This window comes from Penicillium waksmanii (genome assembly GCF_028829765.1).
Source record: "Penicillium waksmanii strain IBT 27052 chromosome Unknown utg000009l:1.0-4314994.0:1.0-4318279.0, whole genome shotgun sequence".
Classification (NCBI taxonomy): domain Eukaryota; kingdom Fungi; phylum Ascomycota; class Eurotiomycetes; order Eurotiales; family Aspergillaceae; genus Penicillium; species Penicillium waksmanii.
This window is the reverse complement of record NW_026643255.1, coordinates 154624-1131713: the sequence shown is the minus strand read 5'-3', so window position 1 is coordinate 1131713 and position 977090 is coordinate 154624. Positions and strand designations below refer to the sequence as shown.

The 977090-nt window shown below is 49.7% G+C and overlaps 368 protein-coding genes across 368 annotated transcripts; 188 read left to right on the top strand and 180 right to left on the bottom strand.

Moving 5' to 3' along the window:
- Positions 1–529: 529 nt before the first annotated feature.
- N7481_010786 (putative zinc metalloprotease) lies at positions 530–3797 on the bottom strand (the record flags this gene model as incomplete). Its single annotated transcript, XM_057270005.1, has 3 exons — positions 530–721; positions 793–2864; positions 2918–3797. The coding sequence occupies 3 exons, from the start codon at positions 3795–3797 to the stop codon at positions 530–532; spliced, it is 3144 nt and encodes a 1047-aa protein (XP_057117179.1).
- A 690-nt stretch (positions 3798–4487) lies between these two features.
- Positions 4488–9068, top strand: N7481_010785 (uncharacterized protein; the record flags this gene model as incomplete). Its single annotated transcript, XM_057270004.1, has 6 exons — positions 4488–4571; positions 4619–4804; positions 4891–6416; positions 6479–7275; positions 7553–7657; positions 7723–9068. Coding segments are annotated over 6 exons (4044 nt in total), but the record flags the coding sequence as incomplete, so codon positions are not given.
- Positions 9069–9427: 359 nt separating this feature from the next.
- N7481_010784 (mitochondrial 37S ribosomal protein uS13m) lies at positions 9428–10031 on the bottom strand (the record flags this gene model as incomplete). The annotated part of the gene is made up of 3 exons (XM_057270003.1): positions 9428–9472; positions 9631–9897; positions 9945–10031. Coding segments are annotated over 3 exons (399 nt in total), but the record flags the coding sequence as incomplete, so codon positions are not given.
- A 246-nt stretch (positions 10032–10277) lies between these two features.
- Positions 10278–11486, top strand: N7481_010783 (uncharacterized protein; the record flags this gene model as incomplete). The annotated part of the gene is made up of 7 exons (XM_057270002.1): positions 10278–10391; positions 10446–10523; positions 10584–10600; positions 10662–10765; positions 10821–10901; positions 10964–11206; positions 11299–11486. 7 exons carry the CDS (start codon positions 10278–10280, stop codon positions 11484–11486), a joined length of 825 nt encoding a protein of 274 aa, XP_057117176.1.
- A 915-nt stretch (positions 11487–12401) lies between these two features.
- N7481_010782 (DEAD/DEAH box helicase) lies at positions 12402–14483 on the top strand (the record flags this gene model as incomplete). Its single annotated transcript, XM_057270001.1, has 4 exons — positions 12402–12568; positions 12627–12691; positions 12762–12994; positions 13050–14483. The coding sequence occupies 4 exons, from the start codon at positions 12402–12404 to the stop codon at positions 14481–14483; spliced, it is 1899 nt and encodes a 632-aa protein (XP_057117175.1).
- Positions 14484–15342: 859 nt separating this feature from the next.
- N7481_010781 (uncharacterized protein) lies at positions 15343–15543 on the top strand (the record flags this gene model as incomplete). The annotated part of the gene is made up of 1 exon (XM_057270000.1): positions 15343–15543. The coding sequence occupies one exon, from the start codon at positions 15343–15345 to the stop codon at positions 15541–15543; it is 201 nt and encodes a 66-aa protein (XP_057117174.1).
- Positions 15544–16163: 620 nt separating this feature from the next.
- Positions 16164–18496, top strand: N7481_010780 (uncharacterized protein; the record flags this gene model as incomplete). The annotated part of the gene is made up of 3 exons (XM_057269999.1): positions 16164–16596; positions 16662–17255; positions 17316–18496. The coding sequence occupies 3 exons, from the start codon at positions 16164–16166 to the stop codon at positions 18494–18496; spliced, it is 2208 nt and encodes a 735-aa protein (XP_057117173.1).
- A 1841-nt stretch (positions 18497–20337) lies between these two features.
- Positions 20338–21538, top strand: N7481_010779 (INSIG family protein; the record flags this gene model as incomplete). The annotated part of the gene is made up of 3 exons (XM_057269998.1): positions 20338–20645; positions 20668–21102; positions 21170–21538. Exons 1-3 carry the CDS (start codon positions 20364–20366, stop codon positions 21536–21538), a joined length of 1086 nt encoding a protein of 361 aa, XP_057117172.1. The 5' UTR covers positions 20338–20363.
- A 727-nt stretch (positions 21539–22265) lies between these two features.
- N7481_010778 (phosphoribosylaminoimidazolecarboxamide formyltransferase/IMP cyclohydrolase) lies at positions 22266–24350 on the top strand (the record flags this gene model as incomplete). Its single annotated transcript, XM_057269997.1, has 5 exons — positions 22266–22281; positions 22389–22515; positions 22633–24016; positions 24060–24119; positions 24195–24350. 5 exons carry the CDS (start codon positions 22266–22268, stop codon positions 24348–24350), a joined length of 1743 nt encoding a protein of 580 aa, XP_057117171.1.
- A 1067-nt stretch (positions 24351–25417) lies between these two features.
- Positions 25418–27301, top strand: N7481_010777 (serine hydrolase domain-containing protein; the record flags this gene model as incomplete). The annotated part of the gene is made up of 4 exons (XM_057269996.1): positions 25418–25937; positions 26010–26120; positions 26181–26442; positions 26500–27301. The coding sequence occupies 4 exons, from the start codon at positions 25418–25420 to the stop codon at positions 27299–27301; spliced, it is 1695 nt and encodes a 564-aa protein (XP_057117170.1).
- An 8988-nt stretch (positions 27302–36289) lies between these two features.
- On the top strand, positions 36290–37111 carry N7481_010776 (uncharacterized protein; the record flags this gene model as incomplete). Its single annotated transcript, XM_057269995.1, has 1 exon — positions 36290–37111. The coding sequence occupies one exon, from the start codon at positions 36290–36292 to the stop codon at positions 37109–37111; it is 822 nt and encodes a 273-aa protein (XP_057117169.1).
- Positions 37112–40027: 2916 nt separating this feature from the next.
- On the bottom strand, positions 40028–40419 carry N7481_010775 (uncharacterized protein; the record flags this gene model as incomplete). Its single annotated transcript, XM_057269994.1, has 2 exons — positions 40028–40144; positions 40192–40419. The coding sequence occupies 2 exons, from the start codon at positions 40417–40419 to the stop codon at positions 40028–40030; spliced, it is 345 nt and encodes a 114-aa protein (XP_057117168.1).
- Positions 40420–41861: 1442 nt separating this feature from the next.
- On the top strand, positions 41862–43408 carry N7481_010774 (universal stress protein; the record flags this gene model as incomplete). The annotated part of the gene is made up of 3 exons (XM_057269993.1): positions 41862–42187; positions 42243–42633; positions 42683–43408. The coding sequence occupies 3 exons, from the start codon at positions 41862–41864 to the stop codon at positions 43406–43408; spliced, it is 1443 nt and encodes a 480-aa protein (XP_057117167.1).
- Positions 43409–44769: 1361 nt separating this feature from the next.
- Positions 44770–49665, bottom strand: N7481_010773 (putative eukaryotic translation initiation factor subunit eIF-4F; the record flags this gene model as incomplete). Its single annotated transcript, XM_057269992.1, is given in 6 exon segments — positions 44770–44917; positions 44983–45359; positions 45425–45508; positions 45570–48010; positions 48030–48807; positions 48991–49665. The coding sequence occupies 6 exon segments, from the start codon at positions 49663–49665 to the stop codon at positions 44770–44772; spliced, it is 4503 nt and encodes a 1500-aa protein (XP_057117166.1).
- A 1385-nt stretch (positions 49666–51050) lies between these two features.
- N7481_010772 (HVA22/TB2/DP1 family protein) lies at positions 51051–52157 on the bottom strand (the record flags this gene model as incomplete). Its single annotated transcript, XM_057269991.1, has 3 exons — positions 51051–51834; positions 51904–52053; positions 52129–52157. 3 exons carry the CDS (start codon positions 52155–52157, stop codon positions 51051–51053), a joined length of 963 nt encoding a protein of 320 aa, XP_057117165.1.
- A 739-nt stretch (positions 52158–52896) lies between these two features.
- Positions 52897–53883, top strand: N7481_010771 (NRDE family protein; the record flags this gene model as incomplete). The annotated part of the gene is made up of 2 exons (XM_057269990.1): positions 52897–52962; positions 53017–53883. 2 exons carry the CDS (start codon positions 52897–52899, stop codon positions 53881–53883), a joined length of 933 nt encoding a protein of 310 aa, XP_057117164.1.
- A 1274-nt stretch (positions 53884–55157) lies between these two features.
- Positions 55158–56896, top strand: egl3 (putative extracellular endoglucanase/cellulase; the record flags this gene model as incomplete). Its single annotated transcript, XM_057269989.1, has 5 exons — positions 55158–55278; positions 55337–55548; positions 55614–55678; positions 55741–55838; positions 55893–56896. 5 exons carry the CDS (start codon positions 55158–55160, stop codon positions 56894–56896), a joined length of 1500 nt encoding a protein of 499 aa, XP_057117163.1.
- Positions 56897–57918: 1022 nt separating this feature from the next.
- Positions 57919–58520, bottom strand: N7481_010769 (uncharacterized protein; the record flags this gene model as incomplete). Its single annotated transcript, XM_057269988.1, has 2 exons — positions 57919–58132; positions 58198–58520. 2 exons carry the CDS (start codon positions 58518–58520, stop codon positions 57919–57921), a joined length of 537 nt encoding a protein of 178 aa, XP_057117162.1.
- Positions 58521–59494: 974 nt separating this feature from the next.
- N7481_010768 (cytochrome P450) lies at positions 59495–61185 on the bottom strand (the record flags this gene model as incomplete). Its single annotated transcript, XM_057269987.1, has 2 exons — positions 59495–60664; positions 60781–61185. 2 exons carry the CDS (start codon positions 61183–61185, stop codon positions 59495–59497), a joined length of 1575 nt encoding a protein of 524 aa, XP_057117161.1.
- An 838-nt stretch (positions 61186–62023) lies between these two features.
- Positions 62024–63724, top strand: N7481_010767 (uncharacterized protein; the record flags this gene model as incomplete). Its single annotated transcript, XM_057269986.1, has 4 exons — positions 62024–62227; positions 62263–62352; positions 62405–63548; positions 63621–63724. 4 exons carry the CDS (start codon positions 62024–62026, stop codon positions 63722–63724), a joined length of 1542 nt encoding a protein of 513 aa, XP_057117160.1.
- A 306-nt stretch (positions 63725–64030) lies between these two features.
- On the bottom strand, positions 64031–64419 carry N7481_010766 (uncharacterized protein; the record flags this gene model as incomplete). The annotated part of the gene is made up of 3 exons (XM_057269985.1): positions 64031–64076; positions 64141–64205; positions 64273–64419. The coding sequence occupies 3 exons, from the start codon at positions 64417–64419 to the stop codon at positions 64031–64033; spliced, it is 258 nt and encodes an 85-aa protein (XP_057117159.1).
- An 816-nt stretch (positions 64420–65235) lies between these two features.
- N7481_010765 (alpha-hydroxy acid oxidase) lies at positions 65236–66810 on the bottom strand (the record flags this gene model as incomplete). Its single annotated transcript, XM_057269984.1, has 9 exons — positions 65236–65311; positions 65374–65450; positions 65515–65771; positions 65831–65905; positions 65954–66106; positions 66162–66396; positions 66474–66576; positions 66633–66666; positions 66717–66810. The coding sequence occupies 9 exons, from the start codon at positions 66808–66810 to the stop codon at positions 65236–65238; spliced, it is 1104 nt and encodes a 367-aa protein (XP_057117158.1).
- A 382-nt stretch (positions 66811–67192) lies between these two features.
- Positions 67193–67513, top strand: N7481_010764 (NAD(P)-binding protein; the record flags this gene model as incomplete). Its single annotated transcript, XM_057269983.1, has 2 exons — positions 67193–67209; positions 67267–67513. 2 exons carry the CDS (start codon positions 67193–67195, stop codon positions 67511–67513), a joined length of 264 nt encoding a protein of 87 aa, XP_057117157.1.
- A 30-nt stretch (positions 67514–67543) lies between these two features.
- Positions 67544–68421, top strand: N7481_010763 (uncharacterized protein; the record flags this gene model as incomplete). Its single annotated transcript, XM_057269982.1, has 3 exons — positions 67544–67601; positions 67696–68111; positions 68164–68421. 3 exons carry the CDS (start codon positions 67544–67546, stop codon positions 68419–68421), a joined length of 732 nt encoding a protein of 243 aa, XP_057117156.1.
- Positions 68422–69002: 581 nt separating this feature from the next.
- N7481_010762 (uncharacterized protein) lies at positions 69003–71026 on the top strand (the record flags this gene model as incomplete). The annotated part of the gene is made up of 2 exons (XM_057269981.1): positions 69003–69924; positions 70026–71026. 2 exons carry the CDS (start codon positions 69003–69005, stop codon positions 71024–71026), a joined length of 1923 nt encoding a protein of 640 aa, XP_057117155.1.
- Positions 71027–71208: 182 nt separating this feature from the next.
- On the bottom strand, positions 71209–72102 carry N7481_010761 (dihydrodipicolinate synthase family protein; the record flags this gene model as incomplete). The annotated part of the gene is made up of 1 exon (XM_057269980.1): positions 71209–72102. The coding sequence occupies one exon, from the start codon at positions 72100–72102 to the stop codon at positions 71209–71211; it is 894 nt and encodes a 297-aa protein (XP_057117154.1).
- Positions 72103–72576: 474 nt separating this feature from the next.
- On the bottom strand, positions 72577–74194 carry N7481_010760 (uncharacterized protein; the record flags this gene model as incomplete). The annotated part of the gene is made up of 3 exons (XM_057269979.1): positions 72577–73760; positions 73820–74019; positions 74073–74194. The coding sequence occupies 3 exons, from the start codon at positions 74192–74194 to the stop codon at positions 72577–72579; spliced, it is 1506 nt and encodes a 501-aa protein (XP_057117153.1).
- A 1335-nt stretch (positions 74195–75529) lies between these two features.
- On the top strand, positions 75530–77129 carry N7481_010759 (MATE family efflux transporter; the record flags this gene model as incomplete). The annotated part of the gene is made up of 2 exons (XM_057269978.1): positions 75530–76139; positions 76198–77129. The coding sequence occupies 2 exons, from the start codon at positions 75530–75532 to the stop codon at positions 77127–77129; spliced, it is 1542 nt and encodes a 513-aa protein (XP_057117152.1).
- Positions 77130–77703: 574 nt separating this feature from the next.
- On the bottom strand, positions 77704–78852 carry N7481_010758 (CRAL/TRIO domain protein; the record flags this gene model as incomplete). The annotated part of the gene is made up of 2 exons (XM_057269977.1): positions 77704–78023; positions 78081–78852. The coding sequence occupies 2 exons, from the start codon at positions 78850–78852 to the stop codon at positions 77704–77706; spliced, it is 1092 nt and encodes a 363-aa protein (XP_057117151.1).
- Positions 78853–79108: 256 nt separating this feature from the next.
- On the top strand, positions 79109–81293 carry N7481_010757 (DNA-directed DNA polymerase alpha subunit POL12; the record flags this gene model as incomplete). Its single annotated transcript, XM_057269976.1, has 4 exons — positions 79109–79431; positions 79490–79669; positions 79745–81047; positions 81120–81293. The coding sequence occupies 4 exons, from the start codon at positions 79109–79111 to the stop codon at positions 81291–81293; spliced, it is 1980 nt and encodes a 659-aa protein (XP_057117150.1).
- Positions 81294–81576: 283 nt separating this feature from the next.
- N7481_010756 (uncharacterized protein) lies at positions 81577–82197 on the bottom strand (the record flags this gene model as incomplete). Its single annotated transcript, XM_057269975.1, has 1 exon — positions 81577–82197. The coding sequence occupies one exon, from the start codon at positions 82195–82197 to the stop codon at positions 81577–81579; it is 621 nt and encodes a 206-aa protein (XP_057117149.1).
- Positions 82198–82899: 702 nt separating this feature from the next.
- On the bottom strand, positions 82900–84556 carry N7481_010755 (translation initiation factor eIF2B subunit delta; the record flags this gene model as incomplete). The annotated part of the gene is made up of 2 exons (XM_057269974.1): positions 82900–83673; positions 83744–84556. 2 exons carry the CDS (start codon positions 84554–84556, stop codon positions 82900–82902), a joined length of 1587 nt encoding a protein of 528 aa, XP_057117148.1.
- Positions 84557–84933: 377 nt separating this feature from the next.
- On the bottom strand, positions 84934–87073 carry N7481_010754 (kinesin-3 family protein uncB; the record flags this gene model as incomplete). Its single annotated transcript, XM_057269973.1, has 3 exons — positions 84934–85178; positions 85244–86614; positions 86713–87073. The coding sequence occupies 3 exons, from the start codon at positions 87071–87073 to the stop codon at positions 84934–84936; spliced, it is 1977 nt and encodes a 658-aa protein (XP_057117147.1).
- A 587-nt stretch (positions 87074–87660) lies between these two features.
- On the bottom strand, positions 87661–87951 carry N7481_010753 (uncharacterized protein; the record flags this gene model as incomplete). The annotated part of the gene is made up of 1 exon (XM_057269972.1): positions 87661–87951. One exon carries the CDS (start codon positions 87949–87951, stop codon positions 87661–87663), a length of 291 nt encoding a protein of 96 aa, XP_057117146.1.
- A 1585-nt stretch (positions 87952–89536) lies between these two features.
- N7481_010752 (dienelactone hydrolase family protein) lies at positions 89537–90334 on the top strand (the record flags this gene model as incomplete). Its single annotated transcript, XM_057269971.1, has 2 exons — positions 89537–89751; positions 89812–90334. The coding sequence occupies 2 exons, from the start codon at positions 89537–89539 to the stop codon at positions 90332–90334; spliced, it is 738 nt and encodes a 245-aa protein (XP_057117145.1).
- Positions 90335–91226: 892 nt separating this feature from the next.
- On the top strand, positions 91227–91785 carry N7481_010751 (uncharacterized protein; the record flags this gene model as incomplete). The annotated part of the gene is made up of 2 exons (XM_057269970.1): positions 91227–91556; positions 91621–91785. The coding sequence occupies 2 exons, from the start codon at positions 91227–91229 to the stop codon at positions 91783–91785; spliced, it is 495 nt and encodes a 164-aa protein (XP_057117144.1).
- A 120-nt stretch (positions 91786–91905) lies between these two features.
- N7481_010750 (uncharacterized protein) lies at positions 91906–92616 on the bottom strand (the record flags this gene model as incomplete). Its single annotated transcript, XM_057269969.1, has 1 exon — positions 91906–92616. One exon carries the CDS (start codon positions 92614–92616, stop codon positions 91906–91908), a length of 711 nt encoding a protein of 236 aa, XP_057117143.1.
- Positions 92617–93001: 385 nt separating this feature from the next.
- On the bottom strand, positions 93002–95266 carry N7481_010749 (potassium channel family protein; the record flags this gene model as incomplete). The annotated part of the gene is made up of 3 exons (XM_057269968.1): positions 93002–94723; positions 94783–94921; positions 94983–95266. The coding sequence occupies 3 exons, from the start codon at positions 95264–95266 to the stop codon at positions 93002–93004; spliced, it is 2145 nt and encodes a 714-aa protein (XP_057117142.1).
- A 2115-nt stretch (positions 95267–97381) lies between these two features.
- On the bottom strand, positions 97382–98659 carry N7481_010748 (uncharacterized protein; the record flags this gene model as incomplete). Its single annotated transcript, XM_057269967.1, has 1 exon — positions 97382–98659. One exon carries the CDS (start codon positions 98657–98659, stop codon positions 97382–97384), a length of 1278 nt encoding a protein of 425 aa, XP_057117141.1.
- Positions 98660–103261: 4602 nt separating this feature from the next.
- On the bottom strand, positions 103262–105751 carry N7481_010747 (uncharacterized protein; the record flags this gene model as incomplete). Its single annotated transcript, XM_057269966.1, has 2 exons — positions 103262–103757; positions 103944–105751. The coding sequence occupies 2 exons, from the start codon at positions 105749–105751 to the stop codon at positions 103262–103264; spliced, it is 2304 nt and encodes a 767-aa protein (XP_057117140.1).
- Positions 105752–106862: 1111 nt separating this feature from the next.
- Positions 106863–108353, top strand: N7481_010746 (alpha-mannosyltransferase; the record flags this gene model as incomplete). Its single annotated transcript, XM_057269965.1, has 1 exon — positions 106863–108353. The coding sequence occupies one exon, from the start codon at positions 106863–106865 to the stop codon at positions 108351–108353; it is 1491 nt and encodes a 496-aa protein (XP_057117139.1).
- A 443-nt stretch (positions 108354–108796) lies between these two features.
- N7481_010745 (uncharacterized protein) lies at positions 108797–109229 on the bottom strand (the record flags this gene model as incomplete). Its single annotated transcript, XM_057269964.1, has 2 exons — positions 108797–108898; positions 108960–109229. 2 exons carry the CDS (start codon positions 109227–109229, stop codon positions 108797–108799), a joined length of 372 nt encoding a protein of 123 aa, XP_057117138.1.
- Positions 109230–110220: 991 nt separating this feature from the next.
- Positions 110221–110955, top strand: N7481_010744 (uncharacterized protein; the record flags this gene model as incomplete). The annotated part of the gene is made up of 1 exon (XM_057269963.1): positions 110221–110955. One exon carries the CDS (start codon positions 110221–110223, stop codon positions 110953–110955), a length of 735 nt encoding a protein of 244 aa, XP_057117137.1.
- A 528-nt stretch (positions 110956–111483) lies between these two features.
- N7481_010743 (protein-transporting protein BCP1) lies at positions 111484–112456 on the top strand (the record flags this gene model as incomplete). The annotated part of the gene is made up of 3 exons (XM_057269962.1): positions 111484–111558; positions 111618–111854; positions 111911–112456. 3 exons carry the CDS (start codon positions 111484–111486, stop codon positions 112454–112456), a joined length of 858 nt encoding a protein of 285 aa, XP_057117136.1.
- Positions 112457–112663: 207 nt separating this feature from the next.
- Positions 112664–113705, bottom strand: N7481_010742 (chorismate mutase ARO7; the record flags this gene model as incomplete). Its single annotated transcript, XM_057269961.1, has 3 exons — positions 112664–112741; positions 112828–113479; positions 113635–113705. The coding sequence occupies 3 exons, from the start codon at positions 113703–113705 to the stop codon at positions 112664–112666; spliced, it is 801 nt and encodes a 266-aa protein (XP_057117135.1).
- Positions 113706–114320: 615 nt separating this feature from the next.
- mdv1 (uncharacterized protein) lies at positions 114321–116600 on the top strand (the record flags this gene model as incomplete). The annotated part of the gene is made up of 5 exons (XM_057269960.1): positions 114321–114407; positions 114518–115118; positions 115179–115403; positions 115459–116270; positions 116325–116600. 5 exons carry the CDS (start codon positions 114321–114323, stop codon positions 116598–116600), a joined length of 2001 nt encoding a protein of 666 aa, XP_057117134.1.
- A 1290-nt stretch (positions 116601–117890) lies between these two features.
- N7481_010740 (uncharacterized protein) lies at positions 117891–119948 on the top strand (the record flags this gene model as incomplete). The annotated part of the gene is made up of 1 exon (XM_057269959.1): positions 117891–119948. The coding sequence occupies one exon, from the start codon at positions 117891–117893 to the stop codon at positions 119946–119948; it is 2058 nt and encodes a 685-aa protein (XP_057117133.1).
- A 522-nt stretch (positions 119949–120470) lies between these two features.
- Positions 120471–122236, top strand: snf4 (AMP-activated serine/threonine-protein kinase regulatory subunit SNF4; the record flags this gene model as incomplete). Its single annotated transcript, XM_057269958.1, has 6 exons — positions 120471–120617; positions 120947–121142; positions 121207–121356; positions 121445–121801; positions 121889–121998; positions 122054–122236. The coding sequence occupies 6 exons, from the start codon at positions 120471–120473 to the stop codon at positions 122234–122236; spliced, it is 1143 nt and encodes a 380-aa protein (XP_057117132.1).
- A 526-nt stretch (positions 122237–122762) lies between these two features.
- On the top strand, positions 122763–124760 carry N7481_010738 (uncharacterized protein; the record flags this gene model as incomplete). Its single annotated transcript, XM_057269957.1, has 2 exons — positions 122763–123759; positions 123811–124760. 2 exons carry the CDS (start codon positions 122763–122765, stop codon positions 124758–124760), a joined length of 1947 nt encoding a protein of 648 aa, XP_057117131.1.
- A 1058-nt stretch (positions 124761–125818) lies between these two features.
- Positions 125819–126806, top strand: atfB (bZIP transcription factor atfB; the record flags this gene model as incomplete). The annotated part of the gene is made up of 2 exons (XM_057269956.1): positions 125819–126270; positions 126317–126806. The coding sequence occupies 2 exons, from the start codon at positions 125819–125821 to the stop codon at positions 126804–126806; spliced, it is 942 nt and encodes a 313-aa protein (XP_057117130.1).
- A 586-nt stretch (positions 126807–127392) lies between these two features.
- N7481_010736 (sugar porter family MFS transporter) lies at positions 127393–129247 on the bottom strand (the record flags this gene model as incomplete). Its single annotated transcript, XM_057269955.1, has 2 exons — positions 127393–128888; positions 128944–129247. 2 exons carry the CDS (start codon positions 129245–129247, stop codon positions 127393–127395), a joined length of 1800 nt encoding a protein of 599 aa, XP_057117129.1.
- Positions 129248–130203: 956 nt separating this feature from the next.
- Positions 130204–132124, top strand: N7481_010735 (arylsulfatase; the record flags this gene model as incomplete). Its single annotated transcript, XM_057269954.1, has 2 exons — positions 130204–130358; positions 130429–132124. The coding sequence occupies 2 exons, from the start codon at positions 130204–130206 to the stop codon at positions 132122–132124; spliced, it is 1851 nt and encodes a 616-aa protein (XP_057117128.1).
- Positions 132125–134752: 2628 nt separating this feature from the next.
- Positions 134753–137412, top strand: tyr1 (uncharacterized protein; the record flags this gene model as incomplete). Its single annotated transcript, XM_057269953.1, has 5 exons — positions 134753–135106; positions 135156–135455; positions 135504–135768; positions 135822–135921; positions 135987–137412. 5 exons carry the CDS (start codon positions 134753–134755, stop codon positions 137410–137412), a joined length of 2445 nt encoding a protein of 814 aa, XP_057117127.1.
- A 558-nt stretch (positions 137413–137970) lies between these two features.
- N7481_010733 (Zn(II)2Cys6 transcription factor) lies at positions 137971–140119 on the bottom strand (the record flags this gene model as incomplete). The annotated part of the gene is made up of 2 exons (XM_057269952.1): positions 137971–138978; positions 139040–140119. The coding sequence occupies 2 exons, from the start codon at positions 140117–140119 to the stop codon at positions 137971–137973; spliced, it is 2088 nt and encodes a 695-aa protein (XP_057117126.1).
- A 347-nt stretch (positions 140120–140466) lies between these two features.
- On the bottom strand, positions 140467–142245 carry N7481_010732 (putative iron-regulated transporter; the record flags this gene model as incomplete). Its single annotated transcript, XM_057269951.1, has 5 exons — positions 140467–140769; positions 140856–141520; positions 141583–141622; positions 141691–141857; positions 141927–142245. 5 exons carry the CDS (start codon positions 142243–142245, stop codon positions 140467–140469), a joined length of 1494 nt encoding a protein of 497 aa, XP_057117125.1.
- Positions 142246–142747: 502 nt separating this feature from the next.
- Positions 142748–144274, bottom strand: N7481_010731 (mitochondrial 37S ribosomal protein mS47; the record flags this gene model as incomplete). Its single annotated transcript, XM_057269950.1, has 3 exons — positions 142748–143950; positions 144006–144167; positions 144224–144274. The coding sequence occupies 3 exons, from the start codon at positions 144272–144274 to the stop codon at positions 142748–142750; spliced, it is 1416 nt and encodes a 471-aa protein (XP_057117124.1).
- Positions 144275–144807: 533 nt separating this feature from the next.
- On the bottom strand, positions 144808–145782 carry N7481_010730 (mitochondrial 54S ribosomal protein uL4m; the record flags this gene model as incomplete). Its single annotated transcript, XM_057269949.1, has 2 exons — positions 144808–145596; positions 145699–145782. The coding sequence occupies 2 exons, from the start codon at positions 145780–145782 to the stop codon at positions 144808–144810; spliced, it is 873 nt and encodes a 290-aa protein (XP_057117123.1).
- Positions 145783–145988: 206 nt separating this feature from the next.
- On the top strand, positions 145989–147308 carry N7481_010729 (mitochondrial 54S ribosomal protein mL38; the record flags this gene model as incomplete). The annotated part of the gene is made up of 2 exons (XM_057269948.1): positions 145989–146517; positions 146584–147308. 2 exons carry the CDS (start codon positions 145989–145991, stop codon positions 147306–147308), a joined length of 1254 nt encoding a protein of 417 aa, XP_057117122.1.
- A 154-nt stretch (positions 147309–147462) lies between these two features.
- N7481_010728 (Peptidase S26A signal peptidase I) lies at positions 147463–149685 on the bottom strand (the record flags this gene model as incomplete). The annotated part of the gene is made up of 4 exons (XM_057269947.1): positions 147463–147639; positions 147710–148105; positions 148904–149376; positions 149469–149685. The coding sequence occupies 4 exons, from the start codon at positions 149683–149685 to the stop codon at positions 147463–147465; spliced, it is 1263 nt and encodes a 420-aa protein (XP_057117121.1).
- A 1615-nt stretch (positions 149686–151300) lies between these two features.
- On the bottom strand, positions 151301–151480 carry N7481_010727 (uncharacterized protein; the record flags this gene model as incomplete). The annotated part of the gene is made up of 1 exon (XM_057269946.1): positions 151301–151480. The coding sequence occupies one exon, from the start codon at positions 151478–151480 to the stop codon at positions 151301–151303; it is 180 nt and encodes a 59-aa protein (XP_057117120.1).
- A 5762-nt stretch (positions 151481–157242) lies between these two features.
- On the top strand, positions 157243–158352 carry N7481_010726 (uncharacterized protein; the record flags this gene model as incomplete). The annotated part of the gene is made up of 1 exon (XM_057269945.1): positions 157243–158352. One exon carries the CDS (start codon positions 157243–157245, stop codon positions 158350–158352), a length of 1110 nt encoding a protein of 369 aa, XP_057117119.1.
- Positions 158353–159259: 907 nt separating this feature from the next.
- On the top strand, positions 159260–160642 carry N7481_010725 (rRNA-processing protein LAS1; the record flags this gene model as incomplete). Its single annotated transcript, XM_057269944.1, has 5 exons — positions 159260–159379; positions 159441–159580; positions 159643–160086; positions 160158–160352; positions 160393–160642. The coding sequence occupies 5 exons, from the start codon at positions 159260–159262 to the stop codon at positions 160640–160642; spliced, it is 1149 nt and encodes a 382-aa protein (XP_057117118.1).
- A 346-nt stretch (positions 160643–160988) lies between these two features.
- Positions 160989–162222, top strand: N7481_010724 (hydroxyacylglutathione hydrolase; the record flags this gene model as incomplete). The annotated part of the gene is made up of 9 exons (XM_057269943.1): positions 160989–161013; positions 161088–161175; positions 161236–161307; positions 161368–161401; positions 161452–161662; positions 161729–161820; positions 161873–162007; positions 162059–162085; positions 162139–162222. The coding sequence occupies 9 exons, from the start codon at positions 160989–160991 to the stop codon at positions 162220–162222; spliced, it is 768 nt and encodes a 255-aa protein (XP_057117117.1).
- Positions 162223–162634: 412 nt separating this feature from the next.
- On the top strand, positions 162635–164427 carry N7481_010723 (putative NAD+ kinase; the record flags this gene model as incomplete). The annotated part of the gene is made up of 5 exons (XM_057269942.1): positions 162635–162676; positions 162733–162777; positions 162846–163866; positions 163927–164203; positions 164271–164427. The coding sequence occupies 5 exons, from the start codon at positions 162635–162637 to the stop codon at positions 164425–164427; spliced, it is 1542 nt and encodes a 513-aa protein (XP_057117116.1).
- Positions 164428–165834: 1407 nt separating this feature from the next.
- Positions 165835–166740, top strand: N7481_010722 (trafficking protein particle complex subunit 5; the record flags this gene model as incomplete). Its single annotated transcript, XM_057269941.1, has 3 exons — positions 165835–166118; positions 166157–166465; positions 166533–166740. The coding sequence occupies 3 exons, from the start codon at positions 165835–165837 to the stop codon at positions 166738–166740; spliced, it is 801 nt and encodes a 266-aa protein (XP_057117115.1).
- A 505-nt stretch (positions 166741–167245) lies between these two features.
- N7481_010721 (microfibrillar-associated 1 family protein) lies at positions 167246–168664 on the bottom strand (the record flags this gene model as incomplete). Its single annotated transcript, XM_057269940.1, has 1 exon — positions 167246–168664. The coding sequence occupies one exon, from the start codon at positions 168662–168664 to the stop codon at positions 167246–167248; it is 1419 nt and encodes a 472-aa protein (XP_057117114.1).
- Positions 168665–169296: 632 nt separating this feature from the next.
- On the top strand, positions 169297–169842 carry N7481_010720 (putative ssDNA binding protein Ssb3; the record flags this gene model as incomplete). The annotated part of the gene is made up of 3 exons (XM_057269939.1): positions 169297–169542; positions 169643–169697; positions 169772–169842. 3 exons carry the CDS (start codon positions 169297–169299, stop codon positions 169840–169842), a joined length of 372 nt encoding a protein of 123 aa, XP_057117113.1.
- Positions 169843–170189: 347 nt separating this feature from the next.
- N7481_010719 (uncharacterized protein) lies at positions 170190–171527 on the bottom strand (the record flags this gene model as incomplete). The annotated part of the gene is made up of 1 exon (XM_057269938.1): positions 170190–171527. The coding sequence occupies one exon, from the start codon at positions 171525–171527 to the stop codon at positions 170190–170192; it is 1338 nt and encodes a 445-aa protein (XP_057117112.1).
- A 463-nt stretch (positions 171528–171990) lies between these two features.
- N7481_010718 (putative GATA transcription factor (Ams2)) lies at positions 171991–175661 on the bottom strand (the record flags this gene model as incomplete). The annotated part of the gene is made up of 4 exons (XM_057269937.1): positions 171991–173917; positions 174006–175343; positions 175406–175559; positions 175622–175661. The coding sequence occupies 4 exons, from the start codon at positions 175659–175661 to the stop codon at positions 171991–171993; spliced, it is 3459 nt and encodes a 1152-aa protein (XP_057117111.1).
- A 791-nt stretch (positions 175662–176452) lies between these two features.
- N7481_010717 (mRNA splicing protein SMD2) lies at positions 176453–177194 on the top strand (the record flags this gene model as incomplete). The annotated part of the gene is made up of 4 exons (XM_057269936.1): positions 176453–176481; positions 176538–176570; positions 176785–177033; positions 177152–177194. 4 exons carry the CDS (start codon positions 176453–176455, stop codon positions 177192–177194), a joined length of 354 nt encoding a protein of 117 aa, XP_057117110.1.
- Positions 177195–177868: 674 nt separating this feature from the next.
- N7481_010716 (uncharacterized protein) lies at positions 177869–179611 on the bottom strand (the record flags this gene model as incomplete). Its single annotated transcript, XM_057269935.1, has 3 exons — positions 177869–178372; positions 178434–179250; positions 179322–179611. 3 exons carry the CDS (start codon positions 179609–179611, stop codon positions 177869–177871), a joined length of 1611 nt encoding a protein of 536 aa, XP_057117109.1.
- Positions 179612–180398: 787 nt separating this feature from the next.
- N7481_010715 (uncharacterized protein) lies at positions 180399–182453 on the bottom strand (the record flags this gene model as incomplete). The annotated part of the gene is made up of 4 exons (XM_057269934.1): positions 180399–181021; positions 181094–181719; positions 181771–182281; positions 182447–182453. The coding sequence occupies 4 exons, from the start codon at positions 182451–182453 to the stop codon at positions 180399–180401; spliced, it is 1767 nt and encodes a 588-aa protein (XP_057117108.1).
- A 1593-nt stretch (positions 182454–184046) lies between these two features.
- Positions 184047–186905, bottom strand: N7481_010714 (cullin family protein; the record flags this gene model as incomplete). Its single annotated transcript, XM_057269933.1, has 5 exons — positions 184047–184107; positions 184164–184524; positions 184577–185005; positions 185064–186138; positions 186192–186905. The coding sequence occupies 5 exons, from the start codon at positions 186903–186905 to the stop codon at positions 184047–184049; spliced, it is 2640 nt and encodes an 879-aa protein (XP_057117107.1).
- A 512-nt stretch (positions 186906–187417) lies between these two features.
- On the bottom strand, positions 187418–192673 carry N7481_010713 (nuclear pore complex Nup192/Nup205 family protein; the record flags this gene model as incomplete). The annotated part of the gene is made up of 5 exons (XM_057269932.1): positions 187418–187468; positions 187530–187801; positions 187853–188008; positions 188067–192413; positions 192487–192673. 5 exons carry the CDS (start codon positions 192671–192673, stop codon positions 187418–187420), a joined length of 5013 nt encoding a protein of 1670 aa, XP_057117106.1.
- A 446-nt stretch (positions 192674–193119) lies between these two features.
- On the top strand, positions 193120–202188 carry atmA (DNA-binding protein kinase TEL1; the record flags this gene model as incomplete). Its single annotated transcript, XM_057269931.1, has 8 exons — positions 193120–193198; positions 193269–193311; positions 193382–194235; positions 194261–194735; positions 194790–195130; positions 195187–201080; positions 201154–202117; positions 202169–202188. 8 exons carry the CDS (start codon positions 193120–193122, stop codon positions 202186–202188), a joined length of 8670 nt encoding a protein of 2889 aa, XP_057117105.1.
- A 451-nt stretch (positions 202189–202639) lies between these two features.
- N7481_010711 (uncharacterized protein) lies at positions 202640–203414 on the bottom strand (the record flags this gene model as incomplete). Its single annotated transcript, XM_057269930.1, has 2 exons — positions 202640–202848; positions 202937–203414. 2 exons carry the CDS (start codon positions 203412–203414, stop codon positions 202640–202642), a joined length of 687 nt encoding a protein of 228 aa, XP_057117104.1.
- A 674-nt stretch (positions 203415–204088) lies between these two features.
- N7481_010710 (DNA-directed DNA polymerase gamma MIP1) lies at positions 204089–207494 on the top strand (the record flags this gene model as incomplete). Its single annotated transcript, XM_057269929.1, has 2 exons — positions 204089–204171; positions 204230–207494. The coding sequence occupies 2 exons, from the start codon at positions 204089–204091 to the stop codon at positions 207492–207494; spliced, it is 3348 nt and encodes a 1115-aa protein (XP_057117103.1).
- Positions 207495–208229: 735 nt separating this feature from the next.
- N7481_010709 (uncharacterized protein) lies at positions 208230–210717 on the bottom strand (the record flags this gene model as incomplete). The annotated part of the gene is made up of 13 exons (XM_057269928.1): positions 208230–208257; positions 208317–208479; positions 208545–208717; positions 208767–208867; positions 208920–209227; positions 209279–209329; positions 209380–209664; positions 209722–209791; positions 209844–210027; positions 210087–210232; positions 210286–210380; positions 210432–210479; positions 210627–210717. 13 exons carry the CDS (start codon positions 210715–210717, stop codon positions 208230–208232), a joined length of 1743 nt encoding a protein of 580 aa, XP_057117102.1.
- A 1027-nt stretch (positions 210718–211744) lies between these two features.
- On the bottom strand, positions 211745–213364 carry N7481_010708 (putative MFS alpha-glucoside transporter; the record flags this gene model as incomplete). The annotated part of the gene is given in 2 exon segments (XM_057269927.1): positions 211745–213032; positions 213045–213364. The coding sequence occupies 2 exon segments, from the start codon at positions 213362–213364 to the stop codon at positions 211745–211747; spliced, it is 1608 nt and encodes a 535-aa protein (XP_057117101.1).
- A 604-nt stretch (positions 213365–213968) lies between these two features.
- Positions 213969–216615, top strand: N7481_010707 (polysaccharide lyase family 26 protein; the record flags this gene model as incomplete). Its single annotated transcript, XM_057269926.1, has 2 exons — positions 213969–216185; positions 216262–216615. The coding sequence occupies 2 exons, from the start codon at positions 213969–213971 to the stop codon at positions 216613–216615; spliced, it is 2571 nt and encodes an 856-aa protein (XP_057117100.1).
- A 509-nt stretch (positions 216616–217124) lies between these two features.
- Positions 217125–218408, top strand: N7481_010706 (Gfo/Idh/MocA family oxidoreductase; the record flags this gene model as incomplete). The annotated part of the gene is made up of 1 exon (XM_057269925.1): positions 217125–218408. One exon carries the CDS (start codon positions 217125–217127, stop codon positions 218406–218408), a length of 1284 nt encoding a protein of 427 aa, XP_057117099.1.
- Positions 218409–220810: 2402 nt separating this feature from the next.
- On the top strand, positions 220811–222794 carry N7481_010705 (uncharacterized protein; the record flags this gene model as incomplete). Its single annotated transcript, XM_057269924.1, has 6 exons — positions 220811–220992; positions 221049–221055; positions 221118–221278; positions 221346–221734; positions 221809–222297; positions 222355–222794. The coding sequence occupies 6 exons, from the start codon at positions 220811–220813 to the stop codon at positions 222792–222794; spliced, it is 1668 nt and encodes a 555-aa protein (XP_057117098.1).
- A 1949-nt stretch (positions 222795–224743) lies between these two features.
- N7481_010704 (fungal specific transcription factor domain-containing protein) lies at positions 224744–225558 on the top strand (the record flags this gene model as incomplete). The annotated part of the gene is given in 3 exon segments (XM_057269923.1): positions 224744–224930; positions 224944–225332; positions 225370–225558. The coding sequence occupies 3 exon segments, from the start codon at positions 224744–224746 to the stop codon at positions 225556–225558; spliced, it is 765 nt and encodes a 254-aa protein (XP_057117097.1).
- A 519-nt stretch (positions 225559–226077) lies between these two features.
- On the top strand, positions 226078–228207 carry N7481_010703 (putative CorA family metal ion transporter; the record flags this gene model as incomplete). The annotated part of the gene is made up of 4 exons (XM_057269922.1): positions 226078–227826; positions 227886–227938; positions 228000–228053; positions 228111–228207. The coding sequence occupies 4 exons, from the start codon at positions 226078–226080 to the stop codon at positions 228205–228207; spliced, it is 1953 nt and encodes a 650-aa protein (XP_057117096.1).
- Positions 228208–228363: 156 nt separating this feature from the next.
- On the bottom strand, positions 228364–229635 carry N7481_010702 (uncharacterized protein; the record flags this gene model as incomplete). Its single annotated transcript, XM_057269921.1, has 2 exons — positions 228364–229369; positions 229466–229635. 2 exons carry the CDS (start codon positions 229633–229635, stop codon positions 228364–228366), a joined length of 1176 nt encoding a protein of 391 aa, XP_057117095.1.
- Positions 229636–230013: 378 nt separating this feature from the next.
- Positions 230014–233688, top strand: N7481_010701 (DNA repair protein rad5; the record flags this gene model as incomplete). The annotated part of the gene is made up of 1 exon (XM_057269920.1): positions 230014–233688. One exon carries the CDS (start codon positions 230014–230016, stop codon positions 233686–233688), a length of 3675 nt encoding a protein of 1224 aa, XP_057117094.1.
- Positions 233689–234136: 448 nt separating this feature from the next.
- Positions 234137–235160, bottom strand: N7481_010700 (uncharacterized protein; the record flags this gene model as incomplete). The annotated part of the gene is made up of 3 exons (XM_057269919.1): positions 234137–234321; positions 234390–234809; positions 235004–235160. 3 exons carry the CDS (start codon positions 235158–235160, stop codon positions 234137–234139), a joined length of 762 nt encoding a protein of 253 aa, XP_057117093.1.
- A 533-nt stretch (positions 235161–235693) lies between these two features.
- N7481_010699 (putative GTP binding protein (GTPBP1)) lies at positions 235694–237739 on the bottom strand (the record flags this gene model as incomplete). The annotated part of the gene is made up of 5 exons (XM_057269918.1): positions 235694–236025; positions 236097–236471; positions 236519–237128; positions 237181–237621; positions 237683–237739. 5 exons carry the CDS (start codon positions 237737–237739, stop codon positions 235694–235696), a joined length of 1815 nt encoding a protein of 604 aa, XP_057117092.1.
- A 686-nt stretch (positions 237740–238425) lies between these two features.
- On the bottom strand, positions 238426–239282 carry N7481_010698 (U4/U6-U5 snRNP complex subunit LSM3; the record flags this gene model as incomplete). Its single annotated transcript, XM_057269917.1, has 5 exons — positions 238426–238460; positions 238523–238559; positions 238624–238716; positions 238781–238999; positions 239052–239282. 5 exons carry the CDS (start codon positions 239280–239282, stop codon positions 238426–238428), a joined length of 615 nt encoding a protein of 204 aa, XP_057117091.1.
- Positions 239283–239409: 127 nt separating this feature from the next.
- Positions 239410–241698, top strand: N7481_010697 (uncharacterized protein; the record flags this gene model as incomplete). The annotated part of the gene is made up of 1 exon (XM_057269916.1): positions 239410–241698. The coding sequence occupies one exon, from the start codon at positions 239410–239412 to the stop codon at positions 241696–241698; it is 2289 nt and encodes a 762-aa protein (XP_057117090.1).
- A 467-nt stretch (positions 241699–242165) lies between these two features.
- Positions 242166–243171, bottom strand: N7481_010696 (PIG-L family deacetylase; the record flags this gene model as incomplete). Its single annotated transcript, XM_057269915.1, has 2 exons — positions 242166–242836; positions 242931–243171. The coding sequence occupies 2 exons, from the start codon at positions 243169–243171 to the stop codon at positions 242166–242168; spliced, it is 912 nt and encodes a 303-aa protein (XP_057117089.1).
- A 4904-nt stretch (positions 243172–248075) lies between these two features.
- On the top strand, positions 248076–249716 carry N7481_010695 (alpha-arrestin; the record flags this gene model as incomplete). Its single annotated transcript, XM_057269914.1, has 1 exon — positions 248076–249716. One exon carries the CDS (start codon positions 248076–248078, stop codon positions 249714–249716), a length of 1641 nt encoding a protein of 546 aa, XP_057117088.1.
- A 1464-nt stretch (positions 249717–251180) lies between these two features.
- N7481_010694 (FAD-dependent oxidoreductase) lies at positions 251181–252500 on the bottom strand (the record flags this gene model as incomplete). The annotated part of the gene is made up of 2 exons (XM_057269913.1): positions 251181–252425; positions 252483–252500. 2 exons carry the CDS (start codon positions 252498–252500, stop codon positions 251181–251183), a joined length of 1263 nt encoding a protein of 420 aa, XP_057117087.1.
- Positions 252501–253219: 719 nt separating this feature from the next.
- Positions 253220–254196, bottom strand: N7481_010693 (uncharacterized protein; the record flags this gene model as incomplete). Its single annotated transcript, XM_057269912.1, has 3 exons — positions 253220–253532; positions 253587–254076; positions 254139–254196. 3 exons carry the CDS (start codon positions 254194–254196, stop codon positions 253220–253222), a joined length of 861 nt encoding a protein of 286 aa, XP_057117086.1.
- Positions 254197–255722: 1526 nt separating this feature from the next.
- Positions 255723–256184, top strand: N7481_010692 (RICIN domain-containing protein; the record flags this gene model as incomplete). The annotated part of the gene is made up of 1 exon (XM_057269911.1): positions 255723–256184. One exon carries the CDS (start codon positions 255723–255725, stop codon positions 256182–256184), a length of 462 nt encoding a protein of 153 aa, XP_057117085.1.
- Positions 256185–256543: 359 nt separating this feature from the next.
- N7481_010691 (SMP-30/gluconolactonase/LRE family protein) lies at positions 256544–257332 on the bottom strand (the record flags this gene model as incomplete). Its single annotated transcript, XM_057269910.1, has 1 exon — positions 256544–257332. One exon carries the CDS (start codon positions 257330–257332, stop codon positions 256544–256546), a length of 789 nt encoding a protein of 262 aa, XP_057117084.1.
- A 1865-nt stretch (positions 257333–259197) lies between these two features.
- N7481_010690 (integral membrane protein TmpA) lies at positions 259198–260712 on the bottom strand (the record flags this gene model as incomplete). The annotated part of the gene is made up of 1 exon (XM_057269909.1): positions 259198–260712. One exon carries the CDS (start codon positions 260710–260712, stop codon positions 259198–259200), a length of 1515 nt encoding a protein of 504 aa, XP_057117083.1.
- A 2935-nt stretch (positions 260713–263647) lies between these two features.
- On the top strand, positions 263648–265586 carry afeA (adenylate-forming enzyme AfeA; the record flags this gene model as incomplete). Its single annotated transcript, XM_057269908.1, has 3 exons — positions 263648–263911; positions 263975–265092; positions 265157–265586. 3 exons carry the CDS (start codon positions 263648–263650, stop codon positions 265584–265586), a joined length of 1812 nt encoding a protein of 603 aa, XP_057117082.1.
- Positions 265587–266794: 1208 nt separating this feature from the next.
- N7481_010688 (fungal specific transcription factor domain-containing protein) lies at positions 266795–269338 on the top strand (the record flags this gene model as incomplete). The annotated part of the gene is made up of 7 exons (XM_057269907.1): positions 266795–266876; positions 266898–266970; positions 267129–267786; positions 267840–267902; positions 267936–268283; positions 268334–268783; positions 268841–269338. The coding sequence occupies 7 exons, from the start codon at positions 266795–266797 to the stop codon at positions 269336–269338; spliced, it is 2172 nt and encodes a 723-aa protein (XP_057117081.1).
- A 320-nt stretch (positions 269339–269658) lies between these two features.
- On the top strand, positions 269659–270863 carry N7481_010687 (carbon-nitrogen hydrolase family protein; the record flags this gene model as incomplete). Its single annotated transcript, XM_057269906.1, has 3 exons — positions 269659–270135; positions 270198–270522; positions 270592–270863. 3 exons carry the CDS (start codon positions 269659–269661, stop codon positions 270861–270863), a joined length of 1074 nt encoding a protein of 357 aa, XP_057117080.1.
- Positions 270864–271305: 442 nt separating this feature from the next.
- N7481_010686 (uncharacterized protein) lies at positions 271306–275674 on the top strand (the record flags this gene model as incomplete). The annotated part of the gene is made up of 7 exons (XM_057269905.1): positions 271306–271761; positions 271851–272177; positions 272779–272976; positions 273030–273088; positions 273681–274918; positions 274977–275285; positions 275340–275674. 7 exons carry the CDS (start codon positions 271306–271308, stop codon positions 275672–275674), a joined length of 2922 nt encoding a protein of 973 aa, XP_057117079.1.
- Positions 275675–276451: 777 nt separating this feature from the next.
- N7481_010685 (uncharacterized protein) lies at positions 276452–276785 on the top strand (the record flags this gene model as incomplete). Its single annotated transcript, XM_057269904.1, has 2 exons — positions 276452–276708; positions 276755–276785. The coding sequence occupies 2 exons, from the start codon at positions 276452–276454 to the stop codon at positions 276783–276785; spliced, it is 288 nt and encodes a 95-aa protein (XP_057117078.1).
- Positions 276786–277375: 590 nt separating this feature from the next.
- N7481_010684 (uncharacterized protein) lies at positions 277376–278460 on the top strand (the record flags this gene model as incomplete). The annotated part of the gene is made up of 2 exons (XM_057269903.1): positions 277376–278286; positions 278340–278460. 2 exons carry the CDS (start codon positions 277376–277378, stop codon positions 278458–278460), a joined length of 1032 nt encoding a protein of 343 aa, XP_057117077.1.
- Positions 278461–278555: 95 nt separating this feature from the next.
- Positions 278556–279515, bottom strand: N7481_010683 (uncharacterized protein; the record flags this gene model as incomplete). Its single annotated transcript, XM_057269902.1, has 1 exon — positions 278556–279515. One exon carries the CDS (start codon positions 279513–279515, stop codon positions 278556–278558), a length of 960 nt encoding a protein of 319 aa, XP_057117076.1.
- A 712-nt stretch (positions 279516–280227) lies between these two features.
- N7481_010682 (isopenicillin N synthase family dioxygenase) lies at positions 280228–281362 on the top strand (the record flags this gene model as incomplete). The annotated part of the gene is made up of 2 exons (XM_057269901.1): positions 280228–280287; positions 280376–281362. The coding sequence occupies 2 exons, from the start codon at positions 280228–280230 to the stop codon at positions 281360–281362; spliced, it is 1047 nt and encodes a 348-aa protein (XP_057117075.1).
- Positions 281363–281592: 230 nt separating this feature from the next.
- N7481_010681 (SDR family NAD(P)-dependent oxidoreductase) lies at positions 281593–282574 on the bottom strand (the record flags this gene model as incomplete). Its single annotated transcript, XM_057269900.1, has 2 exons — positions 281593–282431; positions 282502–282574. 2 exons carry the CDS (start codon positions 282572–282574, stop codon positions 281593–281595), a joined length of 912 nt encoding a protein of 303 aa, XP_057117074.1.
- A 1288-nt stretch (positions 282575–283862) lies between these two features.
- N7481_010680 (ferritin-like domain-containing protein) lies at positions 283863–285285 on the top strand (the record flags this gene model as incomplete). The annotated part of the gene is made up of 2 exons (XM_057269899.1): positions 283863–284246; positions 284308–285285. The coding sequence occupies 2 exons, from the start codon at positions 283863–283865 to the stop codon at positions 285283–285285; spliced, it is 1362 nt and encodes a 453-aa protein (XP_057117073.1).
- Positions 285286–285535: 250 nt separating this feature from the next.
- Positions 285536–286765, bottom strand: N7481_010679 (uncharacterized protein; the record flags this gene model as incomplete). Its single annotated transcript, XM_057269898.1, has 1 exon — positions 285536–286765. The coding sequence occupies one exon, from the start codon at positions 286763–286765 to the stop codon at positions 285536–285538; it is 1230 nt and encodes a 409-aa protein (XP_057117072.1).
- Positions 286766–287316: 551 nt separating this feature from the next.
- On the top strand, positions 287317–287634 carry N7481_010678 (uncharacterized protein; the record flags this gene model as incomplete). The annotated part of the gene is made up of 1 exon (XM_057269897.1): positions 287317–287634. One exon carries the CDS (start codon positions 287317–287319, stop codon positions 287632–287634), a length of 318 nt encoding a protein of 105 aa, XP_057117071.1.
- A 567-nt stretch (positions 287635–288201) lies between these two features.
- N7481_010677 (amidohydrolase family protein) lies at positions 288202–289416 on the top strand (the record flags this gene model as incomplete). The annotated part of the gene is made up of 3 exons (XM_057269896.1): positions 288202–288985; positions 289008–289193; positions 289256–289416. 3 exons carry the CDS (start codon positions 288202–288204, stop codon positions 289414–289416), a joined length of 1131 nt encoding a protein of 376 aa, XP_057117070.1.
- A 143-nt stretch (positions 289417–289559) lies between these two features.
- Positions 289560–291213, bottom strand: N7481_010676 (uncharacterized protein; the record flags this gene model as incomplete). The annotated part of the gene is made up of 3 exons (XM_057269895.1): positions 289560–290614; positions 290664–291044; positions 291108–291213. The coding sequence occupies 3 exons, from the start codon at positions 291211–291213 to the stop codon at positions 289560–289562; spliced, it is 1542 nt and encodes a 513-aa protein (XP_057117069.1).
- Positions 291214–291784: 571 nt separating this feature from the next.
- On the top strand, positions 291785–293045 carry N7481_010675 (putative cell cycle control protein (Cwf23); the record flags this gene model as incomplete). The annotated part of the gene is made up of 2 exons (XM_057269894.1): positions 291785–292702; positions 292767–293045. 2 exons carry the CDS (start codon positions 291785–291787, stop codon positions 293043–293045), a joined length of 1197 nt encoding a protein of 398 aa, XP_057117068.1.
- Positions 293046–293223: 178 nt separating this feature from the next.
- N7481_010674 (YgfZ/GcvT domain-containing protein) lies at positions 293224–294522 on the bottom strand (the record flags this gene model as incomplete). The annotated part of the gene is made up of 1 exon (XM_057269893.1): positions 293224–294522. The coding sequence occupies one exon, from the start codon at positions 294520–294522 to the stop codon at positions 293224–293226; it is 1299 nt and encodes a 432-aa protein (XP_057117067.1).
- A 430-nt stretch (positions 294523–294952) lies between these two features.
- On the bottom strand, positions 294953–297617 carry N7481_010673 (decapping enzyme complex catalytic subunit DCP2; the record flags this gene model as incomplete). The annotated part of the gene is made up of 3 exons (XM_057269892.1): positions 294953–296225; positions 296314–297517; positions 297587–297617. The coding sequence occupies 3 exons, from the start codon at positions 297615–297617 to the stop codon at positions 294953–294955; spliced, it is 2508 nt and encodes an 835-aa protein (XP_057117066.1).
- A 715-nt stretch (positions 297618–298332) lies between these two features.
- N7481_010672 (DUF4112 domain-containing protein) lies at positions 298333–299289 on the top strand (the record flags this gene model as incomplete). Its single annotated transcript, XM_057269891.1, has 3 exons — positions 298333–298407; positions 298473–298687; positions 298746–299289. 3 exons carry the CDS (start codon positions 298333–298335, stop codon positions 299287–299289), a joined length of 834 nt encoding a protein of 277 aa, XP_057117065.1.
- A 135-nt stretch (positions 299290–299424) lies between these two features.
- On the bottom strand, positions 299425–300589 carry N7481_010671 (uncharacterized protein; the record flags this gene model as incomplete). Its single annotated transcript, XM_057269890.1, has 2 exons — positions 299425–300451; positions 300504–300589. 2 exons carry the CDS (start codon positions 300587–300589, stop codon positions 299425–299427), a joined length of 1113 nt encoding a protein of 370 aa, XP_057117064.1.
- Positions 300590–300868: 279 nt separating this feature from the next.
- N7481_010670 (uncharacterized protein) lies at positions 300869–302826 on the top strand (the record flags this gene model as incomplete). The annotated part of the gene is made up of 7 exons (XM_057269889.1): positions 300869–300943; positions 301011–301205; positions 301235–301596; positions 301659–301699; positions 301747–301821; positions 301876–302486; positions 302548–302826. 7 exons carry the CDS (start codon positions 300869–300871, stop codon positions 302824–302826), a joined length of 1638 nt encoding a protein of 545 aa, XP_057117063.1.
- An 820-nt stretch (positions 302827–303646) lies between these two features.
- On the top strand, positions 303647–305257 carry N7481_010669 (uncharacterized protein; the record flags this gene model as incomplete). The annotated part of the gene is made up of 1 exon (XM_057269888.1): positions 303647–305257. The coding sequence occupies one exon, from the start codon at positions 303647–303649 to the stop codon at positions 305255–305257; it is 1611 nt and encodes a 536-aa protein (XP_057117062.1).
- A 156-nt stretch (positions 305258–305413) lies between these two features.
- On the bottom strand, positions 305414–306649 carry N7481_010668 (WD-repeat containing protein SWD2; the record flags this gene model as incomplete). The annotated part of the gene is made up of 3 exons (XM_057269887.1): positions 305414–306192; positions 306257–306482; positions 306623–306649. 3 exons carry the CDS (start codon positions 306647–306649, stop codon positions 305414–305416), a joined length of 1032 nt encoding a protein of 343 aa, XP_057117061.1.
- A 674-nt stretch (positions 306650–307323) lies between these two features.
- On the top strand, positions 307324–308563 carry N7481_010667 (putative mitochondrial oxaloacetate transporter (Oac); the record flags this gene model as incomplete). Its single annotated transcript, XM_057269886.1, has 6 exons — positions 307324–307340; positions 307409–307483; positions 307539–307668; positions 307738–308209; positions 308267–308412; positions 308471–308563. 6 exons carry the CDS (start codon positions 307324–307326, stop codon positions 308561–308563), a joined length of 933 nt encoding a protein of 310 aa, XP_057117060.1.
- Positions 308564–310511: 1948 nt separating this feature from the next.
- On the top strand, positions 310512–312569 carry N7481_010666 (uncharacterized protein; the record flags this gene model as incomplete). Its single annotated transcript, XM_057269885.1, has 1 exon — positions 310512–312569. The coding sequence occupies one exon, from the start codon at positions 310512–310514 to the stop codon at positions 312567–312569; it is 2058 nt and encodes a 685-aa protein (XP_057117059.1).
- Positions 312570–314400: 1831 nt separating this feature from the next.
- N7481_010665 (ribonucleotide-diphosphate reductase subunit RNR2) lies at positions 314401–315800 on the top strand (the record flags this gene model as incomplete). Its single annotated transcript, XM_057269884.1, has 3 exons — positions 314401–314430; positions 314513–314749; positions 314859–315800. The coding sequence occupies 3 exons, from the start codon at positions 314401–314403 to the stop codon at positions 315798–315800; spliced, it is 1209 nt and encodes a 402-aa protein (XP_057117058.1).
- A 549-nt stretch (positions 315801–316349) lies between these two features.
- Positions 316350–317012, bottom strand: N7481_010664 (SRP9/SRP21 family protein; the record flags this gene model as incomplete). Its single annotated transcript, XM_057269883.1, has 2 exons — positions 316350–316718; positions 316941–317012. 2 exons carry the CDS (start codon positions 317010–317012, stop codon positions 316350–316352), a joined length of 441 nt encoding a protein of 146 aa, XP_057117057.1.
- Positions 317013–317670: 658 nt separating this feature from the next.
- On the bottom strand, positions 317671–320052 carry N7481_010663 (uncharacterized protein; the record flags this gene model as incomplete). Its single annotated transcript, XM_057269882.1, has 2 exons — positions 317671–319350; positions 319489–320052. 2 exons carry the CDS (start codon positions 320050–320052, stop codon positions 317671–317673), a joined length of 2244 nt encoding a protein of 747 aa, XP_057117056.1.
- A 1363-nt stretch (positions 320053–321415) lies between these two features.
- On the bottom strand, positions 321416–321939 carry N7481_010662 (2-oxo-4-hydroxy-4-carboxy-5-ureidoimidazoline decarboxylase; the record flags this gene model as incomplete). The annotated part of the gene is made up of 3 exons (XM_057269881.1): positions 321416–321469; positions 321521–321620; positions 321698–321939. 3 exons carry the CDS (start codon positions 321937–321939, stop codon positions 321416–321418), a joined length of 396 nt encoding a protein of 131 aa, XP_057117055.1.
- Positions 321940–322932: 993 nt separating this feature from the next.
- On the top strand, positions 322933–326926 carry N7481_010661 (uncharacterized protein; the record flags this gene model as incomplete). The annotated part of the gene is made up of 3 exons (XM_057269880.1): positions 322933–323006; positions 323124–323311; positions 323388–326926. The coding sequence occupies 3 exons, from the start codon at positions 322933–322935 to the stop codon at positions 326924–326926; spliced, it is 3801 nt and encodes a 1266-aa protein (XP_057117054.1).
- Positions 326927–328062: 1136 nt separating this feature from the next.
- N7481_010660 (uncharacterized protein) lies at positions 328063–330173 on the bottom strand (the record flags this gene model as incomplete). Its single annotated transcript, XM_057269879.1, has 4 exons — positions 328063–329292; positions 329364–329528; positions 329591–329847; positions 329972–330173. 4 exons carry the CDS (start codon positions 330171–330173, stop codon positions 328063–328065), a joined length of 1854 nt encoding a protein of 617 aa, XP_057117053.1.
- A 330-nt stretch (positions 330174–330503) lies between these two features.
- On the top strand, positions 330504–331750 carry N7481_010659 (pseudouridine synthase PUS4; the record flags this gene model as incomplete). Its single annotated transcript, XM_057269878.1, has 2 exons — positions 330504–330537; positions 330603–331750. The coding sequence occupies 2 exons, from the start codon at positions 330504–330506 to the stop codon at positions 331748–331750; spliced, it is 1182 nt and encodes a 393-aa protein (XP_057117052.1).
- Positions 331751–331937: 187 nt separating this feature from the next.
- On the bottom strand, positions 331938–332856 carry N7481_010658 (alpha/beta hydrolase; the record flags this gene model as incomplete). The annotated part of the gene is made up of 2 exons (XM_057269877.1): positions 331938–332489; positions 332551–332856. 2 exons carry the CDS (start codon positions 332854–332856, stop codon positions 331938–331940), a joined length of 858 nt encoding a protein of 285 aa, XP_057117051.1.
- A 663-nt stretch (positions 332857–333519) lies between these two features.
- N7481_010657 (EBP2 family rRNA-processing protein) lies at positions 333520–334691 on the bottom strand (the record flags this gene model as incomplete). Its single annotated transcript, XM_057269876.1, has 2 exons — positions 333520–333800; positions 333893–334691. 2 exons carry the CDS (start codon positions 334689–334691, stop codon positions 333520–333522), a joined length of 1080 nt encoding a protein of 359 aa, XP_057117050.1.
- Positions 334692–334938: 247 nt separating this feature from the next.
- N7481_010656 (heat shock factor-binding 1 family protein) lies at positions 334939–335330 on the top strand (the record flags this gene model as incomplete). Its single annotated transcript, XM_057269875.1, has 3 exons — positions 334939–334998; positions 335052–335151; positions 335242–335330. The coding sequence occupies 3 exons, from the start codon at positions 334939–334941 to the stop codon at positions 335328–335330; spliced, it is 249 nt and encodes an 82-aa protein (XP_057117049.1).
- A 456-nt stretch (positions 335331–335786) lies between these two features.
- On the bottom strand, positions 335787–336975 carry N7481_010655 (protein disulfide isomerase family protein; the record flags this gene model as incomplete). Its single annotated transcript, XM_057269874.1, has 2 exons — positions 335787–336370; positions 336453–336975. The coding sequence occupies 2 exons, from the start codon at positions 336973–336975 to the stop codon at positions 335787–335789; spliced, it is 1107 nt and encodes a 368-aa protein (XP_057117048.1).
- Positions 336976–337639: 664 nt separating this feature from the next.
- N7481_010654 (MKT1 family protein) lies at positions 337640–340245 on the bottom strand (the record flags this gene model as incomplete). Its single annotated transcript, XM_057269873.1, has 6 exons — positions 337640–337922; positions 337981–338212; positions 338277–338523; positions 338580–339509; positions 339586–340178; positions 340239–340245. 6 exons carry the CDS (start codon positions 340243–340245, stop codon positions 337640–337642), a joined length of 2292 nt encoding a protein of 763 aa, XP_057117047.1.
- Positions 340246–341516: 1271 nt separating this feature from the next.
- On the top strand, positions 341517–342962 carry N7481_010653 (uncharacterized protein; the record flags this gene model as incomplete). Its single annotated transcript, XM_057269872.1, has 6 exons — positions 341517–341693; positions 341755–341814; positions 341875–341928; positions 342004–342020; positions 342083–342233; positions 342351–342962. The coding sequence occupies 6 exons, from the start codon at positions 341517–341519 to the stop codon at positions 342960–342962; spliced, it is 1071 nt and encodes a 356-aa protein (XP_057117046.1).
- Positions 342963–343735: 773 nt separating this feature from the next.
- Positions 343736–345587, bottom strand: samB (MYND-type zinc finger protein MUB1; the record flags this gene model as incomplete). Its single annotated transcript, XM_057269871.1, has 2 exons — positions 343736–344856; positions 344900–345587. 2 exons carry the CDS (start codon positions 345585–345587, stop codon positions 343736–343738), a joined length of 1809 nt encoding a protein of 602 aa, XP_057117045.1.
- A 3862-nt stretch (positions 345588–349449) lies between these two features.
- N7481_010651 (WD40 repeat domain-containing protein) lies at positions 349450–350941 on the top strand (the record flags this gene model as incomplete). The annotated part of the gene is made up of 5 exons (XM_057269870.1): positions 349450–349567; positions 349784–350496; positions 350583–350672; positions 350733–350852; positions 350921–350941. The coding sequence occupies 5 exons, from the start codon at positions 349450–349452 to the stop codon at positions 350939–350941; spliced, it is 1062 nt and encodes a 353-aa protein (XP_057117044.1).
- Positions 350942–352987: 2046 nt separating this feature from the next.
- Positions 352988–353191, bottom strand: N7481_010650 (uncharacterized protein; the record flags this gene model as incomplete). Its single annotated transcript, XM_057269869.1, has 1 exon — positions 352988–353191. One exon carries the CDS (start codon positions 353189–353191, stop codon positions 352988–352990), a length of 204 nt encoding a protein of 67 aa, XP_057117043.1.
- A 180-nt stretch (positions 353192–353371) lies between these two features.
- Positions 353372–354360, top strand: N7481_010649 (phosducin family protein; the record flags this gene model as incomplete). The annotated part of the gene is made up of 3 exons (XM_057269868.1): positions 353372–353977; positions 354050–354279; positions 354345–354360. The coding sequence occupies 3 exons, from the start codon at positions 353372–353374 to the stop codon at positions 354358–354360; spliced, it is 852 nt and encodes a 283-aa protein (XP_057117042.1).
- Positions 354361–355528: 1168 nt separating this feature from the next.
- N7481_010648 (putative transcription initiation factor subunit (TAF30)) lies at positions 355529–357034 on the bottom strand (the record flags this gene model as incomplete). The annotated part of the gene is made up of 7 exons (XM_057269867.1): positions 355529–355617; positions 355698–355818; positions 355882–356025; positions 356102–356244; positions 356354–356505; positions 356759–356799; positions 357026–357034. The coding sequence occupies 7 exons, from the start codon at positions 357032–357034 to the stop codon at positions 355529–355531; spliced, it is 699 nt and encodes a 232-aa protein (XP_057117041.1).
- Positions 357035–358039: 1005 nt separating this feature from the next.
- Positions 358040–359131, bottom strand: N7481_010647 (Ran GTPase-binding protein YRB1; the record flags this gene model as incomplete). Its single annotated transcript, XM_057269866.1, has 4 exons — positions 358040–358113; positions 358173–358301; positions 358366–358633; positions 358736–359131. The coding sequence occupies 4 exons, from the start codon at positions 359129–359131 to the stop codon at positions 358040–358042; spliced, it is 867 nt and encodes a 288-aa protein (XP_057117040.1).
- Positions 359132–359808: 677 nt separating this feature from the next.
- Positions 359809–361668, bottom strand: N7481_010646 (uncharacterized protein; the record flags this gene model as incomplete). The annotated part of the gene is made up of 1 exon (XM_057269865.1): positions 359809–361668. The coding sequence occupies one exon, from the start codon at positions 361666–361668 to the stop codon at positions 359809–359811; it is 1860 nt and encodes a 619-aa protein (XP_057117039.1).
- Positions 361669–361696: 28 nt separating this feature from the next.
- Positions 361697–362191, bottom strand: N7481_010645 (uncharacterized protein; the record flags this gene model as incomplete). Its single annotated transcript, XM_057269864.1, has 1 exon — positions 361697–362191. The coding sequence occupies one exon, from the start codon at positions 362189–362191 to the stop codon at positions 361697–361699; it is 495 nt and encodes a 164-aa protein (XP_057117038.1).
- A 916-nt stretch (positions 362192–363107) lies between these two features.
- N7481_010644 (uncharacterized protein) lies at positions 363108–363560 on the bottom strand (the record flags this gene model as incomplete). Its single annotated transcript, XM_057269863.1, is given in 2 exon segments — positions 363108–363470; positions 363483–363560. The coding sequence occupies 2 exon segments, from the start codon at positions 363558–363560 to the stop codon at positions 363108–363110; spliced, it is 441 nt and encodes a 146-aa protein (XP_057117037.1).
- Positions 363561–365828: 2268 nt separating this feature from the next.
- Positions 365829–367612, bottom strand: N7481_010643 (glycosyltransferase family 15 protein; the record flags this gene model as incomplete). Its single annotated transcript, XM_057269862.1, has 5 exons — positions 365829–366170; positions 366230–366635; positions 366691–366777; positions 366841–367235; positions 367340–367612. The coding sequence occupies 5 exons, from the start codon at positions 367610–367612 to the stop codon at positions 365829–365831; spliced, it is 1503 nt and encodes a 500-aa protein (XP_057117036.1).
- A 1876-nt stretch (positions 367613–369488) lies between these two features.
- Positions 369489–370712, top strand: N7481_010642 (PH domain-containing protein; the record flags this gene model as incomplete). The annotated part of the gene is made up of 1 exon (XM_057269861.1): positions 369489–370712. One exon carries the CDS (start codon positions 369489–369491, stop codon positions 370710–370712), a length of 1224 nt encoding a protein of 407 aa, XP_057117035.1.
- Positions 370713–371356: 644 nt separating this feature from the next.
- Positions 371357–372295, bottom strand: N7481_010641 (uncharacterized protein; the record flags this gene model as incomplete). The annotated part of the gene is made up of 1 exon (XM_057269860.1): positions 371357–372295. The coding sequence occupies one exon, from the start codon at positions 372293–372295 to the stop codon at positions 371357–371359; it is 939 nt and encodes a 312-aa protein (XP_057117034.1).
- Positions 372296–373139: 844 nt separating this feature from the next.
- On the bottom strand, positions 373140–374769 carry N7481_010640 (DMT family transporter; the record flags this gene model as incomplete). Its single annotated transcript, XM_057269859.1, has 6 exons — positions 373140–373436; positions 373527–373951; positions 374013–374085; positions 374155–374160; positions 374213–374560; positions 374650–374769. 6 exons carry the CDS (start codon positions 374767–374769, stop codon positions 373140–373142), a joined length of 1269 nt encoding a protein of 422 aa, XP_057117033.1.
- Positions 374770–375629: 860 nt separating this feature from the next.
- Positions 375630–376663, bottom strand: rab7 (Rab family GTPase YPT7; the record flags this gene model as incomplete). The annotated part of the gene is made up of 6 exons (XM_057269858.1): positions 375630–375739; positions 375802–375949; positions 376047–376226; positions 376297–376392; positions 376504–376557; positions 376634–376663. The coding sequence occupies 6 exons, from the start codon at positions 376661–376663 to the stop codon at positions 375630–375632; spliced, it is 618 nt and encodes a 205-aa protein (XP_057117032.1).
- A 275-nt stretch (positions 376664–376938) lies between these two features.
- Positions 376939–377739, top strand: N7481_010638 (ATG16 family protein; the record flags this gene model as incomplete). The annotated part of the gene is made up of 3 exons (XM_057269857.1): positions 376939–377023; positions 377091–377479; positions 377581–377739. The coding sequence occupies 3 exons, from the start codon at positions 376939–376941 to the stop codon at positions 377737–377739; spliced, it is 633 nt and encodes a 210-aa protein (XP_057117031.1).
- Positions 377740–378020: 281 nt separating this feature from the next.
- On the bottom strand, positions 378021–379588 carry dot1 (histone methyltransferase DOT1; the record flags this gene model as incomplete). Its single annotated transcript, XM_057269856.1, has 2 exons — positions 378021–378984; positions 379038–379588. 2 exons carry the CDS (start codon positions 379586–379588, stop codon positions 378021–378023), a joined length of 1515 nt encoding a protein of 504 aa, XP_057117030.1.
- A 359-nt stretch (positions 379589–379947) lies between these two features.
- Positions 379948–382577, bottom strand: spb1 (rRNA methyltransferase spb1; the record flags this gene model as incomplete). The annotated part of the gene is made up of 4 exons (XM_057269855.1): positions 379948–380510; positions 380567–382286; positions 382354–382503; positions 382560–382577. 4 exons carry the CDS (start codon positions 382575–382577, stop codon positions 379948–379950), a joined length of 2451 nt encoding a protein of 816 aa, XP_057117029.1.
- Positions 382578–382882: 305 nt separating this feature from the next.
- Positions 382883–385615, top strand: N7481_010635 (uncharacterized protein; the record flags this gene model as incomplete). Its single annotated transcript, XM_057269854.1, is given in 7 exon segments — positions 382883–383005; positions 383072–383479; positions 383496–384254; positions 384319–384951; positions 385006–385085; positions 385142–385291; positions 385357–385615. 7 exon segments carry the CDS (start codon positions 382883–382885, stop codon positions 385613–385615), a joined length of 2412 nt encoding a protein of 803 aa, XP_057117028.1.
- Positions 385616–386073: 458 nt separating this feature from the next.
- Positions 386074–388904, bottom strand: N7481_010634 (uncharacterized protein; the record flags this gene model as incomplete). The annotated part of the gene is made up of 10 exons (XM_057269853.1): positions 386074–386147; positions 386192–386844; positions 386900–387159; positions 387226–387294; positions 387351–387389; positions 387454–388024; positions 388078–388279; positions 388332–388485; positions 388683–388731; positions 388801–388904. 10 exons carry the CDS (start codon positions 388902–388904, stop codon positions 386074–386076), a joined length of 2175 nt encoding a protein of 724 aa, XP_057117027.1.
- Positions 388905–390029: 1125 nt separating this feature from the next.
- On the bottom strand, positions 390030–391619 carry irs4 (the record flags this gene model as incomplete). The annotated part of the gene is made up of 1 exon (XM_057269852.1): positions 390030–391619. The coding sequence occupies one exon, from the start codon at positions 391617–391619 to the stop codon at positions 390030–390032; it is 1590 nt and encodes a 529-aa protein (XP_057117026.1).
- A 601-nt stretch (positions 391620–392220) lies between these two features.
- On the top strand, positions 392221–395668 carry N7481_010632 (uncharacterized protein; the record flags this gene model as incomplete). Its single annotated transcript, XM_057269851.1, is given in 7 exon segments — positions 392221–392248; positions 392329–392500; positions 392564–393587; positions 393598–394134; positions 394192–394458; positions 394514–394658; positions 394707–395668. The coding sequence occupies 7 exon segments, from the start codon at positions 392221–392223 to the stop codon at positions 395666–395668; spliced, it is 3135 nt and encodes a 1044-aa protein (XP_057117025.1).
- Positions 395669–395949: 281 nt separating this feature from the next.
- On the top strand, positions 395950–399232 carry N7481_010631 (DNA ligase (ATP) DNL4; the record flags this gene model as incomplete). The annotated part of the gene is made up of 6 exons (XM_057269850.1): positions 395950–396011; positions 396066–398173; positions 398229–398360; positions 398427–398559; positions 398614–398719; positions 398783–399232. The coding sequence occupies 6 exons, from the start codon at positions 395950–395952 to the stop codon at positions 399230–399232; spliced, it is 2991 nt and encodes a 996-aa protein (XP_057117024.1).
- Positions 399233–400298: 1066 nt separating this feature from the next.
- Positions 400299–401699, bottom strand: N7481_010630 (uncharacterized protein; the record flags this gene model as incomplete). Its single annotated transcript, XM_057269849.1, has 1 exon — positions 400299–401699. One exon carries the CDS (start codon positions 401697–401699, stop codon positions 400299–400301), a length of 1401 nt encoding a protein of 466 aa, XP_057117023.1.
- Positions 401700–404063: 2364 nt separating this feature from the next.
- Positions 404064–406973, top strand: N7481_010629 (putative C6 transcription factor (NirA); the record flags this gene model as incomplete). Its single annotated transcript, XM_057269848.1, has 5 exons — positions 404064–404141; positions 404209–404263; positions 404319–405285; positions 405393–405761; positions 405815–406973. 5 exons carry the CDS (start codon positions 404064–404066, stop codon positions 406971–406973), a joined length of 2628 nt encoding a protein of 875 aa, XP_057117022.1.
- A 409-nt stretch (positions 406974–407382) lies between these two features.
- Positions 407383–408825, bottom strand: N7481_010628 (serine/threonine-protein phosphatase; the record flags this gene model as incomplete). The annotated part of the gene is made up of 3 exons (XM_057269847.1): positions 407383–407385; positions 407455–408742; positions 408809–408825. 3 exons carry the CDS (start codon positions 408823–408825, stop codon positions 407383–407385), a joined length of 1308 nt encoding a protein of 435 aa, XP_057117021.1.
- Positions 408826–409433: 608 nt separating this feature from the next.
- On the top strand, positions 409434–409865 carry N7481_010627 (uncharacterized protein; the record flags this gene model as incomplete). The annotated part of the gene is made up of 1 exon (XM_057269846.1): positions 409434–409865. The coding sequence occupies one exon, from the start codon at positions 409434–409436 to the stop codon at positions 409863–409865; it is 432 nt and encodes a 143-aa protein (XP_057117020.1).
- Positions 409866–412006: 2141 nt separating this feature from the next.
- alg3 (dolichyl-P-Man:Man(5)GlcNAc(2)-PP-dolichol alpha-1,3-mannosyltransferase) lies at positions 412007–413370 on the top strand (the record flags this gene model as incomplete). The annotated part of the gene is made up of 3 exons (XM_057269845.1): positions 412007–412130; positions 412198–412721; positions 412783–413370. 3 exons carry the CDS (start codon positions 412007–412009, stop codon positions 413368–413370), a joined length of 1236 nt encoding a protein of 411 aa, XP_057117019.1.
- Positions 413371–413412: 42 nt separating this feature from the next.
- Positions 413413–413918, bottom strand: N7481_010625 (putative eukaryotic translation initiation factor eIF1a-like protein; the record flags this gene model as incomplete). The annotated part of the gene is made up of 2 exons (XM_057269844.1): positions 413413–413530; positions 413608–413918. The coding sequence occupies 2 exons, from the start codon at positions 413916–413918 to the stop codon at positions 413413–413415; spliced, it is 429 nt and encodes a 142-aa protein (XP_057117018.1).
- A 430-nt stretch (positions 413919–414348) lies between these two features.
- On the top strand, positions 414349–415860 carry N7481_010624 (putative MFS efflux transporter; the record flags this gene model as incomplete). Its single annotated transcript, XM_057269843.1, has 1 exon — positions 414349–415860. The coding sequence occupies one exon, from the start codon at positions 414349–414351 to the stop codon at positions 415858–415860; it is 1512 nt and encodes a 503-aa protein (XP_057117017.1).
- Positions 415861–417154: 1294 nt separating this feature from the next.
- Positions 417155–419573, top strand: pkcA (protein kinase c; the record flags this gene model as incomplete). Its single annotated transcript, XM_057269842.1, has 6 exons — positions 417155–417536; positions 417659–417925; positions 417989–418441; positions 418509–418571; positions 418629–419024; positions 419080–419573. 6 exons carry the CDS (start codon positions 417155–417157, stop codon positions 419571–419573), a joined length of 2055 nt encoding a protein of 684 aa, XP_057117016.1.
- Positions 419574–422114: 2541 nt separating this feature from the next.
- N7481_010622 (uncharacterized protein) lies at positions 422115–423626 on the top strand (the record flags this gene model as incomplete). The annotated part of the gene is made up of 1 exon (XM_057269841.1): positions 422115–423626. The coding sequence occupies one exon, from the start codon at positions 422115–422117 to the stop codon at positions 423624–423626; it is 1512 nt and encodes a 503-aa protein (XP_057117015.1).
- A 593-nt stretch (positions 423627–424219) lies between these two features.
- N7481_010621 (uncharacterized protein) lies at positions 424220–429420 on the top strand (the record flags this gene model as incomplete). Its single annotated transcript, XM_057269840.1, has 9 exons — positions 424220–424390; positions 424448–426953; positions 427011–427290; positions 427345–427855; positions 427916–428044; positions 428410–428483; positions 428541–428547; positions 428635–428941; positions 429023–429420. 9 exons carry the CDS (start codon positions 424220–424222, stop codon positions 429418–429420), a joined length of 4383 nt encoding a protein of 1460 aa, XP_057117014.1.
- A 316-nt stretch (positions 429421–429736) lies between these two features.
- Positions 429737–430939, bottom strand: N7481_010620 (H(+)-transporting V1 sector ATPase subunit D; the record flags this gene model as incomplete). The annotated part of the gene is made up of 7 exons (XM_057269839.1): positions 429737–430058; positions 430122–430131; positions 430189–430237; positions 430287–430612; positions 430681–430691; positions 430753–430865; positions 430925–430939. The coding sequence occupies 7 exons, from the start codon at positions 430937–430939 to the stop codon at positions 429737–429739; spliced, it is 846 nt and encodes a 281-aa protein (XP_057117013.1).
- Positions 430940–431184: 245 nt separating this feature from the next.
- On the top strand, positions 431185–433968 carry N7481_010619 (mRNA splicing protein SYF1; the record flags this gene model as incomplete). The annotated part of the gene is made up of 5 exons (XM_057269838.1): positions 431185–431274; positions 431335–431451; positions 431513–431566; positions 431637–433648; positions 433704–433968. Coding segments are annotated over 5 exons (2538 nt in total), but the record flags the coding sequence as incomplete, so codon positions are not given.
- A 1411-nt stretch (positions 433969–435379) lies between these two features.
- Positions 435380–435640, top strand: N7481_010618 (uncharacterized protein; the record flags this gene model as incomplete). The annotated part of the gene is made up of 1 exon (XM_057269837.1): positions 435380–435640. One exon carries the CDS (start codon positions 435380–435382, stop codon positions 435638–435640), a length of 261 nt encoding a protein of 86 aa, XP_057117011.1.
- A 24-nt stretch (positions 435641–435664) lies between these two features.
- Positions 435665–435928, top strand: N7481_010617 (PaaI family thioesterase; the record flags this gene model as incomplete). The annotated part of the gene is made up of 1 exon (XM_057269836.1): positions 435665–435928. One exon carries the CDS (start codon positions 435665–435667, stop codon positions 435926–435928), a length of 264 nt encoding a protein of 87 aa, XP_057117010.1.
- A 599-nt stretch (positions 435929–436527) lies between these two features.
- On the bottom strand, positions 436528–441510 carry N7481_010616 (uncharacterized protein; the record flags this gene model as incomplete). The annotated part of the gene is made up of 5 exons (XM_057269835.1): positions 436528–437273; positions 437338–437444; positions 437499–437887; positions 437944–438289; positions 438341–441510. The coding sequence occupies 5 exons, from the start codon at positions 441508–441510 to the stop codon at positions 436528–436530; spliced, it is 4758 nt and encodes a 1585-aa protein (XP_057117009.1).
- Positions 441511–442920: 1410 nt separating this feature from the next.
- Positions 442921–447637, top strand: N7481_010615 (putative Rho guanyl nucleotide exchange factor; the record flags this gene model as incomplete). The annotated part of the gene is made up of 2 exons (XM_057269834.1): positions 442921–445168; positions 445221–447637. The coding sequence occupies 2 exons, from the start codon at positions 442921–442923 to the stop codon at positions 447635–447637; spliced, it is 4665 nt and encodes a 1554-aa protein (XP_057117008.1).
- Positions 447638–447950: 313 nt separating this feature from the next.
- N7481_010614 (tRNA lysidine(34) synthetase) lies at positions 447951–450107 on the bottom strand (the record flags this gene model as incomplete). Its single annotated transcript, XM_057269833.1, is given in 4 exon segments — positions 447951–448602; positions 448614–449646; positions 449742–449915; positions 449981–450107. The coding sequence occupies 4 exon segments, from the start codon at positions 450105–450107 to the stop codon at positions 447951–447953; spliced, it is 1986 nt and encodes a 661-aa protein (XP_057117007.1).
- Positions 450108–451043: 936 nt separating this feature from the next.
- N7481_010613 (dihydrodipicolinate synthase family protein) lies at positions 451044–452059 on the top strand (the record flags this gene model as incomplete). Its single annotated transcript, XM_057269832.1, has 2 exons — positions 451044–451742; positions 451799–452059. 2 exons carry the CDS (start codon positions 451044–451046, stop codon positions 452057–452059), a joined length of 960 nt encoding a protein of 319 aa, XP_057117006.1.
- Positions 452060–452122: 63 nt separating this feature from the next.
- On the bottom strand, positions 452123–454147 carry N7481_010612 (Zn(II)2Cys6 transcription factor; the record flags this gene model as incomplete). Its single annotated transcript, XM_057269831.1, has 3 exons — positions 452123–453045; positions 453104–454011; positions 454068–454147. The coding sequence occupies 3 exons, from the start codon at positions 454145–454147 to the stop codon at positions 452123–452125; spliced, it is 1911 nt and encodes a 636-aa protein (XP_057117005.1).
- A 433-nt stretch (positions 454148–454580) lies between these two features.
- On the top strand, positions 454581–455862 carry N7481_010611 (D-mandelate dehydrogenase-like dehydrogenase; the record flags this gene model as incomplete). The annotated part of the gene is made up of 5 exons (XM_057269830.1): positions 454581–454899; positions 454962–455014; positions 455082–455248; positions 455301–455666; positions 455727–455862. The coding sequence occupies 5 exons, from the start codon at positions 454581–454583 to the stop codon at positions 455860–455862; spliced, it is 1041 nt and encodes a 346-aa protein (XP_057117004.1).
- A 93-nt stretch (positions 455863–455955) lies between these two features.
- Positions 455956–458376, bottom strand: N7481_010610 (fungal specific transcription factor domain-containing protein; the record flags this gene model as incomplete). Its single annotated transcript, XM_057269829.1, has 8 exons — positions 455956–456538; positions 456597–456841; positions 456893–456961; positions 457023–457061; positions 457110–457674; positions 457736–457940; positions 458021–458142; positions 458231–458376. 8 exons carry the CDS (start codon positions 458374–458376, stop codon positions 455956–455958), a joined length of 1974 nt encoding a protein of 657 aa, XP_057117003.1.
- Positions 458377–459455: 1079 nt separating this feature from the next.
- Positions 459456–461171, bottom strand: N7481_010609 (tetratricopeptide repeat protein; the record flags this gene model as incomplete). Its single annotated transcript, XM_057269828.1, has 1 exon — positions 459456–461171. The coding sequence occupies one exon, from the start codon at positions 461169–461171 to the stop codon at positions 459456–459458; it is 1716 nt and encodes a 571-aa protein (XP_057117002.1).
- An 813-nt stretch (positions 461172–461984) lies between these two features.
- On the bottom strand, positions 461985–465561 carry N7481_010608 (WD repeat protein; the record flags this gene model as incomplete). The annotated part of the gene is given in 9 exon segments (XM_057269827.1): positions 461985–462239; positions 462308–462497; positions 462559–462647; positions 462699–463245; positions 463262–463649; positions 463712–463928; positions 463982–465224; positions 465378–465456; positions 465525–465561. The coding sequence occupies 9 exon segments, from the start codon at positions 465559–465561 to the stop codon at positions 461985–461987; spliced, it is 3045 nt and encodes a 1014-aa protein (XP_057117001.1).
- A 1062-nt stretch (positions 465562–466623) lies between these two features.
- On the bottom strand, positions 466624–467762 carry N7481_010607 (putative mitochondrial carrier protein (Pet8); the record flags this gene model as incomplete). Its single annotated transcript, XM_057269826.1, has 2 exons — positions 466624–467640; positions 467706–467762. The coding sequence occupies 2 exons, from the start codon at positions 467760–467762 to the stop codon at positions 466624–466626; spliced, it is 1074 nt and encodes a 357-aa protein (XP_057117000.1).
- Positions 467763–468651: 889 nt separating this feature from the next.
- Positions 468652–471467, bottom strand: N7481_010606 (uncharacterized protein; the record flags this gene model as incomplete). The annotated part of the gene is made up of 4 exons (XM_057269825.1): positions 468652–470697; positions 470741–470794; positions 470991–471286; positions 471404–471467. The coding sequence occupies 4 exons, from the start codon at positions 471465–471467 to the stop codon at positions 468652–468654; spliced, it is 2460 nt and encodes an 819-aa protein (XP_057116999.1).
- A 2211-nt stretch (positions 471468–473678) lies between these two features.
- Positions 473679–474230, bottom strand: N7481_010605 (mitochondrial 54S ribosomal protein uL11m; the record flags this gene model as incomplete). The annotated part of the gene is made up of 2 exons (XM_057269824.1): positions 473679–474011; positions 474102–474230. 2 exons carry the CDS (start codon positions 474228–474230, stop codon positions 473679–473681), a joined length of 462 nt encoding a protein of 153 aa, XP_057116998.1.
- A 476-nt stretch (positions 474231–474706) lies between these two features.
- N7481_010604 (survival factor 1 family protein) lies at positions 474707–476131 on the top strand (the record flags this gene model as incomplete). Its single annotated transcript, XM_057269823.1, has 5 exons — positions 474707–474726; positions 474791–475006; positions 475111–475535; positions 475592–475968; positions 476033–476131. 5 exons carry the CDS (start codon positions 474707–474709, stop codon positions 476129–476131), a joined length of 1137 nt encoding a protein of 378 aa, XP_057116997.1.
- A 616-nt stretch (positions 476132–476747) lies between these two features.
- On the bottom strand, positions 476748–489925 carry N7481_010603 (uncharacterized protein; the record flags this gene model as incomplete). The annotated part of the gene is made up of 3 exons (XM_057269822.1): positions 476748–477194; positions 477270–489577; positions 489643–489925. 3 exons carry the CDS (start codon positions 489923–489925, stop codon positions 476748–476750), a joined length of 13038 nt encoding a protein of 4345 aa, XP_057116996.1.
- Positions 489926–490414: 489 nt separating this feature from the next.
- N7481_010602 (uncharacterized protein) lies at positions 490415–495807 on the bottom strand (the record flags this gene model as incomplete). The annotated part of the gene is made up of 16 exons (XM_057269821.1): positions 490415–490720; positions 490790–490942; positions 491015–491200; positions 491258–491771; positions 491830–492230; positions 492292–493365; positions 493424–493606; positions 493674–493742; positions 493792–493861; positions 493920–493978; positions 494027–494699; positions 494754–494861; positions 494931–495199; positions 495248–495340; positions 495404–495617; positions 495677–495807. The coding sequence occupies 16 exons, from the start codon at positions 495805–495807 to the stop codon at positions 490415–490417; spliced, it is 4503 nt and encodes a 1500-aa protein (XP_057116995.1).
- A 551-nt stretch (positions 495808–496358) lies between these two features.
- Positions 496359–497531, top strand: N7481_010601 (IGBP1/TAP42 family protein; the record flags this gene model as incomplete). The annotated part of the gene is made up of 3 exons (XM_057269820.1): positions 496359–496570; positions 496624–496900; positions 496956–497531. 3 exons carry the CDS (start codon positions 496359–496361, stop codon positions 497529–497531), a joined length of 1065 nt encoding a protein of 354 aa, XP_057116994.1.
- Positions 497532–497833: 302 nt separating this feature from the next.
- N7481_010600 (Porphobilinogen deaminase) lies at positions 497834–498922 on the bottom strand (the record flags this gene model as incomplete). Its single annotated transcript, XM_057269819.1, has 2 exons — positions 497834–498582; positions 498661–498922. 2 exons carry the CDS (start codon positions 498920–498922, stop codon positions 497834–497836), a joined length of 1011 nt encoding a protein of 336 aa, XP_057116993.1.
- Positions 498923–499547: 625 nt separating this feature from the next.
- On the top strand, positions 499548–502458 carry N7481_010599 (putative LON domain serine protease; the record flags this gene model as incomplete). The annotated part of the gene is made up of 3 exons (XM_057269818.1): positions 499548–500010; positions 500074–502315; positions 502371–502458. The coding sequence occupies 3 exons, from the start codon at positions 499548–499550 to the stop codon at positions 502456–502458; spliced, it is 2793 nt and encodes a 930-aa protein (XP_057116992.1).
- A 670-nt stretch (positions 502459–503128) lies between these two features.
- N7481_010598 (mitochondrial 54S ribosomal protein uL23m) lies at positions 503129–503993 on the bottom strand (the record flags this gene model as incomplete). The annotated part of the gene is made up of 3 exons (XM_057269817.1): positions 503129–503384; positions 503486–503773; positions 503914–503993. The coding sequence occupies 3 exons, from the start codon at positions 503991–503993 to the stop codon at positions 503129–503131; spliced, it is 624 nt and encodes a 207-aa protein (XP_057116991.1).
- A 433-nt stretch (positions 503994–504426) lies between these two features.
- N7481_010597 (protein kinase RIO2) lies at positions 504427–505816 on the bottom strand (the record flags this gene model as incomplete). The annotated part of the gene is made up of 3 exons (XM_057269816.1): positions 504427–505454; positions 505526–505670; positions 505754–505816. The coding sequence occupies 3 exons, from the start codon at positions 505814–505816 to the stop codon at positions 504427–504429; spliced, it is 1236 nt and encodes a 411-aa protein (XP_057116990.1).
- A 2355-nt stretch (positions 505817–508171) lies between these two features.
- Positions 508172–508462, bottom strand: N7481_010596 (uncharacterized protein; the record flags this gene model as incomplete). Its single annotated transcript, XM_057269815.1, has 1 exon — positions 508172–508462. The coding sequence occupies one exon, from the start codon at positions 508460–508462 to the stop codon at positions 508172–508174; it is 291 nt and encodes a 96-aa protein (XP_057116989.1).
- Positions 508463–510072: 1610 nt separating this feature from the next.
- N7481_010595 (uncharacterized protein) lies at positions 510073–511448 on the top strand (the record flags this gene model as incomplete). Its single annotated transcript, XM_057269814.1, has 3 exons — positions 510073–510130; positions 510180–510467; positions 510826–511448. The coding sequence occupies 3 exons, from the start codon at positions 510073–510075 to the stop codon at positions 511446–511448; spliced, it is 969 nt and encodes a 322-aa protein (XP_057116988.1).
- Positions 511449–511884: 436 nt separating this feature from the next.
- N7481_010594 (proteasome regulatory particle base subunit RPN1) lies at positions 511885–514900 on the bottom strand (the record flags this gene model as incomplete). Its single annotated transcript, XM_057269813.1, is given in 5 exon segments — positions 511885–511911; positions 511967–513964; positions 513978–514280; positions 514355–514519; positions 514592–514900. The coding sequence occupies 5 exon segments, from the start codon at positions 514898–514900 to the stop codon at positions 511885–511887; spliced, it is 2802 nt and encodes a 933-aa protein (XP_057116987.1).
- Positions 514901–515342: 442 nt separating this feature from the next.
- Positions 515343–517424, bottom strand: N7481_010593 (uncharacterized protein; the record flags this gene model as incomplete). Its single annotated transcript, XM_057269812.1, has 3 exons — positions 515343–516427; positions 516502–516753; positions 516812–517424. 3 exons carry the CDS (start codon positions 517422–517424, stop codon positions 515343–515345), a joined length of 1950 nt encoding a protein of 649 aa, XP_057116986.1.
- Positions 517425–517663: 239 nt separating this feature from the next.
- On the top strand, positions 517664–520127 carry N7481_010592 (mismatch repair ATPase MLH1; the record flags this gene model as incomplete). Its single annotated transcript, XM_057269811.1, has 4 exons — positions 517664–517765; positions 517843–518022; positions 518087–518353; positions 518415–520127. 4 exons carry the CDS (start codon positions 517664–517666, stop codon positions 520125–520127), a joined length of 2262 nt encoding a protein of 753 aa, XP_057116985.1.
- Positions 520128–520892: 765 nt separating this feature from the next.
- pps1 (tyrosine/serine/threonine protein phosphatase PPS1) lies at positions 520893–523269 on the bottom strand (the record flags this gene model as incomplete). The annotated part of the gene is made up of 6 exons (XM_057269810.1): positions 520893–521019; positions 521078–521134; positions 521186–521306; positions 521402–522304; positions 522365–522451; positions 522513–523269. The coding sequence occupies 6 exons, from the start codon at positions 523267–523269 to the stop codon at positions 520893–520895; spliced, it is 2052 nt and encodes a 683-aa protein (XP_057116984.1).
- Positions 523270–526304: 3035 nt separating this feature from the next.
- Positions 526305–528683, bottom strand: N7481_010590 (tRNA methyltransferase PPM2; the record flags this gene model as incomplete). Its single annotated transcript, XM_057269809.1, has 4 exons — positions 526305–527797; positions 527884–528257; positions 528316–528536; positions 528603–528683. 4 exons carry the CDS (start codon positions 528681–528683, stop codon positions 526305–526307), a joined length of 2169 nt encoding a protein of 722 aa, XP_057116983.1.
- Positions 528684–529060: 377 nt separating this feature from the next.
- N7481_010589 (phosphoinositide binding protein ATG18) lies at positions 529061–530618 on the top strand (the record flags this gene model as incomplete). Its single annotated transcript, XM_057269808.1, has 5 exons — positions 529061–529112; positions 529189–529343; positions 529425–529584; positions 529643–530516; positions 530570–530618. The coding sequence occupies 5 exons, from the start codon at positions 529061–529063 to the stop codon at positions 530616–530618; spliced, it is 1290 nt and encodes a 429-aa protein (XP_057116982.1).
- A 1086-nt stretch (positions 530619–531704) lies between these two features.
- N7481_010588 (MIP transporter) lies at positions 531705–532949 on the bottom strand (the record flags this gene model as incomplete). Its single annotated transcript, XM_057269807.1, has 4 exons — positions 531705–531788; positions 531879–531949; positions 532029–532583; positions 532700–532949. The coding sequence occupies 4 exons, from the start codon at positions 532947–532949 to the stop codon at positions 531705–531707; spliced, it is 960 nt and encodes a 319-aa protein (XP_057116981.1).
- A 1757-nt stretch (positions 532950–534706) lies between these two features.
- Positions 534707–536053, top strand: N7481_010587 (tRNA(Phe) (4-demethylwyosine(37)-C(7)) aminocarboxypropyltransferase; the record flags this gene model as incomplete). Its single annotated transcript, XM_057269806.1, has 1 exon — positions 534707–536053. The coding sequence occupies one exon, from the start codon at positions 534707–534709 to the stop codon at positions 536051–536053; it is 1347 nt and encodes a 448-aa protein (XP_057116980.1).
- A 335-nt stretch (positions 536054–536388) lies between these two features.
- On the bottom strand, positions 536389–537058 carry N7481_010586 (nucleobindin SSP120; the record flags this gene model as incomplete). Its single annotated transcript, XM_057269805.1, has 2 exons — positions 536389–536873; positions 536932–537058. The coding sequence occupies 2 exons, from the start codon at positions 537056–537058 to the stop codon at positions 536389–536391; spliced, it is 612 nt and encodes a 203-aa protein (XP_057116979.1).
- A 299-nt stretch (positions 537059–537357) lies between these two features.
- Positions 537358–539586, top strand: N7481_010585 (uncharacterized protein; the record flags this gene model as incomplete). Its single annotated transcript, XM_057269804.1, has 1 exon — positions 537358–539586. The coding sequence occupies one exon, from the start codon at positions 537358–537360 to the stop codon at positions 539584–539586; it is 2229 nt and encodes a 742-aa protein (XP_057116978.1).
- A 486-nt stretch (positions 539587–540072) lies between these two features.
- N7481_010584 (DEAH-box ATP-dependent RNA helicase PRP43) lies at positions 540073–542479 on the bottom strand (the record flags this gene model as incomplete). The annotated part of the gene is made up of 3 exons (XM_057269803.1): positions 540073–540192; positions 540251–542117; positions 542193–542479. 3 exons carry the CDS (start codon positions 542477–542479, stop codon positions 540073–540075), a joined length of 2274 nt encoding a protein of 757 aa, XP_057116977.1.
- A 221-nt stretch (positions 542480–542700) lies between these two features.
- N7481_010583 (protein arginine N-methyltransferase) lies at positions 542701–545533 on the top strand (the record flags this gene model as incomplete). Its single annotated transcript, XM_057269802.1, has 4 exons — positions 542701–542814; positions 542884–543508; positions 543579–545137; positions 545225–545533. The coding sequence occupies 4 exons, from the start codon at positions 542701–542703 to the stop codon at positions 545531–545533; spliced, it is 2607 nt and encodes an 868-aa protein (XP_057116976.1).
- Positions 545534–545867: 334 nt separating this feature from the next.
- Positions 545868–546416, bottom strand: N7481_010582 (uncharacterized protein; the record flags this gene model as incomplete). Its single annotated transcript, XM_057269801.1, has 2 exons — positions 545868–546251; positions 546315–546416. The coding sequence occupies 2 exons, from the start codon at positions 546414–546416 to the stop codon at positions 545868–545870; spliced, it is 486 nt and encodes a 161-aa protein (XP_057116975.1).
- Positions 546417–549062: 2646 nt separating this feature from the next.
- Positions 549063–550080, top strand: N7481_010581 (lipase family protein; the record flags this gene model as incomplete). The annotated part of the gene is made up of 3 exons (XM_057269800.1): positions 549063–549141; positions 549194–549362; positions 549417–550080. The coding sequence occupies 3 exons, from the start codon at positions 549063–549065 to the stop codon at positions 550078–550080; spliced, it is 912 nt and encodes a 303-aa protein (XP_057116974.1).
- A 415-nt stretch (positions 550081–550495) lies between these two features.
- Positions 550496–551711, bottom strand: N7481_010580 (zinc-binding alcohol dehydrogenase family protein; the record flags this gene model as incomplete). The annotated part of the gene is made up of 4 exons (XM_057269799.1): positions 550496–550707; positions 550756–551300; positions 551369–551490; positions 551565–551711. The coding sequence occupies 4 exons, from the start codon at positions 551709–551711 to the stop codon at positions 550496–550498; spliced, it is 1026 nt and encodes a 341-aa protein (XP_057116973.1).
- Positions 551712–554153: 2442 nt separating this feature from the next.
- N7481_010579 (glycoside hydrolase family 16 protein) lies at positions 554154–555310 on the top strand (the record flags this gene model as incomplete). Its single annotated transcript, XM_057269798.1, has 4 exons — positions 554154–554250; positions 554320–554600; positions 554665–554865; positions 554891–555310. The coding sequence occupies 4 exons, from the start codon at positions 554154–554156 to the stop codon at positions 555308–555310; spliced, it is 999 nt and encodes a 332-aa protein (XP_057116972.1).
- A 631-nt stretch (positions 555311–555941) lies between these two features.
- On the top strand, positions 555942–557782 carry N7481_010578 (uncharacterized protein; the record flags this gene model as incomplete). Its single annotated transcript, XM_057269797.1, has 6 exons — positions 555942–556140; positions 556205–556306; positions 556363–556442; positions 556502–556597; positions 556672–556843; positions 556911–557782. 6 exons carry the CDS (start codon positions 555942–555944, stop codon positions 557780–557782), a joined length of 1521 nt encoding a protein of 506 aa, XP_057116971.1.
- A 944-nt stretch (positions 557783–558726) lies between these two features.
- On the top strand, positions 558727–560752 carry N7481_010577 (choline transport protein; the record flags this gene model as incomplete). The annotated part of the gene is made up of 7 exons (XM_057269796.1): positions 558727–558843; positions 558900–558970; positions 559036–559059; positions 559117–559298; positions 559406–559803; positions 559870–560199; positions 560273–560752. The coding sequence occupies 7 exons, from the start codon at positions 558727–558729 to the stop codon at positions 560750–560752; spliced, it is 1602 nt and encodes a 533-aa protein (XP_057116970.1).
- A 1196-nt stretch (positions 560753–561948) lies between these two features.
- On the bottom strand, positions 561949–562992 carry N7481_010576 (uncharacterized protein; the record flags this gene model as incomplete). Its single annotated transcript, XM_057269795.1, has 2 exons — positions 561949–562386; positions 562756–562992. The coding sequence occupies 2 exons, from the start codon at positions 562990–562992 to the stop codon at positions 561949–561951; spliced, it is 675 nt and encodes a 224-aa protein (XP_057116969.1).
- Positions 562993–567556: 4564 nt separating this feature from the next.
- Positions 567557–568710, top strand: N7481_010575 (RNA polymerase II mediator complex subunit MED27 domain-containing protein; the record flags this gene model as incomplete). Its single annotated transcript, XM_057269794.1, has 3 exons — positions 567557–567751; positions 567794–568486; positions 568540–568710. The coding sequence occupies 3 exons, from the start codon at positions 567557–567559 to the stop codon at positions 568708–568710; spliced, it is 1059 nt and encodes a 352-aa protein (XP_057116968.1).
- Positions 568711–568803: 93 nt separating this feature from the next.
- N7481_010574 (uncharacterized protein) lies at positions 568804–569313 on the bottom strand (the record flags this gene model as incomplete). Its single annotated transcript, XM_057269793.1, has 1 exon — positions 568804–569313. One exon carries the CDS (start codon positions 569311–569313, stop codon positions 568804–568806), a length of 510 nt encoding a protein of 169 aa, XP_057116967.1.
- Positions 569314–570477: 1164 nt separating this feature from the next.
- On the bottom strand, positions 570478–571455 carry N7481_010573 (uncharacterized protein; the record flags this gene model as incomplete). The annotated part of the gene is made up of 3 exons (XM_057269792.1): positions 570478–570611; positions 570694–571284; positions 571341–571455. The coding sequence occupies 3 exons, from the start codon at positions 571453–571455 to the stop codon at positions 570478–570480; spliced, it is 840 nt and encodes a 279-aa protein (XP_057116966.1).
- Positions 571456–573066: 1611 nt separating this feature from the next.
- On the top strand, positions 573067–573416 carry N7481_010572 (uncharacterized protein; the record flags this gene model as incomplete). The annotated part of the gene is made up of 2 exons (XM_057269791.1): positions 573067–573164; positions 573233–573416. 2 exons carry the CDS (start codon positions 573067–573069, stop codon positions 573414–573416), a joined length of 282 nt encoding a protein of 93 aa, XP_057116965.1.
- An 802-nt stretch (positions 573417–574218) lies between these two features.
- Positions 574219–576057, top strand: N7481_010571 (general substrate transporter; the record flags this gene model as incomplete). Its single annotated transcript, XM_057269790.1, has 5 exons — positions 574219–574292; positions 574427–574563; positions 574614–574785; positions 574842–575320; positions 575393–576057. The coding sequence occupies 5 exons, from the start codon at positions 574219–574221 to the stop codon at positions 576055–576057; spliced, it is 1527 nt and encodes a 508-aa protein (XP_057116964.1).
- A 1297-nt stretch (positions 576058–577354) lies between these two features.
- On the top strand, positions 577355–578498 carry N7481_010570 (uncharacterized protein; the record flags this gene model as incomplete). The annotated part of the gene is made up of 4 exons (XM_057269789.1): positions 577355–577459; positions 577510–577751; positions 577812–578158; positions 578236–578498. 4 exons carry the CDS (start codon positions 577355–577357, stop codon positions 578496–578498), a joined length of 957 nt encoding a protein of 318 aa, XP_057116963.1.
- A 174-nt stretch (positions 578499–578672) lies between these two features.
- On the bottom strand, positions 578673–579037 carry N7481_010569 (LysM peptidoglycan-binding domain-containing protein; the record flags this gene model as incomplete). Its single annotated transcript, XM_057269788.1, has 2 exons — positions 578673–578851; positions 578905–579037. 2 exons carry the CDS (start codon positions 579035–579037, stop codon positions 578673–578675), a joined length of 312 nt encoding a protein of 103 aa, XP_057116962.1.
- A 2867-nt stretch (positions 579038–581904) lies between these two features.
- Positions 581905–583981, top strand: N7481_010568 (alpha-L-arabinofuranosidase A; the record flags this gene model as incomplete). The annotated part of the gene is made up of 4 exons (XM_057269787.1): positions 581905–582060; positions 582117–582132; positions 582189–583528; positions 583592–583981. 4 exons carry the CDS (start codon positions 581905–581907, stop codon positions 583979–583981), a joined length of 1902 nt encoding a protein of 633 aa, XP_057116961.1.
- Positions 583982–584442: 461 nt separating this feature from the next.
- On the top strand, positions 584443–586173 carry N7481_010567 (glycylpeptide N-tetradecanoyltransferase swoF; the record flags this gene model as incomplete). Its single annotated transcript, XM_057269786.1, has 4 exons — positions 584443–584498; positions 584558–585043; positions 585124–585907; positions 585976–586173. The coding sequence occupies 4 exons, from the start codon at positions 584443–584445 to the stop codon at positions 586171–586173; spliced, it is 1524 nt and encodes a 507-aa protein (XP_057116960.1).
- Positions 586174–586620: 447 nt separating this feature from the next.
- On the top strand, positions 586621–588683 carry N7481_010566 (TLD domain-containing protein; the record flags this gene model as incomplete). The annotated part of the gene is made up of 2 exons (XM_057269785.1): positions 586621–586663; positions 586807–588683. The coding sequence occupies 2 exons, from the start codon at positions 586621–586623 to the stop codon at positions 588681–588683; spliced, it is 1920 nt and encodes a 639-aa protein (XP_057116959.1).
- A 300-nt stretch (positions 588684–588983) lies between these two features.
- N7481_010565 (uncharacterized protein) lies at positions 588984–591495 on the bottom strand (the record flags this gene model as incomplete). The annotated part of the gene is made up of 2 exons (XM_057269784.1): positions 588984–591165; positions 591233–591495. 2 exons carry the CDS (start codon positions 591493–591495, stop codon positions 588984–588986), a joined length of 2445 nt encoding a protein of 814 aa, XP_057116958.1.
- Positions 591496–591745: 250 nt separating this feature from the next.
- Positions 591746–593228, top strand: N7481_010564 (alpha/beta hydrolase; the record flags this gene model as incomplete). Its single annotated transcript, XM_057269783.1, has 5 exons — positions 591746–591855; positions 591911–591984; positions 592036–592236; positions 592300–593109; positions 593164–593228. 5 exons carry the CDS (start codon positions 591746–591748, stop codon positions 593226–593228), a joined length of 1260 nt encoding a protein of 419 aa, XP_057116957.1.
- A 188-nt stretch (positions 593229–593416) lies between these two features.
- Positions 593417–595096, bottom strand: N7481_010563 (uncharacterized protein; the record flags this gene model as incomplete). The annotated part of the gene is made up of 3 exons (XM_057269782.1): positions 593417–594075; positions 594138–594851; positions 594925–595096. The coding sequence occupies 3 exons, from the start codon at positions 595094–595096 to the stop codon at positions 593417–593419; spliced, it is 1545 nt and encodes a 514-aa protein (XP_057116956.1).
- A 614-nt stretch (positions 595097–595710) lies between these two features.
- On the top strand, positions 595711–597633 carry N7481_010562 (glycoside hydrolase family 13 protein; the record flags this gene model as incomplete). Its single annotated transcript, XM_057269781.1, has 3 exons — positions 595711–596082; positions 596141–596270; positions 596342–597633. 3 exons carry the CDS (start codon positions 595711–595713, stop codon positions 597631–597633), a joined length of 1794 nt encoding a protein of 597 aa, XP_057116955.1.
- Positions 597634–597659: 26 nt separating this feature from the next.
- Positions 597660–599314, bottom strand: N7481_010561 (Zn(II)2Cys6 transcription factor; the record flags this gene model as incomplete). The annotated part of the gene is made up of 2 exons (XM_057269780.1): positions 597660–597833; positions 598028–599314. 2 exons carry the CDS (start codon positions 599312–599314, stop codon positions 597660–597662), a joined length of 1461 nt encoding a protein of 486 aa, XP_057116954.1.
- A 2251-nt stretch (positions 599315–601565) lies between these two features.
- N7481_010560 (tetrahydrofolate synthase) lies at positions 601566–603298 on the bottom strand (the record flags this gene model as incomplete). Its single annotated transcript, XM_057269779.1, has 3 exons — positions 601566–602957; positions 603041–603178; positions 603281–603298. 3 exons carry the CDS (start codon positions 603296–603298, stop codon positions 601566–601568), a joined length of 1548 nt encoding a protein of 515 aa, XP_057116953.1.
- A 654-nt stretch (positions 603299–603952) lies between these two features.
- N7481_010559 (putative phosphoinositide phosphatase (Sac1)) lies at positions 603953–606138 on the bottom strand (the record flags this gene model as incomplete). Its single annotated transcript, XM_057269778.1, has 2 exons — positions 603953–605856; positions 605931–606138. The coding sequence occupies 2 exons, from the start codon at positions 606136–606138 to the stop codon at positions 603953–603955; spliced, it is 2112 nt and encodes a 703-aa protein (XP_057116952.1).
- A 573-nt stretch (positions 606139–606711) lies between these two features.
- N7481_010558 (Rab family GTPase) lies at positions 606712–607661 on the top strand (the record flags this gene model as incomplete). Its single annotated transcript, XM_057269777.1, has 5 exons — positions 606712–606781; positions 606854–606873; positions 606930–606956; positions 607054–607245; positions 607314–607661. The coding sequence occupies 5 exons, from the start codon at positions 606712–606714 to the stop codon at positions 607659–607661; spliced, it is 657 nt and encodes a 218-aa protein (XP_057116951.1).
- A 2004-nt stretch (positions 607662–609665) lies between these two features.
- N7481_010557 (MICOS complex subunit MIC60) lies at positions 609666–611713 on the top strand (the record flags this gene model as incomplete). The annotated part of the gene is made up of 4 exons (XM_057269776.1): positions 609666–609779; positions 609851–609944; positions 610008–611611; positions 611669–611713. 4 exons carry the CDS (start codon positions 609666–609668, stop codon positions 611711–611713), a joined length of 1857 nt encoding a protein of 618 aa, XP_057116950.1.
- A 588-nt stretch (positions 611714–612301) lies between these two features.
- On the top strand, positions 612302–615928 carry N7481_010556 (uncharacterized protein; the record flags this gene model as incomplete). Its single annotated transcript, XM_057269775.1, has 1 exon — positions 612302–615928. The coding sequence occupies one exon, from the start codon at positions 612302–612304 to the stop codon at positions 615926–615928; it is 3627 nt and encodes a 1208-aa protein (XP_057116949.1).
- Positions 615929–618093: 2165 nt separating this feature from the next.
- On the top strand, positions 618094–619024 carry N7481_010555 (uncharacterized protein; the record flags this gene model as incomplete). Its single annotated transcript, XM_057269774.1, has 2 exons — positions 618094–618528; positions 618590–619024. 2 exons carry the CDS (start codon positions 618094–618096, stop codon positions 619022–619024), a joined length of 870 nt encoding a protein of 289 aa, XP_057116948.1.
- A 1946-nt stretch (positions 619025–620970) lies between these two features.
- On the top strand, positions 620971–621430 carry N7481_010554 (uncharacterized protein; the record flags this gene model as incomplete). The annotated part of the gene is made up of 2 exons (XM_057269773.1): positions 620971–621168; positions 621296–621430. 2 exons carry the CDS (start codon positions 620971–620973, stop codon positions 621428–621430), a joined length of 333 nt encoding a protein of 110 aa, XP_057116947.1.
- Positions 621431–621582: 152 nt separating this feature from the next.
- N7481_010553 (uncharacterized protein) lies at positions 621583–622955 on the bottom strand (the record flags this gene model as incomplete). The annotated part of the gene is made up of 3 exons (XM_057269772.1): positions 621583–622045; positions 622221–622561; positions 622953–622955. The coding sequence occupies 3 exons, from the start codon at positions 622953–622955 to the stop codon at positions 621583–621585; spliced, it is 807 nt and encodes a 268-aa protein (XP_057116946.1).
- A 3397-nt stretch (positions 622956–626352) lies between these two features.
- Positions 626353–627090, top strand: N7481_010552 (uncharacterized protein; the record flags this gene model as incomplete). The annotated part of the gene is made up of 1 exon (XM_057269771.1): positions 626353–627090. One exon carries the CDS (start codon positions 626353–626355, stop codon positions 627088–627090), a length of 738 nt encoding a protein of 245 aa, XP_057116945.1.
- Positions 627091–627325: 235 nt separating this feature from the next.
- N7481_010551 (NAD(P)/FAD-dependent oxidoreductase) lies at positions 627326–629054 on the bottom strand (the record flags this gene model as incomplete). The annotated part of the gene is made up of 7 exons (XM_057269770.1): positions 627326–627527; positions 627585–627893; positions 627956–628083; positions 628158–628317; positions 628386–628495; positions 628551–628709; positions 628773–629054. The coding sequence occupies 7 exons, from the start codon at positions 629052–629054 to the stop codon at positions 627326–627328; spliced, it is 1350 nt and encodes a 449-aa protein (XP_057116944.1).
- A 1054-nt stretch (positions 629055–630108) lies between these two features.
- N7481_010550 (major facilitator superfamily domain-containing protein) lies at positions 630109–632156 on the top strand (the record flags this gene model as incomplete). Its single annotated transcript, XM_057269769.1, has 10 exons — positions 630109–630331; positions 630390–630467; positions 630509–630660; positions 630731–630894; positions 630975–631058; positions 631111–631287; positions 631354–631437; positions 631493–631776; positions 631833–631935; positions 632021–632156. 10 exons carry the CDS (start codon positions 630109–630111, stop codon positions 632154–632156), a joined length of 1485 nt encoding a protein of 494 aa, XP_057116943.1.
- A 530-nt stretch (positions 632157–632686) lies between these two features.
- Positions 632687–635285, bottom strand: N7481_010549 (elongation factor G; the record flags this gene model as incomplete). Its single annotated transcript, XM_057269768.1, has 4 exons — positions 632687–632741; positions 632821–634847; positions 634911–635022; positions 635086–635285. 4 exons carry the CDS (start codon positions 635283–635285, stop codon positions 632687–632689), a joined length of 2394 nt encoding a protein of 797 aa, XP_057116942.1.
- A 465-nt stretch (positions 635286–635750) lies between these two features.
- On the bottom strand, positions 635751–636273 carry N7481_010548 (50S ribosomal protein L36; the record flags this gene model as incomplete). Its single annotated transcript, XM_057269767.1, has 3 exons — positions 635751–635790; positions 635885–635919; positions 636013–636273. The coding sequence occupies 3 exons, from the start codon at positions 636271–636273 to the stop codon at positions 635751–635753; spliced, it is 336 nt and encodes a 111-aa protein (XP_057116941.1).
- A 581-nt stretch (positions 636274–636854) lies between these two features.
- On the bottom strand, positions 636855–638537 carry N7481_010547 (threonine dehydratase, biosynthetic; the record flags this gene model as incomplete). Its single annotated transcript, XM_057269766.1, has 2 exons — positions 636855–638288; positions 638355–638537. 2 exons carry the CDS (start codon positions 638535–638537, stop codon positions 636855–636857), a joined length of 1617 nt encoding a protein of 538 aa, XP_057116940.1.
- A 783-nt stretch (positions 638538–639320) lies between these two features.
- rcf1 (respiratory supercomplex assembly factor RCF1) lies at positions 639321–640056 on the top strand (the record flags this gene model as incomplete). The annotated part of the gene is made up of 3 exons (XM_057269765.1): positions 639321–639361; positions 639499–639569; positions 639638–640056. The coding sequence occupies 3 exons, from the start codon at positions 639321–639323 to the stop codon at positions 640054–640056; spliced, it is 531 nt and encodes a 176-aa protein (XP_057116939.1).
- Positions 640057–641265: 1209 nt separating this feature from the next.
- N7481_010545 (MARVEL domain-containing protein) lies at positions 641266–641931 on the top strand (the record flags this gene model as incomplete). Its single annotated transcript, XM_057269764.1, has 3 exons — positions 641266–641341; positions 641410–641695; positions 641790–641931. 3 exons carry the CDS (start codon positions 641266–641268, stop codon positions 641929–641931), a joined length of 504 nt encoding a protein of 167 aa, XP_057116938.1.
- A 700-nt stretch (positions 641932–642631) lies between these two features.
- On the bottom strand, positions 642632–644278 carry N7481_010544 (uncharacterized protein; the record flags this gene model as incomplete). Its single annotated transcript, XM_057269763.1, has 8 exons — positions 642632–642969; positions 643055–643133; positions 643216–643572; positions 643625–643724; positions 643789–643832; positions 643891–644020; positions 644113–644160; positions 644223–644278. The coding sequence occupies 8 exons, from the start codon at positions 644276–644278 to the stop codon at positions 642632–642634; spliced, it is 1152 nt and encodes a 383-aa protein (XP_057116937.1).
- Positions 644279–645273: 995 nt separating this feature from the next.
- On the bottom strand, positions 645274–645798 carry N7481_010543 (bZIP transcription factor; the record flags this gene model as incomplete). The annotated part of the gene is made up of 1 exon (XM_057269762.1): positions 645274–645798. The coding sequence occupies one exon, from the start codon at positions 645796–645798 to the stop codon at positions 645274–645276; it is 525 nt and encodes a 174-aa protein (XP_057116936.1).
- A 1314-nt stretch (positions 645799–647112) lies between these two features.
- Positions 647113–647809, bottom strand: N7481_010542 (uncharacterized protein; the record flags this gene model as incomplete). Its single annotated transcript, XM_057269761.1, has 3 exons — positions 647113–647168; positions 647243–647432; positions 647726–647809. 3 exons carry the CDS (start codon positions 647807–647809, stop codon positions 647113–647115), a joined length of 330 nt encoding a protein of 109 aa, XP_057116935.1.
- Positions 647810–648319: 510 nt separating this feature from the next.
- Positions 648320–650006, bottom strand: N7481_010541 (NAD-dependent succinate-semialdehyde dehydrogenase; the record flags this gene model as incomplete). Its single annotated transcript, XM_057269760.1, has 5 exons — positions 648320–648437; positions 648501–649506; positions 649571–649771; positions 649840–649927; positions 649986–650006. The coding sequence occupies 5 exons, from the start codon at positions 650004–650006 to the stop codon at positions 648320–648322; spliced, it is 1434 nt and encodes a 477-aa protein (XP_057116934.1).
- A 275-nt stretch (positions 650007–650281) lies between these two features.
- On the top strand, positions 650282–650722 carry N7481_010540 (uncharacterized protein; the record flags this gene model as incomplete). Its single annotated transcript, XM_057269759.1, has 2 exons — positions 650282–650478; positions 650530–650722. 2 exons carry the CDS (start codon positions 650282–650284, stop codon positions 650720–650722), a joined length of 390 nt encoding a protein of 129 aa, XP_057116933.1.
- A 315-nt stretch (positions 650723–651037) lies between these two features.
- Positions 651038–652867, bottom strand: N7481_010539 (uncharacterized protein; the record flags this gene model as incomplete). Its single annotated transcript, XM_057269758.1, has 1 exon — positions 651038–652867. The coding sequence occupies one exon, from the start codon at positions 652865–652867 to the stop codon at positions 651038–651040; it is 1830 nt and encodes a 609-aa protein (XP_057116932.1).
- Positions 652868–653337: 470 nt separating this feature from the next.
- nop7 (mRNA-binding ribosome synthesis protein NOP7) lies at positions 653338–655469 on the bottom strand (the record flags this gene model as incomplete). Its single annotated transcript, XM_057269757.1, has 3 exons — positions 653338–655226; positions 655292–655390; positions 655448–655469. 3 exons carry the CDS (start codon positions 655467–655469, stop codon positions 653338–653340), a joined length of 2010 nt encoding a protein of 669 aa, XP_057116931.1.
- A 219-nt stretch (positions 655470–655688) lies between these two features.
- On the top strand, positions 655689–657205 carry N7481_010537 (GPI-anchored transamidase subunit GAB1; the record flags this gene model as incomplete). Its single annotated transcript, XM_057269756.1, has 5 exons — positions 655689–655830; positions 655901–655965; positions 656023–656225; positions 656285–656907; positions 656967–657205. The coding sequence occupies 5 exons, from the start codon at positions 655689–655691 to the stop codon at positions 657203–657205; spliced, it is 1272 nt and encodes a 423-aa protein (XP_057116930.1).
- A 124-nt stretch (positions 657206–657329) lies between these two features.
- On the bottom strand, positions 657330–658417 carry N7481_010536 (N-terminal L-serine N(alpha)-acetyltransferase NAT4; the record flags this gene model as incomplete). Its single annotated transcript, XM_057269755.1, has 2 exons — positions 657330–658300; positions 658342–658417. 2 exons carry the CDS (start codon positions 658415–658417, stop codon positions 657330–657332), a joined length of 1047 nt encoding a protein of 348 aa, XP_057116929.1.
- A 364-nt stretch (positions 658418–658781) lies between these two features.
- N7481_010535 (uncharacterized protein) lies at positions 658782–660225 on the bottom strand (the record flags this gene model as incomplete). The annotated part of the gene is made up of 7 exons (XM_057269754.1): positions 658782–658948; positions 659035–659180; positions 659251–659306; positions 659404–659685; positions 659750–659854; positions 659931–660077; positions 660157–660225. 7 exons carry the CDS (start codon positions 660223–660225, stop codon positions 658782–658784), a joined length of 972 nt encoding a protein of 323 aa, XP_057116928.1.
- Positions 660226–660723: 498 nt separating this feature from the next.
- Positions 660724–663644, bottom strand: N7481_010534 (putative raffinose synthase protein Sip1; the record flags this gene model as incomplete). Its single annotated transcript, XM_057269753.1, has 2 exons — positions 660724–663369; positions 663441–663644. 2 exons carry the CDS (start codon positions 663642–663644, stop codon positions 660724–660726), a joined length of 2850 nt encoding a protein of 949 aa, XP_057116927.1.
- Positions 663645–664003: 359 nt separating this feature from the next.
- Positions 664004–665257, bottom strand: N7481_010533 (zinc-dependent alcohol dehydrogenase family protein; the record flags this gene model as incomplete). The annotated part of the gene is made up of 4 exons (XM_057269752.1): positions 664004–664048; positions 664111–664557; positions 664638–665027; positions 665096–665257. The coding sequence occupies 4 exons, from the start codon at positions 665255–665257 to the stop codon at positions 664004–664006; spliced, it is 1044 nt and encodes a 347-aa protein (XP_057116926.1).
- Positions 665258–666505: 1248 nt separating this feature from the next.
- On the top strand, positions 666506–668605 carry N7481_010532 (tyrosine--tRNA ligase MSY1; the record flags this gene model as incomplete). Its single annotated transcript, XM_057269751.1, has 6 exons — positions 666506–666825; positions 666916–667069; positions 667124–667410; positions 667465–667810; positions 667867–667893; positions 667940–668605. 6 exons carry the CDS (start codon positions 666506–666508, stop codon positions 668603–668605), a joined length of 1800 nt encoding a protein of 599 aa, XP_057116925.1.
- A 674-nt stretch (positions 668606–669279) lies between these two features.
- On the top strand, positions 669280–669721 carry N7481_010531 (cytochrome P450 oxidoreductase; the record flags this gene model as incomplete). Its single annotated transcript, XM_057269750.1, has 2 exons — positions 669280–669511; positions 669534–669721. The coding sequence occupies 2 exons, from the start codon at positions 669280–669282 to the stop codon at positions 669719–669721; spliced, it is 420 nt and encodes a 139-aa protein (XP_057116924.1).
- Positions 669722–670302: 581 nt separating this feature from the next.
- Positions 670303–671576, top strand: N7481_010530 (uncharacterized protein; the record flags this gene model as incomplete). The annotated part of the gene is made up of 5 exons (XM_057269749.1): positions 670303–670477; positions 670535–670640; positions 670701–670761; positions 670818–671087; positions 671247–671576. The coding sequence occupies 5 exons, from the start codon at positions 670303–670305 to the stop codon at positions 671574–671576; spliced, it is 942 nt and encodes a 313-aa protein (XP_057116923.1).
- Positions 671577–672174: 598 nt separating this feature from the next.
- Positions 672175–672495, top strand: N7481_010529 (uncharacterized protein; the record flags this gene model as incomplete). The annotated part of the gene is made up of 3 exons (XM_057269748.1): positions 672175–672309; positions 672351–672442; positions 672465–672495. The coding sequence occupies 3 exons, from the start codon at positions 672175–672177 to the stop codon at positions 672493–672495; spliced, it is 258 nt and encodes an 85-aa protein (XP_057116922.1).
- A 1547-nt stretch (positions 672496–674042) lies between these two features.
- On the top strand, positions 674043–676489 carry N7481_010528 (uncharacterized protein; the record flags this gene model as incomplete). The annotated part of the gene is made up of 7 exons (XM_057269747.1): positions 674043–674071; positions 674123–674150; positions 674209–674272; positions 674385–674426; positions 674558–674580; positions 675174–675829; positions 675883–676489. 7 exons carry the CDS (start codon positions 674043–674045, stop codon positions 676487–676489), a joined length of 1449 nt encoding a protein of 482 aa, XP_057116921.1.
- A 220-nt stretch (positions 676490–676709) lies between these two features.
- N7481_010527 (NAD(P)-dependent oxidoreductase) lies at positions 676710–677824 on the top strand (the record flags this gene model as incomplete). The annotated part of the gene is made up of 4 exons (XM_057269746.1): positions 676710–676739; positions 676787–676975; positions 677032–677363; positions 677425–677824. 4 exons carry the CDS (start codon positions 676710–676712, stop codon positions 677822–677824), a joined length of 951 nt encoding a protein of 316 aa, XP_057116920.1.
- Positions 677825–678262: 438 nt separating this feature from the next.
- N7481_010526 (dihydrodipicolinate synthase family protein) lies at positions 678263–679280 on the bottom strand (the record flags this gene model as incomplete). Its single annotated transcript, XM_057269745.1, has 2 exons — positions 678263–678811; positions 678888–679280. 2 exons carry the CDS (start codon positions 679278–679280, stop codon positions 678263–678265), a joined length of 942 nt encoding a protein of 313 aa, XP_057116919.1.
- A 278-nt stretch (positions 679281–679558) lies between these two features.
- On the top strand, positions 679559–681037 carry N7481_010525 (uncharacterized protein; the record flags this gene model as incomplete). Its single annotated transcript, XM_057269744.1, has 7 exons — positions 679559–679722; positions 679781–679854; positions 679948–680308; positions 680379–680456; positions 680522–680697; positions 680764–680853; positions 680928–681037. The coding sequence occupies 7 exons, from the start codon at positions 679559–679561 to the stop codon at positions 681035–681037; spliced, it is 1053 nt and encodes a 350-aa protein (XP_057116918.1).
- Positions 681038–681559: 522 nt separating this feature from the next.
- N7481_010524 (Major facilitator superfamily domain general substrate transporter) lies at positions 681560–683170 on the top strand (the record flags this gene model as incomplete). Its single annotated transcript, XM_057269743.1, has 2 exons — positions 681560–681927; positions 681982–683170. 2 exons carry the CDS (start codon positions 681560–681562, stop codon positions 683168–683170), a joined length of 1557 nt encoding a protein of 518 aa, XP_057116917.1.
- A 751-nt stretch (positions 683171–683921) lies between these two features.
- N7481_010523 (uncharacterized protein) lies at positions 683922–688234 on the bottom strand (the record flags this gene model as incomplete). The annotated part of the gene is made up of 8 exons (XM_057269742.1): positions 683922–684742; positions 684798–684999; positions 685055–685333; positions 685389–685495; positions 685558–686654; positions 686712–687879; positions 687930–688115; positions 688192–688234. 8 exons carry the CDS (start codon positions 688232–688234, stop codon positions 683922–683924), a joined length of 3903 nt encoding a protein of 1300 aa, XP_057116916.1.
- Positions 688235–688730: 496 nt separating this feature from the next.
- Positions 688731–690840, top strand: N7481_010522 (flavin-containing monooxygenase; the record flags this gene model as incomplete). Its single annotated transcript, XM_057269741.1, has 7 exons — positions 688731–689047; positions 689114–689326; positions 689380–689537; positions 689591–689686; positions 689746–689882; positions 689952–690318; positions 690377–690840. 7 exons carry the CDS (start codon positions 688731–688733, stop codon positions 690838–690840), a joined length of 1752 nt encoding a protein of 583 aa, XP_057116915.1.
- Positions 690841–691860: 1020 nt separating this feature from the next.
- On the bottom strand, positions 691861–693326 carry N7481_010521 (uncharacterized protein; the record flags this gene model as incomplete). Its single annotated transcript, XM_057269740.1, has 3 exons — positions 691861–692030; positions 692083–692500; positions 692577–693326. 3 exons carry the CDS (start codon positions 693324–693326, stop codon positions 691861–691863), a joined length of 1338 nt encoding a protein of 445 aa, XP_057116914.1.
- A 4111-nt stretch (positions 693327–697437) lies between these two features.
- On the top strand, positions 697438–698664 carry N7481_010520 (uncharacterized protein; the record flags this gene model as incomplete). Its single annotated transcript, XM_057269739.1, has 1 exon — positions 697438–698664. One exon carries the CDS (start codon positions 697438–697440, stop codon positions 698662–698664), a length of 1227 nt encoding a protein of 408 aa, XP_057116913.1.
- A 581-nt stretch (positions 698665–699245) lies between these two features.
- N7481_010519 (mismatch repair ATPase MSH6) lies at positions 699246–703135 on the top strand (the record flags this gene model as incomplete). The annotated part of the gene is made up of 5 exons (XM_057269738.1): positions 699246–699578; positions 699645–699692; positions 699756–699939; positions 699994–702383; positions 702446–703135. The coding sequence occupies 5 exons, from the start codon at positions 699246–699248 to the stop codon at positions 703133–703135; spliced, it is 3645 nt and encodes a 1214-aa protein (XP_057116912.1).
- A 1160-nt stretch (positions 703136–704295) lies between these two features.
- N7481_010518 (uncharacterized protein) lies at positions 704296–705170 on the bottom strand (the record flags this gene model as incomplete). Its single annotated transcript, XM_057269737.1, has 4 exons — positions 704296–704341; positions 704415–704655; positions 704733–704891; positions 704954–705170. 4 exons carry the CDS (start codon positions 705168–705170, stop codon positions 704296–704298), a joined length of 663 nt encoding a protein of 220 aa, XP_057116911.1.
- Positions 705171–705478: 308 nt separating this feature from the next.
- N7481_010517 (glutaminyl-peptide cyclotransferase family protein) lies at positions 705479–706689 on the top strand (the record flags this gene model as incomplete). The annotated part of the gene is made up of 2 exons (XM_057269736.1): positions 705479–705531; positions 705552–706689. The coding sequence occupies 2 exons, from the start codon at positions 705479–705481 to the stop codon at positions 706687–706689; spliced, it is 1191 nt and encodes a 396-aa protein (XP_057116910.1).
- A 323-nt stretch (positions 706690–707012) lies between these two features.
- Positions 707013–708143, bottom strand: N7481_010516 (uncharacterized protein; the record flags this gene model as incomplete). Its single annotated transcript, XM_057269735.1, has 2 exons — positions 707013–707597; positions 707856–708143. 2 exons carry the CDS (start codon positions 708141–708143, stop codon positions 707013–707015), a joined length of 873 nt encoding a protein of 290 aa, XP_057116909.1.
- An 846-nt stretch (positions 708144–708989) lies between these two features.
- Positions 708990–710479, top strand: N7481_010515 (FAD-binding oxidoreductase; the record flags this gene model as incomplete). Its single annotated transcript, XM_057269734.1, has 2 exons — positions 708990–709236; positions 709302–710479. 2 exons carry the CDS (start codon positions 708990–708992, stop codon positions 710477–710479), a joined length of 1425 nt encoding a protein of 474 aa, XP_057116908.1.
- A 312-nt stretch (positions 710480–710791) lies between these two features.
- N7481_010514 (dynamin family protein) lies at positions 710792–711814 on the bottom strand (the record flags this gene model as incomplete). Its single annotated transcript, XM_057269733.1, is given in 4 exon segments — positions 710792–710992; positions 711127–711256; positions 711292–711647; positions 711659–711814. 4 exon segments carry the CDS (start codon positions 711812–711814, stop codon positions 710792–710794), a joined length of 843 nt encoding a protein of 280 aa, XP_057116907.1.
- Positions 711815–713982: 2168 nt separating this feature from the next.
- Positions 713983–715371, top strand: N7481_010513 (uncharacterized protein; the record flags this gene model as incomplete). Its single annotated transcript, XM_057269732.1, has 1 exon — positions 713983–715371. One exon carries the CDS (start codon positions 713983–713985, stop codon positions 715369–715371), a length of 1389 nt encoding a protein of 462 aa, XP_057116906.1.
- A 372-nt stretch (positions 715372–715743) lies between these two features.
- On the top strand, positions 715744–716136 carry N7481_010512 (CVNH domain-containing protein; the record flags this gene model as incomplete). Its single annotated transcript, XM_057269731.1, has 2 exons — positions 715744–715885; positions 715943–716136. The coding sequence occupies 2 exons, from the start codon at positions 715744–715746 to the stop codon at positions 716134–716136; spliced, it is 336 nt and encodes a 111-aa protein (XP_057116905.1).
- Positions 716137–718427: 2291 nt separating this feature from the next.
- Positions 718428–723331, top strand: N7481_010511 (putative ABC bile acid transporter; the record flags this gene model as incomplete). Its single annotated transcript, XM_057269730.1, has 3 exons — positions 718428–718763; positions 718845–721445; positions 721526–723331. The coding sequence occupies 3 exons, from the start codon at positions 718428–718430 to the stop codon at positions 723329–723331; spliced, it is 4743 nt and encodes a 1580-aa protein (XP_057116904.1).
- Positions 723332–724097: 766 nt separating this feature from the next.
- On the top strand, positions 724098–726175 carry N7481_010510 (aspartate--tRNA ligase MSD1; the record flags this gene model as incomplete). The annotated part of the gene is made up of 2 exons (XM_057269729.1): positions 724098–724281; positions 724341–726175. 2 exons carry the CDS (start codon positions 724098–724100, stop codon positions 726173–726175), a joined length of 2019 nt encoding a protein of 672 aa, XP_057116903.1.
- Positions 726176–726866: 691 nt separating this feature from the next.
- Positions 726867–728992, top strand: N7481_010509 (fungal specific transcription factor domain-containing protein; the record flags this gene model as incomplete). The annotated part of the gene is made up of 5 exons (XM_057269728.1): positions 726867–726922; positions 726953–727323; positions 727378–727896; positions 727951–728335; positions 728389–728992. The coding sequence occupies 5 exons, from the start codon at positions 726867–726869 to the stop codon at positions 728990–728992; spliced, it is 1935 nt and encodes a 644-aa protein (XP_057116902.1).
- A 127-nt stretch (positions 728993–729119) lies between these two features.
- N7481_010508 (NAD-dependent epimerase/dehydratase family protein) lies at positions 729120–730031 on the bottom strand (the record flags this gene model as incomplete). Its single annotated transcript, XM_057269727.1, has 1 exon — positions 729120–730031. One exon carries the CDS (start codon positions 730029–730031, stop codon positions 729120–729122), a length of 912 nt encoding a protein of 303 aa, XP_057116901.1.
- A 562-nt stretch (positions 730032–730593) lies between these two features.
- Positions 730594–732633, bottom strand: N7481_010507 (IlvD/Edd family dehydratase; the record flags this gene model as incomplete). The annotated part of the gene is made up of 3 exons (XM_057269726.1): positions 730594–731800; positions 731877–732031; positions 732085–732633. 3 exons carry the CDS (start codon positions 732631–732633, stop codon positions 730594–730596), a joined length of 1911 nt encoding a protein of 636 aa, XP_057116900.1.
- A 676-nt stretch (positions 732634–733309) lies between these two features.
- Positions 733310–734077, top strand: N7481_010506 (uncharacterized protein; the record flags this gene model as incomplete). Its single annotated transcript, XM_057269725.1, has 1 exon — positions 733310–734077. One exon carries the CDS (start codon positions 733310–733312, stop codon positions 734075–734077), a length of 768 nt encoding a protein of 255 aa, XP_057116899.1.
- Positions 734078–734381: 304 nt separating this feature from the next.
- N7481_010505 (putative GABA permease) lies at positions 734382–735359 on the bottom strand (the record flags this gene model as incomplete). Its single annotated transcript, XM_057269724.1, has 2 exons — positions 734382–735163; positions 735227–735359. The coding sequence occupies 2 exons, from the start codon at positions 735357–735359 to the stop codon at positions 734382–734384; spliced, it is 915 nt and encodes a 304-aa protein (XP_057116898.1).
- Positions 735360–737213: 1854 nt separating this feature from the next.
- On the top strand, positions 737214–738861 carry N7481_010504 (putative exo-polygalacturonase; the record flags this gene model as incomplete). The annotated part of the gene is made up of 5 exons (XM_057269723.1): positions 737214–737474; positions 737573–737838; positions 737911–737990; positions 738047–738412; positions 738500–738861. 5 exons carry the CDS (start codon positions 737214–737216, stop codon positions 738859–738861), a joined length of 1335 nt encoding a protein of 444 aa, XP_057116897.1.
- A 536-nt stretch (positions 738862–739397) lies between these two features.
- Positions 739398–740384, bottom strand: N7481_010503 (class III chitinase ChiA2; the record flags this gene model as incomplete). The annotated part of the gene is made up of 1 exon (XM_057269722.1): positions 739398–740384. One exon carries the CDS (start codon positions 740382–740384, stop codon positions 739398–739400), a length of 987 nt encoding a protein of 328 aa, XP_057116896.1.
- Positions 740385–741788: 1404 nt separating this feature from the next.
- On the bottom strand, positions 741789–742493 carry N7481_010502 (uncharacterized protein; the record flags this gene model as incomplete). The annotated part of the gene is made up of 1 exon (XM_057269721.1): positions 741789–742493. The coding sequence occupies one exon, from the start codon at positions 742491–742493 to the stop codon at positions 741789–741791; it is 705 nt and encodes a 234-aa protein (XP_057116895.1).
- A 634-nt stretch (positions 742494–743127) lies between these two features.
- On the bottom strand, positions 743128–744663 carry cox10 (protoheme IX farnesyltransferase; the record flags this gene model as incomplete). Its single annotated transcript, XM_057269720.1, has 2 exons — positions 743128–744441; positions 744532–744663. 2 exons carry the CDS (start codon positions 744661–744663, stop codon positions 743128–743130), a joined length of 1446 nt encoding a protein of 481 aa, XP_057116894.1.
- A 256-nt stretch (positions 744664–744919) lies between these two features.
- On the top strand, positions 744920–745883 carry N7481_010500 (putative monosaccharide-P-dolichol utilization protein; the record flags this gene model as incomplete). Its single annotated transcript, XM_057269719.1, has 2 exons — positions 744920–745546; positions 745617–745883. The coding sequence occupies 2 exons, from the start codon at positions 744920–744922 to the stop codon at positions 745881–745883; spliced, it is 894 nt and encodes a 297-aa protein (XP_057116893.1).
- A 248-nt stretch (positions 745884–746131) lies between these two features.
- Positions 746132–746960, bottom strand: med8 (RNA polymerase II mediator complex subunit MED8; the record flags this gene model as incomplete). Its single annotated transcript, XM_057269718.1, has 2 exons — positions 746132–746762; positions 746836–746960. 2 exons carry the CDS (start codon positions 746958–746960, stop codon positions 746132–746134), a joined length of 756 nt encoding a protein of 251 aa, XP_057116892.1.
- Positions 746961–748101: 1141 nt separating this feature from the next.
- On the bottom strand, positions 748102–749448 carry N7481_010498 (uncharacterized protein; the record flags this gene model as incomplete). Its single annotated transcript, XM_057269717.1, has 3 exons — positions 748102–748760; positions 748839–749090; positions 749157–749448. 3 exons carry the CDS (start codon positions 749446–749448, stop codon positions 748102–748104), a joined length of 1203 nt encoding a protein of 400 aa, XP_057116891.1.
- A 1282-nt stretch (positions 749449–750730) lies between these two features.
- On the bottom strand, positions 750731–751600 carry N7481_010497 (uncharacterized protein; the record flags this gene model as incomplete). The annotated part of the gene is made up of 1 exon (XM_057269716.1): positions 750731–751600. The coding sequence occupies one exon, from the start codon at positions 751598–751600 to the stop codon at positions 750731–750733; it is 870 nt and encodes a 289-aa protein (XP_057116890.1).
- A 312-nt stretch (positions 751601–751912) lies between these two features.
- N7481_010496 (uncharacterized protein) lies at positions 751913–752416 on the top strand (the record flags this gene model as incomplete). The annotated part of the gene is made up of 1 exon (XM_057269715.1): positions 751913–752416. One exon carries the CDS (start codon positions 751913–751915, stop codon positions 752414–752416), a length of 504 nt encoding a protein of 167 aa, XP_057116889.1.
- Positions 752417–753758: 1342 nt separating this feature from the next.
- Positions 753759–753950, bottom strand: N7481_010495 (uncharacterized protein; the record flags this gene model as incomplete). Its single annotated transcript, XM_057269714.1, has 1 exon — positions 753759–753950. One exon carries the CDS (start codon positions 753948–753950, stop codon positions 753759–753761), a length of 192 nt encoding a protein of 63 aa, XP_057116888.1.
- Positions 753951–755284: 1334 nt separating this feature from the next.
- Positions 755285–756658, bottom strand: N7481_010494 (uncharacterized protein; the record flags this gene model as incomplete). The annotated part of the gene is made up of 4 exons (XM_057269713.1): positions 755285–756208; positions 756260–756403; positions 756455–756556; positions 756620–756658. The coding sequence occupies 4 exons, from the start codon at positions 756656–756658 to the stop codon at positions 755285–755287; spliced, it is 1209 nt and encodes a 402-aa protein (XP_057116887.1).
- Positions 756659–757264: 606 nt separating this feature from the next.
- N7481_010493 (uncharacterized protein) lies at positions 757265–758119 on the bottom strand (the record flags this gene model as incomplete). The annotated part of the gene is made up of 1 exon (XM_057269712.1): positions 757265–758119. One exon carries the CDS (start codon positions 758117–758119, stop codon positions 757265–757267), a length of 855 nt encoding a protein of 284 aa, XP_057116886.1.
- Positions 758120–759654: 1535 nt separating this feature from the next.
- Positions 759655–761122, top strand: N7481_010492 (uncharacterized protein; the record flags this gene model as incomplete). Its single annotated transcript, XM_057269711.1, has 2 exons — positions 759655–759946; positions 760059–761122. 2 exons carry the CDS (start codon positions 759655–759657, stop codon positions 761120–761122), a joined length of 1356 nt encoding a protein of 451 aa, XP_057116885.1.
- Positions 761123–762860: 1738 nt separating this feature from the next.
- Positions 762861–763503, bottom strand: N7481_010491 (uncharacterized protein; the record flags this gene model as incomplete). The annotated part of the gene is made up of 2 exons (XM_057269710.1): positions 762861–763144; positions 763215–763503. 2 exons carry the CDS (start codon positions 763501–763503, stop codon positions 762861–762863), a joined length of 573 nt encoding a protein of 190 aa, XP_057116884.1.
- A 2488-nt stretch (positions 763504–765991) lies between these two features.
- Positions 765992–766342, top strand: N7481_010490 (uncharacterized protein; the record flags this gene model as incomplete). Its single annotated transcript, XM_057269709.1, has 1 exon — positions 765992–766342. One exon carries the CDS (start codon positions 765992–765994, stop codon positions 766340–766342), a length of 351 nt encoding a protein of 116 aa, XP_057116883.1.
- A 52-nt stretch (positions 766343–766394) lies between these two features.
- N7481_010489 (putative Patatin family phospholipase) lies at positions 766395–768956 on the bottom strand (the record flags this gene model as incomplete). Its single annotated transcript, XM_057269708.1, is given in 4 exon segments — positions 766395–767670; positions 767735–768195; positions 768212–768580; positions 768675–768956. 4 exon segments carry the CDS (start codon positions 768954–768956, stop codon positions 766395–766397), a joined length of 2388 nt encoding a protein of 795 aa, XP_057116882.1.
- Positions 768957–769609: 653 nt separating this feature from the next.
- On the bottom strand, positions 769610–770763 carry N7481_010488 (uncharacterized protein; the record flags this gene model as incomplete). The annotated part of the gene is made up of 2 exons (XM_057269707.1): positions 769610–770429; positions 770489–770763. 2 exons carry the CDS (start codon positions 770761–770763, stop codon positions 769610–769612), a joined length of 1095 nt encoding a protein of 364 aa, XP_057116881.1.
- A 330-nt stretch (positions 770764–771093) lies between these two features.
- Positions 771094–772467, bottom strand: N7481_010487 (uncharacterized protein; the record flags this gene model as incomplete). Its single annotated transcript, XM_057269706.1, has 1 exon — positions 771094–772467. The coding sequence occupies one exon, from the start codon at positions 772465–772467 to the stop codon at positions 771094–771096; it is 1374 nt and encodes a 457-aa protein (XP_057116880.1).
- Positions 772468–772957: 490 nt separating this feature from the next.
- N7481_010486 (proteasome regulatory particle base subunit RPN2) lies at positions 772958–776664 on the top strand (the record flags this gene model as incomplete). The annotated part of the gene is made up of 5 exons (XM_057269705.1): positions 772958–773097; positions 773221–773390; positions 773464–773987; positions 774046–776286; positions 776344–776664. 5 exons carry the CDS (start codon positions 772958–772960, stop codon positions 776662–776664), a joined length of 3396 nt encoding a protein of 1131 aa, XP_057116879.1.
- A 397-nt stretch (positions 776665–777061) lies between these two features.
- On the bottom strand, positions 777062–778070 carry N7481_010485 (DUF3632 domain-containing protein; the record flags this gene model as incomplete). Its single annotated transcript, XM_057269704.1, has 3 exons — positions 777062–777489; positions 777574–777637; positions 777729–778070. The coding sequence occupies 3 exons, from the start codon at positions 778068–778070 to the stop codon at positions 777062–777064; spliced, it is 834 nt and encodes a 277-aa protein (XP_057116878.1).
- A 1602-nt stretch (positions 778071–779672) lies between these two features.
- Positions 779673–782615, top strand: N7481_010484 (ankyrin repeat domain-containing protein; the record flags this gene model as incomplete). The annotated part of the gene is made up of 6 exons (XM_057269703.1): positions 779673–779763; positions 779834–779869; positions 779922–780496; positions 780561–780773; positions 780943–781118; positions 781259–782615. 6 exons carry the CDS (start codon positions 779673–779675, stop codon positions 782613–782615), a joined length of 2448 nt encoding a protein of 815 aa, XP_057116877.1.
- A 263-nt stretch (positions 782616–782878) lies between these two features.
- Positions 782879–783842, top strand: N7481_010483 (uncharacterized protein; the record flags this gene model as incomplete). Its single annotated transcript, XM_057269702.1, has 2 exons — positions 782879–782913; positions 782969–783842. 2 exons carry the CDS (start codon positions 782879–782881, stop codon positions 783840–783842), a joined length of 909 nt encoding a protein of 302 aa, XP_057116876.1.
- A 573-nt stretch (positions 783843–784415) lies between these two features.
- On the top strand, positions 784416–784929 carry N7481_010482 (uncharacterized protein; the record flags this gene model as incomplete). The annotated part of the gene is made up of 2 exons (XM_057269701.1): positions 784416–784427; positions 784477–784929. 2 exons carry the CDS (start codon positions 784416–784418, stop codon positions 784927–784929), a joined length of 465 nt encoding a protein of 154 aa, XP_057116875.1.
- A 519-nt stretch (positions 784930–785448) lies between these two features.
- N7481_010481 (putative serine/threonine protein kinase) lies at positions 785449–787556 on the bottom strand (the record flags this gene model as incomplete). The annotated part of the gene is made up of 3 exons (XM_057269700.1): positions 785449–785542; positions 785618–786902; positions 787001–787556. 3 exons carry the CDS (start codon positions 787554–787556, stop codon positions 785449–785451), a joined length of 1935 nt encoding a protein of 644 aa, XP_057116874.1.
- An 834-nt stretch (positions 787557–788390) lies between these two features.
- On the bottom strand, positions 788391–788889 carry N7481_010480 (cupin domain-containing protein; the record flags this gene model as incomplete). The annotated part of the gene is made up of 3 exons (XM_057269699.1): positions 788391–788420; positions 788493–788724; positions 788795–788889. The coding sequence occupies 3 exons, from the start codon at positions 788887–788889 to the stop codon at positions 788391–788393; spliced, it is 357 nt and encodes a 118-aa protein (XP_057116873.1).
- Positions 788890–791264: 2375 nt separating this feature from the next.
- On the top strand, positions 791265–793754 carry N7481_010479 (Zn(II)2Cys6 transcription factor; the record flags this gene model as incomplete). Its single annotated transcript, XM_057269698.1, has 2 exons — positions 791265–791394; positions 791527–793754. 2 exons carry the CDS (start codon positions 791265–791267, stop codon positions 793752–793754), a joined length of 2358 nt encoding a protein of 785 aa, XP_057116872.1.
- A 1744-nt stretch (positions 793755–795498) lies between these two features.
- On the top strand, positions 795499–796857 carry N7481_010478 (fungal specific transcription factor domain-containing protein; the record flags this gene model as incomplete). Its single annotated transcript, XM_057269697.1, has 1 exon — positions 795499–796857. One exon carries the CDS (start codon positions 795499–795501, stop codon positions 796855–796857), a length of 1359 nt encoding a protein of 452 aa, XP_057116871.1.
- A 43-nt stretch (positions 796858–796900) lies between these two features.
- On the bottom strand, positions 796901–798713 carry N7481_010477 (MFS allantoate transporter; the record flags this gene model as incomplete). Its single annotated transcript, XM_057269696.1, has 7 exons — positions 796901–797011; positions 797090–797185; positions 797256–797588; positions 797652–797915; positions 797976–798231; positions 798298–798516; positions 798577–798713. The coding sequence occupies 7 exons, from the start codon at positions 798711–798713 to the stop codon at positions 796901–796903; spliced, it is 1416 nt and encodes a 471-aa protein (XP_057116870.1).
- Positions 798714–799136: 423 nt separating this feature from the next.
- N7481_010476 (peptidase C45 acyl-coenzyme A:6-aminopenicillanic acid acyl-transferase) lies at positions 799137–800395 on the top strand (the record flags this gene model as incomplete). Its single annotated transcript, XM_057269695.1, has 4 exons — positions 799137–799172; positions 799233–799407; positions 799489–799634; positions 799688–800395. 4 exons carry the CDS (start codon positions 799137–799139, stop codon positions 800393–800395), a joined length of 1065 nt encoding a protein of 354 aa, XP_057116869.1.
- Positions 800396–801250: 855 nt separating this feature from the next.
- On the top strand, positions 801251–802070 carry N7481_010475 (uncharacterized protein; the record flags this gene model as incomplete). The annotated part of the gene is made up of 2 exons (XM_057269694.1): positions 801251–801608; positions 801682–802070. 2 exons carry the CDS (start codon positions 801251–801253, stop codon positions 802068–802070), a joined length of 747 nt encoding a protein of 248 aa, XP_057116868.1.
- Positions 802071–802272: 202 nt separating this feature from the next.
- On the bottom strand, positions 802273–803967 carry N7481_010474 (putative extracellular exo-polygalacturonase; the record flags this gene model as incomplete). The annotated part of the gene is made up of 7 exons (XM_057269693.1): positions 802273–802311; positions 802371–802445; positions 802495–802785; positions 802851–803011; positions 803074–803132; positions 803192–803558; positions 803643–803967. 7 exons carry the CDS (start codon positions 803965–803967, stop codon positions 802273–802275), a joined length of 1317 nt encoding a protein of 438 aa, XP_057116867.1.
- Positions 803968–804832: 865 nt separating this feature from the next.
- Positions 804833–805694, bottom strand: N7481_010473 (mitochondrial pyruvate carrier family protein; the record flags this gene model as incomplete). The annotated part of the gene is made up of 4 exons (XM_057269692.1): positions 804833–805025; positions 805100–805236; positions 805379–805394; positions 805498–805694. 4 exons carry the CDS (start codon positions 805692–805694, stop codon positions 804833–804835), a joined length of 543 nt encoding a protein of 180 aa, XP_057116866.1.
- Positions 805695–806181: 487 nt separating this feature from the next.
- N7481_010472 (L51/S25/CI-B8 domain-containing protein) lies at positions 806182–806711 on the top strand (the record flags this gene model as incomplete). The annotated part of the gene is made up of 4 exons (XM_057269691.1): positions 806182–806267; positions 806382–806488; positions 806549–806581; positions 806656–806711. The coding sequence occupies 4 exons, from the start codon at positions 806182–806184 to the stop codon at positions 806709–806711; spliced, it is 282 nt and encodes a 93-aa protein (XP_057116865.1).
- A 221-nt stretch (positions 806712–806932) lies between these two features.
- N7481_010471 (DODA-type extradiol aromatic ring-opening family dioxygenase) lies at positions 806933–808385 on the bottom strand (the record flags this gene model as incomplete). Its single annotated transcript, XM_057269690.1, has 4 exons — positions 806933–807420; positions 807492–807652; positions 807760–807932; positions 808077–808385. Coding segments are annotated over 4 exons (1131 nt in total), but the record flags the coding sequence as incomplete, so codon positions are not given.
- Positions 808386–809121: 736 nt separating this feature from the next.
- Positions 809122–811369, bottom strand: N7481_010470 (uncharacterized protein; the record flags this gene model as incomplete). Its single annotated transcript, XM_057269689.1, has 2 exons — positions 809122–809249; positions 809317–811369. 2 exons carry the CDS (start codon positions 811367–811369, stop codon positions 809122–809124), a joined length of 2181 nt encoding a protein of 726 aa, XP_057116863.1.
- Positions 811370–815196: 3827 nt separating this feature from the next.
- On the top strand, positions 815197–816566 carry N7481_010469 (phosphatase PAP2 family protein; the record flags this gene model as incomplete). Its single annotated transcript, XM_057269688.1, has 3 exons — positions 815197–815262; positions 815366–815877; positions 815951–816566. 3 exons carry the CDS (start codon positions 815197–815199, stop codon positions 816564–816566), a joined length of 1194 nt encoding a protein of 397 aa, XP_057116862.1.
- A 501-nt stretch (positions 816567–817067) lies between these two features.
- Positions 817068–817681, top strand: N7481_010468 (uncharacterized protein; the record flags this gene model as incomplete). Its single annotated transcript, XM_057269687.1, has 3 exons — positions 817068–817105; positions 817274–817458; positions 817554–817681. The coding sequence occupies 3 exons, from the start codon at positions 817068–817070 to the stop codon at positions 817679–817681; spliced, it is 351 nt and encodes a 116-aa protein (XP_057116861.1).
- Positions 817682–818298: 617 nt separating this feature from the next.
- Positions 818299–819725, bottom strand: N7481_010467 (glycoside hydrolase family 76 protein; the record flags this gene model as incomplete). Its single annotated transcript, XM_057269686.1, has 2 exons — positions 818299–818862; positions 818991–819725. Coding segments are annotated over 2 exons (1299 nt in total), but the record flags the coding sequence as incomplete, so codon positions are not given.
- Positions 819726–821927: 2202 nt separating this feature from the next.
- N7481_010466 (SNAP receptor SNC2) lies at positions 821928–822554 on the top strand (the record flags this gene model as incomplete). The annotated part of the gene is made up of 3 exons (XM_057269685.1): positions 821928–822038; positions 822239–822467; positions 822535–822554. 3 exons carry the CDS (start codon positions 821928–821930, stop codon positions 822552–822554), a joined length of 360 nt encoding a protein of 119 aa, XP_057116859.1.
- Positions 822555–824319: 1765 nt separating this feature from the next.
- Positions 824320–827071, top strand: argEF (bifunctional acetylglutamate kinase/N-acetyl-gamma-glutamyl-phosphate reductase; the record flags this gene model as incomplete). The annotated part of the gene is made up of 3 exons (XM_057269684.1): positions 824320–825966; positions 826040–826958; positions 827016–827071. 3 exons carry the CDS (start codon positions 824320–824322, stop codon positions 827069–827071), a joined length of 2622 nt encoding a protein of 873 aa, XP_057116858.1.
- Positions 827072–827866: 795 nt separating this feature from the next.
- N7481_010464 (Rad21/Rec8 N terminal domain protein) lies at positions 827867–830412 on the top strand (the record flags this gene model as incomplete). The annotated part of the gene is made up of 7 exons (XM_057269683.1): positions 827867–827885; positions 827961–827997; positions 828066–828206; positions 828278–828412; positions 828512–828977; positions 829026–829437; positions 829496–830412. 7 exons carry the CDS (start codon positions 827867–827869, stop codon positions 830410–830412), a joined length of 2127 nt encoding a protein of 708 aa, XP_057116857.1.
- A 1428-nt stretch (positions 830413–831840) lies between these two features.
- N7481_010463 (DUF3237 domain-containing protein) lies at positions 831841–833329 on the top strand (the record flags this gene model as incomplete). Its single annotated transcript, XM_057269682.1, has 5 exons — positions 831841–831929; positions 831998–832484; positions 832559–832879; positions 832945–833239; positions 833301–833329. The coding sequence occupies 5 exons, from the start codon at positions 831841–831843 to the stop codon at positions 833327–833329; spliced, it is 1221 nt and encodes a 406-aa protein (XP_057116856.1).
- Positions 833330–835252: 1923 nt separating this feature from the next.
- N7481_010462 (uncharacterized protein) lies at positions 835253–836535 on the bottom strand (the record flags this gene model as incomplete). Its single annotated transcript, XM_057269681.1, has 4 exons — positions 835253–835638; positions 835686–835753; positions 835810–836309; positions 836368–836535. The coding sequence occupies 4 exons, from the start codon at positions 836533–836535 to the stop codon at positions 835253–835255; spliced, it is 1122 nt and encodes a 373-aa protein (XP_057116855.1).
- Positions 836536–836934: 399 nt separating this feature from the next.
- N7481_010461 (uncharacterized protein) lies at positions 836935–837337 on the bottom strand (the record flags this gene model as incomplete). Its single annotated transcript, XM_057269680.1, has 2 exons — positions 836935–837062; positions 837208–837337. The coding sequence occupies 2 exons, from the start codon at positions 837335–837337 to the stop codon at positions 836935–836937; spliced, it is 258 nt and encodes an 85-aa protein (XP_057116854.1).
- A 2711-nt stretch (positions 837338–840048) lies between these two features.
- On the top strand, positions 840049–844274 carry N7481_010460 (NACHT and WD40 repeat domain-containing protein; the record flags this gene model as incomplete). Its single annotated transcript, XM_057269679.1, has 2 exons — positions 840049–841540; positions 841762–844274. The coding sequence occupies 2 exons, from the start codon at positions 840049–840051 to the stop codon at positions 844272–844274; spliced, it is 4005 nt and encodes a 1334-aa protein (XP_057116853.1).
- A 2534-nt stretch (positions 844275–846808) lies between these two features.
- Positions 846809–848329, top strand: N7481_010459 (M20 family metallopeptidase; the record flags this gene model as incomplete). Its single annotated transcript, XM_057269678.1, has 5 exons — positions 846809–846940; positions 846992–847169; positions 847244–847820; positions 847879–848019; positions 848086–848329. The coding sequence occupies 5 exons, from the start codon at positions 846809–846811 to the stop codon at positions 848327–848329; spliced, it is 1272 nt and encodes a 423-aa protein (XP_057116852.1).
- Positions 848330–849047: 718 nt separating this feature from the next.
- Positions 849048–850586, bottom strand: glkA (glucokinase glkA; the record flags this gene model as incomplete). The annotated part of the gene is made up of 2 exons (XM_057269677.1): positions 849048–850352; positions 850410–850586. 2 exons carry the CDS (start codon positions 850584–850586, stop codon positions 849048–849050), a joined length of 1482 nt encoding a protein of 493 aa, XP_057116851.1.
- Positions 850587–853203: 2617 nt separating this feature from the next.
- N7481_010457 (sugar porter family MFS transporter) lies at positions 853204–855226 on the bottom strand (the record flags this gene model as incomplete). Its single annotated transcript, XM_057269676.1, has 8 exons — positions 853204–853447; positions 853511–853603; positions 853670–853878; positions 853944–854093; positions 854151–854512; positions 854575–854682; positions 854742–855091; positions 855144–855226. 8 exons carry the CDS (start codon positions 855224–855226, stop codon positions 853204–853206), a joined length of 1599 nt encoding a protein of 532 aa, XP_057116850.1.
- A 939-nt stretch (positions 855227–856165) lies between these two features.
- On the top strand, positions 856166–857062 carry N7481_010456 (alpha/beta fold hydrolase; the record flags this gene model as incomplete). Its single annotated transcript, XM_057269675.1, has 1 exon — positions 856166–857062. The coding sequence occupies one exon, from the start codon at positions 856166–856168 to the stop codon at positions 857060–857062; it is 897 nt and encodes a 298-aa protein (XP_057116849.1).
- A 2224-nt stretch (positions 857063–859286) lies between these two features.
- Positions 859287–860201, top strand: N7481_010455 (uncharacterized protein; the record flags this gene model as incomplete). The annotated part of the gene is made up of 1 exon (XM_057269674.1): positions 859287–860201. The coding sequence occupies one exon, from the start codon at positions 859287–859289 to the stop codon at positions 860199–860201; it is 915 nt and encodes a 304-aa protein (XP_057116848.1).
- A 2084-nt stretch (positions 860202–862285) lies between these two features.
- On the bottom strand, positions 862286–865991 carry N7481_010454 (uncharacterized protein; the record flags this gene model as incomplete). The annotated part of the gene is made up of 7 exons (XM_057269673.1): positions 862286–862517; positions 862583–862739; positions 862796–862998; positions 863058–863146; positions 864115–864741; positions 864864–865787; positions 865842–865991. The coding sequence occupies 7 exons, from the start codon at positions 865989–865991 to the stop codon at positions 862286–862288; spliced, it is 2382 nt and encodes a 793-aa protein (XP_057116847.1).
- A 1310-nt stretch (positions 865992–867301) lies between these two features.
- On the top strand, positions 867302–869913 carry N7481_010453 (uncharacterized protein; the record flags this gene model as incomplete). The annotated part of the gene is made up of 2 exons (XM_057269672.1): positions 867302–868918; positions 868966–869913. The coding sequence occupies 2 exons, from the start codon at positions 867302–867304 to the stop codon at positions 869911–869913; spliced, it is 2565 nt and encodes an 854-aa protein (XP_057116846.1).
- Positions 869914–870998: 1085 nt separating this feature from the next.
- On the bottom strand, positions 870999–871471 carry N7481_010452 (uncharacterized protein; the record flags this gene model as incomplete). The annotated part of the gene is made up of 2 exons (XM_057269671.1): positions 870999–871053; positions 871143–871471. 2 exons carry the CDS (start codon positions 871469–871471, stop codon positions 870999–871001), a joined length of 384 nt encoding a protein of 127 aa, XP_057116845.1.
- A 1423-nt stretch (positions 871472–872894) lies between these two features.
- N7481_010451 (zincin) lies at positions 872895–874378 on the top strand (the record flags this gene model as incomplete). The annotated part of the gene is made up of 3 exons (XM_057269670.1): positions 872895–873471; positions 873544–874066; positions 874261–874378. The coding sequence occupies 3 exons, from the start codon at positions 872895–872897 to the stop codon at positions 874376–874378; spliced, it is 1218 nt and encodes a 405-aa protein (XP_057116844.1).
- Positions 874379–875072: 694 nt separating this feature from the next.
- Positions 875073–875723, top strand: N7481_010450 (uncharacterized protein; the record flags this gene model as incomplete). Its single annotated transcript, XM_057269669.1, has 1 exon — positions 875073–875723. One exon carries the CDS (start codon positions 875073–875075, stop codon positions 875721–875723), a length of 651 nt encoding a protein of 216 aa, XP_057116843.1.
- A 2991-nt stretch (positions 875724–878714) lies between these two features.
- N7481_010449 (Aryl-alcohol dehydrogenase (AAD)) lies at positions 878715–879878 on the bottom strand (the record flags this gene model as incomplete). Its single annotated transcript, XM_057269668.1, has 1 exon — positions 878715–879878. The coding sequence occupies one exon, from the start codon at positions 879876–879878 to the stop codon at positions 878715–878717; it is 1164 nt and encodes a 387-aa protein (XP_057116842.1).
- Positions 879879–886768: 6890 nt separating this feature from the next.
- On the top strand, positions 886769–887404 carry N7481_010448 (uncharacterized protein; the record flags this gene model as incomplete). Its single annotated transcript, XM_057269667.1, has 1 exon — positions 886769–887404. One exon carries the CDS (start codon positions 886769–886771, stop codon positions 887402–887404), a length of 636 nt encoding a protein of 211 aa, XP_057116841.1.
- Positions 887405–890536: 3132 nt separating this feature from the next.
- Positions 890537–892617, top strand: N7481_010447 (MDR family MFS transporter; the record flags this gene model as incomplete). The annotated part of the gene is made up of 5 exons (XM_057269666.1): positions 890537–890986; positions 891045–891424; positions 891476–891671; positions 891692–891901; positions 891970–892617. 5 exons carry the CDS (start codon positions 890537–890539, stop codon positions 892615–892617), a joined length of 1884 nt encoding a protein of 627 aa, XP_057116840.1.
- A 305-nt stretch (positions 892618–892922) lies between these two features.
- On the bottom strand, positions 892923–893834 carry N7481_010446 (Mpv17/PMP22 family protein; the record flags this gene model as incomplete). The annotated part of the gene is made up of 3 exons (XM_057269665.1): positions 892923–893096; positions 893166–893645; positions 893739–893834. 3 exons carry the CDS (start codon positions 893832–893834, stop codon positions 892923–892925), a joined length of 750 nt encoding a protein of 249 aa, XP_057116839.1.
- Positions 893835–894670: 836 nt separating this feature from the next.
- On the bottom strand, positions 894671–896467 carry N7481_010445 (cytochrome P450; the record flags this gene model as incomplete). The annotated part of the gene is made up of 3 exons (XM_057269664.1): positions 894671–895591; positions 895652–896266; positions 896390–896467. The coding sequence occupies 3 exons, from the start codon at positions 896465–896467 to the stop codon at positions 894671–894673; spliced, it is 1614 nt and encodes a 537-aa protein (XP_057116838.1).
- Positions 896468–897363: 896 nt separating this feature from the next.
- Positions 897364–898884, bottom strand: N7481_010444 (C2HC5-type zinc finger protein; the record flags this gene model as incomplete). The annotated part of the gene is given in 4 exon segments (XM_057269663.1): positions 897364–897776; positions 897791–898789; positions 898802–898808; positions 898873–898884. The coding sequence occupies 4 exon segments, from the start codon at positions 898882–898884 to the stop codon at positions 897364–897366; spliced, it is 1431 nt and encodes a 476-aa protein (XP_057116837.1).
- Positions 898885–899502: 618 nt separating this feature from the next.
- N7481_010443 (uncharacterized protein) lies at positions 899503–900490 on the bottom strand (the record flags this gene model as incomplete). Its single annotated transcript, XM_057269662.1, has 2 exons — positions 899503–900345; positions 900428–900490. 2 exons carry the CDS (start codon positions 900488–900490, stop codon positions 899503–899505), a joined length of 906 nt encoding a protein of 301 aa, XP_057116836.1.
- Positions 900491–901179: 689 nt separating this feature from the next.
- N7481_010442 (GNAT family N-acetyltransferase) lies at positions 901180–902199 on the top strand (the record flags this gene model as incomplete). Its single annotated transcript, XM_057269661.1, has 1 exon — positions 901180–902199. The coding sequence occupies one exon, from the start codon at positions 901180–901182 to the stop codon at positions 902197–902199; it is 1020 nt and encodes a 339-aa protein (XP_057116835.1).
- A 328-nt stretch (positions 902200–902527) lies between these two features.
- On the bottom strand, positions 902528–904762 carry N7481_010441 (putative metalloreductase transmembrane component; the record flags this gene model as incomplete). The annotated part of the gene is made up of 1 exon (XM_057269660.1): positions 902528–904762. The coding sequence occupies one exon, from the start codon at positions 904760–904762 to the stop codon at positions 902528–902530; it is 2235 nt and encodes a 744-aa protein (XP_057116834.1).
- A 1305-nt stretch (positions 904763–906067) lies between these two features.
- Positions 906068–907264, bottom strand: N7481_010440 (3' exoribonuclease family protein; the record flags this gene model as incomplete). Its single annotated transcript, XM_057269659.1, has 1 exon — positions 906068–907264. The coding sequence occupies one exon, from the start codon at positions 907262–907264 to the stop codon at positions 906068–906070; it is 1197 nt and encodes a 398-aa protein (XP_057116833.1).
- Positions 907265–907575: 311 nt separating this feature from the next.
- On the bottom strand, positions 907576–909462 carry N7481_010439 (aspartic endopeptidase; the record flags this gene model as incomplete). Its single annotated transcript, XM_057269658.1, has 1 exon — positions 907576–909462. The coding sequence occupies one exon, from the start codon at positions 909460–909462 to the stop codon at positions 907576–907578; it is 1887 nt and encodes a 628-aa protein (XP_057116832.1).
- A 345-nt stretch (positions 909463–909807) lies between these two features.
- On the top strand, positions 909808–910417 carry cyp1 (putative peptidyl prolyl cis-trans isomerase (CypC); the record flags this gene model as incomplete). The annotated part of the gene is made up of 3 exons (XM_057269657.1): positions 909808–909840; positions 909901–909942; positions 910007–910417. The coding sequence occupies 3 exons, from the start codon at positions 909808–909810 to the stop codon at positions 910415–910417; spliced, it is 486 nt and encodes a 161-aa protein (XP_057116831.1).
- Positions 910418–911196: 779 nt separating this feature from the next.
- On the bottom strand, positions 911197–912920 carry N7481_010437 (Mitogen-activated protein kinase hog1; the record flags this gene model as incomplete). The annotated part of the gene is made up of 9 exons (XM_057269656.1): positions 911197–911440; positions 911506–911689; positions 911741–911819; positions 911884–912240; positions 912296–912395; positions 912447–912490; positions 912550–912679; positions 912754–912801; positions 912865–912920. The coding sequence occupies 9 exons, from the start codon at positions 912918–912920 to the stop codon at positions 911197–911199; spliced, it is 1242 nt and encodes a 413-aa protein (XP_057116830.1).
- Positions 912921–914743: 1823 nt separating this feature from the next.
- Positions 914744–918575, top strand: N7481_010436 (GAF domain-containing hybrid sensor histidine kinase/response regulator; the record flags this gene model as incomplete). The annotated part of the gene is made up of 6 exons (XM_057269655.1): positions 914744–915072; positions 915136–915274; positions 915345–916630; positions 916683–916936; positions 916968–918230; positions 918304–918575. The coding sequence occupies 6 exons, from the start codon at positions 914744–914746 to the stop codon at positions 918573–918575; spliced, it is 3543 nt and encodes a 1180-aa protein (XP_057116829.1).
- A 540-nt stretch (positions 918576–919115) lies between these two features.
- Positions 919116–921048, top strand: N7481_010435 (putative Rab geranylgeranyl transferase escort protein; the record flags this gene model as incomplete). The annotated part of the gene is made up of 4 exons (XM_057269654.1): positions 919116–919189; positions 919255–919373; positions 919435–920511; positions 920711–921048. 4 exons carry the CDS (start codon positions 919116–919118, stop codon positions 921046–921048), a joined length of 1608 nt encoding a protein of 535 aa, XP_057116828.1.
- Positions 921049–921873: 825 nt separating this feature from the next.
- Positions 921874–923225, top strand: N7481_010434 (uncharacterized protein; the record flags this gene model as incomplete). Its single annotated transcript, XM_057269653.1, has 3 exons — positions 921874–922407; positions 922468–922851; positions 922887–923225. The coding sequence occupies 3 exons, from the start codon at positions 921874–921876 to the stop codon at positions 923223–923225; spliced, it is 1257 nt and encodes a 418-aa protein (XP_057116827.1).
- Positions 923226–923416: 191 nt separating this feature from the next.
- Positions 923417–923764, top strand: N7481_010433 (uncharacterized protein; the record flags this gene model as incomplete). The annotated part of the gene is made up of 1 exon (XM_057269652.1): positions 923417–923764. The coding sequence occupies one exon, from the start codon at positions 923417–923419 to the stop codon at positions 923762–923764; it is 348 nt and encodes a 115-aa protein (XP_057116826.1).
- Positions 923765–927414: 3650 nt separating this feature from the next.
- gfsA (glycosyltransferase family 31 protein) lies at positions 927415–929041 on the top strand (the record flags this gene model as incomplete). The annotated part of the gene is made up of 2 exons (XM_057269651.1): positions 927415–928733; positions 928789–929041. 2 exons carry the CDS (start codon positions 927415–927417, stop codon positions 929039–929041), a joined length of 1572 nt encoding a protein of 523 aa, XP_057116825.1.
- A 2295-nt stretch (positions 929042–931336) lies between these two features.
- Positions 931337–932204, top strand: N7481_010431 (Transcription factor of morphogenesis MCM1; the record flags this gene model as incomplete). The annotated part of the gene is made up of 3 exons (XM_057269650.1): positions 931337–931573; positions 931734–931868; positions 931926–932204. The coding sequence occupies 3 exons, from the start codon at positions 931337–931339 to the stop codon at positions 932202–932204; spliced, it is 651 nt and encodes a 216-aa protein (XP_057116824.1).
- Positions 932205–934177: 1973 nt separating this feature from the next.
- Positions 934178–936215, bottom strand: N7481_010430 (uncharacterized protein; the record flags this gene model as incomplete). The annotated part of the gene is made up of 3 exons (XM_057269649.1): positions 934178–935791; positions 935863–936093; positions 936174–936215. 3 exons carry the CDS (start codon positions 936213–936215, stop codon positions 934178–934180), a joined length of 1887 nt encoding a protein of 628 aa, XP_057116823.1.
- Positions 936216–936585: 370 nt separating this feature from the next.
- Positions 936586–937413, top strand: N7481_010429 (H(+)-transporting V1 sector ATPase subunit E; the record flags this gene model as incomplete). The annotated part of the gene is made up of 3 exons (XM_057269648.1): positions 936586–936618; positions 936690–937201; positions 937263–937413. 3 exons carry the CDS (start codon positions 936586–936588, stop codon positions 937411–937413), a joined length of 696 nt encoding a protein of 231 aa, XP_057116822.1.
- Positions 937414–937806: 393 nt separating this feature from the next.
- Positions 937807–939972, bottom strand: N7481_010428 (uncharacterized protein; the record flags this gene model as incomplete). Its single annotated transcript, XM_057269647.1, has 6 exons — positions 937807–938460; positions 938516–938699; positions 938721–938989; positions 939039–939091; positions 939141–939242; positions 939291–939972. The coding sequence occupies 6 exons, from the start codon at positions 939970–939972 to the stop codon at positions 937807–937809; spliced, it is 1944 nt and encodes a 647-aa protein (XP_057116821.1).
- A 3097-nt stretch (positions 939973–943069) lies between these two features.
- Positions 943070–947703, top strand: N7481_010427 (uncharacterized protein; the record flags this gene model as incomplete). The annotated part of the gene is given in 3 exon segments (XM_057269646.1): positions 943070–943534; positions 943629–944569; positions 944589–947703. 3 exon segments carry the CDS (start codon positions 943070–943072, stop codon positions 947701–947703), a joined length of 4521 nt encoding a protein of 1506 aa, XP_057116820.1.
- Positions 947704–948852: 1149 nt separating this feature from the next.
- N7481_010426 (putative tRNA-splicing endonuclease) lies at positions 948853–955547 on the top strand (the record flags this gene model as incomplete). Its single annotated transcript, XM_057269645.1, has 5 exons — positions 948853–948875; positions 948939–952889; positions 952930–955222; positions 955285–955389; positions 955464–955547. 5 exons carry the CDS (start codon positions 948853–948855, stop codon positions 955545–955547), a joined length of 6456 nt encoding a protein of 2151 aa, XP_057116819.1.
- A 2030-nt stretch (positions 955548–957577) lies between these two features.
- On the top strand, positions 957578–960508 carry N7481_010425 (uncharacterized protein; the record flags this gene model as incomplete). The annotated part of the gene is made up of 1 exon (XM_057269644.1): positions 957578–960508. One exon carries the CDS (start codon positions 957578–957580, stop codon positions 960506–960508), a length of 2931 nt encoding a protein of 976 aa, XP_057116818.1.
- Positions 960509–963665: 3157 nt separating this feature from the next.
- Positions 963666–964148, top strand: N7481_010424 (uncharacterized protein; the record flags this gene model as incomplete). The annotated part of the gene is made up of 1 exon (XM_057269643.1): positions 963666–964148. One exon carries the CDS (start codon positions 963666–963668, stop codon positions 964146–964148), a length of 483 nt encoding a protein of 160 aa, XP_057116817.1.
- A 397-nt stretch (positions 964149–964545) lies between these two features.
- Positions 964546–965268, bottom strand: N7481_010423 (GNAT family N-acetyltransferase; the record flags this gene model as incomplete). Its single annotated transcript, XM_057269642.1, has 1 exon — positions 964546–965268. One exon carries the CDS (start codon positions 965266–965268, stop codon positions 964546–964548), a length of 723 nt encoding a protein of 240 aa, XP_057116816.1.
- Positions 965269–966613: 1345 nt separating this feature from the next.
- Positions 966614–967288, top strand: N7481_010422 (uncharacterized protein; the record flags this gene model as incomplete). Its single annotated transcript, XM_057269641.1, has 2 exons — positions 966614–966631; positions 966683–967288. The coding sequence occupies 2 exons, from the start codon at positions 966614–966616 to the stop codon at positions 967286–967288; spliced, it is 624 nt and encodes a 207-aa protein (XP_057116815.1).
- A 903-nt stretch (positions 967289–968191) lies between these two features.
- On the top strand, positions 968192–969935 carry N7481_010421 (putative aminotransferase; the record flags this gene model as incomplete). Its single annotated transcript, XM_057269640.1, has 7 exons — positions 968192–968273; positions 968364–968397; positions 968457–968586; positions 968666–968986; positions 969078–969155; positions 969270–969777; positions 969886–969935. The coding sequence occupies 7 exons, from the start codon at positions 968192–968194 to the stop codon at positions 969933–969935; spliced, it is 1203 nt and encodes a 400-aa protein (XP_057116814.1).
- Positions 969936–971420: 1485 nt separating this feature from the next.
- On the top strand, positions 971421–973524 carry N7481_010420 (putative G1/S-specific cyclin Pcl5; the record flags this gene model as incomplete). The annotated part of the gene is made up of 3 exons (XM_057269639.1): positions 971421–971847; positions 971919–972646; positions 972703–973524. The coding sequence occupies 3 exons, from the start codon at positions 971421–971423 to the stop codon at positions 973522–973524; spliced, it is 1977 nt and encodes a 658-aa protein (XP_057116813.1).
- Positions 973525–975017: 1493 nt separating this feature from the next.
- Positions 975018–975247, top strand: N7481_010419 (uncharacterized protein; the record flags this gene model as incomplete). The annotated part of the gene is made up of 2 exons (XM_057269638.1): positions 975018–975039; positions 975102–975247. 2 exons carry the CDS (start codon positions 975018–975020, stop codon positions 975245–975247), a joined length of 168 nt encoding a protein of 55 aa, XP_057116812.1.
- Between the last annotated feature and the right edge of the window lie 1843 nt (positions 975248–977090).

The window sequence follows — 977090 nt, the reverse complement described above, 5'->3', positions numbered from 1 at the left end:
GTAGTCTTTTTGATATTTCTCCTCCTTATTTTGGTATTTCTCTCGCCGAGGAGGCTGGGGCTTCACATAGGGTTTGCCGATGGCAAAGCACATTATGGAGGTCGGTGATGCAGTGTCGGATATCTTGCTTTAGATAGATTTGTCCTGATAGAAGGGCAATTTGGTTCGTCTCAAGGAATGAAAAATTAAGACCAATCGTAGTATTGAATGGTTAGACAGCGCCGGGCTTTTCTTACATGGCAAGCCAGGTGCGAAGATCAACTGCCACGCCTTGCACAGCCGCCCTGCGCGGACTTGGCTGCTATCATTATTGCCCCATCTCCCGATCCCGTGGGGGCCATCGAGGTTTACGTATTAGAATATTAGATAAACTGGAGAATTCATAAAAGCTTCAAGCGTGGGAACCGCCTTGGACAGCAGAAGTAGGCTGGTAAATACTACCCTGCATGCGATATATGCGTATCTCCGTGGGAATTGTATCAACGTGTCTAACTACTACCAGTTCAATGCGTCTAAACGTTCAAGACATTTACTTCTCATCTTCATCACTCTCGTCCGAGCCAGATTCAGAATCTTCCTCGTCATCTTCGTCTTCGTCTTCGTCATCTTCCTCTTCCTCTTCCTCATCGTCACCGGCCTTGAAACCATAATCGTCCTCGAATTCCTTCAAAGCCTGGACCTTTGGTGTGAAGCCAAATGTCTCAAAGCCTTGCTTGAGAGTCTATTCACAGATATTAGTACAGGTACACCGAGGGAATAAAGAACTCTGGTGTCAGAAACAACCGAACTTACCTCTTCCAGAACAGTGCCGCAAGTGACAACAAGGTTGGTGGTCTTCGGCTCAAAAAGCGGAAGGATAATCTCACGAAGAGCACCCTTTACCTCATCGACACTGATACCACGGACCTTCTTCAGCATCTTCTCCTTGTAATCGCTAGGCAGGTTGCGCACAACCTGGCGGATGAAACTGCCTTGGGCGGCAGTGCCAGCAGTCATCTGTTCGTTGGCGTAGCCCACAACGATGCTGCTGATAGCGCCCTCCAACATCAGGGGGTCGAAAGGCGAGGCACCAGATAGATGATCCTCAACAATCTGCTTGCTGGACTCAAATGCCTTGTGCGCATTCGGAGATCGGTACACATCGAAGTTCACGAAGCCAGTGTCAATGTTGTGGGCGAAGTTGGTACCGTAGGCCAAACCCTTACCACGGACTGCAACCCAGAGGGGACCCTCAACAGCGTTCATGTAGGCGATGGCAACGAGCAAAGCCGGCAGGTTGGGGTCGTCATAGGAGTCGAGACCCCGGCTAGTGGCGTAGGCATAGGAAGAATCGACTGTCGGCATAGGAACAATGTAGGAAGAACCACCAATGGTCTTTCCTGCATCACTTAGCAGAGCCCGGCGGTTCGTGATGGGCTTCAATTCGGTGCTGGTTCCAAGACGCTCAGCAAATGGCTTCCAGGATGAAACGGGCCGGGGGAGCTTCTCCAAGTCGGCAACGACAACGACACGGATATTGTCAGGCTGGAAGAGCGACTTGCGGATTTCTTCCATGCGGCTCACAATCTCCTCGGGCTTGTTGGCAAGAAGACGCTTGACACGCTTGAGGTAACGGGCCTTCACTAGGGTGCTACGAGCCCGAGAGATGGACTCCTCCGCGAAATGGACCATAATGTGCACCGCCGCGAGCATGTCGTCACCACTGCGCTTGGAGTCGGGCACATCGGCCAGTAGCCTTGTGTTAATTGCTTGAAGTCTCTCGACATCGAAGATAGAGTTCCAGCACAGCTCTTGAATCCACGCAATGGCAGTCTCATACTTCTCAAGTTCGACCTGGAAGGAAACACGCAACATCTCGGAGTTACCGAGGCTTCGAGCAGTTTCCATGGCATAGCCGACGGTGTCCTTCTCAAGCTCCACCACAACCTGTTCAAAGTTGATCGTCTTGCCATCTCGCTGGACAGGTATGTTGAAGAACGCCTCAGTATAGATTGAAAGCAGGGGGCGTAGTTGAACGGGGACGGACTGCGCGGAGATGAGGACTGCCATCTGCACGAAGCTACTTTCGATGTGCTCGAAGTGGATGAAAAGAGGTTGATCCGAATGATCAGCATCCACGATCTTTTGGATTTTGTGGTCTGGTCGTCCAGCCTTCAGGGCAGCGCCAGATCGAGCCGTGGTGGTGTCCATGAAGTGAATAGACTCGGTTCCGGGTATAGCGAACTGGGCCAGAATCTCCTGGGGGATCTCCTTGTCGTTCTCTGCCTTGGCCTTCTCAAGCTTGTCGGCAAGCTGCTTGAGTCCTTTCTCGCCGAGACGCTCCTTCTGCGCAGTAACGCGGGCCTCTTCATCGGTCTTGAGCTTGTCAGAAAGTTTTTGGGACGGGACGCCCAGAATCGTAATGTGATGAGCATCGGCAATCCACTTGTTGATGAACTCCCGCCACTGGTCCTCGGTCCACTTTCTAATCACGTCGTACTCCTGAAGAGTTGCTACATCTCTCAAAGTCGAGCCATCGCGCTTTCCATACAGGAAATCAGTGATGACATACTCGGCCAGAGAAGAAGCATTGCTCTCGGTGTTAAATTTCCATGTACGGCACTGGCGGTCAATGCACTCGTTCATATATTTCATATCCAGGGCCTTCGTCATTGCCTCCTTCAGGATCTCGAAGAACCTCTTGTGAACCGAGGCAAGCTTGTCTGTCTCAACGCTCGTCATGGTGAACCTGATCTCCATACTAGGGTGATCATCGGTTGCATAGTAGACTGCGCTAGCAATTTGCTCTTTCTCAACAATGATGTTCTCCAGCAGAGAAGCAGATGATCCAGCCAGATATAACAGAGCGACGTTGAGTGCACCAGCTGTGAAATAATTAGTTTCTCTCTGGAACTTCCAACTATAACTCGGTACATACACTGGATAGGGTCATTGCAATCCGGACCCAAGAATCGAATCTCAACTTCACCGAAATCCTCATCCTCTTCAGGGAATTCAACAGTCTGAATGGTAGACTTGGTCAATGCAGGCGCCTGCTTGGAATCCGTCCAGGGTCTCTTGAAGGGGGCGTCAGGGCGCGGGATAACGTCCAAAATCGTATCTTCAAACTTGTCCAAAATTTGCAGCATATTGTTCTGGTCCACCTCACCAGTAATGACCAGACAAAGGTTCTTGGGCTGGTACATCTCACGGTGGAATTCCCTAATCCGCTCAGCTGAGAGGACACGAAGTTGTTCCATCATTCCGCCGGTCTCATAACGGAAACCGACACCTTCGGGGTAAGTGGCACGACGGGCCGCCAGGTCAATCAGCTCGGCTGCGTTGTTTTGAACACCTTGCATCTCGGAGTACACCACGCCAGCATCATTTCCAGCGCCGTCAATGTGGTGAACTTCGGTATAGCATCCCTCATCAGTCAGGGTAGGAGCAATGACATGCTCGAGGTAGATAGGCAGGATGCGGGCGAAGCCCTCCCAACCTGCTGTATCCAAGGTGTACGCTGTGTGGTCTGGGGCAGTCCAAGCATTTGTGCTGGAGTAAACTCGGGTGGCCAGCTTGTCCAGAAAGCCCTTGTACTGGTAGTTTCGAGATCCCATAAAGCAAAGATGCTCCAGTGTATGAGGGGCACCAGAATCATCGTGAATCTCGGTAGCCAGTACAAAATAACCATTTACCTTGGGACCTTTCTGGCCAATGACCACCACCCGCATACCAGTGCGTTGAGATTCATACTCGACGAATTCACTGGGCGAGTAGTCGGGCTTAAACTGCTGAAGCAGTTTAAAATGGCTCGACATCTTGAACGAATTCACCCCAGTGAAAATATTTCGCTGGAGATTGTAAATCCTATCTTATAGTTAGCATTTATGATCTACCATGAGATACAATCGAATATGTCAGAATTGCGGTGGTCCTCATGGTCAACATCATGATATTTTCAATGCTAGTGCTGAGCAAGGCGCTCAAACTACTATGCGTCGTACGCCCAATCCTAGAAGAAAATCTTGGAGGATACAAAAAGCAGCAGGATTGGGGACCTTCCTAGCCAACAAGGAACGTTGCAGTGAGCCATCCAGAAAATCGCCGACCACATAGCACATAGCATTAGGTGTGACGTGAGAATCGGCGGGGCACGAGATTGAGAAGTGGGGGAAGGAGATTGGGGAGCTGGGTAGTAGCTAGGCAGTTAACCAGATAGGAACTTGAAACTTACAGGAACCGAGTAGATGTCACTCGACTCAGACCTCGACAAAACCAAGACACGGTGGGTTTGGGAGAGTCTGAGCTTGTGTGCTGGACCCAGGCGGAGTCCTTTGCAAAGTTCCAAAGTTGGGTCCCGTCTCTTACAAAGCGAACGAGTGACCGGGACTGACTTACTACTTAGCTAGATAATACGGGGATCCGTGCTCTTATACCCTACCAGCCATCTTCTGGCTATTTTCTGCTTTTTGGAGACTTTTAATATTTATTTCATTTTTTTTTCAGCCAGCCCTGAGCCTGAATCTGAACTTGAACTGTTCTCATTCCCCTCCATCGACTCAGGGTGGGGCGGTGACGCCCAAAAGTCACGGGTTGTTGACACGCTGAAGTGCTTCAACACTCTTCACCCTCAACACAGAGCTTCCAAAGTCGTGTCCGCGCGCATCGCTTTACCATGTCATCTGAGAACGAAGTCTGCCAGGCTGTCCTGGCCTTCGTTACGGAAGGGGCTTATCCCGAGGAAAATATTGTCGCAGCCGAATTCCCAGCGACAGCTCTTGCCAAAGAGCTGGAGCTCATCGCGCAAGCTCGTGAACAGGTCGAGGTAAGTGGATGCGATTGTGACTTGGTCTCCAGTCGCCCGATTTCTCGATTTTGTAATAATTGCTAACCTCGCCCTTTCTGAGATAGAATGAAATCAGCTCCTTAAGTCGCGAGAACACCTTCGATGCCGACGAATGGATCGTCCAAGCAAAGCAACTACATGCGGATATCGAGCGCTCCCGACTGACGGCGCGGGAAATTGTCGAGCAACATGAGCAGACAGACCCCATCCGGTCCAAGGTCGAGGATGCGAGCGCGAAAGTAGGATTGATCGAGACCGAGATAGCCTTCAACGAGGCAGTGGCAGGCACATTAGAGGTGGTACAGCGACTATGCCAGCAATTGGAAGCTGCAAGAGCTTCTCTGGCCAGCGGTAATATCACAGTTTCTATCGAACAGCTGGAGGCTATCCAGGCGGCTCTCGGGGACAACACTTTCTTTGCCAATACCAACGTAATGAGCATCCTCACCATCGAGGGTTCTCGTCTAAGGCAAGAGATTGAAGAAGCAGTCCGCCTGCGCTGGTCTCAACAACTTAATGTGGACCGTCAAAAAGGCGAGCTTCGGATCGAGAAGGCTCAGGGTCCAGACTCTCTGGAAAGCACCATTTCGTCACTTGAACAGCTAGGTACCTTCACGGCCGTCAATGAGAAGTTCCAGCAAGACCTAATTACAGCAATCATTGATCCCATTCTACAACCTCGCCGTGACGGCAACAGTCACGCTGTCACAATCACGGAAGTTGGTATTCACCTTGATTCAGAATCATCAAAGGCAGCTGTTGCTGAAACCTTGGATCGCATTACTCGAGTTCTGGATTACCTGCGACAGAACCTACCGTCGTCGATTTTAGTTTCCATTCCTCATTCCTTTCTCCCAGCTGTTGCTTCAAAAACAATTTCAGGGTGGCTGTCTCCTGCCATCCCAACCGATCTCATTGGTCTCGATAAATTTGAAGAAACACTGGAACTTGTCCTACAGCTTACAAAAACCATCGAATCATGGGGCTGGTCCGGACACGAAGAGCTGAGTGGTTGGGTTAACCAGGCTGCTCGTTTGTGGCTTGCCCGGCGCCGGGTTGACTCGCTTGATCGTGTGCGCAAAGTCCTTGCGGCAAGCACAGGCAGCACTAAGCAGGTTGAGCGAGTGGAGAAAGAAACTGTTACCCAGGCCGATGAAGCGCTCTTGGAGAATGCCACCACTGACGACTGGGATGCAGAATGGGATGATGAGAAGGAAGAACCTACTACCGGAGAAAGTGCTATTCATGCCGAGGAAGATGAAGAAGATGTTAGTGCCTGGGGCTTGGACGACGATACTCAGGATGACGCCAAGCCCCAAGCAACGGCTTCGACTAATGATGACGATGGCGCCGACGATGCCGACGATGCCTGGGGGTGGGGTGAAGACGAAGAAGACGGTAAAGATGAGCAGAACGATCAATCGCATACTACTCCCTTATCAAAGCCGACCAAGGAAAAGAACAATGTGCAGCCGCTCGCAGAAAAAGAGGTGGTTCTGAGAGAGGTTTACACCGTGACCGACATACCAGAGTCGGTTCTAAGGATCGTTCAGCAGCAGATTACGGACTCCAAGGACATTTCTCTGCCACCGTAAGGATCCGAAAGCTCTATAATAACTTCCATTGTTGCATTGGGCTAACTGAAAACGCTAGACATTCCGCCTCCCGTGTTGCTTCCTCTGGCCCTGGTCTGCTTGCATTGCCCACGTTGATCCTGGCAATGTTCAAGGCCACATCCTCTTCGTTCTATTCACTCAAACTCAACTCTGGGCAGATGTATCTCTACAACGACAGCTTGTACCTTGCAGGTCAAGTTCGTGAGTTGATAGAGGAACATGACCTCTCCAGACTCAGCTCCGATGTGGAATCCCTGGAAAAATTTGGTAAACTTGCATATAGTAAGGAAATGCAAACGCAGAGTACTATTGTCACAGACCTTCTCGATGGGGCTCAAGGATTTGGACAATGCTCTGAGCAGCCATACAGATCAGAGTGTCAGAATGCTGTGAGCGCCGCTGTTGACAGGATCCGTGATGTCTACAAGGAATGGCAACCGATTCTATCTCACTCCGCCTTGCTTCAGTCCATTGGCTCTCTGATATCTACCATGACCAGCAAAGTCATCATTGATGTTGAGGATCTCGGTGATATCAGTGAAGACCAGTCGAAACAACTCGTCCAGTTCTGTAACCAAGTCTCCAAACTCGAGGATCTTTTTACGCCCGAGACAACGAGCGATGCCAATGCAGTACCAGTCACTGCCGTATATGTTCCAAACTGGCTTCGATTCCAGTACCTGATCAATATCCTTGAAAGCTCTCTCGCCGATATCAAATTTCTTTGGTTGGAAGGTGAATTGGGTCTGGAGTTCTCTATAGAGGAGGTGGTCGATCTCATTGAGGCTCTGTTTGCCGAGTCCGATTATCGACGTCGGGCTATTTCAGAGATTCGTCGAGCTCCGAGAGGATGAGATGCATCAGCGAGATAGTTCATTTCATAGCAAATATTCACAAAGTCATATTTTCCATCAACTTCAACTCGCTAAAAGTACCTCAGTAGAAGCGTAGTGGGCGGGGCGATCTCCGCGCTTTGCACTAGTGTGCCGCACCGGTCACCGTATTTTTTCCTCATCGACCCGCACAGGCTTGTCCATTTTGCGACAGCCATCTGCAGCGACTACCGATCGCATTTTGCACGAATTCTCGCCCATAATGAGTGACGATCAAGGATCTGCTACCGAGCCTGTGCAGAGACAGGTTCGTGTGCAGCTCACGAGCAAACAGGAGGACATTGCCCTTCCTGAATCCACCGGTCCAATTCTCGTGCCTACTGGTAAGAACAATTTGAAACCTGTATGTGCTGAAGATGAAAATGTGCTGATACCCTGTTTTTCACAGGCCTGCGACGTTATGCGCTGTCGACATTGGTGAACAACCTTCTGAGCAGCGAGAAGCCGATCCCATTCGAATTTTTGATCAACGGAACTTTTTTGCGTACCTCGATCGATGAATACCTGAGTGCCAATGGCATCTCCTCTGAGACGACTCTTGAGATTGAATATGTTCGCGCTTTGATTCCCCCGCTTCACATTGCCTCGTTCCAGCACGATGACTGGGTCAGCGCAACCGATGTGCTCTCTGCAACTGCACCCGCCGCAACCTGGGCCTCTGGCGCTACTTTCTCCAAGGGCCAAGAGAGAATTCTTTCCGGTTCTTATGATGGATTCCTTCGTGTTTGGAACATGTCCTCTGAGACTATTGCCACTTCCCCTGCTGCCACCGAGGGTGGGCACACGGCCTCTATCAAGGCTGCCAAATTCGTGTCTCCCAACCAGATCGCTTCGGCTTCCCTGGACCGCACCGTTAGACTGTGGAAGTACACCGAGGAGGCTGATGGCTTCTCTGGAAAGATTGCTCCTCAGCTCGAGCTCTATGGCCACAAATCCGGAATCGAGTCTTTGGCCGTGAATGCGCCATCTAACCGTCTCCTGACTGGCTCGTCCGATAACAACGTTGGATTCTGGAGCACCAAGAAGGCTGATGCTCCTGCTGCTCCGGAAAACTTGCTTCCTTCTAACGCTGCTCGCAACTCCAAGCGACGCAAGCTGAACTCCTCTGTCAGCACAGCGCAACGCGGTCCTCTGGCCCTTCTTTCGGCTCACACCGGCCCCGTTTCGGCTGCCATCTTCGACGCTAGAGATTCCACCGTTGGATACTCTGCGTCTTGGGACCACTCCCTCCGCACTTGGGATCTGGTTACCGCTTCCCTGGTTGACACTCGTACTACTGCACACTCACTTCTCTCTCTGGAGCACCTTCCCGACCACAACCTTCTCGCAGCTGGTACCTCTGCTCGCCACATCACTATGATTGATCCCCGTGCCTCTGCTACAACCGTTGCTGCTATGACTCTCCGTGGCCACACCAACGCTGTTGTCAGCTTGGCCCGTGACCCACACAGCTCCCACGGTCTAATTTCTGGTTCCCACGATGGGACTGTGCGCCTGTGGGACTTGCGGAGCACCAAGACCGACAAGGAAGGCATTGTCGGTGAGAGTGTGTACTCCATTCCCCGCAAGAGTCTCGAGGATGAAGGCAAGGCGGACTCCAAGCGTGTCGGAGGAGAAGGCGTCAAGGTGTTCAGTGTGTGCTGGGACGAAACCGTGGGCATTGTGAGCGCGGGTGAAGACAAGCGGATCCAGATCAACCGCGGTGAGGGTGTTCTGTCCTCGGCAAAGGAGTAGACTTGCGCATACGGGCAACGGCGTTTTTAGATTGTGGTTTTGTGTCAAAAAGTTTCCGTCTCGTTTCCAAGGTTCCCTTTGTTTGCAGCTTAATTTAGCCTATGGATGTGGATATATAGTACTATTTCAGATGTAAATCTACTGTTACTATTACTACATCAAACACAGATGTGAAGGGAGTTTTCCAATTCGTATTTTGAACGAGATATAATACATTGATAGAGGGTAAATTCACACATAAGCTGGCATGTAACCGTATGCCAGCAATCAAGAAAAACGCCATTTCCATGCCTCTCACAACACTGTGAGATTATCCGATAACGTTTTAAAGAACAAAGTCAAGGCCTGGAACTCTTGACTTACATACGACGCTCCATGCGGTTCAGCTTGACAGGAGTTTTGATCTGAATTGAATTGTTAGCTTTGCATTTCCACGCAGACTCTTCGGCCAATCCATGAGGTTTTGGGTTATTTGCCGGCTGGTATGAGGTATTCCAGTCGATTTCAAGCCCAAATTTGCCATGCCATAGCCACCAGAGCAAAATATCGGAAGTAAACCTACCTGGGTGCGGGTACGCTGTCCGCGAACAGGAAGACCCAAAGCATGACGACGGCCACGGTATGTTCCGGTCTCCTTCAGACGCTTGATATCGTTCACAACCTCTCTGCGCAGATCATTCTCAATCTTCATGTCCGACAAGACGGCGGTCATGTCAAGAACCTGCTTGTTGGCCAGCTCGCCGACTCGGCAGGTCGGGTGGATGTTGAAGCGGGCTAGGAGGCGGGAGGAGGTATGGTTGCCGATACCGAAGAAGGACTCAAGAGACTTCTATAAAGTGCAGATTTAAGTTAGTTTGCGGGCCAATTGGTCGAGACCCGGGGGTCGTGTTGGGGGGTGAGGGCAGAAGTGTTGCTTGCCTTGAGCAGGTTCCGCTCGGGGAAGTTGACGCCGAGGATGAAGACCTTGAAGCTTGTTAGGAAGATGTTAAATCGAGAGGGACTTTGGAAAAGACTGTACCATCTTGCCGGGTAATAGATTGTCTGATTGATTGATACTCGGTTCAATTGACGCTTGTCCGCGATGCGCGGGAGAAATCATCCGGCAAGAACGTTTCTCCGACGAGTGGCCCTCTCCGCATGCCATTGCAAGCTGGCCTCCACTTCTCGCTCCTTCACCACATCTACCCAGAGTAGTGGCAATTCGCAATCATGAATTTCCGCAACCTCTTTCTCTCCCTTTTCCTGGTCCTTGCGGTCAGCTTCGCGCTGGTCCAGGCCGAAGATGCTCAGAAGGAACCTCGTGGTCCCAAGATCACCAACAAGGTATCTCACAATAGTCTCCATCGCTCTGCTACCAATGCTAATTAATTGCTGCAGGTCTACTTCGATGTTAACCATGGAGACGAGTCCATGGGCCGAATTGTTATGGGTCTTTACGGCAAGACTGTCCCAGAGGTTAGTTACACTCCGGAGTCATGCATGAGAATGCCATTAACACTACTCGTTTGCCCTTAGACCGCTGAGAACTTCCGGTAAGACGATTGCGACGAAACCATTTGGCTTCTCCATGGATCAATTCTAATACTTCTTCAGCGCTCTGGCTACCGGTGAGAAGGGCTTTGGTTACGAGGGCTCCTCTTTCCACCGTGTGATTAAGGACTTCATGATCCAGGGTGGTGACTTCACCAACGGTGACGGTTTGTATCCTTCCTGCCCATGGACAACTACGGAGAGTACTGATGCATAATGCAGGCACTGGTGGCAAGTCTATCTATGGTAACAAGTTCAAGGACGAGAACTTCAAGCTTCGCCACACCAAGAAGGGCCAACTGAGTATGCAATCCCTCTTGGTGATTACATTGTTTGAAAGATCGTGAAAACTGACGATATCTTAGGCATGGCCAACGCTGGCAAGGACACCAACGGCTCCCAGTTTTTTATTACCACCATCATCACCTCGTGGCTCGATGGCCGCCACGTTGTATTTGGTGAGGTCCTTGAGGGCTACGACATTGTCGACAAGATCCAGAATGTCGACAAGGCTCGTGGTGACAAGCCCTCGACCCCCGTCACGATCGTGAAGAGTGGCGAGCTGGAGTTTGAGGCTGAAGCCGAGGATGTCAAGGCCGATGATAAAGGTAGCCGCGATGAGCTGTAAATCAGCAGTTGGGCCCTCGCTCTGCTCTTCTGCTCCTGGTTGAAGGTGGCTGATGATACTTGCTCCCCTAAGAATCCAACCCCGCCCCGACGCCAGCTCCCGAAATTCTTTCCTCGTTGGAGGCGTCGCCCTCTTACCCAATGCAGCCTGTCTGGATCCTGTTCGGACTGATTGTCTTGGTGGGTATCTATGTTTGCCGCCGCAACATCCGCCAGCAGCAGCAACAACAGAACAGTGAGAAAAAGGAATTTGATGCTTAAGTGAAGTGCAGATAACCGATAGCCTAAGAATATAGCACATTTGGAAGAATCCATTACATTTTGAACATGCAAGATTGGAGGATCAACATGACATCAGCGATGGTCGCACTCCCACATAAGCCTCCGTACATGTACATGTATGTACTTTGTTTCAAGCTGCGTAGATCACAGTCATCGGGTCCGCTTTTGGGTGAGCCAATCATCATCTTGGCCACCTTACTTAGTCAATCCCCCCTATGGGGCTAGACTACCAGTGGTTACTTTAGTACGAAAAAAAAACTCTGAGGTACGGTGTATTACCGGTTTCGGTACTTGCCTTTGGCCTGACCATTGGTCACTATAAAAGTTCCTATGCAGCCCTGATACAAACACCATACGAACAGTACCTGGCTCTACCACCGGACACACAGGCCACAGCACGGTGACCCCGTAACCCGTGAAGTACATGATTTGCCTCCTTCCCACAGACCGCAGAAAACCTCCCTCTTCATCATCCCTTTCTCACCACTCCACTCATCTTTCTCTTCTTTCTTCTCGGTGCTCATAGAGTATTTAGAACTGGGAGGATTTGCATTTTCGTCCTTCTCTTACCCCTCTCTTGTTAATTTTTGTCTCTCACTTTTCTCTAAGTGGGAAAAAAAAACGAGAGCACTCTTCATTCCGCCTTCTCTCGTCTCTTGAAGGTATTACATTCTCTTCTTTGCAAGTGTCGCTTTTATTCGATCGCTTGCATCTTATCGACTCTGAGAATCTCAGTTCAGTGATTTTTTTACCAAAAAAACTGTTCGCATTCCCAAACCTTGATTCCTTTTCTCTCACCCCTCGAAAAAAAAAAAAATCCCACAGCCCACCCAACGACCTGTTACTGATCAACCATCTTCTTCGGTGATAGAAATCCTCCAACCACACGCAAATATGGCCGACGGACTTCAAATGGGCAACTTGTCCATCAACGACTCCCAGCACGCCCCCCAGGGTAACGGACCCCCTGGCCGTGCCGCTTATATCCCTCCTCACCTTCGTGGCCGCCCTAACATGGATGGTGCCGCTCCTCCTCCTGGCCCCGGTGCCGGTGCTCCTCGGTACGATACCTCAAACCCCCCCATGCCTGCAGACAGCCACTAATTCTTCGGTTTTCAGCGGCGGTCCTCGCGGCAACTGGGCTAATGCTAACGCTCCTGACTTCAGCCCTCGTCCCGCCAACGGTAATTCAACCTGGAACCCAGATGGTCGAGCCCCCCCGGCCCTTCGATCCCCATGCTTACGGACATCCAGGAAGTGCAGGTGGCAGTGGTGGTGGTGGCTACGCTGGTGCTGGTGCCTCTGCCCGCGGTTCGGGAGATGGCCAGTGGCGCGACGGAAAGCACGTCGCCGGTCCCGCCAACGCTCGTGTCGAGCGCGAACTTTTCGGTGTCCCCAACGACCCTACCAAGCAGCAAACCGGTATCAACTTCTCCAACTACGACGATATCCCCGTTGAGGCTTCCGGCCAAGATGTTCCCGAGCCCGTTAACGCTTTCACCAACCCCCCCTCTTGATGACCACCTGATCACCAACATCAAGCTCGCCAGCTATGTTGTCCCCACTCCCGTCCAGAAGTACTCGATCCCCATTGTCATGAACGGTCGCGATCTGATGGCTTGTGCCCAGACCGGTTCCGGAAAGACCGGTGGTTTCCTTTTCCCCATTCTCTCCCAGGCTTTCCAGACCGGTCCCTCTGCTGCCCCCCAACAGGCTTCTGGTCAGTTCAGCTACGGCCGTCAGCGCAAGGCCTACCCCACCTCCCTTATCCTCGCTCCCACTCGTGAGCTGGTCTCCCAGATCTTTGACGAATCACGCAAGTTCGCCTACCGTTCGTGGGTCCGCCCCTGTGTCGTCTACGGTGGTGCCGACATTGGCTCCCAGCTGCGCCAGATCGAGCGTGGTTGCGATCTGCTCGTTGCCACCCCCGGTCGTCTGGTCGATCTGATTGAGCGTGGCCGTATCTCCCTTATTAACATCAAGTACTTGGTTCTTGATGAGGCTGATCGCATGCTGGACATGGGTTTCGAGCCCCAAATTCGCCGCATTGTCGAGGGTGAGGATATGCCTCGCGTAGAGGACCGCCAGACTCTCATGTTCTCGGCCACCTTCCCCCGTGATATCCAGATGCTGGCCCGTGACTTCCTGAAGGACTACATTTTCCTGTCGGTTGGCCGTGTCGGTTCTACCTCCGAGAACATTACCCAGAAGGTCGAGTACGTCGAGGATCACGACAAGCGCTCCGTTCTGCTGGATATCCTCCACACTCACGGCACGACTGGCCTGACCCTGATCTTCGTCGAGACCAAGCGCATGGCCGACTCCCTCTCCGACTTCCTGATCAACCAGCGCTTCCCTGCCACTGCCATTCACGGTGACCGCACCCAGCGTGAGCGTGAGCGTGCTCTGGAGTTCTTCCGTAACGGTCGCTGCCCCATCCTGGTCGCCACTGCCGTTGCTGCTCGTGGTCTTGATATTCCTAACGTCACTCACGTCATCAACTACGATTTGCCCACTGACATCGATGACTACGTTCACCGTATCGGTCGTACCGGTCGTGCTGGTAACACTGGTATTGCCACCGCTTTCTTCAACCGTGGCAACCGTGGTGTCGTTCGTGACCTTCTTGATCTCCTTAAGGAAGCTCACCAGGAGGTTCCCGCTTTCCTTGAGAGCATTGCTCGTGAGGGCAGCAGCTTTGGCGGTCGTGGTGGCCGTGGCGGTCGTGGCCGTGGTGGCTCCACCGCCACTCGCGATGTTCGTCGCCTACCTCCCTCCGCTGGCGGCTTCGGCAGCGGCTACAGCTCTACCCCCTCTTACGGCGGCAGTGGTGGTAGCTACGGCGGCGGAGCCCCGTCTTACGGCGGTAGCGGTGGCGGCTATGGCGGTAGCGGCGGTGGCTACGGCGGCGGCGGCGGCGGCGGCGGCAGCTACGGCAACCCCTCTGGCGCTGGTGGCCCCTCTTCCTGGTGGTAAACCAGTCGTGGTCTGATGATATGGCCGTCGGGTCTGATTGGCTCCCATTTCTTATTTCCTTATTGTCTTTCATTGACGGATACGATCAGAACGAACCCCTGAGCTCTTTTCTCCTCGCTATATCTCGGGGACGGCTTTGTCATGACTGCGACGACTTTCCTATGCTTTTCTAGATTTTACGCTGTTTCTGTCTCCTTATTGCTCGCATTTGTTTGGCTTTTCCTTTTATCTTTTCCTGTACTTGCTTTTTTTCATTTCGCACGTTTTCCACGGCTCTCAATCGGCCTTGTTTAAACACGGGGCGTTCGAGCAGTTCTGATCTCCTTTTTGTTGCTCATGGTCATCTATGATGACGATTTCTTTCCTCTTCGAGCAACCGGCGATTGGCACTGCATGAACATCATAGAATGCGTTGTCTTTTCTGTGTCCGCTCTCATCAGATACCCCTTTTTTCGAGCTATCCCAATGGGGATAATATTCGAATGACGCGCGCGCCGAGCAGGAGAATGCCGGCTTTTCATCTCCCTCGAAAAGTGATCTTTTATATCTGCATCCATCTTCTCGGTGCTGTCATGGCTGACAGCGTCGGTATCTCGTGGCGGACCTTTTCTTTAATGCGTTGCTGCAACCCTCGTGTGTGTCGCGTTTCTTCTCGCAAACCAAAAACCGCGCTTTCTTTCTCCGGGCTTTGCTTTTTTTTTAGAATTTTTACAGGTGTGCAACCGTCGGCGATGGGGTGCTTATCATGACTCTTTCTGGTTCGGATATCTATTTACTTCGTCGTTGAGGTCGCCTGGTGGAGGGGTTTCGAACGGGAATTCTTTTGCATTCTGTATGGCGTTGGCTTGACTGCATCCACATGTCCTCTGGGTCCCCGCGGAGGCTTAATGGTTTCCTCATGGGTTCTCTTCATATCTCCTTGACTTTTTTACGGATCCGGGAGGATGGGACGCTGTCACCGGCGCTGAATGACTCGCTCACCGGTATCATGGTTTCCATCCGCGCATGGAATGGCCTGGTAGGAAGAGCGAGCGAGGCCGCGAGTTTGAAAGCCGTCTGATTTCAATTTCAACGTTATTTGAAAAGTTGTTCCTATTTGATTCTCGTAGATTTTCTCTTATAGTAGGTTTGAATGCCCTTGCGTAGAGTTCAACCAATATACACATGACGGTGTAAGCATGACTTTACTTCACCCATCTCATTTAGTATTGATACTACGTTATTTTTAAAAACTCGGAACAGGAACCATTTATATAATTTAATTTTATTTAAAAAGGAACAAGAACCAATAAATACAACAGGAGAATGCAAGCTTGAAATATCAAAGTTGCATTGTACTACTTACTATACTCGTAGTGCACCCTCTGCTCACTGTGGTACTCCGCCTCCCAGATGCGGGTAGCTATCACTCCCGCAGGCTAAAGTTCACAATTGCGGCTTCGTCCCTTCCGGCTTTTCCTCTTCCTCTTCACCCTATCCAATCCTCTCCTCGCTTATCCTTTCCCCTCCTTCACCCTTCACTCTTCGACCCCCGACCCGTCCATCTTCCTCATCCATCCTTTCTTGGTCGCCTTCCATTTAGGGGCGCCGTCACTGCCCCCGACATCGTTTTCCCCCGGATCTCAGGAGCTTTCACAACCACACACAAAGCGACTCCCTTGATTGTCATCCACACTCAATATGGCCGAGGTCGAAACCCCGGCAATGGATGAATCCTTTGCTGCTTCCGAAGTAGCAGACGACCATGCACACGGCTCAACGGCCAGCGCGACGGTCGGTACAAGACGCCAGGCAAATGGTACGATTGGTTCCGTCTACTCTGGAAACAAGATTCGACATTTGAAAAAGGAGGATGGTATCCCCCTCTGGCGAAAAGATATCCAATACCAATTCCTCAAACTCGTCTTCGAAGACAAGACCCCCGTCTTCACGCGATACCCCGACGGAGAGAAGAAGATGGACTTTGCCGACATCTACATCGACGCGATGGCGAGGAGCAGCAAGACAAGTAAGATCTTGAAGGACAAACTACAAAATGATAAGCCCGCGGCTATCAGCATGGCGATGGTGTGCCTGCTGGTGAATTTTGGTCGCATGAACACAACTCTTAACTGTGAATTCCTCCATTCTCCCTGGATTTGTCGCACTACTAACCACTTCGTCTTTTCTACATTACAGTTTTCCCCGAAATGCGTGCTCAATTACGAACCTACCACTCCATCCCTTCCCTCCAGGCTCACCAGGACTCCAATGCCTATAAGCAACTGCAGGATGCTCCGCGTTTAAAATCCATCCTTAAGGGCGCCTCCGAGGATGTCGATCAGCCAAACACTTTGGAAAAGATCAAGCAGCTGAATGGGCCCCGAACGAACCCTGTCAACCTTATCTTTGTCCTGGCACAATATGCCCCTAAAGTCTCGGAAACGCATTTCTTCCCTCCGCGCGATTTCTTCGATTTGGTCATGCGATCCACACTGAGTAGCGAAAGCCGTGCTAGGGCTTTCCTGTGGTTGATGTGGTGGTATCTGGAGAGCGATTTCAGCCGTGAAGCCGCTTTGAACAATCCGTTTGGTCCCGGTCTAGAAGGAGACGGTGCTGACGGCTTGCCTCTGAAGGTTCCCGCTTTCGAGAGCTTAACAGAGGAGCAGGCGAATGAGGAAAACATTGACACTCCAGAGGAACTGGAGTATGGGGAATCTAAAAGGCTCGAACGAAAGCGTATTTTGGAGGATGAAGAACCACTTCCCCGAGTACCAAAACGTCAGAAGAAGGGTACGATATTATGCATGCATTGCGTTTGGTACCTTTACTAACTCGCTTTTTCCGCAATAGATTTCGGTCTGGATGAAGACTCTTTTGCGGGAGACTACTCTGGTTTAGGAGGTCGAGGCTCTGCCATGTCTACACCTCTCCATCCTTCTGCGAAGCGCAGTCTGGATGACGAGGATGATGAGTTGACCCCCGGAAACTCCTCTCGGCCACGCAACAAGCAGGCAAAGCGGGAATCATCTCTCAACCGAGCTGTCGGCCAGCAACGACTAATTTTGAAGACAAGAATGGATCACACCCCTGATGCTTCGCCTGCTCCTCCGGGTTCTAACCATCCGGTATTGAACCGTTTCATTGCCGAGCCTTCACTTTCACAGGCTCCAGGCCGTCGGCCACGTCCCCTTACACAGCACCAAATTGCGGTTGAGCAAAACCGTCGTCAACGCATTGAATATCTATTGGCTAAGCGGAGGGCTACCTCATACCGCATGCTTCGTTCTAAGCGCAATGCCGAAACCCCTTTTGTCCGATACGGACGCCTGGTGCAGGGGCTACCGGAGGGTTACGACACCGAAGATGAAGAGACCTCCTGGGGCAAAGGTGGTCTTCTTCCCAATCCCAATGAAGAAGACGACTACGGCGAGTGCGCTAGTTTCTTCCTCTCCGTGGTTCGAAAAGCAGCTCGGCGACTTGATCGTTGGGACTACGAGGATGCCAACGGTCCGAGGAAAGACCGCCTGAAAGAGCGCGAGGAGCGGCAGATAGCTAAAGCTGCCATGGAGGCAGATGTCCGAGCTGCAAGCAACCGAGCTCGCGCACGCCCTGCGCGTGGTGGTGCTGCTTCCAAGCGAAAGTCTACTGGAACTGGGGCCGCGCCCGGAACAGGCAAAAAGACGGCCACAGGACGCTTGAAGGGTGGTCGCAGCCGCCCCTCTGGCGTGGCTGGTGCTGCCTCCGCTGCGGACACGCCGTCTTGGTACCCCGACAACGGAGAGGTGGAAGGAGAGTTGGATGATTTGGACCGTGAACTTCTAGGTGAGGGTTCTGCCGATGAAGACGGTGCCCCTCGTGCTGGAGACGATGGCGATTCTTCTGATGAATCTGCAGATGATGATGGGGACGAGGATGAGAACCTGTCCACCTATGACGGGCCTAACGGCTACGCACGCCACGAGAGTTCGTCCCCTGTGCCGTCAGGGGCAGCTGAACGACGCGAAGACGGAGACGAGGCGATGGAGGAATAAATCCACTCGGAAATTGGCGTTTTCTTTTTCTATTTGTTTCATGAGATAATATTGCTGGACGAACCCATGGATTGTGAATTTCTAGGTAACTGGGGGCTTTCGATATTTGTGCTGGACTGTACACTCTTTGGGCGATGATGGTGCCCTTGATATGTATTCTCCTATGTTTTTTTTTTCTCTATCTTGTGCTTTCATCTATGAATGACAGCATCTGTGAATTCACCGACAGCTTGTCACTTTTCTCCCAATACCTCAAAGCTAGTATCTTTTTATCTGATACAGAATCGAGAGACCGAGGATGGAGCATTCAGTCGGGCTTGTTATTACCTCAGATATAACCAGGGTCTGGCCAGGGCACATGTCGAAGTTGTAGCGTATTTATAAATCGGAAGCCATCATGGATTATTTGTTTAGGAGAATTGACCGAATTAGCCCCGCACTAGTATGTTTTGAGGATTTTATAATTACTATAATTTGATACGACTTGATAACTATTAAGATAAATACGAGAGTATTTGTATATCACCACAATCTGCTAGCAATCCCATCTCTACACAACACTATTGTAAAGAAATGGTCGCTGTTCACTTTCTATTGTTGATAGCATAGGGTTGAAATCGGCCGAAATCTAAATTCGAACGAGTTCACGTCGGATATCAAATGAACTACAGTACTACGATGGCCGAGCTGCTAGTCTCAATCGAAGCTCATCTGACTGAAAGGTATTCTTGTAGCAGTGTAAGGATTTATTTTCAAGTCGAAGCTCTAGTTGATCTTTTTCTCTCAGTGTTAAAACGATAGGGCCTACCATTACATGGGATACGGAACTCTCCTAGCCGACATCATATGTCCACAACTTTGGTACGATTCAAGACCGTACTAGTAGCTTGGGCAGCGTTGAAACATTTTTATGTCGCAGAGCTCCTTCCAAACCGAATTGTTTGTTCGATATGCTCTTTTAAACTGGTCAAGGTGGTGGTGAAGCTGGAATTAGCAACCGGCCACAGCCCACTCACACTCCTGGTGATGGAGACAAAAGTCCCGCGCATATCTGATGGATGCTTTTGTTTCCCTCCCCCCAGAGACCTGCGGGGTTCTCAATTATATCCACTGCAGCAAAGGACACGTATGATGCCACTGGGCCGTGTCTTGTCTCCCCCACAGTGACATCGTATAGCTGCAGCTGCATGACTGACCTTCATTGCATGTGACGGCCCCTCATCTTCGCCTCTTATTTCCCCGTCATTCATGTCCTGATGACCTCTGTTCTGTGTATTGCCCCCTCCAATCTCCAGTATGTGGGAGATGTACATACCGAGAATTGGAGGGGGTTGGCTAAGGGTCTCTGGGGATCATCCACCGATTCACCGATAGCTCTGTGGATTCAGTGAAGTCATGAAATGTAGTAGCCCCACAGCCTTCGGGATCAGCCAGTCTCAAGTGCAAGCGCCCAGGCTACTCGTCAAGGGGAGGTCCAAACTAAAAAAGGCAAAGAGCCCCTAAAGAGGTACGTGAGGAGTGGCCAACGGCAGCGGGGGCATTCATAAGGAGTTTGTCAGAGTCAAAAGTTCGCCGCGGACCACTTTCCTCCCGCTCTGACGTCTTCTCTCCTCCCCAACACTTTTTCTCTGGCGCCATCTTTGCAGCTTTCTGCCCAACACTCAATCGATCACCTTGCAAGTCTTCTTACCTCTGGATCCTTTCTCCTTCAAGTTCCACCTGTGTAAGACATCTCATGCCTCTTCCCTCATCCCTCCGATAGAATCCCATTTCTCGCTGTGCCTCCTATCAGTCTGGCTATCGACTTGTCGAGAATTCTTGACCAACAATCCATTCTCTAGGACGCGACTATATTCACCAGTACACGATGGTGGATTCACCTCGCATCTTGCGGCCACGTCCCCGCCGCATGTTTGACGTGACCCCTGCATCCAATGAGTCCTCCGAGCCCGCAACACCCGCCGAAGCATCCAACTCGGACTTGCTGAGCCCCAACCTCCAAGATGGCGAATCGAACTCGACCAGCGTTAGCCGTACCGGCTCAATCCTGAATCTGACCTCCTCGACCCTCTACGGCATTTATAAGCCCACCGCATTCGATAGCTATCGGGATGAGTCCAGCCCTTGGGGCACAGAAGCCCACACACCTGTCTCCGAATATCCCCCCCGAGCCCTCGCAACAGGCGGCTGTGAAAACCGCCACAGAGCCCCGTGAGTTTGCACTGCGACGTACGCGTTCGCGACTCAGCCATGGGATGTTTCGCGGAGTGATTCTGCCCCAGGCGCTGAGCAGTGCGCTACTGTTTGGATTCGGTATTGTTTACGGGGTGATCACCATTAATCTGCATGACAATCACTGGATCACACCCGTGAAGCTGGAGAATGTCCACTACTACGACTCATGGCAATATCTCGGATTCTGGGGGTTGGCAGGCATCGCTTTGGGCAATGTTTTGCCTTGGCTGGACAGCTGGCGTGAACGCGAGCTCGAAGATGCCGACAAGTCCAAGCGTGCGCGCAATGAGGATAATGACCAAGAGCGTACCCCGTCTTGGGTAACTGTGGCACGAAGTGTTGGAGCCTTCGTCGGTATCGCCTTTGCCATGGTATGTCCGAACTTTTCCTGAATGTCTCCAGTAGCTCTTTGCTAATGTTTTTGGTTTTTTTTCAAAGCGACGACTTCCCTGGGAATCCACTACACAAGCTTCGATGACCCTCGCCCTGGCAAACCCTGTCCTCTGGTACCTCATCGACCGAACTTCCACTGGCTTCCTCCTGTCGACATTTGTTGGTGTGACCGGGATGAGTGCTGTTTTGGGCCTCAAGCCTGAACTGATCCCTGCCTCTACTGGGCCCTCGGTGGGCTCTTCGCTACTGAATGGGACTGGATGGGAGAACACCCTCGGAGCTGGAGTCACGCAGGAGAGCATTGCGGTTCGCACCTGGGTTGCCAGCGTCATTTTCTGCGCATGCGTCTGCTTCGGAAACATTGGTCGCCAGCTGGCAATCGGAGCTGGAAGCAAAGATACCCTGAAGCCTTGAAGCAAACAGTGCACAAGGGAATGTATCGATCACATCAAAGTCCAGGACAATATTTTGGAATAAGGAGGAACATTATTATCAGAACTTGTAATTTGAAATCAAATCTTTATACAGAGATTTCTTCATTGAATAGAATTGTAATAAAATAAAATAGGAGGCTACGGGTCTTTAAAATTCTGATTTGTTCCACTCCCAACATTAAAGAGCATTTTGTGTTTCCAAAAAGGATTGTAGTGTCAATCATTGCAGTTCCTGCCATTTGACACGATGGTCAGGCAGATACTGCACCCAAGATCGACTCTGTGTGACTTGCACACTCGGTCTCCATTCTCTATGACGATTTCCTGGCTTCCTAGGACGGATCCTCAGCGGAACGCTTTTTGAGAAGAATGTGATTATTTTGCGTTGTTCATGAAGAAAAAAAAAGAAAAGAGGAAATGCGCGCGCCCGCGAAAACCTTTTGAACCGCTGTGTCATGTGACTGCTGAGTCATCGTTTACTAGCTTGAGTAACTTGCCTGAAATTCGTGGCGGCTAGCAACCCACCACCCCCGCGCCGATTGCGGCCAAAAGCCCCTCCAGCGGGACAGAATTATTTCTTTTCTTCACTTCAGCTGTACCCCCGTTGCTATTTGGATTCAGGTATGTGCACCCCAACTTCAATTGTATCATCAATTGAAACCCCCGCTTGATATTTCTGTATGCTAATTACCCTCAGTGTCGACATCATGTCTCAGAAGTCCGGTAAGGCACCTCTTAGCCTCGATGTCACTTCCCCAAACTACTGCACAATAGTCTGGGGTTCCCGCTCAAACACGATGCTGATGCTCTCTTGTTTCCCTCCCCAACAGCTATCATCTCCGTCTATGACAAGACTGGACTGCTCGACCTGGCCAAGGGCCTGGTCCAGCAGAAGGTCCGTCTTCTTGCCTCTGGCGGTACCGCCAAGATGATCCGTGAGGCCGGCTTCCCTGTCGAGTAAGTCCCTCTAAAGACGTCATTACCATTCAAATATGGGAAGAGGCATTTTCATAAGCACCAAAGTGGCTTTTGATAGTCTGTGGTCGGCATTAAATGCTAACAATTGCTTTGCAGGGACGTCTCTGCCATCACCCACGCCCCCGAGATGCTAGGTGGCCGCGTCAAGACCCTCCACCCCGCCGTCCACGGCGGTATCCTCGCCCGTGACATCGAATCCGATGAGAAGGACCTTGCTGAGCAGAACATCTCCAAGGTAGACTTCGTCGTTTGCAACCTGTACCCCTTCAAGGAGACCGTCGCCAAGGTCAACGTCACCATCGATGAGGCTGTCGAAGAGGTTGATATTGGCGGTGTCACTCTGCTGCGTGCCGCGGCCAAGAACCACAAGCGTGTCACCATTCTGTCCGATCCCAACGACTACCCTGAGTTCCTCAAGGAGCTTGAGGCTGGTGAGATCACCGAGCCCAGCCGCAAGCTGTATGCCCTCAAGGCCTTCGAGCAGACTGCCGACTACGACTCGGCCATCTCAGGCTTCTTCCGCAAGGAGTACGCCGGCAACGGTGTTTCGCAGCTCTCCCTCCGCTACGGCACCAACCCCCACCAGAAGCCCGCCTCCGCCTTCATGCCCCAAGGCAAGCTGCCTTTCAAGGTCCTGAACGGCTCACCTGGCTACGTTAACCTGCTCGATGCTCTCAACGCCTGGCCCTTGGTCAAGGAGCTCAAGCAGGCTCTTGGCTTCCCCGCCGCTGCCAGCTTCAAGCACGTCTCTCCCGCCGGTGCTGCAATTGGTGTTCCTCTGAACGAGAAGGAGCGCAAGGTCTACATGGTTGATGACATCAAGGACATTGAGTCCTCCGGTCTTGCTCAGGCCTATGCCCGTGCCCGCGGTGCTGACCGCATGTCCAGCTTCGGTGATATTCTCGCCCTGAGCGACATCGTCGATACCCCCACTGCCAAGATCATCTCTCGTGAGGTCTCCGACGGTGTCATCGCTGCCGGATATGAGCCCGAGGCTCTCGCTATCCTGTCCAAGAAGAAGGGCGGCAAGTACCTTGTTCTGCAGATGGATGAGGACTACACTCCCGCTCCTGAGGAGAACCGCACTCTGTACGGTGTGCAGCTCACTCAGCACCGCAACGATGTTGTCATCTCCCCCAGCAAGACCTTTGGCAACATCATCACCCCTAAGGGCTCCGCTGCCCTTCCCGAGGCTGCTCTGCGTGACCTGACTGTGGCTACTATCGCCCTGAAGTACACTCAGTCCAACTCGGTCTGCTACGCCCTGAACGGTCAAATCGTCGGTCTGGGTGCTGGCCAGCAAAGCCGTATCCACTGCACCCGTCTGGCCGGTGACAAGGCCGACAACTGGTGGATGCGCTTCCACGACCGTGTCATCAACATCAAGTGGAAGCAGGGTACCAAGCGTGCCGACAAGAGCAACGCCATCGACCTGCTCTGCTCTGGCCAGACCCCCCCGCAGCGAGGCCGAGACCGTCGAGTACGAGCGTGTCTTTGAGGAGGTCCCCGCTCCCTTCACCCAGGAGGAGCGCGAGGCCTGGCTCCAGAAGCTCAGTGAGGTTGCTGTTTCGTCTGATGCTTTCGTAAGTTCTCCCATCGCCGTTTCAGGCTTTTATGCATTTTTTTTAGATATGCAGTGCTAACCGTGATATCTTCAGTTCCCCTTCATCGACAACGTCTTCCGCGCTGCCCGCTCTGGTGTTAAGTACATTGCTGCCCCTACTGGTAGCCAAAACGATACCCCTGTCTTCGAGACTGCTGAGAAGCTTGGCATCACTTTCGTGGAACAGGGTGTCCGCCTTTTCCACCACTAAATGTTCATTGCGGATTTGGAATAATAATTCGAACGCATTTCGGTTCAAAAAAAAAGATACTTAGTTTATGATGATGATAGCTTTCTTGTTTATTAAATAGAAATTCACATATGTTCTTGATAATTTCTGGCCAATCTTATTTATCCCTTCCCTTTTTTCAACCTCTACCCTTGGCTCTCTCAGCACTTCCCCCTCCGTTCTTCGTTAAACTGACTCGGAAGACAACGTTAAAACACTTTTTGCGAAGCTAATATAACGGGATCCACCACAGGTCTCTTAATTTAACACGAATCGGACGTGGTTTTTGTTATCATGAGGACAATTAAGGTTTTTAAGTCCCAACTGACCCTTGTTGCACAAATTACTAGGACCAGAATAATGATTGAACCATGGCCGCACAAAGCCTTGGACTTCGGGTAAACGTCCTCTGTGATACGGAGAATGGCATGCGCAGTGCACAAGAAACAATGGTGAGAAAAGACTGAGTAGGGTAGTATTCAGGGCCAAGTATTCAGCAAAATCCGGAAGGGCAAATCCCTTGCCTCTTATAATACGGAATGAAGGGAGGGTAAACAAGTTAGACCTTGGATAGTTGCGATACAAATGCTCAAGTCAATTTCAATTTGACTTAGATTCCTATGTTTCAAATGAAAATGATGCTTTTCGTATGTTAACTTGTGTTGGAATTCTTACAGGTCAATGGGTATAGGTCTATTGGCTCGGCGCAAATGAAGCCCATTCTTTACTTGCCAACTTTAATGTTTAGACCAATCATACTATCCCTCTCCACACCTATAGCCCCAAATAAAGCCAATTTATATGCATACAGACTCACGCTAGCCATATAAATACTAGCCGAGACTTACTACATTCCTAGTAGTCCAGGTAATACACGAATGGTTTAGTAACCCCCAAAGCCTCACACACCGGAAGAATAAAGCCACAACGAATACCATGGTAGGAGCGATCAAAAGGCCAGAGAGTTTATTTAATTATGAGTGACCACGGCACTCTTAAATAGCAACCCAAAAGTCTATCCACCTGTTCAAGGCTGGATGCATATTATAATGAAGCTATTTTCACCACTATTGATACTTGGGGCTGTCTTCTTCGCCGATGTATTAGCAGCCCCAAGTCCCTGTCCTCTAGTTGGGCCCGCCTTTCCATGGCCTACGCCAAGCTCAACAAACAAACGTCTTGATACGGCGGGAAAGAAGCTTTCTGCTCTTCTCGAGCCAATTTTCAAAGCTGCTAATGGATCTACAAACTCCATCGCTGTTCAGGCCTTCGATACATTCAATGACAGCCCATTATTTCAATGGTCATATACAGCTGACAATCTCGATACCAACTTGGGTGTTAGTCATGTTGATCAAAACTCCGTGTTTCGCGTTGGAAGCGTTTCTAAGCTATGGGCTATGTATCTGTTCCTTGCGGAGGCGGGCATGGATACACTTTCGGATCCAATTGTGAAATACGTCCCTGAGTTGCAATCAGCCGTCTCGGGTGATGCAATTAATTCCGTGCAATGGGCGAATGTGACGGTTGGGGAGTTGGCGAGTCACTTAGCTGGCGTTGGGAGAGACTGTAGGTGCCTTTTTCTTTCCAAATTGAGACATCCTTCGAGAAATTCTGCTGCTAATCGTCGGTCTCTTTCAGATGGCGTCCTTGATCTTGCAGGGAACCCGTCAATGACCCAAATGGGATTTCCGGTGCTACAACCGGATGAAGTACCACCTTGCGGAAATCCTGTACCTTGTAATAGGACACGTATGTTATCGATGTCCTGGATCGTTTCGTTTTATCCATGCTAACAATCTTCCATAACAGAGTTCTTTACCGGACTTCTCCAAAGGCATCCTACGTTTCCCATATCTGCGACCCCGGTATATTCGAATGCTGCATTTCAGATTCTCGGATATGCTCTAGAGACAATAAAAAATGATACTTTTGAGAACCTTTTTGAGAGTCAGATCGTGGGAGCCCTAAACCTCAGTCACACTTTCTACACCGCACCGAGCCCGTCACTTGGAGTCATTCCACAAGGCCAAGGTTCAAATTTCTGGAATATGGATTTGGGTGATGAGAACCCGTAAGTGGGCTTATATCCATAACTATCTAGAAGATCTTCAAATCTAACACTCCATAGAGCTGGTGGAATTTACTCCTCTGCCAATGACATGGCAGCTCTTGGCCGTGCAATTCTGAACAGCACCCTTACAGATCCTCTCACAACAAGACGATGGATGAAACCTCATTCTCACACATCTTCCCTCGCCTACGCAGTCGGAGCCCCGTGGGAAATTATATCTTTTCCCGCGCCCCGCTTAATTGACCTCTACACAAAGTCCGGAGATATCGGGACCTATTCTTCAATCCTTGCATTATCTCCAGACCATGGTGTTGGCTTCACAATTCTTGTCGCAGGTACCGGCGGCCACGCTGTCGTTGCAATGGTTGCCGACCTAGTGGCACAAACCATACTGCCTGCACTAGAGTACATCGCCAAGGATCAAGCGCGCGTCCGATTCGCAGGGGCTTACTCGGCGCCTAACGGGGTGGTCAATTCTTCCATTTCAATTATCACGGACGGCGGGCCCGGTCTGAGAGTCACCAATTGGACCAGTAACTCGACGGATATGTTTCAATCACTTGCGACATTACGCGGCGCGAATGATACTTCTCAAATCACCATTCGGTTATACCCCACCGGTCTCGAGACTCCTGGGAATATCTCGTTCCGGGCGTTGATTCCGCCAGATCTGGGTTTGGCGCCTATTGGACCTTTTACTGGTTCCTGCATTACCTGGGTCACTGTTGACTCGTACATATATGGGGGTGTTGGTCTGGATGAATTTGTCTTTACGTTGGATGAAAATCTGAGTGCTACTAGTGTATCGCCTCGGGTGTTACGTATCGACTTGCAGAGACAATATAGGACTAGTGCATGAGCTGTCGAAATTCAAAGCGAAGCTGAATTTCCTTTATATTGGTTCGACGACGTGAGGCTCGGGAGAGATGTGCCAATTTGACAGAGAGATTGTATGTCAGTCTTTAATTAGTTATTTAAATGCAGTGCATACGCGAGTAAATGAATGAAAATGAAAATGAAAATTGCGATATCTCTGCCATCCCACTTATTCTCCGGGAAACGACTAATGAAGACGAGATTGTACTACTACTACTACTACTACGACGACGACGACGTGTAGTAGTAGTAGACAGATCCCTAGATACTACTAGTATATATCCAGATACCGCTGCGAGTACCACACTAGCTGCCGAGGCCCCAGGGCCTCGGGCCTGCGGCTTTGTGGCTTTCATGTTGCGTTTGTCCTTTGATAGTAGTATTTAGTGGTAGCTATTGCTCTGGGGGATTTTCCCTCCATCATCATCGATTTAATCCTCTTTGATCCGCTCCCGTCACTACTAATATAATCCTGGTTGATAGCAGAAGAGACAGCTTAGTTATTACTAAGCATACATTACTCCTCCGACGATTTCCGCTCGGGCTTCCAAGTTCCACAACAGATAGATCCACCACAGATATCCACCACACACTCCTTGATTCTCCAGTTTTATTAGACAAATCGGAGGCCACCATTCATCTTCCATCCAGCATGTTAGCTCAGGGGAAGAGCGCCGGGCTCATAACCCGGAGGACCCTGGATCGAAACCAGGACATGCTATCATACCAGATCGAGCGAGAGTATCTCGGTTGCTTTTTTTTGCTTATGGTCCGGAGGATGATAAATGGTGCTGAGGCCTGAGAGGCCTTAGGCCTACGGCTTTGTTAGCCCACACTGTTTTGTGGCCTTGATGGTCTTTTTGTGTTTGTTCTTTGATAGTAGCAGTATTTGGTGGAAGCTATTGCTATGAGGGTTTTTCCCTCCATCATCATCATTATCGATTTCATCCCATTTGGTCTGCTCCCGCCACTAAATGGCTAAATCAATGGATATGCTGTTATTTATTTATTCTTAGGGCCCACATGTCCCTAGGTTAACCAGGATATGCTATCATTTTTTTTCTTTTGTCTCCTCTACGCGCGTTGCAGAATTGAAACCCCTTGTTGGCCGCCCTCATCTCCGCCTTCTAAGGGCTGACTAGTAGCTACCTAAGATGGAACAGATAGGCCAATTTATTCCTCTTGGGTAGATACTAGTCTCGGTCAATAATGGTGGGCAATAGGAGATTTCAAACTTTTACGACGCCGCTGTAAGAGGTACGATATTTTGAATTAATTGATCACATGACCAATAAATGACAGTAACTTAGGCGCGCTGCATCAAAGTATGTAGAACAAACTACGGAATCTGCGCCAATTATGATCACATAATTTCTGATCTCCTCCTCATAACCCAGAGGACCTCTACTACCAGTGCTTCCACTGCCTCTCCCATCTCCACTTTAAATACTCACTTTCATTCTCTACCCTTCAAAAAGGCCATAGTCAAGCCAAGGAGTACTCACTCGACGTATCTCGTTGTAGATAATCCTGGCCGTAGAGCCGTCGAGACCCCACAGGCACCATGTTAAGTCATCTGTTCCTCACCTATACGCTACTCACACAGTCTCTGATCCCTAATATAGTATTTATTGCTTCTATCTGAGTGTCGTCATATATTTCTCTGTCTATCACTGGTTATAATTTCAGATCTACTCAACCCAGTATCGCCAAAATTACCTATAGCCAGCGTCCTGCTTCGTCTTTTGCACTCATAATTCCCTTTGATTATGAGGGCTGCAGATGCCGAATCGGAAATACGAGGAATTTCTCTGCAGATTATGCTGGACCTGTGGTGATTTCGGGCAAAACCTTGAGGTATTGCAGGAGGCAAAGCAACCATCTGTTCGCAAAATGCCGACGTCGTACCTCAGAGCCCATTCCAAATGAGGCGGAGATGAAGGAGGCTATGATCTTGAAATAGGTACCACTTGACATTTTGAACCAGATCCATGTTGATTAGCGTATTGATGGAAAGACATGGGTCTATACTATGCAGTGCGGGAACCCTGATACCAAGTCATCTTTTGTGATACTGCTAACTATTATTACTCTCTTATGCCCCCAAACACAACTTGTTCTAAACCTTGTAGAGATTTTGATGTGCCTGATTTTTCAGACACTAACCCCTCCACTTGAGCCCTTGGCTTCCGGGAACGCTAGCCTTATGTGGTCAGAAAATCATCTCAATGTTTTTCTTACGTCATGGCAAGGATTCGCAGACACAAAGGGAAACCAAGCTATAATGGAGGCAATCGGCGGCAGATTGATCTTTCAACAGTACCTTGCATCTCAGGACTTAACAATTTTAGGTTTTGCTTTTGCAGAAGCAACAGGATTATTTGCTTTAATGATTCGTAAATGGACGGAGCACGCTAGAGATGCATTTAACAACATACGAAACTCACTTGACCCAGTAATCAGAAATACTGGTGGGATTTTCATAAGAAGCGCATCTCAAACCCGCAGCAAACCCATAGTATAAAAAAAGTCTAAGGCCGCTGAGGAATATCTCGACGGGGTCAAAGTAGCTGTCACAGTTTACCCCGGAAAGCATGGAGATTACCAAACAAAAGTCCGGGCCGGGGGGGTTTAGATTCACCATCGCACTCCAGTTTGGGCTCAACCTTGAAGATGGCGACGAGGTCGTTCTCAAATATCACTTAGTCCCGACAACGCATCCGTATCCCTATGTTGCTTGGGCCGTACCAAATAATCCTGTTAGTCGGCTAGGTATTTCCATTGTTGGCTTATTACATTAGGGGAATGTAATGTTAAAAATTTGAATTCTCTTGTGGATGTTCTGGAACGCTATTTATTCCGTCAAGAGTTTCAAGACGACAATTTACCATAAGGGCTTCTGACAGAAAGAGGAAAAGGAATGTTTACATTTTATTTGATCTGGTAGACCAAATGTTTAGACTGACTAACCTCAAGAGGCTGTCTGTAATCAGAAAGCTATTCTCTCAATGGTAGTCAGTTAGTTGGTTGGTTTACGCTGCAAATTGATAGAGGCCCTAAAGAGAGAGAAAAAATGATAGTATTTCCTGGCTTCGGGATTTTCGATCCAGAGACCTGGTTGTTGTTTATTATGGATCATATAATTCATTAGATCGAGATACGTGTGGTACACATTTGGTCATGTGACATAAAGGCCCTCCGGTGATGACTCAGTTTGTTCCAAGATCAACGAAAAAAAAAAGATCTGTCCTGGTTTATGCAGGGACGTCTTATAGGAAAACAATAGCATATCAATCGAGTCAGCTCGTTCAGATCCAAAAGAAAAAAAAAAAAAAAGATAGTATATCCGTTCAGGGTCCTTCAGGAGGTCAAAAAAAGGAACCGAGATACTCGAAAAAATAGAACCGAGACAAGCTCGGTCAATCTGGTATTATAGCATGTCCTGGTTTCGATCCAGGGTCCTCCGGGTTATGAGCCCGGCGCTCTTCCCCTGAGCTAACATGCTGGATGGAAGATGAATGATCGCCTCCGATTTGTCTGATAAAACTGGAGAATCAAGGAGTGTGTGGTGGATACCTGCGGTGGATCTGCTGTGGAACTTGGAAGCCCGAGCGGAAACTGTCGGAGGCAGTAATGTATGCTTAGTAATACCTAAGCCGTTAACGTAGTTAATTCCCGCATGATCGGGTCACCCTGTTGAGCGGGTCACCCCAAAACGCCATACTAAATACAATTTTTCAAGTTATGATATATCAACAACCCGAAGATAATTTTGCTTGATTCTTAATATACTATGGTATCCTTATACAAGAACTAGTATAGAGTAGCTTGTATATTTCGAATATAACTATTTACCAGTGTTACCAAAAATACGCTCCGATCGAGCGATATATATAAATATATCTATACAATCTCACCCTAAAATATTCCTCAAGCTTACGAAAATATCTAATAGGATATGTTTAATACCAAGGTACCATGAGATTATATAATTAGTCTTCAACGTTGAAATTTGAATCTCTGAAATATTGCATTTAGTATGATGTTTTGGAGTGACCCGCTCAACAGGGTGACCCGGTCATGTGGGAATTACGTTATTTTCTGCTAGTATCAACCAGGATTACATTACTAGTGACGGGAGCGGATCAAAAAGGATGAAATCGATAATAATGGAGGGAAAAACCCTCAGAGTAATAGCTACTATCAAATACTGCTATTATCAAAGGACAAACATAAAAAAGACCATCAAGGCCACAAAGCAGTGTAGGCTAATAAAACCGCAGTCCTGAGCACTATTTATCATCCTCCGGGTCATGAGCAAAAAAGGGAACCGAGACAATCTCGGTCAATCTGATACGATAGCATGTCCTGGTTTCGATCCAGGGTCCTCCGGGTTATGAGCCCGGCGCTCTTCCCCTGAGCTAACATGCTGGATGGAAGATGAATGATGGCCTCCGATTTGTCTCATAAAACTGGAGAATCAAGGAGTGTGTGGTGGATACCTGCGGTGGATCTGTTGTGGAACTTGGAAGCCCGAGCGGAAGTTGTGTAGTGCGCTAATTGGTGGTTTTCTTCGGAGTAACTATTCTCCGGATTAATAGAAATCTCTTTGGCCTCTGTCTGTACATCCAGTGTTCTGAGTATAGTTAGGGCTAAATCGATCTTACATCCGAGCCGAACAGCGCTACGAACAACTACAAATACGGATTCGGTATACTATGTCTCTACCAGATTCCCTCAGATTATGCAGGTATGTTATTTATTTCCCCTTCAAATGTCAAAAAACTATTCGTACAATGGGTCAAAATCGTGATAGCAGAAAGCCCCGGATCGACTTTTTTCCCATCGGACAAATTACTTGGGAGCAATTGAAATTATCATGGTAGATTCATGTACAAGAGCCAAATGTAAAAAATCTTATTAGTATTATATAGGTATACACCATGGATAATTTATTGATCGAACGCCCAGACTCATGGTTCATGATTGAGAGTGATAAACGTTGAACAGACGGCTGAAACGAGACATACCAAGCACGTTATCATCGCAAAGTAGGAAAAAGCAAATAAATTCAAAGTCATGACTCGGGGATCCCCCTTTCTCTGAAGTTTCATATTTTATTCAGAGGATTACTGAACTTCTTCTTGAACGGTCAATATAGTATGAAAGCAAGCAAACACAATATCTTACACATGGACCTGATACCTACAGTAGCGTTGCAAAAGTTTGAAACCCCATCTTGCCCACCAGTATTGACCGCCCTCTAATGGGAAACTAGTAGCTACCTAAGATGGAATAGATAGGCCAAACTATTCCGTCTTAAGTAACTACTAGTCTGCGATTAGAAAGCAGAGACAAGAACAGTCAACAAGGGATTTCAAACTTTTGCAACGCCACTGTACAATCCAACTAATCTACCTCGATCACTCCGAATCATAAGAACATATGGCAATGCCCAGCTACTGTCTCAAAAAGCAAAGTGAAAATTTAGTCTACAGACTATCTGAACTATTTATCCTCTAGTACTTATCGTAGAGTCCGTGCTTGAATAAAAGCACCCATTTCCCTTACAAATCCATCTAGAGCCTCATATCCCAGAAAGGATTAGCTCTTCGCAATAAAGTCGTTACTGGGGCCACCCATAAAAATCAGATAGGACCCTCACCGTAAATTTCCGGGTGTCGGCCGGGGTAAGCCGGGATGGGCCAGTCCGATCACAAAGATGTGTATCCATTCGGATACGGACGGGGGAGACAGGGCGCGCCGCGCTTCACACTAAGCTTTTCAGGGTATCAGCTGACGACATTCCGACGGGGCTGAGATCTTGCAGGATTTTATCTCGAAGCGCATGACCTTCTATCCGGCACCGCGGATGCTATAGGCGTGGGTACCCATAGGTGCGATACCCCATACAGGTACAGGTACAAGCACAAGCACAAGCACAAGCACGGACAGAAGCACAAACACAAGCACAGTGCACGGTGCAGAGGCAATTGATCACCGAGCTCCAGTCAGGTGGACCAGTAGTTCCGATACTGGTAGCACAACACCCTAGCCTTCGAGATAATCTTCGCATAGTAGGTGTCTAGTACTAGTATGTACTCTTCTTATCACCAGGGGTGCGCCGAGATCGACGAGGATCGATGATCACCCGAGGGCGGCATAAAGTTGTGCATGGGCGGGTACTCCACGCGGATCCACGAAGTCCGCGTCGGCATCGGAGCTGTCGGCCGCCGACCGTGAGCGAAAGGGAAATCGCGAAAATGCCGATGTTCCGGTCGCGCCTTTTTTTTGTGCAGGGCGTGAGTCAGACTTGTCCTGTACATTTTATCTCCGATCTAGCGGGGTCGGAGAAATAGTTTAACGCCAGTCCATGGTAGGTTTCTAGATTTTAAATAATGAACTTAGTAAGATAGGCCCGCTGGCACATGTTGGCAGGTTCCGTGAACCGGAACGCTGGTGTCCCCAGATATATTCACGTGGCTGGGTACACAGGGAGTCAACGACTACTCACCACCTCCCAGGGCCATACTGATCTCCAGGGCTTATTGAACATGCTAGCTCTCACAAGCACTTACCTCATAGAGAACAATTTCAAATTTGGGTAAAAATAATAGTATAATGCCTTGAGCACAAACATATATTTTCATCCTACTATATCCTGGTACACCTGTGGGCTCTCCGTCCCAAAGATGCAGAGAACCTTGGAAGCCTTGGAGATCATTAAATTACTAGCTCGCCAATCAACTGCTCCAGAGGCGTCTCATGCAGTCATCATCATACCCAGCAGTAGGTATTTATGTTTACCAATCATAAACACCCAGAGCATGCTCCGTACTCTTTGGCGAACAACGCCATGGTCTTGACATCATCGAGCTGTCAGAGTGGATCGGCTCGGGGGTTGGTACGTCCACGCCGAGCGACGATATCTGGATCGCACTCTCTAACGTTCTTCAAAGGCGCTAGTCGTCGGTCCTCACTGGTTAAACCTTAGCTAGCTATCGTCGGCGCGCTGGCTCCGACTTGATCGTTGATTCCTAATCATTCTGGCCCCGGCTGGCCGCACGATACCCAGGGATTCTTCTGCAAGGGTTCTCTACGGTCGCGATCGCGATCGCGAACCATAACTCGCCCAGCTGGTAATTCCGGAGCGTTGAATGATGTCGTTTACTCTATCTACAGTTTGAAGGTCCACTGTTTCATGTTCGTGAAAAATGAGACGAGTGGAGCGGCATTCGGTATCGCCGAGGACCCTGGCCCACTCCTTTACGAGATTATCGCCGGAAGAGGAGATTCGTATTCTTTCCTTTTTCTCTCTCTCTTCTTTTTTAGTTTACCTTCGTAGGGCTGGTGCGAATTTGGGTCAAGTGGGGAAGCTAGGCGCGAAGAAATGATAAGTTTAGCAGTGTCAGGCTGAAATGGGGATTCAGTGCGAGACATGTCCACTTCGAACCGTCTTTTGCAGTGCTGACAATGGAGTGCGAGTGTCAGTGCCTAATCGTAACCAGGGAGACAACACTTGATGAAGATGGCGCAGCAGGGATGCTAATGGGATTGGCTTGGCGGCCATGGAGATAGTGTGCCTCATGGCCTCATCATACACCGCTGGAAAGGGAAGAGAGTACGAGCATTCCTAAATGAGACACCGCCCCCATCCGCGAATGGGAAGAGGCTGATCTCAGCTCAGCTGCACCTACCCAGGGTTGTCCCCTGCAAGGATGAGATGGAAGCGGGCTTATCGTGAAGCCTAGCGATCCGAGCCAGGCAGAGATGAAGGAGGGAATTGGGTTGCCTCCGCATTCGCAATTGCATTGGCATTTTACCTTGGACATTGGCATTTCCACGCGTTGGAGCGTGGGCCGTCTCAGGTATGTCGCAGCCTGGGTGAATCCGGGGAAATGCAGCGACTTGCCAAGCTGTCCCATATTTACAGCCGCACTCTACCTTACGCACGGATAGACTAAAGCCCGAATGTCCGGAGACGGTGAGTGGCTGTGGTAAACGGAGTTTGTAGATCACGACACGATCCTAGGATTGGAAATCAGCGGCTGACTGAGAGGAATTGGAAATCATTGTACGAGGATGAGTTATCCGTAAAGCCTAAAACCATAAAGCATACACAAGTGACCAGTTGAATAATCGGAGAAAAGAGCAAACAGCGGCCGGTTCGGTCGTAAAATTTCTTTGCTCCGCGGAGCGGCATTGGTCATCCGAGGAAAGTGGGGGGGGATTTCAAAGGGTCCGGTCCGGGTGACTCATGACTATGGATTAGTTAATGGATTACTCGGAATTATCTAGAATCTTGGAGATGGGAGTGGGAATTAAGGGCAATTGTGATTGTGATGAGTGCCAGAGTATTTTGTACTCTCTGCACTCTGTACAGACTGTCTTAACTAGTCGTAAGTAATGAAGCGGTGTACACGCATATCCCTGGGGTAGACCTTGGCAACATAATTGGACGAAAAGGGGAAAATGAAGTTGAACCAAAGAGAGGGAAAAATAAATAATTAAAAATCAAAAAATGAGAAATCCAAAAATCACCAATATTATTCAGCGGGCTCGGGCTCGGATCCACGCATAAATCCATAAATCGGTGGGGATCTTCGTCCGATCGGGTCCCGGACTTAGCACGGCTACGCGGGCGAAAATAATTATCTGCGTTTTATTTCCTGGCTTATAACCATCCTGTCCCTCCGCTGCTTCGTGGATCTTACTACTTACTACTTACTACCTACACAACATCTGCTATACTATAACCTTTCTATATTTGAAGCTTGACCTTCCCCAGCAGACCTCAACAATACTACGATACTACGAGTATCACATTGATTGATCTTCGCTACCCAGCCAACCTGCATTATCCACACCGCCTCCCCCAACCGCGTCGTGACTGGATGATCGCAGTATTGAGTCACCAGCTTGGCAGAACGAGTCATTTCCATCTGAGCTCATAAGCACCTCAACTGCCGCCATGGACGTCTCTTCCGTGTCCACTCCTACTACCCTCCCCAAGGATTCGTCCTTCTCCTCCGCCGCCTCCCCATACTTCGCCTCCCTCCAGCGGAAGCGTCAACAGAAGAAGATGAGCATCACACAAACATACTACCTCGCTCATACCGCCCGCAAGAAGCTCACTCGTGAGGCTTCGCGGGCTGACCACGATCTCCGCCTACTGGTTGGCCATGCCAACCTCCTCGACAGCCTGATGCTCGATCTCGCCGATGCCGAGCGTGACCAAGAACGCTGGTTTAACCAGACCGTTCGCGGCGCCACCAAGGAGGAACCCCGACACATCCAATGGGCCTCGACCGTCGTCGAAGAGCCCGAGGAGGACTGGGATGCGGAGGATGCCTCCGACCTGGAGTCGGAAGTCAGTGACAGTGATAGCGAAGACGATTCTGACTTTGATGAGAACGACTTCGTCATTAACACCCCAATTCGCCGCCGGGCTCCTTCGCCCCCGGCTCCCCTCTCCATCCCCGAGTTGGAAGAGGAGGACGACGAGACCGATTCCGACTTTGAATATGATGACGAGGAGGACCTGGATGATCTCAGCCTAACCCGATCTCCCTCGCGCCAGTCGCCGCCCGAGCTGCTGGCCGACGTGGACGACTCCTCCGAGGACGAGGCCACCCCTCCCTCCCCACCGCAACCCACTCTCGAAGTCTTTGACGAGAAGGAGCCCTCTACTATGGCCATTCCTCTCGCCCCCGCCGACCAGGATTCACCTCATCTGTTTGAGCCAGGGTACTACGTTTCACAAGAACAGAGCACCATCATCGAGGCGTACTGATCTCGCCCGACTATGACGCATCTTGTTTCTGCTCTTGTATACCACGAACTCTTGCTTTTGATTTGAAACTATTTATGATACCCTGATGGCTTGAACGACGAAGCGAATCCTTTTCAGCAACACCTCTTATTATTTATTACACCATCTCCTCTTTCTTCTACCACGGCGTTTTGGAATGGCCGCATTAATGGACCATCATACATACATTCGACTCCAGTGGAGTCAGAACATCTCATCTCACGACTACACCGATAGTCCCATCTGTTGCTATCTTTTCTTTATCTCATATTTTTTTGGACTACCCACTGGAAATTGGGAACCAGATCTCCCTCCCCCTCCCAAGTGCAGCGCACGAACAGAAGAGGGGTATGGTTTTGAGACGGTTTACAGGGACATGGAATTTGAATCCCGACCGGGCACATCTGATCTGTGCGAAGTACATAGAAACAAAAAATACAAAGATTATACTACAGAACACACTCTCTCCTAGTAAAACACCAGTTTAAATCGGGGCCTGTCTTGCATTCCACCGACATTCGTAGTTCGTTCAAGAGTTCCTCCTTTTCCAACTCATTGGCCCCAACTGCCCTCAATGCCCCAACTGCCAACCACACCGGTTCAACGGTGCATGTGACCCATCGATGTCGATCGGACTGCATTGCCCTAGTGGATCTAGTGTAGGTTGCTGGCTGTTGGCTCCTGCTGGTCTGCCCAACCAGATAACGCGGTGTTGGCGCATTCCTCACCGCTGGTGGATAGATCCACGTCAAGGGGGGGGTCAATAGTCTCCGATCATCGCGGCTAAGTCGGCATAGTCGGTCCGCTACGGATGCTAGTGTCGTGAAGAGTTTGTTTAGGGGGAAATGAATTAGTGGGGCGGGTCAGGGTCAGGCCAAGGTCAAGGTCAAGGTCAAGGTCAGGTGGTCGCGGACATGATGTGAGGAGGAATGCGGAGGACAGAACAGGATAGATAGGACACAAAGAGGCTGGGAATTGGTTACGGAGAATAGTTATGTGTAGCGACCTGCGAAGTACGGTGTACCGATGCATGCAGACCATGTTGGGATGAGCGCATGTCGGCACTCAATTATTGTCAATGCCAAGGTGATTGACGAGGGACGGGGTCATAGTCATAGTAGTCACAGTGCTTGCACGGAGTACTAGTACTAGTAACATCTACTCCGTACAGACGGTTCTCCGCTGGGGCGCCGTAAGGCCGACAGATCCTCACTGCCACAAGGTGCACGGAGGCTATTGGTTACATGCGAGTAGATACGGCGTGGTATATCCAAGCCGTAAGAGAAGGTCCGTGTTTCTGCGATAGGGGCAGTTAGGAAACCTGACAGTGCTCCCCGAAAGAAGAGAACACAAAGAATAAGCCCTGGAGGATAAGGGAAAAGTCGGGATTTGTGATCGGCGATCTGCAAACTTATTCTCCCTTTGACTCGGACGTTGATGGCGTGCTACCATGGTACTCGCTGCTTTGACATGTGTGCAGGTACTCTGTCCTCCGTACTCCGTACGTAGTACAGAATAGCTCTGTACATCTGCAGCTTGAAGAACTACTTTTTGAGTCGTTCTACTGGATTTAATTTCCGGATCTGGTTGAGGAGGCCTATGCTCATTGGCGAGTGCGAGAACTTCAGGTTGAAACCGAACTTAATTGCGCTCTTGTAACTATTTTGCTGGGTACTACAGTGGTGCAAAAGTTTGAAACCTCCGATTGCCCTTCTTTATCGACCGCCTTCTAATGGCAGACTAGTACTCCGTAGCTACCTAAGATAGAATGGATTGGCCAATCTATTTCATCCCAGGTAGCTACTTGTTCCCTTGGGAAGGCAGAGATCAGGTGATCCCTGTACCCTACATATGTTGTACAAATGAATCCCTCACATCAAACACTCACAAAAGACTAAACAAGCACCGTACAGAATTATAATCCAAGAAACCGAGAGTTTACAGTTCAGGATGTAGGTTTGTTGGGTCTGGGGCTGTCAGGTCATCCCCGGCATCTGGATACATACAGGGGTGTTATCCGTTGACATTATACGCCTTTCAAAAATTTATCTAGCGTGCTGCTCCAAAGAGTTATGCACCGCGTACTTCAAGCTGTCTGATTTGCTGGAGACAGCTGTCAGAAGAATTCTGCATAGTCTCGCGATGCCAATGGATCGAGGCACGAAGAAATCCATACTGCCCGAGAATGCAGCCCCAGGCATATCGCCCCGCGAATGCAAACCAAGCCCATTCGCATAAAGAAATACATAGTTGCCAAGACGGGGAGGAAGAGGAAGAAAAGAAAGAAAGAATAGAAGGAGGACGAGGAGAAGGAGGGAGGGGTAAGGCCCCGGCTCTGTTGAGCCATTGTTGGTGGTATCTGCGGTGGTGCCCATCATGGCCAGTGCGAGTAATATCGACAGAGAAACTGTTAAACTCGGGTCAGCATTGACGCGCACATGAACTGTCAAATTGCGTCTAGTGGATACTTACTCAGAGTGGGCAAGGTGTATGACTTAAGAGAAAAGGCAAGTATTTTGTCGCGATTGTACACTGCGCTCATTGCAGGTCCCTTCGAGCATATGCGCTTTATAGTCTCCCTTACTGAGAAAGAAACATTTCAAAGGGACGAACTCTGAATACCGGTGTTGAGAGTGCTCGCGGCGCGTTGTAAAGCCATGGCATTTCTGGTTTGCGTCTTGTATTTTCTCGGACGCGGTTCTTGCTCATGAAACTAGTTGGTCATTGTCTGAATCTGTGACTTCCTACATTTGCTGTCTTAACCATGCCAAAGGCATCGAACATGTCTTTCTCTGTATAAATATAAAAGCAAACAGGCCCTTCATCGGTCAATGGGCCATATATTTTCGCCAGCTTCGCCAGCTTCGCTATCAGGAGCACCCTGGCCTTCAGCGCGAGCTACAAAAGCCCCTGGTCATGGTCTGCTTGAAGAGCCTCGGATAGCCTCCCGCTGTGGAAGGTGTAATTGTAAACGTGGGCTTCGATATAGTGCATTCGAAGTTTTGCGGGTGCACTCTATACCGTTCGGACATCACATCCTTTCCATCGGCAGACAACCTTACCCTTAAAGGGATGTCCTTGGCTGGCGAATAGCGCACCAGTGTTTCCGGATCGGTTATAATAGCGGGCATTCTTTGAACCAGCACTTCATCCTTGACCACACGCTCATAAGTCAAATGATCGCCATACGAAACATCGAGGGCCCCCTTAGCCTCCCATGCGCCACTAGGGATACGCTTGCGCGGACGGCCAGGTCGGTTCGTGTGAAGTTTTGTCCGCAATACTTGCATGCGGGCTTCGTGACAGGATGTCGGTTCTAATGGCTGTCTCGAGCATAAGTGGTCGGGAACTCTTGTCGGCAGTTCTCATTTCCGCATCGTCCATCACAGATATATTTCCAGAGATTCCTGCTCGTTGGGTGTGTGTTTCGGTCAAGCAACCGCCTGGCTATGATTCTGTCAGACATACATCCATCGTGTATTCATAAGTGAGATGACTTGCCAGGTGTGCCAGAGAACCAACTAAAATGTTGTAGGTTTTACCTACAACAGGGGCACCACCCCCATTGGCAATCACGGGCCCACCGTGACTCTGGCCTGTGACATGTTTTGAGATACCGCCATAATCACGATGACGGTATGAGCCAGGACAAGGGCTACGTGCCCATGCTTAGGATCATTCTCCTTTTCCGCGGCGGTCCAGGCGGCTTACTGCTCCGCAGTTAATTTGGCCAATTTGTCCTTCCGGTGCTGGTTTCTTGACAGCTTCTTTGATGCTACAGGTAAATACATCAGCCTTTGATGAATGAGATCAAAGGGAAATCAGATGTACTTACAATAGGCGGGAATATGATTTCCCTTTGGTTTCCGAAGAACTCTTTCAAGTTGGATTTCAGAGGCAGAGGCAGAGGCCCAGTATTGGAGGACAAGAATGTTTACAAATTTTTCTCGGACCAAAGAAAAGTTGTTTTTTTACTAGTATCGTGCTCAAGAGCGCGCTTTCCCTACACAGGAGGTGTTGTCTTGGCTACGCTGGTAAGTACGAGGTAGGTACGACCCCCCGGGCAACCTGAAAAAGGCAGACTCGGCAATACAATTGGATACAGCATGGGAATGTCTAGTAGCAAGATCATTTTCTGATTTGCGTCTTCCCTACATTGATATTCGCTTCCCAAATTGTTGTACATTGTACGAGGAGTATGCAATGACATACTCTGATTTAATTGGTCAGACCACAAATTGTACATGATGGCCCCGAATGAGCCAGCATCCTATCGATAACCCCTTACCGCCTGCGGAATTAGGCGACCCCTCGCTGCAAGCGTCACCATCGCCAGTTCTCCGTCCCTTCCATCCCCAGCAAAACCTTGGAATCTACTGTGAAACATGGAGTCACGCATTTGCAAGAGTGGAATCGACAGCGAAATTCCCGTGGCTGAGGTGCATGACTGAGCATATCACTCAAAGCTGCCTTCCAGTGTTGACATTCGCATCGTGTGGGACCATCTCCATCCATCTCCACAAACCACAGGACCCCAGAGCACAGACAAAGCACAGCACCGAGCAGTCTCCTGATCAACACCTCCTGATCCCCGGTCAATCGGCTCCCACCAGATCGGCGCAGCAATCCAAGTTTCAACAAGAGAGCTACGTAGAGCGCTCTTCTCCAAGAACAACAGACATCCGGACCCCATCTCGCAGTCGGCCGGATCTCATCTACCCCTCGCTGCATGATGTCAGCTCCGCCTTCCCCTAAACCTTCGGTCGAGTCCGACGACCGTCCCAGTACAAGCGAAAGCGTACGACAGTCGAAGAAAACCGGTCACACTCGCAGCATTTCATTTGAAGATACAAAGGCACGCGATCACAGCCCACGTCGGCGCTCGATTCAGTTCAATGTGGGCGCCGCGGAAGCCCAACTCCCTACCCGCTCGCTGAGCTTCAAGGAAAAACGGCTATCTTTCGGAGGGGAACACTTGATTAAAGAGGAAGAAGACGAGGTAGACCGGGAACAACGTCACCAATCCATTCCGCGCGGGTTGTCACCCCCACCGCCAAAGTACGTTCTGCTTTGATGATCAAGGTCCCCTTGTCAATACTGACCCCTGGCATAGAACATACGAACGGGGTGTTTCATTCGATACATTTGACAATCGCGATGCTCCCAACTTTTCCCTGACTCTAAACTACAAGCATAAAGGATATCAAAGTACCCGTCGAAGTCGGACCTTTTTGTGCGGCACAGACCAGAACGACTACTCCGACTTTGCGCTAGAATGGCTGATCGATGAACTGGTCGACGATGGTGACGAGATTGTCTGCCTTCGAGCAGTAGAGAAAGACTCGCGCATGGCGAGCGAAGCGGCGATTGAAGAAGGCAAATACCGCGAGGAGGCTAAGAAGCTGTTTGAGCAGGTCATGCAGAAGAATAGCCAAAACGAAAAGGCAATCAGTCTAGTTTTGGAATTGGCTGTCGGAAAAGTAGAGGAAATCATACAGCGCATGGTATGTCTATTCAGTATGCCTACCATCCACCATGTCTAACACAATGCAGATTCGTATATATGAGCCTGCCATGCTGGTTGTCGGAACACGAGGTCGCAATCTCAAAGGCGTGCAGAGTCTCTTGCCGGGATCCGTCTCCAAATACTGTCTGCAGCAGTCGCCCATTCCTGTGATTGTCGTCCGTCCATCACCGAAACGGGAGAAAAAGAAAAAGAAGCGACGCGCAGACCCGACCCGACGGAGCTACAACCATATCCTCGAGCTGAGCGAAAAGCGTGGTAGTGGCCTTTTCAACCCCAATGCCAGTACAGAAAGCGAGGTCTCCAAGCTACCCGATGAAGAAGCTGCTGTCGCCAAAGCGCTGGGCCTCCCAGCCTCCTATTCCCGCGCGAACTCCCGCAGCTCTCTGTCTGTATCAGACCGCAGTAGTATCAGCCAAGACGACTCTGATTCTCCGTCTCCCGTTCCATACTCGCTCGATTCAGTGGTGATGAAGAGCCCATTGAATGGCAGCCCTGCTAGCTCGGAAGAAAGCGTGAATGTCAGCGAAGATACGCAAAGGGCAATGTCGCCAGGGCCACCGGCTCGATCGCGTTCACCACCACCTGAATATGACTCGGCAGATGACACATCTTCGATAACACGGACTTCCACCGCAGAGAAGACCGATGGAGAAGATTCAGACCCCGAGACATCCTTGCCTCAGACTCGCGTTTCCATCCCCGTGATCGAGGTTTCCAACGACCAGGAGAAAACAGAACCACAGGAACAATAATGTGGCCCCATACATCATCACCTTTGGCTCACACCTGATAAAACCCATCACCACACACTCCACTCAACTAACAGTCATGCCTTATGCATTCTTCGTACACATCCAGATCCACCTTGCATGGCCTGGCCCATATACCCTCATGAGCGCACACAATACCCCGCCGAGCCAATGACTCCTATTCTATCATTCTATTCCCAGCTCAAGTCCTCTCTCTGCTCTGCCTTTAGAGAATCAATAAATTTTTTTTTCCATGGGACTTTGGAAAAGCTATCATTCGATATGGCCATTCCACAAGTGTACGCCTTTCATAACTAGATCCCCAAACATACAAGTTGGAAGCTGGGACAAATTCTGAACCTAGTTCCCAAGTATGGTGAAAGACTACTACTACTACTACTACTAAGAATAGAAATCAAAGAAAATGCCAGATCTGGGTTTATGATTTAAACAGGAATTATCATTGCCGACTGTTTTAGCCTACCCTCTTGCTACTAGTACGTACCCTAACCTAACAGCAAGAGGAAGGATTATACTATAACTTCAAGTTGAACCAACCAAGCTTTTGCGCTGGCTCCTACCACACCTACCACTAACTACCACCCATCGATCGATGGTAGGATCAACCAAGCCCATTTTCAATCTCAACCAACCAAAACTCAGCAAAGTAGCCAAGAAAAGGGATCATCATGATAGTAGTAATAAAAAGCTAGAATCAGAGGAAAATAAGGGGAAAAGAAGAGAAGAGAATAGGAAGAGAATAGGAAGAGAAGAGAAGAGAAGAGAAGAGGAAGAGTGAGAAAAAAAAGATGTGAAAATTGTACACTATGAAGGTTTCGAGATGAACATTCAAGTCCTTCCGAGATCCGGTCGAATTTCGAAAGATAGTAGATCCCCCCCCCCTTTCCCTTTTCCTTCACGCCCCCTTTCCCTCCCATACCATACCATAGGGAGAAGATTGATTGGAGATGAAGAGCAAAATGGAGAGGGAAAGAGAGAACCCAGAATGAACTCTCCGATAAAAGAATCTCGAAGAGATAAGAGAGGAAAAGGGGCGAACACACAAATGCCATAGTCTCGGGGGAAATGACCGACCCTGTTGGAAAATGCAAACGGGGGAGGGGGAGAGGGAGGGTTGTCGAGACTTGATTGAGAGTGTGCAGTGCATTGAGGAAATAGAGCTGAGGCACGGGTCTCAAGAGCATGGGTGCGCAGGGATGGAGCAAGGCAAATGAACATACAATGGAGAAGGAGAAATGGGAGGGGAAAAGGAAAAGAGGAAGAAAACAGAAAAGGGAAATCTTTTGGGGAAACCGAGGAAAAAGAGAAAAATGGAAAAGCGTTGATCATTACTCCTAACGAATCTATGCTGCGTTCTCGCCGTCCTTGGACGGTGTTTTGGATGGCCGGCGCTCAGCGGTGGCGGGCTGGGACTTGGTGAGCATGGGGGAGGTAGGGTTGGAGGGAGGTGATGTGGCCATGTTGTCCTTGTCTTCCAGGGCAGCGAGGGCACTGCGGAGGGTGAAGTTAGTATTGGGACATTAACAAAGTGAGGTTTGATATCTGGCTGAACATACCTGAAAGCGTTCATGGATGAAGAGGCCTCCTTGTCCTCCTTCTTTCCGGCTTGGCTGGCGCTGCGGCTCGAAGCAGCACTGTCATCGCTGGCGCGGACCAGGTTGCCACCAGGGCCCAGGTTCTTGCGGCCGCTGTTGCTACGGGATCCAAGCAGGCTGGAGGGACCGAAAGACATGGGCTGGTTGGGATTGCGAGTAGCGCGCAGACGGCGGAGATCGTCACTACCGACCTTGCTGGAAGCATAGTCGGGGGGCGGGGCTTGTTGACCGTAGCGAACATCTCCACGACCCATGGCCATTCGTCCACCACCACCACCGCCACGGTTAGACTGCTGGCGCTGACGCTCCATCTCCTGCTCTTGTTGAGCACGGGCAGCCTATCAAAAGGGTTAGAAATTTGCAACTTCAATAGAAATATGGGGGTTTTTTTGCTAGAACATACCTCCTCGCGAATCTGTTGAATAGTCTTGGGACCCTTGTCGGAGTCCTTGGACATCCAGCGCTTGGAACGCAGATCAATGATATCCTGGAAAACAGCAAGTTAATACATCATCATCGGTTAAGAGAAGCAAGGGGAAGAAACATACCAAAAGCATGAACCTAAGACGGCTAGGCAGACCGACAGTCTCCATCATCATGGTGATGCGAGCGAAGTAAGCATCCATCATGGCGTGTCCCTTCTCAGAGACATCCAGGCTGGCACCAATGGTACGCAGAAGGCTGGTCAGAGACTCAACCTCGGCCTCATCGGGAATACCATCGTAATCGACCAGCTTCTTCACACACTCGTGCATGATACGCTCCGTCAACATACCAAGTTTGTAGAGCTCACCAATGAACTTGACGAGACCAAGACCACGACGCTTGGCGGCAGCAGCAACGTAGTACTCATCGGACAGCATGGCGACCTCCTCGCTGGTACCCTCGGGCTTCTCGGGCAGGTTGACCTTCCAGCCACGCTCGAACTCCTCTTGACAACGGTTGAGCAGGTACTTGCGGAACAGGTTACCACCAGCAACGACGTTGCCGTTCTTATCACGGATATTCTCATCCTTGATTTCCAAACTCATGCTCTCAAGCATAGCCTTGCAGAACTTGGCGTACATGGGGGCCCAGTGAGCCTCGTCAGTAGCCTTCTCGAAGGTGAGTTGGATGACTTGACGGAGAGTGCGGCCGTCAGACTCATCCTTGGATTGGGAGACAATGACCAAAATTTGCTCAGCGATACGGTCAAACTTCTCGGGAGTCATCTTATTGAGAGCAGCCTTAACCTTACGCTGCACAACATCCGGAGCCATGTAGCCCTCACTGCCACCAGGAGTAGGACCGGAAGGAGCCTGACCGACGCTACGAGGCTTCCAACCAGTGGAAGAAGTCTGGATAGCCTTGAGATCCATACCGGCAGTCAAAGGCATAGACTTGTTCTGATCTTCCTCCTTCTTTCCGGAGTGCTTCTTGCTGGCATTGCGACCACCCTTGCTGGAAGCGACACGGGGAGACATGGGCATGCCAGAAGAGTTGTTGCGGCTCATGCCAGGAGCGCCCATACCCACGGGACGGGGGAAACCGCCAAAGGCACCGTTGCGGCTGATAGAGGGGTTGACGGGGGGCATGCTGTTACGGCTGCCGGGGGCACCGAACTGGCCCATGGTATTGGTATTTGGGAATCCACCGATTGCACCACGCGAGGTAACGCGGGGACCCATACCGCCAGCACCGGGGCGGGCAGACTGAGGACGAGAGGAGTCGGAGGGGTCTCCAAGAGTTTCCCGAATACGGTTATCCCAATCAATGGACGGCTTGTCCTTGTATGCGGCCTGGAATTGAAGTAGGAAGTCACGGTCATAATGGAATTGACGACCAACCGGGGAGCTGGCGTTCAGGGCAAGGTTAGGGGCAGTGACGGAGGAGGGATAGGTGATCTTGCTGAGATCCTTCAAGAACTGGGCATTCTGTAGAGACTTCATAGCAGCGCTTGGTTGAGCAGGCTCGGTGGGCTTGGGAGTATCAAGCTTCAGCCCAGCGGGCTTCTTAGCGGTAGCGCTCGCAGGTTTTCCGGGGGGTCCCATGGACATATCCGACGAAACAGGTGTAGCGGCGCCGCTATCACCAGGGGTGGATGTCTCGGTGGCAGCGAGGCCACCCTTCTTGAGAGACGCGAAAAGGTCCTCACTCTCCTTGCGGGCGGACTCATCCTCGGTGGTGGCAGTCTCGCCCTTGGCACGAGCGGCTTCACGAGCGAGCTCGCGCTCCTCAGCCTCGCGCTCGGCCTTCTTCATGTTCTTCTCGTAGTTCTCAAGGTCCTCGCGCTCCTTGCGCTCGGCAGCCTCCTTCTTCTCCTGCTTCTTGCGGTTGTAGTCCTCCTCAGCAGCACGTTCCTTAGCCTCAATCTCGGCCATCTCACGCTCGATGGCATCGAAATCAATCTCATCGTCATCGGCAGGAGCAGCAGGGGCGGGAGCGGCAGCGGGAGCGGGAGCAGGGGCGGGAGCAGGGGCAGGAGCAGGGGCAGGGGCCTTCTTGGGCTCTTCAGCCGGGGCAGACTTGTCGTTCAAGCTCAGCTTCTCCAGAGCAGCAGAGGGATCAGTGCTCTCCTCCTTGGGCTTCGCAGGCTCAGCTTCCTTGGTATCCTTGCGAGCGGCCTCCTCGGCCTCACGCTTCTGCGCGGCCTCATCTTCTTGAATCTTCTGACGGACAGCATCTTTCAATTCCTGCTTCTTCTCCTCATCGGTCTTGGCGGTGCTGGCCTTGCTCTCAGTTCGGCTGTGATCCGACGCGCTGGCGGTGCGTGGGGGAGGGGTCGAGGTGGGAGTAGCAATCTTCACCGGGGAGGGAGTGGCACGGGCAGGGGAGGCGGGGTTCTTGTCGAACGTCTTGACGGCACCGCTGCCAGGATCCTTGATAACAATCGCGCTCTTCTTGGAGGGAAGAACAAAGTGTGACTTCGCAGGGGCGGGGCTGTTGGAGGATCTGCTGCCAGTGTGAGCGTGACCGGAGCCAGCCTGAGCTGGCTGGCCAAGGCTCGAGCCTGGACGGTCAGTAGAAACTTGGGAGGAGAGTGCGGGAAAGAGGGGTGGCCTGCGGCGGCTGAACGGGATATTGACCAGGCAAGAAGCCAGCCTGAGGGTTGAAAGGCATGCCGGGACGGGGTTGGGGCGAGGGCGGCATGTATTGCTGTTGCATGCCATATCCGGGGTTGTAGTAGCCGTAGTTGGGATCGTAGGGAGGGTAGGGAGCCTGATGTGATTTGACCAATGTTAGATAGTGTTCCCAATTGCCGGCTTCAGGCCGGAGGTCTGGGGGAATGAAATTGGTCGAGAAGACACGGGGTTGTCCTCGTTTTTGATAACTGCCACGCCGGGCGGGTTTATGGGTGTTTGAAGAACGGGAGGGGTTCTGGGATCTCACTGTTTGGGGACCCATGTGCTGGCCATAGGCGCCATACGGCTGGGGAGGCATCTGGCCGGCCATGGGCACTGGGTTCATCTGGGGGGTGGTTGGGTGCGCGTTGGCGAGGGCCGGGCTGCGGTTTGCTTGATGAGGCGAGTTCGGGAAAGGGGCCAACGGACGTCCCTGGTTGGGACCGTGGAACTGAGGACCCATGTTGGGGCCACCGCGAGGCTGGTTGGGAGTCTGGCGGAAGTTGGGACCAGGTGAGTATGGCATCTGGCCTTGGTAACCCGACTGAGAGTATCCGCGACCGCGTCCGCCTTGGTGAGGGTATCCGCCACGCCCGGGGCCGCTGCCCATGTGGTTGCTCATATCGCTGTGGGTAGACTGGGAGGATTCGCGTCGGAGGTGCTGAGGACCGGGGCCGAGAGGTGCCTGTAAGGATGGGCGCATCTATGTGAGCAGCAAGTTAAAATGTGGGGACTCGGAGAGAGAGAGGAGCATTTTTTTTTTTTTCTGCGCGGTCGCGTCCCGCGTCTCCATGCGACATTGCGCACAACCACATTTCAACCGAACAATAGTGTAAAAGTCAAATAAACGAGGGACGATGCAACTTACGTTGTTATCACCAGACTCGCCGAAGCTGCCAAAGTTGGGAACGTTTCCTTGTCCCTGGTAGGTGGATGGGGGACGGCCGCCGCTGGAGGCGGGCTGAGGAATGGGCGAAGGAGAAGTCTGAGGCGAGGTCACACGCGGGTTTGTCGAAGGAGCACCCAGACCAGACTGCGACTGGTTGTTGGCGAGAACGGCGGGATTTCCCATGTTAGGCGAGCTTTGAGGGTTGGCGAAGCCGAACTGAAGACTCTGTGGGCGGCTGGCAGAGCCACCGTTGGGCATGTAGCCGGAGGTACCAGCAGATGTGATGGTTACGGAGGGCTTGCGAGAGTGATCACCCTGGGAAGCAGTTGTAGCAGCAGCCGGAGCGGTTGGGGCGCCATTGACAATGGTCACACCCGAGGCGGGCTGCTGGGGTTGTTGGGTTTGCATAGGGTTGCCGTTCACAGGAGATGCTGAAGTCGACTTCCCATGTTGCGCCGAGCCACCCACGGTGACGGGAGCGGCGGTTGAGTCCGTCGCGGACTTCTTCGTTGCGTTGGCGTAGGACCTGGCCGGTGCCGAAGCAGTGGCAGCCAGGGGGGTGTTGGAAGAGGTGGTGGTGGTGGGCGGGTTTGAAGCAGAGGTAGCGGTGCTTTGTCCTTGTTGAACGCCCGACTGAGGAGGGTTCGAGGTCATTAGACAGGTGGTATCCACGTCTGGTGCGTAGAGGGGGGGGGGGGGGGAGTGGTTGCAGAAGTGAGAGTGAAAGTGAGGTCAAGATACGGAAGAGGCTCTCTTTCGTCAAGGCCACATCCAAACCTAAGAAATCTGCACACACAGACCGATTAGGTTAGAACCGGTTTTGATGGGGAAGTTGTTAAAAATGATCGGTCAAATCAAATCAAATCAAAAAGAAAAGAAAAGAAAAAAGAAATGACCCCGAGAGAAACGCAGATAGTAGCGCGTTTGAACCCCGATGTTTGGTTGAAACAAAAGTGTGTGGGTGGGTTTGGGGAAGGGCAAAAAAAATCCGAGGGAAAAAAAAGTTGGGTTTCGGTGGGAAAAAATGGGGCGAGGGTTTTGTGGATGTGACGAGGCAGCGACAACGACAACACTCAGGATCAAGGAGAAGGCGATGGGGGATCAGAACTCACTCAAATTCACTGAAGAGGAGACACGCTACTCTAGAGTCCTCAGAGGGTGAGGAAGGGGGAAAAGATCAGGAAAGATTGAAGGGGGGTAATAAGTGTTAGTATTGTTCGTACGAAGTACGAAGTACTGCGATACTCTGGTACTCTGGTACTCGAGTATTCTAGTCTTCACTATGTGTATTCTCTCCGCCACCATATGACATCGACTTGGCTGGATTAAGTCTAGTAGTCGTCGGCGCAACTATTGACACTCCTCCTTTCCTAAAAAGATACCATCACCTCCCTTTTGACTCATTCATGACACCGTGCTGACTCTGATATTGACTCGATTCACCTGATTCATTCAATACATCCGTCACTTCATTGTTCCTCCGAGTGGAGTCTCTCCATTTCCGCCTCCCACACCAGCCCAAGCCCACACTTTGCCACAGCCCCGGATCTAGCCTTTCCACCGTTTCTTGTACAATGTGTATTCTCGTTGTTATAGTTGATTCTTTTTTAGGATAAATATAGTAGTATATTGGAATTTGGGGCCCCTCTCGGATCCATCTAATCTTCATTTACTCCGTACCCCTGTGATACCTGCCATCTCACAGGGATACATACCCACATGCATTCCTAGGATCGACTGCCCGCCTTCCGCCTTACCTTGCATCTGCGCGATCTTTCCATATGCAGGCCTGATTCTTCCGACCGGATTGATTCGGGCTGCTACTAGTCCTCCACCCTCGCCTGTCAATTCGCTGGCCCTGTCTTTGTTTACTTGTAGTCTCCAGTAGGTAGTACTAGTATCTAGAGCAAGCTTGATGATGCTGATAGTCCATCTCATTCTGAACACTTGAAAAACATACGAGCAAGGTTTCTATTTATTTTGTCTTCTGCCAACGGCACGAGCAATACCTTTCCTGCATCCATGGCTTCTGCCGAATACTAATACCGATCATAACCGGTGCTCCGCCCCCCGTTGTCTGGATTCGACGAACCCGAGGAATCATGGTCATTTCCAAGCCAACCGCCCCATCGTTCGCTGGTTCGTCGTGTCGCACGGTTCCCCAGATCCTCATCATTCACCACATCAAACGAGTTGTCGCTGGCATCCTTCCTCAGCGGTCCTCCGTACGCCAGATCATCCGTCTCGCGATCACCTCGCCCCATCGTCTGCTCCTCCCGCATCAACGTCGACCGCAGATGATCCAGTACCTCGCGCTGCGCAGAGATATATTCGGCCTTTTGCGTGCTCGACATGCTCTGTAGTTGCCGCTGTAGAAGCGTTCCGCTGGCCGACAGCTCCTCCTCTCGTGCCTCCCGGGACTTACCCGTCGAGGTAATCGAGCCTAGGGTCGAGCTGAGGACCGAATACCAATCGTTCGAAGCGGCAGAGGTGGATGCAGCAGCGGCGGCGGCGGCGGGGAGATTGAATCGTGATAACAAAGATTGCGCATACGAAGCAGGTCCCGACGGGGGTGGGGGTGGTTGACGCTGGGGAGGGAGACCCATCACTTTCTCCCGAATCAGGTCGATGGCCATGTAGAAGTATTGCAGGCCCAGTACCTTGGCGCGCTCATGGGCATGACCGATCAGGTCCTCAATCTCCCGTTCGTGATGTGTCAGGAACGGATCCACATAGTCTTGGTAAAGGAGGCGGGCGCCTTGGGTTTGTGGGAGGACGAGATAGCACATGAAGAAAAGGCGAATCCAGCTATAGAATGGGAACCTGTGTGTGAAGAATGACCTTTTAGCTTGACGAGCTCTTGGTCGAAGAAATCCTTGAAAAAAACCATACCACCCAATGATGAACACGGTCCATGATTCAGCCAACAGAATGACAGATAGAACCACCCAGTACATCAGCCATGGTGCCAGCTGGGAGGGATCGGCGGAGCGGAGAGCCTTGTAGGATGCGAAGATAGGGAAGAGGATAGTGATGACGGAGCTGCAAGGAGGGGGAGTAGGTATTAGAAGGCACAATTCCAATATATCGAGGTGGGAATCAGGGGAAACTACTTACGACATCAAGTCCGCAATGATTCCGAACATGATGGGCGTTGTGGGAGAGGTGTCTTATTCGCAAAGATTTTAGAGGGGTCGGTGAAGCGGTGGAGGATCGAAAACAAAGCTTCCCCTCCACGCCCTTTTTTAAGCCGGTGGGTTGAAGGGAACAGATCGGATGGAAAATCTCTGAACTGATGAGGCCGAGAGAAAGGAAAAGGAAAATTCCAACAGAGGAGTCAAGCGGAAGGGTTAGTTCAAAAAGATGAAGGGAGAGGAGAAAGAAAGAGCAAGGCCCACCGCAGGCTTCCATCTCAGCTGAGCATTTCTTACTACTGAGTACTCCCCGCACGGGATCAACGGCTCTTCTTGACGTCACGCCATGAACCTGGGGAACAACAACACTTTGGTTTAGTCTATAGACCTCAAAAGATGTAACATTTCTTGTGTTGATCCCGCATTAATTTCCTTGTCTTTATCTTCAATCGACCTGGAGAGACCCAGACACTGCGATCTACCGACTGTGGAGCTCCCAAATCGGCCCAATCACCCGATGCCCAAGCTTCTTTCTTGTATGACCCCGGGCCCTTTCTTTCCTTCTTCAAGTCTCCGGTTCCGCTTCCCCTGGTCCTGTTGAACTATTTTGTTTCCAATCTACAACCAACAATCTCTGATCTTGCGAGACTCATCTGGCGTGCTTGCAATATCCCCCCTTCTCCCCCTTCTCCCCCGCATTCCATCCTGGTTTCCCCGCAGCCATCGAACCTGTGGCGCTTCGGGATTAACAATGTGCATCGCCTTGATCTCAACTCTCCACCCGACCTATTCCCTCATCGTCATTGACAATCGAGATGTATGGCTCCTAGTCTGCGTTGGAAGATCTGACCCGACTGCTAACAACATCCAGGAATTCCTTCACCGTCCGACTTCGTCTCCCGACTGGTGGCCGGAGCCATCCTCGTTTGTCCTCGGCTCACGCGACCTAGCACGGGCTACCCACGGCACTTGGATGGGGGTCACCAAACAAGGGAAAGTAGCAGTTCTTACCAACTACCGCGAAGACACAGCGATCGAGGCTATTGGGCAATACAGTCGGGGCAGAATCGTCAACAGCTGGTTGACCAGCCCCCCCAAGGAGCATCAGACGACCCACGACTTTGTACAATCTATGGTGGCCAGCCCAGAGGCGAAACAAGTCGGCGGATTTAGTCTGATCTGTGGTCACATCAATGAACCACTGGCCATTGTCTCTAACCGGTCTTCCAATATGGATCACATCACTTGGGTCGCTAGTGAGAGGAATCAAACCCGAGGTCTCAGTAATACTAGCGTGGATGACCGATCATGGCCAAAGATTATCAATGGGGAGAGACTTATGCAAGAAGCCATTGAAGGCCATATACAGGCCCAAGAAGACGAAGAAGCCTTATTGGAGCGCCTTCTCGCGGTACTGAGTACCGACACCATGCCCCAGCTCCCTGGCGTGAAGAAAACACTCGACAATTACGTCAATGTTCTCCGAGATAGTATTTTCGTCCCTGTGATTAGGTCGGACGAAACCCCAGATCAGACTGCAGAACAAGAGGCTGCCGCCCGCGGACCCCTTGATCAAAACTATTCTTCGGGTCCATATGGAACACAGAAACAAACGATCCTCTTGGCGCGGCCCGATGGCCGTGTGAGATACTTCGAGCGAACTCTCTACGATGACAAGGTGAATGCCGTACCTATCGGACAGGGCGACCGGTCCTTCGAATTTCACGTGGAACCATAGCAATTAGCCGGCCACGACAGAGATGTGCGTGGCTACCGTGACTCTAGACTTTGATGTGCTATGAAGTGATGAATTGCATGAAAGTGTCGACAGACATGAAACACGAGAAAGAGGGGATGGTCTTCGCCTACTGTATACGGGGCCGTTACTGTACCTAGTATTAATCCTACAGCCTGAATCCATAGAAGAGTACAATTGTGGTTCTTACAGCAATATCACCTCTGGCTTATGATAATTTGCCGTTACAGTCATGCCATGGCGAGTCCTTTTAATGAGTACTCTGAGGGTGTAACTGTGATGTGCCACATCGCAGGTACTAATCCAAAACTGCAGATCGAACTTGAAGAATGGAGTGGAAGTCGCAAATGATTTTTTCTGACACTCATCACTCTTCAAAACCCGAATACATCCAGGTCATCGACAGTACTGACTTTGCCCCCCCGAAACAAGTTGGGCCACGAGTGTTGTTAGCGCATTCGCCTGCTGTCATGCTAAGCGCCCCGCCGGGTTTCACCTTAAGGATCGCTCATCTACCCGGGGCTTCAACTCGTCGGCCACAACCCCAACTGGGAATGGCCGAGTCCACAAACATACCGGAACAATTTCCTTCGGTTATCCCACCTACAAAGTGTCTTTCCAGAACACACTTGAAATGACCCTGAGGCCCTGTGGGCCTCACTTTGAATCCCCACTCTACGCCAATCTCATCACGGACCGGGTACCTTATGAGCCTTAGTCACTGAGGCAATGTCTTTAATAACAGGTATGCTAATAAAACTAGATTGCACTAGAGTCAGATAATGACCGTTCCAGACCGTTCGTGCCATAACTAGTGGCTCCCAAACAATTAGGCTCCCTGTTTGACCCCTGACCCTGGGTTGACTATCGAACTCCATCACGGAGAAACTATGGCAATACTGTGTTCCAGATTGGCCGTCTCCACAGAAATCCTTTTCACAATGAGCTAAGGACCTGTATAGTCGTCCTGCCTGGTGGGCCCTTGAACGGTGAACCCACTCCAAGTATCAGATGCTTGTTAGACATCGCTAAGCCTAATGGAAGACGCTGTTCGACGCCCCCTCCAAAGCGAGGACAGGGTATATAAAGTCAGAGGATGGCTGCAGTTTCGATCTTTCCTTGGCAGTCGTTTCATCGCATACATTCTTTTCCTTCGCTATCAAGAACTGGTTTCTTGATTTCCTTCTTTTGGATCCCATTCTTTCAATCTTTTTTCTCGACAAGCTCGACATACATTCTCTTATCTATCAATCAAGATGAAGTTCTCCAATGTTGTTCTCGCAGCCAGTGCTGCCACCATGGCCTACGCTTACCCCCGTGGCCGTGATGTTATCCCTAACAAGCGTAGCGTGTCCAAGCGCGCCAACGGCTTTACCTGTATGCTTTTTCAACTATCATGCCCGATATCTAGATATACGGTACTAACTTTACTTAGGGGTCGGTGTCAGCGAGTCTGGCGCTGAATTTGGCGAGGGCAACATCCCCGGTACCCTCGGCACCGACTACACCTGGCCCGAGACTTCCAAGATCCAGGTCTTGCGCGAGGCTGGCATGAACATCTTCCGTGTTCCCTTCCTTATGGAGCGTCTGGTTCCTTCCAGTATGACTGGAACCCTGGATTCCACCTACCTGAGTGACTTGAAGTCTGTAAGTAAATGGCCCATCAAATGGGAGAGGTTCAAGTGCAGATGCTAATATAGTATTCCTCATAGACCGTCAAGTTCATCACCGACAGCGGTGCCTATGCCGTCCTTGATCCTCACAACTACGGAAGATAGTATGTTTCTCTATTCGCCCTACACTTGAAAACAATGAAGAAGAATGCTCACAATTCCCCAGCTCTGGAAGTGTCATTTCCTCCACCGACAACTTTAAGGCCTGGTGGAAGACCGTGGCTACTGAGTTTGCCTCCAACGAGAAGGTTATCTTCGACACCAGTATGTTGAACAAACTTTTGATCTAGAAGCTCCAAACACTGACCATGAATCCAGACAACGAGTACCACGATATGGACCAGACCCTGGTTCTCAACCTGAACCAGGCCGCCATCGACGGTATCCGTGCTGCCGGTGCTACCACCCAATACATTTTCGTTGAGGGCAATGCCTGGACCGGTGCTTGGTCCTGGACTGACAACAACGACAACATGAAGGGCCTGACTGACACCGAAGACAAGATTGTCTACGAGATGCACCAGTACCTCGACTCCGACAGCTCCGGTACCTCGGAGACCTGCGTCAGCTCTACCATTGGCAAGGAGCGCATCACTGCGGCCACTGAGTGGCTGAAGACTAACAACAAGAAGGGTTTCATCGGCGAGTTCGCTGGTGGTGTTAACTCCGACTGCGAGACTGCCGTCAAGGGCATGCTCTCTTACATGTCTGACAACAGTGATGTCTGGATGGGCGCTGAATGGTGGGCAGCTGGCCCCTGGTGGGGCAGCTACATGTACAGCATGGAGCCAACTGATGGCCCTGCTTACTCGACCTACCTGCCCATTCTGAAGGAGTACTTCGTGAGTAGCTCTGGCTCTTCAGCCTCAACCTCCACCACCACTACTGCTGCCGCCACCGCCGCGGCCAGCACCAGCACTTCATCATCTACTTCATCCACTACTTCATCCACCACATCTTCTGCCGCAGAGGCTATCAGCACTCCCAGCACCCAGGCCCAAGTTTCTAGCCCAGCAACTGAATCTTCCAGCTCTCTTGATAGCTCCGCTGAGTCGGATGCCTCCACCGCCACCGCAACCTCCTCCCCGTCCTCTGTCCCCGTCGTCGTTCCCACCGCCGGCCCGACCACCTTCGCCAGCGCGCCTTCCTCTATCCAATCCTCCACAAGCTCGCCCGCTAGCACTAGCACCAGCACAGCCAGTGTTGGTGGCACTGTTGCTCACTACTATCAGTGTGGCGGAGCCAACTGGACCGGTGCTACTACTTGCGCCAGTGGCCTCACTTGTGTCAAGCAAAATGAGTTCTACCACCAGTGCATTTAGAGCATGGATTATTATAATTGGGGGTCGATTGTAGGATATAGAACAGGAGATTGTTCCGTTGGGTCCGGTATTACTTTCTTTTCAATTTTGAGGATTATTCCCTCATCTGTATATTTTTTCTCTTCTGCCGCTGGGAGTATTTACTACTAGTAGTACCTACTTCTCGGTGTGCTTCAATTCAACCATTTTGCACCCATTATTTCTGGCGTAATACTAGTAGTATTTCAAGTTCGACACACTCCAATCCCACCTGGCATTTTGAATCCGATTTTCATCACTAGTTGCAGGCAAGCCTAGTGAGTTACCTCTTTCAATCTACAATTCTGCTGTCTCACGATCTCAGGCTTGGCCAATATTGTTCATCACAGCTAGGAGTCTCCGAGAAACTGACGTCACCGCCAATTCTCATATACTATCCAGGAACCGAAGTACTCTAGGAACTCCACGTAAAGTTAAATTTGAATCTAGAAGAGTTCTGGTATAGTGGCTTTCTTAAATCGCTTGAATATTAGTTTGGGGATTTCTGTTCAAACTAGTCCCTGATTCGATTCTGTACCCTGGTCTGGGGACAGCGCTCCAGGCCGCAATCGACCCAGTGTTTCAGCGTCCAAATTATAGTATTGTTCCATATACAGCTGGGGCGTAGACCATTCATTGTATTTTTTAAGTAGTATTAGAACACCTACTATTATAATCAAGAGTAGAAATTACTTAGCTGGCGCTAGTATATCGGTAGCCTAGGTATCCAATGTTGGAGATATCTGGAAGACCTTTTCACATGCGAGGACCAACGAGATCAGAACACAGATGGAGAAGACAATGATATTCCTCCGGGCCTAACGCCCGAACTAACTAAAATGTGGGCAATCCGATGGCCGACGGCCAAGACACCTGCCACCGCCATAAAAGTGGCGTCCTCGCCATGAACATGACAGCAATGAAAGAAAAGACAAAAACAGAACCTTCTCCTCCTCCTTAACCCTCCATTGCCTCAGACTTATCTTCCTTCTTCTCCTCCCCCCCTAATCCTCCATCGCCTCAGACTGGTCCTCCTCCATCTTCTTATTTTGCCAGGCAACGGCGGCTTGTACGCGGTTTTTCGTTTCCGTGATCTGTCTCAGATACCCACTTTCAAAATTGGAGGTTAGGCTGGGGTCTTCCTTCATCATATTCTCTATCATTGCATTGGTAGCGATGGCCTCCGGAGCTCGAGCGGGTATTGTTGTGCCTCCCTTGCTAGATTGTCCATTGATAGATCGTATGTACGCATAATATTCTGGAGGAATGCTCTGTCTGCCGACATGGAGTGAATGGTGGCCAGGTATTCATCGAGAGCTGATAGCTTATCCCGTATTTTGAAGTCGCCGTTGTCGTCGCGATCGCGGAGGCCAAGGTAGGGGACGTCCGGGGCGGCTTGGTCATGGGCGTCGTCAGGAAGTTTGCCAGCGTCCTCTTGGAAGTGCTTTGCCACAAGAATATCAAGCCTGTCAGCCGCTTTATCGAGCATATCAGCCGTCAAGGGTTGAGGGTTGTCTTCCCTTTCGGGAGCGTTGCCAGCTGCACTGTCGTTGTTGCTCGAAGTGACATTGCCAGCAGCAGAACCCGGGGTAGCGTTGTCAGCCATAGCGATGTTGGACGTAATCCTAGAGTTCCAAGTCTCGTTTAGCTGTCAAAAGGCCTTTTCTGGTGTGTTCTAACGATTTCGAGATCTCACAATTGGGGGTTCGTTTCTCTTCTGAAACGCGTTGCTGTTCTTGTAGAGTATGTTCAGACTCTCTGGGAAGGCGAAAACCACACAAGTTGAGGAAGTTGATCATCCAGGAATCGATTTTCCGATCGAAAATGAGTGTAGCTGAAGACTTTAGGTGACTTTAGTATCACAGTTGAGGCCTCAGGTCATTGTTGAGCGAAAGTGAGAGACGTACCTAGAGGGGGAAATGAAACTGCTAGTAGACTGGACTCATAGCCCACCAGCAGAGGACAACTGATATCATGAAATAGTACGAAATGAGAACGGACTGAGTAACTGATGGTGGTGATGAGACTACTACCCTTGAAGCTATCCAGACTCCTACTATACATAGACAAGGTGAGTCCGAGTTGACTAACTAGTTAACTAGTTAGTTAGACACTGCTGCCCGGGGCCTAAGGCTTCGACAGTCATTCACGTCCAGACCGAAACGAACCCCACTTCAACCTGGTTCGATTCCAGGAGTATTGTTGATCTGTGGCATTGCAGAGGGGCCATTGGTGAGGCTTATACACTGGTGGTTTCTAGTGCGTGCTGGAGGAATGTGGACCTTGTTACCATAAGATAGAAATGCTTCAAAAACCGAATTATAGAAGAGTGCACTCTATTTCCACCAATAATGTCAAGGATGGTAAGAAGCTAAAGTTCATTTCCAGAATAAAAGCGAGTAAAGTACATTCATCACAGAAAGAATATCGTAAGGGTCGTTTAATGAGTGGTACCAAGGTAAAGCACCATGCAAAATCCAAAACAAATTAGGCCCACCCCTCTCCCTCCTCACACAGATGCAAAAGACCACCAAGAAAAGAGGAGAATCTTAAATTATAATCTTATTGGCTTCAAGTAAGCTATCGCGCGTCAGCTGCCTCGTGCATGCGGACAGTGACCAGGTCGGCCGGGGCGGCAGTCAGAGTCATAGACCAACGGGGCTTCTGATCAGGGTTGACATCCTCAATCTGGTCAAAGCGCTGGAGTAACCGAGCAATGACATAGCCTGCCTCGGTGAGAGCGAATTGCTGACCGATGCAGATACGAGGACCACCGTTGAAGGGAATATACTCCCACCCAGCCTTGCGGTTGGACCAGCGTTCCGGCTTGAACTCCTCGGCATCTTCGCCCCAGAGGTCCTTGCGGCGATGCATAACGTGGACGCTGTAGACGACGGCATTGCCCTTCTTCATGTAGACGGGGGACTCGCCGTCCGGACCACCACCACGGGGCAGAGTCGTATCGCGAGCAGCCTGGCGGCGGTTGAACGGGACAACCGGGTACAGGCGCAGAGACTCGTTCATAACGTATTGCAGATATTGGCAGTTCTTCAGCGCGGAGAAGGTAAGGTTCTGGGGGTTGGAGTAGGTGCCGAAAGTTTCGATGATGGTCTCGCGCAGCTTGCGGAAGATCTCCGGGTTGCGGGCGAGCATTAGGAAGGTCCAGCTGAGTAACGAGGCGGTGGTGTCTCGGCCGGCCAGCAGAATATTCAGGAGCTGGGAGCGCAGTTCGATCGGGTCTTGGGTTACCTCGACCAAAGCGTTCAGGAAGACGTAGTGGCCGGACTTTTCGGCATCGGCGGGGGCGGTTTTCTCAGTTTTGGCGGCCTTGAGGGCTCGGTCAACGACCTTGTCCACAAACGCGTGGACCTGCTGGTCAGAGTGACGGGTTTCCTTGTTGTTGACGATGAAAGCGAGCCTCTCGAATCGAGATCGTTGGGCGCAGACCCACTGGGAGTTGTCGAAGTAGCCAGCGAACGAGTCCTCGATTCGCTGGAGTCCTTGAATCGCACCAAGCTGACTCTCTACGCTCTCGCCGAAGAGGAATTCCGTTGCGCTGTCAATAGTCAAGCGGAAGAAAATAGATTGGATATCAGTTGCCGCAGTCCATCCATTGGCTGCGACAGGCAGAGCCTGCATAGCCTTCTGGACATGGGATTCCTCGAGCTCTAGCTGGCTAACCTGCTCACGGGTGAATTGTGGTCGCAGCAACCCACGGGACCGGGACCATTCTTCTCCGTCAGCAGTGAACTAAATAGGAATATGAAGATTAGTATAAAAACGGATATTCCCCACTTGGGGTTGATGGGGCGAGGCTTATGCCTTGCGCCTCCACCGTTAAGGTGGTAACCATGGTTATGACGTACAATTCCGGTACCCAATAGAGGGTGGACACTTCGACGACGAATTTCACCGAGCTCAAAGTCCTTGAATTGGGTTGCGAGCACTGCCTGGATGTTCTTGGGATCGACGGTGAAGTAAAGATCGCGACCGAGATTGCGAATAATGAAGGTGGTTACGTTGCGGTTCTCGATGTCACTGATGGTTTGCACACGCTGCTCCGCGAGCGCCGGCAAGGCCTTAGCCTTGTCGGCGGCGAGCGAAGCTTTCAAGTTCCCGATCCCAAAGGGGTCGGAGCATGGATACATTGGCACATTGGCACAACCAAGCTCTCGAGCTTTGCGCGCGTGTTGCCAGGAGTTGACCAGGGAACGGACGATATGTAGGATCACGGCTGCGGCCGCGAAACCAAGTATAAAGGTTGGGGTCATGATGGCGACGCGCTGGGAAAGCTGATCGACGATCAGGTAGAAGATGATCTAAGGGGGACGGCAATATATATCAATTTTTTTCATTCATTCCTTCGTACGTCCGTACAGAGGGCCAGAGCCTCGGTTGAGAGCATCATAGGGTGGGGGATGCAACACACAGACAGGATGATCCCACATGTCGATAGAACCAATGAGGGCTAGTACGGAGGTCAGATACAATGGGTCGTCGGACTTCGCACTCATTTCAATGTGGACTCCGATCAGATCGGTCGCTCGTGCTCGGGGTGGGAGTCGAGCCCGTGCCGGTTAGCCCGTCGCACCGTCTTTGTTCTCAGAGCTCCCCACAGAAGCTGAACTTGAGTTTGCGTGTTTCACACCGAACCCATCCAAAAAAAACAGCGTAGCTTTCCACATTCCAGCTGTTCGCAGAAGGGCGTGCATATCCCTGATAGGGTATGTGTAAGAGCACAGTCAGATATGGACCACGGTTCCCCCTTCGCCATCGTCTCTCTCCCTTGTTCGAGAACAGGGGAATCCGGGGAAGATTGAAGATCGGAAATTATGCGACAAAACAGCTGCAGCTAGGCAGCTAGGCCGCCTGGAAGGTCTGCAGAACAAAAGTGGTTCCCTTTTGTGGTGGATTGCATTGCAGGGGTTGCGGTTGGGTTGCAGGGGAGCGGAGACTGCCGAGGTCTTCCCTATTTGCGATTATTCAACATCAAAAGGCAACTCAGTTTGCCATGACCTTGCGGACCGATATTATGTTCTAATGTAATCCATATCATCATCTCGAAATATCCGTCAGAATCCTTGGACCACGTAGCACTTGCACTTGTTCATGTCTGAGTGGGAAGATTCGCGACCGGAGCCACCGGAGTTGCCGGACATGTTATCAGCCAGATCGTACCTTGAACTAGGAGGAGGATTGCAACCCTCTCAACAGTCCTATCATCATCATCATCCACTGGGAGTCGACACGCCAGATAGTTCCCCTGCGACCGAGAAGCTCGAGATCAATGCTTCTGCTTCGACTTCTCCCCGGGCAAGTCGGGCCCGCGCTCTGCCAAACCGTCCAAGTCCAACTCGGAGAAGACCGTGACTGTGGGTCATCCACGCAAACGAGGTCGCCCGAGACTTGAGACGACGAAGGATGCGGCTGCCATCGAGGTATCCAATCCATGTGAATCGCGGACATCCCTCATCACTAACTCCGCTGCAGGAGCGGCGACTTCAAATCCGTCGGGCGCAACGAACATACAGACAGAAGAAAGAGGCAACCATCCAGGGTCTTAAAACCCGCGTAGAAGTGCTTGAACAGACTCTGCAGAATGTATCCGATCTGATAGGCTCGGAGCCCGAGGTTGAGACCTCGAACAGTCTGGCCACTGGTCATTTGTCGACGATCGCACGTACAAGACAGTTGGTCCTTGCGGAGATTGACAGAGTACAACATCCATCGGAGGAAAGTGCAAATGGCGACGACCGTGACCATCACCCTCACAACACTCCACGGGAGACTTTCGGATATCATGTCTCCCCTCACTCCAATACAGAAGATCACTCGATCACAATCTATCCCCAAGAACAAGCCCACCCCCACCCCCATCCTCATCCCAGATCCCCATCCCCTCTTATCAATCGCCTCTTCCCAACAACCACCATCTACACTTATAGTCACCAGGAATCAAATCTTTCCCGTCGTCTCCAGCGCTTCTGTCTAGAGCATACATACCGATGGCTCTCAGATGGACGCTCAGAGCCCGACCAGATGGCCCGAGTCTTCGGCCTCATCCCCTGCATCCATGATATGCCAGGCATCCGACGTAGCTACCGGCGCATACTACGAGCCGAGATCGGCGACCCGCTAGAAGTGGTGGATAAGTTGCCCTTCTACAAGCTCGGCGGCGCAGGTACTCACTACCCACGCATCGGACCAGATGGACAGCCCATTTACCCCAACCAATTGCGCCGGCCAGGGAAAATCCTGCGCCGGATGACTAGGATCTTGCAGCGGGGTGGGATCCAGGATTGGGATGAAGATTGGAGTGGGAATTTCGAGCCTCCGAATAATGGCGACGATGGAATTTTGGCCATGAGCGATGCTGATTATCTGCGCCTGCTCGATCTCGATGGCGAGTGGTTCGATTGTCATGATGTTCAGGGGTACCTGGCAGATCGGGGGGTGACACTCGGCGGTTCGTCGACGATGTGGATGGAGGTTCCGGCCTCGACGGTTGGGTTGCTTTATGGTCTATCGCCGGATCTTTCTGCATCGCAGTATTACGTTTCGCCGGTCGAGATGGGTGCGACGCAGTATCTAGGCTCGTCTCACTATGTGCTGGATGTGGAGTCTTTCTTTGAATGTGAGTTCTTATTCTGGCGTATTCTGGCGTCATCTGTTGAGCCTCAGGATAAGCTAACGCCATCATCGCTAGTGCTGCTCGCCAATCTTCGCATCCTGGGCCGAGCGCCGGGGTTTCGACAAGGGGATGTTGATGCGGCTCTGCGGACAGCCATTCATCGGCGATCGTCGACTTGATGGAACTTACAGATTATTTATTTTTGGTAATGAGCATTACGAGAGACGAGGAAACGAGGAAACGAGGAAACGAGTAGAATCATAGAATCAGAGATAATATGGGAAATCAATTTGTGATTCGCATTGTTTGGCATTGGGTATAGTAATCGCATAGACATCTGGTCTTAAGGTCTTGAAATGACGCAGGAAACATGAGAAGAGTCCGGGGAAATAAGCAAGGCCAAGCCCAGGGGGGATTATTCATCGTGGATCGTCAAGGGCGTGTGGCTCTTCGATTCCGATCTCCTCTCGGTGGGAAATTCTGCTTTAGCAGCAGATCTCGCAGCACTCGAAGCAGGCCAGACCGGCGCAGCTGGAACCAGTTAGTGTCATGAAGATCTATCTATGGAAAGCAAAGGCTTTTTTTTGCGACTCACATTCCGCAGCAGAGACCACCGCCACCACCACCGCGCAGTTGCATAGACATACCCTCCTGGTTGGCCTGAAAAAAATAATATTGATTAGTTGAAGATCGCATGGTGGTGAGTGTTCGAAATATGAGGACATACGGGCTGCTCAGAGACGACCTGCTGGTTGGTAGAGGGGGCAGCAGGGCTGGCGGGCTGCTGCATGGCGACGGTGTTGGAGTTCCAGGTGTTCTCGGGCGCAGAGTCGGACTCGGCCGGGGCAGACTTGAAGAGGTTGAAGTTGAACATTGTAGTGGGTAGATGAAGAAGGAAAGATTTTCTGTGGAGAGAGGATATGGTGAAGAGGAAAAGGAAGAAGTAGAAGGGTGGACACGGAAAAGGTGTTTGAGAAGGTGTTTGAGGTTAATTGAGGGAATGAGAGAAACGGCCTGGCGGAAGGGAGGGGGAAAGTAACAATTTAAATAAATTTAGCCGGGGATCAGCAGGGCTGTAAGAAGAGAATCAAAAAAGGTACTTTTAATTAGAACAAACATTGTACTCCGTAATACGGTTCAACGTGGAGGATCGGCTTTTCATTATTTCTCTAGTTTCGGTTTAGTGGCCCCATTGCTTAAAGGGGGGGTCAGGGCCATGGATTCACAGCCTTTTCCCAAGGTTCCGTTGAAATGAACTCCCGCTAGGATGGCCATGCAGTTTTTGGTGCTAAGTATAGCGTGAGACTAAGCGGAATGGTGCTGCCTATCCCCATACTGCTGCGGCATCTTCTTACGAAACATACACAAACCACACCGCCACGCTGTGGCTCAGATGGCCGTCTAGATGGGTCGTTACGTATTCCATTGGACTATTTGGATTCCGCGGCACGGAGAAAGCAACGGAGAACAAAATAGAGTGGATATCGATATACATTCAGGTGATTTTCTGCACTATTGACATCGAACCAGAGAGGGAGAGAAGGCTCAGCCCTTCAGCCCTAACCGATTTGATCAGCTGAGTGCCAAGACTCTTGGCACTGGGCCGTGTCACCGGATACTCGGCATAACATAACTTCAATGTTATGAACACGAACACGAATAGCCTGTCTCTGCCTCTGCCTTTGCCTCTTTATAACTTGGCCAAAATGCCATCAGGTTGGAGCACCGACAAATAACTCTTTTGGATCTCGCCGATATTGCGGCACCTGAAGATGTTAGCGACACCGATCACAAATGCCACGAGGGGAACACCACGGGGAGATCTCACCCGGCCAACGCCATGGTAATCTTTAATTCTTGGCGCAGAATCTTGATCCCGAGCTCCACTCCTTCTTGTCCATCATACTACGTGTGATCAGCAAGGGCCGCATAAAAGAATGTGCACATGAACTGGCAGGAGAGAACATACGGCCAAACCCCAGATGGGAACTCGTCCCAAGAAACAAAAGCTGGCACCCAGAGCCAGTGCCTTGAAAATGTCCGAGCCCCGACGGATTCCACCATCAACCGCAATTGGAATCCCACCTCCTGCGGCGACAGGGGCGCAGATGCGCAGCGCATCCAGGGTGGACGGGGTACCGTCTAACTGGCGCCCGCCGTGATTGGAAACGATCACTCCGTCAACCCCATACTTGATAGCCAGTTCCACGTCCTCGGGAGAACAAACTGCAGGGGTCCACTCATTAAAAAAAAAGATCGTTGCCAAGGAGTGTCATGTTTCTTACCTCCTTTCAGCCAGATTGGCAACGAAGTATGCTCCCGCAGCCAGGGGATAGTGCTCTCCCAGTCCAAACTGGGGTCTGTCAAAGTAAGCTCAGGTCATATCCACTTGAGACGGGCGAACCAACCGTAGTCGGTGCGGTCTGAGTGGTCGCTTCCACTGCTGAGAATATTGGGCCATTGCATGCTCTCCGGCAATGTGTAGTCATTTCGGTACTCATTCAACCGCTTTCCCAGTACAGGCACGTCTACCGACAAGAACAATGCCTTGTACCCTGCCTCTATAGATATTATCAGCATAAAATGGATATCAGTACCATTGGGAATAGCACCTACTCTCCGCTCGCTCCAGCAACTGTATCGTAAGTGATCGGTCCTTCAGCACGCACATTTGCATCGCATATGGGTTTCCAAGACCTTGTGCAGCAACGTCTTCCAACGCGTAATTAGAGTAGGAAGATAATCCCATTGCGATTCCATAGTTGGCGGCTGCGCGGGATGTTGCTAGCTCGCCCTTTGGGTGTGCAAGCTGGTGGGAGGCACTGGGGCTGAAGCCGAAGGGAAGAGAGACCTATATGACCGGCGGGAATGAGCGCTGTTTTTTCAACCATTTTTTTTGTTTCCCATTTCACTTCAGAAGCAACCAACCTTGGAACCAAGAATCTCGGTACTGGTATCGATTTCCGCGACGTTGACTAGGATTCGTGGTCTGATTCGGTAGCGATCGTAGGCAGACTCATTCTCGCGCAGACTGGCGGTTGAGATGGTTAGCAGACTCTCAATTCGATATCTTTAGATAGTTCATACGTGATCAGATCCATAGCTCCCTCATTGTAATAGTCTACTGACTTTAGTCCTCGTTTTAGACTTGATAAACCCAGAGTAGCCTACCTCGGACCATAGGGGGTAACCGCTTGCTGCCCAGCTCTTTAAGGTCTGCAATACAGCATACATCTTTGTGGAGGGTCTCGCCGCGATGCGCCATGATTAATTGAGTTGTAATATGTGTAGGAGGGAGGAAAAGGGAATCGGAGAAAGTTACGAAGACGATCACAATAAGTAAGTTACCTCTACACCCGCGAAGCTACAAAAGATTGCAAGTGGTATCCTAATTCGAACACATGCTCGCATGACCTTCCAAGTGTATACAGTTACTAACACACTTCAGGAACTGGCTTCCTATCGCAGAATCCCCGCCAGGTGACCGTCGGGTGGCCGTCGGGATCACCTTCCTGCAACAGAGGCACCCCCGCAGGGCCGCGGCGACATAGTATTAAAAGCAACATTCGAACACGCCAAACCCACAATTCTGCATAACTATTTCCTTCCAAACTAGAACAGCTCACAAGAAGCTTCTCTCAATCAACATGGCTCGCATTTTGCTGTGAGTTGTGGCCCGTCCGTCTTGAATTGGTGGCTTGCTTACACTTTACCCCTACAGGACTGGCGCCTCCGGCTACATTGGCGGGGATGTTCTCCACCTCCTTAAGACCAGTCACCCAGAATATGAGTGCAGTATCTTACTGCGTGATAGTGGCAAGGCAGCTGCTATCTCTAAGGTATTCCCCGATGTTCGTGTCGTACTGGGGGACCTTGATGCCGCCGCTTTGATTGAAGAAGAGGCTGCCAAGGCGGACGTGGTTATCAGTAAGACTATCTTTATTGGTGAAACAGGGACAGGAGGCTGATAGTGTAAAGATGCTGCTAGCAATAAGAACATGACTTGTGTGGAAGCCATTGCCCGTGGCCTCAATAAGCGCAGCGGGTCTAAGCCTGGTAAGTCAAGAGTGGTTGTTCTAAAGTGCAACCCTAGTTAATAAAGGTGCGACAGGCCACTGGATCCAGGTCTCTGGTGCCAGTGTTATCTCAGTCCCCGATATTCTGGCCGGCACCTTTGGCGAGGGCTCCAGCAAGAACTACAACGATGTCGACAATGCCGAAGAAGTCCGCGATATCATCCGTAAGAATGCAGGCATGAGGGTTGTAGACAACCACCTGCTGAACAACGTGACCGGCCCTAAGACTGCCATCATCTTCCCACCTATTATCTACGGCGAGGGCCGAGGTGTCACCAAGCAGCGAAGTGTACAGATACCCGAGCTTTCACGGGTCGCGATTGAGACGCGGCAAGTCGTTCAGGTGGGCAAGGGAGAGAGCACATGGAGCAACATTCACATTGCCGATCTCAGTGATTTGTTTGTCAAGCTGGTTGAGAAGGCCGTCCAGGGTTCGGAGGAGGCGTTGTGGAATCAGAACGGACTTTATTTTATGGGAAACAGCATGCTGGTAGGCTAGCTCGACCATTCCAGAACCGTCCAGAGGGCTAATTTGTGTTCAGTCCTTCGGCAAGATCTCACAACTCGTCGCGGAGGCCACGCACGATCTTGGCTTGACTGACACAGAGACTGTCAAGAGTCTCAGTGCTGACGAGGCGGACAAGTTGTGGGCGCCTGCCAGAATATTCTGGGGCACCAACGCACGCATGGAAGGCCAACGAGCCTCGCGCCTGTTGGGATGGTCTCCACAGAAACACTCAGTCGAGCAGGAGATTCCGACAACCGTCAAGGTGGAGGCGACTCGACTAGGCAAGTTGTGAGGGATCCAATTGGATAAACCGTAATGATTTAGATAGTAAACCTACCCTACCCTGGTCATGGGATCCATTCTATGGTCGTGGCGGGGAGGGGCAAATGTGAAGATAGAAAAATGATAAGCAAAAATGAAATTGGCAAGTCATTCCGACCGTGGGTTTGCGGGGCTCCAAGCTTCCACTGGCATCACCCCGGATTTTCATTCCTCGCCATGGACTTCATTGATTTGAATTAATACAATCAATTCCGATTTCTAAGTCAATTTGTATCAACAGGCTTAGCGCTATGGCGAGCTCGAAGCGAGCGCGCGCTCGCCGATCACATGTACTGGGTGGCTGCAGTACTTGCAGACGGCGACACGTCAAATGCGATCAGAAACGTCCGGCATGCCGGACTTGCCGAGCCCTTGGAGTCACCTGTGAAGGGTTCCCCAACCAAGTCCTTTGGATGCGTGATGATGAGCCCGGCGATATCGATGGGAGCCACCGTGGCACTCGCCGACATCTCTACACAGGTATGAGGCGCTTGATACGTACCTGCTCATATAACCAAGCTAAACAGGTGAATAGAGGAATCCAGGCTAGCGATGAGCACAGCCCTCGGAAGCAATCTGATTTCGGGTTCTATTGATGCATCGTTGGCTGAAGTCGACACAAGGTCGCGAGACCCGGATCGGCATCTCAATCATGACATTGTCATCGGTCCCTTTGCAGTTCTCGACTTTGCTGGATCGGCCTCGGAGCCTCCAGCAGAAGAAGATTCCACGACAATACAAGAGAATGAACCAGCTCCCATCGACCCATTACCTGTTGGAGACTCGATAGATGCCATCATACCTCCGGAAATTCTGGATTCCAGCCCCGTGTCAATGATCGACTCTCTGTCTCAAATGGACGATTTCTTACATTGGTCCGACCTACTTAGCTTCAGCCCTGATCAAGCTGGATTTGCGACTCATCCAACTCTAACTATGCCTAATGATTTATCATTCGATCTTACGAATGATGCCCTGCTTCTTCAGAATTTTGCACACGGCCCAGAAGAGCCCATGCAACGGATGACTCCTCAGCAAACCCCAATGGAGATGGCCCCCATGGAGGCAGACGTTCTCAAGGATGCTCAATTTCTACTGAAACATTTTCAAGATATCGTCATTCCTCAAATAATGGCTATTCCATTTGGTCAGAAATCTCCGTGGAAAATCTTGAACCTACCAGCGGCGGTCGTGGCATTTGGCGACACAACTTTCCTCGGAACAGAAGGAATAAGCCATGCTCGACTTGCGAATCTTTATGGCCTGCTTGCATGTGCGGCTGTTGATCTAGCTCTGAAGCCACCGTCAGACCCGACACAATCTACCGAGCACTGGTTTCAGATTGCAAACCAAACATATCAAAAAGCAAAAGATCATATCCAGACTTCTTTGCAGCACGAGACACAAGGTCCAAAGAAGGCAAAATACAAGGACCAGCTCATGGCTGCCAACATTCTCACACAATATGCAGTAAGTCTATTCGCTTCTTGCTGTAGATTTTCGCGGGCCGTTATTGATGAATGCAGATTCTATCCGGGCAACAACAACACGCTCGCTGCTTTTTGATCGATGCAGAAAGGCTTCTACGTCTTCGAGGACTGTCAAAGCGAAGAATATCCAAAAAGGCGCGTCTCTTACACCACGTCTACACTTGGCTGCGAATAGTAGGCGAAAGCACCTTCGTCCTTCACGATTACAGCCTCTCTTATCCATGCCTCGCTTCGCTTGGCTCTTCATCACGCTCCCATGCCTCTAGCCTGGCGGAGAGCAACAATACGATAGTTCCACACGAGCCCAATTCCAAGCTCGATGACTTTCTGCGCCTCGAAAACCAAAATTCAGATAGCGACCTTAACATTGACGAACCCAAGGATCGAGCCTCTGGGTTCCACGACATTCATCTTCACGACTCTCGCAGCTTCCCCGAGACCTTATACAAACAAATCTATGGCATCCCAGAGACATGGCTTAGTCTAGTATCCCAGACGACAAGATTGGCAAATGTTTTGACGACATTTCTGGTTGCCCGAAACCTGGGTAGAAATGTCAGCCTCGAGGCCTGGGAATGCATACAACGCCGCGCCACGCGGCTGGAAAACCTCATCTGTTCTTTCAACCTCGGTCTGGCGAGGGGCAAAGTCACCGATCTCCAGGCTACATCCAAGCCACACGCGCACATGTTGGAAGCTCTGAACAGCGCACTTGTTATCTTTTTCTATCGTCGAATCCGCGAAGCCCACCCGGCTGTACTACAAGGGCATGTTGATAGCGTCATTTATGCGCTTGAAGAATGCAAAGCCTCACTGTTAGAAGACGGTCCGACGGGGCCCGGAACAGCCTGGCCAGCTTTTATTGCTGGATGTGAAGCCCTCACCATGTCACGGCGTAATGCAATTATGCAATGGCTCAATGATGCCAGCTCAACATGCGGATATGCATCATTTGCCACAGCCCGCGATATAATGGTCAAGTCATGGCAGAGACAGGATGAGCACTTGGCAGCAAACCGAGGTCATTCGATGCCATGTTGGATTGATATTGTGAGAGAGGAGCAAATTTGGCCTCTGTTTTGTTGAAAATTGAACTCTTTTCTAGATTTGTCTTTATACTAACACCTTTTTATGTATTTAATGACTCCGACTAATAGCGCATACTACTACTCTGCATAATTATACTCCATGAAGAAACGATGAATTACCCCATTACCGTGGCATAAAATTCTCTCTATAGTAAATTTTCACATCAAATGTTAATATATCTAGATCGTCTTCACACCAGCATTCTGAAGCAGCTGCTTCAGCTCGGCCTGCAGCTCGGGCTTCAGAAGGGAGAAAGGCTTCCGCAGGCCGCCAGTAGGCTGGCCAATCAACTCAACGCCAGTCTTGACTGCACTGCAGTAGTTGTGTGTCTCGAGGAACTTGCAAATAGGGAAAGCCTTAGTCCAGAGCTCACGTCCACGCTTGAGATCACCCTTCACAGCAACGGCATCCCAAAGCTCAACAGCCAGCTCAGGAATGAAGTTGGCAGCTCCCCACACACCACCGGGGCATCCAGCGGCAAGACCGTAGAAGGTAAGGGTATCCCAACCATTGAAGGCTGTGATCTTATCCGAGAGACCGAAGATCAACTCCGTAAGGGCTGGCGCGTTGCCGGAGGTATCCTTAAGGTACTTGACGCCAACCTTGGACAGACCGGCAATCTCTGAGGGGGAAAGAGTCAACCCAGAAGCACTGGGGATATTATAGAACATAATAGGAAGCTTTGACTTGGTGTGGATCTCGCTCAGCAGCTCCTCCAATTGCTCCAGGCTAACTGGGTCGTAGAAAGGAGGGACGACCATGACGGCGGTGGCTCCGGCTTGCCCAGCGTGGATGGAGAGCTCGACGGCCTCATCGTGTGAGCAACTACCAGTACCAATAACGACGGGAACGCGTCCGGCAGCGTACTTCACGCACAGCTCGGTGAGTTGCTTGCGTTCGGCTGTGGACAGCACGGTGAATTCACCAGTGCTACCGCCGGGCACAAGACCATGGACACCGGCCTTGATGAGGTGCTCAATGTGTGCCTGTAGACGGCCTTCGTCGATCTTGGTCTTATCGTCGTTGAAGGGGGTGATCAGCGCCACCATGATACCGGTAAGTTCTGAAGACATTTTGAAGGTTGTTGTTGATGTTATTGTTTTAGAAGGACGAGTTTAGATTCAGAGGTTTGGAGGGGTAAAAGATGGAGGTATTGTATGAGTCGATATAGTCAGTGCGGACGTCACTTGTAAATATACTTGCATAGAACGGAGTTGCTTTCTTCTTGTGTTCAACTTGTTCCGTGAGCCATCCCACCTTGGCTGGTATAGATAGGTGGAGTGGATTTCTATAGACCGGAATGACTTGCCTCGATTCGGTGGATCCACTTCACTTTGGGGAATGAGACTCCGACCTGCGGGGTACGCTCACTTTGTTCATGTCTTCAATGGTATACAATTAAAATCATTAGGTAAAATGAGGGGATCGATATTTTGCTTCGTTACTACTTGTACTGATATTCAAAGTTTTAAAGCCCGACAAAGGCAATTGGTAATTCTAAATTCTATCATAAAAATGTTTATCTCTATACATTGCTTTGGTCATCTTCATAGCTTATTGCCCATGTTCACATGAACAGCCTTGATCTGGCTATAAGCTTCTAGACCAGCCTCGCCAAGCTCACGACCAATACCACTCTGCTTGACACCTCCGAATGGAACTCGGGGATCACAGTCCTGGCTGCTGTTGATCCAAACCATACCGGACTCAATCTCGGAAGCAACGCGATGGGCTCGCTCAAGATCAGTGGTGAATACTGCGGCGCCCAGGCCATATTGACTGTTGTTGGCACGCTTGATAGCCTCCTCCTCGCTATCGAAAGGCAAGATGACAACAACAGGTCCAAACACCTCCTCTTGAACAATGCGCATGGAGTCGGTGACATCCGTGATGACTGTGGGCTGAACGAAGTATCCATCCTTGTTCTTAGAATCAGCCAGAGTATGAGGAGCACCACCAGTCACAATAGTGGCGCCCTCATTCTTAGCAATCTCGAAATAAGACAGAATGCGCTCATATTGTGCACGAGTGACCTGAGGACCTTGGAAGGTATTCGCATCCCACTGATCGCCAATCTTCACCTCTTCCACGGCCTTCTTGAAGTTCTCCAGAAAGGTGGGCAGAATGTCACGGTGCACGAGGATTCGCGAGGTGGCAGTGCAGATTTGGCCCTGGTTGGACATGATACCAAAGTGCGACCACTTGACTGCTTGGTCCATGTCTGCATCAGGGAACACCAGCAATGGCGACTTGCCTCCAGTCTCAAGAGTAATATTCTTTAATGAACCCGCTGCCATCTTCATAATTTCCCGGGCAGTGCCTGTGGATCCAGTGAAGGCCACCTTATCGACGAGTGGGTGAGATGCCAGCGCAGCACCTGCATCCCGACCGTAGCCATTGACGATGTTGATCACACCTGGGGGGAAGCCAGCTTCCTTGATCAGCTTGCCAAGAATGAGGGCGCTAAGAGGGGTTTGCTCGGCAGGCTTCAGAACAACAGTGTTGCCGCAGGCCAGAGCAGGTCCCAGCTTCCAGGTTGCCATGGAGAGAGGGTAATTCCAGGGAATAATCTGGGCAACAACTCCGATCGGCTGACGGATGGTATAGGCGAACTTCTGAGGGGTAGTGTTGATGGTCTGTCCAAAGGTCTTATCGGCCCAGCCGCTATAATACCGGATAGTGGTGATGGCTTCAGTAAGATCTTCCTCAAAGGCGACATGGTAGGGTTTTCCTAGGATTATAGTTAGCCTATGCATGAAGAATCGGTGATGATACAGAACGAAAGCCTACCGTTATCCCATGCGTCAATTGTAGCTAGGAGCTCCCTGTTTTGTTCGAGAAGATCGGCGAGACGAGCCATCAGCTGGCCTCGCTCGGTTGCGGGGAGGAGCTTCCAGGATGGATGGGCCAGGGCGGCTTTGGCGGCTTGCACTGCGCGATCGACATCCTCGGGGCTGGCAGCATCGACGGTGGCAATTGGTTTATCTGTGCTGTTCAGAGTTAGTCAATTGCACGGGAGAGAAAGAGTTCTGGGGGAACTAACGCGGGGTCCAAGGAGGTGATGGTTTGGCCGCCGGTCGCCGGAACAAACTCGTTGTTGATAAACAGACCGGTGGGCTGCTGGTAGCGCTGCCCATTAGGGGCGACAATCTCTACTGATGCCATTTTAGAAAAAATGCTAGAGGTAAAGGAATTAAAATGGGAATGGGAATGGGAATGACATTGGAGGCGCGGGGTGTATATAGTAGTACCCTCCAGGGCTGTAGTAGTACTAGAGAGAAAGGGCAATCAATTCCGACGGTGGAGCCCTCTGGAGGGAAACTAGTCTGTCTCCGTTAGGTCCACGCGGAGAAGCTCCGATGAGGGTTTCATTTCATCGCTTATTCCAGGATCGACAATATTATACAGTACTAGTAGCTGTTATTGTTGTTCATTTCCATTCGGTAGCTTACCTAGTAGCTAACTTAGTATGGAACCTCACAAGATTTCAAGGTTTGAGGGGACCTCTTATATACGCGTAGCCACCATATTGATCATAAACAAAAGTCCGTATGATGCACGCATTTTACTACGTTACCACCTTTTGAGCCATGTACTAAGATGACTGGATCTGCAACTGTTGTGTAATGAGGTTGCTGGTCGTGATTGGTCGATTACCCGGTTCGTTGCATCAAAGTTTATATGGACACGAGAGTTCTGCCTCGCATGAACCACGCAATATGATGTATCGAACCAAACAACCTACAGTACAGTACATACAGTACATACGGAAGCAGTACTTATGTGCATAAATACGAAGTAAAGATGCAAGTGGTTTCTATTTGAGTTTGCCATATGGATATTACTGGTAAAGTACGTGCTTCCTGCCACGTTCCAACCAGGTTAACCTTTACAGATGACAGGCAATAACTGGGAAAACTGGGGAGAGGATGTAGGAATGATGGGACTCTGATCTCTCACCCCGTTCACTCCTGTATTCGAATATCTACCCCGCCCCCTCGCTTATGAGACAATGCATTCTCATACGCTTTTGATATTTGGTAGTAACGAGGGGGGCCATCAATTGCTCAATCTGGCAGCAATATGACACTAGCAAGCATCAACTCAAAAGAAATTAACTCACAGAGGATCCAGTCACATAACAAGTCACAACATGTATGTCAAGTGGAAATATCCATGCACGAAAGACCCACAATATTGCCCATTTCCGGCGTTGATCCCTGCAGTAAATCATGGAGGTGTTTGTTGCATGAATGGAAAACTTTGTCAATCCTTCAGCTCCGAATAAAAGCCCTCCCGGTCGCCCACAGTCTCAAATTGCACTGCCTTCAAACACAACCAGTAACCCTTACTTGGGACTTGAGAGCTCAAGTGCATGAGTACCCCACGATCCGAAGTCCCTTGCCAAGTCCACCAGCAAGCGCTCTTCATCTTGTATTCCCCCATCTCAGCTTCGGGGACTTCAAACCTATTTTCTCTCCTCCCGAAAATTCCACCGATATGACACATGTAAATGGAAATGGCAGGCCAAGCTCTGGTGATCGCCCGAACGAGTACTCTTCACTCATCCCCAGGCCCGTCGATTATGAGACAACACGGCGGCGCAATGACGATGGCATAAATAAAATCAGCCGCTCAGCCCAGGCAAAAGGAGTTTTTCTCGAATTTTGGATACTGTTCAAAGGCGCCGCCCCGGTCATTCTGGCTTATATGCTTCAGATGAGCCTACAAACAGTCACTGTCATTGTGGTTGGCCAGTCATCGCCGGAAAACCTTGCTGTTGCGGCATTTTCTATGATGTTTGCCGCGGTCACTGGATGGATGATTGCTCTCGGAGGAACAACAGCCCTGGATACCCTCGCCTCATCGGCATTCACTGGTAGCGAGAGTAAGCAGGATCTAGGAATTCTGTTGCAGCGTGCATTCCTGGTGCTTGGGATCTTTTATATCCCAATCGCAATTATTTGGGCGTGTTCGGAAGCTATTTTCTTGGCTTTGGGGCAGGATCCTCAGATTTCCTACCAAAGCTCTCGGTTTCTGACGGCTCTCATCCCCGGTGGACTTGGTTATATCTACTTCGAGACCATGAAGAAGTATCTTCAAGCGCAAGGTAGATGCAAGTCGACGCTTCCATACTTTCCGTTTCCGCTAATAAATTGTTTTACTAGGAATCATGCGCGCTGGGACTTACGTCCTTATGATCACATCTCCTCTCAACGCCGGATTATGCTACTTATTCTGCTACACCCTAAAAATTGGACTTCTCGGCGCCCCAATTGCGGCTAATATATCATATTGGTCTTCATTCTTATTGCTTGTTCTATACGCACGCTTTGTTGGTGGATCCGAATGCTGGGGAGGATGGTCACGGACAGCCTTCCAAAACCTATGGACTTTCACAAGACTGGTACTCCTTGGAATCATGCATATCGGTACAGAATGGTGGGCATTTGAGATCGTCGCCCTGGTGGCAGGCCGCTTGGGAAACGTCGCTCTAGCTTCCCAAAGCGTTATTATGACCACTGACCTTATTTTGAACACGATTCCATTCGGGCTCGGCGTCACCACTTCATCTCGAGTGGGCAATAAACTGGGGCAGCGGGACGGAAAGGGTGCTTATCGAACCGCCCATTTATCTACGATGCTTTCAATATTCTTCGGTACGGTCATCCTGGTAGTGCTCATGTCTACCCGAAACCAGTTCGCCAAACTCTTTAATAATGATCCACAAGTGGTTGGATTGACAGCAGAGGTTATGCCTTTTGTAGCTCTGTTCCAGATTGCCGATGGTATCAATGGGAGCTGCGGTGGCACCTTACGAGGGATTGGACGGCAACATTTGGGAGCTGCTATCAACATTGTTTCCTACTACTGCTTTGGTATTCCTCTGGGAATTTATCTTGCATTCCATGGCTGGGGCCTTAAAGGCCTATGGATGAGCAACTGTTCGGCACTTTGGTGTGCAGCAATTCTGGAATGGGTTTTTGTTTCAATCACGGACTGGGAGAAAGAAGTGCACCAAGCATTCAAGCGTATGGATGGACATGATGGCGTGGAGGCGGGTTATGGTGTTGGGACTGACATATTTGCCCATAATTGATTATGGTAGGGGATCGGAAATCTGTGGCTTGGTTTCTCCTCCGACAATACGTGTTCAGATTGAAACAAAATACTAGTAGATCATGCCAGAGGCTATGGACGAGTAGAGAGATACGACAATTTTGTGATCAGATGAGAGGGGAGACAAGAGAGTGAAGCTAGTATCCAGACACTGAAGGCACAAAACAGAAGGCATGATGTCTGAAAAGTAGTAAGGTTCCTGTACCTTGAAATATCCCTATAAATACTAATTATTCACAAAAACTACAAAGAGACTGTCTGCAAACTTGAATTCCAAGGTGCTAAGGCATGTTTGCAAACAACTTGCAACCCGTCACACTTCTATTTAATTCTAGTTTTTGAATAAGATAGATCTATCAGTGTATTATCTGCAAATTCTAAGATGATGTCTATGACCAAAGGCTAATATGTAACCAAGTGCAAAATAAACGATGTGAACAGATGCAGATAAGGGTATGTATCAGGCCAAAGTGCGAGAACAAGGACGCAGTATACACCAATGGGTATTATTCAGAAAGAGCATGCATTTTGGACCAAAACTTTCACCAGGCAGATCACTCTGCCTGTCCGTTGGTAGCCTGAGAGGCAGAGGGTATGTTCTCGCCCTTCAGGTAGTTCTCGATCTCACCAACCTGCTTGCCACCCTGGATCCACCGTTCGCGGTAAGCCTCACGGCGCTGATCAGCTAGCTTGTTCAAGGTGGGCCAGTAGGTCGCATGATCATATTTGAACTCAACATCACCTCCAACAGACTTCAACAGTTGACCGGGAGGAACATGCTGTCGCAGATCCTCGTTGAACTTGAGCTTTTCACGAGTCAATGGGTCGATAAAAGGTGTGATCACTTTGAAGAAACCCCAGATCAAGAAAGGAACTATGTGATGTCGGAATCAGCATTGGGCAAATAGAGTAAAAGAGGGTTTATACATACCATTGATCACGAGCGCACGGCCTAGACGCTCAGGGTAGTGATTCTGGAGAATGCTGAGGGTTTCTCTCGCCTGGCCAACACTGGCACTCTGTCCGGACTTAGTGTCGCTAAAGTTGACAAGCAGGGCCAGGGTCTCCTGGTCCGGTCCCATGAGATCAATCACACGCTCAAGCATGAAAACCAAGTGCTGGACTTGGCGCTCGCTCTTCTCGGTGTTTTGGTTGGAGGGCAACAGATAAAGACACGGCCGGCCGTGAATATCATAACCCAGGAGCACCTGCTTGCCAGTCTCATTCTCAATGGAGATATAGTCCGGAGTCAATTTCTCCATGCCGTATTCTCGGCGCCAGGTAAGGGTAGCCTTGATCCGAGTCTCAGCTTCCGCAACATTCCATTTGGTAGCGCGCAAGTAACGCAGCAGACATTCACGAGTCAACCACATCCGCTCATCGTCGGTAATTGGAGCGGATGAGGCATCCTTTGCGGCCGTGTTGGGAATAGTGGTCCAGGAAGATACTGTCTTGAGGAAGGTATCGTACTTCGTCTGCTGGTCCGCAGTCAGCTTTGCGGGAGGCTGGGGCTTGCTGGACTCGAGCGGCTTGCCGAATGGCTTCTGGATGAGACCATCGGCGGCAGAGGTCGGGAGATCGAGATTAGCAGCAGCTGGTGTGCTCGGTTGTTCCACAGATGTTGGGGCGGTCTCTGGGGTAATGGAACCATTGTTGGTGGGCGTCACGATTGCTGCCACTTCGGCAGATTCATTGGTGGCCATGATGATCTGAGGATAGTTGTGAATGTGTCAATGCGTGCCACCAGGGAGTCTCTTAAGTGTTTCGGTCAAGGATCGAAGCTAATTGGTATTTGGGGGACCCATGGCCCACTGCGATCTGCCGGTTCGCATCTTGCCTTTTTGGGCCAGCTGACTAACCGACACGCCTGGCGCGTCGCGTGTCGCGGAGTTGAGAGCTGAATACTAGTTGGATATTTGACATCCTCGACGACCTCGTTACACCACACCCGCGCACACGATGGCTGACGCTTCAGCGGAGCTCAATGAGCTCTTTGCGGCCTCCTTCCCAGAAGGTCTGCCTAAAGATGTTCTCGCGGAGCTTCAATCCATCCTACGAGTACACTCGATCTCCGCGGAAGAGCTCTTCTACAAATGGGAGTCCTACAGTATGAAGATGGGAGAAGATACAAAGTTGAATCTTGATACCGTTCGGGGGTTCAAGAAGGATGTTCAAGAGGCTCTCGAGCGTGAGAGTCGCGCCAAATCTGGTCGACAGGCAGACAGGAGGACCGCAGCTGTTGGAACCCCGCGTGCGGCAGCAGGCACTGATATGTTCGGAATGTATGTGACTGGCCATGTGGAGTGATCTCAAGAGCGGAGATAAACTAACTTCCTCTAGGCTGGACGGATTAACACCCGGTTCTGCGAATGGCCGGCCCTTGAACGGAGGCTCTGTGAAGCGCAAGTCCAACTTTTCATCACCCGCTGCGCCAAAATTCGGACGAGTCGAGAGCAATGGATCGCCAATGGGAGCCAAAACAACCAGTTCTACGATCAATGGCGCTACCAGCGGCACACAGTATGCGATATCCCTCTGGAAGTGATGGGTAGAAGGATATAAGTGATTCATTGGATATACTAACACAGAAGACAGATCCGTCGCATTCGCTGACCGTTCAAACGCCGGCCAAACAATAGAAACGCTGAATTCGCATCTTTCGGCACCAGTTACGCCAATGGCCCCGTTCTCCGAGGCGCGGATCAAACCTACCGCCAATACAGATTTGAAGAAGTTCGGATACAAGCCTATGGGAATGCGCCTCTCCGAGGCATCGGAGATCTTGGATGACCGGATTGACGAATTTGCCGCCATTTATCAAAAACACTACGACTCTGAGGAGCTCACATTTGGCAGTGCGGCCACCCAAAGTACATCCGAAATCATTGCTGTAGGTCGGATTGCATCGGACTCCCTTGAGGGGAAACTGAACCCGGCGTCTTTGGTGCTTGAAACTTCGCGCAGGACTGGAGCTGGCAGGCGTGTTCCCCTCAAAGTCGATTCCGTACCTGGATTAAATTTCATCCCGGGCCAGATTGTTGCTCTTCGTGGAATCAACCCTTCTGGAGATTACTTCACGGTGAAAGAGATTCTTCCGATTCCTCTCTTGCCACCTGCCGCATCTCCAGCAGTTGCTCTCGAAAATATTAACGAGCGCCTCGAGAACGGAGATGCCAATCCTCCCCTCAATGTTATGGTAGCGGCTGGTCCGTACACAGCAGACGATAATCTGGATTTCGAACCGCTACAAGAACTCTGTCAAAAGGCCGCTGACGGTTACGCTGACAGTCTCGTCCTAATGGGTCCATTTCTGGATATCGAACACCCTCTAATTGCCTCCGGGGACATTGAGTTGCCCGAAATCAAGGGTCTTGACCCCGACACTGCTACGCTCACTACGGTCTTCCGGCATCTCATTTCAGCGCCCCTGGCACGCCTTGCGGCTGCAGTACCCAGCATTACCATTGTACTGGTTCCGTCCGTTCGGGATGCACTGAGCCGACACGTTTCATGGCCTCAGGAACAACTCCTAAAAAAGGAACTCGGTCTGCCAAAGCAAGTCCGAATGGTCTCCAACCCTGTCACACTATCATTCAACGAGACTGTCTTCGGCATGTGCTCACATGATGTCCTCTCTGATTTGCGCCGCGAGGAGGTTCTCCATGGCCGACCCGCTGAGGGCAACCTACTGACTCGATTGCCCAAGTACCTTGTTGAACAACGACACTTCTCCCCTCTGTTCCCACCATCCGGCCGTGCAAGTCTTTCAAAGCCAAGTACCGAGGGTGCCCTTGCCACAGGTGCTATGCTGGATTTGCCCTATATGAAGCTTGGAGAGTGGTGGAATGTCCGGCCTGACATCCTGCTTGTTCCCAGCATGCTGCCGCCCTTTGTCAAGGTTTGTGTTTCCTTTATCTGACCCCCCGCAATACCACTATCCATAACTTATACTAATTTCACTTTTCTCTAGGTGGTGGATAGTGTCCTCGTCATAAACCCTGGCACTTTGTCCAAGCGCCGCGGCGCCGGCTCCTACGCCCAGCTAGCAGTCCACCCACGAGTGATATCCGACGAAGAGCGTGAGCAGAAGCAACTCGATCACAAGCTATACGAGCGAGCTCGAGTAGACATCAACAGAATTTAACCAGGGGGCGTTATACACATACTGCATGACAACAGGCGTCGGGGCGTGAAGTGAAACCGTAGCGAGAACGCAGAAGCTACGCGAAATAAGATTATAGCGAATATTCGAAGTGATATTTCTTCCCATCAGCAATACCAATGAAACGAAATCAATGTCACAAAACAAAAAGAATACAACCTCCGTAAGGCGGAATGGGTATCAGAGACTCCCGCAATGCAAAGTAAAAAAAAGGAAAGACAAGGGAATAGAATAGAACAGAGCAAGACCCAACGGTCTCCCCCCCTCATCGCAGCCCAACCGTCCTCCGCCCACCCATCTTTCTACCCGCACTCCTCACCCGAACAGCGGCACTAGCAGCCGACGCCGCACCACCACCACTCCCCCTCAACGTCGCGCCAGGTCCAGAACCAACCGTCCCACCACCCGCCCCCGTAGTCGCCGCAACAGCACCACCTCCATGCCCCTGCCCACTAACAAGCGCCTGCAAGCCCAGATCCCTCCAAACAGCCTCGCGTCTGCGCTCCATGGCGCGCGCGATCCCGAACGCAGCATGCTGGTCTGGTACGACGTCGTCCTCGTCTTCGGGGTTCGGCGGCTGGTGCTGCGGCGCGACGTAGATGTCCTCGATTGGTAGGAAGGAGGGGATGCTGGATTGGGTTGTGGAGCCGTATGTTATTGCGTTGCTGGCGCCGGCTGGTTGGGTGCTTGTTGCGGATGGGTTTAGTGTGTGTGGATTTGAGGAGGAGGATGTGTGGGGTCGCGTGAATTCCTCGAAGAAGTCTGCTAATCGCGCTTGGTGCATGTGGATGTGTGTTGCGGAGGAGTCTTTGCTCTGGTGGGTTGTTAGTGGCGGTTTGCTGATTTGTTTGGGAGAGTGCAGTTGAGGTTGGTTGATACGCACCATTTTGGCAGATTTGAAAGGCTCGCGGCTTTTGCGTGTTGATATTCAGTGGATTTCACGGTTTTGATTTGAGAATTGTTGAATTGCGCAATGCGTCGCTGAGCTCTTCGTTGACAAGAAAGGTTGTTGACATACACTCCGGAGCCGGCAGAATAGATTCACTCCGCACGCCGCTTTAAAGGCGGTGAATAGCATATCAGCCATGCCAATCCAAGCCAGATATATAGATACGAAAGTCATTCGATCAAGGTTCAGGACATATTCATTCATTTCGTATTCAGATCTAAAAGTTCTTCCCGGAAACCCAGAACAAAGACAATGCTGAGGGTCATTACAAAAAGAGAACCCCACTACTGCGCAGACAAGCTAACATATAGGATCTCTCCTCAAAAAGAGCCTTGATAAGAAAGAAGTCAAGGCCATCTCAACTTTTCGCGGTATGGTAGCATATAGCATGGGAATAAAAGAGTCTTATCAGATATTCGTAGACATCCGGTGGACAATCGGCACCGCGCTGGGAGGCAAGCTGCCCATCTCTGTGATCACCATGTCCACGTACTCCGCTGGAGTCACATCATACATGATGTTTAACAGCTGCAGGTGGGGGGTGTCTTTCCAGTTGGCAAGGGGGGGGAGGGGGAGGGGGTACGAGTTGAGGCAGATGAATCTTGGGTGGGAGCTGCAGAAGCACCCTTGCCACCCTTCTTAGGCTCGACTGGAGGAGCGGTAAACGCAGCAGGGTCGGGGAGGCCAGTCACTTGCTGTGGGGGGGTTTGCGGGAACCAGCTCGTCGGCATCGGCGATTTCGTTGACTACGATGCTGTCGAGAGCGACGCGGTCGGAAAACTTGATTGTCTCGCAACAGACAATAACGGGGACTTCAACGCCACCGGCGCGCTCTTTAGCAGACATGGCGACCAAAGCGGTACCGACGCGAGAGTAAAGACGACCATTACTGGTCATGCCGTGTGCGCCAAGGAAAACCTTAGTGGCGTCCTTGATAGCATGGCTGATAGCATGTACGAGCGAATATTGAACGTCCAGACCAGCGTTGGCCAGAGCTCGAGCAAGACTCTTGCCTTCGAAGAGAGGGCGAGAATCAATGATCGATACGCGGAATCGCTTTCCTTCCTTGTGTGCTTGTAGAAGAGTTTGTTTGACGATATTGCTGCCGGCAAATGTCACAATCACATCGCCGTTCTCAATCTTTTCCACCGCGCTTCCTGCGATAACTTGATCCGCCACGGTAATCTTTTCGCGGATAAAGTTGTCAATAAAGTCGCACAGGGTCGCCTTGGCAGAAGACTCCGGGGTGGACGGGTCGATTCCGGCGATAGCCAGCTTCAACGCGCGAATCGCGTTACCCTGGCTGACGGCGAGTGGTCGACATGTCGAAAGGTAGCTGATCTGGTGGCTGAGATGGGTCGTCAAATGGCGTGCCAGCGAAGTACCCAGAGGGGTGGTGTAAGATTCAATCACCTAACACATGAATAAAGTCAGAATAAACAGCACCACAAGTTAGATTGGCGAAAGGCTGGAAACAACTCACCCGCTTGAAGGCAAGCAGGGTCGCAACGCATCGCGCACTGCTACCGCAGACCACATAGTCTCGCAGTTGGAGACCGAGCGCCAGAACAGCAGGGTGCACCTCCTTCGCAGCGCCATTGACAGTAGTTCTTCGCTGTTGACCGTATAAATGACTGAACACGGACACGCTCTTGTCTTCTTTTTTCTTCTTCGGCTCAACGGCGGTACTAGCCTGAGTGACAGGGCCAGATCCACGGCGCGGCGGCGCGCCCTTTGGTCCCTTCTGAGAAGCGCCTCCGCTGACAACGTCCTTCTTTGGTGTATTTGGAGGACGAGACTGGCCTGCATCGGGAGCTGAACCGCCCGCAGCAACAGCTCCGCCGTCTCTGTCGGCCTTCTCCTTCGCGCGCCGGGCGGCCTTCTCGGCCTTGGCTTTAGCCTTCAGTTGCGCAGGGGTCAGGGGCTTGTCACTGGCGCCATCGCCACCTGTAGAAGGAGCTGCGGGGGCATCCTTGGGCTTTGAGGGTCCTTTCTCAGGTTGTGCGGGCTGCTTTGCGCTCTTCGAGTCGCGGATGGGGAGGGATTGAGAGGGAGAATTTTCGGCGACGGGGTTGGGGGACGCTTGGGAAGGCGCAGTGATTGACGGAGAGGTCAAAGCCGGGTCAACAGAGTCCGCCATCTTTATTGACTCAATCGCGGTAGTTGAGGGGCGTCTAGCGGGACCTTGAGTTGCTTGGTGGGGAGAGAGGATTGACTCACGGAAAAAGAAGTGATGCCATAAGCGGCCCACCGAACGCCGCAGCCCTAATCTCCGGCGTCGTTGTTGCCGCTTCATTTTGCTCAACCAAGATGATATTATGATTTAAAAGTCAAGTACGAGAGATATAAATGAACTTTAAGCTGTTCAGAGTATTTCCCCTCGGGTTGAGATTATTTCGGCCTCAAGAAGAAGCAGTCTACTACTGTAATATGGGTCGGAGCAACACCGGGCGGTCGCCTTTGAAATTTGCATAACTCGTTATTCGTCAAAGGGGACTCTTGCTGCTGTTCAAAGAATAAAAAGAAGACAGAATGGCCCAAACGCTGCCTAACGATTGCTGGTCACGTCCCGAGGGCGTGGCTTCAGCCCAAACAAAAGATCGAAACAAAGACTGCGCCCGCTAACACCAATTCTATACAAAAGCCTCAAAGGCTGCCAGGAACTCGCCAGAGCTAACGATTATTGGCAGCTATTTGCCTTAGAGCTCGACGTTTGCGAGTCGCAGTCTGCTCGTCATGATGCCAGCGCTCATGGTCGGTGGCTAGCTTCCGTTTGAAAACACTCAAATCGCCAAGGAGATCCTGCATGTGATTTTGCATCAGGTATGCCTCCTGCTCGTTCATATCCGTCGAGTCATCCTCCTCCTCATCCTCCCAGACATCAGTCTCACTCTCGGTGTCTGAATAAGCGGGAGAGCCTTCTCGTGAACGGTTTTCTTTTGTTGCAGGGGAGACGGGGATTCCTCCGCCAATGATGCGAGACTAGGTTGTCGTTGAGGGATATTAACTGGTGGGATTGGGTTCTTGAGACTTTCCAGTGCAAGTTTCAGGTGCAGGCGCAGTGCCTCATTTTCTGTCTGCAACTGTTGGATTTTGGACTTGCTGACCATCTGGCTTTCCTCCATTAGACGCTGCATCTTCTCAACCTTCTGCTGGTATTCATCCAACTTCTCGTCCTGAAGCTGAGTTGCGCGCTGGTTTTCATTTGCTTGGCTCACGCTTAGCTGAAGGTTGCGAATAATTTCAGTCATCTCCGCAATCTGCTGGTCGCGCTCGGCAGCCGATAGATGGTCCTGGTTAACCCGTGCACGAGTGCGAATATTTTTGGCCTGGTCGGCGTATCGTAGTGTGGAAAGTGTCTCCTCATAATCTGCAGGGGCAATACATGCAATCATTGCCGTCTTCGAGTTTCCGCCCAGACTATCCTTCAACAGCCATGTGAGAATGGAGTCACGATAAGGCACCAGATCTTTGGCCTTTCTGCCACCTCGGGTTTTCTTAGGATCTGCCAACGCAGCTATCACTCTGCCAAGAGTTGTAAGAGACTTGTTGATATTCGAACCTTCACGGAGTCGTGCGCCGGTTGCTTCAGTCGACTTGGCTCTCTCAGAACCTGCGAGATCGACAAGGCGAATGCGAGCCGTACGTTCCGTCGTTTCGTCCGTAGAGAGATCGTGATGTATTTGCTTCAAAGTTATCGTGAAAACGGCGTGTGATCGAGAAGAAGTATCGTTCATTTTGGTGCTTGCCGTGGTTCGTGAGACATCACCCTTGCGCATAAACTTCATCAACTCTGTGTAGTTCCTTGCTGTCACCTCCGTGAGGTCCTTGACGTATGGGCCTTCTGATGGAGACTCGCGGATTCGAAGGTAATGCGGGGGATCTGTCCGTGGTACCAAAAGGTCCCGCACATGCTCATTATAGACTTCAAAGTAGGATACCCGGACGTTATAACTGATGTCGGGCGAGGGCGATGATTCGATACGCTGAAAAAGATCCTCGCAGGTACGAGGAATCAATCCTGGCTGCTCGGGCGTTCCCATCATTGTATAACTCTTGCCGGAACCCGTTTGTCCGTAGGCGAAGATGCAAGTGTGGTAACCTTCGAAATTATGATCCAGAAATTCTTCACCAAGCGAGTTATATACCTCCTCTTGGTGCGCATAATGCTCATCCTCCTCTTCGTGGGACCAGAATGAATTATCGAATGTGAAAGACTTGTCTTCGAGGACCTTGCCGCGGGCTTGAAACTTTGGTTTTGCTTGATCGGCTGCGCTGCGCTTCGGGGCGTGTAGGAGCGTCATCTGGGTGTGAGGGTCCATGGAGATAAGACATTCCGCCTGGCGTTGGATTTCTGTCAGAAAATGGTTAGAAATCGTGGAGTCCAGCGTATCATATGCGGCCCATGACCTCCTCCGGGCGCACTGCGACTTGTAGGAAATGTCATCATACCTCTAGGGAGAAACTTCCGAACTCGCACCACGACGCGCACATTTCCTCCCGGCGACGGACTGCCAGGTCCATCCTGGCGCGCGACATGGACTGGGATGCCTTCTCGGGCGCGTAATGACGGGCTGGACGCGGTCGATCTAAGCGTGGCGGCGGAGGCGGAGGTGGACAGGATGCTAGGCGACGTGATGCCCGTGGCAGCCGAAAACTCGGAGGAAGAAGCGGAGGAGATCGAGCCAGGCCCCGCCTGGTCGATATGGTTGAAGAAGCGCGGATCTAGCGCCATTTCCCTGCTGCGATCCCTTAATAATTGAACACAAGCGTCGACGGCCTCGCGTCGTCGGTCGATGAGATGATTGTACATGCAATGAATCGTATACACATGGAATGAGGGGGAATGAGAGTATATTGGTAGGGATGAGGAATCAAAGGGGAGAAAAGAGTGACGTGAAGTGAAATGAAATGAGAGATGGAAAGGGGAGGGGGTCGGTACTGTTGTGAGGCGCGTTGGTTCGCGGTTCCTTGTGGGAGTTTCAAGTTCCAAGTCCAAATTGAACCTTGGGAACTTCCTGCGGTTCGCTCCGTTGGGCCCCCGCGATGTAAACAATCGATCTGGTTTAGGCTCGGTTTCGGTTTCAGACAAGCCGCATGCTGTCACGGTCGATTTGAATAGACAAGTTCAATAAATGATGATGGACTGAATGATATTTTGCAATGCAATTGAATCAAGAAAGACTATTGCGGTGCATGGGGTGCGCTGTGGTCGGTGTTACCCGTTGCCACGGCAATGACTATCATACACTACTAGTACTCGTACTAACAAGAAGTATATCCCACTATCCAAGGTACTAGTACACTACACTGCTCCACATTAATCCATTGCATTGAATCAATTCAATTTCAACCGTACTGCGAAATATTATTCTTCAATATACATATCCACGTGTTCACTTAATCAAAGTCCGCGGTCTCCGCATTCATAGCATCAAATAGATCGCTATTTTCATCGATATGGCCCTTCTTCTGGCCTTTCATGGGGCCATCTTCACCACCGATAGGATCGGCCACTGGATGGCCCTGGTTGTCCATGTGGCTACTGAAGGACTGAATAGGACTCCATTTGGAACTGTCCTGCTCGCTCCAACCGGACTGCGACTGCGACTGAGTTTGCGAGGGCTTTGCGGCAAACTTCGGGTCGGTACTGCCAGGGAAGCGCAGGATATTCTCCTTATTGGACGACATGGTAAAGTGTGCCTGATTCTTCCTCGTGGAATTTAGACATTAGTACATTATAATCTTGATAATGATTGGAGGTATGATTATCTTCAGCAGGCAGGTAGAAGGGATGGAAAGGGGCATGCATACCAAGTAGTTGTGTTTGCTGATTATTGACTGATTTACTGGATAGTAATTCACTTCATAAAAAAAAAAGAAAAACAAATAATCTGCAATTACAAGGCCTCGATATTTATGAGAGAATGCCCGTGGAGAAAGGTGGCGGATGGCCATTCGATGATATACTGATGACGATGGCATTTACCACCACTCCATGGTCGCTTCCCCGCATTCGCCATTGGTGATTTACTCGTCGGTGCCACTGATTCTACGCTATTCTCGAACTCATTATCGAGCTGGCCAGTGAATGCCGAAATTCAATGAGTCCTGAGCGGGGCTTCGGTCGAGGCAATTCCATGGCTGAGGATCCACCCACATCACGGGGATTATTCTCGCCACAAAGCTCTCACCTATGCTCCAGATTTGGAGAAAACAAACATTATGATTGGACCTGAGGTGGCTAAGGAAGTTAGTTCTGTGAGAGCAAGACCTCGACCCATTGAAATCCAGCCAGTGAATAGGTGGAGGTATATCTGGTTCAGCTTATCTCATTTGGTCACAAGCTCAGAGGCATTTTTGTCCCATCCGGCCTTCTAGGATTGGATCATTGTTGGGTTAATAATAAGCTCTTTGCCGCATGTCACTCGAGCTCTCTAGCTCACCTCCATCGTCATACCTGGGCAGCATCCGGACAGCCAGTGATTCCAATTGGTATGCTAGGGTGTGAGAAATAAGAGTAGTGACAAGAACCTCGATATCTTGGAGTAAGCTATGTCACAACACAATATTGCCCTTTTTGATCTTCTAAAACTCTACTACGTATTATCCAATTGGAGCTTGAGGTAGTATGCAACAGTCAAGCCTCGATATCACCTACTGTTAACACCATATGGTAAACGATTGCAATAGCGGCAACCAGCCCAGTAGTAGTAATTACTGATTTCAAGAAAGGCTTTTGTAGCCTAAGGCACTATCTAGGAACATCCATTCCTTTTTAAATTTTTCCTCTGAGGTTCGTAAGATCAGGTTTGCTTACAGTACCACTACTTTGGGTATTATTATTAAGCCCTATCATTAATTTATTTAAGACGTCCCTCGAAGGTTGGTTATACCAGTATTATCATTGTCTTTTATATACAAACCTTAGAAGTCTAGAGGTGCGGGTGGCTGCTGGGACAGTCAGTCTAATTGCTGACAGACTGAACTAGTCGTCGCTATGGAGCGCCGCACTTCGGAGATAATGCAAGGCCACCACAGAGTAAGCCCGAAGGATTATATTCCTTCAGCCAAGTGAGTCACGCTCTAACTTGAAGTGGATATTTAATTGCGACCGTCTCGTATCAATGAAGTGGGGAAACCTCAGCTGGAGCTAGTAGTAGTACCTCGCGGCAACGATTGAAGACATAGAACTACCACCACCTCACTCAGATGGTGTAACTTGAAGTACCCCCCAAATCCAACAACCCGACACAATTATAATAATCACTACAATATGAGTGACTGCTGCATTAAAGGCTTCCAGTGGGACGGCGAACCCAAAGGCCATGTGACAAATCTCGCAGGAAATGCGACCTATGTGACAGGTTCGAACCGAAAAGTCGCGATCCTGATAATCCACGACCTGTTTGGATGGACGTTCCCCAACATCCGGCTTTTGGCAGATTCCTATGCTGAGGAAGTAGACGCTACAGTCTACGTTCCAGACTTGTAAGCAAAATGCATATTCTATCTCTACTATCTATTCGCACCAACACGATATTCCCCCAGCTTCGGCGGCGAAGTACTGCCATCCGAGATTATATCGAAGGGTCCCTCCGAATGGGGACCACTGGACCTACCAGCTTTCATAGCCCGTAACACTAAGGACATTCGAGAGCCCGAGATTATCGCATTCGCGAAGGCATTGCGCGAGCAGCATCAGAGCATCGGGGCAATCGGATTTTGTTTTGGTGGTTGGGCAGTCTTTCGTCTGGGTGCCAAATCACACAACAATCTTGTCGATTGCATCTCTACTGCGCACCCATCTTGGCTCACGGAGAACGAGATTGAAAATATTGGCGTCCCAGTACAGATTCTAGCGCCCGAGATCGATCCCGTGTTTACCCCCGAGTTGAAAGAGTTTAGCAACCGGGTGATTCCCTTGCTGGGTCTGGACTATGATTATCAACACTTCCCCGGCTTAGAGCATGCCTTTGCCGTGCGAGGGAACCGCGCCAACAAGGCTGAAATGAAAGGTCTAGAGAGGGCGAAGAATGCGGCTGTATACTGGTTCAGGCAGTGGCTACACTGATGGTCTAGCGGTATAATCTTTTGTGAATATACTAATAGTTCCTCTATTGCAAAAGAATAGAGCAGAGCCAGCAAGCTCGTCGGAGGAAGGATGATCAGAGGATATGCCAATCGGCATAGTTATGTCAAGTAGCCTATGGCGAGACAGTAATTGAAAATCGTATCCGCACGCCAAATGCCAGACCAAGTGAAACCGGCAGTTCGCCCGAGAATTCCATAGGCTCCAGGTCTCACAATTGGAGTGGTGCATATGTAGCCCAATCCATCAATAGCCACTGTTTATCGATCGTGGGTCGCCCGCAGGAAACGTCCCTCGAGAACGGGGCGGACCGGCAACTGGAATGTGGCAATCGGCCAGGAGGGCAGAGGGGGGCCTGTTGCCTTCGTCAGGGCCATCAGATAATAATGTCCCTCGCCATTTTAGGTATGGGGCCGGGTGTCTACACGGTCCCATTGGGGATTTTTAAGGTATGCGCGATTAGCGAAGTGTAGACTCGGTGGCATTTTTGCAAGGAGGTGATCCCTGCCCGTCGAAGGAGGGCTAGAATGAATGGTCTGTTCCTGTGATGCCCTGGAATTTGAGGAAACACTATATTCCTCTTTGAGGTCTGGGGAAATGGAGGGGGATTCTCTCTCTCACATATTTGCCTTGCCTCGCGACTCGTGTCAATAGTATCTACCCCGATCTGCCAATGCCATGGAGACGTACTTATAAGCCGAATTGTACCTCGGATGTAGATAAAATTTGATCCACATCGCGTTTGCTACTGCCTGGGTATGGAGGTCTAGATATTGAGCCCTTCTCCTGCTTTCCTTTACTGGTAGTCAAAAGCAGACAAAAGCATCCTTTCCTGATCTTTTTTCTTCTTTTACGACTGCGAGGCCTCCCGGTCATGGATCTACATTTCCCTATTGTCCCATCGTTCCGAGTCGACCGCTTCCAGCCGAGCCCTGCCAAACGATTTATTGCCTTGACGCAGCGTCCTGGCTCTCTTGGCCCTGCATATATCGATAATATCTTCCGTGGTCTCAAGCCCGTACATCCTGACCAATTAATGGGAGAATGGGACGGATTCATTCTATCCACAAGTCATCCGTTCGAGAAAGACTTGGACGAGTTGAATTGGTTCGGCAACACATTTGATTCTACCGAAGATGTCGCTCCACTCATAGTGGCGAGAAATGGGGAAAGAGTACGATTTGAAGATTGGGGAAGTGCTTCGGTGAGAGTGCATAGACAAGTAACCTTTCGTTCTCAAGCTGACATACTACCTTCTCTTTGGATAGTTACGTGAGGTGAAATACCAAGGCGTGGTCTCCGCTTCTCTGGTCTACGACGAACGGCCAGTCATTGTATACTATCGAGCTGTGCGTTCAAATATGATTGCCGGCGTCATGGAAAGTAAAAGTTTTGGCAGAGCAGGAATGTTCTATTTCTATCTTACGAAGTAATGCATGTAAATTAAGAGTGGTTGAAACTACGCACATTTGTTATCGAAGTGAATTTCGATTTAGAACTGTCAGGTAAACGACGAATACCATGATAAAAAGAAGTTAACAAAAGCAAGACCATTACGACCCTTCAGTGCCCTTCCAAGTACTAGTTATGTCATTGCCAATCCTCTCAATCTTGTCCCACTGCAGACTACTCCACTGCTGAGGTCTCTCAATCGACTCGACAAATTGCCTCAATGCAAGGACGGTCTGAGACGCCCAGCGCTCCTTGCTGACCCTCCCAACACCTGCGGCAAAAGGCGTCATGAGGATCGATCTGATCTTCTTCGAGTGGCGACGATTATGACCTTCAACTTGACACATCAGACTCCAGGTACATTCGTAAACAAGCTCCCGGTCCCAGTTGATATTCTGAGGCTCTCTCATAGTCGGACAGACCGCGAGCCAGCGACAGCCACGCGAGTTGCTAGCCAAGGTCAGTCCCCACTCAACGAGGGTGCAAGATCCTGGCGGGGCAAACCCCCGCCATTTGTCGTAGAGAACGGTTTGAGCAGAGCGTGTCACGGCGTGGAAGTCGTCAAGTGGACTGAATGTTTTTGAAATGGCCTGGTCGAATGCACCATCAAGGCGACCGTATGAATTGGACGGGGAAACAATCAGGTCGAACTTAAATGACTCTGGGAGAGAATTGAGGCGCTCGTTAATCATGGTGATCTTCACTTTATCGGGGGTGTATTTGGGCCAGCGGGTCCGTAGTGCCTCTTTGAAGGCATCGATGAAATCTACATCCTGGCAAAGGAGCAGGATCTCAGGTATGTTTGAAGTCATTTTGTGAAAGTTTTGAGAGATTTGGGAAAGAGTGAAGATGCGGCCTATTTGGAGGGAAACGGGTGCCTTGGCATACTAGTAACTAATTATCGCTGACAGGTAGACTTGGAATGGAGTCACGCTGCACAGCCTCATATCCACTATAAGCCGGCTCTCATCAAGAATTACCTCTATCGGAAGAAATAGGAAGGCATCCAATGTGAAGCCAAGGATTATTCAATTTGCTTCACCATCCGCTACTAGTATGCACATTGAATCTAGCAATAATGTACAACGAAATATAGCAAAAGGTACTAGTAGCACTCTAGTATCCGGCGGTCTCCTCCAGGTGCACTCACGGTCTCGAAACGGCAAAATGTTACCAGACAGTTGTTCATTATTCAATTCAAGATTGCTCAAGTCCGAGGTCCTGCTCCTTTCTCAAGGTAGGCTCATCGGCCGTATCATCTCCTTGGCCCTGTGACTCGGCCCTAGCCTGTTCCTGGGTCGACACATAACGGACCAAGCTCTCACACAATCGATCCAGCACCCATTCTGGCTCCGTCTGATGGGCTAACATGGGACTACTCTCGCCGATCCAATCCCAGTTGAGTACACCGAATTCGTCTTCGTCCATGGATACACCTCGGTGTTGCTGCTTGCTCCCGGACGAAGAGGGACCAGACCGTGGATCTGTAAATTGGATCAAGCGGGTGTACTCAACCCACTCCTCGTACGAATAACGCTTTCGTTTTCCTACTCGTACATCTTGAGAGGTAAGACGAATAGCAAAGGCCAATTGCTGGGCCAGTTCAAACGGGGAGGGGTTCGGCTCGCGAGCGAGTTCCTCGATTGTTCGATGTGGGCGGTCTTGAGGTCGACGGCCGATGGGCGCTTCTTCGACATCCTTTTCAGTCTGAGCTGTTGACGGCCGATCATCGGTTTGATCAGGGCCCGTATCTGCCCCAACTGGAAATCCTCGCTTGAGTCGCTTTTTCTCTTCGCGTTTTTGGATGAATTTCATGATGAAGGGGAAATGATTAATGCAGGACCGGTATGCGCCAGAACGGGGCATCAGGGTGTAGTCACCAAGCTTTCCCGTGGATTTTTTGTAAGCCGCGACGACGGTATCACTCATTTGCGAGATAAGCATGGTCATAGTTGGAATTGCGATGAGTGACCACATCACAAAAAAGGGTCTGCCCGCATTCGACTTGGGCGTGACGTCGCCGTATCCGATGGTAATGAGAGAACAGAAGCAAAAGTATAAGCCATCGAAGTATGAGATCTCCTCTAGTCTCCAGAAGACAACGGCTCCGCCTGTCCACACGATCGCGAAGACGATGATGCTTATGAACAAATCATTCCACCGACGGAAGCGTATGGTATCGTACTGGATCGCCCGCATCGCATCAAATCTATCCTTTTCTTCTCTCATAACAAGGAGTCGAGGTCTACGACCGGCTGCCAAAGTGTGAATAGTGTTGCGAATTGGTTGGTGGCGGTGCTTCCGATGTAATGAGATATGGGACAGCTGGCGGGTTAGGGTAAGTGCCACAGGTACTCCATTTCCTTGCACAGATAAACCTGCTCTAGCCATGTTGGGATCATCAATAGCAATAGACCGCTCAAAGGTGGCCTGCCGTCGTTGCTCGATGTGCTTGCGCACCACGTTATCGTAGTGGACTTCTCGAGCAAACCGATGAATACTTCCGATCACAAGACCTAGCATGATAATTCCAATCACCGCATACGGCCATATTAAGCCTTTCCCAACAGGCGTTTGAGCAATCACATCGCCAAACCCTAAGGTGAGGACCGTGATATCGCTGAAGTAGAGTCCGTCTGCAAAAGATATGCCTAGCACGCGCTGGAAGATGGCAGCACCGATAAGGAGCCAAGCCACAAATCCAGTCATTTGCAGAATAAGGGTGCGTTGATCGTCTGTGAGGGAGAAATGTTGAGGATAGCGCCCAAGAAAGTAGCCCAGCATATTGACCACCAAGATGACGCTGAGAATGAAATAAAGAATCGCTGCAATGACAGCACTCCAATAGGCTTGTGAATACACATTATTCGGGCCGGTTGGAGGAGCGTAAATCGAAAGAGCTGCAGTGAGCCCGCACAACTATGGCAGGTCCGAGTAAGCATAAAAAACGACTCGAGGGGTGACTGTGATATACTCACCATTCCTGTAGCTAAAAACCATGTAATTATCGTCACAGGCAATGCAATAATGTACCGAACCGTCTGTGTAAAGTTCAAAAGCAAGAAAATATTGCCCACGAGTCCGCAAACCAGCGACGTCGCATTGAAGGCTGTGACCCTATGAGATACAGTCAGCCGTCAGTGTTCGAATGAACATCTTAATTCGAGTCTAATATTACCAATGAGGATCATCATAGCCGACTTGAGGCAAGTTCCCGGCCGGTCCAGGCACTGTGGAGGTGACATGGCTTCGCCAGGGCATGACTAGCGCAACAATCGACATGACATTTGCCAATGGTCCCGCTGCAGCTGCCACCAACGGGATGGCCGTCGATGCAACCCACCATGACTGAGGTTCATCGTCCTCTGGGGGTCTCATATGAAATTGGCTAGTAAATCGGTCCCATAGAGACGGCCGGGTATCCCGATGGTCGGTCTGACGCGTCGGATATCCATTCTGCATTGTTCATTCGCCCCGTCCATGAACCGTTGAGCTCGCCGTCGGTAGAGGTACAAGAACAGACGGAAAGAAAAGGAAAAGGGACAAGGGAAAAGAAAAAGAAAAATCTCCAATCCAGGAACCAAAATTTCGGCAGTTGATCTTGGTGGGGTTCTTTGCTTGAATGCTTAGCTCCGAGCCGGTAGACCGGCAGATCGCAATATTACTCGGGGTGGGCGGCCGCGGTGGTGTTTGGTTTGTCTGATTTGTACTTGGATTTACTATCTCGAAAGATCGCGATGCTAGCAGGATATTGGAAAAGAGGCCAAGCAGCAGGTGTATCCCATGCTCTACGCCGGTGATGTCAACTCGCGCGGACTTTCGCCGCTTTGGATCTGAGCCCAGTCCCGTGACTCTCCTTCTTTTGGTTCCGTCGCCTCAACGGGCAACACGTCAACATCGCAGGTGATGGAGGAGGGATGATATCCAGTCCGAATAGAGGACTTATGTATTCGAGTATAGAGAAGATCCGAGGTTAACAACAGGACTAGGCCGATATTCTAGCGGCTTAAGGTTTGACCGGTTTCCTGGACGACTCCACTGTATGGATCCGATGGAGTTTCTCATGGAGCAAGAGGAGGAGAGATGAGAGAATGATACCATACTATTGAGTACGAGGTACGAGTACAGTATCTAGGGACTCGCCAAACCCTGTACTCGAGTGCTTGCCAGAGTACAGAAGGAAACAAGGCAGCCTGGGTACGAAGATCATCATCGGACCAGTCAGAAGCCGCCCTGTCACATTTATCTGATTGGCAAGGAAGAGAGGAATTTCCAGATGGTTGGAGGAATCAGGTGTGGATGGCCAACAAAAGCATGCATTCAACAACTCACTAGCCAATGTATGTACAAGCACTGTACATTGGCCTGTGCAACCTCTCTCACACCATCCATGTGGCACCTTCGCACTCCCGAGATAACCTCGCATCCCCTCCACATCAACCTATCAAAACCGTCCAAACCTCAGTAACAGACCTTGGAACCCCTCTTCACCCCGCACCAAGATGGCTCCGCCTAACACGACATCCCCTCCCCTCCCAATAGGATCGCCACGACCCGCTGCAGCCCACCACTTTGTACATCCCACCACGCCCAGCTGGGACCCTAGATGCCGACGAACCAGTAACAAGCGCCATCACCCGCTGCAGCTGCACGTCCCTGGAGGCTGCACGGCGGGTGACATCAGCCATTGCCGTCATTGGTACCTGCTTCCCACAACCGGTCGCCCCCAAAGTATATTCTAGAACGTACGTAGAGGTACACCGGCCACGCAGGACTGATGCACCGTGCAGCGGCTTTGCAGCGCTTGCCGCCGGGAGCTCATCACATCACTGCCATTTTGGGGGCTCAAGGCGGGGATGGAGGTGACTACGTGGAAATAATGTGATCCGATTACATGAGAAGGTGAAGGCCAAGGATAGTTGAAAAATAACGTAACGAGTGTTTTTAAAGGTCTATCAGATGTTGGGATCGTGGTTCTATATACAACCAGGTTCCTCCTCGGACCCAACATAGCCAGGCAAACGACCGACAAGGACGTTGAGAACAAACAAACAGAAACAGAAAAAAGCAAAATAAGTAATTAGCAGTCAAGGAATCGCAGGATGGTATCATCAAAGCAGAATGACACGAACATCGACGACAACAAAGAACAGAAATGCAAAAGCCAAACGCAAAGAGAGCGCCGGGAATCAAAACAAGAAACAAATTGACGCCGCCCCAAGAAGGAAACGCAACAGAAATAGAGGCGCCGAAACCATGGATTCTTTTGGGGGCTCCTCCCGTAGGATGAGAGCAAAAACCGAGCAAAGGTAGAACGAGTAAAAGCCAGCCGAAGCCAAACCCAACGCGCTGCAAATGCGATTCAACAGAAATGTCAAATGCTCCCAGTGTAAAGAAATAGAAAACAAAAATAGCCAGAGCAGTGACAAAGGAAAAGTGAACATAGGAGAAGACAAAAGAAATGTCTGTATCAAAAAGGTATAACTGGATATCTCTGTCAGGTCGCTCCTGGGATATCTCCGTGTATTTTCTCTCGGTGTTGTCTTTCGTTGTAAGTTGCAGATTGGTTGGTTGGGTCTATTTGGCCGACGGACGGCGCAAGATTTCCTCACAGTTGGCGTCGAATCGCATGTTCCAAAGTCGAATACTATTCATCAGCTTCTCGGTATTCTCCAGCTCGCGATCGCGGCCGAAGATCGACTCGACAAATTCACAGCCTGAATTGCGGCCCATCGATACGGGCGCACCTTTGCCACCACTTTCCCTTTTAGCGGCTTTCCACATGTATAGCTCACATGCCTTGAGCAGCTTCTTGAATCGGTTCCAGAGGCGGTCGCCACTTTCTAAAAAGTCCTCGACGACCTCCTGCGCCTCGACGCGCTGGATGCGCGGGAGACACTCGTCCGCTCGCTTCACCTTTCCCGCCAACTTGATCAGCAATAGCCACAGGTCGCCTGCCACGTCAGCCATGGGTGTCGATGCGCCATGGTGAAAAACCGTCCAGTCGTAGATCCACTTGCCGAGGGAGTTGGCGTCGAATACACTGCCTAGAAGAATGATAGGAGCCTCCGTTGGGTCCCAGTTCTTGATCGAATAGCCGGGTGGGATGCCTGCGTTCTCGGCATCCTCCTCGGTGGCGACGGGTGGCGGCTTAGAGGCGGGCGCAGGCTTGGGCTTGTTGGGAGTGCGGGTTGAAGTGGACTGGCGACGGTGACGAGTGCGACGGGCCGCTGATTCGTAATCCTCGTTGTTAGGAACCTGGTTGAAGTAAAAGTGAGAATCAGCGGCTGGGTTTGATTTGCGGTGCGAAGCCGATGTGGTGCGACGATGCTTGGCCGGACCCTCACGGGTCTGGTCTGCATGTTTGAAGGTCGAGGCCGGGGGGCGGCCAGAGCGAGCCGGACGGGCTTCGCGAAAGGCGCAGCGTGGGAGATGAACATCGAATGCATCTCCGCCCACATCAACAAAGATGGGTCGTTGCTGCGATTGCGAGTCGAATCCAAATGCGAACCCGGAACCAAAGCCACCCCCCGTCGGATAGTCGGTTGTGTGGGTGCGACGGTGTTTCGGCATTGCCGCAAAGGAAGCACTTACATGATCGTGCTTTCGCGACGGGATGCCGTAGTCGGGCGTGGGTTCGTAGTAACTTTGCGGGTAGCCCGAGTACCAGCCCGGTTCTTTGGTGGCCGTGTAGCTGGCCTTGCGGGTGTGTCGTCGCGATGTTCCTGTTCCTCGGGGTGAAGCATAGGTGTTGGCATATTGCGAGGCATATTGAGCGTAGTAAGGCGAGGTGGGTGGCGACTGGGTGTAGTCGTAGGCAGTCCACCCGGGTGGTGGGCTGGAGTAATGATACATTATCGAGGGAGCATGGGCAGAGACCAAAGACCGGTCACGGTGTGGTGTGATGAAAGTATGCGCGCGCGCGGGATTCGAAGTGGTGTGAGGTTGGTCGGATATCGCAACCGTGGTTCTCTGCAAGGGCTCCAAAATAAACCGAGACAAACAATAAGAAACACGAACAAGAAAAAGCACCCGAGTATATTATACAGGATATCGCAAATGAGCAAAATGGACGCCGAGGGAGAGTTTCCAAGAACAAATAAGGTCGAGTAGGACCGTCACCGTGGTACGGTTTCCGATCGGAGAGAGGAGGGTTGAAGTTGAATGTGCTGAGAGTGCATTTGAACGATATATACGAGCTGATAAAAGGCTCGAGTGGCGCTGGGTTAAGGATCCTGGTGAAACTGGACCCAAAATGACTCTTAACGAAAAGAGTCCCAAGAGATGAGGAGTGAAAGAGAGGGCTCCGTGTTTTTGATCAGCCGAAGCAGGGTGGAGATGGGAAATTTTCAACCCAAGGGAGAGAGAAAGGTGGTACTTTAGGGAGTGGAGCGTGTGGGAGTTGGCGAGGTGTGTGGCGTTTGTGGGTAAGCGGATTACGTGCCCTAGTGTGTACTACGAGTATGCTCTGGTATTTTACGCATGATACGGTATATTAATTTATTAATTAATATCATATTCTACCATCTATCATAGGGTTATCTACCATTTATTGATTCCAGTGGGTGAAAGGTAATAGGTCAAGGGTTGATCTCCTCCTCTGTACCCAGGTGGTACTATACTCACTCATCATGAAAGTACCAATGACTCCATTCAAATCACAGCTACCCACTCATTCGCCAACTCGCAGAATGAGAGGGTGAGGGTCTCCATCCGGGCTAGTTTGAGGGGTAGCAGGCTCTTCCACTACAGTATGCAACCACTAACCACTGCTGACGCCCTCTCCCCTCCTTCCCCTCCTCGGGCACCGGACAACTGCAGCGAGAGCTTCCTGTTGGGCAAAACCGGATGATCCTGTGCAAACAGCCAGCAACGCAAAACGAGTCATGGAAGAGTCATTGCAATTTGCCATCGTATAAGTTCCAACATGGTGGGATGACATATCTCGCCACTGGCTGGATGGGATAGCCACTCGGAGGAATTCTATTTTAAAGCGTCCAGCTACCGGCATTCTTGCGGCGTGTCAGGCCTCCGTTGGACTGTCGCCATGTGTAAGGCTTCCAGAATCGGTGCAATGCCATGCTTTTCTAGGTCGTAGTAGATGTACAGTTCATCTGCATGAACCCTGAGTGCCTTAGTTGCAGCATGTCGTCGCCAGATCAGGTTTAACTCTTGCGATATGGACTTGACCCAGTCGCAGAGCAATCAAATAGGACTCCATACATACATATACATCGATAGGTAGATACGATCATAGGGCAAATCTTCCATACTAGACAGATACTACGATAGTAGTATATCTGTACATACTACACACCACATACCACCTACCACATACTGTAGGTCGTTCTTCAACATCCGGTTCCATGGTTGGCCAGCGGCTGTTCGATCATAAACCGGAGTTCAGGACGGCCGATCCCGTCTTATCCAGCGGTTCCAACTCCACAGACCCATCTTCAAACTACCCAAGAAACCCACCTGCCCACCCATGTTGCCATGGCAAGGCCTTGATACAAAGCCCCCATCAGTATAATACAACCATTCAACTCTCCTTATTTACACACACATACACACATATACGGACTCGATCCGGCTCGTTGGGCACTCCACGGACCACGCATGGGCTTTACCGCCGCCGTCGCTGGGCAGCAACCGCACAGCTTTGGGCGAAAATGGGGTTGGTTGAGAAAGGGCTCGCAGACCGCAACTTGCATGTCCACCCTTCAAACGCACCAGTGGGAGGTAAGGAATCATCAATTTCTATCTGTGTGCCCTCAATTCAGCCCGTTAGCGAGGCATCCCAGGGTATATCGCAGGAATGGCGCGGCTGTGTCGCCCGTTTCTAATTCTATCAAGGCGCAGGCGGCATAGAACCCCACGCAGGCAGCAGGGAGAAAAATGTCTTATCTTCGCACGAGACCATCTCGGCGATACCAATCATTGACCGTAACTACGGTTTCTGAAATGAATCGATATTGCCCATGTGGGGGGGGGGGATGGTAGTGCGACCGCTGCGAAAGCCCTAAACTCAAGATGCGTTTTTGATCGAGGATTGGCTGCCAAGCGTTGGATTCACGACCAATGTAATCTAGTGAGGACGAGACTGGATACAAAAGTACCATACCTACAGACTTAGGTAAAGCAACTCACATGAGTAAACCTCCAGTCATCGATGAACCATAACTTTCAGCCTCTTCACATTCATAGTTATTGGGCGTCAAGTAACCAACGACCCAGGTCCGCTGACCTGACCCTCAAATACGGCGCTCTGTTAAGCTCACGCACCAACCGCAGGGATAAAGTCCACCCAACCCCGTCCTTACAGGGAATTCCAGGACTCATCCTTGATTCCAGGGATTGAATCACAGCCGCGATGAGTCAACGTGCCCTTGAGATTGAGAAAATATTACCCCCTTAGTTCCAGAGTTCCAGAGTTCCAGCAAGCCGGCGTTTCGTAGGCAGCCAAGCGGAGCGCAATCCTGCGCCACTGGAAGGCACCGCCGATCCTCCAGTGTTGCACATGGCGTTGGGGCGATTTGCCCTGCAATAAAAAAGAGATTTCATCAAAAATTATCTAATACTGAAAGATTAATAATACATAGAAATGCGAAGCAACCAGAAGCTGCTCGCATCCGAGTCGACCCCTACTTCCAGCTCTACCGGTACAGTACATACTGTACATACATACACATGCAAAACTTGAATGATCGACCAGTGACAGTCGAGAATACTCTTGCCACCATCTTCACTTCAGCTAAGGCGATTCCCCGAGCTGGGGTACAGCGAGAGGGGCGAAACTGACGTCGAGGTTCGCCTTCGCTTCTGGAACAGGGTTTAGGGCCAGGACCCAGAAGACCCAGAAGACCCAGCCGGGCCCAGTCAAACTTCCAGATCCTACGATACGGCCAGTCGTAGCCCGCACCGCGGCCCGGCACAGGGGCAGTGGGGCCAACGGGTCTTGGTGTCCGGGATGCAGTGCAGCTCTGTAGGAACCAGATGCGGTGCACAGACGTAAGATTCTTACATATTACATGCGCATCTCGCAGGAGGCCGTAGTTGGTGTGACCGGCTTCCTAGTAGTAGTAAGCTTACTGTAGTGTGCAGCTGATATATCTGTCTGCATGTACACAGCAGTGCAGTACAAAGTACCTACCCTGATCTACTGGCAGTTTTTCGATGTTGGATGTTGGATGTTGGGTGTTGGATTGCTGTGGCGGGTACACCGCTACGCTAGTCTTATCTCAAAGAAGAAAAGGAAGTCTGATCCAAAAGAACCAAAAAGAAAAATCGCTCAGGGGCAAGCGCGTGCGCATAATCGTTGACGGATGGGGCCCACGGAGAAAGCAGAACGGAGAACGGAGTACATGGAACTTGAAATTAAATCGATTCACCAAATGGCCCGCCTCCATTTCAAATGTCTTGAAGACCCCGCCCAATGAGCTGCGGCTCTGCGGCGGATCTGATGAATCACGAATCATGCGTCTCCTCCCCCTTACTTTGGATCGAGTGCATCAGAAACAACATGCGCGAGCGATTCTACACTGCACGCCTGATTGGTTCGACCCTGTCTTATTTTTGTTATGTATGGAGTACATACGGATATACCGTACCTCGGCAGATATTTTGTTTTGTTTTTTCAGGCTGGCCGAGCACAGATTCCTCGGGATCTGGACTGGTCGGAATTTTCAGCAGGTTTTACAGTATGTATTTTTTATTTTTACATTTTGAAAAGTTTCGTAAAAGTATGTTGTATGTTGTGCGTAATGTAAGTGCACTGATCACGCAGAGGTCAAGGAATGCCCTTGCCCTGAGCCCTAGTTCCTTTGCTTACGCTTGAAGGAATGTATGATTTCACGGGGGCCAATGGACCGAGGTCAGGAATAGGGGGACCGTGGAAGGAAGGAAAGATACTTTCCGCGTCGGGCCCCGAGGTCAGGGGTATATGGGTTTTTGGTCCTTCTAGATTGATTGTCGGAGATTAAGTGGCGTGGCTTGGTTTCTCTAGTCGGCTCTTAGTCTTCCCGACGACGGGCCATTATTGATCGCAGATCTTGGGGGTTTAACTTCATAAATCCTTCGGGGCTAGAAGAGTCGAATTATTGATTAATCTGGTAGAAAATAAGGCACTGCCTGTGTCTATTGCCTGGGGTATAGTATAGTCTCATATAGAGAACTATGGTCTGGACAAGCGTCTCCAGGAAGTATAAGCGGTTGGACCGAGGTATGTACAGGAACCCGTTCTCGACATAGATGGAATCAAAACGATAGCGGTATCAAATCGTCAACTGTGCAAGGCTCCCGGTCGCTCAGAAACAAGAAAACACCACCCAGTCTCAACAAGGAGACAAAAGAGATCCCAAGAAGTTGTGCCGCTAGCAAGTGCCAGCGGCTGTATACCATATGTTCCAATGAAGATAGAGAGAGAGAGAGAGAGAAAGAAAGGAAAAGCCGTAAAAATTATGCCACCATGTACTCTCCGCCGCCTCGTTTGGCCTGCATAACGCGAGACCAGCGGAAAGCTTGAGAGCTAGGAGGTCCACCAGCATTTAGCGTCGGGGGGGGGCCCAGCCCAGAGGGATAGACTGGGAAGGATGACTCCTCAGAGTGATCCGCCCAGATCCGTTCCAGCAGTTCCAGGCAAGAAATATTATTCACAAATCCCGAGTCTTTAGATATGTCTTTGCAGCGGCGGCGGATTGCATCGCGATGATCTTCTTGGATACACTCTGACCCAACGATGAATAGAGGCCAGAGAAGGTATACATCGGACTGGACGGCACAGAGACAGTGCATTGCAAGATAGACGAGATGCTGGATGCGCGGATGACTGGATGGAAGACTGGGCTCCGCTAGGCGTTCACAGTAGAGAAGCGCCGCATGGCGGAAACACTCAGATATTTGGTATACATCCTGAAGGTTTTCATTGGCCACATAGAATGACCCCGAGGAGGAGCTGGCGTAAAGGTAGGGGTGAAATTGGGAGAAAAATTAGGAGGGAAGTTATCGGAGGCGGATGGGGGTGGTGATGGGAATGAGGTCTCTGCTGGCGGGTCGAATCGCCAGGATTCGAGTCGCTGTCGCAATGAGAACCATTCGGTCCAGAAGGCTGGCGATGAAGGCTTTCGGGCCTGATCGCTACTTTGTGGCGGGGTTGGCATGGAGAATCCGAAGTCGGGCCCCCCCCACCATTGATCCTGGGATAGTGTTGGCGGCGGTGGCAGTAGGAACAACCGTATCCCAGCCAGGGAAGAGCATATTAGGTGGGAGAGATGTAGTGGGGACATTCATGTCGGCCGGTTGAGCGAGATTAGGCTCTTGATCCTGGCTAAGGAGATTCAGTCGGCCAAGCTGGGAGATGAGCTTGAACAGTCGGCCGTCACAGCCTGCCAGATTTTCTAAACCCCACTCCCCATCGGTCGTAGAGCTGATCTCCAAGCATTTACCGCGAAGCTGGACATCTCGGTCGTTGGTGGTGGCGGTGAGGGTATCAAACCATGAGAACATGCGAATAAACCATTTGAGGTCGTCCGTCACGACACGAGAATGTCGCATGCGAATCGCAAGTAACCTTGTCACACCGGCGAACTGAGTCCGGAATTCAGCAACACCGGTATCACAGCCGTGAAACAGACAGAGAATAAGCAATGTTGCTAGCACCGAGTCTGATAGCCTGCGGCGTGGATCGGCAAGGTCGGCATTCAATGCCTTCACTGCCATTCCACGATGGTAGTTCTCCTCTCGCGCATAACCCTCTGACATTGAGATACCATATGTATCTTGAAACAGTTCATCTGTGAGAGCGCGGTGGGCCAGTCCTGACATACGCGCTGGCAGAGTTCTCTCTGTGGAGTGATGGTTTTTCTCCCGGCGCTGGCGGAGGTTACTGGTTGCCAAGGTCGCAATAGCCTCTTGGAGAGCCTCACTTCCCAGAGCCAGGCGAAGAATATGGGTTTTGAATGGATTCGTGGGTGTGTCAAAGGCAACAATCATGGGAGCGATGACCTCGGTATAGTAGCTGATTAGATACCGAAGGCGAGGGGTACGACCTATAGACCGCGCCAAAAGTAATTGAGAGTATGAGGGCGAATGACCGGCATTCCACACAAATTGGTCGCGCTCGTATCTTTCCAGCTCCTCATCTGCATCTTGTGAGGGTGGCGTGGCATTGTTGACGGCCCAGTTCCTCGCAACGGGCCAAGCAGGTGTGGTAAAAGAGGCCCCGGGGCTTAGTGTAGGGGCATAGTGCATGGAAGCTTCCGATATACTTGGACTCAGTCGATGAGAATTAGAAACCATTGGTCGACTAGGTAGCGGTAGTCCTGATATTTGCGGCGGCGCAGTTGTCATGTTGGTCCATGAGTGCGGATCTGGCATATCCATCGTCCAGGCCATGGTCCGCGACATATCAGGCATATTCTGCATATTCGACATATTTGACGAGTTTGGCATCTCTGATGCGCGCTGGGTATCTGATTCAACTGCTTTCAAGCCTCCAACATCGATGAGCGGGGTTGGTGTCTCGGATAGAGGTAGCTGCGTCGGGGCCGGTGCGGAGGATGGGTTGGCCGGTAATGATTGCGACGGCGGCTGGCTCTGACTATTGGAAGGTAGCGGTTCTTGTTCCTTTGCGGTGCTCGCTCTAGCATCCTCCTTTGATTCCATCACGGGTAGTTTCTGACCCCGAAGCTTCCCTCGACTTGCGACTCCGACTCCCCATGTCAACGTAGTTTTGTATCCGGAGCATTCGCGGCCAAGCTCGAGGCACTGGGAACAATAGGGTCGGCGTCGGTCGCATCGGGCGCCTCGTTTTGAGCAGGTGAAGCAGTCATCTGGGGCACCGCTTACCACCGTTCTCTTTCGTCGCTTCCGGATCGGAGCATTCGGATCGGTCTTGCGGGATTTTGCTTTCGTGGGCTCTCGGGCCGCCTGGCCTGTGTTCTCGGACATTATGATCTATAGGCGCAAAATAGATTGAGAACTCCCATTCGGAGGTAGGGGAGAGGAGTGGGAAGGGTAGGTGAGAGATTCGTCGTTCATTCTCCCCAGGAACAGTCGGCGTTATGTTTACTGGAGGATCTGAGCACCCCCGAGGGTAGTCGGTGTGGGTCCTGAAAAGGATGAGGACGAGACCATGTAAGATGAAGGCGAATTTCAATGGAACATAGTTTCTAGTCGCGTGCTGGGGGAAGAGGGGGAAGAGGGGGAAGCGGAGGGTTTCCAAAATTGTTGGGGAGAGAGAGCAGATTTAAAGTGGGAGGCGACGGAGGTTGGTGGATATGAGATCTGCCCGGTGGAGGATGATCCGCGCTCTAGTCGAAAAGAGATACTCGTGCACCGTAGAAGGGAGAGTGTAGGAAATTGGTCTCGCTTGCGTACGAACCCTTTTAAAGAAGTAATGTACCCACCAGGATCGCCGGTAATCAGCATGCCACCTCATGGAGGATCTACTGTAACTTTGGGCGCAATTTTAAGAAGGCCCCGGGGATTTCGGACACTTTACCGGTTTGAAGTTGGCACTAGAAGCCCATCAGAAGCCATCAGAAGCCACTAGACGGCCGTTTCACTCTTTTGCCCCAGTTCAACTAGTACTCGAATGAAGTACGGAGTAGTTACTGTTAGAACAGTTTCATGATCTACCGTTGGACTTCCCTTTTCCCTTCCCAATGGTCCCAAACCTTGTTCCCTGATGATCGTGGGGGGGGTTGAGTGAATTTTGGGACTCCCCAGTGGGACTGGCAGTGGTGACTATCGACTATCGACTACACTTTCTCCCCTTTCCCGCGTTTAACACGACATACATCCACCATCCACCTCGCCCCCTCCTTCCTGACACCTCGACACCTTGACACCTGGTTACCCGGACACACTCTCTTTCTCTCCCTCAATCGCTGATCGCCTAAACTCTTACGACTGCATCGATCGGCGCGCGCCCGTGCGCCATCGGCTCGCTCGAACCCTTCCCCTGTACCTGTACCGACCCTCCTCCAACACAAAGCGCAAAAGCCACCAACCACCTCCTCCTCGGGCCCAGGATTCACATCGCTCAGATTCACACACAATGGGCGTTTTCAGACCGGGCCGAGCGAGGTCCCTGGTCCTCGCTATGCTCGCTCTGGTCTTGGTGTGCACGGTCTATCTCTATTGGAGTCCAACCAGCGCGTCCTCAACCGTCTCCGTTGTCCCGAGCACAGCCTTCGAGGTACCCTTGGCAGAACGTCAAAAAGATTTCTGGAAAGCCCTTCAACCCATTATCGAGCGACACAACCCGAATTGTCCATCACCGGAGAAACTGGATGATGCCGGCGGCCTCCACTTTGACCCTACGAAAGACCAGCCTCGGCCTGATCTGACCCGGATGAGCGAGGAAAATGTGAAATCAATGGAGCTCGCCCATGCCGCTTTCCTCGAGGATATAAAGCGTGCCGACAAAGACCTCAAACCTGTCCATACCCCCGGGAAGCGGGGCTTGGTGTCAACAGCTGGTGCGACCTACCTTCCAGTCTTCGTCTCCTCACTCCGCATGCTCCGCCGAGCGGGGTCAACATTACCGGTGGAAGTATTTATGAAAGATGCTGGGGAATACGAGAAGCGTGTGTGCAGTGAAGTGCTTCCCATGCTCAATGCGCAATGTTTAGTATTGGGTGACGTCGTGGGCAAGAGCGTCATCGAGCATTATCAGCTCAAAATATTTGCCGTGCTTTTCTCCTCCTTCGAGGAAATCGTTTGGATGGATGCGGACTGCTTCCCACTGGGCAAACCGGAGGATCTACTCGACTCGGATCCCTTCAAATCTAATGGGCTAGTGACCTGGCCAGACTTCTGGGCATCCTCCGCGTCTCCTCTGTACTACAAAATCTCGCGTCAAGAAGCGACACCCATGACGGCGCGCCAATCTTCAGAAACTGGGATCTTCTTGGTCTCGAAAAAGACGCACATGCTTTCGCTTCTGCTCGCTGCTTATTATAATTATTATGGCCCATCGCACTACTTCCGACTCTTAAGCCAGGGTGGTCCGGGAGAAGGTGACAAGGAGACGTTTCTACAGGCTGCAGTCGCAGCCGGTGCCTCATTTTATGCTGTCAGTGAGAGAGTGCAGGCGATTGGGCATTCGATCAAAGACGGTCTGTCTGGTTCTGCAATGGCCCAGTCAGACCCACGCGAAGACTTTGCGCTCACTACGAAAGACACATGGCGAACCAAAGACCCAGCGGCTGCCCCGCCTCCGCCTATCTTCTTCGTTCATGCCAATTATCCGAAATTCAATCCGGGAGACAACGTCTTCGGTTCGAATTGGGAAACATCGCCTACCCTAAAGCAAGACGGGTCTGATGGGCGGGCATGGACAGCCCCTCCAGAAACACTCAAGCGGTTCGGTCACGATGTGGAGAGAGCCTACTGGGAAGAAATTAAGTGGGTGACCTGCCATCTTGAAGGCTCTTTCAAGTCGTGGGAGCACAAGGCTGGTCTTTGCGCGAGGGTTGAGGAATACTGGCATAACGTCTTTGTCGAAACGCACAATGATGACCCGAAGTTCACCCAAGACGGTTAATTGGATCGAGGCTTTCTATAGTGTCCGTGGATATTAGCTGTTTCGGACATGTTCTTCCACCGCTCCGCCAGTCATCACTCTGCCGGTTTCTAATTCCCTTCGTTGCATGGTGCATACTTCGCACTACATCTGTACTAACTTGATTGAGCGTTATCTCACTGTACAATAGCCACATCGCCCTGGTCTTTTTATTTGGGCCCTACTGCACATAAAAGCATTAATACAAGGAATGATTTATGATAGAACTACGCTTGAACAACTATTTTTGATCACAACTTTTGGTACTGAAACGCTTCATTTAAAATTTTTTCTCGCCGTCAAGGCAAGATTTAAGTGGTGTTTCGTCATATCGTACATAAGTTATATCCCCCAAAATCGCGCTCCATCACATCGCATCAATGCCAGGGGTATTCTGATAATTCATAACAGCATGATGGAATAATTTATTTCTTGATGCCCTTCTCGCGCAGGCGCTGCTCATCCTCGGCCTGGAGCTCGGCATCGATCTTGGCGCCCTTGGATGGGTTGTTGCCGTGTAGCTTGGCCTGGACAAAGCGTTAGAATGGAACTTGCTTCTCATGTGAAGATGCATCTTTTATCTCTTACCGGCTTGGTAGGATCTTGCTTGCTGAGCTCGGCCTCCTCGTTTTGGACGCTGTTGTGGTGGTGAGAAGGGTCCTTCTTGCCCTCCTGCGAGGCAAGCTTGTTGGCAATAGAACGCTGGTCCTTGGAGTCCAGGTTCTTATGGCTGCCCTTCTGGCCCTCGTTGTGGCGCTCAGGCTGGTTGGCGGACATGGGCGCGTTGCGCTGGTCGCCAGCTTCATAGAAAGCGGCGCCGCCGACGTTGGATTGACCAGCTCCGTGCATACCAGACATATTGATATTGTTGATGAGGAAAGTGGTAAATTGAAAATTGAAAATTTCAAGCGAGAAGAGAAGAGAAGGGTAAAATCGGATGTTCTTAGGCAGAAGAAGAAAAGCTTTTTGAGTTGATACTTCATCGAAAGGGATCAGAACCAGGCTGGTCTTATATCTTGACCGGGCATCTGGTGTGATGTCATGCTGGAATCGCTGAGATCATAGTTGTGGGGCGAGGTCACAAATTGTTGGAAGAACCAGCATAGTTGTGGGCAATGGGTCGTGTGAGTATCTGCTGGACCCTTCTTCGATGTTCAGAGCCCTTACATCAGAGGAGAGAAGACCAAGGAAGAGTCTGGTGGGTTGCACTGACGATGTGCAACAAAATGTAGACTTTGATGCTTCATCGGACTAGCTCCCGCCCCACTGGGCCTCCCGCCGACCTTATATGATACATCTTACCTTACCAATTGCTCAATGGCAGGGATTTTGTGCTTATACATCCCATCAACAGCTCTGCCATATTCTTTATGATACAAAGCATTCTGCATCTTCTCAAAATTTATGCTCTTAGGATCTACAATGTATCATATCGTTCTGGCTGTGTTTGCGGCTCAAGCGGGCCTTGAGAGTCGCAGCCCACCGCTTCCGAATTGAGGCGCGACACCTTCAAGCTGGTCATAACCTCTTCGAAAATCTTGTATGCGCCTCGTTAAAGCCCTTCCCAGTGTCGTACCCACGGCATTGTGGTCCAGGTCTAGTCCCCCAGTCAGACCTCAATGCTGCACAGAATTACAGTGGTCGCCGCGACCCACTCCGGCCATCGGAGTCGATTCTGCACACTGCAGCTGTAAGCTCGCCATCTCCCCCCAATACCGTCCGGTTCAAGTTCTTCTCTTGACAACGGTTTCCCTGAATAAAGTATCCATATCTAATCTCACACAACAGCCCATCTCTTGTTCACCAGATATTCTCGCCATTCCACCGGCAATTCACTACCTACCGCACAATGAGCTCATCCGCCCCCGCATCAACAGAAGTGCAACCCCGCTTCCAGCAGCTCTTTGCCGAGCTAGAGAAGCGATTCCAATCAACCACCCTGGGCGACGATAAATGGTACATTCTCGCTACCTCTACACTGGCAGCCAGTCCGGACCCGGAACGTGCAGACCAGTTGTATCAATACATCTGTTCTCAGCCGGGCTACTCAACCTCCCCCGCACGACAAGCCTTAGTCCGCCGTCTGCGGGAGGCCCTCATTAAGTCCGTTCCAATCGTGGGTGTCTGTAAACCCATTGAAGCAATTCTATCCATCAGCAAAGTCGAGCGGGAAGAGGACAAGGATTACACCTTTACCCGCGAGGGATGGCAATGTGACCAGGCAAACCACGACCGCGGCGCGGAATGGATGCAGAAGTTATATTCGCGCAACACGACAGGCACGTTGAACCTGTTTAGCGCGCATAAGGATTTCTCCTGGTTGTCGGAGGAAATCACCTACGGTCTCTTCCTTTCTGATCGTCAGGTTCTGGATGATGTTGATACTCAGCTGGTTGTGCTGCCGGGCATTATGAGCCAGAATCTGCCGAATGAGACTCATTGGCATATTCGTGGCACGAGGCGCTTAGGACTGCCTAAGGAAGAGGTTCAGGTTATCTGGGACTGTGTGCAGCTGGTTGCGCAGTTCTTTGAGATCAAGTTGAGCAAGGTGCCCACTGTCGAACAGGTGGAATATGATGTTTAGATAGTTCAGGGATTATATAGACAAATTTTGACGAGACTAAAACTTCCTTGGAAGCGATTCGGAACTTGAAAATTGCGACTTCAGCTCCAGGTGAAGTTGCCAGTGGAATATTAGTACCTAGGTGTTACTATAAACCTACTACTACATACTAGTAGTAGTATAATATATATTTCCGAGTTCCAACCACGGAAGTTCATGCCATCCGAATTTCTGGCCAATCCATTATGCCTAGATAGAAGGAGATGGATTCTGCTTGAAACTGGGAGTTGACACTCAGGTTTGAAATACAAGTATTGCCGAAAAATCGTAGTAATTTCCATAGATACAGTGGTAATTCCTAAAATACCAGGATGGCTCGCCGCCTCAATGGCCGCCCCGGGGCCGGTTGACCTCACTGATAACACGATAAGAAAAAAACTTTCGAAAGCGGCCGAGAGCAACAGGGCCGGGCAGTTGGGAGTGGAGTGACTTCACTCCAACTTCTCTCCGCTTCGACATCTATTTATTCACTTGAAATACCAGAACACAATGGTTAAGCGCAAGCAAGATCTCGGCGATGTGCCCATGGGCGGCACCAATGCTCACGACTCTGACTCTGACTCTGTGCGAACCCCCCCCCACCTTGGACAGCTCCGCTGCGAACAGCGTCTAACTTCCTATAGGACATTGACATGGTCAATGTTGATTTCGAGTGGTTTGACCCGCAACCTGCCGTCGACTTTCACGGTCTTAAGAACCTTCTCCGCCAACTATTCGATAATGACGCCCAGATCTTCGACCTGTCCGCACTGGCCGACCTGATTCTGTCGCAGCCAACGCTGGGCTCGACTGTCAAGACGGATGGCAATGAGTCGGACCCATATGCGTTTTTGTCAATTATCAATTTACAGGAGCACAAGGTAAACTTTCGATATGCATTGCTCCGGTGCCAAGCATGGGCTAACAAGCGACACAGGACAAGCCCGTTGTCCAGGACCTGACCAAATACATCAAAACCAAGGCCGCCGCCAACCCCTCCCTCGCCGCCCTCAATGAGCTCCTCTCCCAGAAAACCGTCCCATCTATCGGCCTGGTTCTCACCGAGCGTGTGATCAACATGCCAGGACAAATTGTTCCGCCCATGTACAATATGCTTCTGGAAGAAATGGCCTGGGCGATCCAGGACAAAGAGCCTTACTCCTTCACTCACTACTTGATCATCTCGAGGGGATACGAGGAGGTTGAGTCGAAGCTTGATATCCAGGAATCACGCCCGCAGAAGAAATCAAAGAAGGGATCCAAAGAGAACCCGCATTATTTCTTCCACCCGGAGGACAAGGTGCTGCAGCGCCACGCACTATGCTCGGGCACGCTCGAGTTTACGCATCAGCAGGATGACGGCCACTCCGACTCCAAGCGCGCATTCCAGGAACTTGGTATCCGGACCAACGGTAGCTTGATTCTCATCGACGGTGCTCAGTTCGAGCCGGCCGTTAAGGCAGTGGAAGAGTATCTGTCTTAAGAGTCTGGGTTGGTTAAAAAATGCACTAAATGAGAGATCATTCATTTCAATTCATGTCCGATTTACGAACTATTCTATGCGCTGGATTCTTCTTTTTTGGATTCTTCAGTCCCTTTCCCCTGTGTATGCTAGCAGCATGAACATTATAGAAATCACCAAAAGAACCAAAAGTTCATAATTTCATGTCGATAAGCCTCCTTTCTACTTCTACTCCCATTGGGTACCCTTGAGACGTTGCATCAGGTATTCGACCTCAACCACCTTTGTGAGAGGAATCACGCATTCCTATCGAGAATAAGTCAGCAATGGCTACTCCGAAGAAGAGCCCGGGGGGGAGGGGAGAGGGATTTTTCTTCTCTCGCTTTCCTCACCTTATACATGGCCACCACCGCCTCAGCGTTGATCTTCTGGCCCTTCTCATCCGGGAAAGCAGGATCAGTACCATAGGTCTTGGCCTTGAGCCCCAAGCGCTCCAGCACCTTCTGCTCAACCTTGGAATCGGTAATGGCAGCATCAATACCAGCCCGATCCTCAGCCTTGATCAAACGGACAAAAGTCTCCGGATCCTTCTGAAACTTGGACTCGGCGACGAATTTGCCAAAGTGGATGCGGCGCGAGAGCGCCTGCAGACAGGCGACATCGCACGTGGCTGCAGAGCCGTAGTTCTCCTGTGTCTCGCCGCGGTCCTCGCGTCCAAACTGAGTACACACGGCCGGCAGGACCTCGCGCACGTAGCGCTCTTTGATGACATCGTTGACGTTCACGTCATTGTCGTGGAGGATGCGGGGGTATTGGAGCGGCTGCAGGATTGGTTCCTCCAGCACATCGGGAAAGAAGGGGTATTCATCGGGTGATTGGAAACGGCGAAAGCGTGACTGTATGCGTTCCTGCTCGCTGAGCATGTAGTCCATCAGGCTCAGGTTGCTGTTTGGGATCTTCACACCGCCGGAGACATAGACGGTTTTGTTGAGAGGGAACTGGACCCGTTCGATAAAGTGGAAGGTGATGGTGTCCTCGAGCCGACTGGAGGCCTGGAATGTTAATAGCGGTTCTCATGGTGTTGCGGTTTGCTGAATGGTTTATGTGCTTGTAGCTCATGGCGGGGGCGCGGAGGGGAATTGGGCTGGGATGGGGGGGGGGTTTTGGTATGGAGAATTGAAGGGGTTGGAAAGACTCACATCAGCTGGAAGCGGATATTTGCGAGGTCCAATGCCTTGGAGGCATCGGATAAGTCAATGGCGGTATCCATGGCTTGAGGAGTGGTGAGTTGAGGAGAAGAAGAGCTGCCGAAGTCGGAGTCGATTAGTTTTCTCAAATAGAATGGCGGGCCTCCAATATTTATTGGAGGGGGAGGTTGGCTACGGGGGAGAGATGGGTTGTGCGACCTACGCAGAGGAATGCTTTTCGCTTTTGGATCCCGGTCTGGGGTAGTGGCAGCTTATTTCATGCAAACATAATATAATCTAGTTTTATATGTGATGTAGCGTTTGCTGGTAAGTACGCCTCCTGCGGGTCGTCGGTACATGATGAGTACCGAGGCCAGTGCATGAGGGAGAGAAACAGCTACTCGTACCGGTCAGGTATAGGGAACCCTAGTCACAAACACCTTGCAGCCCAGTCGCTAGTCTCCGGTAGGGGTAGGCGAACGCATTGATTGACTCGTCAATTTAGCGGACAGGGTGCTGCGTGAAGCTGAAACCGAAAGTGAAACCAAAGGAAAGGTGTGAAAAGGAAGTGTCCGGGCGCCCGTAGCCGGGGAACGCGGTAAAGCCTGCGCGTGACGATTATCTCTCCTGCAACCTCCGAATCTCCCACCTTTCCAACCGCGCATGGGCCTTGGTTGAACCCAAGAATATCTCCGGCTATGGAGAATAACCACCGCCGTGATGACTCGCCCACTGGGTTGTCCGATATCGAAGAGGGCGAAGGCCTCTTGGGCACCGGCCTCACGGTATGCTGTCTCTCTCTTTTGCTTTTTCTGGTTTCCTCTTTTGGCGGTCTCTGCGAGTAGACCCCTCCATTCGATCCTGCAAGCTGACCTTGATGCGCTATTTGGAATAGACCCGCCATATTGAAGCATTTGGGCGAAAAGTCACGTCGACCGCTGGCCATTTGATGGGTCCCGCGGAGCAAGCTCACGGCACCCATTTTCATAATGCTATGACAGACATCCACCGCGAGCTGCGCCGGCCAGCAGCGCAACGTAAAGTCTTCACGCTGACCCAGACGACCCCGACCGACCTCGTGCGATCCAAGCTCTCGACCTCGGAAATCCAATCGCGAGCCGTTTCCTCGCTCCCGGACGACCTTCTCGATAACCTCCCCGAAGATCAAAGTTCCTACTCCCTATTCCAGGGCTTCCAGGCCTCCCTCCCCGAAGATGAACGTACGAATAAGAAACATCGAAGACGCACCTCCAAGGGGGGCAAGTTGTTGAAGGACAGCGAGAAAGGCGGGCTTTTGACAGCTGGTCCGGCCGGGTTGAAGGAAGAGCGAAAAGTGCTTAATCGTCGTCTGGAGCTGATGGGCGTGCGCAAGAACATGTGCAGCGCTGAGATTCACGAGATCGATAACAAGATTGCCAACTTGCACAAAATGCGTCAGATCGTTCTTGATCGATTAGCCGGCCTAGAGATGGACGAGGCGTCATTAGAACACGAAGGTGGGTTTCTTCTCTCTGACGCTTTGTCGACGGGAATTTGCTCTGAACTAATGAATGCAGTTACGGAAATCGATAACAAACTAGAGGACATGCAAGAAGGAGAAGGAGAAGAAGAAGAAACTGCCGAAGACTCTACCGCAGCTGAGACGCCAAAGTCATCGGAGGCCCAGGATGATACCATCGGATCTTCTGGTGACCCGGCCATGGATGCTTCATTTATGTCCGAATCGATCTACGAGAAACTCCCCACTCCATCACCGAGGAGCTTGCGACATCGCTCGATACGTATGGACTCCAATACCTAATTGCGGACCTTTTTGTGACTAACACGGGCTCTTAGGTAAACGATCGATGCCGATTCTTCACGAGCATTTCTCTCCGGGCTCTTTAATTAAAGAAATAGAAGCTCACACAGATATGGTCACAGCAATTGACTTTGACTATCCTTTCGGAACAATGGTCAGTGCAGCGTTAGACGATACAGTGCGAGTTTGGGATATGAACGTCGGCCGATGCTCAGGTTTGTTGGAAGGCCACAACGCCTCGGTTCGGTGCTTGCAAGTGGAAGATAATATTGTTGCCACGGGATCTATGGATGCATCAGTCCGATTGTGGGACTTGAGCCGCGCTCGGCCCGCGACGCGAGATGGTCGTCTTAACAAGCATGAGCGTGATGCTGAAGATACCGAAACACATACTACACCGGTACCACCTTCATCAAACCTCGAAGACTGCCATGTCTTTACGCTCGATGCACACGTCGATGAGGTGACCGCTCTTCACTTCAAAGGCAACACTCTCATTTCTGGCTCCGCGGACAAGACTTTGCGGCAATGGGATCTGGTCAAGGGACGTTGTGTTCAGACTTTGGATGTCATGTGGGCAGCTGCCCAGGCATCTTCGTCCTCCATGACTAATGACGGCAGCTGGCGCCCGACCGGTCGCATGCCCGATGCATCTGCAGACTTTGTTGGAGCAGTGCAATGCTTTGATGCAGCTCTGGCCTGCGGTACTGCCGACGGCATGGTTCGCCTGTGGGACCTTCGTAGCGGCCAAGTTCACAGGAGCCTTGTGGGCCATACTGGTCCGGTCACATGTCTGCAATTTGACGATATGCATCTGGTGACAGGAAGTTTGGATCGCAGTATTCGGGTAAGTCCTTTTTTGTCTCATTCGAAAACATTGAATGATGCTAACCTTGGATAGATTTGGGATCTGCGAATGGGCTCGATCTACGACGCCTATGCCTATGATAAACCCATCACCAGCATGATGTTTGACTCGAAGCGCATTGTTGCTGCTGCCGGTGAAAATGTTGTCAAGGTTTACGACAAGGCTGACGCTCACCATTGGGATTGTGGACCTGGTGTCGGTCTTGACGACGAAGGACCTCTTCCCGCAACCGTTGAACGTGTTCGACTCAAGGATGGGTATCTTGTTGAGGGCCGCAAAGATGGTACATTGGCCGCTTGGACCTGCTGAACAAATAAACCCAAACCCAAATCCTAACCACCCTTACCACTATCACCGATATAACCCTCCTCATCACCTCTCCCATTATTTCTTTGTCTGGGGATCCCCCACCAACCCCTCACTTACTACTCGCTTTGTACAGTATTGCAACCTATGTCTAGAATTGGATGCAGCGTCCGACACATCTGGTGTGGCAGGACCATGATATCATTTCTTTCTCTGTACGTACAGTAGCATTGCGCCATCCAATTCAGGTTCATTCTTTGGCATTGTGAGACCAAACCAGTCGTAATAGTTGTAAATACAAAAGAATCAAGATCACTTTGAAACTGGCTTTCAAGGTAGCAGTCTGAAGTAGAGGTGATCGAAGTAGACCTTGAAAGACATCAAAGCGACAAAGAAACCTGAAGACGTGCGGAGTCACGGTCAAAGTCACTCGAGAACCTTCACCAGAGCCAACCTTGGAACTTCCACTGTTTCTTGCTTTGTTTCAAAGTTTGAACTCTTCTCACCTCCATTTTTTTGCTCAACCCATCTGCGACACCAAGACTAGTAGTGGTCTCATTCTACCTCAACGGGCCGCTAATCGATCGTCGTCCAATTGTTGCGGCTCCACCCCTTCCCCTTCCCAGCTCAACCCGCAGTCACGTTCCGGCGCGCGTCTGCGCGTCTCAACTCTGCAAAGTTCGGGGTCGCGATCGACAATTGAGACCAGCAACGCCGCAGATTACTTGAAAACTTGCTTGATTTCACAGTCGGCGGATTCTTGTCACTTTCAGCCCCCGCGATCCGGGGATCCTTTGCTTGCGACGCCCTTGATCGTGTGCGCTGCCCCGTCCCTGGGCTGGCTATACCTCCCCACCACAACCACCTGATTCACGCCTAGACTGGTGTTTGATTTCCCGGGATTCCGAGTTCTTGACTGACAGTCGGAGTCTAACTTAAAAAAAAAAGGACTGGTCCTGGCGTCCGTTTATCCCAGACCTGCTCACTCTGGAACCGCCTAGTGTAAGTTTTTCTTTTTGTTTCTGTTTCTAATTCTGTTCCTTTGTCCTTCTCACTGCCTTTGAAATTTGTCGCATTCATTGTTTTCATTATTTGCCTGCGAAACCATGTCTTGATATCTCCCGGACATGATCCTTCAAAGCCTACTTTTCCACCCCTAGCATCTACCCCATCTGCAGGTATCCACCTATCTGCTTTCCCGGACTCAACCTGATACTCTGCGATTCACCTGTTTTTTGGCAAATTGCTCTTTTCATTCCATTTTTGTCTCAGTGCTGAAAGAATAGGTGTAGCATGTCTAAACGCGCTACGGCGGGCCGGGGTGCCGGGTCTCCTCAACGGCCGTTCGAAACACTGCTTGACTTTTCCAATGGTCCTGTTTTACCGCCAGTGGCTGTTGGAACATCACACAATTATGGCGCCACAGGGCCGACGGCATTGCCAAAAGAAGCAGCACATGATCCAATTCAGGATGTCATGGGCATGGTTAAAAGGATCAACACTGGCCTTGACGACAGCGAGCAGCGAATATCCCTCTCAAGAACTGGCTCTGTGGTGCCTTCCAGAAGCGGTTCGATTCATACCAGTCGGCGAACTAAGCGAGAACCTACGCCGGACGATCAACTTTTCCGTGCGCTACGAGAAGCAACCGAGTCGCCTACCAGAGAAGTGCATTCTGATAGGACACCGACTCCGCCTATCCCACGAGCAGTATCTACGGATTCAAGCCCCGATATACCACCGCCTAGACGCAAGAACAGCTTGATATCAGAGATTACGAACTCCCCGATGTATCCGAAGCCGCTGCGACAGTTGTCAAACTTCTTTTCCCGTGAGGAGCCTGATGACGGTACTCCGCATCGTCACAGCTCGGTCGACAATGCCTCTGAAGTATCATTTGAGCTGGAGCGCACAATCCATGATGGCGAGCTGCAACGTACGCGACCAAGTGACCATGGGTCGAATCTTTCCAAGGCCCCTCGACGACCCTCTGGTGTGCAGCTTCAACCGACGATTGAGGAAGAGGATGAACCGAGTTCCGTGCTGGCTGATCAGTCCGACTTTGTCAACCCTGCCGATCAGACATGGACCGCCGAAGCAAGGACTGTTTTTCCATCTCGTTTCCAATCACTTCCTCGCTCGGAGTCACGTTCGGATGAACCTGTTCTGCAAGAACCCCAGCAATGGGATTCATCCTCAAGTTCCGAGAGCCGCATAAGAGACTACATGCGCGATATTTCTGGGGCTGCACTGAAAGGCGTCGACTGGATTGCCATCAATTGGTTCAAAACCGCAGGCATTCTGCTGTTTTCTATGCTTCTTGTCGGCGCCTACCAGACAAATATTTGTGACGGCCTTGGCCTATTTGCCCCCTCTGGTGAATATTCGAACTTCCCTTCAAATGGAACAGACCCAGCTGTCCGCGAGATCCGAAGTCGATTGTCAGACATGAGTAGCCAAATATCGTCATTATCGAAGGAGCTGAAGTCTTCTCGATCAGAGCAAAAGGGCCTGACGACAGGGCATCCCACCAATATGCCATATAACGCTCAATTACGTTCTATGGACCTCCAGATCAACTTTCTTTCCCCGTCAAACGGAGCCATGGTCGATCCTCACGCGACTTCACCTTCGGCTAGCGAAAGCACTGTCAAGCCAGTCTCCCGCTTAAGGAAGTTCCTAAGGGGCCTTAACATATTTTCTTCAGGCGATACAATGAAAGCAGTTCACGAGCAGCTAGCTGCACTGTTACCCTGGGAGGAGGCTGGTGATTGCTGGTGCAGCGTGAAGGAAGCCCAGCTCGCGGTTTTTCTTGGTCGTGCTATCGTGCCGGAAGAACTGGTCATCGAGCATATCCCAATGACAGCAACTTTAGATCCCACATCAGCACCAAAAATCGTCGAGATGTGGGCACAGTTTGTTGTCGTTGACTCAGGTGCAAATGATGGAGAAGAATACGAGTCTGACTTTGACTGGAAGTCCCCTTACGGCGGTGGAAAGAACCAACGTCAATCCAAAAAGCCCCGACCAGCAAAAAAGCAAGGACTTGGGAATTTTAACCTGCCCGGGGCAAACTCGCTTTCTGAGGTCCTCATGAGTGCCTTGAAGAGATCGAACCCGCATTCTGACCCGGAGGACTATTCAGACGATCCTCTCCTCGGACCGAACTTCTACCGAATCGGGCGATTTTTCTACGATATCAAGGAACTCAACTATAGACAGGCCTTCGCCCTATCACCGATCATCGATATTCCTACAATCCGTGTGGACAAGGTCGTCTTGCGCGTTAAGGAAAACTGGGGCTCGAATCAAACCTGCCTTTATCGATTCAAGCTCCACGGGCATGCCTGAGTTAAGGTGTAACCAAGCTTCCTACCTCTGGCGGTTCTAATTACGACATCTTGTTGCTCATTTTAATCCTTTTCTTCTTGATTTGTTGGAATGGCCAATCGGAGTCAGATGAAACACGGATTTTTCCGCTTTCCTTTTTTTCTGCGGCGCGATGATACCTTGCATTTGGCGAGTAGCAGGAGGCGTTCAAGGGGTCAATTTCTATAGTCTAAATGCAAATATGAACTTACAAATTATTCTGTCATGCAGCGGGGGTCTACATCTATCCCAATACTCCGGTGTACCGTTGTAGCTCATGTATACACGCCACCCGCCTGAGGCATCAGTCCCAAGCCCCGAGCGGGGGACGAGCAGAGGCGCATTTCTATTTTCTGCGCCTCGCATTGCCCCCATGATTATTATTCGCAGTAGAAAGAAAAGAAAAATCGAGCAGAAGAGTTGTAGATACCAAATGCTTCTGGAGCGATCCTTTATCCTCGTTCCATTTTCCCTTCCCCAAGCACTCCACCCCCACTTCCGGTCATGACGAAGGCGGACACTCGGCCTCACCTCTCCGGGCCCTTCACCTCCCTCGGTCACGCGCCTTTCGTGCAGCCATCCTCGTACCTTCGGCCTCCAATGACCTCCCAATCCGAGAGACCTGTAGATCGGGAAGAGCGACAGGGCCTGGTAAGTTGGTGACTTTCTTTTTTCCCCTTCGATTCCCCCGCGCCATCGGTCGACCCCTCCACATTCGGCGGACCAGAGAGACACAGAGTGCGAGAGACCGAGATCGAGATCGAGAGAGATCCAGAGACCAAGGAGAGAGAAGCAACCCTCTTGCCCCTACCTCGTCGCTCGCTTCCTTTTCAATAAGGATCTGACCGGGGAACGAGACAAGCCGGGGAAGAGGGCCCAGGTTGTGTGATCGAACGGGGTTCCGGAATTGCAAACCTCGCCCCCGTTCGTGGCGGGTGACCAGCTCGCATCCAGATCTTGACTAACGCGGCATCAAACAGCGTGCCATTCGCAACTTCCTGAAGGTTCGCACCAGTTACGATGTCCTCCCCTTAAGCTTTCGCCTCATCATATTCGACACCTCCCTTTCCGTGAAGGAGAGCTTGAATATTCTCATCCAAAATGGCAAGTCACTTTCGGGCCCTTCCCCCTCCCCTCTCCTCCGCGATGGCTCTGCGACAGCTGAGGAAGGCGTGTGTGCGCAAGCAAAAGCAAAAAGAAAAGAGACACTGGCTGACTGAAGCGCAATCGGGAAGTACAGGCATCGTTTCAGCCCCGCTGTGGGACTCCAAGGCCTCGAAGTTCGCAGGTCTCCTGACCACCTCCGACTACATCAATGTCATCCAATACTATTTCCAAAATCCCGCTGCACTGGGAGAAATCGACCAGTTCCGACTTGATAGCCTTCGCGGTATGTAGCGCCATTCCCGCGCTCCTACGCTCCCCTTTCCTTTTCGGCCCATTATCAATTCAAGCTGACCAAATCTGGGCGGGCACAGAGGTTGAGAAAGCATTGGGCGTTGCGCCTCCCGAGACCGTCTCTATCGACCCCGAGCGTCCTCTTTACGAAGCATGCCGGCGCATGCTTGAGTCACGCGCGCGTCGTATTCCCCTCGTCACCAACGACAGTCAAACCGATAGATCCCATGTGCTCAGTGTTATAACGCAGTATCGCATCTTGAAGTTCGTCGCCGTCAATGTCAGCGATACACAGAAATTGCGCCGCCCGCTGGGAGAACTGCTATTGGGTACCTATGATAATATAGCGACGGCGTCAATGGACACCCCCGTCATCGACGTGATTCATATCCTGGTCGAACGGAGTATATCCAGCGTGCCAATCCTGAATTCTGAAGGTATGCTCACGAATCCTATGTCCCTTCCGCAGTTTTCCTTTCCTGAGCAGACTTAATGAATGGATTGATTGATATTTCTTCTACTAGGTGTCGTATACAACGTTTTCGAGTCGGTCGATGTGATTGCGCTGATTCGAGGTGGTGTTTACGACGATTTGAGTTTGACTGTTGGAGAGGTGCTGAAGAAGCGATCACCGGTATGTTGGAGCCTATCATTGTTTAGCAAGCGGTGATACTAATGTGCGGATATAGGAATTCCCGGGCATTTACACGTGCTCACTCAATGACGGACTGGATACGATCTTCGATACGATCCGTAAATCCCGTGTCCACCGGCTGGTAGTTGTGGATGAGTATTTCAAGCTCAAGGGAGTCATCACACTGAGTGATATCCTCCATTACATTCTCCTGGAGGGAGAAAATGACGAAGCATGATTGGGACCGGGACTGGGACGGGGAGCGAGTTCACGTCCTCAGCCCATTTTATACATACTCTTTGAATTGCATGAAACCGGCGTTCTCTGTTTTGCGTGATCTTGGACAATCGGATATCCTTGGCATTTGGGGCTGAATGTACAAAGGTAATATGTTCTCTTAAAAAGGCTCGTTGAGAAGAATCGAGCCGGCGCAATGGGGACAGAATAATAGATTTCCTTCCAATGCTTCCCAGGTACCCTAGGATATACTAACAGTACCTACCTAGGCAGGTACTAGTACTGTCAGTACTACTGTCAGTACTGTATTTGTAGTCCAAGTCCTTCTGCGCTCCTGCCAGTTCACGCAGCACGCACCTTCCTGAACTACTAGTACTAGTGCTAGTAGCCCTGGAGGATCCTCTCTTGACTGCGTCTCATTCCTCTCTACATCTACACATATTGCCACTTCTATTTCTTACCTTTTCATGCTTGAGCTCAACCTCTGCATCGCTACAACTTGAGCTTTGGATACAGTCTCGCATCAAATGGCATCACTTCGACAGATCTTGGCTTTGTCCAGATCGGACGAAAATCCCCCGCGGTCTCGTCTCACCTGGCATCGTCGGCGTCGTACAACAACCATACCTCCGCCGTATCAGACAGAATCGGACATTGTACCAGATATTCCCGACTCGGAGTTTCATCGTACTGACCCGGAGCGCACGAGCGAGACCGTGACCGCGGCAGAGAGCCCTGCTACTGTTCAGCACGACGAAGACGCACCGGCAGATGACGATGGCAGCCAGCCTTCTGGGCATGCATCCACTATCCAAGAGACTGCTCGGAGTCTCTCTCGACCTCGTGGCTCTAATCCTCTAAAAAGCATCATTACCCGCTTCCGCCACAACAAATCCAACAAATCCAGTGAACAAAGCGAAAGCTCGGAGACAGCCCAACCACTCCATGATCAAGCAGAAAGTGAGGGATCAGAAGCACCTGTCAGGATTGGCCTTTCAGGCCCTTTTTCTCCTCTATCTCGGAACCCACCTTCTGCCGGGTCGGAGGCGACAGAGCAACAGCGAACTGTTAGCACTCAAACGGCGGAAACACAGGACTCCCAAAATACGAGCGCAACAGTGCATCGGCACTCTTCTCAGCTCGGCCTTCAGACACCAGTTTTAGAATTGCAGCAAGATTGCTTCTCGCCAGCTTTCTTCGCAGACTATGTGCCAGAGACCAGTCACTTTGCCGAAGGATCAGATCCCTTTGCGGACAGAATCACCGTGGAAACTACGGCACCTCCGACGCTTGCCCATGCACCTTCAAAGCGCTCTTCGAGTATTGGATCCACCCTGATGCCCACTTCACAGCTTCCTCCCAGTGGCCAGACCTTTTTCAGCTCCCGCCATACATCTAATGCCAGCTACGCGAGTCGAACTTGTCGACTTGATCCAGTGAGGGCTGCTAATGGATTCAATTCGCTTTCGGAACAGTACAATCTCCAAATTAGACTCGACGACGAAATTATCGCAAATATTGAATGTAAGCAGATCTGAAATTTGAAGTATGGACTAGCTAACGACTTTTATGAAGCCACATCGGCGGCAAATAAGGTAGACCAGGACCACGTTCATACCCGAGATCGGGTACTCCGTCGAATTCGCCCAGTGCAATCCAATATGGAGATTGTCACTCAAGCACCAGTTCCTGGACCATCGATGCCAAAACTGCGACGAACGAAGACATTTGCAAATCTGACTCGTCAAAAGAAGCCTATGACTGCCCTACAGGGAAGGTCTCTGGAATCTATGTCTCGTCTTGGTGGACCTAGCTATCTCGTCTGGGGGTCGAGATTAATTCCTGGACCGTTGCAATTACCGACATGTTTTGTGGCGATGATTTTGTACCTCCGGAAATATGGTCCCAACACAAACGGTCTATTTAATGAGGGCGGCGACACCCGAGCTGCCAATCGTCTGTACGACTACTTTGCCAGTGACGTATTGGACGCAGAGAAGGAAGATTCCAAGATTGCGATAAGGCTGCGGACGATCGTGATACCACATTGGGAGGGCGAGTCAAACTTGGAACAAACATTGATTGTAGGTGTTACATTCCAGGCACTTTTGACGGGGCTGCCAGACGGGCTCCTCGGCTCTGCCCACCTGTTCGAGGTTCTCCAGACCATCTACGCTGCCAACATAGCTGCGCCTATCCCAACCACTCCAAGAATCCAGCTCATCACTTTTGCCATTATTGCATTGGCCAGTGAAATGCAGCGTTCTTTGCTCTGCGCTACTTTTGGGTTATTGATCTGGCTTCAAGGGCCCCAGTCCGGGACACCAATCCGACGAGTGGCGTGTCTGCAAAATCTAGATTATCTTGCACGGGCTTTTGCACCGACTCTGCTTGGATATCGGCACCTGCGAGATAACCCCGAGGAGGCCGGGTACTTCGCTATCGCGCGGCTACTGATGGAAGACTGGCAAGGCGTGAACCGGCAGTTGCGGGATTGGGTTGCAGGGGTAAAGCAGCAGGAGTGAAGGGGTGTTTTCTTTTCTTCTCTTTCTTTCAAGTTCAAGTTTTTAGTACAACTAAAACAAACATGGAGGTGTACGAAGTGCATGTATAAATTAGCTCTCTTGTTTTCTTTTTTTGGTTGTATACATTATACAGGGCCCACTTTGATGATGGGGTCCACGTACCGATGGGCTGTTGCTATTGGACGGCCTGAGTTCCCGAATTAACTTATTCTTCCTTGAATTGAGAGCTTCTTTGTATTTGAAGAAGTTCCAATTCAATCCAGAAGTTATTCAACGTGAGTAGGAGAGTGGGTAGGAGACTGGGATCGACTCAAGTAGCTAACCACCTGGGTAGCCTGGGCCATAGGGTATCAGTTTAGAGATTCTACAGTAGTAACAGTAGTAACTTAATTGCTCGGCAGTAGATACTCTCTTTATTTGTTTCCAAGTTCCCAACTGCAACACCCCTCCCCCTTCCCCTGGTCTTGTCGTAGTCAGCTCCGGGGTGATGTCAAAGACTGCAGAGAGTTCATTGTGCCAGGGCTGACCATGGCACTGCATTTGTCTTCCCTCCCCTCTCCGCTGCTCTGGCACGGCTCTTGCTCTATTTTGACTCCTATCCTGGTCTGTCCCACAAACACCTCATCTCACCCTGCACGCGCATTCGCCCGGATCTGCTGGACCGCTGGAAGTTCTGTCCGACCGTGGCTCCAATCGGTCGACCGACACCTGGGCCTCTTCTCTTCAGGCACCGGCCGGCCTCGCATCCGTGGTTCTTGACGGTTGAACCCCAGCATCGCACCTTTGCTGGTTTTGACGCCCGAAACTCTGGTGTTGTGGTCAGTGTTTCCATGTCTGCAAGCTGCGCCTAGTCCATTTACTTCGACAGAAACAGAAGATCCAGAGCCAGAGGCCGAACCAGCAGTGGAAGGAGAAACAGAATCGACATCAGAAACACAAAACACAAATTCAAAACAGAAACGCAAGCTCCTCCGACGCCCAAAACAGCACACCTTCACACGAATTGAGCTGCGGCACCTTCCTCGCACCTGCAATTCTCTTTCAATTGAACCGCAGCAATGTCTACCAGCAACCTCAACCCCTCCGTCGCCCACCACGGTCTCCCTCACGTTGGCCCGTCAGCTTTCCCGACTGCCAACACTTTCACCGGCGAGTTTCTAGGGCTTCCCATCCCCGACGACGATCAGCTTTGGGGCCTTAGCCCAGTATCTCCCACCATGGGTACCGGATGGGATGCTAAAATGGAGGCCGCAGCCTTTGCCAGCTCGGTTTTGGAACGAGACCTGAAGAACGCCCAGGTCCGAAACGGCCAGCCTACACCTCCACCTTACGATGATCAACACGCGCGCGATTCTTCCAGTTTGGATATCGAAAGTGCCAGTCGCCGACGTCGAGCCCGCGATTGCAATACGGCAATGGATAGTCTGAGCCCAGAGCTGGAAGACAACCCATACCAGGAGCGCGCGAAGAGGGCGAAATTCCTCGAGCGCAACCGTTTGGCGGCAAGCAAGTGTCGACAGAAAAAAAAAGGAACACACACAGCAGCTCGAGTTCAGGTTCAAAGAACAGTCTGAGAAGAAAGACGGCCTAGTGGCGGAAATTGCCCGGCTACGCTCCGACCTCCTCCATCTGAAGAACGAAGTCCTAAAACATGCCCAGTGCGGCGATGAACCCATCAAGCTGCACCTCGCGCAAATGGTCAAGAAAATTACCGACACCGACAGCCGTCTTTCAGTGCCCCCGGAGCCCATGGCTGAGATTGTTGAGAATATCCCCACTTCCTCGTCCGACGGCCCTCCTACCCCGACTGCGACGCTTCCAACTGCGACTCCTGCTTCTATTGCGGTCCAGACTGCTTCGGCATTGTCCTTTGGTTTTGATGACCCGATGCAATTAGAGCCCGTTGCAGCTTCAGTCGCTCCGGTTTACCCTGCAGATGCCTTGGAGCAGCAATTGCGTCGGGACTCAGAGGTGACTCTGATGTCGGAATCGTCGTACGCCTTTTCGACAGATGATACATTCGAGGACCTTATCAACGTACCTTGATATGATATGATGGATGTTTCAAGAACCTCTCGCATGTTACAAGGGTTGCTCTTCGTTGATGGTGGGTAATTAATTGAGGCTGGGAAGCAGCAGTCCTGCTAGGACTTGAGCTATGGTCTTTTCTTCTTCTTCTTCTTCTTCTCCTCCTCCTCCTCCTCCTCCTCCTCCTATTCTCTTTTCTTTCTTTGTGCTTTTCTTCAAAAACAAAATTTCCTTGTGTCTCTGTATTTCAGCTGGAGGGTGTTGGGCGTTGATGTGTCTATTGGGATGGAACTATGGAGCATGTTTCTTACCCATGCTACTAGTATACCTGTTCTTTCCTCTCGTTTGCTTCGAATGCCATGCTGTTATATTATTTAGCATTGGCAAGGCTTTGCTGGTTTGGAGTTGGCTCGGAGGCTCGTTGTTTTTACTCAGTGGATAGGACCCCGTGTGACTTGGTCAGTGAATGACACAGATGCAATGCATCCAATAGTATGCTTTAAATATGTCCATATGTAACTGTATACCCCCATACCGAGATATAGTAAAATGTTTATACATACCCCACTTAGACAGCTTTGTACTTTGATGTCACGGCTGTATGTCAATACCGTCTAGCGGTCAACTCAACATGTGCATGGCCATGCTTGGACTGGTCCGATTTGGCCGTGGTCACGGAATTGTTGCGATCCAGGAACTGTTCTGGACCGATTTCACGGCCGCCCGGGCCGTGCGAGCCACCCGCTTCGTCGATAACATCGCCTTTCCAACCATGTTCCGCATCGGGGTCCACCCCGTCGAACATTTCATTTATCTCCTCCAGTGTCTTTCCCGCAGTCTCCTTGAGACAGAAGAACGTAAATGCAACGATGAAGATATCCAGCACGCCAAAAAGTAAGAACGTGCCCCACCCAATCCCTTCCATGATGTATGGCGTGGAGAAGCTCCACACAAAATTAAAGAGCCACTGCGAACCCACGCCAAACGCCACACCCGGCTCGCGGATGCGTGTGGGGAAGATCTCGCTTGTACACGGCCAGGGCAGAGGACCCCAGCTGAAGTTATATGCGATGATATCGAGGTATATCAAAGCCAAGGTGGCGATGCCCGCGGAAGAGATGACCCCGTCTTGCGGTGGGTAGTTCTTGACCACTCCTGCCGTAGCAAGCATACACACCGCCATGAACGACGCCCCCATTGCCAGCACGGGACGCCGTCCGAAGCGATCGGACATGAAAAGCACGAAGATCAGACAAGCAACAACTTTGATAGCCCCGAAGATACCAGTCAAAAGCAGATTTTTATCACCTGGCCCAACGAGCAGGGAGAAGAATTGTGGACCGAAATACGCCAGCGCTGTCGAACCAGTCGACTGCTGTGCGAGGAAGATTCCTGCACCAATAAGCAAGCGATGCATATTCGGGCCCTCGAGGAGTTCGCGCAAACGGAAACCAGCCGTGGCGTGCCGCTCTTCTTCAAGACCGCGACACATCTCGTTGAACTCCTCATTCACGGCTTCGCTGTCACCCGCCCGGATCCAGACGAGACTGCGCCATGCATCGTCTGTTTTCCCGTGCGCCAGTAACCAGCGTACGCTCTCGTCAAGCGAGAGCATCCCCACCCCCATCAGGAAACCTGGGACGAGTTGTAAACCGATGGGTAGCTGCCACTGCCTGGCGGTAGCTGGCATGGCCTTGACGCCATAATCTATCCAATATGAGGCCAAGATGCCGATCGTATAGGTAAGTTGATAGCAGGAGCCGAGTTGGCCTCGGATTTCCTTGGGACTCATCTCAGACATATAGATCGGGATGACGGTTGCCGAGCCACCGACACCAAGACCACAGATGACACGCCCGACGTAGAAGATTGGCAGCGAGTGCGTGTCGATGACTTCTAGTATGACGCCGAGGCAGAAAACGACTGAGCAAGCCATCATTGCTATCCTCCTTCCAAACTGGTTCGTCACGGGCCATATCAGGAAACATCCCGCTAATGCGCCGGCTTGTTGGATGCCCACGGCGATGGCGCTAACGCGGGTTTCTTGTTCGGAGGTGATGTTAAAGGAGTTCTGGAACGAAGCGAAGGTTAGAACCCCACCTGGGAGAGTTAGTTATAGCTTCAATGGCAGCTGTTTATGCTCCGTAAGACATACCAATGACGCCCGAGTCATATCCGAACAAAGCTCCGCCGCAACAGAGAACAGCAGCCAGCCAGTATGTGCGCCATCGGGCTTTGGACAGCCGCAAAGCTTCCATCGCGTGGAGTTGGTCCTCCGACTGTAATTGAGTGGAATCGAGGTCTGATTGCTGGGGTAATTGGGTGTACGAGGCGAAGGTATTATTGGATAAATTGTTCCACCAGCTGGACAAACGAGTCCGGGCAGCACCGAGTACGGATTCAGGGGACGGGGTGGCGGTGGGAGGTCTTGATATAGAAGGGATTACATGGCTGGACATATTGCGGAGAAGAAGGAAAAGAAGAAGAGGTCATGGAGGCGATCGTCGAGAAGAGTGAAGCGGGCAATTCATGGAGAGTCTGGCTGTTTCGGGGAGTTGGTTGTTTCCGGATCGGCGTGTCTTATGTCATGGACTGCCGACGGCCGACACTACAACATATCAACACATCAACACGCAAGCATCACGCCATGCAGTCGATCAGGTACAGATCATGTAGAGCTGATACGCGTACATCTGGCCTCTTGGGTTTGCCTTGCATTTACTACACCGCTGTCGACCAGAGTTATTCTGGATTGGTAGCCCCGACTTTGAGGATTACAGTAGATATCATCCTGTAATCAGTTTAGAACTCTACTTTAAGATGCTCAAAGCACCTGAAAGGTCATCTCATTTCCGTATTAAATTCATTCAAAGATACTCTTCCCTTCTACTGTGTCTATGGATAGTTTTTGCACAACACAGTCGATCTACATAAACACCATTGACCAAGTTATCGGACAAGTAATCAATACGCCGTGTGACCGAAGTGACCGGTCCAAATTGCGGGGGATAAGCTTCCCCCGCATGTAACAAAACAGCCGATTACCACAATTCTGTGAAAAGATGGACTCGCTCCACTCTGGAGAGAATCCACTGGAGCCGATGGCCGATTAGCGATTGATCGCAGCCAAGCACGAAATGTGGATCCACGATGGCGAGGGGCGAGGGGCAATCAAGATTCAAGGGGCATGACTATGCTACTGTATGCCCATGGAACAGAGATCGGCCTCAAGGCCGAGTGCTGCTGGGAGTGCTTGTTCCGACGCTATAAGACTGCATATGCAGGCGTACCCCTCCTCACTTTTCCCCTCTCCATTGCTTCCGTCCTCTGTTGAATCCCATTCCATGCCAGTGACCGGAGAATAAAGTCAACACTGCCTCTTTGGACTCCACTGCTTGCTTCTTCGACCCTCGTGATGGCTAAACGCCCTAACTTCCTCGTTGTCGTCGCCGACGATCTCGGCTTCTCCGACGTGGGCTGTTTTGGGGGCGAGATTCGCACCCCCAATATCGATCAGATCGCAAAGGAAGGTCTGCGATTCACCGATTTCCACGCCGCTGCAGCATGCTCGTAAGTCCGCACAGCAGCTCAGGCCTGTTCTGAAATTACCCTCCGAAACTTACCATGGCCAACTTTTTAGTCCCACGCGAGCAATGATCATGACTGGCACCGACCATCACATTGCCGGCCTCGGTAATCTTATTGAATGGACCAACATCTCTGGTCAAAATGGTCCCAAGGGATCTGCTATGAGTACAGCCCCTCAGCGTGGCATGCCCGGATACGAGGGGTACCTAAACGAACGGGTCGTTGCACTGCCGGAGTTGCTCCGTGACGGCGGATATCACACAATTATGTCTGGAAAATGGCATCTAGGTCTAACCCCGGAGCGATCCCCTCACAAGCGTGGTTTCGTTCGATCATTCGCCCATCTCCCCGCCTGCTCCAACCACTATGCCTACGAACCCGAGTTGCGAGATAAGGACCAGATCCCGACTTTTATCGAAGCCTCGTATATTGCTCTGCATATGGAAGATGGCGAGTACGTGCGCAAGCTGCCAGAGGACTGGTATTCGTCCGATGGTTACGGTGATAAGATGGTCGACTACATACGCGAGTGGAAGGAGAGTGGTGGCAGCGCAGGTCCAGATGGTGATGGTGATCGTCCTTTCTTTGGATATCTACCTTTCACAGCCCCTCATTGGCCTCTACAAGCTCCCCGGGAGTACATTGACCACTACCGTGGTGTGTATGACGAAGGTCCTGATGTGCTGCGCCAGAAGCGTCTCCAGCGCCTGAAGGAACTGGGTATGATCCGGGACGATGTTGAAGCACACCCTGTCAACGCCGAGGAAGTTAAGCCTTGGGATGAGTTCACGCCTGACGAGAAGAAGAAGTCCGCGACTGCTATGGAAGTTTTTGCTGGAATGGTGGAGTGCATTGATAGCAACGTGGGCAAGGTGGTCGAGTATCTGCGCTCGATCGACGAGTTAGACAATACCTTTGTCTGCTTTATGTCCGACAATGGTGCCGAGGGAGCCGCGTACGAAGCCTACCCGATGGTGCAGAACGGTGTGATGCCTCACCTACAAAAATACTACGATAACAGTCTCGAGAACTTGGGCAACGGTAACTCTTTCATCTGGTATGGTCCGCGTTGGGCGCAGGCTGCTACAGCCCCCTCCCGACTCTACAAAGCCTACACAACTGAAGGTGGCGTTCGCGTCCCTTTTACATGCCGCTTCCCCAAGGATATCAATCTCAATCCACAAGGTGTAACGGCTGGTGGTATCACCGACCAGTTCGCTACCGTTATGGATCTTGCACCCTCCATTCTGGAAATGGCCGGTCTCAAACACCCGGCCCCAAGCTACCAGGGCCGTGAAGTCGTCTCCATGCGTGGCCGTAGCTTCCACCCCTGGGCCATCGGCGAGTCCGAGCGTATTCACCCGAAGGATTTCATCCAAGGCTGGGAGACCTGCGGTCGGGCCGCACTGCGTTGTGCAGACTGGAAGATCGTCTTCATCCCCAAGCCAAAGGGCCCCGAAAAGTGGCAACTATACAACCTCGCCAAGGACCCCGGCGAGATACATGATCTGGCAGATCAAGAGCCCGAGAAGCTGAAAACACTCCTCAAAATGTGGGATCAGTATGTTTTGGAGACCGGTATCATTCCTCTCTGCCCCGATTTGGGAGATTTCTTGGAAGCGACTGAGGCACAAATGCCTGAGAATGCATGGATGGAGTTTGATTACTGGAAGGAAGGTGCACGCGACACACCTGAGAAGTTCTCTCGTGAACCTCCCCGATTCCAGCGAACGGTGAAGCCGTTCTAGGGACTGCATTGGCGATTTGATTGTAATGATACCTCGCTTGATGAATATATGAAAATAGAATTGATTTTGTAATCATGCTGTGGAGCCTCGGGGAAGTGGACAATTAAGGTTTCTAGATCAGAAGAAGTAGATTTGTTCTCAATCTATTCGTGCAGCCTCGCCTTGGGATCGGCACCACTGACTCCTGAGCATGAAAATTGGCCATGCTGAATGGCGGCAAGACCGAACGATTAAGAAAAACTCGGGGCAAGATGAGGGCATTAAGTGCTCAAGGGGTGAACTTGAAGTGAGTTGAATGAAGTAAGCCTGTGGGAATTTGTTATGGGGTGTGGTACGCCTTAGTATTCAAGTTGGTGCCCAATGGGCCAATACTATGACGCTCTCTGAACGGTATTTTATGAACTATGCACCGTGGCCCACGTTCTATAGTATATGCATATATTTCATTTTCAACTACACGCCTTTTTCGCAGAGACAGCCTTCGAGTCTCTTACTTGGAATGTCCTACTATCTACATGTCCTGTTCTCTTCGGACAAGTTCCTAGGGCTTCTTGGAAATCGAAATTTACTAGCTCTGATCACAATGGCACATTGGCTTGTTCCCGTCTTCGAAAATTGGAGCATTGGCTACTATACCGCTGGGCAACTCAAATTAACGACGGCATTCAAGTTGCAAACCTTCAAGTTGGAAGGTTGTTGGCCCGAAGTGGAATGTCACTTTGGAGGGTCGCTCAAAACCCAAGACTATATGTTTTCCAAGTTGAAGGTTTAGAATTAGTGGTTGCTGGAGTTGAGGTCTGGGGAGAGGGCTACCTTCAAGTTACCTAGGTAGTTTAGCAGTCAAGGATGCTCAGCGATATAACGTCCACGGATAGTACATTTAAAAGTTCAAGTTAGTAATCACCTGGGCATTGATTTGGTTGATTTGTGCCGGGCGTTCAATGCTCAGATCAGTATAGTCGGAACAGCTCTATTCTCAATAGTAGTATGATATGTTTCGGGTGGTGGTAATCGCCTTTTCAAACCTTCACATGGTCGACAAATTTGAACTCCCGCTTAAAGCCTCAATAAACCTCTTATACGGTAGTTTAATTCATTCTGTGCCTAATTAGGATTATTCTATCCTACTATCAGTGGATTTTAAGGCAATGCCATATTATGGGGCATCTAACCTTGATAATTAGTACGAGTATGTCTTCAGGTTGTGATAATCATAAGGACTCGGAATAAATGGCGAACCCCTCGCGGCCCATTCGGAAAGGTATTGTATGTATATTATTGGCCGCTTCCTCGTATTATGAAAGACAACACAGTTTCTGGCCTTTGATGGAACTGAGCCGATACTGCTAGTCGTAAATTTCAAGCCCTCTCTAATGCATTTCTTTGACATCGCCCATGGCGACATATTATCTGCCGTTCACTTGGGCTGACCAGTACGAGTATGATTCGAATGCAAGACATGGCCTCTTTTAACCCTGATCGTTGCGTCCCCGTGGAGGCCCCTTGACTGCTAAACGCCAGATGACGTTGGAAGGTTGAATTATTTTAAGCTGCGATACGTAATCAAAAGGAAGCATATGGCACTATGCGTAATAAAGTCCGGATTTTAGGAATAGAGCTGGGGTTGCGCAGTGGTAAGTAAAATGCCATGCTACGGCCTAACTTCACAGGCAAGGGATACCTGAGCTACCAGCATCAGCTGCGTCAGCCTAGCTACATTTCGAGTCTTGCGCGGCGAATATTTCACGAAATACTGTATGGCGCAGCTTTGTGCATGAGTGTCAAAGGCTCACATTGGCTGAGGGGGTCGAACAGAAGCTGGACTATCGAGCTATACGGAGTATCCCGCTGGTCCTTTTTTTGCTTTTTTTACAAGGGTAAAACATGCACGCTAATTAACCATGGTAACACAGCTAACCCACTGTTGATTGGGTGTACGTATGCGGGTTCATGCATTGCGAATCATGCAGCATGCAGGATGAACGCACCCTACTTGCTATGCACAGCTCCTCGTGTAACACGCCTCTCAGCCATAGTCGTAGTGGCGAGCTGAGCTCCCAGACATTGATCGGCAGCTGCCACCGAAGGCAAACTATCGACCCCATCAAATCCATGCATATAATCACAGTTTTATCGCTCTATTCCCGTTCAAGCCGGTAAATGCCTTCACTAAAAGCTGACAGACACGTGTGCTCGGATTATTCCGCTACAGACCTTCGGCTATTTGTCTCTCAATATATCTTGTGGCTTAAATTTATATCTTAGTTGTCTTTTCTTCTCCACTATAGGTACTTAGCTGGGATATGCTGTGATACAAGTGCTCCTGCATATATTTTTTTGTTTTTCTGCAGGCTGTGGGTGTATACTCCTCAACTGAGAGGGGTATGCTTTTTCCCAGCTAGCCCCTGCATCCCCACAGCTGCAGCTCTGACCTAGCTGATGTCAATCGAGGTGGAATATGATACTTAATTCTTGCTCGGTCTTGGATTCCTGAATATAAATAATACGCCACCTGGACACGTTAATTCCCAGATGTTTCTTCTCAAGCCCTTCATCCATCCTAATCAAGACCCGAGAAGATCACGAAGGTCGTTGAGGAATTCTGCTTCATCGTCACGACTCAGTAAGATGTCCAAGTCCGACCACAAGTACTATCCCATCACCGGTGTCCCGGTCGGAGATCTCGACCTTCCAAACATCGGATTCGACACCCCGGTCCCCATTCGTCAGAACATCGACACATGGAGCAAAGACCCCGAAAATGAGAAGCAGGTCCAATTGTTTGTGCTGGGCTTAGATCGCTACCAGAAGATCGACCCCTTGGATCGGGACTCATACTTTCAGGCTGCCGGAATTCATGGACAACCTAATGTACCATGGGATGAGCCCATTGACAAAGAGGAGGCGGAGGGTAAGGGATACTGTACTCATAACAACATTCTGTTTCCAATCTGGCATCGTGCCTACTTGGCTCTCTATGAGGTGATACTTCCCATCTGCAGCCAGATTGATCTTGACTGACATCTATTAGCAACGTATCTACGAGTGCATGCTTGAAGTTATCCCCAATTTCCCCGAGGAGGATCGCGAGGAGTGGACCGAACTTGCCCACTCATGGCGTCTCCCTTTCTGGGACTTCGGTGCTCAGGTCTCAGTCCCTGAGCTGTGCAAGTATCCCACAATTGCTGTCCCAACCTTCGATGGCAAGGATTTGTACAATATCCCCAACCCGCTCTTCCAGTTCCGCATGCCAACCCACAAGCCTATGGGCACCGCTGGTGTAAAGGACTTTGTGACTGAGTGGGACGGGGATGCCAAGCAGGAGCTCTTTGTATGTTTCCGACTCTGAATACTCCGGAACTTAGCTAACTGAAAATAGTTTAGCGAATGTATTGGAACCAGCCGCTGGCCTGAAGAGGGCGATAATGCCTCAGGTACATCGACATGGAAATATGGTGTGGTCAACAACTCCAAGGTCCGGGACGCTTTGACGGCCCCTAAGTGGGATGAAGGAGGAGAATACGGCCAGGCCTCTGAGATGGTGCACCGTCTACTCAATGTTGACATGGACTATCTCACCTTTGCCACAACTGGTCTGCAGGATGGCGACCACCCCGTCGAAAAGGATCTGAATCTGGAGTACAGTATGTGTTCTTTCTTTTGATATATGAGTTACAGAACTGACAAATTTCAATAGTTCACAACAACATTCACGGTTGGGTTGGAGGTGAACATATGGGTCATATGTCTCAGATCCCCATGGCGGCTTTCGATCCCTCATTCTGGCTCCTCCATTGGTTAGTTGATAAACAATCCTCTCGCGAGACCAATGTTTTTAGTTTCTAGCTAACCAAATATATAGTAACGCTGATCGCATCTTTGCCTTGTGGCAAGCCAAAAATCCGGACAAGTGGTTCACCGAGTCCAAGGTCAATGCATTCCTACAAGATGCTATCGGTCTACCCCCGGGCTCTGTAATTACCCCCGAGACTGGTCTGCGACCGTTTCACAAAGATGTTGGGGGAACTCTAATGGTTTCCGCCGATGTTCGTTATCCTCATAAGATTGGTCACACATATCCGGAGCTGCAGACGTGGAAGTACAAGCAGCCAGGCTACCAAAACAAGGAATTCCAAGCAGATCTCCAAACTGCCATCAATGATCTGTATGGAACCTCAAGAAAGACCTTGCTCGATGCCGGCTCTAAGTTGAAGGGTGTCGAGGTCTCGGAGGACAGCTTCAAAGCTCTCGACTTCTCATTCAGTGTTCGCTTCCGCAAGTACGCCTTTGGTGGTGATCCTTTCTGGGTTCGGATTTACTTGTCCCAGGATGGAGTTAAACAAAATCCTTCTTCGGACAAACTAACTGAAGTTTACAACTTCAGTCAGAAGCCGCAAGATGCGGCAGGAAAGCTTGCATGTGCCAACTGCAAGGGTAACGAGAAGAATGGCCTTAAGGTGAACGCCAATATCTCCATTACGCCGGTGCTTCTGAATCTTCTCAAGCTTGGCAAGGACCTGCTCAGTCTTGACAAAGACGAGGTTCTCAAGTTCCTCCAGGACAGAATTTACTGGAGAGTGACCAGGGGAGGCAAGGAAGTACCTCTGTACGAACTTGACCCTCTTGATCTCGAGATCATCGGAGCCACGAACGACACGACCGTTTTCCAAGATGCGAGCAAGCCGCCTCTCTTGTCAAACTTCGTGAAGGAGCCCACGATCTCTGGAGGAAAGGACGGTGCGCTTAGCCCACACCTGAAACAGCCTGTCACTATTCCTCCTCCCGCCGTGCCTAAGATCCCCAAGGCGGCTCTCAAGATCAACACCAACAGGAAATTCAAGGAGTCTCTCAAGGCCGATGCTGTCGTCCTGATTGACTCGACTACCTTGAATCTGACCCCGGCTAAGACCAAGGGCATTGATAATACCCAGTTCTACTTCACCGATGGCAATAGCGATGAAGGCAACATTCTGTTCCTGCTTTCCATCCGTCGTGCTGAGAACGCTATCGTCTTCAACACCAGGATCGACAATAACTGGGGCAAGGAAGTCCGTGTTAGTCTTCAAGGCCGATTCCGGACTGATAAGCCATCTATCCTTGTCCACGATCAAGGCGATGGTTACGAAGTGTTCATCGATTGGAAGCACGTTCTGTGGTTCGAGAAGCGGGCCAAGGACAAGATTGCCACAACCATTTCGTACACTGTCAACGATGGCCAGAAGTCTGTCTTGTCTGCTGGTCTGAATGTCAAGGTCTATTCTTCCATGGCGTCCCTTTTCAACCACTAGGTTGCAAAAGACTGAGTTTCCAGAAAATTCTGACTCTCCCTTGTAAACTGTGGGATGAACGAACTTGCCCGGGTTGGCACAAGTTGTTTTGCACATTCAACCAAATTTGTCTCAATATGATATTATATTGGTCTTTTCTTTATCGAGATGCTTATTTTAGTATTCAAATGAATACTTTCGTTAAAGCTGTTTCCATTTATCTATTGTAGTTTTAGAGTAACTTCAATCTGAACATCACCGAAGTTGTACTGAGTCAAGGGCAATACAGATGATGTGATAACCTCCTGAAGGATGATTCAGCTAGGCACCTGCATTCATGCGGAAACCTTGGAATGCATACTACTCGGTGCCGGTGACATACTACACAAATGGCTTGTAGAATAGCTGCCAAAGATTCTCTTCGGTTTTAGCGACGTTACATGATCGCCAAGTCCGAGGACCAAAAGCTAGTAACTGTAACACTTTCACATTGAAACGGTTCTAATATGTTGGTCGTTGCATGATATATGCTTTCTTCTAGAGGGTATATTATGGACATTAAGTTGAGCAGAGCGGAATTCAAATGATGACGAACGGATTCGAGAATAGTTCTCGTCGCACGCACCGCGAATCCGCCCAGGATCGTGAGACATCTTGCCTACGGGTCATCTCTTCCAGTAACAAGAGAATCTTATCGGCCGAGGGATGTCGTGAAATCGAAGTGGCTGGCTCATTCTCGCGTGCGGCTGCCATTCGTTGCATCTCTTGGACAATCCACTGACGTTGGTCCTGCGAGCCTTCCAGACCTGCGATGAAGATTGGCCACATGAAGCTGACTGGTAGATGACCAGGTAAAGATCCTGCTGACTCGATCGTAGCTAGCTGGATAATCTTGTCGACGGCGCCGTTGACACGGTCTGTCCGAGGATAGATTGCAAAGGCGACTCGGTGGAGGTAGATGAAGTTTGCCAAAAAGTTTGCCACATATTGTCTGAAGGTACGGCAGACTTCAAGAGCAACTGGGGCACAGAGTGTTTCATGCAGGGCTTCCGGTTGCCCATACACGTCGATCACGGAGGGTCTGCGGTGCCAAAGGGTCTCGAGGTCGGCGCCAACTTTGTGTGCGATCTGTAGCACCTCGAATTCGTCGCTCAGTGTTCCACGACTGCGGTGATGTAAATCAATACATATGATGCGTCGAACAACTTGCTGTGCCTGTACGAAGAACTCAAATGCCGGACCCACAATCGCCTGGTAGACCAGATAGCTAGGGCTGTGGAAGAGGTCATCTTTCATTTCTTCTTCTTTGTGTTCTTCGGGCGACTCGATGATCCGGGGCTCCGACGTGCTTTGTACTTCCAGTGGCTTGCTTTTTGGTCTATCCTCTGGAAGATTTCCCATCTCGATCAATAAGTCACCGTCACGGCCAGCAATGAGGGATTTGACATCGAGAAGTGAAACCCACGAGACCAGGAGGCGTCCGAGTCCAGTCCATTCTCGGGTACGATCACTAAATCGTTGCAAGATAAGATATGAAGAATGAAGGTAAGAAGTATCCGCTGCACAAATGTCGGGAGATGAGAACAACTGGTCAGATATTAGTATTCTCCTCAAAAATTGAACACCTCCCATCACCGAGAGCACGAACCTCAGATAGCATCAAGAAAAACACCGAGGCGAACACCTTGAGCAATGTTGCTTCGGAAACATCCCCCAATAAAGATGCATGGATCTCCGAGCTAGCTACTCGGAAATACGTCGGCGCCCAGCGCCATTGCTTGCCTTCCGTTACAGCTTTATGGACATCCGAATAGCAGTATATCGCATTCAGAAGGGGGCTAAATTCCCGGGCATGATCCAGCACGGACGGGCGTACATATTTCCACTCCATATTGATCGGACCAAAGATGACGGCTGGTGGGTCAATAGACAAGAAGTGCTGAAGCAGCTGGTCTTCATACGAAGTGGTGCCCGGGTCGGACCAACTACGCCGTGTTGTCGCGGCATCGGATGCATCCCCAATCGAAACTCCATCCGTCAAGGAGGAGGAGCCGTCGGGACTGAACGACGATCGTTGTTCGGTTTCAAACTGACCTTCTTCTGCTCCGTTCATCGCGAACTCAGCGGTCATTGCCTGCGAGGGGCTCCCAGTGAACGCCTCCAGGCCACTCGTCAAATCGAGGTGTTTTTGCTCCAGCTCCGATGTGATTCCTCCCATGAATCCAAGCATGTCGAAAGGTCCCAGCTGTGCAGCGGGGTATGGTTCGGTATCGGCGGGGGCTGCCATCGCGGGGATTGTTCGATGGTGATCATCCGAGCGCAACACGGTATTGAAGAAATTCAGGTCTGGTGATCTTTGTGAGACATTTGCTGCTGCCGCGATTGCTGCCGCTGCAGACGCAGGTCCCAGGGCCGGGGTGGGAGCGCCTTGAGAGGAGACGCCGTGCAGGCCGGTGATCGAGTTGCGAGACCGACGGGGCGAAGAACTCAACGAGTTGCTGTATGCGATCGGGGGCTTAAAGACACATCGAAGACGCAAGCGGTCACAGTTTGCACAACTCGGTTTGGCCTCGTCACAGCGCACTTTGCGAGCTCTACATGTCAAGCAACCAGTGCGGCGGCGCGGGCCTGATCTACCAGCTCCCCGGGCTTTCGGTACCTGTGAACCGAAGACTGGCGTTAGTCGAGAAAGGCGATCGGAATGTGTATCGAAGAACGGTACCTCCATGATGGAACGAACAGTCCCAGGTTTGAGGCCAGAGGCATTGTTGTTGTGTCAGGAACGGCGGTGGCCGGTTTCCCCGCAATTTTGGTCCCACGGTTGCGCGATGGTGCGAGGATGACGAGCTCGATGGCGCCACGGGTGAGATTTGATGGTCATTCGTGATGTCCAGGGTTACCAGTAAGAAGTATCATGGGATTCACTAGGTAACCTAGGTTCACTGGGCTCACTGGGTTCACTCCATACTGCCAAAATGAGGAATGATCCGACAGCGATCGCAGCAATGATATGCACGGCTCTCAGACTCCACGTGGTCGAGCGGGCGTCATGGCAAAGGTGTTGGTACTTGATATTTACGAAAAGTATCTCAATGTGATGCAAATATTGACTATGCCGCCGATTCTACAGCTCGGTAATGCACTTTGTCCCCCCCCAATACACTTGGATCGATGCAGCAGATGTCCCCGCTCCTTGCGCACATAGGCCGCAAAGCAGATCGCCGCGACTGCCACTGCCCCCGAACTGATGATTACCGGATATTCAAACTGCTCCGGACGAGAAAACAGAATAGTAGACGCGAAAGACAACATCTCGAAGATGTTCTGTAGTGCCATCTCGGTGGCCGAGAACCGCGCTCGGGCATGCTCTTCGACATTCTATAGTTTCAAGTCAGCATAAGCAACAGGAAGCTCGAATATAGACACTATTACTACTCACCTCTTGCACAAGGAACTGAACAGACAGGTCGAACCCCCCAGAGCCCTATCCGACTCAAAGCGACTCCAATAACGAGACATCCCGCAACTAATCGGGAATTCGAATCCCAGGGCACATATGCTACGGCAGCACCGGCCACACAACAAAACTGCCAGTTCAGGAACCAAAGTCCAGATCGGATTGGGCCAATGCGATTCATAACAATGGGCGCGATCCACGTTCCAGATAACTCCGCTGCGACTGAACCAATGCGCATGTAGCTAACCTCCAGCGGGCTAAATCCACTGTGGAGCAGATATGTGACCATTGTAGCGCCGAATGATAAAACTGTCAAATACAACAAGCTCAAGGCAAACGAGGCCATGAATACCCGGCTTGTCGCGAATTCTTGCCATGGTGCTAAGGTGTCTCGCAGTCGGCTCATGATATTCTGTAGCGAGTGATGTTGGGCTTGTGTTGCGATTTCATCTAAAGTCTCGGTTTGCAGAATAGCTGCAGAGGTCCTTTTCAGGTTGGGAACTGCTCGGTATACCTGAGCAATGGCCACATATTCGACCAATACGGAAGCCGTGTTCAGCCCAAGGACTGTCCATATAGCCACTCGGGTCGAAAAGCTGTCGACGAGGGAAATAAAAACAGGAGCGACCAACTTGCAGAAAAGATCAATTCGTCTCATTGAAGCATTCAGGTCTGTATTAGTCATAGTATTGTTAGAAAACCTAATAGCGAAGACCAATTTGGGGGAAACTTACCCTGTCGGGGAACATCAATGCTTTCTGATATGACAATAGCCTATTAAAGGTTGTAAAATAATCAGCAATGACTTGATGAAGCAATGGTCGATGAGCCCTTGAACATACCCAATCTCGTTCGACGGCCACTGTATTGGCGGCGGCCGCCAACTTCTCTACACAGGCCAAGAGGCTAACAAAGACAAATAGAATCGAGGATAAATCCCGCGATTCAGCAATTGTGAATAGTGCTATGAAGCACAAACAAGACACCGCGACAGGGATCCTTTGCCAGACTAGATTGAGGAGATCAATTAGCGAGACCAACCTAAGCCTCATCCACATGAATACATAATATAACCTACCAATCGAATGTCTCAAAGCAACCAAGCGGTCCGAACTGTCAACTTTTGCACCTAGCCACGACGAAAGCGCAACGGCAGCGAGCGATCTAACAAGGGCATAGATTGAGGCATAAAGCAAAGTTCCGGGGAAGATAGAAGCCAGAAAGAGGACTGCGCCGAACTCAAACATTCGCGAATTCCATGCCGAAAGACTGTGGGACACATAGAGTCGCCTCAGAACCGAGCGAGCCTCCAGTGCAGGGCCATTGAGTTCTGTTTGAGATGCATTCCTGTCCGGATGGGGAGTGGGAGGGGGAATGTCGAAGTCGCCTTCGCCCATTGAGGAGTAACTGGTCACTAAACAGCTTTGTTCGTCCCTCATGATAATATCTGAGCGCTCATTGGAGCCCTAGATATTATTGAATATTGTGGACTGTGTACTCCTTGAAGATTGTGAAAGTGGACGTTAAGATCAAGACGAACATGTTGGGAGGGACGGGAACCTTGGCAGTGCGATGCCGGGTGGGCTGATAACGCCATTGGTTCAAGCCTAATTTGGCCAGCCTTACACTTTGAAAGCTTCTTTTTTCTATGTTTATTCGTACGTACTACGATTCGTAGCTAACTTTAGGTCTTCTCAGCGATGAGGGCTTTATAGGCCATACACATGGCCATAAATTGGAACCGGATGTGGAATCGGATGTGGTGCACAAATATCATTGATTGAATGCAACATGATACCTTTAACAGAAAATTGGGGTAGATTCTAATACATACGGGCGGCGGAAAAGCTCTCGCCATCGAAATAAAAATTACATGCTGCAATATAAGACTCTCGCTCTTCAAACCCACTCAATGCCCTTCTCAGTTCGCTTCGTCCGGCGAGCCAGGACCTCGGAGACCTTTTCGCGGACACCCTCCTTCTGGTTCCATCGTTGAGCGAACTCGCTGGTGACCTGAGAAACTGATGTACCGTGGGTACGGACAAATTTCTCAATCTCGCTCTCGGAGGGCAGGGCGAGCTGTTCGTGAGGGTAACTTGTGTAGTCACCCTCGCTCAACAGCTGCAGGCGGCTTTCGCCTTCGGGGATGGCGAAGAAAGACTCAACAGTCTCGTTTGAGACTTCAGCCAGGGTGGCCGGTTGCCACTCCGCTTGACGGGGGGGCTTAGACATTAGACGAGCCTTGACTCCCTCAACGAAATCGGGGTGACGCATGAAGTTGGCGGCAACCTGGTATTCACGCTGGAAGGTCTCTGAGATACTCCACTTCTTTCCGAGGCGCATTTGGCGGAGGGTAACCTTCAAGGAGGTGGGGGAACGGCTTGAGAGAGTCTTGAGGGTCTTCTCGGCCCAGTCCTTCTGCTCGGTCTCGTTCTCCAGCGCCGCGAATATCTCCTCAACGGTGTTGAAGCTGAAGCAACGGTCAATCGCCTTGCGCAGCTCGCCAGCCAAAAGCATTGGCTCCTCCTGCAGAGACGGGAGACCAAGCGAGTACTCAGCCATGGTCTTGTTCACGGTTTGCAGTCGCTCGGGCAGACCAACATGGTCGGGGAAAACCAGCTCGGACAGACGCTGGGTGACGTTGCTGAGAACACTAGAGTGCAAGTAGTGGGTCGCAATGCCAGAGTACAGGGCCTGGACACCGTTCAGGCGCTCAGAAGTCAGAGCCAGGTAGGTACCAGTCTCGCCATCCAGGCGCGGAAGGAAGAAAGAACCACCGACGTCGGGGAAGTAACCGATAGTTGTCTCGGGCATGGCGAAAACTGTGCGCTCGGTAGCAATTCTGAACGGGGCGTGCATGCTGAGGCCGACACCGCCGCCCATGGTGATACCGTCCATGAATGAGATAACCGGCTTGGAGTATGTGGCAATGGTGTGGTCGAGGCGAAATTCGAGTCCAAAGAAGTCTGTCGAAGCCTTTTGTCCCTCCGGTCCCTGCTCATTTTGAAGTGCCAGAGCAGCGACATCGCCGCCAGCACAAAGCGCCTTCGATCCTGCTCCCGAGATGAGGACGATGTTCGCGATTTGAGACTTTTCCCATTCCTGTATCCCCCATCATTAGCATACCCGCTAACCTGTGTATCAAAGGCCGACTCACCTTCAAACGGGGGAAGATTTTTCGGGCCATGGAGCCATTAAGGGAGTTGAGCTTCTTGGGTCGGTTGAGCTCGACGCTGCGGAGGCCGTAGATAGAGTTGAACAGGACATCGTCAGGCTCGTCGCCGGGGAGTTCCTTGGGAAGTTCGGGGGAGGTTGACAGCTTGCAGCAATTAGCATCTCTCACAGGATCACTACAGGTACTTCTCGTAGACTCACCGAAGCTGTTGCCCTGAAGGCAGGGTTGGTCACCTTGGCGCGTAGAGGCATTGCTGGCGATGAGACCCGCGAGATCCAGCTCGGCGGCGAGGGTAATCGTGAGAATGAGTGTCGCAGCAGCATGAAGAAGACTGGTGCCGAAGAAACGACGGAGAGGGGGTAGAATTATAATGGACGATCAGATGTTTCTCCGCTTTACCGTCGACCTCGGGAGTTTTTTGGACTGGATTTTCTCCGGTCCGAGGGCCACTTCTCCGCCTGCGCGACAGTGGCCGCGTCCGCAGATAGCCGCAACGTAGCCACTGGTATCTACATAGTAGTAATGGTAGGTAATGTTTAGTATTATCATTAGAGATAGATAGGGTCAATAATATTGTAATAATGGCAGTGATTCGATGGATCTTCATCTATTTACAGTCATTGTTCCCCGGTAAAGGACTCGTACTAGTTAGCAGGTCTCGTGTTACTAATAGTTGTAAAAGTGGTAATTGTAGTAGATCATACTCTATTTGTACATATTGGCCAGAATACAGAAACGAAAGAAAAAGATATAAATGCACATGTCCGCTCCTAGATCAAGCCCTTCACAGGTCAAGGTAACGTGCCTTGGAGGGCTTACTCTTCAAATCCCGCGAGTGCCACTGGAAGAACCGGTCCAGCGCCCTTTTCTCGATGATTAACCGCTCAGTCTCCAAGAGGTTCTTCACATCCACCTCACTGCTATCCCTAAGTGTCGCGAATCTCTTCAATTTGTCCATCGCATCAAACAATTCCTCGTCAAAGTCCGCGGTGATCAGAGTTGAACGGCCCTTCTTGGTGTTCCATCCATGCTCCTTCAGAATACGCTCCATCAGGAAAGGTGTAGACTTCGAAGGGATGGCAATGTTGTTGTCGATAACAATCATTTCGCCGCGCGCAAATCGATAACTGAGGGCAATGCGCCAAGCTTGGTCGTAGAGCTTAGCAGGTAGCCCGGTCGAAAAATCGCGAGGATGAGGACCATGGGCAACACCACCACCCACCCGAATTGGCGACTGCTTGTGACCCACACGAGCACGGCCAGAGCCCTTCTGTGCCATGAGCTTGCGGTGGCTACCATGAACGTCTCCCCTCCACTTCGTGCTGGCCGTTCCTTGCCGGGTCATGTCACCTTCGTAGATAACTGCGCGGTGAAGAATATCTTTCCGAATGGGCATCTGTAATTGTTTCTGGGAGTATTCCACGAGACGAGTGGGTTCCATAGAAGGAAAGTTGTAAGTCATGACTTGGACTGGGGCGTCCCACGGAGCCAACGGCGAAGTTTTCGAGAGATCAGGTGCGGATGAAGCGTTGGCCTGGGCCTCGGTGGCCATTGAACGAGTGAGGCATTGCCGCTGTTGTGAGTATGGGGTTAGCAAGCTGTATTCCTGCCACTTATTCCACTCATTCAAGCGATCCGCATCGCGCGGACAAAAATGAAGGTTCAATGATCATACCGTGACGGCCTCTGACCCCGACAAAAGTCCACCTGATGTGCGTGAGAGCAGCCTAAGCGCCCGAAAAGCCTCGCTGCCAGGCATTATGAAGAACCACGACAGTGATTGAGTTGTGTGGTCTGATTGATGTGCTGCTTCGAGCGTTTGGATGAGTTAGGGAGCAAAAGTTGACTAGGCGGTGACGACTAGCAGAAGTCTTGGCGGCGACGAGAAAATGTTCCCCCGGGTCAAACAACTTGCCAACACTCGACCTGCACCCCCAAACAATCCAACCACGGGACTCTCACACCATGGCCCATTGCGAGCGGGCATCTAGACCGCTGCTTCAATGTCTTCGCAGCTCTTACGCTAGAAGCCTGACCGGCCTCCAGGTCCAGGCACGTGGCTTCCAGTCAACAGCCAGTGTTGCAGAGGCTCAATCCGAAGAGACCCAACCTTTCCACAAGAACCTCGATCCTGAGCTTGTCTCAAGCCCTCGCCTAGAGAGACGTCTTATGCGACAGGGCACCACTCCAATTGGCTCCCGTCGTCGACGTGCCGCGCTGCAGGGCTCCCCCAACATTCCCTTCGAGCAGCTCCCCTACCAATGCTTCCAAGAAGCGCGAAATGTTCTGCTTGCCGATCGTACAGAGAAACTGGAGGAAATTGAGAAGATGAGACAAAGAATCGCGAGAGTTGAGGCTCTTTCGACCGAAGAGGTTGGAGGAGAGCAATCACGAAAGTCTCGCTTGGGCGCGATGCAATTGCACTTGGAGCAACTTAAGATCCATGCCGATATTAATGACCCTCAGGTCAAGCGCAAATTCGAAGATGGCCAAGGTACGTTCGATAAGGCTTCAAATTTTGAGCATTCTAGAGAATTGGTTCTAATTTGCTTCCCCATAGGCGATATGAGCAAGCCCATCTACCGTTTTCTGGCCGACCGGAAATGGCGGGAGTACCGCCGCAAGATCCTCGTTCAGCGTATCACACAAATGAAGGTCATCCCCGACGTCCTTCCTCACTGCGACCCCGTTGTCGACACGAAGCTGTACTTCGGCAAGCGGCAGGTTCAGGCTGGTGACTACGTCCTCGCGAACGTGAGCACGAGCGCCCCCAAGCTAGACGTGCAGATGTTCGAGCGTGGCGAGAAACTCGTTACCATCGCCGTTGTCGACTCCGATGTCCCTAATGTGGAGGCCGATAGCTTCGACTATAAGACGCACTATCTTGCCGTAAACGTGCCCATCTCGGCCGTCAACACCAAGGTCGATCTCGCCCAGCTTTCTGAAGACTCCCAAGTCGTTCTCCCCTGGCTACCTCCTGTTGCTCAGAAGGGTAGCCCTTATCACCGCCTTTCCGTCCTCATCATGGAGCAAAAGGATGCGCAGGCCCTCGACTTTGCGGCTGTCAAAGCCAAGGAGGCTGACCGGGACAACACCCTCCTCCGCACTATCCAGGCCCGCTACCATCTCAAGGCTATCGGCGCACACCTGTTCCGCAGCCAATTCGACGAGACCACTCTGGAGGTGATGAACCAGATCGGTTTCAAGGGAGTGGAGCTGGAGCTTCGCCGGAAGAAGGTCGAACCTCTTCCCTACAAGCGCAGAAACCCTTCCTCGTTCAGGTAATTTTTGTTCCTGTTCACTATATCTCCTATCAAGGCGCCATTTGAGTATAGATTTGTATTGTACAAGTGAATATGTATGAATATGCACAGCAGACCAATTCCCTCTGAAAACAAAACACCAAACTCCATGTAAATGCTCAGCCCATCGGTAAGGCCTAGTCGTCCAGTTCGGCCGGCTGCATAGTGTTCTTGACCCATTCCATCTTCGACGGTGGCCAGACACGAGCCACGATTTTTCCATTGATCAGGCCCAACGGGACGGGGCCGTAGTTTCTCGAATCTCTTGACCAGGGTAGGTTATCGCCAACGAGGAATACATGTCCTTCGGGGACCTATCTCGACACAAACTCAGTTAGTTCTGACTCAATAAGCATATTTCGGTAGTCATGAAGAGCAAAATACCTGTATCATATCCGGTTGCTTCCCAGCTTCTGTACTGAGTGGCTGATCACGACAAACAAAATCCCCCGGCATGCCAATAACTCTTTTTGCCGCATGTACACCCAAGAACGTTGGGTGATTGAATCGCACAACATCGCCAACCTGGATTCCCTTTCCATTGCTATGCAGTCGTGAAACAAGGAGCCAATCGCCGCGTGGGTTGAATGTCGGGTACATCGAGGGTCCCTCGCTGGATTGTACGGTCACTAGGTGCTCCCAGACCAGGGTGCAGGCGCAGAATGTGCCGGCGCCATTGAGCGCAAGGCGAGCAAACCTGCCCGGTTTGACTGTCAATGCGTATCGAAGTAGCTTCTCCATTGAGTGGACGGCAAGCACATGCCTCGATTTTTTGCAGAGCTCCAGACGTGTTGCTAATCTGACTCCGAATTGGTTATCGGCCATTGCGGAGACCGAGTCACGTGGTAACGGCTCTCTTTAAATTTTGATTTTTCCCACGGCTCCTCTTCCTCCCCGTCACTGCGCGCTCTTCACAATGATGAGCCCAGCAATGTCAGAGAGCTGTCTCAATTGCTGTCGCCATCTTGGGTGATTGACAATCTGCCATCTCGGTGTTTCATTGATGTGTGAAATACTTAGTTGACTCGGTCTATTTCTCCATATGGTTGCCTTGATTTCTTGAGCAGGGGTACCTTGATCATGTCTATTGGGGACTCGGTCATATCACCCTGTTTCTCGGGATCAAACTATACACCGTCTCTCAGCTTATCGCTGTTGGGATCCACCGCTTCTCCAATGCTAGAGCTTGCCGTCGCCGAAATACAGCACCAGGACGAGCAAGTGTGGAAAACGAAGCAAGATTGACACGACCGGTCCGTCTATATGACAGGCCATCCCCCTAACTTGTCTCATCTCGACCCCATTTAACTATGGGACTGGGTCTATGAGGCTTGTGTAGCGGGGAGACAATCTCCTAAACACTTACAATTGTTATGACTTAAAATCAAATATCAAGTTTTAGAATTCCCTCTCTATCCATGTTTCCAATCAGCTTGTGACTTTGGTTCCATATCCAAACGGCAAATCTTTATTTATCTTTCTAATTCATAGTCGCCCACATCGAGTCGGCATCTATGGAAAAACGAAAACATCGTTAGTGGAACGAGCGCTCGCGAAGTTGGAATTATGAAATAATACAACAATCAGCGACATACCTGGATGCTTATCAACCTCCGCAATATTCTCCCTCTTTTTCGCCTTCTGTCGATGATCTACACCAAATCTCTCGTCTCTTTCCTTCAGCAGCGCTTCTAGTCCTCCCTTCCGAGCCTTTTCCACACTCTCGGGAGACGTGAAACTCCCCATCAACTGCGGCGGTCCCATTGGCACTACATCACCACGATCAACTTGCCACATATGATAGGTTTTACCGTAGATGGGAACAATATCCTCCATCTCCGCCGTCTCCGCCGCATCCCAAGCTGGGGCAGCAATGCCTACTGGCGCAGGCATAATGAGCATCCCGCTCTTGACCTCGAACTCGTGCGTGTGCCATAGCTTGCGCTCCTCTTCCGGAAGTGTTCTGAAGATGCGTGGGCTGACCATATACTCAACGCCAATGAGCCGGGCATTAGTATTGGGTGAGTCGTAGATCAGACATTGACGGACATCTAGATGCAAGAATAGATTCTGTGTTAGTTCCTTCGCTCCGGGTTGTACTAGCACTAGTAGTACGGCGAGTTTTGTCCGGAGCTAGGCTTACCTTCTGTGAGATGTGTGCAATAGTGATTCGCCTCGACGCAGCGGGTTGGGTCGTTGGCGTAAACGTGGAATGCATTTAAATGGGCGCATATTTGCTGTATTGGCTTGAAATCCTGCACCATTGCCGCGCCTGTTTCGAGTATCTTGCTTTTCACAGTTCGAGGATCGCCTGGAATACCGCTGAGCTCTGGGCCGGAGCTTCCTGCGCATGCTGACATGTTGTGTACTACTGATACTAAGTAGTATATATTCCCAAGTTCAGACCGACTTCCAACTTGGAAGGTTATCGATTGAGCAATTTTCGTAGTTAATAATTGGAATGAGATAAGTTGAGTGTGGCAAACTTGAAGCACTTCGAGAAGCACAAATTGAATTCGCAGGCAAACATAGAAAAAGACAAGACATCGATGCTAGCCTATGGTTTTGTCCTATCCTGTGTCTCGTGGATTTTGGTTAGTTTGACGTCACAATGACTGTAGATTTACCGCTACTCGGGCATGACATAAAATAATAAATAAACTCCGGCTATTGACCAAGCAAATCCATTGCCTTCAACGATAAACCTGATGTTCAAGTTTACCAAGCCATCCATGCAACTTGAAAATTCCAGAAGAAGTCTTGCTTGAAACCTCTGATAATCCAGGCCCCACCCCACCAATCAATTTCCCTCAATTTATTGCTCTAGATTCCATTCTTGCAACCTCAATATTTGCTTGTGCTTCAAGTTAGACACTGAATATTCATGTAACGCTGCAGGTATTTGTGTTGCCGGGGATGCTGAAGTTATCTGCAACGCAGGTAAATGATGCCCGATGAGACGATACATCCTATGTTGTAAATAAACTCAGACATAACAGAACCACGTAAGGGGCATTGAAGATAGCTCTGAAGAGAGTATACAAGGCTATCCTCTGATTCATCGCATATGTGATGTTGTCAATGCGAATGTTGTGCTACATTTGATCAGTACCCGACATGATTTACTGGGATGATTGCAAATCGCGAATTGAGAGGAACTCAAAAATGATGCGGTTTTCCATCTGCCGAAAATGAGCACGCACAGGTCTATTGAAATCAGATCCTTGACCACATTCATGGCGGGCGGATGGTTTGCTGATTCTACGTGTCATATCTGGCTTGGCATCCTTGCTGGTCTTGCTGCATTATTGGGCTTGGACATATGTACATCGGGGTGTAGGGTGCTAGTAGACATGAACTGTGATCGATAACAACGAGTGTTTGTTGTCCAGACATGCAGACATCGTTGTCAGGGTTGGTTATTTTGCTCAAAGTAAACTTAGTATGCGATGCTCCGTATCTGAAGAGTGGAAAACTTGAATTAAACACCCCCTCCCCAATACGAGCCCCAACAGAAAAATTCTTCACCTCAGAGATTACGAGTAGACTTTCCTCTCACAACCTTACCGTTTGAATACCCAAAAACGGCAAGTCTTCAGCTCACTCCAACTCCACGGAGGAGTCGGAAGAACGAGCCCAACGGTGGGGAGCACATGACCCAGCGATCGGCCGGTAGACCTGCACCAGAAATCAACTATTTTCCCCAATGCAGCCAATCTTGCACTGGTAACGAACCCGGAAGCCACTAAGGACATACAAGGCTATGGTACTCCGTACTCTGTCCCCGTCGATAGGCGAAAAAGCCGAAACTTGCAATGCAGGACGGGCTGAAAAGTTAGAGCGAGATCATATGGATACAGCGGTCTCTCTAGCCTTGAGGCATAGACTCCATAATATGGCCACAGACTCCACCCGATCTACACAAATGAAGAAAATGGGAGATTGGAAGTTTTTAGACGAGAGAACCCAGTGTTTCTAATTGCTGGGAGTGGCTTGACGGACTCCATTCGCGGGCCCAAAGTCAATAAGGGGATCCAGCTGTGGCACGCTAACCTCTGCGCTAGCCATGCGACTGGGGTTACTGTGCACATCGCGGGAAAATGGCACGAGGGCCCCTTCACCTCCACGATGGCGGAACGAGACGGGAGTCCCCATTGTGATGGGCAGTTTGGGAAAGGATGCGCGGTGGAGTCGAGGGTTAGGACTTTGGGAGGGCGTGTTTCCACCCTGAATTGCTGCAGATGCAGATCCCTCTCGGCCGTGATTGACAGTGATTAACTAGGTGGGTACGATCACGAAGTATAGGAGTCATTGCACAGGATGCACGGAGTACGAGTACGGAGAATGGAGTTGTAAGTCGTCACGGAGTGCACCCCTGAGGGTGCTCAGTCAAGGTGGGATGGAGATACACAGCCTAGGAGGCGCTGAGGGGGCCCTCGGGGGCGTCGATTCGATAAAATAGTGATCACGGACATACGTACACCGTTCCCCAGTGGGACGGGCGCATGGCTGGGGGGGGGGGGGGAGCATATATCCAACGCTCGTAAGCAGTAGACGAAACACACCCAGGCATCCGAATTCGCCAGCTGACTCGAGTTCCAAGCCTCGAGCCTCGAGCCTCGCTCGTCAGCGCAGGATGAGAAGGGGAATGAGTATGGATCACGGATCACGGCGTGTGCAGGACGGAGACACTCACCGACCCAATGCCGCTAGAGATAGCCCCCTCCGTTAGCCCATCAGTACTAGGGGCTGCTGATGGAGACCATGAGAAGCCCCAGATTCCTATCACTTGTCTAGCACCCATCACCCGCAGGTCGATAATCGGCGCCATGCCTTGCGGCTGGGCATGTGTGGCCATCTCACTGCATCACTGCGGACTCACCCTTGCCCGCTGCACCGATCGGCCCCTTGGGAGTGGAGGAGGTATGTCTGAGTGCCACCAAGTAGTTACCAACGAGGAACGAGGCGCAGAGAGGGTTCAGGATCGGCCCCTGCAGCTGGACCTATCGTAGGCCAGGAGAACTGAAAATTGGAGCTGGATAAGCATACCGCCAGGTCCCATCCGAGAGTGCATGGACCACACCCCAAACCCGGGGGTTCACAGATTCAATATTAGAAACAGACTTTTTATTAGAGTAAATGGCGGGACTAGTATGTTTGTAGCAAGTAAATTGGGGGCCAAGAAGGTTGAAAGTGAAAATGCCAACCATCTATTGGCCCAACCCCCTGGTCCAGTTGGATCCTTTGAACACACCTTTGAACAGGTATGTACACTACGTAGAGTGTACTCCTGATGGAGTGAGTCGGGAATAGTGACTACGGATACTCCGTACGCCGTACTTTCTGAAAATAACATACCGTACCAACAGAAGTCTTTGACCGCTGCCTCGTACTCTCGAACCTGCTCTAGTCAGGCTCCGATCCAAAAATGTTGATCGGCCTCGACCCACTAGAACCTGGGCCTTGTGTGGCGTCGCGCCTCAGGCGTCAGGACCTCCTGACTGAGAAAGCTGGCCTGCATGCCGGACTCTGCCCGACGGATAGGCGCCCTGCGATGCATGACGAAACGTCGAAGCTCCTTATCTGAAAGAAACATACGGGATAGATGTGGATGTACATATATGCGTGGTCAAAGACCCCTCTCCAGCTGGGCGATGCGCCCTGTCACAGACAGGGACGAGAGTCTGGTAATGGTTCGATTCTGAAGCACAGCCGTCTCGCTGCGTTGCAGCCTACCGGAGAACGGCAGGCTCGGTTTCAGCTGATTTGTGCAAATCGCACATTGAGACAACGGGCCAGCTGCATACCGTTGAGTCCATTATCCATTTAGGAGACGACGGCGGGGTGGGAGGACAACGCTCGGAGGATAATGGGTCCAATCTACCCACACACCATTTACATACAGATTCCAACACCCCTACTCCGTAGGAGATCGTCCAAATCATCAGGGCAACCACCTGGGCAACAAGAAGGGGGGGCCAAGCTAAGCCATACCAAGTGACCGGATCAGATACTAGTATTAGAAGGAATCCAACCGAGAAAGAGAGCACATTTTTGCCCCCCCCTCACAGGCCTCGCGCTGGGAGTTTGTTTTATATCGTCGTGGAGCACATCATCGCAAGGGCCCCCATGCCTTGGTCCCCGAAGGCGGTGCTACACCGTAAGAAGTTGATGACATGCCACTAAGGCAAGCCAAATTGATTTGCCCGCAGTTGTTTCCGACTGAGGCTACGCCGTAAAGGGGAGGGAGGGGAGACGAGGGGAAAGTGGATAGAGAACCCACTGACAAAAGGAGCAATCAGAAGGGCCAGATAGAACGTCTGGAAGACGAAGGAAGGCTGGATCGGCTCCGCCCGTGAGAGTGGAATGGAGTTCGCCCAGGAACTAGCACGCGTCACAGGTCAGAGAGGGAAGTGGGGATAGGAGGGTAAAAAAGAGGCTCGCAAGAAAGAGCTGATCAAAGCCCGATCTGGCATCGGGTCTCGGAGAGTGACCGCCATTCAATCTCGGGCCTTCAATGGATATTGGGGTCATGGATGATGAACTTTTGACTATTTGGTCGTGGATCCTGGATCAGCTGGATCAAAGAAATGCAAGGCAATCACCGCAACAAGGAGTTGACGACGACGTACTTCTGATCTCGTACTAATACCTAAGACGGAGTACCGTTCGTGTTACCAAGGTCTAGAACTGGAAACCCGAACCTGACTAAAGGTAGGAAGTACAGGACAGGACAAGGCTATCAATATCTCTTGAAGGTATGCTACGAGTATGTACTCCGTACATACCGACCCATGCCCACTTTTTTTTCTTCTATACTACAGTAGTTGCATGTACATAGCTACCGTAGCATGTACATATTTACACACTGGCGCAATATCCTTGCTCCATGTACTCCGAACTGCGTACCCAGTACACTCGGCACTTAACAGGATGCCGCCGAAAGCTGACGGCCACCTGCTGCGGTGTGCTCAAGGCGGCATACTCCAGAGATCGGCGAGTTGGGATTGTGTCAGGGCCCACCTCAAGGGGGAATATTGGCCCCTGAGCTTCTGGAAATGGACCGTGGGCGCATTCTCCAATTTTTCACTTTGTAAATGTGGCCCCTGCAGTGCAGGAAGTGGAGCCCTGCAAATGCGTTCCGAGGCGGGCTTGGATCGCTTGCGGTGGGTGTTTTGCATTTTGGCATTGGTCCCCTGAGCGCCGCATCCTGTCCCCCATGACATCGTTTGCGTTGGAAGTGGAGTCAATTGGCCAGAGGGGTAAAACAAGCAGAGGGGGACAGAGATCTAGGGTGAACTATGTATATGTGGTGTACATTAATGGGTGAGACCACCTGAAGAACATCTATAGAGTGAGTACGAGTACCATTATAGTCCCAAAGGGTTAGCGGCACTAACCTGAAAGCCCGAACCTCTCCTCAATGAAGAATAATCAATAAAAAAGAGCCCTAAACGGAAGCAAACCGGTTCCCGGCGGGCCCGAACAGGGCTGGTTTGGCAGTTCAGCGCTAAACACGATGAGATCCGCCCGGCCACGTTGTGAATGGTGGCTCTACCGCCAGAGTAGAGTGGATTTCCTTTTTAGGCTTTTTCACCGAATTTTCGTCGGGGTTTTCGCTCCTAAAAGTTGCTCACAGACCACGCGGGCCAGAATTAGCATTAGTATGTATCTATTGATCCCAACCCCGTTGACTAGTGCCACGTTAGTGACCATCCCAACTGGAAATTGGCCTTGAAGGCACCTATCGGAGTCCAAGTGCCAGGATTCATTGGGCCCATGAATCAGGATTCAGGAATGAGGAGATCAGGAATTATGATCTCCTACTCCGTACTCCGTACTTCGTAGAAAGCATGGCGCAGGGGACTGATCACATTCAAATCAGATCCTGGTCACTATGTGCATCCCCCTCCCCAGGAATACTAGGCCCCGGCCACACGGTCGGAAACTCTCGATATGCTATGTAATTTGGCTGGACTCGACCCTGGCTGACTTGGAAAGATGGGTGTACTCGAATAGGATAACCTAAAAAAACAAAAATAATACATAGAAAATAAAAAAAAACTTTGACCAACAACTCCACGTTCATTGGAATTGCCGAGCTTCCCGCCCAGCGTTGAACACGGGCGAACGCTGGTGCCGGTACGACTTCCACTCTTTTACCTTAATGAAACAGTTCCACTAGCCCGTACAACGCCTCCTCGGGTAATGCATGTTGTGTGTGCCCCATGCAACTCAGGTGACGCTTGAGGATGACTACCGTACGGCGCCGCGCCGTACATATTATATTACTTGACGATGGTGATCCTAAATGCAGCCCGCCTACGGAGCATAGTTCCAGGTGTCTCATTGGCCCAATCAAGAGCCGAGAGGGGCAGGATCGGAAGAAAAGATAGTGAAGATCGCGGTGGCGATGATGCATCTCCTGCATCATGTACTCCGGATGGAAGAGGACGCATGCCGGAGAAAAGAAACCAAGTTGCAAGTCAGATAATCTAGGCTGCGACGAAGCAGGCGAGAAGCCGTGGTGATTGGAGAGAATCCAATACACCAAGGGTGCCAGAAAGCCAGCAGCCAGCAGCCAGCAACCAGGAAAGTTGGGACGTGGCTTTGCCCCTCCGTCAAGTGAGAAAGACCTGACTCTAGCGTATGTACTAATCTAGACCACTTGGGAAAAGCCCCGTGAACAACCAAGCATCTGGTAGAGACATGACTCCGTCATGTTCTCTCATCGACATTAGGGTGACTCCACTTGGCCCCCTTGTCCATATCCCGGCAGGAACACGAAGGATGTGCGAGGCGATCTTGAATGGAGCTCATCACATTGTAACCCTTGCGTAACGGAGTCCGGTGCATGTACGGGAGGTGTGGTATAATGGTTAGTATGTACTCCATTACAGGATGGTTTTTGGTTTTTGGACTAGGGAGCGCCATGTTCCATGAAGAGAACAAAGGAAATGCCAACCACTACGGAGTACCACATCGTCGGTATGTATTGACATTCTCTTATTGCATGGCTGATCATCTCCGTGAAACGGAAGAAAAATCAGTCCTTAAGCGACTGAGGAGGGGAATATTGGCTGTCGATCTGGATGGATCGCGGGCCAAGCAGCATTCCATGGGCGGTTAAGAGGGCCAAGGTTCCTGACTCTTGGGTTGGAAAGTAAAAAATATTAAGCCAAAAAAAAGTCGATAAAAATTAAAAAAATTAATTTGGAAAAAAAAGAGGAAAACGGGAGTTGTGTCGCCCCAGAATGGGTCCGTGTGAAGGTCCACCTTGAAGCCAGTGGAGATGTGACTGGATTCTGACTCTGCTTTTTTCCCCACGCAGACGCGCGCGACGTATAGGAAATCCCCACCGTGCATTTTGTACCTGTACCTCCGGAAGATTCCCTGTCTCCTTCCTATGGGTCCCTGCCCGAAACGGTGGAACTTTGATTCATCATGGACCCGGCCCTTTATTTGGTTCTGGGACTAGGCTCGTTTCGTTAGTGTCAACGTCGTGTCATCTTAGCATGTGCGGTGGGATCGTGGAGCTGGGGCGGGTGGTAGATCGCAGCCTCCCTGGATTCCCTTTATAATAAAGATAATCTGCTCGCCCTGGCGCCGCCCGCCTTCAATCCTAGATACATACACTGTGACTATCCCACGCTCCCGTGCTGCGGTTCCTTCACAGGGACAACGGCCTTGCAATATTCACCTTCCCCCAACATCCCGTCCTTTCTCAACCAGCGAATTTTCCTTATAACTACTTTGGTCATCCTCTCACTGGACAGCCTGGGCATCATATAATTGACGCTCAGCTGCCTCAGTCAACTCACACATCTCCTTCTATGGCCAACTACTGCTATCAACAACCAGCCTCTTCGCCAGGCTCGCAATGGTTCCCGCAAAATGTCTCTAACCAACCCTCCAACATGCAAGATTGGACTCATGTTTTCCCTCGTCCTCGGCACACTAGGGTCATAAAGCCTCGTAGTGCGGGCAACAGTCCCTCGTCTGTCAGCCGAAGGAGAACAACCGTTGCCCAGAGTGCCATGCAAGGGATGCCGACCCAGTATCAATCGTCCCTTGAAGCTGCTTTACTTGCCTCTGCAGCTCGGAACTCTCGCCCGATCAGCTGGCATCCATCTTCAAACAGGGCCCGTGGCCTTTCGCACTCGTCATATGTCCCTGACTTCTCCTCGGAGATGTACCCCGGCATGGGTGGCATCTCAGATCAAATCAACGCCTTCCCCGTCTATGGCAGCGACAACATGATGCCCTATACCATGTCAGCCGGCCCTGCCTATTCACCTGGCTATCTTCCTGTGTATTCGGATCCAATGCAAGAGGCCATTCCCATGCCTCATCCGACTCCAGCACTATCGATGCCTGGCTCGCAGGTCGAGCAAATGGCCTGGGATGTCGCAGCAACCAACGCTGACTTCCCGAACGTGGCTCAAACGACTTCTGATGGCTGGTCCTTAGATATGCTTTCGATGGCCAACGTTCCCCCTGCGGAAACAGCTTGCCCTAGCTATGCTAGTGTGCCATCACCCGGTGAACTCAGCGGGCCCTCAACACCTGACTTTTTGCCAATTCAACAACTCGACGATTTTCCGATCCCAACTCAAACTAAGAAAGATGGTAAAGCCGAGGAGGAGTTAGTTGGCATGGGTCTCTACAACCAACCCGACCGATCTCTCACCCAGACTCAGCCGGGATCCCTGGGCAAGGGTCTCAAACTCGAGGAAACATTTTCGCCATCCGACGACGAGAACGACGAGAGTGTTCAAGACGTGGATGAAGGAAATGGCTTCCAACCTGTTCAGCAAATCCCAACCGAGCAGCCTGCGATCATGATCCAGCCGCAACAACCACAGACGACAATTTCCAAGCAACCATCTAAATCTGGAATGAACCTACTTCACAAATCCTTTTTCTTCGATCATGATGATCTTGATCAGCAGCCGATGCACATGGCACAGCCATTTGCGAACTTGAACCAGTCTTGCATGAACTACGGGTATGGTGGATGGATTTGAAGGCTATCCTGTGATTCCATTTTCTTTTTTTATCTCCTGCATTTTCCCCGACAATTTTATTTGATTGCGTGGTACGACAGCGGCATAGCAAGGAGTTTTATGTTTTTTTTTTTTTTTGGGATTGACGGAGTTAGAATGCATGGTCGGATACCCTGGGAATAGCATAGCGATCAAGCCGTGGCTTAACCATGTTGCTTTTGAGACATTAGCGAGAAGCGACTAGTCTCACAAATACAATCAAATTACCTCACCAAATATCACCTTTGTATATTCTTGTGGAGACATTTCGTAGTACTACTACTATGTAGTAGTATTACTCTTTTGGAGAGCTCAGCCGATCGGACCGCTGATTGGTTGCAGACCAGCTCCGTTCGGTAAAATAATCTCACTCTGAGGCGGCTTTGATCGCAAGCCCGCCAAACCAAGTTTTGCAGAATTCACCGTCATTTTAGTTTGTCATTGATCAATTTGAAATGACTTGGGGTACTGCAGTATCGCCGGTATTCAGAACAAAGGATATCTCAACACATGTACCACTGGTACTATCTAGATACACACTTGCAGTAGATGCGGCGGAAATGACCGAGCTTTCAATGAGACGTATTCTCGTAGCTGGTCCTATTTGAAAGACAGGGCGGGGCCTATTTGAACGTGTAATGTACCAGCACTGTACATTGCATCCAGCAGCTTTCCGGAAAAGAGGAGTCCTCTCTGGGGTAATAATGCGATCCAAGCTGAAGTGCATTTCCACTTGGCTGGCGAGTAAGACCGCCTCGGCAAAACATTCCCGATGGAACAACCTCCTTCCGAAAATATCTCATCGCCGAGAAAAGATATCACCAATCGGATATCGGGCTCGACAAAAATTCAGTGAGAATTCAACCGGTGAATTTACTAGCTCATCAAAATGGCCAAGGTCATCTTCACCGCTTGGAAAGACCAATCGCAATTACTTGACGTGCGAAGCAAGTTCTACCCGTCAGCTTCATATGAAGGCCCTGACTTGCGCTCACACGCCTGTGCCACAGTATGTGAATCCTGCCATATAGAGTATTTTTTCTTTGCTTTGTGCTGACTATTTTGTTTAGGTTGAGGCATGGAAGCTGCGTGGCAATGTTCCGCATCATGTTGAAGCAACTGCGCTGCTGACAGACGCGATTCTTCACGACGATGCCCAGCACAACTCGATTTTCTCCATTCGGGCCACTTACTCGGCGGCCTTTTGTCGGTATGCTACCTCGCAATTATTCATTTCCCCTCTCCATTTAATAAATACTAAGTACATCATAGATTCGTGACCGGTCTTGTGGACTCGAAAATCCAGGGCCCGCGCAAGACCATGTTTCAACGTGCTGTTGACCTGGGGTTGCCTGCCTCATTTGTGGAATTACGCCATGAGGCAACTCACCGGGAACCCCCGTCACTAGTTGTGCTGCGTAAGGCCTCACAGCGGTCCCTCGAATGGCTTTGGGACAACTACTGGGCCGGAATCGACGAGCTGGGTGACGTGCCAATGATTGAACGCAACGATATTGCTTCCATCGGGTCTGCCCTGGGTGATATCCTGCGGAAATATTCAACTGAATCGGAGCAATCGCAAAAGAAGCGGAAGCGGGATGAGGATGATGCACTTGCAAGCCAACTCATTTCGACATGCGCTGCGTCTGATGAAGGGGTGAAATTGCTGCCTGCTGTTCTGTTGGAAGAGTCTGTGTTGATTGATTCTGAACGACAGTGAGTTTTGTGCCCGAAACCGCGCATATGGGGTCGAATTACACCGGAGTATATGCTAACAACACTGATAGACTCGGAGAGTCCTTAAATAAGGCATTCAAGCATTGGGATCCCGTCCTTTTGAAAATAACTGAAAGCAGTTCTTCTTTCTTCACTCATTTTGCCGAAGCGCTGGTAAACAGACTGGCCTTCGATCCCGCAATTGAATCACCGCAGAATGCATACGCAGAAGCACTATACTTATGGCTAGACCATATATCGACCTCGTCTACCTGGGGGGGTTCATCGACCATTTTTCCCGCGCAGTTATGTTCTGAGTGCCTGTGAACAATGCTCTAGCCACTGGACTCAGACGCTTAGCAAGGAACTGGAGAAGAAGGGCAAGGCTACCAAAGTTGCTCCGGTCACAATCGGCAACTCTTCCAAGTTGAAGAGAACATCATCCAAGAGCTCCATGCATGTCGAGACTAACATATCATCGAAGCTCAGCGGGCATGGATGGGAACCTCTTCAAAAGTGGGACAGTCGGCCTTTGGGGATATCTTCAATCAACTAGTTCTATCTAATGTAATTGACCATAGAGTTATTATCACCTTGCTGCAGGCAGCCAAGGCCAAATAAAAAAATCATTTATCCGCCAATTATCATTTGCTCGATTTTCTATATTTTTCGATTAAAGTAGACCAATCAGATCGTATGCAATTACTAAGGCATAGTCCGACGGTCCTCGGGACAAAGTCGGTCCGCATGACGTTGCTGTGTAATCCGCTTTCTAGCTTGAACGAACGCGATAATATTCAATCCAAGAGCTTCCCCCGCACTTCCCGTTGTTGGTAATGAGTTTCACAAGAGCTGCACGATTTATAACTTCTCGTCCGTATCGCTTTCACTCAGCCAGAAACATGCATATCCAGTCGATTCCTATGTGTACGTTCGTTGCTCGACCCGCATTACATCTACGCGGCTAGCAATTGCCGATAGCTTACCATTCTTTTCTCTAGGGACGGGGAAGGGCAACAACTATGCCTATCTGGTGACAGATGAGCCCACGAAGCATTCCGTTATCATTGACCCTGCCAATCCTCCTGAGTGAGCCTCTTTCTCTCTCCATGCGAATTATGTGAAGAACTAACCGGTGCTCTGCGATAGGGTGGCTCCAGAGCTGAAGTCCCAGATCGACTCTGGAAAGATTGATCTAACTGCCATCGTCAACACACACCAGTATGTTTTTCGTTTCATCTGTTTTGAGTAGAAGTACCCCAGACTGACCGATCTACTTAGCCACTGGGATCATGCCGGAGGTAACGATGACATGGTAAGATGTTTAGGATTTATCTACACATTCTTCCAACTAACACCGCTTAGCTGAACCAATTTGGCAAGCTGCCTGTCATTGGTGGCAAGAACTGCCAGTCTGTCACACAGTCCCCGGCTCACGGAGAAACATTTAAGATTGGAGAGCGGATTACAGTGAAGGCACTGCACACCCCGTGCCACACACAAGATAGCATCTGCTATTTCATGCAAGATGGAGACCAGCGCGTTGTCTTCACCGGTGACACTCTTTTCATTGGCGGTATGCTTCCTGCTGATTTATTCTAGTGTCGCGTTGGTTTGATTTGCTCGAAACTAACTTGCTTAGGCTGCGGTCGTTTCTTTGAAGGAAATGCCGAAGAGATGCACAAGGCGTTGAACGAGACGCTGGCATCCCTACCTGATGACACCAAGGTCTACGTATGTTCATGACCTAGACCCGTCTATGGAATATTTTACTTACCCTTTCCAGCCCGGCCATGAGTACACCAAGGCGAACGTCAAGTTCTGCGTTCATGTGTCTCAGTCTGAGCCGATCCTGAAACTCCAGGCATTTGCCGAGGCAAACCAGCAAACACAAGGCAAATTTACCATTGGCGACGAGAAGGTATGTGCCATGACGTTCTCGTGCCTTTGATTAATACTGACAGAGATATAGCTTCACAATGTGTTCATGCGTGTCAATGTAGGCAAATCCCCCCTTTGCTAGGCATATCGATATGCTAATTTCAAATGCAGGACCCCGAGATCCAAAAAGTCACCGGAAAAACCAACCCAGTCGATGTTATGGCAGCTTTGAGAGAGATGAAGAATTCCATGTAGTTATAGCAAAACAAAGCAAATGTGGAGGGCCTAGACTCCAGGGCCCATTCTATTCCGGGGGATCTTCGTATTCCAGCGCGAGTTTATCCGAAGTCAATACTAGTAGCTCCATTGGTCAAACTAGGATAGGATAGGCGTGGGTAATCTTTAGAACAAAGAAATCCTCAAAAGCGTCTGTAGACTAAGAGTTTGATTCGATTTCACCCAGTTCCCCCTCCCTCAAGGGATCAAAAATGCGCCGACCGGCGGGCGAGTCGCGAGGGATGAGCGGATCGACGTCATGCCCACTTTCTTTCTAATCCGCGCTGATTGCCTTTCATTGCATCCCACCACACCCCGACCAGGAAACTATCTAAGCCACGCAAAATGACAATCTGATCAACAAGCAAACAAAGCTTACATACTTTGAACGATGGACTCTGACCGAAAGTCGTCCTCGCCCGCCGTAGACGAGGTATGTGGGCTGCGGACACGCGGGGCATCGCAAACAAACTGACCCACGCATGATAGAGCTACGGAGGGGCCAATGACCCCGATGCGCAAAACCGGCTGGAGGTATGTGATACCTCATAGGCTTCTTATTACCGTGCTAAGTTGTGCGTTTGTTCTCTTTCTCTCTCTAGGTCGTCTTCTACCCCGACTCGAGCCACCGCCGCAAATCCTCTCTGGTGACCATGGAGAAACCTAGATTCCGGCACCACTTCGACCAGCATGATAGGACAACCGCCTGCTATGTGCATTCTCTTATCGCAGGGGAATGGGCATCGCCTCTCAAGAATCCGGACGGGGCTGCGGAAGATGAAGAGGCTCAAGAGGTGATCCGTACACTCAATGAGGAGGAACCAACGATCGATACGAGCGCCCTCGACGACGACCATGTTGTCTCGATGGTTGATGGTGATGGTAGCAATATGAAACCATTTCCTACGGTCATTCAATCACGACATTTGACCAAGCGCCAGCTGTCGGACATGGCTTGGAATGTTCGCAAGCTATCAAAGAAGCTCGGTAGCATTAAGCTTAAGCTTACGGTGAAGAATGTCTTCGTGGTGAGCAAGGCATACGACGAATCTCTTGTTAGCTTAACGCGCAAGGTAACAAGGTGGCTTCTCTCGAAGGACCGTGATACTCTTTATAATGTGTATGTGGAAAAGCGGATGGAGACACACCCAGATTTTGGGACTCTCCAGCTCATTCAGGAGAACTCGTCGGCCAAGGGCCGGCTGATGTTTTGGGATCCAAAGCTCGCCCAGGATCAGCCACATCTCTTTGATTTTGTCGTCACGTTGGGTGGGGATGGAACGGTGCTTTACACCAGCTGGCTATTCCAGCGTATTGTGCCGCCGGTTCTGTCTTTTGCACTCGGCTCATTAGGGTTCTTGACAAACTTCGACTTTGCCGATTACCAGCATATTCTGGAGAATGCTTTTCGGGACGGCGTTGTCGTCAGTCTCCGGTTACGTTTCGAGTGCACTATTATGAGAAGCAAAGCACGATTGAAGGATCCTCATGCCATGGGACTGACAAGCCGAGATTTGGTGGAGGAGCTTATCGGCGAAGAAGGAGAAGACACACTGACACACACTCCTGATAGAGTGTATGAGATTCTAAACGACGTGGTGCTTGACCGTGGGCCAAATCCAAGTATGTCTCTACTTTCCCATCTGCCTGCGACGACTCATGCCCGTATCTAACCATTGCCAGCCATGTCCCAAATCGAATTATTTGGCGACGACGAGCACTTTACCACGCTCCTTGCCGATGGGATATGTATTGCGACCCCGACAGGTTCGACAGCCTACAACCTCGCTGCTGGTGGATCTCTATCACACCCCGAGAACCCAGTAATCCTCGTCACTGCCATTTGCGCGCACACCCTATCCTTCCGTCCAATTATTCTACCAGATACCATAGTACTCCGGATGGGTGTGCCTTACGATGCTCGGACAAGTTCCTGGGCCAGTTTTGATGGCCGCGAGAGGTGAGCTCTTTGCATGCATATATCTAATGAATGTCACGGCTGGCAGCCAGCTAACAAAGGATTGTAGGGTTGAACTGCATCCCGGAGACTACGTTACAGTATCAGCTTCGAGATATCCATTTGCTAATGTCCTTCCCCAAGGGCGACGAGGCGAGGACTGGGTGCATAGCATCTCGAAAACTCTCAACTGGAATTCGCGCCAGAAACAGAAGAGCTTCAAGTAGCGGACCCACTTCATGATATGCAATTTTTTTTTTCTTTCGGCGATATGTTTCAATTTGCTTTTGTTGGGCTAGCAACGACCACTGGATGGTCTAAGCTAGGAGTACATACGGGTCGAATAGGTGAGAGTTCCTAGATAACCAGAGGTATTATTCAAACTTAAAGACGTATGTATTTAGATAGAACCCAACGTATGGGGGCTTTTGCTAGTAGTCGGAGCTGGTCGACTTGGTTCAATGTCGCTGTTGGAAAATTTCGTATAGTGGATCATGCTTCCACATTTCAAGACTTTGCCGAAAAGAATTCTTTATTGTTTATTATTACTCGTACCTAGGTAGTACCTAATTTGAATGCAAATTTTCTCGAGTGGATAACGACCTCTAGAAGCTTCCCACTCTGATGGGTCTCGGTCTCGGTTTCGGTGTGGTGTGGTGTGTGGTTTCCGGGGCAGCTGGACCGCCCTATAAAAAGGGCCGTTCCCTCCCGAAATTTTTTTTCCTCCTCACAATCTTCTTCCACTCAACTTTCGGGCACAAGAAGCTTCATGTTGCTTTCTTGCTGCCTGGCTGAGCATGGAATCAAATCGCCTTATTTCTCCAACAAACTAACTTGGTAAGTTGCAGACTTTTTTCTTCGTTATTCGCATATGCATCTGCATTTGCAACACCACCGTTCCAGCTGGGCCTTTTGGCCCTTCTATGATGAAAACTTTTCCTACATTCGCAGTTTCCACGCTAGCCGTCGCTCGAACCTAAAGTTAGACGGCAATGGGCGCTGAATCTTCCTTGGATGTCTGATTGAATGCTGGTCAACGGATTTTTGATTTTTTTCTTACTTGACTATTGGGTCGAACCTCGCTAACATTGCTGGTTCTTCAGAATAGGAATTCTCTCTCACATACTCGTGTGCAATGCACTCTTCGGTCTGGATTAGACCAAATATGAATATACCTGGGGACTGTCACTACCGCCACCCATCTCCATCTGTGCTTGCTTGGCTGGTGAAAATCTTCATTGGCTCTGGAACGCATTTGTGGGAGGAAGTGCCTGGTTGTCAGTCACGCCAACATTTTATAGACCAAATGAATTACATCTTCTTGAAAACTGATGGATTTATCTCTTACCATTGTAAATATTGTAAACCAAATAAAATTTAAGCAGGATGCTGAGCCTGGACCTGGACTTGCTCTTCGACAAAAATTCCCCCTCTGGCTGCACCCGAGGGCGATGTGCTCCACCGTAGATCGCATCCACGTCGAACCTCCGACACTCCCCCTGGTCTATGTTGAACCAAATATCATAACCCTTGATCTGGACCAGCCACCTCACCACCCACAGCTACTACCTCGATCCTCGTTACCGATATCTATTCCCGTCTGAAGATCGCGCTCGTCGCATTTCCTCCACATCATGGCGGCACCGCCCAGGCACGTCTCCATGCTTTCCATCAGCAACAACAACGCCGGCACCCCCCAGTCCGCAGCAAGCGATAAACCACAAAGTCCGCAGCCACCTTCAACTCCGCAGCAGGCCTCGGGTCTTCGTGTGCCTTCCAATCGCAAAACCATCTACGACAGGCATCTCAACCGCAGCCGCAATGCAGAGCTCAGCCGGGCGAGCTTCGCCTACCTTTTTGCAGAGATGGTCACATATGCCCAGCGGAGGGTAACAGGTATCCAAGACTTGGAAAAAAGGTACGTCGGCCTGGCAATTTTGGTCAATCAGAACACAGTCTGCAGGTTCACTGGAGTATTGTGCCCACGCTCGTTCACGGCGATGCTCTGATTGGTACCTCCATTTACAAGTCCATGAACACTGACAAATCCAGATTAAATGAACAAGGATACCCTCTTGGTCTTCGCCTCCTTGACCTCCTCTTTTATCGATCTACCTCTACCTCCTCCTCTGCTCTCTCCAGCTCATCGACATCATCATCCCCACCAAACCGTCCTCTCCGGATCCTTCCCCTCCTCCATCTCATCCACGGCCCACTATGGAGACTCCTCTTCCAGCGCTCTGCCGATGCCCTCGAACATTCCGTGTCACCAGATACCCCCAATGAATACATGATCACCGATAATGACCCCCCTAGTCAATACTTATATCAGTGTTCCACGTGAGATGAACATGCTCAACTGCGCGGCATACATTGCCGGTGTCATTGAGGGGGTCTGCGATGGGTGCGGCTTCGAGGCCAAGGTTTCGGCTCATAACCAACCTACGGAGATGTGGCCTAGCCGCACGGTTTTCTTGCTACGTTTTGGCGATAGCGTGATGGAAAGGGAGAAGGTGCTTGAGCGCGCAGGTATCAAATAAGCGATCTAATGCTGCTATTGGAATGCTTCTTTCACACGGGTATAACCGACCAATACCAAAGTCACTCTGCTGTTTTACCACTGGGTCGAAATGGCACATGATTTTTGCACAAAGCCTGCTTGGTGATACCTACGCGTTATCTGTGTCGAGGGGATATGGCTCTACTAGATGCCAGGTGTGGTTGCTTGACGAAGTTATGCATGCATAGAACGGCGACACCTGATTGAACAAGGCTAGCCCTAGGTGTCACCTGTGAAATTTAATGTACAAAGTCTTCATTGGCACTAGGCCGATGCACTACAATACCAACAATACAGGCCCTCCCGGCGAGGGAACATATTTCTGTACCCAGTCCAGACATGGGTAAGTAAAGTATGTTTTGCTCAAGATGCTAGTATATCACAAACGAGGCCACCACCTATGCAATTTTTATCGTAGGTTCCGCCAAAACGCCAAAAAAAGAAAATTAGGAAGGAGGGATTCGTCGCTCCAGTCATAAAGCTGCTCATGAAGAACTCTCCACGCGCCGGCGCTTGTCCCGATCTTCATATGGCGAGGGGCTGCGTTTCCGCCGCTCTCTAGACCGATCTCGTCGTGGAGAGCGTGATCTAGATCTGGACATGCGCCTCGAGCGGACCGCACTGGCATTGGCTCCTGTCGGTCCCTGAGGCCCACGGGAATCGCCCTGATCAGGCATGAATCGCTCGTCTGTAACGCCAATCGGTGGAGCATTATCTCGTCGTCGATTCTGGTAACCCTCGCCAAAGTTACCTGTATCCTCAGACTTGAGATCACGGTAACGAGTCCGACCTTTCTTTCCAAGCTTGGTCATATCGCGAATCTGCATGTACTGAGGAAGCGTTTCGCGGTTGACGTCGTCTGCAAATCGCCGACCCATCACGTTCTGCTGATCAATTCCCTCGCGCTCCAAATCGTCGCGGAAGAAAGCACCCTTGTGGAAATATTTTTGCATGAATCCAGTCTCGCCGCGCGTGGCATCTCGTTCCTCCTTCTGCTTCGCTATGAACTCGCGGTCCTCGGCATCTCGCTCCTCTGCGGTGAGGTTGCGGCGTCGCTCGATTTCTTCGCGTTCCTTCTCGGCTTCTTCGATTGATTCGCGCTCACGTTTGACGCGCTTCAATTCTCGTAATTTCCATGCCGCGTATTCTGCTTCTGGGTCGAGGCCGTCGCGATCATCAATTGCTTCCTCCTCGTCGGCCTCCACGAGTTCATCGTCATCCCAGGCCCGGTTTCCAGCAGAGCGCGCAATGGCTTCCTTCTCGAGTTGATCCCGTACTAGTTGATCTGCTTTCTCCTGACGCTGTGCTCGACGCTTCTCGTCATCTGCTGCGGGGTCTGTCGCACCGGGAGCTGGTTGTGATTGTGCGCCGGCATCTTGTCCGGCAGCATTGCCTCTCTTGTCTTTCTTAATGAACGTAGGTCGAATGAGCATCCTCCGTGGCGCCTCATCCTCTGAGCTACTTTCCTCTTCCGAGCTCTCCTCTTCTTCCTCTGATTCTTCTTCGCTTTCCTGTGCCTTGGCTACAGGTGTGATCTTAGGCGCTGAAACTTCTGGGGTGTCGGGTTGTACTGCTGGTGCAGCTTTTTGCGGAGCTTTTGCGGGCGCGGGCTCGTCGTCCTCTTCATCCTCAGTGACGAATCCTTCTTCGTCATCTTCTTGTTCTTCGAGCTTGGGTACCGCCGCTGCAGGGAATGAGCTGGCCTTGGGAGCTTGCTGTCGTCGGAGTCGCGCTTCGGCCTGTCGTCTTATTTCTGCTTCTTGTTGCGCCTCAACATCGTCCTCCTCCTCTTCTTCGGAAGATGAGTCCTCCTCGGCGACCGCCTTTCCTGGTCGGTACCGACCGACAGGCTTAAGCGGGTTTGCGGTCATCCCGCGGTGGTGGGAGGGAAGCGGAGGAGGCATGGCTGAGATATGGAGGTGAAATGAGGTGCGAGGAGAGGCCGAGTGTCGCAATAGTGTGGTCGTATTATAGAAGCCAGATATCCATTGGAGTTTCTATCCAGACTGCTCTTGTGTCGTGAGGTTCAGAGTTGCTGGTTTGAACCAGCGTAGGAAGCAGAGCTTCAGATTGAAATTGATAGTCACGTGATGGGGTACTATAGCGACAAATCGCATTAGGTTCTCAAAGGATGATTTTGATATATTCGGTCTTTTAGCGGCTCAAAAGGGTGCTAGCTTTCAATTTCACCCCTGATATTTTAGGGTAGTATTATGAACACTTTGTACGAGAGATCCTCATGACCTTACGTTCCCACCTGTCTTTTTCTACAGCTTGAAGCTGCAAAGTAGCGTTGCTGAAACCCTTTGCCCTAGTTTCTTTTTTAGAAAAGAAAGAAGAAAGAAAAAAGAAAATTCCGAACATTCAAAATAGTATCTCTAACAGAATAAATACTTACACAGGCCTGCTAAAAATGCCAATGTCTATACTTTCTAGATGGGCACACGTGACCACGCGTCCCGCGCACCGCGTCGAGAGTTCCTACGAATCCTACGAAGCCAAAGTGTTTTTTGGACGTACACACCCACCCGCCAAAATGTCCCTCCAAACTCCCCGCATCCTCCCCTCCCACCTCAACGCCTTTCACCCCTCCAGCGCCGGGCGGCATTCAACTCACACCATCCGTATTCTCGGTACGGTGAGCTCCCTCCGCGGCGACACCGCAACCATCACATGCGGTAACAACGGCGATGTCACTCTCATCCTGAAGCCCGATTCGCACCTGCAGATGGGGAAGATGATTGAGGTTGTGGGCAAGGTTGCTGATCTAGAGGGCGGACAGGTATGTTTGGATTGATATATGGAATTCTGCGATATGGACATGCGAGCCAGGGAACGTCCAGTGTTTCAGTTGATAGCTGACATATACATTTATTTGTCAGGGTCTTGGTGTTCGCGTTTTGGGAACGACGGACTGGGGTAACCCTGCCGATTCTGGTGAGTGCCCTCGATTTCGAGAGACTTGAATCGGGAACATTAACTAACGTTTTTCGTGTCCTTCTTCCCCATAGACTACCGAACCTATGAGCAGGTCGTTGAAGCTACCCACCGCTTCAAGTCGATCTTTTACGATGGCGAGTGAATGATGCCTACGGATGGTGAATGAATGCATATGCGACAAGTTTGACCAACCCAGGTCCCCTTCAGCCGGATGGGCGTCCTTTGAGATGCACGAGTTCTTAGCCCATATTTGGACTTTTTACGGATTAAAGTAGCGTTGCTTTACCTCGGAGGTGTATCCGAGTCTTTCCTTTTCATCGATACTCTATGCAGAAAAGACGTTTCTCTCTCTCTTCAACTCCATGGCTGCCATTGTGAAACCCACCAAGACATACTCCAGTAGGCTTGACGAGCCCAATTTCAAATAATGGCGAATAACAGCTTGAACAAACTCAACCCTATCCTGTGGCCGATAGTACGAACATGCCCCTACCTAGTAGGTATCAAGCACCTCATATCTTTGCAGGTTGTCGTCCTAGAAATCCACCAAAGACCGTCTACCCCGGAGGAATCCTCCAATCCTTTATAAAATGGATCCCATGTTCTCAGCTGCCCTCCATATGAATCCCACTTATCCAAATTAATTACAGTTTCTGCATTCGAAAGCCTGCTTCGATCAAATCTCAACTCGTTCGACAGAACAAGTGACCATTGTGAAGGGTGCCCACCCTTGATTTCAAGTCTTTTCAACGTTGGCCAGCCGTCCAGCAAAATCGGAATCAGATCGTTCTGATGTATTTGAGGATCCGTACCCCCAAGACAGCTGCGCTGTCGATAGCGCGAATAGATATCCTCCCGAGGAAGAGGACCAAGGGCTCCATACATCAGCTTAATCTCTCGCGGGTGAACAGCCTTGAAGAATGCGGCAAGCTCCTTGTGAAGCTCGCGCCAGCGCCAGCGCCATCCGGGTGGCGTATGGAAAGGGAGGTGAATGGGGCTACCGATGGTGCGTAATTGGAAGGTCTGCAGATTCTCACAGCGAGCCTGCAGAGCTGTGGTGAAGAGGCCGATCATGTCGCCGGGAAGTAGTTGCTCAGGGGGATCATCAGCATCTGTGTCCCAGGTTTCTTCTTGTTGGCCACTTGTCTCGCAACAGGGACGTCCTCTACGTGTACCCTGTATGTTTTTTCCGTCACGGGTATGTCCTCTTTCGTGGAGATAGTTAATCTCCAGGGATTGGAGCGGCGCTTTATCGGAACCATGGAGTATTACTTTTGCAAGTGCATAATGCATTTGCCCGCTCAGTTGAATGGATCTAGCTCGTGGAAACAAAGACGGTAACTCGCGGCTAGGGTAAGCGTGGCTGTAGCCTCCGAATATGTCGACCGAGGTTACACATTCCAGGTGCTCGAAGAGAGTGTATGAGTTTTCGAGGTTGTAAATTGCTGGCTTGTCATATTCCTCTCTATTGGATGGACCGCGGGATGCCCATTGTGGAAGCGAACAAGTGCTGTGCAGACTCATACTCCAGACGAAGGATCGAACAAGCTTTGCGAGGCTCGGTTGATAGAATATCGTGTCCATGAACAGGCTCTGTCGACCAAATATGGACTCATCTTTTGGCCAGCGGATTATTATGCCCTGGACATCATGTTCACTGTAGGGCTCAGCATGGTGGATACTGAGATCGACTTTCGAATATAGGATGGGCACACAAGTTGCATATAGCGCCTTCGACGTTTGCGCAAGTCGTTTCACTGAAGTCGTGTCCAGAAGATCGCCAATCATGAGCCATAGGTCCAGGCTTAAGTTTGGGAGTGGAGTCATCTCTATGGCTCTTTCAATATTGGGAGAGAGGAAGAACCTTCTTTAAATGCCAGTGGCTAACCCCGCTTCGGCAGAGCCTGACGTTTCTGAATGCGAGAATGTCGAACAACGCTCTGACCTCGGGACTACGTGATTCACTGTATACGTTTCAAAGTGGTGAAGTTCAGAAGCTAATTTGGTTTGAATTTTTCTTTTTTGAATTTCTTTCATTGATCATAAAATTTGTTGGGGGTTGCCTAATCTACAGGCAAGGGTATGAGTGCTAAGCAACAAGTCACTATCCGCATAGTGAGCGGCATCGAAGTCCGCTGCAGGCACATCTGTCATCATTCAAAGCATGTCAAAGGAAAATGGTGTACTAGACAAATATGCAAAGCGTATTAAAACGAACGTGGTATGCAATCAAATCAACCTCCCAACCGGAACGCCATCGCTAGAAAAAGCATCAAAGTAAAAGAGCAAGTTAAAGTGGTGTTGAGGCATTAGGAGAGTTTGCCTGTCCACTGGAGTTCTCATGGATAGACTGGACCTTGGACGGGCCGTCTCCATGGAGGGCATCAGAGCTGAAGAAGCCGGAGTCAGGGATATCGGTATCATCGAAGTTGAAGATGTTGAAGTCGGAAGGGTGTATGTTCTCCTTCATGGCGCTGGGATCAGAGAGGATAACATTGATCAAATCTTCTGAAGGAGCGGGACCATCTTCAGATCCAGTGGGGGAAACATAGTCTGAGGGAAGCCAGTCCGCCCAGTCGTTGCCAGATAGCTTCACTCCGTCCAAATTAAGGGTGCCACGGTTGGCCTCGTCAAAGATGTCGAGCATCATGCCATCAAGAGCGTTGAAGGCATCCGTGTAAAGGTCCCCATCGGAGAGTGTCGTGGAACCATTTTTATTGGGTGAACGACTCTGGCGAGGAGTAGACTGAGGGCCCTCTTGGACACGCTGAAGACGCTCCGCAGTGAGTCGGGCTGCAGTTGCGGCCGCGCCAGCTTCTCTTTTTCTGTTGGCGGTGGGGGAGTTTGTAGGCAAAGAATGGCGTCTCTCATGCATTACATTGACACAGGTATTGCGTCGACGGGGAGTGGGGCTGACCGGAAGGTCGAAATCCAGGGAGGGACTTTCAAAGAGATCGTCAATGTTAGCATGTCCCTGGTTTGCCTTTTCCTGTTGGCGCTTATCGTCGTGGGAGGTAGAAGCGATGCGAGGGCTGCGTCGAGGAGAACAGCTGTTGACGAATGAGGCACCTAGCTCTCTCAAAGGGCCGTCTTGCTGGCCCGCTTGAAACAACGCCCGGCGTACAGGCTTTGGAGTAAGCTTAGTAGCGTCTGCCGTAGGAATTTTTCGTGATTCCATATTTCTTGCTGGGCTGGATTGAATTGCAAGCTTGAGGGCCTCAACGGCATCTTGCCCTTCCCAGCGGCCCCTAACAGAGTCAGCAGAGCGAGGTGGTTCAGCGCTGTTCGCTCGGCGACGCTTGCTAGCAGATCCTTCACAATCCTCGGCCTCGGTATGAGTTTCGTCATGTGCATTTTCCACTTGAGGAGTAGTCCCCCGAGGAGTAGTCCCCTGAGGAGTAGGGCCATCCTCGGGGTGTACAGACGATGCCTCTGTCGGGGCTGGCGATGAGGCAGCAACCTCGCTCGTGGCAACCTTGCTGCGAGTGCGGGGTTTAGAAAGAGGGCCTCCGCTCTGTTTGCGTGTTCTAGAGGGTCGCTTTCTCTTTTCGCCAATTTTTTCGGCGGGTTGTTTGTTCCACTTGTTCTCCGGGCGCATACTTTTAGCCTTGAAGAGCCACAAGCCACATGGATTGCAGAGGAGGACTTGGATATAGTCATTATCTTCTTCAAGAAGAGTCTTCTTATAGATCTTGAACTTCGTGACCTGATCATTGTCGTCCTTATCCACTACTTCCCAAAGCAAGTGATGCTCGCTAACCATCATGCTCTTCGCGAGGTTTTCGTCTCCGTCAAACTCCCTGGACCACGCCCGTCGCCATGTCGGCGTTTCAATGGAGCCGCAGTTCTCGCAGTAAGGAGGCATCTGACCTTCCCTTACTGCACACTCTAGACGTGTTTGGATTCTCTTGGCCTGCTTTGACGAGTCACCTTTGCGGTTTTTCCCACTCTTAGGAGGTTGAGGTGGAGCTGATGCATCCGGTGTCTGGGCATAGCAGTCACTCATAGGTCCAGCCCATGTTTGGGCGTGGACGAGAGGGGGATGAGAAGGACCGACTGGGTCACTGGCGGGGAGTGTAGCTATCATCTGCTCGAGTTCATTCTGGGACATCGGGGCTGGGGCGAGTTGTTTCGGGGTATATTGAGCGCCAGCTCGTGAGCTAGGTCTGGAAGAAGCGCATGACTGCGTCCGTGGAAGCGGCCGTCGAGCGTTGGCACTCGTCGGGTGTTGAGACGCCGAATCGTTGGTTTTCGGGGGGGATAATGTCAGTAGTGCTGGCCGGAGAGGTGGCCTGAACAGCGGACCGGACAGAGCGAGATCGGTTCTGGTCATCAGCATTCGGCTCGGTCCTTTGAACTTCCTCGACAGGTGTCGTTGCATCGTCCATCATGTCATCCAAACCACCACTCATGAACCCAGAGTCAGTATCCAAAGAGATTGGAGGCAAGTTGGGACTCGACTTGGACGGGAAGCGGTACTCCACAACAGGAGGCGACGATGGCATGCTGAATGACGTCTCAAAGAGACCTTGATAGCGCGAGTCATCAGGTGAAGTTTGGTCCGTAGTGAGCAGGTCATCACTATGGGCGTAGGGTGACATGTAAGAGGATGAACTTTGAACAGAGTACTCACGGAGCAAGCTCGAAGAGGGTCTTGCTCGTCGGGCATGGTCACCAGGGCGTGAAATGGGGGTAGGCGGACGAACAGGCTCTTCGTTGGAGTGTTCAGCGACAAGAAGAGGGTTAACCGGAGTTGGGCGATGGATTCGGACCGAAGCAGCTGTGCTGGCTTGCACTCTAAGGGAGCTTGGCTGTCGTTCAATGTTCATGTCGGATTTACCAGGCCAAGTTGCTTGGTAGACCTTCGCCCTTTTCCGAGGCTGAGGATCCGTGGACTCTTCTCCTCCACTGCCGTAGCCAGACATGATAGATCCTCTTCGTTGGTGATAACTTGAAGGTTGAATGTCACTATCGCGCATAGAGGCACTTGATGACGGGCGAATCATGTCGTTAGATGTGAAGCCTTTCGATTGAGAAGGCTGTTGTTGTGTTGAAGATCGTGTTCCGCCGGGAGTAGATATCCGGCTTGGGGCACAGTACGAATGGGTGGGCGATACAGAGCGAATTGATTCATTGCCAGGGTAGTTTGAGAATTCGCGCGGGGTAGCTCCATCGCTGAGTAGTTGATGCAAGCGTTCAATGCCCGAGCCGTTCATCGGGGAGGAGGCAGATTCAAGTTGTTGGCTGCTTCGGGAACGCTCCAGCAGACCCGGATTTTGACGCACAAAGTTCGTCCAGGATTGGGCGTCGAAGTCGTGAGGGATAACATTGCTGAGCTGCCGATATGTTTGCATGCTGTCGACAAATTGACTTTGCATGACGGTGGGGACCGGGACTAATCGTAGTTTGACCTCCAGGGTCTCCTGGGCCGACCCCGATCCTTTCGTAAAAAGACCGAGGGGATTTTTGCACACACGACCCGTTACCATAGTTTTCGATTGATGGGCTGGAGCTTCGGGTGTTGGCGAAGCAGACGCTAGAACCCAGGAGAGCATTCCCTGACCGACCAGGGGGGTTTCGTATTCCGAGTAATCATAAGCGTAAACGGTGTAGTCCTTGCCCAGCTGAGCCACCAACTCGGGACTAAACAGTTGCATATAAGTATTCAATTGGAATTCAATATAGGGGAGAGAGAGAATTCGAACCTGGCGGACACAATTGCCTGAATGCATGTTTTCAACTCAATCACTCCGATCTGGGTTTGTTCGTCCAGATAGGCAGTCTGAATATCGAGCACGTGAGGCCACCGAGCGAGACAGTTGGTTTTATTGTCGTTGTCGAATGTGTAGAGAACCTTCACTGTTTGATTTTCTTGTTTAGCTTCCATTCCAAACACTCATGGCAAGAATAAGGATCCATACGCCTCATGGGGCGGACGGTGATTCCGTCCTGAGATTCCATCTCACAAAACTCTGGTAGTTCACCATGCACGAGAAAATTGGAGAATCGGCGACAGTGTTGGCGGAGGAATAAATGAGAAGGGAGAAAAGAGGGGATCCGAGATAGGTATAAGGAGACAGGGGACAATGCAAGTCGTTGCAGGGGAGGTGGGGATTCGAGGTAGGGCCGGTAGGAGGAATAGGATCGATAATCGATAATCGATAATCAATGCACTTCAGGTAGCATTCGGGAAAAGGACCGATCGAAATGAGCCAATGCCCCGCGTGGAATACTGGGAAATATCTCGTCGTCCGGGAGAAAAGGTCGGTTATGCAGCAGGGTAGTGGAGCAGTCTCTGCAGGACTGGAATGTTAGTCGGTGATTGACAGGTAAGAATTCTCAAATAGGATAGATGAGAATAGACCGCTCTTACCAAAAGTGACTAAGTGAGAGGAAGGGGGGGTGAAGGAGGAAAGGGCAAAATCAAAAGGGAGCTGCAGCACCTGCAGACGGTGAGTGAAAGGATGGCTGGGGGAGGTTTAAATGAGAAGCCTTGCATGCGCGGTTGAAGCTATCCGACGATCTCGCAAACAAGCGTGTACGCGACGTGACAGCCAATCGCGTGCGGCTTACACGCTAGTAGTTCTGCTAGTAGTTCCCTGGGTTAATGGCCTGATCCACTAGGCAGACATCAGGCACTCAGGCAGAAACAGTCGTGGCTCCTCTCACGTGACGTTAAACCTCAAGTCGCGGGAATCATCGACCACCAGCCAGACCTCTAGGCCCTTTTATATCCCCCATCCCTACACACCATGTCGACAGCTCCGGACCCCAAGATTCAGTTCGTTCTCTATGACTCACCCCCGCTTTTTCAATTGGCTGACCAAACCCCTACAGAGATCTGCTCAACAAGCCGAAGAGCGAGCTCACGTATGTTCCATCCATCCCGGTTTCTCCAATATGATGACTATCAATTCCACGACACGTTTTTTCTCTCTTCCCTTCTCCCTGGTTTCTGCCTAGTCCGACAAGTGCGGGGTTTGAATCTTCAAACCCTAGAAAGACCCAGACCCCCTCCCCTGCCACATTCCGATGCATGCGTGAAACATACAGAAAACTAATCGTGCATCGCGCATCTCAACAGCGAATATGAGGTTGCCCTCGTCGAAGAGCACGAGCTCACCGCCGGCCCGCTCTCTCTCCTGCAGACCGCCACCCGCTCACACACTCAGGTCCTGATCTCCTGCCGCAACAACCGCAAGCTCCTGGCCCGTGTTAAGGCCTTTGACCGACACTGCAACATGGTTCTCGAGAACGTGAAGGAGATGTGGACTGAGAAGCCCAAGGGCAGCAAGAGCAAGGGTGTGAACAAGGACCGTTTCGTCAGCAAGATGTGAGTGATCTGCCCCCAATGGACCTCCCAGAAAGCTCTCCACTTGCAATTTGCTTTCGCAACCTGCTTCTATGGCAGTCTCAACAACTATTCTTGCGCCCTGCTAATACTCTTCTAGGTTCCTGCGTGGTGATTCCGTCATCCTGGTTTTGCTCAGCTGAGTACTTTATCTCATCGCCTACTATGCGCACCTGTTCCGCCCCTCCTCGTCGCATATCCCTCTCTATTAAATCGGATCTGCGGGGCGGTTGAATCTCCTACTTGCATCGCATCATCCAAGAAAAGTCTGTGCCCTGCGGAAGAAAAAAAAGGACCCCAATCATGTAATCGATCTCGATACCCTCTATTTTACTTTAACCCTACGAATCTTTTTTTTCTCCCTCTCGCCCTTGCTTCTCTGCTCGTCATCGCTAGGCAACTCGCACAAACCAGCATATTTGTCTCATGAGGTGACATTCGTATGTAACTTTGATTGAGCCATTTTTTTTCGCTCTGCTTTTCACGTCTCGGTCCGCATGCACCTCACTCCTTGGAAAACGGATGAGTGATCAAGAGAAAACTCCGGCGTTCATTGGTTTGGATTCTTTTACCTTGTTCTTGGGCTGTTGTTTCGGGTGGCGTCTTAGCTTGGAGCAGAGGTGGTTAGCAATGGATTATTGAATGATCGTAGAGATCGTCTCTTGCATTTTTCATCACCTGCGAATTACTCAATTTTCTAGTCATGTATACTATCGTAATACTGAAACCCCCAGTGAGTCTGATGCGAGTGCTCTGATTTGATTTTGTCAAATTATTACTCGCAGCTATATACATAGGTTTTTCTATTTACACTTGACTAGACGACGCTTGGAAACCTCGACGCCTGAAGTACTCGGGGAGCCCTGCTGAGTCGTGAAGGCTTCTCTACCCAACGATTTGAGCGCATAGATATCATCGTCTTCATGAAACGGGCAGAATCACTCATTAGCTCCTCGAGGCGTGGCTCATCGCCCTGGTGGAGGGGCGGATAAGCTTCAAATATCTTAGCATAGTGTTTCTCTGCATCGGCGTACCGAGGAGCCCATTGCGGAAACCAGCGCAGATCTTCGCCTGTCTGTAGCGTGATTTTCTTCAAGTTTGACGGACCTCTGCATTCAAAAAATCGTTTTGCAAAAGCCTGTGCTTTTTCATCCGTCAATACGGACTTGAAAGCCTGATTGTTCCTAATACCGAGTACATCATTCAATTTTCTGTCAGCATTACATATGGTTATCAGGTGCGAGAGTCTCAGTCCGACATGAATGGACAGCTGTCGAATATCCTTGAAACTCGTTGCTAGAGCCTTGACTATATCGTCGGGCTGAACAATAGTAACAGATTAGCTTAATGACTCGAAATAACACATCCTGCCCAAAGCTTACCCATTCGCCATCATGTGGGTCTATATCGAGCTCTAAGCTCTTGAGGTGAGGGTGTTGCCGATCCAAAGCTTTCATTTCCTTTGCACTCAGGGATATCCTTTCCTCGTCAGGCTTCTCAATTGAGTGAAGACAAAGATGCTCCAGGTCGGAATGATGAGCCATAGCAACCAAGGACGGAACCGTCCCTTTAGCAGTGAGACTTTCCAGAGTATGGAAGGACAACAAGAACGCGTCGAGGTCCTTACAAGAGCTGGGATTCCCGTAGCTAGTTATCTTGAACCGTTTCAAATGGTGTACTTTGCCAGTAGCTGCCTTGAAAAACCCCGGGTTTAATTGGTGACCGAGAGTGAGTGATCGCAACTTATCCCAGGGAAACTTTTCAGTCCAAAGGGGCTGGTCTTCTTCATCCTGAGCTATATTGTAGCCGCTCAGTGAAAGGCTTCGCAGCGGCGGGAACGTGGTCTCTAGGGTGGGCCCAGATATCCGCGTAGAAAGAGCCGAGCCCATCATACAACCCCCTCGCAATCGATTGATCGATACCGAAAGACTTTCAATGTTTGGGTAAGCAGAAAATAGCGCGTGCATGTCGAGTCTTTGCGGCTCGAAGGGTTCGGCATCCGGGTCGTCAAGGGCACGCATTCTGGGTTCAGAAGCTCTAGCATCGACCGAGGTACGAATCTCCTGTACAAATGGCATAGTAATACTTATTGGTGTATGCCCACGTTCTCCATGCAGGAATAGCTTCGGAGATCTCTCGTGGTTGAGAAATACCTCCACCAACTCTTCTGACATTGGAAGAGACCGTGACCCTTCGAAGCTGAGTACAGAGATGAGGTCAGTTGCCTGAAAAATTCGACGTCCCGGCCCTGGAAAAATCGGCTTACTTACTAAAGAGCTTCAAGGTTTGGCAGTTTCTTCACCAGCTCAGCCAGAAGATTTTGAGGACCCTGTAATTTGTGACGAGCAAGCTTTTCACCAGATGAGTGAGGGAAGTCTTCCACTGTGATTTGGTGCACAAATGCCCTCAGTACCTCATTTCTATCGTCGAGCAGCCGATAAAATATACCAAATGAAAGATCATCTGCTTCATCTTGATCCGCAACATCTTCATCGTTGGGGAATTTCAACCAATCGCGTCTACTAGACGTCGCCCTGTGGAAAATAACGGACCGGTACATGATCGGGGTCGCGAGTCTATCGAACGACTTTGATACACTGCACACTTTTCCGAGATCATCCCGAGAGGGGAGCTAGATGGTTTGTCTATGATTAGGGCAGGGCACTTGTTGTCAACCTGGGCGTGGGTGAAACCGACAGATTTGAAGATGTGACACAATATCTCCGGTGGCAACTCAGACAGACTCATCTGGTTATTGCTCATCTCGACGCAGCTTCGATAATTAGTTCAACGCTGGCAGGCGGTCATCGAGAGAAATACCAGATGGAGGGTAGTTTTTGAGGGATTGTTCCAAGGTTTTCAAGTTCCAAGGTTGTTTTTGGGGTCCGTTTTTAAGCCGCAATCTGCCGCCGAGACCTCAGAAGTGGGGAATTCAAGTTCATACTAGTACTAACATTCCCAGATTGGAATAGTCCCGGTACAGGTAGTGCTACTAGTACTACTGACTACTACTTGTACTCAAGGGCTTGTCTAAATATTTTGCTACTACCGGCGTGACCCCGCCTGGCGCCTGGGCAGAGGATCTAGTGATTTGGTTATTCTCCCTACTAATGTATCCAATATTGTGAAAGTTTTCAAGCAGACACCTGGGCACCTATCTGTTCTTAGTAGAATCAAACTTGAAGGGTACTAGTATTATAACCATGGGGCCTAAAGTCTACTTGAGACCTTAAACCTTGGAACTTGAAGCTTTCATTGTCATCACCGTCATGAAATTATATTAGAACAAAACCCCACAGAGGGCCGAGGAATCAGGTATATGGCTATTTATACGAGGAGAAAGGCATTTAAGCCGAGTCCGCAAGTCCAGACAAGAACTCACTGAGACCATAGGCACCGGGATCAGGCACCTTGCCAACCCATTCCTCCTCACCACCGACATACACCGAGCGGCCCAGACTAGCCTTCATGCTCTTAGTAGACTCGGTACCCTTCTCAGCCGCAGCAGCCGCGCCACGGATATCCTTGGTATCGAAGAGAGTATCGCAGAACGGCACCAGGGAGTCAATGAGAGTACGGTCACCCGGTTTGGCGGGGGTGTACTTGGCCAGGGCGTTGACGGAGTGCTTCAATGCCTTGGCCCAGACTTCGGTTGAGGCCGGGAGTGCGGAGCCCTTGTCCTGGTCGCGGAGGCCATGGGCCAAGGCATTCAGGAAAATGGCGTAGATGGCACCAGAGGTACCGTCCATGACGTTTTCGACGACGTTGACGATCTGGTTGACCGTGTTGACGATGTCGTCGGTCAGCGGAGCGGTGTCGAGGAGCTTCTGGATGGCTTCGGCGCCTCGCTTCAGGCCGATACCGCAGTCGCCGTCGCCAACGATTGTGTCGAAGCGGGTGACCTCAGGCTCGGCGGCGATGACGCGTTTCAGACCGGCGCTGAGGACCTTCTTCACGACGGCGGGGTCCACTGGTATTTGAGTTAGCTGATTGTTGATTGCGAGATGGTGGGGAGGGAGTTGGGGTTGCGGTTATTGCTTACGCTTCAGGTTGCTGGGGTTCTCATGGCCCAAGTTGGAGTTCTTCAGCTGAACTGGGCTGTCGTTGCGGTTCTCCCAAGTAGGGGTGGGGATTGGGTTGGACCATCCCGTGGCCTCAGCAGGAGCATCCAAGAGCTCGAGCATCGATTTTCCGGCGCCGAGGCCAGTGTCTTCGAGCTTAAGCAGCGAAATACTGAATCCCAGTCCGTTAAGACTTGTTAGGAAGGAGCCCTGGATGACACGGACAGGCTTGATGTTGTAGCTGCCAGTAAGCTGGCGGTGGACCTCATCAAGAATGCCAGAAAGCTCAATAGGGCTGACACCACCCAGGTTGTTGATCAAAAGGACAAACTTATCCTTGGGGGTGTATTTGATGTATGCGCGGTCTGAGTCGTTAGGGTCGAGCAGCTGGCGGAGCATGGTTGTGACCAGTCCAACCAACTCGAACTTGGTACGGTGAGATCCGGGCTCGTTGTGAATACCCATGCCGACTTCGACTTCGTCGCTGGCGATGGAATCTTCGGGGACACCGCGGCCAGGGACGTGGACATGTTGCAGAGAGGAACCAATGGACACGAGGTTGTCGTTGGTCTGCTGGACAAGACGATAGACTTGGTCCAAATTACCACTTTAAAGCATGTTAGCATTTGCTTTCTACCAGCAATTGGTAGTGACTTACCCAGCTTCGGCCAAAGCGCCGGCCAACTTCAAGATCAGGATACCACCGCCAATACCACGACGACCAACCTTGCCACTCTTAGTTCGGCCAACACCAACATCGTCGGCCATGGCAAAGAACTCAGTCTTAATACCGGCCGCCCGCGACTTCTCAGTCGCCATACCAAAGTTGAGGACATCGCCGGTGTAGTTGTTGGGGATGATCAGCACGCCCTGGTCAGTAGGGACGCGATCAATGGCAGTTCTGCGGATCTGCTCGGCGGAAGGAGAAGCAAAGATGGTACCGGCTACGGCAGCATCACAAAGACCCTGGCCGACAAAGCCAGCAAAGGCAGGTTCGTGGCCGGAACCACCACCAGTGACGATGGAAACCTTGTTTGGCTTGCGGGGCGCATCCGGCCGGCGGAAGACAATCTTGTTCTCAACATCCAATGCAAGGGACGGGTTGGTCAGGGTCAGGGAATTCAGTGCGGTCAAAACCAGGTGGTTTGGGTCGGTAAAGAAGTGCTTGGCTAGAAAGACGGTTAGTCCGCTGCATTCAAGTACGGTCTTGGCCACGGGGAAGTTGAACTTGAAGTTGTGCGGGAGAAAATATAGTACTACTAGGAGTAACCTTGGTAGACTCCCCCAGGTACTGGTGGGACAACCCCCTCACATTGGAGTGAACTTGAACTTACTCTGCATTTTGTTGGATCTCGCAAGTCTCAAGTTTCAAGTTTAGCCCGTGTTATTCGTCTGGTCGTGAATTGGTTTTTCTTGTTCAAGATCAAGTTCTCCAGGCTGGAATTTGCAATATGTAACGGGCCGTCGAATATGTAATGTCGGTTCAATATACTGGTTGCACAACCTTTGAAACTGTAGCGATTGGCACAACCAAGGGTGTTAAGTCAAAGCTCAAACTATTCTCGTCACGAGCTGGAACAGAATAGTATGGGGGCGTGCTGGACTTTGAGCGAAGCGGGGAAAAAAGTGGGGGGTGACGCAGGCGAAGCTGCCAGGATGGTTAGTTGCCAACACAGCGATCGGGGGCAGATGGGGAGATAAATGTGAAGTGTCAAGCTGTAGGGATGACAATAAAAGACTTACAGGAGAAATTGGGTATTTTGAGAGGGGGGGATGGTGCAATGGTTTACACTAGATGCGGAGTATGTATATGGGAGAGGAAGCAAGAAGAAAAGGAAAAAAAGAAGTCAAAGCTGTCAACGAGGGCAGTCCCAGCTCTTTATGTCTGGCCCAGCTTCGCCAATGATCCGATTTTTCTTTTCCTTCTTCTATTTGCTCACATGGACAAGCAGATCGGCCACGATGACTGCATCCACATCCACCTCTTCATCCACATCCATCCACATGCCGGTCTGGCTCGGACATCTCGGATTACCCTGTGCGGACATCCCGCCATCCACCAGGTACCCTAAGTTCTGGTGGCAACTTGTCGTCCGAGACTCACCGCTGCACCCGGTTGCAGTTCCTACTGAGGTCTCGCCCGAGTACTCAGTACTCGTAGTGCTCCCAGTGCTTGCAATGCCTGCAATGGTTGGCCACTGACCCTGGGTTGGTCGTTGAGCTGCTGCTGTCCCGAGAGAAGCTTCCCCGAAAGGTCCGCGCACCGACCAGTACTCTATTTCCCTTCAGTTTTTTTTTGTTCTGGGAATATTCGATTCAATTGATACAAAATACTCCAGGAATTTGCCCAGCATTAATTCCTTTGTACTTCAATGTCCTCCGTAGCTGATTTGAGTCGAAATATTCCACCACCAGTACTCCGTACTATGCGCGGATTTGCAATTTTAGCTGGGGATCACCACAGTGAACCCTCTTGCATTGTACTACTACTCTCATTACGCACGTTCTTCTGCGATCTTTCTAGAATCCCTTCTACCGCGGTCGGAACACTCCAGGGCTCCAATTGATGGGGTCGGCGAGTGGCCGGGGATATCGGCAACGGCCGAGCCTGGATCTTTGCGACTCGGCGGATCGGAGCTACTCCGACTTTACACTTGTCTGGTCCGGAAAACAACAAGTCACAAGATCATGAAAAGAAATATCATGTTAAATACTAAGTAGGTTTGATGGCCATGAAACGCCATCATTATCCATCGGACATCGTGAAAAGACTACCCGGTGTGTACTCCCACACGCCACAAATTACTCCCTCCAGGGATCCGAGATCCTTGAGCCCGCTATCAGGTCAATTGAACAGATCCTCCATTCGAAAAGCGTGGCCCCACACATTTCGTGTTCCGGTGGGCTGCTTGGGGCTTAACTTTCTGACTTTCTCTATGCGAGATAGACGTAGGTGTTGTTATCGCTTCGTTCAATGTAGTCCTTCTCGATCAACCTGCTCATAGTTAGTATATCGACAAGGGAAATCAGAACAGGGGAGTGATAACGTACTTCTCAATGTTGGTTTTGATCTCAGCCGGTTGTAGCATGCCTCGGCTGCGGGTAGCCTCCGTCACCTCCACAATCAATTCTTGATGCTTGATCGTCTTGCGGCTCTTCATAATCCGCACAATGGCGGCCTGAGTCTCGAAGTGTCGATCCGCCGCCACGCGCTCGTGTGTGGATTTGTTCTCCTCCTTGGTTTCCTTGAGCTGGATTTGGTTGATCTTGATCCGCATCTTGGGGTCGCTGAATCCTGTGTTGTACGAGAACTCATCCGTCTTGTTCACATCCTTGCCCTTCGGATTCTTGACAAGGACGCGATATTTGGCACAAGCAAGTGATTGTAGCGTTCGCTTTAGTTCCGGGTCCGCTGCGGATAATGTTAGTTGGATTTGGGACCTTCTAAACCAATCTCCACTTACAAAGTCCAGTCGCTTCCTGGATGGCTGCATAGTTCAATGTTTCACCGTCGGTGACGTCATTGAACAAGATCAGTACGATCGCTTGGAATGAGCTGACTACCAGTTCCTTCACTCCTTTGGGGAAATGTGCCCGTAATTGACAGTGAGCAAGCTGGTGCTTCCAGGTCAACTTGCGACCTGTGTGCTTATTGTGATAAAAGCTTTCGAAGTTGCTGATGGATGTCGCAACACTGGGCGGGATCCGGACTGGGACATCGGAGTATGTCGGCCACGAGGCAGCTGAGAGTACACTAACATCAAGATCGATGGGGGCGCGATTTTTACGAGGAAGCTCTCGTTGCAGATTCTTGTAAGCAGCCATCTCATCGCGCGCCACCTCCATATCTTTAAACATGGACTCAAGGTTGTGCGTAAAATTGGGTCCACATTCTAAAAAAAGATAACATTGTTAGTTCAATTTGGAAAGAAGATTTTGGATCGTACAGACCTTTCTTCAACCGAACAAGCATGCTCTTCTCAGCCTCATTACTGGCACTGCGTCCCATAAGAAGACGACGGGCGAGATCATTCTTATAGAATGCCTCGAAAACGGCCTTACCCTGCACAAACCGGAAGAGGTCCAGTGCCTGGTCAAGCTGTCGATCAATCTCCGCATCTTCGTCTGCCATTGTTGCGCCTTGTTGACCGGATGGTAATTTCCAACCGCCCTTCAGCAAACGATCGACATGCTTCGCGATCATCTCCCCCGTTTTCGGGTTGTCCGTACCACCTGTGGCATCGCTTGGCTTACTCATATTCATGAACTTGCCGAAGGCTTCTCGCAAGGTGTCTCCTAACTCAGTGGTTCGATCAAAAGACTTGATCCAGGTCTCGTCGAGTTCTTGCTTGAATTGCAATAAACGAGTCACCATCTCGGCCTCCTTGCCTTCATCGAACACAATACTTGATCCTTCTTCGATTATGTATGCGCTGAAGGCTGGTTTGAGCTTGTTGGCAAGACCTTCTCGGTTAAGAAGGCTGTATAATTGTTTGAGAGCTTTTCTATTGCTCGATCGCAGTAGGCCGAGGATCTCCGTCTGGCCAAGGAGGATATCTTCATGCCTGAGGACCAATATCTCGTCGAGTAGTTCGGACAATTTCTGTTTCGTACTTCGGTTGAGAGAGAACAGCTCACACCGTTCCACTTCCCGTTCGATCAAACGATGACTATTATCAACATAAGAGGCCAAATACCCTCCCGCTTCCCGTTGAGCCCACGATGCGACGAACTTTTCTGTCTCATTGATGAACAAAGGCTCGAATTCGCTGCTGTAGACATCGAGATTGTGAAAAAGTTCGACGGCAGCCCGGAGAAGGGTGGGATCCGGTAGAACGGTGGTTTCTGTGCCCCTGTCAGCCGCAATGAGGTCACAGGCGCCTTGTGAGATCTTGGGCTTGAGGCTTGGATCGGTAAAAATATGAGAGCGAAATAAGATATGTCCCATCTCCTGTATCACCGGGAACTCCTTGGAGTGTAAAAGGAATGACTGGTCAAGGTAATAGAAGATCCATCGGACAGTAATCTAGAGTTGTCAGTATAATGGTGTGGCCTACGCTCATGGGTCGGGAAACATACGAGTCTTGAATGCCATGCCGACCATGCCTCAATCACTGCCCGCAATGTATCGACATCAGTTCCACCACCTGCTCTGGATACCAGGTTATCCCGTAGTTTCCCAGCCACATATTCTTTGCATTTGTCATGGACCTTCTTGGCCAGCAAGGACGCCCGTTCGTGTCGGCAAATATTCTCCGCACCCTTGTAAAGCTCCTCCAGAGATACCTCAGGTTTCCTGCCTTCGAAGATCGCCGCTAATGCCGTGTTGAGCTGGGCCCATGTCTTGGTGAAATAAGGCTCATGGTTGGCCCGAGACCCGGTCCGAAGGTTCTTAACAACCAGCTTCTTGGCCCCGCCATGAGGACTAAAGGCATTCTGGCGGTTGTTCGCGGTGAATGCTTGCGCCTTGACGGGAGGGACATTACTCGCGCCCGGGTTCGCTCGAAGAAAAGCGGCGCCATTCTTGGGTGGTGAGCCGGAGAAGTTGTACATCTTGTTCGGCGAGGCCGGGCGCCCTGATGCCGGACGGGAGGGGGAGTGAGATAGACGGGAGCGTTTCGTAGAGGGAGAGGCGCCCGGAGATAAGTGGTCGCGCGAATTATGGGAGAGGAGCTGAGAGATGGTCTTTTGCGTCTGCGGCGGCGTTTGCTCTCCCTGCTCAGGAAGCTTCCTCTTGCCGATCGATGTGCGCTTACCGCTCCTCTGGTCGGTCTCGCTCGAGTTCTGCTGCATCTACCCGGTTCGACCAGTCTCTTTTGGGGAACTCTTAGCCTGCGATAGGTCGTGGGGGTGTATCGTACATGTCAAGCGCGAGAGTTTGAGCGAAAGCGGACCTCGGGAGTGGGTGTTGTTGAGGGGAATTGACTGCTCCTTGCAAGACTAAAGATGCCCCGGCTCCACACGGCGATAAGATATGGAGCTCCGACCACCTCCACATAGGGTAGAGTAGAGTAGTTGTCTACGATGGCGTTGGCATTGAACTCAGACAGAGTACTAGGGGACTTTTACTCAGTAGAGGTGACAAGACTCCCAAGGAGTGAATTGAAATTTATTGGCAACTAAAACCTTGGAAGCCAGTATAAGAATGTGAAAGTTGTATGTCAAAATGCATTTATGAATCGTAACTCTTAAATCGCTCAGCCACCAGAAAGAAACACCCACTCCGCACTATATGGTACACGCCATGCCCTCCTGAGCGCCCCGATCCATCCACGGTGAGAAGCAAACCGGATCATTTGACAGTATCATGAGAACGACATGAAACTAGTGGGTTGCTGCACCTCTTGTTCCTCATACTAAAGAGAAAAGTTAGTTAGAAGATCATGTAATTAATGATTGTAGATGAATCGGTCTTACCTGGAGAAATTCGGCGGCTGTCACGAGAGCCATGAAAGATTTGACCAATTCACAGAGGGTCTCTTGATGGTCGGCGTTGCCGCTGCCCCCAATCTTTGCAAATCGCTTGAAGATACCGACCATGCACGACCGGTTCTCCGCAATGAAGACGCGAGTTTGCTCTTTGATTTGCTCGTTGTGGACGCCTCTGGAAAACGCGGCTGACACGATAACACGGATGACGGATAGAAGAAGGTCATAGTACTTTTGGAGAGCATCGGAGTTGTCAATGTCTGTGAGAGTTAGTAAATTATTCTTGTGTTTCACTCAGGAACATAACTGACCAATGCCAATATCGGGATCAGCGGCAAATAGTTGTGATTCGCGAACCGAATCGAACAGGCCAGACTTCAGAACATAGGTAGCACCGTTCTTGGACTGAGCAAGCTGCTGGAGAAGCGCTAGTAATGATTCGTAGTATGCTAGCAGGGCAGGGGTATCTGAGAAAAAAAATTAGAAAAACGAAATCAACCAAATGATTTGGGATATTGAACCTACCAACTGCTTGAGCATTCCGCAACTCGACTGGTAGTGACCTGATGGCATCCATGAAAAGACTCAGGTAGTTCGATTGGGAGACAAGTTCGGCTAGGACACCATCTGTCTTGTTGTCCAGAGCCCCGAGGCAATTCAAGAGCAGAAGAGCTGCAGTCCGACAACTTTCCTGGCCAGTGTATGCATCGTCACAGATAGTCTCGACAAAACTTGGACCAGCAGTCCTGACAACTCGCTGGGTATGACGCCTCAGGTTATCGTGTGTTGAATCGGAGGATGTAATACGGGATAGATACTGGGCCGAAATGCTGTACAGGACCTCTCGCAAACCCACATTGTCCGAAGCCACCAAAATTCCTCGGACCGAAACTTGGAAAAGTTGGAGTAGTTTTTCGTCAATGATGTCTCCACTCTGCGAGGCGGGACCAACAGACATGTCGGACGTCAGCTTGCTGATCAGTGTCTCTGCCAACCGTGCCAGCTCAGCGGCCTCGGACGAATCTCCCTCAATAGCGGCCTCGAGCTTGGGAAGGACCAATTGGATGGCATGCAGAACAAATGTCGGCCTGCTCGCCTCATCAATGATGGAACACGTGGTGATTGTGGTGATAAGTTCTGTCCATGAGCGGAGGGCGAGGTAGTGGTTGCGTTGAATCTGACGGTTTTGGTTCGTCGCAAGAACAAACAACTTCAGTTCCTCTGCCTCTAATTGGAATTGCTCCTCGTCATGAGGACGAGGTGGACCGCTGCCAAATATGTCTAACTTATGAGCATAAATCAGCTCTTCTAACTCCGCGACGTTGCAAAGAACCGGCGAGTCCTCCTCCTGCTTAGAGCAAACTTCGGCAACAACATTGGCAAGCATGGGCAGCGGAGGTAGCTCCCTCTTCCAGCCGATATCCAAGTCGGCAAAGTCAAATAGGTCAAAGACCGAAGGATGAGAAAATGGCTGACCATCCTCCTGAACTGAAGTTCCAAGCAACGTCGATAAGATCTCTGTCTGAAGTGTTGGTGATCCAATCTTGGCCGCCGAGCGAATCTCAGTTGCAGCATATGCGAATAGGTGGCTTCGATACAGCAAGAACTCTGCCAATGCCGAGGTGGCATCTGTAAGCCAAAACTGATCTGAGGATATCGGGTGGCCATTCCAGGGTGTGTTGATTCCAACGATAGGCTGACCAGCGAACATGTTGGCCAAGAATCCGTGCGCTCGCATTTCGCCCAGAGTGAAATAGCTCGCAAGTTTCGAAGACCACAGATGCTTCAGGACCTCAAAAGCCATGCGTTTGAGGTGAATAGTCCATGAGATCAAGCTATCACCGACCGTGTCCGGATAAGTTTGAAGGAAGCCAATGATGGAATGTAGCAGGGAAATCCGATTTGCAAACAAACCCTCTGCAGACACATCCAGGATATTACTGATGCAACTGAAACCCAACAGGAGATGGGCCACGGTGGGTCGGTCCGTGATCATGCTCAGACAGCTATTCAGGAGCGCCAGCAAACTTTCTCGAATGACATAGCCAGCAGCCTCAGTGCCATACTCCAGCTCTCTTGAGTCGGGGTCCATCATAGAAACAAGAGAGCGAGATACACTGTCGACATCGACCTCGCCAGCCAGCACCTCGACGATTTTGTTCGAAGATTGCCACTTTGCAAGTTCCGGGGAAGACATTTTGTTCAGCTTACGGGAGCTTGTAAGTTTCTCCAGCAAAGCCATTGAAGTGACCGTAAGTTGCTGGTGCCCAGTACCACAATAAAGACAGAGAGCGGGCACCAGGGTCAAATTGTTCAGCACGCTATCCTCGAAGGAAGCTAGCGTCGAGTTTGCAACACTGGTTCGGTTGGCTGTAGGGTGAGATCGGAGTAAAGGTCTGACGATATTGAAATAAGTAGACTGAAGATCGACGACCAGATTCATGACTTCGACACTGCGGAGGAGAGTCAAAACCAAGACAGAGTCAGAAGATGCACGTGCAATCTCAGAAACATCCTGCTGACTGGTCGCGAACAAGGCTTTGAGTACATCCTCATTAAAAAGCCATTCCATAACACGGGAAAATGGGTGAAGTCGAACATAGTCGGTGACTGTAGTTGTTCCAGGAGGGGTGAGATTCGGTTGACTGAATACGGTGACGAATTCTTCATTGAAGGACCTTAAGCTCGCCACAATGAATTCCAAGCAATTATGGTTCAGTAGACGAGACTGGTACTCATTAAGATCTTGGGGCTTTCGGGTCATAGCATGTCCTAGAACGAAGTCGACATATGGTTCGATTCCAGCCATGCGATATGTTGATCCGAGATTGTCGGTGAAAGACACTGCCAGGGATTTTTCGATGGTAGAGGCGGGCGCAACAAGGGAATTGAGCAGAAGAACAAATGTGTTAGTTTGATCGAAGCTCTCACCAATCTTCTGCAAGGATTGCTGCTGATTGAAAGCAGAAATTTCGGAGGCAGCGGGGACTTTGCCAATGGCCGACGCAGCCAAGGAGCCAGAGGATAACCAGTTGTCGATAGAAATCCACATTGATTCCCCATAAGCGGGTGTCTTTTCAACCATCAATGCCGTGAGCGTGGCAAAAGTAGTTGCCCTCAGATGGGTTGGTATCGGGCCACTGCAGAGACGCAGAAGAGTTTCAATAACTTTAAATGTTTGATTCTGCAGCATCCAGTCTCTGACAGCTGCACTGTTCTTGCACAAGTGTCCCATGAGGCGAAGGTAGCAGGTAAGCATAACTGGACTTTCAGGCTCGCTCATATCGACCGGATCTGGCTTGCGGGAACGAAGCTGGCCCTGCTGGGTATTGCCACCACTAGAAGGCTTTTCGTTGACGCGAGTGGCATATAGATTGAGCTCGGCGAACATTTGTGTCCAGTTCATGCTCGATGAGCGTTTCATCTTAGAGCCCATAAACTTGTCTTCCTCGGACAGAAACCTATGCGCAGCCAATGCGTTCTCATCACCGCCGGAAATGGAGCAAAGCATTTCACAGAAGGCGCTGACACGAGGAACTGTCTGGCGCTTGGAAGCCCATTGAAGGAAACCGTAAAGGTTGCTATCGGGGTCACTCCAAAATTCCTGGGCGGCTTCTTCTCGGTTTTCGAAAGCGAAAGAGATGATCATCAGCAGAGACTCCAAATGTGTTCGAGCCTCTACCAGCCCACGATGAAGGCTAGATGTCAGACCATCCCTTAAGGCAGTAAGCTGGTCTAAGCGCTGGTTATCCTCCTCTGTCTTGAGTTTGCGGATTGCATCAGGCATGTTGGCAATGCACGATTCGACAAACCCTTGGAAATTTTCCATCAGAAGCTCCTTCATGAAGTTACTGCAACGATCGGATTCCGGGAGGGGGATGTCGCTTTCCCTAAGAAGCAGTGCTACCAACTCACTGCGGGCTGGATCAGCCCATTCTTCGCTGTTGACATTGGAGCAAATCGCGAGCATGAAGTCGAGGGCGCCTTCGTCAAGACTGGTGATGAATTGTTTCTGCCATCCTTTTGATTCCGCTTCAATATCGACGCCTGTTGGGTGGGAAGTCGGACTGTCGTCATAGTACCACCCACTATACACTGCAAGCCACAGGGAAATGATAGCGGCATGGAAGTTCGGTAGTTTCCACGCCTGGCCATCTTTGGCCGTGGTAATGGCCGTGTGCAAGCTGCGCGCTTGCTCGCGAGATACACTAGTGTTCTCAGGTGTCCCATACCGCGCAAATGACTCGATTGCAACAGGCATGTAATGGATCAGCAGTCCATCGAAACGATCGATCTTTTTCAAAATATTGACAAGAACGCGAAGATCTTCAGAGCTCAGGTAGGTGGACTTAAAGAGGTAGAAAAGGATTGCGCTCAGTGACTCGTGCTGCTGTTGCAGGCTACGCCGCTGGTATTCAATAGCTTCCATGATATCTGCATCCCCCTCTTGGCCGACGATCGATGCCTTCTGGAGCTGGTCCCCAAGCAATGACAGCCATTTCTCAATGCTTCCCATAGAGTCCATGGCTTTCCTTGCGAACAATGACGCATTGTGCATGGGGGCCCCGTTTTTGATATCCAGCACGAAGGAAACGGTTTCTTGCATCATTATGTGGGTTGACTCGTGTTCCACCTCGAAGGATTCGCGGAGGACAAGGCGTAAACATTCTAAGATGTAGTGTCGGCGCTCGTGGAATCGCATGATCGCAGCAATCAGAGGGGGTCGATCGAGGCGCTGTGAATCTTCCTGAGCGGCCAGGAACAGTACTGCAGCCTCCAGTTCGTCCAGGTCCAGGGCATCGGCCAGCAAGAGCGCGCCTTGCTGGAAGTCTCCATTGATCGAATACTCCACATCGGCAACTGTGATTTTCCCTATGTTTGCAAGTAACGAGTCAGCGAGAGCGCTACAACAAGAAAGAGAATATGATAAACGGATGGTACTCACCTGTCAGAACCTTTTGGCGACTGGCATTGTTTTTGGCAGGTTTGTCTAGGAGTTTTCGGAAGTCTTCAATATGGGTCTCCAATTCAAAACACAGCCGCTCGATATTTGTCAAAGATGATTCCGAGACGGCCGAAAGATCCTGATAAAGGCCACGCAGACCTGCCAGGTTATCGTGAAGCTCTGCCATGGCGGCGCGGGGTGAAGGAGGTGGAAAAGGCAGCTTAGAGAGCTCAGCAATTGTTGTTACCAAAATTCCGGGCGGTGAGTAGCAAGCAACTTCCCACTGGTTGCGACAATCTTCAAATTAGTAGTTAGTTGGTTCATGCTAACTATTGTGGAGAATTTCTGATTATTTGGGATAAGACATACCAGATCAATGAAATCAATGCTAATTATATGATATATTTCAGGTTTTTCTAAACTGCCAACTTGTCCCTGCGCCGAAGGCTATGCTGCGTTTTCTGCACCGGGCGGTGATCCTCTTTCTGCCGCTCCGCAGTTGACTTGATCAACAAACACCGCGACATCGATCAGACAACTACAGGATCGCAAAATGGCGGACTGAATAACCCCTCGTGGTAGCGGATTGTCATTTTTACGACTGAAATTACCTCCGTAGCTCACTCACTCGCGATGGGGGAGTTGTTGATAGAAAAGGCGCTTGGGCAGCTATCTTCGGACAAGCAGAAAGAGCGCATCGACGGTCTAACAGGTCTGTTGCTGTTCAAATACATGAATTTTACACAAAAGAGCTTATACTGATCAGAATACATATGAAAAAGACCTCAAATATATATTACAGCAAAACAAAGGAAGCTCAAGACTGTAAGCCTTTGTCAAAACTCGCACAAGTGCCAGTTTCCCCGACCCTGACATGCGGCTGAACTTTATCTAGCTCGGACCTCAATGACAAGGCCTGTCATAAGATTTTTGAGTCTTTATTTCGGTTTATTGCATCGGAAAGACCTGCTTTCATTCGAGCGCAACGGTCAAGTTCCAGAAGCCCCGTTGTCTCCCGCCTATCCACATGTGCCTCTGTCATTCGAACGGCTGTGGACGTCTTCCTGCGCAACCTGAGAACCAAGACGGTCCGCGCGATTATTGACCACATCACGGACACCATACCCGTCCCCGGAGAAGGCCTATGGGACGTTCTTAGCGTGGATTATACCAAATGCCTGACTTCATTACTTCGCTACGCGCCTCACAATGAGCATTTGGGCGATGCGGAATGGGAAAAGCTTATCGAATTTTGCTTAGCAGTCATCAAGACCCAGGAGGGTAATGAAAGCCAACTCGGTATCAGAAGTGGCAATAGATCTGCTCCGGAAGACCTGCTAGATGCCAGCGACAGTCGTTCAACACCGGTCAGACTGACGACACCCGTGCCTGCAAATAGGGGAAAGTCTACGAGCAATATCAATGCCATAGGCGAAGTGGTAGAATGTGTCCAACTTCTGACAGTAAGCCCCTGTGCTCCTGTTCAGGCTGCTGCTGAGACTATCCTGCAAGCCCTGGTTGAGTTTGTCATAACTTCCCCCGCGATTGCTGGGAACACGCAACAATTGGCATTCAGCAGCATAAATGCAGTGGCCCTGAAAGTGTTATTTGACCAATCAGATCTCGTTAGATCATCTACGCTAGGGCTTATTCCCGTGGTTCGACGCCTTTGGCCCACAAAACTCATGAAACTGAAGGATGAGTTGTTGATTACGTTAATGGTTTGGATGGTGGTTTTGTTTGGGGGGGGTCCAAGGAGATCCATCCGAGACAGTCACACGATCGATTGAGGACCTGATAGATACTTTACATTCCGAGTATTTGAAACGACCGGAGAAAGATCTGCTCCAGATTGACGATATTACCTTGGACAGTACACCAGTGGAAAACAACCGTCCTGTTTACGGACCGTGTCTCGGGAGTTCCCGATCGGAACACAACTGGACGGTTATTTGGTCCATCGCAAATCTTTCAAAGCTGTCAGGAAATTCCCAAGTTCACTCCCCTGATCACGATGTTGCAGACGACAAGTCAAGCAAAAGGCGACGTTTCAATTCTGTAGTCGATGACATTTTTCGGGATGCAGTATCGGCAACAGGCACACGGCGGGTTTGCGCACTGCAACTAGTTCCGTTCCTTGCGAACGAGCGGAGTATCGGGCAAAAAGAGGATCTAATCCAACGGCTTGTCCCGAATATTCTTGACGACAATAGTGCTATCTCTTCGTGGACTATGGTGGCACTAGCCAGGTCAGTGCACCAATATTCGAGATTCTATTTCTGTCTAACCGATTTTTAAAACAGCCTTGTCAATGGCCCTGACGCTCAGCTACCAGTATTGAAAAGCTCGTGGGTGCGCGTTATGGATCTTTCATCTCGTGTGATATCGTCATTTCCCACTTCGAGGGCCGCCTGCAATCTAATGGGCCTGATCCTCGAGGCAGACTTGTTGGAAAATCCTGTCGTGACAGATCATATACGTTCAATGTTGATATCTGCAAACTTGAATGGGCCCTCTTCAATTTCGGACGCCTCTTTAAGCCTATGGGTCTCCATAGCGCGGCGAAAAACACAATTGAATTTGGCCTCTGTTCAAAGTGCGTCAAAGCAGATATGTAGTTGGCTGAGGGAAGTTTGGACAATTGGTAAGCTACACAGCAGTCTCCTCTGATAGTTCTACTTTGCTCACTGTGCTACTCAGGCACCGTTACCGATCGAGTTCAAACTGCCCAAGTTTCGATGTTTGCACGCCCACTCAGCTTGCTCCACCTTTTCATGGCATGTACTGGCAGACCATGTAATTTACCCCTTGACCAAGTGCCAGGGCCAACGGGACCTATAGCTGGGACATGGCTTTTGTTTCACGAAAACAGGGAGCTTCTAGAATATCTCTTCAGCGTCGACAAGGCTTTCCAAAATGCCAACCCCTGGGGTAGACAAGGTTCATGGGATCTGAGCCCATCGACCCGACAAGATGCCGATGACCTGGTAATACTAGAGCTGTTGAGATCAAAAGGGGAATTCTTCGTTCAGGCCTGGCAGACAATCGCCGAAGATAAATCCGTCCATCTTACTACAGATATCCTGCAAATCTTGACATCGTTTTGCACCACAACATCTCTTTTTCTGGCTTGCCTGCCAGAAAAGCTTGGATCTCAGAGCGAAGAGATTCTTCAAAATTGCCAATTCCTCTGGAAATGCATATGTGATTCCTTTGCAGTTTCTGGTCCGATGTCCACCCTTCCATGTCTCGAAATCTTGTCACCGATCCTTCCGTCATCCCTACCCGCTGTTGACGATATCCGCTGGAAGGCTCTTCATCCGCTGATGATCCCACTCTCAGACCTACTTGAGACCTTTCGCGAGAGGAAGAAGGTAGAGCAATCCTTTCCCAGTGATCTTATGGACCTGGACGAGCACATGTCAGGTCGAGAAGATGAAGCATCCGCAGATCAAACAATAATTTCTCAGAACCGACAATATGGCAGATTGATTACGGACGCATCTACATTCCAACGCCTCCTGACTATCCAAGTATCTGTTCTTAGGCGATTTCATGACAAGACTAGTGAATCGGGGCTGTCGACTTTGGTCGAATATCTGGTTGGCTTGGATGAGGCAGACCTGCTCTCCGCATCCCGGTTTTTATCTGATCTCTATCATGGTATATCAGCGGCAGAAAGAGAAGACCTTCTGCAAGTCCTCGAGCACGTTGGAGAGAAATGCCTCCAGTCGTATGAAATGGAACGCTGTGAGGCCTCTCACGGTATCTGTATTAACATGATGTCTGGCTTTGTTTCATCTTGGGCAAGCAATCAGAATGACACGCTCAATGAATCGGCTATGGATCTCTACGATTGGTTCATTCAGGTTCTACTGACCAAAAAGCGAGCATCGCCAAGAGTTTATATCCTGCTGCTCGAACTTTTGCACGCCATGCTCAATGCTTGTCCCTCATACGGCTCTGATCAACTTCTTCCGTCACCGCGCACAAGCCTTTTTCAAATCTTGCAAGAAGGAGATATTGTTGTCAAGTTCACCGCCGCAAGACTAATTCCAACTTTCTTCGAGCGATTCCCTTTCAAGGATCACGATGCCATGTTCGATGACGTGCTAGAGAATTTGCCCAGAGATCCAGACTGGATTGAAGGAATTGCGCTTCGTCTTTTTGTTTTGTCTCGACTGGCCTCAAAATGGCACACTTTGCTGCGCCGAAGTATATATCACATGTTTGAAACCCCAGCTCAGGTCCCTCTTTCTCTGGATTATGCCCGAAAATGTGTGAAGTCTGTTTCGAACGCGCTTGGTCTAGACAACCCTCAGGAACTATTTCGTCTATTTGCCTCTCAAATTCTCTATACCTGGACAGAAACCCAAAGTGTCATGTCTATGCCGTTTAGTATGTTCGCATATGCAAGTCTCCAAGAAATGTTGGCAGATGTCAAGGAGGAGATTATTGGACAAATGATGATGCGAGCCAAGGAGTCTGAAACTCATGAGCTCGCAGCTTACTTAAATATAGCTCACGAAGAGCTCATCAGGAGTTCATTCTCAAAAGCAGAAGCTTACAGCATTGCCCGGGACATCAGCATCCCCCCAGAACAGGGAAGTCAACCCAAAGGCGTGGAGGTTCTACTGAGAAAATTACTCGGTGCTGATGGGTTTATGAAAGAAGTCGAATCTCACTTTCCAAATATTATTGTCACTTTCTTCAAATCACTTGACCGCTATGATCAGATCGAGCGAGCTTTTTCAAAACGACCAAGCTTTCGCTATGCACTTGAAATTCAGACGTCCATTCTCCAAAAGTGTGCAACAGAGAGCACTTTGCCTCCCGGCCAACAACCCTCCTTTCGGGCCCGTTATCTTCTTGATGAACTAGACTTTCTTTGCAAACGCACGGGGTTTGAGGTCGAGTCAATCTGGACGCCTACGCTTGCTACCTTTGTGTGTCGATCTCTTCTGGAATCAATACACCCTGCCCTTGGATCTCTTCACATGTGCTCTGTGATTCGAAAAATCAGAATCCTTGTTTCTTTATCAGGACCAATAGTTCTTCAGGACTATCCTTTCGAGATGCTACTTCACTCAATTCGCCCACTTTTGGCGGAGATCCAGTGTTCCGAAGATGCGCTGGGAATCTTTTGGTACCTCCTTGAAGCTGGAAAGCCATATTTGGCTGCAAACCCCGGATTTACGGCTGGGATAATCCTTACCACGTTCGTGACCCTGCGCAAATTATTCTCCCTGGAGATGGGAGATAATACCGAGGAAGGTCAATTCAAGGCAGCTTTGAAGAGCGCCCAAAGATTCCACGAATGGCTTTGCGGGCTGGTGAGAGAATACAGCTCCCCAGGATGGGAGCCTCATGGCCAGGAAACCTTCCCAAGGCTTTTAGCTTTGGCTGAAGAGATATCAGCACCAGATGGCTCACCAAGCATGGAGAATGAAAAGAAGTTAGTTCTCGAAGTTCTCACAGATCGTGATTCACTACACCCCCTCATGGGCGAAGCGATTGCGGATGTTGTTCTCTCCCTTCTGTGCCCTGAATTCAATTGGTCGTTTAATGTCGGTGTCGAACGTGCCGAAGACAAATTTGATTCCACCTCTCAAGTTATTTCACTGTGGCATACTCTTAACAAGTTTGATGGTGGATCGGAGTACCGGCTCTGGGCCGCCTCAGTCATCGGGCGCTCATTTGCGAGAACGGGAAAAGTTGATGAGAACCTATTACGAGAGCAGGATCTCACTTTGTTCAAAATTGTCGAGCTGAGTGACCAGTCAAATATCTTCTGCTACTCCAAAGCTCGAGTAATCCAAGCCCTGTGTGAGAAGTTACAGATCCAAGACAACAGAGAAGCCGGATTGATCGAACACACATTACAACTGATCTTGAGCAAGATCACCCAATCCCCAAACCTCCAAGGCTGCGCCGAGGTCATTCCAGAATCACTGATGAAAGCCCTCATTTGGAGTCCTTACACCTGTCCTACAATACCCCTTTCGCCGTCGGAGCTAGAGCGATGCAACAGAACAGACATATCAGCTGATGGGCTCACAGTCGCCGAGTGGGCCCGTACAATTTCGCTCTTCCTTTCCAATGCTTCATTAGAAGATCCTGTAATTGGGCCATTGTGCAAGATTCTCAACGTTATTCCCGATCTAGCTGTTCAGATCTTACCATACATCATTCATGATGTGTTGCTGGCAGAAGGGGGTGACACACCGACAAGACAAGTCATTTCAGAATCTTTCAAGCAAATCTTGAGCGATGTGCGCGAGGAGAGCGTTTTGCATGCACGACTCGTCATCACATGTGTCTTGTATCTTCGGAATCAGCCGGTGCCAGACGAAGTCACGATCGTCCAGCGTGACAGATGGCTTGACATAGATTTCGGCGAGGCATCCTCCGCGGCACACTACTGTGGCCTTCAGAAAACATCTCTTCTATTCCTTGAGATTGAGGCATCCAGAGCAATTGGGGCTTCTCGTCGGGCTTCTGTTGCCAAGTTCGAACCGCCAGTTGGTTTGTTGCACAATGTCTTCAAAAACATTGATGATCCAGATCTTTTTTACGGAATCCAGCAGAGCTCGTCGCTAAGTACAGTCATGGAGCGACTGGAGTATGAGAGCTCGGGCTTCAAGAATCTGCTCTTCCAGAGTGCTCAGTATGACAGCGAAATCCAGATGTTGGGCCACGGCAATGCTTACGGAGTTTTGAAAGCTCTTAACTCCACTAATCTTCAAGGTATTGCGAACACGATGGTGAATGCCTCAGGAAGTGCGAAGGAAATGTCGATCTCTTTTGATAGTACCCTCAAAGCCGCAACGAACCTTCAGCAATGGGACATTCCTATCTCGCCCTTTGAATCATCCCCACAAAGCATGACCTTCCGCGCATTTCAGAGCTTGAACGCATCTTCGTCCTTGTCAGAGATTAATATTTCTATCGACAGCTCTCTTCTGACAACCCTTGATGCTGCTATCGAGAACGGCCAATCAACCATGCAACTACGAGCTGCGATGCGCAGCCTGGGAGTTCTGACAGAAATGCGTGATATCCTCCGGTCATCATCTTCTGATGACATGCGGAATGAATGGAATGAGATCATCGGTCGGAGCAGCTGGCTAAAAACTGAAAGTTACCATGAAGTTGGTGAGATATTGAGCTGGCACGAGGGCCTTTGCTCCTCGATAAGAAAGAACGATGCCTTGCAATCAAAGCTGAATTTGACCCCCGGAGACTCGCGTCTTCTTGAGGCCAAAGTCTTTCGCCAATCGCTAGAAATCACAAGGAGTCACGGAATCTCACAGGCGTCTCTGAAATCCGCAATCAGTCTTTCCAAGCTCTCTGAGCCCTGTGCTGAACTGGGAATCAACATTGACGGTGCAGCGCAATTCGATCTTGCAAATGTTTTGTGGGACCAGGGCGAAATGACAGCTTCGATTAGAATGCTTCAACAACTCAGGGGTTACAACGATCTGTATAAGCAAGCAATCCCTCTTAGTCGTGCTGAGTTGCTCGTGACTTTGGGTCACCATGTCGCTGAGGCTCGATTAGAGAAACCAGAAGCGATTCTTCAAGATTACTTGTACCCGGCAGTGAAAGAACTAAAAGGAGCATCCGATGGGGAAGCAGCTGGGCGGGTCTATCACGGATTTGCTGCGTTCTGCGACCAACAGCTCCTGAACCAGGATGGCCTAGAAGACTTCAGACGAGTGCAGCAGCTTCGTGATCGCAAAGAGAAGGAGCTTCAGAGCCTTGAAGAGATGATGAAAATTTCCACAGGCCGCGAAAGGGAGTCCATGAAAATCTTCCGAGCCAAAACGAAGCAATGGTTCGATCTCGATGATCGCGAATTTCAGCGTCTATCACGAAGTCGAGAAGCGTTCCTACAGCAGTGTCTCGAAAACTATCTCCTTGCCTTAAGGGAGAGCGACGCATACAACAACGATGCTCTACGGTTTTGTGCGCTTTGGTTCGATAAATCAGACAGCAAGATCGCAAACACCGCAGTCTCCCGCTATCTGAACGATGTCCCAAGCCGGAAGTTCGCACCGCTCATGAATCAATTGTCTTCTCGACTGCTCGACGTGTCCGATGACTTCCAGAAATTATTGACGGGATTAGTATTCCAAGTTTGTGCTCAACATCCATTCCACGGCATGTATCAAATATTTGCTAGTAGCAAATCTAAGGGAGGCAAAGACCAATCCTCACACTCCCGTTTCCTCGCCGCCAACAAACTTGTGGATCGCTTGAAGAATGATAAGACCATCGGTCCAACCTGGATTGCTGTTCATAATATGAACATCACATACGTACGGTTTGCCGTTGATCGAATGGACAACAAGTACAAAAGCGGAGCCAAGATTGCCTTGAAAAAGCTGCCTACAGGTGAGCGTCTTGGGCAAGACGTGACAACGTACAGGCTTCCTCCGCCCACCATGAAAATTGAACTTCGAGAGGACTGTGACTACAGCAATGTCCCTACAACGGCTAAGTTCCAGTCGGAGTTCACACTTGCGTCAGGCGTTAGTGCACCCAAAATTGTGACTGCGATCGCGAGTGATGGTGTCCGCTACAAGCAGCTGGTAAGTCACCCCCAAGGAGATACTCATAAGTTTCTGAAGCGTAAATCCATGGCCCATGCTAACTGATACATAGTACAAAGGAGGAAACGACGACCTTCGCCAGGACACGATCATGGAGCAAGTCTTTGAGCAAGTTAGCAGTCTGCTCAAAGACCATCAGCCTACTCGGCAACGAAACCTCGGGATCAGAACCTATAAGGTTCTTCCTCTCACTCTCAATGCAGGAATCATTGAATTTGTTCCTAACACTATTCCTTTGAATGACTTTCTAATGCCTGCGCACCAGCGGTATTTCCCGAAGGATATGAAGCCCAACTCCTGCCGGAAGCATATCGCCGATGTGCAGACCAAGTCATTCGAGCAACGCGTCAGAACTTATCGTCAAGTCACAGAACATTTCCACCCAGTCATGAAATACTTCTTCATGGAGAGGTTCAACAACCCAGACGATTGGTTCAGCAAGCGAATTTCGTACACGAGGAGCACAGCTGCGATCTCGATCCTCGGACATGTTCTTGGACTTGGCGACCGACATGGCCACAATATTTTGCTTGATGAGAAGACTGGAGAGGTGATTCACATCGATCTGGGCGTGGCATTTGAACAAGGCCGTATCTTGCCAGTCCCTGAAGTCGTGCCTTTCCGCTTGACTAGAGATTTGGTTGATGGATTCGGCATTACCAAAACCGAAGGGATCTTCAGGAGGTGTTGTGAATTCACACTGGAGGCCCTCCGACAAGAGTCCTACAGTATCATGACAATTTTGGACGTTCTTCGTTATGATCCACTTTACAGCTGGACTGTGTCACCTCTGCGAATGAAGAAAATGCAGGATAATCAAGAGGGAGGCGATGAGCCACCAGTAATTACCGGGGCCACTGACAAAGGCTCGAGCCCGACCAATGAGCCTAGCGAAGCTGATAGAGCTTTGACAGTGGTCGCTAAGAAATTGAGCAAGACGCTGAGCGTTACTGCTACGGTCAATGAGCTTATCCAACAGTCAACCGACGAGAAAAATCTTGCTGTTCTATACTGCGGTAGGTTTCCCCAAAATCCTGATACTCAATTAGAACTAACTAGGCTTTTAGGTTGGGCCGCTTATGCTTAGCACTTCTAGTTGTTAATCGATTCTGTGGATGTTTGTACATATTGCAGCGCTCATTCATGAAACAGCCCTGTATGCATATCCAGGTATTTTATGGGACTTTTTTGAGATTCACTTATTTATTAAGTACTAGCAGCTTCGAACTGGCTAGATTAGAAGTTCTCTGAAGGGTTAATGACAAAAGTACTAACCTTGGAACTGAGGTCTACGGAGAATATAAAAATGGGCATGGCGCTCAAGTCTACAATGGAAATGCGTTCACTTTTTCGTTTCTTCCAAATGGACTTCAGAACACTTGCTTTGGATGCTCGCGTTCAAGGCCAATTCAATTCTTTCCCAGGAAAGTTTATTCGACCCGTAAAATTCTAGGAACAATTGCCTCCAAATGCAAACTAAACGCCATTACCATGCTCCATATCGCAATGTTTTGAAAAATAACAAATGAAGAGCCAATTCATGCTTCAGTTGGTGGGGCCATGTTGCGCTTTTTGGTTGTCAACTTCAGCTGCAAAGGGATAAGACTCCGCCGAGGCCCCGCCGTATCATTCTTAGTTATTGATTTTCGGCACACAGGACATGTGCCTTTATTTTTATTTGAGTCGGAATTCCTAGCATCCGCAGTCGCCAGGCATTCAAGGATACAACGATGGCAGAATAAATGGCCTATTTACAGGAAAGGTCAGTATAAGACGGAAGAACATTGGCTCGGAAATGTCCAAAGCATTGCCGGCCAGATCGTTAATAAACGTACCGCAAGCCGTGCTTGTCGCATCTTCTGGTGTATCCATGCAGATCGGACATTTATATGATCCAAGTACAGAACGTGCACTATTCGCCTCGTCTCCATGCGGTTGCTGGGATTTGACTGCGTCCTCTCTTAGGCTGGAGAGTGTCTTGGCGAGCTCGGAAGAGCTATCAACCTCGGTCAGATCGATAGATTGAATGGGCCCTTCTATTCGAGGATCTATTGGATGATCTAGTCGAGGACGAGACGATGGTCCTGCATGTCCGAGCTCCTCCCCCTCTCGCCTTCGTTTAGCGCCCCGTGGTATCGTGCGGTTCGTTAAGTTTGGAGTTGGCTGCTCCTCCAAGGAGTCCGAGAAGGAGTCCACAGAAGTTATATCGGATGAAAGTTGGCGATGAGTGGACGTAGATGATAATGTGGGCGCGGGCGCGGGCGCGGGCACGGATGCCGATGTCAAGTCGATTACCGATAACCTGCGGCTCATGATGTAGTTTCTTTCAGAATGTCCTTTTCAAACGGAAGGGGCCTTGTTTATCATCGGGTGCATTGTTTTTGAGAGGGTTGTGGCAAAGTAAGCGTGTGACGGTTTATGAAAGGAGTCTGAGATCGAGAGAAGCAGTCCGGTGAGCCAGATCATAGGAGGGATGATTGTAGACGTAATGAGTGATCATAAATCATAGAAAAAAAAAACTCGCAGCCGTTAAACTTCAGGGAAGAAGACGAAGGCGACGCCGACCCAAGCATTAAAATTGGCGACGATCCTAGGCTATCATGAGGAGAGGGGAGATTGGAATGGGGAATGGGGGATGGCTATCGCTGCGCCGATAAGCCAAAGAGGCAGGCGGTCACCCGATTAGGTTAGTACCACCGGGGTCGGCGACAGGGTTCCTCCGTTCCGGCATGACGCCTCAGATACCGCGATAGGCAGTGGTGATATACGCTCACAAAATCGCAATCTGCATCATCTCGCGACTTCGTCCTTAATCACCAACACAACCTTGCAAGGGTTGTAGTCGCTTACATTATGACCTGATATGATCGAAATACTGATCCCCATACGATGTTATCTTGGAAATTCGCCTGCACGCCTCATTCCAGGGGTGTTGTGAGCTCCGTGCGACCACGGCTGTGTTCAGCATTTATTCTTCCTCGATACCCATGGAAACCAACTACGACAGGATGTGGAAGACAATATTCAACCCCGCCAGACGTAGAGTCTCGAGGGAAACGACCTTTATCGGGTAGGCCCATTGCGATTTTTACCCCTCGGTTGATACGAAATCGCAAATGCTAACCTAGCTCAGTGCCCGCCTCGCCTAGATTCAATGAGATTGGAGTGCAACAACTGAGCGATTATGTCCATCCTCAGGTTTTCCCGAACAAGGGTCGCATACCGGACCCGGAATTGGTTGCGTTAGCAAAGGACCATCTCGCAAGACATGAGCTCCTGGGCAAATCGCAAAAAGGCGCCGAGCCGATCGCATTCGATCTACCGAAACTACATGGCCAGACACTAGACGAACACTTTTATAAGCTTGGTATGGATGCGTCGGAGCCCTACTTATCTTACGCGAAATCCTTCGTCGCCGTGAATTGCCCGGACAAACCGCGCAAGTGGGTGAATCGCAGCGGATGGACCAAATACAACAATGATGGCTCTGCGGAACCAGTAGATGCACCAAATGAATCAATGATTACATTCGACACGGAGGTTATGTACAAGGAGCATCCTTTCGCCGTCATGGCCTGTGCTGCGAGCCCTACAGCATGGTATGCTTGGATATCCCCGTGGCTGCTCGGCGAATCGACAAAAAAAGAGCACCTTATTCCCCTCGGAGATCCAACTCAACCACGGATCGTGGTTGGCCACAACATTGGCTATGACCGTGCTCGCGTTTTGGAAGAATACGATATGAAGCAAACACAGAATTTCTTCCTAGACACGATGTCCCTCCATGTTGCTGTCAATGGAATGTGCTCCCAACAGAGGCCGACGTGGATGCGACATAAGAAGAATAAAGCTCTGCGGGACAAGATCGCAAGCGAGCATGATTCGGCTGAGTTGGCTTCATTGCTTGAAAACAATATGTTGAGAGAGGAGGAAGAAGAGTTGTGGGTGGGGAGGAGCTCAGTCAACTCCCTGCGAGATGTGGCCAAGTTCCATTGTGATGTGACAATCGACAAGGCACAGAGAGACTTCTTTGGTGAACTTGACAGAGAATCTCTTCTAGCAAAATTGGAGGAACTCCTTGATTATTGTGCTGCCGATGTCGCTATCACCCATCGTGTCTACCGCAAAGTCTTTCCCAACTTCCTAGAGACATGCCCCCACCCGGTTAGTTTCGGTGCCCTCCGACATCTGTCTTCGGTCATACTTCCTGTCAACCAGACCTGGCAGGAGTATATCAAAAATGCTGAAGAAACCTACCACAAACGACTTAATGACGTGCAGCGAAAATTGAATGAACTGTGCAATGAAGCTCTGAGCGTCAAAGATCAGCCAGATGTTTATGATAACGATCCTTGGCTTGGCCAGCTGGACTGGTCCGGCCAGGAGATCAAAATGGTTAAAGGGAAGAAAAAGGGTGATCCTCCTCGCCCTGCCGCGCGCCAGAAGAAACCGGGAATGCCCAAGTGGTACAAAGATCTTTTCCCTTCAAGCCACGCGGAAATCAATCTCACGGTTCGAACTCGCATTGCTCCCGTTCTCTTGAAATTGGCATGGGATGGCTACCCTCTCATTTGGTCTGACAAATATGGGTGGACCTTCCGAGTTCCCCATAGTCAGGTAAAGCAATATGAAAATCAGCCAGTTGTTCGGTGCGATATGACCGCTGAGGATAAGACTGCACAACTTCGAGAGGACCGGAAGAACGTCTATTTCAAAATACCGCATAAAGACGGCCCACAAGCGAGATGTACCAATCCTCTTGGCAAAGGATATATGCAATACTTTGAGCGCGGAATTCTTTCATCTCAATTTGAGCTCGCAAAGGAAGCTTTGGACATGAACGCTTCCTGCTCTTATTGGATTAGTGCTAGAGACCGTATCATGAGCCAAATGGTTGTCTACGAGGATCAAGTACAGAACAGTGGCTCTTCAAGTGGGGATTCCAGTCACAGAGTGGGGTTCATATTGCCTCAAATCATCCCCATGGGTACCATAACTCGTCGTGCTGTGGAAAATACATGGCTCACGGCGAGCAACGCCAAGTCCAATCGGGTCGGATCTGAATTGAAGGCGATGATTAAAGCACCCCCGGGTTATGCTTTTGTCGGCGCAGACGTCGACTCCCAGGAGCTCTGGATTGCTAGTCTCGTCGGAGATGCTTCTTTCCAACTGCATGGTGGAAATGCGATCGGTTTCATGACTTTGGAGGGTTCCAAGGCGGAAGGTACAGACTTGCATTCAAGAAGTGCATCCATTCTCGGAATTTCTCGAAATGACGCGAAGGTATTTAATTACGGCCGAATCTATGGAGCCGGTGTGAAGTTCGCTGCAACTCTCCTTCGCCAATTCAATCCATCCTTGACCGAAAGGGAAACGCAGGCAACTGCAGCCAACCTTTACAAGGAGACCAAGGGAACACGGACATCCCGACGAATTCTAAGTGAGACTCCGTTCTGGCGAGGTGGCACCGAATCTTTCGTGTTCAATAAGCTCGAAGAATTCGCAGACCAGGAAAGACCTCGAACCCCCGCCTTGGGTGCTGGCATAACGGAAGCCCTGATGCGACGATTTATTAACAAAGGAAGCTTCATGACTTCCCGAATCAATTGGGCCATTCAGTCATCAGGTGTTGATTACTTGCATCTATTGATCGTCGGTATGGACTTTTTGATCCGGCGATTTAATATCCATGCGCGTCTAGCCATCACCGTCCACGATGAAATACGATATATGGTCAAGGATGAGGACAAATACCGTGCAGCTATGGCTCTTCAGATTGCAAATCTCTGGACGCGCGCCATATTCTCGCAGCAAGTTGGTATTGACGATCTTCCACAGTCCTGTGCCTATTTCTCAGCTGTCGACATCGATCATGTGCTCCGGAAAGAGGTTGACATGGACTGTATTACACCTTCACATCCGAACAAGATTCCTCACGGTGAAACTCTGGATATTTCTCAGCTGCTGTCCAAAGATGAAGCCGCTTTCCTGGACCCATCGATCACCCCCGCGTCTGCTCCAAACCCAGAGCAATACAAATATACGCCACGAGACTCGGTCATGTCCGCCCTGCAAGCCTCCAATGACTTAGCTCTCATCAAAGCTCAGATCACGAAAGATGACGCAGAACTTCGTGATATCATCAAACAAAAAACTCAACTCTCCGCGTCTAGTCCCAAATCCACCACCTCACGTTCTTCCCCAAGCAAGAGCCGAGTTAAAACGTCAGGCTGGGCATCTGCGGAACCTCAACGTGCTGTTCTGATGGACGTTGAATCAGGGCTTTATCCGGATTTCCGCGACTCCCCTCGCACCTCTTCCCACACTGGCAAACAGCCTCAAGTGGGTCTATACCGTTCTCAATGGAAGCCACGGCCAAGTGCTCGAGCATAACTCTCCACAGTCCACCCTCCTTACCCTCTACCCTCCTAGCACCTACCCCTTTTCTTTTATCTCTACCATTCTTGTACCCAATTCCCCTTTATATTGTTCGAATATCCTCACGGATGTATGGCTTACGTGGTGTGATTGGAAGTAGCATTGGGATGGCGTCGAAGTGCTTACATTTAAAGTGATACTGTACAAAAATAACAAACCTAATACAATTTCAGGCCCCTACCTACTAGATATTGTGGAATAGACACTATTTCAAGTTATTTCGTGAACACATCGGCATAATGAGTTTTACTCCAGGGCTGAAAGGTCTTCGTGACTCGTCTCCCAAAGAGATGCGGGTAAATTGCACCTGGCAGCTTTGCTAACTTCTTGCTCAAGCTCGAGATTAAAAACAATGTTTCCCGGTTGTGTGACATTGCCGGTTCGAATAAAACAGCATCGGGGCTAATTACAGCTTGGATGGGTGTGTCGATGTGTACTAAGTGATCTACCAACCCCTTTAAAGAGAACTCTGTAGTTTGCTAATACTACTCGCATATTAATCAGATGGAGACCGAGTGACTGATAAGGTCGAACCAGATGCTCTGTTGAATATCCATGGATATTAGTCATGATCCATTCCTTGTCAACTGGCAAGTCTCATGAGCAGCTTCGAGAAGCCTGGGAATGGGTCGTTATGTAGCGAATCTCATCATTCAATTGAAATATTCGGCCGCTACCCTCATGATTTGTCTAGGTCTCTTTCCAAATGGATGGTACACTTGAAGATGTTAGCCTACGCTCCTTGGATAATCCTTTCAACAGTTGGAATACACTCACGCAACTTCAATAACAGCACACTTCCCAGCTTGCACAATCTCTGTTGCTTGCTGGATGGCAGGGTCCAACTCATTCTGTGTTTTGACCGTGGCCCCCCAGGCATTCCCTGCGGCAGAGGCAATCCCTGGGTAGTCAGGCGACGGCTCAAATGATATGTTCAAATCTAGTTCGTTGTTTATTATCAGCTTTGACTCTTCTTCGCAGGATGAATGACCCGGTTTTAGTCACCTTTTCTATTGGACTTTGATGATAATCCATCCTCGTGGACTAGCAAAGCGGAGACCTTCGGTGCATTCCATCCGCCATTGTTCAGGACAATAAGCAAGAATGGCACATCGTAACGCCTAGCAATCCAATACACGCTCTCCATTTGCGAGAAGAGGTAGGTTCCATCGCCAACTCTAAGATTTTGTTAGAGGTGTCCATATATCCTTGAGCCAATATACTCACATTCCACAGACAAAAGAATTTGGCTTGGCCATCTTAGCGCCCAGAGTGGCGCCGCCTCCCCAGCCCAACCCACCTGCACCACTGCCAAGTAAGCTTCCTGGCTGATTGGTGACGTTAGAATATGATTTTCACACTATGCACTGGCTGGATTACCTTGGTCAAGTTCAAATGATGAATCAAATGGCCTGCGTTAGTGACGGCTTCCATGACGAAAGTCGTGTCTTGTGGAAGTTGCTCCCGCAGTCGCGATGCGAGATAGGGTACTGTAACAATGCCCTCAGATGAGGGTGATTCTAGAGATTTGAGGTTCGCTCGCCACTTTGTATAGCGCGCCCGGCGAGATTCAAATTCCGCAGAGTATTGTTTGTTGTCCAGGATTTGGCGATCTATAAAGCCATTCAATTGCTTCAAGGCAAGTTCGCCGCTCACCTTGAGCCTTCGAATGGCGCCAATGGAAAATACTAAAGAATTCAGTCTTGGACGGTCAATGAAAACACATAGTGGTTACATACGGGGCATTTGTTGCTTCAGTGGATCGACATCGAGGTGAATGATTTTGGTGCCTATGCTGTCAGCGAATGCTCGTTGGGTGTTCGGAAGTGTTAATTCCAACCTTTCTTTGGTTTTCCAGCAGTTGGAATCCAGGGAACATCACAGTCCATAATCAGGATGACGTCGGCTTCTAAAACTGCCGGATGTGTAGTAACTGTCACACCAAGATAGGCCTCGTGGTCACTGCGGATGCAGACATCAGAACCGACCATTTCAACCACACTAATTGGTAGCTTGTCACAAAGCACCTCGAGCAGAGCAGGCGTGTTATGGTTGCGCCCCAGATAGCCCGTGATCACAAGAGGCTTCTTTGCACCCATGAGAGTTTTTGCGATGAATTCAACCTCTTATGAGCGAGTAAAAAGTCAGATTGTATTAAGCATCGTTATCGAGGAAGTATTACCTGAATCCGGCAATGCACTGGCAACGATAGGGCTGAGCAATTCTTCCTCAAGAAATACTCTATCAACTTTCTGCAGATGAGGGTTAGCAGTCGTGTTTGGTTAAAGATACCACCATACTTACCTCTTCTAGGACTTCCCTTGCTGCCATGAGGTAGGCTGGGCCCTTGGGGTCCGATAAGGTGAATTGCAATGCTCTGTTCACCAGTTCTTTGATATTACGCCCGGATTTGATTTCTGCCGAGTACCTGCAATACTGCCGAACGATTGCCGCTTGATCGGGCACATCTTGTAACCAATGAATAAACCTTCCAGTATCCAATTGTTAGCATTGACAGGAATGAGAATAGAGCCGGGTGGTCCATACTCGGTGCGGGAGCCAAGAAGTTCCCCTCTTTGGGTGAAGGGGCTCAGGCCAGCAAAACAGAGGACGGGGACTCGGCCGACCGAGGCATTATGGACCGACTGTCCCAAGGCTAAAGTCCCGCAATCAACGTGAACAAGGACGCATTGCTAATGGGAAATGAGCAAAAAATCTTGAAGAGAAAGACCGATGGAGCTCATACCGGAATGCCTGTGACCTGGGCGTATCCAAGTGCTGCCGACAGGGCCACCAATTCTGAAGGACAGGTGATTATGTTGGGGAATTTGGCCAATTTCTCTGAGTGATTGTTAGTCTCGTGGTTCTCCATTCATCTTGGCATTGTCGCACCTTGTTTGGCTTTAATCATGGCTTCAAGCATGGCAGGGTGATCGCTCCCTCTAATGAACAGGTCAGATCACCAGGTGTTCAGTTTATTGAACCAATTGGGTGGACGTACAGATTGACGAAACAGTGGGTGACTCCGGCCTCGGCTTTTCAAGCATTCGGTCAGTTGAGAAAATTCAGGGGAGGCATCAATCATACCAAGAGCTTCAAAGAAGCCTTCCGCGGCCGATGTCAACTCCCCATCCTGGACCACGTCATCATCATACCGAGCACGTTTGTTGGAAGTCATTTTCAAGTTTGTAATTTGCCCTTTTTTTTGGTTCAATCAGTTGAGGGGTATTGGGGGGGTTGATATACTCGTACAAGCTGGATTGTCGAAGCTCCTAGGGTTGGGGGGAAGAAGAGAGGAGAAGACCTCGGGATGTCCGCGAGCCAATCGATGGCGGCCCACAACCCCCAAGGGCCCCCGGAATCCCTGCCCCCGCTTGTCCAGGCGTTTGTACCCTTTTCGGGTGCCGAAGAGTCTGCCGTGCTGATATGCGGTGATATCTCAATGGACACTACAGAACAAATCAGAGGTTTTCTCCTTGTTGGTTACAAGACATAAGGAACAGCGGGAAATGGTCCTGAAGGCCATTTTTCTAATGGATCTATTGTCTATACGAGATCCAATTTAGGGCATGGAGTTGGAATCATCAACCCAAGCGGGTCCGATTAATTTCGTCGCGCTCGTATAGGGTGGATTCCAAACAAAGACGAATTTCTGGGGCTCATCGATCGGATTAGACAGATCTCTGGGAGAAAGAACCTTGCATCAACTTCACGTAAAGTCGGAGATCAATTGATGGGAAGGTTTCAATAGATCTTTAGCTTAAATCCCACATATTTTATGATGCATAACTAAAAGGGTAACCTGGCACCCACTAAATTGTACCTACATGGGTGTCATATGGCAATTCGGAAGGTCGAGGAGTCCTAGTAGTATAATAACAGGTAGTATTGGATCCAGAGGTCGTCGATGTCAACTTGAGGGCAAAATACCCATTACCTGCAGGCAAGTCACAAGTCCTACTGGCAGAATATACTAGGATTTACTAGTAATACTCTAGTATATAGTACGTAGTATGGTAAGACTCCGAATGGGAACTTGAATCAAGTATAGTTGGAACGGAGTGTGAAACTACTTTGACCATGAATTTACGTTATTTCTGTGCCGAATACTCTGAAAGTAGTATAAACTGAAACCCCGTACAACTTATCAAGCTGCACCCCGAGCCTAATATTAGCGTTGTTAGGTATAGACTAACCCAGACGCTTCAATCTTGAGATACTGTCTCAGTAGCAATATCTACTTTCGTCTTTTCGAAATCTCGTGCCTTTACTTGATTCTTGAACAGAATGTCCATTTCCGCAAATGTTCGGTTCTTCGTCTCCGGGAGTCGGAAATACGCCCATATCAAGCCAAGTCCCATGATAGACCCGTAGAAGAAGCCGGATTTGGCTCCCCAGTTCCAAGATGCCTTTTGCATCATGTGGGGTACAAGCTGTCCATAGACCAAGACTGCGACATTGTACACAGCACGGGCAAGAACAACGCTCTTGTTGCGGAGATAGTTGGAAGGAATCTCAGTCACAATCGTGTAGATGATCGGGCCGATAGTAATGAAAAAGACAAAGTACTCAATCAATAAAATGCTGCCAATCCCGTAGCCTATGTTGGGATGGGTGCTGATGCTGGGGATTCCCATAAAGCCGATCACGAAGGTTGTGGCGGCCATGAAAGCAGTTCCGGTCAGGACTAAGGTACGTCGGCCCACCTTTGGGACTAGATACCAAGCAATAAACACGCCTACTATGGCTAGAGCATATTCACCCATGCCGAAGTCAAATGAAGAGGTGGCAGGAAGACCTGCTTGCTCCAGAAAATAAACGATATAAGCGACGAGTGGCGCGCAGAGCTCTTGTATGAGATAAGTCCCAACCGTGACCTCAGTGCGACGTAGATTGACGCCTTTGAATAGATCCCAGTAGCTGCTTGTAGTCTTCATTTCGTTCTCAATTTTGACTGTTTGCTCCATCATTGCCAGAGTGTCCGCAATTTCGTCTTCTGAGCTATCCTTCGATCGTAATTTATGTAGTACCTTCCCCGCCTCTTGGACACGACCCTTTCGAATGAGCCACCAAGGTGACTCTGGTGCCAGGAAGATTCCGATGGCCAGAGGAATTGGCAATATCCACTGCAATGCAAAGGGAATCCGGTAAGCCCATTGGCCGTGTGAAGAAAGGAATGCGCGGAGAACACCGGTGCCAAGAAGGTAGCCTATGCTCCAACAAAGAGACACCAACATCGTGAGATAAGGTCGCAGGACATTGGGGCAGACCTCAGCAGCGTATGTTGTTGTGAGTGTTTGAAAAACACCCCATGGAACTCCCAGTAGAATTTCGGCTCCGAGGTACATGTAAATGCTCGTTGCAAAGAACTGCAGAAATATGAAAGCTGTCATGAGGATGAGACAGCCGATCATGACCCATCGGTAACCAATCCAATCTGCAAGCAAGCCGTTTATCAACAGACCAACAATTTCCCCAGCATTGACACCATTACTGACAGCTGACTACAAGTTTGCGGGGACCTGGTAAGATCCATCGCTCTGCAGGGTGCCATATCGCTCTTGGAAGGCAGGGAAGGCAAAGAAGCCACTGACAAATGCGTGGTCGAAGCCTTCCATGATCAACGCTGAGGAGAACAAGATTGACCAGAAAACTGCTTTGGGGTATTTCCGAATACCCTCGCGTAGTCCCATGGCGTGTTCATCTTCAGTAGCTCTCTGGGCGCTTTTTAGGGTCTCCATGGCCGAGGCATAATTCTCCTCGTCCTTATCGTGAACGACCGTGGTGGTAGTCCGATCACGAATATCTTCTTGGTGCTCTGACATATTGAATCAGAGAGCCGACCTCAACGATGGAAAACGTAGTGAGACTTAGTTCGCAGTGGTGGTGATGATTTGCATCTCACCCTGTGTCAGCGCATTCGGCCCTCTTTGTACCGCAGAATGCGGCGCCATCCCTGGCAACAACTCCGCACCCCCAGGCAGGCAAAGGTGGGGGAATAGCTTTCCCCAGAAAACCCAAATACCCCAGATGGGGGAATCTCCGTGCTTTGATCAACATCTGCGGGCTATCGATCGACCGAGATTAAACGGTTTTGGACAAACCGGGTAAACAGGGGCCGAGCCCTATGTGATTACACTTTGGTGGGTATGGAAATGGGAGCTTTCTTTGGTGGAATTTGAAATGAACTTGGGATCAAAGTGTGTGCTAGTGAATTGTTAATTCAAAGCCAATCCTCGAACGGTGGCGTGATGTGTCGTTTACAACCGAACCCCGCTGGGGAAACCGTCAAAGACTCACGGTCGTCCCAGTAGCGTGCTGGAGTTCCTTTCACCCCTGCCACGCTTTTCTTGGCCTCTTGTCCCGCATTGCTTGTGACGCTTGTTTCTCGGACGGTCCGAGCGCAATATTGACTCTTACTTCGCTAACATGTCGACTCCTAATCTTCGCTGGCTGACCGGTGATGGTCCCCAGGCCCTGGAAGATGGAGTGTCATTTGGAATGCCATGGCCCAAGGGTATGTACCCTCCTGGCCAAAACTTTGTTATTGAGGCAAATGGGAACCAATGGCCGCTTGATTCGCGTGAACTTGCTTATTGGCCAGACGATTCGCTTAAATGGAGCGCCCACTCCGTCAGCGGCGACATTGGGTACAGCACAGAGTACACAATCAAAGGTGCGCCATGGTCAGCTGAGGGGAGAAACGAAATTCAAATAGTTCAGAATGAGAATTATCTCTCTGTGACTACACCGCGGGGCCTTCAAGTCAATTTTTCTCCAAAAGGTGGCTCATCGATCTTGAAAGACGTTGCGATCGATGGGCGACTGGTGTGCTCTGGAGCTACCGTGATCGCATCAATCGATGACAAGCCATACACCACCCTCGTCAGATCGGTCAAAGTTGAAAATACATCATTCAGCAGAGCTCTAATCAAAGTCTCCGGGGTTGTCTTGGACAAAAATAAAGATGGCCAACTTCCATTCGATGTGCGATTCTATATCCACTCTAATGCATCATCCGTCAAGATAATCCACTCTTTCATCCATGACCTAGACCCCGATCAGCTGCTCACTTCTCTCGGGCTGCGCTTTTTTGTGCCATTGAACGATAGCGACCTTTACAATCGTCACATTCGTTACGGGGGCTCTGGCGGTGGCGTCTTGAAAGAAGAGGTCAAGGGCCTATCTGGTCTACGACACGGACCTACGATACAGAATCGAGTGGATCAGACATCGGGTCACCATGTTTCTCTAAACAAAACAGACTGGACCAGAACTGAACTGGCCAAGGGTCTTTCATATATCCCTTCTTGGGATTCGTATTCACTCAGCCAACTTTCACCTGACGGTTTCATCATCAAGAAACGGACGAATCCAGAATGTTCTTGGGTCAAAGTTACTGCAGGTGGACGGTCTGACGGAACTACTTTTGTAGGATCCACTGAGTATGGAGGCCTCGCCATTGGCATGTCTGACTTTTGGGAACGCTATCCAACCCAGCTGGACCTGGATGACTTAACATCCCATCAAGCATCTATTACTGCTTGGCTATACTCTCCTCTTGCAGAGCCGCTGGAAACGGCACCATTCCATGATGGGCTTGGCCTAGACAGCTATGACCAACAACTTGAAGCTCTCAATGTGACTTACGAAGATTTCGAACCTGGATTTGCTACTGCGAACGGCATTGCAAGGACTAGTCAAATAATTCTCAAGCCATTCCGCGATGTGCCTTCGAATCCCTCTTTCAGTGCCTTCTCATCCCTCGTGCGCAGTCCCCCTCGCCTGATGGCTACTGCAACGCATATGTATGATGCCCATGCTTTCCACGGGTGTTGGGCTCCCGATTTCCGCATATCGGGAATAGCGCCAGCCCCTAAAGAAATCAAGATTGAAGAAAACCTCAATTTATTATTCAACTATTATCATCAGCAAGTTGAGCAAAACCGATGGTATGGATTTTGGGATTACGGTGATGTCCAGCATACCTACGATGCGTATCGGCATGCTTGGCGCTACGATGTTGGAGGCTTTGCTTGGGACAACTCGGAGCTCTCCACCGATTCATGGCTTTGGCTGTACTTCCTACACACGGGAAGAGCTGATGTTTTCAAAATGGCGGAGGCTATGACAAGACACACAGGGGAGGTTGATGTCTACCACTCTGGAAAATTCAAGGGGTTCGGAACGCGACACGGGGTACAGCACTTCAGCGACAGCTCTAAGCAACTGAGAATATCCAACGTACTATATCGTCGCATATATTACTACCTCACAGGAGATGAACGTACTGGCGATCTGATTTCGGAGCTCCAAGAGTGCCAAAATACATTGTTGGTGTTGGACTCTCATCGCAAAGTTCAGAAACACGCTGGCATTCCAGATGGCTTTGCAATGACAAATATTGGCCTAGATTGCGGTCCCCTTCTTGCTACATGGTTAACGGCATGGGAGAGACGAGCAGATGGATGGTCTCAGTTTCGCGAACTTCTGTTTCGACTATTGGAGGGAATCTCCAGTCTCAAGCATGGGATTGGAAACAACTCGATTTTGCTAAATCCCTCAAATGGAGAAGTACGCGAATGTCCACCCCCAACGCCAGAATACGCCATATCCCACCTATCTATGCTTTTTGGCTTTCCAGAGGTGATTGCAGAGCTATTCTACTTTACTCGAGAAGAAGACTCATCTTCCATGGAAGGCTTTATGCAAGTTTGGCTAGCATATTGTCGAGCATATAATGGGGGGGCCTGATGTTCAACGCAAAGAATTCGGATTTGAATTCCCCGACCATGCGACCTGGAGGCAAAGTCACTCCACCCTCACAGCGTTTGCAGCCGTGGAACAAAGCAGTGACTTTCTTGCAAATGCGGCCTGGGATCAATTTTTTGATTCAGATGGATACACAGATCATCTAGATTGGACCATTCTCAAAACTTCACCTCCTGAATATTTCAGTGAAGGCGAGGAGGCTCCTTGGGTCAGTACGAATGAGACGGCTCGCTATGGCGTCTCCGCTATCTCCAACCTGGCGAATATTGGGCAATATTTGAAACATAGGCAAATTATGAGATAAAGTAGTACCTACCAATTCATTACTTCATTACCTGCACGTGGATGAAGAATATTGATTTAACCCTAGAAGAGAATAATATCCTTCGACGAAGCTTCCGCTCTAATTAGATGCGTGTTATCACCAGTAGCTACGATGAAGTGACACTTGCTTTTCTTTGCTATCACCTCGGCTTATTTATACCCGGTGCCCCCACTGCAGTTGATGAGCAGGACCGACGAGATCGAACGGAATAGAACTAAATGTATCTTTTCTGGGGAAGCTATTGGATAGCGTGGGGTATAAAATTATTTGGTACTGTTTGCAACCATTCTATTGATGGAAAAACTCGATGAATCGGGGGTCCTTGCGGGGTGATCCTTTGGTTGTGAGGGGTAGTTGTACGACTCGGAAAACAACATGACTGAAAACCGAGAAGCAAAGATATGCTTTCCTGCTCACTGCGTTCGGAAATAACCCTTTCTTTTAATCCTTGGAACTTCGTCTTATATTCACTATCATCAAGGTACAATATGGCTCCTACCAAGTATGCCGTGGTCGGCACTGGAGGCCGAGCAGCGTTCTTCTATAATGCTATTGTCAAAGATTTCAAGCAAACCGCAACCCTTGTGGCATTTTGCGATAGCAACCAGACTCGAATGAATGTTGCGAATAGTCGAGTACAAGAGCTCGGATCTGAGGCTCTACCAACTTACAAGGCCACGGAGTTTGACCGCATGATCGAAGAAACCAAGCCAGATTCCGTGATAGTGACAACTATCGACCGGACACATCACTGGTATATCATCCGGGCAATGGAGTTAGGCTGCAACGTCCTCAGCGAAAAGCCCATGACAGTGGACGAAAATAAATGTCAGGAAATTCTTGATGCAGTGAAAGCCACCAAACAGCAGCTACGTGTCACATTCAACTATCGATACGCACCCCATAATACCAAAATTCGCGAACTGCTGCTAAATGGCTCTATTGGTCAAGTCACTTCAGTTCATTTTGAATGGATGCTTAATACTCGACATGGCGCTGACTATTTTCGCCGTTGGCACCGGGACAAACGCAATAGTGGAGGGTTGCTCGTGCATAAATCAACCCACCACTTTGACTTGGTTAACTTCTGGCTTGGAAGTCAGCCCAAAACGGTTTTTGCCCAGGGAGACTTGAAATTTTATGGCAAGGAGAATGCCGAGCTACGAGGCGAGACGAACTTTTATTCTCGCGCCCATGGCAGCTCTGTCGCTGTTGATGACCCTTTTGCGCTTCAGATGAAAGACCACCCACAGTTGAAAGAAATGTATCTCGATGCAGAGCATGAAGATGGATATTATCGCGACCAAAGTGTATTCGGCGACGGGATCAACATCGAAGACACAATGGGTGTGTTGGTGAGCTACAAGTCCGGGGCCATCCTAACCTACAGCCTGGTCGCATATTGCCCATGGGAGGGCTTCCGGGTCTCTTTTAATGGAACTCGAGGTCGCCTTGAGATGGACGTTCTCGAGCAGTCTTACGTCAATTCTGGCGGTGATCAAAGCAAAGAGGGAGCCGTGGCCCATACGAAAATTACATTACATCCCATGTTTGCTCCACCAACTGTAATACCCATTATCGAGGGAGAGGGAGGTCACGGTGGCGGAGATCCAAAACTTCTCAATGATCTATTTGGAACTCCGGCGCCAGACAATTTCAATCGCGCCGCTTCTCATGTTGATGGGGCTATGTCAATTTTAACGGGGATTGCCGCTAACAAGGCTATCCGAACCGGGCAGGTGGTGCAAGTGAAAGATCTTGTGAAGTTCTGAAAGATTCTAGATAACATATGGTAGATTATATTTCAAAACTTGGTCCCCAACTCCATTACTCGCATCTATAGTATGTCTAATTATCTACTTTTGGTAACAAAGGTGAGAAAACAAATCACGAACAACATGGCGTGCTTGGCGTATTCCATGGCGATTGTCAGCGTTGCTGCGATTGACGCCTAGAATGATGTGCTCCACTCGAAATACGTAACTCAATTCCGAAACTACTCTGTTTATAAACTACTATTGTTCCTCGGTGAGTATCTAGTTTTCCAATATTCTTTTTCTCTCCTACGCGTTCTTCATGGGTGACTTCGTCCAACTTGAAGGTGAGAACTGAGCAGTATGTAGGAGCACGAAAGACGCCCGACGAATGTTGAGACAAACCTTATCGGAACGTGTTACCCGGTGAAAACAATTCATTTACGCTCAGGCTCCGGCTGTTGTTTAACAATTCTTCCTGCCCAGGTGGCCTGAACTTGGTAGTACTAGTAGCCTGGGCCGTGCTTGATATATATACTGCCTGGCCCTAGCCGACTATTGTACAAATGGGACAAAGACGTATTTTCTGACAATAAATTTAGGCTCAATGATGTCAGAATTTATATAGCAACTGTCTTTCCTGTATGTAGAAGGGCCTGACTTTATGTATTGTGCCCTGGGTTTACCTGGAATCCACATATCGCCACTCGCTCACCAACCAATTTTTTTTTCCTTTTGCGAGAAAGCTAGCCTGGCAGAGCTTGAATGGCTCAAAACTTTCAAATTAATATTGTAAGTTGGAAGATTGGGATTTTTATAATCAAGTATCGAACCTCGGTCGGATACTACATAATACTAGTAATGGAATCAGGCAAATCGGTGGTGCGATCATTCAACCTTGGAAGTTTAAGTTTCAGTAGACTCCAGGGCTCTTTTGTAATATAACTTGAATATATTGTGGGGGAGTGGCCGGGGAAGGGCAGCCCACCTCGAGGGCTAGACACGCCTGGGGCTAGTGCTAGGGCGGCAGTCATCCCAACACGATATTTTAAACTTCCTGCCATCATGATCTAAGATAGTGTATGACAGCATTTCTATCTTCTTCTAAATGAGAAAGGATATTAATATCAGCCCCGCTAGCTGATTTTAGCAGATGCCGTGTTGGCGCGGCGCGGCGCAGATTTTGGAGAATTGGAGGCAGAAAGACAGGCCAATACCATATGAGCGGAGGACGAGTCTTAATTATCTGGTGTCATACATTCAATTCTGTGGAGGAAATAATGCGGGGTTTACGATTTGGAGAAACCATAACTCTAATGCGATCCCTTCTGTACGTCGAAGGGGCCGAAGAAGCCGAAGAATCCCGGGACCTGTACACATATATTGGGTTTAAGTTGTCTAATACTCCGGACTAGGTGTAAACATGGCTCCACCGCCCCTGGGCACACTCTGGGGAAAAAGTTAGAAAGAGTTACGTGAAATAAGTACCCAATCACAACCCATAACAAACCATGGTACCCCCCGCCCATCGGCTTATCTGGCCATGGGTCCTCCAGCCATTCTGCCAAGACGAGGCAACATGGAAAATCTCGAGAAAAACGCCGAGCCAAGATATTGCCAAGAAGCTATCGAGCCGCAATCAGTTGGAAGGTGACCTGTTCGGGCGAAGCGTGCCGACTGAAGGGGTCCGGCTTCGAAAAATCCCTTCCCGTGAGCGGCTAGTCAGGGCTACATTCGGGGTTGCCTTCCAATCGCATCGGAGGCTGGGCATCCCCCGGTCTCCCCGTTAAGGATGGCGAGAATTCATACCTGGCATATGAAGGATTTCTGGGGAGGGGGCAAATCATCGCAGTTTCTGTTTGTCATAACCCCGGAAACCTGTCCCCAGAGGTGACCGGTGTGGGCCTTGCTTATCTGGTTAACCATATCTCCAGGAACTTATCTGATATCTCATGAGATACCAGATGACTTCTCGGGCTTCATTTTCGGCACGAAAAATCTAAGCAATTCGGATGATTGACTGATTTGCTCACCGTCGACTCTAGATGCGCCTCACCCGGTGCAGGAGGAGATAGGCAGCGAGAGGGAATGGCCGGTAAGCCACTGCCAAGCACTGCCAAGTGCCCAGACTATCCGAGCACAGTCAAACGTGGTAGTTAGTCCAGTACAATCTTAGTTCCGAGGTCCTCCAGGAATTTGTCTCCACTGTTCGAAGGGGGCGAAGGAGGAGAGAGATAATGATAATGGTAATGGTAACGTAGTAGAGTTTGACCCCGGGTTTCGCTTATGAACGGTGCGATGGGCTAATTTATTTATCTTCAGCTCCCCCTCCCACTGCTGCTCTGGCCTCTGTTCATTTCCTCTCAGACTCGTCTGCTGCTTATTAAATTTTGAGTCGATCTGATTCAGCTTGAAGCAAGATGGGCCACCCCGACGAGATCAGCGCTCTCGAAGCGCAGCCCGATTACATTGACACTAAGGAAGGCGAGCAAGATGAGCCGGTTCAGCTGCACCGAGATCTCAAGGCTCGTCATATTTCCATGATTGCAATTGGTGGTGCCATCGGTACTGGATTGATTGTTGGCACTGGTAGTGCCTTGACGTGAGTTTTGCCCCATTCAAAAATCCGTATAAATCCTTGCTGACCCGAGAATTTAGCGCTGGGGTATGTGAATTTTCGCCAATTTATCATAAACGGTTGCGAAATAGACTAACCATTTTTAATAGCCTGGCTCTTTGTTGATCGCGTACTGCTTCATGGGTCTTGTTGTTTGGACAGTCATGTGCGGTCTCGGTGAAATGGCCGCCTGGTTGCCCCTTTCATCTGGTTTCACGGGATACGCTGGTCGTTTCTGTGATCCTGCCCTCGGGTTTACCCTCGGATGGTGGTAAGTAAACACTTGATCCCACCGCAGCAGAAAGAAGAACAAAAATGCTGATATAGAACCTGGGCAGCTACTACCTCAAATATATTATTCTCCCACCTACGCAACTTACGGCTGCAGCCCTCGTGATCACCTATTGGCCCAAAACCTCAGCAGAAAACGTCAGTCCGGGCGTATGGATTGCCATCTTTATGGTGACAATCATCGTGATCAACTACTTTGGTGTGAAGTTCTTCGGCGAGCTGGAGTTTTGGCTTTCCTCCTTCAAAGTGATCATCATCCTGGGTATAATTCTTTGCACTTTCATCTTCGCCATGGGCGGTGGTCCCGATCATGATAGGCGAGGTTTTCGGTATTGGCAAGAACCTGGTGCTTTTGCCACCAAATATACCGACGGCAATCTTGGAAAGTTCCTTGCTTTTTGGTCCACTATGGTTCAAGCCACTTTTGCGTTCCTTGGTAAGAATATTCCAGAAACATGCTAAATTTGTCGCGTCTTCGCTTTTGGATTTTCTAACTCTGTTGTTTTCCAGGTACCGAGCTTATTGGTGTTACCGTCGGAGAGGCCCAAAACCCTCGCAAGACCATTCCCAAGGCCATCAAGCTTACCTTCTGGCGAATCATCGTCTTCTACATTCTCAGTGTTCTTTTCGTTGGCATGCTGGTCCCGTACAACTCCCAGGATCTGGCCTTCGCCACCAAGGCCAAGAGCTCTGCCGCTGCCTCTCCCTTCGTCGTCGCAATGAAGCAAGTTGCTGCTCTTCCTCATATCATCAATGCCTGTATCCTTGTTTTCGTGCTCTCCGCCGCAAACTCGGATCTTTACATTGCGACTCGAACACTATATGGTCTCTCGCGTGAAAAAAAGGCCCCCAAGATCTTTTCTCGCACCAACGCGGCCGGTGTGCCCATCTATGCCCTGGGCCTCTCGGCTTGCTTCTGTCTACTCGCATTCATGAGTGTTTCCAGTGGCTCCAAGGCAGTTTTTGGATATTTCACTGACATGGTGTCAATCTTCGGACGTATGTTATATTTCCCCCGTTCCTAAAGTACGACTCGGTTCTAACTTTCTACCACAGTGCTAACCTGGATCTCCCTTCTGATCACTCACATCTTCTTCATCCGTGCTCGCCGCGCACAGGGTGTCGACGAGTCAACCTTGGCATACAAGGCTCCCCTGGGAATCATTGGTTCCTCCATCGCCCTATTTTTCTGTGTCCTGGTGGCATTCACCCGCAGCTTTGGCGTGTTCATCCACAACCCTGAGAAATACGGAAACTTTGACTACAAGACCTTCATCACCTCGTATCTCGGAATTCCTCTCTATGTGATGGCTTTCACTGGCTGGAAGTTCTTCAAGAAGACCGAGCTCATCAAGCCTCACAATGCCGATCTCTTCACTGGAAAAGCCGAGATTGATCGCGAGGAGGCCGAATTCGAGGCTATCCAGGCAATTGAAAATGCAAACCTCTCTGGCTGGAAGAAAGTTTATAAGAAAGGTTTCGCGTGGCTTTTCTAGTCACGTTCATACACATGTTAAGATAGAATTTTGGCATCTATATCTACAAGATACTAGATAGATATCTTTCTCTAAAGAGCGATAACTGCATTTAGAAATGAATTAAGGACTTATGATGAATTATACTACGGGCGCATATAATGATCTACTAGTAGTGCTTATGGAAGACGCAGATCCGGGGATCAGGGCAGGTGCAAGTCTGTTCTGAACAGGCAGCTCAACACAGTCAAATGATAGGCTCGGGGGAATCCCGGCCCCCAAAATCTGCGTGACATAATCAATAGTGGGGGCAATAGTTATAATATAGCCAGGCCCTCCTCATGATTAATCCAGATAAGAAGCCCATAAACTTGAATCCGTCATCCAATGTCTATACCAGGCCGCAGGTTAACCACATCAATCGGTGCCCGGAGAAAGACGACAGAGGCTTGCGATCCTTGCCGAACTCGGAAGCTGAAGGTGGGTCCTCGAGATTCTGGGTATTTCATACCACCCCGGGACTGATACTTCGTAGTGTGACGGCCTGCTTCCTTGCAAGTCATGTGAGAAGGGTAAAATCGAGTGCCTCTATGATCCGTCTTCAGGAGCCAACAAAATTACCGGGTATGTTTGTCCCAATTAATTATAGTATGGTCAGATCCTGACAATAGAACTAGGGGGCTTGACATTATCAATGCACGCGTAGTGGAACTAGAGCGAGCGGTATTTGGCGAGAGAACCTTGCAGCCTAGAAATACTGCGAGTATATCAGGTACGTATGACTTGTTTCCTAGGCATGGATATACACCTGACTCTTCTGAAGACAGTGGTCAACTATCGGACCAGAATCTACCGGGAGTGACCATGTATTCTGAGGACAATGGCTCTCTGTCATTTTATGGAACCACTTCTACACTGAACCTGTTTATCCCAGTAGAGAGACTTTTGAATGGCCCCCAATGCGATAGCGAGCGACCAAACAAAAAGCAGAAGCGCTCAGATCGGGGGTCTGAGGCAACCTCCACTGTTCTGAATGGAGCGCTTCAAGATCAGATATATACGACGAACAGCATACAAAAAATAGGGGGGTTGATAATACGGGAGCGAATAGCCGATGCACATTTCGATTGCTTCTTGGGGGCTGTCAGTGATACCATACCGGTTCTGGCACCGAGAACTCTCAGGGCTGCATACCAACAATTTTGGTCAAGTTCGCCCTCTGAGTCGGAAACGTCTCTATCCCGACAAAGGCAGTGTTTGATATACTCTGTTCTGACATTAGGCTCCTTGTACTCAAATAAAGGATCGGAGGATTCTGAATGGGCGTCTTACTACTTCACCGAGGCCCAGGGACTAATTGGAAACTTGTTCAACACGAATAGCTTAGAGACTGTCCAAGCTGCGATGATGATGGTGATTAATCCTCCTCGCGATTCCGCATATCTATGCTCACAAGTGAATAGGCAATTTATGCACATCATATAGCACAGCCTAGTTGTATGTTTCCACTGAACTCATTTCTTCTGTCTCGACTAATATTTTCTCACAGTGGCATATAACTACTTGGGCACCGCTATCCGAATGGCCTATTCTATAGGCATCAACGGCAGTCCGAGTCATATGATAACGGAAGTAATAGATTCACAGTCTGCACTCCGGACTTGGTGGACGCTTTATAGTCTGGAATCTGACATTTGTCTCGAGTATGGCAAGCCGCTATGCATACGCGAAACTGATGCCAAAGCGCCATACCCACAACACACTTCTGTGAGAATTCATTGTTCGCCTTGGCTTATGTGACCACTAACCTCAGTGGCAGGATGTTGTCTCCGACATGAGCAGGTTTAACTTCATCGTCGCCAACGCAAAGTTTAGCCGGATTGTTCGCAAGATTCTTGATTTGGTGGGTTCCTAGACATATGAATCCAGAGGAACAAGCATACTCATACTTCTGGGAATAGGTTTCGAACATGAGTGAGAAGCGGCATCCTTTGGAGTCTTTTGTTGGTCGTATGATGAACCACCAGGCTGAACTAATGACCTGGCGTGGAGAACTCGCATCACATCTCGCACCTACGTACGCGGCGACGAGTGAAGACAGGCGAGCATGGAGCAATATGTCCTGGGTACAACGGCAATACTTTGATATTGAACTACGTAAGCTCTCTAGATCTGTGTCAATGGGCCAAGCCTTACATTCTACTAGGCTTCAACCATGTCATGCTGGTACTACATCGGCCATTCTTCGCCGATACAACCTTTTTGACGCCGTTCTATTCTTCTTTGATGGCCAGAAGTGTTTGTCTGGGTGCGGCACGCGAAACAATTCTGCTCTCAAACAAGGTACTGATCGATAGCCCTGGTGTTCAGCATTGGTCGTGTTATTACCACCGAGTCCTGGCGGCCACATTGTTGACATTAGAGTGTGGTCTCGAAAGCGCTCTGGAGGAAAGACACAGCTTCGTGGATCTTTGGACCAAGAGTGTGGACATTTTCAAAAGTATGCCGCCTGGGTGCTCCCAAAAAGGCATTGCTTTGGTTGAGGGCGCATTGGCTCAGGTCCGAGATCAAGTATTGAGGTCAAATATAGTTCCAGAGAGCTCAGCTAATGTTGCAGGAAGATAAAGCTTCTTCCATTTTGACACGAGCTAAGTGGATCGTCAGGTGTGGTGACCTTTGGTTCGCGCATCGCAAGGCAAATCAGAGAGAGGCGGACGCAGAGAATGTTGCTGCCTTGGGGTCCCCGTCAATGCACAGTGGGGACGTTGAACATCTGCAGGCCTAGCGTGTTGTTTAAAACTTGGAAGCAGATAAACGAAATCGAGCTTGTTCAGGTACTCCGTATACAGAGTACAGTATGTACCAAGGGAAATTGTACTCCGTAGGAGAGTTCAAGTTCCACTCTGGAGGCTGTGCAGTCAAGTCTTAGTCTTGTCCGGACCGCGGCTGCCCTGTGCGCGTCGCCCCTTCTCTTTTCTCTGGGGGAACTTTTTCAGGTTATCATCCCGTCTTGTTTCATCCCACTCGTCTTTTTCTTGGATTCTGTCAAATCTGGGATTGCGAGCGATTTTCTTTCGAAGGCCATACAAAGCTTTTTTTTTTTGGTCTCTTGCGTCGCCTAGTGCGTGTCCATTAACTTCAAACGTCATTTCCCCGCAGGCATGCCGATGATCTCCTTTGTCGCGATTGTTGCGTCTCCGTGAAGACCACTTTCGCCCTCGTTTCTTATTCATTAGGGCCGATGAAGAGACACTATTTCACAAGTGGAACAGGGCTCTCGCAGCCTGTCTAATTACTCATAGCCATGAGCGTCCACTCCTTCGACTATGCCCAGCAACCTCCTACCCGTCACGAGCCCCTTCATACGATAGATATCGAAGCCGGACGTGCCTCGCCCTCCTCTCAGATATCCCCCACTGGAAGAGAAGGATCTATTGTGGACTCGTTCGTGCCGGCAGCGAGGGTCAACACATCTGAAACAGCCAAGAGACGAACCCGAAGGTCGAATACCGCACGATCATACCATCCGGAGGGATTCGCACAAGACCCATCCTGGCAACCTGGAACAGAACCGGGTATTGACCCGACAAAACCACTCCCCGCCTACAGCTCGGAATGGTACTCCAATCTACCTGCAGATCTGCAACGGCAATGCGAAATCACGGTCGTTGACTTCTCGCAGAATGAGATGAGACAGTACGAGCTCGATAATGAGACGCTTGGGCCATTCCTAGCACGCGAAAGAGAATCCTGGGTTCAATGCCGTTGGATCAACGTGAACGGGCTAAGCTGGGATGTAATCCAGATGCTTGGAAATCACAAGGGGCTGCATCGTCTGGCAATCGAAGATCTTGTTCATACGACCAATCGCACCAAGGCCGATTGGTACTCAGACCATGCCTTTGTTGTCCTGACTTTACAGAAACTCGTCAAGCTCCACGACGAGAAAAGCGACTCGGACTCGGAAGATGAAGGACCGAATGGATGGGACAATAAGCAAAGGAGGAAGAGCTCCGTCTCAAGCAGTAAGAGCTCTGTCACAATGAGACGACCAACCAAGAGACATCTTATATGGGAGGCGTTAAAGGATCTCTTCCGGTCTCAACGACCCTCAAGCCGGCATGGCAAAGAAAAAACGACAGTTGGGTCGAGTGTCCGCCCTGGCCCAGGGATACAAAATTCGAAATTCGCATCTCAGTTCGGCGATGTGGCGGACGGGTCAAGGGCGACGGCTCGAACCATCCAGCGTTATCGTGGTGGACCGAACGAGGACCGAATCGAATTCATGGAACGCCATGCTTCACTTGCTTCGAAAGGGCTGTGCGTCACGTTAGAGCAAGTCTCCGTGTTCCTTCACGCAGATAACACAGTGACGTCCTTCTTCGAAACGAGTGCCGACGATATTGAAGCTCCGATCGTTCGACGTCTTAGCTCACCCGAAACAATTCTCCGTCAGTCCTGTGACGCTAGTATGCTGCTTCAGGCAATCTTGGACGCCGTGATTGATCTTGCCATCCCGGTCACTATGGCCTATCAAGACGCTATTGGAGACCTGGAGCTGGAGGTTTTGACTGACCCGAATATTGACCAGTCAAAGAATCTCTATATTTTGACTTCTGAAATTGCTATTCTTCGTAATTCAATGCAGCCATTGATGACTGTCATCAATGCTCTTCGTGATCATCGATCGGTACCTGTTGGCACGCCCGGCATTGGGATACTACGCGGCGGCCCATTCAGTCCGACTGGGGCAGCTACTCCAGCCGACCCCTCTGAGCTTCGACCACCCACCGAAACACCGCATATTGGAACCATTACTCCCAACCTAAAGAGCCTTGGAGGCACGACTATCACCATCAGTTCCATGTGTCACACATATCTTGGAGATGCGCTGGATCATTGTATTACTATAGTTGAAGGATACGATCAGATGAGGCGCGCCGCTGACAACATGATCGATCTTATCTTCAATACGATTGGTGCCTATCAAAACGAGAGTATGAAGCAACTGACCATTGTCACCTGTTTGTACCTACCAATGACCTTTTTGACGGTATGTCAAGTCCCACTCTCGATCGCTTTGAAGATGCAGTCTGCTAATCTCACGTTCAGGGATATTTTGGAATGAATTTCGTGCGCTTTCAAGGCATCGAAAACAGTGATTCGTGAGTTTTGGACTTGAGCATGATAACGATCGCTTGAATTACCTACTAATTGGTCTTCTAGGTACTTTTGGAAGATTGCAATCCCTTTTATCTTCGTCACGACCCTTCTATTGATGTAAGTTCTAAGATAGTCATGCTATGTCGCTCGTAAATGCTAACAAACTCTCCTTAGGCGCGACAAAATCCAGCGCTATGCCGTCATGCTCGCACAGAGACGACTCATTGTCAGTTCGAGGGAGCAGCGACGACAGAGAAAAAAGAAGAGCTAGTATTGGCAAAGCTTCTGCGACGTATACGGAAGTCGTATCGGGGAGTGGGAAGTATTCGCTGTATTGTACATTTGCCTCTTGGGCGGGCCGTCATGAGGCCTTGTATCTACTTATAGTACAGGTATATTATTGTACAAGGGCTTGCCTGTTCACCAATTAAATATTTTTCCGTCGGAAAGCCATGTAGGACTTCCAAGGAAGTCTCCAATCTGACCGAAGGAGCTCAGGTTGAAAGACGTCGAAATCGTGCTGCTGCAGGCGATCAAGCCACAACCGCGTAGACACCGCTGGCATAAAAATGCCAAAGGCACGATTCACCTCATCAAGCGGCGATTCCTTGGGGCCACCCGAGAGGTCCACAGAATCATACTCATGGCCCTCTTCACCTTCATGCTCGAATTCATGCCCGACATCCTCTCCAGCTCGGAGGTTGTTCAGCATCTGCTCCACCGTAATCAAATGGTCGCTCGCCCGTGTCGCGACGGTGAAAACAGCATCACGTAGACCTTCCGCCTCTGCACCCCGTCGCAAAACATCTTCCTCTCTTACCCCCGCTTGCGCCATGATATCCAACGGCAACATAACGGCACCCTGTTTCCCACCAGCATTCATCCCAATACCACCCGTACTCCCACTAGGCGATTGGCTCGGCGGCGGCGGGAACGCAACGAGCGGTAATCCGCGCAGCACGGCCGCGATTCCGACAGCTTTCCCGATATGTGAGGCGACATGGTCCGCCGTGACGGACGTCATGGGCAGCGCGGCCAGAGTCAAATACATGAGTGTTGAGTAGGTATTTTCGGAGTAGGATTCCAGGGCGGCGATATTCGGGTACGGGTCGTTGGTGAGGGTTTGTTCGCGCGCATTGATTAGACGGGTGAGCCAGCCCTTTGTGATTCTTGCGCGACCGTTCGTGCGCTGGTTCAGGTCTGAAATGGCCGAGGCGAGCAGGATGGCGACGGGTTCCTTTGGTGGGGCGCCGGCGAGAATTTTGGCCACGGCGTCGCGCCAGAATTGCAGGCGCATCAGGCCTATTGTTGGGGAGGAGGTGGTGTCTGGGATGAGGGACAGGGAGACGTTTAATGCGCGGAGGGCGATATAGAAGGTTCGGGCTTCGGATGGGACGAATGTGCTCATTGTATAAGAAGGTCGGTCGTATTTTCTGAGTGGTTTGGAGAGTCAGTTGTGTTTGTCTTACGATCGCGCAGCTTCAAAAGCGAAGTGGAATCGATAATTCAAGAGCAGGAGGCGAACATACGAGAGTAGGCCTACACAATACTTGTGTGCGCCGGTGACTTCTTCAGCGGTGATGGGCGAAGCAACTGCCCGAGACTGGCTGAATAGCCTCTTCTGAGGACGTCCAGAGCGCAATGAGCATTGCCATGGTATATAGGCCCGGCATGGCCGAGCGACATTTAAGAAGGACATGAGGTGAGAGGTGGAGAGAAGCAAAGCAAAGTTGAGATGCGGCGGAGGATGGTAATGCACGGCACAGCATTGGTCCACTCCCACACAGTCCAGGTCCACGGCCTTTGTCAGCGCATGCTGTAAGCCTACAAAGACTAGAGTCTAGAGAGATCAAAAGAATATCAATACTAGTAGTAATAATGTATTCTATGCAGTAGTAAATAAGCAGATATATACGCCAACACTGGTTTTCATTGATGTGAAATGTCTTGGCTTGGATTTCTTTAATCGCTGATGTCGATCAGCTGATTTCGCGTTCTTACGGCGCGTCTCCCCAACTTTCGCCTCACTTCATCTTCAATCTATGGCTCTAATGCCGCCATTCATTCTACCATCACTATGAGTGGGGACTTGGATCAGCCGCCTCTCAAGAAACAGCGCTTCTTCACCGAAGATCCGTCTGTGCCCCATGCTTCATCGTCTCCAACCCTCGACGCGTCTTTACCTCGTCACTGCCCCGACATCGAGAATTCCGACCCCGAGCACAACGACCAGCAGCGCATCCCCGAGACACCAAATCGTGATCCCTTGAACCGTTCCGATCGAGAAACGGCGGCATTAATCGATTCCCCAGTAACTATTGTGACAACTGAGGCTAGCCCGACCCCGAATGAAACCATTAAAGCAGACTCGGAGTCTGTGCCTCCGACTCCGATCGTCATCAAAGGCTTTGATGTCGGTTTGTTCACCAGCATTATCGGCGAACAGCTCCCCTATGAGTCAATAAAAGCCATCCAGACCGCCGCATTAAGCAATGTCGAACGAGCCGTGAACATCTATTTCGATGGTTCTTGGAAGAAACCCACGAAATCAGCCTCTATAACCAACGGGGGTTTGAAATCGAAGACAATCCGAGCAGCCCTTCCCCTCCAACAAAACTCAGCCGCTGAATCCTCCGGATCGTCGCCTTCGATTAAAGACAATAATATCTACGATGCTTCACCCGTTCTGCGTCAGCAACCCGCGACAAGATATATCGGTGCTTTTGGAGTAGGTGGATGGGCAACAAGGAGTGGACTAGCACTGCTGAAGCATGGCGATCCGGTCAATATCGAGCGTGCAAGATCCCAGCCAGTCACCAAGCGGGCCCGCAATGGGAAAATGATTGTAAATCAAAAGGGCGACGTCTTGACTCGTTTCACGAATACCCAAGGACAAGAAATCGGCAGACTGCCTCATGAGACTGCGGAATGGGTTTCAACCCTTCTAGACCAGAAAATATGCCACTTCGAGGCTGTATGTGTATACATGCCGGACAGAGTGCGCGTCAATGATACGGTCTACCTCCAGCTTCGATGTTTCTTACGCAAAGAAGCCTTCCAGCATGGCCTTTTTGTTGGTACTAGTGACGACAATCGTGCCGTTAGTATGTTTGAAGAGAAGGAAAGCACCGAGGAGAAGAACCTTCGACTTCGTCAAGTTTCCCTTGTCAAGCTTTTCCACGAGATCAATCTTCAGCCGACTTCAATCAACCCGACAACCGAAAAGCACAAAAGAGAAGGACTGCTTCAGGCTGCTGAAATGGCAGAGAAGTATGATGGGGTCAAGAAGGAGAAATCGAAGACGAATAAAGATGACGATGAGTCTTCTTCCGAGGACGAAACCCAAGAATTAGAAGAAGATCAACTGGACAGTCTCTATCGCAAGGCTCAATCTTTTGACTTCAACATGCCCGAGGCTGAACCTGGCCCGGACTTCGTTCTCGACCTTCGCAAATACCAAAAGCAAGCGCTTCATTGGATGTTATCGAAGGAAAAGGACAAGCAAGAGGGTCGCGACCGCTCGATGCACCCCCTTTGGGAAGAATATATCTGGCCGACCAAGGACGTGGATGACAAAGACCTGCCGGCGGTTGAAGGCATTGACCACTTTTATGTGAATCCCTACTCAGGCGACTTGAGTGTGGATTTCCCTGCGCAAGAACAACGTTGTCTGGGCGGGGTTCTAGCCGATGAAATGGGACTAGGAAAAACCATTGAGATGCTCAGTTTGGTCCATACCAATAAGACCGAACCTCGTACTGAGACGTCGAATGGAATATCCTCCGTCAATGACCTTGCCAGAGTTCCAAATTCATCTACAGCCGTGGTCCCCGCGCCTTATACAACATTGGTAGTTGCTCCCACGTCATTGCTCGCCCAGTGGGAAAGCGAAGCGCTCAAAGCCTCCACTCCCGGATCTATGCGTGTTCTTATGTATTACGGTGCGGAGAAAGCAGTAAGTCTTCGAGACATTTGTTGCGAAGCAAAACATGCATCTGCTCCTCACGTTATTGTCACCAGTTACGGTGTTGTGTTGTCTGAATTCCGCCAACTTGGTTTACAATCAACGCTGGCTGCCGGGGCCCACAATGGGTTGTTCTCGGTCGACTTTTTCCGTGTAATTCTTGATGAAGCGCATCTGATAAAAAATCGACGTTCAAAATCCGCCAGAGCATGCTATGAGCTCAAATCACTTCACCGATGGGTCCTGACTGGTACCCCTATTGTCAATCGCCTGGAGGATCTATTCAGCTTGGTCCGATTCTTAAAGGTCGAGCCGTGGAGCAACTTCTCTTTCTGGAAAACCTTCATCACGGTACCATTTGAATCTAAGGAGTATGTCCGTGCCTTGAATGTGGTACAAAGTGTGCTGGAACCTCTTGTTCTCCGGCGAACCAAGACCATGAAAACGCCCGAGGGTGAGCCATTGGTTCCCTTACCTCGACGTGTAATCAACATCGAGGAAGTAGAGCTCTCGCAACAGGAACGAGAAATCTACGACTGTATTTACACCCGTGCCAGGCGCACGTACAACGAGAATGTCGCGGCCGGCACTCTCATGTCATCTTACTCGACAATCTTTGCCCAGATTCTTCGGCTTCGACAAACATGCTGCCATCCAATCCTCACTCGCAAAAAAGACATTGTTGCCGACGAGGAAACTCTAGCAGCCGCACTCGATGCGACCAGTGAGTTGAAGGATGATATGGACCTTCAAGAACTAATCAATCAATTCTCGACTTCGACTGAGAACGCCGAAACTGAGACCGCTGAAGCCGAGGACCGATCGATGAAAAAGTTCACAGCTCATGCCCTTCGACAGATACAGACCGACTCTAGTGGAGAATGTCCAATCTGCTGCGAGGATGAGATGATAGAACCGGCTGTCACTGCCTGCTGGCATAGTGCTTGTAAGAAGTGTCTGCAGGACTTTCTCCGGCATCAAATGAATAAGGGAGAGCAGGCACGCTGCTTCTCATGTCGTGTGCCGGTCGACGCCAAGGATATCTTCGAAGTAGTCAAGCATCCGGCCATGCCCGTGGAAAATTTCCCTGGGGTCGAAGATCTGCCCGGCATCACCGAGCCTGTTCCTCGCATATCACTACGACGTATCAACCCACTCTCTCCCTCCGCACACACATCAGCCAAAATCCACGCCCTGATTAGCCACCTTGGTCGAATTCCACCTAATACAAAATCCATCGTGGTTTCACAGTTTACATCCTTTTTGGATCTTATCGGCGATCAGCTTTCTCGCGTCGGGGTATCACATCTTCGTCTTGACGGCTCGATGCACCAGAAGGCTCGCGCTGCTGTCCTGGCAGAGTTCACCAAAACAGACACATACGTCGACGAAATAATCGATACTGAAGATGATACCCCTACAAATAAAAGGGCATCAACATCCAAGACGAAACCATCCTCGCCGCCGGCCACCGTCCTCCTCCTTTCTCTCAAGGCCGGCGGTGTCGGGCTCAACCTCACGGTTGCGAGTAATGTGTTCATGATGGATCCATGGTGGAGTTTCGCTATCGAAGCGCAAGCCATCGATCGCGTCCACCGAATGGGTCAAACGCGAGACGTCGCCGTAACACGATTCGTTGTCAAGGATTCTATCGAGGGCCGCATACTAAGTGTGCAAGAGCGCAAGATGAATATCGCCGGTACACTTGGATTACGCGTTGGCGACGACGATTCCGACGACGATAAAAAGAAGGACAAGCTCGCCGATCTAAGGTTGCTCTTCGAGTAACCATGTCTCGGGTTGAAAATTGGTTGTTTGCATATTGGTTGGGTTTTTGAGACAAGATACCCAGGTCTGGCGTCATGTGAGAAAAAGCAAATCGGATCTGTGTTTGGGCAATCTGGCGCTATCATGTATATTTTGAAGTAGCATTTATTGTCCTTTATAATTTATATCCCAAAAAGAAATAGATCAAGGCTTTTTTTTTCTCTCTGGGTGACCGATTCCGCTTAAGTACAACTAGTAGTAGAGCAAGGAATATAATCAAACCAGTAATTAAGACAAGGGGTTGGAAGTAATATGCACAAAGGAAATCCATTGGGTACTAATACATCCTTAAAATCCAAATACAAGTCATCGACACAACCAGGCGAGAGGGGAAATAAAAACATGGCAATCAACCAACAAGTGACGTCAATATCCATCAAGTAGAGTACTAGTATATTACTCAAACCCATTAAGAAGAGGACGAGGACTTGCTTCCATGTCGCGGGTGGGCAACCTTCTTCAATCCTTCCTTTACCTTGGCCATGGTGCTATGCTTGCCATTACCATTACCATCACCACTAGAGGCTTTACTTGGGCTCTTAGCGGAAGGATCACTCTTTGCAGAGCTAGAGCTGGGTGGAGATTCGGACTCGGCTTGACGTCCACGTTAGCACCAGTTAGGCACAACAATAAGTATGGTTCATATAAGATAATTTGCTTACCTGGCTTGGCCGCCTTGGCGGCAGGCTTCTTTCCCTTGGCCTCGTCCTCGAATTCCGACGCGGGGTGGGGTGCAGGACCTTGTGGTCCCTCTAATGCTTCCTTGCTCACACCCTGTTTCGCCGACCCTGAGGTATCGGAATTGCTGCTGCCAGCGCCGCTGCTTCCCGCTGTTGTGTTTTCTGTGGGTTCGGATTTCTCGGTACTTTCTGTGCTGCGCTGCTCTGATGCCCCGGTCTGGGTTGGCGCATTGCTGCTAGTAGTTTCGGTAGGCTTGGGAAGAGTAACAGCTGTAGTGCTATTGATATCAGGCACTTCGGTGCCCGTGGCATCTGTCTTTGCATCCATCGTTTGCGGCTTATAGTCTAGCTTAGGCTCCTGGGCCAATGGATCGATCTCTGTGGTGGGAGCTGAGGGTTGTTCTGATAAGGCATTTATTAGTTGGAAGTGTTCGGGCAACGAATGGTGTGTCAGGTGTGGATATGCTCGATGTGCAGCCGGCCACTTGTATAGATCCAAGGGCTGCGAGGAAGTGGTTTTGAAATGCCAAGTAATAGGTATAACTGTGTATCTCCAGAGGTAACAGGATCAATTCCTCCAGCTGATTATCACTTACCATCACGATTTCCCGCGTCATAAGGGTCATTGGCAGCACCTTTGCCCTGCACGCCTGAGATGGGCTCTTCGCCGTGTGGCTGGGTCGACTGGTTGTCATTGCTCTCGCCCCATATAGCAGTCGAAGCTGCGTGGACGGCCTTGGTGACGGTTTCCATTCTCGTTGGTGTTGGTGATATGGCGATATGGCGGAGCTATAGACGGTCGGTGACGAGGTGTGTGACACACGAGAGAAACTTGATGTTTGAGTAGGTGTAGTCGATGAGGTCGATTCCGGGGAATATGGAAGTTAAAATAGGAATTGAATGGGAGGGGAAGAGGGAGACCCAAGGATCGGTCAATCAGGTCAATACGTCAGGTATCACTCTCTGGTAGAATACCCTGAAAGGGAACTGTCTCCTCCGTGGATGGTCGCAAGCTCTTAAGGGGGCCCATGTTGTTAGTTACGTCAGTGGAGACTGGGGGACAGCTGGCGACAGCAATCTTGTGTAGCATTGGCCCAGGCGCACCTCGTGGGCTGCCACTAGAGCCATTCGATCCATCGCAACACGACAGATCGTGCTGATCTCCATGTCATCATATGATGTCATGTCACGTGTACACTATAAATTGGGTGGGGGCTGTAATTAAAGGAAGGATGAGTGGCTGGGTTATAATTCTGAAATAGATTAGGCTACTGGAGCTAACTGCTTTATTTAGTTACTTCACTCCCTCGTATTGGCTCCGGCTGCGTGGCGGTGTTCCTATCTTCGCCGTTCCTTGGGCTGAGGGGATGTTCGGGATCATACCCAATGCCCTTCACAATGCCAAGTCCTTTGGTTTTCCCTTCACGGAATAACACTCGGTCGCCCGGCGCAAGAAACTCGGGGCGCTGCATGAAACGAAATGCAACAAGGGCCCGGTCTCCGGTTCGAATGAAGGGGCGGTCAATGTCAATCACTGAGCAGGTTTGGCTGACCGCTCCAACGTGCAGCATGGCTTGGTACTTGGGTTTAATAGTGGTGGCGTGTGACAAAATTAGCACTGCATAGGTGGCCGGGGTTAGTCGAATGGGTAATGGTAGATACATCATAGCAATGGAGGGAAAAGCTTACCTTCTGCAGTAAATTCACGGTAAACCTTGGGAGGATCCTCCGACTTCTTCAGCACAACCATTCCTTTACGCACTTCCTTTCGACGCACACGCTTGAGCGCGAAGGATCCAGACTGACCAGCAAAGCAAGCGTTCACCTGTATTCGCTTGCGCTCAATAGTCTTGATCGTAGTGGTGGTGAACTGACCCAGCGAGTCGGGACCAACCACCACCTGGTCACCCGCATGGATCACCCCGGATTTGACGACCCCAGAGACGACTGTTCCCACGTGCGGCACGGAGAAAGTATCATTAATGAGGAATTCAAATGGACCATCCGGGTTGTAATTGCCCCGATGGGGAGAATGTTCAGAAACGTTCGGACCAGGTCCAGATTCTTGCCAGTAACATTCGATACTTGGAAAATAGGACAGATACGCTGACTGACGAATTGATGTGCGGTATTAATGGTCTCTTCCATGTCCTTAACAAAGATCGGGATCTTCCGCGCACCAGGCGACTTGAGAATCTTCGCGAGCTGAGACAGGGTCTCCTGGAGAATCTGTGGCGGGCAAATGTCAATTTTCGTGACGATCACCATAACAGGGACATTGAGAGCCAGCGCAATGCCCAGGTGTTCACGACTCATTCCAATCAGACCATTGTTGGCAGCAACCATTAGTAGACAGTAATTGGGGCTGCTGCTTAGCATGCCGAAGACGGTAGTGCGAAGGTATCTCTCATGGCCAGCTAAGTCGGAGAAAGAGATCACCTTGGCCGAGCGTTTTCCGATTTCTTCCCAGGAGAGCTTTCGACCTTGCGAGTTACTGACAATTTCACCCCGGCTGTCGAACCCCATAATCTCCAATCCCACGGAGCTGGTCCTGCCGCTCTCGATTTCATGCTTGTGGCGGAAAAGGTTAACTCGAGCACGACCTCGACCGTCATCGAGGCTGCCTTTTACAAGTACACCAAGCATAGTACTCTTACCGGCGTCAACATTGCCGACCACAGCGATGCGGATCTCTGCCATCTCCTCAATATTAGGTGCATCCTGGCGGATGAGGACTTTGCCCCAAGCCCCCCTTGACACGTTCATTCATCACTGGAGATTCCTCGGGGCCGCCAACATTGTAGGTAAGAAGTATCCTACAGTGTGCGGGAATGGTTTCCGCCGCCTCGCGCAGGCGCTGGAGTGCAGTCTCCCACTGAGGGAGGTCGAAGCCCATTGAATCACCGCCGTCTTCAAGGCCAAGGTCGAAGAGAGTCTCTCCCTGGCCCACATCAACGCGAGTTTGTATCGTACTAGCCAGAACTTGTATACTTTCTTCGGTGGCGTCTCCGGTTCCAAGTAGGAGATCCTTGAGCTTGATGGCGCGCGGGGTATCGGTCAAGCCGAGCTGGTCCAAGATCTCCAGCTCGGCATGGTCTTCGAAGTCGCGCGACACGCTGGCAGTACCGGTGGAATAGCCGCTATCGCTCGGAGCGGCAATCGCGGAACGGTGAGCTTGCTGCTTTTCGGCATACTCGGCGAACTCGCTGAGAGCCTGTAGAATGATGTGAGTAACGGCCGCTCGTATTATAATGCTGGAAAGGCATAGATCGTACAATCTCGCCTCGTTTCCGTTCCTCCGGGTTCAAGGCTCTGGAGCCCTTTGTAGTCATGTTTGTTGTTGCAGTTGTAGTTGTGAGTGTTTCCAGCGTCAAATGACGGTAGATCGCTTCAATTGGGGGGATCGGTGACGTTGCGGTCGGATGGGGGTGGATCGCCGAGAGCTCAGGCGTAGCGTATTCAGACGTGTATTCGGGGGATCATCGCTCGGATCTATTCTGAGGTGGAAATTATAGTTGAGTTGGATTGAAGGATGTTTTGAAAAAGAAAAAAAGAGAGAGAGAAAGTAATTCAAATGGGGGGTGGCGCCAGCTTTATCGCGCCGAGTCATCTATTCCCCTCTCCCCCTCCAATTCCTTCGGTCGTCGGTTCCCCAATTGGGATGGCTCTTGTTTGAGTCATCACTCCAGCCTCCACAGTCAGATGTGCCGCTGAGCCACGGATGACTCGATCATGCCCAAGTTTTGGAAACAAATAGAACTGAGAAGCACAGATGTGACACATAAACAGCCGGGGGGGGGAAGCTACAGGAAGCCCAGCCTTGCGGCTCTGCTGAGGGTCTGCTACTCGTACGTGCTTGGAGCTCTCTACATTCAAACCATCAAACAGAAAGGGAAATTTCATGGGCGCGTATCTATACGACTGGATTGTATGCGGATGGTATCTCGTTTTTGGTTCCTCCCATGGTCTCGCCAGACGCCTTTTCCTCTATCAATTCGTGTCGATGGGGCTTGGTTGTTCAAGCTTGGGGAGAGATCAAAACGACGGAATCACCTGGGAAGGAAGCGTTAGTGCATGAAGGGGAGGAACAAAGTAGGTGGCTGGTCCTGACTCACCTCGGACGAACAGCATCTCTTCTTGCTTCTTGATTGTCTGTAAACCCCCACGGACCTCGAGTTAGCGTTTCTAGTGCTCCGCATATTGTAGGTCGGCCTACCCTTGTGGTTTCCTCTTCATTATCATCTTCCTCCACCACGTAGATGGTCTCTTCCACATCACCCAGAACTAAGTTGCAGTGGCTGTCATATGCCTAGGGAAGTCATTGGGGTCAGTCGTCACGTTCGCGCGTTCCGGCCTGGTGGGATTGAACTCACGTGGAGGCGGCCCTTCAGCTCGCGGTCACCGCGCAGCTTCACGAAAACAATCTCATCGAGAGAGAGACGAACGAGATCGAGGGGCTCGGAAGGGGCACCTGCATCTTCGTTGTCGGCCATGGTGGAATTGCGGACTTGGAGAGTAAGGTTGGAGTCGAGGGGCACAGCTGGAGCCGACAGATTCAGCTTACTGCCAAGACCAGGCGTTCCATATCGGGACTAGTCTGGTGTCTGATGACTCAGCGAAGGTTTACCCCAGACTTTTGCACACTTTCGACACCTCGACACCTGAACCGTCCTGGATGACACCTGGGGAGGGAGAGCTTTGTTTGAGTGGGGTGGGCCATTGAGGTCCGAGAGTAAAGTCAGCCACGTATGTTATGTGAAGGTCAAAGGTCACTGCTACCTTGCCCTGCATGTCTCGCCCGTATCCGACCGCGTAACGCAATGCAGGAGCACAAGTACCCTGTACTCCCTCCATTCCCCATTCACCCAGTCGCATGTCGCATGTCTGCAGACTGGGGTCGATGCGCCAATGCGCACCCCCTCTTCTCTTTGTCCCCCTTCTGCCTCCTCTCCTCATTTGACCTTCTTTTCCTCCTTCATTCCCTTCTGTTCTGATTTCCCTCATGAAAAGAATTGTTTCTACTCGTGAGAGGCTGTCCTCGGCCTGGCTTAATCACCCACGATGGAGCTCTATAGAGTCAACTACACTCTACACGACCCAAAGATCCTCGGTCCTCCGTCACCCTGGGTACTCGCGACACATTTCCTCCCAGCGTGTATCCAGAGCTCGGCATTGGGGGGCGGAAATACCACCAGACCACGCTCGATATGACCCATTGCTCAAATATGAAGATGGCACCCTCGCGCCTACTACGACCGCCCAAGCGTCCACCAACGGTGCACTGGCCGTACCCCAGATGAATTACGAAGAAGAGCATACATCCCCAGCCTTTTATTCTCCACAGGAAGAGGCAGAATATGCCGCGAGATTCTATCGCATTGTTGAGGAGGGACAACCAGACTGTTTGATGACAGCAATGACAGACCCACGGTCGGCGGGGCTGGTTGGATCCCTACCCCAGACAACCTTCCTCGAGGCGCTCCACCGACTCTCCCCGACCCATTTTGTGGAGCCCTTCCGCGACCTCCACCACCCCTTACATTCTTGGACGATCGTCCTCGAAGGCCTCAAGCGATTAGAAGTGCATTTCGATGATTTTACGGCCAATTTGCTCACAATTGTCGGCTATCGAGCTCCCGCGCAGCCCTTGCAGCTGGCAGAGTACACCCACCTTTTAGACTGTGCTCGGTCAATGGGGAATGCGCCCTTTGCGAAAGAGATCTGGGAGTCAATGCAGAGGCGGGAAGTCGCCCCAAATACAGCATGCTACAACCACTACATGGAGGCACTGGTCTGGGACCACTGCTACTCTGGACGTGAAGCATATAACCTCCGAGTCACTCCACACTCTTATCGTAAACGTCGCAAGGGGGCCGCCAGCTCAGTTGGCTGGCGAGGGTTTGGTACCGGGAATCCAAATAGTGTTCGCCAAGCTGTTCTGGAAATCTTTCACACCATGCTACGAGAAGGACACTTGCCGGATGAGCGCACCTACATCAACATTCTTATTGCAGGCGCCCGGGTCGGTCACAACAAAGGGATGCGTCTTGTTCTCAAAACAGTATGGAACATCGACATGAAAGCAATGAGAGCCCATGAAGACTCGTCAAAGCTACCACCTCTCACTCCGTACGACCCATGGTCCGCACTGCATCCGACTGAGAATCTTCTCTTTGCGATCGCCCACGCCTTCGGCACCAACAACGATATCCCTAGTGCGATACGGGTAATACAACATATCTCGTCCACCTACAATGTTCCCATTACAGAAAGAGTGTGGACGGAGCTTCTTAAGCGCGCATATATCTTGTGCAGAGCAAAGATGACAGATAACGACTCCGAAAATGCCAAATTTGCAGGCACAGTTGGGCGCGTACCTATGGATCTGGTTCAGTCTCTGTTCGGCGTCTTAACCTCCGCGCCATACAACTTCACTCCGAGTCTTCAGGCGTGTCGATACATGTTGAACATCAGCATGCACAATGGCAATCTGGAAGAATGCAAGATGATTCTTCGGGGCGCGTACAGGGTCCTACAGGAGGCGAGGAAAAAGCAAGTAGAGGCCCGAAAGGCCGTGTTGAGGCTTTTGCTGCCACTGATGGAAGCTGCGGAAGAACGAGTAACTTTTGGTCATCCCATTGAGGAGGACCTCTTTGCGTGTCCTACGCTCGCCGATGCGATTCAGGCCTACGATCTTCTCCGGCTAGAAGAATTCCAAAAGGGTTACCAGCTCAGGCGTTGCTGTTGGGCGGTATTAAAGGCCAGAGGCTGGAATGACACCCCAGACCACGTATGGCGAACACAGGAGATACCGAAGATTCTGGAAGAGTGGGAAGATTTTCTACCGGACATGAAGCATCTCTATCTGGGCGAAGATTCCGGAATGCTCACTATTGAAGGCAGAACGAGGTTAAGTTGGCGCGACTGGCATACCGACTCTAGAAGAATACCGGTACGACGACTAGCCAACAAGAAGAAGCTGTTCGTCCCAGCGGAGCCACGTCGTCTAGCGGAGAACAGGATCTGGTACCATGTTCGCCAGCGGTATCCGTCTGCTGATAGAAAATCGGACCTTCTCAAGAGGCTCTTCTGGTGGCAGGTGCCTCAATCCCCGGAGCTACAGGAGACAATCCAGAAGCTCCGCAATACTTGGACAGAATACCCCGATGACTCGCCGTGGGGACCTAAGAACCGTCCTGGCGCCGGATTCTATGGTCGTCTTGCAGCGTTAGGTATGCTGAAGACTGAAAACCGGGGCATTTACTATCTCAGCGAAGGGAGCTTGGTTTGAGCATCCAACTGTACTCGTGGCCTTGAGCGTCTGTTCTACTAGCGTCGATACCCTATCTGTTCCAACCATCGAAAGAAGATTAGCTTAAAGTGTAAACCACAAAATAAAACCTAGGTCTACCCGAAGTTTCATTCATGTCTTCTGTGTCGGGTCATATTCATTAAATTTTTACTTATATTTGAAGAGTAGTCACTAAAGTAACATAACATTTTGTACAAATCTTCCGGGATCCCACCTGTGGGAGGGTTGTCGCCTTCTTTTCTCGAGAAGAATCGAAATCAAAGTGATGCAGAGGTTGTGAGCAACGGAGGACAATCTCGATCATCATCCCAGGTTTGTTCAGGACCATCCCAGAGAATCATTCAGGCATGTGGCATATAAAGGCCGTGCAATCTATCTGGAGGTATAAAACACTACACACAGGCAGGAAAGAGAGTCTGCAGCAAAGGACCACTAGCCAATCCAAGCTAGACCTTCTCGCGCTGCAAGTCGTTGACAGTCATATATCGACCGATAGTAATCCAGCCCCAGCGGAACCAAACCATCTGACTCTTATGACCCTTTACCATAGCCGACTGCGCCGTCATCCATTCCCGAATAGAGCTTACAAAGAGCAGTCGCTTCGGTCCCACTGCCGAACCATTTTTCTTCGACCCAAAAGAAGAAAAAATGTTACTCAGCGCACCCTGGACCATCGTCACCGGCGCATCAAGCACACCGGCATATTTGCGGATCATCGGAAGCGATGTAAGCGTATAGAGCGTAACAGGCGAAGCGAAGCCTTCCTTGCCCTTCATCAGGACCTGGATGAAGCTCACCGCACCATGGTAGAGCGAGCGGTGGTTGGGGTGGTTGCTAACGCCGTGACGGTCGAAGGTGAGGAGGATGTCGATGGTGGCTGTGGGCGCTTTCTTGGGATTTTTCTTCGTGGTGCCGTTTAGGGTCGCTGCTAGGTCGGGCGAGAATGCGGAGGCTAGGAGAGAGGTTATGTCGTCTTCGGCCCAGTTCGCACTCATGCTATCGGGGAATCGGGCCGGGTCGTCGACGACGAAAACATCTGCTGGATCGCGGACGCCGAGTTGGAGGGCGGATTTCTTGAGTTCCTCTTTGCGAACGTCCCCGAGGCCATCTGCGTCGCCTATAGTGAGGGTCCATGTCAGTATTTATTTCCTAGGTGCTAGCGTTGAATCGCGGATGGGGAGGATTTGTGGAGAGGGGGAACGGGTCCGTACCGGTGCTAAAGCACAGGATCTTCAGGTGGTTTCCTAGCTCTGGCTTGGTGAGGGCCAAGACCGCTGGCGCAAAGAACATGGCTTCGTCATCGGGATGCGCGATGAGCAGACAGATCCGCTTGTTTTGTAGTCGTGGGAAGGACCGCATGAATGGGGAGGAGCTTGTGGATGAGAGGGTCCAGAAAAGGAAGACCGCGGCAATGGCCACTGCAATTGCGGGCCAATTGAAGGAAGGCGTCATGTCGGCTTGCGGTATAAAGAGGCGGAGAATAGAATTGGTCGGCAGTCGAGAGAGCTGATCTCTTCTCTGTCGCTTGGTCTAGATTGACGCTGTGCTCTCAGCTTCGCGTCGAGGTCCCGGATACTGTAACAATTCTGAGGCCTGGCGAAGGCAATGCAACCGAATATGGGAGAGGAGGATCGTGGAGTTGCGGATCAAGACCTGCAAAAAGTCAAGAGCTTTGATAGTGGGGAATGCGTAGCGGACATCCCTCCCCCTCGGTGGGCTCGATTTCAAGCAAGCTCGACAGCGGGGCGAAAGCTTTAATTGCGGAGGTACCGGTTAGTTCAGTTGGGGGATCAGTAAGACAGACGACAGCGAGCCCATGGCTTGATGCTGGATCTAGCGGCAAATCACTCCATTCAGGAAAGAGAACACGGTGGCAGATCTGGTCCGGAATAGGGGGGGACACAGCTCTGGCGTCCATCACGCTGGCGATCCCCCGGAGTTGGTCACGTGTCAGGGGTTCATGCAAGCAAATTGGGGAAGCAATGCGATTGTCGATTTTAGCTACCACCTCGAAATCCGACACAGGCGAATCTGCATGCTAGATATTCTCGTCGTCGTCTTAATGGATGGCTTGGCTTGTGGCCAAGCAGGTCCCTGATAACGAGCGGGGCTTCCGTTACTCTGATTTCCGTGATCTGCATGCCGAGCAGTGGTGGCGGCTCATATATAAATCTGTGCAGTTTGACCACGATTGACTTCACGTTGACTTCACGTTAACTCATGCATGATTCACATAAACGTCGGCCATTGGCAATATTGCTTGTGATGCTAGACTTGAGGCTATCCTACCACTACTAGTACTGTATCCTACTGTCGTCTTTCATCTTTCACTTGGCATCCTCTTAAGGTCGATTTATTAGGAACTGCTACCTCTACTTCCCTAGATAATGGTCACCGTGGAAGCATAGGATAGACTTAAGGTTCTGACCTCTTGTACCTTTAGAATCTTGAAATCTTATCAATCATGATCATCGCTGCCCAAGTGTCACCGGGAAAACCCAGATGACTAACTACAAGTCATGCTGTGGTACTTAACATAAATAGTAACCATCCAAAACATCAGATGTCTCGGGATGATCCATCTCAGCTGCAAGATCCTCACACACCCGGTCTAGACTCCATGAGTGAATTAAAACTGCAGCAAATCCCAGCACCGCTCTGCAGTATGGAGTAGAGATCTACTATTTTACATCTAGTGTAATAAAAACAGAGAGAAACTTGGGATATAAAAAACCTGAAACCTTAAAAGCAAACGAATATTCCGCCGACTAGTCATCGGAACCCCACCGACGGCCGGCAACTCGTAAAATCTCCAATTCGGCCCGGTCTTTGACTCCAACGCCCGTACCTAGAGTCATTGGCGACTTTCCCGACGGACAGTCACGACATACCGGGGACCCGCCCTATGGAGTTCCCTTGGTTCGAGGTGGATGGGCGGTCAACGCCCACCCGCGTGGGTATAAAACTACAAAAAGATCAAGGGAAAAAGAACAAAGAGAAAAAGTGAAAAAAAAAATATAAAAAGGGGTGGATATACAAAGAGGAAGTTGGAGTAATGGGTAAGCAAGTTGGTTTCAATTTTTTTTGACCTCCCTTTTTGTTCCTTCGATCAAAGAGTCAAAGACCGATCAACCACTGGTGTTGAGTCAGAGCATCACGTTGCGCCGGGCCGAGTCGAGAGGCTTTGAAGGTGGAGAGGGCAGAAAATTTCTACCGGACCGCTTTGGCGGGGCGGGAGTTTTCCGTCGCAAAACAATGGTGCCATCGGCCATTAAGCAGATTTAGTGGGCTTAGTAGGATTAGCGTGAGGGCTAAGGCTAAGGCTAGTACTGAGTCTGAGGCTGAGGCAAAGACCAAAGAAACAGGGCAATTGGGAAAAAGATGAGACAAATGGCGTGTTGGATGAGTCGGTATGTAGTAATAGTTTCAAAGCATGGTGGAAATGGAGAATTGGAAAAACAAAAAGGCGCAACCAGTGATTCCAAAGTACGAATAGTAAAGGACCTTGGGCCAAAACTATAGCCAACAAGGCCCTCACGCGGTTGCTCCTCATCTCCTCCTGCCTTCCTCCTCGGAGATGGGGCCCGAGATCGTCCCGAAACAGGAAGTTGGCTGGAAGGCGCCGACCATTTTGATCGTCACGGCAAGCCATGGGATGTGATTGGTCGGAGACTCCGATGGAGATTCGCGGTGATTCACACTACCCGACACATTAGAGATGCCGTGCTCAGATGATGGATTGTGATATGATGTGATGCTGGTGGTGGTGGTTCTCTGGCGGCCTCCTTGAACCGGCTACTCGACGCGGTGGGTGGTGGGGACTAGATTGGATGGGGATCGACAAGCGGCCTTGAAAGGCGTAAGCCAAGGAGGGGGCCACGCGGGCGACGCCGCCAATGGATGTGGTGTTCTAACTAGAAGGGCATCTCTGGGCAAGCTTGAGATGTGGTCATGGCGTGATCGGAGTTGCTTGTACAACACAGAAAACGTGCAACAGTCAGAACATCGTGTCATTATCACCGGAAGCTAACATTGGTCTCCGAGGGCGCGGGTTTCCGAGGGGAAACCAGTCACGTCAACGCCTGAGCTCGGACTCGGACTTTCTTCAGGGCTTTTGATCCCATGCAGGGATGCGTATGCGTATGAGCATGGACGTCAGACGGTGAGCGATACTGCAAGTCAGAAAGGTTGTACCTGATACATGTTGGCCCATGCGCCGCGGACAGGATGTGGTGTCAAGGTCAAGGACGATCGAGAATACTGTTAGGTAATTAGTGCGGGCAGGCGAATTGATGATTCGCCCAATACAGCCTGGGGGGCCAAGCGGATTGACAGCTGCGGGCTAGGCCATGGTGATCTCGATCTTGAAGCTTTTTAGATCCCTTTTCGGACCCCTCTGTCACTGTCTTCTGATGCTGTACCACCACCGCTGTTGCTCCCCCCAGTTGCAATTGCGCATGGCTTTTCCCATGTGAATACTATGCAAGCGAGAACTCTGCGCCCCGCAAATTGCGCCATGCGGGGTTATAGATCGGTGAGGCTAACCTCGAAATGGGCAATCGGCTGGACGAAGCCGGCGCAAAAGAAAAATTCGAAGAAGTGGGTCCTTCCAGGGTCTGTTCTTTCTTTTATTTTTTCACTCTTTTGCCTCGCACGCGTTTTCTTCTCCAAAAGCGGTCGAGCGGGAGGACCGAATCGATCTGCCACTAACTGAAAGCCGCGGAAATGTATTGTCAGATGCCCGTATTAGGGTCACTGCTTCAAAAGGTACTCGTACTGTGTAAAATACAACTGCCTTTTACTTTTTACTCTTTACACCTACGTAGGAAAGTAGTTCCTCAACATTTAGATTTGGTTCTTCTGGTTCTTGCTGGTGGGCCACGTGATACAGGCAGCTGACCGAACAACACATACTTTTAAGTCTACAGCTTAAAGTACATACTCATAGTTATTAGTTCCATACTAACTATGCCGACGTAACCCGTAGTCTTAGGCTGAGGTCCTAACGCCTCCCGGCCTATTTTCAGCATGTTTGTCTCGGCACCGGTCGCCGCTCAACACCGTCTTGCAAAGTGGCACCCGTAGACGTAGACGGAGACGGCAGACGGTACGGTAGATTGACTGTATTTTGTAAACAACGCAGGCCATCGCTCACCGGCACCAGGATCCGGGGAGGGGAATTGGATTGGGGAAACCATGCTCAGGTGATCGGACATCGCTCCGTGGCTTGCTAATCATCCGGGGTTGCGATGCAGCAACTTTCTCCCCCCTCTCTCCTTTCTGCCCTCTCGAAGCCGATTAGGAATACCCCGCCGCACCGAGAGGCACATGCACTGGGCCGAGTAGAGACGATCGCAACCCCGAACAACCGGGGTGCGTAGCCGACCGTGAGTCATTGTCAATCCTGGCGCACGGTCGCAACCAAAAGGTGCAAGCCCGTCCAGAGCTGGCGGGGGATGGCATCAGCTGGCCTCGTTAGAATGCCTGAGATGGGGGCTAGCTGTTCTGATCGCAAGATGATGCCCACACCCTGAGATGTGGGGTATCAACCAACCGTGTTGCTCTAAAATTGTAGTCAGGCGATCCCCGGTCGGCGTATGAGTCGAGATCCTTCGATGGGGATGGATGGTGGTAGTGGTTTCGGCACCGAACCGAATCGCCGAGGAGGGGGGAAAATGAGGTGAGAAGGACTGGGCTGAGGTGAGGTGAGGTGAGTTGATGTGAGGCGCTCAATGGTGCAAGAGCTGATGTTGTCAGTGTAGGATACCGGTACAATTGAACTGCACTGAGTGTGTGCTGTGTGCTGTGTGCTGTATGCTGTATGCTGTGCTGTATAATACAGTAACTGGACTGTCACAACGGCGTCTCGTCCGGTACGGATCCACTGAATGACGATGTTCTTTGCCCCACTACTCCTTTCGGCCTTTTCTTCTTCTTTTTTTCCCATTCATTTTTCCGCTTTTACTATTTTTTACCATTTTTTACTACTTTTTTTAGGTGGCCAGACCTCAATGCAACGAATGACACGCCGGTACCTGACCGGCCGCATGGTAGAATAAGTGGGAACTAGAAAATTTAGATCAAAATTTCTTGAGCTTTTCCACGGATTCGGTGGATTTTAGACTCAGCGCACATGATCGTGCTCGGAATTCAAAAGCAGACAACCTCCCGCCGTATCGTGACTCTTTGGTTCTGCTTCTGTCATTCAATCTTTTCTCCAGATTATGTTGCTGCTTCCTACCTTTGCTCCTCCACTCGACCGTCACCGCACTGCTTCCTAAGACTCAGGAATCTATACTACTTCCAACCCCCACTATTACTATATACTACATCATCTCTCCCAAACATCAACCACCATGCCGGGCCGACTGATCCCCAACTTTGTTCGGGGCTCTGGCTCCCTGCACTCCTCGGTCTCTTCGACCCCAATTCACTCCAATGCCTCCTCAACTACCTCCGTCAATGAAATCATCACCCATGCCACCGGGCCCAAGAAGCCCTTCTCCGGTCATGGCACCCCAGACCGTGCTCGTTCCCCCGAACGCCGCCTGTCCTTCTCCATGGACCACCTCATCCACCCGCACCGTGATCACAGCAAGGACAAGGAGAAGCGCAAGAGTCTCGCTCGCGCCGGACGATCCAAGGAGCGCCTCACCCGCGAGGAACTCGCCGTGCCGCCCATCAAGCTAGATGTCCTCGTGGAATCGCCTCCGCTTGTCTGCTACGGGAATCCCTCCAACTCAACCGGTGCCTTGTTCTCTGGCCGCCTGCGTGTGAATGTCACTGAGCTGGCCGGCGAGGTCATTCTCAACCACTTCGACGTCCGCCTGGTTTCCAGAACCACCACCAAGAAGCCCGTCTCCAGCCACTGCCCCAACTGCCAGACCCGCACCGAAGAACTCACCCGTTGGAACTTCCTCACAGAGTCTCTCCACCTTAAGCGCGGCCAACACGACTTCCCTTTCAGCTACCTCTTCCCCGGTCACCTCCCGGCCACTTGCAATGGCGCCCTCGGACAGGTGGAATACTTCCTGCTGGCACAGGCCCAGAGCATTGTGGGTGAGGAGTTTACCCTGAAGATGCCTCTGAATTTGCGCCGTGCTATACTCCCCGGCAACGACAAGTCCTCGATCCGCATCTTCCCTCCCACCAACCTGACTGGCCGCATCGTTCTCCCCTCCGTTGTTCACCCCATCGGAAACTTCCCTGTCGAGATGACCCTGAGTGGTGTCGTGGATAAGGGCGACGAAACACAGACTCGCTGGCGTCTGCGCAAGATGATGTGGCGCATTGAGGAACACCAGAAGATTGTCTCCACTGCCTGCCAGAAGCACTCTCACAAGATCGGTGGTGAAGGCAAGGGTGTCCTCCACCAAGAAACCCGCATCATTGGCCACAACGAGGAGAAGACCGGCTGGAAGACCGATTTCGATACTGCTGGCGGTGAAATCTCTATGCAATTCGATGCCAGCATCAACCCAACTACGAACCCCGTTTGCGATATAGAGGCTCCTGCTGGCCTCGAGGTTAAGCACAACTTGGTTATTGAGTTGATTGTCGCTGAGGAGTTCTGCCCTAACCGCAACACCCGACTTATTACCCCAACCGGCGCAGCCCGTGTACTGCGTATGCAATTTAACCTCAATGTCACTGAGCGCAGTGGTCTCGGCATCAGCTGGGACGAGGAAATGCCTCCCGTCTATGAGGATGTTCCCGCCAGCCCTCCTGCCTACCCCAAGGCCGATGATGCTCGCAGCGTTATGGAGGACTATGTTGGTTCCCCACTTCCATTGCCCGATTACGAGGATTTGGAGCGCATGGAATCTCTGCGCTTGGACAGTGACTCAACTCACTCCTCCAACCAATCCATTCCTTCCATTCGCGGCCGCAGGGGTTTCACTTCCGACGACCTGTTGACCGAACAAACACCTCCTCCCTCCGAGCCTGTCTCACGGGTCGCCTCTCGCGCCCCGTCGGTCGATTCCACCCGCCAATAAACCATCGCAATCCTGCCTTTCATCTTATCTTTTTTTATTCTATTTTTCTTTACTTCTACGCCACGACGTCACGATCTCAACGACACAAAAAAGATTCCCCAAATACAGTCTACATTATTCTCCTTGTCTCAACCCATTTACGATAATCCTCCTTAGAGGATGGCTCATGAACCTTTCTCATTTCCATCGGTTACTCGGTCCAGCGGCGTTGATGATTTCCTTCAACGGAAAAGACAAAATGGCCTTTTTAGGCAAAAAAAGAAACAACTGGCTCTTTGCATGACTCTTTACTTTCGGACGGACGATCATTCGATCCACCTTTTTTGCATTATACCCAAAAGATAATAATTGTCTTCTTTTTTTTCACACACATCACATTCTCCCTTTGTTAGACATGTTGCCATCCATAGCTGATTGGTTTTTATTTTATTTTTCACTCTAATAATGACAACGAGCTTCGCTACTCAAACCATCTAATACATTGACTAAATACGTCCCCACTTGCATCATCGTAAATAACTGTTTTCGTAAATGTCTAAATTCAATCCTATAGCCCCATACAAATCTCCGATTGCCCCCCCTCAGACCCCTACAGCCCCACCACCAAGCTACTAGCCCGAATCCTGGTGATCGCCGCATTATGCGGCTAGATAATTAGGCGGTGGCCTGATCACACATCACGGTCTGTGCCCGCCCTTTTTGCCCGGGTTTACTTGACAAATTCGGAACGCCGGTTCAAACGGCATGTCCTCCCGGGCGAGTCTGTCCCTCAATTCTAGAATCGAGTACGGAGTAGCGGTCAACTTTTCCATCTACATTTGCCATAGTTTTACTTCATACTGTGTCTTTGCTGTTCACTTGGGCTTGCGCAATACTTCCTTCCCAGATTCCCCCATCAGATCGAGTCGTAAGATGAGATGTCTGCCAGGAGCGGAATTTTTTCCAAGTCACTTCGGAAGGTGGACGCGATGACCAACTTTCTGATAATTTCCTGCAACGTTGAAATCGGATCTGGTTTTCTGCTCGTCTAGTAGGTAGGTCTCGGTTAAATTTGGACTTGTTTTCGGACCTTATGTTAGGGTAAATTGCCAATAGTTAGCGGATACCTTGACATTAGTCTGGTGACATTGAAGTTTTATTTCTCGCACCTGCATGTAGTATTTTTTAGAATAGAAGCCAATGAAGTAGATAACTTCCTCTAGACAAAAGATATCTAGATATCCAGAAGAACAGTCAAAAGAATGCATGCATAAGCCGGGCAATTGCCCAACTTTATCAAGGTGAAATAAGAGCTGCTTCAACTCCAATCTACAAGAGAGTGAACCAGACCCAGATCGGTAGAATGGATGGACGTTGATATTTGCATGTACATTCTCTAAATTACAGCTATGGATTATGACAATATGATATTGATTAAACAAGACGGGAATAATTCGCTCTTTCTTTCACGGTGCCCAACCCCTTTCACAGCTCAACTTCATCAATGTCGTAGACCAAGTGCTTCTGTTTAAAGCCGAGCCGCTCTACTCCCAGAGCCCATGACATACTCAAAGCAATCGAAGCAACCGACTCCTTGAGCCACAACCCCCAAGGTCCCGTTTTCTTTCGTGATTTCCCATTATCGGCCGCCATCTCGAAGATCTCATCGATTCTTGGACGGCGAATCTCGTCATACTTGTCCCGCACCTGGTCTAAGGGTCGAGAATGGTCTTTCAGTAAACGTGACAGAAGAAAGACATCCTCCAGAGCCATTGAAACGCCCTGCCCAGCATGCGGTGACATCGCATGAGCAGCATCACCGACAAGGATACACCGGCCCTTGGACCAAGTGCCACCAGGAGGAAGGCGATGGATGGGGTAAAACTTGACAACAGAGGTCTTGCTGACAATTTCCCTCAAAGCATCTCCCCATTCACCTTGGGCTTTTTCCAGGATCTTAAGAAGAGGCGCCTTGAACCCTTCCACCTCGTCTTTGCCCTGCACTTCCCACCCATCCCGATCTCCCGAGGCAGGAATGGGGACTTCCTTGGTGAAGAACCAGTACAAGTCACCCGTAGACTGCGTACACCTCGTAACAGCAATCATTCCTTCCTGAGTCATCGTAACCTCAAGGCCTAACGTTTGTGCCCTCGTTTCAGGGCTTAAATCCGAATCCGCAATGACCGATCCCAAACCAGAAAGGCCAGAATATTCGGAAGTCTGAGCAGGATCAACCCAGGAACGTCGAACAAATGAGTGAATCCCATCACAGCCAAGTAGTACATCCGCCGTATCAGTCGAACCATCTTTAAAAGTGACAGTCACGCCGTCTGCACCATCATCGATCTGCGTGACCCGCTTATCGAAACGGATATCGATCCCAGCCTCATTAACCGCCTCTAGGAGGACGTCCACGAGATCAGACCGTTTGATACGCACGTAGCTGAAGCCGATTTGTTCACGCGCCCAGCCGACGTGGTCTTGCGAGCCGATGGTACGGCCTTGTAAGGAGTGCAGAGTGACATTGGAGCCACCGAAGCCTCGGGCAAGGACCTTTTCGTAGATGCCAAGACGGGAAAGAAGGCGTAGGCCATTGGGCTGAATTCCAACTGCACCGCCTAGTGTTGTGGGCTCAGAGCGTAGCTCGTACACGGTGCATTTTATGTCTGTTTGTTGATGCAGGCGCAATGCGGCTGCAAGTCCGGCCGGACCGGCCCCGATGATGATCGCCTGGTGGTGTGTTAGACATGGGGAGCTATCAAGGCATGTGGAAGGGATGGATAATACCTTTCGTTGCAGAGCCATTTGTTTAGAGGTAAATGTTGATAGATTTTTTACTGGGATGAGTGAGATCTGGAATTGAATGATGATTTGATTTATACTCTTCTCAGCCCCGCGGGGGTCCGCGGACGCTAACCTTATTGGGAATATCTACCTGTGGGCCAGCCTGGAAACCACTTCGTCGACGATGATCTTAGGGGGGGGCTTTGAAAATCTTTTCTGGGTTCAATTATGGTGACTATTATTATCAGAGATGTGATTTGACCACGAGGCCAGGGTGCTAAATCGACCGCCGCAGGGCATACCACATTTGAAAGTGGCCCCTGCGTCGGCTGAGGCTGACAGGGAGGCTTAGTCTTGATAATCGTCATAGCTTATCAGGCAGGCTCGCAAAACATGCTATATTTCTATAGCCTGGCTCCAATTCATCACTCAGTAATTCTTCTCTGACAAATCCTGGAACAAAGCACGTTGACGGCGATATTGTCGATAAGGTCATGCAGACTCTACTCGGATATAACATTGGGCTGCCAAGCGTATTGAATATCAACTATTGCTCAAGTTGTTGCAATTGTGGGAATAATTCAATACTCCGAGACTAATTTAAACTTGATTCCACCGCGAGTAAAAAACAGATTTTGTAAATGTCCATTAAAATAACCATGGCTGTTGTTTCTATCGCCCCAGCTGGCTTTAGGAACAGAATGATATTTTTTTTGACAGATTGGTGGGACATTGGTAATCTAGTTCTTGTTGCGCCAGTTGTTGGATTCTTGGGCCCTACTTTCAGAAGAAGAGTTGCTGGGACGATAGAAGACTTTTTCATCGCACCCCGGATGATCCTCTCTCGTCACCGTATGTCTATTCACTAATTTTTTCGGTATCGACCTTGCAATTGATACCTTCAAATTTTCTTCTCCAAAGGGCTGACCATTTAGTGCGTTTTTCGCGTTGGCTGCCTGTTCCCTAGTAGCGAAATCAACGAAGCAGTAGTGATGATGGCCTGGTAGAGATCTTTGACTCTCATGTGGTGTGATTCTTTTGCCAATCGCAGTTCTGGGGAGTCGGTGAGTTAAAATGTCTTGCAGGAAAGAAAGCTCTATCACATACGGGCAGAATTCAGCAAACAGCTCGGTCATCTCTGTGTTATGTAAAGCCTGGTTGACCATCATGTCCAACCCGCCGACATATAGTCTTCGTCCCCCGAGGTGGTCTACCATATCATCGAAGTGATCCAGCGCCCAGTGAGGACCTTGACCGTTCTGAGTCCGATCCATGCTTCTGGGGTTGCCATTTTGGGAATTCCAATCACCCCAACGTTTGTTAACGGGGTCATCTTCGCTGGCCCAACGGGACTTGTTCTGCTTCTTGGGCTGACAGGGACCAACTTTGACATGTCGCCCGTTGATGGAAGCCTTCAAGTCGGAAAGAGCTCGGTCGGCAGTTTGCCGGTCAAGAAAGTCGACAAAGCAGTATCCCGGGTTTCGCGCGCTGACTGGGTCAATCGAGATGTGGACGTTTTCCAAATGGTTGAATCCGCTGCCCCCGAGAAGGGTTTCAATATCATAAGGTTTGGCGTTGTAAGGTAGGTTGCCTTGAGCTAAGCCTCAGATTTGTCGAAAAAAAGCAATGTTCATTACTAATGGGAAAAGATGATCGCACCTAAATAGATTCGCCTGCCCGTAGACAAAGCATCTTGCTCGCCATGAGGTTGCTCCATGACTAGCACTTGGTGAATATGACGATTCGTGCTGAGACTCCGGTTTTTCTTTGAGTGGTTTTCTAGATCATTTTCAGTCAATCCCCGTGAGGACGTGAGTTTAAAAGGCTGGAAGTCAAACTCTGCCCATTGGATTATTGCCCAAACAAACAGGGGATGCGGGGTAGGTCGAAAGGCCAGGATTCTCATTTGACAACTTGAAGATATCCAACTGCCGGTGGATTTCAAGACTCACCAGGCTGTTATGACGTCTTCCCAATCAATCTTCAACCATCAACTCGAACACTAGTACACTCTGTCTTTGTCCATTCTGTATACAGTTCACAGTTCCGTGAGGATGTAGGGATGATTTCCTTATATGACGTCAGCTCGCCGTCACGACTTAACTGTCTGGGTCCTAGTAGGCATGAGGATATTTGTAAGATAAAAGATACAGTGGTTCAAGTTGTACTTGATTAAAACCACAAAGGAATATATTGAGACAGCTGAGATGGCGAGAGCTGCAGCCAAATAGCAACTCATTTAAAGGACAAGAATTCCCAGGTTTCAACACTAGAGAATGAACTTGAACTGCCAAACCGAACTTTGGGAGTGGTCGCCGTTAAGGTAACCATAAGCTATAAAAGTGACAGTAATCTTGCACAGAAGTGCAAAATCTTATTAATCCGACCGTATTGTGTGGTTTTAATTCTGACATACCTTTCTAGTAGGATACCGTGTAACTATGGGTAGATGTTCTCCGTACATACTTACCAGTTCACTAATCTATCGGCGTATACCGAGTCAGTTACTTGGCATTGCATAATTATCCAATAAAGTGTGGCTTGATATTTCGCTCACTATTTCCAAGTTGATCGGCAAGCTGATTCTCTTTGCATATTCTATTGGAATTGGGTGGCTGGACTGATGTAGATCCTATGCCATTTCTCGAGGGCGGACTTGCATAACACGAGAACGGAAACTTGGAGCAGCACGCGCCCAAAAATTTACAGTCAGGCAAAAGTATGCAAATGCCCGACGACCTTTGAAGGACTTGATTGGATGTCCCATTCCATCCTGATCCCTCATGTCTTGCTTGATCACCAACGATATTCAGGTCCAAAAGTCGATCGCAATTCGTTCAAAAATTATTGACCAGGATTGACGATACTCCAGATTTTTGTTAATACGCAACAGTACCAATATAGAAGCTGCCAGCCACCACCGACTGCTGTCTGTCATCGGCGTGCTCTCGGTTGTTGTGAAATCTGTAGATCTATCCCCTGCATGAAGGGGTAGAGCTGTGTAACACTTACATCCAATAGAATATCGGAATGCAGCCACTAAAATGTGCAGATCAATAGTCTATGCACGTTTCAATGATTGCCACGAGATCCTCGATCAAAATAGTCACCCTGTACATAAACATAGCAAAGTTATAAATGAGAAGGAAATCCCCAAATTGTGGCTGCCATATCACAGCATTTTAAGCAACTCCAAAATTGTCAATCCACATATTCCTTTCTCCAAATTAATATTTTCTCAACATGAAGACATTCGTTGCTCTTGGGGCCCTGGCAGCTCTGTGCCACTCCGTTTTCGGTCTTGACCAGGGGTTTTATACGATCGGGTCCGCAAGTCTTCAAAGCAACAAGTTTCTGAATGTAAACGAAGAGGATGGGACATCCCTGATATTTTCTCTCAACAACGACGAATATGGAAGCCAAGCCTGGTACTTCAATCTCCTTGAATCCGGCAATGGGCGTGAATTCTTCATCAACAGTACTCTTAGTGCTGGTTATATCAACTGTGGAGAACAAATTAAATCTCCTTGTTTCTTGGGAGACGAGCCACAGATTTTCGTCGCTGAGCTAGCTGGTGAAAAAAGTTATGAGCTTGTTTCAAAGGAAAGCGGATACTTCTTGCGCGCTGATGTTGAGAATCTCCAAACCGCTGAATGGGACCAGAGCCCCAATGAGCTATTTGTGTTGACTCCAGTTGATACTTAGGAGTAAGTCGCAAGAATGCCACTAGTCTATTCAAGAAGCGAAGCTAATTGATCCTTTGTGGAATAGGTATTCTGTTTGCTTAAATTATATGGAACTAGCTATCGGACAGCAAGAAAAGATAGCAATTTGGACATTCCCCGGAAGCCGTAGATCAATGCGGAATTGGATACGTTTATCGATACCTCTTACTCATCTGCACTTTGCTCAGATACCTCTGGAGCCGTGGCAGACAAGCGTTTCTAAACTTGAAGAGTCCCAGTGCAAAATTTAAGGAAACGAAGATAGATAATTTTATGCTGACCAGTCGAGGCCAGTTCTAATCTAACGATCAATGAAGTAAGCAAGATCAGGATGTCAAGTTAGCGACCCATAGTCGCCAGCTCAACCCGGTAGATCTTATTCCGACCAAATATATAGAGCCAGTTGCCAGCCCATGCCATGCTCACTGCCACATCGCCATCGGCTACCTTGATCCGCCCAAGGAATGTGCCGTGAGAATTGTACACGTCGACTGATCCGACCACGGCACCATAGACTCGACCGTCTTTGTCAGTCCTGATACCATCTGGGAATCCAGTGTCAGAATATGAGAACATAGTTCTATTTGTCAGACTGTCAGAGGTGACATTGTTGATATAGATTGTGCGAGCACCATCGGGATCCGAGCTAGAATTCCCACGGTTGGAAATAAAGAGCTTGGACTCATCGTGATTGAATGCGAGGCCGTTGGGATTAAAGAACGCACCCTCGACCGCGCCAGCAACCATTTTGATATTCCCCGTGTGCATGTCCCACCTGTAGATACGATTGGCAAGTTCAGGAAAAAGTGTGTCATTGAAATTGTCCCAGCCATAGTATCCGTCTGTGAAGTATGCAACACCCTCTTCAGAGATAACGATATCATTCATAGAATTGAATCGATGGCCGTAGAAGTTGTTCTTGACAACTTTGGTCTCCAGGGTGTGAGGATCCATCCGGACAATGGAGCTAGGAGTGGTCATGTTTCCCTCCTGGGCCCAGTACACGGATCCATTGAAGTGATACGCTCCGTTGGCAATTGTCAAGGGTGGGTTTGGATACACTTTGCTTATGTTTGGCAATACCAGATCTGTGATGTCCACCTTCCAAATGTAGGGGATCGCCTCCATAGAGTATCCTTCTTTGGGAGAAAACAACTCGGCCACAAATAGAATATTTTCTTCTGGTACGTAAACCGATCCATCGTGTATCTGACGTTGTGCATACAATGGGGGATCAGGGAAGGTAAAAATATCCTCGACCTGCTTTTCCTCCAAGGGCCCAGAAATACCGAGGAGCTAATGCTTCCATGTTAGCAGAAGAATATGTCTAGGGGTGAAGAGGGGCTGAATTCAAACCTCATAGAACTCCAAATAGGCGCATTTGCCAGAATAAGAGTAGGGGCTCCCTCTGAGGCTAGATCAGCTCATATTTCTCAAGTGAAATTTTCCAGACACCGGACTTCACAAGCACCAACGATATCCCAGAGGAATATTTGGAGACCCGTGAAACATGCCTTGGAAAGATGACTGCCATTCGACATTCTGCTTCGATCCAAGGTGTTGAAGTTGGTTGGGATATAATGCCTAAGCCTCTGGGTGCGGATGAGACTAAGTGGCTGTAGAATGATAGATCAAAGGTCTGGATAAACGGCCTCGGCCTTCAGAATATGAATATATGTAAATATATTCTCATAGAAATATCATGTTGTGTACTAGTATTTCACAGAGTTTTCTTTTACCTAACTCGACTTGGAGTTTTCGGATAGAACATCCCACCATAGACTTTTAAGTACGATTCATCGAATGACCCCATTTGAATACTAGCATTAAGTTTGATCATCCAACATCTTTTCGGGACAGGATACTCACTACAATATGTACTACTAGGACATTAACCGAAATAATATTGTTTGTATAGACCCGGAGGTGAATACCAGTAGGTAGCATATCTAAACTTCCTTCCAAACGACCTTAATTTTAAAGGAAACGCTCGTACGTAAAATTATTTTCCAGGTTTATAAACATAGTATTTTTCCACTCAGAGTCATTGCAGGGTTCCGAACCTCGGGATTTAACTCCAACATATCCGTAGGCCTTGGAATGCTATGCCCAATTTGTTCAAGTTTGAGACAAAAGCCAACATTACGATACAGCATCACAGCACAGTTCCCACTTAACCCCTCAAGGAAACTTGAACGTGGGAGATATCAGCACTAAGCAAAAGAAGCTTGCCATAGGACAGTGTGATTTGATTTTCGTACATGAGTAGCTTCTAATTGATGCATTAGCGGGGGTCTTACCGCAGCATCTATATGCCATGCCATCTACCCACGGCCGAAACAAGAGTCCTTTTAATCTAGAGAACTTCAAGACTGGTGAAACAAAACTTGCTGGCCTCGACAAATAAGTAGAGTTTGATACCAACGTTCATGAAATAGCCCGACCCTTGATTTCCGGCGAATTTGAGGGGCCAATCATGCGCGGCCCCCACATTTGTGTGGAGCCGGACGATTTGGAATTGTTCAAGTACGGATATCACGTATCACACGAGTTGCCACAAAATTCTGTTCTTTGTTTGCATGGTTGCCTTATGTACGTACATCATACACCCGATTAGTGGGGTGTGATGTGCCCCCTCTCTGCCCTACCGACCGTGATTCCAAATCATAACGAGGAGACTTCTTATGGGGAGGCAACCCACCTTTTGGGGCCCCCGAACTCATTATGACAAAAACCCATCCCACTCAACGAGGAGACAAAGCCAACGTCTGAATATGAACCTGAGATGAACTTATAATATTATTGGGAGCAAAAAAAAACCTAGCGCCAAAAATAATGTGGTATCAAGGTAAAACAAACCAAATCCGAAAATTACCCAAACTCAACACACCGACACCCAACATCCTGGATTGCAAAGGATATCTGGCTGAAACAAAATCACCGATGAAAATCACGCAGACCAAAACTGATCAGAAAACAAATCAAAAGGAATTTCATGAATCGAAAATCGGCCCAAACGCTGGGACCCCGCGCGCCTCGAGCTCATACACAATTCGGCGTGTCAGCATGGGGTTACTGATCACGCACACCGCTTCGGCGTCGAATTCTTGGACTTGACGCTGTACAATGGGAACCATGTCGATGCGTCCACAAACATTCGTGTCCATGACGATCGGACTGGGATCCATTCGGCGTACAAGGTCCATTACTCCCTCACCGTATGTCCTGAGTGGCGCTCGAGTCTGCCAAACCACACGCAGAGCTGGTCGATTTTCGTCTCCAAGGAAAGATAAACAGGGGCCAATGCCAGATCCCGTCGTCACGACGATGATTCGCCGGAAGACACGCATGGCATATGCAAAGCCAGTGATGCGCACCCCACGCTTCCATAGATGGGTTGGCGGGCTCTGGATGCAGTCGGTAGTCCAGTCCCCTGCCTTCGAAACTAGACAAGAGAAGCCCGGAGTTTCGTCCTTGTCCGTTGGTGTGGGGTCGGGAAACGTTGCAAAGCCATGCCAGTCACGCAAAGGGTGTCTTGAGAGCGAGATACCTTTGCCGAACGAGGTGGGTCGATAGTTGAAATGCAGCCTCACGGCGTGTGTGGAAAGGACCTCGGCCCGTACCGGCACCTTACGCAGCAACAACCATGGATGAACTATGGCGATCACGGTGACCACCAGGAACCAAAAGGCGGGCAATCTGAGAAGGAAATAACCCAATGCAAGACCCTCGGCTTGCGTGATCTCATGCGCAAACACCATCAGGAGCGCAACAAACAATGCAATGACCAGCCACCCCGAGAAACGGTGGGTGAGTTCGAAATAATCATGCCGCTTCATCCGCAACGTGGGGTGTGCCACAACGGGAATCGCCACCAACAGCGTGAGGATGATGTAAGCCAGCGTGATGGGAGCGGCTGAAAAGTTGACAATTGATGCATCAGCTGCGGGTGCAGATAGCCCCCAATACTGCTGCGAGATCAGGCTAACGAAGCCCAGATACCAGACCAAAGCTGCTATCCCACAGCCGCTATGCACGCCACCATAGTGGTAGGCTTTGGCCGCCCAACGGCGCAAGACAAACGGTGCCGACCGAGGAATGCAACACACCACCCAAAAAATAGCATTGACGACTAGTGGCTGGCGTGCAAGCCCACATGCGAGAAGGTTGGCAGCCGTTGCATTGACCAGGGTAACAAGCTTGTGGTCCGAGATCATGACCCAGACAAAGACTCCCACATTTGCGAAGAAAACCAGTGTGAACAGTCGACGATATATACTCATAACTGCATATCGTATATTGGCGAATCGTTTAGGCTGACCTTGAATGGCCTGAGCCTCGAGATCCCTTGGTTCAACATCGATAGTCCGTCCTGGGGTCGGGATATCGGAACCTGAGCCCATCGAGTCACGGATGTCTCGGCCGTGATATTTCTTCTCGTCAAAGCTGCCATCAGTGAGAGTCTCTTCACTATGGCTAGGTGATTCCCTGACGAGTGCCTTCGCCATGGGCGAAGGCAAGGAATGATGAGTTTTCTCCGAGACTGACATGGCTAGGAAAGCCTGGCAGAGTCGGTTCAAAAGATGACTAAATAAGGAGAGCAAGAGGAGATGAAGTTGGTAACTCGACCGATATAAACCCAACTTGAAGGGGAAGATTGATGGAAATAAAGTCTTTTCCCAGTTGGGCTTGTCTGCCTCGGCTTCGGACTTGGGGAAGGCACGAACCACGACTGTCCCAAATCAGATGCAAATGCAAAATGCAAAGCAGAGGTAGCCACAATGACTACTTTCCTTCTTTCCCTCTTTCCTACCCTCCACACCCCCCACTCTCTCTCTAGCTTTTGCCATATTCCCAATTATTGATATTGGATTGGCACTTTGTGCTAGCTCAGCCTTTCCCCTCGCCTTCGTCTTTCCCTGATTTTGCAACATAGTTCGTCTTCGCCTTCGTCTTAGTCCCAAGCAGGAAAGACCCAGGGACGCTCATATCTTAGCGGCTTCCCTTTTTTTCTCACCTGCATTGGTCACGTCACAAGCCTCGTTCGCTTTTTTTTTTATTCTCGCCAATTCTTCCCTCAAGGTTTCACTATGCGGTGTGTATGACACTATCATCACCGGGGCTCCATCCGGTCTGAGTCCAGTACTTTTTTTGTCACCAATGACGGTTCATCGCCGACCACCTCCACCCTTGCATTCAGCTCTATCGGAGCAGATCGAACAATTATGGATCAAGTCATGATGGGTTCTTGTCTGAGAGTTATTACCCACTCCGTGTGGGACTGTGACAATTACTTGTCGGGGAACGGGGTGGACCGGAAAGGGAACGATGGATGCCAGCACAGGGCTCCATTGTCCCCGCTGTGGAATGTAACCCAATCAAAGACGGCTTTCCTTTGCGATCATCAATCCGAGTCTTGCACCAGGATGGACTTGCTCGCAATCATTCTGCACGTTGCCACTGGAGTGCGAGACCTACCGGGCAACAGTTGCATGCAAGCGAGGGCCCAGTCAATATGAGTGCATGGCAAGCTTCCAATCATATTCACCGGAGGCAAGAACACTCCATCGCCGGGCAATCGGAGAACGAGGGATATCTAGCGTTAGCCACGCATCCTTCAGAAGCAACATTAGTCTCAAAGAGGGAACATTATTCCCCCCTGCAAAATGAGACAATAGAGCGGGTTCCTGGAACGTGGCGGCTATCTTTCCCGTGCATTGCATCGCTGCCGAGTGTCTGTTTTTCTTTTTCTTTGAGACCTGTGCAGTCGATCATATCAGGCAGTGGGGGTATCAGCCCCGCGGCAACCTCCATGCATTGGGAGGAACAGTGCTTCCCGATAACCGGAGTGGATCATGATCCTCCTGCAACCCGCGGTCCTGGACGGGAGGGTTGTGCACACTGCGTCTTGGTGGCGCACAGTTATCACTAGTTGCGAGCGGAGCGAGGTTCCTTCAATCCAGCGATCTCTCTTCTCCTCACGGAAATCCTGATCTTCTCCACCGATGAGAGCTCACAGATTGACCGTCACATGGGAGGAGAGGAAATGGGTTTCAATAGTGTTCATTCCAGCTGGGCTTTTTTCCCCGCTCGAGATGGTGGGATCAGCTCAGCTTGCAATCAATCTGCCACCTCTGGAAGGCGGGGCTCACTTTGCGAATCGGCCCTGCGGAGCCATGGCAGGAGAGGGGAAAGAACTCTAGCTCTACGATCGCGCATCGACGGCGGGACGTCAGGCTGACATGACGCCGGGTGGAGACGGATTAGAACCACTGGAAGGTTGATGCAAAACAGAGCCAGGGTCTCGATTGGCAAGAGACGGCCCAGCTGGCCCGTGGCCACATCACTGCGGTAGTGGGCGAGGGCCGCTCCGGGCCCACGCTCTGATCCCTGTTTCCCAGATCTGAACCGGATTTCATCTCGTGGAGAAGCATTGATTAGACCAAAAGTGATCGGCAATCGCCATTGGGGGAGCAGATCTTGACAGGAAGAGATCCAAAGGTAAATTTTTTCTAAAAAATAATAATAAAAATGAATTTATGGGTTGTGGGGTGATGGAGGAAGCAGGTAAGGCGATCATGGCAGATCCCGATTCCTGGGCAAAGCACCAATTAGTTCAACTTACTCCGTACTCCGTGCGCACACGCGCCGCAATTTTGTAAGAAGGAACCCGAGGGTGTGGCTCAGCTGGAGCAAGTAGCATGAAAGGGGTTGGCCGTCAATACAAAACTAGTGGCACCCGCATGAGTTGCGCCACTAGTTGTTAGCGTCGAACAGGTGGAGCCACGAACCGATGCGGTGGCTATGGGTTCGATCACAACTTTTTTCCTGCGTACTCCGTAGTACTAGCCGAACAGCTGGGGCTGGCATTGGGGTTGGGTTTGATGGGTCTGGAGATACTCGGACCCCAAACAGGGTAGCTTCGTCGGACAACTCCGGAAAGAGGATGAGCTCAGATAAGAATTCAATCCATATGAGTGGTTTTTAGTTTGAGGCATACTGTGTGTACTCGTACTAGTACTCCGTAGTACTTTTGGAATTCCAGAAGTAAAGTTGAAGAACTGCGGGCGCTGAACCAAGGAACGAGGGAACCAATGAACCGGTAGAACCAGAGATCCGGGTGGAGTCTATCGTGACTAAGCGAAGTATTCCAAATATTCCAAATCAGTCGTGCCTGCCTCCACACCTCGCAGGAATCGCGCTTGCTTCAGGAAATCAAATCATTTTGTATTGAGTAGAAACATGCCAGTGCGTATTCGTAGTGAATGGAATATCTTACTTATTACTCATTACTTATTCTACCTAATCCCCCACTTCACCCCATCCCATCTTCCGTCTTTCTCATATTGTCACCACCTCCTTAGTCTCTCCCTCCCAAGGGTTATTTTATACTGTCCCTTAATCTCTCCGAGTCACCCTGGTGCATTCCAGTCCATCGTCACGATGGGTTCTTGGACTTCCCAGGCCCCCGTACCTGTGGTCGCAGATCCTTTTCTCCAACAAACGACCTATACAGATCTTTTGACTTTCACTTTTTGTGGCCCAACTCCATATAATCAGAACCAACCACTCTTCATCGACGCTGAGGATCCCTCACGCTCATTCACAGCCGCCCAATTTCGCCAGCTAGTTCGGACGTTGATTGCCGGCTTCAAGGCATATGGCGTGCAGCCGGGTGACTGCGTGCTGCTGCACTTGGGGAACAGCGTGAGTGGTAGCCCGAATCATGAATTATCTAGCCATATGCTGACGCAGTCCGATTTCCATTAGATCCTCTACCCTGCCCTATTTTTCGGTATTATCGGTGCCGGTGGTGTATACATGGGATCAAATCCCCGCAGCCAACCGCAAGAACTGGACCATATCATAAGTCTGGCTGAGCCCAAGCTTATCCTCACCACGGCAGATGCCCTGCCCATGGTCGTCAGTGCTGCTGTTGAGCGAGGAATACACCCAAGCCGCGTGTGTTTGGTGGATGATCGAGCAGTCGATCACTGTGCGCGGCTGTTTTTGCAATTCGAGCTGGGATTTCAGATACGAGACTCGATTGCTGTTGGGAATGCGCCACACTCGAACCTGGCCCATCTCCTGGGTTTTGGTGAAAGTGGTTGGATAATGTTCAATGACCCGGTGGTTGCGCAGAATACCCCCGCCGCCATGTTCTCGACTAGTGGCACCGGTGGTCTTCCCAAAGCGGCTATCCTGTCACATCATGCGATCGTGTCTCATCATCGCTCTATACAATATGAGGTGCCTTATTTGGCAAGTCGGCTCATGTCACTGCCTATGTTCCATCTATTTGGTGCGTTGTGGACTCATCTGTTTCCCGTCCGATATGGCCACCCACTCTTTGTCTTGCCACGCTTTGAGCCAAAGCAGTTCCTCAAGACCATTCATCAATACCAGATCTCGGAGACTTACCTGGTACCGGCCATCGTTCACTCCTTGAATCGTTGCTCACACCCCGTCGCGGAGTATCTGCAGTCGCTACGCTATGTTGGCGTCGCGGGAGCCCCTATAGATGCGGCTTCGATGCTTGAATTCCGCAATCATCTTCATCCCATGGCCTTCGCTTGTCAACTTTGGGGAATGACAGAGGTTGGAGTAACCTTCCAAACTCGCTACGGTCAGTATGGTGATCCAGGTAGTATCGGCACTCGGCTCTCGGGATACGAGGTGCGACTGGTTGACGACGATGGCTCCCTCGTGCAAAATGATGAGCAGAAGGGTGAACTACAACTCCGGGGTCCCGGGTTACTTCTGGCTTACAAAGGCCGAACTGATGCGAAGGATCCCCAGGGCTGGTTCCATACTGGAGATATTGCCTATAAAAAGAATGGTTTCTATACTATCGTTGGCCGAAGTAAGGAACTCATCAAAGTTCGAGGGTAAGTACAAAGATCCAGCATGGCACATAACATAAGAGCAAGAAATCTTAACGTTTGGCAACAGATGGCAAGTCGCCCCCGCTGAGATTGAAGCGGTTCTTCTGCAACACCCTGGGATCAGCGATGCCGCTGTGACAGGTATACACTTGAAAGATCGCAGCAGTGAAGTACCTCGTGCTTTTATTGTGCGATCACGAGACCCATCTGTCAGTCGACTGTCAGCTGAGGAGATCTACAACTTTACAAGGCAGCGTCTAGCAAGCTATAAAGCGCTGGACGGTGGTGTCATTTTCGTCGAGGAGATCCCACGCACGCCTAGCGGCAAGATCCAGCGCTTCAAACTGTCCCAGATGAACGTCTATCGTAACATGATTGCATCCCTCCTATCACGTTTGCCAAGCGGTGGTGGCTCCACGTCTGTGTTACGCCCGCTACCCTCTAGTGCCGATATGCCACAAGTTGGCATTGTTCCCGAGGGACCCGTAGCTGTCTAGGCAGTCATGAACCCAGAAGAGCAACCCGTTTGGACTCTTTTTTTGGTGAATTTTGGGTTTGGAATTTTGGGGTTGGAATTTTCGGGCTATCTAATTTGAGAAAGGCTACTGTTTGGATTTTTTCTTTACTCTGAAGTAATGGTTATGGCTTTCACATTTGGCGGTCGCATGCGATTTACGATTTAATGATTTTTTTCTATTATTATTACACAACCACACGGAAGACGGGACTGGGAGGATTTGCGATTTACTTTTTTTGATTTTGATACCACATGCACATGCACATCTACTCAGAATAAGCGTTCACCGATCGCCAATTCATCTCGGAATCATGAAAGCATAATGATTTGAAAAAGCAACCTTCTTACCTGTAATATGCATGGCGTAGAGGGGTACTTAGCAAGCATATGCAGCCCCACTGCAGGATAGATCTCCCTGCCGCTGTCATGACACAACCAGAATCAGAGGTGGATTCGCAAAAAAAAAAGCAATTCTCAGCACACCGCCGCAGACTCCGTGCGCCCACGCGGGATCTCTTAGTCCTGCCGGGTCAAGATTGAATTTGTGTAACATAGCCGGTTTCCTGGTTCCTGGAACCTTGCTGCTTGAGTTAATGTATCTCCGAAGGGGTCTAAGCTCGAAACAATTTGGTGCGAGGTAGGTTTCAGCTTGAGAGGACCTATGTATGTGCATACTCCGCAGAGGGTCGTACAGATGAAATCACAGCCCCTGGCACTTTGGGATAGGGTCTAGATCTACGAAGTACGGAGTACAGTGCTCGTGTCCAAAACCTTCGCAGTTTCCAAGGTTGTTCGCCCAGCCCAGCCTTGTCCGATAGTTCTCGCTGACTCGGCTATACTTCCCGCAGTTGAAAAGTCCACCAATCGCAGCCTTGTTTTGGCCCTGTTAATATCAACCGGTCAGTACCTTTTGAGGTGGCATGCATGATTGGTCTCAGAAATTTGTAAATCCTTACCTGGAAAGTTTTGGCCCCAATCCTACAACATCCATCACAAATGTACTCCGTACTCCGTAAATGGTTTGCTATAGTGTCTAGGTTTAGTATACAAAAGTACGACGAGAGAACCACGTGATGTATCCCGATCGGAGGGGAATTTGTCATCGGTAGATTTTGACCCGACGGCCCTTTTCACCCCGATCGTCGGAGCCGACAGTCCGACAAGTGATGAAATTAGCGTGAGAGTATCATGCCAGCGCAAGAGTATGGAATCACCAGCAAAGAGACAGAAAAAATTGTCTTGTCGAAGGTGTCGATCACGAAAACAAAAAGTAGCTTTTGATAATCATCAGCGATGGGCGAGGCTGACATTCCACTAGTGCAGCGAGACGCGGCCGTGCGAGAATTGCACCCAAGCGAACAAAGGTATGTGGGCGTACTTTTGGGTTTAGTTCATCATGAGATCCTGTCTGAGTTTCAATAGAGTGTGTTTCCAGCGATCCTGTTGATCGGAGACACCGGTTCAGTCTCGAGTAAGTAAATACGTCATCCTTTTGCGTTATCCATTAATGCGTTTCTGGTAGGTATACTCGATCTCTCCAGGAAAGAGTTTCACAGCTTGAAGCTCAATCGCTGGATACAGCACAGGGTGACTCTCCAGTTGTACGACATGGTGCTGCAAGGGGCTCATGGATTGGTGGCGAAGGCCTCGAACTGCAAACCAATTCAGACTCAATCCGCCACACACCCAGGATATGCACGCCTTCCCAACAGTCAGCTGAAGGTTTATCCAGGCCAGAAACAGAAATTACTCGCAATCTCATTCTCCCGACATGTCCGACCTCCAATGTTCCTTTTTCCTCCCTTCTCCGTCCCGAAGCATCAGGTCAGCAACTGGTAGCTGGCGATCAATGCGGCCATTCATCCCTATTGGTTAGCATACTGGCTGCTCTTTCAAGCGGAAATCCTTGTGGGATAAAATCACCTCAGAACGATAGTCTTCGCGATATACGAATTCATTCATCTGAGGCAGCTCAATTAAACTCCCCGAGGCATTCAATCTGCCTTTCTGATTCTGCGAGCAATGCGCTCATCGAGGTTTATCTTCAAAGAGTCAATCCACGATATCCCTTTCTTCATGTTGATACATTTTTGGAATGGTATCAGTCATGGAAAGCATCCAGGAAAGCCGAGCCTACTGCATATCAGAGAGACCGATGGAAAGACTTTTTCGTGGTGATGGTATAGGTCCTTGTTCCCGTGCTATGCTTCAATGGTGATTAACCGCAAAATAGGTGCAAGCCGTCAGTATACTTCTGACTCCGCAAGTATCTCAGAGTGATATTGCCGTTTCCCAAGTAAGTTTATTCTACCAGTTTATAGAGCAATAGCTGAAGACATGCCAGGCATTGTACAACACGGCGATCAATTTTCTACCATTTGTTTTCGCATATTCTAGTCCAGTTTTGCATGTGCAGGCTTATCTAGTCTTGACTTTGCATGCTCTTCATTCTCCCTCGTCACAGATGATTGTGTCGATGGTGTCAGCAACAATGCGCCACTGTGCCATCAATCAGCTTCATCTGGCCGAAACTGAGCCTAATGTGCCGTTTCCAGCTTTCTCGCTCGAAATACAGATCCGCCGCAGGGTTTTCTGGTCTGCATACGCGTTAGATCGATTGATTAGCTGGATCTATCACATTCCGAACAATCTCATTGATGAGCATATCACTGTTGAGGTAGAGTACAAGCAGCTACATCAGATCCACATGAGAACTAATGCAACCAGATGTTCTCGAATGTCGAAGACACCCATCTGTATTCAGATACGACAATAATTGGCCAAGCTCAGGCATCTGACTTGCCTCAAAGAACGCATATATCCCCAGCTCTACATCTTATACGATGCAGATGTATTCAATCGCGAATTATTAGCACAATGATGCGATCTGACTTCAACAAGATCGATGCCTCCCCCACATGGAGACAGCATATGCTGCAAGAGCTAGAGTCTTGGAGAACCCAGATACAATTGCTTAGCCACAGATCATCCAGGGGTTATTTGAGTGATCGATGGGTTGGCATGGCATACAATTACACAATTCTCTTGTTGCATCAACCCACAAAAGAGAACGCGTCTGGCATTTTCGGCGAGCGGTCGGTAAAAGCTAGTGTCCAAATAATGTTGACTTTCAGAGAGTTCCAGAAGGATCGACAGACTGCCCAATTGTGGCCTGGGGTAAGACATTCCATACTAGTAAGATGACCAGGCGAATCTGACTAAAATATGTTGCAGCTTCTCAGTCAGTTTAATGTTGGTGTCACTTTTCTATATTGCTTCTGGGCGACTCCGATCTCCCATCGATCAACCGAATACAGCTCTCCAGAGGTATCTGAAGCATTACGCGCCTGCTCAACGAGCCTAGCAATTCTATCTGAGCGTTGGGTTCAAGCCGAGCCCCTTCGCGACATATTCGACATATTGACCAAGGAAATTCCTCTACACAGCGTGGAATTGATCCCACGGTGTCTATCTGCGAATGCAGTTACTCGTATCAAATCCCAAATGGATTGGTTAAGAGTCGTTGTCAAGAATCGTGGAGTTTTGCGGATGCTAGATGAGATGATCAACGAAGATTTTCCCTCCAGTCCTGTCGGAATTTCCGACCAAGCGGTTGATCAAGAAAGTGGGATTCAGGAAAGTACCGAGCATTTTTGTTCCGAGCATTGCTCTTTGTTTCCGGGGACTGTGTTCCATGATCCGATAACAAGCATGGGGGGGATTGGAAGGTGAATATGAGTCGTTCAATGACTCGTTGATATTCCCTTCTTTATTTGGCTCGGCTGAATTCTAGCAGCATTGTTTGCTTAATTAAATACTTCAAGCCTTCTTGTAATCCTTGTATCCCATGGAACCTGGGGACGTCGATAGCATCGACGCTGTCGGACGTTTGGCCCCGAAGACCCCACATCGGAGTCCCCGCACCGATGATGACTCGTGTGGACTACTTCAACTGCCGAAGTTCAAGCCCCAGAGATTTTGAGCTATTTTAGATATTGTTCCTGCGAGGTATCTTCTTCTTTAACTTACTCACTAAATTCCAAACCACCAAAATGCCTCAAAAGCTGACCGTCGCGGTGGCGCAGACCCGGACTCTTTCATCCCTCGGAGCTACACTTGCCGCTCTAAAAAGCATTACCGAGCATGCCGCATCTCGAGGAGTGAAGCTCTTGCTCTTCCCCGAGGCTTATCTGGGAGGATATCCTCGAACTTGCGATTTTGGCACCGCATTTGGTGCGCGGGCTCCTCACGGCCGGGAGCAATTTCTCCAATATTTCAAGGCCGCCGTGGACCTCGGCGATACCCCCGCCGGAGCAGGCGATGACTGGGTCGAGCGCAAGCTCCCTGTAGCCAAGGGATCTGACCGCCGTGGAGATGGGACACGAGAGTTCCTCGAACAGGTCTCTAGAGAGACCGGTGTCTTCATTGCAACTGGATTGATCGAAAAGTCCGGTGGTACTTTGTACTGCTCTGCTGTGTTTGTGGATCCGACCTCTGGAGTCATCGGGAAAAGGCGAAAGGTTATGCCTGTAAGTACCTTTCTACCCCATATACCCAATTTATCAAGAAGGCCAACGCTAAGATCTTTCAGACCGGCTCCGAACGTCTTGTCTGGGGTCAAGGCTCAGCCTCCAGCCTGAAGGCCGTTACTACCGAGCTTAACGGTGTCAAGCTGACTCTCGGCCTCGCAATTTGCTGGGAAAACTTCATGCCTTTGCTTCGTCAGAGCCTCTATTCGCAGAATGTGAATATTTATCTTGCGCCGACAGCTGACAGCCGTGACACATGGTTGCCGCTCATGCGAACCATTGGAGGCGAGGGCCGTACGTTTGTCCTTTCCGCCAACCAGTGTGTGCGATACAATGAGCTTCCTTCTTGGATAACCGACCATGCGAAGCCCGAAGATAAAGCCGACGGTAAGATTTCTCCTCATCAACGACTCCTTCATGAAGTACCACAATATTCTAACAAACTGCCGAACACAGGAGAGAGATATATTTGTCGCGGCGGATCTTGCATCGTCGGACCACTCGGTGAAGTTATTGCCGACCCGACTTGGGAGACTTGCGTTGATGACAAGCTCCAATCGGCGGACTCAAGCAATGTTTCCAGCAAGGATGGCCTACTGATCCATGAAATCGACCTTGAAGATTGCGAGCGTGGCAGACTCGACATGGATGTTGCCGGTAGCTATTCTAGAAATGATGCGTTTAAGCTGACTGTGGAAGGACTGGATCTGAACCCGCCACCATTTTGAGAAAGGAGTACTAGTACTAGTAGTATATAAACACCAGACACCGGAATGATCAAAATACAATTTGGCGCGGTAGATGCTTGTCGCATTTCTTTCAACCCTGCATAATTGTATCGTAGAAAAAAAAGTCTGTATCGCACTACAATAACTCAGCAAAAATCTCTCTGCGCAAAAGGAGCAAGACTTGTTCATTCTTACCCTCCGGAGTGGAGTCAGCATGGCGGAGCCGATGTATATCGGTTCCGTTCCAAATTCCAGCCAATGAGAGCGGTTAAACTGTAAGATTTAACGGACCTACCCACCTTCAGGCGCAAAACAGTAGCGGGTTGGACAGCCTGGTGATGAACAAATTGGAAATATTTAAGCTCTTGCATCTCCTGAATCCAATTTAATCAACTCAACTTCCCTTCTACAACTTCCCATCTACTATTTTACCGGCCTTGAAATGACCAAACCAGCTATCGTCATTGTGCCTGGCGCATGGCACAGACCTCAGCACTATCACTATGTCATCGATGGACTCAAGAAGCTGGGATATGAAGTGGAAGGCGTGGACCTTCCTTCTATCGACTCGAGTCCGCCCCATTCGACCTGGGAGAAGGATGCCGAAGAAGCCCGTCGTGTCATCTTGAAGTATCTTGATGCTGGCAAGGACGTCATTACGGTCGCTCATTCATTTGGCGGGATTGCCATGGCTGAAGCCGTGAAAGGGCTTGGGAAGGACGACCGGGAGAAGCAAGGCCTCGAATCTTCAGTTCGTCAACTGATCTATATGTGTGCGATGGCTTTGCCAAAAGGACAAAGCTATGCAAGTCAAATGGTGCCAGCAACCCCCGAAGAAGAGGAGTTGGACAAACAGCGAAATGAGCTGCAAGAAAAACTTGGCGGGATTCAAATTGTGGTATGATGATTGTCACTTTGCTTTGAACCGGATTAATTCCAAGAGTCAAATTGAATCTAGTATTGAAAATGACTGATCGTTTTTCTTAGGATGGATCTATGGTACTCGATGGAGATGTCTGCAGCCTTGCCCTGTACAATGACTGTGACCCTGGAGATGTGAAAGAAGCAATTTCTCTGTTGGGATCATTTCCACTTGCCCCATTAGCTGTTCCAGTCACTTACACGGCTTATCTTGAGATTCCGAGCACGTACATTGTGTGTCAAAAGGACCAGGCTTTGCCGGCTTGTGTGCAAGAGAGAATTGTAGCACAGGGAAACGGTGCATTTCATGTTGAGCGATGCGATGAAGGTCATTCACCATTCCTGAGCAACCCAAGCTATATTGTGGATTGCGTTCGAAGAGCGGCGGGCGAGGTGATTTAGCTATAACAATGTGTGGTGCAGCGACTGGTTGAGTCGCGCTCTCCAGTTCTTACCAAGTTGTTTAGTCATATAGTCCTATCAGCAGAAACTTGAATATCCATCATGGTGATCGAAAGAGTAAGGGTTGTCTAAACAGGAGCCCTTGATTGAGTGCTCAGAGGAGGGTGCCATGTATTCAATAAAGTCTGTGGTATATACTATCCATCAATAGATAAAACTTCATTTACTACCTAGGTTGGCTGCATGAATCGTGGTAACTTTAATGGATTTAAGTGATATTTACTACTAAATGAGGGGTAGAATCTAGGCCGCAGCCGAATTCAAGACACGCAAGGCTGCGTATCCGGAAGTGGAAAAAGCAAGAACACCGCATACTCGGCCTTAAATAGCCCCTGAGAATCCAATTTGAGTACCTTGTAAAAAAAAGTTCGAGAATCTGATCATCATCATGCCTTTCCCACCAGCCCCAACCTCCGAATCCTCCTCTCACACTGGCCAGTGCCATTGTGGCACAGTGCGCTTCAAGTTCAATATATCTCCCCCTCTTTTCCAGTATCCCGTGAATGCATGTAACTGCTCAATTTGCACCAAGAATGGGTATCTACTTGTTTACCCCTTTCGCAAGGACTTTACTTTCGAAAAAGGTCAAGATTCGCTGAAGGAGTATCAATTCGCCACGAAAAATGTTTGGCACCAATTTTGTGGAGAGTGTGGGAGTAGCTGCTTCATTCGCCTCCCAGAGAACTTTCCTCTTCTTTCGGAGGGCGCGGATCCTGTTATTGTCGTGAATGTAGGTTTTCCCAACTCCGATCGCATGAGCACTTTAATTCTAATGAAATCTAGGTACGGATGTTGGATGACTTTAACTACGAAAAGTTACAGCTCAATAAGGTTGATGGAAGGTCGATCTGATCAGAACGGGACTAATTGTTTCTTGAGATAAAAAATTACATCCAGGAAAAATTTCCTATGATCTCTGCGACATTGTAGTCTTTCCACTTGAAATTCGGTCTTTCTGGTGGGGAATAGCTGAACCTCTTGAGGCGATGCGTCATGATTCAGGCATCAAGGCATCGCTTAGTGAACTCGGACCTGCTTGGATCCGCGCGAATAGCCGTAATCGAAGTAGCTTCTGACCATATCATGCGAAGTTGTCGGTCTTAGGGCTGGTAACAGTCTCATCTTAATAATTACGCTTATATGCCCCGCCGAGGGGTGAAGGCTGCTCTACATTCGACTTGCTCTGTCCGACATGTCGATTCAAGGGGCTGGTATCCCATCGGAGCCGCAGCGTCGACAGAATTCTAGCTGCGATCCATGTAGGCGCTCCAAACGCCGCTGCTTTTTCTCCTCCCATACATTCACCGACGCAAATTCCTCCTGCACGCATTGCACACGGCTCGGGCATACATGTACATTTAATTTCGCCTCGTCCCGGGTGAACTCTCGACCAAAAAGACGACAACGCCAACTTGAAAATAACTTGAATTCAAGGCCCAACCAAATTCCAGCTGATAACGACCAAGTACCCTTCGATGACTCGGTGGATACTCCTCGAAGATCCCCGAACAGTACATCTCAATTCACTTCTACAGACACCCATGATGATTTCGTTGCGTGGCTCAATTTTGACATCGACGATTACTTGGCGAGTGATTTACACTCTACCTCTACACCCGAGCCAGCGTTGTCAGGCCCCCAAATCCCATCTGAGTCGCAAAATGATAGTATATCTTCTGTTTTGCCGATTGGATTGCAGGCAGTACAGCGTCTCCCCTTGAGGAGAGAAATTTTACCGGGAAGCTCGCCCCGAAGCCCCATTCATTTATTAAATTCAAAATTAGACGCCAGTATCCTCGACGAGCGACTGATCAGCATATACGAAGCGATTCTAACTGGATCTGCGGAACGGTTCCTGGACTGCGACACTAATCTATATGCAACGGGAATTCGTTACGAGATAGAGAGCAGCAGGCCTGGAAGCTCGAATGGGCCAACACCAGCCACGAATCTATCCCCCTCGGATAAAGATGAAACTAGCTCTCCTTCGCACTACTTCAATACGTCGGACCAATTACAGGCTCGGATGAAACCAGGCTTCTCGGGGGGTCAGACGCACAGAGAAGGCAACGGCATGACGATTGTGGGATGTGCAAAGTTCCTGGACCATTTTGGGGATCTTTATGGAAATAGACTGAGCCAAGCTTCGAAACGAAGATCTGACACGGCCCTCAGAGCTGCACTGCGACTGTTCGCTCTGCAGTGGCTACCTAGCACTGGGTCTGAAGTCGATCGTTGGGCTTCTCCAAGTGACGCCACCGTTGCCAGACTTCACGAGAAAAGGCCACCACGGAGTTCGCCATGTGAGTTCTATGCCGATGCATGGAATCAAGCCCGGATGGCCATTGATGAGGCAAGATCTGTTCGGTCTTTTAGAGCTGTTTTTGCAGCCTTTATCTTCGACGGAACCGCCATCCCAATCAGCGCTCGCAATACTTCGAGTGAGACAAGTAGAGAACATGAAATTCTCGCTATTGGTCTGCAGAAGTTACATGAACTAGATAAGCTTGTTCAGGATTACTGCACTGCCCTAGGACCATTCTCTCAATACGCTGCTCTTGCAGAAGCCAGCCTCACTCTAGTGCGTTGGAGTGGATACATTCGTGACACCGGAGCTGCTTTGACGTCAAATCATCAATGCCGACTTCCAGATCCTCTTCGCAATACCAATAGTGAGCTCAAGATCAAACCGAAGAAATTCGACTACAGAACAGTGCTAAGACCTCCCAGCGTTTAATCGTGACAACTCAGTCCCATCAACATTTTTCTCGGAGAGTCCGGGAGAATTCGATCGCAAAATCCCTGAAATATGTCGAATGATGGCAGCGGAGGCTTTCTTTATTTGGAGGCGGATTGCGGATTTAAAGAATGACCTTCAGCGTTCCTACAAGAACCCCCAGGGTCTTGGTTCCGAAATTCTCGATTCTGTCAATTCTGTGGTAAATCTGATTGGAACTTTCAATGAGAAGGTCCGACCTTTCATCGAGCGCTGCAGAGGAGCTTTCTATGATCTTTCTATGCCATCAAGAGTATCCTGCGGTATGATCCTAACACCTCGCCATCCATGTCCCCTTCACTGATAAGTGGTAACAGTCTCCCTTGTTGTACCATGGGATATGGGGATCCTTGTCCTCGCAGACTCTTTGAGACCTCATATTAATTCCGTGTTCAACGACTATGCGCAAGACTTCGGTGAAATCATACGACGATATCAGCGCGAAGCGGCTTTCTCCGTCGCACAAACAGCTAGACGGGTGCTTGATTTGCCCATTGAAGAGGCGTTCAATCTTCAAAATGGACTTGCGTCTGAAGCTCCAATCACCGCCTATCATGTTACTCCAAGGATCATGACAACGAGTATCGAGAAAGCCGTGGTATACTTTGCCCGACTCCAACTTTCGAGGGGGGGCTGGAATTGGGGATTTTGATAATGACCCCGATTGTCTCCCAGGTGATCTATGGCATGACCAAATCGATTGTCTCATCAAGGGTCTTCTATCTCTCGAGGTAACTATTGGAGGATCTCAAGAAGCTGGACAGGTTTTGAAGTCCTTATTGTATGAGTATGGGGATATCATATCGGAATGCTGGTCTAATGATTTTGACACGTAGATGGGACAGCTGTATAACGAATCAACTTCACTCTCAATGGAATACTCAATTCTTTTAATATCTAATTGTTGTTTTTAAACAGAAAACAATATCAATCTTATTTCTATCCGCTGTACTGTCTTATGCAGTCAAGGTCGCCGAGTCCGATGGAGCCCCGAAGCGGGGACTCCACTTGTCTCCGAACTCCACCTTTCCACCCGTAAACGTTCCGAATCAAACATCTACAACTCCCATCACCAAAGTAATAGTCTTACCGACTGACATTATGGTCGCCGAATGTTTGGGAAACCGTCGATCAGCATGCGACCGGTGTAGGCGTCACAAGCTCCGCTGTGAGCGTGGCTATGCGGTGCAGTGCCGCCGATGCGAAAAGATCAACGCCGAATGCCTCACAAGCCCTGCTCTCAGATCCGGCCGCCCTCAACACTTGAGCGATGCGGAGAATTCCCATATTCAATCCCCCAATAACCATAGAGAGCTCTCTTCTGTGGCTTCAACGCTAGGTGCGAACTTGCTGCCGTTGGCTACTCCCCCCTGAAATCAATACCTCCGAGTCCGACTCGGCCCTGCCGCAACTCATCTCTCCCACCAATATGGACGACTTCAATCACTTCTGGTCGCAAAACTATGGCCAATACCTTACTTCAACCGCGCTACCTGATCCCGTGCCTATGACTCCATCGTCCGAGGCCCGGGATGATTGCCTGAGAAAATTAGGCATTCTTCAAGCCGGTGTTGTTGCCGATCTTGAGACTGTCAAGTGCTGCATTACTGCCGATAAGTGCCCCGAGGCACTTAATTCATCGGGATTAAACCCTGTCACGAGTCAAAATGTCATGATCGGGCGGATGTTAGACTATTCTACGTCTTTGATTGATATACTGAATCAATTTCAGCCTTGTGCCAGCTCTGCGCCGTTTGAATTGACTTGCGATACACCGACCATGTTCGTGCTGCTTTCATGTTACATTGGCTTGGTACGGATCTATCGAACGATTCTATCTTGCGTACTGGACTGTCTCCCGATTCTTCTGGGGATACAACATCCGATACCCCAATTGTTCCCTGGTATGAACCTCGGGGGCTTCAAATTGGAGGCTCGACTTGATATTCAAGTAAAGATTCTAGTACAAATAAGCGACGACATGCTCGGAAAGATTGAATCAAGATTTGGCCTTGCTGGCAATATTCTTCAGCCCACGGGGGAGATGCTGACCCAGGGCAAGGCAGCTCGAATATTATCAACTATGTTGGAAGAAGAAGCCAATGAGCAACCTCCACTATACCAGCCTAGGGGACACTGTGATTCGCTCAAATCTATTCTCAATCGGCTACAGAACTCTGTCTAAGAGCATTATTTGATGTCATGTGTCCGGTGTGACTTCGGAACGTTTTTCGGATTTGCCGAGTCAACCAGTCAACCCTATAAAGGGCATTTCCACCACCGTCAGCATCAAGTGATTTTCCAGAAATCATATGCGTCGACGATTATATTCCTCTATTCAGACAAATTCACAATGGTCTCATCACCACCAGACGGAGACGCAGCGATGATATGGTGGTCCGGCCGCCATCCTCCAGCAAACCCCACCGAGTCCTTTGCCGGCAAGACAGTTCTCATTACCGGGGCCAATGCTGGACTTGGATTTGAAGCATCTCTTAAATTCGCGACACTGGGCGCCTCTCGTCTTATATTCGGCGTCCGGTCTCTCCTGAGAGGCGATGTCGCTCGTGCTAAAATATGCCGGCAGACCGGCTTTGATAAGAACAACATTCAATTATATGAGCTTGACATGAGCACATTTGATTCTGTTAAACGGTTTGCTGCGGCGATCGCCAAGGAAGAGAGAATAGACATTGCCATTTTAAACGCAGGAGTGGCATCTCCCTCATTTCGCCTTGGTCCGGAAGGTCACGAGATAACAGTTCAGATCATGGTTCTCTCTACGGCGCTACTGGCGGTCTTGATTATTCCACAGCTTCGAAAATGGGCCAAAATGTCCAAAACTCCAGCCCATCTCGAGATAGTAGCAAGCATTGCTTGCCGCTCCGCTAGGATCGACTGTTTCTCGCAAAGCAATGACGCAATCTTGGACCAAGTTAGTCAAGCCAAATTCTTTAGTCTACAACGACAATACCAGATTGCGAAACTGTTCCAAATGTACATTTTGGAGGGTCTCGTACAAGGAACAACAAGCTCCATTGAATTTAACCAGGGTGATCCTGGTATTATCATCAATGCGGTCTGTCCTGGCCCTTGCAAAACAACACTGGGTCGCGATTTCCCTACCATCCTTCAGCTTCCGATGATCGTGCTCCAGTCGGTCTTCTTCCGTACAGCCGAACAGGGAGCAAGGAGTTACGTGAGCGGCGCAATTCTGGGCCCTGAGGGCCATGGCAAGTTGTGGAACTCCGACATGTTTCTCGAGTACGTTCAACACCAAGCCGTCTATTGATTAATTTCGCTAACCGGAGGTCTAGCATGGGTGAATCATGTACAAGCGTACAGGGAAAGGCTATGCAGAAGAAGGTATGGCAGGAGATCGTCGAGGTGTTACGACCACACACCCCAGAGGAAATATTGAAACCTTATATGCTTTGAGATGTTACAAGAAGAGAAATTTCCCGAAACCAGAGGCAATGCAATGTACAAAATTGAACAGGCTCATACATACTCCACCACCAAATGCGAACGGCTCAAACAATGCCATATCCTTTCCACCAAACGCCCCAAATTAAGGGACCCAGTGCACCCAGTACTGCTGGACCAAAAGACAACTCCAGAACGAACCAAATCCAAACCGTTCCATATGCGGGTGCCTTTTTCATAACAGCGTAGTAGGGTTCTCCGTTTGTTACGGTAATCAGATGGACTCCAACCATAATAGAGATTGGCAGAAACACGAGAGTGCGAATGGAAGGTGGAAAGAGTAGTCGTCGCAAGAAGGAGAATGTGAGTTTGTCTCGAGTAATCGGTATGAGCGAAATGGGCTGCGCACTGTCGGCCAGAAGGTTGGAAGTGCTCCGTAGTCGGAAGGAAAAGATGTGGCCGTGAACAAGATGCACCAGGAATGTCAAGAGAGGGAATGTGAACATCATAGAATCCTTCATTATTCGAACGGCATCCGTTGATTCGGCGTATTGGTATGCGGCTAGGTAGGAGAGTGTGCCGTGGAGTGTTGTGAGGGGCATCGAAAGGAGGACGGTATCGATGAAGGGCGGGAGGGGATTGTCGACGTCGCTATCCTCATCATTGGCATCGCCTTTGATCGACGATTGGACCTTGCGGCCAGCTTTATGTTTCTGTGAATCCTCACCCACCAGTTCATCATTGTCGATGTTGCCGTCTGTCTCGACAATGTTCCCAGACGCGTCGACAGTTACGAACCGCGTTCCCTTCCCCATGGGCGGCAATTCTTGTCCAAGCGGTATTCCCGGCATTCCTCTCGCCTTGTTTGCCTTGTCTGCTTTTGCCTGAAGCTCGTTTTGGCGCTCTGCGATGATGTCATATAGTGTTCGCTCGCTAGCTTTCTGGGGTGGATTATCGCGTGGGGGATGAGCAAGAGGGATATCGATATCGGGGACTGGCGAGGTTGATGATGGTGAAGAGGTTGCCGCTGCAGCACGGCGCTGCTTTCTATTCCTGGGTGTGTCCATGATGGGTGGATTTGGGTGGTGTGGGGGAAGAATTAAAGATTGAAGATTGGAGATCAGGGTGAGTTGGCCGGAGAGCAAAGGTCGAGGATCGGCGGATCGGCGTTTAGCCGGAGTTGAGCGATGCTTGCACTATACTCCGTACATAATACAGCTATGGAAGAACCATCAAGGAATCCCCCAATTCCTAAATGGTTTCTTTAGCTTCTGTCTCTGTATACTTCTTCTCAAATCGAAAATAAGTCAATTTTCATTTCTAAGTTTCATCTGCAACTTGGAATTGCCTGGTTTTACATCTTGCCAAGAAGAATCAGTACTAACCAGCTTCAACACAGTCTCTTTACAGTGACCGTCGACGTATATAGCCATTATGCAGTGGTAATGCAATTCCAGCCCCTCATTTCATACCGATAGAGCCTAGGTGTTCATTCAGGCAAATCTTCTAGCACGTACATGCCCAGATAGTAGATCATCTGCATCTCCCAATGCGGGCGGGGAAGCGGTGGCATATTCGCCTCCGTGCAGCTTATCAGTGCAGCACGGGACCAGTACTGGCAATCAACCAGACGAGGTAAATGCGTGCATACCATAGGTTATTTAGTAGGAAGTGATCCCCTTATCTTCATCCCCTCTCACTCCCCCCCCTCCCTGCATGTCCCCTCTCCAATACTCTCCTCAACCACTCCGGTCCCCCATCGCCTACGCATACGATATCATGGCCAACAGTCCTCAACAGCTCCACCCTACATATATGGCCGTGAACAAGGATGATTTGGTGATTCCTGTAAATCCACCCTTGAGATTGTCGGTCGGTGGAGTTGAGATGTTAGGATACTGAAAAGGCTCACTCGAGACACCTCTAGCTGATAGACTTCGGTCCCTTTTTTTCGGGAACTCCGTCTGACAAGCATGCCGTCGCCTTATCCATCACCGAGGCGCTCAAAAACTCTGGCTTTCTCTACTTAAAAAATCACGGAATACCACCATCGATTGTGTCTCAGGTGTTCTCTTCATCTGCTCGATTCTTCGATCGCCCCCAGGACCAGAAGAACGATTTAGGATGGACAACCCCACAATCAAATCGTGGATACGTTGCCATCGGCCGAGAAAAGCTTGCTACCCTTGATGAAACAGGTGAGATAGATACTCGCCGGAAATCTGTACCCGACATCAAGGAGACTATGGAGATTGGCCGGGAGGACGTAGATAGCTTGCCGAACCGCTGGCCCGACCATCTCGATGACGAAGGCAAAAGGTTCAAGGAAACAATGCTTGGGTTTTTTGAGATGTGCAAAAATCTACACAAGCAGGTCATGAACTCGATCGCCCTTGGTATGAACCTGCCCGGGCACTTTTTCGACGAATTTGTAAGTGATGGTGATAATAACCTTCGCCTTTTGCATTATCCGCCCGTCCACAAAGATGTCTTCAAGAAGAACCCTGAGCAAGTTCGCGCCGGTGAACATAGTGATTATGGCTCTGTTACACTGCTCTTCCAAGATCGACATGGGGGCTTGCAAGTGCGCAGCCCCAGGGGGTCGTTTGTTGACGCCACTCCAATCGCCGATACAATCGTGATCAATGCCGGCGACCTGCTCGCGCGCTGGTCAAATGATACTATTAAGAGTACCCGCCATCGAGTAATACAACCACCCCAGCCCGAGGGCGAGGATAGCTCGCTCGACATCTACCCTTCACGTTACAGCATTGCATACTTCTGCAACCCCAACAACAATAAGGTCATCAAGGCCCTACCGGGAACGTACGGTGAAGATATCCATGTCGCAAAAAAGTACACAGACGTTACCGCGGGCGACTATCTAGTCCAACGACTAACAGAGACATATTGATCATCAACCTTGGAACTCTATTCTTCGCCAGTACCCTTGCAGCCGGTACCCGATGGGACACCAAATGTCGGTGAAACTCCATGTCGACCCATCTCGATCAGTCTGTTCAAACAGTACAGCACATTTATTCATTTATTTATCAAAAGTGTCTATACAAAATCATTCACTTTCAACGGCTCCAATTCAGCTTGTAAACTCAACTCTAGATGATGCAGGGCAGTCAGAGGTCCCTAATATGTGTTTGGGACTACACTGACGCGACCACCATCGGTAAGCATGATGGCGCCATTCAAGTAACCACCCGAGGCACTTGCCATCCACACTATTAGACCAGCAAAGTCTTCCTCACTTCCACTGCGTCTAATAGGGATCATCTCTCGTGGGAACGAGCCTTCGTTGACCCCGCTGCCTTCGATGCCCTTGTCTTCGAAAATATGGTTGGCCATATCGGACTGGTATAGACCAGGTGCGATGCCGTTCACCCGAATATCGTAATCGGCGAGAGTAGTAGCGAGCATCTTGACCAGATGTGTGGTGGCAGATTTAGACGCATTGTACGCAAAGCTAAACGGCACTTTGCGAATAAACCCTGCGATCGAACTAGTAATGACGACCTGTGCAGTTGGAGGGCTCAACACCCCCGCTTGAGGTGCTGGTCGCCGCTTGTTTGATGCTTCCAGCAATGGCAAAAACGCCAGCACGGTGTAATAAGATCCAGTGACATTGACATTCAACACATCGGTAAATGCCTCCATTGGTTTACTAAACAACTCCTCGCGTAGCTCGCTGAGAGAAGGAGGGGTTCCATCTGGTTTCTGAGACGGCCGCATCAATGGTCCTAGGACTCCACCATTGGCAAAGAGAATATCAACGTGGGTGGTCTGCTCAGCGACGGTCTTGTATGCGGCCTCGAGTGACTCTTTCGAGGTGACATCACACTGAACGGGGATAACCACGCCGGGAGTAGATTGAGTGGCCGTCTCCTCCAGGGCATTGACACGACGCCCAAGGACAAACACCTTCGCAGCACCATTGACCGCTAGAGCGCGGGCCATAGTCCGACCGAGACCTATTGAAGAAGGGAATTGCATTATTAGCATCAACCCCCAACCGCGGAGTACCGTTAGGTGATGCCTTACCACTACCTCCACCGGTAATGACGACCACGCGGTCCTGGACCGAGAAAAGATTGGAAGCGAGCAGATTGGACATATTGCAGGTGGTATATTTGCAAGAAAAGAAGGGATGGATGATGGATTACGAAGGAGGGGAAGATTTGGGGTGCACTTCCTATCGGTGTAGCACAATCCGGGAACTTGAACTGTAAGGGTTGCCCTTCCCCGCGATCGCCTTCCCCCCCACCGGTCCCCGAGGTCGGCGCACCGCCGATCCGAACTCATGTGCAATACAAAATAAATACACCTGGGCCGATGGGATATCATTTTCACTTCGGAGTTCTTGCCGATCAGTCAATTCTAGCCCATCGAGGAACCCGTTTTCAGAACATCGATTCTTCAAGCAGTGCAAATATCACCGTCTGGTGTCTGCCCTTTCGTATTTCACGAAGCAGCAGGAGTTATCAAGAAGGAAAGGATAATACGAACGTGAAGACGAACATGTCAAAGCACAAATATAATAATCATATAGTCCGGTTGCTCTGAGTCCTAAATTAACACGGCCTTCTTGACGTCAGGCGTGATGACCTCCTCGGCCTCAACTGGCCGTAGGGCAGGCAGGTACAGGTACAAAATATTAACCAGTTGACTAGAATATCCGCAATTTCCCATTTTTTGTCCCTGGTCCATGATCCGAAACATCCGGGGTCGGATTTGATTTCCATCACCAACAGGTGCCCACTCGGCGAAACCACGTACGTATGCAGGTCGACGTCATTACCGCGGTCATCCGTCGTTCTAAAAGGCATTCGAAAATTGAAGCTTAGGTTCAAGGAGTGAGTTTCCATATCCATGGTACCTGGATTTGGTATCCAATCATGCAGAAAAGCTGCTTGCAGGGCTATGGACAACACATACCTTCACACGATGCGGTATATTCCTAGACATTGGGCACAGTGATTGTTCCAGGACGATCACTGCAGAAGCATTCTCAGCTCGATAATCATGAGCTGGCTAAGTTTCATGGGTGGAATAGGACGCATTTGGATTGTGATACCGTAAGTTAAGCTTATCGGCTTCGAGTCTACAACTCTCCGACTTGGTGGCATCGATACTTGAGGTCAACATCCGGCTTAACCTTACTATCTGGTAGGCTTGTCACTTACGTCAACTCTATCTCACGAGATACATAGGTAATAATGCATTTTATTCCTAGTTACCTACTAGTATATATTTATCCTCGAAGGTCTCCGGTGCCGTCCGGTGAGCCATTCACCTGCAGCACACCCACCTTTGCAGTTGAGCATCCTGAGACGCAAGAAGATTCTATTACCGTGAGATACTACATAACACTACTAGTATATCATCGTTTATGTGCAGCTAAAATGCTGGGTCCCTTGCTTCTACTGAGCCTAGTAGGCTCACTTCCCTTCACATTTGCATCCTCACACAAGAACTCGCATCATACAACTACGGATTTGGATTCGGTATCTGAGGCTTTGATTACCGGTCCATCGACTCGATCCCATCCTAGCTCTCAACCTCACACTCCTTTCAGCGGCACTCCATCAACCACCGGTGCTCTGACTGCCACCTCTGTTGGACAGGGCATTTCAAGCGAAGAGGTTCTCCCGGCGGCTACTACTTACCCCAGCGATGGAAAACTTCACAATGCTGAGCCCGCCCCCTATGTTCCTGCCGGAGGGGTCGGGACAAATGGATCTATTCCAGTCTACAATGTCAAAAGTGACTTTGACTATGAATCCCTTGTACGTACTCATCCTGTCCAGGGTCGTGGAGCGCAACGCTGTTATTGATAAAGTACAACAGGCACTTGCATTGTATCAGGAATGGATTGAGCTTGATCTTTTCCTGGACGGGCTACGACGTTTCTCGGTAGAGGATTTCAAATCTGCCGGTCTAACCTCTACAGATCGGGATCTAATTGCCTTCATGGCGCAGCAAGAGGTTGGACACGCAACAATGCTGAGCAATATTCTCGGTGCCCAGGCCCCACAGCAATGCACCTACCATTATCCCTACCGCAACGTTACAGAGTTTCTCGATCTCTGTCAGGAAATCACTCGCTTTGGCGAAGCTGGGGTTTACGGGTTTTTGGCACATCTGGATTCTCGAGAGGCGGCCACACTACTAACTCAGTCGATCACAACCGAAGCACGACAACAATTGATCTTCCGCCAGTTCTTAGGGCTCTTCCCTATGCCCGAGTGGTTTGAGACTGGTATTCCCCAATCCTGGGCATGGTCACTTCTGGCACCCTATATAAGCTCGTGCCCATTTAACCAGACCCGTCTGGTCTGGCAAAACTTCCCGGAACTCAGGATAATCAACCAACCCACCATCTTGAATGGAAGCTCAAACAACTGGAACAGTACGGTCAGCGCAATGTCGAGCCGCTACTGGTATCGCCGTAACTGGAAATGCAGATATGCACCAGAGAGCTATCCAGCTCTCTCTTTCCCTGGTCGTCAAGTTACATTGCAATGGGACAGCCCGGGCTCAGAAATTGGCCCCAACAACAGCTATATCACCACATCACAGGCAACCAGACCCAAGTATGTTGTCTGGGTTTCTCAACTCAATGTGACATATACGCCGCTACGTGTTGGCCATGGATCTCGTGGTTACACTCATCAGCCCAATCTGGAAACCTACCAAGGTGACCCCGCGATCAATGGTACTATGTTCATTGCCATTACCGACCACGATCCATATTTGACGCCCTTCAACCTGAGCCTGATCAATCCTCACGTCATCGCTGGGCCTGCTATCTACCAAGCAGGCTAGGTAATATCAGAGTGGGGAAGCAGGCCTGGAGGGTAGGAAATTTTCGGCGACAGGTGCCTGGGAGTAGGATTTTTGTGTTGTAATTTCCAAGATTGTGCTTTAGATTTGATGACCGAATTCAAAAGTAGCATGGTTTCCTTTGCTAAGAACTGCTTGAAGTCTACTTCGCCTTTCTTAATGCACGTCACAGTAATTGCGTGACATACGCGACTTTTCCGTTGCCGTAAATTTCTCTGCTGGGGCTTGCTATTCATTTCATTGCTCGTTGTGTACAGATATTGATGCCACGCGAAAATATTCCTGTCAGAAACAGGCGATCCGTCTTGACATCATGCACAGCGATAGTAGTGGAGGGCATGAGCTCGCCATCTTCATCTGTGATCAAAAAGTAGGCTTGATACCCCTGCTCCTCTGACTGCTCTGGATTAATAGTTTCCCTTTTGGCTAAAAGCAAAGTTGCTCCAGGCACTGGATCCAGCGGGTTTGTCGACGCTTTTATCAGCTCCAACGAATCTGGAAACGCAGTAATGACGATGCTATCTTCTGCATTGACGGAGATCCGATCGATTCCCAACGACGTTCTGAATGAATTCAAGAGTTTGAGTTCTCCGTACTCCATCTCATAGACAAGCACTACCCCGGAGACGCCAGGCACGTATATGTGTTCCTGGCTATCGATTACGATGCCATTGGCATACCCAAAGCCCTTGGTAGTAATCAGACGACATTCACCCGAATCTGTTTGGCATTCCGCGAGATTCGCATCGCCCACTACCTCTTTCCCGCCTCGGAAGGGTCCGACTTTTGTGACGTGATCGTTAATCACGAGGATCCCGTCTCCTGTGGTGTCCACGGCTAGATTGTTTGGTGAGTCCAAGAGCTCGCTTGATATTGTTTTGACGGGTACAAGAGCACCAGCGTCCTCGTCCAAGTCAAACACTTCCACGGTATAGTTCTTTTTCTCTTCTATGATTTCTCCTGTGTCTGCATTGACGAATGGCCTGTGGTTGATCAGCCAGAAACGAAGCTGATCTCCGATGCGGCGTGCGTCTAGCCCGTGAAGGTCCAGTTCTCCTTTGAAGCCATCTGCGACCTCTAATCGGTGCAGGTTGTAGGCATTATCTTGCCCTGGCGGCGAGTCAATCTCCATCACACTGACATGATCTCTGCGTGCCATGGTTGGATAATCGGATTCGACGGAAGTATCCGTGTGCGTTGAAAAGTTGGAGCACGTCCCGTAGAGCTTTCGATTCTTATGATCCAACCACAGGTGCTCGCATCCCTCCATGAGAGGATGTTCGAGGCGTGTACATCTCCAGGAGAAGCCACCGACATTCCGGTCGGTTGGGATGGGGGTTGGTTTTTCGAAAACAATATCATGGATAAATAGTTTGTAGAAAATGGCGAGAATCAACACGAGGCCCGTCCCGTGAACCAGACGAAAGCTTCGCCTGCTTGGCTGCAGGCTGGCTGGAGCCATGATGGAGTAAGGTTCACATGTAGGAATTGGGATTGATGAGAATGTGTGGTGTGAAACATCCTTGTGAGTCTGCCTTCCGGGGCCCCCTACGACTTGGGCAAGTCGAATGGTAGATCGTTAGGACCAGACTTGTCTGGCCCCTTTTCTGGTGGACCCTGTAGCTCCCCGCATGGGGAATGCAATGGACCCTGAATTGCCGTATCCATCTGACAGGCAAACGGACCGGTAGTAGCAGCAGTAGCAGCAGTATCAGTCGCAGTAGCAGCAGTAGACCATAATTTGGTCGCAATGAAGCAAGCGTTCGAGTACGGAACTCGGAGTGATTATATTATGGACAAGGCCCCACTGCATTTTGTTCCACGAGGGGCTCCACGTTCCCCATTAATAAGCAATGAGCTCCCGCGATCCTCGGCTTGTTTGCGAAACATGCCCCTCTTTACTCTTGACTCTTTACTCCTTCTTCTTCTTCTTCTTCTTCTTCTCCTCCCCTTCACTTCAATCAATTCTTCCATTCTTTTCTCAATTTCAAAATCTTCAACTCTTTGCCCACCATGCCTTACCACGCCTCTGTCATGTACCCCAACGATGATGATATCACGTTTGATGAGTCCTACTACCTCCAGACTCACATGCCTCTAGTGGAGTCAATCTGGAAGAAGTACGGCCTCGTCAGCTGGAAGATCATCAAGTACACCACTGCCCTCGATGGCTCTCCCTCTAAGTTCTTGATTGCCGCCAATTTGGAATGGAAGAGCGAGGAGGATATCAAGTCTGCTCTGCAAGACCCCAAGACTCCCAAGATCTTTGCCGACATTTCCAACTTCACCAACAAGCAGCCCATCACTCTGGGCGGTCCCGCTCTGTCCTAAATTTGGGATTTATTGGTGTGAGTTTGGAGCTTCATGATGTTGTGAATTTTGAATGGTGCTGATTTGAAATTAAGGGGTCAATGCTTCCTTCGCCTGTGAAGCAATGCCGCATGATACCAATGCCGTGATGAGACAACTGTTATGTTAGATAGATAGAACTATTTGTTCGGATGATTGTTCTATTCTGCCATTTCCAATGCCGCATTGACTTAAGTTAGGAAATGCTTCAATCCAATATTGTACAGAGCTGTCTAGATTGACAGCATGGCTACAATGCCCTATTCCTAAGGTAGTTCTTGCGTTGAGAGTTGTATACTTCCGGAAGAAAAGGTATGAACGTAAAACATGACCTTGGAACAAGAAGTCTTCCATACTTCAATCCACGATAAGGGACAGCCCTCGCCCAGCCTAATAACCAAAAATGCAACCATGGGATACCCCTCTCCTACCTCTCCCCGCATGCCATCTGCATGTCTTATCTACGACCGCAGCCTAACCACGACAACCCGCCATTTCCTTCTTCTCAGACTGACTTTACCCTCACTACCCATCTTACCTATCATCACCATGGCACGACCCTTCGTCGTAGACATCCACACCCATGTCTACCCTCCTTCGTACATGGCGATGCTTCGCGATCGCAAGACGGTGCCATATATTCATGACCCCAGCGACAAGGGCACGCCGCGGTTGATAATCCTCTCCTCCGACGATGACCCCGCAATCCCCATCGATCAACGCGGTCGGCCCGTGGACTCATCCTACTCGGATATCAATGTCAAGCTGGACTTCATGAAAAAGCACGACATCGACTGCAGCGTGATCTCCCTCGCAAATCCCTGGCTGGATTTCCTGTCTCCGGACGAGGCCCAAACATGGGCCCGGCTCATCAACGATGATCTTAACTCCACTTGTGCAAATGTAAATCGCACTGCTGATCCAGATAATACCATTCCATTCCAGCAAAAGAGATCGCTCTTTGCATTTGGCGCTTTACCTTTAAGCGCGCCGACTCCAGATATCATCGTGGAGGAAATCCACCGACTCTCGAGTTTGCCGCATATCCGGGGCGTCATTATGGGGACATCAGGGTTGGGCTCTGGCCTCGACGATGCGAATCTTGATCCGGTATGGGCAGCACTGGAAGAGTCTCAGCAAGTTTTGTTCCTACACCCACACTATGGTCTTCCCGATGAAGCATTTGGAGGCCCCGAGATAACGGCTCGTTACGGTCATGTCCTCCCACTCGCCCTGGGTTTCCCCCTAGAGACGACTATCTCTGTGACTCGGATGCTTTTGAGCAGGGTTTTTGATCGCTTTCCCCGACTGCGGATCTTGCTAGCTCATTCGGGTGGAACGCTCCCTTTTTCTAGCTGGAAGGATTGAGAGCTGCATTGCGCATGAGCGGAAATTCAAGGAGAATGGTGGGGACGTTCCTGGGCCCCAGAGGAGTATCTGGGAGGTTCTCAAGACAAATATTTATCTTGATGCTGTCGTTTATGGCAAAGCTGGGCTTCAGGCAGCTATCGCGGCTGGTAGTACCGATCGTTTGCTTTTCGGTGAGTTTGTGAGAATGGTATCTTCGCTTCAAGTTGCAGCTTCTAATATAATTGATCGCTAGGAACTGATCATCCCTTCTTTCCACCCCTCGGAGACGAGAATGAGAAGTGGTTGAGTGTTACTACCAATTACACGGCTATCGATGATACACTCAAGGAAGATCCGGCTTCAGTTACCGCAGTACTTGGAGGCAACGCGGTACGCATTCTCGATCTTAAATAAGGAAGTAGCAAGTGCAATGATCTATCTAGCTATAGGCGTATTTTATATCTATCATGGGATATAAGCGTAAATAATGTCACACCATTCCCACGCACTTCGTCTCAAACAATCCAGACTTTTGGTTAAATATGAAATCAGGTAGCTCAACGACAATCCACAATGCTGTTCAACATATCCCAGCCTACTAGGGACCATAATTCCTGTGTAAACCATTCTGAAAACGAGAAATTTTCACCCCCATTGCCATCACAATCTTGAGGCGGTGGCGTGGCTGGACGTTTCAAGCCACCCTGGAATAGCGGTTCATCCATCCCAAAAACTGCTTGCAGAAGAGTTTCCTGAAATTGATCTTTCATGCCACGGACAAACTGTGCTTTTGTGGCGGAGTACTCTGGTGTAGAAGATGCCTCGTTCGTAAATAGGCCCTTGAGAAGTTTGACAAGATAGCTCGCTTCGCATTTTCCAATGTCCGGTGATAACCCTTCCTGGTGCATTGAGGCGAGTCCTTCGGGAAGTTTCAGTTCCGGACAAGCTTCGAGTGGCAGCTGGATATCTTTAAAGACGAAAAGAGCCAGCATCTTGCCGACTCGACCGAGAACGATGAAAAGAAATCCCTCCATGATCTTCTGGTCATCCTCTTTGGTCAGATCCAGTGACGTCGCCATTTTGCATAGGAGCTTGGTCAATTCTTGAGCAACTTCATCTTTCCCTTTTGTTGGAATATGAGATTGAGTGATTGTCTGGGCTCTCTTCTCTGTCTTGGACCTTCGGACTTGGGTAGTCGCTGATTTTTGAAGCTGGTCGGTCTTTTCGGTTTCAATTCTGGGATTTGATATGGCCGTGCAATACTGAGTAAGACCAACCGTAATCGACTCAAAAAGACATACAATGTAGTAGATGATTTGACCTTTACCCTGGCCAGGGGTATCGCCTGCGTTGTTAATTTTGTGGAGCGCTCGGTATGCAAGATGAAAAGCGAGCTCCACACCTCCAAAGATGGCACTAGTGCTTTGCTCCGTAGTGACGAGGTCTGAGCTGTTAGTTTGGCATTTTGAGTTGACTTCGAGTTGTATGAGATCAAGAAAAGAATGCTCTGCTTCTTTACACAGTATCACAGCGTTGGTTGCCAAGTTCTTTTCATTCCGTCTCTTTTGCAGGGCTCGCTGCATATTATAAATTTGTCTCATAAAGGAAGTTGCTGATGAGAATTAGCAGATATAGAAATCGATTTCGATATGTGGCCTTACTTCGTTTCTCGTCATGTGTAAACTCTGCATCCTGTCGTTCGGCACCGGGGTCCTTGCGTGAAGGGTTCTTGGAGAGGTTTGACCGTGCTCGTTTGCTGTTGATCTGGGACGGAGCGACAGGCACAAGTACGCCGGATGCCTTGCGTTTGGTTGACGAGGGAACAGAGGTATTTTCGCCAGAGGTAGTCAATTTTGTTTTCGTAAGAAGATTCAAGTTGCGCTGTTCCAAGTCGTACATGGCGTTGAGCAGCTTAGCATGCTCGGCCTCCGACTTCTCGTAAGCGGATTTCCAGAAGTTGACACTGTCAAAGAACTTTTCTGGGCGAGACATATCCAATTCCTTTTGAGATTTAATGAAATTTCTGATCCGGGAGATGTAATCTGCAGTGCCAGTGGGAGGTTTGTTAGTCTGCTGCAAGGTGAAGCACCAATCGGATCACTGACCTTTGACTTCGGTGTCGGGAGGTTTGTCTTTGACAATGGCTAGTGCCAGTGCCAAGTGAGCCCGGTCCAGTCGAATCGTTGCCCGTGGGCCTGTTGAGGGAGCCATCCGTAAGGTCCACAGGTGTGCAGGGTGTAGAAGGAAAATGAAACCCGGCTGTAGGACTCCAGGGCTGGCAGGAGAGCACGTGCCGGGTCAGGCTTAGTAGTACTCGTAGTAGATAATTTACTTGATGGAGGTTTCTATTTGGTATAAAACTGATCGAATCATGTTCGAATCGAATTTGAATACTAACTTGAATGTTGTATACTCGATATTGTACTTGACTTATAATACCATTGTTTCATTATTTAGCAGGAATATATAGTTCGAGCCAAACGTGTGCATTTCGGAGTTATCCACTGGCAACCTTGGAACCAGGCAACAAATGGCCCAATAGCAACCAAATATAAAGGCATTCACCTAGGCACTCTTAAGTATTCGAACGAATCGGATCAACTTCAAGTTGTTTCTTTAAGAAATTATTTCAAGTAAGAGAAAGAAACTCGTATCAACTCTAAATGCGCCAGTGGAGACAACTGCGCTTTTAGTGCCTAAATCCCACCGTAAAAATTCAATCAAGTCACCCAGTCCAATCTAAGCCTTCCCAAGCTCCGATTCATCACATAAATCCGCCAAGATGTCTACAGACGACCTCAAGGCGCACGCTGCGTCCAACCAGGATTTCTATGCTTTGTTAGATCTCTCGCCGTCCGCAACAGATTCCGAGATCCGCCGCGGTTACCGCAAAACAGCACTGAAATACCACCCCGATAAAATCGCAAACCCAACACCAGCAGATATCGACAAGTTCCACCTGCTCCAAATCGCGAACGATGTTCTTTCAGATGCCTCAATCCGGCAACTCTATGATAATGCGCGTGAGGCACGACTGCGCAAGCAGCGCGAGCGCGAGCAAATGGGCGCCGCGAAGCGTAAGATGCGCGAGGACCTTGAAGCTGCCGAACGGGCTGGCGCTGCTGCTGCTGCGGGTCAAAGGGGTGTGAAGAGATCATGGGCATCTGCTGATGATGACGCCGAGGTCAAACTACAACGGGAAATTGAGCGGATTGCGGAGGATGGGCGACGGCGTCGTCGTGAGGCTGGGGATAAACTGAAGCGTGAGCTTGAGGAGGAGGAGCAGATGGCACAGGCGGAGGAGGAAGAGGCTCGCAAGGTAGCGGACCGTGGCTCTCAGCGCGTCGATCGCTCCCAGGATGGTGGCGCCAATGTTCCTGAGCTCGATCGTACAATCAAGGTGCGCTGGGAGCGCGAAGCGCTCGATCTCGATTCGGACCGGTTGAAAGCCCTTTTTGGATCATTTGGAAAGGTGGAGGGAACTTTCATGCTCAAGGACAAGAGGAAGCGTGTTGAAGGGAAACGTGAGAAAGTTACTCTTGCAACCGGCGCGGTCGTTTTTGAATCCATCGTGGGCGCGCACGCAGCTGTCGTGGACAGCGAAAAGAAGCTTCGCCAATCTGGCGTCCCAGATGGGGATTGGGCTCATATCGAGTCTGTCGAGTGGGCTTCTGGTACCCCTCCAGATTTTAACCCCGGCGTCACCAGCCAAAAGGCTGCCGAAACTGCACCTTCCAAACAAGATACTCCCCCCGAAACAACAGGACCCTGCTCCGTCTGCCACGCAAGATACCAAGGCATCCGAGCGGCCAGCAAAGCCTTCTTTCAGCTTCCCTGGCGTCAATTCAGGAGCCCCTAAGTCTGGCAAGACTCCCTCATTTGGCTCCTTCGCGTCTGCGGCGACATCTGGTAAAGGAATGCCCAGCTTCCAAGAAACTGTGATGATGCGCCTGAAGAATGCACAGCGTGAGAAGGAGCGCAAATCTCTTGAAGAAGATCTCGTCAAAGAAGATGAGGCAGCAGATGCCAATGGATCTAAGTAGAATAGTTTTTATTGATATTAAATTAAGATACCCCAGCCGACAAGTGGCTATGTTGATGAAACTCTTGACTTGTTACTTCTTTTATAGCTATAGATGGACAGGACCGGGATGATAAGTTTTTTATGTACATTATATCGCTACAGGTTGTCATGTTTTACATAGTGGCATAGAACTAAATCTAGTCCCGTCGTTGAACTGCTTCCTCCTCTTCCTCAAGCTGTTCCATAAATTCGCGTGCCCGCTCACTAAGATCAACTGTTGGGGTAGTGGGCTTGCGAATGCTTCCAAGAATAAATTCCCTCGTCCAAGCGGGAACAAAAGCTTGCAATTTGACTTCAGCGGGTTGTTCTGTCTCAGCCACCCAGGAGACCTTGAATTCACTTCCAGGTGTGAATTGTGTCCCCTCTCCCGTCAACGCGAGATCAGTCATCATTTCGAGACGACACAGTGCAAGGCCAATATTACCGACACCACTGAGGAATTTTCCAGCACTGCGGCCCCGGCGGCCGCCAGCCTTGTTGATATTTGTGCCGGCGGGAGGCAGGGCAAGTTCAGTCGAGGGGTCATAAACTGGACTATCTCCCGTGGGTGCATCACCCGTATATAGCTGGACCGGTAGAATACGCTTGCGTACAACACCTGTATGGTGTGTGCGAATCGTCAGCTCCTGACCAACATAACAGCCCTTGCGGAAATCGATAGCCCGGCCCATATCCATGTTCGATTCCATAGGGAGTGACGACTCTCGGAGAATCTCTGACTGTCCTTCCGGGACACCATGGAGTATCCGACGAATGGTGTAGGCATCTAATCCGACCTCGTCCCCGGAGACCTGCGCTTCGTCGGGAAGATAGGTGCGGAGCGCCTCCGGGCCTGGAGTCACGATTCGAGACCCGAAGCCCGGAGCTCGTAGATCGATACATCCGACAACGTTCGAAGAGGGCGCGAAAGGCGACGCGGTCTCGGATTCAAGGTTGTATGCAGCCCACCGGGGCTCGGCGTGATTCTTCCACGACGACCACACGGTTCGCTCGCCGTCCTCGAGGGCTCGGAGCTTCAACTTGGCCCGGAGCTTGTGTTTCTTTAGATGCTTCAATAACGTTGGAACTTCATTCTTGTCCACCTCCACCAACCATTCTCGGTCGAGATCATTGCCTTCGGCGTTGGGGACCGGGTAGATAAATGCGTCGTTCAATATGCGCCCTTGGGAGTTGAGGAAAGCTGTATACAAGCTTGTGCGTCGGATGCTTCTGCTAGGATCATTTGCAACCAGCATATTTTGTGTGATCAGGCCTTGGAGGAAGGTAGCGCTGTCGACTCCGGTGATCGAAATGAGGCCGCGGTTCGTGAGGCGGGCATATCCGGTTTGGGGAACGAGGGACGCATTTTGGCACTGCTCGGACTGAGCTGATGTTGTCGTAAAGAGTCTACTGCGCGCGATACAGCGGCCACATATCGAGACGCGAGGGCGCATCATGATTGAGGGCGAGCGCAGAAAGTACTTAACTTCTGTACATGACGCACCGCGGAGCGCCGTCGGGGAAAGCTCCAACCGAATCTCAAGGCGGTGGAGGGAGCCGCAGCGACCAACCAGATCAACGACGTATCCAATCGAACTCAAATCGCCAATTTCAAGTAATCGGCTGTCAAACGAAGATCATAATATTTCCCTGGCAATGACCCTGTTATTGATCAAGAGTATCTTGTGGCTTCGATGAGGGGTAATCCCTGGATACGTTAAACGAGGTGATTCTTATCGACCAGTTATTGATGTACAAAAAACAAACTACTTTACTGGATCATTCATGAAGAGTTATGCAAAGTTATGTGAGTTTCAATTATCATGGGCTATCATCATAGCCGAATCCCGGCCTACGTATTATACAAAGCCGATCGGGTGCCAAGGTTCATTTGTTGCCTTTGGCAACTCCTTGTAAATATCCAAGCAAGAACGCCTTGTTGCTCGGTGACGAAACGTTGTTTGCGCCAGAGGGGCCCGTATCACCCTCAGAAGGAGTACCGCGTCGAGAAATAGAACCACCGCTGCTAGGATTGAGATGAAGAGATGAAAGAGGGCTGACCAAACCAGAAGCATGGGGAAGATGCTGGTTCACCGCTTGTGAGTCTAGTTGCGTCGTGGATGGAGGGGTGGGAGAAGCTGCAGGCTTTCCAAAAAGTGATAAGAGTGCCTCCTTCTGCGAAGCGTTCTGACTAGGTCGGCGGTCGAAACTGGTCTGGGGAGAAAGTTCAGCCGTGTCCGTTTGGATGCCAGGTAGGCTTGGTTTTCGGTCCAGGTTATCCGTTTTCTGCGGAGCGGCCATCGATTGATCGTAATCTGTCTTCTCAGAGCGTCGAAGAATTTGGGGTTGGAAAGGCTTGACTGGCGCGGGTGCTCCAATCTGAGCTGGTTGAGGGGGTTGAGATGGAGAGGGGCCCGGTGCAGCCTGTTTGTATGATCCGGACATAGGTGCATCGCGCTTGGCCGACTGGGGACGGGGGAGAATTGTGATGGGCGAGGAGAGCTGTTGTGGCTGCGACTGCGGCTGCTCTCGGCGATTTCCCTGGTTCTTGCGGCTCGGTCCACTAGCCATCTTCTTGGGTGCTGTTTTCCCAACTGCTTCAAATTTGGGCATATTCAAGGGGCCTGACACAGTAGCAGATGTTCGACCGGGGCCCGATTGGGCCTTGAGACCCGCATCCCCTCGTTGGAGATCATGCACCGGGTGTTGATGTGCCCGCTGGATGATGTGCTTTTCATACTGGGACTGAACTTGAGGTACAGGCTGGCCTGGCAGTTCAACGGGGCGAGGAGATGCAACGGGCTTGGGACCCTTGAAGAGATCCAACAGGCTATCCTGATGATGAGAGGTCTTGCGAGGTTGCTGAGGAACCTGTGGTGGAGCCAGTCCAGGAGCTACAGACGCTGGTGTTGCGTGAGATCCAACCGGTGTCTTGGAAGAATCATCCTTGAAAAAGTTCAGAAGCGAAAGTGAATGGCTAGTGAGCTTCGGAGGAGGCAGCTTGCTCGCATGTGGAGCAGCTACGCCCTGGCCTGGAGCTGGCTGGGCTGACCGGGACATCAGAGGGTCACCAGTCTGTTGGAAAGGAGCCATAGCGTGTCTGGGAGGTGTAATATTGGAGGGCATAGGGGGGTTGACTTGGGTAGTTCGATGCGGGCCCCTGTGGGTATTGCACTGCAGGTGCTTCAGACAACTCGGGTCGCCCCATTGGTGGAAATTGAGGCTGTTGGTGAGGATTTATCTGAGACTCAGCAAACGGAGGACCGGGGTGTGATGGGAGATGTGATGGCATGATTTGCTGTTGCGGAGGGAATCCAGGAAAGAAGTTGGGTGGCCGCTGAGATGGTTGCTCAAAAGGTGGCAGAGCATGGTGGGGAGCATTCGGTGGGGGAACGGGTTGGTTCTGAAACTGAGGGACGTTGTCTTGAGATCCTTGTCTTAAAAGCGCTAGCAGTGCGCTTGACTTGTGCTGGTCAACAGGAGGGGGCTGATCAGGGCCGGGGGGTTGCATGTAACTAGAAGCTGTAGGGCCGCCAATCTGTAACAGATGCTTGATATGAGATGACGCATCTTGTCCCAAATTCACTTCAGGAAGATCGCTCGGGATGGGCAAATCGGTAGTTCGTGGCAGGTGGATGTTGCCATTGGAGTAATAAGGTGCATTCTCGTCCATCGAGGAATATCCTTCGATTTGAGAGGGGTGTTTCGCACTAACTTGGACCCTTGAGCTGATCTTCTTCTGCTGTGCTATCCACTTCTTTAGCGGGTGTAGGAATGGAGCAACCATGTAGAACTTGTTTGCGTTTGCCACTGCGAGTCCCTCGTCATGCTGCTTGTTCTTTTTCAAAGTCGGAAGCTCTGTCAACTTGTACCACTCGATCTTGCTGATTTCCTTGCGGGTCCGCGGCTCAAAGTATGTGTCCTGAGGAACACCAGGAAAGACGTAGAGTCGCATATGCTGTTCACGCATTGTGATCTCAATGTGTTTCACCGAATCTTCATCCTTGACCAAGTTGGCCTCACGAACATCGAATCCAGTTTCCTCGTAGACCTCACGAATAGCACAGTCCAAGTCCTTCTCGCCCTTGTTGATCTTGCCTCGCGGGAAACTCCAGTTGGCACCTTTCTTCCAACCCTTTACCAAGACCACCTCATCCATATCTTCATTCAGTAGGATCGCCCCGCGAACAGGAACGCGTGTCTTGTAGGCGAGGAACTCGGAGAAGGCTGCTTGGTGATGATAGGTAGACCATTGCGACATCAAAGGACAGTGCTGGAATATGCGCATGGCAAATGTCTTCAGAGTGAGTGATGGCAGTGCAGGATCGAGCGGGCGAATAAAATCCTCGTAGAACCATTGTGCTTCTTCTACCTGAAAGCAGATTCGTTCCACAGACTCGAGTTCCTCGCGCGGGAGGTTAATGATGAAGCGGACGCACAAGTCATCCAGCCCTGTTACGGCCCAAAGGCCTCAGTCAGTACTTCCTATCCTCACTTGTCAAGAAACCTTGAGTAGCTCACAGTCTTCTAATTGCATCTTTGTTTCGGTCATGTTGGGAGACGGAGCTTAGCATTTCAGCACGGACAACCAACCGAAACCAGGTGCTCGGAGAAGCTACAGGCGCGACAGATCGCAACACAGAGCAGCTTCCACAGGTTATGAGATGGCTTAGCGTAGGTCGAATAGAAAAGTTGACAGCCAGTAAGGTTTCGTATGTGCAGTGCTGGGGGAACGATCTGAGATCGGAGTCGGGCGAACAGCTGGGCAGTCAGACAGCTGGGGCAGGTCCGGGCGCGAGTTGGGTTGGTATCAGCTGACTTGGATGTGGCGTGTGCTGTTGATCCCAGCCCCACCGCCACATTTGTGGCTTGTGGCTGTGCGTGTCCCTGGGTACACAACAAGAGATCAGCACGCGGTGACGTTGCTGGCGGATTGCCCATCCAGGATTGTGGTTTGATTGATCTCTCTCAACCTCCAGTGGCTTCCCGCCCTTTCTTTTCTCTCTCTTTTCTTCCTACCTGTGGAGCAACTGTTTCTTTCCCTCCTTTCATCCCTGACTCGTTCTCGGTGTTTTATATTGAAACGATTCCCGGCGCTACTCGAAACGGCTTCCGCCAACTGCAGACCAAGCAAAGCTAAGGCTTGTTTTCTATTTTTGGCCCCCTGGGCGATCAGTATATCATAAGCATCACCCCGCGCAATCCTTCGATCATATCACTTAGAATCACTCTATTACTGAGTACCGCCATATTTCGATCTATCCAACATGTCAGGCGTACTATGGTCCCTTGTTGGGAAAAGGGTTCTAGCGGAGTCCGCCAGAAACCACTTTGGAACAGAGGTGAGTGCGGTATATGGACTATTTGCATTGAAAGAGATAGAACTGATCACAGATATTATCCCCAGGATCCTTATTTTGAAGAAATTCCGGCGTCACGGCTCGGGCGCGCCATGGGAAAGAAAACCCAGAAGCGTCGCAAAGCCATCCCTCCAGGTTTATCAGAGAAGGACACCAAAATCCTTACACAAGTCAAGCGCCGAGCCTACCGATTGGATTATGCTCTTTTCAATCTCTGTGGTATTCGCTTTGGTTGGGGTAGTGTCATCGGTCTCGTTCCATTGTATGTCAAACCACGCTGTGCTCCTTTGTTTACCCAACCTAACAACTCTTTCTTATAGCATTGGTGATGCCGCTGACGCTGGACTTGCCATGATGGTTGTGAGGAATTGCGAAGAAATCGATGGCGGCCTTCCATCGCGCTTGCGCATGATGATGTTGATGAATGTACTGGTCGACTTCGTCATCGGCCTGGTGCCTTTCATTGGCGATCTGGCAGATGCAGTTTACAAGTGCAATACTCGGAATGCGGTCATACTTGAGAAACACTTGCGTGAAAAGGGTCATAAGGTGACCAGGAGGCAATCCAAAGAACGACGCAGACGACCCAGCGGTCATGATCAGTTGACCAACGATCCTCTCGATGCGGTTGATACGGTCGATCACAGCCTCCCAGAGGAATGGGACAAACAAGAGAGCGGGGTGGCAAACAATTCACCACCAGAATACCGAGAGCATAGAAGATCGCGCTCGCAGCGCTCGCACAATGACAGTCGGGCTCCGACCAGGCCAGAACCTGCCAGGCAGGCCAAAAGCAGTCGCGGCTTCGGCCGTTGGTTCGGAGGAGCAAGCCACCCCGAGGAGGACCTCGAGCGAGGGCGCTGAACTTATTCAGATTGGGGTTTCCGTGGTTTTTTTCGATCGTGCAATCTGCAAGCCATTTTCTTCGTTTATCGCATGACGCCGACCGGGGGACCGACCTCTTTATTTATCTCTCCTGCGTTTCCATAATAATTTAATTTAGCATTTGAGATCGGGACGTGACCTCATACATCCGTAGCAAAATCGAGAGCCTTCCGAATCACCAGATTGAGTAGTGGCCGTGACGCCTGTGTTGCCCTTGACATTTCCCCGTGGGCCACCACACAGGGCACATGATGCACCACCTTCAAGACAGGAAGATTCGAGTTTGTTGGCTGTTCTTGCAACGTTCGACATGATGCCGGGATACTTTGCACCCTGGTTTTGGACGTATCGTATCATCAATTCATCAATGGACAAGTTCTTGGTAAGAACATTGTCTGATAACGGTACGTCAGGAATCACGATATCAGAAAGTTCTGGACACACACTCGCGTACTGAAGGAGCTCGGTTTTATACAAGTCTCGTAACGGAAACTCGAACCGCACACCCCACGGAGACATGCCATCAGACACCTGCCAAGTCATCGAGGCTCCACGACCCTTTGAAACTCCTGCAAGTGCTCTTGCCGCAAGACGGCTGTCCGAATCGCCCCAGAAGACAGACTGGCAGCCGTGTTTCTGCGCAACCGCAGCAACGAGTCGTGTCAGCAAAACATAGTCCAGGTCAGCTGCGGAAGTTGCTGTGGATATCGAAGCACGGAAAGCAGACAGGCGATCCTCATTAGACAGCGAACTGTCATCTGCAAATTGAGACCCCGCATATTCGTGAATGATTTCTTTCATATCTGGAACATAATCAAATATGTCGTGGATTGAGAGCCTGGTATGGGCGGGCGATTGAAATGTCTCCAGTAAAGCTTTATAGTTGCCGTCGATGGAAGCGCTTGAAGGATTGATTGACGAGGGGTCGATCACAAGGACATGCAGGTCGAAGAATACCTTGCCATAGGGCTTGGCGAGTTGATGTTGAATTTGGGCTTCGACAATGCTCAATAGAACGGAGGAGGAAACACCGAGGGATAATGGGAGGAGTATTTTGGGTCGAACTTCTTGAGTTTTGCCGGGTCGATATATTTCCATTCGTCTGTGCACTTTGAATGCGATGAAGTGCTTGTAGCAATCACTAGTTGAAGGTTAGTGGGGGTCTGCCAACTATACCTTTGGTCATTACATACCTGCACAGCTGCCTCTTTCGAACCGTAAAGACAGTCTCTGCATCCTTGCAGTCCATGCAAGGACGAGAAAGCTCTTTAGCAGGCATTTTCGCGTGTTTGGTTCGAAGCGGGGATCCTCAACATGGTAGAGAGAAAAAAAGGTCGGCATCCCGCAATGGTTGTACCGCCCGCTTAGTAATGCCCCGGGTTCCCCGGTCTGAACTGGGAAGGCCACGCAAGTTGAGCTCGACGATTCCGGTCGAGCTATCGTGGATCCGCGCGAACTTTCTCCTTGCGCCTTTTTCGCCATTACATGCCGCGTGGTTTTCAAAGGCGATTCCTTCACAATCTACTGGAGCCTTTATTACCCCTGATCCACGATCGTGATGAAGGGCTGGCTCCAAACTCTCGGCCTAACGGCCTTATTAGCCAGCTCGGTACTTGCGAATGAGGTCGAACTGGTAAGCCATCGCGCGTCGGGTCGGGCCTGGTAGACTATTGCACAACGCTAATGGAATCCATCTTTAGAAATCCGACGAGGCGCACCGACAACGATGCTCAGGGATGTACAGTCGGAAGGCTTGGGGAGGGAATGTGGACCCCTTTATCCTGGTCAAGTTTTCCAAGGCGCAAACTGAGGAAGGCGATCCTCTTGCCAGCTTGGTGATCTTTGAATGGAACGACGAGGAATTGATTGGGGAGTACCGGTCTGGCGACTCCGACGTAGGTGTACCCATGCATACAAACTGCAGCCTGGTACCGTCTCAAGGCTAACAGATGGACGACAGACAAAGGACACTATTTGTGAACAAGGAAGCGTCGATGCAGGACTCTGCTCGAAGGAAGATATCGGGGCATTTATTCTCACCAAAAACGCCACTGATGTCTCCAAAAATCCCATCCTTTCCAAGGCAGTTCATCTCAACGACCCGGAACCTATCAAGTACCCTGTCAAAAAGACCGGTTTCTACTGTGTTAGCACCTACGCCTACTCCGATGAGGACTATTACTCGGTGGTTGAGTTCCGCAATGCATATGGCGAGCTCCCCGCTGCCCAAATCGCCAAGCTTCCTTTCTACGGAGCTATGACAATCGTTTACGCTGTTATTGGCGTGTAAGTATTGACTGTTCACGTCCCGGTCCACTTTGAAAACGGAGAGACTAATCTTCTACCAGTTTCTGGGCATTCCTCTACGTGCAAAACCGCTTTGACATCTGTAAGTTGGCTGTTCTGAAATCATATACATCGCTAACCATTTTATAGTGCCCGTTCAAAACTATATCACAGCTATAGTCGTTTTCTTGATTGTCGAGCAGCTTATGACTTGGGGCTTCTATGGTATGATGCACATGTAAACGTGTGCCGCAGTTACTCAAGCTAACTTCTCTCCAGACTATCAGAATCGACACGGATTGAATGCCATGGGAAAGGCATTGATGGTTATTGTCGCAATTCTCAATGCCGCTCGAAACGCCTTTTCATTCTTCCTTCTACTCATTGTCTGCATGGGCTACGGTGTCGTCAAGCCTTCACTGGGTAAAACGATGGTCTATGTGCGCATCTTGGCTATCGCTCACTTCATCTTCGCCCTTGTCTACTCAATTGCCACTCTGTCGATCACTCCAGACAGTGCAGGTCCATTGGTGCTTCTTATTGTCCTCCCTCTGGCGGGTACTTTGACTGCCTTCTATGTCTGGACGCTGAATTCTCTCAATGCTACGATGAAGGATCTTATCGACAGAAAGCAAAAAGTCAAGGCAATGATGTACAAGAGACTCTGGTGGTGTATTCTTGGTAGCATCATCGTCATCTTTGGCTTCTTCTTCCTTAATTCCTTTGCCATGGCTGGCCACAGTGATGCCAGCTTTGTGCCAGAACATTGGAAGGCGCGGTGGTTTGTGCTCGATGGATGGCTCAACATCGTATATCTGTTCGATATTGCTTTCGTGGCTTACCTGTGGCGTCCAACTGCCAACAACCGACGATTCGCAATGAGTGATGAGGTAAATATGCCTTTCCCAAAGACGATTGTAACAATGAAACCCATGCTAATCATATCTACAGCTTGCGCAAGATGATGATGGATTTGAGATCCGCTCATTCGGAAGCGGTCTTGACGAAGAGGACGCTTTTGATGCACCTCCCGAGTATCCAGGTAGCTCGGCTGCCGGTGGTCACCGCGATCTATCTCCCATCCCCCCTAAACCCGTGTCTTCGGCACCCCGACAACGCGAGTCCCTTGAGGACGAGACGATCTTCGCGGTGGGCGAGGAAGATGGGGACAAGTGGTCTGATGACGAGTCTCCTCGTAGCTCTGGCGAGAGACAACGTCTCACCCACTAAGACAATGATAAAAATCTGGCTCCTCTGGCGTGCCTAACAATGTGCCCTTCTAATTGGGGAATGATGTATTTCTGTTAGCAGCGCGACACCTCTAGTTCCGTCTGCAAATTGGCTTGATGATCACAGGCATCTTACGGCGTTGGCTTTTGTTTTGTTTTTTTCTGTCTCCATTATTTTGTTGGTGATTATCCGGTTAAATTAGGTTTCTCTTTTTGTAGTATCTTACTTCCTGGATATACTCAGAATACTAGCTGGCACCTCATTTGTTATGAAATTCGCCGAATTCACTAAGCATACAAACATCATTATTAGAGAAAATTCGAAACCAACCTTAGGCAAGTAGACTTTCAGTACTTAATCAAACGAAGGCAGAATTCCTAAAAAAAAGTCTCTGGCCGAACCCGGTGGAAGACGGCCCCAATCAACTTGAGTCATCTCCGAAAGCCACAGCGAGGGCCCCGCCATTGCTTTTCAAGTTTAAAAATCCACTCGAACAAACGCATAACCCGAGAATCTGGAGGCTTTTCTATATCCAGAGCTTGAACCAAGTTTTTGACCTTACGGGCCTCAATTGAACCTGCTCCAAGGGTTTGTCCAGGTCAAACAATTGAAAATATAGAGGCGACACCCCGCTCAACCAAAACAACAGCCAACATATTCCATCGCCAGTAATTGAGCGAGACGGAGAACTTTCCAAGGTTGGAGAGGTACGACACTTTGCTTTCACAAAGCAATCGGCTTTCGTGTAGTCGCAGATACTGGAAAATTCAAATCAAATCCATCGACACTTCTTGCGCTCTCAACCTCCTCACTTTCCACAATGACGCCCGACGTCGACCCCCCACTATCTCATAACGAGACACGCGACTCCCAACAGACAAGCGCACAAGCCTCTAAAGAGCTACGCCAACAATGCGTCGATCTTCTTGGAGAAATAGACGAGTTTCAATCCATGCTCAACAGCACCCTCCGCAATCCACAAATCGTGGAGCTGCGCCAGTTCCGATCAAATGTGAATTCGGAATTCAAGATGCTGCAAAGACTGGAAGAGCAGATGGAAGCTTCTAATGGACCTGATAGAGGCCAGCGGGATCCTGATACCGAGATGCGATTTTTGCACGCATTGCGCTCGTCCAATTTGCCTTTCTACCAGGCCGTGTGGAGCATAGCTCGCGGGTCCTGTGCCGGGCTTTTTGCGCTGGGGAAGCGGTTTTACTGGGACCGGAAGGCGTGGCCGCTTGAAGAGAAGAAGGCGCAGAAGGGGGATGGGTCGTGGGAGAAGAACAAGCAGCCCAATAAAGATAAGCGCAAGAGTGTGTTTGTTGATATTGTGGCGGATGACGGCGAATCGTGGGTGAAGGTTTCAACTATCTCGGAGAGCCGACTGCTTTTTGACATGGCGAAGAAAGGCTGGGAGAGAGATAGTGATTCTGATACATTCTCTGATGAAGACGGTGAGGGGTCGCCGAAGAGAACTGTCCTACGCAACTTCGATGGAGAGGACTCGGGAGAAGACTCGGATGATGATGAGCTGGAGCTCATTAAACTGGCACGCGATCTAAGGAAAGCGGCCGATGCTACACGAGTGAGGTACAGACATCCTCGGCTACGCATTGTTCTACCAAAAATTGAGGAGGGAAATGTTCCTGAAATCGACGATGTTCTGAAGGAAATGCGGAGCTATGGAATTAAGGTGGAGTGCCAGGACAGCATTTCTGCGAATGCCAGCCAGGAAAAGCTCAGTTCTCTCCTTCCCCAGCCGTTCAGAAACTTCACCACGGCCGTGAATATCGACTGCACCCTGCTACTCGCCATAGTGTCCGATCTATCCCACGTAAAAGACATCGTCATCTTGCCAAGTTTTCATAAAGCCATCGTGCGGCAGATCGAGGTCGAGAAGGAACAACCACTCCTTCCAACAGAGCTTTGGCCAGCGATGGGTGCCCGTGAGCTTCTTTGCACCAAGGAAGCCGCAAAGCGAATGTGCGAGATCGTTGAGACTATTGGCACAGCAACGGAGAAAGAACGAATGTACCTCGTATTGGGAAATGCTCCAAACGATCGGCTTGATCGCGAGTCACTTATTCGAAAATTCCAGAGCTTGTCTGACTGGCAGGTTCCGGCGGATTGGGCACTACCTATTAGGATAGTCGATGCGCAACCAGCGATCGAGGCAGCAAAAGCTGAGGGAAAGCTTCCCCCAGTATCCGACGAAGTCGCGCAAGTCTTGTCGGATATAAATCATAGCGTGTTCATGTATGGATGGGCAGCTAGCCTGACAACAATTTCTAGTAATCGGACGATCGATAAACAGATCGAGGTCACGATTGAGAATAGCAGGCAGGTGGATGAGGATGATGTCGAAGGTCCCCAGGTTTGGATTTGCGATACTGCTCGCAGTTTGGTGGGGAAAGATAAAGGCCGCAAATGATAGCTTGGAGATACTCAACGGGTGCTAAATGTTGGTGGGTATGTGCACGAAACAGATGGATGGAGGGATGTGGTTAGATTTTGGAATCATAGATCACTTTCACTATCATGACTGAAATCAAAGGCCCTCTTATTCATTGAGCTGGTCCATCACAATTTACTTCTCTGACGGTTTAGCGGGGTCATCTGGCTGCCAGAAGAAAGTCTCCTTATCAGCGGTAGCAATCATGTTGTAGCGTGGGTTATGTTCGATGAGGGCTGTCCTGTTTCGGTGGGGCAGTTTGACCATAGGAAAAAGCATGCCATTAGATTCTCGCTCCTGCTGCAAATCCCAGACAAGTACATCTTGCTGGTCTCCATTGCCGCCAAGCACATATCGACCATCCGGGGTGAAGCATGCGTCACCTTGCCCTAGTGGCTTTCCAGTTGAAGAAATTGGGGCAGCACGACCCGGCGAACCGCCCTTTCCTGTCAGAAATGCCTTGATGGAACCGTCAAATGCATCTAGCACGAAGTGCCCGTGGTAATCTGTGCCGACCATCAAGTATTTTCCATCGTTGGAGAACTCTAGCCGAGTCCAGGCACGACCTCTAGTTGAGGGGGTGTATGTCTCCTCATAGGGAGTGAGGTCAAATGTGGCGAATGGAGGCTTATCAAAATTGCGGAAATCATAGAGAAGGACGGATGAAGTGGATTGCGAGGCGATTGCGATGACGGAGGCAGATGGGTCGAATGCCACGAGGTATGGGGTCGCGAGCTTAAGCTTTCCCTGGGGGTTGCGCGAACCAATATCCCAGAGAGTCACAGTATCATCCTTGGAGCAAGAAATGAAGGAATCACTGCCTGGGGACATGGCTAGGCAAGTCACTTTGTCTGTATGGCCGGAGAAATAGCGAATGTACCCTTCATTGTGAAGGTCGAGCAATCGCAATGAGTCTACCTCGTTGTCAGCGACCACATAGTTTTGGATTTGCTTGTTTGATTTCTATCAGAAACGTACGGTCGACCTTGGTACTCGCATGTAAAACTTGACGGGGATGGTGGGTGAATCTGGCTAGATGAACACCGTATTTCTTGCTAGGAACCGTTTTGGTGGATTTTCCTTCCTTCACGTCGAATATCTGAATGGTTTCATCATCGCAGGCGGCGACCATATGCTCACCCTGGTCGTTAAAATCTAACGACGTCACGAAGTTGGAGGATTCTGGTTTCGAGTTCCGGAAGCACTGGAGTTGAGAGTTAGTCTGTTGGTCGATGAAGATATGGACTCATCAGATTCAAGCTCACCTTGCAAGGCCTGTGACTGCGAATGATGTCTGGAAGCTTCTGAAATTGGGGGGGCAGCTCCCGTCGAGGTCTGGGGCACCGGGGTGTGCTGCTGGCTGTCTGCCATGGCGAGTGTGAGTGTGACCGAGGGTGAGGGTGAGGGTGAGGAGTGTAGGTGTGGGAATGTGGAAAGTAAGAAGAAAGAAGCCTTAGGAGAAGTGAGGCAAGGGAAAAAAAACCCTGGTATTGAGGAGAGCAAACAATTCTGAGGGGACCTTAAGGTAGCGCCCGCCAGTCCAAATCGCAATCACAATCGCAAGCACAATCAATCACCCTCGTCCCTTCCTCTTTCGGGGAATCAGCTCCCCCCCACGCGCCTTCCCTTTTTTTCGCGTTTGTTTCGGATGAACTATGCTCCGCTTCACCGCCCCCGAGTACCGGAGCTGATACCGATGGGAAGGTTGAAAGTCCCCCATTATTGGCCAATCACCGCCCGCGGGATTCTGTCAGATTCGGCCAGCATTAGCCGTATGTAAGCTTTTAGTCGGTCATTGCCGCCCTCGGCCCCGATCATCTTACTTACGACTCGCAGAACAATTACATCGTCACCCTCGAGACTTTACGAAGCCATCCGCTCTTGAGCAGCACGGGCATTCCCTTCATTTGGCCTCTTTTTGACCTCGAGGGACCGCCTCGATCCCTGGCATTGTCGCCACTCCACTCCACTCTACTCCGATCTCCCTCCGATCTCCAACAAACTCCATCATCAAGTGCCGGCGTGAACGATCCGAACCAGTCGCAATGTCTACCACAATCGGGTATGACCCTTGTTTCATATATATATTGGAAGTGAATGCCTTCACTAACCATTCTCTCATTCGAATAGCTCATTCCTTGCCGGAGGTATTGCAGCGTGCGGTGCTGTGACTGTCACCCACAGTTTCGAGACCGTCAAGATCCGGTAAGCACGGAATTTAGGCGCATTGGTGTGTCGCATGGCACTAACTCCATGGCAGACTACAATTGCAGGGTGAACTGCAGGCGAAGGGCGATGCGGCGAAGAAGTACAATGGTGTCTTACATGGTATCAAGACTATCCTGCAGAATGAGGGCCCCAAGGGCCTGTTCCGGGGTATCGGATCTGCGGTATGTCGCCCCACGACCTTGAAATTCAATTTCTGCCCGGGATCATGCTGATTCAAAATGAACTTGTAGTACGTCTACCAGGTCTTGCTCAACGGCTGCCGTCTGGGATTCTACGAGCCCATTCGTTCCAACGTCACCTCTGTTTTCTACAACGACCCCACGGTCCAGTCACTCGGTGCCAACGTCTTTGCCGGCGCTGCCTCCGGTGTCATCGGTGCTGCTGCCGGCTCACCATTCTTTTTAGTGAAGACCCGTCTCCAATCCTATTCACCTTTCCTTCCCGTCGGTACACAGCATAACTATAAGAACTCCATCGACGGCCTCAGCAAGATTTACCGCGGTGAGGGTATCAAGGGTATATATCGCGGTGTTGGGGCTGCGATGATCCGTACGAGCTTTGGCAGTTCGGTTCAGCTTCCCACATACTTCTTTGCCAAGCGTCGCCTCAGCAAGCATTTGGGTATTGAAGAGGGGCCCGCCCTTCATTTAGCCAGTAGCGCGGCATCCGGTTTTGTTGTCTGCTGCGTCATGCATCCGCCTGGTATGTATCGCTCATTAATTGGAGGCGAAGTTGACCGACTGACAAATCATCTTTTAGACACCATCATGGCTCGCATGTACAACCAGACTGGTAACCTATACCAAGGTGTGTTTGACTGTCTGTACAAGACCATCCGTACAGAGGGCATGTTGGCAATTTACAAGGGGTTCTTCGCCCATTTGGCCCGTATCTTACCCCATACTGTAAGTTTGCACACACTTAACGCACCTTAATATGGAAGCGCTGACTTTAAACTTCCAGATCATCACTCTGAGTCTGGCTGAGCAGACAAACAAGCTGATGCGTCGGGCCGAGGACCGATTCCTCTCTGATTCCCTCCGCGAAAAAATATAAGGAATAGAGTGTTTGGATAGATTCACTATATACATTTTCGTCTCATTTAGTCTAGAATCTTCGCAGCATTGCCATCATGTCTTTCTATATATGCCGCCTAGCATTCAGCTGCGGCGTCAAGGCCTTTTGTGATACCGGGTTTGACCATAGAGTTGGGCGTTTGTTTTTTTGGGATTTGTTCAGCCGAAAATTACATCTGTATATAGGGAGACAAATCGTTGATGTTAATACAGTCTTCATTTACTACATACGGAAATTCTAAAGATGGTCTCATTGTATTATCGAGAGTCACACTATAGGGGTCTTTCATTCAAGTTCTATTTAGGTATAAACCCAGCCGAGTGGCTCCAGTGCCTACTAGTCTGGCACTACTTATCAAGCCAGTAATTTTTGTTCCATCGCTGGTATCTTCTTTTTACTACTCAAAGGGTTCGGAGCAGCTACCAGAGAGCAGCTTTTAAAACAGATGTAATAGGCTAAAATGGCTTTTGAGAATCAATATTGTTCTGGGTCTCGTGATTTTACCAAAGGCTAAGAGAGAGGAAGGTGAAAATCTTGGGTAAAACACATGAATGCCCTGCCAGGGCTCTACCATATTGCTCTACTCATATACTATAAGCCAGGGCTATATGTATAAAACAGTATAGCGCGTACAAGAGATACCTATATTACTGAGCCCTTTGGTTTTTTCTAAGCTGGTCCATCGGTGTTGAAGGTGTCATCCTGAACACAGCTGTAAGCAAATAACTACATGTTTGAAGTCTGATACTGGCATTCCGAAACAAGGGACGAGAAATTTTTTTAACCCAGTTCCCGAAACGTAGGCGAGGGGTTTGAGAAGGCATATGATGTTCCAAGGATGACAATTACCTCCATTACCTCCATGGTGAAGATGGATGTATTCGGATTAGTTCGATTTTTCTGCCTTTCATTAACTTATTTACAATCGTGTATATCTTGCAAGATATAGCATGCGTTATAGTCGGAAGAGTTATCACACTGAGAATGATAAAGTCAGATTCTTATTCCAAGGTCATTTTCGAGATCGATCCATCTGTTAGTCTTCGACACCAAAGCTGATCGTATCAGCCACAAAACCTACTACTTTTGCTCCAAGCTGCCTAGTTTTGTCTATTTTCAGCAAGGTCTTTGGGTAAAATAGCCAGTCCAGACGATGGAATTTCACTCTGCTCCACCGAGAAGGAAGCCAATGGGGCCATTCAAGCAGCTGTCAATTTCCGCTCGGTGGCCCCGCAAGCATCAGATAAGATAATCATATGTGCCCTGAGGTAACCATGAAATTGAATCTTCATGCCTCATAGCCGTCCACTTTGCAGCCTTTGGAGAATCATCCAATACATCTACCGATTTCATATCGAAGAAACCTCATTCGATGTAACCTCAACTACTCGCGTAATTATGATTTCGATCAAGACTTGATTTACGCAAGACACAGGCCTGAAGAAATGTTTCATAACGACCTGCCCCACGTTAAGAGGTCTTGGCTCATTAAATCCGACTCCGAGCATTCGCTTACGGTCTAATCTGCCCCAATCGGCCATTTCCTTGAAGATCACAACGTTCTACCAGCTTGGCACAGCCATACAAAGCCACGCTTTTAAGAATTGCTCCTTCACCATGCCCTCTATCAGATGAGATAAAAGGTTTTGGTTCTTGGCACTTGCCAAGTCTCCGAAACATTCCCACTTTCTCGGCCTGAGATGCTAGGATGGGCAAAGTGTGTTGCATGTTAGGGCAGAATCCTCTCTCTTGCAGAATGGAAATTAACTGTCACCAACCGGAAGGAGAAATGATCGATCATGCCGGATAAAGATTTTCTAGAACGAGCAATAATCTTCTGTATAAGACATGTCTGGTGCCGCTCAAGGCGAGCCATTGACCTTGGCGTCGAGTTTCAGCGTCTTCTTTTGCCTAAGCCCTACCCGCCATGCGTCTTCTTTATGGGGCCTCCGCCCTACTGTGCTTCACCTTGACGCCAGCTTTGGCTCTGTGCCCATATGCCGCACAGTTGGGTATCGACAAGAGACAAGCACCTCCACCGCATCCTCATGTAGCCCGTGATATACCCACATCGGACAAAAAGGGCGTTTTCTATATGAACCGCATTGCGCCGGGAACATCTAAGTTATACATTTCAAACATCGATGGCACGAATGAACGCCCCCTTCTCTCCAACCCCGTCTTCGAATATCACGCCGATTTCTCCCCGGATGGAGAATGGGTTACTTTCACCAGCGAGCGCAACGGAGACGGCAATTCGGATATTTATCGAGTTCGAACCAATGGCTCTGATCTCGAGGAACTGGTTGCAACCTCGTCAATCGAAGACTCAGTTGTCATGTCGCCGAACGGAAAATACGTTTCTTATGTATCAACGGCGAATGGATACAAGGCCAATATCTGGGTGATGGAAATCGATAGTGGCAAGAAGTGGAACCTCACCGATACTGCTTCGACTACGGCCAACAATTCTCTACCAGATGGGTATTTCCGTCCTTCTTGGTCACCAGATGGCGAATGGATTGCTTTCTCCTCGGATCGAAACTCGGGTTGGTATGGACACGGTGATCCCGTCTTCATGGGCGTGAGCGGCTGGGAACATACTCAAGAACTCTCGATCTATGCCATCCGACCCAACGGCTCTGATTTCCGACAAGTCGCCTCCAGGAGCGGTTGGTCCCAGGGCTCACCCAAGTGGTCGCCCGATGGCAAACGAATTATTTTCTATGAGATGACACGAGAGAACACTTGGAACTCCCATCGTCCCGAATCAATCGACTCGGCCAATTCGACAATTATTTCCGTGGACTTTGAGACAGGATCTCGTCGCGTTGAAGTACAGGGAGCCGGTGTCAAGATCTTTCCTCAATACCTCTCCAGTGACAATATTGCCTACTTCACCAAAGCTACCGGCAAGGAGGGCTTTTACACTACCGGTGGTAGCTTCTTCAACACTTCCAGCGCCACAGTGCGTTCTCCGTCATGGTCCCCCGACGGAAAGAAGGTTATTTATGAAAAGACCGAATGGGACATCCGCCCCATGGACAAGAAGCTCTACAGCTGGGATCCAGAATGGGAATACCGCTTCACAGATGTTTTCCCTCAACTATCCAATCAGAACATGTTTGCCATGACTGAAAAGCAACTCGGAAACTCCTCCATCGTGTCAATGAATGCCAACGGAACCAACGAGCACCTAGTCTTTAACGACATGACAACTGATTTCCTCGAGACAGCAGAAGTCTCACAAGGTCTGGCTGGAGCCTTCCAGCCTTCATGGTCTCCCGATGGGAAATGGCTTACCTTTGGCGTTGGTTTCTGGTTCCAAACTCGCGCTGAGAGTGGCGGCTGGTTGGTGCGCGCTACAGCCAATGGGTCATACTATGAAGTTCTTACCGAAAGCACCACCACTCTCAGTGCGAACAGCAGCATTATAAACTCCGGGTTCCCCAGTTTCTCGCATGACGGCAAGAAGATCGTCTTCCGGGTGTGGGGTTATAACTCCACCCAGGGTGATAAGTCGCAGCTCGGTCTACGCATGCTGGATCTAGAGACGCGAAAGATCTCCGTCCTAACTACCGAATGGGATAACCTGCCTTTCTTCTCTCCCGATGGCGAGCGCATTGTGTTCACCCGCAAAGTCAGCGATACCAACTACGACGTTTGCACTATGCGGTCCGATGGCACCGACATCAAGGTTCTGACTAGTAGCGGTGCAAACGATGCTCATGCAGTATGGACGCACGACGGCCGCATTGCGTATTCCACTGGCATGTTTGGCTTCCAGTATGAGTGCGCTCTATACGATCAAACTTTCCAGCCATATGGTCAGGTGGTGGTCATGGATGCAGATGGTTCAAACAAGCAAGTATTGACGGACTCTCTCTGGGAGGACTCAATGCCACTTTACGTCCCCAATGCTGCACTTCAAAATAGCCCTAAAATGGCTCGCCGTAGCTGGCATTGGTTGCTTCAGGGATGTTGATATTGCGAAAGAGAGGGAGCAGGGCTCTCTTAACTGGTATCATCTTACTTATATGCTGTGAGAATCGTGATCTCATACATGCTTTGCAGCTGTGCCAGTAGTAAAGTTATGATAAATTTCCAAAATTGCACCCTATTCTATACGCAGAAGATTGATTGAAATTCAATTCGTACATGGAAGGAACAGAGTTGACGAACTTGTGATTTGGGCGCAAATGCTACCGATTCACGCCAATATCCGGCTCTCTGCTGTTGCAGCCAAAACGCGTCATGTTCCAAGGCCTGGAAGGATTTGCACCCCGCGTTTGCAATTGGAGGACTACTGCGGACTAAAATAGTTGCCGTTTGAAAAATCAAGGAAAATCGGAGCTAGCTGCCAAGCTATATGGATAGGCAGGGTCGCGAAATCCAGAGGCCAAGTCGCGTGCAGCTCCGCGCGTCGGAAATCCAATTCAAAATACGCCAGAACGGAAGGGCAAGTTCCGAGGGGGGAGGCGGCCGAGAGCCGCCAAATTAAAAGGCTGAATTGCCACTGTTTGGGGCGCGAATGATGGTCAATGCAGACCGAAAGTTCACCGCATATGCAGGGTTGCTAGAGCATCGCGTTGGCAGGTGGAGACGCGTTCACGCCGAGGCGGAAGGGATCAAACACGGATTGGTGCAGAGCTAGGCTGAAACCCTTGTCAATGTTGTTTCCCCAGCAAGCAATGGAGCTGCAGGTACGAGTACATACCCACACTCCGTACGCGCCCCAGCTCCACGCGAGCTGGGTGCATCGGCACATTGCCCGACGCGCGAGATTTTATCGACTCCACTGCACGAAGTTTCTGTATTGGGTGAACGCTCCTTCATTCTTTCTATGTAGAGCTTGGGATCTGTGGCCTGGATCGGAGGATTAACAGTGCATTTGCATATTGACATTTCAAGTGACAGCTGGAATTGGGAGAGTTAGATATTTGTACAGCTGACTTACGCCGTATCTAATAATTGTAAGCATGTACATCAATAGCCCCCTTCGGATGATCGCTCCAGATTATGTATACATAGCTCAAGGGGCTGACTGGGGTTATATGGATCTTGGGCTGGCCAGTGATCAGGCAGCTAGCAGGAGCTTCCTTCTGGTTTACTCCGTACATTAGTCTCAGTTGATGGATCCCTGCTCCGTATATCCGGTGTCGCGTCGGTCAAGCGCGTGGTGATCGTCTGCCTGGGCTTATCTGATCGTGATTCAGCCAAGGTGGAGCCCGAGGCACATATTACGTTGAGCTGAAAAACTTGATGAGACGCGTCGCTGGGGCCATGTTGTTTGCGAGAATCCTGAGGTCTTGGCTCCATAATTCCTCAAAACATGTGTTTATTTGAATATTGTTTGAATATTGTAGTGTGTAGATACCATAGATCCGCATGGAGAGTTCAATTGGCAGATGAAATCTAGGGACCATCAAGAATGGAACAGGAACAGGCAGCGAACCTCTGTAATATGCAGCGTCGAGGGGGCTACCGCCGGCACGGCCATGGATCGACTTGCCCTAGCGTCGGAAGTTACTGGAAAGGAAGTGGTGTGAGTTTGCCCCATTTGGCCATTTGCCCCATATTCCATCGTTCCTTCCCTGGACGCGACTTGCCTTGCTTCCCGCGGCGCGCGGTCACGTGCGACGTGACGGGCTAAGTCACGCTAAAAGATTCACGTCGCCAAACTACTTAACCGATCTTTTCCCTCCCAGCTTGCACCTCACTCTCTTCCCCTCCATTCCTCAGACTTTGACCATTCCTGTGTTTGACCTGCATCTGTTTTATCTCTCACCTTCATTCACATTTAAACACAAGTCTCAATGGCCGCCCAACTCACCCCTTCGAAGCAGGTACGTGATGTCACGACTCTCGCCTCTCGCGACAAGACGCGTCTCAAGATAACCATTTTCACTAACTCGCGTCCTTTCTTAGGCTGCTTCCTCCCTCGAGAACCTCAAGATGAGCGACTCCCCTATCAAGAAGCTCGACTTCGAGTCCGTCGGCAAGGAGAACTTCAAGCCCGTCGACGCCGCCACCACCGACAAGATCGCCGAGAAGCCCCTCGAGGTTACCAAGGCTGCTCCTACTTGGAAGGAGCTTGAGGCCACTGAGCCCCTCCTGCAGGAGAACCCCAACCGCTTCGTTATGTTCCCCATTAAGTACCACGAGGTAAGTCACGTCGCCGACGCGTCCACGCGTAAAGTGGTTCGGACGTGAAAGCATTCTGCACCACCCCCGCCCCAGAAACACATGGCTGATAACGCGTCTTTTTCTATAGATCTGGCAAATGTACAAGAAGGCCGAGGCCTCTTTCTGGACTGCTGAGGAGATCGATCTCTCCAAGGATCTCCACGACTGGCACAACCGCCTGAATGATGACGAGCGCTACTTCGTTTCTCACGTTCTTGCTTTCTTCGCTGCCTCTGACGGCATTGTCAACGAGAACCTTGTCGAGCGTTTCAGCGCTGAGGTCCAGGTCACCGAGGCTCGCTGCTTCTACGGTTTCCAAATCATGATGGAGAACATCCACTCCGAGACCTACTCCCTCCTCATTGATACCTACATCAAGGAGCCCAAGCAACGCACCTACCTCTTCGATGCTATCGAGACTATCCCCTGCATCAAGAAGAAGGCTGACTGGGCCATCCGCTGGATCAATGACCGTGAGACCACTTTCGCCTCCCGTCTGGTTGCCTTTGCCGCTGTCGAGGGTATCTTCTTCTCCGGCTCCTTCGCCTCTATTTTTTGGCTCAAGAAGCGTGGTCTGATGCCCGGTCTGACCTTCTCCAACGAGCTGATCTCCCGCGATGAGGGCCTCCACACTGACTTCGCCTGCCTCCTGTTCTCTCACCTGAACAACCGTCCCGAGAAGAAGGTTGTCGAGGACATCATCGTTGAGGCCGTCGGCATCGAGCAAGAGTTCCTGACTGATGCTCTCCCTTGTGGTCTGCTCGGCATGAACGCCAAGCTGATGTGCCAATACATTGAGTTCGTCGCTGACCGTCTCCTGCTCGCTCTCGGAAACCAGAAGTACTACAACTCCGCCAACCCCTTCGACTTCATGGAGTCCATTTCCCTGGCTGGCAAGACCAACTTCTTCGAGAAGCGTGTCGGTGACTACCAAAAGGCCGGTGTCATGGCATCCACCAAGAAGGAGACCAACGCCGATGGCGAGCAGACCACTGCCAGCGATGGCCTGAACTTTGACGAGGACTTCTAAACGATGTCCACCGTTGATTTTTCATCTCCCCCTCTCCCCGTTTTGTTTTATACCCTCACGCTATGGGCTTGTCCCGTGGTGTTTTTTTCCACACGATTTGACGCTACTTTCTATTTTCGTTCTTGATTGACGGGATTTCTTCCCAAGGTTACGCATCGGCATGGCGTTTATTCTCTTTCTCTCTTCTCTCTTCTTGGTCTGTCCTAGACTTCCCCGCAATGTCTAATATGGGATGGATGGTGGATATGTGTATCTAAAACGTTCGAATCACTTCTTTATGTGTATCTCCTGCAACAGCATCGTACCAGTAGTCTCTGGTAGTAGTTTTTCACTGTTTAATAAATTATCGCATTGGGCATAGATCGCTCGGCATCTCAAATGGATCCTAAATAATACTTCTCTCTGTACATAGCCCAGCCAGTTCATAATTGCAACATGTCATTATGTCTAAAAAGATAAAGATCTGACAGATTCGACATAATCTATCTGCAGGCATAATCTAAAGCCCTATCCGGCTTCATACTATCCCATCATGCATAATAATCGTCATCACTTCTTACCACCCTTCTTCTTCTTCCCCTTCCCACCTTGCGCCTGACCCTTCGTAGCCGCCGGCACAGGCGCAGAACTAGCCCCCTCCTCCGGCGCATCCGTCATCTCAATATCAGCCCCGGCCGGCGCTGAAAGTCCAAGGCTAGCAACGTCCGCGCCCGCAGCCAGCTTTCCCAGACCTGTCATCAAGCGCCCGACTTCTTGAAGCTTGTTCGTGCGGTATTGAATGGTGATTCCGGATTCGGGGTTGTAGGTTTTCAGCGTAAGGGAGGCGATGGGTGCGGCGGGGGGGTTCTGTGGAGGCTGAGGCGGGCTTGTTGGATTTGGCTTGTGATTTTGTGCGTTTGAGGACTTGTGCGGGGCGTTCTGTGGGGAAGTTGTATTTTGTTGTTATGCGGGTCTGGATTCTTTGTTAGTGAAAATTTATATTTGCAGCGTCTTTGGCATGAGGCGGGTTGGGTTCGAATATATGAGGGTTAGGTTAGGTTAGGGTGGGGCGTGGGAAGGTGTGATGTTGTTCATTGCGAGCTTTATGCGGGCAACTTGATTGTCGCCGGTTCTGGCTGAGTTCGATGGGCTTGGTCTTACCGTCTCAGGGTATGCCTCTAGAAGCTGGGCCGATTGCTCCAGGTAGGCCTGGGAGGTCTCAAGGTAGGTCATTGTGGTGGGCGAGAGCCGGTCTCGCTTTTGCTGCGCTGTTCAGATCGAGACTGCGCAATTGTAGGGGATTTTGGGGAGATTCGGTATAAATGGATGGATCTGTCGTTTGAGGGGGGGGTGTTTCCTGTGGAACGGAACGGAAACTGCTACCGAAATGAAAGATGTTGGGGGAAAGGTGGTGGTTGAGAGGAGATCCGGGGTGGAAAGGCCGCAGGTATCAGCGCCGGACTTTTTCCAGTCTTGGCATCGACTCCGCACCAAAGTACTAGATCAGATCAGATCAGGGAGTCTGTGATAAATCACTCGCATTTTCTTCTTATCCATACATGATTGCAGAAAAAGGGGAAATATTATTGTCATAAAGTATTCATTCTCATTCTTTTCTACTTTCATTTTTTTCCGTGTCTTCAATTTCGTAACATGTCCTTCTCATAACTATCATACACGCTGGTAAGAAACCAAAGCTCCACCATTGAAGCCCAGATACTACTCGGCCCAACAACACAGCGAATTATTTTTGTGCAAATGACCCCAAATAAGTGAAAGCACGCTGATATGTAAGCAAATATGTCCAAAGAATCCCCAACCCCTCCGCAAAATATCAAACCATTAAACGTGAACGGAATTATTCATAACTTAACTAATACAGATTTGAAGCTCAAGGAACAGACCGGTTGCATTGAACGCATATCAGCTTCTGCTTACCGTCCCGGTCCTTGACTCCACGGAAGTTTGAACCACGGCAGTGGTCGCATTTGAGATTATCTTCATCTTTTTCACTAGTCGACGAGGCGTAATCGCTGCTGAGTATGCTGCTGGTCGTGCTCAGCTTGCGTTCATCGGATCGGATCGAGTTGGGGCTCAGCAAGTCTTTTGACTTCCGAGACCGCATCGCCATCGCATCATGTGTTATCTTGTTCCAGTACGCATAGCTATGATCGCCTTGGAGCCAGAGCGGATTGTCATTTCCCTTGCCACTGGCTATGATTCCGGCCGACGAAGACGGTAGCGCTCGCAGATCTGAGCCAACGACAGGGCCATGCCCGTTCAGGCCGGATCTCTTCTCGATTGGTTGTCTCGTATGAGCACCAGATGGACGTGGGGATGACGGTGGGGACGTGGCGGCTGCTGAAAGGGATTCGTGAGGGCCCATACTTGACGGGCGTGATGAGGTGAGACGAAACGCCGCGGCTCGGTGATGGTGGGGCGATGGACTGCGGGTTCTAAGGCCGGAACGTGAACCTTCTGTGCTCGTGCGCCCATGGCGGATAACAGAGTTGCGCCAGGAGACAATCCGCTCAGACGGCGTCTTGTGGGTTGACTCCTTGCCGTTTGAAGATGCCACACTATGACGTGCTGAATTCGACCGTCTCATAATCCGTCGTGAGATTGTTGAGTTGGCTTTCCAGTTTTCAAATCGTCGTTTGTCATAGGCGCAGTCCTGTCGGAGTACCTGGATCTTACCGGAGTAATCGGCCATCACGATAATGTTGCCATCAGGATGCTTTGATCGAGCAAGGTATGACGGCGAGTCATGCGCCATTTTGCTAACAATCGATAGTCGCGGCGCAGATCCGGTCCGGATATGCTTGCTCCCAGATTCATTTCCTGAGCTTTCCTGCTTTGGCGCTTCGGGAGATTCATCAGGGCTCATAAGTGCGACGGGCGGGGGGTTGCAGATATCGTAGATTGGGTCCTCAGACAGAGCCAGCACCTGCTTTGTCGCGGTTGGAGCGGTCACGGCTACCGTCACAATGGCAGACTGTGTCTCGAATATCTCGCAAGCACGCTTGTCCGTGTCACGTTCTACGGTCCCAATCGGCCAAACATAGGCACGGCGATCCTCACTTCCACAGATGACGTGTTTGTTGTCTTCTGTAAAGGTTGCTCGAATCTGGCTGCAGCTGTTCTCATTTCCACGGAATTTGGCCTCTAAGACTCGATCTCGGAAATCATAGAGTCGGATTCGAGAGTCATTGCTCGTTACCAACAGTTTGATGTCGCCTTTGGGGTCGCCCGGTGGACTGATCATTGTATCAATCCCTGTAATTTTGTGGCCTTTGGAATTCTTTCCCCGCGCAGATCGAACATGGATCTGTCCGGAAAGCTTCAAGCCTTCTGTGTCATAGATATTCAGTGTTCCGTTCAGACATCCAGCCATCGAGTATCGACCATCCGGCGTGAATGCCACCGCGGTTACCATGTCGGGTGCAGCCGTTACAAAGGCCACACTCTTGTCAGGAATGCTCCACAGTCTGAGCTTAGTGTCGAGCGAGCCAGCGAGAAAAAAGCGATCATCCCGAGGGTGGAATTGAATGGAAGTGACAAAGTCACTATGCTGGAAGCAACAGAGACACTCGGGTCGACTTGCATGCCACAGTCGAACGGTCTTGTCCATAGATGAAGAGAGAACGAAGTTGTTCTAGTCCAAAAGTCAGCAGAGGATATCGCCTTTGGGGTTCATTCCGTGACTTACTTTACTCCAACTCAGGTCTAAAATGCTACCAGTGTGTCCCTCAAAAACCTGAGCCGGCTTGGGGTGAAACATGGGTGCTTTCAGGCGTGGCGGGTCTTGCTCATTGCGGGGCTGTTCGGTATCGTCATGGTTCGCAGCTTCGCGCTCGTCTGGGGTTGATATGACTGCCCATAGCCGGACTTTTTTATCCTGACCTGCGGCAGCTAGGTACTTGCCATCCTTTGAGAATTGCAGGGCCCATATAGCCCTACCCGTATGTTCGCCATTCTGGGAAGAAGTAGATGTTGATATCCGGCGTTCCGCGGCACGCTGCTGGCCGGGGATGCCTGCAAGCTCCTGAGCCAGGAAGACCCTTTCAAACTCCTTGTCTTTCTTGTAATGCGTACGAACTCGCAGATACCTGGGCGGCGCAGGATGTCGCGGGATGAATCCTATTGGATGAGAAGTATCGATGGACATGCGGCTAGGCTCGGGTTCGGAGCTCTCATCTTCTGCGTCTGGCAGCGGATCTTTTTTCTTTGTACCGATAAAGCGGCTTAGGAAAGAAACACCTTTTCTAGACATCGCGAAAAGGGGACACAAGCAATTTAAGTCAGCAAATGCAATAAAATTGTATTGTCAACCGGGCCCCGCGGAGAGACCGCCACCAAAGTCCCGCGGGAGGAACGATCACGCAGGCGCAACCATGAGACACACACAGCGTAGGCTTTAGCGTAGTAGGGTTTAGCTTTACTCACTTCTTTTCTTTGGGCTTTGAGTTTGGCGACGCATCACCCCGACCTCCGCCTCCGCCCCGTATTGCGCCTTGTTCCGACAGGCCGTAATCCGAACTACCGGCTTCGGCCTCAGAGGATGCGCGGCCAAGGAGCCTTAGGGGAATTGACTTTTGCGTGTTGGTTCGCTGGATGATGTGCTACAACCCGCATGTCAGCTTGTTTTACCCATGGCTTCTGCAGAGTATCTGCATAGTCCCAATACTAGTCCATGCGGCTGAGTATGGGCAGTATGGGCAGTATGGGCAGTATGGGCCACACTTCGTATTCCTATTTAGGATTTTCAATGCGACCAACCCCAGTCTCTCGCAGTTCTTATCTTCTTATGTGCACGGAGTACTCGTGTGGGATATTCGGGGGCCGCTTACTTGGGACAACGGATCGATAGCGCTGGCTTCGGCGCGGGTCTCCTGCAGCGTTTGGGAGGTGGGATTTCTGACGGGAGGTGGCACACGACGCGATGTGCGTTGTACATCTTGTTGGCTATTGCTGGATCCTGACGCGATATCCGATATGGCCGAATCTGTGATAATCAGCGCGCATGCTCCCAGAACCAAAATCGACCGCGCTGGAGGAGAGAATGGAGGGAACTAGCAAATTTGGCCCATTGATCGATTGGACCACCCTTCCTAGTATCACATCGCATTTTCATTTACAAAGCGACCGGGCCAGATAGGAACTTACTCAATGTCGAGGATCGCAGTGGCGGGTTATCTCCGGCCATCGCGGGGGTCAGTGAATCCGTGCTTCCCTCCACCATGGCAATGCGCGCATCCGGGTCGCATTGGATGGAAGTGGGTGAGAACGGAGAGAGATGAAGAAGCCAAAAATGGCAAGTATATGAAATGGAAATGAAAAATTCGAGGCTTAGAGAAATTGAGGTATCCTGAAAGAAAAAGTTGCCGATAGGTTAAGCGGCACCGGCCGGAGAGGCACTTAAGATGACATCAAATCGGGGCGATTGAGTGGAGCCCTAAGTCAAGTCTTAGTCTTAGTCTTAGTCTGAAGTCTGGCTACTATCTACGAATGCGAGACTGGACCCTGAAACAGGTGACAAGCGTCGCTAAGACTTGGCTAGTGCTTATAAATGGAGAACAGTCGGCATGATCGTAAATACATAGATTGGAATTGGGGTATCTCTCGGTATATCTTTTTTAGATGCGCGCCTGTAGTTTACGTGCTCGATCCTTTGCAATATCACACATGGCCTATTCGTGTTAGTTTGACTTTTTGACTTCCTTTAGCTTGTCGACACATACCTGGATGGTCTCCGCAATTTCCCGGTCATTGTCTCCTCGGTCAATACGTTGACGCATTTCCACCATGATCACATCGCGAGTGCGACCGTTGACGAAGGACCTGGAACCGGAGAAGATCGGCGCTGTCAGAAAAGAGGAAAGGATCGGAGAGGGAGGAGGAGGGGAGGAGGGGCTTACACAAAGCGCAGTCCGGGGAATCGCTCCTCATACTCGGCATTCAATTCGCGCAATTTCTCGGCTTGTTCCTCGGCGCCGGTCTGCAGCTGGGCCTGTTCCTTTTTGCTCAGTTCGCTGAGATGCTCGGGGTTAGCGGCGGGCCGTCCGAGCCGAGGGTGCGAGCCCAGAATGCCGAATAGAACATTCCGGTCAGTGGGGGAGTTGGCGGCGGAGAGGGCGGACATGCGGCCCCCCAACGGCATCGATGAGTGACGCGTAAGAGTTGAAGGTCTGGTTCGCCAGTAAAGGCAGCATCAGTTGGTGGAGTTCGGGGGGAGGGCTCGAAAAGGGTGTCCAGCACCCGCAGTTGGGCCTCCTGTGGCAACGAGGGGAGCGAGGGGAGAGCGGGGAGGTCCATGATGAGGATGAGGGGGGCGAGTCAAGTCAAATCGAGTAAAAGAGAATAATTGCAGTGCGTGGAATACTGGTATTAAGTAGAAATGGTTCTTGGGTCCCCGCCATCGGGGGTCGCCGAGTGTCCTCAGGACGAGGCGGGGATCCGCGGGAGAAATTGATCAGTTGATAAGTTTATATCCCTAGGATACCCATGGATGAAGAGGAAGTATCTCTATGCATATGCATACAATGGTGAATCCACTGATCACTATGATCACTATGATCACTGGTATGGGATAATGCATGCATTACTCTAATTAGCTAATTAGGGGTATCAAGTAAGTATCACTGTGTACACTGTACTCTGTACACTGTACTATATGTACTGCCATACATCTACCAGCAACCTTGTCCCGGACCTATCCTGCCCTGTCCTGTCATGCGCATACGAACAGGGCTACCAGCACAACAACAAGGCTCACTGACAGATAGGATTCAACCATGCTATAAAGAGAACGGACTCCGAGCGAGTGTTTCAGCTTGCCCACTTAAATTGGGATAGCCGCGAGTGGAGTCAAACCACCGAACGGATGGTCCCCCTGAAACCCAACAAGGTACCATCCACAGAGGTTCGCGCCGCAGAGCCTATCAGACAATTCAACTGTTGGCCCCCTCTCGCTCCTCCCGAGCCTTCGTGATTGGACTGATTCTCGATCTCGAGATCTCTAACCCGTGGCCCTGGCTCCTCTGGCCTGCTCCTAGTGTCCGTGTGCCTAGCGTCCAGACACCTCCAGACTTCGGCTCCCCTCCTTTTCCTTCCTCAACTCACGCTTTCGACTTGCCTCCATGTCGTTCGCGCCATGTCTCTCAATGGGCTAGAGAATCCCGTCATCGTCGAAGCCTACCAGAGTGCACTGGCCGACGCCGGCGGATGGTAAGTCCCCTACTTTCTCCCGTCTTGTCAAGTGGCCCCCTTTTGCGCCCAACGCGCCGCGCAATCTGTCAACATGAAAATTGTATTTGGACATCGCTAACCCGTTGCTTCCCTCAGGTTCCTGTTACACTATATCTCTAGGGATAAGGTCGATCTCCTTCATCGAGGTACCGGCGGGGTCCCCGAGGTACGCAATGCCATCGACAACTACGAGGAAACGTCACCGCTATACGGTTTCCTGCATTACCGGCGGAGGAAGGTGATTCTGCGGTACATGCCCGAGGGCTTGTCACGGTTGATTCAAGGTAGGTCAAGGTCAAGGGGAAATGCGAGATTACTCTTCGTGCGAGTGGATCGTCTGACTGGAATGTTCGACTACAGCCCGCAGCAATGTTCAATTTCAATCCGTTACCGATAAGTTCACGCCAAACGACACCGTCCTCCTTTTGACCCAGGCGTCGGATCTCAACGAGAGTTCCTTGTCATCAGCATGCCTTCTTCACACTGCTTCTGGGTCTATCACTTCTTCGTCAAGCTCCCTGCGTCGCCGTCGACTGATGGAGATCACCGAGGATGCCGACGAGAATGGATTAAAGGAAGAGACAAAAGAATACCCAGTGGCACCTCCAAGGTCCGAGGCCCGTCAAAGATCGGGCAGTCAAAAATCAGAGGCTACAGTGGTGCCACCCACAGCCACATCTCCGCCGCCGCCGCCAACATCCCCCCCTACAACGACAACGTCTCCTGGCCCTGAAACATCGTCACCCGATTTACGGCCCCCACCGTCCCGAGCGAGTTCAAGATCACACTCCCGTGGAAGAAGCCCCAGTGAAACACAATCGGTGACCACGTCCCCCAGATCACCCGATTCTGGTTCGGAATATACAAAGTATCGCAACATTCTGGATGAGTTTCCTCGGCCATCGGAGGAAGCACGAATGTCAACCCAGTCCGCAAGACCCTCGCTCAGGGAATTGGAACGGGCAGCGGGCTACTCTCCAAAGGTCAAGTTAGGTCCACGTCCGTCTGTTGATCAAAGTGGACGGCCTCGTACTGCGGGGAGTTCGCGGAACCCAGATCAACGGCCCGTCGCATCCTTACCATCCAACATGCGCTCATCTTCGGTCCGGAAATCGAACAACGCCGCCCCCGACCCCCCTCGTCCACGCTCCCAAGGAAGTTCATTCGCAAGTAGACCCAACAGCCGAGCTCCACCAATTCCTCCCCTGCTTGTTCCTCCGCCTTCGATTCCTATCTCCAGGCCCCAACTATCCCCCGGCGCCAAGTCTTTGGGTGCATTGTCAACATCGTCTGGATTGACTCCCGAGAAGGAACGTTTGATGAAGGCGCTGCAACAGAGAAAGAAAAACATGGCGAAGCGGGCAGAGAACAAGAAGAAACAAAATATACCAGAAGTAGAGGAGCAGCCCAAAGCGGAGGAACTGGCTGCCAAAACCTACGAGGGCAATAAAGAAAACGTCAATCCGCAGTTTCAGCAGGCCGAGCCGGAGAAGCCAGAGGTTAAACAGCAGCCTGTCACAGAGAAAGTGCCATCTGCGGATCAGTCTCTATCGCTAGCAGCCAAGCCAAGCCTCGAGAGTTCTGTTGAAACCCAAGCAGAACCGCAATTGCCAGCTACTGAGCCCGTCACTGAGTCCGTCACTGAGCCCGCCTCGGCTCTAGTTCTGCCTGCCACGGAGGAAGAGCCATCTGTGGACCAGTCTCTACCGCTTGCAGCTAAGCCAAGTCTCGAGGGTCCTGTGGAAACCCAAGCAGAACCGCAAGTACCAGCTGTTGAGCCCGTCCCTGAGCCCTCTTCGGCTCCAGAATTACCAGTTCAGGAAGAGGCTCCTATCGATCAAGAGGAATCTCTGACTTCAGTCCGTGAACTAGTCATTAAAGAAGAGGAGGTTATTAAGCCCGAGGAGCCTACCCATCCTGAGGAACCTAGCAAGCCCGACGAGCCTTCCCAATCCGAAGAGCCCGCTGTGGAAACTCCTGCCCCAGAATCCTCCACTTCTGTACCCGAATCAGATTCCGAGGGCGAACCCTCATCACATACTTCGGAGCCTAGTGCCGATACCACATTCTCTACTATGCATATTGATTCGGTTTTTGAAGATGCCCAATCCGAGACTCCACAGACGGTCCTTGATCATGAAACAGGCGCCGATCAAGAAGACTCCGCAATCCTTGGCCAAAACGAGACTAAGGGTGACCTAGTCCCACCTAGCGTCTCTGCCGAATCTCCACTTGACAGGGAGTCGGCCGAAGTTTCAGACCCGAAGCCTGAACCAGGAGCCGCTCCTTTCCAACAACCCCAAGTTTCACTGGCGGCAGATCAGCAGTTAGAGGAGGCTGAAGCCGTCGAAGCTACCCTACCGGAGGCCACTGAACCAGTTACCCTGCCTGCCATATCATTCTCCACAAGCCCGTTACAAAACCCCGTGGCTGAACCATTGGAGGCCTCGGTCGCGCCCGTCTCGGTGTCGATTGAAGCTGCCCCCGAAGAGTCCCCTAGCCCCAAGACGGAGCCGCTTCCTCTAGACCAAAGGCGAAATATTCACCTGGAGCCCATCCACGTCCCAACCCACGAATTCTCTGACGACGACAATCTCCTGTCGGACGATTCTTTCATGGAAGAGCTCCGATCGGCTACCGTGCAGGAGGCCAGACCAGTTTCGGTCAAGTCGCCCAACGGTGGTGAGAACTCCTGGAGAGGCTCCCGCGCTGTATCCAGCCCACACGGCCTTGCTTCTCCTTCCGCTCTACAGGCACTACAAGTGGGCAGGTCCGCATCTAGCTCCTATCCTGAGAACGGCCCTCCGACCCCGGTGATGATGGCCAAGAAAATCAACGTATCTTCCGGCATTTCGTCTCGTATCAAGGCACTGGAGAAGTTCTCTAGCCGTGAAGGCGCTCCAGCTGGTTCAACAGTCACTGTGACGGCCCCTTCAGCCTCGCCGTCTTTCGAGAACTTGCGCAAGCGTGCATCGATCTCTATCCCTAGTGGCAGCACTCCGGACTTTTCTCGCGCACCAAGCCTGAGCCGCCAGGATTCGCGTTCTGCCTCCACTAGTACCCGCCGCACCAACTCAATCTCAGTGACGGCTCGTATAGTCCGCGACTCAGATTTATCTCCCGGCTCTTCTGGACTGGAGCCTTCGGAGTCCGATGTTCTCAATCTCCAGGCCAGTCCACTGACTGTGGAGCATGAGACCTCGGAGCCCCCTCTATCTCAAGACACGAGCTCCGAGACTGCTATCAATCGCCCGGAGGACCGCAGCATGTCGATTTCATCTGCTGGGTCCGGCCGACTTGCTACCCCAAATTCCCGTCCAGGCAGTCGACTTTCCTTGTCTTCGCGCTCTAGGACCGAGGAGAACTTGAACTCTTCCTCACCTGTTGATGAAAAGAAGGGCTCTCGCGCCTCGCGCCTCATGCGTCGCGTCTCCTCCATCACCTCAAACTCTCGTCGTAGCATCATCGGAGCCTTGTCCCCGCCAGTGAAGGAGGAAGACATTGACCCTATCTCTGTACACGAGTCTGCTATTTCCCCCTCGCCATCCCATGGCCATCTCTCCAACCCTATCGAAATTGGTGAAGTCAACGTGCAATTCCCCGATACCCTCCTTTGGAAGCGCCGAGTAATGCGCATCGACGAGAACGGATTCCTTGTTCTGGCGCCTGGCACTACTGATGCCACTGCTCGCAACATGACCAAGCGATACCATCTTAGCGAGTTCCGAACTCCCTGTCTTCCTGACGAGGACATGCAAGAGCTGCCTAACAGCATTTTGCTGGACTTTTTGGATGGCAGCACCCTTCAGTGCGCCTGCGAATCGCGACAGGGACAATCGTCTGCACTTCAGAGTAAGTCAATCTTAATCACTACGCCTAATTCGTTTTATATTTGCTAACTCCGCGGTCCCAGCCCTTGTCGACGCTCACATTGTTCATCAACAATGATTCCTTCCCGATCTTTTGAGGACAGGATTCCTTGATTACATTTCTCTTCTTCTTCCTCCCCTCTCATATCCTTTTAAACACATTGATCATTACGTCTATGATCTTTTTCTGCATACGCGATTTCATTTTCCTTCCATCTCAACCAGCTAGACCTTGCGTTCCTGCCTCACATTCCTGCACTAACCTTTCATATTTCTTTTCACCGACCTTCATCTCTCCGTCTCTCCCTTCTATCTTTTTCTTCTTCTTCTTTCCTTCATTTTTCATTTTTCTCTCTCTCGTCCTCATCCTGTATGTGCGTGATATATGTGGCATGTTTTCGTGGTATACCCCTCCAAGTCAAAAAGCTTCTTTTCCTTCTCTCATTCAACCTCTCCTCCCAAATCCATGAATAGGTGAAGTCAGAACGTGCGCTCTGTCTTGCATCGACCCTCTTGGGTCCGGGAGTTTGTATTCAATAGCTTCTCCTTCCCAATGACCCGCCGGGCCTTGGCTACTCTTTCCTGGGATAGTATGGCCGCAACCGCAACTGGAAGCAGTGGCCTTGTGCGGAATTGTACATTGTATGACCATACCATACTTGTCTCGCTCTTTCGAGCAAATTTCACGATTAGTGGAAGAAGAATTTGCCTGTGAATTTATTGTTTCTATACCTGTACTTAGGTAGTACTAGTACTATAGTAGCGTATCTCAACCACTCGGTGCAATTCTTTATCCCCCAGAATACCTAACAAGGCACTGGTAGGCTATTCACGTTGTATCTTCGGGACGAAGTAGTTGCCCTGGGGTAGGGTTACATGGGCGAACTTGCAGGGCACAACCCCCAGGAAATACGCAGACCATCTCAGGGACCATTTAGCATAAATGGGATTCAAATTGATTTGGAAAATAGTGTACAGCTGTGGATCTGCAAATGGGGTGTTAGACTCGAACCTGTTATACAAAAACGATGTCAAGGCGTACCTTTCCAAACAGCAAATAAAGGCTCGGCGTCACCATAAGCCTATTTGGCGGTGGTATTTCGTACGGTAGTCGTGAAAATTCGGTACATCATGATCGTGAGGATGGTTGGTCATTTCCAACACCTTCAGGTTGTATGTCCATTTACACTCAGGTCTAATTCAGCAGACAGGTCGTGGTTTGGCTCTGGCTCGGGGATATGCTCCTCATCGATGGAGGTGGTGTCAGATTGGTCGGCCGTTTCATTCACTACTACCTCTTGTGGGTAGATTTCTGGGAACGCCGCACGCATCTGTTGGTTGTGTTGGTTGAGCAGATACTGCATCATATTGCTGACAGGGTGATTTGGTTGCAGGCGGCGCTCTGCTTCGACCAATTCAACTTGCATCTGGAAATCCCAATCATGCTCCCCACCATGATCGGAGATCTCTTGCTTGCGCTCTTCCCCTTTGCTGGTAATAGTCTTAGAACATCCAGTGATACGGCATGTCCATGTTTCAGGCTCGACCAGGCCATTCGTTTCACCGCTCGGGGGTCGGCCAATGCCAAAGCTCAACCTTCCATTTGTTGCTTTGGATGCAAGCGCAGATGATGTCTTTGGTACATCTGCGGAAAGAACACTCTTGAGAAGGGATGCGGCTGCGGATTGAGGATTGCCGAGGAATGAGCGATCTTGAGCTTTGGCAGATGCCAGAGGTGTTCGGATCAGCTCGTGGCCCCGAACCTTACTCGGGGTCTCGACGTCTTCCATAACTTCATCCTCTTCTTCGTCTTCGCTGCCGGCATCAGCATCAGCTTCGATGCCAGACTGGGTGTTCTGTTGATATGCATTGGCATTGCGATTACGTTTGCCCATGATTTTCCCAGAGACGGAAGAATTCCCCTTCGGACGGAGAACGGACTTTTGGGTCCTTATTAGATGTTCGTCGTCGCTGGAGTCATCGGCCAATTGTAAGGGCGTGAGAAGGCCTGGCGGTAAAGTGACGTTTTGTGAGGCAGCATTCACAAGCTCTCGATGGATTACGTATCGTGACCATTTAAAGCTAGGCGTGTCGTTTTCGTCTAACATCTCTAGCACAGCATTTGCTCTCGCCGCGACGATCTTGCGAGCATTCTCTTCGCTGAAAGAGTATTTCTCTGACAGGCGTTCTGTCAGAAGATCAATGTGAAGTCGACGCTTCGCCAGGTGACCCTCATCCTTGAGTTCCATAATCAGCTGATACACGACATTTGCTTGTGATTTCGCAATCGCAGTGGGTTCGTGGCGCGGAGTTGACGCTTGAGGTTCTTCCGAGAGATTGTTCATATCTGTCTTCCTAGGAGAATGAAGATCTACAAGGGATTCGTATTCATCCTGCTTTTAAGGATGAGATGAATCAGTAATCGTTCATGTAGCAATGCAGAGGTATAATGTGTTATTTTGCGCACCTTAAACTGCCTGCGGAGATGCAGGAAGATGTTGGTCTTGGTCCATTCCACATCGCCATCGTCATCTTCTTCGATCATACAGCGGAGTAGAAAAGAAGAATGTCCCATAAACACGTCTGCTGATTCCACCGCTGTTTCACAAGCACCATGTGTGTGAAAGACATACTGATCAATCGGGATTGGTTAGTGGGGGCCACTCCCGCAGAGTCGGACGAGAGAGCTCTTACCTGCTCGCAGAGACTCTTGAAGGTTGGATTGAGTTGTTTCCTGCCATGCTGGTGTTTATCCATCAAGAAATAAAAGGCGTCGACTGCCTGGACGATGCGATTGAAATGCGGTAGGTATCGCTTGGCTGGTGAGACCTTGTACCAACCCGACTTACCAGCAGCCCACAGCTCAACACTTCGATCTTCCATCTGACCGTAGGCATAATGTGTGACATTATCAAGTATGACGCGAGGGTTGAGATTCTTGGGATCGAGTACTAGAGAATTATGGGATGAGTAACCACAGAGTCAAGCTTGATACCCTAGTCACGACTCACGACGCGTGCGCCGGTGCGCCGTCGCGATAAGCGGACTGAGACAGGGAAAAGAAAGTAGACGCACGTAGTTGTTCTTGACCCTTCTTGAGCTCTAGACAGCCAATGACTTGAACTGGGGTCTGCTCAGATGCCTCCAGCAGGTTCGCGTAAAGCATCTTCCCTGGTCGCAAGACCTTCGCATCGGTGAGCTCGAACTCGGGCCACTCATTCTCGTCGCCGATGGAGGTATCAATGGGAGGTAGGACGGTTTCTTCGCGGGAGGTCATGATCGCGGTCGCAGCATTGTGGATTGGGGGAGAAGGGAGGTTTCCACGATGATGAGATCGGGGAAGAGAAGTGTGAATGAGGTTCAGGTTGTTGATTCAAGGTATTTTCCTTAGGGTCGTCCCTTCTTAAGTTGGAAATGGAGTGGCAGTGGCAGTGGGAGATGCCGGTAAGTTACCAATACCTTATCGATACCAAAATTACACGTCCCATAGGACTCGCCGGGTCAGTTTCGGACTCCATTCGCTTTCGAACTTGAGCTTCTTGACAATTCCACAGCTAGACACCAGATGGTATTCCCGTCTGTTCTTCGATCTTTCCGCACAAACAGAATGTCTGGCGAGAAGATCTTCGAGGGCGTTTTCGGTATGTCTTTACCCCCTCAGTTACCTTCACTCCAACCTGGAAACTTCACAACTGACTTTTGCAAGCCGTTCACAAACCACAGGGCGTTACTTCGGCCGACGTGATTCGCAAGCTCCAACACCACTTCAATCCTTCCGATCTCTTCAGGCCATGGCTGGAGGAGGAACGTGCCCGTCGAAAGCGTGAGAGCCAGTACCAGCGCAAGCGCCGGCGCACTCAGAAATTAGACGTCAAGATCGGCCATGGTGGTACTCTGGATCCGCTTGCGACTGGTGTTCTGGTTACCGGCGTGGGCAAGGGTACCAAGTCGCTCAACGACTTCCTGGCATGCACCAAGACCTACGAGACAACTGTGATTTTCGGTGCCGAGACCGACTCCTATGATCGACTAGGCAAGATTGTTCGCCGAGCACCTTACGAGCATATTACGCGCGAGGCCGTTGAGAAGGCTCTCGAGCAATTCCGCGGCAAGATCATGCAACGCCCACCGATCTTCTCGGCGTTGAAGGTGGAGGGCAAGAAATTGTACGAGTATGCGCGTGAGGGCAAGGCCCCGCCCATCGAGATCAAGTCTCGTCCAGTGGAGGTCTTGAACATGGACATCGTCGAGTGGTATGAGCCTGGTACACACGAGCACAAGTGGCCGGAAGAAGAGATTTCTGGCGATGCGAAGCTCGTCGCAGATAAACTCCTCGAGCAGGATGCCACGCTGCCGGTGGTCCCTTCGGCAGAGAGCGAAGCTTCCCAGAACGCGGAGGCGCAGTCTGCGAAACGCAAGTCACCTCCTGCCGCGGACTCTCCCAAGGAGGGTGATCAAGATGCTACCAAGAAGCAAAAGGTCTCTGAGGATGGCGCCGCCCAGCCTGCTGCCGCTGAGCCTCCTGTTCCAGAACCCGCAACAGCTAAAGCTCCCACCACTGAGACAGAGCAGCCGAAGACTCAGCCCGCCGCAGTCAAGATCTCCATGACTGTGACATCTGGATTTTATGTGCGGTCGCTTGCACACGATCTAGGTAAGGCCGTTGGTAGCTGCGCTCTGATGAGCGAGCTTGTGCGCAGTCGACAAGCTGAGTACACCCTCGAGCCGGAAAATATTATTGAATACAAGGATCTTGATGCGGGCGAGGAAGTCTGGGGCCCCAAGGTACAGAAATTCCTCGAGGCATGGGAAGAGAAGAGAGTCGCCAAGACCGAGGCTGAGGATCAGGAGTAAAAAAGCCATGCGTATTTCAAAAGATGAATATGCTGGCCTATATTATATGAAAAATGCTTGGAATATCGATCTCTCATTTACCTTTTTGCTCCCTCACAGGGCTCTTTGTCGAAAGACTACTTGATTCATGTACACATAACTAGATACTCTTCAGAGCACATCCAAATTCAAAACTACCGAACTACTACTATTCCAAGAGGAATCGAACACCTTCGATCAAGTCCCTCTGCCAATCCTTCGGTACATCTAGGTCAGGGCAAGTTGTCCAGAAGCCATGTGGCAGTCCCGGATAGACATACGCCTTTGTATCAATTTCTTCCTCCTTCAACAATTCCACGAACAACAACGCCTCATCGCGTCGGGGATCCCATCCACAAACATAGAAGATAGCCTTCTTCGCCAGATTGGCATGCGATTCAAAAAGAAGTGGCGAGAGACGCTTGTCTTCTGGCGGAGCTCCATACTTGGCCGCAAAATAGTCAATGGATTTTCGTGTGAGTCCCGGCGCATCGTTGATCTCATCCACACTGAGGATCCGATCACGATACTCCTCTGGGCGTACATCGGGATGACAGAAGCTACCTGCCAAGAACAATAGCCCCGTCAGTGCCGGTGCCAACCCTTCTTGCACTGCAAGATGGGCAATGCCGGCTGTAAAGTTGGCGCCGGCAGACGTGCCACCCAGAATGAAACCTCGCTGCAGGTTAATGGGTAGCTGGGAGGATCCGTGAGAGACAGCCTGGATGGAAGTCAGCTCTCTGCTCAAATTTAGGTGGCTTTCGTTTGTATGTAACACTTACCCAGCGAAAGACATCAAAACTATCCTCAAGGCCAGTTGGAAATGGGTTCTCTGGCGCCAGTCGATATTCGACATTTAATACAAGTACGGGAATCTGCGCTGCCAACGCACGACATGAGACATCGTCTGTTTCAAGGCCTCCTGTAATAAAGCCACCACCGTGCAGATACATTAGGAGAGGCAGGTCGATCTGACCCGATTGTTTGTATGCTCGGACGCAGATAGAATGTCCATCTCGTGCGGGAATATCAAATTCGTGGATGTTCAGCTCAGGTTGTGGAACGATCTCCAGACGGTCTCGGTTCATGGACACGCGGCGAGTATTAGGGGGAAGATTATTGGGGAACTAGATCTATGTTCCTTACTTAGTTGCTCTATCGTGGGGGACTTCGGTCATGAATATGATATGATAGTAGGGTTGTCACGAACATCGACCCACTGGGGGTGACCAACGGCCAGATAGCGCTACTCGGCCATGGTGAAGTGATTCAGACTTCGAAGCTTTGCTACAAGGAGTAAAAGAGGAGGGGTAAAAGACGAGTTAGTTGGTATTTAGAACAAACTCTCGAGTCTAAAGGGTCACATTGGGGATCATGGAAAGTATAGGGTACCCTTGGATTCATCAAAATCTAATCTGATCGGATAATTTAATAATAAGAGACCAATTTCCTATTCGGCGCCCTCGCCACGAGAGCCAAGACGCTTGTTTCTCGACGAGATGCCGGATGGCGTGAACTCGTATGAACGATAATTACGACGTGGGGGTTGTTTGAATTTTCAATCTTTCAATAGGAATGTGCAGATGCAAGGTATTTCTAGATATTACACAAAGCAATGGTGGATGACCACCTAGGAATTTTGGGTGCGCTTGCTGGCGCCTTCGTCACACTCAGCCCTGCGCTCTTCTCTCCTCTTCTCTTCCCCTTCTCCACTCCTCCCTCTACTCTCTCAGACAGAAAGCATCCTTTCCTTAGCGCTTGCCGGCCATGCGCTTGCTCTTGCCGGGACGCTTCGCACCCGCCTTCATCTTCTTGTGAGAAAAGTTGGACAGGTCACCGCTGGAGGCAGCATCGCCACTCTTCATGTGTCGCTTCTTGCCACCGAATCCGAACTTCTGGTCCTTCTTCGCACGTCTGTTGGGACCACCGTCAGTGCGACCGCGCTTGCGCTCGGGCTGGCCGGCCTCCTCAATGGCGACGTCGAAGAGATCCTTGGAGTCATCGGTGGGGGCAGAAGAATCGGCCTTGCGCTCTGTAAAGTAGAAAAGAAAATATTAGTTCGAGAACTTTTCTTTTGCCCAGGAAAGATATCATTGGCTCAGACGGGGCTTGTTTGTAACTTACTCTTCTTCAAAGTGTTGATCTTCTCCATGGTATCACGCTTCTCCTTGGCTCTCTGTTGCAGCTTGGCGACCTGCACCTGCTTGCCGAACTTCTTCAAGTCACGCTGGCGGCGTGCCTCGGCGGCGGCCTTCTTGCCGGCAGCCTCGTCGTATAGCTTCTTCTTGATCTTGTCCATGTGTTCGTCATTCTTGACCATCTCGGCAAAGTAGTCACCGGGGCGGGTGAACGAGATACCCTCCTTCTTCAGCAGACCACGAGCCTGGAGAGCGCCGGCCTGGCAGACCTTGTAGAAAGCCAGCTCGCGGTTGAGATCGTCGTTGGGGTCCTCGACATCGATCGGCTCTTGCGACACTAAGGAGTTGTGCTCGGAGAATGGGGTCTGGTTGGTGATGAAGGAAACGCGCTTGATGGAAGCATTGATGGCGGCGGCATTGTTGATTGTCAGGCGCTGGTGGGTAACAACATCCTCGCGCTCGTCCTCTTCGAGGTCTGAGAGTGGAATATCTTCTTCCTCCTCTTCTTCGTCCTCGTCCTCGCCCTCATCCTCATTCTCGGCAGAGTCGTCGCCGGCCTCCTCAGCCTCGTCTTCCTCGGGGACTTCCTCATCCTCCTCAGCACCGGAGCTCATTTCGATATCTTCGTCTACAGGCGCAGCCTTCTTGCTCTTCTTAGTAGCAGGCTCGTGCTTCACACCTTTTCGCTTCTCAGCAGCCTTGACCTGCTTCTTCTGCTTTTCGGCATCATAGTCGCGGCCCTTGTGGGCGTCAAGCGCTTGCATAAGCTTGCTTCGTTTGACCATGATGTCTAGTCGTGGGGGAATTGGAGTTGACAATTGGGGGTGTGAAGAGCGGCCGGGCTCGACTTCTACGGGATTTTTTTGAACTCGGACCAGTCCCAATTTGGTTAGATTGGCGATAAGGTCCCTCGGATCAACAAATGTTCCGTGCTTATCGACCTTCCACTGCGGCGGGAATGCGAAGGTCCAAGATCCATGGTCTTGCGCCCGCATAACACATACAACGTCCAAGGGACTCAACTACTTCACCATGGCTGAGGAAGCTTCTCCCGAAAAGACGTCTGCCGAAGAGTCTTTCCTGTCACAACCCGTTTGTCAACACCAAATACTGGACGATGTTTCCCCAACTCACCGATATATCAGAACTCCGATGCCCAAGGCCAGCTCACTGTGGCTGTCGATGAGCTCCTCGATCAATTACAGGGCAAGTTCGATCATGTCTCAAAGGAGGTTTTTGGGAAATGTATGTCTCATTCCGGCTAGTCCTTATTGCCTGGCAGTGCTAGCGCCCATCATATATGACCGTGTTCAATTGCTCACTATTATCTCCTAGTGGACGACATGACCCGTCGACTGGACGAGCTGGAGGCCTCTATGGCCGGATCTGCAAACGAATCAACATCGGCGACACCAACTAAATAGAATGAAATCCAGACAGAAGCCTGCGTGCGAATGAGGAGTATGCTACGCGCAACCAGGTGGCGATTTGAAAGGAACTGGTTAGTGCTGGCACTTACATTAACACGAACATGGCCTCCACATAATGGTTAGCCTGTGTTATGTTACTAGTTTTTATTTTTTTGCGACGATACCCTATATTCCGATAGGACAAAGCATCTAGAAGATGTGACTACGAGAGAGTCCCGAGTCCAATATCATTTTTTGTATACATATTTGGGCCTCATAGCCAAATGAGACAAGACCCGATGGGATTCATTCAGTACTTCAATCTTCGTGAAATACAACATCATGCTAAGAAAGATTTGTGGCAAAATTCCAATTGCGCTATTGATCATGGATCACGAGTTCAACACCATTTCAACATGGATACCTCAGACCCAAGTCAATTAAGACTTATAAAGACGAAACAAAGGTATTTTACAGCTCGTCCTTGCCAGCCTCCTCCTTCTCGCCGGCAAAGCCGCGGAGGATGTTGCTGCGAGAGACCATATCGTCGACTTTCTCGGGGGCAGAGGCACCCTTGCCCAGGACCTTGGAGAGACGCGCCAGCTCCTTGACAGCGTACTCCTGGTTCTGACTCAACTTATCGGCAACCTTAACATAGTACTTGGCATACTTGTCCTGGGCATCCTTGGCAGCCTTCTTGATCTCGGCGGCCAGCTTCTCGAACTTGTGAGTGGGCACGTATTCAGCAACGAGGCTGTCCAGAGCGGCGATGGTGCCGGCCTTCTGGTTCAGACCACCGCCAACGGCGCGGTTGGTGCCGGCCTTCTGGTTCAGGAACTCAACGAGAGCCTCCTCGGAACGGGCGCTGGCGTAGGGCTCTGGCTCGGTAGTTCCCCTGGGGAAGAACTTGATGGTAGGGTATCCTGTGATGCCCTGCTCCTTAGCGAGGGTGCGGGCATTCTCAGCTTCGGCGTCGACCTTGGCAACCACAACGTTCTCCTCGAGGGCGAAGTCAATGGCGAGGGATTCCCAGATCGGAGCGAGGGTCTTGCAGTCTAGATAGGGTAAAAACAAAACAGTCAGCTAAGGGCACATCGATACAAAGATTCGTAGGAACAAAGAAAGGCTTCAACTCACGGCCACACCACGGCGCAGTAAATGCGACCAGAACGTCCTTCTCGCCGCCAACGGTAGTCTTGAAGGTAGCGTCGTTCAGGAACTCAACCTTGCTTGCCTCCTTCTGCGCGCCACGGGGCTTGATGCCAGTCTTGTCCGTAATCCAGGCGGACAAGCTCTCCAGATCACGACCACCCTTGTACTCCTCCGGCTTGTCACTCTTGCCATCGAACCACTTCAAGGTGGGGAAACCCTGAACGCCGAAGCGCTTGCCTAGCTCGCGGTGCTCATCGGCATCAACCTTGCCGACAGTAACCTTGTTCTCGGCGTGGGCGAAAACCTGGGCAAGCTCCTCGTAGATGGGAGCAAGGGTCTTGCAGTGACCGCACCAGGGGGCGAAGAATTCGACTAGTGCGGGCTTGCCGGACTGAAGAACGACCTTGTCGAAGTTGCTGGGGATCAGGTCGGTGACGACGGAGGCTGCATTGGTGAAGCTGCTGAGCGCGGTAACGGCGCCCACCAGCACGGAGCTCAAGCGAACCATTTTCTGTGTGATTCTGGTGAAGAAGATGGAGTTGAAGGTATGTTGGTCCAATTCCTTCGAGGAAAACAGTGGAATTGAAAGGTGACAAAGGATGATGACAAAACAACCCCAACCCGAAAAGGCCACTTTGCCTCCGCAGTTCCGCAGATCATCCACACCGCGGACCTTTACTACTACATACTACATACTACATACCACCAACTCTAGTAGCTAATTAGTAGCTACACATATACGAGTAAGTACTCAATGTAGCTCGTAATATACAAGCTGCGGCCAGGGACAATATTTTCGGGCTACACAGTCGGGTCCCGAGGCTGTTGATGTATTACTACCTACTCGGGTGATTTTCATATTCCTCGCAAATGGGCCTTTTCTTCTTTTTATTGTTGATGACTAGGTCGATAGTAATACACACGAGGATTCACCACTAGTACATGCTGAAGATATCCATGCAGCCTACTGGAGTCATCAAATCACAAAGAGGCTGAGGCGCTTCGGGTGCGGTTCGTGTCGATATGGTAGACCCGAAATCCCCTCGTTGATATTTCGATGTAACAGCCTTAAAAGAACCAGCTCGGCAAGACATGAGGTCGGAAGGCAGAGGCCTTTACTTCTCTGATGAGATGAGGACGCCAGAATAGCTATTAGTCTCGGCTTCGTCCCTTCATCGGCGCTCCGACAACCACGTGTTTGCATCACTCCACAGCTTCACATCCTTAACCTCTTTACCGGCATTCTGGGTTCCCTTGTAGACCGCATCCCAGAGTTTGAAAGCAAGATCCAGGTTGCCGGTGAAGCTTTCGCTGTGCTGGAACCATTCCTTGCCCTTTGACTTCACTTCCGCCCGCGCCTCAGGTGAGGTGGGGTTGGGTTGTAGAGGCAGGTCATCCAGGTAAGTGCGGACAGCGATACCGAGGCCGCAGTCATTATCGTCAATAAAAGGAAGCCTGGAGATAAAGGTGTTAGAAATACTTCCAGAGGTGGTGCAAATCAAGGGATACATACTTGATTGCCAATTCAGTCCAGTCATTACGTTCACGGTCGGCATCGCCGCTGAGGAACAGACCAGCCAGTACCACCTCAATCAGATTTCTCAGTGCAGACCGCACCTCCGAAATTAGAGAACGGTAACAGAGAAGTTGTCGGCTCAAAGGACCAGAGTAGCCAATCGGCTTATGCTGCAATTTCGCAATGCAGGCCACTCGGGAAACCAGCATATTGAATGACTTGTCTTCCTCTAAAAAGCACAGGCTAGTTAGCTCCATTCATTCTCAAGCACGACAGCATCAGACCAAACTTACCAGACCCTCTCATTGGTCCTCCGGACACATGGGAGAACCATTGTTTAGTGTTAAGGAGATCCATGCGAAGCATCTCAATGGCAATGAAAATGGCCACCTCGAGGTTGTCCGCTGGGTCCACATTTGACAGCGCTTGTTCAAGACATTTGCCCCACACGGTCAGCTTGTGCTTATCATCAATATAGCCACGCAATTGCAAGAATCGCCACATCACGTTGGATAATATGTCTTCTTGCGTCGACAAGATCTAAAGTCATAGTTAGCTATGTACGTGGAGAAAAAAAGGCGTATATGAAAACATACGGGAGTTTCTTTAGTGGCAAACGACTTGGATGTGAAATCCGAGGTGCTAGCACTTTGAATGGCATACTTCAGGGATCCGCGAGGCAATTGTAGCTTCTTGACACTCTCGGGCAGCTGGGCACTAGAAATCTTCCAGGCTTGGATAGTCTCCTTCACCGACGGGATATTCTTGAGGGTGATGTTTCTCTCTGATTTCTCATCAAACCAAGGACGAATATGGATTACTTTGGTCTGGTAGAATCGGTGGAGGGAATTGGCAAGCAGGCAGATTGACTGCGATCGGATCGGTGTGAGGGTGTCACCCACGAGCTGACGGTAGACTTCGGAATCTTCAGTGCCCAAAGGCAATGAAATGCGCACTTCACCTGATGTCAGGAAGTTGGGGACATCTGGGCCCAAAAGACCCTTGGAGAGGTAGAAGTATAGCTCCTCGGGGAGTCGTTGTCCGATGAGCTCGTGCATATCCGAAGAAGTCGTTTCTTGGTCCATAGGGCCAACGCGGCCATCGATGTCCATATAAACGTGATGTTTCACAATCATGTATGCTCGCTTGTACCGGTCTGTGTATTGAAGTTCCTGCATGCGGCGATCTTCCTCGTATTGGGCGCAAAGTGTCAGGGCACTTCGCCCAGTGGCGTTAAACATAGGCAAAGCATCACGGACGGAAGGAATTTTGCCGGGGAAGGCGGGACTTTCAAAGAGAGGACAAGCTCGCAGGAAGGGAGAGCCCAGGAGCAGACAGAAATCGAGGAATTGCTCGTTAGTCAGGCGCCCGAGTTCCTCCTGGGCATTCTGCTTCGTGATCCATGTAAATTGTGCGGGTTCCGTTTCGATGCGGGTCACTAGCTTTTCTAGGTCAAACAAAAGGGCTTCGGATGGTCCGTACACGGCATCGACGACGGGATTGGCGCCGCGAGCAAGGTAAGAGAGCTATGGTAGTTCATCTGGTTAGTGGAATGAACCTCTCTTGAGTCGAGAAACCACAAATCCCGTGTGTCCGGCCTACCTGAGCAGCAGCACTGTAGGGAGCCACCATGAAAGAGACACCATTCTGGTTCAAGATTCGCTGCAGGAACTTGTAGAGAGTTTCCGGGGGAGGGGTCCCTGGTTCGCGATAGTCATAGTCAGTGTCTGGTATAGTCGCCTGCTGGGACCAGAAGTGGTAGGGGAGCATCGCCGGTGGAAGTTTCGTCCATGGGCTGGCTGGTTCAAGTAAAAGGGTGGTCATCATACCGGCATTGCTGAAGGCGTCAACGACCCGATCGGCCTGTTGCTGATCATAGAGCTCCCAAGCTTGAGCGTAGGAGCGGGATGCGGACTGGGGGGCTGTGAGGTTATCCTTCTTTCCAAATTCTAGGCCATTGAACACAAAAATGCATCCGACGCCGATATTCTTGAAGGTCTGGAGCTCCTTCTCGATGTTGCTTCTCAAGGCAAACGGAAAACCACCCAGTGCGCCCAACAAGGCCTCGCGGGTCGAAACGTTGATCAGATGTTGCTCAATAAAATGCGACGCATCGATACCGACGACAGCACCTTTGAGGGCCGAGAAGGGGAGGGACTGGGTGCGGCCTACGACCCAGTCATCGAAGGGACGGACTAGGACGAAATGACTGGTTAGGGATCCGCTGAAGGGCTGTGAGGGTGCGAAGGACTTACTTGGCATGGTTGCGGAGCTGAGAGGCAAGAAGCACAGCTAGCTACCGAGCATTGAGACCCAGATAGAGAGCTGGGGAGAGGGTGATGATGATAATGCCCAGGTAAGTGGTGGGGGGAGGGGAGGAGGAGGTCGCGGGAGCTGAGGATCGCGATGTTGCGAAACGTCGAGGGGGAAAGCGGAGTTGGCGCCTGGTCCAATGTTTTTCTCTTTTTTCTCTTTTCTTTTTTTTAAACACCCCTTCCCTCGTAAGACAGTTAACCATTGTAGACTATTTGAGTTAGCTCTAAGGATAGGACAATTATTTAATTCCGGTATTTTCTATTTGTGTTCTACTAAGGGTGAAAGGTGTGACTACTAGTACTACTGAGATGCCACATTTCACCAAATGAACATCCCTTTAGCAATAAACTAGATCTTAGACAAAATGCAGTTAATGTATGACTTAGCTCATATTAGAATCTACCCTTTTTGGCGTCATAGATCTTGAGAAGGCTTAGTATTTACCTGCCAGTGCTTACTAGTACCCTTGGTATTACCCTAACCCTACGGAAGATCTAATCTATCAACCTTGCTGGAACTTGAATTTGAACTAGCAAGTTATTCGGATACTTTCAACTTCCATTGGTATCCCAGACATATATTGAGTTTCTTGAAAACTTGTATGAAGTGGTCCTATAGCTAAAACTGAAATTATTAATATCCTTCAAGTTCATCGATCTGATGCTTAGAATCTAGGATATCCATACTAGTACTATCGATGTCATGCTATACTAGGTAGGAAGATATCAACATACTACTAGTATTTGGTATTAGCCCTGGAGATATTGATTTCTAGGGCTTATGTGTGATACTAGTACCTACTACTAGTAGAACTACTCTAAATATTGAAGCTATCTACTCACGAACTTTGCAGAAACCTACCTAGGTAGTAGCCGATACTATATGTCTCGGCACTTCCACCTACTAGTAGCAGTAGGTTCAAGACTTACCTACCTTGGTAGGTACTACTAGTAGTACCATCAAGTTCGGACGTTCGGAGCACAGCATCTCCCGATTCTAGATAATCGCGGGGTTGTGCACGTCGGATATCGCCTGTGGAAACCGTGGGACCCAATCCTCGGCTCTTAGATATGCCAGATCCGCAATAGGTCGGCCGAGATTGCTTCCCACCGATATCGTTCTAGCGCAGCTTAGCACCAAGACTCGGAGCTATATGATAGTCGGATAGTCCCACTTCTATTAAACAACCCCTCCACAACTTCTCTGACCCCTTCATTATGGCCGAAATCGACGTTGCGGCACCGATTGAACTGCCGGTCATTGACATCTCCGATCCCCATGACCCCGCCGTGGGGAAGGCGATGCTCGACGCCGCCGCCAAGTATGGATTTCTCTATGTGAACAGCAAGGGCTCTGACTTTACCCCGAAAGACGTGGATCATGCCTTTGGTCTGGTAAGGATGGATAATGCATCCCCGAGTATCTCTATAGGATTTGACGCTGACCTCCATCTAGTCAAAGAAGTTCTTTGCATCCCCCGCTACGGAGAAGGAGACATGCCGTATCACGCCTAATGTAAGTACTAGTAGTACCATTGAAGTTGAGTTATCAAACACCATTGACTAAATAAACTAGAACCGTGGCTGGTCAGGCATGCACACAGAAACCCTTGACCCCGAGCACCAGCGCGTAAGTTGACATCCACCTCTTTTACCCTGCTATATTGTAATGAATAAATTACTAATTGTTCATCATATCTCATAGACTGGTGACTTCAAGGAGTATGATCCCACTCAACCCTCATACCCACTCAAGATACAACTAACAGGAATGCTCAAAACAGAGCCATGAATTTCGGTGACTTCCAAGCCGGCAAAGCGCAACAACCTATCCCACCAGTCCTGGCACCACACGAGTCCGAAATCAGCGACTTCGCTATCCTTTGCAATAAAACCTGCAATCGAGTTCTTAACCTGCTCGCCCTGGGCCTTGAGGTTCGTTCATCCCATCATCATAATCATCATCATCGCCTATGTACAAAACCAAGTATACATATGGATTTGGGCTTGAGCTTGAGCTGAGAGTATCAAACTAACCCACCAAATCCCTAGATGCCCCAAGACTTCTTCACAACCCGCCACGACCCAAGCGGCGGACCAACAGGAAGTATCCTGCGCTACCTATACTACCCTTCAATTTTCTCCCCAGCAACAGCCTCTTATAAGCACGACAAGGACGTCCGCGCTGGCGCACACTCCGACTACGGCAGCATCACGCTCCTCTTCCAAAAACCCGGCCAGCCGGGCCTGGAAATTCTCACGCCGGATGGGAGCTGGGCACCTGTGCCCATCGTCCCGGGTAATGATGCCTCTGCATTCCCTTTCCCGCCTATCCTAGTGAATATCGGAGATCTACTTAGCTACTGGACGGATGGATTGCTCAAGTCTACCGTGCACCGGGTTGTGTTCCCGTTGGCGGAGCAGCGGAGTCCGAACCCGCAGGATCGGTATACGCTTGTTTATTTCTGTCATCCTGTTGATGCGACCGAGCTTGTTCCTGTGCCTAGTGAGGTTGTTAAGGGCCATCGGGCTAAGGCTGGAGGTGTGGGTGTTGTAGGCTTTGGTGGTGGTGCGGGGACTTTGGAGCCTGGGAAGAGACCTTTGACTGCGGCGGAGCATTTGGAGTCGAGACTGGCGGCTACGTATGGGTTTACGAAGGAGTAAAGGTAGATTCTCGTATAGATAGCGGATCTAGATCGCGGTTTGCTAGTGGCTAGTACTAGGATCTACGAGGTCGTGAAGAGAAATTGTAAATTCAGATGCAGATGGTTCATTCATTGAGAGAAACGACGGGCCAATGAGTGTAGAAGAACGCCGGTGCCGGGATGGCAAAGTGCAAAGACACAAAGACGAGTCCTCCAAGCATAGGTAACATGATAGATGGGAGTGCAGTAAGTAAGAGAGAGGTAAAGGAGAATCAATGCTTCAAGGGACCGTGCGGTGGTCGGACGTGTCGATGATGTTGTCCATCTACGGACATAAGAAACTCGTGATAACACAATTAAGGTATGTGAGACAAGCTGACAGGAGTCAAAAAAGAGACAGAATGGGTGAAACGTAGGCCAATATGATGGAAATATTGGGATGAAAAAAAGATGTACACTCATGACGGCTGGTGGGATATGTGAAAAAGAGAAAAGGCTCCAGGATGAAGGACCAGGCATCAGTAAAAGACAACCATGGAAGAGGGAGCTGTGCGGGTAAAAATCAAGAATATTGGGAATAAAATAGAAGTCAAGACGACATGTAAAAGGTATCTTCGGGGGTTGAATGGAACGCCGCCAAATTTGCAATGCCATGTGTGCGAGTGCGAGTGAGGGACATAAGACTTTGAAATAATATGTGGGAAGCGGGGAGATGCGTGAGGGATATGACGCTATGCGAGCCAGTATGCATGGAAATCAGAAAAGGAACTCCTTCGAGGTCGTTGGGTCGTATCAAGGGGACGTGTGGCACCAGTGACGGTGATACACCCATGCTGCCTTTTGGCAGTCTTTGCTGCAGTACTTGGTGCGGCGGCAGCGGCGGCATTTGGCGAACTGGCGCTGGAACTCCTCCCACTTGCCACATTTGTAGTAAGCACACTGACGGATTCCACCACGCGACTCGTCCTTGCGACAGAGGTTTCTCATCACTACGCAAGCCCAGTACTGCATGTCCTTGGAGTGGTGTCGAACAGTGAACTTCTCAACCAGTGGGAAGATGTTGACATCATCGGGTAGCAGATACTCATCCTCGTCCTCCGATATCTCGACTGGCGTAGAAGGATCGGCGTTCTCATCTAGCAGATGCAATTCCCGATCGATCTTGAGCTTTGGCACGAGATGGGAGCGTTGGAAGTAGGAGCGAAGGTTGCAGTACTTGGATACATAAGCCAGGAGCTGCAATGACATCAACACGTCCTCGTCCCGAGGCATAGTCGTCAAGACTCCTTGGGTGGCGGGCGTGCTGCGATCACGGAGATACATAGCGTAGGGACTGGGTGCGAGGGTAGGAGAGTTTGGGTTGTTAGTGGCCTGGGCGGGGGAAAGGCCAAGACCACCAGTGTTTTGAGTGTTTCCATTGTTGTTGATGATGCTGCCATCAACAGTGGAGCGATGCGCGATGTTGAACGTCTCAGCCTCTTGGCCTTCCGCCGTGGGGTCAGTCACAGTCAGATCATGTGCGGCAGAGACATCATCAATCATTGTTGTGGCTTGCTCATCAACACTATCAATCTCCATCCGATTCGGCAGGCCAACAATAGGCTCAGGGTTCTGTCCCAGGACATTGTCATCGCCCATCGTCGAGTCCTCCCCATTGGCATCGTCCGATTCACCCGACTGAGAAAGTTGTTGGCGGATGGCAGGGCGTGGGATGGGAGGGGCAGCTTGGGGGACACTTCGGGATTGAGACAGAATTGGACCGCTCGGGGTTGTTGGGGAGTCGGGTTGCGAGATAATGCCGGTCTGTAGCCCCGGAGGCATGCTAGGAAGACGCTCCGCATCGCGCACCGGCCTAAGACCGAATCCCTCAGGGGTATCGATCGAAGGAACGGCGGTGGCAAGCGGTTGCATGGCTCGCAGGCGATGGTTTGTCCGTGAAAATCGAGCGTCGTGAACCCGATGGTTGTGAGCGTCGGGTCTGAGCGTATTTTGTTCTGGGGGGCGAGGTCATAGGGGCGCGGGGAGGAGAGGTGACATCCATTGCATCAGAGTCGGTCGGTTGGTTCTCTTGATAGTATTGCTGGGGAATTTCGATACTGGGAGGAGGCGCTTGGCGGCGAGAAGACGGGCGGGATTCGGCGTTGGGAGTTTCATCCAGAGTGGCGGGTCGTCCAGCGACCTCGCGGGTAGAGGCACTGGGCTTGCCGGAGTGACGACTCGACGAGTGCTTGTGAGGTTCAGGATCGGCACGGGACCGGACCTTGTCCACCACCTTGATGTAATTATCCAGGATGGTGGCGATGACGGGAACCATATCGGCTTCAACGACTCTGGTTCGCACGCTCTCTGAGCCCCGTACTCCAATGTTGACGACACACTGGAAAGCGAGACTCCATTTCCACATCTCCATCAAATCCTTGCTCCTGCCCTCCTTCAGGATGCACACGAGCCGTTCGATACCGCCATCGACGGTGAGAATATCCCGAATCCGAGCCGATGAGGTTGTGAGGTATGCGAGATGATTAAGGGAGTTGATTAACGGTAGAGTGGATGTGCAATCAAGGGCTCTTCGATCGTAGAGGGTGGTTGTGATGTTGACCGAAGCCTTGTTCACATTGGGGATGCTGAAGTTGACTTCCCGCATGATGAATCGGCGAAAGCGATCGGGGCGATCGTAAGCACTAAAAAAGATAGGATCGTAATGGATGGAATATCATCCAGAAAGTCGAAGAGAAAGCTGAAAAGCCCTGATGGCGAGGACCTTGACGATTTGGCCGAATGGTGGGATTTCTGTGCCCCCTAACCTGGCGGGGATAGCACCCACAGCGACGAGATGGAATGGGTAGTCGCAAATTTCCAAGTGTTTAATTCAGAGGCATCCGGAAGACAGAAGAGTTCCTGTTGATGATGTTCGATGGGAACTCTAGTGCGTGAGGGGAGGGTGGTTGGTAATGCCTCCACGAGGTGAAAGGGAGGACAAGCGAAGCGCCGGGGAGGGGGTTGGAGATGGCGATGGCTGTCAAGTGATTGACAGGGAGGGGAAGATATGAATCTAGTGGATAAAGGAGAGTACAGTCTTCCCAATAGCGATGGGAATCAGACGAAAGGAACCAAGGGGAATGGTGGTGAAGACGATGGCGATGGAGAGGGGAATGAAAAGCCTTCGAAAGCGGAGGAGGCGTCACAGTCACAAAGTCAGGCGGCGTCTCCTTAATAATTTACGGTACCCGCCCGGTCTACTTCCCGCCACCCGAATCGCTACTATTTTTATTTCTATTTTTTACACGCTCTCGAGGCTCTGCTCTGTATACGGAGTGCAGATGTTTTGTTTCATCTGATAAAATTCCCCCCCCTTCACTTCATCTTGGTGACCCTACTTCTCCCCAGATTTACCCGATCCCCTCGTGGCGAACTACTCTAGTGCAGTGCAGTGCAGTGCAGCCCCAGAGGTCCGCCACCTGCGCTCGGCCTGACGATTCCAAGTGGAGGTGTCCAAGTGTTGGAGATGGCCTGTTTCAAGGGATGATCATGCATCTCACATATTCCTACCATTGGTTTTTGCCTTGTAATCTTCATTTTGGACATTTACCTGCATAACCCCGGGACTCGTGAGCCATGCAGGGCCTTGATATATTCCAAAGGTTGATCTATGGATCGTGGCTCTATATTCGCTTTTGACGTGAATATCATTATCGAAGATCACAAGATATGAGCAAATATCCACTCGGCACCTTTGACTAGACTCATCAAAAGAGATAGTTTGCTCCAAACCCCCAAGGTAGACGGGGCGATGGTCTAGGGCAGAGATAGTCACTACAGTTCTTACCGCAGGCCTTGTGAAAGGGGGTCTCTCATCTATCCATCCATGAATAGCGACAAGTATTCCGTAGGGTCCTTGTAGTCATACTAAGACGCTCACTACAAGAAATAATCCTCAGGTCATCCGTTTTGGGGGCCAGACTTCAAAAGTCGGACAACACAAAAGAAGACCGGAGAGGACCGTGAACGCCGAGGGCCAGAACCCGCCCCCTCTAGTGTCTCCTTAACAGGGGTCGATCATGTTTCCGCCGATATTCCCCAGAGCACGGCACAGTCTCCCCCTTTTCCCTGGTCATGGCATCGGGTTGATATCCTAAATCGTGGGGTGGGAGGAAATAGTATCGACTGCCATCCCGCACTGGACATATTAATAGCTGTATACGAGGTATTAGTACGTATTGAAGGAGTCAAAACATCGGACCGAATCCGGAGATTACAGTCATCGGTACGATTACTTCAGTAGCTACCTTCGTAGGTACTACTAAAGTAGCTTACTGAACCGCTAGGATGAGGAGTCAAGTATAGCTCTCAGTAAATTGATCTGGTTTGCTTCATTTCACGGTTGACTCAGCCGCAACGCTTCTGCAGAAGAGCAAACAGTCTCGCGTTTCGCGTCTGACGTTAGTATGTGGACTTGTGGCTCCGTCCAAGAAGAGATTGCCAAGTCCATCGCAAATTCCTAATAACGGCGACTCATATTGTCCTCTGTCTTAAAAGACCTTTGTTATTCCTGTCGATCCTCGGGTGGGGCAAGGGTTTGCACGTTCCAAATTAGGTGGGCCATTGATAATAAAAACCTACATATAGTGCAGAGTTAGATGACGTGCAGGGAACCAAGAGGTCCAAGTCTACTCCGTAGTACTGCTGACATTAGAGATCAAGCCAGGTGTTGCTTCAAGAGGGAGAGAAACGCGTGAAGACAAGACCGAAAAATGCTCCGAAGCCTGACGTGCTGAGGGTAATACCTGCAAATGATGATCGTCCAACGGCAATAATATCAAGCCGGAGTCGGGATTGAGGGGCCGGCGCAAAAGGGGGTCCCCCAAAAAGTAAAGTCTGGTGGGGACTTCATCTTCCTGACGCGCGCCGAGGAACAAGAGCGCGAAGCGATTCGGCCAAGGCGAGCGACAAGAAGTTGGCTCCAACCGTTGGCCCCGCCAGGGCGGAAGTGATGAGTCGAAAATCCCTAAAAAGAGCCTCGCAGGTTTGGCAGGATCCAGGGAGCTTGGAGATTATGCGGGTTAGTAAGCCCGTTCTCTCTCATGGTGGAGTCATTGAACCGTTGAATGTGTACGGAGCACTCGTACTCATACGGAGACAAAGAGAGAGAGCTTGGACCGGGTGGGTAGCACAGCAGCCCCGAGCTGAGAGGGTTCGGGGGACATGCTGGTTGGGATAGAGACGAGGTAGTCGTGGCACACCTGGCATTGGCCATTTCGACCATGATGGGTGCAAGGGGGAGGGGAAGCAGAGAGATAGAGAGAGTGTACGAGTATGAGGTGTATCAGAGAGGTACGAGTACGGAGTACTACTCGTAGCTACGGAGCTCGGATCCCGCACCAAACAGTACAGAAATAAGAGGGAGAACGCAGAGGCAGGGAAGAAAAGAACTTGAAGAAGAATAAGAAGAATAAAAGCATGATCTTCCATGACGCCAGGGGATGAAAATGGACGAAGCGCCGAGATCAAGAACGGTACGAGTACTCCGTACTCCATAAACTAGGCATTCTCTGCCAGAGTCGTGGAGACAGGGGTTCGATTGCTCACAGTACTAGTACTAGTACCTGACCCATCGTTCCGGTCTTCCCCTCCGCAATGGACAGAGCAGGTTACATTTATTGTTCTCTTTACTCCGTAGAGCTGGACACTATTGAGCCCTGGCCACGTCCTATCCCTATTTCGCTCCTTTACTTTGCTAGATCTACCGATTGGCCAATGACCAATGGCCGTATAATAAGCCATTGGGGTTCCCTAATGGGATTCCCTGTTATGCAGTGGTTGGCACGGGGGAATCTCTTGCGTTATTATATGAAAGAAAGGAAGATGAAGGGGGAAGCCACAGTACCGTACAAGTAAGAGTAAACTCTTGAGTAAACTTGAACTTGGGGGGAGTTTCTCCCCCCTGTGGGTTGTATTGTTGTATTGTTGTATTGCCGGTGTATTCCCCACCGGAGGCAGAGGGTCAGTACCGCCATGAAATGAAATGGAAATATTATAATCAAGGAGATAATATGGAGTCGAGTATTAAATTATGAATTTTCCAAATACACGTAGTATACCGTAGAAGGTAATAGCTATTCATAAAACTATCTTACTCTACAAAGTACCTTGACTTGGTTTGCACTTACTCTGTAGGAATGCCCCGTATTTAAGTGAGTGTACTCACTCTGTACTAGGGTATTACATTTCCCTTCCCCCCCCCAAAGCCCCCTGACCCAGTTAGACCTTCGACTCGCTCTTCCTTTTCCCTCCAATTTGCGCCGCGCCTCGTACAAGTTCCTTTCCACTCGCCCCCCCTTGTTAAGATTATCTTACAGACGTATTATGATCACAGCTTGAGGCCTCATCCCGTCTGCCTTCGATCCACTTTCAGCTCCCCCTCTCCTTCCTTCCTTCATATCTCCTCCATCCCTTGGACATTGCTCTCTCCCCTCCTTTCCAATCTCGACACCTAGGGGACCGGCATCATGGCATCCGAAATGTCAGGCGAACAGATGCAAGCAAAGATCACCGCGGCCAGGCGCGAAGCTGAGGGTTTGAAGGACAAGATCAAGCGCCGGAAGGATGAACTGGCCGACACCTCACGTACGACTTTCTCATCCCATCTCATCCCATCTCATCCCATCCCATCCCATCCATTGCCTCCCCCCTCATCTACCTCGATTCTTCCTCACCACCTCTCGGAACCGATCTCCGGAGTTTCTTCCTGGACCCTATGCCTTTATGAAAGGGGGAAAGAGATAATCAATTGGGAGAATCACTCCTGACCGTGAGAATACCTTGCTGACATCTCACTTGCAGTGCGTCAAGTTGCGCAAAACCAAACCGAAGCCCTCCCCCGAATCGGCATGAAGCCGCGCCGCACACTGAAGGGTCACCTTGCGAAGATCTACGCCATGCACTGGTCGACGGACCGCCGTCACCTCGTCTCCGCCTCGCAGGATGGAAAGCTCATTATCTGGGATGCCTACACCACCAACAAAGTTCACGCCATTCCCTTGCGGTCATCCTGGGTCATGACCTGTGCCTACGCGCCCAGCGGCAACTACGTCGCCTGTGGTGGTTTGGATAACATCTGCTCCATCTACAATTTGTCTTCGCGCGAAGGCCCAACTCGCGTTGCACGCGAACTTTCTGGTCACTCCGGCTACCTCTCGTGCTGTCGCTTTATCAATGACCGCCGTATCATCACTTCCTCTGGCGATATGACTTGTATGCTGTGGGATATCGAGTCCGGTTCCAAGGTCACCGAGTTTGCCGACCACCTGGGTGACGTGATGTCTATCAGCATCAACCCGACCAACCAGAACATCTTCGTTTCTGGCGCCTGTGACGCATTCGCCAAGCTGTGGGATATCCGTACCGGAAAGGCTGTGCAGACATTTGCCGGCCACGAGTCCGACATCAACGCTATCCAGTTCTTCCCCGATGGAAACGCCTTCGGTACCGGTTCCGACGACACCACCTGCCGCCTGTTCGATATCCGTGCCGACCGTGAACTGAACAGCTACCAGGTACGTTACACCCCCGCCTCCCATCGGAATGCGACCAAAAACAAGTCGATTTCCTCTCCGTGAGCCAAAGCTAACTGAAATTGCAGAGCGAGCAAGTTCTGTGCGGTATCACCTCCGTTGCATTCTCCGTATCGGGTCGTCTTCTGTTTGCCGGATACGACGACTTTGAGTGCAAGGTACGTCACATCTTGTATCTGTTGGTTTATCATCCGATCTTTGCTAATCGAAATCCACAGGTTTGGGATGTTCTGCGTGGCGACAAGGTTGGCTCACTCAGCGGTCACGAGAACCGCGTGAGCTGCCTGGGCGTGAGCAACGACGGCATCAGCCTGTGCACTGGATCCTGGGACTCTCTCGTAAGTTTTTGTTTTGACGTTGACGGATTCCCGAGAAACGTCTGCTAACCTCTGCTGCCCAAATATAGCTCAAGGTCTGGGCCTGGTAAACCAAAAAATAAAACAAAACAAACGCAAGATACCCCGTGTCGATCATTTGCAATGCTCTTATTCGAAATTTTATTTGGGTCGATGGGTCGATTTACCGCCATTGTACGATAATAATCAGCTAATCGTGGGGATCTCGCAAGGTGGTTCTCGCGATTACGGCGCAGTCAATCGGGTTCGTCGCATGCGATACGGAAAGTGTATGGTGAAGGCGAGCGCGACGCTGGGGAAGAAACGAAAGCGACGACACAATGTTCTGGGCATGACGAGAGCGTCCGTGGTCGTTGCGCAGTGAACCAACCAGTGCTGCAAAAACCGCAGCAGGTTCGCTCCAATGATTCCGTGGCGATTTCTTCGTCGATTGTCCGTTCCTCCTGCTGGATGATGCCTTTTTTTTCTTGATTTCCCTTCTCTTCTTATTACCTTTCTCCCTGACGTCTTTTTTGATCCCCCCCCTTTTTTTCTTCTATTACCCCTTCTCGTTCTGGAAAGCCTCTCCTCTCGGTATGTATTGTCTGGGGATGGAAAGGAAAGGATTTGCGTTGTTGGAATTGGCCATGATTTCCCTCTTGATATTATTCTCTGCGTTACCTGCGTCATCTCATTTCTCATTTCAACACTTTTCTTTGATCTTATTTCCCCTTTTTCATCTCTGACCTATTTCCTTGCGTCCCGTGAAAGAAAGAAGGGTTGTCTGTACCTATTGTTGCCTTTTGCGCCCCCCTGTGGAAACCATCCTTCGGATGTGATTCTGTTTCCAGCAACTCCAATTTCCATTTGTGATTCAAATATTTCGTGTATGTTTCCCTTGAGGAATCCAGCTCCTCGCCTCCTCTTCAAACTCGCGGCCTTCCTGGTTCTGCGCTGTGTATTAGGCGTCTGCAAATGTGGCCTGATCGTCAGACATAGGGCATTCGCCCAAGGCCTCCAGTTCATCAGTCCCGTCCATTCCTACTTGGAGGTAAACGATGTTAGGTCACTTGTAGCGTAAATGTGTAGGATGTTCATCCATCTTTCCAGGAGATGCTAGTCAGTGCTAGTCAGCGTGCAGTGTGCAGTGTGCAAGTGTGTAGCAACCAGGGACGAGGATGGGAGGAGTGGTGATACTAATGTACAAAATGTACAAAATGTACGAGAATGCCCGTCGGGACATGGCCGAGAATAAATGCCAATCGGCCACGCAATGCTCCTCTCCCACTCATTCCCACTCATTCCCACTCGCTCGCACTTGACCAGGAATGTGCTAGACTCCTTTCTCACCGTCTCCTCCGGCCAGTGACGGTGCTCGTGACGTGGACCGGAGCGGGATATCCTGCAGGAAGATTCCACCTCGACAACGCACCTTTCGTGGGCATGAAACATGGACATCCTGACCCCCCCCCCTTGGACATGGAGACGAGTATTCCTGGCAGGTCAAAATTGGCTGCAGAAACAAGCGGACTACGGAGTATGTACGAGTACATCTCGCCCCCGAAGCTAAGATGGTCAGCAGCCCGCGAATCATCAACCTATCCTCATTCGGGAAAAGGGTCAACAAAACCAGGTCCAAACTGTTCTAGTAGCAGTGGAGCAGATCCTCGATCGACAACTCCACATCACCCATGTCCTTTTGTTTATTTTAAGGTATACGAGATACGAACGGGGCCATTGCCTGAGAGAGGAATGGCCGTCGAACGGCTGGGCCCTCGGGTTCGACCGAGCAAATTGAAACGAAAAGTGTTGGGCCAGTGAGAGTGGATTGTTCGATCCGCAGATCGAGTTTCAGAGCCCAAAGACATCACCGGAATGATGAAACGTAACAGGGCTGGTTGAGGTCTGCAGCAGCCTTCTTTGTCTATCCATGCCCAGTTCAGAGTTCAGTCGCACGAACCACTCGCGTGGACCAAAAACCTTGGTTTCCACGTGGATATGTTTGCCTCCTCTGCCTCATTTCCCATGCGCAAAAGGGAGACTCTAGGGCTACCCTAGGGTAGTATGAACTCGATGCCAGGTGCCAGCAATGTGACTGGGAGAGGTTGTGAATGCCAATGTGACTGCCTAGATGGTAGTTACCTGTGGGCACCCTGGGCAACCTCAATCTCTCCAGGGCTGGAGTATGGGGGACGGAGTATACCACCAAATGCATCTTGCCATGCCATCACCTTCTTCGGCTCTTCGGTGGGTCCGGATTGTGCTGAAACCCCCGTCGAAAAGGGGCTGCACCGTTTCACCCTGGCGATCTCTTCCCAGCTCAGCCCCAACTCCGTCGACATTCTTCGTCTTGCTTCAGGGGCTCTTCAACTGTTCGACCAATCTCTGCTCGGTCTTTTCTTTTTTTTTCCCGCCTGACCAAACGTCCCAAGCGCCCATCCTTCTGCCCCAGTCGAAAAGCTGCAGTGCCCAAACCCCGAACAACTTAAAATCCCCCCCCATCTCCACCATCTCGTGCCACCATGTCATCAGCAGCCCAGGAAGAATTCAACCAGCTGGTCAACAGCAATCGCGAGCGAGCCTCCCGTCACCCCGAGGATATCGACTCTGACGACGAGCCCCACCTCTCCGACGACGAGTCTTCTACCCGTAACTTGCGCCAGCGCCACGCCGTTGATTCCTCCGACGAAGACGAAGACGAAGTAGACAGAAACATGGTCTCCTCTCGCAACTACCACATCCCCAATACCGTTTACGACGCCAACACCGGCCCTAAGGGCGTCATCGCCGACGCCCAGGCCTTTGAGCGTGCCCGCAAGAAGTCCTTCCGCCAGACTCTCCTAAGCGCTGCCGGCTTCGACTCCAATGGCTTCGGCTCCAAGGCCACCCGTGACGAGACTCCCCCGCCGCCTGCGGAGGGGTCTTCGGGAAGCGAGGATGACGAGGACCGGTTTATGCGCAAGTGGCGGACCTCCCGCATGCACGAACTTCAAGGTCGTCCTCGCCGAGCTTCCCCACGCGGCCGCCACTACGGCACCGTTGAGACCGTCGATGCTACGGGGTACCTCGATGCTATCGAGAAAGTCACCCCCGACACTGTCGTCTTAGTTTGCATCTATGACCCGCAGGTATGTTGTCCTATCCTGTCTTTTTGCATATTCAATTGCAATCCTTTTATTCTAACCTTGATTTCCGTCTAGTCTGATGATAGCGCTATCGTGGAAGAATGCCTCGTCACCATTGCCCGCAGACAATCTTCCATCCGCATCGTCAAGCTGCACCAGGATATTGCCGAGATGAACCACATTCAGGCCCCAGCTCTCCTAGCCTACCGTGGCGGTGATGTCTTCGCTACCATCGTCAATGTCATCCGCAGCATTCCCAAGGGTCGTAGCTGCAGCGCTGATAGCCTGGAAGATCTGTTGAAGCTGTATGTCTTACCCTCGAAAACATCCCGATCACATTATTCTATCATATACTGACTACCCCTTGTAGGAACCGCGTGCTATAAATATTCCGTTGATCGGATCGAAGTGATTTTTGCACAGCAATAGGCGTCTTGGTCTTGGTCTCCCACCCCCCCTCATCTCTCTATCCCTACTGTTTCTTTTCTCTTGTTTTCTTTTCATCTCTTCTCTTCTAGCCATGTCTTTTATCTCATATTTCACAATTGCTATCTTGTCGATACCAAAGAAGAGACGGTCTAGGTGGATGTTGCTTTCAATGGCGTCGGAGAATTTGATAGAATGCGGATCTGGGCTCCGTTTTGGGTGGGATACTGGGTTGCTTGGTTGTTTTTTACTACTTCTTGCTTGTCTGTTGACATTGTTTCTTCCTTTTTCTTGTTTGTGCTTTCCCTCTCACTGTCTTCCACGTCTTTCCTAGTGTTTCTCTCTCTCTCCTCTTTCCTTTAGTCTACGAAGACTAGACTGCGTCCTGCTGGTCGGGCCTGTTCTTGTCTCGATGTTGATTTAGTTGAGATATCCCATGCTGTTTTTGTTTCATGATATTATTTTCTCTCGTAAAATTTGACTCTAGTTGGCAATTTGACTCTGGAGGTGATGCCTCTAGCAGAGTTTCATGAAGCTAGTCATAGAAATACAAACTGGCGCTTACTACTAGTATCGAACAGACAATTTCCGTGTCAGTCTTTTGATTGAACCTAGATTCTAGGACGACGCCTTTAATTCAACATGTATCAAGCACCAAAGCAACGCAAGCGAAAACTAGCCACAGAAGCCTGGGGGAGGAAAATACGGTATTTGGCAATCGGTATCAAATAGTCTCCCCCCGATTCACAGAAAGAGATACTAGGAAATAAAACAAGGAAAATGCCACCTCACTCCAGTGCGCATTGCCTATTTTGAATCATCGATATCGTATCTGACTCTACGCAAAATAAAGGGGGGGGGGGAGGCAACGAAACAACAGACCCAGCCAGGTTTCTTTTCGAAGGGGCCCACGAACTCCCAATATCCAGAGGGCAGGGGCATAAAAAGCACAAGCAGCAAGAGAAACAGGAGAAAAAGAGATGGAATAGATGACGACAGAGATAAATAGGAAAGAGAGGGAGAAAGAAAAAAAGGAGGTCGTAGCCAGTTATTGTTCAAAGTACCCGAACATAAGCTAATTCAAAAAATGTGGACATATCGGTTCCCCCCTTCTTGGATGGGAAAGTATTAGAGGGCATGTCGGTCCGATGCAAAGTCCCACAGCATCTTGATGAGGGAATCGGGCAGCGTGTAGAGGTCGACATGGAACTCGCCCACTGATTACGTGAACGGAATTAGCATATGCATAATAAGTTCGGAGGAATAGGGGGAGGGAAGGGCAGGGAAGGGGACTCACACTCCATATCGTTCTTGGTATACGAATCAGGCGCCTTGTTGTCGTGAACCATTTGCACAACTTGCAGCAAGTCGTCCTCGTTGAGCTTTTGCAGGCCATCGGCCAGCTTGTCCATATCAACCTAGAGGAACGTGTTAGTTGGTAGGTCAACCGGGTCAAAAATTCGGTATTGGCAATCCCTTACATTCTTCTCAGTGCGCGACTTCTTCTTCTTGGCACTCTCCTCGCCAACGGCACCGCGCTTGTTCTTCGATCCGTTCTCGTCACCCGGAACAGGACCGGTTTCACGCAGAGCCGAAAGGAAGCTTGCCTTGGGGTTTTTGAATGTCTATTGTGCCGAAATCCCCTCAGTCAGCTATATTCAATGGCAGTAATTTCCAGGTAGGTGACTTTTTAAAACGTACCAGGACGTGTTTGGACTCGTAACGCTCCTGAGCAAAGTTCAGGTCATGGTTGATGAAATGGGACTTGTCCGCCACCAATTCAATCTGCATGTCAAATTCACCCCATCCTTCTTCTTGAATGCGGAACGGAGGGTTCTTGAAAGCTGGAAATCACGAATGCAATCAGCCATGGCCCTACCGGAGGGCGAGAGACATCCCGCAGCCAAACGATGACTGCCCAGGCAGAAGAATTCGAGACCAGAGGAGACTTACTCTGCGTGGCACGAGGTCCGAAACTCGGGTGCAGGTGATAGACCACCTTGTCGAAGAGATTGGCTTGCACCAAGTCGCCCTTGTCGTTGACAAGGTAGACCTCGATCCACCATTCACGTTGCGGGAACCCCTCAACTTCGGAAGGCTTATCACTGTTGGCGGGGAAAACAATGCAAAATTAGCCTTTGGTTCTTATATCTCATGCCTGCAGAGTTCATGGGATATTTGTCGGTCTAGCACGTCCGGATTCGATCCTCGCGTGCGCATTGCTTTCAGCGCAGCTGAGTAACCCAACCGAAACAAAACTTCGCGGTATAGATCAAAGAGAGGTGTGATGTGATGGCGGATGATTGGCTTTTCGCGAAGGGTCTGAAAGGATGGTGGGTAGGGCGCGAGCACACGTACATGATATGTTGCTCCGTGACGAGACGGACGTTTCGCTTGACCTATCCATGAAATGCCAGTTAGTAGATGATTCGGCAAAACGTGTTGTCGGAGCAATGGCTGTTATTTTCCCCCTCCTTCTTTTTGTAGAAGTAGCTTCTCTCGTAGCTTATGCAGCGCAACCATCAAGGCGCGGTGAATAGCGCTTGCGTCCACAGTGGGTAGCACACCGCGATTGGAGATGAAAAGGTTTGAAAACAAGACAGCAGCGGATTGAACTCAACTCACGTCGGGCATTGTGGTATTCGGTCGTCGGAATCCTACTCTTTCAGAGAGGTTTGGGGTAGGTTTGAAGAAGGAGAGGGGAGGCGCGCAAGGAGGGTCGGGGAGCGTGAAAGCTTGCGCGGACGGTTCAGCTGTGGAATTCTCCTTGGGGTCAGAGGTCAGAGGCGAGGATGGATATGAGGAACTCTTTTCTTTTGAGGGCGCTCAAAGGTATATAGAACGCAAGACGTAGCGCATTGGCAAGAGCTAGTGAATGGGCACAAAAAGAGGACCTGAACGGGGAGTGGGGAGGAATGAGGTCGACGGGGAGATCGGTCTAAGACCGCCCACAGCGGCGGCCCGTTTGGTTTGGTTTGGTTCCCTTCCGTTGGTGGAGAGCCTTTCCACCAAGGCTCCTAAAGGCTTGTTCACTGCTTGTCCTATTCGCGAGGTTTGATGTTCGGTAAATACTGAGACAGAAATAGAAGAAAGAAAAACTTCCCTTTCAGATGAAGCACCGGGTTGGATGCTCTTCAAGTTATTGACTGAATGAGAAAACTTCCCAATACAACGTGGTTATATCCACGTCTATCAGCTGGAAAAACTGACATAATTTACTACAGACATACTAGTAGCATCCAATGATGTGCAAGGTGTATATTCGATGGAGAAATGTCTATCTACTGCCGACAGTGGAACCAAAGATATCGGGAACTGTCCTCCGTTTCATCATCACATCACGATAATATGCGAGCAGCATCTTCATCACTACTGCCCTGCTCGTCACGTCGTAGGGGAAGGGGGAGGGTTGAAATAAAAAAAAAGGGGGGGGAGGGAAGGGGAAGGAATATGGGATATTGTGTAATTGGTTGATGTGTGTGTTGGGGGTTTGGGAAGGGGATGGGATCTAGCGAATTTTCGAGAGCAAGATTCTGTTCCACAGGACTGAGGTCATCGGCGACGTGCAAATCACTCTTTTTTGACTTTGCAATCCATTTGGTCGGAGAACGAGGGGGTAGTGGACAGCGCAGGGCGGTTCTACTTCTCAGCGCTGAAGAGCTTCTCGTTCTCCTCCTGGGCCTTCTCGAAGGCATCCTTGAACAGGTTGGCGTCTGGGGATGATCGGTTAGCCTATATTGGATTTATTGTATTGAAATATGTTGAAACTCACTCTCGCTGTTGGCGAAACGGATAGCCAGGGTCTGAGCCTCGGGCTCACCCTCGCTGACATCGGCGGCCGCGTTCCAGACCCAGCTGCGGTCACTGCCGACGTTGGGGCTCAGCTTCATGTCGGGGACGACTACGCGTATTTGGTTAGCCAAAAGGATATTGATTAAAAAGAGAGCAAGTGTAGGGTGTCTTACTGTAGTGGTTGGCGCAGACCTTCAAGGTCTTGTCCCGACGCATGACGAGACGGGTCTTCTGGTTCTCCTTGTGCTTGAGCAGACGAACATCACCAGTACCACGCTCCTTCCACTCCTTGCTGTCACGGTCGAACTTGAAGAGCTTGGCGCGCATCTTGAAGGACTGCTCCTCGAGCTCCTCGTTGGTCTTGGTCTCGATTCGCTCGGTCAGGCGGATGACGGGCTCGAAGTGAACTTCGGGGGATTCAGGAGCATCATCCTCAGGGTTCTATAGAACATGAATGTTAATTATTCGTTCAGCTATATGTCTCAAAGAGGGGTTTCCGGAAGATCACGACTGGAGGATATGGCCTTTGTGCGAAGACCACACAACGCGCGCGGCGGGGAGAGAGGGAACACCCCGCGTTTTGACATTGTCTGGTCGCAAAAAGGCCAACTCCTCAATCCCAGATCTGACCCGATATGCCTCCGACGAAAAATTGCTCACCTCGCCCTCCTTCTGGGCCTTGGAGGAGCCGGAAGGCTCGTCCGCACCCTCGTCGGTCTCTTCCTTCTTCTCCTTCTTGGGGCCACCACCGAACATCGAGAACACGTTGTCGGAGGTCTTGGCGGCAGCGTCCTTGACGGTATCAGCGGCGTCCTTGGCTGTGTCGGCGGCAGCCTCGGTGACGGTCTTCTCACCCTCGCCAGTGGCGGGGGTCTCCTCGGGCTTCGCGGCCTCAGGAGTGATGGTGGGGTCGGGCTTGGTATCCGCGGTGTCAGACATGGCGAATAGAGGAATGGGTGGTACTCGGGGGAAAATTTGCGACGGCGGAGGAATTAAAAAATGGCAGGACACCTGCAACAATGATGATCAGGGGGGGGGTGATAATTGGGTTTGTTGATTGGGGGGGCGTTCGATGAGGGGGGAAAAATATTAGTCTGGGTGGGCGCGGGCAGAATCGCCCCACCGCTTTTTTTCCCAGAACGCGAGGGGTTGCAAGGAACTACCGGATATACTATCAGATATACTATTGATGGAGGCGTAGGTAGAGTGTACTATGTACCATTCGTCTACGGGGACACAGACATCTAAACTCTACAGAACACTACACAGTTAAGGAATGGAGTTGCATTGCGACGTAACTATTCGTGAGAAACACCAGTCCAACCAGGGAGAAAAACAAACAAAACATTGACACATCCCGCCCTCATTAGCCAAATTGTAAAAAAGCAAGGATACCTAGGGTATTGAGAAGTAAAAAAGAAATAAGGGGTAGGTTAGCATTTCAGCAATTCGAACTTTCACGCCCCGAACAATCCGCCTTCTTCTCTTGACGACGTCCGAGGAAGTGGCGAGCCCGAGTCTGAGCCCGATCTAGCGCGCTCCTCACACTTCGTACTCGATCCAACGAGCAATGAATATCAATATTCGGGGTAGATTTACCCAACCGATTCCAAGCATCACTCACGATCCCTTTGGCCCCCCCGATTCACTTTCACGGAGCGGCTTTGGAGAACGGAGGAAACGCTCTGAAATCGCTGCACAGCATTACGGGTGATGACTTCCGAGAGCTGCTTCGACCGGGCCAGAACAATATCGCCAGCGTGTAGGCCCTCACGCCGGAAATTCTCGGCATCTTCCCACAAGAAGTGTGATCGCTTGACAACATCTCCCATAATTACCTGGAGATCGGTGGTGAGACGGCCATAGACTTCACTGAGCCCCGTTTGGGCAACCTGCAAGTCCTTCGTAATTTGAGAAGAGATGTTCTGTGCCGCTCGTCGCCAGTTGGCAATCTTGAGCCCCGGGGTTCCGAAGTCAATTGTCATGGTTTGGTTAACTGGATGATTTGACTTGGATGTGACGGTCACATCAACCAAGCCATAGGCGTCCTCCCGATCCAACCTCAGCGTATAGACGCCATCGAAGAGGCGAGATAATTCATGAGGGAGAGATCTACCATTCCGATGGACACTCACGTCGAACCGCCGCTGTTTTCTGAAGGTAGAAAGGCTGCGAGGGGGCTTGATGACTACATGACAGTCCCCAACGACCTGAATCTCAAAGTCATCAGTACCCAAAGAGGAGCCTGATGTCGCAATGGAAAGAGCCGATGGCGAAGAAACAATCAAGTCAGAAATTGCAGCATTTCCCAACTCGACATCTCCGGATGGTCGAATAGACAGCGCCGTCTGTCCCACGCCTTCCAAGTTCAGGGCTGCTGTCGGAATCGAGGTGGTTGACGTCTGAGACAACGAATGAGACAGTGCTGAACCAGCAATCAGTTGTGCAAAAAAGATAGAGACTGCCTTTAACGCCGAGTAGCCAATTGACAGGACCACGGCCGAGATGAGGGTCAATGTGACAAGGCGGAGGAGAGGTCCCAATTCGCGGGTCCAGGCGGCGTATGTTGGTGGAATCCAGTTGCGTGAATACTTCTCGCGGTCCGCAAGCGAGTTCCCCGCTGCAGGCTTAGGCAGATCAGAGGTTGCTTTGAGTGTCTTCTTCGGGTATATGTCCATAAGGGACGCCAGGTTTCGGTTGAGCTGGCTCGGCGTGATGCTCTCAAACGTCGTCAAATCGATGGGGTAACGCTTAAGCACCGCTGTCTTCCCAGTTTCCGCGTGACGTGACTCCAGGCAAGTATGGAGGCTGTGGTGGTTAAGAGGGATAGCCTCACCGGCTCGTCTCCAGATAGGCTCTTCCGAGATCACCATTGCCGGAATCGCATGTCGTTCCAAGAAAATATGAGCGAGACGTCGTGTCTTCACAGCGGCTGCGTTATCGCAGGTGGATACGAAGATGATAGCCACATCTGGCAAAGTCCACTCAGAAGGGGACGAGACTTGATATCTGTTGTCGAGCCACTGCGAACGGCATGGAGGGCGGTTCTTGAAATTTAAATGCAATGTGCTCGGGCGGTCCGCATGAGCGTCGGAGCTAGCTTCCGTGCATTCATCTACCACAAGCTGAACATGAATGGGAAGAAGCTCTGCAAAATTTGGAACTGCTCCAACTCCGAATGAAGTCGGTACAACATGATATCGAGAGGACTCGGCAGAGCTAGACTGCGACCCAGTAGTTGAGCTTGACACCAAGACATCGCCGATCTTATCCAGTATAATGTTCCGGTACTCCGAGTTCCCAAGGTAGAGAACACGAAAAGGTTTGTCGAGATCAAGGCTTTGCTTGGTCATGGTTTGCTGGACCGTCGCTAGAAGAATCGAGTTGATCGGGTTGTATGGGAGTCGGCTCGTCATCTCCGAGGCTGTTTCATCGTCAAAGACATGGATGGTATGCTTGAGCTCGACTCTTTCCATCTCGGGCCATTTCTCTGGCTCTAAAAATTCAATCGAGTTCAGGGACTGGCGGAAGGGGGGGTCGGGTGGTCAGGTTGCTATCATCAATAGCAGATCCTGTATGAGAGAATCGCGATGGAAACTGTTGTGATGTCGCGAGGGCATGTAGCTCTTCCTGGTCCCGGTTGTCATAATCAAGAGGGTATTCCTGCTCCGGGTTATCCTCATCGCTGCCGCTGTCTTGATCGTCCAGGCTAGCCACATCGTCGGGGGTAGATTGATCGAGCAGGGAACCGATATCTGTCTGCTCGGAACGGCTCCCATCCTCGGAGTGTAAGTCGGACACACTGAGGGTCGCCCAACTTTCGCTGAGGACCTTTGGGGGAGAATCAGCGATGTGGTCTGACGTCATGTTGTTTGTTGGCCGTGAGCGGGACAACCACTCTTCTACTGAGGCAGTCAGCGGCGGGAGGGTCGGGTATTGTAGATGCGAGGCTGTTTGGGCGCTCGTTGGACGCCTGGGCGACTCTCGAAGGTCAGCCATGACTCGTAGAGGTACATCGATGAGAAGGATCCAGAGAGAGAAACGGAGGAGGGGAAATATGGAAATGTGGAGGGCAAAGGTCGAAGGGAAGGAACAGAAACACCTACAAGGCAGCAGATGGGCGGGATGTAGGCATGTGCCCCGGTTGTGGGTCCGCGGGGTGAAGTCGCCCGTCAGCTGGCAAGTGGGCGAGGGAGGGTTCGATTACAAGGGAGTTGTATTCTCGACAGGATTTATCCAAAATAGCAGAAAGCGTGGCAAAGGGGAGGATCGAAGGGCAGGAAGATAAAGTGAGGGGAAGCTTTAGGAGGGAAGAAAGTGATGAGCGATAAGTGGTGAGTGATGAGTGATGACCGTTGTAGGAGAAGAGGGGTGCAGGCGAGTCGCAGCTGCCATGGCTGCTCTGGCTACATTTATTCGGCACTTGCCAAACTTTCTTGTCAGGCTCAGGCTGTCAGGCACCATCCTTACTATAGTACTATAGTGTACACTAGTATAGTATACATTACTACATTTACCACATTCACTACTCATCTTTCACCATCTTATCCAAGCATCAGTATAGTACATACTTCCAGCCCACTTAGGTCCCCACCGAGCCCCACCGATCGCCACCTAATCGGGCACTGGAGTACATGCTATCTCTATCTAGATAGTACTAGCTCAGACGGAGTCAGACCACCACGGCTTTCCTCTACCGTCTCTCAAATCAATTTATCATAGCCAACTGGTTCTCTGAAATTATACCAATAATCCTACTAGTGACGGTCGATCTATATTTGAGAGACTCACGGCAACTATTTATGCATTTTCTCCTAGGGCTCTCTTGAATGATTCATATTTTCCAAGGTTTTTGGTCCATGGTGATGTAAGCTTTTTCCCAATCCAAACCAGAATATCGGAGTGGCTATAGCCTTCATAGTCCACCGCCATCTTCGATTCCACGTACACCATCAGTGTCCTTCTTAGACGCAAGCTGCACAATGATCAAGTCAGTGCTTAACCCAGTCCCACCAACTTTACTTAGAGTCCCGTTAACCAACCCCCATGGTCCAGCACCCCACAGTACCGGAGTAATAGAGGCGCCTGCAACTGGCAGTTCAATTGTCACAGTATTTGTCCAGTTTGGCGTCTGCAGAGACAAAATACTGACCAACATCTGCCTACCAAGCCTCCATCCCGCTACATCCATCTCAGTCTGTCCCACTGCCGTCAACTTAAAAGTTCGAGTTCCAAGTATAAACGCCGTCACGCTGTTATTGACAAGAATAGTACCCAGCTATTTAGTCACGTTGCTGATTTGCGTGGTAGTCGGCCAGATCCGCATGTCAATCCCCTTCGCGTTATGATCCAAACTGAGCATCGTCATGATTACTTCCTCGGCCGCGGTAGGAGTCCGGTTGTAAAAATTCTGGTTCCTAAATGCTTGCGGAACACCCCACAGAGGTTTTGGAGCACTGCCCAGCCAAGTCTGATACTTTTCGAAGTGGTTCAGTCGAGTGGAAATGTCCTCTACCACCCCGTCACAATCGTCACCTCCACATCGTCCGTACGTCTTATTGCAGGGTGTGTTGTAGACCACCGACCAGGTCGTGTTTATCCTGATGGGGTACACATCGAACAGTATAATATCCGCACCAGCGGAGTAGTTGCCGTAATAGAAATTATAGCAATTCAAGAGTACCGATACCGGATGCCAGGGATCCAGCAGCTTGATCAGGGAGTAGGCTATGCTCGTACATTACCCAAAGCCCGACTTGTTCGCATGCATTGAGAATCGTATTGAGCGCGGTCAAATTGAAAGTCTGGGTGAGCGTCGTCACATCTGGGATGAGGTGGATGATATTGTATTCTGATTGATGAATGCCTGCGAATTAGGCGCATTTGCCAATGTGGAGTGGTAAGAATATGGCAGTAGAGGAAACCACGCTGATGAGCCATTGACGTAATTTTGTACCAGCAGCCCGCCATGGAGACTGTCGACCTTGGTAATGCTGCCCCGTCCGTTCGTGGTGGAAGATAGAATAGCTGTGTCGTTGCGTTGCACACCCATCGCGCACTGGCACGTTTGACTGTGAGGGTTACACTGTATGGAATGAAGCGAGGAGACAGATTTTTGAGGGAAAAGGGCACTTCCTCCAAGCTTTTCGATGTCACACTACCGGTGAGTTAGTGATGCAGGTGCAAACTCTCTCCCTCGATAGTTATCTCGAGCTTCAAGTTGCCGTCATCTTGCGCTTCGGTGTAGTCCCGGGCAACCCCGTGGGTATATGAGAACTGTGATTCCACGATGAAAGAAGCGTTTGACATTGGTGGGAATGTACAAGCTCATCCGTGGTCGAACTTGGATAGAGTTGCATGGGCCTTCAGATCTACTTACGTGGGCAGATATGCTTTCCCACACCAAGTGCTCATGCCAGGTGGGTTATTAAAGGCGGCGACCAGGCCAAGAACAAGAAGCAACCAGAACATTGGATCGGTTGGTAGAGTTATCGTGATTCCGGGCACTCAGCAGCTGTCTGGTTACGAGCCTAGTATATCAACCTTCCACTTCCAAAAGCTTGGCTTCCGGCTCCTCATCTTAAAATCTTTTTTGAATGTCACCTTCTTTTCCAACGCTGCAAAACATTGAAGGGGCACTGCTGATTGGGTTTGTAACCATGGAGGATACCTAGGTAAACCAAACGCTACCTTCCTCGATAACGCATTGTATTGGCTCGATCTCAATAATCGACTTTCTAGATCTACTGACTCGTGCAGGTAAGACTTTCGTGAGTAGTGAATACCATACTATTCCAAGGTTGATAATCGAGTTTATTGTAGGGAGAATCCAAAGTCCATTATAATCATCTCATTCTTCGCGTAATTCCGGGTGATTATTCCATACTCTATAGACATCCATGCTGAATCTGGTATTTGCGGGTTAAGAAACAATGCGAAGGGGGAGAGAAGCCCGAGGTGATGTTGTGTGCCACAGGGACAGTGGTGTTTGGGGAAGAACAGGTATGTACATTTCATGAATGCATGATGGAAACACAACAAGTCTTGAGAAGGGGCTGGGCGGAAACGTAACAGGAGGGGAGGGGGATACTAGTAGTAACATGGTAGAGTGTAAAGACAAAAAAAGGAGAAGAAAACAGAACAAAAAAACAAACAAAAAGGCGGGATAGGTTGCCAGCGTTCTTCCCGGCTTCGCCCCCGTTTCAAAACGATGTCGGCTTTCCTTTGTCACCGAGACTAGGCTGTATGTTCATGCAGCGAAGACGTATTGGCAGGGCCCATGCAGTGTTGAGCTAGGCTAGAGAAGATGACAGGCGAGGCAAAGCCGCATGTAAATATACCATCGGTATCTCTGAGTCGATCAACCAAGAGTAAGAGACAGCCAATCCCAGTGACAAGGATAGCACGCTAGATGAATATGTCAACATGATGGAAATGGCACGCCATGTTCCCAATAAAAAAAGCCGTCAGATCCGTTAAACGCCACCCAGAAAAGTGCCCCAGCATGACATGCAAGATTCAGCAAATAACTTCGAGGGCGAACCTTAGAAGTTGTTCGTAGCTGGAGTAAAAAAAGGCATGAAGAAGCAGGTATTGAGAATCAATACGGGGAACGACCGAAGTGATCAGGTTGGGTTTATGGTGAGGCCCAACCACCAGCCACCTCAACCCATTCTGAAAGACAGCTGCCTTGCTTGCCTTCGACATCCACGATGTCGGTATCGCAGCGGCATCGGCAGCCGACGCCATTCTCCTTGACTGGATCAGGGGAGGCCCAGTACTCATCTTCTTCAATGCGCTTCTTCTCATCATCGGTGGTCTTTTCAAGGTAAGGTTCGCGGGGAAGCTGTCGAGCGGGGGCGTTGGCCGGGCAATGCTGAATGGTCGTGTGACGATATCCGAAGTCACGGAAGTAGTGGATGTCACTCGGGGCGAGGAGAGCACCGGCAGCAAGGGAATGGATAGGAGCATCACCCCACTATAGCAGATTGTTAGTTTCCAACGGTCAATCATGGGTACGATAGCATATCAACTTACTCGCTCCATCCAGAATCCACCGCTGCGATCCATCATCTGGAAGAAGTCCTCGTATTCCTTGCTGCGAAACCAATCCAAACGAGCAATTTCAAAGTTACTCCAGAAGTGACACATGTTGTAACTCTCGCCTTCCATTGCCTCAGGATCGATATCGTCAAGGTTATTGACGCCGGGTTCGGATTGGAGGATTTCCTCGGGGAGCTTCTCTTTCTTCTCCTCGGGAAGAGCATCTTCCTCGGCCGGGCGTTCGAGGAACATCTCCCAGAGTCCCTTGGACTTCATGTTGTTCTTGCGTTTGTAGGCGGATGCGTATCGGAAAATATTTGGGACCGTCTCGCGCAGCTCTTTGACTGCAATGGTGAAACCGTATGTCTTGTTGGCTTCGATCATCTTCTGGAATGGATCACTGCAATTCTTGTGAGTAATTGGGCAGGTCATATTGGATAGAAATAGGCTCTTACTAGGTAATGTCGCAGAAGTACTTGATCTCGGGCTCCAGGCGCCAATACCATTCGTATTTCATCAGGAGAGGATGCTTGTAGAAGTGTCTGTATCCGTTTGATTAGTACTCGACCTTTGTTTTGTCAGATCGTAAGTTGACGTGTACGTACCCAGAATAGAAGCGACACATGTGATGGTAACTCTCCATGCCACCGTACATGATGGCAGCATCACCCTGCTTGCGAACACCCTCCTTAGCGACCTCAGGGTCGACCCAATCAGGGAAACCCCACATGGCGTTATCGATTTTGCCGAATTCAACAGGAGCGCTGGTATAGTTCTTCACAGTGGCTTTGAAGTCATCGTCAAAGTCGCCGTCGTTCAGGAAGACATAGGGGTAGTGATACCAGCGGTTGAAATGCCGTTCGATGGACTTGAGCGACTGGATCACGCCGTCCAGCTCCTTGTTTCTGGCGAGAACGACGAACGCGGCGTTGGCACGAGGTTCCTTGTCAACATCGGGGCTGATGGGCATGCAGCCGGTAGCGAAGACCTTGTCATACTTCTCGCTGATTTTGCTATTGAGGAGGGACGGTTAGCAACAGTCCATCTGAAGATGGAAGTCTCCATCCGGAGTTATTGGGCCATGCAGCTAATGGGGACACATACCGAATGGAGGGTGGAGTGCCCGCTGGAATTAGAATCCCCCCCGGGAGATGCAGGGTGTCGGACGAATAGAAGGAGAATAAAGAGAATTACAAGGCATGGAAATAGTAACACAAACCCCAGGGGTATAGAAATGGATGAATTCCCCTTCAAGCGAATGCGCCGGCGGAAGAAGGCGAATCGGGGAGACGCACGACCCTTCTCACGGGACGCATCCTCAATAGGGAGGCTCGGCGCGCTGGGCAGCCGCTTCGCGATGCGCTGGATGAAGCTCATGGATGCGGTGTCGGTACGCGTCGAATACCCCACGGTGGCCAAATCAATGGGACCCGGACAGTAGGGTCAGAGAATCGTTGACGACCCCAAGCTGGGGAGTTGGGAGTTGGCTTGCGAGGTCGATCGAGATGGGAAGGATTGAGAGTCCCAGGTCAGAATGGTAATCGGAGGGAAGTGAGGCGAGGACGATCCGATGTCCAGACAAAAAAAAACGAGTGGCCGGAGGAGAGCCTCCTTTCCTTTTTTTTGTGGGGGCCCCCAACTTTCCTTCTCGGGCCCAAGAAACGGGTAGATTTGGGAAGGAAGGGAGTAACTCAGACGACCAAACCAAGGGAGGGCGTGAGAGGTTGAGGATGGGTGAATGAAGGTTGGGGGGGGAGGGGATTAGGGATGGAGAGGATTGAACCTGGAAGGGGGATACGGGGCGAGATTTGCCAAGACCAGGAGGCGCAAGCGTCGCGTCACACGGAAACGGTTATTTTGGCCCCAATGGATACGTGGTGGCGCTGATATTGGGGTGGCTACTGTATGGCGGTAGTATGACTATGGTATGGTAATTTAATTTACTCTGAACACATGGGCACGCAGTAGCATGCAGTACTTATGTATTCCGTACTTACGAGAAATATCATCTAACATATACTCTAGTTGATTAAGTACTCAATATTCAGTACCTAGTACTCCAGTGAACTGGATCTGAAGCCTAGGGTTCATCTTTGCTCTTCCATTTGTGTACGCACCGTAAAGGGACTCGGAATGGCCGGTCATTGGCCCGCTCCCCTGCGTATGAACACTGCGCTGCACCAGAGGCGGAGTACAGCAGGGTGAAGGAAACAAGCCTGGTGCCCAGGAGACAGGTCGATGCTTACCTTCTAGAACAAAACACAGCGTGGTGAGGAAGAGTGGACACTGGCAATTGTCTACAAGTATAAGCAGTGAGAAGTGCTTACGAGTACGGAGTAGTGAGAGTGAGATTCATGGACTTGGAAATACGAGAGATTGCAACCTCTGTAATATAACCGTGCATGAAGTTGCGCGGTACTAGCGGCTGGCGATCAAAGGGTCCAAGACGGGCCGGGGACCGTTAAGGCGGGAATCGCCATGCTTAAGTCGGAGTAGTAGCCAAGCGATGGTAATGATAAGAGTAATAGCCTGTTCACAGTAGATACACAGGTGTAAGTAGAGTACTAAGTAGAGTACTAATTATAGACATCGTCGATGCACTATACCCTAGGTATAGTAAAGACATTCGTATACATTACTCTGGTTAATACATATGTGGCCCTTTGTGGCTCCACTGGGTCTGGACCCTTTTCCTTTCCCTTCCAATTTCATCCCATTTGTTCTCGTGTGATCGCTTACTGCAATTGGGGAAGGAATGCTGGGCACCTGGGCAGGCTGCAAGATTCCACCAGGCTTCTCTTGAGCACTGATACTAGTAGTATATACATATACATATACATATACATATCCATGGATACTACAGAACCCTACTTCTCCCACTCCTCCGCCTGCCTGCGACCACATGAGCATGTGTGGCGTGCCCTTCCCATGGCCCCCGGAGGCGCCCCATTTGCTGGTACTTATACCCCGAGGGTCTCGAGGATATCACCCACATTGACATCAGAGGTTCAGACAATTGATATGTGACCCTCCCATATCGTCACGGTCACCGTCACGGTCATTCTTCACTTCCACCTGTGTTCCAAGGGTCTCTATCGGTCGATGGGAAACGATCGTCGATTCGCTGCATGGCCAAAACACCGCGGGGTTCTCCTCTCCTCTTTCCCCCCCCCTTTTTTCATTCTTCATCTAGAATCTAGAACTACGTACACGCCATCCTCCCGGACCGAGTCGTGTCTGCGGTTCTTGTGCTATGAATCAAGTGCTGGCTCGTTCCTCGGTCTCCGAGAACCCAAGAACCCCCACGCTTCAGCTCCCTCATCCTTCGCATCTCGGACCCGCGCCGCCCTCGCGCAATGGCCAAGTAATCCTGGACACTTTCTCCCCCGTCAATGAACATGGCAGCTTCGCGTTCGATCGCGTCCTGAAGACTGGGAAAGTATTCCGCCGTGTCAAACACAAACATGTCTTCCGTGCCTCCTGGAAATCTGCCTATCTCGTCCTCCGCCCGAACCTCCTCTCCGTCTACAAGGATGAAGAGACCACTCGGCTCCGCGTCTCAATCACTCTCTCCGAGGTGACGGCCGTCGCAACAGTCAAAACGCCTCGCTCCAACCGCAAGCACGTCTTCGGAATCTTCACCCCGTCCAAAAACTACCGATTCGAAGCCCCCTCCGAGCGCGATGCCGAGGACTGGATCGACCGTATTCGCGCCGAGACCCCTAGAGACGAGGACGACCAAGCTTTCATGGCCCTATCGCACAAGCGAGAACCCCCAACTATCCAAAGACAATTCGTCGACGACACGACCGACCATTCCGACCAGGATGCAATTGCCCGTGCCAGTTCTCCCGAACTAGGGCGCGCCTTATCGCCGGTCGCGGGATCCAGCTCCAGCCCCTGGGCCGCCGCCCGGAAGCCCCCTATTCCTATCACGCAGGATTACTCAGGGAATGAAATAACCTCCTACTCAGAGCTCTCGGATGGACCACCGCCCACGCGAAGCAGCCGATTGCGATCCATGCCCTCAATTCACACCCTGTCTATATCCGCCCCCGAAGACAAGCTAGTCTCCTCGTCTCTACCGCGAGATTCGAGCCGGCAGTCGGATCTAGGCATTCTGCGGGATCCGGAACGTGTCGTTTGTCAAGGATATCTACAGGGACTGCGAATAAAGGGTACTGTGCGACAGTGGAAGCGGCTCTGGGTCGTGCTTCGACCCAAAACGCTAGCCTTTTACAAGGATGATCAGGAGTATTCGGCTCTCAAAATCATATCCATGTCTCATGTCATTGATGCGGCTGAGGTCGATCCGATGTCACGATCAAAGAGATTCTGCTTGCAGCTCATCGGCGAGGAAAAGACGTACCGGCTTTGTGCTCCGGACGAGGAATCGCTCGCGCGTTGGCTCGGCGCGATGAAGAGTATCTTTGCTGCGCGCAAGAAGCTCGAAACGGCTCCAGCTGTCGCGGCGTAAACTCCGCATTCTTTTTCACTCTTGTTTTCTTGAGCGCTTCGTAAATCCTTCATTTTTTAATCTCGTTTTCATTTCCCCCTTCCCCACCCCATCGCCGTTTCATTCTCATGTCTCCTCATTTTCTCGCAGATGACCTACACATGTTCATCAGCTAATACTTTCACTTTGAGATATACTCTTGTTTCCTTCTGAATATACCCATTTTGTTGAGAGCGCTTTTCTCTTACTCCTTTGCCGATAGACGGAGCACCGGAGTCATTGAGAAATACCAGGCGTTATATACCTTTCTTTATGGACAACTGGCGAAGTCCTTACAACTTGAAGCCGATCTCTTTTCTTGCAGTGCCTATCGCGCAAGCCTATCTATATTTACCTTTACTTTCATCAAATTAATATTGAGGATGTGGAAAGTGAAAGATTCAGAGGAAAGTTTTCTATATCTATCTACTTTAGAGCTTTTCTGCTTCGAATGTTTATTGATTAAAACTAGATAACTTTCTATATAACCTGATGGAATTAAAATTCTATTCTTGATACTAGACTCTAGAGGTCAATAAGGCTTATATATAGTCTCTATAGGATATATACTAGTATGGCCTTATATCAAACTGGATGATCTGGATTCACTGGTGCTCAACTGATTCCTACTCGATTGACTTCTGCTTAGTTGCCTCTCGCTGTGCGCGGAAAGTAGCGTTCTCAAACGCTTTGCACCAAAGTCTAGCGTTCAACGCTCGGCGCTCCTCATCATTCATACACCACAGGGTGCTGTCCATCATAACGTCTGACAAAAGAGTCCCAAGTCGACCCTGGAAGGAAATCATACGCCTCCACTCCTCGCCAATCTCAAATTTCACGGCATAAAAAGCAGGTCCTCCCACATCGTATTCGGCGAAGTTGAAGTGACAGTCTTGGATGGTACGAAAAGCGTTACGGCGCACCAATTTAGCAATATCCTCGGGACTGAGATCGTCAGTTCGTTTCGCGAACAAGGGATCGTCAATGAGCTCCCGGATAGTCTTGGTAAACTTTGGCTCATATACACTGTATACGAGCTCTGTTTGCGCTTTTTTCTTCCTAAGCATGTCCAGGAACGTCTCAATTAGAGGTCCATCCAAGACCAGCTGCGTCACAGATGCTGCAGGAACCTTTGGCCAACCCGCGAGCAAAACACTGCCGAAAACCTCCGAGTCGGGTTTGCGGCTCTCCAGATTATCACGCGCTTCCTTTGGGAAGTAATCTTCCCAGACCTTCTGGAGAACACTATTGAAGGCCTCTTTATCAGCTGCGGGGCTCTCAAACATTCCTTCTTCCGGCTCCTGTAATTCAAACTTTCTACGCAAAGCGCTCTGGAAGAGACTGCGCCATTTCTCGTCATTAAAGCAGAGACGCTGGTGTTCGACTATGTACCGAGCCAGTCCGGTTCCATCCTCGAGGCCCTCTCGCAAGAGCTCGACAAATGTATCCGAGAAGTAGATTCTATCAAGATGGATCTTTGCTTCGGATATGTGGCGTGCCCGTGTAGCCGGGTCCTGCGGCTTTGGGGCATACCTGTCCACATTTCGTTCCTGGTTTTGAGCCATGGTGAAAAGTATCCGATTGGTGGAAGGTAGTATAAGAGTCAGTTGTGTTGATGATTTTAAAATTATTTGGAGGTAGGTTGAAGCGATGTTTATCTATTAGCTTCGTTATTTTAATCTAAATTTTCAATACTATATTGGACTAGTTTGGCTGTACGTTACAAAGAGCTCTCGAATGAAAGAGAGACTAGTAGTTTTCAGCTATCCGAGAGTCCGAGTATGTGTCCTGTTTTATCGTTTCATACAGTCAATCACAGGGAGATTCCATTCATTTACTGGCCTTTGAGTAGGTATCTCCGATCTTTGAATATGCGGAGCTTCAAAATTAAATTTATCAGGTTGTCACATCGAAGACCATATAATCGAGAAGGGGCCCACCATACAGGTACTTTAAGATCACAATATCTACCCTCGAAGAATTGCCAAGTCTTTTTTACAGGGGTTTCAAAAAGACCACTGATAAATCGCCAAGATATGAACTCCAAAGGTGAGCTTGGGATAACTAGTGTTTCTTCACTCACAACGCCAAGGCGCTGACCACCTTGTAGAGCGGATGAACAGCCAAAGACCGCAGACCTCGAGTTTGAGAATTGCCTCACTGCAGGGGCCGTATTACTTGATAGAATTATTATCAAAGCAAAACCCATGCTAGATGATCCGTAAGAGCTTCTTTGAATAATCTACTGAACTAAATAATCTGGGTTTCTGAATTAACCGATCATGGCTGTAGTCTACTAGGCGCCCCAGGGACGACAGGGTATAGATAAATTCAATAGAGATGTAGTTGTAGGCTAAAGATGCAAAAAGAAAAACAAGTCGGTTGACAAAGGGAACTCCATAATCCATGCTAACGGACTTCATCGCGAGGAATGCTCTCATATTCGCCAGAGGAAACTCTATGTCGAACAGGGCCAGGGCCCTCTTCTTCGACCTTACTCTCGTGGTTGACGACCAAAAATGACAAGAATACAATAGCTGCGCCAAACCAATATAATGGGGAAGCATACTGTTCCTGTAGAAAGATTTGACCGACCAGGGACAGCGGGATCGTTAAACTTAGACCGACCGTCACAACAAGAGGAGTGGTCAGGAGCATAGCGTATGCCCACGCAATGTCAGAGATGAAAGAGGATAATGAGTTGACCTAATTCATAAAACAGTCAGCAATGAAATATCTCCACCTGTAACTGCCGGGGTAGTGCAGCAATAGAAAAAGAGAAAAGGCTGGACATACTAGAATAATCGTCCACACCCGGTCTGTGCTAGGCAGTTCGAACGTTTCAATTCCCATCCAATGGAGAATGAAGAATCCAGGCCACAAAAGCACGAGATTGAATAGACCCACCAGCCCAAAGAAGAGCTGCATGTTCACGCGTGACTCGTCGCCTACTTGCTTCTTCATTACGATCGTATAGACTCCGTACATGATGGAGCTGAATGCCGCCATTGCATCGCCTAGGGCAATTTCCCCGGAAGTCTTATGCGGGAACGATCCATCCCGGCCACTGATAGCAGCCGGGGTCGTGTCGGTGTCCTGCTTGGACAGGTCCACGCGGGAAATTAGAATGATGCCGATGAGGGATGCGACAACGCCGAGGAGCTTGCGGGGCGTGAATTTCTCAACTCCAATCACGGCTCCGAAGATCAAGGTCCAAACACCTAGGGTTATCGGCATAAGTTTTCGGTTTTTGGCTAGGAATATATTGGCTGCTTGACTTACCACTAGTCGAGGTTAAGATAGTCGCGCTACCCACTGTTGTGAACTGGAGACATGCCATAGCAAAGTAGTTTGCCTAAATAAAGAGCAAGTTAGAAGGGTCCGTTTTCAGTTCAAAGCCTCTCCATGAGAAGTTACGACATACGATAAACTATGATCAGTCAGCGAATTGTTTTATATCTAAATATCCACGTTTTGCTTACCCATAGAAGACAGAATTCAAGACTGAGTTTTGCTGTTGCTCGCAGCCCCAGCTTCGAACTCTGGTCACCGTTCGTCGCGCTTGCATACACCGGGTTTTCGACATCATGGGCGCGCGATTCATTGTCGAATGATCCCCCACGCAGGATACTTTGCTCGTCGGACTTGGGATCCTCGGAGTCTAAATGGCGCAGCAAACTCCGGAAAGAGGTGACTTGCGACAATCTCTTGGAGCGCCATAGCGTCCATGTTCGACCGAGCAGAATGGTAAATAGTGGCAATATGAACAGCGACGTGTTAACGTAGGTGACGAAGAAAGGCTTTGGGTATGTATTGTCGGCGAAGATTGTCTGACGAACAGAAATGTGTAAGCAACAGTCGTACAGCAGGGTTTGGTCTCATTGCTTTCGTCCTGTACACGGGGAACTTGCAAACGTACACTACCGAGGAAATTCGAGGCCGTCCAGAGTACCACCACCACCAAGAGCAGGCCCATTCCCACAGTATGCCTGGCAAACCCGGCCATCTGCGGCTCTCGAGAGTCGCGGGAGGATGTCATCTTGTCACTCTGTGCTGATCTGGGAGCAGAGTATTCGGTGGTGGGAAAAAAAGGGTGTCGAGAAGTTGTGGGCGGGTTCGGCGTGTGATCAAATCGTGGGGGGACTTCCAGCTTCGCCAAGTGTGACAAGGAATGCAGATCATATGTATGCGGGAGATCGATCACGCGATAGTATTTGAGCCGGATACCCGTGGATATATGCCCAGGGCGATCGAGGGGAATCCTGTCCGGCAGGACGGTGGAAGGTCGCGCATTCAAATGTAGTGGTTGTGGGAGGATCGGCACTGGCAGCGATAAGAAACTCCCCTGCGGCCTAAGGTTTCATGCGGAGTATTGAATACATCGGACTCCACCGGATGCCGTTCAACCACCAGGACCCTGGTTTCATAGTTGTTTCGTATTTACTATGATTTCTAGGTACGGAGTACCTAGTGAAAGGATAATGGAGTGAACTTCGGTTCATGCCATTAAATTGGTGTATAATATCTGACCACACCTGAAATGGAGATACCTACGACAGTACCTAGGGTAATGAGTAGATATAGAGTATCGCGGACTTTGAAAGCAATATTGGAAATGGTCTTGCAATAAGCTCAAAGATAACATGCATGATTCATTCATTAAGGAGACCAAGGACTAGTCAATTCTGCCTATAGCTCAGTTGCAAAATTCATAGCCCAAGCCAAAAAAAACATCTACAGACAGAGAAACAATTCAAACAAGCAAATCAATGACCATCTCTACAAAACCCCACCAGGGAAGATGAGAACCACCAGCATTGGTATGTGACGAAGAGAAAAGAAATGAGTATAGGAAATGAGAACAGTCGCTTAAAACGTCAGGAGAAGCAGGCAAGGGTATCAACAGGCACAGCCATCGCGCTCATTGTCCAGATGGATGTTGATCGGGTCACTGAACTCTCCACTGAACTCCTCTGCCTCTTCCTGTGCGAGTGCGCTCCGGGCGATCACTAGAAAGGGGCATTAGCAAACAGTCACGATGCAATAGTGATTGGCAAAAATATTGACTCACCTTCGAATGCCTGCTCAACGTTGACTGCCTCCTTGGCACTGGTCTCAAAGTAGGGAATGTTGCCCTTTGACTGGCAAAAGGTCATGGCTCGTTTCGAAGAGATCATGCGCTTGTTCTCTTCCACGTCAATCTTGTTACCAATAACGACCTGGACAGACAATTAGCATGATGGCCATTTTATACAAATTTCAAAAAGCGACTCAAGATCTACCGCCGGGCAGAAATAAGAGATGGGCAGCACTTACAAATGGGAAGCTCTCGGGGTCACGCGGGCTTGCCTGAATCAAAAATTCATCCCGCCAGCTGTCCAGGGCTTCAAAACTCTTTGAGTTGTTCACGTCGTAGACCAAAACGCAGCAGTCGGCTCCACGGTAGAAGGCGACACCCAATGATTGGAAACGTTCTTGGCCAGCGGTATCCCAGATCTATTTACAATCAGTTAGCGCTTCCGACCCACATGGCGATCTCTGCAAGCTGTCGGGGGGCGGGATTTACCTGCATGGTGACCAGTCGGTCATCAACGAGAACCTCCTTGGTGAGGAAATCGGCTCCGATGGTTGCCTTGTAACTTCCGCTGAACTTCTTGTTGACCTATGTCACAGAGCAAAAAGTGATATATTAGCGACGCTGAAGGAATGAGGCAGACTGGGGGGGCTCGGCGGCAATGACAGAGCTGAATTGGGGGGTTGAAAGAGGACACACATATTGGTTCATCAGACTGGTTTTACCAACACCACTGTCACCAAGGATAATAACCTATAAGCAAGGTCACTTATGTTAGTACTTGACTTGGAGTGGTCTTTCGGAGCTGGTGCGGAGGCGGAGAGCGTACCTTGAGGAGAACCTTCTTCCGTGACGCCATGGTATCGGTCTGCCTGGGAGGTTTGAGGGAGAAGAGAATCGACGACCAGAGGTGTAGAGGACAAAAAGGTACTAGTAAGCTCGTCGCAGAGCCTAGAAAGAGTTGAAGACGAGAGAGGGAAGATAGTGCTCGGGAGTTGGAGTTGGGTCGCAGCGGGATTCGATGATGCACATGGGCCGGGCGGTCGAGGGGGGGGCGGTGGGCAGGTGATAACAAGATAGCGCCGCGACCGACATCATCGCATCTCCGACACATTCCTCACATCGGGAAGGCTGATGGCCCATTGGAGAGAGGAGTACCTGGCTGCACTGGCAGTGCGAGATCATCGAGAAAAGGCCAATCTCACCATTTACGATGCTTGTGTGTGCCTTCACAGTTCCACTGAAGCTCCCAGGTTTATAACTGACATATACTCCAACCACAATAGATACCCGACTCGCAGATAGCTCGGCCAAAGCTCCTCCTGCCATAGAACTAAGTGGGAACTTATCAGGCGAGAGAAGGCTCGCAGCTAGCAATGAAACCCAGAAAGTTGCCCATTCTCAATCCACGGCCGCCAAAAAACATCAGACAGAAGCGGGACCGTCAATAACAGACCTTCTGAACACTACTCGCACAGAATTAGCTGAAGCACAGCGTTCTCGCGCTGAACTACGAGATCGCCTGGACCAGACTACTAACGAGGCGGAAAAACTCCGAAAGAAGATCAGCCAAGACGGCCGACGAATAAACTCGCTGGAAGGCGAAGTGGCGCAACAGCAGAAACGTCTGAAAGATGTCGATGAAGAGTTGAGAGGAAAGGCCAAATTGCTTGACGTATGTATTATCCCCTATACCCCTTCTTCCTAGATCGCTTGGTAGAAAGGATGAGTCTTTATACCAAGAATCCAACTAACAGAGACATCCGCCTCACTCAGGACTTCCAAGATGAAATAGCAGCGTTGAATCTTCAGATGAACATGGCCGAGCAAAAGGCTGCCAGGCTTGAACGCGAGAACAGGGAGCTTGTTGATCGTTGGATGGCGAGGATGGGCCAGGAAGCCGATGCTATGAATGACGCCTCTAAGTTTTCATGATGCTCACAAGCAGAATAGAACAAATCCTTTGCACCTGCTTAACATGATCAAATGGAAAAGGCATGTCCGCTTAGAGAGAAATGCGCCTTTAGATCCAGAGGCTAGATTAGATGGAATCTTATTTTGTACAGGTTGAATTGGTATCATACAATAATCCATGGATATGTCCACACAAAAAAAAAAAGGAGAAAATGTTAATGTACAGGAATGGATCAGTGTCCAAAGACCAAGTCTGTCCGATGGTGTTGAAATACCAAACTCTGGTTCACAGCTCCAGTTCCTCATAGAGTGCTGTCCATGAAGGACTTCAAGCGTGAACTATCCTTTGTTGCAATGAAATATGTGCCACCAACGTCGGTCCAGCTGACGCTATTAGACCAGTAGTTCTTTTGCTGGACCTTAAGAAGGTTGATGGGGGAGTTGAGATTGCGTGACTGGATCTTATGGCCAGCTGGGACGAATGACTTGAGGGAAACAATACGACAGCCTTCCTTCATATCCAAGAAATGATTGATGAGTTCGTTGTTGAGCTGTGGCGTGAACGCTTGATTGTTGATCAAAACCACATCAGCTCGCTTGAGAACGCTAACGATGCTCTCTTGTTCCAAGAAATCACCCCGAACAAGATGGGTCTTGCCAGGTGCGATACCCCAGAGCCGGCAGCGGGCCTTGAACTCAGACTGCTGGAGCTCTGCGAGATCGCATGCGTTGTTCATCATCTCGCAGCCCCAGCTCTCACAACCGATTTCAAGGGCAGCCTGGAGAACCACATTTCCGACGCCAGACCCGAGGTCGACAAATACTTGGCCGGACTTGAGTTTCGTTTCCTTGAAGATGTTGCTGATGAATCGGGGAAGAAGTTCGCCGTAGACGTTGTCCGTCCCATTCTCATATTGCCGGAGAGATTCGACTCGAGGGGATACCGTGCGCGCATACGTTTGGGTGAGGATGCGTTCTACCCAGGGTAGACCTATCCGCTGCGTCGCATCCAGCTGCTTCGCAATACTGCCACCAGTCCTCAACCGCTCAATAGCCTTGTTGTAATCGTCCACCGCGTCTCGGAACTGAGTCTCTGAGGCGACTGCCAACGCTCGGCGCAGCCTTCGTCGAATCCCGGTTGTCTCGTCATTGAACTCGTCCGCCTCTTCGCTCGGAATATAGTTATCGGAAACGGTTTCGATGACCTGTACAATGTCGTCGATGGGCCGGAAATCACCGCTGTCTCGAGGAACGACACAGTCGAATCTGCACAGAGAAGAAAAAAAGAACTTGTTAGCACGCTTCAGGACAAATGGTACGACGGGTGTCCATGCCTCTCTTTTTGCGATGCACTTGGGTACTGCAGAAGAATTTCCTTGGCCTTTTCAGCACCAAATGCCGGCTTGAATGATCGTGGCTTCTCTGTCGATGTGATATCGGTGGCATGCACCATTTTGAACGGCCGAGTTCCCTCATCCGAGAATGCCTTCACCGAGCGCACGCGACGCTCCGGATCAGGCTCCGCACTGGCGCTGGTCCTCGCACGCTTCCGTACTTCAAATGAGGCGTCACTATCGCTGGCGTCGTCGTCACTGGAAAGTCGTTGCTCGGGGGTTGGACGCTTCCGCACGCGCGTTGGGGTATTCAGTCGTTTGGAGGGGCGGACATCGGGGTCACTCGAGACAGATCGGGCCGCATGTGTCTTTCGGGACCGCTCCGACGAGGATTGGACTCGAGGAGACCGAGAGTTCGGGGTGTTGGGAGCCGATTTCGCGGGGGCTGGTCGTGTCTGAACAACTTTGCGGATCTGGTTCTTCTGCGGCTGCAGAGAGAAGGCCCCTCCTTTCTGGAGGTGATCAAAGAACCCCATGGGGGTGGAATGTGCGTGAAAATGTACTGTATGAACAAGAAAAGTAACCAATAAAAGAACTAATATATGCGCAAAAACATGAGGGCGTGTATATGTTCGGAGTTAGGAGAGAGGACGATCGGAGAAGCCCAAGAGAGTCGGAGCAAAGAGGAAAGAGGAAAGAGGGTCAAAATGGGGCGCAAGGAAAGCGCGATCGATAAGCGCCACTTGCCAAGCCCGCGTGCCACTTGGTCGGTACCTGCCGTGACTCCGTGGTACTAGTTACTACACTACCTCACTCCTACTACTAGTATAAAAACCCGGGGTCAATACACAGGGTATCACGATGACATTCCGTCGACTATGTACTAAAGATACATCTAGGACTTGTTCTTCTTCTTCTTTGCCAGTCTCTTTTCCGCACGAATGTCCTTCTTCATACGCGCATCCACAATCTTGTACTTGCCCTTGACTCCCTTGGGACGACCGGAGATACCACGGTTGGTACCCTTGGCCACAACCAACTTGACCTGCTGCTTGGGCTTCTTCTTTGTAGCCCGGTTCATCATCCTGGTGATGGCTTGCGACTTGTCTCGCTCGCTGAGCGCTTCGTCCTCTGCCAGGAGAGCGGACTTCTTGCGCAGTTTCTCGAGCTTTTGCGCCGCCTTGAACTTCTTGCGACCCTTGGCTTCCATCACCTTCTTGATGGGACGGGCATTGATGGCGCGCAGCTTCTCCTTGATGGCAGCGGAAGCGGCAGCGGTGATGGGCCGATTGGGCTTGCTGTGTTGGCCCTCGTCGTCCATGAACCAATCAGGCAGACCGTCGACGTCACGGAACGAAAAACGGTTGAAACCATCGTCAATAAGATCAGATGACTTCTTCTCACCAGTCGCCATTGACTGGGCCAAAGCCATAGCCTCGGCTGTAATAATATCGATGTCTGTAGATCCAAAGTTAGAAAGGCATGCGCGTGAAGTGTTTAGCGTAAGAACTCACCAAGTTGACCGTTGGGTTTCCGAGGCTCCTCGAATTCCACAGGCTCCTCATCTGAGTCAACCCATTCCTCCTCATCCTTCTTGGGAGGCTTCTTGTCCTTCTTGTCCTTCTTCTTGGATGGCTTCTCTTGCACTTCGACGTCCATTTCCTCGACATCATCTTCCTCGTTGTCGTCTTCTTCCTCGTCATCATCATCATCATCATCTTCTTCTTCCTCCTCGTCCTCCTCGTCCTCCTCTTCTTCCTCCTCCCCGTCCATACCCTGGAAGATGTCTTGGTCGAAGAACATGGAGGCGTTATTTGATAGGTTTCCAGCTTGAGGGGCATCGTTCACAGCGGCAGCCGACTCCAAGTTTTCATTCTCGTCCTCATCGTCGCTTTTGTTGTCCTCTGAGAAACCATCCCACTCATCAGTCTCGTAGGGCTTTCGTGCCTTCTTCGCACGAAGCTTCGTGTCTCTGTCTTCCATGCGATCTTGGTAATGGTCGTACATGGAATCAAGCTCTCTCTCGAGACGGTCGCCATCGTCATCGCTCTCTTCGTCCTCTTCATCTTCCTCCTCCTCACTTTCGCTTTCAGCGGGAAGGTCACGGGCATTGACGACAGCATCGCGAGCACCTGCTCGATCCACTCTTTTCAAGGAGAAAGTGCTGTCTGGGCCTCCGAGACCAACTTGATCCATACCAATATCCATCGGCGTAGTCATGTGCATTTGCAAGCGCAGGATATCCTTTCGTTTCTTGGAATTCTCCCTACGCCTCTCCTTCTTCTCCCGAGTGGTTTCATTCTCGCGCATGCGTTGAAGGTCCTCCTGGATCGCCAATTCTTCATCCATCGGGGCGACTTCCGCGACTTCCTCGGCTTCGTCCTCTTGCGACTTTTTCTTTAACGCAAGGCCAAACTTCTCACGGACCTTAATGCGCCATCGAAGCAGGTTTCGGAATTCTTTCTTTCCAAGAACCTTAAGATCCTCACAGCAGGTTTGGATTTCTTCTGTAGTCTCCTCCAATCTGTTCAAAGTCTGCATAGCGAGATCTCCGCCCATTGGTTGCTGGAAGCTGAGTTTGTTGTAAGAACCAAGGATGGCGATAGGGTCTGTAGTGTTGATGAACTCGGTCGCCGGGATTTCCTTGAACTGGGTGTAGTCTCCTTCTTCGTAACCATCACGCTTACGCTTCTTCACTTCGGGGTTGAAGACCTTGGCTTCGTGGTTAGGAGTTGGAGCGGAGAGTTCGGCGAAAACATATTTGGGATCAAGGAACTTGGGATCGAGGCGCTTAGGGGCCTTATAGCCACGGCAAACGACGAAAATTTCGGCAGACACATTACGAGAAGAAGGAGGCTTCGTAGCCTCAACCGATGCGAAGAGCTGCTTGAACACCCACAGCAAAGGGTTGTAGTCCTTGGAACGGAAGACCTTGGTGACAAAAGTTCCGCCCTCAGCCAAAAACTCCGCGGCTAGCTTCATCGACTCCAAGACCAACTCCGCCTGAGAGAAGGCATCTTGAACCCAAGCGGAACCGACATTGGGCGCACCATCGTGAATGACAGTGTCCGCTTTCCAATGTTTCACATGAGACCGGATGGTAGCGCGGCACTTGTCCGTTGTGATATCGCTTTGGAAGGTAATGACTCGAGGAATGGGCTTGATCGGGGCGAGATCGACACCGATGATGATGCTCTGGTTAGGCATGCATTCTGCCGCCACTTGACACCAACCCTGGAGGTCTTGTTAGAATTGGATCCCCAAGGATGAGACGGAGGAGATTCTTGATCTGGGAACTTACACCAGGCGCAGCACACAAATCGATTAGGACCTTGCTCTTCTCCAAGAATCCATACTTCTTGTTCAATTGAACAAGCTTGAAAGCAGCACGCGATCGGTATCCCTTCTCCTTGGCCAGCCGATACCATTTATCCAAACGACCTTTTCCGTGCTTGAAGCAGTCAGTACAGATGCTCACTAGATAAGTCAGGGAGAAAGGGCGCATACCTTCTTCTGGATCGCCATTTCGAGGTACAGGCGGTCTTACACAAGACCAGTCTGCCGTAAATGTACAGAGAAAAAAAAGGCGACGGAGTGTATACCATCCAGACCGGCGGCGCCGCAGGAAAAAAAAAAGTCGACCGTGGTTCACCGCCTTTATGCCTGAGGCCACCACCCCAGGAACCAGGCCGCCATGTGACGTGATATCAGACATCGAACCCCAGTCTCGGTGGCGCCTTTGTAGCTCTTGCTTAGCCTTGCCTTTTGAGAGTTCTTCCGTTCTCTTTGGTTCCAAAGATCACTGCCTCGATGTCACTGCACCCGCTTCCATGACGCCAAAGGGATCGCGCAAGAGAGTGAAGCCCAGCCCCTCCGGCGCGGACTCACCGTCCCCCGCGGCACCGAAAAATGCTGTCCGAGACCGTTCAGACTCTCAGGCCTCAGGACGTGCGGTATGCTTAGGACCTCAAAATCACGACCTCTTCTAGTTTCATAGCTAACGGGGATTTTCTACTTAGAGTTGGTATCCAGGGTCCTGGTCGACCGTCTCACGAACCTCCAAGGCAGCTCCAGTTACCGAGGTTGCCCGTGAGAGCATATCAGTCGCGCAGAACGTAGCGTCCGGCATCGTAGAATCCACAACCTCCCTTCTCGAAAACCCCAGACACGCTCGACATCCTTCTTTCCATCTGACCAAAAAGGCGGGAAACTCGACCAGATCTTTACCTGCTGATGTGACTACAACCCGACTAAACATTGCGTCTGACGGTACAGCATCTACAACTGCCTTGGATAACATCGATACATCTACACCCTCCGGGGCATCTACACCAAATAAAGAAGCGCCCGGTGAAGGATCTGGGAAACCGATAGAGAAAGCGACATCCGACCAACAGCACGATATTACCACTCAAACTGAGCCTCCCGTGTCGCACGCCGAAGAGACCACCTCCACCGAGCAGCCTAACGGATGGTTATCGTGGATATATAGACCTATTCCGACTGAAAGAGGCACAGCTAGGGGGGCCCGAACCCGCAGATACAACGCAAGAACAGCCCGATAAAGCTGGTCCGGACCCGGCTACGCAAGATACGAACGAATCGGGGGAACAACAGGAGCCGGAGCCGGAGCACGCACCAGACCAGTCGATCAATACACCACAGGCCAGTCCAAACGCTCATAAAAGGTCTTGGCTGCAGATGTGGTACGGATCGGCGCCCTCAACTAGGTCAGCGGAGCCGCCAACAGCAGAACTAGCTCAACAAACCGACGCGCACCCCGCAAATCCAGCGAACGAAGACGTTGATATGGCGCCCAAGGAACCCCCGGAAGACCCAGCTGAGGCAAATGAACAGCCACAGCCGCCTGCTGGAGCCACGAAACCATCGGGATGGTCGTTCTGGTCCAAAGAACCCTCTAAAGGGGTAGCACCGTCAAAGCCGCAAGAGGTCGAGGCTGTTGAAGCAACACTGGACCAGAATTCATCGCCACGACCGACATCTCTCGAACCAAGCCCAGAAACTCATGTCAATATCACTAAAAAGGGAAGCCTGAAAGTGAAACTGGCCAAGGATGGACAAGTGAAAGATGGTGCCGTGCCTATCGTTGAAACCACATCTGCAAATACCACAGCACCCACCGAGCCCCAACCAGCAGATACTTCTGCTTCGAAACAATTGCAGAAAATCCTGCCAAACCAGGTTCTTCCGCGTTTTGAAGAAACATATACGTTAGAAGAGTCCCCTTCCCTCTTGCAGAGTCTAGGACGAATCTTGCATTACAGCAAAGGGCCAGAGCACAGACATGTTGCTCGTGTCAAGGAACCCCCCTCGCATCAAACGTGCTCTAGCCATTGGTGTCCATGGCTATTTCCCTGCCCCGGTGATTCGAAGTGTACTCGGTCAACCCACTGGAACATCCATTCGCTTTTCCAACATGGCGGCCGAGGCCATAACCAAATGGACGGCGGACCATGGCTACTCTTGCGAAGTGGAAAAGATCTCCCTGGAAGGCGAGGGGCGCATTTCTGATCGAGTGGACTTATTGTGGAAGCTTCTTTTGAACTGGATGGAAGAAATCCGCAAAGCCGATTTCATCCTCGTGGCCTGTCACAGTCAAGGGGTGCCGGTTTCTATTATGCTTATTGCCAAACTCATATCTTTTGGCTGCCTCGATGCCAGTCGGGTCGGCATCTGTGCTATGGCCGGTGTTAATATGGGCCCATTCTCCTCCTATCGATCTCGATGGATCAGTGGATCCGCTGGTGAGCTTTTCGAATTTGAGCTCCCATCTAGTAAAGTCTCCAAGGACTACGAAGCCGCCCTGCAATGTGCTCTTGATTTCGGCGTCCGCATATCTTATGTTGGAAGTATAGATGACCAGCTTGTTTCTCTAGAGGTATGGTTAAATCCACATGTATCCCCAGTAACATTGTCTAACCGAAGTTCACAGTCCTCCTTATTTTCCCCTATTGCTCATCCATACATCTACCGTTCCGTCTTTGTAGACGGCCGGGTTCATGCCCCAAGCTTGTGAGTCCAATATCTTAGACATGCGAGTATTTATAATTCTAACGATATTGATCTAGTTTGTCACATCTTGTCGGCTTCGCTCTCAAGCTCCGGAACCTCGGCATTCCAGACCATGGTCTCATCCGTGAACTCAGTGGCCCTCTTGCTGGCAGCCTTTACACCGGCGATGGTCATTCTCGATTGTACGACGATGAAGCCGTCTACTAGTAAGATTTTTCTTGAAATTCTAAAAAGTCGACTTCTTCGCTAACTAAATGATTTCCCATCTTAGCATGGCAATTCAATTTGCTCTCGAAACATCCAGCGTCCCAGATGCAACAATGAACATTAAACGATCTAGTCCCTTGGCTTCTGCAAACCCGTACATCCTCCCATTCGCCATGCGGGGTCTTCTCGAGGAGGAGCATGTACGACGCCAATTACACGACGAAACAATGGAGCTTCTCCGCCAATTCGATGACTGGAAACCAACCAGTAAGGTTTTGAAGGATGTCAAGTTCCGACTTGAGGGTATTAGGTCGAAGCTGTAGGTAGCTTTGGGCATCCTACCTACTATCACTTAACGATTTTTTTTTTTTATCTTTGTTTTCTTTTTCTTTTCGATTGGTACGATATTCAGCGTTGGGGCAATTTAGCGAAACATTCTAGAGGAAATAAACAAATCTTTGCTTTCCAATTTCTCGATATATTCTTGGAAAATTTGGCTCTGTATGCTAGATGCTATGTAGAGGAAGAATTTTCCCGGTCGTATACTTGTCGTGTTTGTGTGTTAGATATATATACACTCCAGGGCTTGGGTTGTAGTGTCGTGTTATTAGAAAATTCCGAGATAGATACATAAAATCATAGGCCCCGAAGAAGCCTCTGGGACAAGAGGGGGTTGCAAGCTATGCTATGCAGGGTGTCGATAATAGTCGATGTCGCTGGGTGAGGAGAGGAGACGTGTTTCGCAGAAAATGCAACAGAGGAATGGAAGGTATTCTGACAATTAAATGGAAGCGTGAGGGAACGCCGTTTGATATGCACCTTGAATTTCATCTTCAGAAAAGGTTAGCCATGACACTTGTTTTATTAACTGTGCACTGAAGAGGGGGGGGGGGGTTAACCTCTCATTCCATCTAACGCCTCAAAAGCATGTGAGTAATTTGATACAGCCGTGATGATCCGCTCAAGACCATTCCGTAGCTCCTTGACAAGCTGATCGTTTGATTCAGCCGCGATTTCACTTTCTGAATCTGGCGATATTTGCTTCGATACGCGAGCTTTGTAGAATATCATAAACATGGCGTAGCTACTTTGCATCAGACAGCAGGCGAAAGACGGCATTGTGCGAGGAAGTGGGCGATTCAACTGGTGCTCTTGTTGACGAGCCTCTGTTAAAGGTTGTGGGTATGGAAGACCCTCGAACATGCCAGAGATAGTCAAAGCGGCCCGGAGGCATATTTTTGCGGAGTGTTGAGGGCTATATGGGAAGCCTGTTGCGAAAGGGAATTGAGGGTACTGTGGGATGGAGGGGTGGATGTCGGACGATGTGGAGGAGTCAGATGGGGTCATGTATTCTGCCGAAGAGGCACGTTGGAATTGGTCGAGGTTGCTGCAGGAGCAGCCGATGCTGTTCTTTCCATTTCCTTGGTGCGATGGTGAGTTTTTCACCTCGCGTGGTGGGTTGCTTGGATCGGCGGCGGTTAAATCGCAGTGTCGTTTGATGAAAATGGGGATGTCGGAGAAAGCTCGCAATCGGTGGGTCTTGATTTGTGCACTGTAATGGATGAATTAGGGGAGGGGTTAATATACTCGGAGGTTGCAATACATACCTGGAGAGTTTGATTCTTGATATTGATCGAATAATTTGGGCGGTAACTGTTTCACGGCCGTCGCCAAAGTCTGACTCTGGAGAGATCATGGGCAACATGTCCATCTGGGCGAGAACAGATGTGGTCCATGAGTCAAGCTGCTGCATCCTTTCGTACATGTAGTGCATGCCCGATTGGGAATAGAGAGACTTGTTGAGATCAGCAATGAATGAAGTTGCCGATACCAACACTTGCTGGGCTTGCATTAAGATGGACCATCCCTACAGATGCAAGTTAGTTAATATGTTTGTGCAATAAAATAACCGGTGACGAAAGTCACAACGTACTTCAGCATCAGCAGCAAACCGAGGGTATGGCGTTGAGAATTGAGGATCATTGATGACTATCGTGGGTGGCTGTTCTTGTGTTAGATATTGTTGATAGACTGGTGATAGCGATGAGATCAACTTACAGTCGTACTAACTATGGACCCTTGGATGACACAGTAGTACTAAGACGGGGTTAGGATTTGACACAGACGGACCAACCGGGGGGGGGGGATAGGGGCAACGAACTGTCATCCACCATGCTCTCCGGCGGGCTTCAGAAAAACCATTGTCCTCTACGCAGCAATGGAGTGACTTGTCCAGAGCAAGTGCTAAAGCTTGGCCAGCACGGTACCTCATCTTTAACATATTTCCTCGCTGTGAATACTCATACACCGAGAGAATAAGTAGGGCAAGAACAGTTTCTAGATCTTCGGGGGTCCGAGGATGTAACCTCTCGCGGTCGACAGAAGGACGAGCGGTGGACAATGCTTGGCCTGGGTCGGTTGATGAAAGCTCAAGGTCACATTCCTCCTCGATGATTGAGTTTGCGAGTTGAGCGAAAGCATGCGCGTAGGTCCGGCGTTGAAGGACTGACGCGGACGAAGACGACTCTGGGTCTCGAGGATGGGGGATAAGAGCAAGGATTGCAGAAATAGCCATGCTCAATGGCGAGCGAGGCTTATACATCATAAGTGGCTCTGGTGACGAATTGGAGGAAGATATGTTGAACTGCAACGGGCGATCCTGACATTGCGGCGATGCGCGCGGCGGTAGAATGGGAAAGTAGCAATGAATGAAATCATAATAGGCATTCAATCTGACGATCGGGGTTAGATACTAGTTGTCAAAAGACTGCTGAGGAAAGCATACATTTCTGGTTCACTGCCGTAGGTTCTCACCAGACACTGAGTGGTACTCAACGGGGATGGAATCGGGCCCATATGAACATGAGATGTGCTATCATCGCCCGTGAAGTAGTCTTGGAACATAGAGGCCACTTGCGGGAAATCTAGATGACGCAACCCTGCGCCTGGCAGAGAGAGGACATCGATTTGTGTAAACATGCCCGGAGCTGCAGAAGCGTCAGTGGGTTGTGACACAGAAGGTAGGACGGATTAACATACACTCTTCGAGGTCCGCCGAGGAAACATCCACATAGGGATCATCTTGTGCAAGTTCGTCGTCCGGCGAGGGCGATGGCGACAGCTTCTGCTTCTTTTTGCGTGGGCCGCCTCTTTTGCTGGGCAAGTAGCCGCATTTGCGGCCTTTGGCGAGACACTAAAAAAGCATACTTGATTAGTAAATGGCCCGCGCAAGTAGTGTAAGTAACCTTGGAATCAAGCGAGCATCAAACGATTCCCAAAGGAGTCTAGAGCATCGAAGAAGAGGAGGGGGAGGGGGGGTATATAAAAAAGAACATGACAACTTGAATATGAAGTAACCGAAAGGACATCCCACAGTGGAAACTCACTCACATTAGAACAGCATGGCTCCTGCCCACCACATCGTGTTCTAGAAGCGCGACTAGAAAAAGGGGTGTTAGCAAAGCCCGGGGTAGTCAGAATGGGCATAACCGAAAGGAGATTGTATTACCAAGGCAAACATGCAACTTTGACGGGGGGTTTGGCAAACTTCTTACGAACCGGTCGAGGCGCGGTCGAAGCAAGCCCCCCCTCGTGGTGAAAAATGTCGGCCATGGCGAATCACACGCTGGAATGGAGATGTTTAGATGTTTGGAGATGGAGATGGAGATGGAGATGGCGCTGGCGCTGGATCCCCCTCCAAGAGCAGACTGGTTTCTTTGCCTTGAACCGAGTTGGTAATTAAACCCTCTTTTTTTTTTTTTTTTTTTTTTAATCAATCAAAAACCAAAAGAAAGGCCCTAGGACTTGAGAGGTCCTTCGTCGAGCCACGAATCAAATATAAAAATCGGCTCAGTCAGCGCGCGCAGAGGAAAGAAGAAGAGCTTTGATATACAGACGCGGTGCGCTGATTGCTTGATGGATGATGCAAATCCCGAGGCGTGGAGATTCGGGATTTGCTCTGCGGTGATCCAGACGCCCGCAATTTGTCAACCTTTTTAACATGCGAACCGCTGGGGGTTTGGGCATTTTTGGTAATTCCAAGGTTAACAAAGGTATGAGTAATCTGGTATGTTCCTTATACACCTACTATTACTCCATAGGTAGTATGTGGTTTTCATCAGGTCGGGTGTGGAGGGGCTCCTTTAAAAAAAAAGAATATTTTCTTTTTCTTCTTGTTCCTTTTTTCTTCTCCGGTTTTACCGGATCACGTGGCAAAGAGTGGCGCGATGCCTTGGAGCTATGATAAGCATGAGAAGAAGCATGATAATTAGAATGATATTTAGAACTGGTGTGTATGGATAGTCACTTTTCTCGCAAACAACGTTCGTCTCGATCTCGTTCTCGGCATTGGAGGTGGAGCCCGCTAGGGAGGGATAGACACAGAAGGGGGACGGCGAATATGCAGCAATTAGTACGAGTACTAATACTCCGTACATAGGGCTATACACCTGGGGATGACCAATCCAAAGTACAAACAACTAGTTGATGCAACTACCTATACATGCGTACTAGTATATACTTAGGGGTACTAGAGAAAGTATAGATGCTCTATGGTGCACATGGAAAACTTCAAGTTCCAATTATAAAATACTAGTATCAGATGAAGATGTATGTAAATGTAAATGTAAATGTAAATGCATGCACTATGTCTCATTGCTCATCGCTTCCATCCTGCTCCTGCCAAGGCGAGCCTGCGCGTCACAGAGCGAGGATCCATCGAACCTCCTGTTTGGGAATCTACGGATAGGCCTTGCTGCCCGTCGTGGTTAATCGAATGCCTGTCACATACCGAACACTGTCCCACACACTCTCCGGTACTTTGGTCGGTAGCTTATGGCCCTTCAACTGCTGATCGATCAACCACATTCCAACCACGAATTCTTCTTTCGTCAGCAACCCGACACGCTGGTGATCCACAAGCTCCCACACTTGTCCCAGGATGGCGGGTGGTAAGCGGCTGCGCGACCAGATCTCCCGTACAACAAGGTTCAGCACCATCTCCGCAGGTTGCGGTCGTCGATCTCCGTCATTGCCCCGGCTCGGAGGGATGAGCAACCCCTTGTTGGAGGCCCAAACACCCTCGTAGCGTTTACGTTCCTTCTCTGTCACCTCGCGGCGCCATCGTTTCCGATCTCCTTCATGATGTTTATGTGGATGCTTGTGGATCAAATGCATTCTAGACCGGTGACGGTCCTCGGCTTCGTCGGCTTTCGGTATGCCGCGCAGGGTCTGTGGCATGCCCTTGGGTGGACTTGGCGTCCTTGAAAGATCACTCTTCGGCGAAGGCGCTAGCTGCTGCAAGAGGGACCGAGATCGCGCCCGACGCCGTTGTGGGGGAGGTGGTGGAGCTAATTTGGATACGGGCGATGCGCGAGCCGATGCCAAGGAGGACGCGACAATGGCATTGGATAGAGCCTCCTCGCTCATGCCGCCCGCACTCGAGCTACTGTTGTGAGATGCCACCGATATTGACCCCATACTCGGGGTGTTTGCGCGAACCAGGGATCCACCACCGGCCCCGACCGGTTTCTTTTTGATCGACCCGGCTGCGGACACAATCGACGACGCAGAGGAGAGGCCTGTAGAGGACCGCGGAGGAAGAGCTGGTTTAAAATCTTCGATGGGCACAGCTGGGGACCGAGGCGTAATAGAGGGGTGAGGACTCGGGGCTGTGGAATATACACTGCTTGCCCTGGATACAGTACTTGCTTTGGATTGAACAGACGGCGGGCGCCGAATCTTGGATTCGAGACCGATGTTTGGAGGGTCATCCGGAAGCATACTGTCCACGGGACTTTTGAGAGGAGGAGGAGGAGTAGGTCGAATTGGGGTTGGTGAGCGTAGTTCTCGTCGTTCTTCGGCGGGTCGGGGTGGCGGCGCTGCTCTGCTGGCACTGCGCATTGCACCGAGCCTCGCGGCGGCAGTGGCGGAGGATGCCTCCTGTCTCCTATCGGGCGATCTCGAGGCAGCAAGCCTGGCGGCAATCTGTTCGGGTGCGGGGGACGATGGGGATGGGGATGGGGATGTTCGTCCTCTCATGCGAGGGTCGCTAGTAGGCGGGGAGAGGGAGTTTGTTGCCAACCTTCCAATCTTGTCGCGCACCGAGCCAACCTCAGGAGCAGGGTCGGAATCCATATTCGAACGATTGGATTCTGCATGGCGATTCCAGCTGCTAGCCACGGCGGCTGCAGCAGCAGCAGAGGGAGGGTTGTTCACTGTAGACGATGGACGAGATTGTTGAAAGGCGATGGAGGCGCCTTGTAGCGCGGAGGCATTTCGGGAAGCCGGAGAAGCCAACCGCGGATTCGCGGCGATCTCGCCATTCATGGAAGCAAACTCCGCCGAAGACACGAGAGTTTAAAGATCAGGTCACGCCACGGTTGTGATGGGAAAAGAAAGAATAGGAGTGGGTGTTGCACTGCAGGAAAAAAGAAGGACGATGACGCCCGAGTTCTCCACCAGCGGTGCGTGCACGACTGGGGCTGGGCGAGCTTCAGTACTTCTCTTCTTCGCTTCGTTCATCCATTATACTCAACAGTGGAGACTAGAGATGAATCTACTCGCCTTGATGGATCATATACAGTTTGTCTCCAAGGCCCCGTATGGCACCGCATTGCACCACCCTACCACCTACCACCTACCGGACCCTAAGTCACATCTGGTAGCCCCACGATGATCCCTTCGGGCATTTTGGTCAACCCCAGATTTCCCCTCGATCAAATTAACCGAGCCGGCCCGTTTAGATGAAGACCAATCGCGTGCCTCCAGCCTTCTCCGCAGCCCAGCGCGTGGGAACAATTTATTATACCCTCAAGCTGCCCCCCTGTTCTTCCCTTCTGCACAGCCCTGCAAGGCAACCGGGGAGATAATGCTCTGACTATTCTCATAATCCGGAAATGCTGATCCGCATGTGCTTCCTTGAGGCGACATGCTATCGGAGACTGACTATGCGGCGGGTAAGAACAAGCTTGCGCATCATCCCAAAGGCCTAAAGGTCCACCGGCATCATGACTGACTATGACTCTGTGAGGTCTAGATGGACATCTCAGTGCTGGGGACCGGATAGATTCAGCCGGTGCTCCTGGTGTCCAATGCTCGGTTTGTAGCAGTACCTTCCGGCGACCAGAACATCTCAAGCGACATCTGCGCAGTCATACCAAGGAGAAACCCTTCGAATGTGCACAATGTGGCCGCCACTTCTCTCGAACGTAAGTTGCAGGTCCTAAGCTACAGTAGCTCTTCGGATAAATTGACCGATGCGGCTCGTTCAGTGATACGCTACATCGACACGAACTGAGCCATCATACACAAGGAGGCGATGGGGGCAAGGACCGCACTCATCGAATCACTGTCAAGACTTTTCGGGCCTGTTATGGCTGTGCAATGGCTAGAGTGCGCTGTAGTGGTGGCAGTCCATGCGGAAGATGTGATACCCGCTCACTTAAGTGTCAGTATCCCACTGAACGACGTTCAAAAGCGAAGGCTCGAAATGGAACCTCACGGCGCCTGTCTGTCACGGAGGACAATGAACCACAAACCAATGAGCCCTTGTCACCTAAGCCCTACGCAGACCACACAGACTCTGCAATAATGGAGGGTACAATGTCATTCCAGCTAACACAGCTACCTGTGAACGATATGAACGATTCACAACGGACGCCTCTTACTTCAGGCCAGGACCATCCCGCAAACACCCCATCCCAATTGACTGATTCAGATGGGAGGGCTTCAGTGGCGGGGATCTCAAACCCTCAGCTCTATGCGCCACCTTCAAACAAAACTTCAGTTACACCACAGATACCACCGACGGTCTACCAGAAGGATGACTGCCCTCAGCCATATAATGGGCTTGCCAACCCTATTCCGCCGAATCTCTACGCAGACGAATCAGTAACAAGCATGAGCTCCGGATTGAGACAAACTCAGCAAAGTCTACCCGGTTCAAGAGTTGAGATGGATCTTGACATGACCGGAAACTCAGAGATGGCGATGGAATTTGACCCATCGTTTTTCGACCAGTCCATGCTCTCTACAATAAACTGGTTGCCCAACGAGCTCTTCACGCCTAGGGATCAGAGTCAAGGATCTGGAGCCCCTTCACAATACTGCCAGCCTCCCGTTTCAAATTCTTATGCCGCCGACGCGACATGGCAGCCACCGGTTATCGGTACAAGACAGATCAGCCCGCCGTTGTCTGGAAATGTCCCTCAAATATCGTCTGAAAATATATCACTCGGGACGGGGTTGGGCAGTCATCGGAGACTCTCAAATGTTACTAGCGAGACATCAGCAAATGTCGATTCAGTGGATTCAGCAAAATTATCAGGGCAGTATTATGTTGATGGCACTGGCGCTCGACTTCCTAGGTACAGAAAGAAGCAAGCTTCGTGGTCCATCTCCTCAGTTGAAGCCCCCCCACTCCGGGAATTCGTTGCCCGAGGGGACTCCGCGGAAATTCGGATTTCCAATTTCATGCGAGATTCGCGTGGAGAACATTTCAGAACGTACCATCCGATCATTGAGGCCAATCGACCCTCCTATATATGATGAAATATACGGCGAGTTTCTTCTACTATGCCGCAACGACAATCCATTCTTTGAAATGTTTGAGTCCACGCACTTTCCAACTGCAGATGAATGCAATCGATACATTGCTTTCTACTTTGATTCGTTCCAAACCGTTTATCCGATGCTCCACCTTCCCACATTCGATCCAAACCAATGTCATTGGCTCTTGACTTTAGCAATCGTGGCGACTGGATGCCATTGTTCAGGCACCCCTGAGACTGATCAAGGTACTGCTGCATTTCACGAAATGATACGCCGAGCCTTCTTAGCCAAGGTAAGTAATCTATTAGTACTCTCGTGTCTTCACTTACTTATCAATCTACTCGAACAGAAGAACATAGGCAGCCCAAATCAGTATGCTCTCGATCTGATCCAAGCCAAGCTGCTCAATTGCATAGGACTTCTGTATAGTGGCAATGAAGGAGATCAGCGCTCTGCCATGAGTAGCTTCAGTGATCTGGTGGCGCTTTCGAACCACGAATGGCTACTGGCCTCCCGTTCGAAAAAGACACCAACGTCGAGCAGGACTTCAGATGACGCCCATTGGACCCGGTGGGCCCACGAAGAGGTCCGCAAACGAACTGGATACTGTATTTGGGTAGGAGGACCCCGTCCGAAAGCGCAAATTCTAAACACTAACAACTATTTTGAAGCTTTTGGACAGCACACTTGCATATTCCTTTGAAGAGCGTCCCCTTCTCTCACTAGATGACGGACAGGCTGCCCTACCCGCACATGAGAGGCTGTGGGAAGCGAACTCCGCGGAGGCATGGAAGCAGCAATGGGCAAACTCAATAGGTACTTTTCACTCATTTCTCCAGCCCATGGTCTACTCTGACTTGTTAGGCAATGAATCTCTCTATGATGCTGTACATATTCTGTACATTGAAAAAAGACTTGTTTCGGGAATCGGAGAGTTCAGCCATATTCTTCTCATTCACGCCCTCTACCAACGGATGTGGGAAGTTGGCGATTACTTTCGTCGGCCTCTTTCATTCTGGAACCCCACTGCCAAAAAGCAGTCTTGTGAGACCGCAATTCCCACAGGCTCTGTATGGCTACCGGGGATTCCATCCTACTCCAAATGGCGCAATAGTGCATGTGATTGTCTAGATATTTTACACTGGACAGCCAACAGCACCACTGCAAAAGCTGCTGGCCTTGAACATCCCACCGTGCTCCATCTTCACACTGCACGCCTCGTCCTACTGGCACCGTTCCGCGAGATCCGTTCTCTGGCAAATTCTTTAGTCACGGACAGATCACAATGGAACAAACGACAGCAAGTACTCGAGTGGCAATACATCTGGCGATGGGTAAAACACGACCAATATAAGGCCCGTTTGTCTATCATCCACGCCGGTGTGACTCTTTGGCACATTCGACGATATTCAACAAGTGCCTACCACGAACCAGTAGCCGCTTTCCTCGCGGTGCTGACACTATGGGCATATGGTTCTTGCCACACAACTGAGTCTCAGGATTCCAGTCCGCGTTCCGAGTCAAATCGAGGGGATGTATCGCAGGAGCCAAATTTTATTCATCTAGACCGGCCGTGCGATGATGAGCTCGTTCAACTTTTTGTACGAGAAGGATATGCGATGAGGGGTAATGTGACTGGCGTCGGGGATATTTGTTCCCCCGAGGGCCCAGAGCGGATCCTACGAATGGGATGTGAAACACTATCTGGTCTGACGGCGTGGGGTATATCGAAGAAACTGATCGCGACCTTAACGCAGCTGGCGGATATCATGTCGCAGAATCGTGATATGGAGCAGGGCCATGGTACTTCTTTGGATGCTCGCTGATGGATAATTTTCCTTATTTCTTGATAGACATACCCCGCTAGCTATAGTTAAAAAGATCTGTCAGGCAACTACGAGTAGTTCATCGAATAGGATAACCGTAAAATGATGCTTCCATATTGGACATCTACATTGCTAGCTATGGGACGCTGCCCAATGATGTCACATGCCGGCAGGCACCACCTCCACTCCTTATCTTATCGCCGACGCTGCCTAGAAACATTCCTACTAGGACAACCAAAACCTGGGGATTTCCTTTTTCTCTTCTTTGAGCTTCATCCACCATGGATTCCGACGAGATCGTGCCAGAGAATCCCCAGGACTTGGGGGAAAATCTGGATGAAAAGTAATTGCCACTTGATTCCTTGTCTGCAAGCTTACTGACCGCTCAAAAACACAGGTATCCAAATCGGCCCCATAACCGCGGCCCAACGTTTCCATTCCACGAGCTCTATCTCAATCTGTTCAACCCTCTCAGTGAAATCAGGAAGAAACCTGCGGGTTCAAGTCTAGCCCGTCGAAAGGCTGGGCCTCATGGAAAAGGAGCAGCAGGCCTCAGTCCGTTCGAGCTCCGTCGTGATATTATCATTCGCTTCATCGCACGCTGGCGCAAAGATGTCGGCGACGACATTTACCCTGCATTCAGACTCATTCTTCCAGATAAAGACAGAGATCGTGCGATGTATGGCATGAAAGAAAAGGTCATCGGGAAGATGCTGGTGAAGATCATGAAAATCAACAAGGAATCAGAAGACGGCCAGACTCTTCTGAATTGGAAGCTTCCAAGCCAATCCACAGGGCGTATGGCGGGAGACTTTGCAGGACGGTGCTATGAAGTTCTCGCGAAGCGGCCGCTCCGGACAGAGCCGGGTGACTTGACGATCGAGGAGGTCAACGAGAAGCTGGATAAGCTCTCAATCGCCTCAAAAGAAGAGGAGCAAACGCCTATTCTAGCAGAATTCTACAAGAAAATGAATCCGGAAGAGCTCACATGGCTCATTCGTATCATTTTACGCCAGATGAAGGTTGGGGCTACGGAGCGTACCATGTTCCATGCATGGCACCCAGATGCTGAGAGCTTGTACAACATTTCCAGCAGCCTGCGGCGCGTATGCTGGGAGTTGCATGATCCGAATATCAGACTCGAGGGAGATGACCGTGGCATTGCTCTAATGCAATGTTTCCAGCCTCAACTTGCCCAATTTCAAATGCACTCATTTGACAAGATGGTAGCTCGGATGCAACCAACCGAGGAAGATCAAGTCTTCTGGATCGAGGAGAAGATGGATGGTGAACGTATCCAGCTCCATATGGCGCCTGATGAATCTGTCCCTGGAGGCCGGAAATTCGCGTTTTGGTCCCGCAAAGCCAAAGATTATACCTATCTGTACGGAAATGGCCTTCACGATGAAAATGGTGCGCTGACGCGGCATTTGAAAGATGCATTTTCGAATGGAGTGCGAAGTGTTATTCTTGATGGAGAAATGGTTACTTGGGACCCTGAGCAAGACGCCCTCGTTCCATTTGGCACTCTGAAGACTGCGGCGATAGCTGAGCAACGCAATCCTTTCTCGAAAGGGCCGCGACCCTTGTTCCGCGTATTTGATATTCTGCACCTGAATGGCGCAGATCTGACCAAATATACTCTCCGCGACCGTCGCAATGCTTTGCAAAAAGCCCTTCAACCAGTTCATCGTCGATTCGAGATTCTTCCTTATGAAGAAGCGACTACAGCAGCCGAGGTAGAAACGTGTCTGCGCAAGGTCGTTGCAGAGGCGTCTGAAGGTCTTGTTCTCAAGAACCCTCGATCGCCCTATCGTCTCAACGAGCGCCATGACGACTGGATGAAGGTCAAGCCAGATTACATGACTGAGTTCGGCGAGTCTCTTGACCTTACCGTGGTCGGTGGTTATTATGGCCAAGGCCGCAGAGGTGGCTTTCTAGCGAGTTTTCTTTGCGCTTTGCGCGTCGACGACCACGAATCTTCGCAAAATACGGATTCCTCGAAATTCTGGTCATTTTGTAAGGTTGGAGGAGGATTTACTGCTGCTGACTACCAAGAAGTACGCCACATTACAGATGGAAAGTGGAACAAATGGGACACCAAAAAGCCACCTACACACTTGATAGAGTTGGCTGGGGGTGATGCCCAGAATGAACGACCTGATATGTGGATCAAGCCAAGCGATTCTATTGTTCTTTGTGTGAAAGCAGCCTCTGTCACCCAAAGTGACTCGTTCCGCATGGGGATGACAGTGCGTTTTCCACGCTTCAAGACACTACGCAAAGACAAGAACTGGAAAACTGCTCTTTCAGTCCAGGATTTTTTGAACCTGAAATCAAATGCCGAGCAGGAAAAGCAGGAGAAGCAATTTGATGTCGATAACTCTCGGAAGAAGCGTCTTAAGCGGGCAACGAAAAAGCCGTTGAAGATTGCTGGATACGACGGAGAGAGCAATGCACAATACTCAGGCCCCTCGGGCCATGTGTTTGACAACTTGAACTTCTGTGAGCCTTGCGGCAATCCTTCTTTTGATATAGGCAATTACTGACGGCGCATTAGTTGTGATGACCGAGTCAACTTTCCCAGAAAAGAAGTCCAAGGCGGAGTTGGAACAGTTGGTCAAAGCCAACGGAGGCAGAATTTACCAAACTAACACTGCCGCTCTAGATACAATCTGCGTCGCAGAGAGAAGTATGCTTTTCGTGATATCTGGGTTTCGAAACCTATTCCCCCGGAGCGCACTAACATAAGCCATAGGAACGGTCAAGGTGGCTTCTTTGCAGAAAGTCGGCGACACCAACATCATCAGACCATCCTGGTTGATTGACTGCGTGAAGCAGAATGTCAAAGATGTTGGACTACCAGATCTGATCCTTCCCTTTGAGCCAAGGTAAATTATAGCTTCTCGTGAAGCAAACGAGCTGATTTCTTACATCAATTATAGACATATGTTCTTTATCATGGAAGACCGAGATGACGAGATCAATATCAATGCAGACCGTTTTGGCGACAGTTATGCCCGTGACACCAGCATCGAAGAGCTCAAAGAGGTAAGTATCTCAAAACATCCAATTGGATTGCGCGATTCGGATTCTCTAACAAAAAAAACCTAGATTCTTCAGCAAATGGGAACTGCCAAGCAGGAAGCGAGAATTGTACTCGATGCATCCACATCGCGAAGAATCGAGGCTCGAATCCAAGAAAAGGTTCATTCAGGGTACACAGCACCTTGTGGATGGCTTTTCCGTGATCTATCGTTCTTCCTCTTCTCGCCAGTCAATCAGAAAAATGGGGAGGATGATGGTACTTCATCACTTGACCTAAGTCTCAAGCTCTTACAAAATACCGCTCGTTTTGCGGGAGCAAACATCGCCACCTCTCTGGAAGCCCCTGGCATCACCCATGCCATTGTGAACCCAGAGACCGCATCATCAGCGGATATCGCTTCCTTGCGAAAGTCGGTGGCTGCTCTGCCGGGTCGGAAAGTGCCGCATCTAGTCACCTCCAAGTGGGTTGAGGAGAGCTGGAAAAGCAGCACTCTGTTAGACGAAGAGCGTAAGTGACTCCCTCCCCCACTCCCCTCTGCCCTCCATTTATATATTTTCGATCAAATACTTTAGAGCGATGTCTAATCTATGCGTTTCCTACGTTACACAGGGTTCCAGGCACTCCGTTGATGAACAGTCTCAAAGAGTCGGGTAGCACGAACCATTCTTTATCTACTTTGCATGCAGCGTGCAGGCGGGTGGAATGTTTCTCTGTCTTGTCAAATTAATTCAGCGTATTAAGGTGCGGTGCTGGGCGTAATGCGATGATCTTCGTCTTCCTTTGTGAAATATCTGCCTCAAACAGTACTCATTCTTAAACACGCACTACTCACACTCACTGCCTAAGGGCGAGGTACTTGAGCATCATGTGATCACGTCAATAAACTACAATTTAAGTCCGTCTAAATGCAGAGTATGCTATAACTTTCCCATTGTGGCACTGATCGGACAAAGTTAAAATCGATGACCATTGCATACCCTAAGGACGGGTGCCGGGATCGACCTAACGTCAGCACTGTCTGGTAATGAGAACAACCCGAGAAGGGTCCAAGCACTGAAACCTCATCAAGCACCAGATATAATGTCTATCCTATTGCGAATGATAGTCTATCTGCGAAGACACGAGACAGGGCTTGGCCAAGCTAGGCTGGGGGATGATTTGGCGAATCGCTCATGCGGGGATCTAGGCTGACCATTTGGGGATGATCTCATGGACGCGGCGTGATATCATCCCGCAGCCACCAAAGTAAATCCTCTCGACTCGATTGATCGAGACCTTTACCGAGTATTTACAAGTACCACACTAGGAATATACGCTAAAGGCTAGCAGGAGCTGAGAGAATTCTGTCGATTTCATTGTTGGGATATCTTGGTATAGAGGTAAGAAGCAGAAGCTAAATAAAGGGAATTGAAAGGGTATGTTGCAAATGAAGGAGTCGTGCCAACCGGGGCACTTTTCGTCTTGGTAGAACGCCGCGCTTGTATGATAGGGGGTCGTAGAAAAGAGGGTTGTGTGTATGTACTAGACAGCCGGTTAAACTGCGCTCTGCGTCAGTCCGGGAATGTCTTTGATAGCAGCCAGTTAGACTGAGACGCCAACCCAGCGAGAAGGGACGGTGACATTGTCTTCACCATCTTCGTATTCTCCTGTTAAACGATGCGGATTATTCTTCCGTGGTGGAAGCCAGATGCGGGCCCGTGTGGGGATGTCCTCACGAAGCTTGCCCCGGCGGCGCATGTTCATCTCGAGCACGACCATGCGAAGGAAGTCACTGTTCTCACGGGGCTCACGCTGGCGGGACATGGGAGGAACTTCCGGGTCGAAGGTGATGTATTGATCACGATTCTTCGGGGCGACCACGTGGAAATGATTGCGCCGGTTACCCCGACCGCGGGAGCGGCGGTAAGTTTGCATCTGAATAGAAACCGGGCACGCATTTACCGAATCCAGTTTATCATGGGGGTGATCATGATAGACGTACATCTCTGCTGGGGAGATAGGGGTCGGGTTTAGATAACGCCTTAGTGCGGGAGATGGTGGGTCTCGCATGGGTGCCGGTCGGCGATCGTCTGTGAGTTCGGGGGTGATTGTGAAAAGGTTCCGAGTGAGAAAATCTTCCGGTTGAACCGAGGGTGTAGCAAATGTCGAAACTGACTGTGCTGCAGATCTTATAGCTCGTAATGACGCAGTAAGGTTTGATTTGAATGAGGACCGTAGACGTGGGAAAGATCCAATGGAGGCGGTACCCTTTGAACGAGGTCCTTCATGGATCATAGTTTCATCGTGAGTCACGAATTCTATAAATTCATCCTCTTCAATCTCAGTTTCGAGAAGAGGGTGGTCAAAGGCACAATCCTCAGAGGGCGAATAACGCAGACAGCGACGGTCACAAAGACTCTTGTGGGAATTCGGAGTTGGTGGAAGTATGGAGCTAGATGGTGATGCCCCGTCATGATCGAGTGCTGGGATCGAGTCGCTTGATGCCGACCCTAGAGAGAAAGGCGATTCGCGTTCGGATTCGTTGCCCGGCGATTCCTTGTCATTTTCCTCGTCAGGTGGACTGAGTAAAATGTCCAGAGGTGAATTTACAACATAATTCATCAGGTCATCATCCCTTGATTTGATGTCTTCCTTCAGCATCCTACTAAACTCCTCCACATGATTGCCTCGGGGAACCTTCCGAGGCCTTCGGGTGGACCATGTCCGCCGCGGAACGGGGATAGCCGTCGCATTAAGCAATGAGGCGACAGAGGTGGGTATGTTCCGATCATTTGACGAAGAAGACGACGACGAGCGACGAGACGATGCGGATGTTTTGGCTGAGGGGCGAGAACGCGGATCACGGCGGACCGAGGTGTGAGGGTCACGTTTTGGGGGAATGACCATAGGTGCGGCACCAACCAAGCCGGTTCCGTGATTGCATGGGGGGATAGAAGCCTGAGCGGTGCAAAGCTGGCCGCGAGGCTTCTTCCTTTGACCCATAGGGCTGCATGGCTTTCTGGGGCTGAGATGATGTGAACAAAAAGGCTCTTGGGACCATCATCTTAGGTGAAATATCGAGTCATGCTAGTTTGGTATTTTGAGGCAAGGCGGTGGCCAGACGAGGCACTCTGATCGAGGTGTTGGGCGAGATACATTGAACGGGGAAATGGTGATGAGAACTCCCGCCGCGGTGGGAGTCAGGCCAGCCACTGAGTCAATCAAGTTGAGGCTGGTGAGGTGCAGTGGAAGTAGGCTGTGCTGACAGACCCTTTACTGTAGAAAGTCGAGGGGGCCACTTGGGGGTATATATCGAGAAGGGAGAGATGGGAGAGAAGAGAGGAAGAGAGAAGGAGAGAAAGGGGAAGAGAGATGCTTTGAAGGGAAGGAGAGAGAGGAGAGAGAGAATGGGGAAGGAGCGAAGGCAGATAAGGAAAGTGGTGATCTCAGAGGATGATAAGATGTATTGGGCAGGTACGCGTGTGACGGTAATTGTGGGAAAGGGTTACGCAGCACGCGGATGATTGGGCTGGGGATCCCTTGGGTCCTTCAAGGGTATTGTGTGTGTACGGTATTGTGTATGGTTACATCGAATTCTTTCCTATTGTACTCCGGACCCCGGCGTGTGGAATGTTCGCCCGGTGGATCCATCGAATCCATCAAAGCCCTGTGGCCCCCTCCTTTTCTTTTTTCTTTTTCTTTTTCTCTTTCCTCTACAGTCGCGCTAGTATGTATCCAGATATGCAGGCACTGCCATTCGCCCTCCAACACTGAAGTTAGTCATGGTTTGTTTTGATTCCACTCATCACATCCACTTTGGCCCTCAACACGAAGAAAAAAAAATGAATAAATAATATACGCACCACACACACAATACACACTTATCGACTTGTAGGTCAGCCCTTTCAAGTTGGGTGGGTCGTTTAAGGTTGGGTTTAGTGCCGTGCCTGCAGATAAAAACAACGCCGTTCACAGCCAACACTTACTAGACTGCAAAGAATAAAAATTACCCCGTCTCATTTCCGAAAGGACGATCCTTTTCCCCATGATTTATCTTTTGTTACTAGTACTTGTATTACTTTTGTTTAAATTTTTAATTCTTACCTTTTTTCCCACGAAAAATGAAACAGGGGATTACCGCGGCTGATTTTAAAACTGCTGGTACATATCGTTTACGAATGCGTCGTCGGGACCCGCCGGCATCGACCGATCGAACGGTCCAGTCGGGGCAACGGGTGGCTGCAGGCTCTCTGAAAAGGTAAGGCGAAGAGAACGACGTGGCACAGTGGACCTCCCCCTTAAGCGAGAGAGGCAGCGGTGTATACCTATCTTGTCGACCCAACCTCTTCTCTCCTGTTCGACGGTATTGTTGTTATTAGGCTCGTAATATATGTGGCACAAATTTGTATTTAGCGTACTTGTGTCGGTAACTACTGCAGTTAGACTCTATACTAAAAACTGTTTATTTTTTGTTTGGTCTCTTGGCGGCTTTTCTGCTTTCCGGTGGTGTGGGCGGTCAACATCATGCGGTGTGTGGTATTGGTAGTGGCTCTTTTTTTCAAGCCCCTGACTCTCACCGGCTGATTGCGCATCGGTGGTCCATGTGAAGAAGCCCTGTTTCGGTGTGTCAATTTCTATCCAAATTGGACGAGTACGGTAGAATCTATACTTAGGATAGGCCCGAAACATCGAGTCTCACCTCAGGTAAGAATCGAGTCACGTGATTTGATATATCACCCAATCTCCCGTAATTAGTCAGCTGCTTATCGCATCGTCCCGCGCGCGGGCATCCCCCTCTCCGATTGGACTCCGATGTGACGCATCAGAGACCGGCGATAACCCCTACTCTGTTCGCAGCTGTGTCCAATTAGTTGAACTGCATTTCGAACTGAGACCGCATCTAGATCGGCTAGGTGTCTCTGTTTCTTCAAACCACCCCCGCCTCCAGTGTGGGTCGATCGGTCCTCCCGTGGGGTCAACAGCTCCCCAACTCTCAGTAGCCGCATGTGTTTCTGATACCTAGACTTGGAAAGGACTTTGGCATCTCAACGTAAGGCCTGGCTCTCTCCCTCTCTAGTTAGCACAGCTGGTCTTCCGGGCTGACCGGCTTCCTTTGCTCCTGTGCACTGACATCTCTCATAGCTCGTAGCCACCAGCGCGTGTTTCACCCTCCTATCTTGGTCCGTCGAGAATTTCCTGCTCTCTTTTATGTTCATGAAAAATGGGAACCCTTCGTGTCGATCTCACTCAAAATTGGACCATTGATCTGCGACCACGACGTTAAAGTACGGGATGACATTCCGCGGAAAAAGCACCCCCCCTCAGATCCTGAAGTCCCGGAACCCACCTATTGCAGGACTCGATACCATGTCTGCAGAACCTGGTATGCCTAAAAGGCGTTGTGTCAGCACGGCCTGCATCGCCTGTCGTAGGCGAAAATCTAAGGTCCGTTGAGTTTTGTCAGGCTTATCCAAATATCACGCGAGGGCGCCACTAATCTTTGGACCTTCAGTGCGATGGGAATCTCCCTAGTTGTGCTGCATGCTCCTCGGTCTACCATACGCCATGTTTGTGAACCTTTTGTCTCTTGCCCAAGAACCAATTTTGTTGACTTGATATCAGGTGTCTATGACCCAAACTCTGATCACCGACGCAAGGGTGTTTATAAGAAGGATGCCGATGCCTTGCGAACTAAGCACACCACGCTACAAACCCTGATTCAGGCGTTGCTAAACTATGAAGAAGAAGACGCATTTGAAATTGTGCGCCAAATCCGATCTTGTGATGATCTAGAAGATGTCGCCCAATCCATAGTCACCCGAGATAGAGGGCTTCCAGCACCAACGACAGAAGCTGTGGGGGAAATAGCCGAAAATGAGAACGCGGCTGAAGTCGATCAATTTGAATTAGAACTATCGGGTAGAATGAGCGAACTCCTACTAGATGGTTCTCGAAAATTCATTGGCGGCACGTCCAATCTCATCTTCCTTCCACCTGGCTCAGAATTACACGAGTTCACGTCTCCTCAAGAAGCCCCGGCTGCTTCGGTTACCAATGATATGCTACCTGTGCGACGTTGGACACAAGTCACGGAAGATGACTCGCTCGTTAGTCATCTCTTGACGATGTATTTTACATGGCACTACCCATTCTTCACAATCCTGGCTAAGGACATGTTCTATCGGGATTATGTTCGTGGTGTGTCAAGTCCATATTGCTCAGCCTTGCTGGTCAATGCCATGCTAGCTCTGGGGTGTCATTTCACTACGTGGCGGGGGGCCTTTTCCGATCCTAACAACCTTGCAACCGCCGGTGACCATTTCTTCAAAGAAGCTAAGCGAATGGTTCTCGAGAATGATGAGCACGAGAATGCGAAGCTTTGTACAGTTCAGGCATTTGCTCTCATGTCTGTGCGCGAGGCTGGGTGTGGCCGCGAAGGCAAAGGCTGGGTTTATAGCGGGCTCAGCTTCCGCATGGCCTTTGATCTTGGCTTGAATGTCGATGCCACAACCCCTGGCTCACACAACTTAACCGAAGAAGAAATTGATGCAAGGAGGATCACATTCTGGGGTTGCTACCTCATCGATAAGTCAGTTTCCTAAGTTTATTCCCCCCCTATCTCTCCTTTGACTTATTTGATTCGAACGTGTTCGAGAACTTTTGCGGCATTTTTTGAGCATCTCTAATGTATGTTAGATGTTGGTCAAATTACCTTGGGCGACAGCCACAGCTATCCTCATCGAACACGAATATACCGAAATTTGAGGTGTTTCCGAGCGAGGAAACAGAACTTTGGGCACCATATACAGACGCAGGTGCAAGCCAAGACCACAGTCAAGCTTCGCGGACTCGAGCTGTTGCGTTACAAATATCGATACTCTGTCAGATCAGCGGCGATCTCCTTGCCTTCTTCTACCATCCATCGGAGTTAGAAAAGTCGCAACCAAAACAATCAGAGTTGAAAAAGCTTAGCGATGTTCATACTCGACTTGAAGCCTGGAAAAAGCAGTTACCGCGAGAATTCGAGCCAAAGGAAGGACAGCTACCCCAAGTCCTAGTCATGCAGTATGTCCACCAGAATCCTGTTCTCTCTAACCTCATACTCACAATTCTACTAGCATGTTCAACCAACTCCTACTCATTCATCTTTATCGGCCATTCTTAAAATACACCAAGACGAACACGCCTCTACCTTCACATGTTTCGCCACGCAAGATATGCACACAAGCAGCATCGGCGATATCTAAACTCTTGCGAATGTACAAACGGACTTATGGTCTGAAGCAGATTTGTAACGTGGTTGTTTACATTGCTCATACTGCTTGCACCATTCACCTTTTGAATCTTCCCGAGAAAAATGCTCAACGAGACATCGTTCATGGGCTGAGAAACCTCGAGGAAATGGCCGAATGTTGGCTGTGCGCGCGTCGCACATTGCGCATCCTTGAAATCTCCGCCAACAAGTGGCAGGTCCATCTCCCCATCGAAGCCAGTGCTGTTTTCGAACGAACTCATAACAAGTGGGGGTCTTGGGGGCTTTGGGACCAAGCTACCTCACCCACATCCATATCAGACGAATCTGCGGCAACCTCTTTCAGCAATTTGAGCCCCTCCATGAACAGCCCAGGGCGCTTCTCACCCGGGGGCAACAAGGCCCCTGCGGTGCAACGTCCGGAACCCACCACAACCAACACAGCGACTTTGTCGGGGGTGTCTATGGCCCCTCAATACCCTCCAGCGACCACCATGGCAACTTCAGTTCCACCAATGCGTATAGCACGCCGGGTATTCGGAGCCCAGGCCCAAAGACCAGAATTTCCGCCACCAGAACCGACGTATCTCCGACCACTATCACAAATGGACTACCAAGTACCTACGGGGTTTGCAGGTTCAAATCCATCCGCTCCTTCTCCCATCCCAGGCGGTTGGTACGATGCAAACGGGGCCCATGTAGAGACGCAGCCTACCTCATCTAACCTCTCATCTATGACTAATTTTGGGGCCCCTGAAAGTCTAGTTAAAGAGAGTCAAGATTGGTGGTCTCGCAATGCTACCACCATGGACATTGGAGTCGAAAATTGGAGTCCTTGGAGTCCTGGTATCCCGACCCCAGCACCTCATCTTCAGTACGGCGATGACCATGTCAACCTCATGGCTATGGCATCGCAATCTAACACTGTAAACGGTCCCCCAAACCAAGCCGAGGCCTCAATGGGGATGCACAATTCCAGTGTGTCGCCAGAGAACGGCACACCCAAATTTGATGGCCCATGGTGATAAATGATATTTTCCTTTGCATATTTTAACGATTAGAGGTTTTATCGGAGTTCCAAGATTAGCAGCATCATGCACAGAGTGAAGCATTGACGCTTTGGAATTTTGTATCTACTTCATGCTTGTGTTCCATGATACCACAAATTGGGAGGGGTTTATTATTTTGATGGCGTTTAGATACTATGTTTATCGCATCTGGCTTGCCCTTCTTGTAAGAGAACGTTCCTCTCTTAATTCTAGTGCATTGGCAAGTCGAGATTCACAGCTCGAGAGATGAAAACTTCCCATCATGATCAATCATTAGTCACAACAAATACAAAAACACCAATTCACAAAATGCAGTTTCGACCCAAGAAGCTTCCGAAAACCATATAGACGAGAGATAGCAGTGAAATGTATGCAAAGGATGGTATCACTAGGTCGACTGTTAGCATCATTTCTTCAAGAGGAATTGGAACATGATCGGGGAGCAGGTTTCACTCACCAAGAAATAATCGGCGACGGGCTTCTTCGCAGGCATACCCCTAGTATCCTGCGCCGCAGCCTCAAACACGCGGTATCGTCGGCCGGGACTGACAACGGTGCTCAGTGAATCCGCTCCCATGACGCCGTTGCTGCGTCCATATTCTCCATTACTGCGGGCCACAGTGCCGCCACTGCTTGTATCCTCGCCTAGCTCTAAGATAGCAGCAACATTCCCGCACCGGTAACAATAATTTGGAGCAGACCACACTGTAACGATACCGCCGTCGAACATCTCTTTGTAACCCTCCATGACAAGTTGATGGGCACGTGCAACAAGTGATAAGCCATTTAGGTGGTTGAATTGTTTGACGATATCACCGCCAAAGAGGAAACCTGCACCTCGCGGGCTCAAGCCCCAACCTTCGATTTCGTCTGGGTCTGACCAGAGCAGATCGCACATGGCTCCCTCGTGGGGAACTTCTTGTTTGCGATCGATCAGTCGAATCTTATCGACTGAATCAATTAATGGTGAAAGACCACCGTGCACACAGAGAACAGCGCCCGTGCGACTCCCAGGCGCGCTGCCGTTGCTGTCCCCACCGGCACCTGTACCAGGTGCGCCTGATCTCGTGGGCGCGCCTAGTTGACCAGGGGTGGCGGATATATCCCGCGGCGGGGAGATGTTTCGCGAGTCGGTGGAAGCGTCGGAAGAAGAACGCTGTCGCGGACGGTAAGTGCTCATAGTGACTTCGCCGCGCGAGTTCAGCACCTCGGTCTCTAGCTCGGTATCATCTATTGGCATGGTGGATTGTGTTGTGTCGTTCGCGGAAGCTGTAGTCGGTTCGAGTTCTGAGCTTGCGCCCAAGACTATCGCGCCCAGAGCGAGATAGTCGAAGACTTCACAGCAATACCGCCAGACGTTGGCGCTGCCGTACTTGCGGATACATTCATCGTAGAATCCATAGACGGTTGTGATCTGTCGCGATTCGTGATTACCACGAATTAGGGTCATGCGATCAGGATATCGAACTTTGAGGCAGAGGAGGAGGAGGAAGGATTCAAGTGAGTAAAAGCCGCGATCGACAAAGTCGCCCATGAATAGGTAGTTAGTGTCTGGAACATCGCCGCCCACGCGGAATAGCTCCATTAAGTCGTGGAATTGGCCGTGAATATCGCCGCAAATTGTGACTGGCGCATCGACAGAAACGACATTGCCTTCTTCAATCAAGAGCTCGCGAGCCTTGTAGCAGAGTTCGCGGACTTGTGATTCGGGTATGAGTCGGCAAGCCCGCAGCTGCTCGATCGCACTGTAAAGGAAAGATGGGTCAGTAAATCAGGTAGAGTGAGGGGAATAAGACAATGGCGATCGATACCGGTCAAGGTCACTCATGGTGGCTGTTTAAGAGGAAGGTGGATGGAGGGAAGATGAGGCGGATAGCGAAAGGGGAGGCGGGGGTGCAAACAAGACCCTCAGAAGCAGCGGGCAGTAACAGACAGTCAGTCTCCTTCGCGCGAAAAATCCAGATTCATTGTTGCGCCATATCCCAAAGAAGAGCAAAGCAAAGCAGGGCAGGGCAAAGCAGAGACAGGAGCAGAGCAACGCGAGACAACGGAGAGCGGCAGAACCGGGCTGGACGTGGGCGTATCTGACTCTGCGCTGGACTGCGGGCCAATCACGCCGAAGGCAGATAAGATTAGATGCCCACCAGAACCTTTCAACCTCCTCGTCTTCCGCTGTCGCGATCATCAACCACCCCCGGATCGTCCTTAACAGCCCTGTCAGACCCTGTCAACTACTGCGGGCTCGTGGGATCTTCCCAATTGGCCTCTACAGCGCTTCTTCCACCCTCCCATCCCATCCCATCTCGCTCCGTGCTTCCACCTCACCCTGAGCCGTTCGATGGCCTGAGTCCGAAAAAAAGTCGAAGACGTCGACTACGCTTTCCTTCTCCCCCCCCCCGGATTCGCCCTTCACATTGATCAATTCCTTTCCACACAATGCCGCCGCATCTTCACCCCCGCTCGCGGTCTACAACCGGCCTCTTCGCCGGCACTCTCCTCGCATCCCTGCTAGTTGTTGGCATGCCACACGTCTTCCCTTGCCCGGCCCCTCGACGCACATTCGCCGACTCAGAAATGACAATCACAGCCGATGGTCAACAATTACCACGCATTCGCCGTCGGAGGCGAAAGGAAGTCGAAATGGACGCGGAAACTGCCCACCCTGTCCTCCCGACTTCCTCCGGCCCCGTGGATGAGGAAGTCTCCACGTTCTTCCAGATGGAAGCGGAGGCTCAGAAGTTGACACAAGCGAATCACGAATGTCCTATCCCAAAACCGAAGGGTGTGATTGGCGAATTTCTGGGATTCCGCAATGCTCGCGGAGACCAGCAGCGCCAGACAACAGAGGCACCCGTGGGAGATCAGTAAAGAACACACTGGTTCTGAGTCTTCTCCTTTTGTCTCTCATTCAACTTTGCATATTCTCTCTTTTCGTCACTTGTTTAATGATACCATGGATTTGGAATTGTTGAGGTATAAGGCCTCGCACGATGGTTGTTCGAATATTACGGGTATTGGGGATGGATATACCGCAGCGAAAGCTACACTTGAGATGTGTACGTGTATAAACTGTACAACAGAAAATAAATTAAACCGAAGAATCAATAAGCCATTTACTGAGCCAGCACTCCATGATTTCATTTAAGCAATTTAGGTACATGGCTGGTTACCTGTGCATCGAATGTCCTCCATTGATGATCGCACTCCTATTGTGTCCTTTCTGGTTCTCGGGTTGTAAATGAATCCCTCCGTTCTGACCGGGCACAAAATGAGTTGAAAGGCTCCCGGGTATTAGACTTTTAAATAGAAATGCGAGTGGCAGGGAATAGCAAATTCCAAATCCTGTCATAGGTAACGAGAAGTTGTCTATCCTGAGACTCATCGCCAACTCCGACATCGACGTACCGGTCTATAAGAGACTGCATGGTCTCCCTATGACTTGCGTTTACTTTTCTAACCGATTCCTTGATCCGTGGCGTCTCCCGTGGCTCATAGACGTAGTGTGTCTGGCTCATTTCTGAATTGTCGAATGTTGTATAGACTTCGTTAGATCCATCAGCCTCAGTAGGATTCTCTAGCTTGAAGAGGTGTAACTGTGTCTGCTCGAGTGCCTCTGGGTCTTTCAATATTGCGACTCTCAGGTCGGCAGGTAAAGTGTAATGCCAGTTAGTGAAGCAAGTAAAGGGCAGAATAAGGACGTCATGATCTGCCAAAGAGTACCATTCCCTGCCAGTGGCATTGCATGTGAAATAGTTCATATGTTGTCTAACAGATCCACTTCGCCAAACCCAATACTTCACGAAATTCACATGGACATATGGAGGAGTCGGCAGTTCTTCAAAAAATCGACAACACTGTTGACTTTCATCCAGTACGGGAGGATCGAATCAACCAGCAGATACTCTTCACCGTGAATTTCAATTTCAAAATGTGGTCTCGAAATTTTTGAAAAAGGGAAGCGAGAGAGGAATTCTTCTGTAGCAGTCGCACTTGAAAAGGTCCGGTTAATATGCAATCTTCTAGACGTTGCCTGAAAACTGATCCAGATCTCATAAGGGCCATCGTCATTGATAATAAATCTGAACTTGAAATTCCGTTATAACAGGGGTGCAATTTCATGATAGAGGAAACGGCTGCTGCATAGGATGTTGGCCATTTTATTCACAGGCACAGGTCTACGGTATGTGAGATTGGGCTGCGGTTTTCTTGAATCGGGAAAACTGGCTTCCCATATCACTAGACGGATCTCTGTTGGTAGCTTTGAGAAAACCCCCAGCTGAGACAGGCACTGGCTTTCGTCCTCGAGGTGTTTCACACTTATGGGAGCCATTTGGGTCGTTTGATATTTAGAAGGAGAACGGATGGGCGAACTAGACGTGCGTAATACTCGCGATTCTTGTCGATCGTTTAGTATATTGGCAAACACGGAAGATGTGGGTTGGTTGAGAAGAAAATATGGAGAATGAAGAGCGAATATTGAAGAAAGAGGAGAAGGAAAAGAGATGAGAGGAAAAGGATTCATGGATGTGAATGATGGATGTATTGGATCCAATTTGGAATGTCCGACGCCGTAATAGGCGCGGTAGGCCAAAAAGTGCTTTGGTAGATTCCTATTTCCATGGTATCGATTGATCTTCTTTTGGATTTTTCTTTATTTGATGACTTATATGACCTTCAACTTGGTTGAAGTTACCCAACTCGATTTCGGCATTTTCTTCCATGGTTCGTTGTATGTCATTCAGGATTGTGAACAAGAGTCTGCCACCACAGTGCGTGGCTTGATATCTAAGAAGAGTAATTAGAATATATAAAAAATTTAAAATTCCCTTAGGACCAAAAAAGTGCAAAGTAATCTGGGGTCTTGAGGGAAGCTAGAGGTAATTTTGTACCTAACAAGCGGGTCTTTATTTGGTAGAGCTTTAGGGTAGTCAACAGCCAGTCGCACTCCCCACATCAAAAGTCCGGATCAAGCCACCCTGGAACATTCCGCCTCAAACACTTGCATCGCAATGGGCCCCTGGGCGCGCTTTATATACAATGTGCTAACCCACCCAAGGCACACACAATGGATCGGGCCCTTACTTATCCTAGGTGATGCAGTGCTGTGCGCACTTGTCATTTGGAAGATCTCCTGTGAGTGCGCGTCTCATCCTGTCGCGTCGCGGACAAGGCCAAGCTAATCGCACCCCGTCCACGACAGATACCGAGATTGACTGGACGACTTACATGCAGCAAGTGAAGCTATATCTCGATGGTGAACGCAACTATCCCTCTATCGAAGGCTCGACTGGCCCCCTCGTCTATCCTGCCGGCCACGTCTACATTTATGCCCTTCTTTACTACATCACCGATCAAGGGCGCGATATCCTCCTAGGACAGATCATCTTCGCGGCGATCTACCTGGCGACTCTCATTATCGTCATTGCTTGCTATAGGCAGGTTCAAGCGCCGCCATATCTGTTCCCGCTCCTCGTCTTGTCCAAGCGGCTTCATAGCATCTACATGCTCCGCATGTTCAATGATGGCATTGCAGCCTTCTTTATGTGGCTTGCAATTTATTCTTGGATGAAAAAGAAGCCCCTGTTTGGCATCACAGCATGGTCTCTTGGGGTCTCTGTCAAAATGACACTAGTTCTGCTCGCACCAGCCATTGCCGTCCTCAGCGCATTTGACAACGGTCTGCGTGGCAGCGTTGTTCAGGCGATTGTAGCTTTCCAGCCCCAAGTGAGTCAAGATTCCCCGGAAATTCTACATCGATGGCAGCAAACTGATACAAATTCTACAGATGTTGCTCGCAAGACCCTTCACTCGCAAAAATTACACGGGCTACATTAATCGGGCTTTTGAGCTAACCCGGCAGTTTATGTTCAAGTGGACCGTTAACTGGAGGTTTGTCGGAGAAGAAACTTTCCTCTCGAAGGAGTTCTCGTTGGGTCTGCTGGCTTTGCACCTCTCCCTCCTGGGGCTTTTCTCAACCATTTGGGTCAAGCCATCGGGCATGAAAATTTTTAGCTTTGCCCGTGACCTTCTCCGCGGATGGAGACCTCGCATCGCCTTATCCAAAACTTTCACTATGAACATGATGCTGACTTCACTGGCGATCGGCATGCTTTGCGCCAGATCATTGCATTACCAGTTCTTCGCATATCTGGCCTGGGCCTCCCCATTCCTCCTGTGGCAGGCCAACTTCCACCCCGTTCTGATTTATATCCTGTGGGCGGTTCAGGAATGGGCCTGGAACGTGTACCCAAGCACCAACGCCAGTTCGGCAGCGGTGGTCTTGTCCCTTGCCGTTCAGGTATTTGGCGTGTTCATCAGCGGGCTCGGGGAGGTGGATGGCGGTGAGCGTGGAAAAGCACCCCGTTCTCAATAGACGATAGGCATTGAATCCTCGTTTTGAATTTGGCAGGTTCTTTCAAGCGTCAGACTCCTCATCAGAGGAGGGCATTTTTCCCACGCGAGATTCCTCCTCGGAGTCGGAGTCGGAATTGGCATTGGCAGTCACAATTGGCTGTTTCACGAATTCCTTGGGCCTGGAGGAAGAGCGAATTAATAAAACGCGATCTATTGTAAAAACCAGCGTAGCAGAGAAGAGAGAATGATCCCCTACCAAAATGGGGCCTTGCGCCAGGCCTTTTCATCCCGCACAATGTTGATAATTTCCGCGCCAATTTTATTGTCCCGTTCCTCCTGTGCCTTGGTGTCGACTAGAAGATATGAACCGCGCTTAATCCAGAAGGTCGATCGAAATCTCGCTGGCAGCTCAGCCAACATTTGTGTCTTGTCTGGGAATTCAATTTGGTAGATATTGTTGCCGGTGCCTTTGAGTCCTCGCACGATGTGGTGGGTTTCGGCCAGTTCATTCGGTGGGAACATGGTTTCCTCGGCCGTAGCCAGGACCTTTCGACGAGGCGGTGCCATTGTGATTTGATTGGTGAGGATTGGCGATTATAAGGGAGCTGTAGGAATATGTCGAGCTCTTTGGAGTGGGAGAAATTTCCTCGTTGGGCTTATCGGCGGGGCTTCCGCACGATGACAAACTACCCACAAGTTCCCCTCCAAAGACACCCTACGAGTAGTCGTGGAGTCGGGGCCCCACCTAATGGGGAAAGTCCCCGACTTACTACTACTACTACTAGTTGTAAGATGTATCGCCAGAGGTGGTCGGATAATGCACTCCTGCAGATTGGAATCATTTGACCGGAGTGTTTTTTCCCCCACATTGAGTCAAGTGAAGTCCAACTCCTCATTCTTCTTTCTCCTTCACCAGACCTCTTTGTTAAGTCTCCAAGCCATCGTTGGCCCGATAAAACTTTTGCAGTGGTGATTAACCCCAAAATACCGGGTGAACATGGCAGCCTCCAATCTGGGAGCTTTTCTAAAGATCGAGAGTTCCTCGCAGATCTCCACTCCCCCGCCTGCAGTGCGGAAGGATAAGCAAGGCGTCACGCACCCTCCGTCAGATTATGAACTCAATGAGTTACAGCCACACAACAGCTCAACTCAAGTGACTGCTGAGCCAGTATCTTCACCACACACAGGTGCATCCACGCCAACCCCTACTCCAGGTGTATTGGAAAGCCGTCTATCAACCCCAGACGCCGAGAATGAAGCCATAGAGTGGGCCCCAGATCGAACCAATCCTTCATGGAAAACCAAATGGCGGCTGTTGAGCGTCTGTTTCATCAGTTTCGGCAATGGAATGAACGATAGTGCCCCGGGTGCCTTGATTCCCTATATCGAGAAACACTATGGCATCGGATACGCTGTTGTTTCGCTGATTTTCGTGACCAATGCCCTCGGATTTATCTCGGCGGCGCCAGTTACACATGCGCTGGACATGAAGCTAGGCCGTTCGAAGAGCTATATACTTGCGATGGCTTGTCTGGCCGTCAGCTATGTGGTCATCATCTGCCAGCCACCCTTCCCGGTGGTCGTGACCTGCTTTTTGTTTCTCGGGTTCGGGATGGCTCTCAGTCTGGCTCTTAGCAACGTGTACTGCGCGAATCTAGCAAATGCAACTACAGCCCTGGGCTGTTTTCATGGATCATATGGTATTGGAGGTACTGTTGCACCGCTTTTTGCAACTGCCATGGTGTCAAGTGGGATCCGCTGGTCGATCTTCTATTCTATTACCTTAGCTTTCTGTCTCTTCAATCTCGCGTTCTCCTCGTGGGCATTCTTCAGCTATGAGAAAGACACCCCAGCAGCGCCGCAACAACCTCTTCATCAAACAACTTCTCGCCCCACCAGTATTGCTGGCGAAACTTTGACTCGGGCCCAGATCCTCAAAAAGTCTATCAAGAACCGGACTACTCTGCTTGGTGCCTTGTTTATCTTCGCTTACCAAGGAGCTGAGGTTTCCATCTCTGGATGGGTGGTTTCCTTCCTGATCAGCTACCGAAATGGCGACCCCTCACGGGTTGGATACGTCAGCGCAGGGTTCTGGGCTGGAATAACAGCTGGCAGGTTTCTGCTCACTCATCCGGCCGCGAGACTAGGTGAAAAGACAGCAGTAGTCTTGATGGTGGCCGGCGCTGTGGCTTTTCAGCTGCTGACTTGGCTCATCCCTAATGTCATCGGAGAAGCTGTCACGGTTGCAATTCTAGGTCTCTTGCTTGGAGCTGTGTATCCGTGTGCCACGGTGGTTTTTACGAGGCTACTGCCACGAAGTATGCACATGTCTAGTCTAAGCTTCATCAGTGCCCTTGGTAGCAGCGGTGGAGCGGTCTCGCCCTTCTTTACCGGTATCCTCGCGCAGAATGTGGGTACTATGGTCCTGCATCCGATTTGTATCGGTTTGTATGGGGTGATGGCTACGAGTTGGTTGTTGCTGCCGAAGATTTCGAAGAGATCCGAGTAAGGGTCTTTCTGAACTCAGATGTGGCTGTGCATGATTTGATATGGCCGGACTTGGAAGTATCGGGATTTTTCTCGCTCGGGAGCAATTCACAATCATTGTGAGGTGTCGGAGTGATGTGATGCCTGTATTCTCGTTTCGACCGGCTGATGGAGTTGGGCACAGCAGTACATGACTAGCTGAGTCTTGCTACTTTCCACAATGTTATCAACAAAGCCATGAATTAGACCCTAGGACTGAGAATAAGAATTGAATAGAGTTGGATAAAAAAAAAGTTACTGATTCGGGATAAGATTTGGAATGAATTTGGAAGCCAGTTCGCGAGGAATAGGCCGTATAATAATGCTCATCTTTACACTTCCTTGGGAGGTCCACTCTACCCAGCGCACTGGCATGGATGACTCTACGATTTGGGATCAGGTCATTTCAAGGTTTTACGACCACTGAGAAACGAATGATATCGAGACAGGTGGACAAGGCCATTGTGCGAAGAATGTGTGCAATGTAACCGAGTCGAGTCGAGTCGAGTCGAATCGAGTCGAGGGGACTTGCCCCATGTACGCGGCAAGGAGAGTGAACGGTCGCACACCTGAAGCGATTAGCGTGCGGTGACGAGTCGCAGGCATCGTCGTTCCAATCTATTTCGTTCCACTCTGTACGACCGACGGCATCGCCGCCATGCTGAGACATTCTGGACCCGATCTCTACCAATCACGGCCCCTCGGGCTCGGCTGGGGCTGTGGTCATCGATTGGAAGTTTGGGTGGGTGTTTTCTGGTTGTAAATCTTCAAAGGCTCTTTTTGTGGTTCAATGGCAGCTTCTTGTTTGTGTGTGTGTTTCTTTTTGTTTGGTCATTGAATTCCACTGGATCAACTGGGGCCAGGTGTCTCGGAGGAGAATAGTCCTCCACACTGTGGAAGTGTGTGGTCAGAGCAGAGGAGGGCGGAAAGGTCTCACGTGTAGATGTCACGGTTTTCGCCACAAGGTATTGAATTCGCGCCTAGCACTACTGGGATTATTTGACGTAACTCGTGCTTGTGCTTGTACTTGTAGTTTCCCTTAATATGATCTGCTGAAATTCACTTTCAGCTGGGCCTTATCGTGACGATCCCCGCCTTGTTGCATGTTCCTAGTACATTTTCCGAAGTGGCATTATCCTTACCGTCGTCCTTTTACCCCCCCCCCCCCTCCCTGTCAACAAGAGCCCCGCGAATCCCTTCTCCCACCTACACCTCCCCCCGCTCACCCCCCACGGTCCGGCGCAACAACCCAGTTTTGATCCCTCGGACCTCCCATAATGGATGGCGACGAGCTTATTGCCTCGGTCTATCGCAAGATAGAGCGAGAGAAGGCCCTCATCGCCGCCGCTAGTAACATGCGGCAGTCGACCGACAACCCCCTCGTGCAACAGAGAGTCGACGTCAATATCCGCGATGGCCGTAAGAATATCGCCTACCTTGAGGAGAAGATGCGGGAGCTTCAAATTCGCCGGATCGAGCAAGAAGGTGGTGGTTCGCCAGGTCAGCGAGGCGGGCCCGCGCCGCCGCCAAAGGACGGATACGAAGATGAAGCTGGTTATCCTCAGGGTGGCTCCGGTTCGATGCCATCGGGTGCCCCTTTTCCCGACCCCCGCCCATATGCTCCCATCCCCAAGGCGCGCCCTAATTACACCAAGCTCGGTACGTCGCTTTGCTCGAATCCTCCCCCCCCTCCATATCTCACCCAGGACCTGGGGAAATATCTCGGTCGAACGATCGTCTTTTTTGGGGCCATTGGAATGCTGACTAGACGGATGTTTCAGATCTCATCAAATATGACACCGCTTATCTCGGACCGAAGATTCAGCTCATGCTGTCCCAGCTTGAGTTCAAGCTGAGTGTGGAGAAGCAATACAAGGCGGGTATCGAAAAAATGGTCCGGCTATATCAAGATGAGGGCGATCGGAAGAGTCGCGCGGACGCCGAAAGCCGACGCATCGAGAGTAACCAGAAGATCCAGCTGTTAAAGCAGGCCTTGAAGCGATACGAGGATCTCCACGTCGATATTGAGTCGAACGATGCCGCCGATGGTACGTCACGGTTTTGAATAGCACTTATTGACTTCCATGTCTTGGCAACTAACAATAACATAGACGAGAGTCTTAGCAGCCCTAACATGCGCAAGCCATTGACTGGTCTTCTAACGATGCGGATTCATGCCGTCAATGATGTGGACCACGCCGCGAGCTCCAGGTTCTCACGTGGCCCTGAAACCTATATCGTTGTCAAGGTGGAAGATACAATCAAGGCTAGGACGAAACCCAGCCGGATCGACAAATGGGTGGATGAGGCCTTCTCGATCGATATTGACAAGGCGAATGAAATTGAGCTTACGGTTTACGACAAGTCGGGAGATCGCCCCACGCCCATTGGTATGTTATGGGTGCGCATCTCAGACATTGCAGAGGAGATGCGTCGCAAGAAGATTGAGTCCGAACTCAATAACTCCGGATGGGTATCTGCGGACAGAATGGCTGGTGATTCCAGTACACCTCGATCCGATCATCCAGGCTCGCCCATGGGCTCTTCCCATGGCAATGGCCCGGGTAGCTTTGGCAACATGGCTATTCCCCAGGGCGCGATGCCTGAGAACCCGAATGCGCCCCCCCACAGTGATGATTGACTCATGGTTTGCTTTGGAACCGTTTGGTCGGATCCATCTCTCGATGAGTTTTGGTAAGCCTCATGTGGATTTTCTGCTTACGACCACAAGATGCTAATGCTTCGATATAGCCAAACAATTGAAGGACCGTCGTCCTTTCGATATTGGTCTCAACCGTCAAGGTGCCGTTCGTCAAAAGAAGGAGGAGGTTCACGAGAAGCAGGGCCACAAGTTTGTCACCCAACAGTTCTACAACATCATGCGCTGTGCGCTGTGTGGAGAATTTCTCAAATATGCTGCGGGTATGCAATGTGCCGACTGCAAGTACACATGTCACAAAAAGTGCTACTCGAAGGTTGTCACCAAGTGTATTAGCAAGGCCAACTACGAAACCGACCCCGACGAAGAGAAGATCAACCATCGCATTCCTCATCGCTTCGAAGGGTTTTCCAACCTTTCCGCCAATTGGTGTTGCCATTGTGGTTATCTTCTTCCATTTGGACGCAAAAATGCTAAACGCTGCAGTGGTATGTTGACAATTATCAAATTAATTCTTGACAGAACTGACCTTTCTTCCTATAGAATGTGCTCTTACTTGTCACGCTCACTGTACGCATTTGGTCCCTGACTTCTGCGGCATGTCTATGGAGGCGGCGAACCAAATCCTGGAAACTCTTATTCGTGCCAAGAATCACAACAAGTCTACTTCTGTCAGTTCCGGTCTCAGCGGTCGTACCCTCCGACCAAGCGGTCCACCGCACCCCCCTCAAGATAACCTCGCCCTTTCTTATCCCCAAAAGCCTGCCGAGGGTCCCTACGGGGCAATGCCCAGAAAAGCCTCGGCTGAAGCGGTAAGCGCTGCGACTAACTCCTATATGACTCCACAGTCACCAACAGCTGTTGCACAGAATGCTCAGCGCCAACCCCTGCCGCCGAAGTCGCCTACGTCTGGGTCCACTGCCCAGGCTGCCGCCGCCGCCGCGGCAAGTCTGCGTAGCCCTCAGCAAACCCCTAGTATGCATTTACTCTTATGGTCTCTTTCTAATCTCGCCCATATGCTAACACTCCAGCTTTAGCTGAAATGTCCCGACCTCCAGTGCAGCCTCCTCCCCCTCAACAACAACAGCAGCAAGCTCCTCCCCATGCTCACTATGACCCATCTGTCTATGCCACTTTCCAACACCCACCCCCGGCTCAGGCGGTTTCGAAGCCTGCCCCTGTTCAATCGCCTTATGGAATGCCCCCGCCACCGCAACAACAGATGCAGCCCCCTATGCAGGCCATGCAGCCTGCATCGCAACCTTTGCCCTCGACTGCAGCAGATGATATTGCCCCTCCTCAATCAAAGTCTCGCATTGGGCTGGATCACTTCAATTTCCTTGCTGTTCTTGGAAAGGGTAACTTCGGAAAGGTCATGTTGGCTGAGACGAAGAGCTCGCGGAAGCTGTATGCCATTAAGGTTCTGAAGAAGGAGTTTATCATTGAGAACGATGAGGTTGAGAGCACCAAGTCTGAAAAGCGTGTTTTCTTGATTGCCAACAAGGAACGCCACCCATTCCTGTTGAACTTGCACGCCTGTTTCCAGACCGAGACCCGAGTCTATTTCGTGATGGAGTATATCAGTGGTGGTGATCTTATGCTGCACATTCAGCGCGGACAATTTGGATTGAAGAGGGCACAGTATGTTCACACAATTGCACAATATTGCGTAATAACTTTCGACGTTCTAACTTATTATTCTAGGTTCTACGCTGCGGAAGTCTGCTTGGCTCTCAAGTACTTCCACGAGAATGGAGTCATTTACCGTGATCTCAAGCTTGACAACATCTTGTTGACCTTGGATGGTCATATCAAGATCGCTGATTACGGTCTTTGCAAGGAGAATATGTGGTACGGCTGCACCACTAGCACCTTCTGTGGTACACCCGAATTCATGGGACCTGAAGTAAGTTCAACTCCTAAGAAGTATGCTCAGCTCAAAAATCCCCGTGTACTGATTATGGTGTGCAGATTTTGTTGGACAAGAAGTACGGAAGAGCAGTTGACTGGTGGGCGTTTGGTGTCCTCATTTACCAGATGCTTCTGCAGCAGTCTCCGTTCCGTGGTGAGGATGAGGATGAAATCTACGATGCTATTCTTGCAGACGAGCCCCTCTACCCCATCCATATGCCCCGCGACTCCGTTTCCATTTTGCAGAAGCTCTTGACTCGTGAGCCTGAGCTACGACTTGGCTCTGGACCTACCGATGCCCAGGAAGTTATGTCTCACGCTTTCTTCCGCAACATCAACTGGGATGACATCTACCACAAGCGTGTTCCTCCGCCCTTCATCCCCACCATCAGCAGCCCTACGGATACCAGTAACTTCGACCAGGAGTTCACTAGTGTGACTCCAGTCCTGACTCCAGTCCAATCTGGTAAGAATATTCTGGATCCAACATTCAATATACTTTTAACTAATCCTTCTCTTCTCTATCCAGTGCTCTCCCAGGCTATGCAGGAAGAGTTCCGGGGCTTCTCCTACACCGCCGATTTTGCCTAATACCGGGTGGTTTTTTAGTCCGCGAAAATTGACTTTTTTCCATCGAGGACCTAGCGCTATGTCGTGTCTACTCGACACTGACTCGGTGCGCCATGGTCTGACGCCCGTCATGACCGGGTTCTTCTGAGCTTCACGCTTGTGCTTCTCTTCAGTCTGCTCTACATACCCATCGCAGCTGTGTGTTTGATCGAAAGTCGGCGTAGACGCTGACTGCAAATCGTTTCGCCAAGTATGATTCGTTGTGCCGAATGATATGAGTAATGAGGCAACTATGTTGCTATTGCTTTTTCTTATTTTTGCTCTTTCCTGTCCTGCGTATCTAAATTGCTTTTTTTTGCGTATTCTTAAATGGGCGAGTTCTATTTCTATTTCTTGCGGACTGGTCGGTTGACGACTGTTCTAACGCCATGCCGGGTCATGGCCGTTCGGTGGCATACGACCACACGAACGGGTATGGGGATGAGGATGGGGGTTGGGGGTGTTTTTCAACAAAAGAAATTCGTGTTGCTTGAGGAATGATTCGAAATGTTTGAAAGACTACGGTCTGTGTGGTTCTCGGTGGAACTGGCGCCGTGCCTGTGGGAAATAGTTTGCAGTCATATTGCTGATGAGTATCTGGTTCCCATGGCTCTGGGCAGGAAATGCAAATACGAACTAATAAATCCTGCACTCTTTACCATTTCCCTGACTTGAATGACTGTCCTGTCGAGATGTTTCCTTTGACCAGCTTCGGCCATCAAACTCTTTGTCCATCGTAATCAATAATAGAAGGCTAGGCTTGGACACTCCTCTGCCTCTTTTTCTTTGTGTGAACCTTTGCTCCACTTGGTGAATTGTCGATTTAATTCTTTGGTTTAGCCTTTCTTTCACCTAATCCAACCAATCCAATGGAGCATCTCCAATGCTGGCGCCTCCCGACTCCGCATACACAATGGACTCGAGCCCAAGTCGTTCTCCCTCTATCCCATTCCCCATCCACCCTTTGCCTTTTACCTTTACCTTTGCCCACCATACTCACCCTTCTTCGTTGAATATCAAGAGATTCACCACTTAAGTTATCTTCCACTCGCTGGTTAATGGTTTTACAAGATCCAACTCATCCAGCAAAGAGAGTTAAGGCTTCCTCCAGCGCGCTCATTCCTCGGCTCGTTGCAGCCAAGGTCATCCAACCCGATCAACTTGAACGCGCGATCCCTCGTCCTCGTCCTCGGAATTTGAAAACTCGCTCCAGCTCTCATAGCAGCTCCCTCTCGTCTTCAAACTCTACTTGGGTCACCATGAGTTCCAAACGAGGCACCCCTCCAAATTTGATTCCGACTTCGCCGAGGCATCTTGGAGGCCCGCGTAAACGTGGCAGGGCTCTGGACAGTCTCAGTCAAAGTAAGCGTCAAAAGATTGAGGAAGGACTCAAAAGACCTAGCAAGCCAAAAGCAAAACAAGAAACACACAAGAATTTGCCCGTGGCAGATTCGCCCCGAGTGCGCGAGACGACCCAGATACGAACCAATTCCGTCAAAACCGAAAGCAAAAGCCCTCCTCGGATCGGTTATTCTACTAATTCTCGACGAACTGGTGCATCGGACTCTTTTGAACACTCTTCAGATTCCCAGGATGAGGATGGGAATCGGAAAAAGAAACACAACGATGGAGATGACGATACCTATCGAGACTATGGATCACCAGACGACGACTTCGAAATTGAAGCACAATTCGCCAAAGAACATGCTAAATCCCAGGCAGGGGTTGAACGTAGAAATCTCGTCAACGAGATTACACAGGAGAAAGCTAGGCGTATGGCTAAAGCAGTACGAGTTCCGACAAATTCAAAGATGGGAGAGGGGGAAAGAAATTTGTACCTTGAGCTTGCTCTACGTGGCTGCAAACCGGTGATGTATCACCACTGGAAAACAGACTTCTCTACGCTACCCGAGTCACTCTTCTCTTTGGAAGAACCGCCTGCCACCGAGTTAGAGGAAATAATATTCAAAACAAAGACGCGATCTGAGTTCCATGCAATCAAAGCTATGAAAGAACTCCTGGATTTGGGTGGACAGGTCCGAGACTGCGGTATTTTGACAGCAGTTTATCCACCGGAGGTGATAAGGAAGGCGATTGCAAAGTATATTCGCTGGGCTATCGACGATGCCGGGCTCCAGACCAATTCCGACACTCTCCCGTTTCACATCATCTACGCTCAACAGCTCGGACAGCCCACCGTCGAGACTGTCACAAAGATGGTTAAGAAACTCACTAAACTGGCGCTTCAGCACAGAAGCACATATGAAAGTGCGAAGGATGTATACTGGCCTACCTTGGTCGGATATGTTATTTGCGGGCCCATTGCCACTATACTGTCCCTCGATTCAAACCCCAGCTCCCCCGCCTGGAGTGGACCTGTTGACAAACGAGTGAAATATATGGGTCAATTCGATCTCACTGAGCCCGACCAGGATGTCTGGAACTCTCTCGCCTTGGCTATTTCAGTGATTCATGTGCGGGAGACTATGTTGAAACTTGCTGCTACGTATTCAGGCCCTCGGGCACCTTTCTTCCGCGGCCAAAACAGTGATTTTAGTGACGATGACTGATTTTGATGACTGGTTCCCAGATGATTACCATGGGGAAGGGAGGTGCGATCTGCTGTCTTTTCGTGTTTTGGCGTTATTTCAGTCTCCTAGGAGCCATTAGTTGTTCGGCCTTGGTCAAAAGAGCTGCCAATTTGCTACTTTTTCAACTTCCAGATTTAGAGATTAGTTTACCGTTATTCCATAGAAGTTTCTGTCTTTGTGTTTATCTAGCAAGCTTCGTTGAATGTATTTCTTGATAACTTTCAAGTTGGTTGGGTTTGGCAGGCTGCCCATTGCCACTGGCAGTGTTCAAACGGTTTCATTATATATTGTCCAGTATCAGCATGGCCACAACCTAAACTTGAACTTCAGCCCTGTTCAATGAAGTTTGACTTGGAGTTAGAACTTGAAAAGAGGACTATTACCTTTCATTTTTACCCGTGAACAGATATTCAGAATACTAGTAGTGATACATGAAAAAGAGAGAATGACCTTGGAACTTGAATGTTGTTCCCAGATTGAATCCAGGCAAGGCCGAGTCACATGATCCCGTCCGGTCTTGACGCTTTTCACAACATTCACCCCAAGCCATCTACCATATTCAGTTCGCCACAATGGATGCAGCAGAGGACCGTGATGTCAAACTCCAGCGGGCATCTAGTGACCTAGTTTCGGAGTTCTCGGCCAAGCTGCCATCGTTGTTGTGGAAATCCCAAAATGGTGCCCCTCACCGTACCCCACGCAAATGGACGCAAGAGTCGAAGGCAGAGAAGCTTGTCAGCCTCGTAAGTCTACAGGGCATCATCAATCCACATTAACCACGCAACTGACTCCGATGGCAGCTCGAGCCCTTTCAAGAATGGCCACAGCTTCTAGACCCGCATCTCCAAAAGCTGCTGCCTCCTTTAGTGGATGCATTCCTGGCCTATTTGATCAAGCATCGAGGCCAATACAGCATGCAAGCCACGAGTAATGCACAGGGTATTGCGTTATATCCACTTCCGCGGGCCATATGCAGATTGCTTTACACCTTCTGCAAGGTACGTGGAGTCAAGGTAATCAGCCGGTTCCTGAACAATGAGCCGAAATACCTCGAATCCATGCTACGAGCTTTCATTCAGTGGGATGAAGCTCAGGCCTCAGCCCCGATGGATGATTTTCCCGGGGCCGAGTCACTGAGCATGAAATGGGAAGAACGTTATGTGATGCTTGTCTGGATTTCACATTTGCTTCTCGCGCCGTTTGATCTTTCCTCACTATCATCTGACGATATCCCGATCCCCTATGACAATTTGCAACAGCTGGGCAATCTCTCATCTCATACCCCAGTGGCTGCGAAATCTCTTTTATCGGTGGCGTTACAGTATATCAACGCTCCGGGCAAAGAACGCGAGGCTGCGACCGCCCTCCTTGCCCGACTTGTCTTGCGTGGAGATATGCAGGCACTAGGACTTCTGAAAAGCCTCAAAGAATGGGCATTTGCTACTATTCTGCCGGTTGGAGGCGCGGAACCACCTTCTGTATACTCCTGCATCGGGGTGCTCTCTTTCATTGCTCGGTTGGGTGGTTCGGGCCAAGTGGAAGATCTTGCTCCTCTGCTACAGAGCATGTTTGATCAAATACTCCGAGTGGCGCAGGAAAAGTCGGATATATCTTCAACGATACAGTCCTCTGCGCTGGCTAAGAAGACCGTTGTCAAGATCCTTTGCAACGTAACCGTCATGGCTTTGTCTCTAAGTGAGAGAGGAGACAGTCGGATCACAGATGACCAGCTGTCAAACATCCTGGAAGAGTCTATCGATCACTTCCTCATCGCCTTGGCAGACAAAGACACCCCCGTTCGTTTTGCTGCAAGCAAAGCTCTTAGTGTGATTACCTTGAAGTTGGACCCGGAGATGGGTGCCGAGGTCATAGAGGCCGTGATTGGTTCGCTAGGGGAAAATATCCTGTACGAGAAAGACGACGGCACTTTGGTGACACCATTTGAAGCGAGAAAGATCGGGACCCATAGGCTGAGGCAAAATCTGAGCGGCGTGGACGCCCAGCGGTGGCAGGGCTTGATGCTCACATTATCCCACTTGCTTTTTCGACGTGCACCTCCCATCACGCAACTTCCCGAAATTCTCCAATCTCTTGTGTCTGGCCTTGACTTTGAACAGAGGTCTTCTACCGGAAGCTCAATGGGAACGGGTGTTCGAGATGCCGCATGTTTTGGTATCTGGGCGTTGTCACGGAAATACGCAACGTCGGAGTTGCAAGCGTTGCAACAGCAAGTTATCCCTTCACTGTCCGGAACAGACGAAGTGGATGTCTTGCAAAAGCTTGCTGTTGAGCTTGTTTGCTCGGCCTGTGTAGACCCTTCGGGAAATATTCGACGGGGTGCCTCCGCTGCTTTACAAGAGTTGATTGGTCGTCACCCCAACACTATCACCGAAGGAATCCCCCTCGTGCAGGTTGTTGATTACCATTCTGTTGCACGGCGGTCTCGTGCCATGATCGACGTTGCTAAAGCCACCGCTTCATTAGATCCGATGTACTGGAGCCCTTTGCTCGAGGCATTGATACAATGGAGAGGAATTGGATCACCGGATGCTGAGTCTAGAAGACAAGCAGCGAAGTCTATTGGAATTTTGAGTACCCAGCAAAAATTCAAAACCATGACTACGGTGTTTGAACGCCTGCTGCGGAAACTCCCACGCATTCCTCGAAGTGATGTGGAGGCGCGCCACGGATGTTTTTTGTCGATTGCCTCTACGGTAGATGCCTATATCGGTGAATGGGAAGCTGCTCCAGAGATGAGGAACACACCTGAAGAAAAGGACGTCGCCTCTCAGGTGAACGGGCTCTGGGAGATTCTGGCGTCCTCACTGGGCCCTGCTGATAAGGACTTGACTCAACAAAATTCCCGACCTGAGCTGACCGCAGAAGCATCTGCTTGCTTGATCACCTCACTTTCGCGGTCTATCGTGTCTGCTGGAATTTCAGCGCCACCTGATGCTTTGCTCGAACGGTCACTCCAGATTCTTTCGCTCTGCGTTTCCCGAAGCGATGATATTTCCATTGAAACTTCATCAAATGCACTGGCCGCGTTGTTTCCGTTGTTGCCATCAGGCAAACAAGAGGAAACGATTCAAGCATGGTTCTCCCACCTACGCGCTACAGCAAGCTTGCCGAGTGGACGCGGTCAGATTTTAGCGCTAGGTGCTGTTTTCAAGAAACTTGAAGGACATGAGAATCTACGCCAGAGCATTATCACAGAATTGCTTCGCTATGCAGGAAGAGCAGAACCTATTCAAAAGCGAGTGGCTTCCGTGAGATGTCTAGCCACCAAAGTCCTGCCAAACACAGGTATGCTGCCCCTTCATATCGCGGGTAGGAAATAATCCCGAGCTAACAAAATCTTAGCGGCGTCTACGGAGATTGCAAGCAATGTCCTAGACTTCCTGGATGATTATACTACTGACAGAAGAGGCGATATCGGGTCACTTATCCGAGTAGAAGCAATTCAAGCAGCAGAAGTTCTTTTGAAGGAAAGTGCTGGGGTGTCACCACGCTCGCAAATTACCCAACACTTGATCGGATGTCTCTGTCGACTTGCATCTGAAAAGCTTGACAAGGTTCGATTACAGGCTTGGCTTTGCCTACAAGGTTATTGGGAATCATCCGATTTTCCCAAGTTGCAAAGGTGACCATGCCTCTAGTGGCCCTATCAGTTCGATGAGTGCTAACTGCGACGTAGTAAATATGAGCACTTCAGCCAAGTATCCTCTCAGAGATACTTTGATCAGCTATTCACTTTATTTCACATTGATTGGGTACGCCTGCCTTTCTTGAAGGGGTTGGCTACATCAGCAGTGGCAGGCTCTGACGGACTTGTGCGAGCAACCAGATCAGCTCTGATTCAGTTTGTCAATTCCCACGGACCTACCGAACGTCAAAATGTTTTGATCACCATACTCCAAGATTTGGCGTCTGTTTTAACAGAGACTCTTCACGACGACCGCTATGCAATTCCAACTGTGGATTTCATCTCATTTCTCATAGACAACTATGCAATTTCCAGCTCAGAGCAACAAGACCCTATCTTTAGACAGGTCTTTATTCTCGTTCAGAAATCACACTTCCGCTCCTCCAATATTGCCCGCATCGAAGCCGCTGTTAAAGTATACGCTGCTTTGTCCAGACTGGGCTCATTACAAGCAGATACTTTGAAAAAGTTGACCGGGCTGCTCCTTCATCCTTTCCCAAGGGTAAGTGTGTCTATCCATGAGTGCTTATACTTATATTGACGGATTTCTGTGCTTTCCTAGGTTCGATCGACTGCAGCGGAATATCTCTTCCTTCTGACCGATTCCGAGAAAGTCAGATATGTGAATTGGTCGGAGCAACCGAAGCACTTAAAAGAGAAAGTAGAAGGCGTGAGGGCCGAACTACTTCCTGTGAATTAGCCTAGTGACACTTGGATGTATTTTTTTGCCTAACGAGGGCTGAATGTTACAGCGGCTCCATCATGATATCCCTTCAAGAACATACTAGTACATCAGAAAATAAGGAAGCACCTGCAATAGACAAAAAAAAAAGAAAAATAAGCAAGGGATAACGGGATAACAAATGTCATCGTCAAAAAAGAATGCATCATCCGTGAATCGAACACGGGCCTCGTCGATGGCAACGACGAATTCTACCACTAGACCAATGATGCTAGTTGATACAACATAGTCCCAACTTTGCAATCATAGCCCTGTAAAATCTTGGCCTATCGCAACCTCCGCCAAAGGAAATCAGAGCTCAACCGCGCTCACAGCTTCCAGAGCTCATCTTTGTCGCAACCATGGCGGCTGAGGGTATATCTACAAGTGGCATTCCGCCTAATTCTACGTGAGCCTCCTGGCACTATCATCCCTATTTTTGTCATCCACTAACATCCTCTTGCAGTGTCTACGTACGCAGTCTATCCCTCCTCCTCACCCACCATTCCTCGATCCCCTCGCCCGCCGCGGACCATTGACTGACTTTTCTGACCATACAGATCCGGAATTTGGAGGAGTCAATCAAGGTCGATCAGCTGAAAGAGGCTCTTGAAGAGATCTTTTCAGAGTTTGGCAATGTGCTCGAGATCGTCGCGAAGGCCAACCTAAAGGCCAAGGGCCAGGCCTTCATCGTTTATGACAGCATCGAAGCGGCAACCCGCGCCATCGATGAAGCCAATGGGTTCGATCTATTTGAAAAGCCTATGGTTCTGGATTACGCGAAGACCCGAAGCGATGCTACTGTAATGCGCGAGGGTGGCTCGGACGAGCTGGAGGCTCACAAGCGGAAACGTCTCGCCGAGAAAGGTGAATCACTGCTTTTATCCTAGTTTCTCATTCCACTTTCAAGAGACGTACATGCTGACTATAATCCTTTCTTCCACTAAGAGCGCCGACAAGCCCATGATGCGCTCGAAGCACAGAAGAAGCACAAGCGCCCCGCCGCTGCGGTCCCCGACAACGTACGCCCGGCCAAAACCGTAAAGGGCGCTGGTCTCAAGCCTACATCTGGCGCCACCGCTGCTGTTGTGCCAGACGAATATCTTCCTCCCAACAAGATTCTGTTCTTACGGGACCTGCCAGATGACGCTAGCCAAGAGGGTCTCTCGGCTGTGTTCGGTCGTTTCGAGGGATTCCAGGAAGTCAGATTGGTGCCAGGTCGCACGGGTATTGCATTCGTCGAGTACGATGCCGAAGCTGGTGCTATCAGTGCAAAGGAGGCTACCACAAACATGCCTATGGGAGAACAGGGCAAGCCAATCCGCGTTACCTACCAACGACAGTGATCGCTTCTGTGATACATACGCCCCAAAACAACCTCTCACTATTCTTTTTTGGCGTTTGGAGGGTCCTGCCTATCACTTATGTATTTGCAATACGGAAGAACTGAACTACTGTCTAAATGAATTGCTGCCCGCATCATTTGGGCCCCACTTTCGAATGAAGTCAAGAATATGTATTTCCGGAAATAAAGCCAAGTAGCTAAAGCACATAAAACACGGGTTGGTAGTCGAAAGAATTGATACAGATGCGAAGTCATATGCCAGTGGGGACAATAGTCCGAAATAAATGAGAGAGAGAGATCAGGGCGAGGGGGCAAGACTAGAAAATAACATCATTGTCTTCCTGGTCGCCAAGAACATCGGTCGTCTCAGGTTCTTCGGCTTCTGCAACTGGCGGCGTGCCGTTTTGCGCTGCCTTCTCGGCCGCCCTTTCTCTGGCAGCTAGGATTTCCGCATCTGCAGCGGCGTTGTCCCTCTGTTTCTTGTTCGAGACCTTCTTCAAACGGTAGAATTCTTCTCGGTCGAGCTCGTCAAGTTCGGAGTTGATGTCTTGATATATATTAGCGAGGGCCTGTTGAATGCGATAGAAGGGTTGCAAACATTTGATGGTATTCTCTGTTCGAGGAATGATAACGTGCTCGCTTTATAAACGTTAGTTGATTCTGCCAGGCGCCTTGCACATTGTTAGACGATTGATGGCTTACATGGCGTTGACTGTGATGGTCAGGAATTAGTTATCATACTAGCCACAGTACAATGGAGTAAACTTACCTCGACGATTGACGACCTTAATAACCTCATCAAGAATCAAGAAGGCAGTCTGGAGTGGTTAGCATAGCTCATATTCGAACGGTTGCAACTCTAATTACCTGCAGACTGGCCAGCTCAACCAGTGTCTCCACGGCCCGCGCGTATGTCTCCCGGCAGCGTTGAATCTGCTGACCACCCTTACCCAGACCAGTCAGGCCAAAGTCATTGACACCTTCTTCCGTGTAGCTCTCGAACTGAGGAAGGTAAACACCCGAGACGTTCTCATTCTTCGCTCGTACACGGAAGCGAGCTTGCTTGGCCGATTCCTGGATCTGGTAACCGATATCTCCACCGACTGCATAGCTGACTTCGGCTAGGGAAAAGGCCGCAATCTGCATGACCCGTCCCATCTTTTGTTTGGCTTCATCAATGCGCCGTGTGATCTCTGTGCCGCATGATTAGCAGGTGTGGGGTGTGGGGGTTCTCGTGTTGAGCTGAACTGGGATGCCGTACCTCGGAAACGCCTGTTGAGAGCGAGAGATGTTAGTTATAGAGCCAAGCCCAGTTGGAGGACAATGTACATACTTTGTCAATGCTTCACTTTTCCGCTTCAACAAGCTGTGGCCTACCTCTGCCCCCTTCAACTTGGCTTTCATCAACCCCAGTGATTGGCGAGTCGGAAAGACTGGTTCTCGGCCCTATCAATAGATTGTTAATAAACAAAGAGGGATCCCAAAGGCATGAGAATAAGACCTACCACGGCACCCGACATGACGACGGCTTTGAATTCCAGGCGTGTACGATTAGCTTATGAGGGTATGCGGCCACGCATTGATATGACGCCGATAAAGCTCCACCGCCCACTCGAAGCGGAGGATTCTGGTCACGTGAGTGCCATATGACTTCGTCGTTTCATCCTTCACGGCGACGCGCCGACTTGTGTTTCCCCGCTCCGTGCCACTGTCTTATGCTGAACTATTGCTGTGCGATCTGATCCCGCTCGAACAGAGTGGCGCAATGCCAGGGACTCTCCTGCCCCCGAGATCAAGCCGGCAGCACGCACAGATGGATCGAACATCTGCGTCCCGGCCGGACTTTTACCTGATTGTATGCATCCATTGAACCTCCTTGAGACAAAGCCATTACTGATAGCTGTTTCACTCAAAGACCGACCAGGATACGGTTTACGAACAAGACCTGCTCCGCGATGCGGGTAGTGTCAAGCCATGGCTCGCATATATCGAATTCAAACACCAACATGGCACTCTCTATGAGCAAGCTTTTGTACGTCTGCGCCTAAACATTCAAATATTTGGTTATCACTGCTAACATACCCTTAATTTAGACCATGGAGCGTGCCTGCCGACAATTACCGCGATCCTACAAATTGTGGAAGATGGTGAGTCTTTGATGCTTTTGAAAGAATTGCCCAACGCAGTAAATAGTTAACTAACTGAGTCTTCTAATAGTATCTTGAGTTTCGAACGAAGCATTTAAAGGGCCGAAATCCCACCGTCTACCGGGCCGAATTCCAGAAGGTTAATGCTCTGTTCGAACGAGCATTGATTCTTCTGAATAAAATGCCTAGGGTTTGGGAGATGTATCTCTCATTTCTTCATCTACAGCCCTTGGTGACCCTCACCCGGCGAACATTCGACCGGGCTTTGCGCGCACTCCCAGTGACCCAACATAACCGGATCTGGAGACTCTACAAGGGCTTTGCGCGGTCAGCATCCGGACAAACGGCTGTGAAGATTTGGGCTCGGTATATGCAGATCCACCCTGAGAATGCGGAAGATTACATCGAGCTCTTGATTGAGATGAAAGAATATACGGAGGCTGTCAAGGTGTTCCTGCAAATCCTTGATAACCCACGATTCCAATCCAAGAACGGCAAGAGTAGCTTCCAGCTATGGACCGAGATGGTTGACTTGTTGGTCTCAAAAGCAAAGAAGATTGACACTGGTCCTCAAGTTGGAATCGATGTTGATGCCATTCTCCATAGCGGTATTGATAGGTTCGCCGACCAGCGTGGAAAGCTCTGGGCTGGTTTGGCCACATACTGGATTACCAAGGGCAACTTTGAGAAGGCGAGGGACGTCTTTGAAGAAGGAATCACCACCGTGATGACTGTCCGCGACTTCACAATGATTTTCGACTCCTATGTTGAATTTGAAGAGTCCATCATCGGAAACCTGATGGAAGCGGCAGCAGTGCGCTCAGAGAAAGGCAAACTCGACGAGGATGCCGATTTCGACTTGGACCTCCGCATGCTTCGCTTTGAACAGTTGATGGATCGACGCCCGTTCTTGGTCAATGATGTTCTCTTAAGGCAGAACCCTCATAACGTTATTGAATGGGAGAAGCGAGTGGCACTGTGGGGTGCTAATAAACAAGAGGTTGTTAACACCTACACGGCTGCTATTGCGGCAACCAACCCTAAGAAGGCCCACGGGAAGTTTTCAGAGCTTTGGGTCAATTACGCCAAGCTTTATGAGAACGGTGGAGATCTGGATACTGCCAGAGTCATCTTTGACAAAGCCGTGAAAGTCCCGTTCAAATCCGTGGCAGAGCTTGCGGAGACATGGTGTGAATGGGCTGAGATGGAACTTCGCGGCGAGAACTTTGACCGGGCCGTCGACATTATGGCCAAAGCAACACAAGCGCCCAAGAAATCCACCGTCGACTATTTCGACGAGAACCTGTCGCCCCAGCAGCGTGTGCATAAGAGCTGGAAGCTGTGGAGTTTCTATGTGGACCTCGTGGAGAGTGTATCTTCTCTTGAGGAAACGAAGAAGGTATATGATCGAATTTTCGAGCTTCGAATTGCCACGCCTCAAACTGTCGTCAATTTCGCAAACCTCTTGGAAGAGAGCAAATACTTCGAGGACTCTTTCAAGGTCTACGAGCGTGGTCTGGATCTTTTCAGTTACCCAGTGGCCTTTGAGCTTTGGAATCTGTATCTGACCAAGGCTGTTGACCGCAAGATCGGAATCGAGAGACTACGAGATCTCTTCGAGCAAGCTCTTGACGAATGCCCACCCAAGTTTGCCAAGCCGCTCTACTTGATGTATGGCAACTTGGAAGAAGAGCGGGGACTTGCGCGCCACGCAATGCGCATCTACGAGCGTGCCACCCGAGCCGTGTCCGACGAAGACAGGTTCGAGATGTTCGAGTTCTACATCACCAAATCCGCATCCAACTTTGGCCTCACCTCGACACGGCCTATATATGAGCGGGCTATCGCCGCGTTGCCAGACCAAGAGGCCAAAGAAATGTGCCTCAAGTTTGCTGAGATGGAGCGTAGACTTGGCGAGATTGACCGTGCTCGCGCTATCTATGGTCACGCCTCGCAGTTCTGCGATCCTCGCACAAACGCCCCCTTCTGGCAGAAGTGGGAGTCCTTCGAGGTGCAACACGGCAACGAAGACACATTCAAGGAGATGCTCCGCATCAAGAGAAGTGTCCAGGCTCAATACAAGTATGATAACAATCCTTCTCTTAATGCACCAAAGGTCTCACTAACATTTTCACAGCACCGACGTCAACTTTATTGCCTCGCAAGCCATCGCTCGGAGTCAACAGCAAGCCCAAGATGGCGGGGAGACCCAGGGTGGCGACGACAACGCCGATCAAGTCGACGCTATGGCAGCGATCGAACGCCAGGCCCGTGCTCCTGTTGGCTTCGTCGCTGCGAGTAATGGTCCAGAGGGTGGTAACCGCCCTCCACCTGCGGGTGAAGCAGCACCATCGGCACCGGCCAATCCCGATGCTATCGATCTTGATGATGATATGGACGCCGAGTAAGAAAGAGTTTCGGTCAGACGTTCGTGCGTGTCCATTTGTCTCTGAAAAAGACTATCCAGCCATGAGGGACTGAACGCTCCTCGCCAACTCCATTCATCAACATATGTGTCTAGTATTTTTTTCTCCTCTCGTATAAGTACCATTGCGCTGGACATCGTTTCCATTCTATCTTTTTTTTTATTTGGTGTTATTCTTTGTCATAACTGTCTGGTTCCCACTGGCTTCTCTTTTGTTGGATTGAATCCCCCAGATTCCCGAGAATTGAATTGAATTTCCTGAAAAGAGACTTATCATTGTACCGTTTGAGGCACTTGCCCTTTTTCTTCAGGCATTCCCCTCGCCACTTAAACTATCCTCCCTTATTTCCTTCGTTCATTACCTCCTTGATTTCTCGATAGTCAATCGAAGAGACTTTGAGCGAGCTTCTTTATCTGATAGTCAACTGAGAGTACAGTCTCAATGGTCACCTTGCTTCATTCGAGGACGAAGATGAGCAAAATCGTTCAAAATCCAATGTGTGTATACGAAAATAGATTTGGGACCTCATGCGGAATCACCTCTGCGCAGATTCGTCTTCTCACCGACGTTCCGACATCCTCCATTGGATAATTTTGTCCCTTTTAGGATCACAGGTATGAGCGAGCTAATGACGGAGTGGTTCAGCCCATGTACAAGAGCCGTATGCCGTGTTTTCTAGAAATGGATAGGAATGCAGCATTCTGGTGAGGTGTCCATGCCACGGATGGTACTTGTGCAACCTTCAATCTGCGGCTACAGTATACTTCACCTCTGAAACTAACAGTAGAAGTGTTCAAGTATTCAAGTACGCTCTTCAATCTGCCAATTAAATCTTCTATTGGGCTGATCGACCCGGATCTTATTTCCTATACTCTTCCTGCCGCATCTGCACGATCCCAGCCACCCGGACTCCCCACGAGTCTGCAGCTGGTAGGGTTGAGTGGGTATCTGAAGGGATTTATGTGGGTTACGCAAATTTTGCCTATCTTTTTCAAGAATATGCACAACATCGGCCGATCCACGGTAGCAGCGCAAGGTAGGGTAGTACCGATAATATAACCGGGGCTCGCCACTTTAATTGGCGAAGTGATTCTTGTACAAGCGCCTAGTCGTCTTCTATCTCGTTTAAAATAATTCAACTGGATTGGTCAACATGACGCAGTCTTTTTCCTATCGCAAATGATTGACTTGCAAGATATTGCAACAAACCTTGGAATGAAGCGGTGATTTCGCGGAACGTGAACCGCTCTCGAAATTTACAAAGCGAGCCTATTCTAATTGACGCAATACTATTCATATCCCCCTTATTTCTCTGCAGAAGCCGGGGGTTGAAACTGAAATCACTATTACATCTAATTCCATGATATCCATTCCCAGAACCCGCACCATGGCAACAATCGTCTCTACAAAGTTAAATAAGAGGCCAAAGGTCTATCGACTCGCCTCTTGCCCCACGAATGATGCTATCAATGAGATCGACCGCTTCATTTTTCACCATCCGCTAACAATGGCCCTGCGACGAAATCCTCAGTATCTCGAGTCGCGACCACACCTGGACGCCCCAGCAGTTTACGAAGCGAGAACCTCTTTGACTGGAGCACTTGCCGGGCATCAAAAAATAACTGTCCCGCCATATGTCTTCGAATAAGCAGGCAAGAACATGACCATGATAATGCATCTTGGCGGGGATGTTTGCAGCTACTCAGGGATCGTTCATGGGGAACTACTAGCCACTATACTGGACGAGTGCCTAGCACGCTGTTGCTGTCCGGCATTCGACAAAAAGGTTGGTGTGACGGCAAACCTTAGCGTCGATTACCGGAGTCCAGCGAAGGCAAATTCGTTCTATGTTCTGAAGGCGGATGTGACGGAGTTCCAGGGACGCAAGGCCTGGGTAAAAGGTCGTATCGAGACTTTGCCTGTTGCTGGTAAATAGCCAACTCGCATCGCCGAGGCAAAGAGTCTATTTTTGAGCCTAGAGAAACCGGAGTTAGTTTTATTTCCAGAGATGTTGAAGATTCTTTTTCAAAGGATCATATTTCGACTGATTATTTGCAGAACCTACATGGTCTTTACAAAGACTCAGAACACGACGAAGCTTTCCAAGGTTAGGAAGAGATCACAGTTTCAGCAAACGAAACTATGGATTTCATACTGTTAAGAATTTAAATTAATTTCTATCTGTTAATATCGTGAACTTCTGATTCAGACTTGGGGGTCTAGTACTACGTAGTAGTAGTCTGTCTGACTTTGACCCGCTGAACGACTAAGCAATGGAACTCAACATACAAACTTGAAGGCAGTGTTTGATTTTTGAACTAGTTGACCGATCGATAATTTTATTATACACTGGCACAGGGCCGGTTTCTGACCATCACATTTATCTACATAAGCCCAGACAGGCATCATAAGAACGAAAGAGAAGACTTGTGGGACACGTCCAAACCGTATCCTATTCGCTATTCTATATGTGAATGCAAAAGAGAACAGGAAGAGATAGAAGCTATGATTGAATTGTGAAGCCAATTATGGTCCTTAAGATGAGGTATCTTCCTGCGAGGGTGATTTTGTCTCAGCATCAGCCTCCTTAGATTCTTCGGCGTCATTAGATGGAATAGCTGCCTCCTCGGGCTTCGATTCAGCATCAGCGTTTGGCTGCGGAGACGATACAGCAGAGGGTACAGCAGAGGGTACAGCAGAGGGCGGCTGTGACTTCTCCGCTTCCTTGCCTGCGTCAGGGAAAATTTCACCGAAGAGGTCAGGCAGGAAACGACCGAGGCGCTTGCGGGTCTCATTCCACATTTCCTCTTTGCTTGAATCCTGGTCGGGGGAAACCAAATAGCCGCCATCGGCCATGACCAGCAAAATGTTTTTCAAGCTTTCCGGGATAGCCTCTTCCAAACTGTCCGTTTGACCGCTGTTCATCATGCGGTCAAGAATATCAAGAATCTTCAACCAGAGAGGAAGCATGCCCTCTCTGTTAGGCAGTTGGTCAAGGAAGCGCAAGAAAATCTTGCAGACCAATGTGGCTGCTTGAACGCGAGTCTCGGTCATTCCAATAGGGTCAGAGTGGTAGACCTCTGGCTTGAGAAGATGCAGAACAAGCGGAAAAAGGACCTCGTCAAAGATGCTGCTCCACTCCTTGCCATCGCTGGATATTAACTCAGCCGACAAAAGAGATCGCTGGAGTGTAGAAATGGAGTGGTGGCGGATGTCGCGGCAAGGATTGGTGCACTGACTTCTCAGAGACTGAAAGATGGGGGACCAGTAGGCAGCCCAGGCTGATGAATAGGTTAGAATCTGTTCGTTCTGTTGTAGGGTCCTGGAAATTTCGGGGTTGTTTACCTTCACGTTCCTCAAGATGAGACTGTTTGATAAGCGTGGGGACTCGGCCAGTTAAGTGATAAATTAAGCCAATAGCTTTGACACCACGGGCAACGATTTGATTCTCACTAATTGCCTGTTAGTTTTCGACCAAGGAAAAGGGAAAAATGGCACCACCATACCTAGACTTGGGCTTCTTGACACCTTTAATTCGGCGGCCCTGGGCATCTTTCTGACGCTCATCACGAGATCCTACATGGCCGGCACTGACAAAATCATTGGCGAGGCTGACAGTAAACTCATAGTTATCGGCTGTCACAATATCTGGCATGGAGTTCATGATGCTCTGGAGCAGTTCAAAAACCATGGGACCAGCATCTTCGTGTTGGTGCAGTCTTTGCAAAATAGACCAGAAATCTGGAGAGATGGTTATCTCGTTTCTCAGGCGTCCTGGATGCGCAATGCATCGTGAGAGTCCCTTGACAGTCGGTACTGCCACGATCTCGAGGACATCTTGGTCATATCCGGAGATAGCATGGAGGACAACAGGAACCCGCATGAAGTGTTGATCCTGAATATGTTGTCAGTTTCTAGATAGGTGGGGTATCACAATGGTATGCAGCTTACATGACTCAGTCGTAGAAGGTTGAGCAAATACGAGACGATTCGGGAAACAGTCAGTGGATGCAGATTCTTTGCATCGCGTACCAGGGTCTGGAGAGTGGTCGCCAACGTTTCGCCGAGGGCTTCTAGCGTATTCTCATCACGAAGAGTAAGGACAGTCACCAATTCCAAAATGAAGATCATCGCCGGGTCGTACTTCGGCTGGTTGGGATCGGCGCGCGTATTCGAATTCCTTGACACGGGACGGGGCCGCTCTGGCTTAACCACGATTACGGCAGGTGTGTTATCTTCGGGTAGCTGGGACATCAATGCTTCCACAAGGACTTGTAAGGAAGAAACAGGGAGTGATCTTGGAAACTATTAGCATCATGCAGCAGGTCAGGTGTCGGTCAGTACTCACTTGATGTTGGTCAAAATTTCGGGGATCGAACAAGCGGTAACACAATCCACTGTGCAAAGGGTGTTGTCCAGTTCTTCGTCGGAAGGCTCAGGAGGGTCATCGGCGGCGTAGCTTGAGAGATAAGATGTAAATGCGGATAGCAAGCCGCTGTCATTACCACGTCCATCCCGGTCGACAACCTGTGACGGGGATTGAAGAGGAATAGGAGAGACGTCGAGCTCTGCTGTAAGCTGAGAGTCGAGCGGTGGGATGAGGGAATTGATGAAAAGATTGCTTAGGATGCGAGTGATATGTTCCCACCCTTGTTTGGGAGTTGACTCGTTGCCTGTCAAGATTCGGAACAGGACTACGGTGGCCAACTGTGCGCGGAAATCTCTTCCAAACTTCACAGCCAACTCGCTCACCATAACGCTCTTTTTGCCTGCTTGCACCTCGGTATTTAATGCAGTACTTGGTGGCTTGCTAGTCGCCAATGTACTGATTGATGACAGTGAAGCCACAATGCGGTCAAAAGCGTCCGTCAGGCCGTATCGAGCAGAGATTTGAGCACATTGATCAAAGCCGTTGACGACTCGGCTATAGACTGCATCGTCGGAAGCGGACATAAAAACATAGGAAAGCGTAGCGACAACGGGGCGCCACGTCGCCTCAAACATTTCGGCATCATAAACGTTGGTCTCTCCAACTACCATCTCGCCTGAACTAGACGACTTCAAAAGCATCTCTTTCCATGCATAGTCAAAAGCATGTTTATTCTCATGTTCGTCGGGCAGAATGATCTCGTTGGCTTTGATAGAGTCATAGATCTCCTGGAGAAACTCCTCCGTGAAGTCACCACCTCCGTTCACTCCCCGCAAGTTCCTAGCAAACGCAGGGAATGACATGCGGTTCTGGGGCTTGACGTTGGGGTTGTAAGAATCCGTATTCAGCATGATGATAGCATAGGTCAGGATATAAACAGCATCCTTGTCCGCAATCTCTTCTGGTTTCGCTTTTTCCATGTAGTGCTCCGAGAAAATCGTCACAATTCTTTCAATCAAAGGTGACTCCCCGGGCAGACGGAAAGAACTCAGTAGCTGACGGAGGGCTTCAACCACATTGCTGCCGTGGAAATCCAAGAGGTCCACGAAAGCACCCAGTATTTCTTCGTTGCCACGTTTGGAGATGAATTCACCAAGAATCTTCTTCGACAGGCGAGTTGTCCCTTTCAAGAAACTTGCAACCAAGGCAGGGTTATTCGGGTCTTCGATGATTCCATGCTCAGCAAGATAGGCAATACCAGCCTTCGGGTTTTCATTGAACATTGAAGCACCTTTGATGATCAGTTTCTTGGTTGTTCGCTGCTTGTGGAGAAGTTCCTGTGGAGGGTAATCTCCTTGTACAGCCTCGTCATCCAAACGATCATAAATGAATTGAACGTATCCAAGAAGAGAGTCGAGACACAGAGGCGGGACATTAGTTGTGCTCCAGGTTGCTGAGTCGGGGAAGGCATTGCGAGAAAGCAGTCCTATCATGTCTTCGCAAAGATCCGCGCGGTCAATCTCACAATCATAATTAACGAAAAGTTCAACCATGAAACTAGGGATCCGCGATAAGACTCCAATACTTTCGACCATTGCCTCTCTAGCCTCGGGCTTTCGCGAACCACCTTCGAGCCCCAGCTTTTGTCGATCTTTGACAGGGACCGGTGTTGACCTGCCACTGTTTGCTTGTGAAGCTGGCTGCTTCACCAGGCTCGGTGCTTGTGGAACTCCTTCGTAAAGAGACGGATCGATGCCGGCTTCTCGGGGAATTTCCACGCGGGGGTGAAGACATGCCACTAAGTATGAGAGGTAAAGTTCTTGCTGCAGTTTCAGTACAGGTCGACACGTCGACAGCAAGGTACCAGTGACTCTGAGGGAGCCTGAGAGAATGGCCAATTGTTCTGAGCGGACCAGTTGAAAGAGATAACGACAGAGATCGTCCCTCGCCAAAGCCGCGAGGCTGGGATGCCGAGCGATAGACGGACCGGCCACTTCTAAAGCGACATCGATAATACGAAGTGCCATGACTCTCATCGTATCGGTGTGTTGGCCGTTATGTGGATCAAGCAAATCAATTAATACTCGGAAAAGTTCTCTAATCGACGGCAGGGAGTATGGTTGCACCTCGCCCTCGAAATCATCCTGAGGGGTTGGCGATGCTGCTGCAGCCGCGCCTCCATTGCTTGACTGTTCAGGTGTGCCCTCTCGGCTTGAGCTATTCCGTTCGCTTGTTGCAGTATCTGCGCTGATAGCGGATCGGTGTTGTGAAGTCACAGTATTCCCGTTAACGGAAGGATCCATCTTGATGGTTGAGGTATCTTTCTCGAGAGCTGAGGCCGCGAAAGGGACCGGCCCTTGCGGTAGTTCGTCCAAATGTGTCAGTCGCATGAATATGACTTGGCACATGTTTACCATGGCCATCTCTGCAGACCGCCGCAGCACCTCGGACAGGCGACCTTGGCAGCACATACTCAAGCCCGTCTCCATCATCTCGCAAACACTTTCATCGCCCAACAATTCTCCCTCGGGGCGAGAAAGCATGCCCTCCATCAACTTCAAGATCCTCAGCAACACAATCTCATCGGCTGAGGAGTCACTAGCTTCAAATCGACAGTGTGTAATTGCAGCTGAAAGAAGCTGCATTGCCATGGAAAGTCGCGGCGAGTCACGATTGATGATGTTGTAGGAAAAGAATTTGGTAATAGCGAGTAATGCGAGGGAGGTGATCGCGGCTGAGGTCGAGGAGGAACGAACGACTTGAAGGAATGGATGGAGGAGGGCGGGCATATCGAATGTGCGAATGTCCTTGCAACCCTTAAGGTCATTCCGTAGACGAGTGAAGGCCGATATCAACGGGTTGTCTTGCATGCTCTTGCCCTTCTTCCCCCGCAGACCCCATCGGTTGGCCAGAGCGTGATCGTCATCACCGCGAGCCGATTGACCACTCTTGCGCGGGCTGGGGGGTGCCGAGGTATCCCGATCGTAAACCCGGGTCCCTCCAGTGCCACCAAGAATAGCAGAAACGGAGGAGTGTGCCCAGCGGGCATGCTTCCGCATGGACGAGGTGACGGTGATACATTCGGTGGTCACCAGGGCCACGGGGTCGATGGCGATGGGAAGAGGGTCCGACATGGTAGAATCGGGCATCTCGAGCGGGAGATGCGCTCGTGGTGTCACCTTGCACGGTGTTGGAATTGAAGAACACCTTGGAGATAACTAGAACAGCTGGTCTCTGGATGGGCTGCAGGTTACCTCATCCGGATTAGCGGGTTTCTGCCCGCTCACCGCCTTAATCAGGGGTCGGCAAACTCCGTAACAGGAAGTCCGGTATTTAACCGTTATAATTGGTGGAAATTGATTTATTACAGTATTTCCATGACTATTACCATAACCATGACTGTTGACACTCGATGACAAAGTGTGAATGTGTCCATCGACATATATTTAATAAATATTAGCTTGGAAATAATAATATGTTTCTCTTCAGGTGGCACACTGGCATTTATTGCCTGGAATCAAGGTGAATTTTGCACTAGTCTGTTGTGCAGCAACTTGAACTTGAACTCCTTGTTTATATATTGTATACTCTGTGACCTCGGGAGACACCTGACTTTTCTCACACTTCAAGCTTGAACCCGGGCTTACGAGTATAGTGCCCGAGGGCTCGTGTACCTTGATAATTGCTTTGTCTTCTAAAGTTTCATTCTTTTCAAAGGTTTTATAGTTCCAAGGCTAACTTTATATTCTATCCCACGTGAATGTTCCATCCTCGTAAGCTTAGAGCCTGAGATCCACCCTATCCATCCATGGTAGCCCTGGAGTGTTTACCTTACTCCATACTGGTAAACATGGAGATCGTACTAATAGTGGGCTAACTACTCCGTACTAGTACTAATAAGTAGAATCAGACCATAGGATACCATCCATGGATGGTACACTCTATACTCGTATGTAGGGAGCTTAGGCGATGTTACAATAATGCTAGCACAATATGACTCGTCCGATGGACCTTGCAGCTGGTTGGGGCCAGCAACGCGTTGTCCCGCCAAACATAAACAAGGCGGGCTGCGATCGCCCCGAGCCTTGGAGGCGCTAACTTGGAAGGCCCCAGTTATCGCGCGCTATCGCGATATGAAGTCGGGGCCCTCCCATTATCTGCGCTGGGATCACTTTGTCATCCCCGCGCCAAAACATTCACCTTCCTTACTACTCCCCCCTCCTTCATACTAGTACGCCTGTAGCTCGCCTCTGTGAGTGAGGTGCTGCTTCATTCGATTGTTTCATGGAGGGGCTCCGTTATTCGTGATTCTTTCTATTGCGCATCTTCCACTCGCTTCTGTATCGCAACCCGCTCGACCTGATGACCACCGCCGCTTCCCCTCCAGCCTCACCCTCACCCTCATCGTCACCCTCTCCCTCTTCGTGAACCTCGGCGCCCTCGTCTTCCCCCGTGTCGCTCCTTCTCGCGTGACCTCTCCTTCATATTTTTTCGCCTATCGCGCAAACACATTTCTTATCTTACAACCTTCTTGTCGGAAACTACAACCCAGACTTGCGATGGCGGTCAGCGCTGTCAACACGGCCAGCGCGGCCAGCGCGGCCAGTGCAGCGGCACCCGCCACTACATTTGCAGACCTTCCGCTGGAATATCTCAGTCTTTACCATACTGTGGATACATATCTCTCTTCTATTCTTGTTTTTTATGGCCCGGTGGCCACTGCCAATGCGACTGTGAGCAGTTCGCGCATTCAGGCGCATATCTTCACCCCCGCCGGATTTCAGAGTTATACTCGCATTACAATTTCTCCCGCTGCACCGTTATATGCAGCCGTCAATCACCTTCCTCGCGATAAGCAAGGCGATCAAGTGTGCCGAGGACTTGCTGTTAGTATGTTAAAGTACTTCTCTGAGTTATCGGATCCACTCAAGCGTCGTTTATCGGAGTTCCCCCAAGATGGCCGTCAAGGTACAAGGCCCTCGAAATTATTCGACGAGATGCATGCGGCGGATCTTGCAAACAGAATGATCAAAGTGGAGGACTCGTCAGAAATTGTTCGCGACCTCCGCAGTGCATTCCAAGAGCGCAGTGTTCCTTGGACCGATATCGATGTTGTACTACCGGCAGGCACCATTCAGCCCCCGTCAAGACGCGAGAGCTCCGACTTTGATACTGATGATGCGGAATCGACCCCATATGGCCCCTATACGCCTCTTATAATGGCCTTGGGAGATCCGATGTTCCTGCCGACATCAAGATTGAAGCGCGCCCCCTCCCAGCCAACAAATGTCAGCAAGTCAAGGACTTTTGCACGCAGCCAAAAGGAGGCCCTTCGACTAACTATGTGTGAACTCGTGGATACCGAGGAACGATACGTTGCTAAACTGTACTCGCTTGTGCACGAGGTGGCGGATGAGTTTCGAGAAAAAGCCCAGAGCAGAGGGCCATCAAGTACTAGTCCGAGCGAGAAGCAATTGGCGGAGTTGTTTCCCCCCTGCCTAAACGAGATCCTAGAAGTCAATCTTGGGTTCTTGGATGACGTTCGCCAGGTCCTCGACGAGACAGAGAAAGACGCCTTGACCGATATCAGCCAAGATACAGAACTTCCACACCGCAGCTCCAGAGAAACAAAAGACTCCATTGGAGCCGTTGCATTTGCAAAAGCATTGCTTAGTTGGCTGCCGCGTTTCTCACAGCCCTATGCCGACTACATGCGGGCGCATACCGGTTTCGCGCAAATCTTAAATTCGTTTATGAAAGACAAGAATTCCAGCTTTTCGAAGCGGGTGTATGAGACTGGCGAACAAAGATTGCGGTCTTTGCTGATGGAACCCGTACAAAGACTCCCTCGATACAGTCTGTTGATCGATACGATGACGGGAAGTTTGCCGCTAGTTCACCCTGCAGTTCGGCCATTGCTGAAAGCGAGGGACATTGTGAAAGATATATGCGCACTGGACGACACCTCTCCTTCTAGTCACACGCAAAGTCTCAAGCGCCTTAGAGAGCTCGTGGATGTGTGGCCAGCGAAGACCTTCCCCGATGGGCGTTTGATTACGGCAGTCGACGTGAATGAGGTCACGCCTCCATATCAACTAGATCAAAAACCCTCGAATTCTGGAGCTGGGATTTTGCTTGTCTTTAAAAACTGTCTCGTCATACTATCAAAACCCGCAGAAAGCCGAACGACCGCGCGTGGACTACTGGCCGACATCGATAATGCAGCATCACCTACCAATGACATGTCCATGCCCCTACCATCTGCAGAGCTTAAAGTCGTTCAAATACTGGAACTTCACGTTGTGCGCTGTATGCAGTCGGCATGTGGTCGAATGCTATTCGTTATCCCCGCAGCGTACAAATCTCACTCGGGCGCCTTTGACAGCAGTACTGATCTTCTTGCTCTGGAGCTTACTGGGATGTACGAAGGAAGAGCGAGTCGATTGATTGAGGAAATCACGAAAGCAAAGATTGAGGGCCGCTTCTCGGAAAAAGAGCGAGAGGGTAGCAAATGGACCCTGCGCAGTCCTGCTGGTACTGCAGGGTGTGCCAGCATTCTGGCCTGCGTTTGTGAAGAAGGAGAAACAGCTGCCCTTGATAACACTCGATCATCCTCCGTCCGAATTATTTTCAACACGTCGAGGGCTATGTGCTCCCAGATTCTCACCCGTGACAACTTGGATGTTGTTTTATCTCTTTCGCCACCGAATGGCGACCAGTTCCGACTGGATATTGAGACTGTGATAGGCACATCATCCACTGATTCCGTTTCAGCGGATACCTTTGTGGCTACTCTTGCCAGACGATGTAAGCATACCTGACCCGATTTCTAAGTTTCTACTCACTAACTTTCTCGCAGTGCAAAATATAATACCTCCCTTGCATAGCCCCAGGAACCCAAGCTTGATGAAGCCGTTGGTACATTCAAATTTTGCTATCATTCGTTTCATCGCCAGCAATCTGATCACCCAAGTCAAGTCTTCGAGGGGATTTCGGCCGCCTTCGCCTACCAAGCTACTCTCGAACCTGTTAGGCGGTAGTCGCGAGAACGTCCCTACTTTGAAAGGACCGAGCTCAGCCACTATACTTGGTGAATTTCCAAAAATGCCTCCACCGCGACCTCAACATTCAAGATCCAATACTCTTCCATCAGTTTTCCCTGGAAAGGACAAAGACAAACAGAAAGAAGAGACCCCCAGCAAGATCTCAGTAGTTGGCACTTCCGATAACCAAGCACCAGAAAGCCAGCTTGGGTCTCTGGAACAAACATTTGCAGCATATGTGCTGTCATTGCAGTCCCGAAGCGGCAACATCCTGGGACGTATGCTTCGTTCCAGAGACAACGCAGACCGCTCCCCGGTTAACGAACTTTACAACATTCTGTTGGAGAATCCGACCAAACTACAAGCTGCTGCTGAGGTACCTGTCGACACCTTATTTGTTGCCTTCGAGACTTTCATGAAAAATGCGTGGAAAGATAGCATGGGCGCGGTTTTGGACGTTCCATCCTTGAGAAGGCTTCAGAATCAATTTGATACAATGTTGCCTCGCGATTTCGACGAGGAATTCCGGAAGTTTTTGGCAGAGACAAGTCCACAGAACCGTCGTGCTTTGGCCGCCATCATTCGGCTTCTTGCTGAGCTACTTGATGCATCCGGCAACGACGGGGACCGAGGAGCCTTAACAATGGCATTTGCGGAGGTCCTAACCGAAGAAGGCGACCCAGTCCATCATGTTTCACTTTTGGACCGCCTGGTTGAAGACTTTGATGGTCTTTTCGAAGAATTTATCCCAGGAGGTGCTTCAGTTGAAGGAACCCTAAGCTGCGACCAGACCAAGAACCCTTCACATGCAAATACTGGTTCAGTGGGGTCCAATAATTCATCATTCCGGAAGCGCTTTGGATTTGGTCTACATAAAGATATCCAGAAGAGTGACAAAAGTGAAGGAGAGAGCAAAGTTGCATCTATCCTGCGAACATTGAGCAAGCGACAAAGTCCGGCCGACTCGGAACCAAACACACCCAAGGGATCTTTGATAAGGTCAAAGTCAACCGATATCGATACTCGTTTGGGTTTCCTTCGACCTGCATCTCGTGATCGCCCGAGTGGCTTTGCGTCCGAAGAACAAATCTCTCGACCGGTTCATGGGCAACCGCCCTCCTTGTCCTCTATTCGAGGCATATCCCACGATGGTGTCGTGAAAGTTCGCAGAAAAAGAAGAAGCTCACTTTCCGATTTCCGCCCGCCGACAGCCTCTTCTGATGCATCTAATGTCTCTCCAGGCAGCCCCTTACGCCCAGTCACTCCCTCCAACCGCCCACGCGGTGAAGTAACAACACCAAACAGCCAATCAAGACCGCAAAGCAGCTACCTAGCAGTCTCACCAGTAAGGAGTACGTCTCCAGCCAAGGCAACTTCGCCTGCTCGACTTGGATCCCCGATTCGAAGAATGTCGCCCCCGCGTCCTTCGACCCCGAGCAGGAAGGAAAACATCGACCCGAAAGTGCACACAGCAGATCGGTCTACTAAGACCAAGGCCGACCTCTCAGACTCTTCAACACAAGAAAGTAGAAGACAGTCAAGAACTACGAGCATTCCCCAACGCACTCCAGGGCTTCGTGAACGGTCAACTGTTAACGGGTCGGAGAGCAAGCGACCGCAGTCTTCTTCATCACCCCAAAAGACGCAGAAGTTGCGTATGCAGAGCCCACAAAAACTTCGTGATCGTGTTCAACATGACAAGAGGACCCAGGCCACCTCTCAAGACGACATGCGAGACGAATTGCGGGCGCTTGGCGATGAGTTACAGAACCTGAGGCTTAATCCTACCAAACAATCTAGCCCGGAACGAAATGTAGGGAGCTTAGATTCCCCGAGACCTTCGAGCGCACGATCGTTACTCGAGGCTCGCTTGCGCAGTCTTGAGGGGCGATTCGAGAACTTTGCTGGTGAATACAACGGCCGCATTTCTGCCTTTGAAAGAGATCTGGAATCCTCCTTGGCACTCAGTGAGAGGCGCGTGAAGAAACTGGATGACCTTTATCGAGAGGCCAGTGCCGAAAATGAGGCCCTGTATGGTCGATTCAATTCGGAACTCAGCAAAATCGCCAAGGACGTTCGAGCCGGCAACGGAGAAGGGGCTTTGCAATCCCAACTTGAGATCGCGATGGAAGAAATTGGTCGGCTCAAGAAAGAGAACCTACGTCTGAAGAGGGAAGTTGGCGGACTTCGAGCCCAGCAAGCAGGGGCCGCGTTGCTCAAAGCGAGCGAATAGTAGTCATTGTGGTTGAATCTGTCGGCGATACACAGCCTTCACACCGCGTCTTCATCATTACCTTTCCTTTTCCAGTCCTTCTACTCATCCTGATACCATACCAACTTCCTTTTCTTTTGTTCATTTCTTGAGCCTATCTGCGCCAAGTCTTCTGATTCCCACTACTGGGTTTTTCCTTTCTTTCCTTTCTTGTCATTTTTGAGTCCCATGTACGCACATATGGCTCTGGACCATGCATAGCACCGGTGATCATGTTTACAGGGCTTTCTCTTTGTTCAGATGATACAACTATTATTATTACTATTACTGTACATTAGCCGACTATCTTATCTTCAGCTTTCAGTGGCCCGCCCATAAGGCGCACTGTTTCAGTGTCAATCTCTTTGTACATCCACTCCCATTTCACTGTCCAAACCGTACTGTCATGTTGAAGTCGCATCTCGTTGAGACAGTCGGATTGCGGATTTCGACCAGAAAGTAGCAGATCAAATGTTGGCAAGGCCAATAGGTGTTCGACATCCTTCTCGCCGCTTTTCGAACCGGATTTGGATGGGAACTTCACTGCAAGAACCGGGACTGTATATCGCACATCGCCAGGAGCATCCCCTAAGAGCTTCCTTTGTAGATGTCCGCCATTTGAGGCGGACTTCCCAGGACCGAAATTCTTGCGGACTTGCTGCAAGTCGTCTGTTCTAAATGGTCTCAATACAAATGAAACTGGTTTCGTGGGATCGTCCATTTTCGTCTTATTCAAAAACAGCGAGACCCTGAACCAGAACCGATCGTCCCACAATGTCCATTCTGTTCGGGAGGGCTTGGTCCGGGTTGGAGTGGAAGAATGAGTAGGCACTTCTAGGTGTGTGACTGGAGCCCGGTTCTTGAAAAATGGTTGGCGCGAAAGTAGCCATAAATTGCCCTTTCCGGGGTTTAGTCCTTGAAGGGCTGCCGGGTTTGAGGAGGGCGGGCTAGGTGTAACGTCCAAAGGCATGAATTTGACTCCCCCCTAGAGTGAAGGCGTGCCTTGGTTGATCGTCTTTTGGCGAGAAGACCCTGGAAACGAATGGTTCGAAACTTCGCAATGAGAATTGATTTGCGGGGCAAGGGGATATTAGCTCCGTGATGCGACGAAAGGGCAAGGCATTCGATCTCTTTGGCTCGAATTTCAGACAAGTTAGATCGGAAAGAATCTAGGAACGCCGGGAGTTCGAGGAACTGTGCGACCAACATCCCGGACTTGAGATTGAGATCGATGATCCGGCATTTTGATGAAAGTAATTGGTCCGCAAGTTGATTTGACGTTTGGAGGATATCGTCGCTTGCTTTGATAAGGGAGAGGATTGAGGGAGATTGTAATGCATGAGGGAGGGCACCGGAGCTAATCAAGCTGCGAACTGCGTTGCGCGGAGTCAGAGTAGGGTCGAAATTGCTAGGGTCAGAGACATAAGGGATCTTGAATGTGTGGCAGGTTTCGAGGATGTTTCTCTTGGGGAATCCGAGAAAAGGCCGACAGAGATAAACGCCACCGGTTGCAACAGAAACTTCTGTGGGGGCCACCGGCTTCACTTTACGAGACTGGCGCTTTTGATTGTTGTCATTGGGAACGAATGTCACTGTCGCACTGGCCTTGTTGTTTACACGAACCTGCGCTTCAACAGAGGCATTGCGTTGCCTTCCGGGAAGGATGATGGAAGATCCACTCTCGGAAACTCCAAAGAGGCCCCGGCATTCAGGGATTCTTGCTATTCCCTGGATACCGGCAAGACCTGCACCTCGCATGCCAGTGCTTAGCCGCCAAATGGTGGTCTCCACAGTATCATCCTGGTGGTGACCTAGAAGCAGGGTTTCGATTTCACGATCCCGACAGGCTTTCCCAAGCGCCTGAAATCGCAATCGACGAGCATGAGTCTCAAAAGCGGTTGGCATTGCAGCCTTTGAACCACTTTCTTTGGGCTTCTCCCGGCTATCCAATGACGGAGACCAGTCTAACTCTAGAATCTCCGTTTCCAAGCCTAATTGATATCAGTATGACGGATTGATGGATTGAGAAATCAATTCATTCTACCCCGCAAACACAGGGAAATGAAATGAAAGATATGATACATACCCATATCCCGTAGCCAGCCCGCCACAGTCTTTGCTTCGTGGTTACTTTCTTGGCGGGCCTTGTGGTCAACCACAAATGCAGTGACTGATATGGTTCCATGGACACCAAGTTTCTCTAACTTCTGGCAAAGATACGCCAGGCACATCGAATCGGCGCCGCCACTGACGGCAAGGCCTGAAAAGATATTAGTACGCCAAGCTATGTACTGGATTCCCCCAGGAATTGAAGGCAGTTCATACCGATCCTGTGTGGCAATTGGATGAGGTCATTTTGATCTCTACGGTCGTAGCGAAGTGTGCCCCGGGCGCCAAGCCATGCTCGTCGAAAATGCTCGGCAAAAAGGGCTGGGCTGATGATTTTCGACATCGAGGCAGGTTGGTTGAAACAGCCAGTTGATGCTGGTCAAAAGGGCGGCCGGGTCGGCTTCCCGAGTCACGTGATTGATATAGCTTTTTCATAACTATATTTCGTTTCATGTTTATTTATTTTTCATTTCAATTACATTCCCTGGAAAATGATACATAGTATACTCCGGAGAAAGAAATCATCATTTAAAGATATAGTTACATCGAATCAAGAATCAAGGCGGGTATGATAAAGCTACTTGAGATGAATTCCATCTTTCAAATGCTTCTTTTCCGCCCGAACACCTCGAGAATGGAATCTCGGGAGCATAGAGAAAAGGATTTAGAATTCGTGTTCTACATATCTTCTACCTGATTCCAGTGGAATTCCTTTTGTTCTTGTGGCAAGAAATGAACACTATAATAGACGGCCCATTAAACCATGAAGTGACTCTTTGGTCTCGCATATCAGCGTGTTCTGATCACTTAGGTATGTGTTGACTTGTGATGATATTGGATTTCACCAAAAGTCTAATGTGCTGATTTTAGAAAGAACAAGGCTGTTATAGTTCCGGCGTTCAGGGAGGCCAGAATTTGGATGCTATTAGTCAATTTGAAACATATGATCCGGCCAAGTTAGCTAGAAATTACCCATTAAACAAATGCATACCTGGAGACGAGCTACTATGCTCCTGTATTTTGCATTTCAACGCATTCTATTCTTATTCTCTTGATTCATAACCGGTATTCCATGGTTCACTAATTGAATGGGGTTCGTGGTAAAAGGGCCCCTCGGCTGATTTCCTCTTTGGGAATCACCGATGGTCGGGTCGGGTCGTGAATCCAAGTAGTGGGATGAATACTCCATAGTGGTTCTTATTTATTATGAACATCGTAAGTTCTCTCTATTCAGTCGATTAAAAGGAATAATTTCTCATTTCAAGTTACAATTATCAAGATGGGCTCCATTCAATCACCGTATCCCCCCGGCATTCACGTCCCTTGCCTGACGTGGTTTAAGCCGGACAGCACACAATCCATCGACTGGGAGCTTCAAGAGAAACACCTTGAATTTCTTGTTCGCAGTGGAATTCACGGCATTGTGATCGCTGGCACAAATGGTGAAGCTGCTACCTTGACACCGGCGGAGAAATCTAAGCTTGTTTCCCTTACTCGGTCCACAGCCCAGAAACTCGACCGGCCCAGCTTGCCAATTACTTGTGGTACTTTCGGCGGGTCTACGCAGGCAATCATTGAAGACACGAAGTTGGCTGCCGATGCAGGCGCCGATTATGCGCTTGTTCTTGTGCCATCATTTTTCCATTTCGCTCTTGACGCGGCCGCCATTGTGGGATTCTTCGAGGAGGTAGCTTCGGCATCGCCCATTCCTGTTATGATTTATAACTTCCCTGGCGTGGCTGCCGGTCTCAACGTTACCTCAGAGATGCTCGAGACCCTGGGCGAGCACCCGAATATCGTCGCCGTGAAGTTGACCTGCGGAACAATTGCCTCGGTCGCTAGATCGGTCGCCAAGTTCGGCCGGGCTATTGACAACCCAAAATTCGTTGCTCTTGCAGGTCAAAGCGACTGGCTGGTTCCCTGCCTGAGTGTTGGTGGTGCTGGATCCGTTACGGGACTCGCTAACCTGTACCCAAAGGTGATTAATAACCCCAAGCACCCAAAGGCGTTAATTTGCTGATCATTGTTGAATAGGCATGCATGGAGATTTTCGACTTGTATAGCTCCGGAAAAACAGCAGAGGCTGAGCAGCTACAAATTCAATTGGCTGTTGTTGAATGGGGATTTGGCAAGGGTGGTATCAACGGCACAAAGTGGGTTGTCGCCAAATATCTGGGTTACCCAGAGGAGAGTGCTTGGTGCCGTCGACCTTATCCCAAGTTTCTCGATGAGGAGAAGCGTGCTTGGATCACCAAGCAAGTCAAGGGACTGGAAGCTATAGAGAAGGGGCTTTGAACTTGAAACGAAAATCATGACGTTCATAGACTGCATTGGATCATTATACATAGAATACCGTATTTATACAATAGCAAAGACCCGATCGAAAGTATCGTGCATCACTTTTCGAATGTCCATCCTCTGCTTCGTTTCATCTTGTTGCCGGATGACCTCATCAAGTACCTCGGCTGTCATTCTTGCATTGGAGGCAACTTTCTCCATCCCTTTTATGCAAGAGATAACCCAGGCCCGTTCCTCGGCATCCTCGCTTTCGACACCCAGCATTAATAAAGGCCATAACATATTCACTGGGAGGCACGCGCCGACCCCAGTCGAGTTGGTTGGTGAGCTAACTACTGATGTGTCCGGGGGAGAATATGTCCATGGGGTATTGATAATGAGTCGCGTCACTTGACGGATTTCATCCATAGCATCGAGAACATCAGTCGTTCGTGGGAGATCTAGGGTCACTGTTAGATATAAGGAATCAAAAATATAGGATAAATCCTTACTTTTATATGAAACTCGGTGCAAGTGAATGAAGCTGGCGTAGTAATTTGCATGATACACCCTCATGGTTCGTGTAATAGTCTCGGCCAGTGCAGGGGACAGAAGCGGTGCGAGAGTTCCAGCAACGGCATGGTCCATGAGAGGTGGTCGTTGCTGCCAAAGCGATTTGATGTCTCGACTTATGGCAGCGGATATCAACATTACCTCTGTTTCATCTTCAACTGTGCCGCGGCGTCGATGCCAAGGGTCAATTTTAGATATTCGACCCATGAACAGTTGCACCTTCTGGAAGAAAAAGAAAGCGGGTCGCATGATATAATCTTCGAGTGCTGCCTCCGCGTCGTCTAGGCCGGCATCGATTTCTGTAATAGCGCTATCAGGGGATCGGAGATCAGTGTTAATGGCACTGTCTTCTTCTGTCAAAAACAGGCCCTCGCCCCCAGCACTGACTGCACGCGCATCCAAAAGTCGTAACCAAGAAAGTAGGCGCTTTTCTGAACGAGAAATATATCAGCAATTGAACACGAAAGTTGGGGTTCGACCTCTCATTACCAGTGACACTGAGGGATTCCATTTCCACCATCTGCAGGGTATTGAAGCCTTCTCGTAAATTGGCATGCGCATTTGACACATCTTTTGTAAGTAGATCGATATATGACAGCAGGAAAAGGACGGCTAGAATATGTCGTAGCTGAGATAGAATTATTTTCCGATCTTGGCAAATGTCTCTGAGACACTCCTGTAATTTCGCTTTCGCGGTCTGATAATATTGTGTATAGGTCGAAGGCTCCAGTGTGCCCGATGACTCGAGTTCCAGAGCCACGAATGCTATCACACCATATTTGACCATCCGGGACGATGAAGTCATTGATGTCAGCTCTTTTCGCATCCAAAGCCAGCGTGAACTGGTCTCCACCGTTGCAAGTATCGGAGGTGCGGCAGAGCGAGCAAAATAATCAGCCAGTTGAGACTCGCTCCATCCCATTGCGACATGCGATGATCCCATCGGCGAAGGAATTGTTGTTTTAGAGGGTCGTTCCAGCAGCGTCGTGGAACTCACGATCGAAGGAGGGAAATGTAGATCCAGTGGAGATGATACCGCAAGAGATGTATCGGACCATGGGAGTAGATCCTGCGACGAGCTCAGATCGAGAATATCCCAGGTTGGGGAGAGACTAGGCGGATAGTCATCCCACATGAAACTTGCATAGTTGAAGATTTGGTTAAAGGACGAATCATCCGCCGGTAAAGTCCCTTGACTTTCTTTTGCTGCGATTGAGGCCGATGCGAGTTCGATCGCCGGCTGGGGCTGTTCGGATTGAAGCTTTTGACGGTGTCTGAATTTCTTCGTTCGAATTCCAAACCTGGGACCATCTTCCTGCTGCCAAGAGCAATCTAGTTGTAATCGACTGCAGTGCCCACACTCAGGCCGCTTCTCATCACAGCGAACCTTGCGCCGCCTACTAGGATGTTAGCCACGAGAGAATGCCCTCGAAAAAGAGGACTCAGCCCTTACCGGCAGGTCAGACAGCCATTACGCGTTCGTGGACGATTCCGCCGGTCTAGATGCGGATGTTGTTCCCACTGATGAAACATGGTGAATATTTGAGGAGGTTAGCGATCGACTGTCAGCATTCGGCGAAGATGCCGGGGTACTTCTCTTCCTCCGTTGGCTGATGTCGGGCTCGGCAACTCTCCGGGACCGCCACGCAGAAACTGGGGCAAATGGAGAAGCCTCCACTTCTTCCCCGCCATCAGACTACATTATCGGACTCGGCTAACTGCCCCTTTGGGAACTTCCCGATGGCTCATCCATGGCGACTGGATAACCTCAAACTCTCTCTTTCTCGCCCCCACGAGCTAGGCTAGGACCATTTTGCCGTGGGGTGCGGGGAAAGGGATGCATGGATGTATACAAAATGAAGGGGTGTTTTTTTTTTTTTGATTTCTTGTCTCCTATTGGAATCCTTGTTAGCATCTGTAACCTTGGAACCTTGGAAATATCATTTGTTGCCTACTGGTCACCTTAATGGCGTCTACAAAGCCGATCGTCCTCCACCTTGGAGATCCTATTGAGTTTAATAAAGAATTATATGCCCAAATCGCCAATAATTTTACAGTGATCCGACCCTCGCGAGAGGAAAGACAGCGGGATGCCTTCTTGAAGGCTCTCAGAGAAAAGAAATGGGGGGACTTTCAGGCCATTTTCCGTCCTTTTTGGAACAGTGGAGGGGAAATGGGACGATGGGATGCAGAATTGATCCCACTTCTGCCGCCGTCGTTGAAGGTGTATGGGAGTGCAGGTGCGGGTTATGACTGGATGGATGTCGATATTTTGGCCGAGCATGGTGAGTTTGCTTCAGGCTTCTTCAAGTTGGATATGAGTTCTCTTATAGTGGCTCTAATGTAGGCATCTTGTATTGCAATGGCGCACAGGCTTCAAGCGAGGCCGTGGCGGATATGGTACAGCTTCGTTCTAACTCTTAGGGTTTTCGGACCTCGTCCTATTCCAATACTAACATCAATGTAGGCCATTTTCCATATCATCTCAGTCTTTCGAAATATGCAGTGGTCTATGGATGGCGCCCGCTCTGGCGACCCTAAGCTCTGGCTCGAGGCCCACCAAAATACAGCAGCCACTGCGCACAACCCAAACACTCAAATTCTGGGAATAATTGGATTGGGAAATATCGGCTAGTATGCAGATCAAAAGCGAATTCTCCTGCAGCCATATGTCTAACAAACTCAGCACGATCGCGCGTAAGGCTTACGCTTGCTTCGGGATGAAGATCTACTACCAAGATCTCTATCGTAAATCGAAAGAGCAAGAAGAAGCCATCAACGCGTCATTTTGTGAAACTTTGAACGAGCTACTGGCCGTCTCAGACTGCGTTGTTTTGGCAACCCCGTTCGGTGGTTCGAAGCTCATCACTAAAGAAACACTGGCAAGGTTCAAAAAAGGATCCAAATTTGTCAATATCGCACGCGGCTCACTTGTTGATGAATCTGCTCTGGTTGATGCTTTAAAATCGGGGCATCTGTCCGCCGTGGGACTTGATGTTCATGAGAACGAGCCAAACGTCAACAAAGTTCTTACTCAGATGAGAAACGTTACGTATGTGCTTTGTCTCATCGATATCTACTGTGGATTATACTGATTATATACCCGTTTTAGATTGACCGCTCACACAGCTGGAGGGGCAGCCGAGACTCAAATCGGATTCGAGAGGCTTTCTATGGAGAACATTCAACGAGTCTTAACCGGACAAGAGGCGTTGACTCCGGTCAACAAGCACTTGATGAAGAAATAGACATGTCAGCATAGAATCTAAGATCTTCTCTTTGTAATAAAGATTGTCGTATTGTCATGTTATACAGTTGTATAGAAATCTTGACTAGAATGATCAGATCTCAAGGCATTCTGGAAATGCGGCCAGATATGCGCTTTCAATCTCTCGTCCCATACCACCGACACCTTCAAAAACAATATCAGATTTCAGAGACATTCCGAGAGACTTCACACCGTGACGTAACTCCTCTGTTAACCTCTCTGCGTCTGAAATCTCCGTTTTTGGCTCGGGTTTGTCAAGTAAATGATAGCAGCTAGTTAGACGATCGGTAGCAAGGAATGCGCGGACTTTATGAAGTAGCATCAGAAGTGTATAGCAACTTTGCATTGCACAGCAGACGAAGTATGGGAGAGTATGGGGCCAGTTGCGAGTAGGGGCTCCTTCGCAAGGCCCCATGCTGGATATAATTGGGTAAGGAAGGTTGCGAAAGGAAGTGGCGACGACGAGAGAGGCCTTGAGACAGATCGTTGAAGACTCTTGCTCAGTGAAGGGAAAGGTCGACTCGCTATCAGCCACCCAGATGGGCGAAGGCGTAGAGGAAAGACCGTGGCTGTTAATAGACGTGAGGTCGCAGTATTTGTCCAAGAATAATGGGATATCCATGAAGGCTCTGAAACGATGAAGGCGGATTCGAGCCCTGGATTTGAATGAGTAATTAATATAGTATTCAACGAGAATGAGACGAGTGAACTCACGTGTAGATGAGGATTCGACTGACTCTCCACATATTTTCCGCAATCGGCTCTTCGTATTCGGTACCAAAATGTGTTCGAAGACAGCGATCTGACTCAATCATCACAGACACGATAGTTGCATCCAGCTGTTTGATTTGTGTCCCAATATCAGCCGGACGAGCAGAGTCGACCGAGCTCTCGATCTTCTGAGCCATTTGATGGGTGGCAAAGAGTGTCTTCTGCGCCTGGATCATAAGATTCCAGGGCTTATTACATATGAGTCAAATGTATATGCAGGCTTTTAAGAACATACTCACCTCTAGATGTACATCAAAGAGGGGATAGGGTGTCGTTATTCGTGTATCGTCAGCGGCGATAACTGGTGGCTAAAATCTAGTTAGTTGGAGACCCTTCAATTTACTAGTAGGCGATGAGATATCAACTCACGGCAAGATGAACATTGGAAGACAGGTAGGCAACAAACATCTAGTAGATCTGTTAGCGAAACTTAGGATTGCATAGATCAAAGCTTACAGTTATCCACCAGGCCCTTCTTTGGGCCTCCGAGGACTCATTTGTAGTTTCGCCAAGCGCATGAAGAGAGATATCCATAGCTGTTGTCACAGCTTGGTTGATACGAGCTCGCATCCGAGACACGTTGCCACGCTGAACGTACTCGTAAATGGCGAGGACTACCAGCGCTAGAATAGGATCAAGCTGTATTGGTAGATCTGGATGAAGCGAAGAACTTCGAAACATAGTGTTCTCGAGGTAAAAACTTGACGATGGGCCCAAGTCGTCAATCTCCTTTTCAACGCTGATAAGCGCTGATTGGGCGAACAGTTGTGCATAGGATCTCCTGAGTGCGAAATTGGGTTCTTCAATTTGACTAGAATGTTGGGATGGGGGAATCAGGACTAGGATTGCGGATAGAGCAAGAGCTAAGGAAGACTCTGGCCAGTATGGAAGGTCGGCCTTCCTGGGCTCTGTAGATTCTCCCGGCGGCTGAAAGACGCTCGGCTGATCTTCATGGTGCAGAACAACCGAAGAGGGTAGAAGTGGGAGATATGGGTGAATGTAGATATAATAGGCGTTGGCACTTCCAAGGTTCATAGGTCAATTAAATACCACAAAATACCTCGTTTGATTTCTCAACTTACATTTCAGCTTCGCTTCGATAGGCTCGAACAGAAGCCATTTCCACATCCGGAATCGATGATGAAACAAACGGCCCGTCACTTGGAGTTGGTAGACCCCAGATTTGTCGGTTTCCAGTTGCATCGGAAGAAGAGTCTGGAGATAAGTCAAGGTTATGAACTCCGGCAAAGGGAGAGACCAATCCCATCATGTTTTCTAGAAATGGTTCTGATAATTGGTTAGCTCAAAGGTCAATACGCTTAAGTATAAGCACAAATACTGGGTCGAATGATGAATAATGCACTCACCGAAATTGTCCATGATTCCTGAAGGTGAACATTGTGACGGTGGGTCATCGTTAGAACGATGCCGTTGCGCTTCTTCGTAACGAAAGCCACGGCGTGGGCCGCCGCGGCGACTAGGTTGGTAACTACAAATACGTTCTTTGCCGGCACACTTATTTGAAAAGGATGCCATTAGCCATGTTTCCAAGTAAAAAAATTCATCCAAAAACGTACACTTTTACAGGGCTGTTGGCCGTCACAACGAGTCTTGGAAGAACGGCTGTACATATGATTTTAGCAATTGCACCCTCCCAATTCAGAGTGGATCCGTACCATGCCAGACAGGCTGCCTTTACAGGCGGTTTCGTAATTTTAGGCATTTGGATGATTATATCTGGAGGTGAAGGTGGTGGCCGCGTTTCGGCGGATGAAACGTCACCAAGCACGTGATCTTAGCACGACGACTGCAAAGACCAGCAATAAACTCAATTCCTATCGAAGACTGTGCAGTGAAGTAAAACTTGAATAGATGAGTGGCTCTATTTACCCCACTGTGTGCAGTGCAAAGGAGAAGAGTGGCCAGCGGGCACCCTACAGGAGGTGGAGAGTGTTCGGCTTTCGTTGTTTCAAACGCCGAAATGTCGCCGCTTTTCATGCCTGATATTCGTGAATTCGGCCTTTGAAATGCAGGATATCCCCAAGGTTATGTATCATTGACCCATTCTTAGTGAATTGAATTTATTCGTTAAATAAATGTTTCAATTCGCAATGAAATATCACTTTTCATATAGGGTTGCCAACTCAAAGGTACTACTAGTTAGTAGTACTAGTACTCGCTCGGGGCTCCTCGACAATCATGAAAGGCAATTCTCATCCTAGATAGAATGAATAGTATATCTTTATGTAATTCTGAGCCTTAACGCACTCTATTCCTCTTATTACTTCTCTACATTCTTACAGCTTGGTTATCTCGTTAAATGGTACTATCCTTGTTGTTATTTGACGTGATTGGGTTGTTTATACCCTCCGCACCTCCCACAACTTGAATACCCTCCATACCTTCTACTATGGAAAACTCAGCCTTTTTCTCATTCCTCCGCCTCAACACAGATTCCTCGGGTCGCCCATGACCACTATTTCTAGACTCCGTTCAAAAGCCAGGACAACTTCATAGACGGCCTCTTTGTAGACGCGAGGGAACAACTAAATTAAAATAATGAGGGATTTCCATACTATGTCTAGCACTTGTGTTATAACTTGAACTGATATGGATATCAGCTTCCACCTGTCGATGCAATTCAGCGCAGAAAACAAACTTCAATATGAAGAAGATCAAAAAGAGGGTCAACGATCGGATCCCTGGATATCATTCATCACCTCGAGCAGCCTAACTTCAAATACTATATTCTAACTCACATAACTATATTTACCGAAAAACAACTATTAGACACATCTCCAATCAACAACAGCCACCATTCGAGCAGCCGGTAGCAACTTCCGGCGCCTTGGAAATATCAGTTCGACAGAAGCAAGAAGATTGCACAGGAACATCGGCCACAGCAACAGCAATCTTCAGCTGTGGCTCAATGACCTGTGCCTCAGCCGTACGACCCAATCGAACCAAACACTCATGGTACCCTTGCAAAGCCCAAACGTTATTCGGGTGCTGACGCGAACGCATGACTGACTTATCAAGACCCAGATCTGCACGGTATACATCTGCCGCATCCGCCACGTGCCCTTGCTCCAATAGGAGGGCTGCATATGCATGGCGCGCGGGTTGCATCCAGCTCCACGGTTCGCTGTACCCCAGTCCGTCATCTACTTCAATAGAACGGCGGAGATGTTCGAATGCCTCGTTGTAGTTACCGCGTCGGTACTCGATCTCTCCATCCAACATGGCCGAAGCAACGCCTAGGATATCCACGCATTTGTTGGGCCAATCGAGGCGCGTTTCCGGAACGCGCTTCTCGGCTGCACGATAGAGCTCACGTTCGGCTATGGCCTCGGAGACCCTGTTCGTTGCTGCATATGCTACACCTTTAGCATAGTGAGTGATTGCCGTGGTGACGGAGTATAGTACTGGGTCACTTGGGAGCGATCGCTGGATAATTTCTTCCCACATGCCAAAGCGGACCATGACGTGCAAGCGAACCGACATGAAAATTTCCATATAGTCGGCCATTGTGACGAGGAGCTCTTCTGGAAGGGTCGCTTCCATGCGGTTCACAGCATCCAAAGAGACATCCTTCTGGCCCGCAAACATTGCCGCATAAATAAGAGAGTGGTAGTTGTGCATGCGATAAACGGAATAAAAATTAAAAACGCCTTCTTCCTTGATATACTTTTCATCAGCAACGCAGGCATTCAGATTGGCGCGGATGGCAGCGCGATAGTCGCCCACTAACACATCCAGATGCGAGGGCATGTGGCGCATATGTCCCGATTCTGGAATCAAGTCTCGCAGATGGTCTGCTGGCACAAGTCCCAGTTCGGGCGTGGGCGACATTTCGATAAGATGAATATAAAGGTGCAATAAGCCAGGATGTTGAAAGGCAGCCTGCTGTTTCAACGCCTTTTCAAGCACAGTCTTTGCTTCTAGAGTTCTGCTTCCCGGGCTGGGCTCGCCAGTAACCAAGTCCCATAGTTTCCAAGGAGTGATGCTGGTCAGAGAATCTGCGAACAAAACGGATACGTCCAGATCATCACTGAAACTTTCGTAGGCGATTTCCATAGCATCTGCATAGGCTTTGTTCTGAAGTGCATATTGTTCCATGCTGGCAGGTTGGTCGCTATGGTACCGCGCTTGAATCGCGGTAATGAGCGCCTGCTCGATTGGTGATGTGTTGGCAGCGAGAGACTGGGCCTTCCGCGAGGCGTCAAAAGTGCGCTTCACGACTTCGGCCAGGTTGGCACCAAAAAATTCCCATGGTTGATTATAGTTGGGACCCAGAGTATATGCCAGACCCCAGTAGGCCATGGCACAAGATTCATCTTGAGCGATCGCATTTTCAAAGCATGTTGCGGCTTCTTTGTGGTTGAAGGCGTAGGCCCAGATCAAACCTCGGTCGAACCATATTTGAGCATCAGGACAGTTGGTAGTTATTGTACGACCAAAAGTGCCCAAGTCGAATGCATAATCGATTGTTTTACTGATGGGTGTATTTTCTGCCATGCTTGGGGGGAAAGGGAAACCAAATGGGACGTTGCAGGGTGCAGATTTGGGGTTGGGAGGGGCTCGGCAGAGGATTGGATCGTATGAGGGGACACGACATTTATACACCGCACAAGCACCGGACCGTACCACATTCCCACAGCGCACGGCAGAACCCGATTAGCGTTGACATTGACATTGAGATAAAAAGGGACTCGGATCAGGCCGCCTACTAGGTGATGCAAGTCCTGTTGGAACCCCAGATTATCGCATTTTCTTGATCTTGTATTGGCTGATGGGATACGCCCATCTGACGAGGCTTAGAAAGCTGTTGTTTCATCCACTAACGCAATTAGGAAAATCTAGAAATCGCAGTCATCTTCAGGTGGAAACTGGTCAGATTTACAATTTCCTTCCCCAGGAATTCACTGACTGAAAACATACTCTGAGGTCAGATCAGGTCGCGCGAACATACCTTGGAATTTATGCTAACTGCAGGGTACTTTTGAGGGTCTACCATACGCAGCGCAATGCTAGTATCAAAGGAACATGTCATTGGAGGCGATAAGAAAAAACAATAACAAAAGCAGCAAGGGGAATCAGAGAATATCTCCTCCACATATGTACTCATGGCTGCATACCTGCATGCCTCGCTTGTTTGTTCGAAAAAGACATAGCCACACAAATCGTCGCTAGCAGTCCAGTCTAGCAAGACTGCTTGGCATGTACGCGGAAAGAGAGAAAACAAAGCGGGAGAAAGAAAAGAAGAAAAAAAGGGACACCGAAGACACAAATACGTTCAATATGTACATAACCGTGACAGTTGGCCCACCTTTAGGTTGCAATCGAGCCAGAGACCGAACCAGTGGTCATCGAATGGATGCTACCGGGAGGGGCCGTTGTCTCGCCGTTTGTGACGTTGGGGGTGGTGGGGCCACCCGTCTCGACGTGACTTTCAGTGTTGCCCATCAACGATGGTGGCGGTCGGATCTCCTTCTTGCCGTTTGTCTTGTAGTGAAGGATCATATCGCCAGAAGTGCGCCAAAGATGTGTTCGCATTGTCGCTAGAGTCATGTTGGATGGCACCAGCTAAATGGTCATGTCAGAAAGGGAGATTTGGGGGGGGGGGGTGGGGAAGCCACTCAGATTGATCATACCATCTTTTGACAATACAGTTCAAGATATTCCTCTGGCGGCATGACGTTGGCCTCGGGCTCATCCGGATTGGGAGGGTCGATACGTTCAGCCACATAAGCCAGGACCTTCTTCGCACGAAGCATACGATTGGCATTCAGACGAGAACTGTTATTTCCATTGACAGGAGGAGGTCCCCCATTTGCCGTCGGTCTATGGGGAATCTTGTCAGCATTTAAGACTCGTGGAAGGGGAATTGCATGCAAAACCCTACACCTCGGGCTTCACAACAGGAGGCAAAGAGTCGTCGAATGGTTTCAAGACAAATGCAACCTTGACCTGTTCCTTGAAAGGAATTTGGTTCTAAATTTCAGTCAGAAAGATATCTTCAACATCAGCAGTCGTGCAACTTACTTTCAAAAGAAGTTCACCAAGCCAATAAGGTATGGCCTTTTCGAGTCGCTCAATATCCTGTCCTATATTTTCAAAACTTCCTCGGTACAGATCCGACGCTACGGCGGTATCGCCGGTCTCCTCCTGGATGAAAACCGCAGTGCGAGGGGGGATGCTGAGTCGAGGAGTTTCGGTCTCAAGGCTGGGGATGATTGCTGTCGCCAATTCCTTGCCAGGGTTTGCAGACAGGAATTCATCATACTCGTGACGAATCCGATCAATAACGCCACTGATGTTAGCTTCATATGTCTTCTCCTCCTTGACATCGGCAGACTCAGACTCCTCAATCTTCTCCTCCGGGATCAGAGGCTTCGCATCCGTCGAGGTTCGGCCCATTCTCTTCGGAAACTCCATACGGAACTTCTTTCCAAATAGCGAGCCACCTTTCTTACGCTCTTCTTTATCCGGCTCGGCGGGAGATTGGGGTACTCCCGATTCCGATGGAGACATGGGTGGCTTATCGTCGGGCTGAGGTGGATTAGATGGCCTCGTAGAGAAGTAATCAGATCTATCGAGAGAAGGACGATGGCACGGCATCGGGGTTCCCTGGCAAAGACCCAGGAACATCTGGGGTCTCAGCGTCAAAGGCAGGAAATGGAGAGTTACTCTGCATAGAAGTGCTGAGATAATTGGCGGATGATGGCGTGCCGATATTTATCCCGAATCCAGCGGTGCTGGGGCTCCCGGGGAAGTCCATATTAGGCCGCAAAGTCGTGGAAGAGGGATCATGGATGGGAATCCCCATGCTTCGTGGAATATCATCACCAGGTGCAGATGTGCTCAGTACTGGGTTCAGCTTGGCTAGTTCTTCGGCCTTGGCCACGGCACTTTCGCGATATTCGCTATCGCGCCGAACCTCCTCGTCAACCAAGGAGGCAAAAAGCCAACGCAAAATCCATTTTCCAAGATTGACTATAGATGTTGTTAGCCCCCTAATGAGGGATTTACTGATGATGACTTTATCTGGGACATACTTCTTTGATCATCTCTGAAATTTACCATATCGGTCTCTGAAAGCCCGGCCTCGTCCGCGTAGACTTCGGCATCAAAGCAACGATTCGGCTCGAGGATGACAGACAACCTGCCGGTTCGAACGTCGATTGTACACCAATGGGAGATACTTTCTGTGGTATTGAGCTCGGTAGCCACATCATCAAGATGCCGCTTCCCGAATTCTTGGACGGGAACGCACTTCGATTTTGGTCAGTTTCTTGCCACCAAAGGCTTCCGAGAACCGGACTTACCTTCAACAAATCCCACAACACCACTTCTCCGGCTGAATCTTGCGTGAGGGTACGCTTTCGATCGTTCAACATCAAGCACTTAATCAGGCCATGCTGGCCCTCGATACTTTCTTCGGGCAGTGAATGCACTGGAATTGTGAGATCAGGCTCCAAGCCATTCTCTGCAGAGCGTCCATTCGGAGGACCCCTCAGCAACGAGGACGTAGCGGACAGCTGCAAGGCAGCGTTGTAGGGGATCTTCTTTGGTCCATTTTCTGGAGCCTTCTCCGGCGTTTTCTCCGGGTCGGCCGTTGTAGACTCAATAGTACGCGCTGGGTCAGGCTGGGCTTCGATTTCAAGCTCCGTATCAACGTTGCGCCAGCGATTGATGCTGGACTTGGGTGTGGCTGTCCAGATAAAGTCACCAGCTGCCACGACCTTCACGACACCCTCGTGCTCTTGTAACGCTGCGACAGATGTCCCTTGTTCCGGGTCTGGGGAGTTTCGGGTGTCGGTCTTCGCGACCAAGCCCGAGCGATCGCTAGAGTAAAACACCGAAAGATCTGGATGATCAGAATAGAGAGACCAGACGCTATCGTTATGCATAGTCAACGTATTCATGCAACGACCGGCAGTCAGCGACCAGATCTTGATGGTTTGGTCCGATGAAGCCGTCATAATGGTGTCCCCGGTCTGATTGATCAAGATATCGCGTACGTTATCTGTGTGACCAACGAACTTGGTTACCAACTTGCCAGACTTAGGATCCCAGACGCGAACGACGTTCTCCGGTCCACCGCTGGCGAGCACTGAGGACACGGCACCCAGGGCGTAGACCGAACCCTTCTCGGTGGTATCGTCACCACCGGCGTCTATGTTTAGGACCTCACCACCGCCATTCAGATCCCATAGATAGAGTTTATGGTCCAAACCACCGGAGGCGACCCAGCTGGCCTGCCCGCCGGGACTTGCTACGGCCTTCACATAGTCGGCGTGTTTACCGATGCGCTCGGGGACTTCTGTCGACTCGGAGTGCGGGCGCCAGAGCCGCACGGTAGTATCCGAAGACGCCGAGACAAGGGCGGAGTTGTTCTCGGTTAAGACAATGTCGTTGATCCAGTGGCTGTGTGCCTGGACCTGTGTCTTGAATCGAGTCGGGCCTGGCTTGCGATTGGCGGACGAGAAGGGATTCTGCGAAGAGAGAGGATTGAGGGGAAAATCGAGATCCCAGGAGCAGATAACGCCGTCACGACCAGCGGAATATCTGGGGGAGGCGCAAACAGAGGTCACGTTAGCAAGTCGTGCAACCCACAGGCGAGGCGACAGTGCAGACACCCAGCGAAACAGCGAAAGGATGTGACCACGAGGCGAGGGCTCGAGAGCTTCATTGTTTAGAACAGAGTAGATCATGACTTACAGGATGGAGTTTTGACGGTCAACAGTTAGGCCATTGACCCCCAACCGGTGCCCACCGGGGGCATCGGGGAGAGGAAGCACTGGAGGGGAAGGATCAGTCAGAATCGCAAGGTCTAGGCTTGGACCTCTGTTTGTATGGCAAACTCACCATAGGTGACCCTCTGGTGGCTCAGTTTCCGTGCCATACATGCAGTTTGGGGATGGGAGGGTGAAATTGCGGAGGAGATGCGGAGCAGCTTATCTGTGCCTCAATCGAGGGCCGATCACACGTTGGTCCGGGGGCGACGTCACTGACTACCCCAACACAAACAAGGGGAGACAATAGGTCAAGAGTTCAACAGATTAGGAGAGCAATAATAGTAGTAGTAGTAGAAGCAGGGAGGAAAGGAACGGCAGGATCAGATCAGAGATTAGTGAGGGGAAGGGAAGTTTGGGGGGATCCGCCAGGGGCATTTCGGTTCGCGACGCCATAGCGCAGCATCAGCCGGTGCCTGGTCGTATTACCCGGGCCTTGCCAGTGGGATTCTTGCTTGGTACGTACTTCCAAGACTCTCGAAATAGCTTACTTCTAGTCTCACAACCATCTCTTTTCGTGTTACTAAAAGAGGACTGAAGAGGGTTCAACGAGGTATTCCAACCGCCATATGCATCAATATAACCCTATATTGATCACCCCCACCCCGAAGGCGGCTACTTTGCAGAAACAGTCGACATCCACATCAAATTCCAAATTCATTTCGATCCAAGATGTATGGCCAGACAGTGGAACTCGAGATTCGTGCATCAAATAAAGTCATGCTAGTACACTACCTCTTGCTTACTCCAAGTTCTCCAGGCTTTCCCCTAGGCCTTTTCCATCTCAGACCGCAAACCACACATGCATAGCGGTATTGGCGGGGTGTGGGGGTGTATATATGATCATACACGCTGATGGGACCTACGGCAGACGCAGACATGGAGGCGTTTGTAGTGGGCCCGAATATGGAATGTGGAATGCGGGGGGTGGTGGGCGGAGGGCGAGTATCAAACCACGGGCAGTCTCTCCTGACGCAGGATCAAGTGTAGCCTGCTGCACTGGTTGGTCAAGCAGCCGACTAGTATTCAAAGGATAGAGAAAGAAAGTGCAAACACCACTGTCGAGAAACAACCACTTCTATCAATCCAAGTCTATACACTCTAGATCCTCTATGATATGGCAGTAGTAATATACAAGAACCCCAACCAACAAAGCTATACAACAATCAAAATCACAAATTCTCCTCCCGTTCCCGCTCCTGCTTCTCCTGCCTCTTCCCCTCAAGGCTATTCCAAGCCCACTGGTAACTACCCAAGAAAACAGCCCCACCAATTCCAATCCAAGCCACACGAGGCCCAATACCCCTCCAAAAAGCGCCAAAGCCCTCCTGCGCAATCCCCCTCACAATATCCTTCACTCGAATCGGCCCGTCAGAGCCACCATCACCACGCCGGGCAAGCATGACCCGGGTCTTAATCACGTCCAGCGGAGTGGTCAATCCAGCCGCAATCGCACCGGCAACACTACCGAACATCGCACTGGTCGAAGCGGGGATTTGCTCCTGCTTCACGATCCCCGAGCTAGCGTCCTTGAACCTCAGATACCGCTGTGCGTAGTTCTCCTTCATCGTCTCCCACATGGTGAATTGGAGGACGGTGAATGGGATCTCGCGCGCGATCGTGATTCCAGCTCCGCGGTACAGTTCACGGAATACCTGACCATATCCGCCCTTCGCGGTACGGGGTTGGGGAGTGGGAGTGGGAGTGGAACCGGGGATGATTGCATTTGTGCCTGCGGCCGGGATTGGGATTGTTGAGGTGGTGTGTGCGTGGCGGAGAGAGAGGATATCCTTTAGCGCGAGACGACTCGAGCCACCGAAGAGACCGGCCTGAGCTCGTTGCTTAACGACTTCCGTCGGAACGCGCACGGCGCAGGCCGCGATTTCACCTAGTGAGGAGGCGATTGAGTGTGTGAAGAAGACATGGGTGCGGGAAGCGGGTGCGGAGTCCGGGGTGGAGGGGAGGAGGGAGCGCTTGACGCCGTCGTAGACTATGAAGAAGGATGCGGCGGAGGGGGCTGAGCCGAAGAGGACGGATGGAAGACCTGCGTAGATTCCGCGGACTGTCTGGCGTAATGTGAGTCGTGAGGTTTGCGGTGCGGTGTGGTCGCGTGCTTTTTGGAGTCGGGTCTTGATGGTGTCGAGGGGGTAGAGGGAGCAATCAACGGTGAGACCTGCGACGGCACCGGACTTTTTGGAGGGTTTAGTTAGTGATTTGCTAGGATAGAACTGGGATTGAAGGGTTGCTCTCTTACAAGGAGGGACCTCGTCCAGAGTGAGGCCGGTGCCTGTCCCTCGGCTTGTTGGGACATAATGCGAGGTGAGATGTGGGAGTGGGAGTGGGAGTGAAGGGCTTTTTTCTACCGCGCAAGCATGCTGTATTTGGCAATTGACTCGGGGTATTAGGGAGGAGAGTTGGAGCAGAGGATTGTTCTTGGAGTGCCCCGGTGAAGCGCAAGAATGCGTGAGGAGAGCTCCGCAATTGACGCAGATCCAGCAGTCAGACAGTCAGACCATTCCGATACCGCCGGACCGGACTTTGACTCTCAAGCCGATCACTGGAGAACCGTTGAATTCTATGCACTACGAGTATGTTCTCCCAAAGCTTTTCTTCCTTTTCTAATTCCAAAAAATTAATAAAAGTAAAGACTTTATATTCTTATATTCAGGGAATTGTATCTACTGAATTGGGATACACCATAAGTACAGGAGAACCCACGCAAAAAGGCCCAGCCACCAGAACATGAAAGACTCGCAGAAAGAGCCCGTGTCGGACAGCCCGCCACATATCTAACGAGATGATAATCTAATACTGGACAGCTGGGCCGGCGAATTTGCTTTGCCAACAGACCCGATTCTCTCCGGCAAAACGCCTTGGAAAACGCTGCTTCATCGTGGTACTCGGCCGCTGGAGAAGAAAACGCGCGACAAACAGGCGGGGAAGTGTTAAGATCGCGGAAAATTAGTGGGACACATCATATGGACAATGAATATGGAACAAAATAGAAACAAAAGTCACACAAATGTCGACGGCCATTCGCGTGGAGTTCGTGTCCTGGGATCACCCCAGAATGGACCTTGTTGATATGGGACAGACCGCATGGCGAAAGGGCGAAGAAAAAAGTAAGTCGGCCATTTCGCTTTGAGTCGTTGAATGGGGGAATATGCACAGTTGAAGAAATTGATACATGAATGGTGAGATTATTTGGCCTTGGTGGCTTTACTGGCAACCGCGGGGCTCTGGGCAGGGGGCTCGAGAACGTGTTTGTGGTTTGGGGCAGGAATAACTTCGCCAGTACCCTTCTGCTCACATGTCAAGATACTGCGCACCCATTCATCGGCGAGGACTTCATCCAAGGTCGCACGGTCTTTCGGGTCGACCTTGAGCATACGGCCAATGATGAATCGACTTTCCCGCGGCAAAATGCGGAGGAGTCGCCAGGGGCCCTTAATGACCTCCTGTTTGGGCGCTGGCTGCGGAGCGCCCGGCGGGAGAGGCGGGGCCTCTTTACTGGTGGTCCGCGTGGGCTTGTTGTTTTTGGTGCTGGACTGGCTAATCTGTTTCTGGGCCTCGGTAGGGCTATCGCTGTCCTTTGGCGACTCAGGCTTCTCCGAGCTGTCCGGCTTCGTACCGTTCTGCTCCGGCGCAGGGACAGTCAGTTTGGCTGGTAACTGGGAGGTCGGTCCATTTGATGTGGGAGGGACCTGCTTCTGCTCGAGCGGTTTGTTTTCAGGAACGGTAGATGGAAGGTCGGGGTTGGACTTAGGCCGGCGTCGAGGATCAATGTCGGGAACCGGTGTGCCAGGCGTGGGAGTGGCAACGAACAATCGGTAAGAGTTGTCCGTGCTGCGCGGCTGCTTCCACGGGAAGCGACGCAAAGTCATACAACAGAAGATGATCGCCAGCGACCAAACATCCGTGGGGCGCGGATCGTACTTCTTCTCATCATATACCTCGGGGGCCAGGTAGGGGTCCGATCCCACAATGCCCGAGGCCGGAACAATGTCGTTCTCGAAAGGGTAGCGGAACACGACTGCACTTCCAAAATCAATCAACTTCATGATGCCGCGATTGTTGACGACCACGTTGTCCAGCTTGAGATCCCGATGGGCTAGGCCCATTCCATGCAGGTAGGCAACACCGCTGAGGATCTGTTTGAATGAACACGCAATCTCCTCCTTGCTCATCTTGCCCGTCATGACGATCGCAAAGAGATCGAACGGAGCATATTCCATCACCTCGTACCAGTGTTCTCCTTCCTGGATGATGTCGAGGGTCTCGATGATATTACCATGGTGCAAGGTGGAACCAATGCAAAACTCGGCGGTAACCTTCTTGGAGTACTCCTTCAAACTTTCCCAGCTGTGTCGATCACGGAATTGTTTGACGGCGAAAGTGACACCATCACTGTTCCGCTTCAAAAGTCGCACCGAGCCACCCGCTCCAGAACCAAGAACCCGACCCATTTTCCCGTACTTGGAATTCAACCCATGGTCATCAGCAAAAGGAACATTATCCGGGGCCATTTGATACGGGGTACTCTTGCCCGAGGACCGACTTGACCGTTTGCCAGATGTAGGAGAATCCGGGCGTTTGCTACGGTGGCCCATCTTGAAGAACCGCTTCAGCTCGGACATTGAGCCGTGATGGCCATGACCATGACCATGACCATGACCGCTCTTTTGGTCGTGGTCCTTTTTGCTGCTTCCAAACATACCCTTCTTGTCGCTAGACTTGGTGACATCGCTTGCACTTGCGGACCGTGGTGTCCCCGGACGAAATGTCCGCTTCGAGTCACGACTCCCAAAGATGAACCGCGGATCTAGCTGAGCAAGATTCTTCGATTGCGGAGGTCGCTTACTGCGAGCGTATGGATCGTCGGGTTCGCCTACCGGTGTGATGGTCCCGGGTGGCGTATGGGAGTCGCGCGGGGTCGGAGGAGGACTCTCCTCTTGAGAACCGGCATCATTGCCAATGAAAAACTGGGCGCGGTGCTTCGGCAAGGAGGTGATGATCCCTGTAGGCTCAGAGGCACCGCTCTGTTTCATCGAGAGACGGTCGGTGGACCCGGGTCGTGATGACGGGGCACTTTGATGGTTGCCATTCTGGTCGCTAGAGGAGACGGGAGGTGATGTTTCGGGGGTGATGGCCGATGCCTTAGCATTGCTGACAGCGTTCAATGATGCGCTGCTTTCACCAATTCGGGATTCACGAGATTGGGTGACGGCGGGGGTTAGGGGAGGCGACTGTACAGCGGAGGTGGGGGGGAGAAGCATGGGGCGAAGTCACATAGGAGCCAGGGCCCTCTCGAGCACTCCGATCGCTCGACTCTCGCGACGCAACCTAGAGGAGAGGGTGGAGGTTAGCATCATTGGCCTTGAAATTGGGGTTCTACCAGGCTCATGGGCCCGGGGTAGTAGAAATCAGGAGATACTGATGAAAACCTCACCCTCCGTGGCGAATCCAGCCACGGAGCTTGAGAGCTTCCACGATCCAGGGGAGAGTGAGCGAGGCAAAGGGGGAATGGTTGTCAACGTACCCTCGAGGAAGGAAGCGACATTGGCTCGAAGGAGAAGTTGTTGCGTAGACGAGACTCCTGAAGCTGGGAGCTCTGCAAGCTCATGGCCAGCGACCGCAGCTCCTCTTCGTCAGTCTTTTTGCGAGTGTCGGTCGGAAGCTGTTCCGGTTCAGGAGTAGCCTCTGAGTGAGATGGTTCAATCTCCTGCGTGACGGAGGAGAAGCGAACTTGGCCAGGCTGAGATCTTGACTTGGCGTCGGAATCACCGGTCTCCGCTTGAGCCGGCATCTTGGCGGGGGAGTGCATGACGGGCGAGCCTGTCGCGTTGGAGCATGCGGAGTTAGAAGGGGTGGAATTTGAAGGGCCATCGAGTTCATTTGGCCTTTGAAAAGGGAAAGGGGAAGGAGGGGCTTGTTTTTCCGACCAAGACATACCTGAATCCATGGCGTTGGCGTTGGGGTTGGTGGGTGAGGGCGAATGGGCCTGTTCAGACGTCATACTCATTCGACACCAACAATTCGGGACCTAGTGGGACGGCATGCCCCCTCGGGGATTTGAATTTCGGAGAGAGAGAGATAGGTTGGAGTTGATTTTTCTTTTCTTTTCTTTTTGTCGCGAGGTGAAGGCGAACACTCGATGGGGGAGAAAAGCCGGAAGCAGAGAGAGAATGGAAAGCCGTGAAAACCGTTGATTACGTGGAGGCAAATCTTTTCTAAGTTTTCGTTTCGCCGAATCCGTGCGATAAGCCCGCAACGAGAATCTCTGAAATGATCTCAGCGAGGAGAGGAGGGGAGAGGAGAGAGTGGAAATGTGCAAAGTGGGAATGAAGTGATAAATAGAGGGAGAAGAAAAGAAGAGGGAATGGTAGAGTAGAGAGGAGAGGAGGAGAGGAGGAGGGGGGGAAGAGGGGTGGCAGTTGGAGGAAAGAGAGATTGGCAGAGAGATTGGGGTTCTGGTCTCGGCCTGGACCTAAGGAAGGTATGACTACTTACTAGTACTCTAGTAGTACTCTAGCACTAGGGCAGTGGCTCTAGTTACTCCATAACTACAAAAACCGGTGGGGGAACAGCCAAGGGAAAGGGCCAAGACTCATCAACTTCGCCCTTCACCTTCCTCCTTCCCTCTTTCCCTCTCCTCTTCACTCTCTGCACTCTACACTATACATACCACCGTTCTCATCTACTCACTATGCTGTGCGGTTACTGGTGGGATCCTTCAGAATACCCAGATCAAAGAATCCAACATCTCGGAAGACCGCGGAGGCTTATGGACCTATGATGTCGGCCTCGATGACCGTGCCGACTTCCCGCGAACAGGACCACCTGCGCCCGCCACTGGCTGCCGCTGTCTTCGCCCAGTGATCTGGAAGGATACCTGAATCGGTCTAGTCTTTCTCAGAGGTCCTCCTCGTCATCATCATCCTCATCACCATTATTCATACCAGCCAAGAGTACTCAACAACACGCCTGTGCCCAGAAATTACAATCACCGGGTGGCATCAAACTGACTTGGCACTCGGCACCAGGAATTCCATTACATACTCTACTACCCGTGGACTAGTAGTAACTAACTATTTGTCCTTCGATCGGAAGATGGCCATGTGCCGGCCTGCCTGGTCACACAGCGCCGGACATGCATCCACGCTAACTCCCTACATATTGTATGCACCACTACAATCCACGGTGTGTAATAGTATGCATATTATCAACCTAATGTAGATGTAGCACTGCGTAACTAGTTCCCCGTTGAATTACGACTCATATCCCTCCCCCCCGAGGCTCTGATCCCCGCCGACCCAGTTTCTTACCGTTTCTGGGTCCGGGGTAGCTGGTTCAGGACGACGCATTCGTCAGCCACATCATTTGTCAGGAGGGGTGTCAAGCACAGATGTTTAGATCACTAGCGACGATGTCTATTTGCCTGTAGTATGACCACACTCATATTCGACATGAGCACCCCTGGTGGCCGAAGCCATAATGAGAATATGACATGGGGTGTATAGCACTGCTTCTACCGACAGCCTGGAATGAGAAGAGAAGGTTGAGGCCACTCTGTATTCCGTTATAGCTTCTTAATAATTATGCACTCGAAGTTCAAATGCCTTTCAATTGAGATTTGAAAGATATCTTGTTCAATGGGTTACATACTAGTAGGTACAATACTAGTGCTTGCCCATAGAGTAACATGCCCCCTAAATAACTAGACATAACGAGATTGCCGAAGATCTCAAAGTCAAACAAGCTTGAGACTACTACTAGTAAACAGTGTCTGGGTGTAGAGGGCATACTCCTTTATTCATCTCGGCGTATACGCTATGAGATCTGAGTCTCACTCTTCGGCACCGGAGAAGACATCATTGACTTATACCTAGGTAACCTACAGCTCCTGCCTACATTCAAGAATTGATAATATGACTGGCCGTGCCAGATATTCCATTGTTGTATGCATACATCGCTCGAGTCGCATGCATCAAATGATCAGGTATATAATACAGCAGGGAGAATGTCCTTTCTCCCCTAGATGAGAACGCCAGAAAGACCATAGGAATGAAAGAAAGAAGAAAGATACAGCCAAATATAGCCGGATCCGATCTGCACAGTGTCGCCGTGCAGACAGACTGGGGCCAGCCAAACCGTGTTAATACGATGTTCGTGGTATTACAAGTCGAACTCAATCCCGCGCCTAACAAAAGATGCCATCACCTCATGATCATGGGACAACTTTGATGCCAATCGACTTGGCCTGCGAGATGACACTCTTGCACAGGCCCTGCAGGCTCAGTCCCGACAACCGGGTCTCGGAGTGCTTGATCTGGGCAATCTCGTAGACGTGCTTCAGGGAGATCGTGCCACAGCTCTCGTGACCAGGGCGCATGGAACCACGGAGACGGTTCTTTCGGGGTTCGACATGGGCGGCGTTGAGCAGGAGGTAGGTGGTAGTCGGAGTGCGCAGATCAAAGGCAAAGGATCGATCGGGGCGGACGGTGACGCGCGCGGGGATAGGGACGCCGACATTGATGTGCGCAGTGCGAGCGTTGAATTCCTAAAGCAATCCATCTATTAGTTTATCTGATTCCGGCCATCCCATCCAGGAGCATCAATGCTCGAGGCGGAGGGGAGGGTGGTAGCTCACCTTGCAAAAGTCCATACTCTTAACACCCTTACTACCCAGGGCCGGACCGACGGGGGGACTGGGACTGGCTTGACCAGCCCCGACAATGAGCTTGACGAACTGATCCTTGGATAACACGTTTCTGGCCATTGTGGAAAGGAATGTAGGGGATGATGGTCGAGAGTTGCTAAACCAAGCGGAGAAGAAGAAGACCGCCGAGTTTGGCTGAAGACGGAAGATTTTCCTAACCGCGCGCTGATTGGCCAAGAACCCACCAAGCGAGCTTGCAAGCGCCGTCATCGCGCTTCTCTCTCTCTTTTTTCCCTTTTTCTCTCTCGTGAGTTTGGATTTAATAATTCAAAACTAAGTGAACTTTTTATTGTATTTTTCCATCTACGATCCCTTGACCAATCTTCAACAAAAAGATATCGTTGGTCCTATTCAGGCCCAAATTCGTGTTCGTCACCTCGGCGGCTCCTCGTCCCATTCGCATCCGAGCTAAACTCTGGGCCCCGCGTGTCGATCTCCCTTCTCTCTCACCTCCCCTTTCCCTCTGCTCTTTTTTTTCTTCTCTGATCGCTACATCCATATTGATAAAATTTTTTTATCTCCGACCTTCCTTCACAATGAACTGGCTCAAGTCAACGTATGTTCATATTCTCCGATACTCCTCAATATGTGGTGGGGCAACTAATGATCAATGCGGGCAGTCTTTCGGCGGCCGTGGGTACGCAAGAACCCATCTATGGCCCTGATGCCATCCAGTCTGTCGCTCAGCAGGCTCAGGAGACCTCCCACTCTGTCCTGACCAAGGATGATCTGCGCTGGAAGGCCTACCAATACACCAATGTCGAGACCCAGACCTTCTACATCATCGCCGACGACGGCACATTGGTTATGGTCCAGCTGATCTACAGCAACATTGCGTAAGTTGATCGGATGCATTTCCACCGCTGTCAACGGGCCCCTGGCTCTGTATATCATTCCCAGGGCATAACTAACTGCTTGCGCTATCCTCCGAACTGTATAGGGGCATCCATACTACCGCTCACTTCAACACGAAGATCTTCAACCTCCAAGGCGACGGCGAGCACATCTGGAACACGAACCCTCTCTCCAACATCATCTTCGACGAGAAGATGCTTTCTTTCGCTGCCGACAACCTGGCCATCACACTGAACGAGGAGGGCGACTCCTACTCCATCAAGTCCACCGTCAACCCGGATAGCGTTGTTGACCTCAAGATCACCCGCAAAGCCCCCGGCTTCGCTGCCGGCAAGAACGGCACTTCCTACTTCGGAACCGACCCTAAGAACCCCTGGGGCTCTATGACCCATTCCTTCTGGGCTCGCTGTGCTGTCGAGGGCACTATTACCACCAAGGCTAAGACCTACGACTTGGCAGGCCGCGGTGTTTTCATCCCCGCTCTTCAGGGCATGAAGCCTCACCACGCCGGTATGAATTATGTATACCTTTGCACACAACAACCAGCACAAGCTAACACATTATAGCCGCCCGCTGGAACTTCCTTAACTTCCAGACCCCCACCTTCTCCGCTATCATGATGGAATTCACCACTCCCCCATCCTACGGCTCGACCAAGGTCACCGTCGGCGGTATCCTCAAGGATGGCGAGATTATCTACGCTGGTACCGACAACAAAGTTACCCACACCAATAGCGAGCAGGACCCCGAGAGCGAGTGGCCCGAGCCCACCTCCATCAAGTGGGAGTGGTCCGGCAAGTCTGCCGATGGCCAAGACGTCACCGCCGAGGTCGATGGTCCTCTGGGCAAGCGCCTGGACCGTGTCGATGTCATGGGTGAAGTCCCCGGCTTCATCAAGACCATCGCTGGCAGTGTCGCCGGTACCCGCCCGTATATTTTCCAGGTATGTTTCTCCTTCCCGCCCTCCGTGATGCATTGGTTTCAACCCATCCTAACTCCACTCCCAGTACTCCCCCAAGGAGAAGCTTTCCCTCAAGCTCAACATCGGCGGCGTCGAGACCGTCGAAGAGGGCTTCCTGTTCTCAGAGTCGACCTTCATCTCCTAAATCCGATAAAGGCAGTCTCTATTCACGACCTACGTACATAGGAACATCACCCAATTCTGGGACTTGTTGGCGTTTTTGTTCGAGTTATTCTACATTACACTGAGGGCAGTCGAGATTGGCTCCCGCGCGAACCAGACATTCCACAGATTGTATACTGGATACTTAATGCTATTAACTAAATTACTCTACTCTACGATTCACTTCTCTCACTCGTACTTAAAGAAAATCTTCAAGATAGAGCATGAAGCGCACTCTCCCATCCACTTGAGGCAAGACGGACAGGACTGATAGTACGGTCAAAGAGTGATTTGTTAAAGAGAATTATTATGTGGTAAGGGCATAGCCTTGAGGGCATCTAGGGTAGAATCTCTGTACAAACAGCATTCATGATAAAATACATCTAAAATTCACAACAGAAATAAGAAGGGGAAAAAGCATCCGCCAGCGGTCTTTGGGGTATAGAATGCATGCAATCTCCCATGAAACCATAGTCTAGAGGTGAACCACCTCAACTCCACCCCTTGAAAAACAGGAAAACAAACAAAAAACAAACGACGACAAAGAAAAAGAAGGAGTGAGGAAGGAAGGAAGGAAGGAGAGGAGGGAGTCAGAATGGTTAATTATCAACCATCAGCTGCTCGCCCTCATCCAGAAGAGTGGTAACCCGAGACAAGTCCCCAATCATCTTACGGCCATGGCCGACCAACAACAACTTCTCGGCATTGGCAGGGAGACCCAGGTAAGTGGGCGGCTCACGCTCGGGCAGGTTGTTGACCCAGGCATTGAAATCACGCATGCTGGTGCTACTGGGCAGAACCAGAAGGTGATCCTTTTCAACGCCGGAGACCAGCTTGTACTCGTCCTCGAACGCGGCCGCGGTAATAAAGTTGTGCACCAGGCTCTCCAGTTGCTGATAGTCGCCAGCATCATCGATCTTGCCTCCGTACATCTCCGCAATGAGTGTACGAATCATCTCCCAGGGAAGTTTGTTGGGGGCAACGTTAGAACGGCCTTGGGCGACAGTGTCGACCCAGTGGTCAATGATATAAGCAGAGCATTCGTACTATTGAAGTAAGGAGTTAGCATTGCGTAAAAAGAAGAGAAAGGTAGAAACATAGATCAAAGGGTCGTTACTCACGTCGCTGTCATTGAATTCCCAGAAGCCCTTCCATCCCAGGCTAGGCGCGTAGCGGAGGCGTTCTTGGACCACGGCGTGGAGGAAGGAGAGCAAGATGTAAACACGAGCCTTCTCAACAGGAGCCTTGCTGGCACGATCGGACAGGGAAGATAGGGAGTCCTTCATATTGGCGCGCACACCAGCAGGCTGCTCGAACATCAAGACGCGCGAGGCACGGATCAGATTGACAGGGATCTTAGGACTAGATTCCATGGAAAGGAAAAGACGAAATTCCTTGTGAGGTTTGAGCGAATCCAATCTCTTTTCGAGACTCTGAAGCCAAGAAGGAGCGAGGTGAACGTTCTTGACGAGAACCCAGTTACCGGTCGCGGCAGCGTTGCTGATAGCCTTGTCGGCGCTCTCGAGACCTTCATTCGAACCCATGGCAATGTTGGCGCATGTTGCGTTCGTCCGTTGCACCAGGGCATCGACCTTGTAACTGGCATCGAAACCAGGGCTGGAGCTGAGGGAAATTGGCGTAGTAGCTGTGACTTGCTCGACGACATCCTGCAAGTCACCACTGCCCTCGAATAGCTCACGGCCAAACACAGCCTCGATAAAGCGCTCAGCGGTAGGAACAAATCGGTCCATCCGGCAAAGCTTGACAAGCAACAAGGATCGAAGAAGCTGGTCAAGGTGTGATGTGCCTTCATCCCAGATTACCGGAACGGCATTCTCTGCGAGCTCTTCGGTAAAGAAGCGATCCCACTGCTCTTCAGTAACATTGGCAATCTGTTCCTTGAATAGAGACATGCTGTTCAACCTGCTCATCACTTCGTCACGCGTGGTGCCAGTGCTTGAGAGATCGGCGTCTTCAACAGATTCGTCCAAGATGCGATCGAGGATGGTCCTATCCATTGGGAATGGTGTGGCCTGAGCAAGAAGAATTGCCAGCGTGATGCGGTCTTTCTGGACGAGACCGAGGGATGTGCGTTGGTAGGTGGTGATGAAGAGGTCTCGGATGATTATTTGCACGCGTGCAGAGTGGTCCTTCTCCTGTGCAAGACGCTTGTTCTGGTAGAGAACAGAGTTGAAAATGTCCACGAAGTATTGGAGAGAGAACTGGTAGAAGTGGTTGATGTGGTGAAGCTGCTCCAGAACCGCAAAGACAGCACTGCAGGCTCGGGCAATAATGCTGTATTGGTTGGTGACACTCTCCACCTCGGACATCACGCCTTCCGTCTCGGACATCTTCTTTGAGATTTCCCCGGCCTCCTTCTTGAGAGTCTCAAGAGTCTCGATGACATTGTCATCGTCGAGGATATTTCCACGAGACTCGTTCAGTGCCTGCAACAGACGCTTCTCAAGTTGACGAAGGTGAACCTTGAATTCACCTTGCATCTTGACAAGGTTGTTACGGCGCTCATCCACATCCGGTCGCTCGAACTTCAGAACGTCGTTCAATGATTGAGTCTGCAAGCTGCTCTGTGTGACCGTGAAGTTGACAAAGGTTGTCCTACTGCAAACATCAGGGGGGAATGTAGCAGACGGATCTCTGGTGGAAAGGAACAGCTTGAACGATGGCGAGAAGTCGATTTCTTGCTTTCCAAGTTGAATGAGGACACGTCCACCAGTCTTCTGGTACTCCTTGTTGAGAACATGGTTGAGAATCGGGTCCAGATGCTCCGCATCTTGGATGAGGATGGGGTTTCCGAAACGCAGGGCGCTCTCGAGTTGCTTGACAAAGGAATCATCCAAGAAGCTAGTGACAGTGAGCTTGCGGTCATTGCTCTCCTTCTGCAAAAATTCTGTGACCCGACCAGAGGGATCGACGATCAGGGGGTATCTGTTGAAGCGTTTCAAGACGATGGCATTTTCGGTGCAGAGATCGTCGACGGGGAGAGAGTGCTCTTGCCAAGTCAGGCGCTCGTCGGCATTGGACAGGTATTCTGTGATCGGGTTATGTGGCTTGAATTGGATGCCAGATTGACCCAGCTGGTGCACCCAATCATCAATCATCGCCTTACGGAACTGCTGATCGTAAAGACCAGCATAGGCCAGGAAAGCGGCCGCAATGAGGACGTCGCCAACAAGAGTGCTGATTTGAGTTTCGAATGACTTGCTGCCATCCTCCCAGCGCACTCGCTCAGATGCCAGACTGTCGAGCAAGCGCACACTTCGGTTGACCTTGAACTCAACCCGAGACATTTCGGTCTTGATCTCCTGGGTTTCGCTGATCAAGGAAGCGTATTCGGCCTTGTAGCCTGCAATACTGTTCTCGAGACTCGTGATGGTATTCTCAATGGCTTGAGCCTCGGCCTTGGTCTGAAGAGCCTGTTCCTCCAGTGTATCAACCTCCTCACGCAAAGGCCCAACGCGATCCAAAATTGCGGAGTAGTTGACCTGCGCTTCGACCCATTGAACCAGGGGACCGCATGCCTTACTGGCACGGTTCACTCGCTCGTAAGTGAATTCCTCCTTGGAGAGATACTCGTTCTGCATCTTGATGCGGTGGGAACGAGTCATCTGCTTCTCGTTGTTGTAATGAACGATACTAGCGATGAAGTCCTCCCTTCGAAGAATAGATCCGACAGCTTTCCAGTCACCAACAACCTTGTGACCGAGTAGAGTACAGACTGCCTCCATGGCGAGTCTGACACCAGCTGGGGGATTGCTCATTGATCGGACCTCAGTGAGGTGTTGACGCTTGATGCTGCTGACACTCTTCTGTGCTTCTATCACTGCAGGCTCCGCCCGAGCCAAATCTCCCAAAACGACTTCCTTTCGGGAAGCAACCTCCTTCTCCTGCTTCTCCAAAGCAGCTTGCACCTCCAGTGAAGTGTGCTTCCGCTGCTCTGCCTCCTGCTGGTCAGCAACCATACGCTGCAGTTTCTCGTTTGCCTCCGCATCCTTTCTCTCCAGCTGAGTCTTCTTCTGCGCCAGGCTGGCTCGCAAATCGCTGACCTTGTCCACAGTATCACGAAGTTTCTCCAGACCCACATTCAAGTGACGCTGTTGCTCCTCGAGATCCTCACGTTTCTCATTAAACAGCTTGACATATTGAGCAACAAAGTCAAGGTAGTGGCGAGGGGTGAGGAAAGTCACACGGCCTTGCTGCTTCTGCAAACGCTGGTTGAAGCGGTGAAGAGAGTGGTGAATGTACACCATAGAGTTGACCACCGTGTCGCGATGCGAAGCTGGCAATGAAAGTTCACGGTATGCCACTGGGATGCTATCAGGCGAGACGAAGTTGGGCTTGTCCAGATCGACCGACTGAGTAAGCTCAGAGCCGACCTGGAACAGTGCCTGATCAGACCAATCACCCATCCAGTTCAGGACACAACGATTGAACAGTGCGGGACTGGTGGCTGCCTTCGACGAGAGACCATCCTCGGGTGGATTCATAGTGAATACCACGTGCAGGTTCTTAACAATTTGCTGAGTGAACCACTTGTATAGCTCCTCTTGGGAGTCGAGGAGCAGACCTTGACGTTGAGCTCCCTCTCTGCAGGCTGTCATCAAGGAAGAGAACTCATCGCCCTCAAAGAGACCAGGCACCTCGGCGTTGGCAAGTAGCGTGTTCATGCGCTCCAAGAAACCAGAGTCCAGAACATTGGACTCGTCCATAATGAAACAAATCTTTTCGCCCTTGCAACCTGCCCGACGGAGTACACTTCTCAGGTCATCATCGAAATCTTCTGAAGAGTACTTTCCGTGGACCTTGATTTGGAAGACCCTCAATCCGTTCATCCATGCAACGAATCGGGACAATGTAGTCTTTCCACTGCCACTGACACCAATGAGAATGAGATGGCCCTGGGGCTGGCGGAAGACTCTGTCAATGCGGAGCGCGTGCTCGAGGACGTCATTGAACAGCACCAAGGGAACATCAACCTCCTCCTCGCAGAATGTTCTTAGACGAGCCTTGACGAAGTCACGTAGGCGTTCTTGTTCGACTGGGACATAGTTCTTGGATAGCCAGTTCGAAAACAAAATCGGACCCTTGAGCGCCTCCACGTCGTCAATATTTGGGAAGTGTTCCAATGCGATACGGCGAACAGCATCGGCGGTCCAAGCTCTTTCGTCTTCGTCGACTAGACGATCCTGGAAGAGACGCAGGGCTTCGTGGGCCCAGATTCGTACAAGACCTTCAACAGTCAAGGTTTCAAGCGGCTTGATGGCCTCGTAGAGACCACGAACCCAACGAGTAAGCTCACGAGGAGAGTACACATAGTGAGGCTGGATCTTGGGCGTGAATCTTGCCTGGGATTCGAGATAGAATTGAACCATGGCCTTGGTGAGGGCGTCGGAGAATCCACGAAGCAAGGGCAGAATCTTGAGAACCGCCGAGTTGAAAGTACCATAGATCTGGTTCAGCGAGATCTCACCCGGGTAATCAACCATGATCAGAGGAGCATGGCGCAGGAATCGCTCTCCCATTGGAGTACGGCCGGCATCAGTGGGAGGGTTGCAAGCACCGACAAACTGGATGCGGTCCAAGGTAACCCACGTCTTATCAGTGGTTCGCCAGAATCCATTCTGCTCAACAAGTTGACGCAAGAAGGAAATGGCTCGCTGGGTTCCGTAGCGATCAGGCGCGGGCAAGTTAATTTCGTCGCAGAAGATGACCAACCAACGACCAATTTGGTTGGGAGACATGACTACACCATTGAGTGTCTTCTTATATTCACAGTATTGCTCGAATGTCTTGATCAAAAGATCGGGAGTCGTAGCACTTGAGAAATTGAGGCCAACAACCTCCATGTTTGGCAACTTCCGCAGAGCAGCAAACAATGTCATAGTCTTACCAGAACCAGGAGGACCGCACAGTAGCAGTGGCTTATGCTCAGCAAGCCAAGAGTACAGGACATCCTCATGGCGGACAGTGTCCACAGTGGGGATAATGACGTCGGTTTGAGTGACAGAGTGAGTATTGATATCAATTGTAGGGACCTGGTCCTGCCAACTTGTCCACTCTGCCTTTGGAAGAGTCACATCGTAGTCAATGAGCGACGAGTCGCCATTTGGTGGAAGATCACTGGTTGACATTCCGGTGACGAATTGACCAAACGCCTTGCGATCCGTGAGGGGACAATCACCAGTGAATGACCAGACGAGGGTGAGCAAGAGCTTCTTGGAGATATAAGACTCGATTTGCTCGGGATCCAGAGGGAAGTCAACATGCTGGATGTTGTACTCCAGAACATTGCGACAGGCCTTGTTCAGCAAGCTAAACAAAGTGTTGAGGGCACGAATGTCTGTGAAGTCCATGATATGGTTGTATTTCTTCGCCTCCTCAAGGGCCTTGGGCACAAGATAGTCGCTTTCCAAGAGCTGCTTGAGAATGGTGGAAAGTGTTTCTTGTGTAGTTGTCGTTCGCACCGCGGCCAACCCAGCAGGAGCACTGTCGTCATCCAGGTCTTCGAAAGTTTTGGTTTTCAAACCCTCGACGTAGTTGGTAATCATCATCGCAGGAGTGACAGTATCGGCATTGAACCAGACCATACCGCAACGACTGACAGTGGCGAGTGTTGCGTACTTCAGAGTCTCAACTTCGAACATGATGCGAACATTTGGCGGGAGGTTCAGACGTTCACCGTTTGGCAAAGTCAGAAGTTTGTTGTCATCCAAAACACTGTTCAAGTTCTCAACCCATTCGGGGTCAACATCGCCATCGAAGACGATCCAGTGGCGCTTGCTATCTTCGCCACGAAGGTTGTCAACAATCTTGCGAAGAATACCAGTGAAAAGACCATCGGTCCACTCGCGAGTAGTGCTGTCTAGGTTACCGTAGAGAGCTTCCTTCGACATGACCTTTGAGTCGATGATATGAGAGACACCATCGATACCATCCACCTTTTGCATGGCCTCTAGAAGGATCTTCCAGGCAGTGGATTTACCAGCTCCTGACTTTCCAACCATCATGACACCATGATGAATGGTTTGGATCTGGTACAGCTGCAGAGCCTTGGTGACCCACATTTCGCTATCGACGTAGTGGTTTCCCTTGCCGGTAGCAATTTCACGGATCGCATTTGTGAGCTTCTCGTAATTCGCGGGCACATAATCGACGCTGGGGAAGTCCTCTGCCTGGATCTCGAGCATGCGTTCAACATCTTCTTGCACAAGCTTGGGTGCGATGGTTTCTCGCAAACTTTGGACGATGATTTGAGGCTCGACGATTTCATCTGGTCCTAATTCACCCCCGGAGTTGGCAACACGTGCACGCTTCAGACCACCGGAGCTAACAAGAACACTCTTCAAGGCACGAAGACCGAAATCATAATGGGCCTGCTTAGACAACTTAGATGCACAATGGTCGAAGAACGGAACTGTCTGCTTTGACAAAGGCTTCGCTTGCTTGAACCCCTGAGAGAAGAGCATGACTTCCGCAATGAGCTCCTTGTCGGGCTTGGACATAGCGACACTGCGGAACAGCTTCTTCAAGTTGTCCGGCAAGTTTGATCGGCCTGCGTAGCCAGGGTTCATGGTAATGAAGATACCAGTATTGGCATTGACAGCGAGGCGTCGTCCAACAAGCTCGATTTGACTGTTCTCGTCTTCGTCGCGCGTTCGGAGACCAATCTGGATATTTTGGATTTGCTGCGAGACAGCAGACAGGATACGCTCTTCAAGACGATTAAACTCATCGAAACAACCCCAGGCACCAACCTGGCAGATACCCAGGAAGATACGGCCCATGGCCTGGAAATCGAAAGTGTCGTCACAGCAGAACACAAGGGTGAAACGACCGAGCTGCAAACCAAGTGCCTTGACGGACTCGGTCTTTCCAGTTCCGGCTGGGCCGTAGGGAGAACCACCGAGTCTTTGGCAAAGCGCCTGGGTAAGTGTAAGGAAACAACGATCGGTAAGAGGAGTGCGAACAAGACGCTCTGGGACACCCAAGTACTCAAATCCGTAGTTGAGCTTCGCATTTGCCATGTAGACATACAGGCGCTGCAAGAAGTCACCCTCTGCTTTGTACACGTAGCGCATCTGCAGCAGCCATAGATGATGTGTGGGCGCGGTAGCATTGGACGCCATGAGCTTTGAGATGGTATCTCTCTGATGGACGAACTCAGTGATCATGTGTTCGCACTTCTTGCGAGCAATAGCATCAAGATCGCCAAGAACGGTGGCGGCCAGCAGCTCAAGAATCCTGACCTCGGCATCGTACAGGGCAGAGAGGTTCGTACCGCCTTCTTCCAGAGACTTCTGTACCGAGTTGGTCCATACTGCCTGGCTGGCAAGGACGACAATCTGGGCAGGGTAATTGGCGAGGAAATCGCTGAAGGCTGTACGATCTACCTCTGTTGCGTTGTAAAGTGTATCGAACTGCTCAACGGCTTCAGCGAGAAGTTCGGCGAGGGTCAACTTCATGTTGTTCTCCAACGCTGTGAGCCAGTCGTTGATTCTCGGAGTCTTGAGAAGGTTGACTTCCTTCTTCAGGCGAACCTCTTCGCCCTCCTTGGAGGTGAATCCAATGATATTGTTGTCGTCATCCATCAGGAGACCCGATAGACCAGCGAACATCTTCTTGAAATGTTTGGCAACTCGGAAGATATCATTGCTGTTACCAATGATCTCCAGCAAGTCCTCATCTCCAACGAAATAGAAACGAGGGAATGAAACACGCTCGCGCTCCAGATATTCACCAAGGGCCTTTTGGATTTTGTTAAGCAATTCTGCCAGACGCTCGAGGGACTTCTGGACGCCGTTGATGGCAAGAACTTCGAGGACAAAAGGAGATTTGTAGACCTTCTTCATAACAGCGAAGAATTCGGAATTGATGTTCTGGAAGCGGCTGGATTCGAGAGGTAGGAGATGTTTTATATCAGCGTTTCCGGTAAACACGCCTTCCAGGTAAACCCATTGTCTTTGCACGTCGATCCAAACATCGAAAAGGACGTGGACACGGTTCAATTTATCTTCCCAGGCGGCAGCTTCTTCCTCGAATTCTTTGTAATAGGGAGAGTTTCTCATGGCTTGTAAGGAGGACAAGTTCTCACTACACTTGGCAAATAGATCGTCGAAGCCACGGATGAGGCGGCACTTGTTCTGGTAGTTGACCAAATCCAGGGAGTAAGTTTGCCAAGTCTCTCGGACCTGCTTCAAGAATTCTTCCAATGCCATTTCACCAGTGGCCTGGGCAAGGATGCTTTTGATAATAGCATCGCTTGCTGTTAGTTGTAGATCCCAGACCCGGCCGAGAGTGAGATTGTTCAAGCCGGGTCGCTCTCCAGGTTTCAGAGCCTTGAAGATCTTTTCCCAATGTCTATCCTTGACAGCCTCGGACTTCAGATCGGACAGTGTGCTGTTGGCTTTCAACAGCCCTCGGAGGACGTTCTGGATGTGTTCAAACGCAGCATACTGTCTCATTCGGCTTGGCATCTCCTTGGTCATCTTGATCAGGCCATCCAAAGATTGACGGATCTTGCGGGGTTGGACGGAGGCCCACAAACTTTCACGGAGATCCTCGAGACTCTTCCAGATAGTTGCCAATGCAGCCCAGACTGACATGAAGTCTTGAACCTCCTCAAGGATAGCGGGGAGTGAGGATTCTGTGCTTGCAGGGAGATCGAGAGCCTCCTTGGCTTTGGAAACCATCTCGAATTCAGACTGGAGAGACTCCAGGCGAGACTGGAATGAGCTTAGGGTGCGAGAGGCTTCGTCGGGAGGAATGGTTCCGGAGACAGGCTTTTCATCATTCCACTGCCCAATGATTTCAGCAATCTTGTCGCCAATGACGCGGTCTTCAGCGGCAATCTTAGCACGGAGACCTTCGGTTTGGTCTTGAACGATCTTGCTCTTCCGAGTAAGAAGCTCATTGAGTGCGGCCCATTCACCATCAACATTCTCCACGTGAAGCCAATCACTAGGGAATTGGTATCGTTGCCGAGATAGTGTAGTTTGACCTTGGCGAAAAAGATCGACCTCGGGCTCCCACACGCGAGTCTTGCGCTTGCATTGTTGCACGATTGTGATAAACGACACAGCATGTGCGGTAGAAGAGGCTTCAAGGGTCTGCCCCTCCAGGTCACGGCGAGCAGACGCGATGTCCGAATGTACCTCTCGCATACGGCCACCGAGCTTGGCACCAAATTTCAGCAGGATCTCGTGTTGCCACTGATCGTACTTGGCATTGACCTTGGTTTGGACTTGCTCGTAGTCTATTCGGATGTTTCCGAATCCTCGGCTGACTTCAGAGGTGTCAAAAGTGGCCCGGCTCTTTCTGATTTCCTGGAGCAGCTGGAGCCATTGAGACAGGTCATCTCCCAGGATATCATATACCTGCTCGGATTGCAGATCCCACAGAGACTGGAATTGCAACCATTTGTCGACGTATTGTGAGACATCCTTCAATCTAGATTCAATAACTCCATAGACTTGGTTGAGTTCATCAGTGCAGAGTTGGGGGAGATCCGCAAAGCATGCCTCCGACTGACGAACGGCCTGAACATCGATCGAGATTTGGTATCGGGAAGCTTTAATCTTCTCGAGATTACAGATGACTCCGAGCCAGTTATCAAAGTGTTCAAACCAACTGGCACGGGCGAACTGCAGTGGAGGGTCGAGATGTAGAACCTGGTTCTTCATGGAAATCTCATGGAAAAGTTCGGGGAATTCAATTTTATAAATTGTAGCCTCCGGCTCGATGACAGCAAATTGTGACTGGAATGTACCTGCCTCCGGGTTGCGAGATACCTGGAAAGTGCTGATCCATTCGCGAACAGCACGATGAAGTCTCTCTTGGAAGATGGCCTGGATTTTCGCGTTTAATTCGGAGACCCAGAAGTCCAAGTTGACGTAATTCTCGAGATTGAGCTTATCCACGGCATTCTGGATGGTTTCGAGGCGTTGCTTGAATGCCGCAAAATCATAAGGGCAAGTCTTGAGCTCAAGGATAGATTTCTGAATGCTTTCATTGATGGATGACAGAACGGCTGTCTTGGACTGGAGAACGGATGCTGAGCCGGCGAACTCGCGAACAAACTGAACATGTTTGCTTTCTGTACGGTTTGGCATGGCGGTGTCGATGGCGCCATTGGCAAGCGCAGATTGTTTGACATGGAGTTCGTAAGAGTGAACGAATGACTCCCATCTAAGAGGGATACCCTTCGCGACCATAGCTTGTGAATCGTTGACATAGCCATTCAGGAGAATAGCAACATCAGACATCGAGGCGATAGTACGATTTGTCTGGAGAAGGGTCCGCACGCTCTCCATTAAACTGATCGCGTAGGGGTAGACACGCTTCGCTTCCTTAGAGATGTTGCTCACGGCATGAGGAACCTGGAAATTCAACCAAATGAGGTTTCGAACTTCTTTGAACAGGGCGATGATTTGGGCATCGAAGTTGACTGTTAGCTCCAGGGTGTTTCCAGCGGCGCGGTTGCGCACTATATTGAAAAGGCGGCCAGAAATCGTGATGTGTCGTCTCTGGACATCCCAGAGCCAAGACTCAAAGACCGGACGAGTGTCAAGCTTCTTGCGGAACAGACTGCTTTCGGCTTGCAGCTTCTCTCCTTCAGTATGCAAGTGCCAGTCCTCTCCTAGAACATTTTCAACCTTGCGCATGTAGCCGTCAAGCTGTCGCTCGATCTGTCTAGCCCATATGATGGCACCAGACACAGGCGGAAGATCACGCAATTGAGCCATCGCGTGTGCCTCGGAATGAGCATACTGGTGCTTGAAACGTTCATGGAGAGCTGAAATATCACGCTTGACATTCTCGATAAGCTGCGTTTGATATTCTCCAATCGCACCACGAATCTTAGGGCGAACGAGAAGAGCGTTGAATTTGGAGAAGACACGGAACATCTCGTTGGCATTCTTGGCGGTTGCAAGACGGTCGCGCAGGCGGGCAATGATAGAGTTTTCGACTCGAGATGTTCGCTCACTGTAGCCAATCTCTGCCTGTTCCCAGGTGCGAGCTCCTTCTGGGGAAACATCCAAAACATCAACATTCTTCAGGGCAGCATATGCCAGTGTAACCTCCTCCACGGCATCCACATCGCCAATTTCCTCAACAATGATAGCCTCGTCAGAGTCCACGCCAGCGCCGGTCTCTGCGGGCGACAAGTTCTTCGGCCCCAAAACGTTGATGATGGTTTTTTGGAGCTGCTCGTGGTTAACTCGGAAGGTATCAATGTACTTGAGACGTTCGCGAGTCTTGTCGTGTCGGGCATTGATTTTGATCGGGATGAACTTCTCATTTCTGCGTCTTGTTGATTCACGAGCGACGTTGGTGAATTCCTTAAGATTCTCGTCCCATGTCCGCCAGATAGCCTGGGTGATTTTCATCAGTGACCGAAACTCGCGGTAGTCGAGGTGGAGAACATCACGACCATTGATCAGGTCATGAATCTTCTTGTCTAGATCCCCAGAAATGGACTCGACAAGTGACAAAGCACGCTTGATGGGGTAAGGGCAGATCTTAAGCTTCTTGTTCAGGTGGGTGAAGATCAAGCCTAGTGACTCCTGCACTTTCTGCAGAGAGGTAGCAGAGAGAAGCTCGTCCAGGGGGAAATCACGCATAAGCTGATTGTACTTCTGGACCAGCTCAGAGGCGTCTTTCAGCCCAGTATCTGCCACGAAACTGAGAGTGGGCTGATATCGCTTTGCGTGGCGCAGAATATCCATAGTAAGTCGCACTCCGTCACTTGCTAGCTGTCCTTCAATTCCTTCCAGCGCAGATTCCATAGATAGCCAGAAGTTGACTTCTGGCGCGGCAGACTCTCCATCGGGATCCCGAGACATCTTGGTGATGGTCTGGATGGACCGAATCCAGCCGTTCACAGTGTTCTGAATACTATTCGTGAAAGCACTGCTGTCCAAGACGGACGCTGGGATCAGCTCCACTGTAGGTTTGATGCCCTTGGCTTCAGCCTCCTTCAGCGCAGCTTGGACGACTTCGTGAAGCGGAAGGTTCAATGCGGGAATCTCGACATTCTGTTGCAGGTGCATGAGACCCAGCTCCAACTCTGCAAACTTCTTCTTTGTGCCTGGAATTCCGGTCTTCGCTTCCGTGTCGCCTCTTGGCTTCGCTCCGGTGATCGTCTCTTGGTTGCGCGTATAGGCTTCGAAGTAGGGGCTGAGGCCGTGGTGGAGGAGCAGGTGCAGGATTTGATAGGGCGACATGGAAGCTCCTTGCTGTGACGGAGCGTTGTTGAGTGATGCCAGACCGGGTAAGTTCATCACTTGGATCTGCGATGCAATCGAGAGGGAGGGGTCGATAGAAGCAGGACGTTTGATGAAGGCGACAGAACCTACGGTGGTCGAGGCGGAGGATATCTCTGAGGAGAGGGTGTAGACATAATGCACTGACTCTATGAAATAGTACCGTTAGATATCATAGGTAGGCAGTATCAATGAACCTCGGGATCCGACTCACCTGAACCCTCAGCTTCGCCGTTTGTCTCCTCCGCGGCCGCGATATCCTTCTGCACATAAAGCGCAACTTGCGACTCGGAGGCAAAACGCGTGCATCTTTGCGCAGTTTCGTTGTATTTAGCAGCAGAGAGCAAGCTCCCCGCGCTTTCCAGCTCAGACTTCAGAGCGCCCAGTGTCACCTGAAGCACCTCTGTCAGGTACTGGATCACGGTACCCGAATCCACCACAGCAGTCGTGTCCGTTGTGGGCACGCCATTTGGCACGCCGGGGGTGGCGACCTCCATCTTTGTTTCAAACTCTATAGTGATAGGAGCTGAGAAATCATGGACGATTCAAAGAAGCGGAGCGCGATCGGAGCAGAAGATTAAATGTTAACGGGAGGTTGTCGCGTCGAGTGGGAGGGAGGGAAGATGGGGGCGAGCCGCGAAATAGAATAAAATAATGTAGATTACAAGGTAAAAGAAGAGAAAAACGGGTCGACAAGAAGTTGGCGGTGGTCGATAAAAAGACGCGGTGTGTTTGTCCTCTACACTCTCCAAAGTGTCCCAACTTCTTTGGATGGGCTCAGGGGAGATGCACCTTACTGGATTGGGATTAGGGGCCCACGCCTAACCATGTGACTGTGACGGCTGGCGCGCGGGTTCCTGACCCGCTTCCATTGTCTTGGTCTGGGGAATAGTATACAGTTACCACGCGTTGCGACTATGGTAGGGAAGGATTTCGTATTTCATTCTTTCATCTGGCCATCTACTCCGCTACTCTGTAGTCCCCTTTCATATGGCGGTTCCGATGTCCCCAGTCTTCACTCCTTGATCGTCAGATGACGGGCGACAGTCACAGCGAAATCTGAGACGAAAGTCGGTCGGCAACATGCCTCCAATCACCTCCAACGCTTTCTCACTGGCCCGGACTTTCGCATACCGAGTGGATGTTCCAATGTCTTCCGCAATTGACTCTCCATGAATCATGACTGCGGCAAGAATACGCGGTTTGTCTCCATCTCCACCAGGAAGCTCGCCGGCTTTGACACAGTAATTGGTGCATCCATATATCTCGGTCATCTGATTGAAAAAGTACGTCTGTGGTTTTCTTAGCTTATTTTTCAAGGTGATTTCAATGTAAATCGACATTTGATGTCTTGTACTCACCGTCGGATGCCGATTGGCAAATGTGTCATACAGCGACATATCCACGAAATATGGCTTGATGTGAGTTGCGAAAAAGTCCTCAACCACAGAATAGTCAAAGTCAGAGTCGACAAAGATGGCAGCAATGTATGCTTCGATCATATCTGGAAGACACTATAATCGCAAAATTGTCTGTCAGTTACGGCGTTTTGATGACATTGTTTCTTCTACCCCGGCAGAACACACCTTTGGAGAGTCCTTGGTGCTCAGCCAGTAGTCCATTGCGCCCTCGCTTTCATCTTCCGCTGTTTGGATGTCTTCGGCGTAGCTCGTGATGTTCGTCTGTATCGGGTTGCTGAAATGCTGAAGATGTCGGTGAAACCCCAATTTAGCCGCCAACGCTCCGAGAAATTTATTCGAAACCATAGCCATCTTTCAAATCACGTTAGCTAACACGAGGGCGCCCGTAAATCAGTTCAAGCCACCTACCTTGTGCTCGGTGAGCCACTGGGGATCTTTGTCCGGAAATCTCTCAAACAAGTGCTCAACGCACACCATATCCAAAAGAGCGTCCCCTATGAATTCTAGTCGCTGATAACAAGGCACCTTGGCGTATGCGAGTGGATAAGATGGGTGGGTGAAAGCAGATCGTAGCAGACGAGGATATTTGAACCTGTATCCCAGCTTCTCAAAGATCTTCTGAGACAGATCTTTTTCGAATCCATCACTATCTTTTATCTGGTATGCCGGCTTTGTGTAAGACAGACGATAGCCTTCCCAGCAAGTTGCTGAATGGCTTTCACTGCCCACGAAGACCGTGACTGCTTTGGTGGCCATGTCAAACCTGTTTTCCCCACCCCCCGAAAGCAATGAAGCTCCTATCAATGCCTCGCATACATCTGCGATTGTCTTTTCTCCAAGATTGTGGGAACTTTCTGTGACGAGATGCCTGATGTAGTCTCTGCCACGCAGAAGCTGAAGACCAGGAGGATACCAGTTATGTCTGCAGTATTTATTAGCCACTTCCTTTTCCATAAGCATAATTAATAATTACAACGTACCGAGAGAAGCCACGACTGCGAATATACTCGTAGAGACCGATTTTTGTGGCGACATTGAACATGTTTTTGTTGCAAATAAGGCACATTCGGTTGACATGGTAATCGTATTCATCATCATCGGGGTTTTGGCAGAAAAGCGCTATTGATGTTGCCATCTTGAGATAGCTATCTCCTAGAAACTCCAGTCGCTCGTAGTTCTTGCCCATTCCGCGCTGAATATGAACCTGCAAGGCTCGGTGGTCCTCGGTATTGTCTGAATCTTTGGTAAATGCTTCAAGTGCATAGTCCAGTCTCATGGAGAGCCCGATAAACTTGAAGCCCTCTTGGACGATCATGTAGGATTCAAGTCTCGTGATAATCGCCGGGATGGCTAGGCACGATATTGCAATTGATAAAGGAATCTGTGAAAGTGGTCAGCATATGTCAACACCCTCCATCATCAACTCAAACAGTGATATTCACCGGTGAGACCCTAATTGGCTGAACACAGATACAGCACTCCGCTCTTTCTGAATTCTCAGTTTCCGTCGCTGGGTCGAGAAAGTTTCTTCGGTACGAGATACATTCAGCCCGGAGCACCGGCTGGCTCCAATCACAATCGGCCAAAACTTTGACACGAGAGTTTTTGGAAAGGCTCATCGAGTAGCTCATGATGTTTTCCATCCATTTTCGACGGGGTGCCCATTCTGGAGGTGGGTCGGATGCGCGTAGGCCATACTCAATGGCAGTTGAGATATATCGCTTTCTCCCATCCCAAGGATCATAGATGAATTTGTTGCAGAGAGACTTCGGATTCATTTTCTTGGACCATGATATCTCAGGATTGTCATGAACAAATTGCAAAGTGTCCCAATCGATTATTTCCCGAGGGCTGGTTGTGGAGGTCCCATTCTTAGCTGTAGCCTTAGCTGGGGCAAACCAGTATGGAAATGTTTCTGAAACAGCCTCGAAGCTTTTGTGGAATAAATCGCTGAATATTGTAACCATAAAACCTGTCAACTGTTCCAATTCCTGAGAAGTGACCGAAAGAGTCGGTTCAAGGAAGATAGTGCGAACTTGAGTTTCTCTGTCATTCTCCAGGAAAACTGGGAAACTTGGGAACTCGGGAAGTTTTTCTCTTGTCAAAAGCATCAGGCTTCCATGTTCTCGTGCCAGTGGCATGAAGGGATTGAATTCAATGACTGTTCCGTAGAGTAACTCTGGGTTACTTTGCTTTTCCTGCGTCCAGATTGAGGGCTTGCAGCGCATCTTGTAGCTGTTTGTTTTCTTTGATATGATTGCCAGCCTCGCATTTCGCATTGCTGGGAGGCGTTTGTGATAGATCGAGCGAAAATGATCATCGAGAAGGTGGTTCTTCCGGAGAAGAAGGCAAAGGTCGAACGCAGCGGATTGCTTCGCTATAAGTTTTCTTGCCTCTGGCTTCCCAGTAACTCCTCTGATAGGTGACTTCTCAGGAAGGATGATTTCACACAGAAACTTTCTGTCGCTGGAAGTCACAAAGTAGGCAACATCCGTGGCAAGTTCGTTCTCGTATCGCTAATATTGATGGATGGGTTAATAATGAATCAAAATGACAGTGGGCGGATATTCTTACCAGAGAATGGGCAAAACGAGCCAGAACTTCGATAGCATAGGGATAAGTCAGCTTGGCACCAGAAGTAGATATTGTATAAGTCCGCTCTCCCTCTTGGGCTCGCATGGTCTTTTCAAGGATATCTTCGTTTCCATGTAGTAATCTGTCCTTGGGAAGTCTTTCAAAAAAGGATCGCATCAGAACCTAGGACGTTAAGGTTAAGCCAAAGTTCAAGTTCATTTGATTGGAGTGAGATGTATGATAGACCCACCTCTCCTTCCTTGACTTCTTGGAGGCGTTTTTGTTGCTCTTGATTTTCGTGTTCAAGCATGATGGCATACTAGGCATGTCAATAGTCTCTTCCATGCTTCAAACAACTAAATACGTACCGTTGAGTCGGCATGTCTGGCACGTCCTCTGCTTTGTATGTATTGAATCAATGTCTTGTAGAGATTGAATCTAGATTCTTATTAGTTGATGAAACATAATGCTAAGTTGACTCGCGAGGTGTGTTCACCTGACGACAAGATTGCAATCCGGAATATCGAGCCCCTCCTCAGCGACAGACGTTGCAAACTGGTCAAGTCAGAATATTTTGTCCTCTATGTTTTTAATCTTTCTTACAAGACAGTTTATCTCTCCTTGGCGAAATTTGATCAAGACAAGGAATTGGTCGCGAAGCGTGACAGTCCCAGTGATATCGTGGTTTCGAATTCCGACAAGTATTCCTGGTCGGAGGTTTGGAATTTTCATGACACTGCAGAGGTGCCCGAGGGATTTCGCTGTATTTCGCCTTCTTGTGAAGACGATACATTTTGTGTCTTTCGACCTGCCGAAGTGTTGGGACAATTTTCTCAGAAGAAGCTCAACTTTTGGGTTGATCTGACCCGGTTCCAGGGGGCTCTTGAATTTGTAATTTTTCACGATTTGTGCGGCCTCGTGGATCCTCTTCATATTTCTTTCAATGCCTTCAGTGGTTTCATCCTCCGAGCACGAATCCCTACCAATTTTAGCTTGAAGGCGAGGGATCACGTCCTGTGCCAGGGCGTATGTCCACACATAGTCCGCACACCATGCTCCCAATTCCGAAGTTGCTCTCCATGCAAATCGGAAAACAGGCTCGAGGACTTTTAGATCCCCGAATGTCTCTTTCAAAAGCCGGAATAAAGGGGTTGTGGTTGATTCGTTGAGCTTCGGGTAGGCCCAGAACTCTTCCTGCGGGCGGCTTACAGCGCGCAAGAGCGCCGTAAAATTCGTTGTCGTTGCTATTTTGCTGTCCATGAGGATCTCAAGCTCCCTTTATCAACAGTGAGTGATGGGCTTGGATCCTTTGTGTTGTACTCGAGCTTACCGTGCCGCGTCTACGATATTCCCTCTCGCATCGATGGGGGAGGCTGTCATTCCGAAAATTCTCGGACGTTCAGATAGCTCAGTCCTGATGTACGAATCCCTGATGATCCTTTCCGTGGGGTCAGTCATGTCTTCGAAATAATCTGAGAAAAAAAAATATCATATACATAGTACGAACCGTGCATAGGGATGGTCCTTCTTCGTGTGGTGGGCTTCATCGAAGATCATGAGGTTGATCTGTCTTATCTTCACGAATCCATTGAGAAGACATTTATGGAGAATGGCGGCTGTGCAAACTATAATCATGTTTTTATCGAATTGATTTTTCCACGTTTGCTCGTCCCAGTGGTCTACCCCCACGTTGCCGTAGAGGTGACCGACGCTCTGGTCGATATTGTTTCGCAACACGGTGGATTGTTGGAAAACAAGGGTCACGCTGTCAACCTTCTTTATTTTAACATACTATATCAATAAGATAACGGAGGAATTACTTACCAAGAAGAAGGCAATGCGAGGAGCTTTGCCATCGGCCCGATCGATCAGTTCGCGTTGCAGGATCTCTTTGAGAAGTAAAACCGCGATCAAAGTCTTTCCGGACCCTAGATTGGCATATATTTATTTAGATACGACTCTTCCATTCAGTCTCTTTACCATCCACTTGCCTGTATCCAGTACAGCGATGGTGTTTTGAAGCTTTGCCCGCTCGAACAGCTCGATCTGATACGCCCGAGGATCCAAGTGTCCTGGATTGGGATCATGTTTTGTGAGCAAGGATGAGATCGCGAGCTCAGAGTCTGGCCTATCTGTCGGGACTTGGGCCTTGGCTTCGATTGTTCTACCGGGGTCACGGGCATATTGGTTCAGCCTGTCAATTAGACTAGATTAGTACTACCGCGTCAAATCCGAAATGGCTGTGGGACCGACAAAGCTTGAAACTGAACATTCTGAACCTTTCGGCTCTCAGATGTAAGTTGAAGGGATCCTTGGTCATCTTCGCTTTCAGAATCGTCAGAGTGATGGGTATCTGGGCCAGTGGTATCGAGTGCTGGTGGCATGATAGTTGTTGGGTTGTGTATTCGGAGAAAAAGAAAGATTGGGGCTTCTGGTGATCAGAGTAGCATGAGACGGTCAGAGATGAAAGAGAGTGAATAGTTGCAAGGTGGTAGTAGTAGTAAGTACTGAGGCAGCTTCCACCTGCCCACTGGGACACTGGCAGCATTCATGGTCACGGGTCACTATATATACTGTAGTAGTATATTCTCCAGAAGGAAGGCACAGAGTACAAACGCCGGGTCTGCACCTTCCAAGGTTCCGGTTTGCCTCACTTTTCATTCGCTGACACCTCACTAGTACTACTAGTAGTACGTAGGGAGGTAGTAGCCACTGTATTTACTGCCCTAAAATATGAAGACAGCTTGTGAATTTCAAGTCAATCTTCAACACGTCTAACAGTTAAGTAGATTGCATACCTCCAACCTCCGAGGTCGGCTCCACCGTGTTCCTTATCGCTTATCGCCTCGCCAAAATTCAAGCTGGAACTGCGGGGCGATGCAGCGCGCGTTTACACTTAACCTCCACACAGCACCTGGCGCTCAAATAGACAATCATGGAGGAACCTCAGAGTCTTCGGTCTTTATTCACATCGGCAAAGGATGACAAGACATCCTTGGAATCCCGCGGAGATACCAACACAGAAACTTATCGTGACCTGGTCAATGCGACGATCACCAAATTCCGAGAATGCCAGCGACAAGTCGGTATCGTGTCGCTATTCAGTTCCAACGAATCGCTTGATGATCTGTCGACCGGAGATATCCAGTATGTACTCTCCCCAGTCAACCAGCACGATCCCTGGGCTAACCTCTGAGCAGATACATGACCCTCGAATATCACCTTGCTGAACTGACCCAACGCGCCGCCACATCCGATCGCGAAGCTGTTCTGCGCCAAGCTCTGGAGCAATATGAGAGATTTCTTACACGCCTGGATGAATACGAACTGCTGTCAGGAGGGGACAAGAGACTCTTTGTGCAATATATGGCCAATCCGACTACATTCACTCTAGCACCTACCAGTGATGCGGCTGCCAGACGAGACATTAAAGTGAGACGTTTCAGGGAAGAAAAGGAGCTAAAGCAAAAGCTGGAGGTAGGCATATTATTTTCCAAGGAGAATTTTTCTTGCTTGGCTAACAGATACACAGTATCTATCCCGCAATGAAGCAAGCCTACAAAGCGACGATGACGATACGCGGAGACTCTATCTGGCCGAACTTCAACTTTATACCCACCAGACATTCCAAGCACTGGACCTTTTGATGCAGGAGCTAGAGATGCTCTCGATGATGCGGAACGCACCGCCGCCTATTCAAGCACCGCCAGATGACCCGAGACAACGGAGTAGCCTAGGAGGAGCCAATTACTCAGACCGCGTGGACCCGTCCTTATCGCAATTGCTGAACGGCGGACGAAATGGCCCGATCCTCAACAACAGGGGAAAGCCAATGCAACCATTCACGCTGTTGGACCGTCGCCAACAACTCCAACAAGGAGTCTTCCGTTCAGGCCATAACCTTCCGACTATGACAATCGATGAGTACCTCGACGAGGAGAAGCGGAGAGGCAATGTTGTTCAAGGTGGAGAGCAATCTGGTATCATTGCGGAAATTGACCAGGATGATCATGACGCGGTGGATAAGGAGACGATGAAGGCCCGGAATTGGGATGAATATGTCGAAGCCAATCCCAAGGGATCGGGTAACACCCTGAACCGAGGCTAGGTGAAAGCTTGGGTCAACTATTTCAGTTGGATTGATAGACGCTCCAGGCCATTTAGAATATAATACCTATGCATGATCCATAAAATCTGGAAGATAATGACGAAGTATGCTACAAGGGCCATGTCATAAATCCGTTCCTATTCAATTGTAACTTAAACAGTTTGCCAGGATGTTGCCAAGAGGTAAAAAAGAGATCGGAGGTCTCGTTCACGTCGTTGCATTTTTTCACAGGGTATATGCAGATAGCCTAGTCTATAGGTCTATCGAATTTTGATTTTTGGTTTGTTTTTATTTCCCCTCGCTTAAGAGGAAACATTGTCCTTGACAAGCTTCTGGCGTTGGATTTCCTCGAGGATCGCCCCGGCGCCGTCGGCCACCAGGGCATTGGCCACAGTGATACCAAAAGCCTCCGCGCTCTCTGGTGAATTGACATCGCCATCCAATTCCACCTGGGCACATTGTTGGCCATCGACACTGACTACTACAGAGCGCATACGGAGTTTCTTCGATCCGTCAGAGCTCTGAACCCACTCGGATTCAACTCCGAGCGGGGCACTGCAGCCTCCCTCGAGGGTTCGCAGAAGATTGCGCTCTGCCAGGCAAGCAAATGTGGTCTCCTGGTGGCCAATCTGACGCAGCATCTCAAGCAAGGCTGTGTCATTCTTACGGACTTCAATGCCAAGAGCCCCTTGCCCAACAGCGTAAAGCATGCCGTTCTTCGAGTCGAGATATTGTGTAATACGGTCCTCCAGGTCTAGACGCAACAAGCCGGCGGCGGCAATGATGATACAGCTGTAGGGGCTGTCTTCGGCATCTAGCTTGGCTAGCCGGGTACCGATATTTCCACGAATGCTTTCGACTTTGAGTTGAGGGTATTTGCGGGCCAATTGAGCTGTTCGGCGGATCGAGGAAGTTCCGACTACGGAGCCTGCGGGGATCTCGTCCAGGCTCTTGAAGGACAGTCCTTGTTTCACGACAAGTACGTCCCGGTTATCTTCGCGGGGCATCATCGGGGCCAAGGTGCAGGTATCGGGGAGGAGGGTGGGGACATCTGCGCGCATAGTAAAACATCATGTGTGAGCTAATTGGATTTGACCCCGCCATTTGAGATAAGAAACAGATATCCTACCTTTCAGGGAGTGGACAATCAAGTCAACCTGGCCAGCAATCATCAACTCCTCCAGCTCTTCTGTCCAGAGATTCTTCGAAGCGAAATCCTTCAGGGCAATGGTGGTGTTGAGGTCGCCGGCGGTCTCCTTGGAGAAGATCTTGAATTCATAGTTGGGGTGTGAATTCTTCAACGCGGCGCATACCAATTCGGTTTGTTCGAGGGCAAGTTTGGACTTGCGGGTGCCAATGGTGAACGAAGTCTTGGAGGTGGGGGCGGCCATGGTGAGCGGGGGAGGCGAAGTGGAAGTACGATCACACGAGTTGCTGAGGAGAGAAGGGAAACAGGAACCGAGGGAAGACAGTCGATCTCCGGTAAGGCCGATCACGGGACTCCGTACGGTAGTTACATTACGGTAAGGTAACATATATAATTAATTACAATCAACAATCACACAAGGATGGGAAGAATTCCTGTTACCTTAAAGACATTGAGTATTAGGCATTTGTGTAAAGTGTGCCTGTGCCCTGACCTCTCACCTTAAATTCCCTCAGTACTGTACAGTTTCCCGCTGATCTGCAAACTAACGTACTTGTTACAGTAGGGAAAGGTAAGGTTGCCACTAACCTCGGCTTCGGGACGTGGAGATTACAAGACATGCGACGCTCCTCTTATCGCTTGCTCCCCCGGAATTGCGTCCATCATCTCCGGGGTTCCAGAACTTCTCCTCACTGTTTCCCCATCTCCCAATCTCCTCATCTCCCCCGCCCCCTGATCATCTCTCATCTTTCATCGCACCTGTTCCATACAGCTTACTTCTTCCAAACTCCCCCACTCTCTTCCATTATACTCACTGGACTCTATTGCCGCCATCTTGCTACTACCTGAATCCCTCGGCACAAACCAAAATGGGATCCAGTGGTAGAACTATCAAACTCCCCCTCGTTCCCTTAGCCAAGGGCTCCGTTCTTCTCCCTGGAGTGACACTTCGCATCCCGGTCTCCAATCGACCAGACTTGACTAATCTATTGTCGTCTCTGGTCGATCGTCCTTCGAAGCGCGATGGCAGCTCCATCACCTTCGGATGCATTCCGCTCAGCTCACCGTTCCTGAGTCGTGATGGCCAGCAGCTTCTTGAAGGTGATGAATCTGATGAGGTTCGAAGGGATGATTACGATTCCATTGATGCCGGCCAGGCGCGCAAGGACGACCTCTTTCGCTATGGTACCATGGGCAAGGTGATCGGGGTTCAGCGCCGCGCTTACGCCGAGCCTTTCCTTCTGGTCCAGGGCTCCCAACGGTTTACCGTCAAGAAGATCCTTAAGGACCGACCATTCTTTGAGGCGGAGGTGAATCTTCACGACGAGAGCAGTAAGTTTCCCGAGCGTCGCATGTGACCCAAGTTTCCCGGGCTAACATTCTGTTCGCTGCTAGCTTCATCTATACACGGGGACTCGGAAGCCGCCGAGCTCTTCCAGCAGCTTCGACAATTATCTCGCGAACTTCTCACTCTTCTGCGTCTCTCTTCCCTACTGTCATCTGCCTCGACCCGCCTGTCGCCGCTTGTTGCCCGAAAGTTTGAGCTGTACATATCGAAGACAGAGATTGGGCAAGCTGGAAAGTTGGCCGACTTCATGGCAGATGTATCTGATGGCAGCTTTGAAGAAAAGCTGCGAATCTTGTCTTCGTTCGATGTAAAGGAGCGACTGGAGCGGGTAGTTGAGATCCTGACCCGCCAGGCGCAACACATCAAGAGCAGTGTTAAGGTCACCTCTATTACAACGACGTCATTCCCTCCCAACTCAGAAATGAACCAAATCGACCCCCGTGAGCGTGAACTGCTAGCAAGACGGGCAATGGCCGGCCTCTCGGGCTTGAACCCACCTGGCACTGCGGGTGCCCGTGGCGGTGGCGACAACGAGGAGAAGGAGCCAAATGAAGTTGATGAGCTGCAGCAACGTATTAAGGATGCCGAACTTAGCCCTGAAGCCCAGAAGGTGGCCGACAAGGAGCTGAAGCGCTTGCGCAAGATGAACCCGGCCAACGCGGAATACGGCGTTTGCCGTACTTACCTCGAAAACCTGGCAGAAATCCCCTGGACCAAGGTGACTGCGGATCAACTAGGCCCTGATACACTGAAGAATGCGCGACAGCAGCTGGATGAGGATCACTACGGACTAGAGAGGATCAAGAAGCGACTATTGGAGTACCTCGCAGTCCTGCGCCTCAAGCAGTCCACCAATGAGGACGTCGAGCGTCAGATCACGGGTCTCTCCAGCGAATTGGATGCATCTTCAGCTGGAGATCTTGAGAAAGATGTTCCACTGCTCTCGGAGGCTGACAGGGTCGCATTGGAGGCCCGATTGGAGGTGCTCAAGTCTAAGCGTATGACTGATAAGTCACCAATTCTACTACTCGTTGGTCCTCCCGGAACAGGTAAAACCAGCCTGGCAAGATCGGTGGCCGCTTCGCTTGGTCGTAAGTTCCATCGGATTTCACTTGGTGGTGTTCGTGATGAGGCAGAAATTCGCGGCCACCGACGGACTTATGTTGCCGCCATGCCTGGTCTGGTCGTCAATGGCTTGAAGAAGGTCGGTGTCGCCAACCCAGTCTTCTTGCTTGACGAGATTGACAAGGTTGGAGGCGCTAACTTCCAAGGTGATCCCTCTGCGGCCATGCTTGAGGTTCTGGATCCTGAGCAAAATAACTCTTTCACTGACCACTATATCAACATTCCGATCGATCTCAGTAAGATTCTATTCATTGCTACTGCAAACTCACTGGAGACCATCCCGGCACCATTGCTGGACCGTATGGAAACCATCTCACTGTCTGGATATACTACCGTGGAGAAACGGCACATTGCCAAGCGGCACCTGATTCCCAAGCAGATCCGTTCCAATGGTCTGTCTCAGGGACAGGTCAATCTTTCTGACGAAGTCATTGACAAGACTATCACCTCTTACACCCGCGAATCTGGCGTGCGTAACTTGGAGCGTGAGATCGGATCTATCTGCCGTCACAAGGCTGTTCAATTTGCCGATGCTGGCGATGCCGATCGTCTGTCTGAATACAATCCTGTTGTCACAGTCGAAGATCTAGAGGATATCTTGGGAATTGAAAGATTCGAGGAGGAGATCGCTGAAAAGACTGGTCGACCTGGAGTGGTCACTGGCCTGGTTGCTTATTCCACAGGCGGACAGGGCAGTATCTTGTTCATCGAGGTCGCTGACATGCCCGGCAATGGCCGAGTCCAGCTCACTGGAAAGCTCGGTGATGTCCTTAAGGAGTCTGTTGAGGTTGCCCTCACCTGGGTCAAAGCCCATTCGTTCGAGCTGGGACTTACCCATGACCCTAATGAGGATGTTATGAAGAACCGCAGTCTACACGTTCACTGCCCATCTGGCGCCATTCCGAAGGATGGCCCTTCGGCTGGTCTGGCACACACCGTCGCGTTGATCTCTCTCTTCACCAACAAGGCCGTTCCACCTCAGATCGCCATGACCGGTGAGGTTTCGCTACGGGGCCGTGTCATGCCCGTCGGCGGAATTAAGGAGAAACTTATCGGCGCTCATCGCGCGGGTGTAAAGACTGTGCTACTGCCACATCCTAACCGTAAGGACGTCAAGGATGTCCCCAAGGAGGTGACCGACGGTCTAGAAATTATCTATGTCCAGTAAGTCATGTTGAGAACCCCCAATGTTTTACTATTTTCTAACTTCCATCCGCAGGCATATCTGGGAAGCACTCCGCCAAATCTGGCCGGACGCTCACTGGCCTGGCCAGCACCACATGAACTTCGTCGAGAGCCGGCTGTAGTACCCGCCAGCATGCAAATCTCTGGATTTGTTTTCATCTGTCTTTTTTCCCCATCCTTTTCACCTCTTCTTAATCTTTATCATTATCTGACTGCCCCCAAGCCACTCTCGACTCCAGCTTTTTTGCATAGCGTGATTTTGGCCACACTGGCTCCTGCGTTTGTAATTAATTCTTCTGTCTTTTCATGCCATGCAGTTATGCCAGTCAAGATCTCCTTTGTCCATATTATTGAATACCGCAAATAACATTATTAGAACTTGACACTGTCTGATCCAAAGAGCAGACCATACACTGCCAAGAGCGACCATCCTGGGGTCTCCAGGGCTCTGTAGCCGTTACAAGCTTGAAAAACTGGTAATTTAATAAGTCAGCAGTAGCTACTAGTTCGTAGCTACTAATTAACCTTGAGAGTTAAGCCCTCGCCCGCGGAACATCTTATTAGACCTCGGAAAATGGCTGTTGTTACCTAGTTCTGTAAAGTTTCAGGTCTATCAATCGCGAGCTGTCTATGCACGCTCATGTGACTTCTCCCCACTGGCCAGACACTGTATAAGACATCCAGATATTTATTATCTGATATTCAACAATATAATACAAAGGCCCAATAGCAAGATGGAAGGAGTACAACACACTAACACCGATATTCCAGGGAAAAGCCCTTTCTCCCCGATCATGGTGTCTTCTTCATCCACGATGGAGCAGCAACGTTGCTGCCCTTGGCCATCTCCTTATGCGCGAAGTTGAGACCCAAGGCCTTCCAGGTTGGTCGCCACGTTTCCTTATCCGCCTTCAACTCCTTAGCCTGTTCCTTAAACGCCTTCCGCAGATCTTTATCCGGCTTCTCGGCCCCGTTGGGCTTCTGGACGTTGTCCTTGCGCACCTTTTGCTGGTGTTTCTCGGTAGCGTCCCAGGAATCCTTCTCCCAGCTGTAGATCGCGGAAATGCATTAGTAACGAGACGACAACATATATGGATCGGAAGTTCCACCACATCCAAGTTGGCATTGGGGAAGGGTGTTGTTACGTACCGGGTGAAGTCTGTCGGCTCCTCGGGCCAGATGAAGGGCTCGCGCAGTTCGACGGTCATGCGCTTGATGGATTGGGGTCGTCGCCAGGCGCCAAAGTTCCGTTGGTCGCGGTCGATACGGGTGATAGGTTGCTGCTCGATGTAACTGCGGACGCTCACAACGCCAACGCCGTACACACGCTCGAGGTAGTCGCGGATATCGAGCTTGTTGAAGTTGAGCGGGACGCGGAATTGGGCATAGCGCGGGGAGAGGAAAGGAGTTCGGACGAGGGCGATTGTGAATTCGGGACTGCATGAAGAATCAGATTAGCATACTTTTTCATCTCTATGTCGTGGTGCTGAAGATCTGTGAAAGACTCCTCATGTATCATGTCTCTACCGCGAGAGGATAGAAATTTGACCAGTGGGCGTTCTGCGATGGTGACTTACAGGAAGACCTGCTTCCGCTGGTTCAGGGGCAGGAAGCTGCTTGAGCCCAGCTTGGGTATGCCAATTGCCTTGCGCACCATTGTGGATTGGATGGTTGTTGAAGTGTCAGAGCGACTTGCCGCAGGCGATCTTTTGCTGCGCTGAGGAGGAACTGCGTGGGTGGCCGCACCGCCCGCCGTAGAGCAAACATACACTCCAACCAAACTATCCAGCTAGGTGTGTTAAAGTAGACAAGTTATTGATTTATGGTGAGTACAGAAAGTCAAAAACCACCGTGTAAATACGACAAGGCAGTGCCATTCATACTATACATAATCGCCAATATCGTGCAGGGACTTTTCCATCTACTAGTACCTTCCATCTACTAACTAATACTAGGCCAACCGTCATTGTAGTACAGAGTAGACGTAACTAGGATACTAGCATAATATGTCCTTAATTTTCAGAGATGCAAATGCCTAATTTACAGTAAAATTCATAACTCGTGGTAATTATTGCATATTCCGTCGCTTTTTATTGCCCCGATGACCCCGAGACCTGCAACCCTTCCAAGCGCTTGGAACTTTCCTCCACCTCGGCACTGACTTGATCTGACTGTGCATTCTCGGGACTCTCCTCAACTTCTGAACCCGACTGCTCCTCTTCATCCTCATCCTCATCTTCATCTTCGCCTTCAGAGTCTTCGGCATCCCCATTGGCGCCAACGTCCTGCATATACTTCTCAAGCTCACGGGCCATCTTTCGCGAGAAGCCAGAGGCCTCGACCTCTACATCCAGGCGCTTGCCAGGATTCTTAATAAAGTTCTTTCTTGCGTCTTTGAAGAATGGTCCTGGCACATCGCTCTCGAAGTGGAACTTCCGCTTGAAATAGCGCTTGATGCAGTTGACATCGCGGTCAAAGTACATTTCGGCATTAGCATGGTCAATGGACACCATCTGCGGGAAATCGATAATAACTGGTTCGAGTCGCATATTTTCTTCCGTGGCCGGTTCCGAGTCATCAAGTGTCTTGCCTTCGGCGTTGGGGATCGGAATCTCCTTGATCAGAATGTTGAATTCGTTAAAGTCACCGTGAATCAAACCAAAGCGCGCCAGTTCCAGAATGATATCCATCAACTCTGAGTATAATGATGCTGGGTTGGGCACTTCGGCAATTTGACGGAGAGGGAAAGCGTCGATCAAACTCATGATAATAGTGTGGCGATTCTGGGCAATAGGCTCGGGCACCGAGAATCCGTTTTCCCGAAGTGCTTTCATGAAGGCAAACTCCTTCATCGCGGCCAGCCGCGACATATACATCCAGGACCCGGTGTTGCGGTGTCGAAGGTAGTCTCGGTTGGTCTTCACGGTTCGGAACGAGATACGACCGAGACGGTGGATCTTGAGGATTCGCTGCGATCCGCTCTCATGTGCGACGACGACAATGTCCGATTCCTTGCCAACGCCAATTTGGTTTCCAACGGAGTACACCACTTTTTGCTTCTGATGCGCGTTTAGAGCCAAGTAGTCGAGTCCTCCGTATGTGAGTCGATAGCCATCATCTGTCAACGGTAAGAGATATTAGCAATTGAGGATTGAGGGCGTGGACTAGCGAAGGGAAGAGTGACCGTACATTTCGCATTTTTCACCTTGGCGATCAGGTTCGTTTTGGCGAGGTTCGAGATGGAGCGATGCACGCCACTGCCGCCCCGAAGGCCAGACAGTTGAGAGATCAAAGGCGTCGGTACAACCTCGTGGTTCCGACTTCCGGCTTCCACCTATTGCACAAGAAACGTGTTAGCTGTGAAGGTGGTAAAGCAGAGGGGCGCGGGCATGGCGGGGTGGAGGGGGCGATAAGTACTCCTTGAAGGACGCGGAAATCCTCAGAGGTGAGGTAGCGAATCATCTTTGCGTCGAGTTTCATCTTGGGCGGTTATGAGGCTGATCTCAGCCTCGAAACTCAGTATAAAAATTGAAACAAATGCGTCGGTCGGGACTTTGGATCATCAACTTGAACCTTGACGGACGCGATGCGGAGACCAAAAAAAAAGATAAGCTCGTAGCCCTAAACCCTATTTCCCTTTCGGGCGACCATTGGGGACCTTGATTGAGCCTCACGGAAATGCCGATCCTCTACGGAGTACTCCCGCTTGATTAAGTATACTCGTATGGGCACAAGGACATGGCATTAATAATTGAATTGAATTTAATTTAATTAGTCGTTTGAATCCTTTGGAATAGAGAGATTCCCCCATATCTCTACCTTCTAGTATCCACCAGTACTATCTTTGCGTCTCGGGATTCCGCCGACTCTCCCGCGGGTAATTGAATAGAAAACCCCGTAAAATATTAAGAGTTCATTTGGGGATAAATTGAAAGAGTGTTCACAGTATAGTTTGCGTTACAGCAGCAGAAGGGATGTTCATTGAGCTACCGGTGGCTACTACTTTGAGAACTAAGCGTTCACCATTTTCAGAAAATGAGTCGCAATGTCGCATTTAACAGCATGGTCATTCCATTGAATATTTCTTTCTTTTCCTTGGGAGATAGTCTGAAGCATCGAGAGCGAACACAACAAAAGCATTCGATCGTGCAATGACCCACGCCCTGTTTGTAAGATTGTGTAGCGCGCCGTGCACAACAATCGCAACCACGGCTGCAACATCCATCTCGACCCGCGCAGTCTGTCACTAGCTCCTTTCGCATGAACCATTTGGGATCTTTTCGAATGAAGTCGTAGGCCTGTTTAACTTGAGCTGGAAGCATGGTCTCTGCTTCATATAATTTGCGGGATAGATGACTGTGTCGATATTTGGCATCGTCAAGTATATGCTGCAACGCTTCGATGCCTTTCTGGTTGGGCTTGGTGACTTGTGGGCGGGGATTCTTCGGAGACACCGAACTCGGGATAGTCTTAATCCCGCATGGCAATGGATACGTGATGAATTGTGAAGCAAAGGTGCTCAGTCACAGTAATTGACTTAGACCTCGCCAACATCCGTTGGCCACTCTTCATCCTCTTCATCTTTGATTCTTCTTTCGATCCTCTTCTGTTCTTGGATATTCATGCGGAGATTGTATTCATCGAGGAGAAGTCCAAAAAAAATACCCGATCGTACTTGCGAAGAAATGGGATGTTGCCATAATGTAGTCTGTTATCACCACGCAGGCCGTACTTTCTAACGGTATGAAATCGCCGATGCCACAAGGCCCCATGGCCAGTGACTGTTTCTTCCAGTCTCATTTCGAAAGAAGGCGAGATTGAAGGAAAGATGTTGCAACGAGGCTCGTTTGGTTGTATTAGTGCTTTCGGGTCTAAGGTATGTCGAAGAGATTGGAATTATTCTTGATGGGTGATTGCACCTTGAGTCAGAACCGAAAGTAAATCGCGATCCTCGGCCAGTCCGAAAAGGAAATGGAAAAGGAAAAGGAAACCCAACGAGTAATCATTACGTAGTAGTAGTCGAGATAGGATTACAGCTTGTTTCAAATCTCACGTCGTCAAAGACCGCAAGAGTAATGTACTACTAGCAAGCACCAGACAGCAAGATGAGGTAGGAAAGGTGATATATGAGTTGGACCCCAGGATGTTGTTTGTATAATCCGAGTCGCCAATATATTTCAAAGATGCATGCTGATCCCCCGGGGCCGCCGGCATGGCCATCATTGCGCGAGGTAGACCCGAGTACCCGGTTTGTACGCTTTATAGGTACTGAGAAGATCTAAAGTCAAAGGATTGGTTTGCGATATCTTTTTTTGAGTAGCGGTATTTAGCGGTATTCAAACAAACATTTCCCTTCCTGTCGAGAAAGCAGGAGGGGGGCTGCTGATACTCTTTATAGTTCAGAATACCGTCTCGGATGGCAACCCATACTAGTATATGCCTAGAATGGGGCACCCAGAAGGGTAGATGGCTTCACTTCTTGAGCTTGAGCGCCTAATTGATTTATTCCGTTTCACACATTCCGTTCCTCTCTCTTCTCAGAAGCGCGCGGCGCCATCTAGTTCGTCAACCGGAAGGAGATGAGCCGTATTTGTTTCTGTTTCACTTCAAGTGAACACTCTCTTATACGATACTACACGAGTATAACACCAGGTCAGCAATCAACCAAATGATATTATTGAGCTCATATTAGCTTCACCCTAAAGCTACTAGTCACCGGCCCTGTGTAGAAGGGTGAGCTCGTCGCCGGTGCTAACTAACTATATAATTAGAAGTACAAGTCAGCGGGAAAACCAAGACCCCGAACATGCAAACAAAAACCAAAACGTCAGGCATTTAACACGACTTCAGTACGGACTCCCAAGCACGCTGCAGAAACCCACCAGAAGTGATGTCGCCCTCATCACCGTGATCTGACTGTAGAGGGGAGGGGGATGAAGGGAAGGGAAGCACAGGTGCAAGCAAACGGTGATAAAGACGGTGTTCTTGAAGAAGATTTCCAACGGCCTCATTCTCCTCATCCCTGATCTTTTTCTTCGCTGCCACCAAATACCGCCGCAAAGCATGAAAGCCACGAACAATCCAAAATGCCGTCCCAAAAATACCGATGCCGCCAGTAACAGCCATGACAATTTGAAAACGGACCAAGACATGATGAGTGCAGTGTATAACAGGGGGGAGGGCAGGGAAATGGGTTCTGGAGAGAAAAAGAGAAGAAGAGAGAGAAGGGAAAAAAGAAATCCAGAAAATCCAAGATGGCTGTCAACAGACATCCTAGGGAAGGTGCGCTGTGGTGCTGAATAGTTGCTGAGGATACCCAGACACTTGGGCCTTGGTCCTTGAGGGGTGGAAAGTGCGCGGGTAGTTCGTGATAGAGCTTGATTGAGATACCTTCAAGTTGAATCTGACCGCTGCTGCTGCTGCACAGACTTGGAGTTAGAAACGCACTGAGACAATTGAATTTACATTAAATGATTATCTCCGAGGTTCTCAGAGATTATGGTCGTATACATCGTTTAAAAAAAGTAGTGGCTGGATGGGTCGTGATGCAAATTCTGTACTATGCGTAAGACCTTGGGTTGAATAGAAACCATGCATCTCTCCGGGACAACTTGAGTATAACGCCGAATGCCTGCCCAGCGTCACTTTCAAGCCGAGTGCGAATGCAGCGATTGGGGCTAAATATCACTTATTAGCAAGAGTCAGCGGCCTGTAAAATCCATATCCGCAGGTATGAACACATAAAGATCCACGGCAGAGCGCAAGGGATTCAGATAGATCCTATTAGAAGCACATACTTAAGCTATTAGGGTTGGATATCCTACAGGCCCTTTGCTGCTCGTTTTGAGATCCATAAGTGATTAAGGCTCTTGGCGCTAAATCATATGCTAGTGGAAGGGACGAAGCTAGGCGATGTTGGGAAAAGCAAGAATTGGGTAAACTGACAAATAGGCTGATCAGAATACAGAGGACCATCTGGGAATTGGGACTCCAAGAAATGGTCAGCCTTCAAGTTCATGATAAAATTGGATAATCTTGACAACCTTGGAACTTGACCTTATCACCACAATGCCCATTCAAAATCCCGCCTACAATCGGAAGGTCAGTCTTCAAGTTCCATCGTGCCATATATATATGAAGTAGAATTAACAGAACTTCCAGTATGATTTCAATATTTATTGGGAAGGTTGAAGCATGCCCGGGCGGTTGTCGGGAACCCGAACGCTGGTTTCTCAAAGCCCCAGGGTACATACTGCTGACATGCAGCATCGCCCTTCGCGTCAGCCCATAAGCCCTAAAAACACTCGAGTGCTGCACTAGCCATCTTGGCATCCAGACCCTTAATTGCTACTTGCGGCAACAAGTCCGTTACGTTTGATGAATCTCGACCGGAGAATAGATCAAAGTGGGTTGATGCTAAGGCTGGTGCCGAAGAGCCCCGCATCAACACGAGGAATGCATAAGGCACAGCCACATCGACAGGGTACTCTCAAACATGTCCTCTGAACACTGGACCCTGATGCACGATGCTAGCTAATGTCTCACTTAGAAGCCAACCCGAAGCTCTGCCAAGGTGTGATTCTCCAGTATATCTGCAGGTATCTGCAGGTGGTGGAGTATGCAAAGGAAACCTGATCTAGGACACGCGATCTGGATCTCCCCCGAAGACTCGAAGATACTATAAAAGCCCACCGGACTCGGAAGTTTGTTCTGGGCCCGGCTACTCGCAAACAAGTATGTTGTCAAACTTGTTCTTCACAATTCTCTTTGGCCTGGCGGCTGGCCAGGAAGAAGGTAAGTTGATATCCGAGGATTTCTGGACTTCAAATTAACACGGGAAAAGCAACCACTAGTGAGCAATGGCTCATTACCCTCAATACATCGATTTTCTGGCCTACGGCCACTAATTACTACTATGGGCCTACTACCGGTCCAGAAGCGTCTGCAGTCTCTTGCAACGCTGAATGGGTCGAATACGCTGGTCGGTCTGAGGGTCTGTGGTCTCTAGGTCCAACTGCCACAAGCATCTCGCTCGGTTCCTACGCTACGAGCGAGGGCGCCTGTCGCACCTATGTATCACCAGAGGCGTGGTCGGATACCCATACGGGTCCTCTCACCACCCTTTGTGATGGTATTCCGCGTGCCCTAGGCCCCCCGTGAAACAGCCACTCAATATTACCCCGGAACTGGTCCCTGCATAACGGGATATACAACCTACACTAATACGGAGACGCTTTATCGAGAGCCATCCCCGGTTCCAGATTGCGCTCTCGAAACAAGTGACTGTATCCCGATCTGGCAAACATATTCTAGTTTGTCAAGCTCCTGGAGCGACTCAATCATTACCTCTATGCCTGGCGATACTAATAGTCCTATTCGCCCTGCGGACTGTCCCCAGACTAATCGCGAGTACCCAGAAGAGAATCCTTGCTCAAACTGTCACTTCCTGCCAGATTCCGCGACCCTATTCTACTGGCCCATTTCTACAGCCGATGGCGATCTCTGTCTGCAGAACGGAACGACCGTCCCCGCGTCAGGACTGAGCACAGCTATAGTTAATGGCGCCACTTTCACATCGCCCTCAATCTACGTCTCCTTTACATCTATATACGCCTGGAGCAACCGGCGTGGCCATGCGGGGTTTCAATGCGGCGTCGACCACAGCGATGTTATTATCTCGGTAAATCCAGAGACCGTCTCCTCCGTACGCAACCATCGAAACGCCAGATATCCGATTATTGGAACAGCCTATCCATTCAATTTCGCCGAGTTCACGCCACAAGAAATCGGGAATTATACACAATCGTTAATCCCATGGCCACAGTTCCGCGGTGGCGAGCAGTGCCCGTTGGGGGATAGCAACACCTGCAGTATTATACGTGACGATTATAGTCCTTGGCTGCTGCTCCCGGAAGAGATTCGCGGAGTAGACCCCGGTTGGACAGTGTGTGATAACGACTGGTATATTCCGCCCGTGACCATGGTTGCACTTGATCGCGAGACGATCACAGTTACATCGACGCCTGAACCGACCGCCGAAGTATTTGCGGCGGCCATGGCCAAGAACGCATTGGCAGCGTCGACACCGCAGGCCACCACAAGGGGATGGTAGCCTTGGAAACTACAACTAAGGTGGAGGTCCTTGAGAACGGATGAAACCAGGCATCCATGGATGCTACTACTAGCTACAATTGATAAGCGAAGGAAAAGGAGATAAAATCATGGGCACTCCGTGAACTAAAAATATCGAAGCAGTCCATTCCAAATAAATCTACCTGTTCGAAGAGCATCACCGGGTCTAGTATCAGATGAGCGACACTAGACCAGCTTTAAGCTCAATGACGAAAGTTGTAGTCTACCATACATAAGATGTCCGGAATCCCGAACGCGGCCTAATTTCCCGATAAACAAAATGCAACAGGGGAGAAAAAAGAGTCCATAATATTCCTCAATCGTTCTTGAATACATTAGATCCAACGACAACCCGACCATTGCATAAGACGTAGATTAGTCACGAGATATAAAGAGTCGGGAACAGTTCGTTTAGTTTATTCGGGACTTTGCCAGTCAGGGTTCTAGATGTATGGTCAGTCATATGTAACTTAGTTAAGTTGTGGAAAGAAAGCTTACCTTGCGCAGAATGACCAGACCCTCTAGGATGTTGCTAAGCGGAATGTACTGCTCATCTTCCAGCTCAGCCCTCTCACCATGGGACAGAAGCACAGGGGTGCTTTGTGTCTGCCACCCAGTGATAGTCTTTGGACGACCCGCTTGGCCAACAACATCCACAGCTTGACCAACACGAACGTTGACGCTGAGGGGTTGCAGGTCCTCATCGAGGGTAATGAGGAAACGAGGGAACATCGCTGTGATAAGGAAGTAGAGCAGGTAGTGGTGCTCAGCCAAAATAAATTGCTTGGCGTCAATCAAGGAAATGAGGACGGTGAGCAGACCAGCAGCCGACACACGGGAAAGAACCTGTCGGTCGGTGTGGAAGGGGTTCAGGGTCATGGTACCCTTACCCATGTGCAGGAGACCCTGAGCAATGCGGACCATGAACAAAGAGTTCTGGTCGCGGTGGTAATAACTGGCGAGTTGTCGCAGAAGCTGTGCGAGGCGGGCATTGTTAGTACCCGCACCGCAGAGACCCATAGCAAAGATTGCGTTGATAGCCACGTCATTGTCATTGTCGTGACTATATCTTGACAAGGTGTCGTAGACCTTCATCTGGGGGTTGCTAGGGCTGATGAGGCCCATTGCCAGGGGAACAGCTCGCCGGATGTTGCTAGAGCCGTAGTGCATAAGGTGACCGAACTGGCGGAGGATCATGTCTTGACCAACATCCTCGCCCATGGAGATAAGTGAGAGACCTAGCACGGCGTAAGACTGAACCAGCTCATCGCCCTTGTTCTCCTCCTTTTCCTCGATAATATCATTACAGATGTGAAGGAGCTCTTGGAGCTTGAGCACGGTACCAGTACCAGCCCAGGCACAGACCGAGGCAAGGACTGATGTTGGCTTGGCCATCGGGTGATCAACAGCCTTGAGAATGTCAAGAATAACGTCAACCTCCTCTTGGCGGCCGAAGTAAAGGAGAGCCAGACCAAGGGCCATGAACCGTGTCCACTTGTCCTTCAGTTGCTTCTGGCGCTCCTCATCCATGAGCGTAGTGGCAATGGCCTCGCTGACCTGGTGGTTTGAAGATCCAACAAAGATCAAGCCCAGCGAAACTGCTGCCATAGCAGAAAGCTGCATATCAAGGGAGGCATCTTCCACGATTGGCAAGAGAACCTCAAGGAGTTCCTCCTTGTTGGAGCCGGCGTAGGCCAGACCCAGACCCATGATGGATGCCACTCTCATTGGTACATTCTTAGCCTCAAGGTTATCGGAATCACTCAAGAGGGCAAGTGCGGGGTCGGAATCGAGACGAACGCCGGAGTTCAAGATACCAATTGCGAGCAAAGCACCGGCCTTAACCTGATCCTCGTTCGCGTAGGTGAATTTGTCGATCTTATCCAATCCATCCTCAACATCACGGTGCAGAAGCATACCCAACGAAGCTGTAGTTGAAAGCATACCGTCGTCTTTAGTCTTCCAGACCCACGGTCCCTTTTCTCCCTCAACGAGCATCATCTTATCGTTTCCGAAGCCGGCGTTGGCAAAGGAGTTGACGAAGGAACTCGCCAAGTTGTGTCGTGCCGAATCAAGGTTGGTAAGGCCTGCTCCACGGCTGCTCTCCAGGTGGGTCTTGTAGATATCCTCAGGCATCTTCGGGTCCAAAATGTTGAGCTCCTTTCCAAGCGACTTGAAGTGCTTTGGAATAGATGTGTTGTTCAGGCACTCGGCAAGAGCTTCATCCTCCTCGTCCTCTCCGGGCAGGTCAAGCCAGATCTGTTGGCGGGCAACCAGGAATGCCATTTGCTTCTTGAGAGCCTTGTCGGATGTGGCATTGATGTCGCTTTTAATGAGATCAATGTCGTTAAGTCGGATGGCGAGAACGATCGCTTGGGAAAGCTTGTTGTAGCGAACATAAATCTCGTGTGCAGTGCGGAGGAATTCCTGATCTTCGGGGTAGGTGAGCAGGTTGACCATGCTGACCATGTATAGGCAGACACGGGCATATGTGTTCTCGTCAACAAACCGGGGGGATTTCCCCGATGATTTCCATCTCACTCAGAAGATCGACAGCATCGGCCTCGGCGTTGTGGCTTAGGAAGTAGGGAACCAGCGACAGAGCGAGATCCACCAAGTCTTGCGTCTCCTTCTCTGCATTCAACCGGTTCTGGTATTCCTGTCCGATCTCCAGCGCCAGGTGTCTGATATATTCGTGGCCCCAAGACCCAAGATCCTCCGATTTGGCCAACAGACGGTATTTCAACGTCTCCAACTTCTCCTCGTCTCCGTAGGTCATGCCGAGTACTGAGAGCGTATCGGCCAGCGAATCCTGAAGAGACTCATTATTAGAATCGAGTAGGGGATTAAAGGAGTATTCCTGTGTGTGGGAAAAAAAAAACCAACCTTGACGGCATTCGCATCCCATCCCTCGTAGATCTCTGTCAATTCGTCGTAATGCGGTCGAAGGAATTTCAGAGGCTTCGGCACTGCTGTCATTGAGGATGTAGAGGTCTTGATAAAGTTCTTGATAGCTTCCACGGCAGGTCCATAGAGCGAGGTATCCGATTCCTATCGTAAACGAATGTTAGCATCAACATCAACGTCATCACCGACCGATCCATCGGAAGAGCATTGTCAAACCTTTAATCGCTCAACGAGCATTTCCAGCTCATCCTTCAATTGTTGGTCCTCCTCGCTGAGTTCATCTTCAAGAATGTCAGTCTTAACTCCAAATATTGGGGGGATGACCCGGAGAACACGGTCTACTCGTGGATCATCAGTGGTCTGGTGCAGTCGCAACCTACCTTCCTGCGGCTCATCATCCTTCTTCTTTCCATCTGGCGCTGCCTTCTCATCATTTTGAGGCTTCTTGCCATTCAGCTCGCTGACATCCTCAACCTTGCCCTTGCCCTTGTCGGCGGCGGTTGACCGTTCGCCCTCGTTCGCCATTTCTGACGGTAATCTGGCGACCAGGTCGGTGTAGAATCAAAAGAACGCGACGAAAGCTCGGATGTGAGAGGTTCAAGTATGCGGTCGCACGAATGTGAAAGGAAGTTAAGGGGGGTTCTGCAGATGGCGAGTGATGCAGTTGTTAGCTGGCGACGGAGCCATCGAGCTCGGGCTGTTGCAGCTCCCGGATCCATGATTACATAATAATGCCAAGCCTTCGTCATTGCTTTCCTCTAGCACCTTCCAGCCAGGCTTCACTTGAAGGATTTCACGAACTTCATGTATACTGGTTTATTTATGGGGACTTAAACACAAAAACACTCCCATATGAATGGAAAGGTGCAGTAGATCATTGTAAACAAAAAATATACAAGAACCAATAGATCAGAACCAATTTCAATACATTTATCAACCCTTCCAAGGTTGCTCTGATAAGACCAGCTCAGGACCGACCAATGAAGGTTCTTGCTTTAGTGATATGTTCCTCAGCAGCCAAGACTGATCCATCATATGATAAGAAAGGTAGCGTGTCGACATCAGGAAGACCCAACTCGAAGGTACCAAGCAGGGAGGTGATGCTAGTTTCTCGGCTCACTGGCTTTTCATCGGACGATGCTTCCAATTGATCGAATTCAGCCACTTCTGGGTCTGGATTATTACCACCAGCCTTCTCATGAGACCCCTCTCCAAGTTGGGCAGAGTTAATAGATTCTGTGAACTCTTCGGGGAGTCGGTTCAACTCAGTGTGCACGGTTGCCAAGGGGGAGGTGGTACCACTTGAAAATGAAGGATAGATCATGTAATATCCCTTGTCTTGCATCATCTCCAGTAGATATTCCATGAATGCTGGATATTTTTTAGAGACCAACTTGTGCTTTGAGGCCGCATTGGCCCTGCCTTCCGAATCAAGGCGACTTGAGAGGAATGAGTGAAACTCGACCCATTTATCACCAAAGTACAAGGCTGCATTGCTGTTTGGCGCTTGCCATAGTAGCGATGGGATATGCTCTTTCTTTTGATATTTCCCGTCATTGAAGGGTGGTGGTGGCGGTGGTGTAAACGGAGCATTGTCGGGCGATGGCTTGGATCTAGGCAATTCAAGCGAAATTCCTAGGAGGTTCGAGGATGCTGAGCGATCCCGAAATGGCTGATTGTAGCGCAAGACACTGTATTTCAGGTAATGATAGAATGAAGGGGCTAGTTCTGTTTGGGGAGAGAGAAGAAGGAGATGTGTGGTGCTTGGATTTAATGGATAAAAGCTTTCCACCGTTCGCAAGGAGGAATCAGCAGGGTCCATGTAGCGAGGTTCAACACGCCGGCGGAGGGTGATCTGTCCCTGAAATTGCGATAGCTTGAGAGATTGCAGGCTCTCTAGTAACTGAGATTCAACCAGTGGAGGGAGTTCGATGGTTAGTCTAGGTAAGCTTCCCAGATAATCAGCCGCATCTAATGAGCGGACGAGCCTAACGAGAGCTCCCGATGACTGGGAGGCATGAACAACCATGTCAACCTGGATATCATTCCAAGCTATTATAAACCACCACGTTAGTATTTTCAGGTTCCGATGGATAAACACAGCCAACAGGGATACATATATTTACCTTGCAGAGCGTGGCTTCGAAGAGATGCCACCCACATCAAATCTCTGGAAGGAGCTGGAAGTATGATATGAGGAGTACCACTTTCGGCTTTTTGAACTTCTAATCCATTCCAGAAGAATGAATCTTCCCAGCCTTGTCTCTGGGTAATTATGACTTCTGGGGCAATGAAATCCCAGATGAAATGAAGACCATCAACTACCGCCCATTCCATACGAGCGTCGGTAGACTGAGCTGCAGAGTCCGGCCGACCATCTTTGCAAGCGAAGTGATCAGCAAGGACATATGACTTGATGCCAAAAGGAGGACTAACCATGCCATGTCATAGGACATTCTGAGTCGCTGATTCCGTTCACTTGTTTGATACCTTCAATGGATACCTCATCCCTACCCAGCAAGACTAAATGAACTCCATTCAGCTTCGTCCTTGCCATTTCACAAGCCAAAGGCAATAAATCCGAGATACTGTGAAGGCTCGACCCCGCGAATAGCACAGCATTGCTGGCTTGGCCCTTGGGATATTTCTGGCTGGGAAGAGACTGGGCCAGATTGTAGAACTTGATCTTGTCGCCATACGGCTCCTCATTATCGTGGGTTTCGAGTATTTTGCCATCAAAGAGCTTCCCTTTCTCATTTATTGGAACTGCCGGGGACTGAAATGACCCTCCAGGCGATGCAGGTCTCGGAGGTCTGGATTTCGTCGTCGTCGGATTGTATCGCTCGGCCGCCGGGGTCAGATCGGTCGGCATGTGCTTGAAAAACTGATACACAATGACGCACACGATGATTATAATCACTATGCGCCGAGGTCGAGGGATGGCTGAGCTTTTAATGGGCCGAAAGCGCCCCGATTCAGGGAGTCGATGGTCGTCATCTTTCTTGCCCAATTCCTCATCGGCCTGCAGTGACATCTTTGCGGGCGCCATGCTGGGTCAACATAGACACCACTGAGGGGCTATTGCTAAACATAAGGATATACCTTGGTTTCCAAGTCCAAGGAAGCAAGAAGTTGAGCTGTGTGCATCCGCAGGCGAAGGGGTGTTAAAGAGAAGGCGCTCCGATTGGAATGGGGGGGGCGTCTAGCTATCGCCTTATCGTGGAGCCTCCGCGTTTCTTCTCCACTTCAACTTCACGTCACTCACACGCGCCGGGCAGATTGAACGAAATGGACGGCGCGATGGAAGTCGACTCTCCTGACCAACGGGGAACCAAACGCCCTGTTGAGGAAACGGAGTCATCTGAGCCAGCCCGGCCAAAGCGAATCAAGGTAGGGAGACGTCCAAACCCAAAGACCTCGACCTTCTTAGACTAGCTTCATTGATATGCTAACCTATGATAACATAGGCCCTCGATCCCGATGTCGTCAATAAAATCGCCGCCGGGGAAATCATCGTTGCCCCGATGCACGCGTTGAAGGAGTTGATCGAAAACGCCGTCGATGCGGGCTCCACCTCTCTCGAAGTACTAGTCAAAGATGGAGGATTGAAACTACTTCAAATCACGGATAATGGGCATGGGATTGATGTGAGATCTGATGACATCCCATTCCTTTGCAACCTCGAGAATGGTCCTTTCTAACCTTGTATAGCGCGAGGACCTTCCCATTCTCTGCGAGAGATTCACCACATCCAAATTGAAAGAATTCGAGGATCTGACTTCCATTGGCACGTACGGTTTTCGCGGCGAGGCTCTCGCCAGTATAAGCCATATCGCCCATCTCACGGTCACAACCAAAACTGCTGGGTCGAGCTGTGCCTGGCGTGCACATTATGGTGATGGAAAACTGGTTCCTGCGAAGCCTGGACAGAATGCAGCCCCGAAAGCCACTGCTGGACGTGGGGGAACGCAGATAACAGTCAGTATTATCTTGCACAACTTTCTTTAACATCAAAGTCTAAAAGCATCCGTTATAATAGGTCGAAGACCTTTTCTACAATATTCCCACTCGACGCCGTGCTTTCCGCTCTGCAAGCGAGGAGTACGCTAAGATACTCGACGTGGTCGGCCGCTACGCAGTACACTGCGCTGGTGTCGCCTTTTCCTGTCGCAAACACGGCGATTCAGGTGTGAGCATATCAACTCCATCAAGTGCCACCACAGTCGATCGGATCCGTCAAATACACGGCAGTGCTGTTGCAAATGAACTAGTGAAATTTGAGATTGCTGAGAAGAAGCTTGGTTTTCAAGCCTCCGGGCTTGCCACTAATGCGAACTACCATGTCAAGAAGACCGTCATACTGCTCTTCATCAACCATCGCGCAGTGGAGTCAACGGCCGTTAAACGCGCGGTCGAACGGACCTATTCTGCCTTCTTACCGAAAGGCGGACACCCATTTATCTATCTCGATCTGGAAATTGAACCTCAACGTGTTGATGTCAACGTTCACCCCACTAAACGAGAGGTCAACTTTCTCAATGAAGAAGAAATTATCGAGATGGTGTGCAGTGAAATCAGATCCAAGCTCGCTCAGGTTGATGAAAGTCGAACGTTCCTAACACAAACCTTGTTACCTGGGGTTCAAATTGAAACAATCCAACCAGGCCCCGAAAGTGCACTATCTGGCGAAGGTGTTGCGAGTAACAAAACAGCAAGCACTCCCAAAACACCAGCAACCTCTAAACGACCATATGAGAACAACCTCGTCCGTACGGATTCAAAAGTCCGCAAAATCACATCAATGATCACCCAAGCTCCTATATCATCTCCCTCTCATCTTGGGGCGTCCGCTGAAGCTGGTGCTTCGGCCTCTTCTATACTAGATGACGGCCTCCTATATGAAACAACTGATCGTCAGCCCCTTCGCATCGCCCTCTCCTCCATCAAAGCTCTTCGCAGCTCAGTACGCGCTGCCATGCATAATACATTAACGGAGATGTTCGCATCGCATACCTACGTCGGCCTTGTAGATGAACGACGGCGCCTGGCGGCAGTTCAATCCGGAGTGAAACTCTATTTGGTCGACTACGGGCTCGCCTGCAACGAATTCTTTTATCAAGTTGGATTAACGGACTTTGGCAACTTCGGAGTCATCAAATTAGACCCGCCACCAAAGCTCGTGGATATTCTAAAGATCGCAGCTGAATCAGAGCAACAAGCGCATCCCACTGAGACCGACGATGAGTCTCAAGCAATATTTTCCAATGCCGCAGATGTCGTAGCGCGCAGTCTGATCGAACGTCGAGAAATGCTTGATGAATATTTTTCCATGCAGATCAGCCCTGAGGGTGAGCTGCTCACAATTCCGCTCCTACTGAAGGGATATGTTCCTTCGCTAGCAAAATTACCACGATTTTTGCTCCGGCTCGGACCATACGTGGATTGGTCTGGGGAGGAAGAGTGTTTCCGAACTTTCTTACGAGAACTCGCAGCCTTTTACACGCCAGAACAACTTCCCACCCCTCCGAATACACCAGTTTCCAACGACGCAGAGGACACAAATCCCGGCGATGCAGCTACAGCACAAGAAGACCCTCTGATTCAACCACGCCGGCAACAAATGGCGCGAATGTTGGAATATGCCGTATTCCCTGCCATACGTTCTCGACTTGTGGCTACGTCACGAATGTTACAGGGTGTGGTGGAAGTTGCAGACCTGAAGGGACTTTACAGGGTATTTGAGCGGTGCTAAAGCGACCAAAGAGGGATGTCAAGCTCGGAGTGCACCATGCAGACCTTTAGGCCTAATAACTCCCATGTCGGGGGATAAAATTCAAAAGTCAAGTTAAAAAGTGATCCTGTTTTCGACCACGCCATTGCCATATGAGCGGCCGATAACACATGTACCCATAGTCAATACAGTGGTATGGGAAAGAAGTAGAAGAGAGAAGAGGTAAGATGCATGCAGCCAAAGAGGTGGTGGTAAGCCATCCGCCACGCTCCATAGATCCCGGATTGATGAACATAATCACCCAGCATTCTTCGTCGCATGACAGGAATAGCAAGAGGGACAAAGGCTGCAGAAAAAAAGAGCAGAAAATCCCGGGACAGCCCGTGAAAACCACTCTTCGCTAAAGATGAAATGATATGGAAAAAAAGTAAATATGTCAGAATTTGTCCCAAGATGGCGCTCTGTGAGACAGAAAGAAGAAAAGAAAAAATATCATGCGAGGACGTCAAGGTATTGTTTGTATCATCAACATGGCGGTTGATAATCCCATTCCACCAAATCTTCGCAACGCCATGCGCCAAGACAAATCTGAAACTCTGAAGGTCATCTCGTGTTCGTGGAAATCGTAGGTCAAATCGTTCAACATAAAAATCTTGCGAGGCTGTTGGAAAGTCCAGGCAAATGCAAGGGTGAAGAATGGTAATTAAAAATGTCGCGACCGGTTAGGTGGATTCGGGGAGGTGTTGGAAGAGAAATGTCCATCCATCGTCGATACGTAGTAGGCATTCAGCTTCTCGAGTATGGTTTGTTAAGTAGCGCAATCTCGCGGGCAACGCTAGACCATTCTAATTCTCGCTTTATCTGGACGTTACGCTTCTTCATCTGAAGCTCTTCCCATTGTAAAAGCTCATAACTATCGCGAGGTCAGCTTTGTGGTTCCCGAGGGAGAAGTGGTGGCAGGTGAGTCTTACACAAAGCGAAGATGGGGCTGGATAATGACGTTTAGTCGCCGAGCCCGAACAAAGCAACTAAAAAATGTTAGGGGCCGTTCGACAAAGTCAGATTCGGACAAAACATACTATGCTCGGGGAAAAGAGAGACCCTTGGTTGCCATGACTTCGGCGATGCAAATGCTGGCGGATCGAGAAACCCCGACGCGGCAGTGAACCAAGGTTGCGCAACCGTCCTGCTTTCCTTTTTCTAGTCATAGAAACGTCAGCACATTCCCAAGCCAGAACCGAAGGATGAAAAAAAATAGACGAGACACAATCCTCTCTTCTTCTTATGTCACTCACCGATGAATTCTAAGCAACGATTGATTTCTTCCCAAAGCGGGTCAATGCCGTTGTCTTGGACATTGTCGATATACATCAAATTCTCCGGGCCCCATTCGGCGCGTTCGGCGTCGCTCCATGAGACAGGTTCGCCAATGCTCAGGACACGTTTGATGCCAAGCTCGGTCAGTAGCTGCGGGTTATTGGCATGGTGGAGATTTCCCAGATATAGATACGGCAAAATACGACTGGGCAGAGAGCCGTCCATCTTCAAAAACCACTGTGGGTCCCATATGCTCGATGTATCGATCGAATGGGATACCGGACTTTCCTGAAGCAGGCGAGGCTGGATATGGCTGAGGAAGGCGACATCTGTCGGATATGTGAAGAAGTTGCGCTTCTTTTCGCAGTGTAATCTAAGCCAGGCCTCGTGGGCCGGAACTCCTTCAGCAAACATGAAGTATGCAACGGCAAGAAGAGAGCTCTCAGTATATCCATCTGCACAATGAATGAATACCTTGCGAGGCTTTCTCCTAGGTTCCGTATTAGCCATGACAGAATCAGCGTCATGGTCTGGCGCCTCCGCAGGCTCATCCGGATTGGCAAGGTAGTATATCCATCGGATGGTGTTGACGAGGTCTTCCACTTCGCGGGTGTTGCCGGAGGGAAGGACAATAGACCCAGATGATGGGAACTCCATCCGCTGCGGGCCCTCTTCGAGCTGCTTATCGACCATACCTAAGAAACGTGGTCCTGGAATACTGGCGAGGTCGCTGGCTTCGATCAAAAGATCATACTCGTCTTCCTTTGTTGGTTCGCACACGCCGGGCCTGAGCAAATAGTCCGGCGTTGGCCCCAACCAGACATTGGCTGATATTTCCGAAGCCCGAGACATGCCGCACATCTCTGACCGCTCCCATTGGACTGGCGAGATGGATTAGTATATTTGGGAAGGCGAAAGTGAAGAATGGTCTCAAAACCTACAGAAGTCCATCACCTGGCCAGTAGGATTGCCCTTCGCGTCAATGGCTACCAGATTGGGGTGTTTCTTCTCGAAGTCGGCAAAGGTACCTAATGAAAAATCAGGTTAGTCAAAGAGATATTTTCCCATGTATATATGTGCGATACTGACTGGTGACAACAAAGGTGTTGTATGTTGGTCGTTCGTGGAGAGCATCATGCTTCATCCGCCATGCTTGTTGCGCCAAAGTAAAATCCTCCGCCAGTGCAAGGAGCTCGGATTTGCTGGATCCGTCTTCTGCGTACACCACAATATCCGACATAGCAGCCAGCTTGGCGGTCTGGATCTGGAAGTTACGCACCGAGAACCCATCTGGTGGATCTGCCATCAAGAACCGTGATGAAGGAGATATCACTTCGCTTGCGCAGACGGCACCCTTGATGCGTGATCTGCTCAGATCGCCGCCAAGCTTGACCACAGTGATACCTCGCCAGCATTTTGGTGTCCGGCGCGAAGCCCGCTTACGGCTTGAAAAGAATCCCAGCTGCAAGTGGTTGTCGGGGTGAAGCCCATGCAGCCAAGGGAACATTTGAGCAGGGTCCGACAGAGGCTGCGATGCTGCATGATCCAGCGCAGCAGCCAAGCTCTCTCCATCGATAGCATATACTGTGGGAGATGGTAGGCGGGAGATGCGCACGAAAGAGTCTGGTGGATGTAAGAGAGACGAAGGCTGTTCGGGGAAGCTTCTCGGTATAGGAGGAGACTCAACCGGGGCGCTGTCGGCGGTGGATGGCCCCGTGGGACACACTGGGATGTGTTTATTGGGGATTGGGCTCGGCCGTCGGTTCACATTCAGTGCCGATGGAATAGGAGATGGGGGAGGGGTCGAATGGTGCAGCGTATGCTGCTGGACGAGGACAGTCGCCATGATCAAAACAAGGTCGCCGATGGGGCAGGTTCAACAATCGTAAGTCGGTTTCTGGTGGAAGAGGGTTCGTGTTACGTTATCGGCAGCCAGGCGACCAGAAGATCACATCCTTCGCAGACTGGATGAGCGGGTTAAGTTGATGGTTGCAAGTTGCAAGTTGCCGCGGCTATTGTCGGGTGGTCAGGTCAGTCCTTGTATATGAGACAACCAGAGATGATATTGTATTTTCAAGGGAGCAGCAGTTGGACAACTCCGAAGCATGTCTGGAATGTCAAAGGGGGAGGGGAGGGAGAGAAATACAGTTATCAAAGGCCCACCCACAGTCATACGACGCAGGTGATAATAGTGTGAGCAAGGGGGACAAGGAATTCAAGGAAGCAGTGGATTGGCACTTGAAATGGAGGGAGGAGGGGGTAAAACGAAGAGGGGAAACACAAGCTGAAAAAGAACAAGGAGTCTCTAGTGATGTGAGGTGATGATGCTTGGAAAGAAAAGAAGAGAAGTGAGAGGACGAGAGAAGAGGAAGAGGGGAGGATTGTGTAGTTGGCTGCTTGGCTTGGCCCGTGGGACAAGATCGGGCGCGCTATCTAAGTGTGCGACACTCCAATCCAATTACCACAACAATCCCCAGAATCATTTCGCCTTCTTTGGCTTTACCTTTCCGAGAAAAACGAAAGGGAGTCCCAGAGATGTGGAGCAATACCCTTGTTCAACACCCCTGCAACATACGAATCCCCCTCTGTGGTTTGCCTTGAATCTCATCATCATCACTTATCATCGTCGTCATGCCCCCTCCTCCTCCACTGACTCTCCCGGGTCTGGTCCCTCCGTTCGCAGTCCCGAGTATCCACTGTTGACCCACGGCGGATCCTATCAAAACACCATAATCCTATCCGAAATCAAATCGACCATTCCCAGAGTTATCATGGCGGGTCTTACTTCCCCCGGGACCCCCGCGAGGGCGCCTCGATATACGCTAGACCAACCCTTCCCACGGACGACCCCATCGAGGTGCACCAATCATCACCAGGGATCGATGGCCATGACGCTGAGATTCTTGCTGCCCCTCGTTCTCGGCCCAGATTCCTATCCACCCGGTCTTGTCTGTGCGTCCGGGGGTCACCTCCACTCGCTTCCTCTACGAATCGTCGTCGACAAGAGACAAAGAGACCCCGCACACATCTCTCCTCAAGCCTGCATAACCGTGGAATCCGTGGAATGCCGGTTGAACTCAATTTTTTTTCTCGAGCTTCTCATTCAACAAAGATAGAAGCAGCCGTCAAAGTGGACCAGAGAGTGGGCCGGGAAGCCGGGATGCTGACAGGTTGGGATCCGCCGAGCGAAGCTGGGCAGACAACATCCACAATATGGAGCTTCCCACATACAGTAGCCTGGATTCCTTTTCGACCGTATCGTACTTTAGTTACATATTGAGTAGGGGAAGTGCAGCACTGGGACTCGGACTGGGGCTGACCCCGGATCGCCCATGCGCGCTCCACCAAGTGGGGGAGAGATATGCGGGCAACACCAAACGTTCAACATCCCACCATGGCACTCAACTTATGTCGCTCTCTATTAATAAACAAGGCAAAACAAAACTAGACAACACTGGACAACACATTCACACCACCACATCATTGTCGGATATCACTCCCTCATGTGATGGCCAACATTGAACTCGCAGATGTGCTCGGAATAAATAGGAACCTAATGGCTTCGACCAGCGCACTGGTGCCCAAAGGAAGCACACCAGTGTGTGTCCAAGGTGGCACCGCAGGAGAAGGATGGCTTGTCAATATCTGATGTACCTAGGGTACCTCTGTACCTGGGAGTCCCCCCTCCCTCCATGTAGCCCCACCCCTTGTGGCTGCCCCTGAACCGTGTAATTGGTTGGCAATTTCTTGCATCTCCTCGACTAGCCGTCACAGATATAAGCGGCCGGTTATATCAGGTGGGACTTTTTCCAAGCGATCAGGCAAGGCCTCCGTAGATCTTGTCTTGATTCTCAGGACGCTTGGATGTGTCGATCGTTAGAGTTGGAGTTGAGTCCTCGCAATGGTCCTTGCTAGGTGGCGAGTGCAGGTGTTCACACCACGCTGACCTCCCTCGATGGTGAATGGATAAAGGTTACCATGCCGCGTACTATAACTAGGAAGGATCAACAAGATCATCGCTTGCTCTACCACCCTCACGGGGATGTGCCTGAAAGCGACTCTGTTGGAAGTTTATTGGTATAAACTTGGAATCGACAAGTCAGAATATGTCGATGTGGAACCTGGCAACTCAGGCTATACTTCATCATGCTGGTATGGGAATCTAATAGACAACCTTGGAAGCTGGCATCTAGCGTAAGAAAGATCATTCAAGTTTCATACCATACTAGGTAGGCTTTGGCGTGAGTAGACGAGTATTGACCTCACATCTGCTTGTAGTACTGTCCTTGCTTTGACACATTCCAAGGTTTGTTTCACCCGAGTGGCAATCAGATTAGAAGGTAACACATTTGATCTAAAGCGAGCCACATCGTCACCGACCCGGAAATTGCAGCTAGGAACTAAGCATATTTGCAGCTATCGGCATCGCCCACTTGGAAGATAACGCCGTAATGGGTAGGTTGGTTGGTCCGGCCAATTGGATTGTGGACTGGCGTCCACTGGCTAACCACTAACCAACCACAACAATCACGAACCGTGTCTAGGAACCAAACAGAACCGGTTGGATGGTTGCAAAGAAATAGTTGGATCATTTTCTATTGGATGAATGATATGTATGTCCGCCTGATCAATCCACATATCTCGTTTTCTCAGTCTGGATTGGAGGATGCAATGTCGTGTAATGCGGATAGCTGCCGTCCAGTACCTTACGACCTTCAGTCACGCTTATGCAATACGCCTTATACCCAATCCCGTGCAGGGTTCCTGTTTGTGATTTCCCAATATTGTTTGGTCCTGGTTCTGAGCGGCCTATTTTTGGTCCGCAATGGCCTTCCCAGTCGCATTCCATTCTTTTCCCAATGTACATATCTAAGGGAGTGACTAGGAATGGGTTTGGCTTTCGGCGGCGGAGATCGTCCACGTATTCCCCGTCTTCGAGTCTTGCGATTGCAGAAGCCACGATCCCTCTGACCAGAAATTTCCAAATGCGTAGCACACTCCTCCTCCACCAAGTAGAAGAACAGCGTCAGTCGCAATCGTGTGGGCGACGTGGCCGGTAAGCAATGGTCTTGGTCCCTCGAAATTTGCTCCGAGTCCGATGCTTGAGATAACAGTTGGACCGCATAGCTTCTTTTCTGATAACGTCATCAGTTGCTGGATGTCCAGCAATAAGATTTCTTTATCAGCTGGAACTACCTGGCGAGGGATAATGCCTCCAGCAAGAACCAAGCCGAACGATGTTGTGTTCACTGTTGCCCCAAATCGACTCAGAAAGGGGAAAAGTTGGGGCACTGCATCCCTGATGCTTTGGGTGAGGTCTGTGATCTCCACTTGCAAAGATCCATCCTCGCAACGAGAAAGATTCCATGACCAAAAGTCTTCTAAAATAGTTCCAGTAGCCCCGATACCTCCAAACAAGACCCCGGAATGATCGTTTATCCTTGAAAAGCTTGCGCCAAAGCGAGCTTGAGGTGAAGGACCGACCGCCCTGACATTGACCCTTTGCCACCCTCGCTCGTCCTTGTCGTTCCATAGCACCCAGCTATCCAGGAGCAGGTGGTTGTTGGACTTGCCACCATAAACAAGGATAGAACTTTTTTCATCACCGCATGAAACGTCGGTGGCGTTGTGTCGGAATCGCGGCTCGGGCAGGGGTTGAACCTGGCTCCACGAATTATCACGGCGTACCCAGCAGTCGCTCAGGGGAGCAGTGGGGGATGTCCTGCCACCCACAAGAAGACATCTAGAATTTCTGGCCAGTGGGGTAACAGTGTGACACATTCGCGTGGGGATATGGGGCGGCGGAACTGTTGAGAGTAGCCCGTTAATGCTTTCAGTGCGAGTATACAGATCCGTGGAAGCCAGGCGTGATTGTTCGCCTTGACCACCATGGTAACCGACAGAATGGTCACCATCCGGTATCAATGCACCATATCGTCGGCGGCCATTATTTTCGGGTGGGCAATGCGGTGTCAGTGCAAATCGAGACGAGACATCACCTGAGGAATGCTCATTGGTACTCTCGGGGCATTTGATCTTTTCTACGCCGGGACTGTTTGATGCAATCAACACGAAATAGTGAGAAGCAAAAACTGCAAACTCTTCCCACTCATCAAAGGCTTCGAATGAATCCAGCCCGGTTCGTATCGAATCGGGCAAGAATTCGCTATCAGACCATAGATCCCATAGGCTTCTTGCCCGGGCTTCAGACCAACCAGCATTTCGAAATCGTTGTTCTTGTTGGCCAAGCGTGGGAAACTCGTGGATCGAGAATAGAGGAGCCCGCACTTTGTTAAAATGGGTCATCATCGTCTTCGCAAACGGGTGGTCAGGACCATCTGGGAAGAATTGCTCCAATATACAAAATTGGACATCTAAACAATAAAACATTCATGGGTTAGCATGCAGTCACTTTGACGATTGAAAAGAACAAAGCGTGCCATTCTTCTTCTTCACTCACCATTGGTTAGCTTTGAGGCCCATGTCACGACATTATGGGCAGACTTGACGTCCATATAAGTCAAAGAAACCTCTGCCAAGAAAAGCACCGAGCAGTCAGTAGAAGGCAGGACACTAGTGCGCAATACCTCGTCAAGCTTCTTCAAGTTGTACATATCGCAGCCCACGGCAATGTATCGGGAGCTGCGAATTTGGATAGGGTCTTCGTATTCGCCAAATTGAGCATCCTCCAATACGCTGGTGATTTCGTTGGATTCTTGAATGGTTCTCTTCTTATGGTCCATGAGCTTTTCGTAGTCGATGTCCACAAATACGGTATGCCCACTACGACCTGCCTTCTTCTCGTCGCTGAGCAGCATGAAGGGCAAGGGATCACTGCGAATTTCGTTCAGAAAGATGTTTTGAAAACAATGTGTTAGATCTGATAACTCACTATCCACAACCCAAATTCAAAACGTATTTGGGCTTATCTACCGGTGCTTTCTCCATGAATTGTCGAACCGTCTCCGCCATGGCATACATTCGGAACCAATAACCACGATTGATGATTGGTGACCGGCGCTGTGGTTTCTTCACAAAACAACTAAAAAAATGCGGTTCGGGCAGGTAGATTCTCTCAACGCTTCGTTTGGACGCAATACTGCTATTGTTCGTCTGCGACGATCCGTGAGCATTTGGCACATCTGGCGTCCAACGCCTCTATGGAGTACGAATACATACCCCCATGACCTCATCAGCTGCCTTTTCGGACTTCGAAGAGCCTCGGGAGGCAGCCATTGCTGGTTTCTTGACCAAACCCATAACTTGTGGAATCAATCTGAATGGTGCAAAGTATTAGTAGGATATTCCCTGCCCACCTGCAATAAATTTCTCTATCGATAAGAAACTCGTAGGCGGTGGGTAATCAAAGTGTGGCCCGAGCGCCTCAGTGACTCTCGCTTGTGACGACGATGTTCCTCTCAGCATCTCCGCAAATCTCATCTTTCCCAGCCCCCAGCACGTTTACCTGGAACCGAAACTTGGGCCACTAGGGCGATGATAGGGACCGACCGGTAACGGGCGACTCCTTGCTAGCTCAGCCCGATCTTCCATCTTCCCCAAGCTAAGCGGGGTACCATCTACTTACAGCTCTTGTATCCACCTCTGCGACCCAGGCCAACTTGCGCGCCGCCGCCAAAATGGCGATGAACTTCGTCACCTTTAACCAGGACTACAGTTACCTGGCTGTCGGTAAGTTTCACGAACTTCCCGCCATCAAAAGAAGCGTGATACGGACAATGAGAGCTTGTTTACTGACATCGGCCAGCCACCTCCAAGGGATTCCGCATCTTCACCACCGACCCCTTTGCGAAAAGCTATGAAACAAAGGAAGGGAACATTGCCGTGATTGAGATGCTCTTCTCAACTTCACTGGTAGCCCTGATTCTTTCCCCTCGCCGCCTACAAATTACAAACACTAAGGTTCGTTCAAGCTTGCACCTACAGGGCAACCACGTCTAGTATAAGAGGCCTAGACAGACTCTTCTAACATTATCAACATAGCGTCAATGCACGATATGCGAATTAACGTTTCCAACCACGGTGCTTGCTGTGAAACTAAATCGCAAACGCCTTGTCATTGTTCTTGAAGATCAGATCTACCTCTACGATATCCAGACCATGAAACTCTTATCCACGATCGACACGTCACCAAACCCGCATGGTGCGTACCTTCACTTTTCCGGTCTGTGAACCAGCACTGATGATGTCTTATATTCTAGCTATATGTGCCTTGGCCCCTTCGTCCGAAAACTGCTACATGGCGTACCCCCTCCCTCAAAAGGCACCCGCAGCCTCGAAACCACCAGCACATGCACCCCCCGGGACAACTCATGTCTCACCCACAACCGGCGATGTCCTTATCTTCGATTCCTCTAAATTAGAAGCTATCAATGTCATCGAGGCGCACCGTTCTCCACTAGCATGCATCACACTCAATAGCGAAGGAACTCTGCTTGCGACTGCCTCGGACAAGGGGACGATTATTCGAGTATTCTCGGTTCCAGATGGTCACAAACTGTACCAGTTCCGACGAGGTTCCATGCCATCTCGCATCTACAGCATGTCCTTCAATACAACGTCGACCCTACTTTGCGTGTCATCTTCAACCGAAACCATCCATCTGTTCAAGCTGAGCCAACAGGGGCCAACATCAGACAACTCACCTCCCTCACACTCACCAGTTGGTCGCGACTCAACGTACGGGACCAGTCCGTTTGGAAGGTCGCACGATGAGGATGAAATGAGCGGTGAGACCAGTTCAGAACTTTCCCAAAGGAAGCACAACGGGACTCTGATAGGGATGCTCCGCCGGACATCACAAAATGTTGGAGGAGCGGTCGCTGCCAAAGTTGGGGGTTATCTCCCCAAGGGCGTTAGTGAGATGTGGGAGCCAGCGCGAGATTTTGCGTGGATCAAAATACCACGAGCGAATCCCGGAGCGGGCAATAACAACACCACTGGTCCTCTTCGTAGTGTGGTGGCTATGAGCAACAACACTCCCCAGGTTATGGTTGTGACCAGTGACGGCAATTTTTACGTCTTCAACATTGACTTGTCGAAAGGCGGAGAGGGAACTCTCACCAAGCAATATTCGTGAGTCTAAAACCCGAGAGTTTCTATTGAGAGATGTACTAACAACGTTCTAGGGTGATTGAACCGACTGATAGGCTAGGATACCCTGCTACGGATTACTGAGAAACGGCATTTGCACCCGCCTCTCATTCCAAAGCCGAATGACTTTCCCGTGAACAAAGTCGAGACCTCGTAGATATTAAAATTCACGGGAAAATCCAGCTTTGGGGTGAATTACGGTGTAGATCTCGTTTTACGGAGGCGTTTTTGTCCAATTTTGGCGTTTTCTATTTTCCTCTTTTCTCCCAGGGATGCCCATGGGTGGCTCTCACTGGGGTTCTCTTTTTCGGCCATTATTCCCCTCGTTCCGAGCGTTAGCGTTTCGATTTGTTTGGCATTGGCCATGCTACAATCACCTGATTATCTGGCCGTCTGACTTACTTACTGGCTGCATTTGATACTTCCAACTTCCAAATTTGCTTCCACAATGAGCACATATGATCTGTTCCTCGGGCACTCTCTTGAAAGGCCACTCTATATAGTATACTAACAACAACTCCATTCCCGAGATCACGTAGAAAGAACTTGGTCAATGTACTCCGTATATCATCAGAGTTTGGTTGCGGGATTTCTGAGTAGCCAATGATGGAACCTTTTACCATAGCGTTCGGCATACTATGGTACGTAAAGTAGTACGAAAAGATCGTGAATCTGTCTGGTACAAGGAGACAACTGAGAGCACATGATGGCTAGTTTCTTAGGATTCAAATTGTGAATGCCCAAATGCTACTGGGAAAATACACAAAGGCCATGGGCCAATCCTAAAATGCATAATGGCTCGAGATTGAAATCTGGAAGTGACGCATTTTTTGGGACTACAGTCTAGCCTTTTGTGTCCTTTTCTCTTCGCCTATGATCAGCATTGATAATGCTTCACTGCAGGGGTGGGCTATTGTGGAAAAGAACTTGAAGTCCTTTAGTGATGACCATGTAGAAATGATCGCCATCCTAATCGCTGTCAAAATTTCACTGTGTCAACTATATGTATATCTCTGTACACGGGGTTGCACGTCTAACTCTATTTCTTTCATCTAGTATGTCCATATCGTAACTTCACCTCCAGGGCTGCTTTATGTATCTGTTAGTAACGGTTATACAAGAATGTGGTGTCGGGCGGTAATCAATGGCCGCCTCCGGGCGATAAGCCCGCTACGGCGAGCTCCGCGACTCGGTCCAAAGTGGGTCAATGTAGTAAACCAGCCCGTGCCCGATAGAAGCCGCCAGTGGCCCAACCTACGTCAAATTAGCAAAGGTTCTTTCTTGAGATGTAGATAAGGCCTGTCGGTGGAGGCAGCCTCGAGCCAAACACTCGGTACAACTTACCCAGTGAATCCAATGATAGGTGGGAAACTCCGACGCCACATACGCTCCGAAGCACCGTGCGGGATTAAGACCTGCAGATAAGAAGGTTATTTAATGTCCAACCCCTGGCTCTAGTTTCTTGCTTCGCCATCCCCTGGGTGTGCCACTTACTCGCACCAATGTATCCCTCGCGAGTGAAAGCGGTTCCCCAGCTCACTATCCCAAGGACCACGCCGACAAACCAGGGACCAGTGGCCGGGCCGAAGACCTTGGCTTGTCGCGGGTCCAGCGCAACACCAAAGGCCAGGAAGATCAAGATCAAACAGGCCACAAACTCGATGACTAGGCCATCCGTGGCGGGGACCATGGAAGTATCAATGTGACATCCTCCAACGGTGAATTCCCGAGTGCCGTAGGCACTGTTCAGCAGAAGGCCAGCCAATGCACCACCGAGAGTCTGGCCAGCTAGGTATAGGATCATTCGCGGAAAGGAAATGATACGCGCAAAGAAAGTGGCTAGCGTAATTGTCGGGCTAATGTGGCCTCCACTCGAGGGAGAAAAGGTGTAGATCAACAGCGGAGTCAGAAGGAGATTGGTGATGCCGCCGAACAGTGGGGAGAAGAAAGTGACTGTATGGTAGACACCGGCCTCGGTCTGCGGCGAAGTCGTCTTTGACAGTGGGTGGGTAGTCACCCAGGACGAGATAAAGACGTTCATTAAGCTCGCTGTATAAGATTGGGGTCAGCCATCTTCATTGTGATATCACCACATGGTGGGAGCATTCTAGCGTGAGTACAGAAATTTCTTCCATCCCCGGATGTCGAAGGAGAAACGGTCTTACCGATACATTCCAGCATGGCGAACTTCCATAGATCTGCACTAAGAAATCCCCGTAAGTCGAAGATCTCGGCCAATGTCATGCACGGTGCAGCATCGGGTACTCTTTCCAAGACATTGACATTCTTGGGGTCATTCCGGTCGACGATGAAGTCCTGATTACCACCCAAACGACCCGCGAATGGAGGTATAGCAGGCTCAAGGTATGTATGATCGCCCTCAAGCTCGGTCTGGGGCAAATAAGCTACGACCATGGCGTTTCGATTGAGTTTCACCCGGATCAGGTACCCCCGCGATTAGGCAATCGGTGATGAAACCTTGCCTTGGCTGCGGTGGTGAAACGTAACGAGCTTTCCGTTCATTGGCTGATATTGATGACTCATCTCTGCAAGGTTTTTCCCTCGGCGAAATATTGACCGCCGAGCCAATCAACACCCGCAGAGTGGGGCCAGCTGGCCGAGTCACCGCCGTCGCAGTTATTCGTTGGGGATGAGTTTGATATTCATTTTCTCTACGGAGTACCAAGATCCTAGTGGATATAAGCAACTGCAGATGTGACTACCAATCAGCTGGTTGACCCGTCAATCAAGATCCAATATAATCAATCGTAGGGCGCGAAAAATAATAAAAATGTGGCAGCACTCAATGTCCATCATCATCACCCAAATATCAGGGGTAGTATTGCAGAACATCATCTTGGACCCGGAATATAGACCGCAGCTGCTTAGATGAGATCACCGGGCTCATTTGTGCACCTGGAGTTGGCCGGCATCCACCCCAGGATTTCCTATGATTAATATTAATCACCACCGGGCCCGCTCTTCTCCCATACCCCGTACTATGGAGTTGGTAATCCCCGCTAAGTCAACGACCTATTAGTCAAGGAAACTAGCAGTCTATCCTTATGGGCTTGAATGTTGATTTCTTACTCTTTACAGGTCTTTGTTTCACTATAACCCGCAGTACGAGTAGCTCGCATTGGCTCATTTAGCGAAGTCCCAAGATGTTGTTTCTTATCGAGCCAGTTGAATGCTACTACTAGTATTAAGGTGACACCCCGCCTGATAAACTTTGAATCGTTCAACGGTGATTTGACAGCCCGAGCAAGTATATCTTAACATGTCGACCAACCCCCCCTAGTACTATTCTTTGACGCAAATACTGCCCCAGGTCACCCAAAATGAGTGCCACGACGATTGCCTTACCTACTACTTAAGGGGAGGGCAAACGCGCTATTTCGAACAAGCAAGATCGGTTGTCGAATCTTGGAAGTTCCCGCTCAATGTTCTAACAACTTGAAGGCTGAGGCCTGCCTGTCGTTGAAAGCCTTGGAAGTAGTATATTCCAGGTTACTATGCTCATTTCTACCAAATATTTTGGAGATATATCCTCGCCCTCGTCAATACCTACCTACCCGTTAGTATCCAAATAGTCACGAAGGCAGACTCGGAGGTTTGCATTTTTCCACAGTGGCCACGGGATAAACATGGCGAAAAATATTTCTCAAGTCGTTCAATTAGTAGAATAAGTACCAAGGAATTGAGGTGATGTGACTTGAAGTTTTCAATTAGACAATGCCAGTGTGTGACTGAAAGTGTTCATCGGCCGCCCCTTAGGCCAATTTGGAATGACATGCCTGGGCAACAGGCTGACAGAAGAATTCAGGTACCTAGTACCCAGTCAACTAAATCCTCAAATCAATACTAGTACTTAAATTTCTTGCGAGAAACAAAAAATAGAAGGATTTGTGAATGAACTTGCTTAAAGGTCACGTGTCGGAATTTGTGGGCGTTAGCTCGGCGTTGCAGAAACTCACAACTCGACCTGGCGACAACGACACCCTACATTCTAGGTCTAGAATGAAAAAAGACCAACACCTGCACACCCTCTGACATGGGTTGATAAGCGCCGATTTTGATGCCAAATTCGAAATTTATATTCAAAAAACACCCACTTCATGCACATCTCGGACCATTCAAGATCAGTCGCATAAATTGACGAATACTTTGCAATGGATCAGACAACAAAAAACCAGGATCGAGGACCAAAAGATGGTACAGCAAGGTCAAAATCAAAATGCGACTATCCAAAACGTCCTCGAGCCTCTGAGAATAAATTTAATGCCCTGCAAACGGGAATAAAGGAATTTCTGAAAACCCCGCCATCACGATCACTTCTTGCTGAACTCGAGATCTCTTTTGACGATATCACTGCATCTCTTCCAAAGCGCTATACAGTCTATGAACCCCTTGTTCTACTGCCGGCAAATGCATTTAACGCACCTCCACTTTGGGGCACATTCTGTGCGGCGCTATCACCGGAGCAGAAAGATTTATTGTATACCTCAATAGCGAAGGCCTTCGGACGACTAGGCGCAACCCATGTGGCAGTAAATGCACCTATTGCCTTGGCTACTCAAGGCCAAGAGAACCGAATGCGAAGTCCCACCGGTTTAATTCCACTGCACGGCAACTTTGGGAATTCCCCCAGAGCCGCGGGGGATGAAAGTGAACAACCGGATACGGCGGAGCTCGAACATGCATTCTGGGTGCAAACTGTGCAAAACCATGGCATTCAACAAGTATGGGCTCCGCTATATACGATGTTCTCCCGCGGAAATATCACGGAGAAGGCCCGAATCCTGGGACAAGGTCCCTCCCAAGGAACATTTCCTGGCTTAGATGAACAATCCCTACGAGGACAAAAGATCTCGGACGTCAGCGTCGTTGATATGTATGCAGGCATTGGCTACTTTGTCTTCTCATACCTCAAGCGAGGTGTCAAACGTGTTTGGGGATGGGAGCTGAATGGTTGGTCCGTGGAAGGCCTGCGGCGAGGATGCGAAGCTAATCGATGGGGCTGCCGGGTGATTCGGGTTCGGGAAAATGGGAGATTGGATATGACGATTGAAGAGCTTGTGGACAGCCTTACAGCGAATGACCGGGTTGTCATCTTCCATGGAGATAACACATTCGCGGCCGAAATACTTACAAAGATCCAACATGTTATGGAGCAGAGAAATGCGTGGAGTCCTGTCCGTCATGTCAACCTGGGTCTTTTGCCTTCTTCAAGACCATCCTGGGACAATGCGTGCAAGGTTCTTGACCGGCAACAAGGCGGTTGGTTTCATGTCCATGAAAATGTGAACGTGCGAGAGATTGAAGAAATGAAGGAAAAGTTAAAGACTGAGCTGGCAAGACTTCGAAAGATGGTCCACGCCGAATATGTTATCCTGGCAGACCCCGTTATAGACTGCCATCATGTCGAACATGTCAAGACATATGCTCCAGGTGTCATGCATTGCGTCTTCGATATCCAAATTTCGCCTCTTGAAGATTCTCTCGGTCTTGCAGAATGACAGAGATGATATCAGAAGCTGCCTCGCGGACAATGCAATGCTAATAATGGCAGCGGCCCACACTACCTTTGTTCGAACATTGAACCATTGGGTAGCTGAAAGGCAGACAGAGAAGCCAGTTTAATGCGTTCACCCCTCTCTTCAGACAGTACGCTCCAGAATACAAGCCTCGAATATGGTAGATGCCATCACGTCTATTCATAGCCTGAGATGGCGAGCCAGTTCATATCATTAGAGTCCGCACGAGGCATAACCATGAGACATTTCACCCCACCATAGTCCTGTATGTGAATGTTTATGTACATTAAGAAAATAATATCCAACCGAAAAACAAACTAGAAGTTGCGACGGAATTTCGAGGGGATGTTGACCTCGACAACCTGCATGCGCTCCAGCTTCTCGAGTCGGATCTGGGCAAGTTCCTCCTCATCGTGGCGTCGGAAATGTTCGATATCCTCGGGATGCGTCAAATCTTCCTCGGTGGTATCATCTCCGTGGAACTTTTCGAAGTGATGAATCTCGTACTCATACTCCATGTCGCCATGGTGTCCGGGACCAAAGCCGAGGTCGGGCAGCCGGGTGCCAGCAGCGACTGCCTTCAACCAGGCATCACGGGTGATAGTACCGGTGTTTGTCGGGTCGAAAAGATCAAAGACTTGACGAACAGCAGCTTCTTTGCGCGACTGATCCACGCCCTTATTGGATTCGTCGTCGATACCGTAGGTCTTGCGTACTTCGTCGGTAGTCCATGCCCCGGACGCATCGTAATCGTGGAGTGTGAAGAATGAGGGCGCATCAAAGCCTTCGATGTGATGTTCCTCTAGAGAATGCATTAGCAGTCATTCAAGCGCCATTGAGTGTTTTCGACTCCATCGTACCCATCATGTGTCTCGTTGCCCAGTCGTCCGACTGCGGTTGATCATTGGAGTGTGAGCCATGAGCACTGGCCAAACCACTGCTCAGGGCGAGTACCCCGGCAACAAAGCAAACCAATCGCGCGACCATGATCGGAGAATAAAAGGAAATTCTGTACTCGTACTCTGTACTGGAAAAAGGAACAGCAAGTCGATTGCGGCCAACTTCCCCCCCCCCCGGCGCCACAGGAGAACCGGGGCTGAGCTTGTTTGCACTGTTTGCATCCTCGTGAAATTCCGGCGACGCCAAAACTGCAAAAGAATCCCACGCATCACCCCATATCAACAGCGGACTCCGTGGGGAGTCCAATTGGCCTATTTTACCTATTCCACCTACCTCTCTCACACTCAAATACCGTGGTATCTTGCTTTGACAGAGATGCTCTGATAATGCAGAGTTTGTGGTCCCGTGCCGGCCGGTCGCAGTCGTCGTGTCGTTGCGTGTCGTGCTTAAGCACGACAGCCAACGGAGTCGCTTCGCGATCGGCAGGCGCTGCCAGCAAGAAACGCCTTCGAATAGGCAATTCCGTCACCGCGCTGTACACGAGCATATTCGCCGCCGCCGCCCTAGCCGATGCGAGAGCCAAGACTCAACGACGGAATGACTGGGAGGAAAAGATTGCCGCGGTTAAGGCCGAGGTAGACGTCTTGGTGGATGAAGAACAACGCATTCTTGAGTCTCTCCAAAGTCGACGGAAATCACGAGGGGTTCATCGATTGCTACAAAACGGGGGATTGGGCACAACCTCGAACTTTACATCCGCACCTAAGCAACGAGCGACGTTAGCCCAGCCCACAAGGTCCTACCATACCACCAAACGCGGCCTCGCCAACGCTACCGCTGCGGAGATTCAGGAAAAACTGCTAGAGGAGATGGACGTCTTCGACCCGGAAGAGGAGGATCTTGTTCTGGAACAGCAACCATTACCCAATTGGGTTTTGAAAGAACCACTCCGGATGAAGGCTATTCAGAAACTAGCGTTGAAGCAATTCGCGATTCGCCTTTTGCTTAGGCCAGTCGTCGCACACCGATACTCTGGAGTCAAAATGAACTACGCCCCGGATTTTGAAGTCCCCAAAATCAACGTCGACAGACTTCTAGACGAGTTGAACAGCATCCGCGGTCGCATGAAACATTTACGAGAGGACAAAAATGCGCATTACGAAGATTTGACACAGGGGCTCACCAAGAACATGTCGGACCAAGGTCTACGGGATAAGGCCTCGAGATTTCGTGAGCGGCTAGATGCCGAGCTTGATCAGGATATTCATCTATACATGTGCCAGGAGATGTCTCTTCAAGAGCTGCTGCTACGCGTATCTCAAAATCTCATGGTTTCCAAGGAGCCTGATCGCACAGCCGCATTCCGAGCCATTCTCATTGCTTTCACTCGTACCCGACAGAATGATCTATGCGACATGGCCTTGAAAATGCTTATTCCGAACCAATTCTACCTTAGTACATCGCTGGTCATCACAATACTGGCTTTCTTCCGCAAGTCTAAGAATCTCAAAGACTTTGACTTGTTCCTCCAAATGCTCAGTGGAGAAGGATATGCTATTAACATTGGATTCCTTGGCTATTACCGAACTATGAAGATCAATGGAGTTGATATTGTTGTCCCACCAATGGACAGTAATAACCCCGTCCTCTATACCGAGCTGATCGCAGCCTCTTTGCGGTTCGACCAGCCAGACAGGGCGGACGCCTATCTTCAGGCAGCGCGCAGGGCTGGTTTCTTCGATAACTATCATACTCTCGCAGTTTACCTCCGATTTTACAGCATCAGACAGGATTGGGAAAAAGGATCGTCCGCGCTGAAGAGAGCGATCACCTACCTCGTGTCATCAACGGATCCCACGGAAAGCTACGTCCCACGGCTCTTAGTACGAATGGTCCAACTATGCGATTCATGCAACCGAAAAGACGTGTCGCAAGCTTTAATTGACGCTGCTGTACACAGCGGCTTTGACCCACACATCCCGCTGGAACAAGATGAGCTCACCCCCATCTATGACCTTGAGGGCACACGGTGGAAAGAGGCGGCCAAGTCGGCATCGTCGAAAAAAAATGGCCACAACCCTCTATGGCAGAAATGCTACGACTTTGCAAGCATATTTGGTGAATTCTTGAGCAGGCTCGAGACATCAGACAGTGCTAGTAAAAGCCAGCAATACGAGCAGTTCTCTGCTCAATATGCGCATCATTCTATGGTCGCCTCACTTGCCAACGTATCAGGACAGACCGGGCACACGAGAACGATGTCCAGCTCATCGCCAATCTCACGGCCAGAGGTTGATCTCTCAGAAAAGACGCAACCGCAAAACAAACCGTCGGAAGAGCTTGCATCAATGAAGATTGAACTAGCCCAGCTTCGACAGCTAGTCTTCCAGATGCGCGAACATCACATTGAATCATCATTCAAGGATGATGACACTTTCCACGAAGACCATGTCAAACCGAGTCTACAGAACCTCGAGACAGCCCCCACACCCGCCAACGATATCGAGGACCCGCACATGAGCATCAAATTCGAGCGGAAATCCACACCCACTGAAGAGAAAGGACATCCGTTGTCCGGGAAAAGGAGGCGCGCAGTTTCAAAGTCAATAAACTGATCATGAAGACTTGAAAGAGTCTTCATCTTCGTTGGCTATCTTCGACATCTCTACAAGCTCATATTGGTAGACCGAATTTCGGCATACCCAGGTAGTTGAGAGAGACGACTTGGTAGCCCGTGTATGCATTATTGAAAAACTAGTTTTTGGCGCTTCGATCGGTGGTTATAAATTTTGTACATTACCCCAGCACTTCTATGAGAAGTGACTCAATCACAATAGAGAACATGTATCATATACAATGAGCTTTCGTTGACAGAACTTTACCCCTCCCTAGCAGCCACTATAATACCAAGAAAGAACTTGAAGGACCACTTCCAAGGTTACATTGATTTGATGTAAAGGACTCGGGAGGTGCACCGAATATAATACAAAGATTGAACTTCTACCTGAAGGCTTTTAGGCATTTACCAGAAAATTTTGACAAAAGGGAATCTAAAACGAGGACATTGAGCCGTGAAGGTCTAACAAAGAAAAGACAATGGTCTACCGGTGCTCGGAACGCATCTTTTCCTTGCGAGCGAGGCGATCGGCGGCACGCTGGAGAGATGATCGAATGTCGCCTTTAGGAAACGAGTTGACATCATAGTATGTGGGTGCAATGTCCTGCTTCAGTGTTAGCAAATGTAAATAGATAGTAATGGATCGATAATACTAAACGTACCAATAGCCACTCGGGCTTGATAGCAACCACCGTACGAATGTAGTTCTTGGTTGTAAGAACGAATTCGTTATACAAAACCCATTCCGCATCGTGGGCCAAGACAGTGGACGGGTGCAAAAGAACACTTTGGTTATCTTTGATGGTGGTGTATACGCTCTTGCCTTGAGATTCCTTCTTGGCAACTTGCATGAAGAAGCCAGCACACAGAGCGCGGCGGATGTTCTCATAGTACTTCTTGTCGTCGAAGGGGGTCGACACCATGTCGAGTTCTTCGCGCTCCATGATGCGGAGCAATTGCATGCGAACGTTATCGGCAGACTGCAGGGAACGGAGGGAGACGAAATGGTCGTGGCACCACTGCTTGGGGTTTGCTTGCGCCTCAGCACCCTTGAATGCATGGTAGACGTTCAAGAGGGTCAACTGGTCGCCGTGTTCGTGAGAGAAGAGAGCCTTCATTTCATCGGCGCGCTTTCGCTGGGACGCAGGGCGAACAAACACGTTGGGAACGGAAAGTAGGGCGGTGATGGAAAGAACCTCGTTAGAGCAGTAGAACTCGGGAGAGCTGATCAACATGACTGCCAGAACCGGATCAAGCGGGAAGTCCGATGCCAGACGACCAAGTTGGGTGAGTTCACCCTCATCGTCTAGACAAGCGAGGTAGTTGAGCTCCTCTAGCGCTCTCATCAGAGTCTCTGGCGCAGGCGGGTCCATCAGATCAAAGTGAACCAGGTCGTCAATTCCAAGCTTCTTCAATTCAAGCACAGTCGAGGACAAGTTCGACCGAAGAATCTCGGGGTATGTCTGCTCGATAAGCTCTTTCTTGAAAGCCTCCTCGGTATAAAGACGGAAGCATTTTCCAGGACGCGTACGACCAGCACGACCAGCTCTCTGCTGTGCGGAGGCCTTAGATATGGGGGAGACCAAAAGAGATTCGACACGGATACGGGGGTTATAGATCTTCTGCTTAGAGAACCCGGGATCCACCACATACACGATTCCATCGATGGTAAGAGATGTTTCGGCAATGTTGGTGGAGATGATGACTTTCCTACCGGGACGGCCACCGGGGCGACGAGCCGGAGGTGCAGGGTCGAAGATGCGTTGTTGCATGTGGGGAGGCAGACTACCGTAAAGCGGATACACCTTGAGAGGGCCAGCATCGGCTTCCCTGACCATTTCGTCACCCTCAAGTGCAATCTTGCGCGCGGCGTCTTCAATCTCTTCTTCACCAGTTAAGAAAACCAGAATATCTCCTTCGTCTTCGGTGGCGTGGATCTGTAGGACAGTCCGAATGGCGGCCTCAACGTAGTCTTGCTCCGGCTCGGGAGTGTAGAAAATCTCGACGGGGTGGGTTCGTCCGGGAACTGCCAGAAGAGGCGCATCCAAAAAGTACCGCTGGAACTTTTGCGCATCAAGGGTGGCAGACATGATGATAATCTTCAGGTCAGGGCGGCGCACCACAACTTCCTTCAAAAGCCCCATGAGAACATCAGTAGCCATTGTCCGTTCGTGAGCCTCGTCAAGCATGATGGTGCTGTAACGCGACAGATTGTGATCATTCATGGCCTCTCGCAAGAGCATACCATCAGTCATATACTTCAACAGAGTCTTCGAGCTCGTCTTGTCTTCGAAACGGATACTATAACCGACTTCATCACCAAGCTTGACATCCATTTCCTCGGCGACACGCTGGGCAACAGACATGGCTGCAACACGACGAGGCTGGGTACAGGCAACCATCTTGCGCTGGGTCTGGGGGAGGTCATCGAAGAGGACGAATTGCGGGATCTGGGTGGTCTTTCCGGAACCGGTTTCACCAACGAAGACGAGGATTTGGGATTGCTGGTAGAGTTGCAGGAATTCATCACTGAAAGGAGATATATATTAGTATAACTGGAGTGGATTTCGCAAGAATAATTAGTGAGGGAGGGCTTCAACTCACCGCTGCTGGTGCACGGGGAGATCGCGACGACCCTTCAAGATGGAGAAATATCTGCTGGAAAAAGGCCGGCCATTGAATGGATTCACATCACCATCCTCGGCCTTTTTCGCCAGCGCCGCCGTAGTTTGATGGCGCTTGAACTTGGCAAAGGCCGAGCTGGAGTCGGCCTTGGAGTGATTATCCTCGTACATGTGGGCGAGGTATGGATTATTCTTGGGGTCTCCGGACTCCATCTTCTGACGCTTTGCTCGCGAACCGTCCTCCGGATCTGAACGACGATCAACCATAGTGCGCAATGCTCGTAAGTCGGGAAGAGGTGGTAAAAAGTCGAGCGCGATAAAAAAAATCTCGGATCGGCCTGGACGAGGGCGATAGAGAAAGCCTATCGCCGCCCTCACCGCCTGGAGTATTCTGCCGCTCCCCACAATCAAGCGAAAGGGATTCCCTGGTACATACTCTCGGATATCATATATCAAAGCTTGAGACAAGCCACAGAGCTTTGATCAAGATGGAAAACTACGCCTCTGACGATCCAGGCCCGGCCTTCTTGATCGGTCACCATGAAAGTAACCGATCCATGGCCGTGACCACTGATACCATCTTCAAGGTTCACGAATCCAACGTGGGTAGCCCCCCCCCTCCATGCTATTTTTATTATCACTTGCCAGTACGAGTATTGATGAAGCTTTAGTATGATATGTTGACGGTGCCTATTACAACGCCTCACTTTCATTCACGGGTATTAGGGCTTCTTTCCTCTTATCTGTCCAACCTTCAGCCCCCAACATATGACTCCATTGGGACTATGGGAACGTCCCAGAACACCCGTCCACTAGTTGTGCCAGCCCTGTCGAAATTAGACACCCATCTCACTCCCAATGATGCTACTAGCCAAATTGTCGGAGTGATTAGTAGCTGGATTGACCTCTGCTCGCCTGACCCTTTGATTGCAGACCTGTCGCGGCAAGTGCTTCTATTAGAAGTTGCATACGCTGCTTTCTGTGGCATCGGGTATCTCTTGGCGCCGAGCCCTAAACTGCATCATGGAGACCTTCATTCGGAAGGAGTGGCTTACTATGCTCGTGCTATTCAAGATGCGATCAACCTTGGTCCCTACATCCAGTTTCACATCTGGCTTCGAATGACCGATAGCCCCGAGCTGGAAGTTGACACGATTGGAGACTTGGCTCCTCTTGCCAGAGCAGAATACCTGCTACCCGACGAAGGCATGTCCCCTAAATTGGACTTGTTTGGCACTTGGGATGCCTGGGACATGATTCGCAAGACTTGTAAATACCACACAAGGTTGCTCGTAGGTAAGATGCGCTCAGACCTCCCCCCTCTCTTGCCCCTTCTGTAATCACTTTTTGCTAAATGATATGAAAGCCCTGGTGATCCCAAGGCAGCTACCCCCTCTGACTGTGCAATCACGCTGGCACTCAGAACCCGTGCATCTCTTGACCATCGATGGCTCATGCTTTTTGAAAAACCAGAAGGGGTATCCGGTACTATCCAAGGCCCACCAGTCTTTGATTGTAAAGATGATGCGTCTCCGAACCGTACCTTGGATTATTCTCTGTGATGTGGGGTCAATTCCTGGTATCGAAGACGCGGAGGTGGATGAGGACGAGGAAAACAAGTCTCCTCTCTCCGGCTCCGAGTACCCCAGCCTGTCTCAGGGTGCGGGATCGGCCAAGAAGCATTTTGATCCAACCCCACACCTCTCCTATATTCGGAATCTGCAGCAGCGTCAACCTGCGCGAACCCCCATTGAGCGATTTGGCGTGGGGTATCAAGACTATTTGCAGGCTCCTCTGCAACCGCTAACCGTCAATTTGGAGAGTATCACTTATGAGGTTTTTGAAAAGGATCCGATCAAGTATGAATGGTATGAGCGTGCGATCACAAAGGCGCTAAGAGACTGGGCCGATCAAAAGAAACCAACATCCCACCCGGATGGAAAGGTGATTCTTGCTGTCGTGGGTGCTGGACGCGGACCCCTTGTGACTCGAGCACTCAAGGCCAGTGAGGAGGCTGGGGTTGAACTTGATCTATGGGTCGTTGAAAAGAACGAAAATGCATTCGTTCTGTTGCAGCGACATAATGAGACTACTTGGGGTGGTAAGGCCACACTGGTCAAGTCTGACATGCGGAGCTGGAAAGGACCGCGTGTGCGGCGTCAAACAGGAGGCAAGGTCAGCCAGGACCATGTCGGTGAATCGTTGGGCATCGAGGACTCCCTATTATATGCCCCGAACAAGGGCGAGAATGACCCGGGTCGAGGATCTGATTTACCGGAACAAAACACCACCAATCTCTCGTACACTCACGTCGATATAGTGGTTTCCGAATTGCTTGGCTCGTTCGCCGATAACGAGCTGTCTCCTGAGTGCTTGGATGGAATCAACGATCTTATCAATCCTGTTCATGGCATTTCCATTCCGGCTTCATACTCGGCTCATTTTACCCCAGTCTCAGCCCCCAAATTGCACTCAGATGTGATGAGCCAAACCGTCTCCAACCCGGCTGCTCCGGAGACGCCTTACGTTGTTATGCTACACGCTATCGATTTCCTGTCTTCACATGAGGCCCCAGTTAATCCTGACAGCGGAAACCAAAACCCTGCAAACCGCTCTTCTGGATCAAGCGTACCGATCACGGCCACCGAATTTCAAACCCCTTTCGTCCAAACAGCATGGTCCTTTTCTCACCCGAACCGGAACATCCCGGACCAAACGCCGTCCTCGTCCACCATATCAAATGCCCACAACGTGCGACAGACCCGTCTGTCGTTCCCTGCTCAGAACCGTGGTGCGTGCCACGGCCTGGCTGGGTACTTTGAAACCGTTCTATATGGGGACGTAGAACTCTCGACCAATCCGGTAACGATGGAAGAGAAGAGTGCTAGCATGATCAGCTGGTTCCCTATATATTTCCCGTTGAAGGTAAGACTTCTTGCGGCAAGCTTGTACCATACATTTTTGATTGGGGTATCTTGACTGCGACGTGTGCTAACATGACTGCAAAACTAGACTCCCCTGAATGTCCCCGACAACGGTGAGATTGTTGTCACAATGTACCGCCAGACAGATGACCGTAAGGTCTGGTATGAGTGGATGGTTGAGGTTTTTGCTCTGGAACCTACCTCCGCGTCTACCAGCAAGCCTGCCGCGCCAATGATGAGCGGCGCTCAGCCTATCTCACCCAGCGTTGAAAGCCTCAAGATCAAAGACAACAACCAAAGAAACCAAAGAGGACTTGGAAGCACAGCCGGATATCGCCGCGTGCGGGTTGGCATCAGTGACCTGCATTCAAGCATTAAGGATGGTTGTCTGATGTGAGAGTATACTATGGCTGATGACGGAGACTGATACGTTGTCTGCTATATCTATCACTGCAGGACTTACGAAAAGAAAAGACCCTTGGAGGCCAATAGATTGACGACCTAGAACAGAAAATCCGCCAAGCGTGTATTCAAACTCGCGTGGCAACTATTATTACAAACCTATTTGTAGAAAGCTCACAAATTGCCGCAACTGTAATCGTTTCCAAGGTTTATGATACAAGACGAATACCTCTTATCATGGGCATGCTACTGGCTGCCTAGCGGACACTTTATGATCGTCGCATTCTATTGTTAATTTGATCATTAATTAAATGGGTAGCTTAATGTGTTCACGGCTTCTCATGAGTGACATCTGAATCGGCCTCCAAGATGGGCCTCGTCGCAGCAATTTCCGCAACTGACTGCGATCTGTCGGTCTCTGATAGAGGAGTTCGCGAATCTGCCTCCACTGGGCGTTCTGATCGTCTGATGATCATGGTAGGTACAGATGCACCTTCCAAATCTTCGTTTAACTTTGCGGGAAATCTCCAGGCGCATAGCCCAAGCCCAAGATAGGAGCCCATGCAAAAGAAAAATTGAACAACCTCGCGGACAGCAATAGCCACCTGTGTCGGGTAGATGTGTGCGAGGTAGGAGTTGATGCTCCAAATAGCCCAAAGCCCGTTCAATGCAAAGAAAAAGCCACTCGCAGTGAAAGCAAAGTATGTCGACATCTTCGAAGTCGTTGTTAGTTAACTGTGGGATGAAATGGGGATTGCCTTCAAGTTTCAACTTACTCTCACATGGGGTGCCTGAGATGACGTCCGTATGCCCATAAAAATCATGGCACCCAAGATCTCCCAAGATCCCACCCAGAATAAAATCCACTTTACCGACATGATTTTTGACCATGTCTGGTAATGATCGACTTGAAGAGTGTATTTGGGTCGTATATACTGCATTTGGCTCAGTATGTTATACACATACCAAGCAAAGTCAACAATGCTTATAGAGACAAATATTCCCATAAGCACCCAGTGGAACCTATTTATTCGAGGCCAATAGCTGCTCTGACCAATAATTTGCTGTCCAAAAGTGTAGATGGTTGCATAAAATATGTAGAACAGAAGGTTGATTGCGATCAACATCAAGCCTTCGCTGATCGGCTCTGCAGAGGGATATGTGTCCTTCAAGTGAACGCCCGCGAGGCGTATGGAGTTATAAACGCCGATGCAGATCTCAGCTCTAACAAAATAGAGGACTATTAGCGATATTCCAATGCTGATAACTATATAGCGAGATATTTAGTTGCCACGTTCGCGCGCTTACCCAAAGTAAAACAGCATGGATGCCAATAAAGCTTTGAAAGGCAGAGGTTTGAGGGCATTGCCTCTTCTTTTTTTGAGAGCAATATGTGCCGTGAACAAGATTATCAGGCCTAGGGCAATCAGAAGCTCAAAGACCGCGTAGCAGATACGAAATACATCGCTACTGTCCAAGGAAAACCTCATGCTGGGTTCGCTCCTATCTAGCGACGCGACTAGAGCTTGGAGATGCCGATATAGAATCTCGGCATTGGAGTGCAGACAAAACGGTCAGAAGGAAGAAGAAATTACTAGTATGTCGCTTTGAGATGTTAGAACATCGAGAGCACAAGGGCGCTGTTAAGGATTCCGACCGCAGGTCAGGTCAAGGCAGAATTGAAGGCGCACGCCCCTTGAGAGGCGCCCGGGAGGCTCCAATGAACATGTCTGATTTGCCGCCTGAATATGAGATTGGCGCTTGGCAAACGCCTCTGAAACTGCCCCAGTGAGCGACCGTGAGTGAAGCCCTGAACATCGAATATTAACCTTCGGGTCGCTTACTGGTCGCTTAAATGAGAGGCTTGAACCATCTAGGCGCGAAACTGAACTATGCTGGTGAAATCACTCTGTTTGGGCTTGTATCCTCATTTGTCACGACGATTGGCATCCGTCTCTCTTTCTAGTGGGGGTGTCATCTTAACCGTGGGCAGGTAACGATCGGCACTCAATGCATACACAAGGTACACAGGGCGGTGCAGTGCGCATTTCAATGCTAACCAGAATCGCAGGTATCTCACATCAGATCTGAAGCATGAGTACTCCATATAATAATCATCTCTCTTCCAAGGTTGTCTATGAAAAGCCTGGGGTCTGCCTAATGTCCAAAGATAAATATGTGCTATGTAGTACAGGGCATTTGTCGTCTCGCAGTTTAGTCACCGGTAATACATCAAGGTGTTTAAGCTCAGTATCTACGACCACACTTGCTGCTTGTATCCCCAATTTAAGCAGAACAATATGCACAGCCGTTCTAGATATTCCGCATCGGTACATTACGTCAAATGAGAATCGATAACCCATTTGGGTAGGAAAATGGAGGTGAATTGATACTTTTCCGACCTGATATCATTTTCTAGAACTCTCGCAGACCGTTTGAGAACTTATAAATTTTAGTCATCATCCATAAACAGCGGCATGAGTATCGACAACTAAAAGGCGCCTCTTGTACATAATTGGGGCAATGTTCAAGCACGTTCACATCTTCAAGTTGGGACCTCGGATCAGATTGCGCAGCTGGCCGCGCCGGGGTTATCTAACATTCCGAGAGTGGGTCAGGTCCCGATCACGAGTTCGATTTTAATCAATTTGTGTTCTAATTCTCAAAGCTGGACCCGCCTTTACACATTGAAATCTGAGAGAATGAACGGGTCGGCCGATGCGAGACCCTGTTCCTGTTCCTGTAATCCCTTTCGTACAACCCAACCTCGGCATAGTTCCTTCAAGTTGAACTAAAATGCAGACGAGTCAATCTGGAAGCAAACCCCGGCCACTCAGGTTGGCTGGCATCGGGCAGAAACATTCCTGCCCGCATGCGTTCAGTGGCGGATTTAGCGTGCCCTACCTTAATCGCCAAGGTGTTCATCGCTTCAAGCCACTCTTAGCCGCTAGCTAGGCGTTCGCTCTCAGGCCAAACACATTTGTTCCACAAGTACGGAGTACATCATCCAAAGTCAGCGAACGGCAGAAATTCGGCGATCTATCTTGCCATTCCCATGTGGTCGCCCTCGCCCTCGATGATCATCGCCCATCTCATCGCTTGTCTTAAATCCTCCCCGGACTAGCCCACCGGAAAGAGTTAGACGCCCGCGGAGCCCCATTGTCATCCACGGTCTGTCGATAGCCAAGCTCCAAAAATCACTCCAAATGGGTCCGCATCGGGCTGCCTTAACCACCGATTGGCAATTTGATCTTCACAGATCGAATGCTAAAAGGAAAGTACACCGATGCACCGAGGTAACCCGGCTCGTTGGAAAATCAATCAGGCTGTCAATCACTACCAGTCTCGTCAGATCACGCATTCAATTCGTCGCTCACTGCATGGTACGCAACGTTCCTGGTGGATAATAATGCAGGAACCGGGCTATTCTCCCGCGTGGAACCGAAATGGCTTCAGCTGAATATAAAGGGCAGGTAATGGCCATGGGAATCACTTCTATCAACCAAACATCTTGCTAAATCATCATGCGTTTCTCAATCCTGACAGCATTGTCTGCCATCTCTGCCATTGGGCATGCTTTGCCAAAAAACCTGCAGACTCGAGGTAAGATGGTATAGAAGAATTTCACTTTGTTCTAGCACTCATGCCTTTGCAGATGTGCCAACGGATGAGTTATCCCAGTTCAAATTCTGGGTTGAGTATGCGGCTGCATCTTACTGCTACGACAACTATGCTTCTAAGCCTGGTCACAAGTTGACCTGCTCGGCTCACAACTGTCCTCAAGTAGAGAAGAGTGACACTAGTATCGTGTATGACTTTTCCAAGTGAGTATTCCACAAATTCAGAGACCCAGTAGAACTCCTCACTGATTGACATAGCACCACCTTGACCGATACCGCCGGCTACATTGCACTAGACAACACCAACAAGGCCATTGTTCTGGCCTTCCGTGGCTCCTATTCGGTTCGCAATTGGATCGCCGACGCTTCATTCTTCTACACCGACCCGAAACTCTGTGATGGCTGCTCTGCAGAGCTGGGATTCTGGAGTTCGTGGACCAACGTCCGCGATCCCATCTCAAAGGTCCTGAACGAAACCGTTTCTAAAAATCCCGACTACGAATTGATTGTCGTCGGTCACAGCTTGGGCGCTGGAGTCGCTACCCTCGCTGCTGCTGATCTTCGTGTTAAGGGTCATCCGTCTACTAAGCTCTACGCATATGCATCCCCTCGTGTGGCCAATCCCGCTCTGGCCAAGTATATCTCTGCCCAGCCAAATAACTACCGCTTCACACACATCGACGATCCTGTTCCCAAACTGCCTTTGATCGCTATGGGATACGTTCACGTCAGCCCCGAGTACTACATTACAGCACCAAACAACGCAACTGTATCTGCCAGCGAGGTCCAGGTTCTCCAGGGGGGTATCAACTGGGAAGGGAACACTGGCACTGGCGTGCCCTCATTGACTGCATTCTCTGCCCACCACTGGTACTTCAACGAAGCAGACGGCTGCCTGGGAGCTGGCCTGCCCCTTAAATAATCACGCACTAGTCATGGCGTGATGTACTTTGACTCTGGCTGGAACCATGATATTTTAATTTTAGAAGTACGATAGAGAATGGATAATTATTAGTCAATGATTAGTTTTATCAGAGCTCCAAGATATATATTACTTTTATCTCCGATCGTCGGAATAGAGACAATGTACAAATATTTGGGGATACAATTTATCTGCTCCAATTAACTTTTGATAAAACTCATTTACACTTCCAAAATATAGTCAGCAACCAAGACCCGGAAATATTTAAAAACTTGAACCAGACGCTGCTTTCTTACTGTTAGCCTATACCCATGGTAAAGGACCCCTGGAGTAGTATAGTTTCAAAGTCCAATTCAATCAACTCATCGCTATGTCCTGAGTTGCAGTCAATATGGAAGGTCTCACGAGGAGCATTCTATTCCTGTGCAATTTCAACAACCACCTTCTTCGCCGAGACACCTCCCCTAAGAAGATCTATACCTTCCTGTAATTTACTGAGACCACCTTTCACAATTATAGGATCTGGCTTTGCCTGAAACTTTCCGTTGGCGAGGGCTGATGGGATGTATTGACGCCAAACTGCGTCCCCGACTTCAGGATTCGTGAACCCCGGAGCTAGACCGTTCACTTCGGAGTATCAGCAAATGTTTCATCCTAGGGGGGGTAGAATAATACCAAATACTCGTTCCACACTTTCGTGGACCGATCCCTTGGGAAAACCCAAAATTGCTAGTTTTCCGCCGCCAGTCCGCGACAAAATCTCTCCACATTTAACCTGGGTGTCCTCACTGCTGATACAGTCGACAACTAAATCACCCGGTCTAAGAATGTTCGAGATCTTATCAACTGTATCGGTATTTTTGTGATCAAATACGTCGGTTGCCCCGAGTTGCTTGACAAGAGCATGGTTTGCACTGCGAGCGGTCGTTATAACTTCAAGACCAGAAGCGCGTGCAAGTTGGATGGCGGAGCTTCCGACAGAGGAGCTACCTCCCCATATGAGGACTTTTTTCCCTGTGGATTGAGAGTTTAATGAGGGCAGCGGCGCCTTGAGCTGGACAAAAAGAGCACTGGAAGCCGTGCTGATAGAGATTGGGAGGACGACGGCATTAGCCAACGGCAGAGAATTCGGTACGGCTGCAACTAAGATTTCGCGACAAGTAGTGTATAGTTGGAATGCGCAGTTGGATGCTTTTCCTGACACAAAGCCATCGCAGTGACTAAAGTGTTGTTAGAAACCGTCCCCGTGGATCCATAAGCAGACCAAGGCTGTGCTGAGTAGACCTACCCAATAACTCTTTGTCCGAGCTTTAATCGAGTAACGCCGGAGCCCAGTTGAACAATGGTGCCCGCGACATCGGTCCCGAGGATGAAGGGATATTTTAGCTCGAAGCTGGCTTCTTCTTGCAGCTGTTACATATGTTAGGTCCTTCTGTTTAGATATCGTGTTCTATCCACAGATTTTGGATTTTGGGTTATCCAACCTTCCAGTCCACAGGATTGACAGCGGCGTAGGCGACTTTGATGACAACTTCATTTTCTTCTGGCATTGGTGCTGGCGCAGGGCCAACCTGTAGCGGCTTTGATTTGGCGGAGGCAATCCACGCCGCTTCGTTGATGAATGAAGACATGTTTCGTTCGTGTTGTTTTCAGGTTATTATTGAGGTTCAATTACAATGTAGTTCCAAGGTTTATGCGATGAAGTGTACACACATAACATTGGAGGGAATAAAGCTGGCTTTAAATCAATTGGCGTCCATGATGCCACGCCCAACCTAGGAGCGCATTTGTTTAATTCTATGTTATGTCTACTGGTTGGTAATCTAGATTGATCATCGAGATAATTTTTAGTGAGGGATTGCCAGTGGTCACATAATGAGTGTTGGTAATTTGTCAGGACGGTTTGTAACCTGTTTTCCCCAGCCTCGTCGGCTCCCACCTATCCCACCATCGCCATTTTTACTAGTCAGTTAACTAACTAACTAACTAACGTATTTCCCAAGCGAATCGCGCACCCAAGCGAGCCGCGCAGCTGAATACACATAGTAAATGCGATAAATTACAACTTTCTATCTCAACAACCACGTCTATTTTAGTACCCATGTTGAATTATTATATTCTAGGTAGTAATACTAGTGCACTGGTGAGATACATAAAAAGGAAGATTCGGCGTGGTAGAGATATATAAATTTGTTTCTGAAAGGTCTAAATTACAGCGTATTATATGGTAACGTTCTAAATTAACGATTTAAATCGCCTAGATTTTAGACATATTGTTTTCTTTGCTGATAAAAGACCATACTTCAATATTCAAGTAAAAATGATTTGTGGTTGTTGAGATAGAAAGTTGTAATTTATCGCATTTACTATGTGTATTCAGCTGCGCGGCTCGCTTGGGTGCGCGATTCGCTTGGGAATTACGTTACTGCTGAGGCAAAAGATGCCTCAGGCATAGATACAGATCGCATTTCCGGAATTCTCCTTCCCCGGTTAGGTAGTCTTCTCCGAGTCTCACTCTTTCTTTCATCCACCACCATTCAGAGCCTCCAATTCCAATCCTCTTAGTCATTTTTTAATTTTTTTTTGGATTTCTTCGATTAAAAAAACACCGACTCGGAGCCTATTCACCTGCCATACATGCTATGGTGTGTCAAAAAGCGTCACGATCTACAATCCTAGATCGAGTTTCCTGATCTCCGCCTCCGCCATCTGGAGTATTCTTAAGATATCCCCACACTCGTCCATTTGCCTTTGACTATGAGCTTCTTTGTCGCTGCTAGTAATGCCGCAACACCTAAAAGGTCATGTCCAGACTCACCAAATAGATCGCCGATTTGTATTCAGTGTCAACGATTCATGAACATAGGACATTGGCGTTGCTTTCTATAGAAAGTATAGTAAATTATTAAAATCCGACATTTCAATACTAGTATATACCAATAGCCACCTCCAGAGATAGGCAGAAAATTTCGCTTGATTGCAAGCGTATCCTTTAAACCAAAAAGAATTCTTGCCACTATGTTTTGCCAAAAGACTAGATTCTCCACTAAGAAAGAACAGATTTGTTTTGCTCAGCTTTTAGAGCTCCCGTCAATCAGTGAGTACGAGTAGGTAAAAGAAATCGGCGCGGCTATATGAGCTTCTCAAAAAAGTTTCAAACCCATTCCAAGGTTGGAAATTCTGTGTTGAGGGCTTTCGAAAAAAAAAGGGATGATAGGAATAAGGGTGAGTGCATATTTGTCGGGACTTTTGGTTGTGAGTCGTGCGTACTACCGTACTCTATTCGTGATCGCTCAGATAATACAATACAATTAGCTTTGGCTAGAACTGCATTAATTATCATTAGCATTCTGGCTCATTCATTGGCTGGGATAAAACAATAACAGCTGCGTCGTGGCCAGTGGGTCTTCTTGGTGTGAAGCGACCACAATCCACCGAATGTTGCCTGCACTCCTAGGACACGAGACCTCTACCATGGGAGAGACATCCTATTTTTGCATTGTCCTTGGATTACCTCTCTCCAAGAGCAGGCTGGGGCTTAAAGTACTCCAGATTGCGTGCCGAGGAAAATGTGTTTGACGAGGTGTACGTAGGTCGTCCGGTTAGATCCACCGCGCCAGGCCAACCACGCAAGCTGCTGCCGTCATCCGCCAACCCAAGCTTTTCTGGTGGAGCCACCAAATTGTTCGATTCATGCTGCTCTGGAGATAGGTCTTTGCTTTTTCGCTTGTTCTTTCTCCACCAGAATGGTTCTCTAGACCAATTATCCAGTCACACTGTCTGTATTCCTGAATCATTGTCTGTGTCGGTGGAGGTGCTGCTCCGCGGCGGAGGAGAATGGCGTACTCAGTTCGTGGCAGATGGAGTCGCTTAATATAAATAGATATTTTTCATGACAATGGTTGCCTGGTTTCCTGGTCTACGGCACGTTTGCTTCAAGCCCTATAAACTAATGCTTCTGCTGTTGTCGTCTCTTCACTCGTTTTGAACTCACCTCGCTATTATTCCACTCTCCAGGGCATTTATCATTCAGCCTCATCGAGACATCGAGAAAATCGCCGTTCAATATCATCATGTTCGTCGACTCTTATCTGAAATGGGCTGCTATCGGTTTGGCCACTGCCCAGCTCAGTGCTGCCCAGACTTATTCATCTTGCAACCCGACGAAGAGTTAGTCAATACCCTCCTTCTCAATTCAATACTGGCCTGTCGACATCTAACACACACTCTCTCTTCCAGAAACCTGCCCTGCCGACACCGGTCTGAACAAATGGCAATTCGATACCGACTTCACTTCGGGCTCGTCTTCCTTCAGCAAGTGGAATGTCACCGCGGGCACCGTTGAGAGCACTTCGCTCGGCGCGAAGTTCACCATCTCCGAGCAGGGAGATGCCCCCACCATCGAGAGTGAATTCTATATTTTCTTCGGTCGCGTTGATGTCAATTTCAGAGCCGCCAATGGTACTGGTATCATTAGCACTATGGTTATGGAGTCTGATGATCTTGATGAGATTGACTGGGTAAGCTACTCGTAGATAATTTCCAATCAGGGCCGGGGTTCAAGTTGTCTAACATACTCGATAGGAGCAAATCAGCACCTACGATACTTCCATTCAGACCGACTATTTCGGCAAGGGCAACACTACATCCTACGATCGCGGCACCACTGTCACAGTTTCCACCCCTGAAGAGACTTTCCACACCTACAGTGTTGACTGGACCTCCAGCCGTATCGAGTGGCTACTAGACGGCGATGTCGTCCGTACCTTGGAATACGCCGATGCTGTCTCCGGCAAAAACTACCCCCCAGACTCCCATGCGCATCAAGATCGGTATCTGGGCTGGTGGTGACCCTGACAACAGTGAGGGTACCATTGAGTGGGCTGGTGGTGAGACTGACTACACCGACGGTCCCTTCACCATGTACGTGGATTCCGTCAACATCACCAACTACAACCCCGCCCAGGCCTACAAGTACACCGACAAGACCGGCGCCTATACTAGCATTAAAGCTTCCAATGGTACCTCTTCAACCAACCTGTCCGGCACGACATCGAGGTCCGTCTCCTCTAGCATCGCATCATCCAGCTCTGCTTCCAAGGCCTCTAGCTCTTCTGCTGCTAGCGCATCTGCTTCGTCGAAGATGACCTCCGCCGCCTCCATCTCGATGTATTCGTCCATCTTTGTCACTGCCATGGTCGCCTTTGCTGTTGGTGCTCTCCAAATTTAGAGGAGCATTCGCTATCAGTGATAATGCCTGTACGCTTTACGTGATGGTATATTCGTGATATAGATGCATCAACCATTTCAAGCTTTTCATTCCTTTCAAATATCTTCAACTTGAAACCTTTACTCCCAATTATTATCTCAGACAGTTCAATTTCGTGTTCCGCTTGAAAATAATACGACAAAAGGTAATGCACGAAGAAAGGTCGCAAGGTGGGGAGTATGGCTCGTTAGGTCGTTGTATTTATCCATTACTGTAATACCCGAAGAACCAACTCGGAGTACGCATGGGGGTAGCACAGGCAACTGTTAGGCCTGGTATGCTCCATCATGCCACCTGCAAACCGAACATCTGGCTCCAGTTTGGGGGATCTGCCGATGGCGCCGAGAAATGGCGGGTCGCCAACTTTCCCGAAGGAGCTAGGCACGCTTCTCCAGCCAGGACTAAATTCCGGTGATCTCTCAAACCTCAAATCCCACAACCTGGAGAAAGCTATGGAGAAAGCGGGGGAATGCGGGGGCCCCATTTAAATATCAGATAGATCTGCCGTCCACGGTGATTACTTCAAAATTTGACTGGGCTTCTCCACATCGCTGTGACTTCACCCATATTTCCATGGGAACTTGAGACAAAAATGGGAACCGAAACGAATTCCAGTGTCGGCAAGTCCGGCAAGAATGCCGTAACTGAAGGACTGGCTACTTTCCGCCAGGATGAAAACAAAATTCCAGAGGTGGCTGTGACTAATTTGCTTATTCCTAATCGTGATGAATTTGAGCAAAAGTTTGTCCGAAAGCTTGATCTTCGACTTCTGCCATTGATGATGTTGATCTGTGTGTATCATGTGAATCAGATTTTGTGTTGAATGGAATGAAAAGGCTGACTGTTAGAAATTAGATGTTTTGAATTATCTGGATCGAAATAACATTGCAACGGCCCGTTTAGGGACACTTGAGAAGGATCTGGGGATTCATGGCAATCAGTATAACACCATCATCAGTGAGTTCCTACATTGTTTCTAGCCGGAGAAGAAAAATAGAACTAATTGCCTGAAGGTCTGTTCTTTGTCGGATATATTCTCACCCAAATCCCAACTAATATGATTTTGAACAAAATGAGGCCATCGCTGTTTCTAGTGAGTTAGATTTAGGAAGATGAAGTTTGAGACGAGTCGTGACTAATTCCACCTATAAGCCTGCTGTGATGTGTGGATGGGCCATTGTTAGTGCTGCTACAGGGGCTGTTCAGAACTACCGAGGACTCCTGGCTTTGCGCTTCATACTCGGGTTTGTAGAGGCCCCCTTCTTTCGTGAGTGATTATATGATGTCTTTTTATGATGAAAGCCGCTAACGCCTACATCTAGCTGGTGCATTGTTTCTCTTTTCCTCATGGTACACCAAAAAAAGAGCTCGCTGCTCGTATTTCGATCCTTTACGTTGCTGCTCAGATATCAGGTGCCTTTGGCGGTCTATTGGGCAGTGCCATTATGTCGGGAATGGATGGAAAGGCCGGAATTCCGGCGTGGAGATGGCTGTGTATGTTCAAATCTATGGTTTTCCCTCTCGATATTTATACAGGTTTGCTGATTATTGCATTATAAAGTTATCATTGAAGGAAGCGCCACAATACCTGTTGCAATTGTCGCGATGTTCACCTTGCCAGATTATCCAGCGACCACGAAATGGCTTACAGACGAGGAACGTATTCTGGCTATTGCACGTCTAGCAGAAGACGCAAGCGAAAACGATAATTGTGAAACGAACAGCAATTGGGAAGGACTAAAACTCGCTTTTACCGATCCAGTTCTCTACATCATATGGTTGATGCAGCTTGGCCTCAATACTGCTGCTTGCTTTACAAACTTTTTCCCGACAATTGTTGCAACACTAGGTTATGACACCACCAAGACTTTACTGCTCTCTGCACCGCCTTACATTTTCGCTGCTATTCTCAGCGTCTCTAATTCACTCCACAGCGATCGTGTCAGTGAGCGATGGTTACACATTGTTTGGCCACAAGTCTTCAGTATGATTGGATTCATCCTGAGTGCTGTGACCCTAAATGTCCCAACTCGATACATATCCACTTTCATGATGATGTCGATTTATGGCTCTTTTGGATGCATCCTTTCTTGGGTTTCCACTTCACTTCCGAGGCCACGCTCAAAGCGTGCGGTCGCATATGCAGTGGTCAATGCGGGATCTAACTTCGCCTCTATTTACGCCAGCTACTTCTACCCCGAATCACAAGGGCCTAGATACTGGCAGGCTAATGTAGCTAACGTGGCCTTCTCAGGAATGTGTATCCTGATGGCTACGGTGCTGAAATTCACTCTGCGCTGGAGAAATAATCGACTAAACAAAGCGGCAGATGCAGATGTTGCTGCCGGGATTGACCCAACAAGCGAAGGCTCGGAGAGTCACCAGTTGGCGATGAGATGGAATTGCCACCCTATCTATCGATTTATCACTTGAGGGAATTCTTGGGCCTATAATCTACTTAGGCTGCTAATGTGACTCATTTACCTAGTCAATATTTCCAAGAAGCAAATTAAGCACCCGGGGTAGATGTATGCCAATTTGCAAACCCAAGTATAGAGCTTCAAGAATCAAAATTCATTTTTCCACGTTGTACTATATTTTAGTCACAGCCCTCCATTGAAGAATGGAAATTTTTTGATTTGACTCACGCCACGTGATATCTGTACCTGGCTCATTAGTGGTTGCATTCATGTGAAACAATTCCAGGACCCTGAGAAAGAAAATGGAGTTCAAGCAAGGCTCGGTCCGTTTATGGGGGACCAGAACGCTCTGGCGAAGCTCAGTAAGAGCCTCTCAACCCAAATAATTAGATGGCACGTCAGCTTGATTTGCTCTTTCTCCTCAGGTAACATGCATGGACAATCACAAATACAAACATTTTGTGGCTTTACCCATTCGCTTTCAAGGTGGAGCTAGGGTTTAGGGGATGTAACGTCGTGAGGCACCCGATGAGACCGAGGCTTAGGGCTGATCGTGGAAATCCTTGCGGATCTCCTCTAGAAAATTGTGAACATGACTAGTGAGTCTCCTTTGGAATGTAGGGAGGTGAGGATTCAGGTGGCTGGGCGATCTTGTTAACTAAGTAGCGTATCTCAACAGGTCACAACTTCAATGGGATAACAAGTTAAGACAAAGAGAGAACATCTTGGCGATCATTTATCAAAGTGTATTTTGTCTCCTATTGGGGGGGGACTTCGTTTAGCACCCCATTTCGCGTGCATTAGTTCGTCTGGGCGATTCATCAACTCGTTGCACTCGAGTTTGACATGGTTGCACCACCAACCACCTCCCCCTTTTCACACTTGCAGATCCAGTTCGCATCCTGATTTCTGATCTTCGGGAGATCTTCATATTTTCCCAAGTTGAGCCGCGCCGTCATGTATTCGCGGGGGCTGAAGCAGGAAAATGCGACCGGCGTGCGTGGGGTTGATCTCCCCTCAATCGAAATCGACGATGCGAAATTGGCCCAGATGGGCAAGCGACCTATATTGAAGGTAGGAGAGCATCGATTTGCAGAGTGATTTAGATTCAGGTGGCTAAGTAATAACAGCGAAACTTTGGGCTATGGTCGATTTTGGGATTCAGCTGTACGATTCTGATTACTTGGGAGGGCATTGTTGTGTGAGTCGAGTCTGCCGCGCCACTGCAGCTTATTTGATGCGATCGGAAACTCACCTTTGTCGTAGACTTTTCTTACAAGCATATGAGAAGTATGAGCTCCAACATTCACCGAGCTTCATGCATTCCCGTATACTGACAATTCCAAGTGGTGGATCAGCAGGCGCTGTGTATGGTTTCATTTTCGTCTGGATTGGTGTCGCATCGACATTTGCAGTTCTATCCGAGCTGGCGTCAATGTATCAGTCCCTAGAATTAGATTCGTTAAAGTCAAAAGCTAACAGATCGCCAGGGCTCCCACCTCAGGCGGGCAATATCATTGGTGCTCAATGTTGGCTCCCAGGTCCACAATGAAACTAATCAGTTATTTGACAGGCACGTCTATACATTACTTAGTATAAGAAGATAAAGAGGCTGACTTGAGGAAAAATAATATAGGCTGGCTTACTGTCATTGGATGGCAAGCAACGTTTGCAACCTCATGCTATCTAGTCGGCACTCTCATCCAAGGCCTGATCGCCCTGACACATAGCAATTATCAGCCTCAAAATTGGCATGGAACGCTTCTATTTTGGGCTGTTGTTGCATTCTCTCTGGCGATCAACCTTGTTGGTGGTAATTTATTGCCACGACTTGAAGTCTTCATTCTTGTGCTTCATATTTTGGGTTTCTTCGCCATCCTCATCCCTCTAGTCACGACGGCTGATCATGGAAGTGGGAATGAAGTCTTCACTGAGTTTCAGAACCTTGGGGGCTTCCCCTCTCAAGGTCTATCATTCTTCGTTGGGATGGTCGGGTGTATATTTGCATTTGCTGGAGGCGATGCTGCTGTTCATGTATGTTTGACGTATCGCCATCTTCAAAGTCGGAGGATTCGCTAATCTCGGAAATTAATCTGGTAGATGTCCGAGGAAATCAAGAATGCATCAACTGCTGTACCTGCTTCGATCATGCTCAGCGTTCTCATCAATGGATTCCTTGGTTTTGGCATGCTGATTGCTATGCTCTTCTGTCTCGGGGACATTGAAGCTGCCCTCAAGTCTCCAACGGCCTACCCATTCATGTCTATCTTCCTCCAAGCCACCGGTTCCGTTGCAGGCACTGCTATCATGGGTTCCATCATCACCACCATGGGTATCAGTACATCTGTTGGCATGTTGGCAACAACATCGCGTCAATTTTGGTCTTTTGCTCGCGATCGGGGTATTCCAGGCTGGCGAGTCTGGAGTCAGGTAGGTTTGAATTCTCGTTTAACTTCTCTTTGAGACAAGCCTGTCCTTGGATTTTGCTCATGGTCAACTTCAGGTTCACGGTAAAAATGCAATGCCAGTTTATTCGATCTTACTTTCAGCATGTGTTGCCTGTCTGCTTGCCCTCATAAACATTGGCTCATCGGTCGCCTTCAATGATCTAGTCGCAATGTCCATTTCTGGACTCTACCTGTCATATATGATCGTAGCAGGCCTACTTCTCTACCGTCGCTGTACCGGAAAAATCAGTTCCTCCGATGATGGCGATATCGTGACAATGAATACAGCTGGCGCAAAGCTGGTTTGGGGGCCGTTCCACATCTCTGGTTCATGGGGCGTTCTTGTCAACACATTTGCGCTCATCTACATGAGCATTGCGATATTTTTCAGCTTCTGGCCCCCATCTTGGATGGTCACTGTCGACTCAATGAACTTTAGCGTTGTTGGGACCGTGGGCGTGATACTCCTCAGTTTGATCTACTATGTCGCACGGGCACGCCACATTTATGATGGCCCCAGGGTGGAGATTCGGTAGCAGCAAGCGTTGTGAGAAGTTGATTATTTTGAAAAACCGGTCGAATCCAGCCAGATGGCGATTTTTTTGGCCCTACTATATTTAGATATTTTTTGAAGTCGCATTTGCCGGTGGGGAGAGTCGCGAACGAGTTTCACCGGGATCAGGATGGCTGAAACGATCATGATGCCATCGAGAAGTACTACTGCATATGTAGTAGTATGTCTTCACCTATGGAAATTATACCTACATGTAATGAGAAATAAACACAACATTGATGTTAGCATCATTTTACCAACTACAACTAAACTATTTCCTAGACAGTCGCTGCCACCTCCAGATCTTCGCTGGTTTTCAGATATGCGGGCGGCTTCCGCGGAACGGTGGATCTGCATATGGCGCCGGCGTTTCAGCATGGAGCCTATATTATTTTTAGCCAAATTCGCACTTGCTCGCCTAATTCTGGGTAGATCTACATTCCTGGGCATGGTTTGATCGCTCAACATTAATCAAAATTGAAATCAGACTTATGCAGACAACTAACTCCATAATCTGCAAAATGCCGCACGGTTAAATCAGATCTTAATTTCTCTCTTTTTTCCCAAATGGGTTCAAGCAGGCTAAAACTAGATTCTGAGAACTGATGATAAAATAAATGGCCAATAGGAGCAACCTCTTGAATACATCAAGTAGTATGTATGGCCCCCAATAAGCTCGTGGTCTGACCGTTACATTCTTAGACCAACGTTCAAAAAAAAATCGGCCGTCGCATTCGCATTCGCAGTCACATCCCTGTTGTAAACAATAAGATATCTCTAGCAAAATAGAAGTGCGTAGTATGAAATCGATTAGAGAGAAAAATTTTATTTGCTCAACTTGACGAAGAAACGTAATAGTACTAGTAACTTGAAGCTTGTAGTAATTCATAACTAACTCCTATGGTATAAAATGGTATAGAGTACTAGCCTGGTCATTCGACATGAATCATCCATAAAACGAGAGGAAGAAAAGAAAAACCCGAAACAATGGGGTAAAATATAAAGACAAGAAGCAAGAATAGGAGAAGAACAAAATAAAGATATACCAGCATAATGATGATTCATGAGCTCCTTGAATACCGTGTGTTGCTAGTATCTGCCACATCCATTATCGACTGGACTGGAGGCGGCAGTGGGAAGCTTTCAGCACCAGAAGTCCATGGGTAAGAGGTGGAATTTTCAAACACCTAGAGAAGAGTCAGCTGGGAACTTATTCTGCTTTCTCTTTCCGGAAGCATCACTTTTGTCACGTACCATCGAATGCAAAGGAGGCAATTGTGGGTCAATGCTTGGTGACCAGTAGGAAGGACTAATCGTGCCTGATGATTGCGGTGGAATCGATTGGGAAGATGCAAGGAAAGCATCGGGCCTGAGAACGCTGCGCATGTACTGATCGATTATAGTCTCGAAACCGGCGGGCATTTGCGAGGTCACACATTGTGGAGAAATAAGAGGAGCACTTGAGAGAGGTTCCTGGCTCGTATTAGAGTAGGAATACATGGGCTGGTTATTTGTGCAAGGTCCACTGCCGCTCTGGCAGCTAAAGCAGTTTGAGCAGGCAGCTAAAGGGGACCCTGGAGTGCTCTTTGGTTCGATTTGGGTGTTTTCCTCAATAGACTGGAAGATAGGTGGCACGGAAGATCCAGAAGATCCAGTTTGATATTGAGAGGGGGGGTGAAACCGAGTTGCAACGGGCAGATGGTCTTCTAACCACTGACGAGTGAGTATCACTGCTGTTTGGTCAGCTATCGGATTCTTTTATTCAGTAAAATAGTCGATATACATACTGTCTCGACAGATGCTGAGCGAGGTAGTCAGAACGATGGAACGCCTTTGAGCAACCTTCAAACGTGCATGCGTAGAACTTCTTGTTTTTATGGCTCAGCTCATGCCTCCGGCGATGCTCAGCTCTCGTGAAAATCTGCTTTCATGTTAGCACGGAGATTGCCAATGCCTTTTTGTCCGATGTTGCTTATTGTGACTTACCTTGCTGCAACCGGGAAACTCGCACTCATGTACACGCTTGCCCTTTTTCGCTTTGCTCACACGGTTGGATCCAGTTGAAGAGGAAGGAGAAGGGGGAAAGGCCTGATAGGTAGGACGGTTGATGTCCATGAGAGAAGGAGAAGAGCCGTTCATGGTAGGTGCCGGGCTGGATGAGACGTAGTGTGGGTCTATGTATGGCTCCACGGGGGTTGTGAATGGAAAGTTGTATTCTGACATGCTGCAGGTAATCGACATGACTTTGGTTGCGAACCCCCAAGGAATCAGGCGACTGGAATGTGAGATCTTATATGGTGCAAGAGATGGAGGAGGTGGGACTGAAAAGGAGACTCGGCAGGATGGGTCAACTAGTAGTGAGTTATTGTTGCGGGATGAGGTGCGTGTTGCAAATTCAAGAGGCGAATCTTGCGGGGAATGGTCTCTATAAATGTTCTGGCGTGAATCATTCAAGTTGAGATCGGCGGAAATGAATTAAGGATAATTTGAATTATACGCGTTCGACTAGAGATAAAAATAAAAATACCTGAAACGACCGTAGAAAATCACTGAGTGCCAGTTGGGTATCCTGAGTGCCATGCTGATCGTCCCCATCCGGCCCCAGCTTCATGAGCTTACGACCCCACCACCAATGTCAAGTTGTGAACTGACAGGTGAAAATCCCGTAAGTTATTCACACATACAGAGAGAAGAAGACAAATTTTCGTATGTTCAAATTGCAATAATATATGTATTTTGAGTCTACAAACTCTCCGCGGCTCTCAACCGACTGGCGGTTTGATAGTTCTAGATGCCACTGGCATGGCGCAACCACAGCAGTTGAAGGGGCAGACCTTCAGCACTGCTTTAGGGTTTCAGGTTTAAACCAGTCGAAGAAGCAGCTGGAGTGTTGGTTTTCCATTTTCGGGGGTTTTTTCCATTTTTTTTTTCTCAATGTTATTTTTCATTGCTCCGTAGACTTCCCAAAAAGGCTCCGAAGTGAGAAAGTTACCGGATAGATCGGCGAATCAGTGCAAGAGAGAATGGCAAGCCTCTTCATCAAAAGTCTCCGACCCCTAATGAGAAACAGAGACGAGGGTTGCCCTAGGACTTAGTAGGGTTGGTGTTGGTGGGGGCGGAATAAGGACGAATCAAACCCCCCGCAAAAAACCAACTTAAACAGCTAATGTCAAGAATGTCCTGCACATGGCAAGCCGTTGCGGTGAGGTTGATGAATAGGTCCGGGCTTGTAAATCTCGTTGCTACCAGCCCTGACCCCTGACCAGTGTGAAAAAGTGGATATCTTGAGCGGATCGAAGGCCAACCAACCATCACCTTTGTTGAAAATGAACCACTCAAGCGGAGCTGTGACGGCTCGGATGAGGAGCGGGCATTGATCATCTTGGCCCACTTCGAGTCACGATCAATGCCTTGATAGCCTCATTGAGTTAGAAGCGCGCAGGTTCTTGAATACTCGGGACCACTAGTATTTGTGTAGCGAATGGCAGAACAAACTATTCCCTTGTTCGAGGTGATCGACAGAATAAACCACTTTCCCCCTGCGATCTCCTGTCCGACCACTCGCCCTAAGATGCCCCAGCATGATCATCAGAGGCTCTCGCTTCCCATGCCACCCAAGTGCTCGGGCCCACTCAGAGTTCGCTTCTTCCCGCTGCGGTCCCAACCCAGCCCCCACGTCGCCATCATTCCGCATTTTCATTCGGATGCAACACTGTTCACTAATTTTGGCTGTTCCCTAATCTCGCCTGTCTCTTTCTTTGTAATTTTGAATCATTCTGTGCTCAACGTCATAGGCCTACCCCGTACCTGGCAATGGACATCAAGTATTGCACTAGATCATGAAGTCTTTCCCCATAGAACACCATATACAGTGTATTGTATATTTTTTTTCCATGTAGTGTGCTGCGCTTGGGGTAATGCGGGCGGAATACTTCGACTCCTTCATGCATCTTTGTTATCGACTTGCAATAAACTTGATGTACATAGTCCGTAATTCATACGTAGTACATGTGAAGGAGATGTAAGATAGTATGGGGTAGAGTTTCCGGCCAACCAAAAGTCTCAAGAATTTGAAATGCATATACGAAAAAAACATTGCGATTGGGTGTACGGAGTACAAGTGGGGGGATTGGTATTGGTGGGGGGTTCAAGCTCTTCGGGAGTTTTGGGCCAGGTCGTTGTGAAATGATTTGGAAGGATTTGGAAGATCGTCAGTCAGTATATCCTTGGAACTTGATACGACTCTTCACTGCTATGTTTATCTCGCGTTGATTCTTCGTTCTGAGCAAATTGCCTTCACCGGTCTAAAGCACATGCAGGCACCTGCTTGCATCGTATGCAATCTTATGAACTCCCGCTCCGTCCAAAGAAGGTGCTGATGGCCCCCACCTATTCCTATTTAAAATGGAAGGGTCTATTCCAAGCCAGGAAGGCCAGTGCGGCACGGGATGAATTGCACTAAAAGGCTCAGTGTTGTCGGCGGGTACGCCCTGGTTCGACCCATATGGACTGTGCTCAACAATCTCCGAGTTAGTTGATGACAAAGTTCGCCACTTTTCACACTGTGAATATTCACAAAATAAAGCACGACCGGTGGAAAGTTGTTTCGCAGAAATCTCGGACCAAAACAGATTACGTGAACCAATCTTCGTAGCCCTTCAACTTTTTCAATGCCATGATTTTCTTAGCCAGAGGACATTCTCCGGCGGTAATCAGCGTCGCTTTGTGCCGATGGGCTTTTGCTTTAACAACGCCCGATCATATTCTATGAAGCACGCGAAAACGTTCCATCCTATTGTTGACTGATCGAAGGATCGGACTAGTACTTGGATTGTCCCCTTTTACATTATCAGGATTTAGTCTACCCAATTTTTCGGGAGCCAATAGGAAGGGATTCCCAGCCAACAACACCAAACCCCAATCCAGTATATCATTAGAGGAGGGGGAGGCATAATCAACTCCGAAAATACATCTTCGGGGCCAAGGGCTCTCAGTTTAATCTCCATTGTTTAGCTGGAGTGCTAGCTATGGAGTACTGCCGAACAAATCACTATGAACTTGAAACTGTGAACTACATATCGTGATGCGGATTGAGCTTCATCACCTTCGGGCCGGACCTCGGCCGAGAGGATTCCAAAAATAGACACAATAAGGACAACCCCGACCACAAATACTATTCAAATCCGCAACCTTGAGATCCTTTCATTTCCAGATCCTGTCACAGAAGTTGTAGACCAGCCACCATCATAGAAGTTGGACTGTAGCGCTCCTTTAGCCTTGCGACCTGCAGGGGCGGGCATCCGCGTGTCCAATCATCCAGGATCCCAGTACCCTGGGCGCAACAAAAAAGGATTTCGAATAATCTTTTACTCGGGCGCCGTAAGTATAATTTCCACATACGTCACGGAAGCTGTAGGCTTTGCTTGGATGGCGAGAACATCAATCGACAACGACTTCCGAGGTGGCTATTTGGAGGGCGAAGGATTCATCAAATCATTGAAGATCATAGTCCATTTTTTCCCTTATGATGCATGTAAGATTTGAGAACGCTACAATGGATAGTCTTGTCTAAATTGTGGAGGGTTCCCTGAACGTTGCGACGCCCCAGATCGCTGGCCTAGGCAGGGATTCGGCAAGGGCCGTGGGAGGTTCAACTCCGATCCTTATCTTTTGTCCACTATTTTCCCCACTGGTTGAAATCCTGGGGGACTCATGTGGTTCTATATTTGGATATATATTTATGGCTTTAATTTTACTTTTGGAGCTCAACCCTCTTTGGGGGATGATTGTTGAAACGTAGTTGCGGGCTTCAAAGGCATCGGGAGAGTTCGAGTTTCGCACCGACATCATGTCATGGCTGCATCTGAGATGAAGAACCTTGGAAGCCTCTGAGGTAGGTTTACCGCAGCATGGCTGACTTTGAGCAAGTTCAGTGGTTAGGGAGTATTCTGATTCCACTTTTATTTTATATAGAAGTTAACCCTTTGGGTATTCTATTTTTATGGTCCCTTCAACGCCGCCCGGTTATCAAAATTCCAAATTTTACAACTGGCAAGAATTTCTGCTTCCGACCCAAAGTGTCGTGACGGTAGTTAGCATAGTAGCTCATAAGGCGTATCGTATGGCCTTTTTATTCAACAAATCGAGACTGATTAGATCTTCAATGGGCGCATAACCTGGAAGACTCTGGATAAACCAGGGTATTATGTCCTTTCTTTTACAATTTAAGCTTCCTGCTTGGAGATGCTATTACTACTTATTAAATCCCGTTGTGGAAAATTGGTTTTATTGTTCATAATTGGATTAGCACGACTAAATAAATGCCCTGGACAGCCGAGGTGTAACTCTAGATGTAGTGTAAACTTTATATAAACGGGGTGTAGTTAACAGTTCCCTTCAGCCACCGCAGACGCCACCGTGGCTGGTTTTTGTCTTCCGCTTCTCCGTCCGCGTTGCTTCGTTGCTTCGTTCCTTCATTAACTTTAACTTGGCAATAACCACAGTCGATTGATTAAAGAGAGCTGGGCTCGTTCATCTTGCTTGACTGCATCACCGCTTCATTCCTACGTCTCAGTCGGTCTGATTTTACAGACCACCGCATAGCCGACAAATTCTCAACGGCTACCCCGATATTCGCCCTTTGTTGGCTGTACTGGTCATCAGCTAGATATTGTGATCGTTCTTTCCATTCTTGTGGCGGATCGAGCTTGGAAATCATATCACCTTGCGCCCAGAAACACAAGTCCCGCAGCCACCGCGTATCAACTTCGCATCTTCGTTGTTCGACATGTCTACTGCTCCATCTGCTTCGGTGCCCGCCGCAGGGACTTCCGCACCCAATAGCGACGTGACTAAATTAGAACATTCAAACCAGAAGTTCCAAGTTCTAGGCTCTGAGAATAGTGATGCGCAACACATCAATTGGGAGTCTGAACTTCAACTTGTATCATCCCTGGCGAAACTTCAAGAACTTGAACGGAAAGTGAGTTTCGACGCCCACCGTCAGCGCCATTTTTCATCTTAGCTGGGATTCGCTCATTTTCCCTCTGATAATTTATTGGTCAAACCAACTGACAACTTCCAGGTCCATGAGCTACGTCAATTCCTGCCCGAGGGGCTTCTAGAACCCCTGGTTCCAGAAAAGCCTGCGCCAGATTCGCCAGCTCAGCTACGCAATGATTTGGAACAAGCTACTCGCGCCCGATTAGCTGGAGTAGAGAGCTTCCAGTCTCTCTGGCGCGGCACAGAGATGAAGTCCGTGTGGAACCACGTGGAATCTCGTATCAAAGAGTCCAATGGCGACCTCATTCAACCGACAGGCATGTGGGAAAAGGACTACGATGTACTACTCAAAGACCTTATCAAGACCGAAAAGACGAAAGAAGAAGAAATCGAGCGGGAGCAAGAACATATCGAGCGCTCCAAGGCGCAATCTTCGGATGGAGAATGGCAAACCGTTGTTGAGAGATTTGCTCAGCGGGGCGTGCCCGGTATGCGTGTCGTCCAGGGACAGGATCCATTCTCGGTGTCGGCAGTCCTTGCAAAGGCGGGGATGATCTTCTCAATTAAAGGCCTTCAAGAACTTGGTATACCAGGTGTCTCTGAATGGCAGGTGTCCAGTCAACCACCCCCAGGTCGATCCCCTTCAAAACTTCAACATGCTATTCAAGATTGTCTGAACTCAAGAACAAGGAAATGGGACCTTGCGTTTTTACTGGTATGATTACCACTCTATTCTACGTTATGGATAGAACACTCACATTTATACAGGACATGGTATCCTCATATGCAGACATCAAGCAAACGACGTGCGTAAAGTGCAACCGTCTAGCCAACAATTCCGCACAACTGCCTACTATCCGAAGGGTACAATCAACCCAACCATCGCAGAGCGACCCTCGCATATTCACATTCGACGCACTCCATATCTCCTGCGCTTGAAAATGCAGAAGAAACCGCGAAAGCTACCATGGACTCATTGAAGTGCTCCAAAGACAACTGCATTGTACCTAGAGAAAAGGGAAACAACCAATTTTACTTCCCACAACATCCATTATCTCTCTCAGTCCGTTTATGGTCCTCATGCGCCCCATAAAAAGCATCATGCCACTCATTCGCCGGATACAATTCCCCATTCTTATCCCAAAACCGCCGAGGTATAGCATGACGCTCTTCCTTCCCTAAGACCCATTTCCCCTCAATCTTCTTCCGCCCATCACAATACTCCACCCGACTCCAGGTCCCATAGTCTGGAACGGAATACTTCCGCCTGCGAAAATCGTACCTCTCGGCTCCACGTCGGGCCCAGCGGAAAGGCGTCTCGTTTTGATCCAGTTCTTCCTCTTCCCACCGCGCCCAGTTCGTTCTCGACGAGGCTTTTGCTTTGGTCATTGTACTTTTTGCGGGTCGCATGGCACCAACGTATATATCTGGTCCTTTGTTGCGGAGCACGTCGAAGAAACGCCAACGTTTTGGCCAGTGGGATGGATTTCCCGGTCGTGGATCTTTGGGCCAGATCCAGCCCAGCACTGGGTCTGATGGCATTCTCTGTTTTGTTTATAGTATGAGGAATTGTACTTCCTAGTTTCACGAGGTTTTATGAGACTGAAATTTTCTCCCGGCGATTGAGACAAGTTTGGATAATGCTTTAGATTGCCGGTTGGAAGGCAATCAATTGGTTTTATATACGAGCCTTTGGATTTTAATTTAGTCTTGCCTTGCTGTTCAGAACCTGAGGGTTGATTGCTTTGCCCTCCGCTGTCTAAACCCGAATGTGCCTTTGCTGCAGCCCCTATTGTTTATTTTCATTCAAGTTGAGATGGAATATATCTAGGCCTTCATCCCGTGGTAGGTATCATTGACATCCGTTTGCATGTCAAACTTGAAGTAAAGTGTAATTGGAAAATTCCCTTTGGATCAACATCAAACACTGCATTGTGCTGCAAAGTACCTAAAATCGAAAATTTCAGAGACAGCTCCCTCCCTTCTACTGTTTCTAGGTAGCAAACAACCGTGGAATAAGTTTGGAACTCTACTTTAAGATTGTTAGAACTCAAGGGTATCTGAAGGGTTGTGATTGCGAGGCCTCGTACTAGATGAGCGATTTGAGTAGTAGTAAGCACTCCTGAACCCCCAGGGCAGATAATGGAGAAACCCCTTTGAAAATGAATTGGCACTAGGTGTTTGATTCAAATTGATTAAAATACTAAGAACTTCTTCACGGGAGTCATGGAATCAGCCTGGGAGTGGCCTCAAAAAACCTATTCCAAGACAGTATCTACAAGTAGTAGATGTCTCACTTGCCCTGCAGTTCCCCCTAAGACATGAGCCTCAACTTGAAAGAGCTCATGGATCGTAGATGTTTTGTTTGTCTTTGAAAATGTAATCGATTAAAGCATGGTACCTAAATACCGATCCGAAAGTACAAATTACCAAAGCTCTTTGACGGTCTTCAGCAACCGGCTGGCCACATAAAAAAACATCAAGTGCAAATAAAATAATATAATATAAAAATAATCAAAAGAAGAACCCAGAAAAGATGATTCAATAAATACCTATGTCCGCAAATATCAAAGAAAACGCCATTTTTCTTGCTTATTATCGTAATATCCAGTTTCGCTTTCAAACAATGAAGAACTCCGTTTGTGTCAAATATATCCATGAGAATGATCAATCGCAGCCACCCCATTTAGGGGGTATATTTGCTCATTAATTGAAGAGTCCCAACCCGCCGACAAACCAGGTAAATGAGACAACCGTTATGGCAGCCATACCGACGGCGAACTTGAGACCCTGACGTTGAACATCTGACAACGCTCCACTGCATGTCGCGCATTTGAATTCTGAAGATTGTAGTAGATTAGTAAATGAAGGGAGGGAGGAAGTGACACTAGGCGGGCTCCATTGGGGACTTAGGGGACTTACGATTTAGTGGAGTGTAAGGTTGAGACAAGTACATGCCAAAGCTGTACCCGATGTTGGAGCTCAGGTGGCCTGCACTGGCAGTGTCATCGAGATCCTTCTCGGAGTCGACAACGAACAGGGTATAGGTCGCGGAAAGAAGTGGGACGGTCTGGGTTGCGTTGGTATCCCACACGACCTTTCCTGTTTCCTTGACAGTCATGTTGTGGGTGAGAGTGTAGGTGGCACTGTTCAGACTGCAAGAGGCGACGACGTTCACGTGCGAGGGCGTCACGGACAGTGAAGTGTAGTTCCAGACGAAGGTCGCATTCTCACCGATGCGGAAATAGGTTGTGGAGGTACTGCCCGGGGTGATCATCGAGATGCCACCGGCACCGGCGGCAGGGTTGATCGAGATGGATGTAGTCGCGGTTGTCTTGTCGGACTTGCTCTTGGTCTTGGTATTGCTCTTGCTATCGGTTGTGGTGTCGGTATTGGTGTCAGTGGTGCCGGAGTCGGTTGTCTTCTCGTCCTTTCCGGTCTTGGTCGCGGAGGTGGTGTCGGAGGCAGTGGTGGAGGAGGTTGTTTCGGTCGCAGAGGTTTCGGTAGTTTGGTCTGGAATGGGAGGTCAGCAGGAACATGGCAGATGAGGGCGAGGGGGGGTTAGCTACCTGCGCGCTTGTTGAGAGAATCTCTAGCAACCGCCACGTTGTCCCATGACCAGGCCGAGGTCAGAGTGCCCAGGAGCAGCAGGGTGCACAAAACGCTGAATACAAAAAACCGCATGGTGATGGCAGATGATGTCGATGTCGTGGAGTCGTGGAGAGTGGCGGATTGAAGATGAGGATAACTCAGATCTCCTGGTCGTGGTCGGAAAAAAAAAGGCGTATCAACAAACCCCCCTTGCACAAACGGATGAAGTGGAGTCGCCGAGGGAAGTGATAGAGCACCTCTGTGAGGAGCCGGTGTATCTCAGGGGCGTTTCTTGCCACGAAAGGGCGTTCCGTAGAGCCTTATGAGGAGGATAAAAAGAACCAGAACGCGGTGGAATGCTGGGAAATGTCACCCAGTGTCTGTTGACCAGTCTGGACCCTTAGGTCTGCAGATCACGGGAATGTGGGTTCGTCGGGACTGGGGAGGAGCTGAGAGGGGCTGGGCGGGTCTTAGATGATGGCAATTAGGCGAATCAATCAAGCAAGGTCAAACGAGCGACGTGAAGCAAGAGCAACAGCAAGGGCAAGAGCAAAGGCAGAAGTGATGAGAGGGACGAGTGCTGAGGGGAAGGCAAAAGTTGAGTTGAGCGAGTTGACCGGTTTGTTTGAGATGTATTGTCAAGCTAAACCCCTTTGGGACTGGCGCAATGGCAATCACTGAGACATCGCGCCTATTTATAGTCTTAGACTCTTGTCAGATCAGGCCAGAGAGGACAGTGATACTCAGATACAATTTCGTGAAATTTTAGATATCTACCTCTGATGTTCTGGATACTAACTCCGACTTATTAATTCTGACATGGGCTTCGCACAGTAAAGTTGGGAAACATCTTCAACCCGTTGAATGACGGCGTGAATACCAGCTTGTCTCAGTCATGCCAGTGAATCCTTCTTTCTTTTCTTCCCCCTGTGACTCCGTTATGTCTCTGATAGAGAAGAGCATGGTATTTTGGTTGGTATCATTCCAAGTGAGTATAGCTGAGATGCTATATCTGTCGCCGTGTTAATATACTAGTAATTTACCCACCTCGCTGCAAAGCTACTTATAAAAAGGTACTATGCGATAATTTAATAATGGATTATGATTTCACGGCCAGTCAAAAAAGACGATTTCTGGAAGAAAGTCATGATGTTGGGGCTGGTACTTGGTAAACAATGAATTCGAGCCAAGGAAAATGTACGGCGGAATCCGAATCACCGTCTCGGTAGAAACAAAGACAATTCATTATTCTGATACACAATTCTTTGTCGAGTGAGCGAAGAAGTTTTGATTCGAACTGAGAACGGGAATGACGAGAATGAATGTCCAATAGACTTTGTATCCTATCCGTTACGCTTCTTTGTGACCAAGTTTGGCACATTCAATATTGTCCTACCTGAAGGCGTACATATGGATATCCTCGACTTATAAAATGAGTTGCATGAGCCAGATAAACTAGAGAGCAAGATTGTATTATTCAATCGTCTACTACTATCCAGCAAGTTCCTGATTTTCTAATGGCACCGATTTACAGCGGAAGTGGTTACTTCCAGACCCCTACCGACTCCTACGCTAGTAGCTCGGGATATGCCGCCGAGTTAGGCACTGAGACTCCTGATACCATCGCCAATACATGTACTACATGCCTTCTTAGTCAAGACGGTATTCCGTGCATGAGGTGCTTTTTTAAAATGGCGACAAGCGATGCCTCCTGTGAGCCACAACCTCAAGTCCCTCCCCGTCTTGGCCGTGTCCCCACAGCGTGCAAGGACTGTAGAAGGAAGCACAAAAAATGTGTCAATGTCAGTTGAGCGTTCTAAATTGATATCCATCTCCCATTGCGGGAGCTAAACTTTGCATAGTTCCCTAGGGAGTACCATGTTGATATCCGGAGATTCATCAGCTTCGTGCCCATGGAGAAGGGCGAATTCTGCCGTATCCAGTCGAAAATAGGGCAGCCTGATCAAAACGAAATGGTCCAATCCGGAGCCCAGGATGGTGAAATACACGAACAGCAGCATCACGAACAGCAGGGCGAACAGCGATTGGACTAGGAGGTAAAGCACCCCACATATGGTTTTATTTCATTCAGCTATAGCTAACAGATCTCCTCTAGGAAACGCCGAATGGAGGGCTACGAAATTCCTGGTTTAGGAATTGTCCCTTTGGTTTCAGTTCGATTTAGATGTTGGTTTTCGGTGTCTGCGTCGTAAATTAGTTGCGATGTTTTCTTTGGTTATGAAATTTGCTCCAAACAACATTGTGATTCAAGTTCCACTTTGATTATTTCTTGAGTGCTTTTCACTCAAGTTCAACCTGTAAGTTGTGGATCCGTGTTTACGCGCGTTATACTTTCGTAGTCAACAACCATTCTGAGTGGTTCCAGCTTCCTAATCAAGATAGCTTTTGTACATGGCAGTTTAGCCGCCCGGAAAATGGTTAACCCTCATCCTCTCCTCTTCCAACTTGGTAGCCGTAACCACCACCAGCGAGAGCCGAGCTCGGCAGCTGCGCGTGAGTTGCCAAATGCAGCGGTTGCCCCCGTCGAGGTGGACCCTATCGCCTCCTCTGCGTAGTCACTCTCGCCCAGATTCCGTGCGAATGGCAGCGCCCGACCCCAGATTCCAGATTCCGCATGAGAAGGCCCGCCGTGGACCCTGTCTCCATGGCACTCATTGGCTTGCGCCACAACCTCATCGCCGGGAATGATGCATGCTGGCTCAGGACACCAGGGATCGAAGCGCGAACGACACTCTACCTAAGCAGGCACAGTCGCTTATAATTGAGCGGATCCCGCTTAAGAATCTATCTGGCTTTGCAAAGACTACACTTGATCTGATTGCAAACTATTTTACCATGCGTTCTTGGTACGGAAGGGGTCGCTCCCTTCAAGTGGCTGTCACTGCTTGCTGCTTGGCTGCCTTCATTCTGTATGTGTTATAACTTATCAATGGCCACTCGCGTTGAGTATCTTGCTGACTTACTTCCACTCACCATACCACGCTCAATCCTTGCGAGGTGATTGCAGGATCGAGTGTCGTATGCTGAGTGGCGTGTCGTGCAGATTTGGTTATGACCAAGGAGTTTTCAGTGGAATTGTTGGCAATGAGGATTGGATGAAGCAGTTTGGTTATCCCAATGACTCCGAGGAGGGCATTATCGTCAGCTGCTATAACCTGGGATGCTTGGTGGGATGCTTAAGTTAGTGACCCTGAATCGAGGATTGAACATCCACTGACCATGATGCGTAGTCAGTTTCTTCATTGGTGAATATCTCGGCCGCCGGAAGACGATTTGGTTGGCAATGGGCGTGGTAATTGTCGGTGCTGTTTTGCAAACCACTGCTTTCACGGTACCTCATCTCATCATCGGCCGATTGGTAACAGGAGCCGGAACCGGCCTGAAAACATCGACTGTCCCGATGTAAGCCCCTTTCTTGACCTCAAATGATCTATGTGATACTGACCGCTTGTTTTCAGGTACCAAGCCGAGATGTGTGACGGAAAAACGCGCGGTCGTCTCATCGCTTCCGAGGTTCTCTTCGTTGCCGTAGGCATTGTTGTGGCGTACTGGTTCGACTTTGGCATGTCTTTTGTTGGAGGCCCCATTGCCTGGCGGCTTCCTATCGCCATGCAAATCATCTTTGCGATTTTCGTCATCGTTTTAGTATTCGGTCTGCCCGAGTCGCCTCGCTGGCTCATGAATCATGGCCAAGAAAAGGAGGCCATAGAGGTTCTTTGTGCTGTCTATGATAAACAAGAGTATGAAGAATACATCGTCAACGAGCGCCGAGCCATTATCTCTGCCATCGAGCTGGAGAGTAACGCGACCAAAAAGCCTTTCTGGTCAATCTTCCGCAACGATGAAGTTAAAACCGGCCAGCGAGTTCTTCTTGCATGGGGCATGCAGCTCATGAATCAGGTTGGCGGGATCAACTTGGTGGTATATTTCGTGCCGAGTGAGTCTCCGATCCACTCCTCTCGTCAAATTCCGATTCCGATTTTTAGAACTGACTAAACTCTTCCAACAGCTGTTCTGAAGCGAAACGTTGGCCTTGACAGCCAACTGTCCCAAATCCTCGGTGGGTGCATTCAAATAATGTTCATGCTTGGTTCTCTTCTTCCAGCATTCATGCTCGATCGCATGGGCCGTCGTCGCACCATGATGATTGGCTCTTTTGGTTTGGGTGTTTGCATGATGATGGTTGCGGCACTGTTGTCACAAGTTGATAAACCCAACGGAACGACCTACGCCTCCGCATCGGTATCATTCTTCTTCCTCTTTATGCTTATCCACGGCATGTCGATTAACTCCGTACCATGGGTGTATGTACCGGAGATCCTACCCCTCGAGGCCCGCACCAAGGGCACAGCTGTCGGTATCAGCTCCAACTGGCTGTGGAACTTCACCGTGGTCATGATCACGCCGGTTATCATTAACCGTATTCAATGGAAGGCGTATCTGATCTTCATGATTACGAACTTCCTTTTCATTCCTGTCGTTTATTTCTTCTACCCGGAGACCGGAAACTTGCGCCTCGAGGATGTGGACCTGATTTTCTCTCGTGGTGGCGACCCAGTCAAGCAGGCCCGTTTGATGGCCGCTGAGATCAAGGCTCACGGCTACCTTATCTCAGATCAGACAGGAGATGAGAAAGAACTTAAAGGTTCCAGCGTTGCAGTGGAACATGTATAGGAACGAACATAAATGAAGGTTTATACGTGATATTGACTGCTTTACATTTTTACAGTATCTACTGCAACGGGTTACAGTCCAGGCGATTCCCAGGCCTACTTGAATAGACACGATAGATGAAACAAAAGATGAATTCAGTTAAACCGAGAACTCTTCTAGCAACCCACAGAAACTCTTCACCCCCACAGCGCCGAAATACCAACCGCCGTGCCATGCAACCACATCACCCCGAGTCACCCGCACGCAGAACGCAGAATTTGAATCTCAAAAGATCGAACAGCCTTGTAGTCATGCCATCTGTGCGGCCTTAGGAGGGTATTTCTTTCCCTCTCTCTCAACCTGAGGCTCACAGGAGCACCACTCAGTCTCGGGAATCGAGTCCATTACTGAGGGAATGTGGCTTCCACAGCCCCACCAGGTGCTTTTGTCTGATACGATCAGCAAATGAATGAATGCCACAGCCGAGATCCAGGATATGACTTACTGCAGGTAGAACACTGAGCTTTCATGCACATGATGGGCGGTTTGTGTTTTCAGATATGCTTTTAGGAACTTGGAGTCGGACTCGAAGTATGTAGGTTCTGATTTGTGTTGGACGGGTTCAAGTTCTTTCAGGTTCGCGGGTGGCTGGTTTTATATACTTTTTTGCGGCGCGCGGGGTATTAGTCATTCACGCCCGGAGCGAACAGCGAATTTGTAACTTGACGCTTGGTCGGCGACCATCTGTACTGGCAATACTTAGGTATTACTACTAGAACTTGAATATATTATTGGACTGCTTCAAGAATTGCTAAAATCGAAATTGACCAATATCACCTGGGCAATTTTCGGGAATACCTGGTGCTTGCAATCATTCTCAGACAAATGATGTGCTGTGCGAGTCTGTGTTGCACTGTGCAGAACAAGCCGAAATACACAATTTACGGAGGGCCGGGCGGTGTCTTCGGCTGAAAATGGCCGAGCGATTTGGAGTGAAGCCCGAAAGCCCGACAAGGCCGGGCATTTGTTTATTTCAAGTTTGGTTAGAAGTTACAAACTTGGACATCTGACAGAAATATGTGAGCTACTATACACGACATTTTGAATAGGTAGATCCTAGATATTCCACATCGAATTCACTCTTGGTGCTGCTCGATTGGGCCTCCGACCGCTTATAAGCGGGGCTTCAAGAGCGTGGAGAATTCACCCAACTTGCATCTTTCAACAACACCAGTCAATCAGGCAGGCTACAACACTCCATCGTCACGCGATTGATTAAACTACATTTCATCTCTGATATACATTGAGCTTTGGCGTTATGACTACTGTCGCAGTAGCCGGGGGTACCGGAGGTGTGGGTAAAACTCTCGTCGAGACCCTTGAACAACAATCCAAGTTTCGTGTCATTGTGTTGTCGCGCAGTGTGAGTGATCGTTACGAACAATTTCAATTGTATGTTTGCTGATGAACCAGAAGGAATCGAAAGAGAAGCCTGCGACAGGCACCCCGGGCTTATATGTGCAAATTGATTACAATGATGTCCCTGCACTTACAAGACAACTTGAGCACCACAATATTCATACCATCATCTCTGCAATCGGTCTTACCTCTGAGGAAACCAGCAATTCTCAAATGAATCTCATAGAAGCTGCAGACAAATCCAAAGTAACGGAGCGATTTATTCCTAGCGAATATTCATTCATCCAAACGGCCGAGTGAGTCGAACGCCTAACATGGGTATCTAGGTGTACTAATCGCCGTATCCGTTCCAACAGCCTTCTTCCGATCGATCCTAGTATTCAATTCTGGCTTGATGCAGCAAATAGATTGAAAAGTAGCTCGCTCCAGTACACCCGGGTCATCCCTGGTTTCTTCATGGACTACTGGGGAATGCCACATGTCAAAACCAATCTTCAGCCATACAGGTTCGGTATTGACATTTCGAGCCGCATAGCTGCCATCCCTGGAGACGGGAATGATGTGATATGTATGACATACACATACGACATGGCTCGGTACTTGATTAAAGCCCTTGATCTTGACGAGTGGCCTGAGTTCAGCATTGTTGTTGGTGATCAAATCACCTACAACCAAATTTTGGCGATTGTCGAGAAAATTCTTGGTGAGCGATATCCTTATTATGATCTTGGAAGGAGCATTTCCATGTCCCGGATGTATACTAATCAGGTCATCGAACAGGAGAAAAATTCCTGGTGACCTACGACAGCGTCGACCAGGTCGCAGCGGGAAATGTCACCAACCCGCCCATGCCGAGCGATTTGGGTTACTCACAAGAGGAGATTACAGAGGCCACTGCTCTAGTCAGCCGTCTTACAGTGAACGGAGTCTTTGAATTGCCCAAGGAGAACCGACTGAATACCCTCTTTCCCGACGTCCAGCCGCTTACGATGAGGAAGCTTTTGGAGGATTCTTGGGGGGGAACCAAGATTCACCTCAAATAGATGAATTAGATACTTTCAAGCAATCGCAATGAACGATGATACTCGATCAGCCCCAAAGAAGCCTCCGAGATTACACATCATTAACGCAGAAACATTAGTTCCAAGCAGTTTGCCAACGTGCGTGCTCCTTGTCAAAAACCCCCCTCGTATGTGGGTTAATAGCTGCAGAGTCTCCTAGCACACAGTGGGGTAAGCAACCCCCACGCAGATATCCCGGCCGGGGATGAGGTTCGTGCAGCGCGAGTTGATATCTGGGTTCCAGCAAAGAAGCTGTTTAATGGTGAAATTATTTTCGTTTCGGTTAATTATGTCCCAGCAGGTGTCACCGCTTTGCACCTCATAAAAAAGGTCGCCTTTTTGTTTTCGATATCAGTCTCATGAATTTTGTCTAGACTTTTTGACTTACAAGCGGGATCCATTTGAAGCTTGTCCTGTATCGAGACGTCGGATGCAGGAACGGTATTTTCCAGTGGAGCGGCGGTGCTTAAAGATGCAAGGCCCAGGCCCCAAACGAAAATCTTCGAGTACAATGCGGGCATTTTTGTCCTTGTTTTCAAGAAAATGGATTCTCTTCAAGAATGATTGATTAGCGAGTGTGAGTCTTTAGATTATTGGCTTGGAAGGATGAATTCTGCCTGGTTGTGACCACGAGTATTTATATTCTCTCCCGGATAGATCACAGGGATATGAGTTCGTGTGATAGCATAGTGGCTTAAAACAAGCCAAAGTGAGCTTGTAATACCGTTGCAAGAACGTAGTTGCCACTCGAATCGAAAGTAGCTCTGGGTAAACATCATGTTGGCGTTCCGTGACTGCGGTCGCATTCAGCCACCTGTTGCATTGTAACCCTCTTACGCTGTAATCGGTGGGAATGTCTTAGGAAGTGCTGACTGAACGAGGCAGAAATGAAGGCCGAGAAACACACGAAAATGCTATGTGCTGTCTTTCTTCTTCATTTAGACTATCGTGACTGCAGATGTCTCAGTTACGACACTGAGCGGTTTGCCGTTTGTTCTACAGTTACATTCCGCATATTACGCCTGATTACAGGGCCGTGGTTATCCACAGGATAAGATGTTACTCTCTGCAGGGGAACCTGGTCCTTGATGCATGGTACTGGTATGACCGTCGACCATATTGAAATTATCGTTGTGGGGTAGTTCGACACCCAGCTATCCTACAAGTAGATTTGTGTAACCAATCTGCTTCTCGGAAGCAGGCAAACTGCCCGAAAAGAATAAGTTCACACTAGTGCATTCTTTCAGAGCTCCAGATACATCTCCAGGTCAGCAGCCCCCGATCGGATCACTTCACAGGGTGGCACATCGGCATCGAATAAATGAAGAATGCATCGGCCCAGCGAGCTGGTTTGTGATTCTGGCTTCATTCGAAATATAGCTTGAAGGGCTAGGACTTGATAATTTTATGATCGAAAAATTCATCTAATAGTCAAACGAAGTTGAATCTAAGTGTTGTACGTTGTATGTGGAAAATTTAAAACAAACCTACTGCTCGGCCGGCGCTTCCCGCCAGTCTGTGCATCCCAAGTCAGGCCATAAGCAAACTTAATCAAGTCGCTATCACACTTAATTACCTCCAATGTGCCCTTAATCTCGCCATTGGCTCCCGATTTTGACACAGACTCGATTTCGGTGGTTGTTTTCATCACGCAATTTTCTCGCGGGGCAACTGGAAGACTGATTGAAGGAGGGTTTTGAGTCCAGCGACAGTTGACAACTGGAATCATACGCTGGCATCCGCTTCTAAAGGCAAGCAGTTCAACATGGTGCGAGGGCAATGTGTCAGCTCATGGTGAAGTCGACTCAGAGTTGAACCAAGGAATTGTTCATTCAACTCTAATTTCTACATCTCCACATTTGATATGGGTGTAGATCATATTCAATTTTCCGACGAAATGAAATCATCAGCAGGGTTAGTATCAGATGTCAAAGAGAGAGAGATGGCGGTGGGGCAAGGCTGGCCCCAGGGCCTAGGGTTGTCGCGCGCGGAATACATTGAACCCCATTTGGTTCTTTAAGAGCTCCATTGCATGATTTCTGTAGCTGCTTTCAATCAGATGCCGATTGTACATGACTTTCAATCTCATTACCATCGCTACTGATAAAGACTAGAAAAGACGGTAGTAGACTCGGGTTCTAGCCCTCTAGGTCGCTACATTCACCGCGGATAACGTCGGCGCTAAATGAATTGAAGGTAGCACAAACTAAACTTCTAGCGATAATACGCACATATCAAGGGCTTGGATATTATTGGTCAAGGGTTCTGATGAGGGTGGTGGAAGGTGACACGGGATCGTTAGCGACGCCTCCTGGTCTTGACTGTAGCTGCCCAAAGAATGTTTGGAAATTCACTTTTCTATCTAGCATGTCTGACTCCAGAATCAGGATGATTAGCTGAAAAGTACTTTAGCACATTTCAGATAGACCTCGTCCTCAAAATTGGTCAAGTCCTTGATCCCCAGCCAAGGACTTGAGAGGAACACTCACCTCGAACCTAATTGATCCGCGCCACTTGATTGCACTAGGGAATCTGTAAACTTGGTATTTAATGCCGGATCAATTTCAGGATGCAAAAAAATGGTTATTCTTCTGCCAAGTTCCAACGAGAAGGCCTTGTTCGAAGTTTTGACTCAAAATGCCGACAAGCGTTATTTATTGCAGCAAAGGCCAGGAAATTTGATAGAAACGCCACAAAGCTCGAGCCGAGACATATGCTATAATTAATAGTTTTCATAGACTTGCTAGTCTCTCTTCTTTCTTCTACATTGGAGGCCGTTCGAAAAGCAGGCTTCCTAGAACTGTGTGGCCTCCGAAGACAAACAGGCCCGGGCCGACGCGCCTTGTTGAATACCAATCACCCGAACCGGAGGCGCTATTGAAGTTCTGAAATTACATCAATATTATTTGATATTCTCAGATCAAGGCATCCGTTTCGAATTTTATCTAGGCTGGATCAATTAGCACCCCTGATCACAAAGGCGAAATCCAAGGTGGGATAATCTGTCCTCGACGTCATGACTCTCGGGAAGGGCGCCACGACATCAATTTCGCCCACCAGGCACCCGAGTATTGTGTCATGACAAATCGAAAGCTCAGGGTCTAGCGAATAACAACCTAAGGGCCCTGATCAAGCTTTCCGAAAGCGTTGATCATCCAGACATGTGCCAACGCTGTTCCACCCATTGGCCTACTTTATTAAGACCAACGATCACTCAAAACCCACCTTAAAGCAGGGTAGATGAAATATCATCCTTTTTTTTCTTCTTCCTCTCAAATATTGCCGAACAGCATCATTATCCAGGCTTTAAATTCATAAATCGGCAGATTTCCTATAAGTCCATTTTAACTTACCATCTGCTCAGTTCCTGGTCTCTGCTGCAGATCTCATGCCTCCAAGCTTGAAGAATGCGATATTGATCGCAGCAACATGTATATTCACAAAGGCCGTTGCAGATAACTCCATATCTGAGCTGGTAACCTTAGAAGTATCAAGAGATGGCGGAAACAAGTCCAGTCCATTGTTGTACGGAATAATGTTCGAGGTCGTTCTTAATCCCCCTTCCTGCTCAAAGCTCTAGTAACTAATTCATCAAAATAGGAGATGGACCATTCAGGTACTTATCAGGCAAAAAGGACACTTTTACAAAATATATTGACAGTTTCCTTCCAGGCGACGGAGGTATACATGGGCAGCTGCTTCAGAACAATGGCTTTCAAGGGTCAAGTCTAGGAATGACTTCCTATGCGCCCGTAGGCAATGTCACCATATCTCGCGACACGTCAAAGCCTGTCAGTGGGGCTATCAAATCCTCGTTGCGTGTGGATGTACCTAAAAATTCCTCTGGATATTTTGGATTCGCAAATACGGGGTACAATGGAGTCCCAGTATCAAACAGCACCTACAACAGCTCGTTCTGGATGATGGGCGAATACTCGGGAATAATTAATCTACAGCTTGTTGGGTCACACAGCGGGACGGTTTATGCCGATCATAATTTGACCGTTAACAGCACGGCTTCTCACTTCCACCAGTTTCATACATCTTTCAACTCGACTCAATCTCCTGATGGAGAAAATGAGTGGCACCTCACCTTCGACGGGTCAAAGGTTGCTGGCACTTCGTTAAATTTCGGATACATAGAGCTTTTCCCACCAACTTATCATGAGAGAGAGAATGGGCTCCGAGATGATCTTGCGACCGTACTTGGCAAAACCAATTTAACATTCCTTCGATTTCCGGGAGGTAATAACCTTGAAGGCCTCCAAGTTGAAACCCGTTGGAAATGGAACACAACAATTGGTCCACCTGTCGAACGACCAGGGAGAGAAAGTGACTGGTTTTATCCAAATACAGACGCACTTGGATTGGATGAGTACCTCTGGTGGTGCGAAGATATGAAGATGTCGCCAGTTCTGGCTGTCTGGGCCGGAAAGTCGTACGGCGAAATCATTTCAGGGTCAGAGCTTCATCCATATGTTGAAGATATCATGAACGAACTCGAATATCTCGTTGGGGACTCAAATACCACTCTTGGAAAAGTGCGAGCTGAAAACGGCCGCAAGGAGCCTTGGAAGATCGACTATTTGGAAATCGGAAATGAAGATGATCTCACGGGCGGATGCGACACGTATCCAAACCGCTTCAATCAGATATACAAAGCTGTCCATGAGAAATATCCGCACTTGACAATAATTGCATCAAACGGGGAGTTGTCATGTCTCCCATCACCGGTTCCCAAAGGCGTCATTCTGGATCTGCATTTGTACCGCAAGCCGAATGATTTTGTCGCCTTATTCGATCAATTCGATAACCAGCCTCGAGATCAGCCTGTCATGGTCGGTGAATATGGTTGTCGTAATACCTCAAGTGCCAAAGGGACATATTGGTCATTCATGCAGGGCACTTGCAGCGAGGCAGTGTATATGATGGGCATGGAGAGAAATAGCGACATTGTGAAAATGGCAGCTTATGCACCCATGCTAGAACATTTTGAATTTGATACCTGGTCGGTAAGGATAGTCTCCTTGAAAGACTTGAATGCACTTTATATCTGACCTTGAATTTTGATCTAGCCAACCATGTACGGCTTCAACTCGAGCCCAGAATCAATCACACCCTCAACATCATACTTCGTCCAACAGATGTTTGCATCAAACAAAGGGGATACCGTCCTCCCTGTCAAATCGTCGGCTGAATTTGGCCCATTGTACTGGGTGGCCACAAAGGCGGATACTCAATACTATGTTAAATTGGCCAACTACGGATCTAATGAGCAAAATGTCACTGTGAAGATCCCGAAAACCACATCTGGAAAGTTGGAAATGCTTTCAGGATCTCGCTATGAGGGAAATCAGCCATATTCGGTCAATGTGAAAACTGAACATGCTGAAATTGAGCAAGGACAAGGCAACTATAATGTCACGATGCCGCCTTGGGCTGTCGCTGTTTTGGCAGTTGAGTGAAGTATGACCATAGATAGTCCTCCTTGCAGTAGAATTATGTTTGTATCTCTCAAAAAAAAAACAGCAATCTCATTCAAATTTCTCAACAGTTTAATATTCCTTGAAAGATAAACATTGTAGTATTGTTGAATAACTAACACGTGATACGCACTTCCTGCAATGTTGTATGGTAGATACTATAAGAGATGTCAAGTTGAACCAGGTATCTATCAGACTCACTTTCAGTTATCGAACAATTGATTTTGCTTTCTAGGCCGTAACAAGAAAGTAGTCCAAGGTGTTTATAAATGTGTATACACGTCCATACTCGTGCATTTCCTACCCTCGGGAGAAGTCAGCAGAAAGCAACCCCGCCCCCCACCGATCCGCGTTTCATGCGGTTAAACGTGGGGCCCAAACGAAATCCTCCTTCTTTCTCACTCACCTTCGTCAACAACCCCTACACATAATCATCATTGGACATGTCGGACTCCCAGGGCAAGGGCAAGGGCAAGGGCAAAGCCCCCCCAGAACCCCAGTGAGGGCGAGAGTATGTCCCCTCCCCCGGTTGTGCAGCGCGACCTCACAACAACCAAGACTGATTCCAAATGACGCAGACTCCTCCGATAACCCTTCCTCCGGATCGAAGAATGTACCCCGCAAGGCCGTCGAAGCTGCTCTCGAAATGAACCCTGCTCTCAAGGCCGAGCTTGCATCGATGGACCCCGCAAAGGCTGCGCAAGCCCTGACCCAGATGGATATCTCACAATTGCTGACGGGACTCTCGGTGGGTGGAAAGAACCAGAAGGACATGGCCTCATACAAGTTCTGGCAGACCCAACCCGTCCCTAATTTTGGTGACAATGCCAGCAAGAAGCCCATTGAGCAGGGCCCAATCAAAAGAATTGACCCAGACCAAGTCTCCAAGACCCCGGACAACCTTATCGAGGGTTTCGAGTGGTGTACTCTGGACTTGACCGATCCTACCGAACTGCAGGAGCTGTACGAGCTATTGAATAACCATTATGTTGAAGATGACAATGCCATGTTCCGCTTCGCCTATTCGCAGTCCTTCTTGCACTGGTACGATAATCCAACCCCAACCCCCTTAACCTCTCCGCATCGGACTTTAGCTGACCATTGCAAATTACAATATGGTATAGGGCCCTCATGTCCCCCGGTTGGCAGAAGGAGTGGCACGTCGGTGTTCGTGCCACCAAGTCGCGCAAGCTGGTCGCCTCGATCTGCGGTGTCCCTACCCATATTCGTGTTCGCGGCCAGCGACTCAAGGTGACGGAGATCAACTTCCTGTGCATCCACAAGAAGCTACGTTCAAAGCGTCTTGCCCCTGTCCTGATTAAGGAGATTACCCGTCGCTGCTACGTCAAGGGAATCTTCCAGGCCATCTACACTGGCGGTGTTATCCTGCCTACCCCTGTCAGCTCATGCCGCTACTATCACCGTTCGTTGGATTGGTTGAAGCTCTATGAATGCGGTTTCTCGCCTCTTCCTCACGGCTCGACCAAGGCTCGTCAAGTCACCAAGAACCACCTGCCTGCTCACACCGCTACCCCTGGCCTGCGACCGATGGAGGTCAAGGATATAGACGCTGTCTTCGACTTGCTGGAGCGTTACCTGCTCCGCTACGATATGAACCAAGCTTTCAACCGCGAGGAGATCGAGCACTGGTTGGTCTACAAGGAGGAGCCCGGCAAGGACCAAGTCGTGTGGTCTTATGTTGTTGAGGACCCGCAGACTCACAAGATCACCGACTTCGTTTCCTTTTACAACCTGGAGTCTACTGTGATTGACAACCCGAAGCACGACAAGGTCCGTGCCGCATACCTCTATTACTATGCGACCGAGACTGGTTTTACTGGTGACCAGAAGGCCCTGAAGGACCGTCTGCTCGTCTTGATGAATGATGCCCTCATTTGTGCTAAGCAGGTAAGAACTGGCCCAGCGCCCCAGAAGTATCTGTATTAAAAGCCCTTTCCCTCTAACTTCATTTTTAGGCCAAGTTCGATGTCTTCAACGCTCTCACCCTGCAAGATAACCCGCTGTTCCTTGAGCAGCTCAAGTTCGGCGCCGGTGACGGACAGCTTCACTTTTACCTGTACAACTACCGGTGTGCCCCTGTTCCCGGTGGAATCAACGAGAAGAATCTCCCCGATGAGAAGCAAATGGGTGGAGTTGGTGTCGTCATGTTGTAGGCTAAAAGTATTAGCAACTCTACTTCACTCTCCATTCGCGATGGATATTGAGATAATCCGGAAAATGGAGCTATCAATTTCTTAAAAAAAAATCCAAAAAATCCAAAATATTCAAATTAAATCCAAAATAAACTTGCAAACAAGAACTCTTCGTAATCAGCGAGAAATGTGTCCATCGTGCATTGTCATTCAGACAAGTCTAGAATGTATCGACACCTTACAAATCAGGCACACATGGTATCTGACGTCGTCATCTGAAACGTCGTTCCTCTCTCCACTCTCCACTTTCCCTTCGCGTCCTGACTTGTTTGGGGGTCTTCTTCGGTTGTTCACATCCTTTTCGCTTTTTGAATTAGCCCCGTCGCTTCTTTCCCAGGGTTAAGCTGCAGCTTATCAACTACGTCGAGGCAGTTGATTCACTCCCCCGCTTTTGCATCCTCCGCAACAATGGGCGCGGGCCAGTCGAGCGAGTATAGCGGAGCGTCTCCAGGTTAGTATGGTTGATTCCCCCATCCCCCGGCTAAATGTCATATTTGGTGGTACTACTTTGGTTATGCTTGTACACTACCAACTGCCCATACTGTCTCCTCTCTCCCGCGCATCTTACCAGACATTATCTGACCCTTTTAATAGAGGAGCTAAGCTACGTGCTTGCGGAGCGGTTTGCAACGAAATGCTTCACCCCACTAGAGCTCACCCATTTCAAAGACAACTTTTACCCCCGTGCTGCAGAGCAAGGGGGCCTCCGATACTGGAATGAGAAGACACTCTCTGATTTCCTTGGTATCCCAGATGGCAGCTTTGCGGCAGCCCATGAAAACCCCTTAGATGCGGGACCAGTCATCTTCCGCATGGTTTCGTATTTGGGAGCATTCCCGTTCCAAAATACCCTCGCCCCGAGCGTTTTGACGTTTGAAGCGATGGTGAAAGTGGTTGTGTTGCTGACGGAGCGTTATGGCAAGGCACTGCGAAGAGGGCGAAAGGACCGGATTAAACTACTATTCGGTAGTCTGGCAGATGTTGGAAGAAAATCCATTGCGCAGCAAGATCCTAGGGAAGATGAGGAATCGCCAAAAGAAGAAGAGACTGACGCTCGACATCTCAACTCGCATGCCCCTGGTTTTACAATAGACGAGCCCGCAAACGACGACTATGATGAAGACGAAGATGACGACCTTGCACTCGCCGCGTTGGAGTCACTTGATGCGATTGAGGTGTTCAAACATGATCACCGGGTGGATCGGACAGTCTATGAGACAAGCATCTCGCTTGATACGTTCCGTCGACTTCTAATGCTGCTACTCGTTATTTCGCCCTTGAAGTCTTTAGAGTCTGTCAAGACCTACACGTCTGATCTCAGCAATGAGAAGATAGCCGAAATCCAGAAAGAGGCAGATTGGGTCATATCGGCATTTTCGCCAGAAGAAAACGATGGTGGTATCTCATACAGAGCATTTGCTCGCACGATATCCTCATCTTTGCCATACCTCTTCGATCCCCTGACACCGCTATTCGAACATATGCTCTTTAGCAGAAATCTAAATCTCTCGCAAAAACGAAACAGCAACGCTATCATTGAGCAACAAACAAGTGAAAAGGCCGAAGAGACACATCCACCAACTTCAATCATGCTACCAGGAAGTTTCGAGTCATCTATTCTCAACTCAACCCTCATATCTCACATCTCCTTCTTCCTACCAGCGTCATCCCCCTCAATCGATCTATTCCGCAGCGGTGTCCGCCTACATCCGGTGTTCTCAACAGCAGCACACGGCTCTTCACTGACCTCTTTTTCACACAACGTCATGACCTGGCAATCACCCTCTCTCCTCCTTCTACAAGGGGCCCCCGAAGACTCAGACTCGGAGAAAGACCTAATAACACTGGGCGCTTACATCCCCCACCCTTGGAAATCGCCTTCTTCGCACGGTTCATCATCCTCATCTTCATCCTCCACTCCTCTTCCATGCCTCTTCCAACTATCCCCCAAACACAAAGTCCTACCAGGAAACCCCTCCCCATCCATAGAAAAACAACCAAACACCCCCGCAGCCTGGTTCTCAACAACTTCCGGCATCGCCCTGGGCTGCCAAATCCCGCCGTCCTCACGCACGACCCACACAGTTCCCAAACCGCACGGCGCGGGCAGCCTCCTCATAGACGTGAATCTCGAAACAGCGGAATTTTGCACTGAACCCGTCGGACACGAGGGTGTTTTCTTGCCATGTACCACGGCTTCGCCGAATGAGTCTGCGACAAGGGTCAAGATCGATATCTATACCCTTGAAATTTGGGGTGTTGTGCCAGGTCCAGAGAACCAACACGGATTAGGTGTTGAGGATGATGCAGTGAAGTTGCAGCGTGCGAACTGGGAATTCGAGGCTAGAGAGGCGGAGCGGAGGAGAAATGTTAATATCAAGGCTGGGGGTGGCGATTCGGCTAAGGAGAGTGCTAGGTGGTTGTTGGAGACGGCGGGAATTATTACGGATCATGGACAGCATGATGGGTAGATGCCGTCTATCTAGTGGTAACCACCAGTAATCGGCGTCATAGTTGGTTAGTAACTAGTAACTAACTTGGGTGTCCAGACAGAATTGGGCGCTTTTTTTGTTTGCTACCTAGGTACAGGCGAAATTCTTTGAACACTAATATCCTATACTCATCATACTCAGTGTGTTTCGTTTAACCCGTAGAGATGCCGGAAGAGGTTAATGCCCGATTAAGCAGGAATGTATGGGTCGTATAACTTCATGCTCGTAGATATAAAATACAGTTGGTCAGTCGAACTTGATCTGCCAATTTCTACCAGATTAGACACGCAGAGGAGGAAGCCCACTAGGCGCACCGTAGAAGTCCAAAAGATCCTCTTCCTCCTCGGCCTCCGCGGGATTTTCAACTTCCGATTCCTCTTCTGCGGTCTTGATAGGGGCCGCCCGCGAAGGGCGACTGCGACCGGCAGCACTATTGGTACCCGAAGCTGGGGTGCCTTCTGACTCGAATGCCTCACGCGCCTCTTCACGCGGCAAACGCAACGCAGGGAATCCATCCGGAGCGCGCTCCGCCCGGTCCATGATTTCGTTCATGTACTTGCGCACCTCCTCCGCCGGTTTGACAACGCGAGTCAGTGGCTCGAGGATCTTGGGATTGGGAGCATGAATGCGGAAGGTTACTGGCTGCCAGTATTCTTTGAGGTTCGCTTCGTTCACAGCGGGCTGTTTGGGGGTACCGGAGGTATCCGCCGCTGAGGCGCCATGGGCTTTGACATCCGGCGTGTCAGAGGGCTCTTGCTTCTGAGGTGTGTCCGCAGGGGCCGGGGTTCCAGGGACGTCTTTGGAATCTTTGTCGATCTCTATCTTCTTCTTGGACTTGGACTTGGATGCCCCTTTTCCTTTGCTGCGGCTCGTCGTGTTGTCTGTTGCAGATTCGATAGGGAAAGGTGTGTTGGGATCAACCTTGCGAACAACTAGGAAGGAAGCTAGAACGGTGCATTCATTTGGAAGCCAATCAAGAATTGTATGTTCCGGGAAGAGATAGCGATCACCAGATCCAGCGTGACCTGAGGTACTGCTTCCGTAGGGAGTCAAGGGCGATGTGAACTCAAACACGACAGACTTATAACCAACGCGCGCCGGGGGCGGGGGTGGTCCTGGTGGACGATAATAAGGCGTGGGCGATCCATATTGAGGCGGCCGTGACTGAAGAGCGGCCTGGGCTCCACCGGGAGTGTACGGCGTCTGTTGATGGGGTGGGTATGGCGGTCCCGCACGTGGCGGTTGCTGGTAGTTTGCAGGAGGTTGAGGGCGAGCTGTGGGGGTTTGTTGTTGAGGTGTCCCTACCAAAGCAGAACTGGGGGTCGGGGTTTGGGTAACAGATGGAGTAGTAGATGCTGCAGGCGGTGGTTGTGCTGACCCCGCAGGGGTAGCTTGAAGATTACTCGATCCCGTTGCAACCGGTTCTTGTTTCACCACAGGTGTGGCAGCTGGGGCTTGGGAAGCATTGGCGGCTTGGGCATTTTCATGTTGGTCTGGTTTCTGGGGCTCGGTACTAGCCTGCGGTGTCCCTTCGGATGCAGGCTTGGGTGTAGTTGTGGTGATCGGCACTGGTGCTTTGGAGGCAGAGGGTATTTGCTGGGACTCTTTCGACGGAGTTTGGGATGGAGCAGGTGGTTGTGGTTTGGGTGTTTGTGCCTGAGGTAGTGCATTTGCTTCCGCAGCAGGCTTGGGTTGGGAGTTGGGCAGCGCTGGGGTAGGCTTGTTTTGAGATGCGGGTGTAGCGGGCGTTGCCGGTTGCGCCGCTGCCGCTTGCGGTCGTCCTTGCGTACCAATCGAACCTTGCTGTCTTTGTTCCTGCTGCTCTCTCGCCTTGATAATCGCATTGAGCTCATCGATGTGAGCCTGGAAAGCGCGTAGTTGGTCCTGTGAAGCCTGGCTGGAAGCGACCACTCGCATCAGAGCCTTGAGTTCAGGATCTGCTGCCGCCCTAGTAGCAAGCATCTGAATGACAGGATCTGGACTTGGCTTTGCGGGTTGCCCGGGCTGGCCATTTTGTGTCTGTGGAGGCCGCGGTCCCGGTTGATTTGGGGGAGGTTGTGGGCCACGTTGCTGACTAGGCGGTTGGTGGTTTCCCGGATATCCTTGCGCAGGTCGACCAGTCGGAGTGGAAGGGTAGGGGGGACGTTTTTGTTGATTTGGATATGGTTGGTATTGTTGGAATGAGTTTGGGTGTCCATAATGGACCATGGGCCGCTGCGGAGGTGCATATTGGATCTGCGGCGGTGCAGTGGGGTCTTTCACGGTATATATCATCGCGTCAAATAGATGGGGTCCGATGGTGACATCGCAGGGCCCAATTCTGGTCATGGATTCTTTCGGGGGGTTGTTCTTCTCGATTTGTTCACGTTTCGTCTTCTTCGGTTTCGTGTAGTATCTCACCAAGATTCCTTCGCTAAGCCACTTCTTCTTTGATCGTTCCAAGGATATGAGAAGAACACCGCTGTGTTTTATGGGCTAATGTTAGTCTTCCGGGGTTTAATATGAATTGTGCGATCCCGGGCTCTAACCTTTCTGCGATGGATTGATACTCCTTGTCCGATAAGGTGTCAGGTTGGCGCACGCGCGTGACCGGCAAGACTTCCGCATCCTTCACTTTTGTAGGCAATGGCGGTTCGACTGGCTCCGGTGGCGGTGGAGGTGGAGATGGAGCGCGAGGCGTCGGCGCCCTTTTCTTTTGCGACTGGGGTGTTGCTGTGACGGCTTCGGAGACTCGTCGTTTGGCCGCGGGCTCGCGCCCGCCGCGCGGTGGCAACTTGCGCTTCTCGGCCATTGAGACTAGTCCATCCAAGGCCGAAAAGAAGATGCAGGAGCCTGTGAAGGGAAAGGAGCAGGAAGTGGAGGTGGTAGTGGTGGTAGTGGTAGCTGGGAGTGGGAGTGGGAGTGAGGTGGAAGGGAGGAAAAGCGTGACGCGATAAAGTCGCGGCTTATCAGCAACTCCGCGGGCCGCATCAACCGCATCGCTTGGGGTACCCTGACTTACTCCTCCTCAACTCCCTAGTGAAATAGGGAAATTGACAGCAATGGTCGAACTAAAGCCTATATTCAGAAAGGCTTATTGGTCTCTCGCGGCCGGCGGGCTGGTCTATGTGCTTTTCATCTACTCTTTGACATATACCCAAGTCCAACGACTGTACTGATACGATACTCTTTGGCTGTGCGGATACTTTGCGCTGACATATAAACAGTTTCCTTTACGCCAACAAGATCAATCCGACTCTGTGGCAGGATGTGAACCAGGTCGAACAATTCGGTTTCCTCAGTATGCCTTCATAGATGTACCCGACGGAGAGCAGTTGTTAACTTCTCCTAGATACCCAGGTCCAGCCATTCAATCTGAAGACTCCAGATAACGAGACCTTATATGGTTGGCATCTGTTGCCTCTTCATCTTTGCTACCATCATGAGAAGGAGCTTTCCGAGAACCCTCCTTCTGGCCCCGCTGCGGACTATACGCAAACAGCTGCATTCAAACTATTGGCCAACGATCCGAATGCTCGAGTGGTGGTCTATTGTACGTTAAGAAGAGACATTTGAGAGGTTTCTGAGAGTAATCATGAACTAACTGACATCATAGTTCACGGAAATGCTGCTCATCTTGCGTCCGCCTCGCGGCCTCAGATATATAGCTCTATGTTGGCCCTTTCCACTCCATCTAATCCCGTCCATGTCTTTGGCATCGATTACCGCGGCTTTGGGATTTCGACCGGGAGCCCGACGGAGGAGGGCGTCATCACCGACGCTGTCTCGCTTCTGAACTATCTCACAGCTGGTCCTTACAAAATTTCCCCGTCTCAGATTGTGATTGCAGGGCAGAGCCTAGGCACCGCCGTCACTGCGGCGGTGGCCGAAAGATTCGCATTCGGGTCCCCTGACCCAAATGCTATCCAACCAGCTATCAAAGATGCCGAACCCTTTGCGGGTGTCATCTTAATAGCATCTTTCAGCAGCCTGCCGAATCTGATCCAATCATATAGTATCAAAGGTCTCACTCCTCCCATGCTATCGCCACTAGTTGGCTATCCTCGCTTCCAAAAATGGGTTATGAGCCATGTCGTGGACTACTGGGATACTGCAGCAAGAGTTGCCCGACTCACGGGTATTGGCTCTGTTCACCCCGATGCATCCGGCTTGGAATACTCTCACAAGGATCTTGACCTTACCGTGGTGCATGCTCTGAACGATTTTGAAATTCCATGGTATGAGGGTCGACGTGTCTGGGCTGCCGCTACCGGGGAGGATACTGCAAATGCCCCCGGGGCTCTGATCCACGAGAATATTGAAGCGGGTCGGAGTAAGGAGGTGAAGGTTTGGGCGAACAAAGTGGCTGGAAAGAATGGTAAAGATGCGGTAAAGACAGTCAGGTGGGAGCGTGTTCTATATGGCGGTATGTTGTACCCTATATTTCCGGCGTCGAGGCTCTCGCACTAACGTTGAATAGGACACAATAATGTCGCGCAATTTTCAGCCGCTGGCATTGCGGTTCTTCGTGCGTTCGAAAACTAACACTCTCTTCGTATTCCCCACGACACAGGCATTAGTTATCCGCCTGAGGAACTGAGGCAGTACAGAGTTTTCTGTTATGGCTTCCCTGGATGTTTGATAGTCCCACGACTTTTTAACATTTGGTTGTACTTTGAAACTGTATACGACCCTTTCGCATTTTCCAAAACACATATACTGATAGCCAAATCTCAAGCCACGTGCTCTATCTCTGTCGTGCTGGGCGATTTCGCCTTATCGGGGAGTACCTGTTTCTCGTAGAACCCCGACGTTGTCTGCGCAGAAGCACCATCAAAGACAACAGCTATTTCCTCCAGGGTGCGACCTTTCGTCTCGGGAAACAAGAAGTAGATGATGAAGATAAACACAGCGAGGCAAGCCACATAAACAAAATAGAACTTCCAGGCAAGGGCAGCAAAGGCGATTGGGTTGACATATTGGTTAAAGAATCCGGCAGCAAATACCACAGTCAAGCAGAGAGACAATCCTTTGGCTCGCAGGTGGTACGGCAGAATTTCCACCGGGTATGCGATGGAGAGAGGAGTATAGGCCAAAGCATAAGAGCCAAAGAACAGAAATAGCATCGCCACGGAAGCGCTACCGGCAGCCTTAATGTGTTTTTCCGCAAATATTCCGGACAAAGCTGTGACCAGACCGAAAAAGACGAACATCATGGCAGTCGATAACAGCCACAGTGGCCTACGGCCAAACTTCTCCGTTGCAAAAGCACCGCCCAGTGCAGACAGGCCATTCCAGGCCTGTAATGCAAGATTAATTCCTGCTTGTTGACTTGAACTTGTGATTCCGACGGTCTTGAGAATCGGTGCGAGATAATAGGAAACAATTCCTACTCAGAAATTTAGCAATACTCTTTGTTTGTGGAGTGTCGCATTATGCCGACTGTTAGCATACCATTGCCAGCCCATTGGATCATAAAGCCAACCAGAACACATATCATCAGGCGATGAATAGCACCACGGGTAGCGAAGAATGCCGACCATCCACTTTTCTCCGCTATCGAATTCTCGTGGTCAATGGCTTCACATATCTCGCGATATTCAAACAAAACGAGCTCATCGGCGTGATCACCATTCGCGTGGTAACGAGCCAGTATCTCCAAGGCCTCCTCTCGTCGTCCTTTGGATATAAGCCAACGCGGGCTTTCCGGGACAACAAGCAGTCCAAATAGTTGGAGAAGGGGAAAGAAAGCCTGCATTAAGCATGGAATTCTCCATGACCAAGAGCTAGAAAGGTATAGGGTTGCAAGGGTGATGATCGCAGACAGTACCGCACCACAGTACCAAGTGGATTGGAATATAGCCGTGATCGTACCACGATGACGCGGATGAGCAATCTCTGTAGTTAGAGGAGGAGCTGCTGTTTGTGCAAATCCCAATCCAACACCCATCATGAGACGCGTTCCAAAAAATGCCCAATGCCCGTTTGTAGCGGCCTGGATGACTGAGGCACATACCATTATTGTCGAACCGAGGGCAACACACTTCTTTCGCCCAAAGGCATCTGCAAAGTACGATGCGGGGATGAAGCTCGGTGTGCCACCGAGAGAAACGCCAGCGATGATGAGTCCTTCCACATTCGAATCGATGTCGCCAAGGTCCTTCAAGACTGTAGAAGGGTCAGCAGGAGCTTTGAAAGCAGGATATTTGCAGAGACACACATAATGGTAAGGCCAGTAGACCATTCATCAAGCTCCCATCATACCCATTTGCAGCAGCCGATGTAAACATCAACCCAACGCCCAAGTTCAGACGAAGAAGACCGGCATCCTTGGTCCACTGCTCATGGGTATTGTTTGAGAGTGAATTGTATGCATCCGTGCCGGAGGTTGTCACGACTGTATTTGCAACCATGGTGTCCAATAAGGCAGAAAGAAAAATAAATCAAAAGGTCTGGAAAATATGAGATGCTTAGTACTAATATGTACTAGTAGCTGACGCCGAAGAGATTTGTAGAATCCATGGAGCGCTTTATATACACGCGATTGCGGCTGGCCTATATCCAAAACGTCTGGGGTGAAAGTAAAGCATTGATGGGGTATCGGCGTGTCCAAGCCAGGAAACTAAGATCAGTCGTACGCAGGCACCTCATTAGCGTTTCGCTAGGCTTGACCCTCCCCAGTTTTCCGGGGTCGACCCAGATGTTGGGGTTGGGGCTATTCGAAGTGGGGAAATTCTCGGCCAGATCATCGGGGGAATTCTCGGTGATACTATTAATTTGACCCCTCCCCGCATTGTCGGAAACCCAGAAGATTAAAGTTGAATACTATCCAATTTCGAACCGGGTTCCCCGCCGCGTGCAATTGATTATCGGGGAAATAGTCGGGGGAAATCTCGGGGCTTGGGCTCTGAGACATCGCCCGCATGTGCAACCCGGCATTGTTATAAATTGTTGACTTCTGTTCTCAAGCCATGGCGTACTTGAACTCGATTCTCTAAGAAATTATAACCCAATTCTGACGCTTGACATGAGTGCCACCGAGACACAAGTTCAAACCCGCTCCCAGCCTCAACTGGCGAGCGGGAGAGCTTGGTGGAAAGAATCTTCCGTTTATCAAATTTATCCCGCTTCCTTCAAGGATTCAAATGGGGATGGGATTGGCGATATTCAGGGTATCATATCAAAGCTTGACTATATCAAAGCACTAGGCGTTGACATAGTCTGGCTTTCCCCCATTTCCCAATCCCCTCAGGTGGATATGGGGTATGATGTCTCCGACTATTACGCAATCCATCCCCCATATGGAACCTTGGAGGATGTTGAGATGCTCATCAAAGGCATTCGGGCTCGCGGCATGAAATATGTTATGGATCTTGTCGTGAATCATACATCCGATCAAGTAAGTCTCCAAGCTTGAATTCTTTCACCGAGAAACCCCCTCCTAATCGTTAAATTAGCACGAGTGGTTCAAACAATCGCGAACTTCGAAAACGAGCCAATTTCGTGATTGGTATATCTGGAAAAAGCCAAGATACACCGCGGATGGCGTCCGACATCCACCAAATAATTGGGGCTCTTACTTCTCAGGTTTGTCTTGTTCTTCCTTCTCATGAGGCCCTACTGTTTCCGGGTCCCTGATCACCAACAATTTATTCTAGGACCTGCTTGGACGTATGATGAGCAAACAGAGGAATACTACCTCCATCTTTTTGCTTCAGAGCAGCCTGATCTCAATTGGGAGAACCCAAAGGTTCGTGAAGCTGTTCACAAAATCATGCGCTATTGGCTCGACAAGGGTGCCAGCGGATTCAGATTAGATGTCATCAACTTCATCAGCAAAGACCAGCGTTTCCCCGACGTCCCCGTTACTGATCCATCTAAGCCATACCCAGAGGGTGCAAAGTACTACGCCTGTGGACCAAGAATTCATGAGTACCTACAAGAGCTAGGGAGCATTTTGAAGGAATATGATGCCTTTTCTGTGGGCGAGATGCCTTCTGTCTACGATCCCAAGGAGATTTTGAAAGCAGTCGAGTTCGAAAGACAGGAGCTCGGTATGGCATTCCAATTCGAGATTATGGACCTCGACCATGGGCCTCAAGGTAAATTTTCTCCCGGAAACTTCCAGTTGAAAAACTTGAAGTCCGTCGTCAGCAAGTGGCAATCATTTATGTACGACAATAACGGATGGAATGCTCTGTATTTGGAGAACCACGACCAGGGGCGTAGCATTTCTCGGTTTGGCTCTGAAAAGCCCGAATTCCGCTCCCTTTCTGGGAAAATGCTGGCCACATTCCTGGGACTCCAGAGTGGAACTCCCTTCATTTACCAGGGACAGGAAATTGGAATGACCAATTTGCCTGAGACTTGGAAGGTTGAGAAGCTCAGAGATCTCGAAGCTATCAATTTCTGGAATGAGATTACTCAAAGAACTCCCGGAGATACAAAGCTCCATGGCCAAACTATGAAAGAGATGCGCCTCAAGTCTCGAGACAACGGGCGCCTTCCAATGCAGTGGGGACCAGGAAAGTTCGCCGATTTCTCCTCCGGCAGTACCGAGCCTTGGATTGATACCAATGATGACTATGAAAATTGGAACGCGTCATCTCAAGTCTCTGATCCGAGCAGTATCTTCAACTACTGGGCAGATATTTTGAAACTTCGAAAGACGTGGGTTGATCTTTTTGTTTATGGATCATATACCCTTATTGATGAGAGCAACGACGATCTTTTCGTCTATGCTAGGTCCTTTGAGGAGAGCAAAGCTGTGGTAGTGTCAAATTTCTCTGAGAAAAATGTGAAATGGAGTATTCCAGCAGATATAAAATCGGTTTTCGCTACTGGAAATCTCCTGGTGGGCAACTATAAAGAGCTTCAGGTCACAGATATCCAAGGAGAAGCTATCACGCTGAGGCCGTTCGAGGCTTTTGTGGTGTACAAGGGCGAATAAAGCATTTCTGCTTAAGTTGATATCATCTAGTAAAAACTGCTTTCCCCATTACGAGAGATATGTTCCTTATCATTGACCAATTCATCTTCATCATGGTGCAATTCAGATATTTCTCGGAGCTCGAGGACTGGCTCAAGTATCAAATTTGACTCGATCAATCTCTTTCGGATCTGGACCAAGCCCTCCTGGCTTCCATTTAACTTTGCAAGGTAGCAGCAAAATTGGTGAAGAATTTGACGCGTTTGAATGAACATATCCGGTGGTAGTGAATGCACACATGTCATTACGTCAAGAAGAGTATTAGTGATGTCGCATATTTTTACTTGCTATAGCGAAGTTAGTTACCACCCAACGAACTTGGCACTATAATTTTGTTGTTGTTTCTGATACTTACCATTCCCGGGCCGTGTGCAACTAATGCATCGAAAGAAACAGTTGATATGGATCGTAGCGCATCTATTGATACATGAGCTGGGTAAGCAAATGACATGCTATCGTCTCCTGGCTCGCTTGACATGGTGACATTGCTGAGAGAAAGTTGCCAAACAAGCATTCTCAGCCATTGTTGCGTAACTGAAACATCGCTCCTTTGGGTTTCATTCCACTCCATGGGCCATTGATCGTTTCGTCGTAATTCATGCTGTATTCGAACAAGTCTTTCTCTACTGCATCGATTATCAAGCTTCTCAGCAGCCGCTTCAGAATCCACCAGTACGCCATCAACAGAGGCAAATAGTTGAACCAAACTGTGAAAAGCCTCCAATACCTGCGAACCTTGAGTGTCATTTGAGGGGAGGGAAATGGATTTTGTGAGACATATTGGTGTTCCATGCTGCATTGCGTTTCCTCTCTCAGTCACATACAAAAGCCAGAATGTACGGCGTCTGTAGCTTTCCTCTGAAAAGTCTAAACGTTGATAGGTTTCTTCTTTATCCAAGGCATGTATCTGGCACAGCGACACGGATTCGCGTAATAAGAAGGAAGCCGTCAGCCTCTTCTCCTTTGCTCCGTAGTAGAAATGAAGAAATAGAGGAATCAAAATAGACTCGGTAGTTGAGCTTTCGCGATAGTCATATCTGGACCGACATTTTTCAGCCTCGGCAGCAAATCTGTCCGCCAGGGCGATTGGACTCATTTCCACTGGGAGATTGAATGCGTTCCATTCTCGCGTGGTCGACTTGAGTTGCAATTGTGCGCCCGTTCCAGCACATACTGCGAAAGCTAACGCACATGCTTCGTGGTCATTTTCATCTGCACTGATGGCGCAACTCAGCTTGGCACTGTCAATGACCGGCCATACTGGATACATTTTTTGCGTGTATATCTCGAGATAAGCAAACACATCGTGTATCGAGAAGGCGAACTTCCATGTCTTATGTAGTGAATTGGATGATGATAAAGGTGAATTCGAAAAGCCCCTGCTTCTCCAATCGGTACCCTCATTTGGCGTAGAGGGTGACGGGCAAGGAGATGGGGCAGTGTTTCTTTTATTGCCCAGGCTTTGCAACTGCGCACTCACACGAGCCCGAGTTGCAATACGAGGCCCCTTTGGTCCCGATTTTCCTGGAGTCTTTGCAAAGGAACATTTGAACCCGGCCTTTGAACAATTCGGACAAGGTAGTGACCCTGTGCACCGGACTTTGCGAAGGGAGCATGCGTCACATGCTCGTGGCCTCGCCATTTAGAGCAAATGGACGTCGATCCGGGGATTTTGTGCAAAATATAATTACTTTGATTGGCAGCGTATCAATCGAAGTGAAGCATGCACGATTTAGTTAATGTCAATAGGAAGTAGTTGGGGTGAGGGTTCTCGGTTAGATTATCGGGCGAATTTGCGGGGGAATTGAACGGAGAAACCTCGGGGCTTAACAAACTTTACAGTAGGAAACACGAGGGAGGGCTTTATTGCTACTTAAGCAACAGCAGCTAGAAAAAAGGCATAGACAAAGTACCGCTGATTGGAGGAATCAATACACTGGTGAAAAGTCTTCTTGGGCGAGAACGTGAGAAAAATGACTTTGCTATAATTGTGCCGGCCAAAAAAGGCATACTTTTCTTTCACAATCATCTGCCCAACCTCCAAATGGCTTTTCTGGCCTTCTGGAGGTATGGGAGCTCGGAATGATATTGGATGTACAGAAAATAGGCAATAATTTTTCCTTTTTTTTCAACCTTGGAAATGGTTGCAATTAGAATCTCTTTCTCGAAACTGTCTAATCTCCAGGGCTTGCCGATGAACTTCTATGCTCGGGGTTTAATTTATTCATGGGCATATACCAACACTCACCGCTGGAGAGCGCATCTATCATAACACTACCAGCATATTCGAGCCCAAGTAACTGAAATGGGAGATCAAATTTGAATATATAGAATATATACTTCAAATATCGAGCGATATTCAATCGAGGTAATATAGGTCTATACTACGGGTTTAGAATACAGAGAATACTGTGCATCATCTCCAGAGCTGGATGCTCCTGCCCGAGAACATGCTAAAAGCAGATTTCAAAGTTGGGCCCATTAATCCTTCTTGGTGGTCAGGAGGCCAAGTTGCTCGCGAATGCTCCTTAACTCCTCCAATCGGTTCTTCTCGCCCTCCTGCAATAGCCGGAGATGATCGGCCTTCAGTTGTTTGAATTCATCATCCAATTGGTGATGCCAAGGGTACAGGACAAAAACTTGAAAGCAAAAAGCTGAGCTTGCTATCACAAAGTTTGTCAGGGAAAATCCGCGAGTTATGATCATCGTATCGGCCCGGCTCAAAAGCGGAGACTCGGAAAATAAAGTGATTGTAGTGACTGCAGCTTATTAGAGATTTTGACAGAATGACTTATTGCGAGGGCAAGTACCTGAAAACTTTATAGGATGAACTTTAGATAGATAGGTAGGTGATCGTAGACTGAGGAACCTTGAAATATTCGACGAAGGGATGAAGAGACAAGTAGTGAGCTAGTGTGTTTTGAGAATTTGAAACATACGAGAGTTCAAGCCTAAGAATATTTCCTCGTCGGGTTAGCTAGTTAAAATGCGCCCGATTAAAAATTCGGTATTTCGGTGCAAACTAATTTCGGAGGTATTCTGGCATCGGGATTATGAAACGCGCTGCCGATAATAAATTGAATGATATCTTGCTGGATTCAAAAGAACCGCTGCCGAACATCATCTAGAGCATTTTATCTACCAAACTTATATCCAAATGCTGCTGAAAATATAAAAGATTTTCTCTTCCAGTTACTAGATTAACGTAAAGGTATTCTTACGAATCGGTTTGTGTCGTGACATTTGGGGTATCTTGCCCGAACTCCCGAACTCCCAAAGCCGGGGAAACGAACTTTCGGCCGAAGCGGTAATTTCTCGGAAATAATAATTGGCGATAATCAGGGTCTATCTTATACTACTGTGTTTTTATAAAGCTGAAATAAACTTGTTTAGGTTAAATCTACAAATCTTACGCCGATGAATTAAAGTCAATTCATGCTAATGTCGGCAGTTGATTATGAGAAGACATGACAGCATTCTCTCTCGTCTCAATGAAAGCCACTTAACGTGGCCCTTCTACACTGTATCTAAAGAGGGGCTCGTTCTAATCGCTTACGATGCTTTAAGTGATCTAACTACTAGTGTTGTGCGTTTCTAATTCCGACTAGTGTCGGCCTCAGTCAATAACCTTGGAATCAGCATGGCCATTCTCACCCCGCACAGAATCTTCCATAGTTAGTTACTACATAAGCCATAACACATTTCCGTTATAAATATTTTCTATTATATAGGAATCTCGATTGTTGAAATCCACAAACACCTCTATTTAACCACCTCGATGTATTGAACCAGATGGCAAGTGTTGATACAAGAACCAGAATAGGCACGAAGCTCCAGGCCGCCCGTCAGATAAATTCAATCATTCTCAAGCCTTATGATCCGCCATCGGCTAATCATGCCTTCTCGACGAACGGCTTTGTCTCGACCACATCGAGGAATCCACCAACAAGGTGCAAGCTACCAGTGACAAATGTCATGACCGGCGCCTCATCCTTCTGAAGGACCTTGCGTTCCTCTGCAGCCACCTCTCGCGCAAAGTCGACAGCCTCCTCGATCGTGCCGAAGACTTGCGTTTGCGCATGGGGGTCAATCGAGTTCCAGGCCTCGGCGAGAGACTTCTGCACGCTGAGACGTTCGATGTCATCTGCGTTGGTGTTCATGCTGACCAAGTCGGGTCGGTAGCCGGCTTGTTTGTAGGTAATGTTGGTACAGAAAATAGCATGTGTGAAGGGGACTTCGGCGCCCAGTGCTGCGGCCAGAGTCTCGTGGAGAGCGCGTGCTAGAGCAGTGCTGTCGCGGGTTTGTTGATTGAAGATCAAGATTCGGGGCTTCTTTGTGGCAATGTCGTTGGAGGACGAGTCCGCTTGGATTCGGGAGGCAAACCACTGGCCGGCCAGTCGAATACTTTCCAGCGTGTGTCCACCGTCAATATACCATGAAACATTCTTCTCGAATCGAGTCTCACAGCGGCCACCCAGGCGTGTCTTCTCCAAGCCAGTCGTAAACTTGGCTGGCAGGGGTTCCGACATGACATTTTCAGAGATGTCGGCGACTCCAGTCTTTCTCAAGACCTCTGCCGCTGTTGCAACTGCCAAAGATGCATTGGTATACTGGAAGTCACCTGCCAATCCGAGCTTGACTTGGCTAGTGCCAGGGCGGAGATCAGGATGATCTGCAATAATGTCCAGGTTTGTGGACTTTTCTTCAGCCCGCTTGGCCAATACTTCTTCCGCACTCGGGGGCTGAGGAGCGGCGAATCCCCTCACACCCGACTTGATGATACCACCCTTATGCCACGCGATCTGTTCAATTGTGGTCCCGAGCATTGCAGTATGGTCAATTCCGAGACTGGTAATTGCGGTCGCTTTGGGCTTCTCAATCACATTGGTGCAATCGTATTGTCCTCCGATACCGCACTCGATCACCGAGGCGTCTACACCCTCACTCAAGTATGTGTGGAACGCCATCAGCGTCAGGTAACGGAAGTATTGGGGCTTTGTCCCCGGTGATGTAGGATCCTCGCCTGCGATCTTAGCGGAATTCTCCAGGCGGTCCCAGACTTCGAAGAAGTAGCGGGCGAATTGCTCTTCGGAAAGCGGGGCATTATTGATCTGGATGCGCTCACGCGCAAAGCGAAGGTGCGGGGAAGTGTAGAGTCCGATTTTGTGAAGGCCGGGTGAGATTTCGGTGTACTGGGAGAGAATGGAGGAGATAAAAGCAGAAGTCGAGCCCTTGCCCTTGGTTCCTGCGACGTGGACGGCATTTAATTGATTGAGGTCGGAGGGCTAATCAGCGCGGGGAGAGCTTCAACGTCAGTCCATGAGTCCAGGATACCCATTCATAGCAGCTGGCAACGAGGAGTACAAACCGTATACCCAATGCGACGAAGCCATTCAACCGTCTCCGGCAATGAGCGTTCGTTCATCTCCTGCCGAGAGGTAGACCTCCGGAGCTCCTCGACGATCGCGTAGTTTGTTTGCAAGGAATTGAGCGCCGTAATGGCAGCCTAAGGCACAACAAATGTTAGATAGGTTGATCCATAGACCGCGCAAGCCTTATCTCTCATAACATGCTTGCTGGAGGGCTGGCCCCGAGGTCGATCGCATACCTCATATGAGCGAGTCATGGCGGGCGAGTGAGTCGAGACTCGCCGCCGTGGATTGGACCAGCGAAGAGACGTCCAAATCCCTCTCATGGACAAGGGAGACCCGTGCCTGCAAGATTCAAATGAGCAAGCGGGGGATAATCGCAACGAAACCCCGGCGGCTCAAAGATATAAGGTTGTCTGGTTCTGCTCTACCGAAGTGCCGCTCTCCTCGGGAAACCGTTCGGTCTGCGGGAATATCACGTGCCTTACCTTATCTACGATGGAGCTTATCTGAGGCTAACATGAACTATGGGAACCCTAGTACGTACATAGTTATGGGACAGAGTATGGGAGAGAGAGAAATAGTTATCAAAGCACTGCCAGTGCTGAGCGCTACTTTAGATTATGAAAAATATGCAGCATCGAATTTAATTGTAAATTACGCCACCACCCCGGACGTGGTCTACCACGACAAGTAAAATTGTATCATGCAGCGATAGGTAGCAAGGCAATGCCAGCAGAGAAAGAAGGGAACAAAAGAAAAAAAACGGCTAGTGAGTAAGAGCCTGTGGAGAAGCAATAGTAGTTAAAACATACAGCCATGAAGTGTAGGGTTGTGTAGAGTATTGGGGTTCAAAAGGTAAAAATAAAAATAGAAAAAGAGTGGGGGAGGAGCGTGAGAAAGAACCGAATTTATTCGACCCTAGTCTTTCCTTCCTCGAGGAAGACCAGGCGGGCGTTGCTAACACCACGTTGGTGTCTCTTGGACGGGAGCCACCGGCCAATGACAGGGTCGGTGCGTGCCTTGATCATAGCATCCTGAAGTCCTTCGGCGCCGGCAACAGGAGTATTGAGCTTGGGCCAGTTCACGTAGAGCATACCATGCTCGAACATGAAGCGGAAGCAGTAGGCGGTGATGATGAACCAGAATACCATGAACAGACGGAGCGGCCAGGCTGATGAGTCGGGTGCCTGTCTCGAAAATAGAGCAAGGAGGGCCAAAAACAAACTCGCCAAGTAGACGTAAGGAATAGCTTGGATCACAACCGGTCGCCGGTCCAGGAACATCTGAATGCTCGATGGCAGTGTATCAGACGGGAGGTAGGTACCCAAGAAGACATCGAAGCCATCCTGGCGGGGGCCATCTAGGAAGTTGTTTCGCACGTATCGAGTGATGGAATTGTTTAAATCTTGAAGGGCACCGGCTCGTGTGCGCTTGCCAGTACGAGTAAAGTCAGTCTTTAGAGCACCGGTACCAGAGTAAGATTTGGACACGACATCAGCGTTGTCTGCCCAGATATTACGGAACAGATCCTCAAACTCGCGATCGTCGTTTGCTGTTTCACCGTGGCGCAGAACACCAGCGTCAATGAGCTGGTGAGTGACGGCCCAACGGCCAAGCATGCTTTGCACCACGTTGGTTCGGTCAAGGCAATCCATACAATTGGTTCGGACCACACTTGATTGAGTCGAACGGATATCCAACTGTCCGCCAGGCGATCCTGGATGCTCGACTCCGCGGAAGTAGCCACCTTGATTCAGTCCATCATTTAGGCGACTCATGAGCAATTCGGCGCGATGCCACTTGAGACCCTTGGTCTCGTTGTGGAAATCAAAATACACGTAGTGCAAACGATCCATCTCTTTTTGCTTCGAATTTGGTTCCAAGACATGCATCTTTTCGGGAGTTCTTTTATCAGCCTCGATACGTTCGTTGGGAGAGGAAATCAGGAGTCGGACCAGTTGTTCGTAGGCGTTTTTGACGCGTTCCTCGCGGCCTTTCTGGTTGACCAAATTGACCATATAGTTCTCTCCGTACAGTCGAATCTGCTCCGCAAAATGCTTGCGAGCAGCCTCGATGGCAGTCTCGACCCCCCGCACTTGGAGCTTAGGGGTATACTTGAGATTGTTGACCTCGGCCCAAAACACAGGGACACTGCCGCGAGTTTGAACGAATGAGTACACCTGGAGGTCCTGTGGCGTCTTCTCATTGGTCATCGATTGGCCTCCAGCGAAACCTGAGAGTCCACCTGTAGCATCATTCAAAATAACAACCTGCTCTGTTTCATTATAGTTTGAGACATTGCCTTGCTCGTCGATTCCCCGGGAGAAATATCTAGTTCCGGCACGATGTCTGGACCGTCGAGTGATCAGGGCGAATGTGAACGAGGTTGATTTGACACGGGCTGGGGTGATGCGCATCATGCCAAACATGACCGGAAGGATATATGGGTCGACACCCGGCTGCGGGCCATAACGAACGCCACTGGTCTCTTGTTGTCCCAGACTGAAGTTGATCAGATCGGACTGGATAAAGCGGTTCCAGAAGAATCGATCATCAGCGCCCTTCCACATGGGGGTGTTGGCGGGGCCTTGCGATTGACGTTGGAAGCTGTTGGTGAGATCGAGGGAGTAGGAAAAGTACATGGGGCCGGTTCGGAGCAGCTCCTTGACGAGCGCAATGTAGGTGTCTTCATCTCGATCGTGGAGAGGGCGTTCTCGCATGGGTAGAAATTCGGTCGCGGCGACCTTGTAGACCATGTGGCCGCGCAGTCGGCCCATGGGCTGTGCCTTGGTGATGACCACGATGTATTTGTCTATTGTGGTTAGCACAGGTGTTGGGGTGGCCACATCGCCATGGCAATCGCAATCGGAGCCTGTCGCAACTTACCCAGCTTCAATTTCAGAATTCCCAAAATTCCGGCAATACTTGAAATGCGCTTTGCGCCCGAGAGGGGACCATCATTCAAGCGCAGGTCGCCCGTCGGCCTGTCCACGACGAGGGTTGGAGCCTGGGGGGATGAGGGTGAGGTGAAGGCATAGTGTGAGGGTGAGGCGTGTAAATTGATATCCCTAAATGGGATAAGAGTGGGAGCCATGATTAGGACAGCCCAGAAATAGAGAAGGAAAGAAATGGGTATGAGGAACGGAGTTAGGGGGGAGGAGGGGGAAAGGAGGAAGCGCAACGATGGCATAATCTCAGGACACATGATCGTCGACCGCGGGCAGTCCAGGCACAGGCACAGGCAGAGGTTGTGCCGAGTGGCAGTAGTAGTGTTTACAATATAGGAGTATGTAAGTATACGTGTGCACCAGATTTTATATTTACTACAGGATATCTAAGAACTTTTTACGTACAATACTATAAATTCAAATAAGAGAATATAGTACTAGTATTGACTATCCTCTATTGGATACTCATTCTACTTACTCTTCATAATTGTACTGCCTGCGGCAGGCGGTGATACAGCGGGGCGCTCTGCCAACTGCGTCAGGCGCCGCCTGACCTTCTGAACTTGAATTCTGAACTCCTCCATCTACAACCTTCCCCTCAACGCCCTTCGCTCTTGAGGACTATTCCCTCCCGATCAATCTCGCCGGATACAACTCGTCCTTCTCTTGCATCTCAACTCCTCAACCCCTTTCATTCCAGTCGCCTCCCCGATCCGGCCATGGCCTCCCGACCAGCAGCAGGAGCCCGCCCCGGGGCGAAATTCGCTCAGTTCAAGCTTGTCTTGCTCGGTAGGTGATCTCTGGACGAAGCTTCCCTCAGAACTTTCGGAGACAGAAACTAATCACTATCCGTCCTTATAGGAGAATCCGCAGTCGGAAAGGTTCGAGATCCAGCTGACTTCATCCTTTATCAAGAGCTAACCTAACCGCTATCCAGAGCTCCCTCGTGTTGAGATTCGTTAAAGTGAGTTTCTGATGGGCGCACTCTATCTGTCTTGTGCAACAAAGCCAGACTTGATCACCAAGGAATCGCTCAACTAACGGTTGTTGCTGCTGCTCAGGATCAATTCGACGATTACCGCGAGTCCACAATCGGCGCCGCCTTTCTGACACAGACCATCGCCCTCGATGAGAGCACCACAGTCAAGTTCGAGATCTGGGATACGGCTGGCCAGGAGAGATATAAGTCGTTGGCCCCGATGTATTATCGGAATGCCAATTGCGCCGTCGTAGTCTATGACATCACTCAGGCTGTATGTTCGACCTATGCCGCTACTTCCCCATTGACACATCTAGCTAATCACTTTTTCCGTGTCTATAGTCGTCTCTGGATAAAGCCAAGTCTTGGGTGAAGGAGCTTCAACGACAAGCAAATGAGAACATTGTGATTGCCCTGGCAGGCAACAAGCTCGATCTCGTTACCGAAAGCCCCGATAAGCGAGCAATTTCCGCCGCCGATGCTGAGGCCTACGCCCGTGAGGCTGGCCTCCTCTTCTTTGAAACCTCCGCCAAATCCTCGACGAATGTGCGCGAGTTGTTCACAGCCATCGCCAAGAAGCTGCCCCTCGACCAGGCTGGCCCACGGAACCTGAGGACAGCCCCACGACCCGGTGTCGACCTCCGGCCCGAGGCCCCGGGCACTCAGGGTGCCGGTGCCTGCAACTGCTAAACTATTACTTTTGAGTATCCTCAAATTGCTCTCTGGTGATCCGAAACATCCTCTCCGTTCGCACGTACGGTCCGAACCCGGGCGCGGCCAGCATGACTGCTCGGTTGCAATGGTTATCACCACCCCTTCATTTTTGCCCTTATTACACCCCAATGCCAGGATAACTCTGTCGGCTCGCCGTCCACCTGGTAATTCTCCTCGGATTTCTTTCTCGTTTGTTGGTCCTTTGCTCTTCTCTGATGGGTGCGCCGGGCTTACCGTCAATCGGAGAATTCGACATCTCTCCACCAACGCATCTGGAATTTTGGCTTTAGACATGCTGTTGCAGGACTCGCCTGCGCTTCTTTCCGCTTTCCTTGTACCTCTTTCCTTTTTCAACCTGGCGTCAGCATATGCTTTTTACCTGATTCTGTTGGACTAAATCCCTCCACGTATTACCCTCCGTTTGTCCTCCTTTTGTCAGACTCTTTTTCCAGTATGCTATGCTCAGATAATACATTTTTTTCAAATTGTATCTATTTAAGGAGTTCTATTGTAGGATTTGGGTCCTACTAGTAATACTATACACTAATCAATGCTGGCACTAGTATAGTGCAAATAGATTCAAGTATACTATATGGACCACCTGGATTAATCCATACCTCAGACTGCAGCTGCCCTGGTGGCCATATTACTGTAGTAGGTTCGGGTTCTGAGTGCTACTAACTAGCACCTAGGTAGAGTAGTAGTACTAGTAGTGCACTACCTACCAGTAGGCACTTCAACAACTTGAACTTGAACCTGAGTCTTTTGTATGATGGTACTAGTAATACATTCCTATGTACATCGCTTTGTGACCCATGTATATAGATAGAGGGGGTTTACATCACCTGCACTAACATACATCTAACATCAGTGTGCTGTTTTCAATATGGGACAATGGAAACACCTGGGGTATTAATTTAGCCACCAAGGTTCCCTCTTATTAATATAATTGGTTCAGATAATCCGCCCATGGGCCACGAGATACCAGCGAAGGAAGACAGCTCAACAATTTATTAACTGCTTCAGCATGGTCGTCAAAATTCTCGCGTTCACTCCGAAGTCTGCCAAGTATAAGGGTGGTCAGACAGGGAAAATGAAACTGCGTTGCCAGATATCTCAATACATCCGATGTGAGATGTGCTTCAAGCTCGAGAGTCTGTAATTTCGTAAAATCCGTTCGCGCACTCCAGTGGTCCAGTATATCCTCAGTTATTCGCCAACCATGCTTAAGGCGAAGAAATTGTAGATTTCCGCGCGGCTTTTCATAGCACGTTCCCCTATTGTCATCAAATCCTCTCCACAGCGAAAATAAGAAAAGAAATCTCAAAAGGTGGGCTTTATTTTGCCTAGGTGAAGTTTTGAAATTGGCCGCAATAAATTTAAGGAAGCTCTCCGGGTTGGCGTTTTTGTTACACTTATATAACAGCCTAGGGAAGATTGATGTGGAATCCGCTAACCTGACTACTAATACCACTAGTAGTAGACTACTAACTACAGTACTAGTCGTCACATGGATATTTCAACCTTCCAAGTTGCCCGGGTAAAAGTTTTGGGTACAATTTAGACCATTAAGTATCAATACAAAGATGTGTAAAATACGTTAAAATAATGAATAATTGTTGAAAGTATAGATGGAGCTGTTATTTAATACTACTGAGGGCCGGGGCATAGTTATATACTCTCTGTTGAGTACTAGTATATAGATTATTCAGTATCCCCCTACCCTAGCTTCTTATCAGTTCTAGTATCAGTTAGTACCTAGGTAATCCAGAGCATAGAGCCAGAGAGGCGGTAGTGTTACCGTCACCTTTATTATGTAGTACACCATTCCGAGTCCTTGCGGGACTGGCCAGTCCGACTGGACTGAACTGACCGCCTGCAGGATCATCGGGGCGGATCGCGACCGAACCTCCAACTTGAACTTCCCCGTTTCTACACATCCGTTGCCAAACACTCCCCTCGGCGATTGTGCGGCTCGTCATGCTGCGCTCCTCAATTGCTCCGGGTCGGCAGCTGCTGTCGGCCCCTGCTCGCCAACGGATCCCCTCCCAATGGTTGTCTAAGGCCGGTGCCAGCAGCCGGCTCTCGGGTCAGGTACGAAAGAGCATCACCCTACCAATGTACCCGCCAACTTCAATCTCAGCTAATATTCATTGTCTCTATAGCGATTCTTCGCCGACTCGAAGCCTCCAACCCCTGCCACCCCTTCCTCCGAATCCGCCATTCCCATCGAGACCATCCCTAAGCCCACCAGCCAAGGTACCACCAGCATCTCTTCGTCGTCGAATCTCTTCCGGCTCTAGGCTAATCCAGAATATTTAGAATCCAAGGCTGCTCCTGCCACACCCGCGGTTGCGCCTCGCAAGACTGGCCGATTCCGTCGTTTCCTGCTCTACCTCATCTTGACCTCCGGCTTCGCTTATGGTGGTAGCATCTTCCTGGCTCTCAAGTCCGATAACTTCCACGACTTCTTCACCGAGTACGTCCCCTACGGCGAAGAGTGCGTGCTTTACTTCGAGGAGCGTGACTTCTACCGACGATTCCCCAACGCTTCCCGACAGTCCAACCGCATCGAGGGTGCTCCCCGCGACGAGGGCAAGTCCGTCACAATCCCTAGCAAGAGCGGCCTGTCTTGGAATGTCGCCAAGGAGGAGTCTGGCAGTGATGTCTCCAAGAGTGGCCCCCACATGAGCTCCAAGGCCCATGATGCTCAAGTTAAGACCGAGGCCGCCAAGCCCGAGGAGAAGAATGCGGCTGTTCTCAAGGCAAAGGAGGACAAGGCCTCCAAGGATACCAAGGAGGACAAGAAATCCGTCTCTCTCGATGAGCCTCGTCAGCTCGCTGTTGCCTCTAGCACCATTGAATTGCTGCAGACCCAGGCTGGTGACGACGGTGTTGTGCAGGAGCTGGTCAAGACCTTCAACGACATTGTTACTGTAATCAGCGCCGACGAGAACTCTAGCAAGTACTCTGCCCCCGTCGCCAAGGCTAAGGAGGAGCTGCTCAAGATTAGCGAGAAGATCAGTGCTATTCGCACCGAGGCCGCCAAGGCCGCCCAGGATGAGATCAACAAGGCTCACACCACCTTTGACGAGTCCGCACGGGAGCTGATCCGCCGATTCGAGCAAATGCGCGAGACCGAGGTCGCTCAGTTCCGCGAGGAGTTCGAGGCTGAGCGCGAGAAGCTGGCCGGCGCCTACCAGGAGAAGATCAACACAGAGCTTCAACGCGCACAGCAACTTGCCGAGCAGCGCCTGCAGAACGAGCTCGTTGAGCAGGCTATCGAGCTCAACCGCAAATACATCCACGAGGTCCAGGGCCTGGTCGAGCGTGAGCGCGAGGGCCGTCTCAGCAAGCTGAACGAGTTGACCGCCAGCATCACTGAGTTGGAGAACCTGACTACCGGCTGGAGCAACGTCATTGACACTAACCTGAAGACCCAGCAACTCCAGGTTGCTGTTGATGCTGTCCGCTCTACTCTTGAGCGCGCCGAGGTCCCCCGCCCCTTCGTTCGCGAATTGGTCGCTGTCAAGGAGCTAGCTGCCGAGGACCCCGTTGTCGAGGCCGCTATCGCCTCTATCAACCCCACCGCTTACCAGCGCGGTATCCCCTCAACTACCATGATCATTGAGCGTTTCCGTCGTGTCGCGAGTGAGGTCCGCAAGGCTAGCCTTCTGCCCGAGGACGCCGGTATCGCCAGCCACGCTGCCAGCATGGTTTTGAGCAAGGTCATGTTCAAGAAGGAGGGCCTTCCCGAGGGTGATGATGTTGATAGCATTCTCATCCGCACCGAGCACCTTCTCGAGGAGGGTAAGGTTGATGCTGCTGCCCGTGAGATGAACGGTCTGCAGGGATGGGCTAAGATTCTGAGCAAGGATTGGCTGGGTGATGTACGAAGGGTTCTTGAAGTTAAGCAGGCTCTTGAGGTGAGTGCAACAACCATGATTGATTTTCACAGTACAGATTCTAACCTTCATGTCTAGGTCATTGAGACTCAGGCCCGTCTCCAGTGCTTGCGCGTGGAGTAAGCGCATATTTTGAGCGATGCTGATTTCAATTTGTCCTGTATATCTTCGTCATGTCTACAGGAATGTACCTCTAGTTGTATTTTCTGCTTTAGACCCAAATGCTAGAATCTTTCCTTTGTTCAATGGTGAAATCCTGCCATAGTTAGCTATAGCTTTGTTCTTGTAGAGCGCGCTGTTCTCTAACTAAGCTGGCTCCGCCCTGGTGGAATTCGTACGTATCAGAAACAGTGACTCCTCTGCCAAGGGGGAAAAAAGTATTTGAATCCAATCAACCTTGGAATTAAGCACTACGGTCCTCCACTTTCTGCATTTCTGCAGGGAAATAAACTATCTGCACCTAAAGAAAGTGCTTAATAAGCCCCGCTGCCTGACGCGCAACTCCGCAGATCAGCAGCCCGGTTGACGTCGTTCGACTTCCAGGACACGGAACTTATATCTCTCCTGCTCTTTGTGCGAACTCGATCTCCTCTGCCAGTACCCATGCTTATATGACATTAACTGGCAATGCCTATTGCCTCCTTGACGGGCGTGGCCATCTAGTTCTCCCGCCCTTTCCCCGGCCCCGACAAACGAACAGCGTGAGATCCAATGCCTCCGGCAGATGATACCCCACACGAGACGCCCCAGAAGCACAACTCTCCAGCGAACTATTCAGATGGCGGCTCATACCGGCGAGGGGGCGTCGCAGTGAGCGATGGTCGACCGAGTGGGGAGCTGGAGGGGAGTACGTTGGGGAGTGGCTCTCGCGACGGGGATCGAAGGACTCCCGCTCAGCGAAGGACTCAAAGCTCTGGTGGATTCTTGTTGGACTCTTTTCCTCGTTCAAAGAGCTTGAGACTTCCCACGCACCACGCTAGGTCATCAGAGTCACCGACGGAGAAACGAAGCGTCCCCGAACCCGATATCGTGGTAGCTAAGAAGCGATCGCGCTTCCCATGGAGTCGACATAAGAACTCGCCTTCTAAGCCGGCGACTGCTGCTGCTGCCATCTCAGATCCAGCACCCAATGAGCAGGCTTCGGCATCTTCCATTCACGACCGACAATCTAGAACCTCGTCGCAGACTGAGTCCGGCCCAAATGACACTGCCGAGCAAGCTGCGCCGGGGTTGGATAGGGACTCTATACAAATTGTCAACCTGGCATTGAACCTTAATGAGTCCAGGAGGCGGAATACATCCGGGCTGCCCTTGGCTTCAGGCGGACGGAAACCATTGTCTATAGCTCAACCAGCTCCAGGGCCCATCGATCATCACATGCCGTTGCCGGGAGCACATGGGTCTCAACGGGATTCTTCATACCACGATTATAAACAATCATCTACGAATGACCTTTCGCCTAATCCTGGCCAATCTCCAGTTATCAATTTATTGCCCGCCACTGTGCGGAATGACCACCGTGCCTATGAATTCTCCGAGAGCACTCTCGCTCGGGCAGAACGAGCTCGGCGTCATTTCGAATTATTTGATCAATATTTGCGATTGCTACCTTCGTTACCCCCACTTCGAACCCCTCCAGCTGCGAAGGAGATTGACTCTCCATATCCCATGGGCGGCACCGCATCCACGAACCGAGACTATAATCCACTGCAAATGATTCGCAACAGGAGAGTCCGCTATCGAGAAAAGTGCCCGATTGACGCGGCGGCAGAGGGTTGGCATAACGTTGAGAAAGTCCACGACTGGGTCAGCGCCATAGAGGACAAATATAGTCTCAAGACACTCGACTCAACACAATCTGTCAAGCTCCCCTCTTTTCAACATGGCCAAAGAACTGCCTCTCATTACCAGGATGAAGATTGGGATGCGACTAACTCTCCTTCCGCCAGTCTACGGCGCGTCAGCCGCACCAACAGTATCAAGGCCCCTCGGCTACGCATGGATTGGAGGATTTCCCCAGAGGAACTTTTGGCCGATGCAGCCTGGGCAGAAGATATTGAAAACAAGACGAAGATTGTCGATAAAGATGGCAACCGGCTCTACCCGGATTTGACCGAGCTAGAGGTGGTAGACCCCGGTGCAGAAAAACAACGATTGTCAGTTGACACCGGACATGCCCAAGAAGAAGAGCAGTCATCGCGTCATACCTCGTGGTCGAGCTCTCGCCCTGCGCAATCACACGAATTCAAAAGCGTTAGACGAGGCCGCAACAGAAGCCGATACCACTCCCACTCCCACAGCGCACGGAGCCGAAGCGGCTCTATCTCGCCCAAGCATTCGCGTTGGGATAAGGTACGGCTACGCTCGGGCAGTGCTGCAAGTGAGTCTAGTTCTGACCGGCGCAAGTCTTCGGAGCGAAAAAATCGGATTTGGGATCACACACGCAAAAGCACAGAGTTATCTACTGAAAGAAACCAACGAAACTCCTCGGGTTCGCGGGTATCTCGGGGCAAATCGCCAGCAGGTGCTTTGCATCTCGAAAAGACCAAGTCCCAGTTGCCCGACCCTCTCTCCATTAATACGAAATCAAGTCGGCCGCACAGGAAAGCGTCATTCTCTTCGGCCGGCAGTATTGATGATCGAATCAATCCCAGAATGTCGATGGAAGGAATGGATAGCACCGCTCCCAATTCTCCGGCCAATGCCAGTTATTTCCCCAGCATAGCTGTCAATCTATCTCCACCTTCCAGTCGGTCCCCTTCGCCAGCCAAAAAGGGTCTTCGACACAAGATTGTGACTCGGCATGAGCGGAGTAAGAGCAAACACGGTGATAGGGAGCTTCGAGAACACGAAGATGAGAGCCTAGATGTGATAGCTGAATCGCACCACGCTCTGACACCACCTTCCGAGTATGCTGAGCACGCCGCGAGTTCATCGAAGCTGGAGCCTAGTCCACTCCCAGATGTTGTATCCTCCTCGTACTTTGACGAGCATGGTATAACCGATGGCCAACGGGCTGACAGTTTCCCCAGAGGAAGAAAAGGCCAACACCTCCCAGAATCTAAGCTGCGCGGCATTTTCAAGGGACCTGGTCGGATAGCTGAGCTTGTCGGCAACGAAGTCTCCAAGGTTGGCGATCTTGTATTCAAGAAGGACCAGGGCGTGGATTCTCGCAAGTCTTCATCTGCATCCACTATTGCTTCAGACTCCAGCGACTCCGAGGATGATGGAAAGAAAACGGACAAGCGATCTGGACCCAAGGGACTGCTACGACGCTTGCCAACCCTTGGCGATGAACCCGGCCGTCTCGTTCGCCGCGACTTTGATAAGGGTACGCCAAACAGGAGCTTCATCGGGTCACTGCCGAGTTTCACGTCGCCTTTGCGACAGGATGAGCGCAATGAATCGGTCAATGCCACTGATTATGGCACTAGCCCACGCGAGCGCACTTACACGTCCAGGAAACAAGATGATCAAGATACCCCACCAAGACCTGGTCTCACTCGAAGCAGAACATTGGATTTCAGCCCGACACTAGGTTCGAACCGCAGCCGCGTGAAGCGACTTGCTATCAGAGACCAATCCGTCCCCTTCGGTCTCACTCGACCACCTGTAACTGGCCTCGCGCAAGCGCGAGCATCACCTGGGCCTGCAAAAAGCGGACGACCCGGCCTTTCAAGCGCGACTCGCGCGTGGAGTATATCGGACCGCAGTCTGCACACCCTCAATGACTCTGGTGTCCCCGGCAAGACAGAAGTGGAGCGTACCCGAGTCCTCCTCTTATCCTCTGGTATCAAAGCACGAGAGATCACGCGACGAGCCCACAGCGTCCGTGAACCACCTCCACACTGGCTTCAAAATGCCTTCGGCCCCAGCGCATCTGTTCCCCGCGTCGTCCGGATCGACGAGTTCGACCTCGCTGCGCAAAATCTACTCCGCCGCTTCGAAAACACGCAATATTCCTTCCAGCAATCGATGCACCACTTCACTACATCCACCTCGGCCCCTCTCCGCTCTCAACTCAAGGAACTCGAGAACCTGGTTAATCAGTCACTCACACCACGCGTCCGAGCAACAGCCGACGATGCAGAAGACATGTGCGTCCAGCTGAACACCACAAGCACACTTGCTGTGAAATCACTCAGTGACGCGCTAGACCGTGGTCTTCGAAAGCGCCGCCGCCGATTCCGCTGGCTACGTCGGACTGGCTTTGTGGTGCTGGAGTGGACGCTGGTTGGTGTTTTGTGGTGGGTGTGGTTGATCGTCATGGCGTTCAAACTCTTGCGTGGTGTCTTCCGCGGAGTCATTTCCAGTGCGAGATGGATTTTGTGGCTCTAGTTGGGTGGATGCAGACATGCGTATATGTTTACATGCTTGCATTCATGCATGATGCACCTCGTCTTTCTATTCTCCCCTTGTTTTTACATATTACACTTCCGTTGACGCCTCCGCTCAGCCTCTCATAGCGTGCACATATACCCTGTTTCCAGCCTGTTGGTGCAGGCTACCCATTCTTCTTTCGAGGACGATTCTTATGTATTTTAATCAGTATTCCATTTCACGGCTACGAGCGTGTAATTATAACTAATGATATATCTATAATTAATTTTAAGCAGGTTACAAACTTGAACTAGTTGTATAGTCCTTACTTACGTCCGACTCTTTGGTTTTTATCAAGTTGCGGAATGAATACGGGTAATAACAGGCCACTTTCAAAGCCAGGCGTCCCTCTACATTCTGATGCGACATTTAGAGAGATAGAGAGAGGGGGGAATGTATTGTACTCTGCTTGTCAGCTCCGTGGAGGAGATATTCCACTCGGAGTCACAGACGGCCGCTAAACTCGCCGTTGGGGTGTCTAATATACATGAATTACTTCCAACGCTTGCCAGCTAACCACATGTTTCAAGTCCATCCCACGTAGAACCGTCCACTTGTATTGCCGCCGCTGCCACGCTGTATTGTTCCCGTCGTATGAGATTGGTGGGAGATTGTCCGCGTTGAATTCGACTCGTTCCACCACCATCCGGGTCTTCTCCGGAGGAGAGCGCGAAGAAGGACAAGGAGATGGAGAATTTGGATATGCATACACGAATCAGTAGATATCCAGGCCCAAAATGAAGTAGTAAGATCAAGTTAACTCACCTCGAGGAATGCCAAAGGCTTCCTTCTTTTCCCACCGTCGCGTCTTAGGGCAACTCTTTGGTTGGATCGCTGGACACCTTCCTTCCGCGGGGTGAGGAAATTCGACCCGACAGGATCAAACCTCAGGGAACAATTGTTCACGCGGCGGAGATACAAGCAGATGTCGGGCACCTTGCGGTGAGTGCGTCGGTAGAGGCCCCCGAAGGGACGAGTATGCGCCCTCGACGACGGTGATTCCCACCCACCCCCCAGTAGTCCCTTTCCCCTGTACACCAGCTTCCGGGATTCAAAGCCAGGACATTCCGGCCACGACAGGCAAGCCTGTCGTTTTGGGACTCGGGTGCGAGAGAGTCTCCAAGGCATAGGCACCGCACCACTGGGTCAGGTCTTTAGATCCTGCCAATTCAGCCCACAGAAGACAACCTTTGGAGAGGTAGTCAAAGATCCCCCAGAGCCACAACGAAAACCTTTAGGAAGGAAGCCGTATGGGAAAGAGAAGGAGAGAGAGAGGAAGTGCGAGGAGAAGTGAGAGAAGCGATCTATATAGGGCAAGGAAAGCCAGTGATTGGCCAGTGATCGGCCAGTGAATAGCGCGGGTGTCTGAAGGCCAGTGGGCCTCGAGGCCTGAGGCAAACACATACAAACAGAGCAGATCTTAGGTGGGAAGCTACTAGAGTACCCTATATGGGATCGATAGAATAGATGGGACTCTCTGGTTCTTGCTATATCTTGCTATATCTTGCTATGTCTTGCTATGTACTGGGCAAGTACCGCCATAGTGCCGAAGACCCCGGACCCACCACCACCACTCCAAATAATTTTGGTTTCTTTGCTAGGCAATGATGATAATCCTTTGCTCACGAACTTAAAGGCAGTTACCAAGTAATTCTATTAATTCTTTGTTGACTTTGATGCTGTTTGAGCTATTCTGAGACTCTTTGTCTCAATAAACAATGCGCGCCCAACCTGACCAAAGGTATAAATTATCCGTAAATGCCATAGTTCCCCATTCTGAATCAAAACTTGAAGACTACCTGACTGGACGGCCAGTAAAAGGATAACTAGTAAAAGTAACAGACACAAGTAGGAGTGTGAAAATGTGCGAGCGAGAGATGAGCGAGGTAAGTCTTTGCCGTTGCTCTTGATCCGATTGGGAAACTGACATACGCGCACGCAGGGAATCGATTTTGACTCCATGTCTAAAAAAAAAAAGCTACCGAGGAAGCCTCTATTGTCTGGACCTATAACAAGGTCCTAATCTTCATGCAGGTCCTCCGATGGTGGGTCGAGAATAAAGTTCCTGCTAGCCAGATGGGAATCTTCCTCGTCGAGGTCCTCTACCGAACGGACACACACACATGAATAACCGTGTGACGAAGTTGGTCGATAATGGTGAGACTTACGGAAACGTCGCAAAGGCTGTCCCTCAATACTATCAGATCCGCGATGAGAGGTATCGCCCGCTTTGGACAAGACTTCTCTCCGGTGACCCAGATCTTCGCCCTGAACTCGAGCATGCTCCTTTGAATGGCAACGACTTTTCAGAGACACATTTGAGAAAATCTGTAATATCGCAGATCCATGATGAATTGATCATTTTTGCCCCAAAGCCTGTTCGACCTGTTCATTGGCCGTTCTGGCCTAGCGATGCGGAGTTAGAATCCGCTGCCGACTATCAAAGACGGTACAAGAACAACATTTTCAAAGGAGAAGATTATAGTGATGGTACTATTAATTACCATTGGAGGGCCGTGGCGGGCCAGACTATCATTCCAGACGAAGGACATTTACTTGTAAGTATGACTGCCCATCCTAATACACATATCTACACATTCCATTAATACACACGTACAGGTTATGACCTTTTCTCTACGCTCCTTGAGCTATCGCTACCTCTATCACCACTTTTTTTGCTCTCCCCTGCCCTTTGGGGGGGGGGGGGGGGCGCCATCGCCACCACCGCGCGCGCGCATCACTTCGTCCCGCTGCCACCAGCGGCCACCACCACCACAACAACATCCTTTCATGACCACTTCGTCGAAACAGCATCTACTTCCTTTCTCGGGCACCGCCCTCACGGCGCTCGCAACCACCATCGGCGCACTTCGCCTCATCTCTCACTTCCGGCCCGCGGCCACCTCCACCACCTTTCGTTCCTACCGATTGTGGCTCTCTAACTACTGCTTCCGCGGCCCAACTGCTGCTCTCGCGGCCTCGCTGCCCTTCGCGGCCTCACTGCCCCTTGCGATCTCGCTGCGTAATCAACATGCACCATTCCTCAACAGCTAACGCCGGCACCAACCACTAACGCCGTCCAACTCTATAGCCAACGTCGGCTCATGCATCAACGACTAACGCTACACGTACGCCTCTCTGCATCAATAGTACGGCAGGGGCCTACCTAGGTTATCCTGCATCAGCCGTATGGCAGGGGACGCCTACAACAAAAAGAAACTCGTGTTTACCACATTCGGCATTAACGGTATGGTCGAATCGCTTGGTTTCGCGTGTCCGTGGGGGTTGTTAGTAGTCATGTCTCCATAGCTACTACTTCACCTCCGACATACACTTACCAACTACACACAATACAACAATCTACTACACACGTACTACATTCCGTACACGATTCAAGGGGCGTAATAGCATGTTGTATTATCTAGGAACCTACAAGCTGCGGCAAAATTGAGAGACGACCGCATTTCTGCGTCTTTATTATAGGTGCACGAAGGCACCAGGTTAAAACAATAATAATATACATGCCCATGACTGAAACCATCCCGAAGTATTGGGTATGGCAGTAGCATTGTGATCCTTGCGTGCTAAAGTAAAGCAAAGTTCGAAAACAACCCGATTCCGAAACCCATTGTGATATTGAAAAAGCAAAAACCCATCATTTGATCGTCAGTTCGTAAAAAAGAAAAATCAGAAACCCGTCCCCCTATTGTGAGGGCTTCGCCACCCCTGTCATGTGTTAGCCAATCTGTATAAGGTATGCCATACGCTATAGAAAACTGGTGACTTACGGAGGTGGAGGGGAAGGTCGAAGGCAGAGGCACTGGGAGTTGAGGAGGCCAGGGCCGGGGCCGGGGCCACAGCAGGAGTGGCTTGCTGGCTGGGGCTTCCAAGGAAGCCCGGCAAAATACCGCTGGGCTATAATTCTGTTAGACATGCAGGATATCCGTCGTATGTTCATGAATGAGATAACTTACCATTTCTGCCCAAGACCCTACCATAATATAGTAGGTACTAGTGTTGCCGACCGAGGGTGCACCCCCACCATTAGCGATTATGGGTCCACCGTGACCCTGGCCGTGGCGTTGTTTATAGTTACCACCACGACCGCGACCAGGATACGAGCCCCGACCAGAGCCACGGTGGCCCTTCTCCCTTTCACCCCCCTCCTCCTCCTTCTTCTTTTTCTTCTCCTCCTCGATCTTCTTCTTCTTTTCTTTCTTCTTCTCTGTCTTCTTTTCCTTCTGCCTTTCTTTCCAGGCAGCCTTCTGCTCGTCGGTCAAGCTCTGGATGTTCGCCTTTCGGCGCTGGCATCTCGACTTCTTCTTCAATGCCACAGGTACCCGTGTCAGCCTCTAATTGAGATGAAAAGACACAGGGTCAACTCACGGTGGAGGGAGCAGTGGTCTATACACACATACGTCAGACTTCAATTGGTATAAAAGGACATGGGGTAAACTCACGGCAGATGCGGGGGCGGTGGTCTACACACACACATATGTCAACCTTCAATTGGTATAAAAGGACATGGGGTAGACTCACGGCAGATGCGGGGGCGGTGGTCTACACACACACATACGTCAGCCTTCAATCGATATAAGAGGATATGGGGTAAACTCACGGTGGGTGGGGGGGACGGTGGTCTACACACACACATATGTCAGCCTTCAATCGATATAAAAGGACATGGGGTGAAACTCACGGCAGACGGGGTGGAGGTGGCCTACAGTGTATACACACACACACACACATATGTCAGCCCTCAATTGGGTGAAAGAACATGGAATGTACTTACACCAGCAGGCCCACCACTCATAGTGGTGTCCTGTGGGGATGACGCCCTGTTGCATTGTCAGTATCAAAATCCGTGAATAAATCATGCAGATTCAACTTACATCAGGAAAGAGGGAACAGTCAAGGTAAGGGTGTGCGCAGAGGAGAGAAGAGAAAGTGGAAGTGTGTAGGTTGGCTGGACAGTAAACATAGTCCTACTACTAACTACTATGTACTTCGTACTCGGCACGCTAACGCGTCGGCGCGCCGATCACCACGGTTGTGCGGTCCACATGATTGGCTCGCATAGCTACCGCCCCACATTGGCTGATTTCATTGGTTCGCATACACCTGTCAATTCATACAGTAACGAGATGTTCTATATTGTGGGTGCTCGGCTGGAGGAGCTAGAATGGTACGCTTTGAAGGTATTGGTGGTAGATATGATTTCTTTAGCTTGCGTCTAAAGCTAACTAAATATGGACATGGACGCTCCTAGTCAGCTGACCGGGGGGTGTTTGATAATGGGTAGCAACACCGCCGCATTTTGGAAAGGCGACGCCCTCGTTGAAAGAAAAGATCGAAGTGATCGTCCCCGGCAAAGGGAGCAACTCGCCGAGTGACACCGCGCAGAGTTCGCTCAGCGGCACTCCCGGTACAAACACGCCGGGCCCCGGCAACCAGTGTTAGCACTGGCGTGGAATCGGATGCGAAAAAACCTAGAAAGGTATCCAGTGCCCGGAAGGAGATTCAGCGAATCGCTGCCAATGCCAGAACTAGAATTCTGCAGGCCCCGAACGTGGTAAGAAAATATCAGCATCTGCCATGTCAGCCGCCAACACTCAGGACGATGCGGCTCTGGCCGAGGCACTCCAGCAGGAGGAATACTCGTACATGACATCGGTTCTAAAAAAGCAAAATGTATCGATAAATGAGGTCCAAAGATTCAGGTCCAGGGCTTCCTTGGCGATGTTTCCAGAAGCCCCCTGCTCCGCCAAGTCGTTGTCCGTCATCCTTTCCATCGTAGCTCCGATATATGCCAAGGCTTCTCCGACTCGAAGCTGGTATGCAGATCGTAGGGCTTCCCGATATCGATACCACTCGAGGGGGATTTCCGTGCAAAAGACTTCGATGGCATCCAGGTCATCCCTCCACTCGTGCGTGGGGGTTGGGAGCTGGCTGCTAAGCGGGAGAGTGCGTCCGTAATCTTGTTCGACTTCCCAGGCCAATGGAAGACTTTCATACGGAATTGTTGTAGGTATTGGAAAGCTCCGACTAGACGTAAGCTTAGCTTGTCGGAAGCCACTGAATTTAGTTAGACACCGAAGTTGATAGCTGTCATCGCGCTGTGATCGGTGTATATCACGACCGGATTTGATGCTGGGCAAGCTTTGATCAAATGTCTAAGCTTCCGCAAGCCGGTTGGCTATAATTCTGTTAGACATACATCCATCGTGTATTCATAAGGGATATAACTCACCAAATTTGCGAAGGAACCCACAAAAATGTTGTAAGTATATTACCTACAACAGGGGCACTACCCCTATTGGCGATCACGGGCCAACCGCAACTCTGACCTTGGGTGTATCTTGAGATACCGCCACGGCCACGACCACGACCACGATACGAGCCACGACCAGAGCCATGGTGGCCCTGCTTGACGTCCTCCTTCTTCTCCTTCTTCTCCTTCTTCTCCTTCTTCTCCTTCTTCTCCTTCTTCTTCTTCTCTTTCTTTTCCTTCTTCTCCTCCTTCTTCTTCTCCTTCCGAGCAGCAGCCCGGGCGGCCCTCTCCTCCGTAGGCAATTTTGCCAGATTGGCCTTCTAGTCTGGCGCTAGTTTCTTGAGAGCTTCTTTGACACCACAGGTACGCATATCAGCCTTTGGTGAGAGCAAAGGAAAACCGGATGTACTTACGGCCGCTTTCAAGTGGGTTCACGCTCTGTTTGTGCCGGTTAACCCAGTTTCTGGTTGACCGTTTCGTGGGATAGAGGTATCTCCCTTTGAAGCGGCGAGTAATATTACGAAATCATTCTTATTGTCAGAATCCTCATTGACAATAATGCCGGTGTAGGCAATGTCTTGCTTTTTCAGAGAAGCAGACGGCGGTGGTAAACTCGCGGGTAATCGATCAAGCAATTGGGGAATTTTCGGCGTTGGATTCAACCTTCTAGCCTTCAACTGGCTTCATCAGAAGATGACATTCGTCTAGGACCATTGTGTGCTGAATCTAGAAACAGTTAAAGGGTGTTCACGGCAGATGGGGGCTGCATAGGACGTAGCCAATACGCTTCTGGCATGTTAGCCCAGCGCCGTAGGCCACATAATGATATTCGTAATTTACGAAAGGATGTCAATAAAAAGGGCGTACAGCTAACGGGGGTTGGAAGGAAGAAAACACCTGCTCGATACACCGCCGGGGTTGACTTTTAATACCCCATCAGGTTGCTAAGTGACGGGGTGTTGAAAAAGCCACTGGTCCCAGTATTGTTTAGTATTATATTGAAGCTTTGGCAGAATGCGAAAAAGCACTACTTTCTGCCTGTTTTAAAAAATTGACAATGGCCAAAACGCATCGCTTTTTTGCGCAAAAATCAATTAGCGACGGCCAAAATGGTGTAGTAATCCGGTATAAATGTTACTAAATTAACAATACTAGAACTTTAACCTGCACTAAAAATAAAGAAGGAACAAGCGATCTCTGGGAGTACCATATAGTGCCTGTTCTTTGTTCATATACGTTCGATGCCATATCCAGAAGTGGTTAATACACCCCACAAAACAGAGACATACTGGTGCTTGGTATATCGTCAACTTCAAGCCACCTTCATAACAAGCACCGATAACTCAGGGGTAGAGTGAGGATTTGCAGTGTCCTAAGTCGGGCGTTCAAATCGCCCTCGGTGCTTCAACTTTTGCTTCAGGTCTATTGGCCAATTGCATGCGTTTTTTTGGGACTCTTTCGGTCGGCATACTTGGCATCCCTGGGCTGCGGGAGGTCGGCAGTTGCCGGCCACCGATCTGCCGGCCGGCCCCGCCTTGTTTGGCTAAAGCCTTAGGCCAACACCTCAACGTAGGCTGTTCAGGTATATGTAGATACGTCGTTTTCCGTCTGCCCTTGGCAGCTCGGTAGGGGTGGCATCATTCTAGAATACTAGTGGGTTTGGTGTTGATGGCAAAACTCCCTTGGGAATATTAGGACTTTTACTCTTTTTTCTTCATCCAAAATCGTTTGAAAGTCTACAGCACTTGCAATGACTTTTGTTTATATTTCATAGGTACTTTCTCTCTTCGCTCACGAATTCCTGTGGGAAAAGCGATCCTCAGTTCTCCCCTCGTGCGCTTGAGATAATTGTGTCCCCGAAGTCCCGCTCATCGAAGACGAGGATGTGTCCGTTTTGGATGATGCTTATAGAAATTCTTCCGAATGGATTCGGCGACACCCGCCAATCTATCAGTCAGTCAGAGCGTCGAGGCTTTGCGGATAGCTTCTGAAGATGCCTTGTGCGATGTTTTCCTTCTAGGTCGAAAAAATAATTGAGGACATTGAACTGGAAAGACGAAGCGTCGAATCCTTCCTTCTTCAACCTCAAGGAGAAGCTTGAATCAAGCTACCTCATAGAGGGAAATTGACTAGTGTTAATACTTTATTCGGTTTCCCTCATGACTGATCCCCCAACAGACCTCGATAATGGCAGAAGTGTTTGTTCGAAGGTCACACGCATGTCATTATGAGGTTCCTGTAGATATTGTGTCCAGAAGATGGAATCCTCCATTCTTGACCGGCGTTTAAACTAGTCGAAAATGAAAAAGAAATTAGCTGATGAGAATCCGTGGTAGGAAAGTAGGTAAGTGCAAAGCTACTTGTGTCATATTTTCCGCTGTTATAAGGGTTGAGACAGAAAAATTAGAGCTGACAAGATAATAAATAGGCCATGCAGGATTGATGGATTCGCTATATTTTAGCGGGAAGCCAGAGGGCTTCTTTGGGACCACGCCAAGTTTCCCCCAGGCTTCACTTTCTTGATCTAATTATAATACTAGCTCTTAATGTACCATTCGATATAATTATCTGTTCGGTTGTGTGTTACCTGCCAGTGCTGGACGACCACAGATTATCAAGTTCGCGGTTTACAATTCTCGTAGTAGTGGCTTTAGTGGTACCTACTATAGGCAATAGTGAGAGCGGTTCAGAGGCCTTGAATCTCTTCCAAGGTTGTTTCCCCGGGTCAGGAAGCTTAGTACCTTCAGCCCTAGAGGACTATTACTGTAACTGCCCAGGCGAAGCTGCCAACGGCGGATGAGGCGTGATTACGGCCCAGGGCGGAATAGAAATACAAGTGAGCATCATTCACGAAGAATCTAGAGCCTGGTGAGAGTGGGTCAGATTATAGTGAACATATATATATATATGCCAGTGGTTGACTAGTAACTAAGACTACTGTTAACTTGAAAGAACCAGATATAGCGGTATGTTTAGGTAGACTGACTAAGCATCAAGTGCTTATCAAGAACCTTGCTTTCTTGATCAAGAGCAAAAACGAATTTCGAAAGTGAAATTTCCCGCGTGATGTACGCATGTAGGGAAAAAAGAAAAAGGTAAGCACCGAGGGCGATTTGAACGCCCGACTTAGGACACTGCAAATCCTGTGAAACTGTTAGTTGAAAATTCAATATTTAATATAGGTCACGTGATACGCACCTCACTCTACCCCTGAGTTATCGGTGCTCGTTATTGGCTGATCCACCTTCTTTATGTATACAAGCCAGCTGATATTTAGCAATTCTTGGTAACCTCATCCCTCATCCCGTTACCATAACAAATCTCCAATTAGCAAGCTAAAAAAGGGCCAGAACGATGTAAATAGATAGAAACGGCCGTACGCTCCCTGTGAGATTTTGAAGTTTCGCGCCCAGGTGAAACGATGTCCTCACGGTTTTGCCGACTGGGTGATCGATCGAGGTATTCAGTTGGGTCGTAAGTAGCAAAAGTTTGAAACCCCTTGTTGACTTGTTCTCGTCTCCGCCTTCTGATCGCGAACAAGTAGCTACCTAAGATGGTATAGATAGGCCAATTTATTCCATCTTAGGTAGCTACTAGTCTGCCCTTCAAAGGCGGTCGATAATGGTGTTGCAAAAGTTTGAAACCTCCTATTGCCCATGTAGTACTTAGAAATAGTAGATGCTTGATCGGCGGAAGTTCGACCGTCTCGGCGACATTTCCAGCAGTGGTTGCCAGCATTAGAGATACACTTGTGACTTTACATAAGTTACCGGTGGAATTCAGTTGATGAGTAAACTTGAACTCGAACTGTCATGGGGCTCGGTGACAGTTCTAACCGTGGGGCGGCTATTGCGGAATCGAAATACACTTTCTGCCGCACGAAGAACTTACCTTTACTAAGTACTAGTAGTAAGTACTATTACCACTAACTATACATTTCTGGATGAAGTCATCAGCGGAGCTCATGAGTAAACTCCCCGTTTAATAGTACTGGTGCCCTTGTCATATAAAAGGGCAGGCAAATCTTTCAATAAGGAACGGAACTTCAAGTTCAACCTGCCTCGCATCGTTCCAAAGAATCTTGATCTTGAAGTTTAATCTTTGGAACATCATGTCTGTTAGCCCAAATCGCACCATCATCATCGTCGGCGTGGGATCGACCATGTCCCGATCACTTGCCCTCTGGCTTGCCAATCTGGGCTGGAGCATCGCTCTTGTTTCTCGCTCGGAAAATAGCCTATCCAAGATCGCCGATGAAGTCAAAGCCGCCCAGACAAGCGCTGATGCAAAAGTAATCTACCGCACCGCCGACGCCGGTAATTCCAGCAGCCTCACTGCCGCCTTAGACTGGTGTGCCCAGCAGTTCAACGGCAAGGTGGATGTTTTGAACTACAATGCTGCTCATGTTGCTGAATCGCACATCTCCGAGCTCAGCGTAGAGATGCTGGAGCTTGACCTCCGGGTCTCCGCGATTGGCACTCTTGTCGCTGGCCAGTGGTTCACCCGCAACGCCAACTCTGACTATGTCTCCAATGGAGAGTGGCCACTCTTCCTCGTTACTGGTGGCATGCTTGACAAGGATCCGCAGGTGGTCTTCTCCTCACTTTCTACTGTCAAGGCCGCATCGCAAACACTTAGCCGCCTCTTTGCGAAGGCACTCCCTCAAACTTCCCATATTGTGGTCGGTATGCCGCTGATCAAAACCCGCATCGATAACCCAGAAACTGGCGGCTACGCTGAGGGCTACCATCCCGACACCATCATCCAGAAGGTATTCAAGCCCTTCTTTGAGGACCGCGAGAAGCTGCAGAATGGAGTGGATAATTGGACGGTGGAGCGGGCTATTTGATGATTATGAAACAGGACCGCTCAAGTGTGCTTATTGGTGAATATTATTATAAATGACTGGATTGGCTTGTTATAACTTTGGCCTTGAATGGAGATGTGGCGATTAGCTATTTCTCGACACTTCTCTACTGTGGGAGGCTTCTGAGCAGCTCTTTGGCTCTATCTGAATAGTTGGCAGTAATATTAAAACGATTCTGATATTCTAAGGTCCCCTCATAAAAGTAGCAGTAGCTTTATCAAAGCTTCAATGTACCCGACAATCTACTATGTGTGTATAGTTGCATTTCAGCAAGGTCCTTCGCAGGAGCAGCACGCCGAGACTTGAGAGCATCACCTCCTGGTCTCCATCTCCATGAGTCGGTCAGCGGTTGGGATAGAGTACCCTCGATCAACTCAACAACGTGTTTTCCGATGTTTGGCAGAAGCTTGAAAGAATGGCTGTAATAGAGGATTAGACAAAATATTAGTTCAAAAGTGTCCTCTGTTTCCACTTACCCACTATCTCCAGTAGCCAAGATAAAATTCTTCCATCGAGGGTGCTCGCAAATCAATAAATTGGCATCGGCGGTATCTGTGCACCAGCACAACGATCGGTTGAAAAGCTCCTTATCTTTGAACTGAGGTAGGAATCTCGCGATGGCTTTCCGAATGGTTACTTCGGAAGCTTCAGGGTAAGTATCTGTGGGATGTTTGGCGTGCGATCGTGGAACGGAGATAAGTTTGGGAGCGGTAGCACCGTATGGTTGGTGCTCCTTGAAACGTGTAAAGCCAGGGAACTCGTCGCAGACTTTGATTATACCGTGTCTGGTGATATTTCATTAGCTTGTAACTGGGTGGTCGATGACTGGATTCAAATGCTTGCTCACTCGTTAGGTTCGAAGAAGAAACCGTATTCCCCGTCATAGACGACCGGCATGTTTTTATAACGAGCCGCTTCTTCGGGTGTGAGTTTGATGTGGGCAAATACCCAGGCCTGGCCGAAGTTTGTATAAGCCTTGGAGCGATATAAAAACCAGAGTTTTTGTGCTCTTTCTTTGATCTGGCTCAATTGGGTGGGGGGAGGCTTACTTTCGAAACGCATTGATCGTCTAGGTCGACCAAGGTCGAACTCCAAGCACCGGCAGCGAGAACAACCTTGTCTGCAAAATATTCCGTTCCATCCACAGTCTCAATGCCGATGCAAGTGGCTTTATTGTCGGCGAATAGAGGCTTTTTGAAAGTGCCAGCACTAAAAGATTGCGCCAGTCAAACACTGAACTCCCATCAAAGTGAAATTACATTGTTTTCCTCACTTACCGGCCAAAGCCAAAGTTCACACCTTGCTCCTTCAGATGCTGGCCAATAGCATTGATGGCTTTGGCTGCTGCGAGCCAGCCTCCATCGCCGCAAAGTAAGCCTTTCCATCCCTATTTGATCTATTCAGTATTTGCCTCTCGTCATTCTGATGAACGGGACTTTTACCTTGACCTGTTCTTTCGTAAACTGTGGCAGCCTTTGCAAGATTTCCTCTTCACTCCCTAGCCAGAAATTTGTCTTTTCAAGTCCGACATTCGCGTCAATGAGAGATTGAAGCTTTTTTCTGAGATTTGCAATGCCATCCTCTGAGGATGAACAATCGATCTGGGAGCCTGTCAGGATAAATCCTCTTATAAATATAGGTATAATAGTAATTCGATTGCTCACCATGCCCACGTTATGAAAGAATGACTTGAACAAATCATCATTTTTCCACATATCGAGCGCTTCCAAGGAAAGTTGCAGATCGACCTTATTGCGTAAGCGGATGCTCATGATCTTGTTTAGATCGTAGCCCGCAGACTGTGCTGACGGAATTGGATATTCATCAAGGACAGTGATGTTTGAGGGAGTGTATCCGGATCGAAGCAGGTGTAAAGCGGTCGAAGACCCCATCGTGCCGCCGCCTCCGACAACGATGACTTTTGTGTGTGTCCGTGATTGAGCCATTGTCACACTTTCCCTTGAGCACCGTAAGCGCTTTTACTTCAGTGATATTGCGATAATGTCAAAGCTAAGTCCGGAGCGGAAGAGATGTCTAAGCTGCCCAGGTTTTGAAGAATGAACGAACAATCAATATAGCCGAGAAGCTTCCGTTTAGCAGATCAAGCCATGTCATGTGAATTGTTCAACAGGTCTTGGGATGATGTTGGACCTTCAGTTTTTACAGCTCCACAAGATCACAAGGACTAGTTCGCGCCGCTAGTCCGATATCCAACGATAACGAATGTCGGATATGACCCTGGAGAAGAAGAGAGCCGATTGCTGGTGAGTCACCCAGCCAATAGGCGGTTAGTGCCAGTGGCTTGATCCGCCAATGTATCGCCGAAGTTTTGTGGAGTGGGACGCGCTAGTGTCATCCTTTCGCGTGGACCTTCAATTCAATTCCGACCCCGAGAACCCCATGGCACGCAACCAGGAATTTTGAGGGGAACGTGGGGAATTTTTCACACGCTCCACTTGGCCAGCGTGCGACTCCGGATAATTGAGATCAAGATAAACAGACCGTTTCATGATAACAGTGGACTTTTCTCAATCATAGCCTTTATCTTGAGATAAATCAATAACTCCCACTGGCGATTTGCGTGAATTAAGAACAATGATAGTAGTGATAGTAGTTCTTCAGGGTGATAAGGTGGGCGAAAACCGGTTAGACTGGACAAACACTATCAGTGTTGATTAGATGCAACGCCCATGGCAAGATATTCATCAGCTCAACCATCGCCTGGACCTTCATACCCCAACGAATGGGCGCTAGAGGTTGACTGATCTTGGAGAGAGCGTGGGGAAATTTTGATTCAGCCGGGATTCGGCTGGCGACAGACCCCAGTCTTAAGTTTAGCGCGGAGAAGATAAGCGAACATGGCTTGAATCTAGTATTAAGTGTCTGAGTATAAATAAATAACCATGCATGCGGCACGCTCCTGAAAAGTCATTTCAAATTCAAACACTGACTCAACCGTCGTACAAACTGACCATTGCATGCCGTTTGAGCATATTTACTATGGCCGACGTAAAGAGTCCCGTCTCTAGTCCTCGCGATGAGGAACCCAGATACCCCGAGACACAGCAGGCGGAATTAACCGATCTCCCCCACGGAATCGATGTCGAGCAATACAGGGCTACAGTGCCGCGATGGAAGCGAATTTGGCAACACAGTTTGACGCAGATGATACTTCTTAGTATCCAAGCATTCTGTGGACCAGCCATGTCGGATGCAATTACTGGTGAGTCGACAACCAAATTCAACACAGCGCCCCCCAGTTGAACTAACAATTATTCAAGGCTTGGGCGGGGGTGGTCTTGCCACTCCGCAGGTATCCAATATTTCAACGGCAATTAGATATGCTATGCTTGCTGTCGGTATGAATTTGCATTTTCGCACTCTCACCGAGATATTCCAGCACTGACCTGGGAAATTCCTCCATCAGTTTGTTTCCTAGGCGGTCCCATCGTCAATAAGATTGGCGTTAAGTGGGCCCTCGTCATCGGCTCGATGTCTTTCCCCATCCAAGGATCTGCGTATTACTGTAATAGCAAATTTGGAAACCAATGGGTAAGTGGTTGATTTCCTGCTCCATCGGGCAATGTGAATCATGCATGTCTAACCCAACTGTTTGACCTAGTATCTCATTCTGAGTGGTGCTATCAGTGGAATCGGAACTGCGTGCTGGTATGTTGCTGAAGCTGGAGCTATCATGACACTTGCACCTTCTGGCGCTCGTGGAAAGTATTTGGCCTTGTGGATTGTGTCGCGGAATCTAGGACAACTGGTTGGAGGTGCTATCAAGTATGTCTTTTTTGGGGAAATCCTAACTAAAAGCCTTGTCCATGAGTATTCGAGTCCTTTTACTAACACCTCTTGTGTAGTCTTGCAAAGAATCACGAGAAGGGTACCGAGGGCGGAATTTCTCCTGATACTTATGTGGCTTTCGTGATAATCGAGAGTCTTGCGTGAGTAACCCACGTCATGCAATACCTACTATATCCTAATTTTACGTTATAGTCTACCTTTCGCCCTCTTGATCGTCCCATTCGAGAGTGTTGTCCGATCTGACGGTACAAAGATTGTCACGGCCGAGACACTCTCCACGAAGCAGGAACTGAGACGCATCGCGAAGACCGTGACATCAAGACTAATCATTCTCTCTTCTCTGTGGGCATTATGGTCGTTCTTCTACAGGTATTTTGAAATCTCATCAATTTCTTATAACAACGAGAAAGAAAGAAAAGCTAACAATAGCGATAGCGGCTCCTGGTCCACTTATCTGGGAATCTACTTCTCCGTCCGCACCCGCGCCCTCTCATCTCTAGTATCGCCATTCTTCTGCATGTAAGTCAGCCCCCGACACCCCAAAGTTACCCCAGCTAACACTTCCTGCTATCAGTGTCGGCTGTTTTGGCCTCGGCTTCATACTCGACATGAAAGGCCTCAGTCAGCGCCGCCGAGCCCAAATCGGATTATACACCGTCATCATTCTCAATGTCGGCGTCTATATCTGGTCCATTATCATGCAGGTCAAATTTGATCACCACAACCCTGGCCATATCGATTGGGACGATGGAATCTACGCCAAGTCATTTCTGCCGTATTTCTTCGTGCAGACGACGGGACCACTGTCCCAGTCGTATATGTATTGGCTCCTGTCTTCTTTTGCAACTGATGCCCAAGGTAAGCTCAAGTGTTATGCTCGACGAAATCGCCTGGTGTTAATATCTATTTACTAGAAAATGTGCGTAATGGGGCTGCGTTCAGATGTATTGAAGCTGTTGGTCAGGCTGTTGCCTATGGTATGAATACTCAGACAACAAGTGACCCCATAATTGGATTGTACGTTTTACCTCGGCTTGCAACCTGCAAGCTTGCCGTTTTGAATTTTTGAAATTTGTGATGATCTAACCTTGAGATGGTATAGTGGTGTGACGTTCGGATTACTTGGTGCTGCTATTATTCCCATGATCATGCTTGTGAATTCGACCCCAGATCAGATCCCGGCGGATGTTGTCGCTGAACAGCAAAATGCGGCACGGGAAAAGCTTGAGGGTGCTTAAAGGGGAAAGAAAGCACTCTGTAGATGGGACTATCAAATGCAAGATACTAGTACGAAATGAGGTAACCTTAGGAATTTATGATTTATTTGATTATCTTATGTAGTAGAGAAGGTGCCACCTTCATTATGAGTTATGCGTGGACGATCTATTCCCATGCTTGATATTCAAAATATGAAGGTTACCCATAGTCCAAGAAAATGATAATGTATTGTTAGACAGGAGTGGAAAAAATAAAAATCTTAAATCTTTAATATACATATGCCCAAAATTGACGCAAGATGGTAATGTGCCAAAAAGTACACGGGGTTTGAACTCAGCGCCAACCACAAGTAAAGAAAAATTCCCATCGATGGGAAATGAAGTGGGCGTGATGCTGAATTCGATGTCTATTTTTCGAGATTGCATCTAGTAGACAACCGCCGAAGGCCGGGTAAACGGTAACATGTTGGTGGAGGAAATGGTACAGGGCGAAGAGTGAGAATAGGCCGGCTGGGGGGGTTCGACGGTGTCGGAGGCTGTGGTCATGCTGTTTATTTCTTGTTACGAGCAGCCTGCTCCTTGACGTATCTGGCAATGAGCTCCTTCCTATTAGGTGAGATATTGGTTAGCGTTTTGTTTGAAACGGGTTATATTGAGTCAGGTAGAAGGGTGGGGGAAAACATACTGGACCTGCGGAGGAGCCTTCTCGTAGTGGCTGAACTCCATGGTGTATTCACCCTTACCCTGGGTGGCAGCACGGAGGTTGGAGCTGAAGCCGAACATGCCGTTCAGACTGCAGTCGGCGTAGATGGTGAACTCGTCGACGCCGGTCTCGGTATCGTTGATGGTGGCGCCGCGCTTGTTCAGCAGGGCAATAACATCACCCTGGAACTCGGAGGGAGCGGTGACAACGGTCTTCATCAGGGGCTCAAGGACGGCCGGCTGGCTGTCTGCGAAGGCCTTGCGGAAGGCCTGCTGGGTAGCGTTCTTGAACGCCATTTCGGACGAATCAGTCATGTGAGTAGCACCATCGTTGACAACCATGCGTGTACCCAGAACCTTGTGGCCGATCAGGGGACCCTTCTCGCAAGAAAGGTTGAATCCCTTCTCGCAAGCGTACAGGAACTTCTCCGAGATGGAACCTCCGACAATTTGCTCCTCAAACTTGTTCTCCTCGAGGGAACCGGTGGGCTCCATCCATCCCATGACACGGGCGTAATCACCAGCACCACCAGTCTGCTTCTTCAGTAGGTGGTCGAAGTCGACACGGTTACCGATGGTCTCACGGTAGGCGACCTGAGGCTGGCCGGTCTCGCAGTCGACACGGTACTCACGGCGCATACGCTCGACGTAGATGTCCAGGTGCAGCTCACCCATTCCGGAAATGATGGTCTGCTCACTCTCGCTGTCATAGGTCACGCGGAAGGTCGGGTCCTCACGCTGGAAGCGGGCCATAGCCTTGGAGAAGTTGGCGGCATCCTTGGCTTGCTTGGGCTTGATGGACAGGGAAATGACAGGCTCAGGGACGAACATGGACGACATGCTGTAGCCCAGCTGGCCGTCAGTGAAGGTATCACCAGATGCACATTCGACACCGAACACGGCACAGATCTCACCAGCACCGATCTCGTTGACTTCCTCCATCTCGTTGGAGTGCATGCGCACAATACGGGGGATCTTGACTTTCTTGTTGTTACGGGCGTTGAAGACGTTGGCACTCTTGCGGAGAGTACCCTGGTACACACGGATGTAGGTCAGTTGGCCGAAGTTGCTCTCTTCGAGCTTGAAGGCCAGACCGACGAATGGGAGGGAGTTGTAAGGGACGAGCTTGACAGAGGCCTCGTTACGCTTCTGGTCCAGGGCAAGGTTCTCAACCTCGGAGGGGTTGGGAAGGTAGTCGACGACACCGTCCAGCATGGGCTGAACAGACTTGTTGGCAAGCGCAGAGCCCATGAAGACGGGAGTGAACTTCAGATTGATGGTGGCGCGGCGAATGGCGGCCTTGAGCTGATCGGGAGTAGGCTCCTTCTCATCAAGGAAAAGCTCGGCGATCTCATCATCGACATCGGCCAGAGTCTCAACAAGCATGGCCTTGCGCTCCGCGACAACATCCGCCAGTCTCTCGGGGATCTCCCTCACGGAGAGCTCCTCACCACTCTCACCGACATTGTAGATAGCCTTCATGGTGATCAGATCCACAACACCCTCGAACTCATCCTCGGCACCGATGGGGACTTGGACAGCGGCCGCAGGCATCTTGAGCTTGGAGTTGATCTGGTCAACCGCCTTGAAGGGGTTGGCACCCATGCGGTCCATCTTGTTGACGAAGGAGATACGGGGAACGTTGTAGCGGCGCATTTGACGGTCGACAGTAATGGTCTGAGACTGAACACCGGACACAGCACACAGAATGAGAACAGCACCGTCGAGAACGCGCAGCGCTCTCTCAACCTCAATGGTGAAATCAATGTGACCGGGGGTATCAATCAGGTTGACGTGGTACTTCTGGTCAACGCCCTCCTTGTCCTTCTTGACCCAGTCACAGAAGGTAGCAGCGGACTGAATAGTAATACCCTTCTCACGCTCCAGATCCATAGAGTCCATCTTAGCACCAACACTGTCACGGCCACGGACCTCGTGGATGGCCTTAATCCGACCGGTGTAGAAGAGGACTCGCTCGGTACAGGTGGTCTTGCCGCTGTCGATATGGGCCTGTGAGAGATGACTTCATTAGACTTTGGGAATAGCATAGTAGACGAAAAAGGATGTAATTACCGCAATGCCGATGTTGCGGACCTTGTCCAGGCGAGCAGCCTCTACGGGGTCAAGGTTGTCGATAATGGCGGCTTGCGACAGGGTCTCCGGGTTGGCCGCAGCGGCCTCGAGACTGTAGACAGCGAGTTAGACGACGGCGTTCATAACGCGATACCTTCACGGATTAAGTACTCACACTGCGGAGGCAGTAGAAGAGGCATTGCGTCGCTGCTCCCATTGCTTCAGAACCGACTGATAAGCCGGAGCGCCGATGGGCCGCATAGCGGTCGTGGATACGCATCGCGAGCGCAGGAGGGTCTGAGACTGAAGACGGGGGGCTCTGGTTAAACCAGACACCGCACGGTACTGTAGCCGTGCAAGAGAAGGAGACCTCATGGCGACAATCGACTCACACCGGAATTGATCGAGTCGAGACGGAGTGACAGCGCGCTTGTTTTCGCGAAAAAAAAGTTCGGGGAAGCCAGGAACAGTCACGTGCACACCAGCCTGTCAGGGTGGGCGCATTACAATCGACCAAAACAGAAGAGAATAACAGTCAATTGCAACTGAAATAGGTGGAAATGATAGGTTATGGCTTAAGCGAAGAATCAAAGCATATGATACAATCATACAGTCCTGCGGTATGCAGTATATACCATGCACATGCACCACGCACCATTAGGATCAGAGTTGGATTGGATATAAAGACCAAGATCAGGTCCAAGCTAATGTACAAGTATAAAACACAGGCGCCGTTATTTTCCCATAATATTCGAACTGGAAACAAGTATGCAAAGACGCTGCCATCGATTCGCAGAGGAACAAAAGGCGCGCATCGAACGAAAAGCGGTTTCAACCCGCTTATTTGCCTTGTCGTTGCTTGTGCTTGGGGTTCTTGGAACTGGAGAGAAGAAGAATAGATTAGAGTTCGCACTTTGCAAGCCGAAAGAGTATAGAGAATGAGTCCTCTATCTCGCATCAAAATCAAGACTCACCAGATAATGTAAACACGGTTCTTTCGGCGAACGGGCTACATATCCAGAATTAGCACCCTCAACCACAATCCTCTCCAGATATTGAATCATTTTCTCAAAGAGATAGATCCGATCTTCCGATATCATACCTTGCAACCATCACAAAGCCGCTTCACCGAGGACCGGGTCTTCATTCCGCGGACCTGCTCGATCTGCCGAGAGGCGCCAACAGTCGCCGCAACAGCATTGTTGTTCTGCTTGGAAGCTGCCCGCAACCTCGTGAGGCTGTTTTGAATCATGTGCGAAAAGGGTCGGAGGGAGATAGCTCCAGGGAGGGATCGACGAGTGACGGAGGGGAGGAGTTGGCGGAGGGCGCCGGGGGCTCCCAGGACGGAGCGGAGAGAGAACATGATGGTGGGAGGTGAGTGGTGACCGTGAATCTGAAATTCTGAGGCTTCGCCTCGCGTTTCCTGGTCGGTAGAACGTAGGGGGGATCGGAATCGGTGATTGATGCTGGCTCCCCGGGTGCTCGCGCTCAGAAGATTGTTGCTCGGGTTTTCAGTTTTGCCGGGGCCGTACTTTATATGTGGGTCCGGAAGTATGAGAATACCTACTCTTAGAGACATTCATACGACAGAGAATGGTTCAGTAATAGCACTACTAGTAGTATGGAAATATATGTAAGGCAATGTATTAGCAAGGAGCTATGATACAGTCGAAACAAACTCCCATTCTATATCGGGACCCAACGCCAAACGGGGAAAGCACTTCAAATGGGGTTGCACTTTTAAACCGCTAAAACAAAAAGAACACTGGTCATCAACCGTTTGACTCTCACTGTTCGAGATTCACATATTTATAAATAGTTCACGTTCAACATTCACATTCACATTCAACTTCAGCCATCTACGACCGCAGGAAGGTCTGGTAGGTGGGGGAGTCGGTGTGTTCGCTGAACGGGTAGCCCAGATCACGGAGGAAGGATTCTAGGTCATCCTTCTCCGCAGGGGGGGCATTGGATAGCAGCCAGAACCTTGCCAACGTCACCGCCATAGTTACGGTAGTGGAACAGAGAGATGTTCTGTTTGGGACGGAGGGTGGCAAGGAACTTGGCCAGAGCACCGGGTCGCTCGGGGAATTCGAACATGAACAATCGCTCGTCGGCGACATCGGAGCGGCCGCCGACCAGGAATCGAATATGACGCTTAGCCAGCTCGTCTTCGCTCAGATCGCGAACATTCATGCCCGCCTTCTCGAGCTCCTCCATGATCTTGACCAGATCTTCGGGGCCAGTCGCGGCGGACAGAGAGATACCCATGAGGACATCGGCAGAGTCGTCGCGAGCATAACGGTAGCTAAAAGCAGTCACGGCCTGGGGCAGAATAACCTCGACAAGCTTGGCGAATGCGCCAGGCGTCTCGGGGATCTTCACGCTGAGAAGAGCCTCTTTGCGCTCGCCGAGAGCAGCACGCTCGGCAACGAAGCGCAGGCGGTCGAAGTCCATGTTGGCACCGGAAGTGATTGCGACGAGTTCACGGCTAGGGTCAGGGCTGGGGTTCTTGGCGACGTACTTCTTGAGACCAGCGAGGGAGAGAGCACCAGCGGGCTCAACGACCGATCGGGTGTCCATGAAAACATCCTTAATAGCAGCACAGACCTCGTCCGTAGAGACTTGAATAACTTCGTCGATGACATCCCGGCAGACACGGTAGTTCTCCTCGCCCACGGACTTGACGGCAGCGCCATCAACGAAGAGACCGACCTCCTTCAAGAACACGCGCTTGCCATCATCGAGGGACTGAGCCATGGCGTTGGCATCGTAAGCCTCGACACCGATGACCTTGACCTGGGGCGCAATGCGCTTCAGATAGACACCAATACCCCCAATCAGGCCGCCACCACCGACACCGCAGAAGACCGCCTCCAGCTTGTCGAGGTTGGCCTGACGTAGCAGCTCCATACCGATAGTACCTTGACCAGCAATGACATACGGGTCATCGAATGGCGGGATACTGGTGAGACCGTGCTGCTTCTCCAACCGATGGGCCTCATCCTTGGCCGCATCGAAATCATTTCCGTGGAGAACAACGCTGCCACCCAGGCGGGCAACGTTCAAGTGCTTGATAGCGGGGGTTCCGGCCGGCATGACAATGGTCGCGGGGATTCTAAGCTTGCGGGCAGAGTACGCAACACCTTGAGCATGGTTGCCAGCAGAGCAAGCAATGACACCCTTCCACCGCTGCTCGTTGTTCAGGTGGGCCATCTTGTTATAGGCGCCACGAAGCTTGAAGCTGAATACAGGGAGGAGATCCTCCCGCTTGAGAAGCACTCGGCTTTCAAGACGGTTGCTCAGGTTGACGGCATGGTGTAGTGGGGTTTCATCAATAACATCGTAAACGCGGGAAGTCAAGATCAATCGGAGATACTACAAGCGCCGAAAGAGTCAGCTGGTATTTGGGGGGAAATATGGTGACGGGAAAATAATTCTCACGTCTGGATATCCATTGGGAAGCAAAAAAGCCTCTGGGATGCCCCAGTTGGGAGGCAATCCGGGGATGCGGTCTGCGCGTTCGGAGGGGGGAGTGGGAGCGGCGGTATACTCGGTCAAAGCCAGGCCAGTCCGCTTGGGAGTAGTAGGTGTTGTGACACCGTTGGCGGAGGGTTCGTCGGACATGATCAACCCACGAGACCTTAAAGAAAGAGAAAGGGATCAATTGCTCAGAAAGGAGGGGAGGAATTCTTTGGCCTCTGACTCTTTTCTTTTTTTCTGGCGGGACGAGATCGGAGCATCTTAGTCATCAACCAGAGCGCTGTAAGATAACTTGAAGTTTGGGGATTGGGGATGTGAATATACATCTATTAGGGGTAATTATGAATGAGTAGCTAGCTACGTAATGATATATTCATGTATCGCACTACTCAAGCTACTTGGTTGAAAGGCACTCGGCCTTTATGAAGATATACTGCGTCGTATACAATGGCGGTCAGGGTGGATTACGTGCTACGCAGCAATAGGGAATACCCAGTAGTTAGTATAGCCAGTATAGCTAGTAGTATACTACTAGTATACATGGAAATGGATATAAATGACTAGTAGTAGGTGAATTCAATTCAAATATTACACAGTAGAGTATAATTAATAAACAATAGTACACAGTATATGTGCCGCCACGGTGACTGTATCAAAGTACTGCCGAGGCCGCGCTTAACTTGGGAGGAAAACTCCCGCGACGTCATGCCCGACTGATCAACTCTCGTCCCCCCGCAACCCGCCATCTCGACCTTCAATCGCGGCTATTTCAAGGTTCCCCTTATCCTCGACATAAAACGAGCGTCGTTGCATCCTCGCTCGTCCACAATCAACCCTTGGGCCCCTCGCTCATCACTCCACCCGACCATCGTGCCACCCTCCTTCACCACCTCTCTCCACCTCCCAATCGGAGCTCAACTACCCATCATGAGCGGCGAGTCTGTACCATCGTCTTTTGACGATCACCCGTACGTCTAAATACACTCCACAGAAACCCGCGACAATCCGTGCCGCAGGGATCCCGCCAGTGCGAAAACAACGAGCACCACGCCGGGGAGGGGAAAAAAAAAGAAAAGACCGCTTGCTAACCACACATCTTCTCCAGACAATTCCGCGAGGAATCTGGCGCTCAAAAATTTACCAGACGAATCAAGGAAGAACCCCTCATTCCACTCGGTACGTCTACCTACAACACACCCAAAAAGAAGCAATCAAGCACCCACTAACCTAACCTCTACCAACAGGCTGCGCCGCAACATGTTACGCCCTCTACCGCGCCTACCGATCAATGCGAGCCGGCGACTCAGCTGAAATGAACCGCATGTTTCGCGCCCGTATCTTCGCGCAGGCATTTACTCTCGTCGCACTCGTGGCCGGCGGAATGTACTACAAGACGGAGCGGAAGCAACGGCGGGAATTCGACCAGGCGGTGGAAGAGCGCAAGTCGCAGGAGAAGCGCGATGCCTGGCTGCGTGAGCTGGAAATTCGTGATGAGGAGGATCGCGAGTGGCGCGAGCGTCATGCGGCTTTTGAGGCGGCGGCCAAGGACGGTGTGAAGAAGGTTGAGCAGCCTGATGCGGCTCGTGCGGCGATTGAGCCTGCGGATGAGAAATCCGTGGGCGTTCTGGATGCTGTGAAGGTTTTGCTGGCGAGTCGGAAGTAGGATTGTACAGTATGGACTACTAGCAGGGTAGTAGTTTCTGGCATGAGGTGGAAACCTTTTTGTCTTTTGCACGTGTAAAATAGCCAGCGATGTCGGATTATCTAGGTTGTCTTGTTTTATTATGATGTTGTAGTAGTTGTACGAGTACATAGAATGCGCCACCCCCCATCTCCGCACATGTGTTTTCTGAAGTCATTGTTTTGTCACGGCGATCATGGTCAACATTAAGAGTGTCTACAGTAGAAGCTGGATTGATTCTTGTTGAGTCAAGAGTCGTAGGTTTCCGGAAGCAGATGAAGCGGCAGGATTCCCCAGCATGCAACTCGATATGCAGGACAGCAGCATAGCACGGCACTACTACTCCACTGCACACTATACCATCCAGGTCAGGCGAAAATGGAACCAACGGCAAAAACCCAGCAAATCATTTCCCTTGCCCTGAATATTTTAGAATATTTTACGGAGGGTCCGAAGATCGACGTTGGCCTGCCGATTTGGGCTGCCTCGGACTTCACATGTGAGATCGACCACCGAGCGTCATTGACTCGACAAAGTTCGCCCTACTGCCAACTTGTACCGTCTGCTGAATTTTGAGATTTGTCCAAAGTACCTCAGAGCCAGAGGGGGGGGGGGGAATATTGAAGAATGAACAGTATCGTTCAATGTTGACTGCGCAGTATTTACCATTTCTATGGGGAAGTACACACAAGCATTTCCCCGGGTCGTCTCCGGTTTTGATATCTCGGCGTGCCGAGGTGGTTCCGCCGCATCAGAATTCGTTCTGACCCTCCCAATGGGACCTTACCTGGGAGCCCCCTTTTGGGGCCTTTTGGGGGTTCATGGCCCACCCCGCCGGGTTGTTTCCGTAACTTCGTACTAATGCTATGCAGTTAGCCCTGCAGGGTCTGCCCGTGTCCGACTCCGAGGCCCCTTCTTATGACGTCTCGCTACAAGTTCGCGAGGCCTCGGTTGAGGAACTATCGAATTTTTAGTTCCAATATAGACTTTTAGGATTTTCGTTCCAGCTGCCACTATATAACCCAGTGGACACCCAGTGGGCAGCAGTGGATCTGGATTTTCTCTCTCCATTCAAGTTCTCACTATCCACCGATACTCTAGACCAAGAGGTTCCTGACCTGACCCGACAAAGTCAATTGACTAGCAAACACAAACACTCAAATCAATACATACAACACCTATACACACACCATGCTATCCTGGGTCTACCCCCTCCGAATCGTCCAGGCACTCTTCGCCTTGGCCACTATCGGCTTAAGCGCATATGGTTCGTTCTAATCCTCTCAACCGTTTATCAACAAAAGGAGAAAAAGAACAAGATCTAACAGCACCCAGTCATCGGCACCCTCTACGACTCATGGTCCTTCTCCAACCTGAACTACTTTATGCTTTTCAACGGCTGCTGGACCACCGTCGTCGCAGTCCCCTACCTCGGCCTCGCCCCACTCTGGTTCTCGCGCATCTCCCATGAACTCGTGATTCCCTTCGTCGAGGTTATCACCATGTTGCTCTGGCTCAGCGGCTGGATTGCCCTTTCCGCCATGATCCCCAAGCCCGGCGCTTGCAACTACCCCAGCTGCCACGGGCTGCAGGCACTGATCGTTGTCGCGGCGGTTGAGTGGTGAGTTTCTCTTCTTCTTTTTTTCACCATAACCGTTTCTGTTATACGTATATTGTTATTGTTCGAGTAGAAGCTCATTATTGTGATACTGCAGGGCTCTTTTCGTCTTCACCAACTACTTCGCCCTTGTCGATCTCAAGAATTCCCGACAGAACCACAAGAGTCACCACGTGCAGGAACAACAGCAACAGCAGCCCCCTGTTTCGGAGGTGACTGGTGCATCGGAGGAAGTTTAAACGATCTTCGGCTCACTTATTTACTAATTGCACGGCACTGCACTGTGGTGCAGCACCACTTTGTACAAATTTACCTACCCCCCTAATGTTGGACCTGTGATGATGGGTTCAACTCTCTGTTGATACCCGGTTGGCACTTCAATTCACGAATATATGAATATGGACATACGACTGTTTCGACTAGAATCGTTCGTTGGTGCTTGCTTGAAACTTGGAGCCTGGAAGTTTGGTCTGGTCGTTGGCGTGACTTTTGATTACTTATTTTTGCGAGGATTCCCTTTTATGATCGATCCTGCTTGATGATATCGACGTATTACATATAATATCATAATTTCGAAAATATTGATGAACTGCAAGTTAAAATGTTTGAACAGTAGGAAGTACCGAAATCGAAGTAAACTAAACGAAGAAAGATTCGTTCAACTGAACCCAGAAGTCAACCAGAGGGGGATATCACAGGCAAATGAGCATATCAAAGTGGAATTCCAAATGCGAAAAAAAGAGATGAGAAACTGAGAAGAAGAAAATAAAAAGGAAAAGGAAAAAAGGATAATCAGCACTCATAAATGCTCGCCTGTAAAACGCTAATATGAATGTTGAAAAAATCCAAAGATCTACTACTAGTAATCTACCCCAACTTGAAGCAGAAGAGATATATGTATAGATGGATAGATGGGTCACGCCCGTATCTCGCCTCGCCTCAAGCACTGCCTGTGGCAATCCAATCCATCCCATCCCCTTGAAGTTGTCCGTCTACTTTGAATTGTTCTTCAATTGGCAGTTGCGGCATGAGCCTAGTTGCCATCGAGGTAGATCCACTTCCTTTCTCGTGATATCGCAAAACTTCCGAATACATGACAGTCTTCCACATGTCAGCGGGCAGATCAGCTTCCAGGAAGGCCCAGTCGCATTTTTCTATCGCGGAAGGTTCGTCGTCTGGATCGTGGTATGGCTCCAGATATTCAGATTTGAGACATTCTGCTGCAGTGATTCGTTCGTCTGGGTCGAGTTGGAGCATTTTGTCCAGGAGTGCGATTGCTGATTCACGTTAGTAAGGTTGTCATCATCTGATGGCCAAAATTCTATGTGTGGTATTTTGTGGATGGGGTTTGTGTTAACTCACTCTTGGTGTTGGCCTTGGGCAAGACCTTTGCTAACGACTGACGAGGTTTGTCCGGTAAGGATTGGAGGAAAGTCAGAGTCTGGAATTTGGCATTAGCTTCATACTTTTTTCCCTTTTCTTTTCTGTTTTCCTTGTAGGTTTGAGGACTGTGGCAGACTTACATTCTCACTGGTGATATTGTTAACCACGCTTTCCGGGGGACTACCCAGCATCTGGGTGATGACCATAAACTGATTGATATGATTTTTGCCGGGGAATATAGGGCTGCCCAAGATCATTTCGGCGAAGATGCAGCCGGCGCTCCAGATGTCGACTTTCTCGTTATATCTCCTCCACGTGAGCATGATCTCTGGCGCACGGTAATACCTTGTCGAGACGTATCCGGTCATTTGAATCTCCTGGACACGAGCCAAGCCAAAGTCGCATATTTTTAGATCGCAATTTTCGTTGATGAGAATATTGCTTGGTTTGAGATCGCGGTGGACGACGCCCGCAGAATGCACATATTTCAGACCACGCTGGTGAGTGTTAGTGGGGTGGTGTCTTTGGACATATTATTGTTCTTCATACCATCAATTGATAGACAAAGTATTGAGTGAACTGCTCGTCTACTTTCTTTGTTTTCAAAAGTGTGTGAAGATCTGTTGCCATGAGATCCGTGACAAGGTAGCTATGAGGCCCGATTAGTTTTCTTTCCCGAGGAAAGCATGAGAACGGGCTCGGATGAAACTCACATATCTTCAGATGGTGAAATGAAAATGTCTTTCAAGTGGATGATCTGTATATATATTGATTAGATTTCAACTTGAATGTTTCAACAGGTAGTGATGACAAACATTCTCGTGCTGCAGTTGCTTTAACAGCTTGACCTCGCGGTACATGTGCTTCGCGATATTGTCCGTTTTGAAAGGTTCGCTGAGCTTTTTCACGGCGACGGTTTGTCGAGAGATTTGATCTATGGCAGAGCTGAAGAAAAAAAAAAAAAAACCGAACTGGTCAGCTAATTCTTCGCCTGCAAATCCGCTCCCACACCCGTTCGAAATTTCCGGGGATCATACCAGACTAGCCCCGAGACGCCCATTCCCACCGGGGTCAATTCGGTATATCTAGAGCGACATTTAGTATCGTCGCTTTAGTCTAGTGGTTTTACTAGTAGAATAACGCATACCGGTCGGTTGTTTCGAATGGCGCGCCCATTATAATTTTTTCGGAGAACTGGGCCATTTCCCGACCTGGAGTTATCGTTTTGCCCGACATGGCGGATACAGATGAATGAAAACAATAGAATACAGGTGAAAAATCGCGCTATATCAAGAACAAAAATACCAATGATATGAAGAAAAAAAAAAGGAGATATCGACTACGAGTAGTAATTCTCGAGGATATGATGATGATGGATGCCAGTGGTGGATGGCGGATGGTGATGATTAAAACCAGAGTGGCAAATAACGGAGGTGTTTGCATCGGGAGCGATGAATTTTATAATAAAATGGGTTATGATCTCCACCCACGCACCCGTTTAGTGGCGATTGGAGAAAGAATGCGAGGGCTGTGTTTACATCAGCGGCTGGGGTCACAAGAAACGCCCTCAACGAAGCACATCGAAGGGGAGGGCAGCACGTTCGAGTCCCAGTGGCATATTGTTCGCTCTGCATTTCTTCAGACCCACACGATCGCCAGGCCCTGCAACATCTTACTGGCTGGCTCTTAGCACCGAGCGAATGGCGTCGTGTCTGGCTTTCTACCACCCGCACCTTCCGATGGCCCTGCTGGAATGACCTAGTGAAGGATAGTTTGTCCGGGTGATTTGTATGGTCGGACAGAGCCACCTACGTAAATATATTCATTTCGGGGTTTTGGCATTTTTGAGGGAATACAAGTAGGGGCACACACATTGTGGAGTCATCAGCCCTATGGCTGTTGTCTTTTGAGCTTTTAGGAGCTCCGTCGTGGGAATGTATATTTTGCTGGGATTTAAAATGCGGCCCAAGCTCCTGGAGCCAAAAAGGGACACTACAGTAGAAAATTTGACTTCAGCCTGTTCCATTCGAATTTCGAGTCCAGCTCGAGCTATTGCTGTTTTAGTCAAATATATGACATCAAGAAAGTAAAGTTATCGTGACAAAATCCACCCTTTGAACCCCAACGCCGAACAAAATCCGATCGCAAGCTAATTTGGAAATCATGATCATACCAATATCATCAACCTTCCCCCCAAGCTAAAGATTCTCCATATCAATGAGCCGGTCAAATCCGAATTCCGGAGTCCCGACCCCATTATAACTCCCATCAAAAAGCGCCGGGTCCATCAATGGTAAAGTTTCCGAGCCATCCGAAGAGAAAGACGAAGACGCAAGGACCTTCGGTTCAATAGCCCCAGTATCCACCGCGGATGCATCCGAACAGCTCTGGGACGAATATGATGGGGAGGGCAGTTGAGCGTGCAACTGCTCCGGGCTAGCGCCGGTGAGATTTTCGCTCATATTGGCTAATTTCCGATTGATGTGCCAGTCGTTGCAGCTGGCGTGTGCGAAAACTGTATTCTTCAGATTCCAGATCTCCTCGCGGAGGCTGTTCAATTCAGCCATGAGAGAGTCATGTCGGGCGGTCTCGTCATGGAGAGAGCTTTGGATTTTCTGGTGTTCCTTCTTCTTCTTTTGTCGGCATTTGTTTGCGGCGATGCGGTTTCGCTCGAGGTGTTTTGCGCGGCCTGGACTCATGCTATCGGAGTGGTCGCGTGCCATGGTGATTGCGAGTGGTTTATTGGCAGTACTAATAGTACTAGTAGTATGGATTGAGCGGTAGAGATAGTTGGTAGAAACCAAAAGACGTTCTTTTGGTGGGAGGGTAGGAAGGTTGATTTAAGTCGTAGACGCGGTGTAAAGTAGGTATGGTGAAGTTGATGATGTGCAGTAGTTACTAGGAGTGTACTAGTAGGCTAGAGTGGATTGTCGGTCAAGGCAGATTTCGCTGTATGTCGATAGGAAAAGATTAAATAATATTAGGATGGGTTGTGGTATCGTCGTGTTCAATTGCAGAACGTGATAGATCTCAAATGAATGAGAAGAAAAAAATAACATTCATTTAATAACCAGCGTATATATCCCCAGAAGCAATCCCCGAGCATATCCAAACAAGAAAGTGGAAAGTCACTGGCAGTCTCGACTACGTCACCATATCAAGATCTAGACTGAGCAGAGTTCTCTGCGCCACCTCCGCCCCTGACCGGAAAATGCAGCCGCTAGTAGGTGAGCAGCAAGTAATAGGGCCTTAAGTAGGAGGATCCGGGGAGAAATACGCTAGAAGCCGAGAAAAAACACTCAGTCTCCAGTCTTGAGTGGCCGGGTGCTGTGCCGGAAAGTGCCAGACTCGTTTTATTCCCAGTCCACTCGGATGGAGCAGAGGGGGCCAGTGATGGATGGAACTGCGGGGCTCGGCATGCAGATGATCCAGATGATCCCAAGAATCTTTAATCAAGACGTGACGCATAGGCGGCAGCGGGACGGTGAACACGTACAGCTAACTGTGCGTGTGGCAAATGAATTGATTGGAGCCGGAGAGCTTTCAGTAAGAATTGTACTCGTATTCGTGGAGGTTAGGGATTTCGTGGTCTGTTATCGGTCTAGAATTGGAGGGAAAGCTGCGATGATGTCATTGACAATCTGATATCCAGTTATGTACTCCGTACAATGTATCCAGTTGTCCTTTAGTGGGATATTCAAGCTGGACATCGGAATTCCTGCCAAACTTGATCCCACTAGTTAGTAGTAGCTATGTACTAGTTACTGTGTATGTACACACGGCATGATGCGTGGTCGATCGCGGCTAGACAGGGCCGGTGTCACATTGTCTGCCCCAGCCCGGCCCATGTGACAAAGTACGAATTAAACACTTCTCATCAAAGTAAATCCAAGTTGTATACTCTCTGTACATTTAATTCAGAATAAATAACCCCAAGTTTTACATATTATACAATGCTATTGGCACATGCCGAAAACACCAGACTTATGCTGAAGCACGCCGTCTATAAAGAAGTCCAACAACTTTGTTCAACAACCTCATCCAACAACCTGCTCCTCGATATACCGCTTCATGGTATCAAACTCGGCCTTCCCTGTCTACGAAAAAATTAGCCCCGATATCACAAGTGCAAGGCAAGCGTAAAGAAAGAAGAGTAACCAATCATACCGATAATAAGTACCGAATATGGCCCTAGTACATAATTAGCAATGATCAATGATGTCCAGCGAAACAGGCACAAAAAGGGATGGTCAGAGAGAAAGGCGAAACGCACCAGGTCCGAAACCTCGCGATGTCGCTCGAATTCTTGACGCGCGTAGCTGTGCAGTTCATCTCGTGTTGATGAAGGGGGGGATCTCTATTGCGAAGAAACAATCGAAAGTGCTGCGGTTAGATATTTTGTTTTTGATCTTGACAGAATAGAGAGAGAAAGATAGAGGGTGTGTGAAGAAATGGGAACATACTATGTAGGGCCCGTACGATCTCTCGCCAGAACGTCAGAGTACGCTGTCTTTGGATGAACTGCGTACAGTAAGTTGGAAAAGTTCTTTGTATAGTCGATGTTTGATTCGTTGACCGGTCGCGCGCAATGAATATTCACTCCAAGGGTAGGTAGTTCGGCTAGCTGATAGCCTAGCTGGTTGTACTTACATGGTCAAGACTGACGGCGGGTTTCCTCAATTTTGACGCTGGCCGGCGCGAGACCGCGGCGAGGAGACTAAGTGACAGGCGCATTGAAAGTCGGTCATGCCATTTCTGACTGGATCGATGGAAATTCGCAGAATTTGATTTGGGCGTTGTGATTGGAGTGATGCGTGAATGGTGAGGCGAGGGTGAAGGCGGTCGAGTTTGCCGTGATGGTACTTGTATTACAAGTATTAATAGTCACGTGACTCTAAATATCATGGATACGTATATAACCAAGTGTAACATATTGTAATAGGAGAGGGAGCGAAGGTGGCATGTAGTGGTAGGAGCCGACCAAAATGAGATGAAATCGATGATAATGATGATGGAGGGAAAAACCCTCAGAGCAATAGCTAACACTAAATACTACCACTACTATCAAAGGACAAACTCGACATAAACGCCATCAGGCCACTAGTTATGGGCCACAAAGCAGGCCTGAGGCTTCTCCGGCCACAGCAGCATGATTCTCTCATCAGAAGATTATTCTATAATTCAATTGCAATATTTTTCAAATAACTGGTATACATATTCCATCATATCCTTTTCGAGGAAGTCTTATGCCTGCAGAGGCTCCCCCATACCGCCAAAAGTGATGCTCTTGATAACCATGAACTCATCAATGCCGTACTTGCTGCCCTCACGGCCGAAACCGCTCTGCTTGACACCGCCGAACCTGTTGCGAAGTTAGTAAAATGCCACTATACGTTTGGGATTGGGTATATGGGTCACAACTTACGGAGAAGCAACATCACTGATCAAACCAGTGTTGGCACCAACCATGCCAACCTCAAGTGCCTCAGCAACGCGGAAGATACGACGAACATTACCGCTGAAGAAGTAGCCCGCAAGACCAACCTCGGCCTTGTTAGCCAGATCCACAACCTCCTTCTCAGTCTCGAAGGGGAAGAGACCCGCAACAGGGCCGAAAGTCTCCTCAGACGCGATCAGCATGTCCTTGGTCATACCGGACAGAACAGTGGGCTCATAGAAATTGGGGCCCAGGGCAGAAGCCTTCTGTCCGCCAATAAGCACCTTGGCACCCTTGGAGGTGGCATCCTGGACATGCTCGTGCACCTTCTCAGCGGCACGCTCGTGGATCACAGGACCGTGGGTAATACCATCCTCGAAGCCGGCTCCGAGCTTAAAGTCCTTGACCTTGGCAGCAAAGCGCTTGGAGAACTCATCGTACACGCCCTTCTGCACGTAGATCCGGTTAGCGCAGACGCAGGTTTGGCCTGAGCTGCGGAACTTGGAAGTGATAGCGCCGTTGACGGCTGCATCAAGGTCCTCAACATCATCGAAGACGATGAACGGCGCGTTGCCGCCCAGTTCCCAAGAAACCTTCTTAATGGTCGACGAAGCCTGCTTCATCAACAAGCGGCCAACGTTTGTCGAGCCGGTGAAGGAAACCTTCCGTACGTCCGGGTGTGTGGTGATCAGCTCGCCGACAGCAGGAGTGTTCTTCGATGCGGTGACAATGTTGACCACACCCTTAGGGATACCGGCGCGGTGAGCCAGCTCGGCAAGGGCGTTGGCAGTGAATGGGGTCTCGCAGGGGGACTTGGCGACAACGGTACAGCCGGCGGCGAGGGCGGGTCCGATCTTACGAGTGATCATGGCGGCGGGGAAGTTCCATGGTGTAATGAGACCGCATACACCAACTGGTTGCTTCAGGGTCATGACTCGGTTGCCGGGGACGGTAGCTGGGATGACATCGCCGTATGTGCGGGAGAGCTTCCTCGCTGAACCATTCAAAGAAGCTGGCGGCGTAGTTCACCTCGCCCTTGGCGTCGGCCAACGGCTTACCATTCTCCCAGGTGATGAGCTTGGCCAGGTCATCGGCATTATCCACCATCAGCTGATACCAGCGGCGCAGCATGCGCGCGCGCTCGCGGGCGAGGGTTGTGCGGAATTTGGGGAAGGCTTCGGAGGCGGCTTGGATGGCCTTTTCAACGTCGGCGGTGCCGAGTTCGGGGCATGTTCCGATCAGTTTGCCAGTGGCGGGGTCTGCAATAGACAAGTTTAGTTGAGCTGTTTCCTCCTAGCTTGCTGGTAGTGGTGATGGATGATATTACCGTGGACTTCAAAGGTCTCGCCCGACTGAGCGCTAACCCACTCGCCATTGATGTATGACTTCTCAATGAAGAGCGACTTGTCTTTGAGCTGTGGGATCAAGTCAGTCAGCGCAATGCTCATTGAAATAGGCAAATATCCCACTCACATCAGGCTTGTTGTGTCCCATAGTGTAGAGTCTCTTTGCGGCGGGTGGGGAGGAATAGAGAAGGGATAGCGAAGACGAGGTCGCAGCAATTGTCGAGAGACAGGACGGATAAGGCGGTCCATTCTGTTAAGAGGGAAACTCTCCGCGAGGGTCCGAGAAACCGAGAAGCCGAGAGCGGGGAAGTCAGGAAAAGTGAGCGATACTGGGCAAACAAAAGCGCGGAGCAGATCAGACTGCGGGGGAGTTGGAATTTAAAGTGCCTCCGGGATCAATTAGAGGGAGGCAATGACTGAACGATGATTGCACTGGAGGACCGAGAAGCACCGAAGGAGATGCGGGATTCGCTGCGAGAGAGTGGAAAGTGGAAAGTGGAGGGAAGCTTTGTCTCCGCTCAGAAGGGAAGCTCGATGCTATGCGCCATGCGGGGGGGTCTCATCCGGGGCATTTTGCCTACTTCCAGCTGTCTATACTGGTCTACACCTGCATTTACAAGGTATGTATTCTAATTAACCCTAGCTGGTTCTTTCTTTTCCCACCCAAATAGAGATATTCTAGCTGATTTGAGGAAATTTTCTGTCCTCTCCCATGACGGTTTACATTTGGAGTTGTTAGTCAGTGATCCATCTCGGTCCACTCGCGGTGTGTCTGGTTATGTAATTACTCAGATTACGGCTTCCGGTATTTCTGACCACTCACGGTGCAAGAATCAATACTTCTCGGTATTTCTGACCAATTAAAACCCCCCCCGTCGACGTCAAAACCGAGATAGCGTATCCGAAGTACTCTATCAATACTCTATCGGGGTCAACTACCTTCAGGTAGGAAGGACCAGCCGATTCCATGCTTCCTTTCGCTTTACCCTAGGGTACCTAAGACGAGAGTATACTACTGCTAGTATATCTACAAAAAGAAATTGTATACTTCATGGTATATCAGTAGTAAACATAGTTGTAGGGTATTTGGGTATCACAATTATCATACAATACTAACTACTAGCTAGTATGTCAAGGCAGTACTACTACTACTACAAGTACGTAGTCTTGATATATACATCAATCAATCTGAATAGCAGCTCCCCTCTGCTGCGAACCATCAGTCCTCTCCCTCTCTCGCCCATGAGCCTTTCGCAAATGCAGCGTCAAATTCCAAGTCCGCGAAAACCCATCCGTATGTCGGGGACACGTAGCAATCGGACAAACAATATCCGCTCGGCGATGCGTACCCTTACCCTTGAGTTTAAGCGCCACCGAAGGACCCTGATCAGAACCATCATCACGGCCGTGACCCCGTTTCTTCTTTCGAGATCTCTTCGGATACGGCGCAGGTACATTCTCGCCCTCCGTGTCGCTTTCAATGTACTCTGTGCGCGATTCCCCATGGTCCAGCGCCTCGGTCTTGTGCATGCGTCCCTCGTGGAATCGTCGGAAGGTCATGTCTTGCCCGAATAGATCGGCGCATCGTTTTGATGCGCGCATTACTGCATCTGAGGGAAGTCCGGTCATAGCTGCGATGCCCATTACTTCGCTCCAGTCGCGTTGCTCGCCTCGTTGGAAAACATAGTGGTTGGCCATTGACTTTTTATCGGGACCTCGAGTTGTTGTTTCGTCCTCATCGGATGAATGTTGGCTGCGCCGGCGGCGTTTGTTGTGGACGCTTGATGCGCGGCTGGACTTTTTGCCTTTTTGACAGCTGCCGTGACGCGAGTGTGATCGTGATGCTTCGTCCTCGTCGTCTGAACCGAATTCGCCGTCTGTGTGTTGCTGATCGCGGGTTCGGCCCTGCATAGCATGGTGTAGACCCATCAAGACTCGATCAAGATGTGAAATAACATTTCGAGATAGCGGTCGTAATTGCCGTCTGGATGTGTCGTCGTCGGCTTGGAATACCGGGCGAAGTGGTTCTTGGTCAATGCCACTACCGTATGCGGACTCGTAGTGCTTCATTTCGTCTTCGGTGTCCATCTTGTAATCTTCTTCTTCCGGCAGTCGAGGAGCGCGATGAGTTCTAACCTCCTCTTCATCCCATTGGCTCGCCATGAAATTTTCCTTCGCGGTCTTCAGCATGCTGGCGATAATAGATTCTTCGAGGTCTGCACTTGGACGTGGATCAGGCGCCATTCGGTAGGTGTCTGGGTCATCTAGTTGTCGCCGGATATACTCGTCAGAACGAGGAACATTATTCGCAAGCATCGGCCATCCAACCCAGACCTTTTTCACGGCTGCTGGGTCCTCGCTTTCGTCTTCGGGTCCTAACACTTCCCCGGCTTTTTGATTTTGATTGCGAAGCACGAAGGAATCATAGAGGTGAGCTGCAAGGTCCATTGATCGATTCGCTAATATAGCATCATACGCGCCCTTCTCATCTGAGATGAGCTGTCTGTACGTCCTAGGAGGACCGGTCCATCGGTTCGGACGCGGGACACCGGGCGGGAGGTCTAGGCCGCGGTCAAGAACATAGGTGGTTGGCGGCGGTGGCAGTGACACCGACTTGCTAGGTGAATAAGAGCTTGTGCGAGACAGTGGCTTCTTTTGTGGCAAGTCTGGTTCAGACTCGAGTCCTAGCCCATCCTCGCCATCAGAACTTCCTTGAAAGCTTTCTCCTTCAGAGTTATAATCAGCCTCCAAGGGCCGGTCTCGCAAGAATGCTTCAAAGTCATCATCCTCTGGTCCCTCGCTCATGGGGTCCAGTCGTGGCCCAAAATGACTGCTGCTTCTAGGACCTCCGAAAATTGACCTTCGAGATGGTCCCGGCTGGGGTGATGAAAGTGGTGGACCCGCATCACTGCTAGGACCGCCAAAAATGGAGCGGTAGGGTTGTGCAGACGCTGGAGGCACAAACTGTGATGATGATGGAGGGTCGATGTTATCTGAATGTGAGGACATGCCTCAGTGTTGTGTTTGGTTTGCGGGTATTATGTGATACTGCCGAATGGCCGCTCATGTCACGTAGAGAGCGATATTTGCTTCGTAGAATGCTGGTCAGGTGGTCCAGTTGCTTTCAGCATTACGGAGTGCTTTTTCTGACTCGGTTTCGCGACACTTCGGACATAGCCCGTGTAGGTCTGGCAAGGTTGGTGGTTGTCTCCATCAAAAATTCCGCCGGGTGGATCGTCGCTGATCACGTGATCGTTATACATCGCGCAGATTTTGGATTCGTCAACTTATTATACTTCTTTCTTTTCTTTTTAGGAGGAAAAAAAAGATATACACTATAAGCTACTACGAACACACATTGCAGTAAACCATTAAATTTGATTGATATGGATTTTTGGATCATGCATATACAGGGGACTATCCAGCCGCAAACGCCAGCATAAAAAAAGCACTCCTAATTTTAACACACTGCTTCCAGCTTATTTCTTCTCGGCGCCCTTCTCAATCTTGCGACGCTTGGAACGAAGCTTGGCAGCCTCTTCAGACTGCTTCTTGTTGGAGTGCATCATCTTCTCAAGCAGCTTGCGCTTCTTGCGGCTCATCATCATCTTTTGTCTCTCGAGCTCTTCCTCCTCCTTTTGCTTCTTGGCAGCCAGCTTCTTGGTCTTGGAACCCTTCTTCTTGGCGGCCTCATCGTCAGCACCGTTGGAAGTGAAGGGCAGACCGGCGGCTTCGGCCTCCAGCTCACGTTGGTGCCGAGTGCGAACAGCCTCGTCGTCATCTTCAGACTCGGAGGCGGCATCTTCGACCATTCCTTCCAAGGCCCCATCGACCTCATCGGACTCGTCTTCCTCGCTCTCATCATCGTCAGTACCGGCAACATCCATGCCACCGTCAACGGACTCCTCCTCGGATTCCTCGACGGGCTTCTCCTCAACGGCGGCCTCGTCCTCCATCTCCTCGTCGCTGTCCTCGGCCTCCTCAGCAACCTCAGCCTCACCCTCCTCTTCCTGCTCGGCCAGGGAAGCCCGGGGGTCGTAACCGCCACGAGAAGGCTTGACCCAGGGGCTCAAGTGAGGAGGAAGAGTAGCGCCAGGTCCATATAGATCAGCGCGGATCAGCTTGCCATCGTTGACACAGTCCCAGACCCATTGGGGTTGGACATAGGTGCGACCAGGGATGCGAGTACCGGGCTTGACCTTCTGGACGGCGTCGTTGGCGGCAGGGATGGCAGGGAGAGATTCGGCAGGGAGTTGCGGGCGATCCACAATCTGGTGAGTGATGCGCGGGTCGGTCTCATCGTTGGTGAAAGCTCCGTCACCCAGGACAACATCCCAACCGATGCGCTTGCAGCCGAAGGAACGAAGAATGAACTCGAGGGGCGCCTTGGGGGCTTCACGAGAGATGTAGAAAACGAATGGGGCGAAAAGGGAGCCGGCCTCGTTACCGCTCATATCGGGCTGGGGGAGGGTGTCGGCTTCGGGAGCAGCGGGCTCGAATCGATCAATAGCGTCAGTGGACTCCTCGGTGGTGTCCATAGGCTGCTCGTCGTCGGCCTGGTCCAATCCAGCCGACTTGATCACCTTGTCGACCTTGGCTTGCACCTCCTTGGAAACTTCCTTGTTAGAACCGTTGGCCTGGGTCTTGCTGGACTCAATGGCCTTGGGCTTCTCGCCAACATTGCGGCCCTCGAGGGTGAAGGCAGCCAGCTCGGCACCGTTCTCATCGCTGCGGGTATCGAACTTCGGGGGGTATCGGATGCCGATAGTGGAGTACAGGCGGAAGTTGACGAAGCCCAGCAGGGTGGTGTAGAAGTCGACGAATGTGGCCATGATACGGTAGTCGACATCGCCATTGACACGTTGCACGAAGCGGTAAGGGACCAACCACATAATGTCTTGACCCTGGATGGTAGCCTGGTAGTAGATACCCTTGATCGAAAGGAAAGTTTTGCGCAGAGAGTTGGTGACGATCAAGTAGTGCTGGAACTCGTGGCACAGGCGCTGGCAGAGGGCAATGGTCTTGGGAGGAACGTGCTTGTCGGAGGGGAGAGTAGCGAACAGGAACAGCAGAGAGAGAGCATCGTCTAGGTCGCGAAGAGCGTCAATGAAGGTGGGATAACGCTCCTTGATGACATGGTCGAGGGTGAGCTTGGGAGCGTGATTCTTCTCAAGGCGTGCAGCGTCGCTGACTTCACCACGGCCGAGGGAGCGAGCGATCTTCTTGGCAAGAGCCTTCTGGTCACGGAACTTGTTCAGCAGAGGCTCATGGAGCAGGTACTGGATATCCTTGGTGTAATAGAAGGTGGTGTTTGGGGTGGCAGTCTTGGAGGCCTTCTTCTTGTTACGAGGCTCGCGAGGGTAGATTCCTTCAATCGCAGATTCTCGTTAGTTTCATATTTCACCAAGCCAATTGATTCCCATCTCAACTTACCCTTGAAAATACATAGGCGACGGAAATCGGGCAGAGAAATCTGCAGCTTTCGCACGGCCTGGGTACGAGTGATATAGTTTTTGGCCTGGCCGGAGGTACCTTCAATTTGATGTCAGCGGAGATATTCCATGGGGTTAATTGGCAGATAAAACATACCCTTCTTCTTAATCTTCGCCATGATGTCTGCTACCGTTGGGGGGATAAATAGTAGTAGAATGGGAAGATCTAAGCAGAAGTCCGATAACGAGAATTTTTCCTCGATAAAAAAAAAGTTATCCGGGAAGGCGGTCAGCTGGCCCGTGCCCCCGGTTGGACTGGCCTTCTCTCCGCCTTGGGGGGAACAACATTAACATTACTACATACTCCACCACGCATCACTACAGCACTACAGCTCAACATGGCAGTCGACAGACGCATGGTAGGCGTGTTTGGCGTCGCCTTTGTCCTGCGACTGCTTCTCATATGTTTGTTTCCGTCATTGCCAGATCTATTGACTGGTCGAGTTGAGGTGTCGACTCCAGTCAATAGCTTCAAGCGATGTGAGTAACCCGGAAGTGAGGCCATTGAAAGGAATGAAAGGAACATATGGACTGACCTTGAATTGTACAGTACAAGAGGGGCTGTACCTTTATACTCGCAATGTATCGCCCTACGACGGTGGTGTCTTTCACCAGGTACGCTATTCTCCGTGATTGCTCCGCAGCACCTCCTCGATTAACCCCATAATACAGGCACCGCTTCTCCTTCCTCTATTCTCCCTCCTCCCAGATATACACAGCAATCCCATTCCGACTGCGTTATTCTACTTCCTAGTCGATCTCGTGAACGCCTATGCCCTGGTTACAATCTCCGAGTCGGGGCAGTCTATCCAAAGTCGACTCCACTCTGCCGTTCGGAAGCATATTCAATGGGACGGGGTCTCGGTCGCGGCTTGGTACACTCACTCAATGGCGCCCATCTGGCTGAATAAAACCCCAGCTAATAATTGTATAGGTTTCTTTTTAATCCCTTCACGATTGCTACCTGCTTAGCGCGGTCGACTAGCGTGTTCACTACCTCGGGAATCCTGTTTGCTGTATCTAATGCCGTTGGTGGAAATAGTGTTAACGCGATGCTTGCTCTCGGCTTCGCCTCATACCTGTCTCTATACCCGGCGCTCTTGTTTATCCCGCTAGTCTTGATGTGCTACGATCAACGACTCCAATCTTCTAACAAATCGCTAAACGCTGTCGGTTACATCGTGCAACACGCTGCTATCCTCGCCGCAAGCGTTGCCGGGCTCCTCGCGCTGTCAAACCTTATCACTGGAAACTTCTGGGAGTTCATTTCGGCAACCTATGGCTTCCACCTGCTGGTCCCTGACCTGACCCCCAATGTGGGTCTATGGTGGTACTTCTTCATCGAGATGTTCGACTCATTCCGCGAGTTCTTCATTGGAGTCTTTTGGCTTCATTTGGCAAGCTATGTCGGAGGACTCACTGCGCGTTTACGACGGCAGCCGTTGTTTGTTATTGCATCATTACTGGGCGTCTTCGCGATCTTCAAGCCGTATCCCAGCATTTCCGACGCGTCGCTGTACTTTGCGATGCTACCTTTGTACCGCCATCTTTTCCCTTGTGAGCCTTGCACTGATAACTCCAACCAATCATTTAACAATCCCACTAACTATGACTAGTGATGCGGTACACATTTTTCGCCATCTCCGCCATCCTCTACTCCAGTCTTCTCGGCCCCGCATTCTACCACCTCTGGATCTACGCCGGGTCTGGAAATGCCAACTTCTTTTACGCCATCACTCTTGTCTGGAGCCTGGGTCTCTCCATTCTGCTGGCCGATAGCATCTTCTCTGCCCTACGTGACGAATGGGAACAAGACCACCCAGAAGAACAAGGCACCGAAGTCAAACAAGTGTAATGTATATCTAAACAACCCTGCATTTTTATTTTCTTTCTACATTTCTCCAAGCGCTTGTATTCTTCTCCCAAGCAAAGAAAACAAATCCAAGAAACAAATCCACTATACCTCATACTATCTACCATCACATCAACCTCTTGGACAAAATCTCATAATCCCACTCCTTCACTGTCCCGTTCCTCAACGTCCTCGGCTGGGGCGAATTCTCATCAACTTCATACCCACCTTTCCTATAAAACTCCCTCGCAGCAACATTCGACTTGAAAACAGTCAACATAGCCTTCTCCAACCCGATTAACCTCCCAATCCCCTCCATCCGACTCATCAAAACACCGCCTAGCCCCCTCCCCCGCGCAATGGGCGACAGGTGGATCTCGTAGCAGTAAACCACCTCTTTCCCATCCTCGTACGTAACCATGAACGATAAGAAGCCGAGAAGCCGAGCCGAGTTTTGCCTTTGAATTTCATTTTGGTCTTTGTCCTTCTGTCGCATTTCCGAATCCAATCCCAATCCCGATCCCGAGCCCGACTTCAACTCGGATACCGGTTCGTCGGGTACTACAACTAGTCCGCCCTGCGCATCGTCGGCTGATAACAGTGGCCCCTCCGGCTCGAACTCGGAGTCACCCCGCACAAGCAGGTATTTCATATCGGGCAATTTCATTTCCTTGCGCTTCTTCGGACGCGACCAGCCTATTCCCGACGCGGTATACGCGTCGCCGGAGGTTTGCTCGATGAGATCGAGACATGCTTCTAGGTCTAGTGGGGGGATGGTTGATGATGAGTAGACGGCTAGTGGGGTCGGGGTAGTTGTTGTCGTGGGCGCGTTCAAGTTTGCGTTTAGCTGGGTAGATGGCGGGGTTGGCAATGTATGGCTGTTTATTGGGAGTTCTTTTGTCTGTTCATTCCCTGTAATTGAGGTTGTAGTGCTAGCACTGGCACTACCTGTAGCTGTAGGCGTGGGCGTGGCTAGTGGAGTCACATATTGCGAGATAAACTGGTCGGTTGCGAGCGCATTGGTGCGCTCGACTAAGGGTAGGTCTGTGGTATGCTGTTGTGAGACGCGTCGAGTCTTCGAAATGGAGGTCCTCCGCGCTGTCTGTGACAGACAAGAGGAGAGGTTCACTTTCACTTACGGTGTTGGACGCGTCGTTGGTGGGCACCGGACTTGCGGGCCTGGTTTTTCGTTACGCGGCCCTCTTTGGTAGGCATTTATATACTCTGGGTAGTCTTGGAGTAAGTGTAGTGTAGGTGTAGTGTAGGTGTAGAGTTCTGTCACCTGTGTATATCAACTTGAATGCGGGTAGAAGTTGAACTTGAAACAGAAACTGGGGCTGTTCGGATGTTCCACCGGAAAAGCTTCGGGTTTGTTTTCGACTAGAATGCTCCAGGCAATGCAAATTCATACTTTTTTTTTTTACCATTAGTTTCATTTTAAATTGGTTACATTGTTCCACTTTCAATGTATTTAATGCAATACTATAGTAGTTCTATTACTGGGTGTCACCGAGGAATCATGATGCATTCTTCCTACTATAGTACTAGTAGTAATACTAGTATATAGTGTATACCATCGCTACGAGCTCCCCCTCAACTTAGCTGCATGCTCCTCAGCCCGTCTCTCAGCCTCGGCAGCCCCCAGCTCTTCAAAGACATCCACACCCCAGCGGAAGGGATAATTGTATCTCTCATTCTTGTCAAGCTGGTTCAGAGCCTCAAACTCGGCATCCGGAATCACAAAGTCTAGTCCGGTTCACAGGTATTAGTTGCAACCCAGGCACCACCAGTAGTATGTAGTATTGGTGAACTGAATACATTGGCAAGCTTACCTTGGAAGTTACTCTCAATACGGGACGGAGTCACACTCTTGGGCAGAACCGAGGAACCTCGCTGAATAGCCCATGAGATCAGCAAAACAGCAGGGTCCTTGTTCAGCTTCTTGGCGACTTCCACGACTGTCGGGTCGTCGACAACACTGGGATCGGATCCGAGTTAGTACAGTCCATGCACAACTTGGAAGTAAGGTGGGTCAGGGTCAACTATACCGAGGCAGGTTGTAGATATTGTTTCCGAGAGGGCTATAAGCCACAGGAAGAATGTTCTGCACCCCAAAAAAGACAAAATTAGTATCTCCTAGTATAAAACCCATTGCAGGACCAACAATCTCTTGCCAAATATATCTGGATCAGATCACTTACGCTATCCTTCAAATACTTGAACAGCTCCGGTTGGAGAAGGTAAGGATGAGCCTCGATCTGGTTCACAGCCGGAGGGATCTTGGCCGTCTTCAGTAGATCTTTGGTCGCCTGGATCGTGAAATTGCTAATACCGATACTCCGGATCTTGCCCGTCTCGACGAATTTCTCCAGAACGGCCCAGGTGTCGGAGACCGGGACGTCGGCTATTTGGAACCGCTTGGTTACTGGGTCAGTCGGGGTGAGGGTTTCGTTGGTGTGGGCGAAAGCGACGGGCCAGTGGATCTATGGATACGTGGTCAATTCATTTCCTATGGCTGATTGATAGATTCGGGGAGAATTGACTTACCAGGTAGAGATCCAAATAGTCGGTCTGGAGGTCTGCGAGGGTCTTGTTGAGGGCTTCTTCGATGTGGTTGGGGTGGTGGTGGGTGTTCCATAGCTTGCTGGTGATCTTGAAATACAAACTTGTTATTAACTTGAAACCTTGGATTGAATATTTGGAATGTGATTCAGAATGTATAACTTACGAAAAACTGCTCGCGAGGCACGCCCGACTTCTTCCAGCCGTGCCCGACCTCGTTCTCGTTCTGGTAGCATGCTGCCGCATCTATATGACGATAGCCCTTACGAAGGGCAGTCTCGACGGCAGTTTCGACCTCATTGGGCTTGGAAAGCTAATTACGCAGACAGTTAATTGTTAGCTTATACCCATGGCATTATTCCAAATCATGTTCTAGCTGATACTGTACTCACCCAGGTACCGAGACCGACGGCGGGGATCTCGTAGCCCGAGTTCAATTTAAAGGTGCGGCCTAAAGACATGGTGATTGCGCAGTGGGAGTGAAAAAAGGAAGAGTAAATAAACAGCCCGAGAGCAAAGACTTGTCTAATGCGATAGTTTTGAATTAATCAAATGGAAGGTATCCGAGGGGAGTCGTGTCTATTTATCACCCCCTCCTCCTTCGACCTACCCCTCCTCCCCCTCCACGTAGATCGGAAATCTCATCATTGTCCTCGCCGACACGCGATCCGTCGCGATTGTGCTTTTCCGGAGCTCTGGTTCCCCATCCATCGCGTGGATCTCGGAATTGATGGGTAATTTTAGCTTTGGATTGCACAATTGCCGGGCCCCTCAGTGGGTACCCTTGTACTTCCAGGTACATGGCGAGGCCGTTGGGTGCGAGTTCAGGTGCGAAATGAGTTAATTTGAAAGATGGCGCGAAGTATTACGAATAACCTCGTTTGTGCGATTTGTTTGGTTCTATTTAATAATATTCCAAGCCCTGTCTAGGTATGAAGTTGTTTCAACCCCTGGCACAACTAACCTACAAAGACCTGAATGAGCGCCTCATTGCTCCACCCACTATCCAGCTTCATACACTTCCAAGCACCTAGCACATCAATTGCCAGAACATTGGAGTTTTCCCCACCGTCCTTCCAAACCGTCTTTGGTGGGATAGGTTTCCCTAAAATCATCACCATGAAGTTGCGGTTAATATCCAAGTCCTTCAGGTTGGAAAAGTAAACACCCAGTATCCCCAATGCTTTCAGATGAATATCGAATCGCAGTCGGCCATTCTCCACTAAGAAGATATCAGAGCTCATCACTGCAGCCGCGCCTGTCATTTTTCCAAGCAGGCCTAGCACAGCCACATTTGTCAGAGCACCCTGCGACGCTATAGATCGAATGCTTCCATTCAGAGTGAAGGAATAGGTCGGATATGCCGTGAGAATCTCCCATCCCTTATCCTGCAGAATGATGGATACAACCGATTGATGGTCACCTAGATGCATTTGCTCAGTGACCTTGCCGCTGGTATGGGCGCGAATCACATATTGACTGTCGGAGTCTTTGTGGATCCCCGGGAAATCAATTAACGAGACCATGCAGGATGACTCTGCTGATTTGAGATTGAAGAGGCCTAAGATTCCACTGCCGGTCTTTGCCCAACCTGTGTAGCTTCCAACACGCAGAATCTGTCCGTCATTGTAGTCGTTGTAGACGTCAATAGTACGGCTGATGACGCTGGGCCGCAGAATTACAGTAGTGTCTTGAACGGTTGGTGCTGTCATTTGATCGAGGAGCTTCAAATCGTGCTTGCCAGGTTCGTCGGTAATGTAGACCGGTCCGCCGGAGATGCACCGTGCAGCAGCGTGGAAGGACGCGTAGGGATGGTCAGTCTGGAACATGTCCCAGTCCGGAAGGGCGTTTAGATATCTCGTGAGCAATGAGTTGTGTGCGTTACAGAAAATATGCCATGGATGAGAAGCTGGGACCTCGGGGAAGAAGTCGTCTGAGTTTCGAAGTGGAATGGTTGGCTTGTTGTTTGGGAGTTGGGAGTGGAACATGATCTGCGGAACGAGGGACATGCAGGATATTGATCGAGTGTTGAAGTGCGTAAGTGAAGCAATTGACCACGCATCTTGGTACGATGTTGTAAATCTCTTCCGGTCTTCTGGGTTCTCGAGGAGGTCGAGGAAGAATTGGGCGTCCGTTTTGACCGAATCAACTCCGACGGTGTTGAGGTAACTATAGAATTCCTCGTAGAATCGCTGGATATCATCGGGATCTATGGCAAGAATCTTGCCCCCGGGAATATTTTGTGCAATTGGGCCATTGGAGCTGGGATCTTTGACTTGTACTTCTTTGGTCTTGTACTTTCGAGCGAGGTCGCCATCAGGACTGATTCCACCCCAATACCCGAACAAGGCATGCCAAACTGCCACATGCTGAATATTAGGGTGTTTCAGGCGAATTTCGTCAACGGTTCGTTTAAGACCTCCTGGGAAGGCTTTTTCGTTTGCCTCGAACCGCTGCCACCTTCTTCTGAATTGGGACTCGCCTTCGTTGTCGAGACTCTGCCAGTTGTCGTCGATAATCAGATTCGAGATGCTGATGCCGTGAGACTTCAAAGATTCCAAGGATTGGAGAAGTTTTTCCTCCGTTAGATCCTGCCCCAGGCTATTCCAAGTACAAAATGTCAAGCCATCAAACCACTCAGCCAGCCATTGTATTTTCGGGTCTTTCTCAACAAAGACAATATCATCATCGAGAGGAGATATCGGAGACGTCTCTTCCCAATCATCCATTGAAGAGTCTGAGAATGGCTTGACCACCTTCCGCGACTCATAGATTAAAGCAGACATAGCGACTTCAAAGTCTTCCGCAACAGCAGCCAAGACATTGAATTGGGCGGATTTCGTGTTATCGTTCCTGGCCTTGATCACGACCTCGCCATTATCGCCAGACTGAAAAACCGTCAAGACATCGTTGATACCTGAAATGGCTAGCAAAACGAGATTCAGACCATCTTTGCGCAGGAAAGAGCATAGTATCGCATCTTCCGTCAAATCAAACCAGTCTCTACCATGTCGTGGCCCCAGCCACGGACTCCAAACCCGCACCAAGGAAAAGTTCCTCATTATTGAAGAAGGGGTACCGAGAAGAAGAGTACTGATTCCGGATGCTCCATTTGCTGCAGCAGACACATTTCCTGATATTGACCATAGTAGAGAACCGGGGGCCTCGCTGGTCCGTGACTCGACTTGGATATCTTGCGAAAGGTTGGTGATATATTTTGCGAGCTCTTCTTTCCGAACCTGAGAGGGGAAATAAGGTGATAGCGCTTTCTTGATTCCGGATTCGCGGGCAGTGTATACGATTTCCCCATCACCGACCGAATGATGAGGGTTTACCCATTGCCAATCGGTGTCGGGGCTTGTGCGAAAGCGCACCGTGAATTGTGCATGCCCACCGACTGAAGGGAGTTGAATCTGTCCTGTGAATATGTGGCGATAATACTTATATTCTGTGGCGTTTCCACTAAGCAAAGGCGCGGCTGACTGTTTGGTTTCGTGCAGTGGCAGCGCCGTCCAGTCTGGATCGGAGATGTTATGCCAGATTTGAGCTTCCCAGGGTTGATCTGGTAGAGATGTGCTTGATTCGATGGTGACTGTGAAGCGCACCTAGTCCAGCCTTTAATACTCGATCTTTGTTTATAGTATTATTGTACCCAAGACAGCTGATTAGTACTCACCGTATCGCCATGGTCCTTCTCCGACCGCAACTTCTTTTGGACTCTGGGGATGCTGGTTACTTGACCCAGTGGAGGGTAGCACGTCACACGGGCGAAAAGAACCATCTGGACCGGGCGAGCAAAGTGCGGGCTCTGATGTTTCATAGAATCGCCAGGTCCGATTATGGGGAGATTGGAGGTATTTCTGTCAATTTGCTCATGCATGATCGGATGGGAGGGGTAAGCTCCCAACTCTCTCGGGTGCAGAGATTAGATTAAGCTGTAGCTAGCCGATTAGCGAGCGTTGAGTTGAGAAATCGCCCAGGCCGGACCCGATAGCTGTGAACTTTGGACGAATGACAAAAGATGAAGAGGGAGAGGGCCCGGGGATCTTGTGATGTGCTGAGGGAAGCAGCGGGGAACCTTCCTCAACGTCTCGACTCTTCGGCTTCTGTGCGCTACACTGCATCCTATTTACTATCTACCTTACGATGTTCGATCTTCTTTGTTCCATGCATGGAGATAGAGTATCTGTAGCATTGCTTTTGTAGCTGAGTATTCCTTTTGCACTTCCTACTTGATTTCTAGTGGATCCTGACAGCCACCTTGCCAAAGTGCTTTTGAGCCCACTATTTCCAAGTTAGTACAGATATCCTTTTACACCCAGGAGGGAACAGTTCACTTCACTTACCATGTGTTCATACGCATCCCGGGTTTCAGCCAGAGAAAAGACCTTATGGTCCACAACAGGGTGAATATCATTGGCTTCGATCGCGCGAATCATATCCCGCATCAGCGCCTTGCTCCCAACATAAACACCGCGAACCGTGCAGATGTTGCTCAGAGTATCTAGAACGCTAGGCTGATCAGCAGGACTGACACCACCCAAGAATCCAATCACACTGATCACTCCCTCGAATTTAATGGCCTTGAAGCTTTGCTTCAGGGTGCCACTTCCACCGACTTCAATGATGTGGTCCACGCCGGCACCATCCGGGGTCAACGCGCGAGCAGTCTCGCCCCAGTTCGGGTCGGACCTATAGTTGATGATGTGATCCGCACCCAGTTGCTTGAGTTTCTTAGCTTTCTCGTCGGATGAGGTCGTGGCGATCACGATCGCACCCGCAGCTTTGGCAAACTAACCCTCACGGATATTGATTAGCCAGGCTGCTCATTGATAACTGGCCGTTAACTACCATGGGCGAAGCAATCACTTACCTGAAGAGCGAAGATGCTCACACCGCCAGTTCCCTGGACTAGAACGACCTGGCCAGGCTTCAACGGCCTTAGGTCGTACAGCGCATTCCAGCTTGTCAGAGCCGCGCATGTCAGAGTACTATTCTCAACTGGTGAGAGGTTCTTCGCAGCCTTGACAAGACCCTTCTCGGCGAAAGCGCCGTATTCGCGAATGGTGCCGTCGATTACGCCGCCTAGTCCGGTCTGTGTCGCGGGAATATCGATCGGGCCATATTGGTGACCCTGGTTGAAGAGCGTCGCAACTTTGTCGCCCTTCTTGAACTCGGTGACCTTGGAGCCGACCTCAATGACCTCGCCAGCGCCGTCGGAGCCCGGGACCACAGGGAAACCAGAAGGGAAGGGATATTTACCCTGTGTTGTGGTGTGGTGCAATTAGTTAACTGTCAAGCTGGGTTGCTCTATCGTGCTGGTATTCTTACCAAGGGAATGATCAAGTCTCGGTAGTTGAGCGAGGCAGCCTGAAGCTTGACCAGCACTTCTGATTCACCGATAGTTGGGAGGGGCGCGTCCTTGAAGGCAAGGCCGTCGAAGCCATTGTCCTTGTTCTCGACTACCCATTGCTTCATGGTTGAGGGGGCCATTGTTTTATACGACAATTCAATTGTAATTTGGTTGGATTTTGGAGAGAGAGAGAATGTGTAGAGAAATTGGCAGTTGCGATGAGTTGAGGTGGTACTCGGAGGGGCATATGAGGTCTTCTATAAATGCCCGCGAATTGACGTAGGCGATCTACCGATTATTACGTCGAAGATAGGGAGTACAGGTGGTCTAGGCTGTTCTCGGGCAGATGAGAGACCGTTCTCGGACACATTTCAATGCTGATCAATCCCGGTTCATCCGAACCCCCTGCAGCAAGCACAGTCCTAATTACAAAAGCCATAGTCCATCTAGTCTGCGCCGGTGCCTGTATCATACAAAAGGCCCTCTAAAGATGCGTAGCAACGTGAAGGAACATGAGGACATGAAGGGGTAAAAAAAAAATAACGACAAAAGAAGAAGGAAGTCGAAAGAAAAAGAACGAGATGAAGCATAGGATCCGGTCATCACCTCTCCTGCTCACCCGACCATAACCATCCATGGCTTATCCTATGGCTCATTACGTCAGGAGTATGGCGTTATGACAATGATACATTGTTAGAAAAAGGAGAGAAGGTGATCTAGAAGAGCCTCTATGTTATTTAGTACTAAATGATATGGCAATTTTACTATGTAAAATCTATTCCAATCAAATTACACGCCCGTCATGTCCACTCTTCCCCAGTTGGATGTTTTTATCTACTCTGTGTTGAAAATAGATATTAACCTGTCACCGCTGGAACCATTCGCCTTTTCTTCTCGGCGTTCGGGTTTTGAAAACTTTAAATTAGCTCTTTATTCTCCAAATATAGCGCAATTGGACTAACCTGTGCGGAACATCAAAACGTAAGTTACTCCGGAGCTTTTGCTTTTCGTTGTTACTTCGGCGGAGCGGAGCTTCGGGATCTGAAAACATGGACCCACTGGGACTTCTCTTGGTCCTGCGGTTATTGCAAGTTGCAGAATGAGAAAATGACGGCAGTTAGCATGGAATTTGTATCAATAAATTAATAAACTATAAAGCTATCGGAGAGATATTTCAAGTTTACAAGATAGCTCTGATCAAGTACAGTTCCGTAGACATTCTATACTAGCCTCGCACTTAAACTATCCCATGGATTAACGATGATCCGCTTATCGCGACAATCTCGGAGCTGGCCTGATCGCCGGCCATTTTTGGTCTCCGCGACTCATTCCTCCAATTTTCCACTGGAACGCCCTTCCTCCTTACCCATTTCACATCAATCGGTCCCATGCGACCTCGGTCAACGCCTCTTGTTCGCGCGACTTGTCGCAACGCGCCCCTACCTCGAACCGCGTCATGCGGAGCACGTAGCTTCGCCGCAGCATCGCAAACAAACCCGCTCCGTTGCGAGACCCGTCGCCCGGCTCTGTTTTTTCAACAATCCCAGTGTACACCGCAGCAGAAGAGGCTAATCACGCAACAATGGCTGAAGCGCGTTCAGGATGGCAAAGATGAGTGGGCTCGGCATGCGGAGGAGATTAACGAGGGCAAGAGGAAGAGCTTCGCGGCTCATCTGGAAGAACGCGGGTTGATTCATGATGTTGTTGGGTATGTTGTGAGCTGGAATTTATTCGGGGTCCTCTTCTGCATGAATTAATTGGAAAACAAGTACTAATTGTCCATTTCTTATCTTTCCAGAGAACGCGATTTGCTTCATCAGGTGTTCACCGAGAAGAGGGCCGGTATCTACGTCGGAATTGACCCTACGGCGCCATCTATGCACGTGGGACATATGTTGCCGTTTATGGTCCTGGCTTGGGGATATGTTTGGGGCTTGCCTGTCACCTTTTTGGTGAGTTTCTTTGGGCCTGAGAGTCTCTTGAAATGGCTGACTGACACAAAATAGTTGGGTGGCGCTACATCTCGAGTTGGTGACCCCACAGGTCGACTAAAGGGCCGCGAAAAAGTTCATACCTCGATTCGCAAGGCAAACATGGCTAGCATGCACATGCAATTGAAGAAGCTGGGCACTAGCATTGAGCAGTACGGCAGGAGACACGGTTATCAGAAACAGGCTATCTGGAGACGAGCGTTGGTCAACAACAACACTTGGTGGAATTCAATGCCTTTCATTGAGGTCCTGCGCGATCTGGGCGCCTTCACTAGGCTGGGACCTATGCTTGGCCGAGACACGTGAGTCTTATCAATGCAATTTGGCTGTTCAGTTGAACTAACAATTATATTCAGTGTCAAGAATCGGATGAACCAGGGCGATGGCATGTCTTTTGCTGAGTTCTCCTACCCTCTTCTCCAAGGCTGGGACTGGTGGAACCTGTTCCAGAAGGGTACTCAAGTGCAAGTGGGTGGATCTGATCAGTATGGAAACATCCTGTTCGGTATGGATGCCGTCAAGTCAATTAGCCGTAACACTGCCGATGAGCAAAAACGTAATCCTTTGGACTCGGAACTGGACCGACCCATTGGCTTTACAACGCCTCTCTTGACAGCCTCGTCTGGAGAGAAGTTCGGAAAGTCCGCTGGTAATGCAATTTGGCTCGACAAGAGCATGACTACCACTTTCGAGCTTTACCAGGTTAGTTTACTCGTTCCATGAAGCTTCTGTTTCGTCTAGAGCTAACTATTTTCCAGTTCTTCGTCCGCACCCCTGATGATACTGTGGAGCGCTACCTTAAGTTGTTCACTTTCATCCCCCCTACCTGAGATCGCTTCCCTCATGGCGGAGCAAAATGCCGATCCTTCAAAGCGTCTTGCACAGCACAAGCTAGCCTACGAGTTTGTAGAGCTGGTTCACGGCAAGGAGGAGGCTGATGCGGTGTCCCTCCAACACCGCCAGCTTTTCCGCCCTCGGTCCTCGACCGGCGAACCCTCGCCTATGCCTAAAACATCGAGCCAAGGTGGCAACCCCCAGTCGCCCTTGACCGGAATGACCACCCCCCAGTCCGGAAACCCATACGCCTCTCAGACCAACTTTGCCAACATGCCCAATGCCAAGGTTACTCTCCCGCGATCTTTGGTGTACAACCAGACTTTCAACAAGGTTCTGTGGTCTGCCGGCCTTGTCTCATCCAAGGGCGAGGGCCACCGCGTTATCACGAATAACGGTGCCTATGTGGGAAGCCGTCCTGGAGACAGTGGTCCGATGTCCGACGATCTTGCCTTCACTCCTATCCGGGTCTGGCCTGCCGAAAAGACCAAGGAGTTTGTCATCAATGATGATCTGATCATGTTGAAGCTGGGCAAGTGGAAGTTCAAGCTGGTTCAGATTATCAGCGACGAAGAATTCCGTGCACAGGGTCTCACTGCTCCTGGTTGGGAAGAGACTGAAGCTGCGGCTGAACCGACTGATACGACTGAGCCCACCAACTGAGGCAAAATCGGGGGTTATTCCATCTCCACTTCATACATGTATCATAGACTATGTATAATAATCCATCTGTATAGTAAACATATTTTATCAATAAAGCACCCAGCACGTTGGGCTCATGCAAGAACTACATCTCTGTAGATATCTCGATCATTTTGGTTCCGAAATAACTTGAAATGCTCGCATACCATACCGTATTTAGACACTTCGTGCTTGCCGCATCGGGTTATAAGCCTTATGATGCTAAGCGCAAGGCTCTGGGAGCCTGACCGTGCGTACAGAAATTCGCACAAACTGATTCGCTCACGTCTTTGGGCCTGATCCCTCAATCGAGGCTGTACATTGCGGCCCCCAAAGCGAGCTGGTCTAGGATCATACTCTGAGTTTTGTGATTGGTCGCCTCGTGAAGACTTGGGACACCGCGAATTAGCACATAAAAAGGAGTAGTGGTTTGCGCCAATCCCGATTTCCTCGCGGGGTGGACTATTCCTAGTAGGTCATTGACTTGCGAGATGTGAAAATTTGAGACTTGCGCTTTTTTTCCCTCGGGGTTTCTCAGGCAGCATCCGGAATCTTACTATCTCGTTTTAAATACCGATTTGATTATAGCCAGTTCATTCACCTCCAGGGCTGTTGAGGGAGATCCGTAGGGTATCCTTGCATCGGTATCCATTATCATGTCAACTACAACACACCTTGTCATACTTGCCGTGAGCGCGGCCATTTTCACGGTTCTGAAAAGGCTTTTCTCTCGCAAAAGTCTCCCGGACCTGCCTCCTGGGCCGAAAGGCTGGCCTCTCATTGGAAATCATCTGGACTTATGCCCCGATGGTCAACACCCTGGAAAGTTCTACCAAAAGCATAGGGCTATTTATGGTAAAGTAGATTGCCTATTTATTGACCTGTACGGTATTTTTAATGAGTTTAACAGGCCCTCTAAGCCGTCTGACGGTATTTGGTCAGCCTCTGATCATAGTGAATGATCGCGAAACTGCAGCCCAGCTTTTCGAGAAATCTGCTAAGCACTCGTCTAAACCAGACTCTGTTTTTGCCGATGAACTGTACGAGCGACTTTCATCTATTCTCGATTTTCCATTCCATTCTCGTCGTATTCAGTAGACTAATTCCTCATTTCTAGATTTGGATATGAAGCATCCATTCCAAGACAAGACCATGACCAGAATCTCCGTACGCATCGTCGGGCCCTAGCCAGAGTCATTGGAACAACTTCTAGTGCTGCAAAATTTGATCATCAGCTTGAAGAAGAATTTTGCCGACTCATGTGAAAAATTCTCCATAAACCTGATAAGCTATCTGATTATTGCAAAAAGTCATTTACAGTTCGCGCCCTTTCCATTCTCCGAGAGAGAAAATATGCTGACTTTTCTTCTCCTTAGTGCTGCAAAATTTGATCATCAGCTTGAAGAAGAATTTTGCCGACTCATGTGAAAAATTCTCCATAAACCTGATAAGCTATCTGATTATTGCAAAAAGTCATTTACAGTTCGCGCCCTTTCCATTCTCCGAGAGAGAAAATATGCTGACTTTTCTTCTCCTTAGTGCTGCAAAATTTGATCATCAGCTTGAAGAAGAATTTTGCCGACTCATGTGAAAAATTCTCCATAAACCTGATAAGCTATCTGATTATTGCAAAAAGTCATTTACAGTTCGCGCCCTTTCCATTCTCCGAGAGAGAAAATATGCTGACTTTTCTTCTCCTTAGTGCTGCGGGCTCCTTTGCTCTGAAAATAAAATATGGGTATAACGTTGAACCCCACAAGAAGGACTATCTTGTGAAACTGGCGGAGTTAGTGCTCGGTCAGTTTGGAGAAGCAATAGCCCCAGGGAAGTTTCTAGTCGACCTTCTTCCAGCACGTAAGTTTCAAAGGCTCTTCCTCGGTACATTCCTTGTGGGGTAAACCTAGGATCCAGTGAAATATCTACCTAGCTGGGTGCCGGGTATGAGTTTCAAAAAATGTGCTCGATACAACAAGGAGTGCATGGCGAAGCTGGTGGACTTCCCCTACGAGTTCACGAAGTGACAGATGAGGCACAAAAACAATGAGTCTTCCGTTGTATCGGCATGTATCCAAAATAGGGAAGATAAAGATGTGATCAAATGGTCAGCGGGAGCTATCTACGGCGTAGGAGTGGATACGGTAGGATCTAGATCAGACTTGAGTGATTCCAAGTGACCGAATTGACTCGTTATTAGACCGTGGCTTTGCTTGAAGCATTCTTTTTGGCAATGATGGCTCATCCAGATATACAACGCAAGGCGCAGGCTCAGCTTGACAGTGTTGTTGGCGAAGACAGGTTCCCGACAGTGGCTGACCGGCAAAATCTACCCTATATCGATGCAATATTGAAAAATACTATGCGCTGGCACACGCTAGCGTTAGTTATACCGAGGAAGTCCGATGAAGATGAGGTGATCCACGGGAATTTGGTGCCCAAGGGCGCAACAATTGTGGGCAAATATCTGGTATGTATAGCCAAGCACCCCTGAATCAACAGTAAGATTCGGCTTCTCATTGATGAAATATAGGGCAATGAACAACGGTCCAGAGTTCTATCCCGAGCCAAACGAGTTTCGACCGGAGCGGTTTCTCCCAAGTGACGGGCACGGGAATATCGCTCCTAGCTCGGCGGAGAATACCTTTGGTTTCAGGCGTCGAGTCTGTCTGAGTCGGATTACAGCGGAAACGCCCCTTTTCTTGGAATCTCCAATGCTCTCTTCGCGTTCAACATCGAAAAGCCCGTCAGAGAAGATGGAAGCGTGGTTGTGCCTGGGATAAGTTTCACGCCGGACTTTATCAGCCGTCCTGTTCCCTTTAAATGCTCATTTACCCCACGCAGTGAGATTCGCCGGGGGCTTATCTTGAATTTCGAGAAGGAGCACCCATTCCCTCTAAGCGATGCCGATAAACTGACTGTGGCTGTGAAGGCTGCAGCTGAACTGGGGAGTAGTTAGTGTACAGCACAGGGGTTGTTTGAATGTTTCAGTCTATGCCCGATAAATTCGCTTCTTTTCCACCAATGCATTCATTATTCAACGTGGAATATTCCACGCAAACTCTGCAAGATTCCGCCCCAGACAGCAGAACAAACGGGGCAATCTCAACGTCTTTCAGCCTTAATTGTAGGAACTTCGGAGTCTCGGGACGTAATGACCTGTTCCTCAAAATGTGGAGAGAATCAAGACCCAGCCCGCCTTTTCAGCCCCGCCACTGCGAGATTACCTCGCGTAAGAGAGAACGGTCTCAGCGAATCCGCAGCCCGTGTGCTGTCTAGCCCTACAATCGGCCAGGGACCACTAAGCTTTTCAGCTCCACCTATGACGTGTCTTGGCGCACGACTGGCCAGGCAGCCAAGATTAAGTATACTAGTTTGTTGAGCATGTGGTTTTCCCCTATTTTATTGTAGGGGAGAGTGATTAGGCGACTGATCTCTCTTCTTCTCCTCTGATTCTTTTCTTTCCACTTAATTACTACTACTAGTGCCAGTACTTCAACCTCCAAACTCCCTTATTTGAACTTAGCTGCAATTTTCTTTGAAAAAAAGACTCCATTATGTTCGACGCTATCAAGAACTGGTTCTCCCCGGCCAATGAGTCGGCCCCTGAATCTCAGTGGGATGCCCGCACTGTCCAGGTTCAGCAGCCCAACAGCCCTGCCACTATGAACGAGGCCGTCAGCCAGCAGCCGGTATGCTCTACCATCAAGAATCATCAACACTTCTTGGACAGGAAAATATTGACGTTTCACAGCAAGGTCCTGAGGGAATGAGCCAGGTCCACATGCGCGGTGGTGGTGAAGGTGAGGATGTCTGCTGTGGAGTGTAAGTACCTTTCTATCTTCAGGGCACCCGAGGCGCCGGATGCTACCGGGTAGTCCCGTCAATGGCATTGTTTACTGACAATAATTATTCAGCTGCGCCGGTCTCTGCTGCTTCGAGTGCTGCGAGTGCTGCTGCTAGATTTGGAAACTCCATTTTTACGGGTCGCTTCTAGTACTCTTCAGTCTGTTTATTATGAGTCTTTTTTGTCCTTCGATTCCGAAATTATGAGCCAGTGCACTGTGGAGCACGGTTGTTTATATCCGAGTTTATTTCAATGTGAATACAATCCCATTATAGTGTAACGTTCTTCTATGGGTACAATATTATTGTACTTTTCTTCCCAGCGTTCTCCAGGCTCATCACCCTCAGGAACTCGGTGGGGTACAGGGGGCTCGTGGGTTCCAGCCACTTATATTATTTCGGCAAGGGTGGGCCTCCGTTTCTAATGCATAAATATCGTATCGATGTAAGTCAAACATTGCATAGTAGATTATAGTAGCAAGGAGCGGTCATATAATTACCAATTATCCGGAATACTACCTCGATGGTGAGCGGGCATTTTCTCGTAGCTAGAGTATAGAGAGACAGAAGAGCCACAGGAGCGAACTGGAGATGTAATTGCCAGGGTATAAGAAAGTCAAAAAGTCGACAGAGTATCGCTGTGCTCGACTCAAAATTCTGACTGTTTAAGTTGTTCCCTGGATTTTATCTGGCTTCGGTTGCATTTGCGCGCTGCATCGGTGATGACGAGTGTACCCAGTGGTTTGAGTGGCTTTGCATGTCTTTGGGATACATTTCTGGCCAAGCTGAATGAGCGTTCAGCTAGTCGTCAGAAGGGAGTGAGATCTCAGCTTTGCATTTCTCAGTCCCATGCAGTGGCGTGTTCTTCTTCCAGAGGTAGTCAGAAAGGCGACGGAATAACTTGAAAACGAGCAGATGTTTAAGTTGCAGGGACGAGAACTTGAATTTGTGAGAAATAAGCCCCTCTGAGTGATAGAGGTATTTTTCGAAACTTGAACCAGCCCTTTCCAAATCGAAGGTTCTGTCTCGAGGGCATACAGCAGTACTCCGAGTCTGTAGCCACGTTGGCAGTCACGACCGCACTGTTCCCTACTACTACTAGTAGTATTCACCACTGGAGATACCGTTCCAACCTTTTTACTAATAGCCCTTGAGTATTGGGTAGCACCCGGTCATATTCCAAGGTTCAAGGATATGTTTCTGATCATCCCTGGCCACCTGGGCACCATTGTCCTTCCACCCCCATCCAAGCCTCAAGGTAGAACCCGATCCCAAACTCCAGGGCTCTCACTGGCAAAATCAAACAAGGTCTACTTTTAATGATCAAATTCATTTCAGATCATCAAAATTTGGAGTTGCATAGTGCTTACATATGTGGAGGTGAAGATAGTTGGCGGCACGTGCACCCGTTTGTACAAGACCGCCTTCCCCGATCGCCTCTGTAATTTGTAATTTGTAACTCATCCCCGATGTCCACGTCCATGTCCACAATTAAAATGGACGAAATGAGTCAAACCGCTAGTACCTCAGCCACGAGAAGCAATCACATTGACCAGAATCGTCCGTTTCCCTGTGATCAATGCTCAAAGTTATTTACGCGGAGTGCAAGTACCCCACAGCTTCCTATCTTCTTTGCCGAGCTCTAACCCGGATCTGCAGGAAAACCTTCAACGGCATAAGCGCGCACGTAAGTCTGCATGAATTTCGCTCTATGGAAACCAATCACCAACTTGAATGTTTACAAGGTCACGGCGGCGCCTCGCGCAAGAACTTCCAATGTAGCAGATGTCATGCCCGATTCTCTCGAAGGTCTTGTTTCCATTCTCTTCTCTCACACATTGCAATAAACACTGATAATTTTGTAGCGACGTATATAAAAGACATGGTAATCGTTGTCGCGCTACAGGACTCACACCTACAGATCAGACATCCCAGCCGCAGGTGCCGTGGGAGGCCATGTCGGGTATGCATACCCCTGAGGCAAGGGAGGGCATACCATCACCATCGACCGCCAGCCGCAACCCAGCCGAACGTGTTATGACCGACGCAGCTTTTTGGGAGGACAACAGTACATTTGCTACTGACATTCACCAGAGTTACTCTTCTTCCTCGCCGAGGTATGCTCCCCTTTAACCTGATTTGTTTTAATTGCCCCCGAGAAGGCTGGCTCGTCGATTGAAATTACATGTCTGACAATCGGAAATTAACGCACAGTAACCACGCTAATGGTGAAGAAACATACGTGAAACAGTATTTTGAGCATTTCCACTCTTCTTTCCCTTTATTGCATCGACCTACCTTCACACTGTCCTCGACACCGAAACTACTGCTGACGGCCGTGACTGTCATTGGGAGCTTATTTTCTCCCAACTTGTACGATCATGAGGAAACCCAAGCTCTCGCACACTGGCGTCAAGATGTATGGCAAAGTGGGCAGGAAGAGCTTCAGCAAATGGTAAATGATGAAACCCTACTATTCTGTCTTGAGGGCGATAATCTAATCAAGATTGAAACAGGTGTCCTCAAATTGTAGTGAGATCAGACAGCCTTGGGTCATGCAAGCGTGGCTTCTCTATATAATCTACGGGGTATACGCAAGCGAAGCAGGCCAATTCCAAACCGCGAAAAAGAGGCTTCGGCAACTCATCGATGTTTGTATCGTCTTCTGCAAATTCATGTCCCCCTCGAGCTAGGCTTACCTTTGATATAGGCTGTGCACGAAATTGGCCTGTTCCAACAGGGTATCGCTATGCCAGATGCCCAGTTTTGGATGTACCAAAGTGATTTCAACTCACCCAGAGATGAGTCGCAAACTCTCTATACCCGGTGGACGTCCTATATCACCACTGAATCGATGAGACTGTCGCTGTATACCCTAGTCTTCCTGGACTCACACACATTTTCACCTTGCAATTCTCGACCCTTGATGTCACCGATGGAGCTTGGCTGGGAACTTCCATTTCCTATCAGTCTATGGGAAGCCAAAAACTCTCATATATGGCTTCTGAGGTTCAATGAGAACTTCGGACCTTCCACCTTTTCAATGGCCAACAGTCTATTACACGGGCCACGCGGCCTGGGAACGGCCTCTCTGACCGTTGCTACTCAGCAACTTATGACCCAAACACCGGACTCAGAGCTGTTAGCGGCGCTAGAAGCATCCCCATTTGCTGCATTTTACGTTTTGACGAATATCGGTGCTCTAGTACGAGACTTTACGCGATGTTACTATCAAATGCCGCCAAGTCCGTCCGATCCGAATCCATTCCATATACTGACCCAGGCTCAGAACAAACAAGTACACACCGCGACAGAAGCAATCGCGAAGATTGTCAAGAAGCAGGCTTACACTGGCGACAGCCCTCAGTTTCTCTCCTATGGAGAACGAATGAGCTCTTTCTCTCTTCTATCAATATTAGCTTATGTCGCCCGGATCAACTCTTGATAGCAGGCATTGTGGATAACAGCTTGATAGCTGGGATGGCTGCATCCACTCACCTAACCCAAGGGAACCTTGTCACGATTCGGCGATCAACACCTCTTGTGCCTCATCATGTCGGTGGCGACGAGGGAATTGTGGCTCTTCTGAAAGATTTATCGGTCGCATTGTCCAGCATATCCGGAGAGGAGCAGGATAAAGTGGCACGTGAAGCTCCATGGGTCACTGTGGCTAGTTATGGTGTTTTATTATGTGTATGGGGAGCGCTAAGACGCGCAAGCAGTGACATTCGCCATCATTTGGACACCTTCAACGAACTTCCAATCACTTCGGAATCCTGCATGTTGATCTACAACACCCTCATGGAGTCAGCCCTCCTCCATTACCCCACCGAGAATGATCGGGTCACACGAGACCCCCGCTTGTGGACCATGGATCGAGAGGCTTTCGTTAGTCTGCTCGATGAAGGCGAGTCATTATTCGTCAATTTGATCAAGGCATTCTGTCAGCGGAGATCCTTGTGGGGAATTGGACCTTCGATGCTGGCTGTGCTGGGCGAAATTCCCGGTACTGGAGGAGCCGAGTGAACTGTGGAGTGCCAAGGTTGTTATCACAGAGTGGACGAGCGCCACTGGTAGAAAGTGGACAGCGGCGAAGATGCCGAGTGGAGCTCCACACGCCAGTTCGGGCTCTTTATCGTTATAAACTCGCAAAACAGCGAGCCGCGAATAACGAACGGTAAACTACCTATAGCGGTCAAAGCTTTCGGGGTTTTTTTTCATATCGACTGCAATTCAAAGAGCCAGAATGACATCATCCGCATTGAGAGTTGGCTGGGTATGTTATGCTCCCATAGTTGGTTGCCCATCTGCTGATTGGGATAGTATGGCCTCGGGTCGATGGGGCTAGGAATGTCGCTCAACCTCCAAAAATATCTCAAGAGCAACAATCTATCGCCACTTCTTTACAGCAACCGCACTTTGTCAAAGGGTAGTCTTCTTCGCGATGAAGGAGCCGTACCCGAAGAGAAGTTCGAAGATCTCGTCCAAAATTCGGACGTTATTTTCACAATGGTAGGAAGGGACCTTGGTTGCGACGTGATGTGCGATGTATTGACGAGGGAAAATAGATCTCCATGGACGACGTCCTAATCGAACTGCTAAACAAGGCGTTAGTCGCGGGCGACGCATTGAAAGGCAAAATCTTCGTAGACACTTCTACTATTCATCCAGACACGTCGGAATGGGCCACATCGCGCCTCAGTGAACATGGCGCAGCATTTATAGCAGCTCCAGTTTTTGGTGCTAGTACCGTGGCAGCCGCCGGCAAGCTGATTTTCGCGGTTTCTGGACCTGCTAAGGCAGTTGAAACAATCAGACCACTTCTCAAGGACGTCATGGGACGCAGTATCATCAACATGGGGAAAGACGTGCGGAAATCCAGCCTTCTCAAAATATCTGGGTAATCACTCACTCGACTTTTAGAAAAACCATCAACATTGAGCTAATTTACTCTTTTCTAGAAACATTCTTGTGATCAGCTTCATGGAAGTGATTGCCGAAGCACAGGTATTTGCCGAAGTCACAGGGATTGGCAATCAACAGCTGGAGGAGTTCATTGGCAATATGTTTGGTCCTGTACTCGAAAGCTACTCAAAGCGTATCACTACTGGGGCGTATGCACCGCCGTTGGATACATCTCCCGGGTTTGCAGCGGCTCTTGCAAGCAAAGACATGAAACACGCTCTATCCATTGCTGCCAGTCATGCAACTCGTCTTCCAACCCTCGAAGTTGCATCAAGCCGTCTTACATCAGCACGAGAATATGCTGGTGAATGCTTGGATAGTTCAGCCATTTATGGAACAGGGCGATTGGAAGCGGGTCTACCTTTTTGGAGCGAAAAGAGTCGACAGGGAAATTGAGCTTTTTTGGTATTGATCCAATAGAAAATCTATTTGTTTTAATTGAAGGATCGATCTAAGATTCGCTCAACTATTCCTAGATTGCCTCATCGCGTAAAATCTGGTTCTATACATTGCACTATGTGCGAATCTGCTATCAGGAGCGTTAAGCTCTAGAGTCTAGAGAAAATGAGGTTGATACTAACAGTGCTTTTCTTCAGGCAGCTTGGATTTCTGCGTTGTTCCACTTAGTACTACTAGGCCACTAACTTCCAAGGTTCCATTCGCATATCCTAGTACTAGGCTTTGAGTTATCTGGCTCGGGTTCTTAGACTTCGTGTTCATTTCTTCATTCCAAAATACTATAAAGGTTCACTTTTTGAACCCCATATGATCTCATAAATCTTTGCTGACACGAGAGAAGAATAGCAAACTTTTAGATCGCTATAAAAAAGGCATCTAGGCATCTTGTCTCCACAGTTTCTCCAAATCGACCACCGCGCTTATTGGCGCCACAATTTCTTGACTCAAACTCGTGATCGTTGTGTTCCCTAGTGGCTTGCGTCCACGGCCCGTACCGTATCCGAAATGTTGAGACACAATAGCTTTGACACCCGCGATACCCACCTTGGTGAGAGCCCAGTCAGCATGGCTGAGCTTAGATTGAAGCTCCTTTGCAGCCTGCAAATCATCATTCTCATAGTAGCGCAGCACTTGCACATGCAGTTTGGGTACAATGTTGGCGAGAGGGGCAATAATCCCGTTGGACCCGGCGACAAGTGCGGGTAGGAAGAAGTCCGACTTTCCACCAAAGGTCGCAAATGAGGTCCCTTCAAGCGCCGATGAGACACGTTGGAGCTTGCCGACGTTACCGCAAGTGAGTTTGCAGCCCACAATATTGGGGTTTGACTTGGCTAGGCGGATGATCGAGTCGGAACTAATGTCGATGCCTCCAGTCACGCCAGGGAAGTTGTAAAGGAGAATGGGAAGTTCGGATTGAGAGGCTACCTGGATTGGAAGTTGCTGTTAGACCATGCATAAACCGAAAGAGTCTCTTTTTCTCCGGGATATAGAAGGATCTTACATCGTGGAAGAAGCCTTCAATAACAGGTGCATTCATGGCCGCAACCCAGTAAGCCGGTGGCAACACAAGAGCGAAATTAGCACCAGAAGCTTTAGCCTCTGAGATGTAGGATAGTGTTTCCCGCACACTAGGTGCACCGCACCCGACAATCAACTGCAATTCTGTATAGCCCAGCTTGTCGAGGTGGCCCCGAACAGCGCGGACCAAAGATTGGCGCTCGCTATGATCCAGATGAGGAGCCTCTCCATTGCTTCCCTGGAGCACGAGTCCGGTGACTCCACCTTTTGCCATGCGCTTCGCATGAGCCAAGGTGCTTTCAAGATCGAGGGACTCGTCCTCCTCGAAGAATATCACTAATGGCGTATATACACCGAAATTGGGGCTTGTTGCCATTTTCTGCAGTGTTTGAAAATGAAAGACTGGAGAAAAGTGGTAGTATTGAGCACTTGATTTCTATTTATTTCCCAGTCACTCTTCATCGAGCTTGGTTGGTATATCGCTTGTCAGTGGAGCTCCACCCGCTCCTCCATCGTAGGGCTCCGCTATTGTCGATGGAGAGACACATAACGCAACCAAGGCTAATATAATCAAGTCCACTGATTATTGTTGATTCCTGCCTTCTTGAGCATTTCACATTCAAAGAAGAATAAAATTCCCACCAGACCGACACAATGAGTTCTGTTTCTCCTTCGTTTTTCGGGGCCGTGAACTATACGCTCCCGGACGCCATCTTCGAGCTCACCAAAACATACAATGCGGATCCAGTCGCGCACAAAGTGAATCTTGGACAAGGAACATACAAAGATGGAAACGGAATCCTTGGATTTTGCCCGCTGTGAGATCAGCGAAAGAGAAAATCAGGGACTCCAACCATGAATATCTCCCGATCCTAGGGCTTCCATCATTTCGGACACTGGCTACGGACTTGATCTTTGGCAAAAATTCTGCTGCAGTCCGGGAAGATCGAGTGAGTAGAATCAGTCTTCTTTCAGGCATTTATTTCGGCGATTGACTTTTTGGCTTTTCCAGGTCGCGTCCTGTCAAGCTCTGTCCGGCACAGGCGCACTCCACATTGTCGGAACAATGCTTAAGGAGGCTCTAGGTCGCGATACAACCGTGTATATCACCAAGCCTAGCTGGTCGAATCACCGGAAGGTCTTCGAGTCAATCGGATTCTCAGTTCGCGAGTTCAATTATTCGTCTAGTGCTGGTGTGGACATGCAATCATTGATCCAAACACTGGACGAGGCAGCCCCGAAGTCGATCTTTGTGTTTCATGCTAGTGCCCATAACCCAAGCGGTTGGGATTGCAGAGCCGATCAATGGAAGCAGATTGGTGCTATTGTGAAGGAGCGACAGCTATTCCCTCTCTTTGACGCCGCGTACTTGGGGCTGACATCGGGCGACTACGATCACGATGCGTTTGCCATCCGATATTTATGCCGATGAGCTAGGTCTTGAGGTCGCCGTGTGTCTTTCATTTGCTAAAAGCATGGGTCTCTACGGTATGAATATGATTATGGTGCTATTCTTTGTCCGTCATGTGCTGACGCGTGTCGAATTTTCAAGGTGAGCGTGTCGGTTTATGCGTATTTTCGTCGAATACCCCGACTATCATAGCTGCTCACGTCAAGCTTAGCACGAATGATCCGTGTTGAAATTTCTAACCCTCCTGCATTTGGTGCGCGGGTCGTAGTTGCGATTCTGGAAGACGAGGAGCTTTACGCACAGTGGAGGAAGGATCTCGTCATGATGAGTTCGCGAATCGCGGAAATGGGAAGGGAATTATACCAAGGGTTGACTGAGCTTGGTTGCATTTTTCACCCCTTGATCATTTGCAGGATTTCGATGGGGAATATTTCTGATTGTTTGTTAGGCACCCCCGGAGACTGGAAGCGCATCATTGAGCAAAAGGGGATGTTCTGCATTCTCGGGCTCACTCCGAATCATGTACAACATTTACAAAGTAAGTGACTGGAAAACACACATTGAGAGTGGAAGTGGGTTTTATGAGAAGGCTAACTGACATGCCAATCATAGAGGAATACCATATCTATATGGCCGAGAGCTCGAGGGTATCTATCGCGGGGATTAACGGGTCCAACGTTCGGTATGTGGCCGAGTGCATAAATGAGACATTGAAGCGATAAGGTGGACTGTAAGGTATTGCTGGACGATGATAAATGTCAGATACGAGCACATTCGAGTTCCAGGGTTAGATAGATACTCGTCGGCCTGACATCTGAAGGCAACGCACTAGCAAGTAAAACTCTCAAGCAGGAAGATATGGATTTGATTGGTTCAAGTTGGTTGGGAGAAGGGGAGAGAAAGAGAGCTATCTAGATGAGAGATCTGACCAAAAATGTCAAACACGTCAGACAGACACGTGGTGAAACTCCAAATTTTCATTAAAGTGCTGAGGTAGGCGTCACCCTAACACAGCCTTTGCCGCTGATAAGCCCGTCCACTCGCCTCAAAATGGAGCTCCACCGGAAAATGTCCACCTCCACAAATTCTGGGGTAAAGCTTGAAGCTTGGCCACCTTCCCCAGAGGCTGTCTCACAACCCGTCCGATAACCTAATATCAGACGGGGGATTTAAAGAGGAAGCCATGGCTAGATGATTCCGGCATTCGAAGCTCAGTTGTACCAAGGTGAATTAATTGCGACAACATGACCACCGGGCCAAACGATATGAAGATGTCCGAGGTTCCATCAAAGTGTGATACGGAGCAAGCGGTCATGGACGTTCAGGATGGAGACCTGAAGCAGCACGAGATGCGGGACCTTGATCCTGCTTTCCAGTTCATGAACGCAGAGGAGATTGAATATACCCCCGATGAGGCCAAACATGTTTTGTCCAAGATCGATCGAGTCCTCATGCCATTGCTCTGTTGGGTCTATTTGATTCAGTTTGCAGACAAAACATCATTAAACTATGCTTCGCTTATGGGCATTCGGGAAGACACTCATTTGGACCCCAACTCGCAACAATATAGCTGGGTCTCGAGTATTTTCTATGCTGGATATATCTTTTGGGAGTAAGTCTCTGCTTTTGTCGCTATCATCTTCCAGATTCTAATGCATGACCTTAGATTTCCCACCACTTATCTGCTTCGCCGTCTGCCCCTGGGCAAATACACCTCAGCCAACATCCTGATCTGGGGGATTGCACTCGTCTGCCACGCCGTCACTCATAACTATGCGAGCCTACTGTCTGTCCGCTTCTTCTTAGGCGCATTTGAAGCCACAGTGACACCGGCCTTCGTCTTATTCACTTCTTGCTGGTATAAACAGGAGGAACAAGCCAAACGCATGGGCCTGTGGCTCAGTTGTAACGGATTGGCCCAGTTACTTATTGGGCCCATCGCCTACGGCCTAGCCGGTGTACAAGGAACCACTATTGCTGTGTGGAAAATCCTCTTTTTGGTACTCGGCCTGCCCACTATCCTAACCGGCGTAGTATACTTTTGGTACATGCCCGACAACCAAGTACAGGCCCGGTTCTTAAATCACCGTGAGAAGCTTATTGCCATTGATCGCATTCGGGGCAACTTCCAAGGTATCGGCAATCAAACATGGAAATGGCCCCAATTTTTCGAAGCATTCCGTGACCCGCGCACCTATCTTTACGTGCTATTCTCGCTACTGATGAATATTCCCAATGGGGGAATCACCACTTTTGGCTCTATCATCATCAGCTCCTTCGGGTTTTCCAAACGCATGTCCCTGGTTTTGAACATGCCAATGGGCATCGTGGACATTACTTGTAAACTGGGACTGACTTATCTCTCCGATCGGTTCTTTGATCGCACTCTCTTTGCCATAATCGCTATTCTGATTCCCATGATCGGCGGTATCATGATGATTGTGATCTCCGCTGAAGCCAAAGCTGGGTTGCTCATTGGGTACTACTTCATCGGTGCCGCTGGAACTGCCTGGTGCCTCGTGATGGTGATGATCTCCAACAATACCTTAGGATACACCAAGAAAGCAACAGTGAATGGCCTCCAGATCGTGGCCTACGCAGCCGGAAACTGGATCGGTCCTCAGACATTTCGCTCAACCCAAGCGCCTGAATATTTTGATGGCAAGCTGATGGTCGCAATCATGTACGCTATGGCAGCGGTAACCTTGGTGGCAATTCGGGTTGTCAACATCATAGAGAACAAGCGACGCGACCGCAAGGCGATCGGGGAGCCTGACACTGCATATGCTACCCCCGGGTCTGAATTCTTGGATTTGACAGATTTCGAGCAGCCAGCCTTTCGCTATGTGCTCTGAAACTCCACGCTTGAACGGGAGTTGTAGTTTTGGTCATCTTCATTCAAGTCTTTGCTGGCTGAGATTAGGTATCCATGGTGGGATGATTTGTTTACCAGGATATACCGTGCTAGTATTTGAGTTTATAGGATCCTTCTGAGATAGTAAATCCTTCAACCTGTGCAGCCCTTGTTTGAAATCTCCTCTAAGCACAAGCTTTCAAGAATCCTTGGAAACAAGCACATCTACAAAATTTAACTACTAGTATCTTGCTAACATTCTCTGTCAGGGAGTGTAGAACACAAGGTCATGTATCATAAAAAACCTTGCCTAGGTGTTCTAGTACCTTCTGAGAAGTTGGTTCGCCGCGCTTCGCACGGCGCCATATTGCACTTACAGGCTACTATCTCCCTACCGGTAGCTGTCAACTGGGCACCTGAATGCCGACTTTTAAGCACCGCATTTATTCTTTGGCAAGATTGCTCTTGCGTTTACCATGCCGCTTATTACAATCTTGGTCTCTGCATTTTGTGGATCGAACTCTCAAGCTTTGATAAGCTGGAATCCAGCTGTTTCTAGACGCATCGTATGTTGTTTTCTTGGTGTCATAAAAGGAATCCTGGAATAATACATTCAATTAAAAAAGTAGAACTTGTCAACCAATTTTGTAACAAAAAATGGACCAAGTATTCCATTCGACCACAAAGTGCGCACGCACACCAGATTTAGCTCTGTGCGTCTGTAATTTTGGCTTGACAAACAACACATGCTCCTATACTTCCTCTGCCAAGCTCCGGTCGGCGGCTAGACTGCCGTTGGCTATAGGAACAAACGACGGCATGATCGTTGACTGATCCACGCTGGAATTATTCGTCTCCCCAGGGGCTCCATATCCACCACCACCTGGTGTCTCAATGACGAACCTGTCCCCAGGTTGAACACGGATCGAATTTTTGCCACCAACGGAGATATGCCGCCCAGCCTTGGTGATCCATGTGTTCTTCCCACGCTTACCATCTGCGCCGCCTGCCATACCGTAAGGCGCGAAGCTGCGGCGCTCAGAAAGAATGGACACAGACATCGGTAGCCGCAGCTCAACATCTCTGATGACACCTTCTCCTCCAGGATACATTCCAGCACCGCCACTCCCATCGCGAAGACAGAAACGACGCAAAATGACCGGATAGCGGCGTTCTAGTGATTCGGGGTCGGTGATGCGAGTATTGGTCATATTGGTATGTACGCCGCTCGTACCAGCCCAGCTGGGGCCTCCACCACTTCCGCCAGCAATGGTTTCATAGTATCCGAATCCATTTTCTCCGTCATTTCCGAAGGTAAAATTATTCATGCACCCTTGACTGGCAGCACAAATCTTGAAGCTCTTGAAAATAACGTCGACAATTCGTTGCGAGGTCAATACATTACCGGCGCACACTGCGGCTTCGAAGCTCGGCCGCAACAGTGACCTGTCGGGGATAATAAGTTGTACAGGTTTGAGGCAACCCTGATTGAGGGGAATATCGGAGTTAACCATACAGCGTAAAGCGAAGATAACCGCCGAATTACAAATCGCAATTGGGGCATTCCAGTTTCCTACATTCCAATCAATAATCTGTATCTCTCATGTAAGTTATCAGTGTCCACTTACCATAAACCTCCGGACCGGTTCCTGTGAAGTCAAAGATGGCGGAACCATCTAATGGGTCAATGGTTACTTTGAGCATGATCGGGGTTCCGTCATCCATGTAGTCCACCGCAGATATCTCTTCTCCATGGTGATCTTGAAAAATACGCTTCAGAAGGTTCCGCACGGCGAGCTCGGCCGAGTCTTGGATTGCGCGCATGTACATCTGATTCAGTCAGCCAGGTAATCCGGTGTCTCCTTGCATCGTCAAAAGTACTTACCTGAACCACACCCATAGAATATTCATCGATCAGCTGCCGCACAAGTCGGATGCCACAGTGGTTTGCAGCGACTTGCGCTTTCAGATCCGTGACATTATCCTGGAAGCATCGGGATCCGCTGGATCCTGGAAAACGGGCAGGCTCTACGCACAGCATGCGGTGGAGCTCTTCCTCGTCGAAATGGCCCGCGCGCACCAGCAGGTATGAATCAAAGGCTGCACCCTCTTCAGATAGAAGTTTTGACAAGGGTGGCATTGAGCCAGGAAGTATGCCCCCGACCTACGAACAGGATGTTAGTCATGATACCATATCTCTGAGTATAGAGACAACTTACGTCGGCGTGGTGACCGCGGGAAGCAGCCCAGAATATTATATTCTTTTCATCCGAGTCAAAGACAGGTGTAATGACCGTGAGGTCGGGAAGGTGCACACCTCCAAATGCTTTTTTGTAACGGGTTAGCTGCCGAAACCACTCTGAAATTTGATTCGAGGTAATGACCTACCAGGTGTGTTGGAAAGCAAAACATCACCATCCTGCAGCTTACCGTTCCACTCGGCAATCTGAGATCTGACGGCAAAGGCCATACTTCCAATCATGGCGGGTACATGAGGTGCGTTGGCGACCAGGTCCCCTTCGGGTGTGAAAATCGCACACGTGAAATCCAACCGCTCTTTGATATTGGCACTGATGCTGACATTTTGTAAAACGCGTCCCATTTGCTCTGCAACGCCCATAAACCGATGGCGGAAAATGGAAAGCTGAACTGGGTCGATAGCATCTGTGCTTGTCACTTGAGGGCCTGAGGAGCTCACGTCCAGGACAAGTACATCTTGTGTTAATGTCGCCTTTGAGTGCGGGCTGATCAAGATTGTCTGGGTTTTGTCAATAACGATGGCCGGTCCTGAGATCTGAAACCCATCTGTCAAGCTGTCAAAGTGGTATACTGGTGTGTCTACCCATCCCATTGGATCAAAGTAAGTGGATCTCCATATTTTGGGAATTGGGGCCACTGATCCAGCAAGTAACTTGGGAAGGGGGTTCAAAGGTGTGGCGGATGGCTCGGAAAAAACACTGGACCCAATCGCTCGAGCGCGAATAGTATCAACATATACTGCGCGGTTGGTAGGCGTGAATCCGAACTGCTGATGATGGGCTGCAATAAAGTCTTCCCGAGGGTCCTCAGAGTCACCACCCAGGGAAACCATGATTGCAGTCTCGCTGCCATCATATCTCATATTCAGGAAACGGCGAATCTGAACATTATTGAATGGCTGCATAGTCTCATTGCCTCGGACGACATCTGCGAGAAGTTCCATATCGCCGTATATCGTTTGAGACGTAGTATGGTCAAAGGCTTTTCCGCATACCCGCTCTTCCTCGTGCACGAGATCCGCCAATCCGATTCCATAGGCAGAGAGGATAGAGGAGTATTTGTGAATCAAAACCCTTTTAATTCCCAGGGCTTCGGCGATAGCGCAGGCATGTTGACCCCCTGCGCCACCAAATGATGCGAGGTGATGCTTTGCAACATCGTGACCTTTGGCCTCGGTTAAACTTCGAATGGGGCCACACATTGCTGAGTTGGCGACCTGGAGGAAACTATAAGTAAGATATTAGTAGTCGAATCTGATACTTGTATTGCTTGGTTTTACTCACCCATCTGCAACCTCAGCCCACGTCAATGATTTACCTGTCTCTGCGTTGATAGTTTGAGTGAGATCCTTGAACTTGGCAAGAACAACTTCTCTATCTAATGGTTCGTCTTCATTAATACCAAACACCGAAGGAAATTCCTCTGGAAGTAAGCGTCCCAGTGCTAGATTGGCATCAGTCACAGTCAGGGGGCCTCCTTTACGGTAACAGGCTGGTCCAGGATTGGAGGTGGCACTTTCGGGGCCTACAGCCATGAGTCCATCTCTCCAATCTAGTATGCTTCCTCCACCGGCTGCGATGGTATTGACATTGAGTTGTGGGGCTTGAATTGCGATCCCGGCAGTCGTTGTTTCAAAGATATGGTCGAGTTCGCCGTTGTATCGACTGACGTCGGTGCTAGTACCTCCCATGTCAAATCCAATCACAGGGGTCTGCTCTACTGTGTCGAAGCATGTTTTTGAGAATCCGATGACACCACCTGCCGGCCCAGAAAGAATAGAGTGCAGCCCTGAGAGTTTTGAGGAGGGCACCAATCCACCATCTGACTGCATGAACTCCAATCGCGTCCCGCCCTGGTCGATATTGGGGAAGTTCCTTGAGAATTGCTCCAGGTATTGTTTGATGTTCGGAGTCAGGTATGCGTCAACTACCGTGGAATTACCACGGGGAACAAGTTTTGATCGTGGAGAGGTTTGATGTGAAAGAGAGATATATTTGAATCCAATCTCTGATGCCAATTCACCAATCTGCAACTCATGAGTTGGGAAGATATAGGAATGCATAAGGCAAACCGCCAACGAGCGAAAGCCTCTGCTATAAATATCTTGCAGATAATCCCGAGCACTTGCCAAGTCGATAGGCTGAAGCACTTGGACAACCTCACCAGAAGTACTAGTAGCAAGGATCGACTCGACTGGTTCTGGAGATGACAGCTTCACAGTACGAAGATTTGAATCGCTGCATGCCCCAACTGTCACGCGCTCTTTGACTTCAAAGACGTCTGAGTATAGAGGTTCTGATCGACGGATTGAGAGATCAAACATGTACGGTCGACTTTGGTTGCCAATGTACAAGATGTCTTTGAAGCCTTCGGTGACGAGCAGGGCTGTTCGCTCGCCTTTGCGCTCGAGTAGCGCATTGGTTGCAACCGTTGTACCCATGCGGATCCATTCTATTTTGTTAGTCAAGACGCCAAAGATAATTCTGGATGATGGCTCCTACCAACGTCCTTAAGGTCTAGTTCAGAGCCTCGTGGAAGTGTAGTTTTGTAGTATATCTCCAAAACGCGCCGAATCGCCTCGGTCGGTGCGTCGGCATAGTTTTTTGGGTCGACGGACAAGATTTTCACAAGAATATCTTCCCCATTGATCACTTTGCAAATACAATCGGTGAAGGTTCCTCCGCGATCTGGTCACACCGGTTAGTCAATGCAATGCACCAGTATGTAGTACACATAACTAGTACTGAGGGGTTCGACACTCACCAATGGAAATGCGCAAAGGCTTCTTGTTAGTACCTTCAGGCATAGTGGCTATGACAAGAAGCTCAGTAGAATATGGATGAATTGGTCTCGATCAACACAGGGGCAGAACGGGGTAAGCGTATCTATTTGAGGCCTTGAGTGGCTTATCATGATATTAAAAAGTACGATATGATGGCTATCAGCACTGGACAGTCTTGTACATTGACAATCACCCACTCTATCCTCCCACGCTTCGCGCATCTCTCCGCGGTGGAGCTGGTGGAGAGGGGAAGGAGGGCAGTCCGGGGGGGATGTGGTGATAAGACGCGCGGTGGAGCTCCACCACTCCACCGAGACAGAGCCGGAGTTTGGATGAGCGCAATGCAACGGATTCTCCACCCTCTATTCTGAAAGTCAAAGCCAAAGATGTAGTGGGATTTGCGCTAATGAGGAAAGCCCTCATAAATGCACCGATCCCGCGCTCTTAAGTCTCCGTAATTTGATAGGCGAAGCACTTTGATCACTTCTCAACTTTTGAATCCCTGCTTCTCCTACCCAAAATGGGTTCTATCGGTAACTATCATGAGCTCAATGCAGCCAATGGAGCTGGGAATGGGGTCAAGCCTTATAAAATTGTGGAACAGCCAAGCCGATATCGTCGCAAAATCCGCATCATCGTGATCGGAGCTGGGGCGAGTGCGTTGAACTTTGCCCATGACATCGACACAAGCCCGTTAGATACTGAACTGGTTCTTTACGAGAAGAACCCAGAGATTGGTGGCACTTGGTATGAGAATCGCTACCCTGGATGTGGATGCGACATACCTTCTGTCAACTATCAGTTCTCATGGGCTCCCTCTCCTGACTGGACCTCCTTGTAAGTGGAATTCAGTACCTTGCATTGTTCGAATAAAGAAGTGGACATTCAACTTACCATTAAAAGTTATTCGGGCGCACCTGAAATCTTGAAATATTTTAAGGGCGTTGCCGACAAGTATGGGCTTCGGAAATACATTCGCCTGGAGCACAAGGTGGTAGGCGCTTTCTGGGATGATCAAAATCAACAGTGGCATGTAAAAGTCCAGAGAGGAGATAACCCCGAGGATGTTTTTGAGGACCAAGGTCACATATTAATCAATGCAAGTGGTGTACTGAAGTGAGTACCCTTTTCTTTTGCAGCGATGAAATGGCGAAACTGACGTACTTCAGCAAATGGAAATGGCCCGCAATCAAGGGCTTGGAATCCTTCCAGGGCCCCAGACTTCATAGTGCAAACTGGGACGACAGTGTTGAATTACAGGGGAAGCGTGTGGCTGTTATTGGTTCGGGTTCCTCAGCGGTGCAAATCGTTCCGAGCATTCAGCCAAGTAAGTTTCGCCAATCCAACGCGCGAGACGTAGTATATTGATGATCAAGACAGGGGTTTCATCTCTCAAATGCTTCATTCGCAGTGCCTCATGGGTAACTGCCGGATTTGGTCAACGATTCGCAGGAAAAGGGGGATCCAATTTCAAATGTAAAGCTTCCACTAGGCAGGCTCTATCAGGCATCAGTCCGAAATACTGACAACAACAGATAATGAGAAGCAAAAACAGATACTGAAGAATGACCCTCAGAGATACCTGGCATATCGCAAGAAGATCGAGTCTGAGCTCAACTCCCGTTTCCGATTCATTCTCAATGGATCCGAGGAACAAGCCAATGCGCGAGCTGTAAGACTCTCGTCTCAACCCGGCAAATTGCTTTTCATTAACCGATTTCTAACAACGGGATTTCTTTAGTATGCGGAGAAGGATATGCGTACAAAGCTTGCCGATCGTCCAGAAATCGCAGACTCGATTGTTCCAAAGGACTTTGCAGTGGGCTGCCGAAGACCTACACCCGGAAACGGATACCTCGAGGCACTTTGTAGCGAAAACACCGAGGTTGTCAGTCAATCAATTGAAGAGGTCACCCCGAAAGGCATTAAGACTGCAGATGGTGTTGAGCACGAGGTCGATGTTATCGTGTGTGCTACCGGGTTTGATGTCAGTTGGCGGCCATCATACCCGACAATCGGCCGGGAGTCTCGCAGTCTAAGTGAAGAATGGAAAAATATCCCAAGGACTTATCTTTCCATCACAGTTCCACACTTCCCCAATTACCTCAGTGAGTCTATCCGCGCCCTCAGTGCTAAATTGTCAGGATGCTAATTCTGACTGAACAGTTTTCAACGGTCCCTTTGGGCCCTACGGCCATGGAAGTTTCCTTCCGATAACGGAGACCATATCAAGACACTTCCTCCAAATGCTTGAAAAGATGTCATTCGAAGGTGTGACGTCCTTTGAGCCCAAGGTTGAGGCGGTTGCGGATTTCTTTGAACACCACCGAAACTTCATGCCTCGAACCGCCTGGACATCTCCCTGTCGTTCTTGGTTCAAGCAGGGAACGATCGATGGCGAGGTTATGATGTGGCCAGGTTCGAGAATTCATTTCTTTGAGACCATGAAGCAGCCCCGTTGGGAAGATTACAATCTCGATTATACAACCTCCAACCGGTTTGGCTATCTTGGCAACGGCTTTGCCGCACGCGAGTTTGATGGGAGCGACCTGTCATGGTATCTTGGTACGATTGATGGCAATGAAGAGGCACATCTCCCCGACGAGGACTTTGAGGCTTTCATGGTCTAGTGAGCTCGGAAACATATAGATCGGACATAGATGTGAATACATATTTTGATTTTATTAGCTCCTGAAATTAGACAATTCAGGCAAATGAAGAGTAAGGAATCTGGCGGCGGGTCTGAATGTCTCCGTGATAAGCCGCGGGCTTATTGAATGTCCTTCTATAGCTATTTTGATTTATTGATGTGTTGGAGGCGAGAAGAGTACGTTTCAGCTCTGCTTTATGGTTGGAGCCGATTAATTCCAGATTCATTTCTTATGTTACAAGGTTGTTCAAACTAGGCTGCTCTCTCCTCTATGACATGTATTTAGTCAAATGGAACTGATGCTAATTTTAGAAGTAGATCGGCAAGTGCCCAGGTGTATCCTCAACCTTGGAAGCTTTATTTTCTTGATCAAACCTGAAGGGAGAAACCGCCGCCATCATGTAAATTGATTCCAGGTAATGAGTTTCAAGTTGAAGTCTAGCAGTAGGGGCCCGAATGGTATGCAACGACTTGTTTTATATTACCTCTAGATACATTTATTCTTGACCTAGGTACAAACGTTGGTCATATTCCGCAATGCTCAACCACGTCAGCCAAGGTACTATCTGCCAGTGCAACTTCAGCATTGCCAGGGAAAGTGATCCATGATCCATTGTATCTCGTCCATTTGACCTCCGTTCCTCCTTGATCTTGACTCTTTAAATACACCTCCACCTGGAACCACCAAACGGCAACTCTAAGCGCAGCCTGACTCGGTACCCTTGCGCGTTTGATGGCTATACCGGCTGTCGCTGCATCAGAGTAAGTCACGCCTCCTTCTGCTAGCAGATATCGAGGGCAAACTCTCAAATTCTGCACAATATGTACCAAGTCATTCGCGGCTATTTTGTTGATGTCCAAGTTTGTTATTTGTTTTGAGATTTTGGATACCAAAAGATTAACAAAATTCAGTGTCACAAGGTCTCAACTGGTCATCACCGGCGCATCCTTGCCATCTTGGAGGTCTTCAGACGCACAAGTCACAATTCTTTGGGTCATATTATGCGACGTTTAATGGCTTGGCGGAAATATCTGACGTTGTCCATAGCTTGAGGAGCGCAGCTTGACCTTCCCCGCCCAGGCCGTAAATCACAGCCTGTTGTAAAAGTTGGAATGTAGTAGCTGCGAGTTGCAGTGGATAGTTGTGCATTTGGGCAAGGGTGATTACTTCTTTCTGTCAATTTTGTTAGTCACGTCGACCTAAGCTTTGAAGAGGATGAACCTGCAAGCATGTCCCGGGTCTGTGTGATGGTATACTCAGATAGAAGATCACCAGCCACAATGCTCGATGCAACCTTTTTGAAGGACTCACTGGCACCGGCGGCATTTGAAATGATTGATGCGAGGGTGCTGGTCGAAATGCCGAGCTTGTTTCCGAGGGCCAGAGCTTCAAATGCTACTAAGGTGTGAACAGTCTCCAGTAACCGGCATATCAGCTCACATGGGCGCGGACTATTGGGACTCTGGATATGTGTTGCTTCCGAAACCAAAGATGGAGTTTGTGCTAGAAAAGTTCGAACAAGACTCGCATCGTCGTCTTTTTCATATCCCATGCGCGCGGCATATTGATAAAGTCGTTCCGTCGCAGATGCAATATGAAGAGGGAAATCCTGAAGGAGGCCTTCCGAGGTCACAATTCGCTGATTTAGATGTCAGTGGAAGATTTCCAATGTTTTTCTTACGGGGTTCCAATTAAAGTAGGGACAGAAAGCTTACCATATCCTTGATAAAGATACTGATAGCAGAGTGAGGCGTCCAATCGTTGGTGAGCATGTGAGGTACTCGGTTTTCAAACATCCAACTACACGCTGGGCTTTTGAGAACCGTCTCATAGAATTCTTTTGTGTTCAATTCCAATGTTGCAGCTAGCCCCATTGCCTCTGCAGAAACCGCAATATGAACACCAGCAAGGTGCTGATTGATAAGTTTGACCTTGTTCGCGGCACCTAGTCCGCCTTCAATCTCATATAAGTTCTCGCTCATTGAGTTCAAGATTGGCCGAGCAGCATTCAAAGCATCCGTTGGGCCCGATGATAGAATGGCCAGCATTCCTCGAGCGGCGCGTATCGTTCCACCAGAGACAGGACAGTCCAACAACTGGATATCTGGTCTTTGGAAGACCTGGTGGATATGATTTAAAATTTGCACTGGAAACCCTGGAGCGACAGTTGAGCACAATATGACAATAGCGTTCTGTGCCAGTCCAAGCACTGCGCCCGTTGAGTCGGCGAAAAATGCATCCTCAGTCTGCGTAGAATTCGCAACCATGCAGATAACGAATGACGCACCTTGGGCGCATTCCTTTGGACTAGTAGCAGCCGCACCACCCATGGCGAGCAGTTTTTCAAGGGCCATGGGATTGACATCGAACCCAGTCACAGTGAAACCGTCTTCGAGCAGTTGTATGGCCATCCCCATTCCCATAGCACCCAACCCGATGAAGGCAACTTTTGATTTAGAAGCCATTGTGGTCGTAGGTTTGGTTGGTTAAAATGTTTTGATATCGAAGTGGTTAAATTGCCCAATATGTTCGCGTCAAAATATGAGTGAGTATTCGTACTAAATATTCCATTATTGCGCCCTTACTAGTATCCAAGCCACTAGACCCAGTTAACTTAACTGGAAGGGTGTTGAAAATGAGCTCCATCACTCCACCACTCCACCCTCACTCCACCACTCACTCCACCACTCAGTTCGCCACCAGTTCTCACCATACAGTCGCGGGACAAAAGTTTCCGGTGATAGGCAGTCAGGCCCCACTTTTTATTAAGTACCAATAGAAATATTGCGAATAGCATCAAATTCAACATGCAAAAGTAATATAGCAATAACAGCACCAAAAACAACAATAAACATATAAAAAAATAGCACGCAGTAGCAAATTAATCAATACACCCCCCTATACACTTAATATTTAGTGTACCATCCCCCTACCTCAATAACAGCCGCTACACAATGCGTCATGCTATCAATCAAGCGATCAAAGTAATCTTACCCTAGCGTACACTATAATACATAGATTAACTCCTCAAAATAATCAATTAACTCAGATTCAGTACCATCAAATTACTCCAGTGTTAGATCTAGGCGATCGATCATTTCCTTAAGCTTAGCCCACACATATTCAATAGGGTTTAAATCGGGTAAATAGGGCGGCCAATCCATTGTATTTATATTATTATCACACAACCAATTTCAAACATCATAGGCTGTATAAATAGGGGCATTATCGTACATAAATACCCGACCTTCAGTTATAATTTGAGGTAAATCGGCTGTAAGTACCTCAAGATATAACCATCTTAAGTAGCCATTGCGCTTTAAATTCGGATCCCGATTCATTTTAAATAAATCAGTACAACCACCACCAAATATTGCTCCCCAGATCATAATTAAGATATTTTCTGATTTTACGTATATATCCACATATTCATTTTTCCATTTTTCGTTATAGAAAACAAGGCAAAATACCCATTTATATCGCTTACCTTTTCTGATTTCAACAGAGCACTCATCCAACCAAATAATGCGTCGCCAGTCTTCTAACGTCTAATTTTAATGTGCCAAAGCCCAATCTAGACGTAGTTTGGCTACTCTAGCATTCAAATAAGGTCTTTTTTTGGCTTATAATGACCATAACCTAATGTTTTGAGCATTCGAAGAAATGTTTTATTACAAACATTAAATCCACTTTGAGCACAAATATCATCATAACCAATAAAGGGATCACGCTTGATGATATTGATAATAGAAACCTTATTATTTTCTGATAATATAGGTGGTCAGCCAGATCGTAAAAGCGTATTACCATCAATTCGTATAGTTTCTTATTTTAGGGTATACTGAATAGTTGATGGTGACACATTCAATAGATGCGCAATTTTAGCTTACACTATACCAATCTTTAATAAACTAAAGATTTGACCTCTGAAATATGGAGATAATTCGTGGCCATATCCCCTATTGGCACCAATAGACCTCAATGGCGTACGTGGAACCACAGTTGAATTGTTAAAAAATAGTTGTTATGGGGAACGCGCTCGCGATCGCGACTTTAGCGTCAAAATACATTGATAACGCGCTAGTGGGCACTAGCGTACACGGAAACTTTTGTCCTAGAACTGTAGATACTATCCGATCGCATTTTGTATAGTATTCTCAGGAATGAAACTATCAACTAACTAACGCATTATTACACTTTTTCCTTTGGACCATCCCCATCAGTTACCCGGAGAGAAGGATTGCGCTAGCTCGACAAATGATTGTAGATCACGTAACTAAAGGTCGGCAATTTAAGTTTCCATCTATGCCGGCGACCTGGGAATGATAGGTTAGCAACTTGAACCTGCGTCTTGAACATGTCGGTCGTCGCGCAGACGATTAATCATCCTAGCTCGCTGACTTGTAGTATCGCCGAACTCTCCTTTCCCTGGTGTCACTACGGGAATCACCACGCTTCTCGAAGGCTGTGTAGTTATTTCGCACGTCGGATCTCTCCGCAGCCGCGGTCGGCGTCACCCATGGGGCAACATCGCGCCCGCTCAATTTCCGATCAGCGAAGTTCAGCATATCAGACTGTCAGCTATTGATAGAGGAGCACCAGTAGTAGAGGAAGCTCAATACTAATAGAATGAGATCACATGAATGGTGTAGTATTGTGGTAAAGCTATCTGCTAGTGTGTATGAGGAACTATTAGTTAGTTACTTTGATCCTTACTTTCCAAAACTGACAGAACTATAGGAAAGCTAAGAAAAGTAGTGGGAGATTTGTTGAATACTAATAGTAGTGTATTGAGTCTGCTGGACGGCTTAAATCAAGGTAAGACAGGTAAACCAGAAACTATCTTACAAGCCAAGATAATTAATACTGTACTGGACTTCACTAAGGTGCCCAAGTGTCACAACAGCAACAGGTTCGCAGTTGTACGCCATAAGGGCAGCCTAGTAATACGAGCGGCAATTGGGCCACAAGATGCTTGACAGGGCTATAAGTTTGATTTTAGGAAGTGGTTTTTCTACATGTACATACTTGGATATATTTACAGCTATAGTTGAGGTAGCCTAGGTGCATATTGCTTCAATACGAGGGGTTAAGATAAATGAAATCAATCAAGAAATCAACTACTGGAAGGAAGAAGTGGCTAGAATGCACGGGTACCCAATGCGGAGACTCAATCTGAGGGGTCCGTGGGGGTGGGGGGGGGGGGGGCAGCTGACTGAAAACACTTCATACATAGTGTGAGCCACTTCCTCCGGTTATTTCTCTAAAGCACGGTTGACACAAGCTTTTAAAGTCTTTTAATTCCGAGTCGCCAACCATAGTCCGCCCAGGTGCCCAGGTGGAAGGCGTGATCGATCGATGCGGTGAAAAGGATGTCATCATATAACATATGGATATGTTGTGATTGTCGTGAACTTCTAAATCCAGTCCTTGCACCAGAAAGTTGTGTATTTTGTGGTCACCTTCGATGTGGCAACTGTGGATATGAGGTGAACCCATTTTAGAGCCCTATATTCTAAGTGACTCAGCTGATTACTTATTTATTCCAGTTGCTGCCGTATCAATATGGACATAACTATAATTTAAGCTTGGAAGATCGAGGTCAGAGTGCACCAGCGCAGCCCACGCCACATAGGGAAAGATTTATCAATTGTACTGCTTTTGAAAAGATCGCGGACCGCATGGAGAATGTCTTGAGATTCCACAGAGAACAGTGGCGGGTAACCTTTGCTCTAAACTGGAACGTCCGGGGGTTTGTCGAGTCGCAGCTTGGTGGTTCCTGGGACTTGAAATATGTTCTGGTTTTAAGTGGAGAAGTTGAAGCAGCATTTGCAACAACGTGCGAAGAATATATCAAATTTTCATGGGGAGAATGGGCACTGGGTATTTTTCAATTTATTGTGGATGCTTGCCAGAATTTTGGTAAGATATCTACTATGCTTTATAGAACTCATACCCGGCTCCGCGGACGATGAATTGTGTGATCCAGAGCCAATCGGGGAAGGAAAAGTCATTTTCCAGAACGGATGAGATACTGGACTATTTGATCAAGTCTTGCTTAGCTTACATCATATAGAATCAACACGGAATCGAGTTCACAATAACCTTGTATGCGAAGTGAACTGCACAGAAGGAGCCTACCCGGTTATCATTGCTAAAGGAAGAGGAGAAGATGTTTGTTTGCTAGCCACTTTGATGGCGTGGGTAGTTGCCGTCTTTCAAACGTACCCAGAGGGGATATTTGGCAGCTTCCGTGAAGTACATTATTCGAAGTCCTTGATCATGGAAGGTCCCGAGCTGTCAGCGAGGCTTGATGAAGGACACATATCAGATTCTCCAGAAGATCGGAGGCTTGGATATACCATCACACACGAGGGATTTACACCTGCCAGGCCTGAGCAGGGCTCCTGCTGGATTCCTTTGTTCCAGAATTGTGTTATAGCTCAAGGATACCCTGTACCTAATAGGACAGGCGAGCTTGGTTTGGAGATTCCTTTGGACATTTTGATCCAACTCGGCAGAATATCTTATTCTTTGGAGTTACCACAAGGGATGATCCTTAAAGGCTATTCGACGATGCTCATACCGGCACTTGGGGGAGGTAATGATACCCTCCAGTGGCATTTCATTGGACTTCGTGGACCGGGAGAGTGGCTATCCGCAGATACTATACCTCAAGCACTCAAACGGACTATACCACCCGATCTCGAAGTCGATACTATGCACAGCCGACGATCCTTTGTTGGATATTGCAGCGAGGCATATATTCACGTGGGTACACGAGATTCAGGTTTCGAAAGCATTACTTTATCACAGGCCGAATGCAGCCCAACAACTCTACGAATTGGCCGAGAGATAAACCCGACAATGGGGACTGAAGGCCTGGGTATCTTTGGGGGCGGGATTGGGTCCAAAGTCATTTTCACGAAGGGATTGTTTGCGTCGATCGAGAGAGAAGAGACTTGCCTAGAGGATAGGCTGCTGAACTCAAAGGACAATTGTTGTATTATATATGACACAGAGAAGAAGACTGGCTTCATGGTCCCAGAGTTGAATTCTGTTCTTCTCACTGCTCATGCGTGGGCCTCGAGACAGCCAAACGCCAGCAAAATCGTGAACAAGATTCCCTTCATTCCGCCTTGTACTACAGGTGGACAGGCTGCATTCAACATGGTGATGGAGAATTTAAACCTCGTATTGCGCGAGGCATACGCCGATGAAAAAGAATTGTTTTTCATGACCAAACTGAAGCACATATTTTGCGCAATGGAGAGGAGAAAAGAACAGCAGAGAATTTTGAACGAAACCTCAATTCGAGTAGCTGAACGACGTTGGATTCGAGGCTGGGAAATATGTGATATTGCAGCCAGCAGGCCATCAAATGACAAGAGAGTCAAATTGCCACTCAGCGCGTCTGAGTCGTGGTATAAGATTCCCCGTGAAAATCCCGATATGCTTGTTTTGTTGTGCAAGGGCATAGCTGATGCGATTCAACCGAGTCCGAATACGGTCTGTAAAGCATGGTGCCCTCTTCCCCGAGACAATTATCTCATGGCAAGTGCGGAATGTGTCAAGTCGCTATCCGAAAAGCATGGAGGTACGCAGGGGAAGCCGAGACTTGCGGCCAAGCTTTACCTGAAGGTCTCGAAAAGAAATAGTATCTTAGGCGATTGCGAAGCTAGAGTTGACGGTGGATGCAATCATGCCCAGTCCCTGAGAACAAGTCCCCCGGATCATGAAGTGTTCTTGAATGATGGTGCCATCATTTTTGGGAAGAGCACGGGCCGGAAGTACAGTAGTTGATAGGAGCGGAGGCTGAATTGATTGATGAGTAGCTAGATAGAAAATTGTACCTGCAATTTCAACTAACAGAAAATTAATACGAAGGGATATGGGCACTGTTTATTGCAGAATAAGTCTTCTCAATTGAAATACCATTTTGGCATCTACTGGGCTGTAGTTGTATGAAGCACTAGTAACGTGGTGTTCTGGTTCAAGTTATGCTTGAAGCCATCACTTATTGCCAGGGTGCATTGAGAATAGAAGTATATCAAAGTGAGCAGATCGAATCCCAACCGTGTATTCCCATAAGCACCATCACTAACTATTTCTTTCCGTTCTGTGATGTGATGTGATAGATCACAGTTGAACACTGAAAGTCGCTGACTAAGGACCGCGGGCACTATACGCGTCGACGCGATGCGCGATCTTATCGCCTCCGCTCAACTTCCCATCGCATCCACTGCGTATTCCATCCCCTGTCGCCCTTCTAATGTCTTAGTCCCAGCCATTCCCTTTCAATTCAATCTATACCAGCATGCCCTGAGCCTTTCTTTATACCGACAAGTCCCTCTTTATACCAAATCGCCTTTCAATTGACCACAATGGCCAAAGGAGACGCCTCCTCGCCAACCGGCACACCTTCCTCCGCGTTGAAACGAACCACCTCGAGTGCCCAGAACATGAAAAGCCAGAAGTCTATTCTGGGATTTTTCCAGAAGTCATCTCCCGCGACACCCTCTAGTGTCAAAGCGAAACCCCGCGAGCCCGCCTCCTCTCCAGCCCAACGAGCCTCCGAACAACGTAGTGCTATTGCTAGTGCTACGAAACCCAAGGAAAAGAGAAGTTTCTCTAGCTTTGCACAGGACTTGACCCCTGTGCCTAGTAGTGATATGCCCATCCCGGATGAAGACGAGGAAAATGTGGATGCTGTAAAGGTGTGTTTGTTCGCATTTTGCATCCGCTCCTCCATCCTCCGCACCACTGACAATTGTTCCCGTTAGACTGGAGGCGACGCAGCCCCGGATGCAGAAATGACCCCTTCACGTCGAGTATGTCTATTTCTCAGTTCCGTTAACATAACTCTCCTCATACTGACAATCGTGTTCCAATAGTCCAAGAAGAAACAGGTCAGCTATAAGGAATCTGACTCTGAAGGCGAAGACGATGATGAAGCTATCTTCCGTCCCAGCCGGAAGAACGGTGCCGGAGGTCGTGCCGCGAAGCGCCAGAAGACTGTGGTAGAAAGCGAAGACGAGTTCGAAGCTGGTGCAGAGGATGCCGGATATTCGGACGATGGTTTGTTCTAACGCTGCCCTGGAATACCTCGTGTGTAATACTGACCCTGACCAGAGATGGACGACTTTGTCGTTGCCGATGACTCCGACGAGGACGCTGCACCCGCGAAGAAGCGAAAGAGATCGGCTCCCCAATCTGCGCGCAAGAGCTCCAACCAGTCCTCCTCGCTTCCACCACCCCCACCGGCCGACGAAGACCTCGACATTGAGCTCCACGAGAGCTCGGGGGGAACTGCTCTTAAGTGGACGTTTGACCCAGAAAGTACAGAGCCTCGGAAAGAGCGTGAAACGAACACCAAGGCTCCCGCCAGTACGAAGAAGGAAAAGGCTCATGTCAGAGACCCCGAGGCGCGCTACCCTTGGCTTGCCAACCCCATGGATATCGACAAGAACCCTCCAGGCCACCCCGATTTTGATCCTCGAACGATCTATATTCCTCCCCTCGCCTGGTCCCGCTTCTCACCGTTCGAGAAGCAATACTGGGAAATTAAGCAGAAGTTCTGGGACACTGTTGTGTTTTTCAAGAAGGGAAAGTTTTACGAGCTTTACGAGAATGATGCTACCATTGGCCATCAATTGTTTGATCTGAAACTTACGGACAGAGTGAACATGCGCATGGTCGGTGTTCCCGAAATGAGCTTGGCCCACTGGGCGAACCAATTTGTCGCCAAAGGTTACAAGATTGCTCGTGTAGATCAGTCCGAGTCCGCACTCGGCAAAGAAATGCGTGAGCGGGATGGAAAGAAACCTGGCAAGGAAGACAAGATCATCAAGCGTGAACTTGCGTGTGTCCTCACTGCTGGTACACTTGTTGAAGGGTCCATGCTTCAAGACGATATGTCCACATACTGTGTTGCCATCAAGGAAGCTATCGTGGACGATCTCCCTGCATTCGGCCTATCTTTTGTCGACACGGCGACGGGTCAGTTTTTCATCTCCGAGTTTGTTGACGATATCGACATGACGAAATTCGAGACCTTCGTTGCACAGACCCGCCCGCAAGAATTATTGCTTGAGAAGGGCTGCGTTTCGCATAAGATGATGCGTATTCTGAAGAACAACACCGGACCTACCACCCTATGGAACTACATGAAACCAGGCAAAGAGTTTTGGGAGGCGGATATTACATTGAAGGAGCTGGATGCTAGCGATTATTTCGTTTCTCAAGATGATGATAATATTAAAGCTTGGCCTGAGACTTTACGCCAGGCGCGCGAGAAGGAGCTTCTCATGTCTGCATTTGGTGCTCTGACTCAATACCTGCGCCTCCTGAAGATCGAACGCGACCTGATTACCATCGGCAACTTTACATGGTATGATCCGATCAAGAAGTCTTCCAGCTTGGTGTTGGACGGTCAAACTTTGATCAACATGGAGATCTTTGCCAATTCATTCGATGGAGGTGTGGATGGTACACTATTCCAACTCCTCAACAAGTGTATCACACCCTTTGGCAAGCGTTTGTTCAAGCAGTGGGTCTGCCATCCATTGATGGACTCGCAGAGAATCAATGCGAGATTGGATGCTGTCGACTCTCTGAACGCTGACCCCAGCGTCCGGGATCAGTTCTCCTCGCAACTGACTAAGATGCCTGACCTGGAGCGGTTGATTTCTCGTGTTCATGCAGGCGTTTGCAAGGCTCAAGATTTCGTTCGTGTCCTCGAAGGATTCGAACAAATTGATTATACCATGGGTCTCCTAAAAGATAGTGGTTCTGGCGAGGGAATCATCGGACAATTGATCTCGGCTATGCCCGACATGACCGAGCTCCTGGCATACTGGAAGACTGCATTTGATCGTTCCAAGGCCAAGGAGAATGGGGTACTTGTTCCGGAGACTGGTGTGGAAAGCGATTTCGACCAATCGCAAGAGACGATTGATCAGCTTCATCAGGATCTCGATAATATTCTGAAGAAATCACGCCGTGAGCTAGGATCAACTGCCATCTGCTACCGTGACAATGGCAAGGAGATCTACCAGCTTGAGGTCCCGATCAAGGTGAAGAATATTCCGAAGGACTGGAATCAGATGTCTGCTACCAAGCAGGTCAAGCGGTACTGTTTCCCCGAGCTTCGGAGTTCCATCCGTAAACTCCAGGAAGCCCAGGAAACACACGGCCAAATCGTGAAAGAGGTTGCCGGCCGCTTCCATGCCCGGTTCGATGAACACTACGGTACATGGCTAGCCGCTGTTCGCGTTGTTTCCCAACTAGACTGTTTGATCAGCCTGGCCAAGGCGTCCGCATCTCTGGGGCAACCAAGCTGCCGTCCAGTTTTCGTCGATGAAGAGCGAAGCGTCCTGGAATTCGAAGAGTTGCGCCATCCCTGTCTTCTTTCCTCCGTTGAAGACTTCATTCCCAATGATGTCCAGCTCGGCGGCAACCGTGCCAATATCGACTTATTGACCGGAGCCAACGCTGCCGGAAAGTCAACACTTCTCCGAATGGTAACTATTGGCCCCTCCCCCATTTATTCCGATCAAAGAAGACTAACAAAACAACTCTCCAGACTTGCGTCGCCGTAATCATGGCCCAGATCGGCTGCTACCTCCCCTGCCAGTCCGCCCGACTCACCCCAGTGGATCGAATCATGTCCCGCCTAGGAGCCAACGATAACATTTTCGCTGCTCAATCAACCTTCTTCGTTGAGCTCTCGGAGACGAAGAAGATTCTCTCCGAAGCAACGCCACGCTCGCTAGTTATTCTCGACGAGCTCGGCCGTGGCACCAGCTCCTACGACGGTGTCGCAGTCGCGCAGGCCGTCCTGCACCACATCGCCACCCACATCGGCGCGATGGGATTCTTCGCAACGCACTACCACTCCCTCGCAACCGAGTTCGAGGGCCATCCCGAAATCACCCCGAAGCGTATGGCCATCCAAGTCGATGAGGCCGAGCGTCGCGTGACCTTCCTCTACAAGCTTGAGGACGGTGTTGCGGAGGGTAGTTTCGGCATGCACTGCGCGGCCATGTGTGGAATTTCGAATAAGGTCATTGAGTGTGCTGAGCAGGCGGCTAAGCAGTGGGAGCATACCAGTAGACTTAAGGAAAGTCTCGAACGCCGGAAGGGCGGTGGGTATGTTGGTCTCGGGTGGTGGAGTGATGTTGCCTGGGCTCTGCGTGAGCCTTCGGGCGAGGATGATGCTGATATTGCTGATCATGGTCTGGAGGTGCTGCGCAAAGCTATCGAGGCCTTGTGAGGTACTTCGTGATTCATTTCATTCTATGTTGTTTCTGTTCTACGATTTGTCACACTCTATTTCTTTCTTGTCAGACATCTCGGTCAAATGGCGTTCTTAATGGGGCTTATCTCTTACAATGATAACATTATTCTCAAACGTTCATACAATCAGATCTATTGATACGCAGCATTTGTCTGTACAAACGACTTCTCAGCTAGGCCCGGGGATGACTGGATACAACTCCGCATATAATTGGCCAATTAGGAACTAGACCAAGCGCGGTCAAATACCGCCGTCGTATACGTCAACACCACGAAGAAAACATCAACCTAGCATTACCTTCAATGACCATTAATTGCCTGAAAGGCAATCCCAATACCAAGGAAGCGACTGTATTGATTGAGCCGGCTAGAAAAGCCGGTCCCGAATGCTGTTATCGACGCAGGCTAGTACTCCGATACGAAGGGATGGTGGAGCTTTGTTGGTATTTGGACATCATCTAAAACGTGATCTCCAAGTGGGCTCAAGCTTCTTCTAGACAGGATACGTGATGCTGGAATGATTCTTGGTGTATGGATGGAGCCAGAGCTTATTGGTACCAACTGCCCTGAGGCTAGACCAAAGGGCTTGTCTCACTACGAGACTCTGTTCCCTCGCAACTTTTCCACTTCCCTTTCGTAGAAGTCTGACAGCAACACCTTCAAGTTGTCTATTGAAACTCCTCATGCGCCATCTGCTCGTTGATATATGCCCAGCTATCTTTTCCTAGTCTCCTTGAAGGCCGGAATTTTTAGAGAGGTCCGACTCTCTTCTGCGCTTCTGAACACCTATGAAGAATCATTTCAGAAGTTAAATATTAGTCAATAGTATTGAATATTGATGAAGTGGTTCAAAATCTTACTCAAAAATCCCCATTTTGATGGGAATGTGGGGAAGGTTACAGCTCTACTATCCCTACTAACCGATTCCAAGAGTTGAAGTAAGAAGACCAGAAGAAAGGCCTGCATATATCGAGATCTCTAATAGTACAAAGGTGTGGTAGATGCAAGGTATCATACAATCATAGAAACAACCAAACCAACTCCCCGGGGCCGTAGACTCTTCCAACCCCCCCCACCACATAATGCTAGCGTTTTGGCTTCTGGCTCTGAATCCGTCTATAGATAGTCGGCCACAACTCAGGGTAAAAAGCCGTTGTCTGTCGTCCGGGTTGACTCTGCTCCGCTGTAAAGAACTGGGTCGGAGACTTCGTTCGATACCAGGGTGATGGGGTGGACTTTGTGTTGAGGAAAGTAACGGGTCGAACGGGGTGTTTGTTTGTGACCAGATCGCCCAGACGGACGGTTGTTTGGCGGGGATGGTGTTCCATCGCATTGTGTTCATGTACAGGATTGCATTGGGCGGGAGATCCTTTGCATAGTGCACGGCCATTTCTCGTGATTTCCGGGCGAAGGCAGGTAGGGCCAGATGCACGAAGTTGACATAGGGAGCGGCGACGTATGCGAATGAGAGCATGGGGATTGCGCCGCCGATTATGACTTTGGCTGTTGTTAGTACAAGTCCCAGTACCGAGTCGGGGAAGGGCTGTGTAGTGTAGACAGCACTCAGCACTCACCTAGCGGGGTCATCCATTGCTGGCTCTCGTCGGCCCAGCAAGTCGGGGCTACAATAAAGCATGCGGCGCCGAAGAGGAAAATCGTGGTTACTCGAAGCATTCCCAAAAACATAGATCGGCCGGTTCCTCCATAATAAATTAGAATACGCTCCGGTGGCCCTGTAACCCCAGAGTCAGCATATCGACCATGTCTCGATACCGCGGACACTTTTCTGTCCTACCTTTTCGAATGGTTGTCTTCACGGACTCCGCGGAGGATGTTATTGTGGGTGGTTCGGGGGTAGTTCCTGTGACGGTCTTCGGAGGAGGCGCTTTGGGGGCATTGCGCTGAGATGGAAGTGGGACTTGAGTTTTGAAACGCAGCCAGACCCGACTGCGTAGATCGCGCTGAGCTGATCTGGGCAAGGCGCGCAGTGTGGGATGTAGAAGAATGCGCATTGAATGGGTTGGAATGAATTGAATTGGGATTGGGCTGTTCCCATAGGAGGATGCAGGATGGCGGCAGTTCTCAGTTTATTTCCTTCACCGCCCGCCGATCTCCCCGGGGCTCCGCTTGGCTTTGTTGCTTCTCTCCGCTTGCCTCTCCTCCGTCTCTTTTAGTCTTGTTCTTCTTTTTGAGTCTCTCTCCTGTCTTGGGTGTCAATTCTGTGCTTATATTTCCTACCCCAGCCGGTCTGGGTTTTTTATGACCTCCGATGAAGTCATGAACAGCTAGGCGAGCTTCTCTTCTCCCCGTCATTGACGCCATGTCTCCGGCTTATCGTGGCTTTATCGGCCACTTCTTCCTCCTCCTCAGCTTGTTCCTCTTGCTGCCCCCAGATATGCCTATGAGAAACTCTCCGATGAGTCTTTAAATTCCCTTCCTCGCGCCAGTGGAGATTACGACATCCACACGGGCTCCCTCCTCTCGCCGATCCTCCGCACTCGCGTCCCAGGAACAGAAGGCCACGAAGCAGTCCTCGAACACTTCGCCAACTTCTTTCGAACAACATTACCGAAATGGAACATTGAACTGCAGAACTCGACTTCCACCACCCCGATATCCAAGGGCAAGGAAGTCCCCTTTGTCAATTTCATTGCCTCGCGCGATCCGCCAGGAGCCCCGGTTGGAGATGTCGGGCGGTTGACATTGGTCGCGCATTACGATAGCAAGCTGACACCGATGGGTTTCATCGGTGCCATTGATAGCGCGGCCCCATGTGCGATCCTCATGCACGCCGTGCGCACCATTGATACGGCCCTGGATGCGAAATGGACCGCGATGCGTGCCGAAGGATTGGACCCGTCTCTTGAGGACGAACGTGGCATCCAGATCCTCTTCTTGGACGGCGAAGAAGCTTTCGACCACTGGTCCGATACAGACTCTCTATACGGTGCGCGGTCTCTGGCCGCGGACTGGAGTTCGGAATTCTACCCGGCAATGTCAACCTACAAAACACCCCTCTCATCCATCGAACTCTTCGTCCTTCTTGACCTCCTCGGTTCTAAAGCACCCAATATCCAATCATATTACCAGACAACTCACTGGGCATATCAAAGCCTCGCCGCGGCCGAGGAGCGTTTGCGTTCCCTGGGTCGGATGAAAACCGCTTCAGATCAACATTGGTTCCCTGATTCAAAGAAGAACTCGCATGATGTTATTCCCTTTGGTGGAATCTCGGATGATCATCTTCCATTTCTAGCGCGCGGCGTGGAAGTTTTACATCTTATTGACTTTACGCCGTTCAAGGGCTTCCCGCCTGTTTGGCATACCCTTGATGATGACGCGGAGCATCTTGATATGGCCACGGTTGAAGACTGGGGTCTGGTCATCACTGCTTTTGCGGCCGAGTGGATGGAGTTGGAGGGGTACTTGGATTTTGGGCAGCAGGCGGAGTCACAGTCAAAGTCGCGCCGGGATGAAGAGCTTGAGTTTGAGGCAGAGGCTATTCGTCTCAACAAGAAGACCGAATTGTAAGCCTTTCCCGTATTTCCATTTCCACGTCCCCTCGCTGCTCTGCGGGGTTTCACATTCCAATTTCGTGTTATATACCCAGTAAATCATTTTGAGCCGCTCGCACTGCATAGTTTTACTATTCTATCCGCATACCCATGCTGATTTCGCATCACACAGCCTATGATAAGAACGATTCACGTTTTGTTTTCAGTGACGAAATACTCTTCGTTATTACCACAAGTAGTTTTATCTAACCTCCAGCTACAATACATATCTATCTTCTATGGTGCTTAAATAATACTAGTGTCCAATGTCTATCCTGTCCCATCATCTACCCCCTCCATCTAGAAGAGGTTACCAACAAAATATCCACTCATCGTCACCAACCCCCAACTAGGCTGGAGAATTGCCCTCAAAAGAGCCGGGCCAGGACAGACTCCTCTTAACCCCCACGCCACGCCAAAGGCCAACGCACCAGCCACAAATCGCCAGTCGATATCCGCCACCGTCGCCGTAGGGAGTCTCCAACGCTCAGCTAGCGTCGGCTTCGCGGCAGACTTATCCTTGTCCGACGATTGACCCGGTTCCAATGACAAATATGTCACGAGTGAAGGACCAAGGCCAAATGCAATGATGAGAGCCAAGGAGGGATCAAAACGAGAGGGATCGGTGGGTAGAGCAAAGAACCGCAAGACCTTAGCCGAGTCCGCCATTCCAGAGATCAATAGGCCGAGCCCGAACTCGAGTCCGGCGATGTAGGCAAAGGCAGTTCGACTTGTCTCGCTCCGGGTGAATGATTTAGGAATAATGAAGAAATTCGTGATCGTTGATAATATAACCGCGCCGGATATAAAGGCTAGCTCGGGTGCTGAGGGGGGCCATGGCTGTGTAGCATGGTGTTGATGGGCCGCAGGGTGGAATGTTTGAGCCTCCCCCGACGACATTAGCGGTTATAAGGGCCGTTGTGAAGAATATCGCTGTTGAGATTATTGAGCGTGCGGATAGTCGCGATATTCCGCAGAGCATATGTCCGGAAGTGCATCCTCGGCCATTCTGTGCCGTTGTAGAGTGTTAGCTTTGTCTAGTTCAGTATTGCGTATGTTCTCCATATATTCTCAAAAGAAAATTCCCTCCATTATACGAGAGAAGCATTTCAACACCGCTAAAACTCGTAGTATATCACGCACCTTTGTACCCCAACCTAGGAGAAGTCCGACTCCAAAAGTTGTCACCGCCGTAGCCAATGAATCCGGAGCTGCAGGGTAGCTTGGGAGCAAAGATGGGGCGAGCAGGTAGACTGGGAGGATACTCGAGACCAAGCCAGCGATGATAGGAATGTTCTCCTTTGATGGATTGAAGACGGAACCCGAAAGAAGGGAGGATATGCCGAAGACAGCGCCGTTATGGACGAGTAGACCCGAGGAGCCCTGGAATAAAAGCCAGGCTCCGAGGGAGGTTTGAATGGGTGTGAACATGGCTATTTATAACGTGATGGGTGACAGGGAGGAAGAGGACGAAGGAGAAAGGCCGATTCTTTTTGAAGTTGCGGGTGATGAGGACATTGAAAGTTTATTTGATGTCATGGATATCGTCCCCGGACATGGGATTGAGTTGATAGATCGAAAGGGCACAAGGCGTGGGGTGAAATCGATAAGACTGGAGGAGAAATAAGGAAGAAATGAGGGACTATGAAGATGAGAATGTGAGATTGCAATTGTTAAATGGAAGAATAGTCATGACAGAAGTCGGGGACCTGTAGGTCCCCGGCTCAAAGCGTCCCCGAGTGGAGTGCAAAAGGAGGAAATTGCCCGAGGGCGGATCCAGATCGGGCTTCCTTGCTCATTTCTAAGTAGATTATACGTGTAGATAGACCGAGTTAAATTTATGCAGTTATTCAAGGGATGTTGTTGTTGGTGCTGGGGAATGGATCCCACTTAGGGCTTACGTGACCACCGAAGATGCTAGTACTGGTCAGTGCCAGGTATAGCGCTCATAGATGCATCATTGTTCCATTCAATCAGAATATCTTTGTTCAAGGACCTCTGTCTATAACCTATACTTGTAGTACTACAATACAACACAGTAGAGTGTAGTATTAATAGCACCAACTGTCCCAGGGGTTCAGTTTGGGTTTTCCAGCATTCCGGATCTTTCAGTCGCGCCTTCCTCGCGATGTACCACACAGTACACTCGTGCCTGCCCAGTCTGAACAGCGTAAACTCGCCGCGGCAACTTCTTCTTCCTCTTCCTCTACTTCTTCCTGTTCTCTTCCATTCTTCGCCTCTTCAACTCTTCCTGATTGGACCTCCACTCCTTTCTTCATGGGTAACTCCCAGAGCATCGCCGGTCACGGCTGTTTCCTTGCAGCTGTCGGCAATGATGCCCGCAGAGTCACCTTTCGAGGTTCACTTCCACTGCCCCCAGTCTATAATCTGGACATCCCAGTAACTCCAGCTGCGATTACATATCCGAAGAGCACCGATGAAGTTGCGGACATTGTACGATGCGCCGTGCAGCACGACTACAAAGTCCAAGCTCGCAGTGGCGGCCACAGCTACGCTAACCATGGTGTGTCACATTTGTCATTCCTGCCGCTGCTCGTTTCAAATACCATCTAACCTACCTTTTACCAGGGCTTGGTGGCGTAGATGGTGCTATCGTCGTTGATATGCAGCACTTTCAGCATTTCTCGATGCACCCGCATACCCACATCGCGACCATTGGCACGGGGACTCTCCTTGGAGACTTGACAACCCGTCTGCATGATGCTGGTGGACGTGCTATCGCCCATGGCACTTGTCCGCAGGTTGGCACTGGCGGCCATCTAACAATTGGTGGTCTTGGTCCTAAGTCCCGAGAATGGGGCATGGCCATGGATCATGTCGAAGAAGCAACCGTTGTATTGGCCAACTCTTCCGTCGTCCAAACCTCCAAGGACGAGAACCAAGATCTGTTCTTTGCTATCAGGGGTGCTGCAGCGAGCTTTGGCATCGTCACTGAATTCAAACTTCACACTCATCCCGCACCGACCGAGGCCTACCAATATTCGTTCACTTGGAGTATAGGAGATTCGCAGGCCAAGGCTGCGGTCTTCAAACAGTGGCAGAAACTTATCTCGAGCGAAACTTTGACTCGGAAGTTTTCTTCGGAGCTCCTAATCTCAGAAGCTGGGATTATTGTCTCTGGTACCTATTTCGGATCCCGAGAGGAATTTGAGTTATTCAAGTTTGAGAACCATTTCCCGGGAAGTACTTCCGCTTTTGAATTGACCTTGAGTAACTGGCTAGGCATGGTTGGGAGTCAAGTTGAAGAACTCATTGAGCGCGTGGTTGGTGGTATTCCCGCTCACTTTTACTCCAAGTCTATGCCTTTCACCAACGAGACAATCATTCCGGACCATGGTGTCGATGCTTTGTTCGAGTACATTGACAAGACGAACAAGGGTACTCTTGCATGGTTTGTTATATTTGATCTGGAGGGTGGCGCGACCAACGATATTCCCACTGGTGCTACTGCGTATGCTCACCGGGATGCATTCATGTGGATGCAATCCTACGCGATAAGCATTATTGGTCCAGTTTCACAAGAGACAAAGAACTTTCTTCAGGGTATGAATAATGTTATTCTTGTCTCAGAGGCTCCCACCGCACGCTTTGGGGCATATCCCGGCTACGTGGATCCGTACATGGAGAATGCTCAGCTCGCTTACTGGGGAAGCAATCTCCCTCGACTGGAGACTATCAAGGCGGAAGTTGATCCCAATGATGTTTTCCACAACCCACAAAGTGTTCGGGTCGGACCCAAGCACTGAAGCGAGATGGAATTATGACACCTGGCGGAATTGATCGTCGTGTTCCGAGAGTGGGGGCTTTCACTTATGATTTAATGATACTACTCGATACCCTTAGCATAGCGTATACTACTAGCTATATTTATACTAGCATAATGTATTCAAGGTCCAAAGAAATACTTTCGGAAGATCGTCGCTATTCATCGTAGACCTAATTAACGCTAACTAAAGCAGCATGAGCTGGTTGTAAATGGCCGGATGACACGAAGAACATAAAAACCGGACAGCTGGCGAATGTTTACTTTCTGGCCAGAGCCAGCAGGTCGTATTCCCTCACATATCCCGACCCAAGGCAATACAGAATGCCTCCTGACTCTCCTGTAACATCTTGACTTTACTATTTAGATCATCCCGCTTTTGGATCACCTCTGGTTGCTCAGGGGCCAAATCCTGAATATCCTGGTCGCTGTAACGAGCTAGAACTTTTGGCGAAAGGACCTCAGACAACGGGGTCACAAGATGACGCTCAATGACCTGCTTTGCAACGACATCATAAAATATTTCCGCTCTGACTGGAAAATAAGTTAGCTGGTGTATTTTGTGACACAACAGAGTCTCCATGCCGAAGCAAAGGAAGGTCTATACGATATGGAATGGACCCGAGATACCTTGTAATATGCGTTAAGAGCATCCAGAGCTTGCCCGGCCGAATATCTGTCCATCTTTTGCTCGAAATTCTTTTCGAATTCCTTATTGAATATCCCGGGACTAATGTATTCCTTGTTCTTGGTGGTTCCGCTGTTGGCTGTCTTTTCATAAACAGCTACATTTACCGTTGCAGCGGTGACTGACTCTTTGACGTGAGCCTGAAATCGTTGCTGCTGTATCCACAGATCTCATTACTCAAAACATCTTTTGAAAAGGCATTATGCTCGTCCAGCCCCATCACCACCGTAGCCTCCTCAATCAGCGATAGAAGCTCACCAAAGTCTTGAATAGATTTCGAGAACTTGCGGAGGTCTGCCTGTTGCTGCTCACCGCGGCTTCGGTCAGGATTAATCTTGCAGAACATGGCGTCCACCGTATCGCGTCTCATGATGATTTCGGTAGCGAAACGAGTGCATAGATTCTCCTTGCGCGGAAAGGGGATTCCAGTGATAGCCTCGAGTACCGAGCTTTTTCCGGAGGACTGATACAAACGGCGATCTGTGGCAACTGAAGGGTCGAGCTGAGCCCTGCACGATGCAGGGGATTGACAAGATCTAGAAGCTTGTGCTGTTCGATTGTCTGGATCGATTCCAACGATGTAGTCGTCAGGGGAGCCTCTCCCGGAGAGGCTGTACCGTCTGGTGGCATGGTGAAATCCCGCATCTTAGATCTTAGTATGTTCCAAAGTCAGGAGCTTCTGGATACAGAAGATCGGCGATTTGCTGAGCAGAGAATGACCACTCACGATTCTTGGAGTAGGATGAATATTTAAATGCTTTGCTTTTCTTAGAGAACGAGGACGTTGTTGTGTGCAAAACCCGATTCACCGATGTCTTTAAGGAAGGTGCAAAAGGAACAAACGACCTCACATCTGCCGTCAACCTTGCACTTGCAGCCCAGGCGGCCATTGAGAGGAGTGTTACTGGTAGTAGTCAAACAGAAATTGAAAGGAAAGGATGGGATATCCTATTGTTTCAAGTTGAGGCTGATATGCATTTTGCTCTCCAGGTCAGGCATATATATCGCATACCTACTCCTTTCCTAGCATACATCGTCACTTTATGGTTCTTAGATCCCGGCAATAGTGACACCTGGTAGTACTAGCCTTAATGCGCCCCAGGTGGCTACTGAATATGTTGTCGAAAATTAATAGTAACTGGTGCACTATCACTAGGATCCATTGGTACCAGTACCGGCTGAATTAATTAATCTCAACACCTCAAACTTGAAATTCTGGCAGTGACTAGGTAGTATTCTCACTTGAAGAAGTAAATATTGGAAACATTTTGATTGCAGAAATCAAACTCAGCGATACAAGTCGGTACACATCATTCACCCTTCGACAACAGGGGCGAAATGGGGATTGTAATGCCTTTGTCATAAGTGCCTCTTCAATTTGGCCCTGGATATATCACCCATCTATCCACGATGCGTCATATAGAATTTTCAAATGACACGCTACCAGAAAGTAGTACTAATAGTAGTACCTTGGTGGAGGGGACTCCGGGAGGGGAGAGTTTATCCTGGCGGCCTCGACACAAGTGGGAAGCCACTACGTAGACCGAATCGGTAAGACAGCCTGGGCCAAGTTTTACATAGGATAGGATCATCAAACGATGGCGAATGGTAAGCACTCAAAGAAAAAGAGAATGCCAAAAGTCATGAACATTTTTAAATTTATTTTTAAATGTGGCCAGTAAACATTGTGGCTGGCGCACGGCTTGCCGAACCGGGACTGCCTTTTGGTGGCAAGAGTCTACATAGAAATCAAGAATAACGTGCATCCCGGCCTTGACAGTTATTGGCTCCCGAGCTGTATAATCCAAGGCAGTACGGGGTTCAGACCGCGACCGCCACAGTCGACAGGGATTCAAGGAATATCACTATTCGACCACTGGCTAGACTCTGGGATGACGGTAGCGTGCAGGATAGTTGAAACTTGTAAGCCATTGAAGCAGGAATTCAGAAGGAAGATGTGGTCTTTCATCATTCTTGGCAGGAAGGTGTAAGCCACAAGACGGAAGCTCTAATTAGGAGCTTGGGGATCCCACATGGAGCTCATACCAAGACATCGAGCCGTTTGGTAGAGATCTCACCCTCTCACATCCCACCATTGCTATTGCGATCTTCACGGGCAGCTCCCAATTACGTACCTGAACCAGCTGGAATTTTCTTTAAATTAATTCAAAACCCTGATCGACGTGGTGGTACTCAGATGCCTGGCGATCGGCGATCAGCCGGTTTCCGGACGTTTTGTAGATGACGCAAAATGATTGAGATCGACTCCCAACCCACTGTTTACTTCCAAATCAATGCAGTGATAAACATATATTCCCCTATGATGGGATCGATCGGGGGGGGATTCTATTCTTATTCCATGCATAACATAAGGCTGATGGGGGGACCAACGCTGTCGGTGGCGTATCTAGTATGACGTTGCCGATCGTCATGCTGCCCGGTTTGGGATCTTCCCACCACCTCCAGCAGGTTGACTTAGAATCTCACCAGTACGAGTACGTATTCCGTAACCAGTAACTCTGATTGAGATTGATATTCACGTTCGAAACTGACACTGCGGGGATAGCACGTCATGCCAGGTCTTTGTTGGCATTGGCGTTGGCGCGTTTGTACACATGGCGTCATAAGCCAACACCTGTTGATCGTATCTACTCACTAGTATATAAACCTCCTTCATGAAGCAGGGGAATCATTTCTTTCTCATCAATCATCTCTCCTCAATTACCTCTCATCAATCTTCTACTCATCTACTATCTTCAAAACACTTTTTCTTCAAGCTTTTTTCTCCATCAACCAACATGTCTAACATCATCAACAAGGTCAAGGACGCTGTCACCCACCACGGTGACAAAGACCACAAGTCCACTGGTACTACCGATGCCAATGCCTATGACTCTACCCGATCATCCAACCATGGCCCTCACGACAGCAATATTTCCAACACTGCCGATCCCCGTATCGACAGCGACCGCTCAGCCTACAACACTTCCACTTCTACCAACTATGGTCCTCATGATACCAACACTGCCAACACTGTTGACCCTCGCGTCGATAGCGGCCGCACATCACATGGTACCTCCGGTCTGACTGGATCTACTGGCGCTCATGGAACTACTGGAACTACTGGCACCACTGGCACTGGCACCGCTGCCGACGCCTACGACCTGAACCGATCCAGCAACCACGGTCACCACGATAGCAACATCGCCAACAAGGCTGATCCTCGCCTCGACAGTGACCGCGATGGACGTGCTTCCTATGGTACCACTGGCGCTACTGGTACCACTGGCGCATATGGCACTACTGGCTCGACTGGCTCGACTGGCTTCGCTCCTACTACCCACTCTTCTACCCAGCCTATCTCCACCGGTGCTGGCTCGACTGGCTTCGCTCCTAATACCCACTCTTCTACTCAGCCTATCTCCACCGGTGCTGGCTCGACTGGCTTCGCTCCTACTACCCACTCTTCTACTCAGCCTATCTCCTCCGGTGTTGGCTCGACTGGCGCATATGGAACTACTGGCACTACTGGCACCACTGGCACTGGCAACGCTGCCGACGCCTACGACCTGAACCGATCCAGCAACCACGGTCACCACGATAGCAACATCGCCAACAAGGCTGATCCTCGCCTCGACAGTGACCGCGATGGCCGTGCTTCTCACGGCAGCACCCGCACTGCTGGAACCACTGGTGCTTACGGCACAACCGGTGCTACTGGTACGACCGGTGCTACTGGTATGACCGGAGGCCATGGCTCTGTTCCCTCTGCCCACTCTGCTGCTACCGGACCTGCCAGCTCTACCGCAGGCCCCCACAGCAGCAACGTCGCCAACGAGGTCGATCCCCGTGTCGATAGCGACCAGAGCAAGCAGAAGAAGGAGCACATCCCAGGCCAGTACTCTGGCGTCGACCGCTTCGACCAGGACGTTCACAAGGGCAGCATTGCGGGCGGCAACCAGGTTATCGGCCTACACGGCAGCAAGGGCCCTACCACCACCAAGAACTTTGACCAGTCTCAGCATGAGAGCGCTGCCGGTAGCAGCTACAGCTCCGGTGGCCCTACCACTGCCGGTCCCCACAACAACGACACTCTGAACAAGATTGACCCTCGTGTTGACTCGGACCTCGATGGCTCCAAGACCATCGGTGGTAACAAGACCGGTGCTCAGACTCAGCGATACTAAGAAGTTTTGTACGATAACTAGCGACTTTCCTTATGCTTAACGAGTAAATGATCAATTGATACTCTCTGATATTTCCTATTATCTATTTCGTTTCTTCCGCTTCCTTCGTAGACCAGTAGAAAATAAACTAGAATCTATAGAGTTGTAGAAACACCCGAGGGGTGAATATAGATTTCAAAAGGGGAAATTCAAGATAAAGAAACCAGGGAACCACTAGTAGCTATGCGTCATCGTTAAAACATTACCGTGGGTGAAGAATGGGCTAAATAATTCAACTGACATGTGTTTGCCACGACAATGTAAAAGTACAAAATACCCCGCGTCATCCATGTGGTCAGTGGACTTGAATTCTTCAAATATTCAACATCAAATATGGCATTCCAAAAAAGCGCATGCGGTGTTCATCTTAGCACCCGACCCGGGGCGACATCTTTAATTGCAACTTGCAACAATGATGAAGGATCTGGACTGGAAACTGCTCTGGTTCTGGATGACTACCTGGGAAATGAGGACGGTAAGTGGTAACACAGCTGGTAGTTGACATCTAGCTTCATGATCTCATTAACGTCAGGTCACTTAACCTGGGGCGGACACGGTTTCAGTCAGAAAGCTCGAAACCTGAGTATCTCTTCCGAAGGACCTAATCATGACCCTATCCTCCACGTCGATCTTGCTGGACCGGATGGCAAATACACAACGAGTGAAATTGACCTGGCGGAGTATGTAGCCAATATCGATGGGGAATTGGTGGTTCTTCCGCTATGAAAGTTGACAGCAGCGATTTCAATCTGATCAATAACTATACTATAATTTTTGGCGAATTTCTATCCAATCTTCTAATGGGTGTCTACTACTCAATTCTTACTTTATGTCATTGTGACGAACAAAATACCCGCGGACTAGAAAGGAGTAGAATCAGCTGCCTGCACAGAACTCGGACTCAAGAGTAATACCTCTTAAGTGCAAATGGATTGAGAAAAAGACGAAACACCGTCTACTTGGTTCGGCACATGACATCCTAAGAAATGGTGATGTCATCTTGTAGCACAAAGATTCTTTGCGGCTTCAACAACATGATTTATTCCTATCGTTAAAGGAGCCTCAAGATTACCCAAGACTGGTCTCCAACATCACCTCCATAGCATACTTCAGATCGAATCCGACGATGAACTGTGTCCACCTCTTGAAACACCGTCCCATAGGGCTGCTTCTTCGCTCTAAAGCGGTACTTGCCTCGGCTTCGACACGATCGATACAGACGTCTTTAGAGCCGAGTTACGAGCAGTGGATTCTTGACAGACAACTCCTCAAACCAGATAGGGCAGAGACATGTCAATCAGGAACAGATGACGAAGTCGGACATCACAGATCTCCTTATGATGGGTCTAATACAGCCGTCGATAAAGAGGTGTCCGCACTAAGAGCCGAGTATTTAACCGAAGGAGACATCCACGATCCGTTGCTTGTTAGCCCAGCAAATCTTGACGTGAGCCTCATATTAGATCCGATGATCGGAGGGGCAGTTCATAGTTCACCAACTTTGAGGAGTTGCAAGGGATGGAGCAACAAACATAGGATGGTGCTACTGCGAACCGAGCCATATGAGATGAGAAAATACGAAGACGTCTTCTACCGCTTCAAGTTTACAAACCAAAAGGTTTGACCTGGATATTGTGGTGAATACACTATCAGATGATACTGACTTATGACACAGAAGTCGTGAGAATGATCTAAGTGGGCGTTGGAATGTATTAATGTGGCGAGAAGAAACATGTTATTTGATGAAGATATTCGCGTGCTGTATGACTTTGTATCCCGACGTGGATTTGCATTTGTGTCATGCTTTGAGTATTTCAAGTTCTTCCCATTTTATGTTCGGGTCCATTTAGACACGACGGAAGTGGATGAAAACAGGACCTTTTATCTGGCTACTCGTTTATATAGTATCTAAAATGACCAATAACCTTGGAAGTTGAGTTGATCAGGTATCCCATCTAATTCCGTCATTGATGGTGTTTATTGGGTGCTTTACAATCCCAGATGCGTAATACTCCGAGATGAAAATAGCCTGCAGCCAAGGTTTCACAACGTTAGAATCCGAGCGTTGTTGCTTAAAACGGCCGTTTACGGAGTGAGTATCTGAAATTGGAGATCGAGTCTTGTCGACTGAGGAGGATTGTGCAGATTGTCGCAAATCCAATCTTGGCAGCAATGATCAAGGCCACGACAACCACTTTACCCCTTGAAGCTTCTCCAAGGCCAGGCCCACTCAGACCTTACTTTGTCGCATCAAACTACGCCCCACCTTAACTAGTGGACTCCAAGAATACAATTTTCATCCGGTACGGAATACGGAGAACAAAGCTTGCGACATGTAAGTACGAAAGGGCCCCCACCTCCTCCTCTTCCACCAGGTCCACTGCAGGCACAGGCACATTGGCGCGTGCGTCCCCGACTTCCTAGAAAGGTGCCCGCCATAAGCAAAATAAAATGGAAGTTGCAACCAGTCGGAAGCGTGAGTCATGATGACCACTGAGAGCGACCAATGGGCACCGATAGCGCTTCACCGTTTCTTGAACGTTCCTCCACCCTCCCATCCCGTATCGATTCGAGACTCGGACTCACAGACCGCCGAATGACTCCTCCCCGGCGCGCATATCAGAGGAAATCTTGTTCAGTCTAGGTCTTCCGGGGTGATCGGATCGGACGTTCTTTAGGTCGATCTTCTCTTGTTCTTCCCCACTATCAATGGATTTATGCTTCCGCGTCCATACGAGGCTCGTGATTTTACAAGTCCTGCGAAATCGGTACTGAGTCACCGAGTTCTGGCAGGCAATTTATTCGTTTCCCCGCTCGGCACGCCTCGATGTGACCTTGCTCTTAGTATGAGACCCGCTCTGACCGAACTACTTTTACGACTAGGATAGAGATAAGCCCGAATTGCATGTATTATGGAGTCGCAGCTCCACTGCTTTTCTTCTGCTTCTCGGATCTTTTCTCTCCTTCATCTCTTCTAACCTACTTCTCAAAAGTGACGTTGAGGTCGTACACGAGGAATGCTCCCAACCACGCAGGTCGTCAGCATCGTGACGGGGTCGGTCGCCCTATTCATAGTCGGCTTGGATAGCATCCCTGCTTTTCAGAGTATCACCGATCGGATCTGTCGCAAATCGCCCCCGGCGGAGGAGCATACCCTAGCTAAAACCGCATATCGTGATGAGGATGGCGAGGCGTCGGAAGAGTCTCTCCGCGCATTCTCCGATAAGTGGCAGAGAATCGCGATTACAATTTTTTCAACAACTGGATTTCTGGCCACGCTGGGCCTCGCCGTGTTCACAACGTTCGACTATACCGACTTTCTCATCCTAAACTGGCTCCAGGTTGGAATTTGGGTACGTAGAAATGAAGTTGGATATGGCCAGCATACACTGGATAATTATTTGTATCCATCATTTTATTGACATGTAAATCAGATTCTGCTCTCTCTTCAAGCTATTGCTTTTTTCACAGAACCCCGGCCAGTTCGACGATTTGACCTAGGCCAATATGCGTTTGTCGGTAGTCTTGTTGCGCTCGCCGTCACCGGGATGGAGGCGCAACTTGCATGGTCTTCACGAGCCATGAGAATCCTATTTCTACAACAAATTTGGATCGGTCTTGTAATCACTCAGGCCGCCAGTGGGTTACTTCGTGGACTATTCAGCATTCTCTTGCCACGGAAACCGGATCTCTTTCTCAATGGAAAACTCGTGGATCGAGAACGCTCAGTCTCAGCGCTCGGTCGATTCACATTCTCCTGGGCCAATAGCCTCCTGAACTTCGCCACCAGGAACAAAACACTCGCGCTTACCGATTTGCCAAAACTCCGAGCAGAGAAGCGTACCGATCGTCTCCGGGAGCATTTCGAGAATTCGCGAGGAAATCGCAAGATTTGGAAAGCTCTTGTTGTCGCGCACTGGAGGTCTCTTTTGTTGCAGCTTTTCCTGACATTCGTCCTCTGCGTGCTCAGTTTTGGGCCCCAAACAGCTCTGTTCAATATTCTGAAATCGCTTGAAGCCCGAGACCTCGACTCATGGCACCCAATGCAAACTTTGATTTGGGTGTTTGCGCTTGGAGGCTTGATGCTTTTACAATCCAGTATCGAAGCATGGGTATTCTGGTCAGTATGCTCAAAATTGTTCGTTCCAATTTATGCAGAGCTGTCGGCGACTGTCTTTGCCAAGTCAATGCGCAGAAAGGACGCGAAGCATGCCAAGAAGGCAAAGAAAACCAATGATTCCCGTGAGTCGACCAAAGGATTGCCTGCAGACCAAGAGGATGAAGATGAAGACGATGAGGCGAGCCTGAAGAAAAGCCGACAAAGTATTATCAACCTTGCCGCTGTTGATGCGCGTCGAATTTCGGATTTCACCTCTTTCTCCTACCTCATCCCCCTATCTGTGATGAAGGTAATCATTGGCTGTACTTTCTTGGTGCAGATTTTGGGATGGAAACCTGCATTTTCTGGAATGGCCGTCTCGGTGCTCATTACTCCATTGAATATCTACGCCGCCAAGAGGTTTACCAACGCCCAGGACAGGTTGATGAAATTGCGAGATTCAAAAATGGCCATTGTCACCGAAGTCCTCCAGGGTATTCGCCAGATCAAATTCTCGGCTCTAGAAGAACAGTGGCAAAAAAAGATCGGACAAGCACGAGAGTCGGAACTTAACGCCCTGTGGATTTCCTTTCTCTTCGATGTTGTCCTAATGGCTATTTGGATTCTAGGCCCACTGGGTCTGTCCGCGGTATCCCTAACGGTCTACGCCCTGACTCATGGTGGCCTATCTGCTTCGGTCGCTTTCACGGCCATGTCGGTTTTTGGGGCCCTGGAATTGTCACTTGCCATTCTGCCTGAGATCATCGCGGACGGGCTGGAGGCTAAGATCAGTGCTGACCGTATCGGGGTCTACATGGCCGCAGAAGAGAAGATTGTCAACACTGTTCCCGCCGATACAATTTCGTTCGAGAGCGCTTCCGTAGCATGGCCAGCCGACCAGAGCCAGCTTGTCGACGATGACCAGGAAGATCGGTTTACTCTGCGGGAACTGGATATCAAATTTCCCGCCAAAGGCCTGAGCGTCATTTCTGGGCGAACAGGTTCTGGAAAAAGCTTGCTTCTTTCTTCTATCCTGGGCGAGTGCGATGTTCTGCAAGGCACTATCAAAGTCCCTGTTCCTCCTCCCATCAAAGCTCGTTTCGATCATCTTGCTAATAGCGAAAATTGGATCATTGACACCGCCATTGCGTATGTGGCTCAGATTCCGTGGATTGAGAATGCAACGATCCGGAGCAACATTCTTTTCGGATTGCCCTACGATGAAGGTCGATATCAGAAGGTTCTTATTGCCTGTGCTTTGAAGACGGACCTTGGCATGCTGCCTGATGGTGATCTAACCGACATTGGTGCCAATGGCGTCAATTTGAGTGGTGGTCAGCGATGGCGAGTGTCATTTGCCCGAACGCTGTACTCGAGAGCTGGGATATTGGTCATGGACGATATTTTCAGTGCCCTTGATGCACACACAGGTCGATATGTCTATCAAAATGCACTTACTGGCGAGCTTGGTAAAGGACGCACTCGTATCCTAGTTACGCATCACGTCGAACTTTGCCTTCCTCGAACCGATTATTCAATACTGCTTGAGAATGGCTGTGTGAAATATGCGGGTACGATTGATGAGCTACGCAAATCGAATCACCTGGATGATATCCTCCGAGAAGAGCAGGCGGCCGCAGAGCAGGATAGGAACATTGAAGCAGAACGAACAGATAACCTGCTTGACCCGGAGGAAAGTGGTCTCCAAAAAGTCATTTCGAATAACCCACCCCAACCGGAGCTACATCAGACACCAAACAATGCTGAGGCGGCAAAGAAAGCGAGCCCTAAAAAGTTTGTTGAGGATGAGAGACGAGAGGTCGGCAACATCAGTCTTGCTGTTTATAAGCAGTATTTTGCTATGGCCTTCAACCCCTTTACATTTGTACTTACGACATCCATATTTCTCGGCTACGCCTCACTCATGATTGGACGGGTAAGTATAATCGCTCTTTGGTTACCCTGTTGTTACCCTGTTGTCACTTTTGGACTTGAACTGACCCCTCGTCGAACTAGGGTTATTGGATCAATGTCTGGGCTAGTGACTCCTCGAGCACTCAAATTCACCCAGAACAATTCCACACCCTCTTTCAGCAATCGATGACAACAATAAATCCCATGCGGCACGATGATAATCTCATGATGTACCTCGGTGTATACATCGGCATCTCACTTGTCGCTACAATCCTTGGCACAGCTCGATACTTCTTTGTATTCTCAGCCAGCATTCGAGCCTCTAGGAATTTCTTCAGCAATTTGACCTTCGCGGTCCTTCGAGCACCGTTGCGATGGTTAGATACGGTTCCGCTTGGTCGTATTCTCAACCGATTTACGTCGGACTTCCACTTGATCGATTCACGAATCGGGTACGATCTAGCATTTTTCATTGGCTCACTGCTCGAAGTTTGCGGTGTTTTGGTCGCTGGTGTCCTTGTCTCCCCACTTGTGATTGTCTTTGCTGTCATTCTGCTAATATTCTGCCTCAAACTCTCTTTAACTTATCTCGCCGGCGCTCGTGAGGTCAAGCGCCTGGAAAGCACTGCCAAGAGCCCAGTCTTTGAACAATTTGGATCAAGCCTAGCTGGTCTTATTACCATTCGAGCCTTTAGCAAAAGTGATACCTTCATTGATATCATCTACGACAAGATCAATGATCACGCTCAGGCCTGGTGGGTGATGTGGCTGTTCAACCGCTGGCTTGGTATCCGCATGAATATTATCGGTGCCATCTTCTCAACCATGACTGCGACACTTGTGGTCTTCCTTCCAGGCATTTCGGCACCTCTCGCAGGGTTCGCGCTCAGCTTTGCCTTGCAATGTAACACGGCCATCGCTTTTGCCTTGCGACACTATGTCAACATTGAACTGAATATGAATGCTACGGAGCGTGTGATGGAATACTCCAATATCGAGCTTGAGAACCAGGGCGGTGCTGATGCACCCGCTGCTTGGCCAACAGAGGGACGCTTGGAGGTCAGTGATCTCGTCGTCGGCTATGCTCCAGATCTCCCTCCCATTCTCAAAGGCCTCAGCTTTACCGTTGAGAAGAACCAACGAGTTGGTGTAGTTGGTCGGACTGGCGCAGGAAAGTCATCTTTAACGTTGGCACTGTTCCGATTCCTGGAAGCTCGTGAGGGCCAGATTCTCATCGATGGACTGGATGTTTCAAAGATCAAGCTGCACGATCTTCGGAGCCGACTCGCCATTATCCCGCAGGATCCAGTACTTTTCTCAGGTACTGTAAGGACAAATTTGGATCCATTCGATGAATACGATGATGGCGAGCTGTACGATGCACTTGCTCGCGTGCACCTCATTGCTTCATCTGACGATGAGGCTACTTTGACCTCCCAGGCTGCTTCACCGCGTCATCCAGGTGGGACTGGTTCGACGACACCTGACACTGCTACCGGCCAGCAAACCAATGCGAACATCTTCACATTCCTCGCAGCGCCTATCTCCGAAGGGGGCCTCAACCTCTCTCAAGGCCAACGACAGCTTCTCTGCCTGGCGCGTGCTATTGTTGCTCGACCCAAGCTTATGGTTCTGGATGAGGCCACCTCGGCCGTGGACATGGAGACAGATGCGCTGATCCAGCAGTCGATTCGGGCTGAGTTTGGCCGCAATGCCACGACCTTGCTTGTCATCGCTCATCGACTGAGTACAATTGCCGACTTTGATCGTATCTTGGTGATGGATGCCGGCAAAGCAGTCGAATTTGGACCTCCGAAGGAGTTGATGGGGATTGAGAATGGTGTGTTTAAGAATCTGGTGGACAACAGCGGCGAGAAGGCTGTACTGGAGAAAATGATTTTTGCGTAAAAGAATTTGTTTATTATTATTATTCGAGATGCGAAGAAGTTGTATAGATTGCCAAATTGTGAATACCAACAACGATAGTATGTCATGACAGTCTTGTACAGGATATCCTCCATAGATATTAGATCTAATATATGCTGTCAAGGTCAAAGATTCGAGAAAGGTACATGTCACCGAGGTATTCCAATCAACGAGATACTATCTGGTGAAATGAACCGAGAATGCACTCGTTCTCATCAGATGGCATGGCGAAGACATTGCGGGAAACCTCTCCAAGACCCACTCCTCGATCCATATTCCCAATTCCCCATTCCCCATTCCCCATTCACCATTCCTGTAACACCAGCCAAGTTTGTAAAAAGGGTCAGAGATGCATGTAGCGTCCGTAAATTAACAAGGTGGTGTGCCGAACGCCTTTATCACCCTCCCGCCTCTCGAATCAAGAAGCCCTTAAGCCCTCCGAAAAGGGAGAGCCGCCCGTTTCAGAGAGGAGAGATCGATCATATGGAACACACTAAGCTTTCATCATCTAAGTAACAATTAGTTTGCGATTCAACATTAGACAATGCAGAATAAGAGAAATGTAGGACTCACGAGTATAAAACTTGGAAGGATGAAGAAGAAAGAAAAAAAAAAGCGGAAGGCGGGCGCGTTTTATGCGGGCCACGCTAGACTCCTTTTGGCATCCCCGATCTTTTGTTGCGGCCGCATCGGACAATCACTTGTCTTGTCTTGTCTTGTCTTTGCTTCCTCCTCTCCAACTTCAAGAATGATCCTCAGCGCGGGAGTGCGACTTCGCTCGAGCTTCTTGCTCACGAATAGTCTCCGAAGCTCACGATCTATACCATGTCTGCCCCAGAGCTCGGCATTGCGGCACTTTCATCGCCCGGCTTGTCTGCGACAGTCCACTACACCCGAGCTGCCTGCTTTCCTGCAGACATATAAGAAGGCTGGTATGAATCGATAGTACATGCAAATAAACCAATTGCTAAGATAAGCCCTTGCTCGGTAGTTGAATTCCCTCCTGCCACGCACGATTTCGAGTCCTTCCTCTCACAAGCCGAGCCCAATACCCAAGTCGTTCTGCATGGCTATCTTGGACAAAGAGCAGATCTCTCTAAGAAGCTCTCTTTTGTCCGTCTATCCGACCCAACCATGAAACATAGCCTACAGGTGGTCGCCTTCGCCAAGAATGACGCCTTTGAACAGCTCAAGGGCCTCAATACGCATAGTCCTGTCGCAGTGCGAGGCACGGCCCAACGGAAGAAACAAAAGGCGTCCGACTTAACTGAACAAGCCCCCGAGGACATGTGGGAGATTGCATTGGAAGAAATCCACCCACTGAACGATTTCCCAAAGGAACTCATCATGACTCCGGAGACCGTTTTTGCGCCGGAGCAACGATACTTGCAACTGCGCTCCGACGCGGAGCTAAGAGAGGCATTGGCATTCCGCGCAGAGGCGCGCAATATCTGTAAAAAGGAGCTGGATGAAGGCAGTGACCGCTTTGTCGAGATTGAGACACCTGTGCTATTCAAATCTACACCAGAGGGTGCCCGCGAATTTTTGGTTCCGACACGTCGCCCTGGAATGGCATATGCGTTGCCGCAAAGCCCTCAACAATATAAACAGATTTTGATGGCGAGTGGCATTCCGCGATACTATCAATTCGCACGCTGTTTCCGTGATGAGGATCTCCGGGCAGACAGACAGCCAGAATTTACTCAACTTGATATGGAAATGTCGTTCGCGACGGGACAGGATGTTATGCGCACCATTGAAGGTGTCATCCGCCGTCTCTGGTCCAGCCTTATGAAAGATCCTGCACCGGAAGGCTCTTTTAAAAAGGTTTCATATCAGGAGGTCATGGCCAAATATGGTTCTGACAAGCCGGACACACGCTATGGCATGGAGATCATGCGGATCGATCATCTTCTACCAGTTGACCTTGTTGACAAGATCTCTGATTTGACTGAGCCCATCGTGGAGGCTTTCAAGCTCGAGGCGAATGACAATGATCCTCAAGACACTCATAAATTCATCTCCCAATTCCTCGAATCCCCAGCAGGAGCCCCATTCAACGGCAATCCCGACGGAGCGCCGGGGGTCTTTGTGTATAACGGAAGGCAGCCTCTCTGTGGCCTGCAGCCCTTCGGCTTTGAAGCCGCCGAGCAGATAGAAGAAGTTCTTGATCCCGACCATGGTGACTTGATCATCCTACAAGCTCGTTCCCGGGCCCCATTCTCTGGCGGCTCCACCCCAATTGGTGATTTGCGACGAGCTATGCATGCCTATGCTGTCTCTACGGGCTTCAAGCCCGCGCCGACCGGGTTTGACTTCATGTGGGTTGTTGATTTCCCACTTTTCTCGCCCACGTCCGACACCGAACCCGGCCAAGGGGGTGCAGCAGGTATCTCATCCACGCATCACCCCTTCACGGCCCCCAAAACCGCTGCCGACGTCGACATGCTTCTCATCGACCCAACACAAGCCGTCGCAGACCATTACGATCTTGTAGTAAACGGCGTTGAGCTTGGCGGGGGAAGTCGACGTATTCATGACGCTGCCGTTCAGGAATTTATTCTCCGTGATATTCTGAAGATGCCAGTCGAGCGATTGGCTGATTTCTCGCACCTGCTTGATGCCTTGCGGGCTGGGTGTCCCCCACATGCTGGTCTGGCGCTGGGATTTGATCGTCTCGTCGCTGTCATGTTGGGCAAAGAGTCTGTACGAGATGTTATTGCGTTCCCGAAGACTGGAAAGGGAGGCGATGATGCCATGGTCAAGGCGCCTAGCCCTATCACCGAACAAGCGTTGGAGACGTATCATCTGCGGCTCAGGGAGTAGGTGGTGCATAGACTTCACCCACCTTTCATACACTCGCCCCCAAGATTTGTACTATAATTGTATCATACTACCTTACATTACGATACCCGGCCAATCTCCGATCCATGATATACTATTTCAGGTGGTTATTGGATTGATCCCTCAGGCACAGAATCAAATGTCTGCAAGATTCCCGTTACCAGTATTTGATAAATAACTTAAACCACTTGAATCCATGCATGTAAACTTAACAGTAAGGAACCTCCAAAGGGTTGAACCTTGGAAGTAGTAACTACTAGTCAATATAGCAAACACGCGGGTGGTTGGGTTGATTCCAGCCGGTCCACCGCCCTGGCCCTGGTACAAACCGCAACTCAATCCCCGCAACCACGAATATTTCGGGATTTTGTTGAGGTCTACTTGGAAAGTTATGGATGACCTTTCGCAAAAATTGAAAAAGCAGTCTGTACAATACCGTGACGCCGTCTAGCCTCCATGCACGGCTGAAGGGCCCGTGGACCATGCCCATCCGACGGACCCGCGCGGCAGCTGCATGTCTCTTCTGCCGTCAGAAGAAGGTAAGCATGCACTACGAGTATCTCCGGATGGTTGCGATGTGTCAAGGTGCTAATCAAATACTCTAAAAAGCTGAAATGTGATGCACAGCGACCGACCTGTGGGAACTGCGCGTCAAAAGGCATTGATTGTCAATATGGCGTTGCTCGGCACAAGCCTAGGTTGCTTAAACCAGCTCCTTCGTTCCAAATTGTGATGCGGAATTCTAACAATTTATTCAAGGCCAACGAATCATCGAATTGCACAATTAGAACTCGAAAATTCAAGACTGCGAGACAGCCAGCTTGCCGGAAGCGAGGATTCATTTCTGACGCAGTCCACGGGCTCTCTCAGCCCGATCAGCCCGAGGCAAACCCGGGTAGCGTCTTCCACGCCTCAGGATGGCGAGTCTTTGAGAAGCAATTCTCATCCAGAAGTGCCTGATAGTGACCACAACAATCAAAGAGCCACATCGCTGTATCATGGCCCCACAAGTACGGCTTATGATGATAGGACACGGTCTGGCGATGGTGTTGGCAATATTGATTTACCAAATGACCCTGCTAGCGAAGACTGGTCAAAAAATCTTCTTTTTGTGCAGACAGCAAGGCAGAGTAAGTGATCAAATCATCAATGGCAGCGGGACATCTCTAACACCCATACTACAGGACAGCTGGAACCTCTCAATCTTACGACCGGAAAGCTAGACTTTGATGGCGTCGACCCTGAAATCGGCATGCATTTATTATCCATTTACTGGAGTCGACAACTTTACACTGCACAGATAATATACCGACCAGTGTTCATGCGCGATATGGCTTGCGCAGGACCATATTTCTCCAAGCTTTTGCTGAACGCGATCTTGTTTACCGTTTCCAAACACAGCCCCCAAAGTGAGATCTGTTCGAAACCAGATGATATAACCACGGCTGGATGGAGATTTCGACAGCGGTTCACTGATCTCTTACGAGATAACTTTGACAAAAGCAAGGTCACAACCATTCAAGCTTTGCTCATCATGTCCAATTCGCTCTTTTCGCGCTGCGACGAGCGAAGTTTGTCTTGGTTGTATGCTGGAAATGCTTTCAATATGATTATTGACCTGGGCTTGCATGTGGCTACTTCAGGTGAAAACATGTCTGCAGAAGAGCTTGAGATTCGGAAAAGAGTTTTGTGGGGTGCATACTGTGAGTGGATCCATTTCAATTTGTCCAACACAGTTTACTGATTGGGGATAACAGCAATTGATAAGATTCAATGCCTCTTCCAAGGCAGGCCACCGCTTCTTCGTCATAATAACATCAAAGCATCGTTGAAATTCCTCGATGAATACGACGAGCTCGATCCTTTCCAGGCCCTCACCTATAAACAGCTGAGTCCTACGCCAGCTGTTCCTTCTCTAAATGTATCGCTACTCACAAAGCTTTGCGAACTCTCTGTCATAATAGACCGCATCTTGTGCGAACTTTACTCAGAATCAGCGCAAATGATGCGTGGCCAGAGCGAAGGTATATCTGATAACATAAATTCCGAATTGTGCAGATGGCGGCAAAATCTTCCGCCAGAACTTGATTATCTTCACCACCCGTCTCAAGCAGTTCTTCTACCGCAAGCGTTTTGCCTATTGTATGTATCATGTCCAATGTGTTTCAAGATAAGATTCTCACAGTCTCTTTTAGGGCTCTTTTTAACGTCTTGATAATTCTATCCAAACGTCCACTGTTTACCGGAAATGATGAACGCCCGAACAATCCAGCTTCCGCCTTCGAATCAATAAACACATGTACAGCTGCTGCAAACCAGATCGTCCAAATACTCCGTGATTACTCTCAGCACTTTGCAATTAGCTCGGCTCCTTACATGCTATCATACGCAACCTACATCAGTGCCACAATACATGCCCGCATAGTGGCACAGAAGGGAAAATCATCAACCTCCTTCCAATCTCTCATGCTCTGTCGGAACGTGTTGCAGGAGCATCAGTGTCTCTACGGTGCGGCGGGAAAAGCAAAAGAGAGTCTTGATCGATTATGTGATCATCTCGGCATCGATGCTGCAGAGGAAACTGGGCAAATCAATGTTTTCACGGAAGCCGCCCCTCGAGAGCCCATGGTTACGAATGGACCTACGCAAAGTTTGGATGCATCCAGTATCCCAGATCAGGCCATCGAAATCACTCCGCAGATCAACTGGGGCTTGTCGGATCTTGATCTTGAGGCAATCGCCCAAGGCTTCCGTTTTGATGGCGAGTTAGATTATCTTATGCATCCGGTGGGAATGTAATAGCGAGAGACTCCAAGAACGCGTCTTAGAGTGGACCAAATTCGTACGCTTATTCTGAAGCTGGAATATTGGATATATGTAGAACCCGACGTATGTCCAAATCATTTCTTTTCGTAGTATGAGCATCTCAATTTTCATAGTACTGCTGCCACGGGTGGTCTTGACGAAAGCCCAGCAACTCCTTGATCTTTCGGTTTGTTACCGGAGCTTCACGTGGATCCATCTCCCTCGTTAAAGGAGAGTTGGGCGACACCTTTGCAACAAATTCCGCAGAGGAGGAAGTATAGTTGGTGATTTCATCATTCACAGCATTGAATATTTGAAACCCTAGTCCGTCTTTTTGGACTGCCAAATCGCACATTTTCCCGAGGTCGCGTGCATCGGTATATGACCAGGCATGGGCTGCCCATTTCTCTGGCTGCTTGACATAGCTATCAAACATGGGCTGCTTGTACTCCTCCGGTGCAACGATTCGGCCAATCCGCAACACATAAATATCTCTCTGGAAACGACGTGCAAAGCCACGCGCGACACGTTCCGCACATACCTTCGCTATGGCGTACGTGTCCATAGGGTTGGCGTCAACTTCTTCGTCGACTGGGAAAGATGGATAGTCGACATCGCCCTCTGCATAGCTGACACCATAGACAGTGATCGAGCTAGCAATGATAATCTTTTTAATGTTCAACTTGCATGCCGCTTCAATAACGTTATAATTCGACATAGTATTGCTTCGAAAGGTTTCATTGTCAGGGGCGATCATGTTTCGCGAATAGCCAGCCATATGAATGACTGCATCGGGCACTAAATTTAGAGGCTCTCTGAATGGCTCGGTAAGGTGGAAATGAGAGCTCAACGCGCAGTAGACTTGACCGCTGTCCGCAAGGTCGACAATCATTGTATGGACGCGATCCGAGAATTCTGCTGGAAGGGCTACCAGATCAAGATTGAGAACATCGTGGCCTTGCTGAAGCAAATATCTGATGATATGCTGACCGGCCTTACCGGAGCCACCAGTAACGATGATCCGCTTGCCCATGTTGGAAACGGACTGGGCTTGATGGAAAGTAGGGTCCTCAGCGGGAGCCAGCAAGAACAAAAGTCGAGAGCTGACACTGCGAGATCGAAGCTCCGTTTTCTCAGTTAATGTGCTAATTCCAGAGACGTTTTATCGATTTGAAATCTTGCCGGAACGATTTCATAGCTGACCATATCTGTGTCTAATATGTGTGGGGGTGGGGCTCGAGGCTCGGAATGAGACTTTCCGGGCCTTGGCTTGACATCATTGCAGGAAGCTCGCAGTTAATTGTGGAACAGTTCGAATTAACCGAATAGCGAATCAGTGAAAGATGAATTCTAATCTACCAGAATACTTTACAGGCTTCATCTAGTAATGCTAGCACAGCGGCTGAAATTATTTATCCACCCCGAGAGACGGAAACTTTAACCTTGGAAATAACTTTGAGATTTTGGCAGCTTCATAATGAACAAGATTTAAATTTTATTCGTCCAGATATTTAATTGTATCTTATATGGTATCATTGAGCGCAAATATCTACTGTCGATAGTATTTCAACTTGAATGAGAGCTGCAAAGCTTCATCAGTGATTATGTCTCGGCGCCAGTTCCTTTTGCGCCAGACGCTGGAACTGTACCGCATTTTTTAGCACCATGCCGTTTGACAATTGCTCCGTCTCACGACGGAAGATATCTTGCCAAGGGGTACCAGTGGGAACCATGGGGTACCCATCGGAAAGCTTTTGTCGACGCTCTTTCAGTTCATCGTCGGTGATAAGAATGTCAACTCGTCGCTTAGGCAGATCAATGCGAAGTCTGTCGCCATTCTTCAGCAGCGCCAAATTTCCTCCGGCAGCTGCTTCGGGGCTGGCATTCAGGATGGATGGAGAGGCCGATGTTCCTGATTGCCTTCCATCGCCGATACAGAACAGACCGTCCAGGCCTTGCTTGATCAGCTTGCTCGGGGGGTGCATGTTGACGACTTCCGCCGCGCCGGGATATCCTAACGGCCCAACACCGCGCATGACGAGGATAGTCTGGTCTGTAATCTCGGGCAGCTTCTCGAGTCGCTCCTCGTAGTCTTCTGGTCCATCAAATACCACCACGGGTCCCTCAAATGCCTCGGGGTCATCTGGATTCGACAGGTATCGCTTTCTGAAAGCTGGTGAAATGACGCATGTTTTCATGATAGCAGAGTCAAACAATGTACCCTTGAGGTTGATGAATCCGGCATCTTTCATCAATGGATCATCATAGGGGCGAATAATACGGCGATCCCATGAATGCTTTCCGCGAACATTTTCACCCATCGTCTTTCCGTTGGCAGTTAAAACATCCAAGTGCAATTTTCCTTGATCAAGGAGTTCCGCCATAATGGCAGGAAGGCCACCAGCACGGAAGTATTCTTCTCCTAGGTACTCCCCTGACGGCTGCATATTTAGAAGGAGGGGTATCTTTGAGCCGATAGTATCCCAATCATCCATCGATAGCTCAATGCCTGCATGTTGAGCGATAGCACTCAAATGAATGGGTGCATTCGTACTTCCACCAATCGCAGCATTTGCAACAATTGCGTTCTCAAAGGCTTCTCTAGTCAAGATATCACTGGGTTTGCGATCGGCTTCAACCATTTCGACGATTTGTTTGCCAGTTTCATAGGCACATTGGGCCCTGTGACGATAAGCGGCAGGGATAGCAGCAGATCCAGGAAGGGCCATGCCGAGTGCTTCCGCTAAGGCATTCATAGTGGAGGCTGTCCCCATTGTATTGCAGTGGCCGACTGAAGGTGTGCTAATCGGAGTCAATAAACTATCCTGTCCAAAGCAATCCTTTCAGGTTGGGACTCTAGCCCCTGGTTAAGACTCACCTTCGAGAAATATAATCCATGAATTCATTCTCATTGATATCACCTGCTGCGTACATCTCTCTTCCCTTCCATAGAACGGCTCCAGAGCCGACCAAGGTGGATTTGTCGTAGCCATTGAGCATAGGGCCCACGTTCATGCAGATGGCCGGGATGTTCTGCAATTGTTGGTCAGCGTATATAAAAATTGCTTCACAGCGCCAGTACCTACCACAGTAGCAGCGGCCATTAAACAGGCGGGGGTCGTCTTGTCACATCCCGTCAAAAGAACAACGCCGTCAAGGAAGTAGCTAGTCAAGACCTCAACCATACTCAGATAGGCAAGATTGCGATCAAGCGTGGCAGTAGGACGTCTTGATGTCTCTTGGATCGGGTGAGTCGGAAACTCGAAGGCGATACCACCAGCAGTCCGAATTCCCTCTCGCACGCGCTTTGACAGCTCAATGTGGTGGCGATTACAAGGCGCGATGTCAGATCCCGTTTGTGCAATTCCGATCATGGGCTTTCCCGACATCAGCTCCTCTTGGGTGATACCGAAGTTGAAATACCGCTCCATGTAAACTGCTGTCATGCCTGGGTTGCTGCGACAGTCAAACCATGCCGATGAGCGCAGGGTTCGACCTGGTTGGCGCACTACGTTCGGTGCGCCATTCTTTTTCTCAAGTCCGAGTCTTGTCTCGAGCTCTTGGTTGCGTCTTTTCAGCGCGGCCAGTTCATTGATGCAATCTTCGATTTGGATTGGCTGTGGGGGGGGTGTCATTGCTGCATGAACACCCCTCGCAGGATTTACCTGTTGAACAACCCATTTTTGAATACTGATGCGGGTGCTTTTGATTTCGTTCAAAAGCCTGAAGGGTCCACTCAATTGTTCTGTCAGGGTTATTCTTGCTTTTGTATCTGCCCACTATTCAATCAGCTAATTTGGATTGATCATGCGTCAAGACTGCTCGGGAACGAATGTTCCTATTGGCGAATTCGGCTCCATGCGAGAAGTCCTCCACCCGAATTTGGAATTTTTCATCCAATCAAATTTGTCCCTTTTCAACGCGTCCTCCATTTTCCAAACGCGGGGGTTGACTTTCGGAAGCTCATAATCCGATCCCGGCTAAAGAGTTTCGTGATACATAGACCCCACACGAACGGTCTTACTTGATGCCATTGTATACTATCTCAAGAAAATCTATCGAGTATCGTGTCTAAGGACAAAAACAGTAACGATGAAGCAAATTCTCTCTCCTGTAGAGAATCATCTCAATATTTCACAAATAATACCAGTGACGTAACCCTGCCTCGAGTCCGGTCTGGGCCCGATGATATCATCCCGTCAGTTCAAGTTCATGTCAAAAGTGTTATTGAAAGGTACAGAAACAGAGTTGGCAGTTTTCCTCTGTCAACTTCTTTCGATCGAATCCAAAAAAATCTCTTCCTCTATGAAAATGGTTCGCGTTTTTATTACCGGCTCCACCGATGGCATCGGCCAAGCGGCAGCCAAACTTCTCATCGACCAGGGCCATGAAGTCACCCTTCATGCACGAAACGCAGATCGAGCAGCATCCGCCCAAGCAGCTTTACCAAAAGCGAAGGGGGTGCTGGTTGGAGACCTGAAGTCCATTTCAGAAACCAAACAGCTCGCACAGGATGCCAATGCCGCTGGACCTTTCGACGCCATCGTACACAATGCAGGAATTGGCTATGGTTCGACATCATCTAAAGAGGTGACATCGGACAATATTTCAGCCGTATTTGCGGTGAATACACTGGCACCATATATCCTTACGTGTCTTATGGAGAAGCCCACTACGCGACTTCTCTTCATGAGCTCCGATAGCCACTGGGGCGGAGATGAGTCGCTTCGCAACGCAGAACATTCACACTCATATGGCAATAGCAAGCTTCATGATGTAATGCTTGCCAAAGCATTTGCGAGGAGATGGGATGATATTCAAGTCATCAGTATGCATCCTGGGTGGGTGAGAACCAAGATGGGCGGTATGGCTGCTCCCGGGAGCGTCAGCTCATCAGCGAAAGCCCTCGCTGGTTGGTGCAGTGGTGAGAACTCTTTGGCCAAGGTCAAAAGCGGTGCTTTCGTTACCACTGGAGGAGAAAGTTCGCCGCACTCGGGGTCTGAAAATGTGGATAAACAAGAAGAGCTCGTGGGTCTTTGCAAACGAATCTCCGAGTGTTCTGTACCTGGGGAGAGTTAAGATTGTGGTTTATGGGTGGATGCGGTCTTGAATTTCCATTGAGCAATCCATTCTTTTACTAATATCTTAGATTCTATCTATACTACCCAAAGCCAATTGCCTGCCAGTATTGTACTGAATAAATATCATACACGAAACTCAAAACCAGTTCATAGTCTACATTTGGTGCATCTCAGGTCAGCTCAGGAAGAGACATGTCAAGGGCAAGCAGAAGCGTAATATTGGTGCCGTACCGATGAGACGTTTTGCACAACTGACGATTCTGCTAGTTTCAACGAGGGTCCTGGTATCCGGTAAGGCCCTTTCAACTCCTCTTGACTTCCACCACTGGTCCCTCGTACACCTTTCTTCCTTTTAGAACATACATCACGAGACTGAGGATAAAGATTGCAACGAAGATCACAACACTCCAGTTGAAGTTCTCGGCTGTGATGGGTAGTTCTGTTGGCCAAAAAGACCAGAACATCGCGAAGAAGCAATATAGAACCCCGATTATATTGATGGGTAAGCCAAAGCGCCCCAGATCCCAACGACGAGCAGGAAGAGTTTCGGGATACCAGATCTTTCTGTAGATGACACACGAAATGGAGATCTGATAAGTAAACATCAGTGCGGCCGTGTTCAAGGAAATGATGGCGTTAAAGGCAGTGCTGGAGCCAATATTGATCAGGGAGAGAAGACAACTGATGACGCATGATAATATGATAGCATTAACAGGGATCATGCGGTTGGGATCGATTTTCGATATCCACTTTGAAAATGGAAGACCCTTATCCCGAGCGAAAGCCCATGTTTGCCGTGATGTTGATGCATTAAACATGATATTGCTGAATATCACGGGTAATATGATGATCGCTGTCAAACCGTTCACTCCTGCGGTAGAGGTCATCTGCTTGAACACATAAAGCAATGGGAATCCTGACGCATCATCTAACGAGTCTTCCACTGACGGGGTAGCAAAGAGATAGGCGACTAATAAAATAGCAGCCATGATTCCGTTCGAAAAGTAGCCCCAGTACATAGCGACTGGAACATTCCGACCAGCATCTTTGATTTCCTCAGACATGTGGGCACAAGCATCAGAGCCTGGAAAAGATATTAGTATGGTCATTTTAAATAGACCAGGAACCAAGCAGTAGGAACACGTACTCAGACAACCATAGATAGCCGAGATCTGCCCTACCATGACACTAACACCCATGGTCGGCAACCCTCCTATGTTCTTCCAGTCCGTGACAAAAACAGCTTCGGCAGACCGGTGAGGAGCCATAGCCCAAAGCATAATCAATATCACAGCCCATGATATAATATGAAAAAGCATCAGAAGATTGCTCATGAGAGGCATCAGCTCTGAAGCATACACGTTGAATAGATAGATTACCAAGACCATGGAAAACACAAGCAGGGTACCCTGCCAACCCGGGCAGTATAATCTGGATTACGGACCGTAATCAAGCCTTGAATCAAAGTGCCTGTGAGAAAGGATCCAGAAGCGGTTCCAGCTTGCCATGCTAGTACTGACATCCAGCCTATATTTTCCATAGACGAGTCCAACCATTAGTTCTCAGGGTCTCTTTTGGATGACATAAGTCAAGAGGGGCATACCGGTAACATAGCTCAGGAACTTCTGGTGTCGAGGAGAGCAAAACTCGGACACCCAATGGTATTGTCCTCCGTCCGTTGGGGCCATTGATGCCATTTCTGCGAGTGAGGCAATAATAAATCCGAATCCAATGAAAGTCCAAATATATGACCAGAAAAGTCCAGCCAACCCGCCGTCCTCCAGGCCCGTATAGTTCGAACTGGTCTCCATTAGAACCTCGCTCAACCACGCCAGGTTTTGGTGGGAATTTCATCGAATTCACTTACAGAATGAGATATTCCCAGGTTGCTTGAAGGACAGAAGCGAAACTCAATGCCGCCAGTGGTCTCATATTTCTCTAATCGAACCAAAATTGACCTGGTCAGCTATGAAGTCGTCGAAACTGGGATGCGCGTCGTCACCTTGAATTCTTGAACTTTTCCCATGCGAGTCATTTCATCGTCGTCCCCTGCTGTTCCGCCCTCCCGTGAGATTTCTGGGTCCCTACGATTGACCTCCATGTCCATCGTTTCAAGGGCGGTCGTTTTGCCGGAAGCCTCCATGGCGATGAGTTGAGCCATGGGAAGCAGAATGAAACAAGGGACCACACGCTGTTATCATGAAGTTCGTGCTAGAAGATCGACCAACAAGCTTTTCACACTCGTCGAGATGGTCGCACAAAATAGCCTTATCTCGAGAAGCGGGGCTTGGACGTGTCTTGAACCAGCCCCCTGCACGGTGGTGGATCCACGCTACGGCCATCCTTCCCAGGAGGTCAAGAATTCCTGGTGGAAGTCCGTCCCCTGGGGCGAGGTGGACTGCTAGAACCATCAAATGAAGCCTCTTCTAATCCTAAATCTCCGCTGTCTGACCCTTTACCGTCAGCTCACCCTCCACTTCGCTCACGGAGATCTCAGCTGCCAGTGGTATTGTAATGACTCCATGTGGTGAAAGGGATGGCGCTTCAATTACAACCTCGGAAGGATTCTAAGCTAAGGTCCTGCTACACCCGGGCGGGCACTTGAACCTTGGCGGAACCCCCGAGTACCCAGGCGATTATAGCTAAAATATGTTGAAATCACCTGCGCATCGCTCTATTTCTATAATCAATTCCGCGAACCCACCAAAAAAACAAATGGATGCCACCTCAGCCCTGGAGGTCTCTTGGCCCCCGCTATGAGCCACTCTTGTGCCCTCCAGGGCTATGGTAGTTGCGCACAGGAGATGGTTTCGGGGCCATTAGAACCGAAAGTGCGGGGGGGTCTTCTCAAAAGAAATTCCTATTCGTGTCAAAACTTCTGTCCATCGGTCGATCACTCGCCGGAGATAGTTAGTTTCGGCTTACATGGCACCGAGTTCTATATTTCAGTGATTTTGAAATGCACCGCGCCAAATATTAGACATGCTGTGTATGATTTGGCCGCTGGTGTTTGTGACTATGATTTGTCTTAGTTCGTAGCGGGGAAGGGCGTCCGAGTTGACTTAAATTCGGAGCAATAGTCAATTTAACCTCCAACCCATATTGCACTTTGCTCTTGGCGAGGACGTCTCAGTATGGTTCCTTCATTTATTGCGATAGTTGCTATAGTAGCATGTGCATTCAGTTTTGTGGAGGCCAACCTCCATCGGAAAAGCTGTGTTGTCAAAGGCGGGCAAAGCAAAGAGATAGATGATGCCCCGGCGATCTTGCATGCCTTCAAGGAATGCGGCCAGCACGGAAGGGTTCTTTTCGAACCTCAAACCTACTATGTGAACTCGGTTATGAATGTCTCTTGGCTGAAGGATGTTGATATTGAGATTCACGGGACGCTTGAGGTATGTGGCTAACTACACCTAGTCGCCCAGTCCACTCTTTGTTTGCATCATACTACATATTTGGTCCTTGACGGCTAACCAAGCACACCCCCTGACAGTGGAGCACGGATATAATGTACTGGTTGAACAACTCAATGGATGTTGGGTATCAGAATCAGTCAACGGCATTCATTATTGGCGGTGATAATGTCCGAATCAATGGCTTTGGCACAGGTACATTTAATGGCAACGGTGACGACTGGTACAAATGGATCAGACAGCAGGAAAACACGTCCAATTATCCAGATCGTCCTCATGCTTTGACATTGAGTCGCCTCACAAATTCCGCCATTCACGGGCTCAGATTCTTGAGAAGCCAGATGTGGTATGCCAAAGCACTATACCATGCTCTAATAGTTCTTTGTTTTGATTCTGATTATCACTCCTAATTCTCAAGGACAATGTCTATCATCCACTCTCACAACGTGGTCCTCGATAGTATCTTTGTCAACAATACGGGTAATTCCGCACAAAGCTGTGAGTACTCCAAGACGCCCTCCTATGTTATCGGTGAACCTGCTCATTCTATATAGCCAACACCGATGGTGCAGATACAATTTACTCGTCTCATGTTGTGTTTAATAATTGGACTGTTTACAACGGCGATGACAGTATCTCTCTCAAAGCAAACAGCACCGATATAACGATCAGCAATTGCAAACTGAGGAATGGACTCGGTATTGCCATAGGAAGCATTGGGCAATACAAAGGTCAATTCGAAACAGTTGATAGGGTTTCAATAAATAACATTGACTACGAGAATACATTGCACGCGGTGAGCGATCCGAATGATGCCTTGAAAGAACACATGCTGATTATGAATATTCAGTTCTATGTGAAGACATGGACAGATGACCAAAATGGCTACCCACCCAATGGAGGTGGAGGAGGGCTGGGCTGTACGTCGAGGGATTTTTCTCTGTTTCATTTGCTTTATCAGCTTTGCACAGTCGGTATCAATAATTGAGCGCTAACATGCTGGACAGATCTATCTGGCGTCGAAGTCACGAATCTGAAGGCAACGGGACTTCGGGGGGCCGCCTTTGCAGTTTCGCAATGCACGCGGTTTTCTGGGGCTCCAGGTGTAGGAAATTGCACAAATTCTCAATTCCAGATCAAGGATGTGGCGATCCAAAATCTATCTGGTACCACGAAGTCAACAAGAGTGGCTAGTCTTCAATGCAGTGCCATTGCGCCATGCACCAACGTTACCATCGCCAACGTGGACCTTCATCTCGCTAATAACACGGAGGCAAATAGCTATCTTTGCGGGAATGTTATCAATCCGATGGGCTTCATGTGCACAGGGGATGTTTGTGTGGGTGGCAGTGCTACTGGGGAATGCTAAGGGTCACTGGTGGTCTTGTACTAGGAGCTGTCGCCGTGCGAATGAGTTACACTTTGACAACCATCCACGAGAGCATGTTGCAGATGCTCAATAAATATAACCTTACCCCCGGACATCAGAAAATTGAGACTCATCGTAACCTCCTCGCCAGAAGCTATGTATTCCCATAAGTGCCCATCCAAAAGGTCGATGTATGTCGTCCGTAACTGCGCCAGTGACTTGGGGACAAGCACATGCAGGATTTGAAATGTAGGCAGAAGTCGAAAAGAAATGACCAATGCTGCATGTCAAATGGCCGTTCCAAGGTTGCTCCTACAGATCTTTGTACGAACTAACTATGGGATGAGTCAAAGCATTGAGCAGGAAATATACGGGAGAAAAGAAAAGATTAGTCTTTGAATCAATGTTTCTAGAGTGTATGTGCTAAAGCTTTGCTTGATTGAGATCAATCATACATCTCTCCATGGACAGTAAATCAAGCTTTCAACAGTGCTGGACTTTCGAAGGCGTAGTTCGAAGGCGGAGATGCGATGTTCTCAGCAAGGCGAGCCAGTCGTCAAGATACGCTTGGCGTCTTGGGCGTAGGTACATCCATTGTTGACATTGGTATCTGACCAGCCAGCAGACCAAGTCATCACCCCGCCGAACGCGTGATTGTCTTTATGCTGGCTGATAACGGAAGCCAGGGTGTGGGGGTCCATGTAGTATTGGGCGCCAGACACGGTACCAGTGGAGGCGAGGGGTGAAGCTGGGACGCCAATGAAGATTTTCGCATTTGCAGACCGAGTGCCAGCGATATTGGCCACCCAAGCATCAAAGTTGATGTTTCCGCCATTGGAACAATACGGGTTGTTGTAGTGCTGAACCCACAGGTAGTCAAACTCGGAATTCTGAATGATTGTCTGCATATATGGCTCCGGAATGGGGCACTGGGGCCCCCCTGTGATGTAGTACGTGTGCTGAGGATCAGAGGCAAAGTTCGATCGGAGTTTCTGGATGAGGTTCTGATAGTAGACATTTCCTGCCCATGCCTCGATGTCAAAATCCCAACCATTCACGAAGGTTGCGCCGAATGGCCGCGGCACGCTTCCACGAGTGTTACCGTATGCCTCCCACAAGTGCTGACCAATGGCTTCGGCCTCGGCTTGCGATGAGAGGGAGTACGCACCAACGGAGCCACCAAGGGAGACGATGACCTTGATTCCGTGCGACTTGCAGGTGTTTATGGCATCCGCCATGCCCTGGCAGTTCTGCCCCTCGCCATTGGGAGCTATTCGGCAGTGGACGCCGAGTTCGCCGGAGGGAATGGTGTTGCCATTGCCAAATCGATACAGGAACGACAAGATGATAATGTCGATTCCGGAGGATGGGTTACAGTAATTGATCAGATCCCGGACGTGGCCATCCTGGCCCCAGTAGGCTACGTTTTGAGCGCCGTTAGCCCAAGCTCGTGACTGGTGAGGAATGGCCGTGGTAACTCCAAAAATGAGAAGCAGGTGCAAAATAAAGGTAAAGCAAGACATTTTGACTGATCTTTCGAAGGGTTTCAATGTAAAGTAATGACCGTGAGGTAAGGAATGTGAGTTAAGGACCGCAAGGTAATGAGTGTAAGATAGTCTGGCGAGGACTGGTTGGAGAGGTCCGAAAAGTAGGAGAGGGCGAAGAAAGAAGAAAGAATGGAAAGAGAGAGGAGAGGATTAGTCTTTCTGGTGAGAGGACTCGGAGGGGGGACGCAAACGCGAAAGGGTGGGATGATGTCGGACTTTTCTTCATTCACTGGGTATGGGCTATCTCACTCTTGTTTTGCCCTCTACTCTACACATGTAACCCCGATTGCTATGATATCTACTCTATTACGTAGGTTCTCGCTAGCTTCCAATAATCGGTAATTCTAATGTGTATGCGAAGTGGGGATGGGATGAAAGTGGTGATCGGATGGGAGGGGAGAACCCTAGAAGAGAGTGAAGCTATCCAGAGACGGAACGACGTCACGGCGACTTGGATGCCGGAGGCACCCACGCCTCAACAGCTACCACCATGGTATAGCGGGCTTCTGGTTTGTATTTCTTCAAGTTAGTAGCCGGAATGGTTCAGCTCTTTATCTTGAACATAGCTGGTAATCTTTGAGTAATACATTGCGGGGCCTCGAGGGCTTGTATAAAGTAGACGCTACTATTCCACCAAGTATCACCGTCCTTCGGACTCTATTTAGTGCGAGCTTTTGATTTATTACTACCCTCTTTCACTGATCCACGGGAGCCATGCTTCTTCCCTCCACTCTGGCCCTCAGATCCTTTGTCTGATTTTAATCCCTTGGATGATTTGTGTTGTGACGGTCCGGGGTGCTCCAGCTCTCGTGTTCGGGGGCTTACCCCTTGAGCAAGCGGGTCCTTCCCATGCGAATCGGCGGAATCATCACCATAGCCAGTAGATGAGTATCGCAGGTGTATATAGGCAGGCTGAAGCCGGTGGATATCTGGCTTTAGGCGTAATGACTGTGCGAGGGGCTGACACGGCACTAAGCAAATTCCCCGGAGGTGTTGCATGAGGCACATAAGTATTTGATGTGGGATATGTACGGGAGACAAGGTGAGGCTGTTTTTGACTAAGTGTAAAGTTTTAACGATAGTGATTTCTTGGGGTCTTAAGCGGGAAATTAAGACTGCTTTCCACTATCGAGCGGCAAATCGCTCTGACCTCATGGTGTCGTAAATTGTCTACAGAGCAGCTACATGTCTCTCGGTAGATTCTTCGCTCAATTACCGCTTACGAATCATTTTATAAGATTCAGAGGTCTGCAATCAGCTCAGATATATCAACAACAGGCCAATGGCATGCTGTTAGCCGAATATAATGAGCGAAAATATCATAGGATAAGAAATGAAGAACGGGGAAAAGAGCCGCATGCCATAGACCTTGTAGTAACTTTAATAATTACTCCTCCTTTCTCGACGTCTTTCCTTCTCCAAGAGCCCTAGTCCTGTAATAAAAACCATAGTATCAAAAACACTCCCAAAATTAACATCAATCTGAAACTTGCCACACTTCTTCCAGGTTTTCAGTCCACCATTCAAATAAACAGCGATAACCTCTTCCGTCGCTTCATTCTGAAGCTTAAAACACTTTGAACTCAGCTTGGACGGTTTATTCTCTCCAATCCCAACGTTGTTAGTTCGTTTCCAAATAAAAGCCTCCCTCTTGAGCGACCCTGTGTCATTATCCTCCAGTGTGATCTCGAATCGATAATGTGTTGTGAGCTTGTGGCGTATGAGATCTTCCCAGGCGATGTTTGGATCATCCGGGTCACCGAGCCCTATTTTGCAGTGTCGGGAAAAAGTTAAGTATTTGCAGGTTGCTTTGATGGGGCCATCCTCGTTTTCGCCGGCGTGGTATGTTAGGTCTGGTTTGCCGATGGTAATTGATGAGCATCGTACATATGCGAGAGAAGTCTTCTCCGCTGTATATATGGCGAAATCGGATCTTCGGCGTCTATTATAAACGTGGAAGAGGCGTGAATTTGGGGTTGTGGGTAGGAGGTCGTTGAGAATTAAGGATTCGTCAGAGCTGTGGCTGCCCCGGCGAGATGTCATAATATTTGCAACATTGGGATGACGTTCTATTTGAGAAGTCATTTTGATGCGTTGGTGGTTTCGAGGTTGGATAAAGGCCGCATTTGCATCTCAAAGTGTCAATTCTTTGGAAGATGGAGATATTTTAAGTTGACTAGCAAATTGAGGCTGAGCTGCCAACCTCTTGTTGGCCTGAGGTGGAGGCCAATGGCTCGTATAGATGGATCATCCACGCCCAATCAAATCTCCACGAAGACGGATGCACTGCCTCCCAAAATTCCATCCCAATACGAAGTTCCTTCATTTGGCTGTGGGCTCGATCACAAACAGTCTATTGAGGAGGAAAATAACTCGGACAAATGCCGAGATGTACCCTCCTTAACAGGATTGGTCACTCGCCAAGGCGTCCGTCTTATGATTATGCCATTGCCGTGTCTCTCTTGCACCACCCACGATGGGAGGTCAGATGAAATTATCAAAAGCATTTGCCAAGTGAACTGAGATAAAAGGTAATTCCAGAGATATCTTGTTGAGATGATCTATAAGATGGTTCGGTATGAACATGTTATACAAGAAGAGAACTCAAACGCCATCCCAAACCGCTGTATAAGACAGGACCATGGAAATAAGAAGCAAGGGTAAAGAAACAAGAGATGAACGAGAGGTATGCACAGAATCCGGGTTCACACAGCTCCTACTACGCAGTGGATAAAGTGCTTTCCCGACTCGACGTCGAATGGGGTTTATCGGCAGCCTCTACTGCGCTCTCTTCCTCCTCATCATAATACACATACTCATCATCTTCCTCTTCCGGTTGGCCAAAAATATTCCGCCAAACACCATCCCACAATCCCTTCTTGGTTACAAGGCCACCAACAAGGAGAATGGGGAGTTGCCAAATGCTGGCCCAGAAAAGACCACGCGCAGTTCCCTGGGCACCCTGGTGCTTCCAGAAACCATATGCTTCACGAACGAGCCAGCCGTTGGCGAACGTACTTCCAACAAGGAAGCCGTGGCCAACAACGCCGACCCACCACAGGCCAATGGAAATGGGGAACATGAAGATAGAGTAGCGGAGGGCGACGCGCGCATTCTGGGCGGGATTCACCCAGGCGAGCATTCGATAGCCGGCAGCCTTGTATTCATCACGAATGGTGTGGGATAGAGCGTTGAAGTGGGGAAATTGCCAAGCAAAAAGGATAGCTCCGAGCAACCATCCACCAATGCTGTCTTCACTGAACAGCATGTCGCGCCATGTGTCATGCCCAGTTGTCGCGGTCTGGCCTGCCGCTGCAACCCAACCCATCAGAGGTGGAATACCACCAACGACGGCACCGACCCAGGTGTTGATGACATGGATTCGCTTAAGCGGGGTATAGACGAACGCATAAAGGAAAATGTTGGCGGCAGAAAGAGCGGTGGTCGTCGGGTTAGTTCCAATATAAAGCAGACCCAACCCTGTTGCGGCGGTTGCAATTGCAAAGAGCAGAGCTCCACGAGGCGAGACCAGCCCGCGGACTAAGGGGCGATTCCGCGTGCGCGACATCAATGCGTCATATTTCGGCTCAAACATCATGTTCAACGTGTTGGCGCTACAGCATGATAGAAATGTGCCAGCTGTCAAGTATATAAAGGTCAAAGTCGAGGTTGAGAGTGTCGGGAGTGGAGTCATGGCTGGGTCGAGGGTGAGGAGAGAGGAGATCGGGTACATTCCGTATGCAGAAGTAGTGCTGAGAACAATGAGGAAGGATAGTCGAGGTTTAGTTAGGGCAAAGTAGGCAGCCAGCTTTCGCCTGAGAGAGGTGATGGGGAGGGCGGACGATAGGTTCGACAATTGCGCGGACGCATCGGGTGGTATGACGGGTTCTGCTTGGCCATTTCCAGAGCCATCCTCCTTCAATCGTTTCCTCCGTCGGTGTGGGAGTTCATCGGGGGTATTTTGTGTCGCAATTGACTCGGAAGTCACTGTTTCGGTTGAACCGGCCGGGTTTGCGGAGGTTTGGTTGGTGGGCTGAGGTGTGGAAGATTGCCCAGGTTGGTCGGAATTGAGCGAGGCGAATGAGGAAATGAACCCCCCCCTTTGAGTCCCGTACTATCGTACAAACGATTTCCTGAGAAATATGTCTTTTGGAGAAGGGAAGAGGCCTGGTTCTCCGCGATGCCAGTGCGGCGGTGCGATGAGGACCAGAACCGCCGAACGCTGGATGATTGATTTCCGGATCTCCCTAAACATGAACAAATTAGCGCATCTCGAGGCATAGGCCTCAAGATGGCAGAACGTAAAGGGAGCATGGCGCGACGGTCGATCTCTCTCGTTCGAGAGGGAAAGGAAGAAAAGTGGTGGACGAAGTGGAAGTTTCCCCGGTGGCCGCACGGACCAAACCCGCACTTTCTGGGAATGTCAACAACACTTCTACTTCCACTTCTACTTCTACTTCCAACACCGTCATATCTCCCAACTTTACTCCCTGGACTACCCTACTTCCACTATGGATGTCCTTCAAAACTCTGTCGTGGCTCCTCTCCAGCCTATCCTCCGTCCCATCGTCGATGCGATCCCTGAGCCCGTCCATGATGCAGTCATTTCGCTGATCGGTTCGCCCTGCCACAGCGCACTCCTCCTCGACCTCGATCTCACAAAGGACCCGGCCTGCACATCCCTCGCAATCTCCAAAGCCCTTGGTATTGCTATTGTCGGCGCCAGTGCGGTAGTAAAGGTCCCTCAAATCCTGAAGCTTATTAGCTCGCGCTCTTCCGCCGGTGTCTCCTTCGTCTCATACGCCCTGGAAACCGCCAGTCTGCTCATCACCCTCTCCTACGGCGTGCGCAACCAGTTCCCTTTCAGCACATACGGCGAGTCAGCTCTTATCGCCATCCAAGATGTTGCTGTTGGTGTTCTCGTCCTGACCTTTGCTGGTCGGTCCGCCGCAGCTGCAACTTTCGTCGCGGTCGTCGCGGCCGCCGTGTATGCCCTGCTCTTTGATCAAACTCTCGTGGATGCCCAGACTATGTCGTACTTGCAGGCCGGTGCTGGTATTCTCGGTGTTGCCAGCAAGGCCCCTCAAATTTATACCATTTGGAGCCAAGGTGGAACCGGCCAATTGAGCGCATTTGCGGTAAGTTTGCGCAGATTTGTCCTCGCAACCCTGCAGAAGTGATGAAACTAACTTTTTTATCCTACTATAGGTCTTCAATTACCTCGCTGGCTCCCTCTCCCGCATCTTTACTACTCTCCAAGAAGTTGACGACAAGCTGATCCTTTACGGTTTCATTGCCGGCTTCACCCTCAACGTGATCCTCGCCACCCAGATGTTGTACTACTGGAACAGCCCCGCGACGCCGCAAAAGAAGGCGACTCGCGGCAAGGTTACTGAGAAGGCTCCTGCTGCCCAAAGCACGGGAGCATCGCCCAGGCCTGGCTCCAAGACGCCCACTACGCGCCGACGGGGTTAGAGGAATATCAAGTTGGACTTGGCTGCGCTTCCTTTTTGAAACCATTTAATACTCCTAGTAATGCTTTACAATTGATTCAATTGGCTCTCCGAGTCACATGCAGCCACTCACTCCTTCGCTGCACTAACTTACTCCGGGCATGTCTTCAATGTGTGTCATGTAGATGCATGGGCGTAGGAGAGTATAGATACCCAAAGACATCACCAAAGATACTCTCCATACCAGGATATGCAAGAGGAAGCAGGTGATTAGGACATGCGACCCGTAGTCATATACCGCAAGATATCACTCAACGGCACAACCGGCTGAACGGGATGCGCATGGTGAGGCGCAATATCAAACTCAACCCCATTCCCTCCAGATTTCCGATGAACACCGACAATCTCCATCTCATCCTCGCCCTCATCGTCCTCTTCTTCATCCTCCTCCTCCTCGTCATCTTCCAATTGCTTCCTCAACCCTGTAACAACATTCTGAACCCCCGCCTCCCGCTCCTCAAGCGTGAAATTCCCACCCCAATTCCTCCGTCTAGCCTCCTCGTTTGCTTCAATGGGTGCCCACTCCCACAACTCCGCGAGATCGGCCTCCGTCAACTGTTTCTGCGCCGCTGTCGCCGCGAGACTCGGATTCGCGATTGCGAAGGTGTCGGGTGGTGGTTTCTCTGTTCCTGCGATGCGGCCGCGCTCAACCCAGTCTTCGACTCGGGGGTCTAGTTTTGTGCGAAGGAGTTGTTCGAGGGTGTTGGCTTGTGTGCGACCTGGGTATTCGGGGCCTGGATAGGCTACCAGTGTTGAGAGGAGATCGCGGTGGTCGGAGAGTTGTTCGGAGACGCTGATTAGGTTGTTTGAGATGATGCTTGCTTGAGATTGGAGGGAGGACCTGTGAGTTTTCAAGTTTGCTTTTGTTAGGGAATCGGGAGGTGTGCTTGTGCTTGTCATGGAGGGATGCGCACCAGGGTGGGAGCGGGTCGCTTTGGTTTAGGCTTGCGATTAGAGAGCCCAGTGAGCGGGTGAGTTGGGCTAGTCGCTGCCGGGATTGTTCGAGGACTTTTATTTGGTCGTTGGTTAGGGTCGCCATGGTGAGGGCAGGGTGGGAGGTGGACAAAGGAACTTGAAAGGTGGAGTTGCGGTGAATTGGAGTTGGTTGGAGTGGGTGTGGTTTGGGCGGTGCGGAGATCGAACCTTGGAAGCTTCCGTGGACGTCAGCAATAGTTCGTACTATTTAGTATATAGTACTAGCTATGTCCTGGTAGTCCTGGTAGTAGCTACACTCCTCGTTATTTTTACTATGTCAAGGTTCTACTATGCTGTGAATATTCTAGCTTTCTCAAAATTCCAGTTTCGCGCTACTCAGGCTCGAGACTTGAACTTGAACTTGGAACTATATTATCCAGAGATCTTTAAGTAACGATTCCCGATTAAGCACTCAGGCTGGCACGGCATAAATTGAGCCCTCGGAATTACGGTGGGCAAATACTTCCAACAATTTTAGCACGAGCATTAAGACAAGCTAAGCAATAGAAATATCCAAAAATAATCTCATTTACGCCAACGCATCACCCAAACTTAACCCATTGGACCCTGAACCCTTGGCGGTGCTTGATGAAACACAGCCAGACTATTTCAACCAATACGAGAATGCGCATGAGCACCCCAAACCCCCTTGAACCCTCACCATAACGGGTCCTACCATCCTGTGTGAACTCCATTTATGCCATCTGCCATGTTGATCTGTTTATTTTGGGAATTTGGGCTGTTTTACAGCTGTTTCTGCATGGGGGGGTGGATGGGCAGGGAGGGGATAAATAGGGCTGCTGGTGCCGTCTGGGGGGGTAGACTCTACAACTCCATGATCTTTTTTCGATGCAGAAATGTTCAGATTTCTATTCATATTTTCCACAGTCCTTACTACTTATACACCATCCGGTGGAAGAATAAAGTGTTTGATATATGACTTTGCTTTTGAGAACTAGGTATTCAAAAGCACTGACGATGCTGAACCTGGGATATATGGAAAGCCAAGACAAACGCCATGGAAAACACCAACAAAATCCAATCATTAAGTTATTCGGATCATATCACAAAGCCTAAGCGATAGGGCTAATCGAGGGCCACGTCCACGGGTATTTTACCAAAGATGGCGACCCTAGCGATGAGATACATAAATTGACTCAGCCAGCAGCCAGCAGCCAGCAGCCAGCTTCTAGCCTCGCTCATATTTACAACGGCCGCTTCTGATCGGGGTCATACGTCTGCAAGCCACCCTGCATCGCATAAGGCTGAGGAATAGGCGGCGACTGCAAGCCACCCTGCATCGAATAAGGCTGAGGAATAGGTGGCGACTGTAGGGGAATATCCTCGGTAATCTGCTGCTGAGCAGCGCCCTTTGAATATTCGGAATAACTCGTGTGATCCGCATACTGCTGCGGAAAGTGCTGGTGGCTTGCCGATGGTTGATCGGAATAATCGTATCCGTAGCCAACCTCATGTCCACGGCCATCCGTGTCCACAAAGCCCAGCCCATGTCCGACACCTCCCCCAAAACCTGCGGCATACATCTCTTCCGCGGCCCAGGATTGTTGATTCGACTGAGGTGTATTCCACATGTGGCTTTGGTGCCGGCCGCGACGGTTGCTCTTGCGTCGCCATCGAATGAAGAAGAAGCAACATACGGATAGTCCGATGAGAATCACGAGAAATCCGATGATTGGGAGGGCTATTACAAGAGGGAGATTCACGCCAGAGTTGGTGGCGCCGGGAGTGCTGAGCGACATGCTGGAGGGGAGGAGGACGGATGTGAAGATTCGCGATGGAGCGATGTCGAATGGGCTGCCCGTTACGGTTTCGAAGTGGCAGTTGTAACGGATGGATTCGAGGTCTGGGGAGAATCAGGTCAGTTTTCTATTTCGGTTCGTATCCCGAGGAATCTATCTCCCCTGTGGCTGTCGCAACGTACAGTTGGCTAGGTAGACTTGTTTTTGGTTCTGAGTAGCGGTCAAATTATAGCAGAACTCGCACGAGTTCACGACATTATCGGCGAATGTCGATGTTCCGCACCATGAATTGAAGTTCTCCGGACTTGGATCTTTCATGTTGGTCTCAACGGCAGGACGGATCGGATCGCAGGATACTGGGCAGGGCGAGGAGATATTGGAGAATGAGTCAGGATAGCCAAAGACGCACTCGGACACTGCATAGCGTAGGTTATCTGGCATCGCATGATTAGTTCCTGTCATTGCTCATTGTACCGACAGGCGCAGCCAGGTCAACATACAGAGCCCCCAGTTTACATCGGTATTTCCACTCGTTCGATCCGCATAGCTACTCTCCAGCAGACAACTGACACACTTTTCGAACGTCTGACCTTTCTTCTGGCTATACTGAGAGTCTAGGCAGGCGATCTCGGACGATGTGGTCGTGTTGGTCGATGTGCCGCAGACATCAGCGCATGGCGAATTGGGCGAGGTTCTTAATCCTAGAACTGTGGGGAAGACATTGGCGAGAAAAACGATCGCAGTAAACGTGGTCAGCGATCTCGAGAATCGTGACTTAACGGATCGACACATATTGAACAAGCTGAAAGGGACGAGAGCCCGACAGCTTCAGTGCCGGTGCGACCGCTACTGGAGACGAGGACGATTGAATGGCCTAACGCCGAGAGTCGGTGATTACACTTTCATAGAAGAAAGAAGGAGACTAAAGCAGCAGCGAGATGGTAATGATTCAGCTTCAGGGCGCGGGGATAGTGTAGACAGGAGGGCGAGAGGGAGAGCTTCTTTTTCAGTCAAGCTGGTTTCTCGATATGGGTGGGATGATCGAGTGGAAAGGCCCAACGCCCGACACTCCGTTCGCGACAAGGGGATAGAAAGTGAGAAAGAGGAATTCCTAGTCCTGCAGCGTGAACAAGCTTGGTGTTGGGCAAGACGAAGTGTGCCGAATCACCGTCGGTCCCCGCACGTTGCAATGTCGGCGCTTAAAGCTGCTCGCCCAGTGGCTGTGGTTTGCTCAAGGAGGGACCCACCGAATGGACGAGGCAAGCCCAGCCATTGTCGTAGTGGATTGCATTGGGGCGTGACGAGTGTGATGGGGTTGGCGATGTGATTGGCACTAGTCGATTGTGACTGTGACTCGGACTGCAGCAAGCTGCAGCACGGACGGGTGTTCGCTACAGCCCCGCCACTAGTCGTTGGTGGCTGGGCAAGGTGGAGAATCAGGACGGAGCAGAGGCTCCATGACGCAAAGGAGACCTCTAGACGAACAGTTGAAACTAAGCACCAAGTGTTTGCAAGGGAGGTGATACTGCGGGACAAGTGGGGACGGAGTGTACAAAGTACAAACTAGGGAGATGACACTGAATTTCAGATACCTTGGTTGTTTCGAAGTGTAATCCTAGGATTATTCCAGATTTTTCTCTCTAGCTCTTCTTTCTGATGCCAGTCCTTTGCTACTATCATCGGAAATTATGGTTTATGGTAGAGGTACGGATATTTATGCAAGTCAGAACTCATTCGTGCGAGGCCTGAGCAGAAAACAGCCTTGGAGGAACGCCGGAGGGACCCGGCGCTAGTAGTGAAGTAGCCAATGAATACATTCATGGGAAGATGTAGGAAATACAAATCACATTCATGTCTGTGGAGTAAACATTAATGAAACCCAGCAGAGGGCAGAGGGTGCTCTTGGCCAGACCTCCGAGGGCCTCAAAGCTCCCCAGGAGAAGCAGAGGAAGAAGAGAAGTGCAAAAATCAGAGTTACCTCCCACATTGAAAATAAAACAAACAGTCTCTAAACACATTACCACCAGAACAAACAAAGAATTGTGAATTTATGTAGGAAGGGAAATTTGACCCGTTAACCGTAGAGTTCATCGTAAGAGGGCACCATCCCTTGCCCTACGCCCACGGCTGGGACTGGGGCAGGCTCGGTCCGATATCTGGGGCGAGGAGCGACTCGTTTTTCATAATGAGCGTGTACTGCACAACGCGGGGTGTCGGGGGGGAGAGAGGGTGCGGAGACCGAAGATGCGGCTGTATAGCTCGTTCTTCTAGAGCTGGCAGGGCCAGTAATTGACGAGTTTTCTGTCATAGAGCTTTGAGTGCTGATGCGGCGCATGCGAGAGGTAACAGATAGCGGTGGGGATTTGGCTGCGTGGTCTGGATAAGAATCGTAGTCTTCTCGGTATGGCAGACGTGATGCATCACCGGTAGCATATATGTGATGTGCTGCGGTTCCCCTTGTATCTCCTAAAATGTCTCGCTCTTCATCATCCTCATCGCAGGACTCGTCGTCATCAACTGCAACATTATGACCGTTGGGTTCATCTCGTTCATCTCGGGTTCCTGCAATCCCTAGCCCTAGGGCTGGTGATTTATGGCCCTTGTCACGATGACGGATGTTCTCGTTGAAGTAGCCCTTTGGAATAACGGAATCGACGCGAGTTGCGTCGCTTGGGGTATATTGAGGGGCAGGGCTATTTGAATCGCGACTCTGGCTATGGTCTAATGAGATGTGTTGTCGTGGTTCTGCAGGACGAGGACTCTGAGGTAATCCAGTGGGGGCGTTGACGAAAAAGCCCGGTGGCTGGTTTCGTTGATTCCATGATCCTTGAGTCGGATAGCTGATTGCAGGATCGCCCCAACGGGAATGAAGTTCGGAGGAAAGTCTGCGCTTCCGCTTAAACTTTTTCATGAGGCTCGCCATGGCCTTGAGAGGATTCTTCATCGAAGGAGCCCAAACGAGCCCGGAGGGAGCCCAGAGCGGGGCGAAAACCCTCCTGATCAGAGAGAAGGGAGACAAAGAATGTCTATTCGCGAATCACAGGGAGGACTGACCACTCCCCGACGCGGTGTTCATCCCAAAGCAAATCAAACTCCCTCCGTAGGGAACCGGTGTTTTCAGCGTCAGAGATGGCGAGTCTGATTCAGAGACAAAAGTAGGCCGACGAAGGAAAATGGAAGAACACGCAAGATGCCCATATGAGTCAAAGTTATATCAAGCAAACGGGTGTGTGAAGAAAGACTAGCCAACCGCCGCATGTCTGTAGCCCCGAGAAGAAAGCGGGAAAGATCTTCTGAAGATGCTTCGCAGGTTGGGTTGGGGTTGGAAAATCCAAATCGTCCAGCGAGCAAAGATGACCAGGGCCCGATGGGATGGTTCAACCCCTCTGGCGGTGGTCCCAAGACCGCCACTTGGGACGAAGGAAAATGTGTGCTCCTTTCTCTTCCGTCACAGTCAACAGCGCTTCTTCGGTCATCCAACGGGCTAGCTGCAAGCGCGAGAGAGCGGACGGATGAAAGAGCCCTGCGGGTCACAAGTGGGATGAAGTTTGGGGGCTATTCAGTGGCTGCAGATGTTGGATGTGCTGTGTACAGTTTGCAGGAGACTAAGAGGGGGTCCGGCCAAGACGAGTGGACGATGCGGGACAAAATCCCTGTCCCTGGTTCGTTTAGCTATGACATGGAAGGCCAGTTTTTCCTCGGCGCCCCGGGATGCAGTCGAAGAGAACATGATGGCGAGTCAGGCATAGGTTGCACATAGTTTCGACGCACGGCGCCCACCGTCGTCTTGGCATGGCGCTTGTCCTGGGATCTGCGCCTGTGTACGACGCTTCCAAAAGCCCCCCAAACTGGATCGATGCACAGAGATAGTGACGATCAGGCTTCGGCCGGAAGTACTATAGTATGTAGCAACGTGACGGGGTGGCTGAGGATTGGTTGTTAGATAGTCCCTTCCCCTTGTCATCTGCGCAGGAGCATGGCATGTGCAACGGCAAAGCTCATGAGCGACAAGGCGCAGACACAGCTCTCGGAATAATTGCCAATCATACCCTCTCCACGACGAGCCTCTTGCACATACTACACGAAAAAAAAAAAGGTCCGCTCGTTGACAGGGATCAAAAGAGGGGGCGGGGCGAAGAGGAGGATCCGCGTCGACGTTGACGAAAAAGCGTCCATGTTTCACCATGGCGCAGTTTAATCCCTGCAACGGAGTGGGTTTAGGAGCTGGTGAGTGGAGATCAAGTCGACCGAGAGATTCATGCGCAGGGAATCGCTCTCATCTTGAGTTCTTTGTCTGGTGTATACTCCGTAGGTTAAGGTGGGATATCCTCAGTGCCGCCGTGCACAGTCCCTGCCTTGGATCAAGGGACATCTTGGTTCGAAAGACAACAAGGTTAGATCGTCCCGTTGGTCCTCGTGGCAAGTCTTCCGGGAGCTTATCTTTAGGCGCCGGGGGTTGGAGGGTTGCAGCGAGGAGAGGGGGTTAGATGCATGGGGTTCTCACGGGGAAACAAGGGAAGTGGGAAAGGCCAAGTGACAAACTGGATGCACGATCGACAGAGGCACAGGCCTCAGGCGTCTGTTTGAGGGGCAGTCTCGATCTTTCACATTGCGGGGATCGACGCGGGAGCAGTGGAGATTCTGAGTCGTGATTTGACGGACGAAGCTCTCGTGGAGTCGAGGTTTCACTTTAGATTGCTCGTCTCGTGCACGGAGCAGCTCGGTGGACAAGCGCCAGGCTAAAAGACGCAATCCTTCTGGAGGAGCGGACTTTTTTATTCCTTTCTTTCCTTTATTCAAACTATTTGGAATAAATATTCATTTCTGTTTTGAGTTTTGTCGAGTAAATCCTAATGAGAATCATAATGATCCCCTGCCAGGGGTTAACGCCCAACGCCTTCTTGCTCATGACAGTCGTAAAAATGAAGAAAACCTTGGAAGGAGTAGAGTCCATCAAAGGAAGATACCCCTGTCCCTCCCTCATGATCCCATCATACCATCGTCCCCTAGTCCCATAGTCCCATCACCCTATCACCCTATCACCCTACCACTCTATCACTTAATTTAACCAAAATTCGTGATAAGTCGTGACAACACCGGCTTCACCCGGCGGGATCCCCGTGTGCCTTCCTGTGGCATAGGCTCTGAAGCGCTTCGTTCTCTGCCTTCTCCTGATCGGGACCGCGATTCAGAGACATGAGCCGGAAAGGGCATGGCAGACTGCCGTCGTGCAGTCGAAGTGGAGTACCCAGACTGATCGGCCGTTCGTTGGATTGTGATTGATGAGCGGCCATCGTTGTAATGAACATTGCTAAGACGGGACGGTTGGCCCCTACTAGTAGATGTAGTGTAGGATGTGTAGGGATCGGCGCTCGGGGTTGACATAGGTCTTATTGGTTGATACTTGGACGGATCGTACGTTGGCAGGGAGGGCTGATCCATCGAGGCTCGCGGCAAATACTGCGATTGGCGATAGTCTGGGGCAAACGACGAGAGTGGCCGAGGATGGGCCGATCGTGGATGATCATGATAGTTGTTTCTTCGGCTATATGCAGGGGGCACCTGGACCTCTGCGGCGCGCTCCGCCTGTTGGTTCTTTCTTTTGGCTCGCTCCTTCTTGGAGAAAAGGTACAGCAGGCCCGTCACTAGTTTGGGGATGGAAAATGTTAGCGTGCATTATCACCATCCTCCAAATGGTGAAGCGATGCCGGGTACCTACTGGCAGGGATGCCGGCTACCGGCAATGGCCCAATGAAAAGCACCAAGTAATTGAATTGAGGAGGAGAAGGGGACACCAGGGCAATTCAGGGTAGCTCGTGTGATGAGTGTCGAACTAAGACTCATATCCCGGTCTAGAGAGAACTAATGACAATGCGGAGTTGAAATGAAGCCGATGCAGGGATTGTGGTGCACACCAAACAAGTACCAGCCTACGTTCCCAACCGTGGGCCAGCCCTGGTGATCTGTGGAAAATGAAGAGAAGCTTCCTCAGGATACTGTTATTGTGGGATTGATATATGCTATATGCTTATATGCTTATACGAGGCTGCCCGCGCGCGAAGCTTTAGCTGCCACAAAGGAACTGGTCTCAAGTGAGATGTCTAAATCCAATTTCAGCAACGGAATTAAAGATAGTAATTTACGGACTATAGATAGATCAAAAAGGCCCATAATTAGCCAGCATTAGCCTCGATTAGGCCTTGTTTTCACACCGAGTCCGACCCCGCTGTGCATCGCGTACCGCTACAGAAGCATCTCCTGCATGTCGACCAACCACAATCAACCAACACCAAACGGCGCCTCTCACTGGCCCAGTGGTAAGCGCCTCGGAATCAATCGAATCAGCACCGGTACTACAATCTAACACCAACTGCCATCCTTTCCGGTTTATACTCCGGTGGGGTCAGACCCTGCTGTTGCTGCGCCGTGTGTCCCACGATGATTCGAGCGCAATGCAGGTATACAGAAAGGAAAACAAAGCAGCACGCAACTTGTCTGCAACATGACCAACTTGATGCTCCACTCCCCGATTCAAAAAGTCTGGGCAGCGGTAACTAATCAATTGATGTGGATCCTTTTGAAATTCTTCCATACTTTTCCGTCTACATACTTCGCATGCTCCGTTGGTTTACTCCGCGTATGCGCGGTAGACCGCCAGTCCCTTGTCGGTGCCAAAGTCCAACGCAACGCCTTGCCCAACGAAAAAGACGTATCCCTCCTTCAATTCGACGATTTGATTCCCAGGGATCTTCATGGTCCCGCACCCCTTCGTAACGATCATCAAACTAGGGCCTAGAATGGCTTTGTGCGTCTCCTTCTCACCCGCCCCAAGACAAGTGCACAAGACCGCAAATTCGCTGATCGGGGGTGCGTAAACGTCCGTTTTTCCGTCCATTCCCTTGTCGCTCTTTTTTCGGGGCAGGAGGGCACCCTGGGCGTCATGTGGGATGAATGAGAGAGCTCGTCCGAAAAGCTCGACTCTGTCGCGATCCGTAGCTGGGCAGAAACCGGTATTGATTACGTTGTCTGATCGGGCCATGCATTCCACAATATCCCCTTCTAAGTATGCATGAATGCTGTCGGCTGGGACGAAGACTGAATCACCAGGTCCTAAGGTCAGATAATTCATGAGTAAAGCTGCGACAAGGTTGCCATTGTCGTATTCGGTGTATTGCTTGCTGAGTCGGTCTAAGAGACCTGGTATGTATGGATCTGGTCCAAAATGGGCCTCTGGGATTACTTGCAGTTCCTTAATGGTTGTTGCCACCGTGCTTGGGGAAGCACTGAGTAGTTTCATGCACACATGTCGAAGCGTCTCGTCATTGAACTCTCCCGGTGGAACGAACTTCTCCAACGGGTTAATTTTGAATAGCATTTGAATGTCTTTGAGTGGTTTCCAGCCTGCGAACAGCTCAAATTTGGACAACGCTATAGCAATCTCGGGCTTGTGGTTGGTGTCGCCGTACTTCTTGGGGTCTTCTGCGTGAAGCTTTGCGGCGAGTGTCAAATCCGGGTGGATTTGGAGCGGCAATGCTTTGCTGAAGGATAAGATCTGACTTTTCAGTTGGAGGAGTTATAGGCTTGGGGCTATATGACTTCGTACCTTGGGTAGAAATGGAATTTCCGGTCCGAATCGATCCAGGACTGATTTTCCCACCAGCTGGGGATTCTTCTTCAAGTAATCCCCAAGTTGTTCACCACTAGAGACGAGATAATTTGGATTAGATGGATATGTTCCCATCCACATCTAGAGTCATATTAGTACCAATTATGGATGGTGACACAGGAAGAAGTTGACCTCGGAGTATGTTTGCGATTCATCAATCCGCCCTGAGCCCGGTGTTTTAGACCACAATTGAGCGACCACGGAATCCTTTCCTTTCTTTCCCCAATCGTCATTCTGTTATGAAGAGTTTCAGCACGGTCGACCATGTCTTTCCTATGACTGGGAGGACATCGTTACCTTTACCCCACATCGGAGTTGGACCACAGCATCCACCATGATAGCCTTCAGTGAGATAAGATTTATGTGGCTTCAGGAAATGAATATCTTTTTTTCGACAGGTAGAAAAAAATGTTCAAACGTGATGAGAGGTGTCGCAGAGATAGCCCTTTGATGCTACGAGGCGAGTTCCGTTCTGCCGTCATGGTGACCATCTAGCCACTGTAGGTAACTCTCGTTTGAGGCTCTATTATACTTAGACTTACAAAGGATTCAAGAGGGATATTGCACCCACCAATAGATGCCACGAGATAAGTGCTCAGTTATGGTTCATTTATGGAAATTCGATCAGATTGACGTCAGCTGTGGAAGCAAAGCTCAATGTGAACATAGAATGAAATACGCTCCGTTCTAACCCTATTTTCGCGCTTGAAGTTAAGCGTACTAGATTTTTAAAAGTTATAATTCGCGAAGAATTCAATTTGGGTCTGGATGTTGAAATATCCCTCGGTGAAACCGAAATATAATGAAAAGCCTACCAAACGCCTGTTAATGCCGACATTCTGTACTCCCACGCCATGATAAAAACCCAAAGCCAAATAAAATAAAACAAATAAATAGAGAGTCGTGGATTTCTCCGGTCTTCATATATTTACTGAGACATTATCATTCGTAAAGATCCTCAGGGTCAGGAACCATAGCCATAGTCATTGGCTTCAATGAGGAAGACCTTTTTCGATCGGCTGCCACAAATGGCGAGGTCCGTCTTCTGGGAGGCAGGCCAAAACTGAGCCGGGAGCCAGAGCCGTCAGAGCTACCTCCAATACTAGACCGCAAGCTGCGGCAATCATCCTCCACATATGGGGGCCATTGCTCAGAAGGCTCTTTGCTTATAGTGGATTTGCGACCACGGTCCGCTGCATCGAATGGATCTGAGAAAGAGTCCCGTCGTTCGCGAGGACTGTGAAAAGATTGTGCTGATTGACTTCGTGGCGATGGGATGTCCTCGAGGTATGTGCCGTTCGTGGGGATGTACCGGAAGCGAGTACCGATATGTCCCGGTTGATCGGTGACCTCGGCAGTATAATCTTTGCGGATTGGCTTGTAGGCAAAGTCTCGTCGCTTTTGATCATCTCGGCTCTCTCTTTCGGCCGCGCTTTCTCCCTCTAGTTGCTTCGGGCGAGATGCCAAGCGCACGGAAAGTCGACCAGGTCGCAATGCTCCCAGAGATAGTGAGCTTCGTCTAGAGACAGGAGGTCTCTCAGAGGAGACTTCTTCCTTTTGATCCTCTGTATCCTCATCTTTCAACGGGTTTCGGGTTTGATCAGATGGGGAGATATCTGGGATAAAGCCTGGTCCGTATAGTTGGCGCCCCTTGGCTCGCCGATGAGGATTATCGTATTGGTTCCATGAGCCATCGGTAGGAACAGAGATGGCAACATCACCCCAGCGAGTGTGAAGAGGCTTGGGGTTCTCCGGTTTGCGGAAGATGGCGAGGGGTTTCGTGACGGCACTGCTCATTCTGGACGATGAGAGGGCAATGAGTCTCCGATTATATGCAGTGGCTCTTCTTTTGAGGCAGCAGATAACATCCGTGCACTCTATTATAGATAAAGTGTATGCCCAAAGATAAGAGAGGGAGGAGCTCGACCTAATATCTCTCGGATTTTGCGAACCACTAGGGGCGACGAACGCCCGGGAAGCCACCGACGTCGAGAGATCAACAAAAGCCCTTATAACCCGACCCTAGACCTTCACGTTCTAGACTGCACGAATGACTGCATGTAAGGGATAGGTCAGTCCAACAGAGAGCGAGGTGCACACTCGGATTGGGCACACCAGGATCTTGGTGAGCAAGGATGTCCGAGATAGTGGAGAGGTGGCGAGCCAGTAAATGCAGCAAGATAGTTGAGCTGGAAAGACCAAAAGCAAACAGGCAAAGGCGTAATCAATGAGAAACACAAGAAAGTCAAAGGATGAGCATCTGACTTCCTCTGAAACTAGACAAGAGAAAGAGAAACTGGCTTGACAAAAATTGTCTGGGCTTTGGAAGGCGCTCTGATATAAAGCTTGTTCATCAACGGGTGCGGTGCACTACTCGCCGCGTAGCTGATGAAGCATAAGTCCGAATGCATGTCGCGGTGCATCGCAGCTGGACACTAGCCAGTCCACCAATACATCAAGCCCTGGAGTGCATTGCCGCCGGGACGGATGCAGCGGAGCGGGGCGATCGGCGGGTTGACAAGGGACTTGTTCCTTAATTAGCAGCAATTGGCTGCATCAATTTGGGATCCGGCCCCCAGAATAGAATCTTAGTTGGCATTAATCACCCCGCTTTACGTTGTAACCCTACATTATGCAGGCTAATTAAGGATATTTTTAGCAAATTCAGCTTTGACAGCTCCCTGAAGACTGCTAAACTATCCTGCGTTCAGTCTAGACTGAAAGCTTCGGCTGACGGAGTTCGACGAAAGATTTATCGTCCTCGTATTTGTCATAGTTTAGAAGGCATATTGTTTTCCAGCACGCTCTAGCATGGTTGCAAAAGGGCTAGCTAGGATGAAGCGGGGCTGATACGCGTCCCACGCCGAGAGAGGTGGGGAGAGATGGAGAGATGGGGAGATGGGGAAACGTGGGGCAGTCATAATGATGAAAATCGACTTCGCCAGATCTGCTAGATTGGTTTTCAGCCCTAGAATTTCAATCGTAGCCAATATTTTGTTCCTGGCTACCAGGGGCCGATGCCTACGACAGGCGTTCAGCCAAGCCACTCAAGTACATCATGCCCCCAGTCATCATAGTTGGCGGAGGTCCCGTTGGGCTCATCTCCTCGATTCTCCTCTCCCTTCAAGGAATTCCAAATGTACTCTTCGAGCGTCACCCTGGAACATCAATACATCCAAAAGCATGTGGGTTGAATCAGAAAACGATGGAAATCTTCCGCCATATCGGCGTGGAAGACGAAGTGATGCGCCAAAGTGCACCCCCGGAAACCGTTAGTCGCACGGCGTGGTACACCAGTCTAGGCACTCACGGGCGGGAAATTTACTGTCGCAATGCGTGGGGAGGGGGGGGAATACCGAACTCGATATGAGGAGGCTAGTCCTTGTTCTTACAGAATTCTCCCGCAGATTCGCCTAGAGCCGATATTGCTCAACAGGGCACGAGAGCTGAATCCAAAAGGATTGAAACATTCTACTGATGTTATTTCTGTCATTGAAACGTCGGACAAAGTCATTGTGACGGTACAAAACAAAGATGGCCCCCGCGAAGATTGGGAGGCGGACTATGTTCTCGGTGCTGATGGAGGTCGCATGATGGCTGATCAGCTGGGTATCGCGTGGGAAGGTGAGAAAGACATCTTTGACATGGTCTCGGCTCATTTCCATGCCCCCCCTTTCCGCTATTCATCCCAATCCCAACGCCTTCATCAGCTGGTTTATCAATCCGTTGCTCGGAGGTAGCATCAAATCGGGGTATCTATACCCTCTCGGTCCATTCCCATCGGACCCTGACATTGAAGAATGGTATTTTGGATGCGCAATGCTACCAGATGACCCGCAAAGGTTCGATACCGATGCGATGGTCAGTCGAATCCGGAAGACGCTTGAACTCCCCGATCTCAAAATCGAGCTTCGCAGCGTCAGTCACTGGTACGTTGGCAGCATTGTGGCGGAACACTTCCGCAGCAAAGGAGGGAAAGTTTTCTTAATTGGGGATGCGGCCCATAGAATCCCGCCCTGGGGAGCTTTGGGTATGAATACCGGAGTTCAGGATGCTTTCAATTTGATCTGGAAGCTTGCGTTCACGTTGCGTGGAGCTTGGAAACCCCCGAATTCGCTTCTCGATACATACGAAGAAGAGCGACGACCAATCGCTAAAGGCGTCGCCTATTCTAGTCTGTTTAACCTGAGAAGCCATGGAGATGCAATGGACCGAGCGATTGGTGTGTCTCCAAATCAATCAATCGAAGAAAATCAATCCGCTATGGATGCTTTTTTCGACAAGGAACATCCTGACTATCAAAAGAAGCAGCTGGATGTCCAGGGTGCTCAGACAGTTCTCGATGGCGAATTCTGTGCTCTCGGAACTGAAATGGGCTGGTTCTATCCTTCCGTCGATACCAAGAATGAAGGAAAGTCATCAAGACATGACGGCCAGATTCGTGAAGATGATGAATTCGATAACATCTACTACCATCCCTCAACCATCCCCGGTCATCATCTTCCTCATCTTTGGTTGCAGCGGGGGAACATCACCATCTCTAGTCGAGACTTGCTCCAGCCGCAGCATTTCTTGCTTCTAGCAAATTCTCCCGTGAAGTGGAACTTTCTTGAAGATTTCCATATACCGTATCGATTTGAACATATTGATAGTTCAAATGGCTGGAAAGTGTCAGAGGGAGCTTGGAAAGAATTATTTCCAGCAGGTGAGAATGGCGCTGTTCTCGTGCGGCCAGATGGTATTATAGCTTGCAGGGGCAACCCTGATGACTATGGATTGCTGTCCGGGATTTGGGTTTAAACAGATTTGATAGAATAAGCTTGAGAGATTCGAGGATAAAAGATTCACGTACAATTTGCTGCCTAACTATCGAGAGCGCCGGCCAAAATGAACTGGTAATCTTCAGCATTTCCCTCGTTTAGCGATCTACTCCTTCTACTTCTACAGTGACTCGTACAACACCGATTCACCAAGCACATCTCAAATAGCTTGGGCTCTGTTTGAGAAATAAACTTTCAAAATTAACATTTTTTTCTTCTAATCCGGTATATGTTATGCCTCGAAAACTAAAAGCCGTCTACGACGCCAACTCAATAAGAGTGTACCAGCTATGTACGGCTAAAGATGCGCAACGAGCACTTCGCGAAAATCCCCTTGGCCATTTCAGTAGCCAAAAGGAAATCTGGATTCAGCCTTCATTTGGTTGGAGTGTCGTGCGAAGCGGGTATGGTTTCAGAATACACGCGATCCAGATTCATATCACCAAAGAGGGATTCCTCCAAATGCTTGAGGACAGCTGCTTGTCGCAGCTTCAACCATCTTCTGCTCATCCAACGAAGCAGGAGTGGGTTTCACCAAGGGAGAGCTCAACAGTCGTAGCACAGTGGGAAGCTGACCTGGATGTAGATGGGAGTGTGCTCGGTTAAGACTGTTTTGCGACTAGGATTGACGGTGAAGCACAAAGACGATACATTGAGGGGTCGGTGTTGAATATCTCTAACGTGACAAACAAATTTTATGAGATATGGAATATACTTAGTCATGGCTGGGGTTAGTGATGCTGAAAATCTTCCGAGCAAGGAGTATCCTGTTTCGAACGGACATATCATGTCTGTGTTAGCGCTGCCCACGCGCTAACTTGGTTATACACCTATTTCGCTGTCCGATAACTATATGGAAACATGTTACGACACGTATCAATATACTGAGTACATGACTATCTGATGCAAAACTATGGGATTTATTTGGAACATATGCGCTCGACCAATAAGATGGTCCGATTTTCATGGTCGCGGGGTGATAAGCGAAATGACGAAAGTCTCCAAGAAATGACATAGAGACTATGAGCTTACATATAAGGAAATACCGCCGATAGACAGGTCCATCTGATGTTGACTTAAGATAAGGCTTATATTGCGAAATTCTTGCATCAACATAGGGTTTGGATCTGAAACGGTGATCTGCAGGGCAGTCTTTTCCCCAACCGCCCAATTTTGGGGCTATCCAGAATAAGCACTGGTGGGCCATATTCGCCACTTTTCAAAAAGATGGGTTTATTCCATGGATGCTTCCTGGAAGGTGCCAAGTGGAGCAATTTCCAGCCATTCTGTTCATCTCAATTAATAAGTTCCCCTATCAATTCCTCGATGATTGCTATGACGTATCGTATGCCCAGGTGTGTGATTTTCCAATTTCTGAAGATACCAAGGTAAATCTAGATTTTACAGTAGGGCATATGGATATACGGAGTAGTTATGATAAGAATAGTCCCATTACGAAGAATCAAGTAGTCGTGAATTGCCGTAGCAAAAAGAATGTATTGAAGATAAGTCAACAAAAACAATTGAGGCCCACGTACTGGTGGCTGTCATTGAGCATTTCAATCAAACATCCAATCCATCTATACCCGTAGCCCGTATGTCGTACATCAGAATAAATGAGACAAAAAAAGGACGACCTGATCTAAACCCAAAAACCTTCATCTTTCAAGGTGGTAATAATCTAGACCAGATAACAAAAAGTGTACAACGATTGCCATCTATGGATCCTTCTCATAAAACGCGTTCAGCTGCAGTTCCCGCGTCCATTCCCGCGATCTCCGTCCGGCGTGTGCACAGATACCAGATACTGTGCAATCATTTAAACGCGGGGAGTGGGGAAGGGAGGGACTCCGGTAGGGAATCCACTGGGGGGGAGTTCCCGAGGGAGTAGAAAAGCTGGTAGGGAAGCTGGTAGGGAAGCCGGAGGGCTCACCGAACTGACGCTTCTCGCCAGGGAAGCCAGTTGGGAAACCGGTAGGAATGGGGAAGCCGGAGGGGGGTACTGGAGGGAGTGCCAGAGGGAGTTCCAGAGGGAGTTCCAGAGGGCGCGCCGGTAGGGAAGCCGAATTGACGTGCCTCGAGGCTGCTAGAGGGAGTCGGGAAGCCGGAGGGGGTACTGGAGGGAGTGCCAGAGGGAGTTCCAGAGGGAGTTCCAGAGGGCACGCCGGTAGGGAAGCCGAATTGACGTGCCTCGAGGCTGCTAGAGGGAGTCGGGAAGCCGGAAGGGGTAGGGCCCGATGGGAAAGGGCCTGATGGGAAAGCGCCTGATGGAGCAGGCAGGCCGGAGGCCGGAGGAGGACCCTGAGGCAGGGCGAGGGCACAGCCCATCAAGCCCATAGCGGCGACACCAGTGTACTTCATTGTTGTTGGATATTAGGGTTTGCTGTTGACTTGTTTAAAAGAGCGGAAGGTTGTCGTGATCACACTTGATAACGACGTAGAGACTAGGTATAATAAAGTTAGGAGAGGGAGAGAGAGGAGCCCAAGAATGATAGCAAGGCGGATCGAGGATATCCTTTATAGGGCTATATCTAGGGTGGCTGAACAGATTGACCCGCAAATCTGTTTAGGCAGCTGGGTCCTCAAACATGATGGAGACTCCGTGATCGGGCAATGAGCTCAACAATTCGCCTCTTAGAAGGCTGGGTCAACATATGGCACGGGAGACAAAGAAGGCGGGATGTCGATCTCTCAGACCAGAGGGACCCAGAAGGGGTAAGTCCTCAGCGGTCTTGACCAGAAAAGAATTAGGGCGCCAAAGAAATAGCGGAGCCATGTCCCTGAGGGTCCCGTCAGGGACAAGGGACCAAAAGGGACTCGACCATGCATTTTCTGGGGCTGGTCCATTATCCACCAGTGCTTCAAAGTCTGATAAGTAGCGACCCTCTGCCATGGAAACCGCTGAGCACCCCAAAAAAAGGCCGCAAGTGCCGCACCAGTGGAGACGGGGCAAGTATCGACATTCGCTTACACTGCTCGAACAGGTAGCCCTTTCGAATATTGTAGAAAGTAGAGCGACGATCATGTTCCATCTATATTCAAATGCCGGGGTGGTCTGATTGTATCATATTGCGCTCTGCTAGCAGATGTTCAAGACACCTGCCAGATGTGGATTTTTATCCAGAGCACCAAGACCGATGGGTCCGGCCAAGAGTAGGAATGAGACCGGCGAGCTTAATTTTGGGCCAAGAAGAGTTTTGATTCGGCTTGTTCATTAGGCTGGAGTATCATAGATCTCAGCCTAAAGCATCGGCAAATCCGAAGTTTTCCATTTTCAAAAAGGACAAAAAACCAGAATATCAATTTTGTGTATCAAGATCCCTGCATGCGTAACCAAGATGATCAGAACTCTAATTTGTTTTTGGGCTTCCATCGCTGGCCACCGGCGGCTCCTGGAATCATTTCATCATGAAATCCACACTCGCCACACTGGCTGATACGGTTCATGTATCAGGGCAGAGAAGAATTGTGGGTTCTCTCGCAGAAAAAGTGGACATGAGAGTCGCGCGCGGTAGGCAAGAAGCTGGACGATCGCACTGATTGATAACGTCCTGGCCAATGGCTTGCAATGGATCGGCAGGTGGACCAATTCGGTTCCAAAGTTTGTATTATGCGTTTCGCCTCGGGGCTGGGCATTTGGAATTGAATCGGGGATGTGGCAAGGCGGCTCTCTGAAATGATACTATGGATGTATACCCGTGGACTCCGAGTCCGTATCTCAACGGAACATAAATCCTCCGTACTTTTTGTGCGGACGGGGTACGCCGACGTGTCCAAAGCCCCATCCCATATTCGTATCCATGACAACCTTGGAGGTAAGCTGCGAATATCAATCGTGGCTCAAAGCATTCAACAGCTCTCTCGGCAGCTCAAGAAGGATGAAACGTGGCGCTGACTTGACCGGGAGAGGCGTTTCACCCTCTGTGCTGGCCGAGTTCCAGGCCCTTGTCCTCTCGGCGTCAGTCACGGCAGAGAGTTGTCTTTGTCTGAGGGAGTCTGGAATGTCGCGAATCTGTATCAAACATGGATCGGTTCCCACCACGCGTCGTCAGCCCAAGACTAAACCGGCAAAGAGCACGGCGGGCCCTAGCAGTCCAACTCCACCAGGGCAGCGTTTAGCGGTAGATGTGGAGCCCATGGCTTAAGGATCGCCGTCCCCTGAGTCGCGCTGAAGAGGGTCTGCGAAATCCTTCGTTGAAAGGTAAAGGGTCGTGCGAGGTGCCGAGCTCAAATCAGACGTTTGATAGAAGGCACTTGGTTGGAACTCTGTAACTACTTCATGCAGGTACAACAACGTGTACACCCTCCTGCTATAGTTACCCTTACTGGCAAGGAAGTGACGGTGTGCAGCATCGTGCAGCACCGTGCAGCACCGTGCAGCAATCCAGAAACCCTTTGCGACCGTCACCGCCGATGATCCCCGCTCGTGGTTTGCCGACCTCCACCTCCAACAACCTCGTTGGCTGCTCACAAATCAGGTTCCTGCAGGGCTCGTGGAGAACTTGAGGGTGGACAAGGCAGAACGCCCGTTTAGTGACGGGCTAGCATTGTACTAGTGCACATAGTAAACCCCGGCCTCTCCTCCCCTCCAGGGCTCAGGTCGGAGACAATAGAAGAAAACGGTTTAGCTCCAGGAACAACCTTTGGAGGAACGGTGCGCCAAGGGCGGAATTCGTATTGTTGACTTGAAATAGTGCTGTCGATCTCACAAGGACTCCCCACCTACATCTAGAAACTGTAGAAACTGTAGAATCACCCTGCAACTGCTGTATATGCATAGTACGCCACGGTTGGAGGATTGTCTCCAATATATACACTTCTTGAGACCGCCACATGTCACTCATAGATTATGGCTGGCACCAAGAGACTCTATCTATCGCCTTACAAGACAAAGGAAGAAAAGGAAGCCCGAAATAAGTCCAGCCGGAACGGGCTGGGACTGGTCGAGACAAAAGAAAGTGCAAAAGCGAGTTGTAAAGAGGGCGTGGTATCGCGCCAGTCTCTGGTTGGATCTCCTTCCGGTGCTGGAATGGATTGGCCGATGGCCAAGGACGCGGGATGTCGATATTGGGATCGAACTCTGCGCATCTTGCAGGACAGTGTCTCGCATGGATCCTTTCTTAGGGGACTTGGGGCCCACATCGGAGCCGAGGGCGCTGGGATGCATGTCAGATTATGGGTCGACATGCCGAGCGGATGAGCATATCGTCTGCTCGTATATGCTTCTATCGGTGCCCGACTCCATCACTCCATCATGAGCGCGGCTTACGCGTGAGTGAGTCAGGAGAGATCGGGTTAATGCTCAGTGTCATGCTTAGTTGATGGCGCGATGATGGAGACAATGCCATGGAGATATCGCGTGACGATGGTGCAAAGACTCGTTTTGGTGAACCTCGTTGGCCTGATCCGGACCTCCTTTGTGACCTGCCAGAAGAGAATGAAGATCGTCGGGATCGGACTGGGCTCCGTGGGCCATGACTCAACTCCTCGCGATAGCAAGAAGCGTCCCAGGGAGTTTGATTTTTGAACGGTGGAGGTGCAATGGAGAAGGAAAAGTCGAGTGGCTCATCCTCCTCTGTCTGTTTTTCCTCGTCGTCGTCGCTAGCAGATCCAGTCGCGAACAGCGCTCCGCTCCCGGAGATTGTAGATCGACGCTGATGGTGGGCCTTTGGCCGGACTGACGCAGACATTGGATCGTTCGATGTCATGACAGATGGGTTCTCTAGTGATACCGTGCTGTGCGCTTTTCGCAGTTCATGCGCTGGATCGCTGTGAGACAGTCTTCGTGATCTTCTGCTTTCTAACTCATGGCCATGCGAACCTCTTCTTCGATTACGCATGCTTCCCCGTCCGTCGCTACCATTTTCTATTGATAAGTCGGAAGAGTGACGAGTTGATTCTTGCAGCCTGAAATCGACTTGTCCCGGGCTAAAAGCCACGCGGGCCCGCATCTGTTGGATGGCTCTGTCTAGTGCAAGCTCGATGGCAACCGCATTTCGGATACGGCTTAACCTGGGCCATGTTGCCCGTTCCCCGCTCAGGCAAGCTTGCTGCATAAACTCCGTCGTCGGGTTCTCCAATATCCGAGGAAAGTTTGATGAGATGAGTTCGGGGTAAATGTTGATGTCGCCGCTGTATTTCTGGTTCATGATGGAGGCAAACTTGGTCATTGAGTTGGGGAATACCCCTAATTCGGAAAGAACAGTCATTCGGTAAAGCATTTCGTCTTTGGCGAGGTGGGTCATCGTGTTCATCCATCGAGGGACGAGGGATGATGCCTGTTCGGCTACGCTGACTGGTCCATCTTCCTTCGGTAGGAATGGGACCACATGAGGGTTCACCTGTGAAACGATGAAATGATTGACGTTGAACATTTCTGACAGGCGCGTCATTGGAAGGTCGCCGTCGACAGATCCATCGATATACTGCTTATGAAGGTCGTTCCAAGGCACTGCCTCGCCTGTTAAGGGATCCTTCGCCATCAAAGTAAAGGGCCTAAAGACGAGTGGCACGGAGCAGGATACCGCACTGTGAATCGACGGTTAGTATTTTTTGATTCTTCCAGCAAAGGTAGATGTTATGTTCAACTTACACTGCAGACCAGATCAACACATTGGGCGCGGAAATATAGTTGAGCAGCCGCGGAAGCTCATAGATATCAGCGCTGGAGACACATATATTCAAAATCCGTCTCGTCCGGTTATATGCCTCCTGGAAAGTAATGTCCCCGAGCCAGTTGCGCATAGTATTCGCCAGGTGAGAGATATCCAAGAAGGACCCAAATTTCAAGAACCGCGCCGTCTTCTGAAAGATATTCTCCTCTTGTCCATGCTCATTGAAAACAGCAAAGTTACCATGCGCATAGGTATCCAGCAGACCAGCCAATTCCTCGTCCTGACGGGTGCAAAAAACCGCGCACACGATACTCCCCGCCGAGGCACCCGAGATAATGCGAGGGATAAGGCCGGTCTCATATAGAGCCTTGAGGACGCCGATATGGTTCATGCCAAATGTGGCACCCCCGGAGAAGAGAAGGGCGCTTCGACCGAATGCCTGTCGAGCCGCTAACAGCTGGTCTCAGGATGTATTTCAGTTCCAAGCCATCGCAGCGATCGTGTACCGAGAGGTCCACCAATGTTGTTATCGTATCAAGGGCCGCGTTGATATATCGATCGATGAGGTCCTTGGTGCCGATATGCGAATGTCGATAAAGAGAAGCATTGCTCATCTTCCCCAGGTCGCGGCTGAGCGCCGTCCGGACGAGGAAGAGCATGCGGCTCACATCGCAACTAATGCGCGCGTCTTCCAGCTGTCTTAATCGCTCGTGAACTAGTTGTGGGTGGTATTCCGTGCACTCCAGTGTATATTTCCAGGCCTTGTTGTTTTCCAGTACGTCTAGTTCGCTGGCGCATTCGCTCCATTCCTCGTACGTGACAGCCTACCGTAGGATCGCGTTAGTATCGGTCTGTGCCTATCGCGCGCGGGGTGGCCGGCGGTAAGAGATAACCCGAGTAGTGACATGTGTTACTTACATTCTTGATCTTCAAGTAGAAGAGTTGTTTGCGGTTTTCGATCTCCTCGCGCTGTTTCCGCTGCTCCGCGGAGAGACCATCGCGATAGGTGTGCAAGGTCTCACCTGCCCAATTCCACGAGCCCTTGACTAGTGACGAGACGGCAGGGATCGATATGGCTTTGCGCAACGAGCGATAGGGTGTAGGTCGATTGGAGGGGTGGTCGTGTTCAAGATCAAGTTGGTGGCATTGCGAATGAACTATTGTGGAGTCGCCCAACACCGTCATAGCAGGCCTGTGCATCGGGAGCAAGCCATCCAGGCGGGTCGATTCGACTGGAACTTTCAAAATCCTTTTTATAAGAAGTGCAAAGATAGATGGAAAAGTTGAAAGAAAGGGGAAGTCTTGTAGTGTAAAAGAGTAGAAGAGTAGAAGAGTAAAAGAGTAGAAGAGTAAAAGAGTAAAAGAGTCGGTCAGGCTGTCACGAGGGGCCAATGATTTGTCCGCCCGATGACCTTTCAACCCCAACTTCAACTTCCCCGGCCCGACGGATTTAAGTGGATTCGATTCGATTTCAGGTTTACGGCTTAGAAGATGTTCAATTTTCTGGGGTACGAAGAGAGTATGGGTTAGATTGTGTGAGATTCTAAATTCAGTCACACTCACAGTCACAGTTACTGCAGGCAACCCCTGTCCCTGTGGATCTCATCAGCATCATCTGGTCAGTCCAACCCTGCTGATGATCGCGTCTCTATCCATCTTCACATGCAGGTGCATGTGAAAGAGCGCTAAAGATTACCCTTCCACTCATTGACGCTTTCGACTTATTAAGAGAGTGCTACTAGTACGTATAACACAACATACTCTGGTCACACAGGGCAGTAAGGAGTATATAGATGATATCCCGTAGAACAACGTGGCCACACAGGCCTAACCTAGGATCAAACCATATCAAATCAGATCTGGTCAGACTCGATCAGCCTCAACCATTCCCTTAAGCGATTCCTCGCCCTCGCCTCCACCCCATCTTCTCGCCAGAAATGCCCCGCGCCCCCGATTTCGCCGCTTTGGAACCGACTCTGCGGCACGCGCGCGATCTCGGCTGACCACCGCTGCAATTTCGAGGCTGAGGTGAAGGTGTCCTCATCTCCATACAGCGCCAGGCTACTGTGCGTGCTCAGCTGGTGGTCGGGCCGGGTTTGAACTAACCGTCCCTGGCCCTCTCTCACCCCCACGTTCAGTGATAGGTTGGAAAAGCACGTCAGAAAGTGACTCACGGGTGGAAGGAGAGGTGACACGAGCAGATAAGCAATGGAGATGGGTGGTGAAGCGCGGGGCTGTGAGTCGTCAGCAGTCCCTGTACCCGTATCTGTATCTGGCCCTACCAGGACATCTCGATTCGATGGGTAGAGGTGCCGCGTGGATGCGGATGCAGCAGCGATCTTCCTAGCGACTCTGCCAATCTTGTTGACTGGTGTGGACGGATCGGTGTTGGTGTCGGATCGGAATAACTCCAGTATGACATCGACATCCGGGGCATGAGAGGCAATAAGGGAACCGAACGAATATCCTCCGAGAATGAGCTGGATGTCGCTGTAGCCTTCTCCTGGCAGCGCAGAAGAATCAGGAGTCTGCCCAGTCGGGTTGCCGCCGATGAGGGCACTGGCATTTTTTAATTGCTGTAGATACACCAGCATAAACCCGTAGAATGAGACATAATCTTCCAGTTCGGACTTGGCAGTCCAGCTGGTCTGCCCCTCAGAACCCCCCGCGCCACTGTGATCGGCATTAGTTGGTCATCCATGAGGTCAGATAGAGGAGAGGTGATGATGCACCGGAAATTGAATGTCCCCACCAGATAGCCCGCCTGCAGAAGCTCGCCACCGACGAAGCTCACTACGGGGTCATCGTAGCAGCCGCCGAGTCGGGTGTAGGGGTGGGCGAGAATGGCTCCTCGGGGTTTCCATCGTGATGTCACTGGTGTTGGTGTTGGTGTTGGTGTCGATTGTATATTTTGGAGCTCGTTGGGTAGATAAACTCGACATTCCAGGTTGATTCCATCGTGTATGGAGGGAATCGAAAACGAGAAAGTTGGGGCGGGTAAATCCATTGTGCAAGTCTTTTTTAGAGCTTTCGATTATTCCACTGCGGTTCTTTCGCCATGACCATCCTGTGGAGGGAGGATGTTGTTGACGTTGATGTTGGAGGAAAGAAGAGGCGGGCAGATCCACTCGCGTTCCAAATCCAACAACACACCTGGGCACACTTAGCCTAGTATTCTCAACAAATAATGCACTGGTAGGCCATTGATAGGTACTTGGCTGAATAATTCATTGAAATAGGAACTTGAAGATAGTTTAAATATATAAATCTTGGTTACAGAGTATCTCCTCGCTAAATGGTTCTATGGTCTATGAATACTAAATTAGGACCAAGAGCATCAAGACTCCGGGAGTAGCCAAGCTGGATCGGGTTCATCATCTTCAGACCGTGATGCGGCATCCGTATGGTTGGCATCGGCATCTTTCAGGAGATCATCGGGGGGCTCAAGGTCATTCTCATACTCCGAGGTCTCCTCTTGCGTATCTACAGACTTGCTAGCCGATTCTGCATCTGGAGATGGTGACAAAGCCTGCTTGCCTCTCTCCTCGGGAACAGACAGGCCAAAAGCTGGAAGAAGTAGTTTGTGCGCTGATCGGAGAGCCTCCAACTCTGCTGAAAGGCAACAGACAAGTAATTTCCAATCTTTGCTTTCGGAGAGTTCTAAGTGAGCCTCGAGCGCCTGGGTGACCTTATCCAAATCGCTGACCACACCTGCAGCAACTTCTGCTTTGGACTCCGTAGTGCTTCCATCATGGGAACCGGTATCCAGTTGTATATATTGTCGCATGCTGGCTCTGAGATGTTTCTCAAAACTGGAGATATCAGCGATGGCCTGTTTCCAGACCCCGCCGCCTTCCTCTAGAGCCATAATCTCCGCATATACCTCATCCTGTCTCCCACGGATGTTCTCTTGCTCCGACTTCCAGTGCTCTTGAGCCATCTCAAGAGTCCGACGTTTGGGGTTCAGAGTGTAGAATGTAGTTTGGCCATTTTTGCGCTGCGAGAGAGGTTGGATGGGAGGGTCGCGGAGATAAGTTTGGACGTCTTTCTGGAGGATAGATAGGGATTCGGTATAGGATGATAGCTTAGCCTCGACGGAATTCTCAATGTGGGAAATCTGGCCGACGATATGCCGATGTCGAGCCTTCATCTCATACAGTCTGGTTTCCAGTTCATGAATGTCAGTTTCGAGGGTTCGGGCCTCTTCTTGTAGGTGTTTAGCTCGGTGATTGTCTCGATTGTTATGAATGTTGGAGATAGATTCTTCCAATCCACTCCTTCGTGTGGTGAATCCCTGGATTTCATGAAGGGCATTATCTCTCTCGTCTGTCTGAGACGACAGGATCTCCCGCTCCTCTTCTCGTAGCTTTAGAAGGTCATAGATGGACTGGAAAATACCTTGTCGAGCAGCCTTGAGTCCGATCTTCTTGGGCACCGGCTGTCTAGCCGGTATAGTGGAGGGTGACCGAGACCGACCGACTCTCGAAGAGGTAGGAGTGAAGCTTCCATCAGACGTGTCATCTGGTTGCTGTTGAGCCAAACCAGCCAACAGACCTTCACTTTGCGCATCAATCAAAGTTTGCAGATTCCGCTGAATGTGTTTAGACTGGCGGTCGACATAGAGAAGGGGGTTGTGGTGGTACATCGAAGCTGTAGCTGTTGCTGGCATTGGTGGTAGGCGTTTGTCGCGAAACGGCATCAAAGTGGACATTATGGGTGGAAATGGTGAAGTGGCAGCCCTTGCTTGGTTCCTGGAAAGCAAGAACCCCTATTTAACAGAAATCGGCCATGATCAAAGCGCATAATCTGCAGGAGGCAGAAGGGGTCTCGGGACTCCTGCAGCTGACGGGAGAACGGGAGAACGGGAGCGTCATTACACGTGACCCATGTAGTCAGCTAGTCAGCTCCTGACGTTGGACTCACTCGCGCCTGCGAAGCTTCTGTCCGCTTCCAGCTCCCCCATTATCACTCCGTCCTTTCCATCTCGTCTCGCCTTCTTCTAATTCGCGTTTGTACCTCTTATCTTTCGATTCTCTGGGATTTTTGATTCCCCCCCCATCCAAACTCGCCGTTGCTCGGGGCTCGCTCGTTCCCCAAGCTCCCTTCCCGTTGACGTTGCTTCGTCACGCCAACAACATCGCCAATCAAGCTCGACAGCTTCCCATCAATCTACTTGACGCACGTCGTCTATCACAATAAAGATGGTCGGACTCGTTTCGGCCGCCGGTCTCGTCGGCTTTCTTTCGGAGCCCGACCCAGAGCTCAAGGTCTTCGCCTTGAAGTCATTAGATTCTCAGATCGATCTGTTATGGACAGAGGTTGTGAATGCCGTTCCTGAGATGTAAGTCAGTCCCTTTCGCTCTTCCATCAGAGCTTAGTATCGTTTTGCCGATGCAGGCGCGTCTTTACCGGCCGTCTACTCTTATGTCCATTCCGTCGGGCACCGCTGATGCAGTCCATCCAGTGAGGCCCTTTACGAAGATGAATCATTCCCCGAACGCGGACTAGCAGCTTTGGTTGCCTCCAAGGTATATTATCATCTGCAGGAATATAATGAGAGTATGGTCCTCGCCCTCGGTGCAGGAAAGCTGTTCCAGCTCGACAGCGGCGGCGAGTACGAGGAGACAATTATCGGTACGTTGGCAGACTTTCCATCAGATTCATATCCATCTGCTCGCATCAACTGACACTCTGCGTCCCACTACAGCCAAATGCGTCGATACTTTCATCTCTCTCTCAGCCGCCCAACGACCTAGCGGTGGTGACCAAGCCGCCAACCTCAACACCCAGTTTCCCGCGTCCGGCGATGGCGCTACCAGCACATCCGCAAGCCTCACCTCCCCCATCACACCATTCTCCAAATCCGCCCTGCCTTCCAAGTCCCTTCTTTCACGCCAGGAGGTCCCCGGAATTGACGCGGCACACCCCGGTGGCGATGACACAAGCGTTCAACATGAGGAGACCTCTCTGGTTCTGAAGCGTGGTGTTCAGGGTCAACTTCAGACTGTTATCGAGCGATTGTTCGAGGAGTGCTTCCGCCAAAAGCGCTATCGCCAAGTTATTGGTATCGCCATTGAGGCAAAGAGCTTGGACGTGCTTCGCATGGCCATCCTCCGAGCCAGCGCTGATGAGAAGAAGCAGCAAGGTGAATCTCGCCGAAGTGAGGAGCTGATGGAATACGTTTTGGATATCTGCATGGGAATTGTCCAGGAACGGGAATTCCGCAGCGAGGTACGTCTGCATGCAAGGTAATATTTTGACTCGCATTCGCTGACAAGCTACTTTTCAGATTCTGAAACTCATTCTCGAACTCCTTAACGAAATTCCGGCCCCTGACTACTTCTCGATTGCTAAATGTGTTGTCTACCTGAACGAACATTCGATGGCCTCCGTCATTCTTCGCCAACTTGTCGAGAAGGGCGACGCACGATCTCTGGCTGTGGCCTACCAAATTTCCTTCGATCTCTACGACAACAGCACTCAAGAGTTCCTTCAAAAGGTCCGTCAGGAGATCTCCGAGCTCGTGCCCGAGGACGAAACCGAGGATAAGACTGAGGAAGAAGAGCCCAAGGAGTCCGATGCGTTGCTCGAAGACCAAGACAGCTCGTCTCGGCCGTCAGGTGGCCAGGGAGATGACTTGGACGATGCTCAAACCGCCTTCAAGAGTATTCTCGCTATCTTGGATGGTAAAAAGACCATTCAGTTGAACTTGGAGTTCCTTTACCGAAACAACAAGGCCGACATTTCAATTTTGAATAAGATTCGTGACAGCCTGGAGGCTCGCAATTCTATTTTCCATACGGCCGTCACTCTGTCCAACGCTTTCATGCATGCCGGAACCACTCACGACAAGTTCTTCCGTGACAACCTGGAGTGGCTTGGCAAGGCTGTCAACTGGTCCAAATTCACAGCGACTGCTGCTCTGGGTGTCATTCACCGTGGCAACTTGAGCCAGGGCCAGAAGCTTTTGCAGCCCTATCTTCCTCGAGAGCAAATCGCTGGTGTTGGAGGAGGCTCAGGCTCAGTTTACAGCCAGGGTGGTTCTTTGTACGCCTTCGGTCTGATCTACGCCAACCACGGTGGCATGGCGGTCGATCTTATCCGCGACCACTTCAAGAAGGCTACCGAAGAGGTCGTTCAGCATGGTGGAGCTTTGGGTCTGGGTGTTGCTGGTATGGCCACCGGTGACGAGGGTATCTACGAAGATCTCCGCAACGTTCTGTACACGGATTCTGCTCTGAACGGTGAGGCCGTCGGTCTTTCAATGGGTCTTGTCATGTTGGGCACTGGCAACATGAAGGCGCTGGAAGACATGATCCAGTACGCCCACGACACTCAGCACGAGAAGATTGTGCGGGGTCTGGCTATGGGTATGGCCTTGATCATGTACGGACGCCAGGAGGCTGCCGATGAGCTGATCAACGGTCTCCTCGGTGATCCTGACCCAACTCTCCGCTACGGTGGTATCATGGCTATTGCCCTAGCCTACTGTGGCAGTGGCAGCAACAAGGCGGTCCGCAAACTTCTTCACGTTGCCGTTAGTGATGTCAACGATGATGTTCGCCGCATTGCTGTTCTTAGTTTGGGTTTCATTCTGTTCCGCAAGCACCAGAGCGTTCCTCGCATGGTGGAGTTGCTGTCGGAATCCTACAACCCTCACGTCCGTTACGGTGCCGCCATGGCCCTGGGTATCTCCTGCGCCGGAACTGGTCTGGACGAGGCTATTGATCTCCTGGAGCCTATGCTCAAGGACTCAACAGACTTTGTTCGGCAGGGTGCTTTGATCGCCCTGGCCATGGTTCTTGCCCAGCAGAATGAGGCGATGAACCCCCGTGTGACTAGCCTGCGCAAGGCCATGATGAAGATGCTTGGTGACCGTCACGAGGATGCCATGGCCAAGTTCGGCTGTGCCGTCGCTCTGGGTATCATCGATGCCGGTGGTCGCAACTGCACCATCAGCCTGCAGACTCAGACCGGCAACTTGAACATGCCCGGTATCGTTGGTGCTGCCGTCTTCGTCCAGTACTGGTACTGGTTCCCTCTCACTCACTTCCTTTCCCTCAGCTTTGCGCCCACATCTGTGATTGGTGTGGACCAGAAGCTGGAGGTTCCGGAGTTCAAGTTCCACAGCAACACACGCCCCAGCCTGTTTGACTACCCACCTGAGCAGCAAGTGAAGACAGAGGAGACGCCGGAGAAGGTCAAGACCGCAGTACTTTCAACAACAGCTCAAGCCAAGCGCCGTGCTCAAAGACGAGAGAAGCAAGCCCGCCGTGAGAGCATGGACATCGACCAAACGCCAACCACTCCCAAGGTTTCCGACCAACTACCAGAGAAGATGGAGACTGATGAGGCACCCAAGGCCGAAGGAGATGAAGGCAAGGAGGAAGAGAAGGGTGCTGGTGAAGGGCAGAAGAAGAAGTTGGAGCGGGAGAAGGTTGGCTATGAGCTGGACAACATGTCCCGCGTACTACCAGCCCAACTCAAGTACCTCACATTCCCCGACCCGCGGTACGAGCCGGTCAAGAGGGTAAGCTTCAATAACGTCCCATCATGCGAATCATATTTACTAATTCATTTCCTTTAGCCCACCGGTGGCGTTGTCGTCGTTCTCGATAAGCAACCCGACGAACCCCGCGAAGTTGTCGAACTCAAGGCCAGCAAGGAGACCCGCCAACCGGCTCACCCAACGGAAACACTCCAAGACCGCCTGCAAGCGGCTATCGGAACTGCAGCTCTCCAGACCCCTCAACGGGCCGACGCGCGCGCAGCCCTGGCCGGTTTGACCGGCGCTGGTGGTGCCTCTGCCGCTGCCGGTGTTCTGACCGCTGTGGATGAGGATGAGGAGGGCGTCGAGGATGCGCCGGTTCCAGACGAGTTCACGTATGAGTCGGAGGAGGAAGAGTAAAGGAAGACGGTTCTGCGTGATTAACCTTTTGACGCTGGATGTATTACTAGACCACTCGGGTTCTCGGACCTGATCTATTGGGAGCGCGGCTTTGCCGCTTTGTGATATGAAGCATTTGTTTGCATTGATAATACCTATCGTATTTATTTATTCGTAGTTTGCATTTGAATCTTCGGTCAGTACCCGATTTGCTAGTATGCTCCAAGTTGCATGCTAGAGTTTTAATAGTCGGGGATGTGTGGGAAGATACTACGGCATGCATGATCCACTGTTCTTTGACCTGCTTGCAGCCCTCCTGATAGGTAAGATTTTATCGATTTCGGATTCATTCACAAGCACTAGCTAAATGACATGGCGAAGACAAAGTACCAAGATGCAAAATACAAAACAAAAACTCCTAGTTAGAAATGCTCCCCATCTCCGATGCACACTGCAAGGCTAGTTCCTTGATATCTTTCTGAAGTTGGCCAGCAACCCCTTCAAACCGACCTTGCCAGAACCCCCATCTCTCGATACAGAGCTTATTTGGCCCCTGGTAGAGTGTACCAGCACTCTGCCTTTGGATTTCCTCCCCGCTGTCTCCTGACTGGACACTTTCGTGAAGCGCAGCACGGCTATGTACAATCCATTCTGATGCTATGGGAAGGACTTGCTCCAAGGCCGATGTGTCCTTGACTGGCTGCTCGAGTGTGGCGCGCAGTAAGTATAACGCCTGACGAGACGCGTTGAAAAATCCAATTTGCCAACAGCGTGCCACGAATGATGTTACGTTGCGCCACTTTTGAGCCTCTTCGGGTGACACGGGCTTTTCCGTATTTAGATGTGCTGAATGTGTAACAAAATTAGTATTTTGAGAATATAATGCAGAGGAATATTAATGGAATTTGAATCGAGTGGCCATAGACGTACGTTGATAGTAATCGCGTATGCAGCTATGGAATATAGGCAGTGCTTTCCAAACATCTAAATCGGCCTGGAGATGAGATCAAAGAATCGGTTAGCTGACTTGGATTCGCCTATACTCGGTTGCTTTCTTGTTTGGTTTGGTTCGGCCTCATACATACCCCTTCAAGCTCGACCTTGCGACCCGCCAAGTCCTTCAGTCCTTTTATAACATCAACCAGCTTGTCTTGGGCAGCATGATTGTGTGGAACCTGTTCCACAATCACAATGAAAGCTATCCATATTTCCCACAATGGCCCATAGCACCCATCCGGATCCAGCTCCACGCCTTCCTTCTCTTCTTTCGGAAGTTGCTTCTCTTCCTCGAAGGACTTGGCATGGTAAGCATCAATCTTGTTTGCGATTTCTCCAGAAGGCGCAGGGGAATCAGCTTGAAGCCAATCCCTCAAGATGATGAAGACTTGACTGTAATCATTGTCGGTAGATCTGAAATGCAACGCCATGCTCAAAGCTTCAACAACAAGTCGGTATGAACGAATGAAAATGTATGTGCCCGGGTGTATATAGAGCAACTCGAAGGGAAGGAGAAGAAGACAAGGAGAATTCAAAGGTAAAGAAAGTGGATGAAAGTTAGAAAATAGAAAAGTGCATCTTCAAAATAGAAAGGAAAGATCCGTTCAAGTATACCGCGATGGAGACCTCACTTTAGCGCCGTGACTGTCAAGATGCGCCGAAGCGGCTCCCCCCCACCTTCAAATCGCCGGTACCCCCAATCAAGAGCATTGCAGCTAAAACAGTACCAAAGTATTTGAAACAGTACGGCGCGAAAAAAAACATCATCTATGGGAGTTGAAGATGGGGGTCTATTTATGTCACTACACCTTTGTTTTTCAGGGTTCAACGCATGCATGAACGTGGGATCGGGTGGCGAAACGAACATGTTCTCCCGTGTCTCTAAGCGCCGGCCCTCGAAATGTCGCACACAGGGGCGATCCGGCACGAGGTGGGGAAATCCAATCGTGTGATTGTTTAAGCGCTTTTCTCTGAGTCGGCCGTTGGGGGATAAATGGGTGAATTGCTCGGTTTATTATCGATGTTACTGGGTGTTGCCTGTCAAAATGGGTGGAGATGGGCTGAAGATAAGGAAGGTTCTATACCTACAGTTCTTGATATTTTTGTTTTTAGGGTTGTCATAGAGAGTATTTACTTTTCTTTCTTTAATCAACAAATTTCTATTTTGTTTGTCTTATTGGTTTTATTTTTCTGTGAATGAAGCTGCCTTACAAGCCGAAAACCCTAGGAGTTGCGATGCCGAATAGTGAGTGATTCAGTTTGGTCGAAATAAAACTGGTTGTAAACACTCATAGCTCAACCTTGGAAGCCTACGCTCTTTTACTGACTCGGATCCCCTTCTTGCAATATTATACATTAAGCTTTCGCCAAAGGGTTGTGATGTTTCAGACCCATTACTTTAACTCTAAAACAAACAACCTCCATTTTAACCTTTAGAGTTCTGCTCCTGTGTTTCACTGTGATGGGAGTAGATGTTCACAGGTTAATTACGTTTAGTATGCCAGTCGGCTTTTGCTCCGTGAAAATATTAGGGTAATTATTATCTTCTGTGGTTAGGTAGACCGTCGTAACTCCAAGTAAGCATGACCAGGTAATTAAAATATGAAACCACTTGCATTGCCCCTTCAATCCTCAACTTTAATTACCATCACCACAACTAAAAAGAAGGAAGGAAACAACTATGACCTAGCTATCTCTTGTTCTGGAGGTTTGGATATGATATAGTCTTCTAATTTCTTTGGGTTATAGATCGCGTTTTGTGCCGTCCCCGAGTACCAGCGGACAGAAAGCGCATTGAAGAAGGTACGCGTAATATGCTTCCTTAACACAAGGCTTGCCCTGAGTTAAAAATGCATAATTACCTCATGAGACTCGCTGTTCTCAAAACAAAGAATCATTTGGTGTCAAAGTAAGTAGCGGCTGGCGATCACCTGATGGCGGGGTTGAGAGCTGAGAATCGTATTAGCACCGTGTGGGGACTAAGGCCTTTACTCTCCCCATGACAGTATCGCCGGATAAGCCGTTCATCAACGATGGATTCCACCTCAATGTCTTTTGGAAATGCTCTTTCCTCTCTGCAACTGGGGAGTAACCACGGCGGTACCATTAACTTCAACTCTCCTGGTACGTCTCAGAAAGGCCCTTCTCGACCGCACCTTATTGGTTGACAGTTGGCTTTTTGGTCTTTGACTAGGCCAATCAGAAGCTCCACAGCAAGATAAAGACAATGGTATGTATAGCCCCTTACGATTAAGAGAGACTGCCACTGACTATCCTTATAGTGGTTCTCAAATCCCTGGCATTTCCTCAAATGTTAGATCGGAGGGACAACATTGAGCGATGTCATGCCAACACCTGCGAATGGATCCTGGAAATGGAAGACTACAAGACCTGGATGAGTAGTTGTCATGGCTTACTTTGGGTCAAAGGAAAGCCGGGTGCAGGCAAATCGACCTTGATGGCATTTCTCTACGACAAACTCGAGAAATGTCGGGGAAATGATCGACGTGGGGGTATTCAACTCGATTTTTTCTTTACAGCTCGAGGTTCTGAGCTACAGAGAGCGCCGCTTGGTATGTTCAGGTCTTTGCTCAACCAGATATATGCCTCAGACGACACTGTGCGCTGTGCCGTCCGCGAGGCTTATGAAAAACGATGTCGGCTGTTTGGGCATAACGATGAACACAAATGGCCACAGAAAACACTGGAAGAGCTACTGACGGGTGCTATTCTCACATCGGCAAGTCAGCAGCAAGTGAGAGTCTTTGTGGATGCTCTGGACGAGACAGGGGCTGAGTCCGCCCAGCAGCTGGCAGCATATTTCCATCGACTTAGTACTCGTGCTAGAAAGGAGAACGTACCCGTTCAGATCTGCATATCATGCCGACATTATCCTATCATAGCAAGCCCCCAGACTGTAGAAATCTGCGTCGAAGATCATAATCGGGGGGGATATCGCGACATACATCGACGATGTTCTTGCTGATATGGAAGAAGAGGAAGATATCACTCCAGATTTGAAGGGTGAACTTATGAAGCAGCTGACTGAACGAGCAAATGGCGTCTTCCAATGGGCTCATATCATGGTTCCTCTTCTTCAACAGCGAGTTCTTGACGGAAATTCGTTGGATGATGTCAGTTCCTGGTTAAATGAGGTCCCGGCTGATCTAGAGGAAGTATATACATACATATTGAACAGTGTGATAGATGAGAGGAATCGTGGACAGTCGTTCCTGTTATTTCAATGGCTGTGCTTTGCTGAGCGGTCTTTGACATTGACTGAAATTCGCTATGCCTTGGTAGCGGAAAATGCCAAAATATCCCCCCCCAACAAAAACATGGGAGAATATTGAAGGATTTGTCGACAGCGACAAACGCATGAAGCGAAAAATCAAAGCTCTTTCTGGCGGCCTGGTCGAAGTAGTACCTGGTGAGCTGGAATTTAAGGACTCACCCTGGGGATTTGAAGGGAATTTGGAGTTAGTTCAAGTGGTCCACCAGTCGGTTATGATTTTCTATCCACCAAAGGATTGGAGCTTTTACGTCTGTCAGCCGACAAGAGTTCATCACTTGAATGGGACACGGCACCTTTCTCACAATTCCAAGCAACTCTTTATAGGTCTTGTCTGGTCTACTTAGCCACAGCAAACACGCCTCGAAAGTTGACGAAAAATAAATTGATTCAGAGCTACCCGTTTCTTCCATACGCCACCAAGAACCTCTTCATTCATGCGGAAAAAAGTGCCGACTCTCGAATTGAGGTGCTTCAAAATGAAATTGATACCCTTCAGCGGCTGTTCGACCGATGGCTCAGCATCCATCGATGCTTTGGCGAAGAGGTCACATCCCAAGACACATTCCCACCGCTCGGCACCAAACTCTCACACGTGGCTGCATTATACAACCTAGTCGATGTCATAGAATGGCTGGCCTCAAATAGCGAGGATTTGAGGTCCGAAGACCTCGACGGAAATACAGCGTTTCATTTCGCAGCTCGACGTGGTCATATAGCAGTGGCAAAGATCCTGCGACAGAATGGAGCAGACTGTGGGGCAGAAAACACAAAATCTGGAAAAACGCCATTGATTGAGGCGGCCGAAAATGGAAATCTGGAATTTGTCGAATGGCTCCTAAACGGGGGAGTAGATATCGACCAGGCGGCGCACGATGAGGGAAACGCGCTGCAGGCGGCTTCAGAAAATGCTCATCATGCGGTGGTGGCAATGTTACTCGAAGCGGGAGCAGATGTCAATGCTCAAGGTGGGCTTTATGGCAACGCTCTACAAGCTGCTACTTATTGTGGAAATATTGAAGCAGTTCAACTACTACTAGATGCTGGGGCCGATGTCAATTCCCAAGGCGGCAAATTTGGCAACGCTCTACAAGCTGCTGCAGGGCAGGGAAATATCAAAGTGGTCCAGCTACTCCTAGATGCCTCTGCCAATGTCAATGCCCAAAGTGGTAAATATGGCAATGCTCTGCAAGCTGCTGCAAGGTACGGAAGAATCAAAGTAGTTCAACTACTACTAGATGTCGGGGCCGATGTCAATGCCCAAGGTGGCCGATATGGCAATGCTTTACAAGCTGCTGCAGGGCAGGGAAATATCAAAGTGGTCCAGCTACTCCTAGATGCCTCTGCCAATATCAATGCCCAAGGTGGTAAATATGGCAATGCTCTACAAGCTTCCGCTTTCGATGGAGATATCAAAGTAGTTGAATTACTACTTGACGCTCATGCAGATGTCAATTCCCAATGTGTCACATACGCCAGTGCTCTACAAATTGCTTCATTTTATGGAGATATCGAAATAGTCCAAATACTCCTCGATGCCCATGCTGATGTCAATGCCCAAGGTGGTCGATATGGCAATGCTTTACAAGCCGCGAAAAGAACAGGACAAACCATGATCGTGCAGAGGCTATTAGACGCCGGTGCTCATGATATTTCAATGGTCGAGTCCATGGAATCTGATTGAGGTTGGGAATTGCCGTCCCTTTCAGCACCGGGTACGTCAGGGTTTTCCTGCGCTCTCGGCGAGTCTAGGTAGTTGCCACCAAAGCTCTCTCGGACGACTCGTGATGTTAGATTTTTTGTTTAGGTATACAATGCTGATGGGGCGTGGCCGCAGAGGTGAACATGGCTGCCGCCTAGAGTTGTCTGAGGCCTACGCGCACCGGCCTCAGCACTAGACAATATAAGACCTAGCCATATTCCCGCCAGGCCGTCGTCGACTACAAGATGGAGACTTTGGAAAAGAGAGATACCACTCCCGAGTAAGATCGCCCCCAGCCATCTCAGGCAACCGCTGATAACATCTTACTTGCATAGCGCCAACGTGGTCTCTAAGGTAGTAGAGTCATCACAACCCAAAGCCTTAGAAATGCTTCACATCTGGCCCGAGCCTCGGACCTTCAGCCAGACCATCGCTTCTCTCTTCACATCAGAGCCGAGTCTGCAATCCCAGATAACCCAAACAGACACCTGGAAAGACGAAGGAAATTTCCCAATGTACAACGTCTGGAGCCCCGCCTTTTTCGGAATCAGTCTCCCGCAACCAGACACTACCCCATCCAAGTTGACTCGAAATGACTTGATAGTCACGAGATGGGAAGAAGAAGAAGAAGAAGACACGGTATCCTTGGGAAAGGAAGATAACGCGGCCTTATCTTTCAGCTCGGAGAAAATCATAGGCAATGTCGATGTAGATCTTCCCCCAATGCTCTGCTGCAAATGTTGTTTCCAGTATCGGGGCTGTATCAGGTTAGCCAACGGCGAACGCTGGCGATTCACCGAAGAGTTCCAAGAATATTTCCAGTTTTCCCGGGAGTGGAAAAATGTGTCGTCGAAGTTCGAGGGGTCTAGAGACTTGAATAAAACCCGTACGACTAGTATCTCGTGGTATCGTCACCACGGTTGGATCTGGCGGGAAGGAGAGACAAAGCCGAAACTGCCATTTTCAACGAACAAGAATACACATGTTTGTCGGGTGAGCTTGGGGACCGCGCGCAGTTCTGCGAGCCTGAGTCCAAAGAGGGATATCCGGAAAAATCCCACTGTTGCGGTTATGAATGAAGATGGGTTTATTTTCTTGGATACCTTGCCACAAGGGCAGGGGCTTGAAGCAGGTGGCCTACGGGATTTGATCGTACTAACTGGTCTTGCTGTTGCGAATTATGAGCAGCGCTCAGGCAACAAGAAGTAGTCCAAAATAGATTTTTGGAGAGGATGTCGAAAACTTTCTGTCCTGATTTGAAGTTGTTCAGTCACAACTTCTATAGTGGTACTACTAGTAATAGTGTATGCTTTCCAGTTAATTAATTTCTGCATTTTAATTTATTATAACTTTATTATCTTGTTCTCTAATATCGCCCCCGCAATCATAATAATATATTTGGTCCAATGCTGGAGTCAACTATACCAACTTGGGCATGGATACTGCAGCGTGGGTATGTGACTTGACCATAGCAGATGCTCATAATCAAAGCCCTTCTATTGGATTCCAAAATGCCAAAACTCAATCCCAGCCAAGCAAACAAGAGTACCCACAGTAATTACTTGTAGTATCTTATGACTCGACAATTCAACTTCAAACTTGTATTGTTCATGTGACTAACCCAAACGGGATCCCGGCACATGACATCATCCCAAGCTGTCCCGACTCCAGCTCCGACTTCACCTCTTCCCCCTCTGCTCTACTCTCCTCATCTCCTCAAATCACCTCCAATTTACAACTTGAACTCTCCCCTTTACTTACAAATCCCCTCCAACCATCAAAATGTTTCGCTTTGTAAGTCCCCCTTCCATCACACCCGCCAACAACGCTAACCAGCCACCAGAGCAAAACCCTCGACCCCATCACCCTCTTCCACAACCCAAACCTCGCCCCCTCAACCCGAACCCTAAACATCCTCAAGCAAGCCTCAGCCGCTGCATCCTCCTCCGCAACCGAAGATCAGGCCAGCGACCACAGCACCCACTCAAAGCAACAACGCGGCCAATTCGAGTTGGAAGTCACAACCGACAACCCAACGACCGATCAGCTGCGCTCGATCCTGGATTACATCTCGCCGACCAGTGGCACTGGCGGTCTGGGTAACAAGGAGACCTACGCTGTTTCCGAATTGATTCGCGGTGCGAAGACTGCTGATGAAGCATTGAAGAAGTTCAAGGAGGATCCATCTGGGAGCTTCGTTAAGCCTGTCACTGTTGATTGGACTAACGGTCGTGCTGTTATTGGCGACCAGGAGTCTGCTATCTTGAAGATGGTTAAACAACTTCCTGATAACTAGGTGGATTTCTTCATGCGAGTGCTGTAGCTAGATGCTGTGGCTAGAGAGTGACCCCGGCCGGATTGTCATAGCGCCCGAGTGGATCGATTGAATTGAAGGTCGGATTCAATGTGGTGCGTGCAATGCAATTCGAGCATCGTTGAGCTCACCTCGATATGGGCTACTGCTTATGTGTTTTGTGAAGGATTACTGTAACTGAGACCATTTATGCTTATGTATGTATCATACACTCAATGTTAAACTTCATCATAGACCCCGCGACCGCGACCGACTTGAGAAATAGAGTAGAGTAGAATAGTAGACTTCATCTTCACATTGCTTCTGCGGGTACAGTACAATACAATACAATGCAGCGCAGTGGAGTCCAGTGCCGCCGCAGGAGGATAAATAAATGGCAATGCAAGGAGAAAAGAAGTAAAAAGCGCCATTAAACACATACGCATCGACCAAGCCAGCTTGAATCAGATGAGAAGAAACAGAAGGGGGCTTAAAAGTAAACAAGCCTGACTGAGTCGGCTACTAGAAGATAGTTCCGAAGCTGCCATCCGTCGCGATCGGTTTGCGTGGTGAATTGCGACCACCACCAGTGCTGTCGACGGCGGGTTTGCGGTGACTGGATAGAATGTATTTGTTAGTGAATGACTCTTAAATGCCCAGCAAATTGGACCTGGGGGTAAACAAAACATACCGGAAGGTAAATCCGACAAATAATTGCTTATTCATCTTATCATCACGGTCGGCCATGTCCTCGAGCGCACGCTGCTTATCATGGACCTCCTTATACTTGGCCATGTCTGCCTCGTTACTGAAATCGTCAAAGTAGCCTGCATCTGTCTCCGAGTCCAACTCTGGTACGAATGGTGCTCGCTGCTCGCGCAGCCGGTCGAAGTCGACCTCACTGAAGTAGTCGTGGGCGTGAATCTCGTTGATATTCTTGAACCGTTGCTCCTTGCCTGCGACCAATTTGGTGATAAGATCCCACGTCCGGCGGGAGAGGAAATAGTTCGGATCCTCGTATACTGGCTTGCGGAGGACCTTTTGCCAACGCTTAAGGTTTTGCCATGTTTCGTCGACGGTCGCACCTGCGAATGGAGGATACCCGGCAAGCGCCTCGAACAACATACAGCCCAGACTCCAATAGTCAACAGTGAAATCGTATTGCTCGCCCTTGAGCACCTCCGGCGCCATGTAATCGGGCGAACCAACGATAGACTTGGCATAGTTGACTTCGCGCTCGCGCAGGGTGCGGTACCCCTGGCGGCGCTCCGCCATAGTTCGCTGTTCCATGGGTCGGCCGAACGGGACAGAGGTATTGCCCACTTCTTCTAGCTTCACGCGCATCGACTCAATCTTTCCGGGACTCAACATGCCAGCTGCCAGACCGAAATCGGTCAATTTGACATGACCGGTCGAATCGATCAGGAAGTTCTCTGGCTTCAGATCACGGTGAATATAACCCAAAATGTGGAGCGCATCGATACAACTGAACATCTCGGCGATGTAGAAGCGCGCATGTCGGTTATGGAGAACGCCGGTGTTGTTGAGCAGAGTGCGGAAATCACCACCTGGAACATATTCCATCGCCAGGTAGATTTGGGTGTCATCTTGAAAGGCGTACAAGAGCTTGACAAGCCATTCACTCTTTGCTGCGGTCAGAATGTCGCGCTCGGTGAGAATGTGTCGGATTTCGTCTAATTTGAATAGGAGTTTCTTGCTCATCACCTTTAAGGCACACACCTCGCGCGTGTCCTTCTTCTGCGCCAAGTATACCTGGCCATAACCACCCTGGCCGACCTGCGTCAGGATCTGGAAATCGCCTTGGCGCAGACGGGTGCGACGCTTGCGAAGATGTGCGCGCTCGCGACCCAGGTATTTCAAAAGGGCGGGTTCGTATTCATCGTTGGGAGTAGTGGGGGGGTTCAGGGTAGGCAGCTTTGAATTGGGTATGGCGGGTTTGGCGGTTGTGGACGTAACTGAGGAGATCGAAGTAGTGATCGAGGAAGTCTGCGGGGGTTAGTATCCGTAGACAGTTCTGGTTGTGGTCAAGAGGGCGATCTTTCGTGCAACGTACATAGTTGGGTGACATTTGCCAAGCGCTTAACCTTGGGTTGATTCAGCTTCTCCATCTCCTCCGGGGTCAGCCCGCGCAACTGAACCTGGCGCTTGGTCGTGTCATCCCGTTGTTGTTGATAAGGCTCATGTCGGGATATGGCTGCGGGGGTCGGGTTTGATCCCAATTCTTTTTGTAGGCGGGTGGTCGGAGGGGTATTTTCCTTGTTCGCGCGACGGGTCGGGCTCGTAGGACGTTGGTGGATGACACTCTCGTTGAAGTCGTCCGGGCGTTCGCGTTCACGATCGGTAAACATGGGATGATTGAAGTGGTTATGGGTGGGTTTGGAGGGAGAGGTCGGAGTCAATTTCAAGGCCTTGTCGAATACATTGGGCAAATCAAGAGCACCCGGGGGTGCCCGCGATTTGCTAGGGCTTCCCTGGGGGGTTTGTGTTGGACTGATGTAGCCACTGCCGGCGGGGGTGGAGGGGCGATCGAAGGATTCATTGCCGGAGCGAGTGTGTAGGAGAGGCGGGGGATTGGGCAGTCGGAGACCACCGTCGACATCGATAGCCATGTTAGGAGGGTGAGTGAGGATGAGTGGGACGAGGTGAGAAGTAAAGGCTGAGAAGTGAAGAGTGAAGAGTGAAGTGGAGAGGAGAGTGAAGTGTCGAAAGTTGAAGGAAGGAGGGGAGCCCCTTGATCAGGCAGGACTTGGGCGGAGTTTACGCTTGACCACCACTTCACTTCACTATTCTTACACACACTCCACTAGTTACCATCGCTGTCTTCATTTATCCCACAGAACAGGATCGGACCAGCTCCACTCGATCGGATCTTGCTTCAGCTCGATTCAGCTCCATCCACATCCACTCCTACACCCACTTCCCTCCCCTGTCTGTCTGTTGCCTCAGCAACTAACTCTAACCCCCCACGTCATCCTAAGGCTGTGCAGCCAGGAAGTTGAGTTTATCGAGGCGAGCTGAACCTGATCCACCCCTGTGGACTCGGAGGTAAGCGCTGCAGGTCATATCCTGTTCCTGATCTAGTGGAGGGGTCGGGTGGATAGGCGTTTGCCATGGTTGAGGGGATTCGGAGATGACTGGAGATGACCCTGTTTGTACTCCGAGGATCAGTAGTACATGTACCTAGGTACGAGTATCCAATTATTGAGATAATCCCATTGTTTCGATCTAGTGCAAGGGTGCCATTGTACTGTATATTGTTATGTTATTGTATCTCGTATAGTTCCATGGATCCGTGGATGATAGCAAGTAAGCAAACTACCCGATTGGGACAGCCCCGAACAAATATCAAATCACAAGGATCTTCACATCCTAGGATCCTTCGACTCTGTTGTCGACTTTATCTACCAAGGTTACCGATGCCATCCACGGCCTTGATTGGCCATCTAAACCTGCCCCTCAGCTCGCTGGCCCGTCTATGAGATCGGTTAGCACTCAACTCGCTCGACTCCACCCATAGCCCTAGATCAGCAAAGACTCGAACTCACAAAGAACGCTAACCCATACGTCTCCGTCGTAAAAGTGATCGTCACTCCCTTGGGGAAATAAAACACATCACCCGGTGTGGCTGTCACTTTCTGTCCCGTCTCGTCCGAAATTTCAAATTGGCCCTCCAGAATAATCTTCATCTCGTCGTAGGTGTAGGTGTACACCAACGGGGTCCCCTTCTCTAATCGGTAGAAGCCCGCGGACATGGGCTTGTCGGGGTTTTCCTTCTGGCTATAGGTGGTGTGAGCATGGCTCAGCACTATAACGCATACTAAGTAGTACACTATCCCCTTCCGCTTACCTGGTGCTAATATCGCCGAGGAAGGCATTCTCGTTCGCGATGAGAGGCGGCTTGAAGGTGGACTGGGCCTTGGCGTAGTATTTGAATGCCGACATTTTGTATCTTGTAAATGTGACTGTTCCAGGTTGTTATTCTTAGAGAATTGGCCCCGTGCCCGCTGCTTGATTTATATGATGTTGCTCCAGGTAAACTCGCAAGCCCCTCCCGAAAGAGGGGATGTTCGCCATCGCTGAGGTCTGAGTAGAGGCAGTTGCTTCCTGGTTGCTGTGTCGTGAGCTGAGTAGAAGGCTGGATTACATGCCTCATTTAGGCAGGCCGGGGGTGAATCTACCAGTCCCACTGGCCCTGCGATGCGATGCGAAATGAATTGCGATGCGATGCGATGAGGGGTTGAATGAGGGGAAAGGGAGATAAGCTCTGATATAGAGATGAGGGTAAGCAGGGACGGATTGGTCAGGCGAATTCAAATTAAATTATGCTTGCTTCAAGCTGCCATTCTGAAGGAACTATTCTGGATCCAATGCAAGTTCAAATTATTCAAAGCGGTACGGAGCAGACCAGATTGAATTACTAGTAGCCGCTTGAACTTGAATGCCCGCGAAGTGTCAATTCGATCCCACGGGATACTTTTCCCCGAAACGGTTAGTGGATATAGTATTGAGTTCAAGTTGTACACCAACCAGAGGAACTCTGTGCCCTTTTTGATAGGATACTAATCGATAGAGAGGTCCAACATTTTCGGAAGGAAAGAATTCCCATCTCGAGTTTCGCATCCAGAAGACAAGTTCGTCTTAGCGTGGATCGGAAAAGTTCATAAAGCTCCAGATGCCTTCGATCAACATTTTATTTGTATTGATGGTTGACCTCGGGAGGTCCATTGTCGATAAGAATTGCTGAATAACAGTCTGTGTTTGCAATATTCATCTGGCACTGATAGGCCAAGGTCATCGTCTTCCTTCATCAGGGGGGACAGACAGATGATGGTCCGAGTCACGAATAGTGGTGGTACCTGGATTGTATAATATCCACAAACCTACCATGATTATCGCAGGAGCCTGGCCACTAATTTCAAGTTCGGCTCTTTTGACCAGCTCTTTCTACAAGACGGACCGTTTCCATGGGCTTGTCCAGCCAGACCGCCATCACGAAAAGTGACGGAATGGACTCGGAGCCAACATGCCGGTACCATATATACTAGTATGGACAGGGATGCACTTCTTCCAAGGGTTGAAAGTGAAAACAAACCTTCACTTGGGAAAAAGAATGATCATGGTCTTTATACGGGAGTCTACGGACAATGAATAGCTGATATATTGGAACGGAATGGCAGAGATGAGCCAAACCCCCGCCCGGATCAGCCTCGCAACTTTGAAGAATGCGGGGAAAACTGTATTTAGATGCGGGCATCGGATATGTCGCAAGATATGCTGGCCATACATGATCTAGCCGTCCTAACCCACGATCATCGTGATAGGCCAGTGCTGACGAGATAGACATTCGGCGTTCACGGTTCACGGTTCACGGCCGGTAGGTCCGTTAGCTTGATCAAGAGTGCACCTGACCCCATGTTCTATATGGTTTTACAGGGTTAGAGTCTCAGAATTGATATTGGCGAAGTGCTTATAACATGCGTAATATTAGAGATAGAGGGACTCGAGGCGGCTCAGCTTAGGGTATAGGTATTAGTACCCGGGGAGTATTGACCGTAAAAATTATGTCTTATTGAGGCGGAGGTTGTATGGTCAACTTGAAGTTCTAGAAGAAATTCAATGAATGTTTCACTGTACGCTGGCCGTATTTCAATGATTTCAGATGGACCAGCCCTAATTCCACCATGAAACGGCGATCGGGTCGGCAGTTACAGACCCGATACAATAGAGTATGGTACATAAGATACCGTGTGGTAGTAACCACCAGTAATTACCAGTACCTACTGTTTGTACCGTACCGTATGGATGTACTCTTCGTGCCTGGAACTTCCTTCCCCGCATGAACCACACCAACTATCAACCACCAACCATCGTTCAAGGTTCCTCCATCTATCAGACCCAGTGCCACGTCGATCCGGAATGCACACTGCTACTGAATACCTACCGCCTATCAATGATACCCTCAATACACTCAGATTGGATTATGCTCCTCTACAGCCTGGTTGAACCAACACTGCGGTATTCGTGAGGTACATAAACTCCTCGCCAACGCATCGTTGGAATTGAAATGGACTACTCCGTACCCCTCAGCGACTCCAAGATCGGCGTCCCCGCATGGGCCTTATCTCGCCGAAGGCAAAGGAACGGTAATGCATAGGCGGAGACTGGCCCGGTCCTATCTTCGTCTTCGTGTCATTCGCGTCATGCACCCCGCTCTTATCTCCCTTCAACCTTGGACTACCCACTGGCAGCTGGATATTTCCCATTCATCATTTTCTCTCGATCCAGCGAGGTCCAAATATTGATCTGAACGCCTTGGTATGGAAACAATCAAAATCCCATCACCGTCCACGATTTTAGACTCGCCCGACACCCCGGCCGGGAAGCCTGCCTCGCCCCGAAAGGCGAAGCAGTCGACCCAAAAGCCCAAACAGACCAAGAGTCGCAATGGTACGATCAGTTGATATTTGGTTTGGTGAACAGACGGACTCGGCCAGGAGCAGTTGACTGCCCTGCTGGGTGCTAGTGCTAGCTAGACAATCCGCAGAATAGAATGCTGACCCATCTATCCGCTTCGCCCAGGTTGCATTACCTGCAAGGCGAAGCGCCTGAAGTGCGACGAGACAAAGCCGTCATGCGACCAGTGCGAGCGCCGTAAGGTGACCTGTGGAGGATACAAAAAGGATTTTAAATGGCGGCCGTTTGAGGAGACCAACCTGTCCGTTGGTCGGCCTCCCGCGAAGACAAAAAAGGGTGCGCTATTCCACAGAGCTATGTTCACATATACCCTTCCAAGTTCTTCCGCTAACTTCTTATCCACAGCAACACCATCGCAACCGTCTCAGAAGCCTCAATCACGGCTCCCTGCCAACTCGGAGAACTTTCCAACACCGCCAAGGACAGAGGAATCGACCCCGCCCACACTATTACAGGCCAACTCGAATGCAACTCCTCCCGAAATCGCCTTTCACAACTCTCCTGATAGTTTTAAAAGCTATCTCTCTATCGATGACAACTCTCTTGATGACTTTAAACTGCTGGAAGAGCCATCCACCAGCGCCGAGTCGACCACTCCCCTGGGCGTGACGGTCCCTGTCGACTCCGACCCTCTGAACTTCTTGTCCTTTCTCGAGCCTTTTCAACATTCTGTGCCATTCACAGATGATTTGATGCCCGATCAAGAAGACCTGGATGACAACTCTGGCTCAATATTCTTTGGCCCACAGGAATTTCAACCTCCCAATGGCCCGGGGCTTAGTTTCTCCCAGTTGCTTGAGGATGAAAACGGCGACATCGAAGAGATTATACGGCAGTCAGACCCCAGTAATGGCCCGTGGAATCTGAGCTTCTCTGGGGAAGATGGTGACGCATTTGACTTTTCCCGGATTCCAGAACAGCCCAATCTGGCCCCTGAGAGTCGGGAGATGTTGGCCATGCGTTTTGATAAAATGACCTGCGGGATACTTTCCATCAAGGATGGCGCAACTGAGAATCCTTGGCGCACCCTCATATGGCCACTTGCTAAAAGCACCCCTGCATTATATCATGCGCTGTTTGCTCTATCGGCATTTCACTATGCTAAGGAGAATCCAGCACTACGAGTGCAAGGTGTCAAGCATATGCGCCAGAGCATCACATGTTTAAGACAGCAAATCCAGAGCATGCGAGCTGACACTGCTTTGGCAACTAGCCTCGCGCTTGCATTCGCAGATACTTGGGATCAGAATACACGCACTTGCATTCAGCATCTACGAGGTGCCAAGGCACTGATGATGCAGCTTCTCAATGCAGGACTCCAGGGTGGTCTTCAACCCGAGGAGCTCGACCGTATTCGTTTCTTGTACAATACGTGGACATACATGGACGTCATTGCGCGGCTTACCTCACTGGATGAATCCAGTCCCCAAGATCTGAATCCAGCCATTTTCCAACTCCCCGGCGACGCAATTCACGAGATTGACCCCTTAATGGGTTGCGCATCAACGCTTTTTCCTTTGATCGGTCGAGTAGCTCGACTAGTCCAGCGCGTGCGAAAAACTTCGACCAACTCTGTTTCCATTGTCGCGCAGGCGATGGAACTGAAGAGCCTCATCGAGCAGTGGGAACCACCAATTTGGTTCGAACCGCCCGAGGATCCTACTTCCGAGGTCCAGCACAGTATTCAAGTTGCGCACGCCTATCGCTGGGCAACCCTCCTGTACCTTCATCAGGCTGTACCAGAGATGCCTTCCGAGCCTGCGGAAGAAGTTGCCAAGCGTGTTTTAATTCTTCTCGCAACCGTGCCATATACCTCGCGAACCATCATTATTCAAATGTTCCCCCTCCTTGCCGCTGGGGCCGAGGTCGACATGGAAGATGACCGTAAATGGGTTCTTGATCGGTGGAACACTGTTCAGTCTCGACTTATGCTTGGTGGGGTTGACAGATGCCTCGACGTGTTGCAAGAGGTCTGGTCTCGGCGAGATGCTCTGAAGGCCGAGAGAAAACAGCAGGGTGTTAATTGGAACAACGCAAAGCATGGCTCTTTCTCCAGGGATAGCAAGGGATCATCTGCATTGCGTGGGGGTGAAAATACTTCGCGGGGATTCCATGTTCGAGCGGGGTCTGGTGATCTCGACAGATCGACCCAGCCACGGGATAGTTGTTCCACGGCGGCTTCGAAGAGGAGAGGGTCTGCGCTCTCGTCATTGGATAATATCGAGTTTGAGAGGACGGTGCGGAGTAGATTGCACTGGGTGAATGTTATGGGTGAATGGGGATGGGAAAGTATGCAGCTCCATCACGCATTTCGTTTACACGGCCTGAGCTGATATTTTGAATCTCCAGTTTTCCTCGGATGATCTCTTCTCAAAATCGGAGATTGGTGTTTCGGAGAGTTATTACACCCATCTACCATTTTCTGAGCATACATAAATAATACGCTGGGACCATGGATTCTGTTTATATTAACGTTACGACTAACGACCCAAGCCGAGTGTTAGTCTTCTTCTTCCTTGATTTCCGAAATTGTATCTACAGATGCAGCCAGCGAGGCGTTTGGGTTTTCTATCGGATTTTGCTTCTTGCTTTTATTCTTACTAGATAGTGTTCGATCAAAGGTTTTTCATCTGGCATTGTGAATATCTAACTGCACCTTGGAAAATCTAGGTAATACGCCCAGCGTATCGAACGTTTCTCCTCAAATGCCGGTCAAACCCCAACGCCCAGAGACTGCTATCAGCCCATATACGATCCATTCGGACAAAAGTGCCAACGCAACCACACTCCTCTGCCAGCGAGAAGACCCCAATTTTCTACTAGCTCGAAATCTGCCAAACCACCACCCTAATCGTCCGAGCTAGTTAGTAGTCCCAGCCATTCTACATTTCATATCCCACAAAACCCCCTCTGTAGCCCTTTTAACTCGCCAGGTCAACCCCTTAATATTTACAAGACCGTTTGTTCTTGTGCCCAATCCACCAGCCACCAAGAGTGATTCTTATATCTTTAAACTTCAAACAGGCTCATAGACCCCAGCTTGGCATTTGAGAATTTGAGACACCAACGGCCCTTCATTCAGCATATCCCAGTCTACCAAAAATTTCCTTCTCATCTGCTGTATCGAACCACCTATAGTTCATCCAAGTGCTCATTTGCAATTATCATCACGAAATTCTCATATCAGATAGTCATATAATTAGTGTTGGCTTGGTAAATGGGCCTCTCACCGCCTGGATGGGAGGCTTGTCCAGCCCCCAGTGACCCCATTCTGTCCCACTTTCCGCTGCATCTCGATGATTTTTTACATTAGTCCAATCATCACATCCATACCTCATTCTCGAGTGGACAGAAGACAGCACAATGCCAAAAGCCCCTCGGAGCTTGCAAGCTTGTCAGGAATGGTATGTGTCGCGTCTGTGTCCCAGTCAATCTCCGCTTTTACTAAATGACCTCAATTCTCAATGCCAGTCGAAAGCACAAAACTAGATGTAATGGTCTTAGACCTCAATGTGATGTTTGCACTCGGAAACGCAGGTCGTGCCACTGGTCTGATGGCCTCGCACCTGGTGGCTACAAGCACCTCTTTTTCGAGGGTTCGGCGTCAACTCTGAGCGAACATCCCGACAAACCACCCAAAGTGATTTCCGTAAGGCAGCCCGCAGGAACCCAGCTGCAAGCAGATAGCGCCTGTGATCTTCCATCACTTCCGCTGCTCCGACGACTGATTGATATCTTTGCACAAACTCACCACCTACTAGACCTTTGTGGCTGCATACATTTGGACGCGCTTCAGGATGAGGGAGTGACAAGCGAGGATCGGTTCTTACTCGAATCGATCTTCGCTCTTTCTGCACTATACCTACCACTCAACGAGGCACAATCTGACTCGAGATTTACCAGCGCGAAAGGTATGGTGCGCTATTATCGGAATAAGGCACAGGCTTCGTCTCGGCAATCCTCCGACCAGCCTAGTAGTAAGGTGATCCCTGCTGCCACATCCACTTTAATCTGCTGACTAGGTCAGTCATCAATATACAAGCAAATCTAGTATTGGGTCTTTGTGAGCTCTTAGCAATGGCTACATCAAAAGCATGGTTGCACATCGGACTCGCTGTCCGCATGGCACAAACTTTGCGAATGCGAAATGAATACAGTGGACGGCATATACCACGCAAACGCGAGATCCGGAGACGAACATTCTGGGCATGCGTCATTTTTGATCGCCTTGTTGCGTACTGCACATTCCGAACCCAAACTATTGACTTGGCACTAGTCGGGCTACATCTCCCCTGCAGCGATGTTGCCTTTGCCTTTGGACACGACTCCCCAGGTCCAAAGATGCATGAACTCGGACCCCAGCCTCATCAAGATGATGGAAAGTCGACTCTTTCATATTTTGTCAAAACATTCATTCTCTGGTCCCCCATTGCGCAGGCGTATGTCGACGGAGGTCGCCGAGTTTCGCCATCCTCTCTTTACGATCCCTCTAGTAGACACTGGCAAAACCTGGCAGTTATTAAAAATTGGCTGGAGTGCTTGCCGGAAGACTTACAGTGGTCCGAAAATAACCTAAGAGCACACCAGTCTCTTGGACAGCTGTCGCATTTCACGAGTGTGCACCTCCTCACTCAGCACGCCTTGTTCTTGGCACATCATGAGCATCTTCCGCAGCTCGAAGATTTACCTTCTGACAATTCAAGTACTACGCTAGCGTTCGATGTAACCAATCCAGACACAATCACGATTTGTATGACTGGTGCCAACTGCGTCATTAATATGCTACAAATTATCGATGCCGTCGTACCAGAATTCAGAAAAACACCTCCAGGTATTTGCAGTATAATACCAGTAGTGACCACTGCGAGTGTGTTGCTATGGTTTCAATATGTGAGCCCGCTTGTGGACAGCCTGGTGCAGTCCTCACAAAGCGATGTTCACCGGGCTAGGTCAGATGTTGATTATTTACTGTCACTGTTAGACGGCTGGTCCAAAACTTGGGTTTTGGCAAAAGCGTTTGCAAGTTCGATAAGGCTTTTGGACGATTTTTATCAGTCAAAATATGGTCGTGCGATACGCGACCTTACGGTCACCAACATACATGCAACACACAGCCAGTCATTGAAAGAACAAGGAAACGGCTCGGAGTCAGTGGCAGCATCTCCAACCCCGCTATGTGATGGCGACGGATTCCCAGAAATTACCGGAATCCCCCAGGGAACCTACTATAAAGTTCGACTCATTACTGGTTTAGTTTTAGAGCAGCCCGAGCTGTGCAAGAAATTCCTCCACATCTTTGGAGATCAGAGCACAGATGCTACTGAACAGCAACTATATTCTTGGGAGAATGATCTTGACTTTTCGTGGATAAACGATATGGATTTGTTAGCTGACTCTCCACTTTGGCCAGATTCAGCGCTACAGCTAGACCAATAGAGGAGCCCTTCCATAGTGGCTGAAATAAAAAGATCTACCAAAGCTAGTATACGTATCTAAAGTGGTCGATCTCCTTGTCTGTTTTGTCCATCATAGCCATGATTGTGTCTGTTCGCATATCACTGGCGTCTGCCGCACTTAGGGACTCATTTTGCTGTTCGCGAATTCGATTGTTCCACATAAGATAGAAACGGAACATTAAGCATAGCAAGAAACATGTTGCCTGACATACCATGAGGGCAATAAAGCCTGAGTCATATGATGGTGCTTCTCTTTCAAAAAACAGTTGTGGGCCGATGATGTTACCTGCACAATAAGCAATAAAGCTCTGCAATATGAAAGTTCTGGTCAACACAATTTTCTGCTAACTTTAGTATTCGCATTATTGGAGCACATACCAATGCGTTCACCGTTGTTTTCTTTGTAAATCCACCAATGTTGCCAGAAACCATCGACATCAGCAATGGAAAAGAAGCCGAGTTGGCCCCCATTAGACAGGTGCCAGCATAACGACCCCATTTTTCAATTTCCGGTAGTTGACGAACAAGTGCTGCTCCGACCAGTGCAACTGCAAAAGATAGCATCATCCAGTAAGTTCGAGTATTCCGGAAGTAGCTACTGCCGCCAGTGCAAATGATAACCAGAGCTAGCTGAACAAGATACGGCACGCATTGCAGAAGTAAAGTATCGAATGTACTGAAGCCAATTCCAGTAAGAATAATAGACCGGAACTATAAATCATTAACATTCAAGTTGTCTGGTTTAGCATTCGGATTAATGAAAGGCTGACTCACGGTTGTTACTCCACCGTTTGGAATATTGGAGCTGAATTGAATAAGAACCAAAAACCAAGTTTTCATATCCTTGATAGCCTCTTTACATTGTTCCCACTTGAATTTGTCATTTTTGATTCCAGTCAAGTTCTCCTGAACTCGCGCCACGGCCTTCTCCCTATCCGAATTATTCAAGAACCATGCATTTGATGGCGTATCTGGAAGCAGGAAAATATTGCAAATTGACCAGGCAACAGTTGCCCCTCCGAGAATCAGGAACGATGCCTATATTTTCATCTTCTTAGCAGCTGACTCCCCACTTATAGATACCGCCACAATTCATACCTTCCACGGCGCAATAGTTTCTATATGCCCGATTCCATAATTAAGCAGCCCTCCAAATAGTCCGGCACATGTGTTTCCTAGAAACCATGCTGCATGACGAAGAGGTTGTTCGGACCGCTTATAGAACATGGATATGATAATTGTGAGCCCAGGAGCAATTGCCGCCTCAGCAACACCTAGGAAAAATCGTGTTGCAAGAAGCCCACTAGAGTTATGGCATGTGGCCGTCAACGTCAGGATTGTGCCCCATGCCAGGCTTTATCCAAATACGATGTTAGAAGTTGTAGAGCAAATCAAGCAGTATCGGTAGAAGTGTGCTCACATAGAAGCCGTAATGAATTTGCCAACTCTCCACCTAACCATCAGTACACCCGCTGGGTAAGATGCCACAAGATAGCCAAAGTAGTATATTCCACTTGACCAAGAGTATTCTTCGCCGGTAAGATCTAAGTCTTCACGAAGGCCCATAATCGCAGTTGATGCAAGTGCTGACTTGTCAAGGTATTGGAAGAGATATGAAAAAGCCATAACGGGCAATAAACTGATCAAGAGTTAGTGCTCTATCCATGGAGTCCAAAGAGTTCGCCCGCGGAGTTCGCACCACATGTCCAATTTTCGAAGAATTCTTTTATCTTCCTCGGGGCTCAGGGCTTCATAGGATCCCTCAACGGTTTCAATGTCCCCCGCATACCAAGATTCGACTTTCACCTTCTCCTCCACTTTGAGCTCCTTAGTCATGATGGGGTATTATTGTCTAGTACTTTGAGACAGACAAAAAGACGAGTAGGAAAAGATTTTCTCGGCACAGAGCTCATGTGGGAGAGAAAGAAAAGATAGTATCTCTCGAGGAGCTAACAGATTTATATGTCAAGGCCAATGCCATATCTTTCATCATTATCTTTGCTCCCCACTATTGCAATCTACGACTCCAATACGACTTTGGGTTTGCGGGGAAATCGCTCGGTCCTCCTACGGAGACTAGCCGTTTACGGGAATTTCATTCCGCATATCTATACGGAAGCTAACTTTGTAGAGACGGTCTATCCGGTGAATACGGTCTGTCTCTTGCTTTTGATCAAGTTTGCTTTATTTCAATGGGCCTATAAAGTTACATGACTTCCTCCAGTTCATGGGATCTCTTAAGGACAATTTATGCACAAAATGTTGGAAATTACTTGCTCTGGGTCACCTTACGAAGTAAGTTAAACAAGATTCGACTTCTTTTTCCAGACTTCGGGCTGACCCGTTTTTTTCCAGATTGGCTTTCAACATGGAAGTCAAGCCAAGGAACTAGTGCACGGGAGCATTGAATTTTACGATGATTACTTTCGGCGAATGAGTAAGATGAACTGGGCAACTGCAGAGGATGTCGCTATAAAATTCCAGCCATTTCTGGAGCAACATGTACCTCATCTCGTTGAGGAAATGCAGGGTAGGCTGAATGTTCTCTATCAGCTTTGATTACATTTCGTGTTTTCATATGAATATTGCTTTACTTACTGGTTACTCATAGGAATTGCTGATGGTGCCGGTGTCTCTTTGCCTACGGTGTTGGCTCTCAACGCTAGAACGGAGATTTCCATGGGCATGATGGATGACGGTTGTACCTCACTGGCTTGGAAAGGCAACGACTTTAGTGTTGCTGGTCAGAATTGGGATGTAAGATCAATAGAAACCCTGTCGTTCTTGATGTCGCTAATCTTATGAGACAGTGGGAGGCAGCTCAAAAGGCCCGTCTGGTTATTTTGCACATTAAGCCGAATCAGAATGGCATGGCACCCCGAGCGAAAATTAGTTTGGCTACGGAGGCAGGACTGCTAAGCAAGAGTGGCCTGAATTCTCATGGTGTGGCTGTATTCGTCAACGCGATAAAAGCTGCCGGCGTTAAATTCGATGCCCTACCCATCCATATTGCTCTACGCACAGTCTTGGACTGTGAAAGCCGCCTAAAGGCGATTGCTCGACTGCTTTCACTTACATTGGGGACCTCGGGCCATATCATGATCGCGGACAAGACAGGTGGAACTTCTCTCGAGTTTAGCCATCTCGATATAGTTCAAATGGAGATGACAAACGGACAGATCGCGCATACCAATCATTTTCTTGTCAAGCATGACCCTGCAGTCAAGGACTCTCACATCTTCCCCGACTCAATCACACGGCAGAAACGCATCATGCTACTTCTGGAGCAAGCCCGTCAGCAAGGGCAGGGCATTGCAGCTCCGGTGGAGTCTTTTGAGAACATGCTGGAAGATGAAGAGGGCTTTCCTACTGCGATCAATAGAAAGTCGAGTCCTATAAGGCAAAGTGAGACATTGTACAGTTTCGTGGCTGATCTCAATGAGCGGACAGCTCGCCTAAGGCTAGGAAGGCCGAATGAGTGCGAGGGTGTTTGGGAATTCAAACCTGTAGACCTTTAGCCAGTTGTAGTCACTGAAGTTCAATCAAGGTTAAATACGAAAATAATAGAGGCTTCGCCTATTTTTTCTCATAAGATGAAGTGGGACAAGATCCACCCCTCACTTTCAAGCTCTATACAGCAAGGCTTCTGTTTTTAATGCTATTTGCGTCTCGAAGGACGATCACATACTTGTAATAACGCCGAGAGACATAATGGCTGAGCTGAGACTGGGCAGTGTGGACCTGTAGACCTCAGTCGGGATTCCCGACATGTTGTGTACAGTATACTCCTCGATCCAGCAACTTGAACATGAGCAGATATACTATGTTCAAAAGCAATGACAGCCGAAACGATTTCAGTATGCTTTACTAGTGCATTACCGCAGTCACTGTAATACTGTTAAAGGTGGTACATTATCAATACCGCGACATAGAAAGTGGCGCCATGTTTGGCAGGCCTATTCAAGTTAAATATGGCCAATTTAGCCGTTGCTAATTGCGGCCTTCAGAAACTTTGCCAAGTCGGATGGTATGTAGCTATGGCGGCCACTTAATGCTGTAAAATTCTACTAGGTAGTTCGAATCGTTAAGAATTGATACGATAGATGTGGAGAGTGTAAGACATTCAAACCAGGCTTCACTTGTATTCATTGGCTGCTCTTGCATGCTTGACCTTGATAATTATGCAAAATCCTAGACCTAATTTGCAGGTGCAACTAACTGTCGAATTATTCCACTCGTTTCAGTCGCATCGATACTATACGAGACTAGTCACCTGATCTGATATGAGTCATCAGAATCTGACAGCCTCGTCATCTTGATCTATTTTCCTCCCAAATAAATACACTTCTCACAGTCTCACAATAATCATTGAAATGGTTGCAAAGGGCTTATTAACAGTATCGGCGCTGGCAGCTGCAGCTGCGTCGGCAACGTATGCCGGCACCGTTTATAAACAAACACGCCGCACCGATTCCCGGCGGATGACACGTCAAAACACTGTTCCTGATTCACTTCACATATCCAAATCCGTCAATGAAATTGTTGATCCCAGGGGATACTCGATTTCTTTTGATACACGGTCTATCTCCATCGACATACCACCTCATCGGCGAAATGTCTCGGATGAGGAACTGCTCAGTAGATTCACGAAGGCTTTCTATGGGGGAGCTGTGATTCGCCCGGAGAGATTCGTCCTTCAAAATCTGAGACCAAATCTTGTCAATTTCTCCGGTAAGACTCTTAAACTTCATATATTTGAGTGATATCTTCAACTAACCACAAACAAAAGCCATAAACTCAAAAGACGCGCTCCAAGTATGGTGCGTGGAACAAATATCAGACTCCTCTTTGCTACCGACATACACAAAGATCTTTGGCACATTTCAAGTTGTCGACTCACTGATTCATTCCCAAGCCGATTTCTCTAAGGGAGCGGAAAGCTACATCGACATCGGATTTGGAAAGGACCAGTCTTCTTTCGCTGGACTTCACCGTTTTTCGGCTTTCAGGCCCACCCCTGAATCGCAGGATCATGTGGTTCTACAGTTCGCATGCCAGGTTGCCTCTGGCCCAAGACCAAATTTTGTGGCATCTGCCATTCAATATGCCGGCTTTTTTCATAGAATCTACGCGGATTTGCTTTTTAGGGAAAGTGTTGGAGAAGTTGAGAAGTGGCTGCATAGCCGTGACTAGCGGTGGCCGGCATCAATCACCCTGTATTTATAGAGTTCAGATGTAAGTTTATCTGACTCATGACTCATTGGAGGAAATCACTACTCAAAAATGTACATAATTACCCCCCTCTCTGGATATAATTTGGAAATTATTTGTACTGCTCTAAGGCAAGGCAATCGCACCCCTCCCCCTTGATGTCAATACAGGAGAAGAAGCAGCTCTAAGCAGCGCAGTTAACTTCCAATAATGTATCATCAACCTAAATGAAAAGTTCGTTAGAAAGGTCAACAACATATTGAACATGCCAAAAGAACTCACATTCGTGCAAACAAACTCATCATCACCATCGGGGCTCTGAACATCAATGTTCGTAGCCTTGATATTAGAGCAAACCTGAAGAAATCAGAAACCGCACCTCTATTTGCTTCTTGGGTAAACTCACAGTCTCGCTCGAGCAAACAACGGTACCAACATCAGGGTCATACTTGCCCGACGTTGTACCCTTGATGTTCGTGAAAAGAATATCGGAAATGGTCAACTCGGAAGGATACTGATTGCACAGGGTGAGATTTTTCTGACCATAGCACTGGGTCACCTCAATGGCGTAGTCGACATTGTCGATGGTCATGGTGTCATAGGTAACGTTCTTCACACTGCCAGAGCCACCTCCACCTTGGAGGTCGGTCGACAGGGCAGAGGAAATGCCTGGCCAAACCTTGATGCGAGCGCCGTCCTAGAATTTGTCAGTATTGAAGTGAATATCAAGCATCCATCTTGCTTGACTATTTTTGCACTCACAGATGCGTTGAACATGGAAATGTTGTAGATGAGAAGATTCTCCACAATATCCACTTCACCTGGGTACTGGCCAAGTGAACCGACGGAAATACCGTGAGAGCCATTGCAGTGGAGGTTTTGAACGAGGATATCTGTAGCGTTGGGCTTAAAGGAAACGCAATCTAGGAGTCATTAGCTTTCACGGATATTATAAAAGCTTCGCAGTCCTCCCTATGTGTCATACCATCTCCATTGTTAATAACCGAGTCTTGAATAACAATATTCGACGAGCGGTATAGATCCCTATCAACGCCCGATTAGCTTCAACGCTCCAACTATCGCATTCTCAGAAATGATCTCACCATCCATCTGTATTCTTCGCAGTATTCTTGCTCGTACTGAATCCGGAAATATCAATGCCCTCGAAAAGCACATTCGACGAATTAGCCACGAAGTGATACCACTGCGGCGAATAGCGCAGCTTAAGCGGCCCAATAGTGCCGCCCTGCAACCCAATAACGCCCACCAGAATCGGGCGCAGAATCAACGCATCTTCGGCATAAAGATCGTACCAGACCTGTCCGTTACCGTCGATAGTTCCGCCGCCGTAGACATTGACGTCTTCTCCGCCAAGCTGGAAGAAGGTCGTTGCGTTTTGATAGATTTGCTTGAAAGCGTTTTCTTGCCAGTAGTCTGTGTCATTGGTAAATTGAATTGTACCAAGAACCTCTGTTCATAAAAGCCGATTGTTAGCCTGTATAATTCTTTTTTTCAATGGGGGCTTGGTGCTGGTTGTTATCGGATTGAACGTACCGAGATCCACATGCTTCAGGAAGGTCATATCCAGCGCCGTTCCAACTGTGTAGGTTTTATCTTCGTCGAAAACAACCTTGCCGCCATTATTACATTTGTGCAGTGCTTGCAGGATATTCTTCGAATCATCGACTCCCTTGCCGTGGTTGGCGACATGGCAAGTGCGTGTACGAGCTTGACTAATTGGCAACGGGCGAAAGGGGTGGTGAGGCTTGCAAGCGTCGGTTCGAGAATATTTCTTTCCTGGTGATGATTTTCCCTCGGCTGTCATGCCAAAAGACAGGAAAAGACCCAGAGCCTGGGTTAATGTATTGGAGATCTTCATTTTGGGTCAATGCTGATCCAACAGTATGTGATGTGATGGGCCGGGAAGTTCTCGAGTGACAGGTTCGCCACTTCTTTCGAGCAGCTCTTGACTTATATGTACAATTCCAAGACAGAGAAAAGCAAATAATTATAACAAATGCACTCTCCCTTGTCTGCAGGCCTCGTGCGACGCGCTAGCAAGGCCCGCAGTTGTCGGCTCGGCGGGGTAATCCGCAGTTCATCCGGGGAAATGGCATTGTCAGTTGTGGGGGAGACTTCGAGGAGTATGCTCTAGCTGGCGTATACGCAGGCACGGTTTACCTTTAGCGAGGTTGCCGGAGATTAGGAGACACTCTATTCTGGGGATGGTGGGAGGTTTCTAGGGGTAGGGGATATCCGATAGGAGGAATATCTGCGAGAAGTTTCACCGATTGGGAGGAAAATCCCGGGAAAATCGTCGGGGGTGGGAGTCAATTGTGCCAGTCGGCATTCGATACTAATCCTGGTAAAGTAAACAAGGACTCAATCAATTAGACCTTCCTTCTTCTTCAATGCTAGCTTTGAGGGACTTTGCTATTGCCTGTATGGGTTCTATACGAAGATAATGGCCCAGTCGATTACGCTTTGCGCTACTGGCTACAGCATACCTGCTGACTCGGTTGGAACAAAATCACTGCAATTTATATGTACAGCGGGCTTTCATGGAAGAGGTCCGCGCGGGAATAAGTTATCGAGAATTCACCAGCGAGCTTGCATGAACGAGGAGATCTCGAGGTATCATGCAAGCTCTCATTCCTGTGAATGCTCATCCACGCACAGCCCGTCCGGAAAGACCTTCTACCAACTGCGCCATCCTCCGCCTGCTCATATATGCCCCAAGCTTTTTAGTTTGACTTGACGGCATCCTCGACGGCACCCTTAGCCTGCTTGGCGGCAGACTTAGCAGACTCGGCAACATCCTGCTCGATATCCTTGGCAGTCTCGATGGCGGAGCCTTCCTGGCTGCGACGGTACATGATGATGCGGGAAACCTGGACGACACCAACGCATCCGAGGAAGAAGTTAACGGCGGCAAGCCTGCAGAGAGGTATTAGCGAATGCGTCATCGCGGACGAACCGAGATATCGTAGAATGCGGGACATTCGACATACAGAACGTTACGGGGCTTGATGATCAAGCACCAGCGGGTCCAGATGGCACCGGTTGCAGTCAGAGCACCGTTCTGAGTGAGGGAGAGCTTCTCAGCAGGACGGTTGAAGTCGGAGATACCGGCGATGACCAGACCCCACTGTCAGGAGTCAGTCAGCATTTTAATTCCATCACGCAGTCGATATAGGAGTTTTATCTCGGGGGAACCGTAGGAGATGTCATAAGGAAGAGTCACGGGGGAGAAGGAATATCAAAATGGGATGCTCGAATCATAATCGTACCTTCATAACGGGAGCCCTGTTAAAATGACGGGGTTAGCATTCCACCATCCTCTGAACCCCCGGCTTGCCGTTGTGCTGGTCAAGCATCGAAGTTATAAGCTAGAATTGAAAAGACTCACCAGAAATGCACAGTCTTCACACCGACAGGGCTGTTCCACATGCGCTGGAAAGTGCTCTGCTGCTCCGCGGCGCCGGCGCCGGCTTCGGAGCTCTGGAAGCGCCAGCCCTGACCACCCGGCCGGCGGAATGGCGCAGACGCATTGCGGAAGGACGCGCGAGCGTTGTTGAAGAAGCGGAATCCCACACGAGACGACATGATGGTGGAGGGGAGAGTGATGTGGTTGAGAGAAGGTCGTTGGGGCAAGAAGGGCGGAAGCGTCCGGTGATCGGGGGGGGGAGTTTTCCGGGGACGAACAATAAACCACAGCGATGATAGCCACAGAAACCACTGAGAGGTACTGTGAATCAAGATGTAGCAATAAAAATACAATGCAATTACCGATCAAGAAGGCAATTCAATTCTTTTCAAATTGGAATGTCCTTCCGGTCGTATCTCCAGTTCTTGAGTTGATGAGGTAATCACACGCTAGTCCAGATAGGTAATTTGTAACACCTCAGGCAGCGATGTCGGGAAAGTAATTAATGCCTTAGTAATGAGGCATTAATCAGGCAGAAACTGTCAGCCAATCACCGTCCCCGCGAATAATGCTGCATCTCCCTCCGAGAGGCTTGGATATCATCCACTCTTGATACTCTTTCCTCTCCCCTCCACCTCCCACCCCCCCCAACACCCACCACCCATCATGTCTGGCAAATACGTCTTCACCAAGGGCCTGAAGGAGCTCCGCTTCCTCTTCTGCCAGACCTCCGAGCAGAGCGCCGCCACAAGGCAAGACTTCCCTTCGCTCCGAACCTGAACCCCGACCAGCCCACTCCTACCATTCCCCATGCCAATGGCTGTCTACTCCCCTCTACACAAGCTAACATTTGGCTATCCAAACAGATCCTTCATTAATCGCGCCTACCCCACCATGAAGAAGCACAACCCGCACACTCCCATTATGATGCGCGAGGCCTCCGGCACCGAGCCGCGAGTCTTCGCCCGCTATGGTACGCACCGCGACACGCATCCGAGGAGATACACCACTAATGCAGCTTCAACTGTTACAGAGCTTGGAAAGGAGAAGCAGGAGGCCCTGTCTGGTAAGTTTACCCCGGATGGTGGCTTGTTGGAGAGTGGGAGTCTGTTGAAATCGACCCGCTAACTTTCGGAACAGGACTCTCGGATTCCCAGATCGAAGAGCGCATCACGAACCTGGTCAAGCAGTCATAACCGAATATTCTGCCATTCCCCATTTCGCGTTTCAATTTATTCCTCTACCTCCATCCTCCATCCTATGTGTATCTATAGATGAAATCGAGCCCTCATCAAAATCAACATGCAATCAATCCCTCTACCCTTTTACAACTATGGCTGGTGACGAAAAAGCGAGACTCGAAAAGAACCCGAAAGTATGCTATTAACAAGCAGCACTACCAGCACTACCATCCCAACTACAGCGAACTACTAGCATTCACGTCTCCAAATCGAAACTGCGCCCAACTCATACTCCCCTCAGGAAGCGTCCACAATCTCTTCCCCAAATCATCTCCCGCCGCACCCGCACCCACATGAATGGGAAGCAAATGATCAAACGAAGGATGCGCTTGTCTCGCATCAGGCCGATCAAGCAACTTCGCCATCTTACCCTGCCGCTCCGCCGGATCAGACACAACAGCATCCTTCAACGCCTCATCGAAACTAACCGCATACGGCATCGGCGGCGCATTACCACCCCTCGTGAAGCGCAGATCACGCAGGTTGTGCACCGACATTCCCGAGACGATAATCAGGATGTTCTTCTCGCGCAGATGCGAGACTGCTTGGCCGAGGCGGTAGTGCTGGTCTGGGTCTTCGGTGTCGAAGAGGGAGACTTGCACGATCGGCACGTTTAGGGGGGTTTGTTTCTGGTTCGAAGGCTGGGTGGTGGGACATTTGTTAGCTTTCTTTCAAGTTCCTCCTGTCAATCATTGCTAGCGGTGATTGAGCTTGCGTGGTGTATAAATAACATACCGCACTTGAAACTAGCCCAGACACCATGGTCCAGTCCACGCTTCACGCCCTTCGCCTCGATACCAGCACCGCTCAGTGCGGCTAGGACTTGATCTGCGACTTTCCGGCTTCCGACGTTTGGGTATTTCTCATTGTAGTAGTGATCCGGGAAGCCGTAGAAACTGGGTCTTAATTAGCGATATCCTTTCTTTTCTTTTCTTTTCTTTTCTTTTCTCTCCTGCTCAGACAGCGGGATATCAGCATGTAAGAAAGGATAGTATGAACATACTCATAAACCAAATCCGTCATCTCAGCCGTATTCACATAAATCACATCCCGACCACCCTGCCAATGCGCAGAGAAAACAACCACAGCATCGGGCTTGACTTTCGTCGTGATTTCCTTCCCGATGGATCCTAGTTTCTTATACGCTGGGTGACCCGTTTCATACATGACATTGGGCTGGTGAGAAGTATTAGCTCATTTTTGCTCTGGTCTGTGTTTCTTGTGCTATTCCATTCCAAGTTCCATCCATAAATGCATGCATTCCAACCCAACCAATCAACCAACAGGGAATTCAAAGAGAGAATGGATAAATGTACATACCCCGCCATGGCTAAGGAAGTAAACAGGTGTCTTCATAATTGAAGAAGGTCCAGATTTGATCTTCGAATCAGCCTTCAAGTTTGATCCTGTCGCTGTCGCTGTTGATGTCGCAGAAGCTGTCGTCACAGATCGAACAACCCGCGAAGAAAAGCGGCGGAGGGTATACAGATTGGCCGGGTCGATGAGAGCTGCTATGAGTACAGCTACCACTAGCGCAAATAGTGACAGCAGTATTTTTCGACTGGGCCCAGGCGTATACTGAGATGTCACTGGCACGGTATGTTGATGGTTCTGGCTCGAATGATGAGACTGTTGTTGATGTTCCGAACTTGAAGACATATATTATCAATCTGTGCCAGTGTCAGTGCGAGATTGATACGCAGGGTCTTCTGTCTTGTAGATATAGGGAGCACGGAAGCCAGTGGCACAAGATGGAAGATGCAAGATGCAAGATGCAATTACTCAGGCTTAGCAAGAAAGTGTAGGTGGTCGGGTATACGGAGATAGATGGGTGCCGATGCCAGAAGCCGATCGGAAGGGTGTGTCAGCGCGGAACGGGGCCGCTTGTTACACTGCGTAGCACTACTGATGTATGTGTATACCGTGACAATTATGATATTGTTGTAGCGAGTGTACCTTAGTATAGAATACACCAGGATTCTCATCCAGTCTATTGTAAATGCAATACAGTACAGCCTCTGGGGTATTTTTTTTAGCTCACACCCGATCATCAGGGGATCGCAATCATGATCATCTCGTTTCCGTAGAGTATACACCACCCGATTCAAAACAGGACAAGAGGAAGTGAACAGCAAACCAAAGGAGAAAAAAGAATCATCAAAATAGATCCTGCTGATTGGTCGTATTGTTCGGCTCAGCCAGCAGAGAAAGTGGTGAGAAGGGGGGGGGGGGGGGATTGGAATGGAATGGAATAGTACATCAAGCGTCGTTGGTCATTAAAAGTTACATGAGTCTAGTTGGGTGAGACTAGATGAAGGCATAGCAGGATGAGTAAGGGTGGGGGATGGTGTAAAAAAGCCCTTGTTTACATCACAACACAGTCTCCATCGCTCTGCTTGTTAACAGCCGAGCGAGATAGACGGGTCTTCTGCATACGCTGTCCGCCCTTCTTGAGGTCTTCAAGACGCTCACGGGCCTTGGGGAATCCTTGTGCTGGGAGAGTATTAGCATATATCCTATCCCGGAGCATTCAAAGTGGTGTGCTATGCTTTCAACTTACCAGCTGCACGCCAATACCAGCGCTTCGCATCCTCCAAATTCGCAGAAGCCCCGATTCCCACCTCAGTGAAGTATCCCATCGCATATTCTGCCTTGGCAAGGCCGGCCGTAGCGGCCTTTCGAGCCCATAGATACGCCTCGGTGTCATTTTGTTGCAGAATCCCGTCGGAACCAGTCAGATACCAGCCACTCAGAGACAGTTCACTCTGATGCTCTCCCTGGGCAGCGGCACGAGTATACCAAATAATGCTCGTACGATTATCGATCGGACAACCCAGCAAGCCATACTCATAAGCGTTTCCCAAGCGGAACTGGGAGAATTTGTAGCCCAGTTCTGCGGCCTGGTGGAAGAGTTGGCTGGCGTATTGTTCGTCACGGATGATGACGTCGTTGCCGCTGGCACTCTGGTACATCAAAGCAAGTTCATGGAGTGCGTGCGGATTCTCTGCGTCGGCGCGCTCGGCTGCTCGCTTCAACCATGAGACACCTTCGCGGGGGGTGCGTTGTTGGCCAAGAAGTCCCTTCAGGTTGATCATGCCCATCTTATACATCGCGGGTGTATCGCCCAGAGATGCAGCTCGCTTATACCACTGAACAGCCTTGAACGGGTCCCGCTTGGTGCCACCACCCTCTTCCTGGCCGATCTCGCAGCAGACTGCCACACGGTACGCGGACTGTGCGTGTCCTTGCTTTGCGGCAGATTGATACAAGGAGAAGGCTTCCTTGGGGTCCATTTCTAGACCCATCAGGCCCTCGCCATAGCAGTCGGCGAGGAAGAACTGAGCCTCGGAGTATCCAGCCGACACAAGCTTTTTGATAATCTTGTGCCCATCTAGATTATACTTTTCCTTCGTCTTGGCCTTGGTCTTGGGGTCCAATCGGCTGTTGCCGTCCACAAGAACCACAGCAGCTTCGGCAAGCTTCTTGGCCAGCAGGAGCTGAGTCGCTTGATCACCGGGATTGGAGCGTGCCTTGGCCTGCAACGACTGTAATTCCTCAGCCGTGACTGGTGTATGCGCCACGCCCATTCCATCTGGAGGCATGGGGCGTGGGGTAGCGGTAGCCGGCGCCGGCGCCGAGGCTGGGGATTGGGGGTTGTTGTACTGGCGAATGGGGGCCGGTTTGGCAGCTTGGTCGTGGCCCGGTCGGAACGGCACCGGCACAGGGTGATGCGGAAGAGCATCTGGGTTGTGCTCTTGTGCTGGCGCGGGTTGTTGATAAGGCGGCTGGTTGGCGAATGGGGCATGGCCATTAGGAGAATATGGGCTTGTCTGTTCGTATCCATACCCCGAACCATCAGGCTGACGCATTCCCGGCACTGGTGGCGCATCTTGCGGAATGTCAAACTGGAAGCCCGCATTTTCAAATTGATTAGGGCCGTCGCGGAGGTTAGGCTGGGACCTCGAACGCGGAGTCCCTGGTCCAGAATCCGGGGAAAATGCAGTGTACTGAGCTCCCCCAGTGGAAGGAGAAGTAGGCGTTTGAATAGTTGGCTTAGGCTTGGGGGTTTCCAGTCCCATCTCATCAATCGGGCCCATATTATTTGACGGCATGGCATCGAAGTTGGGCATGTCGTGTTCATCCTCAACAGGTGCGCCGCCAAAGTAGCTATCTAAAAAGTCCTTGGGTGCGTAAGAAGCACGATTGACGGGGTCAGGCGGGATCATGAGACCGGGATCAATGTCGTTGACTGGACGGGCGCGCGGTGGTGGGGGTTGGCGCATTCCACCTGCGGTGCTAGGACGAGGTGGCATCATCTCGCCCATTGGACTGCCTGGATAATCGTGCTCGGGGTAGTCCGACTGCGGTGGATATATCACTGGCGGCTGCGCGAGAGGCATCGTGTTACTTCGCGATGGGCCTGGCATAGGCCCATTTGGATCCGGGTATGCGCGATCGGGACGATCTGGCCGCGGTCGTGGAGCTCCGGGGCCCATGGGATATCCTCCTCGGCCACGGCCTGGCGGCATTCCACGAGGAGGGGGTTGGCGCATGTCCGGACGGCGTGAGTTGGAGGTATGCGGTCGAGGAAGGGGTCGTCCGTTGATATCCATGGCAGCCATTCCATTTTCTAGACCACGAGGGGGAGGGCCTCGCCGGTCTCTAGGGTCTCGAGGGTCTCGATGATCTCGGGGGTCCCTAGGATCTCTCGGAGAAACGGCGGGAAAAGGGTTGTCGAATCCGGGTGGGGGGCGGCCGTTTGCTTGAAAATGGTATTAGATAGAACTCAAGTGATTCCAGTGATCGCGCGCGGTTTACTTACGAGGTGGCCCTCTGCGCTTTTGCGGAGGAGGTCTGTCACCAGGATAACCGCGACCATTTGGGGGACCCATGGGTCGACCAGAACCTGGTGGTCCTGGCGGGCGCATGGAGCGCGGTGCATTCGACGAGCCGTATGGACCGGAGGGACCAGGGGGGGCCAGGTTGATAACCATATGCCGGGTCCTCGGGGCCAATATCGGGTGGGTAGTCACCAGCGCTATACATATCGCCTTGGGCATAGGGTCCTGCAGCCGACGCCGGAGAGGGAGCGTACTGCCTCGTAGGCGGCGGGCGCTGCGACGACGGAGGGTATGCCATGGCGCAGGCTCGCGCAGGCAGAGCGATCGCTCAAGTCGAGTGGAAAGGGTGAAATCGAAGTCGACGTCGAAAGATGGGGGATGGGAGGTTTGCGAACGAGTTTGCGAATGGCCTTGGGCGCATGCAAGGAGGGTCAAGATGACTACTTCGGATTAGTACTGTTTGCGCACGAGACCACGTGTGATTTGATGCGATGGCAGAGTAGGGTAGTAATGAATAGTTACAAGTATGAATAGTATGACTTACTGTAAGAGTGGGAGCCACAGTAGAGGGTCGAGCAAGGCAAAGCCCAGAAAGCGAGGTAATTCACGCGGGGAGTGGAATTTGAGGGGGGAACTTTGGACGGCAGGTGACTTCCGATCCACACTTCCACTTGGCTTTAATCAAACTGACCCACCGCACGTCTAATGAGTACTGTACTCAGTACCTTCACCTCTCGTCAACCCTATGAGTCTATGACTTAGGTGGAGTCATCATGTTATGAATCAGTTTCAAGACAGTCCACTGTACCAGGCTATGCGCCTCTCCACCTATGACGCTTTTCATTCGCTTTCGTTGTGGGCAAGGCGCGCGGCTACTGACTCGGTCGTGTACCGCACTGTGCCTGACGATCAGGGGGGCTGCAGAGTCAGACTGGGCTAATGCAGCCGGCCAGAATGCAATTTGTCCAGAGTATATTGAGGAGGGGATTCTATCCAGCACGAGCCCTGGGGTACTCTCTTCTCTGTATACTTGACTACCCTTCTGTAAGAAGGGTAGAGAAGGGTGGTCCCTTTTCTCTCCACTACCAACCACGGCACGGCTTGGACCCTGACTGGCCTGTGAAGAATTGGAAATTACATGCTGATCGATGACCAAGTTATGGCTGCCTGTCACACCTGCCCACATGAATTGGCCATAGAGCAACTCCAACTAAGTAGTAACCACACAGTACCCTAGGGTGATTTGCACATAATTCGGCATTGGCCAAATCAAGCCGACGATCGGGGTCGGGGTCCGATATTGCCGAAGTACCTACACCCCGAGCGCAAATAGATACATCCAGTAGAAACTATTAAAGATTGCAAAAATACTAGTAGACCTATTGGCTGGGGAAGTACTCCATCCTCTGGAACTTGACTACTAGTCATGTCGTTAATAGTAACAATCTGTTCGCAACCTTGAGCCTTCCAAGGTTGTCGGATTTGACGAAATTTGGCAACCGTCCCAAGTTGGTTAGACTCTTAATCTTCAAGTTTGAAGTGTCTGCCCAGCCACAGTTCCAACCCACAGCCACCGTCACCGCCACACACCATCTCAGGCATCCAAGACATTAGAGTGGCTGTGACCGAACCCGACCCCGACGGGAGTACGGAGCACGGAACACGGAGCACGGAGTACGGAGCAATAATCATAGTTTTACGGAGTATACTAATCAAGCCCGATCCGTCGGCTCCATGACTTCAGGCCGAGGTACATTGGTACGGGACTGCCGGGTCTTCTAAAAATTCCACGTGTGGGCTTGCTGAAGGGCTGTTTAAGCTTGGAACTAGGTGCGCTTCTGGCGGAAGTCTAATCGACAATGGCGCTGACGATGTGTACATAACTGTGTCTGCAGGGTATAGATCAATAAATGACTTTGGAAGTGTGACGTGTCAGTGCTGCTCCCATGTGCTTTGACTCGCATTCTCCATCTCTGCGAGCACTCTGTACTAAAAACTGAACCGTGACCGAGCTGAGTTTTCTACCGATCGATCACTGTCTCACCCACGTTCCACCTGTAGTGTCACCTTTGTAAAGCACCAAAGTAGTCAAAAAACTACAGAGTGGTCTACATACAGGACATACGAGTCGTGAGCAGCACATCATAGACGAACAGGAAAAAGTTGAATCTTCATTTAATTGGTCGCGTGCTCAGACGACTACTCCGTACTAGTTACTAGTTACTAGTTAGTAGTCGTGTGACACCCGCTAGCCAGGATCTCAGATGTCTGAGCAACAACGTACTCGTACTTGTACAATTACCGAGAGCTCATGGCTTGAACACACAAAAAAAGGGGTCCATTCCGGGGTTCAATTTTCCATGCTCTGGTCTTCTCGGTTCTTTCACTCACTCCGTGTGCATGATCACCAACCGTTTATGCTGAGGTCCACCGAGTGTCTCGGCGGAACGCGAATGGCGCGCCAAGAAACCCTAACTCTCGGCGCTGGAAATTTCCCCATTTAATTCATTCGATAAATCCAATAATTATGCCCCAAAATCTCGATTTTATGCAATATGAAGGATCCCGAAGTGTTTCCCCGAAATGTTCCCATTTCAATCTAGTCCAGGGCAATTCTTCCCTCCCCCCTTTTCCTACAGGGTACGGGGTATGTACTCCGTACACACTGTACTAGTACAAGTGGTTATGTAGTGCACTCGCTTACGGCCGAAGGAGATCTCGGCGGAATTACACTAGTAGAAATTATGCGTACGAGTACCCCGGTATACATCGATCAGGAAATACTCTTACATGAATCGACACGGAGTTTGATCCCAGCAATGTCAAGCAAAGCCAAGATCAATCATCAGTCAGCGGCACTCCCATCTCTCCGCGTCCGACTCCGATCCGTCTTCCCCCTTTCTCGCGCAAGGATCAACCAAGCTTATTAAGGTGTCCCAGCCTTATCGGATCGCGGATCATCATACGAGTACGCTCGAGCCAGTCAGATTGGGCTAGCGGCGCCATCAAACACCCGGTGGTTCCGAGATGGATCCCAATTTGGAGACGGTAATCGTATACGTATTCGTGCCCGACTTCCATTGGATGCAACGCCATCTCAGGCCCGCCAACTTGCTTCTTTTCCACATCCTAGAGGTCGGAGAACGGAGTCCTAGGTGAAGAATGACCCTACCAGGACCCCGCTCTCCCTTCCGCACTAACCTTCAACAAGTATTCAAGGAGTAATGCTTGAAGCGGACTCCTAACTCCGACTCCCCCCCCCCTCCCCTAAATAGCTGAGTGCGAACCAATGAGAATTGTCTTGGCCTTGGACGCGTACACTGTTGAGGGAAGGTGCTGAGCTTTTTTCTTTTTTCATTATTTCGCTTTCGTTTTCTCTTACATCTCAAGAGGCGCTGTGGTGCGCCTGGGCTGAGCAGCACTTACATACTACCCGCACCATTAATTTGGCCTTGGTGTCGATCATTTCGACGCTGGCTGCTTTCGGAGCGGACCTTTCATAGTTTTCTGCTTTTCATCTCCTCTCAAGACCAATCTTTTCTGGACTTGCTTCCCTGTTTTTCCTTCTTTTGGCCTTTTCTTTTGCCTATTTCTTTCCCATGTCGGAGTCAACGCCAGAGCTGGGGAAGCCTCAGTTCGCGTCGCACTCATGGCTCGAGCCACTGGTACGTTTTGTGTTTGTCCGCTACCTCGACAAGAGGAACAGGCGGCGGAGAGACAAAGAAGCTTCGATTCCAATCAGAATAATTTGCTTACATCCCACAACAGGTCGTCGTGACCATCATGGTTGGCTCATTGGTACTTAATCGACGCAAGAACTACAGCATCTTCGGCAGAGGCAACAAGTCACAGAGCGACTACTTGAACCCTACACCTAATAATGGCCGCGACTCATCACCCCCTTGCCCGCAGAGGCCGGAGACCTTTTGCGGCATCCCTATCCACACCCCAGACTCGTCCCGCTGGGCAGAGCACATCCACAGCAGGATTCTGTGGAAATACCCTTTTTTAATCGAGATGTTCTATTGGGCTGTTAATTATCTTTTCTACTCCGTCACCAAGGCCATGTCACAGTGGTTGTTGCCCGCCCAGATCGAGGTCGTGCAAGTTGCCCAACAACACGGCGAGGATGTTCTCTGGTTCGAGCATGAATCTTTCTTTAGTTGGATGTTTCCTCTCCAGGAGTCGGCGTATCAAAGGTTCTTCTTGGACCACGCCCCGGCCATGATGACCTTCTTCAACCGCATATATTCATTGGTTCACATCCCAGGTACAGTGCTGTAAGTTTTCTCCAAATGGTGATCACAACTCGACATTTTTCCGATGCTAATCCCATATCTTCATGGCGGATAGATTCCTTGGTTGGTTCTACCACGAAGCTCCCGATGCCAACACATTCGCCATCGCCCGTCGTACCATGACCCTGGGCAACTTCCTCGCCTTCGCAACCTTCTGCGTCTACCCCTGCATGCCACCCCGCCTTCTCCCCGAATCCTACGGCTTTTTCGACACCGTCCGACAAGATCACGCGGAAAGTGTCTGGGTGAACAGCAAATCCGTCAACCAGTTCGCCGCCATGCCAAGTCTGCATTTCACCTACGCCTTTTGCATCAGCAGCACTTTCCTCTACCATTCCGGAATCCTCCACCGTCTCCGCGGAAAGCGTGTGCGTAGATCGCCCGTCTCCCAGATCATCTATAGTGTACTGGCCGTGCTGTATGCCGTGCTAGTCCTGAGTGTTATCGTTGCAACCGCCAATCACTACTGGCTAGACGCCGTCCTTGCGATGGTGTCGGTCACTGCGTGTTTCTTTGGAAACCGCATCCTGCTGCTCCTTTTGCCGGTGGAGTATTGGATTTGCTGGATTTTGCGGATCGCGAAGCCGATCCCCAATATTGGGAAGCAGGATGATTGGAGGGAGGCTGAATCGCCTCGTTACGGGCCCGTGTCGAATTATGATTTAGAGTGATGGTATACGGTTATACTATACTACTATACTACTTATATACTACGGGATACATGGTTTATATATGCGGATATTGAGGTTGATATATAGTACGGAGTACAAATCTTAATTTGCGGAGGATGATCATGATCTTCCGACACAAAAAGTGGAGTTCGTGCAAGCTACCATACCAAACTACTAGTAGCTCTGTGGATGACGATCTAATGCTCTCAGTGGTTATCCGTACTACTCTCTATATGCAATCTTTCACCAGATGATCCCCGTCAATTTGTTCTAGATACATTGGAACTACTGGTATGTTCCGTTGTACCTGGTACTTTCCCCATGATCATACTAGTCAGTAGTAAACCTCCATCGGGTAAGCACCGCCACACCTTCATTTCACTCCACACCGCCACAGCACCACCGCCACAGCCGGCAGCAAATGAGAGCCGCGCCGATCGCGATGATGTCTCTCTCCCCGACTCCTCCGCCCAAATAACATCCCACCCATTCATCGCCAACATGTCTCGCGCGGGGTTATGGTTCAAGGTCATTGCAGGGTGAGTTCTTTCCAATCATCATTTCAGACAGACACAGCTGCAACCGCAATCGCAACCGTAATCGCAACCACCGGTCGCAAGCTCGAAACAGCCGCAGCCCCAGAAACAGAAACAGAAGCAAGAAAGAAGGAAAGAAAAAAAAAAAACTGACCGCATCATCCACCACAGAGGAATCCTGATCTCAATTGGAGGCCCAGCCTTTGTCGAATACATCCGACCAACTGACGAGGAACTGCGCAAGCGGTATAATCCGGATCTCCAGAAGCGCGCAGCCGAGCAGGGCAGTCGGCGCGAGCAGGAGTTTGACGACTATGTGATGAAACTGAAAGAGTGGTCCAAGTCGGATAAGTCGAGTATGCTCTTCAATCCCAATTTCGATCCAAATCGCATTTGGGCTGTGCCCTGGCTCGGTCATGTTTTGCAAATTGCTAACTCGCTGCTCTTCTAGTTTGGTACGCTGCGCAGGAAGAACAGGATCGGAGACGGGCGACTGAAGAAGCGCAGCGCTCGCAGGTGAAGGATCAGGCTAGGGCACAACGTGAGGAAATGCGCAAGGAGATGCAGGGAGAGAAATAGTTATCTTTCTCCAGGGTTGAAGCTGGCGCCAGCACGGCCAGAACCGGACAACCTTGCTCGCCCGTCTTCCTGTCTTGCAGTGACACCAAGGATTCCAGGTCTGCGTATACTAGGGCCTAGGTATTTCCAGGATTGGATCTGATCTTTACAACATTACGGCGTGTATGATACCAATCGGTGTATTCGTTGAATGCCTTTCAAGTTAAGGCTTTGTATTATATTCTTTACGATCGCATCTCCGTTCAATGAAAGCGTCCAAATTCAGATTGAAAGTGTGAAAAATGTATAGGTAATTTGCTTAGCTCATTGGCACTTAGCAAAGACGCTGTGGGTGTTGTTTCCCAGCGCTGGCTGCCCAGGTGGGTATAGAGTCTTGTCACAACTCGAACCCAGGGCGTAGTGGATACACTGCTTCAACCAACGAAGTCCTAAAAGAGTGGAGCAGACTGAGGAAATCCAGTACGAAGGTAAGAAGGTATGCAGAATACTATCTTTCGTGAACCCCGGAACACGCACCAGGAGTATAGATAACTAGTATCAACTTGAACCGGTTCAAATCTTAGACAGTACTAGTATAGATCCCAACTCCAAACTATGAATGCAAAAACAACCCCGAATCAAATCAACTCACTCAAAAAGACCAATGCCCCAACAGGCGCCAGAACAAACAACACAGCCAAAACCCCAGCACCAGCTTTATCCCCCGTCGTCATATCCCTCGTGTTAACATTTGTATCTTTCTTTCCCCCTGTAGACGGATCATTACCCGTACTAGTACCACCCGTATCCTGCGAAACAGGCACATCCTTAGGTCTAGCCAAGGTACTCTGAATAACCTCAAGAGCAGACATCTGCTCCCCAATCCCCGTCGTCCCATCATATTTCCCCCCATCTGTCCAGCGCAGCCCGCATTTATTATCTGAGCCCCCGGAACACTGCTTTGCGGCCGCGATGGCGGACGCATTGATCTTCGTCATGATAGTTGTCTCGACGAACGGCGCGAGTGGTACCGTTGCCCCCATGAAACGAGCTAGGTAGGCCTTGAAGGATTGCTCGTTTAAGTTGCATGAGGCGACTTCGCATGGTTGGGACATTACATTGTCGTTTTTCTGTTCGAAGAAGGAGTCCAGTGCCTTCGTTATGCCGGTCACGCGGGTTTCCCATTTTTTGGACCCGTTTATCTAAATGCGAAATTGGCCGTGGTTAGTTGGTATGTTCAGGGTACTAGTATGCTTCTCTTTTTGTCACCCCTTCTTCAAGACAGGGCTTGCTGTCGCATTCGATGCGTTGCACTGGGCTGGCGACTTACCACAGCATACATATTGGCACAGCCATGCATGAAAACAGCCGGCAGATAGGCATGCTGCACCCGATCGAAAGTAGTACAGTTATTATTTGAATCGGTATTATCCCAAATAGTATAATCCGGACGAATGAGACCAATATCCTCGGTCCAGTCCCAGATTTTTTCCGCCCAGTGTGAATACGTCCCATTGTTGGTATAATGCGCCAATCGCGACGCAATGTTGAACAAGCCGCCATTTGAAATCGAATTTTTCAAATGCCACCCACCAAGAGACTCGTATGCCTGCCAGTGTAAGCCGCCGCCACAAGTTGACGCGTCCCATCGAGCGACTTGCGAGTTGAATACGTTCTCGGCGAGTTGGAGCCACTGCGGTTGGCCGTCGGGTGGATCGGGGTACTTCGTTTCGGCGGCGGACATTGCTGCAAATGCCCAGAAGATCTGGTCGTCGTTTCCCATTGTTCTGGTTTGGTTGTAGGGCATGTAATTATCGTCTGCGCCGACTTGGTGCAGCAGCGCTTGTGTGGTCCAGTCGTTCCATGTGTCATCGCCGGTATAGTAATAGTATTCCACCATCGCGCCGAACATCGCTCCGGCTTCCCACCAGTAGTATGGGTCTGGGATGTTTCCTGCTACATCGCCGGGTTGGTAGCCTGTGTAGTAGCTCAGCATGCCTTTGGCGGCTTCTTTGGCGGCGGATTTGATGGAGTCTGGGTAGGTGTTCCACGGTCTTAGTTTCGACCTTTGCTGGGTTCAAGTTATATTTCAGATGGGGTTGATGATGATGCATACCTTTTGACGATAAGTCTAGCTCTATAGATAGTGCGAATTGTGATATAAGGAAGGGGGTTAGAAGAAAGGATTTCCATGATCGTGTTAGCCTTGTCATTGTGATAGCGCTACACTGGGAGCCCTGGAGTGAACTCGGCAGTTGGTTGGATAGTAGTACAGCTTGGTCGGTATCAGTGTGAAAGGTACTAGTATATAAACCTCGGGAAGAAATGGCTTCGACTAAAAGGCTAAGCAATTGAAGCCAAGAGATCCGGAACGAATTTTGATGTGAGTGTAAAGATGACCGGGGATAGATGGAGATGGAGAATGGAATGTATTCGAAGTAGACAGACAAGTCCGCTGCTCCAAAGATCGGAAGCAAGGCTAGATAAAGGATCAAATGGAAAAGAAAAAAGGCTACAGTTTGCTTAAAATTAGAAAAAAAACGAACGAACCGTAAAGCTGGGCGAACTCCGCAGAGCAGACCCCAAGAGAGAACCACCACTAATCACAAAGCAGCAGACACCGCAGGGTGCTAATAGATGGAGATCGACACCAGATGAAACATGATTACTCGAAAAGAGCGAAAAGCCTGGCTTAGCGTGCGGCGGGAATGGAGACCAGGGTCATAAGGCATGGAGCCGACGTTGGGGCCAAAATAGGGCAGAGAACTCAACTGGCGTGGTTTCTGGGGATCATCGGCAAGAAGAGGGCTGGACTTGTGCTTGGTACAGTGTCGCATGGGCTCTGACTCGCAACTTGAAGATCGCACATTTAGGTGCTTGTGGGTAGACAGGTAGCTGTTTGGCAGGCGACTTGCCGTTGTCGGGGAATACTCCATAGAAGAATGCCCGGGTGGGGGTCGCGGGGTCTAATGTTAGCGAAGTTCTAACACCACAAGTATGGTGTATACAGTCAAGAATCCAATATTATATATGATCTGATTGGTTCAACCCCAGAGACGTTCAATGTGTAGGTAAGAGGTGCCTGCATCCATCCGATTCCCACCCCCGCAGCACCGTGCATATCCGTAAGGCTCGCAGAGGAAGGCTGTGTACGCTGGAGATACTCCATACTCCCTACGCAGTGGATATTGGGGTTCTTAAAGGGTCAATCACGGATTAAGATCAGGTAGTCCAGATCCGGAGGGCGGCTGAGATCGACAGATCTCTTGCCTGTCATGGTGATGGTGCAGCAGTGGGCCAGGGGCGATGACAACCCAGGACAGCAAGCAGTGCGACGGTGAAGTACCTAGTCAGAAGAAGTTTAAAAGGCACTGACAGGTACCATTACTGCTCAGGATTCAGCAGATGAGTTCAGCACGGGGGTATTATTCCGTCGAGAAGTGAAGGTGACTGTAAAGAGTGACGAGTGAAGAGTGGCGCGGCAACCCCGGAGCGTGTTACTAAATTAAGAAGTGCCGTTTCTCGAGCAACAAGGCAGCACTACTACACTACAGCATGTATGTCGTCTAGTACTGTCGAGTTGAGTAGAGAAGAGAGTGTGAACTAACAGGAATGGAACGATATTAATTGAATGTATATATGCTATGCTATACTATACTAGTATACTGTTATTGTTACTAGTTACTATGTTCTCCTGACACGTTGCGACAGCGGGACAGAACCAATGTTTGTCTAGATTGGCCTCCACGGGACCCTACAATGATGTATCGGATGGCATGGGCCATTGCCACTCTATCGAGTACCATAATTACTACTACTGACTACATCGGTAGTTCGGTAGTTAAGAATAATAAATACTATTTATTAGTTAATAATTGACAACTCGCTGGTTCCGTATGGCAATTATTTAATGTTGCCTTTTGAGACAGCGCCACCGCACGTGACTCTGGGCGAAACCCGCCGTGGCCGTGTGAAAGTGAAAGTGGAAGTGGTCAGCTTCAGATCGATCTCCCATTCACCTCCACTCTCATCTTCACCCTCTCTGTCACGACCTTCCATCCCACCAACCCCCGCAACCGAGCCCTCAAGACTCTCCGTACCCGCCTCGTTGCATCCACCTACACTTCCTGAGTTGGTTCAACCCCCTCCCAGTCCCCCAACCCAATCCGATCCGGGCCACCCTGACCCTCCCCCGAAATCGAGGCTGCCTGCCTAACCCTTTGTCGATTTGTTCTAACATTTCTGACTCTCAGAAACTCCTCCCACTATGGCCTCTGAAGCCCCCTACGACCCTTATATCCCGGCCGGTGGCCAGGGCGCGACAGCAACCGCAGGCGCCTCCCAAAATGGCAACCAGCGAACAGCCGCATTGCAAGCGGTTAGTCCTTCCCTCCCCCCCTCGATAGCAGACTCGTGGATATGCCCGGCGTGCGATCCTGCCATGATATCTACAATATAGAACGGCAGATGAGCGCGCCGGGGTTGGCCTCGGGAATATTACTCCAAACTACCCCAAATAATGGGCTTTGGCCAGGGCAAGACAACGGACAGAACTAGGCTAACCCGGGTGGCTTTTAGCAAATTGACGACACCGTCGGTGTGATGCGCGAGAATATCAACAAAGTCTCCCAGCGTGGTGAGCGCCTCGACTCTCTCCAGGATAAGACCGACAACCTGGCTGTATCAGCCCAGGGGTTCCGCCGCGGCGCCAACCGTGTGCGCAAGCAGATGTGGTGGAAGGATATGAAGATGCGTGTATGCCTGGTCATTTGCGTGATCGTCCTGCTGGTCGTGATCATTGTGCCGAGTGAGTGATACCGTTTTGGGGAAGGGGATACATTGGGGAACGAATCCAGCTAACAATAGCCCTCCAGTTGCGGTTACCAAGGGATAAACACCCATGGAGGTACCTAGAGTATCCAACCTCGAGTCGCAGACGATTCGATCTCACGCAGCCACGCGCGTTGTGCTTCAATTGGGAACATGGGAATGATGAAACTATCTGTTTTACCGGGCTTTTACTTGTCGAGGAATCATGGCCGTCGCGTTTTCCAGCCGTTAACCGTTAATACCTCCTGTTTTTGTTATTGTGTTTTTCTTTTCTTTTGTTACCTTTCCTTTGTCTCTGCCCTGTTCTGCTTTCTCAGCTGTTCTTGGGCGTGTTGAAATGACCAAATGCCTTGCCTTCCCCCGTGCCAACGAGACGAGCGACGTCCTTTTGGTTAATTTTGCATGGGATGAAGCCCCGCCCCCTCGTCCGGGAAATGTAAATGTAAATGATATTGCCGCGATTAGTTATGTCATCACTATGCGATTGCTCTTCCTATTTTTCTAGTAGGTATCGATCTACTCTGTACTCCGTACTCGTATACTCCGAGTCATGTCTAAATGCCTACTGGCTGCAAGGGACTCCGCTGTACTTTTGCGGTCAGGTACATAGGAAGGGTCCACTGGCAGGAGTCAAGCAGCCGAGTATCTATTAGGTAGAAGTAGGCTCACTTGACAATTCGATTCAATACGAACCTTGGAACACTCCGAGTCTTCAATTTTTATTGTACTAGTAGTAGTTTAAAGAGGTGCCTGTGCCAGTGGTTTACCCAATACTACCTTCTCACTACCTAGTCTATATTTAAATACCACCTGGCACACTAGGAATATTTCTTACATTACCCATCGGGCACCAGTATCTATCCTACATACTGCCTTCAATAGGCACTGGCGTAATTGGCAAAGGTGCCAGTGAATACTCACTTCTTCCTATCACTCTACTGCTCCTACTGTCAGTGCTGTTTTCACTGTCGCTGCCACAACTTCCTCTCCTCCTCCTACTCGAACGGGTTGCAATGTCCGCGACCCGCTTCCTTGGCAAAGAATCTGCGCATACGAGGTTTGCAGACCCAGCAACTCGGCTGACTGCCCCGGACAGCCATCAGAAAGGCCCAGCTCGAATGTGAATGGCGGGACGAAGCGAAACAGACCCGGCAAGCTCAGACCGGGTGGAGGAAGTGTGGATAGTCGGATTACGCCACGCACGAGTCACAGTGGCCCAGAGGATCAGATAACCTGGCACTAGACCCAAGCCGACATTGAAGAAGTCAAATACCCTCGGTAGAGGTAGGGTGATAGTGGATTGACGCCGAGAAATGGGAAAAAACCTTGTGGTCTTTTGGTCCTTTTGACCTTTTCTGGGTCCCTTTTTTATTTTCGCTTATGATAATGCGAGCTTTCCGCCGACACCGCTGTAGCCACCAGAATCGCGCATTGCCTCCAAAATTGCGAAAGTAAATCGCTCATACGCAGGACCATGCGGGTAGTAATAGGGAAGATCTTATTTGTAGAGAGATGGGTGTAAACCCATGATCTAGGCGGTGGAGGAGCTCATTCGTGAATTTATTTCACGCTGAGTCAAAAAGGATGAGAAGATGAGAAGATGAGTGGGCGGGAGGTGTGGGCGGTGGGGAAAGATCGCTCCGACGCCGCTAAAATCTCTCAGTCATTCCCATCTGCCACTGACACACCCACTCCCACTCCCACTTCCACTTCCTCTCCCATCCCAACCCTCTCCTCTCCCCTCTCCCTCTCCCTCCACCCTCATTTCCGCTTTTTAAGGGGCTTCCTCCCCTTGGACGACTGGTCAAGTTCCCAATTGAAGCTGCCGCATGTCGAAGATGTTGTCCCTTCGCTCCGCTGTGCGGAGAGCTTCCACGACACCCCTCCGATCTTTCTCCGCACCGCACACTCCCCTCCGTGCTGGTCTCTCAGCTGGCCTCAAGGTGTCCACCGCTCGCTCAAACGCGCGTGGCTACTCTCGTTCTGCCGACCCTCACCTAACCTCCACTCGCAACACCGTTGTGCAGCTGCTGAGCAACATCGGCTCCAAGCGTGAGGTTCAGCAATACCTCTCCCACTTCACCTCCGTCTCCTCCCAGCAATTCGCCGTCATCAAGGTCGGTGGTGCCATTATTACCGAGCACCTGCAGACCCTCTCCTCCGCTCTCGCCTTCCTGAACCATGTCGGTCTTTACCCCATCGTCGTCCACGGCGCTGGTCCCCAGCTCAACAAGATGCTGGAGGATGCTGGTGTTGAGCCCCAGTTCGAGGATGGTATTCGCGTGACGGACGGTAAGACCCTCTCGTTGGCCCGTAAGCTGTTCCTCGAGGAGAACATGAAGCTGGTTGAGGAGCTGGAGCGTATTGGTATCCGTGCCCGCCCTCTGACCGCCGGCGTCTTCTCCGCCGACTATCTCGACAAGCCGAAGTACAACCTCGTCGGCAAGATCAATGGCGTCAACAAGAAGCCCATTGAGTCGGCCATCGATGCTGGCTGCTTGCCCATCCTGACTTCCATGGCCGAGACCCCCGATGGCCAGGTCCTGAACGTGAACGCAGACGTCGCAGCCGGTGAGCTGGCCCGCGCTCTGCAGCCGCTGAAGATTGTCTACCTCGCCGAGAAGGGCGGTCTCTTCAACGGTGACACCGGCGAGAAGATCTCCGCCATCAACCTGGACGAGGAGTACGACCACCTGATGACTCAGTGGTGGGTTCGCCACGGTACTCGCCTCAAGATCAAGGAGATGAAGGACCTGCTCAGCGATCTTCCCCGCTCCTCCAGCGTTGCCATCATCCACCCCGCCGACCTTCAGAAGGAGCTGTTCACCGACTCCGGTGCTGGTACTCTGATCCGCCGCGGCAACAAGATCCACGTCAAGACCTCCCTCTCCGATATCGAGGATCTCCAGAAATTGAAGGATGTCCTGGTGCGTGATCGTGAGGGTCTGGATGCCCGTGCTGTGGTCGACCGCTATGTCGAGGGCCTGAAGGAGAACAACTTCAAGGTCTACTATGACGACCCCATGGAGGCTCTTGCTGTTGTCCTGCCTCCTCAGCAAGGCTCCGTGGTCGCCCAGCTTGCTACTTTTACCATCACCAAGTCTGGCTGGCTCACCAACGTTGCCGACAATGTCTTCCAGAGCCTGAAGAAGGACTTCCCCAAGCTGGCCTGGACTGTCAAGGAGGACGACGAGAACTTGACCTGGTTCTTTGACAAGGCTGATGGCAGCCTTAGCCGCGATGGCCAGGTCCTTTTCTGGTACGGTGTCGAGAACGGCGAGGAGGTCAAGCAGCTGGTCCAGGAGTTCACCAAGAACGGCCGTCAGATGTTTGGTGACATTAACCTCGAGTCCCGCCTCCACCGCGCTCACCAGGAGGCTGCTACCAAGTTCGCCAAGGGCCACGGCGTCAGCGGTGCTTCTGCCGAGCAGAAGCGTGCTTTCTCCTCGACCTCCAACGCCCTCCGCGCTTCTCGTGTGCGTCCTACCGTTGCCGTCAACTCCATGCGCACCTTCGCCACCACCAACCCTAACCCCCCCTCTGGGCGAGAAGAACGCTTCCAACGCAACTCCCGCCAAGGTTGCTCTCATTGGTGCCCGTGGCTACACCGGCCAGGCTCTGATCAACCTATTGAACGCCCACCCCAACATGGATCTTCGTCACGTCTCTTCCCGCGAGCTGGCTGGCAAGAAGCTCCAGGGCTACAACAAGCGTGAGATCATCTACGAGAACCTCAGCCCAGAGGACGTCCGCAAGATGTCCGAGAACGGCGACATTGACTGCTGGGTCATGGCTCTCCCCAACGGTGTCTGCAAGCCCTTCGTCGACGCTGTCAACCAGGGTTCTGAGAAGGGAAATGTCATCGTCGACCTCAGCGCTGATTACCGCTTCGATAACCAGTGGACCTACGGTCTGCCCGAGTTGATCGACCGCTCCCAGATCGCCCGTGCCACCCGCATCGCCAACCCGGGCTGCTATGCCACCGCCGCCCAGCTCGGTATTGCTCCCCTTGTCCCCTTCCTTGGCGGCCAGCCCACCACCTTCGGTGTGTCCGGTTACTCGGGTGCCGGCACCAAGCCTAGCCCCAAGAACGATGTCAACTACCTCACCAACAACCTCATCCCTTACAGCTTGACGGACCACATCCACGAGCGCGAGATCAGCTCTCAACTCGGCACCAGCATTGCTTTCATTCCCCATGTCGCGGTCTGGTTCCAGGGTATCTCTCACACCATCAGCATTCCCCTCTCGAAGGAGATGACCTCTCGGGATATCCGCAACCTCTACCAGGAGCGCTACGCCGGTGAGAAGCTTGTCAAGATCACCGGTGAGGCCCCACTGGTCAAGGACATTGCCGGTCGCCACGGCGTTGAGATTGGTGGATTCGCTGTCCACTCTAGCGGCAAGCGTGTTGTTGTTTGCGCTACCATCGACAACCTGCTCAAGGGTGCCGCTACCCAGTGTCTTCGTAAGTTCTCACAGTCCCTACAAGTTTCCAAAAGCATAGATACTAACCATCTCGCAGAGAACATGAACCTTGCCCTGGGCTACTCCGAGTACGAGGGCATTCCCCTGGAATAAATGCCCACCTCCCGCACGAACCAAAAGCGAGATAAAAGAAAGTGGACGCCGAGTCTTTTGAGTGCATAACTTTTCATGCGCCTTTCTTCTTTATCCTCTGCTGTGTTGTGTTTCCGCCCGTCATGCCTCTATCCTGTATACTGCATCATGTGGGCATGTTGAATGATGTTGCGACATTTGTTGGGCTGTTTTATATTTTTCGGGATCTATCCAAGCTATATTGGGGTTTTCTGCCTGTCCTTTTGTTCATTTTGCCTGTGGAGAGTCCTTGCGTGGTCGGTGTTTCGCTTCTTAGATTCCATTCTATTTTTCTTTGTTCCTTTCCTGATCTCCATTACATATTCCCTATACCTGAGTCTTTGCCCACCGGGTCTATCCTTTTTCTGATACTCGGGCGAGTTCGAGCTGGGACTCCGAGGAATGAAAAGCGTTTGAAGAAGTTGTCTAGAGGTTACAGCCATTTAAGGCTAGGATCGAGCCTGGTCCGGGTGTGATATGATGTAGATGATAAAAGAATACCTAACAAATCACTGCAGGGAATTGTAGATTAGTGGTAGTATATCCTTTATGGAATTGTGGGAGGTTGCAACTTGAAGTATACCCGTGGCCTGTGGCGTACTGATATGATACTTCTTCCATCACCTCCATCTCCCACCACCAACCTATCCATTCCACCCATTCACCTTCACACTCGCCCACCCATTACCATCCTCATCCTCATCCATTCTCATTCCATCGAAAGTCTGAAAACGAAGAAGCAAGCATCCCAAGTGCCACTGGGTCCCTTGGTTCATAATGTTCTACAGCCACGAGAGTCAGTCCATCCACGCTACTCCTCTAGAAGCGACACCAGACAGTCACCAGAAGAAACCAAACTAACAATTACCAGTCCTGACCTCGCCAGAACATGGCGTCGCCACAGTCTGGTAAGTTAGATGTCATCTATCATCCAAGGTCTCCCAGAATCCAGTTAACCACCAACGACCTACCTCAGGCTGGCCGCAACTCTCGGCCCCAAGTCAACAACTCGCAAAATAAACCGCAAGGCTATCTTCGACGTGAATGTGCCTGGGGCGTGCAGGGTTATTACCAACCCAGAAGTCCCGATGGCATTGCGTCTGCAGGGGAGTATGCTGTATGTTTCGTCCACCCTGGCCGGCCCTTCAATGATCGTGCTTGGAAGCCATTCTGATAAGATGTGATTAGATACGGCGTTAGCAGAGTCTTCTATCAACAATGTGGATACACCCTTCTAGATGCGCAATCAATGCGAGACAAGATGGCTTCAATGCTGCGACTCCTGCCTGGCAGCGACTTGGATCCGAATGCCGGAAAAGCAAAGTGAGAAGGCCACCCTTTTCCGAACGAAACACCAGCCATTTCAGAGCGTCAAGTGAAACTTGAAAGAAGGAAGAAAAACTGACCGATCCCTCGCTGCAGACCAAGTTCTCTCATCCTCCCTTATGATCCGACCTTCCTCCCCGAAACAGGACTTCCGGGCCTCAACTTCGATTTTTCGCTCTTCAATTGCGCAGATGACGCCTCCACTCAAGGGTCAAGTCTCTGGGGAAAGTCAGCTGGGAGTCAATCTACCTTCCTCCAAGGGAATAGTAAGATCCAGGTCGAATTCCCGATGGAAGATGTGGGGACAGGGAATATTGTGGCAGGATTCGAAGATGATATTTTCGGGTCTGCGGTGAATCGAGGACTTTTCGGACGAACTTCACCTGTCGCAAAGGGAGGCGAAGAAGGAATTCTCCTCCAGCCTGACTTCGAGTTCGACGAAGATGGGAATATCGTCGAGTTTCATTCTAGTCGACTCTCGCCGAGAAAGAGACGCAAGATTGCTTCGATGCCGCGATTGAGTGAAGATACTCCTTCTGGAAGTTTACATCGAAAGGAAAGAGTGAGTAATGCACACATACAATAAGTGATTCAATTTTCAGGTGAAAAGCAGCAACTGATTTTCAAACAAATCAAGATCGTACAGATGAATCAAGAAGAAGATCCATTCCGAGATGAAGTGATGATGGACCTCGACTTGAATCCGAACGCAGCGCAAACGACAAATATCCCTGAACTCGAGGGCCAGGCCCCAAAAAATCACCAAAACCAAGTGGAACAAGAAGCAGATATAACCCACGATCCAACAGAGATCTTCCGAGCCCCATCTCGCAAGCGTCCACTCCGAGAAATCGCCCTAGATGAAAAGACAACCCTCCGAAATGCAGACCTCGCTCGCTCAAACGAAGAGTACCTGGTAAACATGGCCCAAGCCACCAAGCAAAAGAAGTACAACAGACTGCATACAATTGCAAAGAAGAATGCAGCTTTTTGGGTCTATGGCCAGGGACTGGGCTCTGTTGGTATGGGACTGGGAGCGAAACGTGAACCGCACCCGTTGAATATGTTCTCTGGGGAAAGACTGTATAAGTCGCTCCGGGGCGTGGGATTACGCCCAGACCCCCCAGGATGAACGAGGTACGGAAGATGAGCAAGATCATGCGCGCGCATTACCACGCGAAGCCCGAGCCCAGGATCGGGGTATGAATGCTTATGTGGATCAGCTCGAAGATGTCGAATTCGCCCGCCACGCTCCGTCAAGCATCCTCGATGATGCTTCTTCGCAAATGCCGTGGAACATCAGTGCATCTCTGCACTCCTCTGGTCAGGCTCAGCGGTTCGGGAGTAGGAGTATGAGTATCGGTGACCCTCGTTTTGAGTCGAATACTCGGGCCGGAGTTGGTGTTGGTGTAGGGGGACGATACAGAATCACAAGTGCCAGTCCCCTCGCCGGAAGAAGCCATCTTGATCCAAGCCATTTCGATACTGCTGGTGGATATATCGACGACGAGCTTGAGATAACCCGTTACCTGGAAAATGAACTTGCATTGGACCGTGAGAACGTGAGTATGCTATCGAATCCGAATACGCAGTCGCGTCTACGAAAGACCCGGAACAGTCTGGGTGAACAGCTTCAATATCTACGGAAGAACCATCGATACCTTGCAAGTCTTGATCGGGAGAGTCTGAATTTCTACGAATTTATTCGCGAGAATATTTCTGCAGCTGCACCTGTGCTCGAACTTGAAGATGACGATGATGAGAGGAGTGGGAGTGTTATGTTCGGCGATATTCTTCCGCCCTCTCAGACGACTCGAGTTGTTGCTACGCAGGCTTTTATGAATGTTCTCACGCTTGCGACGGAGGGGTGGCTAGTTGTTCGTCAGGATCGACTTTCGGATGGTGGTGGTGATGGTTGGGGCGCGCGGTATCGATCTGGGGGTATCTTTATGCGGGTTGTTGAGGGGGATGGTGCCAGTGCGACCCAAGAAGTTTGATGATGAAGGAGATTGATTTATTTCATAACGGGGTTTTTTTTTCCATTGTGGGTTTCGAGGGAGACTATTCTAATGATGGTTTCCTATTTTGCGGGGATCGCGATTTGATTTTCTCTTCAAGTTATTTAGGTATCATTTATATTGTCTTCGGACATGGGCGATATGCCAGGGCAAAGATGCCCTCTCGTTTTGCAATGCGGTTTTTTTATTTATTACCTTAGATAGAACTAGTATATTTCCTTTGTCGTCTGTCACAACCCTAGGGTGCACAACGTTCTGTATCGTGTGGCTATTATTAGGCTGGGTGGGGATGGAGTAAGGGTGACCCGTTGACAGTTGACAATTGACAGATTTAATACAGAGGATGGAGAGGGTGGAGAGGAAGATTCAATTTCACTTCATTTTTATGATTTTTATTCCAAGGTGAATCGGTACAGTACTCTGTTTACTACCAGTATACTAGGAGTATATGCTGGTGTTTCTAATCTAATCTAATCTTACCAGGAACCGGTCGGAACCAGTACGATGAAGACGTTGAGTATCGCGTATGAGATACAGGAACGGGGTCGCCTTTGGAACGGACAGTAATGGGTATTAATACTCATACTTGTACTGCAGTGACTGCGGTACAGGTATAGGAGTTCCCAGCATGATATTAGGTAAAATAGAATGAAATAGAGTAGAATGAAATGCCTGGCCTAAGGCAATTAGCAGATAGTTTCTGCCTTATCCCAGCATTCTCTTGCCTAGTACTGAGTCGTGTGTTGAGGCTGTCTAAGCGAGTGCGCCCGGTGAGATTACTTGGCGCCAATCTCGGTAGGACAGAGGGTGGAAGGTTAATAAGGAGCTGAGTGCTGTGGTTTTTGTGAAATTGAACCATTTAGAATATTCCCCGAATAATAGTGCGATATAACTAAGAATTTAATTATGCTCTTCTGTCGTGTCGCAGTGCTTATTGAGTATATGCTATCGCGCGTATGCTATCGGTGGTCAGTGCTATCACTATCGGCTGACGCGCGTGTACAGTCTGGGATGGGATGGAATGGGAATGCTCAGAAATGATAACTTTAAGTGTATGCTCGGTAGACTTGACAGTATATTCATAGAATATCTCAGTATAATCCCCTTATATTAAATACTAGTACTAATTGCATATACTAATCGTACAGACAAGTGCATCTTATGTACTGTATACAGTAGTATACGTACAGTCTCAAACATACGCAGGCGCGTACCCGTTACCGCGTACAATACTGCCGACCGTCTCGGTCATTTCCATTTCCAATTCTGCTCTTCTCTCCTCCCTTTCCCTCCCCCCCACCCAACCGCAATCCGTTTTCTTCCCAGCATCGCGCGTTGCATCGCGTTAGCTATTTTCTTTCCCGGGTCTCATCATAAACCTTCACCATCTCTCTCTCCACCATTGCGATGGGTCGCACCGTCGACCAGGAGGTGCACGCGGCGTTCGTCGAGTTCCGCGCCAAGGAAGATGATAAGGTGCGTGACTTGTGTATTTCGTAATATTTCACCCCCATCGAGAACCGCGTCACTAACATACGGGACCATCGTTTTACATCTTTTTTAGTGCCTCTCCGTGCAGTGTATCTATTGTCAACAAATCCGTGCAAAGAACACCTCCCGACAGAAGCAACACTTGCTTGAGTGTCCTGGCCTACGCGGTCATCCCAACGCCCCCCCAGCCTACTCAGCCCACTCAGACCCCCAACGGCCTTCCTACCAATGGATACCCCGGCACTCCGAACGGCCCCCCAGCCGCACCACCTGGCCCAACAGGCCCGACGGCCATTCCCACTCCAAATGGCACCATGATCACCAACGGCGTTAATCCTCATGCGACTCCTATGCAGACCCCTCTGCAGAACCTGAACCGCCCGCCCATGCCGACCCCAGGTCCACCCCCGGGACCCCCGGGTTCTGCGCCCCCATCCGCTACACCGTCGCGTCCCACCCCCAAGCCCAAGCCCAAGTCTGCTAATTCAAACCTGCCTGCGCCGCCGCTGGACGACGTGCACGCGGCCTTTGTCGAATTCCGCGCCAAGGAGGAAGACAAGGTAAGTTGTCGCAACAGAAGAGGAGTGCGGACGATTGCGAAAACCGAAATGCTGACCACGCGCGCAATAAACAGTGTTTGTCTGTACAGTGCATCTACTGTCAACAAGTTCGCGCCAAGAACACAAGTCGCCAGCGCCAACACTTGTTAGAATGCCCAACCTACCTCAGCGTCATGAAGGACTCGATCCCAGCCAACAACCTGCTACACACATTCCCCGAAGGCGATGTCGCGCGATCATTGCAGATCCCGGCTCCATCTCTGGAGCTAGATTTCCGCATGAGCATCAAGATGAACCCCAAGGTTGGCGTTGGGGCCAGTATCTGGGGTCACCGCGAATGGGTCTCGTACCTCGGTGGTCAGTGGGCTGGTCGATGGGGCAAGGGAATTGTCCTGGTGAGTAGCCCCGTCTTGAACATTTGAAGAAGTGAGATTCAATCTAACATAATAAAAAAAAATAGCCCGGTGGACAGGATACTCAAATCGTGACTAAGGATTCCACAACCAGTATCCGCGCGAACTACCTCCTTCAGACCGCCGACGAGCCCCCAGCTTTCATCATAATCAAGGCGGACGGCTGGCTCACCGGCGCCAAGGACGTTTTGGAAAAGGTCAACGACTCTGCGATGGCTGACGGGATCAACCCGGGAAGCTATAAATACCGTCTCAACCTTGGCATGGAGACTGGTGATGAACGATACACCTTTTTGAATACCCTGATGTGGATCGGCAGTGGTTGCCGCCGCGGCCAAGAAGGTATGTCGACGCCGCCCCCAAATTTTCTTGATGGCCTCTCTTACTAACGATTGTCTCCCAGTCATCTTCGATGCATTCCGTGTCAACTAAATGCACCCCATGACTTCTTCACTGTCTTGCCGTTCTTGAGCGATGTCTTTTTGCGATGGGAAAAATGGTGTTTTTGTGAACCAATTTCTTTTTTTATGTGGATCCGTTTGAACGATCTATTTCCGCTGTGCCACATATCTACGATTATATTGTAATCGGGCCTGTTCAAACCCAGCTGGCATCGCTGCCTGTATCTTGGTAGCCGGGCCCGATTGGATCCCTTTTATACTTCTGATGTACCTCTTCCTACGACATGTTTTTGAACCGATCTGAGCGAGGGATTCTCCAGAAACCGCTGATATTGGTCCAGTGGGCTCTACCTTTTCTCTTTTTTTTTCTGTCTGTTTTTTATTTTTTTTTACCCCAGTCTTACCCCGGTTTTTCTCTTGCAATGGTGTTATGCCTCTTTTTGATTTTCTCCCTGCTCCCTGCTCAATGTTTATGTTATGGTTACGGTTTTCCCTATCTAGGCTGTTCTCTTACTTTACTCCGACTGATTGAGTCTGCGCTGTTTCCACTCTTCTTAACAGGATGTGCCATTTCAATTATAACTTCTTATCTCGCGTATTGCGTATACCACGCCATGGACCTGTAGGCATAGTTTTTAATGGTTCTGTATTCATGTACCGAAGTTTCCTGGGGTCTGCATTCGTAAATGCTTTCAATTAACTTTTTACCCCGGACTGGCTAAATACTAGTTAGTCTGGTTCTGTTTGGTATGGTTGTGTATGTACATATACAGGACTCAGGCTACTGAAGAAGATCCACCCACCTGCAGGAATCGATCTCCGTTTATACTTTATTTACGCCCCTGGCTAACTAGTATATACCATTGATACTGTTTGATTTCCAAGGTTGACAGCTGGGCAATAATGAGTGTATTATATTACACAATACACCGTATATTCTATCATTGTATGGGATGCGGTATGTATCCGTCCTTTTTCTGACCTTGGAACTTGTAAATTTGTACCGTTTTGGTGCTTCCGTGGAAATGGTTCCCCGCCCGGCAAACCGGTACTCGGCTGTATGTCGGTACTTTGGGCGCCGAGGTATGCAGTATGCGGTAACTAACTTGTTATGTATTCAGTCGTACTTGTATTAGTATGTTGAATTTAAGAAAAATATCGCTTGATCTGGATGTTTAATGTTTGGTATTTTTGGTGATTTGATTTGGAGAATATCTTAAAATTTGCTGAAGATATCTAGTGCATTTCACTTGCACAACATGGTATTTTAGTTGCCGGATTTCAACTGCGAGTGAGAAAGGTAAGGGGATTCGACCCCTGTCATTGGATCTGGTTACAGTATTCAAAGAAAATACTCAGGTGCTTGTATTTAAAATCGGAAGTGTTGTTGTTTGGGTCTCTTTAGCATGCAATGCTATGTGATTAGCCTAGATAATGACGGAATGACACTTCTAGCTAGACACTGGCAGTTTGATCTTTTGCCACAGCCTCGTGCGCTGAACCCGCCTCTTCACAGCTGCACCCCCCTAATCACACTTCGCTCCATTCTCTAGCAAGTAGTTCATGACCGACTTATTGCGACTGTGATTCGCAGCTCTCTCCAACGGAGTCGCTCCATCATCGTCTTGCAGATTGACATCGGCTTCGTACCTGATGAGCCACTTGATAACTTTCACGTTCTAGGGGGCCGCGACAGCATAATGTAATGAAAACATCAAAGACCTTCCAGCTATACTACCATTTAGTCGATAGAGCAGCTTGAGGTACTTAGCTAGAAAATATTTAGATTTAGCCAACGCGTTGAATTGACATGAATTGAGCCCTGGAGCTTGAAGATATTCATTTGTGACATGAATTGAGCCCTGGAGCTTGAAGATATTCATTTGTGACATGAGCTTGAAGCAGAACATAGCCCAAATAAAAGTATAGAGGCGTGAGATCAGTCAGATCAGAATCACAAGGTACGACCTGGACTAACAGCACCCATCCTCATTTCATTATGCTCCTCATAAATGTTTCTCTCATAAGACACCGAAATCTCCTGCGTCTGCTTGATGCCACCAGTTTTGGCTAGGATGCTTTTCTCGCTACTATTATCGCCCCGGTCTAGAAGAGTAATGGGCTCACCAGCAAAATAGTGATATCGGTCGGTACTGGGGGTATCTCGATTCTTTCCGCGATTTTTGGCAGTGATGCTGTAGATTCCCGAGACAGGATCGTCTGTTCGGTCGAAGGTAGATCGCATGCGGACGAGGAGGATTCGGAGGGCTGGGATAGATGCAGCAAATATTGTTAAGCCTGTTTCTGCGGATGCCCAGATAATGATGCTCGAGCAGTAATCTGACTGGTGTTAGGGAAACTTTTGATACGGAGGTAGCTTCACTCACAGGTGAAATCTTGGACTTGAGAAATATTGACAAGCTTTGAGGTCTTGACAAATGCAGTGGCAGCAGCACTTTTGAGGGTTGGTTAGTCTTATCTTCTTCCAAGTTATACCGGAGAGAGTCTTACAAGACACCGAGACTCATTGCGACGGCAATGCCGAACTTTTCTCGTTTCTTCATTTGGAGGTTCCAGATAACAGCCCATGGAAGGAGAGCAAGGATGAAGTCCATACATCCTGAATAGGCTCCAGCAGTAAGGGCGATGTTTTCAAAGATAGAAGTTGGCCAGCATTGAGCTGTAGCCATGAGCTTCGTATTCCAGAGAGCAGCTGCTGGTTTGCACTGAGCTAGATAACAGACCGCACAAAGCCACATGATTGAATTCATGGTGATTATGATGAACCATAAAAAAACCTTCATCCATACCTGAGTCACGATTCTCAAAAGAGTTATGGCGAAGGAAGTTTTGCTGAGAACACAGCCGATGATCACGATGACGAACGATATGTAGACGAGTTTCAGTGCGGGAGGAATGATAGATGGATCTTCGATGGCTTCAACATGTTTTCCGATTACTCCTAGCTGGACGGCTTTTGTTATGAGTACTGTATAGACAAGTTGTAGTACCTATTGTACAGGTCAGCTAGTCTAGGACTTGGGAAGGGGAGAGGTAATGGTGGAATACCCATGCAAGACCGACGACTAAATCGTCCCATCCAAGCCCTCGACTCAGTGCGGTTTTGCACCATATACGCAAAGCCAATACCAATCCAGGCACGAGAACCAAAACCCAGCAGACTGCTAGAATGATTGGGCCTTGGTTTTGGCCGTCAAATATGACAGATGAAGACATTTTCAATGGAAGGTATCGAGCCGCTGTAGCCAAAAAATCTCAATTGAATAGAATTAGCATCGGAACTTACTCCCGTAAGATAAGAACTTTCGGTTTTATTCAATGGCAGTTACGGTGAGTATTCTTTTCGAAATGAAGCATCGCAATGATCCAGTTTGAAGAAGGATGGAGGTTTTGTGTTTGCCTCGTGCAGGAAGAGAATTCGTTCCTGAAACTACAAATCTCAATCAGAAAAGAAGAAAGGAGATACTCTAGTTGATTTTTACGGAAATAAATTCCTAACTTTTTGCAAATGACAGGTACGAAGATGTTCGAACGAAATGATCCAAAACGGCATTCCGGAATGATGATCTTCCACAACGTTACTCGATGCCACGGTCAAGGCAATATCACAGGAGGTCAAAGATATAGGGACCAACAGCCATTTCGCATGTACCAGACGTGACCCATCACATCCATTGATTCCAGGCCCTGAAGAACGCCTTTCTCCAGGGCCAGCGATCCGAGAGCATCAGTGACAGGTGGGGCTATTGCTAAACGGAGTTAGTGGATGTTTATCTGAAACGGTCAAGCATGTACTGTGATGTTGGGAATTGTCCGTGCGAAGCCGCTGGAGCTGTCACCAAAATTTAGCATTTCATGTTCATTAAGGAATTGTTTTCTTCAATATACCCCTGTTTGAAGATGATGCCCTGAACATCTCCAGACTGGATTTATCAATGAGTTCCCTAGCCTCTCGAGTCAAGCGCTTATCCCTCCTGCTGCGACCACCTTTGCCGGGTCCTGAACGATTTGTGGACATGAGTGATTCTGCCTCAGAGGTGAACGGGGCTTCAACATGGCGACGATTGGAGCGACGAGGCGCACTCGTGACCGGAGGCGAGGCGGTGAATGGTCTCAGGAATGTAGGCGGCAGACGAAGGGCCAGTGCATGGTCAGTGCCGGTCGATGACGATAGATCCGGTTTTGCAAACGATCAATCGAGTGGCGGGGTCAAGCTGAGGCTGGGGAGTTGTTGTCTCCCGTAGCGGCGGCCCAATTGGAAAAATGCCTATTTCTCCTTATTTTTCTTAATGCGTCACGAGTTTTGAATTTTCTCAACCGAAGATTCTTGAAATATGAAGCTGAAGTGGCAGACTTACGAAGCAGAGCGACAGAGCGATGCTTAGTTCTATGAAATAGCTCTTCAGCAGCCCTGTTTTGGCGCGCAGTTGTATTCCTTAACAGTGACTGCCTCACCGGTATTTTTGATGTTGTTGGATGGAAGTATATATTCTCTATCCTTGATATGTATGCGGGGTTTACCTTGCAGATTGCCTGAGTGAAGGCGCTTCGCCGACTTGATCGCGAGGGAAGCAGGGCGACAATGGATTCATATGAGTATAATATTCTGAGTTAGGTCCGCATATTCGACGAAGCTATATGTACATTGGCATATATACTGTTTAGGTTCACTTTCCCCGTCGATGGCCTATTTCGTCTCTTATATGTGAGTCTACGCAAGTCACCACTCGAGATACGGGAGTGAGTATGTGTGTAATGAATCAAAATAGATCGATATCGCGAACGATGTGCAGGATACGCTACCACCTGCGCAGGATGATTCAGCGCATACGGAGTACAGTTCTCCTGCTTCGTGTAGTAATCGGGGTATTTTCAGAGTAGCATCCCTGTAACACGCTAAAATCGCCAATATCGCCTTCCCAGCAGGGGCTTGCAGATAGTTAATGGTTCAATTGGCCCTCTTGAATACTAGTGAATACCGATATCCAGTAACCCGACACATACGACCATAGGGTGTGGTGAACAGGGCTTCCCAGCCGTACTTAAGCCACACGCCAGCAGGTCAGTATTATGATGGGTGACCATATGGGAATCCTAGCTGTTGTATGTCCGCGTTCACCCATTTCTTTTTGATTCGTCGGGCAAGTGCCCTTGCCGCTTTACTCTTCAGTCCCTTCAGACTTGGCCACTCGGCTAAACCTGCCGTGCTTTTTATCATCACGCCAAACCCCAGCCGCATTCATGGCCTGCTCCAGTTGCTGACGGGAGGATTAGGTTGCCATCATCACTGCCTGGTCCGGTACTGGCTACGTTATGTGAGAGGACGCATTGAAGATCCTGTCAGCAATGAACGAATAGTTATTCACTAGTGTGGTCGTTCTCCTCACTATTTTTCCAACTGCCCCCCTCCAATCCGTTCACGCTGAACTCCTAAGCCCTGTAAGCGCCATGTCGGTCTGTTGCGTTCTATCTCTACTCCACTCAGGGGAAGAATATGAATTACTAAGTCCCGGATCATCGCTAAGATTCCCTCGTCTTCCTGCACGCATCCCCGTTTGATTGGCATAAGGACTTTCTAAATCTTCCAAATTCAAATTCAAGCTCGCTGGGCATTGTTTTGGTTGCAACATCTGGTCCTACAAAATGTGGGAAGGCTTAGATGCCAAAAAGGACTATCTAGCGGTAGAATAAGGGAAGCAAACTGGAAAAGCACAAGGTCAGGGCTAGGCCGCAACACCAGGCCCTCACCAATAAAAAACTCAGGTTGGAGACATTGGACCGTGAGCGTTTACATGCAAAAGCCTCTTGCTGACTGGACGACATGATTGGGAGTGGTCAACGCCAAGAAAATGCCTCCCACATTGCCCAGCGTGGTTGTGGGCGTGCAGGTGCTTGTCGTAGAACAGCAGTCTTGGGCAAAAAGTGAGCCAGGTCGGTTGCCGACACAATGGGGCTTTGGTCTGGTCGCCAAGACATTGTCTGCCTCTCAGCTGAAGGCGGGGCAGATTCTTATCTGCTGCCCTCCACGGCGCTAAATTAGCGTAGTAGATTGGCGGCAACCCATCTGGAGCATTCTGTCGGTTCCGTGTGGGGGTGAGATTAGCAGTTCCAAGGAACGGATCGAGAGAACGGTCAGATTCAGCGAAATTAGTCACTTTGAAATACAGGGTGTGAAATCGTTTACCCCGTCCCCTCGCGAACGATATGCAGGAATTGAAATACAGGGCCGCTCGAAATCAGCTTCACCTGTTATTTTCCTTTTGAAGTCTATTCTGAAACACGCTACTGTACTTATTTGTTTTGTAACATTTCAATACTCGTCGGTGAGCAGTAACTTTCCTGAAGCATAAGTATAACCTTTGAGTGTCCAATGGTTGTGTTTATCATAAGCGCTTCCTTCCGCTTTAGTAAAGCTGGGTCAAGATGCCATCGAGTTATTGAGCGCTTGTTATGGGTGACAATTATAAAGCATGCGCCTTTGAAAATACGAAGTATCGGGTTGAGATGGTCCAATTCTTCTGTATATGGGTATATCACCTGAGAGCGGGGTAGAATGGAACTCGAGAATTCTAACTCCTGACTTACCGACCTCTTCAAACTATCGAGCAATAGTCATGGCCGCAACCATTTCCTACGACGGTACAAACTTTGGGCTCCAATTAGGAGTATTACACGGCAATATTGGGAGTGTCACGATTGGTTAGTTGAATGATTCACACTATATGATATATGACTCAACTAGGAACGGCCTCAGGACAATCGGCATCATTGGATCAAGTATGTCTCCGGGACCTACAAACGACCTACCCTTACGATGATAAAGAGCGTATCAAGAAAGCCAACGGCGGATTGCTCAAAGACTCCTACCGCTGGATTCTCGACAACGAGGCATTCAAACAATGGCAATGCAACCAAAGCAATCGTCTTCTCTGGATCAGGGGAGATCCTGGCAAAGGCAAGACGATGCTTCTGTGTGGAATCATCGAAGAGTTGACACGGTTATATGGTGATGGTGCGACCATCTCGTTCTTCTTCTGTCAAGCAACCGACATGCGAATCAATAGCGCTACATCGGTCCTACGTGGATTGATATATTTACTTGTCAAGAAGAACTCATCGCTTCTCCGCCATGTCCGTGCTCGGTATGACCCCACTGGGAAAAGGCTCTTTGAGGATATCAACGCGTGGAGTGCTCTTACATCGATCTTCACGAAAATCTTGAAAGACTCATCTCTGAAAGATGCCTATATTGTGATTGATGCGTTAGATGAGTGTCAAGACGGTCTCCAAGACCTTCTGGATTTGGTTGTCGAAAAGTCATCGGCGCATCCACAGATCAAGTGGGTAATCTCTAGCCGGAACTGGCCTGATATTATCGAGCGTCTCGATGCTGCTAGCCAGATAGCTCCGATCCTATTGGAGCTAAACGAAGCATCTGTGTCTGAAGCTGTTAATGCATTTATTCGACACAAGGTAGACTTACTCGCGAAGAACAAGGGATATAATGCCGAAACTCGCGAAAGGATCAGGTGTCACTTGTTGTCAAACTCACAGGGAACTTTCCTTTGGGTGGCCTTGGTCTGTAAAAGCCTTGATAAAACACCGCGGCGGCACGCTATAAAGAATCTCGGAACATTTCCTCCTGGACTTGATGCTCTATATCACCGAATGTTCGATCAAGTTTGCGAGTCAGAAGATGCAAAGCTCTGCAAGCAAATCCTGGGTACTATATCAACAGTATATCGCCCTATCACGCTGAGCGAGCTAGGCTCCCTTATTAAAGAGCGAATTGATTGCTATTATGATCTTACTACCCTTTCCGAGATTGTTGCTGTCTGTGGGTCATTTCTAATATTACGAAACCACACCGTCGCATTTGTTCATCAGTCTGCAAAGGACTTCCTACTCAAAGAGACACGCACTGAGATACTCCCTAGAGGGTTAGAAGGTGAACACCACGCAATCTTTTCCCAATCTCTGGAGGTCCTTAATAAGACACTTAGACATGATATTTTTGATGTCAAGCTACCAGGAACTTCCGCCAAGGATGTTAGCATACCCAGCCCGAATCCACTCGCGACAGCTGAATACGCCTGTATGTTCTGGGTGGACCATCTTTACGCATGTAGATGTAACGCCAACTATGAATTGAGTCGGAACGATAGAGATTCATTGGATGGATTTCTGCAGCGGAAATACCTCTACTGGCTCGAGGCCCTGAGTATTTTGAGAAGTCTTTCCGATGGCATACAAGCAATAAAAAGGCTCGAAATTTTGCTTCATGTAGGTTGTACCGATCATATGAAGATGAGTTTGATTTCTAACAAAGGATTCGCTCTGAACAGGGGGATGGCGAGTCAGAGAGCCTATTAGAACGAGCTCGAGACGCCTCCAGGTTTATTCAATATCATCGAACAGGAATTGAGAATAGTCCTCTACAAGTATATTGCTCATCTCTCGTCTTCAGCCCATCAAAGAGCCTCACCAGAATTTCATTCCAGCATGAGAGACCGAATTGGGTGTTGAATAGTCCCATGGTGGAGGAAGATTGGAGTTCCTGTCTTCAAACTCTCGAGGGGCATAGTGGCTCGGTCGACTTGATTGCCTGGTCGCCGGATGGCAGCCGACTTGCATCAGGGTCGGATGATAATACAGTCCGGATCTGGGATCCAGCCACGGGTCAGAGCATGGTCACTCTAGAGGGGCACAGTAAATGGGTCAGCTCGATTGCCTGGTCGCCAGATGGAAGCCGACTTGCATCAGGGTCCTCGGATAGAAGTGTCCGGATCTGGGATCCAGCCACTGGTCAGAGCGTGTCCACTCTTAAAGGGCATAGAGGTTCAGTCTTTTCGGTTGCCTGGTCGCCAAATGGAAGCCGACTTGCATCAGGGTCGGATGATTATACGGTCTGGATCTGGGATCCAGCTACTGGCCAGAGGATATTCACTTTTGAAGGACATACTGGTCCAGTTTCCTCAATTGCCTGGTCGCCAGATGGAAGCCGACTTGTATCAGGGTCCTATGATGATACAGCCCGGATCTGGGATCCAGCCACCGGCAAGAGTATCTCTGCTCTCGAGGGGCATAGTGATTTGGTCAGCTCGATTGCCTGGTCGCCAGATGGAAGCCGACTTGCATCAGGGTCCCCAGATAGAAGTGTCCGGATCTGGGATCCAGCCACTGGTCAGAGCGTGTCCACTCTTAAAGGGCATAGAGGTTCAGTCTTTTCGGTTGCCTGGTCGCCAAATGGAAGCCGACTTGCATCAGGGTCGGATGATTATACGGTCTGGATCTGGGATCCAGCTACTGGCCAGAGGATATTCACTTTTGAAAGACATACTGGTCCAGTTTCCTCAATTGCCTGGTCGCCAGATGGAAGCCGACTTGCATCGGGATCTTCTGATAGAACTGTCCGGATCTGGGATCTAACCACCAGTCGGAGCATATCCACTCTTGAGGGGCATAGTGATTTGGTTAAGTCGATTGCCTGGTCACCAGATGGAAGCTGGCTTGCATCAGGGTCCTCCGATAGAGCGGTTCGAATCTGGGATCCAGCCACCCGTCAGAGTATGCCCACTCTTCAGAGTATGCCTACTCTTAAAGGGCATAGAGGTGCAGTCTACTCAATTGCCTGGTCGCCAGAGGGAAACCAACTTGCATCAGGGTCGGATGATTATACGGTCCGGATCTGGGATCCAGCCACCGGCCAAAGCATATTCACTCTTAAAGGGCATAGTGATTTAGTCAGCTCGATAGCCTGGTCGCCAGATGGAAGCCAACTTGCATCAGGGTCCTATGATGATACAGCCCAGATCTGGGATCCAACCATCAGTCAGAGCATTTCCTCTCTCAATAAGCATAATGATTTGGTTAAGTCGATTGCCTGGTCACCAGATGGAAGCTGGCTTGCATCAGGGTCCTCCGATAGAGCGGTTCGAATCTGGGATCCTGCCACTGGTCAGAGTGTGTCCACTCTTAAAGGGCATAGAGGTGCAGTCTCCACGATTGCTTGGTCGCCAAATGGAAGCCGACTTGCATCAGCGTCCTATCATGATACAGTCCGGATCTGGGATCCAGCCACCGGCCAGAGTGTATCTACTCCCAAAGGGCATAGGGAACGCTGGATTACCTGGTCGCCAGATGGAAGCCGACTTGCATCAGGGTCCTATGATGATACAGTCCGGATCTGGGATCCAGCTACCGGTCAGAGAGTGTCCACTCACAAAGGGTATAGTGAAACGTTCTACTCATTTACCTGCGCCTGGTCGCCAGATGGAAGCCGATTTGCATCCGGGTTCTCTGATTACACAGTCCGGATCTGGGATCCAGCCACCGGCCAGAGAATATCCACTCTTAAAGGACATAGTGGTGCAGTCTCCACGATTGCCTGGTCGCCAGATGGAAGCCGACTTGCATCAGCGTCTTCTGTTCGACCATCTTCTGGTAGAACAGTTAGAATCTGGGATCCAGCCACTGGCAAGTGCATCTCCGTTCTCAAGGGGCATAGTGATTTGGTCAGCTCGATTGCCTGGTCGCCTGATGGAAGCCGACTTGCATCAGGGTCCTCGGATAGAACCGTCCGAATCTGGGATCCAGCCACCGGCGAGAGCATGTCGACCCTCCATACTGGCCTCATCAGCTTCCTTAAATTTGATCAAGCTGATTCAAATCGTCTGCACACCAGCACTGGTACATTTGACACAATCTCAGTGGCTCTTGAGACGTCTGCGCCTGACAGCTTCATCCAACCTTTCGGTCATTGTGGATACGGACTAAGTGACGACCGTTCCTGGATAACCTGTAATGGACTCAACCTCTTGTGGCTGCCCTGGGAATACCGCCCTCCTAGTTTCCATCACTTTGCTATATATGCAAACACAATGGCTATTGCTTGTTCATCAAATCGTATCATCTTTCTCGCGCTTCCAAAACAATGTCCCATTTTTACGCTTTGATGGGTATGTACGTTACCGTACAGTATAATCTTTCTTCCAGATTGCGAATCCCTGCACGCCTGTCTTTACCTATTCAAAGGTACATTTTCCTATTCAATACAAGGAAATATTTAAACCGAAGCTCATTCATCCCATCGTTGATTGCAATATTTGCTGTGCTGTGGGAATAAGCTTTGGGTTTAACAAGGTGTCCCTGGTGGAATTTTTGATTAGTATAGTTAGTTGAAATTTGATTTATGACCCATAGAATAGAAGGCCTCTCCGCAGTTTCCTTTCGATGTCATCTAGATAATGATTTATCTACGATCCGTACATCTCATGCCTAGCTTTCGGCAGGTGTGATGTATTAAGTAGCCCGTTCGGAGGTCTGTTCAGTGAACCCGTGTGGACACAATGCCCACCTCGTTCCAGCTTCCCCATATCCCATTATACCACATCACCCAGATTGACCGTCGACGGATTTCCGCTGCCAATACCTACCATAAGACCGAATCTGATTGATTGGAATTCGATTCAACCCGGTGCAGAAAAAAAATCAGCCGCCTAGTAGCAAACCCGGATTTGAGGACGACAGTGCTATCTGGACTATAATGAAGCAGGCGTATTTCAACAAGGTTGGTTCATGAAAGCGGTGGCTCCCATTCTACGGACCAACTCACCTCCAATTCCCGGCGGCCGACCGCGTTTAATAACCCCGTTCATGCTCAACGTGCTGTGCGATTATCTGCTAGAGAAGCCAGATCTATACCTAGACGAGATGGCCGAGTTCCTCTATGATGAGTTTGACGTGCTTGTGTCTACATACACAATCAGTCGAGCCCTCCAGTCTCAAGGTTGGACGAAAAAGGTAGCGCGGCGAATAGCACAAGAGAGAAACACGGATCTCAGAGATGACTATTCTCATCAGCTGTCAGATTTCCGGTCGTATCACTTGGTCTATATAGACGAATCTGGATGTGATAAACGGGCTGGCTTTAGGCGGACAGGCTGGTCTCCTCGCGGGGTCGCACCTGTCCAAACAGCTCGTTTCCAGCGGGGTCAACGATATCAGATTCTACCTGCGTACTGCCAGGATGGTATTTTGATGTCTCGAGTCTTCCAAGGATCAACCGATGCTAGCTTGTTCGAGGATTTCATCGAACAACTCCTTCATCATTGCGGCAGATGGCCCGAACCAAAGTCTGTCCTGATCATGGATAATGCGTCTTTCCACCATACTGACCGTATAAGAGAACTTTGCGATAATGCCGGAGTCAAGCTACTATACCTGCCACCGTACTCGCCCGATCTAAACCCAATCGAAGAGTTCTTCGCAGAGCTCAAGGCATTCATTCGCCGGAATTGGCAAAAGTGTCAAAGCCAAAACTTTAGGGACTTCCTTGATTGGAGTCTAGATGTCGTAGGGGCTAGAAGAAACAGCGCCGAAGGCCATTTTCGACATTCTGGCGTTGAATTGGAAGAATAATGAAGATATTCAAGATATATTGAAGTATAATACGAATGCTTTCTTGTCACTTAATCAACTAGAAACTCAATAACTAGAAACTCAATCCATTCAAATTGACATTTTCGTAAGCCGAAGCTCGAGATATGAACTGGTGCTAAAGTAGATTCTCATTTCTTCGCTTACATACATCATATTAAGTAGAGACTGAACATATGTCTGGTCGTTTATTGCCGCCAATGAGTTATCGCCGACAAGACATGGACCGAACGCCAAGAAGGCACTGTAATATATACACGTATTGTAATCGAAGGGTCGATTCCATTGCACCCAGTTTTCGAGCTAGCGCCTTGGCAGTGGGGCCCAGAATCAAGAAAAGAGTGTAAATTGGTGAATATTATGCAAAGACTCTTTGGAGGTATAACTGAAGTCGAACATCACTCTACTGACTCAATAACCTAAGAGGCAAATAATCTAGAAATCCAATAATCTGAGAACAAACTGTAACAGGCTCAAAGTTAATGTGCAAAATAATGTCTCTCGCCCCGCAGAAACATGAAAACGTCAGTGCCAAATCCTCTTCTTTACAATAGGATGTCTAATCTGTAGGCAAACAAAAAACGCTCCTAGTATTGGAAGCTATCATCTTAGCAGACATTTTAGTAGAGCAAGCTTGAAATATAGATTAGAATTCAATGGGTTAAGCTGCCCCGGAATTTAGTTCCTCAGACTGTCTAGCTTAAAAAGGGGTTGCTAGCCTCAACTCTCCCTTTAACATTTAACTAACATAATTCCAATGTTGAATATGTACCTGATTAAAACGAAACGTCATCGATGTTATTATCTGTTAGTGAATTCGGGTAAAGCAAAAATTCGGTGATAAACGTCGGCGGCCGACCGAATCGCCCGATTCCCCTTACCAACCTGCAAAAAGGTGGGACATGATGAGATACGACCGCGGAAAAGGAGCGCTTTCGTGCGGGGTAATCAATCAAAGGGTTGACCAACTTCGCTGCTATCTTCTCGACCTTCAACTCTCTGCCCCGTGATTATTGCTCTTTGCCTTTTCCTTTATTTCAATTTAAACGCCATGGCAGCGCCGTCGCGTGGTAGCCAAGCATGCGGCTCATCTGCTAGCTTCGATATATCTAATGAGCACCTCACATTTGTTTCTCAGGCTATTGATTCCGCTTCCGCGGAGCTGCGAAGATTAAACCTCGAGGTGGGTTTGAAGATAACTTTCTCCAGAATATGTGCTGATACTGGTTAAAAGATTTGGAATAATCCAGAATTGAAGTTCAAAGAGGAAAAGGCTTGCAAGCTCCTCACCGAATGGCTCCAATCGCAAGGGTGGACGGTAAATACTGGGGTCTACGGCATCAGCACGGCATTTGAAGCGCGCTTTTCGGTGCTCGGCGGCGGCCGAACTATTTGCTACAATGCTGAATATGGTTCGCAATACAATTCATCAAGAAACTATGTGCTCTACATCAGAGAGATGCTGATTTAGACTACGCACTTTTAGATGCCCTTCCCGAAATCGGACATGCCTGTGGCCACAATCTCATCGCTACATCAACCCTCGCGTCTGGAGTAGGTGTCGCATCGGCAATGAAGCACTTCGGTATTCCTGGAACGCTAGTTATTATCGGCACCCCGGCCGAAGAAACTGGCGGAGGAAAGTACATCATGGCCAACAATGGAGCGTGGAAAGATTGCGACATCGTGATAATGACCCACCCGATGCCAGATTTTTCCAGCTCGCAGATGTTGACGAAAGCATCATGGAAATTCAGGGCGAAATTCCATGGTAGAGGGTCCCATGCGGGAGCGGCGCCTTGGGATGGTGCGAATGCTTGTGATGCGATTGTCATGGCGTATAATGGCCTGGCATTGCTTCGGCAGCATGTTAAGAAGACGGAGAGTATTCAGTCAATTATTTTGGAAGCGGGGAAGGCGGTTAATGTCATTCCTGATTATTCTGAAGGTCATTTCTCCCTTCGTGCAGAGGATTCCGTGTCGGTTGAGAAATTGCGAGAACGGGTTATCCCTATTTTCCATTCGGCTGCCGCAGCGACTGGCTGTACGGTGGAGCTGTTCTGGTGAGTGACCAAAGGTGGTGTGAGATCTGAATAGGCGGGTGTTAAATGATAGATCCAGGGACGCTCTATATGAAGACGTGGTGAACAATATGGCCCTCGCCAATCGGTACACCAATTACATGCTGAACGGCCTCGGATTTGACCCGGCTGAATTCGTGGACCCTGCCACTCAGTCCAAGGCTGCTATAGGAGGAAGCTCGTGGGTTCCTTCACTCTTGTTGTTATGCGCTGAATGGGTCGTACTGACTGAACCAACTCGATGCAGTGATTTTGGCAATTGCTCATATCTGAAGCCCGGCATCCAAACGCTATTCAAGATCAATGCGACCAACATGCCGCATACACCGGAGTTCCAGCAAGCAGCGGGCAGTGATTTTGCACACACAGAAGCGCTCCGAGCGGGTAAAGCCAATGCGATGGTAGGAATCGATGTGCTCTTGCACGATGAATTCTACCAAGCGGCACAAAGGGAGTGGGAGAGCTCGATGGAGGCGCGGGGGCGTAGATAACCTCCAGTGAGGTAGAACATTCTCAAGGTTGACTTGGGATCAAGGTGAGACATCAATATCCAGTTACTACTTACATACGGTTGTCAAATCCATATTCGCCTCCAAAGTAACCTAGCACTGGCAGAATGAGTCCGGTATGATGGTCAACCACAACATAACTATAGAAGGGTCCGTCTATGAAGTGTTCTGGCACACAACCTTAATAGGGCGAGCTAAGTGCCCATTGGATTCAATTGAAATCTTATGACATTGATCAAGCTGTAAATGCAAAATGTGTACTAGAATAGAATACCACCGCGCACCAAGTCTGTGCAACTCCATATCGAAAGCTGGAAGGTAGTGTTACAATCCCACGCGGGGATCGACAAGCGAAATAGTAAAAGGACGGGGTATGTGGGCCCCATGTCCGTCCGGACAGGGTGAGACCTTGTCAAACCAGGGTTTCACGGCATAGGATGGCAAATTCCAAATAATGGTTTCAGCCGAGTAGCATTTGCCATGAGGATTGATCAAGGGACAGGTTGGGGCGGGGGTGATGGTGATTGTGGTGTTGGTGTTGTAGTAGGCCAGGATAAGAGGGCTCATTCTTTATCAGGTGACCAAAATAAAAAGATTGGCCAGGCCAGGAAACCACTGTAATACCGTGCCGTAGATGGTAGAAGATCGAAAAGCAAATAGGTCGTCAAACATATACACATGAGGCGTCACGTGGCGACACTCATTTCTCGCGAGGGATATGCAGAGTCTCGTCTTTGCTGGCAACCAAGGCAATCAGGGCTGCGCCAACACCGCTTCCATCCTTGGAGATACCAATGCGGATCTTCTTGTCACCCGCAACACCAACCTGGGGAACCTCACGCAGGGCCTCGCGGATGTATCCCTCGAAGTTGGGGTAGAACTCTACGAGACTACCGTCCACACCGATATCGATAACACCCTCGGTATCGAGCTTGCCACTGTCAATGAGGATGGCGGCAATGGGGACAGCACTAAGGCGGGCAGCACGCTTTCCGATGGCGTGGACGAGGATCTTGACAGCCTCGCATTCAGCGTCGCTGGGGTTCTCGATCTTCAGGTGATCCTTGAGAGCGGCCTTTACGTCGACGAAATCCTTGGTAGTGTCGGCCTCGACTTGGCTCAGAAGGCTGGTGTCCAGACCCCACTGGCGGTAAAAGAGGGAGTCGGTGGGAAGGGAAACCTTGGAGGTTTCGCAGGCCTTGAAGATAGCCAGCTTAGGGTCGTTGTGGATGGCCAGGAGCGCGCGGCGCAGAATCTCGCCAAGGAACATGCCGGAAACACGCTTCTCGAACATCTGAATTCCGGGGTTGTTGCTCTCAGCATCGAGGTCGCGGTCGTAGACGGTGCTAGGCAGAACGCTCAGGTGGTTGTCGAAGCTGCCCCATTCGGCGTTGATGATCATCTCCCCAGTGGACTTGTCGTAGTGGGCGTCCTTCATGTGTTGGAGCTTAGTGATCTTATCAATCTTCTCGACGTAGGCACCGTTGGTACCGGTACCAAAGATAGCGCCCAGGAAGGTTCCGGTCTCGCCGGGGGAAGTGTAGGAGCGGGCCATCAGAGTGCCGACGGTATCGTTGACCAGAGCAGCCACGCGGACGGGGAGTTCGAGTTCATCAATGGCAGACTGGAGCAGAGCGCAAACGTCGTGTCCGACGGCATCGGGGATGTTGAAGCCCTTGGTCCAGCGGATCAGGGTTCCGGAGTTGATACCGAACTGGCGCACGGGGAAACTGAAGGTGAAACCCAGATCGAACAGGTCCTGCTCGTTGTTACCGGCAAGGCGGCGGCGGAGGTGTGCCTCAAAGTGCTCATTGTGGTGGATACGCAGGAAAGACTCGATCTGGCGGGCGAGGAAAAGGAAGAGGTCCTTGGAGGTACCGGAGGCCATGAGTTCCCGGGGGATCATGATCTTGGACTGGGTGAGGGAGAAGGTGGTATCTCCGTGTAGCTGGACGGAGCAGACGCGGAAGTTGGTACCGCCGAGATCAACGGCCAAGTAGAGGCCCTGCATAGAGGTTGGTGAGAGGTTCATGATTGCGCGGGGGCCTCAAACGAAACGTACCTTTTCCGTGCCATTGGGGACTGCGGTCACGAAGGTTGGGATTTGGCTCAGAGTGGTGTTCTCCTTGGCCAGACCCTCATTCTGCTGGCGAATATACTCAGCGACACCGCGCTGGACCTGCTCAGCGGGGTAGTCAAATTCGCGCGCGATGCGCGTGGCCTCAGCCAAGAGTGACATGATGGATGATAGGTGGGGAGGAGCGGAGGTGGAGGATCACAGAGAGGAATAATCGAAAAGGAAGGGAAAGTAGAGATTGAGAAAGAGAGAGAGAAAGAGAGAGTAAAGAAAGGGAATCACAGAGAAGATGTTAAAAGTGTGGACGAGAGTAGAGAAAGAGGAGGAAGAAGAAGAAAAAGAAGCGCAAGTGGGATGGCGGGGTCCATTTGGGTGGATGAGGTCAGTCCCCCCCCCCAGCCAAGAGTATGGGAATCTCCGGGTTCACCGGACTCCTCATCAATGGCTTTGACTAGGGCTTATTTCTGGCCGAGATCATTGTCGCAGACGGCATCTTTTTTAGAAAACATGCTCTGATCTTGTCCATTTTGATTTGCAGTGGGTAGAGAACTATTCTCTCTGTGCTTCTTCACTGCCGAATGCAGCCGTGGCCCTTCATTCTTGCGGGGTCACACACGCACCTGGTGAAACCGCTTGTTTCCTCTGTCTGTCCTCCCTACACCTAGCAGTAGCAGTGTGCCGGTAGAATGAAATGTCCTATTTTTTTTTCTTTTTTTCTTGATTTTTCCCCCCCTCCCCAAACAGCCCATGACGCAGGCAACTGTCGAAACTACGGAGATGACAAGCTGTGGAGGGCTCTGCAGGCTGTGACTGGTCAATGGCCCGAAACCCACGTTTCCCCCGGCTTCACCGGTGAGCGACACTGGTTAAGACGCGGGCGACACGGGGGATGCAGGGGACGGGCATTCATTCGCACAGCGTCACACCCGGGGAAACTTTGGAGATGGGGAAATCTAGGGGTTCAGGGGTGCATATCGCCCGTCTGCAGAACATATTCTCGAGTCTCCCAAGTTGAGTTAACTTCAAGTTACTACCATTCCCCGGCTTCTATTGACAACCGTTCGTTCGCTTCGAGGGTGTCTCGGGACGACTCGGCATGCACTCGGGAAGCCTTGGATAGGCTGGATAGGCTGGATGGGCTGGCGAACCCGAATAGCGGCCCGAGTTTACAATTCAGTCCCGAGAAACACGGATTCCATCGATTTCGGTGACTAAACAGTTCCAACACCTGCAAGACACTTCCCGGTATTACGAGTAGTCGTACTGTAGGTATTGTAGTACTGTCCTTCGGTACGGAGTACTTCTCCAGATGTATTGCAACTGATCGACACAACGATCCTTGCCTGTCAAGGTATACGCTTGACAGTCCACACCTACGTAGTGGATTTCCTATGCAAAGTCTTGGCTTTCCCGTTCCGTTTTAGTGCTCACTGAGTAGATCTGAGCACTTCTCTGAGCGCGCTGAGCGGATCAGTGGTCATCACGTGACTTCTCTGAGCAGTTCTCTGATCACTCTGATCACCCTGATCTGCCCAGTGAGCCTGATCTCGGTGCTCTGATTTTCTCTCTGAGCATTGCTTACATGAGAGCCAGCGGTCTGACTCAAGCACCCACTGGCGAATATAATCTTGTGGGAAAATTAATCCTATAACTCTCCTGGTCAGAGATAGGGAAAGCTCTCTTATAGCGGCCAATGAGCAGGCAATAGGGCTATAACGCTTTGCTGCTCCTAGGAGCTTGAATACTAAATATTACTTTTACTTCTTTTCCCTATTCTCCTACTGATCATAGATCCTGGGAGCCAATAGAATATAATAAGCCTTGTAATCATATTGAGGGCCTATAAAAAAGCTATACTTTAGAAGCTGTATTCAATACGTACGTTTACCTTAGTGTCCTTAATTATAAATAATATATATCTTGTTTTCCTCCTTTAAATATAATATATTAATTAGTTGTGCCCACTTCTTTAGTACCTGGTCGATAAGAGAGCCTTCCGCTCGAGTAGATTCCACGGGACTGACAGGCGTGTATACCTGCAACCATGGAGTCCAAAAGAAAACCACTCACTAATCTCATCAAATTCAGAGGTATGAAATGCCCTCTTCTATTTGTATCCACAGTGAAGAAAAGTACAGTAATCATCAGCTTAGAATAATTGTAATTTACAGAAGCATCATGCGAAAACACCGCCGAATTTTCGTGAGATATGCCTCATCAAGAATCGAAATGTACTTGTTTTTTGTATTACTTTGGAATATTACATATCGCAACGCTGTTTATCCAAGCACTCTGAATATAATGTCAAAACTATTTTCACGAAACTGAGTCTGACAGTGTAATAGTTTCACACATCCAACGCCGCTGCTGTATTGCATCGGCAATAGCGGTGTAGGAAATTTAGCATTGACTATCAACTACTGAAAGCAAGAAAAAACATGATACTGGAAGAAAACGCAGAATAGTTCTGAGTGATCTTTTGTCAGGATGAGGAATTCATGTACTGGCTATTACTGACCATATCCAATAGAATCAGATGATCGATTGTAGGTGTTGTGATCGGTTGAGCGATCTTAAGGGTCTCTATAATCGAACTATAGCGTGTTTATGACAGCATACTAAAATGAATTAAGTGAACGATGAGTAAGCCTGTCCTGAAGGGTCCTAGTGGTATTTAACCACTTCTTCATTTTGTCATGATAAGTGGCTAACTGGCTGCAACCTTCACTTCCATCTCCTTAGAGGTACTTCAACAATTTCTTAGTAACCGGGGTCGTAACTAAGGCAGATACTCGGAATCTTTGATGGATTTAATTCCTTGGGCATTTTCGTGATATTCAATAGCCTCGAGATACTCTTCCTTGAGCTGGCCGTGCTCGTCGTATCGATGTGGTTGTCTGAGAGAAATCGAAACAACATTGAAAACACTGGATGACTTCTTGAAAATATCATCCATCTCTTCAAGAGAGCGATAACGCGTCTCTGGGTAGAAAAAGTAGACAACTGGGAGAATTGCCGCGTTTCTAGTATGTGTTAGCTTTGGTGCCGCTTTAACAGAGCCAAAAGCATTGCCCTGAAAGACTTACATAACAGCAAACACGATATAGAATTTGTAGCCTATGGTTTTGAAAGCAACCGGAGTTATCATGACGACAAGGAAATTGAAAATCCAGTTAGCGCTGAAACGTCACTCGTTAGTGAAATGGCGTTAAACAGCCCAAAGCCACCATTAGAATTTCTCGTACCTTGTTGACAATGCATTTGTTGGCGCTCGAATACGCAATGGTACAATCTCAGCCGGATATAGCCACGGAATCCCTAGCCAGCCAATGGCAAAGAACGTATTGAAAACGAAAAGGAATACGACATGAGCAGGTCCACCACCCGCATGTCCGGCATTCAAAGCCCACAAAGTCACTGTAAGACAAACCATTGACAATGACATGCCTGTAGTCTATCACAACGTTGTTATAAATCTGGGCAGCCACTGTTTATTTTGGAAAATCAGCGACCACTTACTGCTAGGAGCATCAACTTACGACGCCCAACGCATTCAATGATGAAAATAGGTATCAGAGAAGCCAAAAAATACTCTGTCCCGTTACAGGCCGCTAGAAGCTTAGGAAGGTTATTGCCTGACAGATTAATTTGGCTGAAGAGAATTGGCGCCTTGAAAAATCAGTCAGTAGGTGAATGAGGACCAGCGTTTCTCCGCATGAATCATACATAGTAAGTGATGAGATTTATCCCCGAGATTTGCTGGAACACCTGAATGATGTAAGCGAGCGCAACTCGGTGAAACTCGCGGTATTCGGTCATTTGAAAAAGACTCTTATAGGACCCCCTTGACATTTCGAGAACAGTAAGCTTGACGGACTCGAATTCGCTTTTTATGAATATGTCTTCACGGGACTTTCCATTCAGCGCTTCGAGGACTTCAAGCGCATCGTCGTCTCTGCCCTTCATGACAAGCCAACGGGGCGATTCAGGTAGGTTGAGTACAGTTCCCCATATGATGGAGGCAAAGACTATCTGGAAGGCCACAGGGAAGCGCCAAGCGACCTCCTTCTCTCCGATCCAAGTCATCCCTTTTGGGCCATCAGCGTCATCTGTCATTATTGCTCCCGGCATCAAGACGAGGCGAACTTACCATAATTGATCCAGTAGCTAGTTGTAATCCCCGCGGTGATTAGCATGCCTTCTATCATGACCAATTTTCCCCGTGCATGGGCAGATGCAGTCTCAGACTGCCAGGTGGCTGGAATGACACTATTAGTTATAACATCGCCCTGTAAGTAGTGCAACTGAAATACTTACGAACAGTGCTCGTGCTCATCCCATTGCCCCATCCCGTCACGATTCTTCCAATAAGAAACTGGGGTAAGGTGTACGATGTGCACTGTAATAGTGCGCCAACGGTCATAATGATGGAACCAAAAAAAATTGTCTTGCGACGGCCCAGGGAATTTCCGACAAATATTGTGAACAAAGATCCTAGAAAACATCCTAGGTTGTAGGCGGCCACCGTGATACCTTGGTATGTTGAACGAGCTTCCGATTCTATAGCGTTGATACCCTCCGCGTCAGGATTTATCTCTGGGAAATGCTTTGTAAATGATGGCAGATCCAAAAGGCCGCCAGTCACACCCTGGTCATATCCGAAGAGACTGTCCGTTATGTAAGCAAATATACTAAAACAAGCATGGACTGGGACCTCACAAAAAGTCGAGACCAGCTATCCAACTGATGGCAAGGTTGAGGGAGTTACCTCGCAAGCCAAAATATTTGGTAATACCAAGCATCCTGTGGACGACAAACGGCGGGGCAAAATCAGGAAGTGCAAGCAGAAAAGGTAATCAATAATAAGCTATAGTGACTGGGAATAAGGAGAGGAGTTATATCCCCTTCATATAACCATTATTTTACCAGGTTAGTATGCGGTATATGGTCAAACCTAGACCCCGCTCCTTTGCCAACTCTATTTAACTCCAAATCCATCCAAAAGCAACTGCTATTTATCCAAATTTACGGCGTTTCGTGTTGCCAAATGTAATTAAAATGCGCGATTATTGGGTTAAAGTGTTCTTGCTCGGCAACTGTATGAAATCCTAGCTCCTGGTTAGGATGCTGTAGGCGAAAGGCTGAACGGAGAATGGTTTCAGTAGTTCAGTCGGACATCAATCCCCGGAGTACATGATGACATAATTTGGAGTTTTACCCGTTATATCATTCATCCAATTAACCTTCCCAAACATGCGGTTTATTGGCCAGATCGTAGAGTTTTAGCATTCACTCTTTCCACGGCAACGGTTTTCCGCCACTTTGCCAACTAAATTCAGTCAGACCTCCTACTTTAAGAGAAGGGTTCAACCGGGGATAGATTCCCGGTGCAGAATGGCTACGTAAATTTGATTTCCTGTAGTCGCTTTGTCCATTCAATTAATCTGTCTGAGGGTACGGTGGTTGGCCAGATCCTTACTTTAACATTTGTCATCATTCTCAATCACTCGTCGGTAACCTTGCTCTTTCATGTCGTGTGCTCGCTCAAGTGCGCTGTTTTAGTACTTGTCTGGCCGGACAACAATATCCGGGGTGAGTGACGAGCAAGAATGCCATTATTCCTTCGACACTATTTTTATTATTGACCTAGCTTAGCATATAAATAGTGAGCCGTGCGCACCCAAGCTGTTTCATATTGAACAAATCTGGCTCACAGAGGCTTCCATCCAGTCTAAATCGCAATGTCCGACGAAATATTTCACCGCCAAGCATGGCTTGAAGAAAGCAACCAGGAAATTCGTATACACTTTATCGAAGCCCGACCTTCGCAGCCTCCGAAAGGTACGATACTTCTGATCCATGGCTTTCCTCAAACATCGCATCAGTTTCGCCATGTTATCGGCCCACTCGCATCAGCTGGATATCATGTGATTGCACCCGACTATCGTGGTCATGGCTTCTCGTCTCATCCCTTGTTGTCCGTGTCCGACTTCGCCAAGAAGTCACTTGCGACTGATTTGTTCCGTCTTATGACTGAGACACTCAGAATCACGGAGAAAATACATGTCGTGGGCCATGACATCGGGGGCATGGTTGCCCATGCTTATGTAGCACAGTTTCCTGGGCATGTGGCCAGCATCATTTGGGGAGAGTGTCCTCTTCCTGGAACAACTCTTTTCGATGAGCTGAAGCACTCACGAACCCATTGGCACTTTGACTTCCACGGCCACAATCCAGAGATTGCAGTGGCCCTCGTTTCAGGGAAAGAGAAAATGTACTTGAAGCATTTCTTCGACCGTCTCACGCAAAATCAAGCTGCTTTCTCCCCAGAAGTGGTCGACTTCTATACGATGCAGTATTCCATGCCAGACGCTATGAGATGTGCGTTTTTCACGTACAGTGCTTTTGAAATCGACGCTCAGCACAATAGGGCCTGGCTTCAACAGAATGGGAAGGTCACAACTCGAAACATGATTCTTTCCGGGGACAGAAGCTGGGCTGCTGAAGGTGCAAAACAGATGGCAGAAGAGATGTACCACGATCCTAAAGTTGGTATCGTTCAGAATAGCGGGCATTACCTGGCGGAAGAAAATCCTGCGGGCTTTGTGGAGCAAGTCATAGGTTTCATTGGAGCTTAATTTCTCATCTTCGAGGTGGAGCACTGTCGAAAAAGGCGGTGTCTTGAAGTGACCAGAGTCCTTCAAGCTGCCAGTTTTGACCGTTATGGATGAATTTTGTATTCGTAACTATGTCACGGCTATATGGTGTCATAACACGCCAAAGTTCAATTATGCACAGCTGTGAGATCGCTCAACCGATCTTAACACTTTAAATCGATGACTTAATTTTATTGGACTTGTACTTTCGAGGCGTTTCCTACCGATTCGGAGTCAAGATGAGTTTGTCCGGGTTTTGCTGGCACCAGAACGATTGATATGTCAAGTAATAGGATGACAATAGCTTGCGTAAGGATGTGGAAACAATCCCAACATTGTAGAGGCTGATAAGACCAATTCGTTGATGCTTGGTCTGCCAGTAAGGTTATATTAGCCAGGGAAGCTTGAAGGCAAGTTCAGGTTGCGAGATTACTAAATCGCGAACGGGCTAAGTGAAGCACCAAGTTCCTTGGTCCGTGCAATAAATTTTAAGTCCTCGTCTATTCTTGGAAAGGTTTTTACAGACAATCTGACATGCGAGAGCTGGCCTGTCCATTCAAAGTAATGTTGTTTGCGTACCACAGACTCTGTTTATTTGAAGAAGGTAGCTAATGCAGCACCAAAAGCCTCTTTTCAACCCTATTTACACCACATAACTGGCGCAATATTTGCGGTCGCGATGGCCTTGAATCAATGATAGAGAACTGCATTCGACATGACACCCATATCAACTGCTTCAGCAGGCATTCTTACATCCATAGCAATCCTGGACTTCTTTGTGTCTGATTCCAAAACGAAATTCCGGTCAAAACGAGCACAGCCAAGAAGAAACACGCCCTGGCCGTGATAGTGGTCTGTCACTGTCACGGTTTTAAGAGATCAACGTGGATTTTGATCCGCAACGTGCACACGTGGGGAGTCCACCGAGTTGTCGAAATACCCAAAGCGGCCTTGTCCTTGACTAACTGGACAATGGTGACCCCATACATATATTCAAATTCATGCGCCCATATCGATAGGTTCTCAGACCGGAGTACGGAGTACCCAATAAGCGATCGCGGAAGCTGTCGGTCTTTACATAGGAAGGGGATCCACCACGACACGAAATCACGAAACTTGCTGTTGGCTATGACTCTCTACACCAAGGTCACTGCTTCTTCTGGGATTTCTCTTAAGGTGGAGCCAAGCTCTGACGAAGCACACTAGTATACGCTCATAGCAGTCAAGCGATCAGGCCCACAGCACAGACCTTTGCACTAATTTCCGGCGTGGAATTTTCCAAGGTACGACTACAATTCCCAGGAGGTGGTCAATATTTATATAATTCAAGGATCTTACAAGAAGAATCTTCTTCATCTCATTTATATCCCGTGCAGATAGACCCGTAGCTATCTATAGTTGATACAGAGGAATGTGTGCAGATTGCTATCCAACATACCATTTCTCGCATTATATGTGTCGGCTGTATGGTTTGTATCGTCAGTTGAACGTTAATCAGGAAGTTTTAGTTAACAAACTGGCCGTTTGAAGTTTATGTGGTTTGTAACCCGTCTGGTAACGCCGCTTGAAAGCTGTATTTCCTTCATGCACCGTTCCATCCCATTATAAACCGCACCTAGAGAGCAAGAATAAAACAGGTAAATACATATACAACATTATTTAATGGTGGTTAGGTCTGGAGTCATTTGATGAGACAACGTTTATTCCCGTTACTAGACGACCTTTTTCGGGGCCGTATCGACCTCGGACTCAGTGGATGGCTGCGGCAACCAATTCCCGGCGGCTAGCTAAAACCTGTTGCGTCAGCATTCCGTATCCCGGGCCTCCACAAACTCTCTTCCCGTACCGACACAAGAAATTCTGGACCGATCCCCGGAGTGGGCGCGCAGCCGGGGTTCTGAGAAGGCTACCGTGGATGCCACTCCTCCTTCGCCCTCTTAAACCCACAGAGGCTGTAAACTCCAGACTCTTCTGGGACTTTACTCGCCTGGTCAATGGACTCTGGCGTGTGCTGCTTAATTCTTGAGCCAGCCAGAGGATTTGCGTGTCGCGAGCAGAAAGTTGCTGATTCGCAAACTCCACTAAAATCGTTGCTTGAATCCAAAATTTGATAAGAACCGGGCCTTGGACCAACTTACCTCGTCTATTTCTCTTTCCTTGTGCACCGTGTCCACTGTTCTTTGCTGTCATTGAGAATGTCCACAGAATGCTGCACTTGAGGACTGCAATTATTGAGTCTGGGTTGTCTTCTACGTATGCTGAAGTGACCACCGCAGAAAAATATGTTTTTGCCTCTTTCATTGGGATCACCATATTCGGCTCGATTGAACTTGTGGTGCTTTGTTTCATCACCTTCAAGCGATATAGTGGTCTTTATTTCTGGAGCCTACTCGTTGCCTCCATTTCGCTCGTCCCTCAAGCACTCGGCTTCACCTTCATACTTTACCGCATCGGCGTCTCGGAATACCTCTCTACTGCGCTTACAGTATTCTCCTGGTATGCCATGGTTACCGGGCAAGCACTGGTGCTATACTCGCGACTCCACCTTGTCTGTCACAATAAGAAGATATGTGACGGCGTCCTTTGGATGATCATCATAGACGCAATTTGCCTGCATGTCCCAACCACGATTCTCATATTCGGCAGTGCGTCCAGCGATGCCAACTTATTTGTATCTGCATATGGTATAATGGAACATATACAAATTATGGGATTTGCTTTGCAGGAATCAATCATCTCCGGGGTCTACATTTGGGAAGTTGCCAGACTGTTGAGAATACGGCCGCAGCGAAGCCATGTTACGGTCTTGAAGCAGCTGCTCTGTATCAATATTCTTATTTTGATGGTGGATATTGCAGTTGTGAGCGTCGAGTATGAAGGATACTGGGCCATTCAGGTGGTCATCAAGCCTTTTTCGTACAGTGTCAAACTGAAGTTGGAATATGCTGTCCTCAGCAGGCTCGTCATCGTCGCACAAGGAAGCTCTGCACTGTCAGGGCCATCTAGGGCCGTTGCAGACGTTGAGCAGCCCACTTTTTCACCTCACGAAAACTGTGGACCAGTTTTGGAAGATTCCTCCTGTTACTCAAGCCGTGATACATCCATTTTGAGACCCAAATAGCTCAGGCCTCTCTTTTTGCCAACAGATAGCTTTTGTTCGACATTCGGCAGCGCTCTACGGCACCATATGAAAAGCCGATTAAACCCGCTTTAAATTTCTCGTCTTATACACTCAGCATTTTTCACCATAGATTATTACGTACCTAGGATTTATGCGATGCCGTAAAGTGCTCCGCGCGAAGTTTTTCAATTGGCGCTCGAGGGCCACAGTTAAAAAACACCTGATAGCTCTTGTTTGTGACGACGTGACGACTAAGAGCAAAAACGGCCTTCGGTTGATAATTAATTGGTGATCTCACGCAGTCAAGAGGAAAAGGAGACAGAAGTTTGGCCGTGACGGGTCACCTGTCGCTGTGACCTTAGACTGTGGCGTCAGATAGGGCCCATCCGCGCTCCCTAGTAAGGAGGCAATGTGCTTGTATTGCAATGGCTTCTAGAAGGAAGGTGGGAGGGGCAAAATCGAGTCTTGACTGCGTGAGCAATGACGAGCTAGCTACAAAGGCGAGCAACTTACTCTCGTGAGGCAGTTGTACGAGGGAAGACCTCAATAATGTCGGTGTATTTATCACTAGACCTGGCAAATGGGCATGCCGCGGGCACAGATTATGCCCGCGACATGCATTATTTCTACATAAAAATAGTATATTCTCTTTGGATTGTTTTAAAGACCTAGTCAGTTTATTAAATTCAACCTTCTAATGTAATAGTTATTTAGTATAAAAATTATAAAAAGCAGACTATTAGATTCTGATTTCCTTTGTCTTATTTATCTCAATTTCAGAAACTTTCAACTTGATTTAGGTACAGTAGTATTATTATTAAAGTTTTTATATAATACAACTGTTAAGATATATATATTTTCTCTAGGTACCTACTATACTTTTTCACCAAGTCTAATAAGTATTGTATGATGGGAATGCTCGCTTGCAGTCTGTCAAGCAGACGGGTCGATCGCAAGAGGACAAAACCACCACACTCGAAGAGTGCAGTAGAGTAGTAGGCAAAGCGGTGCCCTATTGGGTCCCAAGTCACATTCGGTGACCGATCAGAATCTTCGAAATTAATAGAAGCACAAGCGTCCTCAAGCTTACATTCCGACCCCAATATATCTTTTTATAGCTCTCGTTATCGACATAGACTTTAATCAGCACCGCACATTTATATCAATTCCTTTTGCTTCGATAACGTAAAGTAAAGGCTTCTGCAAAGTTCCGACCAGAAAATGGACTTTCACTAGTTCTTTGTGAGCCTCAATTTGCCCTCTTGCATATTCATGGTATCTGGCGTATATCTTCCACAATTAAATCTGTGTCTGTGTGTGTGAAAGATGATACGGCAGGGTATGTTGGCCCTTAAATACTTGTGCTGAGCCCCGCAATGACCATCAACGTAGCCAATGAGTCAGGGACGCATGTCGCTGAATCATATGGAATGACCACGTCGTAAAAACATCTTAAGGCTTGTCTTGGCTCAGGTGATTCACGGCATATCGTCAGTATCTTTTCATGATTGTGGCATTTCTGTTCTAGAGCAACCATTGATGTTCATGAGGACCTGGGATCATGTTACATTATGCGAGGATCCGGTGTAGCCCTATTGTAGCCGATACAGGACCTCGAACTAGTAAGACATGAGGTGGTTGACAGGCGGCCTGCCAGGCATGCAGTGGTTTTGACTAGCTTGCATGGTACCATTTCCTGAAATTAACTTAAAGCTTCGTCAATGCCTATCGCCGTCTAATCACCGTTCTCACTGTTAGACTGCTTCGTGGCGCGCGACTTCGGAACTGGTATGATGCATTGGCAAGTCCAGAATTTCTTCGAGTTACAGGTAAACATGATATCAACGGTCTGTAGCCCCCCCAGCGGCTCTTGAGTCCTGGATTTCCCATTAGAAAAAAAAAACCTCGCATAAAAGACGTGTGCATTCTGAATAGTGGCCAGCCATTTGAGCCTTTGCATACAATTTCGAGGCCAAGCAACTAGGGATCAAACCCAAAATTAAAACTAAACGACATGCCACTGCCACCCATCGCAATATAATGATGCCGTACTGATACTAATCCTCCTAAACCCATTTTACTACTTAAACATCGGGTACCCACTTTCCATTTACCTTGGTCCAAGTAGGCAGCATATCGTCGCCCCTCAACTTTAAGAGTGTAGTTGGCAGTGTAATTTCCCAGGGTTCGCCCTGTGCTGTTTCGCCTTCAGGCTTCCCCTTAAGTTCCGCAAGTTCGTCGGCAATTGCGATATATGCTTGACTAGTGACAAGTGGAAGCGGGCCCCCGTTCCAGGGGACACCAAAGCGCAGGAAACTTCAGAATGTCAGCACATTACTCAGCTTGAAAGGCAGGAGCAGGAGCATTGGAAGTTAGCGTACTGGTCAACAGCACCCTCGAACCCAGGACGCACCGGGGCAACGACGCGGGCGAAACCACTCTTCAAGAACTCGTCGAACACTGGATCAGTGTCATTTATGGCAAGCTTCGTAACCCAGTAATCCCGAGAACCCCAAAAGTATGGGTAAGTGGTAAACACTAAGGTCTGTATCAGCATCTACGCGGAGCGGGAGAAGCTATAGGGATTAACGGACTCAACTGATCCCACTCAAAGGCCTGTTCGAAGAAACGGACATATGTTCCCTCAGCTTCGGTCTCGGAAAAATCGATCTCCGGCCAGCGACCTTGTAGATCCCGGTCAAGGGAGTTAAAGAGCTCGAAGTGTTGTCCGGTGAGAATCGAGATGCAATGTTTCTTGAGTTCTGTCTTAATGGTATTCAAGTTGGCTGTTGGGTTTCTGCATAAGGCGAGTCAAATCACGGTTCCACAAGAAGAGAGCCCTGATAGATGACTTACGTCCCCTGAATGGTGATCCCGTCATTGATCTTCAACTTAGCAATCTTCTCCTCATAGTCCTGCAGTCGTTGCTTGTACGCCGAGAGTAACTTAGCATGCGTCTCAGCCTGCCACTGCTGTTTACGACGATCTGTGACCCGACACAATATCTCTACTGAGATGACACCATCGGAGATATTATAAGTGTTGAAGCCCCAAGCGACAGACCCAGTACTGCTTAAGGGAGTGGGCCACGTCCACTCTGTCATTCCCAGCCGATGGGTCTCCGATCCGACTATAACATCGATAGTTGCGGTATCATTTACCCACACATTCCTGACGCATGATACATTTGCCCAGATCGCTTTATATCCGGATGGAATAGCTAGAGTGGAACCGTGGTTGAAGTTCGCGCGAGAATCGGACGCTGGAAGCGCGGCTTGGTCGCTCAATGTGACATAGTCCTCTGGAGGTGGGTTGACCTATATAGCCTGAGTATTAGCTACTCCACATAGGAACTTAGGCCTGGCGATGTATCTCAGGCCTATTTTGGCCGCTAGGCGTAAAATATTGGAACGGGGACATTTGGAAAGACTGCATACATCTGTTGCTTGATACCTGGCTACGATATTGCCAACCATTGCTTCGGTTATCTGCGAAGGTCTATACGTGAATGGAGTCGGCTTATCGATCACTTGTTCCGATCCTGTGTTTTGGAGGTTCTCCACGAATGCATGGGTGAGAAAAGCAGCAGGTTCAGGGACCATGAAATCGCTGACAGATCATGTGTCAGTGGGTTATTAGCAGACTTCTTTCAATGACTTACAACATCGTTCGCATGCCATAGTTGAAAACTTGCGCCTCATACCTATCTCAGTTTAGCTTTTTTCCTCCGGTCTGCTGCGATGGAAATGCGCCATACACTTTGTTCAACCATTGATATACACCGGAAATATGTGCACCTCCAGTGGCGTTATTGATCCCGTGCTGGTTTTCTTCAACAATTTCGCTCTACCGAATGCTCAGTAAGTGGTTCTTCCCCAACACTTGGCTAAGTTCAGTGCAATGAAAAACGTACAACGTTAGTAGTGGTTTGCCTCTCCAACACCCGCTCGGTGACCTTCTTGGCTGTGCGCTCTGTGGTGTCCTGGGCGAATTTCGATGCTGCTTTATTGGCCTCCTCCTTATTGCGGCTCATGCTCCCCTCAACACTAGCATTAATTGTCACCGCCGGGCCGTACTTGGCAGAGACCTTAAGCTCGGCCTTCAGGTTTTGAGCTTCCTTAAGCGTATTGTTAGTCTCCTTGCTCATTTCAAAGCGAGAAGTAGAGGACAGCTCATGATCGTCGGTGCTGTTCGTCTCGGTTTCGAAGTTTATCATGCTCTCTGTTCTGGTGGTTTTCTTGTGCGTCCGGTTCTTGTTCTCTCCCTTTAGTACATTCTCAACATGGGCGATATCAGCTGCCTGGTAACTTTTCAACGTCTGTTTCACAACTAGGAGGTCTGCAATGCCAGACGGAGTGGCTTTGCCTTTGGTGTGTGGAACTCTTCCATCCTGGGGTAGGGCTGGTAAAGCCGGGATGTCCTTTGGGATATCATAACCATAGAGCAGACCTGTGGCTCGAGAAAGCACCGGGGTCTTGGCACTAATTATAGCGGAGCCAATACGAGTATAAGAGACATTTTCAGCAGCAGGAATGAGGTCCTGGAGTGATGTCATATGACTGTCTACTTCCCTATTAAGGGATTTCACGGCGTCTAGATATTATACTGATGAGCCACTTCTCATTATGAGAGCGGGGCGTTGGAAAAGAATTTACCATTCACGGAGCTTGTAGCGATATCTATCCCCTGTTCTTTCAACACTTTTTTTGTGGTGTCACTCAGTTTTTGCGATGCATCTGTCTTCAGGCGCGGTGTCCTTTCGGCTGTTGGCGACGCTTTAAATGCACTCAGAGGACCAAGCATTCCCTCGCCACTCAAAAGCTCCTTAGCGAGGTTGAATGCTCCAATTGGTTCTGTGTTGACAGGGGGTACAGGATTCGTAGGTGTTGTGGGGGTTGTCGGCGTCGGGCTGTTAGCAGCTAGACGTACACTGCTTGGGTCGGGAGACGTAGATCCAACAGCGTTAGCTCGAACAAGAGCAATCGTTCGTAACGATTTTCTGTACTCTAATTGATCTCCAACAATGGTGTTTCTAGTGAACTTGGGGTCGACATCAGCGCCCTCTGCACCTTTCGGACCCTCCGCCTCAAAGCTTTCTGGGCTCAGCTTCAACAACTCTGCAATCGCGGATTTTAGATCCGTATGTTCGGTCAGGAGTTTCTCGGCCTCTTTTTCATCTTGGCACATGTCCCTGCCTCCTTCGCATCTCTTTTCAGCTGGTGAGGAAACGAGTGGTTTTAGGTCCATCTCCAGTGGCAGTAGAAGTGTGCGCTTTCGATAAAGTGGGATATCAATTTTGGTTACTTCCGGCATTACGGGCTCCCAAAATTCCGGAGCAAGCTGAGGTTCCAAGTCAGACTGGGATAAATGCCATTTTTTGCACTTGTAAATGATGCCTATGTGGCGCACACGGTCTCCGACGTCGTACTGCTTGCCAACGCTCCATTCTGTCTCTTCAACCTGTAAAAATTCGCGGCCCGAAGGCTCTAGAGCATGGGACTGGGACTGTTCCTCAGCCAGCTTCTGAATAAGTTCAAGATCACGGAGTTGATCTGAGAGGCCAGCAATAGGGCGATAGTGTTCCTCCTAGGTGCTTTGAGCCACCTTTCAAGTTAGACGTAGTTGTGGTGAAGAGCTAACCTGTACAAATTTTATAGCAATAATCGAGTCTTTCAAGTCCTCAAGAATTTGGACAAAGGGCTCACTCTCTACCAACTCAGCGGGCTTGTTGCCAAAGACTTGTTCGACGGTGCTCTCAACGGCCGCGAGTTCGTCCCGCCCCGCATCCATGAACTTGTCAAGGATAGCACTAAATTGGACAGCATGTTTTTGAAATGGTCGACCATCAACAGAAGGGATAAATCTATCGGATCTGATAAAAGCTCTAGAAATAGAGAGAAGCGATTCGTTCGGGGTCGCTGAAGTTGCAGCGGCCCCTAACTCCTTCTGGAAATCGGTTTCTTGGGCTAGGATGATTGGCGGACGGGTCGAATCGCCTGAGACAGGAGCTATCGAAAGTCAATAACACTTGGATGCCCATCAATACGAGAACTACATACGCCTCAGAATTAGGAACTGGAACAATTGTTCCGTCATGATAACTCAATTACCAACGAACAGACCGGACACAGGCTTTTGCGTTGACGATAGATGGCAATCTAAATCTCGGGATTACAGTGCAATGAGGGAGATAGCGCAATTATATATTTCTGACTAGGGCTACGATCCCAATCGTTTATGATTTTTGTGCTATTAACTAGCATACACATTGGGCGAGAACGTTCTATCTTTGGGTAAACAACGTCATAAACCTAATTGAGGGCTCTCTCACACAATGAACGTGACAGTTCTAAAATTTAAGTTTTCCCAAGTTTTCACTCGAAGATCCATCCCCAAGTTGCTTTCCGTGGTTTGGATTTTAGGTTTAGCTCGTATTTTCCTCTTACGGCAGCGCTATCAAGCCTAGAACAGTTGGACGCTGCAAGCGTAAAATCCGTTCATGCGAGGCGTTACCAGACTAAGAGCTGTTCGTTGGCTAGATAGCCAGTAAATAAATCAATGATGCAAAGCAAATTTCTAAACGTAGTATTAGTGACTAAACTTAAATTACTCCCCCGCCTAGACCAAAATTACCCCGAACGTCATGGAGAATGCCAATGTATGTTTGCCGCATTTTCTATTCTGGAGCTTCAGGGAGATGTCCTTACACCATATCTGGGTGCATGCAAATTTGTCATCATTGATGCAATCACATGCACTCCGAGTTGATACATAGATGTATGTATAGAACGTGGAAGAAGGCCAATTTCGTAGGTTCTTTTGTTCAATCTCTCATCCAGCAGCTCTGAAAACAAAGCAGGTTATCCGTGTCAAGAGTAGTTTGGCACCATCAGTATGACAACCGAACGTGTGACGTAACGGATTACCTGTCGTCATTCACACGCAACTTGAAAGGTATCATGGAAGCCATCAAGGAGCTTTCCAGATGCGCGTGGTATTTGATGACTTCCGGCACGAAAATCAGCTAGAAGTTACATAACCTTTACACACCAGTCAGTATACAAAATTAACGAATGGCCTAAATAAACCTTCGCTCGAACATGGCCAGCAAAGAGAGTACTCAGAAGCTTGCCGCGGAAGTACAGAATGCCCTCAATAACCTCCACGGCCTCCTCCTTGGCGCCGCATCCTGCGAAGAAATTGCCTTGGCAAGGGCAATATATCACGTTCTCCTCACCGAATGGTCTGCCAGATCTCCAAATGCACGAGTATTCGATGAGAATATCGACACAAAGCCTACGACGTCCCTAAAAATAGCGAATTGGCATAATCATGCTGTCGAAAGAGCAACTGAGATCTTAAGTTGGCAGGCGACCCCTCCCAGAGCACGAAAACGGATCTGGGAATCCATGCGTAAAGCCTATGAAGTATATATTCAGAGGCTCGAGCAGAACTTTGAGTCCTGGAATGAGATTTGCCGGAAGCTTAGTAGGGGGCCTAAACCACGGGGGCTGAAGAAGGCGGATCAGACGACAATATGGATGATGCTTTTCAGGGAGGAGGTTCTCGCTTGGTTCGACTTTCAGAGAGCGACAACAGTTTTTGTGCTAAAAGATCCTGGAGATGGAATCGTTCAATTTTTGACCGAACGGAAAGAGATGCTGATGCTGTTTAAAACTATCCACGTGGAGGGCCGGGGCTTGCTTGATTGGCCAATCACAGGGCAGGTGTTGGAACTGCAAGCCAAATTATCACCGACTTTGCGAAGACTAGGTGGCCTATACGCGGCGTGGAACATTGAGCAAATCGTTGGCATGGGAGAAGTGACTGAAACCGAGCGCGCGGTGCTTGCCATGGGAGTTTTGGTTCCAGGTGTTGGGCGGCTTGTGAAAGCTGGAAGGCTCATGTATTCGACTACACGGCTAACGCAGCTCTTTGGCAGCAATTTTGAGATTTGGGAACTGGCAATATTCTACTCAGCCCAAGTGTCAAGGGAACGACTGCAGGAACAAGCCCTAGACAGCGCCATGGCTATCTTGGAATCGGGCAAGAGGCTGCCCAAGGCAAAAGAAGCAGTGCTAAATTCTGCACTGGAAGTCATTTTGGGCCGAGGCAGGCTGCCAGAGCACCCTGAGCCGCTCATTATTGAAAAGTCGGTCACGGATTTGTGGGCTGATTTACTATTGAGACACCCCTGGCTTGCATCATCTGCTTCACTAGATGACCATGCACTTCGAAGAATCCTTTTGATGGGTACAAATTACTCCCATTTGCAGTCTCAACTGCTTGCTGAGTTGGCTGAGTCCCGCATCTGCGCTTTCATGCGTGATAAGAAAGGCCTATATAGTCTTGGGATTTCAGTGCCAGCTGATAGCACATTGGACTTTGTCCCTGGGCATGCATTCCGCCTTGGTAATACAGGATCTGAGATTGACAACCGGCAAATATCCGACGGAGTACTTGGCTACTGGCGAAAGGGGATATTCGTTGTGGCAGCTATATTGGAAGTTAAGGTTGAGGGTCTTGGAGGAAGGGAGCTTGGGCACAATAAATCAGAATTCTATAGCCTTACTCGACGTGAGCAACAGTACTTACGAGCGTACTCGAACCGGGAGCGGGTTGAGATGAAAGAGACAGCCGAGAGAACAGGTGAAGAGCTCAGACTGGATAAAGAGGGGTTGGGACCAGCGACAGACATAGAGGTTTTAAGTCTAGAGGTGGGAGCCCTCACTCCTCTGAAATGTGACCATGTTAACTGAGGCAGATTCTCAAATCCGAGACTGGCAGCCAAATTACTCGTGATATTTCTCGGCTCGACAATTTTGAGCAAGGTCGAATCAACGGTATCCTAGCCCCATTCCAACTCGCGAAAGATGCCATAAAACCAACCAAGATCCTATTCGTCGTACCAAAAGGTCTTCAGTTAAGTGATCAAATATATGTTAATCTCAAGAATGAAGTCGAAAATCTAAACACAACGAGAACTGGAAAGCCCAAAATCCCGTTCCATATTGAGCCGTTTGCAGTTCCCTTCGAAGCTTCCCAATTGAAAGGAATCGTCGAAGAAATTATCGACGACGCCAGCAAAATGATATACTCTTCTGGCGCCATCAACGACTCTGCAAATGAAAGCCATCATGGTGCGAGTACGGGTGATTTCATAATGTACCTCAAGAGAGTATACGCTATTGCACTTGATTACAAGACGGGTCGTGAGGGAGCCAATCAACGTGTGGTGGAGTGGCTTCGATTTTTGGAGTATAATGATATGAGGTGGGATAGGCTTGTCGGCTCTATTGACAATGATTGGATAACGCACATTCTCGTCAAAGATAAGGATTTAAAGCGGCTGGACTTCGTTACAGATCCTTTGCACCCAATCAACGTCAAGGTCTCCCATTGGGGAGCAGCCATCGATGGCGTTTTAAAACGAGAGCGACCTACAACCACAACCTGGACATTCGCAGATATAGCTGGCTGGGGAGGAGACTTGATTCAATTGTATAGCAACTGGCAAGCAAGTGAAATACGCAGTGGATCCGAATATTGTTGGCGGCACTTCGCTCGTCCAGGGGATACTGGTGGCTTCAAACTGAGGGACCTGATCGAGGACGCAGATGGTTTTAATATTGGAACTGCGCTCCTGACAGACCAAAAGAGAAGTATTCTCGATGAAGTGGAGGACCTTTTAACCCCCAGGGGGGAAATATAGAACACGAATTTCGAGATTCTTTCAAGGGAGGTTTGGTGGATCTACCGTTACAGAGTCGGCTGCAAATTGTGCGGCGATTTCAAAGCAAATATTGACAACAGCAAATCCTCTTATATGGGTTGGCAGGTTTTTCATTATTGATAAAATACTGGATGAGCCATTGCTGAAGGCTTATCTTGAAGCCATGACCGAAAATGAGCCGTGGCTGAACTATAATTTTGCTGCGCTGGACGATTTTTGCAATGGCTTTGCGGCCATACTCGCGGATATGGCCAGTTCGGAGTGAGGGTGGTGATAGGTATACCAATTTTTGTTCGTACCTCCCAGATCCCTTAGAGTGTCAATGGCGATTCAGTAGGAATTTTCCAGGAGCTTGAAGTATGTGCGCTCTGTACGTAGGTAGATCTGACAAACTTCGTTGCGTTCAGCTGGGCTACCTATCACGCTTATAAATTGGTACACCCAAGTTACTACCGAGAGTTGCGAATTGTTCCACGGACTATTTCAAGTCTAATAGGCACTACGAAGAACTGACATTATATATAATTAGATTCAGAATGAAATATAAATCATCATGTACTGAACTAAGCGATATAAATATTTTGGTACGACATACGACATTCCCTGTTCATACTGTAACATACGTCTATATTGCCTTTAGCCAAATTCAATGATTTTACTTGATCTGGCGGATCCAATAAAACGGAGGCCGGTGCATTTAATTGAAATCAGGCGTTTCTGGGATGAGTTCTCGATCTTCGCGGTCCGGTTATGCAACTCCGACTTCACAGTATTGGAAAACGTGCGGGTTCAACGTGAAAATATCCTAGGTAGTTTGTACCAGTATGCGTGACGTATTGAGCATTATTTCATCTATTATATCCTGCCTAAGTTGCTTTGTTGGAGAGATATAGATTTAAGCAATCTACAAATAGCCAAAGTGGAAATTTTTGACGTAAACTTGCATGATAAGTATTTTAAAGGATCCCTTGCCCTTGTTTAACTACACCAAATAAAGAACAGGACGTGTGTTGACCAGCCATATGAGAGATCACAACCACCTTAAACGAGGTAAAACCCTGCAGCTAGTTGATCAATATCGTCTCCCGATCGTCCTTTGAGTCCACATAGTATGCCGCGCTTGTCATGATCAAGTTGAATGCCTTTCTCTGTATCTGCCCCAACTCCCCCCCGCTGCAAAGAATCTCTTTGTATCCCGGGTGAAAAACCTGAGGGAATCAGTGCGGCCATCCGGGTTGTGCCCAAAGACATCCATCCACTCAATAACCTCGTTGCTCCCGAACACGTATGTAGTATGCAGTATGTTTGCCTCATCAGCAGCCTTAGCATTAGGTATGTTTTGTGTGTGTTGTTCTTCTCCTCCGTCCCATGCAACCTGAATCCCCTTGATAACGGTGTATGGGGCAGCAGGGCCCGAACCTTTGCCGTACCATACATCTAACCGCCTAAAGGGCTTGTTTTCCTTGAAAAATGTAAACTCGCCACCACCATTGCCCCCAGCCAAAGGGCCCCAATAAACATGTCGCTCTGACGGCATTGTAGGGGGGCACGGCGTTTATGGATCTCGACAGGAATCAAGTGGAAAACTTGAATTTCTTTCATAGTATCTTGGAAAAGCAGGTGAGTATGTAAGTGGGAAATAAAATAAAGCTCGACATGTATTTATACATCTATCTTCATTATTCAACTCTTAACACAAGGAAAATCCCGAGAGACAAATATTGGGTTTGAATGCTACCTCACCTTAGTGAATGACGTATAAGGAATGTATGTTTGATTATGGAACCCAAAATTACTTGCTTAGTCTCCTAAGGATAACTCAAAATCTAGACACTTGATCGACCAAGGAAAACTTAAATTCTGATGTACTCAGTAATACCTTTCATTCTGACGCGAACCATGGGGATATTTTGTCAGATTAAGGAAAAAAAGGTTTAATTGTACTTCCAACGCACGGCTGACAATGCAAACCTAAACCTTTCGCGTGCAGGTTGTCTACAGGTGGCTGGTATACCAGCCCTTTGTCTTTGATTGCAGAAGCGCAAATGACGTCTCATTTATCATATGAATTTCAAAGTTTAAATCGATCTCGAGCTCATCGCGGTGCCATGGTCTACGCCCCATCTGCAGCCGCTCGTGGGCACGAGCCAGCGTCAGCGAGTGAGAATACCAGCTTCTGACTTAAGCCTGAACTAAATTCATTTCCTGTCAAAAACGACAAAAACGATACATGTTGTCAAAAATTGGATACTGTTAGTACCTACGTGGTAATATCAATGCTTAATTTTATTACCGCGAGCTAAATCTATCGTGCAAGGTCTTCTGATAACTATAGTCCTAAGGTAAGCTGACGACCAAGGTGACGGGGAAATACGAAATAAACCAATCTGTCCTAAGTAATCAGAACAACCAAATTGACAGAAAAAGAAAACGGGCCAATAATGCGCCTGCTGAAGGGTTACCTTCTTTGAGGCCGGACAGAGTTGTTGCCGTCCAACGAACGCATTTGGTAGTATGGGCGCACCGGAAAAGCAGAGAAGCGGACCCACGCCGCGCAACCCTAGACCGCAAGTCAGTTTAAGATTTCCGCTACATGTGACAGGCAGTCAGCCGGGCTATTCCGGATATCCAGTCTGGCCAGGCTTCGATACACATGGTAGCGCAGTACAGAAAAGCAGCTGCTTCAGGACATCTTGGCCATGCAAGGAAGCAAAGCATAAAGTATCATTTCAGGCGCCACTGAGTTGCCATTTTTGAATTTGCAAGTCCCGTGTTACACGAAATTTTCCGAATTCGTGAAAGTTGATCATGCACTGACCTCATAGCATGGTCAGGGGGGAATACCCCAAGCAAATCTCACAGCTTATAAAGTAACAATACGTGCGCTCCTGATCCCTTGTACGTTTCGTAATATCTTGATCTTCGACAACCACGACCGGTATTCATACAGGGTCATAGCAATGAGTTGGCTAGTAACTATATGTATTATCATCTTTACCTTTGCTTTCACCGCGAATATTTCTGCTCAATCATATATTGCCGACCCGCTCCATCAACTTAATCACAATATTACTGTCACTACTATATGGGACAATAGATTTGGTGAACGAAGTGTCGGCTACTTCACAAGTGTTGAAGGCCTAGCGATCATTGACGGAGATGTTGCTTATGGTACGGAGGCTCAATTATTGAGTAGCGGACTACGCTCTTTTTCAGTTCAACAACCCTGGCCGGGTGCCACAGTTGTGTACAAATATGACACGGCCGCTACTGCTGCTCGAATTGCGACCATCGTCAACACCGCCATTGCCCGTTGGCAATTGAGCAGCCCGTATTTGACCTTCCAGCAACTTCCCGACAACGCCACACCAGTCAACGGTGTACTTACTATATCGTCAAATGGCTGCGATGGTTGTTATGCTAATGTTGGGTTTGGCGCCAATATACCCCTACGAATGAATTTGCAGCAGCCTAATGCGACATGCACTGGTTCCTGCGGCCCCAATGAAACAACCCATGAGTTTGGTCATGTGCTTGGTAAGTTCCTTCAGCCTACTTCTGAATGGCTCATATCTGCGTATACTGTATATTTACTTACCCTTTACTCAGGGCTCCTTCATGAACACCAGCGCCCTGACCGCGAAAGGGTGGTCAACTACCACTGTGCGAACGTATCCCCTAGTTGTACGGGTGGTGTCAATATGCCCGCTGGGTCCGACTGCTGTACTACTGCCCCACCTGGCTGCTGTGGTAGCGCGCAAAACTTTAACATCCTCAGTGGCATAGGAAGGCCCCACGACTATCAATATGACGTCAAATCCGTTATGCACTATACCTCCCAAGCTTTCGCACTTCCAGGCAGGTTCACTTTAACACCTGTCAATTCGGCAGTCACGTTACCCATGGTCAATCCATCAAACCCTAGCGTACTAGATGTGGGACGGGTCTGCAAAATTTACGAAGCACAATGCCCACAAGCTCAGGGTTGTCTGGCCCTCGGATGTCCTTACAAAGACACTGTTTGTGAGGATGTAGGATCGGGCTACTGTTCGCTCCACCCTTACGCGGATGGATGTGCAGGCAGTCCAGCAGCGAAATGTCTGGAGAAGATAGAGATGTGCAAAGGAGCAGGGTGCTCATAAAATTTCTAGCTGAAAGTGGGGCTGACTACTTTCTAGACAGCCCAGGTTACTAACTAGTCTCTACGCTATAATGGAGCGTATATTCAACTCCGTTTTCTGGCCCGCTGACTCGTCCTTCTTCCACATTCCTCTGTGCGTGCCGCGACAGGGTATACTCTTACATGGCCTGCTCAATTGAGTTTAGCGCACAGGCCTTGACCACTGAGCCTCGGGCTGAGCAGCGGGCAATTCGCGGGCATCTCTTTGTTGCGGGATTCGGTTGGTTGTCGTTGCTCGGTGGTTCTGGCTGGCTTGGTACTTGACGGGCAAGGGTGCCGTAATAACGAGGCTGCGTCAGTTATTAAGGCAGAGCCAAGCCCCAAACCCAGCTTCCTCTTGAACTGCTGGACTGTACGGAGCGTTAGTGACAGCGATTGTGAAAGAGTTTTCAATCATGAGTCTCCAAGTTTCTCCAGTTAATGTATTGACCTTCAGAGATACACTGTGAAATACGGGGAAATCCGCATAATGGTTATCCATGGATTCAAATCATTAGCTGACAGATTTCTCACATATCTGAGCTTTACAAGCTATATCATAGAGTATTGTAATCATAAGATAGTAAGTATGGCTCGGTTCTATGAAGGGCTAGAATTTACTGACTGTATGATGACGAACGTCCGGAAGTATCGGAATGACAGAGACTTAGCGACGATCTGAACATTCACCTGGCCAAGAAATGTTTTAGGAGGCACCTACATCCATGACATGCTATGACATCATTGAAGCCAGGCCTCTTTTTTCATTCGGAAAGTTGATTAACAGTACTTTGTTAACTATAAATTGGACCCTATTTCCCCCTAATTCGAACTTTTTTTTTCACTACCAGTATCTGTAAATTTTGTTTGTTACTTAAAACGTCAGATAGCCTTCACGCAGATACAAAACTCTTCCCCCCAAATCAAGATTCGATTGTGCAGATAGCCTCCCGCGATATCTTCAATTTGTTTACCGACGATGGCAGCACTTTCGTCAATTTACGGTAAATATGACTGTGCCAACGCATCTACATATGCATACAATGAGAAAGGCGAAAGAATATTTGTTGGTGAAAATGGCATAATACGGAGATGGATCGACGGATCAAACATAAAGTTGTGGATTGACGAAAACACATTTCGGGATCAGATGGAAGCAAATCAAGCTTATGATGCCACCGACCAGGCTGCAGCTAGATGGACAAGGATTGGCAGCCAAGTTGACGCGCCTGTCCATTTTTGGATGGTATCACCTCCTGAGAAAGCTAAGGTAGTCATGAGATTCTCACCCAACCCGGAGAAGCCCACGTGGATAGCAAGCACACTCTTGCCACGGGAAGGGGAAATCCCGCTGTGGATATACCCACGATTTTTCACCTATGGGGCTGCAGGTCAGGCTGGAATCCTAGCGCATGAAATGGGGCACATAATGGGTCTACGCCACGAATTTCTCGAGCCTGCCCTGTCGCCCAAATTTCAAGTTGGCCCAATCAATCCAACGTCCGTCATGTCGGATACTTTACCATATACGATACAGGAAACCGACAGGGCCTTATTAAAGGTATTTTACGAAATGCATTCTTCTCCGAGTGAAGATTTTAAGTTTGAAATCATCCCTATAGACGTGTAATTACCCCCAGGAGTCTGTTCTGTGTTCTATACTTTATTGTCAACTTAAATTACGCACTTATTTTAATTTTCTAAGACGAAAATATCTATCGGACTTATATGTCAGTCATAAGTCCTAAGTTAAAATGGTGAAGCATATGGTCTTATCTGGACCATAAGTAATCTTATCATAAGATTATGGAAGGGTCGTGTGATCGAATAAATGATCCACGATGGTGGAAGACAACTATGATGGAATAATATCAAGAGTCTTGAACTTAGTTTATTTGGATATGGGAAATGCGCAGTATTTATGAATCTTTAGAACATGGTAAAAATAATAGGATAATCCGAAATAATCATGGGGGCACACGAGATTGTTAGGAAACTCGTTGCTTTTTCAATCTGATGTGATAGTTGATATTCATCATCGTAGATCGTGTAGCGGTCTGTTGGATATTGGTCCAATTGGTCTGGCATATGCATCGCTTATGCATACGCTTAGCGCGGGGTATTGCTAATACACATATTGACAATATCCCTATACCATGGGGGTATCCATTGTAACGGGGAATTCATGGCTAGAACCAGAGCCACCCAAGGGTCGCAGGAAATTGACCTCTATACAGAGGACAAAGATGACCCGCCCAGTCGAAATCGGCGGTTGAGACTTTTTCCAGCATCTCTAGGTGAGCCAAAAGAACGTATCGAAGTTGGTGACTTTTTTCTAACGGGCAAACCGTGGAAGTGAACACAGCACCACAATGCCCGGATGGAAATTATTCTATTCTAGTATTATTAGAAAGCTCGCATCCGCCAGACTCTAAACCCTTTTTTCTTTTTACATATTATTGAAAATTGGTAGCAGGAAAAGTGAAATACTCTCAATCAATAGAAACTCGAACGAAAAACCCGGACGGAGGTTACGTGTAGGAAAATCACTAGACACAAACCACCAGCGCTACGACGCTTGTTGTACATTGAATTTAGCATTATTAGAATTAAAACGGTGGTATTCTTCCGGAACTCCTCTATCTTTTGATCATCCTTGAAAGTGGTGGCAGGATAGTATTCGAATCCATAGTAGAAGACTTCTGTTTGTAGACTACAATTCTCACGAGTTCGCTTGAAACAGTGCCGTCAAACATGGAAACGTTACAGTCTAGATCAATCTTATTTAACTATCAGTACTCTTTCATTGGGGTTAAGGTTATAAGAGCAGCCGTGAGTCTTGACTTTTCCTCTAAGTTAAAATTGTATATATCCAAAGTTCATATTGTAAACTTGTATGTTTACATACAAATATTTTAATTTGTAATAATTATTTTTATGAAATAGTCTGAACCGTTTTGAGAAAAATGGTTTGATTGGACTCTTTCGGGGTATCTGCTATCCGCTGCATAGATGAACTTTAAGCTCGTACCGGTTTATGCCGATTGGTTACAGGTCAGTGGAGTGTGAGTGACTTTGACAGTAACGAAGAACAACGAGTAGCCAACCACGGACGAATTTAACATAAGGTTGCGGGGTCGGATGATCGGCGTAAGTCATGTGGCGGCATTCAAGCCCTTAGTATAACCGCAGCGTGCATCTGAATAACGAAAAATAACATCAACCCGAAAGGTGGTATGTAAGTTAACTATCATCGAGGGCTTATATCTTATATACTGCATGTAAGGCCTAAGGCCTACAACGTCACCTGACATCACCAGAGCGATTCCCCCACACAATAACGTGTTTCATGGGTCGGAGGGCCACTCGGGCAAGCGGGCCACCCTGGAACACCATAGTAAAAGCGACAAATTACAATTCGATATCTCAACAACCATACCTTTTTTCAGTATATATTCTATCAAATATTACTATTTGAAGATATAGAACAGTATAATTTAATTTAAATTGTTAATTTTATAAATAATTTTACTAGAATACCATCTATTGTATTATTTTTGATGTATTTTATCGAAAATAGGTATGTTTCACGGTATATATATATATATAGACAATTTTTCTCTACGTTTTATAATAAGGATATAATAGAGGTTATAGGACTTCAATATTTAGCTTTGAATAAATATCGTTGTTGAGATATCGAATTGTAATTTGTCGCTTTTACTATGGTGTTCCAGGGTGGTCCGCTTACACGGGTGGCCCTCCGACCCATGAAACACGTTATAAGTTATACAGTTATAAGAAGCTGGTATATTTACACTGTTTGGCAGGGGATAGGCCCCTATTGGGCCCCTATAATGGACTGTGGGCCTAGCCAGAAAGCCCAAACCTATTATGGGCCGGGGAACTGAGCCCAAAGCCCAGCTCACTTGTGGGTTGGGTTGGGCTGGGCTGTGGGCTTTATGGGCTCTGCGGAAGTCTAGTCATATAAGTAGTGGCCCTGGCCTGTTTGATATATTTACACTAAAATAGGAACCCAATAGGTACCCAAATGGGTTGTAGTATTCAACCCAAACCCCCATTTGGGTTGGGTCCGGGTTATATTGGGCTCTGGCGATGCCTAGATAGGATTAATAATTAGTCCCATAGGTTCTTGGCAAATGGGATAGGATTCGATTATTACTTCCCATGGGTCCCAGATGCACAGGCCTACTCACTGACTCTGAGCCCGGACTGAGTTTTACTCAGTGAGCCTGAGTCTGAGCGTCCTCACTAAAGCGGCGGCAGTTCAAAGGGGAAAGGCCCACCCGTCATAGGAAATCCCCTACGTAGAGCTACCTATGTAGATCCGTTATTAGTACTGGCAGTTCAATCTACCCAGAGTAAGGGCAAAGTGAAGCCAGTGCTTCCTTCGTTTTGTAAGCCTCCGCGCCGCATTCTCTTTATTCCTTTTTCCTTGCTAGTCAGCTCTTAGATGAAAAAATTACGCTGCATAGTAGGCAAGTCGGGTGCTGACTACATTGCCAATAAATTCTGAGTGAGACTACATTGGTTAAGATATAGAATAAAACTTGGAAATTCAACCGATTGATGACGAGTAGAGATATTCCTATCCCCCATGCTAATTCCCCGGCTCATACCCAATTGCCCGCGGAGCCAACACATAGTCAACCTTCGCAAACCTTCCCACGAGGGAACCATCCGCTCCACCAGTCGTCTTCGGATCAAATCCGATCAGATTATTCGGAAATCCAACGTCAAACTCCTTCGCCTTCTCCAAAAACTCAATCTGCTTCGCGGTCAAACGAATTTTCAAAGCCTGAATATTGTCCTGCAAATGCTCAACCTTCCGCCCGCCAACAAGCGGAAATACATTCGGCGCCTTGCAAAGAACATAAGCTAAGGCAATAGCAGTCACGGATTCGATACCATGCTCTGCCGCAACAGTCGAGAGAGCCTGTGAAATCCGCTTCTCCTCATCCGTCTGCCCGTCGCCGTATACACTTCGTAGCTTCTCGCCATTCTTCTCTCGCTCGGCTATCTGCTTCTCGCCTTGGAAGTGCCCACCACCCAGCACATCCCAAGGCGCAAGCGCCATACCAAAATGGCGTGCCATGGGAAGAATATCTCTCTCAAAGTCTCGGAGCATCACGTTCCATCGTCCTTGGTAGATACAGAAGGGAGTCTTGCCATGCGCACGCGCATAGGTGTTTGCCGCTGAAACGACCCAAGCCGGTGTATCGGAGATACCGAGGTATAGCACTTTGCCCTGTTCAACCAGGATATGCAGCGAGTCCATGATTTCTTCGATGGAGGTCGTATGGTCCCACCAGTGGAGGTAGAGAATATCGATGAAATCGGTTTGAAGTTTGCGGAGCGAGTCACGAACGCTATTGAACATGCTTCGCTTGTGATTTCCGCAAGTGTTGGGCGTGTTGCCCTTGCCTAGGGCGTGGGTGCGGTAGTCTGTGGTGAACTTGGTTGCGATGACCATTTGGTCTCGGTTTTCACGCGCTGCCATCCATTCACCGATCCAGGCTTCGGATTGTTCGTTCTGATAGTTGTTTGCTGTGTCGATGAAGTTGCCACCTGCAGCGGCAAAGGCATCGAGTAGGGCGAAGGATTGCTCTTTGTTCATGCTGCCCATAAACTTTGACCAGCTGTCTCCAATTGACATGCCGCCGAGTTGGAGGGGGGATACTCGGATTCCTGCATTGGGGGAGAGGACCCGGTAGCGACCCAGAGGGGTAACGGGCTCGGGTGCGGGTGCGAAGATTTCTTCCATTATTATGGTTGGTAGAATAGTTTTAGTTGTTCTGAGAAAGTTGTATGTGAATGAAGTGTGAATGAAAGCATCTATTTGCTGAAATATCCTCGTATTTATAGACATAGTGAGCCTGGCTGGAGAAGCAAGTATTCGGTGTTGTCAACGGAGTTAAGAATCGCCCGGGAAGTAACATTGTAAGAGGGGAACGGTTGAACTGAGAGCGGAAATAGGTGGGGTTTCATTTGAATTGCCATCTATTATCTTTGTCCAGGTCCTTGCAACAGCAAGGCAAAATCGAATCATGCCTCCCTCTCCTTGAATCGAGACTTTCAGGATCTCCCTATTTCCCCCAATATTTACCCCGTATGATAAAGTAGTGTGATATCAGAGGAAACATACATAACTAGTAGGCATTATTGTTGTCTTTGCAATCTACTGTACTTGCAAAGCATAAGTTTAACTCCAAAGTCCGGTCTGGTAACCCCATATACATCATAACGCTAATATGTTTTAGGTTAGACTGCTGTCATCAAATCTACTGACTCATCATTGCCGAGTCTGTAACGTAATTCCCGCCCGAGCGAGACACCCGGCCGACCGAGACACCCCATCCAAAATCGCGTCTTTCTGCCCACACATCAACTTCAACCACCTACCATGCCACCAATTCGCTCTGAATCCTCGCAGAAATTGGCTAATCGAGAGGGAAAGATCTTATTAGCCCTTGATGATCTTCAAAAAGGCCGTATCAAATCTATTCGTGCAGCAGCGAAGCTATACGAAATACCGCTTGCTACACTACACCACCGCGCCCAAGGACGCCTTTCACGCGTTGATATACGCCCAAACGGCTATAAATTGACCCAATTAGAAGAAGATTCACTTGTTGAATGGATTCTCTCTATGGATTTACGTGGAGCAGCACCTAGGCCGGCTACTGTACGAGAGATGGCTAATATCCTACTGGCTGCACGTGGTAGCTACCCCCCGCCTACTGTTGGCAAGAATTGGTCATCAACCTTTATAAATCGACGCGATGAGATTCGATCACGCTTCTCTAGACGATACGACTACCAGCGTGCACTAAATGAAGATCCAAAATCGCTACGAGAGTGGTTCACGACCGTACAACGTGTTATTGATGAGAACGGTATACAAGCGGAGGATATCTACAACTTTGATGAGACAGGATTTGCAATGGGTCTTATATCTACACAGAAAGTGGTCACACGAGCTGAATACTATAGTCGGCGATCGATACTACAGCCAGGAAATCGTGGATGGGTTACTGCTATTGAAGCAATTTGTGCAGATGGCTATTCGCTACCGCCATGTGTGATTTTCAAAGGTAAAGTCGCTATTGCTGGTTGGTTTGATAATCTACCACGCGATTGGCGATTTAAAGTATCCAATAATGGCTGGACTACCGATGAGATTGGCCTACGCTGGCTAGAAAAGCTATTTATCCCATCAACGAATTCACGTGTACGTGGTCGATTTCGGCTACTAATTCTTGATGGCCATGGTAGCCACCTTACGCCTAAATTCGACCGATTATGTGCAGAAAACAATATCATACCTCTGTGTATGCCTTCGCATTCATTACATCTACTACAACCGCTAGATATTGGCTGTTTTGCAGTGCTAAAGCGTACATATAGTCGCTTTATAAGTGATCTTGCACGCAGGGGATATAATCATATCGATAAATTCGATTTCTTGGAAGACTACCAGCATACGCGGCAAGAAGCCTTTCAATCAAGCACTATTCAAAATAGCTTCGCAGCCAGTGGCTTAGTACCAATTGATGCAGAAAGAGTGCTCTCGAAGCTTAATATCTCTATACGAACACCTACACCACCACGCAGCCGGCCAAGCAGCAGATCTAGCCAATTCACACCACAAACACCTAGAACCGTTACTCAGCTATTCAAACAAGCTTCTATGTTAAAGGATCTGCTAAAACGACGGTCAAAAAGTCCTCCAAGCCCATCAAAAACTATCTTGGATCAACTTATTAAGGGTCACTGCCTATCGCTACACAACACTGCATTGCTTGCGCAGGATAATGCAAATCTACGCGCAGCAAATGAAAAGAAACGCCAGAAACGTAATCGGTCGCATAAACAGATACCCTGCGAAGAGGGTTTGACCGTTGAAGAGGGCCTACAGCTAGCTACGCAGCTAGAACTATCAGCAGAAGCACCTATGGTAGAATCATATACGCAGGGCGAATTGCCTATTCAGGCAAATAGGCCGGCTACTAGGGCCCCGCCCAGGTGTAGTGGGTGTAGGGAGATTGGCCACAGGATCAATTCATGTAAAAATCGCTATATTTAGTCAAATGGGTAGGCGTTGGTTGAGATAATCGATTTTGAAATTTTCTAATGGTGATGGGTGTCTCGGTCGGCCGGGTGTCTCGCTCGGGCGGGAATTACGTTATGCCACTATTTCCAGGTGTCGATCATGCGCCTCTTCACCATCATGAAGGCACAGGTATTGACTATCGAGTTCAAATTCAAGTGATCGACATTGACCTCTAACTGGATTTCCAGATAACAGAGCCGAAATAAGATTGTTAGGCGAGTACCTAATTCGACCTTGCAACAAAACTCGCCGAACTCCTGCAAGAAATATCATTATCGTACGCCATCATATTGTGCGATCTCATCTGGAGATAACCCTCCATTTAATTTATCAAGGTAGTCATCAAAGCGTCCCGAAACCCGAATGACTTCCTTGAGATGCTCATATGTAAGAGTCGTTCCCTTCCATCTTGCATGCTGACGAGCAGTCGTGATCACATCCGTATCTGCCTTCCATTCAATCGCTCCTCTTGGAGAATGTGAAGGTTATCTCTCAAATCAGCAATATCGACATCATCACCCATCGTTTCAAGCCGATCAAAAAAATTCTGCCAGATTCGAACCCGTTGTTGAGGTCTAAGGCTCGGATAGTGGAGAGCGAGCTGGATTCGAGATCGAAATGCTTCATCAAAAGTACTAACTCGATTGCTTGTTAAGATCAAGATGCCATCATAATCCTCAAGAATCCGTTGCTCGAGAAAGATGTCCGCCTCGTCCAAGAGCACTACACAACCCCAAATACGGCCAAGATATAGGACAGACTCGAGATATCTCTCCACGTCTTCAACCTTGGTTCCCACAGTATAGTGGCGTCTTTGCAATTTCAGCCACACTTTCCGCTGTTAAAGTTTTGCCAGTTCCAGGCCCTCCATGAAGCAAAAGTATAAGACCATTTGCCTTGCCAGCAATCAGGTCAGTTGATTTCTCTATCTCGATTTTATTTGTCACAAGGGCTTGGATCATATCTTTTGCACTGTGCTCAATCATGAGGCTATGAAACGCCTCTCTATTCCATTCGACATCCGTTATGCGATCAAGAGAGATCGCGTACCACTTCGTTCGTCTGAGATTGTACCCTTTAGCTCGTCGAGGCAGGAGAAAACAGAATCTTTCATCGGAAAGCTCATCCTGAGCCATTTCCTCAGCGCTAAGTCTTTCCGACGCTATGTACCCCAGCCTGCTCTTCCCCGGATGAAGTTTTCCATAGGTCTCCATGTCTATCATATATCTCTCGTCTCCCTAAGCTATGTTAAATTGAGCAGATCAGGATTAAGAAGAAAAGGCATACTATTTCTGTAGATTTATCCGTTTTCTGGGCTTTATACGACACGAGTCTCCTGGAGCGACACTTCCAAAGGGTCTTCCCTCGTTTTTGCAGAGTGTTAGATATCGTTTGGGGTGCATATTTCAAGGGGAACACATTGAGATCTGCGAGAGGTCTTGCTGTCTTCGTGAGATTCTCATAGGACCGTAGTTTTGATGGCGCATTCTTTCCAAACTCCATCCCTCATTCTCAACTTCGTGCTCGAAAGTCCTCTCGGCGTAAGCGACCCGGCTACCCAATCGGCTTCTTTTAACTCGACAACTTAAAGTACTAGAATAGCAAGCTCTTGATTAGTTTAAATTCGAATATAGTCACTCCGAAGATACTTGAACTTCAGGCCTTCCCAGCCGTGTATTGAAAAATTGAAAAATAATCACAGCTAGAGAGCGGTCCGGAATAAAAGTGTTGATCATCCATCGATACAGTACGTCCCAAAACTGGTGCAACCGCCTACACTCTTCATTTGATTATTTAGCCCCACTGCCAAGAAATGTTAATCTATATTGGGAGTTCTTCCGACAGTTGCATGGGTATCTCCTCGTACGAAGGTTACATACTAATTCCAAGCATGTATTAGCATGTAAATTTCAATACATGTGACACCTCAAGTCCCTCATCCGACGCAGCTTTCCTCGGGAAGCGTACGTGACAATCAATCACGAGTGGTCTAACCAAGGATGTCTTTAAACCTAGCTCCTTCCAAGCATGAGCTTATCTATGACATGATCCACGATGGCGAATTATCGATAACCGAGATGGTACAGGCCGCTGGTTGTAACAAGAGCACCATTTCAAGAATTTCTGTAAATATAAGAATGTTTGGCAGCGTTAAAGCACCGCCAATTAAAGGCGGACGACCCTGTAGTATTACTCCATTTATGTTCGAGGCTTTGTGCGACCATTTGATTGAAAAGCCTGCCATATACCTGGACGAGATGGTGGTTTTTCTGGGGGACGAATTTGCTCTTTAAGCAAAGATTCTTCCTTGAATCCTAATTGCTAAGATGCGCTAGCCTACAGTTGGAGTTTGTTTTTTGAGTATCCTTATCAGTGGGGCCTGTATTGTTCCTTATACAGAGTAACTACTAGTAGGACATATGGCCTAGTTATGTTATATTACGTTGACAAAGTTTGCAAACCCTACAAGCCTTTTGTGATTACTGATTATGCTTATAACAGTCATATATAGTGTTAAATACTTAGTGACGCTCAGTATCTAATTAGGGGTATTCCCTGGCGCTTAATAAAAAGGGAAACCTAATTAACCTATACGGCCTGGTAGCTTATCTTGGCGGCTATTCTGAAAGAGGATGCCGCTAGACGAGCGGGTACCTTCAGTCCTATACAGATGTTGGTGCTGCCTAACTATGTATAGATAAAACTAAATATCTTATAATATCTATAGATTTAGGCAACCAATGAGATATACTCTTACTGTTTTGCATGATCTATAATAAAGTGGATTAGTTATAACTAGGCTCCAAGATTTCTTAGCGGCCTGATTCAAAAGGCTTCTTATAGATCCTTTACCACCGTCAAAATAGCACTGATAGCTTACTTACTCTCCAGTGGCTTATAAGATGATTTCTGCGTGGTTCCTTAAATTGCTGGATATGGCAGCAGCGGTCATCACCGTACTATTTGTTTTTGTCTCGTTTCTCATTAATTATAAGCGGGAAACACCTAGGAAGTCTTCTGTGCTATAAAAGACAGCTCTTCGAGTTGTTCCTATGCTGCTTGCCTCGGTTTCTTATATCGCCGAGGCAACCATCGTCTCGCGACAGCGCCATAAACTTAGCCACATCCAAGATTATCTACTCACGATACTTATTTTCGCCTTAGTATAGGCTTCAACCTGCTTCCGCAAAGAGCTCCTTATTCCTAAAGTTTTTGGTCTTTCCTTGATTTTACTGCTATCCGGTATCCCAGTCCTAATACTACATACAACGTATCCAGCAGTGGCCTCTATATACAAAGTATTGTTGGCCATCGATTTTGTCCGACAGTTCATTGTTGTCGGTCTGCTGATTGACTGCCTCATTTGCTCCCTTTTATACAAAAAGAAGACAAAGCAGGAAGAAGAAGAGGAGGAAGAGGAGGATAAGAACGAGGAGGAGGAAGCAAGACCTCTTCTCAGCCGCTTAAATAGCCAAACCAATCAAGTCTTGTACGGCACCGAACCCCTAGCCTCTTGACCCGCTAGTACTAGCGATTCCTCTAGTAACGACTAGGATTCTGATGGTGAAGAGAATAAGCCCGAGAACTCTCAGACTAGCCAGCTTCGTAAGAGCGGCAGCTAGATGGTCTATATCTACAACTTCAAAGTCTTCCTACCGTATCTAATCCCCCGGAGGAACCTCGAAGTACAATCCTGTCTCCTAGGGTACGTATTATACCTGGTTAGGGACTGCTTTCTCAATATCCTGGTTCCTCGTCAGCTAGGTATCATCGTCGACAAGCTTTTTATAAGACAGCAACCATTCTCTGACCTGGGGATTTACTTTGCTCTCGCTCTGTTGTACGGCGATTCAGGCCTACAGATGATCAAGTCGCTAGCCAAGATCCCTATCGAGTAATTTTCGTACCGCCAACTTACGAACGCAGCCTTTAACTATGTTATAGGCCTAGAAATAGAGTTCTACTCTGACAGAGATTCTGCTGAGGTAATAAAGGCTATTGAGTAGGGCGAGGTACTAATAAATCTCCTGGAGACTGCTATATTGGATATTATTCCTACGGTCATTGGCATGTTCGTTGTAATCGTCTTCCTCTATATCAAGTTTAATTCGTCTGCTGCGCTTTGTATGCTCCTTGTATCGCTGGCATTCATAGTTCTCGAAGTCGTCACCTCCAGCTGGAACGTGGAAAACCGCCGGCGACTCACCAAGGCCGAACGAGCCGAGGTGCGGGTGATGTACTAGGCCATCTAGGGCTGGCAGACGGTTTCCGCTTTCAATATGTTCTCGTATGAGAAATTTCGTTTTCGGGGCGCTGTTGATAAGTATCTTCTGGTAAAGAAGGATTAGTCACAGAGAGATATATATACGAGTGGCCTAACAGAGGTACTCGTTCCGATAATATTTTTTGCTTTAGCGTACCTCGTCGCTTACGAGGTCTGTGAGGGCCGTGCTTCTTCGGGAGATTTTGTCTTTCTGACCTAGTATTGGGAGTACCTTACCTGGCCGATTAAGTATCTATCGCACGAATACTGCTACCTTATGGCTTACCTTATTGATGTGGAACAGCTGCTCGACTTATTTATGACGCAGCCTACCGTTGAGGATAAGAAGGGTGCCCTAGAACTGGGTCTCGTTAAAGGGCTGGTGGAGTTTAAGTACATCGGCTTCTTGTACCTTGCCTGGAAAAGCGCTATCCAAGACGTCAATATTTCTGTATTACTGGGTGACACTATTACACTAGTTGGTGCTACTGGGGCGGGGAAGACGTCGCTCATGAAGCTGCTGCTCCGATATTATAATGTAACCTCCGGGAGCATCAAGATTAACGGCTATAATGTTCGCGACGTTACCCAGGGCTCGTTGCGAAACGTCCTCAGTATAGTTATGCAGGATCCTATACTCTTCAATATATCGATAATAGAGAACCTACGCTATATAAAGCTCTTAGCTTCCGATGAAGAGATCTATAATGTGTGCCGAGCTGCCGCCATCCACGACAAAATTATGTCTTTCCCTAAGAGCTACTATACCAAGGTCGGAGAACAAGGCGTCAAACTATCTGGCGGGGAGGTCCAGCGATTGGCGATTGTAAGAGTTTTTCTAAAAGATCCCCCTATCCTTGTTCTAGACGAGGTAACCAGCTCTATCGATACAGAGACCGAATCGGAGATTTAAGGTGCGCTGAAGCGGCTGAGTAGAAAGAGGACTACTTTTGTGATTGCCTACTGGCTATCAACTGTTGTATATGCGGACCAGATTCTCGTCTTGGGAGATGGTATGATTATCGAAAGAGGTATATATGCAGAGCTATTAGAGAAACGGGGTCGGTACTATGTTCTCTGGCAGAAGCAGTTTCTGGGGTCAGGGGAAGCGCCGTTGATAGAGACGTAAATGGAAGTGGTAACGGCATAAACTATAACTTACTATAGACTTATTATTGCTAGGGTTATGGAGTACCCCAGCCTTTTCACAGATTAGAGTGGAAATAATAACAGGACTTTACCGGTGATGCTTAAAAGCTTGGAACGATCTCATTGGAGATAGTTATGTATTATATAATAGTGGTGGCCTGTATATCTCCGAAAGTGAGGAGGCGTTAGGGTAAATAAAGTCACCTATCTACATCTGGACTATTAAACAGGTTTGGTGCTATAGAGTTTTGTAGTGTAAATATACTCTGCTCTAGCGCATTGGATATATTGGAGAAATTGGATATAATGTAAAACCGTAAAAATGTTAAAAGAAATACCCTTTAGGAAATAGAGAAGTTCCTCTGCAGACTTCTATCTTGCCACGAATCACCCTCTGGACCTCATTGTAGGACGTTGCATTTAAGGTAACTAACTATAACTCGTTATGGCTATATAGTTTGACGGGACCTAAGCCCGATAGGGAAAAGCGGGAGAATCAGTCGAAGAGTATACATAGTGACACTAGTTTCGAGACGTACTGTAGTCACTGATGGCTTTCCTTATTTGTCCGTTCTAGTAGGAAGAGGTCCACCGTCCTCTATATAGTTAATCGATATCTGGAGCCGGATCTTCTTGCCACGACGGAATAGATAGGCCTACGCTAGCAGCTATCTCTCCACCGCTGTCCAATCAACACTAGTACCTTCAAAGTATTTGTCAATGTTCCGTTAGGAATATACCGATAACACTATATCTGTATCATCTAGTCTCACCCGTCGGCCACAGGCTGTCTTCTGCCCTAGAATATAATAAGCATCCTCTTTTATCTGTTCCCAGTAGGATCTAAGTGGTTAATAAGGTCTTATTTTGTATCCTTAACCACAACTCAACTGTTCAATTTAACCCTCCACTCAACCTAGTAGTAGATACAGTCCAGGGTTTGTTTATTCCATACACTTCCATCTATACGTTTAACCACAGGATCAAACCTCTGCTGGTTAGATAGATATTTATACAGGGAAGGTAAACATTCACCAACTATATCCTTAGGGTCGGGTAAAGGGTAGATTACTGATGGTATCTATTCACGATCTGGGTAACCAGGGATAGGCGTATACAAAGAAGTCTGTTCCTATAGAATGGGCGGTTTAGGTTGAAAGCATCATTATAATCATCGTTAAAAGGAATGTGAATCATCCCCCTAAGACAAAAGGTACCACTAAGGAGTCTATTAACAGGATTATATATCAGCTTACACCAAGTATGACCCGGGGCATAAAGAAGAGAGGTCTGTGGCTCATAGGCTGAGTATTATAGTAAGCGGGTTCATAGGTAGTCTATAAGGACAGTAAGCAAGTAAAGCAAGTTACTTTTTGCAGGTCGGGTACCGAGTAAGCCCCCCACACTGACTTGGGCAAAGGAGCAAAAGGGAAGTAACAGATCGCCAGATTCTCCAGGCTCCCAAACTCTAGTTTTTGGCTTGTTTGCATTTCCATGGAAAATTCTATTTCCGTTGGATCGCCAATACAGTCACAAGACGAGGCACCGTATTTTAATGAAAGTAAATCACGGTATCGAGACTACTCCGGAATTATTGTTATTCCGACTATCTTCCTAATATGGTCTAGTGTTTCGTGGCAGTCGGGCTAAATAATCACTTCAAGAGTGTCGGTTGCACCAGTTTCGGGACGTACTGTACCAGAACATCTCGGCTAATTCTAGCTTTTCATGAATATTGCATCGTCACGAATGAGACTTGATGACACCTTTCATTAACTTGCCCCCGTAAACCTTTGATTATCCCCCGCATAATCTTCTCATATACTCCGTAGATCTCACCGCTTTCCCACAGCCAACGCCATCCGCACTGGCGTCCTTTTATTAGCTTTCGGCCCCTTGCGGGCGATCATCTCACTCCTTTTTTTAAACCTGCCAGATTAACAGACGGAGCTCCTCATTGCGATCTCCCGGTCGATCATGATGCTGTCCGGCCGGGTTATGAATTCGTTTCACTCGACCCGATATTGTCACTGGCTTAGCATTGGCTGACGTGTGCTGGTGCGAACAGATCGTTCTAGACACAGTACACTCACTCACTGCAGTGTGTACAAATACAGTTGGTTAGTACCCAACGGCAGAAGTCAGCAAATTGTCTCCTTAGCATCGAGCAAGGAGATCGCCATTATTCACTCCTTTTTGCATCCCCATTGGTGCCAAGGGTGCACCCACTGGAACCTGGGCCAGAAGGTGACGCCTGCAGAAGATAGCTTGGAGATCCTTGCATCGTCTCCTGGCCGATGTGGCCCTCGGCTGCGGCTGAGACGCGGTTTCATCTCTGCCTATCGCCCGCATCGCCACAGCTCTCGGGTGTTTTTCTTTCCTTCCTTTTTCCTTGACTCGGATCATCACGCATTCAGAATTACGTATTTTGCATTGCGAGCTAGAACAATAATAGTAACCCCGTAGATGCATTTTCTCCACACGCACACAGAAATGGGGGCGAATTGACTGCTAAATGCAAACTGCAGAATTTTAAACTGAGAATTGACCGCATACCATGGCATGCACTGCACTACTGCGCCGTACTATTGACTCTGCAGACCGCTACGGAAGATTCACGGACCACATGGGATGAGAAGGGAGACTCCAGGATTGGTCCTTCTTCATGCCCACGTTGGTGCATCAGCAAGGTCGCCTGGTCGGGGATGAGACCTGTACAAAGGGCCAGTTGCGTTGGCAATCCTGCGCTGACAGAACCTGCGTCGACTTTTAATGCCTGGTCCCCCTCCGTTTGAACTTGTTTTTGCTCTTATTTTGTTGAGCTAACCCCTTCCCCTCAATCTCTTCCCCCAATCCACTCGTTCACTATTAATTATCCTGGGTTTATACGCCCATAATGTCTACATTTTTTAATCCAGGCGAGCAGCCCAAAGAGGGTATTGTGCTTGGGAATAATGCTCCCTCTGACACAGATAGTCACAGTCGTCCACAGTTTAAGGGGAAAGCTTCCTCTAAAGCGGCGAGTGAGAAGAGCACGTTGATTGAGGAACCGAGGAATTCCAACGCTTCCAGGACTTCCAATATTCGAGCCGAAGATACCCAGAAGGATACTGCCAATGGTACTACCAGTACCACCGCCAATGAGACTGCCAAGAATGAAGAAGACTCCAACAAGGAATCCGCAGTCAAGGACAATGCGGAGAAGGAGGTCAAAGACGACGAAAATAAAGCAGACAGCGATGTCGACGGCGAGAAGAGTCACGAGCCCGAAATCGAATATCCAGCGGCGTGGAGGCTTGTTCTTATTACCATTGCGCTATGTTTCTGTGTGTTCTGCGTGGCATTGGTGAGTACACGCCATCTCAATTGTATCAGAAAGTGAGTGGCTATCTAACAAAATCCAGGATAACACTATCATTGCAACCGCCATTCCCAAGATTACCGATCAATTCAACTCTCTCGACGACGTTGGCTGGTATGGAAGTTCCTACTTGCTCACTACTTGCGCTGTCACCCTGATTTTCGGGAAATTCTACACCTACTACTCTATCAAATGGATTTACCTCGCCGCCCTTTCCGTCTTCGAGATCGGTTCCCTCGTCTGTGCCACAACTCCGACCTCCGTTGGTCTTATCTGTGGTCGGGCTATTGCTGGTCTCGGTGCTGCGGGTCTATTCTCTGGTTCTATCTTGATCATTGGCCAGACTGTTCCGCTTGACAAACGGCCGATGTATACCAGTCTTATTGGTGCTATGTTTGGTATTGCAAATGTCGCTGGTCCTCTGTACGTTGTCTCCTCATACTGGAAACAGATTCAACAGCTAACATAGGATAGTTTGGGCGGTGCTTTCACTGATAGACTCTCCTGGCGCTGGTGTTTCTATATCAACTTGCCTATCGGAGCTGTGACCTTCTTATGTATTATCTTCTTCCTCCCTGCAAACAAGCCATTGAAAGAGAAGGGTAATTGGAAGAAACAACTGGGCGAATTTGACCTTCTCGGTTCCCTCTTTTCCTTCCATCCATCATCTGTCTTCTGTTGGCGCTTCAGTGGGGCGGTACCAAATATGCTTGGGACAATGCCCGAGTCATTGCGCTCTTCGTCGTTTTCGGAGTCCTTTTCTTCGTCTTCGCCGTCCTGCAATGGTGGGGACAGGACCGTGCAACTGTTCCCCCTCGTCTGATCAAGAACCGAAACATCTGGGGCGCGGCGTGGTATTCGTGTGCTCTGGGTGGTGCATACTTCGTTTTGACCTACTATGTGAGTATTCTAACACTCCCAATTGCCATTTCCCTTCTATGTCGAGCAGAATGCTAATACTATCACAGCTCCCAATCTGGTTCCAGGCTATCAAAGGCGCAACAGCAATCAAATCTGGCATCATGAATCTTCCCATGATCATCGCCGTGGTCGTCGTTTCTCTTCTCGCTGGCGGCCTCGTCACAGCCTGTGGCTACTACACACCCTTCATGATTGCCTCATCAATCATCATGACTATTGGTGCCGGCCTTCTCAGCACCCTGCAAGTTGACTCCGGCCACCCTAAGTGGATCGGCTACCAAGCGCTCTTCGGCATCGGTCTCGGACTTGGAATGCAACAACCGATGATGGTCATGCAAACGGCGCTGAACCCCATGGACGTCCCTAGCGGCACGGCGATTGTTATGTTCGCACAAACGCTGGGTGGTGCCATCTTCGTCTCGGTCGGACAGAACGTTTTCCAGAATCAACTCTTCCAGAATCTTGCTCACTATGCGCCTGATGCCCCGGCCGCGCAATTAGTCTCCGCTGGTGCGACCATGCTGCGTACTCTTGTCACAGGTGATGAACTGCATCGTGTCCTTGTTGCGTACAATGAGGCTATCATGCAGACCTTCTATGTCTCTGTTGCGATGGGTGCTTTGACCCTTGTCGGTCCGATCTTTGTTGAATGGCTCTCTGTTAAGGGGAAGAAGATTGAGATGCCCGCTGCTTGAGTGATGGAGGATCTGAAATATCCTTCTGTCATTTCTTTTTTTTTTTTCCTTTCGATATCTCCCCCTCTTCGTGCATATTCTTTTATTTCCTCTTGGCTATGCGGTGATCCGATTCTGGTCTGGGATAGTATAATATGGTTGTTATATACCTAGTGACTTGATTTGAGTAATACAGTTGTTTATTGATGAAAGTTCCCGGTCTGTAGTAGACCCCATGTCTAACTCTATTAGTATGCCCCGCTGAGATCAACGCTAAGAAAGAAAATGAGATGAAGCGAGGGATTTTGGGTATAAAAGGGCTATCATTAAACCGCAGCGTACAAGCTGAGATAAATCCCCCAAATCACACCACAAGCACTGCCAAAAACGACACGCCGGTCTACGGGGATGACAGTATACATCAGCGTTGACACGATCGGGCGGTATTTCATCCGGGCGATCATAATCGGCCGAAAGTCCTGCTCCGACATGGTTAGAACCTTGGAAAGGGGTGTGCAATGATGGTGGTTATATCTCCACATTGAAGAGATAAAACCAAGAAGACATACCTCAATGATCAACTCCCGAACTCTTCCAAGTGCAACCCCCTTCAAAACATTGATTAAGAAAACAAATAACACAATATTTACCACACCCGCCACAGTCTGGTCAAAAAGAAACTTCATCATAAAAGCATGCAGGCCAGACTTCCTCACGCGAGGCGCCCATCGACTGGAACCCTGCCCTTGAGTTTGCTCCTGAATCTCGGCCATCTTCTCCTTCTCCTTTTCCCGATGATGCGGGAGCTGGGCATCTGAATCAGCAGACCAGGGCCAAAGGGAGACGAGAAAGGCGCGCAGAGACGCGAGTGAGCAAAGTGCTTTAACACTGCATGAGCGGGAGGAGAAAAGTGTTGAGATCTCCGCGCGTGAGGGAAATCCTGGATACTGTGTTTCCAGGGCGCGTTGCCAGTAGAAGTTCAGGGGCACAATTAGGATGCCGTAAGAAACGAATTGGAGTAGAGCCAATATGTTCAATTTGAATGGGGTCTGGAGAGTGGTTAGCTATCATTCTTTTTTTTTGGTGAAGTCTTCTCTTTCTATTTCTTTTTTTGCTTTAGCTTGGAAGATAGGGATAATTACGGTGTTGTTGCGCTGGTCGATTAGCTGCGCGAGGATGTTGGAGAGGGCATTTAGCACGGTCGACTGCACGAATGTGACTGTGAGTGCAGAAGGCATTGTATTATTGTATTTGCGACGCCATGTGAATTTTCTCCGAGTTTTGGGGGGGGGATAACGGCAATCCAGGGCCGTTCAAGTTCATGTTGAAGTGGAGTGGCGCTGGCAGTTCCAATTTGCGCTGGGGCCGCCAAGACGCGCAACCGTGTCCTGACAGCCCGAGATGATCGACATTGCATTCGGCTTGAGAGTTCAAGTTTCAACAGATCTGGAGAGGTTTCTACCAGTTGGAACATAATTCAATCTCATTGATTTCATCACAAGTACTACAGTGCTACTGCGAGTACCGCTAGGGACTGCCTATGCTTGCAGGTTCCAAGGTTCCAAGGTCGGAGCCTGAGGTTGTCCCACCAAGGATATAGTTATGTACTAACTATATACTACTAGTACTAGTATTATAGACATTGGCAGTATCCCGGTCTTACAAGTATGGATGCATTTGACCATCTGGGCAGGAAAGTTCATGTTCCTTGAAGGTTGAGGGAGTATGAGTTTTATCTCAATTTTACAACGCAACTGGAAAAAGCTGCCAGTAATAGTAGTAACTACTAGTACTACGAGTCAATATTTGAAAAGTAATGGATTAGCACCCTACAAGTAGTTTGCCATTCAGTGGAATTCACTGAAAGAGCTGAGGGTTTGAATCTTTCCTCTCCGTTTAAAACCCTACCTACTACTCGTACTGCAGGGCCAGTACTTAGTACTTAGCAGTTAGCTAGTTAATTAGCAGTGATATGAACTAATAAAACAAGTTCACTTCGAGTAAACTTGACATCCATTCATTCTATTGCATTTCTCATAACACGACATATATATCCAGTCCCATGCGCCCAGCCCTAGTCACTCGCACCAGAAACTCGAACAGGCACAACTTTTTGAAACTCAACATTCGGCCCATCCTTCGCACTAGTAAAATGATCCACAAGCGCCAAATGACCCTTCTCATCCTCACCCTGCCGATCCGCAAGACTCATATCGAAAAGGAAAACCAACCGCGCAAGCGTCAATCGCATCTCCATAAACGCCATGCTCTTCCCAATACATCCACGAGGCCCGATACTAAATGGACAAAATGCCCGACGCGCCGTCTCGATGTCTTCCTTGCTGCTTTCCCAGCGAACTCCGGATGAGGTGCTGCAGGTTGCGCCCTCGATCCAGCGCTCTGGGATGAATTGCTGCGCCTCCCGGTAGTATTTCTCTTGGCGGTGGATTGAGTAGGTTGGTGTGCCGCAGTCTGTGCCGGCTGGTAGGAAGATACCGTCGACGACGGCGCCGCCTTCCATTACTTCGCGGGGTGGTGCGCCGGGGACGGCGGGGCAAAGACGGAGGGCTTCGTCGATGCAGGCTTTTAGGAAGGTTAGTTCATTTAGGCTAGTGCCGCTGATGATATCTTCAACTTCTGTGAAGGCGGTGCGGACTTCTTCCGTGAGCTTCTTCAGGGCGGATGGTGAGCGGACGAGGTAGAAGAGAGTTGCGGCGAGGGTGGTGGAGGTTGTGTCGCTGCCGGCGATCATGAGGACGTTTGCTTCGCCCCAGAGTTCGGGCGTGCTGAGCCCTTTACCTGTTTCAGGATCCTTGGCATTGAGCAGGTAGTAGAAGAAATCTTTCTTTGCTTCGCGGCCGGCGGAGGCTCGTTCTTGTGCTCGTTTGTTTGCTTCGACGCGCGAGTTCATGATGAAGTTCCATCGGTCTTGCGTGAGGCGGCGGATGAGAATCTGATCTAGGTTCCAGCGGTCTAGAGGCATCCAGAGACCACACTGTTGTGTTTTTGTTAGAAGTTGATGATTGATATCTCTCGGGCGGAGGGAGGTACTCACCACATAGTGCCGGTTCGCAGCACGATCAACCAGTCCAATCATGTGTCGGCGACTGTCGGTGATCAACATGTCAAAGCTTTTCCCGAAGCATAGCTCGCCCATTACATCGTAAGAGAGGTAACTGAACCAGTTGCCCATGTTGCGCACAAGGCCCTTCCGATCCTGCGACTCGTCTGCTTCGAATCCGGATCCGGCAAGGACCGCACAGAGCTGCCGCACATGAAGCAGCATGACATCTTCCATGCCTTTCAGTGCAGCGTCGGAGAATGCCTGGCTTAGGACGCGTCTTTTGCGGCCATGCATAGTCTTGTCAATGGCATTGTGGGTGTTATACACACCTTTGATAGCTGGGAAGGCATTGTAAAAGTCCGCTTTTTGAAGGCGTTTTCCGTGTCCGTAGATGTCGTGGAGACCACGATCGGTGTTTACGGAGACAAAGTTCGGGGCAACACGCACATGGCTGCCGTACTTTTGGTGGCATTCATCGAGCCAGAGGTGTCGATCGCCTTTGAGCCCATGGTAAAGTTGGACCCAGGGAGTGATGGATGCTAGAGGGGGCCCGGGAATGTGTCGTAGTGGATGTACGAAACGATTATAGAGGATATAAGCGATGGTCTAACAATTTTAGTCTTTGTCCGGGGTTTTTGGAGGGGGTTTAGGGGGGTTTCATATGTGGAGATGGCGGGGGATGGGGATGGAGATGAGGAATGGAGTGACTGGAATGGATGGATTGCTTACCAGCACGACCAGCACCGCAGCCAGATCGCCTAGTATCCGGTCGACACTGAGATGTCTGAGCACAGGTTCAGCTAGCATGGTGTTGGAGTTATTGGATCAGCATGGAGGTCAGCACGAGTTCCCAAGTTCAAGTTCTTTATGGTTTTCAGTGAGGTGGTAATACTTTATACTCACCGCGGCCGAAGATACCCGCAACCAGCCGAGGATCGATGACGGAGCCTATGAAGAGCTGCGTATAGCAATCTTGCTCGTCTCGGTGGGTTGCACGGCTATGGCCGGATATTTTCTTTGCTTTTTTAGGAATGTGTTAAGTGCCCCCGTGATCTTCTGACGTTTATGAAGGGGGTGGTGTGAGATAGAATCGAGTCTTCTGTTTGGTTACCACTCAATTGCCTATTGCGGGGAGAGGTCTTACAAAGCTTGGTTGATCCGTTTAAACAATTAAGTGGTTTATTATATAGCAAGAAACAGTGGCTGAATGGCTTATGCATGGCTGTGAATAGCTCTACCTTAGGTCTCACTCATATTATATCAGACATATCATATAGGCAGGCCATCATCAGCATAGACTAGACGGCCGTCCTGGACTTCAGTAAATATGCCCCCCAAGAATTCAACCCCACCACGGCTGGGGGTGGCTTTCAAGTGCGGCATACCGCTAGTATCCGTTCCTATTTTTGGTGGATACCCGCTGGTTTAAGCACGTCGACCATAATGGGTGGGGTTGCTGAGGATAGCTGACTGCAAGCCTCCTTTATCAGGAGTCTCAGTTCACGAAAGAGGGGAAGATGCTTGCTGTCTCAGGGCGGAATAAGCGCTAGGCGATTCCGTCTGCTAGGTGTAGAATTGGGCCAAGCCCTGTCTTTATCCAGACACAAGGTTGTATAAAGCCCACAGAGCTGCGAGTATGCGGGGATTGACAGTGGGCGCTGGTCGAGCCCACTTGGCACTCGACCGACAAAAACAAAGTACTATTACGTGCTGTGTCCATGCATTCCACCATCCAGGATCCATTGTTCGTTATCGTCATTGTCATCCTGCACCCGCCGCCATGTTTGCTCTCGCTCGGCCCTCTCATTCGGATCCACGGCCTTGCCTTCGGGGGCCTTCCAGACAGGGCGCATGAGTCCTCCTGCTGCTAGGAGGGGATTCTTGCTGAATGCGTGTCCACGAGATGGGGGCGCATCAGCTTCAATATCCTCTACGGGTTCCGCTTCGCTAGCTTCGGGGGTGGATTCGGCTGCAGCAGTGTGATACACTCGCCGAACCTTTCCGCCCTTGATATCAAGACTCATGAAGCTCTTCTTCTTCTCCCACTCAGGTCGAGCCTTTTCCTCCATTTCACGCTGGATACGTTGTTGCTTCTTGAGTGCCAGTGCTCTCTGCGCTGGACTCATCCACAGGTAGAGGCAACATTTGGGGTTTCAAAATCAGCGGCTTCGTCGACCACCTTTGTTCGGCGGGCATTCTGGGCCTGGAATTGGAGTAGCTTATCACGGTGTGCCCTGGCTGCATCGAGTTTGCTGGGCGAGGCTGATCCAGATTCGGATCCAACAGGCCGCGGTCCTCCGGTATGGTGGACACCCTCGTTGTGGGCGCGCATCCTTTCCTGGCCACGTTCGGCCCGCAACTCCTTGATCATGCTCTGTACTTCCTCCGCAGACAGAAGAGGCGTGTCGCAGAAGGAGCAAGGTTGTAGTCCCTCTAACGAACAGATAATTTTGCCACAGTTCAAGCAATTTGGAGCGGGGTCAAATAACGAGTGAATCGAAGCGTAGCAGTTGCACTTTCGTCTTTCGCCCAAGGTCGGGTTGGTGGAGACTTCCAAAGCAGCGATGGCAGCCGTGAGGTCCGAGATATCGTTTGTTGTGAGAGCCGCACCACCTTTAGTTGAATTTATGGAGGTACCCGATGATCGAGACGACTTGCTCGTCTTTGACCGCACATTTGGTAGCATATCTGACAGGACCGGGCCCGCGGCGGATGGGGGAGGTTTCGACGATGGGGTGGGCATTGGCGACTGGGCACGAGAGGAACCCGATGACCCAGGAGTCAAAGACTGAGTAGGCGGATTCAGGGTCGGCTTGCTGGCGGACATGTAGTCCTCCTCATCCCTCTTGATGTAGCCACCACCCACATCACCATAGTTGTCTGGCCGGCGGGTCGGGCCCGCGCTGTGTAGCGGAGCCTTCTGTTTCTTGCCCCTCCCTTTCGGTCGGTCATTCTTAGAGGCATATGCATCGTTGGTTCGGGATGGTGTAGGTGCAGCAGGTGCAGTTGGAGCAGCAGGCGCAGATGATCGGGCTCGGCGTGCGTTGAAGGAGGCGATGAACTCAAAGGCGGCGGGGGGAGTCACCCAGAAAGTTTTTGAGGTGATCGGCACAAGCTTCTGCGGGGAGACTGGTGGAATACTCGATGACTTGCTTTAGGGAATCCTCATCGAGCGGCAGCAGCTGGCCAAGCCGAGGAATGGCCCAAGCTACAAGGTCGGACATGATTGAGGTGGTGATGGTGATGGTTGAAGGTGGAGGTGGAGGTGGAGAGGTCCAAGAAGGGAAAGTTTCCCCACAAACCAAAACCAAGCCAATTTGCGCTTGCATGGACATGTACTTACTACATAGTAAAGTTTAGTCGTGGAATTCAGTTCTAAGTTTACAGAGACTGTAGTACAGACACATCTCTTCTTGGTTACGCAGGTAGGTCCTAGGAGTAACTATCAACTACCTGCTCATACTTCCCAATCAGGACGAATTACCTAGAGCTTCAGAATAAGCAGTTACTACTAGTAGGCACTGTAATGCGAGGTCCAAATCATGCATTGAAGCCTACATAAGGCCCAGAAAATCTCAGAAAGCGCACCGTCTACAGCAATGCCAGCTGCAGCCCGGTGTATGGTATGAAGTAATGTACAAGACCTATCCCACCCCATCATCATCGTCATCTATGCAAACTCTTGTATAGGTCAAACCAGACCCAAGACGCCATAAGGAAAAAGTTGGAAGCAAAACATTGAAAGCAAGACAAGAAGAAGAAAAAAACGCCAATGACACCGTGTAGTCCCCGAGTGGGGGAAGCAAGCAAGTATAGGGAAAAGACGACCATCGCGCAAACGCTTAGGCATCGGCATTCTCGCTCTTGATGTCATCGTCGTGTTCCTCTACTGTGAACGAGTTCTTCAGCTTGCTGGGCCCGGGCTTATTACTCGAGCCCTTTTTATTAGAAGAATTGAGCTTCTTCTTCTTCGTTGGGCTAGGGCTACCACCCTCGTCTTCATTTTCGTGTGGACGCTTTGGCGCTGAGGAGGTCGGGCTGCTGGCGCCGCTGGCGCCGCTATCTGTTGGTGTCTTGTTGCGGGTACTGTTGCGCCCGGAGATATTCATACAACGGTCCAGGTGTTGTGCTACTCTGTTCATGACGAAATATCGTGGACAAATCGGGCACTTGCTTGTCGGAACCTCGGGGATGGTGCTATCTTTTTGATCCTTGCGTTTCTTCGGGTTCGGCATGATGGCGAATAGTTTCCCGTGGACATCGTGGCCAGGTAGGGTGATCATCGGCCCATTCTCGCAGTATTTCTTGTTCGGGTCCGGAGGAGGTCGGTATCCTGCCCCAACTGGAGGGTAGGTTAGACGAGGGAGTCGGCAGTCCGGGCAGATGATCTCCTTCACGGTATGGAGGGGATTGCCTTTCAGGTGTACTTTTCCGTGGTCGAAGATGGCGGCGTCGGTCTCCAGGTGGGTATTCGCGAGCTTGTTCGCATCGATATTGACCTCTCTCGGTTTTCCATCGACCAGTGACTTGCTGGCGGTATCCTCTGGAATGATAGCTCCTTCCTCGGCCTTTTGCCGAGCCACCACGACTGCGGAGCGCATTCGCGCCACCTTCTCCTCACGATGGACCTTTGCAACGAGGTCATGGATAATGTTGTGAAAGGTTTCGTTCAGTATATCGGTTGACTATAGAGAAGAAAGTTAGAAACAAGTAGGCTCTTTGATGTGATCATGATCGCGATCGCGATCGCGATTTCTCATTTCATACCACTTTGGCGATAGTGCCGGCAGGATAGCTCGGCCGGTGGGCCGCGGTGTTGGAATCGGCCATGATCGGAGTCGTCTTGCGACGTCGGTCTCGACAGTCCAGTCCAATGCGGTCCGGTCTGTTCCAGTGCTGAAAGTGCGATAGCTGTGTCTACCCGCGCGACACAGTCAAAACCCTTCTCGCGCCGATGCGGGCTAGTTCTCCATGTGCCGGAAATCTATGCAGAGGCGTGCCAATGGTTATAGCCAGGTCGAGATCGGAATCGGAATCGGTCCGAGGGGACGAAGAGCCTCTAACATAGAAGCTAACAGAAGACAGATGGGGGATATCTATTGGACCCTGGCGCAGTTGGGGGGAGTATGTCAGTGCAAGTTCACGGGTAACCATGGTGTCTCGGGAACAGAGGGTTGAGGCTCAGCCACCGATTCCGAAAGGGGGAAGGAGAGGGTTGAGGTCAAGGTAGAGACGAAGAGACCTAGTCATACTTGAGATGAACAAGGGAAAGAGGGAATTCAACTCACAGTACCGTGTTGGTCACCAGTCAAAGTCTCCAAGAGCCAAAGAGGGTGTTGGTTGGTGGTTGTGGTTGGTGTTGGCGTGGCTGGAGGTTGCCCAGATGTCGCCTTATCGCCTTATCGCATTCTCATCTCCGCATTTCCGTCCACTCAACCCTAGGCAGGCAAACATCTCTCTCTCTCTTACTACTTCTACTTCTACTCTTCGACTCCTCTACTCCTCTACTCTACCCCCCCATGGCCTACCAGTTCTTCGCCAAGGGTCAGCACCACATCCAGGCACAGACTCCTTCTATACCATCGCACTCTCGTCCCTCCAATTCTGTTCCACCCATCCATCCCCCACCACCACAACCACCAAAGTCCGCTGCTGTCGCAACAACACGACCAGTCACCAAAGCAGAGACATTCATCCCGTATCCCGATATTCTTCCAGTCGGTTATAAAACTCCACATCCTAATGCTACAGTCGAACCCATTGGTGTAGCGCACATCCCATCTCTCACGCGTATTACGGGACTGTTATTACCAATTCGCTACCCGAACTCCTTCTATACAGCGACAATTACCGACCCTGTCATCGCGTCGTTGTCGCGTGTTGCTATATACCATGACCAACCGGGAACAGACAAGGTGATTGGGGGTATTCGGTGTCGATTGGAAAGACTAGACACCCCCAATACACAAGAGGAACGCGAACGGGAGCGCGAATGCGAACATGAACAGGGGACCAATCTCTATATCCAAACTCTCCACCTCCTCTCGCCATATCGAGGTCTTGGCGTGGCGGCCGCCTTATTAAACTCGCTCTTATTTGAAACCCCATCAGCCTCGAAGAATACTCAATATCGCGTTTCGAAATTGGTTAAACACTACCGTATTCGTTCCGTGACGGCTCATGTTCATGAAGCTAATGAGGATGGTCTAAGGTGGTATACTGCGCGAGGATTTAAGGTGCAGGATGGAGTTGTCGAGGGGTATTATCGGCGGTTGAAACCGTCTGGTGCGAGGATTGTCAAGTTGGATGTGGAATGGTTGGAGAATGATCAGGTCGACGAGGCACCTGGCAATGGGGAGGAAGATGAGGAGGAGGGCTGGGAGAAGATTGAGGCTCATGATAGCGAAGAAGAGGGTGATCATGGGGTTCAACTACTGCCTGAGTCTCAGTCTCAGCCTCAGTCCTTCGAGGATGCGACTACGCCGTCACGGAAACGCAAGGCTGAGGAGGAAAAGGGCAATATACCGCAAAGGAGGTAGCCCTTGTTATTTGCGCCTCTCACCTGTCGATTATTTACCAGTATAACTTTACTTTTGATACCCGGGGTCGATCAGATAAATGAGGTCCCCATGTGCATCAGTCTGCAATGCATCACGTTATAACTTTAACAGTAATAGTACTGTTTACGATGAATGGCCAGCATCAAAGAATGGGTATATATGCATGCTCAAGTAGATACAGGTATAATTCGATGATCATGCGTATGCATACATAGACTTGAAAAGAACTCTCATAACGCCACGGGTATCGAATCAACAAAGACAGCATAAAAGCGAGCATTGACATGCCCAAGGTCGTTTCACGAGATTAGATGTTATAGTTCTCGGCATGCAGGAAAATTTCGTCCTTGGACGAATCAAACATTACTTGCGTCTGCAACTTGGCCACTGTACTGGCCACCTCAACACGCATTGCAGGAGGACCGCAGACGAAGACGCAGGCCCGTCGACCAAAATTCTTAGAACACTCCATGAGAATCTGGGAGATGTTGGGGCGAAAGTAATCCGTCTTCCAGTTCTCTCTTCGCAGTGGAGGTTGGTAATAGGCATAGCGTGGAGTGGTGTTCCCCCGTGGCGCAGGTGTAGTTTGTACTGGTGGGAGACTAAGACCAAATCCGAAATCGAATCCCGGAGAGCTACCGCCAGAATGGGGGTCTGTTTGTGGTTGTTGGTAGTGGCGGCTGTTGGCAATGTGGGAGGCAGTGTATGCGTTTGGAAGAGCAGCGAGACCATCCTCGTTCTCGCGACGTAACTCCTTCTCGATCTCTGCGTCGCCAGCTGCCTCTTCGCGAATGAATGCCGAGTTTCGTTTGTCGATTCCTTGAAGCATTCCATAGATCTTTTCTTGGACCAAATCTCGTCCTGCTTGGTCTTCTTGGCTGAGGCCGGTGAGGAAAAAATGGCAGTTCACAATGTTAGATGGCGCATTATCTCGGCAGATTCGTAGCTCTTCTTGAAACCACTCCATCGTTTCTGCTGTTTTCAGTGCCCATATCACTTTGACTGATTTGGTGACAGCCTTGCCGTCGCGGATTTTCTTGATCAAGTCTAGCAGTTGACTGGCGATGGCCGTGATACCACTACCGCCGGCAAAGAAAATCACGTCGTCGAAGGCAGACATTTCACGTTGCATCCCGCCGTAAGGTCCTTCCAGAAGAGCTGAATAGATCTTGTAAGGTCCATTTTCCAGGGCCTTCTTGAACACTTTGCGCGTGAAACCTTTGAATGGTCGAAAGACCAGGGTCAGGTCACGATAGTCCTCTCCATACTCGGATGGGAAGTCATCGCTGCAGAGAGAAGCGATTGTGAACGGGTGATTTTCGAAGAATGCCATTCTCGGCATGCGAAGAAAGACATATTGGCCAGGCCGCCAGCGCATCTTTGTAGGCACGGTCACTTTCAGGGCACCCTGTGGGAGAAGGGTTACGGCTGACTCTTCTCCAATCATGAAGGAGTCGGTGCGGAAGGGATTCGACCAGTTCAAGTAGAAAAGTCGGAGAATGTAGGAAATGATCCAAATGACGACCGTGGCCCAGAGATAACCCCATGAAGAGAGGAAGTTCTTGGTATGCCAAAAAAGCATAGCCACGAAGATCCAAGACACTGGGATATGGATCACGATGAATAGCTCATACATTTTGTGACGGAGAAAGGGAAGCGAATGGACGCAAAGAACAATGAGAGGGACTATAGCCGCAATCCCGTTTCCGTAGACATACATCGGTAGCGTGATGAAATTGCGGTAGTTCATTATCGCGCCATCCTCCCAGATGGGCGTTATATAGAATGGAACCATGTGCACCAAACTCAGGAACAGACAGATGTAGGCAGACCAACGATGCAATCCGTTCAGTCGTTCGGGACCGAGTCCAGTAAGCATGCTAATGAAGTTGGCCTTTGTGCTCAGTGCTACAATCCAGGGCACCATTGCGACAGCCAGCATACCGGCTCGAATTGCCAGGGGTGGTGATCCCAGAGCAATAGAGTAGTAGTAAAGAGGTTGCGGAAGAAAGCAGTAGAGAGTAACAAAAATCAAAGCAACCGACACGATTGCTGTCACAGCCAAAGAAGGGAAAACAAATTCGAGTTTCCCGATCCTGATCACTGGCATCGGTCGATAGAAGACCCAGCGCATTAGCGCGATCGCCTTTTTCAGCGGCACAATTCTCTGGACGATCCATTCGCGTCGTTTTGGTGGAGCAGGTTGCGACATCGGGGGGAAAAAGTGTGCGCTCGAGGCATCTGTTCCTGCACTAGGTAGTTCGTACTCTTCGACTATTTCTGATGCCGCAGGTTGTAGATGTGGCCGGTGCTCTTTGTGCTCCTTATAGTAGGCGATTCGCATTTTATCGCCCCAGATATGGTAAAATCGGATGAGAGAAGTGGTGACCAGCAGCACTACTGCAAAGTAAACGAAGCCATATCCGTATTTTGCAGACTGAGACCATGGATCCCGTTGCATTTCAACAAGCTCTTTGTGCGTCGTCGATGCGGTGACTGGGACTTGGACCCGCTTGACGAGGGAGGAGATTGAATTCCACATGATGGCGGATGGGATAGTTAAATAAGGGATGGGTTGGTTTGGTCGATAGTTAATTTTCCCCTAAGACCTTGGGTATTTTCATAAGCTCCCGTTGCTTGCGCATTTTCCTGCGTGCGTCGTCCATAAAGCATAGACATACTGTTTTGTTTTCTCTTGTAGATCGCACTGCGATCCAAGAAATACACACCCTCCTGTATTTCAAACCCTCCTAGATCTCATGTCTTCGCCAAAAGCTCTAACAGGTGTCGGTGTCGGTGTCATCAAAGTTTGAAGCGAAGCAAAACAAAAAAGGAATCGCGAGGGGGAGATCTGGGAGTACATGTATGGGGCACAGCGGTGGGGGTCGCACCAAGCACCCAATGTGCCTTCGCGCCGTGACCAGCTGCAATGATTAGCCATTTCCTCCCATGGCGAGCCAATCGACGGCCTGAAAGAGCTCAATGAGCAGCGCTTTGCCAGGGAGACCACGGTGGGCGGTGGTGCGGAGGAATCTCCCCAGTGAATTGTGATGGGTTAGCGCCGTCGGGGCCGATCTGCACCAATCGAAGCAGCCAACGGGGTGACTGGGGGTGATCGGGCCGCATTAGCGTGGTGGGGAACTGAAGAACTCCTCCAGCCATGGCGAGTCGATGAAGCTGGATTATTATTAGAAGCCATTTCACCTTGATGAGCTCGGGGAAGGTGTAGTAGAGTTCAGCCGGTACCTGGCTTCCCCGGCGCCTAGTCTTGATCGCTCGGGAGTATCTGTTCGTCATCTTCTCGAAGAGATCCGCAGAGAAGGTCTCTTTCAGCCGAGGTTCTTCATTGGCCAGGTGATGCTCCGGGGCTGGTAGCAGTGAGGTTCATGGTCGATGTGGCTCTCGGAGTGTGTGCCGCTGTGCCGGTGTGACGATGTGACGAGCAGGCAGGAGGACTACCAAGTCAGCCACAAATTATAAAATTAGATACCTAGGTATTCTTGACTCGTGCGGAGTTGCCCATGCTACTTAATAGATACTAAATAGTAGTACGGCCGAGTACTAGTCACTATCTTGCATGGACATGGCTATTTTGATGGATCAATCCATGGATATTAATTTTACTAGTAGTATAGGGAACCTTTGGAACAATGTGAAAAGATTACTGTAAATCTATCATGTCATATTTAGCTCGGGGAATTAGATTTATAATCCCCTCCAGGGCTAAATAGACCACTCTGTGTGGAACTCACTAAGAGTTCACCTCCACCTAGGCATGTGGGTGTAATCTACTGTAAATGAACTCATATAGTGGTATCATATTCACATCCCGCAAGTAATCTACCCATTAACATTGATCCAGTATCCGCTTCATCTCATCCCACCTCTGGGCCGAGATATCCACTAATTGCCTCAAATCCTCACTATCAACCGTCCACCCACCATGCTTCTCCATCTTCACAATAACCGTCTTACCCTCCTCCTTATCAACAACAACATAAACCCGTTCCTGTACAAGACCTTCCTCATATCCATCCGGATCCGCAAGAATCCATTTTTGCTGCTGCGAACCGTGCTTGCTATCTTGAACCTTTTGCTCCTCGGCATCAGGAATGACAACCGCCCGCCAACCCGCCGCAGCATCAGCCTCAAACACACAGAACGAGCTGGAGATAGGAAGACCGCGCAACGAGAGCTTCTGCGATTCTTTCACGTCGTCTGAGCAGAGAACACTCTCATTGTCAACGTCCCACCAGGCTTTGGGTAGCTTTGTATCGCGTAGAGCGGCTAAGACAGAAGCCCAGGCTGCGTCGAACGGGTTCCCGGCGAGGGAAATTAGCATGACGTCGATGTAAAGAACCCAGAATGCCTTGATCTCGGCGGGTTTGGTTTCTTCCTCGTTGGCTCCTGCGTCCAGATCCATTTGTTCTTCATCATTGTGTTGCTGCGCTTCATCGGGTCCCAGGTTCGGCGGTTGGTACCAGATGCGCAGGTCTTCGGCTTGAACGAGACGGGTAGTGTGCAAGAGTGAAAGGATTTGATGGGAAAGCGATTGGGCGAGGGCGGAGGGTGGTGCGCTGGGAATGAAGCCAGGTGCGCAGCCCGTGCTCAATGAAATGTTCGGGACGAGCAGGTTCAAGTCCTCGATGTGGGCGCGATCCTCTTCATCTTCGGCTTCGGTGTCCTTCTCAGACTCGCCGATGCGTCGGCGCTTGTTTGCGTTTGTCGACTGCGATACACTCCACGAGGCGATATCGTCGGTGTGAAGAATTTCGGCTCGGACACCACACACTGCGGTTGTGTCGCCGAGACGGACCACGGCACTACCGTTGGTATGGGTCAGGGAGCCTGCATTGGCGGATGTGACTCGAAATTGAGAGGGGGCGCGGCCATTGGCACGGATTGAGGGCTGGTTGCTGGATGATGGAGGGGAGAGGTGGGCGAGAAGGTAGGCGTGGGGTTGGAGGCGCGCAAATTGGGATGGGGGTAGTGAGAGCGAGTTGGGAGCTGCAGGGGCAGCTGTAGAAGCGGAACTTGAAGCCATGGTATGAGCTTCACGAGGGTGTATCTTACAATCGGAGATTGAAGATCGGGCAGGTTCTTCATCAAAAACGCCGATGTCCAGCCCGGCAGAATAATTTCACTATCGGAGGCGGTAGTGTGACACCTGACACATCAGGCCACCAACGTAACTAGTAGAAGCGTATACAACAGACAATATACAGTAGTTATGGCTAGGTTTAACGGTGATAGCCTGAGTACGACATTGAATAAGGATGACAATTATACAAGTACGGGATGAGAATATTCGTTTCATTCCAATTCCTTCTTATGGGGAAGCTTCAAGCACCAACTTTAGTGCTTTCGAGGAGTTCCTCGCCTTCTTTTGGTCGGCGGTTCCTCATCCCATTGATCAACCCTTGGAATGAAGACCATACCATCCTCGGACTTGGGGTTCTCATTTGAGGAGTCCTCCTTGGCAGCAGATTTGCGCGGGAAGGATATCGAGAATGACACCAGATCCAAGCTCTCTTCCTCTTCCTTCTTCTCTTTCTTACTCTCATTCTTCTCCTTTTCCTTCTTCTCCTGTTCGGAATCGGATCCCTTGGAGTCTTCGTCCTCGGGAACTTCGTCTTTCTTCTCTTTAAAATCTTCTCCCTTGGTATCTAAGACCTTGCTTGATGAAGATCCACCAGTCAGTGCTTTCAAATCCCCGGACAGAATTCGACTGAACAGACTCTTATGTTCAGGGGTCGATTCATCCTTCTCTGTCTTAGCATCTTCAGTAGATTCTCCATCTTTTTCCTTTTCTTCGTCCACTTCTTCTCCGTCAGAGAACTCCCACATGTCACGGATTTCACCTCTGAAGAATGCAGTGCTCCACAGAGAAATCAGAACACCAGGGACAAGGTAGAGAAGAGCCGGTTGGGCATGATTGGAATACTGCATGGCTAGCAAAGTGGTGATCATTCCAAGTACGTATCCGACAACGCTGGCTTTGAAGTACGGTTTGGGGAAAGATCGAGCATCATGATAGGGAGGCTGAAGTTCGAGCTCTCGCGGTGCGATCGTTGGTGCCCAAAAGCGTTCGCCCCATGAACCAGTTGCGGCTTGGTATTGAGGTTTCACAATCGACTCGCTCTCCTCAGCTTGTGCCTTTTGAACACCCTTCTTGTGATAGTAGAGAAAAAGATCGAATCGCAAGGCCAATCCTACCATCATTCCAGGGATGACAATGTCTCCAAGTCCCAGCATTGCCAGGGCTTGAACAGCGGGGTCATCATTCGGTCCTGCCGGTCGAGGGAACAACAGCTTGATGGGCACATCCAACTTGGTTGCGACCGTAACCATCAAAGGTGTAAAAAAGACAAAGTATATGTCGTAGAAAAACAAGGATCCGAGAATCAGAGAACCAGTCCAAAATGTGGACGGAGACATGAATTGCAGAGCGCCGTAGCTGAAACTGAAACCAAGGAAGTTGGTCAACCACCATGGCTTTGTAATGAATGCAAAGTATCCCACAGCACCCAGAGCAAAGATGCCACTGATGAGATCGAGAAGGCCAACAAGACCCTTGCCGTCAATGATACCTCGAACGAGAAGGCGCATCTTGAGTCGCTGGTAGGAGACATTCCGAGTAGCCCAAAGTAAGGCCCGAACCTTTCCTGGTAGCGGGATCATCCCAAAGACACCAGGAAGTGGGGAGTGTCGAACTTGATCATCGGTTTGGAAGACGCGCTTAGATTGGTTAACCTGCCAGAGCTTCCCCCCAGAACGATAGTATTTCGGAAAGACGATTGATCGAAAGATCAGCAGGATATCTTTCAAAAAAGCGACAGCAAAGAAGAGTCCCATTTGAGAGAAGTAGAAGCTAAGAATTTTGTTCAAGATGGCGGGGTCTTCCAGCCATTTGATCACCAAGTACAAGCCACCAAGAGTAAGTCCCGCAGTCAAAGGAAACATCAAGGCATCCGATGGCTCTAGGCCTCCCATTTTTTGGACCGTGCCTTGATCTTCATCATCTTCATCGTCGGTGTCATCTTCTTTGTCTTCGTCTTTCTTGGGAGGTTTTGCGGCGGAGGAAGGTCGTGATAGGGAAGCGTGCGCGCCAATCCAGATGGGGAAAAGAGCGGAAACCACGAGGTGGCCATATGTTGGAAGAAGCGGTCTCATGCGGTCGAAATGGTAGAGAGCTTGTCCCAAGACCTCGGCGAGGGGGCTCACATCGTGTATGTCGGACATCGTACGTCACACGAGCGATAGCTCTATTCCCCTCGGGGCAAATTGACAGAGGGAGTCGAGGTGAATGTGAGGAAATAAATGAATGACGGATCAACACATGGCAAATTGAAGATAGAAATGAAGGAAGTGAAAGGAAAAGAGGAAGTGGGAGTGGAAGTGGAAGTGTTGAGAAGGACAAGTTGGACAAAGACAAAAGTAAACTGCCGCTCCGCCCACCGTTTGGGGCAACCTTGGGAAGTCCCGCCTTTCTTCTTTCTTCATCTTCAACTCCCCCACGAAACTTCTACACCGCAAAGACCAAAAGAACAAAGCCCTTCACATATTCACATATTCGGATCCTTGAAAATGGCGACCGAAGTGGTGTTCGACACCTCCATGGTAAGCATTCAATGCATTGGTGTTCCACCATTCCAATGAATAGAGGCTGACTCCTCACAGGGCTCCTTCACAGTTGAGCTCTACAATACCCATGCGCCCAAGGTAAACTCTAAGCTCCCTCGTAGCGGTAATTAACCTGCTCTCTACTGATACTCAAAGCTTCTAGACTTGCAACAACTTCTCTACTCTCGCGCAGAGAGGTTACTACAACAACGTCGTCTTCCACCGCATCATTCCCAACTTCATGGTCCAGACTGGTGATCCTACCGGCACCGGTCGAGGAGGAAGCTCTATCTACGGCGAGAAATTCGAAGACGAGATTCGCGACGACTTGAAGCACACCGGTGCCGGCGTCCTCAGCATGGCGAATAGCGGGCCCAACACGAACGGCAGTCAATTCTTCGTCACCCTTGCGCCCACCCCGTGGCTGGATGGCAAGCACACTATTTTCGGTCGGGTAAAGAGTGGCATGCGAGTAATTCAACGGATGGGTCTGGTGAAGACCAATGGCGAGGATCGGCCAATGGACGAACTGAAGATCATTCGGGCGCGCGTGGTGGAGGGCAATGAGGAGTGAAGCAAGACGGAGCTATGCAAGCCAATGGCTCGCATATATCGGCATATTCTCTACAGGGTGACCTTCCGGGCTATTGCCATCAACACATGATTTGCCTTCCGATCGGGCTACAGAGAATTGGCTCACAAGCAGACACGTCTGCGTCTCTTGTCTGTTGACGCACCCGCATTCGCATCCACACCTAGCGCGACTCAAGCTGGGCAGATGACTTTCTGCCCACCCTGAAGTGCATGAAGCATGAAGCATGTCGCGCGCAGCAGCATGACTCGGGGCTCGCACCCATAACTATAGCTACAAGGTCTATCGAACTAGAGCAGATGGATATACACCAACACCAGAATAGACGAATGAATGTATCACTACAAAACGAACCGCTTCTATCAAATGAAACCATCTAGAGCAGCAGATACAGAGTGAAGTTCTCATCTGCCACCCCCACGACGTCGGCCAGTGAAGGCCTTCGTCATGACACCCGAGATTGTCATGAGAGAACAGTCGGGCTGTGCAAGCACTGGGGGTGGCGTGGAGAAAGAAAAAGGAAACCTGCAAAATTTCACTTTTAAAGTGGGCACCTCACAAGCTGCTGAATAATCATATCACGTGTTTGTATAGATCGAGTATGGATTCTAGTACTATTCATGGATTCTTTTATTTTGAGACAAGATGTGCTTTGAGACAGTTTATATTTGTTACATGCAAAGAAAAAGCGGCCCAGGTATCATTATTTCATAGCAATTCATTAAATATTCCGATCCAGCCGATCCCGGATTAAAACAGTATTAAGAGGTTCCAGTAATGCTTTCTGCGGTTGGATATGGCGCAGCCATCTCGCCCGAGTCAAAGTTTTCACAAAATGAAGATAATATCTCGTCAAATTCGTCCATGTGAGTCAAGGAATTCCCATCGGCATCCGATGTTGAAACAATGTTGATAGGAACAGTATCCTCTTTCGGTTTCATGCTCATGTTCATCACAAGCCCGTTCTTGTCTTCTAAATTTCGGAATTTCCAGACTTCCTTGTATCTTCATGTCTAGTGTATTAGTATGTTGTCTTCAAGTCTTGAAGGAAGCTTTGGGGGAAAACATACACAACACGTTTCCATCTGTCAACGGAGCCCTGAGTGTGATCAAAAGACCAATCGAAAGTTTCCCTGACTACTGGCTCATCGCTGGGGTCATGGTATAATGTCAGGTATGGGTGTGAAAGTGCGTCTCTGGCGTTGATCCTCTCGTTCACGTCAAATACTAGCATTCTTTCGAGTAGATCATTTGCTGTTCATATTAGTTTGCCGTCTCTGCTTTCTTTCCGGGAAAGAGTCATACCTTGTTTGTCAAAACCGGGGAAAACATCTGCAAAAACCTTCCGCTGACACTTTGGCAGACAATCAACAAAGCCTCTTGTCTATTAGTTTGTTAGCTTTCTTTCCATAGTCCTATCTCTTTCATAGCATCGAAATTAAACTTACATTGGAGTTCGTAATCATATCCACGATCCACACGGGCGGACTGCCCAGAAGCTTCACAATTTGACTGAACTGATCGGCATGGCTATTGGCAGGGAAAAGCGGCTTTCCTTGCAGCATTTCAGCGAAAATACAAGCTGAGCTCCAGACATCTACCTTGGCCGAGTATTGCTGCCATGTGAGCATGATCTCGGGCGCTCGGTACAGTCTGGTCACAACATAGCCAGTCATCTGGGGCCCCTGTAGTCGTGCATGTTCAAAACCACTTATTTTCAAGTCGCAGTTGTCATTGATCAAAATGCTGCATGGTTTGAGATCACGGTGTATGATGCCTGCAGAGTGAACATATTTCAGTCCTCGCTGGTTTCATTAGTAACTTGAGGTCTTGAATTCGCTGGTGGTAAGGTGTTCCTACCAGTGTTTGGTACAAGAAATATTTTGCAAAGGCATCTTCCATTGGGCCTCGATCAATAAGTCTTTGCAAGTTTGTCCACATGAGTTCTGTGACGATATATCTGCGAAAGTTAGGGATAGATAAAGTAAATAGATCGTTGTTCTGAACATACAAGTCCTCGCTGGGAGATATGAACATATCATTCAAACCAACAATCTGTTTTTTGGGGTTAGTTGAAATTCTGGCGGTTTGAGAATTTGACTTGGGGTCCGAACATTTTCATGTCGCAAATAGCGAAGTAACTTAATTTCACGAAGCGCCCGCTTTGCAAGGACAGATGAGCAAAAGGGCTTTGTCACTTTCCTCACGGCGACCACATTGTGCAGGATTTGATCCTCTGCGGAGCTAAAAGCGATCATGTTAATCAATCTTTCTTTTTTCTCTCTTTGATTCAAAATGCGATATCACACTGGACATACCAAACAAGACCAGCGGCATCCAGTTCAACCGCCTGCGGTTCTGTATACCTGCGACCGTGTTAATGGTCTGGGCGTTGGTATCAAAAAGTAACCAATACGCGTCGAAATTACCTGGACGTGATTTCAAATGTTACACCCATCACCTGGGAGGTGTTGAAATCGGCCATTTTTGAAAGGAGAGGCAGTCTCAAAGGCGGAATAGAAACTATAAACCAAACCCCGACTTGAATTCGAAAACTCGGAATAATAGTATATGTGAAAGGGAGTATGGAGCAGTGGGGAATCAGAGAGCAAAGAACCCAAGCAGCACAGAAGTAAAGAAGAAGCCGGGAGAGCAGGAAGAGAGAGTGGGGGGGGCGGTGGTTTTAGGCAGGTCGCAGCAGAGCCCAGACCGTGGACCGCTGGAACAACTGGAACAGCTTGGGCTCAAAGTAGCCCCATTGTTTGCTCTAGACCCTAAATATCCCGGTCCGATGGACTGGAATGAGAACCAGCTAATGAGCATCCACTTCAGCCGTTCACCGATGCATACGTTAAATAGGAAGATAGACCCCCCACCCCTTGGAATCTCTGGCCACACGAATCCTATTGTATACGCATCCAGCTTGAAAGCCCAGTCTGCCGAGGGTCGCGTCTCATGAGTTTTACTAGTAATTGGTAAGGCCTCCTTCTACCTGCCGAATCACTTGGACTTGCTATCGAAAACTTCCATTATACCTTATACACTTCTTGAGGCAGCGGCTCTCTTCAAACATCATCTGCATGGTCAGTTTGGACTGGTTTTCAGCTGCCGCCACCATCTCTTCGCATTTTTCTGGTACGGATAATGTATCCAGGGTTACTGCAAGTAACAGCGTAACCGAGTTCCGGAACGCCACGTTTCTGATCAATTTTTCAGCCACTTCGCCATATTGATTGCAAAAGGCTACATATGGAGTCAGGCCATATGATCGGCATGTCGCAGAGGTACGAGTAGCTCATGATCCTGGTGGATCAAGGATCTTCTGTGGCTATGCGAGATTTAACAGCAAATGGGGATTTCTTACGGATTACCGACTAGCGAGTACTGTACATTGCCACCAGCGTGGATCTGAAACTGAGACGATGCGTTTGTCGATATTTCGAAAGTAGAATTGGCAATCTTTCTGCGATGTTCTATTATGCTGTTGAGTATTCTTATATCGCCATTCGCATTCTGATTGGCGGAATACCGTGCCGGACCGGTAGAAGCTCCGTTCAAAAACGCAGACGTGGAGACGTGGAGACGTGGAGATCGCCGATGCAAGAGGCATGCGATCTCCACGGGTTTCGTCATGTTCCTTGTTCTTGCCCCTTCTCTCCCTTCCCATGGGTCGATGTGCAATCGACCCCCTTGACATGCCTTTCTTATATGTTGAGTTGGTCCCGCGAATCACATTTGTTGATTTATTGATCTTCCTTGCCACCTATATCCCCTCTAATTCTTCTCCACGAAGCTCCTAGGCACCGAAGTTTATGACATAGAGAACAAAATTGTCTACATACACAATCTACATACACAATCAAATCTCTTTCCTCAGCCACGGACCACAGTGGCTGGAACGTCACCCGTGGATTTGCAGGTTTTGAGGTTCCATTAGTGATATCAGTGCGATCTACCCCCCCAATACGAGACTTTGCGCCTACTTTCTCCGGATTCTTCCACATGTTTTTACCTTCAAGATCGGGCCTGCCCCTCTCGTCTGGCCATCCCCCCTCCATCCCCTTTTAAAAAACTCCGTTCCATTTCTTATTCGGGCTAATCTAATCTAATCGTCCCATGGGATCGACCCTACGATTCAAATTTTCTTAATACCATCTTTCGACACATCTCATCCTGTCTACAACTTAGCTTCCTCTTATCTTGACATGGACCAAGCATAGGGGAGCTCCCTTCACAATAAAATCTAGTTGACCGATCGCATCCCCGCACTCCTCACTATGGAAGTAAAACCTCCCCCCGGCTGCAATGATGGAGACGGATCACAGCGCAGGCCGTCGCGCCCGAGAGATGTATCGATACTTTCGACCAGAGCGCCTAGCAACAATCTCCGAGAAAGTTGCATTATCCAGCGGCACTCCGTCCCTGCGAGGTCAAGTAGCTCGCGATGATCAATCCACCCAACAAAACAGTGACCTTTCAGTGTCAACGCAGCCAAGCACCACGCAAAGCTCGCAAGAATCATTGACTGCGTTGGGATCTTTGCCCGACCCTATGGTATTGGGAGAATCTAATACGACATTAAATTCCTTTGCGCAATTGGCTGCGTTACGTTTAAATGTAGACCGGGTATTCGTCAGGTGAGAAGAGCGAAATGTGAGCTCATATTTTGGCGATCTAGACTGACTGATTTCGTTTTGAAGTGTATCCAATCGTGATTCGCAATTCATTATTGCCCAAGCCGCTCAAAATATGAAAGGCGATGTCAAATACGATTTCCTTGGTGACGGCGTGTATACCGGTTGCTCGACACTCGATGCCAGCTCATGGAATATGTGCCAGGTGAGTATTTGCGTATCGTCCTTCGCGCCGCGGTGCGTTTTAGTCAAAAATAGCTTCTAATTACCATTAGGATACCATTGCACTAGCTCCATCTAATCGACTAACGGGGGAATACAACTTCCTGGTATCAAACGACCTCAGCCAAGATGACCGCTACAAAACTCTCCCTTTTGTGAAAGAGGAGCCAAGCTTTCGATTCTATGCCGGGACACCACTCACAACTGAAAGCAATATCAATTTGGGCTGCTTCTTTGTTCTGGATACCAAACCTCATGATGAATTCACCCATTTTGAGAAAGAGACCATGGGACACATGGCAATGCTCATTATGGACTTTCTCAAGGTCAGCCGTGAGGCGTCTGAGGGTCGCCGAGCTTCCCGCTTGTCTCGTGGTTTAAGTTGCTTCGTTGAGGGACACTCAAGCCTCGCGAGTAACGAACAAGACTCCACTGCGGAAAAAAACTATCAAAGACCTGGCAGATCACTCGAAACTAGCGCCAGTCGCATCTCGAAAGACCAACTGGATGTTCGCAGTCTCTCGTCTGGACGGTCTATATCTCGCGGCAGTAGCGCATGCTCCTTCGACTCTGCCTCTGAACTAACGGATGAGAAATCTATTCCATCCAGCTTCGATTCAAACTATGGCCATAACTGGCCCCAGGCCAAGGGGAAATATGACGGGGAGACTCATCGAGGGAATTCGTGGACATTCCGACGGGCGGCCAACTTAATTCGTGAAAGCCTCGAGCTGAAAGGAAATGACGGCGTTGTTTTTGTTGAAGCTGGCAACGATTTAATGCACAATATTGGGTCTGACAGCGAGTTTTCGAGCTCAGTGGACAACAGCAAGGCCGTTACTGTTCTGGGGCTATCTACAGAAGACGGTGGCATGGAAAGGAAAACGCCTGTATCCCGCTCGATTACAAACCTCGACGAGGACTTCTTGCGTCGGCTGCTTAATCGCTATAGCAGAGGAAATGTCTGGTCCTTTCATAGGGATGGCTTGTTATCCAGCTCCGATAGTGAGGAATCCGAAGGATCATCTGAACCCCGTGGGAGGAAGAATCCATCTTTAAAACGAATGAAGGCGCAAAAGAGGAAAACCACAGAGAATTCGATTCTCAACAAAGGCTTCCCCGGGGCAACCCAGATTCTTTTCGTGCCCTTGTGGAATCCGGCCCAGTCGCAATGGTTCGGTGGCTTCTTCTGTTGGAACACGATCGAAAGCAATGTTTTCAACCCATCAGTGGAGCTCAGCTCATTATTGGGGTTTGGTACTTCAATCATGTCAGAATGCAGTCGGGTCGATTCACTTATTGCTGACCGACAAAAGGGTGACTTCTTGGGCAGTATCTCGTAAGTTGATCTCTATGATTAAAATATTACAAAAACTAATCATCATCTACAGTCATGAGCTTCGCAGCCCTCTTCACGGAGTACTAGCAGCAGCAGAGATGATGCAAAGCACAGAACTAACGCCATACCAAAGCTCAATGATGGAAACCATCGATGCTTGTGGCCGAACTCTGCTTGACACGATGAACCAAGTTTTGGATTATAGCAAGATCGTGTCCCTTGAGAAACAGCTACGGCATTTGAAAAAGCGAGGGGGACCAGTCGCCCAATCTCCAAATGAAACATCGCTCTGCGGCTCATCTGGACGTATACACAGCGACTGACATATCTGCTCTAGCTGAAGAGGTAGTGGAAGGGGTGAGTCTTGGTCATCAGTATAGCCAACAACCTCAATCTTCTGGTTATGCGTCAATGCCTTCAGCCCCAGGTGGTGTTTCTGAACCACACGTTCTCGTGGATCTGGATATCGCGCATCATAATTGGGTATATTCCACTGCACCCGGAGCCCTTCGACGAATCATCATGAATATTTTCAGCAACGCAATGAAATACACCTCCGAGGGCCACGTTTCGGTGCGCCTTGAGGTAAAGGAAAACTCCGAAAACTGGCATCAACAGACACAAATGGCAGATATGGTGACATTGACAGTATCCGACACTGGCAAAGGCATTTCTGACGACTTCCTCCGTGGGCGATTATTTGTACCATTCGCGCAGGAAGATACGCTAGCAAGTGGATCCGGTCTTGGTCTTTCCATTGTTCGCAGTCTACTCAAATCACTGGACGGAAATATCAATGTGCAAACCCAAGTTGGCAAAGGGACTACTGTCAAAGTCACTGTGCCACTCTATCGTTCAGAGCCAGATGATTGTGTGAATAATATACGCTCCATGTCGCAAATGCGGCGGCAAGAGATGACGACTGATCTGAACTATATTCGGAGAGACTTTCCTGGACGCAAGGTTGCCATTCGGGGGCTGCAACCTGACAGCGTTTCGAAGCACCCATTCTGGTCAACTATCTCCCATTATCTAACCGATTGGTTCGGCCTGGAACTGGTCTCACCATCATCAGAGGCGACCATCGATATACTCCTGGTCGATGAAATTCCTTCGCAGTCCGAGATTAACGAGAAACTCACCAGCAAGCCGTCATTCTTGTTAGTGGATACTAAAGGGGTTGGGCACGATTCGATGAAAGTCAATTCGCTTCCGGCTAAATTCGCGAATATCATCCACCCTCCCTGTGGTCCACATAAGCTTGGGAGACTTATTCGAAAATGTTTAGAGCAGCCACTTTCGCTTCCTGCTATTTCTGATCTCTACATTGTGCCTGAAACCCCGAATCCACCAGTCAACCAACAACCCGAATCAAAACCTAACAGTACTTCGGGCGCTATCAGTGCCACACCACCCCAAAATTTTAACAACAAACACGAAGGCCGCATTCTCGTCGTCGAAGACAACAAGATTAATCTCAACTTGATGCTTACGTTCCTGAAGAAACGAAACATACCGACTCTGGACTCGGCTGAAAATGGTCAACTGGCCGTTGCCGCCGTGCAAGAAAAGGCCCAAGGCTACGATATCATATTCATGGGTAAGAAATCCGTCGAAAGTTATATATATAATTAGAGAAACCATGAGCAATGAGCTAATGAACTTCTGAATAGACCTATCGATGCCGGTCATGGATGGATTCGAAGCAACGCGGAATATCCGTGCAATCGAGAAAGAGCGCAATACCGGTGAAAAACCGGCCATCATCATCGCTCTTACTGGGTTGAGCAGTCATAAAGATGAATCTGAGGCCATCGAGTCTGGAATCAATTTATTCTTGACAAAACCGGTCGCATTCAAGCAAGTCACGAAGATTCTCAATGAGTGGCAAGAGAGAGGCTCAGTGGAGCCGATGCAGGCAGCTCAACATGAGGTTTCTGCATAGTAACTCTTTCGTGAATATACCATGATACCATAGCCTTTGTAAATATATAGATTCAGATACCCTTCAAGTTAATTTCATGTCCATTGCACGATCGTCTACAAAATTGGTGTCCCGTTGTAGTGTACTTCAAGTTCTAGTAGATGTTGCACCACCTACTGCACTGTCACTTACCGCCAATTTGAGATACTAGTTATCTTTATTTATTTTTAATTCAAATCAATATATCATCATCGTCAATCAATTAACACCCCAAACATAAAATCACCCAAGTTCCACACTGTTAATTGTGTACTCCACTACATAACCGCGCTTGTCCTCACCGCCTTCCCGCACAAAATAGCTCCGCCTCGATTTTTCTTCTCTTCTTTCTTTTCTCCCTTCTCCTCTCAGTTCCGACAGCTCCCTTCTTCTCCAGAACTCAGGGATGCTCGTTTGGGCTTTAAATTTCTCTGTCTGATGTCATGAGATTCGCAGTGTTCTCTGCTTAATCCCCCGAACTCACCTGGTACAGCTCAAACCTCAATCGTGACATTGGACACCATGGAGTCTCTCGCCGACACGACGTGGGATGTCATCATTGCAGGTACTGGGCTGTCCCAGTCTCTGCTAGCATTGTGAGTATTCTATCCTCTTCCAAAAGAGTCTATATCAAGTTTTCTGTCGCTGACTTCTCTTCCAGGGCACTCTCAAGATCCGGCAAGAAAGTTCTTCACTTGGACCAAAATCCACACTATGGAGGACCCGACGCGGCCTTCAGTCTAGAGGAAGCTCAGGAATGGGTGACAAGTGTCAACCAACGTGGGTAGCTGCCGAATGTGCCCTACGTCTCGGCCTATCGCTGATTTCTGTCCTCTGATAGATCCTGGCCGGTCTCCGTTTGAAGATGCTAAGATATTCACATACCAACATCCCCCGGAGTCTCCGCGCTCGCCTCCCTCGCAGAATGACTCCGAGGGGAGTGAGCGTATGCCAGACACCCCGGATATCCGTCCCAACCTGGCCGCCAGTCGAGCCTATACACTTTCCCTATCCCCTTACTTCCTCTACACCCGCTCGGCACTAATCTCTATCCTAATCTCTTCCAAGGTCTACCGCCAGCTCGAATTCGTCGCGTTGGGGAGCTGGTGGATTCACACTGGCACACTGGTCGACGAGTCAGAGGAGCTCGGCGCCACTAATATCTTTCACCGCGTGCCGGGAAACCGGGAAGATGTCTTCGCTGATACCCACATCAGTATGAAGTCTAAGAGGACGTTGATGCGGTTCTTGCGACACATCAGCAAATCCGAAGACGAAAATGGGGGCGACACAGCTGAGGAGTTGTCAGCACCATTTGGCGAATACCTGTCTACCAAGTTCAGTGTTCCAGGTGATCTGCTCCACGCTCTTCACTCGCTCTCGCTGTCTCAGCACTCTGCGCAAGATACACCCGCGGAATACGCTGTTCCTAGAGTTCAGCGACATCTGTCGTCCATCGGATCCATGGGACCTGGGTTTGGCGGCGTTGTTTCGAAATACGGCGGTGCGTCTGAGATCCTTCAGGTTGCCTGTCGTGCCTGCGCTGTAGGCGGAGGTGCTGTCGCTCTTGCTATTGGGATTCAGTCCTTGAAGGATATTGAAGCGACATCAGAAAAAGAAGAATATCCGGTTCAGTTGGAGCTCACCAGTGGAGAGTCAGTCCGAAGCAAGTTCGTGATTGGCTCCCTTTGGGATATCCCCGGCCAAGAGCAATCTCCGCCCACTTCTCAAGTGGCCCGTTCAATTACTGTCGTCTCCTCGAGCTTCATTTCACTGTTCCCCATTACCACCGAGGGTGCTCCTCTTCCCGCCAGCACCGTTCTTATGTTCCCTGGTGACACTCTTAGCCATCCACAGTCGCCCCCGGTGTACCTCCAGATCCACTCGAGTGACACCGGTGACTGTCCCCGACAGCAGAGTAAGTTCACCTTGTTCTTTCGCGATATCTCAACCCACACCCCATATTCAGCTCGTATGATGAATACCTTTTACTTATCTACATTGTCTGTAACTACATTGATGACACCATACTATCATCTACTGATCACGAGCACAACAATCATCCTGTTATTTTATTTGATTTGTCTTGGGTTCATATGGCTAACTGAATCCATTAGGTATTATTTACGGCAGTGTCGCCCTTCCTGGATCAGAAGGTCACACTCTCCTTGAGTGTGCTGTCGACCGGCTTCTCCACGCCGAAGGTCCTCAAGCCATGGTACTCTGGTCCATGAGATACACCCAGTCGGGCCGACTCCGTAATGACGGGTCTTCGGCTACCATTCACAAGCACTCGCCCCATGTCTTTAGCTTCCCGCCGTCCAGTCTTGACCTGACATGGGAGGATGAGGTCGTTGACATGGTCAAGCAAGCTTGGACTAAGATCGTAGGAGATGAGGTGGACCATGATGACTTTATGATTTTTGATGATCGCGAAGGCACCTCTGACGATTAATTTCAGTAAAGCTCCGTTACTATCGTAGCGGTTTGTATAGACATGATACCTGAATATGATAAATTCTCAATTTGATGATCTTCAATCAAACTTTCCCCTTGACCTCCTCTACGCATCCTATCTGGTATACCAGCGACCAGTTGACACCACCACTAAGTGAATAATGCCAGTAAAAATTTAATTTGTTCCCCCTCTCTTTTTCTCAATCCAGTCTAGTGTGAGTAGGACTAGTACTTAGTTACTAGTAGTATACCTTGCATGTGCATCTGCACGTGGAAGCGGAGGTGATTGTTCATATAAGACCAAGCTCGGTCCGGTCGGATGCAAGGCAAATGTACATTACTTGCCTCGGTGATGCTCGATGCTAGGATTGGATCTAATGTGAACACAAAATGAATGACTTAACATAACCAGATATGTGCGATATTATACACCGGGTGCATCCCGGGTACATCCCATCTTGAGGAAGTACTAGTAGTAAGCTCCTTCCATCTAATCTAGTCATCAAAGCAACAACAGCCTCACAACCTCTTCACACAACCCCAATACTCCCGTCATCGACATGGGCTTTAGCACCGTAGAAGACTTTGACCAAGCAAGCTTCCTAATCGTTTCTAAATAACCAAAACCGTCAGCTAACCCAGCCAGGCCTACAAAAGCGTGCAAGATGCATTTGCAATCGGGACAACGAAGGACAAGGGCTGGAGACGACAACAGCTCAAGCGTGCATGGTAGATGATCGAAGACAACAAAGACCAGATTTGCAATGCTCTCTTCGTCGATATCCACCGACATCGACAAGAAAGCTTTCTCTCTGACATCGCCATGGTCCAAACTGATATCCTGCGAACCCTCGACCAACTCGACGAATGGACCAAAGACGAAAAACCAACAAGGCGAGATTTGGTCAATTTTATGGGTCGTACCGTCATTCGCAAAGAGCCAAAAGGTGTGGCGCTCATCATCGGTGCCTGGAACTTCCCCATCTTGCTACTTCTTCAACCGATGGTGGCTGCCCTGGCTGCGGGTTGTTCTGTGATGCTCAAACCATCAGATATGGCATCTGCCACGCAGGATCTACTGATGGAGATTATCCCAAAGTTCCTGGATAAGTCCGCCATTCGGTGCATTAGTGCTGGTCCGCAGGAAATGCAGTACATACTGGAGCAGCGATATGACCACATCTTCTACACGGGCTCTCCTAACGTGGGTAAGATCGTGCATGCTGCAGCTGCGAAACACCTTACACCAACTACACTAGAGTTGGGTGGTCTTGCACCAGCAATCGTTACAGCATCTGCCAATATCGAATTATCGGCAAAGCATATCGCCGCTACCAAATTTCAAAATGCTGGACAGGTATGAAAATGAAAATGTTCCCAGGCCTCGTGAAAATCTACCTAGCCTGATTATTTACAGATCTGCCTGAATGTAAACCACGTTCTCGTCGACCCCTCCGTCAAAGAAGCCTTGATAACTAGCTTGATCAAGCATTTAAGTACCTTCATGGGTAGCAAAGCTCAACCAGAATACTACACCCACATAATCAACACACAAAATTATGACCGCCTCGACAATCTCCTTGAAAGTACAAGTGGCCAAATAGTCTACGGAGGAACCCGCAATCGCAAAACCCGCTTCTTCGCCCCGACAATAGTCACAAACCTCCAACCCACTGACCCCCTCTTAACAACTGAACTATTCGGTCCAATCCTCCCAATCCTAGACCTGGATCTGGACAACGCCCTCGCATTTACAAGAGCAACGGGTACTCCACTCGCAATCTACGGCTTCACAGAAGACGTATCGAAAAAGATCGCATCCTTTCCGAAACCCAGTCCGGCGGCGTGACATTCAACGACTGCACCCTGCACGTCATTGCTAAGGATGCGCCCTTCGGTGGAACAGGAGGTAGCGGACATGGATACTATCACGGTCCGCACGGTATTCGGGAATTCTCGTATCTGAGAACGTGTACGAATGCCTTCCCTGCTTGGATGGAGGGTGTGATGTGGGCAAGATATCCGCCTTATTCGAATAAGAAGTTAGAGAAACTTGTCCCGGCCGTCAAGCCTGGATTCGATCGGGAGGGAAATGATGTTTCTCGTGGTTATTGGAGAAAATGGGGGTTTTTGCTAGGTGTAGGGCTTTCAATTGGGATTGGACTGAGTGATTAGGGCCGGGCATTTGTTTTGGGGCTTCTGGAAAAGTGCTGCAGGCCCTATGATCATTGGTTTCAAGTTATTTGTTAAACAGTCACATTGTACACTCTACTACTTAATTCTGGAAGAGCACTGTATTTCAGTAGCAGAAAATACTTAGGAATTTATAGTAGATGGCGACTCCCTTTTTGGTCACTACTGAAAACATGTGCCTGGTCTTCTCGATATTTCCATTGGAATATCCCGTCAAACGGATGATTGCAGGTGGGAGCTTTGGAGTCCTCGTATGGGAGACGTCACTAACAATATGCGAAATGCTGACGGAGATACAAATCATGATAGCGATGAACACCCTCTTCATATCCGACCGCGATGATGTCAATGATGATAGAGATTTCGAAATGCATCACACCGATGCTAGATCTGAGACTGACGATGATTCTGAGGTAGAATTTACCGCATTGCACGCCGCAATCAAGGCCAGACGACTCGAAAATATTCAAATTCTCTTAGAACACGGAGCCGTTATGTACATCAGGACAGCTCACGGGTAATACCGCTATGGAGATGGCTGTTACTTTGCGGGGCAGCGACATCAATGGCGACAACTCGGGCTCCAAATATGTTATAATGTCCCAAATCCCGGCCCAACCTGACAGTACATCATTAGAGGGATGTAACTAATTTCACGAAATTTAAAGCTACATTCTTGGATAGAGAATTTAGGCGCAATGGTTATCGGTGGTTTCTTGGTTCTTTTTCTCACCCGAGTATCTAGAAATTTGTACCGTGGAGTATTACTAGTACTATCAACTGAAAACTATATATACTATCCACTAGCACAGCTTGGAACCTTGGAAGGGCCAGGGTTTCGACAGTGACTACTACTAGTATGGAGTACCCGCACTGCTTATACAAACCACCACACTCCCCACCAAACCTTCCCAACCCAACCCACTGGCAACTTGACCGGATCTAAGTCTGAAACAATCGCCAGCGCCAACCGGATGGAGATAGCAGACTCCGAGTCTGCCGCGGGGTGGGACAAACGATAAAAGCTTCATTTCCGTGGCAGGGTCAGCACCAATGACAATCGCCGGGCCTATCCATGCCCGGTCTGTGGTGGGACTGACGAACCCTGATGGTTCCTTGACATTTCAAAATGGGGCGGAGGGTGTTTCATCAACTGCACAGTGGACTCGTACATCTGGGGGAGTTGTGATTGAGGGTTCATTTCCAGCTTCATCTATCCTGGGTCCGTATCATCTACTCGTATGTACACATGTCCTCTGTACTTCGTACGCAGTATATTGTTTATTATGATTCAGTCTCGTACACGAACCACGAGTACGTAGACAAGCAGGCACCTACATATTGCATAGTACTAAGTGGGGTGGGCACTGCAGTGGGTTAGAGGCTGAATGGGGCACATCGATAGAAGTGGCCAATGGACGAGCGGATATGCGCGATTGGGGAGTCGAATGGCGACGAATGGCATCATCTATTGGACCATTTCTATTTGCCAGCTGCCATTTGCCGCCCAGCCCATAGCCCCTTAGCCCAGTTAGCAGTGCCGACAAGAACGGAAGACGCCACGGTAAATTCAGCCGAGCATCGCATCTGGCGACTACACACAACCTATACTACCAGATATCCGGATGAAAACGAGATCTGCTGAATCCGAACAGACTCGACCAGATCCACATAGAACCAGACTCGCGTCCGACTCAGCCCTGGAATGTTCCATGGACAATACTCGTACCGAAGGGGACTGATGATCAGGGGTCGGGCTCCACTTGGTCTGGACTTTTTCAGGGTCTGACCGAATCTTCTACCGTTTCGAGCGGGTAGTCGCCGCTAAGCCCCTTAATTCCCTTTGTCTCTTTTTCTTTTTTTCTCCCGATGCCTTTTATTGTGACAGCATCGCCAAGGCCCCGGCGCGTCGAGCTTAAACCCTCGCGCACCGTGCAGCGTGTGGTCCGAGAGATTGCGCAAGTGGTTAACATGGGTGTACAGTACTAGTACGGAGTACGAGTAGTATGAATTCATAAATGATGCACAGTCTGAGTACGAGTACTCGTACTCAGAACTCCCAGACATTATAATAAGTCTATGACTACAGACAGCCACTGCCAAGTTCGTTTATTCCTTGGCCGCTTGGCCACTGGCACTCCGAGTCCAAATCCAAGTCGATTTTGACACCCCCATCGTGCGCTCGTTAAGGTTAAACGTCGCTTAGATGACTCTAGCATCGAAAGGGGACTAGTTCTGGGCCATCACGAAGCTCCAGCCCTTTGAATCGTTTGATATGATCTGTGTGATGAAGGATCTAGACTGTGAAACAGTGCCGCCACCGGGTTTAATATATATAGAACATCACGTCGTGGATGACGCAGCTGTCTCAATCCAAGAGAACCTCAAGGCTTGGGCGGGCCTCATCTCATGGCCTGAGCCCAGGAGGGAAATGAAATGGTTCTGGTGTCGATCGCGGCCCACTGTGAGTCGAGCACGGCTGAGGGCTCGCCACTGAGATATCCGATCCGAAGAGCCTTGACCCTGACCCTGACCCTGACCTGAGAAAGTAAAAGTGGATGATGGGTAAAGGGGAGATGGGAGATGGGCAAATGGACAAATGATAATGGGGCAAATGCTGCGGATAAGCTTTCAGGGTCTCTCACAACGAGAGACTCTCAGCTGTCCGTACCGGTGTGTTCCACTGAGTTGAGTCGAGTCCAACTGGAGGGTGTAGGAGGACACGCGTCAGTGGGGGGGGGGCGCTGGCCAGGGTGGCCCTTCTGGTGGATGCTCAGTGGCCGGGGCGGTTGGACGCCAGGGTGATCGACTTCAGATCATTTCCTGTAATTCTGAATCTTGTCCGGTACGGTTAGTACGGTATATAATACAGAGAGTCCAGTTTCGATCTATCCAGATGTAAGGGTCTAAGTATATACATAGTATAGTAGCTAACTGTGCTACGTAGCCTACAAGTACTAGTACTATTAAGGCACAGTTCGTTCTCTCTTCTGATCTACTCCGTATACCTAGATAATTCTATTAGTACTAGTAGAATTTCATCTTCCACTACAATGAGCCTACATGACGTATATACACTACCATGGGTGCCATTGGATGTCCGCGCATCATGATGATGGATTTACCTGGACTCCGGAACTGATCACCAGACTGGTGAACTCCGTACAGTAGACGATCCCTAGGATCGTCCCGATCTCCGGACGCTTTTCCGGCGGCCACCGTACTCATAGTAGATCTGCCCGGTGGAATCCAAGAGGAAATATGGAGTATCCGTATTCGTACGTGGTAGAAGCAGGGACTCTATAAGCACTACCACTGCACTTTTGAGTGGTCAGTACTCCCTGATCTGATAGATTCACGATCATCGGAGAAAAGCACGGAGTAAACGAAGGGGAGGCCGATCCCTGCAGCATTCCAGGACGGAGAATAACATCAACTGTGTATACTTATGATATCATACTATAGTATAGTAGTGGTAGCAGAGTATGGTTACAATAGTACAGTAGTCTATTCAAGTACTCCGTACTTATACAGAGTATATCATAGTATAACTATAAGAATACAATGAGTATCCGGACTATCCTAAAGCATACTGATACTGAGTATCTGAGTATAGTACACTCCCCACTCTGCTGACTGTACCGTACCTTGTAATGGTAATCGCGTAACCGGCCCTCCACTTTCCCCCAAACTCCCCCCCGTCTCTCTCTACTCAACCCGTTCCTGTCTCTCTCTCACTCTCTCCCTTTTTTTCCCTTCCTCAACTCCTCCTCCTCCCCCCCTCCCCAACTCTACAACATCGCCTTCCGCTCTGGACTCGCCCGTCCAGCCGCGTTGATTTTTCGACTCGGCTCTTCTCTATATCTGGTGTCGCAGGTCCCGACGCTACCAGCCTCTCGTTGATCTCCGTTTCCGGCATTTGATCTGCCAGCCATTCTTTTTTTTAAGAAAAAAAAACCCCCACGCACTACTTCGGTACATTCTTTTCGATTCGGGATCGCTCTGCTCGGTAGCTTTCTTTTCCGCTACGTGAAATTATCTTCCTATTCCATCAACCACATTGGACACCATCGAAACGACTTTTTTTTTCCCTCCCCGATATCCAACGCGAATTCCGAAGGGGGCGTGCTGAATTGCCACCTGCCCTTCTCCCCTCAAACATCCCGAGTACATGTTTGAAAAGTCCTCGCCAAAGACCGTCAAGATGCCCCTCTTCCGGCTGAAGACGGTGTTCCCGCTGATCGCTTTGGTGTCGATTGGTGTGTTTTTCTGGTGTATGGAGCGTTATGATCGAACCGCCTTCATTCGGTTCAAGAACCCCATTGATCGCGTCAATATGGGCACAAGCAACTCTCCCAACTTAGACCCTGCCAGCCAAGCGACACTCGAGACCGCGAGCAATACCTGCGAGGTCGACCCCAAGCTGGCCGCTCCCCTCCCCTTCTCCGAATGGCTCCCTCGCAAGAACTACACTCGCGCTTACCTCCGTCCTCGTCTTGTGAACCCCGATACTGAATTCCACACTCTTGAGGAGATCGTGAAGCCCGTTCTTCCCCCGATGGTCACTATGGAGCGCGGCATGGTCGTCTCCCCCGACAACAAGGAGGAGAACTTTATCTGTCCTGAAATCATCGATATTGATGTTGCCGCCGATGACAGCGTCGAGGAAACCTCCAAGCTTCTCTTCGGTCTGGCTACTACCGTGGACCGCCTCGATCGTCTGCTCCCTTCCCTGCTCTACACCTATGGTAACACCAAGGCTGGTCTGATTGTTCTGGTTCCCGAATCCGATGACGACCTGGAGAAGCAGGAAACCTACTTCCGCAACCGCGGTCTGGATCTGACTCTAATTGCCTCCCCGCTGGATTTCACCGCTCGCTACTTCGGTATGGTCGAAGCGTTCATCGAACACATCCGCAAGCACCGTCCCCACACCACCTGGGTTGGATTCAGCGATGATGACACTTTCTTCCTTTCTTTGCCTACCATCGCTAAGGAACTGAAGCTGTTCGACGAGACGAAGAAGCACTACATCGGTTCTCTGTCTGAGGCCAGCTGGCAAGTCGACACCTTTGGCCACATCGCTTTCGGTGGTGCAGGTGTGTTCGTCTCCAAGCCTCTGCTCGATGTCCTCTGGAAGTACTACGACGAGTGCCAGTCCTGGGGTGAGCAGCCCGGTGACCAGAAGCTCGGACAGTGTATCCAGCGATTCGGCAACACTCCCCTCACTCTTTGGCCCTCGCTCTACCAGATGGATATGACCGACCCCGTTGACGGTGTCTACGAGTCTGGTCGCAAAATCGAATCGATGCACCACTGGAACAGCTGGTACTCCAAGGATGTTGTGAAGATGACTACTGTGGCCGCCGCGGCGGGCCGCAAGTCCGTTCTGCGCCGCTGGGTCTTCGACCAGGAGGAGGTTGTCAACGCCGCCACTGGCGAGAAGGTTCGCCACTTCTGGGTCTTGACCAACGGTTACTCCATGGTCAAGTACACATATGACCAGAACGTGCCTGACGATGCCATCAACTTCGATGCGACCGAGAAGACCTGGCCTGAGGACCCCCCGTGGTTTCGAGGAGCGCCTGGGTCCTCTGCGTCCGGCCGAGGACGAGGGCATTGCCAAGGATCGCTGGTTGCTCTCCAACGCCTACGTGGTTGGCGACAACGTCCACCAGTTCTATGTGCGCGAGGAAGATGAGGGACACAGCGTGATCGAGATTGTCTGGCTCGGCCCCAAGGGCGGTGGTGGCGGTGGTCTCAGCGACCACCACATCCAGGGCACCTACCAGCAATGATCTATCTCGTTCTGCGATTTTCTTCTTGTCCCTTTTTGTTCCGAGCCTTTTGCTTACCGTTAAAAGGCCCCGCCAGTGATTGAAGGCTGGTCCTTGGGGGATCCTTTTCTTTATCACGGTTGTTCAACATCTTCACTTCGCTGCACATGATTCAGTTCCTCCTTACTATTATTTCCTCTTCTATCATTTGCTTTTTTCTTATTTTCTTTCCTTTTCTTACACCCACATCACGACGCCAATTCATATGCATCGGCCAATCCCTTTTTTTCCAAACTCCCAACATCAACCTCAACCTCAACCTCCCCCGACCTATTTCTTTTTCCGGATGAGACTCGTGATCGTGACCTGAATTCCGCGTCCTCCAGTTTCCGATATGTTCATTTATCCGGCGTTAGCATTGGCGGAGTCCATTCTGGTGCAGGAACCTATTGGTTTATGTACTCCCTATATCCCGGCCTCGAGTGCCTGATTGTCTCGAGAGTCCGTCCTGGTCCGCGTGGCCTGGTCTGGTCTTATGGGGACTTGCTCTGTCGTCCTTCCTTTCATTTCTTATCTTGGTCCTTTCTCCTTTCTTTTTTATGTTCGTGGGCTTGTCGATGGCTACACGGATACTGCATTTGTAAAAATAGACTTGAACCGAAGACCGTATTGGTCTCCGTTGGTGATTAGCGTTGAACTATTGTTCATTATGCCAGGAATATGATGAGTCTTCTTGATAATACTATCTATCTTTCTATATCTCAGTCTTCTACGAGAGTACCTCTGTCCTCTGTAGTCCATAAGGTTATTGGTAGCCCTGGAGCCAGAGATTTCCGGACCGGCCCGCGCTCGTGCGGTGGACTAAGAGGGTCCACCTGGCAGTCCGGGAGATTCAAGAATGTACTCGTAGTCATCCTAGAAGGTTCAAATCCAAGGTCCTCCAGGTGGGAACCCGTGGCTGTGACGTGGATAATCCTCCGACAGGCGAGAGTGAGTGTTGCACAGTGAGATGTGAGTAGAGGGGTCGATCAATGAAGATTGAGTCAGGTACGTGATGATAGTGATGATAGTGATGGTAGTGATGGTAGTCGCGTGGCTATAGCTTCCAGGTACACAAAGGAGTACCAGTAGTATATAGTTATATGTTAAGACAACTTGAATATAGCATGAGTCTGTACCGTAGTGGGAATGCTTGAATCAGATTGGCTGTTGATAGTTCCGCCAGCCCGAGGGATTGCTTACTCCAGGGCTGGTATTCTGCTACACTGCATTACTGCTATTTCAAGATAATAATATAAGATACTACTCCTATTCTAATATTATCATTGTATTCTCATACTATATCTATGTACGGAGTACCATTCTACTAATTGCTCACATACCATACCTTGTGGCTAGTACCTACTGGTCGCTCCTGCCTTCCGCAAGCGGGTCATTTCCGGATGGTCATTGGTGACTCAGGATTCAGGAATCCAGGGCATTCTGCATGCACTTTGCTTGGCACTGCCTTGACTATACTACTTCAAATTGCTGAGTACTTACACTTATTATGTTTCTACTTAACATTTACTATAATCTTTAATATTCTTCTTCGCAGAGTACATTCTCGTTCGAGTACCTCTATTCCTGGATCTTTTCTCCTCTCCCCCTCCCCTATTCGGCTTACTGCGGGGCGGACTGTGGTCCAGATTGCGGTGGGGGCCAAATGAGTGCGGCTGGAATGCAGGATGCCGGATTAATATAGGCGATACTGGTAGGGTAGTGGTATTTAGGATAGGATACTCTGTGTATAGCCTATAGTATATAGTCTACTCTGTATATAGTACAATATAGTATATACTATACTATGCTATACTATGCTATATACTATGCTATACTATACTATAGTATACGGGTACTGGTATACTGGTTCCCATACTAGTCTACCGTGATCGGCAGAGGCAATACCGTATTGGAACACCCACTTCCACCCACTCCCATACTATACCCTTGCTATTTCCCATGTAAATGACAATACCCGTGTAAATTCAGGGTACTGCCATCAATACCACCTCTCACCGCCCTCTCACCGCCTGCCCAGGTTAAACCGCACTTTGCCTTCTTCGCTCATCTGCCCATCTGTCCCCCCCCCCCTTCCGTTTCCTTCCCGACTTTCTTTCCTTTTAACCCTGCGATCCCAAAAACGCGTTACTCGATTGGGTATCTACGATTCCCTTCCCCTTTTGGACTCAAATCTTCATACTTTCCTCCCATCCCATCTCTCTCTACCTTTCTCTCTCTCCTTCTCTTCTCTCTTCCCCTTCCTGCCTCTCCACCATGGCCGACATGGCTGCCGTCGACGACAAGCTTTCCCCTGGTCACGATGACCTGCAACAGCCCGGCAACGGCGCTGATGCCCGCGGTACCAAGCGCGGTCGCATTAGTGCTGAGGACGACGACGATGATGATGACAAGCCTGGTCGTGAGCGTCGCAAGATCGAGATCAAGTTCATCCAGGACAAGTCGCGTCGCCACATCACCTTCTCCAAGCGCAAGGCCGGTATTATGAAGAAGGTATGTACGGTCGCGCGTTTCCCCTCTCCGGCCACGGGCCCACCCCCATACTCCATCCCCCTCAACGTGCTGGTCAAGGTCAACCCATTAAACTAGTAACCCCAATATACTACTACATACCCATCTCCGTGATAATTTTGACTAACCCTATTCCTACCAGGCCTACGAGTTGTCTGTTCTCACCGGCACCCAGGTGCTCCTCCTTGTCGTCTCCGAGACCGGCCTGGTTTATACCTTCACCACCCCCAAGCTGCAGCCTCTCGTCACCAAGGCTGAGGGCAAGAACCTGATCCAGGTAGGCTTCATCCACCCAATTTACTCGGTCGCATCACTCTAACAACCTTTTTTCCAGGCCTGCTTGAATGCTCCCGACCCGACCACCAACGAGAATGGCGTTGACGCCTCCGACGTTCCGCCCGAGGCCCCCGAGGACGTTGCCCATAACAATGTCAACGCTCCTCAGGCCAACATGGCCCGCCCCGGCATGCATCCTGGCTACATGACCAATGAGCAGCAGCAACAGATGGCCTACTACCAGAACCTGCAGCAGCAACAACAGCAGGCGGGTGGCCAGTACCCCGGCATGCCCGTCGGCAACCGCATGCCGCCGCAGCACCAGCCCACCGCATAAAGCGCTTTGCTTCCCTTCCTCTTTCCTGCGCGCCGCGGTCGAGGAGTCCCAGATTGCTGCGTCCTCTTCTCGTCCCTTTCCTTGCGCCAATCTCGCGTTCATTTGATACCCGTCCATCTGTGCTGATCCTCCCCTTCACCCTCTCTCTATCTCTCTGTCCCTCTCTCGCTCTCGCTCTATCCTCGTGGAAAATCCCTTCCCGACTTGTTCCCTGGAGATGTGTGTACGCGTGTGTCTGTGTGCTAAATATTGTGCTCCCGATCTGTGAAGTGTACATTTACCCTGGAAACGGGTCCCAGGCGTCCTTGACGTCCCCGTCTCGAATCCCATGGAAAAGCGTCCCAAGCCAAAAAAAAACCCCACGTCCCAATGCCTCATCTTCGACTTCTCGCTTCGACTCATGGTACTTTTTCGACCGAAGGAAAAGAAACAGAACAGAGGAATTATGTCCACCAAAACTGCAAAACAAAAAAAAACTTTCACAAAAAGAAACAGAGAAAGACATCCTCCCTCCGCCCCCCCTAAATCCTGTTCAAAAAGAAAAATCATAAGAGAGATCACGAGCGCAAGCAACTGCAAATCTGGATCTTCTAACGCTATTCTGGCTATGATCTGGTTTTCTTCTCCCCATTTCCCCTCTTTGTCCCCCTCTACCTAGCTAGACACACACTATGGCTGAGGTTGGTGGTGTTCGTGGTGCATTGATTTGTCGGCGTGGTTCACCAGCCCCTTGGAGGGTGTTTCTGGTTCCAATGGTTGTTCTTTAACTTGATTTTACTCTTTTATTCTATTTTATCATTTCTTTTCCCCTACTCTATCTTGAATCCTGTCTCGCGATAACTCTTTTCACTACTCCTCACATGACCCATTAACTGACCCTGTTTATTGTTTCTCCCCTCGCGTCCCATCTTTTGTCTCTTGCTCTTACCTCCTTGTTTTCCCCAAGTTGTTCCTGTCTGTACCTGTCTCCCCATGGTATTATGTTCCGTCCCCTTTGGTTTTCTCGCTCTCAGTCTAATCTCAACCCTGTTTCTTCGAGATGAGTCTCTTCTATCAACTGGGTCGTCGAGCCTCGTATTACTTGTTCGCCCTATTCTGCCCATCTCTGCTGCAGGCTTCTTTGTATGGTATCGGTATCGGATGTGAGTGTATCTCCTTGGTGTAGTCCGGCTTTGTATTTTCCAAGGTTGTCGGTGCTTTGGAATGGACTGGATTGGATTGTATCTCTTATACTCTATAGCTTGCTGGTGCGGTTACTTCTGCTTTCTTAGGCGAGATGTCAGACTGCAATGTATTTGATTTCCAACTTGAATGAAAATGAGGTTTCAAGTTTATTTCATGACCATGACTCGGACATGCCAGTGCTATCTACTAGGTAACCCTGGAAAACTTGAAGACAGGTAGATCTTTTTGGTAGGCACTACTACTAGTAGTACCTAGTGGTAGTTCCTGGTATATTCCAACCGTGGAAAAGTCTTGGGACCTCGAGTGCTAGGTACTACTAGTAGTAAGGTACAAGCGGTACTAGGAGCGAATACTACTAGTATCTTTTACATGCGATCAATGACTTTGCCACCTAGTAGTACCTGTAGTAGTAGTAGGCAGTGGGTATCTATTGGTACTATCGAGCAGGCAGTAGCCACCTGCACTATTGCTACCTGTGGACAGTTTCATCTCAGCAATTATTATATGTGTTGTTCACAAAATCATTTCCACGCGTGTATATAACAAAGAAACGGTGGTATCGTAGCTAAAGGACGGAAAGAAGCATCTTCATATCTTCTATAAAGATGTGGCGTGATGTGAGGTAGGCGGGACTCAATCGATCCCTACTGTACATGGCGGAAAGAGCGAGGCCTTGGAAGGTATCTTCCAATATCAAACGTGGAAGGAAGTGGAGGGAAGGGAAGCTGGATCTAGACGGGGTGGTGGTAGCATGCAGGATGAACAGTGATGATGACTCTGCGGGGAATCTAAAGTGATGAAGGTGGTGAAACGGGACGCTCGTGGGCGTGAGAGTGAGCCCATGGCGGACGGGCTTCAACACGTGGTAATAAAGGTGATGAAGACCCGTCATTCTCGACCTGATCGGCCCGGCTACCCGCCCGCGGGATTGTGCTTGTGCTCGTGCTCCTCCATCGAGATAAATAATCCCGTCCTTGTTGCCAGGCACCCAGCAATGATCTTCTCGGGCCTGCGAGAAGCCCACCAGTTGTGGAGCTCCGCCGGGGTCGAAGTGGAGCGGTCTCGTCTGGCTCGATCGGTTCGACTTCATTTTCCTGGATCGTTCCATACCCGTTTGTTTCTTGTGAGCTGGATGAGGTGAGGTGGCCGGAGGTGGCACGGCGTCTGCGCTGGGAACCTCCTAATAGCCCTGATAAAGGCGCGGAAACTCGGCGCCAAGCGATGCCGCCTTGACTTGGTGGCGCTGAACGACGATTCCCTCGCTGGCGATGTTGCGGGATTGGACCAATAGTGGAGTGACGTGAAAGGCCGCGCATCGGTCCGTTCAACGCTGCACCACTGCTTGAACTGCGTGGTCGCTCGGGACGTGAATGGGGGTCTACCATGTCGTAGTCGGAATCATCCAGTTCGGCCCAGATAGAGGCTGCGTTGAGATCTGCCGCTTCATGGCGGTCACTAGGCAGGATCAGCGGGAGACTGGGTGCTCGCATACGCTGGTACGAGAGATGTCGAGATCGGATGGTGCCTTGGAGGAGAGGCTCTCGCTCTCCAACTCGTGATTCTTCGTCGTCTCGGCCATCCAGGAGGCCGGGAGAGCTCGGATGCTCCTCAACGACTGCCATACCAGGTCCAAGGCCGGTCTGTGTAGGCCCCACAACGGTGACAGCAGCATGATTGTCGATATCTTCCAGGCGCCAGGATAGGCAGAGAACACCGGCGAGAAGAATGACAGTTCCCAGGGCGATCAACCCCGCGTGAATACCAGCAAGCTGGGAGACCTGTCGGAAGTAGATCAGACCATCCATGATGGCGATCACATTATAGATGCAAAACACGAACGGATATAAAATGCTAGTACTGCACAGCTTCAGTCCACGGTGTAAGTAGAAGAGCTGGGTCAGAGCCAAGAAGATCATAGCCAGCAAAATCACCCATGACTGCCAGCGGTTGAACTGGTTCACGCGATCCACGATCGTGCGCACTAGAAGCTCCACCGCTGACTTGGCCAGCAACAGCGAGTGGGCTGATAGTATTCCGCTGACCGCACCATAGCACATACCCCGGAAAAGCTTGATGCGACTCTGTGCCCGCAGGTTGTGTGGTGTATAATGACCACCCGCGACCGGTTTGGCTCGGGAGCCGGGGATACATTTTCGCAAAAGCTTCGATCCGATTAGAATGACGACTACCAAGACAAGGGTCAGAACCATCCATATGAGAAATGGCCGGCCGTGCAGGAGTTCGAGAAGCTGGCTGAGAGTATGCGCGGGCTCCCCAATAGCGCCGAAAGTCGCGATCAACACGGCGCCGATGCAGACGAGTAGAGTGCCGGCGAAGGAGTAACGAGTGAAAGGTTCGCCGAGAATGAGTGTCGCGAAAATTGTATTAAACACTAGCCCGGACTATTCCCCCAAATTCCGTTAGTCCACCGAGGGTCGCACGATCACCGAATAACCAAGATGTATGTACTGACCGCTTGAAGTGTCGACAGGACCGGGAGTGGAAGCGTCGTGATCTGGATCGTACTGCCGACAATATTGGAAATGACGAACATGGACATGCCTATTTGCCATCTCCGACGCTTGTATGGGGGACGGCGCGCATCATACAGCGGTTTCTCGTCTTCAAGTAGGTGGGATTTGCGTTGTAGAGTGAGTCCGATGGCCTGCAGACTGGTTGAGATAAGCCCCACGATAATGCCGACCTAGTAGTATGGTTGTCAGTAAGACTGTCCACCTTTGCTTGTTGTTCTTCTTCTTGGGAAAAATATGTTTATCCACTCACGGCGACACTGCCCTGCGGCGACAAGTTTCCCAGGTTTCCCATCTTGACCAAGTTGAGGTATCATGCATCGGTTGAGAACAAACAGGACGGAAAGGTGGAGAGGAGCGAGGGGCGAGGAGCGCAGAAGCCGGACGACTACCGGAGAACCGAATCCATTATGTGAGGGTCGAACTCGAGGGAGAAAAGGGCAAATGACAAAGGGTGCGCAAAAGCAGGGCGGGGAGGGGAGAGGGGGAATATGAAGGGGAGACGGAGAGGAGTTGAAGTAGTTGGATGCGGTAAGGAAGAAGTGGGCGGAGAGAGAGAGCTTCCTTCTCCACCACAACTGCCACCTTCACATATCAACTTCAACTTCAACCACAATTACGCATCCCACCACTCCCTGCCTCTCCTCCACCATCCCACATTCATCATGTCGCAAAGTCATGCCCTCTCAGATGATCAGGTAATTCCCTGCAATACCACCCTGCATTCCTTGCAACCCGAACTGACCCCGTGGTCTCCGATCCCCCCCAGGTCGCGGGCGAGCTCCGCAAGATGACCGCCTTCATCCGACAAGAAGCCATGGAGAAGGCCCGCGAGATCCAACTCAAGGCCGACGAGGAATTTGCCATTGAAAAGTCCAAGCTTGTGCGCCAGGAGACCGCCTCTATCGATACCCTCTACGAGAAGAAGTTTAAGCAGGCCGCCATGTCCCAGCAGATCACCCGCTCGACTCTGGCCAACCGGACCCGTCTCCGCGTGCTCGGTGGTCGTCAGGAGCTCCTGGATGATCTCTTCCAGAAGGCCAGGGATCAGGTCGCCAAGGTTGCCTCCAGTGACAAGAAGAAGTATGAGGGTATGCTGCAGGGTCTCGTCGTCGAGGGCCTGTACTTCCTGAATGAGGATAAGGCGGACATCCGCGCTCGCAAGAAGGATATTGATGTTGCTAAGAAGGCTATTGTGGGTGCTGCGAAGGAATTTGAAAAGAACACTGGCAGAGAGATCTCCCTCTCTGTTGATGAGTCCGAGCCCTTGCCGGAGGGATCGTAAGTTTCCCACATATTCTTTTTGGCTAGTATGACACTCATACTAATTACCTTGATACAGTGCTGGCGGTGTCGTGATCGTTGGTGGGCAGGGAAAGATCGAGATTAACAACACTTTCGAGGAGCGCCTGCGACTGTTGGAGATCGATGCTCTCCCCGTCGTCCGTGAGACGCTTTTCGGGAAGAACGAGAACCGCCGTTTCTACGACTAAACAAATCTTGTTTGATATTTTATACTTTCTCTCTCTCTTGCGGCTGGCGGTTCTTCCTCGGGAGCCGTGGCCAGGTGTTTTCGTTGTTTTATAGTTCGGGTTCCTCCTACTTTCTGGCTGTCTCCATAGAGAGGGAGGTTTCTTTGCACATCTCATCCCATGACTAACCTTACTTGATACTGTGGTCCAATCTCTCTGAGCGTTCATCTGATTCCTTATCCGGATAATTTGCAGAAATTCTCGGTCAAATTTGCTTGTAAACAAAATACTGCTCGCCTTCGTAGTGATCATCAATCGTTGCGGTCATTAACAATATCTCAATATCCTCCTCTCCCCAATCATGCAAGAGGTATGGTTTATCCAAGCAAGGCATTCAAACAAAACTTGCTGAAGCTATGTCGTATGATCATGTCCCCTTATTGGTATCTGGGTGGTATCTCCGTTTGTCCCTCCAGTATCTCCTGCGACCTTTTTATTGAAGTAGCTATTGATGCCTTTCCCTTCCTTGGCATATGCCTCGAAGGGTGTTTTCTTCGGTGGTGGCTTAGAACGGACTGAGTAGACAAGTCGGTAATGCAAGGTCTCTAATGCTCCCTTGGCCAGCATTCGTTTAAGATGCGATGCTCCGGATTCCTTCATGGAGCTGAAATTCGTCTTGAGTTGGCTTGCCAGCTGATCAATAGCGGCATTGAACTCTTTTTCGGTGTTCTTCTCCTTATATCTGAGATCGTACAGTGTAGTGTTGAGGGCCACTTCCAAGAGCTGGGTGAGAGCGATTAGCTCCCCAAAATCATACTCGGCGTCTTTTCCGTTGTTTATATTCATCTGAAATCGTGGGTCACGAATGATATGAGAAAGCCGTTTGAGGTCAAGAACTTCTTCAAGAGGTCCAGTGAGGGGTGTTGGCTCTTGTAGCAGGAATGAAACAGCTAGGCGATATCGTAGAAGCGAGATCCAAGGTGATGTGGGGAGGATATGTTGTATCATGCGACATTGGAACTGCGGGTCTTTGACAGTGTCGTAGAGAGCTCTACCAAGCTGACGCTCCTGATATTCATTTAGCAAGCCATTCCTAGAATTTCACGATCAAGTGCGTGCATACCATGTCATCTATCTCCGCTTCAGAAACATTTTCAAGCAGAGCGGTCAAAGCACTCTGTAGCCTTGCGCGGATGGTGAAGTCCTGGGTAAGGGAATTGTCTAGAGAAATTCGCAACAGAATATGAATCGCATGCGCACGAACATCAAGTGAAAACCTAGAATATGGTGAGTTGTGGCCTGATGAACTGGGTATGATTGAGACTTACAGCTCTGAAGCATCTTGGAGCAGACTGAAAATTGAAAGTAAAATTGGACGATCTTTGAATTGAGAGCCCGAGGGAGATTCTAATTGAAGAAAGTTAGCATATTCATGAGCCCATTGTGGATCAGGGGAAAAGCAGGTCTTACGATCAGCGAGATCTTCGACAACAACACTGGAGAGATCTAAAGCTTGGGGCTTAGCTCCCAGTTGTCGAAAGAGAGAGTCAATGTCATTGGGGTGAATATGTGACTGAATACACTTGGGAGGAGTGTTCTGTCTTTCAGTTAGCATGAGGGAAGACAATAATTTTGGGTGGACGTACCACGATGATCCGACAAAAGGCTTTTCTTATTTCCTCCCGTGGTTCGGTTGGAACTATACAACTGTTAGTCTTGTAAGTTAGTCATAAATCTGGGAAACTGACTGGACCAGAAAAGCCAAAGAATGAACTCGTTGGGTAAATGTGCCAGCGAAGAAGCCCATTCGAGAATGCCCGATTGGATCATTCGGACACGAGGTTCAGGCTCTGACTGAGTTAGCGATGGCTGCAATTAGGTTGTGTTCTTTAGCTGACCTCTAAGCGCTGCCAAGTTGGATCCAGGCGGGAAATGATCTTTAGGAAACTCTAGTCTGGCGGGTGTCGTCGGAACTTGGTCAAAGAATCTCCAGACTCGGCCTTGGTCGAGGGCTTCAGTTCTCCGAACAGCATTCAAAAGACGTTGCAGTCCAGGTCCATCTTCATCCTGGGTATCGCCTAATGCGGAAGCTAACATGCCCTCGCTGATGGCAGTGCTGTCTCTTGCGTGCTTGGACGCGGCTCGTTCGCCATTGGATCGGGCAAGGCTTGCCTTTACTTCGGCGACTTTTGCCTCGATCTCATTGTCATCCACCGCATCAAGAACAATATCATCAAGGTTATTCTTGTATCTCTTCTGTGCCGTCAGATGGGCGAGATGTGATTTTCCTGAGCGGGTAGGCTTTGACACCGTGGGCCCTTTCTTTGACTCCGGCTTTGGGGTCGAAGAAAAGAGGGTAGATGGATCGTCAAGATCGGAGATCGAGTCAGTGTCTTCGCCATCGGAGCTGATGACAATCTCCTTGCCCCCTTTGATTATGCGCTGGGAGCTGCTATCGAGAGTAGAGGGTGGAACTGTGGAATCGATGCTCTGGAAGCTTTTCTCTCGAGCCGACGGTCTCGGGGGGGTTATCAGAGAGGGTGCTGGATAGTGATGCATGCAGCTGGGCACCCGGGCCATTGGGAGTATCTGAAGCCGGGGTATCTGGAACCGGAGTCGGGGTTGATGTTGGGGTTGAGAAGCCTTGGAATGATATATTTGATGATGGTGGGGGGTCGGATAGCGGGGAGGAGGAAACCTGAGGGGAATCCTCGACGTCACGTACGTGTTTCTTCTCGGGGGTCAAGCCTGTCGGAGTTCGCGCAAATGGTGGCGGTTTGAAGATATTGGACCATGACGATCGCATCGCGGAGAATTCAGGTATTGGTGAAAGCAAACAAGTCTACGGGCAACGAAGATGGAGTCCGCGTCGCGCGGCGCGAAGTCACCTGACCGTTGAGGCTGAACACGCCAAATTGAATTCCTTGGTAGCTCCTTCCTTGAGTACACTCAGTACTACTCATAGTACTGGTATACTACTAAATACTGCTGCCAGGTGGTTACTGGCAGTAGTAGTAGTAGTAGTGGTGGTGGTGCAAACTTCAAAAGTACAGGCGGAGTATACATACTTCCAGGGCCGTAGTATATATTGACAGCAGGTGCGGAGCATGGCTGGAGTATTATCAGTACTAAGGGCACTCAGTTTATAGCAAGTCCCTTCAAGCCCGCCTACTCGTATATTTAGCTATTAGATGATAACTTGAAATAATTTTGATTCTTATTAAAAACCCTAAGCTTGAAAACTACACTAATACTACCAAGTACAATCCTTTCCAAGAATGGCGATACAGAATACTCCGTACTACTACTGTAGAGTACCCGCCAATAACGCGTTGGCCCCCACCACCGCCATTCATCAATGCCAACCCCCAATCCTGCGAGGGACTCAGCCTTGCATTCGATCAACTCCAGACCCGCGCCTTTTGCTGTAACGACATCTGTCAGGTGTACACCTGTCCGGCCAGAGATTCAGAGATTCAGAGATTCAGGGGCACCGCCGTCGATCCGATTTGAGTTTACGAATCGTACCCTCCTGCTCCACTATGGTTCGTGATTGATCCGCGCGGGCTGACGACGCCGTGTCATGTTTTGATTGCTGTCGATGCCAACCTTTTACTTGGAGCTGTCCTGCAATCTCTCCTTGCAAGAGTTGACCCGCACCAAGTTGCGCGGTTCCACGTCGTCTAGGCATCGAACTACTCCATACTACGGCCGTACGGATACGACGTTCAAAGACATTGCTACTAGTACATTGCACTGTATCGCCGTCGGTCACCGGTACCGAGACAAAGGCACGACTGGAGCCAACGGGCTCGGCAAGTTACAATGATCAACAGTGGACTCCGCTCCGCCCGGGGGCCAATGCATGGATTTTGAGTGTATGTATGGAGTACGAGGACTCTGTCCCGAGCCAAGATTCGGAAGCGCATCCATCGCGTGGCAGAAGAAAGGGGTTAGGGGGGAGGGGAAGGGAAAATGAAAGGCACAAAAGGCAGACATGATCTATCAATACTCTCGTCCCGCACGGGGTATATCTCCCAGGCATCGCTGAATTGCAAGCGAGAGCATGGACAGAGGTCCGCCCTGGAAGATCCAGAATTGCGCTAACCGATGAAATGCCCAGCATGGACTGCAATACAGCACCACCAATGGAAGAATCTCTAGACCTTCCACATCGAATCTACAGAGCGGAGTGGAGTTAGTGCGCTGACTCAGGTGGACCGGACGCTCGTGCCGTGTCGCCGGCCGTTTCAGGCGCGTTGCTCCGACCCTGAGACAACAGAGAATATTTGCCTCGAACAGCAAGGTGGCCTCTGCGTTCTTTCCGGGGTCGTTTGGTATCTAGCGCAATTAGAATTGACGCGGTGTACTATACTCTATCTAATATGTGCATATCTCGGTGAGCACGGCAAGGCATGTGGTTAAAGCCGACATGCGGACTGGAGAGTATCCGTCCCCGGGGCTAGGGTTGTCACTGTCACCCCTGCCCAGACCCGATAGTGCCGGGAGCCCAGGCGAGAGAGATTAGTTCCAAAGGTTCCAGATGGGGCACGACACGGAGAGAGTGGGTTGCAGAACTGTACTGAGTATCCTATGGAGTCCTATGACGGTGGCATACCCCCTCGTACATAAGCATGCATTATTTGTACTGTATGCACTCTAAGAATACGAGGGCTGTGTCCCTCGTGCAGAAGGGGGCCAAATCCAGAAATAACCATAATAAGCACAGACATAATAGGAAATATACGACGGAACAAACGGTGGTTTTCACACTGCCATACTAGTATTATAAATCATACTCCTAACTCCGTGCAGTGCCGAAGGTCATCTTGTTGCCGTTGCCGTTGCCACTGCCACAGTCAGAAATTTAGATGCTGAACCAGATTTGTGAGGGATGGCAATGAGCGGGTGAGGCTGGTACGGTATGGTACACTCTGGTACACTTGATACCGGACTTTTCTCAGTTGGGGCGATCTGTTTATCGGAGATACCAGTAGTGCAGAGTCTCACAGCAAATATAATCCTCATTATACGGGAGCATCTAGGATACTCTCGAGTAGACTATCAAGTATATTAAGATATACTCATTATACTAAGGGTCACTATACTACTACTACTACTACCACTATTCACGATGCTGTACTAGTACTATGCTGTACTATGCTGACTATGCCAAGTCTGCTGACCAAGCCGGCATGTAAGCAGCCCGATGACAATACGTGACCATACCCTCCCCCCCCAGCTGTTGTTCACATCGTCGAGCCTACCTTTCTTCTCTTTCTTTGCTCAGGTCGCCCCTCGAGAAAAAAAACATCCTCCCTTTCTCACCTTTCTCACCCTCCCCCACCACCCTCTCTCCTCCGCTCTCCAGATTGCATGGCCCCCCGTGGGTGATTCGCCCTTCCCCGTCAATTCTCGACATCCCCCTTTCACTCTCCGTCGATTCCCTTCGAACCCGCTCGCATCCGCGCGTTCTGTCATCCTACTTGCGATTCGTCCCCCGGATGACCTGGTGCTTACCAACGACCTCCCTCGCGTGAAGAATCAGCTTTCAATCGAACACTCGGCCCTATCCGCCATCAGACTCACGCTTAATTCGTTGGATGGTACTCCGCTTCGTTCCCAAAAGACAACATCGTCAAGTTTTATGCCCTCGCTGGGCGCAACACTAGCCTAGATGGCTTCCGTGCATTTTCCCGGGGATAATAACAACCTTGAGGTGCCGAGTGATATTCAGGAGGTCCCCAGTAATATATCCAAACCGACCAAGCGACAAAGATGGGCAACCACGCGCCAGACTGGTTCCGGCGGCATGCGGAAACGAGTCTCCATCATCGATCGTTTCCACAAACGTGGGGAGATGAGAGATGAGAAGCGAAAGTCCAACGCGACAAGTTCAGCAGGCGATAATGCTTCAACTGTGGGCGACGGACAATCGGAAGGAAACGAGAACCGAACGATCTACTTCAACATCCCGATCCCTGAATCCGAACGAGACGAAGAAGGACAGTTGAAGCATGCTTATCCACGAAACAAGATTCGAACTGCGAAGTATACCGCGCTCACCTTCGTCCCGAAGAATGTCTTCCTGCAGTTCCACAATATCGCCAATATTTATTTCTTGTTCGTCATTATTCTTAATGTATGTGACACTTCGGCCCCCCTCCCGCCCCCGGTTGCCTTCCCAATGGCCATCACAGCCAAAAACGGACCCCATTGCTAATTGGAATTTCTAGTTTTTCCCTATTTTCGGTGCCAATAACCCCGGTCTTAACGCCGTTCCCTTGATTGTCATTATCGTGGTAACTGCAATCAAAGACGCAATCGAGGACTGGGGGCGAACTGTTTCCGACACTCAAGTCAACAACTCACCGGTATATCGACTGATCGAATGGACAAATGTTAATTCGACTGAAGACAGCATTGGGCTATGGCGTCGCTTCAAGAAGTCATGCACTCGCGGTGTGATCACCTCATACAAGTGGATCAAGACTCAGTTCAAGAAGCGCGAAGACACAGAAGATGAGGATGCCGCCCGACGGGACTCATTTATGACTACGGCAACACCGCGCCAATCTGGAATGTACTCGCACCGCAATTCATTGGCCCCCGGTGAGGATGCCATCCAAATGACCGATGTTCCATCGCCTCAGCCCGAAGCCCGCGAGGATTGGCCGGTCGCAAGCAACACCGAAAACAAATTTCTTTCCCCTGACAGCGCCAACCGCGAGAACCTGATTTCTCCAACAAATCCCGACAAGAAAACAGGATCTGTCGTCGACATGTCCAAGCAGACCACTGGTAAGGGACGGTTCAAGCGGGACACATGGAAAAACATCCAAGTCGGTGATTTTGTTCGTTTGTACAACGAGGACCCCGTTCCCGCCGATGTTGTGATTCTGTCCACCTCCGACCCCGACGGAGCCTGCTACGTTGAAACTATGGGTCTAGATGGTGAGACCAATTTGAAGGTTCGTCACGCTCTTCACTGCGGTCGCCAGGTTCGTCACGCCCGTGACTGCGAAAAGGCCGAGTTTACTATTGAGAGCGAGGCACCACACCCCAATCTGTACGCCTACAACGGTGCGATTCGTTGGGACCAGCGCGATCCGAACTATCCGGAAGCCCCCCCGCAAGGAAATGGTCGAACCTATCACCATCAACAACATGCTGCTTCGTGGATGCTCGTTGCGCAGTACTGAATGGGTTCTTGGCGTCGTCGTCTTTACCGGCGGAGAGAGCAAAATCATGCTCAACTCCGGAGCAACCCCTGCCAAGCGTGCCCGTCTGGCGAAGGACTTGAACTGGAATGTTATCTACAACTTCATCATCCTTTTCATCATGTGTCTGGTTGCGGGTATCGTGAACGGTATTGCGTGGGCTGCTCCAGACAAGTCGCTGGATTTCTTCGACTATGGGTCTTACGGAGGTACTCCTCCTGTGACTGGTATTGTGACCTTCTGGACGGCTGTCATTCTGTTCCAGAATTTGGTTCCCATCTCGCTATACATCTCGCTCGAAATTGTTCGCACCATCCAGGCCGTCTTCATCCACAGTGATCTGTACATGTACTACGAGAGGCTGGGTCTCTATTGTGTTCCTAAGTCGTGGAACATTTCAGATGACGTTGGACAAGTCGAGTATATTTTTTCCGACAAAACCGGTACCCTGACGCAAAATGTGATGGAGTTCAAGAAATGCACGATCAATGGCGTGTCCTATGGTCAAGCCTACACAGAAGCACAGATCGGAATGCGGCGTCGCGAAGGCGTTGATGCCGATGCCGAGGCCACTCAAGTACGAGCCCAAATCGCCGCCAATGCCGTGAAAATGCTGGAGGGTTTGCGCCTCATCCACGATAACCCGTATCTGAAGGACGAGAACTTGACGTTCATCGCTCCAAACTTTGTTACCGATATGAACGGACAGTCTGGCGAAGAACAGAAGAAAGCCGCGGAACATTTCATGCTCGCTCTGGCTGTTTGTCATACCGTTATCACGGAGCACACTCCCGGTGATCCCCCGCAAATCGAATTCAAGGCTCAATCGCCTGATGAGGCGGCTCTTGTCAGCACCGCCCGTGACTGTGGCTTCACCGTTCTCGGTCGCGCGGGTGACGATCTACTCTTGAACATTATGGGCGAAGAGCGTACCTACACTGTCTTGAACACCCTTGAATTCAACTCATCTCGAAAGCGTATGAGTGCGATCATCCGCATGCCCGATGGTACCATTCGTCTTTTCTGCAAGGGTGCTGATAGTATCATCTACTCCCGCCTGGCACGCGGTAAGCAGCAAGATCTCCGACGCAAGACTGCCGAGCACCTGGAAGAATATGCCAAGGAAGGCCTCCGAACTCTGTGTATTGCCGACCGACTCCTTAGCGAGGAAGAATATCAGGCTTGGAGCCGGGAACACGACGTCGCCGCTGCCGCCATTGAGATGCGCGAGGAAAAGCTGGAGAAGGTCTCGAGCCAAATCGAACAGGAGCTCATGCTTCTCGGTGGAACTGCTATCGAGGATCGTCTTCAGGACGGTGTTCCGGATACAATTCAACTCCTTGCGGATGCTGGTATCAAGTTGTGGGTTCTTACCGGTGACAAGGTCGAGACTGCTATCAACATTGGTTTCTCCTGCAATCTGCTGAACAACGACATGGAGCTTATCGTCCTCAACGTTGCTGAAAGTCAGTTTGATCAGGCATCCGCGGAACTCGATAAGCATCTTCAAACATTCGGATTGACTGGCTCGGACGAAGAGCTTATCGCTGCGCGTGCGGACCACACCCCCCCTGACGCTACACATGCCGTCATTGTCGATGGTGAAACTCTCAAGTTGATGCTTAACGATGAACTGAAGCAGAAGTTCCTCTTGCTTTGCAAGCAGTGCAAGGCGGTTCTCTGCTGTCGTGTCAGTCCTTCCCAGAAGGCTGCTGTTGTCAATATGGTCCGCCATGGTCTGGACATCATGGCTCTTTCAATCGGTGATGGTGCCAACGATGTGGCCATGATTCAAGAAGCCGATGTTGGTGTTGGAATCGCCGGTGAGGAAGGTCGACAGGCTGTCATGTCCTCTGACTACGCCATTGGACAATTCCGATTCCTCCAACGTCTGCTTCTTGTTCATGGACGATGGTCCTACCGCCGTTTAGGAGAGTGCACTGCCAACTTCTTCTACAAAAATTTGGTTTGGACATTTGCTCTCTTCTGGTACTGTATATACAACGACTTCGATGGCTCCTATCTCTTCGACTATACCTATATCGTTCTCGTCAACTTGGCGTTCACCTCCCTGCCAGTTATCTTTATGGGTATCTTTGACCAGGATGTTGATGACAAGATCTCTCTTGCAGTGCCTCAACTTTACATGCGTGGTATCGAGCGTAAGGAATGGTCGCAGCTCAAGTTCTGGTTGTACATGGCCGATGGCCTGTACCAGTCTGTTATCTGTTTCTTCATGCCATACCAACTCTACCAAGCAGCCAACTTTGCCACCGAGAGCGGCCGCGACATCGCTGACCGTACTCGCATGGGTGTTCTGATTGCCTCCTGTGCTGTTCTTGCAAGCAACATCTATGTCATGATGAATACATACCGCTGGGATTGGTTCACCGTTCTGATCAACGCCATCAGTTGTCTGCTGATCTTCTTCTGGACTGGTATCTACTCATGCTTCACCGCTTCCGGTCAATTCTACAATTCGGCCTACGAAGTTTACGGTTCCCTCAGCTTCTGGGTTGTCTTGCTCATTACAACCATGATTTCCTTGTTGCCGCGTTTCACCTACAATGCCGTCCAGAAGGTCTTCTTCCCTCTCGACGTTGACATTATTCGCGAACAGGTTACCCTCGGCAAGTTCAAATACCTGGACGATGTTGATGATGATCTTTCCCCAAAAGGGGGAGCCGGGATTGCCGCCTCGACTGACGAGTCGGCGGCCTCTTCAGAGCTGGCCAAGCCGATTCAGCCGCAATTGAAGCAGGACCCCGGCATCCCCGATGATGAGCGGCCTTTCTATCCACCAGCGACCGTCCATCAGAACGGCCACAATCCCCGCAGTCAAAACGGAAGCAATGGGACCAACTATACCGCGAGCCTTGACCAATATCCCCGACAACAATCCGTGGACTATGTTCGGCGATCCCACGACAGGACACGGCATTCATTCGAACGTGTGAGGCAAAGTTTCGAGCAAAGCAATGATTTCACCTCCGCCGCCATGCTTCAGAGGATGGAATCTAGTCACGGGGTCGAGACTGTTCAAGATCCGTTCCGGGCCCCTGGCGAGCCCCCTGCACATAATGTGATTTGAGGCACCGCACCTGCGGTCTTGCATAGACTTATTCTGATGACTACGACCTCCCTACCCTCTTGCGGGCGAGTACGATCTGGATAGGCAGATCGTACTTGTTCCATCTTCTCATGAGCAATATGCTGCGCGGTGTTTTTGTTCTCTCTCGCAATCCGCTTCATTTTCTTTCCCGCTTCTCCAATATTCGCACACAGCTCTGATATTCCCCGATAGAAAGCAGGCGTTTGGTATACTCCACCCGGTTGGTGGTTTGGCGCATTTACCCTTCTTTTTCTCTTTCTTACCCCTCTCTTGCTTTTCACCACTATCTTATTCCCCGTTTCTTCTATACATGGCAGCCCATGGCGGTTCCCCTTTCCTTATTGTCCTTGCATGTCTCATATTGCTCTCGCTCTTTGTATAAAAGCGTTGTTGCTCTCTCCATTTTTCCTTCCCCCCCTATTGTGCTCGACACGCGGTCTTAACTCCCCTCGCGTCTCATCTTGAGGTCATCTTCCTTGACATTTTCCTTTTTCTCCTTTCTTCTCTCTATTGCTGGTTCATCCGTCCTTTCTCTCGAGGGTGTTGCTGGCTTTGCTCGGGGATGGTCTTCATGTATTCTATTCTATGCCCTCGATGGGAAAGTTACTTAATCCGAATATCCCATGAATAGTGCAATGTGCGGTCTTCCATCCTACAAATAAAGTGATAAAGTAATAAAGTAGTAGTAATAATACATGCAGTGTAGAGTGCCTTAAAAGTACAATCCTTCCCACTCCAGTAAAATGCGGCGCGTCGCGCTCACCCTTCACCGCCCAAGTCCCGTGCAGCTGCGTTCTGCCCGCGTTCGGCCCGCGTTTTGTTGGTGGTTTTTGTTCGCTCAACAAGCTTCAAGGTCCATCTTGGCCACTTCACTTGAGCGGTGGGGACTCGGTGTAATTCTAGACTTTCTTTCTCTCGTGACAAGTCTCACCATATCTATTATTGGTGGCGTCTCAGTGTGTCAGCTCAGACAAAGAAACCGAAACCCATTCCTCCCACTCCATTTCATCATCAGCATCACTCGGAACTCGAACGACATATGTGCTAGGAATATTCTGATGGGAGAACAAAACAGTTGGCAGATGTTGAGCAAAACTCAGTAACTCTTTCCTTTGTGAATCTCAAGCCATGGAGTTCGTGGATGCGATTGGGTGAGTCTCCTTTGTCCATGAATTACCACCACACACTGCTAACCATCGTTTGTCCTTGCATAGAGAGCTCAAGGCCCTTCCGGATGGCACCCACCTCCTCTGCCCGCGCCAACACGACGAAGATTACGGCCGATACGATGACTCAGAACATGTCGATGAGCAAGGGAAGAGTGTCAAAGAGCAGGTGGCTGTGGCAACTGCGCGAAAAGAGAAATTCCTCTCTTGCATGCGCATACTTGCATATAATGCGGATGGCATCGAAGAACTCCAAACCTGGGTTTTAACGAAACTCGACGAAAACCTGGAGAAATGCGACCTCTGTATCAAACAATACTACACGGGGAAAATCTGGCTCATGGATCAGCTTAAGATGGACTACCAAGATGAGGATATCGAGGCTTTCTTTCAGCGGGTCGATGAGTGGGATATCAAGCGCATTACGCGGAACTTGAATACGGCCACGACACAATTAAAAAGTGTGCCCCCACAGCAGATCGCGCTGGATGTTCTGGAAAGAGCAGCCTTGCTTTCTATATTTGAAACTCTGAGTTGTGAGGCTATGCTGCGCAGTGATAGTCTCTTGACGGAACATTTTGATGAGCCTTTCAAACTCATCCAGACAAAACGAACTTTGAAGATCTCTGATTATGTACCGGCGGTCACTCGTTTCCTTTTCGACTCAAACCAACTCCGCAGCTTCTGGGCTATCTCCACCTGGACACGATATGGAAGACCTCCAACCGCGCTGGAGTTCGACTGGGCGATTCGCGATGGCCTTCTGAGTGCATTGCAAGCTGGTTCTATGCAGCCACCACAGCTTACCGTCATTCAACGCCTTTGGCGTGGCATGCAATTGATTGTGAAAAAACTTGACAAAGAGCAGATTACTCACAAACTTCGCGCGCTTGATATTGACCCTCTCCGCCTCTCGGTCGATCATTTGAGCTTTCCAACACCGGGACTGCGATTCCTCTTGAACACTATTCAGACCTTCCTCGAGAAGGCCCCGGCCGATTTCTGGGATGCTATGCAGACAATATCCCCGCAAGCTCTCATGGAACACACTTTCTTCAACACACAATTCAACACTTTCCTCATGCAAACTACCGAAGGCGAGCCTTATGAAAAGTCGGCAATGAAGGACATGCTTTCATGGATTGACCCATTCTTGGCTTCTTTGAAGCCCGCACACTCACCAGCTGCTTCCCGGTTCCTCGCATTGCAATTATTAAGACGCCTGCAGGATCCACAATACCCCCAATTATCTCGATACCACTGTTTCCATGTTGGACTTACAAGTCTCCTCCATACCCTCCGTCGATTTACAGACAATGAATCTTCGCGGAGCTCGGTCGATCATATTGTGCTGGAGACTACCATGGGTGTGCTGAGTGATATCATTGAAGTCATCCTGAACACGCCGACATTTGCCGTTGAGCAGAGCCGCCAACAGGAGATTGTCGATTTTTGCATGGACGTGGTTCGCAACACTCTTGCTCTGGAGTGTCAGTCCTTGAAGAGTGACTACGAAGTAATTCTCAAGCATGGAACTCTCTCACACAGAGTCTCTACGTATTCTCCGCCGATATGGGGTGCGGTTGTCAAACATCTTCACCAGGACAATCCCGCTCTTTCGAAGGCAGCCTTGCTCGGAATCCTGCCCCTCGTCGGCCTGGAAAAATTCCCGACCAAAGGCGAGGAGAAGCAAAAGGGTACCTTCAATGAGACATACGATAACCTTACTCGCCTCTCTTGCCAGGTCATCGAGCGCCTGGCGGAATTCAGGCCAGACCATCTCGAATCGCTTTTCAAAAGCCAGGATACCAGCAGCGCTCTTATCTCAACGCTCTTCGCCGCAGATGTGCATACCTACCAAGCATCTGTCGATTTGATCAAGAACTTCAGCGGCCACTCGGCTCGCCGAGACGCCATTTCCTATCTGCTACAGAAGACGTTCGTGACAACTATGTACGGACTGAGTTGGTCCTTCCGCCGAATCTCTAACATGAAAACCTTCGCACCCGCCCCGCGAATGCTCCACACTGGTACGGATATCGTAGAGATTCTGTGTAATAGTCAGACTGGTATGCTGCGTACACGCAATCTTGTGGACCGTCGCGAGGTGTTGTCTTTGCAGAAGCTTTGGGAGTTTCTGTGGCAGGCGTTGACAACCATCTTTAATGAGACAGAGGCTTGGCATCTTCGGGGAAATGACAAATCCGTAATGCTTGAGTTCTGTCGAGACACAATCCAGTTCGCCGACTTTCTGTTTGACCAGTATGGTGTCTTCCTTGGTGCAGTGGGAGATGCGGATCCTGGTCAAAAGTCGGTGTCGGAGAACTTCCTGAAGCCTCCCACCGTCACCATGAGTGCAATGGTGAAATGGTTGAGGCTGAAGGACGAGTATCTTGCTACTACCTTGGTTGGTCTTGTCTCTAAGCTCTTGCGCAGACTAGGTAGCTTGGATGTTACTACCGTTCGTCCGGACGCGTTGGAGTTCATTGAGGGCGTGTCCGTCAATGGGACTATTCGTACTATCCTGACTACACGCGATAAGGCCGAGCTTGTTCGCTCGTTGGAGGCATACTACAAGAAGCCTGTTGTCACAGCGTCTACCGCTGCCATGAAAAAGCAGAGCTCTATCACGGCATTTGCCAAATCGTCGGACCTCTCAACCCCGTCATCTCGCCAGGCTAGTACTGTCCCGAGTGATGATGACTTTGACGATATTCCCGATAGCACGCTCCTTGACCTTTCTCGATCCGTGGAGCTCAACAAGAATCGTCTTGCGATCGAGGCTAAACGTAAAGCAGCTTTGCAAGCTGGAAAGTCCTCGTTGGTGACTCCTAGAGTGCGTCCCCCTATTTCTCAACAGGTCTCTTCCCAGCGTCCGAAAGACGATGCTAGCAGTGTGTTGTCGTTCCGTGAGAAGCGTGAACGCGAGAAAGAAGCCAAGAAGAAACGTGATCTGGAAATTGCCGCACGGATGAAGAAGAATCTTCCGGCGCGCGGTGTTGGCGAGCTGACAGCCGAGCAGGGCTCTGGCCTGAAGGGTATCGGCGTCAAGGGCAAAGACCATGCCCTCCCTGCCGACAGTATGATGGTCTCTTCTGGCGAAGATTCGGATTCCGAGAGCGAGGATGAATTGGACAAGGAGTTGTTTGGCGCAAAGGCGAAGAAGCCTGATGCAGTGGCCGCCTATGAGCTAAGCAAGAAGCAGTCACTGCAGCAGCAGCCCGTCAAGAAGACCAAGCGTCATCGTTCGATTAAAGATATGCGTGCTCGTCTAGCACCCGATCTTTCCAGTCTCCACCACTCAATCCTTTCGTGGGATTTCTTCTCAACTGGCGATCTCCCCTCCTCATCTGGTCGCTCCGATTATACTCTGGTCTCCAACACCTTCCGCACCTCTACCGAGTACCAGAGTACATTTGAGCCATTGTTGATTCTTGAAGCCTGGCAGGGTTTCCAACAGGCCAAAGAGGAAGGTTCTTTCCGTCCCTTTGAAGTGAAGATCATGTCTCGCTTGACTGTTGATACATGGATTGAGTTCAGTACGCAACCGGTTGGAATGCCTCTGAAAGACTTCAGCATGGGTGAAGGCGACCTCGTATTATTCTCTAGCTCGTCTAACCCGACCGGAGATCCCGATGCCGGACATGTACTTGCCCGTGTGGCTGGTATCAATCGTAAAGGCGGCAAGCAAGAAGTCACGTATCGGATGAATATTGGAAATAGCAAGTTCCATTCTTCCTTCGGTACGGGTTCAACATCTTGGGCTACCAAGATCACCTCTTTGATCCCCGTAGAGCGAGAGTATGGTGCCCTTATGGCTCTGCAGTTCTACGATCTGTGTGACGAGGTTGTTCAAGCCAAGCCTTCACCAATTCTTTCATACGGAGAGGCTAAGCTGGATCCATTGATGAAGAACTACTCTGTCAACCGTGCCCAGGCTAGGGCTATCAGGCACGCCATGGACAACGATGGCTTTTCTCTGATCCAGGGTCCCCCCCGGTTCCGGAAAAACAAAAACCATCACAGCTTTGGTTGGAAGTCTTTTGACAAATGTGCTCGGCAAGACATCTGTCTCGATTGGACCTGGATATCATGCCAATCAGCCCAAAGCACCAGGGAAGAAGATCCTGATCTGTGCACCAAGTAACGCTGCCGTCGACGAGTTGGTGATGCGTTTGAAGGAAGGTGTCAAGACGACTAATGGCAATCATGAAAAGCTCTCAGTTGTCCGTCTGGGACGAAGCGATGCCATCAATTCCAATGTTCTCGATGTCACTCTTGATGAGATGGTGAATGCACGCCTCAACAAGAACACCAGCTTTAGCAACGGTGTTGACATGCAGAAGCTTTATGAAGAGCACAAGGCCACTGATACTCGATTCAAAGAGATCCGTACTTCCTTGGACGAATGCAGGGCCAAGGGTCTGCCTGCTCCGGAGGAACTCGAGCGCGATTTCGAGTTGACGAAAAAGAAGAGGTCTCAGCTGAGTACGGATATCGACAAGGCTCGAGACCAACTTCACACCCAGACCCGAACCGCAGAGCTCAACAAGCGACGTGCCCAGCAAGAGGTCATTGACGGCGCGCATGCTATCTGCACCACTCTCAGCGGTTCCGGCCACGAAATCTTCCAGGGCATGAACGTCGAATTCGAAACTGTCATTATCGACGAGGCGGCTCAGTGTATTGAGCTGAGCGCGCTCATTCCGCTGAAGTATGGCTGTTCCAAGTGCATTTTGGTCGGTGATCCCAAGCAATTGCCTCCTACTGTTCTCTCGAAGATGGCTTCCTCGTTCCAGTACGAACAAAGTCTCTTCGTTCGTATGCAGAAGAATCATCCAAAGGACGTACATTTGCTGGATGTTCAGTATCGTATGCATCCAGACATCAGCCGTTTCCCCAGTCTCACGTTCTACGATGGCAAGCTTGAGGATGGTCCCGACATGGCGAAGCTTCGAAGCCGCCCATGGCATCAGAGCGATTTGCTGAGCCCCTATCGCTTCTTCGACGTCCAAGGCATGCACCACAGTGCCACTAAAGGCCACTCGTTGATCAACCATGCAGAAGTGCGAGTAGCAATGCAGCTCTATGAACGACTCGTCACAGATGTGAAGAGCTACGACTTTGCAGGCAAGATCGGTATCATCACCCCGTACAAGGGCCAACTCAGAGAAATGAAGACCCAGTTTGCTTCCAGATACGGCGAGGAAATTCTCACCAAAGTGGACTTCAATACTACGGATGCCTTCCAAGGTCGGGAAGCTGAAGTCATCATCTTCTCTTGTGTCCGCGCTTCCAACAAAGGTATCGGTTTCTTGGCCGATATCCGTCGTATGAACGTCGGGTTGACTCGTGCAAAATCTTCGCTCTGGGTGCTTGGTAACTCGCAAGCCCTTCAGCAAGGCCAGTTCTGGAATAGCCTTATTCAAGACGCGCGTGGGCGTCAGGTGTATACAGAAGGAAACATTACTCAAATGCTCGAGCGACCACAATTTACAGGCTACAAAGAAGTTGAGATGACTGATGTCGGTCCACTCCTACCTGGGCCGTCGGTCGAAACCTCGGATTCGGCGAAAGCAGAGTCCCCAGCGCCGCCTATTTCTCGACAATCCCCGGCGTCTGTTGGACCGGCTTCTCGCTCGGTGTCGATGTCGATACCCAGTCGGGAAACTCCGAACGCACCACCTGAAGGCCCCTCAGGCGGGAGAATGGGGCTAGACACTACCAGGAACTGTGGGATTTGCGGTAGCAATGAACATTTTGCCTACAACTGCGATAACGTCGAAGCTCAAGAGGCATCGCGTGGCAAGTGTTTCCGATGTGGGGAATCTGGCCACTCCAAAGCTCGATGCACTGCTGAGCTCTGTCTTCAGTGTGGTCAGCTTGGTCATTTGACTTCTCAGTGCAAAGCACCGCCCAAGACACTTACCAAGTTCGAAAGGTCGAAGCTACAGAATCAGCAACGCAAATTCGAGGACCTTCGGAAACAGAACGCCGACCGTCAGCAACAACGTCAGGTTGCAAGAGTTAATCCCCAGGTGCCTACCGTGAAAGCAACGACTGAAAATCCAGTTAAAAAGGAGGAGAACAAGCCTCAGAACCAGCACCAGATTGAGTATCGGAACGACCACCGGAACGAGAAGCAGAATCAAAACCAAAACGATTCTGCTCGCCACCAAAAGCGCAAACGCAATGACTCGGCACCCGATGCTCCACAGGCAATGCGACAACGCACCGATGGTCTTCCCGATGCGCCTAAGGGTCCCAAAGGCCCCAAAGGTCCGAAGGGTTCTAATGTTCCGACTGGATCTCGGAATCCAGACCCACCAAGCGTGAGTTAATGTATTGGATGAAGATATAGGAATCCCCACTGCTGACACTGAACTCTACGTAGGATCTCATCAAACCTTCCCGCGATGGACCAGCATATGCGACAGGCAAGCCACCTGCACCGGCAATCCGGGCCCCAAGTGGACCGTCGGCTGGCAGAGCCGGAGAGGTAAGCGTTGTTTAGTGTTTTCATCTGGGTTTCTGATCTGTTCGCTCACTCGTTCCGCTTTTTAATCTATTTAGGCCCCGCCGAAACCAAGGCCACAGATGATGCGAAAGAAGAAAGACGCAGACCCATTCATTCGGCCCAAACAGCGACGCAAATAGATGGGCATGTTTCACTTGTGCTATCGCTCTACATTTCCTTCCGAGGGGGCCAGACTCTTCTCGATTCGACGAACCGTACGAACCTAATCCACGCACCACTCTATCCTGTCTCACTCTTTGTCTCTTTTTTTTTTTTTGGTTTGCATTTACACTATTCTGCTGACTTGTGACGAGCTCGAGTCGGCAATCGCCTTTACAAGGAAAGCATTAGAAGGCGTTTACACTACTCCGTACACCACCAGCTTGGATTAGACTGGGCCCTCATGTATTCTGATGTTCGCTACATGTATGTATAAACATCCATTTTATGGAGTACACATCATCGTGGGAATTCCAAGCCACACGGCTACGTTTTCCCTCTCGTAAACGGAGATTGTAGAAAAGCCCAAGCCCAAGCCCAAGCCCGATCAACCGGAAGGTCACTTCAAATGACAGGTGGGGGCAATTGACAGATCTCGTCTGTTGTGCAGTAGCGGAGTGGGGTGGGGTGGAGGTGAAGTGGTGTGGTGTTTGCCAGCACTTGCACTTCCCTCTTCCCCTTCCAACTTCCACTTCTCATCTTCCCATCTCGGCTTGTTCACCTCACTCCATCTCTTGCGCCACCCGAACTCAAGAATGCCAGGAACGATGCGTGACCATGCATCGGCAAGACCGTTCACGGAGAATAAAAGCGAAAGGGCTGCGTGAGATCCCTTACGCAAGGGCCTGTGGATCCCCACCAAGTGTGGGCGATCTATCGCCCAGACGCAACTCGCACTCAATAATCAGCAACACTAGACTTTCGGGCGGATCCTAGAGCATTTCTTCCCCCCTTTCCCCTCTCATGCTGCTTCACGCTGCTAGATTACTGCAGATGGACCCGACCTTGCTAAAAAAGCAACGGCCAACGGGGGCTGCAGCTCATCACGATCGACAGCTTCTACCCGCACCGGGGATCCTTGGGATCTGCGGCGAACTATCCGAGTGGGGAACTGATACCTCACATCCTGACGTCGCTTATACTTTCGATGAGAAGTTGAAGAAGGAGGGGGAGGCCAATGGCCCAAACACTTGGGTCAGGCCCCTTGCGTGTGCAGCAACTGGGGAAACAACAACTTCGCCAGAGGGGAAAAGAAAGCACAGCAATGGCCTAATGCTCAGCTCAGCTCCTGGTTTCTACGGGGTAAACGGAGGAACGAACACCTCCTTCCATCTCAATACTAGGCAGGTCGCACAATGCAATGCCCACGAAGGGGATTGTGCAGCAGCAGCAGCAGCAGCACTCGGTCTCGGTGCTTTTCACGAACTCTCAGCAAACACACCAATCAGTGTGGCTGATGCATGTCGATGCCGGGCGAGGCCGAAATAGTTTGTCAATCCATCCAGCTGCTGTGTCATATTGCGGCGCTCCGATCCCCCGAACCACGCTGCACAGGGTCACACCCAGATGATCATGAATTCATGGACCTGGCCTTGGAACTCCTTCCCTACGAAGGCACTAATGATTTTAGCTTCAACTGTATCTGCGCCCTTTCCAGGCTATCTGCTTTCCGATGGGCGGACCCGAACTACTCCTGCGTCTGGATCGTCTCCAGGATGGCGTTGCCGCCCCTCTTCTCTTTCAAGGAGATGCGACAGCTCAACTCTAAAATCCTGCAGCTCTCTCACACTTAAACACCGGCTACCCTCCCTTTCGGTTGCCTCGTCTCAGCTGCTGTGCATTTTCTCTCTTTTCGCCTTTCGACCCAGACGCCACCCTCAAATCTCTCTGTACATACCACGAGTGGCTTGTGTCTGTATATAGTATACCTGTCATTTCGCCTTGCATATGCGCCTATATCTACCTCGCCACAATCCCTGTTGAAACTCGGCTCTACGTATACTAAGGTGAGCTCCGCCTTCTAGGCATGTGTGCTATGCAACGTGTTCGCCACCTCTCTATCTTTTTCTTTCTAACAATGCAATAGTTGCTATTCCCCTTTGAACATACATCAAGGCCCCTATGAACCCGGCGGTTAGCCGGATTGCCAAGGCAGCCAATAGATGCCCCTATGCATCATTGGGATACCGTGTATGAAAGTGACATCGCACCAAGCCCCATTGTTCGAACCTACAGGCCCGATCCCCCATCCAAACCAAAAACCAAGCGGAGACAGTCCAGCATGTCTACTGGGGGCTCTGGATCTCGAGAGTCTGCCCGCCCGCGAGGAGTAAGCTCCCCAAGGCCCCAGGCTCGCTCTGCGGGCATGGCCGAAAGGGCACCCCGGAATGAAAGTCTAACGGATCTTGTACGCTTTTTTCAAACTCAGAATGCTCCTGCGGAAAGCACTACTGCCCTGCCTACTTTTCTATCGCCCGAGAGACCAACACCGGTTCCCGAGGAGGAGCTCACGAAAGAGCTGAAGCCTTTGCATCGACGCCTACTTCAGTTTACCCAACGCCAGAAAAAGGAAACGACGCCAAAAACCAAGAAGGAAGATAATCAGCGACAAATTGAGGCTCTTCAGCGAGAAGGGTATCTCCTCCCTGCAGCTTCCAATCGAAGGGATTCAAAGAGTAGTCTTGAAAGAACCCTGTCAAGGACTTCCAAGACTTCTAAATCATCAAAGTCGTCCAAGATGCAAGACGTCGAAAACATCGGCCGACCGTGGCTCGATAATAAAGGGCACAGCAAGACGTCTTCAACAGACACCAGAAGCCGCTTGGCCTCATTGGACCTCAGTGACTTCGGATCCTTGGTGGATGTCGCAGTTTCCATGACGGATTTCAATGATCCTTCGCCTCCACCTTATCAATCCTCGATTGCAGGCAGGCCTGCAGCTAAGAGTGACATGAGCATGAACCTAACCCCGGCATCTGCGCTTCCGACCCCAGTCTCGTCGCAGACTCGCTCCGCCAGCACCGATCCCTCGATCTCGTCAACATCCGTCGTGGCTACCCAGGGAAGTGGCCCGAAGAGTGATCACACCCGGCAGCCTTCAATTTCCAGCAATTCAAACGTTCACATTGTCGATCAAGACGTGGCGCCCTCCCTGACTAGCTCCAAGAGCGAACCCGCCAGCGTCGACAAAGTGGGATCATCGGACCAATCTATTAGCAGCGTGTCAAAGCCAGAGCAGAGCGCAGAGCCATCTAGATCAAGTATGGACACTTCGACCGCCAGTGCAATTAGGACTCCCTCACAACACTCCCTCAAACTGTTCCCTGATGTTGCACCACCGCGTATCTCCAGCAAGAATGCATGGCGATTATCCTCGGTACCTCAATACCAAAGGCCTCCTAGCCTAGCGCCCTCGATCAAGTCAAACCTTTCAACCGAGGCTAAGGATCTCATCAAGCCTACCGAAGAAAAGCAGCAGAAGCCAAAGACGCCACCGATTACCACGAAAGTTGAAGTTGAAGCTGAGATTGAAGATGCTGCTCAATGCTCTGGCGCTCTCGCAACACCAGAAACCTTTGTCGAAAACCCCACCGAAGAGGCTGTTGTTTCGAACACCGTCGACAAAACTAAGAGCAAATCTCGACCCATGTCGTTGGCCTTGGGTACTCTCCAGGCTTTTCCTCTTCCGGCGCCGACAAGGCCGCTGCCGTCCATTCCCAAGCCTTCGCGTGCACCACCCGCAACCCCCGATAAATCTCGCCTCACGGTACAGATGGCTCGGCAGAAGGCAAAAGGCATGGATTTACCCCCTGGCCAACCTTCGCCCATCGCAGAGGATCCCCATGAGCCCGAAAATCAAGAAACTCGGTCTGCAACCGCATTAGGTTTTGTTGGCGAGGCAGACTCCGTTGTGGATGATGGCGGTAGTCAGTCGCCTGCTTCAATTGAGCGACCCCATTCGACGTCACCAGAACAACAAGGACCTCGGAAGCGTGCTTCCAGTGTACGTATTCCTAAGATGCAGGATCTTGTGGAGTCAAGCAGCCCAGAAGGAGAACCACTCGCAGACTCGCCTGTTCTAGGCCAAATGACACTGAGCAAGCCTCATGCAAAACGAGCTTCTCGCAAGGCTCTCCAGATCGACCCAAATGTCGACCGCAAAAATATCCCCTTTGGTCTTCCTTCTCCTCCGCCAAGTGGAGCTCTTCCTCCCGATCCATCATTACAAACATCAAATAACCGCAACAAAGCCCAGAGGAACATCACTGCTCCATCGGGACAATCTGCCAGATCCTTGGAGGCGCCATTCGGTCCTGCACACCACCGAGCCTCGATGGTGTCACGCAGCAGCAGCTCTCGCAGTAGCCTCCGTCACGAGAGTATCCCCGAGTCCTATGAGCCTATTCGAGCGGAGTCTCCACTTCCATCCTCGGACGATGAGGGGTTCGGCCCAGCTGCAGACACCATCCGGCCTCGCCGCCAGGCTGAAAAACAACCCAAGCGTGCTCACCCCATCCGCCACAAATATGACACGGTAGACGGACGCACCGGGCACACTCGGCTGCGCTATCCTCTCCCAATGCGGTCTCAAACACCTCAAGGCCGCAGCAGTCGTGACCTTGACCACCTCGCGTCCCCCAGTTCAATCAACTCAGAATCCACATACCGTTCTCGAGAACCTCGAAGCAGTCGCCATATGCAACAAGAGCCCAACCAATTTCTCGAAAACCGTGTCGCCAACCTGGAACGGCAGAATCAAATCCTGCAAGCTGCTCTCCTCGCTGCCCTCAACGCAGGCGTGAAGGACGGCGGAATGATGGACGGTTTGCAGGCTGCACTTTCTCCTCTCTCAGCTGCTCCTCAAAACCCTTACCAGCGTCAAAGTCAATACCAGCAGCAGCCGCAGTATAATTCCCGACCGGAGAGCTGGGTTAGCTCTTCTCGCAGCAGTGATAACAGTGGTTTCGAAACTCCGGGCTCAGTGCGAGACAGCCGGGCGAACATTCGCCAGCTGGATAACATGATCGAGGATATCGAGGCTGGCTGGCTGTCTGATAAGTCGAGTATGAGTGGGCCACCTCGTATGGCTCGGAATTGCTGATTTTTTCATAATCACTCGTTATACCCTTTTTGAAGATATGCTTTGCTTTCGAGACTTTCATTTCTCAATTCGCTTGATCATTCTCTCTTCTTTCTTATGACCTTATATGATGTTTCTCGATATCCGAGACTAGAGTGACGATCTTTTCGATTTTCTTTTTCTTTTTCTAATTCCCTTCTGAAATACTCTTTGATCACCCTTATTTCGACGATACCATTGCTTTGAAATGCAACTGATCTTTGCCGTTGGCTTTATAATGTGATTATTTCCTATCCACACATATACTAGCTTTTCTTTTACAGTTTATTTGTTGGAATAATAGTAGAAGCTCTACTACAAGTAGTTCAAGGTTCTATCTCAAAATATTACCAAGAAACAAAATCTCTCCGTAGGGAGGATATGAATTCCAAGAATAATTCATGTTCAAGAATATATCTCTTACTAGTAAGTAGAATAATAGTAGGATCCATGGATATAGTGAACCTTTATCAGATAATTAGGTAGGTAAACGCCATTCCCACTAGTACCTAGTAAATACAATCCATGGATCCCAAAACGCGACCTCGTTACTGAAGACTAAACTCGCTGCCGACCTACTTGCAAGTCCTTCTAATCAGATTCTGTTCATTACGATCATCGTACTGCCAGTCCGCACCATTGAACTCTCTTTGCATCGACTGAAACATCCCAAACTTACGAGACAAAAGGCAGAACGCCTTGGCCGGGCACTTTATGTCAGCTAGGGCAGCACCGACGAATACCTAACGGGCGAATTGGTAAAGCTCGAAACTGGCTTTATCTGAGGGAAATATCGTGAAACTACTATTTTTAATGTACAACTTTTGGGGTTCAGCTCTGCTTGGCACATTCCAAGTTGTTCAGGCGTCCCTTCCAGCGCGCTAACTACCAACTGGTTTAGGAAATCAGGCCCCCACTTTAAGGATATAGGCCCACCGAGATTAAAACTTTTAGAATTACTCCGTAGATCTGAATGTTATTCTTCGCCCGCTATGACTTGTCGGAATGTCTTTTTACCATTGTTGTCGTGGCAGTCTAATGGCTTCTTTTTCGTCTGTTGGCCTGTCTAAAAGCGAATGCTCCCCTGATTCTTCTATGGTTGAAATGTTCGCCACGACAAAAGGTACGCCTCTCTGGCAGGGTATGATTTCTTTCGAGGTTAATAGAGGGAGATTTAGGAGTCTAAATAACATCTATTGGAAGTCATATGAGCCCGGGCCTGAAACTTCTGCAATTATAAAACTGAGAGTACCATAGGCCTCAATTAATCTGCCAAAAAGTAAGTGAATTTATACTCGTCAAGAAACGCACTAGCACCATAGTTTGACATGCATTAGCCTTCAAGTTTATTGTGCGAATATGTCTTGCGGATTATTGCTTTTGCTGTCTGTTGACCGAATACTTGCTTTTTTCAAGTGGCTAAATAGTTATTTGGGTGACTGGATGGTTGATATTGTTTCTTTTGACTTCCAAGTTTCCACAAATTCTGGGTTGAAAGTATTTCACAGTAGCCTGAGGTCTAGCATAGTTTACCATGTGGATTGGCCGCAGAACTGCCATTTGATGAATTTAAAACCGAACACTGGGATGTGACTAACCCCGCAGCAGCTCGGGAGAGAGAAGACAGCGCCCCGTTATATTGCATGAGCCCGCGGGAGTATTTTCGGTGGCCAAAAGCCCAGCTAAAACTCTAGCTCTAGACCAGGTTGGGCACAGACACCTATGAGCACGGACTTTTATGGATCTACCTTTGTATACATGGACGAAAATGTGCCGTTGGAATCGGAAGATTATAGTACTTATAACTCTACAATTCTTAGAAATTACGGCGCTTTGATTTATCCCCCCCTGCGCCTTGATTAAAACCATTTAGGCTCGCGAAACTTATGTGATTTTGCACACAATTCTTCGTCGACTTTCCACTATTGTCTTTTCACAGCCCCTCTGCCCGTTGGCCTATCTGGGTTAGTTAGCTCTCTAAAGTACCTCCACTTGTCGGGGGCCATGGGAAGTGGGCCCCAATTGCATACAGCCTCAAGTACTGAATTCTATCTATACTTGCAGAATCCCTGGTGCTACCCAAGAACACGGCTGGATTTCCTGCCTCGGAGTGGTACCGACAACACCGATCCACAGAGAGGTGAGACGAAGCTTGAAGACTGTTACATACCAAAGCTAAGGATCTAGCTTTTCTCTAAAGCACGGATGCTTTTGAGTGAAAACTGGTTACACTCACCAACTCTTGCAAGCTGGTCAAAGCACCCAGCACCCTCCGCTGCGTAATTACTTCTCTTTTGTGGACTGGAGTCAGTGCATGGTGTGGAGGTGGCGTTTGATGTATCCACAGCCTTACCACCACAACAGTGGATCCTCGCAGCATTCCGCATACCGCGGCTAGAGCGGCTAGCAAATGAAATAGGACTCGGCCCATATAATTACAGGGACTAGCTGGACGAGATCATCATGGTTGGTATTCAAATGGCTTGTTTGTAGATGGTTTCCACATTATGTTCGTATTAAATGAATCATGTCGGTACGAAAAAGATATTGTTTCTCTTAGGTATAGCCCACTTTGGAATAGTTCACTGTCAGGTATTTTGTGCACGGCCAAGTTTACACACTATAGTTCCACGGTAAAGCGAGACTCTATCCACTGTACAGTAGAGAGCCACACGGTGACCTTTGTGCAAGGTCGCGGAATGAGGATGGATTCTTTTTACCGAGGTGGATTTGTATTGTAAGTGATTTTACAGGGAATCCCACTTTTTTGTTCAAGACTGATCTAGGTCAAGGATTCTTGCACCGATCAATTTTTTTTTATAAAAGTCGGAAGGGCTCTCCGAGAGATCATTCTCATCCTGATTTCTATTTTATCTTCAAGTCCCTTTTTTCTTTCACGCTGTCGTGAATATTTCTTAAAAATTGACCACCCAAAATCTGGAATTAAAAAATGTCTCTCATCTCCAACAAAAAGTATATATTTCTTTACGCTTTTGCAGAGAGAGTCGACAGACTCTCTAGCTTGCACGAAATCTCTGCCGGGAACATATCGCAGCTTCCTACTATACCAAGAGAGAATTTTCAACCTGGCGGTAGAACGGAGGCTACATTTGGCATTGAGGATGGCCTTTCGGACACTATGGAGAAGATCTACTCTCTACATATCAATTCAAAAGCACTGCCAAGCCTAAAATCGCGATTGATTGTGGATGCAGTTGAGATATGGAAAGACCTTGATGAGTTGAAACCTCAACCTCCTCTTGATAACGGAGAATACTCTGATTTACATGCTTCTTGTGTCTCAGCACTGTATGCATGGCTATACTTGGTCATTCATCCCAACGGAATTCAGGACGCAAAACTCCAATCTGTGGTTCGGGATGGTCTGGCCAGCACCGAGCATCTGGATTCATCGGTGGTTTCACCTTTTTTATTCATTCCTGCCTTTTGTCTTGGCTTGGCAGCCATCAACCAGGACGATAGAAGTTCCATGAATGAAATATTTGAAGATATTGGCAACATTGCTGCTTTCATTGACATAAGTCCATACCGAGGTATCGTCGAACGAAGCTGGCGAAGATGGGACAGGGGTGACAAAAGGAGCTGGGACTGGACTGACTAGCTCGACGCCTACTAGGATCAATAATGCATACTTCAATAAATGTATGATATCCAATTCGCTATTGTATCAAGCAAACCTAAATATAAGGAATAGTAAACCTATCGTGTATAGGGACCAGCACCCTCCGCAAATTAACTGGCAGCCTATATCTTTCGACCCACTGAGTAGACCTGCTGAATCAAAGCCCATGTCCCCGCTAGATCACACCGTGCCGTCTCTACGTCTATCTTAATTGTCATCTCGCTTTACCTGACAAGACATCGATGTATTTGATTGTTGGGAAATGGGAACACTCATGCTATTTTCTGAATTTCTGGATAGTTGCTGTTGCATCACGGGAATCTTCTAACGATAAATTGAAGCTCCATAAAAGTTGCAGCAAGCCTAGGTACTCCACTCAGTTTGCTGTAGACTCTGATTTATAATCTTGAAGTGCTTTCTTCTGATTGCCATTTTCATCAAAATTCTCTCCATCTAGCCACTTCTCCATCGCATATTTGACGCCGCTATCCCACTCGTCTCGCACGATAGAGAACCAGGCTGTATCTCTGCTTCGGCCCTTGACGACCATGTGTTGTCGGAAGATACCTTCAAAGTTAAAACCCAATCGCAGAGCCGCCTTGCGCGATGGAGAATTGAGAGAATCACATTTCCACTCGAATCGCCGATAGTTCAAGTCCTCAAAGGCATGTCGTGCTATAAGATAAAACGCCTCGGTGGCACCAGTTGTGCGTTGAAGTGCAGCCGAAAGCATCACATTTCCAATCTCGACAGTCCACTGTTCCGGTGTAATCCGCATCAAAGTCAGATATCCGATGGCCTTACCGGAGGTAGGCACTGAACTGCGTTTATCGATGATTGCGAAAAAGAATGGATCGAGAGAGGCCGAACGTGCTGCGATGTTTTTCTCGAATTCCTCTAGGTGTGTGTATGGGCCATCGCCCATATAGTCCCAAAGGGACGCTCTGGCAGGCTCCTCACCTCCAACAAGATTAAAGAGGTCTTTGGCGTGCTTTGGCTGAAGCTTCTCGAGGGTAATTGTTCGCCCAGTGAGGACGGTCTTATTCGACGGCAGTAAAGCCGGAGTGAGAGAAACGAATCGTCCACGTGGTCTTGCCATTGTCACAGTAATAGTAATATTTTGAGTTGAAGGATAGTTTTAAGTATGAATTGAAGGGCGAGAGAGGTGTGTTGTCTTAAAGCTGGTGTTTTCCCTCTCCGCGGGGATTGATGGGGGCTGATTCGATGTCAGCGCCGTGGCTCCGGAGCTGCAAGACAATTGATAGGCTGCTTCTCCGACAAACACTCCACTCGCCTTGTCTTGTCTTGTCCGCATTGCATACCGTGACTCATACTAGTATATACGAGTACTCGAGGTAGCATCGATATCTGGCTATCTACTGCATTGTTCTACTATGAGACCAAGATCGAGTGGTGTTTCCACAATAAGCGGCGAATCAATTGAAATCCGCATCAATTCTATAGGGAATTCCGTTTGATCAGGCATGACTGTAGGAAAACTGGCAAGAACTATAAGAGTATATCATGGCAATCTGAATACATCATTGGTTGTGTTGATCAGGTATGAAATATGCATCAAGCCATCGAAGATACCATTGGTATTGACTCGACTTTCAGTCTCACTCAGAAACAGCAATTTAACTGGCTCGCCTGGGGCGATGGTAGTACTATTCAGAAATGTCAAAGTGGAATGGGGCGAGATTTAAGTTCCTCGAATACCCAAGATCGTTGGAATTGGCGATCTAGTTGCCGTAAGTGAAAGTTGAAGTTCGTGGCGGGTGATTGCAATGTCGGAGCTGCGCGACGCGTTCCCGATTGGGTTGGGTTGGTCGAGGACGGAATTTGAAGCTTGATAACTTATACATGCAACAAATACTAGATTAGTTGTAGACAAGGTCAGATATCGTGAGTTTATACACTGGTAATTCCACATGAGACTTCCATTTGCAAATAAATTGGCCCCCCACTGGAATCGCCATGCATAGCAAACTCGCCTAGAGCCAATGTCTTCTGCCACCATCACCGTGTTGACCGAGTTTCTATTCTAATTTACGGTTCTCTTTTATTTTCCATGCTACGACCACTGGCACTTTATCCAATCCAATCCAGCGCCTATCTATTCATATTCATTGACCTTGTTGTCTTTGTCCTTTGTCCTGCTATACATCACAGACCATGTGATCCGCTGAGTCATCCTTGTTGATATCGCTTGAAGCTGCGAGTTTGCGACGACGAGACAATTCAATTTTCACTCGAGAGACTTGTCACCTACAATTTATGTCTCCAGTCCAGTCTACTACCTTACGATAGCTCGTCATAATAAGCATGCTGCGATGAGATCCACCCCATCCTGCTAAACCCACCCATCGCCCATCGCCCATCAGCGACCACCGCCTCTCCGCCGTCACTCTTCATTCCTCTAAAACATTCCCCGCGCACCAACCATGGCCAATCCACCCCAGGTAAGCTTCCAAAAACTATTTGCAGCCCACAAATATACCCCTTGCTAATAGGAGACACCTTTCCAGCGCTCACAGCAGGTGCCTCAACATGTCACCGCGCTGCTCTCCCACCTCACTTCCCGCCCAGGGGTGCAATCCACCCTGATCCTCTCCCGCAAAGATGGATCCATCATCCAAAGCACCGGACTCCTCGCACCGCTAGAAGGCGGTACCAACACACCTCGCTCAGCCCCGATCGCCCCGCCCACCACCGAACCACCCACGGACTCCTCCCCGTCCTCTCCAGCTCAAACCTCACCTTCCACATACCAGCCCTCGCAGGCAGAGACGCTGGCAGCGCACATCTTTAATTTCGTCTCGAGCGCCTCCGCCCTTGGCGTATCGCTTTCACGGCCGACGGGCAAGGCCGACGAGCGCGGTACACCGGCCCTGGAGGGCGCATATAATGTATACGCCAATGGGACGAGTACCCCGCGCGAAGACGGCGATCCAGACTCTGCAGATCGTGAAGAGGAGGATGAGGTGAAACTATTGCGGATGCGCACGCGCAAACATGAAATTGTTGTAGTGCCGGATCGGAAATATCTACTTTGCGTTGTACATGACGCGACCAATGCGAGTGGTGCGGGAGTCACTGCGGGTGCTCGATCGCGGTGATATACTCGGAAATTCAACCTTTATTGTCATTCCTGATTTCTTTTCTTCTCTGGCTTGCTTTGCTTTGCTATGCCTTGTGGTGTCTGTGGGTGATTCGGGGTTCTTGTCTTGTCTATCTGTTATGTGGGCTCTTTTGGCTTTGGATTTTATACCACTTATACCCGATTGAAGTATGATTTCGATTCTCTGTGCTATACTGAGTTGAGTCTTGTAGATTGTGTCTCTGTGCTTGCCATTTGTGCTGAAATTTGCCGAGTCCGATCCGTTCGTTCAGGCTGGCGGATCCCGAGGTCTCCATGAGGGGAGAATATGAGACAGGCGTACTGGTATACGCATCAGAATTGATTCGGCCTACTAGTATCAAGAGGACAAAGATTTAGCACCTGGAGTACTCCGTACCAGCGGCAGTGATGTAGACAACAGTCTCCTCAATTAACACCTACCTCGAATTCTCAAGTATGATCCGCAGGATATCCTCAAATTGGCGATGCTTTGCGTGTAGACGTTCAGACGAGACTGGCCCATAAGATTTCAATGGCGAAAAGTAATGGATCTATATCGAGGCTATTTCATGTGGCAATTCCATTTTCTGGTATGAGTAGGCAGCGCCTCAGAATGGGGATGGCACTATACTACTCGGTAGTACTAGTAGGTCGATGCCAGTTCAAGAGGTCCAACGCATGATAGACTAAGGATACCCGTATGTACTTGCACTTCATCATTTCCATTACTCATGCCAGTGGCTGTGGCATTGATCTCAGCGGAGTAACTCCGCTATCAAATTAGCCGGAGTACGAGAGATCCACTACCCCTCTCCCTCTCGGAGACGACTTCGTGTCCTGACTGCAACTTCAACTCCCAACTCGAGTGAATAAAAGATATTCTATACAAGTATTTTTCAAAATGGCTGCTACTTATGATGTCGAAGCGGCGCGGGCCCAGTTCCCGGCTCTGCAGCAGGAACAGGTGTTTATGGACAATGCAGGTGGGATATAGATCACCCATGCACCTGGGCAGCCCTTGTTCGATATTGGAACTTGAAGGGATATGATTTGCTAAGTTGAACTTGAATCAGGTGGAAGTCAGGTCCTTGGATCCGTCGTTGATTCGTAGGTCATTCTCTTTTTCTGTGTATATGTTCATGCGAAGTTAACTCGGATCGTGGCAGCATTCGCTCGTATTTGATCAACACCAATGTTCAGCTTGGCGCAACATACAAGACCTCCCAAGCCTCTACGGCCGGATTCTCAAACGGATACAAGAGCGCTGCGAGTTTCATCAACGCCCAGCCAGAAGAGGTACGCCAACAGTGGCCCTAGTAGACACCTGCCAGTACCTATATGCAACATACAATGCTGATTTACTAACCACTGGCAGATCAACCTCGGCGTCTCAACCACCCAACTCCTCCACAATCTCTCCACAGCGCTGAAATTCCAGCCGGGCGACGAAGTCATCGTCTCGAAACTCAACCACGAAGCCAACTCGGCACCATGGGTCCGGATTGCGGAGCACCTAGGGCTCAAGGTGAAATTCTGGGCATCGTCCAACCCGACCAACCCAACGTGTGATGTGGGCGAGTTGAAGACCCTTCTTTCAGATAAGACTAGACTGGTGGCTTGTCCCCATGCGTCTAATATCACTGGTACCATCAGTCCGATCCGCGAGATCGCCGATGCAGTTCATGTGCACCCACGCGTACGTATCTATATCCCGGAGATGACCGGGTGAGTTTTGAAGAGGACTGGACAAGAGGGCTGATTTCTTTCCTTGTGGATATATTGTATAGGCGCTTCTCTGCGTGGATGGTGTTGCTCTGGCACCTCATCGACAGGTTGATGTTAAGGCTCTTGATGTTGACTTTTATGTGAGTTGTTCTGTACATCTGGGCATACATAGTTGCCCTTGTTGTCTTGTCCTATCATCGGCCCTACAATGTACTATGGGCTAATACTAATACTAATGGTTTCCCCGCTTCAAGGCATTCTCGTGGTACAAGGTGTACGGCCCGCATATCGCCCAACTCTACGCCTCGTCACGAATCCACGAGGAGATCCAGTCGCTGGCACACTTCTTCAAACCAACGGATAGCCTGGACCTGAAGCTCAACCTGGCATCGGCCAACTACGAGCTTACGAATAGTATTCCGGCAGTGGTGGAGTACTTTGGGGCCACACCCGCCAAGACGTGGGATGAGATGGGTCAGCACGAGGAACGGCTGCAGGCGATCCTGCTGGAGTTTCTGAACTCGGATGCTCGGGTGCGGGTGATTGGGGACCGGTCAGCGAGCAAGGAGGTTAGGGTGCCGGTGATTAGTTTTACGGTGGATGGGGTGGGGAGTCAGGCGTTGGTGGAGGCGGTGGAGGCCCGATCGGCGTTTGGGTTCCGGAGTGGCCACATGTACAGCCATCGACTGTTGAATGAGGTGTGTGGGTTGGCGGATGTTGAGGATGGGGTGGTGAGGGTCAGTTTTTTGCATTATAATAGTGGTGAGTATCATTTATCTATACTGTATAGGCAGTATTAGGTACTCGTGTGTACGAGTACCTAATACTCCATGGTATACACCTTATCATGTGGAGACTAACAGGCAACAGAGGCGGAGGTGCAGGGACTGGTTCGGGTGCTGCAGGAGGTGCTTGCATAGCCGATGGAGTTCAGTTCGTCAGGCATTCAGGCAGAATACTTTAGTACTTTTAGTCGGTACAGTACAAAGACAGAGTGTGGCCATGTGTTCATCAGAATCTGCTTGAGTCATAAGTTGCCACCGTGAGTCAAAGTACCAACCAGTGTACACCCATATGTAAACTCATGATTGGCGCCCTAGCGAATAAGCGCCTTGTGGTCCTGTGTGGGCTGCCTAGAATAGCAAATCACCAGTGCCCGGTGCCAGTGCCCGGTGCCAGCCCAGTGCGTAATAGCTGGCACTGCCATCCGCCCAAAATTAACCAAACTTCTTCCCCGGAGACTGCGCCAATGGGGAAGCGGGTAATCGGGGGATGACCAATCACAGGCGAGACCCAGGGGGGTTTTTCCCCCCGGGAAATCCCCATTGATTGGTCCGGGTGGCAAGCCGCAAGCCGGCTTCGGCGATGAGTCAGTGCAGCGTAGGGAGAGTTGGGAGAGAGAGTATACGCAGTATACTCCGTGTAGAGTAGAGATAGAGTCAAGATAGAGAAGATCAATATAATCGAATCATAGATAATGCTATATAGTATATAGTATAGTATACTATCTACTGTAGTCTACGGTAGTCTACTGTACAGTACAATACTGTTTGTTAAGAATAGTACTGACCGAATAACACCGCCTCCCACACCCGCCACCCGCCACTCTCCCACTCCCCCATCGCTCTTAGTCAACTCATCCGTGGTGAGCCTGAAAAACCTCTTCTGACTCCCACTCCCTTCCCCCCTCATCCTCACCTCCATTCTCCATCCTCAACCTCTCCTCTCCTCCCTCCTCTCACCACTCACTCTCTACTCTCTCACCACTACCACACCACACTACACCATACTCCCGGATACCCGGACCTGGACCCTCCTGGCCATCCTATCTCCATTCTCTCCCCCTCTGCCTAGTCACCCAACGACTGCCTGAACAGCCAGCCTCGAGGTCTGCCTGTCCATGCTCCGTTAGGTGCCTTGTCTTCCCCCATCGTTCTTCATTTCAAAATGTATACTGAGTCCTCTGTTCCGATCGCCCGTGTTGCCGCTATCGACTCCCGCCTGATCGTGACTGTCTAAGCCTAGGCCAACTTCAGTCACTTCGAGTCATCTTTGCCACTTTCGGGGATAGCCTCAACACTGGTGTGATCGGTCCCTGACTCTTTATCTTACTCTTTCCCTGTCCCCTTCACTTAATATTTGCCTCCTTCTTTAGTCCTTGTGACTCTTACTTCTTATTCTCTCGGATCCCCACCGCCATCTCGGTGTCCACTTCCACTTAACCCCCATCTCCTCAACTGGCGCATATCAACTTCTAGGCTTTGCCGTCGCCTCCGCAAAGACGGCTCCTGTCTCCTCGGCCTTCGTTCCCGGTTTCCTGCTTAACGGTATCTTGACACACTTCGCTTCCAAATCGATTTCATCCTCTCCCTCTCTCCCTCCTCGCGACTTGACTCCTGTCCTTCATGAATCCCTCCGCGTCTTCGGATATGTCGGGGATGGACGTCTTGGGTCTTCATATCTCAAACCCAACTTTGAAAGCGTCCCACCCTCACCCCTATGCCTCCTCGATCGCCTCGTCCGCCTCGTCCTCGTCTTCCTCCGTCTTCTCCCTGGATGCCTCTCAGAGCTCCATCTCTTCGACCGCCACTAACCCGGTCGATGTAATCTGGGAGAATGATGTGGATAACCAGCCGGCGGCGAGACCTTCGGTCGCATGCCCCCGGGCCTTCGTCAAGGGAGTTCATCCCAAGATTGACGGTCCGGTACCGCCGGAGTTGCGTACGCATCCCCGGCGCACCAACGTCGCGGCCAACGGCCCCGGCGCGCGTCCCCCACCTTGTTTGCTTCGCCAGTCGGAGCGCAAAGTGAGCTTCGTCGATAACCTTGTCGGTAAGTCGTGTCGGATTCATCCACACTCGCTGGATGTCCTTTCGCTAAACCCTCCTCCCTGTGTTTTAAAGATACGGCATCGCAAATCGTCGAAAACATCTGGCCCCTCTCCGCCGCGGCATCCCGCAGCGATGCCGCGACCGGCTCGAAAGGCGTCCTGCCTCTCCGGACTTTCATCCAAGAGACTCTTCGTCGTTCGCGCACTAGCTACAGCACCCTGCAGGTGGCCCTTTACTACTTGATTAAGATCAAGCCGCATGTGCCCTGTAACGACTTCACCCGGGAACAATCTCGGGATCAGTCCGCTACTCGGGCCATGCAGTGCGGTCGCCGGATGTTTCTGGCGGCCTTGATTCTCGCTTCTAAGTATCTACAGGACCGCAACTACTCCGCCCGTGCTTGGAGTAAGATTTCGGGCTTGAACACCCTCGAAATCAACCAAAACGAGTTGATGTTTCTGCAAGCAGTTGGGTGGCGGCTACACATCTCGGAGGCGACTTTCCAGCGATGGACCGACTTGGTCCTCAAATTGACCCCCGGTGCCGGTGGTCCTCCAGCCAGTGAGGGCCAGTGCTGGCGGACAGTTCTCCCCCGGTTGACTCCGGAGTTGGATTCCGTCGACTCTGAACCGACGACCCCGGTCTCGGCGATGGGTGGGATGGATTTAGGCCTGGCCGACTCTCCCTCCCCGCGTAGTGCGGCGAGCAACGAGTCGATCCAATCGACTTCTCGCGAGCAGACTCCAACTTGCCCGCGCAGTTTGCCCCGGGCTCTGGAGCCGACTCCCCGGATGGAGTTTGTTAACCCCCCCGATGCCATCTCTCCCGAGACCTCAGATGCTGCCTACCCCCCCAGATGACCCCCCAGACACATGTTGCTTGCACTCCTGCTGCGAATGCGGCAACATGTGGTCCCCGTCGCCCCTCCATCGGTACGGCGATGTCCCAGGCGCAGAACATGGGCATGGCGCGATCCACTTTGGATCAGCGCCCGCCTTTTTCGTTCTACCCTCGGGCTCAGTCGTTCGATGGATACCCCGCAGCGGCCCGCCGGTCCTCTCTGGCTCGGTCAACATCTTCAGCATCGTCGCCCGACTCCATGGTTTCCGACGTGTCGACCTTGTCGTCGCGCTCTTCTCGCTCCTCATCGGTCTCATCTAATGCTTCTGGCGCCGGTGCCCCCGTTCCTTCACGGCTTGCCGTCAAGGCAACTCTACGCTGTACTAGCAACTCTCTTAAGGAGAGTCGCAAGATTTTAGCCACCGCTTCGCCGATCGACGAAAGCACCTTGGCCGATCTCTACAGCTCGCCCGATTACCCGGGCGCGATGGGCTCCGCACCGGATCTGTCGCAGTTCTCTCTTGATTCCAGCCTGAGCGAAGCAGCACAGAGTTTGTGCGAGCTCTCTGGTGCAACCCCCGAGCGCCGACAATGTCGCAAGCGCGGGCGCACCGGTTCCGATGATCTCCTCCTTCAGAACCACGTTCGCCATTTGATTGATGTAGGCGCCTCTGGTGTCCCGTCATCCATATTACCCGATGGGCACTTGGCGACCTCTTTCCTGATGGCTAATGGCCCTTCAGTCTCAGGTCCTGCCGGTATGAAACGGGCCTGCTGCGGCAGTGAGGCACGCAAAGTCGCCCTGAACCCAAGCATTCGTGCGGATTACCTGAATTGATCGAATCGGTGCTACGGTCTGTCTTTTCCTATGTGGTGAGGTTACTAGAAAAAGCCCGTCTTTTTTTGTCATGCTTGTCCTGGGTTTTATCCCACGGCGATCGGATGAGCCCGGATTGTCTCTGCTTGTACATACCCCCTTCCTTATTATCTCTTCTTCTCCCCTTTCCATCCGGGGCTCACGGTCGCCGCACAGCGGTCATCCCATCACTTTATCTACGGATTTCGTGGGGGGTTCACTGTTGTGAATGTGTACGATGTACGTTGGTCCGCCCCCTCGTCATCTCTATTTCTTGTCCCTTCTTTATTTTTTTTCCAAACTTTTTTATGTCTGCTTTGTTGCGTCGGAGTGTGTGGGGCATGGAACGGTTTTCCTGTTTATTTATTCCAAGGCTTATTTATGGGTGGTATGGATTTGGTGATACGGTGATTGGTCATCCAATCAACAGAAGTTCTGTGCTACAGCAGTCTCAACCTCGTCCTCCCCTTCCTCTTCCTCTTGTCTGGCGCTGTGGGCGCCTTGAGGAGATAGGATCGGATCGGCGTCCGGACTTTCGGAAAGGTTCGCAAGGATAGCCAATCGTACAGTTTCTGATTCATTTCGTTTTCTTCTTCCTTTAGCTTTGCTCGTATTGGGTTCCGTAGGCTGCACTGACCCCCTGGCACTTCGCCACTGATACCTAAATGGCTCCGCTGTGAGTCATTGTGGGCAGGGGTCAGCTGAGCGGAGAACCTTTGATGTCCGATTTCGGGGTGGTTGTGTTGCCACACGAGGTAAACTATGCTAACATATTTGCAGAGTACTAATACGGATACTACTGATGGAATCTATGAATGAATGAATGGCATGACCATGGAATTCGGGAAGCTTCTGACTCATGGCTTAGCATACATTCTACTATGGCTGTGATACTAAATTAGGACAGAATGACTGCGCCTGGTTAGCCGCCCTCTCAGTAAGCCTTGGCCTGGGATATAATACCATGCAGGGCTTTGAGAATTTTATGCAGTATGCCAGTATGTCGTGAGATTCATGTCATAGGTTATTCTGCTATAGTTACCACATGGCATATCATAGGCTGATATACAAGCTTCTTGGCGTGTTCTGGAAGGCGGCCTAAACCCCAAGCTTTGACCTTGTGTATAGTACTGCGAGAGATCGTAAATTCGTTCATAGTTGCAAATTCAACAATAATAATCAAATATTCAACTCCAAGTCTAAGTAGATATGATTGAATCTCGTTCTAGTACAACCTGAACCTTTCAAGACTTGCTGTTTGCCAACGATGTATGGGATCACCTGACACTGCATGTCAACAAGCCAGGGCTTCCCCTCTTCCACGTCCACTTCCACTTCCACTTCCACCTACACACAAGGTTCTTCCCATCATCTGCTCACTCCATTTCCATCGAAGGAACTTGAATCCTGGAAGAGTCTACCCACAGACTTAAATCAGTCTCCAACCAGGAAAGCTCACCGTCCAAACCACCACGATGCCTTCTACTGATTCACTGCGTACGAGTACCTCCCTCGAGGAACGGACTTGAATCATCTTCCTAATCAAGCACCGTGGTTAGAACCACCCCTCACCCCTGCAGAGCGCGCGGTAGTCAAGACCTACGGTTCCTGGACCAACTTTATGCAATCTTATGGACTGAAGCCGTGGGAGGATGATGATGTTCAGGAGGGAATGGCGATTCTTCGCGGACTTGTCCAGGCGTAGGAGGAGGTCAAGAAGCGGTTTAGGAGCGCTATGGACTATGGGTATTTGTCTCATTTTATCTATCTCTTTTCTGAAATACTCAGCCCGAGGGCTGAATGAGTAGAATTTATTTGCTTTCTTCTTCCCGAATGCCACCAGACCACTGCAACAGAACAGGCAGAGCGAAGTGTCAGCACAAGCCGACTACTCTACTCTGAATCATCGAAGTATCCCATGTTGTTACATCAAGATACCATCTCAAGTGTGATTAATATCGGGAAGAGGGAGAATAGCAAAACCGCCAGAGCTGGAAGCAACGAAGTATAGTTTCTGGGCATATTAACTAACAGTCCCAGTCTTTGAAAGCCGTAGATATTCGCTGGTGGGGCCTCTCAACATACAGTTTAATCTCTGGACTATACAATGCGGGCAATTCATACTATAGATTATGGACTAGAAATTCTGTGCAATCGAATACACCATCCATTTGGCTGCCGGTACTCCAGATTTCGAGATTGGATATCCCTTTCCATATCAAATAGCCCGGTATTTCCCGGCTAAACAATCCCCACGACACTCCAAACTGAGATTGTAACTGTCGATGGGCCTTTTCAATGCTTCTTGAGATAAGTGCAATGTCCGGCTTTGCAACCCTCACACAAATAAGTATTGTGCGGCCCCTTACTCTCTTTAAGTAAGCAGGTGCTTCTTGATCGATGCCTTTCCACTTCTTGAGGAGATATGCCACTCTTTTTGCGTATGAATCATCTAGAAGAGGACGGCTGATGCTATTGCAAGTTTTGCAATGTTGACGATAGACCTTGGCGTTGTATTTGTTGCCAGGATACATCCGGATCGTAATGGCTATCATCTTGCTGGACCAAGCGTCGGCTTTGCAGGTTGAGTTGTGGCAGTTAAATCGACCCATAATGTTCATCTCATAGTTGTCAGTGGTGCCAGTATCAGTATCGTTTCCGTAAATTTCGAATGCAATGTTGTCTTTTTCGAGTAGGTCTGGTCCATCTTCGAAGAGAAAACTCTTATACCAAAGACGTTCTCGTCAGAAGTTGAATTTGATAAAGAAGGCGTGTGATTATAGAAAGATGTTTGATGCAGATGTTTGTGTCGGGATAAGGCTTCGAGAGACAGGCCAAGTCATTGTTCTCTCTGCAGACTCATTGGGATTTTGGGACTGCGTCAGATCAAAATTAGTACGCTGCGAAAGTGTGAAGAGAGTATTTCAACAGGCTGACGCTCTTGGAAATCTTACTATCCGGCTCCGCAATTCATAACAGCGCAAGATATGGAGACAAAGGAGAAGGCCGTATTGACCAAAATGGGGGACGATGTTGTCCTCGATAGACGTACGGGATTGTGAAACCACGAAAAAAGAACATGAACGGCATGGAAGAAGCTAAAATCATGACCGAACACTTTCCAATAGGTAGTGAACTGTCATTTCTCGTCTTCATGAAACAGTACAAAACAGACGTTTACTTGTCTCATATGTTCTGTACTGTTTCAGCTAAGCCAGGGTGACAATACTATACTTCCATATTCGGCTGCGAAATCGTACTCAACTTCTATCTGCTAGCGTTTGACTCCCCGGGCTCGCACATTATTTTGAAACCATCGAAACGAAGTTCGCGATCCATCGGCAGCGATTAGATTCTATTAGCTTACTTTATTACTACGATAGTGCCTGGAAATATGACTGTGCGGGGACATTGACTCTTAGGTCCCAATCCCCCCCCCCTCTCAACCAATTCAGCAAGAAACTTCAAGCTTCACTCATCTTCTAGAATTAGGTTGAGGTCTGGAGAAATTAAAAAGGAAAAGGCCTTAACTGTCCGGCCGGGACTAT